Source organism: Podarcis muralis, chromosome 5 (genome assembly GCF_964188315.1).
Source record: "Podarcis muralis chromosome 5, rPodMur119.hap1.1, whole genome shotgun sequence".
In the NCBI taxonomy this organism is placed as follows: domain Eukaryota; kingdom Metazoa; phylum Chordata; class Lepidosauria; order Squamata; family Lacertidae; genus Podarcis; species Podarcis muralis.
The window spans coordinates 40,352,927-41,263,663 of NC_135659.1; the positions used below are offsets into that span (position 1 = coordinate 40,352,927).

A 910,737-nucleotide genomic window follows, 5' to 3' on the forward strand; every position below is an offset into this window, starting at 1 on the left:
AACAAGAGTTCAATTTCCCCTAAAAGGCTGTCCCTGAGGTCACTGTAGGGACAAAGTAAGACATGCACTACTGTGTTCCATATTACTTATTCTTTCATTGGAAGTCGCCAAACTTTTAAACATCAAAACATAAATCTACACTGGTATTAAGGGACACAAAGAGAATACACAGCAGATAGCCAGGAATGGTGGATTATTTGACTAATGTTGCTTGCTGTGAGAATGAGGACAGAAGATGGGACTAGGGCCTATCAGAGGTCCAGTCCATTTCCATCTTTGGACACCCGGACTCACAACAAAAACTAAAAATGAAGAGTCAACACACAAAAACAATGAAAGGCATTCCTCATTCAACAACCAAACACTGCTTCCTCGATTGGTTAAGGTTCAGAGCAAAAAATAAAAATAATTGCCATGAATGCAAGTCTGAGAACTAAATAAACAGATTGATTGGGAGAACTTTGCATATTGTAAGCCCCTTGGATTCTCACTCCTAATCCCACTTTCCCATTGAATTCTATAGGACTTACTTCTTAGTAGACTTGGTTGCTGTCCAAGTGGCTTTTTAAAAAATATGATGGGGGGGGCAGCGCTTTTAAAAAAGAAAATCTAGACCTGCCTAGCGCGGTATATGGTTATAATTTGTGTACAATGCATACAATGCTATAACACACCTCTGTGTTTCCCTCATGTGTGCATAAATGCTTGCTTCTTTAGTATCGCATCCCATGGCATTTAGAAACCTGCACAGAGTGGTAGGAAATCCTCACAACTGGGACTTTGGCAGCACTTAATGCAGAGAGGTTTATAGCCAAGCTTTGCTCACGAGGCACCTTGGAAGAGGTCAATAAAGTTTTATTTGGAGTGAAAGATATTAAAAAAGAACAAGAGAAGAAGCCGCAGAAGCATGCACACTGTACTGCAGGCCTCAGCTCACACCTTCTTAGTACACAGACTGTGAAAGAAACAGTGGCCTAGCACAAAATAGCTGCCACCTTCAATAAAAACAGAAAAAGAAAAGGGACAGCAGTATGAAATTGTACTAATAATGATGAGTAATACAGTGGTACCTCAGGTTACAGATGCTTCAGGTTACAGACACTTCAGGTTACAGACTCTGCTAACCCAGAAATAGTACCTCGGGTTAAGAACTTTGCTTCAGGATGAGAACAGAAATCGTACAGCGGCGGTGCAGTGGGAGGCCCCATTAGCTAAAGTGGTACCTCAGGTTAAGAACAGTTTCAGGTTAAGAACAGACCTCCAGAACGAATTAAGTTCTTAACCCGAGGTACCACTGTAATAGTAACGTTGATGGTATCAGTGGTGTTTGTGCCTTTGCGCTGCAATCCCTAGACCTTGCTGGTGGCAAGCATCAGGGAACAGATCAAGATGATAATGATGCCTCTGCACTGCCCACCACAACTTTGGAGCAATTCCTGCTACAGGGCAGGCAGCAGGAACAAGAAAAGGTTATCATAACCCCATCCCCACCGCTAATGTTCAGCAGAGGTCAATCTCAAGCAGTTGCTTCTTCCCCCACTCCTACATTTTTCGAAGTCCCTCAAGTAGCTGCCTGCTACTTGCTCTGCATGGCTGGCAGGCAGCAAAGCAAACACAGCAGTCCCCAGGCTTTTTTCCTCCACCCCCACCCACCCCCCATTCTAACACACATGTTATAAAAAGTTTCTCAGGTAGTTGTTTGATGTGGCCAGCATGGAGCAGAGCAAATACAGCAACCAACCAGCTGATCCCTGTGCTTGTTCCATCACTTCCAGCCCTGCATTTCCCTCCCATGGTCAGATCAGTTGCCCACTGCCTGCTCCACAAGGTCAGCAAAGGAAACAGGAGCTGAATGTGCTCCAGTGCTTCTTCTCCCTCCCCTCTTTTTCAGAAAGCCCACATACCTTCTCCTATCCTCTTTTCCCCCTCCAAAAGCCCTTCCATGGGCAAAATAAATAGATGGACAGCCCTGGTGCTCCCAACACCCTCCAAATAAATAAATAAAATGGGTAGCAACCATCCTAATTGGTTGCTTGCCTTGCAAGTCTCTCCTGGCATAAAGTGCAGCTGCCCTGTCTTGTCCTTCGCTCCAAAGAAGAGAGGAGTTGACACCACAACCAATTTCAGGGCAAGAACTGGCAGCAAAATAAATGCAGCAGCATATGGATTGACCTTTGTGCTTCATCTCTCCCAAAGCAAAGAGCTAAACAGGCCCTAGCACTGCTTCTCTCCCCTTCTCTTTCTATAAAGCCCAGGAAAAAAAGATTCAGATGGACAGAGAGGAGGTGTGCAGATCTAGTTCTTCCTCCACCTGGCATAGCTGTCAACGTTTCCCTTTTTTAAAGGGAAATTCCCTTATTCCGAATAGGATTCCTCGCAAGAAAAGGGAAAAGTTGACAGCTATGCCACCTCGACATCATCTCAAAAATGAAAAGGAGAGCACCATCTTCTCACCATGAACATTTTCAGTGACTCAGCCTTTCCTCCGGAGAGGAAAGGGAGATGTTAACAGCCAACTGGACTACTTAATTTACTTTTTTACATTGTTATCTTTTTCTCTTTTTTTACATTGCTTAACGTAATTCAACTTCTGCATGACTTGCTGGCAGAAGTGGATCAAGAGTTAATTAAATAAGAAGTGATTACAGCACCACTGAAGGGTGGTCCCATCGTGACAGTCAATTGGTTTGAGCGCTGGGAACTTTTTGTTAATAGCCAGTAAAAAGCCTAAATTTCATTGAGAAATTTAGTTACTTTTAACTAAGTCATTAAAAAGGGTTGTGTGTAAAGCGGTTCAGTCCCTTCAGGTCAATGGGACCTGACCATTGCATAAGGCAAGCATGCTCAGTATCATGTAAAGTGTAGAGGTAGGAACAAAATGGCAACTGAAACAAAATATTTTGAGGAACTACAAGATCTTTTTTCAATTATATCATTAAAATTGGTAAGTCACAGTTTATAATTTTCTTTGCAGAGAATTCTTAGATCAGACAAGCGATCTTGGGACATTGTTGACAGATAATACTTTATCCTTTGTTAGTTTAGAAAATGATATTTCGCCAGTACAGTTTGTAACCATTAAACACAGGAAAAATCTGAAAATTGTTTCTGCATTTGGAAAACCTGTCCAAATTTTCTCCTGGAATATTATTTGATACATATATCTTGGTAGCTAAAATTTTCATTTTCTGGATGAGCTTGTTTGACATATGGTTGGGAGTGCAAGAGTTCACTGAGCAGACTAAGGTCAACATTCTTTGGATATTCTTGCATTAACATGTCGCCACCATTGCGAATCTGTTGATAGCAAAATTCACCAAAAATGAAAAATTGCCAGCTGGATTCCTACAACCTGTTGCTTTTCTGTCTTGGTTGGCTTTAAGAGCATCCATAACAGAAATAAATGAATTTACCCTAAATTTATCTCTTGGATAAATTTTGTCTAAAGGTGCCGTCCCATCATTGGTTTTTTCATAGTCTCTGACTTCTTCTGATAGTTTTGTACTCTACATTCAATAGAGCAAATTTTGCTTGCTGTTCAGTTTCATCAACATTAGCAATAGTGTGCTGGAAATATTTACACATATGCTCAATGAAATTTGTGAACTGTGGAGTGCCTTGCTAACTTGTTAACAGACTACCTGTTCTATACAGTAAGGAAAAACCAAATGCACAAATATAAGATGTGTGGGATGTAATCCACTGGGAACAGTCAAATACAACATTTCTTGTTTTGCTAGAGTGGACATGCAAGGGAATGTTTGGTCCAGCCAGTTGAAACTTGGAGCATACTTCCTTGCATGTGACTAGTGGGTGGTGGGCATGATCTTTCCAGACCTGGTAAAAGGACAAGGCATTCTGCCACTCTCTCTCTTTTCCATCTTCCTTTCATCCTGCGAACTTCCCGGACTGCTAACAGCAGTCACTAGGTCAACCCACATATGGGGTAAACCTGTTTGTATATTTAAGCCTTAAGCCTGCTTTCAGGGATCACACTGTGCTCTGCCTGATCATGAGTAAACTTTCTTTTTATTGCTTATGAATAAGACTGTGGTGTCTTTATTCTTTTAGGAGGGATTCAAGGGGTCTTACCAGGAAAATATTAGAACACATTTCAATCTGGACAAGCCAGATTGAATTGTGTATTGTCTTAAGAAACTCACACGAGTTTGCAACTAGTTTTCTGCTGTGCATGAGAAGGGGAATGTAAACTCTGCTAAGTAAAGGAACTTGCTAGCACAAGTTAGGAAGGTTATTAATAAACAATATATCCTCTCCTGCCATCCTGAACATTCCCACAAGATGAATGATGTAACTACCTAGGGAGAAAGCTTTTCAGGTTGTACCAGATAATAAACTGAACATTAGTCAATAATGTGATGCTGTGACTCAAAAGTCCTTAGTCATTTTAGATGCTCTCAATACACAGAAGGTATTAGTCATGATATGTGTAAGGCAATGCTTACAAAACACATCATTTGAGGAAGCTAGACGAACAACTTCATTTTCATGAAAAAATAACACAGTAGCAAACTCCTTGTGAATGGGAAACTCCTGACTATGCAGATACAGTTTAGGCCAGTGCCATCCAGTGATTAAACTATATAACAACGCTATCCATGCTGTATGCTCAGCATTAGTAAGCAGACATGCTATTGCAGAATGATGGAAAACATTAAACAAGGTCTGAACATCCCAGTCTTAGCTGCATTCAAGATGAACAAAAATGCATTTAAGATTAATTCTCAGCATTTTAAACCTATAACTATAAGCAGTGTTACTAATCCAATTGTAGCAGTCATGAATCGTCATAGTGCAACTTGCTAGGAAAATGGAATAGGGTCATAGGGACCACGCAATGGTGTTAAGACCAGCAATTAATGTATTGCTTGCATTTGGGGATTTGGGGGTGTTGCCTTACTATATAGTAATTTTGACTTGACCCCTTAGGTAGGGAATCTTCAGCTCCAATGCCAGTCATGACCCACCAGAGGGTCCAAGTTGGCCCACGGGACCATTTCTCCCAAACCACACCTACCTGTCTATCAGCTGATGGCACTGGGTAATATCAGCTGATGGGCACTGTGGCAGTATTCAATCCTGCTTACAAAGCTGGCCTCTGTATCTCACAGGATTGAACGCTCTTCTCATCAGCTGGTGAGCAGAGATTTCAATTTTGCCGGTTGTTGCTTTGTCCAATCCATTGCAAATAACTTTATTGTACTAGCCTCTGGCCATGACAAACATGTTGTTTTGTCAGCGTATTCCCTGAAGGAATAGGCAGAGCTTTTCCCCAATCCCATGGGTTAACTTTAACAGGTCTTGTCCCCCTATCAGTCACCTAACACCATCATTATATATAATGATTGACAGGTGGGTGGCACTGCTCCCCTGTCAAAGTTGACCACCACAGTTTGGAGGGGGAGAGGTAAAGATTTGGTCCAGTGGGCCAAAAAGGTTCTACCCCTTGCTTTGGGGCAAGGCATGTGCTTTCGTTTAGTTTCACTTTGTGTTCCGTTAGTAATTTTTAGCTATGCCCAGGCACAAACCAGAAGCTGTTTTGCACTGGCTCTAATAAAATTCTCAACCCCATGAGCATCCACAGGAATTTGTGTAAGAGGAAGGGAGAAAATAAATACTCCAAACAAATTAACAAGTTAAAGGCTGAGAGAACTATGTGTGCATAGCCTAACAAAAAGAAGTAGAGAGATATAGGTTGAGGAGGTTCAACCATGTAAATGCACTTCAGAAAGAAGAGGAGCAACAATAGTTTATTCTATCCACTGAAAAGAGGTGCAGAAACATGTGATATTAATAACCCTTCACCCCAGAAAGAAACAAGATCGTTTCGTTTTACTAATCACAAGCAGGAAGTTAAGAACTGTGTGGGATGGATTATAGCTAAAGAAAGGATTGGTAAACAATGAGAACGGAGGAAAATTCTATGACGCAGTCAAAAAATGGCGTCTCGCCAAGACAGGCTTGCCGGAGAAAGAAGGACAGGGGGAGGAGAATCAGGACCATTGGAATGAGAAGGATTGCTGGAATGTAATTTTGACCTGACAGAGCCTCCTGATATACTGGGCAAGTTTGAGAAAAGTAAAGGACAGACCGAAGATTATTTTTTTTTTTATGGAAGCAAGGAACAGCGGCTGTCCCTGAGCGATATGATCTTTGGAGAGTACAAAACCCACACAGAGCATGTCTGTTTCCAATCTGCTTGTGAAAATTATCAGAGATCGCAAAGAAAGGAATATACGATAACAACAAGAAGATGAAGAAAGTAATAAAGGACTATCTGGATTGAACTGGATAGAACTGTTTAATTAATGCAGCAATATAAGTGATGTTTGGACTCGTCCGGAGCTTGATGTATGGGTACCCCCAACAAAATTTAAAATTCGGCTGTATAATTTGGAACTAATGTGATTTGGATAATGTGATGTGATTGGCCTGTTAATAAAAATTATTTTTTTAAAAAAAGAAAAGAGGTGCAGAAACAAAGACTGTAACCAAAGCAAATCATTTTACATGTCAAAAAGATTGTTCATGCCCAGTCCAGATTTTATACACACCCACCCACACCTGCCAAATAGCAACACTAACTCCAACTTCTGTGTCACATCACACAACTATTTCAAGTTTCAAAGCTGGTTGTGGCACTTTATCTTGTGAGGTAGAGCAGAGCAGGTCTAACTGAGTTAAGTACTAACTCAGAACAAAAAAGGAGGGAAACTTGTAGTATGCATGCAACTAATGGTGTGCTTCAAGCAAGCATATTTGTAACTTTCCTACTTTTGAGACTGGAGGTGGTGGGGACAACTGACAGCACTCATCCATATGACCTTAGTGACTGAGTTGGGATACAAGGGTTCAGGCGGTCTTTAGGGTATCCTGGACCCAAGTTGTTTAGGGCTTTGTATATTAATAGGGGAACCTTGAACCTGGCCTGGTAGCATATGGGCAGCCAGTGCAAATGTTTTGGCAGAGGTGCTGCAAGCTGTTAAGTGTCTGCTCCCATAAAAAATGTTAAAGCTTAGAATTCTAAATAAGCCATGGCTCTAGATCAGACACAACTTTGTCTTGTCCCGTACCTAGAAAGCATGGGTTCTGAGTGGTTTTACTGCTTCTCCTGCACTTTCTAGGCATGGGTCTAAGTGGTTTTTGCCTTTGCCCAGCTGCATTTCCCCAGAAAAAAACACTCTTTGGTGCTAAATCAGAACAAATGGCATTCTACAGAAAACCCCATTGCTGTTTGTTCCAATTCAACGCTAAAGATCAGGTTTCCCTGGGGGAAAACAGTGAGGCAAACACAGGTGTGGATAAGCCCTGAATCACACTAACTTTCTCTGAATTAGGACCTTTGAGAGCATTTTGGATTCATTAAAATTAATGGTTAAGCTTTTTTCTTGTTAATTGTTTTAAGTACTTTTTATATTTTTGTGAGTTTGAGTGTGTATGTGTGTGGAGTCTAATGGAAGATCCCATTGTTGAATTAGCCAGGCCAGGGCTATAACAGCCCTAAGTGTGGGGTGTTAGTATAAGGAAGTTGCTTTGTGCCAGAAGGCAAATAGGTGGGCTGGTAGGTAGAAGGACAAAAGCCATAGTTGGGCTGGTGTGTGCTGAGCTAGAAGCAGACTGCTGGCAGAAACAGAGAATGAGAGCCATGCTTAATTTCTGCTTGAATCCAAGACTGTGGCTGTTATGTACTGAGTTGAATAGGATCCAAAATGCAGCAGTCTGATTGGTCCTAGAACAATAGGATTCAGAATGCAGCAGTATGATTGGTCTGCAGGAGCCACCCAATCCAGCTCCAAGTGGAAGTGAATCCGCAACCTGATTGGCCTACAGGAGAATTCTGGGATTAGCCAATCACGTGCGGCCCATTGTGTAAATAATGTATATAAAGCAGATATTGTGGGGGAACTTTCATTCCTCCTCACCACTATGAGCTGAATAAAGAGCTTGAAATCCATTCTCGACTCCGAGTATATTTCAGTGGCTATGGAAGAAGCAAGACCTTCTGGGGTGTTAATGCTGTGAGTCCCTCCATTTTAGGCTCAGGTTGCATGCATGTGTAAATAAACCTTATATCATAAAGATACCATCATCTCTGCTCTCCCTCAGTTCAAGGAAACCGAACCTCAGGTAAGCGCCTGGAACCCATGGAACCTCACACCACTCAGAGATTGGGGTGATGTGCAACAATATTTTATTTTTAAATTGTTGCAACCCACCCTGGTACATCATGGTGAAAGATGGGTAAGCAATCTAACAAATAATCATGAGATGTGATTCAGGATTGCTTACCTGTGTTATCCTCTGAAAATTATAAGAACACAAACCAGACATTCGCATTGTCAGTTCTGGTAAGAAGCTGTACACAATTGTTATATTTTAATCTGCAATGGTGGGGAATTACTTTGCACCCATTCTTTATAGCAATAGCTATTAAATACCTACAGCTATTATTTAAGTTGATTCATTTACCAGACTTAATTGCCGTGAGTAAATTAGTTTGCACTCTTATTCCAATAAAATGAATAAGAAATAATGTTACTCTGTTGTAGCTGCCTCTTTCTTCAGTGGAAGATTGTAAATGTTCACAGCAAGTGTTTGATATTAAAATATTAAATATCTTCAGTGTGCTTTGGCCACACAGTTCTCGTCTGAATTTATTCAAACAAGGGATCCACAAATGCTTACTAATAGGAAATAAGACTGCACAAATGTTTAAATGTTCAGTTTTGAAAGTCTCTTTCTCCCAGTCAGTCAACATACCTGTTTGAAGTTCATTAACTCAGTTTTTATTTGCAATAATATCCAGAACTAAAACCAATGCAAATTCTGTGTATTAACATAATGGCATAAAATACAATAAGTATATCTGTCTCTTGTGAACGCATACCTTCTCATGCTCCCCCCTCCCCAAACAAGGCAGGCTGGTGGGAAGAAAAAAAGCTGGTTTGAAGCCATAGCAACATTTGTTAAGAAATTAAATGGTGTTCCATTCAAGTACTTTTGGCCATAGCTTTACAGTGCAATATGCCTAAATACCCATGTATTCACGTATTATAGTGTAGCAGAAAGAATTACAAAGCTGTGCCTCTCACTCACATCATGTCAATTTATAAAGTGATTCAGTATTCCTACTGGATTGTGTTTTTCAAGGATGCTTAGTTTCAAGGAGACAAATATCAAATATGCAGATTTTTCTTATATACCGTATTTTTCGCTCTATAACACGCACCTGACCATAACACGCACGTAGTTTTTAGAGGAGGAAAATCCGTAGGCATGCCACCCGTAGGCATTCCCTCCATAACACGCACAGACATTTCCCCTTACTTTCTAGGAGGAAAAAAGTGAGTGTTATGGTGCAAAAAATACGGTACCACTCAAGTGGCATCATACCAGTAGAAGTTGGGGAACGAGGTAGAGGACTCTTCCTGTGCAAAACCCATTTGTTTTACTTTCTAAAAAATCCTTTGGAGGATTGCCTATACAGTGGTACCTCAGGTTAAGTACTTAATTCGTTCCGGAGGTCCGTACTTAACCTGAAACTGTTCTTAACCTGAAGCACCACTTTAGCTAATGGGGCCTCCTGCTGCTGCTGCACCGCTGGAGCACGATTTCTGTTCTCATCCTGAAGAAAAGTTCTTAACCTGAAGCACTATTTCTGGGTTAGCGGAGTCTGTAACCTGAAGCGTATGTAACCTGAGGTACCACTGTACTGTACATATAGCGAGATTTGAGATGAGGGCACTTAGTTCCTTCCCTTGGTGTGCAGTCCTGGCCTAGATCTCGCAGGGCCAGCTTGGGACCTGAAATGGGGCATTCTAGGTGTGGAGAGGTCTCAGCTGGTCCAGGATCAATTGGATCCCAAGCTGGCCCTGCCACTCTGTTAATCCCTGCTGGATAAAAGCTAACATTTGTATTGCAAATGAAATGCTCTGGATGTTTAAAATGTTCTGGGGCTTCTCCATTCAGTTAAAACGTCGGATTGATCCATTCCTTTCTCCCCACCCACCCATTAATCATTTTTATAACAAGGAATCAAATAATTTCATCCTTGCACTCTTACCCAAACTCCCTGATATTTAATCAGCATAAGTATGTAAACGATTGCCTCTGATTTTCCAGACATATTCAGGGCTAATACAAACTCTAAAATAGCATTAATCTTCCTACAGTTCTTACGCAGTTCTTCCCCCATGCTAGACCACAACTTAAAATCAGGGAGATGATGATTGATTAGGTGCTCTCCTGATGCGAGCGGCTGCACATGGAGGAACTTAAATTAACTCACACGCCAAATAATCCATGGGGAAGTGCATCTCCTCATTTCTTCTCACGGTAAGCACCCTCTGAGGAATTCAACAGAACAATATTTTTTTTGGGGGGGGGAGGTACTTACCAGTCTGAGTGCTAGTTTTTAACCCTGTATCACTTCCATGTATTTACAAAATTATGACTTTGAAACTTTCGGACTGTGAAGGAACCAAGAGCTTCAGGACCTCATGTACATCTTAAATGATATCCCCATGGTGCTGGGTGCACAGGTGATTGTATATATATTATCCCCAGCTCACCCTTCCCCAGCATCCACATTTTAAACATGAGCAAAGGCTCCAATTTGCTCTATATCAAGATACAGAATTTCCCTGCAATGAGGATAAGTTATAAGACTGGGTGTCTTAATTGCTGCAAATATGTGTACCTCCAAGCAGCTAGAAGATGGCCAAGAACTGTAACAAAACAACCATGATGATGGAAGCAAATGTCTCTCACCTGCCCTTAAAATAAGGTTACCAGATTTTTTTCAATGAATCCGGGGACACATTTTTTTCAATGAATCCGGGATTTTGTATGGGGACTAGTTTGTAAATCCGGGGACTGTCCCTGGGAAAGGGGGACGTCTGGTAAAAGGTGATGTTATTTGATCCAGTTCTTAGCTTTGGTGCGATAGCAACCTGCATGCCCCAGAGTTGGCGGTAAAAAGGAGGTGGTGGTGGTGGTAGAACACTGGACAGGTCACTCACATAACTAGTCTCACTCCTATGGCAGTTATATAGCAAGGGCAGGCATGTGCTTCACAGCTTTTGTTTAGCCCCAGTTCCATAATGCAACAGGTATTGCAGAGTAAATAGAATGTTAGAAATTGGAATAGACTGCTAGCATGATAATCAGCAAAACTCCCGTGTAACACTGTAAATGCCATGTCTGAATGCAGCCTATAGCACTGCTTCTGGACTGGTCTACCTTAGAGGAAGTGAGGAGAGCTTAAATGTTCTTTTCATAGCTTCACTGAGACACACAGCATCAAATTAGCAAGACCATACTCATTTGTATTTCACAATGACTTTCAATTATATTTAAAAATGTATTTCCTTACAATGTGGCTTAATTTACATGGCTAACATATCCATAGTTCCATCTGCACGGCCAACAGACTTTCATTTTCTCAGGAACAGGACTTCAATTACTGCAGAAATACAACTGAGAGATTTTCTTTCTTTCTTTAAGAAAAATAAAGGCAGTGTTGTAGCTGAGGGAAAGGACTGACAATGAAGAGGTGTGAAAGGTGCACTATTTCCAAAAAACTCAGATGCATATTAACGTGTACTTCAAAGATCAGCATAAAAGGTTTTAATCTGTTTCTTCTGCAAGGTGGTACATCTCTAGCAAAACAAACGCTTTCTGAGATCCGTATCCTCCTGTCCTCCCACCCCATTTTTCTTGCCGATTTAGTATTGAACTTGTCTTGAAATGAGGTTGAGTTTCTTAAGCTCAAGCACTGCTCTGAGCAATCACCAAACAAACAATCACCACGTATTTAACAGATGCTAGGCATCATCGCAAAGCAATTGAGAAGGCTTCAGTACAAGATACTTATGGTTCATAACAGCCTGACAACAAGAAGAGCTTGGCTTTAAGTAAAGGTTCCTTGATGGAATAAGGTCACAGAGCACTTTGCAAGATTCAGATCTGAAGATGCAGCAGAAACATAATTCCATACTCCGATATGATCAAATCTTTCTGCACCAGTTTGAGGGCTATTAAAATTCATTAATAGTAGGGTTTAATAACACCCAGGGTATATTAAGACATGAGCTTACTGGAGTTTTCCAGGTTTATCCCTTCCTGGGTTTTAACGATATATTCACACCATGTGCTATTAAGCTGACTTTCTTCTTTCTTCTTTCTTTCTTTCTTTCTTTCTTTCTTTCTTTCTTTCTTTCTTTCTTTCTTTCTTTCTTTCTTATTTCTGTTTAAAGACCACTTACTATCAGAAGATCTCAAAGTGACTTACAACAGATAAAAAGATAGAGGGGAAAAATATATATAAACACAATGGAGCAGATTCAACAAACGAGTCCTGCTAGCAGATTCACAGCTGTCCACGGAGGCACAGGTCACTTCTGTGTTCAGGACAGCTGTTTACCAGTTCCATCTGGTACACTGTCTGAGACCCTACCTGCCCATGCACTGTCTCGCCAGAGTGGTACAGCTCTGGTTACCCCCCACTTGGACTACTGCAATGCGCTCTACATGGGGCTACCTTTGAAAGTGACTTGGAAACTGCAACTAATCCAGAATGTGGCAGCTAGACTGCTGACTGGGAGTGGCTGCTGGGGCCATATAACACCAGTCCTAAAGGATCTACACTGGCTCTCAGTACGTTTCTGAGCACAATTCAAAGTGTTGGTATTGACCTTTAAAGCCCTAAACAGCCTTGGCCCTGTATACCTGAAGAAGCGTCTCCTCTCACATCTTTCAGCCTGGACACTAAAGTCCAGCTCCAAGGGCCTTCTGGCAGTTCCCTCACTGCGAGAAGTGAAGTTACAGGGAACTAGGCAGAGGGCCTTCTCAGTAGTGGCACCCTCTCTGTGGACGCCCTCCCATCAGATGTTAAGGAGATAAATAACTACACAACTTTTAGAAGACAGCTGGAAGCAGCCCTGTATCAGGAAGTTTTTGATGTTTTCTTATGTTTTTTATATGTGTTGGAAGCTGCCCAGAGTGGCTGGGGCAACTAGCCAGATGGACAGAGTATAAATAATAAAATTATCATTATTAACCCTGTTCAAGGAATTCCACTAGCACATTAGGGCTTTCCCTGCCCATCCTCTCACCCACCCCCAAAGTGGCTCTGGGAGGGGTCAGAAGAGGAGAACCCCCCAGAGCAGCATGCAGGGCAAGGAGAGGGGGACTGTTCAGTCTGGCAAGTGGAAATGCTGACGGAACAATTGCCATAGCTCTGCATTGAAAAGGTACAAGAAATTAAGGTACAAGAAGTACAAGCACCATGCTAGATGACTATCTTGCAAATGCACTATTCTGTGCATTTATTTATTTCACAAAATAATATACCTTTTGACTGTACTAAAACCTCAAAGCAGTTTGCAAATCATTTCGTACTTGACCTTGTTCCATCAACAAACCTTTTACTTTAAGCCAAGTAGGCTATTGTGAACCATAAATACCATGTACTGAAGCCACCGTCAACAGATTTGCAATGATGCCTAGCATCTGCATGCTTGAGGATGTTCCCTTTGTGGTCACAATACCTTGAGTTGTATGTCATAATCCAAGCATCCCATGACCAGTTGTAGCATTCTTGCATTCTTAGATACAGTATTGCACTTCCATTTTAGGTTCGCAAGACGAAAACAGTCATAAGGCAGCTGCTGAGGCGGCAGTGCAAGACCAACCCACTTTTCACTACTGGCGAGACTCAGACTTGCATGCTAGAAGGAGTATTTTAAAACACTGTGGAGGCAGGAAAGCGAGTAAGAAATGTTTGTGGGAATCACTTGGTATGCCTTTTCAGTGCTAGATCCAAGCAGTGAACATCAATAGTAGTACTAGACCTTTGGTGTGTCTAAAGGAAACATCACAAAGTAGGGAGAAAATACTCAAGTTAATGCGGGTGGTGCTGTGGTCTAAACCACTGAGCCTAGGGCTTGCCAATCAGAAGGTCAGCGGTTCGAATCCTCAGAACGGGGTGAGCTCCCGTTGTTCGGTTCCTGCTGCTGCCAACCTAGCAGTTCAAAGCATGTCAAAGTGCAAGTAGATAAATAGGTACCGCTCCGGCGGGAAGGTAAACGGCGAATCCGTGCGCTGCTCTGGTTCGCCAGAAGCGGCTTAGTCATGCTGGCCACATGACCCGGAAGTGTACGCCGGCTCCCTCGGCCAATAAAGCGAGATGAACGTTGCAACCCCAGAGTCGTCCGTGACTGGACCTAATGGTCAGGGGTCCCTTTACCTTTACCTTTTACTCAAGTTCACAGGACTTATTCAAGCCATCTGCTGAGGGGGAAAAGGAGTATGGATGAAATAGTTGCAATAGTTGCGGGTTGCAATAGTTGTGCAGTCCAAACTTAAACTTGGGATTTAGGCCTACTGTGTTCAGTTGCACTTGCTGCTGGACTTGTGTATGTAGAATTGTAGCCTTTTAAGAGAAGGTTATTTGCAGGCTTAACCTGAAATCACACTTAGTATTAAACTGAATCACAGCATGCTGGCTGGCTGGCCGGCTGGCTGTTTGGGTGCCACAAATTCTGTAGGCTCACCTTACTGGCTTTACAAAATATGGGGAAATTAATGCAAAAATATGGGCACTAGCAATTAAGAGGGAGAAGCCACACTTTCTCTCATCAATAAACAGGACCTCTAGCATCATGAAGTGGATTATATTGCCTTTAAACATATTATTTGTCCCTCTGGAGTGAAAGTGAAAGAACACCTTGGGAGGAAGGCTTGCCAAACTCTGTACTTTCACTTTCTACCATATAAACTCTACCAGTAAGGTGGTCTAAGTTAGATGCTCCATGCTTCGATCGGGTGGCTTAAGCAAGCCATCCTTGTGTTTCTATACAAATAATTTGGAAACTCTCACCATTTTGGAGCCTAAGTTATACTGCCTGTATTTTCTTGCTGTCGTATGGAAAAGCACATGAATCTGGCCTTTGATGAGTTTGTAAGTACACCATTTTTAACTTACCAAATGTGTGGTCTCTTTGTACGCTAAGGGAAGTTGGGAACTTTGGAAGCAACTTAGAAGGGGATAGTTTGAAGGTCTAACAGCCTATATTTCCATGCTTTACTTTGCTGCATATTTTGTGATTTTAAGTCTCTGCTGGGGCTGTTCGACCAAAGAGTCCTTGCCCCCAAACCTGGATCTAGGCATCGAGGGAATTCTCTTTTTATTTCACCGTATCTGTTTTTCTTTTTAACCAAACTAATCCAACATAGAATCCCTAGTCTGATCTATTTATAACAGAGCCAGAAGCAGAGTTTTGACAGACATGTCTAGCAGTGCGTTAATAAAGGCCAGAATGAAAACAACAAGGAAATATAACTTCTGGCAGAGTGGATAAGAAATGTCCCCAGGACAGTGATGAACCATGAAGACACCTATGAGATTAACATTTATTGAGCAGGACTGTGAGCAGCCACTCTGCTCTGTGTGTGAAAATGGCACAAAGAAGGAGAATGCTTTGGAGGAGCCCAAATGTAGACTTCAGTGCAAACTTCAGTCACAGAATGGTATGAACATGCTGTAAAAAAATATTTTTTTAATGAATGTATTCATTGCATTACATAGATATGATGCAAAACCCTTGTTGAATTACCAGGGATAACAGAATTAGATAACTGTCTGTGACTCGAGTCCAAAATAGGTTGACTCATAAACTGCAGTGTTTCCCCAGGTTTTATCATTCTTTCCCCTTTAATTAGTAACAGATAGATGCAGTCACCACTGCACTGGTTTGCGATTACTCCCAAGTTACATTTTCACTTTAGCAAACTGGTATGCAGATTAGCAAGTACAAAGCATATAGAAAAAGCCTTGTGGAACTTCTTAATGTGAACACACAGAGATACTTATTCAGGGAAAATATCTGGAACACCTCTCAATTTCCAGAATAGGTGGACAATAAAGCTTTCAGCATAAATGGAAGACATCAAGCATACGGCATAGCAAACCTTGCCCAAAGTAGGAGATGGATGCAGAAAATCTTGTATTATTTGGACACACATGCTTCTTCCTTATGTTTCTTGGGATTTGATCTGCAGGATGAATAGCAGCAATGATATGTGTTCATATAAACAGAGAAAAAGGATAAAGCAAAAGGAACTGACTGCAGTGATTGAATTAAAAAAGACTGAGGTCTCTCTGATCCTTCATGCTGCTGAAGCATCATCCAGGTAAAGGGTTTGGGGGCAGAATCCAGACCCCATTACACTCTCAGTTGGGCTTGGAATTAATGAAGCAATTTTCTACTATTTTGGGGGAAACAGCATGGTTAGCTGACCAGATTTCCAAACTAAATGGTGAGCAGGGGAATAAATAATAAACACATAAATAAGAAAGTGGCCTAGGCTGCACAGAGACACCTAGGGAAGATCAGGAGGCACTGAAACTCAAAATTATCCATTGCTATTGGTCAGAGATCACCAAACTGGACCAGTTTCATAATTTTCAGAATGTGCAGTGGGCACCTGCCACAAAATAGCTGCTGTGGGGGGCATGGCATAACACAAAATTAGAAACTGCAGTCACTGTAGTGAAGCTTTTCTCACAATTGTTTTTCCATACCAGGAAAGGCTTCACTTGCTGAATTTCTGCCTGCCATACTGTTTTTAAAGGCACAAGAACCTTGTTTCCCTACCAAAACCAACCCTAAACCAAATCCTAGGCTACCATCTCTTACCTGGAAGTTACTGCCATTAAACATCTGACTAGATATGAATTACAGTTACAGTGAGGGGGGGGAAGTATTTGATCCCCTGCTAAATTTGCCTGTTTGCCCCCTGACGAAGAAATGACCCATCCATAATTTTAATGGCAGGTTTATTGTTTCCTGTTGTTATTCTGTCTCTCACAACTACAATAAACCTACCATTAAAATTATGGACTGGTTATTTCTTTGCCACAGGGCAAATGGCCAAATTTAGCAGGGGATAAAATATTTCTCCCCTCCCCCCTCACTGTAACTATACAGCTAATTCTTAATGAGTGTGTGGTCTTTGGTTTCTGCAGGCAAGTCACATCCCTAAGCCTCTTTGCAACATTTTCACATTTGCCTTTGGCGGGGAGCAGGGGTTGTTTAACCCCCCTTAGCTGTGTAGTGGTATTTGTGTAGCAGCATTCTAGGGACTACGTGCTGTCACATGAACCCATCAAAGGACAGATACATTCTGTTTGCTAGGGGGAAATGCATTTCTAGACCTTGTAATCTCCCAAGATTGCAGCACAAAAGCAGGAAATGACCACTAAGGAGGATGGAGAAACAGTAGTCCTTTAGGACTTAAGGGACTCCTACTGCCTGGTGTCCAAACAGCTCACTTATCCATCACAACTCTGATTTCATTCATTGATTAAAAACAGCAATAAGGAGGCTGGCTAAGTTCACTGAAATCATAGAGATATGTACCTGCACATTTTCTAATTTTCTTTTTAGAAGGGCTAGAGACTTACTCCACCCCCCCAAAAAAAACCCTCCAAAAGCTTGGAGTCTGGAGTCCCTGACCAGATGTGTCAGTGAAGGCCTGCACAGGTGCCCAGGGGTTCCGGGTTGGTGACACTGAGGTTATTGTTCAGGGAGAAAATTGGAATCATTCTGTAGGAAGAAGCAAAAATGTTTCTAAAATAGTGTCTTCCTAAAGATACAGCTACTGGGGAGAGTACATAGGGAAGCATATTTTTTTTTAATTCTAATTTTTTCAGAGAACACATTATCTTCACATTTCTGTCAACTGTGAACTGCCAAAAAAATAAGCCTTGGACATTTTCACTCTCTTCACACATGGGAGCACAGGAACAGGTCACATCCTTCGTAATAAACTCTAATCTAGCCTTCCCCTGTCCTTTCTTTCTTTTTTTAACTCTAATACTGGTAACTGAGAAAAATAATAGGTATCAAGTGCCTTAATACAAAGTAAATACGCATGGGTAGAAAAGTGCAAGGTAAATGTAAAGCCAGACAGTTGCACCTTATGAATCCGAAGCATACCTGTGTTCTGCAAGCTTGTTTATGGAGTTTAAATTGAAAAAAAGTAGTTTCTATAGTAACATTTGCATCACAGTTTGCACTTATGCTGCTGCTGCTAGAGAAAGGCATTCTGACATGTGAACCTTTTGCATTTCTTCAGTGTTACAAAGAACAAGTCTGTTGTCCAACAAATACTGTATAAACTTCCCTCCTCAAGGTGGATGCCTTTCAATGTCAATAAGCACATGTCTGATCTGTATGCACGTTTTAAATGATTATGAGGGGAGAGGAAAGGGTACATCTTATCTCGAACAGCTGGATCTCTCTCTCTCTCTCATACACACAAACACACACACACACACACACACACACACACAGAGAGAGAGAGAGAGAGAGAGAGAGAATGCTGATTCTTTATATGTCTGGTTTTGTTTCCCTTAGAATTCTAATGGTGGTTGCCAGTAGCTCATTTAAAGTGAACAGAGCTTTTCCTCTCTAGACTCACAGCAACTGCAGCAATGGAAAACCAGTACTGTAAAGGCAGGCTGTTAATTAACTAATTCCATTTGTCAATAAAATTGAAGCACACCACTGTGTTCTAATATGGATCTACAATGAGCGTATCTGTATATAATAATATGAAAGGCAGTGAACAAATCCACCCTTTTCAGGAAAAGGTACGTTTGGAGGACCTGGAGGAGTAGGTGAGGGCAGCTGAATTTTTGTCCTTAGAGCCATAAGCAACCTCTGTGGCTCAGAGTGCTGTTAACAGCTAAGACTGATACACCAAGTGCAGCCCTACTTGTTTACTGGGTTTACAGTCATCCGTGCCTTATTAAACTCCCTTCTAGACTCCTGTAATGCATTATTTGTATGGGCTGCCTTTGAAAATAATCCAGAGACTGCAGTTAGTGCAGTATATGGCGGCAAGGGAGAATATTGGGACTGGGCAATATGAGTCCATTATGCCAGTACTTTTAACATCTTCAATGCCTTCCAGTCCATTTCCAGGCCCAAGTCTCTGCCCCACCTCCTGGCTGATCTAAAAACCCAAGAGAAAGGGAAGACATGCAGAATACTTGATGGGTATATTTATCTAGTGGTTCCAATTATCCGTGTCTCCACGGATAGCCCTTTCATTCAGTGCAGTTGGGAACCACCAGTTTTCCTAAAATGATTACTTCCACCATTTCTTCGAATGAAAGCAAAATAAAATATCCCTTATGTAGTTTGCTGCACTAGTCTGGACAGAGACTGAAATTTGACAAGCACCTGAGTTTATTCTATATATTGCAGGACACTCTAGACCAGGCACCCCCAAACTCGGCCCTCCAGATGTTTTGGGACTACAGTTCCCATCATCCCTGACCACTGGTCCCGTTAGCTAGGGATGATGGGAGTTGTAGTCCCAAAACATCTGGAGGGCCGAGTTTGGGGATGCCTGCTCTAGACGAAGGACAGTTGCCAATACATATGGGAGGCACTAAATTAGCTAATTAATCAGCACATTTTGTTGGAGGAACTCATGTGTCTCTCTGGATATTAAACCTCCACTAACATGGAAGGCCCAGCAGGATTATTTATGGTCCTCATGTCACAGTGCCATCAGGGGGCTGTGGACATAGCAGAGCAAGACTTCATTTACTGAAGGACCCAGACCATCAGATGTTAATTCAATTCTTGGGAGTTTTGATTAGTAGGGGGACTATAGGATTCTTCATGTCTGACCCTAGCAGCACCAAGGACATGTTTTTTTCATGTATTTATCCCACATTGCTGCAAAAATTTTGCATGTTCAGTACAATGTGCATGTGCATGCATGAGGGTGGGGTTGGGGGGGGTTGTGCAGGTCCTTCCCATCTGATCAACACCGCAGGATGAGACCTACTTTATGGTGCTAGGCATTTAAATATTATTGTAGTGTTATGGGATTAAGCCATAGAATAGCAACTCCTGTCACATAGTCACAGGCCTGGGATTTATTGTTTTTTAACCTGTTTTTTTTAACCTCCATTCTTAACCTGGAACTATCTCTTTTTTCAATACTTATTCTGACCAATGTGCTACCTTAGTTGTTCTATGAAAGCGGTTCTGTAATTATGGTTGGTAGGTCACTTGATACAATTCTTCATGCAACTATTATATTAAAAGCCAATTCAAAATAACCATGCTGTACACAAAATGTGCTTGATGCTTAATAGGATGTACGTGCTGAATAGAAAGATGTCTCAGAGGGGGAGGAAAGTCGTAGAGGACTATGGAACAAATAAGCATGTCTTTTTTCACATATAATATGAAAATTTTCCTCATGTTCTAGCACTGCCAATAAAAAAAAAAGTCTCTAGAACCTGACATTAATTAGTTGCTGGACCATTTAACACAGCAGACACTATAATTCAATTAAAGAGAATATATGGCTTTCTAAAACTCCAGACAAAGAAGCCGAAGAACACTCCAATGTGCAATTTTGTATTTTCCTCTCCTTTTTCCTCTAAATGTATGACTTTATCATACACCATGTGGAAAACATAAATTGATCCTGCAATAGCACAGAATAAGGATATGCTGGTCCCAAAATGCTGATGGTGTCAAATGTGAGAGATGAAGAGTCAGGGGCACCTAAAAACATCACTATCCACAAGTGGGTTCTGTAGTAATTCATAGTGAGGCAGCTGAAGGGAGGGGGGACTTTTAATATTTTCCTTCATCCTGACCTTTAACCAAATTGCTAAATGTGAACGGGGGGTGGTGTTTTTGTTTGTCATTATGCTATGCATTTTTTGTGCTTTTATATTGTGAACTGCCCTGTGATTCTCGGATGAAGGGTGGTATGGAAATTTAATTATCCTCTTAATCAACATCGTCATCATTTTGCATTTGGGCAGCAACATAGTTCTTACTCGGCTGGTTACAATATAACAGGGCCAGATTTGATGAAGTGAACATGCGTGAGGGCCGACCAAAGTTGTTGACCTTTTTTAAGGATTTTACCCCAGGAAATAAACTGCCACAGGAGCAGGATTAAAACGGCTGAGGGGCCAGATTAGGCCCCTGAAACGGACTTTGGACATGCCTGCAATATAACAATACCACGCAGTGCTGTCCCTGAGGTTACCCACTATGATTTCACACATATTGATCAGTTTCCTTAACCGAAAGGTCTTGCCATGAAACATGTCAAGCATGATCCAGCAATTTTGACAGACAGCTCTTCCCCTTGCAAAGGTTGCATCTAACATTATTCCAAACTGTATTTTCCCCCCTCATCAATTATAAGATTGGAGTCTATTTTGTATATACACCATCAACTAATGAAGCTAGCTGAACATAAAAGCTACATATAAAGTATGTTTTATTTAATCATGGCAACAACAAAAATAAATAAATAAATAAACATATGACACATGAACATTAAGAGATAAGATTTTTGAACCTTTATTCAAGAAGCAAACATATTGAAATTACATTTAAATGCAGGTGCCACATTTTTGCCACAGTTGCTTGTAAACAGATTGATAAAAACACAATTAAATCAATCATTAAACATTCTTAAAGACCATAAAATGTAAAGAGCCATTAGATGCAAGAAAATATTCTCAATTTGTACCGTTGTTTGAAAGCAGGCTGGAGAATCACTGGCCCAGGAAATAAGCCACATTGAAAAGCATAGTACTTACTTCTCAGTAAACATTCACATAATAGTGCTGTAAGAAGACAGTATGAATGAATGATCACTTGCTGAAACTTAAAAGTTTGCAAAAACCTGTGGAAAATGCTACAGAGTTAATGAAATTACCTGAAGTGCTACAGGGAAACATACATTGACTGCTCCTAATAATGAGTTTAACTAGAAGACTTCCTCATTATCTACACATTACAAAAAAGATTTAGAGGTGGGAATATAATTAGTTTCAACAATTTATAATACCTTACCTTACCTTTGTGGAGACGTGTGCTACAAAATGTCTATCTAGCTATTAGAAGAACAAAACCAAAAACAAGCACAATCATTCAAGTTTGTCCTTTAACCTACTTGCATTAACAGTTTTTACAAAAGAAAAAACCTTTAGATAACTGATTTCATACCCCCAAATATTTCTCCAATGAAATAGGGACGTCCGATTCCATAATTTTATTTTTTATATTATTTATATCCCACACATCGTATTGGGTTGCCCCAGTACTCTGGGCAGCTTACAACATGTATAAAACCATAATAAAACAGTAAACATTTTTTTTAAAAACTTCCCTGTACAGGATTGCCTTCAGACAACTCAGGGATTGTATAACTCCACACCCTCCTAACATTTCTGCAATGAAAACAGGGACATCTTAAGGAAAAGCGGGACATTCTGGGACCAAATCAGAAACCGGGATAGCTTCTCTAAGTGAGGGATGTCCCTGAAAAATAGGGACACTTGGAGGGCCCCTCTACAATAAGCCAATTTCTATTTCTATTAATCAGGATGTAATAGAAATAAGAAAACAATTCTGTTTATCATCTTCCAATATATAGTAATATTATTCATGTGATGTGCAGGAATTACCAAGCTTTTTGGACTAGTTGGCATATTTTGAATTTTGAGGTAGTGCTATGGCTGTCTGTCACAAAATGGCAGCCATTGGAAAGTGGCATAGCACAAAATGGCTGCCATGAGGGTCATGGCATTGCTGCTTCCCCCAAAGACAACCTCGTGCTAATCTTAGGAAGTCAGTTATTCCCTGAGCAGAACCTAGCTGCATACTGCATACTGCAAATATTTCCCACAAACAGTTTCTTTGGAACATAAACCCCAATTGCTCACTGTGAGTGCTACCCTTCTCTTTCTTTCCCAGAAGAAATATACTGTAGCGAATGGAGATGTAATGCATTGATCAAATAATGAGTATAGCATTTGCTATTCCAGTAAATGGCCACAGCTTGAAAACAAACTGCCGTTTGACTACCTTTTCAAACATTGCTCAATACAGCCAACATTCATTTCTGAGACTTGAAAACCTTGACACCAAAACCCAGCCAGTCTCATCTGACTGCTCTGTATCCTAAAGTGTGTCCATCAGGTAAACACAATTTGATAGCTACATCAACCTCAATAAACTCACTCAACAAAGTCTGTTAATCCTGATTATAAATAATATGGTAAAACCTCAACAGGAATTGACTCATTTTTCAGACCAAGAAAAAAACACAATTCATTCAATATTATTTCGTCTGAAGGTTGAAACGTAATTGGAATTATGTGAGCATATGATATTGGCCATAGTTCTGAGTGTCCTTGTTCCACAAAAAGTCCTAGGGTAATGGATGGTAGCGGTCTATTAATCTCTCGTTGTTGAGCTCCCAATTAAAGCAACTTTCATATAACTCAGCCACTAATTTTCACACATACACATGTGCACACTTCCATCTTGTAAGGGAAGTTTCCCTATTCTACAAAACACCACTCACATAGGATGTGATGGTAATGTATCTCATTTTAGGACCTTGGGACAGCACTGCATCGACGAGTATGTCTTATGTTAAAATGTGCTTTGTGGCATATTGCTAGGAGGCAAGAAAAGTAACACCACTTAAACCTTAGATATGCATTTCCCCTCTGGGAGAAAAGAGAGTCGGCAGTTGTTATTCTGTTTCCAGCTGGCATAAAGCACAAAAGAGGGGAGAGAAATATTGCAGGATGTATTTGCCCTGTAAAATGTCACAGTGGTACACTAGTTTATTATTGTGAAGTTTTTAAAATGTCTCAATGACAATTACTTAAAAGATCTAGTCTTGAACATCAAGTTTTTTGGTGTTATTGTATTAATGCAGCCTTAACCAACCTAGGGTCCTCCAGTTGCTTTGAACAAAAAGTCCCATCAGCCCCAGCCAGCACATATCTCCTAAGCACTAGTGGGTAGAGTGGTAGAGCAGAAGCAGAAGCAGCACTCACCAGACCTCCTGCCAGTTGAATTTCTTACCCAGAAGGAGAGGAGAAAGGCAGTGGAGAGGTTGGCTTGGTGCAAACACAACAGCAGGAGCACTGAATTGGCATATGCACTACATCAACCTCCCCACTGCTACTGATTCTAAGAAATAGAATTGGGGGAAACAATGGACCACGGATGAAGAATTCTGTTGACTAACCTCAGTAGAGAATCAAAGCGCTTCATAGCCTTGGACAGGGTTGGAGAACCTCGGGGCCTATTTGGCCCTCAGGACTTTCGCAATGCCACCCACCTCCCCAGTTCTGCACATGCCTCAAGTGATTTTGCCCGGCTCAAATGTGTCCTTGAACTGTGATAATGCCTCTTGCTTGTTTGGATGCAGGGGAATGTGTACATGGGATGGTGGTGTAGACATGTCTGCGTAACTGGCACGTAGCCAACAGTACAGAGGTAGGTATCACATCCACATTTGCCTCTGTCCCTGCCCACCACTGGGTGGAGGACCCTCTGGAACAGCATGGGAGGTGATGCAGGGTGAGGGGGAATCCAACCCAGAGCTGCTACATATCTACCCAAACCTTTAGAATGCTGTAATTTGGAAAAGTTAGAAGCAGCAACTGATTTTGTAAGCCCGGGCTCTTCCAAGGCTAAATTACGGTAAATGCTGAAGGAAAATATGCACGTTTTTAGGGGTGTCAATTGCCAACGCCATCTAACCCCCTCACCAAGCCTCCCCTGCCACTAACCTTTGCTTGTCAAACCTGCCTAGCCTTCACGAAGCCCCCATGTTTTGCGCCAACCCCAACTCCTAGACTTTGCCATCCCTCCAGTCCCCCCATTAATCTATTTGTCCTTCTGGTTCCACCTCATGCCACCACTGCAGCCAAGTGGGACCACTGGCCACCAGGAGGATCACTGCAGGAAACAGACCTGAAGTGGTGGCTAGCCAGTCAAGAGATCTGCTGCAGGCCAACTCTTCATTATAAATGGTGACAGTAATGGCAGATTACCAGGCTGGCTAGCTAGCCACCACTCCCAATCACTTTCCTGTGCTATTCCTCCCGCTAGGCTGGCTCTTCATCCTAACTGGTGGCAGAAACAGTGGATCCCCAAGATGGCTGGGGCAAAGCAGTGTGCTCCAGCTGTCCCCCCACTGCTTCTTGTCATGCTGCTGTTTGCAGTGCCACACACCTGTGGCCAAGCTTACTACAATGTGAGAACAACCTTACATTTTTATTATATGTATATAGAAAAAAAGCTCTCACTTATTTGAGAAACGCTTAATCTGCTGAAAATAAGAAAATCTTAAATTGCATCTTCACTTGATTGTAGAACCAAATTTGCCATTAAATGTAATTAGAACCTTTTTGTGTTGCATTAAAGGCAAGTTTAGATAAACAGTTCTTATAAGGTTTCTCTTGTCAGAACTGATAAATGCTCAACATTATATACATGGGAAGAAGTACTTTTAATTGAGCTTGTTATGTTTACTAGGCAAAAACTGCTGTCCACGTCGGTAGAGCCATGTCTTTTGGGGACTTTCATTTTACTGCACTTACAGTAAGTTTTTTACTTGCATTTATATTTTACTTCCCACAGATAAGGTCAGTGCAGTCCTTACTTCTTTTAATTTGTTATAAAATCAAAAGGGACGCAATAATTCAGAATACATGCCACAAAAAAGGCTTTGAAGTAAAATTTTATTGAGTTTTTAAAAAATACATTCACAAATGTATTCTAATACTGTGCAATTCCAGTACTTCAAATGACATAAATTACAAAGGTTAGAAAAGTTCATATATGCTGTATATGAAACATCGTCAACAAGAGAATGCAAAGCAATGTTTATCAAATACATGCAGCATGGCTTTGATGCAAATGCCTCCTGCAGAACACAATAATCTTGGAGAAAGGCACTTTGGAGTAAGATTACTATGAGTATTTAGGGTACCACAATACTTTTTCCCCCTTTACTATATAATGAAAATCGCTAACATAAATGGTCAGAGATACTGGCAGGATGACAAGCTTGGAGCCAAGCAGTATCATGCTCACAGGAACCTTTATAACCCTTGCAGTAACTCTTTATTTCACACCACCACAAATAGTAATTTGAGTTTGCACATTAAATGGGGGGTGGGAACTTTCATCACTATATCTCACCTATAAAATAACTTGTGTTCCCACTTTAAAGAGTAAAGCACCTTTTAGAACAGAGATGGGAAACCGATCTCCTTTTGAAGGTCACACTTGGTCAAGGTGGGTGCGACCAAAGTCAGTTTTGGAGGGGCAGGTCCCAGAGCTAGGCAAGGCACACCCTTTTGAATACCCAGATTAAATCAGATTGAAGGCCACATGAAATAAGGCCAGAGGCTACGGGATACCCATCCCTGCGCCAGAAAGTGAACATTATCATTTGCCTTTATCATGCCACCTTTAAAAAAGTGTATTCTGTATTATTTGAAAGTTATGGTGAAAGACAGACTTTTGGAACACCAGGAAAAGAAGATCAAAGCTAAATTTTTTGCTGCAGCATAATTTATAAGGCAACTTCACAACCTAACCCTATGCATGTTGACTCAGGAATAAATCCCACTGTCTTCAGTAGAGTAAACTGGTGTCTGGGTTACTCCCAAGCAAACGTGTAGAGGAGGGCAGCGTTAATTTTTAATACCTCTACTCTTACCAGAGCTAAAACTACTTTTAAAATTAATTATCTCAAAACTTCCAGCAACACAGAATTGAACTGTCAATGCATGAAATGCAGCTGCAGGATTGTATCCCATTTTCTCACTCATGCAAAAGCTCTTCTTTAAGAGTGTATTTCAAAGCATTACAAACCCTGAGTAATTTAAGAATCAAATAGTCTGAGTATTTTACAAACATTAACATTAAAATGTCTTTGTGCTATTGTCATGAAGAAATGCTTACTACAGTTATTTCAGCACTTTGGCAAAATGAAACTTTTTTTTTGCATTTGATATACGTTCAATACCTTTTTTCTGTACTTCAGGATTTTTTTGTTTTTAAAAAGCAAAAGTTGTATCAAATTTAAGTATTGAAACAAAACTCCACATCACTGCAAATCCACCTAACCTGCAAGACAGTCCCAATTTGCAAAATGTAGGTTGCAGTCCAAAAAATTCTCACAAATTGCAGCAAGTTGCATGTATCCAACTAAAGAGAAAGTCTAGTACTTAAAAGGCAATACATTTACCCTGTGTTAGGCTGGCACCAGATACAAAAAGCGGACCCATATCCAATAGTGCATGGTTTTTCCCATTGGTTTTGGACCACAACTCCCATCATCGCTAGCTAGCAGGACCAGTGGTCAGGGATGATGGGAACTGTAGTCCAAAAACAGCTGAAGATCCAAGTTTGGGAAGCCTTGCAATAGTGTAAAGCTATTAATGCATGCAAATAATATATGTCATCATATGCGTATGCGTGTATACACATACATACATACATACATACATACATACATACATACAATGCACTCTAAGATCCGTGTCATAGTAAAGCTCCCTGTAAGCCCTAAAGTGCAGATCCATATGAAAATCCATGGTGAAGTCTACCACTGTTCCCAGGAAAAATCATCTCCTCTTCCAAATAGAACAAAAAAGCCTAAAATGGTAATGAAAATTACTGCATTTCCAGCCAGAACAAGGCAACAAGCTCCCCACTTGATCTGAAATACAAAGTGAACAGAAGAAAGATTTACTCTCTATTCATTGATAGAAAATGCACGCTACTTTGAGCATTAGACACATACAAAGAAATACAACATCAGGATGCTAAAAGCGCTTACGATCAAACAGTAAATTTTGAGTACCAAGGAAACTAATGTAATCTGAAATTGTTACATACCTAAGTAGTCATTACAGGAACTAATTAAACATTTCGCTAAAATGCAGTGATATATATAAACAATTATTTGTCCTTTATGAGTACAGTAAAACTGGTCGAGAGAGCAGTTCGTGAAAAGTTTACAAGATGTTCAGTGGTAATTTTTCAAGCTCATCCACAATGGAAGGGGGAAATCATTTAGGGTAATTTAGCGGCAGCCAGCCATAGTCTTCTCAAAAGAGCAAATTAAAAGTCTGCCCCCATTACTAGAACTATGAAGGCCTGGACATCCCACTGTCCACACATTACTTCTCTTTGCCGCCTTGGCCAAACTTACCGTATTTTTCGCTCTATAACACGCACCAGACCATAACACGCACATAGTTTTTAGAGGAGGAAAACAAGGAAAAAATATTCTAAACGAAACAGTGGATGTATGATTTTTATGGTTCATGCTGTGGCCACAGACATGTGATCTGACAGTGAGTTTGGGGTAGCCCAATGCAAAAATCCTGAGGATCCATGTGGATCCATGCTTTGTAACCACGTTTTTGCGCCATTGCGCCCCCATGAAACAGTGGGTGCGTGTGTGTTTTTTGGTGCAGGCTATAGCCATGGAAATGCTATGTGATCTGATGGTGAATTTGGGGTGACCCAGTGCAAAAATCCTGAGGATCCATGTGGATCCGTGCTTTGTAACCACGTTTTAAGTGGGGAGGGAAGGAAAAGAACTCAAGGGACAAGGAGCACGTGTGGGGAGCACGTGTAGAGAAGGAGCTTTCCTGCGAGCTGAGCGGGGAGGAGGGAGGGAAAGAGCACTGTTGCTTTAAAGGTATACTTAAGGTATTTGCCCTGTGCCTGGGTTTTTTCCATTTAACAGTTTGCAGCCTTTTCCGTCCGCTCCTTGTTTTGAGGCAGAATAGATTTGAGCAAGTGAGGAGGGCTTGGATTGCAGGGGATTCGCCATTAGCTGTGTAAAAGCGCTCCTCCTTGCAGCCTGAATGATAAGCAGCCACCAGCAGCAATAGAATGGAGCACAAAAAAGAGATAGGGGCACTAGGACCCAGCCAATGCTCAAATCTATCCTGCCTGAAAACAAGCTGCTCCGTCCCAGCTGAGACGCGGGGATTTGCGAAGTTTTCCCCTCTCCCTCATCCCTCCCCAGCCTTTTTTTTTACTTCCTGGTTTTCACTGCGCTGGCTCAGAGCTCGAGGTTGGTTTTATTTTGCTGCTGGTTACTTAAATTTTATCTTTCCTGCCCTCCCTCTGCAGCCTCATTGCTCTGTTTAGAGAGCGCACGGACTTTTGCTAGCGTCTGTCCCTCCTCCCTTGTAAGCGGCTGCTGCCGGCTTTGCTGCCATGGCTCTCCTTCCCTCCCTCCTCCCCGGCTCCAGGTCGCTTTAAAGCAAGCAAAGTCAGAGCCTCGTAGAGCCTGTAAGTGGCTCCCGCTTTGCTTGACTGACAGCAGCCATGGCTCCGATCCGTGCATTCGCTCCATAACACGCACAGGCATTTTCCCTTACTTTCTAGGAGCAAAAAAGTGCGTGTTTTGGAGCGAAAATTACGGTATATTTGGGTGAAACTGATAAAATAAAGACAAATATGATATCATTTATCTTTGAATGGTGAGTAAAATGGTTTTGGAAAAACAATGTTTTAAAATAATATTAAAAAGAATTTAAAGTAAAGGTAAAGGTACCCCTGCCCGTATGGGCCAGTCTTGACAGACTCTAGGGTTGTACGCCCATCTCACCCAAGAGGCCGGGGGCCAGCGCTGTCCGGAGACACTTCCGGGTCACGTGGCCAGCGTGACAAAGCTGCATCTGGCGAGCCAGCGCAGCACACGGAAACGCCGTTTACCTTCCCGCTAGTAAGCGGTCCCTATTTATCTACTTGCACCCGGGGCTGCTTTCGAACTGCTAGGTTGGCAGGCGCTGGGACCGAACGACGGGAGCGCACCCCGCCGCGGGGATTCAAACCGCCGACCTTTCGATCGGCAAGCCCTAGGCGCTGAGGCTTTTACCCACAGTGCCAACCGCGTCCCATCAGTGTAAAAAGAATTTACACTGTTGTAAATCTCTTACAGCTAAAATAAATTTAAACTGTTAAGTGGTTGTTATTGACTAATAGGGCAAACCTCTATCTGTCTACTCAAAAATAAGTCCCATTAATTCAATAATGCTTGCTCCCAGATAAATGGGCATAGGATTACAGGTCCACCAAGCATTCTTCTCAGAACTTGGTGCTGGAAAACTACTTTCAAATGCACGTATATGCAAAAACTCTGGTCAACCTGGGAACATTGAGTTCCTGCAACACGGAAGGCAGAAAGACATTTGAACAACACAGTCACTAATCTCTTGTGCTTCTCACTGAGCCTTCAATTCCTGATCTTGTGCATCAGGGGACGCAAACCAATATTGTTTGAAAACATGCACACTATTAAGCAAAAAGCAGACATGGAAGATTGAGAACAATGATCCAAGGAAGCAGCCCATTTTTAAAAGTTGATGATATAAACTTTATAGTAACACTGCTTGGCTCAATATACATATTAATGCTACTTCTTGATTATATTATAGGTTTTCTGAACTTTCTAAAAATATGGAAGTTTTTTTAAAAAATAAAATAAAATGGTATTATTACTGCTAGCAGTCTTTTTTATATAAAAGCACCTAAAAAAACTAGAAGCTGTAAAATGATTGTAGTAAACAAAATGTAGGTTTTATTACATAGTTTTATTCTTTGTTAAAGTTATAGACCCATAACACAAACTCAATACTTTCTACTACAGTATTTTATTTAAGTTTTCCCAACTAACAAAAACTAAGATATACCTAAATACCTTTGGAAGCAGTAACTTTCAAAACTCCATCTCTAGCACTGGCACTATTGAGAAATATTGTTTCAATACAATTGATGCTGCAAACCTATAAAGATCTACTGTACTTCGGAGCAAATAAGTCTCACAGAACTCTGTGCAGTTTACTTCAAAGCACTGTGCTGCGTAGCACTTATATTTTTACATTTCATAAATATGCCACATAGATCAGCAAATAAAATTCTATTGACTTAGCCATTATTCACTTTAAGCTCTTCCAGTAAAGTAATTTTGGGTTTTATATGTATTGTACAGATTTTCTTTCACCAAAAACCTGTAAAAATGTTCCTCCCACCCATGGTTTCTGCATTTCCAGATGTTTTACAATCTTCAGCCTTTAGCAAAACATTGTTTGGTAAGAAAAGGAATTAGAGCTCTCTCTAGTGGTCGGACTGTATTATTTATTCTTATTTAACATTCTTAACAAAGAGAAATGGACTAAGTAGCGGGAGATGTATACAGTCATACCTTGGGTTACGAACGATGTGGGTTGCACGTTTTCGGGTTGCGGACCGCGGCAGACACGGAAGTACCGGAACGGGTTACTTCCGGGTTTTGGCGCTCACGCAGAAACTCAAAATGACATCATACGCGTGTGCAGATGCAGCGCTGTGGGTTGCGAACGTGCCTCCCGCACGGATCATGTTTGTAACCCAAGGTATGACTGTATACTACTACTAGAAAATAAATTAGATAAGATCTTGGAAAGGAGAATTCTAGACATAACAAATTTATGGAACCTCAACTAAGGGCTCGGGATATGAGAAAGATATAAATATATCTTTACGTGCTTCTATTCTGGTAACAAAGCACCCTGGCTTAATCATTAAGGCAAAGTCAAGTGCACTAACCAAAAAAATTTATTTATCTTAACCTGTCCTATTAAGGTCCCAAAGTGAATGAGAGCAAACAGAACAGTAAACAAGATAGAAATGTAAATTGGGTGAAACAGACTGTTCACCATTTGTGAATGGGAGGGATGTTTTAAGAACAGTGAGCTGGAGACTGGAGTTTCAAAGGATTTCTAACTGGACACTGGAAGCAAGACAGCCAGCATTCTGCTGCCCAGTATGGTTGTCATTAGCCTATCTTGTCACAGGCAACCAACAGGGGAAGGAGAACAGAGCACAATAATAACATGCAAGGGCAGCAGCTCTCGCCTACTGATGCTGCTGAACTCACTTACTCCTGCTGGTAGGGAAGCAGATAGAGAGGAATACCTGAATGAAAGCCAAAACAGCATCTGCAAAAGCTAACACAAACACCCAAAAATAATTCAGGGGAGACAAGCATTAAAGCAGGTAATAGTTTGCATTCTTAAAACATGGAAGGTGAGCAACTGCAGATATCAGTAATCGCAGCATGTAGCATCTCCTTCTGCCTTCCTGCTCTCTGTGGATTTGGAAAAGTTGCCGAGCAGATAATGGAAAGCAGTATGAAGTCCTTGCAAGCACAGGTGGGCATATAAAGGAGCTCCCGTCATCAAAGCCAGACAATGCAATCCAGTGTGTGTTAACTATGCCTAAACCCCCGTAAGTTCAGCTAGGTGTTTACACTCCTCTAGACTGCAGTTAGAAAACATTTACTGCAGAGATTTCAGAATTCCACCCGCACAACCAGTGGTTTATTCACGTGAAAACCTTGTTGCGAAATATAGTTTTCAAAAGGAAACGAACCAGAATGCATGTAAACAATGCAAGAAGACCACAGTGGCCACAGTGATCCATGCGACGGTCACCTCCAGGCTTGACTACTGTAATTCGCTCTATGCGGGGCTGCCCTTGAAGCTGTCCCAGAAACTCCAGCGGGTGCAGAATGCTGCAGCGAGGCTCCTCACGGGGTCTCTGCCATGGGAGCATACTCACCCAGTGCTTTTCAAGCTGCACTGGCTCCCGGTGAAGTACAGGGTCAGATTTAAGGTGCTGCTTTTGACCTTTAAAGCCCTTCACGGCCTAGGACCCTCATACCTACGGGACCGCCTCTTCCGGTATGCCCCACAGAGAGCCTCAAGGTCCATAAATAGCAACACCCTAGTGGTCCCGGGCCCTAAGGAAGTTAGATTAGCTTCAACCAGAGCCAGGGCCTTTTCAACTCTGGCTCCGGCCTGGTGGAACGCTCTGCCTCATGAGACCAGGGCCCTGCAGGATCTGATTTCTTTCCGCAGGGCCTGTAAGACAGAGTTGTTCCGCCTGGCCTTTGTCTTGGAGCCAATTTGATTCCCTCCCTCTCTTTCTTTTTTCTTTTCCTTCTCCTCCTGCGATGAGGCATTTTAATATTTTAATGTTTCAATATTTTAATATTGTATTTTAATTTTGTTTTAAGTTGTAATCATTCAACTTGTTTTTATTATTGCTTGTTACCTGCCCTGAACCCGGCCTTGGCTGGGGAGGGCGGGGTATAAATAAAAAATTATTATTATTATTATTATTATTATTATTATTATTATTATTATTATTAAAAAGTTATCATTCTGCTTCAGTCTGAGGGCAAAATGGGGGTTCAGCCAAGTGCACTTAAGAAGCCCTCTTCAGGCCTTAACACTAAACACATGAAGGTCAGGAGTGAAGGAGCTGACATCTGTATGTACATGTACACACCCACCCACACCCACAGCACAGCTCACTACAAACTTTTTGCCCTCTCGTGTTCATGCTGGATTCCAGAGACAATGTGAATAAGGAAGTTATTAGCATCTGTGTCTGCCTCACACCCGGCACTATTTTTTTTACAACACTGGCTGAGTCAGCTACAATCACAGTCATTCACAGTACCTCTGGGCTCCATCTCCAGTGCATGTCAGGGTCTGAGCCCAGAGATATGGGGACTAAAGAAATTAATGGCAATAACAGCAACTTCCTCACTCAGAAGTGTAACTGCAAGGGCAGGGCAAATCCAAGGCTGTTCAGCTTGGGCTACAAGTTCAAAGGGGGGCTTATATTGAGTCACTTGTTAATTTTTTGGCATTTGACAACTCGCTTTTATGCACACTGGACCTAAATGTGACACTATCACACAGCACACAGCTGAAAATTTAAACAAGAGGTGATCTGGTAAAAGGCATATGTTAGAAGAATCATTTGTTAAATAACTTATTTAACGTTGCACTCTTTTTAGTGCTTTTTTTGTTTTCATGTATTGACATTTTGTTATTATGGCTGGGCACCTCAAGAACCAGAAGCATCCAGGCCTCTGTGGATTCCTGAGAGGGCCTGGAAAAGTGTTGGGATAACTTTCTTTATCCTCAGTTACTCTGGGTCCTACCCCTCACCTGAGAAGTTAGCAGTGGCTGCCTCACCCAGGACTTCTATTTACAGTGCTGAGGAATTTTTTTTAATGTAAACTTTTCTTTAAAAAAAAACAAAGTGGGGCAGCAGCATCACTCACAGTGACATTTGTGAAATTATGCTTGGTGCTTTGTCTGGTTTACTGTGAGCAGCAACTTAACCAGAAGACATTAAGATGACTCATTTTGTGAAGTGTTTATCTGCAAGGCAATGTGCCATACACCAGAAAAACAGGGCGTGGGATTTACCTAATGACTCTCATCAGTAGAAGCCCTGTGCAAGGACTTCCTTTGCCCAGGACTGTGAGGGGTCAAAAGGTGACATATAAACTTTTCTTGTGATAAGACCTTACCACTTCAACGCGTGCAAGGATAATAGGAAACGCAAAGGCAGAAACCACAATTCCAGTCGTGAAGAAACATGCCAACTCCCTGCAGGCACTGCTTGCGGCATCAGTATCATCGCTTACTCTTTTTGTGATGAAGTGGGGAATAGGACTTATGAAGTAAAATATCAAAACAAATAAAGGCCAGTAGACGCTGCAGAATGACAAACACAAAGGATGAGAGAAATTAATGTTGTTTAAAATGAATTTTATGCACAACCTATTATCATCCTCTGAAATCGTAACAGCTGAGCACAGAAATATACACATAACTATATGCAGTGGAACCTTGGGTTACGTACTGTCCCCTTTGCAAATACTTCAGAATACGCACACGGCAAACCCAGAAATAACGGAAAGGTTTCCGCCGCCCGCGCCTATGCAGAAGCGGGTTACCGTCACGCACACCTGCGCAGAACAGGCACCTCTGGATGCAAATGTTTTGGGGTAAGAACGGACCTCCAGAACGAATTAAATTCATATCCAGAGGTACCACTGTACATAGGAAAAAGTCACTGAAGTATAAATATACTGTAGGGCCATATACATTTGTTCTTCTGCTCACTTCAGGATACTCAGTTTTCCAGCCCAACTGCATTTTCTTCCTCCTCCCTTCTTTGCCCCTTGTTTTCTGCAGTTTCATCTCTTTAAAAAAGGGGTAAAGGACCCCTGGACAGTTGAGTCCAATCAAAGGCGAATATGGGATTGCAGCGCTCATCTCGCTTTCAGGCCGAGGGAGCCAGTGTTTCCCCACAGACAGCTTTCCAGGTCATGTTGCCAGCATGACTGCTTCTGGTGCAACAGGACACCGTGACAGAAAACAGAGCACATGGGAACACCGTTTACCTTCCCACCGCAGCGGTACCCATTTATCTACTTGCACTGGCATGCTTTTGAACTGCAAGGTTGGCAGGAGCTGGGACAGAGCTTAGGGAGCTAACCCAGTCGAAACGCCGACCTTCTGATCGGCAAGCCCAAGAGGCTCAGTGGTTTAGACCACAGCGCCACCCGCATCCCTTGTCATCTCCTTCCCCCGTATCAGCTCAGATTCTAATCTGTGAACCTTTTAGCATTCTACTGCATCTTTTCTATCTGACATGCCAATTTCTATTCCTCAACACCCACTGCTTCAGCAAAGGTTTACCAAACTACCCTAAGCTTCATTTTTCTTCTCGGCTGTCAGACTGCTCTCCCACACGTTAACCCCGTTATAATCTCTGATGCCGTTCATTTCCCTCAATCATCTGAAAGATGTAAGAATGAAAAAAGGATTCAAGCTGCGTTCATAAACCGCTTGCTTAAGGATTTCATTCTAAATAAGCAACCTTAAAACCATCACACAACATAGAACAGTGATATATCTCGTATTAATTCAGTCTTACCCGTAACTTTCCAGTGCACACCCCAATACAAGAAACGTCAGACCCATAGCTCCAGTGAACGATAAGCCAACCAGGGCTACACAAGTAGAAATAAAAAGAATGACATCACTAACACGCTTAACATTCATTTGTACAATCACAGTCTGTGCAGTTTAATTCACAAAGTGATCCAACATTGCAGTTAAAGGTGTAGCTTCCTGATAATGCAGATGTTCGATCTCAAGAGGTGGTCAGAATTTAGGCTTGTTGGATCTACTTTGTTTTTTACTGGAACTCCAATCAGAGCCATTTAAAAACAAAACAGTTAGAATTAAATACCAAAGTGGCTCCTGAACCTAGGAATTTCTTTCCAGTACCAGAACATAACTGAGCTCACAGTCATTTCATGTAAAAAAAATCCACTCCTGGCTAGCTTTCTTCATTTCAGCAGCCTACATAGGGGTTGAGTGGAAATCACCTTGTTGCTGCCATAAGTAATCTAATGCATATCACCCAGAGATCTACCAGTATATTCTGATCTACCTTAAGAATATGAGGAGCCTGATGGATCAGACCAGTGCCCCAACATCCTCTTCAGTGGCCAATTAGATGCCTATGGGAAGCCCAGAACCAGGACCTGGGTGCAATAGCTCTCTCACCGCCACTTGTGATGCTATACAAGTGGCCTTCAGAGGCCTGCTGCCTCCAACAGTAGAGGTAGTACATTTATCATGGTTAGTATCCACTGACAGCCTGATCCTCCATGAATTTGTCATCTCTTCTTTAAAAGTTATCCCAAATTGGTGGCTGTCACTACTTCTTGCATTTAGACAAGCCTAAATAAAGAGAAAGCCGAGGTAATTTCAATGTTTTAGTATTTTAACTTTTGTGTGCTTTAAAGTAGGGTTTGTTGAATTTCCCTTGATTTTACTGTTTTGTTTTTTGCAAACCACTTTGAGGATTGTTTGTTTTTACTATCAAGGGGTGTATAGATCTTATGAAGTAAATAACGTTTGTTTCACTTTCGACAGCCATACTTCCAGGATGGGACCCTCTTGCTGGAATTTTTTTTTTAAGGGTTTCACTGATCTCTTAAATTATACTTCTGTAATTGGGATGGAAAGAGATTTTAAACGAAGTGAAGTACCACACTCTGCAAAGAGCTGTATACTCATTACCTCGGTGACCACAATAAACAGAAGTCCAAAAGTTTGTAAGAACCAGTTCTTTTATTCTGGGGGGACGCATACCCCTAAACATTTTATGAATCTAAGTTTGGCCTCCTTGAGGGGCAGTATTTCAATGAGTAGGAAAATGAGAGTACCCATAAACTTTTTTTTTTGAAGAAAAGCACTGGTAAGAACTATAGTGGGTTTCTTTTTTTGCTTTCGAATCAAAACCGATCGCATGTAAAACAATGGTTTGGGGTGGGTCACAGCAGCTGGGAAAACCCCTGAACTTTTAAACAGGCTTCAAGGGAAAGGAATTTTCAGCAAAATGTGACCGACCAGAGCCTTTCTCGGCAGTTGCTCCAGAGAAAAGAGCCCTGCCCTCGCCGGCGCCTCCGGATTCCCCACCCCGCGTGCTTCACATCCACACCCTGGAAAAGGGCGTAGGAAGGAGGAGGAAAAGACCCAGCGCCGGCGCAGTGCAAAAAGTTACGCTGCCCCGGAGAGGAGTCTGTTGTTGGCGACAACCGAGAGGGGGCTGCACAGCGAAAGGCTCCTTTAGCCGTATTTGCAGGGGAACTTTCCCCGGGCAGGGGCGGGAGCGAGGTAGCCATAGCGACGGCGGAGCGAGAGAGCCGCGCCGACGGGGAAAGCGGAGGGAGAGAGAAAGAGAGACAGAGGCCACCCGCCGCGCGAGGAGAGAAGCGGCCCGATATACCTTTAATCCCCGCCATGTCTCCTTTTCTTTTGCGGGGCGCCTTTTTTGCGCTCGCTCTCTCTCTCTGGACGACGAAGCAGAGGAGGCGGAGATAATGTGTCGACTTCTTCCGCCTTCTGCTCACGTGGCTCCTGCTCTAACCCTTCCCCTTCTCACAGGGGGAAGGGAACAACAACAAAAAAGCAGCACTTTCTTTTTTTAAAAAAGAAACTAAGACTCTTTTCACGCCTATGAACTGCCTCAGGGCGGCGCCAAGGCAGTTGAAGGGAGGGGAATTCCCTTCAGAAATGGCCCTTAAAATGCTGCTCCTGGTCCTGCTGCTGCTGCTTGTGCCAGATGTTCAAACATCTTTTTGTGGATCCATCCACCCACATTTCCCTTTGCCCTCCCAGAGCATATTCGGATTGCAAAGGCTTGGGCGGCCTCTTATCTCACTTTCAGGGTCAAGCATAGGCCCCACAGAGCAAAAACCTTGGTTTTGAGGTCGGGCACGTGCTCGTCTGATATTATCTCCATCTTAAAAACAACAAAAAACTTCAAATTGCTGTTTAGTCTGGGCTGCCATCCCAGACACACTTCCCAGGGAGTAAGTCCCATGAGGTTAGCGGGGCCTACTTCAGAGCAGACAGACTTAGTAGGATGGCCCTGTTAAGTAAAGCAAAGACCTCAGCAAGCAAGCGCCGTCATGCCAGCCATGCACAATTCATCACCTCAGTTTCAAAAGAAGTCAGTGGGAGTTTGTGGACGTGCTGGTTTTTTCGCCCAAACAAATCGCACTTGTATGGATCCATTGATGTAGATCCATTTCCAGCGAGGGTAAGTCTTTTGACTGCACACACCCATGGATACAGTGGTACCTCAGGTTACATACGCTTCAGGTTACAGACTCCGCTAACCCAGAAATAGTGCTTCAGGTTAAGAACTTTGCTTCAGGATGAGAACAGAAATCATGCTCCGGCGGCGCGGCAGCAGCAGGAGGCCCCATTAGCTAAAGTGGTACTTCAGGTTAAGAACAGTTTCAGGTTAAGAACGGACCTCCAGAACGAATTAAGTACTTAACTGAGGTACCACTGTATTTAGAAATATGGGTGACATCTGTACAGCCAGGGGTTTCCATTACTTAAATCAAGCATTAAGCATTATCTAATTAGTGCTCCTTAGGGTCCTCATGCATATTTATATACCCACACACCTTTCAAATTCATGCTTTCTACTGTTTTCTACTGCAATTTTCTCCACAGCAGAAAGTGATTTCACCACAATGCCAATGTTTTGTATAGAGCAGACGCGCCAACCTGAATAAAATATTGTGGGGGCCCAGGTAAGCCCTGCACCACATAATCACATGACGCAGTGCACACACACCCTATTTGAATAGGAATGCCCATCAACTTTGTGGGGGCCTGGCCCCCTCAAATATTTTATTGTGGGGGCCCCCAGGAGTTGGCTTCTATGGTATAAAGCTGGGAAACATGGCAGCTAGAAGCATTTTTGCATTCAGTAAAACACATATTCTATAATGTTAGATACAAGTTCAGAAAGAGGAGCAATAGTTTTAAGTTTATATAAGAATGAAGTCATTTGCTCCTCTCAGCATATAAGAAGGACTTACAGCTGCATTGCCATCTATTCTTTCTTACCCAGGAGTAAGCTCCACTGAACTCAATGGGACTTACTCCTATGAAGACATATAGGATTGTACTGTAAGGTAACACAAGAGAGTACATTCAGGAACAGGTTATTCAGTCCCATGGAGTAGTGGGTTTATTTTCTTTCGCCTTCTGCTACAGCCTCAGTATCAATATACTCAATAACATCCCCTTTGAAGGCGCTTTATCTTCCTCTCTCTGCATAGGATAAAATACAAATAAAAAGGACTGAAAGTTCTTTCACCTTTTTAATATATATACAAATGCTTTCAACCAGTCACAGTTCATTGAGTATACTGCATATTTACAAAAAAAGAGATTATAATAGTGGTTTTAGTCAGAACAGTAAACCTGAACATTGACGAGCAGATAGGACAAAAAGGAAAAGGGAAAAACCCTTTTGGGTTCAGTAGTTTTGACACATAGGTCTCACTTTCATGCACCATTGAAAGCACTGCACTGCAGTTAGAGAAGGTGTTTAAGTTGGGTAAGTTTTTTTCCTTTTTACTGAACTAGATGAAGCTTAAATGATATATTTATTTTGTTAAAATTTGAATTTATCCTCGGCTTTAAAAAAAAGATCTATTAGTCTGATGCACAAAGCTAATGTTATTTTTGTAATTTCAAAAACTGATGCTACATTAACTGAATGCATTTATATTTCATAAGCATAATTCACACAATATGTACAGAAGTGAATGAAAGATTAAAACAAGTCACAGGAACATGATTCACATTTCAAAATGTTTTTAATAGACAAGCACATACTTGATCAAAACATTTCATAATATGTTAATAAATAACATCCAGTTTGTTATAGTTGTTCAAACGTCTTAATATCTTGTACATATAAAAAGGAGAGCTTGGTGTTTTGTTTCACATTGGCAGTAATGGCAATAAATAATGGATCAATACAACAAAAAGATGGCATTTAATATAAAAATAAACGTAGGCTGGTGGACATGCTGTATCTGCAGAAAAGGGTTTTCCACTATAAAGAAAACAGAACAACAGAAAACAGATTGTCTTAAAACACCAATTTGACCAAGATTTTCACGTCATCTAGAGAGTTTTCCCTGCATGTGGAAACCTTTTTGTCCACCTGTTGAACATCAAAAAGGCAGATGTAGGTTACCATTTCCCCCCCATACAGTGACTTTTGTAGCTACTATGCAACAGCTCCATGAAGAAATCGGCTGCATAATGGGATCCAATGTTCAATGGAGTCAGGTGGCACGATGCCTTCAACAGCCTGTAGATAGTTGGTTTTCAAGAAATATATCGAATCAGCATCTATAAACACATTGGACCTCTATAAACAACCAAGTTTCACATGGCTGTTGCTGCACGTTGACTTAACTATCAACTGCTTGAAGGAGAGGAGACCAGATAATATTAATCTACCCCATGCAAGGCAGAGACCAGATTTCATTCAGGAAATGTCAATAAATAAAACTCCCATTATAAGTTTCTCTGCAAAAGGAGAAACAGTTCAAAGTGCTATGTAAAATTAGTTTCATTAGATGAGAGAACATACTTTTGTTTTATCATCAGATACCATAATGTGAATATATGAACATTATTGCTTACTGGGCCAATATAACTTTAGTAAGTAAGTAAATTTTCGTATTTTTTGCTCACCTCAGATCTTACAAAACTACATGAACATAGTAAGTTACCTATAGAAGTTCAGAAGTTGAGTCTACATGGTAACATTAGCTTGTGTTCACAAATGTTCTGGAAAAACTGGATATTTGATTCAATTTAGATATACATTTTGAATCAATTAAGCACATAACTTCACAATGCTGAAGAAGGCAGCAAAGTTTGTTTCAGAGGCAGGTTTCAAAGTGTTTTTTAACTGGGAATTTTTTTGCAAGGTATTCTTGCACCCTTACTTTAATAATAATGAACAGCAAACAACTTTAGTGGTCTGTTGATTTGGGATAATGCTTCAACAGGCTTTTGCATGTTAATAAATAAATAATAATTTAAAGACACTTCCCAAATTCTTTGTTGGTGTAAAATGTCTAGCTGTCTGCTTGTCTGAAACACGAAATACAGTACTATGTTTAAGGCAGCAGTAAGTTGCCGAAGACATATCCAGTTGCCTAGCTGTCATATTAAAAAAAAAGAAACACTACAAGAAGTAATTGAAGGGTCAAATTATTATGAGAGTTTAGTGTACAGCAAATAACCACATATGAACATCCTTATGCTTTGTTTTGACAAAGCTTGTCCTGGATACAAACTTTCAAGACTAAGCCGCATTCCTAGTGACACAGCATCTATTTGGTTCGTAGTGAGAGAGACCATTCATTTCACCTCACTTGTTCCAAGACAAGCAATCCCAGTTTTCTAGAATGCATCCTTACCTACCCTGTTTATACCTGAAAGAACACTATTAAGATTAACTTCTAGAACTCCTCTCTTTGCATCTGTAATTCATGGCATACCTAAGGAGCAGCCTCCATACCTTCCCGCTCTCCATACGAAAAGGTTTTAGTGTTAGGGCTAGTCTTATTTTTTCCCAAATTTCCAGCCAGATACTAATTCAGCTGTGAAAATCTTGTGGCAAGGAACTATATGAGCACTAGCACAGGTCTACAGCAATGTCTGAGGAAGTACGCTAATACAAGGGCTTTTGGCCTTGGTTTTCAAATTCTGACCAGGCATCATTGAGCTCCATAAAAATCATCTTTGCATATTGTTCATATGGCTGCCCCGTAGCCTACAAGAAAGCAAAACAAGATACATCACAAACATATTAAAATAAGCTTAAAGATGACACTGTTCCTACAGAAAGTCAATAGCAGAGTGTAGGTATAATTTACGCTCATGCTGAAAAGGGTGGCATGCAAGCATGCTGAAAAGGGTGGCATGCAACCCTGAATTAATCCAGAATAGTTACGAGTTGACAAAAATCTTTTCTAGCCTATATCCCCACATCTACTTATCAGGTATTTGTAGATTAAAAGAAACAGTCAACATAGTATAAAGTTTTCCTACCTAGCTGCCTAGCGGCAATTCTTACTCATAAAAGGCAAGCATATCTTTGATCTGTGCATACATGGGTTTTTTGCAGCATTTACCCTGGGGTAATAGGGTATGTTTTAATGACACTATAGAAGTAGGTTGTGGTTGCTCCTGGTACATATTCACTTGCCTTTAGTGAATTTGCTTTATTGTAATCTGTAGTTCTTATGAAGATAGACTTACAACTTCCAATAGGCCGGCGTAGTATTTACCTATTGATATAGTTTTGAGCTATAAAGTAATGCTGTTCACCATGACCTCACACCTTGCCCACACAATCTATCAACATTTCCCCTTGTTTAATTTTTTTCAGACCCATCAGACTTTAATTCTTAGCCTAAGCATATCAGTTTTATGAACCACAGTTTTTATTTTAAAACAATTTGTTTTGCTGCAAAACTCAAACCAGAAGCATAATTAGTAAACATGCAGGGTCTTATTATTTTCATCCACTTGACTGAGCCATATCACATTTTCAGACTATTTCTGAAATTATCCCAATAAACTTTCCCTAAGCTCCCACACAACTGGTAATAATTGCTACACCAAAGATTTTCAGTGGACTGCAGTGACTCTTCGCTCCATATTGTTTTAAAGTGATAATGGTGAAAGTAATTGCAGGGATGGATCAAGTAGGAATCATTAAACTAGTACATGAGGTAACAGATTAACATAAAATATTATTACTTACTTTATCAGGATGCACAACAAGCACTGCTCTCCGGTAAACCTTCTTTACTTGCTCTGGAGTAACAAGATCTGCCATGCCCACGGGTTTCCATTTTGTCTCTCCTTCCCATAGTACTGTGTGCATTGTGGACAACAAGGCTCTTATGTTTCTCTCCTTTCCTTCAATCCATTCAAGGATCTGTGAAAATAGATAATGTAGTACTAAACCAAACTGCAAGAGAATATCTATACTAGCATGAATACTTATTTGATTGGAACAGTTTATAGTTTGCTTCTTCCCAGTTTGCTTTGGATCTCAGAAAGACAGGAGATAGATATCATCAAATGGAAATGTCAAATTGTTACCTCCAAGAACAGATACATAAAACTGCTTTTGAATATGGAGATTTAGCTAGTATTGTTCTGTAACTCTCCAAATTAGAATCGTGGGATACATGGATATAGCTAGTGACCAAGGAAATTAGTGTGAATCACATGCCCAAGGATTCAACAATATAAATAGAATAAACTTAGCAAAATAAATATTAGGTAACTTGCATACATAATTCATAATCCTCCAAATTAAAGACTTGTACCGTTATTGGGACAGACCCTATTTAGTCCTTCATAAACGATTAATGTCAGTTTAATTATAATAATTATTCACAAGTTTTTCTGGTAATCATTCCAACTAGTGATTAGTTGGAACCCACAGACCATATGAAGAAAGTTGGAGCAGAAGGCATAGTGAATTTTGCACTTATCTTCCATCTAAACACCTTCATTTGCCATAGTGATCACAGCCCTTTTCACCCCTTAAACAGTAATTAGAAAAGAGCAAAATGGGTTTAGAGACCCCCATGACCAAAGCCATTGCTGGGAGAAGCTGGGCTAAGTGGGCTTAGCCCCCCGCCCCCCCACCCTTTGTTGAAGGGATTGAAGCTGGCTGATTATGAAAAATTGATGAGAGGGAATTAAGGTCTGAGGGAGCAGGCCAAAGGCTGCCCTTTTTCCTGATCCAGTCCTTGCTCCCCACACAGGCCAAGACCTAGAACCTGCATGCTGTCTTCTACTGCCAGAGATATTTCCCAGGTAACATGAGGGAAGAATGCATGCCAACTTTCACCCACACACAGCTTAGGAAAATGGAGATGGGGGAACTGTTTTAATCCTCCCACACTATTTTCCTGCACAAATAGGGAGTCTCTACCATCAAGACAGAGTCTTACCTACCTTTAGACACAGTCCACCCGCACCTTCTCAGTTTTGGACAATCAGTTCCCTTGTGTGGATACTGAAGTTTTTTAGAAAAATATAGGCATGCAAAACCTAAATACTGACAAGTTCCTGTTACTGATCTTGGTATCATGCTTGCATCGTAAAACATCTCTGAAGCATTAAATATTCAACTATTATACAATCCAGTCAAAGCAAAATATTGAACAATTTGGAAATCAAATCTGAAGCATTCAGCTTACTTTTAATTTTTCAGGGTCCATCTCCTTGGCCATTTCTTCTTTCCTCATTTCTGCTATTGTTCTTGGTCCCTTTCTGTCTTTGTGAGCATTAAAGCCTTGGCCAGATAAGAGGTCTTCAAAATCAGCAGACACTTTTGGTTTGGATTCTTAATGGGAAAAAAGTATAGAGTGTTAAAAGGAAGTATTACTTGATTTAAGAAGATATAAATGCCACATTATTCTAAATACTTTACAAAATCATTCCATACGATGCAGAGAAGTACATATGGGCATACCTGTATTTTTCCTCTGCAGCGCAAACAGAAGTTTAAGCACTTTTATTTCCAACACCACCGTTGTGAGAAAGTTGGCACATTCACCCTTCTGCTGAGTACAGATCACTCTAAAAACACAAGTCACTTAGCACATCACCCTTTCTAAAGTATCCATGTACAAGCAGGATCTCCCAGTTGAATCTTACAAGTTTTGCTTGCCCGTTTTGAACTTGAACTCACTCAGCAATTCAAATTGAATAAAATAGTGTGATAAATAAGAACTAGATGCCTTCTAACTATTTTCTCACAACATCTGTTAAATCTGACACCCATTAAGTTGATGCAGAACATATTAGGGTGAAGCTGAACATTCTGGCAGATATGGGACTGCCACCAAATATGACAGCCCCTCTGAGTTTCTTTCTTCCTATCTTCCCAGTAGCATCTCATGCTAATGGCAAGATGCAAGGTCATAATGCTGCAGGTTTCCCCATCCCTATTCCACACTGATGACAACGGTCAGGGCATGACATCATGTCTGCAATAATATCTAGTTCTTCACTTAGAACCAGAATGCCTAAATTAATTTCAAAACACATCGCCTGTATTATAGCTGACGGAATATTTTCAGCTTGGAAATACTCCACCTCTAGGCCTTCAAAACTACAAAACCGCATCAGAAGACTAAAAAGATCAAAAAATCAATTTACCAGAACTGCCTGGTCCTTTTCCACGGTCATTTTGGCCACCGGGCGCTGCAGAAAAACTCACATTATAATTAGGCCTGTTCTGTGGAGAGGAATGTGGCATGCTTTGTTGGGGTTTTGTCTGTGATTGTGGCCAAGAGTATCCAGTGCCTTGTTGCCAGCTGCCTCCTCCCATTGGCTGAGGAGATGGTTTCTGTGGTGACCCCATAGGAGGAAATACTCCACCCATTCCTGTCGGTGTGCTGGGTTTGCTAGCAAAGGAAGGACAGCCTGAAACATGAAGCAAAGCATTTTGTGTTAATAATACTGCCTGTGTAATAGGAAAGCAGAATTACCAGTTGATATCTGGTGATTTCCTTACTAAGATTCAAAGGACTGCAGGTGGACCTGAATCCACGTATTAAGGCTTGTACTCATCCCTTCTATAGCTGAAGGTTGGAGACGTGTTGCAGTGCAGCACAAGAAGCAAAAATAAAAATCTCTCAAGTCAATAAAGTCTCCAGGAAGCACTTTAGATATGCACACATAAATATTTGGATTTCACCTACGTCTATATATTCTATAATGACTGAAGTTTTGTATACTTGTTAACAAAATCATTTAATATACAGATTTTAAAATAAATACAGAAGAATATTAGTAGCATTGGGTTATAGATATATATTCCAATGAAGCATAGGGCAGGTGGAAATGACATAGCTTATATTGAAATGTGCTGCACCAGAAAACAGCAAATATGCATTTCTTGGAAGGTTTGGCATATGATTACTCAACCTACTAATAATTGGAGGGGGCCAAAGAGAGAGAAAGAGATTATGTGTCATTCTTTTTCTCCAAGCTATTAGCAATTTGAAGGCTAAACACAACATTCTTCCAAATAAGGATAATGGTATTTCCACATGCAGGCAGCAATTTCTGGATCAGAATGAAAATCTAATCAACACCAATGTCCTTAACAAATTTTTTTTTACAGAATTCAAAAGCTTCACCCATTTGTTTTGGTAAAGTACCATCAGAACTTTACCATTTCCACCATTTCCTCTGATCACATAAATATAGTAGAAACTATAGATTATTTAAAATTTGCCTTTTTGTTGCTTGTGGGGGTTTTTTTGGCTGCTTGGTTTTTTTGTTGGTTTTTTTTTTTTTTGCTTCAGATATTAATATCCTGCATATTCAACTTCTTTTTACTTAAAATCATGTACTGCAGTAGTGCAGTACTGCAGACTTTTCTTTTTTTAAAAAAAGAAGAAATAGCCACAAGTTGTTGCACTACGTGACATCAGGCACATTTTCTGTTTTTGATCCTGCAGAGCAGCAGAACACCAGCAGAGGGAAGCAGGACATCTAATTTCAGAACCAATGTGAGATTTGGACACATGAAGTGGTAAACAACAGGGAGCGGAGGTAATGCAAGCTGTTATTGTTATGGTAGAAATTAGGGGGCCAAGGAGGGAAGACGGAAGGGAAGCCTATTTAGAAAAAGGAGGAAAGACAAAAGCATCCCTTGAAAAAGGTACTTGCAAACAAGGCAGTGACCTACATTTTACTCTGTTTTAGTACATTTTCATCCTTCCCACCCCCTCCCAGAATTTCCTACTTTGTTCCTCAACTGTATTTACTAAGCAAGTTCAACTTTTCACATACTGTTGTCAATGACAAGAAGTCACTCCATGACTTTTAGGGTTGTGCTCCACATTTGAGTGATGCCCTATGCAATCCACACATTGCATTGTTCACAGGACAGATCCATCTGTCCTGGATCTATCCAATTAATCATGATATATGGTTAAAATGGGTGGGCTGGGGAGAGAGGAAAGACCACCTTCCCAGGGTAATTTTTTCACATATTAAAGCCTGTATTAGATATTGGAGGTTAAACCTTGAATTGCAAACACAAATATTTGTGTACAATATTGTGTACAATATTGGTGTACAATAAGTCACGCATATTAAATACAACATTTTATTGAAAGTCTAATCAAGCTACTGATCTATATTAATTGACTCAAGAGATGGAGCAGATCCTGCCTTCTAAATCTGCCAGTCTTTGCAAACAGATTTTAAAGCTCTCCGCCACTGAATCTGCTTGCTTTTACCATCTTTCTCAGATCAGCTCCCCGCCTGCCTTTTCTCTCTCTTTCCGCTTCATAAAAAGCATAACAAGTTGAATATGCAGCAATAATATGTGAGGATCACAGGATCAACCTATGTAGTTCTACAGCATTTGCTTGCCTGCTATGGATGGGTTTGCAAGGGCTATTCATTCCAGAGAAGCAGGCAAGTGGTTAATTGCTCCATTGTGCAATTCACTGTGGTCCCCCTTTCATTGCCTAGTGTAAAATGCACATCTGATTGTCCATGTTTTTGGCTACCCATTCTACTCAATGTTCAGGTTTAATCTAACCTGCCAGATTTGCACCAAGAGTTCCCAAGTCAGCAAAAGGATCCAGTGTTTGTGGTTTGGCTTGATGTGTAGGTGTGCTGTGTAGTGACCCTGTAGGGCTGGTAGCAGCTGATTTGCTCCCCATACGTAGACCACCTAAGAAGAAAAAAGAGAATGCTTATAAAATATAATTTAATGACCTCAGATACAAAATTAATATAAGATTGCTGCTGCTTATCATTTGGTCAGCTCAACACACGGACACCCCAGCAGATGTGTAATTTAGAGATAAATGATAAGTACAAAATTCACACAAGAAGATACATTGAACAGAGCATTGAAGGTGTTCCTGCTGCGACCCAAATAACTTTTGGCAAAACTCACCAGTGGTGGCAATTTCTCAGGCTGCACCCTCATTAAATTTTGCCATCAAATGAACAAATACTAAAGAATTTTAACTTCGTTCATGTTCTATGAAGTGGCTTTTGACAATTGTGTAAATGTAGCTAACAGTATGAATAATATGCCAGTTTTAATAGCATACAAGCCATTTGGGAAGTTTTTAACGTGTGATATTTTACTGTATTTTTGGTTTCTATGGAAGCCGCCCAGAGTGGCTGGGGAGGCCCAGCCAGATGGGCGGGGTATAAATAATAAATTATTATTATTATTATTATTATTATTATTATTATTATTATTATTGCCATTGCCATGTTTAGGCATGCACAAAGAGAGTTGGGAATCTTTGTGTGTAAAAATGTTACATTTTGCTCAGACTTTTAAAACACATTTGAGTAGTTCTTGCTTAAAGCTTAGACTAGTATTTTCTGCGTTATATGTTTTGTTTCTGAGGGCCAAGTTATAGACGACATCAGCTTTATCATTGCATTTAATGTGCACATATTTAATGCAAATAGCAGCTTCTGTGTAGGGTGATGATTATTGGGATCACAACAGGTAGGGAAAATGGAGGTTAAACCAAAGAGGGATTTATTCCCAATGCAAACAGCAGCCACAGAAGGCATATGTTCATCAGGACTGCAAAAGGTAAGGAAAGGGTTAAATTCCTCTCCCCTGGTGTTTTAAATTATAATTATTATAATTATTAAGCACCAACCATTGGCTATTTGCATTGTTTTTAGTGCATGTTAAATACAAAGACACATGTAACTTCATAGCTAGTTTGGACCAGAGGTACAATCTTCTTGGTAACTTTGGTGTGCATGCTTTACGTTCAAATAAGAACAAATGAATTTGATAAGTTTATTTAAGATAACCATTAGAGGTCTCTATTTGTGCAATTACCTCATCACATAGGTTCATTTTAATGTAAAGTGGGCTATTTGGAAATTAGTGGAAAGTGTCACTGTTCATAGCCAATAGGAATGAACGTCACATAGCAAATCATCTTAAACAAGTTAGAAACTAGTTTCAGACAAACCTGATTTGCTAGGCCATTCCCAATCACCTGAAACATCTGGCTGAATGGAAACAGATGGTGTACTAGAAGAAGCTAAACAAGAAGAGAATTGCCTATTAACATACATTGTTTATCAAAATTAAGGAAATGTCCTTCCAGTGATTCTGGATGCACATTATTTCACTATATTCATAGTTTTGACAGAACACTGAGTGCATTGGTTACTCATTGTATCAGAAATTAGTACTTGCTATTTTCCAAGCCTGGATATTAATACAGTGGTACCTCTAGTTACAAACTTAATTCATTCCTTAGGTCCATTCTTAACCTGAAACTGTTCTTAACTAGAGGCATGCTTTTGCTAATGGGGTCTCTTGCTGCTGCTGCGCTGCCAGCACACAATTTCCATTCTCATCCTAGGGCAAAGTTCTCAACTCGAGGTAACTCTTCCAGGTTAGCGCAGTTTGTAACCTGAAGCGTTTGTAACCTGAGGCATTTGTAACTCAAGGTACCACTGCATTAGATTAAGCTTGCAGCCTGCTGGAAAATTTAGATGCACCTATACTAAGCTTTAAAATTGAGAAAAGTTCTTCTGTAGCCCTCAAAGAAACCCAGCCCATCTAGACCTACAGTTCATAATGACATGCTTTTTGATGCCACACAACCATATTCCATGTGTTCATTCTAAAGTAAGCACCACAGAGTTCAATGGTGTTTGTTCCTACATAAGTGTATATAGGATTTCAGTCTTGTTCAAATTTTATGGAAAAGAATACAGTCTCCCCAAGAAACTTCCTGATATCAAACAATTTTCTATTGTTTGGCTTGTGAACAATTTGGAGCCCATGGCTTGTTGCTGTTAACTTCAAAACATGAAAATCATATCTTAGTATTGTGTATCTGAGGCCCACTAACCACTTAAGAAACTGGAAGAGAAACTATTTGACCTTATGAATAATCTGCAAGTGTATGAAGATACGGTTATCACCATTAAACTTCTATTCAAAAACAAAAGAGTGGGCATTTGAAATGTTTCCTACCCATATTGAAAGGATCTCCTTGAACAGTAGGTGAAGGACTCCGTGCTCCTTGAAGAAAAGGATCAGTGGTGGCATTTGATGAACCAAGAAAAGAACCTAGAAGATCAGGAGCAGGCTTCTTGGGACTACCGCCAAATGGGTCAAAGGCAGCTGCTGCAAGAACAACATATTTGTTCTATTAAACGTGTATCCCATTCACCCCAAGTCCACTATTAAGCTGTGTTCCTTTACTCCAGAGCAAACCCATATTACTCCTAATTGTTTTGTACATAAAAATAGGATACAATTAGGGAAGAGATTAAGGATATGCCATCAAATCAAGAACTATAGAAGACAAAGACTCATGTAGATGTATTGATTACATTGCTCCATCTTCTGGCGGAGGAAGGAGCAGGAGAGGCTGAAACTAGAGTGTCAACCTTCTTCCACACGCACGTGAAATTGGGAGTTTATGGGAGAGTGTTTAAATTTCAATTCAGGCAACCAAAAAAACAATCAAGAAGGCAATAACTCCTCGCAATAGGCAAGTTTGCTCTTGATTTGCATTTGGATCTTTCCGCAGCTCTCTTATTTATACCAACTGTTTCCTCCAGAATGTACATAAATTTCACTAGCACACAACTTCAGTGAGTTCATTCACTTTTAGCATTTCAGTACTTTCTTCTCGTGTTTCCTTTCTGTTTGTGTTCACTGTGAACTAAGATATTTCTTCTTATCTTCTAAATTTAGTTAAGAGGCTAGAAGGTTTAAGGAACAGCAATTCTGACACAAAGAGGAGGCATTTAAAATGCATGTTGCCTCTTATGTACCCAGAAGGTGCCCCTGAGCTGTTGTGGTGCCATGTTCAGGTGTTCTGTCAGCTCAAGGCGAATGTGTCAGTAATGTCAGTGCACAGCAGGTTTTGTGACAGATGTTCAGAATCAGGTTGAATGGAAGAAAGCTTCACATAGGACCAAGAAACAGGAGGGGCTTTGTGTCATCAGAAAATTTGGGATAGGCATAGTGCTAAAAGGCAGGTGACTAAAAAGCAGAGAAGAGAGCAGGAGTGGGATAGCAAGTGGGAGGTAACAGAAGCCTAGGAAAATGGGGAGTGGACCCAGGTAGAAAGAGAAGAGAATAAAATGGCAAGAGAATCTGTTAAAGGGACAGAAGCAAGTCTGTGAGGATAGCAAATAAACTTTGATAGACGTATGGGCAGGGACTGAAATTCATGCATTGATTAGGATTATGCAGGCATCTTTAACTGCATACCAATAGTTGTTTATCAAGGTTTTTCATTTTTAAGGACAGAATAATGTGATGAGTTTTAATAAAAACCAGCAAATTCTAAAGGGTTCCTGTTGCAACACACGTAAACGTGGAAAAATATGGCACATTTCCCCCCCTGCGGGGCCCAGTTGCTATTGGATCAAAACACTAACAACAACAGCACTCAATCAGTGTTGGGGGTGGGGTGAGGGGATGACATAGGACTGCTGCCAGCATGCGCTAAGGAAGGATAGGCATTTAGCATGCTGTCACAATCAGAAGCAAGCTGGCAGTTGTGATTACGTGCTAAAAACTCAGCATGTTCCACTGGCAGCCACAACATGCACTACCTCCTTGGCATACACTATGGGGCTGAAACAGAATCAGGTAAACAATAAGCATGGCTGTTTTGTCTAGTTAGGGGGATATCAGAGTTTCTTACAGAAAACAAGTGACCAGAATGACTTGAGATAATAAAGGATTTGTGACTGATACAACAAGAAAATTCTTGTTCTCATAAACAAAGGCTTGAGTTCTCACAACTGTGATTGGAAGGGAGTTCACAGAAGGGGACTTTCTCATTTTCCCATTACATCCTCAGCTTCCTGCACCCAGCAAAAAGGTTCTCACCTGGGTCAGGAGACTTTCCTGAGAAATGGGGGATGGGACATTACAGGAGCACCAAGGGCAGGAGGAAATTTCCCAAATTTGAAAACATGCAGAAAGTTTTCTCCCATTAACAATTCTCAGAACCAAGCCAATGGTTACTCCAAGTTAATAATCATGAAATAATACTATCTGAATCTTGATTGTAAAAATGAGAAACTAAAATTGACAGCTTAGGCTACCGTGCTTCAGATAAGTGACTATTATATACAACAGCATTTATCTTTCTTAGAATTCTGCAGTTGTTTAAGGGTTTGTTTGTACAATCTTAAGTTCACTTTGCCACATCAATTTGCATTTTTTAAAAGTCCTCATTAATATTTGCTATCCTTTTAGTTCACATTTCTCTTGTGATACTATTTTTGCACATTTCCCCTAGTGTCATGTATGTTATTGTTAACAATATATGCATGTGGTATGCATTTCAAATGTGAACTGAACTGAGTTTCTCCCCCATTCCTAGTAGAAAGAGAATCCTATTTAGAAATGATTGCCTAGAAAAAAAATTAGAAGCTTTTGGGTTCTTTAAGTGTCACAATTAGGAGCTTTTACCTTCTCCTACTCTTGGGGACAGAGATGGGGATGCTGAAGCTGCAGACCGTCGTGGGGTGGATTGTGTGGATCCAGTTCCACCCATCTGAAATACATCCTCAACAGCCGACTGTCCACCTTGATTTGGTCCTCCAGAGTTACCAACCCCAAAGATATCACTCAGCAAGTCTGAGTTTGAGGGCGGTGCGGCAGGTGCTGCTGGGAAGTTCTTGCTCATAGGACTGCCTTCCAAGCCTAAAAGATCGACATCCTCTGGGGGTGGTGGACCTGGTGGCTCTTGATGCTTCTTGGTATGCTTTGGTGCCCCATGGATTTTGTCACTGCTGGTGTTACTATGCTGACTGGAGAGGGATAAGAGTTCATCATCTGACTGCTCACTTTCTTCATGCACCAGTGCCGCCCGGTCCTCAGAGCTGGGATGAGAGCTACTTCTCTCCAGTTTTTGATCTAAGTGGCCAAAAGAAGCTCAGGATTAGCTAGTAGTTCTGTTGATCCTTCAGTGCTGGATACAAGGGGGGAAATACCCCTTCTCTCTCTCTCTCTCTCTCTCTCTCTCTCTCTCTCTCTCACACACACACACACACACACACACCCCACATGTGGAAGTAAACACTATCAGCAATAGCAACGTTTACACTTAACCGAAGTACGCACAATGGACAACACAAAATTGGAAACGCACAGTGCTGACAGCACATTGATTTTCCAAGGGACATTATTACAGTCAACTGCAATGATGAGCGCAAAATAAGCCTGTCATGAGAACTTGGCCAGAAGCTCTGTGAAGTGTGATGAGCCCATGAATACTATGCATGTCTATATGCTGGCCAGTTCTTTCCTACGAGTCAAGAAAATGCTTATGCTTTGCCATGGGGCCATGTGAACACAGCATTCCCGAGCTCCTTGGGGACAAGAAATGAGATAAGGGATAGAAGAAAACTAGTATGTGAATTATGAGTTCTGAAAAGATATGTTACCCATACCTTGCCAGCTGAGAGTTGACAAGAATGCACCCTGCCCCACATTCTTCAGGTTATCTTGTGGCGCATCTACAGGACCTCTACCTATAATGTACAAAGCGTCAAGGCATACCAAAAATGTGTGAAATAAATGGCCAACTTTGGCATTTTCATTAAAGTCAAAACTGCAGCACTAAAACTGTAGAGCTTTTACCTGCCAAGGCAAGGGTGTCCTGGTGTTCCTGGTGTGATGAGAAAAGAATGCTGGGATTGATATCTTTTGTTGTGAAGTTTTCCCATGGAGGTGTTAGATCAGTCTGTCTATCAGCAGAATCTATTTCTATCTCCAACATGACATGGAACAGCTGGGGGTACTTGTCTGACGAGTCGCATGCATCCAATTCAGGTCTAAACATTGACAGAAAGTTCTTCAAATTAAAATAAAACAGTTTGAAGATATCATGTTAAAATCAAATATTGAGCCTGCACAGGATGAGCACAAAGAAGTACTTGATATGGCTGAAATATGTCGCATTCTATATCTGTAAAGTAAGTTTTACAGAGTGTGACATCCTAGTGGACAGGAGCAATGAGAAATTATTACCTTAGTGGGTTTTTTTACTTTGTGCTCTCAATCTGAAGTATTTAAAATCTCAGAAGAAATTTCTGATTGCAGATGAAGAGGATAGTTTGGATTTGTAATTCTAGTCCAAATGGGTTCAAGGAGTATTTAATAGTGATCCACAGCGACAGGACACCTACCTTTTATTTTAGAGCATGCAAAATGAAAGTTGATTCACATTTAACTTTCTCCCTGATAAAAAGCTATTTCAGTACAAAACATGTTGTGCCTCAGTGAGCAGAGTTGTATTAAAGGGCTCCTTTCTGCTACTTCAGAAATCTTGAACCAGCTCTAACATGTATAGAAGCCTTGGGATAGATGTAGCAGATTAAGTTCTTGCTGTTGCCACAGCCATCCCTGTTCTAGCCCATTTAGCAGGCATACTACTGTTGCTACCAGTGTTTGTCTCCTTGCTCATCATAACAGTGGTTGGCTTCTTCAGGAAGCAGGCAAAACAAGAGAGCCGTGGCTGAAAGAACTGGCATTAGCTTCTCTGGTGGCTTTGCAAAGATGAGAGTAGCTATAAGCTATGGCTCTCACATGCAGGGGCTGGTTCACAGGATGCTAATTTAACCTGCCTACTTTACAGACACCTGGAGGAATGTACCTTGCTTAGTCTTGCTGACCACTTGTGTTTTAAACATTCAAGTCATGATCTACATGACTTGTATGGATGGCCCTGCCCTGGAGCAGAGGGATAAATTTAGAGCATAATGGCCCCTTGGGCTTTACAATTAAGTACTATGGAGAGAAAGTTAAGAATTTTCACATATGAGTTTTAATCTCAGCCTTAACTTCAAACACATCCTATTTTGCTACTAGGAGAAGTGGAACATTTTCATGCCAGGGAACAGAACATGTTACTCTCACTAGCAAAATTACAGTGTCTAGAAGGCAAGACTTCTTTAGTTTATTTTAGAATATTCCTTAGTTAAGGAGCATAATCTTGTTGCATTATGAGGTAGATCTATGACAACCAGTTAAGTATACAGGCTTCTCTGTGAATTTTGTTTCTGGGCCTATGCAGGCCTTCTGCTTGAAACAAAACTCCAATGTGCCTGAAATCATGGGATGAAGCAGGAGAATGCCCGGTCTAATATCTACAACCTTTGCTAACGAGGTTTTAAAAGCATGCATTGCTTTTGCAATGAATTATATTAAGATAAATAGGGAACTACATGCTTCATTTACTCAAACTCCTGAGATTTCTATTGAAATAGGTGTTGCTTGATTGCATATCAACACTTATGGGTGTTGCTGCAATAATCCATATGCAGCTAACTACTCAGAACACAGCATCATTTCTAGTCATGAGATACTTACTTATTGAATTTTAAAACCGTTGTTCCCAGGGCTATAAATCCAGTGTGAAACTGAATCTGGAATATTTGTGTGTTCGTCATCTAAAAGAAAACATTAAAACACAATTTTAAAATCAACCCCCCTCACAAAAATAAAATATTTGGTGTATAGTATGCAGGTATTAGTAAATTAGACTGTAACAGGCTTAAACAGTTATTTTGCAAATTCAAATCCTTCATTATAACAAAGTGTGAAAATATTTCATTGATGAAGACATACTTTTCAATCAGGGTTAGGAAATATGTATCTTTCTATTGCATTCAATTCTTACAGTGGGGGGAGAAACAGAAGCCCATTTGCCCTGCTTACCATGAGTACATAAAATGTAATGATATCTGAGTCATAAAACATGATGGCACTCCCTCCTAATATTCATGTGACTAAGCAGAATCCAGACATGAATGAAACATACTGCTCATGGTATAGAATTATTCTGTACAATATAGAATTATTATCACTTTTATGTTATCAGTAATAACATAAATTCTGACTTAGTTCTGCATGATCTGTCCACCCCTTTTGGAAAGGGAATGGACTATGCATAATAAGAATTTGTGTGTTGTTGTCACCACATAGAGGGATATTACTTTGTGAAGACCGTTCAAGTTTCTCCATAAGTTTCTGAACTGGACTGTAGTCTAAAGTGACATCAATACTTGTTCAGCAATATTATTAGACAAACTACCAAACATCTTTCAATAAGTAGCATCACTGCCTCGTTCTTATTTTGCTTCCATATCTCCCAGTTGTTGTTGTTTTTTATGGGTGTACTGCAGAAAAGGGAACATCTGTTTTCTTTTTGGTCTACTTAGATGAGCTGAAAGAAAAGCAGTACCAAGCATTACCCCCCCCCAAAGTATTGGAATAAAATTCTCTTGATAAAGTGAAAAAGTGAATGTCTTGAAAAATATCAGGAAACTATTCTCTTTTTCAGCTGTCTCTTCCCTTTTGAGATTTGACTTCAGCAGCTGCTTTTGATCTTCTCATTGTGTCTTTAGATTTTGACACCCCACTGTTACCTCACCACAGTATTAAAGAATCTGGAGTTGTCTAACCACCCCCACTTGTTTAGCTTTACATTCAACAAATGCATCAAGTCATACTTTAGCTTGAAGTCGTCCCCCAATGGTTGATCGCATATGGTAGACAGAAACCACTACGTCGCCATGGACAGTGACTCCTAACGGAATTACAACTTTTCCTTCTTGAATACGGAATTCCCTAAAGAAAAGTAAAATAACTTTTACTTTACAACTCTTGTAATATTAATCAGAACTGCCAAAACAAAATTCACAGTGACCTTACCCCACACCCAAGTACTATACCACTCTACCCAGTAGAAAGAGTAGGTTGGGCCAGTTAACAAGAAGGAAGTCTTGGTTTGGCTGGTTTGTTTACCTTCCTTCTCTTTCACAGCACAAACTACAGCCTATGCCAACATCCACCAATGTACTATAAGCAGAAAATGCACAAAATTTGAAACAGCCCATAGTACAAAAATCAAAACTTCAGAGGCAAAACATTATCCCTATTTAAGCATTATGTATCTGTAGGTGCCCAATGTGTGAAGGGCCCATCCAGAACATGGCCAACATGTATGGTGGCAGCACTTCCCAGTTCATGTGTGATAAGAGTCAGTGTGAAGATAGGATGCCCCTACACACATATGCATTGGGAAATCCTAGTTCCCATCCAAATATCCACAGCTGTATTGACACAGACCCAGGCAGATACCCATACCTATATTTCAGACTGGTGTTGATCACGTATCAACCAGGGGATGCAACCAGCATGTTTACTGGTGCCTGGAGGCATAAGTAGTTTGTGTGCTCTAGATAGCTCCTTCCCCTGCTTTGTATATATGGGTGCAGAAGTATTCTAAGTAAATACAGTGGCACTCACTTCATTCTTTCATACTCTTGGGAGGTCGTGAAGATTCTGGTTTCTCCAATAAGAATGTCACAGAAAGGCCGGCAGCCAGTTCTCTGCTTGTTGAAACAGGGCACTGGACTGAAGAGGACTGATTTGATAGTTAGAGGCTTGCAGTGAGGTTGAATAGGTTTGTCTGCTATTAGATCACAAATATATCCTACATACCTGCAATGAGAAAAATAATTTAGAGGGGCCCATTCATATTACTGCTTTGCTGAGGTCCTCTTCCGAGGGTCTTCTGCTGGTTCCCTCACTGGGAGAAGTGAAGTTGCAGGGAACCAGAAAGAGGGCCCTCTTGGTAGTGGCGCTCTCCCTGTGGAATACCCTCCCTTTAGATGTCAAGGAGGTAAAGAATTACACAACTTTTAGAAGTCATCTGAAGGCAGCCCTGTATCAGGAGGTTTTTAATGCTTGATGTTTTTATTATGTTTTTTGATATGCTGTAAGCCACCCAGGGTGACTGGGGAAACCCAGCCAGATAGGCAGGGTATAATAATAATTAGGTATAATAATAATAAGAAAGAATCTAGTATTTTCATTAGTAGAAATCCTGCTGTCAAGGAACAGGAATGCTATGTCTAATTTTAAAATATAAGATTAGAGATCTCAGGGGCAAAAATCCCATGAGGAGAAAGCAAATATAACATAAGCATCTTACAGATGCAATCCCTGGTTGCAGTTCTGTTTAAAAGCTGCAAACGGATTTGGCTCTTCTCTCCCCTGACAACAGGACTACTACCAATTGAGTGTAAAAACAGGTCCTAAGTTAATAGTCCCTTAAAGTTCAGAATAGGGGTCAGGAACCTGTGGCCCTCCAAATGCTGCTGGATTACAGCTCCTCATTTGTGGTAGGGATACCACATTTTAAAGTCTTGATGCTCTTGTGATTGTCAAAAACCCAGGGCTTCAGATTACTAATGATTAAAAATTATTATTCCCACTTATACTGGAACAGTCTAATTTATACAGGACCAAAGCAATTTAGGAATACTTGTGTTTTGGAATGCAGCCTTAGGAACCCAGTGGGATCATTGAAGCCCTAGCTGAAAGCATTTGTTTTGCTGAACTGTTCCCAATCTGTCTTCAACCAGTCAGTGACTGGATAAAATGAATTCCCACTGATTTCAGTGCAGATACATAGCTTTAAACAGACAGGAAGGGTGGAACTGAATAAAATCTGACTCCAAGAAATAAAGAAACGGAAAGTCACATTTCATGAGTTTAGACATTTGGTCCGTCGGGAAAACTTACCTTCTGTGGGATGGCCAGAGTACTATTCCAGGTCTCTTTGAATTTAACAACTGAATGGCAGGAATTGGATTAGAGAAGAGATGACAGAAACAGAACATTGCACTGACCAGGATTGCTGATGCTACACGACCATCCTGTCAAATAAAACACAAGAGCATCTATCAGGCTAATTAGAGAGGAAGGTTTGCTGTTTTCTATTTAATGCATACATTATTTGATCAAGGTTCTCTCAAGTTAGAAGCTTCCTGGCTTTAATACTAAATTCATACAGTAGCAATTGAATGCAAATACCATTAATGCCCCCAAAGCACTGTAAAGATACAACTCATAAGCCAGTGACATCCACACAATTAATTCTGAGGATCGATACAGAGTCTATGAAAAACTGTTTCTATTAAACCATCAGCAAACCTCTTACTGCATCTTCCAGCCTCCATACCAGCACTGCATTTCCCTAGCAACTACAGTAGTGGCTCTAGTGTGGAGACTCTTGAGTAGGCAGATGTGGCAAGAAGCTTGTCAGCATTGTAGCAATGCCACAATGAAACAGTTTTTATTTATCTCCACACTGGCTCAGTAACCCATGAATCAGCCTTCTGTTCAGCTGAGATTTACTCAGAAAGGTACTTCTGTGTCCCTGACAGGCTGGAATTGATATTCCTTTTTATTTCTCTTTTTGGCTTTATTGTTGGGGTACAGCATCAAGCATTTTAGTAAGACTGCGACTTTTAATCAATTAGGCTTACTAAAAAGTTATCCATAATTAATTGATCTTTAAAAATAAATATATGCAGGCAGAATCCAACCAACAGTTCCTGTCAGCGCAAGGATTTACAGTTGCACAACTCCCCACCACCCTCTTATCTCACTGTGTGCACCCTCCCTAAATCTGCTCCAAGAAGGTTGAGAGAAGAACCACAAAATATTTAGGGCACCACAATCAAATAATTTCGCTGACAACAAATGACTTAATTGGATACCACCATACACACTTTATTGTACACCACCATGAGCTTTTAAAAATGAGTCAGCAGTTTCTCAGTTCCTCTATAAACAAGCTCTTTTGTGATCAGACTTTTCTTGAAAAGTGGTTACTTACTGCCTGACTTACCATACAGTGGATGACACAAACATTTTTGGGATTCTGCTGCAACCAGTTATGCATGTTCTTACATACAGCATAGAGGTTATGGAGACTTGGTGCTTGTCTAATTGGCCAGCTACATTCAGATACCTAAAGAAGTCACAAAGTAAGGAAAGGTTAATTTGAAATTTCATAGTAACATGTTAGGTCATCTGCTCCATTCATTTTAATGGACAAGCTGTCCCTTTAAGCACGTTTCTCAAACATTAAACAAAGGGTTGCTTAGCAAACATAAAAATTCATGGTTTGGAAAGAAAAGATTCAAGTCTTTTCTGTAGTTTACCCCTCACAGCTAAAATTCCCAGCACCCTAAACCAGGCATAGGCAAACTTGGACCTCCAGATGTTTTGGGACTACAACTCCCATCATCCCTGACCACTGGTCCTGTTAGCTAGGGATGATGGGAGTTGTAGTCCCAAAACATCTGGAGGGCTGAGTTTGCCTATGCCTGCCCTAAACAAACGACAGTTCCCAGAATAATTTGGAAGAAGTTGTGGAAGTTCCTATACTGATTTACAAGGCCCTCAGACCCTGGATACCTTAGAGATTGACTGATACCTTAAGTTCCTGCCTAATCACTGAGGTCTTCAGAGGAGTCACTGTTAATGGTCCCCCAAGGCTTGGGTGCACAGCTCATATCTCTTAGGAGCTGTGCATTCAGTGTTGTGGGTCAAATTTTGTTTCAAATTTCCAGTTTAGGTCAGGCATCCACTGAAGACTTCTTTTATTATTCCAGAAGGCATTTTAGTTGAAGTTTTTTAAAATAGTTTTTAAAATTTTGTTTTATTTAATCTTCTGCACACCACTTAGAGATTATTGTAAATTAAACTTGTTGAAACTTGTTGAAACAACAACAATATTAATATTAATAATAATAATAATAATAATAATACTGTACTTTAAATGTATGGTGTATATGCATGCAGCCCTGGTGTTTTGAGTACTGTAAATACAGTCTGTGCTTGCATAGCACACAATAATTCAGCAGCTACCCAGTTAACAGTAACAATTTATTACAGAATTCAGGAATTAAAAACAAAATTTTCAGGCATGGCTTTTTTTAAAAAAACGACCATACTACTTTGAAAATTACAGTATATATAATAAAGAGAGAGAGGTCAGCTAACCAAATGAAATTGATATAATTGCAAAGAGACCTGTGGCAACTAAGGACAATGGCTGCAATTCTGTGTGCAACTGGGCTGCTTACAGCTCACTGAAAGCCACAAGATTAAGGCAGCTTAAGCTAATACATGAGTTTCCATGAACAAGAACTTTCTTCTATTATTGAGGCACAACAATATAAGTGCCAACCATTCTTTAGCACTGCAGCAAAAGAACTGTCTGTGCGAATTTAGATAACACCACAAACAGAATAATGAACAGTGAAGAAGATACACTGGAGGGGCATTTGCCCAGAAAAACTGCCTAAAACTATTTTAAATAATATTAATAATAATTAAATAATTTAAATAATAATTAAAGTAGCCCTTCTGAAATATGCATTACTTTTCCTGCATGCTTGACTAATAAGTGCTCTTTGTATCAAGTATACACCAGTCCCTAGCATTTTGTCCACAATGTATTGCAAAATTCCAGCTTGCATGCACCCACATTCTTCTGTGATAGTACACCTCATAAGACTCAGTGGTATTTGTTTCCAGTAAGTGTATTTATCCAGCTTGGGGCAAGGCCCTGCCATTGTTAAGACTCAAAAGCTGCATTCACATGGCAGTTTATTCCATTTTCATGACACTTCCCTAAAATCTAATTTCCATATTATATAAAAGCAGCTTGATGTAAAAGCTACTTCCAGAACTATAGTGGATTATAGTAGAATACAGCACAAGTTAAGCAATTTCCACGTTATTTCCAAGGGGATTTTTTAATGGAAGCATATAACATCCTAACAAAAACTGTCCTAACAATACACAAGCTAACCAAATATCAGTAACACAGCACCAAATAAATATCAGGAAATAACAAACAAAAACTTAGTACAGGCTCCATCCAAAAATATAAGTCCATCAGAACAACATGGTCTTATGATAATTGGTTAAAAGCAGGCAAATAAGTACCCATCTGAACCTCCACTGAGAGGCTTTAATTTAGGCATCTCTTTTTTTCCTTGCGAAGTTGAGTGGATGTAGCTCACCAGTAGAGCACCTGTTTTGCATGCAGAAGGTCGTAAAGATAGCATGCCTAATATTACAAACAGAGCTAACACCCTGTGATAGTCTGGGTCAAATCACAGTACCAGCAGAAGTCACTTACTCTATTATGAAACCTTGTAGTACGGTAAGACTTCGGTGACAAATTGAAAACTGTATAGTGGTCAGGATGTCTTGTATCCAAGAACGTCCGTACATCATCAATATGATTCCTAAATCCTAGTTCAACTCCTTCACCAGGAAATGACATCACTATCAAGACATGAAAAATGTAAGTTTACATTCTAAACCAGAAAAGATACAAGATTGACAATTAACAAGTCTAACATGGCTGCATTGCTACATGGAGCACTGCTTCATTGTTTGAAGTAACTCACACACTTACCAATAATTCTTGAGGTAATGTAAGAAATATCTAGTTCTCCCTTGGTGTAGCTATTTTAAAAGACAGGAAAATAAATGCTGGTTAATACACACACCAAAATCAACTGAAGTTTTATAGATGTTCCATGTCCCATTAAGGCCTATGCACAAGTCTTCCCTGTGTCTGTAAAGTAATAATCATATTTGCTCAGCAAAGAGACAACTGCAGCATCCTGTAATGCACAGCATTTCCCCATATTTTGGGGATGCACTATGCCCCTGTGGTTCCTCTCCGATTGCTGGATTCATATTACTTCACTTCTGACTATGCAGCGGAATCTCTCTCTCGTGCAATTATGCAGATATTTCATGTCAATTAGATATTGATTTTAAACTGGCCCTGCACCAGAATGCGTTAAGAGATGATGAACCAAAAATATATTTTTATATGTATACCCCTCCTTTTCTTCTGTCCTGGAACCTAAGGTGCTTTAAGAAATAGTTCCCATGAGCTTTCTCTCTTGCTCTCGCTCTCTCGCTCTCTTTAAGGTAACAATAAAGTATATGAGGGATGGGAAACCTGTGGCCTCAGATGTTGCTGGACTCCTTCTCCCATAAACACCCACCAGGAAGTACAATAGTCAGGGATGATGGAAGTTGTAGCCCAACCTCTGGGATGGCCACAGTTGCTTCATCCCTGAATTGGGATTCATTGCCTTTCACTCTCACAACTCTGTTGGAAATATCTAAAATCTCAAACTATTTTGTAGTATTAGAAATTAGGTAGTTAAAAAAAGAAGTCTACAAAGCTCATCCTGGGTCTTTATTTGTAGACAACTGCATATAATGGCAGCAAACAGAAATTCTTCCACTAAGGGAACTACTTTGTTGGACACCACCTATGGTGTCTACTCAACTAATATTAAATGTTCCTTTACTGTTTCAGTACATTTGACACAAAGAGCATAATGACAGAAGGGCCTCTTAGAGCAAGAAAATGGTGGCTGCAGGGGTTACTTTGAACATTAGGAAAGAAGCTGCCTCATGAATTTGTGTTCATGGTTACCACCAGCTTGAATACTGAAGATCTCAGCTTTCAGACAAATCCCTTACTTTTCTGTCGAATTCCACACACTTTTAGACCAAGTTAAGAATGCAAGAAGAGCCTGCTGGATCAGGCCAGTGACCCATCTATCCAACACCGTTCTCACAGTGGCCTAAGCGATGACTATAGAAAGTCCATGAACAGGACCTGAGGACAACAGTGATTCCAGTAAAATGGCATTCGACAGCAAAGATAGAATAATAGCCATTGGGGTTTGCATCCACTGATAGCCTTAGCTTCCATGAACTTCTCTGACCCTCTTTTATAGCCATCCAAATTGGTAGCCAGCACTGCTTCTCATGGGAGTGTATTCCATAGTTTAACTATGCACTGTGTGAAAAATTATGTTCTTTTGTCTGTCCAGAATCATCCAGTATTTAGCTTCATTGAAAAGCTTCTCTCTATATACTTTCTCCACACCATGCAAACTTTTATAAATTTTTGTCATGTCACCTCTTCTTGCCTTTTCTCTAATTTAAAAGCCCCAAATGCTGTAACCTTTCCTCACTGGGGAATTTTTTCCTATCCGCTTGATCATTTTGGTTGCCCTTTTCTGAACCCTTTTCAGTTCTACACTAACCTTTTTGAGGATATTCATTTCCAAAAAGTGAATAATTTATGGATAGAGAGAAGTTTTTCTTCCTGTCTATAACTCAGGGTCTACCAGTGGTTTTGACTGACAGTAAGTTCAGAGCAAACAAGCAGAAATAGAGTTTCGCTCAGTACAGAGTTAAGTTATGCGGTTCACTTCCACAAGACGGCTTCCAAAAGGAGGATTGGACAAATTCATGGAGGATAAGGCTATTGATAGCTAATTAGTTATGATGGCTAAAGGGAACTGTTTCATATCTAGAAGAAGTATGCTCCTGAGTATCAGCTGGAGAAACAAGAGAAAGGGCAAGTTAGTAGCTCCATGCCTTCCTTGTGGGCTTCCTGGAGTTTGCCACAGTGGCTTGAGGGCCATCATAATATTATTCAAACTTCAGGCTTCCACGTTTTGCTTTAGCGAATTCAGCTTAATTCACAGCAACCTTTTCTGTTTCCTTCCTAAGATCTCACCAGGGTGCTAAATAATCCCTTTGTCCAAGCCTACTAAAATCTGATTATTTCCCTGTGACAGGGAAATAATTACTAAGCTTACTATTTTGCTAGCTGAGCTCTCCAGGGCTTTTGTTTCATAGTACCTTGCAACAGATTGCATAACTTTCGTAGAAGTGTCTTTAAGAGTGTCCTTCAAGTTATCCTTTAAGTTGCTGAACAGTCTCCCTGCTCCTCCTTTCATCATGTCTAACAGGCCTCCCCCATAGTTAGACTCTATGTCCGGAGACGAGGCACCTTAAAAGAAGAAAACCAGACATAAGACAACACACACACACATACATTGCTTTGCTGGAGATTTACCAACCACCACAAGCACCAGATCTTAGCACACATCAGCAGCAACAGTGCAGCTTCCAGTTAGGAACGAGCAAATGGAGATGTAAATGCCAACCAAGTTAGTCACAATCTCTGGTAAACAGCAGGATGCATCAGAGTTATTTAACTGTGGTAGTGACATAACCAAAGAATGTTACAATTTTTGTTTTAGCGGGGGGGAAAGGTTAATAGAATTTTCCCTGGAAAGCAAAAAATCAGATTAAACGGTGCAAAAAGAGAGGCTACCAATGACATTGCATGGTCACTACAAAACCAGGCACATATGAGGAGCACCAGTTCTGCAACAAACACTGTACTGTACTGTTTTGTTCTGTTCCATGTGGGCTGGACAGAATCAGAGGTGAATGTACCTGGAACAGAGAGAGACTAGCAACAGGAAACAGGGTATCACAGAAAGAAGCATTTTTCAGATAGGAAAGCCTGTTTTCAGGTTGCTGCTCAGCAGGATGTACTGCAGGACCCGAGACAGCTTTCAGAGGCAGGTGTTGATGTGACAAAGCCCATCTGAGTCATTATATCACTAATGCAAGGCTTGCTAAATACAGAGCCACATGTCTCAAGTAAAGTTGCAAGGCATTTAAAAGAATGGTGCTCTAGGTCTGTAGCTGTGTTACTTTTGATTTTTAAAAAAGTCATATGGAACAAAGGCATACTATCAACCATGCCCAACTCTGACAAATGCAAAAGAATTTCTGTTTATCAGTCTATTTTCCCTGGACAGTCTAAGCCTGTGGCATCAGATATTTTCAGCATTTGAATACACTACCCATTTAAAGAGAATTTAACAGAATTACATTGCGAAATTCACACTCTGACATGTATCCAGACATTGGGTTCTTATGATCTGAAACTCAGTGGTGATAAATTCTGATAGCAGGCGCAATGATATCCATGCACAGAGAGAGCATTCTAACATCTCTCACTCTTCTTATGCAAGTTCCCCTACTTAAAAGCCCATTGCACAGCTCTCTTCGAACCATTTTGTCAATCTGCAATTTGTTTTGTGGAAGCTACACCACATATATTGAGTGAATGACTGCATCAGCATTCCCATTCACTCCAAAGGAGGAAACAGATCCACAGAGTTGAATGGGCAATGGATCCTTGGACTTGAGCATACATGAACACAAAAGAATAAAATAAAACAAAGGTGTGTTTGTAACAGCACAGCTGCTAATTAAGAATGAGCAAATGGGTGCAGATGTACACAGTAGTATGTGTAGGTGCCCTAATGGAGTGCTCGGTCCCCCACTGGGCCACCTTTCTGCTATTTATTCCAAGGCAGGTTCTTCTTCCACACCTCCTTTGCAAGCACCCAAAAGCTAACTGTTGTTGTGTTTCTGGGCAGTAGCCTCTTCATCAGGGGTCCACAGATTCCCCCTGCAAATGCTTACAGAGAAGGTGCGGAAAGCCTGCCTTGGAATTAACATACTGGCCACAATGCTGTGCACCAGGCAGCACAGTGTAAAGCTCTACTAAATACTAGGGCACCTCTCCATAACACTCTGTGAGCTTAGCATTGCATCTACAGATTTGAAAGTGCTTTATGCATAGCCAAGAATATAGCCGGGATCCAAAGAGCCTCTTGGGCATAGCTATTGCAATTGGTTCTTCTTTCCACTTTTTCAACAGAGACCACAAACAATTATGTAGTACATCAGTTATAATCTAGTTAACTCTGAACTTTTTGGTAAAGAACTGCTACTTTGGTTGTGAAATAAGACTAGGATATTTGGTAACAGGCATGCTTTCCTAAGTCAGTTGCTAACATTTCATTGGAAGGATTTTTATTTATTTATGAAATGCAGCTGCTTGTGATAACTGCCTCTGTTAATAGCCTTATCTACACCTTTATGAAAGTCTTAATTGCCTTGTACATTGTTGTTTTATTCTTCTATGATTTACGGACCTTAATTAGATAACATAATAACAATAAATACTGTTCTGATTCTAATAGCCTTGATGGCAGAATAAGTTATAATCCTGCATGATTTCACCTACCATAGAAAAAGGGAGGTGGAATGTTTAACTTTTCTCATTACCTTGACATTTCTATCAGCTTGTAACTTAAGCTTTATGTGGACTAAAATCTTTTATTTATTTACTTTTTCAAAGTATTATCTCACTAGCAAAAAAGCAATTAAATTTGTGCTTAGAACTGTCATTTAAACGACAATACGAAACACAGTCAAGGGCAAAACTGTGTAAAAACAAGCACTAATGATGCAATGGCAAAAGATGTGCAAGCGATCTGGCGGTGCTATTCAGTTCTTAGAAACAAAGAGGCTTATGAAATGGACTCTTCTGGTTTAAAAAAGGAGAAAGACAGACCAGACATTGTCTAACAGATTGTTTTGGCTTATTTTGTTTTCACTGATACAGAGATATCTCTTGGCTTATTGAAAAGCAAATATAAAAAGACAAGAGATGTTAACTTCTAGAAAAGCAAAGAATACTTTGCTTACTTCAGCTGATCACTGCTAGCTCTTGAGATTAATCTATGAGAAACCCAACTCCAAAGGTCTTATCTTCATTGACGTTTCCTGGTCTGAAGGTATTTTGGACTAATTGAATGGTCAGTGTTTTGTAAATGAATCTAGTTTTGTCAATCAAATAGAGGATGTTTGTTCTCATAGTCCACCCTGCAGCTATGAAGTTTCAGAAAGCAAATTTAAAGTGATATTTTGCATTTCTAGATTCATTTCAATTGGGGTTTAGGCCCGGTTTTGGCACAGAAACTGCTTTGGTCACCCTGTATGATAACCACCATTGGGAAAGAGACAGCAGAAATGTGTCCCTATTAATTCTCCTCAACCTCTCAGTGGCTTTTGATACTATCAACCATGGTAACCTTCTGGAGCAGCTGTCCAAGTTAGGGGTGGGTAACACTGCTTTGCAATGGTTCTTTTCCTACTTGGGTGATCATTTCCAGAGGACGCTGCTTGGGGAGTGCTCTTTGGCCCCATGGAGCCTTCAATGTGGGGTTCTTCGGGGTTTGATTTTATCCCCCATGCTGTTTAACATGTACATAAAACCTCCCACGTTCAGAGTTTTGGATTATGCTGTCAGCAGTTTGCTGGTGACACACAGCTCTACTTCTTCTTTACATTTGCAGGTATGGGAGTGGGTGTGCTGGACTTTTGTCTTGCCTTGCTAATGGGCTGGATGAGAGGCAACAAACTGAAGCTCAATCCAGATGATTGAGACTGAGACACTGTTAGTGGGTGTTTCCATAGACCAGATGGATAGGAGGTTGCCTGTTCTTGATGGTGTTAAACTCCCACTGAAGGAGTGGGTACACAGCTTGGGGGTACTCCTGGATCCATTGCTGTTGCTTAAGACTCAGGTGGAGTGCCTTCCATCAGCTTCAGTTGGTGGCCCAGCTGTGCCCCTATCTGATCAGGAATAGCATAACTTCTGCTGTCTGTACTCTGGTAAACTCTCGGCTAGATAACTGCAACACGTTATACATCAGGCTGCCTTTGAAGACAGTTCAGAAACTTCAGCTAGTGCAGAATTCAACAGCTAGGTTGCTCACCAGGGCAAGATGGTTTTGAGCATACTACACCAATCCTGGCCAAGCTGCATTGGCTGCCAATTAGTTTCTGGGCCCAATTGAAAGCACTGGTTTTCACCTATAAGCCTTAAACAGCTCAGAACCATCTCAGAACCACAATATTTCAAGGACCACTTCACCCCATATGAACTGACCCAGAACTTGTTATCATCATTTGAGGCCCTTCTTTGTGTGCCTCCTCTACGAGAGGCCCAGAGGGTGGCAACAAGAGAACAGGCCTTTCCTGCAGTGACTCCTCATTTGTGGAATGCTCTTCCCAGAGAGGCTCAGCTGGTGCCTTCATTATATAGCTTTAGGTGCCAGGCAAAAATGTTGCTCTTCAACCATTACAAAAGATTGCCAATGTCCGCCCCTAGGGCCTCATATAGCAATTATATTGAAATCACTACTACCAGCACCCAAAAAAACAAAGCACACCATGGCAAAAAAAATAATTATCTGCTTATGGTCATCAGCACTGCTTTACGGAAATCAGTGGAAGCGTTTTTTCATACCTGTTCAGAATCTGACAGGTTCTGATGGTAAAGAACTGTACAGTCTTCTACATACTCTCATTTGTATAGTTATTACAACTGAATTATTAGAATTTTTAGCAAGGCCTGCAGAAGATGTATTGCTAGAAGTAATAAACTGGAAATATGCATGTGCCTTTATCATAAAAAGGAAGATAATTAAATTCATAGAAGTACTAGAACTGGTATGCAATGCCTATAAATTTCAGAGAGTAGCTCACCATAGACATTTTTAAAATTAGAATAGCTAAATGAATGAAAATAATAAAAATGAAGATATTCTCATGTATTTTTTTTTAAGCATTTGCAAGAATGCATTTTAAGGTTTGCAAGAATTGATAATAGCTTACAATGCAAAATCTTGAGAGCAGGGAAAATATATTATCCCAGGAGCAGTTTGGGGTCAGAAGCATTTTTGCTAGTGATCAATTGAACAATGCATCCACACACACCAGCTATTGCAGAACAAATGCAGCAGCTTAAACAACTGTATAATATTCACCACATGGCTTTTATATTCAAGCATAAATTGCTATCTGTTTTATGTAACATGCCTCTTTTCATTATCCTGGTGCATTCAGTTTGATTACTTTGAAAGTATACTCGCTATGCAGTATGCATACAGTAAATTTGAAGCGGACATAATTGTAGTATGTTGGTCTTTTTTGATGTTCAGAAGTCCCTTAATACCCACTGATCATTAGGTATAGACCAAGCAGTTGAAGGATCTGGTAGATGCTCACAGAACTGGTTTTCAGTAGTTCTTTGCATTCTGGGCTGAGTTCCCATCTTGCCTTTCTGCTAAAAGCAGGGAAGGGAGATGGAAAGACACAAGATACCTAGAGGGAACAAAGCTCTTCATGGAGAGAAAGGAATCTGCAGCAGGCTAAGTCAGAGGCACTTTGGTTGAGACAATGGAAGCTACATAGAGGAAGCGGGTTTGGAAATTTCTGGCTGCAGTTGGGTTAATCTATCTCCTGCTAGGCCTGTATACGCATCGCATGCTGCAGTTATAGTATTTTGTATGCACATAGAAATGTAGCCATGATGTATTAGAAGTGATATTAATGCCCTTACCAGACTGCATAGGGGGAAATGTAACATAGTCCGTAGTTGTTCAGGACCTTATATGTTAGTAGTAGAACCTTAAAACTGGTTCAGTGATTAAAGGCAGCCAGCACATATCTTTTAGCCCTAGTGTGATATGTGCTTGATGAGAGGCATCACTCACCACTGGGGTTGTGGCATTCTGCACCAGCTGCAGCCTTCAGACCAGCCATGAGGGAAGGCACACATAGTGGCCAAATTATCCCTGTTCAGGAAAGGATATAGTTGATGTACCAGCCAAAGCTGGTGATAAGCACTCTTCACCATTGAGGTCACCTGAGTTTCTATGGACAAAGAAGATCCCAAGAGCATTCCTAAGCTTCATACCTGTTCCTTCAGAGTGAGTGTGACCCCATCTAGAAAAGGCAACCCCCTCTCCCAATTCTTAGACCTGTTGCTTAGTATTGCACACTTTAAAAACTAAATAAATGCCAATTCAAAACAGTTGCAGTTTCATACAATGCATAGCATGGCAGGTTTGCCTCTCAATGGCAATGTTTTCTAGTAATATGTTACCCATGATTAAAACTGCAATATCACACCTACTTCCCTGGGAGAAAGTCTCACTGAATTCTATGGAACTTGCTTCCAAACCGAAGTATATGGGATGGCACTGTTAGAATCTGTACTGACAGCATCATTGTCCTCACAAGGCTTTTTAGCTTGGTAGAGAGGCAAAAAGAGGAGGCATATAGTGGTGTATAGAATTATGTCTGTAGAGAAAGTGGACAGAGAAAATTTTTTGTTCTCTGAATAAAACTAGAACTGGGTCGCTCAAAGAAGCTGAATGGCAGAAGACTAAGGACAGAGAAGTACTTCTTCCAGCAAGTAGTTAAATTATTAAATTCACTGTCACAAAATGTGGTAATGGTCTCCAACCTAGATTAAACAATTTCACAAAGGATAAAGCCTACTAGCCATGATGGCCGCATACCACTGATGACTATTTTATCTACTACTGTATTTTAATTTTCTCAGTTGTTTACTGCTATTCAAGCCTTGAATTTTAATGTAGTTTATTGATCTCTTGTAAGCCATTTAAGGAAAATAAACACTCTAAACATTGTACTAGAAATCTATCCGATAATTTTAAAAGAACCAAAATGACTACCTCCAAGATCAGAGGCAATGTGCTAAAGCATCGGGAGTTGGTATTGCCCTCATGTCCCAGTTGTGGGCTTTCCATTGCCATCTGGTTTTTCACTGCTGGAAAAAAGGATGCTGGACTAGACAATCCTTTGGCCTGATCCAGAAGGGGTCTTATGTTATTATTAACTGTATTTGGATTTGCCATTTAGAATGTTACGGTCTTGGGACAAAAAGGTATTAAAAGAGCCTGATCCTTCCAGGGGACTGCAATCCTGTACAGAACCTCTTCAACTCAAGACTTGGAACACATAACACCTTTGTCCTTTCAGGCTTCAGTTTCCAGTTGTTGGCCCACATCATTGCGTTCATACCTCAGCCACCTCTCTTGATTCATATGGAACAGAGAGATAGAAGTGCTACCCACATATTAGTAACACTTCACTCCAAAACTGCTGGTGACAGTTCCCAGGGACTTCATATAGGTGTTAAATAGCATGGGGGACGAGTTGGAATCCTATAGAACACCACAGGGAACTTCAATGGTGTCAGTGGCCTTCCATAAATGCTTTCTAGAAATGACCCTGGAGGTAGGAGTGGAACCACTGGAATACAGTGCCCTCAAACACCACCTCATTGAGCTGCTCCAGAAGGATGCCATGGTCAATGGTATCAAAAGCCTCTAAGAAGAATAAACAGGATTGCACTCCCCTCCATCTCTCTTCTAACAAATGTATCAACCACTGTGATCAAGACAGTTTAGGGCCATGAATGGGCCTGAGGCTAGACTGAAATGGATCCAGACATTCATTTTCCTCCAAGCATGTCTGAAGCTCAATTGCAACGATCCTCTCAAGCACCTTCTCCAAAAAGAGGATATTTGCCACTGAATTCCAGGTCTAAGGAGGTTCTCTTAAAGAGTGGACACACCACCGCCTACTTCAAAACAAATGGTTCCTCACCCATTCCAATGAAGCACCAATCACTCCCTGGACCCTATTAATCTCCTATGGTTAGCTTTAAGAAGCCAAGATGGGCAAGGGTCAAGAGGGTTGAACTGTACCTGGAAAGTCCAGCACAATTTATGAGTTTGCACAGACCTCATTTCTCCTTCTATTCCAAGAGAAACCAAAGCTTTACCCCTTACATCCTTCTCTGATCAGTAACAATTAGGAAAAAAGACTCCTTACCTCTACAAGACCAAGACAAGGGTTTCTTAGATCAAAGTTATTCCATTGTGGGTGCACACTAACACTAAACACACCTGTTTGTTTAAAACGAACTGATGCATGTAAACTGGGATTCTGCCTTTTGCTAATTACCAAGTGGAGGTAACGCATTGTGTGTGACTATACTAGTCTTCCTCAGCCTGGTGTCCTCCAAGCACTTCATGTCACAACTCCCATCAGGCCTAGCCAGCACAGGCTACAATTTAACATCTGCTCAGCTCATTGGGGGAAGAGGAGTAATCCTGGCAGATAGTTTTGAAAAGAAGCATTAGTTCTTCTTCCACCATTTTGAAACCTACATGGAGTCTATTTTTTTAAAATAAACCATTACTTCAGTAGTATTGTATTATAAACTGGACTCCCAAATTCAGGTCATATGGTTCATCATGTGTATTACTCTTATATCATGTAAAGCATCTGGAATTCTACCCCCAACCTTGAGACAGTGAATAAACCAGTTCTCAAGTCCACTCCTCTTTATATCAACCAAGTTAATCACACCACATAAATTCAAGGATGGGGAATAAGTACTTGTAGACTATCACTCTAACAGTTGTGCTTTGGGATTCCACTTCACTGGATATGAGAATATATTTTTAAACGGACTGGCAGCACATCACTTTGTGGAAACTGCTTATACATCAAGAAGATGTTCTCTGGAGGAAAAAGGAAGCTAGCGTCAGAAATGAAACAGAGCTATGGATAAAATTGTTAGCAAACACAGCTGGTATCAATAGTATTGAAATACCTTTTTTAAAAAAATAAAGAAAGAAAAAGGAAGGAAGGAAGGAAGGAACACACCCATCCACACATTTCAGTACATAGCTGATAATCCATCAATAACTACTCTCAGCAATCCAGGCCAATCTGAACCAGGACCCCTGAAGTGCATAGCTTCTCATTACCAATCCTGGGAGCCATCTGGCTATACAATTGGAAGATTTAGCAAGGGGTGGGGGTAGTTTCCCAACTCATGCAGCATGCCAGTCTAATTCCACTGGTCATGAAGAAAACATTCCAGCAAAATTACATTCAAGCTTTCCTTCCCTTTGCTATTGTGAGAGGGCACAACTTTATTTACCTGCCAATAAAGCAGTGTTTCCTAATTTATTCTTGTGTTGTTCCCTATCAATAGATCTAGAGACAATACCAGCATGCTTGTTAGCGTTTACAGATAACAAAAGAACTCTTTTGGCCAAGCCACTCAGGATAGTTGTTTGCAGAAATAAATGAGCCATTGTTTAGTAGCCTTCATTTCCAATACAACATCAACATTTATTCCACATCTGATATTCAGTTGTATTTTACCCCCATTAAACAATGACCCAAAGCACTTTTTCCACTCTTATAATGTGGTCCTTTTAAAACTGCTCTTAAGCGTGTTCACCATAAGATAAACTGGACATGGACCCAATACTTTCTGAAAAATACATTTTCCTTCTTTCCAGTGATCACCCTGAGTTTACTATGATTTCTTCACTTATGTTAATAAGGCACACCACCAGCCAACGATACCTAAGCCATCTTCCCTCCATCACTCTCCTGCCCACTTAGCACACATCCTGAGAACAATACACTGACCTCAGCAGTTCCTTTGCATCTCTCCTCACTTCTTTCCCCATCAATTAACAGAAGAGAGTGACAGCTGGGATACGTTTCCTCATTAGCTGGTCTTCAAAGCTCTTTAAATTTGCAACACCGGGCCCTCTTAGGTTTCCTTGCCTCAGAAACCGGAGGATGGCCTGGACCCCGGCCAGCCTTGCCATCCTCCCAGCACCAGAGCACGCCTGGGCCTCTCAGATCTTGCTGGGAAGCAAGGTGGGGCTGTAACCAGAGCCTCCCATCACCCACAGCCTCCTTCCCCTCCCCGGCCAAGAAGTTAAAGCCGCTACCTGAGCTGTCCATGGTGCTGCAGTCGAGCGGCTGGTGCTGCTGTCGCGCTGGGCTCCGGGCTGCTGCTGCTGCCGCCACCACCGCGGGGATCACCCCTTGTTTGCTGATGCTGCCGCCGCCTCCGCCGCCGCCGGTTCGCTCCCGGCTGCCGCAGAAGTCACCGTTGCTGTCCACGAGCTGCAAAGATTCATAGCCATCATTGTTGGTCTTTTTCCGGTAGCTCCCGAGGAGGCTCATGGGCTAGTCAGGCACAGAGGGTCTCCACTGGCATAAAGGAGGAAGCGGCAGGAGGAGGAGGAGGAAGAAAGGGAATCACAAGTGCATAACCTTCCCCGAGAGGCGGAGGCAGCCACACGCCCAGAAAGGGGGCTGCAGCCCCAGCAGGGCCTTCCTGGCGAGCGAGCTGGTGGGTGTATGCGCGCGCGGTGGCAGCCTACCCGCCTCCCTCCCGCCGTCCCCGCCTCTCTGCCTGGAAGCGATTGGAGCAGCCTGGGCAAGGCACGCCTCGCCTTCCACGGACGAGAGCCGGGGCCTGGCCATTAGGGAGCACATCGCTTTCCAGAGATCTGGTGCCCGGAAGCAATCCGGGAGGCGCCTTAGCCGTGCCTCCGTTACCATTGGGCTTCTCCTCTCCGCGCGCAGAGCATCGCCTGCCATGCAACTGTCAATCTCAATGGTCATGCAGGAAGGGGACGCGGGGGCTCGACAGCAGGAGCAGCCCTACTGAATCCCGACGGTGAAAGCTGCAGAGCTCCGCGTTCCACAACCCAGGAGTGTTCCTCGGTCCAGTATACCTGAAGGAGCGTCTCCACCCCCATCATTCTGCCCGGACGCTGAGGTCCAGCGCCGAGGGCCTTCTGGCGGTTCCCTCATTGCGAGAAGCAAAGCTACAGGGAACCAGGCAGAGGGCCTTCTCGGTAGTGGCGCCCGCCCTGTGGAACGCCCTTCCAGCAGATGTCAAAGCGATAAACAACTACCTGACATTCAGAAGACATCTTAAGGCAGCCCTGTTCAGGGAAGTTTTTAACATGTGATTTTACTGTATTTTTGGTTTTTATGGAAGCCGCCCAGAGTGGCTGGGGAGGCCCAGCCAGATGGGCGGGGTATAAATAATAAATTATTATTATTATTATTATATTATTAAGTCAGCCGGCAGAATTCCACCAAAGCGGAAGTTTTCCCAGCTGCATCCCACGCCCTGTATGCGATGCATCCTCCACTCTTGACTCCAGCACTTTCTCACGTCCCAGTTCTCCCAGATTATTTTAAAAAAAAAAATTTGCCGCCTCTTTCCCTTGTTTTAGGAAGGGGCGAAAGAGAGCGAGAGAGATTACAACCAAAGGAAGGGGAAGGGGAGCATAGAGCTACCCTGAGTTTGTAATCAGGATAACTGGAATGTTAATGGAAAAGCGAAGTAGATGGGGATCTGTCCAACAATAACATCGAGGTACATGTGGGTGTTAAAACGCCGGGTGCTATGTTAGTTAAAAAGTAAGTCTTATGGAGTTAAACAGGATTTTTAGACTGCACAGATTTGCAGCCTAAAAGGTGGCAATAGGTGGCCCATCTGCAGAAAGAGAAAAGCAAAAACAACCATATCACTGGAAGGAAGTGGCCCTAACTTGCTGAAATAAGTTGAGTTCCTTTGCATGCCCTAATGTGGTCCATTAAGAAACCTTTTCTGAAAGGAAAATCTAGTGCTGTAGAAACAGGCTCTGTCTGTTAAACCTGCCACCTATGGCTTGAGCCATTTTTTCTATAGCCTTACTTTAGCTCTGTTTACAAAGGCTGCAGTCCTAACCATGCCTCTAGGGTGCTCCATTTTCCAAAACTGTGAAGGCCTTACTATTCAGTTTGGGAGTAACACAGAACTACAAATGACATCAACTCAATTTATGCAGCTATAGGGCAGTTGACATACAGCTGCTAACCTCTGTGACTTTTGCAAAAACTATTGGTGGGGTGAATATATGTATATAAATCTAATAAAAATATTTTTAAAAAACAAAACCTGATGGTGGGGTCATCATGAGAAGCGCAGTTACAAATGGACTTCTCTACCATCACTTTGCAGCCTGGGAAACTGGAAGGTGTTACTTGCTAGATAGGTAGGAGTAGATTCAGATGAAATGTTGAGATGGTAGCTGATACAACAAAGTCACTATGGGGTGAAATGTTTTGAGAGTGATAGCTAGAGGGTTTACACCATTCCCTAGAACATTAACAAAACCTGGGTCAACATGGAGGCAGGTTAATGATGATCAGCCAGCAGAACTGTCACACACAAAAACATCAAAGAGCAACTGGTCAACATGCCCAAAGTCACTAGGTTTAGGATGACCTTAATGATTCATCTGTTATTACAGCAAATCAAAAGAAGAGCAATTATTTGAAGAAAAGAAAGAGCTGTTGGACTCCAAATTGCCTGGGAGCTGTACCCTGTCATTGAGAAGCTTTTACTCTTCCTTTGACTCACGAAGATCCCAGAGCCTGAGCCTGGCCATAATTATTCCATGATGTGAGAAAGCAACACAGATATTTTTTTCAGCCAACATAGAAAAACAATCATAGGCAATATATATTTTATGAAATAGAGTGTCAGAAGTTTTTTGTGTTCTCATGCTTACATTGTCCTAGCTTCATTAACTCAGATAGAGGTTAGGTTCTCCTCTCATTGGGTACAGTGATGCAGAAGGACTATAGAACAAGGGTAGAGTGGCAGTGAAATTGAGTGATTTCAGTGCAAATTCATTAGAATCCCAATTAATCCTTTCTGGGCTCCTGAACAAATCCTGTCAGCCAGGCTATAGCACACAAGTACAATGAAGATGATTAGCTTATTAGAATGGATTAACATTTACAGATTGATCGTATCATACAAAAAGATGCTCCTCCGTTGCTCCTCCGCATAAGTTTGTTTATAAAATTGTATTTCTAAACTCTATATAAGTTGCTGAACCAGTATAATATTCATACATATTGTTAGAATAGTCTATAGCAAACACAAAAAAGGTATTGAAATGGACAATATTCTTACCAATATCTACATATTTAGGAGATCTATACAGTGGTCTGTGAACATGGAAAGGGCTTTCTGCTATGTCCCAGCTTCAATCCATGCACATTCTTTAGCACAAGATGCTGCTGCACTTTCATCTATGTGCAAAATGCTAAATGTTTGCAAGAGAATGCAACTAAGAACTACTGAGATAATTTGGATAAATGTAATGCTTTCTTTTATGCCTGCAGCTCACTGAAGTGCATCCAGATGTGTATTCATTACTAGTGCTTATATTCATTACTAGGACTTCCACTCAGTGGCCTGTTAGTGATTGCATTTAGACTTCTATAAATTAAATCTGTATATATTATTATGCTTTCTCTGCTTGTCTGAGCTGTGACAAGCTCCAGAGGCTTGTGTTTGCCTTTCAAACGAAGGATTACTGGAGGTGTATTGGATTTTGTAATATTTGCATTTATTTACAAATACACAGGTTGAACATAGGTGAACTTAAAATATTCCAACTGACAGCCAAAGCCCACTGCTGCCACATTGGATCTCCAGAAGGAGGTAGCTGGCACCCCCAAAATACTGTTATGTAAAATGAAATTTGTTTGTTGCCACCTAGATTAGGAGTGGATAACTGGATCCGGCTGGTGAGCTAGAACCTTCTACCCTTGTGGGACCACCTATCTGTCAATCACCTGGCATTATGATGATGTCAGGTAACAAGTTTAAAGGGGCTGGCTCTGTGCACCAATCAGCTGATTAGTGTGCAGAGCCATCCCTTCTGAAATCCACTCATAAGCGCTTTGTATTGAAACCACCCCATCCCAAGGGGTAACTTCTTAATGCAATCAAGCCCAGTGGGGCTTCCCATCAATGGCAGTTGAGAAGCATACCTTCTGAAACATACAGCTGATGGAAGTTCCAAGCCACCTCCTTTTGCTGTCCAGCAAACTATTCAGTCCCTCAAAAATGTCAAGACTTTCTTTACAAACTCTTCCTCTAACATTACTGGCATCCTGTCTAGTTTTGCTTGCCTTGTGTTTTTCTTCATTGACTCACCAAATAAAGCAGCCTTTCCCTTTTTATTGATTATTCTCCCAAGGCTTTCATTTCAGCAGTAGTTATCAAGCAATTTCAGTCTGTATGTCATTCTCTTGTTCCTTTCCTCATCCAAGAGAATGAATGTGATTTCATAAAGAATGTATGAAGTGGGAGGGCAGGTGGAAAAAGGGTGGGAGGCAATCAATGAATTCTTCCACAATTATTCAATGGAACAATGTCTGTTTCACTGTAGAATTGTCAAGGTGTTTGAGAAGATTGTGCAAGTGGCAGACCTTTCATAGAAATGAATGAAAGGCATTAAACTTTCCAAGTGTTGCTTTACAGAGGGTTTCCAGTGTCCAAATGTTTTTAAGCAACTTTTAAAGTGAGTCAGGGTGAATATGGTTGCTTACCGCTATGCACATCAGCCCTGAGTGCTCACTGGAAGGACAGATCGTGAAGCTGAGGCTCCAGTACTTTGGCCACCTCATGAGAAGAGAAGACTCCCTGGAAAAGACCCTGATGTTGGGAAAGATGGAGGGCACAAGAAGAAGGGGACGACTGAGCACGAGATAGTTGGACAGCGTTCTCGAACCTACTAACATGAGTTTGACCAAACTGCGGGAGACAGTGGAAGACAGGAGTGCCTGGTGTGCTCTGGTCCATGGGGTCACAAAGAGTCGGACATGACTAAACAACTAAACAGCCACCCCTATGTACTGTGGCTTTTGATGAGAAGAAATAGATATGAAAAGACAGCACCAACATAGTTTAAAAAGATGGGTGGGAACATTAACAAAGCTAAACATTTCCCCCACTCCATCAGTAGGCAAACCACCCTTTTTAGAACATTTTGAGGACCTGGATGTGAAGAAGCAGCTGTTAGACTGGCCACTTGCTCATGAGGAGTGCAACCAGTAATTAGCCAGGATGCGCTACAGGTGGATAAGGCTGGTGCTGACAATACAGGCTGCAAGCCTCCAGACATCTACTGATAATATATAAGCCTCAAGAGGGAGTCAGAAGGAAGAGTGAAAGCTTCTAAATGGGTTGTTTAGTGCAGTGTTTCCCAACCTTTTTTGGGCAAAGGCACACTTGTTTCATGAAAAAAATCTCGAGGCACACCACCATGCCAGATAGGGAAAGGTCACTTTTTACTTATGTAAAAAAAAAATAGTAACAGTATAGAAGGTAATGGTAGATGACTGTTAGGGTCTCCCCCCAAATGCAGAATTCTATTAATATCTTCCTTAGCGAGCCGCGTTAACCCCTGTAATGCTTTCTATAGAGTAAGCATAGGGGACACTGGGGGATGTGGAACCAAGGGGGCAGTGGGCCAAAAGAGTTTGGGATCTACTGCTTTAAACAGAAATAAGAGCCAGTGGGTTCTTCCTTTTTTAAAGTATCGTTTCAGCGGGGACAGCAGTCCGGATTTCCAAAAAGCAGCGCTTTTTTGCGTCTGAGCAAAGAAGAGAGAGAGGGGAAAAAAGAGAGAGAGATTGATTTGTGGCTGCGCAAAGGGGGGAGGAGCCCAGGAGTAAAAGTAGGAAGGACGAAGGGAGGGGAAAGGAAAGTTAATAGAAGGAAAGGCGGGTGGGAGAGAAAGAGAAAGAAAGAGGGAAGGAAGGGGGGAAGAGAAGTGGAAAGGAGGGAGACCGAGGCGGGGGAGAAGCGTCTGGAGAGTTGCTCCGAAGTTTGGGGGGCCGCGGGGGTGGGCGCGCGTCCCAGGAGGCGGAGGCCAGCCCGGGCTGGGAGCCGCGCCGCGGCCCGGGGGCGGTAGGCAGACCACGGCTCCTAGGATGTGGAAAGGGGACGGCGGCGCAGGGGGAGGAGACTCGCACGGCTAGGGCAGCGCGCAGGGGGAGGGGAGCGGGCCGGAGGCGGGCGAGGGGGGCCGCGATCCCGCGCGCCGCGAACATGGCCTCCTTCCCCACGGGCCCCGCCGAGCCCCCCGGCCGGGGAGGGCGGCGCGCCCCCGCCGCCGGAGGAGAGCAGAGGCAGGAGGAGGACGACGAAGGCGCTGCCGAGGAGGCGCGCCAACTTCTGCCAACTTCAGCGCCCGCCCCGTCGCCGCAGGCTCCTCCCGGCCGAGTCAAGTGGCCAGCGTGACGAAGCTGCTCTGGTGAGCCAGCAGCAGCGCAGCACACGGAAACGGTCCCTATTTATCTACTTGCACATAAGGGTGCTTTCGAACTGCTAGGTTGGCAGAAGCTGGGACTGAACGACTGGAGCTTGCCCCACCGCGGGGATTCGAACCGCCAACCATGCGATCGGCAACCCCTGGGTGCTGAGGTTTTACCCACAGCGCCACCCGCGTCCCTAGTGCTGCATGGTACAGCATAATTTATCATCTCCCCACTTCTGATATAAATGATATACAGAGGATGTAATTGTACTAAAGTTACATGAAGAGAACTTTTAAAATAAGGTTGTCTACAACTGCTTGTCGTCCCCCCCCCCCTGCACTGGATCAGGGGTAGGGAACCAAGCTTCTTCTGCCTAATTTTATGCTGATAGGGGAAGTCTGGAGAGAAAGTTGAAAAAGAAACAGGGGGGGGGGCAGTCAAGACAGACAGAATGGTGGAAAGCAGGGAAGCCTCTCAAGTCCATCACATCTGACCTCTGGCAAGAGCAATCTGTTCCTCTCCAGGCAGAGAAAAGAGATGGCCTGGCATTTATAGCTAAATAAAAAAGATAAAAAATGTAACTTATTGATTAGTGTCAAAAGGATGTTAAAGATATCCTCCTGGGCCAGGTGAGGGGGACGTTGGCTTTGCCTCTTGGCGGTTTGAGAAGCATCCCTGACCTTTGCGGGTGTCCACACACTTCCACGTCGCGCTCCTGGGATCGTGTGGGGACTAAGAGACGTCCGGAGGGGGATCTGGCGAGCCCCTGGGCACGATCACCCTCGATTACGGGGAGCAGGGGGCTCTTCTGAGGGGAAAGCGGAGCGCAAGGGGGGGGAGCGCGCTCCCCGCCAGAACCGAAAGGAAGAGCCGGTTCGGGGCGGGGGGGAGCCAGAGCAGCGGCTCCCCCCCTCCCGGCTCCCACGGGGCCTTCCGCCTGAGGGAAACCCTTTTCCCGCCCCCGGAGAGCCTCGCGCGCGGGGTCCAGAGGGGGGAGGGGGAGAGAGGCAGAGAGCAGAGGGCGCGCACCCCCCCAGCCACGCATGCGCGCCTCAGCCGCGCCTGCTGGGCGGTCCTTTCCCCTGGGCTCCGCCCCTCGCGACACAGGGCCGCCCGTCGCAGCGTCGTCCCGCGGGGCTGGCGCCGGGCGCGGCCACGGATAGAGCGAGCGAGGAGCGAGAGCGCGCCCGCCCTCGGCTGGCTGACTGGCTGGGCCGGCGCGGCGAGGGGCAGAGGCGAGAGGCTGCGCGCGGATCTGCCAACTTCGGCGCCCGCCCCGTCGCCGCAGGCTCCTCCCGGCCGAGAGCCAGAGGACGGCGGCAGAGCAGGAGGAGGAGGATCGGGTTTGGCGACGGCTGCTGCGTCCTCTCCAAGCGCGGGGCTGGCCTCCGCCGCGCCCGATCCTCTCGCCTCTCGCCGCCCGACTCGCCCGCCTCCCTCCCACGGCACACCAGGCAAGGTCTCACGGCACACCAGTGTGCCGCGGAACACCGGTTGGGAAACACTGGTTTAGTGAGCAGTCATGCTTATATGTTTCCAAAGAAGCTACATGACATTGCAAGCACTTGGCTGTTATTTTGTGCTTTCCACTGCATTTCCCCTCTCACTTTTTCATACCCACCAACATTTCTCCGATAAAAAATAGGGACATCCTATTTGATAATAATAGTAATAATAATAATAATAATATTTATACCCTGCCCAACTGACTGGGTTGCCCCAGCTACTCTGGGCAGCTTCCAACCTATAAAAAAAGCATAACAAAAAACATTAATTTTTTAAAAAAAACTTCTATACAGGCCTGCCTTCAGATGTATTCTAAAGCTTGTATTGTTACTTATCTCCTTGGCTCAGGGGTCACATAGTGGTAAAAAGAAACACATATGTGAAGATTGAAGCAGTACAGTGATCAAAGGAAGGGAGCAAAGCTTTTAGGGGGGAAATGGGGTCCCAGTGCTTCAGCCATTTTTTCCACTCTCCACCCCCCCCCAACCCCCAGCACTTACTTTCTCCAGTCTGCTAACACACAAAAATGGGGAGGGGGGCTTTTCCTGACCATACATGAGAGATGTGTGTTTTAACTAGCTATCCAAATGCCCATTGGACAAATAACTTTTAATTAGAACTGAGAGAGCTTGAGATCATTTTTACTAGCAACCTCGCTCTTTCTTTTCTTAGATCTTTCTAGTATTGCAGACTAGAGTCAGCTTATCTGCAATCAATGGCTAATGCACTAGGGTGGGGTGGGGATCCTGGCACTGAGGCACACAGAGTATACGGGAGACCCTAAAGGGGGGAAGGGAGACAGAGAGAGGGACCCTCTCAAGGAGCCTTTCCCGCCTGCTCATGGGCAGCTTACTGGGCACCGACATGCCACATGCCCAACAGCTCGGTGAGGTCTAGGTAGCAGCCTTGGATCCATCGGTGGATGATGAGCCCATAGAGAAAAGGTAAAGAGTGAACCTCGTGTGCACACTTCCTGGCTCTGCTCGCGGAGCAAGTCTTTGTACCGAGAACAGGCTTGTCCATAGAGATAGGAAAAAGTAAAGAGTGATACTCGTGCGCACACTTCCTGGCTCTGTTTGCAATTTTAAAAAAAAAAAATTATTTTTTTTTGCGCCGATAGCTGCCACCAGCTCTGGCAGGGAAAGCGGGACATTCACGGATCCAATCTGAATTCGGAATGGGCTTCTGTAATCCGTGATGTCCCGCTAAAATAGGGACACTTGGAGGATCTGATCTGTTCTGCTGTGAAGACAGTTGAAAATAATTCATTCAGCAATCCTTATCTTCCTTCAGCACATCTTTAACTCCCTCCCTATACTACTCCTTCTCCTTCTCCTACTACTAATATATTTAAAGATTTTGTTGGCAGTGATTGTCTTTATGTTTTTAGCAATGTGCTTCTAAAATTTTATGTAATTTTACCATCCCTTATCGTCTGCTTGAATTTCTTTTGCCAAATTTCTGTTCCTTTCTGTTCTTGCATGTTCAAAACTTCCATTTTTAGGAAACCTTATTGTCTCTAATAGCTTCCTTTACTCTGCTTGTATACAGTACTGGCATATTCTTGGCCTTGGTGGTACCTTTTCTGATCTGCAGTATGCATGGCAGTTCAAATTTTGTGTTTTTAAACAACTCCCAAGCATTTCAGGGAGATTTGACCCCCTTGGCTTTGCCTATTAACTTCCTTTTTACTAATCTCTTCATTTTGGGGTGGTTTCCTCTTTTGAAGTCAGAGTTTTCTTAGCGATTTGCATGTATATTTAACATAATAGCTTTATGGCCACTGCTCTCAATTGGTTTGACAACACTTACATTTCATCACAGTGGTACCTTGGGTTAAGTACTTAATTCGTTCCGGAGGTCCGTTCTTAACCTGAAACTGTTCTTAACTTGAAGCACCACTTTAGCTAATGGGGCCTCCTGCTGCCGCCGCACCGCCGGAGCACAATTTCTGTTCTCATCCTGAAGCAAAGTTCTTAACCCAAGGTACTATTTCTGGGTTAGCGGAGTCTGTAACCTGAAGCGTATGTAACCCGAGGTACCACTGTATATCAATGCTGTCCTCCAAGACCAAGCACACCAGTTTGCCTATTTTGGCTCAGTAAAGGAAGGAGTTCAGAACACTCCTTCCACAGCACCCTGCCTTTTACCACCCAAAATATTTATCTCCTAGCTAGATTCACTTTCAAACTGATGAAAATGTGATATTGGAGGAATGACTTGTTAGAAGTAAGCCTTGCAGTAGTGGTGGCGATGGGAGGGTGGGCAAGATTCCATAGTCCTGAAACATGCATTTTAGAATTGGGTGCACACAAATGATTGTGGTGGACCCACACTACCATTAGTTTGTCCTTATCAATAATATTTGAAATTATTATTAGTATTCTTTTTAGCATGGCCTACCATTTCCTAGGGTCTGTCCTTGGGTGGTGTGGGGTTCACTGCAGCTTGTGCTTCTCCCGCATTATTCAGATAATGTTGAGAAGATCTGGGCCACATGGGCGGTGATCATAATAAAAACCAGTGTGGTATAGTGGTTGGAGTGCTAACCTAGAACCTTGGAGACTAGAGTTCAAATCCCCAATCAACCATGAAGCTCACTGGGCGACCTTGGGCCAGTCACTCAGCTTAACCTACCTCATAGGGTTATTGTTTTGTTTTGTTTTTAAAGGGTCAAGTAGCAGGTGTTGAGGAAAGGTCTGTATCTGAGAGCATGGGGAACTGTTTCCAATTAGGGTAAACAGATATTAGATTAGATTTGGGATGTCAGAGAATACCAGATTTTGCTGCGAAACCAGTCATCAGACCAGTGCAAACAGGCCACAGACCTGCAGTTTAGTTCTTTAGATCTACGACTCTTTCTGAGGGTTGGTTCAACCATTGTACTTAGGAGGTCAACTGAGGGCTTGCTCTTGATTGATTGATTGATTGATTGATTGCTGTAACAGTGCAAAGCTGCTTGGAGCAGCTTTAAGGCATCGTGGCTTAAGTAAAAACACTTTTTTCTGCAGGAAGTGTGTAACTGTACGTACAAATGGGCAATGTATGTATGGAAAATGGCATATACATAGTACTGGTATGTTTCTTATGCCACTTGTGGGGCATAATAACTGGGTACGTGGTATCCTGTGCCATTCTGAAATAGCCATCAGTACATGGGATCGGTCATCTATTTGTTCATAAAATGCCCTTTGTACATACCATTACATGGAAAGTGGCATGCAGTAACTTTCTGTACCATTTTTATAGTGTTTAAAGTACACGGTAGAGGTGCAATGGGATGAAATAAGTGTTAAAATAAGAAAAAACAACAAAGGAGAGGGTAGGCCCTGGTTCACCTCATAAGTACTCTGCATGTGTATGTGTTCTGTGAATGTTTTAAATACCTTTTTAAAGGATTTTTCCAGAGTTAACCTTTAAAAATCCACACAAGGATGGGGTAGGACGTACTTTAAAATGTCCATGTGTAGTACTAGGATAAGTGCAACTGTGGCCACATCTGCACTATACATTTAAAGGAGTGTCATACCACTTTAAGCAGTTGTATCTTCTTTCAAAGGATCCTGGGAAGTCTAGTTAGTTAAGGACGCTGAGTGTTCTTAGGAGATCCTTATTCCCCTCAAAGATTGTTAAACTACTCTGGGAATTGTTGCTGTTGGAGGCAACTGGGAGCAATGACATAGCTGGCATCTTTTCCCTTTTCTTGCGAGGAATCCTATTCGGAATAAGGGAATTTCCCTTAAAAAGGGGGGAAAGTTGACAGCTATGAGCAATGATTTTAAAACTATAAAAAATTAAAATGATCTGTAGTAAAACACTGTGTAAAACACAATATAAAATAGCAGTCAACAATTAACAGAAGCTGCCCCATCAAAATACAAAATACTAAAGCTTTTTTTTTGACAGTGACAGTTTCTATTATTTGGCTGCGCTAAAGAATTACAGAACTATGCTCAACTTGCAGAAAATGCAATGTAGCTTCAGGCACTGACAATGTAGTCCTATGCATGTTTACTAAGAAGTAAGTCCTGCTATGTTCAGTCGAGCTCAGAGTCCTGAGTAAGTATACTCTGCAGCCTGAGCTAGGATCTTCTATGTAGCCAGTCCAATTACTGGTTAACAAAGCACATCATGCATCTTGCACTGTGTGGCCAAAGTGCAGCAATAATAATTAAAAAGAGCACCAAGTCAGAGGTATCTTTAAAACAAGGGATGAGTTTACGTAATGCAGCCAGATGGCTTGAGAATGTGAGTCATAGAATCCAGGGAAAGTGCCCCTTTGACACTAACAAGCCAAATGAGTCATATTCTGAGATGGGGGAGAAACTTGATTCAGATCACATTTAAAGGCAAATCTAGTGAATTTGTGAAACAAAATAGCCATGGTTCAAAAATTCACACTTCTCAGAGTTTTGCAATGTACTTGTTTGCCAAGTGATGTGTAAAAAAATATTTTTCCACATACTGAGGACAAGTGTGCATAAAATGCATATATTAGTAAAAAAAATGAACATTTTTTTATTGGGGGAAATAGCTTTGCAACAATCTGTACTGGGCAAAATGGAAAACAGTACAAAGTGCATATTAGGGGGACTTAAAAAAACCACTTGTAAACTATTGAGAACTGAAGTTTGGAAAACTGAAAGATATAAAAAATGACAAATTTGTCTATCCCTAGTCATGTACCAATGAGGAGACTGGCCCTAATCACTTTGATCTAGAGTCAGGAATGTTTTCTTTGTATCCCTAAATAATCTCTCAGGGCACATGTTTATATATTCAGCAGAATCAAGTTGAAAAGATTTCCTGGGCTGTACAACAATAGGAGCGGGAGCACATTATATATTTCCCTTCATGTATTTCCTTTCATGTACAAAGCTAGCATGTAAGGGAGAATTAAGTCTCGAAACCTAGGAGCGTTCACCCTGGTACACCAATTTTCTGTATGTGCTGGGCAGCTTTATTTCTTAGTGGAGGGGCTTTTGAATGTGCAACTCCTCTGGCAGTGTGAAGTAGTACAGTCCCAGAAAAGCTTTACTGTTTGATTCAGCTAAAGGTACCAACTATTCTTCACCTTTTAATTCAAATGCTGATGTAATATTATGCAATATGCAATTCTCGTACAAAGGTATTTACACCTTGAAAGTAGAAGGTGAAGAAGTGAATATATACTGCAGCTTCTATATAATTCAATTGATAAGATGGTTTAATGTGTGTACATATGACTGGCTTACTATTCATTTAAAATAGCCTCTACAGATCTCCTTCATATGATTACCTCTTCTGTAATATATAATATCCTACCTAGTCTATAGATTTTGTGCTGCATGGGAATGTCCATGATGTTGTTTTTAACATGCCTGACTCTGCAACAACTCTAACTCCACTCTGAGGGGGAAACAGTGTATATAGACTTGAGGCCTAGGCTTTCTTTCCTACTCTGAGGATTAATCTGCAGCTGGGTAAAAGCCGTATGCAGAACAGATTAGGTCAGTCAGCAATTAAATGAGAGTGCTTATACTACCGTTGGCATGCAGTAAAAAACCCAAACACACACAACCATGAGTTTCAAGGGCAAAAAAATCACCATGGTTTCTCCTTAAAGGTTAAAGAAATTCATAAATGCTGCACATATGAGCTTTGGGTTTCTTGGATCAAAAGGAAACAGATGCTGTCACAGCTGGCTAAATATAGTGCACCCCTGCATTGTCTTCAGGCTGCTATTGGTAGCATCTAAATTACATGAGCCGATAGAAAGAGGCTGTACCTCTCAGATGAAGCTGCGACTGAAATAAACAGCTCTTTCCCTCAAAGGAGCATCGGAAGCTGGAGGCCTCATCCCAAATTCGGCATCTGAATCTATACTGCTCACATTAATTTTTGCTAAATTGAAAGGACATTTGTATATAAATCAGAAACATGATAGGAAAGGCCAAACACTTCAATGCAAAATTGTGGAATAAACCTACCTATGGCATCGAATAGTGGCAGTAATGTCACATCACTGTCTCAGCAACATTGTGACAAGCACCCAGTTCAACCAATCTCCCTTCACTCCTTTGAGCAGCCTTAGTTTTGATAATTCAGATTTGAAAGCAGAAATAATGTGACATAAATGTGAGGTGATTTGTAATGTAGATTTAAAAGTATTTTCCCCTAAAGGAGAAAATTATGTTCAGTTTTGCAATATCACTCTGATACAATTATGAAGGTCAAGTATCCTCAAATACTGGATACTTTTCATACACACACTGAAAGGAAGTAGAGGTCTGTTTATTTACTGTAGACCACAAGCTTCCATAAATATTTTAATGGGGAGACATCCCATTTCTTTTTGCTATTATCAATATTATCAGATAACATAACATTAAACATTAGGACTGCAATCCTATATACAATGACCTGGGAATCAGTCCCATTGAGCTCAGTAAGGCTTGCTTCTGAGTAGACATGACTAGGGTTGCACTGTAAATATATACATTGGTATTTGAAGAAAGCCTTGGTAATACAGTCATACTGTAAGACATACTGCATTCACAGCTATGAACTAACGAATTTGGCATCCTAATTTGTGCTTCAAATAAGAAGGAGATTTCATACAAAGTCTATCCCTTAGCATATTATATAACTGCATTTATTTTTAAACATGGCTTGTTTGCATTCAAGATGCACGATGCAATTTTAAAATGGTTACTCAGCAGAATAGACTGTAAATAGTACCACATAAATGACTCAAGCATCATATGTTTATAACACTGTACATGTTCCTAGTTATAGGTTTTCCTTACCTTTATTTTCAGATTCTTTCATCCTCCCTTCCCTCTCCTTGCTGCAGCTCAGCAGGAAAAAAAAAAAAACCCAGCTGATTTCTGAAACGCTGACTTTTGATTTGTCATTCACAGCCAGTCATAGGTCACGAAGGCTACGTTCCTCAGTCCGAGGCAGTGATGTGGTGATAATTTGTATGAAAACGGTGTATAACGCTGGGTTATAGTTCGGATTATACAAAATCAGAGGAAGGATGAGGATGCAAGAAGACATAGCATATTTTATAAAATCTGGCATGGAACAGAGGATCTGGAGTCAAAATGTTTTTCCTCATTTCATTTCTACAGGCAATGTTTGTTCATTTTTTTTTTTTAAAGATCCAGATCTTTCTGTTACTTTTTTCCAACAAGAAACAGGATGAAGGAAAAACAGCTAAAAGGTGTTCTTTGTGAAGCAAATGTTCATAATTCACATGTTATGATAGATTCTAGCATGAAACCTAGAATCTGTGCGGTTTAGAAATCTGGATAGTTAATTCCCACATTTAGCTATTTTTGTCTTGAGAATTCATTCCAGAGTTTATCAGAATGAAGTTTCCTCCTTGTAATAAATACCCAAATTATATATATAAAAAATGAAATAAACATATATAAAGTATACTGAGAGGAGAATAAATTATACTGACCTGTGTCATATAAATCTGTAAGTGGCTTTGATGTTTTATAGAATGTAAAGTATGAGATTGTTTATAAAATTCCATTCTTTCTGCCATGGTATAACCTTACTAAAGAAAAAACATGCCTGCACCAAACTGTTATTTCCATGGAGCAATTTCTTCTGGACCTCTGTTTTAGAACCAGCTCCAATTTAGCATTGGTTGGTCTGCAGCTATTAACAAAAATAATGAATGGACAGGCACCACTTTTCACTGTGAAAAAAACGCGTTCACTCTGTTTTCTTCATTGCAGCTGCTTCTCTCTCATAGGGCAATCCTATATGTGTGTACTCAGAAATAAGTCCTAGTAGGTGACTCCCATTTAAGTGTATAAATGCAGCCCTGTTGTCTTATAAATCATTCTGGATTGGTGAAATTAACCAGCCCAGATATAATCATAGAATTGTATAGTTGGAAGGGACCACGAGGATCATCTAGTCCAATTCCCAGCAATGCAGGAATCTCAACACATGGTATCCCATCCAATTTGAAACCATGCTGGACCCTGCTTAGCTTTGCAAGTATGCTAGCACTTTTATTGTTACACCAAGCTTCTGGTCTAGTCAATTTGTAGTTGAGGTTTAGCAACTTTCCCTCTTTTTAAAGGGCTTGCTATATCTTGTTTCACACCTATTCTTTTACATACGTCTTTTAAAACAGTCTCAAAGTTGTGTCAGATACAGAAATTAGGATTTAAGTGTTGTATATGCCCAACCCATAAATCAAATAGACCTTCAGCTAGCTAGATGCTGGGGCAGAGTTGGAGGACTCTTAGTGAACAGTCCTAGAGAGGAATACTCAAGGCCCTGGAGCTTTCCTGTTGGGTGGGCAACTGCCTCTCAAATCTTGTTCTAAGTGCAATTGTCCCATTTAGACTTTTCTTTTTCTCCCTTCATTCTGCTCAAGTTCTCTGTGTTTGCTTCTCCTCTTGACCACCTAGTATTTTCAGGAATACATCACAAGCAGCCTGCCACAGCATGCATATTTTTGCAATATATAGCATGCTGTTACATGTCAGAGATACTATCGAATAGCTCCAGTTACAGATAGGTAGCCGTGTTGGTCTGCCATAGTCAAAACAAAAAAAATTCCTTCCAGTAGCACCTTAAAGACCAACTAAGTTAGTTCTTGGTATGAGCTTTCGTGTGCATGCACACTTCTTCAGATACCAAATATCGAATAGCTGCCAGTCATAGTCACACTAAAATGTAAACATGCCTATATATTTTTAAGCTACATTTATATCCCACCTTTCTTATAAGGACCTCAAGGCAGCATATGTTGTTGTTCTCAGGTGAGCGTTGTGGCAAAGTGAGATTTTTCCCCAGCCTTAGTTCAGTAACTATTACACCACACTGGCTCTCACTAGCTTAGATCACATTAATGGGGACTAGTGTCAGTCTTTACCATTCAGAGATTTTAGTGCTACAAAAATCCAGACCTTGCTGCAAAACCATGCCAAATTGGGCAGGATTCAACTAAGTTGTTGCATGCGTGGAACAAGGTCTACTCATGCAATGGATTTTCAAAAAGAAACGGAATAATAAATGGCAACCCATCACAAAGGTTAAAATGGATTTGTTTTGAGCTGTTTTGAGCTGTTGAGTTTGTTTGTTTGTTTGTTTGTTTGTTTTGAGCTATTTTGAGCTGTTTGAGAGCCAGTGTGGTGTAGTGGTTAAGAGCGATGGACTCATAATCTGGTGAGCCGGGTTTGCGTCTCCGCTCCTCCACATGCAGCTGCTGGGTGACCTTGGGCTAGTCACACTTCTCTGAAGTCTCTCAGCCTCACTCACCTCACAGAGTGTTTGTTGTGGGGGAGGAAGGGAAAAGGAAGTTGTTAGCCGCTTTGAGACTCCTTAGGGTAGTGATAAACCAGGATATCAAATCCAAACTCTTCTTCTCTTCTTCTGTGACAGGTTTACTTGCCCACATCAAAATCCTGCCCCTTTAATAATAATAATAAAATACCAAAAGACTTGTATTAAAGGCACCTGCACCTGTAGCGATTGTACTACTCTTCTGTTCTTCTGGGGGAAAAGGCAAATATTCTGTTGGTCTGAGAAAAGTTTTTAAAAACCTACAAGGGAAATGTAGGATGACATGCAATAGATGATAGCATTGTGTGGATGCCCCGTAAAAAGTGAATAAGTTAAGCATAACATTAAATATCCCATGTACTATATAATCATTAACATACATGATGTGTTTCAGAGCACAAGAGGACAGATCCCTCCCTGAGGAGCTTATACAGGAATAGTGTAAAAACATTGCATATTTTACACAGGTCTACACTCATTGATTTTATAACATATGACTAGTAACACAGATGTCATGTGTTGCTGTCCCAACCAAGCATACAAAGAACTGACTTCGTGAATCACATGCTGCAATTTTTTTTGAAAGACAAAGACCAATGTAACATAATGTGATGTAGACCTTGGCTTCCCCTGCTGAGCCATAAGAAAAAGAAAATGGGTTGTAAATTTTAAGACATAATTTATTTATGGTCATTAAATTAAATGAGTCTACTCAGAGTAGGAAAAATGTTGGATGCAATCCAATAGGTTTGTTCTTATGACAGGTGATCTACTAATAGATATTTTATGATGGATTGGCATGGATTTTTGTCCTCTAATCTTAGTGACAACACTAATTTGTCCTGGCTGACCTTCTTTCTGTTGACTACTTATCTTTCCATCTTAGTGTTCTTCACTTGTAAAATAAGAGTAATGGTTGGTTTCCTTTGACTAGGTCTTTTTGCAGCTCTGTTGGCCTGTTGTAGAGCTTTGTGTTAGCATCCCTGATCTGGATTAAAAACTCAGATGAATATTTGTCCTTGAATTTGCAGATTATCCCAGGGAATGGGTTATGGGGTGCACAAGATTATTGACTCCACCCAAGCCCCAATTTTGCATCCAACTCTGTATGCAGATTCTTCTTGCACTGCTTTGCACCTTACTTCAGTTGGTGAATGTGGGGTTATAGTAAAACACAGTCCATTCCACAAGCCTGATGTTCACCCCTATGCAAGGGCTACTTAATTACCCTACAAGAAAACTAGATGGGATGATGCATATTGTGGTATTTGAGGCCCAGATTTTATTGATCTTTATCTCACTCATTTTCATCAAGGAGGCATAGATGTCCCTTTCATAGTCTAACAAGGCAGTGAGAGTCTGGTTTAGTCTATGTGCCTAACCTAGATCAATCCATGACTTGGAGAGGATTTGAGCTGAAGTCTCCTTAGTTAGTCTAACACTATCCCCTGCAGGGACGCGGGTGGCGCTGTGGGTAAAACCTCAGCGCCTAGGACTTGCCGATCGCATGGTCGGCGGTTTGAATCCCCGCGGCGGGGTGCGCTCCTGTCGTTCGGTCCCAGCGCCTGTCAACCTAGCAGCTCGAAAGCACCCCTGGGTGCAAGTAGATAAATAGGACTGCTTACCAGCGGGAAGGTAAACGGCGTTCCGTGTGCTGCGCTGGCTCGCCAGATGCAGCTTGTCACGCTGGCCACGTGACCCGGAAAGTGTCTCCGGACAGCGCTGGCCCCCGGCCTCTTAAGTGAGATGGGCGCACAACCCTAGAGTCTGTCAAGACTGGCCCGTACGGGCAGGGGTACCTTTACCTTTACCTTTATCCCCTGCAGCATACTGACTCTTGGCTCTCTAAGAGACATATATTGGGTTACTCTGAAGTCAGAGGTAATTTTAATAAAACGTGTTGGAGGCTACAGTAAATGCCTCTATGGATCTCATGCGAAAGGCAATGCATATAGGCTATATTATCAGAGCCTTTTGGACACAGAACAATACGATAGAAGGGTAGAATGGCCATATAGCATGAGAAGTTAGGACCCTTTAATACACATATTATTATGCTTTGGGGCCTCCTAAATAGAGCCAGATCTTTGTGGAGGTGTGTTTGTCCAATAAATAAGAGATTCAAATCAGTTTTAATTGCCAAGCCTGAGTGTGCTGGGGGTATGATTGAATCCCACCTGAAAATAGTGAGTCTAGAAGCAGCCCCAGTGTAACAGAGTTCTTCATTCTAAATGTCTAAGCCCACAACCAAAATCCGATTTATGTAATAGCTCTACAGAAATGTCTTTCCTCTAATCTATCACTTAGAACAAATATAATCCTCTTGTTAAATGCGGGTTTCCAGCACTTTATTTTTATTCCAGTTTTCCTCATAGTTGCATCCATGACTGTAATGTATATTTAAACAGAGCAAAAAAAATTCAGCTAATTAAAGCTGTGCTGTTGGTCACATGATTTAGGACACAGGGCAGAATCCAACACTGCAAGAGTGCAACAGAATGCTTTCCTCTTCTCTCAGCAAAGGGTCCCCCCTCAATCTCCTGGAGCAGATCTTGAGGGTATGTAGGAGCCACAGAAGAGAACAGATGAAGGTGAAGTTCTGTTGCAAGAGAAGTCAGTTCCACTTATGCATGAACCAATTTGGATTCAACCAGCAATGAATAGTGGTCAAAGCTTAGCATTTTGCATAGGACTGGGAAGGAGCGGATTGGACATTAATTCATTCCAGAGGGAAGGAGAGGATTGTCCTACTCAGTTTTCTAGCAACAATTGCCACCTCCAATGGCTTATCATGTAGGGCATGGAGAAGCAAGCAGGAAATGCAAGACCCAACACTGGAACTGGGGTAATTTCCCCACTCATCTTACCTTAGTGGTAGAGCCCATGATTTGCATGCAAATCAGTCCTGGCTTCAGGCCCTTGCATCTCCAGTGAGGATTGGAGAAAGCTTTTGACTGAAATGCTAAAGAGCTGGTGGTCAACATAGACCAGGGTGAACAAATGGCAGATTGGGACCTACTGGTAGAACTGTGGGTGATTTGCAGTAGATAGCAAGAGTTCAGTTCCCAACTGTTTAATAACAGCAAGAGCAAAACCATTCCACCTAAATAAGGCTGCTGAAATGAAGAAAGCTAACCAGAAGTGGTCTTGATATGAAAGGACTAAGAGCTCAGTTCAGTTCTGGGATTGAAAACAAATTTCTAAGCCCAGAATATGCTCAGGGGTGGCCTGCTGGTTAATTCTAATAGTGTACTGTTTGCATGTGGCTCTGGGTTGGTTCATCTTCGAATTCTAGTCAAAAACAAATAAGATCCCACAAGCTTGAAAATCACCTATTCGTGGTCAAAACTGTGTAAATTCACAGTCCAGCCCTGCCTCACTGCTTTCTCTCACTCACACACTCAAAGTGCAGATCACCTCATTAGCTCACATCTCTTAAGTAATTTATGGTGCTATACACCACATGGGGGGGATGTAAGCTACAGGTTTTGTTTTTTAACATATGCATAGTCAATCAATTGCTTACAGTATGAAGATGCTAGACTTGCATACAATGAAGTCTCCTCCTGGATGAAATGAGATGAAGCCAACAAAGAATAGCGAGCCTGGTGCTGCAAGCCCCCTCCTCTACCCTCTAGAGCAGTTGTAGGGAACCTTTGGCCCTCCAGTTGTTGTTGAGCTACAACTCCAGTAATCCCTGCCCATTGGCCATGCTTACTGGGGCTGCTTATCATGTCTGTAGGGAAATGGAACATCACACCACATTATGTTACTGTATACCACAGGAAAAACAGAAGTATGAACTCAACTCAGGATTGCTATTTTTGGCAGACGTCCTGTGTTCTTTGTTCTGCTTATTTCCTCCCTTGCAGCACTATGCATGAAGGTAATAGTTTATTTTAACTTACCAAATACCACAAATTTAGAAAACTTGGATCTTCCCTTTCATAGTATAGAGAGGTGGAATCATCTTTATAATTTACAGAATTGGGTTTTACCAGCAAATGTAGCTAATGGAATGAAACACATCTGAGAAGATGCAGAGTAAGTTCAAAATAACTTTATTTACAAATATCAAATGGTTATACAGCTGTAGGATTTTCTTGGGGGGAGGGGGAGAGACTATCCAAAACAAAAAAAACCCCACCTCCCTCAATTACAGTACATACAAAGACTGTTCCCTAGAACAACTAAGTACAGAACTCCCTCCCAACATACTGTCTTTAATACAAAACTGAACCATAACTTTAGAAAATACATCAGATTCACAGTAAAGTGCCAACATCATGAGGTGAAAATTGTGGTGCATTACAGAAGACTGTGATTCTGAGGAAAAGCTAAAAACCAACACAATAGAGAACATAGTATCTGGGTAGGTTCTAAATGGAGTGCTTTTGAAAGTACTCAGAGCAGCAACAATAATGTATTTTGACCCTGGAATAATTTCTACAAATTCTATAAAATTCACCTAGCAATATATTTTAATAATTAGACCACTCTTGCTGTGAATATGAAATTAATGAATATGAAAAGTGAATCCATCACTTTGAACAAGTCAAATTTCTCAGAGCTGTTACATCCGAGTCAAAAGAGCACACCCAAGCTCCTTTATCTCCACACACTTGGTTCCCCCAGTTTCACATTTCCAGCTCTACCCTGTCTTATTTATAAAGGACTCAAAAGTAAACCTTACTTAAAATTTTAAAAAGCACAAACTGAGCTTTGCCAAAGGGCTTTACAACCTTGAAATAAAAACACAGAATAACAGAAGTGGATGGATTCTTTGTTATCTTTCTGCAGTTCTTTCCCATCACTCTAAAGCCAAACAACTTTTGTTAAATACATAGTTACAGTCTGGAAGCAGCCCAAGTCTCATACTCAATATATTCTGCTCACATAGGCCAGTTGCTCTTAATGCATAGATATACAAGCAGGTAAGAAAAGTTGGGGTGCTGAGCAAGGAACCTCCACCATATTGTATTAAAATCCAATGTTGCATGAGAGGAAGACAGCAGAGTGCAAGATTCCTTGGCCAGTTTGGGGTTCCCTTCTTTCACTGCAGCCCCAAATGATAAAGCCCAGAATGTTTGGTCAGTCCCCACCCCCCTGCACAACTCTTTGGCGAGGACTTTTGTTGGGTCTACAGGGGAGAGCAGGTGAAAGAAGGGGATCCATTGCACAAACCCTGCTTCTGCAACCCTGGAGACAGCCCATGGTGAAGAAAAACTTGATAAAAATATAGAACTCAGTCAAGACATGAAACAAACCCATATATATATATATATATGTCTTCTCCCACCTGCCACAGGCTGAACAAAGAAGCCCCCTAGAAGGCAGCCATACCTTCCTGCACCCTTGAAACTAGAGTGCTTTGAGTTTCAGTGAATAAAGGTATCTCCCAATGTCCCTCCGATCACTTAAGACACTTTCAGGAGATGGTTTCCTAAAAGAAGCTTCTCCTTGGAAGCCAGGGAAGGAGAGGGCACTTGGTGACCCATCTCCCCGGTTATTCTAGATATTGCTTTTTGTATAAAAATGAAGATCTAATAAAAAATACAAAAGTGCATTCTATCACTGGTGTCCAATTCTTTGTGTAAGCATACATTTGTCACACATTTAATTATGTGCACCACATGGAAAATGACTTTTTTAAAAAAATTAACATTATGACAATTCATGGACATCTGAGCCTTCTCTATATAATTGATGGCCTCATGTATACCTGGCCCACTCAGAAGTAGTCACAGTGAGAGGTAATGGATTTTTTTGTTAAACTCTTTGGATTCTTTGTTAGGAGCTTAAAATGTGCTCATCATTGTAGCCAATTACAGGGATACGTAAACCCTTCGCATTCTTTCTGGAAACTCCCTGCATTAGATGTTATAGAGTTGCAGTGCTGGGGTCCTCAGTACATAGAATCAAAAACTGTAGAGCTGGAAGGGACCCTGAGGATTGTCTAGTCCAACCCCCTGCAAGACAGGAATATACAGCTGTCCCTTATGGGGCTCGAACTTGCAACCTTGGTGTTATCAGCACCACATGAGCTGTCTCAGGAGACAGTTGACCTTCAGAACACCTTTAGTCTTTCTAAAGCACAAATATAGCAGTTGCTTCATCTACATTGAATGTCCAGATTGTCTTGATAAAAGTGCAAAAAATAAAAAAGCAGCAATGCTAGAGTCCAGTTCCTGGGATGCATCTTAGTATACGGAATGCTTTTTTGGGTACCGGCAGAGCCAGATGACAGTTTGCCATTCCCTGTCACTTTGCTCTACAACAGTGCATCCTGAAAAGCTCAGGCTGCATTCAGATAGCATGCTCCTCCTTCTCAAAAGGAAATACTTATGGATAGAGCCTTGTCTGTTAGGATGTGGGTGTTCAGGAAAAAGTGCTTATCCACACTTTACATCCAAGCGTAGAGAAGAGAACTGAGAACCCCCAACATTTCCACTGCACCAGAGGGGGATTTAGGAGAACGTAACTAGTTTGGTCACACTGGGCGCTGCAGCTATGAATTAGAGTGGAGCAAGAGAAGCAAGGGGTGCCAAATTTTGGCGTCACACAGGGTGGCACTGAAATTTGAGACCCCCAAGGTTCACCATGGTTAAGACATTGTGAAGTATTATACCTATGCTGCCAGGGCTTCGTGGGTTCAAACAGTTATGCAAACAGCAATTGGGTAGAACAAACTCTAATGTAGGTGTAAGATGGCATTAAGCTGTAGTCTTGCACTGCTGATGTTAAAATGTTATTTCATTGAGTTTGGCAGTTAATGCAGTAGCCCATTCTCAAATACTATAAAGCTTCTTGTATAATATGCTAGCCAGTGGGGGGGGGGGGGAGCTTAAACAGCATAATTTTCTCATCAAACTAGCATAGGTCTCTTGGTGGTGGGGACTACAAAGCATAATTCAGAATAATTTCTCCCCTAAATACATTCCCCCTGCATTTTATATAAAATAAGGCAACTTGAGGACACTCAGATCAAGTTATAGTTCCTGTCAAATATTACGCATCAAAATTACAGTATTTGCTTCCAGTTTAGGAAAGCTGCTATATGAACTCTGGATATAGGAAAAAATACACAAAAATGGGTATGCGCGCGCGCACACACACACACACACACACACACACACGTCTCTATACATTTAAGAATTATGGAAAACTCCCAGTTTTTTTGTTTCGTCCATTTAAAGGGAAACTAGTTTTTGATTCTGGGGTGGAGATGGGTAAGACCTGCAGGACTTCCCAGTCTGGTCTACTGGCCTCTCCCCAGCAGTGTTTCCCCCACTCCTGAGCTATAATCTCTGACCAGCTGAACAAGGCATGGGGAGAGTGCAGAGGGGAAAGTTCAACCACAGCCGGTGCTGCTGACTGGAGATTAAGCTCAGGAGCAGGAAAGACAGGGCATGGTTGAGACCACTGCTGATCTGCCCATGAACGAACAAATCATATTTCTTTGCCATGTGGTACAAAAGGAAGTCTGCTTTACTTCAGTGCTGTGTAGCATGAAAACAATCTGTTCACGGAAAACTATCACACTCTTTCTCCATGGACAGCAGCCTACATTTTTGTGCTCCTCGCATTAATAGGACACACACACACCCTTTAACCAACAGCCTTTGGCTATTTCATATACTACAGCAGGGGTATCCAACATGGTGCCCTCCAGATGTTTAGCTACAACTCCCATCAGCCCCAGAGAGCATTGTCGATGGTGAGGGTTGATGGGAGTTGGAGTCTCTGGCGGGCACCACATTGGCTATGCCTGTACTACAGGAAAGGAAATAGAAAAGTGGAAACAAACAAGTTAAGTTGCACTTACATCCTATTGATTTCAGTGGGATACAAGTTACTCATCACTACATATCACACTGAATTCAACAGGTATAAGTGCAACTTACTTTGCTCTGGATCAAATCCAACATGCAAGAAAGTGAAGAGAAAAGTTAAAGCACATTTGATTTGATTTGATTGATCTGCAACAGTAGTTTTAAGACTGGTCTGGAAAACTCTGGCATTCCTTGCTACAGGTTCTACAGTGAGGAGATCTATAATGGCAGACCAGCATTCCCATCACTACTGATCTGATTAAATGTGCTCTCTGAGGGAGTGTGTTGGAGATATTCTAGGGTACCATCTCCATTTTGCATGCATCAACACCAAGAACCGTGAATTATGGCTGGCCCATGCATGTACTGCAAGAGCCAAATCATAAGCTAAAATATAACCTAGAATCCTACATTATGTTCAGGGAATCCTGGAATTCTTTAGAAGTAACAGCCATGCAGAAACTGGTTCTTTGAGGAAAGAAAGTTTTGAAACAATTGCTCTGAAAAATCAAGTGTTTCTGTTCAGCTTTTGGTCTAAAATTATTTGGTAGCAATCTGCTCAGTGTTCAAGTCAACTTAGCACACTTAGCAACAAATTTCAAGAGCAACATTCCAAATGGCCAGCTATCAAGGAATACATGCATAGTAGACCATTTTGCTTCTATTCAGATCTGAGTGCTTACTTACCTTCATTTTCATTCAGATTCTAGTGAATGATGCAAAGAAGCATTCAGAGAAAAGTACATTGGAACTAATAGATGAGATCTTAAGAGTTATGTGGACAAAGACAGACCACTTAGAGGAAAGGGAAAATTGGTTCAAAACAGGCCAAACTCACACAGGAAAGAAATGACTTCAGTTAAAGACAGGTGGTTAAAACACACAGAGAGACCAACTGAAGTAAAGCTATGTACACATTACCATTGAATCTGGCTCTGGTTTGCTCCCACCAACTGGGTTTGAAGCCATGCATATGTGTCATTGGCCACAATTCACACCTATCCTGTAGTTTCTTGAGAAATACAGCTGTTTGATGTGTTCCCTTCAAACCAGCTTCCATCCAATTTGAAAATTCCACTCACATCCACTATGCAATTAAGCTAAGCTGTGTATGTTTGAGATCGCCAATGCACGTGCATAATGACCATGCACGCACAATGACCACTTCATAAATAGGAGCTGGGTAGGGGGGTTGCAGGCATGGGAAAACTAAACAGGAAATGTGCATTGGGTAGGATATTCCTGTCCCCTTTCTAGTGTGTACAGCAACATGCAAATGCAACTTCAAATGCAGTGGGAGAGAACAACCTCACTGTGTTTTAACACGGCTAAAGTGTACATAGCTTAAGTCTTTGGTCCAGTACATAACTTTTTTTCCTTTTGCATATGTGAACCTTCGCAACTGATTGTCCTTATATGAACAAGTCTAATAATCAAACCATTGATCTATATTGACAACAGTTTCCATATTTGTGACAGCATTTTTCCTAGACTGTGTGGTCATGAAAATTTGTTGCTTACTGTCCCGGTTCACATGTCACAATAAACCACAGTTAAACTAAATGGCTTAAACATTTAATGTGAACACACAGCATGCTAGTGCATACTGCCAAAATTGCAGGCATTTCACTCTTCCCCTGCTTTTGCCACTGCCCAGGAAACAAGCAATGATCTGGCTTGCCATTACATCTGAACCTAGGTTTATGGTTGTGATTTGTTTATGGGAGGAAACAAGAAGTCTCTGGTTTGGACAAAACCAGCAGCAAAAGTGCATGCCATTTCAGTGGTTAAACTATGACTTAATGTGACTTGCAAACAAGTGACTTGTGAAGCAGCTCAATATAATAGTGATCATCTGGACAGGTCATTATGCTAAATCATACGATCACTTGTCTGGGAGATAATTTGGGACAATTTTAAATGTGATAAAAAGAGAGCAGAAGCTCATTGGCAGTTAGTAACAGGCTGTAACACTGTATAATATTAAGGCTATAATAATACTATCCAAGTTGTGCAACTTTTCTTGATAAAAAAATAGGCTACCTTTATATCCTAGTATACAGGATGGCCTAAATCCACACCACTGAATTACAAACTAGTTCCATAAACATTAGAGCAGCATTTTTATTATATATATTCTTAAATGTTGGTATTTTCCGCAAACCAACATGTTTAAAAACAACCATAATTTCCATTCCCCATGAATTGATACTCGAACACATTTTTTGTTATTTGAACTATATAATGCATATATGCTCCACAGTGCTTCTTGCGCTGCAGGTACATTTAGAGAAGTGTTTGTTTTTAAATTGCTGTGGAGTGTTAGATCAAGGAAAACAATTCCAAACATTCATGAAATGACACACTGAATATGCAGAAGAACTAGCTGTGGCTAGATGGAACAGACAACAGGCTCTGTAAGCCTCCTAAGGTATATCTGTCTCTGCATAACAATTTAGGATTCCCTGGAAGTCCATGCACAAATACTTAATATGCTGAGGACTAGGATTCCATATAGCATTTTCAGAGATGTTCTTAGCTATCACTATATTTCTGCAGCTATTCTCCAATAAAACCAGGGAGACAGCTGCTTTCTATATATATAAAGGCAAAGCACAGATACAGGACACCACAAACTTAATAGAAAATCAACTCTGGTTATATTAACTCTTGCTTGTTTTGGAAATGCTTAGTTTGCTTCTTTGGCCTGGAGTGGAGGAATTTTGCTGGACACCAGAGAATACACATAAGGCCATATTTTGTTGGTCTCTGTCCCAGAGAATGAGTGTAGGATTCCTCTGTTTCTGAAATAAAGAAATAAAAAAAAAAATTCTAAATGAAGAATCTTTACAAACCAACCAACCCTGGTATTGCAAGTTTAGTTACGATGCAATGATTATCTTATGATAAAAGGAATATGAATCAGCACTCTTTTAGTGTGTATACTTGTATTCATACTTCTGACCAAGGAAGGCAATGTGTGAAATATTCCACAAGCCATGGGCACCGAAAGAATAAAAGAGAAATGAAGGACTATTATATATAAATGGCATGTTATTTCCCACATGGAAGAGCCTTGTGTGTTTGGATTTTGTGTGTTTGTTTAAACCTCTGGAGTGGATTTGCAGATTAGAACAGGGTGCAAAAAATATGTGTGTGGACGCACAGTACCTGTGCTTCCACTTTCCATCACACTCAGTTCTCTCCAAGAATAGAACCCGTGCAAGGAGAACCATGGGCTTCACCAACATTTGGTAAACCTTGGACATATGTTCTGTGTACACATAGCTATTTTCTAATACAGTGGTACCTCTGGTTGCGAACGGGATCCGTTCCAGAGGCCCGTTTGCAACATGAAAAGAGCGCAACCCACAGCGGCGCATCTCTGCACATGTGGGTGGCAATTCGCCGCTTCTGCGCATGCGTATGACGTCATTTTGCGTGTCTGTGCATGCACGAGCGGCGAAACCTGGAAGTAACCCTTTTCGGTACTTCTGGGTCACTGCGGGACATAACCTGAAAGAACATAACATGAAGCGGATGTAACCCAGCTATGATTTCATTAGCCAAAGTTCAACAATATAATGTACTAATAATTAATACAGTTTAGAGGATATTAAGTTGGCCAACGAAACTCCTTCCAGAAATGTATGTGCCATGATTATGGCAGCAGAATTTTCATGAACTAATATGAAAACTCTACTGCCATGCCACGGCACATACACCGTATCTCTGTAACAATTAAATTTAGTCTTAGATGGAGCTTGGGCTTGCAACTTACTTGTACAATTCCATTACAGGCTTTGCAGCATCTTTGTATTTTCTAAGCCTAGCAGCAACAGCTTCAGGTTTATCATCTTCCCGTTGGATTAATGGCTCACCAGTAACGTCATCAACCCCCTGTGAACAAGAGTGGCATAACAAATCAACATGTTAGTATTACCAAGGGAAATGATTATGCTGCGCTAAAAATAAAATTAACATTCAGGCAAAAAGGTGTCAAGTTTTGGCCTATCTTCACAGCCTTGGTTGTGACAAGGAACTAGGGGCACAATATAGCCAAACACTTCAGACAGACACATGTGCTGCTGGTATGCCAAATTATACACAGCCCTCACCCAAAAGAGCCACACCTAAAGTGGAAAAAATGGGAACACAGGCCAAGCCAATTGGTGAGTACACAAAAACCCTAATACAGTGGTACCTCGGGTTACATACGCTTGAGGTTACAGACTCCGCTAACCCAGAAATAGTACCTCTGGTTAAGAACTTTGCTTCAGGATGAAAACAGAAATTGTGCTCTGGCGGTGCGGCAGCAGCGGGAGGCCCCATTAGCTAAAGTGGTGCTTCAGGTTAAGAACAGTTTCAGGTTAAGAACAGACCTCCGGAACGAATTAAGTACTTAACCCGAGGTACCACTGTAGTGTTAAGTAGCACCCAGTATTACAATATAGTTTTCAATGAATTTCAATGTTCCCACTAGGTTCTATTGTTTTCTGCCAGGGAAAATCTCCTATGTACTACTTCTCATGCACATAAATGGTTCATTCTCTTTACCATTTGGCAAGCACAGATAGAACTCACCTGACATTCCTGTTTCAAAATGGTGCATGGAAGGAATTATTTGTGTGCCTGAGAAGCAGTGCATTGGAGAGTTCCCCTGAACGAGGAAAACATCAAAACCCAATGGCAACACACTGGCAACTATTAAGATAATTCACCACTTTTACTGGTGGACAGTGGCGTAGCGTGGGGGGGTGCAGGGGGGGCGGCCGCACCGGGCGCAACATCTGGGGGTTAGGGTTAGGGGGCGCAAATCCACGGGTTAGGGGGCGCAAATTACTTGCCTTGCCCCGGGTGCTGACAACCCACGCTACACCACTGCTGGTGGATGAATCGGTTTCTCTTGCCAAGTCACATTGTTTGGGCAGGACTAGTTATCTTACATGTACTTGTGGTGGGTTGAATTCCATATTATAGACTCTCCCACTCGCTGGATGAATCCAACGAGCACTTAGGCGGTCTTTTAGGGACTCAAACGGGATGTTCAAGCTTATCACTAGATCCAGTTCACATATTGTGTCAAGTGCTTCAGCTTGACCCAGTGTCCTTGGAAAACCTATGTGCAAAAAGAGAACAAAAATTAATAACCTGTTACAAGAGTTTGCCGTGAGTTTGGAATCCATCACCTACCTATCTACCCCCACTTGTGTTATGACTACAGACTTGAAACAGTATCAGGATCTCAAGTGCAATAGGCTATAGGAGCAATCACATCAGGGATTGTTCTGACTGCTGCCCCACACAACATAATATGCTAGTATTAAGCTACATTAATTACTACATGAGCTTTCATTGCCAAACCTGTATAGGAAGGTATTTTATGTTTGATGTTTCATTATGTTTTTGTATATGATGGAAGCTGCCCAGAGTGGCTGGGGCATCCCAGTCAGATGGGCAGCGTACAAATAGTATTATTATTATTATTATTATTATTATTATTATTATTATTAGTCAGTGTCACACCATACTAAGCTAGATGGACCAATGGCCCAGCTCAGTAGAAGGCAGATTCCTATTACTCAGGACCTGATTGATAACCATATTTGTCCCCAATTCAGACTGTCCAACAGCCCCCGAGGGGTGTTTTGCTTTGCTTTCCACCACAAGGTTTACCAAGCACTGAGTTAACAGAACAAATGGGTTTTTCTCTTTTTATAAATACACAGTGCTATCTTCTTGTACTGGCAGTCTTGACTAGATCTACACATGTCCTTTGCAACAGTGAGAATCACTGTAAGAGAGGATGGGAGTGTTAAAGATTTACTTCATGTCTTTCGTTAGGAAACAACGTGATCTTTTACAGTACTGCAAGCCATGTGCATTAGTTCCTGGAGCTCTCAACCCACACTGGTTTCTTTATGTAGATGAACAGGAATATTTCAGAACCTGCAACAACTTATTTCTCTTTCTGAATACTGCAGTATTTCAGCAAGGACACATTTATTCAAGCAAGTGGCTGTTTAAGTCTCATGCAAGCCACCTCTTTAATATTATAGATATATAGATCTGGAAAGGAGACAACTACTGAATAAATCATAAGTAAGTTATAGTGAGCAAAATAGTGCATAATTTTTGGCTAGATTCCTGCCCAGAACTTTCTCTGAAGTATAAGCAACTTAGATAGAGCTCCTTCACTTTTATATCAGATGTATGTACCTTATACCATCTCGAACTAATGCACACTTTGCACCATCATTCCCCAACCTGGTTCCCCCAGGATGCCTTGAACTGCAACTACTATCATCCCTGATCCATGCTGTTGTGGCTGGTGGAAACATCTGGAGAGCATCAGGTTGGGAAAAGTTGGTTAACGCCAAGTAGCAGCTGCATTTCAAGGCAGAAAGCCTTTATTGCTTTGCTACTCAAGGTTTGTTAGTAAATAAGTCCCTGGGCAGAAAAGAAAGAGTCTTTCTCATCTGATCTGCCAACTTGGCTGTAAGTCTCATTGTCTCTCTGTCCAGTGTGGCGCTGTGATCTAAAGTTCTAAACCACTGAGCTTCTTGGGCTTGCGATCGGAAGAGTTGGCGGTTCGAATCCATTCAACAGGGTGAGCTCCCGTTGCTCGGTCCCTGCTCCTGCCAACCTAGCAGTTGGAAAGCACACCAGTGCAAGTAGATAAATAGGTACCACTGCTGTGGGAAGGTAAACTGCATTTCCGTGAGCTCTGGCTTCCATCACGGTGTTCCATGTACCAGTAGTGGTTTAGTTATGCTGGCCACATGACCTGGAAAGCTGTCGGTGGACAAACGCTGGCTCCTTCGGCCTGAAGTGAAATGAACGCCACACCCCATAGTCGCCTTTGACCGGACTGAACTGTCCAGGGGTCCTTTACCTTTACACATTACTCAGTAATGTCTTAGAGAGAGATGGAGAGTGTTGCAGAATTTTTATTATTATTTACAATAAGTTAAATTCAAGTATGCATGGGAAAGTACTGCTACCCCCCCCAAGTAGTATTTGTTCTATTTTTGACCTCTATCTTCCTGCTTTAGTATGGAGGCTGGGTTCAAAAATACATATAATCAATTCTTTCCATAGTAATTTGTCATAAACTCAAGTTTCCTGAATTCAATGAAACTTGCTTTTTTAAAAGAAAATGATTTTTGGATGAAGCATCTATTTTTTAAAATAATAATAATAATAATAATAATCAGGATGCAAATTAGCATAAATGAGGCATGGCTAGCAATTGTTCATAGCACACAGATGATGTTGCTATTAGCAATTTATCTTGGCTCTATGCCTTCCTTCCCACCTACCAGTTGCTACTTGCCACACGTCAGACACACAGAGAGATCACACTGTTTCATGCAACAGAAGGCCGATCCAGGAGCCTCACAGCTTAGTCATATCCCCAAGCACTGGAAGGTAGCAAGACTCCTATGTGTCATTTTTCACTGGGAAGGATGGCAAAGCTAAAGCATGTGTTTTTCATCCACTGCACAATTTCATTTCAGAAGGTCAAGACCATGCTGAAACAACAGACAGCACTACTGCTGCTTTCAATGCACAATTCAACGTGTTGGCACTTGTCTTTGAACTCCTAGATGGCTTGGGGCCTAGTTACCAGAAGGACTGTGTTGTCAAACATAAGCCTGGCCAAACCTGAACAGGACCCTGCAGGTGGGGCAGTGGAGGAAGAAGACACCCCTCCACTGCACAAGTAGACACCCCCTCAGGCTACATAGGATATCACCCATTAAACAGCAAAAAAATTTCCATCTTATATTTTCAAAAATATAAGTTCCTAGTGCTTTTGCATTCATTGGCCATAGCAGAAGTAGTTGAGAGACAGTCTAACACAGGATATGAATATAGCAGGGGTTGCCAATCATTTGGGGTCATTGGGCAACATTCACCAAATAGCTGCCCATGAGGGCATGGCATAACACAAAATAGCTGTTACATCTAAATAGCAGAAAAAGAGACAGGACCACAAAGTGCTGTGGGCATACCCTATCAATGCAGGAAAAGATACCATCTTCAACAAGAACTGCTAGGAACAGCTCTTTGTACCTCTCCTCTGTTCAGAACAAATGGGATGGTGGGTGTCCAACTGTGGTATCCAATGACACGTTGACATGTTCAAGGCTATGTGATTAGCGTAGGGTAAGCCGAGCAAACAGGCACTGAACAGGGAAAGCAAAAAGCCTTGAACATCCACACACTCTGGATTTTGAAAGGGATCTTTACAATAGTATTATGTTTTGTGGGCACCTGCTGGTAGGCACACTGGTCCCTGTGGGCATCACACTGATGACCTTAGGAAAAGATAATACCTCCTGCTTAGTATCCTGTATCTCCCACAGTATTATCATAATTCCCCCCCCCCCCCTAAAAGAGTAGGCCAGTCTTTTTCACCTTTTTCAGGTACTGAGGTGAAAGCGGCCATTTTCTTTCTTGAACATAATTGTGTGCCGACGCGGAAACCAATAATAGCCAGTTGCAAGACACACTGCTCTAGGCATCATCAGTAACCTCCCAATTCATTCACCAAATGAACATTTGAGGCAAAATGAAATCGAATGTGTTGGGATGTTAGGAACAGAGTAGTCCATATTAGTACTTGAAGATAATTCAGGCAAGTACGTAACTGTACTGTGCTGCCCCAAGAGAAATCCAAGGTGGCTTGGACTGTGGTCACCTTTCTTCAGTTGCTCAATAAATGCACCATTGTGAAAGAAACCCAGATATTTTCATCTCTTAGTTTCCATGTGTGGAAACATAGTTGCCAAAGGTTTAACTATGAATCCTCTGTCCTTAGAAGCTCTCAGGGTGTTCTCACCTACCTCCCCATTACACCACCAGTTGCTAAAAATACAGGAAAGGCTGTTTTCATGTTACATTACTTTTCCACAAATAGCATGTTATTTAAATCAAATTTAAAAGAGCCTGTAGAAGGAGGGAGGTGCAAAATGGTTTTTACCAGCACTTGAAATGTTTAAAGATAAGGGGGGGGGGGTGTCACTTACCATCAAGTAACCAAGGCTGGGTCTGCATTTTTTCCAGTTCTGTTATCATTACTCGTGTGAATACATGATCTGGCACCAAAAGGCCTTTCTCAAGATACTGCTTTGCTAGTATGCCAACATCTGTTCAGGAATGAAAGAAGAAACAAAAACTTGTTATTGTTCTGCTAATATATATATATATATATATATATATATGCAGGTTTTGGTGTCCTCGGGTATCTTCCCGTGTAAAAGTTGGGGTGTCTAGGCGACGTTTCGACGAGGTCTCACTCGTCATCTTCAGGCTGGTGCTTTCGGCTTCTTGTTACTGGAACAGAGCAGGATCTCAGTGTTTGAGTTCCTATAAATACTGTTGAGGAGGTGTGGCCTCCTATGTTCTGGGCAGAGAGGAAGTTCCCAGGCTAGTGTGCCTTTTCTTCTTTTGTTCCTTAATTGCTTGAGGGATATCTTGAGTGATTTCTTGAGTGATATCCTGAGTACCACTTAGGTGGGTCATTAGGTGTGGATTAGTTGCTAAAGCCTTTGTGTCTTGACCTCTTGAACTTTGTGAAGAGTTTTTCTGAGCCAAACCATGGTTTTTCATAGCCAAACCATGGTGGCACCTCCGGATGCTGCACCCCCCTGCAATCCCTACACAGATCTGGCTGGCACAGGCCACAAAACCACAGCTCGCCCCTATACACGAAGCCAAGCCAGAGCACAACTAAATGTAGTACACCCATCTTCTCAGAAAAACTCTTCACAAAGTTCAAGAGGTCAAGACACAAAGGCTTTAGCAACTAATCCACACCTAATGACCCACCTAAGTGGTACTCAGGATATCACTCAAGAAATCACTCAAGATATCCCTCAAGCAATTAAGGAACAAAAGAAGAAAAGGCACACTAGCCTGGGAACTTCCTCTCTGCCCAGAACATAGGAGGCCACACCTCCTCAACAGTATTTATAGGAACTCAAACACTGAGATCCTGCTCTGTTCCAGTAACAAGAAGCCGAAAGCACCAGCCTGAAGATGACGAGTGAGACCTCGTCGAAACGTCGCCTAGACACCCCAACTTTTACACGGGAAGATACCCGAGGACACCAAAACCTGCATTCCTGTACCCGTGAAAATCTACGAAAGCATATATATATATATATATATATATATATATATATATAATATGTTCTGGGCATATTCTGAATGAGTTATTCCCTCCTCTTGAACTGCTTCACTAACTCAGAAGAGGTACAAAACAGAATGCCTGGGGGAGCGGGAAAGAGCAAGAGAAAGAAACAGGCTATGTTTGAAACCTCCATTACTGTCTACCCCAAAGCAATGCCCCCCCTCCCCAATATCTCCCCATGCCCTATAGAACTACAGAGAAAACCATGCAAAGACTGGCTGGCTATTCAGTGTTCCGTGCCTTTTGACACCACTATTAATTAATTAATTAATTAATTAATTAATTAATTAATTAATAATTTTATTATTTGTACCCCACCCATCTGGCTGGGTTTCCCCAGCCATTCTGGGTAGGTTACAGCATATCTAAAAATATCAATCCTTAAAAACTTCCCTAAACAGGGAAACATTATACCTCTCATCTCATTAGCATAATTCCAACTCCCAGCATTATCTGCCAGGCTAAGATGAATCATTAAGTTGCCATGTACATCAGCTTAGCCATCTTGCATCTGGCAGGCCAAAGACCAATTCTGAAGCCTTAAGGGTGGAAGTTCTCCCATGCTCAATCTATATAGCTATAGCTATATCTGCAGCCATAAGGGAAGTACTTGCATGGATGTGGGGAGGGTGGTATTAGAGATATTGCTGCAATATACTCTTGAGCAGATTACCTATTTTGCTCTGCAAATGAGCATAAAGTCAGATAATGCAGAAATTGCTGTGGAAAGACAATACAAAGGAAGCATAAGTTGAAAGCATAGGACAGGGGTAGCTAATCTGAGACCTTTCCAGATGTTATTGGATTACAAGTCCCATCATACCTGGCCATTGACCATGCTGCCTGGGGCTGATGGGAGATGGAGTCCAACAGCATCTGGAGGGCCACAGGTTAACCACTCCTGGTCCAACAAGAAAAAGCAGGGAGGCATGGAAGAGGGGCCAGAGACTTCAAGAAGAAGGGCAGATTAGGCATCAGCCCAAAACACAACAGCTAAGGAAATCAGGGGTGGAAGAATCAGTGAGTTTAAATAAAAATAACTGAGGAAAGTAAAAACCAGTGGGGAGAACTGTAGATCTAAAAGGGCTGGGAACAGTGGAGGTGAATGGGGACCCAACTTTAGAGCCACATCCCCAGTATTTAAGTTGCTAAATGATTTAGTTTCCTTGATGACCTCCTGCAGAGTCAGACCTACAATCCTACACTATATCACCTGATAATTCATTTGCTTATTAACATACCTAGCTATGTTTTGAGTACAATCCACTGCATGTTTACTCAGAAGTAAATCCCACTGCCTATAACTGGGTCTTACTCCATTCTGGGTTTCAGTATTTGTCTGCAGGTAGGTGGCTACCTTTCCCCACAATTCTGGTAAGAACATAAGAACAACCTGCTGGATCAGGGCCATGTCTCATCTAGTCCAGAGTCCAGTTCTTACTGCAGCCAACCAGGTGCCTGTGGGAAATCTGCAGGCAGGATTGGAGCACACAAACATTCTCCCCTCCTGTGGCTTCCAGTAACTGGTACTCAGAAACATTGCTGCTTCCTAATTGTGGAGGTAGAGCATGGGTAGGCAAACTAAGGCCCGGGGGCCGGATCTGGCCCAATCACCTTCTCAATCTGGCCCACAGACAGTCCAGGAATCAGCATGTTTTTACATGAGTAGAATGTGTGCTTTTATTTAAAATGCATCTCTGGGTTCTTTGTGGGGCATAGGAATTTGTTCATTTTTATTTTATTTTCAAAATATAGTCTGGCCCCCCAGAAGGCCTAAGGGACAGTGGACTGGCCCCCTGCTGAAAAATTTTGCTAACCTCTGAGGTAGAGCATAGCCACCATGACTTGTAACCATCAATTGTCCTCTCCTCCATTAATTTGTCTCAACTTTTAAAGTCAGCTAGATTGGCAGTTCGAATCCCCACAATGGGGTGAGCTCCCGTTGCTCGGTCCCTGCTCCTGCCCACCTAGCAGTTTGAAAGCACATCAAAGTGCAAGTAGATAAATAGGTACCACTCTGGCGGGAAGGTAAACAGCATTTCCATGCGCTGCTGTGGTTCGCCAGAACCGGCGTAGTCATGCTGGCCACATGACCCGGAAGCTGTACGCCGGCTCCCTCAGCCAATAAAGCGAGATGAGCACTGCAACCCCAGAGCCGGCCATGACTGGACCTATGGTCAGGGGTCCCTTTACCTTTTAGGCTGGTAGCTATTGCTGCTTGCTGTGGCATAGAGTTCCATAGCTGCTGGAATAGTCCTGAATAGTCTAACATTAGGCTTAACTGGATGTCCATGATTTCTAGTGTTATGAGAAAGGGGTAAAAAACACTCTCCCTGTATTCTCCATGCTATGAATAATTTGCCATGTAAGGAAGATTCAGATTAGAAGCTTCAGAGATGTAACTGGGGAGGGGGAGAGAGAGAGAGAGAGAGAGAGAGAGAGAGAGAGAAGAGGTAAAAGGAAACAATGCATGACAGACAACTTATCTGGCAAAGCAACTTACTGACAGAGTAAACCGAGCTGTTACATTTCCAGGCATTCAATAGCTTGGGCATGTAACAACATGAACATTTCATTTTAGCTCTGAACAGAAATAAGACCTAAGCTCGAAAGAGTTCAAAACATTGAAAAGGAATTTAAATGAGCACTCAATAAATACTCCCCCAGCAAACAAACAAAACACCTTACACTTTACCCCTGCTTTTTGTAAATGATGCAAAATAGCTATTAACACTCCGAATAGCTTTTCAGCAAGCTATCCGTATCTGAATGTTACTAAAGTAACATTTAGAATAGTGTTCTAGATCCTTGACAGTACATAGAATGCATTTTAAAAGTTGCTTTTTGATAGCGTATGAGGTGACATCACAAGCATTGTTTTTAATTGAACTGTATTATTCAAAACAGGATAAAATGTACTTTCCACAAAAGCAGGTTATCTTGGTTTATAGAAGACCTAAAACAAGCATGTCATCAACCCACCTGCCTGTCAGAACAGGAACAGCAGTAGCCAGACAGCTGGTAAAATGAGATTAGAGTCCAGACAAGGGGAACAAAACATTCAAATGGGGTGTGCATGTAGCGCCAGGTGATCGCTTCTGTGGGGTGGGGCTTGCCTGCCCTCCCATATTTTATTCAAGTTGGCACCTCTGCTTCCTACCCGCAGACCACACCCCTCACTAGTCCTGCTTCAACACCCCCCCAACACAATTTTGCCTTACTGGAATGTGTCATTGAGCTCTGATGATGCCTTTGGCTTGCCTGGATAGAGGGTAGGTGTGTGGAAACTACTGTACAAAGGCAGAATTTACCAGCCAGATGGGCAGGGTATAATTTTATTTATTTGTTTGTTTGTTTGTTGCACTTTCCACTTTTGCCTCAGGCCCCACTCACCAATGGCAAGTACCCTCAGAAGGCTGTTCAGGAAAGGGTGTGGCCCTTGGGCTGAAAACACCCTCCCCCCCCAAAAAAACACACCCCATAGAGGTTTCAGGCGTATGATCAAAGACTCACAGAACTGTAGAGGTTTAATGAACCATAACGGTCATCTAGTCCAGCCCTTTGTAATGCAGGAATCTTTTGCCTAACAGGGGTTGCACACACAACCCTGAGATTAAGAGTCTCATGCTCTACTGACCAAACTATCCCAGGTCTGTTGCCTCTGCCAAGAGCTGATGAAGAGTAGAGAATCACAAATTTTCCATCACTCCTGCTAGTAGACCAACTTCCTTTGGCCTTCAGTCAACTATCACCTACCAGCAGCCATTCCATCAGGCTATCTGAACTGTTTTCATCCCAGTTGGCCGTTAAAAGAACAGGATTTTTAAAGAACTGGTGTGTGAGCTTGCTCTCCTCTTCTTTACTCCCTACCCCCTGCCCCTTTCTCTGTGCATAATGTTTTTCAGATTATAAACCTGAGGGCAGAAACTGTCTCACTACAGATTCTTGTAAGCCATTCTGAGGCTTCAGTTAACAAGTGAGGTGAAAATGCTTTAAATAAATCATCTTCAGCTTGCCTGACTGGATTTTCTTTTTAGGAAAGGCCAACACAGAGACAGATACAGTGGTACCTCGGGTTACATACGCTTCAGGTTACAGTCGCTTCAGGTTACAGACTCTGCTAACCCAGAAATATTTCCTTGGGTTAAGAACTTTGCTTCAGGATGAGAACAGAAATCGTGCTCCGGCGGCGCGGCGGCAGCAGGAGGCCCCATTAGCTAAAGTGGTGCTTCAGGTTAAGAACAGTTTCAGGTTAAGAATGGACCTCCTGAACGAATTAAGTACTTAACCCGAGGTACCACTGTATAAGATGACAGAGACTTAAGATAATATAAAAAAGGTAAAGGACCCCTGACAGTTAAGTCCAGTCATGAACAACTCTGAAGTTGTGGCGCTCATCTCACTTTACTGGCCGAGGGAGCTGGCGTACAGCTTCCAGGTAATGTGGCCAGCATGACTAAGCCGCTTCTGGCGAAAGCAGAGCAGCGCATGGAAACGCCATTTACCTTCCCACCAGAGCGGTACCTATTTATCTGCTTACACTTTGACGTGCTTTCAAACTGCTAGGTTGGCAGGAGCAGGGACCAAGCAACGGGAGCTCACCCCATCGCGGGGATGCGAACTGCCGACCTTCCGATCGGCAAGCCCTAGGCTCAGTGGTTTAGGCCACAGCGCAAATAAATAAATAAATAAATAGTTATTAGTTTATACAGACAACTTTATTCCAGAAAGATGTTAAGTGGTTTATTTTTAATTTTTTACCAGGCACATTTATCCCCCAGTACTACAAAATCATATTAAGTCATCTTTTATCTGCTGATAATTCAGCCATTACATTACATATATGTTAAATTGTTAAACAATATATACAGCATGTTAAGATGCCTAAAGACTGAGTAACCTTTCACCCATTCAAACTTCCTTTAGCTAACCCTTCCTTACCAATGCTCTCAGTTGACCAGTACCTTTACATATTAACTCAAGAATGCAGTGGAAAAGTCTGCAACTCATTTACTAGGTGAAAGGGAGCAATCCAACCCTTTCCCTAAATATACTTTTATTAGTATATGACACAACAAAAGCTTTTTGATTTCTTCACAATAGTTTCTGCAAGAAAAGCTAGAACAACCTCTCTTCAGCAGACTGCATTGTAAGCTAAATGAATCTTTGATTTCAGAGACAACAGATACAATATACTAGACAGAAAAACCAAACACCACGGCTTGTAAGTCTCCTCTGACAGGGAAGCAGTTCAAAATAAAGACGGATGGGACAGGAGATAACAGGTCTTGTAACAGAAATGCGTGGCAGAGGATACAAATCCAGGCCTGCCTTCCTACAGGGTTAATAGGGGAAAATATTTGTAAGGCCAGCTCTGAGATTTGCTGCACCAGCTGTCAGTTCCAATTACTATTCATCATAGCAAAAGTCAAAATAACAGAAGAGAGTATCATGGCCTAATTCATACACACAGAACACATTTACCAACTCCATCCTAAAACATTGTTCCAGGTGATATGCATGCTTGCTATCACATCTATGGTATATGTTTCATACATGCAAACTATTGTTTGGCATGGCTGTCAGTAAGCAGTATACATACATGCGATGTGGCACCAGAGATACAAAACAGGGATTCTGCTGGTGTAGCAACCACTACACTGCTCAGAAGTCTTCCTCACTGAGCTGGTGGAGGTGGTTTCTGGGGTACTGTTGGATAATCCTAGGATGCTGGTTCTGGGAGATTTCAATAAACAACCAAAAATCGCCTTGAATAGATTGGCTTGGTACATCATGACTAACATGGGCATGGGGTTGTCTCAAAACATTGTTGGTTCATTATATGAGGCAGGCCATACCCTAGATTTTTTCTTCTTTAACTGGACAGCTGGTTAATAGTTATGGTGATAGTTACCATGTTGCCCTAGACCAACTATCTCCTGGTAGCATTTGGACTGACTGCAGGGAGAGAGGGACAATTAGGATGATCTACACAGACAGAGCTGTAATACTGAATAACTCCTTACATGAACAGAAGGACTTCAGCTTGCACCATGGGACGTTCTCCCTTCTCTCCTCATGCTCCCCTAATCTGCTCTGAAGAACATTTGGGTGTGGTGCAGGGGACACATGGTGGGAGGAGAAGGGGGGGAGTCCCACTGCTCAAGGAAGAGTAATTCCATTTGCACAGTTATATACTAGTTGGATACTGCCCAGTGACGTATGGAATCTGGGGGATTCCTGAAGGGGGGTGGGTTTCCATGGTTGGTGGCCCATCTTGGAATAGTGCAATGAAAAGGGCCATATACACAGCTTTTTCTAAATACCCTCTATGGCACTACAAACCCTGGATGTCCCAGGTATAAAAGAGAACTCTAGGGGATAAAACTGATCCACGTATGGCTAAAGTGAATGCAGCATAAACCTTGTAGCGAATGGCAGGCACTTGGAAGCATTTCATAAAAGACTGCTGTTTAACTAGTGTTTGGCTCTCATACAAAACACTATTCTTTATACTAAGCTGATGTAAATTATTAATTATGGCACAACCAAAGCTCCTGTCCAGAAAAAAAAACCACTTTTTTTTTGGAGAGGGGACACTAACCCTGCAAACAATCGAAAACTGGGATGGGTATTCCATAACTTAGTTACCACTGAAACTCAGCACAGTAGTTAGGAATTCAACTAAAACACCTGTGTTATATTACATCTTCTCTCACACTGGGTGGACTTACTGTTTTAAAGGATGGCTCTGGCCATCAGTAGTCACTTTTCTTTATCAGGAATATTTACTTACACTATTTATATTCCACCTAATAACACAAGTTATTTGAGCAGTTTAAAGTCAAAGAGCTGAGTGATGAGCTTTGGGGCTGAATACAGTCCCCCTTCAAGTTTTCCTTCAAGTACTTTTCCCTGCCTAGAACATGTCCTTGAACTATTTTAATGCCTCTAGCTTGCTTGGAAGAAGAACAGAATACACGTGTGCATGTGTGTGTGTGCGTGCATGCGTGCATGTGTGCGTGTGTGAGAGAGAGTGAGAGACTGACTTTTGCACGATGGGAATTGTAGCCAACTATACAAAGACGATAGTCACATTGCTTGCTCCACTGACCTCTGGCATGCACCCCTCAGAAAGATACCCATGAGGGGATGCAGCCTTTGGGCTAAAAAAGATCCCACCACCACTGCCCATGAGAATACAAAACAAACATAGAACCAAAAGCCAATAAAAATAAGAGAAGAATAATTCCAAAGTAAAACCAGTGACAGGGAACAACCATAGTGCAAATGATCTTTAAAAACACTAAACATTTGAGACCTGGTGCCCAAAAGATCACAATGTAGACACCACGTGATCCCCCCAAGAAGGGCTTTTGACAAACAGGCAGCACCACTGTGAACATTCTCTCTCTAGTAGGCAGCCACCTAATCTGTACCAAACACTCTTCATCCCATCTCCTTCCCAGACACCTTTTCAATAACTCCCTACCACATCTTGGTGTTATGGTCCAATTGAAGCTTTATTTTAAATGGCTGTATTATTGTGAATCAATTTTTGATGGCGTATTTCTAAACAAAGCAGCAAAATAAATTTCAGCCCCAAATCAGCAAGCACCAATCATATTTAGGACAATTCTGAGAGGTGTCAAGACACTTCTGTGGCAGAGTCAGCTAGAAATCACCACAAACTTGGATACAGGAAGGTTCCCATTTTAATATGGAACTTAACACAAAGTCCTTCAGAAGGGGCAAGTAACTGTGCCAAGCAAATGGAGAAAGAAGATCTACAAATCATTAGCATTACCAGTGATAAAAGGTATACCAAAGTTTAAAAACTGTTAATTCACATCTTCATTGCTAGGAATGCTTTTTATAATACTTAATGGATATTTGTTTGCATTTCCCTGCCGGAAGCATAAAGAAGTTGGAAACACAGCATATTCCAGATAATCAACCTTATGTTGAAAAGTGAGCTCATTCATTTTACTGTAAAGAAGATGAGTCACTGGTTAAAGCAAGGTATTTTACTAAAGCAAGTTTAAATCAGATGGGGAGATTCGTGTGCACACAAAGTGTCAGTGAAGATCAATTTTGATTTTCACTGAAGAGATTTTTGTATACAGACACATCGACATTTTTTCCACTCCTCACTGCAACCTTGGCTAATGCTCCTTAAGAGAACTAGAAAAACACAAGTTATGAAACCAACCGTTGCAGATGACCTGTAATAACATCTTCCTCATTGCTTTTTTGTTTTAACAACTTTGCTAAAAGCTTGAGAATGCACTGTTGCTAGGAAGAGCCACTCCCCAACATTGTGCGGCAATTCATTCACAGACTCAGGCTTGTTTTCAAAACCTCAGTGTCTTTATCTGGGGTGAGAGTAAGATCTGTCTGCTCAAGTACAGCATCAAAGTGCTACCTTCACAAACACATCCCTAGAACTGTGAATGGATAGCAATAAAGATGGAGTCACAAATTACCCTACACCAGGGGTGTCAAACTCAAATTAATCGGGGGGCCGCACCAGCAGTTTGGTCACCCTCAAAAGGCCGGTTGTATCTGTAGGACTATGTATACCACTGTAAAGTGACACGGAAGTGGTTTCCTGAATGCATGTAAAGTGGAGGTTTCCTGTGTAGAACGGCCGGCGCCGCTAGAGGGCAGACGTTCTCTGGCTTGTAGGCTGCCGTGCATGCGCTGAAGAGGCGGCTTTCTTGTGTAAAAAAAAAAAAGCGAGAATAAAAGGTGAAGGCTGGCGGCCGGCGGCGGCTACACAGGCCACATGACGAGGTCTGGCGGGCCGGATTCGGCCCGTGGGCCTTGTGTTTGACACCCGTGCCCTACACCTATTATTATAATTAAAAGGCACCTGCTCTTTTCACCACTGGCCAATAGTATCACAATGGAAAGCGTTCCATTTCTATGAGAGAGATGACAAATGCCTATCCTAGGAGCTGCAAGAGATGGAGGAAGCAAACTATCCCTTAGCTGCTTTTCAAAGTCAGATGGCAAGGGACACTTCATGCAGGCAAGACCAGACATAGAAGAGCCACATCCATGGCTTGAATAGTAACAGGAAGATGGAATATGAACTGTCCTCCCTCCTTCCAAGTGCATCATTCAGGCACAAACGTTGAACAGGGCCTAGGCCCTGCCAGTTGATGGCAGTGCAAACATGGAATTGGTGAAAGATCATAACCAATTTCATCATAAAGTGAAGAGCCACATATGTCAAAAGTTACATTATATAAAATAATTTTTTTGGGAGGAGATCTCTCTGCTCCCAACCCACAAACATGTGAACGGCCTCCCCTGCAAGTATTCCAATGAGACTGGCAAATGGTCCTCCTGGCTTAACCACAGTGCTCTTCTGTTGGTCACTGAAGCTAGTTCTAATCCCACAGAATTCTTGCGTTATACTTTAATTCATGCAACTTTCCCAAATCCCTATTAAATAAATAGTGCAATATAGCCAGTCTTGAGCCCTTTTAAGCTGTTTTATGCACTTCTAATGAATATTTTTGCAGGTGGATTGCATTGGGGTGGCAAACTCCCACCTCCAATGAATGTGTGTTCATTGAGAAGATCTGTACACACAGAAAGCTCTTCTCTGTACTATTGGGAAGCTTGGAAAAGCAGAGGGTCTGAATATGCCGTGGTTTGAGTCCACTGCACATACATTTACACACTCAGGGGGTCTTTGCAGTCACTACAATGATTAGTACTGCTGCATGTGGTTCACTGTATATGTGTAAGGTATCTTCAAGCAGCTCTTTAACTGCTTTCACTTGCCAAATGCACTCTATCCATCGGGGTCAAGGCCAAAATCCTCAAACCAAAACCTCTAGTTTTTCTTTAATTTATCAAAAGGCTTTCATTAATGAGGAAGCATGCATATTTGCTGTAGTTAATCCTACACTAACCACAGTAAATTATGCACCAAGTTGATTAGAGTTCATCTATTAAGACCAACTTCTTCCAATACCCAAAAGCCATTATAACAATCCTCAGGACTGTTCTGAAGCAATATGAACTTTAGCAAGGCAAAGGAAAAACCCATTGCTTTTATCATGGTATTTTGCATTTCATTGCATTGAAGACATTTCCTGAAGGCTCAGAACTAGATGGGAATTTGGGTTGGGGAAGAAAAAGACAAAATGTCATGGGCATTAAAAAAAACCAAACAAGTTTGAAGGTAGCAAATAAACATCCAAACAGAAAACAACCATTAAGTATAAAATAAACCAGATGGAAAGTCCAATAAAATACATAAGGATTAATTTTATAGAGAATTTCCATTTGCTACATTGGGTGAATTGTTATTTAAAAGCTACAATTGGTTTAAATTGCAGTCTCCTGGATTTGGTAAGATCCCCATAATTAACAAGGATTCCACACTCAGATTATGTTTCTTGTTTAATAAACTGTGACTGTTTATCGTAAAAGACTTGAAAGCATGTCAGATTATGATAAACCTATATGGGCTGGCAAGAAGCCAAGAGTGAATTTAGCAGTGATACAAAAGAGCAGGGTGAAAAGGTATTGCTTTTGGAATATGCCTACAAGTCTGAACAACAAGCGTCGCTTGGACATTTGTTGTTCCACATCTCTATGACATGATGCAGAGCAGCACTGCATACTTACATAATAGCAACCCCTAAAACAAATGCTAAAGACACAGGTACAATATAAAATTAAATCCCAATTTCCCATCCAGAAAACTCACGTGAAACAATTTGATCTCCATAAGGAATTAAGAGAATTTTGACTTATGAAAAACCCACAGACACACTTTACAAACCTATGGACCTTATCCGTGAGGGCAGAAAACCCTCCTTTGATTAAATTGCCTCAAAGAGATGAAAGCTGTAGCAGCATCAGTCTTGCCTGTGCCTCCCCAACGAATTATCGGACAGATCAGAATGTAGGCATGGGTGTAGCCAGGATTTATGTTAGGGGGCAGGCTTTATGTTATGAGGGGCAGAACCTCAGTTAGTGGAATACTTTTTACTTTATTTAGGGGGGCAGTTCCCCCCCCCGTCCCCCACCTTGGCTACACCCCTGGATGTAGGAGAGTCACCAACAAATCAGAGGGTGGGAGAAGTGAGGCTTAGGAGAAGGTAACACCATAAGGATTGTGCCTTTGATCATAAAAAAATTACCAAGGTGACCCTTAACTTTGTTATTTGATTAGCCATGTACTATCCAAGTACTAAAATTCATAATAACTTCAGATATCTTTCAGTAAAGAGTGAAGACCAGTCTCCTGCAACTAGTTGTCTAGCCTTAGGGCTCATCCACTCTGCCACTTGTGCCGGGCCTAGAAAACACGGGTCTAAGCTGTTTTCTGCTTGATCTACAACTTCCCAGGGAAAACCAGCCTGGGAATAAATGGCAATCTGGGAAAATGCTGAATTGCTGTTTGCTCCAACTGAGCACTAAAGAGTGGTTTTCCCGAGGGAAAGCAGCAGAACAAGAGGAAGTGTAGACAAACCTTTAGACAGGGTTTGACATTAGAAGAAGACACGGTTTCAGCAAGCCCATAATAAACCGAAGTCAATAACTTTTATTGCTATAGTGGTGTAGCTGAGAACAGGAGCAAGAATTTAACCTGCGTGAGTGGCTTGCTGCCATAGGTGTGTAACAGAGCTTTACCCGGACCAGAAGGAGGCCAGGCCACTTCAATTCGCAATATTGTTCTCATTCAAAAAGATCTATAAATGTGCAAATCCTAACAGTTGAGTTTGGGATCTGGCCTTGCATTCAATCCCCCATCTCCCAAGAACCACTCAAAACAAAACAAAAATAGAAAACAACTATATAATTAAGTCTTTTCATTAAAAAAGCAAACCAAATTCTTTTTCTAGGACACTGAGTTCCTTTACCCAAGAAGGATTATCCTTGCACCATAACACCCTTCGTCCTGCAACCTTTTATTTCCTGCCCCAGTTTGAAAGTTTCAGTGTGTTTAGACTAATGCCCTGCTTTTAAAAAATATGTATCTGTCACTCTCTCCTTCAGAGGAACATTGCATCTCCTAGGTAACCAATAAGAACAACACTTTTCTTTCAGATACTGAATTACTATTTGTCCAATATTTACCAAACTAGCTAAGAAGGACATGATAACAGAGCGACACAGATACTGTATCTGTGCAAAGAGGGTAATGCAGAAACAATGGAGTAAGAGAAAGACCAGAAAAAGAGCTTTGTTCTTGCTAACAAACACATACATACCTGTCATGCTGAATTTTAATATCCAACGATGCAATCAACTCAAGTGGTATTCTATCCCTACTTAAGGGTGCAAGGGCCAGGCAAGTATAATCTTTCCATTCAAATCTTCACCAAACACAGCTGGGGTGACATTCACTAAAAAAAACCCTTGCAACTCAAGGTTTATTAACATGCCACAGAAACTCATCAAATAGGGTGCCTTAATGCCTCCAGGTGGAAAGAATTCAAGCGCATATCTGGAAACTTAGGTTTGTGCAATTAAGATTATTGTTAATTCTTTTTATCAGTAATTTGTTAATTGCCCAAATGATATGCAGAACTGATTGAGCTCTGGTGGCAAACCTAGGACAGTATCCAGAGTATCTTGCTGACTCTTCATTTATAACAAGTTTTCAAACAATTGACTATGGGGCAATGGAAAAAGTACATTAAATATGATACCAGACACAGCTGTGTTTCTCTTGTAGAATCAAGGCACATACCATCTATCATGTATTGGTATGGGATTATCCCATGGAGAAGCAGTCCACATCATTGTTCAAATGAAGCCAAATATGGGAACATAGGGTGGGAATCTTAAGGCCAGAAGTAGGACCTTTGATATTGACTTATTTCTTCTGGATATATTTCTTCTGTCATTGTTTTGACATGAATGTAGCCTTGGTTTATTTTATATATGCTGCATTTTGTTATATTAACCATTCTGCTATTTTGTGCTAAGCTGGATTGTTTTCTGTTTGTTGTTCGCCTCTTGTGGCTTCTCTTGGGAAAGAAAGGGGGATATAATCAGTAAATTAAACCATGGAAGTACTTCCCTGTTGCTGGGTTATGGAGTCACTTAAGTGGGTAGATGCTGAAAGGCAGAGCAAACCAGATCTGACACTATTGCTGTTATTTAATGAAGGCACAGCAGACTCTATGCTGGCACTAGTGAATGACCAGCATTCAAAATTTCAAATATGCTCCATTCATCAGTATGCTACATTTTTGTCCTCACGGCACTATCAGAAAACATTCATCCAGGCTAGGGTGGGAAAACTTGTAATCCTTCAAGAGGCTGCTGAACTTGCAGCTCCTATCAGCTCCAACTTGCATGGCCGATACCAGGGACAATAGGAGCCAACAAGATATGGAGGTCCACAGGCTTCCAACCCTAGAACTAGGCAGCACACTCTTCCCGCCGCCCCCTGTAACCTCTTGTCTTCATGCCTTGTAATTATAACAAGACATTTGCTTCCTGAGCAGAGAAGCAATTTGCTTCAATAAATGAGACAAGATGCAGTCCTGAATAATTTGTAGATAGTGAGTGAAATCCAATGGTGCTGTTCCATTAGTGAAATAGCTTTTGTTCCAGTAATGCTAACATAAAAAATGGTGAGCCTGTTTCCTCAAATTCCCCCATCCCTTCCAGCTTCCTCCCCTACCCTTCTGGACAGTGCCCTAAACCTTTGGAACAGAATTTTGGGGGTGCAGGGGGATTTGGATAAGATGCCCTCCCCTCCTCTTACACAGAAGCATTCGAGGGGGGAGAAGTTGCATTATCCTTAGGCCATGGGTCCACCTAGATCAGGATTGTCGATATCATCTAGCAGCATCTCTGCTGGATTTTCAAAAGGTCTCTCTCCCAGTCCTATCTGAGGATGGCAGATATTGAACCTGGGAAGTTCATTACTTGGCCTGGATAGCTCAGTTGGTTTGAGCTTGGGGCTGATAACACCAAGGTTGCAGGTTTGATTCCCATATGGGACAGCTGCATATTCCTGCCTTGCAGGGTTTGAACTAGATGATCGCCAGGGTCCCTTCCAACTCTACAGTTCTGTGATTCTGCATGCAAAGCAGATTGTCTCCTGCTGAGCCACAACCCTTCCCACTTTTACATTAGTGGAAGCATTTTTTGGATCAAAAACCATGAAATACTTCCATCCAGCATTTTAAAGGCTACATTCATCGCAAATTAATACATTAAAATAAAGTTACACTAAAGTTGAAAGCACTGTATTCTCTCATCCTCACAAGATGAGGGAAAATGTATCTGCTTGCTGCTGCTTATTTCTTGAAAGATACACTGAATCTAAAGGAAAACAGCTTCATTATTTTCCCTTTTTGCTTTCAACAATATAACAATTCATGCATAAGGGGACAGAATACTTTCAGCATTTAAAGAAGCACTTAAGACATATTTTGAACTAATTTCTTCAGTACAATGGGCTTAAAGCCACCTGTTCCACAGAAACTCTGCCGGGCTGAAATAACCCGCCACCCACAGTTAAATATACCAAGTCCCATTTAAATAATTGGGATGTCAGCACAGTTAACAGAGTGCTCAACAGCTGCAACTAGGTTCAGTAAGCCTGTCAAAATTGCTACTTAGGAAGGCTCAACATGAAGGCTATAAGCCTAAACCCATTTACTCAGAAATGAACTCCACTGAAATCAGTGAAACTTGTTTCCAAGGACTGCAGTTAGTATCAGGTTATATAATCACATGCTTCTTTGATACAGACAAGATCCATGGCATGATCCAGCCCATGCTAAGCAAGTAGGTGTGCCGCTGGTTTTAACAGGAGTGATAAAAGAGGGAAAAGTTTGCCCCAATTGATGAACCGATACTTTTCATTCCTTCTCCATTAAGCAAATGTGCAAGTATAGCACAATATGTGGCTTGCATGCATCTGTCCACAATTTTTCAAAAAGCCATATAACTGCACATTCAGAGGTTACAAGACTAAGTAATACAGCAATGCATAAGCGCAAAACCAAATTGATAGTTTTTAGGCACAATTATTGATTCTGGGTTCCACTGGATAATTACATAGTAGTAGAATGAAGAATAGCTACATAATTAAATGCCAAAGTTCAGTCCTGAGGAACTTGAGGCAAATTCTATCAACAAATGTTTAGAATAAGTCAATTCTGACATTTTGGCTATGAGTTCAAATTTCAGCTTCAAATCTGCCGCATGTACAAGGCAGTGATTAGATAGACAGCTTGCTCCTACTCCCTTCTGCAGTTGTAATGAAGCAAACACCTATAAAACAAGATCTTATGCAATGCAAGGAAGAGCAGCACAAAACTGCATCAGTGTTATAAACTGGTTGCCAGATTTAAAGATGTTAATGTCTGCTACCCTCTTTAAAGGAAAAATTGATCGTTTAAAAATGTATTCCTGTACCAAGTCAGGATCTCCTTTTGGAAGCAGATGGCTGTCATTGTTTTGGCACAGGAATGGGGCCAGCTGTTGGTGCCAGCATCTGATTCTATATTCTGTCCTGTGTGGCATGCTTTCTAAATGCTACAGTCTAAATAAAAAACTTCCCATTTAGGGAGCTAAGTGACATTTTCATTTATCAAAACACTTGGTAACATGCATCATTTACAAGGCTCATCATTGTTACATTTTTAACAAACTGATAAAATGGCAATGTTGGGGAATGAATAAGATATGACTAACAAAGCCCAAAATGTGCAGTAAAGGCTGATATTTATACCAGAAGACTGCACATGCATAAAAAAAAAACTACAAGTGACTGGGAGCCAATGTGCTTAAGAGCATATCTGCAGCCTAACAAAGCTGATTGCAAAGAGCACATTTTTGGCAACATGTCAACACCCTATAGCATGGGTAGGCAAGCTAAGGCCTGGGGGCCAGATCCAACCCAATCGCCTTCTAAATGTGGCCCGTGGATGGTCCAGGAATCAGCATGTTTTTACATGAGTAGAATGTGTCCTTTTATTTAAAATGCATCTCTGGGTTATTTGTGGGGCATAGGAATTTGTTCACCCCCCCCAATATAGTCCAGCCCCCCCCACAAGGTCTGAGGGACAGTGGACCAGCCCCCTGCTGAAAAGGTTTGCTGACCCCTGCCCTATATACAGAGTACTACTGTGAGAACACCCACTGCCACACCTGCATGTTTGTCATCAGCATATTTCTGACAACATACTCCAAAACTCTAGATAACCCCACTTAGCAGTTTCATGTAAATGTTAAACAGCATGGGGGAGAAAATCAAACCCTGAATAACCCCACATGGAAACTCCATGGAACTGAAGAACACTCACCAAGCATCACCCTCTGGTGATGATCACCCAAGGAGGAAGGGAACCGCCACAAAGCAGTGCCACCCACCCCAACTCAAACAGCTGCTACAGAAGGATACCACAGTTGATATTGAAAGCCACTGAGAGCAGAGGCTGATTTAGGAGAGCGCGACCGATACAGTCACACTGGGCGCAGAGCCTCAGGGGCGCTGCAGGGGACGGCACAACAAAGATGTAGAATGGAAGGCAAGGAGCACCAAATTTTGGAGTTGCACAGGGCATTGCTGAAATCTGAGACCCCAAGGTCCGCCACAGCTGAGAAGCTGAGGAGAATTAATAGGAATATATTTCCCCTCTCTCTCCCCCAACAGAGGTCATCATACAGGGCAATCAAAGCAGTTTCTGTCAGAGGCCGTAGCTGGGGGGAGAGGGGGACTAGCCAGGATTCCCCCCCCCAGTGAAGCCTGCCATTGAGGCTCCCACCCTGTGTATGTACACCAGTGGTTTTCAACCAGTGTGCTGTGGCACCCTGGGGTGCCTTGAATTGTGGTCAGGGGTGCCGCGGGCAACTAGCCTCTGTCCCTCTTCCCTTCCCTACTTCCTGTGATGGTCTCTCTGCTTCCCAAAGGCTTGTGCAGCTGTTTGTTGCAGCAGCCCTGGCTACAAGTTCAGCAAGTGAATGGTGCCTCTGGGGCTGGCCAGGGGGTGCTGCTGCCTGGAGCTGAGGTAGCCTCTAAGTAAGCAAGCAAGCCCAGCCAGCCAGTGTGCCAGCCCTTGCTGTTGGGAATGGACAGACAAGTCCCAGGCCCCTGTGGGGCTGTGTGAGGAGGCACCTCTCTTTGGAACAGGGGGGCAGCTCAAAGACCAGGGGCAGCGGTAGCAGCTGCCCAGAGGACTCCCAAGGAGAGGGGAGAGGAGGCTGAGGAAACACTCTACAAGGGAGCGTGTTCAAAAAAGCATGAGAGGCTGCCAGCTCTGCAGGAAAGGGGTGACATAACTGGGCTTCTGAGCCTCATGGGAGGCCACAGAAAGAACGCAGTTGGTCAAGGGAGCCGTGGAATCAAATAGGTTGAAAACTTCTGGCATACACAAATGTACATCTTTACCTGGAAGAAATAATGCCTAGTTTTGCCCCTGGTTTCTGCACCAAAACTGGGTCTAAGCCCTGATTGAAATGAATCTAGAAAATCAGTTTCCTCCAAGAACTGTTCCCTCCCTGCTAGTTTCTAATCAGCCAAGAGGGACAAGGGTCCAGAGCACACACAAGTGACCTATCCAAGCACCTTGTCCACAATCTCCAGCCTTACTAACTGAAATACAGAAGTGGTGGTGTTGAAATCTTACTGTGTAATCGTTTGCATGACTATTCAGAAACATGCATCACCAAGTTATATAGGGCTTGCTTCGGCCAATACAGGATACTGTGTAGATATAGGATGGCAGGTCAGTTTAGATTAAACAGAGGACTTCACAACCAGCTCTCAGAATACTGGGGGAAAGGCTGCTCTCTCCCTCCCATGTAACTGGTTCTAATCTTCGCCCTGCACTCATATTGAAGCTTTTGCACAAGTCCCTAAGACAGCATGGAGATGGAAGGTGCAATGTTAAATCTTGTACTCCTCTTCCCAAGTTAGTACTCCACATGAAGCCCTTTCCAAAGTGCAGATTCTGATGATACACGCTACCGCCCCCACCAAAAACAACACATGCCAATCTGTTCCTTTCCTAGAGGAACTGTGTACAGTCATTTTGAACAAATCACGAAAAAGAGCTGGAAGACAGCTGCTGCAACTGATCTGCTCCGTTCCGAATGTATCTTTTGCATGCAGCAAAGCACGTACTAAATCTCAAGCAGTAGGAGGACTCTTCCCCCCCACCCCCGCCTCTACTTACCACTGTTTGCTCTGATGTTCTCCCTTAAAAACTGCCCACTGGAAAGATGATGGAGGCCAAAGCTCTTGGCGATCCTCTCGCACACGGTTCCTTTGCCGGAGCCCGGGGGACCCAAGACAACAGCTCGCAGAAGCTTGGAGGCCATTGCGCCCAATCTAGGAAAAGAAGCAAAGAGTCAAAACCGTGACGTCCAGCAAAACCTGCAAAGCAGAGTGCGGCTCCCATAACGCTCTGCCTTATCAGAGAATTGCATACGGTCCCGTCCTACGCTTCCTAACTGCCCTTGCTTCCGTGTCACAACACCCCCCCCCCCAGTACGGGGTGGGGGGAGGACATCCCAGATTTCAAATCATTCCAAGTCCGGAGCAAGCGCCACAGCAGTCGTTTCCGACCGTGTTGATCTAGCAAAACTTTCTCCCTCCCCGCCCATCACCTCCCGAGACTAGGCAGGAATGTTCCCCGCGAGGGGTGGGGAACGGAGAACTGAATGGTGGTTTGTCACTTCCAATCCCTTCCTCCCAAAGCCAGTTAAATAAACGCAGAGGCAGAAAAAGCAATATGGAACACACAATTGCAAAAGTTTGAACGAGAGCTATGCCCGTGTGCACTCTCCCCCTTCCCCAACTCGCCTTTTTTGCACGTGGACAAAGTCTCCCCAAACGCCTTTTAAGCGGCAGCAGTGATTCCACAGAAATCAATAATGAAACTTCCTTCGCGCCGTTATGAGCGAAAATTCAGCCCTGCCGTCCGCTAAAGCAGCAGGCTACAAAAAAAGAGAGAGCCCCAAACACTAACTTGGCTTAGAGACCCTTAGAAAACTCCCAGAAAACTTTTGACGCCTGAACGGAGAAGGGGGGGGGGGGCGCAAGCAAGCAACGCGGTCCATTCTTTTATCCTAGTCGGGAAAACTGACACATGCCCAGATTTAAACAAAAATAGCCTGTTAGGGTAAAGAGAAAGAAAAGTCAACTCACCACTTCTTTGGAGCGTTATAAAAGAGAGGAGGGCCGAGGGAACACCAGGAAAGCAAATAAACCCGCAAAATGGCGTTTTTAAAATGTTCAACTGATTGTTTCACATGTTACCTCTCTATCCTGACATCCAATGAAAAAATACAAGCTCGCAATGCACCCCCCTTGCTGTCCCGCTGCTCCGCCTGCGCCTTTAAGAGGAGAGAGTGAGCGCCTGCAAAGGCAAACTGCTGCTCTCAATTACTCATCCTGCCCGCGAAACCAGCGGCGGCGGCAGCAGCAGCAGCCAGCCCAGCGCATCATTAAAGCAAAGAAATGCCAGTTGTATGTAGACAACAGCGAAGAGAACTCCGCCCCTTGTAGGAAGCAAAGAACTTCGGGATTTGTAGTACTGATCTGCATTTTAAAAGCCTACCGTTCTTTAACCTCTGACGCTCGGCTGGACTACGTATCCCAGCAGCCCAGTGGAAGTCGACCGTGTCCCGCCCTTCTCCACCCACCTTGCTTATAGGAAGACGCTGGAATGTAGGTGCAACTGGGCAATGTGTGATTTTTAAAATGGGGATTTTTGATACGTAGGCGCTGTTTCGTAATGTTACAAAGGATGGCGGGCGGGACAGCTCGTGCAAGAAATGTTTTTAATCAGCAGCGAATAGTCTAGAGGTAGAAGCAATCATTTTATCAAAAGCGTACTATTTGTTGTTAACTATTTGAAACCTGGAAGTTTGTTCCTCGGATGCAGAGTTTCTCCGTCCCCTTTGCTAATTTTAAGGGTTGGAAACACAGTAGAGAAAAAGGAAGGCAGCGGGTCCCCCTACTGGCACCGAGGGAGTAGGGAACAATTATTTGCAGCCGGAATCCTGCTTACTCGGAAGTTGCCTTGATTTCTATTAGACGAGGCGGTGTCATGCAGTTTGCACAGTATGACTTTTTAAAACAAAAAACACACCCATACATTAAGAAACAACCTTCTAACAAGACTGCTAATTGGTAGGTTTGCAACGTCTAGGAAGAGGACAAGACAAGTGGTGGAATTTTTAAAGAACAGCCACGGACCTAGTCATTTCTATAAATTCTTCCTCCCCCCCCCCCCCGCCCAATCCTCGAAAATACATAAATAAAATTTTCATTGAGATGGATATAAATATTACAATTAATGCAGTTACATTTTTTTACATAAATATCACTACTCATTTAATAGATACAGTATCATTCAACATTAAAAGTTTCTGTATCCAAGTTCTGAGGGCAAAACACCTCCTGCAGAATGTACAACCTGACACATACGCTGTATAACGAAATACAAGCCACAAAGCTCAACTTGATACATATCTGCTCAAAAGAAAGTACATTGCAGCCTTGAAGTACTAACTTGGAGAGGCCCTGGGAGTCATTTTTATACCTGCTTTATAAGGGCCCTCACATCCCAAATTAGGAAATGCATGCAACCCTCTCATGCTGTGGATGCACAATCCCTAATAATAATTAAAATATGGACCCAGACAGGTGCCCAGCCTTATCCTTATACAATCCTTGGACTACCACAGACAAAAACTAGAATTACAGTGGTACCTCGGGTTAAGAACTTAATTTGTTCTGGAGGTCCGTTCTTAACCTGAAACTGCTCTTAACCTGAGGTACCATTTTAGCTAATGGGGCCTCCCGCTGCCACCGTGTGATTTTTGTTCTCATCCTGAAGCAAAGTTCTTAACCCGAGGTACTATTTCTGGGTTAGCAGAGTCTGTAACCTGAAGCGTCTGTAACCTGAAGCGTCTGTAACCCGTACCACTGTATAATGGAAATAATGTTTCAGACATCACATAATAACAAATTGAAAGGCAAGGAAGGAAAATAGAAACATTTAAGCAGTTTCTTCTGATGAATCACAAACATCTGCATATGAGCTTCATATGCAGCATCGCTCATCAGTCTCTGCTATCTTTAGAAGAAACAAGTTTGTTTTCAATTTGGTGGGGGGAATCTAACTACAAAACTGCAAGCCGTTTTGTGACATTTTAAAAATTTAAAATGCAATTGGTTACAGAGCTACTCAGAAGCAAGTCCCCTTGAGTTCGAAAGTATTTACCTAGTAACAATACTTACCATGGAGTAAGTTGCATTTATTTCAATGGTGCTTGCTTCTGAGTAAACCTGTTTTAAGATTGCACTGATTGTTGATGATTCAAAGTTGATGAGAGGTCTAGAGGAGGCAACATGAGCTTGTGGAATGCTCTCCCCAGGTACCTTCAGCACCTTTGTTACATATCTTTAGGCAAAAACATTCCTCTTCTCCTAAGCCTTTGGCTAATTAAGCAGTCTATGGCCTTTTAAAGGGGGATTCGTTTGTTACTATGTAGTGCACTTTTGTGTTTTTATATTTTATATTATAAACTGTTCTGTGATTGTAGAGTTGGAAGGGATCCCCAAGGGTCATGTGGTCCAACCCTCTGCAATGCAGGAATCTCAACATATGGCCCCCTTTCCAAGCTGAAAGCATACTGGACCCTGCTTAGCTTTGCAAATGTGCTAGCAGTTTTATTGCTGCACCACAGAGTGGTATAGAAATTGAATAAATGAACAAAATACTGTAAGCTAAGTACAAGTACAAATCTGTGGAATTTCACTCCACATTTTGTGGCTACTTGAGCATGCTTGACATACATACTCGTCCTCTTTAGGCTGTGAGCAGTAGAGAGATTCTCACACTCTCTTCACAAAAGGATGCTTCATAAAATAGTAATAAATCTGAGCACTGCTTTGAGTTTCTTACCACTTGGAGAATCATGGAACTGTTCATTTCTGCAGCACAAGAAACCTGGGAGAAATATCCCATGAGGGATGTCTGAGAGGTCAAAGTGTGCTGTGGGTTATGCTGGTTGAACCTTTCTCAGTCATAGGGCTGCACTTCCTTCTGGACAACCTTCTGCAGCCTGCATAATAGCGGTGGTCAGGGCTGGACAACTCTGGGGTTGCGTGCTCATCTCACTCTATAGGCCGAGGGAGCCTGTGCTTGTCCACCGACAGCTTCCAGATCATGTTTACCTTCCAGCCGGAGTGGTACCTATTTATCTACTTGCACTTGACATGCTTTCGAACTGCTAGGTGGGCAGGAGCTGGGACTGAACAACGGGAGCTCACTCCGTTGTGGGGATTTAAACCACTGATCGGCAAGCCCTAGGCTCTGTGGTTTAGACCACAGCGCTACCCGCATCCCAATGTGAATGTTAGGTTCCTACAATAGGCTACTTTCCTTATTCAGTCCCTCTCTGCCTCTCTATGACAAGAGTGGTTTAACAATCAATTGTTCTTCCCAGAGAGCTTTTGGAATTGAAGCTCTGTGAGGCAAATTGTCTCCTAACAACTCCTAGGACCCTTGACAAATTACAATAGCCAGGATCCTTAAGGGAAGGTGATGACTGTTTAAAGTAGTGTTATACTGCTTCAAATATATAGTGCAGATGGAACCTATAGGCAATCAAAAAGCGTTAGGAGAATTCAAGGACACATTCCAGGCCAGTGATGGATGTGGCTTGGGGAGAATCCTGAACACAGGTTAGACAGGCCAGGAAGGCTGCATTTGACCCCTGGTCCAGAGGCTCTGCATTCCTGTTTTAATGGAAGGTTTCCGTTCTAATGGTGCTGCTCATACCGCTGTTATATGCTGCCTGAACTTTTATTGCTTTATTTACACCACCTGAACTTTTATATTTTGTTTTATAAAATGTAATGGCATGTTGGCATTCGTCTGCCTCGGGAGACAATGTAGGAGTTCTCCTTTGGGGGCAAAATCAAACTGTTGGAAGGTTGCAGTGCCTGCTGTGGCTGTAGAGACTGATAAGGAAGAGACATGTTTGTTGCAGCTGGGGAAGATGGAGGCAACTTCAGAGGCACCATGGTGTTTCTTCTCTCTGAGCTCCTTCCAGCGCAGAGGCAACAGCTTGCAAGGGCAATTGGGGGGGGGCATTATGCGCATGGTGTTGTGCATGCAATGGGAGGAGCCGGGGTGGAGCTGAATGCATCAGCAGCATAGTTTCAGTGGCCACTGGCTCCTCCTCCTGCTGCTGCTGCTGCTGCCACTGCCACTGGTGAGGGGCTCCTTTGGCTCCTTTGGCCCTCCTTCCTCTCCACAGGAGAAGGAGAAGGAGGCAGCCACTGAAGCTGTGCCACGTTTGAGGGGCTTACAGTGAAGATGCCATATGAACTGTCAAAGGTCCAGCATACACCATTATGCTATTTTGTGTGAATACTGGATCTACGAAAGTTCATGGCTCATGCCAATATTTAAAATAGTAAAGGAGGCTGCAGCCCTTATTTGCATGTGTAAAGCTGCCACCAGAAATTAAACAGCCACAGAACTGTATGTCACCTCCATCCGAATGCTTTTTCAATGCAGTCAATTCACACCTTTGGTTCTGAGCATGAATACCAATTGTGAGGCACCACCAGTGTGTGTGGGTACACACATGTAAACTGACCCTTAATCCCTGGCATTCCGTCTTATTATTGATGTTTTAAAAAGCAGGAAGAGAAGCTGTTTACCATTGTGCTCCAAAACAGCAGCAGTTTCCGAAATCAAACAAAACCCAAGGGGTAGTGTTTAGTATCCTTAATGCATTTTGGAAGTAGAATTAAATGCCTTGAGTTGGTTCCCCAAGATGTCATGTTGCAGAAAGCCCTTTCGGGTGCCAAGGATGGAGCGAAGCCAGTTTTGCTTTGATACCATCTGAACTGTCAGTGACTCCGGGGTAAGCGACGCCTGCCCTGCGTCGTGTGGTCCTGGTCGGACACTTTAGCCACCAGCTGATCGGCTGTGCAGGTTAGAAGCGATGCGCCATGTGTTTGCTGCCGCTCTGTCAGCTGAGACTCCCGCTTGGATAGGAGAGGGACCGAGACAAGGTGCCCACACGTTCCCCAGAAGTTGTCTCCTTCCTTTCTTGTTTTGCTGCTTTCATTCTGGTCATGAGACCCGGAAGTGTGTGTGTGTGTGTGTATGTGTGTGTCTTTCTCGGTGGTGTTTTTTTTTTTTTTTAATCTATCACATGGCAGTGAGAGAGATATATAATAAAAACAGAAAAATGGCGACAGTCACGTTGTGGCGAGTCTATGCTGCGTCATTAGATAATCTTCATGCAAAGATCGCTAAGAACAAAGAAAAAAAGAGAGAGGGGGCAGAAAACGCGGCTGGAAAGGTGGGTGGGCAGAAGGCAGCGGCTTGCGGGGAGCGGGGGTTGGACGGGATCAGGGAGGGGGCAGGCGGGCGGGTGTGTTTTTCCAGGGCATCGCAGCCAGGCAGCCCAACTCCCGAGCTGCCAGGTCTCCATTCACATTTCAGACTCTCCTGGAAAGCCCAGCTGCCGAGGTTGGTGCATGTTTCTACGGCGGAGAGGGGAGGGGTGTTTCTCGAGGGTGCGGGGTCTGAGGGGAGGAGTAGCGGGTCCGATTCGGGTTCCCTTCCCCCTTGTTTTCCCTTCCTATCCGCGATCGCCCGTGGCTGCACGCCGCTGGAGACGCTGGGTTTTGTTTACAAGCGGGTCTCCCTAACAGCTGGCTAATTCTTCTGCTCTAACCATCAGGCACGCCTACCGCAGGCGCACTTTTCGGGTACGGGAGCGAATGTTTTGCTTTGCTTTCGGGTTTCTCCCCCACCCCCGAGGGACGGGACGGGACGGGGAGGTGGGGAGGGGTGGGGTCCCATCTTCTCCCCGAACCCTTTGACGGAGCGGATGTTAGAACGAGGCGAATTTTTCTACCCTGCGGAGGGGAGACCTCCTCTTGCGCTGCGATTGTGGAGGTGGCGGGGGGGGGGGCGCATGGCTAGTGAGCCCCCCGAGGGCGGGTGCCTGGGTAGCTTTTTAAAAAACGTTGCGCACTCTTATTTTGCTTAAGAATCCTGGCGCTGCTCCCTTCCAGTCAAGCGATTGTAAATATAGCCTAGATGTTGTTTACATGAAACATCCAGAGGGAGGAGCCTCGGAAGCAGAAGGAAGAGGAAGACGGAGGAGGCTCCCAGGCTGGCTGGGGTGAGTATCCCGAAAGGAGGAGCTTCAGCTGGGGCTGGAGGCTGTTGTCAAGCAGCCTTGGTACCGCGCGCTTTTGAGGGTCGCTCCTCGGACAAGCGCTGCTCCTCGGATACCCCAAAGCTTCTTCCCTGTTGGAGATTCTGGGCTGGCAAAGGGCAGGCGAGCCGGTTGTTCTGGCCTGCTGCTGTTCTCAGTGCTGGGAATGTCTCCTGCCTCAAACCCTGGAGATGCCACTGCCGTTCAGAGTAGACAGTAGGGGGCTAAATGGACCATTGGTGTGATTTGGTCTAAGGCAGCTTCCTGTAGAGTCGTGTTTCTCCAGTATGGGCACTTTTTGGTGTGCATCTTCTTTTATTTTCAGCTGGTAAGGTAGGGAGGGCCAGGGGTGCCTTCCAACGTAATAAAGCTGAAGAGGCACTGAAGGGGCAGCAGATTGTCAGTGACTCAGTGTAGTGCGCTCTGTTCTCTTTGTTTTACTGCAGAGTTTGGATTTTAAGCCAAAATGCTTTGAGGCTGTGCATGAAATGATCATCTTTTGAATTAAAGAGGGGGGCGTTGTCAGCTCTTAGCTCTTTATTGCCTGTCACTTTAAAAGTGAAGGAATCTGCAGTTCTGTGCCACCTGCCCTGTTCCACCACTAGCCCCTGTCACCCACCTTTCCCCTCTGCCTGCTTTAGGGCAAGATCAACTCCTGCTTGTTAAGGCAGCTGGATAGGAAACGCTGAAGGAATGGAAAGGACAGCCTAGTGGCTGTGTCTTTGCTCTTGCTTCAGAGGCTTAAAAAGACCACACATGATCTCTAGCCTGTCAGCTGACCACACTAACTTTGGGGATCTTGTGTTTTTTGACAGAGAGATTTGGGGAGATGGAGCTTAGCCCCATCAGTACTGTGGTGAGGTGAGGTGCGCAGTGGGTTGCAGGTTGCATCAGCTAAAATTCCCTCATCTGCACAACTAGGGCCCTGGGTGTTTAAAAGGCTGCCCCTATTATAAGCAGTCATAGCATGCACACCACATTTATCTTCTCTGAGAGAGAGTGACTTGCCCAAGGCCATCCAGTGGCATCTTGGCTGAGCAGATATCAGGACTTGTATGTCTCTTGTCAGAAGCCAGTAGTGTGTTACTGTCTCACACTGGCCCTGTAAGGCTTGAGTTTATCCAGAAACGGTGGTATGCCAACTGACCCTAGTCACGTTTACTCAGAAAGAAGGTCTATTTACGGTAGTTCATTGGGGCTGACTCCCAATTAAGCGTGCAGGACTTCAGCCTTCATCTCCATCTTGTTTTCAATTCCTGGCAATGCATGTAAGACTAGAGTGCCTCTGGGTATGGCCAGAGTGTCTTTCCATCACACACTGAGTCACTACCAGCCCTCTCCCGCTCATCCTGAAAATTAACTACTGGGCCAGGTAAAGCCTGGGACATTCTGACCCTCAGATTCCAGGAATATGCTCTGAAAATATGGAGTTAGGGAACAAATTTCAAATACATGACATCTTTAAAAAAATCAAGGATATCTGATAGTTCTAGGCATAACAAATCCTTATGAAGCTATTCCCGCAAGATCCAGGGAGCATTTCCTTTTTCTTTCTCCCTCCTGTTTTATTTTTATGTTGCAATTTAGCTGTTTCTGAACACGCTTGTGTCAACTGGCTACTTGCCAGCCGAGCTTCAAGGTCTTCCTGCTCATCCAGATGTACTAATTATTTATTTCTTATTCTCTCTTGCTCCAGAGGGCAGGGTGAAAATATCAGGGAAGCAGACCCCAGCTAAAGATTAGAAGTAGTAGGAGATATTTGACACAGAGGAACAGGCTGACCCTGGGAAGCAGCAGGCGCTCATGTTTAAGCAGAGACTGGGCAGCTTATCCTGCCAGGAATCCCGTAGTTGGATCCTACCTTGAGCAAGAGGTTGGACTTGAAGTTCCTTCCCTAGGTCCCTTCTGCTTGTGTTACCTGAAACATTTTCACACTGCCAGACATCTTTTATTTCATTTCTGAACTGTATACAATAAATAATTTTAACAAAAATAAAACCGAATAAAACACTTTAAAAATTGACTTCTAGCAGATTAAAACAGCTGGGTAATAATAATAATATTATAATAATTTATTATTTATACCCCGCCCATCTGGCTGAGTTTCCCCAGTCACTCTGGGTGGCTCCCAATCAAGTGTTAAATACATTGTTGCCTAGTGCCAACATTATTGTAAAGTTGGTGCTAGGCAAGCTTCTCTAAGTAAGATGTTCCATAGCTGGGGTGCCACCACTGAAAATGCCCTGTCTCTTGCTGCTGAGTGCTATTCCTCTGATCAAGGAAATATCATAAGGAGGGCTTCAGCAGAGCACCAAAAACATAAGTTGATAAGGAGAAGAGGTGGAGATACTACCAACCCCCAGTCTCACCTGCAGTTGGACCCTAGTTTTTTTGCTTTATAAGGGAGATAAGATCATTTAACTCTACTTGGCAAACCCAGGGATTTTCTAGGGCTAAGTTTATATATGAACAAACAGAATGGCCACTCCGTCAGAATGCTTGGATAAACCATTTGCTTCTTGGTGACTGACTGAGGTTATATTTTAACAAAATATAGGGATGTTTGCTCTCTTTGGCCAATAAGTGACAAAGGTCCAGGTCTATGGCCTTGGTTCCATGACTGCAGCATCCGTGAATTTTGATAGGAATATAGGAAGCTGCTGTATTTCTACTGAGTCAGACCATAGGTCCATTTAGCTAAGTATTGCCTACACTGACTGGCAGCAGCTTTCCAGAGTTTCAGACAGAAGTCCTTCCCAGCCGCACCTGGAGATGCCAGGGATTGAACCTAAAACCTTCTGCATACTAAAACAGGTGTTCTACCACTGATCTACAGCACACCTGAATATGGCAGAGACATTCTAGAAATAACAGCTAGCTCTTCTCTTCCCTTTATTTTTGAGTGCTAATAAGGACTTTGGAAGTGATTGAAACTAAACTTCTTTGTGATCAAAATTTATCTCCATTTCACTTGATAATGGGAAGAGATGAAGATACTAACCTCACAATTCTAACCAGGTCTGCTCGGAGGTAACACTACTGAATTCAGTGAGGCTTACTCCCAGGTAAGTGGGATTGCAGCCTTTGCCTTAGGAGACATAGGATCAATGCTGCCATAATGTTAACCGGATATCTTCCATTGTTCTTATACAAGAGCACAGGTTTGGGAGTTCATATCTGAGGATTTTTTGGAGAAGGTTGTTTGGTCCATGAGGCTTCCAGGGAAAAGAAAGAAAGACAGGATTACATGCCTGTGAATAATAGCTAATGCATAACTAATAAGGCATTTTGGAGACTTATGTGTTGAATTATTCATTTGTTTGGTGCTCTGACAGCAGAAGTTGCCTTTCAGGGTGAGTGAGAATTCTCTTGTCATATGTAGACTCTCAAATAACAGCTGTCTATAAAGAAAGGTGTGGTAGAAGGGAAAGGAGAAGAATGGACCAAAGAAAGGCAGCCAGAAGCCTTTGGATGACTGATGGCCCAGCTGAGATTTCGTTTATGTCGTTTGTGTGATTATTGTGGACCATCAATGTTCAGTTCTTCTTAAGCCACAGACAACAGCCATTTAAGCCTATGGCTGGGGAACCTGCATAGGACTTGCCTACGCCATATAGGTTTTCATTTGGTAGGATGTAACCTGGAGCCTCACCTAGGGTCTGTTCCTCTAGCAGCTACCATCTGGAGAGGCAAATAAAAAGACAGACAGGGTGAGAAAGGAAGCAAGTGAGAGAAAGGAAGATCTAAAAAGATGGATCCATTTAGATGGATAATAGTAAGTTTACCCAGTGTTGAAGGTTGGGATTAAATATGGGCCCTGACTCACAAAAGGTTGGAGCCTGGTGCTTTAAAATATGCAAGGAAAGAGAACTCAAAAATAAAATATAGGGCAGAAGTCTTGCTCATTAAACTTATTGGGAAATTGATTGATTTTAATGACAGTTTCAGAACTATGGCTTTTCTGTTGCTGTTTCCTTCTGTTAGTAATTCATTTGTTTCAAAAATATAGATTTTCTTCTTAGTAGCACCCAGAGCACTCGGAGCTCTGCTCTTATTGTAATTTCATACAGCATTGTCTGCTGGGAACCTTTCCTGCCCAAACCGCATTGAAATGTGGCCCTGATTTCAATAGGCCTTGCATACAAGTTTCCCAGTGGATTGTACTTAATATCTCCCTTGATTAAAATATTAATTCTTGCTAAACATGATTGTGATACATTTCCTTCTTGTAGATGTAAATGCTGGGTAGTGTGGAGGCTGTTAATGAAGCATATGGTGCTATGGGGAAAGGGAAAAATACATTTGGCAACAAGCTGAACTTTGATTGTCATTACAGATTATATAATTAAAAAAAATATTGTTGGAACAGTGCAGTGTGCTATAGCTCAGTGGTACAACATATAGTTTACACCATCCTTATAAACAGGCTGTGTATTCCTCCATTGCAAGGGGTTGGACTACATGATCCTCTGGGTCCCTTCCAACTCTACAATTCCATGAGTCTGACTGCATAGCGTGTGCTCTACCGCTTGAGGCATGGCCCAGAACTATAGCTCTTTCTCCAAGGAGCTCAGGAGCATATGTATATTTAAAGAAATTGCACTTTTTTGTGCAGTATGAAAGGGGGTGACTTTTGCTAATTCTCACTTTTCCTGCATCCTCTTGATCCAAACCACTGCCTATTTTTATTACAGTATTTTCATGTGTAGGTATTTTCTGGAGAGACTGGGTGCTGTTTTGGTTTAGCCTCTTTACCATTGGCAGTTCCTATTGTTTAGTTCATTATGGAGAGCTAGCTGCACCTCAGTGGTCATTTTAGAAGAAAAGTGAAATGGAAAATAAGGTTTCACATTCCAATCTAATAGGCGTTAAATGGCAAGATTCAAGACATTCACTTTCTTATGTTAGTTGCATTGTGCTTGTTTGGAATAAGAAGATTGGGAGCAGTAGCAAACTCACTTTATGGTTCAGTCACAACATATACTTTATATGTGGGAAGTACTTATACTTGCTAGATGATGGGCATGTGAAGATGGGTAAGGAAGTTGAAGTCGGTTGCCTAGCTCTGTTCAATTTCAGAGTCTGTTATTTCTTCACTTGGGGAATTTGATTAGCAGAGTATGTGAATTATACCGTAATGAGGACTCATTCAAATACTGCCTCCGACCTTTCTCCTCTCCCCAAAAAACCCCAAGGCAATATGTTATTTTGCTTTTCTTGCTGTAGGTCTCAAGTAAGAATGCCTCTTTCAACCCTGTTATTCAGCTTCTCCAACATCTGGCACCATCGTATCTGAAAATGACAGGTTTGTATTAAGAGGTCTGGATAAGTGTGAGTGCCAAGTCTGTACTTGGAAACAGCCATCTGTGTGTGAACTGCTCTTACGGCTGCTGGCCAGCACAAACACAAGGGGGAAAGCCCACATCCAACACCTGAAAGTGTGCATACAGTGCTGATCTGGGGGGTTGGGAGACTGACTCGAGGCAGTGTCTCCTTCCCCAACAGGTGATCACTATCTGAACTGAATATCTTGCTCATCTGTTTTGTGGTGAGTGCAGGAAATCCTCACATCTTACATCTTGCAGCTTATGCACAGCTGTTTATACACAGTATGATCTCTGGATCTGGGGCTATTATGTTACATGCCTCTTTTCTTTTATACTGGCACAGGGGTTTGTGGGAGATACCCAGAAAATTTGGGTAAATAGGTTTGTCGGATCACTCCAGGTTTCAGCTAACCAAGATCGGATGGCTGGGGCTTCATATCCCGTTGTGTAAATATCTGTCTGCTGTTATGTAACATTTGCTTGGGATTTATTTTTAAGACGTTAAAAGTATTTTTCCAAGAAGTTTTTCTGTCTCTTTATTGCCCTCTTGTGTTTAACAAAGTATGCAAGATTTATTCTAATACTAATTCAGCCTAGCAATTTCTCTGTGCAATTGCTTGATGGCTTTATGATTCCCATCTTGTAATATGGAAACATTCATTGGCGTATACATAGTTAGTTTGGGAACTTAGATGCAGATTTATTTATTTATTTGCAGTTCTGTTTCCTTTCATTTCTAGAGATACTGGTTTAACATTTTGTATTTTGGATCTAAATGTCAAGGAACATCGTACCCTGAGGTTACAGTTCACGTCTCGCTGAAGTTAATGGCTAAGCAGCCATTGATTTGAGTGGCATCCTAAATCACCAGACTTATATAAGCCATCTTCTTATGTAATTTTTCATTAGCTTTTGTCTTCATATGGAAAATGTTGACATCTTTCTGCAGGTCGCCTTTTTTATTCTACTTGCATTCCAGTAATTGAGTGCAGTACTGTTTCTAGCAAAGGCAGGACTTGCTCTGGTTTCTTGCTATGTTTGTTAATACCCGTAAGAGTACAGTAAGAGGTTATGTCCCAGAGCTCCTTGGAATAACCAGAGGGCACTGAGGCTCAATTTTGACTACAAAAGTCCAAACTGGTGTGCAGCACCAAATGTAGCAGGAACCCTTTGTTGAAATCTTCTGTTCCATGGGGCTGGAGGAGTGGTTTAAGGCACATTACTAAATAAGGTAAAGTTAAGCTTACCTGAGCAAAAAATCAAACTAGGGTTCCCTCTTTACAATTTTTTTTAAAAACGGCTTGTTTGCTTTCTGTTTATTCAGAACTATCAGTGAACATGATATTTAACAGAGAACTATAAGCAATACAGGGACACAGGTGGCGCTGTGGGTTAAACCACAGAGCCTAGGACTTGCTGATAAGAAGGTCGGCGGTTCGAATCCCCGCAACAGGGTGAGCTCCCGTTGCTCGGTATCTGCTCCTGCCAACTTAGCAGTTCAAAAGCACGTCAAAGTGCAAGTAGATAAATAGGTACCGCTCCGGCGGGAAGGTAAACGGCGTTTTCGTGCACTGCTCTGGTTTGCCAGAAGCGGCTTAGTCATGCTGGCCACATGACCCGGAAGCTGTACGCCAGCTCCCTCAGCCAATAAAGCGAGATGAGTGCCGCAACCCCAGAGTCGGCTACGACTAGACCTAATGGTCAGGGGTCCCTTTACCTTAAGCAATACATAGTTCCCTGCCCCAACAAGCTTACAATCTGAATATAGAGGTGGAGACAGCAGAAGGAAGGATGTTGGCGGTGGTGGGGGTGAAGATAAGCAATATAGTTTATATGTTTGTGTGTGGATGCAATTGATGTATATGCATATTAATGCTGCCCAAAATCACCCTGCCTAATTAGAGATGGGCTGCCTGAATTGGGCAGGTCCTGAATTGGGATGAAACATTTTGAAATGCTTTGTGAAACAAAGTCCTTTTACCCTGCTTGTATAAACACTGGTGCAAATGGTGAGACATCAGTTGTAATATGTGTTTTTTTGATGTAACATGAGCATTTGAAACACAGTGATTTGCTGCTTCCACCTGTTTAAATGGCCACAGTGCTATTAGGTTCATTTAATCATTCGTCATTTGGCTAACATAAGGATGGCTGGCCTTTCAGCAAGAGGTCTCGTATATCTTTATCACAAGGAAATTTCATTGAGGGCTCCTTGCTATTTCAGAGTTCACATACCCAGGTTCTCACTCCTCACTAATGCAAAGTTTGCAGTACCTATTTTTCAGATTGAAAGTGCACTGCAGCGCCCAATATATTTTCTCAGCATTTTGTATTTTATTATTCAGGAACTTGGGCCTCATGACAAAGCATGAAGACTTGCTAGCAATATTTAGCACTTCTGCAGTACCTTTTTCATATTCTGAGTGCTTTACCATACCTCATCTCAGTAACTGTTCTGGTAGACCTGTAATGTAGATCACATTCTTATCCCCCTGTTACTGAAAGGGGGTTGCAGTTTGCCTGAGGCTGCCTATTGCATTAACAGTCTCTTAGCCACTGGGCTAGAGTAGTCACCCCGTCTCTGATCTCTCTCCTGAAATTTGAACTGGCAGGTTTCATAACAAATGCAACACACCAGCCACTGGATGGCACTGACTTTCCATTAGGGAGTAACACTACTAGAGACAAGAGTTCTGTTGAGATCAGTTCCCGAGAGTTTTGCTGCATTGTTTTTGGAAAGATGTACTCACAGATGAGCCCTGGGTCCTGGAAATTCCTTTTTTGTGCCACAACAGTTATTAATGCTACAGTAGGTAGTCACAAAAGCCCTATTTAACCTAAGACTACAATCCTATACTCACAGACCCGGGAGGAAGTCCCATTGAACTCCATAAGACTTGCCTCTGTGTAGACTTGCCTTGGATTGTGCTGTTGGGCTATGATGAATAAAACACATAGAATAGCAAATGGTATGCAAACAGCAATTTACAGGTATTGTACAGTATATCTTCTTTTATCTTAGTGGTTTTTAAAAAATGTATTGCTGAATGCTTTTTAAAGAATGTTTTATTTCCTGAGCTGCTCAGAGAATGTTGCTGTTGGCATGGGGTACTTATAAGTAATGTAAATTACCGGATTTTTTGCTCTATAAGACTCACTTTTTCCCTCCTAAAAAGTAAGGGGAAATGTGTGTGCGTCTTATGGAGTGAATGCAGGCTGCTTTCACTGCGCAGCAATCCCTCTTGCTGTTCTGGCTTCTGAGATTCAGAATTCCCCCCCCCCCTTGTTTTCCTCCTCCAAAAACTAGGTGCGTCTTGTGGTCTGGTGCATCTTATAGCACAAAAAATACGGTAATAATGATTTTACCTTCTGGGATAGGTGTCAGAAGTTGATGTGACTGGGTACCTCCAGTGGCTCACAATCTAGGGGTCCAGTCATGCCATAACCTCTAAGCACTGCTGCTCACTTGTCCTTTGGATCAGAAGTGATGAGCAAGCAGGTGATGGTAGTGAGAAGATGGGCAGAAGCAGCTGACAGCCCTCCCTTCTCTCTATCTTACCTATTTGCTTTCTTCTTGGAGAGAGCAGGCAGCTGTAAAGAAGAAATAGGAGGAGGAAGAAGGGCAGTGAGGGAGAGGTAGGCCAACTGAGGGCATCTTCCCTGCAGCCTCCCACCCCTTCACCCTCAAACTAGGCACTGCAAACCCAGAGGATCTTTAATGTTTGCTGACAGCAATTCTGCACTCTTCCTTCTTTATTCGGCACCTAGAAGTTTAAATGTATTGTGGACAAAACAGTTTGGACCTCCCCTCCGCCTCCCTCCACAGTTAGTCATCTGCTTAGATTTTAAAACTCTTGAGACCTAGATTAGATTTGTAGTCAAAACAAGACATAACAGCTCTGGTGGTCTTGGTGGTGGTGTTGTTTTTTAATTAGTTCTTGATTTACCTTTCACATAGGTCCAAAGGTGATTTACAACCATACCATAAAAAACATTAAAGGCAGGTGTAAAAAATACAAAAAAGAAACAACAGCTAGATATAAGCAATGTAAGCAAGCACCCAAGACAGAAGCCCGAAAAATTGCAGTTGCAACACCATTGCTATTCTACCTGTTCTATTAGTAATGGTCCAGTGGCACAAACCAAGGCATGTTTATGCAGAAGCAAGTCTAATGGAGTTGAATGGGATTCCCAGTTACATGAGTAGCGTGATTTATAAACATACCGTAAAAACAGTACAAAACAACTAGTGAAGATAGGTGAAAAACAATACAAAATGAACATCTAAGGCAGAGACCCTTTCATTTAGCTGGAAAAAGCTTGTTGAAACAAAAATATCTTCAGGAGTTTCTGGAAAGTACATGCTGGTGATGGAGCAAACAAACTGAGGTTCATTGGGTAATGCTTCTTCTTTCAGGATCTCCCCATCCCAAGTCTGAAACCTGCTTTTAAAAATAGGTATCGTGTAAAACATGATTTAATGTGAAACGTTTCCTGAGGAAAGTGACATAATAAGGCCTAGTAGGAGTGCCAGTCTAATAACTACGCATCACTGAATCCTGACTCAACATTTCAGTTGGTTTCAGCAGAGCTGTGTAAGACAAGCCATGCCATGTTTCCCCCCCTGTGTGAACGGCTTTTCAACCACAGTGTTGTTCTTTTGCACAAATAGGAGTCTTTTGAGCATGATGCCAGTCTCTCTGGAATGACTCGGCCACCATTTTGTCAATAAATGCTGTACCAGTGATTTTTGTTGTTGTTCTCTGAGCAGTTTGTATAAAAATACATCTAGTCATACCATGAACAATTAACTAGAGTGCCTGCAGCATGGTTGCTCAATTACTGAATAAGCTTCCAAGCAAATTTTCCTGTATATTTATTATGTGTGTATCAGATTCAGCGGTGACGAGAGTCGAGCATCAGTTCCCCCTGTGACCTTCATCTTTCTGCACATGCAGCTGAGGAGAAGTAAAGCTTTTGAGTCTTGGGGCCATCTGCATCTGGTAAATGGAAGTCCAGTCATCCCAAGAACATGGGTAGGCAATGACTGACAGGCTGCCCTGGCTCAGTTATCACTGTGCTGATGCTGTCTATACAAAAGGTACAGTACTGTGATAACTGAAGGATGGCAGCCATCTTAGCGTCACAGGAACTCAGCAAGCGGTGATCAGAGAAGACTGTGTTCTGTCCTGAAAACCTGGCTGTATTTTATTGATGAAAACCAAAGCCAGCAGCACATACCAAAGCTGGAAAACACACATTCACTATTTTTGCAGCTTAACATTTCACTTCAAGATGGTACCTTCAATAAAATTTGAAAGCAAAAGTTTGCTTTTTTCATGTAACTCCTTTCTGCTGTTTAGAGGTTCTCCCATAAATTATAGACATTAGAGTAAAGAGTGACAGGTGGGTTTGGTGATCTCTCCAAAAAATGAAAATCAAACTTTGCTGCACAATCACCTTTTTAATGGAAGGACACTTTTAACATGACGCAGTTTGAAAACCTGAATCTGACAAATATCGGTCATTCATCCAAAGGTATAAGGAGCCCAGCAAAGCATAACAGCACACCCACACAATCCAGTTAAAGCACTTGGATTCCACTGTCACAGTCATGGCTTTTGTCCAACAGATACTCGGAACTGTAGTGGTTCGTCAAAGTGCTGAAAGTTGTTAGGAGACTCCAGACTACAGTTCCCAGGATTCCTTGGCAGAAGTCATGACTGGGAAAGTGGTAACGAAGTACTTTAACTGGATTGTGTATATGTGACACAAATCTTCCACTGTGACTTTTAAACATTTTAAATTGGCATTCAGAATTGATGGGTGAGTCCCTTTCCCAAGTTGTGGGAACAAAGACAAAAATATATGGTCATGGTGAACGTTTCACTAGAAAACACAAACATAATGCTATCAGTTGCACAGTCATTGTTAGACAATTTGAGCGAGAGAGAACAAGGTAATGTTTCTAAGCAATATTTTTGGAGCTATAAATTTCCTCTGACAGGATTAAGCCTGGTTAGCTATTTAGGGCCTGTATCCACTGGAGTTTACTGTATGTTTGCAACTGTTTGCATTCCCATTTAATTTGCATAGTCCACAAGACATTGACCTCAAACAGTACCAATCTCCCATGTTTGTCCCTCTCCAGTAAATTTGAGTTTACTCTATATGGAGATAATTGGATGAGTGGGGAGGGGAGGGACTGGGCTCCAAAACTTGGTGCTTTGGAGTGGGTGGATCCATTGTCGCTTTCTCTTCCTCCTCCCCTTTCTGGGCCCACTACTTCCTCGATGCTGTCCTTTCTTTTCCAGCTGTGCTAATAACTATTTCCTGGGTCCTCCCTCTTGATCGCTCAGATTTGCACTAATCCAGATAACTGCACAAGCAAACCACATTAAAAAATTCTGCACTAGATATATTGGGCACCAATCTGACCAAGGCCTTTGACACTGTAAATCATAATGCCCATAATGCTTCTGAAAATTGGCTGCCCAGATATATTTGTGAACACCCTACGGCTCCTCTGTGATAATATCACAGCAACAATCGCAGACGACAATGGCTCTCAAAGTGAACCATTCACAGTAGGATCAGGTGCTAAACAGGGTTTTATTGGCACCCCAACTCTATTATTTTCATTGCCATGATCCCACCAGGGTAGAAATCATATATCGAACAGATGGAAAGCTCTTCAATCTGAGCAGGCTGAAAGCAACGAGTAAGGTTACCATAACATCCGTCATAGAGCTTCAGTATGCTGATGACAACGTAGTGTGTGTGTGCACACTCAGAGAATGACCTCCAAACCATCCTAAATATCTTTGCAGAAGCTTTCAAAAAGCTTGGCCTTTCATTCAACATCCAAAAAACCAAAGTGTTGTACCAACAAGCACAAAACGACCCCTCTGCAGCACAACAAATTGAACTCAATGGTGTAATGTTGGAAAGTGTCAATCACTTCTCCTACATGGGCAGTTATCTTTCCACAAGGGCTGACATTCATGCTGAAATCTAGAATCACCTGAGCTCTATGAGTGCAGCTTTCTCCTGATTAAAGTGCAGAGTGTTTGAAGACCGGGACATTTGCAGGGAAACCAAAATGCTTGTTTATAAAGCTATTGTACGACCAACCTTACTGTATGCTTATGAAACATGGACCACTTATAAATGCCATCTTCAGCTCCTTGAAAGATTCCATCAAGGGTGTCTCCGAAACATTTTACATATCACTTGGGAAGACAGGCGAACTAATGCCATTGTACTGGAAGAAGCAAAGATCACCAGTTTTGAAGCAATGATTCTTCAACATCAACTTCATTGGACTAGTAATGTTGTTCAGATGCCTGATGATCATCTGCCAAAGCAACTACTCTATTCCGAACTTAAAAATGAAAAGTGTAATGCTGGTGGTCAACAAAAGAGGTTTAAAGACTGTCTCAAAGCAAATCTAAAAAAATGTAGTATAAACACCGACAACAGGGAAACACTGGCCTGCGAGTGCTCGGGTTGGAGAACAGCCTTTACCAAAGGTGTCATGGACTTTGAAGACACTCAAACTCAAATCAGGACGAAAGGGAGAAACGTGGTAAGAGGAAGGCATGTTTGGCAAACCCTCATCCATGATCAACTCTCACCCGGAAACCAATGTACCCACTGTGGAAGGACGTGTGGATCCAGAATTGGCCTCCACAGTCATTTACGGACTCACTGCTAAGTCTGTGTTCATGGAAGACAATTTTACTCGGCTACAAATGATCGCCAAAGAAAAAGAAGAAAACTTTCTACACTAGATATATTGGGCACCATTCTGAAAAGAGTGTGCTGAGAATTTACAATTCCTTTCTTTTCCAGCATGGCAGCAAGGATGTGCCAGGTGCTTGGCCTTTTAATATACAGTACTTTATATATAGGGACGCGGGTGGCGCTGTGGGTAAGACCTCAGCGCCTAGGACTTGCCGATCGTAAGGTCGGCGGTTCGAATCCCCACGGCGGGGTGCGCTCCCGCTGCAAGTAGATAAATAAGGACCGCTTACTAGCGGGAAGGTAGCGTTCCGTGTGCTGCGCTAGCTCGCCAGATGCAGCTTGTCACGCTGGCCACGTGACCCGGAAGTGTCTTCTGACAGCGCTGGCCCCCGGCCTCTTAAGTGAGATGGGCGCACAACCCTAGAGTCGGACACGACTGGCCCGTATGGGCAGGGGTACCTTTACCTTTACTTTATATATACTTTTCCTTTTATCCCTCACATTTCCACAGAACCAGAAAGCTGCACAAGCAAATGACAATTGCTCGACACTGTGCTTTTGCACACTTCTTAAAGGGGAATTAAAAACAAAACAAAACGTGAGCAGCTATATGTGATCATGCCCTGTCAGTACTTAATTTGCATAACAGAATCACCAAATTAGAAGGCATGGACAAACACAAAAGAGATAACTACTGGTATAAATGGGAAAAACCAAAGTTGCTGTTCATACATGAATTTAAAAATGTGCAGGTGGGAACTATTCTGGGGATCGGGTTAACAACTAAATAATGCTCAGGTGGGACAAGCGCCCTGTCAAAATCAACATTAACTATGTGCAGGACTAACCTAGGTTCTCCTTAACACGAGACCTGAAACCATACTTTAGAGCTAGCTTCAGATCCTAGATTAAGCAGACAACCTCAGTTTCTTCAGTAACTCTAATTCCCCTTGCTGCCAATTTAGTTGTTAGTCATGGTTAAGCCTGGTGGAGGTATCTCTGCTTCATAATAGAGGGGAAGGAGAGTCTAATCGCATGGCCTGTTCCTGATTGGGTATTTATTTTAAGCAATTCTACATTCTTCAGCCTCAAATCCCAGAATGGCTCACATATATAAAATCAATAAGCAAAAAAACCCAAGATGGATCCTAGCTGCAGGCTTTTCATCTGAAAGACAACACAATAGGAAAAAGATGGGGACAGGAGATTTTAAAAAACCAAGCACCCAGGCACTGCCAGTTCTTGAAGCTACAAATTTGTTATCATGACCAGATTGAAAGGGAATTGCTACTAGCTTGCAAATGCAACACAAAGCCAAAGACCAATATTATACAATTTGGTTACTACCTTCACATTCTGACCCCTTACAGAGCCACTCCATGCTAATCAAGAGCAATCCGGGTTCACATCATTTTACACCCCCCTACTTGAGTGTTGAAAATGGGTGTAGGGAAGAAGATAGAATTTGTCTTCATAATGTTAATAATGGTCAGAAATGTTGATAGTTACCACATTAACAGTACTGGGCACTCAGAACCAGTGCACAGATGTGAGTCACACTGCCAAATTATTTGAGCTGTGTGAACTGGGGAGCTTGGCTTGATGGACGATTTCTGATGGGTGACTTCAATGGTTGCCCAGTTGGGTGAATCGAACAGCCATCAAAACAAGAAGTGTGACTGAGCTGGGCTGCCTGTTTTCCCGCTGATGCTCCTCTATGTAAACAAAACATGCACACCTTGACTTTGGGGATGTACGTATATGTTCTGTCCTTCAAGAGATCGGGGGGGGGGGGGCGATTATAGTTGGTGCATCTTCCATGGTGCAGAAAAAGCATAAAAACCAAAGTAGTGCTTGATCACATTTCCATCAGCATTTGTTACAACATCAGAAACTGCTCTCAAACTTGTGTCAGGCTTTGTAAAATAGAAGCAATGCTGGAAGCAGCCCTTGAAAGTCTTGCATTGTTGCTGTCTAAAGCTGCAAAATTAAGAACCGGACACTAGAGGGTGCCAGAGTGTCTTGATTTTTAGGTTTGCTGAAATTTTAAAACCTAGGTTTTTTGAACAGGGAGGAATCTAAAGAATGCTTAACCACTTCAGCTTGGCTCCAGTGTTATGAAGTTATTGGTTTCAGTAGGAATGGCAAACTCCAGATGTTGTTGAACTTCAGCTTCCATCTCCCCTGACTGCTCTTGGCCCTGTTGACTGGCACTGATGGTAACTGGAGTCCCACAAGAGCTGGGGGACCCCAGATTCCCAATCCCTGGGCCACAGTCTTTGAAATTAAAGCATATCCAAATTAAAGCATATCCAGAAATTAAAGCATATCCATTTTGTGCACATTTATAGGAGTTTACTTCTTGCTCTTCACCAAACAATAGTGAAATAGAAACCCTTTTGCCTATCTGCCATGCTTCCAAAGCTTTTTCCTTATTGTATACCTTGAACTGCCAGCCTCCTAGCTATCTACCAGTTTATGTACATTCTCCCTTGTCAATCACATGTTCCTCCCCTCAGGTTAAAGGCTCAAGGAAGGCTGGAGTCTTATAACTTCAGAAGAGACGTGTCGTCTCTTACATGTGCAATGGAGTTTTAACTACAGTGGAATCTCGGGTTACGTACTGTCCTCCTTACGAATGCTTCAGGTTATGAGCTCTGCTAACCCAGAAGTACCGGTAGGTGTTCCAGGTATCAAACTTTGCCCTGGGGTATGAGTGGAAGTCACACGGCGGCAGCAGGAGACCCCATTAGCGAAAGCACGCCTCAGGTTAAGAAGGGCTAAGAACGGACCTTCGGAAGGAATTCAGTCCATAAAGGGAGGTACCACTGTACGTACCTTGATACTTGAGTCTCAGAGCATTTGCTAGGTTTCTAAATTAACATCATAATTCCCAATGGATAATCAAGAATGTTATGTTTACAAACAGGCGAAATATCCATGCCTCTATGATATGCAACAATCCAGACAAGCAGCCGAAGGAAACAAAGTCCAATCCCCCCCCCTTCCCCTCGTCCTCCTCACAGGCCTTTTAAAGATGTGTCCCGTTTTTCCTTCTCATTGGAAACGTTTGTGATTGTGCCTTACATCTTGAGTTTCTTTCTCCATTAGTATATCTAGCCATGGAATCTTAACTAGTATCTGAGCTTTTTAAAACTAGTCTTCCTGAAATCCACTATACATGTTTGCCTGTACAGTACTAACCTTTAGCTTTCCTAACTATAAGAATTCCAGTGTTGAATGGTCACTCCCCACCACCTCAAGGTTCTTCCTGATTTAACCTCACTGACCAAACTACTGGTTACGATCCAATGGAGGGCAGCTAATCTCCTTAGTCCTTCCTCCAGCTTCTGCAAGAGGATGTTGTTCTGCAGTGCATGCCAGGAATGTGTTCGATATTCCATGCTTAGCGTTTGTCTAACAAGCAAACATCAGGGCAGTTGAATTTCTCTGTGACTTCTAATTCTTGCTTCTCTGAAACATGTGTTGCAGGAAGACACAATCCACATCCTCTCTTTGGTGTGGTGGCCTATAGTAGTAGACGCTGACCACAATGTTGTTTGACTTTTTTGTTGAGGGGTTGCTCTATTTAGCCTTGCACAGATGCTCTCCACAGGCTGCAGTGTTCAGTCTCTTCAGATTTCTGTGCAGGTGAACAATACTATTTTATGTTGCATGGAGCCAGTAGCTCCCAGCAACTGAAACGACTATTCAAAAAACAATTAAAATCAGCAATAAGCTATTAAAAAAACACACCAACCAGATTAAAACATGTCTTCATAGGCTTGCCTAAACAAAAAATGTTTTTAGCAAAAACATTATTAAAGCCAAACCAGCATTTAAGATCTGGACATCATTCCAAAGTGCAGTCAGATGTTGCTTTGGGTGAATTTGTTTGTTGGTTTCTGTTGTATCCCATGCATCACAAACATGATGGACTCAGCCAAGTCTTGATCTTGGCTGAAGTTGCACACATCTGGTACTTGTTCTATCAACGGGGAAATACAGGAGACATGAATGTGTTTTGAGTGGGGTAAACACTTTCTGGATTCAAAATACTGTGAACACCCAACATTACAAACCTTATTCTAAACAGAAACACAAAGCAAACTTCAAAGTCCAAAGCACTCCTCTCCAGCACCTTTTATTATGCACAGTAACGAAAAGAACAAGAATCAATTTACGATTGCTGTTTATGCAGCCATACAGAGATACCATTGCATGTTTTGTCTACTTTCTTTTTTAGAAGCTGAGCACTTCCTTCCTGCTCATATCCTGTGAAGCAAATAACCCCATAAGAGTTAGCTTTTTTCCATGCTGAATTAAGACTTTTATGTGCCACAAAATAAGTTCTGAATTATCCCTCCACCCCAATACGATTGAAATGAGATATTTGCCTTCTTTTTGCTAGGATAAGTTCTGAATGATCGCTGACCCCCATCCCCATATGATTGGAACGAGAGGTTTGCCTTCTGTTTTCTAGGAGGGATCCTGTGTTTTCAATAGCTTCACAACAAGCAGAAACCTCTTTCTTCTCTGGTTGTGTTTAAACACATGTTGAAAAGTTTGATTGCTGTGGATATTTTTTTTAAAAAACCAGGCCCTTTAAGTAATGCTTTGTGTGCTGCTCTAGGTTTGCATTTCTGATTGATTTTGTATAGTGAGCTCAACTCTTGAGGTATGGGTAATTTTCTACTAGGGGTTATTGTTTCTTGCTTTTTCAAATATTAATCCTGCTCCTAGTGGTCCAGCAATAAAGCTGCTAGCACATTCACAAATCTAAGCAGGGTCCAGTATAGTTTCAGATTGGATGGGGGACGGCATTGCAGGGGGTTGGACTAGATGACTCTCACCAGGTCTTCCGATTTTCCTAGTTTCTTATTCCTTGCACCCAAAGGGCAGTTTGTCTTGTAAAAATCACATGCCTCAATAAAGCATAATCTATTTGCTAGAGAATAAGGCTGCCTCTTTTTTCCCACCAGTCTCTGCTTCTTTCCCTTTTAACTGTAGCTTGATCTTCAGACAGGAGCAAGTGATAATGCTTATCTCCATGTTGCAAAATTTTCACCCACTGATCTCTCTGAAGATCCAGCTGCTGTTAAATTCTTTCTTTCTTTCTTTCTTTCTTTCTTTCTTTCTTTCTTTCTTTCTTTCTTTCTGTTTGCTTTTCTTTCTTTTTCCTGCTCAGCAGTCCTGTAATAGGGCCACAGTGCTGCGTTTGTTCAAGCCTCGTCACCTTTTTTAGTTAGTTTGTGGAGAGAGTGTTCATGTTTCCCGAGGAGACCCTTCTTATAGGACTTGCTGTGTGCTACATTTGGGCCTGCATCACTGTGCTCGCACGTCTCTTTACATTAAGGCATGTTTGCTTTGAACCCAGTGTTTGGTTGGGGCTTGTCAGTACCACTAAGGAAGTCTGTCAGTTACAATGCAGCCCACTTAGAGCATTTCTAGAAGGACAAAGGAAGGTCGGATGGTTTCCAGTTGTCTTCTTCCCAGCGACCCTCTTGCTTCACATCGAAGCTCAGTATTGACTGCCTTAATTAACTTTATAAGTTGACAGGAGATTCTAAATAATTCAAAAACGGGCAGAGGGGTGGAGGTGTTCAAAGATTTACAGCAGAGCAATGTTCTTTTAGCTTTTAAAAATGCACAAAACATCTGTGCAGAACAAACTGTGTTTCCCATGTAATAATAATAATAATAATAATAATAATAATAGAAAATTCAATAGGAATTTGAATGAGTCAGGGACAGAGCCTCCTTAGATAGATTTTATGGGAACTGTGTTAACTTCATTGGGCTGTGCCTCCCTGCATTTCTGCCACAGGCCATTGCCTGTTTACAAGTCGTATAACTTGCCTGGGCCAGAGTAATCTGAAGTACTATGGCGCTTCTGGTATTGACACCTGCCAAAATGTTTAGAATGCAGTGGCGTAGCGTGGGGGGTGCGGGGGGTCGGCCGCACCGGGCGCAACATCTGGGGGGGGCGCTCGCACTCGCAGCTCTCTGCCCCTACTAAAATCCACGGGTTAGGGGGCGCAAATTACTTGCCTTGCCCCAGGTGCTGACAACCCACGCTAGGCCACTGTTACAATGCAGCCATGAAGCACCTTCCTTAGGGAGCTCCGATGAGCTGATAGACACTTCAGAACGATGCAGCTCCCAGTGCTCAGATAACAGCCTGCAGTGATGTCCTGGCCTTCCCAGTGACAGGAAAGGAGTATAATAGGTCCTCATGGCACAGTACAAAATGAAATCAGTTTGGCATTCAGAGAAGAAGAAGAAAGCTCAAGTAAAGGAAGCTTAGAGATGAGGTAAAACCGAGTGCACATTGGGTGGAGTTTTATAATTCACAACATAACACAAAATATAAGTAATTAATTTTTTAAAAATAATAATTCTGCATTTGCATAGAAAATGTGCTGTGGACAAGCATCAGTTAGTTATCCCACTGTTGTTGTTTTTTTGCATTCACTATCTAGAAAACCTGAATGTGGGATCATATTTGCTTCTAACTGAGCAATTAAACAGTATATTGCTTGTGTGGTTTGTTTGTTGTTTTCATTTTCTCTCTCCCTTAATAAGAGGACTAGACTTTTAAAATGAGGAGGCTAAGTGTTCAGGGAAGAAACCTGAAAGATCATCAACATCATGGGTTTCCCTAGCCTTTTGCCCCTCTCTGGCATTAACTCTGCATGCCCTGTCTTATGCCAGCAGATCTGAGTCCAGTTTTTATAGGAAAAACTTCAATCCCAGCAACCAAGGTCTGTTAAGTTCTTTGCTTTTAGTTCTTGGCATGGCTGACTACCATTAGTGGGATTTTTTCTTCTCTTTTCCTGGCAATCAGTAAAGAATCTTGTTTGAAACAGCCAAGTATTGCAATAGTAAACATACTCAAATCAGCAAGCTAGTATTTCCCAAAGGAATATTACTCTCTCTAAATGGAGCAGAGCAGAGACAGTTGCAAGCTAACCTGTGCATGGGGGAAAAAGTGGATTCAGGAAAACATGGTATAACAAAAGTAAAGGTAAAGGTAAAGGTACCCCTGCCCGTACGGCCAGTCTTGACAGACTCTGGGGTTGTGCGCCCATCTCACTCAAGAGGCCGGGGGCCAGCGCTGTCCGGAGACACTTCCGGGTCACGTGGCCAGCGTGACATCGCTGCTCTGGCGAGCCAGAGCCGCACACGGAAACGCCGTTTACCTTCCCGCTAGTAAGCGGTCCCTATTTATCTACTTGCACCCGGGGGTGCTTTCGAACTGCTAGGTTGGCAGGCGCTGGGACCGAACAACAGGAGCGCACCCCGCTGCGGGGATTCAAACCGCCGACCTTTCGATCGGCAAGCCCTAGGTGCTGAGGCTTTTACCCACAGCGCCACCCGCGTCCCATAACAAAAGTAGGATGCTGCTAATTAGACTGATTAATTAGACTGATCAGGGTGTGCAACCTAGAGAAAATATCACATATTGAGTACAGCATAGCATTTCCTATAGAAAACTGAAGTTCACTCTGTCAGAACATACGCCATACCTTCCTGGGTACCACAACATGGTCCTAGCATGTTCTGAATTAAAAGCATTTCCAACATTGCAATTACCACATGATTGGCACAGGAAGAGCTTTTGTGTAGCAATGGCCACATGCAATATATTCTACATGTTCTCACAGCTGCAGCTGTAAGCAGAGGCTGTGCAGAACAAAATCCTGGTGCTTCTATGTACGTGTCAGCCATGATGTAAGAAAACTTTGAATGTAAGAAACCACCATATAAAGATCCATAACATCTCCTGTCTCTTTGCAAGTCTCTTTGCAATTATGGTCCCTTTTGCTGCCAAAGCACTGACACACTGAAGTCAGTGAGTGCTGCAGAGAGTTCTTGATGCCAATTTTTGTTGTGAATTTCTGTATCCTTCATTTCTTAAATTTTATTTTTCCAAAGACATTAAAAATATTGTGCCAATATTGTGCAATATGTTTTCAGGATCTTTGATCCTTGGCCTCTTTCCCAAAATAGAGGCCAACTGTTATGGTGTTTGTATTGGCCATGTGTGCTCAATTAAATCTGCTACCTGCTTGACTAACTGAAGTTCCTAAAGTTGCCCTAGTATTAAAGACTTAGACCAGGGGCTGCCAACCTTTTCAGGCCAGAGGGTGCATTTGGAAATTTAAGGAAATGTCACAATTAAAATGCATTTTGCATTTAAAAATAGTTTTAGTAAGTGCTTGTTTACATTTGCTCTGCATTTCTAGGGATGGGTCCAGGCTTTCCAAGCTCTTCTCCAAGCACTTCTTATTTTTGCCCTGTGAAAACCCTCTCTATACTGCTGAATCAGAACAACAATCTGTGGAATACCTGAATTGCAGTTTGCTCTGATTCAGCAGCAAAGAGTGGGTTTTTGTAGAATCATAGATTATTATTTTTTTAGTTGGAAGGGACCCTGAGGATCATCTAGTCCAATGCCCTGCAATGCAGGAATATGCAGCTGTCCCATATGGGGATCAAACCTGCAACCTTGGTGTTATCAGTACCATGCTCTAACCAACTGAGCTATCCACCAGTGCCTTTTTCCTGGGGGAAGTTTGTGGGGTATTATTATTATATACCCCGCCCATCTGGCTGGGTTTCCCCAGCTAGCTCTGGGTGGCTTCCAGCAAAAGATTAAAATACAATAATTCATCAAATATTAAAAGCTTCCGTAAACAGGGCTACCTTCAGGTGTCTTCTAAAAGTCAGATAGTTGTTTATTTATTTGACATCTGATGGGAGGGCATTCCACAGGGTGGGCGCCACCACCAAGAAGGCCCTCTGTCTGGTTCCCTGTACCTTCACTTCTCACAGTGAGGGAACCGCCAGAAGGATCTCGGCGGTGGACCTCAGAGTCCAGGCTAAACGGTGGGGGTGGAGACGCTCCTTCAGGTATACTGTACTGGAGTACTCAGACAGACTAAGAAAGTGCAGTAAGTCAATGCTTGCTGGAGTCATTTATGTTCATGATATACTGTATTCTTTATTACATATAGTGCTTTTAAAAAGCAACACATCTTAATTCCTTTCTGCCCTTTCATTTATTACATTTCTTTAATACAGTAGCTAGATTTAAAACTTGGTATAATAAAGCCCTGCAGATTCTCTATCAGTAACTTTAAAATCAAGCCTAGATGTTTTTAGCAACTGCTTAGCAGCCACATATCAGAACAGATACATTTTCCCGAATGGTTTTTCTTACAGGGGCTGAAGAACAAGCTGGAGCAAGCTGGATTTTGCTACTTACTCTGGGCCTCTACAAACGGCTGTTCCCATGCACGTGAATCAAGACAGGCCTGGATTTTGGCACTGGATTTTGGCAAAGGATAATGCTTTCACAATCTATGCCATTATGGTTCCTGGAACATGGGTCTTTGTTCTCTAACTACATGCCATTATAAAAGTAGTTCTTTCTCAGTGCTGATTTGGAGAAGGCAATTCAGGGAAGGCAACATAGCAAAAACCCAGAGGCAACATGGGGCTGCGGCTGCTTCTCTCAAAGCCTCACCTTTTCCCGTATTTGCTTGTTACAAGGAATCCCTGGCCAGCATCCTTTTGTATGTGTACCACCCCATTATTGGTATGCGTGTAATTAGGCTTAGAGACTATTCCCGTCACTCCAGTGCAGTCTTTCCTTTTTCCGTGGTAACTCTCTATAAGGGTGAGGACTCCATGGCTGTGTAAAAGTTTGGTTAGGAATGGAAAGGAGGGCAGACCCCAGCCAGGGAGTCTATGCAATAATTTGCAGCCAGCTGTTGCTGGGCTGCAGCATGCAAGCAGCATGTATAGGTCAGCCCTGGAGGTCGGGCAACCCAAAATATATCCTCCCATCAGCTGCTACCATGTTTGTGGTGCTGCATCTTTCTTTGCACTTCTCCTCTGTACAGAACAGAACAGAACAGAAGGTGGGTGTCCAGTTCTGGTATCCAATAAAATGTGGACCTGTTTTGGGGAACATGTTCAGTGCATGAGAGGCTGAGAATGTGCAAACAGAAATTGAGCAATAAGAATAAACAGACACTCGTGCATTTTGATTTTTGAGGCAATATTTACTGAGAACTTTCATGGGCACCACAGGAAGTGCTGGTGGGCTCACTGAACAAGTGTAGTGGTGGCTGATGTAGGTGGAACTTTTGCATGCCACACTATGTGGTTCTGTATTCCTGCTCTGCACTGCTGGCCCAAAGGAGGGCTTTTGGGAGTGGTTGGGTGCAGGGATACCAAAGAAGGATGTCAAAAACATCAGAATGGCCAGTTCTAGTACTTTATTAAAGAGGGGTGTAGACCTACAGCAAAGCCTGCTAGGTCTCCTAGACTTTACAAACGCAGGATGAACACTGCACCAAAGAGATGGCTTGTCTGCACCTAAGCAAAAGTGCACATATTCTTTATACACAGAGCATCATAGGTCACTTTGTCTAGGACTTCCCATCACCTCACTTGACCAGATGAGGGCATAAGTGGCAAATACCAAAGTCTTACAGATAGTTCCCTTTTCTGAGCTCAGAGCCCAGCACCCTCAAGCCCACAAATAAGGGTACATATATAAAAACATATATGAGGTCATTGCTGCAGCAACTACCAATAATTGTGGGGTTATCTTTGACTACCAAGATGGTACTAGCAGAGCTTCCAGAACAGTTCACCTTTAGTTGAACACAATCCCCCTCTCACAAAAAAATTAGATGTAGAAGCCATTTTGTGTTATGCCATACCCCAAGAGCAGTCATTTTGTCGTGGGCACTCATAACAGTTTATCAAAATTCAAAAGTGGCCACTCACCAATGAAGGTTGGCAAACCCTGGTCTAATTTTCCAGCTAGATAATTACTGACTCCTCATTTAGGTCCACAACTAAGAGTAGACAGTACTTCCTCATATACTATTGTCCTGTTCCTACCTTTCTAAGTAAGGTTTGTTCCAGATTTTCCCCATTATTTTAGTTTTTTGTTAGATACAGTGGTACCTTGGTTTAAAAACAGCCCTGTTTACAAACTATTCGGTTTAAGAACTCCGCAAAACCGGAAGCAGTGTCCCGGTTTGCAAACTTTACCTCGGTCTAAGAACAGAAGCCGAACGGTGGAAGGGCACCGGCAGCGGGAGGCCTCATTAGGGAAAGCACGCCTCAGTTTAAGAACAGTTTCTGTTTAAGAACAGACTTCCGGAATGGATTACATTCATAAACCGAGGTACCACTGTATATGGAAATAATGTATTGTATCCAACTAATATACACCCAGAGCAGACCCACAGAAATAAAGAGACCTTGGTCATGCCCATTAATTGTTGTAGTTCTCCTCTGCGTATGACTAATATTGCTTATAACCCAAATACAAGTATGAATGTATTTTCATACTGATTAAGTATACATTATATTGATAAATCTCAAATAGTATAATCAAACAACTGTCCTTTAAATAAAAATATTTGAAAAGGCCTTATCACTCTTTGGTTTCCCAGAACAAATTATTTCAGCGCTGCCTGCTCCTAGGGGAAATATCTTCCCTTGAGGCATAAAAATTGCAAACAAACTCATTCCCAGCACAGAGTCTTCATTTCAGCCAGTTCTTTTAAAAGCTTCACATTCCTCATGGAATAGAAGACTACATGAATGCTATTTCCATAAAGTATATTTTGTGCATTTGGTCTTCAGTTTCGCCTTCCATTGCATATGTTGGGGCAATATCCAAGTGGGATGGGGAAATATCTACTTGAACTGCAATCCTATGCACACATACCTGGAAGTAAAACCTACTGAACTCAATAGTACTTACTTCTGAGGAGGCATGTATGGGATTGCACTGGTAGAAAGGGGTACTGTTGAAAAAGTCTCATTTGGTTCTAAATTAACTTTATATATAAAAAATTGGCCTGAGCCGTTAAAGCTGGGTTTCATCCTTTTAGGTACGGTTGCTTTACATCCTACCTGACTCAGTGTCAGTGCCATGGGCCAGGAGTCAGTTTCACCTGCCTGAAGGGGGAGAAGGGGGAGTGACTCCACCTGCAGCTGATCAGCCTTCAAGGACACAGAGAAAGCACTGATAACCTGCTGGCTTCAGCCTTCTTGAGCAGAGCTTCCAGCAGCAGTCAGATGCGGGTAACAACACTGGAAGTTCCTGGCCCTACCTTGCTGCTTCCTGCTTGTCTTAGGCCTTGACCCTTGACCCCATGAACATTGGATTTCCTGACCCCTGGACCATCTGACCACGTGGATTGCTGTTCACCTGAACTCCAGGCAAGTACAGTTGAACCTCCACATATATATCTATCCGGTTATGTAAACTTTGGGATATGTAAGAGGTAAACCCGGAAGTATATTTATGGGTTTTTGCCGCACGCACATGTGCAGAAGTGCTCTACTGCCATGCGTGCATGCACAGAAGCTGTCCCTCTGGTTGTGGAAACCTTGGGATCTGACCGAAGATCCAGAACGGAACCCGTCCACAACTGGAGGTACCACTGTACACCTCAGAGATTCTTCTGGTTGGCTGGCTTCCCACTCCACTGAGCTCTGCACATTGTTGCTCAGTAATGAGATTATGACAGTCAGGAGCTGGAGTCAGGAGCAGGTCAACAATAAAACACACAGTATCAGTGAAGTTAACTCTTTATTCAAGACACCTCATGCCTAGTGATCACAGCAATTTTTCCCAGTAGGTCTTGCCCCAGTGGGGCAGTTGCCAGGACTGAAGGTTCCGTCCTTCCCAGCACTCTCCATGACTGCTCCCCTTGGTCCTTTCCCAGCAACCTGAGGTTTCTTCGTCTTGTCCTTCTTTGCTCTGCACTCTTCATTCCTTGTCTGGTTCTGGTTCTGGGAGATCGGGGGGGGGGGGAGCTGGTTGCAGGAGGGGGAGACTCCCTGGCATCTTCCTGCCTGATCTCTGCCTCTTGATCTGCCCTTCTTTCCAGCCTCCACTCCTCTCTGCCTCGGATTCTGGACTGTTCTCTGGCACAGCCACTTCCTGCTCACTAAAACCCTGTTACCTCTTCAGTTTCTGACACCTCCTCCTCCCAGTCTTCTCCCGCTTCTCCCTCTGACCACTCATCACCATCCTACCACCAATCCCCTGTCTCTGAGTGTTCCCCACCACCTTACATGCCTTACTTTTTCCCTCTCAGGAGAAGAGGGGGTGTGACATCAGTAAGCCTACTCTATAAATTTAGAACTCCGTGGTCCTTAATCCCTTCAAATACTAACTGGCATTGTTAGGTTTGATAGCAAATTTCACACACATATACCCTTATGGTCCCCACAAGCACCCTTCTTGTGCTTCTACACTAAGTGGAAGATGGAGAGTGCACACATAACAGGCGGGGTGTAACTATGCCCTAGGACAGTAATGTGAACACCCCCTTAAAGAATAATCTGAGAGTAAAAGGGTAAGAAAGAGAGCAGGTTTCCCAAAGAAAATGGGACCTGGTTGGGTTTGAAAGCAGAATATATGAGAGAGTGGGGGTTTGGTTTTGCAAGAGAGAGAGAGAAGGGGGGTGGGCTAATAACTTTCCATATGTCTACAAGGAGGTGGTTTTTTTGTGGTTGAGATGAGGGCACCTGTTCAGCAACAGAAAGTGACAGAGGAGGAGGTGAGGCAGGGAGGAACAGTCACATGTAAAGGAAATCAGGTCTCTTTGGGGACCCCAAAAGCAAAAAGCAACCATTTTATGACTAAGATGGGGCTTTAATGATTAAAAGGAGAGCAAATGCTAAGAATCCCATTTTCCTGTCTTATCAAAGCTAGGATTAAGAGATTACAGTCTTAGTTAAGGTTTTGTCTCTTCCTGAGCTAACAAAAGGAAGGTAAAAATTAACAGCCAATGCAACCATGCCTGTTGGTTACTTTTCAGTTGGAGACTTACTGGTAATTTTCTCCCCCTCCCCCCAAGTAATTCCAAAAGGAAGCAGACAAAGCAAAAGAATTAGGCTGGAAACAAACAATGGGCATGCCACAGGGGTGTTTGCTTACCGTGTGGGCAACAGTAAGTGTTCTGCCTGGGTTTTGGTTATGCCTCATGCTTTTCCTAACCCTGCCTGTGGCTGCAATTTCAGCTGCCATGATCTGCACAGGCTATCTGTAGTAAGTTGATCTCATATGACACAACAGATACAGCCCTCCTGGATAAAGGTTCAGCATTCACCCAGGGATGAAAAGACTCTCTTGCTAAACAGCCAAGGGCCAGGAGTTGCAACGTAAGTCTTATCATGCCCAAGGTCCACACAGTTATTAACCTACATAGAAACTGTCTTCAGCTACATTCCAAACCACAGCACTGGTCTTTACTTTTTTTACATTTGTAATTCTATATAACTTTCTATATGGCACCAGCCCTGCCATTGGAGCCCTTTTCAGTAGGATAAAAGTGCCTAACAACAACAACAACAACAACAACAACAACAACAACAACAGTCGAGCCTGCTGAATCAGGCCAATGGCCTGCCTAGCCTAGCATCCTGTTCTCACAGTGGCTGACCAGTGTTGTAAATAAAAATAATGCCCTTTTCCCTTATGGGGTATCCAAGAGCCCATATAGAGTCCTTACATAGGTTCCCTATTGGTAGGAGAAAATAACAGAGGCCAACCAGAGAATATTGAGAAGCAAAGCAGCTAGTAAGCCTGATCTTTATTGATCTGTTGCAACAGGGTACTCCCTCACACGCAGGAGAGGAGGAGGACCCAGAAAGATGGTGTGCAAGAGCTTATAAAGACTTTTGAAATTCCCATTATCTAGATCAAGACCACCCCCAGAAACATTATGCATACATCACAGAAGGGGTGTAATCTAAGACCACCCCTCAGATACATCCCACCTACATCACAGAAATTTAAATGTTGTTTTTCTCTTGTCACAGTTTATCTCCTGTCTGGCAAGTTACTTGATTGGATTTCCCGGGGAGCCTGGCCATTCTTTTGTAGTGGTAAAATACTTATTTCCTGGGCCAGGTCACAGGCTCACACCTTATTCAAACAGACATATCCTTGAGACAGGATTTGTGAGGAAAGAGACAATGGGGAGACTTTTCCAGTTTGACCTTGCAGAGACAACATTTGGTCAGTTTGGGAATCAAAATGGTTCCAGGTTGGCTTTCCTGTGCTGATCTATGTACGTGTGGTTATGAATGTTGCCATATATCTAAGACCATAAAATTCCTATCACACCAGATACCTATAGGAAGCCTGCAAGCTGGACTTCAGTGTGTGACAAGTGCAGCACCACTCTCATGACCTGTGATTCCCATAAACTGGTATTCAGAAGTAAACTGTCTTTGACAGTGGAGGACGGTGATGATGATGATGATAATGATAATAATAATAATAATAATAATAATAATAATAATAATAATAATAAATAATAGCATAAACTCAAGTGTGTTGCCCTTATGAAACAACAATTGCATGCTGGTGCAGAGTTGTCTTCTGTGCAGTTGTATAGATATGCATACCTATATTTGCAGACTCATCCAAAAGGTGAAAAGGGCAATTATTCATTTACCAGGTAAATAAAGACAGGCAAACTGCCCTGTTTTCCCTGGCCAAATATAGTATGCAACTAGAAACAGATTAAAAGATGATTCAGCTAGGTATCATATTATTATTTTTTAACCGTCTCATGTGACTTTTTAAAAGAACAAACAGTCAACATGAAAAGTAGAATTTCTTTTTTTTTGGGGGGGGGGGGAGACAAAGCCAGGTGAGAAGAAGGAACAAATGCAGCTGCCTTCTACTGAGTCAGAGCACTGGTTTTCAGTACTGTGTGCCCTGTCTTCCACAGAGCCCCTTTCCTTTGTTCTCCTTACACCTCGCCTGGCTATTAATTTTAACACTTGGTGGATCCAGGGGTTCAGGAAGCTAGCCTGTCTTGATTAGATTTTAACACTTGCTTGATCCAGGGATTAGAGGGGTCTGGCACCTAGTCTGACAAACACACGCACCAAATTGATCCCCTCCCCCACACATTGCCAACTAGGTTCAGTCAGGTTTTGCAACAATAGCAAACCCTGCAAAGCCAGTTTGCTAGCAATGCAAATGAGGTATGTACAATTGACAAGCAGCAATCTTTTTAAAACAGCCTTCAGCTCTCTAGGAAAAGCAAACAATCATCTGTTTCCACCTTGGAATTAAAGACCAAGCATCAGGTTTACTGATGAGGAGCAGGAAATCATTTCCCTCTGTAGCAAAGGGGAGCTTATGGCAAAGGAGCATCCTAGCTCCAGTTTCCATACGGGTAGCATTTGAGCTATGTTGCCCTGTTGCAGTAAAAATAATCTTATGGCACCTTAAAGACTAACCATTCTTTATGACAGAAAGTCTCGCGGGTGCTATCCAGAGCACCTGATGAATGGACTACAGTCCACAGAAGCTATGCCAGTGTAATTTTTTATCCTATAAGGTGCTTAAGACTCTTTGTTGCTTCTTGCCCCAATTTCCAGATACTACTGTTTGTACCATGCTTTCTCTCCAAGGCTATGCTACTCACCTTCAGACATCATTGTAGTAAGTATATCTTAAGCAAGAGCTTATAAAACTTTCTCCCCATTGTTGCTTACTAGGCAACCTTTCCACACCTGATTTTGTCAGGAGGCAATATCATGTTTGGCACTTTTTCATACCTTCAGGGTTCACTTTAGCTAATGCTATGGTATTCCCAGCTTTAATTACTATATACTGGGAAATACACATTTGCATCAAACTGAAAGTACACTTGAGCTGCTTCTGGAAATCTAGCAGAATCAAGTAGAGGTTTAGCACTCATCTCTGTGTTAATTGCTTCGGGGGGGGGGAAACCATTTTCAGCCCCATTAACCTAGAAAAATTGCGGGACAAAATTTGGGGTGGTATCCTGGCATACTGTGTTTTCCCACCATTTCCATTGGCAACTCATGGGGGAACAGAAGCACACATGCGCATAAAGGGTGTGTAGTGGTTGGTGCCATGTCCAATGACATCCTCTGCTGTGTCACACGCCAGCCAGTGATGTGGATAGAACTGAGCATGACATGGGAGTACATCAATTTTAAAAAGCCACAATTCCACAACACAGCAGGTAAAGCAGTGTAAAAGGAACAGAAAGGGCAGAAGCACCAACATTGTAATCAGAAAAACTAATGCGATAACCCCCACATTGGAATGCATCCTATGTCAAAACAAAACTTATGTCTGGCTTCATTATTACAGAGGGAAACGTAACAGGAAAGGCTTGAATAATGGAAAAACGAGTAATCCCAAAAGATATCAGTTATACACTGATCATAGATAATTCCCAGTTCTATGCAGGTGCAGAACTTTTGGAGTCTTATATGATCCCCACTGTAATCTCAAAGGGGAGAAGCTGGCTATCGATGGCACTTGGAACATAATGTATAAGGTATTAGGCTTGTGTTGATCTGTTCCAGCTTTGTTTCAGACTCAGTTTTGGCACCACAACAGCCTTGGTCAACCTGATTGATGACCTCTCTTGGGAGACAGATGGTAGAAATGAAACCACCTTGGTTCCTTTTGACCTCTCAATGGCTTTGGGCACTATTGACCATGGTGTTCTTCTGGGGGAAGCGGGAGGTGGTTCTGCTCCTACCTGCATGGTTGCTACCAGAAATTAGCACGGGGAAATTGTTGCTTGGCTCCATGGCTTTTTCTGCAGGGATGAGAAATATCCATTTCCCTTAGATAAATAAAAAGTACAGTGGTGCCCCGCAAGACGAATGCCTCGCAAGACGAAAAACCCGCTAGACGAAAGGGTTTTCCATTTTTGAGTTGCTTCGCAAGATGATTTTCCCTATGGGCTTGCTTCGCAAGACGTTGCGATTTTTTTCCGCTCCCCCCCTTTTTCTAAGCCGCTAAGCCGCTAATAGTCTTTTAGCCGCTAAGCCACTAAGCCTTTAATAGCCGCTAAGCCGCTAAACCGCTAATAGCGCTAATCCGCTAATAGGGTTGCTTCGCAAGACGAAAAAACCGCTAGTCGAAGAGACTCGCGGAACGGATTATTTTCGTCTTGCGAGGCACCACTGTATATTGCATTCTTGTGCCAGAAAATATCTCAGTGTGTGTACCATGATCACAGCCTCTGAGGTACCCCCCCCCACACATGAACTCTATAACCGGGTTGTTGAAATTCAAATGCGACTTCAGCAAGAGGCAATCAGTAAAAAAAAATAAGCAAATATGCTTGAGGGACAGCTCAGTTGGAAAGGGCCACAGGAAACAAAATAGCTAGGCAGAGCTGAAGCGAGGAGCAAATTGAAGTCATGGTGTGCTGTTAGAGGACACCCACTGAAACATCACAAACTGGATACCCATAGTCCCACGTCCCACCTGAAAACCTACACTAAAGAGCTTCCACACTAGCAGTGGCGGCAGATGTGTTATTTTTTACTTTTGTAAACCGCTTTGTTTTCTAAAATCAAGCCCTTTGTGAATGTTATGAAATAAATAAATACTTGGCATACACCCTACCCTTAAAGCACATTCCCTCCCTCCCTCTAGAGAACCCTGGGAACTGTTTGTTGTTGTTGTTTTTGAGACTGCGGAGTGTTTAGCTCTGTGTGGAAGGTTAACTACAGTTCCGTGGGGGGAGGGGAGAGAAGGATGATGAGCTTTGAATGTGCTATGAATGATAGTCTGGTGTGTGGATTTTCCGTGGTAAGAGCAAATGCGGAATAAATGTAAAAAAAAAAGGAGTATAGGCTGGCATTTTAATGAAGGTGTTGTTGTTGTTGTGGACTCTACAATAACCGCAGCAACTTTGCTTGCATGAGCAGCACGCAGCTTTCTGAAAACGATTTCCATCTGCAATGGTGCGATTTATTGTAGCTCTTTTCGGCCATCGTTACTGCTCCAACCTTGACTTTCCAGGAAGAGCCGTGAGTAATGCTCGTCCCCGCACCCCGCGCGCACACCCCTCCCCTCCGGCGGCGAGAAGACGGCAGGGCTCAGGTCCTCGCGAAAGGTTAGCAAGCGCAGGATTGATCCCCACTCTGAAAACCAGCAAAGGACTCGAGGCAAGCAGGGAGACACGACAAAGTTAGTGGCACGCATGAAACCCGATCTATTCATCTCACAACCAAATCAATACTTGATGGGAATTCCAGGATATCACATCCAAACCCCGCCAAGCGCAGTCCACTTTCGGTAAAGCCCTCTCTCCCCGCCTCCTCCGCCCACCTTCCACTTTCCAGCAGTGACGTCTCGGCGTACACGCAGCACCGAGGGCTGCGAGGCTCCGCCCGGCCTCTTCCTCTTCTGGCTCACTGCAGCTGCCGGGTCCTAGGGAGCATCGGCTTCTCGCTGCGCTTGGCATCAGCAAGGGCACAGGCCGGCTCTGCAACGCCCTGGCGGGAGGACGGACACTCCACCCGCCTGCAAGCGGTGCAACCGCGCTGGAGAGAGCGGGCCAAGCCGAAACGCAGAGGCGAGAAAACAAAACGAAAAGGACGCGCGTTTCTGCACGTGTCGTGCAGCTGAGGCGAAGTCTATGGAACATAGGTGGAAAAAACGAGGGAGAGAGGAGACTAGCTCCCGTTTGCTGTCCTAGAAAAGATGTGGATTACTCAGGTTTAGCATCTCCGCCTATGGATGACCAGACCAGGGCTTTCTGCAGAGCGGCCTTCGTCAAGCTGGCGCCCTTCAGATGATGTTGAACTTAAGCTCCTATTAGTACCAGCCAACGTGGCATGTGGCCTGGAACAATTTGAGTTGGGGTCGATTAAATGTCCGAAGGGCACCAGAATCTGGGAGGCCGATTTCGACAGAGCTGTAGGATTCCTAAGCTTGGCCCAAGGCCTGAGGTGGGAGAACAGGGTGGAGGTGTATACTTCTAAACCCGAGTACTGCATTCTGCACACCTTCGGGTAGTGATAAAGCGGGATATCGAATCCAAACTCTTCTTATACCACAAGCATTGCTGTCTTCCTTTTCTGCTTGGTAAAATGCTCTTGCACTACACAAACTCACACACCCCTTTTGCATCTGTTGAGTTTCTGCCAGTGCCAGTAGGTGTCATTTGCAGGAAAAAAGGAGGAAATCTTACAGAACACTGCTAAACAATTCCCCTGCCGCTCAATTTTGCCCTTCCCTTGTCTAGAAGATCTACCCTGTCCAAACATCTCTCTATGTGTTCTTACTTTACAGTGAAGATGTTAGACAACACCTGAAGAAGAGTCTTCCCTGTTGTTTGATGATGAGCTGGGAACCAGGGACCAAATTCAACCTTGTAGCTCAAATGAAAACTGTCCCCTGCTCTGGGTCCATACAGTTGGCTTCTTGTTGTTGTTTGACATAGAGATGGGAGCTGGCAATTTTTAGTTCTCATCAACTCTGGTGCCATAATGTTTTATGGCAAGACTGAGTCAATCCTTGCCTCCCCCTTTGTCTGTGGCTTATTTCCCCCTGCTGACCAACTCATTATCTCTTGAGACCCGCTGCAGGACAGAAAAGCAGAACACAAATAGCAATAATATATAAATACACAAAAACATTGACTGATTTGTGCAATCCATGCTATTCTGCCATTCGGTTACATATTTGGTTGTATATGTGCCAGCTAAACTGGGTTTAGTTCAGGGTATCCAGTATAAGATTTATCACTTCAGAAAGGATGCCATGGTATGTATTATTTCATAAATTTCCTATAGTATTCACTGATGCTTGAACTACCTACATGGGAATGTTAATCTTCATTTTCCATTTTGCTTTTGAGTGCCTTCTTCAGGCAGTGATAGATGAATGCATATTTGTACATACTATCTCTTATCCCATTATAACTTCAGATTGTTTTATCTAATCTCTTTGGGAACTTTCAGCTTTAAGCAATCCTAACCCCATTTAACTCGGAGTGAGCCCCATTGAAGTCAGTAGGACTTACTTCTGAGTAGAAATGGTTAGGAACATGCTGTTAGCCAGTTATTTTGCTACTTAAAATCTCTTATCCTTCATATTTGTTGAAGGGTCTCCATCTGCGAAGATGCCCCCCCTCCACTTGTATTTCAGGTCACATTTTTACATTATTGCACACACTGGATGCATGTGGATTGTGGCTAATGCTATGTGTACTTGGCTTCAAACACCACTGGAGCTGGAGTAAATGGTAATATATACACAGCCTCCGTTTATAGGATGAGAAAATCACTAGAAGTTCATTTTGAGTCAGTTAACCTCTAGGGTTGTTTATTCTATATCAGCTTTCTAGGTTTTTTTTGTCACTCAAACAATGACTGATTGTAGAAAAATTCTATTAACTACACTGGGTCCGGCATCATTAGATAATTTCTCAAGATATACACTGATAAAGCCTCCTCTTTAAACCATCTGTTTAAGAAAGTGGTGTTGTGTAACAATTGCACAAACATGCTCACTATTTAAAATGTGCAAGCTGTTAGTAATAAAGGCAGAAGAGCTGTTAGGGTATGACTCTCAGCCAGGGGGAATGGGGATCCTGCTCTGCTGGGTGTTAGTGGGCAGAGGTTTAGGTTTTCAACTTTGAAGGAGGTAGGTTAGGGGGAGGTCCTAGGAGCAGAATGACAGACTTGAACAAATGCTGCTCCTTTGGTGGAAGCCAGACCTTCATAGGATGTGAATGCTCCCTTCAACAGCAGCATAGCTAGCCGCTTGGGCGCTCAGGGTGGTACAGGTTTGTTGCTTTTTCAAGCAGTGCAGAGTCTGCCCACCGCATCTCCCTCAACTGCAGAGTGGCTGAGGGGGAGGCCTGCCCACACTGCTGTTTCGGGCAGCATGGAGCCTGCAGGTGCCTGAGCCACCCCATTACTCCCAGGAAAGATGCATGGCTTTGGTGCAGTTAATGCCACCCCCTGCAGTGTGGCCCCCACTCCACTAGCTACTACTCTGCCCTCCATCTAGGTGCAGATTGTAGACCAGATCCAGATGCTTTGGGGAGAAACTGATTTTCTGGATCCATTTCAATCGGGGTTTAGGCTGGTTTTGGCACAGAAACTGCTTTGGTCGCCCTGTAAGATGACCTCTGTCGAGAGAGAGACAAGGGAAACATGTCTCTGTTAATTCTTCTCGACCGCTCAACGGCTTTCGATACCATCAACCATGCTATCCTTCTGGAGTGACTGTCCGAACTAGGGGTGGGTGGCACCGCTTTGCAGTGGTTCCAGTCCTGCTTGGATGGTTCTTCCCAGAGCCTGTTGCCTGGGGAATGCTTTTCAGTCCTGTGGAACCTTCAATGTGGGGTTCTGCAGGGTTCAGTCCTATCCCGTATGTTGTTTAACATCTACACAAAACCACTGGGTGAGGTTATCATCCAGAGGTTTGGAGTACATCAGCTGATGACACTCAGCTCTGTTTCTCCTTTACATCTGCAGTTGAGGCAGTGGAAGTGTTTTGCCTCTGTAATGGACTGGATGAGAGCCAACAAACTGAAACTCAATCCAGATGAGACGGAGGCACTGTTGGTGGGTGGTTCCCTAGACCAGATGGGTGGGAGATCCCTGCTGTTGATGGGGTTGCACTTCCTCTGAAGGAGCAGGCTCATAGCTTGGGGGTACTCCTGGATCCTCTGCTGTTGCTTGAGGTTCATGTGGCCTCAGTGGCTCAGCTACGCCCTATCTGGACACGGATAGCCTAACTACTGTTGTCTATGCTCTGGTAAGCTCAAGGTTAGATTGCCGCAGTGTGTTATACATAGGGCTGCCTCTGAAGACAGTTCGGAAACTTCAGCTGGTGCAGAATTCAGCAGCCAGGTTGCTCACCAGAGCACTTTGAGCATATTACACTGATCCTGGTCCGACTGCACTGGCTACCAATTAGTTTCTGGGCCCAATTCAAAGTGTTGGTTTTGACCTGTGAAGCCTTAGGACGGCAATACTTCAAGGACCGCCTCTTTCCTTATGAACCTACTCTGAGATCATCTTCTGGGGCCCTTCTTCGTGTGCCTCCTCCTGGAGAGGTTCGGAGGGTGGCAGCACGAGAAAGGGACTCCAGCAACAGCCACCCCCACCCCCCGCTTGCAGAACAATACGTCACTTTAAAAAAACACCACGCACGCACACAAGGGGCTGGCCAGACCGAAAACGTAGCGAAGGCTGAGGAAACTTCAGTGCGCCTGCGCTGGGCAACCCCCCGGCGCTTGCGCACTGGCTCGGCGCAGCTGGCTTGCTTCCTCAGTCAGCCGTCGGCGAGAGGAGCGGACGGGTTCAGTGGGTCTGTCGCCATCCTGCGTGGGCGGGAGCGGACCTCGACTCCCCTTGGGGTCGGAGCCTGGAAAGCCCCGCGTTTCTCCCCCACCCTCCTTGCTCTGGCTGGAGAGCCGGAGAGGAAAGTATGTGGGGCAGGGAGTGAGGTCGGGCAGCAGCGCGGAACCCCTTTCGCCCAGGGAGGCGCCCATGGAAGCGGTGAGTACGTCGAGGGGCGCAGGGCGAGAAAGGAGCCCTCTTTTCCTCCTACCCCGGGGCGCTGCGGGGTGAATGGCGTCCCCCCCGGGGGGGTGACTCTTCTTTTGCCATCTTAGAAGCCTGGCCCGCCCAGCTTGGGGGTCGCGCTTGCCCGTTTTGTGGAACAGGGCTCGGGGGCTCCTGCCCACAAAGCTCTCCCCCAGCCCCCGCGGTGCTTTTCCAAGGGTGGGAACTCAGCGCAAGAGGCGGGACCGCCTTGGGAAGGGGAAACCCGCCAGCCTCCCTCCCTCCGGAGAGTGGGCAATGGCTGGAGCTCCCTGGAAGGGCTGCTGCTTTGGACGGTGCTTTCGATCCCCGGCGCCCTACAGGCAGGACTGGGGAAATTGAAACCCTCGAGAACTGCTGCTGCTGCTGCCGGCCAGAGTAGGCGGCACCAAGCTCGGTGGGGAGTTGGTGGTGGCCGGACTAAGTGGTAGGCGGTTTCGTGGGGGGGGGGTGTCTCGCAGAAGCCAAGAAATTCGACTGTTGGACACCCCCAAATAAAAGAAATGGAGGCAGGATGACGGGTGGACTTGTTGCTGGGGATGTGTACGACGAGACCAGAGGTTTGCAGAAAAAGAGGGGAGAGCGAGAGGAGAAGCAAACCCGCTTCCTTCCCTTCTGCAGACATAGCCAGCTCGCGTGTACAAGTCGTCGTTGCGCTTTGGTGACAAACAACCAGAAGTGGAGATGGCTGACATCCTGTTTATAATCGCACCAGAGGTGGTCTGTGTTCTTGAGACAGTTTGGTGTTCATAGTGAGGGTTCTGTGTGTGTGTGTGTGTGTGTGTGTGTGTGTGTGTGTTTGCTCAGTTCTCGAAAACCACATGACGCCGTCCACACACAGGCTACTATATGGTTTCTTTAAAACCAGAAAAGAACTTGCAGCTGTTGCCGATCGCTGGGTTTTGTATGTTGAACTACAGCATTCGAAGAAGGGCACTAATAGTCCTAATCTTGAATCATGGCACGGCTTCTGAAGAAAGCTGTAGCATCAGGAAGTTTCTGTTTACTGTTTTGTGTTTTGTTTGGGGGAGGGCCAGAGAAATGAAGCTGTCCTTCTAGGACAAATGGTGTGGGGAGGGGAGGGGAAAGAGGAACTGACACAGGCACAATTAGCAATGTTGCATAAGGACATTGACTTCGTGTGAAAGAACAGTTCTGTGTCATAAGAGAAAAATAGTAGCAGTTTTGCTCTTTTGAACTGCTCAATCTACTGTGTTTTATGTATACATCTTAGTCTTCAGGTTTTAGGAGTGGTAAAGCAGCAACATGAGTACAGAATGAGCTTGATGAACTTGCACCAGGTGAAACTTACTTGCACCAGGTGAAAAATGTGTTGCTGTTAATCAGCACTGATACTGGCTAAAATGTGACCAAAGCACAAACTGTTAGGCTCTTTAGGGTGATAGAGCCAGTTGTTACAATGTTAGTTTTAACAAAGTGAAGAAATATGGATGTGCCTCTTCTATGGCAATATAAAGCAACATTATGGATGAAATTTCCGTAATAAAGTTAAGTAGTACCACTTTGTGCAATGGAAAACAGAATTTGAAATCATCTCTCCCCCTCCCTCATACTAATGAGCTCACTATTTGGTCATCTTAAAAATACCTGAAATGGACTGTGCATTTCCACCTATTTTATATTCATGTATGTCACTGGGCATTTAAGATACTACTAAGCAAGCATTCATGCAATTGTGTTTGTAAGTCCCACTGGGTAGTGGTATTTCTTCCTGATGAGAGAGACAGACACATATTATGGGACTGCAGTCTTTTAAGCAGGCTGCTTGGCTTGTCAGGTGCAGAGATCAGGGGTTTAAAAGGAACTGTATTATGCTTTGGGTTTATTATTATTATATTTAAAATATTATTATGTACCCGTAAGTCTTCAAGGTGGGATGAATTAAGAATCTACGGTAAATGTAACTTGCCTGAAGCCCTTCTCTTCATAGGCAATAAGATTTATGGGGTAAGAGCACCAGTCTATTTCCCTTTAAAAGTAAACAGTTGCATGTTAGCTACAGGAGTTGTTGGCAACTATGACTGCAGACAGTCCTATACATGCTTACCTGTAAGTCCCATTAAGCTCCATTCATTCCTATGATTGTTTACTTGGGATTTGTTGTCAAAATACTTTGTGTTTTGTGTTGTAGATTGCTGCCAAAAACACATTTCTTGTGAATTTAAAGGGACCCCTGTCCCTTTAAAATATATGAATTGCAGTGTGGGCATCAGCGTATTCACTTTGCCCACATATGGAGATATGCCCACATATTTCTTTCTTTTCTTTTCTTTTTTTTTAAGTGTACAGGAAACCACACCTTTTTAGCTGAAGCTGTTGCAGGTGTTATAGCAATGCAGGAGCCATGGTAGATCTCTGATGCTAAGTGGATTTGCGTGTATGAAAGACTGTGTGTGAAAGTGTCCTATCTTGAATACTTGAAGGGACCAGAGGAGCCTATTATAATGAGTAATTGTGCAGTGACAGACTAGAATAGGGTCTCGTGAAAAAGATGAAACTGCTTAGGAATTTTCTTTGAATGTTTATGTTACATAAATTGCCCAGATAAATAACTCTACATTAGCTTATCTTCTGTGTATTTTTATACAGCAGTTCATCCTTCTCAGGACTGTGCATGTCTTATAAGTAATACACTGATTTGTGTTGGGGGTTCTGATATAAAAACCCCCATTATTAAGCAAGTACCTTATACCATAGGACGCGGGTGGCACTGTGGGTTAAACCACAGAGTCTAGGGCTTGCCAATCAGAAGGTCAGTGGTTCGAATCCCCACGACGGGGTGAGTTCCCGTTGCTCAGTCCCTGCTCCTGCCAACCTGGCAGTTCGAAAGCACTTCAAAGTGCAAGTAGATAAATAGGTATCGCTCTGGCGGGAAGGTAAATGGCATTTCCGTGTGCTGCTCTGGTTCGTCAGAAGCGGCTTAGTCATGCTGGCCACATGACCCGGAAGCTGTACACCGGCTCCCTCGGCCAATAAAGCGAGATGAGTGCCGCAACCCCAGAGTCTGCCATGACTGGACCTAATGGTCAGGGGTCCCTTTACCTTTACCTTATACCATGGATATATTTCTACTTGTCCTTTATCAGCAAAAAATAAGGTGCTTCACGGGTACTTTAAGTAACTTTTTTTAGTGGTGAGACAAGTAGAGGAATGTAGGGCATATGTGTACCCCAAATGCTTCTGCCAGTAGGTCTTTCTCTAGATCTCATCATGTTATAGGGCAGGGTGGGGGGTGAGAAGGGAAGGGAAGACTGTACAGTGGTACCTTGGGTTACATACACTTCAGGTTACATACGCTTCAGGTTACAGACTCCGCTAACCCAGAAATAGTACCTTGGGTTAAGAGCTTTGCTTCAAGATGAGAACAGAAATCGTGCTCCAGCAGCGGGAGGCCCCATTAGCTAAAGTGGTGCTTCAGGTTAAGAACAGACCTCCGGAACGAATTAAGTACTCAAACCAAGGTACCACTGTACTTGTACCCAGAGCTGCACCAGCTGAATTGGAATTACGTAGAGTGCATTAGTGTGTGGCTAAACAAGACCTTTTGAACAAATATGATTATGATTTTCTGTAAAATACTGTTTGAAAATAGGCACCTGTGTTAAGGCAGACTTTATGCTTGTTCTTCATTATTGCACATGTGTGTGTGACTGTGTGTGTATGTGTGCATGCCATCACATCTCTTCACCTAAACATTTTGCTAATGTTTATGTGTGGGGAGGGGGATGCAGTTTCCTCTAGAAATGATGAACTCCTTCATGATCTTGGACCATATCTATATATAATTCTCTCTCAAAGGTCTCATACATGCACCCTTTGGGGGGAGTGGGTCATGTTACATTAAATATAATCAGCTTCCCCCCCTACATGTATTTTAGCAAATTCAGCATTTCTTCAGAGAAATAAAATCAAACCCCATCATTCAAAGGGGAAGTAGAAGCCAACTGGTGAAAAGTAGTGGTTAGGATGAGGAGAAGCAAAACTTTAAACAAAATAAACAGTTTTCTAACATCTGCATGTGGGTGAGGGAACAGGGTTAGCTACATCCCTAAAATATATCTGATGAGAGAGAGAGAATGAATTTTTCACTTGATGCCCTGAGAAGGTCTTCTTTTCCTCCTTAGGCAGTACAGAACTAGTTGGCTGTTGCATCTTGACACCTTTCAGGCCCCCATTTTCTTGATTTGCCCCATACCTTGCTATAAATCATGTGTGTGGGGCAGAGGAAGGATTCTCCTCCCTAGTCAGAAGAAATGCCTGGCCAATAGATAAGGATCCTAGAGGTACAGATATTTGACTAGACTGATCTTAAGGTTAGAACAGATCATCTGAATTCCAGAGTAGTTCTGACTCATGTGTCTCCTTATGTGTCACTCGAAAAAGACTCCATGTACTATGAAGGGCTGCTTTCCTTTCCCCACACTTCCTGGAAACAGGAAATCAGAGGTAGGAAACCTGTGGCTCTCTGGAAGTTGTTGGACTGCAAGTCCCATAATTCCTGACCATGCTGGCTGGGGCTGACTGGATCTGGTGTTCAGCAACATCTGGAAGATCACAGGTTCTCTGTCACTGATTTAAATCATGGTTATTTAACAACAGACCCAACACTTAACCGGTGGGAATAGTTTTTGGAGGTAACTGAAAAGGCCATACTTTATTGTCGGCCCTTGTGCAAAATATATTTTGCCCTAATCTTAATTTAGTTGGGTTATACAGCAGTATCCAGTTGCATACCTTCTGATCAGAGATTAAACACTATGAGAAGAAATTTATTAAATACAAAGAACATATCTTCAGAATGTATATAAATTATAGATGCACCTTTATACCTAATCTTAATTGGCATGATGGTTACACTATTTATTAATCTCCTTTTGCAAATGTGTCTGGGTGGTTTACAAGCATACCGTATAAACAGCTTAAATGGTTTTTAAAAGAGTACAGAAACTATGGAAGGTAGATGTTTGCTTTGTATTGTTTCCAAACCTTTGCATCCAGTTGAAAAACCTGGCCAAATGAAAATACAGTAGTACCTCGGGTTACATACGCTACGCTTCAGGTTACAGACTCTGCTAACCCAGAAATAGTACCTTGGGTTAAGAACTTTGCTTCAGGATGAGAACACAAATCGTTCTCAGCAGCAGCAGCAGCAGCAGCAGCAGGAGGAGGAGGCGGCCCCATTAGCTAAAGTGGTGCTTCAGGTTAAGAACAGTTTCAGGTTAAGAACGGACCTCCGGAACGAATTAATTACTTAACCCGAGGTACCACTGTATCTTCAATAGTTTCTGGAAAGTACAGATAGCGGGTGCCTGTCGTATCTCAGCAGGGATGTGGTTTTATCCAACAGGGGCAACTACACTGATAGTCCTGCTCCGCGTTACTGTGGAGTAGGCTTCTGTCTTCTTTGAACTTGAAGGAGAAACTCTCTTGCAGAGTGCAGACGCCTACTGGGTATATAAGGGATGAAGTGGTCCTGATTTGTATAGGGCCTTGTTAGTAGTACAACCTTGATTGTGAAATGGATATAAATTGTATATTGATTCATTTATTTTGTGAATTAGTTTAATGCACATTTCTTACATACTGCCCTGGAATATGGGATATCTCAGTTCGTAGAGCATGAGACTGAATCTCAGGGCTGTGGGTTCTAGCTTCACATTGGGCAAAAGGTTCCTGCACTGCAGGGAGTTTGACAAGATTGACCCTCGTGGTCCCTTCCAACTCTACAGTTCTATTATTTCAGTGAAGAAGTATTTTAAATATGCCTAAGTGTCATCTTTGTTCTTGAGCTTTCTGGTCAGTTTCGCCAAGATGACAAAAACTTTAAGAAAGAATGGGGGAAAATATATAATTTACTTAGGAGACTACTTAGGAGCAGATGAAAACATAAGCAGGATTTTAATCACACTTGTAATATAACAGTTACTATGGACAGATACAAAATTTGGACTGTGAAACAATATGCACTTGAAAATGATGACAAATAAGTCCAGAGATACAGAGAAATCTCAATGTGGGTATTTGGTATTATTATAATTTTATGCTTGTAAAATGAAATAATTTTTAAAAATAAATAAATAAGCAAGCAAGCAAGCAAGCCTATGTTGGATATTCACCTTGACCTGATGATAGGACAGTTTTTGGCATACATAATATTCTGTAGGGCTATAAGGTTTAGACTTTCATCTCAGAGGGACAGTAAGGTTTTCATTTCCCCTTTCCAAAATGAATGCTGCAGAAATGGTTAGTTCCTTGAGCATTTATGAATTTGATTGTTGCATGTTAGGAATAACATGCCTCATGCACATAAATACTTGATTTATTTAAGTCTGGGATGTAGAACCTGTGACCAGCCTTCCAGGAATTGTAGTCTAACTTTCATTGTCCTTGCACTGTTAGCTATGCTGGTTAGCGTAGCTGATGGCAGGTTGTAACCCAACCAATTGGTTCTATGCTGGCCTTCAGTGTTTTTTATGTTTATGAGTTTTTCTTTTTTAACAAATGTGGTTTTAATGCTTGTATTGATAATGTGCAGGCTTCTGTTTTGATTGTGAGCTACTTTGAAAGAATCCCAGTCCTGAAAAGTGGCATAAAAGTCTTGTAATAAAAATTATCTGCTCTTGGTGGCCTTTGGTTAGAAGAGCAGGGTGCAAAAAATAATTGTTTGGTTTATTTATTTGCTGCCTTCCTCAAATCTGAACACTTCTTTAAAAGTGGCTGGGAAGATGAGTTGCAGCTATTCAGATTTACTAAGAAGTATTTGGGTAACAAGATAAGATTCAGCTGTGAAGGAACTGGTTTCCCTTCCTGTCCACGGAAGTTAGCAGTGGAATCCTTTAATGTGTTCCTCCGTTAATATCCTTAAAAGAATTGTGATTTTATTGGCTGTCCTTGCAATCTTCTTCCAATAGTGAAATATCTCCATTAGCAGTACATAGATATTATAATGCTGTAAATTTTTCATGTTGGCCATAGATTTCTGTAAACACTACCTAATGCCCTAAAGCTGCCTTCAAACATTAATATTTCAAGATTAATTTTAAATTCCGGATTACATGTCATATTATTTTCAGTAGCTAAATTAAGCTACTGCTTACGGGCAAACAATTGCCATTATAATATTAAGTTCTTAATGTCTAACACATCTACTGCTTCAAGTAGAGGAATAATTATTCATCAGTATATCCAGTATATTACACGCTTTTTCACACCATCCAAGGTTATTGGTCTTGCTTTAAGATAGCCTTTCTCAACCTGTGGGTCCCCAGATGTTGTTGAACTACAACTCCCATCACCCCTAGGTAGCAAGGGCAGAGCTCAGGGATGATGGGAGTTGTAGTCCAACAACATCTGGGGACCCACAGGTTGAGAACCACTTGGAAGTCGAACGGAATCCATTCCGGAAGTCTGTTTGACTTCCAAAACATTTGGAAACCAAAGCTCAGCTTCCGATTGGCTGCAGGAAGCTCCTGCAGCCAATCGGAACCCGCGAAACCTACATCGGACATTCACAAACCGGAACACTCACTTCTGGGTTTGCAGCGTTCAGGAGCCAAGACTCGCAAGGCGTTCGACTTCTGAGGTATATGGAGCCAGACCCAAAATACTTTACAGTTGTCACTTGCTTTTAAATATACTTAGCCAGCAAATATATATTAATAGAACACCATAGAGCAGGGGTTCCCAAAGTGCAGTCAGCTTTGTCCCTGTGGTCTACAGCATGGACTACAGAATTAAAAATTGTAAAGCACCTAACACAGCGCATTACAATTGCTACAACAGCAGAAAAATCCTTAAGCAGCCCACCAAAACCCTCAGTAATATTCAAGCAGTCTGTGGCCAGTCTGGGGTGCGGGGTGGGGAGTTTGGGGACCATTGCCACAGAGAGCAGACAACAACAAGCCAAAGGACGCGGTGAGGTTCCACCCCCACCTGACACAAATCCCTGCAGCAGGTGGTGGAAGAAACTGCTCTTTGCACCCTGGCATGATTCTCCCAAAGCAGTAGAATGCTTGAGAGCATACAAGGTATTGTTTGTGTGGATCAGAAGTCTGGATTTCTGTGCCTTTCTTCTCCCATGATACAACTGTATTAAGTGTCTAGATAAATGGTGTAATTTGTTGGATATGGAGTACTCAGCAACCAAGGTGAATATTGTGGATGACTATATCCCACTGACTAGATTGTTGCTGAAGAGCTGCTTTTTAAAAATGAAAAATTAAAAAATCCTACTGAATACAAGAATATGAGGACAGCTTTGCAGTAAGTACTTATTGACTGGGCATTGATTGTTTTGGCCCCTAGAAGATTATTGCAAAAGAATTGCACTCCCTACTTTCTGTATTCCTGGAATAGTTGCTATAATTGGAGACTAGAGTTAAGGGTTAAGTGTAGCATAAAAGCAGTTCTCAAAAGCAATAGTTTTGACTTGAGTTGAGGTTTTCGGGAAAGCTGTAGGTTTTATATTTCATCTTTAAATCTGTATTCTTCCTTGTTAGTAGTTCTCACAAATGTTTCAGTGGTTGTGGTATAATCAATTTTCAAATGTATTGTTCCTCTATTAAGTTATTATTAAAAAAACAAGGCATTTCCAATGAGTGTCTAGATTCTGTAGCCTTCAGGAGAAATTAATTTTGCTGTGAGACCCTATGGAGTGGAATACAGTGGTGCCTCGCAAGACGAAATTAATCCGTTCCGCGAGTCTCTTTGTCTTGCGGTTTTTTCGTCTTGCGAAGCACGGCTATTAGCGGCTTAGCGGCTATTAACGGCTTAGCAGCTTTAAGAAAAAGGAAACAAACTCACAAGAACTCGCAAGCCCATAGGGAAATTCGTCTTGCGGAACGACTCAAAAAACGGAAAACCCTTTCGTCTAGCGAGTTTTTCATCTTGCGAGGCATTCGTCTTGCGGGGCACCACTGTACTAGAATGTTCTAAAGGGGGTGTTAACATCATCATGTTGTGTTTGTAAAATAGGGGAGGGCCTTTCTCTCCATCCCTCAGGACTCTCCTTAGGCTACACCAGAGGTTTTTAACCTTTTTGAGTCCACAGCTCCCTTGACCCAGCTACATTCTTTCTGCAGCACCCTTGTGGGGCTCAGGTGCTGAGTTATGTCACCCCTTTCCTGCAGAGCTGGCAGCTTCTCACCCTTTTTCAAACACCCTTCCTTGTGGAGTGTTCCCTCAGCCTCCTCTCCTCTCCTCTCTCCTTGGTAGTCATTTGGGCAGCCGCAGCTGTTGCCCTGGTCTCTGAGCTCTCCCCTCTGCCCCAAAGAGAGGTGCCTCTTCACACTGCCCCACAGCGGCCTGGGAAGCATCCCTGGTCAGCCCCAGAGGCACCATTTGCATGGAAAGCTTGTAGCCAGAGCTGCTGCAGCAACAAACAGTTGTGCAATCCTTTGGGAGGCAGAGATGTGAGAGGGAATCAGAGGAAGAAGGAAAGAGGGACAGAGGCAAGTGTTGCCCATGTCACCCCTGACCATCATTCAAGGCACCCCAGGGTGCCACGGCACACTGGTTGAAAACTACTGGGCTACACCATTTGTCCCAGGCCACACCCCTGCCAATCCTGATTCACATTCTCAAATACTTTTGCCTACGATTGAAATGTAGCCATTGCTCCGCCTACTGATCCCGCCACTTCTTAAATGTTGTTTTCCATGAGGACATGTGGCTCTCCAATGGAAAAAAGATTCCTTGCTGTTGTAAAATGATAACATGCGATGTTTTGAACATCAGTAGACATGGATGAGAGTTTTTGAAAAGTTGGCTTTGGCTCTGTATTTTAGCTATATTATAGACAGAATGGAAATCTCTCTCTCCCCACCTCAAATATATAGCCACTCCAGTTTAGAACATTTAGATATTTAAAGTATCGTATTTTTGGAGCATTCCTAAAACCCTGTTCTGGTAAACTGAAAGTTATCTTTGGCATTATTTTCCTGTAGCCTAAAATTTCAGGATTTGATACTATTTTCTGTTCTCTTGTTCAGGGTTGAATAAATTCTGGATTATCTTGAAGTCACATCTATTTAGCTGGCTTGGAAGTTCAAACAGCCATATAAATGCCGGTATGTATTTTAATATAATTATAGTGTTAGCAAATTTAAGACCAAACCACACACCATTTTCTAAAAAATCAGTTTAGTCCTTGTTTCCTGCCAGTCAATAGCATATGTGCTATTGTTTCCTGCCAGTCAATAGCATATGTGCTATTGTGGCAACTTAAAGATTCAATTTTTTATAGTATAAGAATTGGTTAGCCAGAGCCCACTTTGTCAGTTGCTCAAAGTGGTACTTAGGTGGATAGGCATGTATGTCCTGAGTACAAAGAGAAAGGATTTTTTCTTCTTCAACAAAGTGAGATCACAAAGTCAAGCAGGAAACAATAGTGTGTGTCTCAATGCTATTCAGAGCACAAATGAATCCAGAATCCAGTTAGATTGATGCAACAACTCGTCCGCATGGGTGACCCATTCTGAACTAGGGAGCCACTGGTGATACAGAGGTGGATCTGTTAATTGCTGTGGCGAGTGACAGTCCCAGAACTTGCTGAGTCCAAATTCAGCAGTGTCAGATTTGTGGTGGTGTACTCCTTTTACTGTTGGAATACTATCTTGGTATTTACATCATTAGGAGTGTGTGTCCTGTTAGTAGTGGCTTATGCCATATGAGAGGGCATCTAAGTGGATGGTCCTGCAAACATAGAACCAGAATCAGAGCTTGAGAGGGTGTAGAGCAGAGGAGAAGCTACCATTTGACTTGCTCACTAGCAGCATTCTAAAATTGGCCCCTCTCCATTGATCAAGACCTGTACACTGGTCTTGGATCTATCAATAGCTGGAGCCACCTGTACAGCATTCAGCCCACTCGCTACCCTGCACCCCTGAATTGCCCATAGCTGGCTGTGAGATATGTGGTATGTGCCACCCACCTTTGGAGGAAAGTACTATTTAAGTTTTAAAAACACTTTATAGAAACATGTACAGTGTCTACACACAGGAAACTGCATTAAGCCATCCATTTCACTAAGCAGGTGAAAGAGCAAAAGCACTTCCAGATAAGATGACTTGCTGTGACAGTGCACTGAAACTTTTTTTTATCCCAGGCCCAAAACAGAATAGCTGATGTTAATTGCAATTAAAATCAAGAAACTAATATTGACTGTCAGTCCCAACAAAAATGTTCGTGTCTTAAAAGCTGGATAGGATTCTTCGTTAGCACCTCACGGTTGCAAGAAAACTGTGTATCCAAAATTGACCATAGTTACTAGAGTCTTTATTTTTAATAGTATTTTCTGGAGTTTTTTCTCACATTGGTGCCTATCCCCAGATGCCTACACAACCTTGGCTGCAAGACGAGAAGGAAACGGAAGTACAATCTAACTCTTCTGTGTACTGTTCTCTGGTTCTTCCCCTTTCATGTACCTGTATATAGTTTTTTAATGTAAGAGAAGACTGCAAAGCCATGGCTTTCTGTGCCAAACTGAGAAGTTCCAGGAAAAATGAAGTGAACACAGAAGCTCAAGAACCAGGCCTGGAAGTAGCATTCTATTTGCAAGAGAAGCCTTCTCTTAGGTATACGTCTGGCAGGTATACAGCAGAAGACCTCTGCATTGAAGCTGCCCGGAAATGCTGTGAGTTTTAGTTGTCTTCTATACTACTGTTTAACCTGAATGCCAATGCAGTTAGCTTGGTGTGCTGTAGCCTAGTGTCTGCTGAAATTCCCCAAATAGGTTTTTCTACCCCTCCCCCCTTTAATCTTGTTTGTGGGCTTTCGGAACACACTTTCTCTGTAGGTGATTCCCTTGAGAAAACTACAGTTTGTTTTCCCTTAATGGATTTAGAGTTGGCCAAGAATTCATGGCTTCACTGTGTTATCCAGTGAAAGATTGGGCCCTCCAGGATGCTGCCGCAAAAATAATCATAATATTTATGAAGCTTAGTAGCTTTATTACGACTATACCATGCAACATATAAAAAACAAAATAAGTAAAAATGAAGCACAATATGAGGCACTCAAACCATGAACACAATCCCCCCAGTCCTTAGCATTGGTTTAAACTACGACAGACAGTCCCCCAAAAGAAAATAGCACCAGTCGCCAACACTCAACTCATTCTATTCCATTCTCAACTACATTTTCTGGTTTAAATAGAATGATTTTCTGATTTATTTATTTTTAAATATCCCTTTAGATATTGTATTAGGTTTTTCCCCCTTTTCATTCATAATTATTAGTTTAACAAATTCTCAGTTTTGCCTCTGCTTGTGTGGACACCATGTATAAATGTGACCCACTAAGTCCTCCTTAATATGTCCTGTTCCCTAATGTGTCCTCTTCCGTCTTACCAAGGTGTGCACTGGTCACAATATTTTAGTTTGTACTTTGTTTTGGAAAAAAGCAACATTTGATCTGAAGCGATTCTGAGGCTGTCAGATTTGGTTTAGGGTGCGGACCTGTATCCTGATACTGAAGAACAAAGCATCATGCCTCCCACACTCACTGTTATGGATATAATTTTTTTTAAGTCCCTTTGACAGAAGTACAGTAGATGGATTTTTTCCTGTGCAGACCAATATCCACCAAATTAAGGGGTTTTGTGCTAGATACCCTACTCCTCCCCCAGCAACAAAAAAAGGAACAGGCAATAACTTTGCTATATTTTGGCTGAATTGAGTGATATTTGCAGGCATGGTAGTTCCTTCTGAGGGGATGCATCTTGTCAAATTTCAGAAGGGTAGCTGCAGTGGCATAATAATAATAATAATAATAATAATAATAATAATAATAATAATATAATATAATAATAATTTATTTATACCCCACCCATCTGGCTGGGTTTCTCCAGCCACTCTGGGTGGCTTTCAACAGAATATTAAAATACAATAGTCTATTAAGAATTAAAAGCTTCCCTAAACAGGGCTGCCTTCATACGGATGGTTTAATATCTCCTCTGTTCTTCCATTGACAACTTATGTTAAAACAGTTCCCACTTCTCTCATGATTGCTAACATGCAAACAGGGCTGAAGTTTCTGTATTTGTTTTATCCAACTTTGTCGTCACAAGTGTCTAGTACTGTGTAATCCCCCCCCCCCCCCGATTGGCACACAGTGCTGATTGGCTGCTATTCACATGCAACGTGCCCTTTAGTTCTAGGTGTCTTGTGCTCTGCTCAGTTCCCTATCACCTCTTTGTTTTTAAGGACTTGTGCGAATACATTTTTATAGTGCTTTTTCCCAAGCTGATGAACTTACATCGTTTCTTTTAACAGCTATATCTCCATTGTGCCACAACCTGTTTGCACTCTTTGACGAACACACAAAGCTGTGGTATGCCCCAAATCATGTCTTCCAGATAGATGACAAAACTGTACTCCGAGTACATTATCGCATGAGGTACATGTAACAAGACATTGTTAAATCTTTTCAAATACCTGTGACTTTCTGTAGAATATGGTATTTAATTCAATTTGCAACCGGTCCTCAGACTGTAGCCTTTCATGTCTCTTTCCAAGAGTCTGACTTGAAAGGTTTGAAAAGGTTTTAGTCTTACTGCTTATGACACAAAATGATTTCTTTGTAACTTTTGTTATTTGATTGTTGCCTTGAGTTTCCAGGGGTGTTGAGAGAAGATCACTGTAGGTATGAGTTCAATGAATAGCTAAGCCAGGCATAAAGTCATAATTATTTGGTTTGATGTAGTCTTACAATTAGGGTTGCCATATTTCAAACACTGACAATCTGGACAGAGCTCCCCTCCCCCTAGTTGTTCAGTTTTTTTTTTTGTTTTTTTTTGCAAAATCACTTTTTTAAAAATGCTGTTTTTGAACTATTTTTATGAAAAATTGACAAAAATGGCACTGCTGACATACACCCGAATTTTCATGGACATTCTGCCAATTTCCACTCAGACACTGCTGCCAACCTCGATATTCCGGATACGTCCGGAAAATTCTGAACGTATGTCAACCCTACTTACTCCAGGAGGATCTGAACTTCTTGTAGTCTCTGTGTATAAGAATTTAAACTTATATGAACTGTGGGTTTCTTGAAACGTGGTCTTCGAGGTAACGTTGATCTCCGACTGCCTTTGGAACAATTGTTACAGCATTTTGTAGCCTGCAAAAATGTATTCTTTGAACCCTGGTGGCACAAAGAGAAATTGGCTACAGTCCAAAAAACAGCAAAGTAAAAACAGATACAAGATACAAGATTGTGTATGTGTTAAGGAACAAAAAAGCAAATTAATGGCCGCTTTCTCATATTCATTTCCACACACCCTTTTTAGGATGGTTTGTATTTCCAGGCTACATAAAGTAAAGCAATGAGATGGATGAGAAGGTATATCTGCTGATCAGATGGAGATGTGGCCATTCCCAGACTCATGCATCATTTTTTACCTAAAAGGCGCATATATGTATATGTATACGTATAGTATGTACACACACACGCACACGGTCTAATTTTCTAGCTTTTAATTCCTGCGCATACATATTATACCACCCACCTCCCAGCTCTAATTCAGTTGATTTTTATCATCAGAATCCTCCTTTATTACTTGTATTTCACAAAACCCAAAGCCACCTAGTATGTTCATGGGGAGGATTTGAACTGTGGACTTTCCAGTATACAGCTCACTCTTGCCCACTCTGCTCCAGAGATCCATGCAAACAGGATAGCACCACCTGTTTATCAGAATGCTCTTTTAAGTTTACTCTGCTTTCATCGCTTCAGTGACAGTATTGTTAGTGGCACAATTAAACTAAACAGTACTGTGCCAGATATTAAATATGGTAAATTGGATTTTTCCCCCCAAGGTCACAAACCTATTGGGTGGAATTTAATGTTCTGTTTTGCCCAACCTTGTGTGGTCATTACTCTGAGTGATACTGGTGCTTAGCAGGAAGTAGTTGCTGGGATTGAGTCACTTTAAGGGGAAATTCTGTGTTATGAAGGTTATACGGCCATCACTGGCTTGGGCTGCACAATGAGTTTGGGGGGCTTGGGGGGGGGAGCAGTATAAGGGACTAGGTAGGTCAGCTGCAGATGGCTTTGCTAGTCTTAAATTAGCAGCCTCAACTTGAGTGGTCATGAGCGAATTGCCGTTCCTATTAGCTGAATGTTATTTTTGTTGACCAGGTTCTATTTTGGTATTTGCTGAGTCCTTATTTTCTAGTCTTATATTAAAAAGGTTAAATTTTGCACATGACATCACATAGTTTCCTTACTTCCTCAAGGTTTTACTTTACTAATTGGCATGGGACAAATGAAAGTGAACCCCCGGTCTGGCGACATTCTCCAAAGAAATCTAAGAGTGCTTATGAGAAGAAACTAGCACAAGAAGGAACACCTCTACTTGATGCAAGTTCACTAGAATATATCTTTGCACAGGTAAGTTAGAGAGTGATTTTATGTTTGGTGGTATAGCAGCAGCATCCTTTTTTAAAATTACCAGTACAATTTTGTATTTGTTTCTTCAGGAGGGGGTGGGTCTCATGATCATGTTCATGACCTGATCGATTATTTTTTAAATGATCCATATAAAATCCAGTTTAAGTTCTCCATTCATACACTGTCTAAATGCAGTAGTGGTTAGTGAAGTGGGGTGGGTCACTGGTGGGCCACTGGTGCTTGCCAAGGGTAAGGGCACATGGAGCTTGGCCCAGTGTTGTGCATGGCAGTGGAGCCAATCTGATGCTTCTCACCTCCACATGCTGCACATTGAGCTCCCTGCACCTTGCCTCTCCCTCTCAATAAGTGCCAGTAACACACTGTATTGGGAAGCAGGGGGAGCCATGTTGCTCCACCCACACCACTGGCCGCTACTGACTAAATGTTCAACAATAGTTTTTTAATAGATTCATTTTAATTTTAATAACATCACCTTGCCAACAAAGGTCCATATAGTTAAAGCCATGGTTTTCCCAGTAGTGATGTATGGAAGTGAGAGCTGGACCATAAAGAAGGCTGATCGCCAAAGAATTGATTCTTTTGAATTATGGGTCTGGAGGAGACTCTTGAGAGTCCCACGGACAGCAAGAAGATCAAACCTATCCATTCTTAAGGAAATCAGCCCTGAGTGCTCACTGGAAGGACAGATCGTGAAGCTGAGGCTCCAATACTTTGGCCAACTCCTGAGAAGAGAAGACTCCCTGGAAAAGACCTTGATGTTGGGAAAGATTGAGGGCACAAGAAGAAGGGGACGACAGAGGACGAGATGGTTGGACAGTGTCTTTGAAGCTACCAGCATGAGTTTGACCAAACTGCGGGAGGCAGTGGAAGACAGGAGTGCCTGGCGTGCTCTGTTCCATGGGGTCACGAAGAGTCGGACATGACTAAACGACTAAACAACAACAATTTTATATTTCTTTAGATGCACATCTGCAGAAAAGTTACCTGTAGATAGTGCAATATAAGTAAATCAGGTTTGTGAACCTTTTTGCATCCTACACCTGGGCCTCTTGATCCTATATGTGTTAACTATTTATTTTTTGTCGTGAAGAAGTGGCCTTGCTCGTTTGCTGATTCAAGCTTTAAAATGTTTCACATAGTTTTCTTCATGGGTCTCTGGTGGTTGAAATGATACAGCCATGCCTTTAGCTAAAAACAGGTTTCTCCCGTTTTCTGATTAGGGACAAAATGATTTGATAAGATGCTTTGCACCTGTTCGGGATCCGAAAAATGACCAGGAGATTAATGAAATTGAAAATGAGTGTCTGGGGATGGCTGTGCTTGCAATCTCACACTATGCACTTAAAAAAGACCTGAAGTTGCCAGATGTTTCCAGAGACTTCAGGTGAGTCGGAATTTTTATTTTTAAAAAGTTTTTATGAAGTTGAAGGCATTCATAGTACAAATGTGCCATAGCAGGTCCTGAACCTTTATTGGTGTGAACTATAATGGCTTAAGTTGTCACTGAACTCAAAGCATTTTACTGGTGTGTCTCTCAGTAGTTGATGTGATTGAATTCTTCCCTTCTCCTCTCAGAATCCCAGACACAATTCCACACCACTCAGTTGTCTCCTGTTGTTTGCAAAGCAACAGTATGTGCCTGTGTTGTCTTGTTGATATTGCATGACTACAAGAGAGTAGTTTAGCCAGGGCTTTGCTGACTTGGAAATCTTCAGCCTGGTCTCAACTGTACCAATCAAGTAGCACATTTCTGCAGTTACCAGAAGCATTACCTTCTCCCTTTAGCTCCATTTATTTCACTGTTCCTTATTACTGTTGTCCAGAACACTACTTTTATTAGCTAGTCATGACTAATATGGTAGCAGTTGGGGCCAGGTAAACTCTCTGACTTGTTCTTAAGAGCTCCTTTATGTCCCCGGAAGCATTAGCCTTGGTCAAGGGAAGGTGTTCAGTGGCTGTTCCATCTGGACATGTGATTCGGGAAGGTTGTCTGTCTCTTGCTCGGCACATTTTGTGTAGAGTGTGGCAGTTGACCAAGCTATATGGTTCTTAATTGTATTTTTATTGCTGCTGATCTTTATTGCTAAGAGCCATAGACCACCACAATTCAATACATAAAGAAATAGAAACAAATCGAATATACTTCATCAAACAAAACATATATTCCATCAAGTCTGCAGTAACCATCAGACCTGAGCAATAAACTGCAATACAATATAAGAAGCGATACAAATATAACTTAAAATAATATGAATATTCAGTGCAGTGGTTGTGCTGTCTCCCATCTTCAACCACAAATCCACACACACAGACTGCAGACCTCCTGAATAAATCTTGTCAAACACTGATGGTCTTCAGATCACAATTTAGGAATGCCTACTGTAGATTAAGGTTTCCCAACCAGCCGTTTTTGGACTACAGTTCCCATCATCCCTGACCACTAGGGCCTTGCAATCTAGGTATGATGGGAGTTGTAGTCCCAAAACAGCTGGAGACCCAAGTTTCAGAAACCATGCCTTCTGTCAGTGGTGGACACATCAAAGGATATCAACCCTCTATTTCAAGGAGAGGTTTCTGAGCCGGAAGGAGAATAAATTGAACCACATATCTTTAAATACATTGCACTCATAAACAACAAATATGCTTTTATGTGTTTACGTATTTGTATTCAGTATTTTTATCTGATATTTTGAAGGGTTTTTTGTTTCTCTATACATTGTTTTTCATGAAACATGGCGGCTTAGAATAAATGAAACATTGACAGAAACAGTGAATATGCATCTCTTCCCCACCCCTTCCCAGCTATAAACGGTATATTCCCGAAAGCCTGAGCAAGACCATAAGACAGAGGAACATCTTAACCAGAACACGGATAAACAACGTTTTCAAGGATTTCCTTAAGGAATTTAACAAGAAGACCATTTGTGACAGCAGCGTTTCTCCGCATGATCTGAAGGTGAAATACTTGGCGACATTGGAAACGTTAACGCAACATTTTGGTGCAGAGATACTCGAGACTGCCTCGTTGTTGATTTCATCAGAGAATGAGAAGATCTTTGACACGGGTTACTCTGAGATCATCCCATGTTATCAAGTGATGGTAACAGGCAATAATGGAATCCAGTGGCGGCTGAAACCAATTGTAAGTATCCTGATGGGCATAAGTGCCAGTTCCATTGCCTAGCTAAAAGTCATTGCGCTAGAGGAATTGTTTCGTTGCATTTCACCTATTTATTTAAATAACATCTGTACAGCATTGTTAATTTCAGAAACAGCTATAATTAGGAATCTCATAGGTAAACCACCCAGCCTCTGAGGTCATGAAAGTTGCTTCCAGTCGGTAGCTATGGCTTAGATGTGTTTACTTATTTATAAACACACTTTGTACTGGTAGAAGTGTCTTCTTAAATAAGGTTTCATTAGAACAAGACTGTACAACAGAAGGAAGTTCAAACAATGGACAGAGATCTTTTCAGTTACAGGACTTTTGAACTCTTTGTTTTATGGGTGTGAGAAGATCAAGAATGAATGAAGGAGCAGGTGCTTGCATTGGAAACCTGCTCATATCATGGTTCAATACTAATGGGATGTCTTGCACTTCTAAAGCCTCATTTGGGGCTCATTCCACTTGCCACACCATTTTCTCCTGGGAAAACCCAGTGTTTGCTGCTGAATTGGAACAAACTGTTTTTCTGCAGATTGATGTTTGTTCCGATTCAGTGGTAAACAGTGGGTTTTCCTTGGGACAAATGAAAAACTGCTTGGACCCATGCTTTCTCATTATGGGACAAGCAGAAATGTGGACAAGCCCTGTAATTCAGTTATAATTGAAGAAATATAAAACTGCCTTTTTGTAGGCCAACACAATTGCCTACAATTAATTTGATTTCACTTTTATCATTCAGTGTTCTTTTTTGTCTTTTCTGTGCAAGCACACGGCACAACACACAGTTCCAGAACTGTTCAGGTTCAGGGTTCTTCTGTCTTTCTGCCCCTAATCTACATGTGTTTGTGTCACACAGGTTACACAGAGCGAGAGAGAGAAACACAAAACAAAGAGGAAAAGATCAGATGGCAAAGCCAAGAAGAACGAAGAAAAAAGTAAGAAAGAAGAATGGAATAGTTTTTGTTACTTTCCCGAAATTACTCACCTTGTGATCAAGGAATCCACGGTCTGCATTTACAAGCAAGATAACAAAAGGATGGTAAGAGCTCTAGATCCCATTACACATGTTCATACACTTTTGAATTCTGTGCAAATGATAACAAAATTACCATTCCTTAATTCTATGCCCTTTGGTAGAAAAATCAAGTGTTGCACTAAGGAGGTTATTCTATCACTGTAAATTATTAACACGACAATTTTAGCATGTGACAAGGCTCATCTTACCCTTTTTGGAGTAGCCTGCTGAACCTTATTTGAAATTGGAACTTTGTCCTATTTACACTGTCATCAAAGGACTGGAAAATACACGAGACTCATCTAGCTCATATACATATATGTGTGTGATCATCCAAACCACTTGAGCAAGGTGTTGCAAAAGTACTGACAGAAACCCAACTGTGTATTGTTAATTATAGCAATATATCCTATGCAAATTGTTTGATTGTGCATACAAGATCTTCTTCCCAATAGTGGGAAGCTGTGTCTAAGGTTCATAGATCTGAATCCAGAGAAGGCTGAACGTTTTTGTAGGAAAATGCCAAGGTCTAGAGGAGGTGTTTCCTTTTTAATGGGTCTTCAGTTTATCCTTCTCAGAACAGGTGCTATGGATTTAAGCTGAAGATCCATTTAAATAAATAAATAAATAAATAAATAAATAAATAAATAAATATTTTAGTTCCTCTCAAGTGCACTGTGTATGATAGATACACATTTTACAAACTTCAAAATTCTAAGCAAACAAATGGATTCCTAAATGTTGATTACTCTTGTTTCTTAATTGAAGAGGAATAATTCTTCATGAAATTACGTTTCTGCTCTAGGAATTCAAGCTGTCTTCGTGTGAGGAAGCTTTGTCATTTGCCGCTTTGATAGATGGGTATTTCAGGCTTACTGCAGATGCCCACCATTATCTCTGCACTGATGTCGCGCCGCCCTTGATAAAACACAACATTAAAAATGGCTGCCATGGTCCAATATGGTTAGTTGATATCCTTCAAATACTATACTTTGTAAAGTTTTGTTCACATAAACAACATGCACGTTATTTCTCACCAATGCTACTTTGGACTCTGCAGAATAATTAAAACCAAAGTAAACGGTTACATTGAAGTGAAGGAACTGATAACAGCTTAAGCTGCTAAAGTTGTTCTTAAAGTATTCCCTTCCCACATTCAGTGCCACTGGTTAACTTAATAATAATAATAATAATATGAACATCTAGAGAAGATACCTCCATATGGTGGTACTTTTGAATAAGTGTGGTATTCTTGGTTGTGGAATGCTTTCTAAATAATCTTTTAAAACGTTTTTTTAAAAAAACAAATGTTAAGAAATATGAGTCACAGTCCAAAATTTGAACTTGCTCTTAAACTGCTATTTACAGAATCTCCAAACTTTTAAGGTCATGAAAACTGAACTTCATATTCTGAATTTCTCACTCTTATTTTTATTTGGAATTCCTGATGGCCCCTACTTGAAATGTCTATGCTGTGGTTATCCCATATTTTTAAAAAAATTGGCTGAGTTTTGCTACATGACACTTGCTTTCAAGAGGCTTTTGAGTATAACTGCTCATTTTTGAACACTTCCAGCACAGATTATGCGATCAACAAGCTGAAGCAAGAAGGAAATGAGGAGGGGATGTATGTCCTGAGGTGGAGCTGTACAGATTTCCATAACATCCTCATGACTGTTATATGTAGTGAATACTCACAGGTACAATAAGAGTTATCATTTATATGCCCAATAGATTTAGCTGTAAAGACTGTATTTTGATCTATAAAAAATAATTTATGGATTTAGGATTGACAAAAGTCTTGCCTTTGCTAGTTTTATATGCTCATGAGACTCCAGTACAAGTGTGACATTTTGTTCCCACTTATTTCTGAGAGAGCCTCCAAGCTGAAACTAGCAGAGTCTATTTCTGCATGTGACAAATTTAAGCAGACTCCATACTATGTACCTTTCTGCTGTCTGGAAGGTAAACTAGAGACAGGGAGTGGTTGATTAAATAATAATCTAGTTGTGGCGGTTCCTTCTCATCTGTAGTATTTCTACTACCAGTTGGAGTGTGATCTATGTGTAGCTAAAGTATTAATCTGAAATTTTGATGCCAAGGAGTTCTGAAATCATCTGTCATTGTACCTCTCTGATTGACATGGCACTGTTAACTGATCAACTTACATTGGATGGCAAAGCTCTTGATGACATTGTTCCAGATTCTGGCTGAGAAAATACATGTGATGTTTCCTCTCATTATCATACATGTGATGAATCATCCAGGACTCCTTCGTTGTGTCACAAGATAGGATGAAAATGCTTCATCAAATGCTTGATAAACAAACCTCTAGTATGATTTCACTGCATTTACTGGAATCTCCTCAGGAATACATTTAGACCTAATTATTATCTCCATGTTACTTGGGTTTACTTGATGATGATTTATTCTGTCTCCCTTCCTTCCCCACAGCAAATGCTGAACCCTACAAAACAGTACAAGAACTTCCAGATTGAAATGACTAAAGATGGATGTCGTTTACATGGATCTGATCGGTTATTTCTATCTCTGAAGGAGTTGATGGACCATTTAAAAGGACAGATGCTTAGGACAGACAATATAGTCTTCACACTCAAGAAGTGCTGTCAGCCAAAGCCAAGAGGTAGTGTCTTTAATGTGGTCTTTCAGTAAAGATACTTTACAGAAGTACCGTATTTTTCGCTCTATAAGCCGCACCAGACCACAAGACGCACCTAGTTTTTGGAGGAGGAAAACAAGAAAAAAAATATTCTGAATCTCAGAAGCCAGAACAGCAAGAGGGATCGCTGCGCAGTGAAAGCAGCAATCCCTCTTGCTGTTCTGGCTTCTGGGATAGCCGCGCAGCCTGCATTCACTCCATAAGACGCACACACATTTCCCCTTACTTTTTAGGAGGGGAAAAGTGAGTCTTATAGAGCAAAAAATACGGTATATTTCTCATGGAAAACCTTTAACTTCAACTTGTGTTTCTCATAGAAAACGTCTGTATCTCATCTAAGCTTTCTGTGTTTTAAGCAGGGCAATGCTGAAGAGTATGTTCAGCATATGTTTTACCTACTACAGTCATACCCCAGTGCTGGCTAATTGCCACTGTTCTGGAAACATCACATGAAGTGGCAAATCTATTTGAAGTGTTTTAGTGAGAACGGTTTTTGTATTTCCAGAAATCTCCAATTTGCTGGTGGCGACAAAGAAATCCCTAGAATGGCAACCAGTCTGCCCGTTAGGACAGCTGAGCTTCCACCGAATCCTTAAAGAAGAAATAATACAAGTAAGTGATCATGACATTTAAACATTTTGTGTTTTATTACTCTTTGATAAATATTAATACCAATGTCTAAGAAAATGGAGGAAAACACTGATCACCTTATCCCAACCTCTGTTGAAATCAGTCGTAAATGTTCAGATTACAATGCACCTTCATGTTTCTGTGGTAACAAAAAGGTTCATTTCCACCTTCTTAAAATCCTGCAAGTTATTGTATGCACTGCTATTAATCTGTTGCAAAAAGGATATTCTAATCTATTTTTGGAGAGGGAGCTATGAGTCAAGCTGTTTTTAGGTGAAAGGTTACTCAGATCAGTTTGTTTTAAAGAGGAAGACTTCCTTAATGAGAAATGCATACCACACATGATTCTGTAAAGCATAAAGTAACTTTACTGCAATTTGCAGAACACTCTTGTGACTCCAGAATTCATTTGAGTACAAATAACTTATTATCAAAGCTGTCCCATCAAACTGACTTGCAGTCTAAAGAAAAGATAGCAACCCGAGTGGAATTACTTTTTAGGATTTCAAAATAATTTCATTCATATCTTGTTAGTCTGAAAAAGAAGCCATTAGGCGATATTCTAATTATATCTGTCACGTTGGACTCATTTGATACCAATGCAGAAGACTGATCTCTAGCTTCTTATCTATCAAATGAGTATAGTACAATTAATATACCTCTTGATAATGAAAACCCAAAGTGATGTGATGGGATGTGATGTTCCTTGCAGTTCTAAAGCCAATGGATAAGTATGGCACAATTTCTAACTGTTGGATTTAAACTATAATTTAGGGTGAACACCTTGGCAGAGGAACAAGAACGCAGATTTACTCTGGGGTCCTTAGGTATAAGGAAGATGAGAGCTATCAGGCTGAAAAGGCGATGAAGGTTCTTCTGAAAGTCTTGGACCCCAGTCACAGGCACTTTTCTCTGGTATGTCACACTTTATGAAATGGCTGCTGTCAATGCTGCTAAGTTTTTATAGGCAGTCTGGAATGCAAGACTATAAATGATTGTCAACCCCATTTGAAATTATGGTTTATAACCTGGGTGGGAGTTCATACAATTGTTTGTGAGGCTACATCAATGCCTATTTCCACTTGGGAAGAGATAAAATACCCATGTATTAAAGGTATTTGTGGAACTGAAACTAGTCTCTTTGTATGTGAAAGATCTGTCTCATGTTCCCAGTTAGGAATGGGGTGTCCCAAATTTCTGTTAGTAACTGACATATTTTATCAGGAAATCTTTCTTTCTTGCCTGGAGGGGAAGATGTGTGTTGCATAGGGGTTTCTCATTTCCTGCGTGTCATTATACGGTAGAAACAGGTGCTGCATCTTAAGATACTGCTCCTCTAATGGTGCAGACCAGCAAGTGCTTCTTGGACTGCACATCCCTGGAGCTTTAGAAATGCCGCAGAATGCTTCCCTTTATAAATCATTAGAAACTGGCAACCTGTGTTTCTGTTACAGCCACATGAATCACTCCAGGATCTTTCTGTGGCTGCAGGACTTTACATAAAACCTCTTACCTGGGCTATTGTAATTGGTGAGGGGAATTTTGCTCATGGATAATAACAAACTCAAGCAGTAGTTTAAACATATGCGCATCACTGAACTTGGTTATTGTTTAGACACTGGCTGTCTCTAGACTTTTACTGTTGCTTCTTCCTTTCGTAGTTTCGTTGATCTAAAATCTCTGCTCTGTCACCCTGTGTGTGTAATAGGCATTTTTTGAGACCGCAAGCATGATGAGGCAGATCTCCCACAAACACATCGTCCTCCTCCATGGAGTTTGTGTCCGTGATGTGGAAAGTAAGTGAAATCTTTTGAGTACTGCTTTTCAAAACGAAGTGGTAGTTGAATTCCTCATCTTAAAATGACACACCTCTCTCTCTCTCTACCTTAAATAAAAAAATCAGTCTGGTGATGCATATGCTTCTAAGTTAAACCTGCCTGAAATATGCCTTGCCTGCAGTTTCCCTCTCAATTAAAAATGCATTAAAGAGATTGAAGTATCTGTGCTCTTCCTACACCACTAATTTGTTTTTCCTGTGCTTGTTGCAGACATTATGGTAGAAGAGTTTGTCGAATTTGGACCTCTGGATCTCTTCATGCACCGCAAGAGTGATCTGCTTACTACTCCTTGGAAATTCAAAGTAGCAAAGCAATTGGCAAGTGCATTGAGCTACCTGGTAAGTCCCAGATGTTATCTGCTGATAGCAATTCTTTCTGCAAGTCTTCCATATCACAAAATGCAACTTGCATTGGCTATGCATTCTGATATGCACACATAGGCTCAGTCAGTCTTGAAGTGAGTGGAAGCTTGCCTTCTGTCAACTTCAGTAATGTTTTGTGAACTGTTGTTCTAAGCACGTTTTTCAGATTATTCAAAAACGTATCCGGTGCATTTGGATGCCATCGTATTAACACACCAATTTCATGACATTCTCTTATAAATGCAGGAGGACAAAGATCTAGTTCACGGAAACGTTTGCACAAAAAATATACTCTTGGCAAGGGAAGGAATTGACAATGAATATGGACCTTTCATAAAACTGAGCGACCCAGGAATTCCAATAACAGTGCTGTCTAGAAAAGGTATTCTTTTAGAAAATAGTTTTTATCAGAATTGTAAAGAAAACAACCTTACTACCTGTATCATGCATCTGTATATCAATGTGTATGTCTAGAGTGTGTTGGCACTAATTTTCCAAAGAGATGCACTGAGAATAGCCGGCATTGTCCATATCTCAATTAAAGCATCCATGACAGATGGCCATTCAACCTCTGCTTAAAAAGTCGAACTGCCCTTAATGTTATAATTGGGTTAATATTAGAAGGACTAACTTGCCCACAGCATGGTACTGAATGCCATAACTTAATTGCGCACTGGTTGCATTTACATGCTCATATCTAGGCTTTGACTCTCTGCTTGCAGTACTTTGTTCCTCCTTTTGTGTGAGCAAACAGACAAGCCTGTTAACTATAGTTTTTCATTTTTTTCAATGCTATTGAACAGTAGAAACTAGGGTTCTGAAGCGATTGACTAGCCCATGATATGAAGGCAACTTTGAACTTGTTTGTGTTAAAAAAAAGTGTTGGAATAACTCTTCATGACGTGCAGCCCTGAAATTTGGTATACATGGGTCCAAGAGGCCAAAATTACTGGTTTGGGGTTTTTTTTTGAAAATGTGATATTTATACACCCTTCTTGCAATATAGGGCACTCAAAGGACACCTCAAAATGGGCAGATTGTTTACACATTAACTAAGAATGATGTGCGTATATAGATCAAGATCCCTTGAATACTAGAAAAGTAAAAAAACAAGATTTAGCAAGTTTCTCCCTAGAAACTAGAGGGCAATAAATGAATCTTTCAAGTGACTCAGGTAGTTCAAGACTGTTCGCACAGCTGAAATATGGCAGATACATAGAATGTAGATTGGAAGCGACCACATGGACCATATTCAACCTTCTGCAATGCAGGGGATTTTTTGCCCGATGTGGGGTTCGAACCCACACCCATTCCATAGCTGCTTCCAGATTCTTTCCTTCCATGTATTTTCTCAATAGAAGTGGCTATTTCTATTAATAGTTCTGTTCTTACGTTAAAAGTGAGTCTCCTCAATGTACACTCCCCCCAAAAAAAGTAGTTTAAAAAGGAACTTGTATTTAAGCAACCAATACCATGACTAGCTTCAAAACCGTTTTCACCTTTTTTTTTTTTCTCCTCCCAGAATGTGTTGAGCGCATCCCTTGGCTTGCACCAGAATGTGTAGAAGACTCAAAAAAATTAAGTGTGGCTGCTGATAAGTGGAGCTTTGGTACAACACTGTGGGAAATTTGCTACAATGGAGAAGTGCCACTTAAAGACAAGACATTAGCAGAGGTAAGGCCTGGGGGGCTGTGGCGTGGCGGCGTTAAGGTATCCCTTTCTTACTATATTTTGCCTTTTGTGGAAATACATTTTTAGCTCTCTTGTAGAAAGCGTGTAGGGCAAGTGGAGATGTCAGCCGAAGAACCTTTTCGTAATGCGCAGTAGAGTTTTACAAACAGAAGCCACGTTCTGAGTAGCCTAATTAAACCCCAGTGGGGTTTTGCAAAACCTCAGTCCACTGCTAAGAGCTTCCCTACAAAAAGATATTTCCTGCTGGAAGGCAGCCTCTTTTGAAACTTGGGGTGTGAAAGAAGGCATGTTTCCTAGCTCCAAGAATAACACAGGTGTCTCCCAACCAATCTTGCAGAAGGAGAGGTTTTATGAAGGGCATTTCACGCTTCCAGTCCCATCCTGCAAGGAGCTGGCTGACCTGATGAAGCAGTGCATGCACTATGACCCCAGCCAGAGACCATTCTTCAGAGCAATCATGCGAGACATCAACAAGCTAGAAGAACAAAGTAAGTAATCTATTCTGCTTATTTCCCCTCTTCATTGTCAGTTTTATTTTCTTTGCTCTGTGGGATACATGAACATTAATGAATTTGCAAACATCTTGATGGCAGTATAAAAAAGCCATATATAGTCCCCCGCAGGCACAGAAGGGATTTGCTGTTCAGAAAGTAAGATAGTTACCAAGATGGCTCTATACATAAAAATCTGCAACCCGACACTGTTTTGGATTGCCGTTGTCATGGAATATTGTTTGTGTTACAGTAGTTATGGAAGCATCCAGGGTGACGTAAGGGTGGAGCTGTCAAACTCTGCCTCACCATCGGTTCCTGTGTATTAATGATTATTTTGCCAGTGTTAATACCCCTCCCATAGCCCTTAGTATACACGGAGAGGTTGTGTGTAGTCTTCTTGCCCACACCTTGTGCTATGATTCTGCTTGCCTTGGTGAGAAGGTGCTTGGCTCTCGGCTAGGAATAAGACAAGGTTTACTATGAACATTCAGAATGGAGCGGGTGACTGCTAATCCCTGCCCTCAGATATTGTCAGCTTCCCTCCCTCGTTTCTAAAGCAGTTGTCCATCTTCTGGGAAGATTTTCACTGGGGCCAATGATTTAGAGGAAGATACACAAATGTTAGGAACCTGCAGTTTGAGAGAACATTCAGGAAGGTGATGGGGTCTGTTGAAATGCAGAGTAAACATATGTAAAAATAGATTTGAAAATTTAAAGGGTAAAAGTACTCATTTGTACCACACTAATATTCTTACCTGTGTCAGATCCTGATATCGTCTCGGAGAAGAAGCCTAATGCAGAGATTGATCCTACCATATTTGAGAAACGCTTCTTGAAGCGCATTCGCGACTTAGGCGAGGTATGTTTACTTCTATTGCTGCTGCTCAGTATTTTTTGAAGATTTGGCACTGAGGTGCTGTACAAGGTGCTCTTATTCCCCTTTTGCACCTGTAGTCATGGTGTGCTGAAACATAGGTGGCTTGTATTTTTGTTGTGATCATTCAGCATTGTGTTCCTTCTATTGTTTTTAGAGATGGGAATAACGTGTTAAGTCAGCCCATTTCTCTGTGCAGGGCAATGGATTTGTTCATATGTTTATAGAGCAAGTGAAGTGTGGAATATTCCCTTCTGACAGAAGTAAATATGCATAGGGCTCCAAAAGCAGCACAGAGTGCAAAGGGCAAGGTTTCTGAGTAGAGATATGCCTTAGCTCAAACCTACCTGGGAGTCCCACCTCCCTTGGTGTAAGTTCCAGGCCCCCGTTTTACTTGTAGCAAACACTTCAGTGAGAGAAAGTACCGCACACATGTTTTATAGACATTCTGTTTATTGCTTGACATCTGTGGTAACTAACACCATCCAGAAGGCCACAACTCCCATCTGCCCCATCCAACATAGTCAGTCCAACGCCAGGTTAGCCACCCCTGGTTTTGTATGTTCAGTAGATATGTTCTGGTATTGCAAAGAGGGACTGAAACAGATACCCAGAAGCACCCAGTATGGAGTGGTTTTTGGTCCATAAGGGTTAAGCGATTGTCCCAAGAACCACAGATCCACTAAGCAATATTCAGAAGCAGATTCAAAAGTCTGTAAAAGAAACCTAGCAGGGATTTGGTTCCTATTCATTTTTCTTCTGTGGAACTTCTGAATAGTGGAGGTCACCCTGTTATTGCAGTGATGGCTGATCACAAATGCAGCCTATCACTGGGTATCATCGAAACATTCTCCTAGGTGAAGTAGCTGCCTGGTTTTCTCTTTCTTTTGCAAAGCAAGTGTGTGGTGGCTGACCATGGTTTTTTATTGTCTTTTTGAAATTAGGGCCATTTTGGAAAAGTTGAACTCTGCAGGTACGACCCTGAGGGTGATAATACTGGAGAACAAGTGGCGGTAAAGTCACTGAAACCTGACTGTGGTGGGAACCATATTGCTGAGCTAAAGAAAGAAATCGAAATCCTGAGGAAGCTTTATCATGAAAACATCGTGAAATACAAAGGAATCTGCACCGAAGATGGTAAGCCCTGGAAGTTCTGAAAATGAAAATGTCATTGTGAATCATTCTTTTCCTTGGAACAGAAAGATTAGGAGGGATGGAAAGGTGTTAGGAAAACACTGGATGAAATGGACCATGGAAAATACTTAAAAAGTAATACTTGACCGCCCTGAGACCCCCAGGTATAGGGCAGTATATTAATAATAATAATAATAATAATAATAATAATAATAATAATAATAATAATAATAATGTGGTCAAGGGTGTTGTGTATTGAATTTGCAGGCACAGAACAGTAGCAGAGCAGCCAGGAACTAATTAAGGGAGGTAGTGATTACTTTTAATTAGCTTCACCTGGGTGGGGTAGTCCTAGCCCAGGTGCCTATATATAGAAGCAGGGCTGGAGTTTTGTGTGTCTTTCTACTTGCTTGTTGCCATGAATAAAGATGTTACCATACCACCACTGGCTGGACTCACTATATAATAGGTGTTGACTCTGAAAATTGCTTGAGATAATTTTGGCTTTCTTGATCAAAGGTGGAAATGGAATTAAGCTAATCATGGAGTTTCTTCCTTCTGGAAGCCTAAAGGAATATCTTCCGCTAAACAAGAATAAAATCGGTCTGAAACAACAGTTGAAATACGCTGTACAAATCTGCAAGGTAATGCTGTACATATTTTAATATCTAAGTTGTAGCAGTAGGTGTCTTGATGTTTAATTTTCATTCATGTGTTCAGAATTGAAATATCTGTTTAAAATCATAATGCATGAATTTGGGGGGTGGGCTGTTAGCTTTTTTTAAAAAAATGATTTATTTAACATTTCCATTCCAGTTAAGGCCAGCCCTTCAGTTACAATAAAAATACAAGAACAACCAACTGAGCAAAAAAGTTAATAAAAGCTAATGGGACAGCAGCCATAAGCAGCTTGGATAAATGCAAAAAGTATTTAGGGGTTGCTTAAAAGGCAAGTTCCTGGGGGAGGGACAGAGTCCACAAGTGTGGGGGCACCAGTTATTGACCTTGGTGATGGCAGGATACAGGTCCCCTGAATCCGACTTTGGGGTTTAAGGAGCTTTAAGGTGTTTGTAAATGGTTCTTCATACAACCTGATACCAAACCATGTATATCCTTCACTTTATCTCTCCTCCCAGTTTCTTACCTTTAATCTGCCCCATGTTTTATGAGGTGAATGATTTCATTCATGAAAGTTGAAAACGATGTTGAAAATGATAATACAGCCTTGTATTAAAGTGAGCTTTGTTGCTAATTTTCTCTCTGGCTAAATAATATGTAACCAAGCAGCAGCAGCAAAAAGAGAGGACTTTTTAGAAAAAGTAAAAAAGAGCCAAAGGCCTAGGGATTCTTCACACTGCCATGTGCTTTAGTTCCAAAACTCTAGCTGGTTCTGTAGGAGGTTCAGACTATGAGAACTGAAAAGCTTACCAAACAGAAGGATTGGGTGTACAAATTCTGAAGAAAATTGTTAGAGGTGCTTGAGGTAGAAAGCAATTAATTGCAAGAGAATGAAACAATACTTGAAATTTTGTGTATCTTCAACCATCAGGGAATGGACTACTTGGGATCTCAACAGTATGTTCATCGAGACTTAGCTGCAAGGAATGTTCTAGTTGAAAATGAACAGAGAGTGAAGATTGGGGACTTCGGGCTAACCAAAGCAATTGAGACGGATAAGGAATATTACAAAGTCAATGATGAAAAAGACAGCCCTGTGTTCTGGTAAGGAAGAAAGAGATATATATATAGTGACAAGCTAGTAAGTTTTTGCTGCAAGAGATATTATTTTTAGCTGAAACTGCACTATGTGTCACTATGGATTATCCTCATGGTAGGTGTTATCAATAAGTAATGGGAGGTTTTAACTTGATAATGATCACTTGACCATAAGAAAGGGTTCTTGTATTGCATTTTCTAGTTCAAGAGCAGTCTGACAGGTGGTGGCATGTACATGTCATGCATTTTATGCTTACATTTATGGTTAGGTATAGGAATTACTTGCAAAACTATAAAGTGCCTCGTAGTTGTCTTTGCCTGAAAACAGACATAGGCTGGATCTATATTGATCTGGAAAACACTCTTAAAAAAGTAGTATAAGCTCTCAATGTAATTTTACCTTGACGATGGCTCACTGCTCTACAGCGCATTCTGGTGTCACATTTTTATAACACGTTTTTAATGTTTTAACTGACCAGTGTAGATTAGTCCTTACTTTGCTCTTTACAATCTTCTCCTACCTTTAATTATTTCAATATCTGTTTGTTTCTTCTTTGTTCAATTGATGCATAATACTTTTGTGTGAAGCATATGGAGCCATCTTAGCAGTTTCTGTTGCGACTGCAACATCACTATCCAGAATTCCACTATTTAATGATGCAAAGTGAGTTTTGGCTTTTGTGCCGCAGTTGTACCAAAAGTAAATGAAAGTGTTATATGGTTACAGGTATGCTCCTGAATGCTTACTGCAGAGCAAATTCTACATTGCTTCAGACGTTTGGTCTTTTGGAGTGACCCTCTATGAGCTACTGACCTATTGTGATCCTGCATGCAGTCCAATGGCAGTAAGTAGCTGTGAAAGGAAAAGTTCTTTCCCATATGCTTTTTTCCAAAATAAGAGTAAAGTGTGTGTAAGTGCTTTAAGGGGTCCTTTCCCCCCTTAATCTTTAAAAGTCCCAGATTTCAGGGCAGTACCCTACATTTAGGGGAATGTTGTTCACTGTCTGAAAACGATCCCCACCCTCGAAGCACTTATGAAACTCCTAAGCTTAAGTTGGGATGAAATGAAAGGATGAACATAGACCTTTTATTTGATGAAAATGATCAAACTTTAAATAGCTGGTCCCATAATTTCTGTTTGAAACTAGTTATTTATGTTCACATGAGAACCATTTCTACTTCTAGGTTGTCTAGGGATCTTAAGAAAGCAATTTGATATATAGCCAGTGCTTTTTTTCTAGACAAATAGGTGCCAGTACTCACCATGAAGTTGTTACAGTCAGTGCCACACTTAAGGGTATACACTACCTGCACCTCTTTGAGTACCCCCTGAAGAAAAGCACTGGATATAGTCATTATAAAATTGGGTTACCAGTAGGCAAGTTCTTAAACTTCTCTTTGGGTGCCTTTGAAACTCTCCAAGCGCAGGCTCCCTGTACTTTAAAGTTGTGTTGAGCTTGACCTGAAGGACACACACCCTCTCTCTATTTTGGGAAATTTCACTTTTAGGGGTCCATCCTTTGCAAAGATGTGAAACTGTTCCTAAGGGGTTGGGCGTCCCAATCCTTGGTTAGCTAGACACAACAGGTCAACAAAGAGGGAAGGAGGGGTTCGTTCAATAAACTGAAGCCTGGGTTCTACCAGTTTCAGTCTCCCCAGGTTTTTGTAATCCACATTGGTCTCTACAGCAAAGCTGACTTGCTTGCTTTTGTTTGCATTCCATTTATCGTAACCCTCTGACCCAGTGCCCATGCTCCCTCCCTTCTACCTATGTACAACCCACCATTGCTGGTCTTTGGAATGGCAGCTGTGCAGGCATACATATCCCAACTATTCCCCCCACCGTAGTCCAAGGTTCTGCTACCTACCTTTGGGCCCTTGTCATCAAGCAGGCACCACTCCTACCCTCTCCCTTGACTCTGGCACCCAGCCCAGCTATACCCTTTTACTAACAGAGAAATGAGATTAAATGTGGGTTTTCATAACTTGCAGGAATTCCTGAATATGATTGGACCAACTCAAGGCCAGATGACAGTGACACGGCTTGTGCGGGTATTAGGAGAAGGCAAACGTTTGCCATGTCCTAAAAATTGCCCACCAGAGGTAAGGCATTAAGAATTATTATGCATCGTCTTGTATTGGGCAAATTCCCATCAGCTTAATGTTTAAAAGAGCTTTTTCCTGTGAATGCTCATAATCACAATTCGCTCACAGTTGGGATAGGTGATATTTTGTTTTTAGCTTCTTCTTTTTCTTTTTTAAACTTTTAACTGCCCCTGGAAATGCCATCCAATTTTCAATCACATCTTTTATACTACCTGTACTCAGGTCAGTCAGGGCTATGCAGGCTGGATTTGTAGGTGCTCTCTCCCACTCATCTACTGACCTATTCCCATATTTTTTTGTTACCTACCTTGAACTTTTTTTGTCAGGAAAGAAAGAAGGAATATAAATATAAAAAGTGCTTGTATTTTATAGGATTTTATCGTAGAGATTACAACAAAAGCAGCAAGCATTATGGGCACAACCTGTTGGTCTGTAGGAAGGCATCCCAGGAGCCATAGGATGCTATAGACTCCTCTCTCGGCAGGCAGAGGAGCTTCACCCCTAGAAGCTTCCTTGTGGATACCTCCATAGCTGGCAGTGCTCCTGCAGGTGGTAGAGAGGGCTTGTTCGGAGTGAATTGAGGGAAGCTTTGGAACGACAGGATCTAAAGGTCTCTCATTTAGGCCCATAATATGGGGTGGGGGGAATGCCAGTCCCTGGGTCCGGCATATTCCCCCCCCCCCATCCTTCTAGTAGAGCGTTGAATGTGGTGATTCTTCAACCTAGAGTGTCTCCCTCATAATACGTGAGCTTTACTGATACCATGCATTGTATTAAACATTGGCTATTTCTGCTATTGTAGCCAATACTCTTGATAATCGAGCAACTTTTGCACTTCCTGACCCAGCCATTGGCTCATGTTTGTGTATATGCAGACACAAACGTAAATGTCCGAATCTTATTTAAGAATAAAGGCAATTTCAATGTGTAAGCTATAACATACCTTTTTCATTTATTAGGTTAACCAACTGATGGGGAAGTGTTGGGTTCAAGACCCAGGTGAGCGGACAAGCTTTCACAATCTGATTCAAGGATTTGAAGCACTTATCCAAAAAATGTAATCCATGCATTTTATACTTTCCACTTAAATGTTTTGAAAAGTGTACAAGGCCTTTTTATTACCTAGTGTAATTTTGTACTTTGGTAATGTTGTGTCTGAAAAGGGTTTTTCTGTTTGAGTAGCCAACACGCGAGTCCGATAAGCAGCAGAGAACATTGCTGAGCATTTTGCCAGTTTATATATCTGTGCCAACAGGGTCTACCTGTAGGATCTCAGCTGCTGGGCCAAGTACTTTTGAGGGAGGAAAAAAAATATTTTAAGGCTACTGTTAAGTGATAGGTGCCTATACAAAGTTTGAATCATGTTGTATTAGAGAGCAAAATATGATTTCCAAACAGTGTAGTGGCTGTAATTACAGTACAAAATGTTAATCATGGCAGATAAACAGAAATGTTCCTGACAGCATTCAAAAATGAATATTAAGGAGGTGTGCTAGATAACTTTGGTTGGAATCCAACACCAGTTTTGTCCTACACACAAAGGGACTTTGGATCTGTGCCACACGTCCCAAGCTACTTTTTGAGCTTGCATCAGCTCGCAAAAGCAGTTTGTGTTTAGCAAACCTGAAGTAACTCCTGTCATCCCAGCATTGTTTCTCCCTCTTGATATATATATTTGTAGCATTTGCTTTTAGTATATTCATTAAAATCCAGACACCATTGGCACTTTGTCCTGGAGCATTCTGATCTAGTCCAACAAAATTTCTACATCACAGAAGTCAGTCCTTCTCTTTTAAAAGGAAAACTCTATAATCTTAGGGGTGCAAAAATAATGTAAGGGGAAAGACCACTGAAGCATGACAACATTTGGGGTTTTTATTGGGTAACAGATTGCAAGTGACAATTAAGCAGAATAGTGAGTTTTGAAGACATAATTTCTCCAGTGAGGCTGAATGGTGCATGGATTTTAATGTGCACTCTGTAAATGAAGATATTACAAGAGATAACATGCCAACCAGGAGTAGGGGGATGGATGTACATTATTCCTGCATTGTGTACTTGCTATAAAAGAAGTAGGATTCAGTATGTTCTGCAACGAAGAGAGCCATGTACAAGCTCTGGGGCCAGAATGCATGCATTGCCTTACTCTGTGAATTTGCTTGTCTTAACAGATGGAAGACTAATCTTTTTCCTAAAGTCAGATATTGCTTTTCAGGAATTATTCAGAATTTGCAATAATGTAATGTGTAACAAATTAGAAATGCTATCAAGTAAGAACCCTCTTGCAAAATACTGCCTGTTTCCCCCCCACTGTACTCTGTATGCACTTTGTTATTCTTTATAAAAAAATAAAGATTTTATCAATTAATATTAATGCATTGCCTTCATTCGTAGCTGAGACAACATTTCTCAAGGGGTGTTGGCTGTCTTGAGTGCACCTCTAAAGGTAAAGTCAAACTGTTGGGAGAATCACAGCACCAGCTATAACCTCACTGGTACTGGCAGCCAGTTTGCTGTGAAAATCTGGGCCCTTACTGTGCAAATAGGTTGGTACATAAGTACAACGTGAATTAAATAGAGCAGCGCTTCTAGGTCACAGGTGAGGGGTAACCTATGGTGCCTGGAGGTTGCCCAGCCTGTCCTAGAAACTTAAAAATTCAAGCAATATGACCTCCAGTCATGTTAACAATACAACACATACACTTTAGGGGATCACTGACTTTTCAAGAAAAGAGTTGTCATGTACTAAGGTTACAAATATTCAACTGACTCAACAAATCAAGTTTTCAGAAAGGTAGCCCTGCTGATATTTGACATGGCTTGCTTTTTTATAGCACCATAAGTGTCTTTAAAATGTGCCACAAGACTATGCATTCATAGGACACAATTCCTCCCCTTTCTCAGCTTCACAACAGGCCTTTCCCCCTCCCCAACATTCACAATGTACCTTCAGGAGCACACAAAAAGCCACGCCAGCTTTATACTTCAGTGTAGCTTGCCAATTTATTTACAGAGAAATTGATTGCTCAGAAAAGATACATTCAATGTGAATAATACTAAACACAGAGAAGAAAAATCTCGCTATGACGTTCTGTTACTTCTGAATAATGTCTATTAGTTTTATATAACAGCCTCCTAATCAAGAAACTTGTAAACTGCACCTAACTTTAAATCTGACTGAATTTCAATCAGGCTTACCTTGATCTCTCTTCACTGGAGACAAGCTATGCTGCCTTCATTGATGTACATTTCTTCATAACCTCCCACTGCGGATTTTACCATTGCTAATGCTCGGCCTCATGCATTTTAAATCTTACTTCAGAAACAAAAACCTGCAAATTGGGGTTACTATGGAAAATGGCAGCTGTATTGGTTATTTCAAACATGTTCCAAACAACAGGAAAGTAGCTTTCTGTGAATCTTTGTTAGAAATAAATTAAGAGCCAGCAAAAAGCATGAATACACCACATTCCACCCGGTTCCAGTGAACACAAATAATTGCCATGGTTATAAAGTGCAAGAAAAGATACTGAAGAATTTCCAAGGTGGCAGTGATTAATCAAGAGTACTGTAGTATAGAAATAGGGTGTGGAGCAGATAGATAGCAATGCATTCAGTTCCACTGGATACTAAATGGAAATTCACATTATTTCCCCCCCAAAGAAACCGATTAACAAGAAATAGACCTAGAAGCCTAAGACTATAAATGCACAGCTACTATCAATTCTCTTCATGGAAATTTTGTCGTGCACACTTGGTATTGCCAGCAATCATTTATTTTAATGAAGTGCATTGATATCTTCCTAGCGTACTTCCACTTTAGCAGCTACAACTGCTATTTTATTTTTTATTTTTAATCCAGAAAAGATCTGCCTACTTTGACTAGACTGTACTGCAATGATTACACTCAACCTAACCATTGTCTGGGCTGTAATCCAATATGCAAGCCCCATTAAAGCCAATAAAGGAATATTGCTATCAGGATCAAACATGAATTTAACATTGCAGCCAGGAATCTAAATCTTTGAAGGAGGAAAAACCCAGCACAATTGTTTCTTTAAGACTACCACTGCAACTTTCCCAGCAAAAACATTTCCTCTCACTGTTATTTTATTGCTTTGAGAGACATTCTCAAGGGGGCAAAGCTGCCATTTCTTTAAGAGCTTAAGGAATAACTTAATTGTCACTCAATGCATAGAAACTAGTCTGGAGGGTATCTGCCATTAGTAGCTCCCCACACATAAATTTACTAGATTGGTACATAGATTGGTTCTCCAATATCTACAATACATATTAAAAGTGAAAGGTAAGGATGACATGAATGTGGCTTTGACTCCAAGCAAGATGCTGATCTTAATAAACACGTTTTCTTTTAAGATACAATTCTGCATAATGTACTCCCGAGCCCTGAGTTTGCTGACCAACGTATTCCACTGGGCCATCTTCTGGAGTGGTGATGAGGTACGAAGAGCCCCGCTTTTCGTTTCTTATTGGTGTCATCTAAACATCATAAAAGTCCATTATTACAGCAATGTGTGTGCAGTTTTTGAAAGAATACTGAATTATCCTTTCTATAACCAAACTATACTGCTCTCTATGGATGACCAACACTAGATCTAGTTACGTAAATAAAATAAAATAAATGGACTAGGACAAACCATAAGGCTACTTGGAATGTTTTTCAATAGCAACAAAATGAAGTCAAAAGACTTTGTATAGCAGCCCTGACAAATTCTTAAGCTGCATTATGCGTTTTCTGAACACTAGGTGGCAGCACAAGACACCAACCTAGCAACATGTAGGTGCCAACAGATAAACAGACTAGTATGCAGAATTTTTCCAAATTGGTCTCTCTGCTTCGCTCTCTCTCTATATATATATAATATAAAAATTTGACTACATTTCATATGTACATGAAGGAATTCTAGCTTATTTATTTATTGCTGTCAGGGGTTCAGGAGCAGAGGCGAGGGCAAGGGAGGAAACAGAGAGCGAGGGGGAGGAGTCCGAAGAAAGGATGAGTGATGACGACGACCCGAGATCTCCAAGTCTTTCCAGTGAATCGGAAGATTCACAGAAAGGGGCGCCAGTGGCCAGAGCTAAGGGGGGGCCTAGGGGGACACCCCAGGAGGAAGGGACCAGCGGGGGTTCAGAGGGCAGCAGTTGGAAATCGGGGCCAGCGTCCCCACCAGAGCGCAGTGGAGAGGAAGGACGTCAGGGATCGAGCCCTGGCAGCTCGCAGCAGGGAGGAGGGCATGAGTCAGGAGTGACCACGCCCCCATCGGGGAGCGAAGAAACGGTCAAGCGGAAAGTGGGAGGCTGGGCGCGCGCGCCAAGTTCAAATGCACGGGAAGGCGGCGCAGTAAGCAGCCCGGAAAGGGAGCCAGGTCCTAAAGCCCGACGCAAGGAGACAGGAGGGTCCGGGGGGTCAGCGTCAGAGGAGTCCCGGAGGGAGGAGACCACGGGGGGCAGAGGGACCCAGAGAAGGACGGTCAGGCGGAAAGGTGGAGCAGGGCTAGGATATTAAGTTGGTGTACGAGGGGCGGAGATTCAGACGGAGCTTCGCCGGTCTAGCCATAAGACGTAGAGTTGCACGCAGCAGCTTGGAAATGGAAACTGTAACTCAATAAAGACTTTTATAAAGCGAACGCTGGCTAGCGTGATCCTCTGTGAGCTGGGATCGGGGAGCAGCTCCGACAATTGCACTTTCATCCTACTCATCCACTGCATTTGGAAAGCTGTACCTAACGAAATTTCTCATTTGCATACTATTTAAAAATACATGAGAATGCTGTAGTGTAATTTATCGGCTGCTTCAGGAATAAGCATGCCAATTCTTTCCTCTTACCTTCAGTGGGTTTTGAGGCGCCAGTGGCAAAATGCCTGGATGGAAGGACCCCTGGGTGGCAGCGTAATACGATGGCATGACTTGCAAGTAGCTACTGAAGTCCCCATACACGCCACTATCAGATTCCTACATGGAGAAAACACAGAAAGGGAAACACTATGGTTGCTGGCCACTGAACAGAAACGGAGACATATTTCCGGGAGAAACGATTAATCATAAATTCTGTGACAGAGGAGAGTATCAATGTGCAGGCAACCCCCAATTTGCGCAGGGGTTGCACTCATGATGTGTGCATGATGTGCGCAGAGGGTGCATAAGCCCCTTTGACCGTGCCTGCTTTTCCGGCCACTTCTGGGTCTCTGCAATGTGCACGTGTGCAGTCGCACCTCAAATGGACACACACAATTCTGTTGTTGCCTGTATTCAAAAGTAGTATAAGTTCCTTAAAGGCAAAGTATATCTGAGAATCCCCCTTTACTGTTTGGTGAGAGTATATTTTAATTTCTCAGACATCTGAGTCAGAAACATGGTCAGTACCAAACTTGGGAGATGTTTTACCCCAAACACCAATAAAAACCAATTCATTCTGTTTTTCAGATGCTGTAACCTTTGCTACATCACCTTGTTAAAATGCTTCCCTAAAATCACAGGCATTTTGACAATGGTATTGAGATTTTGCTAGAGCCCAATGAACAATTTTCTTGATTTCCTGTGCCAAGATCAGCCAAGGAAAACTCAGGCAATTATAAATGCAGAACATGAACATAAGAGGAATGCACCTCATTCCATTAAAGGAATGTTTCTACTACCAACAAATACCTATCCTATAAATACCCTGGATAATTTTCATTTACGAAAAGAATCCCGCAAAAAGGGAAATTCAGAATTCTATGGTTCACACTGCCTAGCCTATTATTTATTTTTTTCCTTTTAAGAAGGATAAGCTCAAGTTTGCAAAGAAAAAATAATAATTATTCAATTACTTCATGGCACACAGGTGTCCTGAAGATTCTGAAATATGCTTACTGAAAGAACTTCAGGGAGAAAATTATAAGAAGTGCTATGTAATCTGTTACTTTGGTTGAATTTCAAAATCTATCCTTGTTTACTGACAACCTTGACACAGGCTGCTGGTGAAGCATACTGAATCATCACCCACTTACCTCTGAGCCACCATTTTCTAATTCCCCTACTCTAGTTTGGATGGTATGGTATGCCTGGGCATATTGTTGATACCACTGCTGGACTGAATCCTGCAAAAGACAAGGCAATTTTTAATTTATCAACTTCTGCAACTTCGCACCATGATTAATATGCTCGTTACGAGACATTAAAAGCACAAGCTTTGCAAAAACAAATACATATGCATGTTTTTGTTAATCTGGAATCAATCTGCTCCATCTGAATGCAAGAGAAAGTTAAGGTGGTGCTTTCTCTGCTCCCTCTAACTTATTCTCTTTCATTTCCTATAACAAATCACTCAGCAATATTTTGTGTTTTTATATGTGCTTACCTAGTTGATTCCTTGATTTATCAGCTTTAGTCCCCCAACAATATCTAACAGGTTTATAACTTTAAGGTTTTTCAGGAAGTACAGTACTGGAAAATGTTTAATACTCAGTGTCTTGAGATATTTTGACAATCATAATCCTATAATTTATGCAGTAATTTGCACAGCTACAGGAGAATTAATAGATTGGCTCCATCTATTAGGCACATCCTTTATTTTAGAAAGAAACCAATACAGTCCCTGTGACAAGTATTTCGATTTGTGGAAAACAGCTCAAAGCATGAGAAAATTCCTGCCAACCTATTCCAGCATCCTGTTCTCAGGACCTTACTTAGTGTAACTGTTGTTGCAGTCATCCAAGTTTCTGCCTTTGCGTGCTTATCTATATTTCTCAAATGTAAAATCCTCTGTCTTGGCTGAAAGGTAACTTTGAGTATTACAGCAAATAATGCTTCTTGGCTAACAGGTTGTAATGTCTTTATAGACTTGGATGAGAATGTCAATGTGACACGAACTGACTTACACTCTGGCTTTTGAAAATATTTGCAAGACTAGCTGAAAACCAACCAGGCTGAAGTTGTCATGAGACCCATTTTTAATGACCTGTTGGCCTCTATTATGTAAACTGACTGTCCAGAAAAAAATAAAGAAGAGGATGAAAGGCCAACTAGAACTTGTGTAGGTTAGATAAATTGAGTTAAAACAGAAGACTAAATCCAAGTCTTGCCATGTGTTTAGCAACATTCATCACAAGCTAAGGTAGAATTTACTTAGAATTGCTTGTTATGTCAATTTGTATATGAATAAATTTATCTTTTATTACATTTTCTTTTATAAATGCTGTATTTGGTGAATTAATCGTTAGTTTTGCTGCACCCTGGGCTTGCATAATCGATAACAAGCTAGTAGCTACAGTGTATTTATTTGAGGGAGGCTGGTCTGGTAAAAGCTAATTCAGCCCCATGTTCACAGAGAAAAAGGTGGCTTTCCCAGCAACATTCACAGTTCAGCACTTTCAGCATGGATTAAATAAATTATGAGAAATGCCAGTGAGAAACTTAATCAAACCAGCTGATTATCGAATGCTTTTAATTCTCTCTTTCAGGATTCAGTTGACTAAGCTGCTGTAGCAACTCAACTAGATCAACTTCCCCCAAGCCTTAAAACAGTGTTGTACATGTGTGTCTGCATGCCATAGCTACTTCTCATCAGTGTCAGAAACTTCCTGAGTGGAAAACAGTGCTGGTGATCCCTCTCGAGTTGTACTGGGTCTACAGGACATACTTTGCCATGTGGTTCCAGGTGCGCTATTAGCAGCACCTCACCAGTTTAGAACCATCTGCCTCGCTGTGCTTCCATATTAAATGGTGCTATTTGTTTCTACTCCCATTAAATGTATGAAAAGCTGCTGACAGCAGGATTGTCTGCCAGCAGAGACCTACAGAATCCTGCTGTCAACAGTTTCCACAATTAGCACAGCGACACACACAAGGCAGAGCAGGCACTTTAGAAGAAAGCAAATTCACAAGAACTAAAAAAGTGGCAAAATGCAGACAGGTAATAGTTATACTTTCCCCCTCAATGTTCTATTCAAAACCGAGACATAAACCATTTTATTCAACTTTATCAGTTTCCTGCACAGAAAGGTTCATGACTCTATGAATAGTATTGCAAAGCTTATACCATCCCTTACATCATACAAAACATTTACCAGCTAGAAATCTGACTCACTGCCTGATGCTTTTAATGCATGATAATTTATGGGTCTCCTTAAATGCTCATCCGTCTATAACCAGTCATGCTTTTATAACAAACTCTGACCCAAACAATACACAGCGCCACCAGCTGCAATGAAACCATATTCAAGCCACATACCTGTGTGTAATCCTCATACTGCGGTGAATAGTTAAAATAGCTTTCCACCGGTTGTTGCGCTGTGGTTCCCTGAGCAGCTGCAGCACTGAGTGAGTTATTTGAAAGTCCGGCCTGCTGCTTAGTATTACTGGCTTTGCTGGCAATTGCTGCTGCTCAAAGAAGGGGAAAAAAAGCATTCTTACATGTCCTATAAGATCAAAAACAAGGCTTCATCTAAAACAGAATGTTCACCATCAATCCATAGCCCCAAAGGCCAAAGCTAGGCTGAAAAGGGAAGGAGTGATGTTGAGCACTTGGTTATCACCCTGATTGAAGATCTTATTCTTCATCGAAGTATAAGTTCCCATGAAATACTGGCAGTAATACAGAACAGGGCAATTTTGCTGCCTAATCAATGGCTTCTCTCTTAATTAATATCAGAATCTAGGCCTCGATTGGAAGCCTCTCCCAACACTTGGGAAGAGATACACCAGGTGTTTAAGTCTGCATAAATCTTTTCTGTCTTTTCACTACTATTCTGCCTTCTATATATGCTTCTGTATCACCATGGAGCCCTAGGTTCCTGATTAAAAGGGGTAGGCTGTAGTCATTTACTTAAAGTTATAACTGGGACTCACAGTTCCTCTGCTTCCGATATCTAGGGAGCATGACAGACAGATGGTAAGGCACCAGGCCAGATCAAATGCAGAGGCTCAGAGGCTTTTTGTAGAGGCGAAACAGGGGGTAAGGAGGACCCCACCTTCTGATTAGCTCCTGCAAATGCTCTCTTAAGGCTGTTTTCCCCTCAGCCAGGAACCTAGCTGGGAGAAAATGAGCTAAAAATGGCATAGAGCATTTGTGGTGAACAATCAGTGGAATACGCAAAGCACTAGGACTGCCAATTCTCACCATAAATGCCTCCCCACCTCTGCGCATTTGCACAAGGATGGAAACCCCCATGTTTGTCTCATAATGGGTAAGCTCTGGCCTTAGGGCTAAACTGCATATTATGTTGGAGCTTTGTTTTTGGTGCTTCCAAGTAAATCCTTTCTGTAAAAACAGCTATAGCGGACTCCCATTTTTAACTGGGACTATGGGCATTCAGTGAGGGTTGTCCCACTGTACCCTACCCTATTGCAGTTCTGAAACTCACACACACACATAGTTGCAATTAGCTACAGAGGCAAAACAGAATTAAATTAAGACACACATTTCCCCTTGCAACTCATGGAGCGGAGGCTTTGGTGTGCACAGAAAGGATTAAGATACAGGCCGCCACCTCACCCGTGTGCCTAATCCAAAGTGGGTGGGCCCTCCTGCCGCTTGGCAAGTCAACATAACATGTAGTATTTGGGCTTTCGTTATCAGCATTTTCTTGGCGTTAAAGAGGTGGAACACTGACTGTTATGTGCAATGCAACTTGTTCAAGACACACAGTTTAGTTGAGACTGTGGATGAGTTAGTTTGATCATATGAAATTAGATTAAGAAGGCAAAATCCAGTGAAGGTGAGTGGTGCATGCTCTAGTAATCTCCCGCTTGGATTACTGCAACGCACTCTACGTGGGGCTACCTTTGAAGGTGACCCAGAAACTACAATTAATCCAGAATGCGACTGGTGACTGGGAGTGGCCGCCGAGACCACATAACACGGTCCTGAAAGAACTACATTGGCTCCCAGTACGTTTCCGGGCACAATTCAAAGCGTTGGTGCTGACCTTTAAAGCCCTAAACAGCCTCGGCCCAGTATGCCTGATAATTGTTTCTTGTAATGGTAATCTTCTTAAAATGAAATATTTCTTTTTAAATAATTTGAAATACCGGGGTCGCTGGCATTATTTACAACTACAGTAACCACACTCCCCCTCCTGAGAAAACCCAAGGGTTGCCTTCAGAGGCACCCGTTACCTGCTTACCTGAAAGACAGACTGAAGGCAGCACACTTGCCAAGTTCAAGTAGGGATTGGTACTCAGATGGATTTCCTTGGGAGGTTCTCCCAGCAGAGAGGTCTGGTTTTTTGAAGAACTCTGAAGTAAAAAGCGAATAAAATGTCGACACTTCTACTACAGGTTGAACAACATAAAAAAACCCACACACATTTTGAACAGATATTGAAATTAAACATCCTATTAGGGAAATTTTACTTCTCATAACATAGACTCAAAGAGCTGAAGAGACTAAGGCTGCAATTCTATAATCCTATATAAGGAAGGAAACAGTAAATCAGCATTATGGGAATCAGCTGTTTAGGGTGGGTGCCTATGTGCAGAGATGAAGAAAGAAAATGGGTATAAAAATAAACAAAACCAAAAAAAAGGGTCCAAGAATGATATTCAGCTGTGCTATCCTGTTTGTGCAGTGGACTTCTGCTTCTATAAATGGGATTTAACCCTTCCTCTCTTCCTCACCCTCCTTCATGGATCACTGCCTTGTCATGGGAGAAAAGCAATGACAAACCTAGACAGCATCTTAAAAAGCAGAAACATCATCTTGCCGACAAAGGTCCGTATAGTAAAAGCTATGATTTCCCAGTAGTGATGTATGGAAGTGAGAGCTGGACCATAAAGAAGGCTGATCGCCGAAGAATTGGTGCTTTTGAATTATGGTGCTGGAGGAGACTCTTTGAGAGTTCCATGGACTGCAAAAAGACCAAACCTATCCATTCTGAAGGAAATCAGCCCTGAGTGCTCACTGGAAGGACAGATCCTGAAGATGAGGCTCCAATACTTTGGCCACCTCATGAGAAGAGAATACTCCCTGGAAAAGACCCTGATGTTGGGAAAGATTGAGGGCACAAGGAGAAGGGGACAACAGAGGACGAGATGGTTGGATAGTGTTCTCGGAGCTACCAGCATGAGTTTGACCAAACTGCGGGAGGCAGTGGAAGACAGGAGTGCCTGGTGTGCTCTGGTCCATGGGGTCACGAAGAGTCGGACATGACTAAACAACAACAACTCTTCCTCACTACATTATCCTCATTTATGTATTCTCTGGTGTTGTTGGGAGGCACACCCAGAGCAGATGTGAGCAGGACATGGGAGAGGAGCAAGAGGAAGTTGCATTTCATTTACAGGCGCCATATTGAATCCTGCCCCCAGTCTTAATTTTCATAAGTTGTGTACGCATAAGGCGTGAATGGATAAGAATTGCATGGCTCTTCCTCACTTTCCAGTCATTGTTTCTTGAAAGACAAAGGAAGAACCACAGGCCAGGTTTGTATCAACACAGCAAAAACATACATCTATTTACTCCTAGCGGATGCCTTGCAAACCACCACTTACATGGAAATTATGTTAATGCAAAAAGGCTCCAGTTAAAAATGTGTTTCCAAAGTAACCTGCATTTATTCCTTGCCCAGGAATAAACACTCTTCTCTCTCCATAACACTCTTGATATGACTAAAAGCAATTGAGATTTCAAGTCTTGGTTAAGATTTTATGGGGTTTTTTGGTGTTTTTGTTGTAGTTGTAGTTGAAAGAGACCCTGAGGGTCATCTAGTCAAACCTCCTGGAATGCAGGAATCACAACAAAAGCATCCATTATCAATAGCCATATTTATGCATTCATTTGTTCGTTCATTTATTTAAGCCTGTTTCAGATAATTGCAGTGCTGCACTGTGGTTAATACAGGCAGTGGAATTCAGTGCAATCAATGTAAAATGCTGATGATATCGTGACCTAACTCTTCTTAACTGCAGTTTAGAAAGCCCATTTAATTATCTCTGCACTGGTCCCAATGCACTGTTTTGAAATTTTAACTAAATATAATATAGGTAAAGGTACCACTGCCCGTACGGGCCAGTCGTGACCGACTCTGGGGTTGCGTGCTCATCTCGCTTAAGAGGCCGGGAGCCAGCGCTGTCTGGAGACACTTCCGGGTCACATGGCCAGCGTGACGAAGCTGCTCTGGCGAGCCAGCACCAGCGCAGCGCACGGAAACGCCGTTACCTTCCCGCTATAAAGCGGTACCTATTTATCTACTTGCACTTAGGGGTGCTTTCAAACTGCTAGGTGGGCAGGAGCTGGGACCGAACGATGGGAGCTCACCCCGCCGCGGGGATTCGAACCGCCGACCATACGATCGGCAAGTCCTAGGCACTGAGGTTTTACCCACAGCGCCACCCGCGTCCAAAAATATAATATACTTTACATTATAAAAGAAACATTGATTATCTATACATCAGATTCTGCTGCATAATAAAACCCCCACATAGAATTATTACAAATATAAAATTTCAGCTGGGTAGTTATTATTAAACAGCACTAACATGTCATCTCCTGCAAGAATAAGAGAAGTGGTTTTAAATTCATGTGAAATTAAGAATGAACAGTAATGGAAATATTACACTAACGTGTTATTTCCTATGGACTTTAACAACACCAACACGCGAATGGAACTGCAATACAGTCGTACTTGGGATCCCAAACATCTTGGTACTCAAGACTTTTCGGCTCTCAAATGCTGCAAACCCAGAAGTGAGTGTTCCAGTTTGCGAACATTCTTTGGAACCAGAACATCCAGTGGGGCTTCCGATTGGCTGCAGGAACTTCCTGCAAGCAATCAGAAGCCATGCTTTGGTTTCCAAATGTTTTGGAATCCAAACAGACTTCCGGAACGCATTCCATTTGACTTCCAAGGTACGACTGTACTGAACTTATAAAATTTATACACCTCTTGAATATAAAGAGAAGCAAAATAAAATCGAAGCAGTTTACAATGATAATAAAAAAAAGTTATCGTAAAAACACCCAAGTTTTAAAAACATTTTTTTTCAAAACTTCTTACCCCCAAGCTTGAATCTGGGCTCTTTGCCTGGCCTTGTTGCTTGAGATGTCCTGCCCGTAGGCCTCCAGCAGCGACATTTGGTAAGCTTTGCAGGTAACCCTGGGACCCTGAGCCAGTGCCTTCTGTCAGTCCTACTGCGGTTGACAGCTTGTCCTGCGTGTTGTTTTGCCTTGGCACTGCTTGTCCAGATACATGCTGATTTGGAAAGAATGGCAACATGCCAATCCCTGTTGCAACCGGCGTTTGAGCTGCAGTCCGATTAGATACTGCGCAGCCAACCATAAATGGAAAAAAAGGAAGCTATATTAGGCAAGAATTATTACTAGAACATCATGCTCATGTTGCTTATTATGTGAAAAGCACTGAGAAATCTATTTAAATGATTGCAGCAGAAAAGATAATTCTAGTGGCGGGCAAGGAAATACATTAAAACTCAAAAGACTCTCTAACTTTGCTATTTATACAACTGGTCTTACACCTTAACCGTTGCTAGCGACTGAAAAGGGGGATCTTGTGCTTTAAAATTTCACAGAGAAGAATTAAAAGAGGATGCCTTAGGCAAGAAAGCATTAGGACGAATCTTCTGTGGTGAAGGAGAAAGCTACGGCTCTTCATACCTTAAAAGATCTGAATTGTCAGTAATATGGGAGCCACCATCTGCTAACAAGAGGAACATAGACATAGACTCCTTCCAGAACTGCCATCACATACTGGCCATTCCAGCCCAGCAGTATGTCAGTCCACCTCCTCTTTATTACAGAGGAAACAATTTGGACCAGCCACGCTTTCCTTCAGGCCCTCCTGCCCCTGCCCCCGTTTCCTGTCCGTCCACCCCACCCCCGAGCCATGGGACTAGCCAAGAGGGGGCAGGGAGGGGCAGCTGCCACCCTGGATCAAGCAAAACAATAGAAATACTTAACTGACCAATCACGACAGTCCTGCCCACCCCCCCAAATCCTGGCTACGCCCATGCCCCCATTCCAAAGACATTCATAGTTCTGTAACTAAACCAGTGTTTCCCAACCGGTGTTCCGCGGCACACTAGTGTGCCGCGAGACGTTGCCTGGTGTGCCGTGGGAGGGAGGCGGGCGAGTCGGGCGGCGGCGGCGAGGATCCGTGTCGAGCCGGGGGCGGCTCCGCGGTGGTGGTGCCGAGGTTTCTCTCTCCATTCTCCCCTCACGCACACACACACAGGAAATAACACAGGATCAGCTGACAGGACCCGGCCAATGGGGCGGCGGCGGGGCAGCGCGCGCAAAAGGGAGGAGCGCGAGACAGCGGACGAGGAGGAGGCCGGCATGTCCGGGCAGCAGCAGCAACAACAGCAGCAGCAACTCCCGGCGACGGCTCCTCAAGCCCCGGGCAACCCTACTCCCTCACCGGCCTCGGCCGCCCTCCTGCTCCACCCGCCGCCGCCTCCCCCGCCGCCGCCGGCCACCTCGGCCCCGCCGCCGCCCCCTCCTCCGCCCGCTATCGCCGCCACCACCACAACAGCCGCCGCCGCCTCAGCTGGGCCCATGCCTGCCGGGAGCGGCGGCGGCAGCAGCAGCAGCAGCGCCCCGGCGCCCTTCCCTTCCGGCGTGACGCTGCGCGCTGACGTCACGGGGCTGTAATGGTGATGTGCCTCGAGATTTTTTTCATCAAACAAGTGTGCCTTTGCCCAAAAAAGGTTGGGAAACACTGAACTAAACAGGGTGTGACAGAAGAAGTGGGAAATGCAAAACATGGAAGCCTCTTTAAGGAACATGGGTAGAATTGGAGGCGGAGCTTTCATTAAGACAATTTTTTTTAAAAATACATGGCGATACGCCCATTGTTTTTTCTGCTGCCTTCTTCCACACATGCCAAGGTTGTGTGTTTGATCCCTGTATGGGACAACTGCATAGTTCTGCATTTGGTTTGGACTGGATGATACTCAGGGTCCCTTCTAACTCTGCAATTCTATGATTATTTAACTTTATCCTATAACAGGATTGCAGTCCCTCTACCAGGTATTTGAAATCCACCATGGCAAACAACCATAGCTACCCATAAACTGTCTTTGTTAAACATTCTTGTTTCTAACACAGTTGCTAAAACAAAGCCAAGAGCATGCTATCTAAAGGGGCTGCTGTTCTTAATTATATATGCACTGTGGGAAATCCTTTTTTTAGCTCAAGGGCCACATTCCCTCATGGACAACCTTCCAGGGGCCACGTGCAAAAGTGGGCGGAGCAACAACTATGGCTCTTTACCATGGTTCAGTGGGCTGCATTGTACAACAGGCTACAGTCCTACCACATAAAAAGTCAGAGGTATCTGCATGCACCCACACCCCTCCACACAAACACTGTTCAATTCAGGCAAGCGAGAGCCATTTACACAGTTCAAAGACACATTCGAGGCAGAGAAAAGCACTTGCGCAACAGGTCCATTGAGGGTCATAACCCTGAAACAGAGGGCCACCCATGGCCAAGGAATGTGCCCTGGGAAAGAGTCCTGAAAGCCAAGACTGAAGGGCCTGGAAAGCTGCATTAGGCTTCCAGGACTGAGGTTCACCACCTGAGTCAGAAGCATATTTTTGAAGCGGGCGTTTGCTACTATAACAGCAATCAAAATGTTACTTGCAATTGCGTGCTTCTCCGTGACTCCCCATGTCTGTGGTCACTGATGGCACAGCACCCATTCCTAACATTGTCTGAAGCAGCACACCTGGAGGCTCTCCAAGCAAGCCTGGTTTCTGCAAAGAAGTACAAAAGAATTGCATACGTTTAAGAGATGCCTTAGTAGACTTTGTTTCTTAGCCTTTCAAATGCAGGTAATTTATTTGAGTATACTACTGGATTAACAGGAGACCAAAGAAACAAGGAAACATTTCGTGTGCGACAAGATAACATTCTCTAGGAGGAAGACTTCCCCACTTTTTATCTAATCCAGAATTACAGACTAAAGGAGATTAACTACAGGTTTATTATGGTCAGTCTAAGTTTTCAACTCACACTATTTGTCTGAATATTCTCAATCTTCGCTAGTTGTGCCAGCTGTAAATTGGAAAGGTTCTGTAGCAGCAAACTAGATGCATTTCCAAGAACTGGTCCCTGTCAGTTTAAAGTGGGAGGGGAGAAATGAGTTATATATGAAACCAGCATTATTCAGATACAGAAGAAGAAATATTTTCATATGTCTGTCAGAAAACTCTACAATCTCAGTTTAAAGAAAGGTAAATTCAAGGGCTACATTAATTAACTGCTTTTGTCAATTCACAATTCTGTTAAGAGGTTATTTAAAGTTACTCTATTATTCAGGATAGTCTCCATTATAAAGTGGAAGAACTATCTATTCCCTTCTTTTTTATACTACCTTAAGTCCCCTGCAGCAATCACTTTGAACCTCAAAGCATTTAATCTGCTCCCCCGCTCCCCTCAATGCTTGTTTCAATAGATGATATTGGACTTATACATTCTTCAAACCAAACAACTTTATCAAAAACACATTTGGAAGTAAACTGCAGTATAACACAGATAAAGGGAGCTGCCAACTTTCTTCAACCAATTACATAAAAACAAAACCACTGGATTCTAAAGAAGCTGCAGCAATTTAAATTAGTCAGGAGTTAAGTATAAAAATAAATCTTTCAGCAATGATATCACAAGTATGGTGTTAAACAAAATATAGCTGATTATATGACAGTTTAATTAATCTTTCTGGGTCAAGTTTAATGACTCATTTAAACCATAATTCTTCCGTTAAGTATAATCAGGGCATAATTCTGTTGCAAAGTAAAAGCACCTCCTTGTTTGGTCGTTGCATACCTAATCCAAGGCAGAATTCTCAAGGCTCATCATTCAGACTCTGACTACAGTCAAACATGCCTCCTCACTGTGATTTGAGGAAAGGCATTCCTGCTCCTTTGCAAAGCAGTTACATAATTGGCAAAGACCATAGAGATAAACACCAATGACATGTATTTGGGAAAGGGTTACTTTTTAAAATGCAACCATGCAACATGTTTCCAGTGATACTTCCGGGGGGCGGGGAGCAATTTTATTTGGGTATAAATCAAAGTCCTACATAATAGCGGTAACAGCTAACACCTACACAACTTTAGCAGTTACACTTCCAAATGCAGAAGTGTGATTGACCCTCTGATCTGCCGAGTGTGAATCAACTGCATATCACGTTATACCTATTCTCTCTCTCTCTCTCTCTCTCTCTCTCTCTCTCTCTCTCTCTCCTGGTTTAGAAAACAAACAAAAACAAACATCCTCATGCTTCAGCATATTTCTAGAAAAGTGAAGCAAGACTTATTCTCTTTAGATTCATGTTGCCTTATAGACCAGTGTTTCCCAACCTTTTTTGGGCAAAGGCACACTTGTTTGATGAAAAAAATATCGAGGCACACCACCATTACAGCCCCGTGACGTCAGCGCGCAGCGTCACGCCGGGAGGGACGCACGAGCTCCTTCTCCTGCTCGTTCAGGGCCGGGTTGCCGCCGTGAGGGAAGGGCGCCGGGGCGCTGCTGCTGCTGCTGCCGCCGCCGCTCCCGGCAGGCATGGGCCCAGCTGAGGCGGCGGCGGCTGTTGTGGTGGTGGCGGCGATAGCGGGCGGAGGAGGGGGCGGCGGCGGGGCCGAGGTGGCCGGCGGCGGCGGGGGAGGCGGCGGCAGGTGGAGCAGGAGGGCGGCCGAGGCCGGTGAGGGAGTAGGGTTGCCCGGGGCTTGAGGAGCCGTCGCCGGGAGTTGCTGCTGCTGTTGTTGCTGCTACTGCCCGGACATGCCAGCCTCCTCCTCGTCCGCTGTCTCGCGCTCCTCCCTTTTGCGCGCGCTGCCCCGCCGCCGCCCCATTGGCCGGGTCCTGTCAGCTGATCCTGTGTTATTTCCTGTGTGTGTGTGTGAGGGGAGAATGGAGAGAGAAACCTCGGCACCACCACCGCGGAGCCGCCCCCGGCTCGACGCGGATCCTTGCCGCCGCCGCCCCGCCTCTCGCCGCCCGACTCGCCCGCCTCCCTCCCATGGCACACCAGGCAAGGTCTCGCGGCACACTAGTGTGCCGCGGAACACCGGTTGGGAAACACTGTTATAGACAGTCTGTTAAGAGAACAAGTTGGAGGCTTAGCATGTGTTTTCCTTTACCCATACAATAGAATTTTAAAGGGAAACACTATATTCGCTTTATAGTTTAGTCTTTACTTCTCCCTCCTCCAAACTTTAGAACAATCTGTCATTGTGGGTCAAGTAAAAAATCCCAAGATTTCATGCTGTCTCAGACAGTTCAAAATGAGGGCAGGCTTTGAACATCTCCCTAACTGAAAGATGCTTTATTTTAACAGGTCCTTTTCTTTTTTCTGCTGTTTAATGAATAAATCAATGATATTTGGGCCTTTTCTCTCTCTTTTGAGAGTGCATTTAGGAAAGCAAGCATTATTGTATTGCATTGTAAGATGATATACCATATATACTCGAGTATAAGCCGACCAAAATATAAGCCGAGGCACCTAATTTTAGTACAAAAAACTGGGAAAACTTATTGACTTGAGTATAAGCCGGTTCACCACACCACAAACCTGGTGGTGGTGGCAGCGGCGGAGGAAGAACAAGCAGCCTGAAAGGGCTCCTTTTGGGCTGCTCGTCCCTCCACGCCGCCATCCGCCTCACTTGAGTATAAGCCGAGGGGGGCTTTTTCAGCATAAAAAATGTGCTGAAAAAGTTGGCTTATACTCGAGTAAGAATTCCAACGATATTTCAGCACTCCATTCTGAAGTGTGGATCATAAAATATATTATTTATTATTATATGAGAAGTCAATGAAAACAGGTGGTATTCAACTAAAGCAGGCATAGGCAAACTCGACCCTCCAGATGTTTTGGGACTACGACTCTCATCATCCCTAGCTAACAGGACCAGTGGTCAGGGATGACAGGAGCTGTAGTCTCAAAACATCTGGAGAGCAGAGTTTGGGGGGTAACTGAATTAAAGAGCTGCACGAGCAAAATTAAGATCCAGTTGCACAATGGAACTTACTTCCTTTCTTGTCCATGTGCCATCCCCAAATCTGTTCTGCTGGGTTGGGGAAAGCCCCGTAACAGATCTAGTGCGGATGGGGAGAATGTTCCACTGGACAAGGAGAAATATTTGCACTGAAGCAATGTTCCTCTTAATGCTATATTGACTACAGCCCTAGATTACAATTGACATTTTGCACTAGCTGCACATGAACTCTCACTGTGCATGTTGACTTAAATTACTTACTGAAAATATTTTATATCAGCTTATAGACATACCTGATGAACATTGTTGAAATGCAAAAAGGCTGGGTTGATTGATGGGTTTACAAGGTGGGGCACACTCATGGGAGCTCCAAGGACTGCTTTAGAGTAAACAGATTGTCATATTTATTATAAATCCACAGCACTTAATGCCTGTATATATAAACAGTATAAATAATTGCTTTAAAAGCCACAATTTCCTTGCTAATTTTTAATTGTTCTGCTAGATGTGTAAATAGCTAAGTCGTCATCATTTGCACAAAATGCTAAATCATGGTTTTGTTGGAATGAACCCAAACAAAATCGAGGGCTCCTTTCCTCTCACATATTTAGTGTCCCAGGGAAGTTCAGCTTAGAATCTCTGCTTGTTGTTGCATACAAACCAGAGATTATGGCCTGCCACAAACTCTGGTTAGTTAACAAGGCTACCTTCAAAAGCTACGTTTTGAACATGTCTTATTTTGAAGTCTGTTTTAAACCAGAGATCTGGTTCACATGACACAAGCTAGGTGAAAAGTGAAACTCAACATTTGTAAAGTCTCATAGGCACAGGAGAGGGAAAGAGTGGAGCACCCAAGTTTAAAGCTTTGCTTAGGCTTGTCATTAGCTTTTGCACGTAGCAATAAGCCATTGCATTACTTGCAAATTGGGCCAATGAAACTTCTTCATATGCCTTACAGTTGCTTGCACTTCACACTGGATTTGCTTTGGTACAGTCATACCTCGTGTTTCGTCTGCTTCATGTTGCGTCTTTTCGCGTTACGTCCTGCGGCAACCCGGAAGTACCGGAAGGGGTCACTTCCAGGTTTCGCTGCTTGCGCATGCGCAGAAGTGCCAAATCATGCCGTGCGCCTGCGCAGACGCAGCACCTCGAGTTGTGGACATTTCACGTTACGGACGGGCCTCCGGAACGGATCCCGTCCATAACACGAGGTACCACTGTATTTAGAAGCATGCAGACAAAACTGACAATTCCTCTTAGGTGCGAATTTTCCTATCTCCCACAAACCATCCCCTCCCCCCTCAGATTTAATGACAATGTGAAGTCCTTGAATGCTGATAACAATGAACACGTCCTGGCAGTTTTTGTCCAGTTGGCCACAAAGAAGAAAACACACCAATTAGAGAATGATACAGTTTAGAGTTACTTCTGCTGGTGAAAGACTATGGAAGCCAACGCAGAATCTGAAAGGGGTGAAACAAAATCTCCTTTTTGATTCTTAAGAACTGTACAGTTGCATTTAATTATGCACCAGCCATAGCTAATATAAAGGGAAAGCACACATGAGCTTTCGGAGGGAAAGCAGAGCAAGCCAACTTTGCACACTCTGCTTGGCACAGAAATGAGTTTTCACTTGAGCAGCACACAACACAGCTTGTGCTGCTACACAAAAAGCAAATATGCAGCAGTATGGCTATCGGGCTAATTCTTGATGTTCCAGTTTTGAAAACATATTAAAGCTAGAATTAGTGAAACACAGAAAAACAAACCCTGCTGAGCAAAGTATCACCAACGCTTTTGTGGGTATTCGGAAGAGTCAACCAGTATATCCCAAGGATGATCCAGAAAGCATTTTTTACAAAGAAAAAGAAGAGGACAGGTTCTCTTACAGATCTGTAACTGGTTCAAGGAGTCAGAACACAGGAATAAATTGAGAGTTTCTAGCAAGCAAGCAAGCAAGCAAGCAAGCAAGCAAGCAAGCAAGCAAGCAAGCAGTGAGGTCTTCCAAGAATATGTGAATTAGGGCCAATGCAATGCAAGGATCACAAGAACGTGGCCCCAGAACCTGTTTTTGATACAGTAAGTCTGCATTCAAAAGCCTTTACTAAGGTGGAGACTTTTACCCACTTCAGATATACTGTAGATAGATATAGATAGATAGAGACAGAGACAGACAGACAGACAGACAGACAGACAGACAGATATATTTAAAAAATCTTACCAAGTTTATTAGAACATCCATGTAACTGGGGCTGCAACAACATTTGTAACATCGCTGGGGTATTTAAGCTTTTCATAATTTGCACTGCATTTGGTTCAGGAAGCAAACCTTTTCTGTTGTTCCTCATCTTGAATTATGAAGAAATAGGGGAAAAAATCAGATTCTCTCCCAAGATAGAAGAAAGTTCATTTTGTAAAGCAGAGTTGCTTGCATATAGCTGTTGAACTTCAAGTAGCTTCTCAGTCACATGTAAGACTGAACACATTGAGGAACCTTTTGTAACTCTGACAGAGACTAGAGATGCTCCCATTTTCCCTTTTAGCCATTTAGATTTCAATTACTGCATATATGCTTATTAAGGGTAAGGATCTGTGGCTGCAAGGGGCATCACTTAATGAACATTTACAAATAGGCAATCTTATTTTTTACTCTGGAGCTTCCAAGCAGTCATGATAAGAGACAGTAAGATGAGCAGGCTGTCTTAATTATATGCACTGTCAAAGCTAATAAAAAAAATATTAACTGTAATCTCAGATAGTCTTTTACAAATAAGCCTCTCTCAAGCTCGGGTTCCCAAATGTTTTTGGACTACCACTCCCATCATCCCTGACTGCTGCCCCTGTTGCCTATGGATGATGGGAGTGGCAATCCAACAAAATATGGGAACCCAAAGTTGAGAAAGGCTGTGATAGATACTCAAAACTGGTCTAAGAAAATATTTAACCAAAGACAAAACTACCTATGTATTATCACAATGAAAATATTCAAAGATAACATGAAGTCCCCTTAACTATTTCACTACTACTCTATAAAAAACCCCCTACAATGTTGTTTATTGAAAATACATGTCAACCAATCAAATCACTAGATTATGTTACTCATATCTTTCTATATTTGCCAACACCACTGATATAGACACTTTTTAACTTTTCCTTCCTTCCACATCACTGTACTGTACCTGTCTTTGTTAATTCAGTACTTTTCAACAGGGCCCATTTTATATTTAATCCTTAACACAAGGCATAACCTTAAACCACACCAAATCATTGGTCCATCTGACTTAGTATTATCTAATTTTAATTGGCAGCGGTTCTCCAGGGTTCTAGACAACCCTATCTGGAGTTGCCAGAGATTAAAATTGGGACCATTTGGTATTAGAGAGCATTGAGTCATGTGACCTTAAACATTTACTTCCAAAGGAAGCAGGAACAATACTTGTGCATTAGGCACAGTTCAATTAGCACCAATTTCCACAAAGTATGGAAGCATAATTCCAACACAACTTTGACACACACAACCCAACTGTGTGTATTTGACTTCAAAAGATGTCTAATCTGTCTAAAATTTCAAGAAAACGAGCAGCCAATATTTGCCCAACCCCTCCCCTCTTCTGGAACTAAGACTAATACCGGATTTTACTAGAGAATATCTTTTATCAGCAAGACCACATGATCACTACCACCAATCTGAATTGCAGCTTAACACACTGCTTCTCTGCCACAGGCCATGGTCTCTCACAGTGAGAAGAGGTCCCAGTTTCAGATCAAGGTATTGAGCCTGACTGCCGGTGTGAAAGTGTTCCAGCTTGAGAAAGATGGGCGTGTAAAACCATGGTTCTTTTTTATTCAGTGCACATTTATCTATTGATATCATTTTATTTTGAAGGAGTCAATGTTTGTATGTGTGTAACTTCCTAGTGAACTCTTAACTGTTCCAACAAAATAGAGTCTTCATGAAAGGCCTAGTCACACAGCCAATTCTCCTCGTGAGAGGACTGTGAAATCAGAAACTGGAAAATTTCCAATTTTCCAATGGGTTACCAGTGGGTTACAAGAGCACACACATCCAAGAACAAAGGAGTTGAGATTTTAGCAGCCTGTTTCCCAGCATGCCAACATTCTAATAAAAAATAAAACTCTGTTTTTCTGATTTTGAGGTATTATTGGGCTGTGCTTCAGTGGTTTCATATGCAAAATGGAATCCCAAGGTTCTTCGTTTGAAAAAAATCTGGCTGCCATCGTAGATGTAGGTGATATGCAAGGCTTTTGCATCAGGGTCCAGTATATGAGTGCCAAAGTTGCTTTGCCCTACATGGCATCTTGCTCTTCTTTTGTTTATCAAGCCATATTCTACTCCACATTACTCATTTCTGCTACCTATTGCTTTCATTCTTCCTTTCGATTGCCATGTCATACTGGGCATTGCCAGAAGATTAAAAATTGGGTGAGAGGGAAAAGAACATTATGTCCTAAGGAAGTTTGTGAGCCACTATTACATACGCAGTGGGAATTCATTCTGATCTAAGGCTGCATACAAAAATCACAACTTCCAGTAATACCTCCCTACCCAACATTCCGAGGAATAATCTCTTATGACAAGCAAGGCATCAAAGCCTCACTCCTCATCAAGCATGAAATTAAGCCAACTCCACTATCCTGAAATTGTTGTATACTTCTCCGCTTTTTGGCCAGTACCATGCCTACTAGCACTGCCTGTTTTTAAAATGGCATAGCCATTTTACGGAATTACGGAAGCAATTCTTTCCAAAATTGCTTAACTACAGTGCTCTGAAGCGTCAGACAAAACTCAATAACTACCCTCTCTGGTCTTTGTGTTTTTAAATACCAAAGAGTTTAGACAAAATTAGGTAGCTAGACCTAATCCAGCAAGGGAAACATTCTAGGGATATATACAGGTGCCTTTGTCTCAAATTTCAGGAGAGATTTTATTGGCTAGTAGTTCAGCAAAAAATTGCAGGAATCACCATATACACTAGTGATGCAAACAAGGTGGGAGAGAAAACCTGGGAAAACCACAGTGTTTATATCTAAGAACAGTTTTATCAGGAGCCCAGTTAAGAAGTAAACCAAATTGTGACTTAGCAAGAATGAGGAGCTGTGTGAGTTTCCATGGAGAAAACCACAACCGCTTTACTCCTCCGCAACTTCTGTCGCTGCCATGCTACGCAGAACTAAGTAATGATTTGGTTTAGTTCTACACACAAATATGGGCTCCTGTGTTGTCTCACTCTCAACAAACCATGAGTCTTAACCAAGGTTTGTTCATGGCTTACTGCTCATCGTTCCTTTCTGGGAGACAAACTATGAGCACAAGTTTACACGTAATGCTAAGCCATAATTTTGGTAGCTAAGTAGCAAAGCAGCCATGATTTGTCACATGCTCGTTCATTCTTGCCAAGTCAAGAGTGGGTATCTGCATACTTGTTCGTTCTTGCTAAATCATGACTTGGGTCAGCACTATGTATGAACAAAGCCACTAATTGCCTACCATGCCCAAAGATACAGCCATCATATAAATATATAATTCAGTTTTTTATGTCCAGGGTCCTAAATGCATTTGTCACATGTTTTTCCTTTGTGGGGGTGTGGTAGAGTCTCTTACCATGCGTTGTGCTGCTATAAGTGTAGCAAGAGTTCCACGCCCTGGAGCTCCCGGAGCACAATAAGATACATGCACTCTCTTCTCTCTGAAAGTCAAGCCATCTGTGCCTTGCTGGACTTCCTCTGCCTGCTCTGCTGTCTCATACTCAACGACTGCAAAGCCATCAACCGAGCTATCTTCATCCTGAGCAAGCTGAAGGGACATTTCACAACACAATGAATGAAGTACATGCTCTCTATATCAGTTTCCAGACAGCACTATATCCTTCCACCTCAAGCACGAACCACCTGTGAAAAATACTAAGTAATGTGTTTCTAAGACCAGATTAACATTGCTGATCACTCCTCCCTCCAAACTAAATTTATACACAAATATTTTGCAGATGACAGCCACACAGAACTGTACTTGAATTACTGCTGCCCTGTCATCTAATCTCATGAAGAACTTGAGCTATGAAATAAATTTGACAGTTATTTTATGGAGCATTAAGGGACGGAATTAAACTGGGGATTATTTTGAAACCATGGGCACATTCCCCGCCCCCCCCCTTGCATTTCTTTCCTATGGGTGAGGAATACTAATTTTTTTCACGTACAGTTCTGCTGAAAAGTTTTGCATTTTAAATAATATGGAAAACTGCAGTGGCGACATCTGCAAAATTCAATGAAATTCTAGCTGGTGGTATATATTTAGTTTTGACACCTCAGTTATTGGCGGAGGTACAGGAAACCAACTGCTTTGCACACGTGCAAATGTTAGTTTCCTTGCTTCTTTGCAGGATTGCAGCAGTCTCCCGAAAACGAACCAGAAGCTGCCTTTTAAATAGCCATGTTACAAAAGCTGTTTGCGTTTCACTAGAGGTGAGAGTTATGCTGCACTAAAGGAGGAGGAGGAGGAGGAGGAGGGGAAAGACCTTGATATGTGGCCAGAGGAAAGAATTTGGCACATGTACCCTTCTGGATCATCACCAACAACTTAAGACTTATTTCAGTAGCCTTTACTGTCACATAAGTATTCCCTAGGAAGATATGGATGGCGTCAGTTTTATGTAATTATCGAATCGACTAGTGAAAAGCAGGGATTGTTTGTTGGATACAATGTCCAACCAGTGTTACAAAGCTTAGTAATACTATTAACATATGTGTCAGGCAGTCTCTGACAATATGTTACAATAAAAATAGTAAAATCAATAAAAACTAGCTGCATTTCTATAGATCTTGAAGGTTCCACATTGAACTAATTTACTTGTAGCCCATTTTCAAAACACCTAAAACGATTTTGTCTCACAGGAAATATAGAGCTCATCAGGGCTTATTTCATGCCAGCTGAAAGCTTCTGCCCTTTGATAAACATGCACCAGCTGTTTATTCTGTCTTATGGAATCACTCTGGAACAACATTAAAAACATAATAGGTATAATCAACTGGTGCAAACCCTATCAAAATGCATTGAAGGTTCATAATAAAACCATGCCTATCAACCAAAAATATCCTAAAATATATCCTTAAGCCACAAAGGATGCTGTAAAAAAAACACCAAACCTCAACATATTTATATACTTAGACAATAATATTGTGACAGGTCAAACAGATAGGAAGCAGTGTACATTCTTCCAAAACTACATGTAAACAAAACTGGAATAATATTTAGAAAAAAATAACATCTGTGACTAAACAGCCCACAGCTGAAATGGACTAAGACAAACGTATCTCCAACATATATTAAGAGAAGGGGCTAGTGTAAATTAGTTTAAAAGGAAGAGGTAGGGAAGAAAGAAAAATATTAAATATAAGGATGTTTCTCAGTACACTGGAAATAACTATGAACACATGGAGCAGTCTTGTGGCATCTAGACCAGTATACTGATCACTGTGGTCTCAAGCAGAAGCCCTTCTAAGTTCTGGCTTTCAATATATTTTTAACTGGAAATCCTGGAGCTTAAGTCTGGCACCTTCTCCATGCAAACATATACTCCACCCACTGACCTATAGTCCCCTCTCCAATACTATAAACAAGCAGTATTAAATTGTCTAATCCCATTCACCCCTTCAAAACAAAGGTGATGTTCTTGCCCCTGTCTTTTCTAGTATCCAAAGCGATTGCAAACTTAAGTCTATGGGGGAGGGGGGACAGACAACAGAGAGTTTTCTGGAATCTTGAAAAATCTTGCAGCACAAATTTTCATGAATTAGAGACAACTTCATCAGATGTCTCAATTGCTTTCCTCAGTCGGTAGGTTATTTTTACCAATTTACAGTAAATGATTTCTAAATTCCAATTTGGGGTTCTAAAATATAACATTTTTATATGTGCTGAGGGAGCTTAATTCTGTTGCTTCCGACTCCCCTCCCGTGAAAGTTTAAAATGTTTCCAAGAGTTGCTTCCTAAAACAGAAATTCTTTAAATGCAAGGAAGTGGCCCAGATGGCCTTTTACATAATTTTCAGGTGACTAATGCGGGCCAGTCATACCCAGCCCTAATAAACCTTTATACTACTATTGGAGCTGTTACAAACGTACTATAATCATTCACCAGCTTGAACATATTAAGCTAAAAATCAAACAAAGGAAAGTCCATGTAAGGTGAGTAGTCAAACCACACAGCCCCCAAAGACAAGAGCTGTGGCTTTAAAACTCCTACATACCTGATAAAACACAGGGTTATATTTCGATGAAAAAGTTTGCATCAGATCCTCTGCATCTGTGTAGTCTGTAGGGAGGTTTTCCACACAAAGGCACTTTGAATGTATGAGTTCTGGAGTTAACTGATTGACATCCATCCACTGAGCAAAAAGGGCATTCCCACCTACTTGTTTCCCTAGAAGGTCCAACCTAGCTTTAGCTGCAGAATCCTTTTTCATGTATTCCACAAAACCATAGCCCTTCGAATACCCAGTGATTTCACTATAAATCAAAAAGTGTCTTTCAACATTGCCATAGGGCCGCACCAACTCTTCAAACTCTTGCAATGTATAGGAGCGTGGTAAGTTGGTAATGCAGAGCAGGGCATCTGTTGGCTGAAGTTGCACTGAGATTTCTTTTCCTCGAAGGGAGTATTGGTGAAACAACCGTATTGCATTCTGAGCCTGCTCTCCATTCAGTAAAGTAACAAAAGCTGAAAGACAGTAAAAACAGCAACAGATATTTACATAGTCTACCACAATTCATCTTCAGCAACAATGTTGGCTTGTTGGATGAGCCTCAGAGCAAGGAAAGTACCGGCATTTATTACAAAGTTAGTGGTTGACTTTTGTGATGCCCCAAGATCATGATAAAATAAAACAATGGATAGTGTAAAATGTAAATCAGGGCCTATTGCTTTTTCTTCTTCTTCCTGAATTCTGAATCAAAGGGTTTGAGAATTCACGGTTACAGTTCTCTTCACTCACAGAAAGTGGATGTTCCACTCTTACAAATGTAAGTCATATCCACATTATATATTTAAAGCACACAACTTTCCCAAAGAATCCTAGTTTGTTAAGAATGCTAAGAATTACAGCTCTGCGAAAGATAAACTACAGTTCCCAGGATTCATTTTGGGGAAGCCATGTCCATTTCTCCGTAATCCCCTATTTAAAAATATGAGGCCTTTTCTAAGGGTTCCCCAACCCTCCGGATGAGGCTTTTTAGGGGACTGTTGGAGAGGAAGATCCCCTTGCCACCACCCTAAACATAGATAGTTCCCAGTTCTATAATAATAATGTTTATATACTAATCACAGTACAGTGGTACCTCGGGTTACATACACTTCATGTTACATACGCTTCAGGTTACAGACTCCGCTAACCCAGAAATAGTACCTCGGGTTAAGAACTTTGCTTCAGGATGAGAACGGAAATTGTGCTCCGGCGGCGTGGCAACAGCAGGAGGCCCCATTAGCTAAAGTGGTGCTTCAGGTTAAGAACAGTTTCAGGTTAAGAACAGACTTCCAGAACAAATTAAGTACTTAACCCAAGGTACCACCGTACAAGCAAGGCTTACTTAGAAAATATTCTTTGTCTTTACTATGTGAGGGAATACTTTAAATATTATTAGTAGTGTGGTCAATAGCTCAAAACAAACACACCTGTATAATGTTAAATAAAAACCAAGTAACATGGGATGTACCTATTAATTCCATGCCCCCTTCTCCCCCACCATGTGCTTTGTCAAAAATTGCCATGATGTGTCTGTGGGGGTGACTGTGCTGCCTCATGCGCTGTAACCTTTTAGAGTTATTGCTGACATATCATATTTCAATAGAGCCTTTTCCTGAAATTCAATTCCAGGAAGCTCTGGTTGCACGATTATGGTTTAAAACAGAAAACATCTTTTATTCCAGATTGCCTATTAATCATCTGCTTCTACTGAACACCGAAGCTCAAGTAGAAGTGAAACTGAGTGGAAAGATGATACCACTGAGAATCAGGAATGCTAACATTTTCTTTCAAGCCTGAATAATCAGAGGTTACACTATCCTCAAGTCTAAAAGGTTTACTAAATAAATTATAAGCATAGTGACACTTTTTTTTAAAAAGCAGGTTTAACTGAATCGTAGCTGGGACCATCTTATACTAATTAAGCACATAGATAGATAGATTAGAGTAAGTATTACTGTATCATTAAGGCTTTGGTCTAGATACCAGCTACGCAAAGCTTTCTTATAACTTGCAATGTTTTGTAATTGAAGGGAAACAGCTGTTTCCTCATAAAACATCTGTATTGCACAATTTGACCAATCAGGATGTGTGATACCACCACCCTTATATATTCTGTTATTCATCTATAAATATTTTTTACATATATATATATATATATATTTGCTTTCGTAGATTTTCACGGGTACAGGAATGCAGGTTTTGGTGTCCTCGGGTATCTTCCCGTGTAAAAGTTGGGGTGTCTAGGCGACGTTTCGACGAGGTCTCACTCGTCATCTTCAGGCAGGTGCTTTCGGCTTCTTGTTACTGGAACAGAGCAGGATCTCAGTGTTTGAGTTCCTATAAATACTGTTGAGGAGGTGTGGCCTCCAATGTTTTGGGCAGAGAGGAAGTTCCTAGGCTAGTGTGCCTTTTCTTCTTTTGTTCCTTAATTGCTTGAGGGATATCTTGAGTGATTTCTTGAGTGATATCCTGAGTACCACTTAGGTGGGTCATTAGGTGTGGATTAGTTGCTAAAGCCTTTGTGTCTTGACCTCTTGAACTTTGTGAAGAGTTTTTCTGAGAAGATGGGTGTACTACATTTAGTTGTGCTCTGGCTTGGCTTCGTGTATAGGGGCGAGCTGTGGTTTTGTGGCCTGTGCCAGCCAGATCTGTGTAGGGATTGCAGGGGGGTGCAGCATCCGGAGGTGCCACCATGGTTTGGCTACTGGATGGTGTCTGTAATTTATCTGTGGAGAGGGTCTGGGTTTGGGTCTGGTGTGGTTGATTGGTGATGGCGTTCTGTGTGCCTCTGGATCTGGTGTCAGTTTTTGTGGGGAGGGCTAATTTCCAGATGTCTGGCAAGCGGGATGTGTCGTCACGCTTGTTCATGTTGTGAGGGTGTTTCTCTATCTCGATGGCTTCCATGATTATTCTCTTGTGGTGATGTTCCATGTTAGAGAGCAATTTGGAATCTGCAAAATTAATTTCGTGTCCTGTTTCTTTCATGTGTTGGAAGAGAGAGGAAGTTTTTTCTTCTTTTTTGACGGCATTCTTGTGTTCTGCGATACGTGCATTTATTCGTCTGTTTGTTTGTCCAATGTACGTGGCTGGGCAGACTTTGCAGGGTATTTCATAGACCCCTTGGTTTTCCAACTGGATTTTATCCTTGGGGTTTCTGAGGATATTGGCTATTTTTTGGTTGGCGCAAAAGGCTGTTTTGATATTGTGTTTATGGAGGATTTTGCTAATTTTATCTGTAGTGCCCTTGATATAAGGAAGGAGGGCCATGCCATTGTTTTCTTCTGTGTCTTGGTTTTTGGGGGGTGTTTCTTTTTGGATTAGCTTCGTAACCCTGTTTTGCTGGTATCCATTGGCAATTAACACATTTGAGAGTTTCTGTAACTCAGTTGTCAAGTGGTCTTTGTCAGCCAGGCGTTTGGTTCTGGAGATGAGAGTCTTGGCTACGGAGTTTATTTGTGCAGGGTGGTGGTGTGATTGTGCATGTAAGTAGCGGTTGGTGTGTGTTTTTTTCCGGTAGATAGTGTGTCCTAGGGAGCCATCAGGTTTTTTGTAGATTAGGACGTCAAGAAAGGGAAGTTGGTTGTTGGCTTCTATTTCCATAGTGAATTGTATTTTGGGGTGTAGGCTGTTGAGATGTGTGAGGAAGCTGTCCAGTTTTTCCTTCCCGTGTGGCCAAATTACAAAGGTGTCGTCAACATATCTGAGCCAAAGTTTGGGTTTGTGTTCTGACTTGTCTAAAGCATTGGTTTCAAAGTGTTCCATGTACAGGTTTGCGATGACCGGTGAGAGGGGTGATCCCATAGGTGCTCCTTCTATCTGTTTGTATCTTTGTCCATTGTGGATGAAGTACGTGTTGGTTAGGCAGTGGTTGGTCAGGTCCAAGATGTATTCGGGGGGATTGTATTTGTTTTGAATGGCTGTCAAGGCTTCATTAATGGGCACTTGTGTGAAGAGAGATACAACATCGAAGCTCACAAGTAGGTCATTGGGATGTAGGTAAAAATAAAATCCAGTTGGAAAACCAAGGGGTCTATGAAATACCCTGCAAAGTCTGCCCAGCCACGTACATTGGACAAACAAACAGACGAATAAATGCACGTATCGCAGAACACAAGAATGCCGTCAAAAAAGAAGAAAAAACTTCCTCTCTCTTCCAACACATGAAAGAAACAGGACACGAAATTAATTTTGCAGATTCCAAATTGCTCTCTAACATGGAACATCACCACAAGAGAATAATCATGGAAGCCATCGAGATAGAGAAACACCCTCACAACATGAACAAGCGTGACGACACATCCCGCTTGCCAGACATCTGGAAATTAGCCCTCCCCACAAAAACTGACACCAGATCCAGAGGCACACAGAACGCCATCACCAATCAACCACACCAGACCCAAACCCAGACCCTCTCCACAGATAAATTACAGACACCATCCAGTAGCCAAACCATGGTGGCACCTCCGGATGCTGCACCCCCCTGCAATCCCTACACAGATCTGGCTGGCACAGGCCACAAAACCACAGCTCGCCCCTATACACGAAGCCAAGCCAGAGCACAACTAAATGTAGTACACCCATCTTCTCAGAAAAACTCTTCACAAAGTTCAAGAGGTCAAGACACAAAGGCTTTAGCAACTAATCCACACCTAATGACCCACCTAAGTGGTACTCAGGATATCACTCAAGAAATCACTCAAGATATCCCTCAAGCAATTAAGGAACAAAAGAAGAAAAGGCACACTAGCCTAGGAACTTCCTCTCTGCCCAAAACATTGGAGGCCACACCTCCTCAACAGTATTTATAGGAACTCAAACACTGAGATCCTGCTCTGTTCCAGTAACAAGAAGCCGAAAGCACCTGCCTGAAGATGACGAGTGAGACCTCGTCGAAACGTCGCCTAGACACCCCAACTTTTACACGGGAAGATACCCGAGGACACCAAAACCTGCATATATATATATATATATATATGTACAATTCATATTCTAGAAAATATGGTAGCAATCAGTAGTGAAACTGAAACGAAGTAAGTGTGATGCTTATACACTACTAATTCCTATTTTGCTCAAAGGAATTATATTATGATGCCTACAAACTACAATACCATTAAGAAGTCTAACCACTGCATGGTGGGGGCAATTTACATTTTTGGGAGGCGACAGTAAGACCTTCCTATAAGCTGCCACCACCACTGCCCTGCCACCATTAGACTTAGGAGGCAAAGCTTCCACTGGTGACAATGGAAGCTTTTGATCTAAGCCGAATTGCCCCATGGGGACAGGAGAAGGAGAGGCGCAAGAAAGGGAAGGAGAGAGCAAAAAGGGAGGGAGAGAAGAGGAGGAGGAAAGAGAGGTCTTTGTGTATATGTGAATAGATTAACGCAATGAGTGGCAGGGAGAGAGTTGATGGTGAATGGGTAATGACTGATGCAGTGCAAGCTTGTGTGGGAGAGAGAAAGAAGAGAAAAAGAGTTGGGCAGAGGGCCTTCTCGGTGGTAGCACCCGCCGTCCCATCAGATGTCAAGGAAATGGACAACTATCTGACTTTTAGAAGACATCTGAAGACAGCCCTGTTTAGGGAAGTTTTTAATGTTTGATGTTTTATTGTGCTTTTAATATTCTGTTGGGAACCACCCAGAGTGGCTGGGGAAACCCAGCCAGATGGGCAGGGTACAAATAATAAATTCTTATTCTTATTCTTATTGGGGGTGGCTCCGGCTTTACCCACTTTGGCTCTGGCCTCACTCACTGCTGGTGTTTAGTCCTTGAGTTAAACAGGAAGGAAGGAAGCCCTGCTTTTCGTACTAAATACATTGAGTTGTTGAACGTGAATCTAAGACCAATGAAAGACTTCTGATTAAACCAAAGGAAATTCAAGGCAGTTCTGATAAAATTGAAATAATTGAATCTGGCAACATTTCCGTACTCCTTGTACACAAAGAGGTTCCAATGCACACACCGAGTTCCCACGCAAACAATGGGATAACAGACATGGGGAGTGTCATCTTCAGAATCCTACAAAGCTCATTCATATAGCATTAAACTACAGCTTTGCATTATGTGTGAACAAGGGCATTGAAGTCACAGTTTAACTACATGTGTGTCTTATGGACTTAACTAGCTCTGTATGCAAAATCTTACACTCCTAGTTCTCTGCCATGGGCGTAAACTTTTTTTTGTGTGTGTATATATACACAAACACACACAGAGAGAGAGCTAGATAGATAAATACACACACACCACTTGTTTTTAACTGGGTTTTTAAGCTGTAAGCAATGTGTGGAAGGTGATTAATAAATAATACTTCTTGGTTCTTACCTGTTCTTTTATTTTTGTCCACATAACAGTACTTCAATTCAAAGTCTTTTAATAAGTTATGGATTTCCTGGGGAGGTGGCAAAAGAAAAAACAACACAATACATCAGAAGAAACTCAGTGCACTGAACATTTTTATTTTAACGTTAAGGTTTTCGAATTGTTCCAAATAAAGAATTACTCCATAGACATACTGCTATACAAAACATTAATTGGGAATCAATATGAGTGAGCACTCACTTCAACCACAAGCTCTGTCCTTTGAAAAGTGGAATTCCTAGAGTAGTTACTTCTTGCTTAATGAAAAAAAGAACTATAAAAGGCTGGCATACTGAGTTGCCAGATAAGGTTGATGTAGAACACTGTTAATAATGCAACTCAACGGTATTTATTCTGCATTGTACAGCAAAACTCCTTCTGTTTAAAATGATATCTCTTTCTGAGATAGATTGCCTTGTTCTTCACAGAAATGAAATATCAAAAATATTATTTTTGATCCAAACTTCAGTAGTCACATTTTATTGAAAGATACAGCATTTAACACCATGTCAATGAGTAGTCAGCAATGTCTAAAGTCATAGGGGAAAGTCTGCATGCTCCCAACATTTTATTGTGCGCTTCTACAACACACCAGAACTACATTCTGAAACTGTGCATCTTAACATTGCAAACAAGGTCACAGAGAAGTATAATTAAAGAACACAATTATTTCCAGCATTTCAATGAACTTACACAGTACTACTCTTATAATGCATTTTCCCTCCTCTATAATTAGGCAATTCTGTGCACATCCCTGAGGAATTCAGCAGCTAGCACCTGTTTCACAGGTGCTAAATGCTTCTTATTTTTTTCCAAGAGGTGTTGCATCCTCTTCCTGTTGTGTACTGAAAAGGAACATGTGCTTCTCCTCTCTTGTCAATGACGTAGAAGGTGGGTTGGGGGGTCAATGGGAACTTTATAGACTCACGAGAGGGACAATAAACTCAGAGATTTAGAGACAAGGCAATGTATATAGATACCATATTTGGGCTGGTAAAATCAAGATAGTTCCAGAAGGGACATGAGATTTTCCTCATTAAAGAAGAATATGCTGAGCCTGTTGGCATAACAGGCTTATTCCATAGTTAATGGTTGACTGTGAATGCACACCATTCTGGGCTGTTTTGCTTTCTCCCTGCAATTGCATAGGGGAAACTCACCACAACTCCTGGCTTAGTGCTATGCCTGAACCAGTATTTGCTCCCAATAAACCACAATCTGTAAACTAAGGTTTGTTTTTACTATGGTTTATGAACTGAGTCATTTTGTGGAGGGGTAATACAGAAAGTAAAGTTCACAGAAAGTTTACTTCAAGAAATGCAATGATGAGACAATGCTAAGATGTCTGAACTATATGACATTACAAAACTGTTAATCTGAGCTTTAAAAGAAAAGGAAAATAGGTGATTATAGCCACAACAAACAGGGGCTGCAAAACTTCATGCTTAAGGAAAGTACCGTATTTTTCGCTTTATAAGACGCACCTGACCATAAGACGCACCTAGTTTTTAGAGGAGGAAAACAAGAAAAAAAATATTCTGAACAAAACAGTGGATGTATGATTTTTGTGGTTCATGGTGTGGCCACAGACATGTGATTTGACGGTGAGATTGGGGTAGCCCAATGAAAAATCCTGAGAATCCATGTGGATCCGTGCTTTGTAACCACATTTTTGGGCCATTGCAGCCCCACGCAACAGTGGGTGCGGGGTTTTTTGGGTGCAGGCTTTAGCCATGGACATGCTATGTGATCTGATGGTGAATTTGGGGTGAGCCAATGCAAAAATCCTGAGGATCCGTGCAGATCCGTGCTTTGTAACTATGTTTTTGCGCCATTGTGGCCCCACGCAACAGTGGGTGCGTGATTTTTTTGGTGCAGGCTGTAGCCATGGACATGCTATGTGATCTGATGGTGAATTTGGGGTGACCCAATGTAAAAATCCATGGGCTTTTACCTCCCCCCCTCCCAGGCAGCCTCCTTTATCGCTAGCGTCCCTTATCTCCCTCCCGGTCACTTGCCGATCAGCTGCTTCCTTTCAATCAACACCCCCTTCCCTCGTTTTCCTTAGTGTCTTTTCCTTAGCTGGAGCAGTTCTTTGCTCCTTCTTTTCTTCTAATTTCTCTTCTCATTGCTTTAGTCTTCCTGTCTCCTCTCCTTGCAAGTTCACTGTCTTTACTTTCCCCCTCCCAGGCAGCCTACTTTATTGCTAGCATCCCTTATCTCCCTCCCAATCACTTGCAGATCAGCGGCTTTGTTTCAAGATCCACTTCCCTCTTTCAAAAAAGAAAAAGAAAAAAGAAAAAGGGCATGATCTGCTTTTTGCCCCTGGGCAATTCGGCTACAGGGACCACGCATTCACTCCATAAGACAGACAGACATTTCCCCTTACTTTTTAGGAAGAAAAAAGTGTGTCTTACGGAGCGAAAAATGCGGTAGTTTAGAAGAGAAAGGAAAGGTGGAAAAAAGTAATGATGAAACAATAATACAGTGGTACCTCGGGTTACAGACGCTTCAGGTTACAGACTCCACTAACCCAGAAATAGTGCTTCAGGTTAAGAACTTTGCTTCAGGATGAAAACAGAAATCGTGCTCCGGCGACACGGCGGCAGCGGGAGGCCCCATTAGCTAAAGTGGTGCTTCAGGTTAAGAACAGTTTCAGGTTAAGAACAGACCTCCAGAACGAATTAAGTTCTTAACCCGAGATACCATTGTAGTGGAATCCCACAGCATAGGAAGAGATACATAGATATTGTTTATTATAAAAAGAATTAGGTCTACTTTGGGGGTGTAAACAAGCACTATTATTTAATTTATGAGTCTCTTCTTACAAAACAATTTACAACTAAAAACATTGGGTTGCATGCAGTGAAGTCATATAGCACAAGGACTTCATCCTGTGCATCCCCCCCCCCCCCATGCTTCACAGGGTTGTGTGGTGGGATGGAAGGCAGGACAGATTTGGGGGAGTTCACAGGAAAAGAAGAAAAGAAGTTCTCCAGCACAGGCAAAATTCCTTGTGCCAACTGGATACAACCATTATTAGTATTTGTTTTTTGTTTCTTTTGTTTTGGGTTTTTTTGCTACTTTTGTTACAGCTTCCAATAACAATCTATCCAAATCATAATCTAATGCTACTTTCATATTCATTGCCCATTTATGTTGCACTGTTCAGTTTATTTTTATTTCAGTTTATAGTTGGCATATCTTCTCCTGGTGTATCTAGTGTTCAAGGAGGGCCTGTATCAGAATTTCAACATGACTAGGAGTCGAACTGCACACTGCGGAACATTGTTTTCAATTAATGTGCAACTGGCTATGTCTCTTCCTTTTAAAAAGAGCATTTGGTATGGCCTCCCAATCTAGGTCAGGACTGCTGTGCGGGAGGAGAGTTTAACCATTTCCTGCTGGGCCATTTGCTACCAGAAATCACCCCTGATGTGGCTATTTGCCCTTCAAATAGCACCTTTGGAACAATAATCAGTTTTGTATGGAGATTTTGATTTGGAAAAATATACAGGGGAGGCCTGTGCTACCCTCCCAGTCTACCCGCAGATTTTTCTAAAGCAGGTATGGCTTACCTGTGATGCTCCAGATGTTGTTGGACTGTATGACCATGATTGATGGGAGATTAAGAACAACATCTGGAGGCCCCACAGGGTAGCCAGCCCTGGTTCTAAAGAAAGACGTGGCAAATTTTACTTACTGATTAAATTTTTATTCCATCTTTCCTCCCGAAACAACAAAACATAAAAGAACAATGCAAAAGTAATAAAATATCCTCACAGGTTAAAGAATTTCAAAGTTGCCAGGAACAGTATCTTTCAGCCACCAATGGCTGGTTGAACAGAAATGTTCTTTAAATTCCACATGTTAATAATAACGTTAATTATGAGCAAGACAGATGTACCTCACCAGGGAGGGTACTCCCTAAAGACGGAACTGTGACCAAGAAGGCCCTTTTGTTGCATTAAAATGTTTTTAATGCAATGAGTACTTTTGGCCCTAATCAGACTGATTATGATATATTTACACACTCACTCTGCCCTGCAGGACTCCAATGAAACTGAATTTGTTACAACACATCCTTCTACTCTACAAAGTGTCCTAGATCACAACACACTCCCACCTTGCCAATCTGCTAATACAATATACATAGCTTAGTGGGTAATAGGGGTTTGATCTGAATAGGATCAAGTGTATTCTTTTTAGTCAGATTGGATACTAGTCTCTTATTTCATCGGTTAACAGCTGTCAAATGCTGTGTTAATAAAACATGATGCTGCTCCTCAAGCTATCTACATACACTGATAGTATGTTATTGCTACTACTCAGCAATCCAATACATCTGCCTTATGGTGGGTTAAATGCAGGGGGGGGGGGGAGTTGTGACCAGAATGGAGAGTCTGACTGACATAGGGAGATGAGAGGAAGGCACATTTTGTTGGAGTCTTAAATCACCATCACTAAAGGGAAGGAATGGTCAGTACACGACCAACTTGTTATGTGTAAATATATATTTGATGTTTACAGAAGGTTGAAAGCATGCCTGAAACTCACACATGCATCTTCTGAAATTTGTCAGCACACATCATTCCCCTTGGAGTACCCATCAAATAAAAACAATCCCTAGCTGACACCTATAAAACAATATTTTTAAAAATGATTCACGCACTAAAATGATCGGCTAAGCCTGTCTCTATATATAGGAATTTGTTATGCTTTCTGGCAAGTAGTTCTGTACTTTAAACAATGGCCTAGCTAGCACGGCATGGCAAACCAAATTCGCAGCTGCTTTGCTCTTCCTCAGTCCTGTTTTACTGCCACTCCATGCTGAGCTAGACCAGCATGTTACCTGACCACGGGCTTATAATAGAATCATAGAGTTGGAAGGGACCACAAGGGTCATCTATTTCAACCCCCTGCAATGCAGAACTCTTTTGCCCAATGTGGGGCTTCAGTTAATGGTTAGAAAGGGGAGAGCTTAAACCATGAGCCCAGTTTGGGCAACACGCTAAGTAAAATGTGGCTTAGCTCAGTGTACCACGGAATTAATAGAATTCCAGGAAGGAGCAAAGTGGCTTCTCTGCAGGGGGCTGTGTGATTCCCCAAATGCATAGTTTGGCTTACTGCATCATGCAAACCAGGCCAATATTCTACCACAGGAGTGGGGAGCCTCCAGTCCATGGATATAATTAGGCCCGACAGGGGTTCTAGTTACCCATTAATCACACCCCCTTAACCCGCACAACTAATATCACTCCCAATTGTGCATTAGCAAGGAATGCTGATTGGTAGTGAGCGAGAGCCTGCTGGCATCAGCTGTACTACTGGGTTCTGCATGGGGAACTTGGCAGTGCAACTGACCCCTGCCCAAAGTGGGGCATGGGGAATTCCAGCAGGCTTGAAGCTGCCGCCTTTCAGCTGATAGGTGGCAACTCCAAGGTAGCTGACCAGCTGACAGGCAGCAGCTTCAGGCCTTGCTTAGCTTGGATTTTCTTTTGCAATACAGCTTGCCACTCTCCACAGGGAAGAATTGGCCAGCTGATTTCAGAGTGATGCCAGGTGGGTTGGGCAAAGAACCCGGGACTCAGGCTTCTGGTCAAACCCAGTTCCCCATTCCTGCTGTACAACCTGACAATGTTAGCACACTTATAAATAGGGCTGCTAGAGTCTGCCTCCTGACCTGTGAAGTGTTTCTTTGAGAACTCCAAATAAGAAAGAAGATTCAGGAATGCTATTTTCCAAAAGGAATGCATATTTTCACATATATCTTGGAAGCTAAATTAGTGTCTTGCTTGCAGTGCAACACTATTCAACAGTCACATTATTTATCATCCACGTGTATCCCACTATTCTTCCAAGAAGTCTAGGAATCAATGGAGCTACCTAATTTTTCACCCTCGTAGCAACCCTGTGATCAAGGATGGTGAGGTAGGAAGTTCTCCAGGGTCACTCAATTAGCTCTGCAGCTGAGTGAGGATTTTATCCATGGTCACCCCAATTCAAACCCCATACTCTACCCACACTCTGATCTCAGTTCTCATGTCAAATAGTACCTTCTTATTCACTACTGACAGCTAGATCACCAACCCGCTACTACAAAGTACTTTCTGTTAAGTTAATTTATAACCTTTGACTTTAAGAGAACGAAATCAGCTTAACTCCCAATACACCAGCTTAACTAGCGTGGGAAAAGGCCGATCGGTCTCTTTTAGCTTCTTGACAGCTAGCTGTGCTGCCCACATTATTACAAAGAGAGAAAGTAGATAGCTATAATAAGACTTTCTTACTATCCCATGCTACAACGAGAGGATCCCATCTTTTTGTTTATTTCCTGCAAAGCTAAGCATAGCCTTTGGCCATTAGTTAGCGTATGTACTTCTTCAGCCTGCTAGTTAGACAGCATAAGAGGCACCAGCAAAATCATAACAGCATCCTTTATGAAAAGGAACCAGAATTAGAAGACTGCTCACTGCAATGCCAGCAGATAAATAAAAGCTTGCACTGGCTGCCCATTTGCTATCAGGCCAGGTTCAAGGCCCTTAACAATTTGGGTCCAGGTTGCCAAAAGAAGTGACTAATCCCTTATACCCCTGCCCAATCACTGGGGTCTTCATGTGAGCCTCTGTTAGTGGTCCCCCATGGATCAGATGCATGGCTTATATCCACCAGGAGCCATATGTTCAGTGTTTTGTAGAACTCTCTTCCTGTTGAGGTCAGAGAGGCCCCCTCCCTCTTAAACATCCAGCACCTACTGAAGACTTTAAAAAAATAATTAGTGGGCATTTTAACAACTGAAATTCTTATTTTATAGCTTTAACTAACTTTTATCTTCATTGCACTGAGTTACTTGTACACCACTTAGAGATTATTGTAGTTAAGTGGTACAGAATATACATTTTTAAAATAAAATAAATAAATACTACAATAAACAGGAAGTATAGTTCTGAGGCAAATGACTTTAACTATGAAAAACGCAGCTTGTGACACTAAGCAGAGATGCGAAGGTGCGCATGAATGTTTTATCAACTACGACATTTTATATTTTCTAACCTATCATATAAAGTCCACTTTTGAATGTTAACTCATAAAAATGCTAAATCATAGTCAGATTTCTAATGTACCAAGCAAGCTATGGTACTTTCAAGAGCTTATATGTTCTCACAATTTATTATTTCTAGGAAAAGGCAAATGAAGTCATGTTGAAGCAGCAGCAAAGATGAGTATCTGCTATTTTGCAGCTAGTTTGGGGGGGGGGAGGAAAGCTTGCTTTTTCATTAAAGGGACTTTTCTAATTGCAGCTGACTTTAAAAAATATATTCCAGAACTAAAAGCTATGCTTCCACAAGACTAAAGATTAACAGTTTCCCATTTTCAAATGCCAAGAAACAGAAGTATGTATCACTACAAAGCTACCAGAAAACATTTCCAAAACAAGTGCAAATGATAAAATATGGCAATTTGGTTTCAAATGCATATATAAGGCATCATTCTCTCAACTAGTGAGTGTTGGTGGCTCAGTGCCTATCAGTGTGAAACACTCCCTGCCTCCAAATAAAGTATCAGTTTCTACATAAATGGTCTCCATGTATCTAGAGGTTTCCCTAGAACAGATAATCAGATGTCTGTAAAATTAAAAGTGTATATTTAAAAATAGACAGATAAGGATCTATGAGCTTCCAGGACTTACAGAATCTTGATAAAATCAAGTATAGAGACACAATGTTGGAATAACTCAAGCGAGTCCATTGCAAGCCAGCAGAAAGGACTCCAGTCTAAGTGCCCTTTCCCATTGGCTAGTCCAATAGTGATATATGAGTTTCAGTTGATGTGGTCTGAGGATGTAGATAAGGCCATGGATCTTTGCACCACTTGGCTTACAAAGTCTAGCGGGATGGGTCAGGGAGGCTCCAAATGCCTCATTATAAGAAGGAACAGTTCTTCCCTACCTCAAGGAATGGAGGTGAATCCAATTCTAAAGAAACTTTCCCAGGAGCAATAAAATATAAACAACTAAAGGCTGGTGCAGGGCAGTCCAACTCTTCATACCAAGTGGGCCGCAAAAGTACTTCGACATGGAACCTGCAGGCCACACCACCGCCTTGTTGAGCAGGGGAAGTGAACGAAGTCAAAAGTTGGTGTTGGCGCGCGCGCGCGCACACACACACAGTCCTTGTGCTGCTTTCCCAAAGCTGGCTAAGTGCTGGGCTTTAGGAAAGAGGCACGAGGCTCTAGCAGGGTCACAGAGCCCTCTCAGCTCCTTCCCAAAGCTGGGGAAGCGCTAACTAGGTTTTGTGATGGAGGCTGGAGGTCTCTAGGACCTTGCCAGAGCCTCATGCCAGAGCCCCAAGCCCAGCGCTTCAATAACCCAGCTTCAGGAAGGCAGCATGAAGGCTGCAGAGGGTGTCAAATATTGCTGAGGGCTGCCAAAAGAGGTGGTGAGGGCTGCATGCGGCCTGGACTGCTCTGGGCTAGTGGCAAATGCTCCCTCCCTGGGCAACATCCTGGAGTGGCTGGTTGCTGAACTGATCCAGCTCATCTTGAAGAAACTGGTTTTCTGGATAAATTTCAATAGTGGAACAGACCTGGTTCTGGCACCAAGACCGCATTGGTCACCCTTTTGGATGACCTGTGCCAGGAAAATGACAGGAGGAACACAACCCCATCAGGTCTACTGGCCCTCTAGGTGACTTTCAGTACCATCATGCTTTGTGGTGGTTCTGCTCTTATTTGGGTGTTTGGTACCAGGTAGTGGTGCTGGGTGGATTTTTCAGCTTCAAGGAGCTTATCCTATGGGGTTTCACAGGAGCCAATTCTATTCCTTGTGCTGTTTAATATCTACATGAAACTACTGAGAGGGACAATCTGTAGTTATGGAATGTGCTGTCACCAATATGCACATGGCACACAACCTTATTTGTCCTTTTCATCAGCTGTGATGGTGGCAGCAGGTGTTCTTGGCAGGTGCCTCAACATAGGAATGGACTGGATGAGAGCCAATATATTCAGGTGTAATCTAGACAAAATGGAGATACTGGTGGGTCATTTCTGAATCTATAACTGGGATTCAACCAGTTCTGGATGGGGTTGCACTTCCCCTGAAAGATGCAGCTCAAAGCTTGGGAGTACTGAAGGCACCTGTGGCCTCCATGGCATTGAATACAGTTCACCAGCTCTATCTTGGATGGCTATAACCTGGCATCAGGGATCTACAATCTGATCACCTCCTGCCTGTATTACTGTGCTATTTGATGGTCTTCCCCTGAGCAAGGTCTGGAAACATCTGCCAGTGGAACATTAAGCAGTGGTATTGCTTAACTGAGACCTGGCATCTTGAGCATATTTACGCCAGTTTTTACTCACTTGCAGTGGCTGCCAGCACATTTCTGAACCCAATTCAAAGGTTCTGCAAGCTCAACTTGTGTCCATTGTACAATATTTTTGGCACAATGTGGAGACATTTCTTCCCTCCCCCATGCTTTTCAGTAGTTTTATTTATCTTAACAGTCACCTGGTTTTAAGGGTTTTAGAGTTTTATTATTCTTTGCTAAAAGTTTTTAGTTGTTGCTTAGCGGATTTTTTATGTTGGTGATGTGGTATGGAGAATCTTCTATGTGTAAGTTTTGTAATACAGAGGGGTTTGGCTGTTCCACATTTTGGGGACGTAATTAGGTATTATATATTTTTGTATTTCTGAATCTATGTTTTCATAAGTCACCTGGAAGGACCAGTGCAGATGACACAAAAATCCAGAAATGAATAATAATAAATAATTGATGAAGACTGGCTAATGGGCCAGTTAAACAAAGACAGAGGTCGTGTAAAGCAGGAACAAATGTTTGTTATTAGCTTATAAAGAATGAAACCCCAAACACTACAAGCTGAATCTATAGTTCCCTAAAGGAAAACTACATTCAAGTACAGTCCAATCCTATGCCTCATTACTTGAAGACCTACTGACCTAAACAGGACCTATACCTGCAACCCATGTACAAACATCCCACTCAGTAAGAGAAGTTTACATGTGAATGTCCTTCTGGATCAGAAACCATGTATGTAGATTAGACGCACCGTGGTACATATCCAGAGATAAATCATTAGTTCTGTCTTGAAACGTGGATTTCTACACGCATATGTCCAGTAATTGTCTTCTGCCAGTACTTTCTCACAATACCTTGCTGTGCTTAACTATCTCGGGCTTCATCCGTTTACATTTCGTTCACATACATGGCTAAAAAAATACAGTAAACAGCACTGAAGCACCATCTTTCACAAGAAACAGAAGGTTTAAGGAGAATAAAGTCTATTGCTTTTTAAATTATCATCTAAATTATTCTTGTTCTGAGGCTGCAATATTTCCGAAAGCAAAATATATTTAGACACCATGTGTTTACTCCTATCTACGTGTAATCCAATATTCCGATGGATACCCAAGAAAGCCTGGATAAAGAATGAGCTTAAAGAATACTCAGACAGCATGGCTAATGAAAATGAAAACATCTTGGCAGTGAAATCCTTTTTTGGTAACAATCCCTGCAATCCAATTGCAAGTTTCTATTACAAGGACTATTTGGACCACGAAGACATATGTCCTAAAATTACTTTTCAGCACAGCATAGCAGCTTGACTCCCTCTTAGGGAAAAACACTTGAACCTGTTTTCCTGTCAGAAAGTACATAATTTTAAGGAATATTTTAATCTATTGCAAGCAATTATTCTTACAGGACAAGGAGCAGCCTGAATACATATTTGCCATCCTCTATCTATGCTATGCGGCAAACTCGTTCAGACAGTGCAGTTCCTTATGTGGCCAAAACAGCACTGACCATGAACAAGGGAGAAGTATCAGCAGATTAGGGGAAGTATAGAAATGTTTTTAAAGTATATATATGGGGGACTGGGGAGACTCAGCAACCCACCAAGAATGCTCAGCGAGCATGGAAAACTGAGTACTAGGGACAGAAAAGTTGAAGATAATGGAGCAGAAACTTCTGAAAGAAGCTCTAACTAGCTGGCTGGAACCTCAACAATGTGATATTTTGTTGAAGGTCTCACTTATTTTTAAACCAATTAAAAATCCTCAGAATGCTAATTGGAAAGCTGAAACCTAAAATGGCTTACAGTATGATTCTACGCATGTTTGCTTAAGCAGCAAGTCCCACTGAGTTCAATGGACCTTACTTCAAAGTAAGTTGCTGTGACATTTTTAAGGCCTTCCTTGTACAGTGGTATCTCAGGTTACATACACTTCCGGTTACATACGCTTCAGGTTACAGACTCCGCTAACCCAGAAATAGTGCTTCAGGTTAAGAACATTGCTTCAGGATGAGAACAGAAATCGGGCTCCGGCGGCACGGCAGCAGCAGGAGGCCCCATTAGCTAAAGTGGTGCTTCAGGTTAAGAACAGTTTCAGGTTAAGTACGGACATCCGGAACGAATTAAGTACTTAACCTGAGATACCACTGTATCCATATATGATCAGCATTATGTGTAATATCCAATGTTAACCATACTCAGATTTAAGTCAATTGATTTTTGGGTGGTCTTTTCAGGGAAAGAGTTAGTTAGATCTCACCCTGTAAGTTCCACTGAAACCAGAAAAATATGTACTTCTATCTGAGGTTGAAGGCAGACCATAGACAAGTTGCAAAAGCAGTTCTTTCCCATGGTGCACACATATATTTCTTTTGTCTCACTGTTACTCCTGGTAAAACAGATTCTGAAAGTTCTTTTAAGTAGGGTGATGGTGGAAAGTGTATGGGGTTTACAATTGGCACATCTGTGATCTTAAAATCGGAATTGTCTATTGATGTCCACATTGAGTTGAGCTTTTGTATTTTGAATGCCTCCTCATCCATGCATAGGGCAAAATAGGAACACAACAGGTTTCAATGGGTTTTTTTATCATATCCACTTCACAGCAAATGAAAGGAACTGGCACAGTCTCTGCAAGAACTGTAAGATCTTAATCTGGTTTGATTTATGGCCTCGTTCTTAGTGTTCACCTTTCCTGTATTTTAACTTATTGCAAGTTGATATGAAACTTATTTTTAAAAAGCAATGAATACATTTAATAAAAAATAACAATAAATGGAACATTTTGCAGTCTATTATAAAGATGCCAGACTTTAGAACTTTCTACTTGGTACTTGACAGAACAGAGTATTATTGTCTTCTTTTTATCACTCATTTTCATTATCCACAGACTCATTCAGCGACATTTATTAGGTTGCTCATGATAGAATCTTTGCCTTTAACTTGCCAACGTCTTACTATTTTAACAGTAATGCATTTCATTAGAAGTGTGTCCCTACCACTAGTAAACATTTTATGCATATCAATACAGTGATTTTCTGGGGACTAATAGCCTCTTTAAAACTCAATTCTGTATAACCTACCTCCACCCACTAAAGCAAAGCACACAGAGATTGTCATTGAACAAGGCAACTTGTTCAGCATTCAGGAACATAACAGGAGCTAGAAAGTCCTGGTTAATTTGCATGTTTTATTGGATGATATTGACCACTTATAACTGGATATGGCATGGGTTTATTATACTTTTATTCCAAAACAGTAAATGTTAGAGGAACTTGAGTCTGCCTTTGCAAAAACCTCTTATCTTGAGTTGGAAATCTATGACAACTTAAAGCAATAAAATTTAATTCCAGTTCTACTTCTTTATTGTTTTCCCAAACTTTCCCCAATATTCAGATGCACCTGCGCAATCATGAAGACTACAAATCTGCTACTTAATGGAAAACAATAATTTCTAACAGTGCCCAAAAGGCTTAAAAAGATAACTCCAAAAACCTTCTGTTGGCTATCCATGTCTGTATCTTCTCATTGAACTACTGTACAACCTTTGCAACGGAACATAGCTATTCTACACAAGAGTTAGAAAAGCCAAGGGGGAAGAAAGAAAAACAGCTTCAGCTATCTATTCCAGTTGTGTCACTGATGATAGCAATGGGAAGCAATTTAGAATGTGTAAGTTCTTTAGTCAATAAAATAAAACTCTTACAAAACTTTCCTCCACCTACCCTACAGGCATATATTCTTGGTGAGTGAATATGAAAAATAAATAACAATGATGGTTTCAGCAACAGTAAAAGCAATAAACAAATTGGGGAGGATGAGAACATACAAGTGCTTTTTCCAAAGGCAAAAACAAGGCACAGACAGGATGTTGAACAAAATCTCATCTGCTTTCCGAATAGGAGAACAAGAAGCAATGCCCATTTTGTTTTGCTTCTTTTCTCCTATTCTGGCTGCCTTTTGACTTTCTTTATTCAGGGATGGGAGTTCCTGCTGAGCTGCTGCTCATGCCACCAAGTGTAAAGTATAATCCCAACACAGGGCAACAAGCAAACTTCCTATCCACAGCACTGTATCCATTGCAATAAAGCGAAAGACAACTCCGCATGTTTTGCTGCTATGAAAGCGAGAGAGGAGTGTTCCTCCTTAACTCCCTCCAGCCCACAATCCCTCCTAGAACTTTCAAGACTTATGTTTCTGCATGTGTTGCCTTTCAACCAATTATAGAGACGCCCCCTCTCTCCCACTATCTCAGGAGATGAATGACGATACCTACCCACCTGGGTCACTTATCATTATCTGCAAAGTTCTGGAATCTTATTATTCCCTACATTAAAGGGGGGGGACCCTCCCCCTTCTTCTTCCACTTTGGAGAGGATGTGCCTCTACAAGCCTCCCTCCCAGCCCAGTCACCTCCGTTATCCCTGGCAAGTTCTAAATTACCTCTTCCCTGCCTAGAGACGATGCACCTCCGGGCCATCTTTTCTCTCCCCACGGGTTCCCGTCACGCTCCTTGAGTGACCAACTCTGCGTGACCAAGCTCCTTCCACAGCTGCAACCCATTAACTCTCGGCTCCAGCCCCGGGGAAAGCGGGGGGCCCGTGGCTCATCCTCCTCCCCCCCCCCGCCGCCCCTCCGAGGGCTCTGCCCCGAGCGGCGCTCCCCACGCGCCGCGAGGGAAGGGGAGAAATGGGGGCGTTTCGCTCACCTGGCTGCTGCTCTCGGCGGGCAGGTTCCTCAGCAGGATCTTGCGCCTGTTGCTCAGCTCCCGCCTGGTTCCGCGCAGCCTGCGGGCGATCTCCTCGGGGGCCAGAGCGCGAGGCGTCCCCCCCGCCGCCGCGCCCTCCGACTCCCCCAGAGTCCCGGGCAGCTCGGCGCCGCTGGACCCCGACGATGCCGCCATCTTGCCGGCCCGGACGCGAACGCAGCTCTCACACCGCCCGGGGGGTGGAGGCAGCGAGTGGGGGAAGAGAGCCAGTCGGGGCGGGCTGGGCTTGGGTCTGGGGCGGCGGCAGGGGGCGGGAGCCTGGGGAGGCGGGAGCTGGGCGCCACCCCGCGCGCAGGACCCGGCAGCCACGCTGCATACAAAGAGAGGAGAGGAGGACGGTCTCGCCCGCCTCCGCCTTCCCCTCGCGCCCCCCGACATGCCCCCTAACCTCTGAAGTACATCACTGCACTCTTGCTGCCTCTGCTTCGCCTCAGAATCACGCCCAACCACAGTCACAGCGCTGTTTGGCGTGGTTGGGTTTGGGGTTTTTTCGGTCGAAAGAAAATGATAACACACTTTTGCTAGGTTGCTTAAAGAACAAACGCCGTTGTTTTCGGAAACAGGCGCGGCTGCTCTTATTTGGAACTGCAGCGCTGCGAGCCGGGCGAGCACGACTAGCCAGCAAGGCTGCTCTCCTTTTCCCCTTTGCTAACCCTTTAATTAATAAATAGCCGGGTTTTCTACCTCGAGCAGCTGCGTAAGAGCGCGCGAAGTGGAAGGCAAAGGGCAATTCGCCAGCAGTCGAGATGCAACGGGGAGGTGGGGCGGGGGGAGCAGTGCCTGTTGCGCTGCATATGCAGCTCGCAGAAAACGGGACGAGTTGAAATGGAAGTGAGCTAGGCTACAGTCATATGCATACTTGTTTGGAAGTACGTCTCATTGAACTCCAAAAGACTTACTTCGAAGCAGGCAGGCATACAATGCACCGTTGGGCCAGAACGTGGTGTTACAATGGCACTCTAAAAGCCATTTCTCGTGCGCGTTAGGAGTCGTGAGAGCTTCTGGAGTTCCTCACAGGAAGGGCGGAGTGTGAAAAGCAAATAAAACTTAGTTGCCGTTAGGGATCTTTCTTTTCTGCTTTTGCTTTGTGCCTGTTTTCCTATGGGGGCATGGAGTTTGCATGAGCTTTCCAGACCCTTACATTTAGCCACGTTTAACAGCCTCTGTAGAAAAAACTAGGGGCATAAAATGTGAAACAAATTTTATTGTTTTAGAAAGATGGACCTTTTGTATTTTGTTTAATGTTTCTTCATTTTTATTTTTTGCATTGCTCTGCTGCTTTGTTACTTGCTGCCCTGCGCTCCTTTGGGACAGGATACAAATTTATTAAAAAATAAATATTATTGTCGTTTAAAATGGCTTTCTTGGTTAACTAAATAAAAATTTAAAAATCGCAAAAATATGTTAAAAAATCATAGGAAAAGGAGAAAGAAACCAAACTGACCCAGAACACAAAGGACATAAAATCTTGTTTGGTTTCAACAGTCACCAGGTCAGCTGCATAAAAATAAAATAAACAGATGGGGTCACAATGAAGAAGAACTGTTGAGTAGAAAAATTCCACCCCGCCTTGTGACCCTCCCAGTTCTACTTCTGCCACCCACTAACAATGGAGGAACACAAAAGTCACTCTGCCAGTGCAGTACAAACATGTCCCTTGACAGAGGGCTTGCCAGTAGAGTAGCAGCCAAGCAAATGGCCCTGAAACTTGGTGTTTTGGTGTTGGGATCAGCCAGCCCAGGGTCTTAAAACCATCAAGCAACAAACATCAGGCCCAATCACTGCTTCAGCAGGCTTACTGCCTGGTCTGCTGCCCACCTTCTGCCTGAGCTACTAGACAAGGCAGGGCTGTGGATGTGACACCAGCCCCATTGATCTGTAAAGCCCCACTGATGGTGGGGGGAAGTTTGGATTCTGCCCTTTTCTGTTTCATGGTCTAAAAATACCAACAAAACAGTTCTATAGCAAAATCAATATTTCCCCCTCCTTTCAATTAACTTATTCATGAAAGTTAATAACTAAAATTAATGTTAAGGATTCCCTGTACTCTTGGCTCTATATGAGCAGCAGTTGTTAGCAGTATTTCCTGGGAAATCATTAGTCACACATTGCAGCTGACTCCTTTAGTTAAAGGTTGCTGAATCCTCCATATTGGAATTGCTATAAATAAACCTGATTGCGCTTTACTTAAATGGGCAATACAATCTATAATATCCCATCATAGACTGGTTGGTCCCACACTTAATTACCCCTTCACTTTCTACAGCTGCAAGTTGTATTTGGGCTGCATTTTTGTATTTCCAGTTGCACTAAACATTGCACATCAGTAAAGACCGACACCTATTTGCAGGCTTTGTCTGACAAACCGCACCATTCGATGGTCTGATCCTGTGATTGGCTGCATGAGCAAGCCAGTATTTAAAGTAAGTAAAACGTAGAATATGAGGTGTTGCACTGAAATGATTGGCTAACCCAGGATAGATGCACACTGTAGCTTAGTTGGTGCTCCTATGAGTTGATGGTGCTGCTGCTACTGCAAGTGTGGCATGCATGGTTTAAGTACTTCATGCAAAGTTTTTGCACAGAGCTGATAGATTTGGGCAGAGGGTAAATAGAACTGGTGACCATTTCCCTTTGCAATAACCTAATGTCACTTTGTCAGCACGTCTTGCGTCTCAGATATTTGCCAGTTTCCTTTTGCAGCGTGACTGCAGGTGACACTCAGCGTAACAGGAAAAACTTGCCCCACTTGCAAGTGCAGGACTCCGCTCCCTGCAGTTTACAACTGACCAATGACTTCACTTATTTATTTATGTAGTCAATTGATATATCACTTAGTTTTGATTGTCTCTAAGTGGTGTACAAGTAAAACAGTACAATAATGATAAATACCAGGAGCAAGACTGTAACAACATATCATAGGACTAGGACCATGAGGTCAAAACAGTTTCCCAACACTACTGTCTGGACTAGGGGTAGGCCTTCTCAATCTGGCCTGCGGATGGTCCGGGAATCTGTGTGTTTTTACATGAGGAGAATGTGTCCTTTTATTTAAAATGCATCTCTGGGTTATTTGTGGGGCCTGTCTGGTGTTTTTACATGAGTAGAATGTGTGCTTTTATTTAAAATGCATCTCTGGGTTATTTGTGGGGCATAGGAATTTGTTAATTTTTTTTCTTCAAAATATAGTCCAGCCCACAACATGGTCTGAGGGACGGTGGCCCACCGCTGAAAAAAGTTGCTGACCCCTGCTCTGGACGGAACCCTGTAGGCAGGAGTGAAGAAGCCACTGTAAAACAGTGCCCAATACCCAGCCCACAGAGCCAGTCCAGGAGGATACCATGCTTAAGGGTACCAAAAGCCACAAGAGACTGAGAAGCAGACGCACAGATGCATTACCTCTGTCGTACTCTCAACACAGGTAACCCATCAGGGTGACCAATTAGGGCACAAGTATCAGAAGTCTTCTGCTTCTGCTACTGCTCTCTCTTGTGCTATATTTGTATAAAAGCCAAGAGACTTTGAGATACTACCCATCCATTCTGGGCAAGACAAATAGAAGTGCAGTTGAAATTATGTTCATCTCAGGACACAGTTGACTAAGAGATTTGAACGTATAAGAAAGCTACTTTAAGGGAAAAAATCTGTAATGTACTCACAACATATTAAGTTTGTAACCTGCTGGATCATTAAAATCTATGTTCGCGTGTATCCTGGGTCTTATTGTATAAACACACCTTATATAGCAACGTAACATCCTTCATCTTGTTAAATATGGGTTTGCAGTCGATTTAACAGCTAATGTTTTATAATTTTAAAACAGGGAGAATAAGCCATTTTGTAAAACTAGTAGTTTAGTCTCCAGTGACCAAGTAAATATTTCTTTCCACCTTCTGTTAGCTGGTTTTACAATCTTTATGTAGGTATGGAAACGACTTCTGTTAAGATTCCAAAATGTCATAAAAGGTAAAGTAAATAGTCATTAAAAAGAAGCAAAGAATGCAACAACACCTGCCCATTTCATGAGCTGCAAGTGCTTGTCTGGAGTGGTGAACTGCCATTAAATGGTTGAAGGACATTACTGTGATTCTACTGCTACTCAACAGAAATCTTCAAATGAATGGAAAACCAGAAGTGGTTCTTCTCTGGCTCAGATGATCTAGAATCATGGAGGATAAATTATTTGATTACTTCCCTGGAGTATGGTGACCAGTTTAAAAATGGACTGCAGAGACTGAACTCTGTTCAATCATCTGAACTTCTTCTATAGCAGTTGGCAACCTAGTTGAATAAGGCAAGGATGGAGAAACACCGAGAGGGGGAAAGTGGCCATTTTCAGTAGGGCAAGCAGTGTGTGACACTGGAGGTGGGATGGCCTTTTAAAACAAGGTGTGAGTACAGTGAGAAGGGAGTTCAGAAAGGCTCTGTTGAGCTAGCTTGTTGGTGTTAGCTTCTATGTTGTACCCACTTTTGCTATTCCTCCTTGTTAAGCTGCTTGCTGCTGCTGCTGTTTTAAAAAACACTCAGTGCCCCTCCAACACCATTTATTCAAACTTATCACTCTTCCATTTCTCAGCTACCTCCTGTGAGAGGGATAAAGGATATAGAATCCTCCAATATTCTATAGTGCCTTTACAGACTGTACTTCACTCCTGGTACCATGTGTTGTCTTCAACGTGAAGTTTCGGCTTCCACATAGTAAATTATTAACAGTCAAACACGCGTATACGGACAACACCCACTGCCTGAATTTAATCTTCTCCGACTCCGACTGAACAAGCTGTCAGGCATGCTCTTAAAGATACAAGAGCATAGATCATCATGGGATGTGTGCACAAAGGGGGCTGCAGAATAGGGAAAAGGATGGGGCAGGGCAATTTGGGGTAGTCTGTGTGCAAGAGAGAGTTGAGAAAAGCAAGGAGGAGGGCAAGGGGGGTGAATGTGATAATGGGGTTTGTATGCAAAGGGGGCTGCAGAAAAAGAAAGCGGGGAGGCATGGAAATGGGGGTGAAGATGAAAGCAGATGCATGAAAATGTCTGCAGAATATATTCAGCTGGGTTATTGTATTGGGCCCAGTGTATTACACCCTTTTAGGGTGTAAAGAAGAATTGCTGTGCCTTGGTTTTCAAATTGCTAGGCTTTTGGCTTTGGCCCAGAAAATTGTAAGCACATGGGCTTTTTATAGACAACTACAGGAAGTCTAAGATCCATTTCAGCACATTTCTTTTCACTTGATATATAATGATGAGCACCCTGTGAAACCCGGGTTTTCTGCATTACAGTGGTGCCTCGCAAGACGAAATTAATTCATTCCGCGAGTTTTGTCGCCTTGCAATTTTTTCGTCTTGCGAAGCACGGTGTCGGGAAAGTTTTGGAAAAGCTTCAAAAATGACCAAAGTCTTTAAAAACCTCAAAAAAGGCTACCACACCGCGTTCTATGAGTTGCTCCTCGAAGTCAAGTCGCAACTGTATTAACAGTGTTAAGAAAAAGGAAACAAACTTGCAAGACGTTTCTGTCTTGCGAAGCAAGCCCATAGGGAAAATCGTCTTGCGAAGCAGCTCAAAAAACAAAAAACCCTTTCGTCTAGCGAGTTTTTTGTCTTGCGAGGCATTCGTCTTGCGAGGTACCACTGTATAGCAATTGCTTTTAATTCCTGGGCTAAAGCAAATCTACACTGTGTGTCTAGAAAACTCTCTAGTCCAGAGTTTAATACCAGCACTCTAAATTTTCAGTGTATAAATATCTCTTTTTAATCAGCATGAAGTCTGGGGGGGAAATATTGTCTGCTATTGCTCATATGATGCCATAATCCATAGTAGGGCAACTTATTTAACTGCAGAAAATAATGAGCAATATCTTGAGGTCTGCAGATTAATCAGGCTGAGTGCTGAGTAAGGGGCTTGCTCCTGAAACCATTAAGAGTGCATTATTATTAAAATGGTGTGTGGAAGCACCCAGGCTCTTCTAGGTGCTGTGCAGATTTCAGATTACACTCAGGGACGACAGGATGAAGAAACAGGCAGAAGTCAACTACTCAATTAAAAATAATAATAAAATCTAGCTATCTTCGAGATCTCAAGTAAAAAGAGAGAGGGGATAATTTAACAGTAGTGACACAAAGTTAAATCTAGTCATGCCTTTAATGCCCCTATGAAGTAGAAAAATCCCGAAACGTGTGTATCTTAATAGGACTTAATTGTCAGAAGTACAGATAGGCAGGCAGCAGATACCAGATAAAGAGCATGTGATCTTTAAAGTTAAAGCAGAGCCAGCAAAAGCCAAGGTTTTAATCCAGACTAATGAGTCCCCTTCTGTGACCTTGATCTGTAGCCAGCACGGGTCTCCTTAGCCAAAATGAAGGATAGCTCTTCAGTTCAACCAATTCTGAAGATGAGAACAGAATGCCAGAAGTCTGTGGCATCGGCTACCCTGGAAGAAAAGTTAAAAGCATTTGTTTACTATTATTGTTACATGTTAACTGTGGGCCAACTGTAGTTAAGCACTACCAGTACTGGGATAAAACAGGTGATAATGTAGATCCACGGGGTAGGTGGGATTCAGAGTTCCTGTAAGTGGAATGTCACTCATGGGACATTCCCACCTGAGGGAGGGAGGGAAAGGTCAGTTTCATCAAATTCTCCTCCTTTCTACAGTGCTCTGTAGCACCTGAAAGCCCAGGGCATAGGAAACAGTCTTCTACTCAGACCATTGGGTCCATTTAGTTAAGTATTGGCTCACATGAATTTCAGAGGACGTTCCTTAGTTCTACCTGGAGAGGCATGGGATTGAACCTGGGACTTTATGCATGCAAACAATGTGTTCTACTGTTGAGCTATGGCCTGCCCCTGCATGCACCACCTGAGAGGTGCATGTGCCAACCCTCTAGCAGGGATGCTCCTTGTGACCGAATTCTATGCTGCTTTCTTCTGGGAAAACTTTCCTCAACCTGATGCCCTCTAGATAATTTTGACTACAAATCCTATCAGCCCTTCAGATGGTAGTCGAGTTTGAAACATTTGGAGGGCACCAAATCTGGGATATAAACACTGCTGGAGAAGTGCTATTTCATCAACAATATGCAAGAACCAACCAGAACAAAGTCCATATTTGAACAGAGTCTGCAAACTGACCACATGGCTACACCAGCTTAATTTTGTTCTTCGTTCTCGTTACCCCCCTGCTTTGTGTAAAAGCTTGTTTGATGAAGGGTACAGGAGAACTCAAAGGACTTCTGTAACATTCTGGTTGGTTAAAAAAAAATGATATCCAATTGTGGGTTTTGAAGTACTTTTAAGTGTGTTGGTGTAACGAAAGCTTTGCACATGTGGCAGTGAGCATACTGTGCGTATCAAAATCTGTAGCCTGTGGATTGATGAGGACATGTGTAAAAAGTATAAAGCTGAGCAGCAGATGGATCAGGTGAACCAGAGCTGTTAAACCTAAGAGGCTGGCCAGAACACTTTCACCCTAATTCTCGGTACATCTCCTTCCCAACCTGCTTCAGATTTTCCGAGTTCACTGGCTTTCCCATCAATTCATCGGTATAAATTTATTCTTTTCCTTGGCTTATGCTCCCAAGTACCCTTTCTCCCCCTCCTTCCCCCCCAGGACACCCTAAGATTGTAATGCAGCTGCCCATGTGCTTTCCCCCTTTCTCTGGGTAATAGAAAGGAGTAAGGTCATTTCAAACTCTGTTGATGCACCATCTAAAAACTGCCCGTGAAGAGGCTCAGCCTGCCCATTCAAGAAAGGACTGATTTAGTAATGCTAACTGTTCTCACCCTTCTCAACTGCAATACCTGTTTCAGAGTTTAAAGTCTGAAAGATACACATCTCCATCACTGTGGATGGCAAGAATGGATCCAAGCTGCATACAGCACAAGTGTAGGGTATACATTTCCAGGCTGTTTTTCTCTCTCTCTCACACACACACACACCAGTGTCAGGAGAGCCGCAGCAGAGAGCGACATCAATAGAGGTTAGCTCTTTTGTCATGTGCCTTTGTTGTGCATTTGCCGCTGCGCTCCTTGCAAGGAGAGTCCACGTCAGTCCGTGTTACTGGATTCCTGTAAAGTCCACATGTATCAGAAAACGGTGACTTCCACATGCACTCTCCACAGCGGTATTTCATGAAGTTTTGAGTTTGAAAAGTGAGACACGAAGATGACACAGTTGGGGGAAATGACCTAATGTTTGAAGACTCTACGCAATCTACTTCTGAGCTGAAATGAGAATTTGCTGAAACAAAGTTATGTCCAGTTATATCAAAAGGAACTGTTCCAAAGTGAACTCACAGACCCATACTTTATATACAGTTTATTCCACTAGAGGTTGTAATTTTATACATAGTATAAAGGGGATCCTGGTAGCACAAGCATCCTTACTTTACCATACTGCTTAAGAACCATTTTTTACATATTAAGTATTAGGTACCCTATCATTAAAACAATATCTAGAGATCTTGTAAAAAACCAAACCAAAACCCTACATATAAATGGATGTTTATCATAAGCACAGTGCAAGAATGTTTTCATAATATTTGAATCACAATGAACAAAATGCTGTGATTTAAAACTAATTGAAAATTATGATGGCCCATGTGGCACCCAGCAGATGATGCTAATCACTAAAGCAGTATTAATTCCAGATAAAGGTGACAATGGGCTCATCATTAGGGTTCCAAAATAAACCTTTCACAATGGCCCAAAACTTTACAAAGCTTCCCATCTACCTCCCCATGGGTTGCCCTATCCATTTAGTGAATGTGAAAAGGGTCAGAAACAACAGACCATTGGGATGGAAACCAACTGGTGCCCTTACACTCAGGGAAGGGCTTTTGATCCAGCAGACATCTGCCTCAATAGAATCCCACCACCATCAAATCATCCTTACACCATCTTATAGGTAAAGGTAAAGGACCCCTGGGTGGTTAAGTCCAGTCAAAGGCGACTATGGGGTTGCGGCACTCATCTCACTTCAGACCAAGGGAGCCAGTGTTTGTCCACAGACAGCTTTCTGGGTCACGTGGCCAGCATGACTAAACCACTTCTGACACAATGGAACATCGTGACGAAGCCAGAGCTCACAGAAACACCGTTTACCTTCCTGTGGCAGCGGTACCTATTTATCTACTTGCACTGGCATGCTTTCAAACTGCTAAATTGGCAGGAGCTAGAAAAGAGCAACGGGAGCTCATCCTGTCACGGGGATTCAAACTGCCGACCTTCTAATCGGCATGCCCAAGAGGCTCAGTGGTTTAGACCACAGCAGCACCCACGTCCCTATAACACCATCCTATACCCTGTTCTGGAGGGTTCCCCAACACTCTAGAGCTAATTTCAGGGGTCATTGGGGGGGGGGGAGAGAGGGGGAATAGCAGAAATTGCTTCTCCTCTTCCTTCTCCAACCAGGTGTCCACTGAATCATCCCTTCCACAAACATAAGGTCACCAAGTGAATTCAACCCATTATTGTTTTCTATTTCACCAGTTATGAATAGTGTTTAAACACTGCATTATCACTGCGCATGGAAGCAAACCCCGCCCAGGTCTGAGAATGAACAGGATGGAGTGTGGGGAGAGGATTCCTCAGTGCTTTAGCCAGGAGGCTTGATATCCCTCCTCCCCACGTTAAAATATATATTTATATATAAAAATACTGTGTTATAAACCATCTTCAAAGTGTACAAAATGACCATGGAAACCAAACCTCAATCATGTAAACAAATCAGCTCACAATTTCTTCATTTTCCCTTTATAGCATGGTGGTGGGGGAGGAAGAGGAGAATATCCCATTCAAAGGGGTGGCAAGTCTTCTTGAAAAGAACCACAACTTCACCAACACAAATAAAACATAGACTGCATTCATGGAGAGCATCTGATGCTTTTGTTTTTTTATCTTCCTCTCCCTCAGAGTTCATGAATGTTTTGAGTTCAATAAATAGTACAAAAATAATCCTTTATTTAAAAAATCTTGAGATGCACTGTCCCAGGTCCCATACAGCAATTTGTAAGTGAAAGGAACTTTTTTTTCTTTAAAAAAAACAACCCACAAAAAAGCCTCTCAACAAATGGAAACCTCGTGGCAATGTCTATTTCTGGAACTGGCACTTTCTTTGTTTCTGGCTGCAAAGATTTCTGTTCTTCCAGTTAAGGAAATAAACTCTCTCTCTCTTTCTCTCTCTCCTTTGTCTGAGCACACTCTTTTCTTGGCTCAGACCAACAGGGTTCAAAAGGCTCCGTTTACTGTATAAACCTTCCTTCCTGTGTTTGGAGGCCGAACATTCCTACTATTCCATTTTATTGAATGTTATGGCAGGTTCATTCATCATGCTAATTTCTCTTCCACTTCAGAGCCAACCTTACATTTTGGAAATGCAAAGTTTTCATGTGAAACGAGTCCAGTGAAGTTAGTCAAAACCATGCCTCGTAACGGTTTAAACGTCAAGTCTCCTCTCAGCTGCATTTTTTCCCTCCCAAGGCCAGAGGTCATTAGCATTCCGCATCTACAGTATGTACTGTGACCGCAGCCTGTAAGTGGTGACTGTGATGAAGTGCTGGGTGATGCAACCTGTAGTGGTGGAACTTGTGACTCAAGAGGGCAGCAGTCTGAGGAGGGGTATCCAGGTCTAAATCTTCATCATGATTGCCCACGTCTACACCAGCTGACAATGGGTCGTTATTGCAGGGAGGGTTTTCGCTGTCTTCCTGAGGACTCATAGTACTGTAGCCTGGAAAATATAAAGCCGTATTGGTAAGAAGCGATGGCTGTATATAGGCAAACAACAACAACAAACTCAGAAATTTACACCACTAAAATAATGCACCCAATCCTAAATGCCGCTTGGGTGTTGGGATTTATTATTTGTTAAATTTGTATGTCTCCCTGTACCTGCAGGTCTCAGGGCGGTTTACAAGATACAAATCTCCATATAAGAACACAAAATACATAATCAAAATAAAACAAAAACAATCCAATAACCCCCTTGTTTGCTTTCCTCCATACCCTCCTAGGTTTTTGCCTCTATAAAGCCTTGCACTGAAATTCCTGGTTTTCACACATGATTCAAATTTTCATTCGAAAAGGCAACTTTATAATTATACTGCTTTAACTTCTTTGTCCAAGGAGGTCAACAGATCACACTCATGTATGTTTGGGGAAGTATCCATGACAAATCAAATCGGTCTTCAGCCTGAGCAGAACCTGTCAGTTTTGTATGTCAACATAAGTTACCTCAGAGTGGACTCTTAGACAGTTGCTCTACAGAAGTGTGGACATAAACTACTCAGATGTCACCATAAAAGGAAGGAGGGAAAACAGCCATCACAAGTCCAGTAATCATAAAGATCTCCCTAACATGGCTACTCCATTTATCTTTTGTACTTAACCATTTGCAATGAAGTAAATGAGAACATGCCCAGAGCTACAATACAGCAATACAAGGAACCTGTTTGGAGCCAGTATGATGTACTGAATCTCTCTTTGGATAGAAGACCCATCGTTGCTTGAGCAAATGCAATTTGTTCAATAACGTAACTGAGACACAATGGCATTATCTCTAAGAAAACAAAACCAAAATAAATAACAATTTAAGATCCCCTATGGGATCTCATTTGTGTTTCCTTTTATCTGCACTGATGCTTTGGGGCATTTATCTGCCTTTCAGTTACTGGCAACATTGATTGGAACCAGCACCATTAAAATCCACAGTTTGAGGGGATATTTCAGCTAATTTGTCTGGCTGCACTTAAGTGAGCTTTTGAAGTCCGCTACAAAGAGAGAGAGAAAAGCCCTAAAGATGATGGGGGGTGGGAGAGGAGAAGAGGGTGAGCAACGTCCAATAACATTGCCACCCAAAAATATATGGAAATGTACACATACTCTGTAAATATATGAACAGGCAAGAAATAGTTTTCAATAACAATACATTTTTCAAAAATAATAGTATTAGGCAAAGAAGGTGCAACATATGCCTGCTTGTTAGAAGTCTTCAGATCTTGTACTGCAAAATTTAATTGAGTGCAGTACCTTACAAATAAACTTGGACAGTGTGACATTTTGTACAAATCATCAACAACAAAAACAGCTTCATACACCCAGCATGCACCACTCCCCTGTGAAAGATTTTTGTTATTACCAAAATCAGTGAGAAACAGTAATACACTCAACATGTAACAGTTCACTGGAATGAACTGGTCTTCCGCTTGCTTCCTAATAGTCCATGACCACGAAGCCACAAAACGTGTTGCTCAATGGCCTGCTTACTCATTTATTTTTTAAAAGCTGTTTCTAGTTAAGCCAATCAGGCAAATATTTCCTCCAACACTGTCAGCTTCTGACAGTCTCAAGGGCCACATAGAGGGGTCCGTAGGGTGGCACCAGGCAACCAAGCTGGAGATTTTTCCATCCCTGCTTTATGGCATCAATACTGTAGGGTGATAAATGCAAGAAAGGCAAGGTTTATTTGCAACATTTGGTGACTGGGGGTGTCTTCCTGCTTGTGGTTGTACTTAGGTAAAGGTAAAGGGGACCCCTGACCATTAGGTCCAGTCGTGGCCGACTCTGGGGTTGCGGCGCTCATCTCGCTTTATTGGCCGAGGGAGCCGGCATACAGCATGACTAAGCCACTTCTGGCGAACCAGAGCAGCGCATGGAAACGCCGTTTACCTTCCCGCCAGAGCGGTACCTATTTATCTACTTGCACTTTTGATGTGCTTTCGAACTGCTAGGTTGGCAGGAGCAGGGACCGAGCAATGGGAGCTCACCCCATCGTGGGGATTCGAACCCCCGACCTTCTGATCAGCAAGTCCTAGGTTCTGTGATTTAACCCACAGTGCCTCCTGCATCCGTGATTGTACTTACTGTTATTCAATATATCACTCTCTCAAGTTGTTCTAGACTTGCTTCATTCTGCCTTGCTCCCCTTCAAACACAATACTACAATCTCCAACCCGTATTTAGTATTTTTGTTATGAAACAGCAGACACCTTAATATATCAGCATGCCTCTTTGGAACCATTTTTCACATACTGGGTTATGAAACACATCTCATTTTAAAGGGGAGTTATCTTTAGAAAAGCTAGTGGACACTATAAATTGTCTGAAGTAAGGAATTACAGAGATCCGTTTGGAAGGTGGACACTCTCTAATCTTGTGCCAGTCTCTCTGATTAAAAGGAAACAGGAGAAAGGGGAACGTCTGCCATGTAGATGCCCCAAGGATCCATTTCAGAGCAGCAAACAGGATGAGAAACGCAGATGACATGTTTACAGTCATAAAACGAGGCATCCCAAGTTGGACACACCCAAAGTCACAAGCTATTGTTCAAGGTCCTTGACTACTTTATGTTGCTTCTGGAAACAGACTAGTAAAAAGAAATTATGCAGTGTTTCAGGGCCACTAAACACACAGAATTTTTAGGGATAACCTTAAATACACCTAAATAAAAAAAGCAAAAGTATTGTGGCAGCTTTCACAAACTAATTATGGCATAAGCATTTATGGACTACTGTCCAAAAGCAGCTTGCCAGGTGGGTCAGAGCTGCCAGGCTACTTTTCCCACTTGGTTGCTCTTGCTTACGGAGGAGGTGGGGTGAGGAAATGGGGAGATCAGCATGGTGCAAACACACCAGCAGAGCCAATCTGGTGCTCATGTCAGCGCATTTGCACTGTGGTGACTTTGCCGCCACCTCGCCATTCCTTCTCTCCTTCTCAGTATTTAGAAATGGTCCATCTGCTGGGAATTTAGTGTAGTGACTCAACCCCACCTGCCAAACCGCTTGTTACATTCTACTTCATTAGATGCATGAAGTTTTATTGTGAATTGCAGGGTCGTGTACATGTGTGTGAGGCGAGAATTGTAAACGGTGAGGTCAGAGGAAAATGAAAGGCAGAAAGTGCATGGACAGCAATAGTTTCATAACTGACAGTGATCATTCACAAAATAGTAGTTGGTGATAACACAAGGAGTCTGTCTGAGCAACAGCTACTGTTTTGTGATTTAGCACTATTCATGATGTAATAATCACTGTCTCTGAACTTTCTGTGTTTCATTTCCTTCTGACTTCATTGTTTCCCATCACCCTCAACAACTTATGTGTATGTATACCTGTAACTCAGGATCTGGCTGTATACCTGTAACCAACTGAACCCACTGTAATATGGAAACACTCGTGCGGTATAGTCCTCTCAATACCTGTATTGCCTCAGAATACACACAAGGGACCAGCATTATACTTCCTATAGGATGTCAAATATACAACACAGGTTTACATTCCCCCCCCCCTTTCCCTTTTTATTTGGTCCAACGAACAAAACAGAACATGTTCTATATTTTTAAAAATGTGCTAAAAACATGTCTGTCTAACTAGTGTGGCATTGCCATGTTTCCTCTTTCAAATTCTGATTTTGTCCACCAGGCACTGATAAAATGTGCCACATTCTTTTACCAGACTATTATTGCCATTGTCATTATTTACCACTTTTTGCCTTCAACCCGCAAGCACTGAAGAGGAATATGAATTCAAATACCTAGCAACAGTATATTGTTGCAAGCACAGAGATAGACGATATCTTTACCCTTGCTTGGTGGTGGGTAACTTTGGAGGTAAGTGAAAAGTGCTAGCACTCGCGTGATACAGTCTTTCCCCGTGACTGTACCACCTTGGCATTTACTGGTTTCCCTTCTTAAATTAGACTTCTTCCTGAAACACATACTTTCCAGGTAGACACAGATTATAGTTGGGGGAACACAATCAAATAAGCAAGTGCCTTGTGTGTGTTCTGAGATGTGTATTCTGAGTCTTAATCAGCTCTTCATTTCATGTACCGCATGGAGATGTTGTCATCTAGAAACATCCAAGGACTCCAAGAAATAAAATACAAACACAGTCCTCTCCCTGTCCCCACATTTAGCAACATAACATATCCGTATTTATAGTAAAAGTGACACGAAGATACAGCTGACAACGCTGACAGAAACACTCGCTAAACTTCTATTAATCCTCTTAGTGGACTCATCAACTTGATACAGGTTTGAAGACTTAGAAGCAGCTGCTCACTCTTGCTAGCTATTTCTCATAGGTCAATTATGTGGCAAAACCCATAGCCCAGCAACAAAGGGAATGCCAGAAAACCCAAATGCTATCAGAATAAACATCTTCCCTACCTATAGCCATATATGGTTGTATAGAATCAATATATTTTCTTGTGTGACGCATGTTCTTTGCTCAAATATAATGCACGGCAGGAAGCCAAGACAGCATTCAACTTTTTTTTAAACAAAAATCTAACAAAAGCTTAATTTAACCCAGCAACCAGGAGGCCCATGTTGCTAGAAATTAAAGGCTGTTTTTATAAAACTTGCGCAGTTCATTTCAAACGACACAAAGGAATGAAGAGTTTCTCCTCTTTTCTGGAGAATTCGAAAGACGTCAGGACCAGCAGGAGGCGAAAGGGGGAGGGAGTGTGAGATTAGTGGTGTCCTGCGCCTCTTGGAATGCTGAGAGGTTATGTAATAATGCTGGTGCTATCCATACGATTAAGATACTGAGCACAGACTTAAGCTAAAGGATTCGTGTTGGAAGATCACCCTGACAAAAATAGCTTCCGACGCTGGATAAAGTCTTGCCCTGGAATGGGAAAGTGTCAAAATTGTTTTCAAGTATGGAAGAAGCGAGGAGCGGCGTTGGGAACGATCTGTTTGATGATTTGTCCGCAATGCTGCCAAGAGGCAGAAGTAAGATGAGCGCATAATACAGACGTCAGCAACTTCCAAAGTCTTACCATGATCGCTTTCTGTTCCTGAGCGTCCCCAGTAGCGGCGTCTACGTTCTGGGCTGTGCGCATGGCGCTCAATAACTGCTGCTATAAACCGGGTGTTGCTGACTAGAAGTGAGCCGAATAAGAAGGGGGGAGGAGGGAGAAAAAAGTTTACACTGAGCACACATTCTCAAATAAAGCATCCGTTTAGAAAAGATTTTATGAAAGAGATCATTATAAGGTTGCTGTGGAATTCCAATATTGACCAAACTCCCCCCTCCCTTTTAAAAATCTGTTGTTGTACTTTATATGCCCAGTGGAATTCATAATAGGAGCCATCTTCAGCCTTCGTCTGAAAACATGAGGGTTAAAACTGTGTGGAGGGATGACGGCACATTGATCAAATTTCTGAATCTCACAAGGAGAGTAACTGCTGGTTTTCTGTCGCAGGGTCAGCACTGTGTGTGCCTCATGACAAATCTGGAAGCAAATTATACCCACACCTGTCTTTAAGGCACCTTAAGTTACAGCGTTTGCTGCAAAAAATACCAGTGGCAGCTAAAACCTGGCAAGGCAACCACAGGAACCTGTAGAATAATAGCTGTGATTCAGTCTGCTACATTTATATCTATGTTTCAGGCTCCTTGAAAGCTAGCAAGTCTAATTTAGATTCTGGGAGGTGACCTGGTGTCTGACGGCAGGCATACCGTCAGTGAGGGCACAAAAATCAGCAAGTTAAGATCAACTGCGGTTCATGAGCTGTTTGAACTAAGGGGTGCATTTATATTTGCCAGATTGTGTAAGATCTTTGAAAGAATGTAAGGAGGCAGGAGGTGGAGTGATACAATGAACAGAATGTTGGCCCAGCTTCAAATCACTGTTCAGCCAGTGGGTGGCTTTAGGGCAAGTCAATAATTTTCTATTGTTGCCTCCAGTCTGCAAGCAGGAAAATACTACAGCGTCACTCACAGGGTTGATGCGAGAATGATTGGGACCCAAAACCGTAAGGCACTTTTGTCATCCTGATGGAGATAAATGCTATGTGTTGGAAAGGCATGCGGAAGAAACAGCACTGAGCCTCATCCCAAAGTCTTCCCCACCTTCAACGACAGTGTGACTGCTTCATACTTACTGATTCCTCTGTCTTCGTGACTGTCGTCATCCCTCTCGTCCCTCTCATTCTCCAGGTTGGACATGCGGACTGACATTTCTACACACCATTACAAACAGAGAAATTGCAACTGTTAAGGGTGAAGATGTTGCATTAGCCTGCAAAAGTGCCCATCTTTGGAAATGGCCGTGAGATGCCCCCCTTTTTTCCTGAGAACAAGAGATCTGAGGTCCAGAAGCCTCACAGCCAACCATTTTAATATTTTGGTTAAAACTATGGACAGCAAGTTCCAAAATGGCACGTACCAATATTGAAACCAATACTGAAATATTGAAAACAAACTTGCTAACCTCTTGCTTCTCTTTCTTGAGCCACTTCAACAACAGTTAGTCACAAACTATGGGTGACTTATTTTGACTTAATTACTACTGAAGCAGTTGCCTATTAAAACTGCTATCATGAAACTCAAATTTTTCAACAACAGTACCCTTAAAAAATATTTTGATTATCATGCTCATAGGGTCAGTTGTGAGTGTGCTAGCATAACAACCGTTCATATTTGTCAGATGATGGGCTTCCTACAGTCTATGTTCAAAAGGCTCTGGTTATGCTCTTAAGTTTTTTATTGAATGGTTACTGTTTCTTAATTCCTGTGACTGCTTGTCCAGGACTAGCACACTGGCTGTCAACATTCACGGGGCACACTATTTAGTTTAATTTTAGGAAACATCATAATAAAATGAGGAATAATGTGCTTGTTTTTTCATTTCATAAAGAGAATTTCCCTAATACCGGATACCCTTTCTCATTTGTGTTTCTGGTATATGTCATCTTCTGTTCAGTTGGAACAGAAGAAAACGTCTAGGAAAAAAGAACTTCGGAAGCAAGAGGCATTCAAAAGTATCATCACAACATAATGTACACATATTTATGCTGAAATCATTCACATCTGTAATGGTCAGGAGTCTAGACAGGAATGTAGAATCCTAAACCCTAAAATGAGAAATTGTATTTGCAAGAGCCTAGAAAGAGGTGTGTTGCTATGTTTTTAAGGTCATTTATCTAGAACAGTCCAGCTTTAAATTCTGCATCCAGTAGAGGGCAGCAGGGCCCATTCTATGTCACAGCAGATAATGTGAAGTGAACATTCTGAGACGCATGATTACAATAAACCTTGGATTATCAGAAAAGTGCTGGGGCAACCCTCAAAGTAAGTTGATTCAGCTGTTGTGGCCAGAACCTCTCTGAACAATTTGCATACTCTCTGCAACCCCCACCCTCCACAAAATAGTGGTTTGTTTTTAAAAAGTTCTTACCTTGTGCGGCAAGTGGGGACATGTGCTGGTGGCTTCTGCGGTGAATCTGATGACGATAGGCATAGACTGCCAGAACTAGCACCATTATGCATCCCATAATACCTCCAGCAACAGGACCAACTGGAGCACTTTTAATCATATTTAAAGCTATCACCTCATCTCCTTTATTTCAGAGGGGGAGGGGGAAAAATAAAGCTTATGTAAATGCTTTGCAAAAAGTTCAAACCACCCGAAATGTAAATTAGAAGTGAAAGAGAAAGTCACAACAATTACTGTATAATACAGTCATACCTTGGTTGACGAATGCATTAGCAGTTGAACGTTTTGGCTCCCGAATGCCGCAAACTTGGAAGTGAGTGTTCCAGTTTGCGAACGTTCTTTTGGAAGCCGAACATCTGGCGGGGCTTCTGTGGCTTCTGATTGGCTGCAGGAAGCTCCTGCAGCCAATTGGAAGCTGCGCCTTGGAAGTAAAATGTTTTGGAAGTCAAATGGACTTCCGGAACAGCTTCCGTTCGGCTTCCAAGGTATGACTATACTGATTGCACAGAGAAACTCCCAAAATTAAAAAGTATCAGCCTTTAAAGGGACACACTGTAAGAATACAAATCTGTTAACTATTCTAGGTAACATGCACACAAGAGTGATATGCTGGAAGATTGGTACGAATGGATGCAAAATTCCCTTGTTTGTTTTTTCTTAAAATATTTCTATACTGCCATATCATAAGATGTATCAAAGCGTTGTATAGTATAAAACATAAAGCATCATTTTAAATATGTAAAAATAAATAAATACAGATATTCATCCAGGTGACTGACCAATCAACAATAGATCAGGTGCAAAGGCCCATCAGCACAAAAAAGATGCCTGCAAGTCAAAAGTGAGGATGCTTGCCAAATCTCTTCAAGAGCGTTCCACGGTATGAGAACGGCAACACTAAATGTCCAAATTATCGTTGAGGCCAAGTTGGTCTCTCTAACATGGGGAGCCACTAACAGCTCTCCTTTGGATGATCTCTGTGATCATACATATAAAGGTTCAGGTGGCTTTTCAGGGTATCCTGGGCCCAATTGTTCAGGGCTTTGTCAACAATGTTGTCCTCAAAGTGTCTGGCAAGCTGCTCACAGGTAGTCAACCATGCACTCCAGGGATCCATCCCCTAAATCTGGGGTAATGAGTCTCTGGACCACATGAAACAATTCTGCCAATGGACACCTTGAGGATGCAATGCTTGCAATACAGTATGGGTTGTTTCCTGCCTTCACTGCCACATGACAGGCACAATTGTGTGTCCTAAACACATCCTTTGTCCACTTTGGAAAGAGATTTCCACCACTTGCAGGGGCAAGTGCCAAGATATTCTGTCGTACTTGTGCAATCTGTCCAGGTTTGACTTTATGCCAGATCTGAATGCATTAAATACATTGATGTTTGTCCACCATGACCATCCTTACCAATGGCTCCCATGTCATCCACGTAAGGGCTTTTGGCACCCACAATTCCACCAAAGCATTCCTTCTGAGGAGCGCAGTAGGATCTATCTAAATGGGTCTTTCCATCGCTGTCTACCATGCACCACTCACAGTCCAAGACACCAAAGCAATCCCTGGAAGACAAGGAAATGGCAGTGAGGATTATTAGAACTCTGCTGTCCCAAATCTCAGAAAACATACTACTGAAACTGTTCTCCACCCCCACCCTCCAAAGTTAAAGGTGCAATTTCCCTTAAAAGTGAAGCAAGACCATTACACTAAGGCCACCTCCCCTCATTTCCCAGTGTCGCTGATTTTAAGTCAAGGACAGTTTTGTGACAAGGCCCACTATGAAATTCAATCATGATTTGCTGTTACCGCACTACAGGTGTTTTATTTTAGATTCACTCGTGTTTGTGTGTGTGTATGGAAAACCCATGAACTTCACCTGCTCTCCATCCTTTGATTGCACCGTGTATTAATACATTGAGGAAGAGCATCTTGTAGGCTGGGATCAACTGCAATAAATGTCATAGGTTCTTGATGGACTTCACAACTAGGATTTCTAAAGTTTGGGGAAAGCACAGGGAGGGAAATCAGTTACTAAGAGTTATGAGAAAATGTACTCCAATTTAGAACATATAGTACGCTGTGCACCTATCAGCAAATATAACGCACGCACATGTGTTGTGAACTTCTGGGGGGGAAATCATTATTGTGCTAGTCCTAACTTACCTGCTTTCTGCGTTGGTAAGGTTGCCAGTACACTCATTAACCTCTAGGGGGCACTCGCAAGGACATTCACATTCGTTCTGCTCCATTCTTCAGGAAGGAAAGAAAGAACAAACGAGACAATGCTTATTAGAATCACATTTATTTCTAATTTTCAGAAAGAAAGAAAGAAAGAAAGAAAGAAAGAAAGAAAGAAAGAAAGAAAGATGTCTGCAAGTCTCTTATCAAATCTCTCTTTCACATGCATACTTTAACTCTGAAAGTCCACTTGGGCAAAGATGTCATATACAGTGGTATCTTGGGTTACAGACGCTTCAGGTTACAGACGCTTCAGGTTACAGGCTCCGCTCACCCAGAAATAGTACCTCAGGTTAAGAACTTTGCTTCAGGATGAGAACAGAAATCGTGTGTCGGTGGCGCAGCAGCAGTGGGAGGCTCCAGCAGCGGGAGGCTCCATTAGCTAAAGTGGTACCTCAGGTTAAGAACAGTTTCAGGTTAAGAACAGACCTCCAGAACGAATTAAGTTCTTAACCCGAGGTACCACTGTACTGCAGAATATCTCACAGTTTCAGTGCACTCTGTGTTGTACTGAGCATATTGCCGATGCAACTGCAGGACAAAGGGCCCTGCTGGCTCAGATCAAAGGGCTATCCAGACCAGCATTCTGCTTCCCACAGTGGCCAACCAGATGCCCCAAACCGTTCTCCAGCTGTTGTTTCCCGTGGGCTGGTATCCTAAACTCTGCTGACTCTGATTCTGCACTCCGTCATCTTGACTAATAAGGATATCCCCCATGAATTTGCCTAATTTCCTCTTAAAGCCGTGCAAGTTGGTGGCTGTTAATTACATTTTGTGGTAGTAAATTCCAGAGTTTTATTGTGTGCTGAATGAAAAACTACTTCCTTTTCTGTCCTGAATCTTCCACCAATCGCCATCATTAGATAACCCAGGGTCTGGTATTGTACATATGTGTGTGAGAGAGAGAAAAAAAGAAAGTTTAGAAAGCCTCTTTATAAAAAGACAAATAAGGGAAGTTTATAAAATTATGCCTCATGTGGAAAACCGTACTTCCACACGAGGCACAATGTCAGAAATTTCAATTAATACTCCTCCTTATTTGCCTTCTTCTAAAGCAGCTCCAAATGTTTCTGCCTAGGAAAGGCCCTTAATTATTTTGGTTGCCCTTTTCTGCACCTTTCCCAGCTATCCAGTTACCATTTTTTAGTTGTGGCAACTAGATCTGTACACAGAATTCCAAGTGTGGTTGCACCAGAGGTCATAGATAATCTGGATGCATGAGGCAAAATCTAGCTGTTAACTGAAGACTCAAAACACAACAGCTATTAAATGATAGATACAAATAAATAAAACGTATGGAAACATCTTAATTTCATCAACCCTCAGAAACACATGAAGTTTTACGCCGAATGAGCATTTTTCTCTGAGTTAAACTGAACTGAGTTAGCCAGGTAGGTTAATTCACACAGTTAATGTGCAGAAGACTGAAGAATACTAACAACCAGTTTTGTTCAAGAGAGCTTTTAACATGGCTGTTGGCTGCGGCAAGGATTTCTGTAGTGCAAAAATGGAAAGCATCACAAGAACTGAACTTATTATTATGGTACAAAACTATATGGAACTTAGCAAGTAACTCACAATCTGAGAGTCTCCAGTGGATCTGAAATCCAGAACACTTCTGACAGGATTTGAGTAATGCTTGTAATGTACGAAAAACTATGGTAAAAATGGATTATTTTTTAAAAATAGAGAAGATAAGGGAAGCAGTTGGAAAAAGATTGATAATGGTAACCATGGAAGGGCGAAGGGGAGTCAAAGGATTCAGGAAATCCTAAATGATGATGCTGATGTTTAATGTTTGAATTTAAATTTGCAATGTAAAACTCAATAAAAGTATATTTTAAAAAAGAAAAGAAATCCAGAACACTTCTACCCCATTGGTGGAATTTTATTTCATATGCTACTACTACAACGAATACATATAATTCTTTCTACAATTATCAGTGTGTGAAATTTTGTCATGACAATGGTGCCTTATACACTGTTATTACTTATCTGTGTATCACCTATGTGGTTTGTTCTGTGCCTGTGTGTGTGTGTTTTGTTTCTTTTGCTACAAAATTCTCTCTCTCACACAACACTAATGATAGAGCCTGAATACTCAGAAGGTATCAGGGACAGGTAACAATTCATAGGCACTAAGGAAGTTATGCTGATGTTAGAACCAAACTCTGCTTCATATTAAGATGCAAATCTCATTCCTAAAAGATCACAATGCTGACCCAGAGACTATACTCCCAAATTCCTCTGGAGTGTGCAAATATGTAGCAGTAAAGGGGAAAGCCTGGTTTCTTCCACAAGCAACTGAGCCTTGCCCAGCAGGAAGCAGAGCTCTGATGTGGCAATCCAGTGGCTCCTTGCCCAGCGGGCAAGATTAAGTAGATGGCATTCCTGTTCCTTTGATGCAACAGGTGGGAATTCTATCTCCACAGTCAATATGACTAGGCTGCAGCTTTCGATGCTCGGGCAGGTGCAACAGTAAAGGTGCCATCATTTCTTATATACATAGTTAGAGGGAATAGCAGCCACTGCTACTTTGGAAGGAAGAGGGAGACACAGCGACCAGGTATCCAGGGATGCCTTCGCTTGTGTTTCAACAGATGCCTCAAACATGAGGCACTTAAAATATTACAGTGCACAAAAATAAGAAGTGTGCAAAGCTTTTTACATAAACAAGATTTAAAATACTCCTCTGCAATTCACACATGGTTCATTCAATGATTTATTTATTTTTAATGCACATTAGCTAAGGCCTCCACTTTGGATAAATCTAATCCAATCACTATAGCGGATGTAAAAAAAAAATTCTCTTACCTGTGACAGTTCAGACAGAGCCTATCTACCATACTGCATGCACAGAAGGCGAGCGAGTCACACGTTTCATTTACGATTCCAACAAAGGCATTGGTTCCAGGTATCCTTGTCAGCCTGTATTTGGAACAGTGGCTGCCATGCACGAGATTTGTCAGATCACCCTAAAGGAGAGGAAAACGCATCAGACATATGGCAGGGAACATGTCTCCTGGTGAGGTGAAGTGTTACTACTACCACAAATGTTTCTGAAACAAAAAAGTCACCCTGCAATGAAAACCTACAGGGTTCCCTCTACTTAGGGTTGCGTAGTTCTTGTTACTGGCGCAGGGAAAGTGCTGCCAACACACAAAGCCCCCTTCGCATGCCACAAAGGGGTTGTTAAGGGATACACTTCTTGAAGATTTCCTCACTCACCAATATAGCACCAGTTAGTAAAGAAGACACCTGGAGTGTCTTCCTTGACTTCTTATAGAAAGGTTAAACAGGAGGTGGAAACAGAATCCACAATATCAAAATATTTTGTTTCCTGGGTATTCATTTTAACCCTAAGTTGATTCCCACCCCCCAGCCCCTGTGGACTCAGTTTATACTATTTCCTCAGTTATCATGAAGGAATTTAAAGTATCCACTCAGCACCAAACTAGTTATCAGAACCCACCATTCATTTTAATCATTTAAAAAAGGGTTATTATAAGCAAAACCAAATAATGCAGTTTCTTTTTGAGAGCTGAGTTCAGTGGTGGCTAGACCTTGAGGGGTGACCTAGGGGGGCACTGGAGGCTGGACCAGTTTGGTCTGGTTTTCTCCTCAACCTGCTTCCTTGCAAAGTTACTGTGGATGCTTAAGCCGTGAATCTAACTGAACTCAACCCTGTGAGGGAGGTTAGGCTGAGAGACTCCTCCTCCTCCTCAAGTTCAACTGCCCCCACCAACCTAGGAGGACAAGGATGATGGTTGGACCTGCTAGCCACAGTGATGCTTGTGATTGACTGGGCTGTTCACAACTGTGATTGGCTAGCCAGGTTTATGGACAGGAATTATAGGAAGTTAATGAATATGAGTGTGTGCGGGAGGGGAGACAGCTTTGGATTTTGGGGTGCACACAAAAAGGTACTGTTCCTGAGTGACCAGCCTCCTCTGTTCTGTTTTTGGTTTATTTTGTGTTTCAAGTTTATGTGAAGCTACTATAAAATTACAAATTCTGCCCCGCCCCCAGCCTTCCCAAATTGGTTGGAACAGAACAGCACATGGGGGAATGATAGGGGAGATCGCTTCTTTGGACATGTAAAAACACTTGTGCCAACGGAACTATCACGGTAGTGTGGTATTGAATTCCACTCATGGTATTTTACTATTTTTCATGCATCCAGCTGCAAGAAAACAAACCACCAAACAAAAACACACCCTCCCACACGCCACACATACCGTCAGGCTGGTATTAAATTTATAAAACCTCTGGACTGTTCTGTCACTGAAACTGTTACAAAGGTTTTTCTTCACAAAGTTTGGATGGTTTAGAATATCATTTGCCACCAGAGGTTCCTGCAAATAAAAAGTAAAGATTTTATTTTATATTACAAAGCAACAGCAGCTGCTAAATTAACATTTATATCTCTCTAGATAGATGATAGATAGATTGATAGAGATAAGTACAATGACTTAGCCAAACCTTGTGTGTAATGTGTTGTTGTTCTACTGGAGCATGGCCTTTGGGGTCAATAAGAGTAGGGTGTGCCACAAGATATCCTCTGTCCTCCATAATAAAGCACCTGCCCAACAGGGTACAATAAAACAAAACCTAGGTCAAAATACCTATAAGAGTACATTTAGCATGTTGTATGTTGAGAGTAATTTTGCAGAAACAGCTGTGGAGACAAATACAAATTACAGACTTTGGTACGAGGTGCATTCTGCACATTTCCATTCACTGAAGCAGAGACTTTGTATTCTTACATGTCTGAAAATCCTGAAAATCTGTCACGAAATAGATGCAGCTAAAGGGTAAGCGAAGTTTCTGAAGCCACTGGAAATTCAGTGCCCTACACTGCTTCTCCCCCATCACCACAACTAACACAAGCAAAATAAACAAATACATGAAAATGAGCTTAACTTTCATAACGTACAGGTCACAAAAAAATCTACTTTTCGCTGGCATTTGGATTATAACGGTACAGTTTTAAATTTTCAAGAGCATTGTCCACAGAACTCTGCTTTTTGAGACTTTTGAGGGACCATTCTGAAGGTATTTAAGAGCCAGGTGTTGATAGCTGGTAGCCAGGACCGAAAGGTAATCAGAATCCATGGGCAACCAGAGAGCAGAGTTGGAGAAAACGTCAGGAGTCAAGACCAAGAAGTAATCAGGATTGCAGAGCAAACCAGAAGGCAGGAGTAGAGAACAAGTCAAGATATGAATGAGCCTACTGGGTGTGCACACAACCCTTTTGCCCCACCTTTGTGCAAGGGAATGAACAACTCAGGAAATCTTCTATTAGCTATAGTCTTCTGTTTCATCCAAAGAGACAAACCATGGTTAACAGCTTCAGAACATGCCAGGATATTAAGCTATGATTTGGCTTAATATCCTGTTTTAATTCCTCAGTATGAATGAAACAGGAAACTGCAGTTAACTGAAATCTACCTGCCTGTTTTGCTGGCTCACATGAAGAAAGTAGCAAAGAAGCTGGGTAAGAGCACAAAAGGCTCATTCCTATCTCCCTTTATTAAGCAATTACAATTGTCCAAACACAATTTCTCTGATGGAGAGACCCAGTGTTTGGATGCTTAACTTAGCATAATCTAAGATAGCAGCCAAAAAACAATAGGAGAGTGTTTGGGTTATCACATGTTGACTTAAGAAACCGCCAAACAAACCAGGAAATCTCCGATTAACTAGTTTTTTCCTGTTTTGTCCAAACTTAGAGACAAGGGTTAAAATCTTTGGCGCAGGTCAACAATATTAAGCCGCTTGAAGATAGTTTAATGTCATATATTAGATAACGAAGTTAGTGGTTTATGAAAGCACTTGTCACTGTTAATCAGTTAATCTCTGTGGTGCTCTGCATTCTATCTTCCTGCTACTACAGATTAAAATGGTTACTTTTGGGGGGCAATTCAGCGGTTAAGAGCTTCACACATTCAACATGATTATGCTTTTAGATTTCCACAGATTTGACAAGGATAATGAATTTAGGTTGCAATGCAATGTGTTTTTTTTTAAAAAAAAGTGTTGAGTGAGAGACTTTACAGTGGTGCCCCGCAAGACGAATGCCTCGCAAGATGAAAAACTCGCTAGACGAAAGGGTTTTCTGTTTTTTGAGTCATTTCGCAAGACGAATTTCCCTATGGGCTTGCTTCGCAAGACAAAACGTCTTGCGAGTTCTTGTGAGTTTGTTTCCTTTTTCTTAAAGCCACTAAGCCGTTAATAGCCGCTAATAGCCGTGCTTCGCAAGACGAAAAAACCGCAAGACGAAGAGACTCGCGGAACGGATTAATTTCGTCTTGCGAGGCACCACTGTATTGAACAGAATTCTAAAACAGGTAAAACATTGTGAAATATACAACTAACACACATTTACCTTATTTTATTCCCTTCATCTTGGTTACAAACGGGCAGGAGGTCCATTAGAACCTTGTAGAAATACCTCAGAGTGAAATCAATGCCCATCACAGCAACCGAATGGCCTGAAGACTTTTGTGAACTACAACAATAAAGAGGGGTGGAAGGGTCTTGAGAGACATGCTATCAAAAAATAACCAAAACATTTTATATTTTATAGTGGTCATGGACATGTCAGATGAAAAGCAGACTATGGATTCTGAATCAGTGAGGAATCAGCCTGCTCCATGAGCTCATAAACCATGATAATGGCCTCTCACTAGATCACAGAGACAACCAATTCCCCCCTCAGAGTTAGGTAAAATACTTAACAGAAAGAGCAACTAACACACATATCTCAGGTAAACACACATGTGGTGGTAAACAATTTTACTCTATGAAATACCACAATTTTCAATGGGCAAAAACAGTAAACTTGCATGTCAGGATAGGGAAGTAGTACATTTGTAGTTGATGCATTTAATGGTCAGGTCTTTGTTTATGCCCATTTCCTTCCAATTTTGACAGAAAACAATATCAGATATGAGAAAGCCATGAGGAACTTATTAAGTTTCTCGAGAATTGTGAACTTGAATCTCATTGGTCCATACCTGACTTTTAAAAAAATACTTTAGTAAATTAAAAATTTGCACCTCCTATCACTTGCATCCTACAATATGCTTGGACAGTGTAAGAGCAGTGTAATAAATGACCAAAAGTAAAGCATGACACCATTCTCATTGTGATGTTCAGCACCTTAACAAATCATACTGTTGAGTTCCGCATTCATAAAGCTGGATTAAGATTCCTGCGAATCATGACTAATGTAACTCAGAATCTTCCATATCATTGATAAATATAAATATAAAAGTAGATAAAATGCAAGTCAAGTAAGTAGGCAAGTAAGCTGATATCTCTCTTAATGGAACTTTCTAGAAGATTCTGATTGTTGAACTGCATGAATGTATGCCTATGTTTAAAACACTTCCGCTCTTACTGGACAAGGAGTTACGAAAGCGAGCCAGGTGCAATTAACTTAATGAAAATTCTTGTGAGAATGGGCCATGCCTAAACGTTAACAGAGGAAACACGATTTTGTATCTATCTGGCAGCTAAGTCCAGTAACACTCAAAATTTGAACCACAATTTAGTTTGTATTCTTTGGCAGTATACAATGAACTGGAGCATTTCAGCATTCTTTGCATCTGAAAGTCACACACCAATTGTTTATAACATGTTGTTTTGCTTCAAAATATGATCTGTACTGAAACATTCTCCTTATGAAAGCACAGCGGAGTCACTACCAAGGACACATAGCAATCAGTCATAATTTTTTTGTCTTTTTAAAAATATCAGTGCTGGTTTTCATTAAAATACAGCAGTGCTAGATCAACTTTTTAAAAATCCTGAATGGTAAACAAAAAACCAACAACAAATCCCTTGGCTCATCACAGGCCTGCAGGTCCCCTGAAGCATTACAGAAGCTACAGAAATACTTCTGCCTTCTGTGGATGGATGCTGTTTAAAGGATCAGATTCCTTTCAGCTTCTGGGGAACTGCGTGGCCTTCAGACCTTCTGCTTATTAAAATTCTTCACAGCTTTTCACTTATCCTTCCATCATGAGAAAGGGAATATGAATTCCCTGTAAAGATGTTAAAATTCCAAGAAGCTGAAAGGTCATTTCCCCCCCATTAGAGTTTTCTTCTAATTCCCATTTGAAAGGTTTGGGTTTAAAATGAATATGGACACAGCGTGACCCAGCATTTAGGTCAGAAAACTTGGACTTCAGCCTAAAATAAATCAGCTTACATTGAAGTGTTCCGACTTAACTGCTTTGTGGATAAATTATGTTTTCTGAAAAGACCTTTTTATTTATTTTTTTCTTATAGTAGAAAAATTGTATGATTAATAAGGGCTGGGATGCAATAGTTACTTCATCGTTTATTGTTAAAAATCCATGAAATTAGCCCCTTTACCACAAACTAATCTTTTCAGAAAGTATAATTTACCCACAAACCAGTTCAGTCGGAACACTTCAACGTAAGCAGGTTTCATGCTATAGTGTAAACTTGGGTGTAATACTGTGCACCAAATGATCTGGCCCTGAATGGAACCAAGCAGCCTTTGAAATGGATAATAGAGCCGCACGGCAAAATTAGTATGGAGAGAAGCAGCTTGTCGATGGACAAACATTTCTCCCAAAGGGACCACTCCATCTGCGACCTCTTGATCTTTGTGTTAAGCATGAACCTCTAGATGAGGCACGCCGGGAATATGAAATTCATATCCACGGGGGATTTGTTACACTGCCAACTGAATATACATTTCGGTTTCTTGGCCCTCGGTTGGTTGCAAAGATTCCCACCTGTTTAGGCACAACCAGCATCTTTCTGGATTTGGTAGGCACACCATCCTAGGCTAACTGTGCTGCTGTTCATTCCAGCCAGCTTTTAAAAAACAGTTATGGCAACACTCCAGCATGGGTCCAGGATGCACAGAATAAGACCTAAAGATCCTGGAGACTCAAGATCACAGGCTAGTCTTCTCAGTTTCTTCCCACTTCGGCGATACCCACTGCCCAAGTGACAGTACTGCATTTATAACCCATCTTTCCTCCATGGAACTCAAGGTGGTATGTGTGGTTCTCCATCCCCATTTTACCTTCTCAATAACTCTGTGAGCTTAAGCTTTAAGGCAACTGTTACTGTCTGCACTTTGTGTGCGACATTTACTTCCCATATCATTATTTACACCCCCGCCCCCCTGTTCTACAGTCACATGGATACATATCTGCCAGCTGATGATCACACTCCATGCATCTGATGAAGTGGTCTCCAACCCATGAAAGTTTATGCCACAAATAATGTGTTGGGTTTTTAAGGTGTCACTCCTAGGAGGTTAAGCTAGGGTGAGAAATAAGTTTTTTTAATGTAATTTTTGTTGAGTTTCAGAGCAAACACCAAAACAATATACAGAACAAAACCATACTGTATTCAGAAGTCAAAACAGGATGAGAAATAGTGACTGGTCCAAGGTGACCCAGGGAGTTAAGTGGGGATCATTCCAGTCTGAGATTCTAACCGTGATGCCAAACTGGCTCTCCCATTATCCCTTTCCATGTGACAAGTGGGGGAGGGGAGAGAGAGAAATGGGTCTCAAATTCTAGCCCAGGATCAGGTCTACTTCCCTGTAGTCAGAGAAGTTAAGTACTGACTAGCCACATGTAGTGCAAGTCCTGTAACTTCCCAGCAGAAATGCATAATGCGAACCATAAATTTCAAATAAGAAACAAACATTGTGCCAAGCACCTCCACCACTCCTTAAAAAACCCTGATTGTGTGGAACCACCCTAGGTTAATTCAGTGCATCTTTTAGCATTCCACTACCTGAATTAAATTCTGCCAATCTGCCCTCTCATTCTCTTCATCCAATGCGTCAATTATTCTGTTTTTCAATATTACCCCCACCCCAACAATGAGGAAGTGCCACCTTTTTTTAATGGAAGCTGGGAAATCTTACATTATCAGAACAAAAACCCTCTAACACAAGAAAAATAAAATTTTGTGGACAGCCAACATTAGCTGGGTGCAATCATGATAATTTAAACTGGAGACAGTATGGTTATTTGGTATGTGTTGTGTATGTTAAAGCTTAAAAGATGCAGAAGTAGTAAGAGCCGCTGTGAATAAATGATAACATCTTGCCCATATGTGGAGGTCTGCTGATACCCCTATTTTGCTCCTCAGCTCAAGACTACATATTGTTGCCTTAGCAACTGACACATCAAAGGGCCATAAAACACAGTCTCCGAGAGCCTATACTGGCATATTTTTCACAATAATATTTAGAAGGGGGGGGGGGAACCATCTCCTTGTTCTCAGACATCTGGTACCATTTTCCCACCTGTACTATATATTTTGTTTTGTTTGTTTATGTACGTATTTATAATCCACACTTTTATGAAAAACATTTCAAGGGGGAGTACAATATATGAGAATAAAATCAGTAAAATCTTCAAGATATCCATTTGAGCTCCATGTAATCCCTTTTTGTTTTAACAACCTTGAGGCATCATCTGCAAACTTGGCCACCTTACTGCTGCCCCCTAAGCCCATATCATTTGTGAACACATGAAAAGCATATCCCAATTTGATCCTCGATATTTTTTACACCCTTTCAATTGGCAGAGCTGTCCATTTACACCTATTCTCTGTTTCCTGTTTCTGAACCAGTTTCTGATTCATAAGCAGGGGTGCTAAACTGAATAAAATATTGGGGGGAGGGGAGGTAAGCCCCACCCTGCATAATCAGCCACAAGACGTGGAACACACATACAAACCATTTGAATGGCAATACCCATCAACTTTGTGGGGGCCGCCCCCCTCAAATAATTTATTGGGGGGGGGACTTCAGTCCTTAGGAGTTGGCTCCTATGTTCATAAGAGAATCTTCCCTCTTATTTCTAGGTTAGTGAGACAGGGCTTACCCTCGCACAAGCAATCCTGGATCTGCTTCAGCAAGATTATTCGCCTACATGCTTGGTAATTCAATGTTTAATAATGCTTTCCACAGCTTTCTCAGAACAGCCATTAAAAGCTAACCAACCTGTAATTATCCAGATCCTCCTTAGATCCCTTAAAAATGTTACTTTGCCCACTTTCCTATCCTCAGGTATGGAGACTGATTTTAGGCTCAAGTTATACAGCTTTGTTAGAAGATCAGCAGTTTCACATGTGAGTTCTTAAATAATTTTTGGGTAAAATTTCACCTGGACTCTGTGAACTGCATGGCTGCATGAGGATCTCCCTGACCAAAGTGTAACTCTCTGCCTACAATAACACACTAGCCTGTCACCCAACTGCTGCAATATGGCACCCTAACCACATGGAAGAAGCATCCATGCCATAGAAGTAGCAACTTATCTATAGGAAACCACTTCAAATAGGGGATGGGGAATGCAAACTTGCACACACAACCTCTGTGCACCTTAACAAGTCTATCAATACAAAATTAACTAAATAGCTAGGTAAAAATAAAATTAGAACACACCACACTGACACCAAGCTTCCACTGCCTCTTCTACTATTATCTAGCTTCATCACCTCTTGCATTATACAGTGGTACCTTGGGTTACATACGCTTCAGGTTACATACTCCGCTAACCCAGAAATAGTACCTCGGGTTAAGAACTTTGCTTCAGGATGAGAACAGAAATTGTGCGTCGGTGGCGCAGCAGCAGCGGAAGGCCCCATTAGCTAAAGTGGTGCTTCAGGTTAAGAACAGTTTCAGGTTAAGAACGGACCTCCGGAACGATTTAAGTACTTAACCCGAGGTACCACTGTATAGACTTGCTATACAAAAACTAAAGCGTTCAAAAAGTCTAATAGCCCATGTTTTCAGATGCCGCCAAAATACCACTCTGCATGATTTAGTTCCCTTGAACTAGAGCTTGGATACATAGCTACTCCTCGAGGAAGTTGAATCTGAGGAGATTCTTACATAAAATATTAGCCAGGTTTAATTGTGGCTCAAGGCAGTTGGCCACTACCAAAAACAAATCTACCTTGAAGAATGAACCGTATGACTGATGGTAACCACATAACCAGCTCCTCCAACATCTAAGTAGGGCCCAGTGAAAGTAATTAATCCCGGATTTGCCACAGCATGGAGGTACCTAAGAGAAAGGAAAATAAGCATCTTTAAAGTAATAAAATAACTCTGCATGGCAACAATGAATGCTGGGGGGGGGGGAGTTTGCAAAACACATGGAACCTGAATTTTGCTAAAACACACAAACACTATGTGCAAAGTGAATTTAGCTTGCTTATGCTTTGGGGAGCCAATGTGCCTAAACTATATCAACATTTTTTTAATGGGTAACTTTTAGTTACTGGTGTGTTTTTTAAAGGTTTTGCATGTATTAATAAGTACGTTGTTTATACTTAAGAATGATAGGAAATAAATTCCAGAAATAAAATAAATGCAACGGCTGATGTATGTTATTGTTTCAGAGATTTGCCCTTGATGAACTTCTGCACTCAAAACATGAAGGGTATTTGCTGTTTAAATAAACCTTTCTGGAGGTATCTGCAGCTTTTACTTCCTGTGATATTTCTTGCTGCTGCAGGGACAGCCCCTTCGGGCCTGCTGCTTGGTTGTGAAATATACTGTAGGACTATCCAGCTAATTAAAACAAGGTTACTGTAACAAGCTTCTTAAGACAGACTCTTGTTGGGGAGGGGGAGAAGGCAAACATTTGAGATGTAGAATAACAGGATAGCTGGGAAATGGTTATCTTATTTCTCCTGTATTTTGCTCACTGAGCAGATTTAAAAGAGAGCGAGAGGGGGAAAAACTGTGCCAGCAGACTTGACAGAAGTGATTGACAGTGTGAATAGCTTGAGGGGGAAACCCTGCATTTGGTATATAAACTAGTTTCTTGGTTGATTTGCAAGCCCCACCTGGATGGCTTATTTCAACAGAGCATATGGAATGTAACACACTCAGGAGTTCCCTCATGTTTATTATCACATTTACTGTGTACACAAAACATTTTCTTAAACCATGCTTGTGCATAATTAATAGACTACTGTTAAAACTAGCATAATCTTATGTGTGGAATTAAGAGCATAAGAAATCTCCAGAACCGGGGGTGGGTGGGGGGCAATTGCTGTATGCAAGAGTGAGATTCAAGATTGCCACAAGAATATGAAATTCATAATGAGAACCTCACGAGATAAGCTTGGAAGGGATTTTATGAGGAAGGTGGATTTTAGTAACCATATGCAGATGCGTTCATTATTCACTGCTGCACAGAAGGGCAAGAAAAAGCTGCTATATTGGAAAACGCAAGCATCCAGTGCAATATCCACTACAGATTTAAAGTACTGAATTCATCACTGTATACTATTTCACTAGAGAAAAATTCTGCTTGTTTAGTCCACGAAGACTTTTTACGAATCCAGCACAAAATAGTCTCTCTCACACATACAAAATTATCAACCTAGAAGGCTTTCTTAAACCTTTCATAATGGGATCCTAAAACTCACCATTGTCTCCTAGTGGGATCAAATGCTTTGTCCATGAGGGAACCAGGATAAATTCTGAGCACCCCATTGGGCGTTGCTATGTAACGGCGGACAATGTAACTGTTCAAGCTACTCATTTCCATTTGTGTCATCCATTCATCTGTGACGTGACTGGTAGCCATTACTTCATTTCTGACAGAGAACTGCAAAACAAAGGCAGACCTAGCAGGGTTCTTTTAAGACTTGCCTGAAAAGATAATAAGCTGCTTGCAGGGTTTCCTAAAGACTCATCGGAGATAATCTAAACCCAATTACTTCTTTAAAATCTTCTCACACCAGATGGACCCAGCAAATTTCAAGAAATGAAAAACAAATATACTAAGGAAATGCTTAGCATTTTTGTATTTTATGTTTTACTCTGGGTAGATCTAAATACTGTCCCCAGCTTTATATTCCATGCTCCCAAATACAAAGAGTGTTCTACGTTCCTGGTGTTGTAACACTGATCTGATAGTAGTCACACCCACGTGATCCAACAAACCCTTATATTGTTTATTTTACTTGAGGACTCTTAAAATGGTTACACAGCATTATCTCACTATCTTTGGGAATCTACATTTGAGTCCAAGTAGCTGAGGTGTGTGTGTGTGTGTGTGTGTGTGTGTGTGTGTGTGTGTATTAACTGACGTTAACATTATTCTTTCCAGCCCGGGCAAAGAATCATTCTTACTCCTCATGTGCCAAGTTAATTCACTCCTTGTGTTGCTAAGTACAAAGTACTCCTGGCACTGAGAAAAGTGCAAAAATTGCAACCAAACAATCTATTTGATCTAGCAGGAAACCAAGGGATGCAGCCAAAGACTCCACCAGAGAAAGCAAAAACCCAGATGCTTCTTGAAAATCTGGAGCCAAGGAAACTCAAATAAATGTTTCAGCAAGACTTATCACGGTAACAGAAGAAGGTAAAAAGCCAAAAACGAAGCAACGTACTTTCAGACCCGGGTTGGCAATGAGGCGTGTGTTGTCGCTAAGATATGCCGTGTAGTGCTCCACCATCCTCTTCGTCTCAGGCTGGCTCAGATGCTCGTATGGAGAAGAGAAGCTACCAGCAGACAGCATTACCGTAGGGCTTTCTGGAAAGGCAACATACATGCAATATACACAACATCAGAATATATCCCCTGAAACCCAGCCATATGAAAACTCTGTGATGCTGTTGCTAGTAACGTACTGGAGCAACACAACCCAAGATGAAAACGCAAAAATAATCCAAGAGATGCTTTTCAAACATCAGCGTTGCTGCATACATGGCCACCAGGGGGTACTGTTGAGGCAACAGTACACTACTGAAGCTTTTCCTTCTTCCCTTTCCTCAACTGCAAAAGGAAGGGAAGTAGCTTTAAATGTAGGAAACACCTGTTGTGCTTGAAGGATGTCACAGGGAAACAGGACTTCTAGCAGCTACTAGAGGCAGAAGGTCTTGGTGCCTGGGACCTTAAGGGGTACAGGAAAGGGTGAGAAAGACTTGGGTCTGCTGTTTCTGGGCACCCAGCAACTAGTTCCATTTGCGGGGTCCACATCTGTCAGTCCATATGGACTTTCCAGAGTCTCCACCCACAGCAAGACAGCGGTGAGTAGTCAGCCGCCTGTGTGCACGAGTCAGCATGAATACAGACTGAAGTCCAAAGGTGTACAAGCAAAGTTTGCCCTGGTGTATCTATTCTGGAGTGAAAGCCAGTGTGGTGTAGTGGTTAAGAGCGGTAGACTCGTAATCTGGTGAACCGGTTTCGCATCTCAGCTCCTCCACATGCAGCTGCTGGGTGACCTTGGGCCAGTCACACTTCTCTGAAGTCTCTCAGCCCCACTCACCTCACAGAGTGTTTGTTGTGGGGGAGGAAGGGAAAGGAGAATGTTAGCTGCTTTGAGACTCCTTCGGGTAGTGATAAAGCAGGATATCAAATCCAAACTCTTCTTCTCAGACCACCTCAGGCAGCTGTCAAGGTTGCTCATGCCACCTGAAGACAGTAGCTTGCCTAGGCTGAGAAAATTTGTGTGAAGGGGTCCTTTGTTGTTGTTTAGTCGTTTAGTTGTGTCCGACTCGTAGAGTCCTTAGGGGTCCTTAGGCACTCAATAATGTTAGTTTTGCCTTGCACATGCTTGAGTTAATATGACCGGATGGAAATTATGAATTATGAATTAAAACTGTTCAGGATTCTTTTTCTCATAATTTTTTCAATCAGCCGAGCGAAATTTATTCCTAGATCTTTAAATAAGCAGCAGCAGCAACAATGATAAAACTACTTTTGCTAATAGTTTTTAAACAAGTGTCTTAACTTCTTCCTTCCTTGGAGGTATTTAGGCAGAGGTTGAACGGCCATCTGTCATGTATGCTTTATAGCTGAGATTCCTGCATTGTAGGGGGTTGGACTAAATGACCCTTGGGGTCCCTTCCAACTCTTCTACTCTACAATTCTATAACTCTGTGACTTCAAGAAGCTTACAAGACTGCCTACTTTCACTTGGTCTAGTCTTATTCAAAAGATGGCAGGGGAAGAAGGTCATTCCTCAGAGGGCACAATGTGGTAGAAGCTTTATGGGGCATATTCATTTTTAGGGGGCAACATATAAGGAAGTGAAAAGCTATTTCCACAAGGAACTGGGTCTGAACGCTAATGTCAAAATAAATTGTCAAAAGTATTTTGCATAAAAATAATTGTTTATCCTCTCTCCAAGCTCCATTTTTCTATTGCAATATAACCTGAGGCAAATTTCTAAAATGAACGTGCTTTATTTTAATACACAAAACTTTAAAGGTATTTTTCAGAAAAGAAAAAAAAAGATGCTCCACTGCATTCAGAAGTTTTACACAGTTTTTATAGTCTCTGAACTCACCAATTAAAAATATTTCAAAGTATATTCTCACCAGAGTTCTAACTTCTGGCTTCTTTCAGAGGGATTGATGGTATTAAATATTTATAGCTCGGAATAAAATCTGCATAATTCCAAAGTCAACAGGATACAGCATGACTGGCAAGAACTTCAATGTTTTCACGTTATTGCTAATGATTTATTTGACAGCGAGGAGAATCAAGCTCAGCTTTGAAAAACTGTAACAACACTACCCATACCCAACCTTTCTGACGAAAGGTAAATTATGCAGCTACCTGGTTCTGGTATACTTATTTCACGAGGGTTTCGGGGTTTTTTAATGAAGCTGACAATCTCAAGACACGTCACTTTGTAGCATTTAACCACAGTGCTGACTGGCCCATTAGATTTGGAGAATGCGGAGAGCAGCTGAAAGAAAGCAGCACGCCGCAGTAGCAGCAAGGGCAGACATGCAGACTTTCGCTCTATTATTATCCGTTAAGAGTACCAAAGCCTATGCTGGGCTGAGACAGGCAACACCATTGAAAACAGAGGGTGTCAGGAGTTATCAGACAGCAAAGCTGGAAGGGTGAAACACAATTAGAAAGACAGGAAGCTGTTGTATACTGAATCATACCAGTGGCTCCACAAAGTTTCAGGCAGAGTAGATGCCAGGAACTAAACCTGAGACCTTCTGCATGCAAAACATGATGAGATTTCCCTTCTAAGCTTTATGTCAGCTAAATAGGAGGATGCTCCAGAGCTTGGTCAGATGAGCACAGAGATTGGGGCCCTTGTTCTCCTGAGCTGTGCTATGGAACCACATAGTTCCCTGGAGTTTTAACTATCAGCCTTTGGAGGCTTTTGCACTGCTCTGTGTGGGCTGGGGTTAGTCCCCAGGACTTGGGACATAAAGCCAATAATTCCTTTGGATTTTCATACACCCGAAAATGGGTCTTTTGAAATCTTTCATTGAACATACAATCTCCAGAAAGAAAACAGTTGCAAGAGTTCAGCTTCTCCTTATCTAACACATGAAATGGACATCTTAGATGCTATTTATATAAATAACGATTGGATAAGGATCAAACGGGTTTTCCAGACTGGTGATTTGATAAAGTATAACTATTTTAGCTTACAGCAATGGATTGGTGAATGGATGGATTTCAGAAAATAAACGCTTTACCTAAGGTTGCAAGTTGTTTGAAATGCAGGCAAGCATTGGGCTGGCCCAAGAGATCTAGTCGATGGTAAAGCAGCTTGCTACTGGGTACGGTGTTGAGATTTTTAAGTTGTCTAACAGGTATTTCTGGCTGTATCACAACAATACACAAAATGAATGATGTATCTTGAACCTAAAATAAAAACAACCACAAGATCGTCAAAGTTAATAAGGAAAGCATTTGTATTAAAATAAAATAAGAATCATTAAAATTAAATCAAATTTGGACAAGTTATATCATTAGAGCACATCACCTTGTGGAAGGCAATTAATAACAACAATTTAGAAGAGTACTCCTAAATGTGCAACTACTGAGACATGCAAAAAAATTATTTAGGTTAGTTGCTCAGCATCTAAATATTTTTTGTTTCTTAAAACAACAACAACAACCCAGAATGGCTATGACAAAGAAGTAGTACAGGCACAATTCAGTAGTTTAATGATGTGAACTACTGAGGGAAAACTACACAGCTCTGAGTTCACAAAGGTAGCCCCAGGAAGTCAGCAGTTATAGATCTGCCCCAAAAGATAATTCTGTACACTGTGTATGAGCATATAATCCATTTTTCTCTCTCTTGTCCTCACCATGGAGGCTGACAAGTTGTCAAAGCTACTCTGTGCTGCAACATGGAAGACTGTGCTGCAACTTGGAAGAGGCACAGGACACAAAACACCAAATAAATATTGCTTCTGTTGTCTTAACTGCTTGCTATCGTGTTGCTTGAAATGCTTTGAAATGTTTTCAAAACTGCAGCTAACTGTATTACATAATATTCATAAGATAATTGTTTTTCTAATTTTATGCATTTTCTAAAGATTACTATGCTACTGAATCATAGGAAAAGTAGAATCTAAATGCAAGGTAGTCCTTGGGTAATATTATTTCTCAATATTGCAAAAAGAGTATCAAGGGACATACATACATAATACTTAGCCATCTTAGATAATGGCCAGGGATGATAGTCAAACAATGTTAGGTGACCCAAGATTGAAGAACACTGTGCCAAATGATGAATATGTATAACCTCTTAAAAAAATTCTCAGAGTCAGCTTTGGAGACTGCAAGCTTAAACATATTTACTAGGGACAAAGCCCCAGTGAACACAATAACAGTAAATCATGGCTTGCTAAGATTGTCTGAGATCTGAGATGGAGGTACCTACACATATTGCTGGACAATGAAGAAAACCTGGTTGTTGATGTGCTTGTGCTGGGCTGCATCTGAAATGTATTTCTCCTATTGAAACAGCCCAGCCTCCCCATACAGAAGGATGTGGTGCTTGCAGTCTGATCGGCTGCATCACCTAGTGAATCCATTGGTTTGAAGCAGACAGCCTTCCATCAGACATGGACCATCAGAAAGAAGCATTATACTGAAACACTAGAGGTGAGTTCACCTGGGATGATTATCTCCACACTACCCATGGCCTTGAGATTGTTCCTGTACGCATACACTAAGAGAAGCCGCTCTGAACCATCCATTTCATGCACTCAACTTTCTGACTCAGCTTTTTAAGACCCTGTTATATAACCTGATCAAATGTATGCTAGAGAGGCTACTGTTTGCAGGTACAAACATACCCATGGGGGAAAAAGTTGATTTCATACAGTTTTACAGCTGGGAAATGCATGCTGATTTGCAGGTCAGAGGTTCTTTCCTGAGGCCTCGCTTTACAAGATGATTAGTAAAGCTGGAAGGTAGTCAGGTGACAACTTTAAAGGACCTTACTATCAGCACTTGGTGCTGTCAGTAGATTCCGCTTTTTCTGTTTGCAGTCACCATTTCAATTCAAAATAAAAAAGGGTTCCCCACCCCTTCTACAAACCGACAAAGCTGTCCACAAAGGTAAAATGTTGGTTTGCAGGCATGGTTTGAATCCAAACTACATCTGCAAACACACAACTTCACTCACTTGCTGAGGAACAATAGATTGTCTCTTGGTGGCCATGTCTTTACTGTTTCACATATGGCGCCATATATGACCCCAGTGTGGGACAAGTTGGCATGTGGTAAACAGCCTCATGGAGCAAATCAGGGCCCTTGTAAAGCACTGGTAAGCTTGCCACCACTGTTCTACATGATCCAATATTCTTAAAAGTCTAAACTTCCCGCTCCTGAAATTTCTTTGAAGTATAGTTGGGATGAATTAGGAACACTGGTTCCCATATACTTCTTACCACAGCACTAACATACATGCCAACGAGGAGGACTGGCATATGTGACTACTCCCAAATCATATTAGATCTGAGCATGGCATTTTCATAGCTGAGGGTCAATTTAAATATTCAAAATTTTAACTTGTCATGTAACGATGCCAACTCCCACAAAATATTTCATCACAACAGTGTACTGCATAAATTTCAGAAAGTTGGAAGGAAACTTCACCCCTAAACTTTTGATGGTAGTATTTACATAGCGCTTAACAATTTACTAAGACTATAACTAAGGGTATAACAATTAACTGAGGGTACATCCTTCAGCATTGAGAGCTAGGCTTCTATGCGGATAACATGCAGCCCAGAGGCAATGCAACAGACTCAAAATTCTTGGAAATATTAAGAAAAGAATACCTGTTCTGCTGCAATTAAAATTCTCCTTCCGTGTCAATACATTAGCATATTTTAAAGGGTGCTCTGTCACTTACCATCTTCCAAGCATAGCTCACATTGTAGGCTTCCTTCCCAATTTCTCGCAGTTTGTTTACATGCCAAGACAGTGAGGAGTTCACCGGGACAGTAATAAGCTGACTGCCTAGAGGGAGGCTAAGTTGGAAACAAACAATATCCATCACTTATTAAACAGGGAGAAAAACATTGGTGCTTCTGTTTACTCTGAAATGAGATTGCTTAAAGAAGGAATTTTTTCTTAATTAAAATGGAAGTGGAATGCTTTGCTACATCATAATTACCAGTTCCCCACCCAAAACATTGCTGGTTGTGGTATTACCACTCTGATCAGATAGTCTGGTTCTGGATGAGAGATCTCGGTGATAATATCACCAGCAGAATGAAATCACCAGAGGCATTGGTTTGTGTTTAGCCGCAGAGGTACAGTTAGCTGCTTGTATGCTCAACAGGACAAATGACAACACTTCCTATTAGCTGCTAAATTAATCTTTGCTTTGCTTAGAAATCTTTGCACTATGGAACAGTCTTTGTGCATCAGTGCACAGGGCAACCCTGAAGGATGGTGATTTTCTTACACACCGGGTGTTCCCAGTATCTAGACAGGCTGTGGTGGATAGCACTGTGCTGTCAATTTTCCCAGCTAAAGAATGCTGGGGATTTATTGTTGCCACCTCTCTCAAGCTTAAAGTGCCAGGAGGGGCATTTGGTTCAGAAGTCTACAAGGGTCCAGACAGACAGAAAGGATGGTGCCCTGGTACTTTGTGAGTAGGGAATAGAAGTGGGAAAAGGTTATTAAGAAGCTGCAAGAGAAGACCAAACAGCGGGCAGATGAATGTATAAAAGCTATTTGCAAGACTGTATAACACTGTCCAGTCCTTTGCAAGTTGATGTGTTTTGATAGCCTAGCATTTTTCTCTCAAAGTAACTGATGGTTTCCATGTCTGTTCTAAACCATGTAGTTCCTTTATGAGCCTATGTGGCAGAACACAGAACTAAAAGTGCAGGATGACATACAGCAAAACCAACAGAGTCGATTTCTGTGTTTATATATTTGCAGCCTCAGGTTTATTGTCCATGCTGTTTTATAAGTACAAGATAAATAAGCCTAAGAAGGGTAACACTTATTTATTTTAGAGTCAAGACTTATTTAGTAAAGCGATTTGAATTGTGAGTGGTCAAATATGTGGAGTATACTAAAGTTTATATAACAAAGACAATACAGGTAAGCTTTAAAGATTAATGGCTAGCTGCAGCCTTGAAAACATGTAACAGCAATAATACAGAGACTGAAGTAGCTGAAAAATCTGTTGTCATTACAATTGGGACACACCAGTAGAATCAATGTTTCCACTCTTGGCATCTCTATACAACTTCATTAAATCCATTAGGGTGGAGGAAGTCTGTAAAAATTATTAATGGCTGAATGGGGATGGGAATGATGTTTATATTGACTTACAAGTCATGATTTCAAGATCAGGATACAGTGGAACCTCGGTTTTCGAATGCAATCCGTTCCAGAAGACAGTTCGACTTCCGAAACATTCAAAAACAGGCGCAAAGGGCTGTCAGCAAATTCAATTGAGAAAACTGAAAAACACGCAGCAGAAGCTGTTTGGCTTCCAAGGCGTGTTCAAAAATGGAAGCATTTACTTCCAGGTTTTTGACATTTGGGTTCTGAAACATTCGTCAATGGAGATGTTCAAGAACTGAGGTTCCACTGTGCATACAAATTAACTTTGTTAAAATAAGAGCTAGTAGGATAGAAAAGTTACAATACTCTGCAAACATGTAAACAAAGGACAGGACTGTCCCTTGTCACCCCAGTGAACTTACCCAAGAATACCTGGATTTTAAAACAGGAAATAAAATCCAGAATAAGTATCTGGTGATTAGGTATTCAAAACGGTGAGACACATCCCCAGAAGAAATGGAAGAAAGTACCATTTGGTTCTGGGATGACAGCCTGTGGACAATCCAATATTCTCCTGAGCAGTGTTCCCAATGAAATGTTGGGAAACTGTAAGCAAGCTCACAGAATTGTGTGCTGCCCCCATTAATTTCAATGGTACTTTTGCAGGAAGAGAATGGATTGCAGCCTTAAACTAAACTATGGCAACTGAACCTATGAGCACAGTTCAAAACCATGAGATTTCCTATTGGATGTATGGAGAATCTGCCCACTAAAAACACCAGTAAGACCACAAGTGAATCACATCTGCTGAATTGTAATCATTGAGTACAGCATAATTTCCACTGAAGCTTAAGCATGCATGCAGCAAGGATGTATGAAGCATTAATTCAAAGTCTTACCTAAGGATGTTCTGTCGAACCAACTCAAATTTTGGAATATTCTCATAATGTATTATATCTGTGTGAAGCGGTGGTTCAGAAAGCAAGTAGGGTCTGGTAAGGGAGGGGTGCATAAGGGTATAGCCTAAAAATGAAAAGAAAAAGGAGTTGGCACACATGTTTATCATCATATACAGGACACATTACATGCTATATAAAAATGTCCAAAGTAAACATGTAGCACTACACTGCAATCTCCTTTTAAAAAAAACCCAAAACAGAATTTTGGAGTGCCAATAGGTAATTATTTATGAGCTGACAAAAACAAAAAGACAACCTCTAAAACATGAAGTATTTTGATTGCCTTGAAGTTACCTTTATTATCTATTAGGAATGTGTAGGAAGCCAAAGAATCTTGGTAATAAGTGACATCTTCCAAAATATAGGCAAGATTAACATCTACTCCAACAATTCCTAGTAGCAGGTTTCCAAAATAGCAAGGTTTGCTTACGGTCATTATCAGACCTATTGATAACAAGAAAAAGCACGCATACGGTTAGCAATAAGGAACTCTCCAGTAGCAATATATGGAGATAGAAAGGTGATTTGTGGCCCAATCTATTGCATGCAGTGGGATTTACTTCCAAGAAGTTATGCACAGTCTAAATTACCTCTTTCGGAGGGAGCAGGGCGGCTTCTATTAGCCATTGCAAAAGACACTCTAGGTGAGTGTTCAGAATCCCTACAGCAATAATATTGTGAGGATAGCATTGTGGTCCCATGAGAACCTATGCTGCAAAACACCAGCAGACAGTTGTATGGGGTTTTATGGAATGAAGTACAATTCACTGAGAAGCCATTGTAAAGTAATATATGCAGGGAAGCTATACACAGTTGTTTCAGTTTCACATGCTTGGGCTTAAGTTATAGCCATGTTATGTATGGCCACTAGGGAGTTTCAAGGTTTCACGAAAACTGTGGTCTTTGAGGAAGGATTTGACAGAAGTCAAAAAGGTGGCATCTCACATGTGTTCCTGTAGGCAAGTCCAGGCGTACAAGGCAGCAAGGGAGAAGGGGCAGAGTCTTTTGAGGAAGAAGGAGACCACTGGATGGTGGAAAGAACTCTAAGTTGGCTAACACCATAATATGAATTTAATTAATCAGTTACATTAGTACACAACTGTACATGAACCAACAATTGTTCTGAAAGGGAGCACCTTTCTTTGTGTTTAGATGTTGCCTGCAGATCTCGTTTTAGGAAAAGCAAGAGCCATCCTGTGTGGCAAAGCACAGAACAACACTTTGTCTTGGAAATAATTAATCTACTTAATTAAAACAATATATTGCCTGATTAATAGGGGCACCTTTTTAATTGATTAAAATAAATTAATCGAACCAATTAACAGACTAAATGCTATAGCATTTTTCCTAAAGGAATTTAACTCATCATATTATCAGCAGTATTGATGTAACCTATGTGCCAATTTTTTTTTATTTTGGGTGGGGCAGAAGGAAAAAAATAAAATTAAATTGCAACTGTTAGGAAGCATAAAGTGGACCAGCTATGCTGCTCCGATATACTTTTGTGGTTTGCTTGTTTATTATTTCAGCAATTTGTATATTGTTTAATCACAGGCATCTTTAAGCAGACATTTGGTGATTATGCATATCAATAGGTTCAGGGTAAAAGAAAGCATTATAATTCTAAACATGAAAGCAGCAATGTTTATGCCCAGTGTAGCTGGATAAAAGAAAAATGCATGAATGTTTTCAAACACTTAAAGATGGGCATGATTAGTTTTTATGGTAATTCGACGAATCATGTCCAGTAAATTCAATTCAAAGCTGGATACTGCCAAGTAGCACCGTCCCAAAATAAAGAAAAAAGGGATTTGAATTGCAAATGCATATTTAGCTCCTTTGAATAGTCGCACAAAATTATGCAAGTTTGGTGAACTATTCCTTCCTTTGCCCTCCAGGGTAGCATGGAGATCGGTGATGGACTTCCCAAAATAATTTCAGCAAGAATCCCAAATAATAAATAGCACTATATATAAGTGGGGTCAGAAGAGCTTAGGAAAAGAGAAGAAATAGTAATACACAATTATATTTATGGATTTATTTACATCCTGCCTTTTCTCCAGGGAGTTCAAAGCAGCAAACACAGGGTTCCCAGGCCGTTTCTCATCCAGGAACAGACCACACTCAAGACCTGCCTAATTTCAACAAGATTGCTGCTGCACATCTCCATGCTTTGGAAAACCAGCTGTTATTTGCCCATAATATACGACACTTGTGTGTAATTCAAGTGCCAATTATGTACTGCATATTGTTTCAGGGCTGAGTACCGTGGGGCAAACGCCAGGGTCCAATGGGGTCCAGCACCACTGTTGCTGCAGCAGTTGAGATAGTAGCAATTGTGGCTCAGCTAGCTGGTGGAAAGGCCTGGGGGTGGGATAGAGCAACCCTGTTATGCTGGTCCTGCTCCCAACATGCGTATGTCAGGGAGGGGGGGCAGCATTAAAGCATGTAAAAAATCCAAGGAGGTGGGGATCTAGGGACTTAATCTTGTTTACGGTTACAGCACTGAGGCTACTATATGCTGGGAAATGGTGTTTACAGATCCTATCGACTATAAATGAATGGGTGGGGAAACTGGGAACCTGCGGTTACGGTGAAATTGACACACTACCTAAGAACTCAAAAAGTGGGAGAGTCAATGACAGAATAATTTTGTTACAAGTTGGAATCCCTTTGTTGTACATTGTAGAAGGAACCATCTACTTCCTCATCTGAATGGTGGTTTCTTAATATATCGAGGCTTTTATGATATCTGTCATGTGATACAGCAAAGAGAATTTGCTTTAAGAGCATCTAAAAGTACTCAGCAGAAAGAATTTGATCCAAATAAAATGCTTACAGCTCTACTCCTTGTGGAACTGTTATGTTTTGTTTTCTATTTTCCTCATAAGGCATGATGGCTAGGTTTCTCAAATATTCCAAATGAGGTTAAGCTTTAATCACAAATAAAATAAAACTAAGATTTCCAAGGACAGCCACCACATTGACATACAGTAGTACCTCGGGATGCGAAAGGGATCCGTTCCGGAGCCCCATTTGCATCCCGAATGGAACGCAAGACGTGACGGCGCGTCTGCGCATGTCGCATTTCGCCGCTATTGCGCAGGCGAGTGACGTCATTTTGAGCATCTGCACATGCGCGAGCGGCGAAACCCGGAAATAACGCGCTCAACTTGAACGTGCTCAACCCGAAGCGCATTCAACTCGAGGTATGACTGTATATTGCAGCAGTCAATCCACAGACGTGCGGAACAGCATCACAAGATCTTTTTTCTTCAAAAAAAAAAAAAAAAGCATCACATACGTAGCAAATGGAGTTGACAAATATAGCTCCTGGTCACTGCTGACACCAGTCTACCCAGCAGCCCTAGGCAATCAACCTGATTGGAAGAAAAAATGCCACCCCACCTATTATAGGAATTAACCACCTTCTCCAAGCATGTAAATAACCTCTATCTTTTCTGGCCTGAATTTCAGCCTGCTTTAACCTCACCAGCTTGACCACAGACACTGGTCAAGATCCAGCTCTGTCTTCTGTTTTTATCTAAGCACCCAGCACTATCTTGGCTCAGATGAAGGGTGGTGTATAAATTTAATAAATAATAAAATAAAATGTCACACAGATAAATTTTTGGTGAAGAAGCAACCAAAGTGGCTACTTGAAGTCCCTTCTATGCCACAAGCCAATGTTCTTCCCCATGGATTACCGACATGCATTTACTCTTACAAACATGAATCTGGAACTCGAGAACAAAGAAAGCTAATGGTGGTGGGGGAGCCTCAATTCAAAAGTGGAAGCCATTTTTCCAATGAAAGTTTGCCTCCTCCTCATGTAACTTTTCTACAACAAAAGCAGCCATCAGAATTTTGTTAGGCCTTTGGGAATATGCAGCAATTGAAACAAGAGAACCCATTCTTGACAATGGCCCGGTTCACATGTCATTGTGGGCAACGGCTAATAATTTACCATAAATGTGGAGTCTCATTTCTGCTTCACTCTTTCCCTAGCAACAAACCATAATCCCTAGTTTAGCATTATGTACAGATCGTAGATTGTGGCTTGTTTCACTCAAGTAAAAAGATTGGTAAGCCAAGAATAAATACTTGTTTCACACTGTGGTTTGTCTGGAGCAAAACAAACCCTACTCCCGGTTTGGATGTAAGGCTAGGCCAGGGATTGCAGTTTGCTGCTCTTGTTTACACTGGGGCAAAGCACAGTAAGCCATTAACTGTTGCTATGGTGTACTAGGACAAGCAAACCTACTTACAGCCTACTGCATCACCATCTTTGCACATCATGCTACACTGGCCCTCATTTTCCAAATAAGCCTCTTGTACTGTGGATGGAGGGTTTTTAGTACAATACCCTCCAGAAACTCTCCTCCTAATTTCATTGTAGGTAAAAATGCCACCTACAAAGTTTGTTAGACACGTAAGTCATTGTAAACCTTTCCATTAATTTTTTTTAAGCATCTTCATTTTCAGGTCCCTGAAGCACTCACCATCTCCCATTTCATCTGAGAAGGGCAAACTGAACACTGCTTCATCAACCATGTGGTTTGGGAGATTTGTATAAAACCGGCCAACTGTGGTTTCCAAATTGCTCAGCTGGTTCAGAACCATCATGCTCCCTTTTATCACGGGTAAAGCAGTTCGATCAGGTACTCCATATTTTGCCGAGTTTTGTTCCGCCAGATCTCGGAGAAATGCTAATTCTTTTAAACCTGTCACTCCCTCTGCAAAAGAAATGTTACAGTCAGATGAGAAGACGAAAGTCTCCAGCTTATTAAGCAATTCTGAAACATCATATATGCACAAATGTGGAAATCTTTATAAATAGTGGAAAAGGCATCTCATTACCCACACAATGGGTTGTTGGACTTCAGTTCCTATCATCTCTGACCATTGACCATATCAAAGCCCAAAGAACCTTAGAAGTTTAATTTCTCATTTCTTTTTAAAAAGGTAACTTCTTACCATTCATGAGAGCATAGGTGAGGATCATTACAGAGTTGTTAAGAAAACCATTTTCTTCATTGATGACACGAAGTGTGGTCTTTTTACCATCTTCTGATGAATCCCTAGACGTTATTCCAGCCGACAAGTAAATTATGACCATATCTGTATCTGAGATATGTAAGATGGGAGCTTGTTAGACTAGAAAACATGTTACATTATGCTATGTATCTGCAACATTGGATTCCCAGCATCAAGACTCTTTGCAGTAAATGAAAATATAAAAACCACCACTGCAATAATGGGTAGTGGGTAGACTGGGCAGAAGGAGCTCTACTGCTCCTACAGAGCTTTCAAGCCAGAATCTAACATAAAAGAAACCTTTAATCCAAACACAATAACAATGATTTTGCCATTTGGAAGATTGGTTGTGTGTGGTGTACATCTTGGACGGGATGGCAATGCGTGCATATTGGCCAGGAGACTATAATATTTTATTCCTAAATTTGCAACAACATATAAGATTGTATACAGAGTAGACAAAATGAAATTAATGGACCTGAGTTAATACACTGGATCCAACCCATAGGATCTTATTTCACCCCTTTCAATATTGGAACTGGACGAGGCTGAAAGCACCTGAGCATAGCCACGTAAGGTACACATTTTGACACCCCCCCCCCCCCCAAAGAAAGCAGACTCCCATCTATGTTTACTAGGCAAATAGGCATAACAAACAAAGCACACATCTAGTTTGGCCTTTTGGATGAAGGAAGTAGGAAATATAAGGAGAAATGAAAGCTGGTTTTCTGTATCATCACTCTTAACATAGCACTTCCAAACTAACCGCATCCCCAACCATCTTGGGCTACTGGAAGAATGGCAGATGAAGTAGAAAATGCAATTTGCCATCCAGCAGTAGCAGAATATTACTGAGGTTTGTTTCCAAATCAACAGGCAGACAGCAGTTTACAGAACTGCATTATTCAGTGGGCCAGTCAGTGCCTGGAAAACAGTGAGTGTGGGGAATATTATTGACACCACTCACTTGTTCATAACATCATTCTTCTACTGTTAAAGAGGTCGTAGCAGTACCCTAATTTATTTTGCAGTTCTATAGCCCAAGCTACAGTTCTTCCTTACAATTTTAGGATCTTACTTTTCTATTAAATACTTAAACAAATTGCAGTGCAAGGTACTCAGTGTTTTTAAACCCTTGGCCATATATTTTCCATTGTCAACAGACTGTATTCCATCTGACTATTGGCACTTATTTTCTGTTTTTATCCTAGGTTACTGAATTGCCGTAACAGCTTTGTAAGGATTTATCATTTATGAAAGTGTTGTGAAACCCTCTGGAATGAAAGAACTGTAAGAATGTAAATTAATTAGAGGTGGCCACTGCTCTTTTGGAGACTAGCTGAGAGGTATGCAAACACCCATCTTTTCAGTATCATTCTTATCTCTCAAACCAGATATGCCTCAGTAATGTGCATTTCAAATCTCCATTTAAAAAAATAAATAAAAATACTGTGTGGCTTATTTGACATGCATGCAGAGCCTGCTGGGGGAGCAGGAAGTTAGAAACCTCACAACACACCAGAATAATAATTTTTTTTTCTGCTGGAAATGAAAACAAGCAAGAGGATTGTTTACAAGGAAATGGAAGTATTTTGCACGTCCTATTTCTGAAATTATGGAGTGGTATGGCCCCTCCATTCTGTTGTTTGTGCACAGTATACAATACCTCAGCTTTAAAGGCTAGCATATGCTTCCAGTGCCTATTTTAGAAAAGAACAAAAGTGATACACGAAGCCGTTTTTGGGGGGGAAAGGGTTTCCCACAGGAATAGAAAAACCATGCCTGTGTTTTTGAGACAAGGAAAAAATTACAACGAACTACGAAAATAAAGCTGAAACTGTAAAACAGCGTCGAAACCCTGAACACTGAAACAGAACCAAATAATGTTCATTATTGGGTGCCACCTGCCCAATTTGTCTTTATCCGTCTGAATTGCAAGGACTTTTATATAGATCTAAGTATTGTGCTCACACTTTATACCCCACCAGTTAGGGAGTTTGACGCTTCAGTAACTAAAGTGGTACCTCCGGTTGCGCATGGGATCCATTCTGGAGCGCCAGTCGGATCCCGAGGAATTCGCAACCAGAGGTGCCTGTTCTGCGCATGCATGCAGCACGGTAGAGAGCTTCTGCGCATGCGCCAAAACCCGGAAAAATACTTCTGGGTTTGCCGCGTGCGTAACCTGAAGGATATGCAACCAGAGGTATGCGTATCCAGAGGTACGACTGTATTATGTACTCTACATACTCTTGTTCAGCACTTATAACTATAAGGATGGAGGTTTCGAATTCCTGCCATCTTACTTTTCGCCTTTTCAAACTGGATCGTCTACTCGTGTATACTATTATGTATATACAGGACTGTGTAGACAGCAAATGTTTGATAGAAGGTTTGTGAGAGACACGCTGCCATCAGGATGTAACGAATTCTGGGCTTCAAGCAGGCCACAACAACTTTATCAGATTAGACTGCGATGGCATCCTCAAAAGCAACCCATGCAGAGATCTAACTGGTTGTTGTACAACTGCCCTCAGCACATGCTGTTGGAGCTGGAACGGTACATGGTGCTTGCTTTTCAGCAGCCGTTGCACACAAATGGTGCTCGATTCCTTCAGTAAACTGTCTGGGGTCAAGACTGCCTGGAAAGGGCACCTTCCAATATGAAGCTCTTCTTTCTGCTCTGCAGAGGCTCCATGGTAGCAAACCCTGCATCTGCTCAGGAGCATTTTCATGTATTCGACTGCAAAATCTCCCACATTCTTCACTTATTTCAATGTTCAGGCCTGGTTTTGTGCACAGACACCAGGACAGAGTCTGAGTATGCACTGGCACAAATGAAACTCTCAGTCCTTGTTTTTACTAAACTAAAATTTATCTTGGGAATGAAATGCATGTTTTGTTTTGTTTGAATACAGAAAAAAACCCTTTGCCTGAGGTTTGTTACTTGACTTGTGGCAGACAGTGTGCTACCTTTATCTTACCTACAGCACATAACACCCTAGGCCTCAGGACTAGATACTGGTGAAGCCCAAATTTGCTAAGTTTCAAATTGGAACTACATACATTTCATTATCTGGGCCATTCTGCACCAGTGGAAGAAAACTCACTTATAGCAGTTCGGACATTAGTTGGATTCACAAAAGAATCACCTTATTTGCCCCATGAGATGATTCTGTACGGAACATCTAGCTAACGTGGCCTTGCAGTTACTAAGGCATGTGAGGAAAGAAAAATTGGCAGAGGTAAAGACAAAGATGCAATGAAACCTTCTTTTGGCTGCCGTGCACCACATTCATTTAAAAACAAACACTGTCGTTTCAGGTAAAATAAAAATAAAAACTAGTACTTCAAAATGTTACAACCCTCTATAACCCCTGCTAAAAGGAGATAGTAAAATCAAAAAGGAAATGCAAGAAAGAAAGATGCAAGAGTAAGGGGGGAACCCCATTAATACTGCATAATAATAGACTTACTTGCTTGGAGTTTTGTGCTATTGTTTGTATTTCGTATCAGCTGAAACGCTTTTTGAAATCCTGCCGCATGCTGGGTAGGGCTGTCAGATGACTTTATATTGCTAACGAAGGTGGACATTTTCCTTTTTGTCTCGCTGGTGGCAGGAGACAGAAATGTCTTATAGCACTGATCCAAGGAACAGGTTCTCACTGTGTCTGCCACGGTTAACACAGAGATCTTAAGAGAGAGAAATACATATATTGGATTACCGTACCGTTTAGAATTCTTTATGTGCCGTATTATAGCACACCCCATGATAAGCCAACAGAAAAGTCTATGTGGGTTTAAGATTCAATTGTCTAAGAAAAGAACACTTGAGGTATAAATCTGTCAAACCTGAAAAGGGTTAGACTTGTGTGTGAGAGAGATTTTGGCCTTTGTTTTGCGAAGGAATTATGACAGTCTCTGCTCACAGGTAAACCTTGCAGTTTCTGCCCATACGTAAACCTGCCGAGCTTCTAGACTACCAGTAATGGGCATTAGGGCTACACCAGCATAGGATTTGAAGGAGAAAGGGATGTTATTGCCAAGTATGAGACAACAGGAAGGGCTAGGGTCCTAACAAAATCACGTTTATGAGTCTTCTGAATAACCTGTGTGGAACTACCACATTTGAAGTAGCCACAGAAGGAAGTTTTACTGAAGACTCATCTCTCTCCCCACCCCCATCCCTCCACAATATATTGCCAGCTGAGGTCCCCAAATTTGCAAACCACAGCGAACATCCCTGTTCCATTGCACGGATCACTTGAGAAGCAGAGTATTATATGCACAATAGTTGCCCCATGCTCATCCTCTTCTTCTGCAAAAATGCTGGGCTTCAGATAATGAGAGCACATTTGAAGCCAAGAATCACATGGAGAAAAAAAATCCTAAATTTCTTCAAGGCTAGAAAACTGGGGTGCACCAGCACCAGGCTTTAGGGGCACTCTAAGCCTGCCTAAAGCTATGACTGGGGGAAGTGCAGTACTGACACACTGGGCCTTGGAGGCTCCCCCCCCCAAACAAAAATGAATATTTAAAACCAGAACATGTCACTTATCTTGCAAGAGTTAACTCACTTTATCATGTTCATCTATTGAGTTGAGAATAACTTGGGATGCATCCTTAGCAATTTGGAGCTGTGTCTCTGTAACGGAAGCCCCGTGGTCCACAATGACAACTATGTGTTTAGACTGAGGTCTAACTGTAGAGACGTAGACAGGCCTGAAATTGAAAAAGAAGTCAGGAAGCTGCACAGAAGCTTTGAACAAAACTGAAGGAGAATTCATTGGAAGGCACTCCTTGGTACTGTAAATATTTATCTATTTATTGCATTTACCCCCCCCCACACACACAAGGAGCTCTTAAGGTGGTGTACATGGTTCTTCCTTTCCTCATTTAATCCGCACAACAACCCTGTGAGGTAGGTTAGGCTGAGAGGCAGTGACTGGTCAAAGGTCACCTAAGTGAACTTTGAGGATTTGAACCCTGGTTTCCCAAGTCCTAGTCCCAACATTCTAACCACTACATCACACTGTGCAAAGAACTGCAAAAGGCACCATATTAAAGAGCTCTTAGACAATGACTGGAACATGTTTTGAGAGCTGATACGGATGCTATCTTTACTTCTTTCATGTGCTTATTTTTGGTTGAGCAAATCCCAGTTTAGCGGCTGACTTGTTTGGCAGCCTTGGGCAAAATTCTCCAAATATTTATAAACACTGGAATAACAGTGACCTTACCTGATGAGACTTTTGAGAGGACAAACCATGATAAAGATTTCAAGCATTAAAAGTGAATTAGCTTCCCCAGAGAGTCTGCTGTGCAACTGTGTGAATGGTACACAAACAGTGTGTGCAAGCCTAATTCTTGAATGCAACAGGAAAAATTATACTGGGTTATCTGAGTAAGCCTTAGGTATCCAATTTTAAATCCATCATTTAGTAATAGTCCAACCAATTATGATGTTTACATCACGCAGAACTTGTTTCAACAAAGAATCCCTGTTTTGAACTGGAAGCATGAGGTCTGAACCGGTTTACATATATATCAGCTGATGCAGTGACTGCTAAGCAGCTGGAGAAATTATTACAGCACAGTATAGCTAGCATGTAGGGGGAAAGGCAAACTGTGTAAAATTGCATTAGTGCATTAGGCTTGGATTTATGATCATCAGACAAAGTCTCTTGCCATGATAGTCTTTCCTATTAATGCCCTAGAATGTAATTCATTCATAAAGGTCAATAATCTGCAAGACTTTCTTATCTCTGCATACTATTAAAAGGAAGTCTTTGTCAGGTCTATTAAGGGAGCAGAGTATTTGCATGTTGAGAAGGGTTTGACTAAAACAAGGCTGTTGTTTTTTCCACTGAGGTTTGAAAATCTTGACAAAGGAATCCCGACAAAGGAAATTAAAAAGACAAAACAGGAACATACACACCCTGTTCCACCTCTCAATTTGTCAAGACCAAAGACTCTCTGGCATAAACAAAAGATCTTTGTGTCTAAATATTACTATATCAAAAACTCCCAGATAATTCTTATCGCAGGAAAAAGGAATTCAGGAAAATATTCTATAAGCATAAGATTATACTTGTTGGCATCATCAGCTCTTAATATTAAAACAACCTACTGCCATACACTGGTACAGTATTAACATCTAGGATCTTTAAAACACATAGTGGACATGCAAAGCTTACATGCAAAGGAAATGCTGACAAACATCCATTCAAATGAGTGGAATAAAAATGCCTCAAATACATGCCTTGTTTAATCACTGATACTTCTGAAGCAGCTCTGAAAATTACCTTTCTATTAATGGGACAAACCTATCTAAGAGGTAATTTGTATTCTCGTAGAACTACAATTCCCAGAATTCATGTGATAAAGCAATAAAAGAGGCAAATTTTAAAACCACTGGATTGTCAAATGAAGTTTGTAACCATGGCAAGAACACTGAGCCGGAAGAATAGCAGGGTCTAGATGGGCTGCTTGGCTTGATCCAGCTCCAATCTTATGTTCATATTGGTTACTTTTCTTCCCAATAAACTTCTCTTACATCCTTGCACATGGAACACAAGGAACCTGTTTCCGCACGTAGATAGCTTTTGCTGGATCAGGGCATTTGACTGCTGACAGACTTCTTAATCTAGAAATTATCTTCAGTCCCTTCCAGCATTTGCAATTGAATACTTCCTCACTCATTCAACTTAATTGAATAATGGAACTTCACTTGCCACACCTTTCTGGTTTGGCAGCAGCCTATTAAGCTTCTGCTGTATAGCAATTTCAAAGTATGTGAGTGTTGTGTGTAGCAAGGAGATAACCATCCTTTCTGGAAAGCTCTTTCAGCCTTCTTGATTTTAATACTTCTTGGAGAAAGCTCTGTTAATATTTTAGAGTGAGATTTTTATTTTTATTTTTTAAGTGAAGATGTTAATGGGGAATGGTTCAAAAGACTGAACTATCATGTTGGCAATCGGGATTAAGTATACCAGTAAACTGTTTAGCTCACTGTGAAATAGCCATATGATTGTTTCAAGAACAACCAGCATGTGTCACCCTATTTGAAATCTTCAGTTCCACTGTAGAGCTGCAATCAGCTGAGCATTGGCACACTGAATGTCTGTTGAGCTAGAGTTTGAGCACCTGAGGCAGTGATCACGCTACAACTTCACCATGTGCTGAAACCCACTTAAAATCCATATTTTCATCACGCCTGTTTGAGTGTATTAAAAGTTCACAGGGTATGGTCAGATTATTATATTACCATCCTTATAAAACATTCATAATGGAGGGCAGCCTACAAATTATATCGAATAAAATCACCCATGACATATTTTCTGTTCAGATTTTGGTTTTTTTTTAAATCAATAAATCAATAAAACCGTACCTGCTGCGGTGCTCGTAATTGCCCTTACATCGAAATTTGTGAGCTGGAAACACAGTAAAAATGCCTTCTTCTGAACTAAAGTACTGCCATTTAATTCCTGGGTTGGACTTCAGATTGTCAGCAAGTACTAATTTAAAAAAAAGAGAAGGTGAATGAATGGTATTATAATCAGAAGAATGTTTTAAAATAACAGGTTAATTGCTTCTTTAAAGTAACATTAATGTGACTGAAATCAAAAGAGAATGCTTTTTTACAGAGTATATAATTGTAAGAATGCCCACTATCAACGTTCTACTGTATTTTCATTTTTTAACCAACATGTTTTTGGACACCTCCCCCAAAACCAGACATTTTTCACTCCTAACGCTTTAGGCAAATTTAGGCAAGGCTACATGCCACCCTCAATTCTGCAATGTGTCCACAAACCAGCAAAATAAGCATCCCAGGCATTTTCTCAGACCTATGGTACTAGTTGAGATGAATAGCTGTGGAAGTGTTTGCAACTTCGGATTTTTGTTACCAGCCAGGAAACCTTTGGGCCAAAGGGTAAAATAGGATATATATTTTTCCTGAATGAAATAGCCTTGGTGGACTGTATACAGTAAATGCGCCTTACATTGTATATACCACTACATTAGGATTTCTACATATGGACTAACCATGAAGCTGTGCTATAGTAAAATAAGTGAAACATTAGAACTTAATAAACATTTCAAGGCAAATAGCCAAAAACAAATGTAGAAGTCAGTGGTGATCCTGCATAAGGAAGGGTGCCTTAGTCAGTCCCCACAAAAGCTTTCCAGAGCTGGGTAGCAGTTCAGCTTTTTCATGGGAGCCAAGCTCTGCTCCTTTCAGTGGTGGCCACCCACCATTTTATGCTACCCAAAGCATACCTCAGTCCCACAGAGCTATGAAATCTATAGTCCAGGTAGAACTACAGACCTATTGATTTTGAGTAATTTAAGATGGCGGGCAGTCAGCATGGATGAGAGCAAAGCTTAACATCCATTCAAATGTCCCACCACCCATCCATCACTGAAGCTGTCTAGGAGCCCAGTGGAGTGTGGTAACTAGTGCCAAAGTCGAAGCAGCAACTGCATATTGCCCTAGTTGGGAGAAGGCCCTGCCCCCAAAGGCCTGGTTCCAACCCTGTCTTCCTGCTAGAACTCTCCGAAGGTGCTCATGACATCCTCCTTGGTCTGGCTCAGCAGACTCATTCCTGACCACTGACCATGCTGGTCAGTGGAATATCTTCTGGAAAGCCACAAGTTCCCCATCTCTGGTACAGAAGAAACATGGCTGACTGAAACCCTGGACCAGAAGTTCTCCCCTGGTGTTTTTCGGGTGGGTGGGGGGAAGTTGTGAAGATATACTGCAACATTTTGTAGCAGGTCCCATTCCTTTACACTGCTTCCATGCTTCCCAGCACATGCAAGCCTCACTTTAACCCATGATATAATGAGACTTCACTGTAAACTCAACTTGTTCTCTTCCACTGAGTTAATTATATCATTTTAAGAGCGTGTTTACAACAATATATATTTTCTCTGTATGACGCTTGTCTTCCTTTTCCTTCCTCTGACACATTTTAATAGTTACCATGCTTGTTCTTTCCCTGAACACAAATCTTTCCCCAAAATTCACAGAACAGGGCCTATGCTGCTCTTCCTTAAACCTCTTAGCTTTGCTTTTTCTACGAAGGCAAACTTCCCTGCTCTAAGTAACTGGTTTTATTTCATGACTGTGAGCCTCAGCTTCAAACAATCCACAAATACTAAATGCTCTTTCTTATATAGAATAAAAAAAGTCTTAATATTAGATAAGCCTGTGTAGTATGAAGAGAATAGTACTAATACGGTGCAGATACCAGGACTCCCCACCACGACTCCATTCAAAGCACCTTCACAAACGCACAGATGAGGCAGGATTGTTCTCATCTTACAAATATGGAGCTGTGTGCAGAGAAATGCAGTAACTTATCCAAAAGCTCAAAGTGAGTGAAGCAGCCAAGCAAGTAATATAAGCCTTGGGGAATTTGCTCCTAGCTGCAAGTTCAAGTTACTAGACTATGCTCACTTACTCTCCCAGACTGCACTTTCTTAATTATTCAAATAGACAGCTTTTCAAGTGCAGATTTTTAATTTATGGAGTGAGACTTGAAATTTTAAGGCGGTATTTAAGCTTGGAGAAGAAACAGCTGTTAGACACATTTTACCAAATAAGTCAGAACACCAGCTCTATGTCAGCTCCTTATGCTAAATTACATTTTTTGGGATTTATATTTTTATTTTTAAGAAAAAACAGATTGGGAGAGAAACAGAACTGCAGTATACCCCTGATAAGGCTGTTCCCAGCTAAACCTAAACAAGCAAATCTACCAAAACAAAGTTAACATTACTGAATAGACTTTTTTTTAAAAAAAGGGATAATGTACCAAGCGTCCTCAAATACAAATATCTCCAATGAATCCTGCAAACTCCAGGTGCCAGTTTTCAAAATGCAAATATAAAAATATAAAAACATAGAAACAATGATCTAGAGCTACACACATGCCCTGAAAGCTTTCATTATCTGTTGGGCAGTGGATAGGCATTGTTAAAGCTAACAGTAAGCATTGGACCAGTTTATTTTGGTCTGGTATCAGGCTTCCAAAGGGGAACCACACAAGTGATCTTCACTGCTAGATGAGAACAGCAGGAGGCCAATATATAGCACCATCTCGATCATACAGTTCCAGGACAGAAATAAATCTGAGTAGAAGCTGCATTGTGCAGCCAATTCTGAAACTCTACATGACATCATTTGATGCTTCCTAGGCATTGTATTCAATGCAGTGCTAAGGAGGATGTTCCATGAGCTCAATGATATCTCATAGTGCTGGGGAACATTCTCCCCCTCTGCTCCCTCCTAAATTTGTTCTGGGGGTTCCCCCACCTTCCAAAGCAGATTGACTACTATTGACTAATATGCAACGTAAACTATTAAGCCTCATTTTTGTAAGTCAGCAGCTAGATGAGAGCAAAACAGCTGACAGCATTGCCCTGGCACCTTACTCCCTGGACCACCACAGAGAGTTGCTGGCTGATCCTCACTGCTTTGCAGCACCACTCTGCACAGCAGCTGGAAAGTATTCTGCAACTTGATGGCCCAGCTGGATCAGGGGACCTGGGCAATCAAAAGGAGCCCTGCTGGCCTTGCCCAATTGCTGACTCAGGATTTGCTCCCAACATTTAAGAAACCTGTCTGCTGGAGTAATTGCTCTGTGCTGAGCCTTGCCAGCAGATTTATCTTGCTGAAACCTTTGCACCACTCACTCACCAGCTTCCTGGCTGCCAGGCCAGCCAGGCACCAGCCCTGGTCATTAAGCGCGTAAACATAGGTTTTGCTCCCCAATGCACCATAACATTTATTTACTAAGGGAGAGCACAGGGAGAAAGCTTCATTTGTGAACATTTGCCAGCTGTGAAAAGCACCTCACCTTTCAGTGAATTTTGAGGAAGTGGAAACAGGGGTGAAAATACTTTGTCCATTCAGAATGAGGGCAGGAAGCATTGACCTCAATCGGAACTGGTTTTGTGGTAGCATCATGTAATCACATATATCATATGTGCATCTTATAATCACATATATCACATATATGTAATCACCATGATGCTACCAAGCTGATTATGTGTTCCAGTTTCTGGGATAATGTTGTCTGCATGCAAAAATCCATGAGAAAAAACTCCTGCTGATTTGGGAAGAAATAGCAGAACAAGGGCAAAAAGAGCTAAGCAATCTGGGATTTCAGGAGATATTTCAGGTACCAGAGGGATATTTTTTGCAGTAGAAATGCGAACATTCAATCCAGCTCTGATTTTCAAAGCCAAGTAAACCTTTTGGTACACGTGGGCCAGCTCCATCTGCTCTGATTGACACTAGCTCTACAGGGGCCTCCACAAAGGTCCTTCTCAGTTCTGCTACCTGAACACCTTCATAACTGGAGATGCCAAGAGATCGAATCAGGAACCTTAGACATGCAATACACGTACTCAATTCACTGAACTATGGAACTGCTTTAAATTAACAGACATGAAGCCAGGGTACATCTGCACGGTAGTCTCCATGCTCCCAACTTTAGGATTAAAGCACAAACATTGAAAAAAACTATGAAAATTAGGGAAGAACTGAGGCCGACATTACTATTGTCAAACACACAAACAATACTCCCAATTCTCACTTCAGCAAAAAATCTGGGCAGAGAAAAGATGCAGTTATGAATAAAGTCTCTTGCAGGCAAGAGAACAAATTGAAACTCTCCCCTAAGGTAAGGGTACAAGATTTCTGTCAACGAATCTGGGGACACTTTTCAACTTCAATGGATTTTGTATGGGGACTAATTTGTAAATCTGGGGACTGTCCCCAGGAAATGGGAACGTCTGGTAACCTTACCCTAAGGGACACTAGATTCACATACTGTATTGGCACGAATATAAGCCGCACCTGAAAAATTGGAGGGGGGGAAAAGAAAAGAAAAATACCTGAATATAAGTTGTCCTGGGTGCATACCATAAGGTCGTGGATATAAGCTGCACTTTTAACTTTTCACGGTCAAAATTTGTGGGGAAAGTGTGGCTTATATTCAGGTCAATACGGTACATCTCTTCTACTGCAATGAAAAGCTTGAAAAATTACAATGTATTTGTACTTGGCTAAAGGTCCGTATAGTTAAAGCCATGGTTTTCCCAGTAGTGATGTATGGAAGTGAGAGCTGGACCATAAAGAAGGCTGATCGCCGAAGAATTGATGCTTTTGAATTATGGTGCTGGAGAAGACTCTTGAGAGTCCCATGGACTGCAAGAAGATCAAACGCATCCATTCTTAAGGAAATCAGCCCTGAGTGCTCACTGGAAGGACAGATCGTGAAGCTGAGGCTCCAGTACTTTGGCCACCTCATGAGAAGAGAAGACTCCCTGGAGAAGACACTGATGCTGGGAAAGATGGAGGGCACAAGGAGAAGGGGGCGACAGAGGACAAGATGGTTGGATTGTGTTTTCGAGGTTACCAGCATGGGTTTGACCAAACTGCGGGAGGTAGTGGAGGACAGGGGTGCCTGGAGTGTTCTGGTCCATGGGGTCACGAAGAGTCGGACACGACTAAACGACTAAACAACAACAACAACAAAGCTAGTTATTTGGAACAAGGCAACAACAACAACAAAAGTTTCACTTTAAGTCTGAACTTTTACTGTTTTTGTGTAGTTAGCAAAACTGACTGGGTCTGGTGCTATGATGGGCAACAATGATACTGAATTGTAATTGGGTCATACTTTCATATTGTTAGCTTTTTAGGCAGTGCTATATAGAGCTGTTAAAAAGAAAAACACCAATAAACACAGACTGATTTTCAAAAGGAGGCAAGCTTTGTCCAAACAACAGTGTGTGTCAATTGATGGCATGCACTATGCAATGATAAAAGACGATAAAATATTTTACAGTGGGAAATTGTTATCACTAGCAGTAGAGAGAACACTTTTTAAATTTGCTGTTTTTATTACCTGAAATTTAACTGTACAATAAAAGAAGTTGCATTGCAAAACATCTTATCAAGATTGAGGTTTTTAACCCATCGTAATAATTTAATTATTTATATCCCACCCATCTGGCTGGCTGGGTCCCCCAACGCTTTCTTAAAGAACTTTAGATGTGCATTAAGTGACATTCCTGCCTCTCAACGCCCCATTCCTCAGGATGCCTAAAACACATAAGGCACAGTTGAGGAAACTGACATAAAAAGGGGGGGGGAGAGGTGAGAGAGAATCTATTTTTAGCTTCCAACAGAGGATTGCCATATTACATATATAATGTGGAAAGGGTGCTGCTCTCATTCTAGCCTAAGGCACTCAACTTTAATACTCAGTATGTGACTTATTAAAGTAACTGTTACATAATGAGTAATCATGTTCCATTTTTAGTATGTTTGAAGATTAATTGGTTAATGATTCCAATACGCTTTATATCTTGCAAGTGTTATCCATAAGTGCCAAGCGTTATCATTTTGGCATTCTCTCTGAAGTTTTTAAAGACTGTCTCCACAAGGGGCCCGTCTCCTGTTACGTGCTTCACGCCTTTAAGGTAATTTTTAATCAGGAAGAACTAATAAGTGCTTTGTGTGGGATTTTGCAAATCTGACAGCATTGCACCAAAGTCATGTATTGTCAGTATGCCTCTCTTAAATGTTCACACCCATGACTGTAGCTAAAATCTACTGGACAACCTGCACTTAAAGAGATGACCTCAGGATTTTGCCTTTTCACAGTGCCAAGATTCAACCCTGAATAAAGACACTGCTACTGGGCATGTGGCAAATATTTTTACCTAACTCCTGGGCGGGGGACAAGGAAAGAGTTTTGCGGTGCCTAAGCTTTCACTTATAAGCTTATTTTATCAAATGCACGAATGATCCTTGCTTAGCAGCTATATAAATACACATTGGTTAAAAAAGGGGGGGGGGGAGATATAAACAGAGGAGCCAAAAAGCCATGAAAAGCGGGCTTGCAAGTTCCAGGTGCTCCTAATCTTAGAGGTAAGGCACTTTTTAAGTACTCTTCCAGAAAACCCGATTACCTCCACAAAAAGTTTTTCAGGATCCCTTTTAAATAGCTCACTGCAACTCTGCAGGAAAAGCACCACAGCTCCAGAATGGCAGAATTTTACAAAAGTGATTGGTCATTCTTTCTAGGATAGGAGTTAGTAGGGAGAATGTGTTAGCAGGAATGTGGATATTTTTTGCTAAACCAATACCTTGAGGAGATAAATGGAACAATGCATTATGGAACAACGCTACTGTGCTTTAAATAAATCTATCTGGGCACCAGAAACAAGAGAGATACCTGCTTACTCAGTTTAAATGCTAGGATATATACAATGCATGCCATCTTAGCAAGCCTCACGTAGGAACATGGCATAAAAGGAAAGCATTTTAAAGAGTAAAAGGCTTGGAATGAAGATAAAAGGAGACCCCCCAAAGTACACCTCTTAGGGATTGTAGCAAGGAAGAAACTAAGAAATCTCAGCGGGGAATTCTTGCAGCTTTACTGGATGAAAAATAAAAGGATACCTGAAAGTGGAGGGGGGTGTAGAAAGCTTATTTTTTCAGCTGAAGTAGTCCCTGCTTATCTCACAGAAGATTGTACACTGTGGTCATAGAAAAATAAGCACAGGGTTATGGCAAAATTGGCAGCTCTCCCTAGGGAAGGCAGAATGAACTAACAAGCTGGAGGAAAAGAACTATCAGAACTTTCTGAAGCTGAAGATAAGGAAGAAAGGCTTTTGAGGCTACAATCAACTGCAAACCTGTTTAGGTATCAGGAACAATATGTCTACAGTGCTACCTCGGGTTAAGTACTTAATTCATTCCGGAGGTATGTTCTTAACCTGAAAGTGTTCTTAACCTGAAGCACCACTTTAGCTAATGGGGCCTCCTGCTGCTGCTGCGCCGCCACGGCAAAATTTCTGTTCTCATCCTGAAGCAAAGTTCTTAACCCGAGGTAATATTTCTGGGTAATATTTCAGCGGAGACTGTAACCTGAAGCGTATGTAACCTGAAGCGTATGTAACCTGAGGTACCACTGTATTTGGATAGAAACCACATTATTCAAGAGTTTCTACAGACCCGATCCCTTAACAAAACAGGTCAGTAATGATGAGTAGTTTTGTAATATTTCGCCTTAATTTGCTGGAAGCTTTACTGTTTGTTTGTTTGTTTGTTTGTTTGTTTGTTTGTTTGTTTGTTTGTTTGTTTGTTTTTCCAGGAAGTGCAAAGGAATACAGTCTAAACTCACAAAAAAGTGAGCTCCTACATGACACTCCCTGGCATATATAGGGAAGAGAATAATCAGCACCAGCATTCTTTTAAAGCTATGCTACAATTCCCTAAAGAACATTAGGGGCCTAAATTTAAAATCTGGCTGGGTGTTTTCTTTAATACCGTATCTTCACTTATATGATTCCTGACTTAAACTCAAAATAATAATTATTCATTGTAAATGGAAACCCACATGGCCCACAAGGGATAAATCAGACAGCCAGAAAAAGAAAAGGGAAGGAAAGGAAACCAGCCACATTTGCCTTTTATGTTCGTTAACATTCAACCACCTTTTCAGCTCAAAGCTGTAGTGTACGTAGCATGGATGATTCTTGGGACAGCTGAAAAGCATTTCAAAAGGTGCATAACCTCTCCTAGGATATCTATTCCTGCATTCTACCATATTAAACCAACAAGAGGAGAACCAGATATAGTGGCCTATTATGGCAGTGACAGCAGCAATAGTTCTCCTTTGAGAATACACATTCACCAACAGTGAAGAGTTGACCCGGGAAGGATCAGCTACATGGCAGTGGGTCCATGAAGAATCTCTATATCCACACAGCAGCAAATGAACTAAAGGTGAAGACAGATGTGAATTAAAATCAGAATTCATGGCAGATCTTTCCTGGCTTCTCAGTGGAATGGACAGGTGTTCATACCAGCAAGCTGAATACTTGTTCAAGCAATCGGTCATGCATCTCCCCGCACTCTGCCCTTTCTCTCACTACCATTGGTGCCACCTCCTCTACCTGGAAAAAGTTAATGAAGTAAACACAAAAGAAGGCTGTGCTAGTTCCATCTCAGGCAGCCTGCTTCAGTGCCCTGCTATCACCCCACCCCCCCAGCTAGAGAAAGACGTAACAGCAGCAAGTGAGCGAGGGAAGGCCAATGGCTTGAATTAGTATTTGATATGCTGGCATCATAGAAATGTAGAGTTGGAAGAGACCCCCAAGTCATCTAATCCAAACCCCCACAAGGCCAGAAACCCCCCACAAGGCCACCCACATTTTACCAGCTTCTCCACAGGAATATAATGGGGGGCTTTGTCAAAAGCCTTGCTGAAATCAAGATACACTATATAAGAACACAAGTTTCGCAAGTATGTTCTTCAGCTGCGAAGCCATGCCAGCATATACCATTTCACACACCAGGAAAAACTTTCTGACAGTAAGAGCTGTTCTAGAGTGGAACAGACCCCCTTGGAAAGGTAGTGAAGTCTCCCTCCTTGGAGGTTTTTAAGCAGAAGTTGGATGGCCATTTATCATGTATGATCTAGTTGAGATTCCTGCATTGCGGGATGTTGGACCAGATTGCACCTGTCTTTACTCCAAGCGTTACAAAAGCAGTAGTTGTAGGACTGACGATGAGAGGAAATGGCTGGAGAAGAAGTAACAAGGAAAAGAAAGTGCAATTGCTAACTGAAGAGTGATCCCTGCTTGTTACAATCACAGCAGCTTCTCCTGAGATGGTCCCTTTTCCATTTAAAATGCAGGACAAAGTCCTCTCCAGTAAAAAAAAAAAATCACACACCTGCACCGCCTACATTACTGATATAATACAAACACACACACTTCTATATCTGTAGTTGACTGCGCATCTCCTATAAACCCCCACACACATACCTTCGTTTTGACCTCTACAGCCCCTTAATCTGTACCTTTCATTTAAGGGGGGGGAAAGAGGGCTGGGGAGTTAAAGTCAAATCAGAACCCTCCCATGCTATAAAAACCCCACAACATATACCGCTGGATGACAAAAGAGTTCTCCCCACCCCACCCCCTTTTCTAAACAGTAAAGCTAATTTATTTCCATTTGAAAACAATGCTAATCAAGTAGTGTTAACCGAAGGCTCAATCTCTTGTGAAAAGTCTTGCAGTCTTAGACGGCAACCACACCTCCAGTTTTATAACATGCCAAGCAAATGGGTCAATCCCCAGTATAGAAACCCCACAGCACATCAAAGAAACGAAGTATTTCAGGGCATCTTCATAAATCAGAGTTAATGCTAGTTTGCTGCAGAACCTATACGTTAGATGAACTCAAAAGATCAAAGGGGCCCCTATGTAATGTCACTATGGAGAACTGACATTACTGATGCCAGGGCAGATGGCTACACAGAAAACAAATTAAGTTTGATATAAAGTCCTATCAATTACATGGTATACTGGAATATCAACATCATTGCAAGAAAACATATTCCTCTCATTCAGTCCTGGAAATTAAAAACAGTGTGGCAGCGTCAGATAAAATGCAGTTGCTGTGGAGCTGGATGCTGGTTCTCTGCAGCAAAAGGCAGAAGTTACATGCTCAAGGATGCAATACATACCAGAGTTTAAGTCACGGCCAGGATTGAACGCTCGGCTATTCACAGTAGTAGACAGTCTATCGCAGCTGATCGTTCTAGACACATTAGTGTTAAAGTTTCCATCAAACCTAAAATGAATGCAATAGTAAAATTAATAAGACAAATAAACTAGTTCTGTTGTTTAAATATTGACTCTTCCTTGAGCTTGCATTAGGGGAAGAGCGTTTTACTGCAGTGCATTATACGTGGGGCTGCCTCTGAAGATGGTTCGGAAACTTCAGCTGACCAGAATTCAGTGGTCAGGTTGCTCAACAGAACAAGACAGTTTGAGCATATAACACCAATCCTGGCCTAACTGCAAAGGTTGGCAATTAGTTTCCGGGTCCAATTCAAAGTGCTGGTTTTAACCTATAAAGCTTTAAACGGCTCAGGAGCGCAATACTTCAAGGACGGTCTCCTCCATATGAATTGATGTGATCATCATCTGAGGCCCTTCTTTGTGTGCCTCTTCTATGAGAAGTCCAAAGGGTGACAACATGAGAATGAGCCTTTTCTATGGTGAGTCTCCACTTGTGGAATGCTCTCCCCAAGGGAGGCTTACCTTTCACCTTTATTACATATCTTTTGGCAGGGGTGAAACTAGGCTTTATTTCACCTGGGGCCAAAGACCCAGTTTGGCATCCTCCTTGTGCGTTTGCACACAAACACACACACAGACATGGACACAATCTGGGAGCCGCAACAGCACCCCTCTGGAGGCTTCACCCAAAGCAAAAAACCCGGTAGCTATGACACTGCTTTACGCCTGTTAGCAACTTTGCACAGCCTTGATCAGGGGTAGGCAACCTAAGGCCCATGGCCCACAAGCGGCCCCCAAACCGAGCCGTCCGCTCAGCGAGTCCCTGTGCGCTGCGCTAATCCGGCGCAAGGACTCACTTCCGCTGTGCCAGTAATTGCGTCAGCGCATGCGCCGGCGCTGGAAATTGTGAGCACACGCACGTAATCCGGCCAACGGAGGGATCTCCTCTGGAGTGAACCAGCCCAGGCGAGGAAAACCTTGCCGACCCCTGGCCTTGATAGTAATCCTTCTGTAAATTTGACACAGTACCTAAGTTAGCAGAAACCATCCAAACTAACTCATTTCTGCTCAAGTCTAAACATATCCAGGTCTGTTCCCAACATCTTACATTACATTCTGCCTTCCAAATAAAATAATCAGAAGGGATATGAATTACAGGAAAGGAACATTTAAGGAAATTAGTCTCATTTCATACAACCTTGTTAACCTTGTTTACTCAGATGTACGTCCCACTGAGGTGCCCCCACTATAACTTAAGAATGAAAATGCACCAGATGAATACAGGGATTCCCCCCCCCCCCATTGCGCATGCCCAGAAATACCTTCCACATAAAAGAAAATGGAGGGTATACTCGTTGGGAGTTACTGCATGGTGTCCATGGTTTCCAAAACCTCCATTAAAATCTAAAAGCAACTAATGTTATTAATGGTGCTAATAATTATTTCAAGCAATTTGGCAATTTCGTGATTTTATTTTTCACCATCCTTAAAATGTATACAATAACAGAACTTAAAAGTAAAACCTGACGTGTTCCTAATGATTAAGATACTAATTGCAAAAAATGTAAGATGAACTTTTGATCTCCGAATATATAGGAACTCTAAATAGGGACTGGGGAGTTGTTTAACTAGTCCCTCCATCTTTTTCAAACAAAAGAATGTAGATTAACTAAGCAGGTTTTAAAACATGTCCTCTGTAAAAACTCTTGAAAAAATGTATCTGTAACAAATCCCCAAACAGTCCAGGGGTGGGGTGGGGGACGTTTTTTGGTGGTAAATAGTTTCTGCAATTAAAAATGATCAAAATGTGGTCTTAACTTCAGCTGCAAGAAAAAGTATCATCCATTCCCACTACCCAACCCTCTTCTTTCCCCCTTTCTTTTTCTATACTATATGAAAACCCTTCCTTCTGGATTCACTTTAATGAACAACTGATCGAAACTGCATCCAGAGGGAGAAAACAGAACTGTGACTCCCACTTTGATCTCTTCCCCATGGAGAAATTCGCTCCCTGCCTAGCTTGCAAGATGTTCATTTGATTGACGTTTGCTCTGATGTGCAAACTGCTTTGAACTTCAGACATTTAATTCCCATCAGGCAGCAGTCATTTTTATTCTCCTTCAACAGGATTTACAAGCAGAAGATCAGCAAATGTAGAAGATAAAATAAATTTGCAGAAGCTTTGAATCTTACATCAAAACAGTGTTCAAGTAAGCTCCAATTGGATTGCATTCAGCCTCTATTCACAAAGTAAATCAACTTCTTCTATGCAGCTTCAGTTTTAGAAAATAGGGGGGGGGGAGGAGAAAGAGAATGTGTATATAAAAATGACACTCATCTGTTGTTGTAAGAAGACCTGTCCTTTTTCCATTCTTTGTTTAAATTTCTATAAAGGTGTTTTCCCTGGGGTAAATGCAGCTACATTACAAACTAATTCAAAATTAACAATTTTATTTAAAATGCTAAAACTAGTTGTTTTTTAATAGCAAGGCATATTCTTGTCATTAATATTTTATCTGCATATTGCAGTACGGTACTGAAATATTAAACATGGCTTTTATTTTAAAATAGTTATAATGAACTAATGATGGAGCTCTAATCCTGAAAGCACTTAAGCATGCACCTGTTTCTAAGGAATGCAAACACAGTAAACCATTATCCATTTGACTAACCTGGAGACTTTCCAATATGTCTGGATGAAACAAATGTTGTTTATCTGGTGTTATATTAACATGAATGGTGCTAAGTATAATCTCAAAGGCTTCTTAAATGCTTATTTATTTTTTAATAGTGAGAATAACTTGGAACTCAGGGCAGAATTTTATGATAATGGGGAGGGGCTCTATTTTATTCTCTCAGCACTTAATTATACTACAATTTAACTCACTGCAGCGATTTGTGACGGAAATAATAGTTTTGTCATTGTATGCCCTGATAATACTTGTGTTAGAAGGATTCTTCCTAGCCTATCCCATACTTGGATTCCTACAAATCAAATACTAATTTCTAATGAGTGCTTAAGAAAATTGTTTGTATAATACACATACTCCAAAACTGTAAGACTCAGTCCTTCCAAATCTCTACAGCCATCTTTGCACACTGTTGAAATTCCATTAAGCTGAGTCCAAATCCAGTTTCGTATTCTTGAAAATACAACTCCACCACAACTTGAAAGATCAGAATGGGAATCTCCTTATCTCTCAACTTAACAGCCCATGAGAGGGCATGTAAACAGAAGAAAAGGCTGTGATAAAGCTGAACTGCAATGGCAAATATTTAAGCAGCTATTTTAAAAAGGTGAGCCAGACCACTTCTGAAGCAATTATCGCATTCATGAAGTAAATGATCTTCAAAAATAGATCTGTTGGTTTACCCATGTAAATATTACACTCATGAATCTAAGGTAGACTTGTCAAGTAATATGTTACAGTGATAAGAATTTCTCTCAGTGTACTGAGATAAAGAAAATGTCCTTTAAGGATTTCTTTAAAAAAACAAAAACCCAGCATAATCAATTAAGGCACAGAGAACAAAAACTGAGTCAAATAATGCTGAGTTTAGTCAACATGATAAATCATGGTTAACCATGATGGAAGAAGCCTGTGCAAATCTTGGGTTTATGTGTTTCCTCCTCTCTCCAGTTTGCTTCTCGTTTAGATTACTTGCAATTTAGCCTTCTGTTCAAACCCTAAATGGTGGTTAACCTTAACTATGGTTTATTGAAATAACCCAGCTTCATAACCCTTGGTTCAAAGTTGACTAATTTCAGACAAACCAGTTAACATTAACCATAGATTGCTGGGCTCCTGGACTCTGGCTGTACTCAGGCTAGAATAATAAAACCTGGCTAAAGCAGCCCTCTATAAGTACCATATTTTTCGCCCAAAAGACACACCAGACCATAAGACGCACCTAGTTTTTGGAGGAGGAAAACAAGGAAAAAAATATTCTGAATCTCAGAAGCCAGAACAACAAGAGGGAGCGCTGTGCAGCGAAAGCAGTGATCCTTCTTGCTGTTCCGGCTTCTGTGATAGCTGCCCAGCCTACATTCGCTCCATAAGACGCACACACATTTCCCCTCACTTTTTAGGAGGGAAAAAGTGAGTCTTATAGAGCAAAAAATACGGTATCTCTGCCTACTTTGGCATTGTCCATGTCAGTGTCACATCCTCTCTTTAACGCAACTTTCCTTCCAGCTGGCAATCATTCTAGTCCAGTTACTAAGTGCAGGAGGGAGGAGAGGAGAGAATGCTAGAGTATTCCCCACAGGCCACTAGTTGGCCACTATATGCTGGACTAAATGGGCCACTGGCTGGATCTAGCAGGCTCTTCTTATGTCCTTATGGTTCCACAATGGAACCTTAAATGTGTTAAGTCTTCCACTGCTCTTTGTGATTTTGTGAAGAAGTGCTGGAGCTGCTCATCCAGTGGTATGTGAAAGAAAGGCCTGCAGTGTGGTTAAGGCTAACAGCTTCTTCTTCACACCTTTGTTGATTTGGAACTCATGGCTTGTGCCCACAGTATTTGTGAGCTGCCCACTCACAACTTAACTATATTCAGTGATCAATGCACAGCCCCTTTCAATGCTTCCAGTGTACTCTGTATGGTAAAACACTTAAATAGTAACTCCTATAAGGAACAGCCCCCTGCTATTTCTAGCCTGGCTCAAAATAGGCTGGGCAAAGTGAAGTTGGTATGGGCAGAGAATGCACTCAGAACTGCACTACAGAATTAATTCTTCTAAAAATTAAAAGCCACACACAGCTAATGTACTTATCACTAAATCTGTAACTGTATTCCAACAAATGCCTTATCAGTGTAATTCAGGAAGTCCTGAGCTATTAAACAGAAGTATGCTTTTATAAGACCATATAAAAGCCATCTGTTTTTAGTAAACCTGCTTCCCACTGCCCAATATTCACTGGGACTCTCAATAATTATTTGCAAGACACAATTGCAGCAAAGGTCACTATTTCCACAGCCAACTCTCTTTAGTAAAGGTAGAGGATAAATATAAAGATCATTTTATGTGCATTCTGTAACTGAAGTCATCCTGTTTCATATACTGTAATGCATTTTTATTATCTGTTTAGAGTCTTTTATGTCTGTTAATTAACATTGATCAGCCAACCAAAGCCCTTTATATACAGTCCAAAAATGTGCAGCCTTTTCAACTTTCAGGCCGGCGATATTTTTTTAAAAGCAGCATTAATCATGTTTTCCAAACAAGTCTTTCATATTTATAAATCAATTTTGAACTCTGACACGTTAGCCAATTTTCCTTCTGTAATGCCTTACTACAACAAACTTTTTTCTGTTTCTAACAGCACACTAGCAAAATTCAATAGCACCAAGTTCCAAAACCAAACCAAAGCACTAGGCTGAAAATACTTACACTTTCATGTACTGGCTAAAAGCTGACCTGATAATGCAAGTACATCGTTCAACACGTACCATTTAAACTGGGCCACAAACAAAAAAACAGGGCAAATTCAAGGCCAAAGACTTAGAGCCTCCTTCTCTATATCCTCTTTGCATGCTTCTGCCTGGGTAGAATTATGTCCATGAGCAGTGATAATGCTTATTGCTTTCACAGATGGAGGACAGAGAAGGACATGTGTCTACAGAAACACGCCTACTGTGTGAAGGTAACATTCCACCCACTTTTTGCTTCTAACTCTGCACAACACTGGAAGGCTGTGAAGAAAGGAATGCAGTCCATGGAGTGAAAAGGTTTCACTGACACTGCCTTCACAGAACAACCTGATGTCCATAATTCCCAGGGGATTAACGTTCAACTTGAAACCATTTCAGACCGTCTGCTCCGCCAAGCCTCTCTCACATGGGCCCTGCCCCAAGACCAGGTCAAGATGTCCCCAGACGAATGGGCTTACCCCAATTAATAAGGCAACTCTCAGTTGGGATCCTTTTGAATACTTACTCCATCATAGACGGTGGAATGGTGCAGCAGTCTTGAATTGCAGTCAGAGGTGATGTCAGATGAGCAGTGTATGAAGCTTCCACTACATGCTTGTTCCGATTTACCACATCCAAATACCGGTTAAATTTTTCCCGGATCTTTTTTGCAAGCTAAACAATATAAAGAAAATAAATAAATCAGTCATTCAAAGTTGCTTTTGGGTGTGCATATATACTGTATACTTGTTATGAAATGCCCAAAGAGAAATGCCTAAAAGAAAACAACATGCCCAAGATCCCATGCACAATATTTACCATGAAGAAATGCTTCTTTATTTTGCTATTATGAACAGCTAGTGTTAATATAAACAGTTTAAAGACAAATGGTCAAATTTATGAAAAAGATGAAATAATCAGGGAAGGCACATATTGGGGGGGGGGGGATATTCAGTGTGGTGCTAACGCTATTGCTCCATTAACACAAACATTTCTGCTTCCCTGATGGAAGGAGCCTCATCTCCTCCCCTCTCCCATTGTCCTGGGGGTTCTCCTCACACTCCAGAGCAGGCACAGGCAAAGTCGGCCCTCCAGATGTTTTTGGGACTACAATTCCCATCTGGAGGGCCAAGTTTGCCTATGCCTGCTCCAGAGTGAATATGGTGGAAGCACAGGAGGAAGAGAAGGAGGGAAGCTCCCCTGTGCTACCAAGAGTTATTGTGTTGGCTTCTGCTAAAGGAACTCAATCTGCTACAGAGCATTTAATATACTTTTTTTTTTTTTTTTTTTGCACTGCACTGAGTTTTCATTTCTGAGGGGCCACTTGCACATTTTTCAATTCAGCTTTAACTCTAAAACCAGATCAAACTAATCAAAATCAAACATCCCGATAATAAATTGTACTGATATCAAAGGAACTGGTTAACTGATTTTGGCCAATGTAGTACATGAGGATGGAATGGCTCTCATCTGACCTCCAACACCATATATGTGCCAGAACAAAGCAGTAGTTAAGCTACCCTATTGTATTCTAGTAGCATTGTAAATTTAGGCTGATAAGATATCCTTTTGTCATGGTGGTAATAAAATTGAAATTCTCCACAGGAATGTTTACGGAGTCCCAAAAATGCACTCATCCACAATGAAAAAACTGATCTAGAAGACCTATATGTTATGGTCACTTGAAGGATGCATGATAGAGATTTGCTGACAACCTACACATAATTCTAGTGCCGTATTAACTGTGATGAAACGGTTTAGAAGTATAATAAGAGTTACATTCTAGGGGTCCCCAAACCAGATGTGTGTATAAATGTTCTCTATACGTCTTTACTATACGTATTGAAAATCCATATGTAAATGTAGTTTTGCAGTACGCTGAATACAATTCTATTATCATGCTAGACACTCAGCGTATTCTCCAGATAGTGTTTTTCTCGGCAATCAGTGCTATGAACCAGAGCACTATTCCCCTATGCTAATTCGCAGTAAGGGGACACATAGAGTAGCATCATCTGCATAAGTGGAATAGCTGCTGTTGTGCCAAAACGGAAACAGTAGCTCTTTACCCCTAAAACAGGATGTGCCTCTTCTTTAACTGGCTTCCTTTTACACATCCTGTTTTACATGGAGCCACATCTGTAAGCAACCTGTTAAAAACAGGAACCAGAAACAGAAATCCCAAGATATTGTGTGTGTGTGGTGTTGTGTGTGTGTGTGTGTGTGTGTGTGTGTGTGTGCATAATTATATATGTATATTTGTGTATACATGTGTATGTGAGAGAGAGCATATTTCAAGTTTTCTTCATAATTCTTTTAAGAAGCTACCTCCAGCTTGCAGCCTAAATCAAGAAAGAGAATAATCTTTTAACAATTTACAGCTCACAGCAAAATGTTCAATATCATATTTTAATGCATTCTTGCCTTCGGAGGCAGATAAAGTTCTTTAATTAGTAATGTCTAACTGGCTGCCTTTCAACACCCTCAATCACCCCTTACTTACACACACAATATTCCACCTAAAGGAACAACCTGAAAACACAACTCAATTTGTGTATGGATTCCTGAAATACATAATTGGCCTGTTCATTAGTCTCCTAGACTGACAAATGTCCTTCCTAACTATTAATAACAGGTCATTTCATCATTATTTACTTCCTTACATGAATAATGAGGCCTACACTGATAAGAGAAGTGACTTTGCCTCAATTGTTTCCATCAAATACTACAGCTCAATTACAGGTCTCCAAGGAACATAGTTTTTAACAGAATGTTGTTCAAATGAAATGACTTGTAGAATTATACCTAATTGGTATTGTAGAATGATTTATTACTAACACACCAGAGGACTGCTAATAGTCCCAACTAAGCTATGAGTCTAACACCATTAAATTGGTCTCAATTGTCAGTGAGGAGGTAATGCTGAGGAGGTTTCTCTGCTTTCCCCTCCACAAACCAATTGCTTTTGGGTGAGTTTTTCCCCTTTACACTATGAAATATAAAGTATTCCATCCTCCACATTTTATTAGAAAATACCAAAGCTGCAGAATCAGTTTTTCTCAGTAGGAAAATTGTCATATATATTAGTAGATCTGGCTGACAGCACCAACTTGGCATACATGCCAGATAAATCTGTTAGCCCTCCTGACAATACAAATCATGTGGCCTTTATTAGAATAAACCAAACAATAAACTTAATAGCCCACTGCAACACATTACTCTAGTTTATGTGATTCAAGCAGAAGCTACAGCATATGACAGGTGCAACACTGCATTCAGAGCGCTGAACTCCTTGTGTACCCCTTAAAATGGGCACGAGGGATTAGCAGAGGGGTGGCCACCTTTTGATATGGCACAAACAAAAGTGCTTTCCCATCCCTACTCTCTCCTCTATTCTTCCCCTTCCCCTTCTTGCTCCCAAAATATTAAGTCATGGCACATTCCTGCCAAGATGGCTGCTATCCCTTGCACTAACAATGGGATCTTTGAGCCAGAGTTTGGTTACTAAGCATACATGGATAACACCTGTTTGCATATTTATACCCATGTGTAAAAAGCACATCAAATGCTGCTGGTCCTATTGACAATATTTCTTCATAACATCAGTGAATCTCTCCATTTCCTCAGAGACAGCTTACTCATTTGCATATACCCCTTGAGCTTTAAAAGCTCCTTTTAATGCTAAACTCTCTCTGATGTTCTCTCCTCCACCCCACTCCTTGCCTCCTCACTGGTTGAGAATTAAAAAACGCTTCAGAGCATGCTTTATTGATGCCAGCTGTAAAATTTGTATGCTATAAAATTGTATTCAAAACATGCATAAATTAAGCCAACATTTATATAATGACACTTGATGTAGCAGGAGTTAAAACTGCATGATTCCAATAATAATAATAATAATAATAATAATAATAATAATAATAATAATAATTCATTTGTTAATTTAAAACAGCAGACTTTGGAGAGCTGCAAAGAATTTAGCACAACAAGAGACAAACATACCCTTCCAATCTATAGTCCTGGTTTGTCATTCACAAAACTCTAATGAACATATCCTCTATTGTCACCCATAGCCTCCTAAGTGGCTTGATACTGCTAGCCATTGTCCTGTATAATTCAAACAAGGGAGTTTGCTACAATCACAGAAATTTTATTATATCCTCTCCAGAAACTATTTTGTATGTTCCATTGCCAAGCTGTATCTGATATCATCTCTTAACTCATAGTTGGATTTAGGAAGCAGCCTCATCCCCTATCTGATGACAGGTTGAATTACAAACAGGAGATCTATGGGAATGCCTGCTATCTATCAGCTGTTTCTTTCCATATGATACAATGCTAACACCTTCCTTAGAGCTACAGTTAAGCCTGCACTGGTGGCTTGTTTATACAACAGTGACACTTCCTGACCCTTCTCACAAGCAGGCTTATACAAGTTGCTGCATGTAAAATTACTAAGAGCTACTTCTGAAATATGCATCAAAGAGGTTGCACCTCTCAGTTATCTCTCCCTGCATATCCTAGCAAATCTTCAGCAAACAGATGAACTTGTGTATGGTTTATTTTAAAAAAAAAATGGGGCTGCATATTTAGCAACGTCCTACAGGATAACTTTGCATCAAAGAGACACTATTTCCTCTGTAGCTTAAACCAAACGAAGGCCATCTGAAACTACAAGCAATGACCGATTTACATGTGTCCAACTGATGCGCGACCCTGCACTCGTGCATCGTGGTGACCCGGAAGTGGACGGGAAAAAAGGCAGGACAGGGACATAACAGGGTGGAGTAGGCTTATGTGCACTCCGCTGCCACACCCAATGGCCCGGAACGCAACCCCCTTGCAAATCTGGGTTGCCTGTATGAGAATGTCTCAAACTGCGACACAGCAAGAACAAGTCCACTTGCTTCTAAGGAGGACCTAGCAATCCACAACATAAACATAAAGCTAACACTGCTTTATTACTAGAAAGAGAGAGAGGGATATGTAGCAAAAGTAACACAATAACGTATTTACACAAATCTAATCCACCATCGAATTTAAAATGTTACTTCCCTTTTTCACAGGACGTTTTCAGTATTGAAGTTTATGTACAAGTGCATCATTAGCAAGAACTTCAGATAAGCCCCAAAATATTTTCATCCCATGGTGGGGTTATAATAGGGTTATTATCAGAAGGAATTTTACCTCCACAAAGGAAGGAATTCTCTTTGATAGACTATCATCTTGACTGGTCAGATTAATTCGACACCCCACCTGTAGCCAGTAGGGGGAGAGGCCTGTTTTTGGTTTTTGTTCTAAAGTTAAAATCGTTGTTTTGGTTTTTTGGTTTTTTAAAGAAATCTTTTTAAAATAGCAGATAAAACCTTTTTTGGAGGAGCAACGCTGAGTCTCTTTATGCAGCTCCCTGCTGTGCCGCCATCTTGAATCCTTTTTTTTTTGTTCTATATAATTACATGTGAAGTCACTATTCTCCTGTATGCTTTAAGATAGTAGCTTTGATTCCCTTTTAATAGTAATTAATTAGAAGGCTTGTATGTCTCTTTTTAATGTGCCAATAATGTGCCTTCTTTTCCTGAACTATCTTGGTTTCTTTAACTATCCTTTGTTGACTTTTTTGTAGTTGAAAGGAAGTTCTTCCCATCCACAAAGCCTTGCTCAAAGGCAGGGGACATGCTAGTAGTCCATACGGAACAGCAGAAATAAGTTTTGGGTTGAAAGTCACCTGTTAAGTAGCAAGAAAGGAGTTCACAGACCAATGCCAGCTAACTCCCAATAGTGGATAATGTGTAATGGGCAGCAGGCTGACCTAGATCCTAGACTGGCTTAAGAATCTTTAAACAGTCACCCCGGAAGTGATTAAAGTGATCAGCACATAGATGGCACTCAAAGCTGTGGGTAAAGAGAGACTAGAAGACAGCCAAGACTAAAACCTCAAGGAACCTCAATAGATTTGGGGAAAGCAGATATAATGGAAATACTGAAAAGGTGATTGTCAGGATAAATTCCGCAGCAACAGTGAGAGATTCTTAGAGGAGCAATTCTTAGAGGAAGCAAGAGCAAGACAATGATCATGCCACTGAGAGGAGTATTTACTCCAACAGTGGAAGTGGAAGGGAGCAGCTGGGGACAGAAGACAACTCTATGTCAGGGTCCACCGAGCAGCAGGAATGCAAGTTGTAAAAAGTTCAAATCCCCAAAGGTCAGGAGTGAGAAAGCCATTAGTGTGATGGGGCTAGAAGCAAGCAGCGCAATCTCTAGGACAAGTAAAAAAGAAAAGAAAAAGTGAAGTTCCAGAGGCAACAGCTTATGAGCCAAATGTTAGAAGAAAGCAGCGCATCTTGAGGGAAGTAAACAGTCACATTCCAGAGGCAGAGTGTGGGGTTAAGTGTGGTGAGCAGGGCCTTTTTGCTGCGAGATGCTACACAGATTGAAAAACTGTCTCCAGAGCTGAAGATTTATAGGACAAGGTGGAGCTGCAGTCTCCCTGAGTCACCTAACCAGAGGCTTGTAAATGTTGTCGATGCTCCACATTTGGACAGCACAATTCAGACTGTCATTCCTTCAGGAGACCTGCTGCCTTGGTGGTACAGAAGGCAAAGTATTAGAGCCTAGGGTTCCATTTTTAAGACCCCTTACATTGTTTCAGAGAGTTTATCAACATGAATGTTGAAATCACCAGGAGCCAAGGGGGAATACTGTCAGAGAAGAAAGCATCCTAGCATATCAAGGTCTGATGCAGAAGCAGAGAGGAACTGGAAGTACGGTAATATGAAAAGCATCTTAGCTGGAGTAGAATAAATCAAGGTTATTTTCATGAAGGCTGTCGAAGCGTGGATATTAATTACATAGTTCTGCTGCTGCTGTATATTTTGAAAAGCAGAATTAACTTTCCTGACTTCAAGTCCTTCGCACCTCATCATATCATATATCATAACAAAATGTTTCATAATTACTTATTTTATATATGTTGCCAATAATACTCTTTCCCCCATCTCTCAAGCTTTGTATTATATTCTCTAGACAGCAGAAACATGATTTCTCAGAGAATCTTTCTATTACTGGGTAAGCCCATCATTATTCCTTAAATCCCTCCCACAATACTGACTTTGCTCCCTACTATTAAAGGGGGGGAAGGACTTCGATGGAAATACCCTTTCAAATGACAGACAACTCTGAAATTTAAAGAATAAAGTCTAAGGTTTTAGTAAACAGTATTAAAATTTAACATAGTAATCATTTTTTTTAACTTTAAGCCGCAGTTGTATTTTTTCACTTGTTTGGGTTGCAGAAAATTGGTACGTTTTCTACATTATAAAAACATGATTATGAAATCAGTAACCTACCAGAAACATTCTCTCGGCTGACAAACTGGCAATAAATGCTTTTAGAGTGTCAGTTAAGAAGTTAATGAACAATAAGAGGAATGGCTGATGGAGGATTAGGTTTGCTTACAATTTGTCTGCATTTGTTTTAATACGATCCATTTGTATATATTACCCTACACATAAACCTCCAGTACTCATGATTCATTAGCACTAAAGAGCCAAGTTATTATTAAAACAGAAGTGCTCACTTACTCTCTTGCTCTTTTCAATCCTGAGCTTTTATCCATGGTAGTTATACTCTATAGGGGCCTCATCTATCTTCTCTGACAGCTAAGTATTCGTCACAATACTTAGAATGTTTAGACATTTATTTATATATTGTTAAGAGTTAATGTATGCATCTAGGGCCGTGGTGTAAGCAATATATATTGGAGGCTTTACCAGAAACCTCACTACCACCACCCCCTTCTTCTAAAACCCGTTGTATAATTTAACCCATATGATTTTAAGTGGTGTGCAGACCACCCAGAAAATGGCAGTGAAAGGCATTATCCTTCAAATAAAGCCGATGAGACTGTCTCTGAAAGAATCAAGATGGTTTCAAAAGGCCTAGATTTTACAGTTACTTTGACAATAATCCTTTTAGCTCTCAAATTCACACAAAGTTTTCAACACGAAGGTTGTCTTGGCTACACTATGTGATCTGGGATGTACAGTGGTAAAAGTATCTCAGGATATTTAAATGTTTATTTTCATGCACATAGCATATTTTACCGTATTTATTACGGGTCTTGTTAAAAATAACCTTCAATTAAATATTAAATTCCTAGAATGCATATTCTGTGACATTTTGACACTGTACCAAAACTGGCAGCAATCCGGGGGCCATTCTTTATGACAATAGGATTTTGTCTCCATGGTACGTACATTCAAATACAGAGTTTGTTTTGTTTTTGAAACATCACCTGGATCCAGGACGACTGACTTTACCATAAATTATAACTACTAGTAATAACCTTGACTTGTACGGTCCTAGTGTCAGAAATCAGATGTGAAAAAGCAAGTTTGCAGTCTGGGAGTGCTCTTGAAACCAACTTTGTCACTGAAGACCCAGGTGGCCTTGGGGGCTAGTACAGCCTTTTACAGGCTTAGGCTAGTACATCAACTGTGACTGCTTCTGGGATAGCTTGATCACAGTCGTCCAGGCATTGGTAACTTCAAAATTAGATTACTCAACACACTCTATGTGAACTTCCACTGTGGTTGGTCCAGAAACTGCATTACATAATGATGCTGCATAGGAGTGAGAGCCTATCAGCATATTGCATCTCTGGTCAAAGTTCTGTATTGGCAGCCATTTTGCTACTTGGCCAAGTTCAAAGTTTTACTATTAACATGTAAACGCTTAACGACTTAGGAAGAGTTTATTTGAAGGGTCACCTTGTCTCATACATGCCTGCTTGACCACTTTGATCTGTGGAATATGCACTTCTACAAGTGTCATATACTGTTCATTCACATACTTGAGGAGCCACCTATGCTTTAAAACTGTCTGCCTATTGTCTGCCTTATAAGATATGTGTAACGAAGGTCTAGCTGTTTGGTCTTCTTTTTTATGTATTAATTTTTGGTTGTGTATATAAATCAAATAAAGAGAATTAAAAAAAAAAAAAGATATGGCAGAAACTCTGCTATACTAGCAGAACCAAGTTAAACTGGCAGAAATTAAGTCACATCAGCACTACTGTGGTATGTGAGCAGTATGCCAGTATATCTGCTTCACCAGTGCCATTCTGCGGGCATAAAGCTACAGGCTGGAGGAGTAGACAGGTTGGAGGACTGAATCCCATACCCTTCAAACCTCCTTCTCACCTGCAACCACAGCTAAATGTTGTGCCATTCAGAGCCAGGGTAAAGAAAATGATCTCTCGTAAGAATCAATGGAGCGGGGGGCGCGGGGGCGGGGATACAATCAAATCTATGATGTGTTTCCAGTCAGATTCTGGCTACTAGTTATGTGGAATGTTACAATTCAATCTGAAATGACACACACTGGATACCGTTTTTAAGTAACAGAATAGGCCTATTGTCCATTCTCTTTCTCAACTGACTACTTGATCAATAAACTTGAATTCATAGACTATCTACTCAAAAGGGTGAAACCAAACATAATAGCTTGGGATTAGGGAATTCATCTCTTTCCCAGAAACAGTTTGTAAACATCTTACCTAAATACATCCTTTGAAGTGCCCAGCATTAGTCACTTTTCAAGGACAGAGTACTCGAATGGAATGACAATTGCTATCATGCTAGTTTATGTTAGCCTCCCTAAACATGGAGGCCTCCAGATGTCCTGGGCTACAACGCCAACCAGTTCCTGCCAGAACAGGCTGGTTTGAGAACATACCACTGACAATGTATCCAAGACAAGTGATTCACGGAAGGCAATCCACACCAAATGACAACTAACTGCTTTCCATTTGCTTTTTCATATTAAGATACGCACGCTTCAAACATTCCTCCTAGTGTCAGCTATGGGATTTCTGTTCAGAATATTCCAGCTACTTCCATGTAGCTTGCTGGGATTGTTAAACCTTTCCTTGTGTGGCCCTGGTATTCTCTCTGGGGAAATAGTGGTTGTTTGCAGGCTACAACTTAGGCTTCCTGGGAATTTGGTCTCCTACCTTAAGGTGTTTTCACATCATTGTTTGCTTCGCCTCTAGCATGCTACCGCCACCATTTTTAAAGACAGGTTCACACAACGTCAACTGCAATCTATCTGCATTCTATTGCTTTTAGAGAAATATTTATCTTTGATGCACTCACACCAGGTTCCACGTGATTTGAAAATGGAAGCAGTCATTCCATTGTGGTGTGAACAGATCAGGGGGCTTTAGAGCATACACAGGAGACAGCAAATGCACAGATAAAACCTTCAGCAACCCTGGGGAAAGAATTCAGGTGAACGTAAACAGCAGTGGGAGATATAAACTTGGAAATGCAGCAGAGGGGAAACCATCTCACAGGGGTTCAAGCTGAGCGCAGCCTCAGAGAGACCTTGTAGCTACAGGAGACATCACCTGTTCTGTAAAAGGTATTGATGCTGTGCTTGTGCATAGAAGTGTTTGTGCCATCACAAAACATGGGTAACCCATGGGTGTTATTGGGAGTGATGTGCATTTGGTGGGTGATGACAGAATTGCTAGGGATCTTTTCAAATCGTCTTCACAGTTGTTACACTACATCTATCTCCCTCCCTGTAGCTATTGTGTTTTTAGATTGAGCAACAAAGGGTACCAGCTAGTTACACTGGTATAAGTTCCACATAGTGGCTGCCATCTTAGCGGGACCACAGGAATGCCTTGCACATGTGATTAAAACACTGTCATACCCGAAAAGTGGGTTCCTATTGCAAAAAATGGGTGTATAAAGAATTTGTATGTTTGCCAAAGGCTCACTGAGAAATGTAAAAAATCAAGTGTGCAGAAAGCAGAAAATAAATGGTACCTTCTCTGGTATTTCCACAAAGGAACTTTACCACAGAGCAGTTTTGGATCTGTGATTTTTTTTTTTTAAAAAGAAGCAAGCTTGTAGTCACTAAAAATATTTTACCCACAACACCACACTAATCTATCAATGTTTTTCTCGATTTTTTTTTGTCAAATATATATTGGAACTCGAAATTGTTGCCCAGTATTTCTAAGCTGTATCTTCCAAAAGCCAATCTTCACATTGAATATTGCCCTGAACAGTAATGGTTAACTAGAGAACTACTGAACTCGGAGAACTACTGAACAATGTCAACATGAGCCTAAGCATGACTAATGGTAATGTAATACACAGCACTTGGCTGATAGCAGTGTACTCCTTGAAGGGTATACCAATTATCTTGATACTCTTCGTGACACTATTATCAATTATCATGTTATCAGTTATCATAGCTCACTGCCACTTAGCCAGCAATGGAAGCCAAGGTGATAAACCTGTTAATTAAAATGAATATGTGAACACTCATTTATAGCCAGTTCATATGACCTGGTATTATCAACTGCTTCCTCTGACACTAAGTATGCTGAGATGGGTTCAAATAACAAGAAAGGGGATTCAGACTAAACAACAGGAGGAACATCCAGATGTTATGAGCAGAACAGCATCCAAACAGGCCTGCCTTGAGAAGTGATGGATGCATGAGAGGTTTAAGCAAAGACTGGATAGTCAACCATTAGAGATGGCATTGTACTGGATTTGCTGAAGTGGCAGAAGGTTGGACCAGAAGACCTTTGAGGCCCCTTCCAATTCTATGATTCTAGGAGAACAAGAAGCTCACTGGAGATAGAAAATTGGTGGTAGCTGTTTTTATAACCAAGCAACTGAGAGGGTACTTGCAATTACTGTATCATCATCATCACATCAACTCTCCCTGACAGTATCTTATTTCAGTTTCTAAAATTTGGTGAGACAACTGATTTTTACAAGGCTTGTATAAGCAGCAAGCATTACTCACTATGTCTCCAGCCATGACTACTTACACTGCCAGCCATCCAAAATCATCCATTTGATGAATGAAAATACTCTTCCTCCCAGGAACTTGGGGGCAGACACATGTGTTTATCCCATTTAAAGCACAATTCTATACATGTCTATTCAGAAGTAAGCCTCAATGACTTTCAGGTAAGCGTACGTATGAAGCAGTGTTAGAAGCTAGGTTAGAAAAGCTAGGAGCCAAATGGCTTTTGGGACCTGGGTTGTGAGCGCCAAAACAGAATGTCCAGTCACCACTGGAGGGGGTGGGGTTGGCAACACTTTTAATTTATTATTTTATTAAGCATGAATTAATACACAATTAACGTAAGTGAAACATTGTTAATATCACATTTTAAGCAGAAATTTTCAATATAAATATATTAAAAAATTGTCCAGTAGCACCTTAGAGACCAACTAAGTTTGTTCTTGGTATGAGAGTTCGTGTGCATGCACACTTCTTCAGATGCACTGAAAATAAACTTGTTAATAAAAGTTTAATTTGATGTTGACAATAAAAGTATCGGTACCATACTCCAGTTTTCAAAACACTTTACCCTTTATTGTTAAACTCCATATTGTCTATCCTTAACAATTACTTCAAGGCTTCAAAGCACATAAAAGTTAAAGGTAAAGGTACCCCTGCCCATACGGGCCAGTCGTGTCCGACTCTAGGGTTGTGCGCCCATCTCACTTAAGAGGCCGGGGGCCAGCGCTGTCCGGAGACACTTCCGGGTCACGTGGCCATCGTGACAAAGCTGCATCTGGCGAGCCAGCGCAGCACACGGAAACGCCGTTTACCTTCCCGCTAGTAAGCGGTCCCTATTTATCTACTTGCACCCAGGGGTGCTTTCGAACTGCTAGGTTGGCAGGCGCTGGGACCGAGCAACGGGAGCGCACCCCGCCGCGGGGATTCGAACCGCCAACCTTTCGATCGGCAAGCCCTAGGCACTGAGGCTTTTACCCACAGCGCCACCCGCGTCCCAACAAAGCACATACATTTCAGTAATCCTTTGAGCCAAGCTCAAAAATTGGCACCCAGACTTTTAGGTGCTCGCAAATGGAGAATCTTTAGGTGAAAAATGCACCTGACGCCTGCTAATTTTGAACCCTGATATGAAAGCAATGCCTCAAAATGACCTGTGAAGCTGGTGAGGCCTAGTGAGTCCACCCAAGTGAGCACTGTGAAGACTTGAACTCTGTTCTCCAGGCCTACGACAGTACTACTAGAACTTATTGGCTATCATTAAATAAACTCTGTTTTAAGTCTGCATATAACAACATATAATTTTGGTGCCGTTAAGATAAAAGACATTTTTGTGTCATGAACTTGGAGGTCAAATCCCACCTCTATCAACTTGGGGTTATCCTCAGTTGACGTGAATATACACACTGCAAAGTGAGACCGGAATGCAAGCAATGCACAAGACAGATAAGTCCTATTACTACGCAAAGCACAAATGTGAATGCAATCCAATCCAGAGAGCAAAAGATACTGAGATGCAAACACCTAACCAGAGACAATTAATTTCTGCAGTAGTCACGTTGTCTCTATTCAGCTCAAGTCTGATAGTGTCAAATCTACAAATGAATTCCAACACAGCTGCTTCATACAACTCTCCCTTCAAAACTTTGTGAGGTGTTTTTTTAAAGACGTATGACAACGTTCTTGTCTCACTGAATGACCATGGAGACTTAAGTGATTCCCCGCCAATTTCCATTTTTTATGTTAATTTTTATGTTTTGAGAAAGCAGTCTGGTTGCCTAATGGTATTGGGAAAGGGTACTACTGACACATGACGGTATGCTTGGAAACTTCTCAGCACACCGTCCAAGGGATTCTGGGAACACAAATTTTGGAAACACACTGGCTTAAGGAGTGAAAGGGATGAAAAGGTATTGCACTTTGCCTGACAACTGTCCACTTCTCCCACACCAAATATATGTCTCATTGTGCCTTAGTAACAATTACAATGGGGCACGTATTCCACATTTACATAGCCAGCAAGGTGTGATTAGAGGATCCAGCTAGGGCAAGGGAGACCCAGAGACAAATCTCTACTCTGGTATGAAGCTGTTTGGGCCATTCACTTTATCTGAGCCTAGCCTACTCTGCAAGGTTGTGGTAAGGATAAAATGGGGGTGGGGAAGAACCATGCACACAGCCCTGAACTCCTTAAAGAAAGGAGATGGGTAGGATAAAACCATACCAAATAAAGAAACACTAAATTTACATTACCAGTAAAATATGGGATGAGAAATGAGGTAAAACATTTAAATGTTGTTTTTGTTAGTTTGAAAACTAACCTGATATGAAAAGAAGGGTGCTTGTTTTAGATTGTAGCTTCTATTCCAGACACAAATGAGAATTAAGTGGCAGCATCTTTCCTTTCCCCACAGAATAATGGAAGATCAATCAACTCTATTTTCCCTTTTAAAAACACTTCTCTTCTCTTCACACTAATGGATAAGAGAGATTTCTCATGGGGAAAGGAAAGAAAGGGCCTTCTTCTTCCGCCACTCTTTTCCCAATAGCCACTAAGCCAGTGGCTCTCTATCTGAGGAACTCTGGGGTTGCAGCGAAGCTTGCCAGAGTTCATCTGTGAGAAGATCAATTGTGGCAGACAAACACTGGAATGTCAGCTGGTCTGCAATCAGTACAGTTTCCCCACAATGTTCAGCTGCATGTGAGATCCAAGTTTTCTAGGGAAAACTCGGTTCACATAGGTTGACACTTCAGCCCAAGAGGCCTAGCTGTAGTGCTATATGAAAGGAGTACACACCCTAGAACAAGCCCTAGCATGCTTTGGAACATACAGGGACGAGGGGAGTTTAAATCCTTTCTATAAGCATTTCAGAAAACAGAGGGCCCAATGACCTCCTTGCCAGCTCTAATCAGTGCAGTGTAGAAGGCCATGTAACCCGCCCCTTGTGTTTATCATCAGCACTGGGATAATTGACGCAGTTGCATCTTCTTTTTGTTTCTTCTGCGGGCTTTTTGCTTCCAAATGGTCCTTCTCTGTGGGCCCACATGGCCCTGCTCATTCCATCATCCTTTGATCTGCTTTCCTCCCCGCAGGCAGAGGACAAGCAAAAGTGCTTCCAGATGAACTGCCTTTGTTTTGTTTTGTCTTATTTACACTTCAGGAGGTTTGAATGCTGTTTTCTCCACTCAGAGAAACTTTACTAGAGAATCCTAGTCTAGTATGAATGCAGCCATCTACAGGCATTAAGGGGGGGGGGAGATGCAGAATGACAGAGTCAAACCTCAATTATCTCTTTTTAAAGGGGGGGACCATGCAATTCATGAAATAGTAAGCTGTGCAAAAATCTGCCTATGCCAAAATATATCAAACTTCAACTCCTACTTACATACAAAGAGCATAACTTTAGACATATACAAAAGCAAACGTACAACAGAAACCAGCTACTCCAGATAGAAAATTTTAGGTTGATTACTACTACAGTATAGTGTTACTGCCATATAATGCTGATCAGCAAAGGAATTCTTACCTGCTGAACTTCACTTTCTCCATTTGAAATTTTTTCCGTGTACACAAAGGAGTTGAATATCCGCTGTAATAAAATTAAGAAAGATTGATTAGACACATCGGTATAATATCAGTGACTGAGCGTATTTAGGTGAAAAAAGCAGCTACATACGGAACAGGTAATATAAAAGAGAAGATTAAGGATTAAAAGAATTATGGTAATAAGAGACGGAAAAACCCCAGCAGTTTCATTAAAAACACATACGCTTCCATAATTAAATTAAACAGATGTTTGTGTTTTGTGGAAATATATAGGATATTGCATCCAGAGTGCCTGACATTGAGTGCAAGTGGTATGAATTTAAAATAGCTATGCTTCACATTTCAAACATGGCTTTCCCCAAATAAAGTAATTGTTTACATATACCATACATTTAATGCAATGCAGCTTTTTCAAAAAGGTTTTTTTTTAAAAAAAATCTCATTCTAAATTTCATTAAGAGCCTGTCTAGATTTCACTTATACTCAACGGGCTTTGCTTTGGGACTCTTGTGGTAGAAAAGGAGCAGCAGCATTCTGTACCTCCCTTTTCCCACTGTATATATACATGTTGTTGAAGGGAACAGCACGGAAAAAGTGAAGGCTCCTTATGGAGAGACAAAACTAAATTGTTTATATATTACTCACACACATCAGCACACAAACCAGCTCCGCTCGCACCCTCCCTTCTCGCTCGCATTCTCCAGTCTATGTCTTGCTGGTCTTCTCCTTTATCTTTCCTACATCTGGGTCAGCAGCAGTGAGGGAGCTAAGAGGTTTTAGAAGTGGATAATCCTTACCTACAAAGCAATAATCAAGGCTTCTACTGGGTTATTGAGAAGAAGCCTATCCAACCTTAGCTCCCAGCCCAGAGGCAGGCATCTGCTCAGTCTATCCTTGCCCCCAAAGATCTTAAGAAGGCTTGGCTTGGGCAGAAAGGAGACAGAACATAGCTTCCATTGAGCCAATGCCATCAAGGGCCTTCAGTAACCATCTAACCATTGGTGATGGGCTGTTCCCAAAGCAATAGGAAGGGGGATCTTGGACTCAGTGGATGCATGTAACAAGCCAAACATCTCCTGAGAACCATCTATCTTTCCTACTTTAGGGCTGATGGTGGAGAACTGAAGCTGCAGGCAAACATTGACAGGTGAGCAGGAATGCCTATCTGTCAATCACCTGTTGTTGTTGTTGTTGTTGTTGTTCCACTTAATGCCAAAATAGGCTCTAAGCAGTTTAGATGTTTAAGGGAGGTTGCCAAAACTGCCAATCTGCTGATTGATGGTTACAGCAACCTCTTCTTAAGACACATTTACTGCACCAATCAGCTGGCTGACACTGCCAGCTCCAAAGGAGGTTGTTGTAACAGCTGATCAGCTAATTGGGAGTTACAAGGAGCCCCTTTGAAGTCTGTTTGGAGGAAATGGTTTAGAGTGCAAAGGAGCATTCCCCCCCCCCACAGACATCTGTATACAGAGATTGGTCAAATTAGAAAAGAGTTGTGTACAAAGCCAAAACAGAAATTTATTATTCTTATCAGTAGAGAAGTATAGGCAAAGTAACTATATTTGCATCATGACTGCTTTACATAATACATATGTATTTTAAAAGAAAAAAAGATTACTTCCATGAAAAAAAGGTTATGATCATTTTCCCCATTTATTTTCTACACTTTCTAAACTTATTTTGTTTTATTCTATAGGCTCATAAATTTATATTGTTAATATGCCTATATCATGTAACTAAATACCCATATGTACCATTTATTATTCTGCCAAATTATGAATATTCAAAACTACCAACAAAATAGCATGAATACTTATTTTTCATGTCATGTAGAAACACAGTTATTCAAAGAGCTACCATATAGCATGCTTAACCAAGAGTGTGGCTCTTGTCTTCACATAAGTGATAAGAGAATGCAAACCCAATCTGAATTACTTTCATTTTGCAATGCTCCCACCTCCTTCTGTAGCTGGCAAGCTAGGAGTGGGGGACCTGTGGTCCTCCAGATGCCCTTGGACTCCAACTCCCATCAACCCCAGACAGCATTGCCAATTGTCAGTGGTTAAGGAAGCTGGAGTCCTGCAGCAAATGGAGGGCTATAGGCTCCTAATCTCTGCTCTAAGCAGCAATAATTATGTGGCACAAAAATACATCTGTGCTTCCTGGTCAGAGGTTTTAGATCAGGGGTCGGCAAGGTTTATCTTGCCTGGGCTGGATCGGTCCCGCAGAGATCCGTCCGTGGGCTGGATTGTGCATGTGCATGAGCGCGCGTGCCCACAATTTCCAGTGTCTGCGCGTGTGCAGGCGCGATTTCTGGCGCTGTGGAAGCAAGTCCCCATGCCGCACTGGTTTAGCACAGCATGCACGAGAGCGGGAAGCTTGATTTGGGACGGCTCGTGGGCCGGTCAAATGACCTCCATGGGCCACTTCCAGCCCATGGTCCTTAGGTTGCTGACCCATTTTAGATAATGCGTCTTGTATCATAAAAACTTCATTTACTTGCAGACCAATCTGTACTAACTGTTAACACAACTGTATAATATGCACTCTTTTGCTCAGGAAATAAATGAGTTACAAATTGGGAAACTCATATTAAATCAATAGTTTAAATCATGATTAAGCTCAACTACTTAAAAAATGCATTTCAATCATAGGCATAGGCTTACAGGCAAAACTGACAATGAGTTATTTTAAAGAAATATGGGACCAAAGACAAATGGTAAAGAGCATTTGGGGGGGGGATGGAAAAGGAACAAACCAAGTACAGTACATTTAACTAAGGTGGGAGTGTAACCCACTGCCAAAGCACTGCAGTAATTTGATCCTAACTGTGCCATATGTGTTAATATTAAGATTACCGGTAAATTGCTTTCCAAGCACCTTATTCTAAAAGATAAAATGTATTGTTGACTACATCGAGCAACAACAGATTCAAAACACGTCATCATATTAATTTTGTTGTCCGGTTTAGTTCTTTGAGCACCACACTTTGTGTGCAGTGCTTTACAGAGTTTTAGTTTATTAGCTTACTCAATTTATATACAGTGGTACCTCGGGTTACATCCGCTTCAGGTTACAGACTCCGCTAACCCAGAAACAGTACCTTGTGTTAAGAACTTCAGGATGAGAACAGAAATCGTACAGCAGCGGCGAGGCAGGCCCCATTAGCTAAAGTGGTGCTTCAGGTTAAGAACAGTTTCAGGTTAAGAACGGACCTCCAGAACGAATTAAGTTCTTAACCCGAGGTACCACTGTACCATCCTCCATCCAAAAATCACAAAGCTGTAGCAAAAAAGGCGATTCACAGCTAAGGATGCAAGTGCCTTATCTGAACTAGATGTAGCATCTAAGCAAATAAAGATATAAGCAGCAGTTTGGCAGGTCAAATTCTATCCTCAGCACTCCTCTTGCCATCATTCAGGGAAGACATATCCTTGGTCACAGAAAACACTGTGGAATAATCTTACGTTTTGTTCCACTGAGCTTATGACTGTCACTTTCCCTTATTCCTTTCCCTCTTGGGGACTTCAGGAATTTAAGAAATTTGAACTCTTAATGCTAAGGCCACCCCTGGAGAGGGCGGCAGTAAATCTTCTGAGTTTACAAGTCCCAGTGAGCCTAAAAGGATTAAAAAGGCAAGATACAACTATTATGAAAAAGCCCAACACTGAAACTTCCTCTCATTCTATCCCCTTTATTAAAAGCTCTGATCAGTTTCTAAGACTACAAACAAACCTTTCCCACCCCACCCAATTTAGAGAAGCTAATTTAACATCAGAAGAAAATACATTAAAGGTGTCATTTTGATGCAAAATGAACTGCATTTTCTTTTCCACTCGCAAATTGCTGAATATCTGGACATCAAAGGAAACAAAGAAATAGCCTCTTAGCTAACACTGAGGTTTCTATCCTTAATATGAAGCTAGCCCTTAACCTGAGCTTTTACAGATCTATGAAGAAGCATTAAAAATAATGAATATAGTTAGGAAAAAAGAATACCAATAATCGCTTGTTTGGTTACTTAGCTTATGTTTTCAAGTGAGAGTTCTTATTTGTTTGAGTCGAAAAAATAAGTATAAAATCTTCCACCATGAAAATGTTTGCTTCAAATCTTAATTTTTGCTACCTAACAGAAGCACATGAATTCTGTGATCATTGAAATGTTCTATCTTCTCTCCCCATGGTTCCTGTAATTAAATGAAGGAAAAATTGTGTGATTGCAAGCAGCATGATTGGAGTTATATGTAGTTGGGCCCTTTGATATGGATAATGCAGTGCAGTTCTGCATGCATGTTGCATCACACACTGTGAAAATGTGTCATACGTGAATTTATCTATACTGTATGTGAAATATCTGACAAATTACCATCATTGATTCGTATTTAAACATGAATGGCATATACAAAACTGCTGGGTTTATTTATACATTTATCTGAAGCACTTATGTATCACTCTTCATTGAATATTGTCGATTCCAGAGTGGGGAACAATGAAGTAAAATAATAATATACAGGGGGAAAGCAATAAACAGAAATTACAAAATCCATCCAAGTATGTCCAATAAACATCAAACAAATAAACAGCTCCATTATATAGCAAAAAAAACCTAAACTACAACAATTAGAAATTCCAATTTAACAAAATACGTGGATGAAGAAAACAGGACATTCAATTCACTGAAGAACCAAATGGTCCTATCAACAGTTCCCACACCATTTCTTACTTGGTGCAATGCAACCCACTCACTCCCCGCCCCCCATCAGAGAGACGGCCCCACTCTGTGCTAACAGACTCTCATTCTGTCTTTTGAGCACCTTCACTGCCACTCTTGAACCCATCCAGGCTCTCACCACGAGGAGCAAATTGAGAACTCTTAGTAATATAACTAATTGTACCATATGCTTTATCAAAATGTAAATCAGTCTAGCAACATAGTACATGGTCAATTAGTTTGTTGTTGACATTTAAAGCTGTAAACAACTTGGGACAAGGACATCTAACAGAACTATGTCCCCTGATACAGACCAAGTTCAGCTGTAAGATTTTCTCATGGATGACCTACTGGTCATTTCACAACCAGCAGACTGTCCCTTGGGGACACTGCAAAAGTGGGCTCTCTCAGTGATGGCACCCAGTTTTTGGAATACCAACCCTTGGTCATGAAGTGCTCATCTTAAAACAACCCTCAAAAACTTAGGTTTATGCAAGTTTGCCTAGACTCTTACCAACTCCTACTTTCTAATTATAGGCTCTTTTTAATATTTTAAAAGTAATGAATTTTTAATGCTCAGTTTTATTAAATGGTGTTCTGCTTTAATTACTTCTATGTAAACCACTTGGAAATGTTCGTTACATTAAGCTGTATACAATTTTTATAACTAAATAAATCTGAGAATGCATACTGCTCCATGCATCTGTGCTGATTCTAGATCGCCATTCGTGCGGATGGGAGGAAAAGAGGAACAGCAGCTCCTAGCCTGACTAGGCTCATGGCCAAACTACATGGGATCAGATCTAACATTTATTTATTTTTACTTAAAAGCAGCCCCAGTGATGCTATAATTTGCACTGTAGCAGCAAAGCTGGGGGTGGGGAGGAGTCAACCCTTTCCTATGACATTTTACAAAACTAAAAGTACACAAACATACACACAGCTAGCCCTGCAGCAGAAACAATAAAATATTTTCCCAATACGGGGCAAAGAACTTCCCCTCCCAACTACAGTTGAAATGAGCAAAGTCTGACCACTCATACCATTCACTTTTCTGCCTTATCCCTTGAATACAGGTCCTTCTTGGTACCTATATAACTTGGGCACCAATTGAAGACTGTTGTACTCTCTTTGGTTTTGGTCCAATTAGTTTTGATGCTTGCTTTTGATGCTCTGAATTGTTATATTTGATCAAACTGTTGTTTTGTTGACTGGTTTTAGTTTTGGTTCATTGTAAAAAAAAGAAGAGGATTAAAGAAAGGTAAAAAGGTAAAGGGACCCCTGACCATTAGGTCCAGTCACGGGCGACTCTGGGGTTGCGGCGTTCATCTCGCTTTATTGGCCGAGGGAGCCGGCGTGCAGCTTCCGGGTCATGTGGCCAGCATGACTAAGCCGCTTCTGGCGAACCAGAGCAGCGCATGGAAACGCCGTTTACCTTCCCGCCGGAGCGGTACCTATTTATCTACTTGCACCTTGACATGCTATCAAACTGCTAGGTTGGCAGGAGCAGGGACTGAGCAACGGGAGCTCACCCCGTCTATAGACAGGTAGCACTGAGCAAATAAATGTGCTAGTTAGAACCCTTATTTCCACATTCACCTGTATGATGGGGGCCGGAGTTTGCTAAGGAACCTAGGAGGGAGGACAAAAGACAAGGAGCATCTTAACTGGGTGAAGAGGAATCCTGGAGAGGCAGCATGGCTGGACCACTGCAGCACTGCTTAAGAAAGCATATATACCTGTATCTCATGCAAGCATATTTAACCTAGCATCTTCATTAAACAGATTTTCAAACCCTTAGCTGGAATTAGCATTTGGGAGAGAATCTTAGAAACAAAACAAAACCAAAATGGACGGAAAGGAGACTTTGGAAAGGTTTCTCCAATTCTTAATACCTTTATTACATCAGTCCTTCACTTCATTTTCGCAGTGACATATGCCAATCAGACCCTTGCCCAAACATCCCAAAAGGGTGAAGATCAAGTTATTATTATATACCAATGTAAGAGGCTGTTCCACTAGGCTCTGTTTCTGAAAGAACCTGAGCTGGCAGAGGCTCTCTGCACTCTGCTTTATTTTATTTATAGACGTCAATGGGATAGTGTAATTGCTCAAAGCTATGCTCAGTTACTTGAAGACATCCAAACTGAGACCATTAAAAACGTAGGGGGAAAAGATTGAAGCCCCAACTGGGACACTGTATTTCTAGACATAACCTCTTCGAAACCCCTATTTACCCTGAGTAAAGAAGAGCTGGAAAACTACCAAAAATGTCATCAAGATACTTTTTTTGAAGCCAAAGAAGGGGAGGAGGGAGGAAAAAAATTAGTTCCACATGTTAAAACGATTCAGCGTTTAGTCTATGTAATTTGACTAACGTTATACTCATGACAATGCGCATGGCAATCTTACAGAAAACTAAAATTGATGTTATGCAACCTCAGAATATAAAGCAGATGGTGGAAATAAACCTCCATACACTATTAATTTTCTTCATCTTGAGCCTGGGAGTAGGGGACAAGGGAAATATATTTACTATAATCTACAATAATAGTAGATAATTATCCAGTGGATTCCTGTATTCTCAATAGAGGTCAAGAGCAGAATGACATAACGGGGGGGGGGGGGGGGAGAGAAGGGGAGAGCCACTCAAGAGTCCAAAAATGCCATTATCAAATGGTACAGTGTCCAGTTGTAAAAGATAGAGGAGCATTTCCAGTACAAAAGCTATTTTGAAATATACAGTGGTACCTCTGGTTGCGAACAGGATCTGTTCTGGAGCCCCGTTCGCAACCTGAAAGGAATGCAACCCGCGTCTGCGCACGCATGGGTCGTGATTCGCCACTTCTGCGCATGCGCGTGACGTCATTTTGCATGTCTGCGCATGTGCGAGCAGTGAAACCCAGAAGTAACCCTTTCCAGTACATCCGGGTCGCCGCAGGACACAACCTGAAAAGACTTAACCTGAAGCAAACATAACAAGAGGTATGACTGTATAACAAATTAGCACAAAGTACAAATTAACAAATACATATAAATATTCTGAGTAGAACGCAACAGCCAGGTTCTCATGTAGTGTTCAGTCAAATCATGGCTTGTCATTAGCACGCTGGGTGCCCAGGAGGAGACTGCAGCTGTGCTGATCCACCCTATTACTTTCAGGTCAATGTAGAGTGGCAGCTAAGCTTAGCATATTGTCCAAGCTCAGGCTTGGTTAAGCTCTCTCCTCCTAGATCACAATCTAAAGCCAAGTTTTGTTCTTTTCTCTTTCGTCAGGCCCAGTGCTAGTGGCCAGCTGATGTTTCATAGATCTATAGGCTGGGGCATTTTGCGTAAATTACGATGGCAAGCAGCAGCCACCAATGGAAGTGAAGCTTCCCATCATGTGGCTCTGTCTTTAAATACCATATTGGCCTGAATATAAGCCACACTCCCCCCCCCCCAATTCCGATTGTTAAAAGTTAAAGTGCAGCTTATATTCGCTACCGTACGATATTGCTGCTGAAACAGCTGCCACGAGGGCTGTCGGGAGCACAGGGCAATGGCGCCCGTCACGTCCACGGCTCCCAAGCCTCCCCCAAGGCACCGAATTTTAAAGGTGAGGCTTATATTCAGGTCAGGCTTGTATTTGGGCCAATACGGTGTTTGTTTCTAGTGTTTGTTTCTAGTAGTTATGGCACTAACAATGAGCACAAAGGGAGGCTACCTATGCTGCTCAGCCACCTGAAAGGCTGTTGCTACTGAGGCAAACCAAGGAAGGAAGAGACTCTGTTACATACAGTACTAGCAATTGCTATGGGGTCACATGGAACAGCTGCAAAATGCAGATGCCATTACCTGTGCAATTGTTTGCAGAAACCAACACAGCTATAAAATTCAAGTATTTCATCTCCACCATCATGAAGCTGTAACTCCTGGTCACCAACGTCTTGCTTTGCACTAGCTGAGTAAGTTGACTTGCCAGTTAACTCACTCCCCCCCCCCCCCCTGTTCCCAAAATATGAGCCAGGAGTAGCTGCTTCGTCATATGAGAAACCATTCTAACACAATTGGGGACTTCTGTTTTGTTCTTCATGGATATTTATTAAAAGACAGAAAACAGGAAAACCCTATCAGAATCTAAGAGGAATGTTGGCCTCAGAAGGATTATGTTCATGTCGAGAGAGTTTCGTTTCATTCTTGGCGCTGTGTTTCTCTACTTTACAGATCTATCAATCACAAGACAGGCTGCACACTCACAGCTCTAATGGCATGGGATAAGCCTGTGTAATTTCATACTCCACAAGAAAAAAAAGGTCCAATACATGCACTATAAATCTGATCAGTACAGGCAAAGCTGGAAATATATAGTTTTCACATGCTGGGAGTGCAGTGCATGAGTACATTAAAGTTCTTGTGTTGTCACTGTTTGCATAAATAAAAGTGAATCACCCTGAAAATAAGTTACTGAAGGACGACAAAGAACATTCATTCAATAGTTAAGTAAACAATGCTAAAGGTGGCATGCTAAGCAAATAAAATATAAACAAAACATTGCTGAAAATCAAAGCTTAAAATATAATGAATTCACAAAATGAACAAACAAATGCTAACTTTGGATTCAAAGTTATACACTTTTAAACTTCAGCACTATCTGTTTCACAATAACCTAAGCAAACAAGGAGTACCTTATAGGCTGCTTATATAGATGTATATGGCCCAAGAAGCAGCCTAGGCACAAGGTATTAGTCTCTGAACTTATCTAAATGTCTTTCCACATACGAAAAATGACACCACAGATTTACAATATTGGCAATAGCTATGTAGACACCTCAGAGTCAACCTGGAGTAGTTTCTATTGCTCACCTTTGAAAACAAACACCTCATTATTTCCTTTAAAAAAATAAAAGTTCTCACCACCTTTGGAGTCTTGATATTAACAAATTTATGGTGGCACAGACAGAACAGGGGGAAATGCCTAGAAGTGAAAAAGTTTAAAATGTTTGGAATTCAGCTTCATAAAGAAGAATTTATAATATTCAGTGGGGTAACAGTGTAGTAGGCTGTTGCAACAAAACAAGACTAACAAGTTTATTATGGCACAAGTTTCAGACTACAGATACCCGGAATGTTATCCTAAGCTTAAAAACCAGCCACCCACAAGATAAAATTGCCACTTTCCACACAAGTAATATCGCCATGTAGCCATCGGGAGGGTTTGTCTCCTGCTTTTTAACAAAACCATACACAAATCTTTAGCATGCGGTCAAAATTCCTGTGGTTTAGTACTGAAAGCCATCTATCGCCAGCTTTACGTCAAGAACAGTTTATTTAACGGGTCATCCTAATTATTCTATTGCTTATACTGAATCACTGAAAAGCAGAAATCAAGCCTACTTTACAGCAATACTCCCCACACCGCCTCCTCCAACAAAAACTATTACTGTTAGGTCTGGAGATACTAACTGCTGCAACACTCAAGGATACAAACTGAAGTAATGAAAAAACCACATCCTCAGGTGGGGGGGAGAGGGGAAGTGTCCCCTTTCCTTGCCTGCTCCACTAACATTGCAGTGCTACGTATGTCTACTCAGGAGTAAGCTGCACTGAGTTTAACGGGACACGCTCCCAGGTAAGCATGTTCAGCATTACATCCTAATTGCTCACTTGCAAAGGAAAGCGGTATGGGCTTGCAAGGGTATTTTATTTAAGGTTTTAAAAAGAAAAAGAAAACATTCCTGACCCAGATTTGCAGATTATATGAAACCTGCAACGCTGGTGAGTAGATATATTTTTAAACTTATAAATTAGGAAGTGAAAGGCTGGGACTATTTCCCAGTAATTATCAATTATATCCAACTGCTTTCTCTCAGTCAGCTACCCTAAATTACGCAAGAACTACTGCTTTTGACAAATTGCTACAATTAAAACAATTTCTATTACAGATTGGGGTGGGTGTATAAATCACTTGTCACTTTGCCTGTCTGATGAATTGCAACAAAACAAAAAAAATTATATGTCCTTAGGAAAAGCATACCTGTTTATTCAAAATAAACACTATAATGCAATTTCCTTCCAAACATCATATTTATATATTATTTTCATTATTTAGGATACCCCTATGCCAATCATGGGTGCAATGTCTTATTAATTTTAAAGAAACTTGAATCCACAGCATACATTGATTCCTGAAATTACAGAATTTCCATTCTACTATAGAAGAGGAAGGTTTCCTTAAACTCATTCATATTTAATTTTTGAGGATGGTTCACTGCACATAAAATATTTATTAGTCAGGTTTTTGAAATTGCAATGCTAAAATGTCGGTCTCCCTTTCAAAATAGTTTTCACTTTACTTAAGGTTATATGCAAGCCTCTCTTTTCTTGGCCATCTCTGAAGTAAGAAGGACACAGTTACAACATAATCTTGCTAATTTCAAAGCTAATTGCATAGAAAAGGGATGAGAATAGATACTATTTCTTAGACAATTTTATAAGTCACAGTGATCTGATGATGCAGAAGGAACCCCCACCAAATTCAATGGAACTTGCCCCTATGAATATAGGATTGCTCCCTATTGCACCAGATTTTTCATCAACCAGTAGTCTGATTCATCTCCTAAAAAAAATAATTTTAGTTCATAATCTATATAAACATGTAGCAACATTAATTCTTATTAAGCACTATTCATATAATCCATTCATTCATTTTCTTTTCTTTTCCACACTGAATTGATATGAAAACAATTTTATGTGACTGATGTGCTTCACACACCTGCTTATGACAAAGTCATCTAAAAGAAGGGAAACAGGCGTGACAGTGGCCAAAGGTGCATTTTCCACACATAGCATCCGAGCCGGCTCATTACATGCAGTTAGCACGCCAGCAGTGCACCCTTCGAGGCCATCAATCACTACTGTGCTAGTATGCAAATTAGCAAATCATGTGGTAACTACATTTAGACGTGACAGGACATGCATGGAACAAGCAAGCGCTTTTTCCCATGGTCCCTGTCATGTCTGTAAATTCAGCCCTAAAGTGGCAGTCCACTGGCCTCCCCAACACTCAAGCTATAATGAAATGTAAAATTAAGTGAATGGCTAGGGACTGTAACATCCTAAGCTGTTCTTGGCAAACTGTAGAAAAACAGCTAAGTGAAATCAAATTGAAACCAGATTTGTATCATCTCTTGCCTATCTTTATTGCTTTCTAGCTTGGTACTGGAATTCTCTGCCCCCAGACATCTGGTTAGCTCCCTCTTGCTGCTGCGTTGAAAGGCCCCTTAACTCATTTACTTGCTGTGGTTTTTTTCTAGGTTGGTGGAACCTTGTCCCCATCAGCTTTCTTTCCATGTCTGTGTTAAATTGCAAGCAACAGGGCCCTGCCTTGCTGTTTTAGAAGCACATAGGGAGAAACAGTGGAATCTGAGATATGAGTTTTTCAAAAGCAGGCTGAGGGCTGAGTTCCTCATCATTTCTCGGTGTAGGTGCACTAATGGATTCCTTATCTAATGGAAACCTAACAGCTGGAATGTTTTATGAGACTTCTTTTATTGAGTTCCAATTGTGCCCACAATGCTCTTTTTGGTAAAGCTGTGACCTCTGCATTTTAAAAGAACAATGGAAGAAACTGTGGCAGACCTTGACCTTGACCATCTTGACCGATTCCTGGAAGTGTTGCAAGCCTTTTTCCACCTGGCCTGGTTGGGTGGGGCCATGACTGACTCCAGCTACAAAAGCTGAGGCTGGAACAGACTCTTGGGCTGCAGTGTTGTTTGGGGGTTGCTGTTGGGTTTTTTGTATCTTGTGATTTATGTGGAAATTGTTCAGTCATTTTTTAAAAAAAATATTTTATTTATTGTTTCTGCTACATTTGCTACGTTGTAGCTGCAGTTATGTATTTTTTCATGTTTGAACATGGTTTGAACTGTGGAAAAGAAGCATACAAATAAAATTATGTATGTATGTATGTATGTATGTATGTATGTATGTAAAGAACCCCAGAACTGAAATCTGGGGGAGGGCAGATCTATACAGATGATTATACACAGAGAGAAGGAACATCTGAAGATGATTCAGAGCAGAACAATGATGTTTTGATATATGAATGCAGGCCATGTATGGGAAAGTATTAAATGTATGAAGTATTCAAGCTTCAAGAAGTGAGAGTTGCATTAAATCCATGCCTGAAAGATTCTGAAGAGACTCTCACCACTGTTACTTAATGTGAAGGAGAAAAGATCTGCTTTGCTTGCCACTACTCAGGAATCCACAACTCTAACCATAGCCCTTACACAGCAGTTACAAACCTCAAGATCTAACTGGGTTGGAAACATGACCACAAACAAGTCCTTATTAGTGACAGACAGCAATTTACTCCCTGAAGAAACAGAAGTATGAAAAACGTTTTACCACCACTGCCACCTCTACGCTAGCGGAAAGAGACAGAGAGAGTTTGTTGCTTGATTGGCAGAGGCAGAACCAGCTGAAGTAGACTTCAGGAAATGTTTGCAGATGGAGAAACCAGTGCTATAGCCGATAGAGACAGACAGACAGACAGACAGACAGAAAGAAAGAATGACTAGGATCAATGTGAAATTGGCCCAAATATAAGCCACACCCGCAAATAAGCTGCACCTTTAAAATTCGGTGGGGGGGGGGAGGGAGAAAAAAAGACAATAACCAAATATAAGCCATTCCTTATATTTGGTCCAGATTTCTAAGCACAGAACACCCCTGGACTGAGCAAAAATTGCAGATGAACTTTTTCTGGCTATGGAATCCTAGCCACAAAGTCTACTGCAAATATCAATACTTCATGGATGTCCACTTACACAACATGTCTTTTCCCCTTCTTCTCCCCTCATCCGTCTGCTGTGCCCTCCAATCTGCTCCAGAGAGTCTCCAAACTTTCCAGAGCAAATTTTGAGAGTGGGAAGCAAAGACTATAAAGTCCCATTGTGCAAGGAGAAGTCTGTTCTTCTCGTGAGAGAGCAACACTGGATGTCATCCCATACTCAGAACACTAGACTTAAACAGCATGAAGACTTGATTTACACATAGTGTTAATAGAATTTCATTCCATATACGGTTCTATAACAGTGTTAAGGCCACATGTGCATGTACTTGCCATATATTCACTTGCCTACAAGCACAATACTCTACATGCTGTGACCCACTTTTTCCATTCATATTATTACAGTTTAAAAACATGAGTAAGCTTTATTTCAGAAAACTAGTTATAAGCGGAATGTCAGCAAAGTCTTATAGACATGCAACTTTCAAGTAGTGAACATGGTACATTGGTTAGGCCCTCATTTTAAAATGTAGAATATATTTTGAAGAGACAAGGTCTTGTTTCATGGCTACCAACAAGTAAAGGACTTCCATCTACACACTTTCCTGCTCTTCAGTATGGGGGCAGGGAGAGAGAGAGAGAGAGAGAGAGAGAGAGAGAGAGAGAGAGAGAGAGATTGAAAAATAGTTTTCCTCCATTTCACCCCTCTAGTCTCACCTGAAACTAACAAACTATGGTTAAATCTTAACTATGTTTTGTTTGGGGTGAAATTAACTACAAACCATGGTTTATGAACAAATCATAGTTAAGATCAAATGCAGGCTAGCGGGTCAACTGCAACACCAAACTATGGCCACTGGAAACTTTTCACTTTTGATTTCCATCTCCTCCTTGCAGCACGCAATGTCAGAATGTAGCCAGTGTTTCAGTAATCTATAATTGCACAGTATCTTGGTGAGACCACCAATTGTAATGTGTTTTTCCTGTGAGCACTATGACACAAAGGTCCTTGTAACCAGGACATTAGCAAGACTTTGCAAATGTGTAGGTTCCCAGAGCAAAGTCAAATCAATCTAAGCTGAGGTTTGGCTTAGCATGACATCCAACCTGGGACTCCTTGTTTAATCTCTCATCTCACTAACCAAAATAACAAACTTGGCTCCAAGCTTGTGCTTATTGAGGAGAAAATTCAACCATCAGTCCTAGTCCGGACAACACAGGAAGCCAAAGCTTTGCTTTGCTGTGCTCTAGGTGGTCACACACTCACCAAACCATAGTTTGGTTAACTGTGTCTTGCGAATCAACTCAGTATGTCCAGTTCCAAAGTAATTATTCTTTAATAAAGAAAATTTGTGGAAGATAGCATTAAATGGCAAACATTTTTTATTTTTCTTATTTCTTACATTTCTTATTTTTCAATTTACTGTTCAAAAAAAAAACTTTAAAGAGAGAATTAAACTGCTTCCCACAAATTTACATAATAAAATCACTACACATGGAAAAAGTTCAAGTCATAAATTGCGATTAACTTCCTCCACTGCCACCTCTCTTCTGATTCTTTATTTTGTTCTTTTATGCTATTCTTTAAGAGATCTGACAAGGCAGAGTACTTAATTTTATCATAGCTGCAGTACACAGAAGGTTCATATTAAGGCATCTTTTTCCAACTCCCAGCTATCAGACAGCAGAGAGGGAAATGCCTTGGGGTAAGTAGGGCAGCCATAGGGAACAGAGTCCATACGGCTCCTCAACATACACTTCTCTTCAGATCAAGGCTCTTTTTTATACTATCATATTTCCCTCTTTCACTGCACTCTGGTCAGATTTTTTTTTTTTTAATGAGTTTCTCTCTCCATAGCAACACAGTATGTTTTAGTACAGTGGTACCTCAGGTTACATACGCTTCAGGTTACATACACTTCAGGTTACAGACTCCACTAGCCCAGAAATAGTGCTTCAGGTTAAGAACTTTGCTTCAGGATGAGGACAGAAATCATGCTCCAGCGGTGCGGCGGCAGCAGGAGGCCCCATTAGCTAAAGTGGTGCTTCAGGTTAAGAACAGTTTCAGGTTAAGTACAGACCTCCGCAACGAATTAAGTACTTAACCTGAGGTACCACTGTATATTAAAGAGTTACTACAGATTCTGGTCCACTCATGTTTGAAGTATGACTGTGTGAAATGTGTGTGTGTGTGTGTGTGTGTGTGTGTGAATGAGAACATGGTTTCTGCAAATCTAGCAGATGCAGCTTCCATTCTTTCACTAATGAGAGGTAAAATCAGCGATTCTAAAAGAAACAAAAACAAAATAACATTTTGTCAAAGCTGCAAGACTCTGTTCCACAAAGCTGTACTTTGTATATACTGTGCCATCACCATTTCTTGATTTCCTGTTTACTGCTGAAGAAATTTAATAGAACAAAGCAGTATCCTCTTTCACTTTTCAACATGAGGGAAAAAAAGATAGAAACTGTAAGTACATCTCCTTGGAAATTAGGTTCCCAGTGAATGTGCTCAGGTTCATTTCTAAATGTAAGTTTGCTGAGTTATAATCTAGCTATCCATTAAATCTGAAATGTTTTGTATGTTACATTTATACTAAATCTTAGTTGTAAGGTGAAGTTTTCTACTGACAGCTTTGAAGTTTCCAAAGTCCAGAACCTCTTGTAACAAAGCGGAATTTGCAGATAATGACATTATCTAATAAAAACAAAATGTCCAGGGATACAACACCGAGGAATTAGGGAAATTCTACATATGCTATTAATTATGAGGTGGTGACCCTCACAGTAAATTATGAAAAAAGAAGAAGCAAATGCTAGCAAATTCCTCACATTTATTTACAGATGTTCAATACAGCGTCCAATCATAATTCTAAAAGTTAAGGTAATTTCAAAGCTACTGTACGTGACCCATGCAGCAGCCACCTGTTGCATAAGCTGCTACAAAATGTCTTCAGAGTGTCTGTATCTAATTTTTGTTTATTCAAAACCATTATTCATACTATAAAAGCGAACAAACTGGGTTGTTGCATGTCTTATACAGCAAGCTGTTCTCTCATGCAGACACAAGAATAAGGGCCCCAGTATTTTCCTTTTAAAGTATGAAAAATCAGAGCAAAACCTTTAGAATCTTTTTCAAAGCCAAGGCTTAATTTGCATGACAGTTTAGCAATTATGAGGGATTGGGGTTTTTTGTTTTGTTTTGTTTTACTGGTAATACAAAGAATGAGGTACAGGATAATTTCCAGATGGTGTCCTATTTTGCATTGATTTTTAGGCTTGCATTGTCCTGGGAGCTTTAGTTTTATCCCCAAGTTTCACATGCCATCCCCACTTCAAAGTAAGAACTCTTCCCCCTCCCACTTTCCTCTAATTTATTAGTCCTCTAAACATACAACAGCCTCCCCGCAAAAAGCCATAACCCATTATTCTGTACATGTTTCTAGAGAAGGGCTCCACCCAACAATTATATCATCTTTCCATTGACTTTCTGACAGGAAGAGCTGATCAACAGTGGAACAAACTCCATGCAAAGGTAGTGGACTCTCCTTCCTTGGAGGTTTTTAAGCAAAGTTTGGATAGCCACCTGCCATGGATGTTTTAGTTGAGATTCCTGCATTGCAGGGGGTTCAACCAGATGACCCTCGGATTCTCGTAGAGCACGACTTTGGGGATCATGCCATCTTCCATTCTGTGGACATGACCAAGCCAGTGTAGGCGTCACCAAGACAAGAGTGCAAACATGCTGGGAATGTGGGCTTGGGAAAGCACAGCTTGGTTTGACTCTGTCCTGCCATGTGATATCCAAAATCTTCCTGATGGAACATATGGAAGGCATTGACGCGTCACTCCTAGCTTTAAGTAAGTGAGTTGCCCACAACTCACTTCCATAAAGCAGTGTGTGGAATACACAAGCCTGACAGACCTTCATCTTGGTATTGAACATTAGCATCACAATCTCCTATACACTTTTGGAGATGCAAGCCATTGCCGTAGCTGCCATGCCAATATGCTTGTCCAGCTCAGTGTTGATTGAGAGGTTGCTGGTTATGGTGGAGCCTAAGTAGTAAAAATCATCTACCAGCTCAAGCATGTGGTCACCAAAGCTTATGTGTGAAGCGCTGGCGATGTCCTGACCCAGGATGTTGGTGTTCATCAGGCTGAACTCCATCAGGCTTGGGCAAAACAGCTGATGAGTCTATGTAGAGCTTCCTCTCAGTGGGTTGTCAAGGCTGTGTCATCTGCAAACAATATCTCTCAGATCAGGACCTGTCACACTTGGCGTGGGATTTGCCAGGTTGAATGCAAGTACAGTGGTACCTCAGGTTACATACGCTTCAGATTACATATGCTTCAGGTTACAGACTCCGCTAACCCAGAAATAGTACCTCAGGTTAAGAACTTTGCTTCGGGATGAGAACAGAAATTGTGCTCCAGCGGTACGGCGGCAGCAGGAGGCTCCATTAGCTAAAGTGGTGCTTCAGGATAAGAACAGTTTCAGGTTAAGAACGGACCTCCGGAACGAATTAAGTACTTAACCCGAGGTACCGCTGTACACACCATCTTCAGTCAAGTTGAAGGCATATGAGGGCAACAGAGAGAAGAATATGCCAAAGAGAGTTGGGGCAAGAACATGGTCCTGTGTTGGGGAAGGCATCCGAGAATAAACCATCATACTAGACCAGGGTTTCCCAAACTTGGGTCTCTAGCTGTTTTTGGACTACAACTTCCATCATCCTGAGCTAGCAGGACCAGTGGTTGGGGATGATGGGAATTGTAGTCCAAAAGTGCCAGAGGCCCAAGTTTGGAAAACCCTGGGAAACTCTGTACTAGATGGTGTCGAGCATGTTCTTGAGGAAGGACACAGTAATTTTGTGAAGCGTAGGTGAGCTTCCTATCTTACTGAGCAGTGTAATAATCCTTTCTTGCTGAAGAGGTCAAAGGCCTTCATCAGGGACAGTCTATATTACAACATTCATCTGCTTTCAAGTTACAACTACAAAAACCTATATTAAAATATTCAGTATTTTAGGAAAACGCTAAAAACATGAGACTATCTCAACAGAAAAATCCATTCAGTGTTCAGCAGCAGGTTTGATTCACGTGCACAACTAAGGACAGAGCTGATTGACAGACAGGTTTTGTGATCTTATGAGCAACGCCGCAATCTAAAAATGTAGAAAATGCTCTCTTGGAAAACCCTGGGGAAACACTGCCCTTCCCAACTGATGGCATGGCATTCTTTCCTCTTGAAATAATGAGCTGTGCAAGGCTTGTTTGGCTTTCACGTAAACAGTTTTTCACACCAAGGTAAATCAGTCAGCATATTACCTGTCTTTTTGCAGTACCTTAGCAGATTACATTACAGGTAAATAAACATAGGGTGCTTTCAGACCTGGGATTTATTGCATTACTTTTCCTGATTATAACGCTAGTGCTTCTATACCATTTCCTAATGTCCCTTTCACACCTATTGCATTATGGAATAAGGGCTTTTCGACATATACCAGCATGTTATGTTAAGAGTTCATTCACACCAGTGGGCGTGGTGTGGCACAACTAACAACATTGGACAATGTCACTATTCCCCCACCCTTTTCACCCACGTTCCACCCACTTTCCACTTCAGTTCCTCCATGAAAACATGGAAGGAACTGTATGCCTGTATACTGCCCCAAATTTTTGTCACTTCACTGCCACCATGTTCTGGGTTTATGCAGTTGCAAATGGATTTTTCCCCCCTGGAAGCAATTAAGACAGAAAAAAATAGCTAAACTTCCACTATAGTCTGCAAGATTTCCAGAAGTGGCTTTTGCATTGTGTGAAAGCTGAAATATAACACATTAAGGAAATGGAATAAACTGCCATTTGAATGCAGCCATAGTGAAGTCACAGAATGTACATGCTTAATCTGCATTCTGAGAATCTGGAGTTCTTAAAATAGTGCTACTGCCACTAGAACAGTTGACAGAAGCAGGTTATGGAACCTCTTGCTCAATTATATATGAGAGTGTCACCCAACAGATTCATTTAACAAGCTAGTGTTCTTAATTTGGCCCTTAAAAATTCTAAGCATAATGCTGCCCACTGTTCAACTTGAATCTACCACCTGAAACCTAACATCTTTTCTTTCATTCTTTTCACGCACTTTAAAAATAATGCTCATTAAATATAGAATTGTAGAGGAGAGATAACCAGAGAAGATAAAAACTCCTGCACAGCCGCGAGAATTTCGCTCACATTTAGTTTCACTCTGAAAAGAATCTTGGCTTGTCATTTAGTATAGACCAGAGATCTTGCCTTGTCACATACCAAACCAGACATTGTGGTTGAAAGCAATCTCTGGTCAGTTCCAAACAAGCCAACTTCAAAAGAGTGGGTTATGAAACTGGTTTGTTTAACTAACCAGAGGTTTAAATCACTACCTCAGACTCATACATAACAAGCAAGGAATCTTTGAAAGTGAAACTAAATGCTGGAAAAATTCTCCTTCTGGTCAAAAGGAGGAGAGAAGAGAAGAGTAAAAAAGCCTAAGGCTTTGTTCAGGCCTACTTATTTATTTCATTAAATTTATAAACCCCATGACTGGAAACCACTCTGAAGAGTTTTTAAAAAACAAAAACAAAGACTCTTTTTTTGGTTCCTGCACCCAAAGCTAAACCCTGATTTAGTGTTATGAGTGAACAAAGCCAATGTTGAATTCTGACAATGTCCAAGGGTGAGGTTTTGGAGGCCCAGATAAAAGAATCCAGATTTTGGAAACTGGAACAGGAGTTAGCATTTAAATGCTGAACATGACCTCTTCTAGCTTATCTACCACACAGATACACTGCAAAACTATGGAAGGAGTGTGGTACTGCAACTCTGGTACATCATTTCAGATGACCTCCATTCCAAATACTGACAAGATTGCAAGCTTATGTTCTTGCAATAATTCTGTGATAAGAGTTGCTCATCCATTAAGTCTATTAATAGATGAAACAGGCCTACAGCTCCCAGTTGAATGGAACCAAGATGAGAAGAAGAAAAACATTTTTCTTCTGGCATGTGACATGTCAGTATCTCTGCTATGTAAGACAAAACAGAATCAAAAGAGATTGGGAAATGTTGTTAGATAATGGAAAGCATTTACCCTGCTAGAAGGATATCGTAAAGTGAATTATGTTCTAACATCCTGGTCTGAATGCTCTGGGTGCCAGTTAGTTTATGGGTCCAATTCAAAGTGCTGGTTTTGACCAACATAGCCTTAAATGGCCCAGGACTGCAATACCTGAATGACTGCTCCTTTCCATATGAATCTACTCGGCCCCTGCTATCATCATCTGAGGCCCTTCTTCATGTGCTTCCTCCGCGCGAGGCCCAGAGGGTGGCAACACGAGGACTGGCCTTTTCTGCAGTGTTTCCCCATTTGTGGAATGCTCTCCCCAGGGAGGTTTGCCTGGTGCCTTCATGATATACCTTTCGATGTTCCTCTTCAACTAGACCTTTGGCTGATTAACATCTTATACACTTTTAAAGGTGTTTGTGGGAAGGGAGGATTGTTTGTTGTTGTTGTTGTTATGTATTTTGTGTTTTTATCTTGTATTTTTATGCTGTGACCCACCCTGAGATCGATGAATGAAGGGCGGTATACAGCTTTAATAAATAATAATAATAACAGTACTGAAAGTCTTTCCTGGGTGCTGCTCACCACTGAGCTTGCAAGGCTTAGCGCACAACACTTTATGTGCTGTTCAGAGGATTAATACAGGGCACAACATACATAAAATCTCCTTTGATTTCTGCAATCAGATGAAATACTCAAGTACAGGAGGAGACAAAACTGCAGTTGGCCATCAAAGCATAACCAAACAAAATTTAAACTACCATTGTCTACAGGAATCCAGTGCCCCAACAAGAACTTGGGCACTCATTGAGTGGGGGAATTGTTTAAGTAACAATGGTTTAAGTTGGGGTGGGGAATGCAACAGCTGCTAATCTTATCGATATAGAGTCTCAAGCTCACTGGAGTAAACAGAATTTTATGCTCTTTTGTGTTAAACATGAAAGGACTTGTTCCTCAGTTGCTACACTTGGCAGATGTCAAGCTTGGACCCAAAGCATTGAGGCTTGTGCCATTTTTATCATAAAAAATATAAAACTAACAGGGCCTGCGTTTAGTGGCATCTGGCAGCTTTAGTGGCAAGTATCAGCCTGGCTTATTGCCCAGTACTGTAAGCTACTGTGGTGTAGTTTTGACATTGTTATCAAAATTGAATGGCAGCATAGTTTAAAATGTTGGTATTTGAAGTTTGGGGCATATGTATATTATTTCAAACTCGCCATAATTTGACAGGATGTTGGAGTGAAATCTCTGGTCAACTAAAGGAGGACTTGTAAATCTTCTGTGCCTTCTATAAGATATGATAAAAGCAATTAAAGATACATGGCATTTGCTTTGTTGCCTCAGTGTGGTGGTATTATAGAAAACAAGAACTCAGCAAAATTCAAAATTATTATATATAAATATAAGGAAGGATATGAATGGCCCTTTTATGCAACACCATAGCAGAAGTGGGGGGCTGTTTGAAGTTTTGAAGATTTAATATTTAATTCCTTCAAATTGTTCAATTATGTTTTATTATTAGTGCCTTCTAAAAGGTGTGTACGACTTGCTGGTGGATTGCCAGGGGAGACTCCACCCTTCCCTTCCCAGATAATTGCCACTGAAACATTAGTATACCTCTGCAAAATCTTGGAAGACAAGAGAGTTGAACAAAGTACCAATAACTTTTTGTTCCATGGATGGACAAGACACCTCATCCCCTTGTTACCCAATGGAGACATCACAAGCTCATAAAATTCATCAGAAGCTCAAAGTCTCTGATCCCAGGGACTTAAGGGAAGTGGGAAGTCTTTGTCAGTCCCCCTCCCCTTCCTGTTTTAAGTCCCAGATCCCGCTCCTATCTTAAACAGGGGAGAGATATGAAGCTGGTCCCAATCCTATCACTTGACAACACCAGGCCCCAATGCTCTGCCAGCTATAGAGCAGAATTTTACCTGCCACCTTGGCCAGCATGAACAACAACAGGATTGTGGATGCAATGACGACTCTGCCATTCTGTCATGCCTCATCACTGTCTGGCCAGAGACTGGTTTGCTCTTTCAGTTGTCACTTTAAATCAGAATATACTTTATTGTTTAAAAAAGTAGTCCTGTGCGTTCAGAGGCATTGGGTTTTTGTTTTTTGCATGCTCTAGGCTCTGTTAGGTCACCTTCTCTTTGGAATGTTGTAACTGAGGAGTATAAGTATATACACAAACACAGCTGTTCCACTTTTGCTCCATTTCATTTTATTTCTTTAAATTAAACCTTCCCCAATTTCAGCCATCCAATTAGTTTCTCTCTATCAAAAGACATCCTTTAGCCTTTCATCTTCTTGAAAACTGAACACGACTGAAGGGTGTCATGGAAACCGTATCTCAGGTCATTTCCTGTTTCAATTGTTTTGCTACCCAGTAAATAAAATACACTGGTTGTGTGAGATGGAAACAAATGGATAATTGTTATTCCATCCTATGGTGTGAACAAAAAAAAATCTGAAACTCTGTTTTTCCATAACATCTGAATCAGCTCTATTTCTACATAACTTCTGAATCAGGAGAGGCTGTGCAAGCCCCGAACCGCTGCCTTAATGCATTGGAGGCCAGGAACAGGAGCAATAAACTTGAGTTTGAACATTGGGAAGGTGGAGGCTTTGTGGATAGGTAGTTTCCATGTCCAGAAGATAGGCCATTTGTCTGTTCTGGACAGGGCTGCACTCTCTCTAAAGGGGCAGGTGCAGAGCTTGGGGGTACTGCTGGATACATCTTTATCACAGGGTTCAAAATTAGCAGGGTGCCAAAATTAGCATTTTGTGCCTAAAGATTCTCTACTTGCGAGCACCTCAAAAAGTCTAGGAGCCATTTTTTGCGCCTGGCTGACACTCAAGGATTACTGAAATGTATGCACTTTGAAGCCTCAAAGTATATGTTAAGGACAGACAATATGTTAAGGAGCTTAATCATAAAGAGTAGAGTGTTTTGAAAATTGAAGTATGATGCCAATATTTTTATTGTCAACACCAAATTAAACATGTACAGTGGTACCTCAGGTTACATATGCTTCAGGTTACATACGCTTCAGGTTACAGACTCCGCTAACCCAGAAACAGTACCTCAGGTTAAGAACTTTGCTTCAGGATGAGAACAGAAATCGTGCTCCGGCAGCACGGCGGCAGCAGGAGGCCCCATTAGCTAAAGTGGTGCTTCAGGTTAAGAACAGTTTCAGGTTAAGAACAGACCTCCAGAACGAATTAAGTACTTAACCCGAGGTACCACTGTATTAACAATTTTTGCTAAAAATGTGATATTAACTATGTGTCACTTATGTGAACAGCATATTAGTTCATGCTTATCAAAATAATGAATAAAAAGTATTGTTGCCACCCTTCCGCAACTTGGATCCAGGATACCTGAAGGACAGCCTGAGCTACACTAGAGCTCAATCACTGAGATCATCCAGAAGAACACTGCTAGTTTCCCCTTCCCATATAACTCCACCCATGTTTCAGATGCCCAACTGGCCTCACCTAGAAGTCAGGCATTTAGTGTTGCCTGTGCCGGGCAAGCCTTTTTTCTACAGTGGTACCTCGGGTTACAGACGCTTCAGGTTACAGACTCCGCTAACCCAGAAATAGTACCTCGGGTTAAGAACTTTGCTTCAGGATGAGAACAGAAATTGTGCGGCAGCAGCATGGCGGCAGCGGGAGGCCCCATTAGCTAAAGTGGTGCTTCAGGTTAAGCACAGTTTCAGGTTAAGAAAGGACCTCTGGATAGAATTAAGTTCTTAACCCGAGGTACCACTGTATTTAATGAATGTTTAACATCTTCTTGTGGAAAGAGATGGATCAATATAAATACATAATAACTGATAACAAGCACTGACTTACGGCATGCTTTCGCTTTAGAAGATGCCAAAACATTTACAAGGGGACTGGAAAGTCCAATATGAACTCCCTTGAATAAGAAGAAAATAGATCCTGCATATTCTAACAAAACATAAGCTACCCTCCCTTTTTATTTTCCTTTAGACAGCATCATTTATTGCACCTCATGTAGAACAAACAGTTCTGCTGTTTCTTAATGAAGGAAGAAGAATTTATAAATATTCTGCCATTGCTAATCAATAATATATTTCCCAGACAACACCCCCCCCCCCCCGTAATCTGTAAACTGTTCTTTTAAGTAATATATAGTTAGAATATTAGCTAATAGGGAAAATAAGCACACCCTACTGGTAGGACCTGAACCAACACATGGTCTGGATCTTATATCTATGACAAGATGTCTAAATCTGAATGAAATAAGAAAACCTCGCTTTCCCTTCACAGTCAGAATGCAAATGCAAAAACTCCATTTGCAAGAGGATGAATGAAGAGTATTAAATGCTCACATTGCAAATGCCAATACCGATCCTTTACCAATTCCCATCCCCCAATCCCCATCCCTCTCTCCCTTTCCTCCACCTCCAATTATTCTCCATTCAAGCTTAAAATTAGAAGGGTTTTTTTTCCTTCTTCTTTTTTGCTCAGTCACAGGGACTTTGGAAGCTCCACAGGAACTGCCGAGAGATTCAGAAATGCACAATAGCTTCTATCCACAAAGCATTCTTTCATCCAGGCAGTACCTCTATTAAAAACATCCCTTTAATGTGCGCACATTTTATAAAGAGATTGTGAAGAACAAGCTCACACACTAATTTACACGCATCATGATCAAGATTTTAATTTTCACACTAAGAGGAAAAATTCCAAGGCTTCGCAATTAGCATGTATGAGTATATAGAAATGGAGCTGTTTACTCTTACATCACATAAAGGTAAAGGTAAAGGGACTCCTGACCATTAGGTCCAGTCGTGGCCGACTCATCTCGCTTTATTGGCCGAGGGAGCCGGTGGTCAGCTTCTGGGTCATGTGGCCAGCATGACTAAGCCACTTCTGGCGAACCAGAGCAGTGCACGGAAACGCCGTTTTACCTTCCCGCCGGAGTCATACCTATTTATCTACTTGCACTTTGACGTGCTTTCAAACTGCTAGGTTGGCAGGAGCAGGGACCGAACAACGGGAGCTCACCCCGTCACGGTGATTCAAACCGCCAACCTTCTAATCGGCAAGTCCTAGGCTCTGTGGTTTAACCCACAGCTCCACCCACGTCCCTTGCCTTACATCACATAGTTGGTTCCAAATATATTACAAATACATTCAAATCCCACTTGCCCAATTCCCACGCGTGAGGTTTATTAGAACCTCACCATTTGGTGTGTCTTTTTTAAGCAGCCTCTCACTTAAGACTGCAATCCTACACACACTTACCTGAGAGTAAGTCCCACAGAACTAAAGGGAGGTTCGTTTCTGAGAGGGCACTGCACATCCTTCGGTGAATTTAGCAATTTGCGCAAAAGATCGAAAACATTCTTGGTGGAGAAATAATTAAAAGTGTGCTATATCATGTGTTCTCTTGTAAAATGCAAGTCACAGAGTCCATTCTAGGGCCGCTTCAGACACCCTTTTTATTGTGCATTCTTGATGATGTGTGTTCATGATGGCATTATACACAATCCCACTTTCAAGACTGCTTGTGCCTGCAAAGGTTTTAGTACATATAAAATACTTTGTTTTCAAACAGTGCACATCCTGTAATTTCTTGATGAACTCCTATGACTTTTCATACCACAAATGTTATTGTTGGGTTTTTATACTCCTACTTTTGCTGTGTTATAGTGCAAGAGTACAGCATACATGTGTGGATAGCAGAGTATAAATCCACCACCAAAGCATTATTATTGTATCAATGAAATGTTTCAGAATACACCTGGAGGTCTGAAGGAGGCCTTAAGTACTTCTGTCTGTTTCCAATATCATTTTAAGGTGCTGCTTATACAACACTTAAAGCTCTCAGTCAAGAATGGGGAACAGGTGGCTGTCCAGTGGCAGCTGGACTCTATCCCTTAACCTCAGCCATGCCAATGGAAGTTTTAGCTGGAACAACATCTGGAGAGCCACCCTGCTCTAACTTGTCCAGTGTGACTTTGGGAACGCCTACACACATATGAATCTCCCCTATCATTAATTTGCAGGAATCCACATTTGCATTAGGTCAAATGAATGTCTGCCTTACAGCAAAAACTGCCTATAGGCTGACCTACTTACAATACTTATCGGTTTTAGAAAATTAGTAAAGACTCTCCTGTTCCACCAACCTTTATAACAAAGGGCTAGTAGTTTTAAAAAATTGATTTGTGGGGTACGTGGCTTGATCTTTTGCTACTCTTATTTGTTTTTGTTTGTTACTAAAGTGGTTTTATGTGACATTTTGATTTTCCCTTTTGGTATTTTCTGACAGAAAAGTTGTATAAACCATCAATAGCTATTGCTGAATACACACACACACTGTGGTATATGCACACACAAAAACCTTTCTTCAATAGTCTTCTTTAGCAACAATAGTCTTGTTTTGTAGCAACAATAATATGTGATTCAGATATTTTCTTATTTCAGAGTGTTTTAGCAGTGCCTTGACTACATGTAACAACAGAAACTGCCTAAAATTGTATCAGAATTAATACTGATTTATATTTTATATCATGTAGAGAATTTGTAGAATATGCCTGTGCTGATCTTGTACACACATACGCACCCACATGCACAGACCATCTGTTCTGTAGGTTGAAGAGGCCATCTAGTCACTGATTTCACTGAAGAGAAAGGCAAAATAGGAATGAGCTTAAAGGTAAAGGGACCCCCGACCGCTAGATCCAGTTGCAGATGACTCTGGGATTGTGGTGCTCATTTCGCTTTACTGGCCAAGGGAGCTGGCGTACAGCTTCCAGGTCATGTGGCCAGCATGACTAAGCCACTTCTGACGAACCAGAGCAGCCCATGGAAACACTGTTTACCTTCCCGCTGAAGCGGTGCCTATTTATCTACTTGCACTCTGACATGCTTTCCAACTGCTAGGTTGGCAGGAGCAGGGACCGAGCAACGGGAGCTCACAACGTCACAGGGATTCGAACCGCCGACCTTCTGATCAGCAAGCCCTAGGCTCAGTGGTTTAGACCACAGCGCCACCCGCATCCATTACAAACATGCAATTCAGGTTGACCACCTCTGTATTCTATAATTATTGTGCCATTAGAACAACACTTGCTGCATCTTCAGAAAGCAATACAATATTCACATGGAACAGAATGAAGGGGCAGAAAGAGATAAGCAAGGCAAAAGTTAACCAATTAAAAGGTAAAAATCCATCAGATCTAGAACAGTCCTGGAGGACACAAGCTAACAAGCATCTTTTAGAATACACTATATATTGGAGTTGAAAAGATGCAGAAAAAGAACTTGTGAATGTTGTTGGTACACTATCTAAGACCTTTGGACTTAAAAGTCAAAATCCCCCCTAGACCTGAAACCCAATTTGCCTCAAATTTACTGTGAGGGCAAAACAGAGAGACAGAGGGGGATCCATGTATATTGCTTTAGAGGGGGGGGGGGGAGTCCAAGAAAAAATCAATGAGCAAGCTATATTATACAATTGTACCTCTAGTTATGAACTTAATTCATTCCAGAGGTCCGTTCTTAACCTGAAACTGTTCTTAACTAGAGGCATGCTTTCACTAATGGGGCCTCTTGCTGCCGCTGCACTGCTGGCACATGATTTCCATTCTCATCTTGGGGCAAAGTTCTCAACTAGAGGTAACTCTTCCAGGTTAGAAGAGTTTGTAACCCGAGGCGTTTGTAACCCGAGGCGTTTGTAAATCGAGGTACCACTGTACTTTATCTCATACCTGAATGACAAACTTCAAACATCATAGTTAACACACACAAAAAGGGACCATATAGAGAAAGAGAGAGATAATGGAAACAAAACCTAAACATATTTTTTGGCTGGCAGTTATGAAAAAAGGGAAATCATCAATATAAATTATTGACAAATCTCTTCTTTCACTCTCTATTGTTTGCAGTCGTTTATCTTGATACCGTGATATCTTACTTCTAATTGGAAAGTGCTTTCAAAAACCACTTTTGTCCCTGAAACTAGAATGCAATTTCTTTGATTGGTGATTGCTATCTAAAGGCATGGTGCTATTTAAGGTAAAAGTCGCTCCATATACACATTACAAATTATTTATACACCCATCTCCACTTAATTTTCTGGGTGCTAAAACCAAACAACTGTTACATTACAATAACAAAGAGAAAACAATCACCAAATGTGATGAAAGCCTTCTGCAACTAGCCATTATGAGAATATACTTTTCAAATTTATGGGACTAAAATGTACTGTCATGAGTCATCCATGGGCGTAGCCAGGATTTGAGGGGGGGGGCAGGCCTCAGTTTGCTATGTATTATTACTGAATTGTATTGACTGGGGGGGGCAGCTGCCCCTTCCTGCCCCCCCTTGGCTACACCCATGGAGTCATTTATAACATGAATGCCTTCAGTAAACATAGCCTATAGATGTGTTGTACAACTATTCACACTTTATTTTAGTTTTCATTTATTTACTAAATACACTGGATATGCATTCACACGTTGCATGGCACTGGGGAAATGTACATCCTCTAAACACTTCGGATTACATGCACTAGCCAAGTACAACTGCATATGTGTCCTCTGAGTTGGGAACTGTGCATCTCTCCTTTGAACTTTAGGGCTGTTTCAGAGGTCATGAACTTGGTTTCATAAACCTTGGCTTATTAAGTCAATAACAAGCATTGGGGCTGCATATTCACCCCACTGCTGCTTTCCTCCCCTTGCACAACAGCTGTGGGGGCTTCTAGCCTGAATAATGTCAACCACAGCATTTCATTATGCTAGGACCAAGAAACTTGGTATAATATTGGCCTACTAACCAAGATATGAAACAAGAATGAGGAGCAAAGGCGCACACGGTTCTGATGTCATTCTTGAGTTAACAAACTATAGTTTGTTGCATCAGAACTGGTCCTATATGTTTATCACAGCAAACACCAGTGAATCCCAGCATATAATAACTACAACTAGGTCATACAAGAAGGTGGGCTCCTTCTCACCTACGTATGGCACAAATCCTCCCTCCCCTCTTCCAACCAGCCTTGCCACAGGTGAAACTTTTATCAGCACTAACCTTATGGATGCTGAATGCTAAACTAAGCTTTGCTATTAACCTGAAACTTGCAATTAGCTTCAGACCATAGTTTCAAATCTAGTTAATGGTGAACCATGGGAGTATGAGGATTAACCACCTACTGAAGTCAGTTAAGCTCTTAAACCAAGTTCTGATCAGGCTTTCAAAGAACATGGAGGCGTATAAAGCTTGTACGAGACCTCTGCTGCAGGTTCATCTCTGTACTCGTATGGTCCATCACGGAACTTCAAACATTGAGCAGGAGCAACTAAAGCTAAGAAACCAGCGAATTACTGGTACTACCCCCACTTTCTTTCAAAATGCTTCAATAAAAAGGAGTGATAAATTTATGGCATTCATTGCCACAACACAAGATGTGGTGTGGTACCAGCCACTATCGGTTAGACATACAAATTCATGAAGGACAGGACTGGCAATGGCTGTTAGTCATGAGAACTCTACATACTGTAACCTCCACATTCAAGAGACAGTCTATCACTGAATACCAGTTGCTGTGGTAAAGCAGGATACTGGACTGATCCAGTAATGCTGGATTACTTTGGGGTATCTTGATCCAGAAGGGTTCATTCAAAAACTATGCCACACTACATTATTTGCTACAAAGTCTTGTTGAGACTAATGGATCCAAAGCAATTATTTTACTACACAGTAAAGGATTCATTATAGCCCATGCTATTTCCAGTTGACTAAATTAAAGTTTTGAGGGTTTTTTAATTAAAAAAGTGGCGGCGGCAGCTTGCGATATCATATACTGTACTCATTTTGTGTGCTCCCTTAACATACATCTTATCAGCCCTGCCACAGCTGAAGTGATTCCAGAAGTGTTTTATGGCATATTTGGATTTTCTCCCAGTTAATAATTCCAGCTTTCTCTTTTCCCCGACATGACTGGCAGGGTTCTTCAGCACAGCAGTAAAAATGGGACAGCTAATTATCTACAAATCCACCTTGCTGCACCACATTTGGCAACTTTTATCTGCACAGGACAGCTGCATTCTCTGTGTTTGAAGTGAAATGTCAGTCTCCGCTAATGCAACAAGACTTACATCACTAATGATGCCTTGACGCTTTGAAGAAACAACTAAAGCCTAATTAAAAATTCAGATTTTTTCCTCCTCCTAAGCATGACAACATTAACTGCCTTTCCACTAGGGCCTTGTTATATCTTTCCAAAATGTTTCATAAAAAAAGCAAGTGGAGGAGGAACATGATGAAAAATGCTGTAGTCCTGAGCATTCAGAGAGTCTCTTAAAACACTGTTATGATTGGAACCAAACCAACACACAATCATGTAAAACAGATGATATTTTACTTCACTGACTTCCACTCCAATTACAGTAGTATACACCATTTTTGAAGGGGAAATGGCCCCATAAAGCATTTATCAGCTTCAACATTAAAAAAAAAAAAGTTTGTCAGATATTTAAATAATCTACATCAACCAGAAGCTTAAAAAGAAGAAATACATTTGAGCTGTTAATCTGGTCAACTTTAGTTCTAGCAAGATGCTTATAATTAATGTAAACTGCGTATACACCAAATTGTTATAACACAAAGCTTAATTCAGTTGGCAAATTTGCTCTATTGTTGAAATAAAAGTTTTACAACACAATCTCTTCAGATATATGTCCCACTGAGTTCAATAAGATGGACCCCCAGGTAAGTTGTGCATAGAACTGCAGCCTTATTTTGATGGGTTGTCTTGTTGGCATTGTCAGCACTCTGTATGGTATAAGACTGGATGTAAGGACATGATGTACACCATAGTAGTTATGTAACAAAATCTGCAAAGGTCCTAATCAGCTGAAATATCTGTTTCTCATATAAAGTTCTCATATATATTCTGTTAGTTCTTTGTATTAAGAGCTGGGAAGTATCTGCTTCCTGGTTCCTCCTTTGAACTCTTAATAACTGGAGAGGTTGCATCTATCCCAGACCAAGATATTTTCCATTTCTCTGCAGGTAAAAGACTGATAATATCTAAAGATATTCCTGGAATGTCTTCAGCATGCATAGCCTCATCTCAAACTATAAACCACATATTATGGCACCAGAGTTGTGCCGATTCTCCTCTAGAAAGTGGTAAGAAATGTTACTTGATGCCAACAGATATACACTTGACAGCATTGGAGAAAAGCTCTGATTCTCACATCTGGGAAACTGTTCCAATATCAACATCATGATTTAAAATCACCATTTAGTCCGTAACATCTGTCTTCAGGGTAGTATTTTTTATTGATATTCATCTTGGCAGGCATACTAAACAGATGCAAATTGTTCTTCAGTGCCATGTAAATAAGGTGCCACTTTTGTTAACGAGCTGCTCAAAAAGAATTGCAACATTTTTGCGCATTCTCTGCACATAAACTGTTTCCATGAATGGATTCCACAACTCCCTGAAGTGGTCCTTCAATGCACTTTGCATATGACCTTAACTATAACTCTCCTACAGTCTCAGTATTGAAGAATCCTCTGTCAGTCCACTATTCTACCATCACCTTTGACAAAGTCATTATTTTGTTCATGTACCTGGCAATTGCTGAGAAGAGGCAATTTGTTTTATAAACAAAGTGATATGAATGCATCAGGAATATCTAGCAATTTAATAGCTGCTTCCTGTCGTTCCTTCAGATGAACCGATAACCGGTATGCACAGCAATAATCCTCAAAGAGACAAAACGCATAAGGTCATCATTCTTTTCTGATGGTCACAACATGAAAAGTAACAACCCTTTCTCTAAAGCAAACAAATGAAAATCAGCTTCTGACATCTCATCCAGGGCATGAGGATAGGAGGCCCCTTGGCTCATGTGGAATGTAACAGCCCAAACTCCACTCTCACTCACTCTCAGTTAGATGCTTCATTCAAAAGCGAGTGATGCGCCACAGCAGTTAGCTGGCAACTTCCTTTGGTAGCCTGCATTACATCCAAGTGCCATTTGGAACTACCAAATTCCAACACTCAAAGTCACATCTTTAAAACCACTTCCTTTCGTTCACTGACCAACAAATCGGAGGACATCCTGCTTCACATGAATAGCACCAAACTGAGAAATCTACTTCTCCCATGTAAGTCAGATCAACACAGTTTAGTTTGCCTAGCTAACAGGAAAATTACTAGAACCTGAGTTCTGTTCTACAGAGATCTTTACAGGAGATGGGCAAGGACCACTGTACAGGTATAGGTTGCATCTCACTCTTTTATCCTACGGCGGGTTCCTTGACCATGCTAGGGCATTTGTTTGCTGCAGTCCTGCTCTACATGCTCCCTGCCTTGCCAGCCTCTTTTCACGTGGCCTGGGTGGGTGGGGCACTGACTGAGGCTGTTAAAGAGGCCAGAGAGACTATATTTGATGTGATTCCTGCAGGACCTGCTGCTCAGCATGCCTAGAGACTCTTGGGATTGGCATAGGGGTACTGTTTCGGAGTTTTGTTGGGGTCAATGTTTAATTCTGGAAATGCTTAATTTTTGCTGTTATTTGTATGATTATTTTGTTAATCTTTATTGTAAAATCTTATTATGTCTTATGTAGGAATTGCTTAATTGCATTGAGATTTTAATTTATTGGTTATGATTATTTTTGTTATCATTTTGTAATGATGTAAATCTTTTTTTGTTGTAAGCTGCCTAGCACATGGTTTAGCTTATAGAGAGGCAGCATACAAACAAACAAACAAACAAACCATAATGATGATGATTTGTGCACTGTTGTTATTTTCTTCAATTTTTGTAGGTATGACATCAACTAGCACACCTGATGAGGAAGACACTACACAATAATATGTTAATATTCAGCTCAAAAACCACAGAAACACCTTGATACTCACTCATATATATATGATATGATAAGCTTTACATACAACTGAAACCAAATCAAACTGATATGTACAATCTGAAAAAGCGGATTTTTTTTATCATGGTCTGTGGCCTCTGATTTTCGGAGCCTGTTTATTGCATGAAATATGGGAGTTCTTTGGGATGATAAGGAGCAGCAACAGTTTGCACAAAAGCAGCCGAATGCCCCTATCTTAAGAGGAAGTTTTCATTACTGAAGTTGTACGTGGTTGGAAAGTCAAAGATACAGCAATGGTTATCGAGCTCCTCTTTTCTTCCTCACCATAGGGATGCCAAAGGCAGCTGACAGCAACAAGCTTCTCAGAACTACAGTCTAAAATATTACAATATTGCATGACATTAAATTAGTGCAAAATATTACACCCATAGAAAACCATTAAATGCTGTTTAAAATAAAATGCACTTGCATTGCTTGCTAATTCATCAGGACTGACATGAAGCTTCTGGACTATTTGAGAAGAAAATGCCAACCTTGTAAACAGGCCCACAAAAGTTAATATTCTGCCAAAACAAAATTTCTAGCCTCCTTGCAGAGGAAGTACGGAGAACGATGTTGCTCTGGTAGCAGCCTGTCACATTTCCATGCTAGACATAGAAGAGGGAGTCTCCTTTCTCTACCAGGCTGCTTGGGTTTCCATGCTGGATGCAGAGCAAGGAAAGAGCACTCCAGCCAACACATTCTCCTGCACGGAATTTCTTGCCACCTATGGCCTAAACACACAGCTGCACAACACTTTGGCACCCCTGGCCAATGTGAAAAGGTCCTGCTCCAGCCCTTTCCCAGTGGTATGAGGAGGCTCAGTGGCATCTCCCTTGCTGTTCTTGAAAAGGACAGGCTGGCACCTATGAAGAGAGGCGTTCCAGCCTAAACTAGTCACTGACTCATCAAAACATTGATATCACTCTCATTGGTTAGCTTGCAGATCCTTGCTTATCCTTTGAGCACTGTGTTTCACGTGAAGTTGCCTGTGGTGCAAGATCTGCAGGTGCCTATAAACAGATCTCTTCTTGATGCTCAGTCAATCTGCATATGAAACCCACAAGCATGCAGTCCATGTCCACCTTTTTGTATTTCAAAATTTAGATATACACTGGTATAGTCAAGTGTACACAACCATCTTTGCTTATAGGTTTGTCTCTTCCATACAACTGCAATTAGAATCCTCTGGTCGTCTGAACTCCTGGCAGCATAAGTCTTCTATATACTATGAAGCAGACCACAGCAATGTGTGCCCCAGTGACACCAGATTATAGATTTATACACCAGCAGAACAATTAACGTGTTTCTGTCAAACTTAGGGCTAATTAATATTTTAAATCTTGTTCTACATAATTAGAGCTGGGATCCCTTTGTCAATTGTTTTAACAAATCACATTTATTTGATCACTTTCCACCATCATGTCATAAGCCACAGACAAAGCCCAACTGTCTGGTGAAACTAGAATAATTTGACTTTTATACAAATGCTTTAATTCTCTGTAGGCCGAGTTATGCCAATAGATAATGTAGCCCAAAGCACTGCCAAAGACACAAAGCAGAGCAGAAGGAAGGGGAATTTTCCTCCCTCTCATGTTTCCTTTAGCTTCAACAATTTTCCAAGTGTGTAAATAATGCAATATATTGAAAGGCAGAAGCCTTTAGGCAAAGATGGCCAAGCAAGGATCTTTGCACCTTTAGTAGCTGTAGAAGAGGAGAAACCTGCAGGTGTTGCTTGCAGGTCAAGCAACACCTGCTCAAATTCCCTCTTCTGCACAACTATTAATACGTACAGGAATCCTATATTTTCTATCTGGTCGTCCTACTTTAGACTAGGGTAGCCAATGTAGCATCATCTCCCAGATGCTGCTCAACTCCAACTCCTTTCAATCCAAGCCAGCATGGCCAGCTGTCAAATATGATGGAAGTTGTATTCCTGCAACATCTGGAGAGCAGCACATTGGCTACTCCTGCTTTAGCCTGAAGTACAATTAATTTGTGGTGTTCCTTGCGGTCAGACACATTCACTTTTATATAAGCAGTTCTGTGTTAAAACAATCTTGGGAATTTTTCTACTCAACAAAACAGCAGCTTTTCATATGCTAAACCTTCAGCTAGCACAATGCCTCATCCAATTACTAAGTACTCCCAATTTTGAAGTCATCCACTGACCCCTGCATATTTTAAGCCTGTTTTTGCTTCATTAAATACAAAACATGAGGATGTTTCGTGCTATGCAGAGCCAAGAAACCTCTTTGACCTTCCCCTCTCAGATCAGGGTATGCGACACTAGAAACCTATCAAGAGCTGGGGTGATGATGATACACTTACTTTTCCTATTTTAATTATATGGTATTTAATGGCCAAAGTACAACAACGCTATGGGCTGAATCCAGAATTTCCCCTCTACAGCTTTCCCAGGTGCCCACACGTCAATTAAAGTCCAGAGGGAGATATCCTGAGATGTCTTCCCCCCCCATGGGCTTTTTCAGATCAGGAAGTGCAGGCAGCCTACAGATTTGTTTATTGAAAGGAATACCAAACACAACTGTCTTTGGCCACTTCCCAATAACAAGGAAAACTCAAAACCTACATAAATTCTAATGTGTCCTAAGAATAAGAACATTTTAAAGCCTATTTCACAAACTTTTTTTGTAAAATTGGGAGGGCAGATTTCAGCACAGTACTAATTATAATACACTAACATGATAAATATTTTGACATTTTGTAACTTATACTTCTTATGGATAAGGGACAAAGACACATATCTCCAAATACTAAGGTACAGTACAGTGGATACATAATGGAGAATGAACAGAATTATCTTAGGAACAACTTGGATAATGCATAGGGAATGCATGTAATTGTCTCCCAATTCCCCCCTCCCCAACCCCAAGATTTCCACTGTGATTTAGCAATGGCCTCCTTTGGTTCTTTCCCACTCAGTAATGGAGGAAAACAGTTACTTTTCCATCCATCCAATGGGGGTGTGTGGATTTTAAGCAGAACAATTAACATAAAGAGAAGGCCTTCCTAACACAGTTTTCTATCAAGCGGGAAGCCTCCCACACCTGATTTTCATAACAATGTGCTTTTTCATTTTATAAAAGCATCTCCCATGTAACACCTAGTTTGCATCTTACAACAGAGTCACATTACTCTATTAGCGATTAATCATCATCAACAGTACTTTTATATCCTCCAATACCAAATTCAAACACAATTATTATTCAGAGGAGGCCATTTTCTATTGTAAACTGTCCTGTGATCTTCGGTATAGAAATTTAATAAATAATAATGACAATTCACACTTTTTGGCCGAGTCTCTTGTACATAAAATAAGTTAAGTATTTAGTGTTCAAGTGACGTATACTGTACACATGCATGAACCAGCTTCTCCTTCTTCAAAGAATTCACAAATAGGAATGGCTAATGGTCTTATCGTATGCGTATTTACTCAGAAGGCAGTTTCACTGAGCTCAATGGGTTTCACTTCCAGCTAAAAGTACTTAAGGTTTCATTCCAATTCTGGTAAGGTTATTTCACTGGTCTATCAGGAAACCAATCCCCCAATAATGATATTGCTAGTCACTTCATATTTATTCCAATTTCCCAGACATAAGCAAACAGTTCAGAACCAGCCTACCAGTACAGCCTGACAAAAGGTATAGCAAGATACTAAGATACCTTACAATTGTGGCCAAATTCCTATATACCAGGTATACCACTGAAGCCTTAGGATGTTACCTTACACATATTTTTTTATTCAGAGTATACCCATTGAAATGAATTGAAAAATCATATCAATTTCAACAGGTCTACTCTGAGTATGACTAACACTGGATGTGACCCTAGGTATACTGTATTACCTTTTTCTGAGTCATAGCATTTCTCATTTATAAACCACAACACAACTTCTGGAGACTAGGTTAAGGACAGTGTAACTAGCTTTCAGTAAAATACTAAAAAAAACACTACTGATTAAACGTCTACATATTCTAGATTATTTATTGCAGCGAGTACCAGAATATGACCAAATGGTCAAAATGAAGGATCCTTTAGACATTTTGTGTAATATTCATAACCATGCAAATTCAGACCACACATTTGTTGGTTGTTTAACTTTTTTGATCAAAGACAAAACACATTCTTTGTAAAATGAAAGCCATGCCATTCCTTTAGCAGTACAGTGGTACCTCGGGTTACATACGCTTCAGGTTATACTACATGCAAATCAACACATCTATCTATACTAAAAGCCCTACATCCACATTTCAGTTACAAGTAATTCTGTGTGCCATACAAAATGAAAAACAACCCTGATGTTTAGATCAATGCATTCCTGCTACTAACCTCACTTACTGCGCAACAGATGTGTGTTTTCCCCCACAACTATACATAGGTGCACATCTCCATATCAAGCATGCTTTGGGATGAATTTGTTACATTTATATAAGAACCAAGCATTTCACATTAAGGGATATTAGGACTGTAAGAATGAAACACAGAAGACGGAAACATTTCAGCAGTAAACGAAAATCCAGAACAGCAGCAAAAGAATGCTGTAGGAAATTCAGAAACGCCTAACAAAAGTTCTGAATCTTATCATGCTCTCTACTGCACACAACCACCCACTACAGGGTCTTCTGAGGCCGATTGTCACATTGGTTACCCTTCTCACCTTTCCTGCAGCTCCTTCAAGATTTAGAGGTTTTCCTTCATCCCTTCTCCCTTTGTGGGGACCATTTCTGTAGGGGATGGGGGACTGAGGCTGGTTGCTTCCTCACACAGCCTTCATGGGCAATCTTAACTAATTCCCATAGATTCAAATATACTCAAGTCAATCTCTGACAAACGTTTTTGATACGTCATCTCACTGCCACCCCACTCACAGGGAATAGAAATACTGTTTTGCCTTTCAAATCAACTGAAATACAGATAGCCCCTTCCATTCTCTCATCATTGGGTTTCACAAACCTGGGAGTGGCTACCCGCTTTCTTATTTTCACGTTGTTCTGGTTGGTGTCACCTCCTTATACAGTCCTGTTACTCCAAACATAATGATGTGAACTATTCAAAGCCCAGAATCACCTATTCAACTTCTCCAACCCCTTCTCTCTCCTTAACTGAATTGTCAGGGAGAACATTTCACTCTCCTTCAGTTCTTCTGATCAACCATTTAAGGCATTTGAAATCAAATTCTACCTCCTTACAATCACAACTTGCAGACTCGCCCTGATTTAGTCTCTCTTCTCTGGGCTTTGTCCTTGTCATTCCCCATATCTCCTTTAGTTGGTCTCTGATTTTTTAGGCCTCCTTCCTGCTGTCTCCACTGCTAGATACCCACTCACAACAATTAGGATATGTAAAGGTCCTTCACTGTTCCTCTAGTTTCTTTTTGGACACATTCCCAATTATTATGGACACCTGATGATGTCAACAGGACCACAGGGAGATCTCCTGTATTATACCAGATTTACGACTGCAGATATTTGAGACAACAAACACGCTTCAGTATCCACAGCTAAATTATACATAAAAGTCAACAAAATCACCACCTTCTGAATTAAGTCTTTTTACTCTAACTTCCTTCTGCAGTAAAGTCTCTGCAGAAACCATGGGAAGCTTGAAACAAGGTGAAACAAATGAAAAACAACCAACTTTTTTTTTTACCACAATATACTAAAATCTCTGGCTTTGCTGTATTGATGGCATCTAGCTTCACCCGTCCCAGTTAACAGTAAGACAATATATTTAGTATGGGCATCAAACATTTCTTCCGGAAGCCAATAAACCTTTAAAAGCCACAATTCTTAGTGACAGATACTTAATCGCCCAACAAGCTAAAGAATTAACATGACAAATAATGCATGCAAATGCATTTTTTACATGCCCTGATGTAAAAAAGAAAGAAAGAAAAGACCACTTTACACAAACATAATTATACATAGGCATGTACCAGTTAGGGGGAAGTTCATAAAATGAGAGCATCTCTTTTAATGGTATAGTAGCATTTTCCTTTAACAGTATTCCCAGAGTCTACAGATTACACACAGGGAGAGAAATGTGCCATCGGCTCTTGTGGGAGAAGGGAAGTGACTTCTAAATTCTCCATAGTTCAGTATATCAATAATTTACTACTATCTACCTTGTTAAGCATAGTCATTTTTAATGTGCTGTTTCTTACAATAAACGAGGGGGAAAGAAACTCTGACAAAAGCCCAAGAGCCCTAGGAGGGAGCCGAAACAATAATATTTCAAAAGATAGTGGAAAGGAGCCAGTTTGAAGAAGATAAAGGGCCATTTGGGCACAGACCCCTGCTGCTTCCATGAAGCGTCTCCTTTTCAATCTGGGAGGCTTTAAAACTGCCTTTGCCACTGACCCTACCTCGCATTTGCAGTGTGTTTGGGGATCCAATTTCACCTTTTGTCAGGGGAGGCTGCAGTTGGTTGCTGTAACACAGCTATTAGCCTCCTTTACAGAAAGCACAATAGTCAAACTGTCATTAATATGCAACCACAAAGGCAGGGATAGACTATAATTGCTAATCATCTCGCTCTTTCTGAACTGGGGCAAATTACCCAGGGCCAGGAAATGCGTTTCAGGAGTTAAAATACTAAAAAATTGTTAAACTGCTTTTTGTGTTTTGTTTTTCGCAAAAAAAAAAAAAAAAAAAACTACACCAATCCTCTCAGCATTTCCATTTATATTTCTGATATATTTCTAGTATTTTTCTCCTACCTAGCTGTTGGGTTGAAAATTGGGGGTGGGGAGGAAATTCTAAAATGTTAAATAAAAATATTTGAACGGAGGAGCTCTCTCTTCCTCTACCCAGCCAAATTATTGAACAGTTTGGCAACTTCAAGAGAAAATGTTAATGATAGCTTTAGGATACGCTCTTATCCTAATTTACTTGGGAATAAGGCCCCCTGAACTCAATGAAACTTAATTCCAAGAAAACATGCATAGGATCATCGTCCTGTTAATGCATTTTCTTTTTAAAGAGAACTCTGCCACACACAAAAAGATCCAGGAGAAAGCAGTGCTAGTCAACAATCAAATCTCATTTTACTTGCTTCCAAGTAGTCTGGCTTTAGCTACTAATTACGACCCTAGCGTTAAGTGGCTGGAAGCATTCAAGCTTCTCAAATCTGCCAAAATTGGATTTGTCAAAGATAAGGATTTCCATAGCTACCTCAAAAATGAAGCAGGTCTTTGGAGCAACACACACACACAACACACACACACACACACACACACAGTATGCAGTTCCAAGCCTCCTCCTTCAAGTATCTCTGCCCAGGGGGGCAACAGCCTGAAACCAGCGGATCATGTTTCAACATTCATCGATGCTCTTATATGAAAGGATTCAGCAGCCTGCTCTGATCAAAAGTCTGCAAACGGTGAGAAAACACAGGCTCTTTCTGCCTAACCTGCCCCCCGCCCCAACAACAACGGTGAGAGCCAGCGTGGTGCTCCACATCGGAGATCTAGCGAGGGACGCCACTAAGCGGGTAAAAACTCCAGTTCCCTGCAAGTTGAGGGGAGGGGTGCCACTTTCAAGCAAAATTTTAAGCAACAAAAAGGCAGAGGATATAAACAAGCAGCAGCCCACTGGTGGGGGGTTGGGGGAGAGAGAGGAGAAGGGAGAAAAGGTAGAAGACAGGATTTGAAAAGAGAGCGGGGAGGGGGGTTGGAATGGGAGAAAAAAGAAAAGTGGGAGAAAAACAGGAAGGAAAGGATGAAGGGAAAGGGAAGAAAGAAAACCAGGAAGAAGGAAGCGAAGCTGAGAGAGAAAGGAGGAGGGGAAGAATTCAGGGGGAAGAATGGAAAAGAGCGCCGGGGAGAAGGGAAGCTTACCTGCATGGTGACCACCCCTAGCTCCTCCGTGGCCAGTTTCCTCATCTGAGTGGCTAAAACTTGCGCCTCGTCCAAAATGGAAAACTCCGAATCGGCGGCGCTAAGCCTCCAGAAAAGCGCCATGTAGACAACCCAGAGGGGCCGCTGGCCAACGCTGCCCCTTCGCAAGGGGGGAGCCGAGCCGCCGGAGGAGCGGCGAGCCGGCCGGGCGGCCTCTTCCAGCTCTGCCGGCCTGCTCGCCATGATGCGGGGGGCGACTTCTGGAGCGCCCTGGTGGGGACGGTGGCCACCGCCGTGCGTAAAGCGCGGCGCTCAAACTTTCCCGAGCGCCTCCCAAACTTCGGTGTGGGATTGCAGGCGGCGGAGGAGGAGGGCGCTACGCCTCGGGGCTCCGGGGAGCAGCGGCCGACGCCTCCATGCAGGGGCCGTCGAGCGCACGAGCCCTCCGCGGACCTCTTTGCAGCAGGAATGGGTCGGCCGAGCAGAGCCGGGCGTCCGATTCCTCCCCGAGACGGGCAGCCAGTGGCTTGGCTCGCCTGCGCTCCAGCTCCGGCGACACTGGGAGCTCTGCCTCGGCTGCCGACTGAAAACAGCGGCGGCTGAGGAGAGCGGCAAACTGCGGAACAGAGAGAGGAGCAGGAGCGGCAGGGCCGGGATTGGAGTCACCGAGGGGGAAAGGGAGGTGTCTGGTGCCACCAAGCTGCGCGCAGGCTCTTGTGCACAACAATGTGTGGATTGGAATTGAGAGTCCGGGAAAGCCTCGCGCGCTCCCCGCTGACTGCTCCCCGCCCTCCAAGACAGTCAGAAACTTTCCAGCAAACACATCCAATCCACATCATCGCCAGTGCAGTTTGTGAAAAGCCCGGGTCCTCTCAAAGCTTTTCCAGAGGCGAAGCGTTCACCTGTTGGGCTGCGAGAATCTGCAGAACATATCACAGCCAGATATAGTTCAGAAACTATTGAAAAGTGGGGCGGGAGAACCACCTTTCTTTACTAGCGAACGTAGGATATCATTTTGGATCCTTTGCACCAAACAAAGCTTATGCCAAAAATAATTAAGTTCATCTTTAAAGGATCACCCCATCATTTTTGGGAAATCACGGAGGAGGGCTGCTGGTGGTGGGGAGGGCAGAACCTCAGTTTATTGAGTACTTTCAATGCTTTTTAATAATATTTGTGGATCCCCTGCCCCCCTTGGCTACGCAGCACCCTTTGTGCCAGACTTCCTTTTAGGAACTTTCCCCTAACAACAGGATACAAAAAATGGTGTTCCCGTTCTTGCTTTAGCTGGGCTTCTATATATATATATATATATATATATATATATATATATATAGCCTGGAGCTATAATCATAATAAATTTATCTTTGTTTAAAACTATCACTGTTCTTTCTTCCATAAAAAAATAACTGTCCTGTATGTCAAACCTGGAAACTGCACTGGGATGTTTAATATTCTGTAAGCATATTTCATTTTTGAAAGGTGAACATTTTCAAATGCTCCACACATTTTCACAAGAGGTGTCCTACTCTTGAGAAAACATTTACAAAGCACCAGGGGAAAAAATACAGGCGTGCATGTAAAACTATCACTGTTCTTTCTTCCATAAAAAATAACTGTCCTGTAAAAGTCTAACTGATTTAGCAACAAACAGTGACAGCTTCTGTCTTGGGATGTGCAACTTAAAAGAGAGAGAATGTGATAGGCCAAAACCTCGGGGGGGGGGGACCTCTCAGACATCCAAGTGGTAAAATACTCTCCTGGGGTGTCAGAAAATAATTTGCAATAATGTAGAACAGCCTCTTTAACCCTTCAGATGTACAGTATCTACTCACTGGAGTAAATGCTGGCAGTAATAAATTACCCCACCCTACACCCCAAGCTAGTGTTTTTATAACCAAGTTTGGCAGCCATTGCCCAGCAATAAAATAAATAAATCAATCAGGTTCCCAGTAGCTTTTTCTGAATGTAACACATTTAGTAAATAATATTATTTACTAATCATAATTGTGTTGCGTTTTTTCATTGGCCTTAAGAAACTCTCTGTGACTGTTTGGCGCAACCCTCCTGAAAGTTAGTTCAGCAGGACCACAGTTCTTAATTTTGTTTCACATCTTATATATAATATTTGGGTTATAATAAGCTCCTCCCTTACCAGCCTTTAAGTTTATATTTGGGACTCATTTCAGCTTTCAAGTTAGTTATGAGAGTTCACTGAGAGCCATCCTTAGCTCCCCCACCCCACCCCTGGGTTCTATGAGACTATAATCACAACAAAGTTCATCTGGATTTGGGCCAATGCTTCTAACACAGGGATGGGCATGGTGATGAGAGGACACTTGCCTGTAGCTGTTCATTTGAGAACATTCCTTCAACGAAGAAATGTTTTGCTATAATTTATTTCCATTGCAAACCACAATGTTACATCATTTCTAAGTATATGGAATTTAGGGTTTCCACCCATCCCTAGAAAATGGGGATCATCCCTTTTTTGGGACAAAAGTGCCCCTTGTTCCATTTGGACTTCAAATGGGACACCTTCTTCCCATATTTGTGCTCCTCCTCCTCCAAACTGCAGGCAGTGGGTGGGTCCAGTGGGAGAACAGCAAGAACCTGAGTGGAAGTTTGAGAGAGCACATTTTTTATGCCGGCAGAGAGTGGGTCTAGGAGAGCAAGAGCGGTCGTCTGCACTGCACGGCTCTGTTACAGTGGAGTCTTGGGTTTGCTGGACAGGGGTGTTGTGGCGGATGGGTCACAGGGTGAGAGACAGGGTTTGCAGGAGCCTGTTCCATCCAGTGAAAGGTGGGGGAGGAAATAGTTTTTGCTGTGGCAGAGGGGAGGAGAGGGTCAAAGAGCAAGAGAGAGGGGATTTGCACTTTGCATGGGCTACTATCTCCATCTTATCCACATTCTGAGTAAACATGCGGAAATCTACCTTGCATTCACCTGAATGCCACTCCGTACTAACAACCAACTAATTGATAAACTTAGATCGAATTGTCTGATAGCAGGAGCCGTTTTAGCTGTTTAACAAATTGCCTCTCTACTATGTACCCCTACACCTTTGTTTGATACATTCCCTCCCTGCTAAGCTCCCCTTTACCAAAGTCCCCTGAAGTGCATTCTAAGTTCCTGTAGTCATAGGCATAGATTTGTGAGATCTGTATTTCCTTATTAAGCCATAGTTGTGAAGAGTTAGCTGGAATCCTATCCTCTGTTTGGATAGAGCTCAGAGTCACCTTGGGGTTCTCCATTAATTTAATAAGAATGTTTTCACTTAAACCACCTTTTCTTTTCTTTTTGGCATAATGCTGTGCCTTCACCAGCGCAAACATGTCACTATGCCAGCATAGATTCACAGGGGCAGTATATATTCTGCCTCTACCGTACAGGGGGATTTAGGAGTGATCCTATCCTCAGCCAGCAGGTGTAATTCAGGATTGAGCAGTAAGCAGTTTTGTGCCAGGAAAAATTGAAACCTTATTCCTTCTCTTCAAGATAGAATTGCCATTCCATGAGATCCAGACCAGACCCTGCTTAGAACATACTTCTTCTAAAAATAGGGGATATCTTATATCTGCATTAAAGGTACAGTGATATTTCATTAACAATGAACACAGTTGCATATGGCATCCCCTATCCCCCCCCGCAACTCCCTTTGGTTAATTCTTTCAATTAGCAGTTCAGTTGATTGTTGCCAGATAATTAAAATGGCAATTCATTGATTATTACCACAGAATTAAAATTACAATTATATATGTATTTCAACAGACTTCTAAATTGCATAATATGGGCTCTTTTAGACTTAATTAAAACAACAAAGAGTTGCAAATGTGGATAGATAAATTCCCAGCTGGTTTTCTTTCCCTTCTCCCACAAATAGGATTAGAATACTTATCACTTGCTCTCCAGTTCAGATTTTTATCACAGATTTTTAGTTTTGCTAGCTAATGAGAACATGAAATAATTATCTCCTCCTTAAACATACCTGGCTGTCCCCATTAAAAGTGAATGCAAAGCACAGCTTTCAGATGCCATATATAGACACATCTATATATTTAAATAGGCACAGTTTGCAGATGTCATCCTCATTCACAGCTGCAATGAAAGACAAGGAGTGAACCATGTAAGCTGCAAGGTAGGTCTTTTAAGGCTGCAATCCTCCTCCCATTTATCCAGGAATAAGAACCACTGAGCTAAATGGGATTTCCTATGAATAGAAATATATAGGATTGCACTGGGAATATATACTTAGATTGAGTATGCATGAGGTAACACAAGGGTGAAGACAGTTACAGCATATAGAATGCTGGGGCTGTATTTAATGTTTTCCAGTGATACATGTCCAACCATTCTTCAAATCTGCCCTGATTCCCTAATCAGCGGAGGGTATTTTTGGTGATACAGACCAAATAACATCAGGCACAGCCAGCTTCTACGTTGAACTTGCAAAACCACCCCCACCCCTGGAGTTTAATAATGGAAAGCAATAATACAGTTCAGTTTTGGAGAGATTTTCTTTTTCTTTTCTTTTTTCCAAGTTACAAGCAGACTTTGGCTGTGCCTGTTGCTAATTGGCTCGCTTCCCTAATCCCCAAACAAGTTTTGCTTAAAAAAGAGTTTAATTTGCTCCATTCGGTTTCTGATATGCCACATACCCTCCAAGTGTCCTGATTTTCCAGGGACAGTCCCGGAATTACGAAAGCCATCCTGGCTTCTGATTAGATCCCAGAATGTCCCTGTTTCCCCTGCCTGTGCCACTGCTGCCAAGCTCAGGGAGGAGAATGAGCCAGCACTTGTCCCAAATGGCAACGATGGCGGTAGCAGTGGCTGCGAGGGAGCATCCTGTTGTCTCTCCATGACCACCGCTGCCAGCCTCCTCCCTTGGGCAGCTCATAGAAGCTGCTGGAGAGCGGGAAAGGAGGAGGCAAGGCTGCGGCCACTGCCGCCAAGGCCCAGCCCCAAGTGAGATGCCGGCTCTGAGAGGCAGAAAAAAGGGAGGAATCTTATTTTTTTTAATATTAAAAACACTTTCTGTGTCCGTGTCTAATCTTGCCCCTTTCTAAGATTCATTTACAGTGGTACCTCGGGTTACAGACGCTTCAGGTTACAGACTCCGCTAACCCAGAAATAGTACCTCAGGTTAAGAACTTTACCTCAGGATGAGAACAGAAATTGTGCGGCGGCAGCAGGAGACCCCATTAGCTAAAGTGGTACCTCAGGTTAAGAACAGTTTCAGGTTAAGAACAGACCTCCAGAACGAATTAAGTTCTTAACCCGAGGTACCACTGTATTGGCGTGTGTTTTTCTTTTTGTATATCTACCAAAGAATAAAATAAAATAAAATTGGGGTTAAGGGGTTTCCTCAAGACGGTGGAGGGCATGTGTGCTGTGCCTCGGTGGTGGTAGTGGCAGCGGCACTTGTACTTCTTCTGATAGGAAATGCTCCGCCGAAGGAGGGAACACAAAAAATATGGGGGTCGAGGAGGAGTTGGAGGAGTGAGAAATGTCCCTACTTTCGTCTGAGGAATGTTACCAGGTATGTATGGCCATAATGTCTATGGTTATCGAGGGTGTGGCCTGAAGGCACATGAAGCCACCAGCTAACTGAACTCAACAGGTCTACTGGTCAGTGCTTGGAGAGGTGACCTCATAGGAACCACAGGTATGCTACTCTGAGTTCAGTGATCACGCAAAGCTGGGAAATGAACACAAGGACATAAAAATGTGTGGGAGTTTTTTTTTATTGCCAGGAACTCAAAATCCCCCATCTTGGCTTCAAGGCTGCTGGCGTCAACACAGAAACACCTATACATTGTGCCACTCTCTAACACCATTTTCATGCCCTCTTTGTGAATACAGTACTTCTCTGATAATGGGAGCAGCTTCTAAGCCAAATATGGGGAAGGGGTATTGTTTTTGTTTATTACTATGGAATGTATTATTGTGTTTTTATACTGTAAACTGCCCTGTGATTCTTGGATGAAGGGTGGTATAGAAACGTTAATAATAATAAGCTGTTCATCAGCAATATCTACTATACAGTAAATGCAAGCTGGTTTTTGACTGTGCAACCATAGAAGACAAAAGGAACAGCTACCAGCCTTGATGGCTATGTTTTGCTTCCACTGTCGGAGGCAGTATGCTTCCGAATACCAATTGCTAAGAATCCCAGGTGAGGAGAGTGCTGTCTGAACTCGGGTCCAGCTTGCAGGCTTCCTATGAGCATCTGGTTGGCCACTGTGAGAAGAGAGTGCTAGACTAGATGGAACCTTGACCTGATGCAGCGGGGATCTCCTTATGTGTTTGTGTTCTTAAAAGGTAAAGGTACCCCTGCATGTACGGGCCAGTCTTGCCAGACTCTAGGGTTGTGCGCTCATCTCACTCTATAGGCCGGGAGCTCTACAGACCTTCCCGCTGGTAAGCGGTCCCTATTTATCTACTTGCACCCGGAGGTGCTTTCGAACTGCTAGGTTGGCAGGCGCTGGGACCGAACAACAGGAGCGCACCCCGCCGCGGGGATTCGAACCGCTGACCATGCGATCAGCAAGTCCTAGGCGCTGAGGTTTTACCCACAGCGCCACCCGCGTCCGTTTGTGTTCTTAGAGAGCCGCAATAGTCCAATAATCATAAACAACAGTTAGAATTGCAGGACTTTGAGCATTTTAAGAAACCAGGCTGTTCCTTGAGAGTATTGTTATAAACTGAATTTGATTGAGATGTGCAGCCATACCTCTCTTTTTGCTACAAACAAGGGGAAGAGAATAATGTGGGAAAGAAAGAAGGCTTGAAAGAAAATCTCTCGACACATACTGAGTATGAATTACAATTAGCTTTTAGATGCTGTGTGAAGTTGCCTATGTATTGCCTGTGCTATGTTTTTAGTTGATGTATTGTGCAGCAAGGACATAGAGTTACCTTTGAGTGTACTGAAAGATATTATCAAAGTCACACAGTTAAACTCCCTTAAGTCCTACTGATTTCAACTGGGAGAGATTTAAACTTGTTTAACTCTTTTTCTGAAATTCGTGGGATATAAAATTGTTTATATATTTTCTAAGCCCCACATCATTTAAAAGATGCCACATGTCTTTTTATACCCATTCCAACTTGGATGCTACCAAAAAGTCCCCCTAAAAAACCAACAACACTGTAGGACTTGGGTTGAATGACAAGCAAAACAAAATTAGTATTATATGTGTACTAGTACACACTTTCTCCAAATCCCCACATTGTCTTTTGGTAAAAGTCCCAGCAGCTTGCATATATCAGGTATACAGAATAAAGGTATTGGATACAAAACAGAGGCACTGCAGATTTGTGTTACTAAGACCAAGAAAGGCACACACAAATTCCCACGTTCTTCTCTATATAACAACAATTATTAGCTAAAGCTACAGTGTTAGTCTTGGTGCTGTGCCAGACTACCACATAGTTCAGAAAGGCAGTAGCAGCAATAACAATGACTTGCTTAGCAACTTCCTCCAGGAGGAGAAGGCTTCGAGTGGGTTAGCTGGTGAATGAATACCAAAGTTTGGTCAGGACTGGGCAGTCATAGCATTCTAAAAAGCTGCATTAGATCCCACCAGCAATGATGACCACAATTCAGTTGTGTAAAGAAGAGTAAACTTTTTGATTTTTTGATGTGGCATGAATAAATTGTCCAGCATATGTTATAAAGTAAAAGTGTTTCATATTAAAAACTAATAAAAATATTTTTAAAAACTAAAAATTTTATTTTTAAATATTTTATTTTAAATAAATAAATAAATACTAAATGATAACAACTAATTATTCACACAGTAAAACTAAAGGAAACTAAATTACCGTATTTGTTTCTAAGTAACCGAAAGTGGACCATACTGTTGTTTTAAAACACAGTTTTTGGATTCAACACACATGTAATACAGAGCTACAAGGCATATTATATGCCTAATTTTAATGAATACAATAAGGACAAAATTATAATAAGACCAGGGTTTTCTTCAGCTGGAACTCGCCATTGCCATTCTAAGACACAAAGGGAGGTGTTTGTGGTGAGTTCCAGCAACACTTTTCTTGGAAAAATAGCACTGAATAAGACAACATTATAAGACAAAATTAATTAATACAAAGTATGTGTGCCTACCTGGTGAAAGTCTGCATACTGTAGTGGTTGATTTGTTGGGCTAGGACCAGGGAGACTCAGGTTAAAATATCTGCTCATGCATAAACTTTAGTTAGTGATCCTGGGTCTATCCCCAGGATGAAATGAGGTGGTTGTGAAAAGCATGGCAGTTTGGGATATAAAGGCCTGGGATATAAAGACCCTAAGCTGCAAACTAATTAATTCTTTAGAATTTTATGGAGAAAAGGACAGAAAATATAGTCCAGATCATCTCATATTCTTTTCTACTGGAATCCATGGAATTCATCTTTTTCTGTTTTGTGACTAATCAATATATTATGTAATAGGATTAACAGAGAACAGAACTGAAGTAAAAACAGATGGGATAACACAATTCTGAAACAGAAAGTTTATAGAAGCGAAAGACACAACAGGGCAGGTGGAAGCATGCCAAGGCTGAGACACAGTGTGTCTGAAGAAAGAATGTCATACAATATATAGTTTGGCAAGCAGAGAAGAAATTGTTTGGATTGAAATAAAAAAGAGCAAAGGAATGATGATAGGAAACTATTATGAGACCATCTGGCTCAGATAAAAAGACGTCCAAAGTATTTCCACAGATAAGGGAGACTACGAAGAGTTCAAGACAGGCAACAGACGATTTCTAGATCTGGACCGGGACGGCAATAACCTATGATGTTTTCTTTTATTCCTCAGCAGTGTTGCCTCTGTAATGTTTTCCAGCTTTTCTCCAATGCAAGTTATACAACCTTGGCAGTATTTTAAGGTTATAAAGATAGGCTGGCCCATCAGAAATGAAATGCTCCATTTTCTATGTTCTAGGAAGAAACACAAGAATGTGCACTGATAATCTCCTGTTCTGTTGGCTTGCTTCAGACAGATCTCTATAGATACCTAACAATTCCAACCCTCCCACCCCTGCCAGCTACGGGGTTGGTCCATTCCAAAACAAGTTCTCCTGCACAACTCCAGTTTGAATGTTAGAGCCATATATCCTTGGTTCTGTTTTGGGTCCTTTCAACTACTGGGGGCCTTTAGTGCTAATTCACCACAAACAACTGGAAACAGATTTATTAAATGCATTTCCAGTCTGCATTTTTAGGGCACATTGTTCTTGTAAAGCAGCTTACTATATATATCATCAAAACACAACACTACTATTTTTAAAAATACCATTTCAAAGTTCTAAATGATCAGTGGTTAATATTTCTCAGTACAACACATTAATTAACCAAATAACATAACCATAAAAATGCAAAATATAATTTTAAATTAAAAGCCTATACCAGTTAGTAAAAGTACATTTGGAAATATTTTTATTATAGTCCATGTTTAACTAATTTCCCATCCTGGGTTGGGGTGTGTGTAAAAAACTGGTATAGACTTTTAATTTAAAATTGTGCACAGTACACAAGGCTATTCAAGTTATTTTGGCACCTGAGACAGAAAGCACACCTTTCCTTCTATGGAATTTTGTTTTAAAATACAACAAACAGATGCATTACATTTTGCTGCCTTTCCATGACAACCAAAATCAGCTGACTGAGGTGACCAGCCTGTCTAATAGTAGGGCCGGACCTAATTAACCCAAAGGCTCATCTAGCCCAATATCTTGTTCTTACAGTGACAAACCAGATGTCTCTGGGAAGCCTGAAAGCAAGACCTGAGTGCAACAGCACACTCCTCACTTGTGGCTCCGAGCAATGGGTATTCAGAGGCATACTGCCTCTGACAGTGAAGGCAGAACAAAGCAATCATGTCTAGTAGCCATTGATAGCCCTGGATGTATTGGTTTGCTTCTGCTGTACTAGGAAAAACAAAATGGGAAGCCTAGGCAAATCAATGTACTGTATCAGCAACCACATCATAAACTGCATCACAGACCACTCATCATCTCAGGTGCATCAAGAGATCTTTGCTGGTCCACACAGGACAGGCTAGTGCTACAAGTGCATATACTCAAGAAAAACAATCACGGGACTTAAGCAGTAACATAAAAAACCCTAGAACATAGTAGTTTGGCATTGACACAGTGCCTGAAATCTTTGTGATAACTGAAAGAATAAATTATATCCAATCTAGAAAAAGATAGCTAGTAAAGAAGTAGTCCTACTTCCACAAAAGCCAGCTGATCATCATTTGATTACATCTTGTGATACCATTTAAAAGCTCTTAATGTTGTCTTTGTGAAGAACGGTTTGAAGGGTGCTTTTAAACCCAAGCTGAATAATCTGGGAGTGGGGAACAGCCGACTTATCACAACATGTATTACAAGAACATATGGTTTCTTCCCAGGCAAATAATAGTACTATTTGCAGGAAGACGTGACTAAGAGAATGAGCAGGCTGCCAAGATCTTCAAGCATCGGAGCTGTTATGGCAAGCCACACATTTGTGTACTGATAAGGACAAAAAACCAGTTCAGAAGTTGCATAACATTACTTGATAATTAAGTAGGCTTACGTAGCCAGGGCTCATTACATGATCTTGCCATACTTTCTCAGTTCCTCACAAAGCAGAACGAAATAGGTGGAAAAAAGCACTGAAGCAGGTAAGGCAATCATAAGGTTTTCAACAAATAATATATGTGTGCATTTGCCACAGTAAATAAAGCTACACTTTTAAGCTCCGGACCCTGTGCAATATTTTCCCACCACTATAAGTTAAATATGGTTGTGTAAAAGATATTTTCTTGCTAATTTTTTTGTTTCCATTCTTCACATATATCTTCTACTTGCTCATGTCTCTGTATCCAACATTGGACTGTATTCAACACTGAAGCTCTGCTTGTGCATCAGGACTTCCATGTGCAGAACAGATCTGCTGCTGTTGCTCTTGTCCCAGCTATACCCACATGCTCATGCATCTTAAAAAATCACCTTCAGACAGTTGTGGGGGGCCCTCCAGAGCAAAGTTTGGGGGGGCACTCAATGGAAGGAAAGGAAACATAAATTCTGTTGCCCCAGTGGAACTTCACACACTGAGTATTTCCTTGGGGAATTGTCACACCATATCATTCAGAGGAGATACAAACAATGTTTATTGACAAGTGGAAAACACAACTGATTAGACATCTGGGTGTCTCTTCTGAATGAGATAAATTGGGAGGGATGCATTATAATCCCATGATTAATAACATTCAGGAAGGTCTAGAAAAACAGAAGGGAGGAAGATATATTGGTTTGCAAAGATTTATTGAATGAAAAGGCATATAATCTCCAGACCTCTGCTTTTATTCCACATTTGTGAATGATAATCCAGGAATGTAAGGTGAGAAAATGGCAAAAGGTTATGGATTTTCGTAAAATGGAAAATGGCAAATGATTCAAGAGGAGAAAAACAATTTTAAAATAAGCAGAGTCAATTAGTTTTTCTGCAACTTAATAGTTATATTACTATGCAGCTCAATTATTAGACTTACTAGAGTGCATCAGACAAGATAATTAACACCACTATTATCTTTTGAACAGCAGACTATTAAAATGCCCCTGAACTATTTACCCTGGGCAAGAGAAAAAGAGCTGAAAATATAATTGTACAGTAATGTTATAGTAAAAGAAAATCTGCATGTCTGGAATAAATCAAATCTCCTGCCTGGCAGCAGGATAGTGTAGTATAAAGGAGCGGATAGCAGTTTATGAACCTCCAAGGCACATCCCTAATTGGAATAAATTGGAAGAGAAGCTAAAATATATCCATGGGAATTTTATAAGTTGGAGGAGATGGGAAGTACATTTGTTGATCACTGGGAGCTGTATAACTTGAGAAGACTACAGCATTAATCAAAACTAATTTAATTTACTTTTGGAAAATTAATAGAAATAAAAAATGGACAGAGATTATCCATTTTACGTACTGAACTGAAAGAACACTACAGAAATCAAACAAGCAAATACTGAGAAGAGGAAGTGTCTTTAAAATAGAGAGCAGCAGAGTCGGTAGGGATAAGTTATAGAAAAATATTTAAAATTAATCATGGAATTATCTTTTCAGTAAGATTATTACTCTTGAATGTAATGCAGACTCTCAAGAAAAATCTTCCAAGAAGTATGTGGAAATATATTTGGAAAGCAGGTGTCACCAGTGCATTATTAATCTGAGTGAGAACTACTTTAAAGGTGCTTGCTTATTGACACTGTGAACATTGAGGAAAATCCTAGTGTTGCAATGCTGCAGTATTCATTTGTACTGGTAACATATTTTTTAAAAGATGCGAGATGACTTATATAGCAAGAAAAGTAGAATTAGTTAACGTTAAAGAGCTTGGATTTGAACAGAAAGTAGAACTAATATGTATTGTAATTTATTCGCAGCTGTTATTATTTTGGTTGCACAACTTTCTGAGGGTGGAGGGGGAGAAGAAAGCCAGACAGTCAAGAAAGTCAATGGAAAATATAACTTGGGTGATGATTAGCAGTGTGAAATTAACATGCATGTTACATTATAGAAGATAAGAAATAAAGTAAACTGAGATCATGCAGGGGATGGTTTGCAGTTTACTTTGCTTATTCAGATAGGAACAATGGAAGTGGAACATTTGAACAGATATGCTGCAGCAATAAATAACTATGAAGAACAGATCAGAACTATGATTGTAGAGAGTGGTATATTTATGCACATCTCATATTAACTGATTAGATTATGGGTTGTATTTGGTGCTAGTCTTACTCAAAGTAAACTCCTTTAAAATCAATGGAACCAAGTTATTGTTTGTTTATTTATTTATTATCCACACTTCACCCTAAGGTCTCACGGCATGTTATAGCATTAGAACACAATATTAAAACAAAACAACTTACAGTCATAAAAAGTAGGTCCCGGAACCTTACACATTAATAGCAATAAAGAAATGGACAGAGATTATCCATTTTAAGTATTGAACTAAGAGGGAAAAACACAACAGTCATATACAGTGGTACCTCGGGTTAAGAACTTCATTCGTTCTGGAGGTCTGTTCTTAACCTGAAATTGTTCTTAACCTGAGGTACCACTTTAGCTAATGGGGCCTCCCGCTGCCATCACGCCGCCGGAGCACGATTTCTGTTCTCACCCTGAAGCAAAGTTCTTAACCCGAGGTACTATTTCTGGGTTAGTGGAGTCTGTAACATGAAGCGTCTGTAACCTGAAGCGTCTGTAACCCGAGGTACCACTGTACATTAATTTCAATGGTCTCTTCTGAGTAGGACTAGCATTGGATACAATCTGATGAGCCAGATTCAACTAAATAGTTGTGCCAGTGGGAACCAGCACAATCATTCCCACTAACACAATGGGGCATCCACACGCTTTCCTCCACATACGTGCCTCCTGCCCACCTCCCAAAATCAGCTCTGGGAGGTCAGGGAAACCTCCAGAACAGCATATGGGGGAGGAGAGGGGAAGATTGTTCCATCTGACAAGCAGAAATGCTTGCACCGATGAAGCAATCAGAATAGCGTGATGTGGAATTTCTCCCCAGATGTATTTAGCATAGGGCTGCCATGCGTCTTGAATTTCCAAGACATAGCCAGGATTCGGCCCTCAGAAACAGAGTCTGGGTGAAAATTGCTGAAATGTCCGTGAAAATCTGGAAGTATAGCAACCCAGATTTTCACTTTTTGAAATGCGGCAGCCCTAATTTAATATACAGTGGTACCTCGGGTTACATACGCTTCAGGTTACATACACTTCAGGTTACAGACTCCGCTAACCCAGAAATAGTACCTCTGGTTAAGAACTTTGCTTCAGGATGAGGCCCCATTAGCTAAAGTGGTGCTTCAGGTTAAGAACAGTTTCAGGTTAAGAACAGATCTCAGGAACGAATTAAGTAGTTAACCCGATGTACCACTGTATATACCGGTACGTATTTTCTTTTGTAATTTTATGGTATAAAATAAAAAAGGATTAAACAAATTTATAGAGGATAAGGCTATCAATGACTTCTAGCCACAATGCTATGTTCTACCTCTACTGCTGGAGGCGGAAGGCCTCTAAATACCAGCTGCTTGGAATCGCAAGAAGGGAGAGCACTGTTGAACTCATGTTTATTGACAAGTGGAAATCCTGCTATGACAGTAGGATGTTGAACAAGATGGGCTATTGAATTTTATGACATCACGGTTTAAAATTTTCGTAAGCTGCTCATTGGCACTACATGCGTGGGAGAGAAATCACTAAACAAATACAGTGGTACCTTGGGTTACAGACGCTTCAGGTTATAGATGCTTCAGGTTATACAGACGCTTTAGGTTACAGACTCCGCTAACCCAGAAATAGTACCTCGGGTTAAGAACTTTACTTCAGGATGAGAACAGAAATCGCGCAGTGGCGGGAGGCCCCATAACTAAAGTGGTACCTCAGGTTAAGAACAGTTTCAGGTTAAGAACGGACCTCCAGAACAAATTAAGTTCTTAATCTGAGGTACCACTATATAACAAAATAAAAATACTGTACCTTTTGATAACTCCTGTTTTTCCTGGAACTGAAAAAATGGGTTAACTGCATCCTAGTGAGCCACCATAGATAGCTGCTAGATTTTGTTTGTCTTGATGGATCAGAAGTTTATGAAAGGCAGATTCAAAATACTTGATTTTCTTTTTTAGACATTATTGATTGCAGGTTGACACAGACAATTTCAGTCTCATTTTCTATTTTTGTGTAATAGGGAAAGAGGTCTGGTCCATTAACTCTCCCATTCTCTCCTGCAGGAAGTAAACCATCTCAGCTAACACAAAGTCTTGTATGCTGAACTTCTCCCTTAGGGTATTTGACTCATCTAAGTACAGCAGAAACTGCTTCGTGGCTGGGTCACATTCTATAAGTATTCCTTTCAAAACACTCACCATCTTCCCAACAGATTTTCTGATGTGTTTTATATGACCAGCAACATTGCCTTTTGATATTTCTATGAGATGAACACTGATGCAGGATAACACAGGCTGTTAAAGGTCTTGGGGCACTTCTGTAACAGCAGGATGGGTTCTCTCCACACTGATTAACCAACCAAAATTTACCACTGCAATTCTCCTTGCTTAATGCTTCTTGAAATGCCTGCTGAAAGATCCATTCAGCATATGAGTTCTTCCTTCACATGGTGCCATTAACTGCTGTTGACTGACATGGGAGTGTCAAGCAGCAGCTGTGTTCCACCCCAAATTAGGTGATATTACTGTACTGGTAGATATTTTATATTATAATAAGCTTTTGTCAGTCCAATCTGGCAGGTGGGATATACTGTACGCTTCAATTAGCTGACATTCTTTAAAAAATTGCATTCCTATGGAAGATGCTAAAGGAGTGCACATCTTTTAACCAAAAATAATACAGTGGTACTTTGGGTTACAGACGCTTCAGGTTGCAAACTCTGCTACCCCAGAAATAGTACCTTGGGTTAAGAACTTTGCTTCAGGATGAAAACAGAAATCGTGCTCCGGCGACACAGCAGCAGCGGGAGGCCCCATTAGCTAAAGTGGTGCTTCAGGTTAAGAACAGTTTCAGGTTAAGAACGGACCTCCAGAACGAATTAAGTTCTTAACCCGAGGTACCACTGTAATAATGTTTGTTGATCGCATGGCACATTCAACAACAAATACATACATACATACATACATACATACATACTACTGGCTTTTATTAAAAGAAGTTATAAACTTTTAGAAATAGAAAAACTGAGGTAGTCTCATTTGTCTTTACAATGTCTGTGCTTTTTTACTGGCTCAGACACTTAAACACACACAACTTTCCTTGTTCCACATACAGTTTCTAGAGATATTGAGCACATGCAGTACAGGAGAACATAGTTTTCTAGGTTCTATATTATGTATGATCAAGAACCACATTTCCTATTATTCAAATTTCTCTGGACTTGGAATGATTTGGTCCCTAATGATAAATTAAGCTACTCTTGGGTTCTTTTTTGGCTGCCTTGTACTCAAAGAACTGAGCATGAGTGTTCTACACATTAGAGTGTAATCTGAGGGCTACACACAAAAAATCTAAGACTAAGATTTCCTGCACTGGCATATTAATAGCGTGGGGGGTAGCTCACCTCTGAATCGGGTACTCCTTCCTTTCAAACAGGCAGTAAATGTTTTCTTAGTACTGGGTCCCACAACTGCAGAAACCCAACCACAAGAACTGGCACTGTAAATATAAAATTATGGCAATATTGGTATTATTATCTTTTTCTTCTTCGAAAAAGCAAACGGGACCAAGCAAGAATTAATAAACATGAAAACTCATTTTGCTCCCATCAAACTAGAAATGGAAAATAGGCACTACTGTATGAAACTTGTGGCTAGAACAGAGTTTGAATGGAGCTTGTCCCTGTGTGCGTTTGAGCTAGGACGGCCATGTGTCCAACTTTGCAGAGGGCAGCCCTCTCTTTAAAGGGCTGCCAGCCCATGTCTAGTTTAAAGATAAAGAACCATAAGAAGCTTTGAATTTGCACCTGGACAGCAGACTGAGGAGGCACACAAGTCGCTTGGTTACCGTCTATAATGAATTACAGTAATTATTTCCATATTTGTATCTACAGTGATACCTTGGTTCTCAGACGCCTTGGTACTCAAACAACTTGGAACTTGCAAACCCAGAAGTAAGTGTTCTGGTATGCAGACTTTTTTTGGAAGCCAAATGTGCTCCGTTTTGAGTGTTACGCTTCTATTCTGAGTGCTACGCTGAGGTCTGTCTGTTTTTGCTATTTATTTTCCGTTTTTGTTTTTGCAGCTTTTTTGTTTTGTTTTTGTGACTGTATGGAACCCAGTTCAGCTACTGATTGATTGATTGTGTGATTGCAGTACATTGTTTATTGCTTTCATTTTATGGATCAATGGTCTTGTTAGATAGTAAAATTCATGTAAAATTGCTGTTTTAGGGGTTGTTTTTAAAAGTTTGGAACGGATTAATCCATTTTGCATTACAGTGGTACCTTGGGTTAAGAACCTAATTCGTTCTGGAGGTCCGTTCTTAACTTGAAACTGTTCTTAACCTGAGGTGCCACTTTAGCTAATGGGGCCTCCTGCTGCTGCCGCGCCACCGCACCACGATTTCTGTTCTCATCCTGAAGCAAAGTTCTTAACCCGAGGTACTATTTCTGGGTTAGCGGAGTCTGTAACCTGAAGCATCTGTAACCTGAACCGTCTGTAACCCGAGGTACCACTGTACTTTCTATGGGAAAGCGCACCTTGGTTTTGGAACGCTTTGGTTTTGAAATGGACTTCTGGAACGGATTAAGTTTGACAACCAAGGTACCACTGTATACAATTACATTAGCATATGCAAATCTTTTGCGAGTATGTGTCCTCTTTTGGGGTGCTGCATTCCCTCTCCCTCTCTTTCTGGCAATGTGCAGTTAGCCAACCTAGTCTGAGTTGCCACAGGCAAAGAAGAGAATGTACAAAATGGCATGAGTGACAGCAGTGCTGGCCTCCAGCATAAGGTTTGGCATGTACTTTAATAGAGCACTGATCTTACCCTAGCCTTATGAATAGCAACCTAATTCGTCTGAAAAGAAGGAAAAGCAATAGAGGCAGTTAAGAATTTTATTTTTTTTTAAGGCTCTTAGTCTTATTAAACTAATTGCCACATGAATGCAGAGGAGGACATGAAGATGTGCACCCCCTCTGCTGGCCTCCTCTTGATATGCACATTAGCAACTTTCTAAAAAAATAAACATAAAGGATGCACAAAGATGTGAAGGAGAACAAAGGCTCTTTTTCAGAGTGCATGATGAGCAACGAATCAGGATGTGGTAATGAGACATCCTATTAAACTCAGATGGAACTTTGTCTTTTGAAAATAAAAGAGTACAATACTGGCATATAAATGTGGTTTTTCTCAAAGACAAAAGGTGGGTGGTGTAAGTACGAGTACAAAATGAAAGAGCCATTCATCTGTGACCCACAACAGTCTACCTACGATCAAGTAATTGAGTATCTCCACTCCATTTATGTCTTAATGCGGGTGGGGAAGGTACGTCACAACCATCTGTTTAGGGCCATTGTGTGAAGATGCATTACAGGAGAAGATTGCACAAGGCAGCAGAGTTTACTGCCAAGACAATATGGGATTATTCGAGAATATGTCAACGCTCTAACGCGAAAAAGGATCTGCTCCAAAAACCAGCCAGAGATCAGCAGAGAGAAAGTGTGGATATGTCTCAGACTATGAAATATCAGGCCACCCAGCATTTGAAACTCGAAATACTGTCCCAAGTGAATGTGATTTCTACAAGCAGTCTTCTTTAGGCAGGCAAATTCATGTTAAAAGTAAATTCGCAAGGTTCTATCCAGCTATGTCATACTCAGAGTGGACCCAGTGGAAATCAGTGAACTTAAGTGAGTCAAGTGAGATCGAGAACCCCCAAACCCCACTTTTTTTAGGGTGAGAACTTGGCCTGAAATCACATGAGAGCAAGGCGCCCAAAATGGCCGCCATGCTCTTGTGGGGGAAAACAGGATGTCCCAGTTGACAGGTATGAAAATTACCCATATCTCAACCCTCCTTTGAAACAGGAAGATGTTAATCATTCACTAGAGGATCATTCCTGAGTGGATAAAAAGAGCACCCTGCAGAAAGGAAGGACAGAGCACTGATGTAGCCTCTCTCCTGAGATTATTTATTACATTTGTATCTCATCTTTCCTCCAAGGATCACAAGGCATACACTCCCCATGTTTAGTCTCACAAACTCAATAAAGAAGCATATTTAAGCAAGCAAACAAGCAGGCATTTGAAAGCATTCAAATATGACTACTAGAACATAGAAAAACATTTTGAGAGTATACAAGCCCCGACTAATGTCTTCCTGATAAATTCCAGCCTCCCTGAGCCACTTCAGGTTGCCAGGGGCCTGCCATGCTGCGACTAAGGTAATTAGGCACCCAAAACTAAAAAACAAAACAAAAATCCAACCCCAAAGTTGTAAAGGCTTTTTGCAGCACAATATTCCCAGAGTTGTCTTCACTGTCCAGAAGATGCTTCTGCTTTTCACACACTAAAGAAAGCTTCCTCAACCTCGGCCCTCCAGATGTTTTGAGACTACAATTCCCATCATCCCTGACCACTGGTCCTGCTAGCTAGGGATCATGGGAGTTGTAGGCCAATAACATCTGGAGGGCCAAGGTTGAGGAAGCCTGCACTAGAGCATCATTATCTTGTTTACTGCATTTTACCATGGAAGGAACTGAATTAAAAATAAAATAATAGAAGAGAGAGGAATAAGAGCTGTGCCTTAGCCCTCTATAAGTGAAAAAAGAGGTACTGTATAGTTGTCTACTCAGCTATGTGCAGAGGTAAATAATATTGTGTGCTACTGAGGCTGAGGAGCCCAAGGAAAATCATATTGGGTGGTTATATATTTATACCCAAATGGTTTAACTGCAGCAGAGCAAGTGTGGAGGGCCAATAATATCACCGGTCCTGAATGATGTTGTGACCAAGGTGAAACAGTTCACTAGTAGAGCATGTGCCTTGCATGCCAATGGTTCCTGGTTCAATCCTTGGCATCTCCAGGTAGGTCTAGGAGAGACTCTCGCAACTAAAACACGCACAGAGAGATCTCGGATAGCTACAGTCAGTCAGTGTAGAAATACTGATCTAAAACGACCACTGATCTGATTTGATGTAGGCAGCTTCCTGTTTTCTATCCAGCAGACATTGCGTGAGTGATTACATTCATGCTGGGCCTTATCTGCAATGAGATTAGCCACATGCCCCCAACTCCTAGTTGCCAGGTTCCCTCTGTGTTTCTGAATTTCCCCAGAATTGGCCCTGTTAGATAATCTGTTGGGGCTGCTCCATTGGCTCCAGAGACTCGGCCACCCAGAACTCCAGAAGGAGAGAGGAGGGCCCACTAACACAAAAAAGAAATCCTTCTTTAATTAGTGCAGCCTGGGCTGTTGCTTCTGGCAAGTCCTGCTAATATGGCTGCCAACCAAACAATTGGACTGGCTGGATTCTTCTGCTTTCCAGTCAGCTGGCAGAAAAGCAAAGGGTGGCTGTTTCCTCCCCCGTTTTGCCCCACTCTTCCTTATCCTTTCGTCCTTATTCTTAAAGCTCCATACCTAGTAGAATAAAGCTGGAATAAACCCACCCACCCACCTGGGAGAGTAAGGTATAGTGAACTCTATTGGACTTATTTCGGGTTAGATATGCACAGGTTTACAGTGTAAGATTTTGTGCTGGCCACTGCCTCTGAATCCACTAGAAGCCACTCTTTATTTTATTGTAGAATAGCAATGGGGAATCTGCGGCCCTGCAGATGTAGGACTCCCAGCTTCTGCCAGTCACAGCCAGCATAGCCAATGGTCAGGGATGTATCCTTGGATACAAGGTGGCATTCAAATGCTTTTAATCAACGCCTTGGGTGCAACTTGAGCCTGCCAAAACCTGCTCAGGCTACATTCCAGGATCTTTTCTTGGGCCAGCTCTTGATCTGTTCCAGGTACCAGTGGTGTTGTTGTTGTTGTTTTAATTAAAGCAAAATGCAAGCATTGGCCATCCTACTTGCCAAGTAGGAAGGGAAATCAGGACCAAACTGTGTTTGGAATTATGGGAAGGAGGAGGAAAAACTTTCCTTTCTTTTTTAACCTTGGTGCAATCTAGGTCACCTCCAGACTCTCAGTATTCTGTGGGATGGATTCAAGCACATGGCAGAAATTTTGGCTTGCCCAATTAAAGTGGATTAAAGCTCTCTCTTGCCCTGATGTAACAAATCCACTTAAAAACAACACCAAGTAACTTTTTGAAATGGGGATAGTGTCAGGGAAATGGACTGAAAAGTATGGAATGGATGATCGATCAATGGGAAGGTCTATAATATGTAAGCAAATCAGGATGCATTCAGAATGAATATTCTAAACAAATGCTCAATAAAGACCAGACACTTGAGATGTGTCTTTTTAGGACCCATCCTGGTTTTTTTTATGACTGTGTTCTTTCTTATTTTGAGTTTTTTAAATTTTATAAATATCGTTTATTAGATTGTTGTAACCTGCCTCAGGACCTTAAGGTGAAGGGTGGGTAGACGACGACGACAACAACAACAAGTCTATCATAAGGTTTGTGCAAGTGAATCAGGATGAATGCCTAATGAACAGGTTGTCTGGAGTCCCAATTTTTTATTCTTCTCTCAAGAACCTTCCCTTCCATGACAAAGAGTATGTGAGGTAGAAGCTAAAAGTAAGGCAAGAAACTAGGAAGGCAGAGGGCTGATTTCTCCTCAAATACAAAGCTGTGGCTATGGGAGAAGCAAGGTCCTCTTGGGGTGTTAAGGCTGTGAACCCCTCCACTGTAGGCCCAGGTGAATAAACCATACATCATAAAGACACCACTGTCTCTGCTGTGGTAATTGAACCCCGAGTGCCTGGAACCCCTGGAATTGCACACCACTCAGAGATTTTATGATTACACAAATAAGCCATGACTCACAAGTTTCATGATGAGGATGGCAACTGAGGAAATGTTAGGCTACATTAGGCACATCTGCTTATATTAAGAAACCATGGACAATATTCTCAGCCACATCCTTATGCTGTTCTCTGACCAAGGCATTAAACACTTCCAGTTTAACCAGGCAGGATGTAACAAGAGAGAGAGAGAGATTCATCAGCTATGATAGATTAAGATGGAATTAATTAGCTCTTTTTCAAAGTATATCTTCATCAATAGCAGTGCCACACATGTCAACCATGACTATATACGTGGGATGAAATGAGGGATGCCAAGGTTATAGTTACTTTGCATTAAATCAGATGGCAGCTCTAAATGTGCCTTTACCTCATTCTCCGACCTGATACAGCCTCCTCTTTCTAGTCTACCTCAGCACTTGTAGAGTGGGAAGGGACCAAAATGGAAGGGACATTAGTCCAACAGACTATGTGCTATACAAATTCTCACTCATAGTATAGTTATGAAATTTTGGAATTAATGGTCCTATGTGGGAATAAGGGTCCTCTCTGGATCATAAAGTGTATTCCTTCCCTTCAAAATGTGATAAACTGGTGCATGCTGCACCTGAGTGCCCTTCTGCTGAATGGGGTCCTGTATGTCTGCCCCAAAGCCCTGCCCTCACAGCCCCACTGCTCCTCAGTCCCAGATATCCCTAGCCTCTAAGTAGTCTTCATGAATCTTCCTGCAACTGTGAGAAAGGAGAAAGGGCTTATAGGGGCACCTCCCTGACCTGCACGTCAGCTAGGGTCATGGTTTCCTGGGGCACATTTCCTCCCTCCCATAATCCTGCCTCCCTACTCATTTCCCTCATCTGTTAATCTGACCTCTTGGTGAGAAACAAATAGTAGTAGGATTTTAGCCAGCTACTCACTCTTCTCTTTCAGGCACCTCTTGCATTTTGAAGCACCAGTAAAAGCAATATAGGAACCAGCACACCAGCTGAAGATAGGATATGATCCCATGATGCAACAGCACTACTGTTGTTTTTTCACAATACAAAAAAGAGGAGGGACCACATGAACTAGAGAAAACAGTGAAAGCCATTCTGAAGTGGGGAGCATGATTCTGAAATCTATTTTGCTGAGCGTGTGTAAGTAAGAGGTCTGGTGATTCTGCATCCTTGTACTTCAAGCTGTGGAAGGATGGGATTACACTTTGTGCACAGTCTTTAATAATTATGCAACATTAAATCTCATTTGAGTCAATTTCCAGTGCTGCAAGGGCACTTTAGGCACTTCGTGCTTTTAGGAGGATTTGTTTCTATTTAGCATCAATCATTTGCTGGTCTCCATTATTTTCTATCTTTGCAAAAGTGGAAATGAGTTCCACATGGATGTTCATTGCGGAACTGGTGCTGTGCATTCACTCAAGTTTTTCATTCTGTTCATCAGATGTCACCATTATCAAAATACCAGCCACCACCTTTCATTTCAACTGCTAGAAAATCACAGTTTCTATCACTGTGGCTAGGGTGTAAGATCAGGTTTAGCTATTACTTTTTAAAAATCTTTTTGAACATTATGAGGATTTAAAACAAAAACACAAAAAACCCAACCTCATGCAATTCTATTTTTTTTGGTTTTTAAATTATTGTAAATCCTCTTGGAGCCCTTAGGATAGGGTGGAGAAAGAACTAATAATAATAATAATAATAATAATAATAATAATAATAATAATAGAGAGACTTGCAACATCCTGTATATTGTTATGGTTAAAATATGCAATGGATTTCACAATTTATTCTTAAAAACAATGGTAATAAATTCCTCAGCCCTGGCAAAACATTGTTTCTTAACACAGATGGTCTCAGTTACGGTCACATGAAAAGTAGAAAGAATAAGCTCAGTTGTATTTGTTTATGTCTGGGGTGGGGTTCTGTGGCCCTGAATTCAAATCTTGCATTGGCAGCTAAACAAAACATTACCCTTTAAAGAACATTTTGATCTGCTCTGTGGAACCAGATTTAATATCCATGATGCTTTATGGAGCTACTTTGTCCTGGAATATGAAAACATTATACAGAACGAGGGATGTCTGACAATATTATTCAGCACTATTTAGGATTACCCCTTGGGCCTAGCCTCACTCCCCCAATTTATAATAATCATTTAAAAGTGATGCACATTTTCTAGGGATGGATAAAAGCTGCGGCAAATAACCTTGTATGATTTATGCAGAGAAATTGAACTGTGTGCACCACAGTAGGATTATTCCCTTACCTTATCACAGTACTGATAATAGCTGTTAATATATGATAGCCTGTGGAAAGCCACGGGAATGTAGTCATGGAAGAGAAATGTGAGGTGATGCAACTGCAGGACACTTTTTCAGAGTGGAAGTGATGTGATCATTTGCCAGAACACTTGAGCTGAGCATGGCATGCATGGGTATGGGGCACCCCACTTTAGCCTCATAATAAAAGCTCTGTGAGGTAGACTAGTCTCAAAGACTGGACCAAGTTCAGCCAACTTCATGGCTGGCCAGGTCTTCCCAGCCAAAGTCCAACATGCAAAGTCCTTTTTTGCCAGTTTACCATTTTATGACTGCTAGATGACCTGAATAAATTGGATATTATGCTAAATCAAAACATCTGAAGGGCACCAGATTGGAGAAGGTTGGACCACAAATTCCTTTGGCAAACCAGCAGGAATGTTGGAATTGTAGCCCAGAACATGAGATTGGGGATGACCACGATATATGCTGCACACAAATGTGCAATTTATATATTCATCTCCCACCCCCTCACAAACACGTGATCAATGCAGCTGTTTGCGTTTTTTGAAAGGCTATGAACTCTCCCTGGAGGTGTTCATCCTGAAGATGCTCCTGCACTTCAAAATCTACCACTGCACCTCTGGCTAAACAGGTTTACATGCTTTACTGCTGCAGTGTCTGAAAGGGAGGTGTAGTACATCAGTCAGTACTTGGACCCACTTCATGACAATTAAAGTGTCCACAGCACATTTGGAGCTGTGTGTCTCCCTTCCACAGGGCACATGTAGAGTCAAGTGGCTCTGTCTGGACTGAGAGGTGAGCCCAGATAAGCTTTCCTTTAAAAAAAGTTGAGTTCAACCTCACATTTCCTAAGGATGGCTGGTAGTGCCCCCTTTCCATTTCCTGCTGCTGCTGCCGGCTGAAGGCTTGAGCTGTTTATCCTGCAGCCATTGGGACTGCTGCAGACAGCCTTTCTTCTTCTTGCGAAAACTTAATCATTTAATAATAACCCTGGCAGAGTTCAGCAGAGCTCTTCCTTTGCCAGCAGCTCTCTCCTCTTCCACACTCGTTTCCACCCTGCTGTGACACTTCAGACAAAGCAGCTGGCCTTTATTACTTGTTGAATCAAATGTCTGTAAGAAGTGGCACAGAAATGTCTCATTTGCTGGCTTCTCTCTCTCTCTCTTTCTCCTCGCCCTATTTTCCTTTAATAGTCGTTCTTATATAAAAAGTCACTTTAGATCATTGTGATGAAAGGTGCTATTAAGTGAAAATGAATCTGAATGGAAAGTATAATGAATGCAAACCTCAACCACTACCCCTCCAAAAAAACCTGGTCCTTTTTCACAGGAGCACATCAGCCAAGGAAGGAAGGAGTATCACTTCCAAGTCAGTCTGAAACCAGGAGCCCAGAGACACATACTGTAGTTCTTAAAGCAATGTGGCTGTTAAAACAAGACAGACAGATGCTAAGATGATAGATGTGGAATTTAGCTGAAGATTCACCAGCAGCAAGAGAGTATGAGGTCCATTAGAAGTCAGTTATTGACTTATGACACGTACATTGGTCAATGTGTGCCCTTTTTCATCACGCCTACCATGCAGTTAGAGTGGCCACTTATGTATCCCCATGAATCATTTAAAAAAAGGCCGAAGAGGAAAACATTTGTATCAAATTTGCATATGTTGATTCATAAGTAGCGCTGCAAATTCAGAAATAATTACAATAAATTGAAATATCTGGTGACCTGCGTGCTGCCCAAGTGCTAACTGTTAGTGGCCAACTTGAAGACCTCTGCTCTCCACTCTTAATGGCTCTTCATCTTTAAACTGGACTTCGACTGGACAGCCCTTTAAATATAGCACTCCTCCAAATAAAGATCTGTCCACTGTATGGTAGGATATGTGGTCAGCCTAAATGTCATGTTTTGCCCTGTTCACACAATCAAATATAGGGGTAGGCATTCTGTAATATACGGATTAAACAAAGGTGAAGGCACTTAATCATTCCGATAGACAGCCAAAACTTTCTGCTCCTACAAACAGATCTTCAGGGGAGAGTCAGCACCTCTGCAATGTTGTTAAGCTTACAGAGCCCAATAATCCACTTCTGTTCTCACAGAGATCCCCAGACTGCATCTGCTGGGAGTTGAGAAGATTCATAAACACACATTATCTGAGCCATTGCTTATTATTCTGAATATTCTGCAACACTTCTGTATCAAAAAGTCACTGACTAACCGTTAGTACCTACAGAAACTTATCACCTAAACTTTTCTAAACAAAAGGATTTGTCTGGAAACTTTGCCACGAGACAGGGAATGTTTACTACACCATACAGGAGGAGGGAAAGGTGTTGAAAGCAAACAAACAGTCAGAGGGTTTCAAGTCAATTGAAGTCACATCAAATCAAGCCCCGTTTTCACTTTAGCTGCATGCATATTTTGAATGGGGAAGCCCACTCACTGCTTTCCCTCCAGACACATCACCTTCAGGATGTGGGGAACTTGTTTCCTCTTGGTGGGGAACTGGCTGTGCATAGCATTGACCGGTCAGAACTGATGGCAACATCTCCAGCCCATTTCTTCCCTCAAGCATTTTGTGGTTGATTCTGCTTTTTAAAGGGGGATGGAGGTACATTCAACTGAGAGAAGCACTTTAAAACCAGTAAGTGAACCCTGAGGAAAGAAGAAACCTGTGACATGTCTATCTATCCCCCTCACAGGGAACGCAGCTCGAGTTGGACTTACCTCTGGAAGGAAACTCTGTTGTCGAGATATTGAGGGGTCCTGCATTAGGCCTTGTTCACAAACATTGGTTATCTGAGGAGCGCAGACTTCTGGGTAAAGAGGTGAGTGCAGGAGAGAGCAGTTTTTCTCTCAGCAAGTTGCTCTCACTCTCGTTAATTACACCTGTGTTACTTAGTCAGCACCAGGGCTTCAAGGCTAAAGAGGGCCAGTATGCTAATTGGGAAGAATTCTGCAGCTGTGAAGTTACACTTACACCTGGAGTCACTCTCAGCTCAGGAAAATTGCAGCCTAGGCATCTTCTGATTGGCTGGGAAGAGTCAGGCTAGTCACTAGGTGCAAGAGTGTAAGTTATCCATATGCCAGTGTGTGAGGCCTCACCTTTTGTCTTTACCTCCTTGACTGGCACCTGCGTTCCATTTTTATGGGGTCATGAATTCAGTGGCAATGTATTAGGCAATAGTAATAATAATAATAATAATTTATTATCTATACCCCACCCATCCGGCTGCATTGCCTCAGCCACTCTGGGCAGCTTCCAACACTAATAATAATAATAATAATAATAATAATAATAATAATAATACATCAAACATTGATAGTAACAATCAGATCCTATATAAAAAGTCACAATAACTTTAAAATAAACAACTTACATCAAACAAAGCAATATCCAATATTCCACTAGAATCCAACAGTAAACGGCAAAATTAAACAACAGCAAATAATAATTGAACAGTTTACACTTATCAATTGCAATAAAGAATCACTAATCTATAATCAACAAAATAACAGCAAATCACAAGGCACAAAATACAACAAAACGTACAAAACCATGCAAAAGGATGCACAACTTATCAGGTTAGCTCCTCCTTCGCATGTTTTCAAGCATTCCCCCTCTTTTCCGCCTTAGTGGCTTCACAGTCTGCTTCTATTCTGTTTATCTTGCCCTGAATCTAGTTTTGATGACTAGTGAGCCAGCTAAAGGTCAGAGCCCCCTTAGTGCCTGCTACATCGCCCTGCATGTGTGCACTTTCAAACACCCTCTGCATTCCTCAGCACTATCTGACCAAGGTACTTGGGTTTTCTTCAACAAACCTGCCATCATCATTAGTCACATCTTGTCAAGTTGTTATTAATCCTCACAGTATGCCTCTTCTCATCAGGTCATTATTACCATGTCAAAACAGAAACACTCTCATAAATGTAGAGTGGGGGAAGGAAGAGCAGAGTAGGAGGCTCTGCGTCTGTCAGATCTCAGAAGGGCTTTGCGGTAATCTTAAAAGAGGGTTACTCATATTGTTTCAATGAGTGCTGAGTCAAAATCTGTCCCCCAGTTTCTTGGAAGTTTTCTTCCTCTGTAAAAGAGCTTTCCATTTATCTGCCTCATTCTTGGGGCGTTTTAGAATATTGGTTGATATGCGGATTAGAACTTTCCTTATGGTTTTAAGCAGTGCTGTTTTAATGGCATTTTATTGTACATTTTATTTATGGGTGCTTATTTAAATGTTTTGATGAAATTGTTTTATTGTGTATTTTAATTATGTGGGGTCAATACTTTCATAACTGGTTTTTATACTTGTAAGCCTCTTAGAAGCCATTTTGGCAAGTAAGCAGTATATACAGTGGTACCTCTGGTTACGTACTTAATTCGTTCCAGAGGTCCATTCTTAACCTGAAACTGTTCTTAACCTGAAGCACCACTTTAGCTAATGAGGCCTCCCGCTGCTGCCGCACGATTTCTGTTCTCATCCTGAAGCAAAGTTCTTAACCCGAAGTACTATTTCTGGGTTAGCAGAGTCTGTAACCTGAAGTGTATGTAACCTGAAGCATATGTAACCCAAGGTACTACTGTACATGGATTGGTTTGTTGAGAAGTCCCTAGTATGTGAGTTTGTTTTTGACATACGCTGTGCAGGGTGCAATCCTGAGCTGAAACAGAGGGAAGTTTTGGCACTGGCTATAGTGGGGGGTCAGGACTGCATTTAAAAGGGTGGGGAATGGAGCCACTAAGATTTAACACTAAATGCCTTTTTCTGTGAATAATGTTAACAGGACACGTGTATTTCAATGTTATTGCAGTTCCCTGTTACAGCAGTACTGGGTCATTCCATATCAAGTGATCCAACTTTTTTACCTTATGTCATCCAATTGAGAGACGTCAAAACTAAAAACACCAATCTCTTCAGAACTTAATGGGCTTTAATATGCTATGTCAAATGATGGACTTACTTTAAGTTACAAATTTTTAAGTATTTAAGTACAAGTGATTAAAAAAATTAATATGAGTTTAAAAATTCAAAAACTTGTTATTGATTATTTAACATTTCTAAGAGCTACCTGCAATATTTCATCTTGGGATCTCAATGGGATCACATTTTTTAAATAATATTTTATACATACATGTCTGCCTTATTGGGTGCTATTTTGGATAAATGGGTCTTCTTGGAGTAAAATATAACAGAATAAACAAGATTTCAAACTATAATACTTCAGGCCTTTCTTTAGAATGTCATTGAATTAAAAAGTATCTGAAAAGCTAGCCAGGCTCTTTAAAAAAACATGTTCCAAAGCAGAGTGTAAAATGGATCACTTGATACTGACCTGACTCAAATGTACGTCATTGAGTGATTTCATGCAGTCCTGATCACTGTGGTACCTTTGTAGCTATGGGCAGGGGGCTGGCCAGGATTTTTTGCCCCAGGTGAAGCCTCCCAGCCTATGTGTGTATGTACGCAAATGCACATGTGGGTGCCAGATTGGGTCTTTCACCTCGGTGAAATAAAGCCTGGTTTCACCCCTGCGTACCCTGTTTATTTCCCTTGCAACTTCCAGAGTGTTTCTTCTATTTTGTATATGCTTTAAAAAATATTTTATTTAATAAAGACATTAAATAACTTTTCAAATACCAAGTTTAGATGCCATAATTCTTTACAGGATTCAACACTTAACAATATTCTTTAGATGTATTTGTGTTTTTTAAAAAAAACATTTTGAGACGGTCCTTCACTTGTAAATTCCATCATACTGAACAAAACATCCTTTCCCACAAAAAAGATGGACTGTATTGTGTTAAAATGATTTTAAAAAAACTTTTATAATTAAGAGCAGGAAAACGATAATAACTAGCTTCAAATCAAGCAATTACAAATGGCTTATTTCCTAAGAGGAATAAAAAAACTGTGAATTTCACAGTGATATAGTGCCTTCTAGAGGACATTGAGCTGAAGAACACTACACTGCAATCCAGTTCTCACTGCAAAAGAAGATATAAGCCCATAAGTGATATCAGTGCATTTACACTGGTTTCCTTCATGAAGGGATTTCTTCATATTCTTTATCCATAAATAGTATTGCACCCATCTACACACCAATTTTGGTTTTTTACATGATTATTGTATGGGGCTCTATTCTAAGGTATGGGTGTCTATTCTCCAAGTAATGGTGAAACTTAAAACCACCATTTCTTTTTAAGCATGAGAAGAGGAATCATGTATGCTTTAGTGTGCCGGGTTTTGGAGGGCAGGCTAAGGTGCCTGCTCCTACAAGTTCACATAGGAGGGAGGGAGGTTGCTCTATGGGTCGCAGAAATGTGGTGGTTCAGCTCATGGTCTCCATTTCCTTTAATGTAGCAGCAGCACTGTTAGAGCCAGCTGCTGCAAAGCAGTGAATTTGCGGGCATTTCCCCATTTAAATAGTACCTGCCAATATAGCACCCCTCCTCTTCACATACAAAACATTGCAGTCAAAACTGGACAGCACACCAGTCAATATAACTGATCCAGTGTGAATTGCTTACGGTGTGATTCTGTGCAGATGTCTCTTTTTAGGAACAGGCTGTTAAAGTTACGGCATGAAACTTCATCGACTGGAGAGTTTGAGAATGCTGAAATTGGCAAAATACCAGCATACTTCACCACGTTTGTTCATCCCCATGCTGAGGCCAGTCACAGTATCCAGGAGTGTCAGGTAAGCTCAACTGACTTACTCTTCTCACATTCACATTGCTGGGTTTCATTCGGCAGAGCTGCTACTTGCCTATAATCGGTTGGAGCACTTAAAAAAAACCACACCACACGCACAAAGAATATGCTCTAAATGGTCCCAGATGTGCATGTGGAGCCCTGCTCAGCTTGACACTTTGTTCCTCCCACGTCCAAATCCTGGCTGTGTCCCCTCTTTAAGCCTCACGATCCCAGAACTCATAAAAAAGGCCTGCAGTAAAATAGTGCCTATAAAAATGCACAGAACGGAAAAGCCTGGTTCTGCTCACAGAGTTAATGATCATTTGCTTAAAGCCTATTTTTGATTAAGAACTCCCAATGTCTCTAGTACTTTGGATTGAGAAATCTGTGATAATACTATCTTTTAAATTTGGAACTATCAGCCCTGTACTTCAAGGTAATTATCGCAGCACAAGATGCACTCAGTAAACAGGCCTTGCATCGGACAAAGCACTTTGATGACCAGAGGCCCTAGCAAGCTGTTATTCTGAAAATATAATGTATTTATATGGCTGTAGTTTCTGGTAATCCTGGCTGAGATCACAGCCCACCCAAATTAGGCACTGCACAAGCACATGGTGAGAGACAGACTGTGTTGTTGCCAAAGGATAGCTGCCCATAGGAAGGGAGCAGCGCTGGAAAGCTTTCCACCACCCAAGTCACTGGGTGGGGATGTTATGACCATGTATGTTCAATCATGGCCATTCCTGCTGCGTACAAGAAAGACAAGGGTGGCCAGAACTGCCTGTGAGTAACCTGACTCATTTCTCTCTCACTAGAAAGGAGATGAGGAAGACGTGGTATATGCATATCCCTAGAAACCAGAGGCGAAAAGCGAAATTCAGTGGGCCCCTAGTGATCAGTGAAGGATGCCTGTCACTCCCAAAGGCATGTTGCACCAGGCATGTTGTATCATAAAATAATAATAATAATAATAATAATAATAATAATAATAATAATAATAATAATAATTTTCTTATTTATACTCCATCCGTCTGGTTGGGTTTCCCCAGGCACTCTGGGCAGCTTACAGCACATATAAAAACAGTAAAATGTCAGACATTAAAAGCTTCCCCATCTTGTGATGCATGTCATCCTCTCACCCTTCTGTCTCCTTTCCAATGCTCATCAAATCACCCTGGGATCTCAGGCACTAGCCTTAAGGCACAAGCCACCTAGACAAACCCGATCAAAATGAATGGGAGTGGCTAAGAGCAGTCAAGTGCAAAAGCACACCGACTCAGGTTTTCAGGACAGAAAAAGTTGCCTTGGTTGTCATATGGTGGAGAAGTGGGAAAGGACACCAAGAGTCTGGTATCATGGCTGGCTGATGGGCGGCAAATGCAAAGGTTGATATATATTCTGTGTTTGGGGCTTGTGTGACTGGTAAATGCTGTACCCAAATGTGTTATCCGGGCATCAGATTTTGAGGTGAAAGCAGAAAGAGGGCTGTGCCTCAGAGCACATGGGTTATATGAGGACAAGAAACAGAGACATGGAATAGTAAGAGAAATTATATTTTCTAACCAATAGTAGGGTCAGGAATAGCTAGTAAGTCATTATTAGATAAGGAAATATGTTGACAAGGGTACAGTGGAAGAAGCATGGATATCCTCAGTTATGTTCTTGACCTGCTGAAGAAAAATAGTAGCGATGATGAAAATGTTTCTCACATATAGTGAGCTAATACTCCTTTCATTTATGCTCACTAATATATATGTTGATTTTTATATGGATGATATTATAAAAATAATAAGGCTGGACCTATGGCTGACATGATTTTAGACTGCTTTACACCAAAGTTGACTTCAGGTCAGTAAAACCCAACAACTTGATATCAAATATAGGGATTTTGCTGGAGTCACAGGGGCTGGAAGGTATTGTTGGAAGTTTGCCACAAGTGACCAGGTGCTACATGTTTTATCACCTATGGAGCAAAAGATTGCAGCAGATGAAAACTGGCTAATGTACTCAAAGCCGGAGGTTCCAGGTTCCTCCAAACTTTTAAGTCTTTGGAACATCCCCCTAGTCGGCATACTCCATTCTAACTAAGCTTAAGTACATGCAATTGAAACAATCCCATGCTCTTCCCCTTTCTATCTCTGCATTCATTTGCCTCCCCTTTCTCTGTCTTCACTTCATCAAGCATCCTGCACATAGTTATATACCCAGGTAGTAAAATAAATCACAACAACAGCAGCAGCACCACATCGGTGCTAAAGTGTGCGCACTTCATTTGTAGTCTTTATCTATAGTTGAAACACTTAAAAAAAACCCAACCAAGGCTTATGTGACCCACCATCAATCTCTGCTCATCAATTTGTCAGTATTCACAGCCTCATAATACAGAACTTTGGGGGCTGTGATTCAGGCAGAGGACCCTTGACTTTGAGAACATGCTACCCACTTATTAAACTGCACAGTTAATATGCAGATGATCTCCCTCGTATTAAACTGTACAGGGTAGGGGGGTCTGGTTAATGGCTGGGCATTTGATCCTATTGCAACAACAATATTGCTCTCAACCTTGATTACATTAGTGATCGTAGTTTAATCCAATTTCATGTTCTCAAGACTTGCAGACCACATTACTAGATCTTCCGCTTCCTTTTCCCATTGCTCCTCATCCTGGCTCCTGTTCTTAGACTCTCTTCCAGAAGTACTCTGGGTTCCAGATGCTTTCATAGTAGGAATTATGCAAAAGGAAACAAGAGAATAAATGATTTTGTGTGTGTGTAAAACTGTAACTAAATTGGAGCACAACATTTGTGGTTTTTTTAAATTTTAAAAAGTGGTGTACTATATTAACATATGTGCTAGATAATTTTTCTTATATTTCAAAGAACTCAAATGGTGTTTTAGTGTATTAGGAGTAGGGTAGTTACTTTGAAGTGACTTTTTATGATCCTTTTGAGAAATAATATGCATATAATTATTTGTGTCTGGAAATATGGCTTAAGATGGTAGGACCTTTGATTTGGGTTAATATTTATTGTTTTAGGTATAAAATTTGTTTTGTTTATGGAAAAGTCCATCAGGTAGAGTGTATGCTCAAAATGTTTACATGTTGGGTTTTACAGAAAAAGTTAACACATTTTATAGAAATCTGCCCCCCATGCAGATAGTACAAAAGAGGAAACCAGATATCTTTATGCTACAGAAGATATGATTAAAGGAGAGTACAATAACATTTTCCATATGTTGAAAATGTACTCACAGGGAAGATTGAGGTTCACCTTTGCCACTCATGCAAGGACAAGAGGCAGTGTGGCAACAATGATTTAATCCTGTCTTGCATTTCTGGGCCATAGACCTGATTGCCTAGGGAGAATGTGAAATCATCCTCTGGAGGTGTTACAGGGAAGACTGATAAGCATTTGTCAGGGATGGATCATTAAGTTTTGGGAAATATCTTCAATCTGGCAGATCAATCTTCTCTGTGATGGCGTACTGTTCCAAGCCAGGCTATGAGCCCTCCAAGCATTAAGCCACCACCAGGAAGGTCTTCATTTGAGGTTCCCGGTGCAATCCAGAAAGGAATTGGAATGGCACTCTCCATGTTTGTGCAGCAGTAGTTTGGTGCAAAATAGGAGGATTTTGTCCTAGCCCTAATAGGAACCCCCCCCCCCCCAAATGCTCTTCACAAAGAAGGAAGTGTGTAACACCCATACACCTTTTCATTCATCTAAATGACATGATCTCCAACAGTGAAAAGAGATGGCTATATTTTTATATAGTATATTATAAAATCAGTTTAGCTCTAAGTTCACAAGCAACAATCCCAATTACTTCAGGGAAAGTTGGCTATTTCTTCCACCTACACATATGTCGCTTCAAAGACAGTAAAAATCAAAAATCTTGGAGTCTGAGAAGTACCTGGAGATGGGCTTAGCAGAGTATGATAACTTTTCTTGCTTTCTACCAATCTTTCTCTCTTTTGGTTTTTGATAAACTCAGAGATTAACAATCGATGCCTGAAATGATAAAGAACCAAAAAGGAAATGAGCACGGTTGAATGTAACTTGGGCCATGAACAGAAACATGGACTTGTTTGCTACAGTACCAGAAGTAAAGTCTTAGAAACCGAATTGATTTTCAGTTAATCTTATCTGCAGCAGGTGGCTTTCAGGTTAGGGCTCCAGAATAGTTCAAAGTTAATTCTTATCTGAAAAAATACTTCAGCATGCACAAAAACAAAACAGCTGGGGGCAATGCTGGTACAAGAAATTGCATTGCTTGACATGAGTGGCCACAGCCTCCTCACCTCTGCCCAAACTCCTCCTCCTCCTCCTTGCCACTAGTGCCACCTTTTCCTTATCTTCTTCCTCTAGCCACTGACATGGCCACCTACTCCACTTCCTTCTCCCCCCCCTTATCCTCTTCCTCCCCTCCCCGCCACCATGCTAATGGTGGAAGCACTGGCATTCTCTCCACCTCCTCCCTACATTGCTCTGAGGGCCAAGGGGTCTTTTCTCAGAGCAAGGCATTCTGGACAAGGTGACTGGGAGAGTCCCTGCACCACCACTGCTGCTTTGCTGCTGCGCCTAGATGTTGTACTTAAACCCACAAGGCAAGCAAGCAAGCAGAGGTCTTGGGGGCACCCATTTGCCACCCCTGACTGAATGCGGCAATTGTTTCAGCTTGCCTCATGAAAGTGTGGGCAGGTCCTGACTGGGGCTTTGCTCTTCAAGATATTTAGCACTTTACCCAACTTTCAGCAAGATAACAAAGCAGGTTCTTATCTGCTAAGCATGAAAGAGACCCTTTGAAGTAGGATTGGCAGGATAACCCACATTCCCAGGCATGCACTTATGGACTCCTGTGGACAAGAATGTGTGTGCCTCAGCACCTCACATGCTCTCACTCACAACAGCAAACACAATTCCCAGAATTCATTTATTTTTAATGCTCTGCTCATATTGCTTCTTTGCATTTTGCGCCATTTTTTTCAGAGCAATAAACTTTATTAACAAGATGTTTTTTGCTATACCAATTGCAGTTGTTCACACCAGAATCTGAGCAACGGACAGCATGCAATGTAAAGTTGAATACTTGAACACTGTATATATTCCAGTGGAATAACTCTAGTTATCTGCCTTGGCTGTGGCGGAGGGAAATATGCACCAGATGTAGTCAGCATGGTGCCCTCCAGATGCTCTGCAGATGGACTACAACTCACATCAGCTCCAGCCAGTATGAACAATAGTCAGGACCAATGGGAGTTACAGCCTACAACATCTGTAGGGCATTTTGGCTATCCTTGCTGACTGTCGCAGCTAAAACAGACCTAACCTTGGAAAGAAATATTACAGTCCTGTAATATTAGAAAAGCTATACCCTTACGCATGACAACAATATAGAAGAGTGGTAACATTAAAAAGACTAGACAAAACATGGAAAATGACACTTTGAAATCCAATCAGATCTCCCACAACATGCGTTGTTTGGTCCTTAAAAAGTAGATATGATGAATTATTCAGTTATCATTATTTTTTTGCCTACCCACATAACCATACGGGTGGATTGCTCAGAGTACCAGTACAGCCACAATGAAAGCAAATTTAAATCAATACCAACCCCAAATTCTGGAACCACATTCACCCTTTCCTTAAAATTAGACAACATTACTAGATGCTCTCCAGTGCTACAGAGAGGGGCAAACAGATCTTTCAATGGAAATACACTTTTTTAAAAAAAGTTAGCAAGAACTTAATTATTTGCAGAGCAATGCTGCAATGGGGAGGGGTTAACCTTGAATTTTTCACTCTTTTAAATGGGTCACATAAACGCTTTAGAAGTATTAGACTTAAAGGTTCCTCCCTTATTTTTTTAAAATGTAAAAGTATTGTTCAGGCATAGAGAGGGGATTGAGTCTTGTGACACTGTTAAACAGATGTCTATGACAATCACAAAAGTTAACACACATACACTAAATTCATATATTTTGGCTTCAGTGGTTTCTGGTGGGAGAAAATCTGTTTTGTCCGGTGTGATTTGTGGTTTGCTTGCCACTATAACTCAAATTCTACTTCCTGACAATGCATAACCTAGAAGGAAATCAACCCAAGAGCCCCTTGATCTTCTGAAAAATGAAAAGTCTGTATAAGCTCTTGATTTATCCATTCTCCTGCTCCCACTGACAAAACGGGGGCGGGGGGAGTGACTTTCAATTAAATATAAACTTAATTTGGTTAAATGAATTCTCCTTTCAGCCACATGGGGGCGTAAATGGTTTAGATTTCCACAAAGAATTGCAGGGGACGTTTCTTAAAAATGTACTACATGCTCAAAGTGTTTCAATGATCATTAAGCTGGTAAAATCCCTGCGCTCTCTCTCAATCTGTTAACTGAATCTGAGGCACCCTTCCCAATATTAAAAAAAAAAATCATCCACATATGTACCTTTCTCGCTATTATTCGCCACTGCTGTTTTATACAAATAGTTACAAACTACATTGCCTGGTGCATATGGATAAATCAAGGGGAAACAAACAAAATCTAAGCCTCACTTTGCTGCAACAAGAAAGAATTTAGTTTAATGTCCTAATCACCACCTATTCCCCAAAGTGTCACCAACTGGAGCCAACTAACTTTGCCCCACAGTACTCAATGGGAGCTTATTAAAAAATGAGCCCACAGTTCCTTGTAAAACCTTATTCAGCATTTCTTGTTTCTGCTATGACCATGGGGCAGAAGATGACATATATATGTGATATACTTCCTTGCGGAAAGTCCAGTTGCCTAACATAGGACCTTCTAAACTTGCAAAAGCTGCTCATGAATGTCACCTGCAGAATGTCAGAACACATGACAACACACTAGTGTTCTGGGGATATTACCCAGTCATTGCAGAAGATATCCCAGAAAGAAGAAATGTTTAGGATCAATCACTAACTATGGCTACGAAGCATTTTGGTGCATAATGTTGCTTACTAGGTCTAGCAAAATGAGAGATGTGATGTCAAAAAGAGAGCAGTTTTTGTAAGTGAAGCTAGTAACTGCTTTGAAGCTTTTTATATTCAAACAACTCATTTTAATTGCAGAATTCAGAAGAGCTCTGTACATAGCAGAAGTTTGCATTCTACAGCAGAGAGACTAGTTCTGTAATAAGCATTGCCCTAAGTACTTTATGAAGTATCAGTGTGTGAAATCCGATGGCCACTTAACATGTGCTTATCAACTTAAACCCACCCCCACCCCGCAAGGCAACTGTAATTGCACTGAGAGACAGTAATCTATAGGCTCCAACTATTTAGTGAGCTGAATGGTATTCTCATCCTGCCCAACAGCTATGGAAAGTCCACCATGGCAAGGCTAAGCACACAGGGCCTCCAGAAAATGAGGGCCTTCAGACAACTGTTTATTTACATCCTTCAAGCTGCTACAGGCAAGGTTTGCAGTGGTGCCCACAAAATAGGTGGCTGACCATTCTCACCACAGTTTGTAGGAACAAATGCTACATAAAAACAGCCTTATGTGCTGTTTTAAAATGTTTTATGAATTCAGCTTTAATCATAAAATTACTGGTATATTTAGCGGAGCTGAAATTATGACTATCACTCTGCTCTTTTCTTCCTATCCAAATTTACATGTTAAACGAGAAACTGCAAATGTTCAAACTTACTGTTCCCATCCCTAACTCTGTGGAAAGCCATCTACTTAGACTTTAATTTGATTTCAACCTGTTTTTAGGAGGTAATTTAATTATTGTTTGATTTTATACCAATGTTATATATCTGATGTTAGCCACCCTGAGCCCGACTTTGGCCGGGGAGGGTGGGTTATAAATAAAAGTTTGTTATATTATTATTATTATTATTATTATTATTATTATTATTATTATTTGTTTTGCACAGAGGTATCAGCACAAATCCAGGGCCACGTGCACGAGTATGTCTTTGGGAAAATTCCCATTCCCATTCCTGCATGTTAAGATGTGATCTTAATTGTCAGGAGTGCCTTATGTTCCTAAAAAAAATAAATCTAATATCTTATTATATACATTATACACAAAACATTGTATAAAATTAATATAGTCAATATACTAGCAAAACACTCAAAATACATGCTTGAGTGCTTCATCCTTGAGCAGAGCTTACTTAGAAGCCTGTACTGAATTATTGCTTTTAAGCACTTAGCTCAAGATGCCTATGACATATCTCTGCTCATGCCACCTCAAGGCATTTCCTGCCTGAAGCGGAACCCAATTGGCACCTCCCTGCAAAAGACAACATTCTAAGATGCCTTGCTACACCATTCAGACACCAATCTCTGCCTTCAGGTATGGCTTTATGCTGCGACACAACAGTCAGCCATGCAGACAACTTTTTCACTACAAGCAAAACTGGATTGCTGCCGTCCTCATCTTGACATGCAATAGTTAGGGGAATCAGCTTTTTGCCAAGCAAAAGAAGCAACAGATAAAAAGGAGACCAGATTGGAAAGCGTCTGTCTCCTACCGCCAGATGGCAGTGGGAGGTGGCCATTTCACTCAGGCAAATTCAAACGGGTGGGGGGTTCATAGCAAGTTTCTTTCATGTTCCTATGAAGTTAACATGAGAAAGCTGCTCTGATTCACAGCAAATGCTGCTTTCTCAAACAGCTCCAGCCTGTTCATGCTGCATTTTTTTAAAAGTAAAAAATGGACAGATGGGTCAAAAAGGACGTTCTCAGTTTTTTGGAATGTTTTCTTGGGTCACGTAGGATGCTGCGGTGCTACATAATGAAGCAATTATCAAATGCATAACACAAAGAACTTCTGTTAAGGGAAATAAAACAAGGAAGTTGTGTCAAAGAAAAATTAACCCTATATTCCTCGAGTTTCTTCAGAAAGAAAAATAAACTCATTTAGTCCCATAGTTTGCTTTCCTTCAATTTGAACTTCAAATTAGATATTCATAGCGTTTCTGTGAGTTTGTGGGCAAAACTATCTGGTGAAGTGCCTTTCCCTGCCCTGTATATATAAACATATATATGAAATAATTAGTTGCAATCTTCTTCAGCATGTTTCAAAACATACATTAAATACATAGTGCAAGTCAGGTAAAACAGATTCTTCCATATGGGTATAATCTATTCTATAACCTTTAGACATTATAATCAGACTGACTGATTATTTGCTCTGAGGTCAGAGGGACAGGGGTGCACATGCTTCTCTGTTCCCAGAGCAAGTTCCAAATAAAATGGAATGATTGGCCTTTATAAGGACGAGGACGCACTCCCCACACAGCCCCAGGACCAGCCCATTCTGCATATTCTGTCATATGCAAGTATTGAAAATGACAGCGGAAAATAAGTAGCAGCTAAAGGAGGGCTGGTTGCAGTATTGGGGAAATCACAGGAATCCACTAGCAGTCAACTTCCTTGTCCACTCCTCCTCTCCTTAATGAGACAAAATGTGAAATATTGCAAATTTACTTGGTTGAGTGCTGCAACCTGACCCTGATGATGCTCCTTGTGGAGATACAGAGGCACTAAGATCAGTGACTAGAGACAGAAAAGAAGCAGTAACTGTTATGTGTAACAAAGGAGGGCCAGGCTGGGTGACAGGTAGAATTATTGACAATTTATTTCTCAGATACTCAGTTGTTTGAAGGCAGCAAAACAATACTATCCATTTAGTCTTCTGTGCCACCAAAAGCCATTTTCTATAGAGCCAGTGAACTAAAGGAACACTGAACTGAGTCACAAAAACAAATAAAGGCAAGATTATTTGGAGATCCATAGGGACAGGTATGGGCCTCCTGCAACCTGATAGTCTTCCACAAATAATTAAGAACATAAGAAGGGCCCGATCAGACCAAAGCCCTATGTAATTCAGCATTCTGTTCTCACGGTGGCCAACCAGATGCACGGAGACCACAAACAGGCCATGAGTATTATATCCCCAGTACCTATTATCAGAGGCATACTGGGAATTCAAGCCTCTTCTCCCAATCCCAAACAGACACAAAGAAGAATAGAAGATTTTAAATCTACTTAGGAAGCAGCAACCACACACATTGGATAAAATAATAAAGAGAATTGTCCCCAAAACTAATTCTGAGTCAAACATGTCATTTCAGTTTTCTTTTTGCTTTTACTATTGTCAAAAGGTGCCTATATTTTCAGTGAGTTTTCAGCAGCCGCTTGACATGAAGGAACCCTACCCTAAGAGTCTAACTAGGGTGACATGGACTAATGAAAGGGTTTACAGAAAGAAATTATGAGGAGACCCTGCCAAGGTTTTGCTCATTTGGACAGACAAGTTCAAGGATTGCTGAGCTCCCTTGCTCCCAAGGCTCAGGAGCTGCCTCGAGATGTGCTGTAACTTAAGAACTGCATCGTTCCCTGGAACAATTAGCACCTAGGACTGGGATGAAAATAGAAATGAAATTTTGAAGAGCAGTTAAAAACTTACAGCTCATGCATATCCATAATCTCCTTTTATATTTTGACCCAGAGAAGACCTCTCAAGGAAAGAATGCTGAATTCATAATACATCTGAGCATTATAAGCGAGACAAATTTGCTTTCTGAACAACAGCATTATGAACTTTTGAGAACCCCTGCTTCAAACCAGTGGCGTAGCGTGGGTTGTCAGCACCCGGGGCAAGACAAGTAATTTGCGCCCCCTAACCTGTGGATTTGCGCCCCCTAACCCGTGGATTTGCGCCCCCTAACCTGTGGATTTGCCCTAACCCCAGATGTTGCGCCCGGTGCGGCCGGCCCCCCCTGCACCCCCCACGCTACGCCACTGCTTCAAACACCCCAGAAGTTTGTTTGTTTGTTTGTTTGTTTGTTTGTTTGTTTATTCCTTTCTTTCTAAAAGTTGTTAAACTTTCACAAAAGAGACAGGTGAACTCATTGCTGATGGAGTCCTTACACTGTATTATTATTATTATTGCTACATGATTCTGTATTACTTGACCCTGTGGCTTCATAATTCAAAGCATACATTTTGATTTACTACAGATATCCTCACAAAGACATTTTGCATATATAATCACTATAACACCAAGACCCCAAATTTGGCACCATATTTTGCTGCTTCTCGATGTGAACAATTTGAATTTTCATAAGATACATACGTAAGACTATCCCATTGTCCTTTGTCCACGTTTTCTGCCCTCCATCCATAGCGGTTTCCTATGAAGTTTGGGTCTTCAAACACTAGAAAGAGAATTGCCAACAGTTTCAACAGGAGAACAATTATGTTTAGTGGAAACAATAAGGGTCTGAACAACAAGCCTGATCCTTAAACATACTATGCCTTTCAGCATAGTATGGAAGCTGAAGGAATGCTAAAGGAAAACTTCAGCGAGCAACATGAACCCTAAATAAAATCCTATATACAAAAGTGAATTTAAGACATGTTTCATGGTTTCTTCTATGGGTGTTTCTGCCAGTTGACATTAGGAAGACAGCAACCAGGAAAACGACCTTCTCAGTGTTTGTGTCCCACTTGTAGAGTAACTGAGCACCAACCTTTTATTATTCAGGAGACAGGGTATAACCAGTTTTCATAGACACTGGTGACTTCTACGCCTTGCTGTATTACTGCTGCTATTTTAAATTCTAACTTATTATTAGAATTGTTCTGTGTACATGTTTTTAGTTTTCAAATATTCTATTTGGGGGAATGGCAAACTGGTCCCCTATTGACCAGCCCGCCCACCAGCCCTGCTGCTGCTACATCAGAGCAGCAAGAAGCTTCAGTACCACCCCCTCTTCCCCCTGCCATGCTCTGAGGGAAGAGTAAAGGCATTCTGAAAAAGGTGACTGGGAGAATACCTCTGCTGCCATTGATTGGCAGCAACAGCTAGAAGTTCTGTTTAAACTTAAGCGTAGGTGCCAACTCCCTGGGGCCCTGGGTGCCCAAGCACCCACAAAATTCCCTATGAAGGGACTGGGCACCCACAAATTCCAGTGCCAGGGCCATGCACACTGCATGGCACCCACAGCCCCGGGCATCCATGGTCGCAGGGCCAAGCTGGCACTCCTGAAGTTAAGTTTACTGTAACTAGTTGAGGCAAGGAAGGGGTAACAGTGGCAGCAGGGAAAGGAGGAGGGGAACTGACAGCAGAGGTAGGGGAAATGGGGGGGGGCAGGATGATGGCCACCATCTGCCTCAGGTGACACAATGTATTGCACCAGTCTTGCTCCTACATATCACTTGAGCATTTCAAGAGTGCACGGTGGGTGAAAAATATCAATCCATGATGAATTGTTCATGTGGTACTGGCACATACATGCAACTTTAAAAAGAAGGTAGCTACATTTCTCCATAACAAAAAAAAGCAACTGCTACAGAAGCTGCAGTATTATAATACCTTTAATAGGACTAACCAAAATCTCTCAAAGTCATGAGCCAGCTTTCATCCAAAAATTTCCTTAGTGTATGGCATTGCTCCTGAAAGTTTGTGTGGCCTGACTTAAAACTGCAGCTGCCGTACTAGGAGGTCATGAGAACGAGCCCTTGCACTTACTCAAATCTAGCACAAGATCAGAATCAGGCTTGCTATCTTTAGTTTTTGCTAAACCAAATGCATCAGCTTACCTGGGCTTTTAAACTCTTCTGCAGCTTTTGATGTGGCCAATTTATACCATGTCCAGTAATATTCTTCATACGATATGGATGTAACATATCTGAAAATATACATTTGGGAGGAGGATGAGTTTTCAGAGAGGATTATGCAATTAGATATTTGACACAGGTTTTCTGGCAGAATGTTCTACAAAGCAACAGAATCAGCATAAAAATGAAAAAGAATTGAGGCTTGAAAAGACCACATTTCTTACTACTCACTTTCCACACAAAGACAAACAGTATGACTTTAAGGAAACACAAGCCTACATATTTGCACCCAGTTTGAGTGAGCTGGATTGGTTCTTTGTATGAATCTCCTGCCCAAAAACTAAGAAAAATGACCTTATAACTTGCTTAGGACATCAAGAGAAATAAGCCTTAAAAATTCATATTAGGGATGTGTTTATCAAAGTAAGTTCACATATGAACCAATCATTTTTTTCTCAATTTGTTTTTTCATCTGTACACGACTCACAAACCTCAGTGTGAATCAGGTTGCTAGCAATCCAGACCTTAAAAAAAAGAAAGTGGTAGCATTTTAAAAAGGTTGCAGGATGGCAATATCTATGGAAAATCTGATTCATATTCCTGCTTCTCAACACGATCCTGTTTGTAGAAAGAGATCACATAAAAAAAAAGAAAAGCAGTTAACTTCCATCTGTGCTCTGGTCTTTGTTTTTTTTAAAAAAAATCTAACACAATAAATACTGAATTCGTCTTATATCAGAAACAATGGAAATGATGTATTTTGAGTCATAGAATAGAACCAGTGTTGGAAAGGACCTTGGAGGCAATTTAGTCCAGCCACTTGCTCAATGCAGGATCTGTAACGGAGAATCTGTAATGCAGCATACAACTGAAGCTTCCCTGAGAGATGGCAGTCCAGTTTCTGTGAAGTGATGGACAGCCCACATGAAGTAGATGGTGCCACAAGATCAGGGCCAGCCTTACTGTTAGGCAAACTGAGGCAATCACCTCAGAAATGAGCATGGGAGGGGCAAGTTAGCATCCCACAGGCCTATCTAGATTTCCCCACCCCCACCCCCCGCTTTGCTGAATTAAGGACCAAGAAGGTTCTTCCACAGAATGAAACATTCTGGGTGCAATGGCTGTGAGATTTCCTGTGCTGGCTCTGTGAGTTGTAGTAGTGGTGATGATGCCAAAAAATTGTGTGTGTGGGGGGGTAGTTTATAACGATACTGAAACTTTACATTTTCACCCCTAATGATTGCATTTAAAGACCCCCAGAGCTGCACTGAAATTCCAACTGAAAGCTTTTCCCTCTTCCTCTGATAAAGTCGTCAGAAACACACCAACACACTTGGCTATAACACAGGGCAGGTTATGGCTTCTCAGAAATTCAGAAGCAAGCTATGCTGTGCTGTGTTTAAAGAAAAGTATAATCATGTCATTCAAACAAACAAACAAACAAACAAACAAACAAACAAACAAACAAACAGGTGAGAGCTAGGCAGCGGGCTCTTTCCTGACTTTTTTGAAGAAAAAAGGATGGTCTCTCTCTCTCTCTGGCAGGGGGACACTATGAGAAAGCAGGCAGAGTTGTATGCAGCCTTTGTACAGCTTAGTGCCTAGGGCGTTCAATGTCTTATTCACTGTTGGACATACTTCAATAAAATAGGCCTATCACCAAATCAAATAATTGAATAATTAAAAATAAAAGCAGCAGCATAATTTTATAAATAAGCCAAACAGAGGGAGCCATGTATAGGAGCTCCAAAAAAACCCTCTGGGCGTGTTACTACCACAGATATTTCAGCAGGCTTCAAAGAATTCAAGAGGAAGGAGACCAGCAACGTACTATCTTACAAAATGACAAGAATCTTGAGCACAAAGAACATCATTATTCTTGGTATATTTGATGTTCCTGCCCTGCTCTTCCCTCCGCTTTTGCTTCTGCTGTCCTGTAAGATGTTAGCAGCTGCTCTTCAAAGACTTTATACTTCCCTCTTTATTTAAAGTTGTGAGAAACTGTTCAACTCTGAACCTTCTTCAGCCACTAACAACAAGGCTGACACCTCTATACTTTCCTAGTACCCTCAACCCTAAAGCTTTTTGCTCTCCTGCCCCATAAAACTGTCCCAATATTTTTCTACCACAGAAATTCTGGTGGGAATGGATGGAGTTCAGGAAGGGGCATGTTTGTAGCTCGAGGGAACTCCTGGAACCAATATTGTCACCTGAGGCCCAGCTGGCCTCAATGGCTCGGCTGTTTCTAGATACTTTTGGTTATTGGAAACGGCCCCCCAGGACAGAGATGATTTGGACACAGTATTCCATGCTCTGGTAACTTTCAGACTGGATTATTGCAATGCGTTCTATGTAGGGCTGCCCTTGAAGACAAATCAGAAAAGTCAACTGGTTCAAAATGCAGTGACCAGGTTACTGGATAGGGTTGCCTTTAGAATTTGTATAAACATTCCTTTAAAACAGCTGCATTGGCGGCCGGTTCATTTCTAAGCTTAATTTAATGTGCGCATGCTAGTGTTTAAACTCTAAATAACAGGTCCAAAGTATCTGAAAGCTCACCTTTCCTACAGACCCTCTTGTGTTTTCAGTTTTGTAACAATATGTAGTGACAAGCAATGAATTGTGGAATGTGATACTGAATCACAGTTCAATCCTTCACCCAGTCACATGGGAGGAAGAGAGTGGGGAACATTGCAGCCTATGGCTTCACTTGGGCTTGCAGAGGCTCGTACATGTAACACTAAATCATGGTTTAGCTGTTACACACAAACTCAGCCATAATAAACTGTTGTTGTTGTTGTTGTTATGGTTTTATCCATCCTGCTAAATATTTATGGTTTTGTTCTAATGCTTCTTCCACTGTTTCAACTTATAGAGGTTTTATATCTTTATTGTTTCAGTCATTTTATTGTTATCCTGATATATATTTTTCTGAATGATGGCTTACTAGTTTTCTAATTAACCAATTAACCAACCAACCGATCAACCAGAAATATACAAAAGGAGTTAATTTATACAGTTACCCTAATTTGGATGGTTATAAAATTGTAAGCTTTTTGTGGCCCATTTTGTGGCCCCTCTTAATCATAATTTATTACCTTTCTTGGCCATATTCTTCATCTTCCTGGGGACGCCTGAATGTGCTGAGAGATCTTTCCAAACTGATAGCTATAAAAAGAGCAACTTTTAAAAATATGTGATTTGCTTATGCTTAATGTTCTGGGCACTTACAATCCTATCATGCCCCCCAAAGGGCACACTAATACATAGTTCAGATGCAGTTGAACCCAATGCACAGGAATGTCAGTGATCTCAAAACCTGGCCAAAACTACATGGATGCAATGGTTCTGTGAATTGGTGTTTGCAAGTGTGAGGTGGACATGCAACTGCTGCAGTTTGCACAATCACCGCAGCTTGAAGAAGTACTGCCATGACCATTCAAAGTGCAGTGGCAAATTGTCTACATACCATGTGCAACAAGTGCCTCATTTGATCCTGTCTGGCTTTTGAGGCTGCCCCATACTTAGTGCCAACCCATAGGAAATTGTATGGGGTCAATGAAGACCTGAATGGATTCTAACTTGTCTGAACAAACCCATTCACATCACAGGTGCAAAATAAAAATGATGTCTTGACCCAGGAGGCCTGTTGCCTAGTGATAATGCTACAACTACCCCAGCTGAGAACTGCATCCTCCAGTCAAACACAACCTCAAGGAAAGAATGCTTATATAGGGTCTTGCCATATGAAGACCAAACCACCCTTGTGCTCAGCCTTTTTCAATCTTGGGTCCCCCTATGTTCTTTAACTGCAATTCCCATCATCCTTGACCACTGGCCATGCTGGCAGGAAATGATACAAGTTGTAGTCAGTGCTATTTTTCTAGAAAAAGAGGTGCCAGAACTCACCATGAAGGCCTCTCTCGTTCTCTTAGAATGACTGGAGGTGCTGGAACCCACAAGAAAGGTACCAGAACTGAGTTCCAGTGAGTTCCCGCTGAAAAAAAGCCCTGGTTGTAGTCCAACAACATCTGGGGACCCAAGGTTGAGAAAGGCTGCTCTTGGAGGTCCAATGAACGTGGCCTATAGTTACACATATTTTAATGTGTCTGAATTATATTACATCTTTGATCTACTCAGGTGAGATCAGAATACATGGAAGGTGCAGGATACATCTCAGTTCCAATGTCAATATTTACTTGGGCTCAAACCTTAATGTAAAGTAGTAGCAAAATAGTGGCATTGCTATGTGGTTACTTTTCATTGTGGGTGATGCTGTAGGGTAAATGTGGCATCTAAAGAAATCACTGGCTAACAACTCTAACTTTCTCCTATTCCAGTGTTGCCCTTGCTTCATTTCCCAGCTCATGACCTCTGCATCACCTCTGAACACTGCCTGGCAAATATGCTTTGTGAGATCATAGATCTGCCTAGAGAACCCATACTCAAGTTACATTGCCAATCACACTAATTAAAATTTACTGCCTTGTGTAAAATAGTGGTTTTTTAAGAAAGCCATTTAAACGGGTTCTTCTAAAACTCCCCATGGTGCTCAAAGAATATATTTATGACTAAAAGCATAAAGCATGGAGGTTTATTACCATCTAGGTGCTGGCTAGTTCTGACACACTGTATAACTTTTTTCCTATACAGGGGATAATTGTTCTTCAGCAAATTAGCTGCCTCCAAGTTCACTGGATTTTTCAAAACTGGAATAGACAGCAAAACCTGCAGGAAGATACATGGGCATACCAGTTTATAAAGCTTTATGAATCACCAGAATTCAGAGAAAGTAAAAGCATTTCATGACTGAAAAGAAGGATACAAACATTTGCTTCTTTGGCAAATCCTGTTCTATGTGTGTATGCACAAGGAAAACAGTATGGTCAGCCTATACCTCCCACCATTCTGCTCTGTTTGCCTCAGCCATGCCACTCCTGACTGACATGGCTGAGTGGCAGACGTGGAGTAATTGGGGGGGGGGGGGAGTGAGCCAGATCTCTCTATGGCTAAACCACTTAACAGGAAAGCGACTTTGCAGCCTCAACTTCCTTACAGAGGTGATTGCTGCCAGTCCTGCCATGAGAAAATTCTATGGGTGAATTCCCATCTTGCGTGTGTAGAGCGTTAGGCTGCACATCCACCATACTTTTAAAGCACATCCAGCCCCAGATGGACTCCTGGTAACTGTTTGTTTGTTAAGGGTAGCTTTGTGAGGGGTGCACTACAGTTCTCATGATTCTTTTTTTGGTGTGTGTGTGTGTGTGTGTGTGTGCTTTAAATGTACGGGGCGTGTGCAGCCTAATACTCTGCACACAGAAGATTGGATTTCATTCACAGCTTTTTCTCAGGGTTCCCCAACAAGATTCAGCTGGGTGTCTTTGCACGGCACCAAAGAAATGTAGGCACATTTTGTCCCAGAACACTCAAAAATTCATGATGGAAAGTTAGCCATGTTGATTACTTTGCCCACACTGGTTTGCTTGTAAAAGAGTGACAGAAAGAGCCTTAACATATGAAAGACAGAACTAGTAAAAGCTGCAACTGGGCTATTCATGTTCACCATTAGAACTGTCTGAAGTTCTGTCTAAAACATAATTCACATACAGATTAAATTATTATCCAAATTAAGAAGTTACTGCTACAGCTTTTAAAAGGTGGCCTTTTTCTGCTTTTATTTTATTGCTTCTCACAACAGTTTTGTCCAAGCTGTTTCAGACAAGGCTAATAAGGAGTAAGTGAAGCACATGAGCAAAATGAGGTGAATTAACAAAAGATGAACAAAATTGAGTTTCACATTTCATACCTTAATTGGAAAATGGGGCCAAAGAAATGAGTTTGTACAAAACTGCTGATATATTACATCCAAAGCAACAACTACTTTTCGATTGAAACAGATTTCCTTTCTTTTTGGGTTCCATGTTTTGACTATGAAAATCAATAGCAAACTGCTATGGCGTTCACTGAAACAAATATATGAATAACGGTTCCTGCTTCGTACAAATACAATTTAGGTTTGAAATCAATACTGTGACTGGAATCCAAAAAACTGAGAAAACAATTATTTGAAGCTGGTGCATGTGTGCTATACTTTTTCCCTTATAGGCCCTCTCTCCTACTAACCAGCAAACTGATTCTGAAACTTGTAAAACTGAGGGAAGCTTCATAAACAGTTTGTGCTATGGAAGGGAGAGTGAACACATTTTCAAATAGTGAGCGGTGGCATGGACTTCATTGGACTCATGGAAACCTATTACATGAACCTAAGTAAGCTATTTGGATCTTGGCATCAGACCCCAATTATCCTGATAACAAAAGAAAAGTAAGATAAATTATTTTTTGCACAGTTCTTTCTTTACCTGGATACAAAGTAGGATACTAGTCATTGTAAGTTTGGTGTCCCACTTGGTAGGATCATCTAGAAAATCCAGACAAGGTCTTCCAGTCTTTGGGTCCACTTGCATGGAAGACAAATCATTAATGCTCAGAATGGAGGTTCATACACTTATATGCCAATAAGACAGTTTAAACTTTGTATCAGAATTATGCTAGACAGGCTATGATAAGTTTTATTCCCTACAGCTAGACAACAAAAGAAAGGTATGCAGATATCTAAAGCTCTAACTGAGTTATTTTTCATTTAAAATCTGTATCTAGCTTTCTATTAAATAATTCAAAGCGACTAACAAAATTGTCATAGCAATGAACAAACAACATAATAAAGGCAAAAAAGTACACAACATCAGAAAAAAATGAAAGTGGTTGCAAATGTATCAGCAGAAGTAATGTATACAAAAAGCAGAAAGACAACAGAGTTACTGCACCTATGGCCTCTTTAAAAAGACATACGCTGACCTGTGGGTCTAAGGGGAGGCAGTAATACTGGCCTGGGGATCCAGTTCTATGGAATCTGCTCTACTACTAAAAAAGGATCTTCTCCTACATAGTAAGCAAACTTCAGCTTGTTGGGGTGGGAATGGAGCAGGACCTCAGATACTTAAAAAGTACATGAAAGAGTCCATATGGAAGAAAGCTATACTTAATGCATCAAGGTCCCAAAGCCATTTAGTGCTTAAAAAATGGGACCCATTACCTCCAGTTGAACTTGACAACAAACAGGCAACAACCACAGACCTAGCAGTGTCTTTTTGTACTAATTGAAATTTCTAGATGCCTTTAAAGAGCAGCACAATTTAGAGTGTACTACAGAAGCAGCAGTCAAGTCTACAAGTACATGAATTATAGTGGCCTGGTCTGATTTGGAGGAAAGGGCAGAATTGTAGTACCAGCTGAAGCTCATAAAGGACAATCCTAGTCATCACTGCCAGTTTGGACTCTAAGAACTGTGCAGGATCAATGGTGACCCCCAAGCTGTGAAACTGAGTCTTCAGCAGGACTGTAACTGCATCTGAATCAACCTGTACACCTCTATCCGGATCAGACTGTCCACAAACCAACAATGTTTCTGCCTCATCTGGTTAGGGTAAATATTCACAACACTTTTCTACACTAGACGTTTAACTATCAAGTCGATAATTATTAGAAAGCTATAAGTGGTGTAATGACTACAGCTAGCTTTGGTTGGTTTGGGCAACTCCACATTATAGGGCTGTTTTGAAGCTAAAATGCAGCTCCAAGGACCTGAGAGAAATGTAGCAAGTCAATAGATTCCTATCCTTAAGGAAAGGCTTTAGCATTTGAATTATGTGTAGCTGCTAAAAAGCACTTTGAAGTAGAACCGCTCTGAAATCTAGGAGCATGACTGGGTCAAGGACACCTAGCCTCTGCTGCTAAGCAACCACCATGGGAAGGACACCACCATCAGTGCCATCCTTACCATTGGGATGGAACGGAATAGTGTTGAAAGTGACGCTTGGAGGGACTCTGTTGTACTCTTCAGTGTACCTTAATGATAGTTGGAGTTCAGCTCCTAGTACAAAAAATAAATAAATCAGAACATCTAAGTGCACGTGTAGCCCCAAATTGCATGCATTTACTTAGAAATAAGTCCTGCTGTCATCAGTATGCCTAACTTACATGTAAGCTTGCACAGACTGTAGCTTTATATTGACATACTTTTAGAAATATTTATAGCTAGGGTTGCTACTTTGCAATGCAGACACCGGATGCAAACCTTTTAATCTAATGCAGCAATGGGAGATAAAGCAGCTGCAGCTCCTCCCACCCACTCTCTTCCTGGTCTTGTTGCCCACTCCTTCCCTCTCCTGCTGTGGTGAACAGGACTTCAAATGTGTGAGAGGAAAGCAGATGACAGGAACAGAAAGAGAACAGGCAGAAGGAGCCTAAGGTGGGATTTAGAGAGATGCATACAGTGTCACATTTATACCTCTAAGATAGCCTTCTCTAACCTGGTGCCTATCAGATGTACCACTCTCTTCTGCCACAACCAGCATGGCCAATGGTGAAAGACTATAGCAGCTGCAGACCCAAACAACTAGACTGCATCAGGTTGGGGATGGTAGCTGTATGGATGGCCACCTCTGAATTAGCAAATAATAGAGCAATGAGCTCGAATTCATTGTGTTTAAAGTTTATATACTATTCCACTCATTACGTAAAGATATAGACATATTAATGCCTATGCTGTGAAATTTCATAGTTGCAAAACATCTGCTTTTGAAAATTTGCAATGCTATCAATACATGTGCAGTCATTTCAAAAGGTTACTGAAATCTTGTTTTTTCTTCTTCTTTCAAACTTTTTCTACATCACAAAACATTTCAGGGAGGTGACCTATTATTTCAAAGATTGAACTCACGATGCAATATATGAAAGCACAGGAGCAGTTATTTTCACATATATACTTGCACCGAGCGTGTGAACTTCATTTCACGTAATGGGAAAGTCTCTGGGTAGTGCTGGGAGTGTCCCTTGTCTGAAACCTGGAGAGCTACTAGCAGTCAACACAGATAATACCAATGGTCCAACTGAATCTAAGGCAGCTTCCTATATTCCTACGTTACCTAACTGTAGTGAATCCACTGGCACTGTTCATGTAGTTAAGGACTGTCTACACACCTAATGACACTCATACATGCTTCAAATCTGTGTTGAGAAGCACTGCATGACATAATAAAGCTATACACTGTATTCACAACCCAGTGTGAATTGTTCATTGGTGTTAAAATCAGACAAATATTTACAACTGGAATAGATATTTTATTGGATTGTAAAGAGTGAAAGGAGTAAAATTATTCTTGAAATGCTACTGTTAAGGTATTGGACTGAGATCTGGAAGACATTGATTCAAGTTCCACTTCCAGACTAACTGGGCAATATAATATAATCCCTCAATATATTGCAAGGTAATTGAAGAGAGAACACAATAGAGACTGCAAAGCATTTATATGTAAAGGGTTATATATTTGGCAAGCAGTAGTAACGGCACATTAAAAACATTGCATTCGTAATTGTTTTAGCAGTGCAATATCACAGTGCAACACAACATTTATAGGAAACAGTATGGCTACCTTCCCATAAGGTATCCTTCAGGCCTTCAATTTCAGCTACCCATTCCATCAAGCTGTCTCCCACAGGAGCAACAGTAATGCCCTGAGAAAAAAAAATGAAAGCAGCCCAATTCAGACTTGACGGGACTATCACTTTACTTCTCCTTTCATGTGCTAGAGGAGATCATAAGCTTCTGATTTTAAAATTACCACAGTTCCCTGTGATGTTTGAACTTGGTGGACTGTGGTTTGATCAGATTATGACTAGTGACAACAAACTAGGATCTGAAACCACAGTTTAATTCTGGCTTATTCTCACTAACCTTAACTTAAACTAACCCCAGTTCCTTGGGTTCAGATGTAGTTAGTCTAAAATTAGAAGCAGAAGCTTCCCATCTCCTTCCCCATCACATGAAAGAGGAAGAGAAGATTGGGGTGGGGGTGCGCAAATCCAGCATTTGGACAGGCTCCATTCACACAGACAGAATGCTGATAGCCTATGTAATGGTCACTTTAATAATTGTTTTGTATTGCTATTAATTTTTATATGGCTGTACATTACCTGGATATATAGTGTGTGTGTGTGTGTGTGTGTGAGAGAGAGAGAGAGAGAGAGAGAGAGAGAGAGAGAGAGAGAAACATGGTTTCCTGGTGTATCTGAATCACGTTAATTTGTACATTTTCATTCAAAGTATGTCTGTAAATTGTTTTATTGCAGTTTTTATCTATCAACATACCTTGTTTTATGCACACATAAATTCACCTAAATCATTCGTGAAATTAGTTATTATTTATAGATCCATTTGAGTTGATAGGGCATGCTCCCCTGCAGGCAAGGGGTGTTTACAATATTTTAAAAGTCTCCTATCATGTTCATCTTTATTTGCCTCCTACTAAGGAAAGGATAGAATCCACATTCTTTGCAAGATCCATTCTTTCTATGGACAGATGTTTTAGATAAAATAATATTTCACACTATGCATTCTCCCACCATTTCCCTTCATTCCTACTCAAGCAAAACAACTCATCAACACAACTCACATACTGTATTTGGTTCATTCCTCTGTGTTCATCTTAACTCCAGATTGTTCCACAGTCCGTTCCTTATTCTAAATTTATTACTTTAAGGATAGGTATGTAAATCATCTTCTCAATACAAAATTCTTACTCCCCCTCCCCTCCCCAGAAAAAACTAAAAGGGATATATAATAAAAACCCATCCATCCCTACATTGAGAAGTAGTATAGCATATACAGTTACCTTGTACTAAGGAAATAATAATTGCTTGCCTACTACTGGGGGAAGATGGGGTTCATCAACCTGGAAAAGTAGCCCATCTAGGAGAAGGAAAACTCTGATCCTAAGCCTCTGATGTCCCACTCTCGCCATCCCATTGCTGTGCTGCAAAAGGCTGCACCGGTAAGGTTTCTGCCTGTCGGGAAGTTTTTTAAGATGGCAACCTTATTCTTAACAAATGGTCTATTATGCACCATCCTAAGCACTTTAGCAGAGAAGCTTTGAGACACTAGTAAACCAATTCCCAGCATTTCAAGAAGTATGAGGAAGAAAGTTAGGTCTTTTTCAGAGAAAAGTGAGAAAAGGGTCAGAAGCTCAAGTTCTGCAGCTAGGAGCACCCTGTGAGCCAGCAGAAATGGGGAGGTGACTTTAATTGACCTCATTTCTTCTCCTGGAGCCCCCTTTCCCCTCAAAAAACTATTCTAGGGAATTGCAAGACTCTCTGAACACCGTATGTGGCAGTATAGGAAGGAGAAATTGGCAAAAAAGATGTCATCAGTGGGTGCGTCTGCTAGATCCTTCTCACCTCTACAAATGGAAGAATCCTCTCTATATGCAGAGGATCAGTTAGGATCCAAGTCAGAAACATTTTTCATCATTTGGTTACAAAATCAATGCACAACTCATTTAAAAAAAGAATCATAATAAACTGCCCTCTCTCTGTGTTTTTTATTTAGAATATTTCTAGCCCACTTCATCCAGTTAGGCTCTTAAACATCACTTACCATGTGTAACATAATAATAATAATAATAATAATAATAATAATAATAATAATTCTCTTGATTTATGGAACAGTAGAGAGGAGACATTACATCCCTTATTAACGATGAGGAGGGTTATAATGATGATGGATAGAGTGTTATACTTCAGTCTTGATCTTGACCACTGTAAACAAAGTTGTAGGGGATGGGGGTTGGGAATCCAGCTGTACTCACAAATATCTTGGCTTCTTCATGTTGTATAAACTCTCTTTCCAGCAACAAGTAAGCTCTCGAGTGCATATTCATAGTACTCATGTTCTCCCACAGAATCTGTCCTAAAGACCACAAAAATAAAAGGTTAGAACATTTTGCCTTTTCAAACTGTTGAATTGAATTGAGCTGTGATCTGCCAACACAAAGTTACCCTGGCAAAGCAATCCTGATATAGAAGAGCTTTTAAGCGGCAATTTTTTGGGTTTTTTTATTTTTTTTAGGACAGACAGACGGCAGAGCAAAGAAGTCAACCCTGATCCATTTCTATTTCTTAGATATAAGGTCAGCTACTGGCACAGATAGCACCCATAAGAAGGGGAAACTACCGGTACATAGGCAGAGCAAGAACTAGGCCATACTCTGTGTATGGAGTGTAACCTAGCAACAGCAGCGTGCCTTCCCTTGGCTTGGTTCATTAGTTTTCCCTTGCCCAACCAATCAGGACAAGCCTTTGTTTGCTCTTTTGTCCTACCTCCAATCAGAAGCAGGCTTTCATCCAGACCTTGAAACTACAGTTCTTCAACTTCTGCTGGGATCAGATTACAGAAGCGGGGAGGCTCTCCAAACGCAGCAAGGGCGGGGAAGCAAGTGCTTTAAAATGCTATGGGGCGTGGAGGCAAAACGAAGGGGCTAAGCAGCCCATGCCATTCCCTTACCAACCCCCTTGGCCACATCCCTCAGACGCCTGCTGTGGGGCAGAAGCACAGATTGCAGGAGGAGGAGCCAAGGGGATTGGTTAAGGTCCAGCGCCTGAAGAGCAGGCTTGGTGCCTCAGAGCAAGGCCTGGTACAGTTCCCAGGTGTGGGTCTGTCTGGAAGTCAGTGACGGATTTATGTATAAGCTAAACAAGCTATATCTTAGGGCCCCATTCTCTTGCCCCCCCCCAAAAAAAAATTAAAGGGGGAAAAACTGGATGTACATTTCCAAAATATAAGATAAAAAACAAATAAAACCTACATACAGCAACAGTGTTTTGTGTTGTGTCATATGATGTAAGGCATGGGGCCCTCCTGCTAGCATGCTCCCTTAATATAACACTGGTTTGCTCGTTTCTATATATAGGGTGCCTACATTCTGCATGTGCAAATGGCTTTAGAAAGCTGTTAGGGCCATAAATTACCATATAGAATATATTCAAAACAAAAAACAGTGACAATTTGTTGTTGACAAAGGACAGCTGGACATACAGTGGTACCTCGGGTTACATATGCTTCAGGTTACATATGCTTCAGGTTACAGACTCCGCTAACCCAGAAATAGTACCTCGGGTTAAGAACTTTGCTTCAGGATGAGAACAGAAATTGTGCTCCAGCGGTGCGGCAGCAGCAGGAGGCCTCATTAGCTAAAGTGGTGCTTGAGGTTAAGAACAGTTTCAGGTTAAGAACGGACCTCCAAAACGAATTAAGTACTTAACCCGAGGTACCACTGTATAAAGGGCCCCATTATCTTCAGTAGGTTAGGGCTTCATCAAACCTAAATCGGGCCCAGACGGAAGTGTATGTTAAGCAAAGCTTCATGGTGGAAAGCAACACACAAGGGCAAAATGGCAGAGGAGGCAAAAGTGCAACTGACTCACCATGGCTTTCCCACACATAGATGACACGAGGAAGAGATGGGCAAGATGCTCTATGCTTTCTGTGGTATTTTTGCACATCTGTAGTCAAGGAATAGAAACTTTCATCTCCATTCTGTTGCGCCTTGTTGAACATGGAAGTGTGTGTGCGTGTTGTGTGCATGAGAGTACTTGTGTTGTGCGTTTGAGCCTTCAGCTGCTTAAAAGCACACCTGAGAGAATACAAGCACATGCATTGGTGTAAGGTAAAATATTTATACCTGTGTTGTGACCGAGTGTCAAAGCATGCACAACTGCATTTTTCGTATGGGCCACTGGCCAATTTAAAGTTTATAAATTGTGGCCTTCCCCAGTTTTCAAAAGCTTTCACATTTCATCTTTGCTATGATTTCCCTTGCTTAGCAGTTTATTGTAGTTTTTGTCGTAAGCTAATGTTGAATGAAATGTTTGCATACAAGTGTGTCATCTCTACCCTAAAGGGGATGTAGTATTAGTCATAAAACAAGATAAAACTACTCCTGTAAGACTTGCTTCTTTAAATCATTCTACTGGCCATTAATTAAAGTAATTAAAGTCAGTGTGTGCCAGTAACATTTGCAAAACTATGTTCTCAACACCACGGCCTTTCTGCTTTAATTTTTTTTTTTTTTTTTTTTGCAAATGCAGCACCAGAACGTGGGTGCTTTATTTCCATGGGACTGTGATGAAATCTGGATGCAATTTCCAGATAAGGAAAAGGATCCAAATTCTGAAGCTAAATCATATAACAGCCAGATTCTGGATATAAAATACTTTGGGAAGAGGTATGGACAGAGTGCAACTACACAGGGTGGGGGTGGGGAAGAGGCCAGCAATTCAACAAGTCAAAAAACAAGATGTTGTCACAAGGCCTAAGCAAATATAGAGCTCTTGGGATTAATTTTGCAACAGACTTCTTTTGCAGATATCCCCACCTGCATGAGTTTGCTTTTATAGATCTAATATATATCTATATCCTCTATACTGTATCTCATGGTGGTTATACTCCCACATCAGTGGCAAGATCCTGCTTGCTGTTCTGTGGTAGAGAAGCTATTTTAAAAAGCAAAGATGGAGAAATGAAAATGAATTCTAACTTTTTTCTGGACACTTAATATTTCAAATATTCTGCAGTTGCTGTCCAGAGGACTCTCTCAGGATTCAAACAGGAACATAAATTGTTCTGCTGGATTCCTCTACTTTAAAGGTCCCTTGTTAATTCACATCCAGATTCATGTAAAGATTATATTTTATCTCATCAACCCTTAGCACAGCTGTGTGTGCAACAGCTCTTGTGTTTGTTTGGGGGGGATTACATTTGATTTTGTATGTAAAAGCTTTCTTCATCTCATGTTTCTTTCATTGAAATTGCATTTGTTTTGCGTTTCCTTCATGTGCTCATTTTGTTATTCAGTATAGTTTCAAATCTCCATTGAAATTTCCCCTCCCCCCTTTTTTTTATCTATTTATTTTGTCCATTGCTGCACTAGAGAAGATATTGGAAGCTACCACCTAACCCCTCAGATGTCATCATGCAACATCATTCCGTTGCATTTTCAGCAAAAATTAGTAGCTACCAATGGAAAATGTGATAATTGCTGCAGCTGATGCCATTTTATCTTCCCAGGTATCCCAGAATTACCCTGTGTTGGAAGCTTCTGGGGAGATGGGAGGCTGCCAAGAGCAGCTACTGCTTTCTGCTCTGCTGCCAGCAAAAACATGTAATCCCCACCCACTGAAAACCTTTAACAGTGCTTCCATTCTTCCATGTTTCATCCTCTGAGCATTGGGATAAATGTGATCTGGACCACTAGTTGTTTAGTTTTCCATTCATCACAAAACATATGCACACCCCTAGATGCAATTCAACTGTAATCTGTCAGAACAGTTGAAATCCTGCTACTAAACACATGCATATTTAGCACTACTGGAATAAAATGGACAATTCCACTCAGAAATGAAATTGGTTTGAAATCAGTTGTCCCACTGCAGACATAAAGATTATTTTAATGATTCAAGGTTGTTCTTCTCAGAGACGAATTCAATACATAGTCTCATTGTGTAGTGTCTTGTGTTTTCAGCATTTTATACTACCTCAGCAATATAAATGTTCTTACTTTTTCAAGCTCAAACAAGAATATGATTGGGGTATATTGGCTGAATGAATCATCTACCCTCATAAAAATATGAAGTTATAAAAATTATTGCAGAAAGTTGCAGCTGCCCCATTCTGAAGTCAAAGGGTTTGTAGGCCCACAGAGAGACTGGGGTTTTGGTGAGTGATGATCCTTAGCGATTGAAGATCCAGCCAGAAGACAGACCTTTTCTGAGAATCGATGGATGTGGTTTTATGAGTAAGAGCTGCATAACCGGTCTCCAATATCATTAAATCTTTATGCTGTAGCAGTGCTTTGCATGTGCAATGTAAGAGAATGTGACTGCTTTATTTCCTGTTGATGGAGGGAAATATTTGGAAAGGGCGGGTGGGTAAATGTGCATACAGTGTTTTATTTATTTTTTCTTGCTCTGGGCATCACACGTATGTTCTAAATAGGCTCTTTAAGTATTGCATTTGTTCATTGTTTCTGACACTTTCTTGAAGAGTTTCCTTAACCAGCTTGCAAAGCTGAAATAGTTGATAAAAGTGGAATACCACTGAGCCAAGCAATTAGTAATTAGTATTTGTACAACCCACATAGTACGCTCTGGAAATTGTCGAATTCACCTCAGCCAGTCTTAGCCAGTATGGTCAATGGTCAGGGATGTTGGGAGTTACAGCCCAACAACTGGAGAGCACCATACTGGCTATCCCTGCTCTAGGCTGTAGTCCACACTCCCAAGGACTTTCTGGTTCATGTGTTAGTTGGTTAGTCAGTGCATTGATCCAGCTGAGCTATGTGAAGAAACAGCCTGCCAAAATAAATGTGCAGTTAGTGAAGTTGTTACTAGCGAGCATGCTGTTCACACATGCCCATGAGTTTTGGAATGCACTGTTTCACTGTGTATGTAACATCAAGCCATAACCCCTGATTAAGCAAAAGAGCCTGTGCATACAGCTTCCATTTTGTTCATTCCTCCAGTGAGCAAACAAACCATGTAGTGGCTGGCTTAGCATTAGTGGCTGGCCCAGGAATTGTTTCTCCCAAACAAGTTACAATTGAGATTTGGCTTTAGATTGTGGTTTGCTTGGAGCTAAACAAACCACAAGTGTTGGGTCAGATGTAGTTACACTAGCCACTCTGTGGATTGTTTGCTCACTGGAGGAAAAGAAGTGCAATGTGGGAGACTTTGAGCTGCAAGCACCAGCACATAGCTTGTACACAGCATAATTTGCTTAGCCATAGCCTATGGCTCCGTGCTGCACCTGAATGTGGCCATAGTGTCCTCAGTTTGATTGCTAGCAGCCTCATTGTTTCTTGGGGCACAATTGGATTGTATAGTGACTGGGCTGATAATATAGTGACTTGTGAAAGGTCACCCAGCGAGCTTCACGGTTGACCATCCAAACTTAATTCTACTCATGATTTTTTTTCTTGAGCAACTAACAACATATGTGAGAACTCATAATTGTAGCTAACTTGTGGCCCTCAGGTTGCTGGAGTCCAGATCCTACCAGCCAGCATGACCACGGTGAACAGTGATGGGAGTTGATGTCAAGCTACATCTGAAGGCCCACAGATGCTCCATCCTTGTTTACCTCATGGAATGCATGAATGCAGAACTGGGTACAAGTATGGCTTCAGGTCCAGCAAAAGAGTTGGTCAGTAAGTGTACAAGTCTTCTTGCATGTATTTCAAAAATAAAATCCTATTTTGCTGGTTTGTCAGATCCAAGACCCGTGCAGTATTCACAGACCTGTCACGTTCATTGTCATATATTTATTTTCAGTCCTTAACTCACTGCAGGGCAATTCCCAGTTCCAGCTGTGATGCTTGCTTTGTAAAAGTGCCCCTCTATTGAATCTTTGTGAAAGGTAAGGAAACTATTAAACTGTGTGAGATAACCTTTAAATTAGCTGCTTTTTTCTGTTAGCAGGATTCGACAGGATTTTGTCCTTTAATTTCGCTGTTTTTCTGAACTTACATTTGCATCTTTCAAGCTTCATAAGGTATTGTTTAAAGTATTATATTTCATTTATTTGAAGAAAGATGAAATGATTATTTAAAGTGTGAAGGTTTATGACATTTCTTCCTCTGTATGTCCAAGTTGCAGAAACCATATTTTCACCACAGTTTGCAAAATGTTGATTCTTTAGCAAAGTTTTCCCCCACCCATATTATCCAATTGATACTGTTGAACTGCTTTCTTGTCTTCATTAGCTCCTTTGTGAATTCCTGTTCCTATTTAAGTGTTGTTGTTTTTTTTAAAAAGCACACAACCTGTACCTTGTGCAAGAAGAAAAAGATTTGATAGTTGGCATTAACAATTTTTTCTATTGCGCAAGACAACTGGCTCAGATTTTGCTCAGAGCATGGTTTTCACTGCCAATATTCTATATTTAACAGACACACAATTGACTTGTATTTTGAAGATGCTTAAAGCATCCACAAATTAAAATATATGCAATTTGGCTTGTCTTTCAGAATACATCTCATGAGAACTTTTGATCTGTTTAGCAATAGTGACTAGAAGAGTAATAATAATAATAATAATAATAATAATAATAATAATAATAGAGCCCAAGGGGGCTTTTGAATTGTTTTCCCTCAGACAGGAGTCTCTTTACCTCATTGCATGGCAAATAACTCTGGAAAATGAAGGGGAAATTTTCAAAAGCAGTTTGTAGAGTCATGAAAGTAAGCAGTACACTGGAAAACATAAAATAGCCCACTTTGTGAGATTGATCTGGGGACAGTTTGGGGATGGATGATGGTTAACAATAGTCTCAAATGACTAATAAAAATAGTCTCAAATGACTAATAACAATAGTCTCAATTGACTCATTGTATAAGGAAGGCTAGCTTAACCCATCTGAGATTTTCAGAACATTGATTATCATTCCGAAAATATGCATGTTCTTCTTTAATACCATGTTTATACAAAAATGCACTTAGCTTCTGCATAAAGTAGTCTGTGTTGTTACGTTTACATGCTTACCTTAGTGCAACATCCTCAATGAGTAGATTAATAAAGTAATACAGTAATCAAATGCATGCAATGAAAACAAAGTATGTATTAAAACATTGTCTAAATGTTACCTTGTATATTTCAAAGACATATCCACGTAGTTAAAAAATGAGAAACGGACAAGAAATAAAAAGCAGGATGTATTTTTCACTTCTGCTATACAAAGTCAACATTTTTGTGCAAAAGATTTTGAAAAAAAGTACTGTCAAGTGTCTGAAAGATTTGTGTATATAATCCATACAAAAATTATTTTAATAAAAAAGTCTGAGAGGTTGTAATTTACACAGTATTTTTTCAAACATTACAGTGGTTTCAAAATAATCCAGATTGATTACACCTGAATAAAATTCAGTAATAAAAATGCAATTTTCTAGTAAAAAGTTAATTCTAATTCACATTATTTGAAATGACATACAAAAGTTATCATAGAAAATTTCTAAAAAATTGTTGTGTACAACTGATGGAATGTAGGCTTCCCTTTTCAGGGTTATCACTACAAAAGCTATTTATTTTACTTGAAATAATAAATATTCTTGGGAAAACTGATTGTCTGTTATAAAATAAGAATTTAGAGTTTTCTTTAATTAAAGGGTTGCATAGCAACAAAGGGATACAAAAATTCTATTGCAACTACAGATATAACGTCAAGAAGTATAATTTTCACTCACTTATCATATGCAGTTCCAAGAGGGTTCTATTGCCTGTCCTAGTTTATGCATGAGCTTAGACGTATCATTAGACAGAAACTGTTTACATACTCAAAACTGAATATGTCTGAACAAAATTCTTGTCTAGAAAGGAATTGTCATTTTGATAATATATTGCACATCCACTACACTTCTGATTTGTGGATGCTGTTTAAAGGGGAGAAATAATAAAAGTCAATGCCCAATGTGTGCCATTAAAATGAAATACAAGCAAATTTATCACGGTGTTTGGTTTCACCCTATCTCTGGATCAGGTACTTGTGTCTTGTGGTGCCCTCAAACCACATTAGACCAAAAAAAGAGTACAACTTCCATTCTACAGGAGCATACTTAATCGTCCTCAACATTTGTCTTAACCACATTCATTCATAAAAGTGACCAATATTAAAATGGGTTTAGAATAGTAAGATTGCTGAGGCAGAAATTATGGAACTGTGATTAAATAAAACGTATCACAGTTAAGTTTCTTTTTCACTCTCTCACACACACAAAAATTTCTTTCTCCTTGGTAGCTGTAAAATAAGGGTTCACCCAAGATATTGAGTGTAAACTCCATTTTTGAAAAATACGGTTGGCACCTCTTTATCCTGTTAAGCACAAATAAACTTCACAGAAGATACTTATTGCAAATATCTCTTTATACAGCCAGAAGAATCTCCAATAAAATATTTGAATATAAATCTCCTCTAAAAACGTTCTATATTCCATATTGTAAATAGGTTTATTTACAAAAGTCTTGTTTATTTACATCTCTGCTGAAATCACGGTCTCATTATGTCCATGAATACTGGAATCTCCTAATAGAGATGTCTGTTTGGAGTCAATTTTGTAGGGTTTTTGAGTTTTGTTTCCAAAAACGGTTATACTAATCCCACTTGGATGACTCTGCATAGACATATGAGACAGCAAAGGAATATTTGCATCCTGATTAGATCCTGAAGAGGGTAAGCTAGTCACATGCCCGGTGCTGGTTGATCCACTTGCACTACTTGGCGAGCGACTCTTTGGTGGAGGACAGTGCTGAATTACTCTGGGTGGGCCTGCAGGCTGGTAGTGAGCAGCTGGGAAAGCAGCATATCCAGGAGGAATTGGATATCCATTTATAGGAATAAATCGCTGGTTTTGAGGTATTGGTGGGCCAATAAATCCAGCAATTTGGCCTTGTGGTATACCCTGTGCTGGAAACATGTAGTTAGGGTACCTAGGGTTACTCAGGTTGCTAACTGGGCTTGCACTGAGAGAAGTTGTCTGAGTGGTAGCATTTCCACCAGAAGGAGTAGTAGAACTAGTGTGACTTGACAGCCCCTCCCAAGAACGCAGCCTGGCATGGATATCTTTAAACCTTGGTCTCCGAGATGGCAGCTCATGCCAACATTCGGTCATCAAGCTGTACATTCTGGGAGGGCAGTCTTCAGAGCATGGCAAAAGTTGTCGCTTCCTAACCATTTCTATGACCTCTTGGTTACTAAATCCATAATAGGGCTGGAGACCAAAGCTGAAAATCTCCCACAGGACAACACCAAAGGACCAGATGTCTGAATCGGAAGAGAATTTGCCATACAGAATTGCCTCTGGGGGCATCCAACGAATGGGTAAGAGGGACTTGTTTTGAACTCTGAAATAATCTGCAGAGTAGATTTCTCTTGACAGTCCCAAATCAGAAATCTTCACGTGGAGCTGTTCTCCAATTAAAATATTTCGAGCAGCCAGATCCTTGTGAACAAAAAAATGACTTGATAAGTATTCCATCCCTGCTGCAATCTGGACTGCTACGTGCAGAAAATCTCCATGATCTAAGCTAGATTTTACAGTACCATCCTCATCACTGCTGCACCCAACATCTGAATGTGGTGATCGCATTATAAGAAATTCATGCAGGTCCCCTTGATTCATGTACTCAAAAAGCATGCAGACCGGCTGCTCCTGAGTCACAACGCCAAGAAGGCAAACGATGTTGGGATGATGTAGTTCTGCCATCAGAGAGGCTTCCTGCTGGAACTCTGCCCACTGTTGTGGATTGTTGCAGTCCTTTAGGGTCTTAATTGCAACCAGCTGAGCATGATCCATGCCTGGTAGATAAAGGTGTCCCTTGTAGATTTTGCCAAAGGCACATTCACCCAACTCTTCCATAAAACGGACAGCAGATAGAGGCAGCTCTTTGGCTTTGCTCTGTTAGAAAGAAGACAACATGTTAACAATAAATTTGGATGATGGCTAAAATCTCAGTGCCATACGTCTGATACTGTAGGAGGATACTATAACAAGAGTGGTGTTGCAGTGGTTTTCAAGACACCCCTTCCCATTTCTTTACTTTATAGATACAGAGTTAAAAATAATTCCATCATAAAGCATGTGAACTTCAACGTTTCCATTCATGAAGTAGGTGACAGTAATTGAGCAGGGAACTCAATGTTCAGGACCTTTCGGAAATTAAGTTTTCCTTTACTTGAGATCCTTGCTACTCTCACTCCAATTTTGCCAAAGCAATATTGGAAACAAAAGAAGAAAAAGAAAAGGGGAGGAGCAGAAAGCCCCAATGCACTTTATTATCATTTGAAAGTGACACTCAGGACTGAATTCTAATTTTCCTAACCATTTACAAATTTTAGATAAATACTGTGTGAATTAATATATCGCAGAGGCATTTAAACAAGCAGCCAGTTGACTGTGCAGTGATGGCAGGAAATTAGCTGTATTGTTGAGACACAGATGGTTTATATTATACAAATCCTTTAGGCTAAAACTTGTTTAGGTCTGGCATATTGTAAATTATATTTTAGTAATGAAAGTGAAATGACCTCTGTCTGACCTCATGCAGGATTGTCTGTTTTAACCAACCTAGTGGAAAAGTATGAAAGAAAATGAAGTCATAAAGTTTTGGCTGGAAAGGGGTTCATTTTAAGTTAAGCAGTTATAAATCTGCTTAGTTTTTGTTTGATGGGTATTTGTCATATGGTGGTGTACAAAATGCAAAGAAGTGTAAAACACATATGAGGCACCATGCCAACATAAACCAAGTACAAAGGAAATTTGTCAGGGGACACTTTATCTCTATCAGTTGCTTCTATTAAATGAATGACAAGAGCGGACACAATTTATGATATTATACTAAGCATGTAGCAAGTGCCTTGAGTTAGGGATTACTCTGTAGTAAATGTGCTTAGGATGGCAGCCTAACAGTGCAATCTTACACATAGCCACTCACATGCAAGTCTCACCAAGTCCAATAGGACTAAGCTCTAAGTAAACGGGTACAGGATTTAGTCTCATGTACAAAGCCTAAGTCTCATGTACAAAACTGGGGATTTGGTTTATTTCTTGTTTTTATTGAATCAGTTAGCATATGTCCAAACTCAATACAATTTTATATTCACAGAAGAAAGAATATTTTATGGAGTGGAAACAATTGTAATATTGTCCTACTAATATTTGTGAAATGCAGTCAGCTGGGATTGACACATCATTAGGAAAACTATTGCACCCAAAAGAGCTGGAAGAGACCAAAATAGCAAAGGTTCTTTGAACTAGAATACTAAGTGGAAACATTTCTCTTTTATGACATAGGCATATAAAGTAGATTTCACCAACAATACCTTTGGTTTATATGCATTCAGCATAGACATCTCTACGTTCTGTCCTCTGACATGCTTAGGCTGCCTTTGCACTGGAGGGGAAGAAGACTTCTGGTTGTTACGGCAAATACAGATGAAGAAAAATAGTAAGGCAATAGCCAGGGGAATTGTAACACTTGGCACCAATATATAGAGGATTTCCATTTTATTCTTTTCCTTGGAGTCTTTTGTGTCTAATTCAGAAAAAGAGGGGTGGGGAACAATGGCAAGAAAAACATAAAATCTCATGCTAAAGAATGCAGTTTTGTACATGAAATAAAACACAGGTTTTGTGTGCCACATGAACTGTTTCTGATGACTGTTCTATTTCTTGACTGAGCAACAATAATACAAGATAGTTGTGTGCTATGAAGTTTGAGTGCAGTTCATTTGAAGGCACTTCAAGCTTCCAGTGGATACTCACAGATCCTATTTGGAAAAAAGCCAGCTAAATCCAAACCATTATCTTAAGAAGTTATTCAGAAACCATGGGGTATGAAGTGAACTTGGAGGAACATTTTTAAAATCCCCAGCAAATAATTATATTCACATTAGTGTTGGATTTCATGCTTCTCTAAAAGGCCTGACACATGGCAAAGGTATTCTTTAGGAAAAACGTGACAGCAGATGACAAAGAATTGAGATAACCTGGACCAAAAAGATAGATGCCCACCCAAACTGGCTATGGTTGCCCTGTAATCGGATAGATTAGACATTAAGAAAAACAAGAGCGTAGTGCATAGTTAATTGTTTTTGTAATGCTGTATTTTGGCAGAGCAGCAGTTTTGCAGCTCAAAACTGCCTTAATGGGGTGAGGGGAACCAATTGTTTTCTCTGCAGAGAGTGGGTTTACGTAAGTAACATCACAAAAATGTCCATCTGTGGTGCCAATGCTATAACCCATAAATGGGCTAGGTGCCTCTCAATGCCTTCCACACACACAAAAATTGGCTGAGACTTTTTGATTATACTGAAAAGTTGCCAACATATTTGGGAAGCCAGACAGGTATACAATGCCTTGGCCAAACCAAATGGGGTGGAATGTTTTCCATATCTTTTCAGAAAAAGCCACATAGATAATGTATACTATTTCAGAGAGCCAACAGATACTAGAGTTTAGAACCCCGAAGGAATGAGGCACTGCATTATCTTAACTGTGACATGAACTTCATTCCTAAAATTCAAGTGCAGGCTAGTTCTCAAATTTCTTTTAAGTAGTTCTAATTGTGCTTTTCTAGGTATGGGCAAAAGTACAACTCTTAATCTCTGGCTCTCTGATTCATTAGGATTTTTGTCTGCCATCCATTGGGTAATTAGTGGCACTGTTTGAATGTGACAAGTGCTGAGAAAGAATGGCATATAGGCTTCCATTGTATACATCGATGGGTTTATATCTCCCACTCTTGGGTGTGTGTTGTTCTTTTTAAAATATTTGAAAAAACGCCAAAGGTGTTGAGTAACATTCTGTGTAGAGTTCAGAAGACCCTAATGCTTCATGGTGAGAAAATGGAGCTGCTTTAAAAGGACGGAAGGAAAGAATGGCGGATGAGAGAGAGAGAGAGAGAGAGAGGGAGAGAGGAAGGAAGGAAGGAAGGAAGGAAGGAAGGAAGGAAGGAAGGAAGGAAAATGAGACAGGTGACAAAAGAGTTGAGAGAGCCTACTGTTGTAGGTGGCATTTCGGACTTTCCAAGTGTCCAAGTGTGCCATAAAGCCCACTTAGAATAGGTCAGCCTGGTGCTCTCCTGTCTTTTGCAATTGAGTAAGCAAGCCATCCAACAGAGAGAGAGAGAGCCACTTACATCTGTTGTAGGTATTTTATGTACACCTAAGTCTTGCATACCAGGTATAAGAGCCAGATGAAGGAAGGGGAAAAAGGGTTATAAATGGGTTAAAATTTAATGGTAAGGATTTGCTGAACCAATAAATTGAAGCGGAATACAAAAAAGGGAGGTATGAGGAGGTCCGGGAAAATAAGTAACAGAAAATATGTGTGTTTTTAACTGTTTTTATTTTGTATTTTTCTATTTTCTATTTCATTTTTACTGTATTATTCTAAAAAAGCTTAATAAATATTTCATTAAAAAAAAAAACAGATGAAGGAAGGGAACACCCTGAAAGATCCTTTGGGAAGGATGGTAGTGGTGTGTGAATGTTATTTTGTTGTTGTTGTTTAGTCGTTTAGTTGTGTGCGACTCTTCGTGACCCCATGGACCAGAGCACGCCAGGCACTCCATTTAGTCCTCCTTAATTATTAATCTTGTGTTTTTATATGGCATATTTCCTTTTCGTTTCTGGTATTCTCAACTCCTACCTGCCCCCCCCCCAAAAAAAAACCATTGGAAAGAAAGAGAGGTGCATGTAGATATTATACTGAAATAGGAGGAGAGTTGCTCTTATTTGTTCTTGATCATGCACGCTTTGGAGTGTGGTGAGGAGGAAGTTAATGGAAACTTCCCTCTCTTGTAAGATGCTTGTTTGCGTAATACAAATGTATCTATTTCCATTTTTTAAAAATGCCTAAGGCTGTGAGTTTATCTTTTTAATTTCTCCAATATTAAAAGATAATGGTCTTCCTCATTTTTGCAAGAACTTTATCCTCATGAGGACTACACATTACTCCTGGATTGCAAACAGCTGATCACTGCTGACACCCACCACCCACTCACTCCTGAAGCAGCCATAACAAATGCTGGCCACTAAGGCATGCTGCCAAAAGAATTGGGGGTTCCATCCAGAAAAACCAAATGCTGGTCTAGTTCAAGCCCTGCCCAGAGAGGTGAGTGGGAGCTTGAACATTAGGCTGACACATCTTGACAGTAAAGTCAGACAAGTCGGAAGAGAAGATGCGAACTACTAAGTCAAAGAAGCCACATGTAGCAAAGTGATGAAAGATGAGAGAGACCAAGACCATCACAGCCATTTGATGAATCTTTCAAGGATAAGAAAAGAACAGAGACTCTGAATTTTTGGCAGCAAAACCTGTAGTAACATTTCACCTCTTTCCCTCCTTGTTTAATAACAGAAAGAAGTACATGATAGGAGGCATATGCTGAAGCTCAAGGAAGTACATGTTTCGAAAGCATTATAAGTTCAACTCTAGCTGTATTTGACATTCCCTTTTATTCTGCCCTGTCATATTTGAAGGTTTCAACAGAAGACGTCTGAAAAGTCTCAAGGACAGTGTTTCTGGAATGATACTACTGTTTCGTGATAGCCAATATTTTTCATCAGCCAACATTTTTCACAAGAATATGCAAGTAAGATCCATGCTATGGATCAGTGCTCACTAGTAGAACTTTTAAAATACTTTCAGGGTTGCTTTAAGGGCTGTGGTGATTTTATCCTTTGGATAAATTATAACTGTAGGATCGGAAGTTTGTTAAACACATTCAGGAGTTTATCTTGTAGAGAAGTGTTTTGGAAACCTATTGTCCCAGTTTGAATGTAACCTTCTCAGTTCAGCAATCTAAGTTTTGATGGAGCAGAATTGAACTTCAGGGGAGGTTATCTACTAGTCATGATGGCTGCATACTGCTACCTCCAGTATCGTAACTATCCGTTGCTGGGGAGTACAAGTGAGGACAATGCTGTTGTACTCATGCCCTGCTTGTGTGCATCTAGTTGGCCACTGTGAGAAAAGGATACTGGACTGGGTGAACCTTTGTTCTGATCCAGCAGTGCTCTTAGGTTTGTATGATTTCCTGGTTTGTTAAACCATGGCTTGCAATAACATCTGGACCATGAAAATGGTTTAAGTGCTCACAACAAACCACAATTGCAAACCACAGTTCGATCTTGGTTTGTAGAGATCCCTTTAAGTGATAAGGCAGTTTCTCAGTCCAGAAGTCATGGGAAACTGTAATTTAATAAACCAGAAGTCAGAGGTGTCTGTGGGAGAGGTGCTCAAGTTCACTGCTTCTTCCTGCTTTAATAAATGTTTTTCCTTGGTCTGGCAACTTCATGTATGAACCAGCCCATAGTTTTACCAGTCTTTAAAACACACATTAGTTTTATATATTAAGATGTAGTGCTATATATCGGTGTGACATTAAGGCGGGCAAAAGTATGTATGCCTGCTAAGCTTAGCTAAGGTATGTAAAACATACATTTCTAGGTACGGGTTGATTAGAGAAAAATCACTCCTGATATTCTTGCTTTCCTTCTTATATAACTTCACATCAGAAGGTGGCAGGCAGGAGCTGCTTATGATTAAAATTAGCTAGTACTGGTATATACAATCGTAACATTGTACCTTAGCTGGCAGCTTCACATCTATTTCAGAACTTCTTGGGCCTACTAAGAAGAGTGGAACTATAAGAAAACTAGAATACCGGGGTATTCTCCTCCCCTACCTGTCCTTGGTGGCTCTTTTCCTTAGGGAGGAAGCAGAAATTTTGGGAATACTTCACCACCACCACAGTATCATAGTCATGTTTGCACCTTTGCAATCTAAAATATCTTACTCCTGCTATTGTACATCAGGAGTCTCTAGTCAAGCTGAGATTATTTTAGAGTCCTTTCTTCTGAAGCTTCATGCACAAATTATTCACCAGTTATGTAGAATTATAATAATGCCACAAAGCCTTGTTAGTTTTGAATAGATCTCAATCAAGTGACTTTCCTTATTCAACTTGCCATCAATTCTGAGTATTCTGTTTAGGGACATTACAGTCCCAAGATACGTCACACTTCAATAACATTGTACACATTTCAAAATGCCGAACAGTGCAACCATTAATTTGAAAATTCTCCAGTCCGAAGTAATATACTTTTCTGGAACAGAGAGGCTGCTTTGCATCTTACTTTTTACATAGCTATTTTTAGTAACATCCAAGCTGATAAAATAATAATTGAAGTCAGACACATGCACTATAGACCTGATGGGGAAATGGTATCAAGCTGCAGAATTCACAACAACATGGGTGGTAAAACTGGCATGTCAGCCACAAGAAGCAATTTCAACACAGCCCATGGGCAACTGTAGAAAGTGAGTATGTTTCTTTGTATGTGTATGGGTCTCTTTTGATAAGCAGGCTGGTGTGGTCTCACAGTTCCCAGAACCTGCCAGCAGCTTCCATGGAGATCCAATATGTTTCCCATCAAACGCAGGAACTGTGGATGCTGCTTAGTATTAAGAAAGCTTCCCTGCCTCAAACTCTTTGAAGTCCAACCATGAAAAGATAGACATGATCCATCAGACTCTTGTAATTATAATGAAGCCTGGATTGTCGCTTGACTTCAGGCCTTCGTGTTCCTCATCCACACCTCTCCTGACGGTTGCTCACCAGCAGAATATGAGTCTTCCTCAACTCTCTGCATCTTATTCATCTTAGTTGTAGGGCTGAACCCTCGGCATGGCTCATCATTGTGTCAACTGTGGTTTTTGAGAATTCCTTTTGCTACACCCAGACTTGGGCTTCCCTTTCAAAATGGGAGAGTTCTACTACACTTACCACAGGCAGGGATGTCACAAAGCTCAGATTTAAAATTTTCATCTAAGGTGAAGCACCATGGAGCCTCCTTCTGATTCCCTGGGTTTCGACAATAGGAGTGTCCCCCATTCAGCTCTGGGTATCGCACAGCAGTGAACGTGTGCGTGTGGGGGTACTGAGAATTCCATGGCTGGCACTGTCGCCCAGACTTCGTGACACTCATTGTCCCTCGGTAGTCTGCTCCTGTGTTGTTGTAACATTTGTGATCTGTAAATGACAGCAGCAGTTCAATTGTGGTGAATCAGAGGGGTATTGTGCACATACTGATTGGTGTAAGAACATGAAAGTGAGAGAAAGTATCATTCTGCTGACCCGTGTCCTTCAATTTAATTCAGGTTCTCAATTTGCAGAAGCCATAATGCTAGGCTTGCTATTCATTCATACACTTGAGAACATATAAAGGTTAGGTTTCGAGAATAAAATAAAAAAACACTTATCCCAAATATTTTAGAATAAAAGACATATAAGAAATCAAAGCTGCCCTGGAAACCTGAAATTAATCCCTTACTTTGGCATGAAAGTAAAGAGCAGCTGTGAGATCCAATTGTTGTTGCGCTATCTTGGAAATACAGCCATTTGATATTATGTTAATTCTAATCAGTCTGTGATCTAACATGAACTCTACTCAGTGTCTGGAGTCAGGCCTACTAATGTAGCAAAGAAGCACTGCATAGCAACCTTTGGCCCTTTAAGAAGTCTTTACTTACCATTAGTAGTGCCATTTATTTTAATGGAATGGCTAATGGGGATTTTAATGAGCAAGGCTTGGGATACCAGACACTAACTGGTGTAAGAATAGTACAAAAAGCAGTTCAAAATATAATAATGGTTAATTTATATTTTGAAATGCACTACAGTGGTACCTCAGGTTACAGACGCTTCAGGTTACAGACTCCGCTAACCCAGAAATAGTACCTCGGATTAAGAACTTTACCTCAGAATGAGAACAGAAATTGCGCACTGGCGGCAGTGGGAGGCCCCATTAGCTAAAGTGGTACCTCAGGTTGAGAACAGTTTCAGGTTAAGAACAGACCTCCAGAATGAATTAAGTTCTTCACCCGAGATACCACTGTATTCTAAATAAGCAACTTGCAAACTAAATCCAAACAAATGGGTGGGTGCATTGGAAGACGGATTCTGGAATAATGAGTGGGGTTTTCTACCAGGCTAGTAATTGAAAATATGAACTTCTGTGACCACAAAGCATATTACTAATTCTTATTGACATTTAGTCCTATCCAGAGATGGGTAGGATATTTTTATGCAATACATCAAGTTTATAGCTATCACTCACTCTTGTTGATCGGATCTGCCATAGGGATGCCAATGCGGATACAATTTACAGCTTCTGGGCTATCAGGCTGTGGAAGATCTTCACAATTAGGCAGCTTTAAACGCATCAGAATCATCGGGTTGGATCTTGCAAAGATGTACTCAGTTTGGCAAAGGACATTTTCCAGAATTTCACACTCATCGCGGCACAGATCCCGTGGCTTTGCAGCTGAAGAAGTCTCATCGCAGTATGGGAAAGCGTAATGGCAGAGTGAAGGAATGGCAAACTGGGAACATTTATCAGATAAATGACTGGAGGTTCCAATCATAGTGAAGGCAGCTGTAATATACACATACCAAAAAAGTTTAGGCAATACAATATGAAGTGACATATTCAGCACCATAATGCTTGTTCATAGTCTAAGCAGGGGTCAGCAAACTTTTTCAGCAGGGGGCCGGTCCACTGTCCCTAAGACCTTGTGGGGGGGGGCAGACTATATTTTGAAGGGGGGAAGATGATGCAAGAGCACCACGAGCCCCGGTGGCTGCTTACCTGTGTCTTGCGAGTGGCAGGGGCTGGCGGTGGGGGGGAAGATGAGCGGCGCGCAAAAGGGCTCTGGAGAGAGGTTGCTTAAAATGGTGGCCACTTGAGCGCTGCTGCTGCTGACACCAACAAAGCCCAGCTCTAGGCAGAGCAGGGAGAAGCCAGGAGGAGAGAGGAGGCGCCGCCTCCATGTGAGGGAGAGGGAAAGAATGCGCGCTGGCGGTCCACACGGTGATTCCCGGACCGTCCACGGGCTGGATCCAGAAGGAAATTGGGCCTGACCTAGCTCACAGGTCTTAGTTTGCCTACCCATGGCCTAACCACTTCCAAAATAAAATACGTAATGGGAAGTCTATCTATGTGGAGATGAAAGTCTGTTTGAAATTTTCAAAAATTATTTCACACTGAATATTGACAACACTGCATGAATTGTGACCTGACATGCTGAAGGTCGCGTGCTATGGACTCAGTTCTCCTTTTGCTGCCTGTGTGGAACTGAAACAGGGTAGTTGTTCAGCTACTAGCAAGTTACAATACAAGGCCTGAGTTTGATGGGCTGACTGACAAATTGTGAACCCCTGCTTTAAGGGACACTGGTCTATAAAGCAGACATTGGGTGGAATCCAACTGATGGCCTTCACAACTCATGGAAGGGCTTTTGATACTGTGGCCACCTTCACTAACAAAAGAACCCTACAGCTGCTGGGTAGAAGGGTTTCTACACTGTTCTGAAGGTTCCTCCAACTCTCTGGAGCTGATGGGGGGGAGTTACTTGGGGCCTACAGGGAGGAGGAGTAAGCAATAATAATCTCCCATCCTTTTCTATCAGCAGAGGTGTTCACAGGAGCAAAAGCCCTTTTGTAAGTGCAGGGGTACCAACTGGATGCAGCTGGAGTTAAGCCATTATAAATTTACCATACTGTTTTCCATAGAACTTAAGCACCACTAACTTTGTCTGTAGCCTTTGTATATATTATAAAGTTAAATGGAATACACACACAGTTGATGAAGCTTAAAAATATATACAAATATATTTTCATTTCACATCTTTTAAAGCATCAGTTTCGTTTTCATGGTAGCATTTCCAAAAGTTGTAATGTTTCTTTCCTTAAGAATATATTTACACAGAGCTAATCATATATTCTGCTGCCTATGAGTACATTAAACATACTAAATCCCAATCAAGCTTGCTATAGTGTAGATTATGGTAAGGTCAAGAATGATGGAAATCTAGCTGAAAATAGAAGCAAACTTTACATACCAGTAATCTGATTTTCTATTTCACCCTGCATATGCAAGGACTCCATATAAATGGTTCGGTTTCCAATAAACCTTGCACATGCTATTCCTCTGTATGGCTGACAAAATCCATCTTCTTCATATTCATCACTAAAATCAAATAGGCACAACTTAATTACACTCTGATGAGCACTGTGGAGGCTGTTCTCAGTAAAGAAGTAGGGTGTCATGGAACCTTAAGGACCAGGAGAAACTAAGCAGCATATAGAAATATACAGTGTGAGTAAACAATAATATTCAAAGCTGGAAAGATCTACAGTTGCCTCAAGCTACGAGTGCCATAGAAAGTCTGGGAAACAGCATTTCACAACAAGGTTTATTTCCGTTCCATGGAATCTCTAATTAGGCCCACCAGGCCTCCCCATTTGGCCTGCAGGACAGTTTTGGCCAAGCCACATTCACCTGTCCTACACCTGACATCAGATATGGGGCAAGTAAAACCCTGGACATTTGGAAAGAAGTGTCTCCCCTAGGATCCCTTTAGAGGGATTCCCATTTTCCTGGAAGGGGGGCAGGTGGAGACTTCCAGCTCACCTCCCTCTGACCCTGACTAAGGATCCAACCCAATGTCTAATCTGCCAAAAGTTGTGACGATTGCTACAAGTTTGGCATAAAAAAAGCCCAGACTCACCCAATTTTGTCTGGGGAGAAAATTCCTCCCGGGCCCCAAATATGGCAACCAGATACTTCCATAGTAAAGTCATACCCTTGACTTGCCCCTTGGAGTCACAGTCCTGCTGTACAGGAAGGGAGGGAGGGAGATCCAGCTCTAACTGAGGAGCTGGGTCCCATGGCTGTTGGAATTTATGGCTTGGAAGAGGACCTGAGTGAAGACTCCAGTCAGCTATGTCTGACTCCCACTTCCTGCTCCAGGGCTGCCCGCTATTGGTCCAATTTAAGGGTGGACCCAAATTCAAAAAATCTGTGGTTTCTGGGAGAGGATATGACATCTCCCATTGGCCTTTTGGGAGATGGAAGAAGTGACCTGGCAATGGCAGCGAGATGCGCTAGGACACAAATGCTGCGCCATGCCAGAGAAACTGAGTGGGCTTTAAATTTAGAAGAAATAAATAGAAGGAACTTTGAGAAGAAATGCAGTCATTTGATTTACAAAACTAGAGATGAAACGAGTGGCAAAGAGTCTGTTCAATTGGGTAAGATTTTTATGGGCTTTCAGATAGGTAATTTTAATGTTATATATAGCAGAACATACCAACACACATGTATTAGAACCATAAGATTTATTTTCATATTCTTAAACTCTCTGCCATATTCTGTAATGTTGTTCCAACTCTATGTGGAGTAAAATGTAAAAGCTTTTGCTTGGCAAGAAAACATTAATGCAAATGGATAAATAATATTCCGTCATACTTTCCAAAAGAGTACAAAATAGTTACTTGTGTCCAACTTAAAACTAAATACATGCTCACTCTGTTTCATGACAAAAATTTGGAAATTCAGAGCTTACATTTTACTTTGGAAGGGGAGAGAGAAAATTATCTCAGATAATGTTTCTGTATTATTTGAAGTATGCTAATATGTGGCCAGGGATTCTTTGAGAGGAATGGTGGGATATAAATCTAACAAACAAACAAACAAACAAACAATACAAGATGCAGTTCTGAAACTTAGGTTTTTGCTTTGTCCACTTATAAAGTGATATTTCTAAAGCCTGCATGGAACTACATTGTCTGGATCCATGTTGTACCAGGTACATTAGACAACACTTTTGTAAACTGCAAAAATGTATCTTTCCGAATGTGTGGTCACTACCAAATCTACTGTCCACTGGAATCTTTTAGATAATGGCACAATCCCATAAGGATCCCATTATTATTGACTGAAGATGCAGGTAGTTTCACATGAGTTATCTGAAGCAAAAAGCAAAATAAAGTAATAAAACAGCTATAATAATGCTATGTTGACGTAATTTAATGGCTCATATGATACCTTAGAAGAATAGATAATGAAAAATCCAATTTCTTCAGTGAACAAAGCAAGGTAATTTCACTGCTAAAGCATCCATGACAGATGGCCAACACCTAAATATGTTTATTTGAGATTCCTGCATTGCAGGGGGTTGGACTAGATGACAAAACCCCCTCCAAGTAACTGTTTTCAGGATAGTGCCTTGAATTCACAATTCTGGCTGCATGTTTAGTATATAAAAATATTTTGGGTAAGCTCTTGGTCATACAGACGAGTAGGCTGTCCAGGTAAATACAAACAGCCCTCGCCACTCTGTAGCCATACAGCCAACAATTCTAGATAACAAACCCAGTGCTGGTAGTGAGAACGGGCCAAATCTAGCCCTCTGAAAATAACCTCCTTCTTTGCATATTAATGTTTTGCAGTAATCACTTCCTTTCCAGAAGTGGTTTCCTTTCCAGCTCTGCATGGAGGCACAAAACTATGGTAGCTGCTGTCAGATCAACAGCAACTGTTACCAGTTATGGAACAGCATTGATAACACTGCTTGGATCTTTCCTGGCAGCTTTCTTACATCATTTTTGAACATGAACTACAGCTCATAAGCTCACATTATGAAAATGGCAAGAAACACCTAGAATTTGCTTTTTTGTTTGATGGAGCTATGCTGGTTTCCCTTGGAGAATGGCTAGCCTCCCAAACTTAGGATAAAGAAATCTGTACAACGGGTGTATTCAATGCTATCTCTACTCAGAGTAGATCTATTGAAGTTAATGGACATAACACAGGTTCATCTATTTTAACGGGTAGAATTCTAATGAGTATAATTTAGTTGGCTACAACTCAACACGAGGATTAGACAAATAGGCTATGGCTATCAATGCTGAGCACTGTGCATGCTACTGGATTTTGTATTTTGTTCGAAAGCCTCTGTATTTCATGTGCTTGCTGCATCAGCACATGAACATTAGCTGCTGGGATAGCTCAGTCGGTACAGCATGAGGCTCTTAATCTCATTTGGCATCAGGTGCAGAAACTGATATTCTGAGAATCTCAGTTAAGATCTAAAAACAAACCAAAATCCAGAAAACCAAAACTACAATAAAAGCTAGAAACAAAACCTGAAAATTTCTAGTTCTTATGATGGCCTGGATAACCTTGAAAACAGGTAGGGCAGTCAGGGCCGGCTCAAGTAATTTTGGCACCTGAGGAGAACCACAAGATGGCACACCCACCCACACCCTGCCAGGGAAGAGAGAGTGAGTGAAGGTTTCTATCAGGAACAAGAGCAGGGGGAATAAAGATCTACATCAGGAACTGCTGCCCCTGTGGATTCTGCTGCTTGAGGCAGTTGCCCCACCTTGCCTCATGGGTGGGCCAACCCTGTGGGCAGTATATCTGGCAACATCTTAGAAAGCCTAAACAGACTGAACTGGAGTTCTGGTTAGAGTGGAGCTTCAGTGCTCTGTAGAGCTCCTTGGCTGACAGAACCAGCGTTACGCAAAAACAATCAGTTTGATTTGTTCGCACAATATATTCCAAGTGCAGAACTTAGGCTCCACTTGCTACAGTATTTGTAGCAAGAAAAACTCTTGCTCAGACAAATATTTTACTGCGCTATTGCTGTCTTCACCTAGCTATATGGAACTCTCATAATTTGCTCTGTGGGTTACAATAAGAACCAATACCAGTCTTATGCTCAGTGTTCATTGATTTTACAGCTACAGATAGTAAAAATGCAGCTGGATTTGGTGTTACTTATCACCGGATAATCACGCTCAGTTGTTAGCCCAGGAAGTCGAAGTTAAATCCCAATTAAATTGAAATGTGAGAGGAAAGAACTTCCCTTGTGGAACCAGCAAAGCTTTAGCCCTTAGGTTATTTTTAAAACTCTTGTTCTACCAAATTCCTTTTTAGCTGATACTTGATACCTTTTTAACATGAGCTTTATTAACAGTGATGAAGTGCAACAACTTCACAGTCAAGCAGTTGTATCTGTGCTGGCCACCCAGACAGCCACCCTTTCATGGCTTTGTTGTAGCTTTCTAGCATAAATAATATAGGTCTAATGTATCTGAGGTCCTCCTTAGTAAAACACTTCACTGTTTTTGCACATACAAAACCTATTTATCTGACACATTGGACCAGGAAGCTGAGATTCTCTAGAGGAATGCTGCACACATATATTCTTTGCCATAAGTAGGAATTATTATACGCACACTTTAACACAGTATGAGCCTTTAACTTTTTTTTTTTTAAGCTTATGAGGTAGAGAACAGGATACTTTTTACCTCTTAGTATTTCTCCAGAATGATATACATGGCCATAAACATTGTGCCAAATCCCAAAGTAACTACTTAGATTCTATACAATCCTTAAGACAGAAGTCCTTTATACGTAAGATTTGGTCTACTGTTCTTTTTGCTGAAAACCATGTGTGTAATAGACTAGTTATAACTCTAAATACTGAAGATAATGACGGCATTAATGAGGCAAACTTGGCATATATGAACTGCCTTTCTTTTCATAGGCAAGCCAAGTGATCAAGAGACAGCAACGAACTCATCCTCGATTTCTTAAAAGGTCCCACGTCTCTTTAACAAGTTCTTCTTATGGAACTTGAGGCAATACATATGTTATTAAACGTAAATCAATAAGTGTATTGTAAGCATATCAGTAAGCCACATGCAAAACTATGCCTCTAGATATTAAGTTATATCCAGCAAAGTCTTCCCATTTGCACAAGGAATTCTGCTTCCGCAGTGGAACTTGCCTCTCCTCCCTCTGTCTCATACCCAAATCTGTTCTGGATTTCACCCCAACCTCCCAGAGCAGATTTGGTGGAGGTGGGCACAGTGTCACGCAGGGAGAGGAGAGGGAGGGGAAGTTCCACTGTGCACGCTGATCTCTACCACCAGTCCTGACTTCCTATCTAAAATAAATACATGTAGCTGCATTTAGAACATAATCTTGCTGACAATTACTTTTCCATCCATTTCTGATAGTGCCCACTTTGTAACTTGCACACTTGCTGGTCAAATACTTTGTATCACATGCTGGAGTCTACACTTCATTATAAAATGCTCATATGCTTTGCTGTGCTGTTGAAGTCTCCAAATTACTTAACACTGGTATTTTGACAGAAACCTGAGGACAATTTGATATAGGGTGAGGAGGAGGACTTTTCCCACTTCTGTCCCAAATGGCAACAACATCCTAGCCTACCCAGGCACTTGATGTATCTCTGCTTTTCTGCATCACCAGATAGGAAAAGAGTGAAGGGCACATAAGTGATCTAAAAGACGAGGCAGGACTGGTCCAGGTTTTTGTTTTGATCTGTTAGGCAAATAGCTCTTTGATTGTATGCTGAGAAGCGTAACAATCACATGTAACCATCAAGGTTTAATCAGGATACGATTTCCTCATATTCATTTGGAAGATCAGTAATTCAGCAATCACACTATGGTGCTGATCATGATCTTGACTATAGAAATCCCTTATCTTACATAGGGGTTCAGTTCTAAGAGTTACACAAGTATACACAAAAATCACACATAGTCAAACCCTTGGAGCCACCCCATGGCTAATGGGAGAGGGAGGGAGCATCCATAGCACTGCCAGAGCTGATGTGCCAAGCTCAGCAAGCAAGGTGGAGAGCTTCAAAACTCTTTTTGTGCTTGGTCCACTTGAGTTACCTGCTGTGAAAGCAGCTTTTAAGCTCTCTTGCAGACTCTGGAAGACCAGGGATGCTCACACGAGATCTCATGGGAAGTCACACTGTCTCACAGGAAGATCCCAGAGCTTTCCAGAGTTGGTATGCTGATCAGGCCTTGCTCCACAAGCAAGTCGGAGAGCTTCAAAGCTCTTTCCATAGCAGGCACAAAAAGTGTTTTTAAGCTCTCTCCTTTGTCTGGGACTTGACTTGCACAATTTCAACCAGCCCACCTTCATTGATGAATGTTTGAAATTCCACAAGTCAAATGTGTGTAAGATGAGGGATTACTGTAAATACTATCCTGAGAATCCTCATTTTCATCATTAACTAGTAGAATTCCCTTTTCACCTATTAACAAGCAATGCAAAAATCTATTGAGCACCAAAATGGTAACAGTCAACCTTTAATTCAACAGAAGAAAATGGGAAAGTGCATCTTCTTTAGGTGCAAATGCCTGCAAATGTCAATTGAGGACAGCAGGAAGGTCGGAATGTATGGTGTGGTGGTTCTTGGAATGTGAGTGTCCTAGGCTTGTCTCCATGCTTAGCTGGCTGTGGATACTATACCTGGAAATGTGCAGTCTCAAAATAAAGAAAAGTATACAGAGTATAGTCTCACTACTTATTTCTTAAACGTGGAGATTTATATTTATAAAGGTTTTCACTAACATTTCAATAGAATGATGACATACTATTTTAGTGGTGTCCCCAATTTTTATTAAAAAATTTTTTTAGAAGAAAAGCCAAATTATCCCATGTTTTATAAACAAAGGCAGCTTATCCATGGAAACCAAACCTCTAAAAATAAACATACCTTTCTGTTCTAAGTTTTCTTCTGTTCCTGCCAAAAAGAGACTGCTTCACTTATGAAGGATATGAATATCTGATTATGTCACTCTCCAGGGGATGTTCTCAGGGGCTAGGGTACTAGTTACAAAATATATAAGCTTGGTACTCCCAAGTACTACAAATAAGGACAGGGTTGCAGATTCAGCACATTTCAGGAAAACAAAGGTCAAGCACAGAGAATCAGTCTAGGTTCAAACATCATCCAGAAACAAGATGGGGAAATAGTCCAAGGTCAGTACAACAGGGAGGTCAGGCAAGGTGCAGTAAAACAGAGAACCCAGAATCAAGAAGAAGGAGCAAAAGACCCATGTTGTTTACAACAACTAGACAATCCCTCAAGAGGGATGCCTTATATACTGCTAGCTGTGGAGTAACAGGTATGTGTTACTCACAAATAGATCCCTTACTTACAAGGAGGCTAACTACTCTGGGTCTGCAGACACATACTGCACCATTGTTCTTTGGCCTGGACCCAAATACTTTGGTGATCTTCCTCTTGAGGAATGCAGGGTTGCTGCACCTTCTGCTCAGAGAGTTCCAGGGGTTCCTCATCAGGTACCGATCCACAGAGCCCCTCAAGGGGATCCTCACCATTAGACTTAGAGGACCTGTCCTGCTCCTCAAGGTCCTTGTCTTGGGGGTGGGGTGGGGTATGCAGATTGTCATCCAAGGACTTTGTATCAGGTCAGAACATGGAATGAAACCAGTGGTTTCATCTCTTAGAAAGAAAGCTCAGGCTGCAATCCTAACACTACCTACGTATGAGTAAGCCCCATTGAATTCAGCGGGACTTACTTTTTGGTAGACATGATTAAGCTGGCACCATCAGCATCACTGGTGCCCTGCCTTATGGGGGAAAAACACATAGTATAATAATATATTACTATGGCTATATGTTTAAATAAATATTGCTCTTGGTGAGCCAATATTACAAATTTAAGCATGATGAAAAACAGACTGACCAGATCTAACTATTAAATGAAAAGCAAAATACTCTAATTGACAAAACTTAAGATATGTATGTTGGCTGGTTTCTAACGTAATACATATTACTAATTGCAAAAAACCAGAAAAAATACACTAACAATTCTAATTGAAGTCTACTGGAAAAACAGCTTTAAACTAACTCTTATTCTATGCGCCCTTAAAGTGTTTTCCCTGTGCCAAAAGTCTCTTTTTATACATAAAGATGGATGCAGTGCACCAGCAAATCTCATTCTCCTTGGTCTTCTCTAGAGGTTGGCCACCCACCACCTTCTCCCCCTCCCTTACGCCTGTTGATGAAGTGCCCAGAAACAAATGACCTGAGATGGAATAAAGTGTGCCTCTTCCATTTCATGTACTCAGTTGCAGAGTCTTTGGGGGAGGGGCACGCTTGCCCACACCTCCAGTGCCTTAGTGCTCAGTTCCCTCCAGGTTGGTGAGGAGGACTTAGAAAACCCATGTGGTCTCTAGTGCAGGTGGTTGTATGTCACCAGTAAGCAGCTCCTCTCATGTCTCTGTGCAGTCCCCTAATACAAAATGGCTCACTGCCTTATACGGAGGGGGGCTCCTGTTATTGTGACAAACTTTGCAGAACTTTTCATCCCAATGCAAGCATCTGATTTGATTAGCAGTCCTGGCACACAAGCAGCCCCTATCCAGCTGTTCTTCCTCCCTCCTTTCCCAGCATGAATATTATCACATAAGGGGGAAAGAAGGGATGAAACTTACTGTTCCCACAGGCCCCCAGATGTTGTCACCCCCCCCTGAATATCTGCAGTGGGCTGCCTGCTCTACCCAGGGTTCTAAATCACTGAAGTAGAGCAAGCTTCCTCAGTGCAGATGTTCAACCATCAACATGTGAAGGGCAGTGGGAGGTAAAGGTAAAGGGATCCCTGACCATTAGGTCCAGTCATGACCGACTCTGGGGTTGCGGTGCTCATCTCGCTTTACTGACCGAGGGAGCTGGTGTACAGCTTCCGGGTCATGTGGCCAGCATGACTAAGCAGCTTTTGGCGAACCAGAGCAGCGCACGGAAACGCCGTTTACCTTCCCCGCCGGAGCGGTACCTATTTATCTACTTGCACTTTGACGTGCTTTCAAACTGCTAGGTTGGCAGGAGCAGGGACTGAGCAACGGGAGCTCACCCCGTCGCGGGGATTCGATCCGCTGACCTTCTGATCAGCAAGTCCTAGGCTCTGTGGTTTAACCCACATCGCCACCCGTGTCCCCAGTAAAGATGTTTAACCATCAACATGTGAAGGGCAGTGGGAGAAAGCAAGTCTAAAAGACTCACCACTGCACTAGGGCAAGGGAAGTGATCTTTCCCAGTTTCATGGGCAGCAATACACTTGCTTATCTAAGAGTATTGTGTCATCTTTCCTCCTTGGTATAGTGTTAAAGCACACCTGAATGATCCAGACCATCAAACTGCCAAAAGTTCAGTTTTTATAGAGGTGGGCACACTTGCTGATGATCAATTAAGCAAGGGCATTTTATTAGCAGCCCCTGTCCGCTACTTAGCCTCTTAATTCCTATGGAAGCAGTAAGAGTGTACTTAGTTTTTCACACATGATTTCTCCATCTTGGCTTTATTTCTGTTAAATAAATCATGACACGGTATAATATGTCATGTGTTGTTGCTCATCTGAGGTTGTATTTATGTATTTTAAGACCTGCTAAGGAACAAGTGATTGCTATTATGTCCTGATATGTAAAATCACAGAATTCAAATAGGGTGCACTATATTTTCCCCATGGCTGTACGTGAAGGAGAAATGTCAACTTTGCTGCTGCTAAATTATCTGGGGTTTGTTTGGTTTAGAGCCTTGGCTCTCTAACATCATTTGGGGCAGCTGTTGAGTCCCAATGTCTTATATGCAGTTACTCTTAGTTAAAATAGATGAAGTGGTTTAACAACTGTGAAAACATTAGAGGTTCACATAACTTGTGCGCCTTTCATAAATTCCACTCCTGATAGACACGTATAAATAGAGGCTATTCACTGGGGAATAACTGGTCAGCTTTAAGAATCTCAGGAGCTATATTAAAATGGTGTCGGAAAAAGTTGGAAAAGAGATTACTCTTGAGATAAGAAACTGATTCCTAAAGCAACAAACATCTATGGACATGTGCTTCATTGAAAATTAAGACCTGCCACTAACTCATGCCAAAGAGTAGGTATATTCTTCAAAATTACCAAATTATACTTCTATCACTTCTAGTGAGTCTATGAAGGTGTGGGAGTGTGGGGAAAGCAGAAAGTAACTTATCATTCTCGGGGACAGGGAAGACCACCACTATAGCAGGCACCCACAACAGCCCCCAAGTTGAAAGGTATTTCATTCTATGTCTCGATTAGAGGTTGTTGTTTTTTTGTAAATGATGCTAGCTCCTGACTTTGGATTTTGGGATCTTGCTTCTTCATCAGCAAGGAAAAGTGAGTCTTATACTTTGAAGCAAGGTGAAAGTCAGCACCACAGACAGAAACTTCAAAACAAGCCAACAGCCACACACCCCTCCAAACACAAAGCCTGAAGATGGACATTTAAACAGTTCCTACGTATGTCAGCCCCTGCTTTATTTTAAAAGTTTTGAATTTTTATATTTCAGGACATTGTTATTTTTAAAGACCATGAGCAGAAGTCACAATATTGCTAGTCGTGTAGCCACACGCTGATTCCTTATTGAAACCTGGTGGAAATGTGGGGCCAGCCTGAATGGCTTGGTAGATGATATGAGTCAGGGGAATGGAAGGGGTGGAAGTTCTCAAGTGCAACCTTTCCTTCCCCCATAATATGCCTGCACAGTCCCAGTGCAGGGCCCTTAAAAGAGCAATGGCTCTTAACCAAAGTAAACTTAAATCCAAGCCATATTACAATCCATATCAAAATTTCTGTCACAAGCATGCAGTGAGAGTTTTGAAGAATATATACGTAAATATGCTAGTCAAATTGAACTTACAAAGACGTCAATAGCACAAAAACAATTTTAAAATGTACCAATAACTTGGAATATTTAATACTTTATTTTGAAAAAAACCTTTTCTCTTAGCCAGCCATCTCTCTAGTTCCCTTATTTCTAGAATCTTGCCTAATTTCTTCTCTGCTTCCCAGGACACAACACTGCTATTCAAAATGTTAGAGATCCTATCATTTGATTGGCCTAAGCAAACCTTTTAAGTTTTGGGCTACATAGAGTCAAATATACAATCACTGTGAAAATAATTCTGAAAGCCATTACCCAACATGGTGCTCACAGGTGTCCAGGATTTATAATCCTAATTAATCTGTTTTTGTTGGCATCCCGTTATCATCTCAGACATGGGGATAAAATGTACTATACAGCACAGGAATAACAGCAGTGATCAGGTGACTAGTACAGCTTTGTTCAGTCCTGAACAGTCCTTTCTGCTGGTCCTTTTCTCTCTCCCTACCTGTTTCTTCTGCACCCAATGGGCTGCCAGGGGAGGGCAAAATAACTGTTCCTGTTCCATTTGCAAAGAGCTTTGGAAATTAGGCCAAAGGCTGCATACAATTAGGCCTAGGTTGCTGGTCCTCTGGGTTAAGGAAACCACGTGTTTCTGCCTTGTCTTTGGTTATGAAAAAGTTGTATGGCACAGCATGTGTCCCCGTCACACCACTGTCTAGCTTCCTTTGTCCCTCAGAAGATACCCCAAGACTTATTAGCTACAGTTGGATTTCATGTGAGTCTGTCCCTAGTATAATAGATGCAAAAGGTTTGAGGACGGCACAGCAATGTTTCCCCATTTTTTTTACATGTTATGTCAATATTTAAAGGTTTCTTTTAAAAATAGCAAGGACATCATCTAAAAAAAAATATAGTAAACAGTATGGCTAATGTTCTTCTGTAAAACGTTTTATGACAAGGTCAATTTTTAATGATATTCTTAGTAATGCTACAGATAAACCTATGTGCATTAATCATTTCATTTATCTGACATTGCTGAAAAATTATTACCTGAGGTTACAAAGATGTTTCAAAGAAGCTGTCTAAGACAACCCTGTTTTAATAAACTTGGCTATGGCATACTTGTGTTGTTTTACTTTATCAAGTCTAAAAACTGGAATCTAAGGCTGGCTAGAAAGCTGGTTTATATCAAGCAAAACTCTTATCATGGGCTTGGTAATAGAAAACATGCATTTTACAAATGCATTAAAAAAACAGCTTCAGCCAAGTATTGTTTAAAAAGATGCCTATATGCTACCAAAACAATGAAGCAATGTTAAATTTATGAGCAATATGCTTTGTATGTGAATCATAACATACAATCCATGTCCACATCACTGGTTTTGTTAATGGACAGTTGCACTTGATTTTGGCATAGGTAGTATCAGCCTGTTCTCACAACAAAGGAGTTATCTAAATTAATACAGATGTGGAACAATTCCAAATGATAATAGCTGCTCTGCCTTGACATGGGTAGTTTAATCTTTGACCTCTGGGTATAGGGCGGTATATAAATTCAATAAATAAAATAAAAAATAAATCTCAAGTTCAAAACTAGGCAAGGCTGTCAGCCTATAATGTACACAGTGGAGCTGGATGAGCCTCATTTGAAACTTGGGGGAATTTGAAAAGCTATTGCTGATACAGTGCAAGGACCTGTTGTTGGAACTAAGAGAATAGCTCCCACCACTATGCAATCTGAACAAAAATCTTTCAAAACAGGACATGAACCAACCTGAATAAGGAAGGTGAAAGTAACTTGCCCCTGGAATTGCATGGGATATAAATGAAAACTGGTGGCATGGGCATTAGTCGACTCAGAACTGAAAAACCATCTAGTTAACAAGGGAGTGGATAAATGTTTTGCTTTCCCACAGAAATAACCATGCACATTTTTTTGCTGTTAACAAGATCAATAAACTCGCCACATTGTGAAGTCAATGTTTAACCCCGTTTTACAGCAATTGACTTCTGATAGGAACTCCTACCATTACATTTCTGTCACTTTACTTATTTAGATATGGCCAGCACTGTAGCACTGTATATGGTTTTAATTTTCGGAATAAATGATGTAACACCTTATAATCTTTCTTCTGCACCCTTAATGATTTTGTGATGAAGTAATATAAGTTGCAAGTGACCTCTGTAACTACCACTCAAGACCATAATATACACACTGGCTATGCAAACTATATTATCTTTACCTCTAAAAGTCCTTTCTAAATGTTCTATGGTTTATAGCAGCAGTGAAAGGCAGTTCAGGTCACCAGGGATTTATTCCCCTTTTTAATGTTTTTACTAGACTGAATAAACACATTCCCAAAGATTGAGACCACTGGCTACTCCAAAGATCGGTGAAGCACAGGGTAAACTTGTTTAAGTTGAAGTCTGCAAGATTGACACTTCTTCACAACAATGGGCAGCTTTGTTAACTTTAAGTGGAACTGGTTTGGGCCACATAGCTTACAATGTGCCCTGTTCCATCGAAAGCAATAAATGAATCTGGCCTTACTGGCTTCATATTGAGTTTCAATGTCATCTTCTTCACAAGGCTGTCTGTTATAAAATGGTCTCATTAATACCATGAAGTCACCCTGCCCTGAGCCCCCAAAACATTGGTTGCAGTATAATGATTGTTTTCAGTTTCTGGTAGGCATCACAGAAGATATACACTTTGGCAATGAAGCCAGGCTAAGAAGGAGAAGTCAGCAAGCTTTTCTCCCATGGAAATGAAACTGGAATTCTTGTGGTGTAGAGTGAGAAGAGTGTAGAGCATGTGGCTTTATCAGATCAGCCTCTCAGTTCCTGATATTCAATCACAGATAAAAGGAGCAAACCTCAGACTTTGCCTCAACTGGGTTGAATCAGCAATCGTTTTAAAAATTCAATAAAGTCTCCCAACTCTTTCAAGTCCAGGGTATATGCATGGCAGAGTAGGATTAACGCTGGACTTCTGGCATAGAAAACATCTTTCTTGTCATTTTTGCAGTCCTTACCAAAAAGGCCATCTGCATTAAGACACCCACAGTGGACTGAGTGGTTTTGTTTTGGGGGCTTTGGGTATTTGTTACTGTGATTCCCCTCACCCCTATGAGGAGCTTGTTTGCTTGTTTTATAGCCTATCCCATTCTGAAAATTGTGAGTAGAAAACAAAATACAAAGATCCTATTTTTATCTATCGATAAAATTCCACAGTTTGCAAACATGACCTGGCTTTTGAAGGTCTATCTGCCCACTGTGGGCAAGGCAGGATTTTGCTGTAATGGAAATTCAGATGTAATGATGCATTCACAGTTTCCACCCTTCAGCCCTGTGGCTTTCTTGGCTACCCCCGAGTTTAAAAACTATGCATCATGAACCTATCAACTTTCCAGAAGGGAACACCCCAAATTGCTCAGCTTATTACTTCCTCCCACTCCCACACATTATTAATGACATTCAGCCCTACAGTCTCAAGTGCTAACCCCTACACAAATTCTGCCAATCTGCTGAGTTCCTAGGATATCCAGATTTAACTGTTTTTGGCCAGTTGTTATTAAGCAACTCTTGCAGCGATTCAGTAACACAGAAATTGTGCAGTAGCTCAAGGCAAGCACATACAGATCTGGCTTCAATGTTCTGAGATGCTCAGCATACAGAAATTATTAACCTGTGACATCCTAGCTCATGGTTCATCCTCTTATCCATTGCAGCTACACAGCACCAGAGTGGGTTTTCTAATGCACGTAACTTTTTAGAAATGCTTCTAAATTTGAAAATGCACGTGGTGGAGACATACTAGATTTGTGCCTTTTAATGAAACCTAACATTGAGATGTTGTATTGGAGAGCCATTCTTAGTTTAATTTAGTTTAACTCTTAGTTTAATTCTATGGCCAGATATCTCTGTGTGTTCCTCTTAGTTACAGCAATGTAAAATCCTTCAAAGCTTTCAGTGAGCTTGCTTCTGATTTATACTGGTGTAAGTGCACCATCAAGTCTAGGATAATGATATAAGAAGTGGAAAAGGAGAGGAAATGACATGAAGATGGAAAAGGCTAGAGTTTCAACCCATTTTCCCAGGCTAAAAGTATTTTCTCCCCTTTTAAGAAATCCTCTTATCTCTTGGAATCTGCTATGCCATGTCTGCAGCTGCTGCTGCTGTTGTAGCACCAGACTGTTCTATCTCTCTTCTGACTGCTGATCCATCATGGTAGCAGCCAAACAGCTTGAAGATTAAGGAAGGAATACAGTTCTAAGGCCATTAAAAGAGTAGGCTGCTCTCTGGGTCATGGAAATTATCTCAGATTTCAATGCGTGCCAAATAATGGATTACTACTGGGATATGATTTTAACACTTTGGGGGTCAAGTCTATTGGTAGTTAGAAAGATGCGTCGGCGTCATCATCATCATTATTTTTATTTTAAAATGGCTGCCTTACAGTGAAAAAGACTAATGGTTATTCTACAGTGAAATCCTCTACATGTTCACTAGGAAGCAATCCCACTAAATTCAGTGATGCTATTGGACTCTAACCTTAACCTAGAATTCAGGATATTGTGTTATAAATGTATCATCCCTAATTAGTACACCAGAGAAAGAAAGCAGGATAAAGTAAGGTATACTATGACAAAAGTTGCTAGCAGCAGAATAGGAAAAGTAAAATGTTCCCATATGGCTTTATAAGCAGATGAACTATACATAACATACTACTTGGGAAAGTCAAAGATTCCTATGTGAGTAAAGGGCAATTGAGCCACACTGCTTGCCTCATACCAGTGTCATGCTCACTCTCCCAACCTGGCCCTCCAACCTCTGCATGTTGAGCACAAAGATGCCAGCTTCTCAACATAACTGAGGCAGCCCGACACAATGTCTTGATCCAGGCAAGCAATTATATTTAAGATCATTTTTTGTTATTATATTTAAATCTTAATTTTGGCACAGTTGTCAGAGGGGTAGCCATATTAGTCTTTTTTGTTTTTAGTCAAAAGCATCTTGAAGAACAAGATGACAAAAACTTCACTAGATTTATGAAGTGTTATCTTCAATTAGCAAGAATACATATGCATGGTTTTAGGGTGTGTGTGGAATGTAGCCGGTGTGGTCAGAGGAAAAGGAAATAGTACAAAAAAACTAGAGAATAAGTAAAGATTAAATGTATGTAAAATAAGCACAGTGACCAGTCCCAAGCAGTGTTGATGGTAACAAAACATCCTGCCATTGCTAGCTAATTAACACCTGCAGTGGGATTAAAAAAACTTGTTATCTCTGTTCAGCTGATAGAATTGAACTTATCCATAAGTTGTGATTTCACTCTTCTTTCAAGAATTCTCACTTTAAGGTCACCAACAGAGTGTCCTGGGAGGCTGAAATGTTCTCCAACTGGGTTTTGTTAGCTGCTTTTATAAGATTGTTTTAGCACTAAAGAAAGGGAGAGGAATGGTGCTAAGTAGATCTTTCTGTCAGCATTTCTGCTTGTCTGACAGAAGGCTCTCCAATCCCACCCAATTGCTTTGGGGGTTCTCCCAACCCTCTATAGTGAATTTGGGGGAGGCACAGAGTTTGTGCGGCAGGGAGGGGAGGGGAGGGGAGGAGAGGGGGGAAAGCCCTGTTGTATAAGCAGGAATGGATTAGTTCAATCCAGCCCAATGATACAAATGCTAACAACTCAATGCTGTCGTAACATTTCTAGTCCTGTTCCTCTGTCATACATTTCTATTGCTGGTAAGTGGTGTCACAATTTCTCCACTCAGCCAAAGGGAAACCATATAACTGTGCATTAACACATTTGTGCAAGCACTCTTGCAAACATTTAATGCCAAGCAAGATTCAATGTACATATTACTTGTTGGATCAGAACCTACCAGCATAAACTAGATGCATGTCAGGACATGGGCACTATCTAGTTCAACTGAATTACTTTCACTTGGATATCAATTTAACCTGGGAAATCAGCCATATGACCAGGGCTATGCTAGGTTCTACGTGTGAAGACCTCATTCATATATTATGCCCTCATGAACAGCTGCTACTGGTGCATCTGGTGGGGATGGAGGTATTAAGGTTCTCTCTAGCTTCAACTCTTCATCACACATTTGGGGAGCTATCAGAAAAAGTACTGACTGATCTGCCATGTAACAATATCTAACTACTGCACTTTGGCTTTCTTTCTGTTAAAGCCATTTGAATGGGTACTTATGGAAAGTAATACATCATGTTCATTACTACTGAAATCCATGATTCAATATGGCTTAACACAACAAACCTCTCTCTTTCTAGCTTGAGACCTTGAGAGTTCAAGGACTTGGAATGAGGGCATTACAATTTCTAACTTTGTTCCAGTCTGGACACTCAACTCCATATTTAGCACCATTTCTTCCACACTTTACCCATTAGCCCAATAAGATATGTGACTGAATTCTCGGCATTTCCCTTAAATGAAGCAGTGGGGTGAGGTGAGGCTCTTAGTAAGACCAAGGAAGCAGCACAGGAGGTGGGGGCATTTAACCATTTCATCATGCACCCTTCCCCCAAGCACTACTATTTGCAACATGGGGGGGGGATACAGTCATCATGCAGGTGTCTGCATTACAAATGCAGAGCAAATGGTAACCTGAGAGTGATGATGGGGGGTGGGGAAGCAGACTAGAAAAGGGTTACATGTTATTAGCACTCACACTGCTCCCAGTGACAGATCTCCCTGTGAAATGTGTACTTTGGCCCACAGTTACAGAGAGAGAAAGTGAGAAACCAACATTTATCAACTCTGTTATACTGCAAATTCCAGAAGAAAACTTACTCAAGCAAAGTAAAAAAAAAACCCCACACAACTCCCAACCTTTAGTTTAGTTTTACTCATTTTTCATGTTCCTTCCTGCTATCAATCTACCGCACCTTGATTAACAGTAAAATTTAAAGTAGACGAAGGCAATGAATAACATGACAGAAGTTGTGCCTCTTCTTACAAGTCCTTTCTGGATGGTCAAGGAAAGCAAGCATATACCGGCCATGGGATTTTTGTTCAAGGCCATAAAGCTAGAAGAAGGTATGCCACTAAGTGAAAAGAAAATGCTTTAAGTAAATTGAATACTTTTATTTATTTGCTTGCCTAATACCTGAAGGTGCATTTTTGTGATTTTTCATTAGAAACGATAGCAACATCCTCCAAGACGAAAGCTAGGTCATTCCCCTCCCATTCAGATTGAAGTTAGCTTTTTTGGGGGGAACACATCAGAACACAGTATTTCACAAGAAGCAACAGGAGAAACATGATAATATGGGTTGTGTACACCATTTCTCAAACCAGTAGTGGGAGTACACTGGATTCAGAGTCAGCAGGGAGCAGGGGGCTGTACACAGCCAAAGCCTTCCTCTCCTCTTGCATTTGACCAAGGCCAGTGTGATAGTAAACACTATGGGTGTTATTAAATTAAATAGTTGTGCAGGCACAACAATCAGTACTAGCGCAAAAGGGTTTTTCTTCAAGCACCCTGCAACATTCCCAAATCTGCTCTGGAGGACTGGGGGAATCCTCTGAACAGATTTAGGGGGTATGTAGGAGGAGAGGGGGAGAATGTTCTGTTGCGACTTCAATATAATCCTGTGTTTGTAGGATTGGATTCTAAAATGCTTTGAGATGTAGCCTACATTTTCCTTTGCCCACAGCAAAGACTAAGAAAAAGCACAGTCTCTGCAAGCATCTGTCAAAAGTGGATAACAGCTCAGGTGTGTCATCTGCACTCTTTCCAAACATTCAGGAGAGTTAGAGTGGATTAAGGACCATGGAAGCAAGCAAACAATTTGATTTTACTGACGGAAGAAGCAGTCTCTAGCTTGGGCATGACCCCACTGTACAACTCCTAGTGTGTGCGTGCATGTGTGAATATATACATATAATGAACTTAAAATGATACCACAAATCTATTCTTAATGTTGAATTCAGAGCAGAATACATATGAACTATAAAATCACTTTTTAAAAAACATTACAGAATTAATTAACATAGTAAGTATTTAACAACTCACGATGTTCCTGGACTTGCTGTTGGCGGAGGACCTAGAAAAATGAGAATTTGTTTAAAAAAGAGGAAGAGGAGGAGTTAGTTTTTACTAAGTTTACAGCAGGAAATTTTTTGTTTTTGCTTGTCAATTTTAATTTATTTTATTGTTCCAAATTTCTAATATAAGATTCAAAGCTATTGCTATGTATTTCTCTGCTTTCAATAGGTATACATTTTGCTCTTACATCACTTAATATTTTAATGAGTGCATTCTATATACAATGATGGACAGTGTGTGTTTGTGTGTGCGTTTAGTACAGTTTGGCTTTCACTCTGCTAAGTACTGTAACCCTAGCATATGATATGAAGGCACATGAGGCCACTACCTTGCTCAATGCCTGAATGGGTGATTGTCTGGGAACCATATCTAAGGCCAGCTTGGATTCCATGGTGGAAGAAAAGCAAGATATATAACAACAACAACAATAACAGATTACATGTTCTCATGCCTAAGGGCAGAAGTAGCCCACTGGCCAGCAGTGCTAGGGGGAAAACAGGGGGAAAACAAAATGTGATGTTAAATGCATGCAAAAAGTTTAAGGGCACGTTTTGAAATTACTATTTAAATCTAGCCTGCAGAGGTTGGAGCCTCAAAGCATCATCAGGATGGACATATCCCGGCATTTAATTCTTTTGCTGCATTTTGCATTTAGCCATGGGAGAAAAGCTTCCATTGGCACTAACAGCATCACCTGTGGGAAATGGTTTCCCCGCCCAAGCAGGACAGCAGGAAGAGAAAATATTAAATCCCTGCACATCAATATCTCAATGCTATCCTAGCCTGTGTGGCTGATATTTAAGTAATAAAAAATGCTTACACATTTAATATAACATGTAGTTTGGCTCTTAGCTGCGCCTGCCTCCAACACTGTTTGTTTAACAAGCTGTTTATAATGTAACAATATCACAAGATTCTCCATTGCAACAGCTTGTATTAACATCAATCAGATTGCAATGGCTTGTATTAACATCAATCAGATGTAATCTGAAAAGTAAATAATTGAATAAAGTGATAAATCTGCTTGCTTTGTCATTCTGAATATGCAGTTTTGTTCAGCTATGTCCTGTGCTAACTTGGTTGGGCATGATGGGGAAACATTTATCTTTGCCTCCATTTTACCCAACTTTTCTTGAAAGAGGAACTTTTCCAGCAAGAGGGACTTCTTACCGAATTTCACAAACAGTACCCCAGTGGTAGAAACGGTTTTCTTGCCATTTGTTGCCACACACTGAAAGTAGCCGGTATCTGTGGTATCAAGGTTTCTTATTCGTAATCGAGATCCATAGTTTGTCGCACGGAAAGATATCCTTCTGGGTTCCTGCACGACGGGAGCATCATTTTTCAACCAACGCACAGTTGGAGGAGGATTCCCAGAAACCCTACAGTGCAGTTCTGCCGTCTGGCCTAAGGTAGTGGTGATATTGTTCATGGGCTCATCAAGCTTCAAGAAATAATCTGTCAAATACACAAGGAAGAGGGATTAGACAAAACAACTGCTCACTTGGCCACAGTTTTAAACAAATCAGTTTCTTCCACCCAAGAGATTTCTAATCAAACATAAATAATGTATTCTAGCATATCAACTATGAATGAATCTCTTTTTCCTATCAAGAAAGATTAATGGATGTATATCTATTGCTACATACAACACATACAAATATGTAAAGTAGTATAAGGGAAAGTGTCACAAATAATCTACTGAAGATTCTGTCTTACATTTAGATGTATACTCATAAAGCTGGCTGTTGGAAGATCTTTTCTGTCTCTTTCACATTCCAAATGTGCTCATGGTTATGTTATTTAGACAATATAGATAACGGCTCTGCATTGCCTTATATAATATTTAGCTACTTCTGTCACTGTTCACCCAGCACACTTATTTCATTTTATTGCTATATGATTATTATCAGATTTCTGAAAGTGGAAACAATTTGAAATCATTTGAAACTTACATTTGGTACCAAAGCTTCAGTAAGTTTAACAACCAACATATTGAGTATCTATCTGTATTTTGGACATAAAATATTGTGTGAATTGTCTTCTTAGTCCAGCAGATGAGTTTCAGGTGAAGGCAACTACCTAATTTGAAAAATTAATTGTCTTTTTTTTGGTAGCTTTTTATACATACTCACCCTGTTTTACCTTTGTTATGGTAGCTTTATTTATCCAAGCAATGTTGTTGAAAAGGTAAGCTGCCTATGGGAAGCCACAACTAAGTTTTCTAGACCAGATAAACCCAACTCTCTAGCAAGTTATACTAGCTTGACCTAGGGATGCGGGTATTGCTGTGGTCTAAGCCACTGAGCCTCTTGGGCTTGCCAATTGGAAGGTTAGCATTCAAATCCGCGTAACGGGGTGAGCTCCCATGCTCTGTTCCAGCTTCTCCCAACCTAGAAGTTTGAAAGCATACAAGTGCAAGTAGATAAATGGGTGCTGCTGTGGCAGGAAGGTAAATGGTGTTTCTGTGTGCTCTGGCACTTGTCATGGCCCTCCGTGTGCCAGTAGCGGTTGGTCGTGCTGGCCATGTGACCCAGAAAGCTGCCTGTGGACAAATGCTGGCTCCTTCATCCTGAAAAGTGGGGTGAGTCCCGCACCCCATGGTCACCTATGACTGGACTTAACCGTCCAAGGGTCCTTTACTTTTTTTACCTTACAAGCTTGACCACTCATCTGTATATACATTAATATAATTTTATGGTAGCTGTAGGCCTTCACACATAAATGAGTAGCATGAAGTAACGCTGGCACTTTAACAACATTTAGCAAGCACTTTAATATTCCCAATGTTCAGCTAAATAGGCACCTATCTCTGGATCTGGTCAGAAAACAGGTCTGTTGGTTCCTTTCTTCCCCCTCTTGAACTAGAAATCTATCCGCTTCTGATGTTGATGCATGTATTGGTTTCATTTCCCACAAGACCTACATCCTCCATTTTTTCTAGCTTCTTTTTGTGGCATTGTGTTAGGATTCAAATGTCCATTATTGGATCTATGTTCCATTTTTTGGCTATCAGTAGTGCCAATGTTTTCTTCCATGCAACACAACACCAACTGCTGCCTATCTCTATTAATTTCCTTCAAGTATGGCACACTTACTCTTTAAATCCAAATTTAACCAGCTTCTCTCTTCAAAGGGCCACCTTTTCCTATCCAGATGTTCAGATTTGGTAGCCAATAGCAAATGTTGTTCCTGGACATCTTTACTAAAATCCAACCCACCTAAAAGTCAACTCTCAAAGTACAATTTTGTAAATATATGTGCTTCTTTCAATTACAGAGCTACTGCGGAACTGTAATTTAGAAGGCAAAGGAGGTGATTAAAGAGACCTAATTTTACAAGCTTTTAACACCTTAACACAATTTTGCCTATGTAAACTTTGGTTAGATGTTTAGCTTCATATCAAAGACGTTGCAATATCATGAATACTGTGGGCAAAGAACCCACAAGGGACTGGCAGTATATATGATCACCATTTTACTGAAGAAGGTATTATAGCAATGAAGACAGTTGACTACAATTTTACAAGTGAGCAAGGGGAAGTGGGTTCACCACTCACTTAGGGGTCCATATAATCTAGTATCATGCTTTGAACACTTAAAAGAAAACTCATTGTTAAAGTATAGCCTTAGTCAGATCATACATTCTTGAATTCCCACAAAAATCTGCATTTAATAAAATCATACTAATAGTGCACAGCTTCTGAGCAACCGCATTCAAATTTTAAGTATTAGATTTCTTTACAATGCTGAACTTGATTACACTTCAAAGAGAGTAATTTAGCTGCTTTACAGTGCAATAGAGTCAAAGAGGGAAATATTAATTTTTCTATGATCGTCATGCTGACAAGGGTACAGAAAACTAACACAGAACATACAGTATTTCCAAAGAAGCATGGGTGAGGAACAATTAACAGGGTGCTGATTTGTTTCTGACACGTCGATAAATAATGGATAATTTAATATACACTGTTATAATATGGTTGCATCATCACAAAAGCACAGATATAAATTTTACAGAGATGTAGCTGCATTCAGATGACCAGATAGAGATATAAGGAGTTGTCATACGGAATAAGACCAATGGCTTACCTAGCCCTTTGTTGTTCTGGGAGAAAATGGTTGCTTGTTGTATATCAGCAATGGGTAAGGACAAAGCAAACAATCAGCAGGGATACCTATTTTTGCCACCCCCTTCTCTCTCACACTTTCATCATTCATTCATTCATTCATTCATTCATTCATTCATTCATTCATTTTTACTTTCACACAAGCCCCCAACCCACAAGTCATCCATTCACACACCAAGTATACACCCCAGTCATCCATCATTCATTCATTCATTATCTTACTCTCTCACACACACATCCATTCACACACATTCTTAAGTTTCCCTCCCATCCTATGTCTGCCTCTTATAGTTCCTGTAATCCGAATTTATATAGGTTTACTTGGACATTAAGTCTCAAGGAGGCATTTCTGAAGCATCTTCCCAACACCATTGTGGAGTTTTCCCTTTTCAGGACTGCACCAAGAAGTGTGGCAAAGCACATGATTCCCAGTAGAAATAAAATATTCACAAAAGGAGCAAGAGGAGCTTCTGGATCACTATGTCACACCTGTGGGGTGGGGTGGGAGGCCATGAGAAGTCATCACAGAGGGCAGTAGCGAGGGTATCTTTCCTCTCCATGAAGTGTAGCAGCTAGAACATATTTCTAAAGGATGTTACGCTGCTCTGTTAGGCTGAGTCTCCAAGCTCCGATGCCACTGCAGGGTTTATGGAAAGGAAGAGAGATCCCTGAGTGCTACCAGATGCTGCACACATAAGGCCATGGATTACCCACCTGATTACAGTGTCAGGAAGATGCATTTTCAAGTAAAAAGAGGATTTCCCAATTGGTGTGTGGAGGAAAGGGTGGGGCAGCACTGAGTAAACCTGAGTTTTGCTACCTAGGTCACTGTGTGCAGAGGGGGAGGGAGAACCATAATATCAAGATGGATCCTCAGAAGCACAATTGTTTTATTACTGCTTCACCTGATCTTGACATGAACGCTGTCATTGAAAACAGGTTGCATAATATAAATCCTGACCCAAATTATATCATCAACCCTTTAATATTTTTTTGGCTATGGCACTCAAGCTAATTGCTACAGAATACACCAATTATATGTCTGAATTTAGGAGGATTTAAGGATTGTACCATAAATCAGTTAGCATTTTCTTCATTTTTAAAAAACATATATTCGCCTTTGTTTGATACCAAGCATGTATGACAACGCTTTCAGAAAATACTTTAATGTCAGAAATTTTGAGATGAAACCAGAAATCTAAAATTTAGACCACATATAATTTGATAACAAGTCAATTTTACTTTTCAATTTGTTAAAACAATCTGTTCCCAGTCTTAAATCCTAAATGCCAAGTTTCAACCCACAGAGACTTTTTTTTCTTTATGCTCAAGTTATAAACCACTGTAAAATGCTGACAGACCCTTACTGTAGCAGGCCTAGTGGGTGCCCTATAATGAACTTCTAAATTGCTTGAGATAATATCTAGAAAGCTTGGCCTTAAATATGTTTCTGGTTTTGAGGCATTGCCAAAGAAAACACTGCACATCATAAGTCACCTTCATGAGTCTAAGAGTATAAACTGGAGACAAAGAATGCAAAAACTAAATATTAGGTGTCTTTATTCTGCAACTTTCCCCCTCATTTTTTCATTATGGAATAGTGCTTTAATACACAGTTAAGTTTAAGGAGTTCTGAAACCACAAAATGTGCATTGTAAGAAGAAATATGTGCATTGTTAAAACAGGAAAGCTTTCAGACTATTTACTACTTTAAGTGATGGCGTCCAGGTGCATTTTAAAGTAAAACTGGCAAATTCTTGCAAAGGAATTTGAATCTTTGTAGGATTACTCTAACTTAAACTTAAGTTGCAACTTATTCTGATGAACATTTGGCATGCTAAGGCAAAAGCAAAAAGCTCATTATGATTGCTAATACTGCTGTTAGTACTACCAGGATGTCATGCTAGAATCTGTTCCAAGCCATTCAGCTGCAAAAATAAGAACTGAATGCAAGTAAAGAACCTTAGTTCCTCTTTTCCTTTTCCTTGGGGTCATGAAGATGGCAGCAAAAGAGGATGCAGGAGCGTCTTTAAAATGAATCATTTCATCATATTGATTAATAAAAACAAGGAAAATGCAAATTGACTTTTCAGACAACAGAATAATGCTTTATTATTATTTGGCAACCCACATGAAGCATATCAAAAAGTTAAAAGAGACATGAATGGAAATATTTGGTCATCAGCATTTCAAGCAGGGAGCAAAGGCCAGCAACTCATTTTGCTCAGCCAGCTTGCTTTTATTTCACCAAAGTTCTCAATGAAGCATTCATAGAAAGCTTTATCCAAACACATAGTGCTGAATGGATTGTGTTTTCTCTTTATTGTTCCACTGCATATATTCCTTTCCGAGTTAATAATATACAGAAGTAGGCAATAGGCATTAGGGCGGATATTTTCTGAAAGCTTAGCCATTTTCTTTCTTCCTTTCTTTCTTCCTTTCTTCCTCCCTTCCTCTCTCTCTTTCACACACACACCAGAAGCTGGACAGCTTCGCAGTGTCATACATCTCTATCAGACTTTCTGATTTATTTAGACTACCAACACTCAAGCCACAGGATGAAAAAGAAAAAGACAGTGTCCCTTTGCAGCCAGCATATCAGCTTATGGGGTTCATTTATTATATTTTTGTCACCCTTCAATTTAGGAGCTTAAGGTGGCATACATGGTTCCCTCCCTTCATTTTATCACAACCCTTTCATGTACATTAGACCAAGAGAGAGATAGAGATGGGGACCGACTCACAGTTACCCAGTGCGCTTCATGGCCAAGTGGACAGTTGAATCTGTCTTCCTTGTCCAGGTCTGGCACTCAAACCATATACTCTAACCTCACTGTATGTTTTGGGAGCAGAGAAACTTCCATATGAAGTTGTCCATTCTTTAAGTATAATATCTCCATTGGAAGCCCTGCTCTAAGTGCCCACACCTTCAGAGGTTAGATAGGTGGCAACTCAGAATTGAATTTTCTCAGTGCTGGCATCCCAATAATGAAATGCTCTTCCTAGGAACTCATCTGGTGCCTGCTCTCTGAACTTCAGGTACCAGGTGAATACACTTTCCTTCTTCAAAGCTTTAAGTGGATAAGTTAATTTTGCCTTTTCCTGTCAATCACTATTGCTTCATTGAGTTTTGTTGTCCTGGATGATTTATGATGAAAATCAAGTTTAAAGAAATGTTTTAAATAAATAAATGTCAATATTTGAAACAGGAAAGGAAGAAGAATAAAATTCCATGAAACCCCAGTCTCTGACCCCCACTGAAGGGAAAAGGCAGTAAAGCAAGGGCAAAAGTATTTTAATAGTGCATTCCAGACAGCACATTCCTAAATGAATTAATTCAATTCAATAATATCCCCTTAGCACACAGTCAACTGTACAGCAGTAGAGTAATATGCATGAGATGAACAGACACTGGAATTTATTTAAAAGTTAGAACAAATATTTATATTTATTCCTAATTTTCGTATAAAGAAAGTTAACAATATATGATGCCATATATTATTGGATGAATAGTAACTCCTCACAAAAACAAATATAAACAAAAGCGGTTACTCTTAGAGTGACTACCATTCTGAAATATTAAATGAGATTTCAAAAATGGAACATGACCAAACTTTAATGACATTATTTATTAATTTATGCTGCATCTTTTAAACTGAGATTTACTCTAGAACGGCCTTCAATATTTTTGAAGATGGTAAGGAGAACAAGCAAACTTTTAGCTGTCAATACTTTTAGCTGTCAAGTGGATTTTCTACCTGACTGTGCTCCTTTTGACAGTTTTCAATTCTGTGTTTTAGATTTTTCATACTGCTTTGTTTCTGAATACATTTTAAAATTTCCAAAGAGCTTTGGTGACAATTTTGATAAGTGAAAACTGGCGCGGAGGAATTACATTTTTCTTTACTTGAAATCTGGTTTGTAAAACAAGCAGGAGGTCTACACACTTGTTACTAATTTATAAAATGTATCAGTTCCAAAATGGCCCAAAGCAAATGCAAAAACTATAACAACAATTATGTTGTTAGAGGTAGACACACACACACACACACACACACACACACACACACACACAGAGACTGGTAGCATTTACAAATGTATGATTAAAGTAGCAGGTTCAACAACTGTATAAAAAAAAAGAAAAGGAAATCAGAGTCTAGAAAAGCTATGTGCTACAAATTATTGTTTATAACAAATAAGTAATTTGTGACTAGCATACAAAAATCCATATCATCTTGTAACCTAAACTACTGAAAAACATCAAGGAATTTTGTTGTCACTTTAGAAACCACACTGTGTCTTATTCCAAACCTTAACTTGCTAAAAGTGTATACAAATAGGTATATATGTAGAGGTCTCCTCTATGCGTATGTAGATGTATATTTGCATGTGTAGGTATATCACACATACAAAGAGGATGGAGAATAATGCAATGAAGCAGATTGTGTGTATATATAAATAAATGTATGTGCCTACCCATCTACGTGAATAAAATGGCTGAAGAGTAATGCTATGAAGTCAAAGATAAGCAGTTATTTTTGACATTTTGACATACAATCACGTTAGAACCTGCTTCTTATTAGCCCTTCCTTTGCCTGTTAAAGGTCTATTTTTTAAACCCCAAATGTCAGGAAATCTGGAACAGAAATGTACAATAAAACACGTCCCTTGGCCCTCTGATCTATTAATCTTTCAAATAAACCGAGATAGCTGGATGAGCCAGGGCAAGGTTATTATATATAGCTACCTTGTGTGTAACGTCAGACATTCATTATACACACTGGGGTTTATAAGGGGAAAAACCCAACCAAAGTCTGAAATAAGTTACACATTTTCTGAAACAGTTTAGCAGACTGGTGAATGGTACTTAGGTCAATTTCTTTGGTAGCTTTTGTTGTACGACCTTCACATTTTACGTCCTATATTACCCATAAATGAGACATTCAAGAAACACAAATTCTCAAACAAAAACACACACTCTATCAGTGGAAAAGCAAACAAAAGAGCTAATGTGCTGTAACTAAAAAAATTCTCAAACAAAGTCATAGTAATTTACTGCCTCAGCTACTCATGGGACCCCACAAATAGAAAACACACACACACACACACACACACACACACACACGTCCCATAAGGGGCACTTGATTTACTGAATATCCCTGTATAGCAAGAGAAAATGAAAAGGTAAATTGTGCATGAATATGAAAGCTGTAATTTTACCTCTTTTCACCACATGAAGCAATTTCACATTTAAAGATTTTGTGAGGAGAATCATGGATAATCTATGAACCACCACAGAAATGAGTGACCAAAAGCATTAGATTCAGTAGAATATTAGAGAATCTGAACACTGAGGATTTTGACCCTCTCAAAATCAACATTAACAGAGCCATCCTCAGCAGTACACCAAAGTAAGTGAGCATAGGATTCCCGCATTCAACCAAAAATGAAAGGGAGCAAAAACTGCAGGGGGGGAAAGTTTGAGCAGTGACAATGATTTTACAGAATCCCTGCTGCTACAGAATTTTTATATATTAAGGAGCAATCTATCAGCTCCAGTCATCGTTGGAAGACTTTTGAAGAATGCTTGCCTGAATAGCAAGGTTTTCAGAAAGGGTCTGAAACATATCATGTTGCTGCTTGTCTAAGAGAATAGGCACTATCATCCTAAAAGCCCCACTCCTGATGATGGCGGAGCAGAAAACAGGGGCCATGAGGGATTACTAACATGCCCTTCCTAACAACTGCAGTTACTGGACAGGATCATAAGCAGTTAGGCAGCCAGGCCCTAAGCCATGCTAATACCAAGTTGCCTATAGTTGGTATCCATCTGTCTCAAGAGACAATGGAGTGTGCCTCTAGGGGTGAAGTCAGACTGCTGTATTAGCAGCACTGAAGTGACCTTCCCAAGGGGCAAGCCCGGGCTGTGTGTATGGAGGTTCTGAGCTGCTCAAACAACTGATGTGGTCCAAAGGAAAGGAAAGCAATACGTTTGGCACCAGCTTGGCTGCAGGAGTTGCCAGAAGATGCAAGATGAAATCCAACCATCTTAGGGACTCCACTCCAGATTTGTGTAGGGTTTGTACCTTAGCCTTTCCTTCTCCCAAAGATATCCCGTAAAGCAGCGGAGCTTTAAGACCAGAGTTTTCCTTCTCCTAGATGGGCTACCTTCTTAGGATGATGAGCTCCAGCTCCCCAGGACTTTGTATATTAGCACAAGATACAAGAAACATAAACTTGGTCTGGAAGCATATTGGCAGCCAGTGCAAGTTCTTTCCTGCAAAGCCCCTTCAAGGATCAGCTGGCTACAGAGCTCCCCAAGGGGAATTCAATAGTGAAGCTCATCCCAGTTGGCTCAATTTCATTGTCAATCAGCTGACTGGCAATAACAGGAAGTCTCCCTTGCCAATACATAACAGTGTGTGTACTGTAAGGCTCCTGATTGTGCACTGGCAGTCCCTTATTATGTCGGTTGTGTAGCATATGGGTATGGTTTGGAAGAAACAACATTGTGGGCCAAATTGGGATCTGTACCATGCCTAATTAGGCATGTGTGCCAGAGGTCCCCCACCCCTGCTCTAGCCACGATTGACTTGTATATATGAACTGGTGCTCTGCAATCACAAGATCTTGTGTCTGTCCTCTCAGTAGTCCTAAGACTATTGTTTCTTCATAACAAGACTATATTTTCCCCAAAAGTCTGTAGACTCAGATTTCTATTGTGCAATGCCCTTTTGACAACTGTTAAATTCAGCAGCAGCAGCAACAACATAATAATCTCTTCTCTGTAACAAATGTCTGCTGAAAAGTAGGAAGAGAAACAAGGGTGGTAGGAAGAACTAGAAATGCACTTGATTATCCGGAGATGCTTTTAAAAATGATTTTTTTTTAAATTTAAAAAATGCAGCATTTATTTCTCTTTAAAGTTTTGGTGAGAAACCACCACCTCCCTGCTGCATCAATTGCTGCTTTCAACAGGTCTTCACGGGTGGTTGCGTCCCTTTTAAATTTCATTTCCTGATAAAAAGGATAAACAGGCAACTTTTAATGCTGCCAATTTAGCTTATTTAATCAAAACTGAAAGTTGAATGAGTCTCAGTTGGTAGACAGTCACTGGAGAAGTAGTCAGGTTGAGGGCGGGGGGGGGCAGAATAACAAGTTTGTTGTTGTTTTTTAAAAAATACTCATGCAGTTTTACAATATTTTAATAAGAACATGAAAAACATACCCAATGAAACACTGAAGTGTATACATTTGTGGGGTTGTTGGGGGAGGGAGTGCTTCTGAAGAGTGGCAGGAACTGTGAAGGTCACTGAATAGGGACATCTGCTTAATTGGGAGTGCTGGCTGGGAACCAATTTACATGAGGCGTTTAACAAGCTTTAAAATCCGGTTTATATGGATGCTTCTGAGACCACATGCCAGCTCTTGTGGAAAACAGGTGGAAGTTGATTTCTTTAAGCTGTATGTTTGCATGACCTGTCATTTCTCAATGCACGTTTAAAAACACTGGAAGTTCACGGTGGGTGAACTACTGACCTTGCTATTATATTTAATAAAACCATGCTTTGCAGTACTTTAAAGGCCAGATAAGAGATTGGCAATCCCACCCCAGAACTGACCATTGGAAATCCTCGTTCCTATCAGGGTGGGATTGGAAAGCACATGTTCTGCATGTTTTAAACCTGGTTAAACTTTGTTTTTATAAAATATTTTAAAGAAAGGGCTAGGTAACAAGTGATGAGAAAGATCTCTGTCTGAGCCTTCCAGTAAGGGTGGACTGGAGAGGGACAAACTTTCCAACCCAGTATAAGGCAACTTCCTATTTTCTTCCCACCCCTTTGGAGGGGCTGTAAGGCAACTTTCCCCTGACCAGAAAGTGAAAGAAAGAAGGGTATTTTAAGAGGCCAAGAATTCCACCTTCCATGATCATATTTCTAAGCAGTGGAAGCACACGATCACCAGACAGAAAAAGAAAAAAGATGCTTTGCATGGGTGAAACTAGATGAGAAGCAAGAGAAACAAGTGTCAATACATTTTTCCCTGTGCAGGAAAATGACAGCTTTGGGGATGCGAGCAATATCTCTGTGTAGGACTGGAATGAATGCCTGTACATGGGTGTAGCCAGGATTTTTGTTAGGGAGGGAAGCCACGCCAGATGTTTGGCTTCCAAAAATAATTCGAAAACCAGAACAATCACTTCCGGTTTCCGATCGTTCGGGAGCCAAAACGTTCGAGTTTACAGGTGTTCGGCTTCTGAGATTCTACTGTATAGATTATACACAGATCACAGAAACTAACAGCCATTTGAAGACATGGAAAACAGGTATGCAAAAACAACTTCACATTGTGTGTGCATGGGAGACTCGTTTCTCATGCAAGCACAAATGAAATTGCAGACCAACACATGCCCACTGTGTGTGTGTATTCAACATCCTAATTCTCTGCATGCTGTATACAAATATTAAAAGATTTTTCATTCCTCCTCCCAGTCCAGCAACTAACTGATTGCCTCCAAATTTCATAGCAAAATATGCATGCAAGGCTACTTAGACCAAAGCTTGTTAACATAGAGTCCAGGCAGGTAATATTGAATCCAGATTCCAAGAGGCACAGATGAAATGTCAGGTAGGTCATAAACTGTTATAATTCACATCTTGACATATTTTCTTAACATGTGGAACGTGTTACTTGAAGTAAGAAAGGGGAGGGAGTGAATCCCAACATTCTTCAGAAATCACAAACTGGGGTGTAATTGAATATCAAATGATTGCTTGGCATACAAAGCAGGTCTCAGTTCCTCCTTCTTGTGACTTCAACAGCAGATTTTGATATGATCAAGCACAAAACAAAGGAACTTTAAGAATGGCTTCTTAAAATCTAGGATGATTTTTAATTCCTCTTTCCCCCCTGCATTTACCTTTGTCTAGTTCACTTGACACATTCCATGATGATGTAGGCATTAAATCAGCAGCAGCCGACACATTCATTGCTGAAAGAAATCAGAGAGGGGGAGAAAGAGTTAATACAAGCTGTAGCCTATGTAATACCATAGATGGTTTTGAAAAGTATTTGGTATTAAGATATCCTGAGCAGTGCCAGCATTGTTCTGAATGCAAAGACAAGCATTGTTCTGAAGCACAAGATTGTTCTGTTGAAAAAGCAGGAGTCATGATGATGATAAGCAGGGCTGACTCAAGACACTTTGTTGCCTGAGGTGAAGGACAAGATGCCACCCTCCCCCAAGGCACATACAGAAGCCTGTTGGACTGGCAGTTTAATCATACTCCAATACTGGTGAAAGGGAAATACAGTCATACCTCAGAAGTCAAACGGAATCCGTTTCGGAAGTCCGTTCGACTTCCAAAATGTCCAGAAACCAAGGCGTGGCTTCTGATTGGCTGCAGGAAGCTCCTGTAGCCAATCGGAAGCCGCGGAACTCGTGTTGGACATTCGGGTTCCAAAGAACGTTCGCAAACTGGAACACTCACTTCCAGCTTTGCGGCGTTTGGGAGGTACAACTGTATCTTCCACTGCACTTGAGGGCAGAAGGCCAACCTAGGGGGTACAAGGTAGGCCACATGGCACTCACAGATCTGCCTTCCCTGCCCCTCAGCAGCTGCCTCACTCTGCCTCATCATAGAAGAAGACGAGTTTGGATTTGATATCCCGCTTTATCACTACCCGAAGGAGTCTCAAAGCGGCTAACATTCTCCTTTCCCTCCCCCCCCCCACAACAAACACTCTGTGAGGTGAGTGGGGCTGAGACTTCAAAGAAGTGTGACTGGCCCAAGGTCACCCAGCAGCTGCATGTGGAGGAGCGGAGACGCGAACCCGGTTCCCCAGATTATGAGACTACCGCTCTTAACCACTACACCACGCCGGTGGTCAAAGGACCACCCCTGACTATGAGATTCCATACAAGCTAAATCTTCAGGGACTAATCAGGGTGTGTGTATGTGTTTTTGTAGCTTTTGAGGAGAAGATTATTGCAATGCCACAATCACACTCAGTAGCTTAACACTGTATGTAGAAATGTAGAATAGGATACAAACAAAATAAAAGTACAGTGGTACCTCAGGTTACAGGCGCTTCAGGTTACAGACTCCGCTAACCCAGAAATAGTACCTCAGGTTAAGAAATTTGCTTCAGGATGAGAACAGAAATTGTGCTCTGGCGGCGCGGCAGCAGTGGGAGGCCCCATTTGCTAAAGTGGTACCTCAGGTTAAGAACAGTTTCAGGTTAAGAACGGACCTCCAGAACGAATTAAGTTCTTAACCCGAGGTACCACTGTGATATAACATAAGAGGTTTGGGCTCAGGTAGCCATATGGCAAGCTATAGTCATCTACTGGAGCTTCCAAGTCTCAAAGTCCCTTCCCACTTCCTACAGTGCATCCTCATGGCTTGCCAAAATTTGAAAAATGTGATGTGGTTTCAAAAGTGTTGAATGTTAATACCAGTTTTAAGACCAAAATTACACTGAAGGCAAAAGCAGCTGTTCAAACTACACAGGCACCCATGCTTACTTGTGTGTGTATGAGCACAAACAAATTATTGGCACAGTTGACTTTGAAAATACTAGGAACTCCTGCTAGTGCAATTGGGCTTCTCAACCCACCTTCCCAAATCTGCTTTGGGGGATTGAAAGAAGCCCTAGGACAGCCTGGCAGTGGCAGGGTTGTGGGGGGAGAGACTGTTCTGTCAGCCAAGCAGTAATGTTTTTGCTGACTGTGGCACTGAATTCCACTCTGCTTGTATTAAAAAAGTTAGGTTTTAACTGAATCAGGTGTTTGTGTAAAGCCAATAAAGTCATGCATAGTAAGGACACTACACTCTCATTGTAAAAAAAAACCCCACAAACACACGAACACACACACACAAAAGGGGGAAAAAGTTATCTTTCAAGCCCACCTGGTAGTAAAGTTTATTCAAAAGTCAGCCAAGTATTCCCAATGTAAACACAGAGGCTGAAAGCATTATAATTCATCCATAAATGTTTTAATGGAACCAGCTTTTAACATACATGGCACCATGAAGCCAAGAATTTTAAGGCAATATAAATGATATATTGTCTAAAAGAGGTACCATATAGTCAGGTAATCTGAATGCCAAAATTTCCATGAGATTTAGCAACAGGGAAATTGTCTCAGAATATTTTGTGGGATTAAAATTATATAAAAGTGTTTTGGATGGCCAGTTGGCTGTTGAAATAACTAAAAACATACAAAAATGAAATGTTGTATATATATATTTATAAATATAAATGTAGATTCTGCTTATAAAACAATGCACATTTATGACGAAATATTTTTGTTTCTTGTCTATTGTTTGCTTTCCAGTAATAATAAGATTATATATTTCTTTTGAGAGTCTGCCAATAAATAATGTGTTGGATGCAGGCTTTGAGTTCCATGAATGGAAGAGCTTCTTATAAAGTTATTTTATCCAGTGGGGGCATCTTGCAACTTGCACTCACACACAGAAATCTGCTCTGGAGATTTAACCTTCCTAAACAGATTCTGGGATGACACAAGCAGCTGCAGGAGGAAAAGGAAAATCAGAAGGGGGAAAAAAACACCTCAGCACCACACACTCTCCTGAGCATATCTCTCTACAAGGGATGCTTGATCCAAACCACATTGCTCATTCTATTTTTTACTTTTGCTTCAGCTTTGGCCAAAGCCGTACTCCCATGTTTCTCATTGCATTGCTTCTGTTATTTATTTACTTTTTCAAATGAGAATTTCCTGGTCTGCAGAAAGGTTGCAGAACCTCCAAGAATATCTATACTTGATGCTGTACTTGTTTCATTTATTTTTCTGTTGACTGGGTCCGTGGCCTGGGGCACATGATTTTCATAGCATAGCCCTTGTGCTGTCTGCTAATTTCCCCCTAAAAATTTACCAGGTAAAGGAGCCCTTCTCAGCAGCCAGGCTTAAGGCCCAGAATTCTCATAACAGAATAGTGGTTTTGATGACAATGCCAGTGCTAAAGAAAAAAGAATGTATTAGCATTTTTTAAGAGGGCCACAATTTTTTTTGAGAAGTACTGTGCTAGATTCCTTGCAAGTTTCCAGTTAATTCTTTTAAAACAACATTTTGATTTTATTTGCTTTCAACTTCATAAATATCTCAGTATTGTTTAACACTCGTGTATATATTTTATATATCACTTTTTAAATTAAAGAAAATGATTGTAAAATACACACTGATCATTTTTTGATTAGAAATTATGGGTTGTATCTGACTAAGGGTGGACCTACACACAGGAGGGAGAAACCCACTATAAATAAGTCAGAAATTAAATTGTTATAACAAAAAAAACAATAAACAAAAAAAGAATGCTATGGAAAATCACACAGAATTATTATTATTTTTACTGTCCAATGCCATCTGGTGTTGCATGTTTATAACACATTCAAAACACTGTTTTTTTTACTAATGTAGCTGACTCCTAAGTGATACTTAGACACTTAACCCATTGGGATCAATAGATCAAATCTACCGTTACACACTTTAATTCAGTGATCTTAATGGGTCTATTCAAAGTTTGCTTGGTCAGATACAAAGCTTCCTCACGGCATTAATAATAGAAAGTAACATGCATTTATTCCAATGGTATTTGCTATACAGATAATTATATTATATATGCCTTTCATTGGAAGTCTGGTTTTCAGTATGGATATAATTGTCACTGCAATGACAACTCAATTGGAGTCTTGGCACTGATGAAACCAAAAGTAGTCATCTTTCATCACCCAGCACTAGATACGCCACTCAAGTGAGTCATCTATCTGAGACTGTAAAGAAGATTATTCTTTTGTGGAGACACACTAAAGAGTTATATTGATCACTGTTGTGAGACCTTGAAATCTCTGTTTTATGAAGAAGCCAAGACAGAGATGTTACTCAGAAAGAATCAATGGCCTAGAATGAGATAAGAATCTGAAGAAACATTGGGAGGCAAGATCTTCCACCACTAGCTCTTCATAGAGTATTTATTGAATATCTTTCTCCCTGCACTGCAAACCATAACTTTATTACGTTTTCTCTCTGTATAGCCACAGTAATCACCAGGTTTCTGTGTTCAATAGGTGAGGAAAGCACTGAAAGCCCACATATTTAGTTGATGTTTTTGCAAACTTCCCTGCATGTCTGATTACATATACATAGGTTCAAACACTGTAAAAAAAAAAATGGCATGGTGAACAAAAGCCTGACCCAGAATGGCACGTTTACAGGAACGGCTTCTTGGTAATAATTTGCATGTGCATGGCAAGTCAAAATTCTAAATCCAGTCCTCATGCTCATGTAAATCAAGGCCAGGAAGGAATTCCTGTCAACGAGTTTGCACCTGCCCAGATGTTATTTCATCCCCATGTCATGTCCACTGGGATACTCATGGTTGTACAGAATGTGAATTTGACTCTAGTCTTGAGGTGTTTCAAACCCTCGTATGCATGCCTATTTCCTGAAGTATACAATTTCTTAGTCTAAACTTACCACTCACTGTATCTTGGGCCCATCAGCCAAATTCATATATTACCTGCATGGGATATTTTCCGCTTCCCCTTGGTCCAAGTTGCTCTAATAGAGTTTGAAGGCCAGAAAGTTGTGGCCAAACAGCTCATAATGGTAGCACCACCCATGCCGGTGTCCCATCTTATCTAAACTGGCAACCCTGTCATAAGCAGTAGAAGTATTATCTGCCTGTTCTATAGAATTCTAACCTTCAAATATTACCAGGGTAATAAGTTAGCTGGAGGTAAACATCATACTTCACTGATAAAATAGCAAATCAATTGGGCCATCTTGAGCATAATTCTACATGGTCCAGTGGTGCTTCAGTTTGTGAGTCATAATGTGCCATTTCTTCAAGGTGAGAAGCAATTCAGGAGGGCTGGGGAACCTGCAGCCCATGGGCCTAATTAGACCCACCAGGCCTTTCCATTTGGCCACACCCACCGGTCCCAAACCTGATGTTCATATATGGGGCAGGTAAAGATGGGCTTGGACAAAAGAGGCTTTGCAGTCAACGTCAATCAGCTGATTGGCAATGCCTGCAAAGCCACTTGTGCAGCAATTCTCAAATGGTATCAGCTGTGTTTGGGAAGTCCTATGCTCAGCACTTCTGTAATGCTCCACAGTGGTCACCTAACAGCTCACTGGGTTCACCCAACATCTTTGTGATGTCAGGTAACCGACAGGTAGGCAGAGCCTGAAGGGGTGTGTGGAGATAAGGATCTGGCCCACCTCCCAGATCCAGTCCCCACTCCTGCATTTCAGGGCTGGCCTTCTGTTCATTTAAGGGCCAGGCTTGCACTTCCCTGTAGTATCACAGAGAATAGCATGCAAATTTGATCTATTTGCATCTCTAAAACCCAAAGGGTCCGTTCTCTTGGGGCCGCAGTGTTTTCAAAGTGCAGTTCTCAGGAATCTTGATAGAAATCAGAATCAGTATTTTAGAAGAAGAAAAGAACTCTAATCAGGTTTGAGTTTTCACCAACTATTATGAAAAGCAGGCTAAGGTTATATTTTGCTTAGGCTTTTGTTTCAGATTGGAATTTTTAACCCAAGAGTGGGAACACACACAGAGAACTGGGCCTTTTAAACCTCACAAGCCTCCACAAAATGTGAGTAAGCTTGGGGATGTGCTGACTGGATAAATTCTGTCAGTCATTTATTCTTGACATATATAGAGAAAGGAACTTGGCAAAACAGTCCTCACTGCCATTTCCTTAATCCATACCAGGTGTGAAGATATTAAAAATGCTTGGATGGGATATCAGAAAGCAAGTCACATAGTGGTATATATTTTGTGCTCTATTTATGCTTGTCCCATGTATCCCACCATTATGGCTGCTGCGCCACTCAGGGGAGTAGGATGGGGTACTCATTCCTTTAAATTAATGTAAGTTTTGGAACCAGTCATCTCACACTCAGCATAAACACTTCAGATTATAAATAAAGTTCTTGTTATAGGACATCAATGCACCACTGAATGAACGTCTACTAAATCACATTGGGGAGAATACTGATGATAGTTCATAAAGGTTTTTGTTCTCAAAAAACCACCACCAAAATATTCATCATTCGGGGAAAACAAGGGTAGTTAGCGTTGTCAGATTTGACAGTGCTGATCACTTTTAGAGAAGGGAGGGAGGGCCTGGAATTTGTCCCTCTACTTTCAAACTGACTGGTGTTTGATGCTATTACTGCTGACAGGCCACTTGTCTGTTTAGTGGTGTGTGCATGATAGATGCAAAATCTTCCCCCATAACAGAAGTGGACTTTTCCTATTCACAACATCCTCTAATGCATCCAATAGGGATAAAGCCTGTTTCTGAGTCTGGGCTGCCTATGCAGAATATAAAAGCTACGATTATAAAATATAGACTACAAACTGCTGAACATTAAATATAAAATGGCCATTGGCTGTTAAATATATAATGCTGTCAAATATCAAATAACGGGCACCAAATATTAAATCCCATTAGAGATTGGATGTCAAATGCTAAACAAATACTCAACATCAGAATTTGTAAAGACAATGAAAATATATGGGAGGAAAGTTACTTTGAGGGGAAAGTTTAGTGGAAAGTATAGCAAATATATGCTTGGGCTACTTCATAACAGGTTGCCATTTAGGATTGTATAGTTAGTACTGTACATCAACACTTATTTCTTACGCAGCTCAAGGAAAGCGATTTTTCTATGGAACAGAGAGAGAAAGAGAGAGACTTTCAAAGCTGGAATTGTTGTTTTAAAGTGATTTGCAGGAGGATTTGAGACTAGGTTTCTTTTTTGCCTCAGAACAAAGAACATGAAAATGTCTTGTGCCACTGGAGATGTTAAGTAAATCTTCTAAACAAACACACTTTGCTTGGGGAATTTAAGGGATACTTAGTTTCAAATAAGCATGAATACTAACTAAACATCACTAATTAAAAACCTAAAGAGCTTTTAGTGAACTGTGAAATAGGATAGAATGCCCATAAAAACAACTTTTATGTTTAAAGTGTGCCCATTCACCAGTGTGAAATAAAAAACTACCTTCCAGGGGCACCTTCAGATTTCAGTGGGAGAAGGAAATATATTTTTAGCAAGGAGGAGTAAGCTCTAGCAAGGTCAAATCTGAGCTCTTGGACACATTCAAGGTTAAACAGCAAAGAAGCAATGTATTAAGGCATTTTTTATAAATATCAGAGTAGCTATAGAAACACTGCCAACACAGGACTGCCACACCTTTTTAAGAAGCCAATAATTTGAGCTTTTGGCATGCATTCCTTAAATTGTACATAGCACATTTAATTGTTTTAACATAGTGCACTTAATTGTTTTAACATGGTTGCTTTGTGTGAAGTTAGAACCACTGAGAAATAATCATGTGTGCAGCACTAAGGAGGGAAATCCCCCTCGCCCTCTCTAATTGACACCCAGGGCTACCATTGCACAGCAGTTTTACACAAAATACTAACTGGATTACAGACAGAATCTGGAATAGAGAAATAGCTAGAAATACTATTTGATGCCTTCTTTCAGAGATAATGCTTTAGAGTCCATTGTAACCAACAACAAATTTCAGATAACACCACCGGTAAGAAAATGCATAACACCTCAAACCAAGCTCCACAAAGCTCACAGATTGGAGGCTAAAGCCGAGGTCTTAACAGATGTGCACTGTGATCAGCAGTGATGCTGTGCAATATCACAAAATGTGCTTGCTTACAACTTACACTCCAGGCACCCATGCTTTTCCTTTCAGGCCCAAATTCCAAATGAGGAGGATGGAGTGCTTAGGACAAATAAAGATGACTCATGTTGTCCTGGGCCTGTACTGCATTATGAAGCACCGGGACATTACTGTACTGCTAGGGAAATCATCCTGTTCATTTCACCCATGCCTCTTTGCTGCTAGCCAGCAGGATGGGTTAAAGCAAGACTCACCAAACTTTTAGGGCCAGTGGATGCATTTGGAATTTTGAGAAACTGTTGAAGGCTCCAGTCAAAAAACGACTGTCATGGGAGTGTGGTGTAACACAAAATGGCTGCTATGGAGACATGTAGAAGAAGATGAGCCAGTGCAAACAGGAGTCTCATGCATTGTGGATTTTTGAGGGTACACTTACTGAAACCAAGACATTGCACAGCTGCTACAGGAGTTATTGGTGGACACACAGGCAGCCACAAGCACCACATTGGCATCCCCCTGGGTTACAGAGTAGGAGACAGGGACTCCTTTGATACATTAGGAACAAGACTGTCACTACTACCAATGACTCTGCATGTGGTGCTTTTGCCCTGTTTCTTAGCACCATTAACATCTGACGGTTGTATCATGTAAGTTTCAAAAATACCCCACCCATTTAATAGATTTTAAAGAGTCAACAACAAAAAAATGCATCTTGGCAGTATGGAGGTGGAGAACACACTGGTTCACACACATACTGAGATCTGCATCCTGGAACATAGGATTCTATAACACAGAAAATTATCCCATTCTGTTGTAAACGAATAAGCAACAAAAAGGCAAAACTTTGAGGTTAGAAGACATGACTTGACCAAGATGGCATCTCTCATTTTAGAGAATAGTCTTTAAGCCTGAGCTTATAGGTCAGAAAGCAGAGCCTTCTATGCAAACTTTAACTTCTGCCCCTCCGAGTGTTAGATCCCTGCCAAGAGAAGATAGCAAATGGCACAGCTGCTGAAAGAGTATCTATGCCAGGGTCTTCTCCACAGTGGCACCACGGGTCTAGAATTTCATCCCTTGGCTTGGAAAATACATTTCACCCCTTGTGTCTCTTCTTTTTGATGGTCACTAATAAAGGACACCTTTATTTCATCTTGAAGTTGCTGTGTTGCTCCCTGATTCTGTACTTTCACTGTTTTCTTATACAGTGGTACCTCTGGTTACGTACTTAATTCATTCCAGAGGTCTGTTCTTAACCTGAAACTGTTCTTAACCTGAAGCACCACTTTAGATAATGGGGCCTCCTGCTGCCTCTGTGCCGCCGCTGCACGATTTCTGTTCTCATCCTGAAGCAAAGTTCTTAACCCAAGGTAATATTTCTGGGTTAGTGGAGTCTGTAACCTGAGGCGTATGTAACCCGAGGTACCACTGTATTAGAATTTAAAATAAAATAAAAATTGCTTGGAATTGTTATTTCTAATTGTAATTGAATAAAATGCTATTCACCCTGTGGGAAAGGGTTTGTGTGTGGAAAAGTGGCATAAAACCCAAGAGGAATAAATGGAAACGACTAACAACAATACCATAAAGAAGGACCATAAAGAAGGCTGATCGCCGAAGAATTGATGCTTTTGAATTATGGTGCTGGAGGAGACTCTTGAGAGTCCCATGGACTGCAAGAAGATCAAATGCATCCATTCTTAAGGAAAGTAGCCCTGAGTGCTCACTGGAAGGACAGATCGTGAAGCTGAGGCTCCAATACTTTGGCCACCTCATGAGAAGAGAAGACTCCCTGGAAAAGACCCTGATGTTGGGAAAGATGGAGGGCACAAGGAGAAGGGGACGACAGAGGACGAGATGGTTGGACAGTGTTCTTGAAGCTATAAACATGAGTCTGACCAAACTGCGGGAGGCAGTGGAAGACAGGAGTGCCTGGCGTGCTCTGGTCCATGGGGTCACGAAGAGTCAGACACGACTAAACAACAACAACAACAACAACAATACAGGAGTCCCTTTTAAACTAACAGACATCTTCCTCAAAATATTTGGTCAATTTGGGGCACATAAAGAAAAAAACACAGCTGTAATAGTATCCATGAAACAGAACTATGCCAATGTATAGAATTCAAGGAAGCTGTGGTGAGAAAAATGATGCTCCATCTGGAATTTACATTGTGAAGTCAAAACAGAAACCGGTGTGCCAGCCAATCCAGTTTCCAGTGGGAACTTGATCAAAAGTACTTCAGGGAAAACCTGTTCTTCCTATCAGACCAAAGCACCTCTTGTGCCTGACTGATTCACAGTTAGTTAGCTATGCCTGTAGGCACACTAGCTATTTAAACATAGTTATAAATGAGAACAGCAAAAGTACTATTCTCTATTTACCCTGCACACTAACAATCTGCATTCTGGTTTCCACAATCCACGAAATGAATTCAGAAATACTTTTAAATATGCCATGAAGGCCCTTTGTAGGATGCCAAGTCAATTAACTGAAAAACCAATTATTTCAATATCATGTGCTTCAATCTGAGCGACAGCACTGAAACTATCTACATGAATGTGGTGGTTGTGCATTTAAGATACCTGTAAAGGAAAATATGAGATTAATATATCATATCACTTAAACAATGACAGCTAATAATTCTGGTTTGAAAACAAAAGGAACTGAGAAATGCAATCTGTGGAATGGTTACCGTAACTCTTCAACATCTAGGATTTAGAACACAGTTTCCAAGTCAGTGTAAAAATAAATAAATGAAAGTTTCACAGACAACTGCTCCATACCTTTCATTGGACATAAAATTAAAAGCAAAATATAAATGGTAAAAAAGACCCCCAAATTTAGGTGAGTACAAAGGCTTACAGTAACTCAGTGTACTTTTTGACTTCTTTTATTTTCTTCCTTTTAACACCAGACACACTCCTTAGCTTTGCAAAACAGCTCTGTGGCCAGGGCAACTGTTGTTTAAGAAACAGAAAATTCAAATATCCACTGGTAGCACAGAACTAGTTGCGTGGTCCTTTGAATATCAGCCAAAATACCTACTTTATACACATTTAATGAAATATATGATGAAAAATTACTCTTGACTAATGAGACACAACTGTAATTAAATACTTCTTGGTAGTAAGCCAACTTAGTCTCTCTCTCTCTCTCTCTCACACACACACACACACGAGAGAGAAGCTGGCTCATATCTAACTTTATTGATTTATTGCATATGCGACATAGGAGTTTCATGTGCGATGAAATCTGATGCAGCCTTTCATAAGCAAACTAATTGTTGTATTGGTCTTCTCTCCCCCACCCCCCAATAGCTACAAATTTACTGTCCCAGGTCAAAACAAGAGAGATGGGTCACAATCTAGACAAATCTGTACGCACACAGGTCAAGCAAGAACTTTTTAAAAGCCTATTCATTTTTGAACATCAGCTCCAATACACATCATGCTACATCACAAACAGCTTTTTTCAAATTCCCTGAGTTTCAAAAAAGAAGCTTCAAACACTGCATGGAGTGTTTTCAGTGTGTGATGGGTGACTAAAAACTGTTGTTTAGTTCTCTGGATTGTGTTTCAGCATCTAATTCTCCCCCCCCCCCAAAAAAAAATAATTAATGTGTGATGGACTTGAGAACAGGTTCATCAATCTTCTGTGCTTGGGAACATCACATGCACTCAACACACAGAAATGTTAGAAGGGTATTAGAACTGCATCAAAGGAAGAACAGTCAAATTAACTGTCTATCAACTGTCTTGGGTAGCATCTCCCCAGGTTCATTAGGCATCATACTGCCAACTTGCTATGCATGCAGAAGCTGAGAAAGGGATGCATGCAGAAGCTGAGAAAGGGATGCACTTTTCAGTGTGGTGTTATGCCCTATAAATAGAAACAAATGGTGAACACGTATACTTGTTGAACTGTCTCTAATGAAGCACTGAACTGTCCATAATGTGCAACCTGCAAAGCCACCTGCTCAACCCATCATCTGCCTGCTGAAGTTCATCAAATGGAATCTCCCTCATCTGACTTTGGGAATAGGTCACATTGGGAATCCCAGTCATCTCCCATTACAAGAGCTGGCATCAATCGGAGCCAAACGTAGATGAATTCACAACATACTGTACTGCTGTTAGCCTTTGTTGTACGGCATGGCAAATGACTAAGCCCAGCTAAATACTATGTTTCCATGGCAGATATGCCTCTCGCATGAAACATGGCCCTGAATAGCTTGTACTAGAATGTCGCAGAGATTCAGAACTAGCTGATTACCCCTGCCCTAGAGGAACAACCTGAAGCATTTTAACCAAGAAACGAGCATAATGCATCCACTATGATATGTGCTACTCGAATATCACTGTGGTTTCAGATTGAAATCTGAAGATGGACTTTCAAGACCTGAGTTCAAAACCAGCTCTGTCATGTTTCACTGTGTGGCCGCATCTGTAAACCCTTCTCCCCCTCCATCTATAGGGAGATGGGAATAATGGTGAGATGTCACATACAATGAAATTTGGAAAACAATCTGCAATGGATGTCCTAATTTTTGTAACTCTAAAGGGTTTCCACTGCACTAATTTTGCACTTTGAATTTCAAACAGGTTAGAGTGTCCAGCCTGCTGAAACAGATAGTAGTGGTTTTAATAGAACTTTTCAGTAAGAATTCAATGACATGAGTGACCCATAAGCTTATACACTATCCATAAATGCTATAATAATAATAATAATAATAATAATAATAATAATAATAATAATAATTTATTACTTATACCCCACCCATCTGGCCAGGCCTCCCCAGCCACCCTGGGAGACTCCTAACAGAATATTAAAAACACAATAAAACATCAAACATTAAAAACTTCCCTAAACAGGATTGCCTTCAGATGTCTTCTAAAAGTCAGATAGTTGTTTATTTCCTTGACATCTGATGGGAGGGCATTCCACAGGGCGGGCGCCACTACTGTTATCCCTGCTGTATAGCACTGCATTGAAGTTCAATTTATTTATTTTTTATTCACAAAAATATTTATATGCTGCTAATTAGTATTTTTTTAAAAAAAATCAGAGTGGTTTACACCAATTGTACCATTTCCCCTCAGGTTTCTGGATTTAATTTTACAGTTTATACATATCTTATAGACTTTATCTGCAGGGTACAATGGTACCTCAGTTTTCAAACGTTTCCGTTGAAGAATGTTTCGGAACTCAGACGCCGTAAACCCGGAAATAAATGCTTCCATTTTCGAACACGCCTCAGAAGTCTAACAGCTTTCGCTGAGTGTATATGCTATTGTTCTCAATTTTCTCTATTAAATTTGCAGACCGCCCTTTACGCCTTGGTTTTCGAACATTTCGGAACTCAAATGGTCTTCCGGAACAGATTACGTTCGAAAACCGAGGTACCACTGTACTACAGCACACAAGTAGAATCTATCAAAACACCACTTAGAGCCCACATCGTTAGCTAGCATTATAAGCTTCCTTCCCTGTGATTCTGAATAGCAGCAGATTCCCTATCTTAATTTCCAGAACAGGGACAAAGGCAGCAGTCCTATTACAACCACCACTACTTACGGCACATCAGATTAAACTATCATTTTATCTTTGCCACTGGGGCTTTCACTTTCATGTACACACTAAGCGGTAACTCCATGCCACTCTTTGTTGTAGTAATGCCTAAAGCTACTGAGAGTGATGAATGAGGTGTGGAACTTGTTGATGATGAGACAGCACAGACTGACTATCTAGGCTCAGCACTTGGGGGGTAGAATGGCAAGATACCAGAAGATTCTGGGCACACTGGTTTAATCTTTTGCAGGCCTGAGTTCTCATAAGGTTCTCTATTAAAGTCAGCAAGATTATTATTAGACCAGGTAAAAATTAGTCTCAGAGATAGGACCTAATGATTATAGTGAATCCCGACAGAGTCAATACAACTCTAGTAGTATTTGCTCTGGGAATTTACCTTGGTCCAGGGATTACTGATTAGGGTATATTCAGCCAAGATGTTAAGTGTCTAACTTAATAGAAAAAACAGTTGTCATACATGGCACACAAACAGAGGTGCTGTGAGAGCAAGTGAATCTTGATACACATTTAAGCAACTTTTTCATGAGTGGAATTCACACCTCATGATTTACTTATCTATTTTTAGCAGCTTGGTCTTTTAGTTAAGGTCAGATATAAGATCAACTTTAAGTTCGAAAACACATCCTATCAGTGTAAACAACACTCTCTGGAAGGCAGACATAGCTAACATCTTCCTCATCTCTGCAACTGAAAAAGTTGCATAAGAAAAAAATTATGCAGATCAACTGAAGCTTTCAAAGGATATACCAAGTACATATATTTTCATATGGTTTCATAAACTATGGAGCTTTGTTACAAACATCTTGCTGCAACAGAGCAATATTTCAAGTGATCCCCAAAATGTAACTAGTTCTTACTGGATGCTAGAGTGACTGGCTGTAGTACCCTAAAACATTCTTAAGGACTTTAAATGCCAAACGCATTCACAAAGACCCAGAACCAATTTGGGGCTATTATAAGGCTACTTACTGCAAACAGTTGGCAGCACACAACATTCAAAAAATGTTTGGTCTAGGACTTCATGAACCTATTGGTCTATAGCAAAAACCTGAGCCACTGCCAAACATGATTGACACTTCAGTTTGGAATGATTAAACATAAGCGGGGCAGGGGAAGAGAACAAAACAAATCAGTCAGCAGGTAACAGGTGTGTGTGTGTACACACACAGAGGAGATAGAGATAAAAAGCTATCATCTTTGAGAAAGGTGCAAGCACTACAAAACCAGGCTTCATCTGCCATCTATGTTCCACAGGAAGGAAAAACCTTAAAGGGAGAGAAGATCAACATGAAGAAGTGAATCCAGGGAAATTGCTGGAATGAGCAACCTGGTACTTGTTCTAAATTAACCCAGTATCAATTTGCAGCCTTGCTTGATAACAAATGGACTTTTGATGACAAACACCCTAACTTGGGAGTAAGCCTCAATGGACAACATAAGAACAGCTCAAAGTAAACATTCATAGACGTACAGTTTTAATGTGTGTTTCCTTAAATATTTGGTAACTTTAAAACATTGGTCAAAATCCAAAATAGAGCTAATCAATTTCAATAGGTTAAGCATAATTAATTTTGTGCTAGATTGTGGTCACTGTGTCCAATGGTGATGACTCTCAAATACATGACTAGCACCCAGAAGGAACTCTTTCTAGCATTGTGGCTGCAACTGAAACGCCAACTCCTGATCATGTGAATGGAAATTTGCTAGTTTTTACTGACCTACATAGGAAGCAACATCTTCCATGAATTCCAGTAATCAGAAGGTGTAGATAATTAAAAGTGGAACAATACAAAAGGTTCTCTATTAAACACAATCTAATGTGAGCAATCAGGAGGGAGGGAGGTGGTTAATTTTCTTTGGACCTTCCTTTACAGACACCCAGGTGACCCCACGGAGACAGTGCATTTCAGATAGCTTAGCTCATATTTTTAGAAACCAGTGCACAGCGATAAGCAAGAGCATCGCACTAATGTGACAGGGAGCACAAGTCAACGTACCCGGTACTCCCATGTTAAGAAGTTTGTGAAACCTGATGCCCTGGCATCTGCCAGTGAAATTTTTGATATACTCCAGTCCTCTGTAGAGAAGGCTTCTCTTTTAGCAACTCATAACATGCAGAACATTTGACTTAATTCAACTGCTACAGAGGAGAATTACATAACTTTTAGAAATTTGCTTTGGCACAGACTAAGGACACAGTGGCACCATTTGTGTATACTTAGCAATTTCAGCATCCAAGGATTTTTCAAGCTTGTTGGCAATCTAGCAAGAGAATGCGACATGTTCCTGGACTGGCAAAACGCAGCAGGGGGAAAAATGGCTACTTTTTCTTTTTTATTATTTAGGTTGCAGTCCTATATACCCTGTGAGGAAGTCCCACTGAACACAATGGGCTTCCTTCAGAGTAGATTGGCAGTTTTTAACGTTGGAAGCTGCCCAGAGTGGCTGGGGCCATCCAGTCAGATAGGCAGCATATAAATAAATAAATTGTTGTTGTTGTTGTTGTTGTTGTTATAGTGACAGGAGGATGGAAAGTAGGTAAGGGTGATGATGGCCCTCTATATCTCAGGCTGTGTGACTGGGCCATACAGAATGTCATTTTTGTGAACATTTCCCCATTTCCCCAAATATAAGAATTGCTGCCAAACTGCTACTTGCCACTGCTTGGCTATTTTTGCCTTGTTAGAATGTGTGCTGGATCTCTGATGGTGCCTCTTGTTTGCCAGGATGGAATATAAAGACGTGAGTTTGTACAGAAACTAGCCTACTGCACAAAGGTAACATAAATTTTGCTTCTGACTATGCATCAATTTGCTTCTGTCCCTGCTCACCATTGCCATGTGGTCCCTGGAAGGTTGCGCAGAAAGGAGTGTGGTCCTCGGGTTATTTTTAAAAATTATTATTTTTTAATTTTTCTTTACGCATAAGGGGCTATCTTTTTAATTAAAAAGTGAAGAAAAAAAGAAAAGAATATAGTACACCACTGTAACAATTGTTAACAGTCAACAATTACATTTTTTAATCTGCTGCATTTTGTATAAATGATTTCTAAATTTCATTATACTTCTCCATGCGAAGTCTACTTCTATAAGCAATCTGCTCCTAGGTAGCAAGTACAGTCATGCCTTCAATCCTTTGAATAAATGGAACTGTAAATTTATCTTTCCAATGCAGGAATATCAGTCTTTTAGCCACAGTAAAGTTTAAGATGGCTCCCCATTTCTGCTCTAGATAATTTAGACCTAATTAATCAATTTAGCATAACATGCTTGTAGCTAACTATCCAGCACAGTCTCTCGATGTGTGCATGTGCTATATGTACCTGGGGCATTTGTTTTTCTACAGAATCAGCAGCCCTCCCACCCTCACCTCTACAGGCTAGTTTGTAAACAGCTTTTATAGTGCTGTCTAAGGATCAGTCGTGAGGGTGGGTGACTCAATAAATGAACAAAAAACCTTGGATACACACACATGTCTTGCGTACACACAATGCTCTTGACCATAGCTATGGATTCTGTTATTGGCCACATGTGGTTCTCTTTACTAAGGTCAAAAGTAGAAAGTGCACTGAACGCAGACATATTTGCAAAATTCTGATTGTTAACAGAATGGTTTTAAAGAACCAGCGTGCCATCATTTTGTAATGCACGAAAACTAAGGCACCTAATCTCCTTTAAAGAGAACTCTGTCTACTGTAGGTGATGTGGAAAATGCCTGAATACTAAGTATGAGAGCATGTATTAAGGGTGCATTGTTGGAGTGTGTGTGTGTGTGTGTGTAAAAGTGTCTGGTCATGTAAGGCGATCCGAAGTATAGACTATTTGGGAGGATTAGAAATACAGGAGCTTGGTTTGCTTCCAAATAAGGAGATTAACGTCAGTATTTAAGAGAAAGACAAGCTGCTGGCTCAGAAAAGGAAACAAAAATTTCAGTCATTTGAAACAAAATACTATTTCGCCTTTCTATGAAAGGATTTGTCAAGACTGCCTTTGATGCTCTTTTTTTTGTTGGCGGTGGTGGTTGTCATATAACTGTGCCCTTTCCAAAACTTTGGGGCGGGTGGGGGAGAGACAGTGTCTAAGCTACAGGGAGTGGTAAATAAGCAAGTCAGCATCTGAGCAAAAATCACGCTGTTTCTTTGTACAGGAGCTTTTGTCTGCTGAAACGGCATCAAATGGGCACAGCACTTTACAGAGCAACAGCTTAAAACCTTTAGTTTATGTTGGATGATAAAATCCAACGGGCCAGAGTTTATGCTCACAAAGCTATAAACACTCATAGCCATTCAAGATGCCTTTTGCTGGCTGGCAACTAATTTTCAGCATGGGCCATATTTTAAATGAGTTAGAGAGGATGGAACAGCAACATTGACATCATCCCCATTCAAGCAGAAAAAAACAAGCAATGCACATCTTTTTGTTGTTGTGTTCCACTGCTCAAGTCCTTTTAATCCCTTTCTAGTTCCACCCACCCCCATTTTTACATTATCTCTTCGGATAAACTCATTAAACACCACGATTTTTACCTATAAAGGGCTGCTATAAAGCCCTTAGTTGAAAGTGTGGGGAACCTAGTTAGACCCACCAGGCCTCCCCATTTGGCCCTTAAAGCCGTTTCAGCCAAGTCATGCCCACTTGCCCTACAGGTAAAAAAACCCATTGTTTTTAGGTAATGCACATGTGTTACAGTTGGTACAAGAGGCATTTCTTCCAGTGCAATAAAAAAAGAGAACTGCTCCTCCTAAGAGACTCCTTGCCTTTATAAGCAATTGTATTCTGGTGTTTTTCTTATCTTTTAATAAACCACACAATTAATCAGTGGCACTTCTTTAGTCAATTAAAGGTTTTTAATTTATACATCAAATCAAGTAAACACTGGAGCCCTACTGACTTCCTGATGATAGTCACACCCTACCTGCCCATTCTTTCCTTTATCTCTGTGATACAATCCTGCACACCCAAATTTAGCTTAAGAAAACTTCCTTTGTCTAGCCCTACCTTTAGGCACAGGGATTGGACAACCTCAGGCAAATCTTTAGTTATTTAACTCATTAATTTTGTACTCCCCCCACCCCTAGAAAGAGATACAGAGGAGTGCTTGTGACAAATTGTCAGCGCTTTGGAGAGATGCCATTTTTTGTTCTGCCTCAGTCAGCAAAATATTCTGGGCCAGCCCTTTCATGAATTGATGAGATAGGAACAAAACACAATATTTAATGAATCATTGCCCTGCATATAAATCCTGCGCAAATGCAGCATAAAAAGTTTACATTGGTGCAACACCTAAGAAGTATCAACATCAAACTCTCATTCTTTTATCATGAAGGCAAGCATTCTAAATTATTAATAATATATATTGCACTTCAGTGCCGGTTGTTCGCTGGCCTCGTCAGCACACCCACCCAAAGCATGGATGAACATTGTGATTTCAGTAAAGCCGGAATACGAGTTATACTTTTTTGAATGTCATGCTGAACTATGCAGGCAATGATGCATGGTTTATTAGTAGATTTAGGATTACAGAGGTTTGGTGGGAATGCTCCCAAACTCAAGTATGCTTTCCTTGGCTCATATGTCCCATTAGATGCTATTTTCCCTGACATTTTAAGAATTGTTTTATGACTGCACTTTCTATAAGTAATATCCATAGAGGTCAAAAAGGAAATTACTGTTCCAGGAATACACAGATAGTATCCACAGCAGCACAAAAACTCTTGAGTTAAATAGTAGCATTCTGACTAACCTGATGATGTGATGATTAAGAATCCTTTCTAACAGTCACCAGCCTGAGGCTGGGAATGTTCCCCACATGGCCTTTTCATCAAGCCAACTGGGTTTTGGGGGACATTTTTGTGGTTCAGAATCCCATTGGAAACAGCTTTTCCCAGTTGCTTTCCTTGTTGTACACCTATTTTCTTTTACATTTTATTCATCACTGCTTTGCATGAAAGAATTTGAATCCCTGGGCAAGAAAAGGGCTCAAATGAAAAACAAAAACCAACAAAAAAAAAAAAACCCAACCCCAAGGCTTCTCCTTCCCCCTCTTAAATAGACGTTCTTACTTGAGATTTTGTAAGAACAATGAATGAATGTCATTCATGATTAGGAAACAGTTCACAATGAATTTGTGAGGTGAGCAGATTACGCCATAATAAGACACAAGTGAATCATAGCAAAATTAAAACTAAGCTTCTCTAAAACCTGCTTTTGAAATTTTCCCATTTTCCAAGTTCCAGTACTATTCTAATGTCTCAGCTACGCTTTATCAGGAGGAATTTGGGCCTAATATTCTTTGGAGGAATAACACCAGCAAAACAAAGGATAGAAATGTTGAATAGCATAGTTACGTTTCCCATATTTTATGCTTCAGGATTACCGTATTTTGGATCTAGGGCATTTCTCTTAGGTAACATTTGCTTAGAGTGCAGCTTGAGGCCACACTTGCACTATACAATTAAAGCAGCATCATATCACTTTAAACGGTCATGGCTTCCCCCAAAGAATCCTGGCAACTGTTGTTTGTCAAGGGTTTTGAGAACTGTTAGGAGACCTCTTTTCCCCTCACAGAAATTATCGTAGTTCATCAGCCAATGCCTCTTCCTAAGAAACTTTCTGAGTAACTGTAGTTCTGTGAGGGGAATATGGGCCTCCTAATAACTCTCAGCACTGTTAACAAACTACAGTTGCCAGGATTTTGAGGGGGCAAGACGTGACTGTTAAAATGGTATAATAATGCTTCAAATCTATAGTGCAGATGGGGCCTGATCCACTTGTTCTGAGTAATGCAGAATGGTCTCTGTACCTATGTATGTTATGACCAAGGCTACGCTAGATGAATCATGGCAAGGTGGATTGTAATACGTTTGGTTTGAGATCAATTGATGTAGCCTTTTTATCCCTTGTGACACTCTTTATTCGGACTGGTCAAAGTTTTCAAAGAAATAGGTTCAAATGGCAAGAGCCAGGTCAAGATCAAGATGACATTGCAACCAGGAGATGTTTTAATGAGGTTTGAGCTCAGTTATACCATTAGATTTAATCTGGTCTTCTGCCAATTCTTATAGCAGCTATTTTTGCTAGAAAATTGATATTCCTGGCTTTGTGCGAAGTATTTGCAGCAAACTGTATATGTGAAAAATATGCGCACTACAGTTTATCAAAGACCCAATGGATACCTAAGCACCCCTCTGATAAAGGGTAAAACAGATCTCTTGCTTGTAAGGAAGTTTATAGGCTAAACAGATAAAACAGGCACAAAGAAAAGAAAAGGATTCAACACTTAAAGAATATGACCCAACTAGGCTCATGTTTTATTAACTGCATCATTTTCCGCATGGGTCTCATTTCCGCACAAAAAAAAAAAAAAGCTGCTCAATAATGTGTAATGCAGAGAAAGAGGGGAAATGACAAACAGATTTGAGGAAATAGTTTTTATATAAAGAGAGAGAATCAAGCGTGTGAAATGTAGTTATTTTAAAAACATTTTCTCGGCCTCTCATCTATTTCCCTTATCCTTTGCCCACCTCAAATCAGTATGCACGATCAAAACTAATTTCTCATGGATTCCCCCTTTGCATCACTAACCATTAGCTTGGAGAAAGGTTAACATTACAGATATAAATAAATCACTTAACAAAATTACAAAGGCGGTTAATTCATCCCACCCATTCCGCCTGAAACTGCAGACACTGCAGACACTGGGGCAAGTTCTGCTTTTGTAAGTTTTAGTTTGTTTCTCTTGCATAGTCTTCAAGAGTACTTGCTACAATGAGGCCATTTTGTTCACAAAAAGAGGTGCATTAAACTGCTGCTTATTGCAATTCCAATACCACTCCACTGGAAGTGGATTCCCCCCCGCACACACACACACAGTAAAAGAAATACTGAAATCCTTTGCAACTTTGCTTCTATCACTGTAAACCACCCAGCCTGAAAAATATTAAATTTTCACCACCACCCCAAGTCTCTGAAAATACCTCCTTACTTTCATGTGATACAAATGGGCCCATGAAACTGGAAGAGAGAGGGCAGTTACTAATGTATGTCTCGATCATGTGTTCATGTAGAGCACAGAACAGAACAGCCTACTGTGCTGAATTCACAATGAATAAAGCTTACTTTGTTGTTAAAGTCCAAAGTGTTCCTGTGTCCGTGATATAACACTAATTCATTACAAAAGCCCACTATAATGTATCAGGTATAGCTTTCAGATGTCATAATGCCCATAGGAAAGGCCTTTTTCATTTGTAGACCTGCCCTTGTCAACCCACAACTCTACTCACTTGGCTTTCTATGATACTGCTGGGTTGCAAATGATATTAGTGGCTATTGCTTCGGAAGTAGTGTCAATTCAGTGTGATCCATTGCTGGAATATTTTGTATTGGCTTCCAACTAACACCTAGTCATGTAGTTATGATTCTATGGCAATGAGCGATACTCAGATCTCAGTTTTGGCCTACTGCAACCTTTGCCAACCTCATACCACCCCAGTTTTGGTTTGGGATTATGATTTCCATCAAGGATGTGCTGACCAAGGTTGATGAGAGTTGCATTCCAAAACACCTGAAAGGAGGCCATAACAGATTTGAGAGTGTAAGAGTAGTTCAAGGATACTGACCTTCTTTCCTATCAGTAGGAAAGAAAACAAGGATGGAGTGATTATTTTAAAAAATCTAAAACATATGAGTTGGAATTCAATAGTGTTAAGGAGATTGTTCTTTTTGCAAGACAGAATTATCTGCCCTTTCCTCTCCCCCTACCTTCTGGTGTGCTATTCTAAGGATTCTCCTGACCCTCCAACGCATGCAGGTAGGATGGGGGAAAGCCTCATCACACTAGCGGCGGCAATCCTTGTGCTAGCTTTCACTTGCAGAACAGGTTAGTTGACCCTGTCTTATAATAATCCATAAGGGGCAGTTACTTTACATTTGTTTCACTCTCAGTTGAGTGAGCCAAATACCTTTCGTCCCAATGGTCCTGCAAGTTGTGCTCAAGCTATGGTGCATAACTTCACTTTGTAACATAGTGACAGGCCTTATTCAAGTACCTGCAAATTCACAAAAACATTGCAAGTTGTCCTACTGAGTAACAGAAAAAGATTCTGTCAAGTTTCTGGATTAGACAACAGTGCACAAACCAGAAGTCTTAATGATGGAATCATGAATACAGTTGTAAAACTCTGAAACGCCACTAGCGGCTGTGTCTGACAACCATACTTCACCACCAATAGAGATCATAAAGGTTCAGCGGGTAGCTCAACAACTAAAGCAGGTACATGACAACCCTAGATTACAATATAAAGAAGTACCTTCTAGTCTTATAAATCTCCAAGACGCAGCATGATGTTCATTTTGTAAAAAAAATATTTTGTAAAAAAAAATAATAATTGTGAGAAAAGGAACATGTTGCAAATCACTTAGAGGTGGTTTTTATGATGCAATACATAAAGCTAAACACGTTTATTTATTTATTTATTTACTTTGAAGTATTTTCACCCTTCTCTAGTTAAAAAGGCTCCCCCAGGGCAGCTTACAAAGACAGTGCCTGTCCTTGAGCTCACTTTTTAAAAGACATTACCTACAAGAAGATTGGGGAGGGAAAGGAGGAGGGTTCAAACAAGCTCAGGCACTAGGTCTTGAACTTGAAACAGTTCAGGAAGCTCAAGTCAATGGTTGCTGTGAAGTGACAGCCAAGGGAGAGAGCACACTGTAGCTCATGAATCTGTTGGTTGTGCTGCGTAATCTCTGCTGAAAATCACAAGCATTGTTATCTGAAAGAAAGGTTTCAGGATTATTTGTTATTGGACAAATGCCACAGGAAAATTAAATGCCCATGCTTACTGAATAAGAAACTCAATGAAAACAATTCGGCAAGATCTATATGTTATTTAGAGCACATGGTTACCACTAGGAACATAGGAAGTCAAACCCTTGGGTTCATCTCTTTCAGTATTATCTACACTGACTCACAGCAATGCTTGAGGCTTTCAGGCAGGGGACATTTCTGGTCCCACCTAGAGATGCTGGAGATTGGGCATTCTGTGTTGATGGCAGATGCTCTACCACTGAGCTCCAGCCCTTCCTCTGGGAGAACAGCCTCACATTCCCTTCTCATCTTCTCCCCAATGGCATGCAGTGCTACAAAATGTGCGACACAATGTCATCACGTTTCAACATTTCCTGCCGCTCACTCCAACTCACTGGCTGATATCGTGGGTGGGGAGTTCAAAGCATGGTGTCATCATGTAATGTATTTTGGGGCACTACATGTTTTGACTGTTAGCATGTAACATGTAGGCACTGGTAGGGGTTGGTGGAAACTGTAGTCTACAACATCTGACAGGCACTAGGTTGGGGGGAGCTAACATAAGGCCTTGAATCCTATCAGGGAATTGATGCGAAGGATTGGCAAACTGACAAGGGAATATAAAAATGACTTAGTAGTAGCCGCAGGAGTTTGGATGTTTTTGTAGATGTGCAGGTCTGGTTCATACATTATATTTCTGTAATCTTAACCTTGACTCATGCAAGGTTGCATCTGGGTACAAAACTGATGGAGAACCATACTTTCCTTGTCTTTGAAAAGTCAAACATGATTATTATGTATGTACGTCAGTTTGGTGCTCAGAAAACAACTCAAGGTACATATATCTTATTTGCATTTAACTTTTATTCAGATGAGACATAAAGCCCCCAAGGTGCTATTTAGAATGAAATTCCATCCATACACAGGAGGAAATGTTGGGGACCAGCATCCATACTGAACTTATTGCAAGAGACAATGAGAAATATGTTGAACAATTTTGTGCTATTCACTTCAGGTCTTCTGCATAAAGAAATTGTTTATGTAAGCTGTTGCAAGATTGTTCTGTCAAAGGAACAGGATATAATGGGATTAAAAGACTACAACTGCATAGCTTGTCATAGAAGAAACTAATCATATCATAAGACCTTGTTTCTTTAAGCAGTTTTCAAACTGGCATCCTACATATCACAAATTCAGTCCATTTGCCAAGCTTTTTGTCTACTGTTCTGCTTTTGGACATAAATTACTGCAACAGTCACAAAAAGGGAAACCCATGGGCAAAAGTAGAATAAATGTTGATGCATACAACTGTAACAAAAAATGTTAACATCAAGTAGTTGTACTGTGGCACTGCTTCATTCATCAAAATAAGCTCAGGTACATCCATACGTTTACAGATAAACAAGAGAACATTTAGGGAAGTGGACAGTAAAGATTTCAATGTAGTTTATTGGAGATTAAAAGTAATGTCAGCACTTTCACATTTTTCACTCCACAGTGCTTTATTAAATTGCTAAATTATTCACTAAGGGACTCCCTACTGCTTTCCATATTGAGAAGACAGATTTTTAAAAGACTTGTAAGCCACCCACAAAACTGTGGTGATGCAAAGCAAGTATAGCTACTGTTCCTATGCAAACAACAAAATTAATGAAGTATTTCAGCTTCTTTTAATTCAATTAAACAGCTAGTAAAGTAGTTGTAAAGCTACCATGGTTCCTGGCCACTGAAGTCAATTGGCATCATAACAGCCTTTGGAAGAAATCAAATGTCTGTTGATCAGCCAAGACAAAAGTTGAAGAATCTCTGGATTAAATTAATTCCCCATATCTCTGTATAGCAGGAGGGTTTTTTTAAACTTAAAAAGCAAAAACTCATAACTCAAATTTTCTCAGAGAATTAAAAATTAAAAGTCTTGTTTTAAGACCAAGAAACACAATACCCATATAACAGGTTTTATTTTATGTTAAGAAAGAAAAAGAATCGAGACAGATATATTTATCTGATAGCTAGATCAGTAATTATAGGCAGGACTTTAGACATCTAACCTACAGCTTAAAGTTAATGATACGTTGTAAAATCAAAAGCAAAACATTGAGAGCAAAATCTGGCTTACCTTGACATGTAATTATTACCTCATTGTTTATGTTTGATCCTATTGTTAAGCAAACATCCATATTTAGAACATACAGGTTCGTAAGAGGCACAAATCAGATCAGATAGGCACATAAGCACAATTGAATGCTTCGTACATGCAAATAAATATTATAGGTAAGATGGTTACATTAGGTGGGTCCACAGATCTCTAGAGGCGGAGCCAGGCAGCATTTCCAATACCAGAGATGGGTCAAGCAAACCTTCCAAGTGTTCCTATTTCCCAGGGACATCCCTGATTTAGAGAAGCTGTCCTGGTTTCTGATTTGATCCCAGAATGTCCCCTATTTTCATTGGGGAAATGTTGGAGGGTATGGAGTTATCCAACCCCCGAGCTGTCAGAACCTTCTCCCCTATAGAGAAGGTTTTTAAAAAAATATGTAATGTTTTATTATGTTTTTTACGTATGTTGGAAGCTGCCCAGAGTGCTGAGGCAACCCAGTAAGATGTGTGATGTATAAATAGAGAAATTATCATTATGGAATGGGATGTCTCTATTTTCATTGGAGGGTATGGTCAAGACCAGAGTGTGGTCCCACTTCCCAGCACTCAAGCATAGTGTCCCATTCACACATGTAACATGAAAACTGAAACTGGTGAGAAACTGCTTTTATTTCAGTTTTCACATTGTTTTCAGATAGGAGGCCCAGAACTACAATTGAATCCTTCCCCGGAATAGTCTATTCAAACTTCTAAGAAGGGGAAGAACTGACAAAGCTGTGAAACTGACAAGACATGCCAACTCTTCACTCAGAAACGAAGGAAGTATAAGTTAAAAGCTTCAAGAAGTCTCCAAGAATCTGATGAGGTCTTGGACAAGTTCTCTCCACAACCATTCCACAATCATACAAAGACCAAGTATTTTCTGTTTTAATAAACAACCACAGTCTATCCACAATCAGTCTCCTTACAATCAACCCATCTAGAAAAATAGCACTGTTGATACGTACAGAACTGGGAAATTTTGTCTGAAACATGGCAGGTTTGATCCTTTGGAGGTGTAGCAGCATGACTGAAAACATCTGTACCATTTACATAAAAAACATCAGAGTTACGAGCAGTGGAATAAAACACAGGGTGGGTCACCATCAAAAGTAATAGGAAGTTTATAGAATATATGGCCATTTTGAACTGTATGTAAAATGGGCTCTCTTTGTCCAATCTGTTTGAAATTTATCAGGTTTTATGTCTAAAGGGCGGGGGCAACAGAATGCCTGCAAATGCTGAAGGCCACAGGAGGGCAGGGTGGGCATCTAATATTGTCCAGGGATGTTTCAAGCTAGGCCCTTATCCTACAGCACCTCCACTCCCTGCACTGGAAGCTGCTGTTCATTTCCTAAGCACAGCTGAAACTCACCAGAGAACACGAAGCGCTGGGCTTCCTCCAGAAATTATTCCAGTCCCCACCAGAAACTGCAATTCTAGCCCAGATTTCAGTAGGGCAGTGCTCCAACCTATTAAAATTCACTTTGTATGTGGAACTACTACCACAGTCTGATTTTTGATGGTTAAGTGAAAACTATCTGCAATAACACAATCTTGTTGTTATGGATGGATGGCTATTCCGCGACCCTACCCCTGTCTTAGTAGATAGACCCAATGCAGAATTTATATGGCCATATAATATTCCAGTGAAAGAACACACACCAATATTATATGAGAGGAAAAGGAGTAAAACAGATTCAGTATATTTGGCATTAGGAATGTATGAACAGAGTTATATGAACACTGGATGATAAATATCAGTGAGTTTTGGACAACTCTCCATGGCTATGAATGGTACTTTACAACTGTTCCCTCTAAAGTGCTGAGTTTAGTGATTTTTTTTAATGAATCACAGCAGAGGGTTAAGAACAGACGGTTTCATATGAAATAAAGTCCAACAGAAAATTATATATGGAGATTTCCCCCATGTAATTTCCTAAGTTTTTTTTAAAAAAACAACAACTAGCTAGACACATTAAGTATCAGCTATCCTGCCAACTGGATCTCATATAATGAACACACAATACACATCCAATACTAATATTGATTACCATGTGCTATGAAAGTGTGCCCATCACTTTAAGAGAAGGAATGTATTACATGGGACGTAAGAACCAGAAGAGAAGGAAGTTGCAAGCTAGGATAATTTGAATTTTAGAACAATTTAAATAAGACTGAGCATTTTTGCAGGAGCTATTGAGATTTCGTGAAGAGATATATCTGAAGAGTGTGCTACTTGAATTGCAATCCAACCCTGAGAAGAACTGCCCCACCCACCCACTTCCTCATCCAATGGCAACAGACAGGAAGGCAAGAGTTTCATACTTCCTCCTCCTTGGTCACCTTCTCTGGTACTTTGCATGTAGCTGCAGCAGTAGCAGTATTTCAGGCACCCTGGAGAGTCAGAGCGGAGTCAAAAGGAAAAGACAGAGAAAGAGAAAAGAGAACTTCCTCCTGTCATGGACCCAGCTAATAACAATGCAGCTAGATATGTAGCTTTGGAGCTTCACACAAAGGGATGAAGAAGGAGTTCAGATCTTGTTAGACTTCTAGTGTAACCACTGGCCCAAAATTAATGAAGCCAATTTCCAATTTTAGAGAAAATAATAGTTTGTCCAATTCACAATTGAATCGAGTGCCAGTCGGTCCTTCAATCCTGACTACTGGTTTTGTCCAACAGTTCCTTGTTCCCAGTTCTCACACAACACAGGGTTGAGAGTGTGCAACTCCGACTTTCCCTTTGTCCATTACCAATTTGTTGGTTAACAAATTGCCAGATTCACTGCTAGTTTCTCTAGTAGTGCAATGAAGTTTGGATTTAGAAATCAATCCAGGTATGGGCTCAGAAGTAAGCAATTATTTATCTTTATATCTCACCCTTCTTCCCAAATGGAGCACAGGGCAGCAAGCCCCCCCCCCCCCCGCCCCATGGGACATTAATCATAAAAAAAAATTAACACGTCAAGTAAATTAAAAAAAAAATAGTAGTAGTAGTAATTTATTATTTGTACCCCGCCCATCTGGCTGGGTTTCCCCAGCCACTCCAGGCGGCTTCCAACAAAGTTTAAAAATACATTAAAATGTCACAAATTAAAAACTTCCCTAAACAGGGCTGCTTTCAGATGTCTTCTAAATGTCAGGTAGCTGTTTATCTCTTTGGCATCCGATGGGAGGGCGTTCCACAGTGCGGATGCCACTACTGAGAAGGCCCTCTGCCTGGTTCCCTGTAGCTTTGCTTCTCGCAGTGAGAGAACCGCCAGAAGGCCCTTGGTGCTGGACCTCAGTGTCCAGGCAGAACGATGGGGGTGGAGATGCTCCCTCAGGTATACTGGGCCGAGGCCATTTAGGGCTTTAAAGGTCAGCACCAACACTTTGAATTGTGCTCGGAAACATACTGGGAACCAATGTAGGTCTTTCAGGACTGATGTTATATGGTCTCAGTGGCTGCTCCCAGTCACCAGTCTAGCTGCCGCATTCTGGATTAGTTGTAGTTTCCGGGTCACCTTCAAAGGTAGCCCCACATAGAGCGCATTGCAGTAGTCCAAGCGGGAGATAACCAGAGCATGCACCACTCTGGTGAGACACTCCACGGGCAGGTAGGGTCTCAGCCTGTGTACCAGATGGAACTGGTAAACAGCTGCCCTTGGTACAAAAATGACCTGTGCCTCCATGGACAGCTGTGAGTCCAAAATGACTCCCAGGCTGCACACCTGGTCCTTCAGGGGCACAGTTACCCCATTCAGGACCAGGGAGTACTCCACACCAGCCCGCCCCCTGTCCCCCAAGAACAGTACTTCTGTCTTGTCAGGATTCAACCTCAATCCATTAGCCGCCATCCATCCTCCAACCGCCTCCAGGCACTCACACAGGACCTTCACCACCTTCACTGGTTCCGATTTAAAAGAGAGGTAGATCCTCATCAATACAAATAGCAACAGATATTACCAGAACACCACATATTTCCAAAAGAACAAATACGTGAGGTATGTGCCTGAACATACCTAGAGTGGGAAACAACCTGGGATTCCACCTGGGAAGGAGTACAATAAGCAGAATGCTGTCACCAAGAATGCCCTGTCTCGTATTTCTTCATCACCACCTTCACCAATGGGTCATATGTTCAGAGACTTGTTTATTAAAACAGAAAGCACTGGTCTTTGTAAGTATAAATATGTGGCTGTGAAGCACTGACCGGGGTCACTAGTAGGGAGCCTTATGCTCACCTAGCAATTGTGTCTCCCCTGCCCCAAACTGTTTTCTCTGTGAGCCAGACAAACTGTACCACCACGTCCATTTTTGTCTCCTGAAGTAACATGCTGTTATCAGTCGCACAAAGGTGGTTGCATTTTACAGGGTGAAATGGGAAAGGGTTGTCAACCAATCCGCCCTTTGATCTTTAGGTCGGGAGGCCCATGCCATCCCCAGTCCCTACAGAGGTTTCCCCCTGGACTATGAGCCCCTTCAGCTGCTCAAAGGCGAGCTCTGAGTGATGAAAACCTTTCCATTTTTTTATTGGCGCTCCAAAATAGCAATCAGACAACACCCTCAAGAATTAAGACTACTTAAGGAGTAAATTTATTTTAAAAGAGAAGGTAAAAAGTAGTTATTCCCCTTTAAAAATTCAATTCATCATGAATTATTCCTCCTGCCTTTAAAAAGAAACCTTTAAAATTAATGAGTACTCTGTGTACACCAATAAATTATTGCTTGGCTCCCTCCTTACCCTTTGATTTTGATTTTATGAAAAAACTAACTATGGGGCCTGGGCTAACTGCCCTTTAAATTGTCAAAATGCTTGAGAGGCATGCAGCTGTGCCTCCTATACAGCAATGTCAATAAGCCAGACTCTCTCCCTCATGCCCCCAGGTCTTTTTAGATCCATACATCTCCATTTCAAAGGCTGGGTGGAAGATGTCTGCCAGTGTCCTGTTTAATCATGGATTCTTTTTCCAGGATAAAAATTCCACAGTTATTAGACCAGCCCAAAGTACTATTTTTTCCTCTTTATTCCAATTAGTCTAGATTTATAGCCATTAACAATGTTCACGTCATTATATGAAAACACTCAAGACACAAATAGCTATCAAATAAGGCCTGGTTTAAACATGATGGCTCCCCCAAGAAAATGCCATGTCAATATCCATGTGACAGCTATGACAATTCAAAAATAAAATAAAATACAAGACTATATGTGTTGCCGCTATTAGACCCATACAAAACCACCATGCAGGCTCTGTATGCTAAGGGCCTGTGCAAGCTGTTAAAAGTATTTTAATTTACTACAACCCTCATGTGGAATGCCTTGCCACCACAAGGTAAGTAGTTTTGGTTGACCTCCATGTGGAAGTCGTCATGTTTAAACCACCCTTCAGGCTATTTTTTGAAACAGTAGCTACTGTGGAATTTACTGTGGGTTTTTATAGCTGAAGTGCCCATAATTTGGGGTGCTTTTCTACATTTCCCGCAATGGGCTTTAGACTACTGCAAGGAGGTCCCACACTAGTTCAAATCATTCCAAGCGAACTGCGTGTGAAAAGCACCAAACCCAGCCAGGAAAAGCAGCAGCAGCAGGACTCGGGGACCTGAGCCAGGCCAGCAATTATTTATCCATCCATCACAGCATCTCTTTTCCTGGCAACAGGTAGACACACCATGCATGCCCTTGTACTGTCCAAGGATAAAAGAAACTGCTTCATCCCAGTAACATGAAATCTGTCACTGCAACCGTCTCTCATGAAAAAGAGGAGCAGGACCAATCCACCCACTCATCCTGTATTGTCAGGAAAACCAGGTTAGTGATAGTAACAGATCAAGCTCTACACTTTCCTCCCACCATGGAGGAAGGAAGGAAAGCAGGAAGGAAGGCAATTGCCTAACTGGATCCCACTCTGCTTCTCTTATTGCAGATACTTTTGTACTGTGCAATTATATCCAGGTTGTGTGGGGTGGTTTTTTTTAGCAGGATGGCAGCTGCCAAGGATTTGATGAGATACCTCTTTCCCACATTAAGAGGAGTGAGGGGGCAGGGATAAGGAGATCATCTAGTCAGATCTCCCATTACTTGTCCTGACCAGCAGAAAGCAGCTTGTTATGCTGTCTTTATGGGGAATGTTCTGTTCCAGTGATCATGCTTCCTAGCAGGATACGGTATTCCCATGTCTAAGCTACTGAAAAATGGCAAGAAGCTGCCTTCTTCTGGTGGCCAAACAAGCAGCAGCAGGGAATTGTACCTATTCTCAAAAGGTGAGTATAGAAAATGATCCCAGCTTCTGCTTTCCCAGGCACGAGGAGAAGACTACCCATATTCCCAAGGTGCCATTAATCGTTTGGCACAAAGGTATTTGGAATGCACTTTCCACAGACATGAATAACAGATGGGCCTGGGGAGTGGATTCATCTTGCATCCTTCTTCCTGCACAACATCTTAACCAGGACACTGTAGCCTGCCACATGATCTGCTAATTTCAGATACGATTTCTCCGCACTCTAAGGATGCCATCTAAACATTTAAACCATGCTTAGCTGAGACAAAATGGGCAGCAGTGGGCAGCTTCTTTAAAACTGGCTCAGCCCATCAAAGCTTCTAGAGCTGCTGACTCTGTGTGAAAACGTGATCTTGGAACAGCCAAGTATAGACAAACCCTGAGTGCCACAGGCTCAAACACCTGTGCAAATGAACCTAAAATGCCTCAAGTGATAGTTAATCTAACATGGCACCCCTGGGTATCGAAGGCAATAATACAACTACTGAGAAAGTAATATTCTAATAGGCTGCACCAGAAAACCCAATTCAGCTATGTCTATATGATTGCTCTAATTCTCATATAAAATGGTGAGATAAATAAGGAGAAAAAGAATTAGGATTGAAGTATCTAATACTGATAATCTAGACAAGTTAGGAGAAAATTAGGCATATGCACAGTGCATGTGTATGCATATGTATGTACACACTCACAGATTTTTTGCCTTTGTGAGGAATATTTTCATCAAATTTCATATTAGTTTCTCTTCCCTTCTAAACAAAATATTCAAATCGTGCTAGAATTCAAGTCACTTCCCTCTCTAACATTCCAACCCCCTTCCCAAAAAAAGTCTCTGTAAAATGTACAGAAAATTATTAGTGTGCCTCTGTAAATAAACTTGTGAACAGACAGAAGAAAAACTAATTATAGGTTCAGAATTCAGAACAAGCATACAAAGCAAGCCTCTCACCTGGATATATAAACGAAGTCATCATAAAAGTTCTATGGGAAAGCAACACAAAAGAAAATGCTGATCATGTGGATTGTAATAACCTACAGATTAATAGAATGAGCAATAACTTGTTCAGGCAAAATGATCCTACATATTTAGTTTCCCCAGTGCCACCCTCACTCAGTAGAGCAGAATACAAAAGGAACATTCATTCAGTCACACATTTCTCATCAGGGTCTAATAAATGCAGATGATAGAGGGGCACAAGCTTGTTGAGAGGAATTGAAAGGAGGGAGGGCTGACAAATGTTTAATAACATTGAAATGCGATAGCAACCTACAACATACTGTCTTGGACACGAACAATGGAATCTCAGAAATGGTTCTGATTTGCAAATAAATTCATTGTCATTTTTAAAAAAAACAAGGTTTGATTTTTCAATTAAATAAATGGTCTTAGGTTTACAAGCCCAGAAAGAAAATTAATTTTGAGGACAGCCTGATGACAGTGTAGCTCCTTTGACAAGATCCTCTTTGTCATGAATGAAACATACATTTATCCAGACTATGCGAAGATAAACTGAAGTCAGTCACTCATTACAACAAAAGCTTCCCCCTTGAATGCTCCCCGGATTTCACCCTCCAGCTCAGACATTTTGGTTGGGTTGTGGGCATTGAAAAGATATCCTGGCTACAAAATTACTCTTGGGGTCTGGTAATACCACTCACATCAATTCTGTGAAGGCGTCTGATCCATATGAGATTTCTAGATATTTTGACTGTATGGTCTCATTTACTTACAGAGCTCCACCATCCACAGCATTCCCATTCCATAGCAACTGTATCCAAATCTAACAATATAAATCCATAGGTAAAGGAACCCCTGACCGTTAGGTCCAGTCGCAGACGACTCTGGGGTTGTGGCGCTCATCTTGCTTTACTGGCCGAGGGAGCCGGTGTACAGCTTCTGGGTCATGTGGCCAGCATGACGAAGCCACTTCTGGCGAACCAGAGCAGCACACGGAAACACCGTTTACCTTCCCGCCAGAGCGGTATCTATTTATCTACTTGCACTTCGTGCTTTCGAACTGCTAGGTTGGCAGGAGCAGGGACCAAACAACAGGAACTCACCCTGTTGCGGGGATTCGAACCGCCGACCTTCTGATCGGCAAGCCCTAGGCTCTGTGGTTTAACCCACAGCGCCACCCACGCCCCATTATATAAATCCCTATATAGCAGGTAACCTGTTAGCAAGTTACCTGTTCTGGATGGGGTTGCACTCCCTTTGAAGGAGCAAATGAGTAACTGGGGGGTAACACCTGTATACATCTTTGTCACTAGAGGCCCAGGTGTCCTCTGTGGCTAGGAGTGCCTTTTACCAGCTTCATCTAGTTTGCAAATTATGATTGTTCATGAACAAGGATAGCCTGGACAGGGTAACTTGTGGGGCTGCCCTTGGGTCTGGTTCAGAAGCTCCAGCTGGTGCAGAATGTTGTGGCCAGATTACTGATGAGAGCTTCTGGTCAAAAACAGCTGCACTAGCTACCCATCTGTTGTCAAGCCAGGTTCAAGGTTCTTTTGTTGATTTTCAAAGCCTTGAATAACCCAGGATACTGCAGGGATCACCTGAACCCTAATATACCAGCTTGATCACTGAGATCATCTGCAGGAGCGTCTTTGGTCATTCCCAGAGTTGGTGAGGTTTGTTTGAGAAATTGATGCTTTAGTGTCAATGGCAGGTGCCTTCTGTGCCAACTTTTAAATACCTGCTGAAAAGCTTTTTGTTTCTCCAGGCCTATGCAGGCAATTAAGAGTACACACCACCCATTGGTCTACTGCTATGTGTTTTTCATTTCTTTTTGCTTTTAACCTGCTCTTAACTTTTTCTGATTTTATTGTTTGGTTCTCTCTGTTGCATCAGGTTCCCATTATGTTCTACAAAACCAGTCACTCCAAGAGCCCATCTTGGGCTTGGGGGGCTTACAATATCGGCATATAAACACATACACATAGTGCTCCTCTCTATATGTCCCTGCTATCTGCATTTCCCTCTACAGATATTTGGTGTCTCTTTGTCCAGCAATCGTGTCCTATGGTGTGCTCTTTGCCTAATCCACTCTGACCCTATCAGATACATTTTTACACTCATCCACTAGGGATGATTCATCCCAAGACAGATCCTCTCTAGCTCTTGCCAGCTTTGCCCCACGAGTCAGCTTAAAAGCTGCTCCGCAATCTTTTTGATATTAAGCATCAGCAGTCTTATTCAATTTGGGGTCCAATGGAGCCCTATGGAGCCCTTGCCCTCTGTACAGTCCTGACATGTCCTCACGGTACCCAACAAATCCAAATGCCACCATCTCAGTCATGTATTGACACTCTTCAGCTCTGCCTGTCCGGCTGCCCCTGTATATGGAAAAGGTAATGTTCCAGAGAAAGCTACGCTGGTAATTCTCGATTTCAGCTTCCTACCCAGCAACCTAAAATTTGCTTTCAGGAAGGCGCAGATACATCTTCCTAGGTCACTGGTGCTGATGTGCACCATGACCAACTGACTTCTCCCCATAACTATTTTCCAACTTATCTAGACAGAGAATGGTATCCAGTACTTTCCCTTCATGCCCATCACAAACCCATCTACCCCGATTCTAAGTATCAAATTGTCTGCTACTAAGAGCCCCACTTCACCCCAATCTTTAACTAGGTTGTTAGCTGGCAAAATAACATTAAGTCAAACAAGGCAAGCAATTATATCTATCCAGACAAGCAAGAAGTATTATCAGAGTTCAAGGACACATTCTAGCACAGCAAAAAATACTTGAGCTGTGGCTGAGGTGTGTGTGCCTGAACGGAGTTTCAAGGACCAGACAGAAAGGCCTGGGCCTGAGGTTCCTCACCTATTATCTATGGCATGTAAAATTCCAGGCTAACAGGTGGGGTTTTTTTGTAGGTGTTGTGATTTTTCTTTTAATCCTCAAACCACTAAACTAAATATGGGTGAGTGGGAAGGCTTGCAAAACTTATTTGTGGACCAGTAACTCCTGTAGACTAGATGTGGCAACGCCAACAATAATGGGTCCCGCATGTTCACATATAAAGTGACTATTCCTTGTGGTATGTTTTAATAAGAAAAGAAGTGCATAGGAAGTACACACTGCTTTTCCCACTTGAAAAGGATTTGCACGCGAGAGAGAAAATTATGCATCTACCACTGTCCACATCAGGCTTATTCCATTTGAAAGGTAATACTGTTATGTTACCCAAGATAAAGAGATAAAGAAAGAAACCAGAATGGAAACAAAAACAGGCAGTGATCTAGTTACGTAGTTCGCTACACTGTCATTGGATTTACAAAACAACGCTTGATACTACTACGGTGGGAGAGAAATACAACTCAGTTCACATTTTAATGCAATATCACTCAATTTGCATGTCCTGAAACAACATGCAAATCTGAGCAGAGGTATCCCTTGAAATTTGCACCTTTCCAATTCCATTTCTTTAACCAAATAATGTGCAGAAAGATACACACAAACAAACACACACACAAAGAGAGAGAGAGAGAGAGAGAGAGAGAGAGAGAGAGAGAGAGAGAGAGAGAGAGATTTGGAGCTGCTCAGAACAGTGTGTTGATTCTAAGCTGCACTTAGGTTCCATCTTTAATGAATAGGGCAAGTACGGTAAGTCATGACTTAAGTTCCATTCCTTGTTATGGGAACTAAGCTCAACTAACTTTCAGTCTAAAGCAAGCTTCACAAAGTTCTCCCACTGAGGATTCTAAAGGATAAAACTGCAGCCCTAGACTGGATCCAACCCAGAAATGTTAAGTTCATAGAAATAACTTCATAGCTCTTGTGTTTTCTCTATTGTTTATTCATTACTACTTTATCTAAATCTTCTTTTGAGGGTTTCCTCATTATATTGTGTCCCAAAGCAATTTGCACATAGCATACCAAGGTCAGCCACTAAGAGCACAGTGCAACTGTTGCTCAAAAGAACTAAATCCATGGAACACACACATCTAGCTTTCCACAGAACCATACAAATAAACTTCCTCTGGGCACTAACAAATCCATAAGAGAAACACTCCCTAATGCTGATATTATCAGATAATCAAATCCAGCAGCTGAGCATCTTTAGTAGCAGATGAGAGGGGATACAAACCAAACAAGGATACAAAGACAAAACAAACAACTGAAAATAAACAGGATAAACAGAACCACATCATGCCTTGTAAGAGCCGCTGAAAAAGCTACTGCAGCATCACAAAGACTGTGTGCTACAGGGAAAACATTTTCTACATTTGGAGTTCAATAATGGGCATAGATGCAATGCCAACGTTAATAAAGAGCTGGGAGGTAATGCTTCTGTTGAATCACTGTTCCAAAACCAGACTTGTAGCAGCCAGAACCAATCCTATATGCAATTATTTCAGTTTTGAAAGCCCTTAATGTGCTTTAACACAGCTTTTGTTATAAAAGAAAGACAACTTAAGTAAGAAGGTGAAAAGAAGTGTGTGAAATAAATGTTACCATAGTACTCTTTACCTTTGCCAGAATGCCTCTGACTGCCCTACAGAGTGGGCAACCACTTCCTATGCAGAATGTATACAGTCAAATGCATTACAGAGATTGTTGAGAAAACAGTGTAAGCCACTGATATATCCACCCAAATGACCTCCCTGAACTTGATCTCTGTTGAAATACACAGAGAGCTATTCTGGGGTTGACAATCCTTAGTTGAGGGTTTCCCCCTGGATATTTTCTAAAGCCCCAAACTGGCTTTGAATCCAGGCTGTTATCCCATGAACACTTATTTTGGAGTAAGCCCTACTGAACTTGCATCTGATTAAACTTGCACTGAATTGCACAGAGACTACATTTTGCAAAATGCTGAAAAATCCACTTCATGAAAAGTGATACACCAATCGAAGCATTTTGCTGATCTGCTTTAATACCACAAGCTGCTGACCCTGCTGGGACATTAGGTTTAAGATTATTATTAGGTTTATTAAATGTTATACATCGTTTCCCACTGAAAAAAAAGTCCCAAAGCAATTTGCAACCAAGGTTCGAGTATAGTTTTGATGAAGAATCATTTCCTTCAATAAAAATAGCCTTCTTCCTGTTATCATAGCATATAAGAAATGGTTCTCCCTATGTGATCATCTGTGGTATTTAAACTGTGTACCACTGACAATATGTTACCTCATGAACTTCACTTACTCATTTCTTTCACATATTAGAAACATTATTCTGCACATTTTATGGTGTTTTAAGATCTTTTATTCCCTACGCCTTCAAAAAACCATCTGCAATACATCTAACAAAGTCACATTCTGCAGCAGAGAGCTGAATACCCCCAATTGCTGCTGAGCTGGCAGAGAAGGGCTCAAATCCTTCTCACGCAGGGGTGCAGATTTATTTATTTATTTTGTGTCAAATTCTCATTCTGGGGATTCGTGTAAGCATCCATTCACCTATCCAGTACTCTTCTTTTATGATATCCCCATGCTCTCCCACCTCCGCTTCTCTTTACTACCTTAAAAATAATAGTAATAATCTTTTCAACTCCAATATAGTACACTTTTCAAAGGGTAGCATTAAGTTGCCTTGACCTTCACCTCAGTTCTAATATTTCTTCATGTCACCTCCTCCCCATGGATGGTTCTGGTGTTTATTTAGAAGGTTCTGAGGCTGCCAAGGGGATCTGTTGTATCTTCACCAATTCACACACTATTTATGCAACTGCTAATTTCAACGTTTTCGAAACTCACTAGTTCTCTGTTGGTACATGGAGGAGGAATTCATAAAAGTTCTGATACTTTCTGCTTACATTAGACTTGGTTTCAGGTTTTTTAAAAATATGAACTCCTTCACAGCCTTTGAAGTTTTGGAGCCCAGCAGTAGTGTTGCCCTAGGTCAGTGGTTCTCAACCTGTGGGTCCCCAGATGTTGTTGGACTACAACTCCCATCATTCCTAGCCAGCATGACCAGTGGTCAGGGATGATGGGAGCTGTAGTCCAACAACATCTGGGGATCCACAGGTTGAGATCCACTGCCCTAGATAGACCCTAGTTTGTTGTTACTGGGCAAAAACTATGACAAATGTGGAACAAATATCCTTTGGCAGCATCCATCACTAGAGACCTCCTATCATATGCATCAAGACTGTTATAGGTGTAGTGATGCATTTGACTAGCAATAGGGCCAAGTTGTCATGCTGGGTAAAGTAACATTCTATAAGTTCTGGAAATTCAGTGGTGCTTGTCAGGGCAGATATGCGGTTCTGCATACTTACAGATTACCTGAAGTATGTTGAAATTACTTACCTTACTGCTTGACTTCCAAACCGCTAGACAGCAAATCAGTTAGGTTTGTTATTAGAAATAATTGATAGAGCATTATTAATTGAAACTTTATCTAGTTTGCAATCACAACCATATGGTGACGTGACTATTACTACCTTTCTACCGAAGAACTAAGTCTGAGAAAATGTGAATGGTCCGAGCAAGTCTAAGTAACAAACTTGTAACAGAGGTGAGACCAGACTTCCCAGTCCAGGTGGAACACACTAGCCCCTCAGCCACAATGGAAGTGACAGCACATTACTGAATATAACCCTTATGAAGCAGGGGCATCTTGTATTCAGAGGAAGCAGTACACAGAGATAAACTAAGACCACATAAGGAATCTCTAGGAAAGTAAGAAACTGAATCTTTTTTTAAAAAAAAAAAATTAATCAATTTTTTGATACAAACATCAACCGCGAAAGACACATACAACAAAAACCATAATAACAATAATAACACAATTTGACAATTCAGATTTGGATACATTGATACACCTATGACTACACTTTTTTAAACAATATTTTCCCACCCCTCTCTCCTCCCTCTACTTCCCACCACTATCTGTCTTATCGCTTAAATATTCATTCCAGATTTCTTCATATTTATCCATTCTTATTTTGCGTCGACATGCAATTCGTTCATATGTAGCTAATCTGTCCATATTATCAATCCGTGTGCTCAATGGAATCTTTTTGCGGCTCTTCCACTTCATCAAAACAAGTTTTTTTGCTTCTAATATAGCACGGTACATCCATTTATTTTTTTTGACTCCTTGAAATCTCCCACGTTTCCAGAATATAATTTAGAATTAAATTCAGTTCCCCTAAATAACAATTTACTTTTATTACTCTTGCTATAAATATCCTCACCTCGCACCAAAATGATCTTATCATCGGACAGTTAATCAACATATGTATTAAGTTCGCATTTTTACTCCCACATCTCCAGCAATTGTCTGCACTTGTTATTTTCTTCTGGTATAGTTTTGCTGGAGTCTAATGGACTCTGAATATTATTTTCTGTTGAATAAGTCTTAGTCTTAGATCCATAGAGGCTATTTCTGTTGATTTTATACTTGACTCCCATATATCATTTGTTATCTGTACCCCTAACTCTTCATTCCATTTTTGTCTATCATACTCTAAATCATATTTCTTCCTGTTGAGTAGGGTTTTATATATAGTTTTTTGTTTTTGTTGCAGAGATTAAATCTTGTAGCAGCATGGGTGTTTCCGATGCTGCTATAGTGTCAGGGCCAAACTGCCTTTCCAACATATGTTTCAATTGAATGTATTGCCATTGTATAAGAAACCAAATCTTTATTTCTTACATTTCAGTCTAGTCAAGACCCATTTTTCTTCTCATTTAAGTACAAACTGCTGAAGGCAAACTTGTTATGACTGATCTAAATAATCCTTCAAACAAAATAATGGAAGTATTGGGGGAGAGGGTTGGCCAATATAGAGAGATATCAAAAATGGTGGTATTTGCTACATCTTGCTGGTAAGTTGCATACTTCTCTTCTTTCAACACCCCAGATTATTCCTGTATGCTCCAGAGACCATTGAGGAGGCCTATAAATATGATGAGCAGAATAATGCTCTTAAGCCTTTTGAAAGGTAACATTCTGTCAAGAAAGAAAGCAGTTTGGCTTATAGATGAAGAATTGCTTCTTCCCTAACTTGTCGACATGGGAATTTTGAGGTTTGGATATGTACAGTCTTGCACTACATGCAGATTAATTGCTATTCGTAGGATTTATGCCAACTTTTCTTTTTAAACTTTCTGAAACGTGTAATACACTTACAACATAAAACTCAAAGCAGTGCAGATAATATCAGTTACTTAGAAGAACCTTGGGGATAGAATGAGTGATTGGGCACAAGGATTAGGAATGTCACAAATGCTGGATTTCATTTATAAAAATACTATTTAGGCTAACTGATATAAAGACAAGATTTTTGTTGTCCTGCCTAAACATTTATTATTTTCTGTTTTAGTTTGATCTTGTAACCAAATTCTGAATTCCATAGAGAACCTAAGACATATTGGTATTAAAAAAGCACACACAATAGTATTTTCTAAGGTATCCTACATGGAGGGCTTAAATACTTATAATCAGCACCCATGATTGGGACCTCTCATATTAATATTATTAATAATAATAATACATTCCAGAATAGCTGTCTGAAGCAGTCAATTTGATCATGGAAGTAGACTGGTGTAAGGGAGTGTTAAATCTTTTCCTTTTGTGCCATTTTCCTGATCTAAATCACCACTGCCACTCCCTGCAGCTTCCATTAGCCAAACAGAGGTGGAAGATGCAGTCTTGAATTCAGCAATATAAAGTAATGTTTTTCATTTTTTTGATGTTTGACAATTCAAAATCGTGCATATTATTTTATGTAAATAACATGGCAGTAAGCATGAAAACAAATTTTAGGAGATGCAGTATTACGCCACCTTATTTCAAAATTATTTTAAAAATTACATTTCAGCAGCCAACAATGTAGCAAGCCATTTTTTTCTCTTCATTTGTGTTTATATATTACAAATTATCCATCACTTCAGGCTTTCAAATAGATGCCTCCTGTTTGAATCCATTAACACCTGAAATCTGTATAATAAATATCCAAGTTAGACATCCGTCCTTACTCTGACAGTGAGAAAACACAGATTCCTACCAGTAGTGCACTTATACAGGGCTTTTGAAGCAGAATGTGGAATGTTTCTTCCTCTGCACTTCAAGTAGTAGATCATTCTTAATATGGAGGTTTCCACACACAAAACCTAAGATGAAACAAAGTCCACCAATCTCTTGGTGTGGTTTATTGCTTTTACTAATGTATGCACCTGTGTAAGCTCAGAGCAGCAGTCCCTCAAGGCCCTACACCTGATTTATATACTCTTAACACTACTTAAACATTTTTGAAATGATGTATTTTGTCTCTGAGGCATCCGCCAATTTAATAGGAGCAACAACAACCAAAGACCGCATTCAAAAAGTCTGCTTATTCAATAACAATCAAAGACCACATTCAAAAAGTCTGTTTATTTATATGGCACTGGTTTGATTTCTTAGACCAAGTGGGCGGGGGAATTGGCTCCACAGGTGCATTTTTAAAAATTATTTATTTAATTAGTTTATTTAAATATTCATAAACTCCACTTTCACATAAAATACTACAGCGGGTACAAGAAATCCAAGTGTACTTCCTTTGGATGGTAAGCGTCACCTCCTCCTTTGGACGGTAAATACTAATCGGCCTTCTGGAACTTAAAAATGGGTGGGTAATTTAACTTGTGGGCACACAAAACAAATAAAAGATTGATATATGGAGGACATCTCTGAGTCGCAAATTATTGGGTGCTCAACAGAGTCCTGTTTTTCCTCTTCTCCCTGCCTTAGTGCATGCACTAAGGTCCTGTTGCAAATGTTTCTTGATTTTATTGTTTTATCTTTTTGTAAACCGCTTTGAGCTTTTTTTGTTCTGTTTTTTCAATCTATCGGTGTGTAAGTAAATAATATGCAGGAGGTGCAATCCTCTTGATTCATTATACTGCCTACACAAAAATACACGTCATTTGGGAGGGTTGGTGGGGGGGGGTTATAGGAGAAGTGGGACTCAGTTGAGCCCTCTCTGTATCCTCCACACACAATTACTGCACATACAGTGCAAGTAGACCACAATCTTCTTTTCATTAATATGAAATAAGGATACAAATCCTCCATTTTTAAGCACTAAAATTACAAAGACTTGGTACTACTATTAATTTCATATGGTATACCTCATGAGCAATAGGGCTGATGATGGAAAACAGAAAATTGAGTACTGGGGACTGTAACTCATACAAGGAGGCTCAGACAATAAGCAGTGGGTAATAATAATAATTTTTATTTATAGCCCGCCCTCCCCAGCCAAAACCGGGCTCAGAATAAAATCCAATCAGATGGCAACTTGCAAATTAGGGTTGGGGACTTTAAATGCTCACCAGGCCCAACTGTTTGTGCTGAACTTATATAAGCCTGTGAGAAAAATTGGGAGGCTGCTTTCATTCGAGTTCTTATGAAAGGGGAGGTGGAGTCAGACTGAACCCCGACCAAAGGCCTGGCGGAACATGGTAACATGTTTATCCATCTACTTCAGAAAGAGAAAGGAACTGGGGGGATGCAACTGTGCACTAAATTATTTCAAAGTATTTTTTTTTCTGAAAGAAATGACACAAACACCTGCTCTTTGTGTGTGTGTGTGTGTGTGTGTGTGTGTGTGCGCGCGCGTATATATATTTCCTCAACCACTGTGGGGAAAAATATGCACACCTTGACTGTGGCAATTTTATGGCACTATAAAGTTAGCAGTCTCCAATATCCAATTAACAGCTCACCATATAAAATTAAACCAAAGTCACATACCATTGTATTAGTAGGAGGCTGAGGTAATACGTCTGTCCTCAAGGTGACCTTCCACTGCACACTAGCTTATAAACCATTTTCCTTAGAGAACTTGAAAAAGGCCAGGGAAGATTTATCATCAAACAATAAGGAAAAGTTTCACACAGAAATAGGAATTCACTGCTGTAATAACCTACAATGTAATATGAGAAGGAACTAGAATGTTAAGGGTAACATTTGAAAAATAGTGTGCCGTGGAAGTTGGGGAGTTCCTTTTCATCCAACGTAGTTCCTATGCTGTTATGTGTTCAGTAGGGTTTATAATAGGCCTATTTAGGTATCCAATGCCAAGCACATGAGTTAAAACTCCATTCATGAAGGCAGTGTAGCATGAGCTGAAGAGATCTCTGTCTGTAGCCCATTGACTACTCTGTTCAACAGAATGCCCAAACTATGTACACTCATGGTTACTTTTGGTCTTACTTGCAATCATTCAATTAATGACCATGGTTGGCCCAATGGATCTTAACCAGCCAACCAGTCTTTTAAAAATTACACAGATAAAATGCTTTCCTCCCCAATGACCTCCCACAGAACTTTGTGATAGGCCTTGGCAGTCTGAATTGGATCCAATGGACTGTCTTTATGTGCCCCTCGTTGATCCACAGCTCTCTGGTTCTAAATAATATTACTTAAGGTAGATTTAGCAGTTTTCCGTATGTTTCCCCCCACCCCCACCTCAATGTGTTTTCTTTTACCAAGAGAGTAATTATTCATCTTGTTGTCATTTATCACCAACTGCCATAAAAGTTGAGTGTATTTTGCCAGTAAATATATAGTCTCAATTTACCGGAATATTGCCTGCTATGAAGGCAGTTTTGAAAAATATGTTGCTGATTCAAGCAACAGTCACTTGCTAACCTCACAAGTGAAGTGTTTTACTGATGCTATCCCTCTAGTAAACACACTCTCTCACACACAAAAACTTTGGTCACTGAACATGCAAGCTGAAACCTTCCCTTGGTGTCAGACAAATCTGTTACATCAGTCATCCCAGGTTATTTCAATCATATGGTGCCAGGCTCCCAAGTTATGGGATTAGATATGACAGCTAGAGCCAAGCTGATCGTGTTGCTTGTTACAAAATGACATGGCACTTCTGAGTTGGGTTCTTTGAGCTTAAGGTGCTTGGAAAAGGCATCCTCCGCTGTGAGACAGAGAAGGAAGAAATGCCTAACATCCATAGTTTGTGTAAGTTCCTGTACTGGAGATAATTTATACATTCAAGAATATGTTTGGTTGGTTTACTAGGGGTCACTTTTTTATTAATTTAACCAACTAGTCAATTTAACACAGCAAGTTTAATTAGTAACCAAGGCTTAAGATTTATTTTTATCTGTCTAGCTGTACTGGATCAGGATAAGAATATCCATCAGTATTTGAATCTGAGCTCCACTGATGCTTGCACCATTCTCCTCTCTACATTCAAGTTACAAACACGAGATATCACATGCAAAAAGCCACATAGCTAATAGAAGCACCAAATTCTTTTGCATGTAACACCAGAAATTCATGCTAATCTATTATTAACACTAATTGTGCTTTTGGCAAACAACTCTCAGTATATCCTCCAAATCATGATCAAGTAACATTGTACTTGGACCTCTGACAACTTTCAGGCCAAAAGGGAGAACGGGAAGGAAAGACATTTTTACCCTTGTATGAGATGGAAAGGGGGCCAGTTTCAAGTATCACTGTGAAGGGTCAGAGAAGGTTCAGGAATCTTTTACTGCAGCACAACCAGAAAGGGCCCCATCTATGAAGCCAAAAAACTAAGAGAGGTGAGTACCAGGGGCAATTATTCTTCCACATTGTATAAACATATGCACTAGCTACTTTGAAAAGACTAACTGCTATTTTTAAAAAAGCCGACAGCAACAATAGAATAATGCAATGAATATTTAAAACTTGCATTATTTCCTTAGTATCTGGTATGTGAACACATTTTGATCAAGAAAACACTCTCTTATGAGCCACTATCCAGTGGGAATATTTAGTTTTTCACTTTAAATAGCAGGTGCTCACGCCATATTAAAAACTGTTTTGAAACTGAAAATACTGTAAAATGCAGATTAAAAAAGAGAAAATATATAATGAGGATACTAATAATCTGTAATCTAATTAGAACACATATAAGCCCCTGCATTTAGTTCTTCCACTCAATACTGTAGCGTAATTGCATTATTCGTTAATTTCCTGCATAACAGTAGTTTAAACGCTATTCAGGATTGAAATAGAGCAATATGTCATCTTCTGCACTCTTTACTGGTCCTGTGGCAAAATTGGAGACTTTCCACAGAACCTACAAATCTGTCATGGACACACAAATTCCAAGGAGCCATCAATTGATTCTCTTTTTTTTTTTAAAGCCCGCAAATGACAGATCCTCATGTAATACTGAAAATTGCTTTGGAACCTATTTTCACTTTGAAAGTTCAGTCAGTACAGAATAGTACAGTACTCTTAATCTCAGGGTCGTGGGTTTGAGCCCCACATTGGGCAAAAGATTCCTGCACTGCAGAGGATTGGAATAGACAACCCTCATGACCCATTCCAACTCTACAATTCTATGAATCTATGAGTAATTCCTTGGATGGGAAGAACGAGTAGCACATTTCTTTCATCTCTAAGCCATAGGTGGGGAACTTGTGGGTCTTGGCTTAATTTCATTCAGGTGTAGGGAGCCTTGAGGGAGGGCAGGAGGGGGGAAGGGGTAGCCAAAACTGACAGAGCAATAGAAGAGGGATAGGAAACCTTGCAAGAAACCAGTTCAAATTTCTAGCAAGGATGGAAGCCCAATTGAAAGGTAAGGGGAAAGCTCTTTTCACAGCATCAGTTCAAATGTTTGTCACAAGTCCAGGTAGCCCACATGGAAGGAAGGAAGTGTGGCAAAAGAAAGAAAGAATGTTGTTGTTGTTGTTGTTGATGATGATGATTAGTCGTTTAGTCATTTTAGTCGCATCTTTTGTTGACTATGAAGGCCACTCAATTTCTTTTATGGGATTCTTGCCCACAGTAGTAGATATGATGGTCATCCGAACTGAATTCGCCCATTCCCATCCATTTTAGTTCACTGATGCCCAGGATGTCAATATTTATTCTTGCCATCTCATTTTTGACCACATCCAACTTACCCAGGTTCATGGTTCTTACATTCCAGGTTCCTATGCATTATTTTTCTTTACAGCATTGAACTTTCCTTTCGCTTCCAGGCATATCCGCAACTGAGTGACTTTTTGGCTTTGGCCCAGCCGCTTCATCTACTTCGCTTCATCTGAATCTACTTGTACTTGTCCTCCGCTCTTCCTCAGTAGCATGTTGGACACCTTCCGACCTGAGGGGCTCATCTTCCAACGTCATAACTTTTATATGCCTGTTGTCTTTGTCCATGGAGTTTTCTTAGCAGGGATACTGGAGTGGCTTGCCAGTTCCTGCTCCAGGTGGATCACGTTTGGTCAAAACTCTCCACTATGACCTGTCCAACTTGGGTGGCCCTGCACGGCATAGCTCATAGCTTCTCTGAGTTATTCAAGCCCCTTCACCACAGCAAGGCAGTGATCCATAAAGGGGGGAAAGAATGATAGGAAGCGATAAGGGAGGTAAGGGAGGTCTCCTACACCTAATCTAAGTCAACGTGCATTATTCATGGGCTATGCAACATAACAATCAGCTATTTTTCAGAATTTGAACCCAATGTGAAATAAGCAACTTTTCCCACCAGGGGTGCCAACTTGAATAAAATATTGTGGGGGCCCAGGTAAGCCCTGCCCCACATAATCGATCACATGACACAGTGCACACACACCATTTGAATGCTCATCAAATTTGGGGGCCCCTAGCCCCCTCAAGTATTTTTTTGTGGGGGCCAAAGCCCGCCCCCCAGCCCCTAGGAGTTGGCTCTTATGTTTTAGCACACTTTATTCAAACACCTCTTTGTCACACAGCCAGCTGTAAAATATGCTATAACCCTGTAAAGGGTGAATTTTCAATAACTGAAGGCATGTGTTTTGTCCTGGAAGTAAAAGTCTGGGTTTAAGGCAGTCTGAGTTTCATATCTGGATTTCAACATTGCTCTAAATAAAAATATATGTCTGTGTTTTAAGCTGTGGGGGTAATATTTTGGCCGCTAGACCTATTTTGACCACAATTTGCTGATTTATTAGTACAAGGAGATATGGAGCAAAGCCAACAGGATATGCTACTCTGGGTTCTGATGGAAGAACCAGCCCACATGTGTGACTAACCACACAGCAGTAAGACAGAGAGCTGCATAGGACACAAGAAAGACAATATGCGCCTGTGAGTTTTATGCACACTTTATTTTTTAATAAAGTGGGTTTTATGCAGCCTACTACCACTGAGGAAAACAATCAGCAAATATATCGAAAAAGAAGTCTAGTAAGAAAAATGTATAGAAGGCAAATCTAATCCCCTTTGCCTGAAACCCTAGAGACGGAATAGCAATTAGGAGGGAGTGGCAACAGCGGAAGGGGGGGGGCGTGACAAAGCTGTGGTTAAGCACAGATCTTTGCTCTGAGAGATCCCCTCCTGAAGCTGCTTTTGCCTTGCAGAAGTAACGTTGTGGTTTTGCTACACACACTTGTGTGTAACTCTAATGCAAGCAATACAGACCTGAAAAACACAGAGCTAAAAGCTAATACTATGAAAAAATACAAACCACAGAACAAGCGCAAGAGTCCTAGCTTGCAATTATGCATAACCATTCATGGAAAATCCAAGTTCCAGCTACTGAAAACTATTGAAGCATTTTCCAACAACATGGACTGAGGCATTAGAGCGCAATTCATTAAAATGAATTCTGAGGACCTTTTAGGAAAGTGAGACTGAAACCGTTCATTTAAAAAAACACACAAAAAGCTGCTTTGGGCATTTCCTTCACCCCCTTGTCCTCCTCAGCTCAGAGCTCTTGAAAGTATCTGTGTGTCAATGGCCTGCAAGTTTACAGGTGATTTGTCACAAGAGGGAGGCCTGTTTCCAATAAAATAGGGAACTTATTTTGTATTGTTTGAAAAAAGCTAGTGTTTATTTGGGGTCTCTTTCGAGTCAGTCTGTGCAGGAAAATGAGAAAAGCCAGAATTTTTACACACACACACACACACACACACACACACACACTTCTCTTTCAAATATCTCCTCCCCCATTAGATCATTTTCTTATACATACACTTGGAAGTAAAAATTTCCTTAGTTTGGAATAATCCAGTATTCTTCAACAGCTAAATTTAGGAACTCATGATCTTTATTTATAAGGAAAGCATTTGACCGAAAGAGTAGGAAACTCTTGCTTCATCAAGTCCTAAGGTAAGATCCCTACCAGACGACGAGTCTCCAAACAGGCAGGGAGAAGCAGGTACATAGTACCAATTCCCAGCAGTATATCACTGGTACATGGTTTAAAGTCCTCCATGAGTTTGAGGGAAAGGTTTGTAGTGGGCAACTTTCTCTACGCATGGAGGCTCCTCATCCTTGTTGTGCAGGGTTCTAGGTCAGATGGGTAGACTCCATGAGTAGATAAGCATTCCCACTGCAGACCTTTGCCCTCAAATGTATGGAGGGCTCTAAACTATGCATAGATGGCATGCCAGAGGGGGCAGCGATTGGTAGTCCAACCCCACATTCCTCCTGATGTGTTTGTTTACACACAAAGAGAATCAATGTCCAAATAGGGCTACAGTCTCAAGATTCAGCATTAAGGCTAATGTAGGTTTCATGCTGCAAAAGAAGAAATGCCCTCAAGAACATAGCTGCAATGGAAAGCTTCCATTTCCCCACGTCTTCTCTTGCCTGAGTCACTTGCTCTCTTCTTGAATGTATTTGGGGTCATGGGAAGCACAAGTGATTTTGCATTTTGTTTTTTTCTTCCTTCACTGTAAGATGTCAAAATACACAAGTACGGGGGGGAAAACTTCCTGCAATCAAATTGCCAAAAAAAAAGCACAGAAGTGTAAAAACAAGTGCAGGCTGATTTGTGCATCCTCTTTCTCTAGTGTGTCTAACACCCAAAACCACTCTTAGTTGAGCAGTCACCTCTTTTCTCAACCAAAAGGTGAACATTCTGTCAGCATGGTAGTTTCAAAGACCCTTGAAGATATGTATTTGCAGTACAGACAATAAATTAGGTCATTGTTTGAGAAAGCCCATTAAAATAAATGGTTTGCATTAAGGGTTAGACATCTTAAATGGTCTTGTATATTTAGCTTGTTCTTGCTCCTTTCATAACTCTTATCCAAACAGACCTGACAGCTAAAGTTGCAAGACTTCTGCAAACACTAAGAAGGTATACCAAGTATGGTGGGTGATGACAGAATCATAGATTGCTTGTGGCTACTGTAAGCACTTTTAATTCTTTTCAAATTTATAATAGGTGAATAATTAGATCAAAAATTTTCTGGATTGGCTCTGCACTCTTCCTTAAGAAAAAAAGATGAACGCTTAAGAAGCCTTTCCTGCCCAGGGCTAGATTAAGCCATTGTGGGATTTCTTTGTTAATCCACATTCACAGTCCCACACCTTTGCCTGTTAATCACACTGTGCCCTGTGCCAAGAGCCATGCAAAACATGTTCATAATATATTTTTCTTGAGTGCTCAAATCACTTCATATAAATCATCACAGTACAGTTGCAACACTCCTGTGAAACAAGCCAGCAATTATAGTTTTCCATATTCAACATGGGAAGACTGTAAGATAGCAACTTGCCTACAAGAAGGAAGTCGGTCCTTTATCAGATTGAAATCTCAACTGGGACTACCAAGTCCATCATTCATGCTTTTAATCACTAAGCCATAGCAATGATATAGCAGGACCCTACACTGTAGCCAACATGTTAGCCGTTCACTGTTTTATAATACAGTACACACACAAAGGCATGTAATACTCAGATCTGAAATTCACTATGCTGAACGGACCTTTTGACCATTTTGCACTTTAAACTGGAAATGCTCTAGGTAGTTATCATAGTTGGGAAGTTGGTCACATTATTTATTTAAATGCATTTATAGTCCACGATTCACTATGGACAGTTTACATACAGCTCAGTGCAACAATAAACCACGTAAGATGTAAACATATCATATCAACGTGAGTTAGAAGGAGCAACAAAACTATGACAGGACAGATGTTCTGATGTTATCCTCCACCTGCCAAGGTCTGTGCAAAAGGTTTATCTTGTCCTGATGTCAAAATGTATAAGCCAAGCAAATAGCTGACCCAGCATTACAAACTCAAATGACTCTTAGTCACTTTCCCATTGCCTCTCCTATACAAAAACTGAACTCCTATGAAATGATTAAGGAGTTTATCACAGGGCTTGTCCAAGCAACAGTTTCCCTTGCAGCTGGTCTCATGTTGCAGTGCTAAAAAGAAAAGAAAAAGCCAATTCTGGTTTAGCATTGAATTCCCTTCTTTCCATTTTAGTTCCGTACACAAATATTTACCATTTGATGTAGCACTGTTGGATGTAGCATAGAACTAATTCTGCAAGTCCCCATGCAGACTACAGGTGTCAGGTGTGTTGACACTTTAAAAAAACACACCTTCCACCTGTGAAATAAGGATTTTAAACCCTTAAGTGCATCACTTTATACTTGTTTAAATTGAACACATTTGACACTTTACTGCCCATTCACCCTGTTTGAAGAGATCCCTCTGGAACTAATTTTTGTTTTAACTATCTTGAAGGAGTTCTTGGCTAGCTCACGGCTCAACACTAATTTTTGATAATCAATGGACATGATAAAAAGTACAGGTCTTAATAATGATCCTTGGGTAATACTACTTTCTACATCTCTCCATTAGAGGAACTGGTATCAGTTTCCATTATGTATGGCACCAGATCCCTATTTTATTTTACTTTACTAAGGACACCTATCAAGGGACTCTTTTTTTCCTAGATTGGGACATGCTGGTTTCAACCACATTACCAGGAACTGAACTACTCTTCTCTCCAAACCTACAGCTGTCACTTGGCTCAACCAGTTATGAGACACTTTTGGTGGAACCCAACCTATCATCTGGGAATTGTCCAGTTTTATATTACTTATCTGTAAGCTATTTTAGGCTGCTTCTGACTCCTGATATTTGTGTGGGGAATTCATCACTCCTTCACATGTCTGGCAAAGTCTTTCAGTTAAAGGGGCACTTACACAAAAGAAGTTATCCAGAGAGAACAAGGCAGGGCAAGTTTCCTTGATCTCACCAGTACAGCACCGTTAACAAGGGACTCATAGTGAAAAATACTCACTGCACTTCCATCATTCCTTTTAAAAGCATTAGAAATGTCAAGCATGTTGAAAAGTGTAACATTTCAAGGCTGCCCAAAACTCTACTCCCTTTCCCTTCACACCTGCATGGTGATGAACATGTGGTATGTGTATCCAGACTGCCTCTGGGATTCAAAAACTGAACTGATTCTGCTCCAGTGGTTTAAAAATAGGCCACATGGAGGTGGAAGACAGGTTATTACATTCCTTTTGGGCTATAGCTTTTCTTGTATGTATATATGTAAGAGTAAAATTGGTATTGGCAAACTTTAGGAAACATTTGGAAGACCACCTCCCCTTCATCTTTAGGTCAAGGGAGGGTTTGCAAGCTATTATTGCATAGAAAGGCTGGGCTGGATGAATCCCTAGCCGGAATTAAGATTGCCGGAAGAAATATCAACAACCTCAGATATGCAGATGACACAACTTTGATGGTAGAAAGTGAGGAGGAATTAAAGAACCTTTTAATGAGGGTGAAAGAGGAGAGCGCAAAATATGGTCTGAAGCTCAACATCAAAAAAAACGAAGATCATGGCCATTGGGCCCATCACCTCCTGGCAAATAGAAGGGGAAGAAATGGAGGCAGTGAGAGATTTTACTTTCTTGGGCTCCATGATCACTGCAGATGGACCATAAAGAAGGCTGATCGCCGAAGAATTGATGCTTTTGAATTATGGTGCTGGAGGAGACTCTTGAGAGTCCCATGGACTGCAAGAAGATCAAACGTATCCATTCTTAAGGAAATCAGCCCTGAGTGCTCACTGGAAGGACAGATCGTGAAGCTGAGGCTCCAATACTTTGGCCACCGTATGAGAAGAGAAGATACCCTGGAAAAGACCCTGATGTTGGGAAAGATGGGGGGCACAAGGAGAAGGGGACTACATAGGACGAGATGGTTGGACAGTGTTCTCGAAGCTACCAGCATGAGTTTGACCAAACTGCGGGAGGCAGTGGAAGACAGGAGTGCCTGGCGTGCTCTGGTCCATGGGGTCATGAAGAGTCGAACACGACTAAACGACTAAACAACAACAAAGCTTCCATCCCCAACTTCTTACTGAATAATTGTAGCCATTTTTGGGTTGCATATTTCTGTTTCTTTTCGGCCAGAATGTAATGATATTTTCTTTTTTCATCAAGATAAGAGGGCTCTAGTTTAGTGCGATTATTTTTAAATATTTGGCGCAGTTTTCTTTTTAGCTGGAAACATTCATCATCAAACCAAGGGCTAGCGCTATGTTTAAGTACCCAAACTTTAGGTGGAGTACTAAGCTCTACGAACATTTGGAAGATTTCATTATAAATTTTCGGAATATCACTGTAAGGATTAGTGGTCTTTAAGTTGGATAATATTTGTTTTCTCAGGTTAGCTGTAAGTTTTGCCCCACTGCTGCACTCATTTCCTGGGACCATTTTAATTGGGTCATTTGTTTGTATTGAGAAGGTTCTATGATATTATACTTGGTTATTTTGGTTTCGTCCTTTAAGTTAATAGACAACGATAATGCCTGGCGTGCTCTGGTCCATGGGGTCATGAAGAGTCGAACACGACTAAACGACTAAACAACAACAAAGCTTCCATCCCCAACTTCTTACTGAGGAGGGTCCCACAGCGTAAGGATCCTAGATACAGAAGAGAGTGCCTAGCAAATTTGGGTACACTAGTTAATTTCACAATCTGTTCTGTTTCTAATTTGAATTGATTTGGCTTCACTTAGCCATTGAGTTTTTATAACAACCTTCTCTGCAAGAGCCTGTGAGCAGCCATTACTACAGAAGAAAAGAAAATGAGGGGATAATGATGATGATAAATTATGACATGAAACTATTGTTTTAACATATATGCATCTGGAAATTGCATCTTTTGCAATTTTTAAAAATATGGAATCAGCAAATATGCATGTTATGGGTATTACTAATAATGCTTATATGGAAGCTTCTTATGGGTGATCATGCAATGCCACATATTCATTTATCATTAAAATATGGATCTTAGACATATTTTTGCTCCAATAAGCAAAACATTATGAGGAAATGTTGGGGAATGAAATGTGGCAAATCCGTTTTTTGAAAAAGGAATAGCGTTTTTGGTACTCAGGTTATTACATTTGCAGTACATAAACTTATAATATATATAATACAGTTATTACCACTGAAAAGAGGATGTCTCTGTGCCTGCCACTCTGATATGGAAAAGTATAAGCTGAATGAGAAAATGGGATACAATCACCTTAGAATATGAATTTCAGTATCTGATCTGTGCATAGTAAAATTCCAAATATGTGTTTTATATATAATTTGTTAACAGCAAGAACTGCAAATAAGGAAAAGAACTCCTAGACATGAGTTTGCAGTTGGGATTCTCAGTCATGCTTGCCCTCTGCTTTCCAGAATCTGGAAACTGCCAGTGCAGCAATATATTTAACATTGTCAGGATTTGTATTATATTTTCCTCCCAAGAATTTCAGAGGGGAAAAATAAATGCATTCTCCAGAAACTGAATAGAGGCGTTGTTTTTGGACATGAACACAGAATCTGGCCTGAAATTCCATTTAGGGTATTGTCAGCTTTTCACCATGCTTGAATTAAGATAGTATCCTGCATCTGACATCCTTCCTATGTGTGCTTACCACCCTGGGCTCCTTTGAAAGTAAGGGCGGCATCATCATCATCATCATCTGAGAGAAATCCAGTCCAAATCCAAAAAGCTACTTAGGCTCACGCATACGGTTTGTGCCAACCTAGTGGAATTTTAAAGCCCCACCCCCCTTTTAAGAGCTGATCCCTTTTAACATAACTGCTTTTGAAATTTCCTTTCGCTTCAAAAGTAGGTTGGCATGTGAATCGTTCAAAAATGACAATCCCATATTTGTTAACAGAGTGAGCTTCAATGTTCTTTGCAGAACCTTCAACAGTTACAACAAGGCTTTCCATGACAAGGCTTCGCTATGAAGCATATGGTACCTTTAGACTAGAGTTGGAGCCCCTTCCAACTCCACGGGTCTATGACTATATCTGTTCAGATGACTGGAAAAGAGGATTCTTTTTCATAATGGAGTATGATGTGGTGCTGCCTTATACTCCATTAGACTACTTCTCCAGCTAGTCTAATAATAACAGGATCAGGCCTTTCTCAGATTTCTCCCCACACCTCTCACTGACTTCTTCACATGCTCTGCTAGGTTTAGCGCCTCGTTCTTCCCTGCAGCTTTTCCAATTTTGGCTACTGCTGATTATTCTCAACTTGCTGTACCTATTATGTGTTCCAGCAATCAGTGTTTGAAGTCAGAAGGTGTGGCAAGTGACAGGCAGATCCCACTGTGGGAGAAGGTAAGACAAACACAAACTCCACAGGTTTTTTTTCTTCTGAAATTCAAAGTTCACCCCCCAGCTAACCATCTCTAGTCCGCAAGCCTTGAAGGAGGGCTGGCTTAATGTGGTCTCAAACACTCTGGGTGATCATATACCTGATTTGGTATTTCTCTGTGTTCCTCTGCAAGATTGGGAGAATAGGAGCCTAAACTTGGCAGCATCTTTTCATAGTTAAGGGGTGGTGCTTCAGCGACCCAAGAGAGAAGAATTTGCCTGTCTTCCACAGTTGCTTGTCTAAATATTCAAAACTCTGCAATAAATGCAACATGTAACAAAAATATACATTATTATCTTCATTTTTGTGTTAACAGCCTTAGTATTCATTGAAGTTCTATCCAAACAGCAAAGATTTGATTCAGGCCAAACGAGAGAAAAACTGAATGGTGTTAATGTATTTATTTGAACCGTGAACCTGCCATCAAAGAGCTCTACTCTCATATACATATTTTGTCACCAGAATGTTTTAGGCACAAAAAATAAATGATGAAGCAGCTGTCTCATTTTTAAACATAATTAATACTTATGCTGCTCAACTCAAATAAAAATGCAACTTTCTGGAGCCACGTGATTATATGAAAAGTGCTGATTTAATTAAAACAGAGGCTAATTTCAAACCCACACAGTTACAAAGCAAAGCTGGAACATACAACACAAGCCTGCCCTGAAGGCTGAGAAGTAAATGGCAAATTACAAAGAGCTTTTTAAAAGCCACGTGACTTTAAAGCTGATCTCATTATTTTGGACAGCAGACAATTTTATATGCATTGTCAGTACCGAGGCTGATCACATCCTAGTTTTAAGCACTGAACATTAAGTTTATCACACAGTTGTTTTCAACACACCTTTTGTAAGCTGCCTTGGTATTTTCTCTCTGACAATTAGTGCTTAGCATCAAAGGCCTGAAGGAAAAGTGACTACTAGGCAAACCCCTACAATATTATAAGTATAGTCTATGATACAGCTGTATGTTTTGCTATGATAGGTCAAGCCATGGTTTACTGGGATGTGAGTGCTCCTAGAGAACAGTTCACAGTTGGTTTGCTCCTCCCTCAGTCTATTTTACTCTCATACCGTATGTGAGCTAACCCAAGATTTGGCTTAGTGTATTGTCATCTGAAGCCAAGTTTGTGGTTAAGTTCTCTCCTCCTCAACCAAAAACTGTAGCCAGTGTTTATTTGTGAAGAGAGCACTATAGTACGCAGCTCCTGCTTGTGTTTCTCATAGCATCTGGCTGGCCACTGTGAAAAGAGAATGATAGACTAAATGGGAGTTTGGTTTCATCCAGCAGGGCTTTTCTCATGCTCTTGGCTAGAAAGCTTATATTTTCCAATTTACAAAGCATATGCTTTTCGGTATTCTTTTCTAAGCTCACCAAGTACCACTGCAGTCGTTAATGAAGTTGTCCTAATATAGATACACTCAAAGGTGGAGGTAGCCTACATTGTATATGTACATTCTCCAAACAGCAATCAAAGAGAAGAGCTGTGTTAGAAGCTCAGATCAAAATAGGAGACTCGCTTGTTATTGGATGAAAGGAAAAGGAAGCAGCATCTGTCATCTTAAAGAATACAAAATAGGATCGGACCATTAGCGAAATAATTGGTGAAACGAACCTTTCAATTCACTAATCACAAATTCGTGACTTGTGAGCTGATGACATTACACTAAATAGTTTTAATTCACTGCCTCTTGCAATGCATTTAGGATAATTCTTCAAGTAAATTATTCATTCATTCATTTAGCTTATCCATTCAAAATACACTTGCCATCATTAAATCTCCCAATATATATTTCCTGCACTGAGGTTGATTTATAGATTGATTTATTAACTAAATACTTAAAATCAAGGCAAATAAGAAACTAAGTGAAACCTTTAAACTCAATTGTGATAGGAAAACGAAAGTTAAAGCATGTGATGCATATTTCAAGGATACAGAACAATGGTGAAATTTTAAGTTTAGAATATCCTTTGAAGTGAAAGGCATGTCTCTGACACATTAAATTAGGCAGGATGATTAAGAAATGCTTTAAAAATTGCGTCATGCCAACCTACCCTGACCTTTACTACAAACCCTCAGGTCTCCAATAAGAGCTGGGTGCTTTGTCAAAGCAATTTACCAGACATCTTATTAGCTGTGTCAGGGGGTCTCACTCTTTAATTTGTTGAAACTGTTTGTGAAGGAGTTCTGTGCAGCCTTTGAAGACAATGTATGCAGATGAACTTTCTAATTCGTTTCCCCTCTGAACTAGAGAGTCATCTGTTTTCTCAGAAACAATAGCTTTTGCCAACTGTCTCTTGTGGCACTCTCAGAAAAACACAGGTGTTCCCTCTGGTCTTCAAGGAAGAGGAAATACCATACTGATTAAAATTTGGGACGCACTAACCAAGGGAGATTTGAGCTTCTTCCCCCACTTTCCCATCACCTAAATAAATGAGTAGATATGTGACATGTAGCCTGCAACAGGCTTATTCTCAGCGTTCAAACACATAATTGGATAACCCCAGGTGGAAGCCAGAAAGATTATACCAAGGAGGCCAAGGAGGAAAGCTGTTCTATTCCACAGCAGCATATGCAGCAGCCTATAAAAATCATAGCCAACATGCTTCATATCCACATTCTAGTTTTTTCCTACAGGACTCTATTGCTTAATACCATTTAAAATGAAATGAAAAGCGGAGCCAAGAACACAAGGTGTAAGAGCCTAAGAGTTTTGCCACTGGCTTCCCTGCAATCAGAATTTTAGCCCTAGTTTTTATGCAGTTGCTTTTTTCTATTTTGATGAGCAGCACAGTTTTTTTGCACACATACACTTACGTGTATTCCAGCATTGCCTCATTTCTTTCCATCTAGGCTGAAACACACCCTTGAGCATGTAACAGTGAACACACCCATGGCTCGTAAAAACACTTTCCAACTCTCCTCCCCAACTCCTTTAACTATGAATCATCTGTGCCGTTTACTACCAGCATCTACTAATGGAATTTTGCCTTCATGAATTCCTCTCCTGGATCTAGAAATCACTGTGACTTAGTACTTTGAGCCTCACTGTCCCCAGTGAATGCTACCTACAGCCAATGACTCATCATCAGGCTCTCAATAAGTTTGTTGACTTGAGAATCACTGCTGCAGAGCTTGTGTCTTCAGAACTTCAGATATTCCTTGTCAGGATCAATCCATCAAAAGAAATGCAAAGTCATTTGTGCTAAATCTCTGTGGCTCTCACAGATCTTAAGAGGATGTTGAAATTTCATAGTGGTGAAATGTGTCCACCGGATGTCATCATCAGAAAATGAATCCATGAGCAATATCTACAATACAAGATCCAGTCTGGACACGTGTAAGTGGTTTCTCATGCTTCCAGTACAACATATAAAGTGAGGACCCCTAATCTTGTTTCAGTGGGATGCACCTGTTGGCTTCACACTTGGCCTCCATGCATGTGCATGGATGGGCTCTCCAAGAATTAGCAAGTGGTTGTGCAAGGTGCTGCGTAAGTAGCCAATGCATGTGCAGTGATACATGCATAGAAGCCTCTTTCACAATGTGGATTATTGGCTCAGAGTCTGGGAACACAGTTAGCAGATGTCGCCTTGATCCCCACCCCCCATATTCAGTGTATGTTTTGAGGGAATTAGGAAGAGGCTTATGGCTGTCACTCAAATACGCAAACTTGGCAGAATCATGTTATTTATCAGTCTGGAATCCTTGCATCTTGTAAGCATCTGAATTGACTAGCCCACACTGCCAAAGAACCCAACTCCTTTTGAGCATCCTAAACACCTGAGTTCTCTTTTATTTTAAAATAAATGCCCAAGTAACCATGTTTAAGCAACACTATCCTCCATCAGTTGTTTTAAAGCACTGCCCAAAACTCTTGTTTGGAATCAAGGTTTTCGCCCCGGGTCCTTCCCAAATACAGTGGTACCTCCGGTTACATACACTTCAGGTTACATACGCTTCAGGTTACAGACTCCGCTAACCCAGAAATAGTGCTTCAGGTTAAGAACTTTGCTTCAGGATGAGAACAGAAATCGTGCTCCAGCGGTGCGACGGCAGAACGCCCCATTAGCTAAAGTGGTGCTTCAGGTTAAGAACAGTTTCAGGTTAAGAACGGACCTCCGGAACGAATTAAATACTTAACCAGAGGTACCACTGTACCATAAAGTCTAAACTTCATCTTAGTGAACACTGTCATTCTGTCCCTCAAGTTTTCAGTTGGGATTACAGTGTAAAAAACTCACATCTGTATGGTGGTTTTGAAAAAGGTCAGATGTGCATCCAGCCTCAATACCTACACATGCCACCTTGGTCTTTCATGAGCCCCATCTATTCACAGCCAGAAATTACAGAGCCCATCGGCATGATATAATGCAGGTAGTCCATACAAGAACAGAACTGATCTTTCCAGTGTTCCAGTCACTTCTTGCCCTTCCCATTCGGTGTTGGAGAACTCAGATTTTATTTTTCTGTTCTGCATGCCATCCATGTTTAGAAATAGTGTAAATAATTAAGTTATAACAGTGAGCCACCATAGCAATTAGAAAGGAGCAAGTCACAGTCCTATCTTAAAACAAGACTAAAGGAATACATGCCGTTACCTGTTTCTTTGCCCTTTGATAAACCACATGAAGGGTAAAGCAAGTTAACAAATGCAGTTCACCAAGCCAGAGTTTGTGCAAGTGCATATTTCCATACTTTGTCTTCTATGGAAGAGAACGTTTCCACATGCCTGCCCACTGGTACACAGACAGCAATGTCAAATACAGTATTTTTCAGTGAAAACTGCATCCCAGAAAAAAGTCAGAGACCAAGCTGTGCACTGGGCCTATCAATGTTTCCTTTATGTGAGAGCCAAGCTAACATTCTTTGATAACAGTTCCATCTCTCAAGAAGTATAAATCACTATCTTATTAAAACCGTTTGAAATAAGGAAAGCATTTTGGGAGCCAAGCATTTATGTAATGTTAAGTGTCCTGCAACTGTTGATGGGATTCAAATGCCTCTCTTTTACTGGCTTTAATTCAGAACTACTACATGAAGCCTATCCAGCCTTAAACCAATTTGTTACTCGCATAAACATATTGAAGCAAGTGCTGCATCTCACTTTAAAAAAGCCCCCTGCAACTCTTTAAAGCTATCTGAAAAAGGAATTGTTCAAACACCCTCGCTAGACTTTCCAGTTGTCAGCTTTTTACCTGGGCATTTTAGGTCAGCCCACTTTCATGGTCCTAAGAGTTTATTAGAATCTCAATCCGCAAATACAGTACATAACAATGCTAAACACAGGGTCGAGAAAGGTTACCGACCCTATGAATATGTTAAATTCTGCTTCTTGACAGGTCGTTTTGTATGGGCAGTAACAAAAAAAAACACAACCAATGCTTCCCCCCACCCACCCCCGGTTCCACAAGGCAAAAGAGAAATCCACGACATCTAAAGACAGACAAAATGCCACATCACTGTAAGACACTTGCAATTAAAGCTTTATGATGTAGAAAATATACCTGCCAGCGTTTGTGTAGGCAGACACCTGCTATTCTCTGCCAGCACATCTTGCTTTCATTTCTCAGCTGCACAGCTCTGGAAGGCGGCAAGCTGAGTGTTCAGTTCCCCATCCGACCTTCTAATTAACAGGCACCAACAGCTAATCTCTACTTGCAATCACTGTATTTGCGTTCACAGTGAAAGTTGCACCACAACTCCCTCAGGAGATCACTGGTTTCAACCCTTTCAGAAGCTGTAAACTCCACAAGGGCACCCCAGATTTAAGAATAGGGAGCTCCTGCAAAAAAATAAAAAAAAAATGGACATGTGAACATAATTGTTTGTACCAAACAGGGAATAACAAAGCACCTTAGGCAGCAGCCACCTCAGTTTTTCTCTAGGCATGAAGCATTCATACACTGTAGACCTGGGAAATCTGGGCTGAAGTCCCAACTCAGCCTTGAACTCACTGGGTGGCCTTTGCTAAGCCATTAAATCACAGGCTCTGAGTCTAAAACTAGAATAATAAATGATCAAGGTGTGGTTGTATAAATAAACATGATAAAAGATTACAAGGCACTAGTATGCTGATCAATAAAATTCTCTTGGAAGTTTATGTTTATGATAACGCCACTGTGCACTGGCTCATTCCAGGTGAGCAAAACATGCTGAGGCACTTCACTCTGCCTAGGGTTTAGCTGTGAGTGATCTGTGCAGATCTGTGTGCAATATTTGTGCCCTGTCCCAATTAATGCTCCACTTGCAGGTTTTATGGCATGTTAACAAGCACTTTCTATATGGTGTCATGCGTTTTTTTATGGTCTACCTCATTATTACCATTGCTCCAACATTTCACATTCATTGCCCCATGTTAAAATTTTCTTATGAATTGTGGGGGGCAGACTTCCCCTCCCATAACCTCTACATTCAGTGAAGGGTTAGAATGTGAGCAAACCCATAAATTCAAGAATTTAGCAAGGCCTGGAAATATTACCAGCTAGTTTTTTCATGAGGCCAGCCTGGCAACAGCTCGCTAGGGGTGGGTCACTGAAGAAACAGAAGGTTGATAACAGCCTGGTTTGTTTGATAATGGTAAGCCACCGCAAAGCATCTCACCACCATGCCTCATTCCAAAGGAACACAAACATTGGTTAAGTGCCATGAGCCCTGTAATCTTGCTACCAATAGGCAAAATTTGGGGTAGCTTGCAACAATGTTTGAATATGCAAGTTTCTGCCCTGGTAGACACTTAATGTTGCTTTTGCGGAGTTGGAGGCTAGATAATGTTTTTCTGATATTGAGTAGCAACAGTAGCTCCAGCTGCTGTATAAGAGAGAGTTGTTAAAAATACTTCACTCCAAGTAAACAAACATAGGATTGTGCTGGAACAAAAGGACAGAGTTCTGGTGACCACAGATTTCGGCTTTACTACTATTATGATGAGACACTGGTTATGTGTGAGCACAATTACCACTTATCTTAATTTAGTTGTACCTTGGATCCCGAGCGCCTTGGTACTTGGACATTTTGGCTCCCAAATGCTGCAAACACGGAAGTGAGTGTTTCAGTTTGCGGACGTTCTTTGGAACCCTAATGTCCAATGGGGCTTCCACAGCTTCTGATTGGCTGCAGGAGCTTCCAGCAGCCAATCAGAAGTTGCGCTTTGGTTTCCGAACGTTTTGGAAGTCGAACGGACTTCCGGAATGGATTCCATTCGACTTCAAAGGTACGACTGTACAGTGGTACCTCGGGTTAAGTACTTAATTCATTCCGGAGGTCCATTCTTTTTTTAAAAAAAAGATATTTATTAGAATTTTACAAAATGAAAAAAGAAAAAAGAAAAATACAAAATAAAAATAGATAAAAAACAATTCCATCTTTCCATCACTTTCTTTCATTTGCTTATTTCCCGGACCTCCTCACACCTCCCTTTTTGTATTCCAGTTCAATTTGTTAGTCCAGCAAATCCTTCCCCTCTTTGTTTATCCTAATCTTTAATCTTAAAATAATGTAACATTAAATTTTTGTCTGTTAATAGTCCATTTTTATTTTTTTCATACTCCTTATAGCGTTATAGCTAAAAACCACATAACTTTTCATCCAACATCATTCTAACATTCATTAATTTAACAATATTTCTGTAGATAGTCTTTAAATTTCTTCCAATCTTCTTCCACCGACTCTTCTCCCTGTGTCCGGAGGTCCATTCTTAACCTGAAACTGTTCTTAACCTGAAGCACCACTTTAGCTAATGGGGACTCCTGCTGCTGCTGTGCCGCCGGAGCCCAATTTCTGTTCTTATCCTGAAGCAAAGTTCTTAACCTGAAGCGCTATTTCTGGGTTAGCGGAGTGTGTACCCTGAAGCGTATGTAACCTGAAGCGTGTGTAACCTGAGGTACCACTGTATAGGGAAATTTACTAATGTTTGATGTTTTATTGTGCTTTACATCTGTTGGAAGCCACCCAGAGTGGGGCAACATATATATTATTGTTATTGTTGTTGTTATTCAGTTCCCAGAGTTTCCCAGAAAGAGGGACGGGTTATAAAACTATCCAGAAATAGGAGGAATGAGAAATTTCTAGTGTAGATGGGACCAGAGTGGCTAAAGAGACTTGAATGAAAACAAAGCTATCTGGTCTCCTTTTCCTCTGATATTCTTGTGGCAAAGAGGTTAGTAGTTTTGCAACAGCACTACTGCAACTGGTAGTTGCTGGTGTTGACTTCACCACAGTCAATGAAGACAATCAATGAGGAGAAAGACTGCCCCAGTCTTCAAGGAAACCACGTAGAAGCTGAAACAATATTAATGCAAAGATCTGACTACAAGGGGATCAAATGCTAATGCAAATTGTTACCCCTGTTACCTCTGCCTGCAAGGAGGAATCTGATCTCTTATCAACAAATTGGACTAAGTTACACATTCTGTCTAGACCTAAGTGACATGTGGGTGCAAAACAAAATACAAAAAAAGGATTTGAAATGTACACCTTGTGGCTGCAGTGCTGTCAACTATTCCCTTCCTATTGTTTAACTATTTCCTTATGCAAGTGATAACAAGATACTGGCTTATTATTCAAAGCTTGCAGCTTTACATAATTTAACATAATTGTTCACAACACGTATTTGGCTACTTGTGTCTACATGATGTTTATGACATGTGAATTCCATCTTTTCATCCAAGGTCATCTTAATCTGTTTTAGTATTTTAACTTTTGTACTTTTAAAGTAGAGGGTTGTAACTTCTTCTTGAATGTAGTGTTTTATATTTTGTAAACTGCTTTGAGGGTTGTTGGGGTTTTTACCATCAAGCGGTATTTAATTTTATGAAATTAGTAAACACAAAAATAAAACTAACATCTACTTTAAGGTGTATTGTTGCGTCTCTGATTTATGGTCATATTTTTGTAAATATCTATCCAATTTGGACATTCCCTGCATCTAATTTTTAAAAAATGAGTTGGTTAACAAGTATGCCATGTGCTTGAAATAGCTGTGTGTGATTGTTACCATGTTTTGTAATTTCTGGCTTTCTTCTCACTAGACTCCTCTCAGCACTTCACCCATCAGCATTCAGCAATGGGTGCAAGCTTCACATTCCCATTGTACTGAACGATAGGTGTAAACTTGAATGTGCATCCACGCCATAAAATATGAAAGCATATTAATCACATTGCTTGATTAAAGTACCCATGTCCAAACTACACTTACAAAGGCTACAGCTATCAATTCAATCCTGATACAGAATAAAGGAAAAACATTTCAGGTGTTCTTTTATTAAGAGGCTTGAAGAAAGATAAATCATTTCATGCATCCCAAACACAGTCAGAAACCACATTCTGGAAAACTTGTTATTCTAGTAAACATCTCTCTCTCTTATGCAATATTTTGTGCCTATAAGGCACAATGGGTACATTTCAACTAGGTAAGCAATCTACAGCTTCTGGGTTACCTAGAGGTTCTTTGGAACTTAATTAGAATCCCAAGAAACTTCTCATGCCATTTGTATTCTTGGGGTATGTGTAGAGTTTGTGTGTATTTTTTTCCAGGGGGGTGAGGGTTGTTTCCATGTGTTCCCAGTGTGTATTTGTTAAAAATGCATCATATGAAACAAATTTTAGATTTTCTATTTGACAGATGGGAAACACGGGCCTTGGCCATGTATGGCAACCCTTTAATAAAATCATATGGCATTGTAAGCAACAACTGAACCAAAAAAACCACAACAAAACCACAGTTAAATGTGAGTTTGCCTTTAATGGTGGCAAATGATTAAAAAAAAAAAAGAACTTGACAGTTTTAAATCATTTGGGTCTGACAGGTTGTGCTTAGACACACAGGTGTTCCGCACTAGGCTGACCTTACTCTCAGGGTACATATGTGCCATAAATCATTGAGCATCTTGTAAAATCAATTACAAGGACAAGACATTGTGGATCTGCTCTTACAAGAGAAAGAAAGAAAAGAACCCTACACCTGCGCTGCTAAGAGCAAAATCAAACACACAATGATGACATTCTTCTACCTTCCATTCATCCTTCTGATTTATTCTTGTCATTGAAGAAAATTCCCCCGTTGTTCCATCTTAAAGAACAATGGTGGAAACCAATAGCTTGCAGAACCCCAAGTTTCATTCAAATTCTCCTGCATTTGAGGCACTAGTTTCAATGAGCACTGCATAACACAAACAAACAAAACCCACAATATGAAACGAATGTCTGATTAAAAATCACGTGCTGAGGCCCAGGTTACTAAAAATGAAAGTATTGTTGTAATGAAGCAAGTTCAGAAAGCATCTTCAATTGGATTTGCTATTACAAAGGTATTGCTGTGCAATAAATATTTAATATTAACTTTCTGGATCAGTCTAGGCTGAACCAAACAGTGAACATGGAATATTTATGACTAGTCAGACTGCTGGCTCTTATGCACCTCTTAACTGACATGGGAAAGGCTTTTCTGGTCGTGACCCACATTCCATCTATGAAGAAACATGGTTGGACAATGGCCTTGGTTGGGCTGGGTTATAAATAAATTACTGAGATTGCAAAACAGTTACATTGGTCACATCTTTTAAAACACAATAAAAAGAAAGCATTTAAACTACCTCGGCATACTTCTTGATTAGGGAAGGTCAAGCCAGTTAACAAACAAACAAACAGGTTTAATGTTAATTGGAATTCAAATAATACTAGCCAAGGCACAAAATATTACATAAAGAAGCTTATAAAGGTTACATTGGTCACTGCAGAATTGCCCACATAGTGATTCACGGTTTTACAAACTTTCACATAATAACAATATATAAAACAGTAGTTAGTATCTGTGGTGTCTACACAAACGTTTGGGCCTTTTTTCCAACTAATGCACAATGGTGTTCTCTATTCCCCTTCTCTTAATTAATGTTTCCACAGAACAGATGTGTGCATGTGTGTGTATACACAAACACACATACCGTATTTTTCCGTGTAAATTATAGTTTTTTTTTAACCAAAAAATTAGGTTTAAAATTGGGGCTCGTCTTATACATGGGTAGTGCTGAGGGGTATTTTCTTAATTTTGAGTCCCCCAAAATAGGGGGCGTCTTATACACGGAAAAATACAATATACATATATACCTATACGTATCTATATTTTGTAGTCTTTCAAAAAGAGAGGGGCTGGAAACTAGTGTGTTGATACACTGATATGAAGAGGATACATATCAATATAAAGAAGCAGCTATGTTACTATACTGCTTCCTGTTTTGCCTATTTCATTCATAGGCAAGTTAAATATGGTGAGGGGGAGTGACACAGTCCTGCAATGTCAGCAGGTCTGCCGCAATAGAAAGTGACCTGAGAAAGCGCTCTCAGTGTACATATGCATACAGGAAGCACTTGAGAAGTGCATTCTCGTCACAAAAAGGATTATAACCATTCCAGCAGAATGCACTTTAGATTGAAAAATAATATAGGATGTGGATGACATGGCAATGATATCATTTGTACAGGGTTCCAAAAAGGGGCCTCCATTCTGCACTGAATGCTCTTCATCATACAGTGTGTACATGTGCCCTCAATCTGCCTCTGGTTCCTCCTCCTCCTAATAATAATAATAATACTAACAACAACAATACAAAGTAGAAGTCACAAATAGAGCTATCTTGCCAGGACCTGATAAGTTTTGCTTTAAAACAGTTGAAAACTATTAAAGGGCCTCTTAAAACATGAAATGCCAGAATACCTTGATTTTCAGTTTTAGCTGTGCTAAGCTGCGCCGTCCAAATGTTTGTTTCTTTTTTTAAAAAGTTTGGCGGGAAAGAGGAAAATGATAGATAGCTAAGAAAATTATGCAAATAATTTACAAATGGAAAAAAACAACAAAGAAATGTTGCTCCCAAGAGGAATGCAATTGAAACCTGGAAACTTGATTCAAGAGAGGATGTCAAAACCAGTTCTATGCATTGCCTTAAAATACTCTATACTTGTTTGGGGAAAGTCTTCTAGGGGATTCCATCTACCCTAATGAACAAGAGATCTGGAAAAGCAGGCTGGATTTTCATTTATTCACACACTTGCTTTAGAGTTGTTATCCTTTGCATACAATCATGTTAGCCCAGGATGTGCAATATTTACAAGATACAGTATATAAATCAGGATTCTCTTCACTAAATATTTTAGTTTAAAAATTCATGGGGGACAGCAATTTCATAATAATAAACATATAGACACTTGAGACATTTACACCACACACTGCAAAATAGTCACAGCATATTCATAAATGTCAGGGACTGGCAGAGCTCCGAAGCGTGTGTGGTAGAGGCTGGGGACCAGGCGAGTGACCCAGGACCCATAGTTTGCCATTTTGACCTAGCGATTATGGTAACCAGGTTTGGAACAAGCCAGTTTCCTGGTTGGATGGAATAGGAAACTATGGTAACTGCTGGGTTTAATTAAGGCATTATTAGAAAGGAGGGAGGGAATTGCTACATGTGTAAGCAGAAGGCTCATACATATATTGGTTTATAAAGTTGAGATATGATTTCCCAAATGCAAGTCCTGTTGACTCAAACTAAGTGACAGGCTGCCACAATAGGAAAAAGTAGGGATTGTTGCCCTTCTTTCTGGCTTTCAAGTATGAGTATTTGGGATATCAGAAATTAACGCTTAGTGACATTTAATGGTTGATTTAAAACAACAGCAACAACAACTCCAGCAGGATTTTCTAACAGACTGCAAACTCCAGTTGAGTTAATACAGATACTGATGTAATGCATAACAGGATTTAAGAACAGCTAGAAAAATGAAGCTGGGCAGAAGAGGGAGGAAGATTGAATAAATACATGATAGCATAGTCTACTCTTAATCTCTTACGACATCCCAGTGTTAAATTAGCACTGATCCTAACAGCCTTCCTGCTATTATCATAAATTCTAGTAAGGATAACAAGCCTTTTACTGGACGAGTCCAGCTTCTTGTGAGACTATGCCATAAATAGCTTTGCCTTTGCCTTTTCTTTTTGTTGTAGACAAATTCATCAGCTCAAACAATTAAAACTGCACTATGTTTATTTTTACTGCAACATAATCAGAGCATCCTTTTGTTTTTTCAGGACACTGTCTAAAAAGGGAGAAAAGTTTTTAAGAGCAGCAAGGTATTGTTGTGTGTGCACTATACATAGAAAGCTGTGACCCTTGAAGTATGAAACTATGCAAACAGTTGACTTAGAGTACAGTTGTACCCCGCAAGACGAACGCCTCGCGAGACGAAAAACTCGCAAAACGAAAGGTTTTTTCGTTTTCGAGTTGCCTCGCAAGACGAATTTCCCTATGGGCTTGCTTCGCAAAACGAAGCTTGCCCAGGGGACAGCGGGTCTTCTCTTTTGAAGCAAGGGGCGGCGAGGAGATCGCTTCTCCCCACCGCCCCTTGCTTCAAAAGAGGTCTGCCCCCGGACCTCTTTTGAAGCAAGGGGCTGCGGGGAGATCGCTTCTCCCGGTGCTCCAAAGCGGGGTGGGGGGGCGGGAACACCTGCCCCAGCCGCCGGGCTTCGTAGCGCTGCTGCGAAGCCGGGCGGGGGGCGGGAACACCTGCCCCAGCCACCCCGCTTCGGAACGCTGCTCCGAAGCGGGGTGGGGGGGGCGGGAACACTTGCCCCAGCCACCGGGCTTCGTAGCGCTGCTGCGAAGCCGGGCGGGGGGCGGGAACACCTGCCCCAGCCACCCCGCTTCGGAACGCTGCTCCGAAGCGGGGTGGGGGGGGCAGGAACACCTGCCCCAGCCGCCGGGCTTCATAGTGCTGCTGCGAAGCCGGGCGGGGGGCGGGAACACCTGCCCCAGCCACCCCGCTTCGGAACGCTGCTCCGAAGCGGGGTGGGGGGGGCGGGAACATTTGCCCCAGCCACCGGGCTTCGTAGCGCTGCTGCGAAGCCGGGCGGGGGGCGGGAACACCTGCCCCAGCCACCCCGCTTCGGAACGCTGCTCCGAAGCGGGGTGGGGTGGGGCGGGAACACTTGCCCCAGCCACCGGGCTTCGTAGCGCTGCTGCGAAGCCGGGCGGGGGGCGGGAACACCTGCCCCAGCCACCCCGCTTTGGAACGCTGCTCCGAAGCGGGGTGGGGGGGCGGGAACACCTGCCCCAGCCGCCGGGCTTCGTAGCGCTGCTGCGAAGCCGGGCGGGGGGAGGCGGGAACACCTTCTGAAGGCGGGCGGGGGGGCGAAAGTCTTTGTCCCCCCTGCCTGCCTTCCCAGGGGCTTTTAAATCGCCCCGGACAGCGGAGAAGTCCTCCGCTGTCCCGGGGCGATTTTAAAATGCCGCCCGCCAGCATTTTAAGATCGCCCGGACAGCGGAGAAGTCCTCCGCTGTCCCAGGGTTTTTTAAAATGCTGGGGGTGGGAAGAAAAGCCCTTGTCCCCCCCCCCCCAGCCTTCAGAAGAGGTCCAGGGACAGTCTGTCCCCGGACCTGGTCTGAAGGCGGTTTCCCTAGGAACACATTAATTGATTTTCAATGCATTCCTATGGGAAACCGTGCATCGCAAGACAAAAAAACCGCAAGACGAAGAGACTTGCGGAACGAATTGATTTCGTCTTGCGAGGCACCACTGTATTTCCATCATAAACATTTTGACAGCAGGAATTTTTAGGAAAGATAGCCCTCGAACAGTGTACTCTATGATTATACAAAAGGAAATTAGAACTTGTGTGTGCTTGGTTATAAGAAGAGCACGAAATAGTCACTAAAGTAAACCTTTCCTCCAGTAACAGTGTATAATAGACTCTACCTGGCATGTGACTAGTAGTGGAAAACAATTCATTATTCAAATATAAATTGTAATAAATAATTTCAGCTTGTTCCCAGCCCTAACAGTGGATCACACGCCCACCTTATAAACAAAATGAAACACTCCTGTAAAGGAAATTAAGTTGTGAACCACCTAGTCCAATGAGAAGATACACAATTGAAGGTGTGAGGGTTGGGCTGATGGCCCTACTACTATTATGTCAAACCTGGGCTACTCCATGACTGACGTACACACACTGAATAAGGACACCTGAAGAGAAACCTCTACGCCATGCCCTAACAAAAATGCCGTCACTGAAGACCTTCCTCTTACACCACATTGTGACCCTGGGCTTCCAAGGTCAGCAAGAAGCATGACAATAAAGCCTTCATTGACTTTCAAACCAACACAAGTTGTCTGAGGCCAAACTAGACATGACACAATCCAAACAATTTGAGTTGCTGTGTGTTTGAATGGATTGTGATTATTGGTAGGAAGATAGGGGAACACTGACCCACCTACCAAAGTAATCCCATTCTTGATAGAGGGAGCCTTCCTCCTCATGCAAATAGGTGCCAAAAGCACGTCAATCCAAATATTCAGTACATAAGTTTGGCAGGAGCATGACACCTGAGATCTGGGACACAATTCTCCATACTGCTCCCATCTTGAAGAAGGAGGGAGCTTCAGACATATCATGGATTATCAGGAAACTAACAGTAGGTATTAAAACAATGCTTCGCAGCTGGTTAAGAGAAATTCACTTCAAAAAAGTCAGTGATTGAAAGAGGCCCACAAATAATGACAGAATATTTCTGACAGATTCCATAAGCAAGAGCTGCAAATCAATACTTGACACAATTTTGTGACATTTGCAGAAGCAACATATAGAATATGGTCCAAATCCAGTATCCAGCATTTATCCTGGCTTCCTTCTATTTAAGATGTATAACCAGCTAGGACCTGAGAACACTTTTTATAGCTTCTTTGTTCAGTGCTTGAAGTAGTGAGGACAGTTTAAATGTTTAGTGCGGACATAAACTAAAACAATATCTCTGTGCAATTATTTCAAGTGTTTCATATTACTTACTTTAAAAAGAAAGAAAATCAGTTAACTTTCAGAAAGTAAACAATGCAAAACTCCTTCAAATAACTCATTAAAGCATTGTTCCAGAGTTTTAAACATCTTTCCAGAACTCTGTTTTAGAAACCCTTTTATTTCTTGGTTTTCCCCCCTCCTCAGCAACCCAATTTTCATGCCTGCAAATGGCATCAGTTGATGAAAAGCATTTGTTCCTTTTCAGTCCTAAGTAAAACCAGCCATGTTAAAACAGGTCAGGTAAAACACATACAGCTATTTGATGAGAAAGAAAAATGTTTTACTGTGCTAAGTTAGAGTGACAAGAGAAAATGTCTACCAGCTTGAGGCTACACTTCCTTTTAATAAAGCGTTCTGTATTTATTTAATTAAATAGACAGGAGTTTCCTTCATGGCACCTTACAAACTCATCTGAAAGGAAAGCAGTAACGATTTGAACTAAATTGTGTAGATGTTTTAGGTACTTTTTTTAAGTTCGGGTTTTTGGAAGCCACAGTCTCATCTCGCAATCCATTATTTTTACATATTTTTAGTTCTTCAGTCACTCCAAGCAGGAAATCTAAGAGACTCTGAATAGTGCTTTTTGTTCCATATAGTAAGAATTTCAGCAATCTGCCCGCCCACTCAAGTATAGTTAGAAATTTAGTCCAGACGTGAAGAATTTCTCTGTCAGATCTTGTAAATGCCAGCAATTTAACATTTGAGGGCACTGAGAAAACATCTGTGGAGCTCTAAAGCAGACTAGGTTGGTAACTTCCCAGTTTTTATTTGTAACATGAGGGCACTAAGGAGACATCAGTGTAGTCCTGCAGCACGCAGGGTTGCTAACTTCCCCATTCCTGTGGGGGCACTGAGGAGACCATCAGTAGAACCCTATAGCCCCCTAGGGACTTGTGACAAGGTTGTTAACTTCCCATTCCTTATTCCCTACAGTAAAGTAAGAAAGAGGTCGCTTAGAGAATAAAAAGCACATGTCCTTTAAAGAAAGACCTTAAATTGCCATGTCATATCATGTACCTCCAGCCCATTTCACATTTGAATATGAGAGCATTCAAAGCAGCTTGAAACAATATTTTCTTTTCTTTTTTTCTTGAAACTTGATCATAGACTGAGCCAATTACTATTTCTTCTATATGATCTCGCACTGGGAGGGAGGGAAGGTCGCATATTTTGAAAGCATTACTGAAAGGAACTCTTACTCTCATCTCTATTAATACACGTTAAAAAAATGATAAGTTGTTCATCATTTTTTTTAATTAATGGGAAAAGCAACAGACACAAGGCAGCATGTGATTTATTCCCTTACTGTCTCTTTCCCAACACACAGCATTCTGGGACCTGAGAGCACTTTGCAAGTGAGAAAGGGCCACGAGGCCTTCATCACACACGGCTTCAATGTAATGCGCAGTGTGCCCCTCATTGTGCAAAGACCTGATATCAGGTTCTTAATGAAGATTACTTCTTCTCTGTGGACACAGTCAAAACAAATACAAAATAATACCACCATGTTATCACAGCTGGTCATACAAGTTACTCATCCCTCAATTTATTATGTGACTCCATCATTCTTCATGGAAAGAATCCTCGGGAGTCACCAACTGAAGTTGTGCATGTTTCTTATTTCATAAATTGTTCCATCTCAACCTATTCATCAAAGTATGTAGTGACTGTATATGAACCGAATCCCAATATAAAACAATTACAAGTTATTGAAATAATCCTTACTTATCTCTGGCAATTAAAGTCTACCAAAGTCTCCAAAAAGTGTTCAGACACAGATTTTGGAAAACATTCAGAGAAAGAGTAAAAACATAAGAAAATACTTGCTGTGCTCAAGAGAAGTCTTGCATTTTCCGGCAACTGGTCTTCAGAAGCATACAACCTACAATAGTGGAGGCAGAGCGTAGCCACTTGATAGCCCTGTGCTTCATCATTATCATAGAGCAAGGAAGCAACCACTTGTTGTTGTCTACCTTACCATACGGATCTTATACATGGGACAGGCAATGACTGAGAACAGAAACTGTGGAGCCAGGTAAATGAGCTGTGCCATTTAGGAGTCTGCAAATCAAACCAAACATCTTGAATTGTACCTAGAACATAACAGGAAGGCCAGTGCACTCACTGGAGCACTTACATAGTGTACTCCCTCCCAGATATCCACCAGGAGCAACACTGTGATATTCTGCACTATCACTAAATCACACTAAGGCAGCATAGTCTTAAGAGGAGCCCTGCTGGATCATGCCAGAGGCCTAACTCATCAAGCATCATGTTATCCACAGTAGACAGCCTATGGGAAGTCACAAGAAGGACATGAGGACAACTACCTTTTCCTGGGAGGCTGCAAAGCAGGCTGGGCAGAGTCTCACAGGCCAGTTAGAGGGTTCATTTGGCCACTGGGCCTTAGGTTTCCCCACCCCTGGCTTGTAACAAGGGAAACATCACAGCAATAGTCTGAGGGCAGATATGTATGACAGCATATATAATGCAGCCCTGAAGAAGTCCATGTTGGCTGTGGCTGCAAGGTTACAGGTTAGCCACCTCAATATATAACATTCAGTGAACTGCTCAGGCATGCCTTCTTCTACCATGAATTAGGGAGCAAAGCACGGAAATTATTATGCAGCTCTGAAGACCAACGCGGACATATGGTAATACTTAGAAATCGCTCTCATGCAAGGCAGTAGAAAAGACTGAAGTAAAAGGATGGTATTGCACTTTTTATTTTAAAAAAGCAATGTCTCTCACAACTATTTTGTGCTTGGTTCAATCCATGTGTGGCAAATTTAGTAGGCTGAAACACACTAGTGAGTGTGCCAACATATACACAGATTGCGACTTCTTTGGGGGAAAAAAGCGTTTTAAATCAAAACATAACTACGTACCAACTAACCATCTCATCATGTATATCCATTACTACAATTAACTTTTTTTACAATAGAGATGTTTCCTTTCAAAGCTGAAAGTACTTGCATGTGCAATCGGTATTTGTAATGGGCATGCACAATCAGTGTTTGTTACAACACTACTGTGTTGGATACACACTAAGATGGCATTTTCCCATTTGGGAAAAGTTGAAACTACAAAAACATATTTATGATGTGGGAAGAAATCTATTCTTAATTTGTATGACAGTTATACTGAATAATTAATTCCCAGAGGAGAATTTTATATGGTTGTGAATGTAAAGGAATTCAAGTTCTCATAATCTCAGAACACAGCCAGCCAAACACCATGGAATTTGCTGAGAACGTAACTTCGGGTCCTATAGACTGCATCTTCAATTTTTAATAATGATGGTGGTGGTGATGATTTTTTTAAAAAACAAAAAACTTTTCCAGAATATACAAATTGCTTTTTAATGAAATGATTTTCATTCTAAACACATGCAAATAAAAATAGATTGCCAAAGCAAAAGAAGTGCTTCTATAGAATATTTCCCCATAAACCTAATGCTTAAAAGTCTCTAACTCAAGATACCATCTCATCTCACAATGTACAATAGCAGGAAACTATTTCCATTCGGAGCCAGACTATTTATTTAACAGAATTTGCATTAATCATAAAAACCTCTAAGCAGTTTACATAAAATATACATTAACATTATTGATACTGTAAAAAAGATTGACCTAAACATTAAAATATAAATAAATATAAATATAAATAAAATCAGCAATTAAAAATACACATTATAAAATAAAGTTACATTCACAGCATATTTACATATCTGGGTAGGCTTTTTTGCAGGTGTCAAAAACAGTACAGCACCGGCCTAATGTCAATGGGCAGAGAATTCCACTTCTCCTTAGAAGTGCAGAACAAACATTATGGGCTGCTTGCAGTTTTGTATACTGAAGTGGTCAAGTGAGATATGGGGGAAGACAATAATAAACTCTGCCCATTCCAATATATCAGAAATGTTCAGAAGCAGAACAATATCCATCAATCAGTCCATGATGGTCCCCTAAAGGTAAAGGGACCCCTGACCGGAAGGTCCAGTCGCGGACGACTCTGGGGTTGCGGCGCTCATCTCGCTTTATTGGCCAAGGGAGCTGGCGTACAGCTTCCGGGTCATGTGGCCAGCATAACTAAGCCGCTTCTGGCAAATCAGAGCAGCGCACGGAAATGCGGTTTACCTTCCCGCCAGAGCAGTACCTATTTATCTACTTGTACTTTGACGTGCTTTTGAACTGCTAGGTGGGCAGGATCTGGGACTGAGCAACTGGAGCTCACCCCATCGTGGGAATTCAAACCACTGACCTTCCGATCGGCAAGTCCTAGGCTCAGTGGTTTAGACCACAGTGCCACACTACTAAAAGTGCTTACATAGAGATGCCCTCTGAAATCTGGGGGAGTTGGTGTTTCAGAGAACAGGGCTCTTGTATCATAAGTGTTAACAACAGTAAACCCACAACATGATTTTTACTTATGTGATTGCAGCTTTGCATAGGTGGCAGGAAAATAAAGAAACGGAGAACAGCAAGAAACAGCTGGAAGAGGCCATCCGAGATCTTGAAAGAGCTCATGAAGACCCCATGAGATCTCATGTGACCTTCCCAGAGCCTAGTAAGCAAGGTAGACCTCTGGAAGGCTGTGGGTGGATCTCTCAGGAGCCACTGGCTTCCAGAGGCCTCATGCAACCATCCCAGAGCCTGCTAAGGTTGGGAGTGGGCAATTCTGGGGTCTTCCTAGCTTTGTGTAATTTTTGCCTTTGCACATGAACCCCTGGAACATAACCCCAGAAACATTTCAGCCTACTGTTCAGTTTGTGGTGCTGGAATAAGAAATGCTGTATCTGCCAAATACCCTGATCTACCTAGCAAGAAGTGCAGGAGCACTATTCCTTCTTTAAAAAATTGTCACTGTACCTGAAATTAAGAAAGCTAATTTTTTGCATAGATCTTAGTTAGGCTTGTGTTGGAATAGTCATTTGGAATATGGATACTATGCTCAAGAGTACTCTGTTGTTAATCTGGAATGTATGAAAATACAATATGCTGGAGCCATGTAACTAAGTGCAGAAAGGAAATGGATGCAAATAACCATTTGACAAGCATCATAATACATGGGCTCTATAGCAGTTCTCATAATGATGCTTTTACAAGAGTTTGCACAAGCTCTTGAGCCAGTGGAAGGTCATATTTGGATTTTGTTTCATTTTTCCTCCCACAACAAGTTGGCATGAGGTGAGTGGAAGACACTTTCTGCATGCTGAAGAATACCTTGGATCCAACCCAATACTGCTGTGATAATTAAAAGATGTCTCCAGATAAAAGAGAATGTCACTGAGGCAGTCTGCCATCAGAAAAAAAAAATATAATGTCTGAAAGCTATCAAAAGCATGGGGTAAAAAACCTTCAAAATGTATCTGGATAAGTGAAGCATTCACAGATTTCTTTCATTCCTTTTCAGTTCACTCCTGTGTAAAAACCTCACTATTTCTACACAGAACAGAAGCAGATTCATCCCCAGCACAATTAACTTCTCTGTTTAAAGAAGTGCTAATGACACTAACGAAGTTTGCCAGCTCAGCCAGCTATCAATTAGCTACTGTGTCTGGGGACACAGTCATAAAGCCATTAACACAGTGCCCACTTTAAGCTTTGAACTTCCTCTCTGCCACCCCGCTCTCCAAACCTAGTAAGAGGGGGAAAAGAAATAGAAATATTACTTTCCTCAAAATGTGTGCCTAAAGTTACTGCACCCATATTGAACAGGTATCTAGGTTAAAGCCCTGCCCTTATCATAATTGTTATTTGGACTTCCAAAACCATTATTTAACCTATGGACGCAAAGGCTGCTTAATGTCCAAGACTCTGCTGATTATTAAAGGAACACTGCAATAGATAAAACCAGTTTGCTTATTTTCAAAAACATATTTACTTCAGCAGGCATGGGTATTACTAGCTTACTAAGCTCTCCTACATTCTCCATAGCAATGGGCATACTTGTGTGTGCCATATAAATAAGGACCGCATAGCAAAGAAGTGGACGAATGATTTCCACAGTCGAATGGCTGTCAAAGAATTTTTGAAATATTAAGTTTAAAATATCCATACGCAAACATTCTTTCACATATTCTAGAAAGCATGTACAATGCTTCATTTGTAATATAGAAATGCTTTCAAAATTCAGCAGATTCGAGCATAGTTATGTGATCTAGACAGGTAGAGCCGTCTGGAAGGCAAGTACTGCACAAGTACTGTACAGTGGTACCTCGGGTTACATACACTTCAGGTTACAGACTCCGCTAACGCAGAAATGGTGCTTCAGGTTAAGAACTTTGCTTCAGGATAAGAACAGAAATCGTGCTCCAGAGGTGAGGCAGCAGCAGGAGGCCCCATTAGCTAAAGTGGTGCTTCAGGTTAAGAACAGTTTCAGGTTAAGAACAGACTTCCAGAACGAAACAAGTACTAAACCTGAGGTACCACTGTAATAGGATTACAGAGGTTGACCAGTGAAGGCTCACACAATTCCCCAGGGCAACTATGCATAGTAAAAATGTATAACAGTATCTAACACAAACAAACTTCATTTCAGGTGAACTAGTTTGCCAGCTGGATCCCAAAGCATGAGAGATGAGTTACTTCGGTTTATAGCAGCAAAAGAGTAGATAAAACATTTGAGCAACAAAACTTTTTCCCAGGCCAAACAAGATGTAGATAACAATGTAAAGATTACGTGAACTGACTGATGAACTGTGTAGCACCACTACACCACTATAACATTAATCAACTTTATTTGTTTTAGATTTTCCAGCCCTGCCTTATATACTTCAGAGAGTTCTCAAGGTAGGCTACATAAATTACCTATGACACAGTGGGGAACCTTTGACCTGCCAGATGTTGCTGTACTACAACTCCCATCATCCCTATCCATTGGCCATGCTTGCTGGGGCTGATAGGAGTTGTACCTCAGCAACTCCTGGAAGGTCATAGGCTGCCCACTCCTGGCCTATGGAATAAAAACTATGATAGAAAGGGAAACTATGACCAAAAAAACCAAGTAACTTAACATCAACCCACAGCAACATTCAAGGAGCTCAGATCAAGCAGGAAATATAAGCCAGCAGAAAAAACCCTGTGTCAGATCCACTTAGGAAGCACATGCTACAATAAGGGGACAGTCACCAAGGCAGCCTTGTGTGTTTCAGCCATCCATCTCACTCCTGAAAACTTGGCATTTTGATCCCTGTTTGTCCCACTGGGGACGAACAGCTAATCATCAAATGGCACAGAATACTTCATGCCTTCCAACACTTCAATTTTAATTTGACACTGCACAACGCCACATTTGTGACATTTTAGTGTCATCCAGCTCTTTTGACATTTTCCTGCACCAAGTCTTGGGAACTATCAGTTAGCAGCAGGCAGCCAAGTTAACTGGTGATTCCTAAAGGAACGCAATATTCTTTATCATAAAGAGTATTTAAAGAGGAAGGGGGGGGGAACATACACCAGAGCTGCCTCAAGGAGTCAGAGCTACAACAGATGAAGAACCCAACAGTAGCTGTGGTCTTTTCAGAGGCATGAACAAAAGTGACACATGGAGCCAGCAGGGGGCCTGTAGCATTTGATACACAACCAGTAAGAGAAGCATAAGAAAAGAAGCATAAGAAAAGCCTTGGTGCTTTGTTGCCAGAATCAATCTAGTGCCCCAGGACAGAGGAAATACTTTCCTTCTTTACAATGTTTTAACATCTATTGCAAGCTGGCTTAATGGCATCTTAAAAAGAAAAAAGAAAATTCTCCTTCAAGTAATAAAAGCTTAATTTCATTTCGTCCCTTTAGTTTGGGTCATGCTTAATACAACTGAGAAGTAGCGAGTCAAACTGAATGAAAGCAGAGCAAACAACAACAATGAATGGTTCCAAGTGCCCTCTGTATCTCCTTTTTGGATTATCTGCTTTATATATATATATTTCCACTACATAAGAGGCCTTAGCAAGTCCAACCACCCTCCCTGCTTCTCCTCTCCACGACTTACTTTTAACTCCTACATGCACAATTTTTGTGTTTTGTGTTATTGTTTTGCTGCTGCTCAAAGTGCTACCAGAGGTCTCTGAGAAACCCAATAAGATTTTTTTTTTTTAAGATTTTGGACACAATGATGGAAGGGGGGGAATAGAAACCCCCCCCCCCGCACTATTTCATTCCAAAGCAGAAACAGGAGACTCCCTGATCAGCAGATAGCTTATCATGTCTACAGAATACCTGCCTCCACTTAACCCTCTGGGGCTTTCTGCTTCAGCTGGTCCTTTCAAACAGGGTTTGTAGATCAACAGGTACTCTAAGTTCTTCAGAAACAAATACTCTCTCTTCCCTTCCCCCACTAAATAATGTCTTAGCTAACAACTTTCAATTCTAATACAGGGCTTCCATCTGTAAGGCTTTTTTCCAAAAGGCTCCCAATGAGGGCTCACAGCAGAGTTGGAACAAGACAGATTTGTTTCTGTCAGTTCAGATACCCTTTTTAATTCTACAGAAGGGTATCTGTGATGGGTCAAGAGTTACACAAATGTTCGAAGCACAACACTCTGTTTGATGTTATGGATCCCTTTTATCATGGGCCTTCAAGGAAACCTGATGTTCCAGTCATGAATGTGTCTGCATTTTAGAGATTTTTCACAAGACTGTGAACAATAATATAAAGTTAAACAAACATATAACAGTAATATTTTTTTAAGTATTCCAATGAAACACAAAAAGTCATTTCAAAATAGTCATAGATAAAATAATAAAAGTCAGCAACTAATAAAACAAAGCACCAGTCCAAGATTACCAAGATATAGCGGAGCCAAACAGTAGAAACCAAAGCCACCAATTCAGCTCTCCTTCAAAGAGGAAAACTTTGAAAAAGGCAAGTCTTCAAATATTTCTGGTTTCAAGTATTCACTTCCTATTGTGTCCAGCATTCATTTTCTTTTTTAAAAAACAACAACATGCAGCACAATGCTTTCATTTGAAAAACAAATAATTTGCACCGTCAAACACACACATTATTTAGCAGCACACATTTTCATGTGATCTTCAAACCACCCACTGCATTTATCTAAGAGTATGTGTATAGCCCCTGGAGATTAGCTGCCTCAGCACATTGGGACCAGTGAAGGAAAACATCAATAATTAACTGTATCAGTACAATGGCATTATGATGCCATCACAGGCAGAGGCACCAGCACTAATGTTAAGGCAATATATTACTCAGCTTCGTGACTCTACACATGTGTATTGCCACTGTAGGTGCCAGCATTTGACTTGGATTTATTTTCTTAGCATGCAACGAGAATATTTTAAATCTCAGCTGCCTATGAATGTTTGAAAATTCGCTTTCATTGTACTATATACATTAGTTAATGCCTTCTGAAACGCACCAGCCCAAGTTTTGAAAGAAAAAACAGCAAAGGGAAGCAGTGTAAATGCTGTTGCATAGAAACTGAATGTTTTCCAAGTCCCTTTCCCCCCTATTCTGACAGAAGACAGCATTATAGAAAGTTGGAATTAAAAGTACAAAAGGTAACAGAGCTTGGTGGGAAGTTAAGATGCTTGACTAGCCTGTTTAGAGTGAAGCAGAAAAGCTCTATTAGCGCCCTGCTGTTTCTGCCAAACCAGGCCAATCGCCCTGTGGGAAGACTTATCATTGTTAACTCTCTTTGTGATGCATAACATTCAGTTTGCTGCAAGCTGAAAGGGTGCTCTAAGTGCAGAGTTTTAATCACTTTGAAATTAACCATTTATTTCAAGGCAAATAAACATGACTGTGCTAATATCAACATAATGATATTTTAAATGCCCATAAAAGCTGTGTAGTTCTTGTACTATATAAGCCATTTTGAGCATTGGTATGTACAATTTTGGCACATTTCTGCTACACTCACCACTGAATTCAGTGGGGCTTACTTTCGAGAAAACATCTATGCAATTACATGCATGTACTGCTTCGATTCCCTGAAGACCAGGATGTAGTGTCCTGTGTCCAGGAAGAGAAGTTAGAAGTTATCCTGTACTGTATTAATCAATGCTGTATAAGAGATTATCCATTATTTGACCCACCTAGTGCTTGTCTATAGAGATGAAGATGGAGGTCTGGCTGTCAAAGGTGCACTGCCTAGCAAATGCCCTTTGTGCATACAGCGTGGCAGAAAACATTCAACAGATCAGGGCTTGCATGTGAATGAACATTTACTTATGTGATGAGACAAAAATATAGAACTTAACCAGTGCTGACATTAGCAGGTGACCATAGACATGAAAGTGCGGGCCTTATGAACATGGTGTATGAGGAAGTGGGAAAATGCATGACAAGGGTGGCTTAAGGTGTTGTTTAAGATCTGAATCACAGGATACATTGCTGAATTTTTGTAAAGTCATTGGCCTGTTTCACATATAACATTAATTCATGATTTGATGGCCCTCTGTCATGTATGCTTTACTTGAGATTCCTGCATTGCAGGAGGTTAGACCAAATGGCAGCTCTACAATTCTAGGATTCTATTGTTAAACCATAGTTTGGTACTATGAGTGAACCTCCCTAAGTGGCTTAACTGTGGTACGTTTACTTCCAACAAAACACAAACTGAAGCCATGGTCTGTGGTCTGCTCATGAACCTTGGTGTATTATATACAAACCCAGCACCTTTTTTAAAACTGTGATTATTATTATTTTGGCTACTCCATCCCAAATGCTTATTGAATTATAAAAGCATTGGGCAAGACCACCTGGAAAACAAACTCTGGAAAGACAAGCTCTGGTTTGTATGATCTTCTGTGGGAGAACCCACGGATAAATTGTGATTTGTTGAACAGATCATGGCTTTGTATTATGTGAAAACCAGGCCACAGATCAGAATGCATACACTGTTTGGCTGATACCATTATATCATTTGAATTTCATTTTAAAAAATACATATTTCAGAATTCACTGGGCGGTGACTGGTGAAAATTTTTTAACTGCCGTCTGTTCTTATTTCTCTCAGTGTTTGTATACCAATTTTTAAATCAACCTTGTTCTGCAGAAAGAGTGGGAGGGTGAACCCTGAATCAGTTAGTGTCAACCTACATAATGTAAACAGTTTAATTTTAACAAGGATTTCAGTTTATATTTCATGGGTAGCAACTAATCTTTCCTTCTTCAGTTGGCAGTAACCACCTCTTCACAGGTTTGGGAATTTTTCCTCTCTGGCAGCATGACAGAGCTGTCTTTTGGCTGCAATTCCATCATCTGTTTATCTCCACCACCACCATCACGAAGGTCCAGTGCAAGGCTTCTTTTGCTGCAAAATCCGAAAATTCAGACTCCACAGCACTCTATAACAGCCTCCCCCAACCTCGTGCCCTCCTCATCCCTATTGAGAGCTGTAGTCTAAAACATATGAAGGGCAACAGGTTGGGGAAGACTACTGTAGAACGTTTTTCAAATTTCCCTCTGTAGGGAGTTGTCTGCCAAGTAGCTCTTTTAGACCTACTGAGGAAGCCCTGGGTATTGTGTAGTGTTTCTCAGTGGGGAATGAACCTTTCCCTCAACATGAACTGAGATTTTGATAACAATGGGTGGGGAAAGGCTATGTCTGTAGTATTTAAGAAAAAAGGAGTGTGTAGCTGCTTGCCACACATCTGTGTGACATGTATTTTGAGCCTGAGAATTTCTGCTTCTGCAACAGCACATTCTCCCCTTCTCCCCTACCCACCCAAATCAGTTCTAGGGGTTCCTCCAACCCTCTGGGGCAGATTTAGAGCAGGCATGGTGTATATATGGGGTAAGGGGGGCAAGTCCCATTATACGCTCATTGGGCTAGTTATTAAAATACTGCCCTATATTTGACACACCTCTTAAAGGTAAAGGTAAAGGTACCCCTGCCCGTACGGGCCAGTCTTGACAGACTCTAGGGTTGTGCGCTCATCTCACTCTAGAGGCCGGGAGCCAGCGCTGTCCGCAGACACTTCCGGGTCACGTGGCCAGCATGACGAAGCTGCTCTGGTGAGCCAGAGCCGCACACGGAAACGCCGTCTACCTTCCCGCTAGTAAGCGGTCCCTATTTATCTACTTGCACCCGGGGGTGCTTTTGAACTGCTAGGTTGGCAGGCGCTGGGACCGAGCAATGGGAGCGCACCCCGCCGCGGGGATTCGAACCGCCGACCATGCGATCGGCAAGTCCTAGGTGCTGAGGTTTAACCCACAGCACCACCCGCGTCCCTGACACACCTCTTACCTGCTGCTTATTGCAAATGTAATTCAGTGGCATGTTGCAATTAAAACAAATATAGCATACATAGTGCAATGGTACTAGAAAACAAACAAATAAATTCCGGAACTAAATCTCAACATAAGCAGGTACAGGCAACTCCCAATTTATGCAGGGATTACATTCCAAGGCACCATGCATTTAGGAAACATCATGTATATTTGAAACACTATTGAGAAAGCTTGCAAAGAGCCTGTTCTGCCCCTTTCTGTGACGTTTTGCGGTCACTTCTGGGTTCAGCACAATGCACGCATGTGTGGTCCTGAACATATCAGACACACCTAAAACGGTCGCTGCCTGTATTCAACCCTTGTCAAAAACTGAAAAGAGTAGGTGCCAACTGTATCCCAGAGGGAATGCAGTCGCAGAACTAGAAAGGCTCTCCCCCTGCTAAAGATGGCACAGCTAAGAGAGGCTCCCTGGCAGATCTTAGCAGATGTCCCAATATGCAAATAGTCACAGATACCGTAAGTTATTTGTTTAAAAATATGCAATTTAAATTTGTTAAACAGCATAATTATTAATACCATTTTACCTAGAATTGAGTAATAACTGAATAAACATTTCTACACAATTTGATGGTCAACAATTTTACAGCCTTGTTATTTGTTTGTTATTATGGTATTTTTTATGTTTTTATATTGTAAATCACCCTGTGATCCTTGGATGAATGGTGGTATAGAAATTTAGTAATAATAAATGATTGTTTTGACAACTTTGCTAAGTATTATTTTTTTATAGCTTTCTCTGCTGAAAGTAGAAAGAAAAACACCCTACTAATTGTATTCATATTACACAATATCAGCCAAACCTGTTTCTGGATCTTTTCCAAGACCACCAACATGGTTCAAATTACTTTAAAGCATGCTAAAGCAAAGATAGCAATTGAAAAGTATTTAAAACACGTAAACAATAAACATAATGTATGGGGGGGGGGAATTAACAAAAGGGAAATTGGAAGTGTCCTACCTCAATAATTTATATTTTCGTCCCCAAGGTAATAAAAGAACTGCTGAGAGCATATTTTGTTGATAGCTAGCAGCCTGAGTTATCCATTATCTGTTGTATATTATAAGTGGTTCCCATTGGAAAATTTCACATTATGAATGACCTGCACTCATATTTATGCAAAAGAAGATAAAGAAATGAGAAAAACACCTGTAGCTGTAGTTCTGCTTTACTACTTTCTGGTAATTAAAGACTATGAACAGTTGCAGCAAGGCAGCCACCTAATCAGCTGTACCTTCTGGTTACAACTCAATTATATGTGTGTTTGATATTTTTGATAATGAACATAGTGTATATTAATCTCCGGTGTGGTCTAGTATGTAGAACATAGCCTTGGACCAAAAGCTCTGGATTCATTTGCCATCCACTGAGTAAAATAAAACAGGCTTCCTATCTCTCCCCTCTGTAACTGGATGTACAATTCAGGTCATAAACCCACAGGTCACAAACACTAGTTCGGGACAAAAACTTACGGATTGAGTGTTAAGAAAGCAACAACAACAAAAAAAAAGTGTACGCTGGCAGGATAGTGATGGCACTAGTCTCCAAATAGGTGTGTTAAACAATGGTGGCAACACTGCTAATCTCTGTGGGACATAACAAAACACCTAAGTGAAGGAAATTAATTAACAGATCAATTCTAGATCTGTTCTTGGAATCTTGAAAAGTGCAACATGTGCTCTGCTAAAATCCAGTGGTCCACTATACATGCCAATATCCAAATCAAGGTAATCTGCCAGCCTCCATGCCATGTCCAAGGAAGTTTGCAAAGGATCAAGCCAGGATGTATAATTTAATGGTGCCTGGAACTGTACGACAAGCACCACCTCAGTGATTCCACACATATCTGGCTATTTGTGAATTAATGAGGAAACTTCATCATGGGAGAAATCCAAGGGTAAAACTATCGTGTCATGTGTTCCTGTTTATAAACTGTCATAGATGCTTTACATCTATTTTTGTACTTAAAAATAAATCCTGTATCACAGCAATCATTTATAGCATGTCAGTTATGAAGAGTACTCATGTGTGCAATTATAACCTTTGCACGCATGTTTGGAAGCAGTTCCACTTTTGACAAATAATAGTTAAGAGTGGGCTGTTGGACAAAACCCAGTTCCCTAAGCACAGTTGTTGGAGCTGCAACTGATAGACTGTCAGTATTAACATTTCTTTCTGTACGTGTGGGTAATTATTTTTTTTAATTACCTAAGGACTTAAGAGGTTTGCTTTTTTGTCAGGCTGATGATGTTCTGCTAACAACCAAACCTTTTCTTCTTTTTAAAATCTTCCTGTTCCAGAAAGGTTTTTTGTTTGTTTGATAACAATTAATCAAATCAGCCACTTGAAAATGATGACATATCAAAATATTGTAATAATCTCAGAAAGGGTTGAAAAGGAAATGCAGGTTTGTCTCATTGGCTTTTTACTTGCTAAGAGAAACATTCAGTTGTCTTAAAAGCTTTGTAGTTCTGGAAATGTTTTAAGTCAAAATGACATCAATTATTCTGACCCAAAATGGAAATTAAAAAGATCCTTTCTCAAGCTTAAAAAGACATTGGATGATAGCAGCCAGATACGTACATATAGGTACAAGTATAAAGCATTACAGATAGAGGTATTTCTGTGCTAAAAAAAAATTACAAAGAAAAGCAGAATCCTGTTTTTTAATTAACTCTTCTTCACACCTTAAAGTCTGCATCTCCTGTGGGGAAGAAGTGGAAGCTGAGAAAGAGAGCTGATGCTATTATCTAAGAAGCAAAACATGCAGGAAACAAAAGAAGTTCTTTTTTTTTTTACTTCATTCAGTTGTGTAGCCTCCAACTTGGATCCTAAAACTAATTATTTTGAAAGCAGGTCCAACTTATTTTTAAACGTAACTGATTTTGTTTGAGTATGCATATGATCACCATATAAAATTCTAAAAATGATGTAGCAAGCCTGAGGCTGTGTTTTGAAGTGTTGCTGAGAACATCTTTTTGTCTTGCACATTTTTGTTTGGAAGCTGTTTTCAGAATTTCTTCCAGAGGAGATAGTGCCAATTCGCAGTTTATTCTAGAGTCTGTAGTGTAATTGTTTTTAAGATGTTTTAAATATGTTTTTACTTATTTATAACTTAATGTCTGCAATTGGGCTCTTCTAGGACAAAGGGCAGAATATAAATTTAATAATAAATAAAATAAAATATATCCATAATTACAAAGTAAACTATGAATTGTTGCCTCCTTATTTTAGGTTCTGTGTTACAGTTCAATCTTGTTAAAACAAAGTTAAAATCTTGCTACTGATATACTATCAATTTACTCACCCAAAATACATTTAAATGTATTTTCCCAAGTGTTCCACACTGAGGGAGGGTAGATTAATATTCTTGTTATAGTTAATAGCTAGGGCTGGGTGATATATCAATATGATCAGAACAAGATGCAACTTAAAAAAAAGGTTTTGGTGACTGCATGCAATTCAAAGTATTGTCGGAACACGCCTAGGGGGCACACACAGACCCTGGAATGAGACAGACCTCTCTGGGTGTCTTCCTGATGAAGGACAGCCTGGGACGTTCACAAATCAGTCCCGGTGCGCACCAGCAACACATATCAAAAGACATGTGCACGCTCACTCAGCAGAGTATAGTAGAAACGATTGTGGAGCGTGAGTGTGTGCATTCTAAGTATTTATTAGGCAATATATAGGACAAAGCAATCATGGAATCCTCTCACTTCTTCTCCAAGAGAGAGAGAGAGAAAGAAAAGTACAAAAAATAACAGCGGAAGAGAGATAAGACCGGCTGTGGTGATCACACAGGGCCCCGGACGTTTGACGGTCTATTGACCCTGTGCCACCACTGTAATTGCTTTCTTCGCTGCCACCAACCCGTTTCTCACGGGTACACACGGAGTCCAGTCAGTTGTTAACATTAACAAATAATCAAGTTTATTTTTATAGGCATGAAGAAGCTTATCGTTACAGTTAATTTTTCTTGGCAGTTTCTTAATCTTAGTTGCTTAACTGTCCTATTCGTTCCTAACAACTTCAAACTGATTATCCCAACTATCTATCTGACTCCACCTAACAATTCTTCTCACTCTCTCACCACACAACTCGACCAACCCACAGACTATTCCTACCTCCTCCTTCTCCAACTCCCAACTCTCAACTGACTTCCACACCACACCCACTCTCACTCTAACTCCTCCTATCAGTTTCCACTGGCCAATCACGTCACACTCATTTAACCCTTTTCTTATGACCCACCTAGGAGGCAAACGCCACACCGGCTTCCGCTCTTACACTTTCCAAGCCTAGAAAGTAAACACAGACATGTGATGTAACAATCACACATCCAGCAATGGAGGAGTGAAATGCTGCCATTAATAGCAACACTCCTTTGTGTAAAGCTGTCTTTCAGTTGTGTCTTAGCTACTGGCAAATCCAAGTTCTCATCTGTACCACAAGGATAGAACATTCTGATGCTCACTTGGTCAGATCATGCAAGTCAAGATTTTGGATCTCCACCCACCCAGGAAGAAATTGAGGGCAAGTGGCAGGCACTGTACCTCACCATATGTGAACTCTTAAGTATGTCTATGTGTTCATGAATGTACACCTCTCTCCAAGGAGCAGAAACTCAAGGTTCCCAATTGTCTGGAGACAAATATACACACAGGCACATTAGAGATGTGGAGGGCTGGAAAGGAAATATAATGCCAGCCTCTATCAGCAGTTCTCAACCTGTGGGTCCCCAGATGTTGTTGGACTACAACTCCCATCATCCCTGAGCTCTGGCCTTGCTAGCTAGGGGTGATGGGAGTTGTAGTTCAACAACATCTGGGGACCCACAGGTTGAGAAAGGCTGCATCTAGATGCATTCAAGAAATATGTAGAGGAGAACCTGAGCTTCAAAAATAGCTCCCAAGTCTTGTACAGATTCACACCGACAGCAGTGTCACATTAGTGATTCTTAAAGAGGTGAACTTACTTGATAAGATAAGCATGTGAGACAATCTGAGTCTTAGACCTACAGTGTGGCGAATTACAGGATGCTGGAATTGAGAACCGATACACAACATGTTTTGAAAGTTACTACAGACATTTGGTCTGTGAGCTCTGTCATGCTGTGTCAAAATGAAACCTAGAATCTTGGCCAAGTAGTATTAATATCTCATTTAATTGGAAGGAAAAGCCAATAAAGATTAAAAATGATGTCATAACTTGGGGAAAGTATGTTTTTTTTAAAAAAGTACACACATTGTCCTCACTTTGACTCCCTTACATTGTAGGAGAGCTTTATAAAATTCAGTCCTCAGTACTGATAGGACCCTTAATAAGCAAAGCCTCCAACAAACTACACAGCATGGTAATGATACCATAGACTCTTCTGGGACCTTGCCAAATTGTAAACAGCCTCAACATATGTAGACTTCCAACAGGAAATTAAATAACTGCCGTGCTGGAAATATAAACCAATTTACAGTGGTCAAATGTGAGCTTTCCAAAACACTGACAGCATTTAAGGAACATAAAGCTCTAAGAAAATCAGAAGGAAACTAAATTAATGATCAACCTAAATCGTTCATACACATTTTGCACCACCCTCTAGATTAAGGCAATTAATGCATCATGAATCTTTATGAACAAATGCATAGGGTAGACATATAAAGTCATGATCTTTGCTGACGAATTAACAAGCCAGGCATGGGCAATTCTCTCTGCCAACATTTAGATTAATGTTTCAAATTCACCATGATGCAATATGTGACACTTATAAAGTCCAATTTCATATACCTGCATGAACCATTACAAACAGAACTCCAATGACCATTATAAGTATCATGTGTAGACTTTATTAGTACAATTCTTTTTTCCATCTTTACAAATTTGGGCTTCCATCCTAAGCTCACTTAACTGGAACTCTACTTAATACAGTAGAACCACTTCCAAGTAAGCAGGTGTAGGACCAGTCAGAAAAGTCATTTTAATGTCCTCTTTCCACATGCACAATCTCTCCATCAAAATAAAATTATAATTTTAAGAGTAGTTAATCTTACCACCTGCATGCAAGTAAGTGCATTCTCATTTGGGTGCTTGAAAGACGGTTAATTCTTCCAGCCCTGATATAATGCATAGCCTCTGCTAGAATCTAAACCTTATAGCAATAAGGAGTGAAAATACAACCTCAAGGTCCTAGCAAAGGCCAGCATGCCACACAATTTTAGTCACGTATTTAGGATATTTATATGTATACATGAACACATATATGTATTAGCTCCTTTGGGAAGAAGGGGAGAATACATATCGAACTAAGAGTAATAATAATTAATGATTAAATAATAAATATGTGAGGCTAGTGAGATATATGCACATGCACAAACACACTGGCTTGGATCCTAACTTTCTATGAAAAGAACAAAATTCACATTAATGAAACACAGCTTTCCCCTTCCTATTTTTTTATTTTTTTTAAAAAAAAATGATATTTATTGATATATTGCAATAAATAGCTTTCCCCTTCCTATGCCCCCACAAAAATTTGCTCCTAGGAGTTGGAGGATTCTCAAGAAAGGTGTAGGATACGGTGTAAGGAATTTGTAGAAATCACACATGTACTTTATGTAAAAGGAGAAGCAATTTAGGATCCAAGCATTCATCTTTTCTCTCTCAAAACACTCTCCTGCCCCGCTCAGTCAGCTGAACTTTTAATAAGTCTGCAGTACAGATCCTCCTCCTCCTCTAGAGAAAAATGTAAAAGACCTCTACTGATTGCTGGTCCATAATTTTTCATGGCCACTAAATCATGTAAAATAAATATTCAAAAGTAATAACTGGAGACAACAAGAAACAGGATTTCCATCTATTTCATTCTTTTTTGCCCAGTTTAAACCTTTTCTCTTCCTTTACAAAGGCAAGACCATGTTGTTCTCTGCTACAACATCTTGCCTATTTGTGAAATAAACCGTTAACCTGCCCCAAATAGTCATTAAGTTTTTTCTCCATGTGAAATTATTAATAATGCTGCCTTGTGTTTCTTATACAGAAGCACCTTTCATAGATTCAAGGATGTGAAAGTGTGTTGCACAGGTGGATAAATATTATTAGTGCCCATTTTACAAATGAGGAAGCAAGAAACTTAGCCAAGGTCACATAGCAAGCCAAAGACAGGCCTGGAAGGAGAACTCAGTTTGCCGGATTTCCAGTCCTCTACTGTAGATAATGAGGAATTAGATGGATGCATAAATGTTTTATCAGAGGGTTGTGTGTTGGATGCTATGAGTGAATGCACCAAGTGCCCTCACATCAAGAAGTCCACAAGCAGGATATGAGTGCAACAAAAACCTCCCCACTTGTGCTCTCCAGCAACTGGTATGCTGACACATTCAACTTCCAGTACTGGACACAGTATACTGCCATCATCCCTAGCAGTTACTGACACTCAGCCCCTGCCATTGCACAGCTTTGTAGTGCAAGAACTATGTCTAGTTTTCAAAGACGTGCTAAACCTGTGTGGACCGTACCACTACAGGCAGACCCCATTCACACATCACAATAAACCAGAGTTAATGGTTTACCACAAACAAGCAACATGCTTTGGTCCTGTCCTGGCACAAGTGGAAGCAACAAGTCATGAAATTTAGCTTTATGTTACAACCAAACTGAGATGACACTAACAAAGCACAACCGCCAACAGCTATCCTTGGCTTCTTGCAATCACTGCTATAACACCCCTAATGGGAGGTATCTAGCGTTTCCTTAAAACCTAGAAAGAAGCAGAGTCCACCACCTTTCAATGCATCCTGTTCCACTGTGAAACAATTCTTACCATTAGGAAGTTCTTGTGTTTAGTCGAAATCCTCTTTTCTCATAATTTGAACACTTTGGCTTGGGTCCTACCTTCTGAAGCAACAGCAAACAAAGTCTCTCCATCACATATTTGGCACATATTTGAATATTTGAAGATGTCTATCATCTTACTTCTTAATCACCTGTTGGGGGTAACTGTACTCAAGCCCTTCAACCTTTCCTCTTGTTCTCTTGGCAACTCATCATCTTTGTTACCCTGTTCTGGATACATCCAGTTTGTTGATATCCTTCTTGAGCAGCTGTATACTGCACACAGTACACCACGTGAGATGTGATCAAAGCAGAATACACTGGTACCTTGGGTTAAGAACTTAATTCGTTCTGGAGGTCTGTTCTTAACCTGAGGTATCACTGAAACTGTTCTTAACCTGAGGTTCCACTTTAGTTAATGGGGCCTCCCGCTGCCGCCGTACTGCCGCTGCACGATTTCCGTTCTCATCCTGAAGCAAAATTCTTAACCCGAGTTACTATTTCTGGGTTAGCGGAGTCTATAACCTGAAGCGTCTGTAACCTGAAGCGTCTTTAACCCAAGGCACCACTGTATGGTATGATACCATTATGTTTCATGATATGGATACTATACTTCTGTTGATGCAAGCCATAATCACATTTGCCTTTTTTATTTTATTTATTTATCTAGATACAGGTACTTTATTTACAGCATTGTTACAATAAATGAGTACAGCAGCCCAAATAAGTCCTGTCACATTTGCCTTTTTATCCTCTTTGTCACACAGACCTTGTTTTAGCTTGTAGTCTACTAAAAACAAAAGCCCCTGTATCTTTGCACATGTAATGAACTGTACACACGCGGCTAAAGACTACCTATAAGAGTGGGCTGCCCACTGCTAAATGCATAACAGTGTCCTGCATAACTATGTGGAGGTCAACTTGGTGAATAGGCAAGACGATAAGGCATCCAATCCAACTTGGTATGGTTAACTCAGTTTTCTTCAGGACTAAAAAAAACAAAACCAGAGAAACATTGTTTGGGAATTGCAATGGTGCGCGTGCTTAGATTTCAAAGAGCTTGAGCTCCCAAATAAAATGAAACACAAAATACAAGATGCAGTTAATGTCAGATGCAGTCATTTTTAGAAATACAAGATATCCAAAGTCAGTGTGATACACTGTTAGCACATCAGACTCACAGCCCGGTTTCATATCCCCACTCAGCCATAGAGCTCACTGGGTGACCTTGTTGCCAGTCGTTATCTCTTGGCCTAACTAACCTATCTTTGCACAGTAGCTGTGAGAATAAAATGTTGCCTTGAGATCCTTGGAGGAAAGGTGGGGTAGAGCAGACGGTTACAGCCGAATCTTATTGTCTACTCAGAAGCAAGTAAAATCCCAATTGCAATCCTGTAAGTGTAGTATGTGTAAAGAGAGATATACTCTGTTTACTAAACCCCTTGTAACTATTCACCCCTCACAGAGGAAACAAAGCTTCAAACGCAAAAACAAAACAAAACAAAATCCTGGCCAAGGATCAATGTTCATCTGGTGACCGCATGTTTCAGATGCATTACACAAGAAGATGAAAGCTTAGAAAACGGCTGCTGTTCTTCATCTGCCACAGCATAAAATATACATTATTGGCATGAAAGTTGTCACTTAGGCTCAGTAAAGAAAGTCACAGTGATTTGGATAGCAATCCAACCCGAAACACACACTATGGAAGGATTCTCCCAGGGGCATATATTTTGCAAAATGGTTGACGGTGTCATAAAAGTTGAGCAGTGACACAAAGGGGGAGGGGGGGAGATATTTGGTTACAAAACAACCTAGAGATTTAACCGGCCTCAAAGTTAACATATTACCTTATTACACCTCAGCCTTCAGCATTTGCACTGCCATATCTGCCTATGACAGAAACATAATAGGAGACATTACAATGTGATCCAATGCGTGTTTACTTGGAAGTTAGTCCCAATGTGTTACAGAAGCTTATTTCCAGGTAAGTGTGTATGTAAATGCTATGTCAGCAGCACTAGGAAGCCTTAGACTACAAAGATGATAATGGATTTACCTAGTTTTCAGTATACTCCTTCCAAAATACTGTAAATTAAATCAGACCAAGACTTCAGACATTCAAGATATCACATGAGATAGGCTCAAACATGCAACTTCTGCAGTGGGTCAACAGAGGCGCCACAATGGAGACTTCTATTAGCAAAGCACTGGTAACTTAGTGGTGAGGTCATGTCTGAATCTTACGATTTGTTCAGTGTTCCTAGTAAGGGACACTGTAGGCCAAGGGGCTGACACTGACCTAATGAAGTTGTCAAAATATCTCATCACAGATGTCCTAATTTTTCCCCTTCCACTGGGTTTCACATATTTTTAATAACTACAGTATCCATCAAAGTCTTCACAAACTGAAAAACATTAATCAGCTAAGTACCGCTTAATACAGGATCCTAAACATTGAATTTCACAGGACAGTTTGGTTCTCAGACAGGGACTACCCATAAATTGTGCAATACTGTATGAATAATCATCACTTTGAAACACAATAAAACCATTTTACTTTGAACAAAACCATGAAAACTCAAAAGGATGCAGAAATAACCTCAAGGCTATAGTCAACAAACACATTTTTGCGGACTAAAATGAATCTTTTCACTGAACAAATTGTGAGCAAGCCAGTATAAACAAAAAGGCCACACAGACAAGCAAAGAAAGCAACCATTTCCCATTCAGGAGAGCAAATTCCCTGAATTAAAATAACTTGGGGTTTGGTTTTTCTATCATCCCCCCCCCTTAAAGAATAAAGCACAACGACATTTAGAATACTATCCACTTGTTCCACCATAAATATGTGACTTATGAAATAATTTTTTTAGAGATATAGGTCATTTAAAAAAAAATACTTCTTTCAAGTTTGCATTAACTGTATGTTGTTTTAGTAGACATTATTTGGATATACTGTACAGTATTTATCTCCCTTACTGGACCAACCAGTACTTTAAAATGTTGAAAACCCAGATTTAAAACTAGACTGCATGTCTAGACTGATTATGGACACCTGGTTGACTCTGCTGTTCTTAGAACAGAGAAGACAAAATCTGGCGATTTTTTAAGGTAATATTTCCACAGAATGTGAACTCTCTTCTAGCAAGAGCAGAACAATTAAGGGGGGGGGGGAAATTAAACAGGCTGACTGACACAGGAGCTAAGGTGACTTTGGGGTAACTAGACTATATCCAGCCACTTCTTCCACGTTGCTCACTCCAAGTATTATTATTGTCGGAAGTCAGGTGATAACTGTACATGCAACATGTCTTTTCTGATCATGGAATAAAAGCAAACAAACAGAAAAAGAAGGTGCAGTGGGTGAATTTAAGTTGAGGAGGTGAGAGCCGTGAGAGGGCCCTTTAGGTGGTGCCACCCCAATTGTTGTATGTCTGCTCCAGAGCGGCTTGCCTGGCATTGGCCTTCTAAAATTGCTCCTTGGTATTCTGAGGCACTGAAGACTTGGATCATGGCTGCAGCACAGGCAGAATGGCTTTCATAGTGAATATGACTGAGCCAACATTGGATTTAGAGTGGTGTGCGGGCTTCCCCTGCAAAGGGCTCCAAGCTGAGGGGACACAACAGAAGGCAAGAGCATGAAAATAATAGTTATTAGGGGTGCACCAAATTTTGTCCTCACTCAGGGCGGCATATTACCAAAGTCCACCCCTGACTTGAGCACAGTCATGAGTGTGTATAGTCAAGCCTACTGCATGGCAGCAGCAAAGAGAGCTTACTTTCCAGTCCCCACTGCATCCTCAAGTTGACATCCAGCTGAACTTTTCAGAATAGTGAAGCAGCTGGTTGGTCCCAGTCTATCTTCTGGGACAACAGAACCTTCTGAGGTCAATTGTGACAAAAGCTGCAAGGAACTTTGAGGACAAAAGTTGCCCATATTTACTATTAACTTGATGATGCTGGAGTTGCAATATGCAAAGTGTCCAAGGTCTTAGTACTGTACATGGGATCAGTTTCAGTTCTTGTGGCCAGATTATGTTGACAAGGCACTTGAAGGAGGTCACCCCACCCCTGCTCGTCTTGGCTTTGTACAGGTAGTTTGAGGGGATTGACTGAGCAGGCCCAGGGAATTGTAAATGCACCTTACAGAAGGTGGTAATTATGACCTTGAAAGGAATGTTGGTATGCTAAAGCTCTCCCTGAACTGTCAGGAGCTGAACACCTACCATCCAGTGGTGAATATTCCCTTTTTGGGCCAAGTGGTGGAGAGGACAGTGGCTGTTAAATCATGCCTATCACCTAGTGAGCTTTGTAGGTGAGAAAGATTTTTGGGTTTCCCGTGACTAAACTAACACTCTAAACATTACAAACATAAGAAATTAGTTCCCAGGTTGAAAATTATACACCACACAACTATTGAAATCTGGCCAGCTCATTAACAGTTTCCACTGAAGTCCTTTCAAAGTATGAAAAAATGGGGAGGGGGAATTTAAATTTCACTTGACAAGGGGATAATATCAGATCTTTCCATTGCCAACTGAAAGGAAAGAATTCAAGATAAGTTAGCATCACATACTTAAGATCATGAGCAGTTTTTCCACTTCAACCATGTCTTTAAAGAGAGAGTTACAGTTATATAAGAGCAGAACAAAAATAAGAGCTTTGTAGGTATAACATATGCATTCTCTTAAAGATCCAAATAGTTCTAACACTTGCTTTGACAGGTAACATGTGTAAGTTTAACCTCTTAAATAATTACATTTAATAGATACACCCGTAATCCCCTTACTTAGAAAGACAGGATTGTTACCCTTAGGTCTTTTTATCATCTTATGGGATTATCTGAAGTAATTCCAAGAGCAGCAGAACTGACAATAAGCCATGGTTTGAAAAATGGGCTCTTCACAGACTTGGCAATAAGCGGTGGGGGGTGGGGGGGTGGATGCCATGTAGGCACACTGCTTGCAATCTCCCTCACTGGAAACCTGCTGTTCTTATTCTGAGCATTTTATTAGATTTGGCTCTAAAAATGGTTGAAATGGTCTTTTGGCACCATGTGAACCAATCTCAATCACTTTACCTTGCAACTGGCTTGGTATAATAGTTGCTTAGAAACAGCTGAACAAATTCAGTTGATCAAAGGATGTAAGAAAGCTCATCTATTCAGTTCAGCAAAGACAGTTTAAGTATTCACTTTGAAGTGGCCAGTTCTTAACTTATATATTTTTTATGCACAACCCTACATGAAACCTGAGGTGGTAAGGTCCCCTGTGCAAAAATTGTACTGCCTCATTACTAGCCTACAGTGGCCTAAGCCTAAGGTAAGATAGCACAGGAGGAGGAAGAAAGAGGGTGGACATATTCCATGGGTACTCCTTAATTATGGAATTGTTTTCTTCTGGATTCTCAAAGTACAATACATTATTATACACATTAAGCTGTCAGGAAATGATATGCTACACATTCTGACAAATTATAATCAGAACAAAAATGAACACAAATATCTCGCCTAAGTATTAACTATGGGCACAAGAGTAATTTTATGCAAGCGAGTAGACCACTGCATGAGTAGTTGAAATCCCTGAAGCATCACCACTGTCCTCCACAGAATCCTAAGTGACTGAAGGGGAAGGCAGGACACCAAGAATCAATATTAATAAGGATTAATGCTGCAATTTCAGGGAGGAAGCCTATCCATTGTTCGGACAGCTGATGAAGAAAACACATATGTATTTCTCAGTGAAATGCATCTAGAAAAATGGATCAAAGTATTGGAAAACACAAGAGAACTTGCAAACCAACAATGAAAAATAGCTTCCAATGATAGCAGGAGTCAAAGCAGACATTATAGATACAGTAGTGTATGAACCACACTGATCTCATGTAGCAACTCCATAAGGTGGTAATATATCTTAGTGGGCCTGCAGGTTCAAGCAATTACCAGTTTTGTCTCCTTAGAATTTACTGTAAATTTGTATCTCTTTATCAAAAGGCACAATATTTTAATGCAATATTAAATTCTATACAGACAAGCAACCCCTAACTTTAAATAAAACCCTCCAAGTTGTTGCAGCCAGCAGGAGGAAAGATTGGAATGCAACATACTTAACCTCATGGGGATTTGCTCAGTGAGGGTTTAATTCATCCAGGGTTTATCCAGATGTCTGCAATATCAGAGATTCCAGTGATTAGCAGTTCTATAACATGCTTATATTTGCATAAAAATGCACTATGCAGACTGGCTTCTATTAGCCAATTATCATCCAATGTATAAGATTTCACAACAAAAGCTTCAGGAATGAAAGTAAGAGGGAACAAAAACAATCTGCTTTAACACCACAAGAATTGCTTCCTGCTGCAACCCCTTAGGCCACAGAACTGAGCTTCATTTCTCAGCTCTTTTCACCAGTCAAAGGAATCCAAGCTTCACTACACAAAAACCATTCTAAAGGACATCGCTGGTAAATTGCTGCTTTCTCCCTATACCCACACAAAGTTTTCATAGCCAAAGGGTGGGGAGAGTGGCTTAGAAAAGAGGCAGTGAATTATGAGGGTTGATCCCTAAACCTATAGTGGCTATAATGCAATACAGCCAAAGGGTTCCAACATAATCCTAAACAAGAAAAAAAAGCACCTCTTCTGTAAGGATCATCCTGATGTATCACTTAGAGAAAAAGCACCAATGCAATACTGTATACCTTAGTAGGTCCTTCTCTCAATGGGATACCAGTTTTATTACAGAAGGATATGAACATCAGATATGAACACAGAAACACAATTAGCACTTCTAGGCTTACGGTCTAGATTCCAGTCTCCAAGGTCATTCAAAAGCTCTGGGCTATCCAACATTAAGTCTGCTCTGAGGGAATATTGGCAGAGAGAAAGTGAACTGCGATGAATTTGAACTGCAGACATGAGAAATGAAAGAAAGGAAAAATCAACGGCCTTGCCGAACAGTCAGGGGTCTGACTTAACTGGCATCACTGACATATGAAGGCGTGAGGCACATGACTGGAATACAAACCCAGAGTTTGGCAACAGCAGAAGAGGAGATGGTGGAGATTGCTTGCAAGCAGCAGATGCCTGATATGGTCAGCCACTTTATTTTGATTGACATGAGAGTAGGGCCCTTCTCCTCCACAGCTGCACCTAAACAGAACTCTTGCCCCATGAGGTTCAGCTAATCCACTTTCTTATGATGTTTCGCCATTTTTTAAAAAACATTTTTGTTAAGACAGGCTTTTCCAATTTTTGTTTTTTATCTGATGCCTTTGCTTTACCTACTGCATGTGACTTTGTTTTTACTATATTGTTTTTGTTACATTATATTTGCAGAACATTGTTGTATTTCACAGTTTGTTTCCATTATTATTAGTTGTCCTGAATAAGGAGCAGGATATAAATCTCCATAAGAAAGAAAAAATGAATGGATGGATAAATAAAATGTATATTTATCGTCATAAACTCTAAGCACCTGGGGGAAGATATCAAGGGGAGAGGGAAAGGATGGCAGATAAAGGGTTAAATATTCTTTTCACATCATCACTTCTCAGCTTTAAATGCTCTCCAAATTACTTTGATGTCTGATTTCAAGTTTATAAAGGGTTGGGGTTTTTTAAAGGATAATATATCACATGATAAGCCCATGACACCTAGATATGTATAGCATCATGACACTGGAATGCTATAATTCTATGCAAATTACTAATGTATGGGGAGGCTCCATGATGGGAATGTATATTATTTAGGTGTGCTGGTGGGAAGAGTTCTTTATGAACCACATATTCAGCACTGAATCAAAGGGGGGGAGTTGAAAGGGGGAACGTGTCCCAGACAGCAGGTTGGCGAGTGCATTAAAACTACCAGACTGATAAAATTGAAATCATCATTTTACTTAATAACTGCCTTACAATAAACTGAATTCTGTTTAAGTCTCCCAAAATTCAATTAATATTTATTACAGTTTGTAGGAAATGGAGAGTACCATAACGTCAATTTAAGTAACCCTCACTGTTAATTCTGATATAATTAATACATGCCCACAGGGCTGGCCATTAATATGGTAGCACGTAAAAATAGACATGTTGCATATGCACTACTGCTTATGACCTAAATCATTGTCCAATCCACAATGAGAACCTTATGACTGAAGGGCTGAGACTGAACGGAACCACCTGGTGGCAATCTCAGGGTCTAGGCCAGGCATGGCCTAACTTGGCCCTCCAGCTGTTTTGGGAATACAATTCCCACCATCCCTAGCTACAGAGCCAGTGGTCAGGGATGATGGGAATTGTAGTCCCAAAACAGCTGGAGGGCCGAGTTTGGCCATGCCTGGTCTAAGCAAGCTTGCATGCAGCAGGGGCAGTCCACAAGGACTTGGGGTCCCAAGCCATGCAAGACTCTATAAGTCAAAGAGAGGCATACCTATGGGTTGGCGAAGGCCTGGGCACCCCCACAAAAATCACCATATCACACACTCCATACATGGAATGTATGATGTATCGGGGGGGGGGGGGGCACACCGCCACAGTCACAGCAAGATCAAATGCAGCAGAAGCTTCTCATACTTATCACACCGCAGCATGTGCGGTAAAGTGATATGAGAGGAGTGGGAGGCACCAATACATCTCCTTGCCAAGGGTACCCTAGGTTTGCCTCTGAAGTCAAATCAGCACTTTGAATACTGTATTTCAAAAGTTGTGGAGATTCCTAGCTCTGCCTGAAACGTTCCTGATAATCTTAATTGTTCTCTTTCTCTCTACTTTCAAGAACGCCCATACCATAAACACTTTCTATTTCAGCTGCTTTACAATACCAGAATATTTAAAATAGCTGAATAAGCATATCCAAAGATTTTAAAGTGATAAAAATGCATTGTTTACCAGTTTTCTTAAGCAACAAGAACACACGACTTTGCTAACTCTGACAAGAGATATGCTTTTATTCGACCGATTTCACAGTTATTTGTTTTTATTTTGCATTAGGCAGCTTTATAGATATTCCTGGAATGCAAGATAACATCTGTGCAACAAGCACCTGCTTTTAGTTAGGGGTTTTTGAATCATTTTCAACTGTGAGATTTTTAGGGTCTCAAATGGCCACTGCATTTCTCTGCCTGTCTCTAAAGAACAGTATCCAGTGTCACACCTCGGGGAAGGCATTTTTTCCTCCAGGTTTATGTACTCACAAGTGATCTTCAGATGTCTAACTCTTGCTTGGGAAAGTTTAATTTAAGTTACCCAGACTTTTTTTGTGAGTATATAAATCAGCACATACCTCCCAGAAGACATTTGTTAAAGTAACATGTGAAGATAATGCTTCCTTAGGAACAGTTACTATTCCACCCCGATAGGTAGGGTAAAAATGGAACAAACAAGTTAGCTCAGTTGGTATAGCATGAGGCTCTTAATCTCAGGGTCAAGCCCCACATTGGGAAGGTTTCCTGCATTGCTAGGGGTTGGACAATATGGTCCTCATGGTCCCTTCCAACTCTATGATTTGATGATGGTAAACATAAAAGCTAGCTCTGGGGTTAGCAACCTTTTGCAGCCATGGGCCGGTCCACCCTCAGACCTTGTGGGGGCCTGGACTATATTTTTTGGGGGGAAATAATGTATGAATTCCTATGCCCCACAAATAACCCAGAGATGCATTTTAGATAAAAGGACACATTCCACTCATGTAAAAACACGCTGGTTCCTGGACCATCCGCAGGCCAGATTTAGAAGGTGATTGGGCCGGATCTGGCCTCCGGGCCTTAGGCTGCCTACCCCTGAACTAGGTCATGCAGGATCAGGGTTTGAACAAAAACATGCTGGGTGGAAAATCCAAATGCAACTTTTCACAGTCTCCTGGAGCTGCCTTGCTGTTAAGAACTTAACAGCTATGATTGTGGCCAGATCTGTCTGTCCTCCACTTTGCCACCATTAACAGTGTCCAAAATTTGTTGTGTAAAGTGACTTCACCACCATGCCTTATGTTCAGATAACCTCTGAGTCTGTTCCCATCTTTCCCTCTGGTTGGCAACTATTAATGTAGATTCAGATGAGGACTGTACTACCTAAGAGACTGTCAAGGAGGCCCTGTAACACCTTTTTTAATTTCATTTTCTTCTATAGGCACACCACCTTTAACACCAAAAACATTCCAAAGAGACAGTGTACATATTGGTCCACAGTCTGCATAGTTTGTTTCCTGAGAGTATGTTCCCCACTGTTAACTCTCAAAAGTCTCAAAATTTAGGGAAGACCTCCCTATTTTCTTTATCCACTCCAGTGTGATAACTTTCTTCACATATTTCTGCCCTTGTTGATGACATCCACAGCAAGTACAACATTATTTATCCCTTCTATATGGGTGGGGGGATTTTTTATTTTTTATTACAAGGCAAGGCAAATAATGTTCCAAAGAGGATATAGGTTCAGAGAACTCCTGCAGTGCAAAATGACTTTGTGTGGGCCCTGCACAATCCCCTTCAGTGTGCACTAAATATGTTATTTTCATCATGGCAAACAAAAGCAAAACTAGGAGTTTAGATCCTTAACCGTTTGACTAGGGTGGAATCTACACACATACAAAAAACGTTCTGAAAATGCTTTTTTTAAAAGGGTTTTTCAAAATACATTGAATTATCCATAAGGCTTACCATCGCCATCTAGTGTCACATTGTATATTGCACATAAAACACACTTAAAACGTTTTATTTGCAGCTCTCTATTTTAACTAGCGGGAAGGTAAACGGCGTTTCCGTGTGCGGCTCTGGCTCGCCAGAGCAGCAATGTCACGCTGGCCACGTGACCCGGAAGTGTCTCCGGACAGCGCTGGCCCCTGGCCTCTTGAGTGAGATGGGCGCACAACCCTAGAGTCTGTCAAGACTGGCCCGTACGGGCAGGGGTACCTTTACCTTTACCTATTTTAACAGAGCAACGATTAAAAAACGTTCCTCCACCTAAGACAGTGAGGTCAAGCTGGTCAACTGGCATCTCAACACACCCACCTTTTCCACTGATTTTCTTCTTTCTCAAGGGATACCGATCAAAAATTGAACCCTACCACTAATATTAAGTGTTAAGTGTTAGCACCATGAATCAAGCTGGTAAAAGCAAGAGAAAGTGTAGAAAACCCTCTGCTGCACCAATCCTCAGGCCATCAGAGCTCAAAGAGGTGGGACTTTGGCGAGGTAGGTATTTTTACTTTCACATTAAATCCCCATCTTCACCCTGAAACTCCTTCTGAACAACCTATGGATCTCACAATCTCCCTTGCAAAGCTGAGGCAGAGAGACTTGCACCAGCCAACACAAGCTGTTAAGATATTTGGGTTGCCTCCTTAAAGCATTTGACATGTGTCTACTTGTTTTCTTTTGTTTCGATCTACTTTCCAATAAATACATGTCCCCCCTATGAAGTTTCCCCTTTTGAGGTTTCCTGTCAATGTCACCAGCAATTAAGGGAACTCAAGGTTTGCAAGATAAAATATATTTCTTTTTAAAAAATGTAAACTAAGCGCAATCTTAAACTAGCATTCACTGTTGGTGCTTTAAATTGTCTTCTATTTTCACCTTTAACGAGACACAAATGTGATCTGAATTAGCAGAACTATTAAAATACCGTATCAGTTTATTGGCTTTACCTTTCACCTTGGGTCAAAGAGTGAGGAGCTCAAGGGTCAGGGACAGAGAGTTTGACAGATGGATTTTTAGGTCAACAGAAAGCATGTAAATCCACCTGTTTGGGATTTTGAAACACTGACAGGTAAGCATCTATGGAACAGATGAAACTCTAAAGTTACGGAGGGAAAATGGGTTTGGGTCAACTCATGGAACCAATAAATGTTCATCATAAAAGGAGTATATTATGGCTACTTCCTTTCTGCATATATAATAGCAAGCAGTCATATATGTACCACCATGTATAACATTTATATATACTTAGCTAAGCTGGAAAACTGCAGCTAACCCATCACTCCCGTGTTCCTACCTCACTTTACTAAACCATTACATATAAATGAGCTTTTTGCCTGTACATGGAACCCTTTTGCTTATACCTTCACAGAACAAGCAAACCAGAAGGCTTCAATTAATCATAGTTTCCTGGTTTCATCCTGGTTACCTACTTCAGAGCAAACCAGGGTATTAAACCAAATCCAAACCATGGTTTACTAACCTGGTTTGTTCCAAAACTGGTAACAAGAGCTTCACACTTTAATTAGAAGCCTCCTACTTTAGTTATGGTTTGCCTGTGTGTACAAGGAAAAGGCTTGTTCATAACTTGGCAGACGTGGAAGACACGTGAACTATGTGCAGAGAAGATTCACAAGCTTAGTAATATGGGAGTAACTTCAGGAGCAACAACTTCAAACTGCTAAGATATCACAGATGTCTTCTAAAAGTCAGATAGTTGTATATTTCCTTGACATCTACTAATTGAGAAGTAAAATATTTTGTAATATCTTGTGATGTATTTTCAGTGCTGTGGGTCTAGAATTATTTAAAAGATTTAATTTAAATAACTACAATTAAATGTTTTTTAAAACTATATATATTCATATATATATATGAATTAAATCAAACTGGGTAAACTTTATGTTACTACCTGTGGCAATTGCTTCCTGGCTAGAAATGTCACATGTGTAACATAAGAGCAAAGCTGCATCAGAGAAAAATAATTATTGACATTATTATCTCTGAGTCCTGCTCTGGTTTCAAAAAAATAACAATGCACCGTCTAACTTGGAATGATGTCTTACAGAAGAAATATGAAGGAATGCTTGGAATCGCAGGGAAACTCTCCAAATTTGTCTCTTAAGAGACAGCTTGGTTATAGTATTTTACAAGAAGAGTGATAGTGATGTGAAATGTAAAAACTCAGCAGAACATTATCTAAATACTGGATTAAACGTTTAAGCCTTTGGAAAGATAAATTATAGACTTAAAATTCCACAGAAGATATTCCTAAGAAAAAGATAACACCCACTTATTAGCTTTTACATTTTTCTCTGCATAGTATTTTCCAAAATAAAGTGATATTTTACTCACCCTTCCACATTAAAAGATGCATATATAATCATATTAGATCAGTATTGCACATGGCCTCCCAAATAGGAAATTCTTTCTTACTCCCTAATGTAAAAATCTGTAGCAACTAAAGTTAGTTGCCAGCACACACTTCAGCTGAATCAGAGAACATGTTGCAAGCAACTAGTCCCTTAAGAATATTTCGAGCTATGTCTACTTTGCTTATATATGGCTATTCCTGGACTATTTCTGGGCCATGATAACCTCACATCTAGATTACTGTAACACGCTCTACTTGGGGCTGTCCTTGAGGGCAGTTCAGAGGCTGCAGATTGCTCAGTTCCTGAGTCCTATTACACATATTATCTGTGATCTGCACTGGCTGCCTTTTTGCTTCTGATTCTAGTTTGGATGTTTATATTTAAGCTCCTAAATAGCTTGGGACCCAAATACTTTCCTGAGTGCCTTAACCAATGTGTCACAGTCCAGCCACTGATCCTTGGAGGTAGGCCATCTCTTGAGACTATCTCTAGACAATGATGGTCTAAGTTAGAGCCTTCTCAGTGGAGGTGTCCTCTTTATGGAAAACCCTACCTCTGGAGATATGTCAGCTAGAGGTCAAACTTTTGCAGAGGGAAGCCTTCTGTACTCAACTCCCTGCAAGTTTCAGAATCCTGATTTTTCCATGTTTTGTGGAAAGAGCAAAGCCTGAAAAAAGTTCCAGCGATCATTGTTTAACACCACATACAGTGGTACCTCGGGTTACATACGCTTCAGGTTACAGACTCCGCTAACCCAGAAACAGTACTTCGGGTTAAGAACTTTGCTTCAGGATGAGAACAGAAATTGGGCGGGGGCGGCGCAGCAGCAGCGGGAGGCCCCATTAGCTAAAGTGGTGCTTCAGGTTAAGAACAGTTTCAGGTTAAGAACGGACCTCCGGAACGAATTAAGTATGCAACCAGAGGTACCACTATATAAGATTTTCACATGACCTAAGACAACCTCATGTGCAATGTTTTCTAGTTCACACATTCAGCTGGCAATCATAAAGCATATAGCAATTAATTAATGCATGTGTGAAACACATATAACTATAGGGTCTAAGAATGTCTCATACAAAGCATATACATAGAATCACCCTCTTGTGCTCATCATTAACCCAGAAAAGATAACAATCCCAAGGTTGTCAATCACATTCAGTGATATATAGTAGAAAGCCTTACTTCACCCATCAAGCATTCACAGAAAGGATTGACTGTGATTAGAAGAGTAGTTGGATATGGCTGAGGTAGTACTAACAGATTCCTGTTATTTATGCAGTGTTATCAAGTACATTGTCTTCCAACAGGGACAGAGGGAGAGAAGAAAATAGGTCCCTGCCTGCAATTATCAGACAGAAGAGACAAAGGATAGTGACCAAGGGCACATGCTTATATTTATAGGTGGCTTATTTCTAATATTTCCATATTTAGGGACATGGCCTAAGCTCAGAATTGCTCTCAGCAGTGTCTCCCATCCACGGCACTGGTGAGATCTATACCAAATTAGCTTCAACAACATCAGGTTCTCTTGAGCAGTCATAGATTAAGATAATCCACATTAACGCTGCCATGCTCGCTGGCTCCAAGTAGACATGCATAGGATTGCACTATAAGTGATCTTACGTCTGCACCTTTTTACACAGTATTCAACCAAAGGTATAGTTTTTTCTTTTAAAAATGTGTAGAATTACAGACTTTCTGATGCAGCTATTTCAGTGACAAATTATTGTCTTTCCAGTTGCATTTAAAGACTTTTCAGAAACAACCCTTAAGAACCATGGCACTCCTTATCAGGGGACCATATTTTCTCATGGTCCAATTCCCCAGCTCAGCCAATGAGGCTTACTCCCAGGTAAATGGGGTCAGGACTGCAGCCTCAGTCACCTCTCTCAGCTTTTCACCTCCCATCCTCCAGGAACAGTTCCAATGAATCCACAGGAGCAAACCATCATCCCTTTCAATTATGTACCAGCCCAAAAAAGAAATAAAAGGAAGCCCTGAAATGCTTCCCACGGAGCCATTAGTAAGGCCTGGGCTTGCCTTATTAATTTAGCTTTAAATGTTGCCATTGTGCTTTCTCGTCTTTTCAGTGCCAATTCAGATAATGCTTAGGAATCCACACATCAGCCTGACTAACCAAACAGTTACCATTAGGCTCTGCAGATGCTGTGCTGGCCTTTACAGATGCATGCACAGATCTCACTGAGCTCTGCTACAAAAGTGCGAAAACGGGTGAGCAATAAAGTAAACAACTGCCGAGTTCCAGGCTTTTGTTTATTCAGATTCACGCATCGACCTCCAGTTTCATTCAACAAAATGCAAACTATTGCAAAAGAGAGAGAGAGAGAGGATGGGGTTGAGGGGAGACACTCTGATGGTTCCTGGCAAAGCTCTTAGAGAGGGCGAGAGAGCCAAACAGACGGAATAGGACGAGGCGGGAAAAGTCGAAGGAACCCTGAACAGCAGCGACTCCGAAGTGGAGAGACCCCTCCAGGCAGACACGGTCCTCCAGCCTCAGATTTTGTTTTCAGCGCCTGCTGTTGGAAAATGTGACCTGCTTCTGAGCATGTACAGAGTATCTCCACACACACACGGTCACTGAGTAAGCACAACCATCCCAAACATATCTGGTATTGGGCAGAGGAGACTCTCAGCGAACTGGGGGCCCCGGAACCTCTTGTTTTGCAAGTTAAGCATGGGGCAACGCCCACCCAATTCGGCTCCCGAGGAAAACAACTGCAGGCATTCGGAGTTAGCAAGGCACAACGTCAGCAACCGCGGAGGTACTTTGAACGAAGGAGCATCGTAGGAAGGGGGAGTATGTGCGTATTAAACGACTTATAGGTTCATTTTTGCAGTGACACATACCAGGACTCAAACCCTAAACGTCACGTTTTCGCATTGGGAGAAACTGCTTTCTGCACATGGTCCAGAGGCAACACTCCTGGCCCGGACAGGCTCTTATGCTCTAACACTCCGGGAGAGGCTGAATCCTTGCTCCCATAAACCCCAAGTTCTCAGAATCCGACCATCCATCACCCTCACCCACAGAGCAGACTTATTTGGAGGTGCGCCCCACGAAAACCCCTTCCCCGTGCGAGCGCGCGTGGGTTCGCACCCTAATGCCGCTGTGAATTTCGTGTTCCAGGGGGATCCCCTGATCATCTGCACTGGATCCCGGCGGGATTGGCGGATCCAGCGCCTTACAGACTTACGGGAATTTCTCCTGCAACCCGCAGCTTGGACAAACCGCCCCCTAACTCCAAGCAACAACTTGGAGGGACAGAGAGAAAGGAGCCAGGAGGTCAGGCATTCGTAGCGCCGCCGAGGCAAAGGCAGAGGAGGAGAAGCAAGAAAGGAGGAGAAGGGAAGGGAGGGAAGGAGGAAATCCCCAACCGGCGCATCCTCCAGCGCCGCCGAGAAAGAGGCGACGCCTGGGCGGCCGGGGCCCTGGCTTCTTCTTACCTTGGGCTGCGGGCTCCGCCAGGCTCCGCGTGTGCAGCAGCCAGAAGAGCAGCTGGAGCAGGAAAGGGCTCCTCTCCCAGCCGCGCGGCCGGAGGTGCCGCTGCATCCCTGAGCCGGCTCTCCTCGCCTGCCCTCGCGCCCTCCACCATCCACGGGATCCTGAGCCGAGGTGCTGCTGCTGCTGCTGCTGCTGCTGGGACGTCGCTTGGGCTGCCCCGTCCCCGCTTCCCTGCCCTTCGCGGGGTTCTGCGCTGTGGAGCCGGCTGCCTCGAGGTGGCTGCCGCTCCCAGCGCGCTCTCTCGCTGCTCTCAGCCTCCTCCGCTTGTCACTTCCCCAAAGCGGCGCTCCAGGCCGACCCATCCCAGGCCGAGGCAGCCCCGTTGGCTGGAGGCGGCCGGAGAGGCAGCCCTTGTGCTCGGCTCACCAGCGGCCCCTGCTGGGTTAGCGCGGGAAAGCGGCGCGGGAAGTCCCTCGTCCCCCTGTCTGTGTGGAGAAGGCCCAGCCAGGCGCTGAAATACTTGGGAGTTTTAAGTTGTAAAGCACGCACGCGTTCAAAATTAGTTTTAAGGCCGCACAGAAGGAAATAAAAATAATAAAAAAGGACAGCTCTCTAGTCGTGGTTTATGGGAAAGGTTGAGGCAACTGAGGGAAGGTCCTGCTATTAGGCAGAGGGAGGCAATGGACAGAGTAGGTGAGGGGTAAGAACAGAGCTGGGTGCTCACAGCCTGCCCTGCGCCCCCTAAGCTAACCTGCTGCTCTGGGGATCTGTGGGGGATGCTGTTCCCTCACCAAGCTGCCAGTCTGCTTGGCTTCTGTATGAGTAATGGGGGGGGTGTGAGGGGGGGATGTTGCGCCATATTGCCCTTTTGCCTCAGGCAGCAAAATGGCTTGAGCCAACCAGGAAAATAAATGAAAGTAATCTAACAGAAGACTGCACTTACCTAAAGTGGGTTTGTGGTTTTACCGGCCGAAGCAAGAGAAAAGTAGTCCGCTCCTGCTGAGGGGCATGGTGTTAAGTTTTGTTAGGAAGGCAGAATGAGGTACAGTATAATATGTGTATGGATAGCGTCATGGTCGCTCGATGGCACTGGGCTTTATTTGACTCTGGGTGGAGCCAGGACTTTCCAGTTTCCGCTTTGTTCTTGTTGGAGAGGAACAATAAAGTTCTTGTTTAGGTTCTTGGCTGGTATAGCTTCTAAGTGTTCCCTGTCAGTAAGCTACTTTGAGCATGCCAATATGCCTACCAAACATTTTAGGCTGTGTTAATTGATTTAAGCTGCAATCCTATCCATCCTTTGCAGCTCTGCTCCTCTCATTTTAGGAGTATGACATATTTTGGGGCCTCCTCAAATTATAAGGTGACCCAGGGGCCCTATTCATTTTTAGTCTCATTCACATTCTGCCTCAGGATAATACACATGGATGGAAAAGAAATAGAACTATAAGCCGTTTCCTATTGGAAGTCTGTAAGGTAAGGAACCTTAGGCCTGGGGAGCAAATGCAGAAAGAGTTCTAGCATTCAGGCCATACCTCTCACTGGTCTTGTTTCATTCACACTCTCTTTGAATGTCTTTATGGGTCTAATATAACTCTGATAATGCCTCTTGCTTGCTTGGATGAAAGACAAGAAAGAAGTGTGTGTTTGTGTAGAAACTAGTCTACAAAAGTAAAATTCACATTAATTGCTCTGCCTACTTCCCTCTGGCCCTGCCCACCACCAGAATATGGCCCCCAGAAGGTTGTCTAAAATGAAATGCTGTTGTCAAACAGGAAAAGATCTCCAACTTTGGTTTAGGCGTTATGCCTTGCTACAAATGGAGGCAACCTATTGCTCCACAGGGGGGGAAAGAACCTTTAGCAGGGACCTAGTGGGTGGCAACACAGGAGAAAACCCAATCCATTTCATTATGGCTCCGTATCTAGTATATAGCCCACATTCTCAAGATGCTGCAGCTAAATCTGAGCTAGAATACTGTCTATTTATTGACACATCATTTTAAATAGATACAAGAGGATCAGGTTTACTCACCCATATCAGGATGCAAATTGAAGTAGAGGAACTTATTAGTACAGGAAAACATGTTTGAAATTGCTGACCGAAAACATTTCCGGTACTGGATGAGTTGCTTACCTAAGAAGCAGCAGCAGGGGACTGAACCCCTGAGCCAAGTCTGTCACCTTTAGAGACAATTTTCCACTGCTGCATCATGGGGAAGAAAAAGGACCAGATTTATGAAGGATATGTGTCTGGAATTTCCTAGATAAAGCCAGGATTTGGCCATCAGAAACAGTGTTTGGGCAAAATTGCTTAAATGTACGGGAAAATATGGATGTATGGCAACCCATGCCAAAAGTGTAGATTTTGTTGAATTTCCTTTACAGTAGCTCAAAATCTTCTTCTTTTTGAGATTTTGCCCCCCAAAAATCTCAACAACTTTTGTTTCCAGATTCTCACTTTATGAAATATGGCAACCCTAATATACATCCTTTTTTTTGGAAGGTACTATTTTAACACTTTGCTAATTGCCGCCTAGGGGTCCTTTGGTAGGAAAAGTGAGATACACAACTATTCTCATTACAGTGGTACTTTGAGTTACAAACGCCCCAGGTTACAAACGCTTCAGATTACAAACTCCGCTAACCTGGAAGAGTTACCTCGAGTTGAGAACTTTGCCCTAGGGTGAGAATGGAAATCGTGTGCCAGTGGCACAGCGGCAGCAAGAGGCCCCATTAGCGAAAGCACGCCTCTAGTTAAGAACAGTTTCAGGTTAAGAATGAACCTCCGGAACAAATTAAGTTCCTAACTATATTATTATTTCACTCCTCCTTATTTAGGAGTGTGCTCTTAGTGCTTCTTTTTAATTCTATTCTCTCTTAGCATGGCCTGCCCAAGACCTTTTGGCACCTGAGGCAAACTGCAAAATGGCGCCTCCCTCCCCACCAGGGAAGAACAGGTGAGTGAATATCTACATCAGGTACAAGAAGGGAATAAAGATCTGCATTGGGATCTGCTGCCCCTGTGCATCCTGCTGCCTGAGGTGGTTACCTCACCTTGCCTCATGGGTGGGCCGGCCCTGTCTCTTAGTCATGAAGGATGGGGGGGGGTGGATTGTGGAAATATATGCTATTAATTGGTTTAGCACAGAAAGTTGACTGGTGCCTTGATGACAACTCTGTTGGAAAGTACTGCAAAAGTGTAATGCAAAACTGATCGATAGATTAAATGCACCAGATATATTTTGTTTGAGAGGCGGAACAAAATAATTTACAGTAATAAAACATAAAAACATTATTTTTAGCTCCCCATCTGCCAAGCTGCCCACAATTAGCAAATGCAATATACTTCCTGGCCTACAGAATGTTCTTCAGAGCACATCAATGAAAGCTGAAACACATGCTTGGGGAATACATCTGCTCTTAATCTGCAGCATTCTGAAGTCAACACAAATATTTTTGCTATTTTCCCCTTAACTCTCAACAATCAGAAAGCCTGTGGCATGCTACAGCGGAAGAGCTGAAAACCGAATGAGACTGCAATTCGATATACACTTACCTTGGAGGAAGGGCCTTTGAATTCAGTGTGTCTTATGGGAAGACAAGCCCACAGAAGTAGTGTAAACCTGAGAAGTAGGAGAAAATAACAAAACAAGACCCAGTTTAAAAAATAATGATAATTAAAGTATCAGATATCCATATAACTCTGAAATGATATAGAATAAGCAAGACTGTGGCCCCACCTGCACTATACATTTAAAGCAGTATCCGAACACTTTAAATCGGAGCTTTCCATACCATGTGTCATGACACGTTAGTGTGTTAGCTGCAGTGTGTAGGTGTGTCGTGTGAACGCTCCCTGGGTTCGTCGCAGGACTGGAAAGGGGTTTGTTTAACATCTGGTTTGCTAGTAAAACTGAATTACTGTGTCGCAGAATGATTCATGTCTAAAAAGTATGTCACCAGCATGAAAAGTTTGGAAGGCTCTGCTAGTCATGACTTCCCTAAGGGATCCTGAAAACTGTAGTTAGTTAAGAGCAGTGGCGTAGCGTGGGTTGTCAGCACCCAGGGCAAGGCAAGTAATTTGCACCCCCTAACCCGTGGATTTGTGCCCCCTAACCCGTGGATTTGCGCCCCCTAACCTGTGGATTTGCCCTAACCCCAGATGTTGCGCCCGGTGCGGCCGGCCCCCCCTGCACCCCCCATGCTACGCCACTGGTTAAGAGTGCTGAGTGTTTGTAGGAGACCCCTGTTAATCTTACAGAGCTACAGTTCCCAGAGTCCCCTAGAAAGGAGGGGTTGGTGATTAAACTACTCTGAGAATTGTAGCTCTGTCAGACAGTCTCCTAACAATTTTTTGCACATTTCACAAACTACAGTTCCTCCTTCCTGGGGCTCTTTGGTGGACGCCATGACTGTTTTAAATCATATGATATTGCTTTAAATGTATCAAAAAGATGGGGTCTCAGACAAAGGCAGACCATAGTATAGCGGTTAGATTTCTCATACATAATTTACTGGAATTCACTGAGACCTCATAAAACTATCAGAGGAAAAACTATGTAGGAAAAGCCTTCGAACTGTGTATTCCAACATTCTTTTCTGAAACAACAAACGGTTTTGCAGTTGATCTCCTTAATTAATTCCAGTAAGAAAAATTATGCATGACAGACTACTTTTTAATTTTTTTAAAAAAACACGATGATAATAATAAGAATACTATCTGGGAATAATTTGTAAAGTGAATGTAACTATGTGGAAGCAAATGTTGCAATGTGAGAAATTGGCTTCCCATAGATGACAACATTGCACATTTGTTGGTCACATGGGCTTACAACCGCATTGCAAGAATGTCTGTATATTCCTTCCAAAATATGCCTCCCGCTTCATACTTTACAATTATACTAATAAATAGTGTAATTTATGGACATTTCCCCCAAAACATTTAGTACAGTGGTGTCCAAACTTTTTCCAAAGAGGGCCAGATTTGATAAAGTGAAGAGCCGTGAGGGCCGACCAAAGGGCCAACCAAAGTTGTTGACCTTTTTTTACCCCAAAGTTGTTGAGCTTTGGACATGCCTGATTTAGTAGAAAGATTCTGCATTCTTTGTCAAACATGCTTCTGGAACTGGAAGGAAAGGGAGAATAACCATGGAGGCAATGTACAGCAAGAAACAGTGCAACTGCCAAATGTTTAAGGCTGTGCACACACCATGTTCAAAACAAAAAATAGAATTAAAAACACTTTTCACTACTCTCTGTGCTATGAAACTTTAATAAAACACTACCATGTGGTGTACTGCTGCTCCTAACTCCTACAAATAAAAACAATGTTGTAACGCTTTAAGCATCCCATTTCGCCAAGCATGGCTATCACACGAGCACCAGTGAGATACAAGGAGCATTGCACCCTTTCCACACATACTCCATTACCATTTCTGGAACGCTCAGCACTCTGAAAGTAATGCTGTAAAAGAGATCACCATAATTCCTGCAAAACGGTGACTGGCTCAAGGCCATTGAATGAGCTACCCCCTCTTAAAAAGTAAGGCTAGCTACAACATTCACACACATATATTCTGGCCCTTGAGTCCAGCCCAAAATATTTATTCTGTAAGTTAAGATAATAATTACATCATTGTTCTATAGCTGGGTGAGACATGGGATACCATTCTTTCAAAAGCGGATTGGGGGTGAAATTATTTCTATATTCATTATTGCCCCTTGGATGAGAAATGTTATTTCTGTTTATTGGCAGTGGAAACATGAGGTTTTCAGTTACAGTTGCAATCCAGAGATATCTGAGCTGATAACTTTTTACTTTTTTTTAATAAAAGGGTTTAAGTTATCACAAAGTCTTGCTATTTGATTTCTACAAGACTTGGAGGTTTTGCTCCCCGCTGTGTTTGAAGCCCTCAGGTACTGCTCTGTTTTGCAGCAGAAACGTCAGAGAGAATATATTCAGTCAGCCGCTGTAGACTGAATTTCATTTTGCTCTCCGAATGAATAAAGGCAAAAAGTGCAACGTCCGCTGGGTCATACACTCTGAAATGTGAGAGCCATCAACTTCTTAATTGAAGTTTATAAGAATGAAAAGGAAAAGCCTCTTCTAAAGAGTTGGGGGTGGTGGTGGCATCAAGCGGAAACAATGGAAGAAGTGTATAATCTTGAGGGCTTGGGATCTTAGAAACTGATGTGACCATTTGAAATAATGTTGGCTTTGCTGTGGTGAGATACAGTCAGTCATCTGGTGAGCAGCACTCAAGATTTATAAACAAGGAACAGAAATAAGGGATTGGGGGGGAAGCAGACTCTTTTTAATCCTCCACCCTCTCCTATTAATCCCTTTCCTGTTATTGTTCTCTGGAGTATAAAAGGAGGGACATTTTTTTAAAAATCCGTTCAGATGTACACTGACACCCTTCTCATTTGGAGACCCTCAAACTACGCAGAATTAGTAGTTTATTCTCAGGTGATAATAAGCCAAATGTGAGGCTAGAAACATGTAAAGGTTAAATGTTGCAATGGGGGTCATTAAATGGGGGGAGGGAGCATTATATAATGCTTCTTTAAACAGACTGAGAAATTCCCTCCCAACTTCCAGCACATGCATCGCTTACCTTTCCATTTGAGAAACAGTTGCATGATTTTATGTTTCTTTTCACGTTTCTTTCACTTTATACAGTATGTGACAAAGTGGCTTTCCAAAACTTTTGACTGTTCTTTAAATACACCTTATCTGTTGTCTATTTGCAGTTTTTCTCCAAAAACACACACCCTCCCTTTGTTTTCTGAGGTCGCAGTTTGCTTCAAAGGGGGATTCTAAAAAATAGAAAACTTTCCCCCTTAATCTGTTTTACTGCATACTCTTATGTATTATTCTGGGCTGGATGGTTCTGCGATATTCAATCCTCTCCCATATTTTGTTGTTTTCAAGTTGATGGTTGCGTTAAAAGGGCACAGGGGGCAATTTACACCGGAGTTAAAATGAATGGTGTGTGTGTGTGTGTGTGTGAGTGAGTGAGAGAATGAATGAATGAATGAATGAAACACCACATGCCTGCACTCTTAAAGTATTCTTTGCTCCAGTATTGAACAGCAGGGGCACAAGGAGCAACCCAACCCCTGGAATTGCATGCTCTTCCCCCACCATCTCTTGGGGCTCCCAAAACCACACCCCTCACTAGCTCAGCTTTACACCTGTCTTAAGCACCTTTTGTTTTGCTGGAATGGGCCCCTGAACTGTAATACTGTACTCTTGTTTGCCTGGATTGGGAGGTTTGTGTGCGAATGCAGCAACCTCTGACTTGTGTGGCTGGAACATAGCCTACTGTACAAAGGTCAGAATCTCATGCATTACTCTGCCTCCTTTTGCCTCTGGCCCTGCAGACATTATCATGCAACCCCCTATATATTATCTATGGGGGAATGGGCCCTGTGCTGGAAAAGACTCTCCTCTAAATCATCTTCTAAATTTTGATTAACATTTATTAAACTGCAACCTTCATTAGGGTGGAGAAGTGGTAACAACATTCCAATAAACATATATTTTGAGATAAAACTAGCATATAGAAAAGAGTGCATTTTAATCCCCCCCTTTTTTTGTATATTTTATTTTGAAAGGAAATGCATGAAGACCACCACCCTAATGTTAACTTCAAATGTTATCCAACATAACAATTACACCCAAGCTACTAGCTGGTTTAGGCGAACAGTGACAGTCAACTTGGTTAGATTGTTTATCCAGGAGATTTCAAAATAGAACAGAGCAAAGAAAGTCATTTGGGATAATTAAAATGTGTCCAAAGAAGTCTTCCTTGCAGAATTGGAAAGCAGCATTTAAGTTCCATAAATCAGTTAGATTAAACAAGTGAGGTTGCTATTTTATAAGATTCCAGCCTTTAGAATAGCAGCTGTTAGGCACTTTTGAAATGTGTCAGTAAAATTTAAGGACAAATGTTAAAGGTTTCTTACCAGTTGGGAGCAGCAAAAAATGTTTACAGTTTTTCCAAATGTTTGACTATTTCAATTACATCAGCACAATTCAGAAAAAAAGCTTTTGCCTTCTACTACAGAGCAGAATTAAAAGCTCAGGGTTGTTTAGAATCATGTTCTTTCATTTTGTGCCATGGATTTTAATAGCTGAGAGTCAGAAAACTGCTATTATAAAACTTTCTTTGAGGCATTATAATTACAGAGCAACTTAATGCTTGCAGCTTCACAGCATGTGGAGGGGTGTGTGTGTAAATTTGTAGCCACTGTCTCCTGATTTGCTTTCAGAGCAGAAATTGTATGTATTAAATATTTGCAAACTTTAGATATGAAGAATTTTCAACAAACTTTTCATTATGGTGTTGCTGGGGGGGGGGGATTCACCTTCCTTTGTTGGACCTTCACACACTAGATAGCCGTTCTCCCCACCACCTAATACACAGACCAGTGTTCAGAAAAGCCAAATAATTAAAACCTGCAAACAGCATTATTCAGCAGTGTGATCCTTTGCATATTTACTCAGAAGTAACTCCCATTAAGTTCAATGGGACCTACTCCCTAGTAAGTGGCTTACTACTCCTTAGTAAGCCTTAGTAAACATACAGTGTTGTTGTTTGTCCAAGAGCCTTTCCATTTATATTTCAAAGCCTATCTCCTTGTTTCATCTGCTACCCGGTACCCAAGTACACACAGCAAAAGGGTAGCTCAGCTTCTCCTCAGGCTGATGCATTATCTCTGATAAACAGCCATGCACACAATCTTCTAATTTCCCAGAGACCTGCTCATCATTTGCGCTTACTCAATATGGAGTGCTAAAGTCAGTGATGAGTTTTTGCAGTTCAGCACAAATTAATTCAATTGCTGAAATAAAATAAAAAAAATCAAAGAAGCCTGTTTTGTCGAATATGCAGTTATCTGAAGTACTGAATTCAGACTAAGCCCAATATTCAACTACTGTCAGAGTAAGTTTTCAAACCAGCCTTAATCCAATTAACAGGGTAGAGCCAGAATCCTCTTGCAGATACAAATGGCTTTAGCACAAATTCATGCCACATGGGTTTCAACCGTAGTCTAGTTTATCTAGTCTTCTCCTCCAAAGATTGATGAAGGGCAGGACAGATAAGTCAAAATTCTGTAGGTGCTTCTGATCTCTTTTGTGGGGTTCCAGAAAACATACAAATTGCATCCTGGGATCCTATATTTAGATTTATGGGCAGGAGAAAATGACTTCAGTTATCACCGCAAAATTAACAGATGTTCTAAACTACCACTAATGGAACATCAAGGCATGTTGCTCCATCAGACGACTGCTATATCTGAACACTCTCTAAAAATCAGATTAATAAAGGGTTTAGTTAAGCATCGCCTCGTCTGATGGTGGAATCTACTAACATCGCAGAATTTTTAAATTTATTTTGGGACCATATATTGATTAACTGCTTTGTTAAGGATGAGAGCAAATGTGTTGCCTACACAGATGGATTTCCACAAATTAAGTCTTGTGGTCGTTCAGCTTTTTTGCCGCACCAGTCAGATATATTAGGTGAAGTTGCAAAAGGGGGGTGGGGAGGAAGACAAACACAAACTCCCAAACATCTGGATCTAATTGGATTCTGGTAGGATGTGCAATAGCCAGTAAGGAAAGGAAAGTGTGGGAGGGATTGCTCAACTGCTCTTTTGCATAAGGAAATTAGGCCTTTGTGAAAATATTTATTGCTATCTCAAATCCAAACTGGGACTAAGTGTTGCATAAAACTAAAGATGCAGAACTCTCTGCCATTCACTCATCACAAAAAACTAACTTCTAGCACAATGCATCTAGAGGCTGGGGCAGATGCAACCGGCCATTGGAATTAGCTTTCTCACAGCAGCTGCCCTTTCCCTTCACACCCCTCACTTGCACCATATAAGATTGCTCTACACATTAGTTGCACTTAACATGCATCAAAATCAATGGGACTTAAGTGGTGGCCAACTTTTCATGGTGATTTCACTTAGATCTTACTGCAACTAACCAACCCAAATAATCACATGATACACTTTCAGGTTTTTTGTGTGGGGAAATATCCTAATATGGGCTGTTCGATTTGTTTTCTTCATTTTCAGTCTGCGCAAATATGCATTGCAATTTGCCACAACCCTCTCCTGACTGACTGTCCAAACTTTCTAAAATCAGATCGGTACTGTAGCTGCACAACCGTTTCCATTCAGGAAACAGTCAATAGAGAAGCTATGCATTCTTTCCCCACTATTTTAAATGGCCAAGATACTTTCCCCCTACCCTGTGCTTCCATTTCCATAGCTGAAAATGGTACTGTAGGGCTCTTTGGTGCATGTTTCCCAGCTCTGAGTAGGCATCCCACTCTGTCTGATTTATGTATTAACACTGTGTGCTACCAGTATAGTAGATCTGGTAGGCTGAGACCACTGGTGACATAGTCATATGCTGCATATGTGACAGCTCTAGCACAATGCGCTGCTAGGGGGCAGTGATGATGCAGCATTGCCTCCGGGGTATGGCCCAAGGCATACCCTGTGAGACCCAAGGCATACTCAGGCAAATCTGGGATGGGATAACTAGAGATGAGACCTAGGAACCACATGCATAGCTCATTGTGTTTCATGATGAAAGAAAGGTGGGACATAAATGTAAGGAAATGTAAATGTATTTGATTTAAATAGCACTTGAGCAAAACACTGCCTCTGCAAGAACTTGGTCATTTAGTGTGGCACCACTGACACTTTGGAACTCCCTGCCTATTGAAATCAGACCGTATTCACTGTATTCTTTTTGTTGCCTGATGAAGACATTCATATTTAAACAAACCTACCGAGATGTTTAGAAAGTTTATATGTGTTTTGATCTGCTTTAGTCTATTCTATTGCAGTTTTTAACTTTCTGTATGTTTTAGATTATGGTTGTAAAAAATCTTTAGCGATAATTTTATTGTTTTATCTTCTTTGTAAACCACTTTGAGGTTTCTTTTTTTTTCTACAATTGAGCTATATAGCAATTTTAGGAAACAAACACACACTAAGCTGCTGCTTTTGTCAAGGCATGTCAAAGGTTTTGTCATAGTGACTAAAACAGAGACAGAAGAAACTTCCTAAGCCAACTAAGGGTGTTTGCAAAAAGTCAACAAGTTTGATCTGTGTCAGCATGATGGGAATTGCTACGTTTTGTGAAATAATTTAAAATAAGCATGCAACGTGTGTCCAATGCAAAGGCTATGTGCAGCTTGAAAAGCATTCAGCTATTACTGACCCATTTCTGCCTATAGCAATCTTTCTTGCCCCATTCAGGCATCCAGACCGATTGACCTGAATTGCAATAGTCAGTGGAAGCACAAATGACAAATTGTTTTACTGTGCTCTCCCTCCCCCTTTGTTGTGTCAGGAAAGAAGTGAACATGTGGGCTATGTTAACTTTTGCCTCACAGTGCTACAAGGGGAACTGGAAAGTGGTGTGTGTGTGTGTGTACCCTTAGCAACAAAATAACCAGCAGCACTAATTGCAGTGCATATTTGCGCAGACTGAAAATGAAGAAAACAAATCAAACAGCCCATATTAGGACATTTTCCCACAAAAAAACTGAAAGTGTATTGTGTGATTATTTGGGTTGGTTAGTTGCAGTAAGATCTAAGTGAAATCACCATGAAAAGTTGGCCACCACTTAAGTCCCATTGATTTTGATGCATGTTAAGTGCAACTAATGTGCAGAGCAATCTTATTCATGCTAGCTCAAAAGAAAGGCCCAGTGTGTTGCTCCCAGATGTGTGCATGGAATTGTGGACTTAATCTGGATCTAACTCCAATGTGTTCATATGTGACCATTGTTGATGCAGTATGGTGGCATGCAAAAGGGAGCTACTTTAAAATTCAAATGTACATTCCAGCTTATGTAGGTTATCAACATGGGGGTGCAAATAGCACAGAGATTGATGGATGGATTATATTTCTATGCCACTTTTCATTCAAATGAATCCCAAATAGGTTTAAACAACAACAACATGATAGAACATAATACAACATCACATAAATCACATAGAATAATTAATAAATCATCCCTGAAACACTTATGATCTATAAAACACTATTAACAAAGCAGCAACTAACAAAATAAGGTAAACATCACACTTAAAGCAAAAGTCATATTCTATGCTTAATAAATCACTACAGCATTTATAATCTATACAACAATATTAACGTCTAGCAACCAAAATCTAAACTAAGCAGCATTAAGTTCATACTCACAGCCTCCACACCATCATGACTCATCATCTTCTACTTTTTTCAGCTCATTAAAATACACATCCACATAATGCCTATGGCAGCAACTCTCTTCTGAAGGTTCTTCAGGCTGGAGGTGGTGCATCAGAGGTGAAAAAAAACACCCACTGATGGCAAACAGAGCATCTCTCTCATCAGTTCTTTCTCTGGAAACAGGTCCCTTATGAAGGCACCTAGGGCTGGAGGGTGGGGCAAGGCAGGTGGGGAAAGCAATGACTTGCTGGCCAAGGTGAACACAGTGGGCAGGATTCACCTAACAAACTCCATCACAGCTTCCCCCATTCTCCCACTGCACCTCTTCCATTGGCTCGAGGGAAGGGGGGGCGGTGTCAGGAGAATCCCTAGAAAAGCATGTGGGGAGAGGGGGATAATTCCATCTGGCAAGCTGATATGCTTGCGCAGACATAATGTTAAATTCCACCCATAGTATTGAAAGTAGACTCAAAGCAGAATACTTCTGTATCCCCCAGACCCTGCATGTGTAGCGTGCGGGATTATTTTGGGAGATTTGACGTGCTTGTTTAATGGGACAGTTCTTTGCTCGTCGCCTTCACTAACCCCAAATCCTTCTTCACCACCACTTCCACTATGCGCCTCGCTGTTTGCACTGCTGACTTAATGATGTGTCGGTCGAAGAGATACCTGCCTTTTGCAAGGATGTATCCCATTTCTGATGTGAACTAAAGAAGGGAGCCAACAAGGGAGAGTGTCTCACTTTTTCAAAAATCAGAACTGATTGCATTTTCTTTTTTTAAAAAAGGAGGGTACCTGAATTTTACTTTGTTATAGAATACAGTGGTACCTCGGGTTAAGTACTTAATTCATTCCAGAGGTCCGTTCTTAACCTGAAACTGCTCTTAACCTGAAGCACCACTTTAGCTAATGGGGCCTCCCTCTGCTGCTGCACTGCCGGAGCATGATTTCTGTTCTCATCCTGAAGCAAAGTTCTTAACCCGAGGTACTATTTCTGGGTTAGCGGAGTTTGTAACCTGAAGCGTCTGTAACCTGAAGCGTATGTAACCCGAGGTACCACTGTATTATAATTTCTAATCGTTTTGCATGTTGCTTCGTATCAGGATGAGCCCTTTGTGACAGGAGATAAGTACAGAGAACAAAGCACTGAATTCAACAGTGAAATGAGTACATGCTGTCCTTCTGTTCTTCCGTACAATCTTCTACTGTTCAGCTGCTCAGAGGATAATGGCAAAACAATGCCAACTGCATATCCACAACAACTGGGGAACAGCTGTAACCACAAGGAAACTCAGGAGCACCTGGGCCTCATACGTGCTAGCTTAACATCTTGCTGGCTGGGACTAGCAACTCATACATTTACAGGCAGGTTTGGTTTTGTCCTTTGCCTAAAATTAGACACACAGACGCACCTAAGGTAGGTTCAGTTGACAAGCATCTGGCTGCTTTAGATCCCACTGTATGGAAGGTTATTTTAGCCCTCTCTAGAAGTGCATTTTGACATCAGCCATGCTTTTAACAGTGACATTTTCAATTAAACGTCTCAACACATGAAAACTGAGGTCTACACTAGATACTATAGGCAGAGGCGTGTAACATTATCAGGACAACAATTTCAAATATTGAAATGTGGCTTCCAGAGGGAACAACAGAGATCACAGAAGTGGCAGGGGAGGGGTTACATAATATTTCCCCACCTGCAACTCCCCCCACCCCCCGTGGATTTCTCTCTGCAGAATACCGAGTATGTGTTGTTATTTGGAAATCTATAAAGATCAGGAGAACCGCTTTTGTGTCCAATTTGGGATTCTGCAGGGGGAAGCTTGGTGAGTATGATCTGAAACAGGAAATAGTGGGGGGGGGGGGGAGGGTTAAGTTCCCTGTTCTCCCCTGATGCATCTCTCATCGTGATCAGAGAGTCTTGAACTTAGAAGTTGCTTACCACATACAGGGAGATTTTGGGCTCTTTACTCCCAGCACTGAGCTTCTTAAAGTCTGTCTATGCACATTAGTTTAGAGCAGGGTTGGTCCAAGACATTTTAGCACTTGAACTGCAAAATGGTTCCCCCTCTCCCCCACCAGGGAAGAAGGGGTCAGTGAAGATCTACATTGGGAATAAGAAGGGGAAGAAAGATCTACATACAGATCTGCTGCCCTTGTGCATCCTGAGGTGGCTGCCTCACCTGGCCTCATGGGTGGGCCAAACCTGGTTTAGAGGGTTGATGGCTGTATTTCAGAGTGGTCAGTGATCATTGTACAGTCATACCTTGCATCCCAAATGCCTTGCAAGCCGAAGGTTTTGGCTCCCAAACACTGCAAACCCAGAAGTGACTGTTCCAATTTCGTGAACTATTTTTGGAAGCCGAATGTCCGACAGGGCGGTGAGAGCCAGTGTAGTGTAGCGGTTAGAGTGGTGGACTCATAATCTGGTGAACCAGGTTCGCTTCCCTGCTCCTCCACATGCAGCTGCTGGGTGACCTTGGGCTAGTCACACTTCTCTGAAGTCTCTCAGCCCCACTCACCTCACAGAGTGTTTGTTGTGGGGGAGGAAGGGAAAGGAGAATGTTAGCCGCTTTGAGACTCCTTCGGGTAGTGATAAAGCGGGATATCAAATCCAAACTCTTCTTCTTCTTCTTCTCTTCTTCCACGGCTTCCAGTTGACTGCAGGAGCTTCCTGCAGCCAATCAGAAGCCGCACTTTGGTTTCCAAACGTTTCAGAAGTTGAACGGACTTCCGGAATGGACTCTGTTTGACTTCCAAGGTACGACTGTACTTACAATCACATTGTATGTCCTGCCATGGTCACAAGAAGAACTGGTTCTGGAAGTTTTTGCAGCACTTTAAATAAGTACTTTGAAAAAACTGCAATCTAGCACCATAACCAGTATTGCAGCAGTGCTGATAATGGCTTTCAAGAATACTCATGATAAGGAGTCCCCTTTCTTCAAGGTCCAGAGCACCTTTGGAACTATTTTTAGCTTTGCATAAGAGAAAACGGGTGCATATTTACAAATTTGCTAAAGGAGCCCTTACAAAAGAAAACAAAAGTGCAATTTCCCCCTTAACAGTTCCATTGGCTAGACTAGGTGTTATTTGCAATCCTTTCTATTACCCTTTTATTTATTTGGGCTAGACAAAGAAGCTGAAATCAGGAATATGACAAACTGAGTAAACAACTGCACCCCTCTCCGCCCCAAAGAATAGTTCCCCTTCTTTCATCACAGTGGTTCCAGTGATCAAATTACTGACACTGGATCAGGACGGTTGCCATGGAAGTGTTATTGGGGATGCTGCTTCTGTTTATTTAGAACACTGTTAGTCTCCAGGGGTCAAGAAATGTCTACTTACCAAAGTAACAAGATGTGTAAACATTTTGATCAAATCTACAATATGCCTCTTCTGCAGCGGCAACATTTCAGATTCCTGTATCATTATGCAACAAAACCTCCTAGCTTTAATGGTCTTAACAAAATCAACTGCTCAGGTATATTAAATATACCTTAGAGACAGAGCATATAGAGAAATAGTTGCCTGGACAAAGCCTAAGATTCCTGGCAACTTTGAACATTCTGACTGCACAAACCCTGGAGGAAATGACCAGATTCTTACTGGAAAGAAATAATAATAAGTAATAATAAATAATAAATCAGGTGGTAAAAGTGATCCGTGCTTTTTCCAGCAAGTAGAGAGAAACTCATTCAGGAAGAAGTTGCCCTGAAGAATTACCTAAAGGTAGGGGAAGTCAAAGGATCCTTCATATTTTTCGCTCCAGAAAGTTTTGAGCTTCTGATCTGGACATCCATATGGAACAGAGTTCTGTCTGCGCTGTGGAAGACGAGGTGAGGTGAATTTGAAGGAGGGAGGCTGTGAAAGTGAATCGGTGGACAGGCCTGCATTTGTGCAGGCTCTCTGTGTATTTGTGAATACTAGTCAAGTCAAGTAACTAGGAGGCAAGCAGAGTTATGGGTCAATGATGCATAGAGTCTAGCGCTACAACTTTTAATAGATTAATCAGTTTAAAAAAACCAGAAAAATAGTAACCCCCGTTAGCTGTGAAATAGACTTTTATATTATTATTGCCTAGTGTATGCATAAAAGAGGCTGCTGGATCAGGCCAGTGGCCCATTTAGTCCAGCATCCTGTTCTCACAGTGCCTATGAAAAGCCCAGTATTTTATCATGGAAGCAGTCGAGCTGCCAAGATGCTGCCTTGAAAAACTACCCTTGATGAAAGTTGAATCATTCAGTCAATTAAGAATCATAGCATTCATTGGCTTAGATTTATTTAATTGGCTGGCAGCTCTAAGTAAGAAGCCCATAATCTGCTTTAGCATAATGCTTTAATCCACTTCTGCCTGCCAGTCTCTCCTGTCTCTCTCAGGTGTCCTCCACAGCCTCTTGTAAATTTTGGCTCCTGGTTGCCAGCCAGTGCCCAGTCACTGAGAGGCCACCAAAAGATGGCGAGGAAAGATTACAGTGCTTGGAGCTTTTGAGGTTTGGGGGGGGGGGGAGCTGAATAAGGAGGGATTTGATGGAGGTCTATAAAATGATGTGGGAGGGGGAGGAAAGTGGATGGAGAGAAGTTTTTCTTCTTTGCTCTCATAAGACTAGAGCCTGTGGTCATCCGATTAAGTTGAAAGGTGGGAGTTGCAGGACAGATAAAGGGAAATGCTTCTTCACACATCATATAGTTAATTTGTTACCACGAGGCCGCAACCAGCTGGGAAAGATTTTAAAGAGGGATTCAGTGAATTTGTGAAATATGGGTCTATCAAGGACTACTTGTCATAGTGGCAATATATAAGTTGTTTTAAACTGTTTTCAGTACAGTGGTACCTCGGGTTACATACGCTTCAGGTTACAGACTCCGCTAACCCAGAAATATTACCTCGGGTTAAGAACTTTGCTTCAGGATGAGAACAGAAATTGTGCAGCTGTGGCGCAGCGGCAGCAGGAGGCCCCGTTAGCTAAAGTGATGCTTCAGGTTAAGAACAGTTTCAGGTTAAGAACAGACCTCCAGAACGAATTAGGTTCTTAACCCAAGGTACCACTGTATTGTGCTTTAATGTTGTAAGTAACTCACCCTGGACCCTAGAGTGTGGGCAAAATTAATAATAATAGTAATACATTGGCTCCAGTGTCAGAGGCATATTAGTTGGTGGGAAACATGAGCAGATTTCTTTTGTGAAACTCTCCTACTTGTGAGCTTCCCATAAACAACTGGTTGGTCTTTGTGAATGTTGGACAAGAGCAGGACTTTTGTTCTTGTGTTCTTATAAAGTGTATCACACGCCAAGGCCTGAAATTCGAGTTCTTTAAAGACCACAGTGACCTCTACAGGCTATGAACCATGTTGGCAGCCTCTACTAAATGCATCTTTCTACAAAGTAGGGAATAAGGTGGAAAAGATGGTGGGGGGGGGGGGAATTGTATGAGCCAGAGAAAAGGGCGATACTCCTAACTGAAATTCCACTCCTCCTTTTCCCAGAGAATTTCACTTCTGTTAATTGTGGCTCACACTTTGGAATATGTTTTGATCTTGCTCAATAGAATCCTAAGCAAAGCTTCACAGACCACTGAAGCTCTCACATGAAGGTTTTACCGAAAGCTACCCACACATTAAGTACTGCTTAAAGTCCAAAATAAAGGGTGCAACATTGGAAAGGGATATGCTGTTGTTTAGATATGGTTCCAGCATATTGATAACACCACTCACCTTTTGATTTGAGAAATATTTATTCCAAAATCCACTGTTGGGCAATACAGTTATCAGAGCCAACCAAAATGTCACAAAATAGCTCAGATTTTTCTAGATTTCTTTTTATCAGGTTATATGTTACCCAAACTGGGTGGGTCAGATCCCACCCTGCAAAAAAAGAAAACCACATCCTAAACTTAGGCTGGATGTTGCAGCCTTGAGGTCTGCATTTAGATTCAGTCTGAGGATGAAGACTGAATTAGACTGCTGAGTGCTTGCAGGTATCAGGTTACGTGTAGGATTCAGGGTTGAAGAAGCAATAGCTGATGCCCATTTTTTAAAACATACAGCTGTTGTTCAGAATGATAGGTAAAAGTCATCCATAGAAACAGAGGCTGCATTCTACACATTTACCTGGGAGTAAGTTCCATTGAACACAGCAGGAATTACATAGCACTGGTCTTCCTCAAAACTCTGAAAGGATATAATCCTAAACATGGCTTCTAGGAAATAAGTTTCACTGGGAATTTTTTTGGAATAGACATGCTAGAACTAGGCTAGAGAGGACCCATGTTTGCAGAGCAATTCCACCACAGAAGTGCAATGGATACACCCAAACTGGCATGCTTTGACCAAAATAAGTTTAGCATGTATTTTAAAGAGGGATGTTTTTAAAATGCACCCAGATAGTGTGTTGCAATCTAATCAGGGCTTCTTTTTCCCCACATCACATCATTTGCTGCTATTCAGGATAAACAAGGATATATATTTCACTATTAAAACTTTGAACTTGTGTCACTGAATAAAAGCGAGAGCAAATATTTTCCTCCTTCCTGGGACTTGGTATTTAGAAGCTGTCATGTCCAATTATGATGGTAGTTTTCCCATTAAAAAGGGTAAGGGAGGGAAGGAGACACCCAAAAGTAATTTGGAGGCCTCATTACGTGCTCCATCTGGGCTCTCTTGACTGTGGGGACGGGGCTTGCAGCATGATTAGTTTTCCCAAAGCCACAGCAACTGCTTACATTAATGGTTCTTGACACTTGCAGGAAAAACTGTGCAGAGTAGTTTATTGGGCTCCTCTGTTAGTGGCAAAGTTCAGGCAATTTGAATGTGCAGCTATTAGAAGCCTTAGATGAAGGCCCTGCTCTGTTTATCTCACTCTGACTTCATGTACATTTGGGACAGGCTGTTAACGAAGATGGGGAAAGGAAAAAGGGATGCCTGTCAAAGAACAGTAGATAAAAAATGTAGTCTAGTTGGAAAACAGCTGCCAGAGATGCTCGAAAATATATCCTGATTTAGCCACACAACTCCTAAGGCTTCTGTACTTTCTGATCATTAACACAAGACAAGCCTGCTGGATCTGCCACTGGCCTTGCTAGTCCAACATCCTGGTCTCACAGGGCCCAACTAGATGGCTGCAGCAAATCCACAAGCAGGACCCGAGCACAAGAGCACACTTTCCTCCTGCAGTTTCCAGCAGCTAGTATTCAGAATCATACTGCCTCCAGCTATAAACCTCTATGCAATTCAGGTGAGGAGATTGATAAATGATCTTTTTTAGGTTGGTTAAAAGTACAGAATTATTAGGTCTAGTCCAGTGGTTCCCACTTAGCTAAGAACTGCAGGCTCCATTTTTCAAAAGCCAAGCCATGGACCCCCTACTTTTGGAAATTTTGATTTCTCTATGGTAGCTTTTGATATGTGAATGGTGCCACGGACCACTGGGTGGGGGTGCCACAGACCTCCAATTGGAAACCACTGGTCTAGTCTATTCTCTTGTGGTAGCAGGTCCCACATACATACTAGCACGCATCAGAACTTGGTGACTTTCCCAAGAAGAGAAACACCTGCCTAAGCATAAAGAGAAACATTTTTGAGAGAAGGGCCGATTTACACTCAAGCTAGTTAGCCATCTCATTTGTGCATTATGGCTCTTATGGAAGAAATTCTTACATAGCTTAACCCTGTGTATACTTTGTTGCACTGATTCCAAGGGACTCACTCTGAAGTAAGGATACAATTGAATTTATGTTTTATATTGTCTTGGCCCCGAGGATTTGGATGTCTTCATTTCCCATCTATGATCCAGCTCACAGCGCAGCTTCACAAGTGCTTTCCGATCCAGCCGAAGAACCTCTCTGCAACGTTCCTTACTGAAATGTTGAAATGACAAGGGAAATCAAAGCAAGGACATTTGCAAACTTTAGAAGGGAATTGTAACTGCTACTTCCAGACTATCTGAAAGGGACTTCAGCTAGTGGTGGGGGCCACACCCCCAGAGACATATTCTTGGCTTCCACAAGATCCTTTTCAATGCCAGATCCTTTTCAACTCAAGAGTGTGGGCTGCGACAGCATTAGGAATTATGGTAGTTGGAGAGTGACAAAGGAAATGAGACACGGCTGAAAACCATGTCTCATCTAGCAAAGCATAGTGACAGAATTGAGAGTCTGTGGGCAGGAACGAGTGATGTCTTACACAGAACTGTACAGCGCCTAGAGCATTGACTTTGTGAATAATAAAACGATGAAGAAGATGACTGGAGCGAGTAGGGAGCTGGCATTCCAACAACATGTAATATAAAAATATATAGTAAAATGCTAATAATATCTTACCTAGTTTGGGGTTGGGGTTTTGTTTGTTTTTGCTCCACTTGCAGCATGACTATATAAGATTGCTATATAAACCTCAGATAGCTGATAATAAAAATAATCCATAATAAATAAAACCACTCCACAGTGATACTGCTTCATTTCTTTAATCTCTTGTAACATTTGTATCAATGGTGAATTTTGTGCAGGGCTGGCAGTGCAATCTGTGTATGGCAGATCATGGGACAAAGTTCAATTGATTCTTTGGGGTTCTTGTTTTTCTTTTGGAAACAAGACATTCCATGGTGATTGGAAAGACAGCTGTTCACAGTGATTGTACATTTTGTTGCACAAAGCTAAAAAGAAAGCCTACACATTGCCAATAAAACCAAAGAAAACCACCTTTGTGCAGAAGATCTCCTGAGAAAGGAAGAGTAGTCTTTTTCCAGGGTTTACTCCCATTGTTGTTTTTGTACAGCCACATCTTACAATTCCTGCTAAACCCAAAGGCAGTGTATACTAAGTAAGTCCATTGCACGAATGATAAAGGTAACAGGTGACATTAAAACGACAATGTATATCAGCATACACATAGTGTAAACTTTTAAAAAATATCACATCTATCCTTTTATAGGGCTTTTAAATACAGTGCTAGCTAGCATTTTTAGGAATAAACTTGATAACAGCAAGTAAAACTAGCTAATTCCAATTGACAGCTGCCAGTCACTCCATGAAACCTGTCCCAAATGGCTTCATGTGTTACATTTATGTGATGACTGTGGGGCCGGTGCGGCCTGTTCTCTCATGAAGCTGTGAAAGTTTCAGTGCAATGGAGATGAGGGGAGCCAACATGACCTGCAGTGAAGGGAAAGAGGAAAAAATTAGAGAAATAAGTCAAAATCCTAGAAACAGTGCAACATTTATTATTTCATCATATTCAGAAACGCTGCACAGTTGGATAAAGCTTGAGATATAGAAACCTTCACGCAGTGGCAGACTTGGGGAGTTCAAATTTCAGTGGCACCCTGTGGAATGCAACGCCAAAATTTGGGGGGCCCTTCCTGCCTCTCACCTTCCATTCTACATCATTGTTGTGGCATCCACTGTGGCACCTCCTCGACTCAGCACCCTAAATCTGCCTCTGCTTCATGGCTATAATCATCCTATGCAGTGCAGACTCAATATTGGTTTTAACATTACAAAATCATGATAAGCACAGTTTTCACTGAATGACAACTTTCTAGCACTCATAGTTATACATTTAATAATCTTTGGTACTTTGTATGCCTCATTATGACCCCTTTGTTCAGAAATATGCTAATATATTAGCATCCCTGTTTCTTACTTTTCTGACCAGGACAGTCTATGCTTCCTTTTTTCACCTCCCACAGTCTTCGCTACAAATAAATCAAAAATTGAGCACATTTATGAAAATCTGTATCAGTTAGTCTAATGATGAGAATCTAAGCACCCCCACCCCAGGAAAGGAGTCTCAAGGACAGATGGAACAGAATGAGGTCCTGAACGTGGCAATGAAACCTACCTGTGGATCTTCATATATTTTTGGTGCATCCTTTTCATAGCTATCGATATACAGTCGCACAGTTGCTCCAGCACTTCCTGTACCACTTAGTCTGAAGATGATGCGAGAACCATCAGCAAAGATCAGCCTCAAACCCTAGCAAGAGAAAAACACACAACAACAGTTTTCCTGGAAGGCCACTCCTTTCAGATTGCAGAGTTACAAAAAAGTGTGTATGCGTTTAGAAAACCACATCCAACAGCTGGTGAACTATCCTCTTTTGGTGATCCTTGATATATTGCTGTTTGGGGGCAAGAGTCCCAAATTTTATTTTTTGCTGAACAGAGCGACACATGCTAAAAAAGATGCATAAAAGAAATAATATTATGTATGCCATGAAGTTATATCTCTTGTAGTTCCTTTGTCCGTTAATTATTATCCAGCTAATGAACTACTTAGCTATGTTTATAGGAAAACTCAGGGAAGGCAGACACCACACAAAATAGAACTGGACAAGATAAGAGCAAATAAACATTTAAAAAAGAGCTTCTAGAGGGGCTAATGTAAAGGCTGAGGCCAGTGAAACCAGGATAGGCAAATTATTTCCAAGTGAGCTTAACTGCACCCAAGCAGGACAGATGATTTCATAGTTCCTAGAGAAGCAACCCATTTTACTATTGTTCATTGGAACAGACAAGCATTGTGTCACTTTAGCTCTGAAGTATATTTGCCTTCAATATGAGAGAAGCTCATATTGAATCCTAGAATCATACAATTGTTGAGTTGGAAGGTTCCCCAAGGGTCATCTTGTCCAACCCTCTGCACTGCAGGAATCTCAATATGCTGTCCCCCATCCAATTTAAAACCAAACCAGATCCTGCTTAGCTTTACAAACGTGCTAGCAGTTTTATTGCTGCACCACTAGGAGGATATGGCACTCTTTCTGCACAGTCTGCAACAACTATTTAGATCAGGCTTCCCAAACCTTGGCCCTCCCGATGTTTTGAGACTACAATTCCCATCATCCCTGACCACTGGTCCTGCTAGCTAGGGATCACGGGAGTTGTAGGCCAAAAAACATCTGGAGGACCGAGGTTAAGGAAGACTGATTTAGATGATCAAGAGTCCAAAAGAAATGTTCTTTTGCTTTTCCAGATCAAGTCAAAAGGACCTCAGGAGATGGAGGAGATAAGAGGCATTCATTCTTATGACATTTTCCAATAGAAATTGTGATTATAAGGCTCTAAATTGTGTGAGTTATTGTGTAGCATAATAGCTCCTTGTAGCCATGGGAAGAACAGAGAAGTCTGATATGGCTTCTATGCTTCCCACAGGTGACCAGGCATGGTTTTACCATTACAAAATGGAACTAAATACAAAATTAATTTTTTTCTCTCAAGTAAGCTGTGTGCATGTCTAAGGACATCATTATAAATTGATTTATAAGGCAAAGCATATCTTTCTAGGAATTTAAATCTACGAGTCCATCTTTATTCTACCTGGTTCCTTGAGATGCTTCCATCCACAGGATCACTGTACTCAAAATTATCAGCTTTCTCCACAGTGTAAGATTTGTCCCCCGCTGATAACTTCTTCCCCACAAAAGAACGGTCAAAGAACATCGTCTCTAGATCCTTCATCATCTTGTTAGCACCATCAGCTTCCACTTCTTCATAGTCATACCTAGAAGTAGTCAGGGAGACTTTAATGAGACAGAGGGGCAAATATGACCAGTAACCACCACCATCCAGACATGCCTTTTCGTGTTTAGCTTTTCATACAGTCTGTGCTGGGTGCTTTACTAGTAAACCTTCTTGCACTGGATTAAAAATAAGGGGCAGTAGGGAGAGCCCTATTCTTTGGTTCCTACTCAACCACCCCAGCTCCTGAATCTGTAAAGTGGCTTTTGGTCCCCCTTCCCAAGTGCCACATTCAAACAGGTTGTTAGATCAGTATTTTAATGTTTGGTGCAGAATTTGGGACTCCAAATTTGCATATCAGTTCCTTTCATGGAATATGGGGCTATGGGAGTTCTGCTCATTCCAGCTAACCACATATGAAATGTGTGGCACTGCCATGACACAATTCTTGCGTGAAATGTGCTAATCCTCACCTTGTGAAGAAGTTCCGCCCATATTTTTGCCAGTGGTCTTTCAGGATCTCTTCCACACTCTGTTTACGGACAGCAATGATTGACAGCCATGCCAAGACTGCCCAGAGTCCATCTTTTTCACGGATATGGTCAGACCCTGAATCACACACAAATCAAACAAATGGAAGAGCAGCACATCCAGAGAAAAACTTGGGTTAACCATAGTGGAATAAAACGATGTCTAATCTGCAACTCACAAAACTTGCACCTTGCACAAAATACAGGCGGCTGGTAGATGGCTGCACTAAAAGCATAATAAAGAGTAGGCAATTGATGCTTCACTAACTGAGAAACATATGTGTGCTACGATCAGAGGGCTGAAACAAGTATTTTGCATACTAAGACCTCTCTCCGGTAAAAATGTTTGTTATCTACTGGTTTGTACAGAAAACATAGTCAACAGTAAGTTTGGTTTATAAACTTATTATATTAAGGGCAGAATGCAAATGAATTTCCCCTTCTACAATTTCCTCTTCTTTGCCCCCCCCCCAATCTGTTCTACCCTTAATCCTCCTGAACAAATAAGAGGATTCATGGAGGCTGCAGGTCGGAAATAGAGGAAGAGTAAATTATGTTGCCCCAGTGGAAGTCCACTTCCATTGATGGGCGGTCACAATTAGATGTCACCCTAAGAGTTTAAGGGGGGAAAAGCACAGGGTTCAATCCAGGCCTCTGCTCCTGCTGGCTCTAATCTAGATTTCTCTGCTTTATAGCACAGTGATATGCATACCTACTCAGAAATAAGCCCCATCAAGGAGAATGTGTCTTACTCTTATATAAATGTATATGGGATTAAAGCCTTCATGCTATGTCTGATGGAATGGTAGCTATAAAGCGTGCATACTTAGAATCATAGAACCTCATCCTCTACCAACGGAGCTATCTTGTAGAGTGTCTTTTTGAGTGTTGAGATACTTTTGACTAAAGTATGCGTTGTATTTTATAATCTCCTTTTTATTAAAATATTTGTAAACAGGAATTGATTTACTCTTTATGCATTTTGTATGGTGTCTTAACTGTTATTCCCCCCCCCCCCAAGAACCGAATTTACATTTTATAGTAGCATTTTTATGTTTTAAACAACTTTTCATGTTGTTTGGGTGTTGCTTTTTATATTGCTGTAGTCAGTTTGGTATGTTGTGGCCTTCTGTTCACAAAATATAAGGCGGGGTACAAAAACTGAAATAAAGCAACTGGATATTGAGGCTGTTTACTTACCAGTACCAAAACTCTCTTCTCCGCACAGGGACAGTTTGCTTGCGTCCATCAGATTTCCAAAGAACTTCCAACCCGTCGGAGTTTCATACAAAGCAATCTTTGTCGCTTTGGCCACTCTGCAAAAGAGGTCAAGAAGAGAATCACCAATGTTTTACTATAGAGAAGAACAGCTGTTATTGAGCATTCCACTTAATAAACCAGAGGTGCAAGGCTCATTTCGGAAGTCAGCCCCTTTGGGCCATAGCTCAGTGGCAGAACTATTTCACATGAGGAAGGTTCCAGTTCAGTCCCCAGCATCTCCAGGTAAGGGCAGGAATGTCCCCCATTTGAAAGAGCTGCTGCCAGTCGGTGTAGACCGGAGGTCAGCAAAGTTTATCTTGCCTGGGCTGGATCAGTCCTGCAGAGATCCCTTCGTGGGCCAGATCGCGTGTGTGAGCGCACACACCTGCTATTTTCGGTGTCTACATCTGCGCAGGTGTGATTTTTGGTTTCTGTGCATGGAGAGACGTGATTTTTGATGCCGTGGAAGTGAGTACCTGTGGCGCGCTGTGCCGGTTTAGCACAGCGTGCAAGTGGGCGGCTCGTGGGCTGGTCAAACAACCTCTGTGGGCCGCTTCTGGCATATGGGCCTTAGGTTGCTGACCCCTGGTGTAGACAATGCTGAGCTAGATGGAGCAATGTATAAGACAGCTTCCTGTGCTTTTTAAGAGCATGCTTACCTTACTCAAGCATCAGCTAGGAAGGGATGAGCTGGAAGTCATCAGATTCCAACATTTTAGACAAAGGGGGCCTTGAGAGCAAGGCCAGGTCCCAAAGGTCCAATGCAACTTGATCTGTGTGCTGAAAGGGGCTCTTTGGATTTGGTTTCCCCAAATAAAAGCCCCTCATGCTGCATGACAACACACTTTTAAAATGGGAGAAGAGTCCCAAAAGTAGCTTGCCTGGCAGATTGGTTGTTTATATAATAATATAGTAACAACAACCAGAACCTTACTAGGCATGCCCTGTATCTTGAATCCAAGCCAATACTGCTTGCAGTACATAACAACAATTAAAAATGCACTAAAAAAACCCAACACTTTTCCTGTGTGTTCAAAATTTTTATCCTCCCCCTTAGCTAACAGACTGATCACTGAAATGACACATACAATAAAACCAATTAAAAACTGTTAAAAAAACAAATCCATTTAATAGATGCTGTAATAAAAATCTAGCCAGCAGTTAAGAACCACTATTTTAAAAGAACAGGCATCAGTTAAGAAAGTACCATCTTAAAAGAGGAATTAGGGATGCTATAAATCTGTTAATTTGGTTTCAAGTCCCAGGACTCCAAAGGAACCTTCAGTTCATGCGACCAGTTCTGTCTGCACACAGATCACCCTCACTCCTGTTATTATATCATTCAATCCCTACAAGCATTCCCAAAGCACACATAGGAAAAGAGGGTGGGCAGTGGACAGAAGAATGAGTTTTCAACATGAGTAGTTTATCAATCAACTGAAATTCTCTCTTGTACACAGCTATTAAAGGTGACAGAGCCCTGTTCTCTTTTGCATCTGTCCACCCTAATAGGATACAATGTGAGAGTGTAAAACATATTCATTCCTAGTCATGGTTCACCCATAATTTTCATAAACCATCCTTGATAGTCAACTGACAGAAAGGAGGAGCCATCTGAAGCAAATGAATCAAGCAGAAGGCCTTCCACATGTAGAATCCTACCTGTCAATTGCTCCACTTGTTGGCATGCTCCGGGCAAATCCTCGAACACCCGTCTGCTGAAAGTAAGGAATACTGAAGATATTTGCAGCGATAACAGCGACAGAGTCTGAGGGATTAACAAAGAATCCATGTTTTCCAAGTATCATGTTGCGATCCTAATGAAGACAGTAAAATAATAATAATAGTGGCGACAGATTGTTACCTCGTTGATACAAATGGCTGGAAGAAAAAAATCAAAAGCGTACTCCGCATAAACTCTGAGAGTAAGATCAAGTTTAAAACAGATTGACAATACAATCCAGGATTTCAAGAGAGAGAAGGTGGCAAATGAAAAGCACCTCGGAACCTGTCCTAGCTGGACTGTCCCTTCCCACCTCCAGGCCCCCAGCTGTCCTGTGGGAAGGACTCTAGAAACATTCATATTGTAGTTTTTAAAATGTGCATTTTGATGTTACTTGCATAACGTGAGTGGGATGTTTATGCTCAGTTTAGCACCATGTTCACCTGGCGCTCTCCAGATATTATGCAGGAAGATTGCCATTATAGAGCTTTGCTCAAAAAATAAATACAAATTACAACCCTCTAGCTTATAATTATTCTATAAGCAGCATACAGTCCTGAGCAAGTTCCCCTTACAACTCCAGAACATAGCAACTTTTCCCCTCCTAAAAAGTAAGGGGAAATGTGTCTGTGTCTTATGGAGTGAATGCAGGTGGGAGGCTTTGCTCAGCGCTCTCTTTAAAGAGCTGCGTGGAGCGTGTGTGCGGCTCCGCACGCTCTTTAAAGGGAGCATGGCACTTGGGGGAGCCTTCATCCCGCTGCCTGGGAGAGGCTGCGCGCGGCTATCACATAAGCCAGGACAGCAAGAGGCTATCCCAGAAGCCAGAGCCCTCTTCCTGTTCTGGCTTCTGGGATTCAGAATATTTTTTTTTCTTGTTTTCCTCCTCCAAAAACTAGGTGCATCTTGTGGTCTGGTGCGTCTTATAGAGCGAAAAATACGGTAAGTTGTGCCAATGATAGGTCTAGTCCAATTCTTCATGTTCCACATGTTGTCAGGAACAGTCCTCTCCTCTTTGAGAGAATCAGGAGGAAAATAGCTCCACATACCCCATCTCCATCAAAGGCTGCTCCAAAATCATATTCTCCCGTCTTCATGGTCTGGACCAGATCAGCAGCATAGGTTAAGTTTGGATCAGGATGGTGACCACCAAAGTCCTCGAGGGGTACGCAGTTCACAGCAGAATTTGCTGCTGCTCCAAGTTCTTCACAGAGGATCTTTTTTACATACGGGCCGACAACTGATTTAGCAATGAATGGACAGATAAAACAGAAACACGTGTAAATTACTGGCAATCAAAAGTTTGCTGCCGAAACTAATTTTTAAAGATGACCAAGGAAGATTTTTGGCAATTGAAATTCAAGTTCAAGGAGAGAAATTTCTGATTGTGGGAATTTATGCACCGAATGAGGGGAAAGCTGAGTTTTTCAAGAAGTTGCATGAGACATTGTTGGATTATTTGGACTATAATTTAATCTTGATGGGTGATATGAATGGAGTAGTATCGACAAATATGGATAAAGCACAAAGACAGGTAGTTACAAAAGAGGGGGGGGAAAGTTTATTGTATTCTTTTAAAGATTTTGCTATAAAATGCATGTGGTTAAGGAATGGTTGACTGCTCATACACGTTAAAGGGGTATTGATACACTTCACACAAGTGTTTCAACAACATTTAATATGCACCAAATTGTTTGGGTACATGAAGTTCAAGAGCAGCACTGGAGCAAGACATTTTGCTGCCTGAGGCAAGATGCCGCTCTCCCCTTCTACAAACAGAGGCCAACCAAACTAGAATTTTCCTTGAACACTAAGCAATGGAACATCTTCTTTCATTGCACCTGACAGCAGCAGGCTAACTCTGAGGTTGCAAGGCAGACACACAACTCCCTTCACTCTGTGACCCTCAATACCTGTCTCACTGCCTAATGGTAGTGGCAGCCCTGTTCAGGAGAACTTCACCTCAAGCTCATGGAACAAAGAAGAGGAAGGTGGAAAACTTGACAGTATTGTAACACAAGGCCTTTTTTAAATGGCTTCCTCAAGCTAGTGATGGTGCTTGGAAAAAAACAGTCTCTCTTCGTCTCCTTATCAGAATATGAAATATATCTTCAAGCAGTTTTAGAGTAGAACATTTGTACTTTTTCAGTGGAAGTGTCCCTATTTAATCTTTCTTACCTCCATGCATAGCATCTATCCGAATCTTTAGATGGTTTTGACCTGAGAGTAGTTCTTTCAGTGCACTAAAATCAAAAATATTCCTTAGCATATTAGCATAAGCTTCTACTGAGTCCACAATTTCAACTGAAAAATAAAACAGAACAACCCACAATTATTTGAAGAACCTGATGATATAAAAGATACTACTAATTCAATACAAGTAGATACTTTGATGATCGTTCGGCAACAGTAATAGGGGAAACGCCCATGAGATGTGCTTACTGTATACAAATATGGAACATCGCCACTTTGAGGGAAGAGTACAAAAGATGCGCAACTTCAGGAAACAATTCTCATCTTTCCAAACTTGTATGTGCTAATATAACCCCAATGGAAAATAGTGTTTGAGATTTACAACTTGGTCCTTTGTGAAACTGCCCAACATTTTTGTGTACAAACCCACTAGCACAATGCCCCGTGGCAATATTTCACAATTACCAAATTGTAAAAGTGGGATATGGACATAAGAGGCAAACTTTGTTAGATCAATTGGTAGTTCAAAATGGAACTAAACAAGTTAGCGTTTTACAAAACAAAAAACATAGATGTATGTGTCTTTGTTGCCTGGGCTGATCACATGTCCTCTCATTCAGGAGAATATGGGCTGGATCCAGAATTTAGTCATGATTATTTGTAAGTCTACTCTAAGCAAGGAAATGAAGTAAGTCAAGCATGTCTGAACCCAGTCCAATTAATGTTTCCTTTTGAGGCTTTCAAAGTTGAAACAATACTATAATATTTAAATTGCTAGCTATTGCAAGTGAGAACCTTCATTAATAAGAGGAGAAAATGGATTTTACTTGCCTGTAAATGGTTTAAACTTATTCTCCAAGTCAAACTGCTGCTTTCCAATGGTACTGAGGTCTACATTTAGATCTGGACATATAGCATACTCTTCAATAGTCTTGCTAATTTGGAAAATTTTATCAGTAATTCCTTCGGGAGCAGGCCCTAGGGGAAAAACAGATTTTTATGGCAGACCACAAAAGATATGCTCAGATATGCTCTCAGAGTCAGAGATAGAAGAGTGTGCCTCTGGAGATAATGATAAAAGGAGGTAGATTTAATGTATGTGCTCAGAACATTAACCCAAAACTGTTTGCATAATTCCCAGCACATCAGTGGTAAAAGAAAGCCACAACGTCCTACGATACAAAAGGTGTGTATGTATGTGTGTGTGTGTGTAGACACACACAAAGAGAGAGTTTTATATTTAAATGGACATGTCATTCCTGTCTTCATATGAAATGAGTATGTATTGGCAGTGTAGATCATAGAAGAAACAACACCCAAGCAAGACGTGTCTGGGTAAAAAAGTAGTAAATGCAGCATTATCTTAAAACAAGGGTAGCCAATGTGGTACCAATGATTACAACTCCCATCATCCCTAACTATTATCCATGCTTGCAGGGACTGATGGGAGTTGTAGTCCAACAACCTCTGGAGGGCACCTCATTGGCTATCCTTGCCTCAGAACATGCATTGCTGTGGCACAGCTGAAACTAAGTGTAGCATTCTAACTGAACTGCTCAATTTCTACAATTCCTTCCTGGTTTCCCCTTCAAACTCCCTCCCTCTCCCTTTTCCTCAACTTCTGCTCTACCCTGAAGCAGCCCACCCAATGGATTTAACAATAGTCAAGAGGGATGAGTGGGATTGGCGGTCAGAAGTACTCACCTCCATTTGAAGTATTGAATTTAATTCCAAAATCCCCATTAGGTCCACCAGGGTTGTGGCTTGCTGTCAGAATGATGCCGCCAATTGCTTTTATTTTTCTAATAATGCAGGACACGGCTGGGGTAGAAAGGATTCCATTCTGTCCAATGACTAAATGGCCAATCTGAAAGAACAATTCAAGGGAAGGGGAAACAGCAGTGCATTAGAGACATACGGCTTGCGAACATTAAAAAAAAAAAAAGGTTTCTATGCATCAGGGTAGTAACATAGTGCCCTGCAAAAGTAGGACTATAGTTCCCATCCTTGATGGGAGTTGGAGTCCAACAACATCTGCAGAGCATCATGCTGGCTAACTCTATATGAGCAAATCCGTTCAAAGATTCTTAGAAATACTGTGCTGCCTTTTTTTTTTTTTAAGGCAGTTTTCCATGCAGTAAGTGGAGTGCAGCAAGTCTGTTTTGAGCTCTAATATTCCACCGTAACTTTTTTAAGATAGGTTTTATTTATATGCAAGTTAAGATTATAAAAAATACTTACAAATAATCAAAAAGAAAAAGAAAAATTTCTCCATAACTTATGACTTTGTTCTTACTTAACTCATATATATTTGTAGGGTCACATTCTATGTATTTGAAATGCCAAAAGACTTCTGATCACTTCTAGGTAGCCTCCATTGCATTACTGCATGTATTTAGGGCTTATCCACACCTCCTCTTGTCCTGGCGCTTTCCCTGGGGAAGGAAACTGCTCTTTAGCACTCAACTGAGCAAACAACTGGGTTTTCTGCAGATTGCAGTTTCTTCCTATTTAGAGCTAAATAATGCATTTTCACTGGGAAAGGAGCGGCCAAGGGGAAAACCACTTGAGGTGGTGCTTTCAAGGCAAGCAGAAGTGTGGACAAGCACTGAGCGTATCTTGGATGTTTCTGTGCTGCTTAAAGGAAGTGAAATTTAGCAATTCTCACTGTACTTCTTTTCTATTAAATATTCTCCAACAGAAACTTTACTGTACCTGTTTCTCTTTTGCAACCAGTGGTTTTTCCCTTATAAAGTAAACTATACAGCTAAGTTTTGGTTTTCACTAATAAATACTTTCCATTCATGTCGCTCAAGCCAACAAGTTAGCTCAGTTGGTTAGAGTGTGGTGCTGATAACGCCAAAGTCATGTGTTTTATCCCTGTATGCGCGCATATTCCTTGGACTAGATAATCTATGAGTCTATGATTGTAATTCAGTATGGTTCATCAAGTTGCCTCTCACTACCAATGAAGCCAAAGAGCCATTGTACTTTCTTACACTAAATATTAATAAAATATGAGTTTGATCCAATCTTGCTCTTCCACAGACAGAACTCCAACTAGTTATGGGAAGGACTGCAATCCAGTGAGGGTCTCCACTGGAGGGATGCAAGTCATGTGCATGGATTCCCCTTATGCAACCCCTCCCACAGTTCAGGAGGATCACCCAACTCTATAGCAGATTTTCAGGAGAGAAAGGAAGAATTCGTGGAAATTACCCCCCTCCCCCAATACATACACACCTTTTCTCCAGGGGAAAGGTTTTGTGCATGGAACTTGTTCCCTGCAAGTCTTTATTCAACCCTTTGTATGTTCGCAAACGGGGACGCGGGTGGTGCTGTTGGTTAAAGCCTCAGTGCCTAGGACTTGCCGATCGAAAGGTCGGCAGTTCGAATCCCCGTGGCGGGGTGCGCTCCCGTTGTGTGGTCCCAGTGCCTGCCAACCTAGCAGTTCGAAAGCACCCCCGGGTGCAAGTAGATAAATAGGGACCGCTTACTAGCGGGAAGGTAAACGGCGTTCCGTGTGCTGCGCTGGCTCACCAGATGCAGCTTGTCACGCTGGTCACGTGACCCGGAAGTGTCTGCGGACAGCGCTGGCTCCCGTCCTATAGAGTGAGATGAGCGCACAACCCTAGAGTCTGGCAAGACTGGCCCGAACGGGCAGGGGTACCTTTACCTTTACCTTATGTTCGCAAACATCTGCCGCCTTATCAAGACCTTGACCCATATGAAATCTTTGACCCATTTTCTCCCTGCCTCTGACACTCAAAAGTATGTAAAAGAGGAAAGAGAAGGCGTCTGCACCAGCCATGGGGACTTATAATGCTGGCTCCAGAGAACATCTGCCACAGATTCTTACCCAAGCATCCTGGGTCAGAGTCAGAAATCCTGAAGAGTGGAGGCATGTTATCTACCCAAGACTGTCCAATGGTTTAGCAAGAATTATGCATGTAAAAGCATGGAACGAAAACTATGAATCTCATAAAGAGGAATCAGTCAGGAGGGCTTGGGAGCAAGTGACAATAGTCATGTTAATAATAGCATTAAAGAAGCAGGGGGGTTATAAAGAAAGACTGAAGAAATGGAGGTCAGTTGCGTAATATATAAGCAAGGAATTTTGAACAGCTGGGGATGGGGCAGATCAACTGCATATGGAATGGTGTAAGTATAATACTTTAGCCTCCTCTAAAAGTTATGTTATTTAATATTTGTTAATTCTTTATATTCTATTTAAGACATCTGTATATGACTTATTTTAAATAATTGGAATCAATAGGAAATGCACTGGTAACATGAAAATAAATGCTGCTATATATAAATATATTGTAAGAATGAATTGTTTTAAATATTGTTCACACAGAAAGAGGGCTAAAGGCTCAGCAGCTTTTACTGATGTCATGCACGTCTGAGGCAATCTTTTGGATCACGCCCCAATTCTGCTGTTAATGACCTATCGTTAACATACCTAGGAAATACCATGAACATGCCATCAATAGTAGTTAGCTATTTCGAGCTATATCACTAACCTGGTTTAAGGATTAGGTACTAACTCTGACCCCTTTTCAAAACTAACAGGATCATTTTTTATCTTTTAACACAGAACAATGCAACTGATCTCATCAATAAACACACTTCCTCAAGCCTGGCAACATTCTGATGTTTTCTACCTGCTTTTAAGATAAATAGGGCTGGTACTTTTCTCCCCACTTAGGTATTTTGGTGCTTTCCTATTAAGAGCAAAGAAGAGCTTTGTGTCTCTCTTCTGACCCCTTGGGGTGAGAGCAATGTGAACTTCGACTTAGCTGGCCATATTCAGGAGCAGTAAGTATACTGATAGCTTGTTGTGACTCTTGTGTAAGTTCATAGGAACTTGCTCAATTAGGATGCGACTGAGAGGGAGGGAGAACGGGAGAGGGCGGAAATTGGTGTAAGTTACAACTCAAACATTAGACATGCACATTTCAATCTCATTTCCTGCAGCTATCCAAACAGCTCATTTGTACATCCCAAAGGTAAAGAATGTCCCTTAGCAGAACATAACCATGAAATCATCCATATATATATGGATTTATATACACTCTCTCTACACAAGAGTTCTCTGTAGATCAAGGAAAAATGTTTAAGCAAAACGTATTTCATCTGCTGCATTTCCTAAAGTGGAAAATAAATTGATTATTTGAAATACCAATTCAAAATAAATCCATTTATATAACCTGGATGGATTCTGTCATTTTAAATTGCATTGTGTTACCTATGTTCTTAATCAAATTCATGTCAGAGTACATCTCCATTTTTCTTTTCACATGGCTGGCTCTTGGGCCCTTAAATAGTAAAGATCAGATTCCCCAGTCAAGCTAGTTGCTGTCTGTAGTACCATTTTCTTCTTTAGAACATCTATATGACAGGAAGGAAACCGGAACGACACATCAGCAGTCTAAATGTGGCTTCTACGGCCCTGTAAACCATCCTATAATTACAAGTCCAATTATAGATATCACTGCCTAGGCATGCCAAGTCAGGGAGCTACTAACGTATTAACTTCCCTTAATTAAATTAAATCATCATGTAAAAAATGGAAAATACATTACTTAACTGACCAACCATTTACAGTAGTGTAGTCCCATAGGAGCCAGTGAAAAATAACCAGCATAATAGGTAATGAATCACTTCTCAAGTATTTGTGGTCTTATTTGGAAATCCTTTGGATTCATCATTCCTAAAGAGGTAATTGTACCTGCCTCTATCACCTACCACTGCTCACACCTAAGAAGTGATATGTTCATCTCATAAGAAGTTTCTAATAGCAGGTGTCCTTGGAAGCATATTTCATTTAACTCCCACAACTACTGATGAATGAAGGCCATAAATATATTACCAGATGTTGAAAAATATTTCACAGAAGTAAAAACATTTAATAAAATTGTATTTAATGTATGACACTCACAAATAAATAATGTGAGGTGATCCTGGTCTTAAATTCCATGACCTAAAACACTGGTAAACTAAGAGCTTTCTAGAACTAAAGCCACAAGTGTAGCAGCTGTGTACGAAATTACTTGCACAAAATAACCAGTTTGAACAGACAAGTGTGCTATGAACTAAATTGCAGTCTAGTTATCATTTGGATTAAAAAGTCCTGTTTTTTGGTTTCTTTGTTCTGTTATAGTAATTTTTGGCAGGGCTCTTTTTCAGCCAGAATTCAGTTACGGCGTCTTTCAGGTGGGCACCATTGCCATTATAAGAGAACAAGGGAGGTGTTCTCGGTGAGTTCCGGGACTTCTAAAACAGCACTGATTTTTGGTGAGATGGAAAAGTAACCCTTTTAAAAAATGTATCATGCTTTTTCAGTTGGAAGATACCGTATATAGGATTTTAGCCAATACTAGTCCGACTCAGAGGAGGCCATTGGAGTTCATATACATGACTAACTTAGGTTTATTACTTTCAATGGGTCTACTCTGAGTAGAACCTAGTTGGATACAACCCTGCAGGAGAAGTCAACATAACACTCTTCCAGTCGCAAGCATTTCAGTTCACCTGATGAAACGACTCCCCTCCGCCACCTCTCCTCTCCTTCTCCCACATGCTGTTCCGGTGGTTCTCCAGACCAGCTGATAATTGGGGCTGACTAGGGGTCCCATTTCACTAGTGGGCCTTGTTGCCCTGGCTCCTGCAAGCGCACCTACTTAATTGAATCCAGTCCATAATGGCCAGTGTGTGTAGGTCAAGATAATTGGATCTGGGCTACTTTACTGAGCTCAAGAAAGTTAACACCCCTAGTAGCCAATACCGTGAAAGAAAGACTAATAGTAAGCAGAAAGGGGCCCAAATGAACAGAGCAGTGGCAAAAGTGTAGAAGAACTGGCATGACAGTGATGGAGTAGAGGGCGGAGGGGGGGAGCTCTTCAATCTTTAAGAATAAATCCCACAAGTACAAGACATTCTAAAATTTGTTGAGAATTGGTGCCAAAGACAACTGTAGCACAACAGAGCAGAAAGGCCAAGTGTGATTAAGTGAGGGAGGTGACTTGTTTGTATCATCCAATGGCTACTGCACAATCTTTGTACAGCAAGCATATACCCACTCAGCTGCACAGAAGCACGGGATGTGGTGAAATAAACTGTACAAATTGCTGCATCAGCACGGGACAGTCAGGGGCTCTGGAATTCTCCACTAAACAAATTCCTGCCGTGGCAAACAGAATTAAGTACTGCTTCACACGTGAGTTTCCTACAGTCCTATGGTCACTTTAAGGCTTGCTACAGAAGGTCTTAGATGACTGACATGCTCCCACGCTAAATAGCTTCATGTTACAATTTTACAGTAACTCATTTCTGTTCCATTTATTCTCTTGACCTATTTGGCCTTTGTAAATCAGTGCAGACCTGAGTGCACTTTAGTTCACTGGGTTAGATCTTCGCCATGCTTGGAGTAGAACTCGGTAATTCCCATTTATTTCAATGGAGCTACTGAAAGCATGGCTAAATCTTGATCCAATCCATTGACTTTAACATGATTAAAACACACACACAAGCTGTTCACTGTAAACACATCCTATGCCCCTTTTAAAATGTGTTTTTTTTGGGGGGTGTTATTTGGTTGTTGTTTTTATTTTGATTATGTATTTTGTGGTTTTATATTCTGATTTTATTCTGTGAACTGCCCTAAGACCTGTGGGCATAGGGTGGTATATAAATTCAATAAATGAAATGAAATGAAATAAATGCTCACAGCCTGTGGGTCTAAATTGTGGGAAGGAAACAACACACTTTCATCACTTATTTACTTTCCTAAACATTTTGTGAATCAAAGGTGGGAGAGAGAGGGACAGCTGCAATTATTCTGTTTCTAACCATGGTTCCTCCATACTGCTGAAAACTTAAGAGAGCCTGTTCCTGCCCACCAACCTCTTTTGAAGCATAACAATCCTAAGAAGAGCCAGCTGGATCAGAACCATGGCCCATCCTGTTCTCATACAGTGGCCAACTAAATGCCTATAGGAAGCCCACAAGCATTGTATCATGGAAGCTTTTGACCTGCTAAGATGTTGCCTTTAAGAACCACCTTGGTAATAAATTGCCCTAATCTAAGATTGGACAACAATGTAAAGTTCATTTCCCTGATTTTGAGCAGATACCTCCAAAATATTTTATTTGGGTTATCCCCTTCACACATCACATTGTTATACAGTACAGCATTCACTGCCACAAGACACAGTGATTGGTGCCAATCTAGACAGTTTTTAAAAAAGGGATTAGACACATTCATGAAGGATAAGACTATCAATGGCTACCAGGAATGATTGATGTATATTGCCTCCAGGATCATGCCTCTGAATACCAGTTGCTAGGAAATGACAGCAGGAGAGGACTATTCCTCTTGTTCTGTTTGCAGGCTTCCCAGAGGAATCTGGTTGGCTATTGTAAGAACAGAATGTTGACTAGATATACCTTTGGAATGATCTTTCTACAATATACATACTCAGCCCCCCCCCCCAAGTTTACATGTGGTTTAATAACCAGTTGCAATTGCCTGTCCCTGAGAACTCTGAAGCCAAAACTGCCTCCATTAAAATGTAGCATTATATGAGAACCACCTACACCCTCTTATGCCTTGGGAGGGGGCACAGAAGCCGGAGGCTCCCTGGGGCTTGTTCTCAGCATGCTAAACTATGCTTGTGTATGATATCCAGACATAATCATTGTCTTCTACATGCCCTTATGAATTACTTGATATCAAATTCTGGCGAAAAACTATTAATTTTAAAACTGACTTAAGCACCAATGTCAGTTTTCAGACATTCGTGTATAGAAAACCTCCATTGGCTAGAATGCATATTGATTTCTCTTTTGCGTTAACAATATTCACATGTACACGCCAGAGGTTCAAATGCAATTTTAACATTATCCTTCCAAACTTTCCCAATCAAATCAAACAAATGATTTAATTGCCCTACACCAAATCAGTGTTCGGAACTCCCATTGTTCTAGGCGCATTTTGTGACAGGGAATTTCATTAGCGTGAGCCGTTTCTGAGCTCTGGGCACAGTACTGCGCTTAAGATTTCAGATTAAAACTGCAGAGTGGAAGGAAAGGAGGACCTTTTTCTGCCTCCCCACTTCCGGCTACTCTCCGAGGACTGGAGAAGAGATCCTCTTAAGAATATTAGGGGGGTGGGCAGAGGAAGGAGTAGACCATGTGAAAAGTGAACATAATATTTTAGCTGCAGTTCATTCATTTTCAGCTTTGTATTCTTGTTATAAAAAATGTGTGCCTAGACATTGTGTTGTTGTGCCCATAACCCAGGTTTAAGGTGCCATTTAGCTCCTAGCTTTCATATCTCAGTTTCTAACACTGTACCAAATGATAGAAATAATTCCTAACATAAGGATTTAACCAGAACGGAGGCTGATTCTGCATCGCTCTAACTTATCCAACAGCATGCTTTTATAGCAATTCTCATAACACAGCTATTTATATCCATTGAGAAACTGAAAACATGCTTTGTCGATTCATCTACTGAGTAGCTCAGATGGAGAATGACAGAGCTTTGGCTACTCTAAGCAGGGAAGAGGAGGGGAACAATGACACAAAACCCTTCTCTCAAGCAATCATACACTTCTAACTATACTATACCACAATATTTGCACATGTTAATCTAACACTGAAATCCACCCAAGAGCCAACCATTTGTTGTCGACAACATGGAAACAATAGGAAATATTTCTACGTTTCCATCAAAACCCAACTTTTCAAAGCTAGACTACAGAACAACATAAATTTAGTTTCCAAGACTGCTAAGGCAATCCCCACCCCCACCAATCACCATATCTGACCCTAAGTAGTCAATCAGTAGCATCCAGATAAAAATGTGTTATTATTGCATTACAAAATATTGAGAACTTTTAACACGTAAAGAGTCAGCACATCAGAGAGCTGTTAGGTATTAGAGATGCAATCACATTTACAATATACCAACCCCATTGGCAGCAGCCATCTGAACTATCAGTGTTATTGCAAGCTTATTAAAATATCTCCCATCTCCTCCAACTACCATAGTAGATCCTTGTCGATCTCTTAGGTCTATGGAGAAAAATATACTCTGGATAAAATTGTGCAGGTAGTTTAGGTTGGTCTGAAAAACATATGTCTTCTTCCGTAATCCACTAGTTCCTGGTTTCTGGTCATAGTAAGGTGCTGTTGGCAAAGTCAGGATTGGCAATGGACTGTCTTCCATGATCCTTTTTCATACAAATGCATTAAAAAATAAAGACAGAAAAATACAATAACAGTGAAAAAATATATTTGAATCAGCCTTGATACTGGTAATAGCAGATCTCTTGGTTAGAGGTTCAGTTAAGTAGCTCTGTACCCTAAAATAGCTCCTTGAACCTTCTGCTGAATGTGGTTTCTGTAACTGAAGAACTTTTCTTGCACTTGCTCTGAAAGATCACTGTCAGAGAGAATACATCCAATTCCACACTGCAATCCCTGAGGAAAAATGGATGTTGTAGAAGTCTTTAAAGCCTTTTGATCACGACAGCGGCAGGGCTCTGAGCTCCTGGTTGTCACCGCAAGCAGGATTTAAACGCAATGAAATCTGTATGACATTCTTTTTTGGGTAGAGGAGATGGGGAGAGAAAGCTGTTTAGTAGGTCAGCTCCTCAGTCAGAAGCATTGATTGATTTGTCACCAGGCTGAGCTCTCCAAACCAATGCGAAGCTAGAATTGTTTCAGCCAGATAAGCAGGTTTATAAATTGACTGCCTGGTTTCCAGTTGTGGGTCCTACTTTAACATCGTCTTCATCAAGAGGCAAGTATGTTGAGAAGGTAAGCCCTGTTAGAAGTGTGGTAATGTAGTGCGAAAGTTATTTTGTGGAGTCTAGCATGTAAAAGGTCACTCTTAAAATGGAAGTCGGGACTTCTCAGTTACCTACAGTTTCCTTAGCCCTCTGTTATTTTAATAACTAGAAAACTCTCCAGTGTCAAAAAGGATTTGCTTCATACTGTAAGCTGAGCTAATATAACAAACAGAAGAGTTATTGGCAATGCCAAATTTTGCACCCAATTTTCAACCTTTCCTGGAGAAAGTACAGTATAATTGCTTTGATTTCAAACACTTCATTCCAGATACACCTAATTTTAAGCTGATCATAGCAACTTTATTAAAAATGCCATTTGCTTGTATACAATGCATATGACAATCTAAACAACCCATGTGCTTTAACATTCATACTGCAAACAATTAAAAAAACCCCACATCTCCATTCCATAGAATAAACCTGAAACATTGATCTTAAAAGACAGAAACACAATGCCTTTTAATAGGTTTTAGAGAGTTGTGTAAGGAGCTCAAAATATTTTGCAAAAGGAATTAGGACAACCCTGTAAAAGGTAAAGGTAATAATAATAATAATAATAATAATAATAATAATAATAATTATTATTATTATTATTATTATTATTATTATTATTATTATTTATTTATTTATACCCCCCATCGGACTGGGTTTCCCCAGCCACTCTGGGTGGCTCCCAACAGAATATTAAAAATAGAATAAAAAATCAAACATTAAAAACTTCCCTAAACAGGGCTGCCTTCAGATCTCTTCTAAAAGTTGTTTATTTCCTTGACATCTGATGGGAGGGCGTTCCACAGGGCGGGTGCCACTACCGAGAAGGCCCCCTGCCTGGTAAGTCCCTGTAGCACCACAACTTCAGTCCCTAAAGTAATATTCTGAACTGCTATGATAATTCACCTTCATGGAGTTTATTCCTCCCATTAGGGTTGACCAGACATATGGCTCACAAGCCATGTATGACAATGGGCAGATGAAGTACAGTTTTGCAGTGGCAAAACTGGGGGAAAGGTAGAAAAGACTGAAGGAGTAGCTCCTAAACTAAAGTGCCTGGGGGAAATGGCCCCTAAATCAGCACCAACTAAGCCAGAATGAGGTGAACGAGATGGCCATAGCCAACAAATCCAACAAAACAAATCCAGAGAATACATAAATTTAAAAGTCTTACTAAAACTGAAGTCTATCCTGTTTTTGCTACCAGTGGGAGGCTGCACTCTTTTGTAAGTGGATTTTACCATCTTTCCATCTCCTGTTAAGATGTATGCAAATCAGTAATTATATCTCCAGGATGGAATTGTATATATTCCCTCACTGTAGCCTCACCCTTGGGAAAATGACCGGCCCAATATATAGCATGGAAAACATCAAGTTTTAGGTAAGGGAAGAAAGCAGTGTTTTGTTTTGTTTTGTAAAACCCTGTCTGTATTGAATATTGTGGAACACATGCACACTTGAACTTTGCAGTGTGGTTAAATTCATAGGTAGAGGCTTTCCTCTTGTGGTACATACGTGCAAGTGCACGTCCCAAAGGGAAACTGTACATTCCTGACATAGAATAGGCTCTCCTTTCAGATTATTAAACAGCTAAGAATCTTGTGGCCACAAAAACTTGTGCCATAATAAATTTGTCAGTTTATAAGGTGTGACCTTATATGTTGTTTCTGCCCTTCTGGAAACTATTTCTGGTTAATGTAGGCCAGAATTCAATTACGAAACCTTTGGTATGGTTGAAGCCAAAACTTTGGAAAAAGAAGTTCCCCTACTATTTTCTATTAGCACTGGAATACTTTAAAAAAATCTTCTCTGTCACAAAGGACAGCATCAGCAATGACTGGAAGGAACAAAAGGAGAAAATCTCTGCTTCTGTTTAGAAGAATAAATACTGTAGTTGCAACATGTGTGGGGTTTTTTTTTAAAACCTATTTTTCTGAAGTCACACTGTTTATTAAATTCTCTCACAACATTAACACTGGAATCTAGTGTTTATCTCACTAAAAATAATTTTCACGTCACATTGGGTTATGTATTGCATGTATATGCTAACTGTTGCAGCAATCTGCATGTGTTCATAATCTCATTATTTTCATTTTTCAATAACTTGGTTCATTCTACAGCTCCAGAATTTTTTCTTTTTAAAAGTTCTTGGCCTTGCAGTTCAATTCCCATAATTTTTTATTTAAAAAAGAAAGAAAAGAAAGCAAGGAATCTGGAACATATGGCCTACTGTCCTTGTTGTCCCCACCTCCTACAGACGCCCCTGATTACTGATCTGGATACAGCTTTGCTTGATTCAGCAAAGCATCCTCATTCAGCTGGTAGAATATAACTTGGCTCCCCCTGGTGGCAGTCCTGGGTACTTTTTGAACAGGTCTCTCTTCTCTCAGCAGTAATTCAGATAGGGTGAGTAATCTATCCTAATGGCTTTAAAGAGAGTTATGGTAGTTGTGGTGTCTCTAGTTCCCACCTAGTCCCTGGGTGGTTTAAAGTTTCCTGTGGTGTTTGAGGTAGTGGAAGTAGCTCTGCCTCTGTTGTTCCTGGGAAAAGGAAAGAGCAGCCTGCCAGGACTGCAACATAGAGACCTTTGCTGTCCAAACACGGCACTAATTAATTTTACAAGGGTATTCTTGGTTTATATTAAACATTACAAATAAAAGGGACTGAGGGGACACTGTGACATTTTAGGTAAGTTGTGCCATTTATGGTTTAACAGGTCAAGATCCTGCATCTTGAACTGTTCTGGAAGGTATTTAGTACATTTTACATGCATTCAATATGTGCACAGCCACAAAATCGGCCCTAACAGAGAGGGCAAAAGCAGAGCAAAAACAGTGCCTAGCAATCCTAGAAGCCTTTGCGAGTGCAGTCCCAGGAGCCCTTGCACCAACCGTTGATGTCTGTGGAGAGTTGGAGCTGGAGCAAGGAGGTTTGGAGAGAGTGATTGTGCTGTTTGCAGGCTTTTTCAATGGTGTTCCCAATATACACACTTTTACTTAAGCACGCAGTGCTTTGGAACATAACCCCAACATAAAATGGCCATTGCCTGTAATGCATCTAGATTCTGGGGCATGTGCTGTCAGTGCCCGACTACAGTCCCAGCCTGCTTAGAATCAGTCAATGAATTCTGCAGAAGCTAAATTTCCCAAATAACTGTCAAAGCCAGTGTCATACAACAGGATATTAGCAATATCTGATCAAAGCGGCTATGACGGTCACACCAAGTGGAACTAGTGAAAGGCATCCCTAGCCTTCTATTCTAGGCATTGTAATGAACCCAGACTCATTCTGCTATGTACCTCATTGATGAATGGAGGTTTCCCACCTCACTGTAGGCCAATTTTGACAGCAGGGTGGGATTGCCCACGTGGCAATCACATGACATCATTATGACATCAGATGACAAATTCAAAGGGGCTTGTTCCTTTGAAGGTATGCTGTCAGCACCAATCAGCAGAAAAAATATCTGTTTACGTCTATAGAATGAATCCAAGTCATGTCTGTAAACAGACATTCTTCCTCCCTGTTTATGGTCGCCTGCAAACAGTCTCTGACGGTGCACTGGCAGGCAAAGATCGTCGGTGCTTGCAAAGGCACAGGGCTTTGCAGACATGGTTGATCAACACTGCTTTGTCCTGTCTTTACCCTTCCTACCACTGATGCTATATATAGTGCCAGGTATGGAGGAGTTGGGCATGGCTTAGCAAAGACAGCCTTGTGAGCCAAATGAAGAGGGCTGCTAGGCTTAATAGGCCTCTGGGCAAAAGGTTTCCCATCACGGGTCTGTGCAGCCTTAGGCTACAATTCTTCCCTGGAATTAAGTTCTATGGAATCCAGTAGGGTTTCTTAGTAGGTATTATAGAGCTGCACTGTTAATACACAGCACTATATACGTCTACTCTGAATTCACACTGAGCACAATGGGATTTATTCCTAGGTAAGTAGGTAAAGGACTGCAGCGTGAATTTATTTTCAGACACACTAACTGGACACAGATATCCCTTAGAAAAGCATGATCTGCCATGTGCAGAATGCTGATTGACACAGCCACTTTTTTACTTAGTAAAGTTGCTTTAACTTTACCATTTCACTCATTTGTATGCTGAAATCCTCCTGTGTATATTTCAACATGTGCCCAGTTCATGCCTCATTATGTGCCAGTTTAGACTTTGAAACATTTGGGAGCAACCCAACCTTGGATGCTATCAAAAGGTTGCATAAGGTCTGTTCAACACTAGAGACCCTGTGAACTATGCTCACACATACTAAATTACAATATTCATTTGAAGTCAGAGAGAAAACTTGTCATAAGTTCATAATTTGTTTTCGAGACAGTGGGGGGTCTTTGCAAGCAAAATACTAAAATCTGTGGATTGGCTAGAGGAAAACCATTTCTTTTTAAAAATGTAAAGTTATCTCTACTGCATATTCAGAAATGTGCATGTTTACTCAGATGTATTTTCAATGTAGCTGTAACAGAAATTGCTTCAACACACATTACAAAAAGAAGACTAGGACTCTGTGTGACCTAATTTCTTACTCATCCTTCGCCACTTGGCATTGCTATGACATAAGCAGAGGCACTGCTATTGCTCAGTCTTCTGGAAACACGCCATGTTCCCTTAAGGTCCCCTGGGTATGCTTCCAAAATCTGGACAAACCAGCCTTTATATTTAACTGAAGCCAATCCTAATGCCTGCCCATTTGTGCACTCCCTTCTTCAAACAGATCTGTATATACACTTCCCCGTGTTCTGAAAACTAATGTTTAAAATTAGTGCTGTGTTGTACTACTAATCCCTTTTCATCTAAAATATTACTCTTTCCTTTCTAAAAACTTTATTCTAGAACAAGAGTGGGGAACCCCCCCAAAAAAACCTGTATAAGGCTGCATTCTCTCGGGGGCAATCTGCCAGGGGTGGACAAAGCCAGTGTTAGAAGCAGGTGGGCAATGTTTTCCCTACTTTCCACCTACTTTCATCCACAGGAACGTGTGGCCTGCCCAGTTTTCTTTTATTCTGTGCCCACCACCTATTCAAGCTCTGCCCATCCCTGGTGTACAACTCCCAAATGAATACTCGCAAAGGAATGCAGTTGTTGGCATAGAAAGGGATCGCCACATCTATTGGATCTTCTACAGAAGGGGTGGAGCACCTCCGGCCCAGGTACTAATCTTGGCCTGCCATAGGATCAAAGTTGGCCTGCAAGCCTGCTTTGCCCAAATCACAGCTACCTGTCCATCAGCTGACATCTGGCAGGGTTCAGCCATGCAGGACTCTGAATTCTCTGCTCATCAGACATGTAACCACCACTGACTTAAATGGAACATACTCCCATGTAAGTAGCATACAATTGCAGCCAAAAAACTATCCATTTTGGTTTAAACTTTCCAAGTGCTAAGCAAACAATAAAGTTCAGCAGAACTAGGAAGCCTACCTCCAAAGCTAACAAGGCAATTCACATTGGTTAAGATCTCTTTGATTAGTCCACTGAGGACAGACTAATCATGTGCTATAATTAAGTCAGGCAGAAAAAACATCCAAAGCACAGGTAATCTTTATCAAGTTTCTTAGGGCAACTTCAATGCACATTATTAAACTTAAACGAATATCTGTTACATGCATACATTGTGTGTGTGTGTGTGTGTGTGTGTGTGTGTGCGTGCGCGCGCACTCATATTCTGTAAAATAGGGGCACTTTACACCATTTTGGGAAGGTGTATGCATGAAGAGTGGCATATAAATGCCTAAAATAAAAACAAGCAAACACAACAGAAGAATATCCATCTGGATCAGGCCAATGCCCTCTCTTGTCTAACACCCTGTTCCCACAGTGGCCAACTGGATGCCTATGGACAGCCAGCAAGCAGGACCTGAGTGCAGCAGCACACTCCCCACTTGTGATCCCCAGCAAATGGTATTTAGAGATATACTGCCTCTGACTGTGAAGGTAGAATGTAGCCATTGTGGCAAGTAGCCATTGATAGGCTTGCTACCAAATATTCTGTCAACAGTGTGTTTCTTACTGAACACACCTGTAGGATCCATGCACTTCCAAGCCCGTACTTGTGACTTTCAAACTTTGGACTTAAAACATCCTAGGGCAGGGAGCGGCTAACCCCAAGTTGGGTGGGGGCTGATCCAACCCCTCCAGTTTGTCTGCCCCTGCTGCCTGCTGCAGTAGTGGCAAGGGGGGTGGGGATGATGTAGATACAACACTGGGGTTGTAGATACAACACTGTATGTAGATACAACACTGGAGCTCAGAACAACTATTATTATTATTTGTTAGTCACCATATCTTGCCAATGGCAACCGTCCACCGATACATTAAAACCGAGAGGTAAAAGAAATACATTAAAAACATCCCACCAACTTCTAAAAGGCAACAAAAAAAGGTAAAGGCCTTTCCCAGTCAGCAAATTGTTCATTTGATGAGCTGAGCAGGGGCAGTAACCCTGGATCAGCTGAGGAGGAGGGATTGTGTGCCTGTCTGACTACCCACTTTTGACCACACCCATCACTGGTCGGAAGCCCCTGAAGGACTAACCAAGGGTTAAAGTCATCCTCAGACCAAGAAATGGTAAGCACTCCTATACTAGGGGAAGAATCTTTTAAAAAAAGTACAGTAGTTCATATGAACACATGCTCAAATTTTGAGCCCAAGCATTTTAAACCTTTGAACAATTCAATAATTAGACCATTAAGACGATAAATAATGCAAGCACAGTAGGTATGTAGAGGGAGACAAGAGCAAATGCAGCACAAATGATAAGAGACTGAGCTACAAAACAGTAAATATCCAGTTCAAATCCCGCTTCTGTAATGAACTGCTTAGATGGTTTTAGACATGCTACTCTCCCTCAGGCTCAACATTTACAATAGGGCAGGCATAGGCAAACTCCGGCCCTCCAGATGTTTGGGACTACAACTCCCATCATCCCTAGCTAACAGGACCAGTGGTCAGGGATGATGGGAATTGTAGTCCAAAGCATCTGGAGGGCCGGAGTTTGCCTATGCCTGCAATAGTGGGATAATAGGGCTGAGGGTTGTTGTATTGCAACTAGATAACGTATGTGGAACATTTTGAAAGTGCCAAGCAAATGTTGTTATGTATCCTAGATTGGTTACAGGCATAGCCACACTTTGACTACTAAATGAAATCACCATAGACTAGAAATGCAAACCCATTACTTTGCAAGTGACACAACCCAGTAGTGATGCATGGTGTCCCATCAAGGGTTCATTTAACTCAGCAATACTGATTTCCTATCTGGGACTGGGAAACCACAAGGATTGTCAGGGTCTGTGAGGCTGCAATGCATGGCTGGTGAACTTTGCACAGGTAGCTAGGTGTCAGGTTGTGCACAATCAAAAGGTCTTTGCAAAAGGTCACGCTTGTGCAAACATATTAAGAGGTAACTTAGGTCCATTTGCAAAGTTCCAAAAATCCTACTTTATTTTAAATTGTGGGTCACCTTTCAACTGATTTGTTACGAGCTGCACGTACTCCTGCAGCAAAGCAAGAGAAACCATATCTCTAATGCCTGAAAGGTTAAGCTAAATGTCAGAGATTGCCGAGCCTTTTGCAGTAGGCAAGAGGAGTGCCATCACAAACACCCCCCTCTAATGGCAACGAACGTGTGTGTAAAAATAATTAACTTACCTAAGCGGTACCTCAATCCCAACTTGCTCTAACTTTACTGCTGCTTCATTCTCTGTTAGCAGTCGCCACAGTCACAAGAAGCATTTTCATAAGGGGCACTCGGAACATCTTTTTGCCTAGAGCACATCACTTGTGCTTGTCATTAAGGCAACACAAAATGGAAGAGAATGATAAAAAAAAAAACCCTGTAGGCAGGATAATTTTTTCCTCTGAATTTGATACTAGAAACTTGTATTTGTTTTGGGATTTAAGCTTCAGGTGTGGAATTTGTTTTCCCTTCCTACCAATTTAGACAAGGATTTTAAATTCTCCCATGGCTATTTCTCTTGCTTATGACAATGCAATGGCGGTTCCATTCACCGACAAATCTTGACAACACTCCATTCAAAATAATGGGGAGGGAACGCATAAAAGGAAGATTAGGAAAAATGAAACTTTATAATGATGCATACAGCCACTAGCCTAGGGCACAGAGCCCATCAGAGCGCACAGAACACAACCCAAAGCCTGATTAGCAGGCCCAGAGATGACCAGGAAGCAAGGAGCATGGCTTGTGGTGGCAATGCCTGCTCATTTATTTCGTTTTCCCTCGGGCAACGAGTTGTCCCGCGCCCAGCTTCATTTCCCACGCCTGTGTTGCAGGACAAGCCGCGGGGCCCGAGAACGCATGAAGGGAGGGCAGAGGGTGGCTCGAAGCCCCGAGCTGCGCGCCGAGAGGGAACCTGCGGAGCTCGCCAGTTCCTCCAGCGCGCTTGCCAGGGCGCCTAGAGAGCGGGACCCCCGCGCCCCCCCCCGGCCCCCCTTACCCCGTTGGCGGCGGCGATGCGGATGATGAGCTGGATCGCCTCCTTCATGTAGAACCTGCCGTCTCCGCCGACCACCAAGGTGGCCGCCTGCCTCTCGGCGGGGTCGGTGGTGGAGATAATGCTCTGGATGAAATTCTCGGCGTAGTTGGCATTGCCCTGGAACACCTTGACGCGCTTGCGGAGGCCGCTGGTGCCGGGCTTCTGGTCGGGGTAGGCTTTGGTTTTGACGGTCACGATCTTCACCATGGTGCCGAGGGCTGGAGCTGGATCGGGCGGGCGCGCTTGGGGAGCTGGGCTGGCTGCAGGGTGACTCTGCCTTCGCCTCTAGTAGCAGCGGCGGGGCTGGACTTCTGCAGTCACCTCTCACACCGAGCAGCCAGCTCCGCCCTCTTAAAGCCGCAGGCGCCGGAGATGAGACTCCCCTTCCGGATCGCCCGCCTGCAGCCCCATTCAGCGCTTCCTTCTCTGCTGGGCGCTGCGCCGATGCGGCCCGAGCCTGGGCGCCTTGTCTCGGAAGCAAGTGCCCACTGATTTCATACTGAAGCGGGTATGGATGTACAAGACGGCAGCAGCCCATAGCCAACAGCGGGAGTACGCACAGATTCGAGACATATTTCATTCATGACTATTTCACTTTGTTCAAACAAAATTTAAAAAATCCTTCCAGTAGTACCTTAGAGACCAACTATGTTTGTTACTGGTATGAGCTTTCGTGTGCATGCACACTTCTTCAGATACCAAAGGATAAATGGACATAAATCTGATATCAGGAATCACAAGACAGAGAAACCAGTAGGAGAACACTTCAATCTCCCAGGACATTCTATACAGCTGTCTTATTACAAAAGAATTTCAGAAAAAGACTGGAAAGAGAAGTTGCTGAATTGCAACTTATTACCAAACTTAAAACCATGGAGAGACCTGGTCTGAATAGAGACATTGGATTCTTATCTCATTATACATGATAAAGCTATTTTTAGCCATCTTACCCCTTGTTTTTTCCTGTAAGACCAATTGCAGTCGTTAACAGTCGTCAACAGGTTTACCACACCTATCAGCCAAGCACCCATTCCCACCACCCTTCTGAGTAATACCCCTCCACACCCTCTCACTATATATAAGGGTCTGGTGACTTCTGTTTCAGTGTATCTGAAGAAGTGTGCATGAACACGAAAGCTCATACCAATAACAAACTTAATTGGTCTCTAAGGTGCTACTGGAAGGAATTTTTTTATTTTATCATAGACAAAGTCCAAGCTTTTATTTGTCCATCACCTTGCTCATTGGGGGGCAAAATGGGGTCCTTGAGCTGTACACCAGCACTGCTAACAAATATATAATCATAACTAGTTCTCTTGCATATGGGTTACCAATCCAGTTTTTGCTAGTGAATTTATTTGCTCACCTCCTTTAAAAAAAAATCATATTTGAAGTATGGTATAATCCCTTCGTAGGGGACACGGGTGGCGCTGTGGGTTAAAGCCTCAGCGCCTAGGACTTGCCGATCGAAAGGTCGGTGGTTCGAATCCCCGCGGCGGGGTGCGCTCCCGTCGTTCGGTCCCAGCACCTGCCAACCTAGCAGTTCGAAAGCACCTTCGGGTGCAAGTAGATAAATAGGGACCGCTTATCAGCGGGAAGGTAAACGGCGTTCCGTGTGCTGCGCTGGCTCGCCAGATGCAGCTTGTCACGCTGACCACGTGACCCGGAAGTGTCTGCGGACAGCGCTGGCTCCCGGCCTCTAGAGTGAGATGAGCGCATAACCCTAGAGTCTGGCAAGACTGGCCCGTACGGGCAGGGGTACCTTTACCTTTACCTTTATAATCCCTTCATTCCAGTTTTAACTGTATCCAAACATGGTTAAGTGAAACAATCCTATATTGCTTCCTTGCTTATCTGTCACTACTTCCCTCATCCTCCATGGTGTGCTGAATTTAAGATAATAAGCTCCTCGGAAAGGGGCCAGCCTCCTTATACTTTGAAAAACACCATGTATGCTCACATACAATGTTAATTATAATCTATTTTATTCACTTAGGCCACAATTTTCAGAGAAGGGAAGATGGCTTGGGGGGCGGGGTTAGGTCAATAATAAAGTCAAATGGTTAAAAACAAGGGATTGTAGCCAATGCTAATTCTACTCAGAGTAGACACATTGATATTAAAAAGCACAACTTATGTCCAGGAGTTCCCATGGGTCTGCTGATTGGACCTTAGTTGGATACAACCCATTTTGATTTTTTTTAAAAGCTCAACAGATCAAAGCATTCTAAAATAAGCATTATGTGCCACACAAATTGCTTTTGGGGTTTATAGCTCTGGGTTACTGTACACTGATGAGTTCTGAAGTGGAGCTTCTCAAACTGGTTACACTGAGCAATGTTTCCTGAAGTTGCAGTATCTTGGATACAGTTTTTTCTGGATTAAAATCAGAAGCAAACTTCACTCCACTTTTTAAAAAGTGATTTCTTCATAATGGAACAATGAGCAGTCAGATAGAAGATTAAATACTGCATATGCCAGTTATTTAAAGTATTTTTACCCCACTTATCACTGGCAAAAAGGCTCCCAGAATGTAATAAAAATATAAATAGTAAGACAATCCTTGTCCTCAGGAATAAAATAAAAAATGCACAATATAAATGGAGAAAGGATTGGGATTTTCATAATGGCTACTATAGGTAATGGAATGCTGCACCAAACAGACTTTAGTCTGACCCTGCAGAGCCAAGTCATGTGCTCTTATGGCGATGCTCAATTGTGTGTAGTTTCTCCAAAGTTTTCTTAGTTTACGAAATGCAGCCACAGATGTAGCCTTCTGTGATGGAAGACTAAGTTGAGTGTGTGTGAGAGAGGGGCTGCTTAACCCTTTCCCCCCAGGTATTTCTCACAATCGTCTCCAGCTGTTTTACCTTGCAATGGGGGGGGGGTTATGGTTAGCCAAAAAGAAACATGTACCTGTATTTTTGCCCCTCTGGATGAGAGGGGAGAAAGGAGTTTTGTAAGGAACAATTTTAGCAGGGGGGACCCCTCTCCTTATTTGGCAGCTGACACTTTGGCAAATACATTTTATAAAAGAAGAAACTCAGAGAATAAATACTTGGAATAATAATTTCCCCAAATGTGGGCGTTTTTAGACAATTGACACCTGGAAAAGGTGTTTAATAGTCCTTAGAAGTCTGTGTGTGTCTGCCAAAGCCCTTAGACATTACTTCATGCTCTCACATATGAAACATCTGGTTTGTGCAAAGTGAATGACTGCTTTAATCTAGCTTCAAATAGGCAAGTATTTGAAGAAGAAAAAACTCCACTTACTGTTTGGATAAAGGTCAGAGTGGCCTCATCTGAAGTCATGTAGAGACCTCTTGCAGGTTCTGCATGATGCTGTAACCTGCAGAGTGTGGCATGAGGATGGAGTTTGGAATTATCTAGCAAAGCATTTATGCATATTGTCATAATTTTATAAAAGTGTTATTTTTAAAAAAAAAAACTTAATACCATCACCGCTTTAAATTAAATAATTCAGCATCCCACAAACCAAAGCATAAGCATGGTTTTGCAAATCCTATTTGACTTTCATGAAGCTTTATCTTACTTTAGAACAACAAAGAGCAGTTCTCATTATTTTGCTCTTAAAAATTAGCTTACCAGAGGCTGATGCTTCCAGCTACAGTACAAGGAGGCCAACATTGGCAAGCCCTCTGAAAAAAAGAATTCTGCCTTGTCTTTGGGTTATATAGATGGTAACTCCCAACAATTGTGCTAGATCATGTAGCCTTACTTTATGAAGGAAGAGACGTACTTGTTTGGCTTTTTCAGTCCAATATAAAAAGGGAGATGGAAAAATCCATGGATAGTTTGGTTAGAGCATGGTGCTGGTAACACCAAGGTCACAGGCTCGATTCCCATGACAGCAGCATAATCCTGCATTGCAAGGGCTTGGACTAGATCAGTGTTTCCCAACCACTGTTCCGCGGCACACTAGTGTGCCGCGAGATGTTGCCTGGTGTGCCGCGGGAAAAATTAAAAAATTGAAAGATTTTTTTTTTTTAAAGTCAAATTTTCGATTGGGGCGCCGTCACTAGATGACCTCTGGGGTTCCCTCCCTCCCTCCCGCTCTGCGCCTCCCTCCTCCTCCTCCTCCTCCTCCGGGGAGGCCCTTCCTGGCTCTCGGCCAAGGCTTGGCGGCTGCCACTCACTCACTCACTCGCTCGCCCACCCGTCCCTCCATCCCTGCACCCGGCCTCTCCCCCTCCGTCCCCGGCGCGGGGGCTGCTGGGATCCGTAGTCCCCTCGTCCTTGGGCTCCGCGCCCGCGCGGGGTGCGCGAACTACGTTTCCCAGCGTGGCCTGGCGGGCCGGGCGTTTTGTTTGAAGTGCTCTTCTCCCGGCCATGGAATGAGCGCAGCGGCGGCGGCCGGGCGGGCAGGGGCTCTTCCGCGCAGACCCAGCGCAGCCTGCCTGCGCCCCCCGGAGATCGGGCGGCAGGATGGAGCCCGGAGATCCCCGCGGAGGCGGAGCGGCGGAGGCGGAGGCTGCCCCCCAGGTAGGGCTGCGTCGGGGTTTTTTTATTTTTGCAATGCTGCATCCGCGCCGGAGACGCATCGGACCGCGGGGAGACCCCTTGGCGGGCGTGCAAGGCAATGCATGCATGCAGGCGTTGCATGGAGTGCAGTGCAATGCAATGGCAACGCGGCGCCCTGCATGCATGCATGCAACTTCCACCGGCGCTCCGGACTTGGCAGGTGAGGGGGGTCCCCAGTGGGCGGCAGAGAGAGCCGGGAGGGCGAAGGGGAGCCGGGGGGGAGCAGCGCTGCTCCCCGAGCCGAGCCCGGGGGAAAACTTCGGCGTCGTTGCGCCGGGTGTTGGAAGCGGAGGCTGGCAGGGGCCCCTCACCTGCAAAACCTGGTCGCCTCTCATATATTTCGTGCATTGCATTCATCGCCCGCTTTCTCCTCCAAGGAGCTCCCGGGGGCGCGCGTGGTTCTTCCCGTGTTATCCTCGCAACAACAGCCCTGCGAGGTGGGTCAGGCGAGTGGCCCAAGGGAGCACCCAGGGATTGTCCTGGCCAGGTGGGGTGATTTGAACCCTGCTCTCTGCCCGGTCTTCATCCTCATGTGCATGACTGAGGTTTTCCCCCCTCGTCTTGGCTATGGTGTGAGTCTGTGCTGTTAATTAATGGGGTTCTGCCTTCGGAGAAGATGAGCCAGCCCTCAAGGAGGTGATTATGTAATTTGCTAGCAATTCATGTCCCTCCCGGCGTGACGCTGCGCGCTGACGTCACGGGGCTGTAATGGTGGTGTGCCTCGAGATTTTTTTCATGAAACAAGTGTGCCTTTGCCCAAAAAAGGTTGGGAAACACTGTAGTGACTAGATGATCCTCAGGATCCCTTCTAGATCTACAGTTCTAAGATTCTGTGTGCCATAGACACCATGCATGGCAATATTTGGTAAATGGATGCCTTTATTCATGAGCAGCAAAAGGGATCAGTAGATGTTTGGTGATGGAAAAAATTGCATACACACCAAATCACACTATGCTAGCCCTGATGGAAGAATTGCCAAGATTCTTAAGGTATACTGGTATAAGGAAATTTAGGACTTTAAAAACCAGTATCTTGATTTATTATTTTTACTTATCTCTCTATACTTTAGAGGCCTTCCTTACACTTTAGAATACATGGTTCATTTATTATTCCTTGCTTAAACATGTTGTTTTAGCTTCTCTGTTTAAAAATTACTTTCCAAACATACATTTTTCATTAGTTCTACAGTTTCTTCTATATATATACACACACAAACATATATATGAGAACAGTTTTAGATAGACTTAAGCAGGCAGTTTCTGCACTTGACCAAGCATGGTTTAAATTTCATAACTGACATTTACTTGCCTAGTATCCTGTTACAGCATAAGAAGCCAGTCTACAAGAGTGGCTGTGATATAAATATAGCTTTTCAAGACTTCTTGCACTTTCTTAGACAAGGTCATATAAATCTGATCTCTTATTCAAATTATAAGCCTGTTTTATAGGCAGTTTATAGGTAGTAGGCAGTTGTAACATTTCCTCATAGGTGTTTTGAAACTTTTTCAATTCTCTCTTTTGAAACGTGAAAACCAGAACTGTACACAGTACTCCAAGTGCAGTTGCGCCAAAGATATGTACTGGCTCAGTTTTTCTCAATTCTTTATCTAATTAACCCTGACATGGTAATCATTTTTCATAGGTGTCATACACTGTGTTGCCATTTTCATTGAACTATCCACCACTGCTCCTAGCCAGTAACTGCCAGTTCAAAACTTGAAAAAATATACAGTGGTACCTTGGGTTACATACACTTCAGGTTACATACGCTTCAGGTTACACACTCCGCTAATCCAGAAATAGTACTTCAGGTTAAGAACTTTGCTTCAGGATAAGAACAGAAATCGTGCTCCGGTGGTGCGGTGGCAGCAGGAGGCCCCATTAGCTAAAGTGGTGCTTCAGGTTAAGAACAGTTACAGGTTAAGAACGGACCTCCAGAATGAATTAAGTACTTAACCTGAGGTACCACTGTACATCAAATTGTACATCACCTCCAGAACGAATTAAGTACTTAACCTGAGGTACCACTGTACATCAAATTAGGATTTTTTACCCCAATGTACATCACTTTATACTTGCTTACATTCAATCAATCACATTGGCTATTTTGATGCTCATTCATCCAATTTGGAAGGCTGCTTCTGGAGCTTCTTTCTGTTCTTACTGTCATAAACAATTTGGTATCGTCAGCAAACTTTGCTACCTTATTGCTCATTCCTAACTCTTTGCCATTTATAAACAAGTTAAAAAACACCAATCCAAATAATGATCCTATTCTTACATCGCTTCTTTGTAAGAACTCTCCATTTATTCCTACTCTCTGCATCCTGTGCTGTAGACACTTACTGGTTCCTAACAGGACCTGTCATTTCCCCCTAACTGCTTATGAGTCTTTGATGGACATTGATGCACCAGATAAGCTCAGTATAAGCTTAATATTGGATTTGCCTTCCGCATAGCAACGGTCACAACTTTGGCGGAGAAGCCATTGCATGAAATTCTTTAAGTCTAACATCAGGCGGGGGGTGCAGTGGTGCATCAACGCCACTACAGAACAGTGCAATAAGAGGGTACCCCTTAGAGGAGTCTAGTTGGAAGTCTCTGTCCAAAAACCTAGGTGTATGGCAGATGGGCCACAGAGCTTTCTTCAGTGGCTTGGGAGGGTCATCCGTGTAGACCTGTGTCTTGGGGAGGACCAATTATTCCTAGTCTTGACTATCATGTGCCTGCCCTCCACCAGCCCTCCAATGCCTAAGCCAAATCCAACTTACACCTGAAATCAATAAAGTTGTGGCCTAATTTTAAATTCCAGAACATTGCCCTGTCAAGTTTGTTCAGGGCCACTGCATCAACTGAAATGCCCTCTGTGCACCAGATAAGCTCGATATTAACTTAATATGGCCATTATCTCGGTTGCACTGCTTTCTTCCATCAGAGTCGATGGACAATATGGCGAAGAAGAAAAGACCCTGTACCCACAGGGTGGACATGGTCTTTGAATCCTCTTTGAAATACCCTCTATGCACCAGATAAGCTCAATATAAACTTAAAATTGGATTGTGGTGTAAGCTGACAGCCCTTGCTTGAATCAGTATATGAGCAAGCAAACAGCAGAGCAGTGGGAGCTGAAAGTGTTGGCAGCAGGGGTGCCAACTTGAATAAAATATTGGGGGGGGGGGCAGGTAAGGCCTGCCCTGCATAATAGAACACATGACGGAGTACACACACACCGTTATTATTTCCCCTGCACCTGATATCAAGTGGATGCAGCTTGGCAGAAATAGTCTTATGGGCTAAATTGGGGCTGGGGGGCCTAATTAGATCTGCAGCTGGAAGTTCCTCACCCCTGGCAAAATGACTTGCTAGCGATAGGGGTAGCAATGTGTAAACTTCCTGTTGGTTATTGGGAGGTTATTGGTTTGTTTTAGTTTTATTATATATTTTGTATTCTCATTTTCTGTTGTGAACCATCCTGGGATCTTTGAATGAAGGGTGGGATACTACCCCCCCCCCATACAATATCTACTGGATATGCTCAGAATGTTAACATCTCAAAGATCTCTAAAAGGTTAGTTAGACAAGACTTACCCCTTGCAGAACCCATGCTGTTTCTCCTTCAGCAAGACTTATTCTTCCTTATGCTTGGCTATCATAGCTATAACAATGCTTTCCACCACTTTCCCCATGACAGACATTAATTTCTCTCATGGATGGATGCCCTATGGATCAGCTGATTTGGCAGTTTTTATTTCATCAATGAAGTCTAGAATTTCATCTCTTGTCACCACTGTTTATTTCAGTTCCCAAGATTCCATTCCTTAGAAAGTTAGCTAAAGCACAGGGATCTTTTACATCGTTTGCAGTGAAGACTGAATTCTTTGCATCTATGCAATCTCCTTTTCCTCCTTTAGCACGTCTTTGACTCCTTTGTCATCCAACAGTTGAACCGCCTCTCTAGCTGCTTTCCTCCTTTAATGTATTCAATATTATTTATTGTTGATCTTTTTTAAAAAAATATATTTTTATTAAACAATTTCAACATAACAAACTATCAGTCCAAATAGTCAATTACATTATCCCCACCTTTTTTCCTCCCCATCCCTCCCACTCCCGCTCACCAAGGACTTCCATCAGCTTCCTGTGTGTGTGTGGCAAAGTTTGCATTCCTGCATTACTATATTACTCTTGGGCCCAGTATTGCCACCCACAGGAATTCCATGAAGGAGTCTGCCCTATGGGGATTTCTAGTTTGCTTGCCTCAAAATCACTGAGGTACAGAGCAACACCACCTCCAGTGTGCCCTTCCCTATCCACTGTATAGTGTTCGTATCTCATACCATGCCTACCACATTTCCATTGTGCTCTCTGTGTCCATGCTCTCCTTTAAAACCAAGCACTCCATCCATCTTTATTCTAGCCAATCTCTAGCATGCACATATAAACACCTATGCCAGCTCTCTTTTTCCAAATGTCTCTGGCACATGCATTTCACCTTATGGAATTTGGTATCATCTTCTCCCATTTGGACAATCAAACATTTTCACCCACATCTCCTAGGGATGTTTTATCCTGAGCCTATACTTCTCAGCTCCTGTTGGCTTTCCCCAATCAGTTCAAAAGCCGCTTTGCTACTTTTTTAGTTTAAGCACCAACAGTCTGGTCCCACCCTGAATGGATATACTCTTTAGAATGGAGGGGAGGAACTGATAAAAGTACACACAGCCTGGTTTATTACAGCTCAGGTGAGCGAGCTTATGCCAGTTTACAATTCTCATACCCCAACTGGGTTAAACTCAGTTTCTTTACTTGGTCTTAACCCTCCACCTCCCAATCCAATTTAGAGCAAGGAATAGAGCTTGGAAAATGCAACTTCATATGTGTGTATGCATGTATGTGTGTGTGTGTGTGTGTGTGTGTGTGTGTGTGTTCCACATATTAAGACTGTCATAAAAATAGTCATGCTAAATATTGCTTATTGTTGTATTAAATCTCATCACCCAAAGCCAGAATAAATAAAATGTTTTCACATTGCTCCCAAAAGATGGCAAACTCAGGTTTTGGCTACTCTTCAAAAATTTAAGTTAATTTTTGTGGATGAGCCATTGCAAATATTGCTCTGTAAATTCATTCTATGTACTCCTCACATGCTTGCCATAATCAACTGGACCCTCTTGGTATATCTTAGACATTGTGATATGATGGGTTAATATTTAAAATATCATGGATTTTAGCTATCAAGGACTCTGTAGGTCAAGTCCATCACCTGCAGGAAGGATAGCACAGACAATGGGTGCTACAGACAATGCACTGATTGTATTATTCACAAGGCTGAGAATGAGGTGGACCTGCTCATTATAGAACAGGTGCAGTTTTTGCAGAGTCTTCATGACCAGTTGTACACAAACATGCAGCAATAGTACAGGTTTAAGATTATGAATGCATGATTGATGATTTCAGACCCAAATCCCAGATAAAAGGCCACAGCCAGCTTTGCAATCACAGAAAGCTGCAGTTTTGAAAGTGGAGCAAAGAAACTTTGATGTGAGGCATCATCTTCATATTGCACTCTGATGTTTGTCTTTATGCACAGAAATGTCTAGGAATATTAGAACGTGTTTTTTGGATCAGACCACCTCTGTTAAGTCCCCTGCTTATGTATGAAACTGTACAGAAAGGCAAAGGCTGAAGATTTGTGATAGATTCTTGAAAAGATAACCACAATAATCCAAAATGAGGAACAGATTCTTGGTTTTAAAAATGATGAGATAAATCAAGCCATCCGTGTGTATCAACGTGTAGTGCAAGATTGAATCTTTTCTACAAGGACCAAGAGAATGCCATTTCCTACCTATGATAGCTTAAGGCAAGATAGAATAAACACAGCTGTATATCCATTCTTCTTGCTCATTCTGTGGCATCACATGCTGACAGACCTGCATACAAAAAGCAGAAAAAGGAAATAACAATTTCAAGAGAAAAATGATTTGTATTCGTGCAAGGACTATGGAAAGTGTCGATAGTTACCTAGGATATATTAACACACACACCCCATTTACTTTTCTTGATTTGAATGTTTATCCCACACTTCCCCTGTAACTAGTTATAGAATTACATCTATGTTTTGACTTTTGTATATACGCTAGAGATTTACCTCTGGAATTCTACATAATTACCATATTTTTGAGGAGGCATTGGGAACTGCTGCGGGGAGAAGGAAATAAGCAAAAATCACCCCCATCCCTCCATTAGTGACATTTCCAACTAGAGCAAAAGCACAAGGAGGACCAAGTGGATTCCACCCACTGAGGATTACTGGTCAAGCATCCTTTCCTCCATTATTACACATTGTGAAAACCCTGATCTACTATTGTGAAAAGCCTAGACTTTTGGTTAATGAAATGCATGAAAAACATAACTGTTCTACAATATGTGACAAGCCATTCAAAATATACCTCTGTAGCTGCAATGTGTGAAATGGCGGGCTGCGCACTGCATGCTGCCTCAATGCTCATATGCATGTATTTAAGTGGATGTGCACTATGGGTAATATGCATTCGTTCCCACAAAGTGACTGAACTCTAGTGACTCCGTGAAGGGAGCGAAAGTCTGAAAAATGACAGGCCTGGCAACTTGTGCTAACAAAATTTCAAAAAGGGAACCCTCAAGGCAAAAGCAGGGAGAATGCTTTATCAAGTATAGTTACCAAAAACTCAGTACTATACCTGGGAACCAGTGACAGCTGGGTCATATGTAATAGGGAAGCAGAACAGAAAAAGGCACAGGCATAGACACTAGAGGCAGTTTCTCCATCAGCTGTTCTTGTACCAAAACATCCACATTTAGAGAACAGTTTGGGGGTTTACTTTGGAGAGAAGTTCACTGGGGAAAACACTGAAAATTGTTATTGTGAGATCCATGTGTATAACTCTGGATCTAAGATGTCGTGAAATGAAGTTTATCCTGTACTTTGAAAGCATTGTGCAAACTTGTAGAACAGGAAAACAAATCTATCAATAGCATGAAATAAATACATATTTGGCTATGATGAATGCCAATACCCAGCCATGGACACAAAATGTATTTTCAAAGTCTAGCCTATTGTGTTGTCTAGATTTTCCTAAAAATTTACTTTTCTTCTTTTCACGTGTTCAAGTCTACAAGAAAATGTTTTTAAAGAACAGGACATAAATGGTTGTGTATAACGTTTTGTTTACAGCGTATTACTGCACAGCTTTAAACAGCATCAGTTTTGTCCCTGGTTTGTTTGTGGTATTGTTTTATTACATTTTTCATGCTGTTGTAAACTGCATGAAAAATGTAATAAAACATGTAAACTGCCCTTTGGACCCTGACAGGTCAAAAGGCAGAATATACATATCTTAAATAAATAGATGCAATTACCATCATGGAGTTGGATGCTACTTCAATGGCAAAAGTGTTGAGTCCTCTATTACTGACACAGTTTCTACTTTGCTCATTGTTGAGGTGAATTACTGTTTTGCTTTCAGACTGTTAAGAGAAAAGGAACTTTAGCATAAACACATTCAGAGTAGTATCAATCCATGGGATTAATATTAATGACACTACAAGAAAAAGCAAGACCATTAAGAAATTATCTAAATACTGTCCATTGAAAAGATCATAAACCTAGTATTATCTATGGGAGTTCTGCTTTTAACTCAAGCTATACAGGGCAGTGATTTTCAACCCCCTTGAGGCCCAGGGCCCATCTTTAAATTCAACCAGCAATATCAGATCAACTTATTTTTGTTTTGCTTCTTAAAAACTGTGTATGGCTTTTTATGTCCCTATCTCTAGCCTTAAAAAACCCAGTAAGAAAAATAAAATAGTGGTTTTGACAGTGGTTTGTTCCAGTTGTGTCATGGTCTATCGCCGGCAGTTCAGTACTGCCAAAGGCTGGTTTGGGAGTTGACTGTCCAAGGAGATCATGAATGTTTGTGAATGTCATTATAGGCCAATAATTCTCAGGCTCCAGGGCTTATTAGTGGGCTTCTGTGTATTTTTAGGCATTTTGAAGAGACAGAAACTCACTGCAAAGGCTTAAGAGGAAAGCAAAGTTGAACTTTAAATTAAAAGTTGCTTGGTTCCTCAGTAGTGCAGTGGCTGAAACAGAAATATCCAGGCATTAAACCATGTCATGCAGGGCAACCTGCAGGGTGGTCATAATGGCCCTGAATAACCAACAAGCATTATTATTATCATCATCAATATTGTTTGTTACATTTATTTCCCACCTTCCCTCCAAGGAGCTGAGGACAGCATACATGGTTATCTTCCAATCCATTTTCTACATATGTTCTTCACATCAACAGATTTAAAATAAAAAATGGAGCAGATTTATAGTCTAAGGTTGGATTGTTGGCAACTAAGTGGTTAAAGCTGTTGTAGAGGGAAATATAGACAAGAGGACCTTTGTTATTTGGACTACTCAGGTTTAAACGGATTACCATTTGTTATAGCATGTTTTAGTAAACAAAGTGCTTAGAAATATTTTATTATGGTAAGCATATTTTATCGTACGCACAAGGTCCTTAAATTTCATTTGTAAAGAACACTACAGAAAGTTTGGTCTATTTGCTTTTATCTGTTACTGAGCTAATGTGATATTGATTAGCCTGGATAAATAATTAAGTATAGAGTACACTGAAGACTAGCTGTTTGCTATTTTCCTTTTTTCATTTCTTAATATTTCATTGCTTATTTGGAATGGAATTCGTCGGCAATAAAATGTTTCACTAATATGGATACTGAATATATGAAAACTTGTAATGAGTTGAAATAAACCTAGTAAAGATAAATTGCAAAATATACAATGGAAATGCCCAATATACTAACTTTTCTAGTTCCTGAATATATACACAGAAATCAGGAAGGAGAAATGAAGAGTGTTCATTAGGCCAATTCACACGATCCATTTGATCCTTAAATTCAAACCTGTTCCCTTTCTTTGCTGTAAACCTAGTACTGTATAAATCTGGATATGGTGAACTGGTCATTAGGCAGGCTCCCCCCACCCACGTCCAGATTGACAGCATGCTGACAACAATCATCAAAGGGGAGAGCCTATCACAGGTTTGCTGACAATCTAGGCTACAAGTGGGGAACTTACCCTGCATCCTACCCAACTTTGAGATGTAGCTGGGGTCAATCACCTGGCAACATTAAGATGTCAGGCAGCAACCTGAGAAGAGATCACCTATGAAATCCATTTACAAGTGGTTTCAATAACAAGCTGTTCTGCAAAGGGACTTCCAATTGATGCATCTCTGGGCCCATCAGCTGACTTGAGCTGATTAGTAAACAGGCAAGAACACCCAATTGGCTCCACTGGACCGCCCATGCAGCTCTGACCTTGCCATCGCCCTGCCCCACCTTTATCCTGTAAACAGCATTGACACAGTCAGGAAGGCAGCAACATAGCACTGTCCCATTGACCCAGTCACACCTCATTTCCTGGCTTTGCTTGGTCAGAATTTACTGCTTACTGCATGTCTGGCTTCAACGTGAGAGTCCAGCTCAAGTCATTGACAACAAAGACCCTGAACTAGAAGGGTTAGATTGGTCCCAGTCTGACTGTGATAAGTCAATGGTAAAAATACAAAAAGAATTTGTAAGGAAATGCTTATGTAAGGGCTGTTCCTGTTATATATATTTCATACAATACCTTGTTTCCAATAACAGATGTGATCCGTGTATCACTTTTATAAGTGTAAATAACTATATTTTCACTGGCATCCATCGGCTTAGCGTCTCCTTTATTAGCCACGCTCATACAAATGGCTGTCTTAAGTTGCTCACCACCTGCTTCCAGACAAACAGGTTGAATCCTGGGTTTGCATTTTTCTGCATAGACACGAATGGAAAAGGGGCATGCCTATAAAGAGGGGGGGGGGGACATTTGTTATATCTATCATTGTAGATATCATATTTTGATCTATTCAATGAAACCAAATTTAAATCTTTGGGTAGGGGAATCTGAAAATGATCTTAGACCTGTTCTATTTGATGACCTAAAACTGCAAGATAGGCACAGCAATTGGTTTTAAAAGCCTTGAAAGCTCCTTCCCTGGTTAGTATAAGCTATGATTGTGACAATGCTACATAATGCTCCACTACAGTTAATGCTAACAATGGAGCAGGGAGGAGCCTGCTGTGCTCCCCTGTTGACTGAAATGGACCTTTATCTTATTTCCAAGCTATAATTGGGAACTACTTATCCTTACATGGTCATGGACAATATCTGAAGAGGTGGCATATGCATGCCAGAGAATATTCTGAGCTTCAGTTTTCGCTTCATCTGAAAAGCTGCTTTGCCTCTTTGGCCAAAGGAACTGCTGCAGCAAGAGCCACCACCCAAATGCCAGCTGTTTTTGGATTCAATTCCATATTGTCAGTCTCATTAGTCCCTTTTACCCGCTGGACTGGAGAAAGTTTTGGATGCTTTCCCTTTGGATAACAGATGTGGTGCCTTTCCTCTGGGTATCTATATGACACATAAACTATAAATTAATTTGTTATTCAACATCTTTATGAATGACATGGATGAAGGTATCGAGGGATGCTCATCAAATTTGCAGATTACACCAAACTGGGAGAGGTAGCTAAAGCAACAGAAGTCGGAATCAGGATGCAAGGTGACCTTAACAGATTGGAGAACTGGGCCCAAGCTAACAAAAATGTCTTCAATAGGGACAAATGTAAGGTTCTACAATTAGGCTGGAATAACCAGCTGCACAAATATAAGATGGGGGACATCTGGCTTGCCAGTAGTACTTGTGAAATGAGTTGAAGGGTCTTAATAGACCACAAGCTTAACATGAGTCAACAGTGTGATGCAGCAGCAAAGAAAGCTAATGCTATTCTAGGTTGCATCAACAGAAGCATAGTGTTTCGATCAAGGGAAAGAATAGTACAACTCTATTCTGCCTTGGTCAGATTACACCTGTATGGTGTCCAGCTCTGGGTGCCACAATTGAAGAAGGATATTGACAAGCTGGAACTTGTGCAGAGGAAGGCGACTAAGGGTTTGAAAATCAAGCCTTATGAGAGCCAGCTGAGGGAGTTTCAGGGAGCTTGGGAAAGGGAAGCTGAGATGAGATATGATATGATAACCATCTTCAAATATCTAAAGGGCTATCACATGGAAGACAGAGCAAGCTTTTTTTCTCCTGCCTCAGAGGGTAGGACCTGAACCAATGGCTTCAAGTTGCAAGAAAGGAGATTCTGAGTAAACATCAGAAAGAACTTTCTGACACCAAAAGTTGTTCAGCAGTGGAAGGGACCCCCTCGGAAGTTGGTGGACTCTCCTTCGTTGGTGGTTTTTAAAAGCAGAGATTGGAGGGGTACCTGTCATGGATGCTTTAGTTGAGATTCCTTCATTGCAGGGTGTTGGACTTGATGACCCTTGGGGTCCCTCCCAACTCTTCAATTCTATGATTCTATGATAACGTGCAAAACTTGAAGCACATGCTTACATTACGACTTTGTAACTGGTTCAACTTAAGATCAGCTTAATGCAGCAAAAACATTACAACTGCACATTGTGGCTACTTCCCCCTCACCTTGCCCAACACTTATCATACCTCAGTCAGTTCCAATGCTTTGTTGTAGCCCATTGACTGCAAAGTCATCCAGAGGCTGCTAAGATCCCTGCCTTGTTGACTGGCTTCCATGAGATTCAGATCCATAAATCCCTGTCTTGTGAGTTCATTGTTCTTCATATCAAAATTCTCTATTTAATAAGAAAACATAAGGCAAATATTTTCACAGGCTACAGTGGAAACGATCAAAATTGCCTGTATTCAGGAAAAACAAACATTGGATTCCATCTCTTGGCCCTTCCCATCCCTCTTTTCACTTTGCTGTTTGCCACAACTTGCTCCTCTCTTCCTTCCTTTCTTCACATTGCCTCCTACTGTAAGCTCCTTTAGGCAGGCCTGTGTCTTTTTGATTTGTGAAACTCTGTGAAGAACCGGCACTTTGATGGCAATGTTTGCATCAGCAGTGGAGAACCTATGGCCCTCCTAATATTGTTGGATCGCAACTCCCATCATCCCCAGCCGTCAAGGAAATAATAAGGGAAGACAGGAGCTATCATATATACCAGATTCCCCAGCCCTGGTATATATGTCAGTAATTATAAAGGTTTGATTTTGCATCCTTGTGTTTCAGAAAATTTGTTATGAAATGTATACATGACAAAGTTACTTATTTGGCTTCACTGAAAACTCAACATGCAAGAAATGACAAATTTAATGAGTTTCTCTTGAAATTATTTGAGGCAGTGGGTGGAGTTTTATCAGCAAATCAATAAAAACCTTGGCCACAAATTGTGGTTCGTTGTATGGTCTCTTATGGCTTTCTTCTTCCCAGGGCAAGCAGGGAAGAGCAAATAGGCCAAGATGGGCACATTCATGGTAAACTATTAACTATGATATACTGTGATGCATGAAAGAGGCTAATGGCCAATCCCCATTTTTGGAAACAGCAACCTAGATCAGTAGTAACCTCAATTTCTTCAGCAACACGAAGAAACAAAATATTGGCTTTTAAATCAGTGGAAGACAAGGTATTGCAAAGTAAATGAATACAGTATATAAACAATGTCTACAGTCTTCTGCCGTGTATAATTGTGGAGCGGGAACCACGTGGCAATCCTTGGTATGAGAAATGGATTGATATAAGAATGCCACTATTTTTATCTATGAAATTACCATTCACTTTCATCACTGAGAGAGGCTTTTATGTTATGGATGCTGTGAGCTCATATCTTAGATAAGTTTGATTTTTGAAAAGTAATATGGTTCCAATAATATTCAGCAAATTCTTCTAGCAAATTTTTGCTAGAAAACCAGGTCATCAAGCAAATACAAAATTAAAATGTTCTTAAAGCACAGAATATTTAAAAATGGATTTCTCATCTTCATTACAATGCTAATTCTTTACTATGTATTATTTAAAAGAGATTACCAAATGAATAAATCTAAGGGTTCAGGTGCTATTATAAACTGCTTGAACTTTGTTCTCAAGATTTATGAGGTTCATCTGAACCCTCCAGCTGATTAATTGCCAAGTAATCTATTCACAGCTTTTGCTGTTGCTTCCTTTTGACGGGCCCGCTAATCTTCTAAGTATTGTTGCTGTGTTTGTTCCAGAAAATGTAAGAATTAATGAGGAAGGGATATACATTCCCTTGTTCTCTGACTTGTGTCCCCTACTCTCAAATATATAAGAAACCAAATGCACAAAATGCAAAGCCAAATTTGAGAACTTTATGTCTGCCCAAAGGCTTGGGCATGTCCAGTGAGATTTTTATAATTCCCTTCTTTGAGCAACAGATTTTGAGATCTTCATGGAAGTCCCCTCAATTTCAATTTCCCTTGGGCATATGGAATTAGTCACATGGTCCTTTGGACTGAAGCCATCATATAAAGGATGTCTGAATTTGTGCTCCTTAATGAAAACATAAAAAGCTCTAAAGATTTTACAGAGTAATATGAAACAGGATCTGTCAAATGCTGAATATTTTAGCCGGAATTAACAAAGCACCGCAGCCTTTAAAATGTCTGTTTAAGCTGATGCAAGTCTACTGGTACACCTCATTAATTCCAGTTTCTATTTTGTGCTGTAATAATAACGAAGTTTCTCATAAGCATTAATGAATTTACCTTCATATCATCCATGTGTGAGATCATTTATTCTTAGCATGCAATTCCTAATTTGTGATACTGAAGGCCAAATTAGAAGTGACAATAAATTGAACTATGTCTGTGGATTATGAATAGTTGAATGCTTAGATGAAAGTCTCAGAAGGCATGCATGGTCATAGTTTTATCAAACGTATTTACAATCAAAAAATTCAAAACTGAGAATATACAGCACTCTGGGTGAGTAAGGGCTAATTCAATTCTCTTCCATGTCAGGAAATGCAATTCCTGCCATGCATGAACTCATTACGCACTTCCCAACATTAAGGAGAATGAGGTGGCATGCATTTGTGCACACATGCTGAACAGACATAGTTTTCAATGCGGTTACGTGAACCTCCTGAAATTTTATTTGCAATGAACTATATCTACATATATAGGAACATTTATGCAGCCAGATTTTTCCAAAGGTGTGAACACATTATAAAACTTTTTTTAAAAATGCAGTTGACATGAATGAATGAATGATTATGATGACCAAGCAGCCAGCATAACATGGGCCCTTTCATGCAATCACAAATCTATTCTGCCTCCCTTCCCCCTTTGAGTGCCAATATCTAAATATTCTTTTTTATGTAATAGAACCTGTATAGCTCATTTGGTTAGAGCACAGTGCTGCTAATGCCAAGGTTGCAGGTTTGATTCCTACATGGGACAACTGAATATTCCCTCATTGCAGAGGGTCCCTTCAAACTCTACAATTCTATGATTCCACCCATTTTCTTTCTAAAAGTGGAAGATACTTCAGCACTGGATTTCAAAACATGGTGGACACTAGTAGCAGGACATTTATGTGGAGGAGGATGGTAGGTTATATGAATTCTCATTTTAACATGGAAAGCTCTGTCTCTATACCAGTCTAGAAGTAATTTAAAATAAAAAAAGCTTTACAAAATAATGCAGGAAATGTGCTGGGAAGTATTTTGGTGAAGTCATGTATGTTAATCAACTGGTGCCTTTGACACAAAACCATATTTCTCCAGAGTCTGGAGTGGTGGCACAACAGATTTGACTCTTACCTTTGTACAGTAGATTACATTCCAGCCATGCAAAAGTAAGAGATTTATTCTCTCTCTCTCTCTCTCTCTCTCTCTCTCTCTCTCTCTCTCCATTCATACAAGCAAGGGGCATTATCACAATTCAAGCCAAACAACAACAGTTGAGGAGGGTGCAAAACAAATTCAGTAAGGGGGTGCGATCTGTGAAGGAAGCAAGGTCTGAGGAGTCTGAGGGCCACATTTGGTCCCTGGACCTGTGCTTTTCTACTCCTGCTCTGCACTGTAGAATATGTGCAGGAAAACATCACATTTTCCCATTAACAAAATATTGCTGCTTGAATGCTGGGGAAATGAAAAAGAAACATTACCTTAGGGCAAAGACATTTAGATCCCCTGCAACAAATGAATAACAACTGTACATTTACTGTGCAATAAAATGACCATCTGGAATGCCCCCCACAACTGACATGAGACTTACTGAAGCTGCAAGAGTAGAAGCCATGAGGAGATAAAGCAGTGGAGGGTTTGCCCCCTTTTTTTGTTATTCTCCAACATAACCCCCTATTAGGGACATCTTACAGTCTGACCTCAGGCAAGAGCAAAATAAAGCAAAAGGAAATGGGAGAGCTAGCAGGGAGACTGAAAATGACAGTCAGGGGACTGAAGGAGCTGCCTTTGATATTACAGAGATGCAAGCTAAAAGAAGAGGAAAGAAATGAATTTATGAAGTAATAGAAAGACCTCGTAACAACAGCACAAAGCAATAAGGGCGGGAAAGATGACAAAGCAATGTATGTCACACAGAGCTTAAGATAGTGAATTCTATGGTATATTTTCATTAGAAAAATAACGTTGCCCGTGAATACTTCCAAACTACATTAACCGTTAACAAACTATATTGTTCCTTCCATGTAGCCTCATGCTAATGAACTGTGACTCTATGTAATCAGCATTTCTATTTAATCATATGATTATCTGAATAATATTGCCAAAGGCATTCAGATAAAAATGATGCTGCACTTGGGCATAGAGAGGTTAAATTTGCATATAGATAATTTCAGTGTTACCTTTGCATATGGCCCAAGCTTCTTCATCACACTTTTCTCCACTAGTTCTCATTTCAAAGAAGTTGTTCTCTTCCAGGCTGAGAAAGCCATTCCCATCCAAATCAATCATTTCAAATATTTCTGATAAGGCTGCTCTGAAAGGTTGAAGAGAAAAAGCAACTCAACAGATTGTCTGCTTCCTTCATTTCATCCCTTGGACTCACTCATCAGTTCATTTCAGAAGACTGATTTCTTTGGGAGACAATTTTTTCAGCAAGATATTTTTGTTAAAATATGAAGAGCCTAAATTTCACAAAAGCTGGCCTGCCTTACCGGAACTCTTTGGTAGCTGTGAATTCTCCATCTCCATGTACAAGTTTGGCTTCTCTTCTAATTTGCTTTTTTGATTTTCTGAATCTACAGCCTGTGGTGAAAGGAATTACCCAATAGACACCACCTTCAAGTTCCCCTCTCCAACCAAAAACCTACCACAAAGGAAAAAGATAGATGCAGGATGTTTTAGATTTCTGACCGCCATCATTCTTTCTCCTCATACAAGCCCAACAAGTATTTGAGTTCATATCTTGTAGACCTTTCCCACATGTAGATCACATAGATTAAAAAAGGAACCAGAGATAATAAAGTAAGAGCCAATGAAGTGCACCGAATTGAGTTATGGACTCAGAAATGAGAAGCCTGTGCTCAAAAGCTCACACAGCATTGCTTCACCCTTTACAAGGCAACCTGGGTACACAAGTATTTGCTATAATAAATGTATAAAATGTGGAGGAGAGCTGCACATTCCCACTCTCTATAAAGTAGATTGGAATGCAGTGGATTTGGGCCCAGTTCCCTGACATGTTTTCTGGAAGTGAGCATATTTTCATGTAAACAAACAAACAATTTTATTTTATTTTATATGTTTATGTACCATTATATACTTAATGCTTAAGACAGTCTCTAAGTGGTTTACAAAGTAACAAATACAATATGTAAAACCTCGAAAACAGTGTGAGCATGGGGAATCTCTCTCACCAATTGTAGTTTTTCAAACACTGGAGAAGACAGCAGGTTCAGAGCTAACTTTCAGTGAGAAAATTATGTGTGGCCTTAGGATTAAACTCTCTGTACTCTGGCAGTCCTTGTACTCCTGCAACTACTTTTTGTAAACAAAGGGACGTGGCCAGTCCAAATATGTTTTTCAATCCTATCCTTAAAGTCACATATTGTTTGACCTTGATGAAAAGGGTTAATAGTGGCATTATATCACATACAAAACAGAGTACGCCAAATGTAGGGAACACTGCAATGGCCCTCCAAAAGAAATGTTATATTGAGGGAAGACATCAGCACTCTGCACCAGAAGCGGGTTACATATGTATACTTACTGTGCTAGCTAGCTAGCTAGCTAGCTAAATAAATAAATTGGACATAGAAGGCCTTGGACTCCTATTTATACTTGGTTTAAGAGAGTTCATATCTTGTAGACCTTTCCCACATGTAGATCCCATAGATTAAAAAAGGAATCAGAGATAATAAAGTAAGAGCCAGAAGAGAGAATCCATCCATTTGGATTGACTCACATCTGGTATAGGAGGAAATAAAAGTAATAAGCATTTGATTTATCTTAGTATTTCTACTACACTCACTTGAGGACAGTTTGGAAATTAAAATGAAAGAGTTCTGATGCTTATTCAAGTTCACATTTATGTGTTGTGAAGGAAATCAACAGTCTTCTCAGGCCTAACCAACATAAGTAACTTTTCAACGGGATTCTTCAGATTTTGGCTTTTATCATCTGTTCACAGGGGAAATATTTGAAAAGTATATAATTAACAGTGTATTAATTCTGTTAGGAATAACATTACGTTTCCTTGTCTACTTCATTGATAATTTAGCTATTTTCTCAATGGCAAAAGCACAAAGTACCAGCCATTTATAGATATCATTATTAATATGCTACATATATAAAGTCAGTAAAGGTAACTTAAAAATGTCTATGACCTCTTTATTCCGTAGCTCAGTGAAGCCGACAAGCTGTATGTTTTCTTCAGTTTCATTTTCTTTGAGTATATACAAAGCTGTGTCCACCACTAACCAAGGAGAGGGTTTTCCTATCAAAAAGCAAGCAAAATTGTACTAATAGTCAAAGATCTGTCATTAACTGAGTGATGCAGTTGAATACAGTGGTACCAAAAGAATCCATCGTGTTTTGCCCATTATCATTGTAAGGTCTCACATGCAGTGAAAACAGTTGCCATGCATGTTTGTGATTGAATGCATGTTTGCAGCATACAATCGATCAATCAATCAATCAATCAATCAATCAATCTTTATTGTGGTCAGAGACCAGACAGCAAAGCTAACAACAGCAGCATATGCCGCAAATATTAACATTTATGTTTTTGGTTTTTTTAAAAAATGCTAGAACTAAGAATTTGCAACCCTGCAATAGTTACATTTTATCTTGGGCTGCTCCGTTAATCCCTTGTGCAGTTCTATTACAGGGACATCTGCCAGTTTTCAACCCTTAGTTGTTGTTTTTTTAAAAAGGTATTCTTACCTTCCATTTGGCGAAGGTTCACAGGATTAATGGTAATGCATACTGTAGATCTCTGAGATAAAAACAACTTATATTTATGACTAATTATCTCTCCATTTTCCTCTAAGAAGAAGCATCCTTTGGACTGTGCATGTTGCCATTCCTAGAGACAAATCAAATAATTAATATATAAGAAGTTACTTAAATCCTTGTAAGGCAGTGACTTTGCTAGTCACTCCTACCATCTGTTGGCCAAGCGGTTCTTTAAGTCTTAAAAGGTTAGTGTTCGATCTTCTTTTGAAGATGTATTTTCCAAACCTTATTTACTGCATAATTCTTTGGATAATTGGAAACTGGAACATTCCCCTTCAGAAAATTTGCTTGCAACAACATCGTATCTTCTGATACAACTTAGAACAGTACTGCTAACAAGAGCAATAATAACACTTATAATTTATATGGCACTTTGAGTGTTGAGAGTATGCTACGTACATCATCTCAGTTATCCCTATAACGACGCTTTAAGGTTTCCAGTTTTATCCCACATTACAGACGGGGTTGCAGAGGATGAGAAAACAGTAACTTGCTAGGGCAACCTTGTAAATTCTTAGTCAAGACAATGTTTCAATCAGGTACATCTCACCATTCACCCTTGTTGAGACTGCACTATATTGGCTCCTAATATTTAAATGCCGGAGTGGATTTGTATGTCTCAAATAACAGGAAAATTCAGCTGCAATAATTCTGCAGATAACACTGTCTATGTTGTGGAAAGGATTGAAAAACTCAAAAAACCCCTAACTCTAGCCTGTTATGCTTCTGGAGAGCATAAGGTGGTGCTACAGACCCTGTATCTACTTGTAAACCAAGATAATATAGCATTCTTCAAACTGATATTTGCACATTGTATGGCTCGTTTCAATTTGCAGTGCAGAGTGTGACATGGGAAAGAACAAAATGTTGAATAATAAGGAACATCCACACTCTAAAAACTAAGATTAAATGGTAAAAGTGTATCAGGGAAATGGCCATGGCTTTTTAGCTTTGGGCACAATCAAATCAGAGAAAGTGCCATTCATTTTGCCTAAAATTCCCCATATATGATCCAATGAATTGAACAAGGCTTGTGGCTACAATCCTACTTACAGTTACTTTGGAGTAGGACTTGATACCATGTATGGGATAAAGCTGCATGATGCCACTCTGTTTGTTTAAGCATAGAATTACTTTTTCTACATGCCTTGCTAATTGATACTGCAAATTTAAATCATAGGAATGGTTATACTGGAAAAAGTATACTTGTCTATGCCTAAATCCAAGAGAAAAGTTAACCCAAGTCAAGTGACAAATCATAAATGATGGCATCTACTGCTGTTTGCGATGAATTCAGGCATGGAATTCACCAAGTTTTCTGGTTTACAATATTTCAGATGGATTTTGCTTTTTTACATATTCTTCTACATTTATTTCATAACAACCTATTCCTACATTCATTAGAACACTTACCGTATAAGGGGATCACAGGTTCTATTGCTCTTTTATATCATATTATTACGGAGTTGCCTATCTTCAGTACAGGACATTTGACTAAGATGGATATTTTTGCAATTTATCACATACACTGCTAAATTTTATATTACATAACTGGAAGGGCTCTACTATGAATGCTTTGCTGTTATTCTTATGTGGTAGACTGGAGGCAGGGTGGGGTTAAAGCATATAGATGAATGTTCCTCATAATTTATCAAGCTTTCCCGATTGTCAGGGATGTCTGCAATTAGAAATTGCAATGGCTTGGAAATTTATCATATATTCCTGATTTTTTTTAATTTGCCACATAACCTGTGCATGCTGCAATAACCAGTGTACAGTAGACATCCAAGTGTTATTTGGGTTTCAGCTTTCTGCTGCACCTTGTGATGGGAAAGGAAATTCACATATATCCCCTATTTGAAGCTGGGGACCACACAGTTCCCCATGTGGGGCAAGAGTCTGCTTTCCTTCTTTGTGTATTACATGTAGTGGGAAAACAGTTGAAGTGGAACTGGTACCTAATGGTTTGAGGGAATTGTAGTGCTCAGAAAAATACTGGGAAATATCCAGACACCCCTCAGCTGATCCTGTCCTTTCTAGCAGTGCCCACCTGTTAGGAAACCAAACCTTGTTTCGGAATACTCCTGTTCCACCAGCAAAAACACCTCATGCACAAATAACTATCAGCAGAATACTATTAAGAGATACACAATGGGGTGCAAGTCAAAAGAACGACGATGAACTTTTATTAGCAAAAATTTAATAGAAACCTACTCAGAACACTAAACTCATCTTTGGGAACTTCACTATTTAAGCAGGGAATGGATCACTCTTGTGATGACCAATCTGATCATTTGCTAACAGCTTAGAAAGCTAGTTTTCATTACCATCTAATAGGTTGTTGAAACTGAACCAATTACAACTAGTAGAAAACTACTGTATGTGTTTTTATAACCAACAACATATCATCTTTGAACATACTGGAATTACAGGCTAAATTGCATAGGGGTTTGGATACCTAAACACACAGAAAAAAATCCTTGGAGAGGATGCTTTTAAATTTTAATATAGAACAAATGTCACTGTCTAGCAATGTTAAAGATATAAAGGACTTCAGAGTTCAATAACAAATACAGAGTTGTTATTTGAAACAAAAATGTAACTCAAGAGAACAATCAGTTCAGTCTTCTAGCTGCAGTTATATTATGTGGTCATAACCATTCGTTCTCCCTTACACAGAGGTCTCAAGGTGCACATTTTTAATGTATCTTAGCAGTTTCCAGTTAATGTTTTATATTTCTCTAGCTATTATTTTCTGCTGAAAGAAAACTAGTAAAGGTTGAATCAGGAAAGGGAAAACAAAGGGAAAAGATCAATATTAACACTCTACAAATATTGACTTAGCAAAGTGACTTTGTTGTCTTTCTCCCTTAGGAATGGTTATTGAATGAATGACTTATTTAAAAGAAATTACTTGTAAAACTTATTAGTCTAAATAACAGTCAATATTTTCAGGCTACAGTGTATATTTACCAATTAATGTCTTCTGATCTGGGTACATTTGAAGATATTTATTTCCAATTACCTTGCCTATAGAGGGTTGTGATATATAATCTTTCAGGCTACTTAAGCATTTAAAGTACTAATAAATTATTCAATTTTGCATTTCTCAAACAGTCATTAACAATTTTATCCAAGAGTGCTTTCCTTTATAGAAAAACATGTTTTGTTCTAGCAAACCTTCACACCTGAAAAATGATCCTAAATAACGGGATGTCAGCAAAACCAACATTATATAAAAATGTTTATAATGTTTTGCAACCAGAAATCTCTGTGTGCTGTGTTGCTGCCCTTGACAAGCAGTTAATAAAACATAAGCTATAAAAGAGAGAAAAATTGCTTTCTATTTAAAATGCAATGTCTATACCTGGTGAGGGGGAGCAAGAGTCAAACTAAATTAACGAAGTCTACCTTTGCAGCATTTGCCTCAATGAGCTTCGAATGTTTGTTGCTGCTGGCACCCATACTGATAGTGGAAGACACAGATGCTTTGCAACTTGGAGCTGAGGAACATTGTGAAGAAGTCTTGCAGTGACCTACAATTGCAGAGTTTTATTTATAGCACCTTATTTATGAATATTTACATTCATCAAGTGAGAAAATAGATACAGAATGATAAATATACCTTATAGTAGTTAATCTGGTCTGGTAAACTGATTTGTGTTTTGCTGGGCCAGTAGATGCACTGGAAAAATTTGGTACCTGCTTTGATTTGCACTGAACCTGCCAAGTCTACTGGTAATGAATCTCCAACCCAGCAGCTGCCAAGTGATATTTGCACTAAAAGATTAGAGAATCTATCAAATCTATTAATTCAAACATTAAATAACCCATATCACAAAGTTGGTGTCATATAATACTGTGCTAAATCTTATCAGGGTAAGGCCAAATTTAAATTGTAAACTGCCCTTTTATTAAATAGAGTGGACATTCTGCCAGCTTTCGGTGAACCAGCCATGCAGGAAAAGTTCATTTGCCAAAACACAACATATGGAAGATCTCTGGTCCAAGGTTTGTTCTTAGCTTATTTGGAAAAAAACAAACTGCAAGTAAGGTTCAGAAGACATGAAAGCCAAACTGTAGCTTGCTTCTTCTGTGGCATTGCAACAGCAGCAGAAGAGTGCTATTGGGATATGCTGTGTGAATGGGGTCACTCAAACATTAATCAGCTAATGCTAGAGAAAGAAAAATGCTGAAATGAGGGATGTAGCAAAACTTCTTTTGAGCCTAGGGCTTTGGAAATAACAGAGACATTTCTACCACTGATAAAGCAAATATTTTTAGTGAAATAAATGAACACACATTTCCAAAAAAAAGAGGGGAAAAACTATATCCAAGGTGTCACGTAGAGGGGAAAAGACGCTCCATGAACTAGAGCTTTCTTGCTTGAAAAATTATTACCTCTTTTTAGCATTGGTTTGGATTCTGTTTTCCTTGCAGTTTTTGGTATTGTTTTTGATATTAGTGATGTAGCCAGTTCTGATGAAGTCTCAAGTTGACTTCCAAACTGCTGACGCTTCAGTTTACTGTCAACCTCCAGTTTCTCTAGTGCGTTCTTCAGACATTGCTCATTGGTTGTCATATACAATTTACAAAACTGTAAACAAAACACACACACACACCTTGGTCTCTTAAGTATTTTAGAAGGAAAATAAACAAAGGCACTACTAAGCAAGAAATAGATCAACAGATAAAAAATATTTCTTCTGTTAGGACAATCCTCATCTTGCTTTCATGAATCAAACTGACCACTCTCCAGTGGCACAATAAAATGGAGACATGATTCAATGAGGAGATCATACCACTGAGAGAAAATAAAAATGAAAGGTACCCCAAGATAAGATTTATATTGTCTACCAGACATATTTGTGGACAGACTGGCTTTTTATGTCTAATTTTAAATGAAGGAGTTTTCTTTTCTTTTCTATGAGTCTAGATGGGAAACTTTAATGAACAACAGTCATTTCAGATAAGGTAAACTCCAAGATTAACAAACTCCAGATAACATAAAATTAACAGTTGCATTTTTTAAAAGAACATTGCTTTAGCTATGGCCAGAAAGATAGTATTGTGATAGATGGCACAGCATACTTGTGAAAGTATTTGGAAAGAACAGCCTTTAATCAACACTTATTTTAACACATATACATTCCTTATCCCATTTTTCTTTGTTAAAAAAGGGATGTTCTTCTATATTCACTGTGAACTCTTACGAGAAAAAGACATTGTCAATATAGCTCGATGGGATACTACTCCTGTTCTGACACTCTCTACACTCCTTCTATTTTTAAGTATTAAGCTTGATGTCTGCCATAAATATATAGTTGTATATAGGGTTGTGTCCAAAGGTTTATGTTTGCAAGCAGAACTGAATTCTGCTCACACAATGGGATATCACCTGCCTCTCCTCCCCCCGCAGTCTTCAAAATCTGCTTTGGAGGACTGGGGGACCCTGCAGAGCAGATCTGGGGAGTGAGTGAAGGTTGCAGGGAGGAGAGGGATGAGGAGAGGGATGACTTGCTGCATGAGCACAAGTCTGCCAGTGCAAGTTTGGATTTTGCTTATACATGTATGATCTAGCCAAGATTCTTGCATTGCAGGGAGTTGGACTAGATGACCCTTGGGGTCCCTTTCAACCCTATATTTCTATTATTCTAATACACTGAGGCTTACAGAGACTCTCCCATTAGTAAAAAGCTTCTTCATTTCTAGCATATTGAAAGAGTGTCACATGAGAGAATTGACTGCATATTCAGAGAAGCTCTTTCATTTGCACAAGTTCCTTCTCAAGAGATTCTTATAGCCTACTAGAGTTTCATGCTACAGCATGCATCTTCCTTATTTATCATGGTTGTCATACTATAACACAACCTCTGATGCACTGTGGTGCCTCACTGTGAGAAGTCTTACACTCCCTTGCCAAGCAGCACATTGAATAGCACCAATACATTTTCTCCCTCCACTCCTAGTACTTTGCATCCAAGACACAGTGTGTGATAAGATATTTATAAGTACTAGCTACATTACCATATTAATAAGCATACTTCAAGGTTGCAAACCTATACCTTTACTTTGTCAAAGGCCAACCACACTGAGCTCTATTGTTCATGTCTGCAACATGAAGAGCTGTTCTAATATATCACAACTAAAAACTTGCAATTTTTTAGTGCCTGACATACTTTTCTCTGAAAGCATGCACTGACAATCAGATCCTCTAACACCTATGTACAGTGGTGCCCCGCAAGACGAATGCCTCGCAAGACGAAAAACCTGCTAGACGAAAGGGTTTTCTGTTTTTGAGTTGCTTCGCAAGACGATTTTCCCTATGGGCTTGCTTCGCAAGACGAAAACGTCTTGCGAGTCTTGCGATTTTTTTCGCTCCCCCCCTTCTTCTAAGCCGCTAATAGCCTTTTAGCCGCTAAGCCGCTAAGCCTTTAATAGCCGCTAAGCCGCTAAACCGCTAATAGCCCTAATCCGCTAAGCCACTAATAGGGTTGCTTCGCAAGACGAAAAAACCGCTAGATGAAGAGACTCGCGGAACGGATTATTTTCGTCTTGCGAGGCACCACTGTATCACATTCTGAACTGCTGTAACCTCCTTTGAAACGATTACTAAAAGGTGACCAGAAAACTTTGACACCATGGAAATATCCTATTAGGCGTTTAAGAACCAAATCACTCTCACTTATTCAGCCTCACCTCTTTCTTGTTTAAGCCCCCTGAACAGCATGTCAGGGCTCAGGGGACCTCCACTTTTATAAGCTGCTTTCCCCCAATTTTTACCCATTCCGACTCCCAGTCAAGACTGCACCACATTGAAGACCTTTCCTGAGGGTGTAGTGGGAAGGAGAGGGCAGGAAATCCCCAATACAAAAGCACATGTCTGTTCAAGTAACTTTAGATACAAACCTATGTAGTCTTATCCACTATACCTTGTAATAATCAAACTTTCCATCACTGTTCACTTCCACCAATTCGGTGATTGCATTAACTTCATCTGGGGTCATTTTTTCACCTCTCTAAAAAAAAAAAAGTCAGCTTCACTTGCAAAGCAATGAAGGAAAAACACTGCAATATTTAGTTATTATGCCTCCCCACAAACAGTAATGATTTATTAAAGCTTAAACATATTTCCTCTGTGGTTTATTTGAATTGTTAAACGTATCAGTCCTAACTACCCTTTGAGGTACTTACAGTTGTAAGAAGTTTATGCAGCTCACTATGTAAAATACAGCCCTCATTATTTACATCTATTTTTGCAAATGCTTTGAGCAGCTCTGTTTTCCTAACAGGTTCTTCTTGTTTTAAGATGAAGCAAAAATCATCAAAATTCAGTGTGGTGGTTTGCAGCGTCCAGTATTTATTAACTGTCTTCTGAGATGGATTTCTTCCAGCTTGCTGAAGTACTGCAAAATAAAGCAAAAGAAAAAAAAGAAGAAAAAAGAAGAAGAAGCATTTAGTGACACTGACAAGACTGTGTATATATCATTTTCTTAAAACACTCTAAGTAGATACTACTGCAAATTACTCTTTTCTACTCCTGTAACCCCACTGTGCATTAAAGGCCCACCAGTGCAATTCCAGGAGGTACTTAATAGCTAGTATTTGTGCAATCCTTCCTGATGCAGCAGGTGCTGGTGCAAGAACAATGTGACTACCAGGGCTGGTCCAAGACATTTTGGCACCCGAGAGTGAACTACAAAATGACCACTAGCAGGGGGAAAGGAATGAATGAAGATCTACAACAGGAACAAGAGGGTAATAAGTATATATATTGGAAAGAAGGGTGGGAGGAGACAAAGTAGTGCCTCCGATTTGCCAAAAGGCTGCTGTAGAGGCATCATGGGGGGGCGCAGCTGTCAAGGAGGCAGCGCATCCAGCCTCCAAGGATGTTCTGCAGCTGTTGCTGATATTATGCTTAAGAGCTTGAAACTGCCTAACGGAACTTTCAGCTTCTTTTCCTTTTTAATAGCAAACCCCAATGATGAGTAACAAACTACTTTTGAATTCTGCCTATATTCCAAAATAGTTTGTCCGGAAGGCTTTTGTTTTAAAAGTGAAGTCTAAAGGCCTGTTGGGCATTTGAACCTAGTTGCATGGGTTGCTGAATTGTGGTAATTGCCTGCAAGGTACATTTTGCTATGTGGTTGGGTTTAGCTTCTTGGGAGGCAATTTGGCATCCCTCTTCAAGATGATATTCAAGTAAAAAAAAAAAAAAACACTTTAAAACTCCAACTCTCTTGAAATATATTGTGAAATTCTGCTGGGTGGTATATTATTTATACTTACTGGGAACTCAGTACTTTCTGTGAACTGCTAACTAGTCTCCTCAGACTATTTTTATAAGAAGTTCTTTTCTTGTACTCTTTAAATGTACCTGATAAAAAGACTTGGACTCTGATAAGTGTCTACAGAGACATTTTAGCTCAGGACATTACATTACATTTCATAAAATAAGTACAACTCATATAAACAAGAGTTTGAAGAACCAGGTTGTAGATTACAAAGCAGAATCTGTGTTATTAATCAAACTCCATATAACCAATGCCATTCTGGTGATTTTATTCCTAGCTAGAACTGAACTCTAAGCCTCGACACAAATCTGTAATGGGCTAAAACATATTTGTTTGTTTTTTCTAAAGATCCAGACATCTCGTTAAGAATATGGAAAGCTTGAACTCTCCGTTGTCTTTCCTAAACTGACCTTGAAGTGCACATGGCCAAACACATGCCCTGTACCCAAGTGACATATGGACAGAGATGAAAGAAATAGCATAAAAAGAGCAAGTGAGCATTTGTTCACACCATTCATATTTAAAATCCAGATTATATGATGCTAACACAGATTTACAAACTGATTCTACTAGCCTGATATTAGAGTCACACCATGTAAGGCTAATGTATAAGAACTTTGACTCTGAAACCATCAGAGTATTGTGTAAAAATGTAGAAGGTGGGATGTAAAGGACATTGATCCTTTGATGTATATTGATGCCAATATATAACTAATTAATAGCATCAACTGCAAAGAAAAGACATTACAACAGGATGCAGTGTTTATCAAATTTTTATACTTTTGTTCTCTTTTAAACTTATGCTACTGTCTATGTAACATTCCAATGCACCACCAATAATCTGTTCCACAGGTGAATTTGTGTACACAACCATGTCTTTACTGTCCATTCTGTCTCCTATGTCATTTAGTTTCTATATGAAACCATTGGGAGCTGTCATCTGGGGATTTGGAACATGGTGTCATAAGTATGCTGATGACACGTGGCTTTATTTCTCCATTCCATCAGAATCAGGAAAGGCTGCAAAAGTGTTGGACGGGTATCTGGAGGTAGTGATGAACTGGATGGGGGCCAAAAAAACTGAGGTTGAATCCTCATAGAAGTGCTGTAGATGGGTAGTTCCCATGTCTGGTCATTAAGTGTACATCCTGTGCTGAGCAGCGTTTTGCTACCCTTGAATATGAGGTTTGCAGTTTAAGAGTATTCCAACTTATCACTGGATTCCAACTTGTTAATGGAGTCTCAAATAGCTTCTGCGTCTAGGAGTGCTTATGCCCAGATTAGGCTGGTTCATCAGCTATAGCTGCTCCTGGACTGGGACAACTTGGTCTCAGTTGTCCATGCTATAGTGATCTCCTGCTGGGACCACTGTAATGTGTTCTATGTGTGGCTGTCCTTGAAGATGGTCCAAAAGCTGCATCTAGCGCAGAATGTGGTGGCTAGGTAGATAAATGGGGCAGTCCAATGAGATCCCAGTGCTGAAAGGACTGCACCGACTACCAGGGAGTTACTGGGCTCAATTCAAGGCATTAGTACTACCATATAAAGCGCTAAATGGTTTCAGACCCAAGTACTGAAAAGAGCATCTTCCCTAATACTAACCATATCAGACTATGATTGGCAAGTGAGGCCTCACTGTTGGTGCCACCACTGGGAACTACCTGGTTGGCACTGAGCTGTTGCAGGGCCTTTTCATTGGTGGTCCCTCAGTTGTGGAATGCCCTGTCTAGTAAGGTGTGCCTGTCTCTATGATTATAAACTTTCTGCAGAAATTTGAAAACTTTCCGAGCCCCACACTGAGCAAACGATTCCTGCATTGAAGGGGGTTGGACGAGACGACCCCCATGGGCCCTTCCAACTCTACAAGTCTATTATTCTATATCATGCTGGAATGATTTTTTTAAAAAAGAAACTGATGCCTTGGTTTAAAATTAATTTGCAACTTTTCCCATGAACAATAAAATTATACTGATTTATATAGCATAGCATAATCTATGCATGCAGAATGAGTAGGGTTGTGTCCTTTCTGTGTATCCATCGAAAACAATATGCAAAGTGGCTATTGCCACTCAGTGGAAATAAACTTACTTCTCCTCACCTTTCCTAGGGAGAAGAGAGTTAGGTACAGATACTGTTTTGAACACAGTAAGATGCTTGGCCTGATTTTCTTTCCTTGGGCCCCCCTAGCGTGTCTCCCTAGTGTGCAGCAAGGGCAGGACACCTGGGGTTCTCCCTGAAGCACTTCAGTGAGTGTCCACCCAACAGTGCTTTGATTATAGAGAAATATGGCACATGAATCGTACCAAGGTTTCTTAGATCCATTAAAACAGTTAACATGTGCAAGATACTATAAGGACTCAAATATATTATCCACTGCTGGAATTCAAGATTTCTCCCAAACTGATAACAACTTAAAAAAATACACTCACCCAAACACAGTTGTTCTTTTGATTTAATGTTTTCTAAGCTGCTTTTGAAGACAGCTAAATAGGCTGCTCTGCAGTTCTTATAAAATGTCTCCTCTTCATAATTCTGGGATCTTTTTGCTTGAGAACTTTCCTGGGATGGGGTCTGATCACTGAAGAGGGATGCATTGCTCTCCTGACTGCCAGCCATCCTGTGAATAATGCAAACATATCTAGAGCCTATTTCTTTTATTTGCATATTTCAGTATCACATCACCATCTGTCCATCCCTCTCAGGTGGGAGGGAGTGTTTACTGGACTTTGCTGTGAGCTTCTGCTTCTGCAAAAATGGGAATAGTCTGCAAATATGCTTTGACATATATGTTTGCATTTCTTTTTAGAATATTTATATACCTTTGATAGCCATCATTTTCAAAGCCATTCACAATAATAAAATCAGATTTGCAGGTGTCTCATATTGCCCTCACAATGATATACCCAGCATACCACACACTGTCTAATCTACAAAATGATATTGTATGGCTCCTTGTTCTGTTTCTATCAAAAGCTGTGGCAATGAAGGGTGGTCTGTGGAGTGGAGTTGTTTTTCAAAGCCTCCTTTCCCCAGTCCCTGAGTTTTCCTGCAGCCGCTACAGCGGCTGAAAATTTTGCAGAAAGTATCATTGGCTCCCAACTCTTAGAACTCTCCAGAGAAATGGGGTTTCTCTACCCAGCTTCCAGAGAAATAGAGTTTCTCTACTGGAGTTCCTCTGAAACAGCTGGGAAATTCTATTACATAAAAGTTTACACATTACACTGTAACACAGTATAGATGCAGTGGAGAATGAGGCATGAAGGTGGGATTATTATGGCAGGACATCCCATAATGACTAAGACTTGCTCTGCAACAAAGTATTTTTTACCTTATCTTTTTAAAATCCATCTCATGCCTGGCATGAGTGCATAGTAGGTGCAAGAAAAACACCCAAAATTCTTGTACTTGCAAGCTCCCTGAGTTGTGTACATCTGCTGCCTCACACTAGAATCAGCTTTTGGCATACCACTGAAAATGCCATTTCCCCAGTATCTACCAGTGTGCGTTGAAAGATGAATCCTGCATGTGGCTGGCAGGTGCACTTGACCAGCTGCCCGCGGGCGAGCAGCCAACATGTGCTGGATTGCCATGTGGATAGGCTTCTCATTCTATTGAAATGGATTTGATTAAACACAAATCCTGGCTTTGATGAAATGTATGGGAATTTCTGTCCCTAGCAAAGGCAACATTTCCACCTTAAGCTGTTCTAAAACTGGTGGTTTATAAGGTAGTGGTTTCCAAACCTTTGACCTTCAAGGTACCATTTCCACAGCAACTCATCTGTCAAACAAGCCCTGAACATCCACCATGAAGCTCCCTGCATTGCAAGTGATTCTGGGGCATGTTCTAGAATAAGCTCAGCTAATACAATGCACTAGTTTACCTTACCATTGCCCCATGCACTGTACCCTAAACACACTCAACACTTTCCTGTGGCTCTTTGTTGCAGGGAAATGACTACTCTAGGAAGCTTGTTCACCACTGCCATTTTTTTCACCAAGGAAACCAGATTAACCTCAAAGGAAGCTCAAGGATTCTCCTAAGAATGATCTGAAAATCCAAGGTTTAAATATTAAGGTGTGCAACAGCAGAAGTGTGAACATCTTGAGAGGGAATGGGTAGAAACTACTTCATTAACCTTTACATTCAAGATTCTAACAGGACTCTTCTCCAGGTCAGCTGTGTAAATCAGGAATACACCTGAATAAAGAAGGACAATCAGACTGGAACACAGTAAGAGTGTTTAGGTAGACCAGAAGAAATCTGGAACAAACAGGCAAAAGGTAGGTTAATCAGGATTCAGGTGAGATAGGAGGCTCACCAAAAAAAGAGCAACAGAATAAAATATATGATGCTGCCACACACTGAGTCATGCCGATGGGCCATCTAATTCAGGTACCTGTTTTATTTCCTCCATGAGACTGATAGCATCTTTGTGGGGGGATTATTTAGATGAGAAAAGTTGTGATTTCAGAAGCAGGGGAAATGTAGCACCTGATTCTATGTAGAGCTGACTGAGTGATTAGGCTACAATTTTATGCATGCTTATATGAAAGTAATGTCCACTGAAATTAATAATATTACTTTCTTCCAAATAAATGGGTTATAGGCATGAGGGTGGCAGTCTGATTGTCTTTGGGGCAGTTTATTTCAAAAGGGCCAAGTGGATTTAAATGCAAGTGTTCTAACTTAATGGGTTTGTGAGTTGGGCAGCCCATCACATGCAGTAGTTGCCTGGATGAAGAACCTAATAGCGCAACAGAAGAAAATTGTATAGAATGAAAGGACCACATAAATGCATTTTCTTTTTAAATAATTGATATAATTCTGCACAGCCTTTCCTCACGTATGGTTAGTAAATGTCAATAGTAATTTTCTTCTATAACAAAGGTGATGAGGGTTTTTAGAAGGCCATCACAGAGGGGCATTAAATCGTGTGCTACTGTTGGTCTAACAGCCTGCAACATCATTTTATCCAGTGCTGACTTCTGAAAATATATTCCACTATAATAAATTGAATATTTCAAGTTCAATAACAAGACAACAACATAGGTAGGGTCCCCTTCAGGACTCATTGGAGCCTTACTCAGGAGGCCTAAATCACTCGCACCTTCTTGAGTTATATAGGCCTTTTACACTTGGGAAAGAAAGATAATAATCGCTTATCATGGATGAAGTACCCTATTTATAATGCACAGACCGCCTTGCCTGACAGTTTCATATTACAGTGGCATAAGAAGGACCCAACAGGGACACAGTCCAGTTACTGCAAACGGGTGTCACTATAATAATTAAGCACCAGTGTTAGCACACACAAAGGAAAGCGAGTTCTAGCCAATGAGGGAAAAGAGAATAAATGTTAATTTTCCAGTAACCAGTTTTATCAAATATGAACACTTGTTTATGCTCCTCAGTTCTCTCATTACTTAGCCATTTCTTATTTGGGCAGCTGTGCAGCACAGAGATGTTTCCAATATGTTACTCAACGTACAACATGCAAGAGTTATTTAGTAGAGGGAAGCTCTCTTGCTAAGGTTATTAAAATATAAACTTCACTGATAGTGCACTACAGAAATATAGACTAGGGAACAATTTTGTAGCATCTACTGTTGGTGGCTGTAGACAATCTGACTGAATTTTCAAATTCTAATTTCTGTTATTTCAGCATAGAATAGATGGCATTAAAATCTCACACCTACATTTCCCCCCATTATTTATTTAAAATAACTGCCCTTTCCAATTGTACTTCTGTGCCAATGCAGGCAGACTGGAACACACCATACACTTCCAGGAGCCAGCCTCAATTTAAATTGAATGTACTTGGGAGTTAGAGCATGTCCAAATGATATTCTTCCTGGGACCTGAATGTACTAGATGCAGCACGTCCAGTTCCAACAAAGGAAGACTTTGCCAGTCCCCACACCTGTCCACACTTGTGGCATTACAGTATATCAGGCAATGTTTTTTTACACAGAGGAATACTGAACAACACCTTCCACATACTATGTCCTTTTCTCAAACACTGCTTACTAAGTGCCTACTTCCAAACAGAGTAAACATTCCATAAATGCTTACCGGTATATTTGTAAATAAGTTCAATTAAAATACTTGGGATTGAAGTACACTGCGAAAATATTCACTCTGAATGACCATTTCCTAGACTCCAAAGTCAAAATCGATGACCAGGAGCAAGACGCTAATTAGCCCTCAGTGCACACAGAGGAGAAGACTGGGTGATGTGATGAACAGAAGAACAAGGTAATAGGCATAACAGCTGTATCCTAATTTTAATACATTAAATGTTATGGGTACTGTAAATGCTGCCAAAATTTGCTTGCATTATTGTGGAAAGCTGGCTGCCTAAGAACTCTCCCAATACTTAATGAAGGAAGAAGTTTTCCCTGCTAACACAACTCATTTGTGTGATACAATATTACAGAAGTCCTGAAGAGAAACAGTGTTTGGATTATTATCAGCAGTACACTCCTTCTGCAAAAGCCATGGGCATAGCCAGGATATTGTTAGGGGGCAGGGCTTTTGTTAGTGGGGAAGGCCTTTTGTTGGGGGGGCAGGACCTCAGTTTGCTATGTATTTTTATTGATTTGGGGGGCAGCTGTCCCCCGCCTTGGCTACACCCATGTGAAGCCACATTCTTTCAAAAGGCCCTTACAGACCAATCCATGTTTACTCAGAAGTAAGCCCCATAATTCTGTGTGATTTATTTCCAGATAAGTAAGCACACAAGTAAGCACACAACTGCAGTCAAAATTCTCTGTGGAGATGTTAAAAGTCTGCATAGACTCAATGCAACTAAGGTGGAAGTGGGATCAAGCCTTCTATCCCTACCTCCAGCCTCCAGTGTACAAGTTATACATGCATGACTGCACGAGTTTCATGTACACAGGAAGTCAACACACAGGACACCAGGGGTGGGAAAGACAGGGAACAGGGCTTAAATCAGATGAGACACTGTCAACTGCACAGACAATTCCTTATTCTACCATGCAGACCAGCCCCTAAATCAGTGTGCGCAGCTGACAAGAGTTGCGTGGTTTGGGAGGATGACATACTGAATCATCTGATTCAAGGATTGTAAGCAAATTGTAACCCTAGAGCAGGCATGTCCAACAGGTAGATCTGGTAGATCGCGGGGTGTTCCTGGTAGATCTCTGGCCCCTCGGTGATCTCCTTCTCTCCCCCCCAAAAAACCTCAACAACTCAGGCTTCCTAAAAAAGCTCAAGAACTTTGGTCCATCCAACGACAATGGGTAGATCACTTCCAGTGTTTTTATACTGTGAGTAGATCAGTCTATTGGGAGTTGGATGTCCCTGCCCTAGAGTAAGGCACATCTAGTTACCACTTCTCTACAGTTTCCTTGCCCAAACCCCAGTGAACCAGCTCCTACCATAATAAAAGATGTCGCAACATTTTATGGTACTTTTTTGGGGGGGGTCATGTGAAGCGCCCTAATATCTTGTGATGAGGGGCGGTACATACATGTAATTAATTAATTAATTATCACCAGTGCTATTTTTTTTATAGAAAAAGAAGTGCAGGAGCTCACTAGGAACACTTCCCTTCTTCTTCTCTTAGGATAGAAATGGCGCTCACCTGAGAGGCGCCGGAACTGAGTTCCTGTGAGTTCCCTCTAGGGGGAAAAGCCCTGGGAAAAGCACAGGGCTTGGGCTGTGATCTGCTTAAGTACATCTAGGCACCAGCAGAAAAAGCCTTTTCCTCATCTCTGAGGAATAGCTTCCCAGCCACCCCCCACCCCCCAAAAAACATTTTACCTGAGAACATAAGAAAATGCACGCACTCCCAGTTTACCCCCCAAAAGCGGCAAACTACTGGACCGTGACACGATTCAGAAAGGAACAGAACGCCGCTGCCTCTTTATTTGGACCAACCCGGATCTTAAATCCGAATTCCGTGACTTGAAGCCACTTCGCTTTTGCAAGTCCTTGACACGCTTGTGAGAACAGCCGTTATAACCGTGGTGATAATGAGAGGGGCGGAGGTTGTGAGGGGGGCGCGGAGAGAGAGAATATAAAGGACGATGAGACGAGAAGCAAATGAGAAGAAAGTCCGACCTGGCCTTGGGCGTTTTTTTTGCGGCCCTGCCTTCTTTGTCGCCGTCGCCTAGTAACCCGCGTCTGCCTTTGCCAGGCCGGGCCGAGACCCGGAGCTTCCAGGGCCCGCCTTCTTCTTCCCCGCAGACTGGCCGTGTTTCTACCCGGAGCGCTTTGAGAGCTGCACGGCGGGAATCTCAGTTTCGAGGGCTGGGAAGGCGAAGAAGTTCGTCGGGCGCCTGGCATGCCGTGAGTCGCGGGCGGGGTGAGGGGTAGCTGGATAGACGGGCAGGACCTGGCGGGCCCACGGGGCATTTCATCCCCCCCCCTACACCCCCCCTTCCCTCCCTTATGTGCATTTCATTTCAATTGGAGAGAGCCAGAGTTTAGCCCTATGTAGGTTTTTTGTATACCTGTTTAGGGAAGTTTTAAATGTTTGATGTTTTGTCGCTTTTTATTATTATTATTTATATTCTGTTGGGAGCTGCCCAGAGTGGGCGGGGTACATAGCTGTCAACGTTTCCCTTTTTTAAAAGGGAAATTCCCTTATTCCGAATAGGATTCCGCACAAGAAAAGGAAAAAGTTGACAGCTATGGCGGGGTATAAATAATATATTATTATTTTTATTATTCAAGGCTGAGGGCTTCCTTGCACTGGTCTTCGTCTACTACTCCAACAAGTTCTCGACGCAATGGGAGTACATTAGTAGTGCTTCGGTTTCTTTTGTGGTGCTTCTCCAATTAGGCTACTGTAATATGTATCCCTTTTTATGTCTCTGAGCACATCAAAAGTAGGACAGAAATATAAGCAGGAACCGTTGTGGTGTGAAAAGCTGTTTTATTTCAGCTGCTGGTTGTTTACAGCGGGATACGCTCGGGTTGGGAATGAAGCGGTGTGACTGCTGCCCCCACAAACTGCCATCTCATTGTGAATGCTCAATAAAAAGGACCCATGGAAGGGAACCTTAGGAAGAAACAGGGATGGCAGATGTGCGTCCGAGCCAGAGCCAGCCCTGTCATTAGGAAGGGTGAAGCCACTGCCTCAGGTGGCAGAACGCACACCCTGGTGCCCCATCGCCACCATTGGTGCCTATTGGGGGCAAGATCATGTCCATCTCGCCCCAAATTGCCCAGAGTTGGCGCCGGTGGTGGTGCCACTTCTCTATCAGTGACAGATGTGACAAAGCTCACAGCAGAACGGGTGGCGATGGCAGGAGCAGGTAGGTGGTGTGGGAGTGGCAGCAGTGGCAGGGCAAGGCATCACTTCCCATTTCTCCTCAAGTGGTGAAACAGGATGCAGCGCCCCTGCTCTGAGCATATGTAGAGTGTTTTCTGCTTACCAATACAAAGCTTAGTCAGACCCTACAGTGTGTGGGATTGCTTGCTGCGGAATAGGTGAAAAGATATGCTTTCCAGGCACAAAGCCATTTTAAGTACCGGTATGTTTGCTCAGTTGAAAATCCCACTAAGGACGCAGTCCTGATCTCACTTTCCTGGGAGTTAGCCCCATTGAATACAGTCTGACTGACTTCAGACTAGATGTGGTTAGGGTTGTACTTCGAGTTTAATGAGACTTATCATTAAGTGGGTTTAGGTCTGCAGCATTGCCCAAGACATTAAACACAAGTGTTTGAAGATACAGAATTAAAAGAGTATGTAATAAAAATCCTGCTGTTCCATTCATTTTCCAAGTATTTTGTTGCATATTAGTGTTTATTGAAGCAGTACATAAATGTGTTTCTCTCATACATTACAGGTTTGTTTGTTTATTATTGATACATGTAGCACCAGGCGTTCCATATAGAGCTAGAAAGAAAGGTCCCTGTTCTGACAAGCTTATAGCCAGACAGAACAATTCAGGGAGCCTTTGGCACAATGGGTCAGTGCATCTGGCTGTTAACCAGAAGTTTGGTGGTTCAGGCCCACCCAGGGACAGCTGTGGGCAGGATTCCTGCATTGCAGGGGGTTGGACTAGATGACCCTGAGCGTCCCTTCCAACTCTATAATTCTATGTGTGCATATCTTGTGTGAGGTGGGCTACATCCTAACTGTTCCTGATTATGGGGGCTGGGGTGGCATTGTATACTTTCATTATCTGCCCTTCCATTGTCTCCAATGAATCAGAATAAGGCAGCTGCGTATGTTCCTCTGAAGCAGGCCACCTTAAGATGATAGGAACTGGTGGAGTAGTGCATATGGAGGGGTCAATAGACATTTAAGGCATGCTATCTTTTGAGTACAATCGTGGAGAAGACTGCTGGTAGAAGAGTTGGTCATAACCTCTTCAGGGTATAGCATAGGCTTCTCAGAACACTGCTGACTATCTCCAAAGTGGGGTGGGGTTTGCTGGTTTCCTTTGTCATTAAAAATAGTGTTGGAGAGAAGAATAATGGGCCTGGCTTCTCCTCAAGTCCTACAATAGTTCAATCCCAAATCTAAAGTAGCATATCATGGTTACGGAAGTTCTGATAAGAAGTGTATGGAAGACAACTAGTGTTGCTCTGAGTAATGAATAAGCTATCGCAGAGCACGCTCCTAACCAATCCCCTGACGCTGATGGCTGGAAGGAGTTAGGATCGTGGCCTAGTGTCTCTACCAGCAGAGAGGAGTGCTGCCAGTGCAGATTATCTCTGCCATGGTGGAGACCCCAGTTGCACCCAGGCAGGTGGATAGTGTTAAGCCTCAAAATGAGGCATTACAAGGGCAAGCACCAGATCCAAAGCCCCGTGGAACTGGGTCCCTCAGCCACATGAGCCTGCAACTAGCATATCGAAAAAGGAAAAAAATGCCCTCCACCTTTGTCCCTGGTTGGTGTGTGCTGAGGTGGCAGGACTTAGGATCCAGTGGTGGATATTGCACCCCACTCTTCTTTGAGCCCACTCTTCTTTGAGCTCTGCCACTCATTAGTTACCTCCTTAAAGTACATTGACAAATAGTGAGCATAACCAACTATAACTTATGAATGGATAGATGGGATGGAAGGATGAAGACATTTCCCCAAAGGGTCCATCCGCCATACCATTCCATGGAACTGGTAAACAGAAGCATTTAGCTGTTGCTCTTCCTGGGCTCCTAAGTTAAACTAACTTTGTATGCAGTCCTATACATATACTGTGTTTATTTGTGAATACATCTCATTGAACTCAATAGGACTGATTCATGCCTAGATATGCATAGGACTGCATTGTTAGTCTCTATCCAACCCAGAGTCAGTGATGACTAGAATTCATTTTCATGCATTTCCTTTGTTCAACTGTGGCAGTCTAGTTTGAATGACAGGCTAGTCCATCTTAAATATAATTTATTTTCTGATACTGATATCCTATGAGGCATAAACAGTGATGTGAAATAAACAAATTCTTCTAATGCGACTTTTTTCATAGTGGAGCCTTGAATGAATTTCCTGCCCTTTAAATTGGCACTAGTGCTCCTCTACCTGCCTCTGTTACTGTTAGTGCATTGGGGAGGCAAGCATTTATGTTGGGCACAGTGGTAGTTGGTGCCTGTTTGGACTTGTAGGGTGGAAGGCAAGGAGGCCACCAGTAGGTGGAGCCAGAGCTAATGGCAGGTAGTGCCTACTAATTCTAGTTTTGTCCCCATCCTTTACGCTGAGTTCCTGCTGCTTTGCCCCCCGCCCCTTGTTTAGCTGCTGTGCAAAGTCACTGTTTTATTTGCAGGTTGTCCAGACAAACCCTAAGCTATAAACCATAGGACAAAATTTGATTATAGCTCATGGTTAATCTGCAGAGAGCTAAACCATGATCCCACAGGCTAAACCAAACCATGGTTTAGCCCAGCATGGCACAGCAGTAAAATGGCGGTAATCTCCTCTCCAGGAGCCCATGTATTGTGTGATGTCCAAACCAGGCCTATAACTACTCCCAGCCAAAGTCACTGGAAGATGTTAAATAGCATAGTGCTTGACCATTCTGCCACTTTTTTTTGTCAAGTCTTTTTTTTCCAGGTTGCTATAATTTAATGTGATTTTCATGTAGTTTTTCATTTATCCTAATCATAAAGCTACCTTGAGTCCAGATTCAGCTGTACTTTGGCTTCCAGCTTCCTCTGAAGTCCGTCATAAAAACTTCCATCATAGCATGCCTTAGTATAGCATGCAAATACATGGTCCCCTAGAGCACCTTTGCAGAGTGAATGTATTAGCGTATAAAATGTTTCTCTGCTGCCACTGGGGTGGAAGATGTAATGGAGTCTACATTCCTTAAGCAATATGAGGCACTATATTTAAAAAGAAACATGATGTTAAGAATTTTTGTCAAACTGTTTCAGCTTTGACTGTCCCTTGGCAAGAATGTGGATGGCTTTTTAATATAAAAAAATGTAAATCTTGCACAGTATAGTTAGTCTGCTTTTTAAGACAAAAATGTTTTTCAGTGATCTATTTTCAACATAAGATGTTAAACTGGAACTAGCATAATACTGTACAGTCATGTTTCAAATATGCTTTTAAACTTTCTTTCTATGGTTCACCTTGAAGAATGACAAGGTTACAAAAATGCTTTGAGTGAAATCATTTCAGACTGTGGCCCTGCTGGAATGCCAAGCCATTTATGCTTGCAGAATCTGGGCTTTGTTAAACCTTATGAGCATTTTTAGCATTGAGATCTTGGTTACTAAATCAAAATGCCCTATTCCTAATATGGTGCCTGCGTCTTTCTATTCCGAAATGAAATGTTTCTGCAAACCTTGTTTAATCTAAAATAATCTTCTGAAGCTTTTATTGGATGATTTTAAGGGTTTTTAGTTGCTTTATATAAAAAGGCCTTTAACTGTTGTTTAAGATTTAAGAATGTACTTTAAAAGTTGGAGTTGTCTCTGGGAAAAAATAGTCTTAATTTATGTTGACCTTTCCTTCCTTTGAGTATTTAGTCTGCATTCAATAAAATTTTGATGACTGCTCTTTAGAAGACAGCTGTACGATGTAAAGTATTATAAATATTCAGCTTTCCATTCCTAGTGTTGCCATTAACAGCTGGGCATCCAGTTCAGCAGAACAGATTTTACAGAGAAAGCTTGGCGTGTTCCTGAATCAGTATAGTGAAGAACACGAGAAAATAGTTTCGTATGGTTTAGGGACCTGTAAAGACATAGAGCATCTGTTCCCTAGTTAAGTCAAAGTCTAGTAGCATTGAATCATGTTAAGAGCTAAAATGATGAGAAGAACTACTTTTTTCACCTTGAATGTACTGGTGGTTAAATGCCTAGTACATTATTTCTGTGAACAGCAAAATAATTGCAGCACCTACACAGAAGGTAAGTTGTTATGCACGTCCGTATAATCTCATTCTTTGTCAGTTTCATATAAAAAGCATTTTTTTTAATTATTATTTTTGTAGTGTGACATTGGGGTAGTGGACAGGTTGGGGGGGCAATCAGGATGGGTTCAAATTTTCAAAGCAGTATTCAAAAACTATATGCCATGTATGAGGTTAGTTTTACTAGTGTAAAAATGCTTATGTGGTCTGATAACCACTGATAAGGTTATCAATATAAACTTTGCTTTTGAAATATGATAACACTTGCTCCCCCCCACCCCCTTTCTTTTCTAGTGCTAAGAAAGCTCTGAAGTTGGAAAGCCTTGCCATGGGGAAAGTAAGTGTGTGTTTGTGTGTGTGTGTGGCGCCCACTACGATTAAATTATTTTCTAGGATATACATAAATGATCAGCAGTTCAGTGAGACTATCATAAATTACTTGGCAATCTGCAGTAAAGCATTCCTGAATATGGAAAAGAATTGACTGCCAGACGTCTTTGGGAGAAAAACTATTCTTATATAATATTCGGACTTTGCCTACATGAAGCAATTGGCTATAACTGAGGAGACTGCAGTGGTTGTTTTTTATTATGTACACGCCTCTCTCAAATGAGTTAGGGACCTTTGTGAAATCATTTATTAGAAATTAGTTCCGTAATTTGTGAAGCAAATGCAGTGCCATCTCTCTGTACATATAACAATATGGGATTATGATAATGCCGTAATCTGCATATTATAAACTGCAAAATTGAAATGAAAACATTAAAGACATTTTTATGTTGAGAATATAATTACCTCTCTCAGCTAATCTAACATAATGAAACGATAAAGTACTAACACTGCAATAAATTTCCCCTACAGTTATCACAATAAAAATAAAATTGTACTGTTGCTGTCCCCCACCCCCACCCCATCTCTCTCTCTGATAAAATGTGGCCATTCCGTTTTTCCAGTGCCATCATGTCACGACATATGCCAGTTTATTATCTTCCAATACCAACTGTGGGCGTTGCTATGAACAATAATGCAGAGGAGTTCATTGGGCAGGTAGCCTTTAAGGAGGCAAAATTGGTGGGGGGAAATGTATACCTAAATGTTTGGTAAATAAAATGAGCCTCCTGTTTTGTTTCTACATACCAACAGTTTCTTTATAGATGGTAGTCTTCAGAGGTCTCAGTGGTACTTAGCAAAATTGGAAACTTGGCAGTGTTAAAAATCTTCTGTATACTTTTTGTATTTAAACAAAGGTGACAAAATACAACAGGGGCACTAACAAAAATCATTAGCAATTTAATTAGCAATTTAGTTTTCCATTACCCACCTTGTTGTGCTCTGAATACAGCTGTGACTGTAATTTTGCATCTGCTTCCTTGGTTGGAGTAGCATTTTTGGAGGCGAGCAGTCCAGCTTGAAATGATTCTGTTCCACCCTAAAGCTATTTTTCCTTCTGAAATGGAAATTAAAAGGGGGGGAAATGTCTGTGTTGAGATTAACTATTTAGGAAGTTTCTAGTGTCAAAATTTCTTCATTGAAAGCTTGAGGTTTCAGGTTTTCCAAAATTCAGTGATGGAATTAATTTCTAAAGCTGTCTATAAAGCAGAATTATTATTATTGCTAGTATAAATGTTGTATCCTTATCCAGAGTTTTAAGATAATTGAACTAGTTATGTGAAAAGAAAAAGGGGAAAGGGAGAAAATGGCTTATTATGTTTCAGAAACACGCATAGGAGTTTACTATCAGTCATTTCCAATTGAAACAAAGGTGGCTATTCGGCAGCTCTCCAGATGTTGTTGGACTACAACTCCATAAGCCCCAGTCAGCATAGCCCAGGGGTCAGAAGTGAAGGGAATTGGAGACCAATAACATCTAGAGAGCCATACGTTAGTCCTTCCTGCACTAAGAAATGTTTTTGATTGTCACTCTTTACTTTTCCTAACTCTGCGTGTTTACTCAGAAGACAGTCCTACTTGGATCAGTGAGGTCTCCTTCCAAGCAAATGAGTGTAGGATTGCACCTTAATTATTCCTTTGGTTTATTTACTTATGGCATCTGTATGCTGCCACATAACAATAAACTTCTTGGGCTGGGTTGCAATAAATAGTAAGTAAAACCCCTAACAACAATTTAAATACAACATAAAACCATAAAGTAAAAAATACAACAAAATCAAAACTCACTACACACACACACACACACACACACACTCCAAATGAAGACACAGACTTAAAATTGAAGGGTCCACACTACATAAGTACCTGATGTTGAAAAGAGCCCAAAGATGGCGTCAGGCAAGCTTCCATGAGAAGGCTCCCAGGGACTCCAACTCCATAGTCCTGTGCAAACAGTACTCCAGTATACCTGAACTTGTGACTTTACAGCTGTCTGATCGGTGTATTTTTAGTGTTTTACCTGATTGTCTTGTTGCTAATAGTATATTTCTTTTAACTCAAGTTTGCTTTGGAAGATTTGTTTTAGAATCGGGTTATAAATAACACCAATCTATCAGTCTGCAAAATACTTAAATATATATTTTTAACTTACTTCAGGTGTAGCACATTTTCTGCATCTCGTGCCATACTGTTGGCAGGGATTCTTCTGATGAGTGGGTCATTTGGGAAGAGCCATGCTGCACCCCTCTGGTGACTCATGGGGCTTAATGTGGCTAGTTCCCAAGTGATTCTTTCATTCAGATTTTGCTGATGTGACGTAGGATCCACTGCATGGGTGATGTTTACATTAGGCCTACATCTATGGAGTCACCCAAATAGGCCACAAGCAATTCAGCAGAATATGGCTATATTGCAGCCTTATAAATGAGACCACAGAAGTCACTAGTTTGCAAACAAAGAAAAGAAAAAGAAAAGAAAAGTTTATTAGTCTGCTGGGGGTTGGCAGAGGAAGGAAGGCAAGCTCTGCCCTTCTTGCAGTAGCCTTGTACTAGTCATGAAAGAGGGGATTTCCTCCTCTGGCAGTCCACTTGGCATCTGTGCTCAGTGCAGAGGGAGGGATGAAACTCTCCATCCTTTTTTCACCAGCCTGCTCACTTGTCTACATGCAGTTTCTTACTGCCTATTACTTCTAAGCTAGTGGTTTAAATACAAGGCTGCTGTGTCATAAGTTGAGGATTGGTAGACTAATCCACTAATCTGTTCACACCAAACCTAGTATTTATACAAAACATGTAAAGGTCAAGGAGCCTTGGATGGTTAAGTTCAGTCAAAGGTGACTATGAAGTGCGGCACTCATCTTGCTTCAGGCCGAGGGAGCCGGCGTTTGTCCACAGACAACTTTCTGGGTCATGTGGCCAGCATTATGAAACCACTTCTGGCTCAACAGAACACCGTGATGGAAGCCAGAGCGCACGGAAACACTGTTTACCTTTCCGCCGCAGCGGTACCTATTTATCTACTTGCACTGGCATGCTTTTGAACTGCTAGGTTGGCAGAAGCTGGGACAGAGCAATGGGAGCTCACCCCATCACATGGATTCAAACCAGCGACCTTCTGATCAGCAAGCCCAAGAGACTCAGTGGTTTAGACCACAGCGCCACCCGCCACCAAAATTGGGAATCGCCGAGCATTTACAGTCATAGTTTCGGAGTATTAAGTAGCAACAGTGTTTTACTGTAGGGCAAGGATGGGGAACCTGTGGTTTTCCAGATGTTCTTGGATCACAACTTATTTAATTATTGACCATTGGCCATTTGCACTTAGCTTGATGGAAGGTGGAGTTCAGCAACATCTCGAAGGCCACAGATCTCCCACCCCTGCTATAGGGCAAGCTTTGTGCTATTTATATAGCTTCACCTTTCAGAGCCACCTTTCTAAAAGACCATTAGAGTTGGAACATGAGAGGTAGTCTGCTCATTTAATTTGATTGTTCTTTCCACTAATGTGATAGATGGCCCTGAGTGTTGTAGCTATTTTCCATCATCAGGAATTGTTAAACAAAAAGTTAACATCTTGTGTTAGTCCCTTGGAATAGATGGGTGGGCTTGAAAATCATTTGATTCTTTTTTGTTTGGATAAAGGACTAAGCGCGAGACTCATGTTACCAGCACAAGGACTAGAAACATAGTTTGTTCTAAGAACTTGAGCTTTGAAGTGTTAAAGTGTGTGGGATACCTAAAAATGCACCGAGAGGCATGATTCCCCACGTCTGTTATAGGAGAATTCTATAGCTTGCCTTGAGTAGAAATATAAAGGCAAAACTGGATATTGTGAAGGTTGAAAAGGAAAATATGAATGTGCTTTACACTGCATAATAATCCTGTTCAGGTTGTTTTGTTACCATTATTTATTATTCTTTAGGTGTCTGCAACACCATTGCCAAAGAATAAGAAGAATCTCAAGTCTTATTCACCAACAACAGGAACGTGCCCAATCAGTCCTTTTTCAACTCCCAGGAGCAATAATGTACAAGAGCATGGAAATGGTCTATCAAATGGTTAGTTGAACATTCTCTCCTACTTACTGCAGAATTTTTCTGGTTATTGACCAAGTCAAATTCTTGATTTAGTAATTTATGTCTTGCTCGGTAATTCTGATTCCTTCCACCCACCCACCCACGAATATGAATTTGGATCTTTATGATAAAGTTCAACTTTTCTGCAGCCTTCACAAACATCTTCAACAATTCTCCTCTGACTAGTTTTGCTTACTTTTGCCCACTGAAGAGAATCAAGCAGTGGCATAGCTAGCCGCTTGGGCGCCTGGGGCGGCATGTGCGTTCTGCGCATGGGGGGCGTGGCAAGCTGTTGGCAGGGCAGGGCGCGCTGCCAGAGTCCCAGTGCCTGAGCTGCCGTGTTCTGTTTGGGCGCCCTGTGGGCCTGTGTTGCTTTTTCAAGCAGCGCAGAGCCTGCACGGAGTTTGCCTGCTGCTTCCCCATCAGCTGGAGGTCGGCTGAGGGGCAGGTGGTGCTTTGTTGGGCGACAGCGTCTGCAGGTGCCTGAGCCACTCCCAGGAGAGACACAATGGCTCAGGCGCGCTGCGGGCTCAGTGCTGCTCGCAGGGCCAACGCATGCCAGTTGCGTCCTTCTTGGCCGCCCTCTGGTGGCTGGGGGAAATGAAGCAGCTCAACACCCTGTGAGCACAGCTCAGGGCTGCAGTACTTTGGGGAGCAGCACACTGTGCTCTGGGGCACCTGGACTTGGGCGTCATCTTGGGCTTCGGTGTGCCGCCCCCAAGGTAAGTGCTATAATAATAATAATAATAATAATAATAATAATAATTTATACTCTGCCCATCTGGCTAGGTTTCCCCAGCCACTCTGGGCGGCTTCCAACAAACGATTAAAAATACCTTATAAACACCAGTCATTAAAAACAGGGCTGCCTTCAGATGTCTTCTAAACGTCAGATAGTTGTTTATTTCTTTGACGTCTGATGGGAGGGTGTTCCACAGGGTGGGTGCCACTACTGAGAAGGCCCTCTGCCTGGTTCCTTGTAACTTCGCTTCTCGCAGTGAGGGAACGGCCAGAAGGCCCTCGGCGCTGGACCTCAGTGTCTGCGTTGAACGATTGGGGTGGAGACGCTCCTTCAGGTATACTGGCCCGAGGCCGTTTAGGGCTTTAAAGGTCAGCACCAACACTTTGAATTGTGCTTGGAAACATGCTGGCCCATGTGACCCAGCTACACAGCTGGAATCAGGAGTTGAATTTAATGGAACCAAATTTCTCTCTGTGTAGAGTGGGCAGAGTTTGTTAATCCAGCGAGTTTGTGCTGTTACTAGTTCCCTGCCCTTTGAAACTTGCTATGATAACATTTAACAGGTTTGGCATCTGTATTGGGGCAAGTAAAGAAGGTCTTACCTGCCCTGTACAATGGAACTGAGGGTGCTGCCTTGTGTGGAGTCTGACCATCGGTCCCCCTAGCTCAGTGGTGACTACACTGACTGGCAGCAGATCTCCAAGGTTTCAGGCAGGGATCCCACCCAGCCCTGATAAGAAATAGTGAGGATTGAACCTGGGACCTTCTGCATTCAAATTATATGCTCTAACACTGAGCCCTGTAATGATGGTTAATAATATTTTAATAATGCTGAACCCTGCATTAATTTGTCTGTGTGTCTGATCTTGTGCAAATCTTCTAACTTTTTACCGTCAATCTACATCATTATACATGCACAATCTTTTTCAGGCTTATGCAAGTTCTTTACAGTGAACATTTGCAGAACATGGTAGCACAAAGGTTTATGCCTCAACTAAGTCATCATTGGTGGGAGCATCTGTTCCACTAATGAAGCACTTCTACCAGCAGAAGGGGAATAGTATGGTTCCCTCTTCTCCCCTCCACTTTTGCTTGTGGAAAATCTGCCCTGAAGGATCCTCCACTTAGGAATCTTTACTGGATCCCGTCTCTCTCTGTCAACAGAAGGTATCCTTCTATTTCCAGATGGCTAGTGGCTATCGAGTGTGATTTGCCTTAATATTGTTCTCCATGCATCTTGGTGTTCAACAAGGCATAATTTAAAAAAATTCAAAACGCTTATATCTCATAAGAAAATAAGAAGTGCCCTAGTGGATCAGACCAGTGGCCTGTTTTGTACAGCATCCTTTTCCCACATTGACCAACCAGATGCCAAAAGCAGGACAATATCCGATTTGCATTGTTGTTTTTCAGCAACTGTTATTAAGAGGCATGGGGCCTGGGATCATGGAGGTAGTATATAGCCATTGATAACCTTACCTTCCATCTGTTTTGGAATCTTTTTTGAAGTTGGTGGGTGTTACTACTTGTGCTAGTTAATTCCAGAGTTTAACTTTATATCCCTTTGCTGGGAGAAGTGTCCATTTAGCCTTACTCTCTGCTTCCTGTCCTTCGGAACCAAACACATTTTGCCAGTACTTGAAAACCTAACAGTCTTCTAGGTATGCTAAAGTGTTGCTCCTGCCCTCCAGTAATTTGGGTGTTGTTGTTTTAGCATGAGATGAGAAATGCATTGTGATTTAATTTCACAGAATAATACAAGAAAGGAGTTACTGCTGAGGTGAAGAAGAGGAAGCAGAGGACCTGGTTTAGGAATCCATATTACTTGGTCTGAGATGCTATCTGTATTTGATTGCATGTCACAGGCTGTTTTGCAAAATACAGCCATTTTATACAAAGCAGCCAATTGCTTGTAGGAGAAAAAACACAATATGACCATTTGTGAAAGCGCATCTTTGCTCTGCTGATTCTGCCCTGTTAACTGAAAACTGACTGACATTTTAAAGCGGTGAAGTGTACATACAACTTGAAAACTCCAAATGCTGTTATCTCCCCACTTCCCAAGCCATTCTTTTATTGATGATATTATATGAGTTTTACTTTCGCTGTTCATATGTGATTTTGTGTTTGTGTGTGAGGGAGGGAAGGAGGGAGGGAGGGAGAAAGTGAAACAGGAAAAAAATCTGTTGGATTTTTTCACATGCCATTTCTGACAAAAAAAGGGGGGGAAATGCCTGAAGGAGTAAAACGCCTGTGTGCCGGGATGTCAAAGGCAAAGGTGAGTGTGTGCTATATTTCCATATTGTAATTAAATATGGGCATAAGGGAACAGTCCTTTTGCACATAAAAAGAGAGATCACGTGTCCGCAGCTGACATTTAGATGGATAATTATTCAGTAAAGTAGGAATAGCTTTCCTTTTCTAGTTTCACCAAGCTACAAAATGGTGGTAAGGACTTAGAATTCTGAGTTGTCTCCTATATATTTAATGTTTTCTTTTTATCTTGCAACAGTGTTAACACTGCTTTATTGTTGATATATGTATAAGTGCAATTATACAAGTTGCACTTGTTATTACACTAAATGTAAATGAATAGGTATTTTGACCTGAAACACATACACACGCACATATATCCCCATATCCCTAAGGGCTTTTTCATTTACACTCTTTGTTTTGGTCTGTCCCCTACCCTTGAGCCTTCACAATGAGATCGAATACAAAATCCAGTAAAATCTCATTCTCTCATATACATATACATATATATATATATATATATATATATATATATATATATATATGGAGTCTTGTTGAACATTGAGATGTACAGAGAACAATATTAAGGCAAATTGCACTGCATAGCAACTAACCCTCTGCAAATGGAAGGACTCATTCTGTTTGCAGGGAGCGCTGGGATCTATTGCAGGCCCCCACTAGCATACTGGGCAAGGATGGCATTTTCTGCTCCTCACTCTTTTCTCTTGCAGTCCCTTGCACCATTCTCATGTTACTACGTAGGATCCTTCAGAGTAGTGTTTTCAATTGTTCTGTGCCTTTTGTGAGTTTGATCTTATGGGGCAGCTATATAACTTTGGTTAGTAAAGAAATAATTTCAAATGGAAATTATAGTGGCTATTGAGCATGTTCTTTCATATATTTTCATATACCTAGCATCCAAATTAATAATACATAATATATTGCATTTGCCAACAATCTTACATTGCTATGGAGTGAAATGAATGTTGGGAATTTTTTAACCTCTTAAATCTGTTAGTAGTAGTAGTAGTAGTAGTAGTAGTAGTAGTAGTAGTATTAACTTTACCATTTCTATATTTGTATTTGTAGCTTTCCTTTCTAACATAAGATGTTTATAATGGAAAAGCTGTAATTAATTAAATGTCAAGTTAAAGTGCATTTGTAATGAAAAGGGGGTGGGAATAGAGAAAATAGTTAATGTTTATCTTTTGTGCAGAAGATGGTAAATCTTTATACTATTTTGATTTTTGTCTTCAACTACAGGATGGTTATAGTGTGTTAATTCTTATTTCTTGATTGTCTTATTCCTAGGAAACAGAGAGAAACATAGTAACTTGCTAATCAGATCACCCAGAAGGGGGCATCCTGAAATGGAAGATTATGAAAAGTAATGTTACCTAATTCTATAGTTTAAACTAAGCATGGAGAGGCACAAATTTAATTGCAACAGAGCCTCTGGGAAAGCTGTTTCTGCTGTAGCAATATTGGGGAGTATTTTTTATTTAGTCCTTTTGCAATTATTAATTATCAACAAAACTGAGTTTTAAAAAACCCTAAGAAATGTTTGTTTTCTATCACAACGTTACACAGGTAAATGCAGATTAACATAAAATCACAAAAATTCTTCTAAAAAAAAATCAAAACCTACTTGAATTTGTTTTTGTGGGAGGTAATTATTTTCCTGACAGTATTTTAGAAATGGCAGCCAGTTTTCCCAGAATTTATTCTATACAGTTTGTCTGTCTATTCAATGAGCTGCCTGGTACCATGGCACTGCTTCAGTTGTTTCAGGCTTATGTCACTCTAATTAAGATCTGTTCTATAAGAGAAAAAGTTACATTGCTAGTTAATCTGCCTTCATCCTTTTCCTTATTTATTCATGCAATCTTGTGCTTCTGGTGCACTCTCTAGCCTTTTTGGATGATCCTACTGTTTTTTCCACTTCTCTCCCCCCCCCCCCTTCCATTCATGATCTGCTTTTTACTGTCCCCGAAAGCAAGGCTTCCGAAACTTGTGCTCCAGCCGTTTTTGGACTACAATCCCCATCATCCTTGACCACTGGTACTGCTAGCTAGAGATGATGGGAGTTGTAGTCCAAAGGCCTAGGTTTGGGAAACCCTGTCCTAAAGAGTCCCATGTGTAGGGCTGGGCTGGAATCTTGTGCAGGAGTATTGAAAGGTTTCTTTGCACTATCAATAGGAAGTGGGTGGAGCTGACTCCAAATGCTGGAGTTTCGGGAGGAGGTAAGATAATGAAGGGAAATTAGTATAATTAGACATGCTATAAATGTATGCATTTCGCTAGTGGTTGATGTACGATAAACCCTAGACTTATTTACCTGTTATATACCAACAAGTTACAGTATTTCACAGCCTGGGGAGGGATGTTGCTGTTACTTGGTTTTTATTCATTTTTTTTTCTTGTTTCAGAAATTATGCCATCAATTTAAATCATTCCTTGTTTCCCTCTTTCCTTAAGACTATTAATACTGCAGTCTGAAGTTGAAGATTCTCTGGGCAGATTTATGAAAATCAGACAAAACCTAACCAATTTACAGGTCTGTTCTCCCCCATCTTGATCCTTGATTCATTCTTTCTTTCTTTCTTTCTTTCTTTCTTTCTTTCTTTCTTTCTTTCTTTCTTTCTTTCTTGTTGCAATCTTCATTATAGAGCGGGGGTGGGGAACTTCTGGTCCACCGATCAAATTTGGCTTGCAAGGCTGTTTTCCCTAGCCTACTTTTCATATGTGACATCATGTGCGGGGCAGGTAGAGATGCAGCTGGATCATCTGTGCAGCTGACAACATGATTGTGCAGCTTATCTCTGCAGAAAGCCCTTGCGCTGCAGTCCCCAGGCATCCGACAACCACCTGGCAGGTGGGCACTTGGAAAGTGTTATGCAAGAGACTTTGACAGGTGGGTGGAAGTTAGCCCACGGGACAGATAACTAATTGGCCTACTGGGCCAAAAAGTTTGCCCACACCTGACAATACCTATAATTTTATTAGCTACTGTTGTTCTCTCAGGTCAGTCTCCACCCCGTACCCAGCAAGATAGCTGGTTTTCTGATTCCACTGTGAGGATCAAACTAGGTGTGATTGTGGAGTTTGATCATGCATCTCCCACAGTTTTGTTTTTTTAAAGAAGTGTGTTAACACTTTCCCTTATATCTGTTTCCTGGTTTAAACTGCCCCTCTTCAGCTGCTATCTGCCCCACAAGGTCACACCTATGAGTATCCTAAGGGCACCTGTTTTGCCCGCCGCTCTGTACCTGAATCCTGGTGGGGTTGTGTCCTAAGGGCTGGAAAGAAAGCAGAGGTCAGGGCAACACTTTCTTTGATTGAAAGGCATGGCTGGATACAGAGTGGTTGGGGTAAACTAGGGGAACTGACCAGGATTCAGGCAAGCAAACAGTCTGAAAAGGCAAAGTGGCTGCCTGCTGGTGTCCTTCAGTGATAATGTGCTCAGATTGTGGGGATGCGACAAGGCTTCCAACTTCACACATGTTGATCGTACTGTGCATACAGAAGCATTCCATTTCTAATATCAAATGTTAGTAATATAGAATTTTTTTCAGCCATTTAAACTAATGATGCAGAAAGAGTGGGAGGTTTTAAGAGTTCTGTTTTGTTAGAAGATTCAGCATTAAGATTTAGCTTTTTTAAAAAAATATTTTTTTCCAGGCTTTAGAGGGCACCAGAGAGCTTGAAAATATTATCGGTGTTTCAGAGACCGCTGGTAACTTGAAAGGCGAAGTGAGCAAAACCAGAAAGCTAAGTAAGAAGGACTTTTCATATTTCCTTTTTGTGAAATAATTAATATGCATCCTTTCACATATTTAATTTTTGCTTTACATGAGCATGCCTAGGTGTCCTAGAAATATTACGTATTGCAGAAATACAGATTACTTTCCATATTAAGTACTTCATATTAAGCAACACAATTAAGCAAACAAATAATTTTCCGATGTACAAAGGTTTTCAGGGGAAAGGGAGAGCAGAGATATGGGAGTGCCCTGATCTAGGAGTAGAACTCTGCTTGAGGAATTATGAATTCAATCCAGTATTTTCTTTAAATGAAAAATTTCCTGGAACATTAGAGAAAACACATTTGTACCAATTTTCTATATTAGCATCAGATGAGTAGAGTTCTCACAATATCTAAATATATTTTGTTTCTCAGTAAAGCAAGCAGGAAAGCTGCTAAGAAGAACCAATGCAAGACAGCCTGCCCAAGGTAACTCCCCCATATTATTTGTTTTGATGGCAAACAGTTGTCAAAGGGGTCCATTTAGCAAACTTCTTCTGAAAGACCTGAAAAGGCCTTTTGCAAGAGACCGTATCAGATTTGTGTTCTTTTCAGCAAAATTAGGTCTCTTGCCCTCTCTTTGGTTGTATGACATTTAAGCTGTTGGCAAGATAAAGATTCCCCCCACCCCCACCCGCCGCTTTCAGATTACAAAAGTGCCTAACTGAACAAACTATGCATTTTAAAAATGCATTTATTTGATATGTTTTTATGTACCACCTTTTTACTGGTCTCCCGGTGGTGTTTATATTAAAAATAAGCAAGATAAAAATGATAAACTATTAAAAAGCACAACAGTATAGAGGCTAAAATTCAGCTGCAGCAGGCGGGGGTGGGGAGTAAGAACAAAAAGTGGAATTGCACATCTTCAGAGTCCTGGTTAAATAAGTGTGGTTTAAAGAGATGCTGAAATAGAATAAAAGATGGTGCCTGCCTGCCTACGTTCAGGAGGAAAATGATTCCATATAAAGGATACAATTGCAGAAAAGGCATGGCTCCAAGGGGGGACATCAGTTGCACTTCTGTTGGCTGTGACACCAGAAGGAGCTGCAGTGGAGGAGAACCAGCCGTCTGCCATAACGGGTGACAGGTACATACCTCTCTATTTTGAAGTGTTTGCAAAAGATAAGAAGCCACAATTGCTAAGTGATTTGCTTGCCTGCACAAAAGGTGAAATGGACACCAGCATTTATCTTATGTTAAGGTGTCCATACAATGTCCCTAAGGGGTATTTATTAATTCGCCTTCACCGTTAGCTCAGTGAAACAGTTTTGTGGGCAGCACACCAGCAACATACATAGTCTGTCTTTCTGGCCCAGAACCAAGAACAAATTCTCAAATCCAGATCCAGAGCATACTGGCCTTGTGGTGAGAATGATGGAACTATTGTGGATTATGTCAACTCCCCCCCCTCTTGGTCTGTGTGGGTGCTGCACTCAACTCCTGGGAGGCAGAGTTATCCATGCAGTGGTTAGGAGAATGCACTCTGAAGATGGTTTGGCCTCAGATCTGGCTTTGGGGAAAGACTGAGCCCCATTTACTAGTCAGCCCCATTAAAAAAGTTAAGGCTGCAGATTTTGCCCAGTAATATATCTTTAACTTGTCAATCTGAGTTACTGGGCACAGGATGGTAGTCAGAACTGTTCTTGGTATTGGCATGTGAGCACCCTACCAGTTTGAGAAGAACCTTTATTTTAACTCTCTGGATATGAACTGCCTCCATGTTTATTTTATTTTTTATATTTTTTGCATTTTCTTCCTTATCCGCATCACCTTGTCTTAGGTGTAGGCTTTTGAGTGAACTATAAAGCCTTGATGTATCTCAAGGCTTTAATAATGATAATAATATTTCTCTAGTGTCTATTACCGGAGGACCTGAGCGTACTTTGCAAACATTTATGAATACAGCCTTGCCACATCCCAGAGACATATGATCTCTATTTTACAAAGTCCCATTTCGGCGAGGTGCTTAAGAACATGCCTTGCATTAAACAGAGGAGGCTCATCATTGACGTCACGGCTTGTCTGATATGGGGCATAGGCATCTCTTGGAGAACAGGCACATTATGGTTTTGGTATTCTGCGAATGAGTGGCTTAGAATGAGCTTTCGAGCAGATTAAATTTACCAGCTACTTCCATGAAATCCTGTGGAACACCCACCCCTTTGGCAGAGATTTTTTTTTAAAGCTTTTAAATTAAACTTGACTGAGTTTCCAAAAACACTTTTCTAAATGCGCATTGTGTTATCATGTAACGCACCAGCCTTGCAGATGAGTTTACTACATCCATGCCATTTTACTATTCTGCCATGGGGTCATGTAAGTCAGTGGCTCTCCCAGGAGGAAGTGTTCCTCCTCTCTGAGAGTGGGTAACACTGTCCCATTGTAGCCTTTCCCCAAAATGTTCAGAAATGTAGTAACAAAGCTCTGTAGTAAAATGAGAGCTTTCGCACTGTGCCAGCTAGGTAAGCACATTTGGGGGAATGGGTATGAATATAGACCAGGCCACCAGCTGGTACAGAGAAGGTGCTTGTGTGTCTTTTACTACAAAGTTGTGGTTAAATGCTGAAAAGATGAGTGGCTTGTCTGCCCTCCCAGGTAAAGTATGAAATGAGACGACAGCTGACTCCTGGTCCTGTGCCTTAAACTCAAGGCAATACTTCCTCCTAAGCTTGAAGTCATTTAGCATTTATATCGATATGAAGTGAAATCTCTGTAGCTCAGCAGTGTGTTCTTGATGCCAGACAGGCAGCCACACATCTTGATCAAGTAGATTAATTTTCCCTTGTGGTTTATGATTTAGTTTTTAAAAGAAGCAGAATAAAGGACATTTTAACGATGAAGACTTAGCTTGCCAAGTGTCAGTTGTGTTGAGTGGTGTTTTCTCATTCTTTATCTTTAACATGGAGTAAACAAATGACTTTCTTTCCTTGGTTTCTCCCCACCTCCTTATTATGTACTTTTAAAAATTGCCTTGTATCAGTTCATAGGATCGTTGAAAAGAGCTGTTTCTCTTTAATGTAATATATAGACCTTAGTTATCGTCTTCTTCTTTTTTAACTTTGAAGTTTAGAACACCACAGTGGCAATTACTGCCTCTGAGTGGAACAGAGTTGAGTTTATGCAAGACTACAACTGGTTAGGGGAACAAAATTGCATTGGGCCACATAGCAGGCCTACTTAATATCTGTTGGAATGGTGCCTGTGTATATAAACCGGAGCTATGAGATTATTGCTTTCAAAATCCAAGGTAACAATTGCACATATGGATCTAGGTATGTAAATAATGATAGCACAGAGAAGCAGTACTTTCCCATCATCTCCATGTCTTTGTAATATGAGGGTAAGTCAGAATAAACATATACGGGTTAAATTCAAATCTTTTTAGATAAGTTGATCCAGTGAAAGAGAGGGGAAGACCATTTTGCTGATTTGCCCTGCAGCCCCTACTCTTTTCGGAGGATCCCCTAACTATCAGAGGGTGCAAGCAGAAAGAATAATCAACAAAAGTCCCCTCTCCAGGCCTGCCCAAGACATTTTGGCAGCTGAGGCGAAGCACAAAATGGTGCTCCTCCCCTGCCAAGGAAGAAGAGATGAGTGAAATTCATGGGAACAAGGAACGAGGATGGGAGGAGTCCAGCAGCACCTCCTATTCGCCAAGAGGCCACTGTAGAGAAGGCATTGGGGTGGGGGGTATGCTGAGGAGGTGTCAGATCCAGCTTCCAAGGAGTATGCTCTATGTGTTGTTGCTGCAGCCATTGCCACAGCAGTGAGCAATGCATTCCTTGGAGGCTGGGTCTACCCCTGTGGATCTTGCCCCTGTGGATCTTGCCACTTGAGGCAGTCACCTCACCTTGCTGTATGGGTGGGCCAGCCCTGCCTCTCTCCCACTTTCCCCAAGTGTCCCCAAGCAGAACTCCATGCAGGGGATGAGCTTGCTGATGGGAGCAAAGTCTGGATCCAAGCTACTGTCTGGAAACCAATCGCTAGAATATCCGTGACCAATTTTAAGCTGGGAAATCCTAATCTTGGTCACAAACAAGAATCCTTACAGCTGCAAGTTTAGAAAATCGGTCAAGTTGGGCTGCAGAAAATCAGGACAGAAGAGCGAGTTTGCTTAAGGAATTTCCATTTGGCGGAATTCTTACTCTTTCTGAAGTTGGTTTCACTTACAAATTCTCCCACTCTCTTCTTAGCCTAATGAAGCCCACAGAAACCAGCGCCATGGTATACTAAGCATCTTTAGTTGCTTCCTAAGTAAAGCAACCATATAGCCTTATTTGTGCTCAAGAACAACAGTTAAAGATGCTGCATCATAATGTTTCTTCCATTTGTAACACTAATGACCCAAGCAGTGAAAATTTAGTATGACTCTGAAATCATATGGGTCAAAATGACGCACTTTTAGCATGTTAACAATATAATAAATACTTCTTGAATGGGAACTTTGATCCCTTCTGCTGTCCTAATGAAAATAAAGGCTGGAGAAAGACTGTCTTCTTTATTTAGCTTTTTTACTTTTGGATGTGGTTTTCTATAATTATTTTTAATTAGTTACGCTCAGGACATGAAACCTATGACTATTCTTTGGCTTGATACAGATGGAATGTCACATTATCATCACATGGTAAGGCATGAAATTTATTTACTTTACATAAACAGCCTCTACTTAAAACAACTTAATTCAGAACATTCCTTTGTCAATGGACAGCATTATGTAGATCTTAGTATATCATTCTGCATTAGCAACATAAAAAATGGCCCCATTGTTTGCCCATGACTAGCATTTACAGTAAACAAAATGTTTTTTGAAGAGAATGTAAGCAAACTTGAGAGCAGCTGCCAGGAGATGAAATCTAGTCATGTTGCTGCTGTCCAAAGCATGCTTTATGTGTGTGTAGGTTGCACTCTGCATATTTCAAAGGGGAACTTTTTAACAGTTTTAGCATTTTGTGGGAGTGAATACAAACAAAACGAACCTTTATCCTGCTGGTTCTTAGGCAGGGTTTCAGTAAATGCTAGAGCTAAAAGAGACTTTTTACTCAACTCTTCCCTAATCAACCAGGATTGAAAGATTTGTTTACAAATGTTTTTGTTCAATGCAAGACAAAGCACCAAAGTTCTGCAGGCTTTAAAAAGTGCTGTTCTCTGTTACACAGCTTTGATGTACTGCTTCCAACCTGATTTGGTTCAGCTTGTCCAGTTTCCCATCTTCACCCAGTGTAGATCAGAGGTAGGCAAATGAAGGCTAGTGGACTGTATCTGAATCTACAGTTTGGGGGCGTTGTCCTGGCTGCTGCAACCATGTAGTGACTTGGTTCCAGTCCAGTTGTCCCAGAAGATTAAAAAAGGAACAATTTTTTTTCAAAAGAAAAAAGTTGTGGGATGAATTGGGAAGATATTGCCTATGCCTGACATTTAAAATGGTGAAAAGAGCTAATAAGTGCTCTAGTTCTGTTAGTTACTACCTCATCCCTTCCACTTTTTAGGTGCTCTTTTGTGAAGAACAGAGGGATCTGCCTTATACTGGCTATGTTGTGATGGCATGATAAACTATGGTTTGTTGTGATGGGGGTGACCTTAAGCAAACCTCAAGGCTTTGTGTCCACTCCTCTTCCAGAGAGCTGCCTTTAACAGCTGTGTGGCAGGTCAAAATTCAACAGGTGAAGCCTTTTCTGGTATGGAAAAAAGCTCTACCTGGTTCACATTCAGTCTGTCAAACATTTTATTACTTGTGTGACCCTAATTTGTTTTGGGGTTGTCCAACCCAACTGCAAAATAGGATACAAAACTTAAACCAATTTGTGTCCCCTTTTGCAAGGGGTGGGGCAGAAGGCCTAATCCACATACAGTGCATTGGTCCCATTAAATACTGTTGGCACCCTGGACTTACTTGCAAACAAGTGTGTGTAAGATTGCAGCCTTGGTTGCCTCGAAGGCTGTGCCACTCTTGAGATTATTTTGTAAGAGACAAAGTTTTGGCTGTATTGATTTTTGTGGGGTGTTTTTGTGTTTTTGCTTCAGGTGAGACTTTAATCTGTCTAGTAGAGAGATAATACTTATTGTGAAGAAAAATGGTCAGAACTCAGTTATTCATTTGACCTACAAATACTGCACGATTAGGTCTTTTTCTCATCTCAACAACAAACGCTTTGTTTCCCCAGAGACACTTATGTTAATATGTGGCTGTAATTAGGGTGTGAATTTTAAAATACAGCCTTTGGCATGTTTAGCATCACAGGCCGGAGCTACAGGTGTGATAGATACTTGGGAGGCAAACTACAAACTTCTCCAATTATTTACTATCCTATGCTATGCAGATGAAATATTAAACTATTAACTTTGGTGGCAGACATAGAAATGCATATGAGACATATGACTATAAAGCTTCAGATATATATACACAACCACCATATTGATGTGCACAAATACTCACAGACCTGTCAAACTGCATTCCTTATATGAAGGTCTACCATTCAGCCATTGTACATGAACTTTGATGCATTACTTTTACAATGTGTTTTTCTTGCAGATCTCTTCCTACAATGCTTTTTACAAAAAAACCCCAAACCCTGACATTAGATATCAGGTGAAATGAAAACTATTAATTATATAAGTGTTATGTATAGTAATTCGTACATTACTATAAATACTCCTAAATATGTCTTCTTTGAGACGTACAATAGTTATTTTAAATAATAAAAAAGGAAAGGTGCATTGGTTTGGAGTCACTTAATAGCAATTACATTTTAAGAGGTGTAAATAACTTGCTATCCAGACATTACAAATATCCAGGTGCTCTGTATGTGCTGATGACAACAAAATTGAAAAGAAAGACTGCAATAATTCTGACTGGTTTTCTCTGCAGAAGATATTGATTATTTGTGTGTGGTGAGAGATTTGGAAAATTCAATTAAAGGAGTTGTGCAAAGGTTTCATAAATTTTCCTTATACAGCGTGTACACAGACACTGTTGCGTATTAAATCAATGCAGCACTTCACAATATATTTTCTTTGAAACATAAAAATAAATAACATTTAAACAGTTCTGCTTACTACAGAAACAAGTTTTATTTTCTGTGAAGCATTTAGTCATGTGCTATCACTGACTCATACACATTTGCCAGCTGTAACAAATTTTATAGACATTTTCTCCAGAGACATAGCTCATGTACTATGAATTTTTAAATGAGCAAATGGTGAAGAGGGGATGTCAGCAATATAAAAATTGATCAGTTAAAAGATAAAAGCATAAGTAAAGAGATTTGTATGGTAGTCTTAATAGGTTTTATTAAATAAAAATACTATAAAAGGACAGTAATGAATAGACTGAAGGTTTTAACTGTAGTTGAGGTGGAGAAAAATTATTCTGGCACATTTAAGAGAAGATTGGTTTTATATCACCAGACAGGTGGCCATTTTTTCCTCTCTCCCTCTCCACTTTAGAGCTGTTCATGGTTTAAAGCATTTAAACTTGCACACACATGCATAAAAGAGAGTAAACTTTCAACTAGATCATGACCTTTCACTGTGCTGGTGGATGGGTAAAGGAACAGAAGATTCTCCCCCACTTTGCACAAGCAGATTAGGGTAGTTCTCTAGAAAGACTTGTGCAACTCCCCTTGACCTGGGCAGGTCTCTTGAAGTTGAACGGCAAAGTTGGTTAAGGTCTCTACACAGCGTCACAGTTGATTCTGATTCAGCTCAGAGCCCGTGTGGTGCAGTGACCAGAATCTGTAATAAGGGCTGTAGCTCAGTGGTAAGAGGGCAATCCTTAGCATGGCCAGGGTCCCAGGCTGAATCCTTGGCATCTGCAGCTGGGGCTGGGAAAGACTCCTGGCTGCTGGACAGTGTTTACAACACTTACTTAGATGGACCAACGGTCTGACTTGGTATAAGGAGCTTCCTATGTAACCCCAAATCCCCACTGACCATTGAACCCTCTGTAAGACCCTGGGAAAGCCAGTATCTTGACTAACTTGTTGTGTTGTTGGAGAAAGGGCAAAATGGAATGGTAAGAAGCCCACTGTGGGGTCTGATATTGTTCTAATAAACACAGGACAAGACATAGGAGGTATCTTCGAAGACTGGACCTTTGGTGGTGAGCCTCAGATCTCCTGCTTGTTCCTATACACACAACGTGCGTGTGTGCGCACACATGCGCGCGCGCGCGCACACACACACACACACACACTATATATAGGATCGCTGACTTTGCAGTGTGCACATCCCATAAGCAAAGTAATGTTCCCCAGCACCACCATCTTCATTCTCCAGGGATGATGATGATGATGTTGTTTAGTTGTGTCCGACTCTTTGTGACCCCATGGACCAGAGCACGCCAGGCACTCCTGTCTTCCACTGCCTCCCGCAGTTTGGTCAAACTCATGCTGGTAGCTTCGAGAACACTGTCCAACCATCTCGTCCTATGTAGTCCCCTTCTCCTTGTGCCCTCAATCTTTCCCAACATCAGGGTCTTTTCCAGGGACTCTTCTCATGAGGTGGCCAAAGTATTGGAGCCTCAGCTTCAGGATCTGTCCTTCCAGTGAGCACTCAGGGCTGATTTCCTTAAGAATGGATAGGTTTGAACTTCTTGCAGTCCATGGGACTCTCAAGAGTCTCCTCCAGCACCATAATTCAAAAGCATCAATTCTTCAGCGATCAGCCTTCTTTATGGTCCAGCTTTCATTTCCATACATCACTACTGGGAAAACCATAGCTTTAACTATATGGGCCTTTGTCGGCAAGGTGATGTCTCTGCTTTTTAAGATGCTGTCTAGGTTTGTCATTGCTTTTCTCCCAAGAAGCAATCTCCAGGGATACCTATGCATATAAATTGGCTTGTGTCATGGGCCTCAGCCACAGGGTCATTAAAGTAGCAAGCATCAAGTCCCCTCAATCTTATGTCCTTCAAATGCCTTGGACCTTGTAAGCTCTCATGATCTCCGATTGTGGCCTGTATTAGCTGGGGATTATAGGGGTTGTCCAGAACATCTGTTGAGCAGCACGTTAGGGTAAGGCTGACCTAGCAACAAGATTGAGTTGGTGGTAGGCTTGGAGTTCTTTCTTACCTCAGTTTTTAACTTGCCAAATCCTAAGACCTTGAAGTTCTAACAACCCACTGAAACCTTTTGGGTAAGCCTCTGTTTTGCCACTATTGTTAAAATAGAATCTTCAACATTTGCATTAACTTGTGTTTAAAAGCAATTTGTGTTCCACAATGAAAACAGTGGGCCCAACTACATGTTAGATTGTGTCCAGTGACTATGTTAGATTTTTCATTTTCTATACTGTAGGCATAAACTATAATATATAATTGTATTGGTTTTCTTGTTATGTGAAAAAAATGTTCTTTGTTTTACAGACTATCTCCAACCTGCCAACAGCTTTGAGTACCTTAAGTCCCTCATCAACTGAGGTGAGGAGATCTTGTTGTTTAAAAGATAGGATTGAAATCTCTAATTGAAAGTACAGTTAAAATATATGTGTTTATTGGAAGCTTTTTGAGGAATGGTAGATTTGTGGGACTTAATTTCTAGCACCCCTTGATTAATAACTCATAATGGGGGGGGGAACTATTTTCACTGGTGTTCACTTAATTTGAATGTAAATGACTCTGAGAGTTAATTATTAATATTTTCTCTGCAAACTGATGATTCTTTAATTCCCAAAATGTGTATTAATCAATATGCTGGGCTAGTTCAGACATAATGTCTTTCAAAAGGCATTACTTACACACATGTGTAAGTTTATATGTCAGAATGTTTTCCAAAACAGTTTTTTGTTTGTGTTTTCATTCATCCAAAGAAATATTTGCTGGGATGATACCACATGAAGTGCGTTCTATTTTTGGCACGGCATCAAAGCAAACTTAGCAAGTATTTGAACCATTTTTGTTTCTTGCTAGCTCAGGAAATTCTAGTTTACTTGAGAGCTCATGAGATGTAATTTTACAATTGCTCAAAATAGGATGACTTCCAACTTTGACGAGGTTCCCTTGCACAACGGCAAAATTTACTCTGAAGCTCTACTAAAATCATGTTGTTTTAATTGCCATTTTTCTCCAGGAATATGTGTGCTGAATCACGAGATGAGACAAGTTTCTCACTTTCGAGTACTGGCATTTCCAAAGCCCAGCTCATCTTAAAACATGCAGTATATGTGCAGTGGGACATGAACACCATGCCCTCCTCCAAGGGCCACCCCACATTCATAAGCTGGATGTGACAAAATGGTGTTTGGTGCACCATTTAAATTGAGTAGGTCTGATTTCTGTGATCTACTCTTTCCCCAACTATTTGAGCAGGAAAAACTATTGCATCAGCTGGGCCTGCATATACTGAACTCTCCTCCTGTAGACCTTTTCATTCCATCATTGTATGCAACATGTGGCCCAAAGGATGAGTTGTGGGGGCAGCAAGATCCTGTTCCCCGACTTAAAGTGGACAAGGCATGTGTGGTTAGGACACAAGTCCCCAGACAAACAAAATTAAATTATCTTGCTGCACAGAGCTAATCCATAGCATAATTTTTAAAAGAATGCCATCCTTTCTGAAACATAATGAAGATATTCCAGGTCTTGCCTTGCAGGCAAACATTAAGTTCATTGAGCCTGTCCAATATGTCAGCCAAGAACCCTAATCAAAGCTAGAAAATGTTTGTCAAGGAAACGACAAGTCCATCAAAATGTATGGCTCTTGTTTCTGAGTTTACAGACTCCTACAGATTGTCACTTTTTATAAAATCTGCAGTTTTTCACACATGTGGTAAGAACTACATTAGCTGCATTTAAATTTGTTTTTTGTAGCTAGTACCTGGTCCTTTACCCATTCCACATGACCAGTGTTGTGTCTGATAGTAGCTTGGATGTCATCTCTTCCAAACACCTTCATTATACTATTAGCTGAACAAGAAGTTTTGAAAAAAAGAATTGTTAGCAGTTCTTAATGTCAGTCAGTGATAAAATAAGGACTCCGCCTCAATCTCAGGTGACCCAGTGTAGCAAACATAAGCCATCCCTTGTGCATTCCTGGTGCTGTTTGCATTGCTATATACACGCATTGCAAAAAAGGGACTTGGGTTCTGAGCATCAACTGCCATATTGGCAGTTCTTCAGCAAATTCTGGTATTAGACAGTAAAGACTTAGCTGAATGGTATACTACAGATGCTATTTTTATTGCTGCAAAGCACCACAATTTTTTTGCTGAGGGAACAGACATGGCTGCTTTGTTCTTGCCACAGTACAAAAGACACCATCATGCCTCAAATAATCTAGAAGATGGAAATAAACTCCACTGAAGTTAGTGAGACTTACTTCTGAATATGCGTGCAATGAATTGTGCTGTTACAGAACTCCCTTTAAAAAAAAGAAGTAGTTGATTGCAGGATATCTTTTACCAAATGGCATTTTAATTCATGATTGCTCAATTATTTTAATCAATGGTTTCATACTATCATGATAGGATGGCAATTTTGCCTGTAGACAAAGATATGGCTGTTCTTTTGAAATCAGAATGTGAATCCTCACCTCTTGCCAAACAGGCAGCTCTTTTGTTGCCCTTCCAGCTTTCTCCCACTCAGATTCCTGTTTCTGGCCTTCTCCTCTACCCCCTTATTCCTGTTTCCCACCTTCTCTAAGTTCTAACCCTCATTTACTAAACTGTGCTGCTAACCTTGGCCCACTAACCATTTAGATCAGGGTTTCCCAAACTTGGGTCTCCAGCTGTTTTTGGACTACAACTCCCATCATCCCTAGCTAGCAGGACCAGTGGTCAGGGATAATGGGAATTTTAATCAAAAAACAGCTGGAGACCCAAGTTTTGGAAGCCCTGATCTAGGGTCCTCTCTCCTAAGCCAGCTCCTACGCCCACCAGTCTTCTTGGTTCATAATTTCAAAAGTACAGGGAGGCTTGAGAGAGTAGAGTGTCTTTCTGCAAGATACAGTGAGCAGAAGAACTGTTGAAAGATCTATCAGTTTAGAATCACATCCCTCTGATTGGACCTATGACATGTACCTCCAGGTGAATGAAAGTGACTTGCAGAAAGATCCAGGGGTTGCCACTCCTGCAACACTGCTTAGGCGACTGTGCACATTTGCAGTAGCAGCCATGCTCCTCCAAGGGAAGTGTTGGCGCTATGGCAGGTGGCAAGAATGTGAAAAGCAGTGCATTAATATGGCTTCTTGCCTGTCTCCATGGCATAAAATGCACCAAGGAGGCTCCAAACATAGCGAGCTCAGCAATAGACTCTCTAGCATCTGTCACAAGCATCTAAAAGTAACTTGTGCTTATGTGTAGCATTTCCCCTCCCCACCCGCCTCCTGAGGTGCTACATGCACATTGAGCGCATGCACAGTCTCCTTTCGATGCTTGCTAATGGGCACCACCCTGTAGGATGCTCATGCCAGGAAAGCAAGCTGAAGTCTTAAGACTTGGTCGATGGAAGCCAAAATTGTAGCCAGCACAGCTGGCATAATCAGTTGATGAACTGCCAGTTACGCAAAAGGCAAAGCTCTTGCATGTCTCTTAATTAGAAAAATCACCTCCCGTTATTCCAGAGCAGCTATGAAAGAAACAGGTGAAAGGTAGTCACAAAACAGAGAACATATTCAAACCCAAGGATGCTATGTAATATGTCTAAGTTTATACTTCTTTATTCTAATCCTTTATAACCCTCCTTCCAGGAAACAAATCTTTTGTATATTGAAGCTTTCTAAACTGGCTCTTGGTAATAGCAACCAGAATCAATGTATTTGGGGGTTTTCATTAAATATGTCCCTTGAAATATTAAGCTGACACATGAAGTTGCCCCATGTTAAATTGTGAACTAAAATAATACTGGGAAGCATTTGTATTTTAACATCCAGGATGCTTTCAAGGAAGTGGGGTGTTTTTTGTTTTCTAGGTGTTCTGTATATACACAGGAAAGCTAGAGCTAAACCACAAATAGTGTGTTCAAAGGGCAACATGGATGCCAAAATTGTTGTTTATTTTAATCATTTTTTAACCTACACAGGCCATATCTGAAGAATATATTCTGCTTGGCTGCAAGATTCTACAACTGCCTGATCCTACTTAAAAGGTTGAAAAGAAACGCCTGTAAATCTATCTCCCCAGCAAATACCAGCTAAGGATTGCTCAGTGCACTAGGCAGGTGCACATCTAGATACAGTTTCTTGCGTCTAATTTAAACTTTACAATCTGCACAACCAGATAATCTCAATGTAAATAATACACTTCTCCATAGCTCTTTTATGCAAATGGGTAACGGCACAAGCTGAATTTCTGCACCAGGCCCCTATGCTTGCCCTACCTTGGTAAAATGCCTCTGTGAGCTTTCCCCTCCTGCTTTGGGAAGAAGAGCTGTGCTTAAGGATGGACACTATTTCCCAGGCCTTCAAACAAACTGTAAATTTCACAGTAATGATATGCTCCATGCTTTCTCTGAAGGAGTGCCAGTTTGACCACAAACAATGAAGACTGCTTGCCAACATGCGGGGCATTGTTTATGCAACTTATCAGCACACCCAAAAGGAAGCAATTTTCCATCTATCTTTGGCTCGCTACCATCGTTTTGCTAGCAAAACCTTATGTGCCTCACATGCAACATTTGCAATGCCTTTTTAGTTACTTTGGTTTACAAAAGCACCACATAACTTTAGTTTTGCACTGCTAGCAAAGCTATCAGTATGTTCTTCTGCTTTGTGGTGCCTGAACTTATGCTGCAAAATCATTAAAAAGCAACACCATAGAGATTAATGTTTCTTTGCAATAGTACCTGCAGGGACAGGAATCAGTAAAACCTATCCTAGCATGTACTGAGATCCACAAATGATATCACGTTTCAGTCAAAATAAATGGGAACTATGCTGGAATGTTTAGAAGGCCAAGTACATCTTTAATAACTTTTTAACATAAAGATTCTTTTTAATGGAAATTTAGGTGGTGGTGAGGCTGAGGCATGTACCTTCTCAGATGACTGACACTAAAATGCCAGCTTCACCATTTTGAGTGTAAGCAAAGAGTGGAGCCTTAAAAATGTGCTTGCTCATCTCTTCTGTATATATACCCTTTATGATGGTTTGAAGACACTACATAGGGAGGTTTTCCTTCTTGCTTTGCACTGGGTCCCCTTCTGATACCCCAAAAGCCGCTCTTGAAAGTTAGAAGGCTCTATACAACAGGTTTGGGAGCTGCAGAAGGGGTGGGAGACAAACAGGTAGAAATTGTGGAGCCCTTGCTCCCAGTGTGGAATGTAAGTGCCTTCTGCCCATGCAAGAAGCGTTTTGCAACCAAGCAGACAGTAATAAGTTGTTCGGCATGTACCAATTTCAAAACTGAAGATGTTAACTATAATTGGGTCACAATTCTTTTTATTGAATAAAACTTTTGAAAGATAATTTGGCGTTGACAAATTGTTTTAAAAAAGTGATTTGCTTAGACATTTCAGTGTAAAGAGTACAGGTTTTAGGTTACAGTTCAAAGTATTTCACTGCTATCAGTGCTAGTTACTTCAAATATATGCATATGCTTTTAAGCAGAAAAAGGTTGAGGGACTTTTTCTTCTCATGATGCAATTGCTAGTCAGTTTCACTTACATAGTTTGAGGGACTTTATTGGGGCAACATCATTGCTGCCTCTTCAGTTGTTTGTGGCATCATAACTCAGTCCCAAGCATGTTTACTTACAAGTAAGTTCTACTGATTTCCTTGGGACTTGCTCCCTTGTAGGCTTCTTCGGAATTGCAGCCTAAGGCTATTAAAGTACTGCTTCTCAGCCACTTGTACTAAGCTTTTTCTCTTTTCAGAAACAGCTGGGTCTGTTAAGAACCATTTCCTAGTTCTACATAAGGTAGATCAGTGTTTCCCAAACGTTTTTGGGCAACGGCACACCTGTTTACCGGAAAAAAATCTCGCGGCACACCACCATTAAAGCCCCGCCCCCGTGACGTCATTCGGGGAGCCGGCGGCCCGGGCCTGAGCTGGAAGGAGAGGCGGTGCTTTTCGGCACAAGGCAATCGGCCTGGAATTGTTTCCCGCGCGCTGCGAAAGGGAACAGCTGCGGTCGCGCGAACCCTCCGGCGCTGGGAGGGGAAAGGGCGGAGTCGCAGAGCACCAGCTGGCCGAGCGGTTGCGCGCAGCGTTGCGCTTTTGGAGAGCGTGCGGCTGCTGCTAGGGGATCCGGGGACGTGAGCAGGCCTGGCCCGACCCGGGTTGAAGGAGGACAAGCCGGCAGCGCGCCAAGTGAGTTCGGTTGCGCACGACGGCCCCCGCTCCCCCCACCCCCGCCGGATCCTCGCCGCCGCCGCCTCTCGCCCGCCTCCCTCCCACGGCACACCACCCGATGTCTCACGGCACAGTAGTGTGCCGCGGAACACCGGTTGGGAAACACTGAGGTAGATCAGATAACTCACACTTTATCACCCTTGAAGGCCATCTGAAGGACAAAGAAAAGAGATACACATAAAACTAATGTTTTTCTATGCTGGGGAATACTTGCTCCGGGCTTCTGATGACTACAAGCAGAAGAAATGGCTAATGGAAATGTGAGATCAGTGCTCTGTCAGCAAGAGCGACTGTTTCACACTCTCCTTCCCTGAGTGATTTTTGCAGTGCTTCAACATCTTAGAAATATTTTACCAAACTGTATTTGGGACGTGGGTAGAGCTGTGGTCTAAACCACTGAGCCTAGGGCTTGCCGATCGGAAGGTTGGTTGTTCGAATCCCCGTGACGGGGTGAGCTCCCGTTGCTCTGTCCCTGCACCTGCCAACCTAGCAGTTCGAAAGCACTTCAAAGTGCAAGTAGATAAATAGGTACTGCTCCGGCGGGAAGGTAAACTGCGTTTCCGTGCGCTGCTCTGGTTTCACCAGAAGCGGCTTAGTCATGCTGGCCACATGACCCGGAAAAACTGTCTGCGGGCAAATGTCAGCTCCCTCGGCCAGTAAAGCGAGATGAACACCACAACGCCAGAGCCGTTCACGACTGGACTTAACTGTCAGGGGTCCTTTACTTTACCTTTTTAACAAATTAATGAAGTAAATGAACACCCACACAATCCTCTTTTTGGCGCAGTTCAGTTGCTGATAGCAGTCTAGAGACTGAATATGTCTGCTTTTTCCCATCTGCGGCTCTGGACCCGAGGGAGGTGAGGCTGGCACTAGGCCCAAGTTGCTCCATACCTTGAATTGGCTCTCCAGTGGTTGCGGTACCTATGCCTCTTGGGAGGAATAACAGCTATGAGAAAGGAGTAAAGTTAAGCTTGGTAGCATTTAATAAGGGAAATGTGGAAGTGATCCATAGATAGCCCTTTCATATGTGGAGGCTAGGAGGCTTAGTTTGGTCAGAACCAAGTATACACATTCAGAGTTAACGTCAAATGCATTATTTCTGGCAAATGTGCCACCATAGACACTAGTGGGCCATAAAAATTGTGTCCTGGGCTTTTTAGACTCATGTATTTTCTGAAACCAAAGGGGTGCATTGGTTGCCAGATGTGGGGGGAAAATCAGCTTTCCTACCACACTAATAGCTTTAAGAATGGGGTAGAAATAGACTATTGTTAATGTCATCATTCAGTAAAACATTGGGTTGGAACAAGACAACAGTTTGGAAAATTGAGATTTCCTACCTGGTCCATGAAACATCACCCAGCAATTCCCCTTACATAGCCCTGAGAATCCTAGAGGATAGCATGGGAACTGTTGCGATGAAGTGGGGAGGTTCTGCCAGCTATCCCAACACACCAGTTCCCGCTGGTGCAAGGCATCTCTGAATCCAACTCCCGGCTTAGGATTTAACTTTCATTACTATGTGTGACAAGGTTGCACATTCAGCACATGCTATCCTCTTCCGTTCACAATAAATAAATCCAAATTGCATAGGAACGCTGGGCCTCCACTCCAGGGGAAATTGCACACACCAGTGGGTTTCTTTGCACACATATCTGAGCAAAAGCCACCCAACAGATGGTCAACAGTGAAGGAAGTTTGGCTGGATTTGGGGCACACCCAAAAGAGAGGCAATTGCACCATCCAGGCTGACAGAGCCAACCATCTGTTTGATATAATCTTTGATCCAATATTGGGAACCTGGAGTGCTTGATATAGACTGACAGGAACTAAACAAACATTTTATGCATGCAGTTTCTTTCAGCACACTGGACCTTTGATGGATTGATATACAAAACTTTAAAGAATACAGTTTGAAAGTGTGTACGGGTTTGTATACTTGCAGACTTAGAAGGCTTACTTGGTGTAGGAAAAATACAAGTTTCATTGGTGTGAGATATCATTCCCTTTAATACAATAAATTATGTATTACTGCTCTGTGGCAACTTTACTTTTAATAATCTTCACATTCCAGCACAATGTTTTAATTTCAAGTCCCTATGATTGAACCTATGTTCTCAGCTTCTGTTCATTTTCATAGAGCGTAGCAGGGCCATTAGAAAAATAGAGGGGAAGGACATCATTAGCATTTGTTTGCATAATAGATTGTAACTGTGCATGCAGAATTTTGGTTTCCTGGCACAAGATACTAGGCAGCTTGAGCTTTGTAAAGAGCTACATTCAGAATATGTTGCATTTTGTATGGCAGCAAACCAAACCATGTACTTGCAAACTGAAAATCTGTATCAGAAATATGTAGTACCACTTTATCCCATTTTGAGGGCTTTGTCTTATGGCTGTACATGTTTTCAGAAAAGCAGAAAGGAATAGATTTGGGTGGAGCTGACATGCAATAGAAGCATGTGATGATAAAGTGTATATTGTTGAATAAGGCGCTAAAATATGGCAACAAATCAAATTAAATCAGAGGCTAGTTGAATTTTGTATTTAAAATGAATACTCAAAGTCAATGTGTATTGAATGTAAGACTTTGGCTAGGAACAATGAACGAATTGTTCATGTCCATGATAAAGATGTGTCATATACAGCAGAAATGTCAAGTCTTCATAAGTGGCTGCTAGAAATTGGTCTAATTCTTTATTCACCATTTACACTTTTGTCAGTGCAGGCAGATAGCATGGAGACAACCATCAAGCACCAAAGAATTCCAAATGGATTTGAATTCTTGCAATAACTTAATTTTTAAAAACCCAACAATATTTGAGTTGCAGGCTGTTAAATATCAAGACTGTTACAAGAGAGTGCTACAGAAAAAGGAGTTCGCACAATTTGAGTTCTTTGTGATCTGCTGCATTAGAATTATAGAATTAGAATCTATATGACTAAAATGCTATTTTGGCTATAAAATTTGCATATCGCTGGGAGGTTTGGATGTTGATGTACATTAAAAATAATGTTGGCCACAACAGTGCCTTGGAACTCTTGTTATGGACTTTTAGCTAGTATAAAGGTTAATACTGAAATAAGACTGTCATGGAAGCATGAACCATGACACTGAGTCATGAATATTAGTTCAGTGGCCTTGATGATTTTAAGCATATCATAGAGAATAGTGAATTATTGTACAAGGCAGCTTAATGTATGTAATCAAATAGGCTAGAAGAGACAGCATTTAGTAGCAACAGACAAGATACGCCGTAAAATATGGTTCTGCATCCCTAACACATTTCATGTGAAGTGCATTAAACTGAAACTCATACTATTAAATTAATTTGGAAATTTTATTCAAAATAAGCCAGTAAAGGTGGCCAGAATATTACTTAATTGTTTTCAAGGTACCAGTAGCTTTCCATCTTCAACAAATAATCAAGTATGATGTTTCCCTTTTATTGCATAGAGAGGACAAAGAGTCCATTTCAAACTTCTCTTAATAATGGCTATTCACATTCCTGAAACAGCACAAATTGACATGTAAACATTTTTGTGTGGCTTTCCCCAGCAAATACATAAAATAAGAAAGCAATTTATACCTCACATTACATATGATTTAAGACATAGTTCTATGAAAATATTAAAAGGTTTCCCCTCGCTTTAGTCATTAGTTTTGCAGGTTGGCACTTTGACCTAATTGGTTTTTTTCTGATTTCGGCTATCTCTTGATTCCCATATTGCAATGACATTAAAATATAGCAAGAAGAATAGAAAGTGCAAGCAGGATACAGCAGAGACAGCTAGAGGAAATAAATCTGGTAGCCTTTGTGGAGGATCCAATGTAGCACTCATTAAAGTCAGGATGCCCATCAGAGTTATTGAGACAAGGAACTGAAAGGAGAGAGAAAAGGTACACTGGTTATCACTGATTTACAATGTCCAATAAGTCGTTTCATTGCTTAGGTGCTCTGTTTTCATCATCCTTATGGAAGATATTTCAGAAAATACAATGTGTCTCTAACATGACATCTTATGTACCAATTGCCAGGGTTGATGCAAACATGGTCACGTCGTCCATATTAGGATGCCGAACCTAACCATGGTTTAGTGTGAGGTGAACAAGCCCAAATGAGCTGGATAAAACTTCCTACTCACATCCTTCCCTCTCCTCTTTTCTTGATACGTGTTTCAATGTTAACCACAGTTGGTTGGTTTGAACATAATAGCCAAACTGCAGGGTTGTTGTTTTTAAGTGCAATCCAAGGCATGCTGCAGCTTCTTCATGCCACACTAAAAGTGTCAGACGCTGCCCCAGATAACTGCTTAAAATGTTCCAGCAATTGTCTTCACCAGCAGCATCTGCACACGGTGGGAATCATGGCAGCGGTGTGACTGGGGACCTTGGCAACTATACAGTAGCTTATGTTTAAAACACAAAAGGAAAGCACCTACCCCTTAGACAAATCAGTGCACAAAAGACAAGAGTTACTTACTGAACTCCTAATAACCTTTGAGAATGTTCTGAACCATGGCATGCATCGTCTAATGGAAGTGGGGAAAAGCTTTAGCTGCATATCGTCTTCAGAAGTATTTTCAAATATTGAGAAAGAGGTTGCACACACTGTGAGAAAGGCCAGTGTTGTCACGATATATGGCAGGAGCAGGCCATCCTTCAGGAGAAGGGGCAGCATGCTGTGGAGAAAGAGACAAGTTAGTTCATGCCATATCATGGTTATTTGCCCAACAATATATAAGGGGGTGGGGAGTCCTCAATAAACTCAAGTTAGAATTATTTAGAAATACTAATATTCAAACTCACCTGAAGGTTGAAACGAGTAGAAACCATGTAGACATAAAAGGAATTTCATGTATAACTAAGCAGACGGGTCTATGGGGAAAAGCAAATAAAACCTACATAAACATTGTCAAGGTAACATTTCAATTAGTTGATAGCGGAGCTGCTACATCATACATTATTGTTTTATTTTAACAAGTGACGCAAAACAACAGTAGGGGCATTTATTTAGAATACAGACCACAAGCACATTAATACACAATACATTACAATAATGGCCAAGCAGCCCATTAGGGCAACAGAGTAAAATAAATTGCACTTGGAAATTGTTTATGCACCTTCCTATGGGGGTAATTGAAGTGTTAACACCACTTACTAGTCTTACAATCATGTATATAGAGCAACAGAAAATCCAAATGGTGAGTGCCACCAGAACTATAACCAAAACAAGGCCACTGAGAAACCAAGATAAAGGTATTAGCAATATTTAGTAGGGGAAACTGTAAGGGGAGAGCCGAGTATGCACAGTAGCTACTGAATGTGGGATGTCAGGGGATGAGGCATTGGCAAAGGAACCAAAGCAAAACATAGTGAACCTAGAAAATGGAAGAAAGCTTGGCTGGCTGGCATATTCAATACTGTCATCCCACACGTCAACATTCTATTGCAAGCCCCACTCTTTGCTACTACTTGACTCATTTTTAACACAGGAAGCTGCCTTATACCAAGTCAGACCATGAGGCCCATCTTGCTTAGTAATGTCAATGCTGACTGGCTCCAGCGTTTCTGGCAGGAGCCTTTTCCAGCTCTAACTGGAGAGACCAGGAATTGAATCAGGGACATACTGCATGCAGACGTGTTCCATCACTCAGTCATATCCCTTTCCTTGTCAATAAGAGCAATTCTGACAGACCCATGCAAGCAAATACAGTGGTACCTTGGATTGTAACCATAATCTGTTCCGGAGGTCCGTTTGTAAACTAAAACAGGTTGTAACCCAAGGGGCGCTTTCGCCAATGGGGCCTCCCCAAAAAATTTGTTCGTAATCCAAAAAAAATGGGTTGTAATCCAAAAAAAGGTTGCAAACCAGGACACGCACTTCCGGGTTTGAAGTGTTTGCAATCCAAAATTTATGCAAACCAAGAAGTATGCAAACCAAGGTACCACTGTATCTGAAAGTAGTTAACTGAAGGGCTTGATAATGAAGATAAGGAAAGACATACTGACAACATTTCAGTTTCAAAACAAGTCAGCTTTAAAATCATGGTTTCTGAAGCTGGCTGGTTTAACTACAGTTTGTTGGTCTGGATAAAACGAGACACTTTCCAAAGAAGCCGGAAAGTAAATACTAGAAACATCCTTCCAGCTGTGCAGGAGGAAAGGAGTAGCATGCAAGCCTGAGTCTTGCTCAGATTCATTTCAGCTGAAGCGTGTAGCACTACACCATGGTTTAACATTCTGGGCAAACAGACCTACAGATGAAAAAACTGCTCTTCGGTCCCAAGTAAATCCCAAAATCTCAGATTTGACATTACTGTGACATAGGAACCTGGCTCTACGGTTCCTGCTGAGCATGCGACTTCAATGCATGTTCAGCATCTTGTGAACTTGGCAAAAGCCATCTCTGAAGCATGTGGATCAATTTTAAAGCTGTCACCTTTTCCACCTCCCCACACTTTTCCTACTTCCCAAGTCTACTTCTTACATGATGGGTGTAAAAAGAAAAGAGGATGGAAGACAACAATGCATTCTAAAACATTTAGCTTTTCAAAAATAAGACATAGAAGGCAACTCCTTTGGCCGGGTATACTAAATACCCTTTCATGCACCCTGGGCAAAGGGAATAATGTTATTTTGTTGAACGAATTCTCTTGTGCTTCGGCACATTCAGGATGTACCCTTGCATAGGTGCTGGAGCCCTATTCTAGATCAGATCCCATGATCCACTTCATCAGATGTGCTGTTTATTTACTTCCCATTTCAACAGATAACGATGCAATATATTTTTAAAGTAGAAAATACAACTTACATTGAAACTAGAAGAATAGATTTTTCATGCACTTGGAATGAGAACAGGAAGAAGGATAATGCACAGCTAACCTGTTAAAAACAAAGTTAACAAGTGTTAACACAGAGGCAACAAGTACTGTTTATATTTCCATCGACAGGAACGTGTAGAGGATGCTTTTGCTATTCAGGAACAGCTTACATGTATCCATAGAAGCAGGCTTTCCCAACATGGTGTTCCAGATGTTTGGACTACAATTTCCATTGCCAATGGTGAGGGTTGATGGGAGCTGTAGCCCAACAATATCTGGAGAGCACCAGGTCACAGGATTCTGCTTGAAATGTCACTGTGCTTAAGACCACTTTTCCTTATTTTCAAGTACATTTAAAATGGGTATGTTACCATAAGTAAGTGTATGAAATATTTTTAAGTTGCAGTATAGTATTTTTAAGTTGCATTCGAGAGAAAAGCACAGCTCCTTTTTAAAGTTATTGCAATAACTACTGTTATTTTTTACAAGTAATATTAATCTGGAAAAAAAGCAAAATAAGAAGTGAACACTCATCCATACAAGGCTTTTTTCAGTGGTGGAACTTGAGGTCTCAAATTTCAGCGGCAGCCTGTGCAACACAAAAAATTATCCCCCACCCTGCCTTCCATTCTACATTATTGTAGAATGTGACACACACAGGACACTGTGGCCTGTGTTGCGGGACCAGTCACACTTCTTTAAATCCACCTCTGCTTTTTTGCGTGGTTTTGTATTTTGAAGCAAAATTATAGAACAAAAAATTAAAGGCATTTCCCTTCCCTTCAGCAATTTGAAGAATACCACTTACGTATTGCTGGAGGACTGCTATAATCGTGTTTGGTTAAAAGTGTTTTAAGTAATTTTAAAGAAATACAAAGTAGCACAGTGGAGTAACTTTACTGATCCTTTTAAAAGTGCTGTGTGACTATTTAGGCAAAGCTTCAGCATACAATGACAGATAAACTTCAAAATTTAAGTAACGGAGACAAGGGTGGCTGTTTATCAGAGATTATTAACATAAGGCATAGGTAAAAAAAAACCCTTGAGCATCGCGATACAGTGGCTATTCTCCAAGCCTGAAATATTAGTCATCTGATTTATGAGTCTTTTTGGGCAATTTGGACCAATAGGCCTGCTAATGGGATTGCAGTTAAGTTACCACATAAATGTTTAATTAATGAGGCTTCCTCATTCCCAGGAGGTGGAGTTGGTTCTCCTTAATCTAGATTAATATGTAACGATCCATGTGACATGAATAGATGAACTCCACTGCCCAAAAAACATTTAAGTGTGCAACCTTGCACAAGTAGCATAACTGATCATGTATCATCCATCAGGTCTGATCTAGTTGAGATTCCTGCATTGCACGGGGTTGGACTAGATGATCCTTGGAACCTTTTCCAACCCTACAATTCTATAATTATATCTATGGTGAGAGGTTAGGAGTTGTGGTTCCAAGTTGGTCAGGAAATACCTAGCTACTTTAGGTGAGCTAGAAATCTTTAGAACCAGATAAATTGCATCATAAGCTTTTAAACAAGTTTGTTCTCTGCTGTCCCAAAGGGCAGAACAAGGGTGTAATAAGCATATCTTACAGGAGGATAGACTTCAGAAATTTCTCAATAGCACCAATTACCTTGAGAGTAGTGGGCTCCCCTCACTAGAGAAATTCATGCAGAGGCTAGACAGTCATCTGCCAGGGTGACATTGTTCCAGATTTCCTGCATAGGCCAAATAGTCTATATATCAATTTCTGTGCATATTTTACCACCTCATCCTAATTTCCATTCTGTGATATATTTTCATCCTATATATGATTGTGTGTGCGTGCATATGTACATATGTATTTGTGGGAGGAAAGCAATAAGCCTTCTGACGTATGGATGATTCCAACTTCATAATCTGTTTCTAGAGCACTATGTTTTGGTGCACAAACAAGAATAATGAGCAGTCAGACTGGTATGAGATACAGCACCTATGGTCACTCAGAATGGCCAGGTTTTTGGTTTCTTATTGGAAGAGATCATATGGTACATATATATGTTGTTCTATGAAACTGAACAGAGTGTGAATGGAGAAAGATATTTGTTTCTTTTATAAAACATACAAACATTACATTAAATTTAAAAAGAAGTTCATTAAACACTTACCAAAGCATATTTAAATCCTTTGATAGAAGGCTGCAGAGTTAGTTTTATGCAACTGGGAAGTGCAGTCAGGAATGTTAAGGCAAAGCTGAACATAAAATAATGTATTAAAAATGCTATCTCAGTAACAATGGATTCACCTTCTTAAAACTATGGATCAAACCTGATTTTTTCATACCTGCACTAAAAAACAAATAATAAGGTTCCTGTTTTGAATTTCCTAATTTTAAACTCACAAAATAAACAAGCAGAAAACAACCACATGACACTAGTGTTTAAATCAACTCTGTTTCCATGCAGATGGTTGAACCAGTGCCAGAATCTGACATTTAATGTATTTATTATTTAAAAATATGTATAAGCTGTCCTTCATCAATACAGATTCAAGATTAAGGTACAGAACACAAAATGAAATAAACACCAACCAACCAAATCATAAAACAAACAATAAATTGTAAAAGAAACCATCAAAGCAGCTAGAAAAAACAAAGCAAGTTAAATAGCAATCAACTTGCAAAACTTAAAATGCCTGGGCAGATATAAGTCTTCAGCTGGCATTGAAATGATAACAATGTTGGCACTACTCATAACCATAAGGGGAGGGCATTCCACAGACGTGGGAACCACCATAGAGAGGGCAATATTATTACATTGTTTTAAAATACTATCTTGTGATCCTACCAACAGTGTAACATAATTCATACTTGAAAGTTGCTATGGACTTCTATTCTTACTTACCTTAGTTTAAGTTGAGTTTCTGCTGACAGCACTGCCTTTACTTTGAAAAAAACACTTACGGTGCACCAAACATTGGCCACTTTATCCTGAGAAGATATTTAAAGTGTTGCATTATTTTTTGTTGATGGGCCTTATTTATACATTGAATGGCAGGGATCTTTTTGCATGGATGTATATTTGATGCCGAGATTAAATGCATCTGTGTGACCTTGGTTCAAAATAGTGGGCAATGTCATTTTGATTAAAACAAGCCTTTAATTAACAGAGAAGTACGTTACTGAGTACAAGAGCTTGTGTTAGAAAAATCTCTTATAACAATACTGTAGCATATTAAGTAAGAGAAGTTTGAAACTTTTTTTTGCAAATGTGAAGCCACACTATATTTTGCCACATTCTGCTACTAGAACATATTTAGCTCTGCTTGCTAGTTGCTAGCAATGACAGAGTTAACCCTAATAAATCAAGAAGTCTAAAGACATTAGCAGTTGTGCTAGGATCACTTTCCAAATTAAATTTGTAACCACACAGCTAGCATGCTCATGAAACTCATCCCTAAACAGCTGCTTGAATCACAGCTGTGTAGACATAACAGCAAGAAAGCTACTACCAACAACTGAGACATCCCTCCTTGTTCACTTACAAGTGTACAGAACACACACTGCAAATTTGCTGAAGGTGACAAGTGCTTGGCAGCACCCACAAACATATAAGATGCCTGTTTAATAGCCAGAGAAGTTTTACAACTATCAGCACTTGCAGGCATCTCTGTAAATGGGAACCAATTCAAAGAACCTGTCACAGGCAACCCAGTATAAACTTACCGTGCACTGCTTACGTAGACAGTTTCTCAGTTTATCCAGATTAATATCCAAATCAGTCACTCCTCTGCTCAGCTCAGAAAACATTTCAGCTAGCATTAGATCAAAAATCCCTGAGCTATCCTGGGTAAAATCGTGTGAAGTTTCTTCATTATAAAACATCAGTGAAACCTAGCAATGTGTATCAAAAAAATACATATCCTGCCTCCCTAAAAATACACATGTAAACGCACCAAATTACTTGACAGTTCTTTGGCTTGTGAATTTCTATATACCTCACACTTCGTGTAAAATGTCAACATACAAGTGAGCCTAAATTTTTCTACCAATGTGCCAGCACCACTACCAGGGATGTTAATGATTTTCAGAAGTAAGTCCACTGATGAGTTGTATCACTATTTCTCACTCTCTCTTCCCCACACCCTCTCTCTGGTGCAAACCACTTAAGAGAAGTCATATCTGTAATAAAATCATATACTTTATGCTCAACACCTTTAGGCCTTACTTTAGCAAAGCAAGATGGCACTTTCCAACACAGCGAATCAGGGATCTCAATGCCTTCTAAAGCATGTAACATTTTAGCATCAGTCCAATGACTATTTTAGAACAGTAAAAAAAAGAGAATCCAGTATGTATTCATTTTTTTAGACCCTCTAGATAAGATTGAGCAAGGACGCTGTTAATTACTATGGAATCTGGTCAAACGGAAAAATGTACGTCTGAGCTATAGATCTGACGATGGGATAAATGTTGTCTACTCATATAATATCCTGGAAGATGCCAGCTGAGCTAGGGGTTAAACGCTGGATTAAATAACTGGCAAGAAATGACGGTCAGAGAAGCCAGATCATATTACTAGCCTTCTGGTGTATCTTCCACATGAAATCCCTAAGGGTCAAAGTGAAGGTTTCTCAAGGGAGCTAAAAATATAAAACATTTACAAGAAGCTTGTAAGGGGGCAGGGCAGGGAAGATGAGGCATACCTCGAACAAACCTCGATCAACTGGAAAGAGCCTTCTGAACACTTGCAAAATTTGTTCAACGTCTGTACAAAACGGGAGCCAACAGAGTGCAAAAGAAACACCCACGGTAAACCCCAGTTTCGTTAACAGTAACAGCCTGTAAGAAAAAAATTAAAATAATCCAAGCCCTGAAGAAGAAGTGCTCATGTGAAAGAAAATAGTAATGTTTGTGTGCTCTCAAACATAAAGCTGACTTAAAGTACTGTGCATAACGACAGACATTAAATAACCTAACGTGAGATAGCTAACAGGAGAAGAGATCAGGGATAAGAAAACTGTTAAATGTTAAAAAAGATATGCTAAACTCTTATCTTCTAAATCTGGGTGTCCATTTGTGACCTGTGCTTAACTAATGACAGGTGTTGAAGAGAAAAGATAGTCGTGTGTATTTTGATACACTATGGACACTCTTAAAACTATTTAGTATGTTATTTAATGACTTAGGAGAAAATGTTCTTCTGGGGGAGGGGGGGAGTAAAGAATTATAATGACATGAATCCCTTCTCCAAAAGCTTAATCGAGAAATGAATGACATGCACAAATTCCCAAGGCAAGCCTGCCTAAGTGCATTCCAGGACCATTTTCTGGATGTCAACTTTTAAAGATACTCACCCCTTCCCCACCAGGCCTTTTTTGAAGCACTTTCCCAAGAGATAGCTGAAGAAGGGCAACGAATGGTACAGCTCCATTTGTTTGTAGTTTAGAGCCAAGCAGAATGCTATTGAGCCCAAGAGGTCCAAATCATAAGACAGGCAAAGCACTCCCCACAAAGCAAAGCCAAGGCTCACAGAATTATATATGTTTTTAATGTTAAGGACAAAACAGATTTTAAAAGTTAAGTTATAAAGGAAATACTTCAGATGGTCACCTCTTGCCACCATTACTGATTGCCCATGCCATAAATTTAATCCTGTCAAAGTCTGAAGTCCCACTGATTTCAATGGGAGAGATTTAAGCAATTTGATTTGAGGTTTAATTAATCTTCCAGTTGAAATAAATGTGACTTCAAAGTGCTTACCTGTGAGGAGATTTTGCCCTGAGCTCTCAAACACCAATATGAAAGAACCTGAAGGAACAACATCATCTGTTCTGGCATTACCGGAAACTCAAAAGCAAGCAGAGCTGGGGAACGGTTCCTACACTTCTCAAATAACATGAAACAAGGACCCAGAAAATTTGTAGTTTGTCCATACTGGCTGCAACCATCATAATGATGTGCAGTTTTGTTACCTTTCCATAAGGATCCATGCATAGTACATTCCTTAAGGGATGCACAACAGAGCCTATGGATTGCCTCCACTGAACTGCATTTTGAGATAATGTCAGGTGACATCAAATTGTTATCTTTGCTGTTTAATCTCCGATGGCTGTTTCACACATACAACTTTTATTTCCGTCATGTTGAGATAAATATGCCTATGTGAACTCACCTTCGGGTATATATACCACGCACTTCATACTGAACAAACATGTATCCACACATTCAGCATACAAGAAGCAACCCAGATTATGCAATAACTGTTGTTTTAAATGTTTAGCTGCTCCATTAATACCTAACAGCACAATCCTATACATGTTTACCTTGGGAGTTAGCTGCTCTTGTGTTCAAATGGGGCTTATTCTGAGGTAAGTGTGCACAGGGCTGTATCCTTTATCTGTATCTTTTTCACTGCTCTTATAAACATCTTATGCAATGAACAGGAATTATTCCTCCCTGTTCACATACTTCCCCTAAACCATTACACCCCTTTTGTTGCTCTATAGCAAAGAGATTGGTGTTGGGTTAAGAGAATCCATTGAATTGGTAAAGTGTAAAGAGATGACGTCACAGAATTGGCAAGGATACTGAAAATGTCCATAATCAATCAGAATGAGTCCCGGATAAAGCAGTATGCAGAGAGCACTAGAAATCTGGGAAAGAAAGACAGACATTCTGCATTAAAAGAAACACAAAGAAGCTAATTTTGTAATAAGTCATCACATACTAGAACAAGGGTGGGGAACCCTCAGGCTTGGGGGCCAAGTGCAGCCTCCAAGCCTCTCTATGTGGCCCTCAGGCCACACTCCTCAGCAGCCCTGGTCTACATCCTCAAGTATTTCTGCTTTGGAATAAGGCTTTGAACTGTGATGGAGCTTGCTTACTTGTCTTGAGGACGGAAGGGAAAGGGGTGTGTGACTTTTGCAAGGCTGGAATGTAGTCCTACTTGTAAGAATACAAAGGTAAGAGGCACATCCATGGCTCTTCTGCATTTTGCCCCTTGTCCTGCTGCCTACTGGTACGCAGCCCAGGCTGCCCATGAAAAAATGTTTTCATCCCCATGCAACCTCAAAAGAGTATGTGACCTTAAACACGTTTCACTTCTCCCAGCTGAAACAATGCATAGAAGGCAACAGAGAATCCACTGCATCATTCTACAAACATATCTTGTTCTACTGGCCAAAACTGTGATTCAGCCAGCTATTCGTGGCTATTAAAAGGGCCAGTCTAAATGTTAAATGTGGGATTCAAAAGCATGTACTGAATTTAGCTCCAAGCACACACAAACATTTGACTACAGTAAGATCTGTGACCTTCATTGGGCAGGGACATTGGAAGTGGGCGGGGAGCATCTAAAGTGCAAGTAAGGCTAAAAAGAAAGTCTCTTCCAATGTGAGCAGGTACATCTGATGTAGAGGTTCCTATCAGCACCTGTGTCCTATCAACATCTGAGTGGCATTTGGAGGTGGCCTGGGAGAAGGCTTTTCCTGTGGCCATTAACAAATTGTTAACAGCCTACCCAGGGAGGCCTTGGGCATTTTTAGTGGAAAAGCAGGGCAAAAGTATTTATAATGAAGAAAAGCAAGTCCACAATCCTATGCAATCTTACTTGGGACTAAATTCCACTGAAGTTAATGGGACCTACTTCTGAGTAGAAATATAATTTACATTTTGCTGCATACTATGTTTGTTTGTTTGTGCAATCCTTGTTTCTTAATTATACAAAAAATGGTCAACATTGCAACATTGCAAGGCTTTCCAGTAACTGAGGTCAATGTAACATTATTAACTATAAAATGAACTAGCAATTTGTGCTATCAATTTTATGTTAGCAGAAAATATTTTCTGATTTTGTAGCATTAAGTAGCCCCATCCTTGCCTTCCATTCTAGTTTTCACTGTAAGTCCAAAAAAAGAAAAGAAAAATAAGTCATACCAACCTTCCTCTTAGCTGAAGTCTCTTTTAAATAACAACAGTACAAGATTACTGCAGGTATGTAAACTAGCATATCAGCAACAAAAACTGAAACACAGAAAATATATTTATGTGTGAATCAAACTACTATTGTTTATTAGCCAACTGGGCTATTGATTATTCTGCTTCAAATATTGTCTCCTAACTGTGACTATGCTATTATTCTTGGCCTTCCCCCATAACCATTTCCCCATCACCTGCATCTGACATATATTTGAATTATTTAAAATATCAAAAGCAGCCAAGGTTAACTCTTATGTGCTATGGACACAATAATTCACTACACACATACAGTTCAACCAGATGTAAGTCTGCACATACACTCAAAACTGATTTAGGGATAATACCCTTTTCAAACATTCTGTGGCCACAAGAAAATACAGGAATCATGCTGTGGTTGACAGATCCTCAACCTGAGATAGTATCCAGTCTACACCTTTAAATCAAGGGTGAAGAATGCCAGGTCTGGGGCTGAATGTGGCCCTCCAGACATCCTTATATGGCCCTCGGAACTCTCCCCAGGCCACACCCCTTACTGTCCCTTCTTCGTGCCCCAAGTGCTTTTGTCTGGCTGGAATGTGTCCCTGAATTCTATTGCTTGTCTAGATAGAAGACAGAGAAAAGTGAGAGACAGAAGAAACTAGGCTACTTCACCAAGGCAAAATTTACCTTCATAACTTTCCCACTTTTGCCCTGCCCACATCTGGCCATTGAAACCTAAATGCAGCTGAAAAAAGCTCCCCATTCCTGCTTTTTTAAATGCTTTAAGGTGCTGAACAAGGACACAGTCAATATGTATCTCACTTTGGTCTTCCTTTTCCACTCGTTTTCCCCTGCCTGCAGGATGGTAAAACTGGGCTCCTTGTGCGGTAGGCAGGGGGGAAAGGTATGTAAAGGAATCAATGGGGAAAACAACATAAGAGCTGTATCATCTCTTAGTGCTTGAGCTTCTAAGTGTAGAAACACCACCTCCAAGCGAGCCCCCGGCAAGCCTCATTTTCATACAGTAATGATATGTGCTTCAAGGAGCTACCTTAAAGCAGTTAATTTTTTTCAGAGTCATGTCTTGTATATAAGGCATGAGCACTTTCTGGGATTACTATTTTAAACATAAGTCATAATACTGTCAATATGGTAATATCAGAAACCAGCTAGCCTCAAGGCTAGGAAAACTCTACAAAATTTGATCCAGTGGCATCATAGGGCTGGTACTCATAGCTGATAATGAGTTCTCATAAAACCAAGTGCTTCCTTCAGAAATGCTACCAAAGAGGTATAGCTGCAAGAAGATCAGCCCAATGCCACTCTTTTCATTGAAATCTGCTTAAAGGTTTTATGACATGTTTAAAATAGTAATCCCAGAAGCTGTTCAAGCCATATATACATGAGTTCAAAGAATGAACTGCTTGCAGGGCAGTTCCTTGTAGCAGTTCTGAAATCAAAATGGATTGCTTTCTTTCTTTTTCTGACTCACTTCATCCAGTTACATTCAAAGAATGCCAATAACTTCCCTAAATGTTTAAAATTAAGCATTTATAATTAAAATGTCCTTGACAGAGTTAAAGCTGAACCCTTCAATCCTGCACACAGGCCACTTCAATTCCACTGAAGTCAATGAGATTAAAGAAGACTTAACTCTACATAAGGACTATAGCCCATGTGCTCAGAACCGTGTAAGACTAGAACCCCAAATTCCTCCAAGATGACAGAATATAACTTTGAAATTTCTTTTAAGAGCAACTGAAATGATACCTTTATTTGCACCCATAATATTCAAAATGCTAGAAGAGAGTGATACGGAACTCTTCTTTAGATTACAGGATTTCAAAGCAAAAAATTTAGGAAATACACACACAAACACACCAGCCACCTGGAATATGATGCTGGGGTAGTATAAACCCAGTGGTTTTGAGAGTTCTTTGCAACATGGGCATTTTTGAACAGAGACTACTGTTAACTATTTCAAGCCAACTGAAATTGTCAGTAGTGGCGCCCGCCCTGTGGAACGCCCTCCCATCAGATGTCAAGGAAATAAGCAGCTATCCTATTTTTAAAAGACATCTGAAGGCAGCCCTGTTTAGGGAAGTTTTAAATATTTAATGATATATTGTTTTTAACACTCGATTGGGAGCTGCCCAGAGTGGCTGGGGAAACAGCCAGATGGGCGGGGTATAAATAAATAATAATAATAATAATAATAATAATAATAATAATAATAATAATTACTGTTATTAATCATTTAGGTAAGGTATTGCCTTGTCTCAGAAGCTCTAGACTATTTGTTCTGGAAGCCCAACACTAAAGAGTTATTCAGACAGAACAGTAAGCCATCCTGGTTTGTGGGCAATACCATAGTTTACCCAGAATGCGGGGGAATTGGTAAACTATGGTGTGCCAGAAATGCGAAAGTAAAGGTGGGGACCACAACACAATAAGGGACAAAAGAGTGTCTGAGGCCAAGGCCCTTCAGGGTTCACTCATGAAATGCCACATCATGGTGTCTGAATGAGCTCCGGGACTCCTATGGCTTTAATTTATTTGGCAGAATCTGTTGTCTGTGCATGTGCTTCAGAAACACAGAGAGAATCTTCTAAAACATCTAAAACTAATGGTCAACATTTAACTGTATTGAATTTTGTAACCCTGGTGCACTCATTTAATGGCAATTGTTAAAAAGAATGTCTATCCATTTTCTTAGTTTGTACATCAATGATTTGTCAAGCGTGTTGATTTGAGCATTATTAAAGACCATTTCAAGGGTAATTTGGTTCTAGTGATTTTTAAAATATAATCAATTACTAGAGACCAGATGGAAAGGTTTCTGGCCAATGCAAGAGGTGGTGTGGAGGAGTGTCTGCTTCTGCCCAGGATAATCAGCAATAAGACAATGCTGACACGTCATAAGAGATTTTTACAGGACTTCAGTCAATCCTGTGAAACAGAGGAAGACTGAATATAAGCCAATAAATGCATTGTCTGGGCTGCCTGATACGTTACTCTTGTGACAATGCTGTCCATGTTTTTCTTCACTGACCACCACGTGAACTATCAATTGATATGCATCTGAGAATTATCATTGTCGTTATCCTCCATTTGGTTTAGCTGTAAAGGCAAATGAACACTGAACTTTTAGTTGTATATTGGAACTTTTTTGAAGCCTGGGAAAAGCTACTATATAATGATTCACAGCACCTATAAGCATTTGATTTTGAACGTGCGTAATAACACCTTCATTCCAACGTTTCTTAAAAATATATAATTTCATAAAATCATAGAGTTGGAAGAGACCACAAGGGCCATCGAGTCCAACCCCCTGCCAAGCAGGAAACAACCCCCTGCCAAGCAGGATTTCGTTACTTCAGTTTTAAAAATCCCTGAGCATGACAGCCCTTCCAACCGCTAAATTTAAAAACTAACAGAAAATAACTATGAAATTCTTTTTTTTAAAAAAACAGACAAGCATAGGCCATAGTTAATAACTGACATGAACTTCAGAGTGCTATCAAAACTTAACCTTATATAGTAGGAATTGGCAAAACTATTATGTCAAATAGGTAACTTCTCAATATACTGCCATTACTGTAGAATATTACCGTGTTACCTTGTAGAACTAAGTTCATACAAGGCAGTTAGACAGAAACAAAAAACCCTATAATGTCCAATTTCCAATAATATATAAAACCACAGATTAAAACAATTCACAGCCAGCAGCACATTGGCATAGCTAAAGAATTAAAAACTATATTCTCCACAGATCATTAAATAGTTTAACATTCAGCCCAGCATATCAACTAAAAGCAGCCCCAAATGGTTGGATTTTTGAGGCCCATTTTAAAAAGCATGAACTAATGGAGCCAAGAAGCACATATTCCATAGGTATGAGGTCACCACTGAAAAGATTCTGTCTCTTATGCCCTTCAGTCTAATTTATCTGAAATATTGGGTCATGAGCAGTGGCTGTCAGTTGTACCCCTGACCATGTAACCCATACCTTGAGCAATCTCTCCCACTATAGTCTTTTATCAGCAGGAAATTGCTTTAGCATTAGGGGGCTGAGGCCATTCCCAGTTAGAATTATTTATCTCCTTGCATCTTTACACCTTAAGAACACCCCTTGAATGGGTAATCTGCACTGCAAAAAATAGAACTGGATCAGGAACATTTTGAACTTATGTCGAAAAAAGGCTATTTTCTACCTGTTGCCCGCATGAATAGCTTGTGTGGCTGACTCTCATACCCACGAGATGTGTGCAGAGCAATCCAATCTGGATTGATTAACTTCGCTCTATAAAACAAAGTATCAAAACATTAAAAAGTAGACTATTCACACTGCTAATTGCTTCAGCTTAACAAATGCAGATGACACACATAGAATCATCATGAAGAAACTGCTTCAGTTTCAATTATAATTAAGCACTTATCAGCAATAAAGAGAACTGAAAATATTTTATCTTTTCACATACAGGCTACGTTTGTGCACCACAGAAAACCATAGTTAATGTGTGTTGATGGCTCCAATTTCACTCCCCACCCTCCCCGTGTGAGCAGCAACAACTACAAAACGTGCCTCAGTGTTTGGACGCGTGTTCAACTGACGCACAATCGCACATGCGTGCATCGTGTGACTTTAAAAATGGCAAAAATAGCCCAGAAAGGGCAAAAAGTACAAAAACAACACCTAGCAATCCCATGAGCCTTTGCAGGTGCAATTCCAGGAGAGCTTGCACTGACCTTTGAGGCCTGTGGAACATCTGAGTTTGAGAAAAGAGGTTTGGAGGGAGTGACCGTGGTGGAGTTTGGCGCCTGGTAAGTGCTGCTGGTATTTTAAAGAGTTTTTTTCAGGGAGTTTCAGAGGTTTAGAGGTTGTCTGCAGACTTTTACAATGGTTTCAAATATACATGATTTCACGTAAACACGTGCTGCCTTGGAATGTAACCCTTGTGTAAATTGGGAGTTGCCTGTACATAGAAACTTTGTTGTTGTTTAGTTGTTTAGTTGTGTCCGACTCCTTGTGACCCCATGGACCAGAGCACACCAGGCACTCCTGTCTTCCATTGCCTCCCGCAGTTTGGTCAAACTCACGTTAGTAGCTTCAAGAACACTGTCCAACCATCTCGTCCTCTGTCGTCCCCTTCTCCTTGTGCCCTCCATCTTTCCCAACAGCAGGGTATTTTCCAAGGAGTCTTCTCTTCTCTTCTCTTCTCTTCTCTTCTCATGAGGTAGGCATAGAAACTTAGCCAACTACAACCCCCCTTTTATCCACCAAATAATCAGGAGAGACAGAGCTGTCTCATCTGTGATTGTTTACCACACAGGTAAGCACTCCCACGTGCTGCTTATGTGTACACAGTCATAAGTGCGTCATCGCCACACTTATTGTGAATGAGGAATGCTGTAGGTGTGCATCAGAATTCCTATACATGGATCAGCCTGCATTTTTTTATTTCTTCTAGCAAACAAAATGCATTTAAAATAATGCTCACATATTTAACTTACACATAAGCACACAGAAGACTGTGATAAGCAGTAAGAGGCGGATAGTCAAGGCCCCAGTATTGCAAATTATTGTCACTGGTGTTGAAGTACCTGAAAAAGAAAAGGAAACCCTTAAATAAATATGTCTTCAGAATGCAGCTCACACAGAATGCAGATCTTCCTCTTCCCCTTTCCCCGTTGCAGCAAGATCCCCCTGCTCGGTGCTGTCCAATTCCCCACTTGCACTGCAGCCCAGTAAACCACAGTCCTTACTGTTCAGAAGTGTCCCAAACCCTGTAGGGAGGGGTTGCAAGGGATACAGAGCACTTCTAGGGGGGAAGAGAGGACAAGACAGATTGGTTATACATGTTGCATTCCACCCAGGCAGCATTCTACTAGCACAACCAATGGATGATACAACCCAGAGTCATGTTGGTTTTCTACGAAGCTGAACAACTTCAGTATAATAGTAAAAAAATTAAAATTAAAATATGGCTCTTACTGCATTTTTGTTGTAGATTCTTTTTTAAAATAAAACAAAGACTTGCCTGAGTTTTTGGATGCAATTGTTGATGTTTGTGTTATGGCAGAATACAAGACATAAAGAATCTGAAGGCTATAAAATTTGTGCCTGCAACCAGCTGATATTGTTCTGGGAAATACATTTTCATTTCTAGGAAACAAAGCTAGAATAATTCAAAAATCTACTGGGCTATGAAAGGTAATTATTGTTCCAATTGCCATGATTCACAAGATCTGATTCATCAGTACCATTAATTTCACTTTTTTCATATATGTGAGCAGCTCCAAAAATACAGGACTCTATTCCAGTCAGCCTCTATATCCGTTGGACGCTTTTCCTGACCTGACCAGCCTTTCTCCTGAAACCTTCTGCAATCACCTTCAGCTGAAGATATGTACCCAAGGACCCTCCTCTAACAAAGTCTGTGGCTTTGACAAGATGGTGTTTTCTGAAGCGTCACCAGACAACTTAAACAAAGTACAGTGGGTTACATATGCTTCAGGTTACATACGCTTCAGGTTACATACGCTTCAGGTTACAGACTCCGCTAACCCAGAAATAGTACTTTGGGTTAAGAACTTTGCTTCAGGATGAGAACAGAAATCGTGCTCCAGTGGCACGGCAGCAGCGGAAGGCCCCATTAGCTAAAGTGGTGCTTCAGGTTAAGAACAATTTCAGGTTAAGCACGGACCTCCGGAACGAATTAAGTACGTAACCAGAGGTAAAAAGGTAGAGGTACCCCTGCCCGTACGGGCCAGTCTTGACAGACTATAGACTTGTGCGCCCATCTCACTCAAGAGGCCGGGGGCCAGCGCTGTCCGGAGACACTTCCGGGTCACGTGGCCAGCGTGACATCGCTGCTCTGGCGAGCCAGAGCCGCACACGGAAACGCCGCTTACCTTCCCGCTAGTAAGCGGTCCCTATTTATCTACTTGCACCCGAAGGTGCTTTCGAACTGCTAGGTTGGCAGGCGCTGGGACCGAGCAACGGGAGCGCACCCCGCCGCGGGGATTCGAACCGCCGACCTTTCGATCAGCAAGCCCTAGGCGCTGAGGCTTTTACCCACAGCGCCACCCGCGTCCTGTAACCAGAGGTACCACTGTATTAAAGAAATACAGAGTTGCATATAAAAATGTTACAGTTATACAAAGTTACTAATACAGTTACTGACACACTCTCCCTCTAAGGCTCCAGATTCTAACCCAGGGTTCAAACAAACTCTCAGCTCACCCACAGAAGTGGTTAGAGCATTACAGCCTTCAAGGTTTTGCAGTCTTAAGCACAATTTTATCTAAGGGATTCTAAGATCCAACACGAGTTCTCCAAAGTCACAAAACCCAAACATCTGAGCTAAAAGAATGATTGGCCATTCTTGTGAGCTAACAAACTACTGAACCTGAGCTGCTCCATATCAACAGTATCCAAATAGTACTGCTGGCTTTCACAAGAATTAGGAGGTGCTAAAAACTAAACTCTACTTAATTACAACAGTACCAAGTTGTCAGCACAATAGATGACAAAGGTCATGAGTCTGTTCAGTCATACCAATAACAACAAATTCAACAGGCCCTCTAAACTAGCCCAAGAAAGTAACCTCTAGAGGACAATAAGAAAGCGCAAAGATAAAGGAATTTCATTCATACGACTTTTCTGTACTTATGTTTCTGTGGAGAGCAGTCAGAATTTAGCCACATCTTCAGGTTGAAAGGCAGAAGATTTTATTCAATGAAAATAAAAGTTACAAAAATAAGACATCAGAACCTTTAAATCTCAGTGAAACAGAGTGACTAGTATTTTATAATTGCCAAGGGGCAAGTTCTTAGCTTTCCCAGTCTATCCACTCAAATGCAGCCAATTTTTGACATTTATTACAATAAATGATATTTCTTGAATACCTTATGAGCAGCCTGAAGTATCTTATGAACAATTCATGATAAATCATATTTCTTAAAGCTGCATCTCTGCCCCTTATCCCACCATTTAAAATTTCTCATGCCAGGATAGTTTTAACTCCTTCATTTGGATATTGATGTCTTGCGATTTACTAGTAAATATCTCATTCAATTCCATGCTCTTATTTGAACTTAGATTCCAAAGAAAAAGTTTGTGTATAGGTGTGAAAAAAAGGTAAGAACTGTCACATTTCTAACATGCAATATAAGAAGAAAAAGATGCTGTCAAGATTGTCTTTGATAAATATGCATGGGCTCCAAAGAAAGATAGAGAAGGCAGAAATATTTAAATTTGTGCCTCTGGCTCAGAAAAACTACATACAGGAAAACTACATACAAATCACATTTCTCATTTACTGCCTACCTTTTTTAATATACTTTTTTTCCAGAACAAAGGAAGTGAACATGGAGTACATGATAATACCATTTGAGCATACCTGAATAATAATAGTAATCATTGCCTTTTCAAAGGCAAAGACTTTAGGGGGCAAACGTTCAAAAGATGCCACCTTGCACCCAGTACAGGGGATCACAAATTTGTTTGTTACCAGACAATGAAATTTCATTACATTACACTGCTCACACTGTTATACTATACAGCAATATATGCAGAACAAATTGTAAGTTTCCAAATTTAAACTAGTAGCATGTATTGGCTAATTGTAGTACAGTATTTGGTTTTGATGGCAGACAGTGCAGATTTATTGGTTATCATTCCATTGGCTGTAAATTTTAATGCTGCTATCAACTTCTGAAAAACAGCTAATTCTTAAGCAATCCTTTCCCCCTTTCTCACCAATACCAATACCAACCACACATTTTATGACAAATACATTCCTGCAATTAGGTCATGTTGCAAACAGTTTCTCTCTTTACTCTCTCTCTCTCTACACACACACACACACACACACACACACACACACACACACACACTAAAAAAACAACATCATTACTATATACAGCAACAGTATACCAAGTCAATTGGCCGATTATCCCGGTATAGTGGTACCCTGGTTTAAGAACAGCTTAGTTTATGAACAACTTGGATTAAGTAGGTGTTTTGGTTTGTGAACTTTGCCTTGGAAGCAGAACATGTTTTGCTTCCTGTTGAGTATGTTCCATTTGTAAATTGAGTCCCTCGCTGCTATGGGAAAGCACACCTTGGTTTAAGAACTCTTTGGTTTAAGAACCAACTTCCAGAATGGATTAAATTCATAAACCAAGGTACCACTGTATTCTCTATTGTTAGGCAACAACCTCCAAAGTATCTTGCAGCCCTGCTATTCTTCTTAATATTGTACTGTTCTTTATGTGCTCAACCTATGAGCACATATAAAAGATAAGTTATGACTTGACCATGTGGCAAGGAAGCATCTTCTGCACATCAGAGTGGTCAATTTATTACAACTGGAGGACACAATGTAAAGACAAAATATGCTCTAAAAGGCAATCTTGTAGGTAAACTGGTTCCAAGTTGTTAAGGGCTTTATAACACCTTGAAGTTGGTCCAGTAGCAAATTGGCAACAGAACTAGAGGACCCAATGTGCACTGCAAAATAAGCCTCCTTCTTCTTTTTTTTGCAGCCTCACTGCCACATTATAGGCACGACTGTGTGTTCTTAGCAGTGTTCTGTTGGCTTCAGAGTGAGACTTGCGCCACCTGCACTCCAGTCTTCATCCGGACTGTTTTACAGTCTGGAGCTCCTGAGAGTACCAAGAACTCCTTGGGCTCGAAAATGCCAGAGAGAATGCTCAGCAGTGATTGTGTCTACTGCCCATTTCCTCTTGCCATTCCATAGCGATGAGTTCTTTGACAGGATCACCTGCTTTCTCCACTGGAAAATTCCCCAGAGCATTCAGGAACATATCTGGTCCCATCAGTCTCTGAGAGCGGGCCATGTAAATGGGCTCACTACCCTTACAAGTTGAGAGGTATGGAAACCAGAAATCTACTGCTTATGTCTGAACTCCAGTTTTCAGAAAATTCATATCACTTACAAATCGGTACTGATAGTTGTAAAATATATTTAACTGGACAAATTGGAAAATATTTTTTTCAAATATTAATTTTGCTAAAATATTAAAATTGGTGGATCGCATCTTAAAGGCAGATGACAGGAAATGTTATACAATATATATATTTTTGTTACATTACTAAATTGTTCTAAAACATTTTAGATACAGCTATTATATTGATCTAAGTAGCTCTAGAATGAGATATTTCAAGGGAAACAAAAATAAGTAAAGGAAATGGTAATTGGCTGCAATGCTATGTAGACTTAACTGGGGCTTACTTCTTTGCAGCCTTATGTAGGGTTACACTGCAAAGGGCTGTGTAGGCAGGAAGGTTTTATGCACCCCAAGATTACAGTCTTTCCATATAAAAAGGGAATAAAGAAATTCAAAATTAGGCATACCACTGTTTGACTGGCAGATTGTAGGTAACTTCTTGCCAATGTCTTTGAGCTTCGTAGTCTCCATACATAGGTGGTTTTCCTGCACCTTAAAAGAAAGAAAATGGTTGGGAAACTATATTTATCATTTGTTAATTCAAGTATAAATTAATTTTGCTCTACTAATGCCTGCAATTCAATGCTTTGCCTGGAAATTAATATACCCTCTGTAGCAAAAGTGTGACAGATATTTGCATGTAAGATTCTTTTACAATCAACTCTGTCAGGAAGAGAATAAGTTATTGGGGTAGTATTAGACGTAGGATACATTTCCATTTTCTGAATACATCTTTTATGAGTATTCTTCTTAGTTCCCTATTCTTCCCTCCCCCCCTTTCTTCTCTCGTCAGAAATTCTTTGTTTTTTCCTGTAACTTTTTAAAATCAGTACAAACTTTGCATGAGTTTCTTCTTTATTGAATACTACAGAACAAGCCAATTGTGGCAGTATCACATTAAACAATTAGGCACACAGATTATTCATTTCCTGTCGTTCCTGATTAGCTATTGAGAGCACACACTTATTTCTATGGTATTGACTCTAACTTCATGGAGATTGAAGAGTTTCTTTTAAATATAGGAAAGCTATCTATAATTCTTTCATATGATCTATGTTTGAGCGATTCACACAAACAGCAGAGAAGGACATAATCTGTCCTCTTGCAACACCGAGAGCAGACAATTGCTACAAGAAGGATATTAAGAGGAAAGGGTTTCAGATAGGCCAGTGCTTCTACAAACAGAAGACTCCTCTATGGACATTTGGGAAGAGAGTTAAGAATATGTCCCAAGCGACATGTGCAATAACTTCCTTCTGCCCATTTACCAACGTAATGGGTGAATACAGGGAAATAGGATTGATTCAGCAAAAGAAAACATTCACATGGCAGCAGCCCATGCTCCAGGTACAGGGCACAACCAAAAGGATGGGAAACATTCCTACAAGGGTCCTACTGATTCCACAGAAAACATTAATGTCTGATGGAAATGCTTGATATTTGACCACTGCTGTCTTTTACTGCAGATCTATATCTATCACTATTATTTACAATGCTGGGAAGACTGAGAAACCTACAAAAATTACCAACCAGTGTTAGCTTCTCCTAGAAGGAGTTTATGACAGTGTTCTTCTCACTACAAAACCAAAGAGGAACTGACGTCCAAACAGCAAACAAGACCAGAATCAGTCAAAACTAGGCCCGTTAAAATTATCAACTTTGAGGCAGCAGTGAAAGTAAACAAAGCAAGGGCAAGCATTTTAGCATCTGCTGTGCTTTGTTGTTGTTGTTTTCCAAAATGAACCAAGCAGAATGCATTGAAAAAAATTGGTACCCATTTCTAATTGTTTGGGGTTTATTTGTACACATGATGCAAAAGGATATAGGTTGACATCTCAAGGCAAAGTAGTAGTGGTGAGTAATTAAATACCAAACTGATCAGCTAAACTATTTGGTCCTTTCTTTTTAGTTTTTGCACTTTCTATTTTGCCTTGGGTTGCTATTCTGGGAAATTAGGCTGCAAAAGCACATTGTAATGAGTGAGCCTTAAACAGCATGTGTGCGGTACTGAAGCCATGGGCTGCAGGCAATGAACTGCTTCCAAAGGGGACATTTTAATTCCATACACCTTTTGCAAGGGAGGCAGAAGCTGTAAAGTATAACATTTTAAAAGTTATTACTAAGCAGATCCTCAAAGCAGCATACAGTACTGCTTTATTATAGTGAACAAGATGTGCCTTTGAAGAACAAGAGGTTCCCAAATATAAAAAGTATAAAAAGTTGCCCTAAGATCAGTCAAAGACCAGGACATTCTCCATTGCTTTTGATGCAACCCATATATAGAAGCAACTAAGACTTTGGACAGCTTGATGACACAAACATAAATTTCTCACACAAAAAAACAAATTTAATTTCTCATATTAATTCTTCTTCACCTTTACATTGTTTTATATTATTCTTAACTATGAAAAAAAATGAACCAGTAGTGTTCAATGCCATTTGTTAGCCACATGCGCTAACGCTAACTAGTTCAGCAAACACACCTGGAAGAAAATATATGGTGAGAAAAGCAATAGCAAAGTAAAAAAAAGCTTGATGCATCTGAAATATAGTGGACTCAGAGCAGAAGTAACCTTCCTATATCTGGTCATCCACGCCTTAAGTTGAAACTATGTTGAATTAGAATCGCTCATGTCAGCCTTTCGATCTTAGCTGCCATTGCATTGGGCAGCACCTGCGTACATTTTGAGGGTAACCAGCAAATTGGACACATAGTTGGATTTTATGAATGAACATTTGGGGTTTTGCATCCAAGTCTTCTGTGGTGGTTTATGCTACTACTGTACCTATTTAGAAAACATGTAATGTGATTCATAAGCAGTTTGTATTAATACAGGCAACAAGTATAAAATGTAGCTTCTCTCTACCATCATTTCATCACCACTTTCACCTGATATATGTACAAAAGAATTGCCACCCTAGCCAATTGTAGGGGAGAGGGAGTATATCTGTCCGTCATAGTGACTGATCTAACAAATTACTCAACTGCAAGGAATTGTTCCTTGTCCCCAGTGAGCATCTAACAATACATACATTAAACAAAAAGTGAGAAGGTCAGCGCTATGCATTACAATACACAAGACATACAGTACAAGTTGCAATATGTACAACTACTAACAGCTTCAACTTAACTCTCCTTTGTATGTTGAAAGTTTGTTAAAGTGTTGGCCTTTTTTGTTTTTGTTTTGTTTTTTAGTTCTTAGATGTTTCCGTCAGAATAGGACAGTAGTTGTAACTTAATATTCAGACACTATTGCATCTGGAAAGTTAATTTTGTTATGCCAAAAAACATAACACATTAGACATAGCAGAATCTTAATCGCTTCCTCTTCGTTCTGTTAATTTGAACAGGTGAAGGTACAACCAGAATTAAATACCAATCTTCCCATTTTGACTTCCACATCATGTTAACTAGATTATAATAATGTGAAGGGAGACCAGAGTTGTGCTTTTTGGACCCACCTTCCCACCACCCATGTATTGTTGGGGAAAGGCTGAAGAAAGGAGCCTGTTCTTGTGTAGGCTCCCCAAGCAACATGATCAGAAGGATTCTAAGGTGCAGGAAGAGCTTTTCATGTGTAAAGCAGGTTCCTAGAGTTGCAGCAAAGCAGGTAGGCCAGGAAGAACAGCTACTCTCGCTTTCACATGAATCGTGTAAGAGGTCAACACCCAGACAGAGCTCAGATGTTGTTTATCATAGTTGTGAAACGAACCCAAGGTCCTAATCTTGTACTGTATAACTAAATGTTTTTCTAAATAACTACATTAGACAACTACTGTTGTCACTACATTTGTGTGACAACAGTAATATTTTCTTCTGTTCTCTTTTGTATTTGGCTTAGATTTATAACAAGCTTAAATGATACAGATTTCATTTTCATCAAATTGAAAGTAAACATGAAATGCTAAGAAAATAGTTGTGAGCATGATGTGACGGAACAGGGAATGGGAAGATAACACTACTTTATTCTAATAGTTATAGCTATGGTTGTAGTGCTGTCAGGAAATGAAGGAAATTCTTTATTGCATTTTAGATTTTGTTTATTACATGTGAAAATTCTTCAATATGGTTGTGTACTTTTTGATGTGCTTTATTTATTGCTTATGACAACTTTTATGTTTTTAATTATGTAAATAGTTCTATGCAGTGCTTTTTTCTTTTAAAATGTTTAGGGGTACTCTCATTTTCCTACTCATATTGAAATACTGCCCCTCAATGAGGCCAAACTTGGATTAACAAAATGTTTACGGGTATGCATATTCCTGCATCCCCCCAGAAAAAAGCACTGCTTCTATGTTGTAAGCCGCCTTGAGCATAGTTTTAACTATGAAAAGGCAGCATACAAATAAAATAATGATGAAGAAAAAGCAATAAAATACATTTTTTTAAAAAAGAACAAGGCTATTCAGAGTTGAGAACATGATTATTATATACCTTTCATTTTTAACTGTTATATACTTATTTCCTTTTAAGAAACTTCTAACAGTAATTTCACTACAATAGTTCATATACATTCAGAATATTTACTACCTGAGTAAGAACCAAGGGACACAGTCCAACGGACAAGAAGGCCTAGTAATGCAGTAATTGTCATTAAGCTCCATTTTTCCATAGCTGCTTTTCCGAAATCACCTTGAAACAAGAACAGAAACAATGATGATACAAAATTCTGGCTTCTGCCCCTAAAGTTTATATACAGAGATAAATCCACAGATAGGACAGTGAGGAAATGCCGCCTTTTTGATTATGCTACTATGGGAAAGGCAAATCCAGCGAAAGCCATTACTGCATCCAGCAAAGTACCTAATCTTCAGAGCAAAGAATTCTCTAATGCTGCCAGGGATATCAGCAAAATCAAATTTTTACTCAGTCTCTGTTCACAAGGAGAATTTAGCTGGACGGATTAAATTGGCAAAAGTGCAGATGGCTATACAGTGGTACCTCGGGTTAAGTACTTAATTCATTCCGGAGGTCCGTTCTTAACATGAAACTGTTCTTAACCTGAAGCACCACTTTAGCTAATGGGGCCTCCTGCTGCCGCCGCACCACTGGAGCCCGATTTCTGTTCTTATCCTGAAGCAAAGTTCTTAACCTGAAGCACTATTTCTGGGTTAGCGGAGTGTGTAACCTGAAGCGTATGTAACCTGAAGCATATGTAACCCGAGGTACCACTGTAGTTCCAGGAGATGTCAAAGAAAATGTAACTTCAGCTGATCATAAATTTTGGATGTGTAATCAAAGTAACCAATCCAATTCTACAAGCTAAACCACCACTATTATTTGGGAGAAGGTTAATAGAATAGAGCTGGACTAAAGGAATCACAGCCATGATCTAAGTTCTATGCATGTTTACTTGTATGTTCCACTGCTGATTTACTCATGCACAGAGCAACACTTATTCTCTTGGTTTAAGCAGATAGGGAGCTATAATCCCACATGCCAGAAAAGATTGAAAGGTCCCACAGTTTACATTTGACAATCAAACATACAAAATGGCAAGCCTGTCCCCAGATATCCCCCTTTAGTTCTGTCTTGTGCTAGGCCTTAATGGTAGTCTAGGCTAGAGCATGAATAGGGAATCTGCAGGTCTCCAGGTGTTGTTGAACTCCAATTTCCATCAACTCCAACCAGCATACTCAAGGGTCAGGATTACAGGAGTTGTAGTCGAACAACCTCTGGAGGTCCACATGTTCTTCATCTGTGCTTGATAACAAGGATAATGCCTGGTTGTCAATGGTCCATGAGTCAAGCAGTGAAGCATTAAAATGACAACACGGTACAATTCACAAACCATTGTGAAAACAAAAGCAAATCCTGACCTAGAAACTCAAAGTGTTTGTTTTTCTTTTCTGAGAATCTGACAGAAGACAGAAATTATCAATGCATAAATCATGCATATCAGGAGCTGGAAAAGCTCAACAAAAATGATAAAGGGAATGGAGCAATTCCTATCTGAGGCAAGGTTGTAACATTTAAGGGTATTTAATTTAGAGAAAGGGGATGCGGGTGGCGGTGTGGGTAAAAGCCTCAGCGCCTAGGGCTTGCCGATCGAAAGGTCGGCGGTTCGAATCCCCGCGGCGGGGTGCGCTCCCGTTGCTCGGTCCCAGCGCCTGCCAACCTAGCAGTTCGAAAGCACCCCCGGGTGCAAGTAGATAAATAGGGACCGCTTTCTAGCGGGAAGGTAAACAGTGTTTCCGTGTGCGGCTCTGGCTAGCCAGAGCAGCGATGTCACGCTGGCCACGTGACCCGGAAGTGTCTCCGGACAGCGCTGGCCCCTGGCCTCTTAAGTGAGATGGGCGCACAACCCCAGAGTCTGTCAAGACTGGCCCGTACGGGCAGGGGTACCTTTACCTTTACCTAATTTAGAGAAAATGCAAGAAAGAAGAGATATGTGTAAAATTATGCATAGTCTAGAAAAAAAACAGATCAAGATATCACATATATATATATCAATAATATCACATATTATTAGCACTCATGAACATCCAGTGAAACTGAATGTTAGAAGGTGCAGAACAGAAAAAAGGAAGTATTTCTCTGCATAATGCATAGTTAAACCATGGAATTCACTCCCCAAGAGGTAGTGATGTCTGCCAGCCTGGATTCCTTTAAAGGAGGATTAGAAAAATTCGTGGAGAAGGCTATCAGTGGCTGACTGCCACAACAGCTATGTTCTACCTCCACTGTTGGAGGCAGTAAGCCTTTGAATAGCACTTGCTAGCAATCACAAGTGGGATGCATGATATTGCACTCAGCTCCGGCTTGCTGGCTTCCCATAAGCATCTGGTTGGCCACTTTGAGAACAGAATGCTGGACTAGATGGGGCACTGGCGTGATCCAGCAGGCTCTTCTTCAGGAGAGTTACAGTGCAATCCTATTCACATCTACTCAGAATTCTGCTGAGGTTAACCTACACCAAAACAGAAGTCAGCCATTGGACCAAAACAGTTGGAAACTTTATCCTGTATTTTCCTGCACAATGGACATTCAAGGACTAGGTTTAATTTAATCTCTCTGGGGCTCCTGATGTTCAATGGCAATAGTCAATAGCGTGTAATTAAGCCATAGTTTAATTCAGGTTTATAAATATTTAAAACCAAAGACTCTATTTGTCAATATTGTTTCCTCTTATTCCATGCTGCAATTGCAGGTGTGTATAGGTCCCTGCTCCTGCCAACCTAGCAGTTCAAAAGCACGTCAAAGTGCAAGTAGATAAATAGGTACTGCTCCGGCGGGAAGGTAAACGGTGTTTCCATGCGCTGCTCTGGTTCGCCAGAAGCGGCTTAGTCATGCTGGCCACATGACCCGGAAGCTGGACGCCGGCTCCCTCGGCCAATAAAGCGAGACGAGCGCTGAAACCCAAGAGTCGGCCACGACCGGACGTAATGGTCAGGGGTCCCTTTACCTTTATATGTTTTAGCAATAAAAATAAAATAAGACATGGCAATGGAATTACTAAGCATAAATTACACAGCAGACATGCAATGTCTAATCTGTGAAATTGCCACTCGCATGGAAATAGAACAAACCTCTGTTGCTCTGCAGTTCTGTAGAGAAAGGGCTATCCCAAGAGGTTATTCCCCCCCCCCGCCCCCCCAAAAAAGTATACCCAGAAGCATTTTGGCAGACGCTTTTTCAAAAGCTCACTTGCCTACCAAAACACTCTCCACCTCCTGTCCCCGTGCGCGCGCGCGCGAGGGTAGGGATGCTCAGTGGCTCAGCAGAGACAGGGAAAGAAACTTTGCACACGCCTCCAGAACATGTTTCTTCAATGAAACTGACTACTTCACATAACCCAGGGCCGAAACGGGTTTTGCAGCAGCCGAGGCACAGCATCTAAGCAAATCATCTGAGAGGGCTAAGTAGGACCAGGGTCGCCCCTTTTGTTGACAGGGCCAACAAAACACAACCCCGAGCAGGGAAAGTCGTTGGAGTGACACCCTGTCAAAGGAAAAGGATGGGGGCGGTGGTTGGTGGTGGTGAAGCAACGCCTCCTTCTAGGACGAGGTTCTCCCTTCCCTCCCTCGAGTCGGACGCAGCTCAGAAAGCCCCCCTTTCGAGTTTCCAATAGAGGGTCCCGCCCGCTTCGCTCGTCACCTGCAACCCTCCTGCAACTCCCCGCCCCTCAAATCAATTTCTGCCAGCCGGGAGACGGCTCTGGCTCAGCTCAGGAGCGCGCTCCCGATGCAAAAGCCCGCCTTTTTTCTCTCCCTCGCTCAGGCCACCCCCTCCCCTCCCCGCCAGTCCAACACGCCACGTCCATTCCTTTCCGCGCGAGGCTCCCCTGCCTCGGACGCTCTCGAACTCACCGAGACTGACAGGCGCGAAGAGGAAGTTGAATGCGCAGGCGCGCGCCCGACCTGCTTTTCCTCCCCGCCTTCGTTGGCCAGGCACATGCGCAGAAGGTCCTCCTGACGCGGCAGCCGCGCGCGCGTCGTGACGTCCCTTCCCTTCCCTTCCCACGGATTGGAGCGTTCGGCTCAGTCGCAGCCTTGAGCTGAAGTGCTGCCTCTCATTCGGAAGCGCGCCCTGTCGACTGGGATGGTAGCCTAGGAACTAGGGCGATCTCTAGCAGAGCCAGGCCGGTTCATAGGCGAGCCTTAACCCTGCACGAGGTCGAGTTTGAACACCGTGTGGGTTTGCAATTGCAGCTCCAGGGAGTTCTTTGGTAGGCGTTTGTTACTAGAGAAGTTGCTGCGCCGTTGGCAGAGAAGAAGCAGGCTTGAATTCTGAGGGATGCTGCGCTGCATACTTTCTAAACAAAGGCTGCTGTTGTAGCACCACAGAGTAATAAGGCCGCAAAAGTTGCTAGGCTGCAAAATACAGTGGTACCTCAGGTTACATACACTTCAGGTTACATACGCTTCAGGTAACAGACTGCTAACCCAGAAATAGTGCTTCAGGTTAAGAACTTTGCTTCAGGATAAGAACAGAAATTGGGCTCCGGCGGCGCAGCAGCAGGAGGCCCCATTAGCTAAAGTGGTGCTTCAGGTTAAGAACAGTTTCAGGTTAAGTACAGACCTCCGGAACGAATTAAGTACTTAACCTGAGGTACCACTGTACTTTTCTAGGTGGCAGAAGCGAGATGGAGCACACTATATCAGGCAGCCCCACTGCGTTTCTGTGCTTGGCATAAAAAGGTAAAGGACCTCTGGACGGTTAGTAAAGTACCTTTACCTGTGCTTGGCATGAAGCCCTGATCTTCAGCTGATTGCAACCTGATCCAAGGTGGGTTGCAACAGGAGCACTACCACCATGGAAATATATGATAAAAGGTTAGGACATGGGTCCTCAGGTGCATGCAGGCCCTGTGCCTGAAAAGGTTTCCACTTCTGGCAGTCTGCTTGGTTTTTCCATGCTGGGTGGAGAGTGCTGTGTCCCTCCTCCACCATCCCAGTCACTCTTCTCTTGCCTGCAGGCAATTCCTTGCCTCCTCTGGCTACCAGGTGGGTGCTTAAATATAATGCTGGAAGGACATATACAGTGGTACCTCGGGTTAAGAACTTAATTCGTTTTGGAGGTCCGTTCTTAACCCGAGGTACCACTTTAGCTAATGGGGCCTCCTGCTGCCACCGCACCACCGCCGCACAATTTCTGTTCTCATACTGAAGCAAAGTTCTTAACCCGAGGTACTATTTCTGGGTTAGCGGAGTCTGTAACCTGAAGTGTCTGTAACCCGAGGTACCACTGTATAAAGAAGGCAGGTCCCTTCCCCAAGAAGATTGCAGTCTAGATTTTGAAAGTGTGGAGGCGATGGAAGGAAGTCTCCAGAAGAACCAGGGTTTCAACACGCTCTCAATCCCCAGGCTTGGCTCATTAAGAGAATTAATGAGCAAGGTTGTTGTGAGGATAAAATGGGGGTGAAGAGAACCATAGTATAAATGTGATGGATAAATGAATAAAATAATGACTGTTTCAGCCAGTGAACTTCATGGCTGAAAGGGAATCTGCATATTTGTGGACTTTTTCAGCTGCAGATAACCCCCCTTTTTGTTCTGCTATTTTAATATTTTGCTTCTGTTTGTTTTATTTTAGCTTGGGTTTTTTTATCCTACTCTTAACTCACCCAAAGGACATTTTTTATTGTGCAGTGTACAACTATCACAAATAAATAAATAAGTCGTTCCATGTTGGCTTAAAAGAAGCCCCCTCCATCCAGACACTAAACCTGCTTAGTTGCATCTAAGTTGTTATGTCATGAACCTTCAGGCTGCACCTTAGGATCAGGATATTTTATAGAATGGGAGCAGGATCTGCTTGTAGAATTCTGATGGCTTTGTAGTAGATTGGCAAGAAAAATGAAAAATCTGCCAGTGCCATGGCAGGTGTTGTACTAATCACTTACCTCTCAGCCTAAGTGTTCCTTGCCTGCAAAATATTAATTATTGATCAGATTCTTGGAAAGTTATGCAGGCCAGGTATAAAATGTTGCATTCAAGTCCCACCCTGATCTGTCATTCAGAATCAGATTTGTACTTGTACTATAATATGCAGGTTGTCCCCATGTGTTGCTCATGTAATGGGGCAGACAGTTGGTCCTGCCATCTACCACTATTTTGAACCTGGCTGTCAGGTTTTTCAAGCCCGCCCCTGTAGTAGAAGGAACTAACAGTGCAATATTAAGTACGTTTACTTAGAAGTAAATCCTATTGAATTCAGTGGGGCTTACTCCCATTTTAGTGGGATTAGGGGTTAGGATTGCAGAAGAGCTTTATAACTTGAGAATTTTCTCCCTAAATTTACACAATGGGCCTTGAAAGTCAGAAACCAGCCTTTCCATTAGACTAGATGAAAGCATGGCAGACAGTCAATGCTGCTCACGTCTAGGAGGAAATGTGTGCTTTACATTGTCCAGTCTCTTGTTAATGTCCTTAAAGTAAGTATCCTAAGCAACCGCCTGCACACTTTTAGTCTAAGTATTAGGCCAGCTAAATACAGAAAAGGAGAGAAACAGAAAGATAAACTGCCGTGTCTTTAACAAATTGCTTGATTGGTTTTCATTTATAAGACATTTTAAATTAATAGAATTCAAATTCTTGCTCATTGAAATCCAATTTTAATTAGTGGAATCAATGCCTGGTATTCTTATTTTGAAAATAAGTGAGCCAAATGGTGAGCTCTGAATTAGTCTGCAGCCACCAGATGGTGACTACATATTGGGGTCAAGGTGTACATATCGATGCAGATGATGTTTGCATATAAACTCTGTTAATACAGTCTAATGTTGTTGATGCAAGAGGTGGATGCAGAATTTTTTTACTCCATGGAACTGCTCACGGTCTCCCAATTGTCCATGTTCTATGTACACATGTTCAGCACACTGATCCTAGGGACTTTTATGAAGTTCAGTTTTACTAGTCCTAAAACAGTTAGCGTTATGTACTTAAAAGATACAGAGCATTGGTATTACATCCACAGGAAGTATTTTAGTCAACGAGTGTGTAATGTAGCAGGTAGACATGAACTTAGCACGTCTCTCCAGATAGAAAGGGGAACGGCCTCACCAACCATAAAATGCACTTAACAGTCTATTTAATAGTGGCAGGGTCCTTGAAAATGCAATATCCATGCTAATCCAGCCTATTCTAAATCAGAATTATTATTTTTTTAAAATAATAATAAGCCAGTAAGGTAAAGCCTCCCTCCCTCACATTCAGTTCTGATATTTAAACAGCTTGAGTAAACTAGATTGATTCTGCAATTTGAAAATTAAAGAGGTGACACACACACATTTGACTGAGACGGGGAAAGGAGATGTAATTGAACTTAAAAGTTCAATTAAATCCCTTCTACCCCCTGAAAGGGGAGGGGGGCACACCAGAAGGAAAAGAAAACTTCTTTCAGTTAACTGAATTAATTTCTATTCTTGTTGCAAAGGTGCCAAAAGGTTACACACACACACACACACACACACACACACATTTTCTGACTTTAAGATCTTACCACCAAGATCATTCACCCTCCCATTTAGGTGGCAGTTAGCCCCAAACCACTACTGTAGCATAGTGGTTAGAGTGTTGGACTAGGACCTGGGAGACCTTGGGCCAGTCATGCACTCTCTCAGCCTAACCTACCTAACAGGATTGCTGTGGGAATAAGATGAGAAGTATGCCATCATCTTGAGCTCCTTGGAGAAAAGCTGGGATATAAATGTAAAAGAAAACCCTGTAAAAACTGCAAGAGATTTGTTTCTCTCTCCATTATCAATGCATTTCTGTAGATGTAGAGGGGTACATCCTAAATCCACACAAGTGGTTGTGTCTTCAGAACCAAGGAGAGCAGGTGCCCCTAGCCAGGTTGTTCAGACTCAGGCTGCAGGACATGGAAGGCAGCCTGGGAGAGCCTACAGTTTTTCAGTGATGAACTCTACATGTGTGAACTCCTTTCTTAGACAATGTCAGATTTTCCTATTTGAGCGACATATATTTGGCCAAAGAGACTTTAGCAGTACTGTATATTTAAATCATGCATACATAGATATCAAATACATCTCACAGATACAGTCTAAGTAGTATTTTTGTGTCCTCATAGAATAAATAGAATCCAATGCATGTGTACTGAGAGGCAAGTTCCATTGTGTTCAATCAATCCTAACCCCACTTAGATGGTAATAAGCCTCATTGAAGGTCATGTCTACTTCTTAGTAGACATGGTTAGGATTGCAGTCTTACTTCTTAGTAAGCATGTTTGAAACTGAACTTAGTGGGACCTGTTTCTAAGTAGACATAGGACTGAGCTATCAATGTGATGAGTTTATCGTAGTTTTACCTGCCCCAGCCCTTCTTGATAAAAGAGTTTGCAAATTATTTTTTTAATGCATCATCAAGTCTTCTAGACTTTTGTTTGGGTCTAGTTTGGAGATTCTTTTTTATTTTAGCAAGTCTTAAAATTCAGCAAAGTTAGTTGTGATAAAATCCCATCGAAAACGAATGTGTGGGTCACAGGGTCAAGACCTGTCGCACCATTTCTGGACTGTTCCCTTCAAACAAACCATTTGAAGGAAGGGAGAAAAGTTGCCTGAGAAACCAAAGCCACTGAGTAAGTAAGTGCAGTGCCCTCCAGCATCGCTAGGCTACAGCCCCCATCAATCTTGACCATTGGCTGTGCTTGATGGGGTTGATGGGAGTTGGAGTCCACCATTGCCTGTCAACCCGTTGGCTAACCCTGCCAATCTTTTCCGGAGCTATTCACCATCGATTGCTTTCTATGTGCCTGGACCCTTAAATTAAGCACACATCTCCTTGGGAGGGAGCCCCTTTTACACCGATGCGGTGCTTCCTTCCCAACAAAAGCCTTAGGGGGCGCCAAGTCCTCCTTTCAGTCCGCCAGAAGGTCTAATACTGTAATAAGCTCACCTAGAGGAAGGTCAAGCTGGGGCTCTTGCAACTGAAAGTAAGGCACATATGAGCGCTGCTTTAAAAAGCCACCACCATCACCCGTTTGGCTTTCCAATTTCATTCTTTTGCACCCCTTAGCCCATAGACAACTCCTTTCTAATTCAGGGAATAATTTAAAAGTGCTACCGATTTCTCTCCTCCCCGCAGCTCAGAAAAGATCTTGGTGTTTTTTTCTGGCTTGCTGGTTTCTTCCTGATCGTTTCATCCAGGGTCTTCATCATTGCCCTGGGCGGCAGGCCAGGGAAAGGAGCGGGTCCACAGAACCGTCCAGCCCGCCAAGGGTTAACGTGAGGGTATTGAATCATAGAATAGTACAGCCTGGAAGGTGGCGCAAGGCTCATCTTGTCGAACCCTTCCACGCAGGAATCTTTTGCGCAAGGTGGGACTCGAACCCACGAATCCACGCAGGAATCTTTTGCGCAAGGTGGGACTCGAACCCACGATTAAGAATCTCATGCATCCCCAGCCTTTCCACCTCCTCCCGGATCAGACTTGACTCGCCCAGCGCCCTTCCGCGCGTCCTTAACGCCTTTCCCAACCATTGATCTCAGCAGAGCTGTCAAAGTCACGGCAAAAGCGACAGCGTCGCGGAGAGAGGCGCTCGACGGCCGGCGAGCCTTGGCTGGGGGAGCTCTCCAGGCAGCCCTCCTCTCCTGCTGCGGGCGCTGGAAACATTGCTAGCGCGCACTTGAACCAAGCGCCGCCGCAGCTTTGCAGCCTGGGACGGAGCAAATCACGGCAAGCTCCCAGAAGGAGCTGCTCTCTGCCTTTGAGAAAGGGATGTGCAGCGGCAGGGTTTCCCTGCTGTTAGAGGAGAATGAATTGGGGAAGGCAAGGCTGGGGGAAGCCCCACTCTTTCGCGTTTCCTGTTACCTCCCTGACTTGCAGCGCAGTCCTACTCGGAAGCAAGGCCCACTGAGTCTCATGGGACCTCGCTCCCAGGAAGAAAGGTGGAGTAGGATTGCGGCTGCAGTCGACGCATCAAGTCGATGGGTTCCTGGCTGCAACCCCTGCTACACTCGGTTCTTAGGGAGCGAGGTCAGTTGAACTCGGTGGGTCTCTATCCTGGGCGTGCATAGGATTGCTAGCTTACTGCATTCATATCCCAACTTTTCTCCAGGGAGCTCAAGGAGGAGCACGGGAAAACTTTCTGACAGTAAGACGGGAAAGATCTCCCTCGGGAGGTTGTGGACGCTCCTTCCTTGGAGGTTTTTAAGCAGAGGCTGAATGGTTATCTGTTGAATGGTCATCTGGATGCTTTAGCTGAGATTCCTGCATTGCAGGGGTTGGACTGGATGACCCTTGGGGTCCCTTCCAAGTCTACAATTCTATGATCCTTTGGTTCCCCAGCCCCCCTCCTCATTTAATCCCCACACACCAACCCTGTGAGGTAGAGGCAGCAACTGACACCCAATGAGCTTCATGGCTGTGCAGGGATTCAAACCCTGGTCTCCCAGGTGCTAGTCTGTGACTCTCCAACCACTTTCCCACAATGACTCACTTTGTTAGTCATCAACCAATTAATTGAGGGAAGGGGACCCCAATGCAGTGGATAGAGAATAAACTTTCCAAACAGGTTTAATACCTGGTAAGGTAAAGGTAAAGGACCCCAACAGTTAAGTCCAGTCACAAACGACTCTGGGGTTGCGGCGTTCATCTTGCTTTAGTGGTCAAGGGAGCCGACGTTTGTCCACAGACAGTTTTTCTGGGTCATGTGGCCAGCATGACTAGGCTGCTTCTGGCAAAACCAGAGCAGCGCACAGAAACACCATTTACCTTCCCGCCAGAGCGGTACCTATTTATCTACTAGCACTTTTATATGCTTTCGAACTGCTATGTTGGCAGGAGCTGGGACCTCACCCTGTCGCGGGGATTCGAACTCCTGACCTTCCGATCGGCAAGCTCTAGGCTCAGTGGTTTAGACCACAGCGCCACCCACGTCCCTTTAATACCTGGTACCTCCAGTTAAAAGGATCAGGAAGGGAAAGGCCACTTGCCTGCCAGTCAGAGTCGACCAGGTTTCCACCAACTTGGGGCACTCCATCTGTTTTGGACCATAATTCCCATCGCCCGAGCTGGGTAGAAGGGAGTTGTACTTCAGAGCCAGAGTGTGAATGCTGGGCTAGATAGCAAATAGTCTGACCTGGTTGGATAGCTCAGTTGGTTAGAGCATGGTACTCATAATGCCAGGGTTGCAGGTTCGATCCTTGTATGGGACAGCTGCATATCCCTGCATTGCAGGGGGGGTGGACTAGGTGATCCTCATTCTCTGATATAAGGCAGCTTTCAAGGCAATCAATAGAGGGAAACAATTGCACATGAAGAAAAACAATAGTTCCGAAGGGGGGGAAGCACATTCCATGTATACCACCTTGTGGTTTGTGGCTGATACAGCTGACCATGCTGATACTGGGGGGGAAAGTGTGCAAAAGTGTGCCTAAAGTAAAAGAGGTTGGTGTAGCTCAGGGACACAAGGATCAATGGGGCTTTGGATCAAGGGGACCCAAAATTATTGGTGCCCCACCCTTGAATGCTCAGTTTGCAGTCTCTGTGCCCTACCCCCTGCAGGAGCTTATCACCTATCATGGACTTCTATAATGGAAAGCGAACGGGTGTGGATAAGGTTGGAATGCAATCTTCCATTCAAGCCCTCGCTGCACCCACAGCTCCAAAGCTGCAGCTAAACAAGCATAGTTCAAAGCACTATGATACCCTTAACTTCAGTAGCGGTTAAAACAGTCCTGTAAGGATGGCGAGTATTATTAGTCCCCTTGTTGAAGAAGTCAGTAGGTTAGCTGGTCAGTTGTGAAGTCAAACACATGTGAAATCCAATGGGAGGAGAGAGGCAAGGGGACTTGGAATAGAAAAGCAGTGGGTGGGAATGGGGTTAAGCACTCTTCTGCTGATTCTCTGCTCCAACCCCACCTCCCCAAAGCCACCTTTCATTCACAAACAGGGCTATCAGGTTCTTAAGTACGTTCTTAGGCCCTAAAGTAGAGGTAATAAACTCTTTTTGGCCAAAGTGCTGCATTTACCCCTGGTCCACCCACCCGCCACCTGCCATGTGTGGATGTGGCTAAAAATGGGTGGCCACTCCACATACGCATGTGCACACAGGCAGATAACCCCCCCCCCAAACACAGCTGATCCACTTCCATTCATCAAATGATTAATCTGATGAATGGGGAGGGTGGCGATTTGGATCCCCATTAGGACACTTGGCTCAGCCTATCCCAAGGATTTACCTACCTTAATATTCCGTGGGGTTTTTTTTTGCTGCAGCGACTCAAATTGGTTGAGTATTGGGGCTTGCAATATTGCGGGTGCACATGTGCACATATTAATATATTTTTGAATATATTTAGCATAGGAGATAACTGCTTTAAACTGAATGCTTCTCTAAGCCTCTTGATAATTTTGCCTTCCCTTTCTGTACCTTTTCCAGCACTGCAATAGCCTTGTTGAGGTGGGACAACCAGATCTGTACAAAGTGTTCCAGATGTGGATGTGCCATCAATTTGCACAAGAGAATATCAGCACCAAATTTTATTTTCCATCCCTTTCCCTAAAGATCCCTTGCATGGACTTTGCCTTTTTCATAGAGCCATGACCCAAATTGTTTCTTTCCTAATTAGTTCATAGCTAGTTCAAACACTATCAATGTATCTATGTGAAATTCATGAGGGTTTTTTGCCCCAGTGTGATCCACTTATACCCAGCTTAAGTTGGCAATTCACCCAGTTTGGGGAAGATCCTTTTGCAGCCTTTCCTACCCCTTTTGGTTTTTCAGACATTCAGGTATAAAATCCCTCCACCTGCAACCTAAAGTGGTACAATCCAGGAAAGGCTTTTTCACTCGATTATGCAGATCGTATAGGCCGGGCGTTTAATATCTGGCAATACAAGCAAAAGATGTAACTTAACAGCTTGGGAAGAGGCTGGCTGTTGCTGTGGTAGACAGCACATGCTCTGCATGAACGATAAGGTCCGAGGTTCAGTCCCTGGCATCTTCAGGCACGGCTGAGACAGGCCCCTTCCTGCCTTCCCAGAAGGCGGAGCTAGATGGACCAATAGAGCCAGTGTGGCGTGATGGTTAGAGTGCTGGACTAGGACATGGGAAACCAGGGTTCAAATCCCTGCTCAGCCAAGTTCACTGGGTGATCTTGGGCTGGTCACCATCTCTTAGCCTAACCTACCTCACAGGGTTGTTGTGATGATGAAATGGGAGGGGGGAACCATGTTACACCCCCTTGAGCTCTTTGGAAGAAAAAGGTGGTATATAAATATAATAAACAAAAATAAATAAAATAGTCTGACTCAATATGAGGCTGCATAGTAGCTTAGAAAAGGTGAGAGAGGTGGCTAAATGTCCCTTCTTTCTATGAATAGTGTGTTTCATTACAGTTAATGTTTTTAATGGGATAGCTGCATAAAACTGAGAATAATAAAGCCACCCCCTGTCCCAATTATTATTAGCAAGAACAGGGTATTGATTCCCACCCCCCAACATGCATACACACACACACACACACACACACACAACTCTATCGGTCTCTATACACAAGTTCCTCCATACACCAGCTGCCCCCCGGGATTAACCCTAGAGATGTAGGGCAGCAATGACATTTTGCTATCCATATACAGTACATACTAAGAGCTGAGGTGTGTGTTCTTGGGTGGCATGGACTCTATGAAAAGTGCCATAGCTTTTCCCATCAATTTGTCCCAAAGTTTGTATAGTTGGGGGAAGCAATAGCCTCTTTCCAAAAATTCCAAGTCCTCCAAAGAAGCCTCATCCTAATGTAGCTTTACTTCAGTTGCTGAGCCACCAGGTAAGGCCTTTCAGCTTCAGCACAGGAGAATCCAAATGGGAGAAATGACAAAGACACAATCCGTCACCAACTGTTGGCCCAGCCAAACCTCCCCCCCCGTTCGTTATAAGGTAAAGGTAAAGGTAAAGGGACCCCTGACCATTAGGTCCAGTCGTGGCCGACTCTGGGGTTGCGGCGCTCATCTCGCTTTACTGGCCGAGGGAGCCGGCGTACAGCTTCCGTCCGGGTCATGTGGCCAGCATGACTAAGCCGCTTCTGGCGAACCAGAGCAGTGCACGGAAACGCCGTTTACCTTCCCGCTGGAGCGGTACCTATTTATCTACTTGCACTGTGACGTGCTTTCGAACTGCTAGGTTGGCAGGAGCAGGGACCGAGCAACGGGAGCTCACCCCCTTGCGGGGATTCGAACCGCCGACCTTCTGATTGGCAAGTCCTAGTCTCTGTGGTTTAACCCAAAGCGCCACCCGCGTCCCCTCGTTATAATGTACAAAACCCTAAATGGCTTGGGAACAGGCTACCTGAAGGATTCCCTTCTCCTGATGAAATCTCCCGACTTTTCGACAGGTAAACCCCATATTATGTGAACAGATGTTTTGCCAGTGAAGCGATGTGTTTTTCTTCAACGCTCTATGGTTAATCTGCATCCTTGCTATAATTGTTTTATTTAACTGGGTCTGACTTTACTGTGAGAGTTATTGGGATGTTGCTGACTTATTATCTGTTTGGATTTTATTGTTAGCAAGATGATTCTTAATGGAAAAGGGGGATATATGTAACAAAATAATAATAAACAACTAAAAGGGTAGTGTTCAACTAAGTCTTACTCAGAGCAATCCCATTGAAATTAATGAACCTGCCTAAGTTAGGTCCATAAATTTCAATTGGTCTGATTTGAGTATGACTTAGTTGAACACCACCCATTATCTTGTTACTTTGAAAATGCTCCAGAGGACAGAGTGTCATGTCTGGTTAAAACAGGCGTTTGTTTTAGTTGAACAGTTGGGTGTCTGGAGGATGGCAGAGAAGAGGAAATGGAAGAACAAGAAAATGAAAAATTCTGGTGTTCTGAGAATTTGGATCGTGGCATGGGCGTAGCCAGGATTTTTGTTAGGGGGGCTGGCCTTTTGTTAGGGGGCTGGTGGCGCTGCTGGAATTGGGAAGAATTTGCCTTCTCTTTTGCCGCCATAGTTCTGGGCAGGAAGGAACGGGCAGGTCCTGGGAATGGGGTCCGAATCGTGACCAAGATACTACTATCTCTATCGCCCCCTACACCCGCGCTTACTATACTGCAGCAGCCAACCAAAAGAGCAGAATTGGGTTGTTTTTGTTGTAACTACTACTCTTCCACAGAACTTTATTTTTTTTGGGGGGGGGGTGTATCGAGATGCATTTACTCACCTACATTCCTTCCCCAATTCAAACCAGATGAAACACAAACACCCAGGTGTCTAGCCTGAAAAATATGACGTCCCTCTTGACATTGACTGACGCTTCAGAAGGGTCAGAAGGCAAACGGGCATGTATTCTGCGAAATCAATGCCTAGCATTCGAGATCGATTATCTGTTCCCCATATTCCCCTCCCGCCTTTCTCTCGCCTGCCTATATATCTGAGCATCTGGCCCACTATATCCGCCTCCTCCCGTGTCTTGCACATCTCCCCATTAAGCCGCGTAAGGATGACCATCTCTGAATGATCACAACGATAGTCATCTTCTCGTGGCTTTCCCTGGGATTCTCCCCCAGTTTAGCCTCTAAAATGAAAAGTTCTCTTCCTCCTCTTGCCATGATATGACGAAGCCCCAACCCAAGATTCAAGGATAAAACGAGGCGCCCCTCTTTCTGTCCCAGTTTTCATTCAATGGGCCTGGAGGCTGGAAGGCAACGATCCAAGAGAGCAGGAGAACTCTGCGCACGCCAAAAGCCCCCTAGAGGCGTCACTCTGCCACTACAAGGCTGTCATCCTTCCAGAGTCCAGCTTCACCTGCCTGCCTCTTCTTCGGACTTTTTCTCCCCGGATTCCTGGCGGTAACATCAATGGCCGCCCTCTTCCCTTCCTTCCTTCCTTCTCTCTCTCTCTCTCTCTCTCTCTCTCTCTCTCTCTCTCTCTCTCTCTCTCTCTCTCTCTCTCACACACACACACACACACACACCCCCCACAGCTCCTTATGCCTAACACTAATAATTCCAAATGCGCTTTCCTTTGGCCTTCAGCACAGGCACCAGCCATTAGGTTTGCGAATGCAAATGCCTAGCTCTTAACTATTCCCAGCAGCTTGGACACAACCTAACGCCGTGGAGAAGGATTCAATTTAACTCAAAGGATCCACCTCTGAGCTGGTCAGAGAGCGGGGATCGCCTTAAGAAGGAGAAGCGCCTCGATCTGGATCCCCGATCCTTCCTGCTCGGATCAAGGAGCTGCTCTGATACACGCAGAAGGAGAAAAACAGAGAGAATTTTATAATTCCTGTTGAAACTGGAAATTCCCCTAGGTCTACACCTTGGTGCCTGGTACCCAAGCAGCAATGTCCTTCCAGATTATCATGCCCTATATATTCTCTTGCACGCTACGAGACAAAAAAAAAGGTCCAAGCAGAAAAGTCTCGAGGTTTTCCTCCCCCTTTCCTTTCTGTCAAGCGGAGCCAATTGGGCAGAAAGTTGACGGCTCTCTTTCCCTTGCCCTCCCTCCTTCTCTTCTACCTCCAGATGATGCCCGGGGACGCCTTTGGGTGTTGCGTGGACCTTATTCCACTTTAAAGCAAAAGGCTTCTGGTGACCCTCAACACACACACACACACACACACACACACACACACACACACACACCCTGCCCTCCGCCAGGGCCGCGAGGTATTGGAGCTATGCGCGGAAATATGAAGGGAGTAATTTTATAAGTAACAAAGGATCAGGGCTGGAATGAGCCCTCTGTTATCCAATGTCATGGCGAAGGCCTGGCTCAGCAGCAACGGCGAGCCGGCCCGTGAATTCAAGAAGAGCCCCCTTCCTCTTTTCCCAGGGGTATCAGCTAAATATAGACCGGGGTTTTGCACAACCCACGGACCATTTGCTGTTTGTGTAAAAACCGATTAGCCAGACACAACTGTGAAACAACTTGTGACTTTTATAGCGGCAGCAGGGAGAGAGGCAGCAGCGCACCGAGCAAGTTAAATCCGTTTCTCCGGCCTTGGAAGAAAAAATAAATAAAAGGAAAAGAGAGAGACAGACAGACAGACAAGCAGAGAGATTTTTTAAAAGGGGAAAGAGCGAGAGAGCGAGAGAAAGAAAGAGAGAGAGAGAGAGAGAGAGAGAGAGAGAGAGAGAGATATTTTGGTAAGGGGGGGCAGAAGGGAGCGAAAATGGGAGGCCACGGCGACCCGACGGGGGGGGGACGGGACACCCACACCCCCCACACCCACACCCGGTGCTTCCATGTAGGGACCTGCTTGAAAAAGCGGCTGATACCTAATCGCCCGCTTGGATGAGCTGCCTGTTTGCCTCGGAGTGTCAAATGATTAGCAGGTCCTTATTTATAAAGTTCAAGCCCTCGCTCTCCGCCTCCTCCCCGCCGCCCCCCCGTCACCAGGCAGCTTACTTTATTTTCGTCCACATATCCCGAGGTCTAAATGTTTACTTAGGGTGGAATAATATTTATGGTTTATCTGGAAAACAAATTGTGCACCAGGCAAGGACAGCAGCCCTCCTTAAAGGCGCATCCAGGCCAGTATCCAGCCTCTTGCCTGCGCTAAAGGAAACTGAGCAAGGCCCGTTCCTGACCAGGGACAGAGCAGAACGAAATCCTGGCCTTCCCGCAACTGACAAAGCGCATGTTTTGTTCCAAAGAGAGAGGGGTCATTTGCACTTCCACTGCCATGTGTGTATATATATAATACATAGATAGAGATATCAGATATATACCCCCCGCGCGCGCCATACCCATATTCCCTACCCTTTGAAGCTTTCGGTTGTCTCCTTTCTTTCAGAATGCAAACAAATTCGCTCCAAAATGGTTCTATCACGCCATAGGGTGGGATCTACATTCTCAGAAAGTCAAGGGGAAAGGCGCCCATTGAGTCAAATGGCTCCCCTCTCCACCTCCTCGCCAGGCCCTTCCGTGACTTAAAATATGACCCCAAATATCCCCATTTCTCTAACCACAGATCTCTATCTACAAGGCTACTGATATATAGGAATAGCTATAGAGACGTCTTTACCCGATAGGACACAGCAAAAAGGCACGATTTCCTGCTTCAAGACATTTTTTTCCGTCGACGAGAGGTTTGTAACGCACACCTTCTTTTTTCCATTGCGCCGCAACCTCACCGCGTAGCTGCTTGTTAAAAGAGGAGCTTTCATTCACAAAGGTGGGTGATTCTGGGTTGTGCCCTATACCTTTGTTTCTATTTCAGGAAGGGGGAAAAAATCAAAAACCGTTCCAAGCCTTCAGTTCGAAAACCTGGAGTTAAACCCCAGTATTCGCAGACATCGCACAAAGCGACCCACGCCTTCAGAGTCGAGCAGGTGAGAAGCCTGACGCCTTTTCCTCTGCTGTAAAAGCGGGAGGAAATGCATTATTTGGGTAAGGAAAAGGAACCTTGGCGGAGAATTAAAGTTAGCCGGTTATTGGATGAGAATGGAAAACATAATTTATTTTTTGTTAATGCTGATTCCGTCTTTAATTCGATTTCCTCTCCTATAGCTTGGGGGTGTGTGTGTGTTGTCCTTTTACCACCACCACCGAGAAACAATTTGGCCTCAGCGAACAACCCTGGTCCAGCTTGCTTTATTAACGAAGGCATTTTCAGTAACCTGAGATCTTAAAATCTGTATATAAGATCCTTTGCGAAATTAAAACTCGCGCTGCGTGATTTTGCAGGTATTTAAATAGGAAGTTGTCTTTATATGTTTTCCATCATCAACATCATTATTTAAAAAATGTTAAGGGCGATATTTTTCGTGGAATCTGTGATAGCTACCCTTCGCTTATTCCGTTTTAAGGCATCGGAATGCCCACCTTTGCGGGGAAGCGAACCCCAGCGATTTAAATTGAATCTTCTCCCACCTGAGGGCCTCGACTTCCTACCTGACGCCGCGAAATTGTTTTTCCACGGCATCTCCTCTGCCTCGAGTGATTTCACACGCTCCCATCAGTAGGAAGTCAATAACCAAAAGCACCGTTTTAAAAATTTATTTACAAAGCTGTGTACAACACGAAGGGATAACATTTAGAATACATATATTCATTCATATATAAACAGACTTCTATAATAGAACGGTAGGGGAATTCCCCTATTTCATTTTTTGCTCGATTTCTTTTTGTTATTTTCTTTTCCTCCTATCCAAAATCAAAATGCCTCCCCTCATTATTCAGGTGTGTGTTCGGGCTTATTTTTCCCCTGCCGAAGGAAACGACCGAGGAGAATAAGAACCTTCAACAAAAGTGAAAGTTCGGGGCTCCCAATCCTTTGCTTGCGCGCGTGTGTGTTTCCTTTATTTCCCCCCCAAATGTGGCTCGTTTTAAAAAAATAAAAACCGCAAAAGGGAAGACAGTCTTTTGCCTCCCGCTTTCGCCCGAATACAAATATGTACAAATACTTTGCCGTGGGGTTTTTGAGCGTTAGGCTTTTTTTTTTACCTGCACAGACAGACACAGCATTCCTTTTTGTACGTGTGAGCGGGAGCGCGAGAGTTTTTAAGCGCTGGAGAAGCGTCCGTGCAACGGTTCGGCCTCCAAGAGGGCGCCGTCCACGAACCAGCGACTGGAGTCCCAAGAAGTCCGTGGACTTTGCCGCGTTCCCTTCTTCTTCGGAGTCTCTGCTTTCTGCGGAGACGTCGGGTAGAAAATCTTTACGGCCGTTTCTTATTATAAAAAAACCCAAGAGCCGTCCTAAGAGCAGGAGCGCGAGAGGGGAAGCATCCCGCGGGGGCCCCGTCGAGCCTACTGCGTCTGCCACTTCGCCTGCACGGGCGCGGCAGAGGCGGCGGGCTGCAAGAACTGTCCCGAGATAATGTTCGTGGGCACGCTGAGGATAGGCGCGATGGCCGCCGTGCTCCGCGTCAGCGAGAGCGGCTGGTGCGCCAGGAGGCCCGACTGGACGGTGACCGGCGGCCGCAGGAAAGTCTGCGCGCTGGCTGCCGACGACGTAGCGACCGGCCCGCCGACGCAGCCGATGATGTTCTCGATGCTGAACGACGGCCGACTGCTGGGCTCGGCTTTCACCCCCGACGAGGCGGCGGCTGCGGCGGCGGCGGCGGCTGCAGCGGCTGCGGATCCGGCGGCGCTGAGTCCGCTGAGCTGGATCTGCAGGCTGGGGCTGAGCTGGGAGTTGAAGGCTTTCCGGCTGAGCTCGCTGGACGGCAGCAGCGGCACGGCGGGAGGCAGCATGGGCCCGACGGGGGGGATGTAGGGGTACTGGAGGGCGGCGGCCGGGTGCGGGTAGGCGCCGTGGGGCAGGCCATAGGCTCTGCCGTAGGGCCCGGCGGCGGCGGCCGAGGCGGCGGCGGCGGCGGCCAGGCTGTAAGCGCCGAAGCTGTGCATCATGAGCGCCGTCTGTTCGCGCAGCTGCTCCTGCTGGTGGCGCTTGAAGCGCTTCCTCCGGCGCAGGAAGGAGCCGTTGTCGAACATGTCCTCGGACTGCGGGTCCAGCGTCCAGTAGTTGCCCTTGCCCGGGTTGCCCGGCTCGCGGGGGATCTTGACGAAGCAGTCGTTGAGCGACAGGTTGTGTCGGATGGAGTTCTGCCAGGCGGGGAACTTCTCCCGGTAGTAGGGAAAGCGGTTGCTGATGAACTCGCAGATGCCGCTCAGCGTCAGCTTCTTCTGCGGGCTCTGCAGGATGGCCATGGTGATGAGGGCGATGTACGAGTACGGAGGCTTCACCAAGCTGCTCTTGGGCTTGCCGCCGCTGGAGGCAGCAGCAGCAGCGGCCGCCGCGGCCCCCGACGGCGCTCCCCCCGACGGCGCTCCCTCCTCTACGGCCAGCTTCTCCTCGACGGGGCTGCCGCCGTTGCTGCTGCAGCTGGTCGTCGTCTCCGCTGCCTCTTTGGCCAGCAGCAGCTCTGCAGCGGCCGCCTCGTCGAGGGCCAGCTGGACTGGCAAGCCCGACGACGCGGCCAGCGCGCTGGGGCTGCAGCCCGCCTCGCCGTCGCTGGCCCCTCCGCCGCCGCCTCTCTCCTCCAGGCCGTCGTCTCCCTCGCCCACCACGTCGATGTCCACATCTTCGGCCGTCAGCACCGCCTGGCCGGACATGTCGCTGGAGCTCAGGCTGCCGGACAGGGTCATCACCGCTGGCGGGAGGGTGGCGGGAGACGGAGAGCGGGGATTAATAATAATAATGATATCGCGGGTAATACTACTACTAATATTTTTTTAAAGAAAGCAAAACAAAACGAGGAAGGGTGGGGGCCAGCCAGGCGCCCGGGAGCCAATCCAGTCCCCCTCCTTCGAAGATCCGTCTCCAACAGGTAGCGGAGCTGGCAGAGGAAGAGGCTCCCCCCCTCCCTCCTGCTCCTCCCCCCTCCTTCTTCCTCCTCCTCTTCTTCCTCCTCCTCTAGCTGCCGGCCTCGGCGCCTTCTTCTCCCCGGGCAGGCATCTGGGAACAGCTCCAAGTCCTCTCGGAGCGATCTCTCAGCCGGGTCTCCCTCTTTCTCTCCGATCAAGGATCAGGATAGTGCTGGTAGCAGCGGCGGCGAAGAGGGACTCCCCCGCCAGCCCCTCCGTAAAGGACAGCGACGGCAGCAGCGACGGGGCGGCGGCGAGGAAGAGGAGGAGGCGAGGACGGTGGGGAGGGGGGGGCGTCGGGTGGGAGGGGGAGGAGGAAGGCGGCTGAAGCTGCTCTCCGCTCCAACTCCTCGCCTGGCTCCTCTTCCGGGCTGGGGTCACTTCAGGGGTTCTTCCTCGTCGGGGAATCGTCTCCGCAGGCGGCAGGAGAGCGCGCATCGGAGCGCCCGGGCGGCGAGGCTGTCCCCGGCTGGAGGGATCGCGCGATCTGCTGCTACTGCTCGCAAGTCATCGGAAGTGCCGCCGGCGCTGCAGGTTAGATCCCTGTCGAGCCGCTCTCCCCATCGCGGGGCTGGGAAGCTCCAGCCACGGCTCCAGGCTTTGACTATAACCCCCCTACTTCTCAATAGACACCTCCTTTCCTCTCCACCTCTCTCTTCTCTTTTTAGGATCTTTCTCCCTCTCTCTTTCCTGCCCTCTCCCTCCTTCTTTTCTTGCCCCCTCCCTCTAAAGGTTTAGGCTGGTGGTGTTGCGCGGGGGGGGGGGAGGTGGTGTCTTTGCAGCCAAGAGAGAGAGAGAGAGGGAAGGAAGGAGGGCGGGGGAAGCGACGGGCGTGAGGAGGAACTCGTTGGCCACTTTGAAAGTCCCTTTTGAAAAAGGCTCGCCTGATAGATTACTTTCCCCGTGCAAGATATACTAGGAGGCGGGGCCACGTGGTTCCCTGACGTCAGCGCAGCCCCGCTGGCAAGCCAGGCAAAACTCAAGTTGTTGCGCGGAATTGTCAACAAAGGGACAACAGCGGCTCTCGCGCCCCCTTGATCGCAGCCGAGTTATCAGTGCAGCCCCTTCAGGGAGGCTCTGGGGGTGGCGGGGTGAGGAGAGAGAGAGGGAGAGAGAGAGGGAAAGAAAGAAAGAAAGAAAGAAAGAAAGAAAGAAAGAAAGAAAGAAAGAAAGAAAGAGCACCTTTGCCACGTGAAAAACACACAGAGACACTCACAAGCCTCCTCTTGGCTCTTCTTTCATTTTAAAAATCTCGTCCGGCAACTTTCTTCTGTTGGGAACGAAAGGAGCGCTAAAATTATTCCCTCTACGCATCTGTCAATAGAATAAAAAATATCAAAAGGCTGAAATTTTGCGAAAGGAGGAGGAGTTGCTCTTTTTAAAAAGTCCATGCTCTTTCTGTCAAAGTAAATAAGATAATGTCAGATAACAAAAGGGGGGAAGGAGTCTCCAGCTGTGCTAAACTGGCCGGGATCAAATTCTGAAGGGATCATGGCCAGGACCAAGGACCAGCCACTGGTTTATTAATTTATTTTAATTTATTTTTAGAACACGCACACACACACCAACAGCCACCACCAGAACTACTTTTGGTCTGTAAAAATTCCCCCCCATTGTTTTGTTTTTTCTTCCCTTCCTCCCCCAGCTTCCCAAACAACGGCAGCATCTGTTGGGAGCCGAAGATAAGAAAATAGCTATTGATCAATCTATTAGGTCAGTTGCAGAGAAGGAATAAAACAAAAAAAGACGTAAAACAACAACAACAACAAACAGAGAAACAAAAACAAAAACCCGCACCACAAAAGAAAAAAAAAGAAAAAAATGTAAATGCAGAAATCTTTAGGTAGTGTCTTTGTTGTGACTGGTATTATTTTGCGAGGTGCTAACGAAGTAGAAAGGATGGCACTTTAGCATATGCAAAAGTAGGAAATGGGGTAGGCGGGGGGGGGGGGAGCTGTGTGCGAATGAAAAAGCTCCATTCAGCTCCGATCAAGGTGGTGTTTCTCCCAAGGAAGCAGAGAAGCTCGGGGGGGGGGGGGAGAGAGGAGGGAGTCGTCAAAGTTTGTTGCAAATTCCTATTTCCTTTTCTTGTGTCAGCGATGTCAATGGAGAGCAATAACTTCGGGTTTAGGTAGGAAACAGCCCGCTCCGTGGGTGGCTTTGTTTTGTGTTTGTTCATCCTGAGTATTGTTGCAATAATCGCCTGTGATTTGGGAGGCGATGTGGATAACAAACACCAACAACCGTCACAAAAAGGGGAATTGGATGATGGGGGAAAGGACAGCCTTCAAACAGTTCCAAATAAACCAGAAGGCGATATACAAACACAGATTTAATTTAGATACATAGATGGTAGATAGATAGATAGATAGATAGATGATAGATAGATAGATAGATAGATAGATAGATAGATAGATAGATGATAGATAGATAGATAGATATAGATAGATGATAGATAGATAATTATAGCTATATAGTTATAGCTATATACATATTGTATATGAATATATACAAAATGTATATGAATATTATTTTGCAGACAAACCAAGCAATATATATATATATATATATATATATATATATATATATATATATATATATATATATATATAAAATATGTGGGTTTATATAACTCAGTGGCGTTACTTCTTCCAGCGCAGTACAGTATCTGTCATCCAGGTTAGCCTATAAAATGTGGGGTCAGTCTTTGTAAGGACACGGGGAAGCTGCTACGGTGAGGGTGTCGCGCTGGGGAACTAAACTGGGGAATAAAGAGATCGAGGGGCGAATATTACACGCGTGGCACTGGGAAAATACATGATTGATTTATTCCGTCTCCCTCCTCCACCAAACCCAAAGAAACCGGGGAGGGGGGGGGGAAGCCATGGGAGTAAATCTAATTTTCGGTGTGTATGTTGCCTCTGAATTGTTTGTTCACACGAGAGGGGATAGGCGTTCGCTGTTTCACCTATTCGGGAAACTGGGGCAATCCGAAGTTTTCGAAACTGCTGAGCCCTTGGCTTGCGGGGAGGTGGGGCTGCTCCTCTGCCGCCTAAAAGGGGTCTCTCTCTCCCTCTCTCTCTCTCTCTCTCTCTCTCTCTCTCTCTCTCTCTCTCTCTCTCTCTCTCTCTCTCTATTTCAGCGTAAATTTGATCTGCTAAATGAACACGAAGGTAAAAAGAAGCCGAGCTGCAGGGTATAGCTGTCAACGTTTCCCTTTTTTTAAAATGGGATATTCCCTTATTCCGAATAGGATTCCTCGCAAGAAAAGGGAAAAGTTGACAGCTATGCTTCAGGGTCCTTCTTTGCGTCTGGGTTTATTTTATTTTATTATTATTTTTATTTCCCTCCCGCAAATCGCTCCCCCCCCCCCCAATTTCTGTAAAGGACAGGATTTAAAAGAAACCCCTCTGAAATAAGCTAGCACCCAACCCACAAGCCCTCACCACGTGCTTATACTTCTTCTTTTTCATAAAGAGAACTCAAGTACGAACTTGCTCTCTGGGTCGCGGTGGGGAAAAGGACTGGACGTTAGTGTATTTCTAAGTATCGATCAAAAACAGTGGAGAAATGTTATATTTTCGCTGAGGTGCTGATCAGGGCGGCGAGGTAATGAGATGCTTGCTTGGGGGAAATCCATAAGGGGGGGGGCGGGTGCGCGTGAAAATCCGCCGTGCTTCGCCCAAATCCGCATATCCCTTTTCTTTTGGTGAGGATGACAGTCGTTTCTATTGATTTCCTTTTTGTGTGTTGTTTTTTTAAAAAAACATTTCCTTCAAATGATCCCAGTTTTAATCCGGTCCATAAACTCTTCCTTGTTTCTGCGAGGAATTGGAGTTAGCCCGTTTATTTTATAGCATCTGCGATCCACACAACAGGATTCCTTTTAAAGAAAGGAATAATGAACTCCTAAATAGGATCTCCTCGTCCTCGTCCTCCTTCTTCTTCCCGGGGTCTTTAAAATAAAAGTTGTCCCTTTGGCTGAGCTCTGCCCAGAGTCTGGATGACCTCTCTGAGCTGGAGATCTCCGAGAGAGAGATCCTCTCTTCCCGAAATCTCTCAGGGAAATGTAAACGGGGAGGGAGAACGGAACAAAACAAAATGCGCCCTGACCCAGGCTAAAAGCCTCGCTTTCATTTGTTGCGCTTTTTTCCCTTTCGACACAATAAAAGTCAAATTAATTGATTCATACCATTAATTACGGTGCTTAGCGTGAAAAGAAACGTTTCCCCTCGATTAGAGATCTATTGTGCTAATCTCTTGTTCAATCAGTGTTACCATCTGATGCGGGGGGGGGGGGAGAGAAGGCGCAGGAGAAGAGAGGAGGAGAAGGAGCGGGGGAGGGAAGAAAAGAAAAGATAAACCCCCCTTTTGGACAGAAAGTTTGGGTCTCCCTTTGGCGTTGAAGGGAGCTCTGAGCGGGAAGGCTGGCCGCTGTCGTCCCAATCTCCTTTTGCCATTCATTTCCATCAAATGACTGTGGGGTTTGCGGGGGGGGGGGGGAGGCGGAGTGGAAAGGATTTGTCATCCGGACTACGGGTCACTCTGAATATGGTGGCCACGTTGGGGGCTGTCTTGCCCTCCTTGTCCAGCATGACAATACAATAAAATAAAATAAATGGGGAAAAATGAAAAGCATTGCTTTAGAAAGCAGAACCCAAAAACAGCACCCCGCCCCCGCTACCCCAATAAGGCTGCATCCAAATATATTGGGTGGAGTGGGTGGAAATGGGTGATATGGGGGGGGGGTTGAGGTGTGTGGGGAGGGGAGCAGAGGAAAAGGAAGGTCACCGTCGAGAAAGCGCCTCTGCAACGGGCCAGTCCATCTGACAGTGCTCGGGTGTTAAGTAAATCCTGTTTTAAGCCTAATTGAAGTTTGCTCTTAAAACCCACACGTCTTCAATCATCAGCGCTAAGCTGAGCTGGGATGTCGGGCGGGCAGGAGGGGGCGAGAGCTAGGGAGGGAGTGGCGGGGGGGGGGGAAGAGAGAGAAACCCTTTTATAATAATAAGCAAACTTTCACAGGAGGTGTGTGGGGAGAGTACTGAGAGGCACCCAATTTGGAAGAGTTTAGGGTGGCTGCCCCCAGCACCACTATCTATCTATCTATCTATCTATCTATCTATCTATCTATCTATCTATCTATCTACCATATATATTGTGGTTGGGTGAAGAAGAGCTGTTGACCTTACTTGAGCTACCAGAAGTAGAAGAGGTTGTGTGCATGTGATATATACGCACACAAAAGATTTAGCAACGGGAGGCAGGGAAACTGTACAGCCTAGATCGATAAGGAGTCAGATAGAGACATAACCAGCATCAAAGCCGGGAGCCGAGGTTGCGGGTGGGGTGGGGGGGTGTGAAGAAGAGAGAGGAGCAACTTATGATGGAGAGGAGAAATTAATTCCCGTCCCCTTCGCTTCTAATGCGACCAAAGCGAGAGAGTATCTGGCCGGGGAAGCGAGTTGAAGATGAATCCGAAGACCAGGTGGGACGAGAGGTGGCGGGCGGGGGGGGGGGGGGGGGGCTAGAGCGAATCGCAACGCTGGACTCAGATCCTCTCTCTAATCTTTTTAAGGGAAAGGAGGGACCCAAGGTGTCCTCTTTCCTCTCCTTAACCCAATTACTTTCATTAATTAGGTATATACATCCCTGACCTGCATTATCGGGTGGCTGGTGGGGTTTGTAAGAAGGATGTACCTACTGGGCTTTTAAAAATAAAGGCAAGGAAAACAGAAGAGGGGGATACTTTAAAATAAAACGGACACATGTTTCCATTTGTTTCCAAAGAAGCATGTCGACCAATCGGAGATGCGGGGGAAATTGAGAGTAGAAATTGGAAAGGACCAAACGTTCTGTTCTGGGCTGAAATCTTTGGTGGCTGCGTCGGAAGTGGCCCGGATTTGGAGCGCGGGAGGCGGCGGGGAATCGCCTTTTGTCAGCCCCCTTGGACCGTGTTTTTTGACACCACTTTCCCCAGGTTTCCTGCAAGGCCGGAACGGGCTGGGAGAGGTGGTGATGGAGGCGCCCCTAAAAAGCACCGTCTGGATCCAAGCGAGGCTCCTCCATCCACCTCTCCCGGCAGCCACAACCTGGTGTGGCCCCAACCATAAGCAGGTTTTAGAACAAAAGGGAACACCACTTTCATCTCAACACCTCTCTCTTTTTTTCATTCATACATAGATAGATGATAGAATCAATATAATAATATTAATAATAAAAGCAAATTCACGAATAAGCAAAAAATAAATAAAAAAGAAGCAAAAACCAAAAGAGCGCGTCCTGTTTCCAAAACTGGATATATTTGTCCTGGAAATGTACAAACATCCATTCTGCAAAAGGCAACACGTTTAATTAACGATGAGAGAGCAGTTAAGGGCAGAAAGCTAGTAAAATTGTGTGATAAATTTATGGCATTGTTAGCGTGCTTTTAATTATGGCTATTATGTTAATTATTTCACATTAGCATGGAGTTATCAGCAGCATGTCAGATTTAATCAAAACGGGCCTTTCTCTCGAAAATTGTTCTTTTCATCCGCCGTCAGGAAAAAGGGGAGGGGAAGGAGAGAGAGAGAGAGAGAGAGAGAGAGAGAGAGAGAGAGAGGAGGACGGAGGAGAATCCCAGGCCAGAGCTGTCTCGATAACAAAACAAATGACTTCCCCTTTTGAAAGGAGCGGCTTGGACGTGATCCTGCGCCGACTCCTCTCTCTCTCTCTCTCTCTCTCTCTCTCTCTCTCTCTCTCTCTCTCTCTCTCTCCCCCCCCCCCCCCCCCGCAGATCCCCTCCGGTCACAAAGCGAAGAAAGGAAAGGAGCGCTTCGGTCTGTTTTTTAGGGATTCTCCATTTTCGCGACGCCCGCGCCCCCTCCCTCGGAGAAGGCGCTTCATCATCCTGGATCACTCTGTCAAACAATATGCTGTGGCTCATTTTTATCTGTCCCGTTTTACAAAGCCCCCTTTCACACACGCGAGAAAGCCGGCCAGGGCAACACTCAAGAAGCAGGGAACCGCGGAAACACAAACAAACATCTGAAACCCAACCAAACGCGCAACGACCAGGGAGGAAAGATGGAGATGGGCAAATGTATATCTGTTTTGAAAAGGGTTGTGTCTGTGTGTCGGCGTCCCCCCCCCCCCGCCATCTACCAGAGATGGGTGCAGCCTTGAACTTGTTCCCTGATGTTCACCCTCAAACTGACTGGAAGTCAGTCCCAGGTTCAAATTCAGCCTTCTCCTCCAGCCGCCAAGTTCCCTGCATGGCTTTGGAAAAGTTTTTTTCTCTCTCTTTCTCGTAGTCCGGGTTATCTGACCCTCCCAAACTTAGTTATAGCAGAAATGAGATGGCTAAGCGTTTGTGGCACCGCCAGAGATGCTAACCAAAGAACCAGGATAGTGCCCCTTGCAGTGTTCTCAACAGCGAGGCTTAGAGAAGCTTCTTTCCATTCCTGGTCCTATTTTGTGGCTAGCGGAGCATATTCCCGCGTATTTGTTTGTTGCGTTTGTATTCCGCCTTTCCTCCGAGGAGCTCAAGGCGACTTATAGGGTTTCCCCGCCTCCGCATTTTGTCCTCGCGACAACACCGTGAGGTCGGTCAGGCTGAGGTCACCCCGTGTGCTTCATGGCTGAGCCGGGATTCAAGCCCTGGTCTCCCAGGTCCTGATCCAACAGGTCTTCCCAGCGTAATCTTATGTATGTAAATTCATTTTGTTTCAGTGGGGTTTACTTCCCAGGTACAGGATCGCTGTTTTAGGGACCAAGGCTACTTACCTGGGAGGACCCTACTTACCTGGGAGTAGCCGCCACTGAATTCAATAGGTCTTGCTTCTGCGCAGACACTCTTAAGATGCTTAGGAATGCAGCATAGCAGCGCAAACCCGGACCCCTTTACTCGTAAGTAAGCTTACCTCAGGGCAAGTGTGCCTGGCACACTAATGTCAGAGGCTGACATTACAATCCCATTCATGACTTCACAGAACTAATAAACCCCATTCTTCAATGGAGTTTAACCCCTAATAAGCGCGCTTGACATTACTGGTCTAGAAGTCCCGGGTTCCAATTACGCTTTTGCCATGAGCTCAGGCGAGGGCTTTAGGGAGGTGGAAAAACCTCTCAGTCTCCACCGTCTGCGCTATGATACCGGCCTACTTTGCAGGGTTGCTGCTGCTGCAAGACTAAATAACAAGATAATGTTCGCACAGTGCTTCCAACACTAAAGCCTCTCTACAAATGCACAATAATGATCATTATGACAATTCGTTAATTATAATTACTCTAGATTTGTAAACGGATTAGAGAGGATGTGTGAACGGGATGTGCGTTTCTGTGTGTGATCTGATCTTCCATCGTCGCTCTTCCGGGTCAGGCGTCCCCTAAGGCGGGACTTAAAGCTCACCACGGATTCAGGGTGAGGTTTTAAACCCCTGTCTGGCCCTCTCAATTCAGGCTGAAGATCGGGGCTGGCCTGATCCGCATCGAAAAAAAGAGAAGATCAGTACGTATGTGTCAAGACCGGCTCAAGGCTCGCTTGATCATTGATATGCTAATTTTTCTATGTGGAGGGCTGTTCCTATCCCCCTTTCTTTTAATAGGCGGTGGTCGTTCAGTCTTTGCGACCCCCCCTTCCAGTTTAAAGTACAGTGGTACCTCGGGTTAAGTACTTAATTCGTTCCGGAGGTCCGTTCTTAACCTGAAACTGTTCTTAACCTGAAGCACCACTTTAGCTAATGGCTGCCGCCGCGCCACCGGAGCACGATTTCTGTTCTCATCCTGAAGCAAAGTTCTTAACCTGAAGCACTATTTCTGGGTTAGCGGAGTGTGTAACCTGAAGCGTATGTAACCTGAGGTACCACTGTACTAGAGCAGGTTGGGGCGAACGCAGCCAGAAGAGCGAGGTTCAAGTTTCTAGTCCCTAACCGTCGACTGCTCCATATCCCTAAAACCCTCCCCGCGTTTGTGCCATTTAATGAAACGGCTCGTCCATTGAGGGAGGGAGGGGGGGTCAGGCTTTTATTTATTTTGACCTTGTTGGTCTATTTCTCTCCCCCCCCCCCCGCCCCGCGCACTATCTCGGACAGTCCCATCCCTCCGCTCAACTAAGCACTCTGAATAAGGTCAGGTCGATGCCAAATCCTCGTCTCGATATTCTGCGCTAGATTCCATCCTGCAGCCCTTGACTTGGAATCAGACACCTTGAACTTCAATAGGACTAACCTCTTGGGCAGACACGCATGGGACCATCGCGCTGTTAATGCTTCTCGCTGAACCTCCTACCCGATCCTAAACATAACACTTGCTCGGAAAGTCGATGCCCATTTGATTTCTATGACACCCAAGGGAGCTGGGTATCCAAAACGAGCACTCTCAAACCCTCCTTCCGAGCTGCTCCACTTCAAGCTGGGTTTTTCTGAAAGCCCCCAAGCGAGCAGGTGGGCGAGGCGGCGAGCGACCCTCCATTTCCTCCCCGGGAGCCTGTCCAACCGAGTTCGCGGCTGTGCGCATTGATCCGAAACCCTCCTCCTTTTATTTTGGAGCTAAACTTTGGAGAACCTGTTTTCTCCCCGGTTAAGAGGAGGTTAAGGATTAGGGGCAGCTGCTGGGTTATTTTTAGAGTGACCCCATTCCCCTTGTTTAAATTTAGGCTGATTGATTAATTCTTTAGACCAACACCCAGAGCCCTAAATTCACTCCCGGGGAAAGGCGGCCCATAGCTTTTCCACGGCAACCGCTTCCAAACGAAGTAGGGTGGCAAATTTTTACGCAAGGCAATAGCAGCAATAAGTCGAAGGAGACTAATCGTAGCGGGAAGCTCTTGCCCCGAATTCTTGTCTCTTGTAAGCCACCACCACGACCCAGCTTTACGGTGTTAAGAGAGTGGTGAAAAGCTGGGATTTAATTCCTCCCCTTTCCATGGGTGTTTATGGGAGATCTGGAGGTTTTAAATCAGGATTAGTAATTGTGACTATAGAACCGAAGGCGCCCTTAAATGTTATGTTATAAAAGCGAGACCTTATCCACGTGGCATCACCGCGATTAAAAAAAGAGACTTCGGGGGATGGGTTATTTCCCAGTTTTGCACGCCTTGTATATGGTCGGTTCTGCAATCCTATTGAAATGACAGGGTCTGATTCCTTTAAAAAAATTCCCTTCTGCAAGGCGAGGATTGTAAAACGTCACTGCCTAGTCACTATAGATGCTGTTTGTGAGGACGGATGGAGTTTAGGCAGGTGGGTTTTCCCCCTTGCGCGTTGTAGACTTCACTTTTTGGGGGGCTGGGGAGGGAAATCACGATTTAGCCTGGTAGATGCTGGGTTCAAGAAACTGCTTGGCTATCTCTGAAAGGAAAGGAAGAATTCAATAGGATGGCAAGCAGCGTTTTCTTTTCCGAAACCTCACGGTTCCTCCAATTCCTTTGCTTGCGAGAACTGCAACGCTCACTTAGGCAGAAGATGCGCGGCGGACCCCTTTAAAACAACGGGAGCTTGGAGGGTGGTTTCTTTGTACATAACTAAAAAAATTAAATAAAAAAACCTTTCGAGCATAAAAATCTGGGCAGTGCCAGATAGGTTGTTTCTGCGATCCTGTACACAGAAACCGTTCTGGGAGGCAGGATCCGAGTCCTGCAAACAAAACAAACAAAAAAACCAGAAACCAAGTTTCAGTTTTGGAAACGAGGGGGGCAAAACTTCACTTTCCCCGCCCCTCCCTTCCTATTTCTCCCGGGAAATCGTATCAGGTTATACTGCTGAAAGAGGGAAATCCGTGGCTGTGCATCTCACGCGTGGCTGTTTTTCTCTGTCCTACTACCAGGAGGCAGCACCGGAGGCAAGCGTCCTCGCCGCAGCAGGGAAACACGCTCCACCCGGCAGCCCCAACCGCCACTCCAGGAGGTTCGGTTCGGATGCCGGGAGAACTTCGCTTCCTTGCAGGACAGGAAGAGGAGAGCCTCGCGCGCAAAACGATTTCGTTGGAAGGCCCGGGCACACCTGCTGTAATTGATGGTAGATAGATAGTAATAGTAATTGATGGTAGATAGATAGATAGATGATTGATTGATAGATAGATAGATATTCCAGTGGCTCCCAACGCAACTTTCTTCTGAACTTTCTTCTTCATAGCTCTTTAGGTTCTCTTTCCCATACGTTGCAGGATTCATCGCGTTTTTTCTTCTAGCGTCGCAAAGTTGTCAGCATTTTCTTTCAAGTGTATTAGATTTTTTAAAAAAGAAAGAAAGAAAGAAAGAAAGAAAGAGAGAAGTTTTCTTTCTTTCTTTCTTTCTTCCAGTTGGTGCAGTTGGTAATTTTTAGACACTGGATACGGTACTTATAAGCCCCGTCCTCTGTTTAGATGGCGATGCATATTGTTTCCCTTCAAAAGGTGGGGTGTCCTCCTTGCTCATTCTGCCCCAGATTTCTGCTCCAAAGTCCTGCCATGATGGCGCCACTGCATGTGTGTGTGTGTGTGTGTGTGTGTGTATGTGAAGACCCATGTCCCCGTGTGACTTTATTTTAACTCTATCCAGGATTAATGCCTCCTCGTTTGGGATTCTGCTCAGGATCATTTATTAGTCACTCCGCCTTAGCTGTCCAGCTTGCACTCAGGAGCCTAAAATGTGCTAAAACCACAGGCCAGTCCATCCATCCCTTCCCACGTTTTTGGAGCTCGGTCCTTCGTGGGTGAGTTGGGATTCTAAAACGCGCTTCTGGTTATGCGTAAAAAGAAGTGGGCGTGGCCGTCATCCCAGACTAATTAACCTGGGCTATTAGGATATGCTTGGGCGGGTCTGGCTCCTCCCCGTTATTTTTCTCCTGTCTCTTCCCCCTCTGACCCCAAAGCTTAACGTAGAAGCCAGCAGTTAGAATCCCACGAAGGTTTGCTCAGTAGTCAGATCCACTGGATTCAATGGGACTTGTTCCGAGGCGCCCCACCCTGATCTTGCTGCTCCTGCTCCTAAAACTAAGCAGATTCGCACTATTTCCCCTGAAATAAAAAGCAAGGAGGACCAAAAGAAGCAAAGGCTTCCGGAGTCCATTACTCAGCCCTGCTTTTTAAGGGGTGCGGCCGGGGACAACTATGGATAGACCTAGGGACAGCCGTTCCGAGCACACCTCGCCCTAAACGACATTTTAATGGCATATCATCCTAATTGTTTAACTTCAGGTTGGCTTTTTGGAAGGAAAATCGCTTTGATTTCTGCATTGCAGGGGGTTAGACTAGATGAGCTTCCGGGTCCCTTCCATAGCGGTCAACTTTTCCCTTTTTTAAAAGGGAAATTCCCCAATTCCGAATAGGATTCCTCGCAAGAAAAGGGAAAAGTTGGTCCCTTCCATCTTGACAATTATAGAGTATGGCTGTGACTTAGCCATCGTCTCCTAGGCAGCGAGGGCTGTGCTGGGCTTATGGAAGTTGGCGAGTGCAAACCTGCAGAGGTCCCTACCGGGTTAAATAAGTCCTGGGGCTGGGAGTGGTGACTCAGAAGGAAAAGCAAAGTGGCCAGACAGCCCGGGAAGCGGTCAAGCACCTGCAGCGGGGAAGCAGCGGGTTTGTCTCCGGAGAGACCCTTTCTCAAACGGCCCCAAGAAGCGCTTTGGAGACCCACCGCCCCAGGAGCCCCTAGACTGTCCGCGGGATCCTTTCCAGCGGGGGGGGGGGGGGGGAGAACAAACTGTTGGAAGGGGGAAACGAAGTGGTCCTTAATGTAGGCCAGTGTTTCCCAAACTTGGGTCTCCAGCTGTTTTTGGACTACAACTCCCATCATCCCTAGCTAGCAGGACCAGAGGTCAGGGATGATGGGAATTATAGTCCAAACCCCCCCCCCCCCAAGTTTGGGAAACACTGGTGTAAGCAAAGTGTGATCTTTACATATGAAACATAAAAGGGACCAGGTTGGGGCACAAGGTCTGAGTTTGGGTGGACCTGCTTCCTTCCAGCCCGTCCTGGCCATTCATGGCTCTTGGCTTCCCCTCTTTCCCCAGCCTCCTCCCCTTGTTCACAGTTGCATTTCCACTCTGTCTTGCCAGCTGTTTTCAAAGGCGGCAGCAGGGATCAAAGCAGGGCTCTGTGCTCCTGCCGCCTTGCTTCAGCTGGCTCTCTGTGTATGACTTATCGCAAATCAGCAGCACAATTCATATTTGAATACCCAGCCCCAGTTTTGCAGGGGCACAGAGTAATTCATGAAAAAATAATCAAGCCAGATTGAAGGGAGGCGATGACTTGTGAGGGTAGCCGCCACAGGAACAACTAAATCATTGATTGCAATTTATTTGCTCTCCTCCAACCTAAAAACTAGTAGATGGTCACAGATTCTTAAAAATAAAAATGAAGAGGGCAGGAGCTGCTCCACAACACTGTGAGAAGTTTATGCCCCAAGGTTATGAACAGGCAACAGAAATATTGGGAATAAAGCTGGTTCATCTAACTCAGTACACACCAAGGTTTGAGGCCTGTAACCCTACATTTTTTATAGTCCTAAATTCTTTTGATTAGGGCCTGACACTTAGGCTAGTCTTGTTGGAGTCAGTGTTGCTGTGCATTTTTGAGAGCTGCCCTCATTCAAAGCAGCGAATGCCACATATCAGCTCCCATGGAAGTCACCTGGTCTGCAGAATCAGGAAATGAGGTGGAAAAATTGTTCCTAGATGCTACCACTTTAAAACTGCTGCAGGGGGGGAAATGGCCATAGAGAGCAAACTAGCATGTCAGAAAGGAGGCTTGGATAGAATCCTTCTCCTATATTGTTTTTTCATGGGTAGGAAGGTTTGTTTGTTTTAAAATGCAGGGAGAGCACTCAATCATGCAACCCCTTCCTTTACTAAAATATAAAGTGATACAATCCAGGAGCAGTCTGATATTTCTTGAAGCTGGCTTGTTGTCAGTCTAGACACAGATGTGGTCATGATGGACTAGTTATAGGTGAAGACAATCAGAACTATAAGCAACAGTTCTCCTTATCCTGGTTTATGGAAGTTGCCAACAATGTGCAACATTTCATGCCATTCAGAAGACACTCTGTGTGTGCGTTTGGGCATTTATGAAAAATAAAAATAAAGGCTCTCATCAAATTAATAGCAAGCATGGATTTTCTGTATCTTCGACGAGGAGGATAGAAATTATTGGAGAAAACTAATACATCAAGAATGGTCAGTTTAATTGCTGTAGTGACTCTACCCAAATTAGACACATGACAATGACTGAAAATCTTTATAAACACACAAACAAAAAACACCACTTTGGACAATTACTGGAAATATCTTAAAGTTCCATCAACTTTTGAACTATTAAGGAAGGTTTTTGATTTGACAAACATGAACGGCCTGCCCACTGTCTTGATAAAACAAAGAATAGGGTTTCCATATACGTAAGTGGGATCCATGCATATATTTCCCCCCATATATGCAACAGAAGTATTCCAAGGTGGCAGATGTGATGTGACCATGGGAAAGACACTTAACTCTTTCCTTGCTGACATTTTCTCTGTTTTAACCCCCCCTTGGCTACAGCCATGCCTCCCTCCCTCTTTGTGAAGTTCCAAAGTGCTTTACTGTGCAATCCTAAAGCCCTGCTGGGCGTTCTGTGGGACTCACTTTAAGGTACTGAATGTGTGCATAGGGTTGTAGCCCTAGAGAGTGCTGTAGACCCTTCCTCTGTAGAAACTAAATTACATCGTCGGTGCTCAGAGATCCTCATGATATTTCAAGATTGGCTTTAGCTGGCTTTCATCTCCCCTCCCCTCCTCACTGGCCCTTTCCCTATAGCCACCCCCCCCACTCCTGTCAGAAGCAGGAGGCCAAAGTTCCAATGCAGGCAGCTTTGCCCTTTCACATGTTCCCTTGTTTCCATGGGAGTCAAAGGAAGCTTTGTGTGTGTTTTTCCAAATACATTTTTTGAGCCTGTAGCAGTGCCACATGGACAACATCCTTGGTTGTTGGTTTTTTTTATTGCTCAGAACAGAACATGTGTTGAAATGCTAAGTCCATAAATAGAAGGATTCTGGACATACACACAAACACAAAAGGGACACAATACGGTCAATATTAATTCATGCTGAGTAAAAAGATTGCCATGCACACAACATCAGCTCCAGGGCTGTGTCTCTCAAGCTCTCACAACAAAGCTTCATTCAGAAATGCAGTCTGATCCTCTGCATGTTTACTCAGAGGTGTCCCATTGTGGCAACTGGGATGTATTTCCAGATAAGTGTGCTTAGGACTCCTACAGTCCTAAGTGATTTTACTCAGGGGCCAATTGAGTCAGTTGCACTTTAAGTCCTATTGAAACCATCCCTTAAATCACAGCAATCCTGTGAGCTTGTTCAATGCTTTCCTCAAGGCTATTTTCAACCCATTTCTGTGCATGTTCACTGGGAAGCCAGTCACAACGAATTCAAGCACACTTGAGATGGATGGATGCCAGCAGTAAATTCCCCAGGAAATGTGCATACGGTTACAGTCCTTATAGTATTATTTTTAATAGGTTCTCACATCCAACCTATGCATATTCCTGGTCAGGAAGTATTTGTCCTCCTTTCAAATATGCTTAGGCTTTGATGGTAGGGACACGGGTGCTGCTGTGGTCTAAACCACTGAGCCTCTTGGGCTTGCCGATCAGAAGGTTGGCGGTTCGAAACCCCGCAACGGGGTGAGCTCCCATTGCTCTGTCCCAGCTTCTGCCAACCTAGCAGTTTGAAAGTATGCTAGTACAAGTAGATAAATAGGTACTGCTGTGGCGGGAAGGTAAACGGCATTTCCGTGTGCTCTGGTTTCTGTCATGGTGTTTTGTTGCACCAGAAGCAGTTTAGTCATGCTGGCCACATGACCTGGAAAGCAGTCTGTGGACAAATGCCAGCTCCCTTGGCCTGAAAAGCGGGATTAGTGCTGCACCCCATAGTTGCCTTTGACTGGACTTAACTGTCCAGGGATCCTTTACCTTTACATTTTTACCTAGGCTTTGATGGCCATCAGGAATGAAAAATGGGTTCCAAAGATATAGAGGAACCACTAAGGGTAGATTTTAGTAGTTGCAAAAGATGGCAACAACTAGTGCCTGAGAGCTATTCCACATGTGCCTGGAAGTTTGCACGTAACTCTTTTGACAAATGATTCACAATATAGAGAGGTTTCTGAAGACAGAGATATAGGGATCGAGGCTCCTCTACCATAGATGGCTATCCTAGGCTGTTTCTGGATAACAAGACTGAAGTGTTGAAGGGATACTGATCATTGGGTCCTGATAAGCAAAAGGGAATAACAGCCATCTGTGAAAACTGCAACTTACAGAGTTAAGGCACATTGTATTGTGGGAAATACTACTCTAGGGAATAAAGGGAGCTAGAAAGGGAGATTTGTTTTTGTTTTATTATGTATTTTGTATTCTCATTTTGTATTTTTCTGTTGTGAATTGCCCTGGGTTCTTTGGATGAAGGGCAGTATACAGATGGTGATGATGATTAGTGCGGAAGTGGGGGAAAGTATTTTAGCTGTAGGTATTGCCCAGCTACCTCTGAGTCTGAATTTATTTTGAAAATAAATATTTATTCCTGAAAATGGAAGACCCTCTCCATCCCTGCCCACATCCTCACCCATTTTAGAAGTTTGTCGAAAACTATTAAGGGATGGTGTTCCAAAGCAGACCAGCTGCTGCGTTATGTCACATCCCACAAGTGGGGGCAGTGCCAGAGGAAACCACATCTGCAGTCCTGGCTTGATGAGAAGAAGGGCTGTAGCTCAGTGATGGAGCATCTTCCTTGCACACAAGCAGTCCCAAGTCCCTGGCATCTCCAGACAGGAAAGGCCACTGCCTGAAACTGCAGAGAGTTGTGCTCAGTCTATGTAGACAATACTGAACTAGATGGCCCAAGAACCTGATTCAGCGCAAGGCCTTTTCCTGTGTTCCTAAGCACTTCCTCTTTCCACATTTGACAATTCCCTCAGGCCCAAACACCCTGAGTGAGTGTAAGGGCAGTTTGTTGTTTATTAGTTTATTGCTATCTCCATTTTAATTTATCTCGGTCTGTGGTTTGTTTACAGTTTGGGTGACACAGCTTTATATACCCCTGACCAGCTGCCCCCTCTTGGTTGGCACTGCCTTTGGTGTATTGAACTGGAAATGGTGGTTTCATCTTGAATAAAGATGCTTAGATACTGTAAGAGAGGGACAGCGGGCATCCTAGAAACTAGGAAGGCACGGCACTAGAGCACTTGCATTCTGTGCTTGGATCTGCCTGCAGCTGACCACAAAAAGTCTAGTGGGAATCAACCTGAGAGGCCCAAGAACCTCTCACCCAGTCAGCTTAGTAGCTATCTCTTAGCCTGGCCTACCTCAGAGTGTTGTTGTGAGACTGGAACACCGCTGGGCTCCTTCCCAGAAAGACATGATACAACTGCAGCAAATCACAATACTAAGTTCTAGTACTCCACCTGTAAAAGGGGAATAATAAAACTGTACAAATGATGGTTGTGTTCCTCACCCCAATTTATGGTGTTAGATCTGTGTTGACTCTATCACATATGTAAGCAATTACTTAATGATGCAGCTCTCAAGTGCATGTGTATCAAGTGCACTCTGAGTACCTTGGAGAAAAAGAAGGGTATGAATACAATGCATGCATGCATAAAAGAATAAAAAATACATTTTCACCCTTGCTGATTGATTTCCTCCCTCTTTGCCACCACACTTTCTCTCTACCATCCTTGATTCAGATACCCATACACAAATACTGTCATAGAAGAGCTCTCCCAGTGCAGTCTTTGAGATAATGCCATGTGAATCTCTAGAGATCAGGCCAAATTCTCCCCTGATTGCCAGCTTTGTGTCCTTTTCTTGGCCTTGCGCACAGGGACAGCTTGGTCTTGGGGCCACTCTGATGCCATTTGGGAAGACAGGGATCATCCCTGGGACCTTCCACATGCAAAGAACTGTCCTTTCTTGTGGAGAGCAGCAATATTGATTGATATTGATTGATTGATTGATTGATTGATGGATGTTTTAAATGAATAACAAAAACAAACAACCTACACACATGGTCTTGTGCATTACATAAGGTTATTCACATTGACCCAAATAAAGTTTGCTCATCATGGGCAACATGCAAATTTATTCTAAATACAAGGTGTCTGCAGTTTGGGTTGCACCAAACTCTGGAACAAGTCACGAGTGTGCAGCAGGCTCTTGTGCCAGTTACACTGGAGTTGATAGAAGCAATAAATCAAAAGCACAACTGCCTATTGAAACCCAATCCTTTTCATAGCAGCATCCTAGCTGCTGCAAGAAAAAAAGGCAACAATTATTTTTGCAACACTTTAGGATTGGTAGATATGGGCAGGAAGTATATAGCAATTTTAACAGCCAGATGTTAACAAGCAAAGATCTTCCTAGGTATGTAAGGGATTTTGGTCATGCTAGTTTGAGGAGTAGAAAAACAATAAGGTAGGGAAACGGTTAGATAAGTTTTAGTAATGAGTGAATAAAACAACACTTAAGAAACATTTTCAGTGCTTGAGTTCTTGAAAGGGTTCCCTATTGGTATGAGATGATTTTTGCCATGTTTTTAGACAGGTTATCCATGGTTATCATACTGAGTTCTTCTTCTGTGGATATTTCTGACCAAACTCAAACATACAATGCATTGTAACAGGGTGGTGTGCACAAAAGTTGATCCAAGTTGTGTCGGTGTGATACAAAGGGGAAGCTGCAGTTCAATTTATAGTAAACTTTCTTTCGCAATGGAATTGATGGGAAGAAGTGTTTCAACTTATCTAAATGTAAGTAGTCAAATTAAAGATAGATTCATCATGTCAATGTGATATGATTTGTGCCTATTATTGACTTATATGTAGAAATGCCAGGCAATCAGTCTGAACCTGAAAGGATATTTATTCCCTGCTTTCACATGAGACTTTATACACCAGTCTCTGGGGGTCCTTTTCAGTTTGATCACTCCTCAGCTGTGCTTTGTACCTCTTGGCTGCTTATTACAGCAAACAGCTTATTGGCACAAGAGCAGGAGGATTTCATTTTGTTTTGTTTTGTTATTTCCCATGGATAAAATGCCATGCATTATTTTCAGATCGGTCGAGCAACCTGGTGACTCTCACATAAGCTTTTTACACAACTCAACGGTGAATGAAAAATAACAGAGGACAGAGGGTGTGTATGTGTGTGTGTGGGGGGGACCCCCCAGGGGTGGAAAGGAAATAATTAACTTAGAACAGAAAAAGAGGAAATGCAAAGGATCAAACATGGGGGTCAGCAATCAAAGAAACAGTGGGGACATAGAACTGATGATTTGGTGCTGAGTATTGATCAAATCAAACAAAACAGAGAAACTGTTTCAGCAAAAGCCATCTTTTCCACAGTTATTTATGGTGATGATCTGGACCCCATCTTTCAATAAAAGGATCTTCAAGTTAGCTTACATGCAATACGGAATAAGAGGGGGGCGGGGAAGCAACAACCCCCAAATCATACTGACTTTCCCAAGTCTTCTGGCAGATGTTTGAGGACAGAGTATCCCTTCCCTTAGGTTCTGAAGCCAGACTGCTTTGTGTCCTAGGCAAGGCTAACTATTTGCACTCCCCTGGCTAACTTCAGTTTTCAAAAATAGATATCCTGTAGAAAAAAAATGAAAAGCACAACACTTGAAACTGCTGAACTTATTTTAAATTGCAGGAATAAGTGATTTCCACAATCATGCGATGTTCTTCCTCAAATGCAAAAGAAAATGTTTTCACACACAAACAATTTTGAACAATCTTGTGAATTGTCATGTTGAAATTTAAAGTCTATTAAAAGTTTCAGGCACATCAAAATCTCCTTTGCAAATTTTGTCGCCGATTCCTTCAGAACAAGTGCTGGTGCTTGGGCATGTTCAGCTGATGGAGCTGCCGAGCCAACTAGTATCTTTTGAAACATTGCTGAGCGTATGTAACTTTTTATAAGTATGAAATTTGAGAAACTGCATTCAGAACTTGCCACTGACACGGGACGTGTGAGAAAGATCCTTAGAGCAACAGAAACAAAAGGCACATTATCCAGGAGTTTTTGTTGTACGTAGTATGAGTATAAGTATATGAGTATACCGTAAGTATTCCTTGTGGCGGCATGGACTTTGGAAGTCTTTGAGCTATCACTATACGTTCACAGCACAGATCTTTAGCATCCATATCTTTGTTTCCATTGTGCATCAGTGATTTTTCCAAATTCTCGCAGGCCTTAAGTACCGTATTTTTCACTCTATAAGACGCACCAGACCACAAGACGCACCTAGTTTTTGGAGGAGGAAAACAAGAAAAAATATATTCTGAATCTCAGAAGCCAGAACAGCGCAGTGAAAGCAGCAATCCCTCTTGCTGTTCTGGCTCCTGAGATAGCTGCGCAGCCTGCACTCGCTCCATAAGACGCACACACATTTCCCCTTACTTTTTAGGAGGGAAAAAGTGAGTCTTATAGAGCAAAAAATACGGTATATTTTCAGCAGATTTTTTTTGTTGATACAGTAGATATATCATACAGAAAGTCAAATAGGGAATTGAACTATTATAGCTGTTTGCTTTCAACAAATTGCATAGCCATGACTAAGACAGCACATTTGAATTTCAGCTTTGGAACTTGCACGGCCTCATACTCAAACTGCTGTTTCTTTCTCATTTTTTCTAACTTGTTCTGTCTCAGAGTTTGATAGTATTTCCAGCTCCTTTGCAAACTCAGTGCCATCTATCAAAACTTGTCTATTTCATAGATGCAATGTTTTAAAAATTCTAATACATAGATTACTTCAAATATGATAAAATCATCAAAATATAAAATAAAAGTAAAAAAATCAGAAATTTATAAGATATAACAAAAGCCAATCTGCATGAAACTGCGCCCCTCTGAGGTCTGCATCTTAGGTGGCTGCCAAGTTGGTCTAATGATAGCACTGGTCCATTTCAGAGGGCAACTGTGTTTCTTGGCAGGATGGTTGGCTGGCTGGCTGGCTGGGACTCCCAACTCCCTAGAGTTGCTCTTTTCAGGCTGATGGATGGAGCTGGATTGGTTTCCTTCTTGTGATGGGAGCCAGCGGATGTAGCCTCCCAGTGACAGTAAGTGGCCTAGTGGTCACCAAAGTAAAACAGGCGAGGAAAGATTTGCAACTAGGGTCACCTTCACACTCTACATCTAAAGCACATTGCTTCCCCCCAAAAAATCTTGGGAATGGTAGTTTCTTAAGGTTGCTGGGAATTCTAGGTCTGAGGGGTAAAACTACAGTCCCCAGAATTCTTTGGGAGAAGCCATACGCTTTAACTGTGTGGTATGGAGGTGACCTAGATCTTCCTGGGCAACACTCTAGCCCAGAGCTTTCCAAACCTTTCGTGTTGGCGACACACTTTTTAGACACGCATCATTTCGTGACACCGCAATTCAGTTTTATTAGCAAACCAGAGATTAAACCGGGAGGAGAACAGGGAGTGTTTGTATGACACACTGCAGCCGATACACAGCTTGGAAAGGTCTGCTCTAGCCACCATTCTGCAGTGACTCTCACCGGTCTATGTTACTTCATGAGGACAGATGATGTCCTCCTACTTGCACAGGGAAACCTGGCTTCTCATCATGCTGCACCACCACAGCCCACTGCACGCCTTCAAAATCTGCCCTTGCGGCTGCAATGGGGAGGAGAGGAAGGAGAAGACCCAGTGCAGAGCAGAGCCTGGTGCAGGTTTCATGGAGACCTGGGTGTTTTCATTACATAATAATCATGGATGAGAAGCCCACATAGGGTGAGCAGGCTTCCATCGATGACTAGAGAAGTCTACATGAAGGGCCTGGGTTTCTTTCTGTGTCCTGGCCTTGCACAAGTATGTTTATTTCCCATCTTTCCCATCGCTCCCTGCTAAGTTTGGCTGTAACAGAACAAAAGAGTCTTTTGAGTGGCTTTCCTAAGCGATTCCCATTCTGCCGATTTACAGGCTGGTCTGTTGTCCCTCTCATGGTACTAATCAGCCTGGAGATTGCTATTTGGGTTAACAAACTCTTAATTCCTGACACAGGTAACTGTCACCTTTTGTTTCATTGGAGGCTTTTATTTTTCCAAGCACCACAGCTGACCCCCGAACTCAATTTGCACTTGCCTATTGATGCATAAATATCTATAATATCACAGTAAATTAAATTCCATTTTAAAGGGTTTCTATTTAACACTCTGTCAGAACTTTCACAGCATTTGATTTCTGGTTTCCTCTGTCCACTGGCAGGTTTATCTCAATATGGTGTGATTAATGGAACCTTATATTTAGGGAAAGCATACCTATCATTACCATAATCTCTTAATGCTTGCTTAGGCAACATTGTCTTCTGCCAGCAGGGCTCCAAAAACTTCCAGCCTCTTTAGTTCTAGCAGAACAAGCAGGAAAGATTAGCCGGGCTCAGAGAATGTGCAGGATTGTAATGCATAGCTATCTGATGGCTTGCTAAATTATACAACTTTCCACTTCAATGGGACAGGCAAAGCACCTTGGAGGTGTTTGTGGGTTTTTATAAAAAGCCATCTCTCTTTCTCTCCCCAACCCCCAACAACCAGGATGTTTAAGGGGGACAGGTCTTTTTCAAGCTTTAAGGCATTGGCCCTGTCATTTTGAGGCAGGAAAAACAACAGAGACTTGTCTTCTATATGCAAACCTGCCAATGACTTGGATGCTACATCATGGCAGTGAAGTTTTGTCACTTTTTCATCAAGCATTGTCATAACTTAGAAAGGGGTCACTTTGGAAACTGCAGGTAAACAGCCAATGTTAGTCCTGCTCAGAGCAAACCCATTGAAGTTAAGGAACCTGACTCCCTTAGGTTCTTTAATTTCAATGGGTCTACCCTGAGTAGGACTAACATTGTCTACAGCCCAGGGCGCTCACTTATGCAGCGTGAAAAAAAGAGGAAATGCAGCCCCCCACTCCAAAAAGTGAACACAGGTTTGCATAAAATTCGTCTATTTCAATATATTGATGTATGGATGCAAATTTAGAAAGAATGATAACAATTTAAATAATGCATCTCACTATAGTGGGGAAGGCTCCCTGCTCCCTGCTATTGGGGTGCCAAGCATTGATGGATCCACCTGTCTTAAGATCACTTATTCTTTCAACCAGACCAGGACTGGCAGTCCTGCCAATTGAGGATTGACCTACATAAAGTAAGGCACCTGGTCACCCTATTTGGAAATGCCTTGGCATTGTCAATACATGGGCAGCTGGAATTCACAAATTACTCACCGTAAGCATTCAGGTTTAAGGTACAAGCTACACATTCCATGTACTCCGTCTTCTCCTCAAACGGTTTGTTTGTCTTTTACAGATATTGTACAGAACAGGAACAATAGATGAGCTTCCTTCCACCCACTGTGGTTGTTTTTCCTGATTTCAGATCAAGAAGGGGATTGTTTGTGGTGCTTGTGTGTGTGTGTGTGTGTGTGTGTGTGTGTGTGAGTGAGAGAGAGAGAGAGAGAGAGAGAGAGAGAGAGAGAGAGAGAGAGATATGGAGGTACTGTTAAAATATTTTCCTTACCAAGTCTTTTGCTCAAAATCAGAGTCCATTATTTTTTTAAGTAAGTTAGAAATCATGCTGGGACACCATATTTTTAACCCGTGGGTAGAAAAGATATGGAGAACAACTGATTATGAGGAGAAAAATGACCAGAAAGAAAAGGGGTTAAACAACTCCTTTCTCCCCTGCCAGTATTTTACTCAACAGGAAGTTACCAATGGCTGTTTTGTTTGCCCCTTGGATTAAGTATCTAAGTTTGTGGTTGGTGCTAATGTTCACTGAATATTTTGTGGTGACGTTTTGTTCTTCTAATATTGGAATTTTTATCCTTTTGACACTTGAGATGTATATTTTTAGGACCCACTTTGGTTTTTTTTGTAATCATCCTCATCCTCATAAACAACCCAAACCACAGAACTATGTGAAATGTATAGTTTGGTCTGAAAAGCATCATGAGGAGCACTAAAATGCCATACAGGGGGATTATAAAATCTTTAAAGATAAAAGAAAAGGACAAAGTCCATGATGTGTTGGAGGCCTTTTGTAGTGGGTGAATATTTGTGTGTGTGTGTGTGTGTGTGTGTGTCATTCTCTTCAATGCCTTAATAGTATGATAGGAATTGCTCAGTTACCAATGCTGAGAAGGGCACAAAGTGCAACAGGTGGCAAGTCGAGAGGGTTGTGTCACCTGTCATTAGTGACACACTAATAGCTGCCCATGGAACTGTGGAACTTGTGCAAGCCACAGTCCATGGATCCCTCACAACGGTAATGGAGGCTTAGGTTGGGAAGTGGCGACAGATAAATTGTATTTTAGTGATGGCATTCTGATGCAAGGACTTCTGCTAGCACAACGGGGCTTCTTCCACTTGCCCTGCATGCCCCCACACCACCCCAAATTAGCCGGCAGGTTGTGAAAGAAACCCTGGAACAGATTGTGGGAAGAAGAGAGGTCAGAACGTTCCACCAGGCAAGCAGAACTGTTTAATCATAGAAACATAGAATCGTAGAATTGTAGAGCTGGAAGTCATCTAGTCTGACCCCTTTCAGTACAGGAATCTCAACTAGAACATACATGACAGGTGGCCATCCAACCTCTGCTTAAAAGCCTCCAAGGAAGAAAAGTCTGTCACCTCTTGTGCGAGTCTGTTCCACTGTTGAACAGCTCTCATTGCATGACAAGGCCCCGGGCCCTGTAGTTCCCTTATATAATAAACACACACAGACATGGATAATTTAGGTTACTGGGCAGAAATAGGCCACAACTTTATTGGTTACAGATGTGAGCGGTTTGGCATTGGGTGAAACCAGACTATATCCTGACTCTTGCCCGTCTACAGGGAGTCTCCTAAGGGTAAACCACCGGTAGGGTGAGCCCGATGATATACATCAAATCGGGGCACCCCCGGGGTCCCTGGTGGGGTCATGGCATGGACCTAGCCCACACTCAGGCTTTGGAAAGAACCCACACCCCCGGATCCCTTTAACAGGATACCCTTGTCGAGGAGGGGCAGGCGGAGGCTACAACCTCCCCTCCCATCACAAAGGCAATCTGGCGAGGAGACGAAAAGGAGGCCGTCCCCTGGTCATGCCACAGTTTAAACATCCTGTGGCTATGCCCCCTGGATGCCCCGATTGGTTGGCTGGGGGGGGGCGGTGGGGTGACGCGGCAGGGAGTCTCAGTGACACGGGCAGCATCCCTCTGCCCCCAATCTGGGTCACTGGGGGTCCTGGATGCCAGTCTGCAAAACCCCCCCCCCCAGGGAAGGGGAGTGGACCTGCCAGAAAGTTCTTCCTGGTTTTGTCTCTGGCCCCACCAAGCAGGAGAGGATTGGGGGCAGTGTGAGTGGTGTGGGGATATGCAGAGGGGGGGGGGGATGAGCCCTGTTGTACTGGTGGAAGTCCTTTCATGGGCTTGTGCTGGTGGGGCCAGTTAGCTGGATCCCACCCAATGTCTGCATAATAGACTGTAATACTGAATAAACTATCCCAAGGTGACTACATCCATCCATGATATCTGATATACAAGACAGGCATTAAATATTTTGTATGTCCCTACAGTTATCCTGATGAAAAACAAACCTCACATGTAAGATATTTTTTTGTGGGCACATCCATGCTACAATGCCCCCCCCTCCCCCGGGGAATCTGTGGCGTGTGAATTGACATTTACAATAAATAAAGTCAGTGTTCTTCAATATCAAGTCCATACAACAGCTGCCACCATACTATTAGATATCATATGGTATTTCACTAAAAAGAAAAAAAAAGTTTTTATGTTATTCTTGAAATAGTTAATTGCAGCAAAAAGGAACTACCTTCCTTTCCTGAAATAATTCCTGTGAAAAATATTGTAGTTATTCTCCAGCACGTTCCTGACTTTTGGGTTGTTTCCCACCCTGCTTTTTAACCTTCGCCAACAAATATTGTTGTATCATGAAGACAGCAAATCCAAACAATTACATATGTAGTCCAAAGGCATACCCGAGAAAAATCAATATTTGACATCTTTGCAACTCCTTCTTCAGAACAGCGTTCAATAGCCTTTATTCATTATACACTTATATCTCTTTCAGATTTGCCTTTGTCACTAGAAACCCATTTTTTCTCTCCTTTGACTTCCACATAACTTCTTTGCCCTGTACTTTTACAGATGCCTTCTGGCTATAAATACTAATGAAATCTCTTTGCTTAATTCAATTTTGCTGGTACACTTACAGTTATGACCTAACTTTCCCACGAGAGAGACTGATTGAACATTCCAATACCTTATGGATGGGAGCAAACATTCTACAGAACTGGACTGACAATTTCCATAATTATAGAATTCACAGCCTAATGACCTTAAAAAACAATAAAAAGATCTCTTGTTAATTCCATTTCTGTTACTGACATTCAAGATATTTCATTTTTCACAGGACAACAAATTTACTTTTTACTTTCAAAAGAGCACTCTATCCTTTTACCCTAGATTAAATTTTCTGAATGTTGAAGGATTTCATTGAATATTTAGCATTTCTTTGTCTTTTAAAAGTTAGAATATTTATGATCCTTAGAATGCGTTTGACTGATTTATAGCAATCAATTATAAGAGTGCGTTTTCAAATAGCCCCTTTAAAAATGAAGAATAGAATAATTAAAAAGATCAGAAGTCCTCCTTTGCATATAATTATTTCATTATGTCATTACAGAGCAGAAATTGTTTTTGCTGACTGTGAACTATTTTAATTGAGCAAAAGCTGTAGTAATATACAGTAGCAGGCAGTTCTTTTTGAGAATTAAGATCACTAATTGCTTAATTTTTTATGCGGCACAGCTATCCACATTGCATATAAACCTAATGGCTAGGTTCCTTTCCCATGGTATAGACAGACTCAAAGCATAACCTTGCAGTACAGTTAATTGATTTCTTGAACAGGTTTATTGCTTTATTAAACATTCGTTTGGGTGATGATTCACAGTGTATCCACCACAGAGAGCAATCTATGACTACCACCCAAGCACAACATCCTCTCCCCTTGCTACATATAACACAATGGTAAAATTTCCAGATTGTAAACAGACTTCTGGGGTAGTACCTTACTTGTCTCTATGGACATTGTAACAAAATAACAGTATCCTATTAACACACCTAGTATCTAATCTAATCTAATAAAATAATCTAATTTAATCTAGTCTATCCAATTAGTGGTACAGATGTCTGAGTTATCCATTGCCATTACAAGACCAGTATCCCAAAAGTAAGTATAGTAAATTTGCATTTTTACTATATAAGTAAAGTTTATCCCATATTTTCACCTGAGAGATATTGGCCCATATTGGCCGCAAGCTTATCCCATATTTTCACCTGAGAGATATTGGCCCATATTGGCCGCAAGCTTATCCCATATTTTCACCTGAGAGATATTGGCCCATATTGGCCGCAAGCTTATCCCATATTTTCACCTGAGAGATATTGGTCCATATTGGCCGCAAGCTTATCCTGAGAGATCTGCATCATGAAACACCAAGTTTAAAGGTCGAACTTCTCAGTAACACCTGAATCCAGGCACAATTCATCCATCCAAAGAGGAAGGAACTGGGGATGGTGCAGAGCAGGAGTGCCAACTTGACCACGTGACCATGGGTGCCTGGGGCCATGGGTGCCATGCAGAATGCATGGCTCAGGCACCAAAATTTGAGGGTACCCGGCCCCTTCATGGGGAATTTTGTGGGTGCTTGGGCACCCAGGGACCCAGGAAGTTGGCACCTATGTGGGGAGGTCTAAAGAACAGAGACACAGAAAGACAAAAGCTTAAGCAAGCCTAGGATACAGGTGGGCAGGAGTTTAGGGAATGTACATCCACGGGACAGCGTTTTTGCGAAACCAAAGGGTTATGCGCACAAGCAGGCCAGGTCAACATCAGCACCTGCCATCCTTAGGCAACTGCTGGAGCTCCAGAGGCCTGGCACGGCCTACTACTGTTACTTGTTGTGAGTCCTGCTGTAAACATTTCTCACCCTCATCCTGGCACTCCGAGTAACACTAGTAGGCCAGTCTAGGTGGCTTCTCACAAAGCCACGGATGTAGTGCTGCTGTGGGGCATTGTGGGAAATTTAAATGGCATCTAGATCTGCCCATCTGCTGCTGTTTGGAGCACTGCCACCTTTGCCTCCAATGCTCACCATCTGGTAAGCCTTCCAGTGCCCGGTGATAGAACGGGGAGATCCAGTATGGGGCTCTTTTCTCAGAACCCCTTCAGACTTGCACTGCAAGTAGGTATAACTGAAATCACTGCAATTTCACGTGGAGACTTATCTCCACTATGTCTATTCCCATCCATCACCTTATGCCCGGTGTGATGTGACCCTCCAGATGTTGATGGACTCCAGATCCCATCCGTCTCAGCCAGTATGGCTCATAGTCAAGGATGATGGGAGTTGGAGGTCTATAGCTCCCCTGCTCCTGTTTTATACCATAGAGAACCTGACTTGACCTCGTGTCAAGTGATAGAACTCGAGACTGACCCACATCACGGACCTTTGGTCTACTAGAATGCTGGGATTTGCTTAGTCTGATGCGTGAATTCTAGGCAATGGGCTGTGTTGACTGAGCGCCATGTCAGGCGGAAGCTCACTTCTACCTCTTCTTTTTGCTTTTCCTGCAAGGCGCTGCAGGCTGTTGGTCTTGGAATCCTGCAAGGCATGTGGAGCCTCAGTTATACTCCAGTCCAATCTTTTGTGGCGCTAACCCCCCATTCCTGCCACCAGCAAACAATCCAGCCTTTCAAAAACGTTGGCATTTCTGCCTTGGTGTGCACTGCCAGGATTTCATCAGTGGCCAGGATCATCTCTACCAGGACCATTTCCTTGCAAGCTGTCACTCCTGGGACAGCTGTGGCCAGAGAGCCTATTACAAAGAGATTTAGCTGCCATCTGTGGCCTTTGTGCATGCCCAGAGCTTCTCTCCCCCAATGCCCTGGAAGATGGGGAAGCTTATTGGTCTCACGTGTGTTCCCTGCTGTCAGTGTTCTCTTCAATAGCCCTGCTGCTTGGCAAGTTTCTCATTCTCTAACTTCCCATTTTTAAAACAACCATGGAAAACAATTGTCACAATTATTTATTTTAATACTTCAGGTGAGTACTTTCATTTGCTAAAGCACCTTAAAATGTTGACTTTCTTTGCACTTCCAACAACTCTTATCACGTCCGCTCTATATGTACCACAGCAAAATAAGGGTGATGTGTGGCGAGTTCATAGCCATGCTGAGAAGTGCACACCCAGGTTGCAGGGCCAGGCTTAGAAGTCATTAGTCTCAGCCAGCATAATTTTAAAATAAGTGACCTCTAGGGCCTGAGCATTATTTTGTCCAAACCATAGGTCCAATGCTTTCGATTAGTAACAGATATACATCTAAGAAGGACAATAAATGTTTTGTGTAAGGATCAGTTATTCAGATGTATAGAAAGGATGTAGAGGCAAATCTTGACTTGTGTTAGACTGGACATACAGTCAACCACTGCAAGGACAGCACAGTACGTGCACTGTACCTCAGTGGTAGATGCAGAAGGTCGCAGGTTCAATAATGATAATGAAAATGATAATAATAATAATAATAATAATAATAATAATAATAATAATAATAATTTATTATTTATATCCCTCCCATTTGGTTGGGTTTCCCCAGCCACTGTGGGCGGCTTCCAACAGAACACCAATAACAATAATAAAAAAGCAACAACATCAAACATTAAAAACTTCCCTAAACAGGGCTGCCTTCAGATGTCTTCTAAAAGACAGGTAGTTGTTTATTTCCTTGACATCTGACGGGACAGCGTCCCACTACCGAGAAGGCCCTCTGCCTGGTTCCCTGCAGCTTCACTTCTTGCAGTGAGGGAACTGCCAGAAGACCCTCGGAGCTGGACTTCAGTGTCCGGGTTGGACGATGGGGGTGGAGACGCTCTTCAGGTATACTGAGCCGAGGCCGTTTAGGGCTTTAAAGGACAGCACCAACACTTTGAGTTGTGCTTGGAAACATACTGGGAGCCAATGTAGGTCTCTGGCAATCTCTGGCATCTCCCAGTAGGGCTGGGAAAATGTCCTGCCTCAGAGCTATTGCTACTAAGTGCAGACAAGTACAGAGCTTGATAGGCCAATGTTCTGATTCAGCATTAGGCATCTTCATATTTTCCTTATCCCTTCCCACCAAAAGCCAGCACGAATAACGTCAGTCACTTGTGGGAACTGTGGGCATTATTCTTACTCCAGGTGTAATTTCAGTGGGGGTTGTATTCAACTAACCTCTACCCAGAGCTGAAATCAATAGCCATAACTAAGGTTGATTAATATCAGTGGGACTTCTCTGAGTGAAAGGTAGTTGAATGCAACCCAGTGAAGCTTGAGCAGACCAACTTTTCAGAGGATTGTGTTTTTAAACCTAACACTACTGTTTTGTTGTTGTTTAGTCTTTTAGTCATGTCTGACTCTTCATGACCCCATGAACCAGAGCACGCCATTGCCTCCCGCAGTTTGGTCAAACTCATGTTGGTAGCTTCGAGAACACTGTCCAACCATCTCGTCCTCTGTCGTCCCCTTCTCCTTGTGCCCTCAATCTTTCCCAACATCAGGGTCTTTTCCAGGGAGTCTTCTCTTCTCATGAGGTGGCCAAAGTATTGGAGCCTTAGCTTCACGATCTGTCCTTCCTGTGAGCACTCAGGGCTGATTTCCTTAAGAATGGATAGTTTTGATCTTCTTGCAGTCCACAGGACTCTCAAGAGTCTCCTTCAGCACCATAATTGCCTGTCTAGTAAAGGAGACCATTTAGTAAAGGGCTAGAGTCATGGTATTCACAATTGGCAGGGTAGATTTTATCGTTTTGGATGGTGCTTTGAGGCTGCTGTGTGGTCTCAGCAGAAACAACATCCTTGGAGTGGAGCGGACATCTCTCTCTCTCTCTCTCTCTCTCTCTCTCTCTCTCTCTCTCTCTCTCAGCGGACATCTCTGAGATATCATTAGCATGAGTAAACCAGTGCTGGGCTCTGCTCTGCAACTGTTGAAGCCTACCGGTTCCTGACTACTAAGCCTCAATGATGTGTGAAAAGAGCAACCGATTAGCAGGTCCTCAGTGGTGTTAGTGTCTGGTACACTGCTCTAGGGGCACCAGCCTGGCTTATTTTGAATGCAAATGGCTCCCTTCACCTCCGCTTTGTGAAAGCAGGCAGGTGGGCAGATTTCAGGAAGTGTGGCCTTTTTGCATCCCTGTTAGTCAAGTTTATTCTGTGGAGGGATATTTATTTATCAGTCACTTTTTTGCACTCAAATGCCTCTAAGTGACTTCCACAGGAAAAACAAAGGAACAAAGACATTAAAAGCATATGAAAACAGCAAGAAACAACATCCACACTAAAATATTCACCAGACAATGTATTTAAAAGGAGCTAGTCCTACCCATCCCACTTGAAGGACACAAGTCCATCTCCACTGGAAGAAGGGAAGAGAGTTTGGACACAATACATACTGATATAAAAAGCTTGGAAATACTGTCTGGTTGTTACAGGTGCAAATTAAATATTATTCATCATTTCTAATATCAACATGCATAATGTCTAAAGTGCATTATAACCTGTCTCTTCAAAATAATCTGTGAGGGAATAAATTATTGCTCAGCTTTTATAAAATGAGAGATTGTAAGACTGTTTGTCTCCTTAGACTAATCATATGTCCATGACTGAACAAAATGTTAAAAGCCAAGCTTCCCTTTTTGACTTTATTCAGGGATATCGTGTGGAGTCACTAATTAGCAGGGGTGAGGTGTTTATCTACTGAGGAGAAATAAATTCAGCCCCAGTAAAGAGGTGCTAAATAATGGTGCCAATAGCTGTTCTGATCAGAGAATGACTAATGCCGTTGTCTGAACTTAAATGGATGACCCTCTGCAGGAACCAGGATGGGGGGGGGGGATGCCCCAAAGGCTAAAATGTCCCAGTCGCCATCCCATATTGTTTGAAAACTATCCAAGTAAGTAAGAGGTGTTTTTTTTTTTAAAAAAAGGGCAACAAAAACTGCTTTAAAGATTATTGACATCTTCAGTCCTGTGCATATAGTTCAGTTCTGTATCTTAGGATATAAAGACTTGTTATAAAGACATTATTTAACTAGTTAAAATACTGGGGGAAAGCATAATGTCACTGAGTACTAATAAAAATGAGAAAGATGAGATGACCAGCTCATACTTCCAAGGTGCTGAGAAACTTTGGGTGATTTATATCACACCTTACCTATGCCCTTCTTATTTGCCACTGCACCTTGGTGTAAAATATTCTTTGTGTGTGCTTCCACTTTATTTACACGATGAATTTCTTACTCATCTTTTCTCAGCTGCAGTGAAATCTGGGCGTTCCAAAGACCACTGGGATTCATGGTTCTCCACACAAGTAAAATCCATGATTCTGCATTTTCCTCAAGCCACTTGTGCTTCTGTGTAATGTGTGAACCTTCGTTGAACAACTTTCCTATCTGCAAGACGCCAGTTACTGGTGAATTATCAGTTGGGAACAACTAGGCCAAGGAAATCGTTGTTGAAGAATTGTGTCTTAAATCCCCTGTGACCTAGGAGAATGTTTGACATGATGTTGAAGATCCATGATGAGGATCTATCATGTATTTGAAAGAAAAATAAATAGCAGGGAAGGTGAGGCGGGCAGTTCAAATTATGACAGAGAGTGGTACAGGCTGAGGGGTAAACCTGCTTTCCCAATTAAAATTTGCTATTTGCTCCATGGGGGGGGGACGGGGACGGGGACGACGACAACGATTTCAAATTATCCATATGAAATTCTCCCTTTCTCAGTAAATAGCAGCAGTGGAAGTGATTTTAAGTGCGGAACAACCTCCTGCCCCAGTGTAGTTTAGTATTTAGCACTTTGATATTTAGAGTGTTATTCTAGAAGTAGGGAAACCCAAGTCCACTTCCCCAGTCAGTTGCAAATCACAAGTACAACCTTAGCCAGCCATGACCTGTCTCTTCCTCACAAGGTTGTTGTGTGAATAAGAGGTGGGTACGGAAAATAAAAAAAATCATAGAATGAACATCTTACAAAGGAAAAGAAAATATCCTTTTTATAACAACATTTATGTGGGCCAAGCAATTGGTTGTAAAAATAAGAAGCAATCTGCATCCTTACTATGGAGTGTGAAATTGCAGAAACAAATCCTTTCAAAGTTACTAGTTTGTGCACTTTGTTGCAAAAAAGAAAAAAAGAAAAAAGAGAGGCTCTGTTGGAGAAATGTTTTATGCAAATAGTTTTTAATATTTAAATATATTTTACAGTGACAGTTTTATTACATAACCAACCAGGGGTTGGGAAAGGGGGGTGTTGTTTGATTATGTTGAGATGATACTCTATTATCTTATGATACAGGCTGTATCTTTTTTATAACAGAAAATGGAAACAACGGCGTCCTTGACCTTCAGAAGAAATTGACTTGCCTAGCTTAACTATTCAAACAAACAACTGTATACTGTCTGCAATGCCGATGATGATCTTGATTTACTGTAAATGGGGTGACTTTAATGAACTAAATTACGTTATTGAAATGCATTTAGTGAATGATTCCACCATTCTCTCCTAAGCATTCTTTCTATGCTAAAGTGTGCCGTAAATGATATGATATGGAACATATGTGCTGTATTCATAATTTAACTGTTCTAGGGTATGCCTACTTAGGATGCTGTGAAGAACGAGTCTTTATTTACCTGCTGAAATGAAAGTGATTTTTCAGGAAATTTCTGTGACTCCCTGACCTTGACAGAATTACGGTTTTCACATGGATGAGCCGTTGGAATGATTTACAAAAAAACAAAACCTGAATGGCATAAACAGAGAGTATCCCTTAGCATCAGTCACATACTCTGTATCTTGACTCCCTCCTCGCTGTCCCCATTGAACTAACATTTTGTAACACTGCTACAGAAATAATTTGCTTTTAATGATGGTCATCTTTGTCTGTCGTCCACAGTTGGGAGGGGGGAATCTGTGCCCCTCCAAATATTATTGGACTGCAGCTCCCAATATCCCTGATCATTGACTATTCTGGGAGAGCGTGAGGTTGTTGTGAGAACATCTGGATGCCAACAACATCTGGAGGGACACATGTTCCCCACTCCTGCTCTAAGAACTGGGATGCTGAGTCAAATACAGAGCAAGTAAATACGCATATTTACTCAGAGGGCAGTACCAGCCACTGAGCTTAATGAGTGGAATGTTCTTAAGATATTAGACTTAATATTTTGGAATTCAGCCTTTATGACTCCCAAATCCTTTCTTTACCATTGTGGATCTATTTGAATAACGTGGAGAGGCATGGGCAATTTCTTATTTTTTTTCTACTGGAAATCAATCCTATTTTCTATTGGGCAATTAACTGAACCAATGTAGGTGATATAGCTTTAAAGATTACTGTCTTAAAAGTTATTGCAGCTACCTTGGTTCAATTACCTGCCCAATAAGGAGGTACGAGAGAAAACCTTTCCATAGATGGACTGGATGTGGTCCAAATTGGAAGTCATGTGGCTCTGGCAACTTTCAGAGATACTTCCCTATTCTTTTCTGCAGTGGTTCTTGTGGAATTCTCTCCCCAGGGAGGCTCACTGGGTGCCTTCATTGTACATCTTTAGGCGCCAGGCAAAAACTTCCCTCTTCAACCAGGCCTTTGGCTGATTAACATTCAATGTCCTTTTCCATGTGTTTGTTGAAGGGGGTGTTATGGGTTTGCTATGTTCTTGTTTTTATTATGTACTTGGTGTTTTTATTTTCTGTTTCTATGCTGTGAACTGCCCCGAGATCTATGGATCTACGCATTTAATAAATAATAGTAATAATAAATAAAATTATTTTCCTGGTGTGGATTAACATGCTGCTTGCAATCTGACATTATAGATGTCTAAGGAAGATAGCTGTAATGGCCAATTATTAGACATTGGTAAACCTACATGGAGCCTCCAGGTGTAGAACAAGTATACCTTTGAATACTAGAAGTTGGATTACTTCTTTGTGCCTTGCTAATGATCCCTTCTGGAGGCATTTGACTTCCTGATGCTGGAAACAGAATATTAGCTAAATGGAGATTGATCTGATCCCAGAAAAAAATTATTATGTTCTTAAGTGTCAGTATTACACAAAGGAAAGCCCTGTTGCCCGTCAACTGACAATAGCAGAAGTCCATGTTTCCACAGCAGTTGCTACCATTCAATATGGTGACTAAGATTTTGTAAAAGCAAGAATCTCTTCTTTTTTTAAAGAAGTGGCTTTTGGATAGTTGCTGTGCAGCTTATCACCAGCCAGATCCTGCCCCAGAAATGTCAGTCCCTGCTTGGAGCAGACAGAATAAGCATAATTAGAGATACGCTGGCAGGATATTTTAACACTGATGGTGACAATGTTTAAATTTTTAATCAGGCATGTAACATAAAAAGCACATCACGTGAAACGGGCAAAGAAAATGGGCAAATACCGATGGGCTGTTTGACACTTTATTTCGCTGATGGAAACGAACGTCGATAAACATTATTTATCATAAATGACAGAAGAGGAGGTGAGTTACTAATAAAACCTACATAGTGAAAATGGTGATTCTCAGAAACGGTGCTTCTATTAAGGCAGTGTTGTGCAAATCAGCAAAGGGGGAAGCTTTTTCATGCTACTATAATATGTCTGTAGAAGATGTATTCAAGTGAGAGAGAAACATGTACACATACTCTCTGTACACCTATTGAAATCAATGGATTTAAGTTAGGCATGTCTGAGAATGACTTTGTTGGATTCAGCCCTCAGCTCGGATAGCTCAGTTGGTTAGAGCATGGTGCTGATAACACCCAGGTTGCAGGTTCAATTCCCTGTCGGACAGCTGCATATGCCTGCATTGCAGAGGGTTGGACTAGACCAGTGGTCAGGGATGATGGGAATTGTAGTCTCAAAACATCTGGCAGGCCGAGTTTGCCTATGCTTGGACTAGATGATTCTCAGGGTCCCTTCCAACTCTATAATTCTACTCTTTTAGAAGTCTACTCAGAAGTAAGCTACACTGAGTTCAATGAGACTTACTCCCAGGTAAGCGAGTAAAGGATTGCAACTTATTCTTCCCCACCCCTTTTCATGCTCCAGCCAAATTCTGTACCCAAAAGCTTTAATCACTTCCTGAGATTAGGCCAAATTGCACAGACTAGATGTAATGGTGGATGTGCCTTTGCTTCTTTAATAAACAGAGTTTAGAATAATAAATATATCCACGTTGGTTTACTGAACAAGAAGATGCTACTTAAAGTAAGGGCAGCAGCATGATTACGAGAGAGGAAATAATCAAGTAAAGGCAGAGCATATTTGGGGGAAACTACAACTCCCACCAGCCACAGCCAGCATAGCTAATGGTCAGGGACGGTGGGAGTTGTAGTCCAAAACATATGGAGGGCACCAGGTTGGGAAAAGCTGCCCTAAGGTTGCAATCCAGTGCCCATTTCCCCTGAAAGTATATCTCACTGAAGTCAGTAGGACTTCAGAATCAACAGTGTAAATCAGTGATGGGGAGCCTATAACCCTCTAGCTGTTGCTAGAGGACAGTTCCTGTAATCCTTGACAATTATCTGTGCTGGCCAGCATTGGTGGTAGCTTGAGTCTAACAGCATCTAGAGGCCCTGCTGCAATCCTTTAGTAGACATTGACATCTCACCAAATCCAGGAGCATCAGTGGATTTCGTGAACACAGTTGTAGGCTGAATTAAGTACTAACAAATCGAAGTTTAAACTAGACAAGGCAGATATGATGATAGTAGACACCTCAAACAGATGGGGCTGTAATCTTGCCTGGTCAAGATGTATTACAAGGTCCACAGTTTTGCAGAAATCTGTACTCTTTGGTGGTGGTTGAATTTCAAAGTACCTTTTGGTGAAATGCGGCAGACTGTAACATTTGGTAGAGAATTACCACCTGAAATTCCCTGCTCCCATACAAACCTGCCCGATCTTGAGATAGGCCTGTGAGCGGCAGCCAGAATCCTGTTGGCCCAGAAGTGGAAACAAGAGGAGATAACGACGATAGAAGAATCGAGATCAAAATTGATAGACTATGCGGAATTGGATAAATTAACTGGGAAAATTAGATATACTAAAGACCAAAAGTTCATCGAGGACTGGGGAAAATTTGTGGATTATCCGAAAAACATATGTGGTGTAAATACAACGCTAGTGGGATTTCAAGAGGCACTGTAAAAAATAAATAAGTATTGTTTATTAGAAATAATGGGAGTAAGGAGGAACAATGGCAATACGAAAGAAGGGAATGTGTATTAAAGGTATAAACATGGATGATTGTCAGAGATGCTGAAGGAAGTCCAAAACAGTCATAATTTGTTGTATTCGAGATAAAATGTATAACTGGATGAAAACTAATAAAAATTATTTTTTAAAAAAGAGATAGGCCTGTGAGGCCCTGCTCTCTAGTCTGTTCATATGGAAGATCTTGCAGATGGAAGCGAGAGACAGGGCTTTTTCGGTTGGTTGCACCACAATCATGCCACTTCTTACCAGTGAAGATTCACCAGGCTCCATTCATCAGGCATTAAGTGTGATGAAAATATGTGAGGGGGTGCAGTGGTGAGATAGCCCTCATGCATAGTTGTTCACATTGAACTTAACTCAAGGAGGGTAACTCAAGGAGGGCAGTAGATCATCTCCTGTACTGGTGGAGGTTCTCCCCCTGGTTCAGAACCCTGGAAAATCAGGGTTCTAAAACATATGGAGAGTCTCCATGAGGGTAGGAGTGTGATGAGCTGAGTGTGATGGGAAAAAAATGATTGGTAGGGTGAAGCTAGTGTGCTTATCCCTGTTATCCCTCTCATGTGTTTTCATAACACTTAATGATAATCTCTGAACAGGACTCCTCTCTTCCCATCTTTTGATGGAAGGTAACACTTTTAAAAATTTAGGCTAGCTTTTAATCAGTAGCCTGTTTTATGATGCTTGTGATGAAGTTTTAGTACCGCTGCCTCTTGATAGTTTACTACTGATGTCTTTCTATTGTTGCTCTTTTTTAATGATGCATTTTTAAATTGCTGTTTATTATGTGGTAATGTCTTTTTTTTAATTGTAAGCTGTTTGGTTATTATTTCAATGCACAAAACTGACTTCAGAAAGACACAGGGATGGTGAACATCTTTTGAAGTCTTGGAGTTCCACATTCCACATGAGGAAAAGGTTTTGAATCTTATGACTGTGTGATGTCAGAAACGGAGATTTCTGGAGGGCCAGTTTTAGATGCTCTAACTTTATCTTGTTTTTGATGGCATTGAGAGGGATTGCTCTGGTTTCTTCAAAGAAACCACTTAGCATCACCATAACTATTGTGATCAGGAGATTCAGGATTACATTGCCCTTCTTCCCTAAGGGAAAGTTCAAAATTTTGCTTCTCTTACACTTATGAACCTCTGAGTTATCATCGTACCTTCCTTACCATTAAATTGTAGTTGATACATAATCTTCCTCCAAATTGTCTAAGTTTTCCAAGAAGAATACTCGTCCCCCCTGCATTGGGATAAGATTTTTAATTTTAATTGCGACCTCAACAGACTGCTTTGGAAGCTCATAATTAAAACACAAATTAACAAAGCAACTTGATGCATATCTGCTCAAAGGTAGGTGTCATTCCATTCAATAAGGACTTACTTCCAAGTAATTATATATAAATTTCCAGGCAATGGCTGCAATCCTATACAATTACCTGTGAATAAGACCCATTGAGTTCAATGGGGTTTATTATTTCTGAGTAGACATATTTCGGTTTGCTCTGTAAATAACAGAATAGAATTGGAATCTATGACACCAAGATTACCAAGGCAAATGAATAATAAACTTATGCATCTAGAGAAAAATCCTGAACTAAACAGCAAACTTGATGCTGACAAAGTCTCAAAAAGATTAACACATAACGTATGAAATGAAGGATAAAAACCAAAACAACAAAATGGCTAAAAAACCTCCACCTTATTGTACACTCTGTGCACTTCTGTCCAAATCAATGTTCCCGAGCAGATTTGATATCCAATTCAGTGGCTCACTGAAAATTCATGTTCAGTTTAGAGGCAGTCTCATAGGGCTTGACCATGCCAAGTGTGTTTGCATATATGCCACTTATTGAACTGAGGTCCATTTCCATGTGCAATCTTCAGGTCAGGCCTAGCCAGCTCATTGTAGAATCAGGCAGATACGGTGAGGGATTAGTGAAATCGTTAAATGAAGTTTTCCAATATATACTCAGAAACATTATTAATTTACTAGGACGAAGGCTGTGAGAATCTAATTTACAGTAGAGGCAGACAGCCCTTATTACAGCCCTTAGGGAGAAAAAATAAAGTTTCAATCCCTCATAGCAGCAGAGGAATTCTAAAAATGTACCCATTTTCTTTTCATTTTCATTTTTGTTTTGTTTTGTTTTGTTCTAAAGATCCGGAAGATCAATTGGCCAAGATGGTTCATTTGGGTTTTGAGAGTTTAACACTCTGCATCCATCGAACATTTACATATGCAGCTGAAGAAAAAGAAAAAAACCATGTTGGGGGAAATTAAAACAACAAAACTTGATTGCATATCATGATTTCATATTTTGCAGATGTTAATATTTAATCATATGCAGAGCCATTTAGCTTAAGTACATTAATGTAACTCATTTAAAAGAGACCCGTAATGGTCGCCTATTAACTCCCAGTCTGGATGTTATCCATGTTGCCCTGCTGGTAAGGCCAGAGGGAGTGTATCCTATTGGCACCCACTGAGATTGCTCTGATCTGTTGAAAATCCTGTTAAAATCTAATTACTCAAGAGAACCATCCAGGGAATAGCTAATGAGCTGCAGGAAACCCACCAAAAGAAATTCTCCTTTAATACAGAATGAAACGTCTTCTGTCTTTCAATTACAGCCATCCCACATGAACATAATTATGCTCTTATGGAATGTGACTCTTATTTGTTGTTTTTAATTACTGGTACATGCCACTGGTCACATGCAAAAAAAATGATTTAATTTTCCCGTCCTGGGTAAATGTTGGTGAAAAGCTTAATACTCAAGCGCGTTTGATAACGGTTTATAGTTATCTCTACCTTGTTGGATGACCAGATGTTAAGCACATCAAGGGGCATGGAAGGGAGAAGGAAGTGGAGAAAAAAGTCAGGCCCACAGCGCATGGTTTTAAGGACGCTAGCCTTGATAATGACAGCCTTGGGAAAGGGTTTGTGGGAATATGATTTCTGTAGTTTTGCTGGATCATATATCAGCCTAAGTTTTCTGTGTGCAGTTATTAAAATATGACTTCACAAGAAAAGAAATGATGAATGTGAATTGTATATACTTGTGAAGAAGAGCAAGGAGATGTACAACATAAAACAACCCCCCCTCTAAAATCCAGTGTTTTTCTTCTTTTTTCTCCTGAAGGCAATTTTACATGACCAAAAGGCATGTTGCTGTTGTTGCTATTTACCTGCCCTCTACCCTAAGATCCAAGGGCAGATAAGCACAGTTAAAACACAGTATTAAAAACAGTTTAAAACAACTTACAATAATGGAGTTAAGGTGGGTCTGCCTTAGGTATCGAGAGTTAGGGTAAAGAGGTGTATCTTCATGTTGAGCTTGTGGGTTTGAAGAATCTATATGGATCTTGGTATCTAACAAAGTACAGAGCAGAAGTCCTTCTTGTGGGGTGTACTGCTGTTTTCAGCTGCCTCTGAAGACTGGCTTGCATTGACTCATGACACCATGGGCTTCCTTATGGCAGGAGTGGGGCCATACCTTCTTTGTGGACAACTTTCGTGGGGCCACATTCCCTTGTGATAGGTAGAGTCATAAAGTGGGTGGGCAAGGGATGTGACCCCTACCTTTGTAGAGCAGGCTTCATTACAGCCCTGCATGATTTAGTCACACGTTCACCCACACCCACTTCCATCGAAGGTAATCAAGAGGCATTATTATCACAGTGAGGAACATAGCCCACCCAGGCAAAAGCAATCAAGGAAGGAATGGAGCAGGGCCAGTGAGGGATGTGGTATGGTCAAGTGAGATTCCCAAGGGCCAGACAGAATGGCCTGGAGCACTACATTTAGTGCCTAGCCAAGTGGGTCTTCACCTCTGTCCTATAGGAACAGAAGACTGTGTCTACACTGTGAAAAACCTGCCCAATCCCTTCTTCACTCCCGCCTCATTCAGTGATGCTGACTTTCTCCCTATACCAAGCCACTAACACCATAAAGATAAAGGTAAAGGGACCCCTGACAATTAGGTCCAGTCGTGGCTGACTTTGGGGTTGTGGCGCTCATCTCGCTTTATTGGCCAAGGGAGCTGGGGTACAGCTTCCGGGTCATGTGCCCAGCATGACTAAGCCACTTCTGGCAAACCAGAGAAGTGCACGGAAACGCCGTTTACCTTCCCGCCAGAGCGGTATCTATTTATCTACTTGCACTTTGACATGCTTTCGAACTGCTAGGTTGGCAGGAGCAGGGACCGAGCAACGGGCGCTCACCCCGTAGCTGGGATTCAAACTGCCGACCTTCTGATCAGCAATTCCTAGGCTTTGTGGTTTAACCCACAGCACCACCCGCATCCCTGGCTAACTGGCTAACATGATAGTGTCAGTCAGTGCATTGCTGCTAGCTGGCAGGACAGTGGCCAAGAATAAGGAGAAGCCATTGCTGCACTTGCTTCACAGCTGCTCCAGCTTTTAACTAAACCTATGTTTACCGTACTGGTCAGAGCTCCCCAAAGTGCATCCTAGTTCTCACAAACATAAGTTGTAGTGCAGGTTGCTATGCTAGACCACCATGCTGGGAGGGGATAGTTGGAGCAGCTAAAATTACTTAAAGATCGACCATATGTAAACATTCTGCATATAAAACGTTGGCATCTTTTATTTTTATGTGGAGTTACACACGCCCACCACCCCAGATGAATGCCCACAAGTTACCACCCCATATGTTGTTTGTGAGAATTAGCATGCGCTCTAAAGAGTCACAGGAAATTTGGCTTATTGCATTGTGAAGCATTCACACAAGCGCACAACCACTTTACCCACATGCTTGGCATGCAAGCTTTGTCTTGTAAATGGGCTCTTAATTTTGTTTGTCAAGTTCTTCATCAGGCTAGACTTGGGTTACCTCAAGTAAAGTGACATTTTCTTTAAAAGGGCTGAGCTATTTAATCTGCTGATTAAATAGCTCCACCCATGATTTGATATGATGTTCTTGCTAGCATTCAGCTTGGCTTTAAAATAAAATAAAATAAAATAAAGCAGCTGGGCCCTATTAGCTGAATCTTGATTACTCGCATTGCTTAATGGTCTGAATTGTCTGTTTGCATCCCTTGTAGTTCTACACCAGTTGTAATCATATCTGATTAATCTCTTCTCTTCAGTGTTTTGATGATCAGAAAAATGTTTATCTTTCTCTACACCACTGAGAAAAATGAGGTTGTGTGCTACAAACTGTGGTTGTATCAAGAAAGGTCTGGTGCTATACGCTACACTGCAGATTCTTACAATCAGAAATTGGATATGTAGGATTTAGTCCAAACCACTACATGGCAAACCAACCACTTTATTGAGAGCAAACTCTGACACACATTAGGGATGAAAAAAGCCTACCAGAAATCTATCTTTGCAACTGCTCCTAGGTCTAGTCTGTGGAGCTCTATAAAACCTGGACTGCAATTGCTCCAGACTCTGGTGAACTGGAACACATAAAACATGGAGTGGATTATCTTAACATTCCAGGATGCTGTTGCCATGGTGACTTTGTTTAAAAACTTGCATAATAATGCCTATGCTCTTTAAATGTTTGACAGAGTTGAGGGTGATTCTGTTGAGATAAGAATGCTCAGCCCAATCTATGCACATTTATGTCAATGTAAGCTTCATTGGGACTTAAAGGTAAAGGTAAAGGGATCCCTGACCATTAGGTCCAGTCGCGGATGACTCTGGGGTTGCGGCGCTCATCTCGCTTTATTGGCCGAGGGAGCTGGCGTACAGCTTCCGGGTCATGTGGCCAGCATGACTAAGCCACTACTGGCGAACCAGAGCAGCGCACGGAAACGCCGTTTACCTTCCTGCCGGAGCGGTACCTATTTATCTACTTGCACTTTGATGTGCTTTCGAACTGCTAGGTTGGCAGGAGCAGGGACCAAGCAATGTGAGCTCACCCTGTTGTGGGGATTCAAACCAACCTTCTGATCGGCAAGCCCTAGTCTCACATTGGGACTTACTTCCAACTAAATAAGCATGGGATTGCTAATTTTTGACAGTTTGGGTTTCATTTGGTTAAAGGAAATTTGGCAAGCCCCTGAAAAGCGTGGGGTGAAATTGGATCACAAGATGTGTCAGAATGCTTATTGTCAGAACTGCTAAGGGAGACAAAGGTGCTTCAAGGGTCATGAGGCACCATACATTCTCTAAGACATTTTAAAAGATGTAAATGTTCACAGGTAAAAGTTGACAGAAAGATGGCAGCCACATGGGTGGCAGATAGGTTACCAACTTGCCAACTAGGTTTTATATCAAAAAGATTACAGCATGGGCTTTAAGGCATTCATGTTGGTGCTATTGTATTTAGGACTAGGATATAATGTTGAAGTGCAGGAGTTCTTTCCCCTCATGCACAAAGAGAAGCTCCATATAGAATAATGCATTAGGATCACCTGACAGTTACTGTATAGAATAATTGTGAGCTGGGGAAAGGGTGGTGTAGTGGCTGGTATACTGGAATCTAGCTGGCAAGACCAAGACCAATGACTCAATACATTTGGACACCTGAGCCAAACCACAAAATGGTGTCCTCCTACCAGGGAAGAACGGGTGGGTGACGATCTACATTGCGGTGGTGGGTGATGCATTCCTTGGAGGACAGATATGCTGGCCCTATGGATCCTGCCTTGTCTCATGTGTAGGCCGGCCCTGTGATCAGCCCTGTGGCATGACTGCAGATTCATATAGGATATGTTTACAGTAGCGTAATAAAGTAATGATAAGGACAGACTGCTCTTTGCCATGCAGGTAGGATCAAAAATAATGGAAACAGACTTTATAACACTGGATCTATAATCTTGGATCTCAATAAAGTTGCCTCGATTCTGTGACTAACAGGTTCTCTAATGCAATGTTTTCTTTCTTCTTCTTTTTATTTTTTTTATAAAAATACCTATTTATGTACATGTATAACTAGCCGAAGTAATTATAACATTTAAAAATAAATTGCTATCATACTCTTAGTACCATAAGGAACCTATAAAACTGACCTCAATGAATCCTAACAAATTAAAAGGTTTTATTAGTCTATAATTTGAAAATTATTGCTGCGATTATCGTAGGGATGATAATTACGCTGGAGGGAACAACTTAACTGGGTCAAAAGTGCCTCAAACTTTTACAGATTACAAAGGAATATGTGTGTTCGGTGTTAAGTCACAAGCCTAGGAAGGAAGACTCTAGGCAGAAGGAAACCCTTTTCTGAGAAAGCAAGAAATCTGCCCTGTTGCATAGATGCCTTTCTCTGGTTTTAAAACGTTTGATGGTTTCAGGAATCAGTGAGCTCCTTGCTCCTATCTAGAGCACCACCTGCACATAAAGCACACAGAAAGTTCCTGTGCCTGCAGACCCCTCCATGCTTTTCGAATCTGAGAGCAGCTCAGGACACGCATCTGTTTGTGCACATGGTGGCTCAGCACCACTGAAGGGAATCAAGATTTTTGTATGTATACATGTATGTATGTATGTATGTACAGTGGTACCTTGGGTTACATACGCTTCAGGTTACAGACTCCGCTAACCCAGAAATAGTACCTCGGGTTAAGAACTTTGCTTCAGGATGAGAACAGAAATCCTGCTCTGGTGGCACAGCAGCAGCAGGAGGCCCCATTAGCTAAAGTGGTGCTTCAGGTGAAGAACAGTTTCAGGTTAAGAACGGACCTCCGGAACGAATTAAGTACTTAACCAGAGGTACCACTGTATGTATGTATGTATGTATGTATGTATGTATGTATGTATGTACACAGCTATATATACCATCATGCACTTACAAGCAAATAGTGAGACTGGACCACCTCTGCATAGCAATAAACTTTTCCCCTCTGATATTTCCTATCTGTCAAAGAGGCATCTGAGTTGTTCTTATATTAGATCTAATCTGCTAAGTTTTCCATATGCATTTAAATTTCACTATGGTGGTGCCAGAGTCAACAGGAATCCCTGATTCCTTTCGTGTATTTCAGACCACTACTGTAGTTTTCATTGTGCATTGTTTCACATGGGTGGCTTCCTCAAAGGTTTTCAAATTAACTCTGCCCTTTCTTCATTCTGGATTGCTAGGCATTGTTTGGTTTGGGCTTGTTCTATTTGTTAGACTAGGCAGGCACCATTTGTGGAGAAAACAACAACTTCATTCCATTTTACTATTTGAATCATGATCTCATAGACCATTCCTGGACCTTGGGCTACTGTGGTTTAAGAATTATTAGCTTCGGGCTGGAGGAAATGGATCCTACCTCTGGAAACCTCTGGAAACATGAAATTTCTGGAAACATGTCCTCTGGAAACATGAAATTTCTGCTATCAAAATCTTGCCTCCATTCAATGAACAGAACGGAGATGTTATTATCATGAACGGAGAGAAACCACACACCCTTTTTTTGGTGCAGTTTCTTCTAGTTAGCTTTAGGATACAAACTCTGTGAACTGAATACGAAGCTGCCTTGAAGAATCTAGGTCTAGGATAATGTTGTGTAACCACCTACAGTAAGTGGAGGTGGAGGGGAAGGACAAAAGCTACCTGCTATCTCATGCCTTAAATTGATCAGTTGCACATTTGATTGCAAGGGTTTCTTCACTGATTTGCCCTCTGCTTTCTTGCAACTACCCATCTACATCCTGGACTGTCTACTTGAGCTGCTTGTGGTTTGCTGTTTCTTTTACTTGGACCATTGTTTTTCCTTTGTATGAACTGCATTTCTTAATGAAACTCAATATAAATAATGTTTGAAAAAGGTGTTGTTATATTTAACATGACTGTACTTCAAAGCAAAAAAATAAAATAAAATTGCTGATGTTGAGAAGCCTGGTCTGAGCTGGGACCATAGCAGCCATACCAAAAATGCCTTCAGTGGACCAACTTACAAGGTGACTTCACCTTCAGGCTGAATACCTGTCATTGCCCATCTGGCATTGCTTAGGCCAGGCATGTCCAAAGTCCATTCAGGGGCCTTATCCGGCCCGCCGGTCGATTAAATCTGGCCCCCGTGGCAGTATATGTCCAGGGGAAAACCCTAGAAAAGCTCAGCAAGTTGAATCCTAAAGAAGTTCAACAACTTTGGGGTTAAATCCTAAAAAAAGCTGAACAACTTTGGCCCTCTTTGAAAAAAAGTTTGGGCACCCCTGGTTTAGGCCAATCACAATGCTGCTGCTCCTCCTCTTTGCCACCCATCTCATCCGACTCACCCAATCACCCTTGCCCTCTAAACTACAAAGTGCAGCTGCAACAGTGAGCCATCTGACAAAATCACACTGCTCAGTGGGCAGGTGACAGCTGTGGCCCTGTATACCTGGAGCATCTCCAACCTCATTACAATTGGAACCATTCCTAGGGGCTGAGGTCCTTTTAGGGTGTACCTGTGCTGTGTCATGTGATTAGTTATGCTGGGCGGGGCTTACTTGGGTCCCCCCAATATTTTATTTAAGTTGACACCCCTGCCCTTTGTTCAGCTCAGACACTGAGGTCCAAGGGTCTTCTGTCAGTTCCCTCAGTCACAGTGATAAGTAAATTTATAGGGAATCAGGCAGAAGGCCTTGTTGTAGTTGCTCCAATCCTGTGTAATGCACTCCCATCAGAAGTCAAATAGAAAACAATTATATGACTTTCCATGGACTTCTGAAGGCAGCCCTGTATCGGGAAGCTTAAAATGTTTGATGTTTTGTTGGGTTCTTTTATATTCTGTTAGAAGCCGCTCAGAGTGGTTGTGGCAACCCAGTCAAGTTGGGTGGGATATAACAACAACAACAACAACAACAACAACAACAACAACAACAACAACAAGTTCTCATTATTAGGTGAATGGTGGTTGATATTCCTCCTCACTTTTACAGTTGGCTTCCAGGGGCTCAGTAAATGGTGGGATCCTGGCCAGTACTAGAGCCCTGGCAGATGCTTGATGACTTCTGTTAGTGAGCCTGATTTCAAATATACCCACAACTGTTTTGGGATTCCTTCTTTTGTACAATGTCTGCAGGTATCTACACGGGGGCAACCCACCTCCATGTTCCTCCACGGCACAGCCAAGATAAGTGCAAACATTTTAGGTCAGTCACTTAATTACAGAGAATCCAGTTTCACTGATTGAAACTTAAAAGTGCTGATAAATAGTGCTCAAATTAATGATGTGTATACGTGCTGTGTATGTGCAGAAGTATTGTGTTCATTATAATACTTATTGCTTAATACCTGAGTGAATAATCACCCTTCATTTAAATTCTGGGTACCTTCCAGTTTTAATTTAGTTCCAAGAAAACCAGACAGAAAACGCAGATGTAAAATACAGTAGTTAAATGTAAAACTGCAAATAAAGTACATATAGATAAAATTAGAGCTGTGAAGTGAAAGACTCATCAAAGTAAAAGTAACTGTGACTAAGGAGTATGAAAATAAAACGAGATTAACATATGTGGTGATGGGGTAATTAAATCCTTAGTGTTTTCACTGTAATGATTTTATAGCTTCTTCTTACGCTTGCCAGTTTGGAGGGTGCCAGTAAATATTTTCTTAATCACAAAAAGAGACAATATGTGTCCCACTGTTTCATTCATAACATTTGATTAACTTGAGAAGGCTACATTCTTACATTAAAGAACAAAGAGCTTGAAGTGGACATGTTATAGGTTTGAAAACGCGTCCCTGGAACGAATGATTAACCAGAAATTTTACGGCAAGGAAGGATAAATGAGGGAAAGAAAGGAAAAGAGAGAAAGGAAAAGTCGACTTGTCTTGACAGAATAGCCTGATCCTGTAATAAACCTTCCCAAAGTCAACAGTTCATAAAGTCTTTTGTTCTAGTAAGAGGGTCTTTAATTTTTAACACAAACTCACACTTTGGGTATGCACGAGCTTAAGTAAAATTAGAAGACATGTATATAATAGGATTTAATGGATTATCATCTGCATTTTCCAAAGATGTCAGCTTCTCTCAGCTCTGATGGAGTAGCACTTAATGTAAATTTAATTTGAAGTGATGTATGGAAGGCTTGAGGTGATACTCTGTGATTCCCTAACTGCCTAGAGAGCCTCTGTGGGTAGCATCTGGATTTGGCGGCTCCACATGCCCAGCAGCATAGACTAACTAGGATTAATGAGATGGCCTGTTCACCAGTGATCCAAAGGAGGTATGCTACATTTACTCCCAACAATATGAAGAGGAGGGCGAGTTTCCTTTGGGGGAACACACTGTTTGATGAAACTTAATGATGGTCTTGCAATAAAGTGCAATAAATACACAGTGTTGAAAGCTTTGCTGCTCAGTCCAATTTAAATGCCTTTTTCACCATGAAATCGTGTTTGGGATGGAAACTTTTTTTTTTTTTGAGATCTGAATTACAATTACCAGTGGATTGTTGTTTTTGCATAGTTATGAAAATGTGATTTTTAAACGTAATTGTCCTAATTATGTAACAGATAATTGGTTTCTTTCAGGGGAATTTGCTGAGATGTAGACAAATTCTCAAGCTGCCTGTTTTGCAAAGTTCCTTTGAGATTGCGGGGAGGTGGGGGGGGTGAGGGAGATAAAAGAAACTCAAACAACCTCCACATTATTAAGTGTATGTGTCTTTCTATTTTATCTAAACGAGTGGCTATTAAGTTAGACAAAACTTTTCCATGTGGCCTCAGCTTCATTTAGGCATTTGGATTGCATTTTGCCTTTGTATCTCACTGAAGCATTGAATGAAACCTCGGCTAATTTCAAATTCCCTTTGTCATCGTGGTTTCCAGCCAAAAGTCTATAATAAATGGTCAGAAGATGAGCTGAGACTGAATGAATAGTGAGTGGTATTCATCAGCCAAACATAGAGTCCAGATCCAATTATATGTATTCATTAAGTGATAATGATATCATGGTCTTTAACTAGGAAGAAAAGAGTGTAATTGAATAATAACAGTTGTACAATCCCAACGGAACACACTTTCCATCCCAGCATAGCGACCCTAGGGGATGATGCAGGATTGATGGAATTCTATTACTCTTTGATAGATTTATTATGAAGGGCTGAGTGGAGTTGCTGCCCCACTTTGTCACTCACACTAATCAGTATCGTAAGGCCCCGAGCGTGCAGGCTTTTGTATCCCTTTGACAAAGACAAGGTTAGGGGAGGCTGACAGACACCCAGACCTTTACAAACCCATACCGCAAGATGAAATGGGCCAGCTGAGCTCTGTGCTGGGACAGAATTTTAATTTGTTTATCAATGGCTCACATGGGCAACACCATAAGGATATTTGTCAGAGGAGTAACACTGAGGCTAAACTCTTTTGTTTGACAAGTGGAGCTTGGGAAAATATTTATTGAACTGTAAAAATCAGGGGGAAATGAAAGAAAGGGTGTTTCTTTTTTTTTTAAAAAAAGAGGAAGAAGTCTGAGTGGAAAATAACTCACATTACTGTGCATGAAATTTGAAGATGTTGGTGTTTCTTTCTCTCCCCTCCCCCACCTCCGTTAAAAGCTTTTATTTGCCACAGAAGGCAACTTTTACCCTATGCTTGTCACTTCAGTGCATTGCTAATTTAGATATTGTTCGGGACTTTAAAAACATGAATGGGAAAATGGGAGGGAGGAATTTTAGGATGTTTCTGAAGCCAAATTTTCAGTTCTAGTTTTCAGCCTGTTCTCAGTAAATTGAAAGAAAGAAGAAAGAAAGAAAGAAAGAAAGAAAGAAAGAAAGAAAGAAAGAAAGATGTCTTGTAGTTCCAGCAAGGAAATATGGCATTTGCCAACACAGCTTAAGATGCCTTATCTGTGTGTGCATAACATGGTTCCCTCTCTCTCTCTTTCTCTCTCTGCTCCTCTGTTTTGAAATTCAAATGCAAGCCATGGTCTTTGTCACTTTGGCCTCCATCTATCCTCAGCCAATATGAATCAGCAGAAGAGACAATTTGTTGTGCTTCTGATCAGAACAGGATCTGCAGCCATGATTGGCATAAACAAGGCCCCAGCATAAGCTGCAGCTGCCAGGGTTTGTTTTTCGTTCGTGTTGTTGAGTGATATATATTTGAATCCTCCTTTTCATGTTGGGTTACTTCCCAGCCTATTTGCAGATGAAGAAGATGCTGACAGATTTGATTCTGGCCGCTGGAGGCTCAGTGTCTTCTGCTGGCTGCCCTTAGACTGATCCATTCTCCTATGTGAATGGATTAATCCAGTCCTTCTGCAAATGGAACAGTCCACAGTGAACCTGGCAGGTGTCAGCAAAATATTTTGCAGCAGGTTCAGTGGGGCAAGTTCTTGTGCAGCGTTGTGGTTACAAACTCACTAAGTAAGCAAGTGACCAAGCCTTGGCAACTGGATAAGGTCCAATCGCCTTCTCAATCCAATTCCCGGACTGTCCGGGAATCAGCGTGTTTTTTACATGAGTAGAATGTGTCCTTTTATTTAAAATGCATCTCTGGGTTATTTGTGGGCCATAGGAATTTGTTCACCCCCCCCCATATAGTCCGGCCCACCACATGGTCTGAGGGATGGTGGACTGGCCCATGGCTAAAAAGGGTTGCTGACCCCTGCCTTGGTGCTTTGCAAAGTTGTTGAAAGAATTAGAGTGTGTGTGCCTGTGAAGTACTTGGAACATTCTATAGTGTGCTGTATAGATACTAAGGCTTATTTCTGAGCAAACATGTACTCAGGATAGTACTGTAAGGCTGGGAGCAAGTCTATAGACCTCAGTGGAATTTACTTCCAGGTATACATACTTATAGTTGGCCTGGATACAGGTACAGGTAAAGGTAAAAAAGGTAAAGGACCCCAGGACAGTTAAGTCCAGTCAAAGGCGACTATGGGGTTGCAGGGCTCATCTCGCTTTCAGGCCGAGGGAGCTGGCAGCTTATCCACAGACAGCTTTCCAGGTCATGTGGCCAGCATGACTAAACCGCTTCTGGCACAACAGAACACTGTGATGAGTGACAGAGCGCATGGAAACGCTGTTTACCTTCCTGCCACCTATTTATCTACTTGCACTGGCATGCTTTTGAACTGCTAGGTTGGCAGGAGCTAGGACAGAGCAACAGGAGTGCATCCCGTCGCAGGGATTCGAACCGCCAACCTTCTGATCGGCAAACTCAAGAGGCTCGGTGGTTTAGACCACACATATTCTAATAGGGTACAGCAGAGTCTTCAGCACTAGGAAAAATATACCATTTGACGTAGCAGTACTGTTCTCCATTTTGCTCTGTGAAACCTTAATGTGATTCTTAGTGCCATCTTTTCACACATGCTCATGGTACTCTTTTACATTTGCAAGTAAAAACTGCTTTAAAAGTTAAACTTTAGGATAACATCAGGAACACAGGTGAAGGTCAAGCCTTTATTGTGTGAGCAGTGGCGTAGCGTGGGTTGTCAGCACCCGGGGCAAGGCAAGTAATTTGCGCCCCCTAACCCGTGGATTTGCGCCCCCTAACCTGTGGATTTGCCCTAACCCCAGATGTTGCGCCCGGTGCGGCCGGCCCCCCCTGCACCCCCCACGCTACGCCACTGTGTGTGAGTAGTGCTTTCAGTTTATATGTACTATTTAATTATGTTTTGACATGCCATGTTTTATTGAGTTTTATTATTTCACAAGTGATATGGCCCCAGATCCTTGGAGGCAGACTCCTCCGATGATGGCATCCCCGAGGAGAAGATGGATCCACTCCCTGTTCCACATGGAGTCGAGGGCATCAGAGAACTGTATCCAAAACAGGATATTGTAGAGTTGGAAAACATTCAGAAAAAGGCAACCAAAATGATCAAGAGAAAAGTTTTTCTCCCTTTCCCGTAGAACCTAGAACTTGTGGACATCCAGCAAAGCTAAATGTTGGAAGATTCAGGAGGAAGTCCTTCTTCATATGGCACATAAAACCATGGAACTCTCTCCCACTGAAGGCAGTGATGGCCAGAATCTTAGATGGCTTTAAAAGAGTATTAGATAAATTCATGGAGGAGAAGTCTATTGATGGTGTTAGCCATGATGGCTATGCTTTTTCTCAATGGTTAGAGACAGCAGTGCTTCTGAATACTGGTTGCTGGAAACCGCAGATGGGGAGAGTGCTTTTGTGCTCAGGTCCTGCTTGCAAGTTTCCCAAAGGCATCTGGTTGGACACTGTGGGACCAGGATGCACCACTGGCCTGATCCGGTAGGCGCTTTGTAGGCTCTTATATGTTCTTATCACCTTTCTGGAACTCCAAGGAGATATTCCCAACACCAGACTCCATGGACTGCTCTACAGATTCATTGGAGGATCAGGAGATCCCTGGGGTGATATCCCCAAAGGCTGGAAGCCTAGAAGAAGGCAATGGCTATAGAGCCTTTTTGCTGGACAGATGCAGGATTCACTGGGTAGGACCTCTAGCCAGTGAATACCTAGTCCAGGTTATAAAGTTCTGCCAGTTGCTCCACAACATGACCGCTCCTGCCATGAGTGCTGGAAGAAAGACTGCTCCCTGCTGCAAGGCCAATTTATACTTGGCCTAGGGGGCAGGGCCCAGACTAACCCTGAAAGAGGCTCCTAGGAGGCCACTGGGACATTGCTGGAGCAACTCTTGGGTTTGGGCAACTGACTAAAATGTTTTACAATGTTTTAAATAGTTCTAATTTTGGTTCCTGTTTTGTTTTTGTCGGGTTGGTGTTGGTTAAATGTTTAGCTGGAGTGGGTGGTTATTTTAATATATAACTGCAAACTGTTTATTATTATTGTCATTGTTGTTGTTAGTATTACAGTAGTACCTCCGGTTGCAGATGGGATCTGTTCTGGAGGTCCGGTTGGATCCCGAGATTTCTGCAACCTGAGGACCACTTCTGCGCATGCACGCATGGCGGTAGACAGAAGCTTCTGTGCATATGCACACGGTGAAACCCGGTCAGATACTTCCGGGATTGCCGCTTTCATAACGTGAAGTTTACATAACCAAAGGGTTATGTAACCTGAGGTACTACTGTATTGTAGTTATTCTTGATTTCTACTGATTTATTGGTTGGTTTGTTGCTTATATAGGATTTTTTTTTTTAAAAAAGTTTGATGGTTTGTGGTATTTTTATATATGTTCTAAGCCACCCAGAGTGGCTGGGGAAATCCAGCCAGATGGGCGGGATATAAATTTAAAAATATTATATTATTATGATATTATGCCTCAGCTGCGGAGTTACTGTGGTCCTGAAATCCACACCACAGTCTCTCTCCAGGGTACTGATCCTGACTTGCCTTCCTTTCTGCCAGGAACTACTGGTCTCCTCTTTGCTTGAGCCATCACCTGTCTGTGGTCCTGGTTATCTCCATGGCCTGGGCTGAGATGTATTATTGATGTTGTTCCTGTACATAACTTCAGCTGCCTTTGAGAAGAGTAGTGGCCGATAATTAACTAACTTATACAACTTATACTTTACATTATCTCAGAGGCTCATGTTGCATATGACCACAATAGGACTGTTCCAATGTTCATCTGATCACTCACACAGAATGGGGAACTGCATTACTACCACTGGCTCTGCTCTCGCTTCAGTGCCGGATTTATGTATAGGCTAAGTAGGCTGAAGCCTAGGGCCTCTAAATCTAGGGGGCCTTGCCAGGCCGCCCGCTCCCCAGCAGGCAGTATCCCTTCTCCCAAAATTGCAAACCCAAGACTTCATGTGAGGACAGAGCAACTCGGGCCTCTAAATCTAGGGGGCCTCACCAGCCTGCCCTCTCCCCAGTGCCGCAGTCTCCCCTCTCCCAAAATGCAAACCCAAGACTTCATGCGAGGGCAGGGCAACTCAGGCCCAGTAACTATGAGACTCTGGCCTAGCCAGTGGGGTCCAATTTGAAGCAGTGGGGCGCAACTTTGGTTTTTTTTTTTTTTTGGTAGGGCTCCAATTCACAGCAAAAGTCTGCAAAATCTTATAAATAAAATCCATCTAGATTGCCCTGGTGTGAGGCCCCCCTTAGGAGCAGCACATGGGGCCCAATTTGGCCCAATTGCTCCAATTGCCTTAAGGTCAGCCCTGATGAGACTGTGCAGGGGTTGGACTGACAAGCCCTGCACCTTCTAGGTCCCTGGTGTCACTATTCAGAGTACAAACTCAAGGACTTGTTATGGAAATAAAAGGGGGGGGGCACTTATTGGAAATCAGTTTTGTCACCGCTCTCCCACCCCCAAACCCCAAGACAATGAGCCCAGCCACCTCTTATTCACAGTCGCATAAGCGCTACACTACAGCATGGCCATAAACCTGTACGTTCAGATCCTACACATGTACCAACCATATGCAACCTACTGTTCTGCTTTGGAACAGGACTGCCTTCTTCCTCTGCTTCCCTGTGAGCCTATGCCAGCTAAAGCAAATAATGGCAGCCCAGCAAGATAACTTCAGCAGAGCTTTCATAATTCCAGCAAACGTTCTAGGCAGTGCTGGATCCACCAACCCTCATCCCTGGGTGGAGAATAAATCTTTATACTGACTCATTCTAAGTAGCTAAAGATGAAGTTGATCAAAGGCTTATATCTCAATGGTCGACTGCCTGCTTTTGAAGGCAGAAGAATCTCTGATATCTTCAGGCAGGGCTGTGAAAGACCCCTGTCTGAAGCCCTGGAGAGCAACTGCCCGTCAGCATCAATAATACTGAGCTAGGTTGTCTGACGTGGTACAAAGCAGCTTCCTGTATTCCTAAAATTTAATCAGATTGCTTTATAACTGAAGCAATCTGCAAAGTAAATTTCCAGACATCTTTCCTACAAAGGTGAGGATTTAGATCTATCATGTCTTTTCACTACAATGAAACCTTTGAAAACCCAGACAATCACCACACTGAAACTCTGGAGATTGACAGAATAAGACTTTCTCAATGGAGATCTTCTTTTCAGCATGTGCCTTGCAGCTGTTCTCCTTGTGGTTCCTGTAACAACTGCAGTGCACATGAAGGCAGAATCCATCAGCTGTGAACTCAATGTGGATCCAATCAGATGCCAGATAAAGTATGAGTGATTGAGAGGTGCCCAGGCCAAACCCAGACAGATGTGCACACTTGTAGGTAGGTTTTTCCATGAGATTTGGTGTCCCTGGGCACTCGGTGGGAGAGGACAGCGTGGTGGAGTGATGCTGCTCATCTAGCCTCTAGGTGGTTGCATCACTGATGGTTACTAGGAGGCAGAGGGTGAGATGGGCATGATGCAAACAAGCTCGCAGGAGCACTGCATTGCTCCACTGGTGCATTTGCACCATACCAACCTAACCATCTCTTCCATTCCCTTCTGTTAAGCGGCAGCAACATGACCAACTAAAGTTGAGTGGGGACTGGTGCTGTCTCACCATGCTGTCTACTACTGGCATATAGTTTATATATGCAAAAGCTCATTCAGAAACTGTGCTCCAAAGGACAGGCTGGCACCTGCAATCCTGCTCCTGTCTCTGCACATAGAATGGCAGAAGCATTGAATTGTAGATTTGGAAGTCCAGCCCAGCCTTCTGCAATGCAGAAATCTTTTGCCCAAAATGGGATCAGACCCTGAGCTCATGACTCCTCATGATCTCTACCGACTGAGCTATCCCACATATGTTTATACAAATATCAGAGGAGTGCCATTAGTATAACCTGCACGAGACAAAGCATGGCAAATGAAGGCATCAATCTAGCCTCCATTTTGCTTAACAAAGGCCACCAAATGCCTCCTGAAGCAAAATTTAAAAAAAAGTTCTGCATAACTCGCTATAGCTGCTCTGGCTCGGGTTCTGGTAAACAGAAGCAAGCTCCATAAATGCGACATGTACAGCAAAGCTACCTCTGTGCGTGTGTGCCTTTGATAGAGGTGATGCTGTGTGTTGACGATGCCTTCTAGTTTCACAAGATTTGCGGCACACTGGCAGCCACCAATGCCTATCTGTTTCTGCTCTGTTGCCTCTTTTCCGAATGTACACAGGGTACATAATGGAGGTCGGGCCTGTGTTACCATTAGCAGCATAGAGAGCCACTTCTTGCAGAGCAGATGTCATTTGTAATGCTGCAGAGACTGCCCATGTAAACCCTGCCTCAGCTGGCCAAAGAGCTAACCAGCTTGGAGGAAGGATGCCTTACAAACAGATGGGCACGAATAAAGGCAGGCCAAAGGACCACACGAGAACATGAGGTGACGCTGTGGCCAGGAACATCAATGTGTCTTTCCAGGCTTTCCCTACCATGGCAAAGGCCCATGCAGAAAATAGGCAAGCATCGGCTGGCGATGGATGTGGAATCAAGTGGAGATGCTGGCGGCAATCCTAAACTTACTTTATTTGGAAGCAAATCCCATTGAAATCAATAGGACATACTTCCAAGTAAACATGATTAGAATTGGGCTGCCTATCTAAAAGTGGAGACGTGTTTATTTCTGTGCTTCCACCGTTGTTTGGCCATTCAGGTGAAAAACTGGTGGGAAGAGCCAGAACAACAGTGTTTGAGCCTGGCTGAGTTTAGAATGTTTTGGCCAGTTCTGAAACCTGTCCTATGCAGTTACTCAGGACACAATGACGCATATGGATACATCTCTAACTGAGCCAGTTTATAGGCAGAGGCTGTGGTCTCTAAGCCATTTACTGCTACTTGGCGGGAAATGTATTATGCAGCTGTTTACAAGAGGGAAAACTGATTTAACTTTTTAAACCCCCCCCCCCGCAGAAAACAAATACGGTCTTCTTCTGGCTATGATATGGACCTCACTCTTCCTTCCTATGCTTGCTAGTTTTTGTGCTGGACAATAAACAGCATTTCTAAAGGTTAATTTTCAAATGCACTCATTATGAAGCAAAAAAGACGATAGTTTTTTTTAGTGCAAGAGTAAGAATGTGAGAGGGAAGTGGGTGGTGCTGTGGATTAAACCACAGAGCCTAGGACTTGCCAATCAGAAGGTTGGTGGTTCGAATCCCCACGACGGGGTGAGCTCCCGTTGCTTGGTCCCAGCTCCTGCCAACCTAGCAGTTCAAAAGCACGTCAAAGTGCAAGTAGATAAATAGGTACCACTCCAGCAGGAAGGTAAACGGTGTTTCCGTGTGCTGCTCTGGTTCGCCAGAAGTGGCTTAGTCATGCTGGCCACATGACCCAGAAGCTGTACGCCGGCTCCCTCGGCCAATAAAGCGAGATGAGCGCCACAACCCCAGAGTTGTCCGCGATTGGACCTAATGGTCAGGGGTCCCTTTACCTTTACTTTAAGAAGGTAAGAACATAAGAAAAGACTGCTGGATCAGACCATTGGCCCATCTAGTCCACCTTCCTGTGGGAAAATCACAAGCAGGACCTGAGCACAAGAGCGTTCTCCCCTCCTGTGGTTTCCAGCAGTTGGTATTCACTGCAATCTTTCTTTATAGAGGAGTTACTTCATCCCCTTGATCATTCTGGTTGCCCTTTTCTGAACCTACTCCATCTCTACAATATAATTTCTGAGGTGAGGTGGCCAGAGCTGTACACAGTAATACAAATGTGGTCACCCCATAGATAGTCATATTATAATATCAGCTGTTTTATTTTCAGTTCCTTACCTAATAATCCCTAACATAGAATTTGCCATTCCCCCCCACCCCACAGCTGCTGTACAATGGGTCAACATCTTCATTGAGCTATCTACTACAACTCCACGGTCTTGTTCCTGGTCTGTCACCGCCATTTCAGGCCCCATAAGCATATACGGTATGTGAAATTAAGATATTTTTGCCCCAATATGCACTGCATTACACTTGTTTACATTTGGATGTACATTGAACTTGCCATTTTACTGCCCATTCACTCAAATTGGAGAGGTCCAAATTTGGAATTCCTGCCTGCACCCCCTAGTCCCAGTATCTCTACGTGGGTTTTGTGAACCCTGCCAATGAAGTACCGCTGGATCTATTTCTTTGTGTATCCTGGGGATTTACTTCCCCTAAGACAGCAGAGTGTACACTAGCTGACTTATCTCTGAACCATGGCAACAGTTTGAAAAGGTAAAGCAGAGAGTACACCGAAGAGCCATTTGTCAAGAGCAATTGCAAGCAGTCCAAAAGTGCAGGCAGAGTATATGAATCATGATGTAAAAATGGTGAAAGGCAGGCACTTAGACCAGTTGTGGTAATACTGGGACAGAGCCTAGCTGTGGCATGATTTACTAAAATTGTGTGCAGAGGGACAAGTGCAATGGAAAAAGAATTAAAGTTTGCCTTTGTATCTCATGAGGCATAGGGAATTTAATTTGACAACACACACAATTCACAACTTTGGGTCGGAAGGAAATGGTGGCACAGCAATTGTAAGGCCCCTCCCTACCCCATTCCTCCCAGCCCTGCAAATGAAACCTGTAACATGGACAAATTAGAAAAGTTATACCTACACTATTGGTGGGGACAAAATGAAAGAGGGAAATGGGATCCCTTCCCCTTTCTGATGAGATTACTGTGTGCACTCTCTCTGTCACTTTAAGTATGCTCAACAGGGATTGTTGTTGTTGTTGTTGTTGTTTAGTCGTGTCCGACTCTTCGTGACCCCATGGACCAGAGCACGCCAGGCACTCCTGTCTTCCATTGCCTCCCACAGTTTGGTCAGACTCATGTTGTTAGCTTTGAGAACACTGTCCAACCATCTCGTCCTCTGTCATCCCCTTCTCCTTGTGCCCTCAACCTTCCCCAACATCAGGGTCTTTTCTAGGGAGTCTTCTCTTCTCATGAGGTGGCCAAAGTATTGGAGCCTCAGCTTCAGGTCAACAGGGATAGCTCAATACATTTTGCTGCCTGAGGCTCAGGATAAGATACAATGTAAAGAAGTCGACTGGACTGGAAGTTGACTCTACATTACTGTTTCTGGGCAAGACTGGTTACTTGTCTGACAATTTTCTCAGGTGCCAGGCATGAGGAGCAGCACACTGGTGCTGTTCTAGGCACCCTGCTCACTTACCTCATTGTCTGCCTGACCCTGCTGCTGAGGCCATTCCACACTCCTGGTGAGCTACCACTCTTCCCAGCTTTGCTCTGTGACCTTTGAATGAAGAAAGTTCCTCTGTAAGCTTGATTTCAAAGGTGCAATTAGGTAATTTTAGACTCTAGACTTCATGGGCTTATGGGAACCCCTTCTCAAGGTGGGCAATGTGCATTACCTCGGAATGTAGTAAGGCAGCCCTGCTGCCCTGGAGGCACCCCTCTTGCTCATTCTTCTGAGTAGAACCCTAGATGTCTCACCCAAGTCTTGCCCTGACGACACTGCACCACTGAGATGAATGGGAGCCACACAAGGATACCACTGTACACTTCCCATTTATTTCAATGAGGCTGCAGAAGAGTACATCCTGGTGGATTGTGCCCACTGCCGTTTCAGCCTAATGTACAGTAAACAGTGGTTAGTCAAAGTGATTTGTTTATCCTAGCATTGAAATAGCGCCTCTTTTGTCGCAGTCAGTTTAAATTAAGTGACTCCAGTCCAGATTTAATTTTCAATTAATAAGAGTTATTACAGGATAATTAGATGCCAATTGATTAGTAAAAATGTTGCTGAAATATAACAACTTCAGTTATTATACTTCAACCAACATATTTTTATAATCAATTGGTATTTAGTCTTGTTACATGTAAATCAAAGCTATTTAAGACTGGGTGAACAAATATTCTGTTTCATTCCATAAAACCATAATTGTTTTGCCTAATAGCCATTATGCTAAATAAATGTAATGGAGTGGATTTTCTGGGGCTTGGCTGTCAACAAATTTATTGATAGAGGTTCACGGCACAATTCTGTGTAAGCCTGCGTATGCATTGCTGGCTTGAAATGCAGCTGTGTCATTCTTTTCCTCACCTTGGACAGAAGCTGGTTTTGGGGATAATGCATGAAGAAAATACAGAATAGGTATGAATTGTGGCAATGTTGCGTGTACACCACTTCCCAAACCAGCGGTGGGAGTGCAGTGAAATGTGTACATAGCTTACAAGTGCTCAGAAATAAGTACCACAGAATTCAGTGGTACTTACTTGGACTTCGTCCCATCTTCTTATGGGCTATGTTGGCTAAGTCTGATGGGAGCTGGACTCCACTCATCTGGAGAGTCTGGAGAGTCACTAGTCCCCCCATCCCTGCATTTCCTCCTGTAAAGAAAGACATGCCTATTTGATTTCTGCTTGCCAAGCAGCAAGTAAAGGGACCACCTCTTTATTAGGAAACAAGGTGTGATTTGGTGATCCTCAAATGATGCAAAGTGGCTTTAATAAGGTAGGAATATTCAACACAGAAATTAATTTCCATCATCAGGTGAACAGGTTATAGAAGGGATGTGCTTCTGTTCCTTGTCTCTGAGGACAGAAGTTCCACCAGTGACCACCGATCATACCCCCTACCTACACCACTGGAGTCTTCCAGCACCATTTCTGAGCCTTGTCTGGCCTATGCATTATTAGATATAATGCAGTTTTGGCAGTATTGCCAAAATGTTTTCTTAATTACAGATTCAGAGAGCATGCATGAGATATTAACAAGGAGTAAGATGTTGAGTCCTGGAAGAGGAAATCTTTTCCATATTCTCAGGAGGATCACTTTTCCCCCTTGAAATTTCATGGAGGTTTAAATGGCAGTTCTCTGTAGTTTCCAAGGCCTATAACACTTTCCCCTTCCATTTTATTTGAACAACTACAGTAAATCACCATTTGCTGTGACTGGAGCTGCAGGGTTTGTAAGTACCATAAAACTCTCTCTTTTTCCCCTGCCCAACAGAAAAAAGATCAGGGGAAAATCCAACACATATATCAAAAATAATCTTTTCTTTTTTTTCTTTTCTTTTCTTTTCTTTTCTTTTCTTTTCTTTTCTTTTCTTTTCTTTTCTTTTTTTCTTTTCTTTTCTTTTCTTTTCTTTTCTTTCTTTCTTTCTTTCTTTCTTTCTTTCTTTCTTTCTTTCTTTCTTTCTTTCTTGTCAAGGTACACTAATAAGGTGAGCTTAATGCTGAGGGAAATCACTGAAGTGATTTCAGAAGCAACCAAGTAAATAAGCCTCGATGATCTCAGTGACCCAGCTGTTCAATCCAAATCATGGGATAAAAACAGCTCTTCGCAACACTGCAAGCTAGTCTTTATTGTTATCGAAATGAAGGAACAGCTTTTTGGGAGTCATAACAATAATCTTCCTTTTCAAGCTGTGCTTTGCAGTTCTTCACAATCATTTGTTGCTGTTTTCAACCCAGGGCAAGGTGCTTTTTTAAAAAAGAAAGGCTGTCATTTAACTTCTGAATGAGATTTCTGTTTCAGCTTTTGAAGATGCTGTTGCCTTGTTTTTGAAAAATAACTCCTTCTGCATTGATTTAGGTAATGTCAATATTGAAATTTGTTGGTGACTTAATTCTCCATTGGCAATTTTCCACGTACAACAATAAATGGAAAACTTTCTTCCATTACTGTCTTCAGGAAACTCAAATAGTTGAGTTTCTTCTGGCCCATGTTCCACCAAAATTTGTTGCACACTATCATCACATTTGTTCCAAAAATTAGGCCAAGTAGCAGGATACCCTTGCCTGTGCTGGATAGGGGAGCACACCCTTAAAGTAGCAGGTGTGCTTTGGAGATGTTCCAGGAGCCATCTTTGCCATGTGAATTCCAGAGGCTAGGAGCACATTTTGCCAGCTTTGCCTGGTATGCCATTCACTATTGTTCCTTGACAGATATAGATTTGCCACTGTAACCAGTGGCAGACTTTGGGCTCTAAAATTTGGGGCCCACCACCGCTTGTCCTCCAGTCTAAAGCGTTGTTCTGGTGCCCCCTGCAGCATGGCAACTGCAGTGGTCAAGCCAAGGGTGGATTGACTATGAAACTAATGAAGCTTAGTCATTTGGACCCCAGAAGTGGCTTCAGTCCACTTTGCTTAAAATTTGGGTCCAATCTGAGTTGCACGACTCAAGCTGATTACTTTTTTGTTATATATATTTCAACAATTCCAAAGTCTGAGAGTCAGTAGCAGAGACGTCGTAAAGGTGGAGTGTCACAGTAAGTTCGCTGTTCTTCTGTGGCTAAGGTACCCTCCCCCCATTTTTTTAACAGAGGTCAAGACTCTTGAGGAATAACAATGAATTCTCAAAAGTACTTAAGTGAATACCCCAAAATGCAAACTCGTGGAAAACTTGTGGTGAACTGTCATGGAACAACCCCATTGAAGAAGATAACAGTGGTTACCCAGACCTTGCTGCTGGTCGTGAAGGGGACCCCATGATCGTTCAAGCTTCAACTGGGTCATGCCACCCTAAAACCGACTCTGCTGTGACTCTTCCACTGGTCACCTTAAGATTGTGATACTGCTCTGTGTGGGCCTGCCCTTAAAGCTGGTTCAGAAATTGCAGCTAGTACATAATGCAGAAGCTACCTACTCACTGTTTGTATATTACACCACTTTTGAAGGAGCTGCAAATAAGCTACCACATCAGGATTAATGTTTCAGTGTTAATTTATAAAGCCTTTAAAAACTTGGGTGTAGTTTTCTGAAAAAAGCATCTTCACTTACTACCCTTAGTCACTGCAACCAGCTGATGAGACCCTCCTGGCTGTGCAACAGCTGACAGGACTTTGCTTGGCAGCCACCAGGGGGAGGGCCTCCTTGGTAGTGGTGCCCTGAACCAGCTCATCCGTAAGCTCAGATGGACCCCAACTTTAAAAGCTATGTACCACCCCAACACTTATTTTTGAATAAGAAAATTCACACACATACAGGGCTACACATTGAATGTAATGTGTACTTTGGTCCTTAGACTAAGGACCAGGGCCAGTAAAATGGCCGCCTCATGCAGACAGCCATCACATGGACCTATTCAAAATGGCTTCCATGGAGCGACTGGTTTGGGGGGGCACTAGCCCTAACTGCTGTTGTTGCATCAGTAACCTAGACTTTGTGTACCAAGTCACAGGGGCAGGATGGCTCATAATGAATGCGAAATGCTTCTGTGATAGTTATTATAATGGTACTAATCTTATGGTTATATTAAAATATCCTTGTAAACCAGGTATCCAATTAAATAAATAGATTACAGCCACAAATCAAGTCACCCACTGTAACAATTCTAAATTGTACCTGGAATAAGAAAACAGTATAGATAAAAGTCATAAAAAGCGCACACTATTTGATTAGATTCAAGCCAGTGGAATCAACTGGCTTTGCTCATTTAACCTGTCTTCTGATTGCAGTACTGCCGTCATATCGCTGCAGGGTGGATGTGTTCATACTGAACTATTAATCTGTTTCAAAATGCCATAACATTTCCATGAAGAACTTCCTAATTTTTTTTCAGAAATTAAATGTCTGTTTAAAGTTCATTCCCTCCTGCTGCAACTAATTGAAATGAGATTTGGTTTATCTTTATGACATGAAAATGGGATAGAGTTTCATAATAACAATAATGATAACTCTATAGATTTTAGGACTAGTAGTTAATAATTATAGTAGATGCGAAGATTAGACAAGAGTAATGCAGCATAAACACACCGTCATTATTTGTTGGGAGGTGTGATTGGGTGTCGCTTCGTTAACGGCTGCTTCTTAATTTTTGTGCCTATTTTCAGCTCTCATCGAATTTTTATGGAATGCTTTAATTTATAGAGAGCCAGTAGAAAAATAGTTTGGGAACCCCGTTTGTCAAACCAGCAAGCATTGCCATGGGAAAAGAAGTAGGCTGAAAATGCCAATGTCCAGACATAAAAAGGCCGAAACCCCAGGCGAGGACATAAAAAAATGTACTTATACCACTGTGCCTAGTTAGTAGGTGGAAGAGTTAATGTTGTAGATAGAAATCCCAAAGCTTCCTATTTCTAAACTGTTTTTACTCAGCTGATTCATTACTTGCTCCCTCCAGTTCCTTGTATACTTCTTCAGCAGGGGTCAATTATTTTTGACCTAACTTGCTAGATATGTTTACCCAGGTATCTAAGGTAGCAGGTAAATGTTAGCCTTTTGGGCAAGGGGGACACTTAGTAGAGTCCTAGCAAAATGCAGAGAGAGGAGGTTCTCCCCCACCCTGCTATCTTCCTACCTTTGTTTGGTAAGGCTAAAAGCCTAGAACACCCTCTAGAAACCAGGCGTCATCGCCATACACCTGGAGGGTCCCGGGTTGGTTGGCTTCAGAACTTTATTCCAAACTACTCAAATGGAAAATGCATGTACATTGCATCAATTGTGAATAATGCATGCAATATCCACAGCTTCTTCCCTTCAAAGAAGGCAGTTTTGTTCTAAGGGAGCAATAGGGCTTGCTGTTTCTGCAAAAGGAAGGGAGACATAGCAAATGGTAGACCCAAACAGTATTCTGAAAGAATCAGCACACTTTAGACTTACTTGGGCAAACCCACACAAGCACAAAGCAAGAGCGCGAGAAATCCCCTGCTCTCAGTTGTGTGCCTAGGCAGCAGCTCTGCTTTTAATGGCTTATCTATGTACTTAAATTTGTTTCCAATCACTGTTTTCCTTTCCGTATCTCCTCCCATAAAAGGACTGTGTTATCCCTAAGGCCTATGCATGGAGCAGCCCAACACACAACTTTTGTTTGAAGGGGAAAGACTTGTTACTTGAGCAGTTTGGATGCTCATGAACCAGCTTAAGCAACCAGTGTAAGATGCTTCCCTGATGCAAGCGGGTAACAATACAGATTTCCATGCTAGCGTCAGCATGAAACCAAAGCAAAGAGAAGGAACTGCATGCTTGTCCCAATTGCATGGAGCTCCCGTTGATTGTCTAGGATTCTAAAAAGTGTGGGGAGCCACATGCTTACAGGAGGGCTCCCTTCTGCATGAGTAACCCTTAAAACACACGAGAGGCGCATGGATAGGGTGGCAAGGGAATGGCAGAGGGCCAAGAAGCATGGCTCAGCCCTTCCTTCCTTCCTTCCTTCCTTCCTTCCTTCCTTCCTTCCTTCCTTCCTTTCTTTCTCCCAAATCATTTTGAATCTGATTCTACAAATATGAATTTATAACCATACCAAATATACATCCATGTAAAGAGATTACTCTTTATATTTATATTTTATTTTTATATTTTATATTATTTTTATATTTTTACGTAATCTATATTTTATGTCTATCCATATTATCCATAGTATTTGTTACATTACAAGTAAGATTAAAATCTTGCCAATGTTTTCATCTGCTTACAGTGGTCTCCTAAATAAATTATAAACCTTTCCTGTTCTTTCTTGAATTTCTTGTCTTCTTGGTCTCTGAGTTTTCTGGTCAGTTTTGCCATTTCAGTGTAGTCTTAGTTTGCCATTCCACTCTGGCAGGGACTCTTTCTTCTTTCCATCTCTGGGCTTCTAGCATCTGTGCTGCTGTTGTCGGTACACATAAAAAGTCGTTTCTGTTCCTTTGGGATGTTGGTACACATAATTCCTAATAGAAAGGCTTCTGGTTTTGGGGTGTGTTTTTTTACAAAAGTTATTTTAAACATTTTTTCCAGTTCATAATATATCATTTCCCAGAAAGCCTTTATTACCTTACATGACTACCACAGCTCAGCTTTTTCTTTTCATGTGACTGTAAATGCGTGACAGGGAGTAACAGAATATGGCTAGTATTTCTGAGTCTCCTTGGATCGCAAATAGATACATTCAGTTTACTTTGCATTTCAAGGATAGATTCCAGTGGTGGCTAAGTAGCAATGAGTAGCAGAGCATTACACTTTTGAGGAGCGACCAGACCTGTAACAACAACAATAACAACAACAACAATAATAATAGTAATTTATTTATACCCCACCCATCTGGCTGGGCTTCCCCAGCCACTCTGAGTGGCTTCCAACAAAATATTAAAATAGATATACTACAGTCCCCTCTCCTTCCAAAATCTCCGCGGCTTTCTGTTGATTTAGATTTTTCATCTCTAAGGTTCTTTTTGTTGTTTACATGCTCAGCCATCAAGAGAGAATTTCCTATGTCTTGTCCTGGAGGGCACAACAACTGTGAAGGAAAGGGACTTGAAGGAAGGGGAGGGGGGTGGAAAGGAAGCTAACTAGGGAATGAAGATGAAAAGAAGGTCTCCAAGAGAGATGAAGAAGGCCTTCACAGGAGGGAGGGGAAGGGGAGGGATTAGTTGACACAGTACACAATAGACAGTAATGGCTCTTTCAGCTGACTACTGTTTTATTGTGTAAATACATGCCTACGGGCTCTTTAAATTGCAGATTAGATACCTAGACACTGTATTTAGGAGGCATGGGTGAAAGAATAGCATTGGCTCCGTGGATGGAACATAACTAATTTTTTTAAGAGCTTATGGTCCAGCATAGTAAGATGAACTGAGGTAATGTTCAAAGTGTGGATTCCTTCTACGCTTCTGTGATAGGTCAGAGTGCGAAAAATTCTTGATGCACTTGCTACCCCCACAGAGTCAAAATCCTTATGAGAAGTGCTTGTAATTCTCATATTAGTTCATCCCTTTCTGCAGAGCCTATCTCATTCCCAAATTTAGTGTTTGCTTGCTAGTTAGTTAGTAAGTAGGTGTTAATGCCTTTTTGTTAAGCAGGAAGTCAGAGGAAGTTTGAGGCCTTCTGCCTCTTCCCTGAATTTCACCAAATCTGTGCTGACTTTCACTATTTGAGGGCGTTTATAAAAACAGAGACGCTTACCTAAGTACCCATGTCTGATGTTATTTTATTGGACCAAGTGCAGGTAAATTCTGGTTTAGTTTTAACTTCTTGCTCTGCACTATTTCTTCGAATGTCTGCAAAAGAGGCAGGTATAAGTGGTGCATACATAAACTAATATGATATCAGAATTCAATCATACAAAGAGACTATTCCAAACCTCAACGAAGTTTTCTGCTAACCCTTGTTTCTCCTGTGACAGGAATGGGGAAACTGTGGCTCTTCAGATGTTGGAATCCAATTCCCATCATTCCTGAACATCAGCCATACAGACTGGAGCTGTTAGGAACTGGATCTCAACAATGTATCCAGTATTGGAGGGTCCCAGGTTCCCCATCCCTGACCTAAGAATGCGATGTATATTGGAGCCACAGAGACAAAAAGTACACTTGTTGGCATCTGTCTGTCTTAAGAGACAATGGAGTGTGCCTCTGGAGGTGAAGTGACCTCATCAGGCTGCAAGCCTGGGCACTGTGTATGGAGGTCCTGGGCTGCCCAGATAACAACACCCTCCTCTTGGCCTTACTGATGTGGTCCAAAGCAAAGCAGGGCAATATGTTTGGCACCAACTTGGCTGCAGGAGTTGCTGGAAGCAGGCATACAAGGCACCACCCAACCCTCCACTCTGGATTTGTGTTTACTCCCTTAGCCTTTTCTTCTCCTGAAGATAGCCCATAAGGCAGCAGAAGTTTAGGGTCTGTGTTTTCCTTCTCCAGATGAGCTACCTTCTCAGGTTGATGAGCCCCATCTTCCCCCTCAGTATGCTCTACAGTACATATAGAAACTGCCTTCTTGATCATTGGACCCATTATTGGTCTTGCCCACTTAATCTGCTAGAACCTGTCTTTGCATGCATCACCAATGATTAGAGACCCATTGACTCCCCTCACCTGGTTTAGCCTGCCAGTCGAAGTCATTTCCTAGGGTGTGGCTGCAGTTGCATGCTGACAGCTTCTATGAGCCACAGGTGAGAGCTGAGAACAGGGTAGGGGAAAGTATTTCTCACTCTCTAATAATGACATTTATTTATTATAAATCTTTCTCCTCCTCCCCCCCCCCTCTAGTGTGGTCAAGACGGAGTACATGCTTCTCCCCCTCCTCATTTAATCCCCACAACCATGCCGTGAGGTAGTTTAGGCTGAGAGGCAGTAACTGGAATCAGAAATGTATAGGCAGCCAGTACAGTAGTGCCAGAACTGGTGTTATACGGTCAGAACACTTTGCTCCCATCAGCAGTCTTGCATTCTGCAGTTTCTGAGATTTCTTCAAAGGCAGCCCAACATATCGAAGCAATATAATCTAGAGATCACTAGAGAATAGAACAGTGAGGCAACTTTTATCCTGTTCAGATAGAAGTGTAGTTGGGCTACCAACCAAGGCTGGTAGGTACTGAGATCATCTGTGCCTGCAGTGATGGTAATGGATCCAGGAGAATCCTCAATCTACAAACCTACAAAGGGTAGTTCAACTCCATTTAAAATTAGCTATGCAGCAGTCATCTTCAACCATTTCAAACCAGGGATCCACCCTTAAACCAAACATGTATTTGGGAACCCATTAAAATTTATTTAATATATCATCTATTTTCATGGAGGTAGTGCTGCTATTGCGATCCACCTTAGATCAGGCCATGACTCAATATTGGGTCCAGCCCACCTGTTGAAGACTGATGCTGTACATCACACATCCATCCAGTCCATCACAGTGATGAGGCACCAGTTCAACACATCCACCACCTCACCTGCAGAGGATGGAAATGTGTGTCATTAGCATATTAATGGCAACATGCTCCAGAACTCTGATGAAGCTCACAAACTTTGCCTTTACAGTGGTACCTTGGGTTAAGAACTTAATTCGTTCAGGAGGTCTGTTCTTAACCTGAAACTGTACTTAACCTCAGGTACCACTTTAGCTAATGGGGCCTCCTGCCGCCACCACACAATTTCTGTTCTCATCCTGAAGCAAAGTTCTTAACCCGAGGTACTGTTTCTGAGTTAGTGGAGTCTGTAACCTGAAGCGTCTGTAACCCAAGATACCACTGTACATCCAAATCATGTAATTTGCTCTCCCTATCCCACTGAGATGACGACACAGTTTGTTACTTATTCAACTGACCTTACCATTTAGTTTCATGAACTTATGACACTTAGAATTGAACAGTTTTCACTTTTAAAGGTCCTTTTATGTCTAGGAACATTGGTACCTTGCTTACAATGTCAACTAAATCATACAGTGCAGTACAGATAAGGTGAAAAGCTCTTCAGCACTACCACTTGTTTATGTCATTGTTATTTTAAATTGTTTTAAATGCCAAAGCTGATGCATGTGGAATGGACCCCCTTCATAGGCATGTGCTAACTTAAGAGACATTTTAATTTGCCCTAAAGCTTTCTCCATGTATTAGAACATGCAGCCAATGCAAACTTGGTGAGTAAATCTTTCAGACAGCAATGTGGAAACCCAGAAAATGATTATCTCCATTGTCTCAGAAGTCTTACTTGTTCACGTGGTGTGGTAGCGTCTATCGTGATAAGAGATTTAGACATTTTAAAGCTGTAGGTGCTTAAACAAAGGAAAAAGAAATATCTTCAGTGCTTTTGTAATGCTGCATCTTGTAAACTGCTGCATTAAGTACATGTTTAATACGCTTGTGAGCAGAATCCCCTGCATTCACTCAAGATTTCCTAAAGGACAGATTCTCTGTAAATTATTAACTTTTATTGCCATCTTCTCCAGATTCATTTAGATTAACATTTAGCATCGTTACTCTTGAACTGACAAGCCATCAGGGTGGTTTTCCCCCTTTTAATAAAAAAAGGGAGATGTACCATATACGTTGCTGACCTTTTGCTTATCTTGTATTTAAAACAATAAAGAAGCATAATGGCATGTTGGAACCTGACTAGTTGATTGTGGTGTAAGTTTTCATGGGCAGCTTCATGGCTTTGATAAAGGTGGATGTTGCTGACAAGGGATGCTCATGCTGCAGTAATTTAGTGACGGGGTATCTGCACAGGACTTTTCAGGAATTGCCTACTATGTGTTGTACATTTTAAAAAAACTGTTGTCTAGCTGCACCATTCACGTAGGGTGAAAAAGGGCCTATCTGAGCTGTAGTGGTTAAATGTCCCAAAGTATGGTGTCAAAGTATGGTGTATGTACTTCTGCTGCAGTGTGAACACACCAGACCATTAGTGGAGAAGAGTCATGCAGATGTTCTTTTCATCTTTGGTGGCTTTAAAGGGGAATTAGACAAATTCATGGAGGTTATCAATGGATATCAATGGCTATCAATGGCTACTAACTGTGCTGGTTTTGTGCTGCTTCTAGGATCACTGGTAGCATGCTTCTGAAAGCCACTTCCTGGTGAACAACAGTGGGAGTGGAGTGTTGCCCTCATGTCTTGCTTCCCAGGGACATCTGCTTGGCCACCATTGGAAACACGATGGGCCTTTAATCTGATCCAAAAGCAGTTTTATTATGTGGAACCCCAGTCCTCCAGTGCCCCGGGCAATCTGCCTGAGAGGGTCTAAAGATTGCTTTGGACCTTACAAGAGGAACCAGGCAGATGTGTGAATGACTGACACTTCTGATTTTGACAATTCTACAGAAATATTGGAGGAGGAGAAATGTGCATCTGAAGACTGTGTATTTCATCCACACCTTTTCCATGTGCATGTTCTCCATTGGACTTCACAGCACAAATAACAAAACGGAAGGCATTTATTATGTGCCTATTATGTTTGGCTCCTAGTCTGACTCCTTTTCCGTAACTTGTATTTTAAGGAAACAATTCATATTATAATCAGCAGCCCGTATGAAGACTAATTATTGTTTTTTCTTTGCTTCTTAACTTTAACTTATAATGTGTTATAGAATCAATTAAACCGATAAGGAGGGATCTTCTTGGCTCCAAACAGCACATGAATGCAACATTTATCTTGAGCCCATAAACCATGTCCAGCATGGTTGTCAAGAAGCGCAAGCTGAGCGACAGGGCAGAGCTTTTGATGTGCTGAATAAAGGTAGCCTTGCAGGCCTTATTGTTTTACTAACACCACAACACTCTTCTCCACAGTATGTGGTAGCATCCAGAGGAGTCACAGCCTCCTCGCCGTTGCCTTCACTATGCAGCAGTCACTTCAAACACAGTTTCATGAATAGGAGCCCATTTGACCCTTGACCACAACCAGCCTCTAAACTGGCAGACAGAGAATCGGAGTAATTTGTATCATTTCAATTAGTTACTAGCTGCATAACAGGGAGGTCATGGCTTTCTGAGGATGATCACTGCCCATGGCAACCAAACTTCAATGTACAATCCATTTCCAAATACTTTCACTTAATAAATGTAAGTTCATAAACAAGGCCCAATTGTTGCAAGGGGACAACAAAGCTAATTATCTTGTACTGCTGCTGAATGAACGGAAGATGACATAATTTTGTCGGCAAAAAGCTTTTTATTAACACAAAAAAGTCCAGGGGGTGAGGGTGGAGAGGATGGCAAATAAATGGCTTTAATAATGCCAGATGAATGAGAGGTATTGATCTCCGGTTATGTCCAAATGGTGAGGAGAAGCAAGTTTATATAAGAGCACTGTTGTTGTGCTACTGAGAGCGGTCAGTTTTTGTTCTGCAGTTTGTTCTGTGCACCAAAATTCTAAAATCCTAAAATCAATGTTGCCATTGTTGGGCCAAAACAGCACACCCGGACCCTAGACAATGCAAAGAATGTCAAAATATAGATAGCTCCCTGATACATACAGATCGGACCGCGAGAAGCTTTTGGTTGTTTTTTTCCTCCCCCCTTCTCAAAGAAAGGCCAGCTTGTTCCAGGCCTCACACAATGGTGTGTCTACACTGCCTTCTTGAAGCCCATGCAATAATTCAAGCCTTTGATTTGAAAAATGTTTTCTGTGCCTTCCTCCACATCTGCAAATACCTCCATTTTCCCTTGATGCCAGCCAATAGTTGTTAGCCTCTGAATGTTTTCCACTTGAGAAAGGGGAAAGAAGGAGGGGAGGGGAAGGGGGAAAAAAAAAGGACTAGTGTGTTGCTGGGGCGGAGTGGGTGGCAGCGGACGGAGGGGAGAAGTTAAGCACGTACCTAAGTTTTGCTATTTGGCTTTTGTTTTTTGATTTAAAATAAAGGTTTCCTTCTCTCATGTCACAATCTATTAGCCGCAGGGAAGCCTGGTATCACAGTTCTCTCCCCTTCACCCCTGCATGTGTAGCAGATTTGACGGTGTGTGGAAACTAACATAGCCACTGCGCTGTGACCGCGTCGCCTGCAATCAGCCTGTGCTGCTGCTAAGATTAATCATGACAGTAGGCAATATTTCCAACATTATTAGAAGAGAAACCTAATATTTTGGGACATCAGGGATCTCTGAGCTGTTGTCCATCAAAGTGAGGACCTTCATTTTCTCCTCCTTGGATGGGTAACTTTACGTATTAACCATTTGATGGGTGGAAAGCCTTGGTGCACAGACCCATCCCGCTGCCTGCAAAGGCTCAGGCGGAGGATAACAGGCCAGGTGCCTAAAGTTAATCTTGGATGCTTTTCTGCGGTTCACGCCAAATGGCTTTTTACATTACTGCGCTTTGGGACACATCGGTGGCTTCTTGAATCTGCCTTCCCAGCATGTCTAAGTGCGTCCCAGTTCAATCCCTTACCTCCTCATCCATTTGCTAATTTGTTTATAAATCTGTGAACATTTGCAAGACATAAAGCCCAATATTAGTGTTTGGTTAACATCTGTCCCTTCTCCTGTATATGGCGCAAGAGGGAATTTCTTTGCTTCGCCAATGATATCTCAAGTGCAAATTTAATGAGCTGCACTGAAGGTGCGTTTAAATGTGGAAATGTTATATTATGCAGGAGGGCAAGCACAGTGTCAGATTTAATGAAATCGAGCTTTGGCTGTTTGGACCACTGGAAGAACACAAAGGATGAAGAACAAAGATATGGAAGCATTTGCCTGCAGCCTGGAGAGCTGTTTATTTGTATCAACAGCGGTTGGCTCCATGTTTATGCTTCATGGGTAAAATCCACTGGCCACCCCCCCCTTCCTGATCTACACTGAAATAAAAGGGGGCTGAATGGAAGAAAGCTTGAATGGCTGATTTTTTATTTTATTTTTATTTTATTTTGGCCAATTTACATCTATTGTTCATTTCCCCCACTTTGCAAATCTTCAATTTAGCCCAATGACAACATTTCAGTGAAGATCTGATTCCTTCATCCTTTACAATAGGCTCTAGGTGACCTAAATAAAAGTATTACATGAGGGAAAATATCACGCAATGAACACTTGCATGTGAAACTAAGAATGGAGGGTTTGTGTTCATCGTGTACTGGGGTGTGTTTTTATTTAAACATGTGGATGTGGCTAACAACAGCCCGTAACATCAGAAACAAGATCTGCCTCCTCGGATGCACCATATGTCCTCTGCTGCCACTGAGGTCTGCCAGCCTGGTGGGCCTTATGGGCAGGCCCATATGGAGGATCGCTTTGAGAGCAAGTGATGTGGAATAGATGGTGCATGAATTCAAAATAAATAGATAAAATATAGGCGTCAGATGACAGGGGTGGTCATCATTCTTGTTCTCTTGTGAATGTCCACAGGGATTTGGCTGGACACCGGTAGGCAAAATGTCAAACTGGGTGGTCCCTTTAAGCAAGGAAGTCACCTGTTCTTTCAAAGATGATGATGATGATGATTTTGATTTATTAACCACCCTTCACCATAAGGCAGGTTACAGCAATGTAAAAATCCAATATTAAAAACAACAACAGTTTGAAACAAATTACAGTCACAAGAATAGGGTGGGTCCATATGTCTGTCTGTCTGTCTCCAGGATAAAGAGGTTTATCTTCAACCTATGAGGGAAACTGTATAACTAAGGTGTCATGCCCACCTCTGTTGGGAGGGAGTGCCAGTTTAAGAGCTGCCACAGAGAATGCCCTCTTCTGCCTCCCACAAACTTCTGAGGGCAGTGGAACTACCAAGAAGGCCTCTTCTACTGATCTTAACACCTGAGAGCAGTGACGGCCCTCCAGCTGTTTTGGGACTACAACTCCCATCATCCCTAGCTAACAGGACTAGTGGTCAGGGATGATGGGGATTGTAGTCCCAAAACAGCTGGAGGGCTGAGTTTGGCCATCACTGCCTGAGAGGGTTTGTAGGGAATATCTGCATACAGTTGCTTTGTGCAGTAAGTCGCTGAAGTTATGCACTTCTCTCTTCATTTCAGGTCTAGATGTTCATGTTAAATGCTACTTAAGAAAGTCAGCTTTAGGTACTGGTCAACAGAGGGAAAGGAAGGAGAACAATGACCCTCCTTCCAGACAGATTTGTTTAGTATCCGCACTGCAAATGGGGCCACTTTTGAGACAATGAGACAGCACACATGGGAAAGTTTATTTAGAAATGAAAGAAGGATATAAAAAATGGGTGCCCAGCAACTTTTTGTAGGAAGTTAAACCTTTGTAGTTTCCTGCTACAAAGGTCCATTCTGCCCCTCAGACGTTGCTTTGACCAAGAGTACAACATATTTAGTTGTACTCTATTTTCTCCATATGAAAAAAATAAATAAAATAAGATTAAAAAGAGAAGAGTTGTGGGGTTTTTTTGCTGGATTTTACTTCCAAAGATTTTCAGCACTCCTGGCTACTAATCCCACTGGCCCTATCCATCATCCATCATCATTGATGCTTTGAGAACTAATTCATTTATCACATTGCTCTAACTTTGTCACCTAGAGCTTTGGCTACATAGACCCAATTTCTTGGATTTGGTCTTTCATGTGGCCTCTTTCCTGCTGGCATCCACTCAATCATTCCTTTTGCCATCTGAACTTCTTGTGAGCTGTCCATATGTCATACACTTCCCAACCACCTGGTGGTTGTGCTGGCAATATCTACTTTTTAGCTCAACTTCCTTGTGCGCTCTTTCTCACCTTTGGTATAACAAAGAGGCTATAAAATCCAGTGATTAAAAAGGCCCATAGTCTAATCAGAGCCAATTTTGTCATAATGAAGTATTCATGGAAGTGTACCAAATATCTCCATTTCAGACTGTGGTTTTTCTTTTGGACATTTTGATTCAGAGCAAATTCTAGGTTTAATGCCTAGTCCCTTGCACCCTGCTCCCAGGAGCTCCCTATCTGTTCTCTCAAACTTGACTTGCACATGATCAGAAAATGTCCTCTTTCCCAACCCAACCTGGGACTGGGGCATTTCCACTGGTTTTCAGCAGATGTCAGGTTGGGGGTCTCCTTAAGATTTGGTACCCAAGACCAAGTGACCAACCCATGTTATGGCCCGATGGTAGAGATATCCCTTCAGTAACATTGGACTGTAATAGTGGTAGTTTCCTATTTTAGGAGTGGTTTTATGAATGAAATTTTCAATTACTCTAATTTGCACAATTTCATATCCTAACTTTCTGAGTGCAGTGCACAATATTTGGTTACCATTGAATCCTGTGTAATACAGGAATATAGGAGCTGAATCAGCCCATCTAACTCAATATGGTCCAAACTGAATGGCAGCAGCTCTTTAGGGTTTCAGGCAGGAGCCTCTCCCAGCTCTACACCTGGAGATGCCAGTGATGGAAGCTGAGACCTTCTGCATGCAAGGCAGATACCCTGGTCCCTAATCTACAGCTGTGTCCAGCAAGCTTTGGACTGGGCAGTGTCAATGCAAGCCATGCCTTTGAGAGACTTATGGTGGCATGGATAAAAATGGCCCAATCCATGAGACAAACTGCTGCACACAAGCGAGAATAGACCTAATGAGGCTGGGGAAAGTAACTTGGAGAGGCTTTCACATGGTTGGTGTTTTGTATGCACTTCTGGCCATTTGTCTGGGAGGGAACTGCTTTCCAATATCCCTTTATATTCACCTGCTCTCCTTTCTGCCAGATATGGCTCCATTACCATTAATATTCCTTGCTGCAAGGTAGAATCATCTTCTGCATATTCCAGTTAACTGCCTTTTGCTCTCTGACCATTACTCCCATATAACTCTTGATATGTTAAAGTAGTACCGGCTAGCATTAACCTTATTACTAGTGATGTTTTGAGCAATCCTATAGTCCTGGGGTATCACAGAGCTATCTCACTAATGGGAAAGCCACTTTCCATATAAGATTAATTCTTCTACCACTGACCTTTAAGCTAGGAATTGCCTCTTTTAAAATTTGACATTAATTTCTGTTACTTTTTGTTTTCTCTTTTCATTCACCTGCATGTTGGCTCTTCACAGTATGTGGGTATATTGATGAAATATGTTATTGGGCTTAAGCTCCTGTATCCCTTAAATGCCACTCGAGTATTATGGCTATGGAGGAGGCCAACAAACCTGGTTAACACTGATTCCTCCCCCTCCTCCGGACACTCAAAATTGATGAAATTTATCTGGTTATCATGGGTATGGTAATGGAACTACAGTACACTGTATTGTCAAGTCTGAGCACACCTCAAATTAAGGTAAACTAAGAGCAGAGTTGACTCAAAAGCACGGCTGGTTTGAGGCAAAGGGCAAGGTGGTATTCCAGACTGGTAGCTGACTCTTACTTGAACACTGGTGATGGGAGAACATCCTCCACCACATTCATAAAGTAATCAATCAATCAATCAAATGAATGTTCACGTCTATGATAGATTAAACAATATGTGGCATCTACAATACCTATTTACATAGGAGATAGCTCCATCTTACTTACTTTGAGTAGACTTGTTCTGTAAACAAGTTAGCAATCACAGACCCTCTCAAATAGCCAGTGCAGCTCTCAACAGGACTGGGTGTTCAGGAGATCAGCTGTGAGGGCTGCCACTGAGAAAGAACTATCTCAAGAACTATACTTGGGTGACCAAGAATAGAATATGCTTTTCACAAAATGTTTCTGTTTGTATTTTTCACTGATAATTTCTTAAAGTTTCCACAGTGGTACAGTAACACAAGTTGAGCCTTTCTCTGCTGACCAGTCCCTGTCCTTTCCCAGACTCGTCCTCTTTTACAGTAGCATTTTCCTTTGTGTCATGCACTCATTTATCAGATGGTGAAATAGTTGGGCGCATGTTGGATGACTAGTCAAGAAAGGATTAGAGTATGCTGTTGGCAACATTGTGTTGTGAATTCCAAGGAATAATGTGAAATAGAAAAGTTCCGGGCAGCTGTTCTTTTTACTGCTAGTTGCCTTATTGTGAAAGAGATGCTGGAATACTAATGCACTAGTTTGATTGTGTACAGCCTGCTGTCATATATTTGCTTTCCTTCCCTCTTCCCTCTGATGGTGTCTTGATTCACCATTTGCACACTCTCCCCAATATCCCTGAGTGTTTCTTTGCACACTTGTAGTCACTTTTCAGCAGGTGCTCTATCCACATGTTGGGGAGAGAAAGCCCCCAGGACGATCTCCTTCCCTGCAGGAATGCTTAGCCATTCCTCACCTCCCCTTTGCTTAATCACTCCTGCCAGCTTCATCCTGCAAGTACAAGATGATGGTCAGATCCAATTTAGCCTTTCTGAAAGATTCTAGTTTTGTACCAAGAGTCTCACTCTTATTGTCACACAATTAGACCCTTCATCTGAAGTCTATTTTTTTTTTTTTTTTTTTTTAAATTTTAAAATAACTTTATTATATTCCAGCAGTTAAAAACATATATACATCATCCATAAAAGAAAAAAAGAAAAACATGAAAACCTAAAGGAAAACAGAATATACAAAAACACAATTGGATTCCTTGCTGACTATACACTCAAACATTGTACAAATCTATAACATTGTTGACTTCCCACCACCTCGAGCGAGCGGTAACTCAATATTACGTTCAGCAGTGTCTTTATCTAATCATTGTTCTCACCTCGCGATTTTTATATTATGCCTACTGTGATTTTGTCATTTCCCAAGGTCCGTTCCATGTATGAGAGAAATTTATTCCAATCGTTAATAAATTTGGTATTCTTCTGTTGCCTGATCTTCTGTGTCATTATTGCTGTATCCATATATTCAATTAGTTTAGTTTGCCATTCACTAATCATTGGAACGTTGGCTGTTCTCCAATTCTGTGCTAACAGTATCCTTGCGGATACTGTTGCATATTGAAAGAGGGTTTGGTCGTCTTTTTTGATTTCTTCCCCCACCATTCCTAAGAGGAATGCCTCGGGCTTTTTGGGAAAGTTATACTTTAGGATCTTTTTCAACTCATCGTAGACCAACCCCCAAAATCTTTTAACTTCTTCGCAGGACCACCACATATGGAAGAAGTCTCCCTCCTTCCTCTTGCATTTCCAGCAAGTCTTCTCCTCGGTTTTATACATTTTAGCTAATTTCGTTGGTGCGATGTACCATCGGTACATCATCTTTTCCATGTTTTCCCGAAGTCTGACACAAGCTGAAAATTTCATATCTTTATTCCAGAGTTTTGTCCACCTTTCATATTCTATAGGGTGTCCTAGATCTATGGCCCACTTAACCATTACTTCTTTGATTTCCTCATCCATTGTATCCCAGTCTAATAGTTGGTTATACATTTTAGTTAGCAGTTTAGATTTCCCCTCTATTATTTCTAGCTGGAACTTGGATTTATTCTTACTCATTCCGACTTTTTTGTGTTCCCTCCAAACGGCGTTAATTTGGTGGTATTGCATCCACCCCGTTAGTTTATCCTTTAATTCCTCATAAGGTCTGACTTCCCAACCTTTGTCTGTTCTTTTCAGGAGATCAGCATACGTCCACCTTTTGCCTTCCATATTTAATTTTTTAATTACTAGAATATCAATAGGTGACAGCCACCATGGGGTGTCCTTTTCTACTAAGTTTTTACATCTGTTCCACACCTCCAGTAGTGCTCCTCTTATGATATGGTTGGAAAAACCTTTATGGACTCTCCCTTTCTCCTGCCATAAGTACGCATGCCACCCGAACCTGGCGTCGAACCCCTCTAAATCCAATAGGTCGGTGTTATCTAAGACTATCCATTCCTTAATCCAACAGAGGCATGAAGCCTCATAGTATAGTTGCAGGTTCGGTACTGCGAAGCCTCCTCTCTCTCTTCTGTCGGTGAGTAACTTATATTTAATTCTAGCCCTTTTGCCTTGCCAGATAAATCTGGACAAGGTCCTCTGCCAATCTTTGAACATCGTTGTGCCCCTAATTACTGGGATATTTTGGAATAGGAATATCATTTTTGGCAAGATATTCATTTTAATGGCGGCCATTCTCCCTTCCCATGAGAGTTGTAGTCTACTCCAACTGTCTAGATCCCTTTTACATTCTCTCCAGATCTTATTGTAGTTATCCTCCACCAGGTTTATACTTTTTGGGGTAATCCAAATACCCAAATATTTAACCTTTTTCGATACTTTTATCCCGGAATCCAGTTCTATTTTGTTTCTTAGTTGTTCATCTAGATTTTTTATCAGGATCTTTGTTTTGATTTTGTTTAATTTGAACCCGGATAGCCTACCGAACGCCTCCATTACCTCGATAACTGTGTTTATCCCTTTTGTGGGGTCTTCTATTGAGACTACTAGGTCGTCGGCGTAAGCTTTTACTTTATATTCTTTTGTACCTATTTTAATCCCTCTAATTTCCGGCGTTCCTCTTATTCTATTTAGTATAACTTCCAAGACCATAATGAATAACAGGGGTGATAGAGGGCACCCCTGTCTTGTGCCTTTGGAGATCATGAATGAGTTTGTCAGGTTACCGTTAACTATTAATTTCGCTCTTTGAGTTGAGTAGATCGATCTTATGCCTTCCAGAAATGGTCCTCTTATTCCTACATTCTCCATGCATCCTATAAGGAAGTGCCAGGATACGTTATCAAAAGCCTTCTCGGCGTCTATGAAGATTAGGGCGGCGGGGATATCGTTCCTGAATTCCAGGTATTCAATTATATTGATTATATGCCTTACGTTGTCTTTTATCTGCCTACCTGGCAGGAATCCGGCTTGGTCTTTATGGATCGCTCTATTCAAATATTTCTTTAATCTACATGCCATTATTCCCGCAAAAATTTTATAGTCATTATTAAGCAGCGATATTGGTCTATAATTTTTTATCTCAAGTATATCTGAGTCTGCTTTCGGTATTACCGTGATGTAGGCCTCCCTCCAAGAATCAGGTATTTCTCCCCCTTGTAAGATGTTATTAATTACATTGCACAGTACCGGGGCCAGATGTTCCTCTAAAGTTTTGTAGTATTTTTGAGACAGGCCGTCTGGGCCTGGAGCCTTCCCCGGTTTCATTTTCTTAATTGCATCCCTAACTTCTTCCACCGTTATTGGTTCATTTAGAAGTGCCTTTTCTTCTTCTGTTATTTCTTCTCCTCCACTCCTTTCTAAATATCTTCCAATCTCATTTATATCTTCCTCTTCCCTCTTTTTATACAGAGTTTCGTAGTATTGGAGGAATTTATCTTTTATCTCATTAGGGTCTTCTATTATTTGCTCTTCCGATTTAATTTTATTAATTACTCTTTGCTTTTTCCTTTTTCTCAATTGCCATGCTAATAGCTTACCTGTTTTGTTCGCAGACTCAAAGTATTTTTGTTTCATCATTCTTATTCCCCATTCTATTTCCTGATTTAGCAGTGATGAATATTGAGTTTGTAGTAATTTACCCAATTGTTTGGTCTTCTCATCTCCCGGGTTTTTTGTTAATTTTATCTCTATCTCTTTTAATTGTTTAACTATTTCATCTTTCTTTGCCTCTCTTAAGTTTTTCCTGTATTTATTCTGTTGTATCAGAAAACCTCTGAGTACTGCTTTACTTGCATCCCAGACCACATCAATTTTGGTTTCTTTGTTCAGGTTTTGATCAAAATACTCTTTCAAAATATTCTTTGCCTTAGAGATGGTCTCCTCTTGTTCCAACAAGTAATCATTCATTCTCCATCTATAAGGTCCTGGTAGCTTACACTTTATTTCCAGATATATTGGATTGTGATCCGAGAGTGTTCTGGGCTCTATTTCACATTTCAGTGACCTTGTCGAAAGCTCTCTGGAGACCCAAATCTGGTCTATTCTCCCCCAGCTTTGATGAACTCCTGAAAAAAAAGTAAACTGTTTTTCTGTGGGGTTTTTAAACCTCCAGATGTCAATCAGATCTAAATTTTCTTGGAGGTCATCAAAGGTTTTGGGGAGTTTCCCCTGTTTCCCTTTCTTTCTTTTTTCACTTCTATCTATCTCGGGTTCCGGAACTCCATTCAGGTCACCTAATACAATTAGGTTGTGATTTTCCAATTCCAATAGCACTTTTTCCAATTTCCTGAAAAACTCGGTTTTGTTTGTATTGGGGGCATAGACTGTTACTACGTTAAATCTTTCCCCTTGGTGTGTGATTTGGACTCCCAGGATCCTCCCTTCCTCATCTTTGCAAATTAGTTTGGGTTCCAATTTCTCTTTCACATAGATTACCAACCCTCTCTTTTTATTCACCTCTGAATTTATAAATTCCGTTCCTAATTTTTTATTAACCAATATATGTTTATGTTTTTTCGCTACATGCGTCTCTTGGCAGCAAACCACGTCACATTTTTTATTTCTCAAAACTTTCTCTATTTTATTCCTTTTTGATTTTTCGTTTAGACCATTAACATTCCACGTTAGAAAAGTTAAAGACATTACTGAAATTAAATATCAAGTTTATTTCTAACTTTCAATTCCTTGCTTCTTCCTCTTCTTCTGTGTTCTCCTTCTCCTCTACCTCACCTTCCTCCTCCTCCACCCCTCCCCCTCCCTCTCCCTCCCCCCCCCGCGGCCCCGCTCCTCCCCCCTCTTCAGCTCCCCCGCCTCCTATGTCTCTTCTGTTTTTTACTCTATCCTCCTTTTTGTCAAGCTCTCTCTCGTATCTTCTTAGGAACTTCTCTACCTCTAATGGGTTGGTCAGTTTGAACTTCTTGTCCTTAAAAAAGAAGGCAATTCCTTCGGGGAATTCCCACCTGAATTGAATGTTGTTCCTTCTCAGAACCCCTGTTATGTGTCTATATCCCTCCCTCTTGCGTAATAGTCTGACTGGGATCTCTTTAAGGACAATTATTGGTCTTACGCCTATTATTAATTTTTTGTGGTAGCTCGTTTTAAGTATCAAATTCCTCATTCCTATTGAGTTAAACACTACTAAACAGTCCCCGAGGGGTTTCTTAGTCCTGTTCTGGTATGTTCTTGTTTTAATTCTATAGGCGTTGTCTATCGTGTATGCGACCTCCTCCTCCTTCATCTCTAACCACTTAGCTAATTCCTTAATTATTCTCTCCCTGATGTTCTCATTCATTTCCTCCTCTATACCTCTAAATTTTAAATGCATTTGCCTTTGTCGCATTTCCGTCATTGCAATACTGTCCCATATCTGTTCCTGTGTCTTATTCAGTTCTTGCATTCCCTCCTTCACCTTTTCCGTCTCCCTTTTCTGTTCTCTCATGTCTTTTTGAATTTTTTTGTTGGTTTCCTCAAATGTCTTGGTTTTGGCTGTTAACTCTTGAACTTTATTCGAGAGTTCCCCTATTGCATCCTCTATTCTCCTATCTATCCTCTCTTGTAGTTCCTCTAGCTTATTTTCTATATGATTTTCATTCTGTTTAAGTTCCTCCTTGATTTTTAGCCACAAAAAATCCAAATCTTTAATTTCTTCCTGTCTAGATACTTTCCTTTCACCTGGGGTCCCTCCTCCCCTCCTCCCGTTCTTCCCCTGCATTTTTATCTTGGTAAACCACTGTGGTTTTGAAGTGGTTCTCTCCCCTTAAGGGCTCACAATCTGTTTGTTCTCACTCTAACGGTCGTTAATCCTTTCTGGGAGGTTTCTCTAACCACATTAAGTAATCCCTTAATCCACAAGTTCCTTTAGTTAGAGCGACGATAGGGGGTCAGGGTGGTTGTGATATATCACAGTCCTATCCAGGTGGGGTGAATAGTTCAACTCCAATTAAGGTAATTGTCCCAATTATAAATTCCGACTGCGTTGGGGGTCTTTTTCCGGCTGCATCAAAGTTTTCCAATTCCTCCCAATCCTTCAGGGGGGTCTTCAATCTCTCTCGATCTCACTCAGTCCTTCAGGGAGATCTCTGTCTTTTTTTTCGGTCTTTTTCCCTTTCTTTTCCCCCCAATTAGGGGCTTAATAAGATATTAGATAATCAATAACAAGTATCCAGAGTGTCCCAATCTCAGCTAAATATCTATCTACCCATACACTTATTCGGGAGATTGATAGGATCTATTAATAAGAAGGAGGGGCAGGAGCGGGGGGCTTGACAATACAGATTAAGTAGGAAAGACAGCGGGGGGGGGAGTGGGCGTCACTATAGAGCAATAAAAAAGAAAAAGCACACTTCAATTGGTCTGTGGGGGGGGGAAAGGGGGGGAAAGGGGGGGAAAGGAGGGGATAATCAGTACACAGAACACAAATCAATACAAAATACACACTATGCAGTGGCCAATCTAGACCATCCAATCGACCAGAGCAAGTAGTTCGTCAAGTAGAAGTCTCAAATCAAATCCTCTGCAGCGTTTGTTGCTGCGTGTACTTAATAACGTGCAGTTGGGAATCCTCAAAGAGGAAAAGTAAGAGAGCAAATCACAGTCTTAAGCGGATCGTAAGCCAATCCAACTGAGCAAGTAACGAATTCAGGCAAACAGTTCTAAATCGTTCAAAGTCATTCAAAACGTTCTGCGTATAAAACTAGTCTATATATACAAGTTCCACTTCACTTATCCAAAAAGAAGGAAGCCTCTCATCGTTTCGTGCACGCACAGCACGGCTGTTATGAAGTATAAAGGGCTATTATAGGCTGCCCCCCTTCCTGACTACCGACGATTTCACAGCCTGCGCCATTTTCGCTCTCCTTCGGGTGGGGTCCATACACGAAATCTATAACAGCCCGGACTCACCCATCTTTAGTAGTCTTTGATGTTGTTCAGAACCAGCAACGATGGGGGTTCCGTTTTTAAGCTTTGGAGGTCCGTCGTCTTACTCGGTGGGAGCTTGAGGCATCGTAGCTCGGAGACGGAGTTTCCCTATTTGCGCCACGGCCCCTCCCTGTGCTTCTCCCCAAGCAGGGGAGCCACAGCAATGAGACGCCGCTCTCGCGCTGCCGGGAATCCTTCCCCCAGGGGTTCCCCTCCCTGGGTTTCTGTTTTTCTTTTTGGGGGGCGCAGTGCCCTTGCGGCACCCCCTGAATCTCCAAGTTACTCGGAAAGCTCTTAGCGTAGCTTTCCGCGCTCCCTCTCCGACCGCGACCGGAACCGGAAGTCCCCTTCTTCATCTGAAGTCTAGATGAGCTTCTGCTGTGGCTTCTGTTGCAGGCACCGCAGTTAATACCAGACAATGGCTCTTTGATAGTGTGGCTTGCCTGAACCTAAAAGGAGGATATGTTCATAGTCCTTCAGAAGTAGTGGCAAGGATCCTTTCCTCTGCTTCTTGCAACTTTTCCTTTGGGTTTGCCATTCTCTTGGACCATTGACAGTACAATCAAGTACCCAGGGTGCTGGACTTGGACTAGAAAGACCTTTATTCAAATTGGTTCTCAACCACAACCGGACTCATTTCTTTATCTACAGCTACACAGGGTGATATCCAATGTTAGTTGCACTCAGAGAAGACCCACAGAAGTCAATGGATGTAAGGAACTTAGCCTTTGTTAAAACCCATTCTCAGTTACATTCACTTTGTAGAATGGCTGTGATTGTCAAGACATTTCTCCTAATAAAAAAGATATAAATTTATTTATGTATACCACAACGGCAGTGAGAATTCTCTTGGCGCAAAGGTGGAAACAGCAGGAACTCCCTACATTGGAAGATTGGAGAACCAAGATGGTAGAATTTATGGAATTGGCGGAGCTGACGGGGAGAATTAGGAATTGACCCGAAGAAAAATATCAAAAGGACTGGAGCAAATTTATTTATTATCTGAAAGAAAATTGTATCTACAGGAAAACATTTGTAGCATTAATGTGATATGTTTTGTAATGAGGAATTATGATGTTGATTTACAAATAAGAATGTGATTTTTTTTTAATGATAAAGAAGTGACTATGAGAATGTGATAGATATGTCAAATGCTATAGGAATGCCAGAAAGAAAGACGGAAGGAAGTCAAGGCTCAATATGAGCAAATAATATAAGTTGTAAATATGTGTATGGAATTATGATGAAATACAGAAAAACCTAATAAAAATTATGTTAAAAAAAAAGACATTTCTCCCAATGTTCAGTTGAAAATCTAGCCTGCTGTAACGTAAGCCCATCAAGGAGCCTCTGGAAGAAGATTCTGACTAAACACCAGGAAGAACTTTATGAGAGTAAGAGTTGTTTGACAGTGGAATGGATGCCCATGAGAGGTGGTGGACTCTCCTCCCTTGGAGGTTTTTAAGCAGAGGTTGGATGGCCACCTGTCATGGATGCTTAAGTGGAGATTCCTGCACTTCAGGGGGTTGGACTAGATGACCCTCAGGTCCCTTCCAACACTACAATTATATGAGTCTATGAAATCCCCTTAACTGGCATAACAATTAAAAACAACAAGAACAACCCAGCACCTAAAAGTCTGCCATGTTCTCTGCAGCAGAAAACAAAGAACAGCTATATGCACTTGAAGGCCTGGGGCTATTAGCATGTCATTGTCAAAGACAGAAATAAAGAAAAGAAATACAAAAGTAAAAGAATTCTGGAGAGCGGAGACCTCCAGACATGAGTCAGGCAATAAAAATGCCTCAACACATTGAAAAAAGCTCTTTGTCACAGTCCCCAAACACAACATTTTAAGTGTTTTCCCTACTGCTTGACATCCTGCTATTGCTAGAATATGGCTAATTCTGATCTGAATGATACCTATTATTCCTGTGTCCTTCTAGACTGAGCCGGATATGTTCCAAATATGGCCACAACCCATCTTAATAGAGTGCAGTGAAATCAAAAGAATAAGATAATTATGTTTTAAGGGTTAATGGTATTCACTCCCACTCAGTTTGAATCACTGGACAAAAGGTCCAGTGTTGCCTATTCTAGGCAGCTGTGCTGAATAATAAAGATTTGGAGTCCTTTGTAGGCAGGAGGAAAAATAAGTCTTTGTCAACTTTTACTTGGGATATTCTACCCAACACCCATGTGTAACAGTAAAGACATTTGGAGTTGCAACAGGCTAAGGAAAGTTTGCACAGATAAACAGAGTTATTCTAAATTTTGTGCCTACTAAGGACTGACTCACGAAGTGCCGTTGCATTTCATTTAAAAATGTATGTGCAAATCATCTCTCCATTAAGTAGGCCTATTGTGTTTGGTGGCTTTATTTAGTCATATGAAAATGCTAATGTCAAAAGGCAAATCACAAGTATATTCATCACCATCCGTGGCAGTTTAAACTGGAGAAGGCTTTAGTGCAAAATTGTCAGCCATTCCTTCTTTAGCAGCATGGTCCTGGTAAGTTTCCTCAGGTGTAAGTGTCACTGAATTCAAAGAAACGTATTCACAAGGAAGTGTGACGAAGGAAGCTGCCTTATACGAGGTCAATTTATTTGTCCATCCAGCCTAGATTAGGCCTTTAGATAAGAAACACATAATCAGAAGGCTTCCTTATTGAACCGAATCTGTTTTTAGTGCTGATAATAATAATAATAATAATAATAATAATAATAATAATAATAATAATTTATTTGTACCTTTTATTTTATTATTTGATACTGCATATATAATGCCATTGCACATCTTGTTCCCTCTGTGAGTTGTAGTCCACAACATGGAGGGCACAATGTTAAACAACACCTGTCCTAATGCATCATGTTGGATGATGATATTTTTTCTGGCAAGGGCTCTTGGGAAGGAGAAGGGTGGAGCCAAAATTCTCGGCAGGGGCCATGTGGGGCAGAACCATCTTGTTCAGGATGCCTTGGACTCTAGTGCTGGACTGCTGTGGGAAACAAGCGACCCTCTTAAGATGTGATGCTTTGAACTCTCTCCAGTGTTTTGCAGTTCCATACATTAGAAACCTGTCAGGAAATGTGGACAGTCCTGGATTAGTCGAGGGCCCTGAGGAAACGAAGAAGCAACTACTGGTACATAATCTTGGGGAACAAGGTGAAGTGGAGTGGAAAAGATGCAGTTCTGAATTCATCCAAACAACCCCTTCATCTCATGAATTGCTCCTGGTTTTTGGTCAATTGTGCTTTTGTTTGGCATCTTCAGATGCACCCAAGAGCCCACATTTTGCCACAGTAATGTGTTGAGTTACAAATGACTTCCCATTCTAAAACAGATCCGTGGTTCTACAGTATCAGAAGAAAACAACGAGGATTTTCCTCTCTCTCTTCATGCATTTCAGGGTTCTCTTAGATTGAAATAGATGAGATTCAGAAACTATAATAACATTTAATCTAAATGGTTCTTTATGTCTTACCATTGTATAAAATGACAGAAACATAATTTGGATTTTTTGTGACACTGTTCCACAAACAGAGGGCCCTGTCATTGGACCAATTTAGCTGTCTAATCAGATATAATTGTTGACTCTGGCACACTAATAGCTTACGCATGTAGTGTTAAGGTGAGTTTAAAATATGAGATGATCCATAACAAATTAGGCAACCAAACCAAGTCATAAGCATGTATTTATTGGAAGCTCAAATATTTTCTTTATAGACAGATTTCAGAGCCAAGTTTGAAAGACTACTATTATTGGACTAAATGTAGAGTATTGACAAATGAGGTTTCTAGATATAGGAATCCATTTTTCAGAGTCAATCCCATTCTGACCTGCAGGCAAGTTTTCTATATCCCTAAAGCTTGACTGTCAATATTCCAGCTTTAGTCCAATAAAAGGTATTACTCGAAACTTGACTCTACATTTTGTCTCACCAATAATAAAGGCAAGTAATTAAAAATATCGAGTTAGCTAACAAGACGCACAGCGCATTGTGATGCACTGGTAACCACATTCTTTACAAATGAAATGATCTGCTGTATTGCTCTCTAAAATACACAATGGATACAAACAAACAGAAACTTGTAAACTGGAGAAGGAGAAAGAAGCAATTTCCAAGTGTAGTTAGATAAGCAAATATATAAAGGAGCATAACATGTGAGATGCATTCAGCGGTCTCTCAGTTCTGTTCCTTGACACCTGCAGTAATGCAGGAAGACATTCCCAGAAAGGATATTACTCAGTAGCAGCAGGCCTGGAATACGTAAGGCCAGCTGGAGTGTTACTCTGTTGACCCTGAGAAGTCTATGCCCCTTTGCCCCAGTTGCAAGGGCAATATGCAAATAGAAACTGGCCTCTTTGCATCTGGATACAGCCGTGTGCAGGGGCAGAGAAGACAACCTCACCCACCAGAAAGTCTTCCTTTTCTTCAGAAAGGAGACTCATACACAGAACTCTACGAAGGCAGAAACCTTTATTCTAGTTGTATTTTCAGGAAGAATGTATTTTGTGCATTTTAGAATGAGAGACAATTCAGCAACCTTGACACACCTGGAGTGGAATTTGTGATACTACGTAATGGCACGTGGCTGCTGAATGAATGTTATTCTTTAGGTGTCCAATACAGTCATACCTCGGGTTGCAAACGTGATCCGTGCGGGAGGCACATTCACAACCCGCAGTGTTTGCAACCCGCAGCGCCATGTCTGCGCACGTGCGTGATGCGATTTGGCGCTTCTGCGCATGCGCGAGTCCCAAAACCTGGAAGTAACCCATTCCGGTACTTCCGGGTTCGGCACAGTCCACAACCCAAAAACGCGCAACTCGCAGTGTTCGCAACCCAGGACTGTACATGTTTAGGCACTAAATATGTCGGGTTGTCGTATCAAGTCCCTCTTATACACACCCAGGAAGAAGCTTGGGGTAACCAGCTTTTGTAAGCCAGTGGTTTTTAAAGGGTGTGGCACAACACACTGGTGTGGCAGGAGAGGATGGAAAGTGTGGTGGACAATCAAAGAAATATTTAAGCCTTTCAGTGTAGTATAGTATCAAAATAATTAAAAAAAACCATCTGCAGAATATGGGTGGATTTCCTTTCAAAATCAAGCACTGCTGGGAGTTTTTTTTTCCTTTTCCAATGTATTTCTTATCAATAAAAGATTCAATGTAGTGCAAGCATCCCCCCCTCCCCGAAGGTGTGGCCCAGAGGGGGGGGGGGAAGAGAACCCCTGTCCTAAGCAAATTCCCTCATACCCTTCTCTGAATTTTCTCTCTCTCTGAAGTCAGATTGGCTGGTATGTGGATTAGGCCTTTTCTGCTCAGGGCACCTTTATACTAGAACTCTTTCTCCTCAGAGCAGAGCTTTCCAAACTTTTCATGTTGGTGACACACTTTTTAGACGGGCATCATTTTGCGACACAGTAATTCAGTTTTAGCAGCAAACTGGAGGTTAAACTAACCCCTTTCCAGCCCTGGGAAAGGAGGGGGGGAAGCATTTGCACAACACAACTACACACTGCAGCCGACACACAAACAGTTTGGAAAGCTCTGCCTTAGAGGCTCATTACTGTCATGTGTGGAATTCCATGAAAAATCTGATAGTGAAGTAAGCTGCATAATACATACGTGTTCTTTCTGATATTGCCACTAGGGTCTAATTTAGATGCATTACATAGTCAGTGGGAGTTTTGCCATTAAATTAGATATGTTTTGTACATAATGTATAATAAGAGACAAGGAACAGCATCTATAATTTTCCTTACCCTGCTAATTAGTGCTTTCACACATTTGAACAGCACCAAATATATTGGGCCTGCAAAATGAAATTCTCAAATTTGGAATCAGCATTCAACGTTGGTGCCATAATCTAGTAGAGAGTTTAAAGGACTTAAGTCCATTAATATCAACTCTGTGTTGAGTTGTGACCCTGGCCTGTAAGTGAAAATCTCGACTTTTAAAAGAAATATTGGCAAAACTATTTGCACGGCTTCTAACCAAGTGTATCAATAGACCAGTAAGCCAGCCAAGTTCCAACCTCTGAGTTCGTTATACTTTCGAAATGAAACTGACTTGTAACTAAAGGGAAGATAAAAGTTACTTAACACTAAAGCTAACAGAAAAATCTGTGACAGGGCTTTGAAAGTATCATGTAGGAAGGACAACAATGGCAAGCGAATAGAAGACGCTTTGTCTGTTTTGTTAAAAAACTTCATTTTTAAGCAAAACTTAACCATCAAAATATTAGAATACATACACAAGAAGCCATTGTCTCTAAAACTAATTAGTGTTCTGCTGTCTAATGCAAAAGCCTACATGATGTCTTGACCTTTTTACACTATTGTGTCTAAGGTTGTGCCATAAAACAGAGGGATCCGCAAAGCGCCTCCAGTGAGCCTCAAAGGTTTTTTCCGCCTTTAAGTCATTCAATTGATGGGAACAATGTGAGCTGTGTATGGGACCCTTTAAAAGGTGCTCTTTATTAGATCTTGGCTATCAGGAAAGTAATGCCATGAGGAAGAAAAATCATGTCCCACCAGTAAAGAGCTACAGCTGGAACAGCTGACTTTTTCAACAATAATGCTTCCACATTAAAAAAAAAATCTTATGTAACCTTTACTTAAAAAAACAACAACCTTTGTGAATTAAGGGCTGTTTCCCACAGAGAGGTCCATGCTCTCTCTCTCTCTTTCTTGTATGAATGGAACTGCATTCTTTTTTTCTAATAGGTGCAGGGGGTTTCAGATTTATTTTAAAATATCTTTAGGCTGCCTTTTAGGGCACACAGCCCTGACAAGATGGCTTACAAAAGGAAGAACATCAGGCCACGTAAACAGCTATAAAGCAGAAGCTTCAACGCAACAAAGCCATAGGACCAGATACCACAAAGGTAAAGGTAAAGGGACCCCTGACCATTAGGTCCAGTCATGGCCAACTCTGGGGTTGCGGCGCTCATCATGACTAAGCCGCTTCTGGCGAACCAGAGCAGTGCATGGAAACACCGTTTACTTTCCCGCCGGAGCGATACCTATTTATCTACTTGCACTTTGATGTGCTTTTGAACTGCTAGGTGGGCAGGAGCAAGGACCAAGCAACAGGAGCTCACCCCGTCGTGGGGATTCAAACCGCCGACCTTCTGATCGGCAAGTCCCCCTGTGGTATAACCCACAGCGCCACCTGCGTCCATACAACAACAGAATTAAAGCAGTTCAGAACCCCGCAGCACTGAAAACCTTGAATAAAAGTTGGTTGCCTAAAACAAATGAGTTTCAGGGCACATTTAAAGGCCTGTGTGTGGGAGTGGGCGGGTTATGTTGTGTTCACTTGGGAGTGGAGTTCCATAACAGGGGGGTGGGGGCAATTGCCAGAAAAGGCCCTGTTTCTCATACTTGCCTAACTTACTGGCAAGCTTATGAGAAAACTCTCCAAAGCACGTCTTAATGCATAGACAGGACCTTCACATGTCTATTGGCCTAAAAAAGGGGGAAATATTTAAGTTATATAATTTAGGCTGCAATCCTATGCTCACTTATTGGACTCAATAGGATTGACCTTTTTTGGAGTGGGTATGCATGGGACGATACTGTTAATAAAATTTCTTGCAGCACAACTCCAAGTATGATTGCTCAGAGGAAAGTCACTTTTAGTATTTAAGTATATTTGGGCTACAGCCTTGGTCTCTTTTCCAGCTTGAAAGTGCTCAATGCCTAACTCATACGACACATTAGAAAATATATGTTGTCGTGTACAACGTATGAATTTGGATCAGTGTATATGAAGCAGTACTGTGAGTAGCAGCTTTCATTGGGCTAAAGGAGATTCCCCCCCCCCTAAAAAGAGATAACATGGCGATATTCAAAATACATGTGAAATATAGCATGAATATTGTTCTCCCATGGTGATCTGACAGCTGTTTAGTTGTTTCTCCTACAGATTACCAGTTCTGAGTATTAAGATTAGACTCTAAGTGAGATTAATAGGGAAGTATCCTTCAAGTCAGGCGGATTTTGCTCCCATAAATTTTTAAGCAATGCTTTGCTACAGGCTAATGCAGTATTATGGCAAGGAGAAAAGACGATCATCACACAAGTCACTGGAAATTGCACTTTCCCTTCACATGTTTAAAACATACCAGAATGTTGTCATCTCAGATTCAAGAAAGTTCAAAGGCAGAATTGGTTTTTAAGGTCCCAAATGAAAACATAGACATTTTAATTAATTAGTATAATTGTCAATCAGATTGTTTTACTGTACTTACCGAAAGGCAACAGACACAGCAGCAGCAGCAGCGATGCCTCTTTATGTGTTGAGATGCAATTACACTCTAGCAATATGTTTGTGATGTAGTGACAAAGAGACCAAACAAGAGAAATAATTAATAGTTTTCAAGGACCTAAACTGACCACTGTAAATTCCCACCCCCAGAGGAATCAGGAAATGGCATGCAAGAATCTTGAGGAAGGGAGAGAAAGGGTGTTTAAAAAAGAAGGGAAGTGGGACACTGAACCTGAAAGTATGAAAAATCAAGTCAAATCTGTTGGTCTTTTGACCAGGAAAACTTTTCCACATGAGTTAGGAGAGATTTGTTTGAATGGCAGACAGGGAAGTGAAAGTGGATGGAAAGAGCTTCAATGGCACCCACAGTTGTTAGCAATCCTAAGACTAAAAGTGGTTGCTCTGTTAGAACCAGCGGATGAAATAGCCTCTGGATGAAAGAAACGTGCAGCAAGGCTGCCTTCTGAGATCCTACAGAACAGAGAGGGAGGTTCCTGAGGAGAAAGTATGCAGATATCAGTCCAGGGATTAGAAGTCGGAAGCTATCTTGCATCCTGGTTTATAGGTTCTGTCTCCAACTGACTAAAAACTGCCCCTGGTCACAACTGTCAAAGAAGTATGCAGTGGCGGACCCTGGGGCTCTCAAATTTCAGCTACAGGTAGGTATTGGTCTGCTGTAGTCAAAACAAAATAATTCCCCCCCCCCCTTCCAGTAGCACCCTAGAGACCAACTAAGTTTGTTATTGGTATGAGCTTTCATGTGCATGCACATGTCTTCAGATACACGAAAGCTCATACCAATAACAAACTTAGCTGGTCTCTAAGCGGCACCCTTCAGCGGCACCCTGTGCAATGTCAAAATTGGGCACCCTCCCACCCTACATAAAAGTTGCGAAGCCCCCAACAGTGCCCCCAAGGCTCCGCGCCCAGTGCGACTGAACCGGTTGCCCTCCTAAATCCACCTCTGAAGTATGTAGCCACATTATCCTGCTGCGGCATGCCGATCATAGTGTAGAGTCTTATACCCAGTTTCATTAGGGCCCAAGCTTTCTTGAAATGAAGTTGACTTTATGGGCTCTAGTCCACAAAAGCTTATGCCCTAATAATGTTGTTAGGAATTACGGAGCTACAAGGCCCTTTGTTGTTCTCTATGGTCAATTACAGAACTACTGTATAACTCCTTACGCCATTATCATTTCCACCGTCAGATCCATTTTCCTTGCAGCTTCAGCATTTGAGACTGCTAAGCTAGTCGGCTTTGAAAATTAAAACCTAGCCATTCTTTTATTGACTGCCTAATGCAAGCCTCAGCATTCCCTTAGTCGGAATTAACCTCTCAGGTCAGAAAGGCTGAGACTGACCTAAATAAGAAGATAATATTTGCAATTATGTAATACTGCAGGGTCAACATTACATATTTGTTAATTATAAAGGGTGTGCAAGTCATGTCAAGCCCCCTTTTTTGTTGTCCTGGGAGTTAAACCGATCCTTTTCTGGCAGTTAGTTTTAAGATCATTAAATGATCCTCATTTGCAATATATTTGCAGAAGATTACAGCCCATCTAAATTGACCCTGAAGGAAGACTTATTTCATTAATAGGCTGTCCCGTGCTAATGCATAAAGCTAGAAAAAATATATCTATTAAATTCTTAATGTCTAAATGATGTTTCTGGCTTTCTTCTTAATTACAAAGCAAAATGAGCCTGAAGTGCAGTATGCCTAAGAAAAAATGATCAATTTAATCTATCTTCAAGGAGAAAACTAAAAAAAGAAAAGAGCGGGTCCAAAAAAACAGGCATGCTTGGGCTTCAGCTGTAGAGCATTGTTGAGAAATGTGATAAAAACGTGTCAGTCCAATTTGTATTCCCCTGCCTCTTCGATTAATATTCCTCGTGGAAAAGATGCCTGTCACAAGCAGAGCAATTTGACAAGAAAAACATCTGCTACAGTTTTCGGGTCCCCAAATTCTAAGAAGCGCCTGCTGGGTTAGGCCAATGGCCCAACTTGCCCAGAATCCTGTTCTCTCGAGACTTCCGGAGGCGGCGCGTTCGGCAATGGCTGCCTTCTCCCGTTAAGGAGAGGGAAGCTCCGTTGAATTTGGGTCGTCCGCTACGGCGAAGCGGAGACCCACTTTGGAGAACCACAGGCGGCAGAAGCCTGTGGGCTCGAGACCCGGCGGGCGCCAGAAAGCACCCCCCAAAACGCTGAAGGGACCCCGTAAGGGGCTCCGGATCGTGGAAGGGGTAGCGGCGCTGTGGGTCGTTTCGCGGTCAACGGAGTGAAGCCGCGTTGCTGTTGTCTTTCAGCGCTGACCTTTCTTCCTGAGACCTACAAAATTGAGCTGCAACCCGTGAGTAATTTGGACTTTACAATTCTGGATTTTACAAATTTAAAGGCTCTTAAGGTTTCTTAAGAGCTGGAATTCGGCTGAAAGCGGAGTGACGATAAACAGGAAGTCCGTCTTCCGCTAACACTGAACTTGAAAGCAAAGTGCAGGAGGAGTGGAGACAAAGAGAGATGCTTTAATTAAATGATCTGGCACCCTATTTAAAGTGCTTTTTGGACTGGAAAAATTTGTTAAGCTGCTGACCTGTGGACTTAAAGATATCTTTCTTCTGTTAACCTAGTGGATTATAAATTAAACAAAAATCCCAGGTGCTGGAGCTGCCTGACTGTGCACCAGCTTGCAACTTTGAATACACTAAATTGAGACTTTGAAGCATTCTGAGCAGGAACTTGATATTTTGAAACAGTGGTAGTCTGGCACTGCTAGAAACATTGTTTTGCCTTAAGTACACTCTGCTTGAAAAATATTACCTTGTGGAGGCTACTGGACGTGGAATTTGACTTATTAACTTGAATTGGATTAAACTTTCTCCCCAAAGACATATTAAGCTCCCTCTAGAGGATTTGGAACTTACAGCAGTGACTTTGTTTTACTTTCCCTTTCCCGGTCTCTGTTTGACTATTGTATCTGGGACTTCACTTTCTCATGGGAACAACTTGGATTGACCTTGGATTACAGATAACTTTGGAATGAGTGGCGCAAGGAGAAGAGGAAGAACCAAACAAACAACTTTGACTTTATCTGCAGCCTCACAGCGTAGATCATCTGTGCCGGCTTTGCCTTCCACTCTGCCTCCAGACATAGAGGCGGCCTCCCTAATACAGGCAGGGGAGGGTGAGACAGAGGAGCTGCACCTGGAAGATATGGCTTCAGGGACAAGTAGCTCTGTCTTGGAGAAAATTTTGGAGAAACTGGAGGCTCTGGACAAGAAGGCTGATTTGCATACAGCTAAAATTGAACAGAACACAGAAAGTTTGAATAAGTTGACTGGGCAAGTTGCACAGAATGCCCAGTCTATTGGAGAATTAAAGGAGGCTGTAGGTGAAAATCGGAAACTGGCTGAAGATACTAGTCAAAGATTGGAAGAACTTGAGAAAGAAGTAAGACCACTCAGTAAACAAGTTGGAGAACATCAGATTTACTTTTCGATGACAGAACTGCGAAACAGGGAGACCAACTTGAGGATTCGGTCAATACCAGAGGTGGAAGAAGATAATTTTATTGATTTTCTAACTAAGGAATTTGCCAAGTTTTGGAAGTTAGAGGAAAAAGACTTTAAAATAGTATCTGCTTTTAGGCTTGGCAGAGTCAGAAGGATAGAGAAGCCCAGAGACTGTTTGATAACACTGAGATCAAAGGAGGAAAGGGACAAAATTTTGGGCCTGCACTACGAAAAGTCACTTGACATTTTGGGCAAGAGAATTGAAATCTACAAGGATATCCCTAAACAGTTGCTGGACCTAAGATCTAACTACACGGAATTGGCAAGATTGTTAAGAAGCAACGCAATTATATTTAGGTGGGAGTTTCCACAAGGATTATCTTTTACCTACAGAGGGAGAAAGATTAAAATCAAAACAGTGGAAGATAGAGATAAGTTTCTGGGAGCACACGGAGAAGACCTCCACAAAGGACTTGGACTACCAGCGCCAGAACCTCCAGGGGAGCCCGCCCCCTCGGATCCTCAAGGACCGGAGAACAAGGTACCACCCCAGAAAGAATAACCAGATTTATCCAGGATGTCTCTGCAGCTTTTGAGCTGGAACATAAATGGCTGTAACAGCCCCGAAAAAAGGTCTAAAATTTTCCATATTTTAAAAAAGGAACAATTGGACATTATATGCCTACAAGAAACACATGTGATTAGGCTCCACAGAAAGGTGTTAATAAACAAAAGGCTTGGTCAAGAATTTATATCATCGGATACCGTTAAAAAGAGAGGCGTAGTGATCTATGCAAAAGAGAGCCTTTCACCAAAATTTCTCTTTAAAGACGAAAGTGGAAGAATCCTCGCAATAGAAGTACAATATCAAGGAGAAAAAATTTTGATATTAGGAATTTATGCTCCAAATGAAGGGAAATCGGACTTTTACAAGAAGTTGCATGAGACCATGCTGGATTATCTGGACTACAACAACGTCATTATGATGGGGGACATGAATGGGGTCGTATCAACAAATATGGATAAGTCACAGAACCAAAACATTACCAAAGAAGGAAGACTACCTAAGACTTTTTTTGAAATGACTGACAATATGGACTGGATTGACATTTGGAGAGTTAGAAACCCCTTGGGGAGAGAAGGAACATTCTTTTCTGAAGCCCAACGGACCTGGACACGAATCGACCAAATATGGATAACTAGAAGTCTGGCACCTAAGGTGAGGAAGGTGGAAATCTGCCCCAAAACATGCTCCGACCATAATGCTTTGAGAATGGATATGACACTGATCCCAACCGGCTCCTTTAGATGGAAGATGAATGATGGCCTGTTTAGAGACCAAAGAATCGTAAAGAAGGCCCAAAAAACTTTAAAGGACTACTTCGAGATTAATTTGAGCACCACGGTGGAAAAAAGAACTATCTGGGATGCAAGTAAAGCTGTGATGAGAGGGTTCTTGATTCAACAGAATTCTTTAAAGAAAAGATTGCAAAATGAAAAGAAAGACAAAATTCTGGAAAGAATCAAAGAGTTGGAGAAGAAGTTAAGATCCGACCCGAAATCTCAACCGATTTTGAGAGAAATCAAACTTCATCAGGCACAATATTCTAAACTGATAAATCAGGAAATAGAATGGAAGATCAAAACAATGAAACAAAAAACTTTTGAGTCGGCTAATAAATGTGGGAAACTGCTAGCTTGGCAGTTGAAAAGGAGACAAAGACTGAATACAGTAACAAACTTAGAGGTTGAAGGAAGGAATATTCAGAACCCGGGAGAGATCAGAAAGTGCTTCCAGAGGTATTTTAAAAAGTTATACACTCAAGGGCCACAAGATGAAACAGAGATCACACAATTTCTGGAGAAAAATGGATTAGCAAAGCTGTCAGAAGAAAATAGAACAATTTTGAATAGCAAAATAACACGACAAGAGATCGAGCAGGCCATCCAGAGTTTGAAACAGGGCAAATCACCAGGGCCAGATGGACTGACCTCTAACTACTACAAGATATTGAAGGATTACTTGATACAACCATTATTGGAGGTCAGCAATGAAATAATGGAGGGGAAGAAGGCGCCTGAATCGTGGAAAGAAGCATTTATCACATTGATACCAAAGTCGGAAACTGAAAAGACACAACTTAAGAACTACCGTCCCATCTCCCTTTTAAATGTGGATTACAAAATATTTGCAGATGTTTTGGCACGAAGATTTAAGAAAGTTTTAAGTGAGATAATCCATAAAGACCAGGCAGGCTTTCTCCCGGGTAGACATATGTTTGCAAATACAAGGAACATTATAGACATATTGGAACTTTTGCAAACAAACATAAACACTAAAGCAGTTCTAATTTTCATAGACGCGGAGAAGGCCTTTGACAATATATCCTGGAAATTTATGAAGGGGAATTTAAAAGAAATGGGAGTGGGACGGGGGTTTGAGAATGGGATTGAGGCAATATACTCAGAACAAAAGGCTAAACTGATAGTTAACAATGTGGTTACAGAAGGGTTCAAAATTGAAAAAGGTACGCGACAAGGCTGCCCGATTTCCCCATTATTGTTTATCTCGGTTCTGGAAGTGCTCCTGAACATGATTAGGGGGGACCGGTTGGTGGAAGGGATCCAGGTCGGAGCGAAACAATATAAACTTAAAGCTTTTGCAGATGACCTAGTCTTGACATTACAGGAGCCGGAATCTAGTATGAAAAGAGTATTACAACTGATTCAAAACTTTGGTCGAGTGGCAGGATTTAAGTTGAATAAGCAAAAAACTAAGGTTTTGGGGAAGAACTTGACAGATACTGAGTTGGAACAGCTTCAGAAAGAGACAGAACTGAACATGGTTAAGAAAGTCAGATACTTGGGGGTAAACATAACAGCAAAAAATCTGAGTCTTTTTAAAGATAACTATGAAAAATGTTGGTCAGAAATTAAGAGAGACCTGGATAGTTGGTCAAGATTAAAACTTTCTTTGTTAGGCCGAATAGCTGCCATCAAGATGAATGTACTGCCAAAAATGTTATTTTTGTTTCAGACACTACAGATTGTAGACAAGACAGAGTGTTTTCGGAAGTGGCAGAAAGATATTTCTAAATTTGTCTGGCAGGGCAAAAAGCCCAGAATTAAATTCAAAATACTAACAGATGCGAAAGAAAGAGGGGGCTTTGCCCTGCCAGACCTAAAGTTGTATTATGAAGCTGCAGCGTTCTGCTGGCTAAAAGATTGGTTACTTCTTGAAGATACGGATGTCTTGGACTTGGAAGGTTTTAATAATGCGTTTGGATGGCATGCTTATTTATGGTATGACAAAGTTAAGATAGATAAGGCCTTTAAGAATCATATTGTCAGAAAATCAGTTTTTAATGTCTGGACAAAATATAAAGACTTATTGGAGAACAAAACTCCGAGGTGGCTGTCACCCCTGGAGGCCAAGGCTCGAAAAAGAGTCAATATGGAGGCCAATTGGCCAAAATATTGGGAGATAATAGAAAAGGATGGGGACAACTGGAAATTGCAGAGTTTAGAAAAGATGAGAGATAAAGTGAGAGACTGGTTACACTATGCTCAGATTAAAGAAGTGTTTAAAAATGACAAAAAGTTAGGATTCCAAGTGGAAAAGTCAAAGTTAGAAACTGAACTGCTAGAACCTAAGTCTAAAGTACTTTCAAAAATGTATAACTTGCTGCTGAAATGGAACACACAAGACGAAATGGTAAAATCAACAATGATAAAATGGGCTCAGGACATTGGGCACAATATTATGTTTGAAGATTGGGAAAGGTTGTGGACCTCTGGGCTGAACTTCACTGCATGTAATGCGTTGAAGGAAAATGTGATGAAAATGATGTATAGATGGTACATGACCCCTGTTAAATTAGCTAAAATATACCATTCGTCTGATAGTAAATGTTGGAAATGTAAGGAAAATGAAGGAACATTTTTTCACCTCTGGTGGACCTGCCCTAGAGTGAAGGCCTTTTGGGAGACAATATATAATGAATTAAAAAGGGTGTTTAAATACACCTTTACTAAGAAACCAGAGGCCTTTCTCTTGGGTATCGTCAACCAGAGTGTGTTAAAAAAAGATAGAACATTCTTTATGTATGCAACAACAGCAGCAAGAATATTGATTGCCAAGAACTGGAAAACTCAGAAGCTACCCACTGTGGAAGAATGGCAGATGCAGCTGATGGACTATATGCAGCTAGCCGAGATGACCGGCAGAATCCGAGACCAGGGAGAAGAAAGGATGGAAGAAGATTGGAAGAAATTCAAGATCTATTTACAAAAATATTGTAATTTGGCTGAGTGTTGAACCGGATGCCAGAGTAGAAAACAATTGTCTATCACCAAATTAGACTTAAGGATGAATTATATGCTAATTAAAACTAAGATTATGAGTAAAATGATAATTTGTTTGAAATTAACTTAATAATGATGCAAGTGTATGCGGGAGGTGTGGGGGAGCCCTATGCAACAACTGAGAGATGTTAAATGGACAATGATGAATTGTGTTTTTTCTGATGTATGTTTTATGTGAAAATTTTAATAAATATATTATAAAAAAAAAAAAAAAGAATCCTGTTCTCACAGCGGCCAACCAGATGCAAGCAGAATCCAACCACAAGAGCACCCTCCCCTCACCTGGTACAGTATTCAGAAGCAATACTGCAGAGCATAGCCATCCTGGCTAGTAGCCATTGAGAGGCTTAATCTCACATGAATTTGTCCAATCCTGTTTTAAAGCTATTCAACTTAGCGGCCATCACCGTCTCCTCTGGGAACGGCTTCCATAGTTTACATGTGTGCATGATACTGCGATGCAAATCCTGGATGAGCAGAGTTCTAGAAATGAATGATGTCGTAGTATTACTGCTTGATGACATTCACATTGGTGACATGATAATAACAAGTAATACTGCTTGTGCAATCCTAATACAGTCGTACCTTGGATCCCGAATGCCTTGGTACTCGGACATTTTGGCTTCCGAATGCCGCAAATCCGGAAGTGAGTGTTCCGGTTTGCGAACGTTCATTGGAATCCAAATGTCCAATGGGGCTTCCGCAGCTTCCAATTGGCTGCAGGAGCTTCCTGCAGCCAATCAGAAGCCACGCTTGGGTTTTCAAACATTTTGGAAGTCGAACGGACTTCCGGAACAGATTCCATTCGACTTCCAAGGTACAGCTGTACATTATATAGCAGGAATGGGCAATCTTTTTTATCCTGAGGGCTGCATTCCTTTTTAGGTAACTAACTGGGTTGGCTTTAAAAGAGGACTGGACAAATACTCAAAGATGATGTGAAGCCTGGAGGGAAGGGGAGTCCCAAGGCTAATCTGGGGAGAGTCCCAAGGCTAAAGAGAGAAGCCACCGAGCCTGAGCTCCCCACAGCTGCTGTAGAGGGGCTGAAATGATTTCATATATTGGGATATGTCAACTTGAGTTCTTCTTTGGAGAATAAAACAGAATTGAAATGCTATAAACGAATAACCTCACAGTCCTCTTTGTCTGTCTGTTTTCACCACCAAAATTAAACGTATACATTGGTATTTTAAGCTGTATTTCTCTACTCATGTAGTTGAGAGCAAGCCCCCTTAAACTGAAGTGGCTTACTTTCAAGAAGACATGTGCAGGATTGTGCTTATTTACAGCACAATCCTTTGCACATTTACTTGGGTGGGAGTGAGGCCCATGGAACTCAAGGGGATTTACTTATGAGTGAGCTGTGTATAAGATGCACTATTAATTTGGGGCAAATTCCAGGCAAGGCACGTTGCTGATTTACCAAGCCCAACAAGTTTATGTTACACTTTCCTGTTACATTTTGTTGTTGTTGTTTAAAGAAAATGCATCTCTGTGCATTTAAGGCACGACAAACAGTCGCCACCTTCTTATAACCTAATCTGGGTTATATTTAAATGATCCATACTGAGGAAACAAGAATGGTGTGAAGAAAATCCTCAGTGTTTGTTGATGCCCTTGGTAGGTCAAGTAGAGTATCGCTGAAACCAAAGATATCACAACATGATTCTGCCAGCGGAAATGAACATTATACCACTGATACTAACGAGTACATTTCCAAAGGGACCAGAGGTATTATAAGACTCCAAACAGATGTCTCTGAACTTAAAATACACTTAATTCCCAAGGCTTGTCTTGTAATTAATTTACCCAATATAGAATCCAGGAAGAAATTGCTGGTCACAGTGTGGCATTGCTCACCAGTCTGAAAACCTTCATGGAACATCATGATAATTGAATAAAAAACTTTTTTTTTAAAAAAAAAGTCACTCAATTTTCCGCCTTTATTTCCATCAGGGCTGTGTATAGCAGCGCACGTCAAAGAAAACATTTCACAGTTCATCATTAATCTCCTGCAAGAAAAATATCCCATCTCCTATAAAAGGCCAGGGCGCATATAACCCACATCAAAAGGATATCACTCATTCTTTAGTTTCAGTTTGTATTCCCATTAATTTGGACTTCTGGTATGCAAGCCTGTAAACAGCCTATTAGGCATATGAAGCTTACGACTTGACTGTTTTAGCAACATGTATTTGAAGCAACAGTTTTAAAATGCCTCCCGCTTAACACAGCTTGTATTTCATTAGAAACTACCAAATCTCAGCTGTTATGTGAGAATTGACAGCTGTATTTTTCTAGCATTAACTAACGCTAAGGAAAAAAAATTGCCAGCGTTTCCTGAGCTTCTGTCACAAGTTTGCTGGAAATATGGCCTCCCCTCGAATGAACTATGCAATATGGATATTGCCAACTGTGTGCTACAAGCTGTTTCTTCACTGTGATTCAAACACACACACACACACACACACACACACACACACACACACACCCCAATAATAATGCATTGGGGTTGGTGTGGTGGAAAGCGCTGGAAAGACAAATGATCAGGCAGTGATATACTGTAGTCAATTTCCTTTCTAAGGAGGCCCAGGCTCTAAGCTTTGCAGTGAGCCTTAGCACTGTGGTTTCTTTCCCACGATATGGGGTAGTATCAGCCTTAGTTAGGTAAATAGAGTTGTATCACGGGACATTCCCTTTCTCTCTCTTCCTTGTGCCCCCATTAAATCTGCTCTAGGGGGTCCCCAACCCGCTAGAGTGAGGGGCTGCAGACAATAGGAGCGGGGCTTCCATTGTACAGTGGTACCTCGGGTTAAGTACTTAATTCGTTCAGGAGGTCCGTACTTAACCTGAAACTGTTCTTAACCTGAAGCACCACTTTAGCTAATGGGGCCTCCTGTTGCTGCCGCACCACCGGAGCACGATTTCTGTTCTCATCCTGAAGCAAAGTTCTTAACCTGAAGCACTATTTCTGGGTTAGCGGAGTCTGTAACCTGAAGCGTATGTAACCTGAAGCATATGTAACCAGAGGTACCACTGTATAAGCAGATGTCATGGCTTCCTGATCAGTGCTAGAAAACCATCTGCATATGGGAAACTCCATGCGCCATGCCCAGTGCACATTCCGTTGGGTACATTAAAACACACATGTGTGTTTTGGTTTCACTTGCTATTTTAGGCATCAGCCTAAAAAGATCTTTCTAAAAAATACTGCAGGCGAGACTATGGTAAATTAACATAATATAAATCAATGTAATTATCCTAATTTGATCAAAGTGCAAAATCTGGGCTTTTGCAAAATATTGTAAATATTTGAGTTTAGAATGGATGCTGGAGAGCATTTATACAGGAGGCATATTTGTCTTAATTCAGAAATTCAAGAATGCTGTTTAAGTAATCTTGTTATAGTATTGAAATGTGTTTTTTTGTGTGTGTTATCATATGGTTTGGTATGTTACGAAATGCTTACTATATTATGGTTTTGCTATGTAATGCTATGTAATGCATTTATTTTTGTAGTGTTTGTCTGAAATGTATCCCTGGTTTGTTTTTTGGTAAGCTACCTTGAACATGTTTCTTTGGGTGGAAAAATAACATACAAATAAAATGAAGGAATGAAATTCCTCCACCTATCTGACAAGTGTAAGCCATACCAAATTACTTCTTGATTTTGAGTATTTGGGAAGATATGAAGACCAGCCCCGAAGTCTGACTTCTTACAGAGGACGCTTCCTTAGTTATATTGAGTCAGACCATTGAGCTGTCTAGCTCAGATCTGCCTACACTGACTGGCAGTAAATCAGGCAGGAATCTTTCTCAGTGCTACCTGGAGATGCCCAGGTACCTTCTGCATGCAAAGGAGATGCTTTTTGTCTAAGCTAGAGGAGAGAACTTCAACATGGACTAGAAGGAGGTTCAGCTCAGAGGGCCTTCTGGAGGCTCCCTCACTGTGAGAAGTGAGGTTACAGGGGAGCAGGCAGAGGGCCTTCACAGTAGTGGCACCCACCCTGTGGAATGCCCTCCCACCAGATGTCAAGGAAATAAACAACTATCTGACTTTTAGAAGACATTTGAAGGCAGCCCTGTTTAAGGAATATTTCAATGTTTTATGTTTTATCATGTTTTTAATATTCTGTTGGGAGCCGCCCAAAGTGGCTGGGGAAACCTAGCCAGATGGGCAGGGAATGAATGAATGAATGAATGAATGACTAAATAAATAAATATTGGGAAGTATGCCTTTTCCTGTTTGCAGATCACCCTCACTGAATCCGTGTGCTGGCTTATAAGTTTTTAAACACAAAAACTCAACCTCACAACCTAGATACTTCTTTTCATGTGTGTGTTTTAAAATTAAAGCTCCAACCTTTGGGATTCTCTATATATCTATTGTACTTCGCAGCCAAACATACCCAGATCAACCTTGCAATCACCAGTCCCACAGTGGTGGCCTTAATTGAACAAAAGAATGTTACATTTAGGTTAAAGGATAATTGGGCATTTTATTTCCTGCTTAGTAACTCAAGAAAAGTGCCTTAAAGCCATTCTTCACAGCCAGCTGGCCTAAAATATTCATTTAAAGTTAGATCACGGGTGCTGGGCTCACAATCATTTACATGTGGAATTTTATACTAGGTTTCATTTTATGCCTGGCTGTGGAAATGTGAGAAACAAATGGTAAAATGCATGAAAACTATTTAAAAGGCAGCTTCACCCTGTTTTGTGTCTTGTGGGGTCAGCTCAGACTGGATTGATAGTCTGAACAAGTCAGCAGATGTCAAAAGAATAACCTCTCCGTTTAATGACAAATCCGAAGTGTTCCTTCAAACACATCTGCTTAGGTTTCATGGAGGTCTGTGGCTGATGACTTAGTAGCAGACAAATCTGAATTGGTGCTTTTCTCTTCTTCACAGCCTCACAACACTGCTGGGATAAGGTCTCTGATCTGTCATAATACAGAGCTCAAACAACTTACTTTGGGAATGGTCCCACTAAGGTCAAGAGTTCTTCTCAAATGAGCCACAGAGGATTGCAACTTTGGGGACCGGATTCAAGCACAGAATTGACAGTGGATAATTTGCCATTGAACACAATGCTTTGTTTTAGAATAGGTAGCTGTATCCTTTGCAACACATGTAGAAAATGAAATTGCATATATGTCTAGCAGCACAGTTATGTGATTTGCCTTTTAGGGGCAAACAGTACATGACACAGGTGACTGAAACTCACAATGTCTTCTTCTCGCCCAGAAAAGAAGGAGTCTGATCTGGCTGCGCACCATGGTACAGGAGAGGGGAGTTTAAGCCCCAACCTCCAAGTCAGTTCTCTGAAGCTGATCTGCACACAGCTGTTATTAACCATGGAGAAGAAAACATAGAGGCAGATGCATTCTATCCATATTGAAAGCAAACACATTTTGCTGAGAAGACACAGCTTTCCCATTTGAACGTTTGGGAGGATGTGAATCACTAGTCCATTCTCTATAGCCTTTCTATAGGACTGTGCAAAGTTTCCCCTCATTCTATAGATAATAATAATAATAATAATTATTATTATTATTATTATTATTATTATTATTATTATTATTTATATATACCCCGCCCATCTGGCTGGGTTTCCCCAACCACTCTGGGCGGCTTCCAATAAAAGACTAAAATACAATAACCCATTAAACATTAAAAGCTTCCCTAAACAGGGCTGCCTTCAGATGTCTTCTAAAAGTTTGGTAGTTATTTTTCTCTTTGACATCTGGTAGGAGGGCATTCCACAGGGCGGGTGCCACTACCGAGAAGGCCCTCTGCCTGGTTCCCTGTAACTTGCCTTTTTGCAGCGAGGGAACCGCCAGAAGGCCCTCAGCGCTGGACCTCAGTGTCCGGGCAGAACGATGGATGTAGAGGGGCTTGGACAGCTTTTGGATCCAGGCCAAACAGCTGCCCTGTGTGGTATCAGAATGATTACTAAATTTAGCTTGAGCATTGCAGCAACTCTATTTGCGAAGGTACTTTTAAGCAATGTTTGCAGGAAGTCAAGAAAGAGTAACCATTATCTGATCAGTTTTATTCCATGCAAACAGCATAGTACAGGATTGGGCCACTCTCTTTGGCCTTTGGGACTTAGTCCCAGCCACACCCACTTCCCATATCACTCCCCCTCTCACTGAACGCACACTGCCCCCTTCTTGTCTGCCTGGAATGGCAAGCTGAACTATGATATATATCAACATTTGAAATTAATCTACTGCATAATGATGCTGAATTCATTTCTCTTTGCAGTGCAGTATATGGTGCCCATATTTAGATGTGCAAGTATCTTTATATTCAGGGATGGAAAACCTGTGACCCTCCAGGTGTTGTTAGACTACATGTTCCATCAGCTCCCATAGCAAATGGCAAATGGTCAGGGATGATGAGATTTGGAGTCCCAACAACAATAGTATGGCCATAGGCTGCTCATATATAAAAATACTGTTCTAATCTGAGTGACTCTTTTTCTTTATGCAGGGCAAAAGTATTAGGGCATGACCTTTCATTTAAGAAGTATAGATAAGAGAGTCCATTTCTTGCTATAGATTTCCAGAAATCAACAAATGAAAATCCCATTCCACTGATTTGTGTGATACTGGAATGTGAAATTTATTGATAATATGATCAAGATTGTTTTTCTTTCTTTTTTGCAATTCAGAAGATTTTCTAAAAAGAAAGGGGGTGTTTATTTCTATTTGTCAATGCTTTGATAAATCAGACATTTTTAGTATTTTATCAATGGCAAAAATCTAATTGCCTTCTTGCCTTCTGATTTATTTCTTTCCTTACTTTCTTTGCATCTGCTGTGCAACAAATGAGTCTCCAAAGAGAGATATGTTATGATACAGTGTCAGTGAAATTAATCCTGATCAATTTTAAAGTTCACATTCTTATTTGATGACTTCCTGGGGATTCACTAAAACTGAGATTGACTCAGCCTCTTCTTTTGTTGCTTAAATATTGTTGTCTGAACACCCTGAATATAGGAGGAACTGTTATTGCCATTCTAGTATGACTGCACTTCTAATATATAAAATCAGCCTGTGAACTGCTAATGGATAAACAGTCACTAAATGCTGCCCTTTCTGAAATCCACATTAGCAGTTTAAGCTTCCTAGGTATTTCACATTCACACTAATATATTGCACTTATAGCTTTATACAGTATTCAAAACAAAACAAAAAAGCCTATAATTTTAGCTTTCTGCCATTATTATGGCAAATTTGTGAGAAGGTGATTTATGTTGCTGTAGGTAATCATAGTGGTTTTTAACTCCCTGTTTAAAATCTGTGACAGGCAGTCTAACTACATTTTCCTGATTGGTGACAAATCTTGACTAGAATGGCATATTCACAACTATGCCCATTCCCCTTATAATCGTTACTGGGTGGGATTATAGCATGATGCCATCCAGATGTTGTTGGATTCCAGCTCTTATCATCCTGGCCATTGGCTGTGCTGGCTGGGGCTGATAGAAGTCTGATGATACATTGAAAGCACCTCATTGGCTATCCCTGGATTACAGGACGGCCACGTTTCCTGTTTCACATAAGAAGGGACCATTTGTGGTGGCGTGGGGACCATCAGGCAAGATTGTGACTTAGCCAACATGAATATGTCCTTTCTAAGAGTCAGTGCCTTTGCATGGGTGCTGTATATATGGCCATAATATAGCACTCCTATATTTGGTACTATCATGGATATTGGGGTAATTCTAGATATTTGTCACCTGCATTGATATGCTAGTGATACACAGAATCACAAACATCACATATGTATGGGATGCCTATAAGCCTAATGGCAGCTTCACACATACTCAGGGCAATTGTGCTGGGACCATCTCATGTGCAGAAAGCCCGTTCTTAACATGGAAATTAATGTGCCAGTAGATTGGGATGTAGTTATGCTTGCTTATTTGTTTGTTTCATAACTTTTATACAACGCGCAAAGCATTTTGCAAACATGTTGATTGGAATTGATAGCTATTAATGCTATTTGTATTTGGAGTGTGTGTGTGTTCATATCATTTAGAAGAGCAGATCTTAGCCCATCAATAAATGGGATCAATGTATACTATGCTATATAGTTTGATAACTTACCGTATGACACTTCCATATAAAACAATCATTTAAACTCATTTTTGTTAAGTTAACATCTATTGCTGCTTTTCATAAGATTGTTCGTATTGTTAGGTAAACCAACATAGCTGACACCTGTAAGTTCTCTTGGCATCCATCGCTGAAGCTTCTATAGCAAAGAGAGCTTTTAGTGAAAAGTTTAGTTAGAATTTCATCATTCTGATGACCTTCTTCTCCACAGGTCTCCCCAATATTCTTAGGAATTTGATTGTGTGCATCAATGAAAACCAGAACCACAACTATTTTTTTATTTTCCTGAAATCACTTTAGTGTTATGTGTTATTTAATGTTATTTTGGGCCGGAAAAAATAAAACCGAGTGAAAGAAATGAGTGAAAAATTTGAAGCCATAAATAAAATTATCTATTCAGGAAAATACTGGTGGTTGGGCTTCTTCTTCTTCTGAACTTTAAGAAAGAAAAACCAACCTCTTCCAAAATACTTATGGGAAAGGATGACTTTAACTTGACAGGAACCACAGAATTGCATATCTTTTCCTTTTTTCTGTAAATTAAAGAAGGTTGAACATGAAAGGATATGATAATTTCCTCTTGATAGTAGCAACATTGGCATTGCACTGGAAGTCATGAGCAAGTTTCCCAAAGAGGCTGTGATCCTTTGTACAACTTGTTAGCTTAAAATCCCATGGAGGTCAGTGGGATTTATGCAGATGACCCTTCTGCATAGGATTGCAGCCTGCCTCTGTGTAAATACATCTCTGGCTTCTGTGTTGAAACCATATTTTTTATTTTATTGGTAATGTCAAATAAACATTTATTTCAGGTGCAAAGCCTTGGAATGTGTTAGTGGAAACAGGGGGCACTGCTTACTGCCCACTAAGTGGGTGGGAAAAGGGTGTTCTGACCCTTTTACCCTTCCCACCAGTCTCCCTAACAGCTTTGGCCTTCAGGTCAGCTCAATTTCCCCTCCACTGAGTGGCCATTACTGTGCAATGCCGTGATAAATGCTTTCTCTTTTTTCCTCTTTGGTAAGAGAATGTATTGCCGTCAGCAAGCGCTAGGGACAGAGGTACCCTGGGCCAGGCGACGATGCCGAGAGACAGATAGGCGAACATGCCTGTGCACAGAGGCAGCCGTTCCTTAGCAACGGGGCGGCGATTTCAAAAACAAATAAATAAATAAAGTGGAAAAGTAAAAATAAAAAATGAACGGGCGTACAAACAAAAATGAAAAGGAGATTAAAAAGTGAGAGAAGGGGGGAGGGGGAGTCTGCGGAGCTCAAAGGTTAATATTCCTCTGTCTAATAACTTAGTTTCAGAAAATTGCATTTTAACCTTTTCAAAACGTTCAGGAGGGAGATTTCTTTGGAATTAAATGAGATCTCATTTGTATCAAATTGGGGTGGCGGCAGCTAAATGAAGAATTTAGCTTTCTTCTTACTTTGCTATTTTTGTTATTGCGTTCCCTCCTGCCCCACCCCTGCTCATGACTACTAGCTTCCAAACATTTTGGAGTACCAACACAACCCAAGGTCATGACAGCTGCATTTGAACAAGTGTAAAGCTAATCCCCTCCCCTCCGACCTGTCAAATGGCTGGGAAGAAATTGGTAAATGCAGCCCACGAAGTTTCAGACCTGTGAGCTTAAAACCAATTAGAACCATTAAGACTTTGTGCCCCATAACTGTAAGTGCACCTACAGCTCTAAGCCCTCTCTCTACAGATGTTTGCTGTGTGCATGATGGGAGAGGACCTGGATGAAGTGTGTGGTGTACAAGTCAGGGATACTTCACATAAAATATACATTAAAATCGATGTACCCTACATGATGTACAATGCAGCGAACAATGTCTGAAATGGGCTAGAGTAGATTCCCCACTCTTGCTCTCTGTTGAATGTCATTTTGCCCATCTCACATTTTCTAGCCCAGCAGATTCTAGACTACCATTTGCTGACTGGGGTTTGTTTCATAGGTATGTGTGGGTGAAAGATCCTGAGTTATTGTAAAAGTCTGTGTTTCCCTTAGGTTTCCATCCAAACCTGTGATTACAGCATGGTTGATGTACATATCTGGACCAACAATGGATTTATAAAGCTGAGGAGCAAAGTGGAAACCCCTTCTCTCAACCATGCAGATTTTTTTTGGTCCTAGACTTTGTTATTTTCCTTGAAGAAATATGTGAATCATTTTCTAGTTTTCACATTCCAATGGTTCAATTTCAAAGTTTCAACACAATACTCAGTGAAGAAGCCAAAAACAGAAGATGCATTGGGAATTGACCAAAAAGAGAGAGCCATCTCTTCTGTTTCATCTCTGTTCTGTTACAATGTCATATAATGTCATATAAAGAGCATTTAAAGGCAAGTTCAGTGAGTGCGAAGGATCCCCAAGAACTCTAAGAGAACAGAACTTTTTCCTGTGTGTCACAAATTCCAAAGAGGCAGTTTCTTGACTGGTAGTTTCTGGTTATGCACATCATGTGCTTCTGCATTTCGCTGCTGCATGTCTTTTATCACCCGCTTGCAACAGGCTTTTGTGCAGCTACAAGAACCAATTCATGTGTTGAAATTTGTTTCTGTAGCAAATTACATTATCTTGATAACTGCAGATGGAATCAAGCTATAATCCTAATGCGTTAATGAAATCCCTTGTGTTTGCAGTTGTTACATTTAATTTCAATTTTGCCAGCGTTTGGTGCCTCTTGGGAGTGAATTGGACAATGTTGGGTTTTGGCTGAAACCATGGCCCTGTGGTTTAGGATGCCAAGGGCTCACTTTGTGAAAAAGGCAGTGAAACACATAGCGTTTTCACTGCCAAACGTTGCAGGGGGTCTTTTGCCAGCGTTTGGTGCCACTTTGGAGTGAATCAGACAATGTTATGCTTTTGGTGTGTGTCAGGGGCTAGGCAGACCCAGCCCTTCCAGGTAGGAGAAAGAGGAAGACAGTATAGATTTACAAAAGTGTTCTGTGGGAGGTCACAGCTCAGAGGCAGATGAGGGGAAATAATGGGAGAGGAGCAGCAGGCAGAGCCGGAGCAGCAACTGGCTGACCCGTTGTGGTGTCTGGTTCTCACGCTACTGTGCCATTGACCTGGAGCTACCAGCTCATGGAGAGCAAGCTACCTTAATAACATTGTCATTGGAAAGCGTTCCAGACCCATCATTTCCCAAAAGCCGGTGAGCCTTAAAAGTAGGAGAGCAAAGAGCTCAAAGACAGAGGGCATTTGGCGGCACCCGTAGTGGAGGTGATGAAGATGACGAATGAGGAAGCGGGAGAGACGGGGATGGGGTGGAGATTCACTCGGGACAATGCCATTATCCAAGATGTTGGGTTCTGTAGCCTCTCTCTGTGAAGTTTGAAATAAAAAAGGACTTTAAGAAAAATGTCCTTGTTTTTATACAGCTCTCTTCATCTCTCTGGATCAAATTCTGAAGGTGCGTGGAGGGCTGCAAGAGAGAGGGGAAGAGGGGAACGTTCTGTTGCACTACTGGAGCAGCAGCATTGGATATGACCCAAGTAAACCTGGCATTCTTGCATTCCCAGTTAGTTTGATTACAAGGAGAAGCAGCCAGGTGAATGGCTTCTGTATTTTCTCGCAAAATACATGTACCTAAGAACTACATACTGATAAAAGTGATGATTAACCATCAGCTTTACTGGGCATGGTGGAGTTTCTGGTTCCTGTGGAATTTTTCATCTTTTTTACAGAAAAGGCACAGAAAGAGCTCAACCAAGCCTAAATGTGTATCTCACATAGAAGTACTCATCTTTAATTTCTTACCAATAATATCCTATAACAGCAAGTCCTAGAGAGCCAGGAATGGTCTTAAATTTGAGCTGTTTCCTTCCTTCCTTCTTTCTGTGTGTAATAATCTAGGAGATAACAAATGGGCTTGTGCTAATTAAAAGGCTATAATTCCATCATGGAGTTGCGATGATGATGAGGCAATAAACTCTGAGAACAAAGCTTGAGGGGCTTAATGACTCATCAGCCCCTTGATGGAAATTTAACCTTACAATCACTATCCATTCGTTATTATCTGTGATATATGTTACTTTGAACACATACACAGGAAATGATGCCTCTTTCATTATGTTCTCCCATAGGGGGAAAGAGTCTGTATTTTTAGTTCCAGGTATGCCAGCTCTCAAGACTGGAATTCTTAAGGAACATCTTCCTTCTTGACAATCTGAAGGGTGATCTATTTTATTTTATTTTATTTTATTTTATTTTAGTCAGTCTTAGTGGTAGATCATACAGCATCTGGCATGGCACCTAGGATTCCTGGAATGTTTCAAAGAAATAAGTAACTATGGTAGTTGTAGTATAGTACCTCTGGTACTTCAGTGGTGCGTCAATCGTGGGCACACAAAAGCTGAATCAGTTGATCACCTGTCACATTAAATACCAGAATGGACCATAAGCCTTTTGTTGGACTCCAATACCCAGCTGCCCAGTCTGCTTGATGAATAGTCAGGAATTATGGGAACTGTAGTCCAACAACATCTGGCAGGCTGCTAGTTCCCCATCCCTGGCCTATCATTTTTGAAAAGGACTCCCGATTTGTGTGCTAGATTGAAACCCTAAAAATAAAGTCTGGTCATCAACTTTGAACAGGGCACATGTTATGGGCTCTGCTGAAGGTAACCACATCATGGCAAGTCATGCTGAGAATCTGGAGTAGAGGCATCGTGGCTCACAACACAATAGTGCAGCAGCAGCAACAACAATCTATGTGCTGTGTATCTGAAGTCATTGCTGTTGGGATGGAAATGATGTAGCCTTCTCAGAGATTCCAGTCCGAGAATTCTTTCACAGTAGGAAAAACAATCCAAGCCAAAACAATCTGAGTCAACACACCCATGTTTTGGCTGTGGTACCCCCACATTTCTGAGCAAAAGCCAACTCAAGGTGGTTCACCACCATTTGAATTGGACAGTTTCACAAAAAGCCCTTAATGACCCATTATATTTGAGACTTTGTTGCCTTGGTTAAGTACCTATGTCAGACTTGGCTATTCATACATAGTAAGAATTGTGGGGCTGGCTCAGAATTGTGGAATTCCCTTCTCAAGGAAGCTTGCAATATCCTTGCCCTGAAGCTTTTTTGAGAGGCTGGCTTTTGTTGCTTAGGTTTGGATTTACATATATAACTCTTTTTTATTGATGTTTAGCTGTCTATTTTTGTGAATAGAAGCCTAAGACAGCAGCTACTTTTGAGATTAGTTGAGAGAGGCAGGCAGCGCTAGGTAAAATGTGTTTGCTGAACACTTCAGTCTCCTGTGGCACCATGTTATACAAAGCTTGTAGCTAAAATATGACATTGTCCAAACACAGCATCCCCTGTCTGAACTGAATTCTCTGCAAGGGAAGGAGGAGAGAGGCAATGTAGCAGGAATGCAGAGGCTAAAGAACTAAGAAAATATTCTGAGATAGAGGAATATATAATATCAAAACAAAAGAGCCTTGAAGGATCTCCTGAAATTCTGTTCCCCCTTATCTAAACCTTCTGACATGCAGAAGACATGACTGCCTCTGTCCCTCCTGAGATGCCCATAACTTAATTTTCTATTGTATTCAAAACTATGCATACAGACAGATAAACTTGATTTATGGAAATAGTTGGAGAAAATATATTTTAAACAGGAAAGGCATCCTGAATGTTCATTCGCCTGCTGCTTAAAATAAATATTTGTCAAAAAATATATAACTATCAGCCTTCATGCTTCTTAAAATGTTTGGGCCTCTGATTATGAAGACGGAAAATATTTTTTATGCTGAAGTAACTGATTTTTAAGGATTTCATTTTTTGTTCTTGTTGTATTGCTAATCAGCAAATGTAATTAAGGGCAGGCTGATGGTACATCAGGTGCTCCTGTTGCCTCTCATTACCATTCATGATTTGTCTTTGCTATAATTCACATCCCTTTACCAAATACCAACATATTAGTTAGCGCTTTTAATTAAAGGAGGGGGAGCAGACCACTCAACACCTGCAGGTGGGAAAACACAGATGGATTTGCTTTCCCCTCAGAAAGACAGTTTCATGCGAACTTGCCACAGAGTCAAAGTGAAAATAGGTGTTAAAATAACACTCCTCTCTTCATAGGGACTCCATTCATTCCTGCAGATACAAACATACCTGGCATGTGTACACAGCTTGTTCCACACACTTTACCACTGGGTTGTGTCTTTTGAAGACAGTTTACAGGCTGTCTTTCTATCAAAGGCCCAAGAAGACCAAAGGCAAACTGGGCTTTGCAGAAGAGCTGGTGTCTTAGTGTTGGAGGCGCTGTTTCTTTTTAACCTTTAGACTTGAGATTCATGGAGGACGGGAGGCTTTTACACTTTGAAAATTGACCTTTTATTTCATGTGATCTCAAGGCTGAATTTCCTTGTAATTTTTCAGGGAGTTCACCCAACCCCTTGGATTTAAAGATATTAGCCAAATTAAAATATATTAGACCCACATACGGCAGCCCTTCCTGTTTCCTGCCCCAGAGACAAAAGAGATACATATACAAAGTTAAATTACCCGCTCCAGTAAAGGAGATGAGCCTTTTTAAAAAATGTTCAGAGTGTGAGTGTTGTTCCTTACGTAGCAAAATGGTATCAGGCATGCACAAGAGCGAGAGATCAGCGGGGGGGGGGGGACGGGACCCCAAGGTTTTCAGGAATACACAAGAACCTTTGGGGGAAACATCTGTGGGAGAAAGCACCAAAACAGTCCAGAATAGATTGAGCATGTTGGGCAGCTATAGAACACTGACTTTTTTTTGGGGGGGGGGGGAGGAGAGAGAATGGAATGGAGTGACTGAAATCTCGAAGGCAGCACTACCACACTGCAACATTATGTTGCAGGCTCCACTTGAGAGTTGCTCATGCAGCTGCAGATGCTCACTTAGATGTTCAATGGTCACCCACGCCCCATTGTGTATTTGTGCATAATGAAGCCAATACCCTGGACCAGCATCAACACCTGGCAACCTTTAACAGCTGCTGAGCCACCAGCAGCCTGGCAGGGCCCATCACTTATACATATTTTGGTCCTCTTCTTCTTTTGGATACTCCAATGACAGCCAGGCAGTTTGGAGATGCCATTTGTATTTTACAATGCCCCAAGGCACATGTTATATTGCAACTGATGTATTTTAGTGATAGGTACAAGCCACCAGAGATTCACTGGAACACCACTAATGTGTTGCTACTAGGGCTTTAGGGGTGGGGCACTGAAGAATACTGTGCTGAGGTCTCCCTCAAATCTGAAGCCAGTTCTGCCTGCATCCCAAGAGCTAGAATTCATTGACCTTGACCTTGCGGTATCCTCAGTGGCGTAGCGTGGGGGGTGCAGGGGGGGCCGGCCGCATCGGGCGCAACATCTGGGGGTTAGGGTTAGGGGGCGCAAATCCACGGGTTAGGGGGCGCAAATCCACAGGTTAGGGGGCGCAAATTACTTGCCTTGCCCCGGGTGCTGACAACCCACACTACGCCACTGGGTATCCTCCAAGGGTCAAACTACACATTACACTTAATATGTAGTAGGCAGCTAGATCCCATTTTTTAAAAAGCTAATTAAATCCTTGGGGGGGGGGTTGTTATCAGGATTTTGGTGTGCAGGTAGGGTAGTTTAGTCCCATGTCTCCCCAATCTGCGAGTCCACCACCCAACAAGGATCAGCCTCCAGTACTTGCAGCTGGGCAAGGAAGGGATAAATCTGCCTCCCATAAAATCCCAATAACAATCCACTCACAGCTGTAATTAGTTTAAGAAAACCAAGAGATCAGGGCTTCTTCGTTAGACACACCAGACTAAGTGCTGCTCTCTCTCTGAACTGTCAGCATCTAGCTTCACAAAGTATTTCCGTGTCTTCTAGCTGGCTCATAGAGGTGAAAAATCAGGTGTTTCCTCTCCCACAGAACTATCTAGACTCTAGTAGCAGCAATCTCATGCAGATTAGGAGCAGATTCAGGGTGTGCAGGGGGAGGGTGGCAAAGTGCCATTGCTCCCTGTACCATGCACTCAGCAACTCAGTTGAAATACCACCTAATATGTTTACGTTTATGATTCACAGAGAAAAGTAAAATATAAATATATGGAAACAGATAATATTACATTAACATCCAACTTGATGACATATATTTCATGGAGGAGGAAGGCCTAGGAAACCTAGGTCTAGGTTGGTACCATGGCAGACTGCAGATCAGGGCTTATAGGGCTGGATGTTGTTCCATTTTTTAAAAAATCCCTTCATGCAGAAAATCAGATGCCAGAGAGAAAAGATCTAGTTTTCTATAGGCAGGGGTTGCTTTTTAACTGGAGGAGCATGAAGCCATGTGCGTTCTCCCCACCTGCAGCCTGAAGTAGTACGACCCAGACATAAGGTTTCCCCTCTTTGGTGAGAATTCAGACTGCAGTGTTAACACTGAGAAACTCTGGTACACCTGGGGCACCCATCAACCATGCTTCTTATATGTAATTGCATAAGGAGGACGCCCTAAATATATAAAGAAAGGACTTTGTTTCACTGCCCATTTTGCACTTGCATTCTTCCATTGTCGCATTAAAAAGAAAAGTCCGTTGGAAAAGCTTCCAGGAAAGAACAAAAGCGTCTCATGCATGCAAGGCAGTGTTAAGGGTGAAGTCGGTGGCCTCTTCAGTCTATTTAGCAAGCTCTGAGATGTGTAAGTACATCATCTGCAAGGCTGGTAAAGAGCGCTTAGGGAGGATTTGTGGGTCTGCGAGAAGGACAAAGAAAAATGTTTTCTAATAAATTATTCACCGTCTCACAATCCCTTTTGGGCAGATTGTTGCTCTGTTTGCCCCGGCCCTTCCCGTCTCGTCGCTCAGCATCCGCGCTCATGGAGCCGCTTCTCACCTCCAGAGAGCAGCAGAGATCGCAGGCAGGCTGCTGCAGCTAATGGCAGCAATTAATAACTTGTCATAATCCTGAGGATGAAAGGGAAGCCTAGGCATCAGCAGTCAGGTCATGGCGCTCCGGCAAAGCAAATGAGGTGCAGGTGTTGTCCAGATTCGAGAGCTCGGAGAGGCTGTCAGTTGCGCGCCGCGGTGCCAAGTCGACGGCGGGCAGAGGATCGCCCTACCTGCTGGGCCACTTTTCAGACTCCAGGTGCCCACAGGGTGTACAGCTTGCCTGGGCTTGAACAACAACAACAACAACAAAATAAAGCCCAGTGTCCTTTACTGGAGCCGAGCATGAGAAATCCCCGTTGGAACAAGTCCATATATCATAAGCCAGAGCACTTAAGGCCAAATGGGTAATTGCAATTGGGCTATACACCTGGAAGGGTGAAGGGAGGTGGGGGTGGGCAGGAAACACACACTGTGAGGAAAACACACCCCACAATTCTGCATTTGTAAACAGGAATGTGTTTTTAATCAAATGTGTTTCCTTTCCTTTTAATTGAATGTCATGGGCAAAGTGTGGCTCAGCTTCCCTAATGACATTTTGGGGATTGTGTTTTGTAGTCAAGCTTGAGAGGATGAACTCTCATTATGCCCTCTCCTTCTCTCTCTCTCTCTCCCACTCTCTCTTTCTCTCTCTCCGTTATACTGTAAACTACAGAATAACTTATTTTTAGACAGCTCAGCTGCCTCTTCTCTTTTCTCTTCCCGTGGGGTCAGTTCTGCTTGAAAAGAACCAAGTTTACAAATCTCTACTGGTTTGTACACTCCTATTATGCATACTAGGTTATGCATTTGTAACTGTCACACAAGTCAGGGTGATACAGCACTCTCATCTGACCCTATTCATTTAAATGGGTGCGTCTTGTTGACATTGATTCATGCTATAAGTGATATCAATGCATTATAATGGTTGCATGTCACCGCCGCTGGTTATCTCTGGGAAAATGGGGCAAATAAATGCCGGCAACGATGGTCAGCAGGATTTTGAAACTCTTTTAAGGGCTGCGAAGTACATATAAAAGTCCCGGGTCACTGCGTTATGCTCCCCCTTGTCTTCTGGAAAAAGGATTAGCATGCAAAGTGCTCTATTTCTATGCATTCGGCTGGCCAAGACGCTGCCTCCCAGCTTATTAAATAATTTGGGACCAGGCATTCTCAAGGTGCAGAGCGCCAAACCAAAGGGATAAGTAAACACCATTATGCATGCATGTAGGTCTTCATCAAGGTGTGGTTGATAATGTATTAAAGTGGAGCGATCTCTCATGAAAATAGCTCCCCTTAATAGCCTCTGTCTCTTTATTGTGCTTCTTAGCGAAACATAAATCACTAATATGTTTTCAGCTGCAAAGTACTCTCTTTTCCCATTGTATTCACAGATTTAGTGGCATTTCAAATAGATAAACACAAGCAACATCTATCAACACTACAAAAAGGGGGCCTTAATCAAAGCTCCAGGTCCCAGGTCTCAGCATCTCCATTTACCTTGAGATAAATCCATTGGTGTGACCACCACTGCGCAGGGTGACAAATCACCCTCGTCAGCTGAGCAGTGCAAGGGCTTATTGGCCTTTCTTTAAGTGGTCTTACCCTTCAATGAAAAGGATGGTGCTTGTCAAGCGGGACCAGATTAAAGTTAGACAAAAAGAAATGATCTGTTATTAGAAAACTGCGATTGAGAATCACAAAACAGGGAAGAAATATGAATGAGAATTTATAGTCAGGGATGCCTGACCTCCCCCAACTCCAATCCAAATGGGGAATTAACTGTAATTTCATGTACGGTTCAGTGTGTTAGGTCCATCAAGATAATGAGGCATTAACATTAAGTAAATATGCAACTGGAGAAATGATGGTTGCTGTGAGTGCTGCAATGCAGTTTGGTCTGGAATGTTTCGGGGGCACCCCTCTGCTGCTGAGGCTGGCATAGTCCACTTTTATCACATCCCTGTTCTGCTAAAGCATGGGTACAGCAAGGAGGCATGTTCAGGCTATCAAAAGAATCAGCTTATATAATTGTGTTCCTTCAGTTTGTCATTTGCCACTTAACAGAGATGGTTATCAAGCGACCTATCACCAAAGGGACCTGGGATCCAGCAGCAAAAACAAAAACAAAAAAGCCTTTTTTGTGATGGGGAACCCCAGCAAGATTTTATGCAAATGTGCTGAACTTGGAGGTTAAAGTGCCTGTGAACTTTTGGGGGGCATTTGGTGGCACAGAAACATATTATGCCTATATGTCTCTACTTAGAAATAATGACTATGGAGTTCTATAAAATGTACTTTCAAAGAAGTGAGAACAAGATTACAGCCGGCAGTTAAGTTCAAACATGCATCATAATCACTCAGTGACTGCAAGCTCATGGGATGACCTGCGTGTATGAAATAGCCACCAGAGATTTAATATAATGGGTGGGGGTTTCATAGCAGCTGAAGTCACCTCTGACACAGACCTGCCATATGGGGGCAAAATACATGTCCAGTAGGCCACTAAGAGGGGAGATACTGAGTGATGTACATGGGCAGTTGTAAATTTGACTAAAATTTGGTTTCAAAAGCTCGGTTTGAAAAGTAATCATCATCGGACAACAATTATCACGCTTGTCTTTGAAAGACATGCACTTCCCCACTCCAGCTTAAGATGAATGGAGATCAGCAAAACACCATGCATATTGGTATCCTGAGCAGATAGCAGACATGTTTTTTAAAACAGTGGAAATTGTTGCAAAGTTTAGCCGCCGGGAATTCACTTATCTTTCTCCTACTGTGGAAGTGTAGGTATCAAAACATGTAGATTTGCAACTGCTGCACACTGAGTCAACATGTTCATCGAGCTATGCACTGTAACTCCAGGGTCTCATTGGTCTCACTACCAGTTCAGATCCCATGATTGTATATGCAAAATTAAGACCTTTTTGCTTCAATGCATATCATTTTACATTGACACTGAATTGCATTTGCCTTGTTAGTGTCCATTCACCCAGTTTGGAGAGATCTTTTTGCAACTCTTTGTGACCTGTTCTTGTTTTGCCCACTCTGAACAATTTTGTATCATCAACGTAATTACCTCATTGATCGCCACAATTCCAGATTTATGAACTAGGCTATGAACATCTTAAAAGCCACAGGTCCAAATACTAACAGCACACAACATCACAATTGTCCATAAAAAGTCTGTGGAAAAGATGTCTGTGAGAGTGCCAGGTGGACCTCACTAGGAAGAGCAGTCCACAAACAGGGAGTCACAACGGAAAAGGTCCTTTCCCTTGCCAAACTCACTCAAAAGGGGGACACAGAGAAGAGCCTCAGTGAAGATATAAGGGTCCAGGTAGGTCCATATTAGGAGAGACATTCTAGAATATATTGCAGTCCTGGGTCTAAAGAGTTTGATAGGTCAAAATCTATTATCTACTGGCTGTATGTTGTGGGTGGACATGCTGGAATAAAGTAATCTGGATGGTGATGGTGGTATCTGACTAGAATATACCCAAATCTTACATATCCTTCCAAAGACATGGCAGAGAGCTTTCCTTGGTTAAATTTATACAGAAACTAGAAGGGTTTAATCTGGCATCCTGTTCTTTTCTTCTTTTGGAAACCTCCCTGTGATGTGATATCTGCAGATGTGAGATTACACTTATACGTTTTCTACTAAAGTGTTCATTTTGTTATTTCATCCTCTCACCTGCCCCATTTATCAGGTTTATCCAGCTGTCATGTCCTCTCTGAAACACAGACCGTAAATTCTGGCAAAGGGTTGTCTTTTTTGCTCAATATCCTTTCAGTACCTAACCCTTTGCTAAGAGCTTGTAGGTACCCAAACAAAGGTTTTGGTGATCCTACCACAGAAACTTTCTATTATTATCAACAGTACACATAAAATATCAAGAGGGCACAGCAGAGGTCAAGCTCTGGTGCGGTCTTAGATGATTAAGTACTGAAGAAATATGTTCTCCTAAATATTATTTCAACCAGCTGCTTTCAAAGTGGTAACAGATATTCAATGACTTTAAAAAGAAAATTATGAACTGTTTTAAAGCAATATTGTATTTCACTACAATATAGCTCAGGGGTCAGCAATTGAGGGTCCAAGGACCAAATGGTGCTCTCCAAGTCTTACTATATGGCACTTGTAACTCTCCTCTGTCCACATCCCTCCTTTGCTTTGCACCATCCTTGAGTGTTTTAGTCTGGCTGAAATGTTTCCTTGAACTCTGATCACGTCTTTTGCTTGTCTGGATGGAGAAAAAGATTGGTGTGTGAATGTATACAGCACAGGCTCCAGGTTCCACCCAACCTTTGGGGGGCCTGACACACACATGTGGTGTCATGTGGTGGGAGGAGGCCCGACTGGGCTCACTGCGGCCACAGGGAGGCCCAATGGAGCCTGCCACATCTGTGCGAAGGCCCAGTGGGGCCCCCTCCAGGCTGCAGAATATTGAGGGGGCCTGGGCCCCTCATTGAACATTTTTGGGGGCCTTCAGCCCCCCCCCAGATGGTGCCCTGGTATATAAAAGCTAGTCTACTACAAAAAGGTGAACAGAGACATTCCTTTGACACTTGAGATGTATATTTTCAGGACCTATTCCTGTGACTGGAATTTGTTTTAACTGTTTTCTTTTTTTATATATAAGATATTTATTAAAGCTTGAACGTTTTACAAAAATAAGAAGAAAAAAAAGAAAAAAGAAAATACAAAGTAAAAACAGTTAAAAACAAATCAGTTTTTCCAAATCTTATCTTTCATTTGCTTGTTTCCCTGACCTCCTGACACCTCCCTTTTTTGTATTCCAGTTCAATTAGTTAATTCAGCAAATCCTTTCCCTCTTTGATTTTATCTTAATCTTTTATCTTAATATATTATCGCTTTATATTATCACCTGTTAACAAACCATTTTACATATTCCTTTATAACATTGCTGCTAAAAACCTCTTAACTTCAATCCAACATCATTCTAACATTCATTAATTTTGCAGTGTTTCTGTAAATAGTCTTTAAATTTCTTCCAATCTTCTTCCACCGACTCTTCTCTCTGGTCTCGGATTCTGCCGGTCATTTCCGCCAGTTCCATATAGTCCATCACCTTCATCTGCCTTGTTTTAACTGTTTTCACTGCTGAATTTTAAATTGTAACCTGCTGGGACTTGCTGGTGTAGGACAGACAATAAATTTAGCACTAGTAGCATTAACAACAACAACAACAACAACAACCAAACAACAGCAATTTCAATTGTTGTTTCACCCACCTTGGCTTCTGTCCCCACCCATCGCTAACATGTGGCCTTTGAAAAGGTTGCACAAAAGGAAATGTGACCCTAGGGTTGAAAATACTTCCCTACCCCTGGTGTAGCTTGTCAGAAACATCACCACATCTCAAGGCCACCAGAGAAACATTTTGGAAACTTCAAAGCACAGGTGTGTTTATTTCAGTAACATACTGAGGAAGCGAGACCATTAAGCCACAGGGAAATGTGACCAGCGCTGCACAGAAAGTAGCAACTAAGTGTTCCATGAGTGGCTGTATGGGAGGCAACCATTTTGGGAGAATACTAGCAGTGAACTGAAACCTAGGGCATGGTAATACATTATGCTGTCAGTTGTAGCAACACATGCAATCAAGTAAAGTTCTCTGTTCCTCACATCAGTCTCTGTGGTGTCATTTCATTCAGTTGCAGCAGCAAATATTATGCTGCCCTTTTTGCAGGTGTGGGAAGCTAAAAACTATGGTTTAGTGTTACATTAAAGCCTTGGGCTTGTACACTCCACCTCACCTCTTCTCCTCTTTTGCAATCATGAGGAGGGGATCAGAAACTTCCGCTTTTGTTTTTGAACTAACCAGAGATCCTTGTTATGTCTGAACGCAGGATATTTATCATGGCTTAAATCATGGCTAGTTGAAACCAAGAATGGTGAAGCCACAGTGCTATGTCCAGGAGATAAACTAATCCAACACTGAAGCACTAAATTGGACCCACTAAAGCCTCTAGTGTAAACAAAATCCTGCAGAAAACTGGAGAAGATAGAAACAAGGGCTTGAGTTGTACTGAACTGGAAGTAGAGCAGATAGGGTTGCCATATTTTGAAGAGCAAAAAAGAGGACACATTTGCCGACTTCTACTTTTAACTATGGATCTCTATGATGACTCTCATTTTGCATACCTGTGAAAAAGAAGGTGTGTCCTGGAAAAGGAGGACATAAGGCAACCCATATATCTGCTACGAGGTTTCTGTCAACAACATTTCATCATGTGTCAGATTAGGAATACAGCACCAGCATTTTACTGAAAATTCCTCCTAATAAGCAGTGCTATTTTTCTATATAAAAAAAAGAGGTGCTGGAACTCACCATGAACATCTCTCTAATTCTCTTAGAATGGCAATGGCACTCACTTGAGTTCCTGCTGAAAAAAGCCCTGCCAATAAGCATATATCACTTTGGACATATATGCATATTTTTGCATGGATTCTTTCCTAATACAATGTATTTTTGTAAGTTATTTTCATTAAAATATTCATTGATATGCATGCTTTGTCATGATATATAATTTTTTGTACATGTTGCTTGGCCAGAGAGCAGCATTGCAAAATTCAGAAAACTGTAAATTTCAAAGGATGGCGGTTTTGGAAAGCGTGCATTTGTAAGTTTGCCTTTGAATGTGAACTGAATTGAATTTCTTTGCCATCCCTGAGCAAACATAATACCTCAGTCTTGTCTGGATTCAACTGCAGTGTATTGCAGGCCATTACCTTAACAGCCTCTCTTGGTTTGGATAAAATGGAGAGGTTGAGCTGGGAGTCACCAGCATGCTGATGATACCTCACTCCAAATCTCCTCATGACATCTTCTAGAGGTTACATACAGGTGTTGAGCAATGCCAGCAACAAAATGAGCACTACGGGTTAATTCCCATGGCACCTAACCGTGACTCCCCAGCTGCTGGATATGGCCCTGTAGGTAGTGCAGAATCAAAGAGAGACACTTATGGAATTTTCGACCTCAGGTGTCAAGGCAGCCTTGAGTATCATTCATCCGGACTTGGTGGTGATGGGGTGTAGACGAAAGAACAAGACCAATTTACAAAGTTTTCTAGGAATTGGTACTTACTTAAAGGTAAAGGGACCTCTGACCATTAGGTCCAGTCGTGGATGACTCTGGGGTTGTGGTGCTCATCTCACTTTATTGGCCGACGGAGCCAGTGTACAGCTTCTGGGTCAGGTGGCCAGCATGACTAAGCCACTTCTGACAAACCAGAGCACGGAAACGCCATTTTACCTTCCCTCCAGAGCAGTACCTATTTATTTATTTGCACTTTGTGCTTTCGAACTTCTAGATTGGCAGGAGCTGGGATCTAGCAACGGGAGCTCACCCCATCGCGAGGATTCGAACCACAAACCTTCTGATCGGCAAGTCCTAGGCTCTGTGGTTTAACCCCCAGCGCCACCCGCTGTACTTACTTAGCAGTGTTTATTTCAGCACAATCCTATAGATTACTCAGAAAAATAAGTCTCACTGTGTTCAAACATTTTTAAGTGGAAGAGATCATATTGAGCTCAATGGAACTTCCTTCTGAGTATACAGTGGTACCTCAGGTTAAGTACTTAATTCGTTCCGGAGGTCTGTACTTAACCTGAAACTGTTCTTAACCTGAAGCACCACTTTAGCTAATGGGGCCTCCCGCTGCCGCTGCACCGCTGCCACATAATTTCTGTTCTCATCCTGAAGCAAAGTTCTTAACCTGAAGCAGTATTTCTGGGTTAGTGAAGGCTGTAACCTGAAGCGTATTTAACCTGAAGCGTATGTAACCCGAGGTACCACTGTATATGCATGGACTTTCACAGTTAGTCATTATTGCTTAAAATATTGTGTGGTCCTAATGCCAATCTGTGAAGCTTCACTCAAGCAGTTAGCCATGTATATACAAAATATATGACTAAATAATAAATACTACTATATTAATTACATATAATTTTAGTATGTAATTTTTTTTATATGTATTCTTATTATGTGTCATAGTATAATATGACCCTTGGTGTCTAGATCAGGCAGGTATTCCCACTGTTACATATCATCTGAAAGCCCTGGGGTGGGTTAATCAATTGCACAATGGGCCTTCTTCATGACCCAGGGCTACTTTGGATTCTATTATATTATAATTACAAAAACAACATGTGGTACGGATTAAGGAAACTGAGAAGAAAGAATTGCTCCCTCCACATAGGAAGCTGCCTTAAGCCAAACCAGTAGTCCTACCTAAGATTCTTTTCTGCACTGCTTTCCAGATGGCTCTTCAGAGTTCCAGCCCCACCTAGAATGAAACTGGAACCCTTTGCAAGGAAAACATGTGCTCTACTGTCCTTCCCCATCATTCAGACTGTTTATTTTTGTCAACCAGTTAACACACCACTGGAAGGCAATCTAATCCTCAAGCATGTTACTGCAAATAAGCCTGAGATAGGTGCTTCATATAAAGATAAGCAGTCCTGGTGGCTCTGGTCAGTTCCTGGTAACCCTATGGACACCATCTTTTACTTCATCATGGAGAAAAGGAAGGATATAAATGTAAGAGTAGCAAATATTAATCCATCAGGTCACCTTTTGGAATCAACCCACCGGGTAGGAGCAGAACCAATGCAGCATCATGCTCACAACTCCCATCACAAACAAGAGATCCAGAAGTAGATTGTGGTCAATGGTCCAGAGTACCCTGAGCATTGATTGCATCCAGTATTAGTCGATATTGTCACCTTCCTCCCAAAGTCACCTAGTGTTCATAAATGAAATGATATGGTGCATCAGTGATGCATTAGTCTCAAATAAAGATTTAGGGTACATAACTTCGCGACAGTATGGAATCTTTTGAACCACACACTGTACAAAAATTGAGCCAGGAATCTAATCTAATATAATGGTGTGTTTTTTTAAGAATAAAAAACCCCACAATAACAAGAATAAGCAGTTTCAGGTTTAAGAATGGCCTGACGTCCAAAAGAGCATTGTTCATCGCAAGCTTATTTCATTGAATTTTACTCTTATATGCTAGATTAACATTTCATTTGCATACAAATTACACTCCATAGTAACTTTGTCTGAATCTACACTGTCAGCAGTATCCTCTGCTGCCATAGGTGTGGCTTTGTGGCATTTTAGAAATTTTATAGCTGCCTGCATAACTTTTAGTGAAGCTGCTTCTTCAAGTGGTCCAATAAGCAGTGTTGTCAGAACATGGCACGGAGGATTTTAACTCTTTTATTGGGTTATTATTTCTTTCACGTTAAATTGGAAGAGTTTCAATGCACACCTTATGGGCACCCTCCAGCCAACAACTTTTGAATGGCGTTGATACAACGAGAGGCATTTAAGATTGGACTTAACTCTCATATTAAGAGAGATCTGTAGGATTTATAAATTCTGTACCGTGGCTGAGTTGTGAAATGTCTATGGGTGGTATCCAATCACTGACAGAAGGTTCTTTGTTCTGGGCCGGCAGAGGCTTCCATGAACAGAAAGGGGGTTGATTCTTGCTGATTCACCCTTCCCTATGCATTGCCCTCCAGCAACCCAAATCTGTTCCAGAAGATTGAAGGATGCTTTGAAATAGCATGAGAGGCAGTGTCTGCAGAGGGAAGTGGATTTCCAAAAATCTCCTCTTCCCTTCCATCACTTTTGGTACATGTAAGTTCCTCCTTGGGCTGTATACACACCATACATTTAAAGCATGCCCCCAAAGAAACATGGGAACTGTAGTTAACCCCTTGCAGATCTACAATTCACAGCACCTTCAACAAACAAAGAAAAGTTCCCAGGATTCTTAGGGGTGTAACTGCTTTAAATGTATTGCAATCCTCTTTCCTTCTCTCTCTGTAGGCCCAGACTTGCAGTACAGTTTTTCGGCACATTTTTGTTGCATTCTTGTTTGTCCATAAACCGCCAAGTAAAATAAGAGATTTTCCAGCACCAAATCTTAGCTGAAGAAGCTGGGGGTGAGGGTGGATAGTGTGTGTGTGTCGAGGGGGGGGGGGAGCACATATGATAACCTACAGGGCCAGAGTGCAAGATCCAATCTCTCTGCATGGCTGACAAGAGCATGTCAGACATAATGGAATATTAAGAGAAGAAACCCTCTGGCAGGCTCAGGGGACTCTGGTAAGATAGCATTAAAAACTTTACTGCTATCGAACCTGAGGAAGCAGCAGATCATTTTGCACTGGGATAACTGAGCTTGAAATGGCTGTGGTTGCTGGTGTGGTTAAAAAATGCTATCGAGGAAAATAACTGCTCAGAAAGAATTCCTCAATAAAACTGAAACAATTGGGACTAGATCAGAAACTCCCGCAAAGGAAAACATCATTTTGCTGAGAAGATTGGAAAGGTTCACTAGGGCAGCGGAGTTTGGGGACTACCAACAGGTACTGAGGGGAAAGAGAGAGAAAAGCCCCCACAAAAAACTATAGAGACTTTATTAACTGCTACAGATGGGATTAGAAATAGGCTTCTTTGCAGGAGGGGAAAGGGTTTGAGGGAGCCAAGGGACCATAGCTCAGTGGTAGAGTATCTGCTTTGAACGCTTAAGGTCTCCGGTTCAATTCCTGACATCTCCTGGTAGGGATGGGAATGCCTCCTAACTGAAACACTGGAGATCTGCTGCTGGACAGGGTAGGAAATAATGAGCAAGATGGACTGATGGTAAGTATAAGGATGTTTCCAATGTTCCTAATAGCAATAAATGCTCCAGATTAGTTAACGGCGGTAGTAGCAGGTAGAAGCTGTGGAAGCTCCTCAGAATGTCTTGCAATTTTGAGAGGCAGGACTATTGGCTGCAAGGACAGAACCAGAAGTTGTTGGCAGTTGCACCAGATTTAATTAATGCAGATCTCGAGGGTGGGATTTTGTGCATGAACATTACACATGGGAGGTGACCGAGTAGTCCTCTGGCTGGAATGATCCTAAAGCACCTGGTTTCGATCAAAGAGCTGCTCACTGTGGGACGTACTTGGGAGTCTTGTCAAATCCTTCAGCTCAGAATCTGTTCTGATCAGGAAGCCAATATGGCAGCATTTGTTGGATTTTGCCAAGCAGCACGGAGCTTGACCATCACCAAAAGTAGCAAAGGTGTCTTAAAACATCAGTTCCCATCTTTGACTGCTCAATGAAACGATGATCGTTTTTATTTATATTTTAATCCTTACTATTTTTAATTATCAAAGCTGTTTTGTGAGTCTAAAATAATAAATCAAACCAAGTCAATGGAAACAACAGACATCTTCCAAACACATTTCCATTCAAAGGAATATCCAATTACGGTAAATAGTGGTCTATAAATTAGTTGCCCATGACCTCCACCATCCATGTGGTGAAGGCCTATGTGGACAGGGAAACCACAAAAGTCTTGCGACAAGAATTCTATAGACAAAATTCTATAGATAAAAATTCCTTGATTTTTCTGGGGAATCAACCATGCAATTTCAGATAGGCCATGTGAATGACTGCTGAGGCAGCTCTATGTGTATGGCTGGATTGGACCTCTAAAGTGAAGTCTGGCTTGGCTTTCACACACTTTGCTGATTATGTAGCTGTCAATGAGAGGGAAGAAGAGTATACAGTATATACATTGGGATTTACCAGTCAAAATGGTGGCCACAAGCCTCTAGCCAAGTTGTTTCTCATCCTCCCAAGGCTATCCACCTCTGCAGCAAGGCTGGTGGTGCTAGGCTTTCTAAAGGGCTATAAATGGCATACTTTATTTTCATTGTCTGAAAAGCCCCGTATACTTTCCTAACAGTTCCATTTACACTTAGAAATGTTAAAAAAGGAACGGCAATTTGCATAAAACAAAGTACTTTAATGAATTGCACATAGACTGCAAGTGACGATAGACAGAATCTGATGGTGTGAACAAAGTATATAAAAAGCCTGCCTGCATATACTGTTTATAAATCAAGTTCTTACCCAACACTCTTGGAATAGAAATCCAAAGGAACCTATCAAATTACATGAAAGGTCAGTGAATGTAAAATACTTGTAGAGACTGTTATGGGATCATTTTTTAATCTTTTTTCATCACCTAAAAAACTTGGGAGGGAGAAATTATATTTAAATACATCGGAAGAGCTAATGAGAGTTTTTTGGATTATAATACCAAAGTCAGGAGACATTTTTTTATCCTAAATACCTAGCACTTGCTAGAAATTCTATCCAATTACTGAAGACATTTTGTGGGAATTAACATTCCACCTGAATTTTTTATGGACTGTCAGCTTCCCCCCATCTCTTTCTCTTTTAAATGAAACAAAAGTGTGTGTTTTTTTAAAAAAGTGAATAAAAACACTTAGCTCCTTTTTACTTTCAAAGTGCTTACCTTCGTTTTAATAATGATGAAGCGTGAAGAGCCAAAGAAGGAAAACCAATGCATTCAGACATGGATCCTGGAATTTGAACACCTAGGGATCGGGGAGACATGCAATGCCATTTGCATTTAAAGGCAAATCTACCTAATTTGCATCTTCCGAAACATAATGCGAACTGAATCACAACCATTATTTGAAATCAATTTATTCAACCAAGTAATGGGTATAAATATGCATATATTCAGGTAAAATGTGAATACAGTGGTACCTCGGGTTAAGTACTTAATTCGTTCTGGAGGTCCGTTCTTAACCTGAAACTGTTCTTAACCTGAAGCACCACTTTAGCTAATGGAGCCTCCTGCTGCCGCCGCGCCGCCGGAGCACGATTTCTGTTCTCATCCTGAAGCAAAGTTCTTAACCTGAAGCACTATTTCTGGGTCAGCGGAGTCTGTAACCTGAAGTGTATGTAACCCGAGGTACCACTGTATATCAGTGAAAAGCACATACAAAAATGTATCACATTAGAGAAAATTGCTTTGCAAAAATGTCTATATTGGGCAAAATTTCATGCAAGTATATTTCTGTTGGGCGAAATTTGCACTAAAATGCTGGTGAATTTTCATGAGGACTTTAAAATATATATACATATCACAAACTGCCGTGGAAATGTGGAGAACTGAACTTATGATTGGAAAAATGAGAGAAACCAAAACTGACATATTCACTAACTACTTGCTGAAGGGACCTATCAAGCACCCTTCACTCAAGGGAAGGCTAACAAAAGAGCCTTTCTTTGAAGAGAGACGGAATTTCTTTGCCCCTGAATTTTCTGCCCACCTTTACATTTCCCTAACAGAAAGGAGGTGGCTAGTCTTTAATGTTTCCTGTCCCTTCGACTCAACCACTCTGTGACATGTTGATGGATCTTAAGCAACATAAATGACCTAAGCAGATGTGTCTTATCACAAACCTGATATGTCGTCCCCCAGAGACATGACAAAATGAGAAGGCATGGCTTTGTGACACATTGTGGTGGAAAATGAAAATAGTTTTTGGAAACAACGGTGCTTTAAAAAGAAAATCTAGGCCTGGAATGGTACATGCCGTGATTGAGTATGACAATATCCTTTGTTAGCCCTCTGTCTGGATTGAAGATGGAACTGGAGGATCATCTTGGTGCAGTCACCTCAAGAATTCCAGGTGACAGAAAGTAAAAGATTCTGGTCTAACAGCTAAGCACTAATTTTATTATTGGTAGCTCCTTGTAACGTCCACGTTTCACTTTGTGTGAGTTAAAATGTCCAGATTTGAATGAACAAATGTCAAGTTACATATACTGAGCCGAGACTGAATAATATCCACTGATTAATTGTAAATAAAAACCCCAGCTTGCTTTCACACAATCAGATCAGTTGACCCAACTTTGTGGTGGGAGTGAGGGAATCATCAGATTAGCAGCTCTGCCAGGGCAATAAGATGAAGACCAAGGAATCAGAGTGAGGATACAGGATTATGTTAGAACTGCTGTGCCGGGAACTGAGCACTACTGCCTTAGCAGAGCAACTCACAGGGCCGTCTTTAAAAGCCTTGCTTCAAATGTATTTATCTGCTAGCATGTGTGAGAGTTTGTGTGTGTTCCAGTAACAATATATAACTGTTCTGCATCGGAGGGAACAGGCAGACCCCAAAGACCACTACATTTCGGTTAGCTTGGATTGACTGCCCTTGAGGGCCTTCTCAGTGGCTGCCCCCGGTGGCTCCCTCCTTGTTGTCCTTCTGTGGCAGGTGAAGACTTTATCATTCCAACTGGCTTTGGGGAACTGACTAGCTTTAATGAAAGGGTTGGTGCCATTTAATTTCTATGTATACCACTTAATATATTAAAAAATAATATCTCTAAGCACCGCAAAGAAAATTGAAGCAGCAACAGAGCCAAAGAATGGGGAAAGGAGCCCCTTCCACTCACAGCTCTCTCTTTACCCTCTGTCCTCTCCTCTTCCTCCAGCTGTAAAGGGTGCAGCTCACAATTTCCAGCAGGGTGGATCTTTAGCAAAGATGGCCTCTGGCCTCTTCAGCAGCCTCAGCTTTTGTACCCGGAGTCAGCCAAAGAAGCAATTCATTAAATAACGACTATAAAATGACCGCCAAATAATGTGGCAATATGCTTCTTTTGGGTTGTGTTTTCAATGTAACATTTCATTAAACGAAACAAAACAAAAACAAATCTTGGGCTCTGGATTAGGATTTAGATCAGCACTGGAAGTGTCCTTGCCCTTTTGGTATGAAAGTTGTGATGTGAATCAAGCCTCAGTTAATCTTATGCCACCTGGAAATCTAGTAGCATAGAATCTCAGCCTAAAAACTCTGGTCCGCTACTAGATTTCCAAGTGGCGTAAGATTAACTGAGATTTGACAATTTTCATCCCAGAAGGGCGAGGACACTCCTGGTGCTGATCTTAAATCCTAATTCAGAGCTCAAGACTTCTCTATTTAACTATGCCCACAGACTTGTTTTGCATTGCATTACCCAGTTGTGGTCATCTGAACTTTCTTACTCAGTGAAACTTTTGAGCACTGTCCATGTAAGAAAATTCAGATGACTCTGATTGGGTGAGGCAATGCAAAACAAGTCTATGGGCATAGTAAAATACAGTCCTTGCTTTTTGTTAACAGTAGAACTAAGATCATTTTAAACACAATTCAACATTGCTCCATTCATGCAACTGAACGAGATGAAAGGCGTTATTTTCAACCTGTGATAGAAATAAGTTTAAGAATACGCTGTAGCCTAGATAAACTAACAAAGTGTCCATCTCTTGGGAACATTGCGGTTCTCACTTCCCCTTTGACTTCTCCCAGTAAATTAAATTATTAGCTGGCATGTATTTTTAATGAGGTGAGCAGCAACCTCTGCTGGTGTCTGTGTGCAGAGAAATTCTCCCAGAGCTCTTCTTACATATTTGGCATTCGTGCCTCTCTTAATTGTTTTCCTTTTGCATCTTAAATGGCAATTATTGTGCTGGCAAGGCCAGGAATGGCATTCAGAAGGAAAGAAGCCATCCATGCACAGTGACAAACTTTCTACCCAGCTTCTGGGAGATGTTCCAGGCCCCACTTGCAATCCTGCACCCCCCTCCCCCAGCAGAGGAAAACAAAACCCATACAGAGAGAAACATTAAAAAGGAGTACAGTGGTCTCGCATTTTCATTAGGTTGGAAGTTAAAACAGAGCTGCAGTTCATTAGGCTGTGTTCTGGGGGCTTGATAAAAGACAGAGATTGCCTGGTCTTCTGGTTTCATTTTCAGAGCTAAGCCCCAAGACAACTATTATTACTAATAATGTCTTGAAGCATATACAGAGTGCCTTTTATTCACCAGTGAGTAACAACAGCCAGTCACCAAATGACTATCAGATGGAAGGAAGGAGTCTCTAGGCAGGCTTAAGCCCAGCATATACAAATAAGATCAGAAATCATTATCAAGTATTCAGAATGCTTTCTGCTAACAAGTTATGTAAGTTCTAAATACAAGTTCCTAATGTCACAGTACAGTAGTTTTATCTCCAGTGTTTTGTTTTAGATTCCTGTGTGTTTTTTTGAAATCCTGAAATCAATGGATCAAAAGCCGTGTGTGTGCTTTGATGTACACAATATCCCAATAATAGGAATAGATCAGTATGTGTCAAAAAGCAGAGGTCAGCTCTTCCCATTTAAATAACAGAAGAATTTGTGTGTGCGTTGGACCTTCTGCTACACCAGAAGCAAATTGTCCAATCGAGCCATTTCAATATGAGGGAGAACATCATCTGCCCTTTGAACCAACCAAACAAGAAAAAAAATGTTAATTATAACTTTCTATGTTGGACCTTAGAGATTCTTCTGCCCAATGAATATTTCTAGGTAATTAGAAATCATGTATGCTCCTAACAACAACGGAAGTTGGTCCAATAAAAGATATTGCTTTGCCTATTTTACTATTCCTTAATTATAGTTTTGAAATGTCTCATAAAATATCTGATCAGTTTTATTGACAAATATGCTTCCCGGCTATGAGCAATGCATGTGGATATAATCCAAGGTTTAAATAACATTTAATCATGCATGCGATGTATTCTGTGTTTTATGAATGCCAGAATTTCGGATACTCTAGGAAGTCTTAATTGGCTGGAAGTGGTTCTTAAAGGAATAGCAGGTACTATACTATGCCATTCTGACTAATCACCCCTCTGGCATTATGAGCAAATGCAGGTTAATGGAGAATCTTTTAATAATTTTATTAAATTAAATTAAGTATATTATCCTAATAACTCTTTAGTCAATTTTCCCACACTTAAATAATGACTAGAATTCACTTTATGACTAATAACCAATAATGTTTTGGGGGAGATTTACAGCCTAGTTCTATGCCTGTTTACTCAGAAGTAAGTCCCACTGAATTAAGTGTGCTTGCATTCAAATTATCTGGGATTAGCACTGTAATTTAGCTCCCCTTTCATTTCGTATGTTTGTTTAACTAAAAATAAACTGAAAATACATATTTACATTATTTTGCTCAAACAAAGATTGAAATAAACTTTATGATATAGTCAAACCTGATATTCAGTATTGCAGGTGTAGATGTTGCTGCACTACAACTCCTATCATCCCTGGGCATTGCCCATGCTTGCTAAGGCTGATGGGAGTTGTAGTTCAGCAAAATCTGTGGAGGCAAAAGTTCCCCACACCTGCAAAAGTAGCTGAGTTCCAATTCAAATGCATTCAAGAGGCCAGGTTAATGAGAGATGGAGTCTCACACCAGGTACTAAAAAAAAGTAGTAATACATGGTTATGGGTATAATTCCATGTCACACTATTACAAACAGTACACCTCTGCAAGCATTTCAGTTTGCCAGGCTGAAAGATGCACCCTCTTCTCTCCCAATGCTGTTCTGGGGTTCTGCTGACCCCCCTGTGTCAGTTTTGGAGGGCACACAGAAGGAGGAGATGGGCATGGGAAGCCCTGTTGTGCAAGGCTTCTGCTGAATAGGGTTTATTAGCTAAATCCCACCCTGTCTGGGCAAGTCTGTTTCTTTTCAGTCTGGAGTTGGCATATCTGTGCTAGAGGAAGGCCTGTGGGTTGTAACCAGTGAAGTCCTTCCCCTCGTGCAACAGAACTTCCTCTCCCTCTCACCCCGTAGTGTGCTTCTGTAGCCCACCCTTCAAATCTGCTCTGAAGGTTTCCCCCAACTCTCTGGAGCAGATGGGATTGTGTGTATCACTTAGAAGGAAGAGTAGAAGGGCAAGTTTCATTGAGTTATTGGAAATCGTTCCACTCACGCAAGGACTTCATCGGATGCAACCCTTAGTAGACAATGTGAGTTTTATAAAGACATAAAGAAAATAGTTCTTTGATGCTTCTTCAAACTGAAGAAGTATCTATAAGTGATTAGAGTCACATACTTGGTTATACAGAATTGTACTTTCATATATATATATGTACATGTATAAATCAATACTCCAAACACATAATGTACAAAACAACCTAATTTATGGGATTTCTAAAACAAAACAGAAAATAGTCTAAGAAGCTTTTGTTTAGTAGCTGGTAGATTGCAGCAATTTAAAATAATCAAAGAAAAAAAATTCCAATTAAATACATGATTGCATATCAGGCCTTTTTGATTGCAGACTTCATTAAAGAAATTGAAATTGTGAGGTATTTGGTTACCTAATATTCAGTCACATTAATCACAGAGATAAAGATTGCACTTTGCTTGAGTTAATTTGAAGCAAAGAATTCCGGTTGAAACAATACATTTCAGTTTTTAGTTATAGCAATTAATAAACTAAATTGTGTATCTAACTTTTCCCCTGCAATATTGATTCAAAAAATAATTGGGTGAACAAACACACTGCAAATATATTCTCTAAGACACATAACATTCAGCTTTAGTTTATGTGTGTCTGCATATTACATGCAGATAAAAACACACACACACCCTGATCTGGTCCAGAGTGACCCTTCTGCAAAAACAGAAGAAGAAGAAGAGTTTGGATTTGATATCCCGCTTTATCACTACTCGAAGGAGTCTCAAAGTGGCTAACATTCTCCTTTCCCTTCCTCCCCCACAACAAAGACTCTGTGAGGTGAGTGGGACTGAGAGACTTCAAAGAAGTGTGATTAGCCCAAGGTCACCCAGCAGCTGCACGTGGAGGACCGGAGACGCGAACCCGGTTCACCAGATTACAAGACTACCGCTTTTAACCACTACACCACTCTGGCTCTCCTGCGCACACCAATTACCCTTCTGGATTCCCCTACCTACCTTTTAAAAGACCTTGCCAGGACAGGGTGATATCCATCTCTCCAGTGTGTTATATTCTCTATATAGGTTGCATTCTTTTGCCTTAAGAGATGGTTGATGGTATGAGATCCATTACAATGGATAATCAACTCAACTTCTGCATCCACCTTCCCCAACAGATGATCAGCAATGGTGGATCTAGTAGTGCGGAATGTCTATTGATACGTTTTTATATAGACAATGACATTAAATCTGCTTTGAATATATATATATATTGGATCAGACCAAGGCTCATCTGCTCCACCACCCTGTTTCCAACAATAGCATTTGGTTGACCACTGTAGAAATTATAAGGGCATACTAAATGGACTTTTGGTCTCATCCAGCAGAGCTCATCGTATACTGCTGTGCACATAGATCTTTAGACTGTGGGGCAGGGACGCAGGTGGCGCTGTGGTCTAAACCACTGAGCCTCTTGGGCTTGCCAATCAGAAGGTTGGTAGTTCAAATCCCCATGATGGGGTGAGCTGTTGTTGCTCTGTCCCAGCTCCTGCCAACCTAGCAGTTCGAAAGCATGCCAATGCAAGTAGATAAATAGGTACTGCTGTGGCGGGAAGGTAAACAGCGTTTCTGTGCGCTCTGGCACTCATCACAATGTCCCGTTGTGCCAGAAGCAATTTAGTCATGCTGGCCACATGATCCGGAAAGTTATCTGGGGACAAACACCGGTTCCCTCGGCCTGAAAGCGAGATGAGTGCCACAACCCCATAGTTGCCTTTGACTGGACTTAACTGTCCAGGAGTACTTTACCTCTTACCTTTAGACTGTGGGCCAAGATCTCTCAACTGGACTTGTAGCATGTTTGGACAGAAACATTATGCTTTTAATTTTTCTGTTGTGTGTGTTTCCTGAATTAAAAAAGCCTAGTTGTGCTGAGCTGTTCTAAGAATCATAGAATCAGAACGGTAGAGTTGTAAGGGGCCACCAGGATCATTTAAGTCTGCAATGCAGGAATCTTTTTGCCCAGTGTGGGGCTCAAACCCACAGCCCTGAGATTAAGAGAGTGAGAGTCTCATGCTCTAACAATTGATCTATCCCTTGAGATTGTTTATCATTCACTATCATTCACATCATCATCAACATAGTCATGATTATTTAAATTTTACAACATAAAACTATCACATACCAACAATACTCGTTTTTCCATACAAAGCAAATATGAGCATGTTCTTCAGCAGTTGCCCAAGATATCTGTTTAAGCAAAAGGAAACAACAGGAGCTGCAATAGCCTTACAGCTGTTTTCAAAAGCATGACACTCAGTCAGAGTTCAGTAGGGAAAGTTTTAATGAATAACCCTGGTAAATTAGAGAGCTCTGTGGCACAGTGATTAGCTCTCGTTTGTGCGTTAGTGTTGAAATTAATTAAAATACTTGAGCCATAGGAGGTAGGTTGCCATTTCGAGACCTGGCTCTGCCCTCTGAGTCAGTGTAGATCTAGCAGTGATTCATCTTGGCTAAGATGAGAGGGGGCTAAAAGAAAGGAACAGTTGGGACAAATGTGTTTTCAATGGTACTTAACAGCAGGAACACCACTGAGACGTCAGCGCAATGCTACTGAAGTGTGACATGATAATACAGTATGGACATTGTTTTGTGTTTGAAAGTTTGCTAAACACTGTGAAAGAGAAGTCATTGTTTCCCTCCCCACACTTAACATCTCCTCCTAAATTCAGGCTGCATTTTAGCCAGACGTAACATAGTTGATTTCCAAACCAAATAAATTCTGTAGATTGTGTTGATTTCTAGGGCAGAGTTTTAGAAGTTAAGCCTGTCCCGTGACAGCACTCCTTGTGAGCAAGTAATACGCTTTTATGTTATCAACATTACCAATACAATCAATGATATTGTTGATGAATTGAATTACATCTTACATTAATTTCATTCAAGATGAAATAAGATGAATTAATAACTTTGAAGTGAAGCTGGTATTAAAAATGTTTTGGTGTCTTTTATAGGTTATTTTTTTCAACACACACATATTCTAAAATTGAACTTTCCTTGAAATAAATCCACTCTGTTTCTTCCTCCAAGGAGCAAGGCGTCTGCGTTGCCTCCCAGAGATATCCTTGCTTGGGCATTGGTACAATTACAAATGACAGCCTGTTTTATAATGGAGAGAGTCTTTGTTGACAGTGCAGCAATATCACACGAGTAACAAATGGGAAAATGTGTCATGCAACACAGTGCTTGTTTTCAGAGGGTCAGGCCAGGCCAGTTATTAATTTTGCATTGGTTGGCATTAAAGGGTTTGGGGTGGGGTGGAATTTAGCCTCTAAAATATTGGGGGGGGGGGACCAACCCTCTAATAGCAACGGCTGTTGTTTGGTATAGATCTATAGTCATAAACTTTAAAAACTGGATGCCTTACCTATTCCTCCCCCCGTCCTCACTCTCTATATAGATTTCTTGTCAGCCAAAGAGTCAGAGGTCAGTGTCAGAATGCCCCTTTGGCACCTATTAGCTATAAGTAGCAAACTTGTTCAGTATTGATCCACAATGTCTAAATATCTATTATGTGGGATATAAAAGGTGGTTTCACATCTTTCTAAAACAGATAATTCATAAAGGCCAAAGGGTCAGCTCTAGTGATATATTATTGTTTCACTATATCGGAGATCACACAGGAGCAGAGGGACAGCATAACAGGGTAGGAAAAGTGTCAATGAACTCTCGAAGCAGAAAGTTCCATGTCTGCTGGAAACACCAACTTTCCGGACGCAGAGCACAATGTGTTGAGAGCTGGCCTCTTGAACTGTTGGCATACAACATGATGTCTAAAGATGACAAGGGCTTTCCTAGAAGCAGCGTCACAGTATGGTCCTAGGGTGAGTTATACCTGCTGGGTGGAAGCAGAATCACTACTAAATCCCTTGGGCGGAATTCAACTTGGCACTATTACGGATATTCCATCTGCACAAGAATTTCAGCTTGCCAGTGAACTCTCCCCTCTCCCCCTTCACATGCTGTTCTGGGGGTTCTCCTCATCCTCCCTAGAGAGAATTTTGGGGTTTGGGGGCACATGGGAGGAAGGAGAGGGGTGAAGCCCCATTGCGTAAGTGGAAGTCCTTGCACAGGGCTTCTGCTGATGGACTCCTTAGGTCATCCTGAGCTCTTATGCCTATACAGGCACCAGCCATTTTAGGCATGCCCAATATGTGCGAAGACTGAGCATATGCACATTACGCCCAGCCTGGAAGTGACTCAAAAACGTCACAGAAAGGGGCAGAATGGGGCCTGGAACAAGGTGTTTGAAGGCTCTTTCAGTGGTGTTTTAAATATATGCAATTTCACTTAAACCAGGCATGGCCAAACTTGGCCTTCCAGATGTTTTGGGACTACAACTCCCATCATCCCTAGCTAATAGGGCCAGTGGTCAGGGATGATGGGAATTGCAGTCCCAAAACATCTGGAGGGCCAAATTTGGCCATGCCTGAAAATATATGGTGCCTTGGAACATAACCCCTGCATAAATTGGGAGTTGCTTGTAGAACAAAAGTTGCAACCCGACCCATAAATAAAGAGATGGGACACGTTAGATGGGTTGAACTTGGGCCACATTTATTAATACCTTCAACATCCCCTTTTGTTCTGCAAGCCTTGAGAAATCAAAGCAGCTTAAGAGATATATGGAGGCTGATACCAGAAGAGAAGACACAAAGAGAAAATGGCACAAGAGCATCACTTAAAATGTAAAATAATAATAATAATTAGACATTTGTCATAGTGAGTGATATTGATGCTCCAGTTTCAGGTGTTCCATTTCATTTGTATTTATTTGTTGCTGTGCTGCTTCCCCTCTGTGTTACTCTAAGCATCTTCACATGCCTTAGTTGGACCCAACTGAATATGAATTATTTTCCAAATGTTCCCATGGAGTTCAGCAGAAGTTTAAAATAATTCATTTTATTTTAATCACCTGGAGCAGGATCAGCCCCATAGTAAGTAAACTCTGTCTGCAAATGAGCTGCTACTGTGTTCTTTTAAAGCAGTTCATGGTTTTAGAATGAGTCCAAAAAGCTGGTTCCAGCCTACATTTCTTCCGGGCTACATTTTAGAAGAAAGCAAATTGAGATGAATCATGCTACAATGAGATAGTTAAAATGTCAGGCTTCATAAGTTTCAGTGCATCCTTATGGCTCCGAACACTAAAATGCAACAGAACATTGAAATAAGTGAAACTAAAAAGCACCAGATAACTAGTCGTTAAGATGAGAAAAGCCATTTCTGGCTGGGCTGCTATACCATGGAAATCCACATAGCCTAGTTTTTAAAGCCTTATCTCTAAAAACGTACACACACACACACACACACACACACACACACACACCGGCAGTTTCTTTTTATCACTGGTCTTGGTTACTTACTACAGCCCACATCACAATACACAAGGATTGCAGTGTTTTTGAGGCAAACCATAAACTAGTGGCTTTATTTCTGTTTACAAATGTTACCAGAGGGAAATGTGCCTGTTCCTGTTGGGCAAATTACAAACCATTAGCACCAAATGTGCCCTGAAACTGCAGCATGGAAAGAAAAAGGCAGTGCAGACTTCAGCACCAGGGAATGTAAAACCTGGGAAATTCAGTTTGTTGTTGTACAGTATAGCCTAATTTATGGAATGCCGTCTAATTCACAGTATCCATACTTTGACCAACAAGAACTCCAATCCTAAAGATTTGCGTGTTGAGTCCCACAGTGCCACCCACCAAAAAATTCACACTTCACACATGATTTTTTGTTTAAGGTTTTTGGCATAATTTTGGCCACAACTTTATTTAAATACAAAAAATGTGAGTGGTTGCTTAGGCATTGGTCATGACTATCTGTCCTTGCCCTCAAGGACAGAGCTGGCCCTTCCGGACACCAACGGAAGCCAGCGTGGGAAACAAGTATTGGGTGAGAAATCTGAAACTGGGCAACAGTCCCTCACTTTCTCACCCTCATGTTCCGGTGGGGCTTGCACGGCCGCAGGTCCGACTCCGGGGACAAGGACAAATTGTATGGCAAGCCCCTGGATTCCTTTAACGGAATTCCCTTTCCGCATCATTTGGAGGGGTAGGCACTTACCCCTCCAAGCACCAATTTAACCAATGCCTAACCACCAACCTTACAAGTTGTGACAATTTGCTACGCAGTAGGCAAAAACCAAATGGCACCAGCCAATCAGCCAGATGGCAAAATTCCTACCAGGCCCCCGCACCAAGGCGGACGACCCCATGACAGGCATAGCAAGGTCAAGCGATAAAGAAAAACCACCCTATAAAAGGGAGGGAGGGCGGGTGATCCGGTGCAAAACGGCCAAGAGGACGTCCAACGTCTGGCCCCTGTATTTAAAGACTCTGACCCCTCCTCCAAATTGGCCACATTCAAAACTCCCCAGCAACCCAAATTTAACCACTTAAAGGCTTGGGTTCCTCACCAAATTTGCCTAGTCACTGCAGGGTGGCCTGTTTCCCCAACCGCAACACGTGCTCTCTGTTATGGAGAACACGCTTTCTCCATAGCACTGTAACTTGCTCATCCCTTCTCTGCTTCCTTGAATTGTGTCACAAATGCCCTTCCGCAACACCATTGCACCATGTTGGACTCAGAAATCCATTTTTTCCCTTTTAGTGCAGCAATAGTTGGGGTCTTGTCAATGCAAATCTACCATTCATGGCTTTGCTCCAATATTTGGATGACCCTTGTATTCAAATATGTGAGCTATGGTTGCTGCTGCAGGTCATAGGATTAGCCCCTGTCTTCTTCCATACACATGATGGTGTGGTGGTATCTGTACCTTATCGTGCTAACTTTCCATTTTCCTCCAGTCATTTGAGTGAATATGATTTTATGTTCTAATGTAGACTGAAGCTGAGGCACCAATACTTTGGCCACCTCATGAGAAGAGAAGACTCCCTGGAAAAGACCCTGATGTTGGGAAAGATTGAGGCCACAAGGAGAAGGGGATGACAGAGGACGAGATGGTTGGACAGTGTTCTCAAAGCTACCAACATGAGTTTTACCAAACTGCAGGAGGCAGTGGAAGACAGGAGTGCCTGGCATGCTCTGGTCCATGGGGTCACGAAGAGTTGGACACGACTAAATAACAAAAACAATGTATACTGTGTGTGTGTGTGTGTGTGTGTGTGGAGAGAGAGAGAGAGAGAGAGAGAGAGATATGATGCAAGAAAGCCATCATGCAGTCCCCAATGGAGAATTTGTAGTGCTGCATCACAATCCTGGATATGCATGAAGTCAGAGCAGAATAGGGGAGCAAAAGTGAAGGCAGGTTGCAAAACAGCAGTGGCCATGGCATAGGAGTGAGAAGGGAAGGACATTGAGACAGAGGGGGAAAGTGGTGGTTCAAAACAATGGTGGAAGTTTTAAAAGCAGGGGTTGAGGAAACAGGGGAAAATGGCTGTTTTAAGCAATGGCAGAGGTTTGAGTAAAGTATTATGGAATATTTGAGGGCTCTGCATCCTTCATATCTCACATGAGGCAGTTGATGAATGGAAGAGGGGGGAATTTGGGTACAGCAAGAAGGGATAGAAACTGAAAGGGGGGAAAGTGGATGATTTCTGAGTAAAGCAGGGATGAAGTGATACTGAGAGGGGGAAAACAACAGTTCTAAACAATGGCAGTGGTCTGACTAAAGAAAGGGAAAAGTGATTTAAAACAATAGCAGAAGTTTAAGTAGAGCAAACAGGGTGTTACACTGAGGGGGGAGGGTCAGTATAAAACAAGGTTTGAGTATAGTGAGAAGAGGGTTTGGAAAGGCTCTGTTGTGTTAGCTTCTGTGCTGTGCTCATCTCTGCTATTTCTCCTTGTTAAAACTGCTTTGCTTGTTTTGACCCCTCAGTATTTCCCCATCCCTGCTTTACTCAAACCTCTGCAGTTGTTTAAAACAACCACTTTCTCCCTTCCAGTGCCACTTCCTTCTCTCTAAACTTCTCCCCTTTCTATTATTCAGGTGCCTCATGCGAAAGATATAAAGGATGTGAGGCACCCCCCCCCCCAAAAAAAACATATTCCATACTACCATCACACAATGTATTTCATTCCTGGTGCCATGTGTTGCCTTTAACATGAAGTTCCAGATTCAATGTAGTAAGTTAGAACAGATATGTTATTAACAAACATCCATATAGGTACAAAATCCCTCAGTCTCTTACTGAACAAGCTAACAGACAGGCTTGATCTTAAGATTCTATTCATCTTAATGATACAGTAATATATATCATGGGGTGTGTGCACAAAGGGGGCTGCAGAATAGGAGACAGAATGAGACATGGAATGGAGGTGATATACATGCAAGAAAGAGTTGAGAAAAGTAAGAAGGGGGGAGAAAAAAGGGGTGAAAATGGGAGTGCAAAAAGGAGAGAGTGGGAGGAATGGAGTGAAGACGTAGGAGTTCGAATGAAGACGAAAAGGCATGAAAGGGTCTGCAGAATAGGCAAGGACTATGGATTCCTGCCCACCTAGCAGTTCGAAAGCACGTCAAAGTGCAAGTAGATAAATAGGTACTGCTCCGGCGGGAAGGCAAACGGCGTTTCTGTGCACTGCTCTGGTTCGCCAGAAGCAGCTTAGTCATGCTGACCACATGACCCAGAAGCTGTACGCCGGCTCCCTCGGCCAATAAAGCAAGATGAGCGCCACAACCCCAGAGTCGGCCACGACTGGACCTAATGGTCAGGGGTCCCTTTACCTTTACCTTTTATGGATTCATAATTGGGGAGAAGATGGGAAAGCGTGCTTAGTAGTTGCAATATGTGGGAGCAGAAAGATGCAGGAGGTTACCATGAGGGTGGTTTGTGTGCAAGGAGAGATTGCGCAAAATGGGGGGATAAGGTATGGACATGGGGTGAAGGTGAAAAGGGGTGCAAAGTGGGGCTGCAGAACAGATAAGGTAAGTGGCTTTAGAAATGGGGTTTGGAAAGTGAAATGTAAGCTTAGTAGTTGCATGTGGTGGGAAGGGGAAGCTTTAGGGGGTTAATGTGGGGAAATGGGGGTGGGTGGGCATTGCCTAGACCAGGGGTCAGCAAACTTTTTTACTGTCCCTTAGATCTTGTGGGGGGCCGGACTAGATTTTGAAAAAAAATATGAATGAATTCCTATGCCCCACAAATAGCCCAGAGATGCATTTTAAATAAAAGTACACATTCTACTCACGTAAAAACAAGCAGATTCCTGGACCGTCAGATTTAGAAGGCGATTGGGCCGGATCCGGCCCCGGGCCTTAGTTTGCCTACCCATGGCCTAGACACATGTTCACGCACACGCATGTGCGTGCGCGCACACACACACACGGTGCTTGCTTACATCCTCTGACCTAGATCTGCATTACTACCCATAGTGAAGGAGTGAGCTGTGGTTAATCACTGTGAAGGAAAAATCACTCAGTACACACTCAGAGGCACTGTGCAGTATTATTGCATCAAATGTTTTCTTGCCAATGGAGTAGTTTTAGGGCTGAGCCCTGGCTCCTAATCTCTGGCCTTCCAAACATTGTTGGACTCCAACCCTAGTATCTCTCACCATTGGCCATGATGGCTGGGACAAATGGGAGTTGGAGCCCAGCAACATCTGTATGGCCACCCCTGCTCTAAATAAAATGGAACTTGTTTAAAGACCAGCTCACATGCATTAAAATAAATTATTTACATATAGATTGCTTGGCCAACCCATTCCACAGAATTGCCAAATTTAGTCAGGGGCAAGGCATTGGCTGGAGCAGAGGGTGGGAGGAGCGAATCAAGTCATGCCCTGCACTTCTGTCAGAAGCATCCTGCAGTGCGCCTGTCTTTCCTTCTTGCTCATACACAATTGTGCAGGTCCAATAGGCCAAATCCTTGACTGGGAGAGAATCTGGCATCATTGCCCCTATGGTATTTATCAACGTCTTTCTGCCAAGCCTTATGGAAATAGGGCTAATCCCAGGTTTGCAAAGAGGGAAGTACATAGGAGACCAAATGATGTACCTACAGTTCATAGGGAATCCAGCCTGCCTAATATCCACCTCATCCCTGTGTCTGTGTTTGAGTATCAGGTCCTAAGTGCAGCCAGGTTGAGGAACTCAGAACAAACTTCGCACATGCCCCAGAAAAGCCTGTTGACGCTGGACAATCTGAACAACTTAAGATCCAAAATTCACGGCATGTAATGCCTTGAGAGAGAATATTATGAAAATGATTTATAGGTGGTACATGACCCCAGTCAAGCTAGCAAAGATCTACCATTTGCCTGACAATAAGTGTTGGAAATGTAAAGAAACTGAAGGTACTTTTTTTCATCTTTGGTGGACGTGCCCGAAGATTAAGGCCTTCTGGGAAATGATATATAATGAAATGAAAAAGGTACTCAAATGTACTTTTCCTAAGAAACCAGAAGCCTTTCTCTTGGGCATTGTCGGCCAATTGGTGCCAAAGAAAGATAGAACATTCTTTATGTACGCTACAACAGCAGCAAGAATACTCATTGCAAAGTATTGGAAGACACAAGATCTACCCACCTTGGAAGAGTGGCAGATGAAGGTGATAGACTATATGGGTTTGGCTGAAATGACTGGCAGAATCCGAGACCAGGGGAAAGAGACGGTGGAAGAAGATTGGAAGAAATTTAAAATTTATCTTAAGAAATATTGTAAAATTAATGAGTGCTAAAACGTCGAGGTTATAGAGAATAGGGGATTACAGCTGTAAAAGATTAAGTAAAAGAAAAGAATAAGGGAAAATTAGATAAGATTAAGGGGAAGGATTTGCTGAAATAAATCTGGGAATTGGAATGCAGAAAGGGGAGGTATGGGGAAGTCGGTGAAGTAAGGTTTAAGGGGGGAAAAGGTTGTGAAAGTATACATGTTTGTTTTTATGTTTGTATGTCTGTATTGTGTATTGTTTGTGTTTAATTGTGAAAAAAACAATAAAAATTTTATGAGAAGGGGAAAAAAAGATCCAAAACTCACAAGGGTATGGAACCATTTCCTATTTAATTTCCCCCCATGATGTAGAAAATACCTCTTTGCAGTGGTGTGCACTAGAGGGAGCAAGGTGGAAGCAGGCTGGACCTTCTCCCCTAGGTTGATTCTGTGTGATTCATAAACCAGATAACTATTTTCTTGGAGCCAGTTTAATTTGTATGAAATGGATGAGTCGTCACTTTTTGTGTTGCATGTCATACATACCATGTAAGACTTCTCTTCTGTAAATACAGTATTGGTCTTGGTCACTAGTCAGAGCCACTGATCCACTGAATACTGTTGGTCAAGACAGGGAACAAGAACAGCCTATCAATGAACTGGATATTAAAACAGAAGCAAGAATGCTGTGCAGGTTTTATGTTTGGTCAAATTGCTACAGCAGATCATACAGATTTTGGGACAGCCTCTCATATCTATCCTGGTGCCTTTAAGTGTATTCACCACTAATCAACTTTTTCAATTGCAAATCTAAAGCTTGAAATTCTTAGTAGCTCACCACTTTCAAAACAAGAACATCACAAGACACCGAGGACAAGACCGATACATACAAATAAAATAATAAGAAGAAAAAGGACATGTTATTATACCCCAATACCAAT

At 41.5% G+C, this 910,737-nt stretch overlaps 14 protein-coding genes, 2 long non-coding RNA genes and 1 pseudogene across 52 annotated transcripts; 5 read left to right on the forward strand and 12 right to left on the reverse strand.

The window, feature by feature from the left end:
* Positions 1-25,611: 25,611 nt before the first annotated feature.
* LEPROT (leptin receptor overlapping transcript) lies at positions 25,612-37,706 on the reverse strand. Its single transcript, XM_028733191.2, has 4 exons — positions 37,578-37,706; positions 35,712-35,787; positions 34,297-34,483; positions 25,612-27,621 (listed from the first exon to the last, which is right to left on the reverse strand). Exons 1-4 carry the CDS (start codon positions 37,591-37,593, stop codon positions 27,505-27,507), a joined length of 396 nt encoding a protein of 131 aa, XP_028589024.1. The 5' UTR covers positions 37,594-37,706; the 3' UTR covers positions 25,612-27,504.
* A 2,250-nt stretch (positions 37,707-39,956) lies between these two features.
* Positions 39,957-89,158, reverse strand: DNAJC6 (DnaJ heat shock protein family (Hsp40) member C6). Of its 6 annotated transcripts, XM_028733188.2 has the most exons (20): positions 88,904-89,158; positions 74,432-74,609; positions 64,776-64,926; positions 62,509-62,558; positions 62,227-62,375; positions 59,908-60,042; positions 58,809-58,942; positions 57,528-57,722; positions 56,729-56,846; positions 55,587-55,666; positions 53,856-54,049; positions 53,666-53,746; positions 52,683-53,129; positions 50,217-50,369; positions 49,198-49,269; positions 47,778-47,912; positions 45,374-45,640; positions 44,410-44,555; positions 42,954-43,130; positions 39,957-41,957 (listed from the first exon to the last, which is right to left on the reverse strand). In XM_028733188.2, the coding sequence occupies exons 2-20, from the start codon at positions 74,442-74,444 to the stop codon at positions 41,856-41,858; spliced, it is 2,799 nt and encodes a 932-aa protein (XP_028589021.2). In that variant the 5' UTR covers positions 74,445-74,609; positions 88,904-89,158; the 3' UTR covers positions 39,957-41,855. The 6 variants fall into 6 exon arrangements, with proteins under 6 accessions (XP_028589021.2, XP_077784758.1, XP_028589017.2 ...); XM_077928632.1 differs by lacking the exon at positions 64,776-64,926; XM_028733184.2 differs by lacking the exon at positions 88,904-89,158 and having other exon boundaries at positions 50,217-50,366; positions 74,432-74,948.
* Positions 89,159-95,460: 6,302 nt separating this feature from the next.
* Positions 95,461-128,906, reverse strand: AK4 (adenylate kinase 4). 2 transcript variants are annotated; one of them, XM_028733190.2, is made up of 6 exons: positions 128,710-128,906; positions 127,625-127,779; positions 108,283-108,402; positions 104,194-104,366; positions 103,029-103,147; positions 95,461-102,051 (listed from the first exon to the last, which is right to left on the reverse strand). In XM_028733190.2, exons 2-6 carry the CDS (start codon positions 127,767-127,769, stop codon positions 101,937-101,939), a joined length of 672 nt encoding a protein of 223 aa, XP_028589023.1. In that variant the 5' UTR covers positions 127,770-127,779; positions 128,710-128,906; the 3' UTR covers positions 95,461-101,936. The 2 variants fall into 2 exon arrangements, with proteins under 2 accessions (XP_028589023.1, XP_028589022.1); XM_028733189.2 differs by having other exon boundaries at positions 128,599-128,905.
* A 4,314-nt stretch (positions 128,907-133,220) lies between these two features.
* LOC144327718 (uncharacterized) lies at positions 133,221-139,956 on the forward strand. The gene is made up of 3 exons (XM_077928118.1): positions 133,221-133,954; positions 134,482-134,615; positions 139,878-139,956. Exons 1-2 carry the CDS (start codon positions 133,422-133,424, stop codon positions 134,528-134,530), a joined length of 582 nt encoding a protein of 193 aa, XP_077784244.1. The 5' UTR covers positions 133,221-133,421; the 3' UTR covers positions 134,531-134,615; positions 139,878-139,956.
* A 9,940-nt stretch (positions 139,957-149,896) lies between these two features.
* LOC144327782 (uncharacterized) lies at positions 149,897-159,191 on the forward strand. Its single transcript, XR_013392904.1, has 2 exons — positions 149,897-150,401; positions 156,953-159,191. It is a non-coding gene; the product is annotated as an uncharacterized LOC144327782 (long non-coding RNA).
* A 4,962-nt stretch (positions 159,192-164,153) lies between these two features.
* On the forward strand, positions 164,154-167,990 carry LOC144327783 (uncharacterized). The gene is made up of 2 exons (XR_013392905.1): positions 164,154-164,237; positions 167,868-167,990. It is a non-coding gene; the product is annotated as an uncharacterized LOC144327783 (long non-coding RNA).
* Positions 167,991-170,850: 2,860 nt separating this feature from the next.
* Positions 170,851-206,649, forward strand: JAK1 (Janus kinase 1). Its single transcript, XM_028733192.2, has 25 exons — positions 170,851-171,091; positions 181,147-181,224; positions 182,591-182,789; positions 184,429-184,552; positions 186,394-186,547; positions 187,789-187,952; positions 189,371-189,710; positions 190,591-190,773; positions 191,555-191,712; positions 192,326-192,449; positions 193,204-193,393; positions 193,935-194,041; positions 194,834-194,974; positions 195,768-195,855; positions 196,108-196,235; positions 196,506-196,641; positions 197,782-197,933; positions 198,289-198,439; positions 199,210-199,304; positions 200,264-200,456; positions 200,973-201,097; positions 202,003-202,175; positions 202,897-203,014; positions 204,162-204,272; positions 205,235-206,649. The coding sequence occupies exons 2-25, from the start codon at positions 181,219-181,221 to the stop codon at positions 205,334-205,336; spliced, it is 3,462 nt and encodes a 1,153-aa protein (XP_028589025.2). The 5' UTR covers positions 170,851-171,091; positions 181,147-181,218; the 3' UTR covers positions 205,337-206,649.
* Positions 206,650-207,252: 603 nt separating this feature from the next.
* Positions 207,253-253,246, reverse strand: RAVER2 (ribonucleoprotein, PTB binding 2). Of its 4 annotated transcripts, none has more exons than XM_077928635.1 (14): positions 252,880-253,241; positions 238,821-238,887; positions 232,506-232,975; positions 229,862-230,053; positions 226,460-226,586; positions 224,532-224,614; positions 221,252-221,350; positions 220,881-220,992; positions 218,274-218,539; positions 215,403-215,514; positions 213,509-213,657; positions 211,287-211,376; positions 210,124-210,249; positions 207,253-208,775 (listed from the first exon to the last, which is right to left on the reverse strand). In XM_077928635.1, the coding sequence occupies exons 1-14, from the start codon at positions 253,072-253,074 to the stop codon at positions 208,629-208,631; spliced, it is 2,235 nt and encodes a 744-aa protein (XP_077784761.1). In that variant the 5' UTR covers positions 253,075-253,241; the 3' UTR covers positions 207,253-208,628. The 4 variants fall into 4 exon arrangements, with proteins under 4 accessions (XP_077784761.1, XP_077784760.1, XP_077784763.1 ...); XM_077928634.1 differs by having other exon boundaries at positions 224,532-224,617; positions 252,880-253,235; XM_077928637.1 differs by lacking the exon at positions 221,252-221,350 and having other exon boundaries at positions 252,880-253,246.
* Positions 253,247-261,242: 7,996 nt separating this feature from the next.
* CACHD1 (cache domain containing 1) lies at positions 261,243-381,389 on the reverse strand. Of its 2 annotated transcripts, XM_028733195.2 has the most exons (27): positions 380,778-381,389; positions 339,367-339,429; positions 324,531-324,679; positions 318,532-318,638; positions 308,358-308,484; positions 305,545-305,689; positions 304,444-304,660; positions 300,911-301,060; positions 300,436-300,669; positions 296,228-296,377; positions 295,874-295,997; positions 293,581-293,698; positions 290,900-291,068; positions 287,836-287,978; positions 286,867-287,048; positions 285,381-285,491; positions 279,797-279,919; positions 277,891-277,990; positions 277,647-277,763; positions 276,223-276,383; positions 273,334-273,420; positions 273,047-273,163; positions 272,581-272,732; positions 271,127-271,288; positions 269,832-269,909; positions 268,724-268,825; positions 261,243-263,669 (listed from the first exon to the last, which is right to left on the reverse strand). In XM_028733195.2, exons 1-27 carry the CDS (start codon positions 381,018-381,020, stop codon positions 263,431-263,433), a joined length of 3,870 nt encoding a protein of 1,289 aa, XP_028589028.1. In that variant the 5' UTR covers positions 381,021-381,389; the 3' UTR covers positions 261,243-263,430. The 2 variants fall into 2 exon arrangements, with proteins under 2 accessions (XP_028589028.1, XP_077784759.1); XM_077928633.1 differs by lacking the exon at positions 339,367-339,429 and having other exon boundaries at positions 380,778-381,385.
* A 13,948-nt stretch (positions 381,390-395,337) lies between these two features.
* LOC114598341 (general transcription factor IIH subunit 5 pseudogene) lies at positions 395,338-396,103 on the reverse strand (annotated as a pseudogene).
* A 13,991-nt stretch (positions 396,104-410,094) lies between these two features.
* Positions 410,095-437,714, reverse strand: UBE2U (ubiquitin conjugating enzyme E2 U). 6 transcript variants are annotated; one of them, XM_028733200.2, is made up of 12 exons: positions 437,172-437,714; positions 435,557-435,657; positions 433,346-433,427; positions 431,692-431,784; positions 430,214-430,311; positions 428,456-428,582; positions 426,953-427,022; positions 423,837-423,925; positions 422,368-422,449; positions 415,176-415,273; positions 413,835-413,977; positions 410,095-412,933 (listed from the first exon to the last, which is right to left on the reverse strand). In XM_028733200.2, exons 1-11 carry the CDS (start codon positions 437,398-437,400, stop codon positions 413,850-413,852), a joined length of 1,197 nt encoding a protein of 398 aa, XP_028589033.2. In that variant the 5' UTR covers positions 437,401-437,714; the 3' UTR covers positions 410,095-412,933; positions 413,835-413,849. The 6 variants fall into 6 exon arrangements, with proteins under 6 accessions (XP_028589033.2, XP_028589031.2, XP_028589030.2 ...); XM_028733198.2 differs by having other exon boundaries at positions 410,095-412,930; positions 413,826-413,977; XM_028733197.2 differs by having other exon boundaries at positions 410,095-412,930; positions 437,172-437,713.
* A 4,726-nt stretch (positions 437,715-442,440) lies between these two features.
* On the reverse strand, positions 442,441-595,156 carry ROR1 (receptor tyrosine kinase like orphan receptor 1). Of its 2 annotated transcripts, none has more exons than XM_077928640.1 (9): positions 595,109-595,156; positions 486,769-486,840; positions 474,890-475,177; positions 473,687-473,717; positions 455,201-455,328; positions 453,418-453,735; positions 452,085-452,330; positions 446,614-446,825; positions 442,441-445,189 (listed from the first exon to the last, which is right to left on the reverse strand). In XM_077928640.1, exons 2-9 carry the CDS (start codon positions 486,836-486,838, stop codon positions 443,765-443,767), a joined length of 2,718 nt encoding a protein of 905 aa, XP_077784766.1. In that variant the 5' UTR covers positions 486,839-486,840; positions 595,109-595,156; the 3' UTR covers positions 442,441-443,764. The 2 variants fall into 2 exon arrangements, with proteins under 2 accessions (XP_077784766.1, XP_028589029.2); XM_028733196.2 differs by lacking the exon at positions 595,109-595,156 and adding an exon at positions 594,168-594,540.
* Positions 595,157-614,862: 19,706 nt separating this feature from the next.
* Positions 614,863-643,199, reverse strand: PGM1 (phosphoglucomutase 1). Its single transcript, XM_028733215.2, has 11 exons — positions 642,900-643,199; positions 625,281-625,443; positions 624,408-624,554; positions 623,562-623,687; positions 622,433-622,623; positions 621,326-621,480; positions 619,604-619,719; positions 618,347-618,482; positions 617,733-617,916; positions 616,255-616,389; positions 614,863-615,566 (listed from the first exon to the last, which is right to left on the reverse strand). Exons 1-11 carry the CDS (start codon positions 643,143-643,145, stop codon positions 615,477-615,479), a joined length of 1,689 nt encoding a protein of 562 aa, XP_028589048.1. The 5' UTR covers positions 643,146-643,199; the 3' UTR covers positions 614,863-615,476.
* ITGB3BP (integrin subunit beta 3 binding protein) lies at positions 634,280-717,102 on the forward strand. Of its 6 annotated transcripts, XM_028733220.2 has the most exons (13): positions 634,280-634,406; positions 680,342-680,439; positions 687,819-687,861; positions 691,836-691,971; positions 696,296-696,371; positions 697,463-697,541; positions 698,666-698,759; positions 699,165-699,218; positions 703,391-703,416; positions 705,322-705,378; positions 708,154-708,207; positions 711,805-713,639; positions 714,184-717,102. In XM_028733220.2, exons 2-12 carry the CDS (start codon positions 680,360-680,362, stop codon positions 711,865-711,867), a joined length of 762 nt encoding a protein of 253 aa, XP_028589053.2. In that variant the 5' UTR covers positions 634,280-634,406; positions 680,342-680,359; the 3' UTR covers positions 711,868-713,639; positions 714,184-717,102. The 6 variants fall into 6 exon arrangements, with proteins under 6 accessions (XP_028589053.2, XP_077784780.1, XP_077784781.1 ...); XM_028733217.2 differs by lacking the exons at positions 634,280-634,406; positions 680,342-680,439 and adding an exon at positions 682,363-682,500; XM_028733219.2 differs by lacking the exons at positions 634,280-634,406; positions 680,342-680,439 and adding an exon at positions 686,689-687,522.
* On the reverse strand, positions 643,611-682,398 carry EFCAB7 (EF-hand calcium binding domain 7). Of its 9 annotated transcripts, XM_028733210.2 has the most exons (15): positions 682,273-682,369; positions 678,382-678,444; positions 676,611-676,798; positions 673,082-673,293; positions 672,820-672,906; positions 670,289-670,484; positions 669,299-669,423; positions 665,816-665,957; positions 665,257-665,366; positions 663,586-663,737; positions 663,274-663,407; positions 659,085-659,233; positions 657,167-657,376; positions 654,883-654,990; positions 648,498-653,414 (listed from the first exon to the last, which is right to left on the reverse strand). In XM_028733210.2, exons 3-15 carry the CDS (start codon positions 676,795-676,797, stop codon positions 653,340-653,342), a joined length of 1,887 nt encoding a protein of 628 aa, XP_028589043.2. In that variant the 5' UTR covers position 676,798; positions 678,382-678,444; positions 682,273-682,369; the 3' UTR covers positions 648,498-653,339. The 9 variants fall into 9 exon arrangements, with proteins under 9 accessions (XP_077784770.1, XP_028589043.2, XP_028589042.2 ...); XM_077928644.1 differs by lacking the exons at positions 678,382-678,444; positions 682,273-682,369 and adding an exon at positions 643,611-646,287 and having other exon boundaries at positions 653,330-653,414; positions 676,611-676,860; XM_028733209.2 differs by lacking the exon at positions 678,382-678,444 and having other exon boundaries at positions 682,273-682,398.
* Positions 717,103-717,403: 301 nt separating the features above from the next.
* Positions 717,404-747,213, reverse strand: ALG6 (ALG6 alpha-1,3-glucosyltransferase). 8 transcript variants are annotated; one of them, XM_077928648.1, is made up of 15 exons: positions 747,129-747,207; positions 743,350-743,451; positions 739,226-739,310; positions 734,355-734,444; positions 733,055-733,143; positions 728,824-728,906; positions 727,473-727,537; positions 726,239-726,424; positions 725,588-725,723; positions 723,787-723,872; positions 723,052-723,136; positions 720,892-720,962; positions 718,887-718,955; positions 718,561-718,759; positions 717,404-717,958 (listed from the first exon to the last, which is right to left on the reverse strand). In XM_077928648.1, exons 2-15 carry the CDS (start codon positions 743,429-743,431, stop codon positions 717,761-717,763), a joined length of 1,524 nt encoding a protein of 507 aa, XP_077784774.1. In that variant the 5' UTR covers positions 743,432-743,451; positions 747,129-747,207; the 3' UTR covers positions 717,404-717,760. The 8 variants fall into 8 exon arrangements, with proteins under 8 accessions (XP_077784774.1, XP_028589057.2, XP_077784775.1 ...); XM_028733224.2 differs by lacking the exon at positions 747,129-747,207 and adding an exon at positions 746,475-746,956; XM_077928649.1 differs by lacking the exon at positions 747,129-747,207 and adding an exon at positions 746,349-746,370.
* A 15,626-nt stretch (positions 747,214-762,839) lies between these two features.
* On the reverse strand, positions 762,840-765,679 carry FOXD3 (forkhead box D3). The gene has a single exon (XM_028733234.2). The coding sequence runs from the start codon at positions 764,320-764,322 to the stop codon at positions 762,982-762,984; it is 1,341 nt and encodes a 446-aa protein (XP_028589067.2). The 5' UTR covers positions 764,323-765,679; the 3' UTR covers positions 762,840-762,981.
* Between the last annotated feature and the right edge of the window lie 145,058 nt (positions 765,680-910,737).

Bases quoted from the DNA above. Each gene is read 5' to 3' on its own strand.
- LEPROT (XM_028733191.2), bottom strand. The intron at 34,484-35,711 runs GTAAGACTGAAT...GTCATTCTGCAG, and splicing joins TGTGCACTGGAAAGTTACGG to CGTCTACTGGCCTTTATTTG. The intron at 27,622-34,296 runs GTAAGGTCTTAT...TTTGTATTTCAG, and splicing joins TCCTTGCACGCGTTGAAGTG to ATCAAGTGGGGAGCTTGTTG.
- DNAJC6 (XM_028733183.2), bottom strand. From the start codon at position 74,669: ATGAGCCTCCTCGGGAGCTACCGGAAAAAGACCAACAATGATGGCTAT. The intron at 62,376-62,508 runs GTAAGTGTGTGA...ATGTCTTGATAG, and splicing joins CATTACCTCAAGAATTATTG to TGATGTCATTTCCTGGTGAA. The intron at 53,130-53,665 runs GTATGGGTAACA...TTGGCCACTTAG, and splicing joins GTCAACTCTCAGCTGGCAAG to ATCAAAAACTGGAGAGAAGT.
- AK4 (XM_028733190.2), bottom strand. From the start codon at position 127,769: ATGGCCTCCAAGCTTCTGCGAGCTGTTGTCTTGGGTCCCCCGGGCTCC. The intron at 108,403-127,624 runs GTAAGTAGAGGC...ATTCCTGAACAG, and splicing joins GAACATCAGAGCAAACAGTG to ATGTTGGCATACTAGCAAAG. The intron at 104,367-108,282 runs GTAAGTGACACC...TTTTGCACATAG, and splicing joins CCAGCCTTGGTTACTTGATG to GTTTTCCAAGGACACTGGGT.
- LOC144327718 (XM_077928118.1), top strand. From the start codon at position 133,422: ATGCGCCATGTGTTTGCTGCCGCTCTGTCAGCTGAGACTCCCGCTTGG. The intron at 133,955-134,481 runs GTTGGTGCATGT...ATTTTGCTTAAG, and splicing joins TGGAAAGCCCAGCTGCCGAG to AATCCTGGCGCTGCTCCCTT.
- JAK1 (XM_028733192.2), top strand. The intron at 182,790-184,428 runs GTGAGTTTTAGT...TTCTTTTAACAG, and splicing joins TGAAGCTGCCCGGAAATGCT to CTATATCTCCATTGTGCCAC. The intron at 196,236-196,505 runs GTAAGTCCCAGA...TTATAAATGCAG, and splicing joins CAAGTGCATTGAGCTACCTG to GAGGACAAAGATCTAGTTCA.
- RAVER2 (XM_077928634.1), bottom strand. From the start codon at position 253,074: ATGGCGGCATCGTCGGGGTCCAGCGGCGCCGAGCTGCCCGGGACTCTG. The intron at 218,540-220,880 runs GCAAGTAACATT...TTGGCTGCGCAG, and splicing joins TCACGGAGAAGCACGCAATT to TATCTAATCGGACTGCAGCT. The intron at 211,377-213,508 runs GTATGTGGCTTG...TGTCTTTTGCAG, and splicing joins AGTATGAGGATTACACACAG to GATTCAGTCCAGCAGTGGTA.
- CACHD1 (XM_028733195.2), bottom strand. From the start codon at position 381,020: ATGGCGAGCAGGCCGGCAGAGCTGGAAGAGGCCGCCCGGCCGGCTCGC. The intron at 308,485-318,531 runs GTATGTATTGCA...TTTTTAAATTAG, and splicing joins TGGCCGTGACTTAAACTCTG to TACTTGCTGACAATCTGAAG. The intron at 287,979-290,899 runs GTAAAGCGTTTA...TTGCCTTTCCAG, and splicing joins CAAACAACTTGCAACCTTAG to AAAGCCCTACGGTAATGCTG.
- UBE2U (XM_028733200.2), bottom strand. From the start codon at position 437,400: ATGTGCTTGTATTCTCTCAGGTGTGCTTTTAAGCAGCTGAAGGCTCAA. The intron at 433,428-435,556 runs GTGAGTACAGCT...TTTTTTTCTCAG, and splicing joins ATGAAGAAGCCAAGATATTT to GGCATTACTGTTGCTCCTGT. The intron at 430,312-431,691 runs GTAAGGATGGCA...CTTCCATGCAAG, and splicing joins TATTCCGTTCCATCCCAATG to TGGACCCAAAGACTGGAAGA.
- ROR1 (XM_028733196.2), bottom strand. From the start codon at position 594,273: ATGCAGCGGCACCTCCGGCCGCGCGGCTGGGAGAGGAGCCCTTTCCTG. The intron at 475,178-486,768 runs GTAAATGCAGGG...TGTATTTGACAG, and splicing joins GTCAAGTGAACTAGACAAAG to ATTATTTCTTGAAGCTTGAT. The intron at 473,718-474,889 runs GTAAGAAGTCCC...TCATTTTTCTAG, and splicing joins GGTACTGTTTGTGAAATTCG to GTCCTCCGCCAACAGCAAGT.
- PGM1 (XM_028733215.2), bottom strand. From the start codon at position 643,145: ATGGTGAAGATCGTGACCGTCAAAACCAAAGCCTACCCCGACCAGAAG. The intron at 621,481-622,432 runs GTATGTGGAGCT...TGTCTTCATTAG, and splicing joins CAGCCTTTGATGGAGATGGG to GATCGCAACATGATACTTGG. The intron at 619,720-621,325 runs GTAGGATTCTAC...CCTCTTTTGCAG, and splicing joins ACAAGTGGAGCAATTGACAG to AGTGGCCAAAGCGACAAAGA.
- EFCAB7 (XM_077928644.1), bottom strand. From the start codon at position 676,845: ATGCAAATAAAAGAAATAGGCTCTAGATATGTTTGCATTATTCACAGG. The intron at 659,234-663,273 runs GTAACACTGAAA...CTTATTAAATAG, and splicing joins AGCTTGGGCCATATGCAAAG to AGAATTTTGATATGAAGAAC. The intron at 657,377-659,084 runs GTATGATAAGTG...CCCTCTTTATAG, and splicing joins AAGCATTGGAACTGACTGAG to GCATGCCCCTTTTCCATTCG.
- ITGB3BP (XM_028733220.2), top strand. From the start codon at position 680,360: ATGACCAGGAGCAAGACGCTAATTAGCCCTCAGTGCACACAGAGGAGA. The intron at 698,760-699,164 runs GTAAGAAGGACT...TTTGTTTCTCAG, and splicing joins GAGCAAAACCAGAAAGCTAA to TAAAGCAAGCAGGAAAGCTG. The intron at 703,417-705,321 runs GTAAGGCATGAA...TTTTTCTTGCAG, and splicing joins TGTCACATTATCATCACATG to ATCTCTTCCTACAATGCTTT.
- ALG6 (XM_028733224.2), bottom strand. From the start codon at position 746,655: ATGCTGTGCCTCGGCTGCTGCAAAACCCGTTTCGGCCCTGGGTTATGT. The intron at 743,452-746,474 runs GTAGGCAAGTGA...TCTTGTTTCAAG, and splicing joins AGGAGGTGGAGAGTGTTTTG to GTGATTTCGGAAAAGCAGCT. The intron at 725,724-726,238 runs GTGAGTATCTTT...TTTTTCTTACAG, and splicing joins AAAGGCCTGGTGGGGAAGGG to GCTGTTACTGTTAACGAAAC.
- FOXD3 (XM_028733234.2), bottom strand. From the start codon at position 764,322: ATGACCCTGTCCGGCAGCCTGAGCTCCAGCGACATGTCCGGCCAGGCG.